We start from the raw sequence: 1,153,433 nt of genomic DNA on the forward strand, positions 1-1,153,433 counted from the left end.
GAATTCTACTTTAGCAACCTCTGATTAATCCAGCATCAACCCTATGTGTTGCCCCAAGGTGAATTCATTCTTTCAGGAAGTAGTTTCTTCAAACCTAGACATTGCTTCTTGCTTGGGTCATTTTGTGATTTGTGGGGGCAATGTTGTATTAATTGGGCTAACATAAACTGCTGTAACAAATAATCCCTCAAATATCATGTTTCGACATAAGAGACATTTATTTCTTGCTCACATGAGTGTCTAATGCTGGTGTTCCTGGTCAGAGGGTGGGCCTTCCAGACGACATCCAGTAGTTCAGTTTCCTTCCATTTTGTGTTTCTGCCTCCCCAGAGCCTCAGAGTTCTCTGCAATTTAGATGGCAAACAAAGAAAGAGAAAACAGAGAAGATATTTTGGTCTGGAAAGGAAAGGACACACATCACTTCCACTCACTGGTGGGAACTAATCATATGACCCTGCTTAAATGCAAGAGATTCTGGGAAATGTAGTCTCTTGTGGGACAGCTGCTGTCCAGTTAAGCACCATATCACAGAATAAGGAGCACAAATTTTGGTGGAGAGCTAGCTGTCTGTTCTACAGAAAGTGTGGGATGTTACATTTTACCTTATTTTACAAAAACCAATTATAATAACAGCTACCACTTGGGTTTTAAATAAAGTATGTGAATGTAACACTTCAAAATTGAGTGTGCAAAAAATAACAATTTTATTTCCTGTAACTCGAAATGATTTGCATTTTGAAGTTCTATCCCTCTATTACAGCAGGATCATTTAATTTGGGGGGGGGGGCGGTCCTCTAAGGTATTCCATTCCCAGAACTTATGCCAGGGTTCTAGAATGAATTTCTGATATGTTGGGGGGCAGGGCAGGAATCTTGTCATTGATTCATCTGTCAACATAGGTCCCCGTGAGATGTCCACTATAGCAGAAGAGGTGCCCTTTAGTTTTAATGATTTTGTCCTGCTATTCTCAGGACATGGGAATTTTTCCACATCTCCCAACAAATGAATCCCCTAGCAAAGAAGTTCTGAGGGAGTAGGGTGCTGTTTCCCATTGCTCTGAGATCCCAGATCCCTCTCAAACATCTCTCTCCTAATCCTAACACCAAATAGAGTTTAGCATCTTAACAAGAGAAATCCTTCTTCTTTCAAGTTTCTGGTCAAGAAGTTTTGTCTAAAACCAAGTCCTTCCCTTTTTCTGAAGTTTAGGCTGTTCCTCAAACATGCAAAATATATTACTGCCTCCAGACCTTTGCACTTTTCATCAGTAATGGATCCCCAGCACTTAAAAACAGTACTCGGGGCATTGTCATCACTCAATAAATATTTGGGGAATGAATTACCTTTGAGACAGATGACATTATCCTCATTTTACAGAAATGAATACTGTGACTCAGAAAGCCTAAGAAACCTGCAAAATGTTCTAAAACTGGTAAATGAGAGGGCCAGAATTTTAACCCAGGCAGTCTGCATTCATATTTATTTTAAAAATATGATATAAATAGTCTGCCTTTTCCCGATTCACCTGTAGTGCATTAGAGAGAGCCCTGGGACTAGGAATATGAAAACTCCCTGTCTTACTATATTTGTGACTTTGGGCAAATCAGTTAACCTCGCTGTGTCTCGGTTTCCTCATCTGTGGAGTAGAAATAATGATACTTCCTTCATGGGTGACTGGGAGATTTAGAGAGTGATGAGTTGAGCACTGAGAAGGTAGGTAATTATGTCAATTATCTGTGGTTGCAGCAATACACAACAGTGTAACAGATAACCACACAACCACAGTGGCATACAACAATAAATTGATTGCTCACACATCTGAGGTTCAGCTGGGCAGCTCTGCTGATCTTGACTAGACTCATTTATGTATCTAGGGTTAGGCTGGCTGTCAGCTGATCTAGGCGGGCCTTGGCTGGAATGACTGAGTGATTCACCTCTGTTCCATTTATGTCTCATCCTCTGGCAGGTTAGCCTGAAAATGTTGTCATGGTGATAACAGAGGCATAAGAGAGCCATGGAAATACATAAATTCTCTGAAGTCAAGGCTCAGAAGCAGCACATCATCACTTCCACTGCATTCTGTTAACTGAAGCAAGTCACACAGCCCAGCCCAGCCCAGATTGAAGGACCGGGGGAAGTGACACTGTCTCTTTAGTAGAAAGAATTGAAAAGTCATATGGCAAGGAGCATGGATATAGAGAGGGAAATTAATTGGGCCATTAGCATGCTCAGTCTTCCACAGTAATCAATAAACTTTAGTTCAATGTGAGATGCATTTGGGCATATTAAAACCTCGAATCCACTTAACAATCCCTCTGGAATCAATTTCACCAACTTATTTTAGCCTTTTCCTCTTCTGTCCCATAGGATAAATCTCTAGCTACCCTCTGGAAAGGGAAAAGGTGGATGGATACCTCTCAGTGGAGAAAGGCCTTCTTTCTAACTGGAGACAGTCCCTTACTGCCCATATGTCCACAATGGGTAGATTACCAAAGTCTGTCTCACCCACCCTTTTCTCCCAGTCAAAGGAAAGTCACTCTCTTGTCTCTAAGTAAGGTTTAACCATTTCTGTATTCAGAGGGACAGGCAAAAATTCCGTCATCATAGTGATCTAGGCCACTATTGACCTCCTTCTTGTGTATACAAGTGGCACAGTCTCAGTGCAGTGGGCACACTCTTGATGTTCTAACAGACCTTGCTCACTTCCTGACCTTTCTCCACTGTGCTGGCTCTGAAGATGAGTATGGGGTTAGGTGAGCCCTGAAGTCATGCTGTGATGGGAAAGGCAGTGAGGGACTTCTACTCTGGACTCCTGTTTGTTCTCTCCCAGAATATCTGAAATAAAACATCCCTCACATTACAAGGCTGATTTCCTTCTGAAATCCCCATCTGGTCTCTCTGTAGTATTCGTAATCCTTCTAGTAATATAATTAGGACTTTTTTCTAGGAAACAAATTGCTCTGGCCCTATTTGCTAAAAGAGCATTTGCCTTCTACCTGTTCTGGGTTTCATTATGAAGTATTTCTTACACTAACTTGATTTTCCTAATAGCCTTGAGCTTGGTAGGTAAGCGGTCTTGGTTTATAGCCCACCCCCAAATCCCTTTCCATAACAACAAGACTTCAGTAGGGGCATCTTCCTGTTTAAAACTTAACCACATCTTTTCTTCTTTGTATTCTCCACCGTGTAATTTATGAAGAAGTGTCTTTATGGGCATGCTTTGTTGACTTAATATGTAACGAGCAATTTCCCTTCCATTAAGTTGACATCTAAAATGTTATTTTTATTCCTAACAAAACATCCCATTGTACACATGGACAGAAATTTGTTTAACGCAGCCTTTGTGTTGAGCATCTAGATGTTTTCTGGTTCTGTAAACAAAAGAGAAAGTGCTAGGTGTCATATTTCCACAATAGATTCTTACAGATGAACTACTGTAACTGCTTTAGATAATTCCGCCGTCCAGGTGGCAGAGTTTAAAAGCTCTTATAACAGACACCTGGTTATTATCCCAGAGCCTCAATTCATCCTAACCACACTAGGCTATAATCCTCTACACAGGGAGTCTTGAAAACCTACCTCCCCGTGAAGAGAAGGGTGGGAGCTCTCTAGCCCATTTCTGTTGATCAGGATTTTCAACAATTGTACCTTGTTTGGCCCCCACAATGGTGTTATGAAGAAGGTGAGACAGATGTTGCTATCCCTGTCTTTAAGAAGGGGCTTCTGAAAAGATAAGGAGTTGGTCCAGGTCACAGTCCTACAAAGTGGTGGGATCTGTCCTCAAGCTCAGGTTTTCTGATTCCCAGGGTGGGATTTTCCACTGCAGTATGTTACAGGAACTGATTTTACTAACAATCATCATCATAGGTAACCTTTATTGGGAGTTGATTATATGTAGACTGTGTTCTCAATGCTTTACGTGTCTTAATTCATTCAATGTTCCAAATAATGTGGTAGATGTTGTTGTTATTGTTATAATTATTATTATTATCATCCCCATTTTACTGATGTGACAAATTGAGAAAGATTAAATGATTTGCCAAAGTCACATGGCTGGTGATTAAGAGTGCTACAATTTGAACTCAGTTAAGAGCCCAAGCTCTTAACTCCTGTGATTCATGGATCAATATTGTCTGATCTACATAGCTTAAGGTAACCACAAAGTCAACCTGGAACCTCACTTCTTGATAGCGTTACCATATTAAATCTTGGTAAATTCATCATCTTCTCTTTCTTTTTTTTTTCATAATTATCCTGCATGCACACACACCTACACAATTGGAATGATACTCCACTTATCTCCAGATTACAATGCAAAGAACGTTCTTATGATGAAAACAAAGTAATCCTGCTTGGTAATCCTTCTCTCCTCCTACAAACCCCTTCTGCGCCAGATCTCCTCTGTCTCACTGTCTTCAGCCATAAATGATAAATTAGATTCTTATCTGGATTTTATTTCTACTTCTTTAAAACAATACTTATTGTTTTCTTTTGATTGCAAGCATAGCATATATTTACTGAAAAAAATAGGGAAAACAGAAAAGTATGAGAAATAACGTAAAACCACCCATAATCTCTCTGGTCTGTAGAGACAACCACTGGTAATATTTTTGCTATCTTCTTCTGCCTATCCCTACAAGCAGATCACACCACAGTGCCATTTTGTGCTGGCTTTTTTCACTTAATGTATCATGAACATTCCCATGTTTTATTAGCTACAGTGTGACTTCCAACTACATAATATCCCCTTGTACTAATTAATATAGTAATTTAATTAATACACTTAGATAAGCATCCTTTGAGCACATGTGGGTTCCACTCCTGATGATCTTTTTTGGAAACGATTCCTAGAAGTGGTATTGCTGGATCTAAAGTGTATGTTTTTACGTTCTTGGTAACAGTTGTCAAATTCTTCTCTAGAAATACGTACCAGTTGGCACTTTCATGAAGGCTGAGCGCCTGAGCCCTTTTTGAGCCTGCCTGTACAAGGACCCCAGCTGCTTTGTACTTTCCTAATCTACTTCTGGCTGTTCCAAGCCATGTGGATGACATATGTACTCGCTGCAGGACCACTTACACCCAAGTCCCACAGGCAAGTAGATTCATCTCTGCTCACTCTGAGGTTGACTGAGCCCGTTTCACAGTGACCAAAGGAGACCTACCCATTAGGAAATGATCTCTTTCCTACAGGCTCAGGGAGGCAGACCCTCTTTTCTTCCAGCCACCTGGCACCCTATTTTGGAAGAGGCCAGATGAGGCTACCCTCTCTGATTCTATCATTGCCACCCAGCCAGCCTTTGATTTTTGTAAGGACACACTTCTCCCGATTCAGCTTTTCAACAAGTTCAGAAATACCTATGTAATTAGTTCTTCTTAGAACCTGTATCACAAAAACTCTGATAAAATGAAAGCTGGCAGTAAAGATTTCAAGGTAAATGAAATCCCTGTCTTAAATTGTGTCTGTTCACGGAAATACTTATTGATATGCTAGATGTTAGATGGTAAGACACAATGCCTGCCTTCAAGAGGTCACAGTCTGGAAAAAGAGGCAGATAACTAGACCAGTACAGAGAGTAACTGAGGCATATGCAATTAGCAGAATGTTACACAGAACTTTTTCCATTGTTTTTGAATGATAGACAGTAAGAAGTAAATACTACACAGAAACTAAAGAGCTACCAGAGACATCTCAGAGGGAAGAGCACCAGTTTTGCTCCTCCAATCATCTCATGATCATTTGCCTACTGTCAGCTGATATAAAAGGAGTTAGTGGAATTGGAGACTTTGGGATTGAATTTCCAGGTGGAAAGGTACTCCTTCCTGTAGGACATGGGAAGGGGATGTTCTTCCTTCCTCCTAGCCAGGTGAGAAGGGCTCGCAAGACTGGTTACCTGGGAGAAAGAGGGACTCACTTTCTGTGCCTGACTGCTCTGTGCTTTTGCTGTTCTGCTCATTGGACATTTTGAGCAGGCTAAAGTAACTGGTGAGAGATGACACAGGGTGTAGAGCAGGCCCACCTCCACTTTGGGCACAGGGAAGTTTCTTGAGTTTCTGGATGGGCCAGTTGCACAATGGAGGCCTGATCTGAAGCCATCTTTCCATTATCCCAAGATGTAGAGAGACAGAGGGACAACAGCAGGAGGAGGCTGTGAAGAATATCCTGGAGAGCCGGAGATGGAGAGATGGAGGGGTATCTGATGAGGTCCCACTGGAGCGCAGAACTTCTTCCTTCCAGGGAACTACGTCCTTGGAAATATCTTCACAAGCACCCCACTAGGAAGTCAACATTCAGACATCAGGGCAGGATCACAGCAGCACCAGTTACGATATCCTCCCTGCTCCTACTTCCCTGGGTGTCTGGATCATTGGCTATACTCTCAGCCATTCTAAGTGACTGAGCAAGAATGACTCACCTGAACTATACATTTCTATGTCTTGTCCAAAGCTGTGGCCAAAGACATCGTCCACTCTGCAAATATCTAGACAATAGAAGAGTTTGATTCTTGGGAAGAATTTGCCTCAAGAGACGAAACTGGCGTCAAGTCATAAATCCAACATGCTTTCCCTTTTATTTTAACTGCCAATATCCTCAGGACCAAGTCCTTGCCCAGTAGTGGCAATTAGTCCATCTCCTGCATCTAGGTACATCACCCTTTGCTCTCTTTAAGTGGCTTCTGCCCTTCTAATTGTGCTATTTGACAATGTGTTTCATTTTGCAAATAGTCTTAGGCCACTTTCTAAGTTTTGAGGCAAACTTGAGTTGTGTGTGTATCCCAGTGTGAGACGTGAGGAGTCACACAGTGACTGTGGTCCTTAAATCTAGACCAAAGGGGATCTGCTGTCCAAATAAACAAATGACTATAGCTGAAAGCAGAGTGTAAACATGACTCTAACTGGTGGATTTGCGGAGCAAGCATAGTTCCTGTTTTTTTTTAAGAAATCAGCCACAGTATACTCTTACATATATGTTTATGTTCTCAGGTCTCTGTAGTTAGAAAAAGCCCTAATTTGTTGTGTTTGTTTTTAGCTTTAACCAGAAAACATTACCACCTGAAGCCAGTCAGGGAATATTAGTAAAAATATTTATTTCTGTGATTCTTTTAAATAATCAAAGCCAATATATTTGAAAGTACAAGAGCAATAAAATATTTTCCAAATTTCTTATGGGGCACTGTTTGCTTACTGACTCTCTGGGCACCTGCTCTGGGCCTGATCCTGAGGATACAAGAGGGACCACAATGGATGTGGGTTTGCTTTCACAGAGCTGTGTGTCCGGCAAGGCTGTTTGTAGTACAGATGGTTGATCCTGTTACTGTTAACTCATTAACCATAATAACTTTGTTTGGTCTCAATAATTTTGTAACAAATTACCACAAAATGTAGCAGCTTAAAACAGCCACTTAATTTTTACTCATAATTTTGTGGATCGGAAATTTGGGAAGGGCTCTCTTGATGTCTCTCATATAGTTGAAGTCAAATATCAGTGGGGCTAGAGTCAACTGATGGCTTGACTGGCTCAGATGTCCACAGTGGCTCACGTGGCTCACAGTGTGTACTGGCTGTCAGCTGGGAGCTTACCTAGGCTGCTGATCGGAGGACCTGCGCATGGCCTTCCCAACATGGTGGTCTCAGTCTAGTTGTATTTCTTTCTTTTTTTTTTTTTTAGTAAAGATTTTATTTTTTCCTTTTTCTCCCCAAAGCCCCCCAGTACATAGTTGTATATTCTTCATTGTGGGTCCTTCTAGTTGTGGTATGTGGGACGCTGCCTCAGCGTGGTTTGGTGAGCAGTGCCATGTCCACGCCCAGGATTCGAACCAACGAAACACTGGGCCGCCTGCAGCGGAGCGCACAAACTTAACCACTTGGCCACGGGGCTAGCCCCAGTGTAGTTGTATTTCTGATGTGGTAACTGGCTTCCCCAGGACAAGCACCCCAAGAGAAGCAGCAGAAGCTGCATGGGCCTTCTGCATGGCCTTTGTGTTCTCTGACCCAGCTTTGGAAACAGTGTCACTTCTGCTGCATTCTACTGATTACAATCAAGTCATCAAGACTAGCTCAGATGCCTGTGAAGGGGACGTAGAACTTACCTTTTGATGGGAGGAGTCCCAAAGAATTTGAAGTCATGTTTTAGAACCACCATAACCATTATCTGGAAGAGAGATTTTTCATGCAGTGTCTCGTCTCACAAGATTTATGCATCTCTTTAGGGAACCTATGGCAGACGATACTTAAACATGAGGGGAATTTGAATCTACGCAAACAAAGCTGCCTCTGCTCTCTTTCCCTCTACAGTTTCTGAAAAGCTAATTGAGGCAACGTTTTCCCCAATTATTCCATTTAATATCAGTCTTCTTAATAGCTATTTTGGGACAAAAACCTAAGCTGTCGCAACCAGGACTGGCACTATTATCTGAGGCATGTTGGAAAAGGGGGAATTTGGCTCCGCTGAAACAAGAGCTTCCTTCTTTGGGCTTGCCAGTACAAAAGCTTGTGGGCATATTTACTCTTTGTCCCAGTGCAGAGTTCAGAGAACTGAAGGTTATTAAGAACAGCAGGTGTCACATACATGTCGTATCACAGAAACCCCCCCTGAGGTCGAGTCCCTGAGTCATTCATCTATTTCTGCCTGTAAGCTTTCTGGGTTTCTTAAGTGTACACTTCCTCACTGCCCCCTGGCCCCCTCCACTTTGGAAGGAATTTTACTGAGAAACAATGTGTCTCTGACACAGTTTTGAGGATGCTGGTTTCTCCTTTCCAAGATCTTTAAGAAAACCTTTTAAACTAACATAACTTTTAGAACTAGTTGGGGGTGTAGATATTATTATATCGTTTTTGTCATGGCCTCACTGAGCAAGAAGCCTCTTGAGACTTCTCTCTCCTCCTCAAATTGTCCAGAATTCTAGTGCAGATGGGTAACTAGCTCAGGTCAAAGGAGTCAGTCCTATTTCCCATCGCCAGGCAGAGAGGGGACTGGAGGTCCGGAACAATCTAAAGCTTTTGCTTTTCTGGCCCATGGTGTGGCGGCTGAACACAGGTCTCACACAAGCCCCGTGCACGCCTGCCCGCTGCTGTAGGATGCTGGGCTGAAGCTTTTAGGCGTTAGCACTGTGCATCAGCTTAGTTGCCAAAAGTCACCTTTGTTTGGTGTTTAAAGCAGGTAGTTTTTAACCCTTAGACCAGGACCCTCAGAAGAAATACATTTTACAACACGATCCAGGACACACATGCAAACAAAAAACTTCATGAAATGTTACCCCTATGATATGCAACGCATTCTGACATTTTAAAGTCTATTCTTCCTTTTTTAAACGCTGATCGTGAACTGCTAAATTGATATCATGACCCACTGTGCTAGTCTGCTCAGGCGGCCATGACAGAATACCAGACTGGGTGCGTAAAACACAGAAGTTGACTTTCTCACAGTTCAGGAGACTGGAAGTCCAAGCCCAAGGTGCTGGCCCATTCAGTTCCTCAGGGAGGGCTCTCTTCCTGGCTTGCAGATGGCCATCTTCTCATTGTGTCCTCACAGCTTCCTTGATCTTTCACGATTTACAAACCACGCTGCAGCTTCCTCTTCACGTTTGCTGCAATCCCCTTTCTTGCACACGTCTGTGTGGCTTGCTTGCTCGTGTCCCTCAGGTCTTGGCTTGAATACCTGTGCTGCCTTCCTCAGCCATCTTATATAAAATAGCCAGACATCCCCCAGCTCCAGCTTTCGTGTCCTCCTTATTACGCTTCATGAATGAGTGGAGAGATCCTCGAGCATTGAGGTGAGTAATAAAGATAAGTTGGAAATGACAGCTCCTCTTTCAAAAAAATTTTTTCCTCCCTAGGGTGTCCATAGCACCAAACAAAACAGATTCTGTTTTAGAGGATATTCTTGGTCCCTTCCACATAGCAGGCAACAACAAATAACGAAATGTTTTTTCAAGGCCAAATGAAGAAATGAAGCAATTAGTCCTGAGATTCTGCCTCCTAACTAGATGGCATAGATGGTGGTACAGAAGGCGTTGTCCTGCTTTGCTAATCCAGTGGACTCAGTGAACGCTCTGATGGCCTGTGGTTGTTTCATTTGGAGTAGGCTCAGCAGCTTGTCACTTGTGACCATGGCTACTGGCCATAAACTAGTCTTGGCTTCAGACTGGGCATAGCTTGGCCTGTGCCTCAGAACCTTTATGACTGTGCTAAAATAGGGCGAGGCAGAGAACACTTCTAAAACAACAGAAAGGGCAGAGCACAGAAAATAACCTTGGCTAACATTTACTGAATACTTAGAATATGCCAGAGACCATGCTGTGGCCCTCATATAGCTTTCTCTTTTAGTCCTCACCACGGCTCCAGGAGGAGCATGCCATCTCTATGTTAAAGATGAGACAACTGAGGGCGTAGCACATCCTGAGGAATTTGCTAGAAGAATTAGAATTGTCCTTTTTGCAGAGCATTTCCTCCGTGCTCTTACGGCAGTCTTGCGATGCTCTGCGGCATGCCAGGAGCATGTGCCTTCATCCCTGATTAAAGGTAAGGGAGCTAAAGATGGGAGGCCAAGTAGTTCCCAAGGTTAGAGACTGGGCTGAGACTGGGCACCATATCACATGAGTCCAAATATCTCCTTCTCTGCCCACATACGACACCTGAAGCACTACTTCACCAAGAAGGCAGAGTAACACTGCTGGCAATAATGTACAACCAACAAACAAATAAAACAGGCCACTGCCAAGAGGCCCCAAATGTGAGGCATTCATTAGTTTGGAGAATTTTAAATGGCCCTGGGCTTTGAAGCCCCAAAACCAGGGTAAATGTTCCAATCAGCCAGTGGTGGGGTCACTTTAGGCAAGTTTGTTAATTTAAGAGGCACAGAGATCTGAACATTGTCAATTAGCGTTTACGTACTTCCGCTTCTCCCTATGCACAGCGAAGTTGGAGGCTGAGTAGCTAGAAGGATGCAGTGGGTCCCTGTATCGTCGACTCTTGTGGTGCCTACAAACAATTTCCCAGAATGCAACACAACTAGCTGTTGGCAAACTACATCCAAGGGGCCAAACCAGGCCACACCCATTCCTTTAGGGGCAGTCTCTGGCTGCCCTCCACCGCAAGCTGAGTTGTTATGATGGAGACCTCAGGGATCACAAAACTAGAAATCTTTGCTATTTTTAGAAAAAGTTTCCTGACCCATGCTTCAAACTTCCAAATGCCAGTCATAGTAGAAGGATGATGGCCACCTCTCTCCTCCGCCAAGGCCTTGTGCCCTCCCCAGTGTCTGCCCAGGGGTCATTGCACACCTACAGCTGTATCTAGAGGAAATAGCACCTCTACCCTTCGTGTCCTCTCAGCACCCAGACTATGCTGAAGGGAACCTGCTTGCTGAGGAGAAGCAATTCCTTGCCGAGTCACTACAGAGAAGAGAAGCCGGTGCAGGGTGAAGCAGTTCTTGCTCCCTTATTAGCCCCAAGTGCCAATGTGTTGCTCCAGCAGCAGCAACTCTGATTGTGGCCTGCCTCTCAGCCGGGGGAAATCTAGTGCAGGGAGCTCTCAGCCAAGCTGCCCGAAGCTCCCTGGGTTCCATCAAGGGCTGGGGAGATGGGCAGGATTGCGATGCTTACTGCCTCATAGGCCGGATGGATGAGTGCTGCATTGAGAGGACAGTGATTTAGAAACAAGGTAGGGGTGGGGTGTGAGTTTCTCCAGAGAGGGCTGGCCTCATCCTTGCTGGCAAATCTGTCCATAATTCGGGGTCAGGAGTGTTGGTGGCGGCACATACATCCTTGTTTCCCAGTGTCAAGTGAAAAAACTAAGATAATTTAGTAACAAGTTTGATGTCCTTTATTCATGGGAAACCAACCCATGGATTGGGGGAGTGGTGTGCCTCACAAGCAGAGGAGCACTCTTCCCGAGGGATTTTGGGCAACAGCAAGTTTTACCGAGTGTGAGAAGGGGTGAGACAAGAGACAGGAAAACAGGGCATGATTGGCTAGGAGGTGGGGGATTTCCTTAAAAGTCCAGTGGGTCCTATTTTCGAGGGTCGGATGAGCTAGCTAAAGTCGAGTTGGAGGATTTGATTGGTGTATGTTAGGTTTCCTTGACAGGCGTTTCTCATAAGTGCAGGCTGACTTGGGTTTACAGTTGTGATGTGGGCTGGGCCACTGGTGGGGGGAGCCTCCATTTTGTGGGTCCTGATATACAAATCAACTTTATCATCAGCTTTGTGATGAAGGCTGGTCTTTCTCAGGCCAAGGGCCTTGAACCATTAGATCTATTCCAGCCCCAAGGATTACAGCTGCTTTCACACTGAGGCAGGACCAGTCCCTCTTTGGGATCTCAATCATTGCCATCCCTTCATCTTCTACCAAGGGCATACAGGAGTCTCCCCCCACCTCTCTTTATGAGTCCCCCACCCTTTTTAACCCCCCTTTCTTCGGACAATGGTGCCAACAGACCTCCATGTATGTAATTAAGGTCATTACTTTTGTGATTTGGGGCTGATAGAGGGAAATCTGCTTCATGATGCATTTTTTGGGTCTGTGCTTGGAGTAGCTAGAAACGGTTCTCATGAGGGAGGAAACCCACTGAATTGTACTCAAATAGCCCAAGTCTCTGGTAAAGGCGGCTGCAGCCTCAGAATCAGAAGGTTGCTAAGTAAGCAAGAGAACCAACAGTCACTGCAGGAGAGCTGGGTTCAGGTCTGTTGCCTTCCCCAGCCCTGGCACAGTGGTTGACATAGCAGGTGTCAATAAGAATTCGTCATGTAAATATATGATCAAGAGAAATTAGTATTACTGGTTTAAGTGTCCACTAAAAGTGACTTACGGCCCAGTGTCCACCACCACTGTGATGCAGTGGTGCTAGGTGGGCACTGCTAAGTTTTGTTCTTATGTGGTAATTTTTTCCCATGTTTCCAGGGCTAAACTACTTCTGTTCTGCTTTCCGCATCCTTCATTTTGATATGTTGATACATTTAATCAAGTCCCAATGCCCTCATGCTAGTGTTTATCCCAGGTGGTAAGAAGGAGTTTCCTTTTGGGAGCTTTGTCTGCTCAGAAGTGCACAGAAGAAAGTGGCACTCAGATTTAAAATGTGAGATCTCAAGTAGAACCTAAGAATAAGTTTTAGGGATTTAACAAGATTGTACACAGACCCCTGGATTTGTGTGTGCCTTTCTTTGGGGACAGAGTCCAGATTTAATCAGATTCTTAAAGGGGTCAATGACCACTAACCAGTTAAGTTTATAGGATTCTATTTCTTTCCGTATCGTCTCCAACCGATTGTGCATATTGTGCTGTTTCCTATTTAAAATTTCTTAAGAATTAGCTAAAATAAAAACTACAGAATCATACGGAATCTCTAAAAGTGATTTATTGGGCATTAATTGAGTACCTACTGTATGTCATTCACAGTACTAGCATTTTAGTCACTTTGGGCTGCTATAACAGAGTACCATGGACTGGGTGGTTTACAAACAACAGAAATTTATTTCTCAAAGTTCTAGAGGCGCGAAGTCTGACATCAAGATGCCAACATGGTTGGGTTCTGATGAGAACCCTCTTCTGGGTTGTGGCCTGCCTGCTTCTCATTGTGTACTAACATGGCTGAAAGAGAGCAAGCTAGCTCTCCAGCCTCTTCGTGTAAGGGCACTAATCCCATTCATGAAGGCGCCACCCTCATGATGTAATCTAACGTTATGTGAATTTAAGGTGTGCAACATGTTGATTTGATACATTTATATATTGCAATATGATTGCCATTGTAGGGTAGCCAGTTTCTCTGTCACATCGCATAATTACATTTCTTTATTGTGGTGGGAATAATTAAGATCTAGTCTCTTAGCAAGTTTGATGTTTATAGTACAATATTGTTGTCTATATTCATTACACAGTACATTAGATATCTAGGACTTATTTATCCACTAATTGCAAGTTTTTACCCTTAAACAACATCTGTCACATTCCCCCACCCCCAACCCCTGGTAACTACTGTTTCGTTCTCTGTTTTTATGAGTTTGGCTTTTTTAGATTCCACATGTAAGGGATATCATATAGCATTTGTCTTTCTCTCTCTGACTTATCCCACTTAACAAAGGCCCTCAGGGTCCATCCATGTTATCACAAATGGCAGGATTTCCTTCTTTCTCACAGCTGAATAATATTCCATTGTGTAAATATATATCACATCCTTTTTATCCATTCATTCATGGATGGGCATTTAGGTTGTTACCACATCTTGGCTATTGTGAATAAAGCTGCAAAGAATATGGGAGTGCATATATCTCTTTAATATCCTGTTTTCATTTCCTCTGGGTATGTACCTGAGGAGAATCTAAAGTTGAGGAAAGGCTTCTGAGAAGAGTAAACTCTTGGGAAAATCTTTTACAGAGTTACAGAACATTAACTGGGAAATGGGAGTGAGGTGTGGGAGCTATTCTGGAGAAGAAAATAAGTATTTAAACATGGAGTTGTGAAATTATATGACATATTCTAATAGGGCAGTGGGAGGTAAAGTCATAGAGACAGTGTGAGCCTTATTAGAAAAGCTATGAGTTTAAGCAGACAAAGATATAATAAGATATGTGCTTCGAAAGCTCATTCTGCAAACATTATTAGAAGGGTTTGTTGGGGCTGAGGTCTTTACCAATGGTGATGTCTGGGTGGGAAGGAGGAAAATGGAGACAAATGCAATTCTTGGGAGATGCTGATAGAGAAGGGAGAATGACTTGGAGATTAATTGTGCGTGGGTGAAGGAAGTTTTGAGTCCATGGTGAGTTCCAGTTTCTGTGCGGAATAGTTTGGATGATAGACAAAGATCTCATTCACTTACATAGGTTTGGAAAAACACTGTGAGTTTAATTATAACACATTTAAGGAGGTTGAGGAGCATATGACTATTCAGGTGGAGAGAAATTCAGTAGATACTTGTATACAGGTCTGGAACCCGGGATATAATACAGGTCTGGAAGCATACACTTGGGAATCCTTAACGTATATGTGATAGTTCAGTTTGGATGAGGACCCAGTGAAATCTGCAGAGTGAGAATAAAAAATAACTAAGTACAGAGTTCTGAGGAGTGCTGGAATTTAGAGATTGTGGGGACACATGAAGATTCTGAAAAAAATAGAGAGAAGGGTAGCCAGAGAGATCTGTGGTAGGGGTGGCGGTGGGAGGGGAGGGACCAAGAGGCCAATGGAAAAGGAAATATCAACAAAGGAGTGGTCAGCCTTGTCAAACCTTACAGCAAGCTCAAGAATGCAAAGAGCAAAAACATCAAACTAATCCACTGGTACTTAGTCAGAGCATTTGGTCTGGAGTGAGTAGAAGCCAGACTGGAGAAGGTTGGGGCATAAATGGGAGATGAGAAAGCAGAGAGAGCTAAGAAGCTTGACTAGGAAGAGAAAGAGAGAGCAAGGACTAGTGGGAGAAGTTGTGAGATGGAAGGAAAGAGTTTTGTTGTAAAGATTCGGAGGGATTTGAAGACACTGATTCACAGAGAAGAAGCTGTAGAGAAATGGCAAATAGCAGGGTCAACTCTGGGGCAAAGGATCTGTGGAGGTAGGAAGGGCTGGTCCAAAGAAAGGATACAAGAATTCACCTTGACCTTGAAAACATGATGGCAGGTGCAAGAAGCCACACCCAGAAGGTGACATATTGTATGATTCTATTTACATGAAAGGTTTCAATAGGCAAATCCATAGAGATAGAAAGTAGATTAGTGGTTACTGGGGGCCGGCTGGAGGGGAGATTGGAGTGGGATTGCTAATCATCAGGGTGGTTTTTTTTTTCTTCTGGAATTAGATAGTGGTAGCAGTTGCACAGCATTGTAAATATAATAAAAATTGCAGAATTGTATGCTTTATTAAAAGGGTGAATTTTATGGTATGTGAATTATATCTCAATCAAAAAAAAGAAAAAAGGAATGCACCTTGAGTAGGAGGAGAGACCTCTTAATCTCTGAGGCAGGAATACCAAGAGGAATATAAATGACATGTTACCACTTGGCAGGAGGGCAGTACTGCTTACATGATTTGCAGGGCCCAGTGCAAAATGAAAATGCAGAGCCCTGTGTTCACAAATTATTAAGAATTTTAAGACAATGACAGCAGAATATTAAACCAATCTCAGGGTCCCATGTGATTGCACAGGTCGCACACATGTGAAGCCGGGCTGCAGAAGGGAGATCTCAGCAGATGGGTTTTCTGATGAAAATAAGATGTAAGAGGAGATGGCTGTCCTAGTGGGGCAGCGGTCAAATGTGCATGTTCCGCTTCGGCAGCCGGGGGTTCGCTGGTTCGCATCCCAGGTGCGGACATGGCACTGCTTGGCACACCACGCTGTGGTAGGCGTCCCACATATAAAGTAGAGGAAGATGGGCATGGATGTTAGCTCAGGGCCAGTCTTCCTCAGCAAAAAGAGGAGGATTGGCAGCAGTTAGCGCAGGACTAATCTTACTAAAAAAAAAAAAGATGTAAGAGGAGGCACTGGAGTAGCTGTAATGAGAGAATGGGTGGAAATTTGGAATAGTCTTTGAGAGGAACTGGGGAGAGAACTGAATATGGACTTGAAAGAGAATTACTGGGCAGGGATGAAAGCTTGGCATTGGTCACAGACCATAAATTTGCAATAATGTGATTGTGATTTTTCACCCCTATTGGATCTCAAAAGACCAGGTACAGGGTTTAAAACAATTGGAATGGTAGGGGTAAGGTTTTTCTAGGCAAACGTTATTGAAGATCAAAAGAGCAACACAGTGAAAGTTAATGATTAGACTAATCGCAATTACTAGATCCCCGAGGACGGGTTAGGAAATTACCATGCGTAGAAGGTGCTCAGATAAAGCTTGAGAGTAGAATGGCCTATGAGTCAAGGTCTAAATGAAGTGCTAGTCTAGAAAAATGAAGAGAAAGCAAGGAAAGTTGAAAGATTGTGGACTGAGGTGGGGTTATGGGAATTTAAGACATTAGGTGTGGAGTTCTGGGTTTGGATAAGTCCAGGATCCAATTCTATTGCAGCTGCTTGAAATTGATAATGACTTGACTCACAGAGCATCGAGCTTCAAAATATTTTCATCTTAAGATCTAATTGGGGCAAGTTATTCTCTTACGTAGAAGGAACATCCTCAGCTACATACAGCAAATTGGGTGTTGATAGATGCTGTTGCATATGGTGTGACAGATGGGGAAAGCCGGGGAACATGTTTTTCCCTCGTCACAGAAGTGTTTTGTCTTGATGGCTTTGCTCCTTTATGGGCATAGCTGTGCTTCTCACAGTTCTCACCTCCTCCCCTCTCTACTACAGAGAAGGAGGTGTCAGGCGTAGTACTCAGAGGGAGATGAGGAACCTGGCCAGCCTACCACTGTCCAAAGAACCACAAAACCATTTCTACTCCAATTTCTTTAACTAAACTTCTCCTAAAAATTTATAAAAGAGCATAAACCATAAGTTTAAACACCATGGAACCAATACAGAAGGCCCTGTGTCCCTTTCCAGTTACAACTCCCCATAACGATAATGAATATGGTGATTCCTAACAGTGAAAATTAGTTTCCCCTGTTTTGTATTTTATAAATAAAACCACACTATATGTACACTTCTGTATTTCACTTCTTTTGCTTGACGTTATGTTTGGGAGATTCACCTGTGTGTTCACTAACTCATGTTCATTCATCTTCATTGCTGATTAAACGTCATTGTATGAACACACTACAACTTACTTAGCCATCCTACTGTTGATGGACGTCTGAGTTGTTTCCAGTTTGAGGCTACTATGAATAGTGTTTTCTTACGCATGTTTTTGTTGAACATATATTTGCATTTCTGTGGTGTATATACCTAGAATTCGAATTGCTGGGTCCTAGGGTATACATATATATTCAGTTTTACTCCAACATGCCAGAAGTTTCCAAGGTTGTATTATTTTCATTCAAGGTTGTATGAGCATCCCAATTGTTCCACATCTTTGTCAACATTGGTATTGTTTCTCTTTTTAAAATTTAGCCATTTGGGGGGTTGTGTAGTATCACATTGTATTCTTTTCTATTTGAATTTAACATGTATTTATTAAACAACCTGTTGTGGGCCTAGCACTGTGCTGGATTCTGAAGGAAATTCCTAATGTATTTGTCAGGAGTCTCTGCTTGCAAGTGAGAGAAACCCAACTTGAGCTGGGATAAACAAAAAAAGAGAGATTTATTTTCTATACAACGAAGCTGTGGAAGGAAGCTGAAGTGAAGACCTGAACACTGTCAGGACTCTCTCGGTCTTTCATCACGGCTTTTCTCTGAGTTTTAGTTTCATTCTTTCCTACTGAAGACAGGCTTGTTCTCATGATTAGGCCCATGGGCAATGGCACGACTGGCCTTAATCTAAGAACAAGGAAGGAGAAAGCTAACTCTTTATCATCAGTTCCAATGATAAAAACCCTGGAGAAGTATTCTTATCAGGACAGCTTGGGTTGTGTGCCCATATCTGGACCAGTCTTGGAGGTTGTTGACGGGGTAATCGGGAGGGAAGATGGCGGATAAGTTATTGTGATTCACACATTTGGATTGGGAGCCAACTTTTTTCCAATTATTTCAGTCAGGGAGGCATTGATTATGGAAGAAGATACAACTCCTATTCTAATGACATAGCTCATTTTGAGGAAGAAGCAAATTCCTCATAATGAGAAGCATGAACAGATGTGGTCCCTGGAGGAATCCTTAGGAGCCAGGCCAGCACTGTTTGGTAGGTTATTTGTAAAAATGGCCACAACTATTCTCTCTGTATTTGCTCCTCTTTGCAATGTGACATTGTAGTTCCTCCTGTTAATAGATAGAGTCTATATATATCCTCATTCCTTGAATCCAGGCTTGCCATGTGAATTCCTTTAATCAGTAGAATGCAAACAAGTAACAGCATGTCAGTTCTGAGCCCAGGTTTAAGAAGAATTTGGAGGTTTCTCTCATTTTCATTTAATTTGGGGACTATTGTTTAATAATTAACAATATTATTATTAAGTTATTATTATTGTTAAATCACTTAATTTTAGGGTTGTTTATTGTGCTGCAGTAGCTAACTGATGATACGCATCCCAATCTGTGATTACTAAACAAGAAAATTGCAGGGTATGTTTCTTTACCCAGAAACTTACAATTTTGGTGGGAAAACAAAGCATTCACAGACGACGGTGTTAAGAACACTATGAAATAGTGTCAATCAAAGTATGAATAAAGAAAAGTGCTAATGTCACAGGTGTGGTGAGAATAAGTATGGTGTACTCCAAGAATGCTTCATGGAGTTGCAGAGATTTGAGTAAGCCTTTGAGGAAATGAGAACACAAAGTACAGAAGAGGTGATGAAAGCCATTCCAGATGAGTGAGCAAGGGATTCAAGTTCACATATGAACGTGAGCAGGACAGGTGTGGGGAACCAATAAACGATCTCTATGGAACTGTGCGTGGAGCCAATGGGTTAAGAGCGAGGAGAAAGAGGAGGAATAGGAGGAAAGTGTGGCTCTAGGAGTGAGGGCAGCAGAGGGAAGCACAGGTGGCCAAATGGGGACATACAGTTTTGACCCATATTCTTTTTAGCATGAACAACACTAAAAAAATTTTCTTTTAAATCCTGTTTTGGCAGAATGCAGAAATGGCCCTAATCCTCTTTTCCTTCTTATATCTACTCCCCTTACAATGTAAAGGGAATAGTTATGATGTAACTTTGTATCTCCTTCCATCAAGAGATGCAGTCATTTCCTCACGTGGGAAATCAGAACCAGCCTTGTGACTTGCTTTGGAAGTGATTGTGTGCCAGTTTCAAACTTGGGCTTCAACAGGCCTTGCATAGACTCACTCTTAAAGCCCTGCCTCCGCTACGTGAGCAAGCCCAGGCTAGTTGCCTGGAGATGAGAGACACATGCAGCAAAGAGGAGTCCCACAGCTGATGTCATCTTAGAGCAACTGGTTTCCCATCCAACCTGGCAGCAGACAGAAGATCCCAAAGGGAGCCCAGTTAAGATCAAAAAAGAACTCAGGCTAAATTTCTGATTTGCAGAATTGTCAACTAAGTAAAAGAATGTTGCCTTAAGCCACTTAATTTAAATTAAATTGGTGATTTCTCATAGAAATCTGGAAAAATGCCTTCCTTTGAAAAAAAGCATGTGATGTGGAAATACGGAACCTGCGTTCCTGCTTGGCAACAATTGGGACTTAAGAGGATCTACCTCTCTTAGAAAAGAACTGCGAAATCCAATTGGCTATAATTCCCACCATTCCCTATTGTCTTATACCTGGTCTAATTTACTTATTTACGTGACCTAACTGTCCTCTATCTGCATGTTAGTTTGCAACTCTAGTTTAAATAGTGGGAATCTTTTGGGGGGGATTTTGGGGCCATAGAATGACATGATAAATGTAATTTTTTAAAAAGGCTATCTGGTGGCAGTGTGTAGGACTGGGAGTGCGCAAGTGGGAGGCAAAGATGCTGAAAGTTGTTAGAGAAATTCTAGCATGAGGAAATTTAGAAGATATCGCAAACAAAGTATCAGAAAACCTTGATAACTGAATGGTTAGTCATGATGAAAATGGAGAAATTAATCCAATTAGTTACGAGGATAGAATAAGGAGTTTGGTTTATAAGCAAAGTCCAACTGCTCCCTTAGGAAATGAAAGCTATTACAGTATAGCCTAAAATTAATAGCATCCACCTCTAATGACGAATTAATTATTCAGGGCAGAAAATTCAGTTGATCACTCAGGATGCCAGGGTCTTCTGTCCTAGTTAACATAGGGTGTTGAGTATTTTATCTGTTGCTGTGTAATAAATAACCTTAACATTCGTGGCTTAAAAGAACCATAAGCATTTTCTTACTGTCTCTCACGGTTCTGAGGGTTGACCGGGCTCAGCTTCACAAGGGGTCTCACGGTTGCAGTCAGACTGTGGCCAGGGCTGGAGTCATCTGAAGACTTCCTCAGCCATATCTGGTGGTTGATGCTGGTCATTGCCCAGGAGTTCAGCTGGGGTTGTCAGCTGGAACACATACATGTAGTTTCCCCATGTGGCATGGACCTCCTCACAGCATGGCAGCTAGGTTCCAAGAGCAAACGTCCCAAGATACCAAGGCAGAAGTAAATGCCATTTTTATGACCTAGTCTTGGAAGTCTCATAGTGTCACTTCCTCTGTACTCTGTTGGTGAAGGTAGTCACAAAAGGTCTGTCCAGGTTCAAGGGAGTGGAACATAGTCTCAGCACTTGATGGGTGGAATGTCATGGTCACACTATAAGAAGAAGAGGTTGAGTAGGATTTGGTGGCTGTCTTTGAAAAATATGACCTGCCACATACCCATAATAGGAACAATTCAAAAATAGATATATTCCTATTTCTTCTTATTTCAGTGTGTTTCTAAGAATTGACAAGATTATGAACCTGAGTGAGGGCAGAATGGATGATGGAAAGATCTGAAGTTTGGGTTTATTATCAACACAATTTAACTTACCGGGTTTGTAATTCGAAACTGAAATGGCTTTCTACCTCAGGAATAAAAAAGTAAACCCAGAAAATAGAATTACCATACTGGATCAGGTCACTAGGGAGAATCTAGCACATTCTTTTGACTCCAGACAAAACCAAATTTAACAGATTCCAAGAAGATTCTTTTTTTTTAGTCACCTTGCCCAGAATGTACCCATACAAGCAGACTCTTCTATGGAATTTCTTGGTTTTGTGTTCCAGGTTCTTCAAAGAATTCAGGACCTTCAAAAAAACTTTAAATGTTATCAGTTTTGGTATTTCCTTTTTCATAATATCTCATGGTGTTGCTGAAACCTATGTCTGAATCTGAAATATGCAAACAAATGTTATCAACTCCCATGGACTGAAAAATATGCTTCAAACCAAAATATAGTTTTTCATTTTCCCAGATGTTTCTCTTTCATTTCCAGAAATACCTTAATACTAAACATTGCAGGATCTACTAAAACCAGGACCACAGCAATAAGTTAGGCCAAAGACTGCTTTAATAGGAGAATCTTATGTTCAAAGAAAATTTATGTTCAGAAAAGTCTTCATCAGTCTTTAATAGGCAAAAGCCATCAAAGCAAAGATGCTTGTTTGTGTCGTGCATCCTCTAGATGTTAACCTCAACCCATATGGGTCTGCCAAGTCACTCAGCTGCCTCCCCCTCCTACCCTCCTCTCCCTGTGTGTTACCAACAGACCTGGGGCTCCATAGAACCTGGTTTGAAAATCACTGGTTACTTAGAATTCTGAGCAGATTGGGGAGAATGATTAGGAAGAAGCATTTGAAGTGCTCTCAGCATATCATTACCGTCACGGCTATTATCATTATTGTCATCAGCTTTAGAAAACACTAAAAACTTAAATGTTCATAAACGCTGTGTGCAAGTTTGGCTCTAGAGTAAGCTAAATAATTGCTTCATTCTAAGAAGGACAGCCCAGGCTGATAAGGCACAGAAAACAAAGCACAGGATGAAATAATATCACACATTCATGAAGAATCAATATTTTTTTTACCCATTCTATTCAAAGTACTTTGCCCCACCAAGAGTTCTGAGAGGAGGGAATGGGTTTGGGACTGGCCGGCCTCCCATCTATTTCAAATCCAAGGGATGCAGGAGATAGGAGGGGCCGGTGGCATTTCCTCTTTGTTAGAAGTTAGACTTTCTTGTCTTGGGCATTGGCTACTTCTCTAGGTATAGCTGAGCAGTACATCATAGAGGTCTGTAAACTTTGGTATCATGGGAAACATGGTCTTCTAGCCTAAAATCTTGTTAAAACGCAGATTCTATTCAGTGGGCCTGGGGTGGAGACAATATTCTACAGTTCTAACAAGCCCCCAGCTGATGTCCACAGACCACACTTGGGGAGAAAATGTCTAGAGAAACATCTGAATGTGTGGATTTATCAGGTTACATCTATCTGGCCAGGAAAGGGGGATACTTGGAACCTCCGGGCTCATCAATTGGAATCAGAAGCAATGACAAATTCTAACAACTTCCCAATACTTAATGATGGCTAGACAAGGCTAATTATTTGTTATAGATGCTGGTAAAAAAAGATGGAAGATATTCTTTACTGTATGTATGTATGTGGGTTATATGTATATATATAACATATGTGTACATTATATATAATATATACATATATAATAAAAGTATATAATGTATAATACACACAAAGTACACACACACACACAATATATATATAAACATTTCTCATCCAGCAAGAATATACTATTTATACTTTCCTGCTAGATTAACGTAGGACAAATTTTACACTGAGCTTTGAGAAGAAAGACTATGTAAAGTAACTACATAACTTTAGTTCGTTCATTCGTTAGATCAACAAGCGTTTATTGGGTGTCCACTATATCTCAGGTATTGAAAGAGAAACAAAATAACGTCCCTACCTTGGGGTGGGGGATGGGGAGTCAGAGTCTACTGCAAGAGACAAATGTAAATTTCTAAGCAATATGGCAACTTCCATAACAGCTATCTTTACTGAAGTTCTCTTTCCATATTGAAGGAAGTGTCTTGACTCATTATCAAGCCTGAGGAGACATTTCTGTTTACAAACTTGTTATTGAAACTTTCAACAGTGCAGGTGCAAAATGAGAGAGAATTCTTGTCCTGGCAAGCATATGACTCCAACAGATGGCAGTTTTGTTAATAGAGGAGACTAACAGTGAGAAGAAGTCAGAATTCATGTTACGTTAAATAGTTTAAGTGGTATGCAGGTCTTCAAGGTGCTAGATGAGGAAGACGTGTGTCATATTAAGCACTAAAATTCACCTCTACCTTTGGCAGCTCTTTGAGTCTCTTGGAAGATTTAAATTAATTTAATTTGGGGCCTGCCCAGTGGCTGAGTGGTTAAGTTCATGTGCTCCGCTTCGGTGGCCCAGGGTTTTGCTGGTTCGGATCCTGGACGCGGACATGGCACAGCTCCTCAGGCCACGCTGAGGTGGTGTCCCACACAGCACGATCAGAGGCACTCACAACTAGAATATACACAACTATGTACTGGGGGGCTTTGGGGAGAAAAAAAAAAAGAAGATTGGCAACTGTTGTTAGCTCAGGCACCAATCTTTAAAAAACAATTAATTTGCTTTTTAAAAAAAAAATTAGGGACTTGTATTTCTTTAGAATGTGATCATGGACCAAGACTGGACATGAGCTGGCTCAACTATCTCTGGATTCTACATTAAATAAGGATTCAGAGAGGCTTGAGGGGGGGCGGGGTTGGTCCATCCTATCTGTCAATCCACTTCTGACTACGATTTACTTGCCAGGTTTTTCATGCACCTTAGTTCCAGGGTCTGCTACAAAACATTCAGTAATGTGTGTACGTGTATGTATGTGTGTGTGTGTGTGTGTGTGTGTGTGCGCGTGCACTTCAACTCAGGCTTGAATTGGCAACAGGTTCACCTTGCTCCATGGTTTCTTCAGAAAAAGATATTTTAAAGGCATTTGTGCCCTATCCCCGGGTCCCCTGTAGCTCAGCCTTAAAGAATGAACTCACCATGAGAGTGGTTGACTTTTCTCCTTAGAATGCATCCAAACAGCAGAGTAAAGAAGCAATATCCATAGCAAAGAAACCCCCAAGGCACCACCCATTTGTGGATTTCTTACATTAGGTCCACGTCTGTTAATATGCCCGAGAAGTTTGCCTACACGGGTTCCAACTGCAGAACTGGCCCAAGGACCACATTCTATGTAGAACAGCCTGCTTGTGAACCCATGACATGGGACCCCAGACAACAAGGCAAAGAGAGGCCTCAGAGGCAGGGCACAGATGGGATGGAAAAACCTAATGGTGCTGTTCCCAAGTAATTTCTTGAACATCTTAAATGAAGCATTTAGACTGTCTTCACCAAGGTCATTAGCTGTGTATGGAGCAAAGCCTTATTTTTAAAGTTTGGCATAGTCCAAGGAATGCTTTGTTCCTAATTTAGAACACTTGTGCTGAGAGGTTCCAAGTCATCAGCATCTGCTGCCACCCACCACGTGTTCTGCAGAAGCCAAAGTCCGCTGGTGGTGAAGTCCCAGAGTCCGAAGGCTCCATGGGGAGCCAGCAGGACCTGGGAGAGATGCTGTGTGGAGGATTATTTAGAAAGAAAACTAGCTCTTTAGAAAGATGTCTTGGGTAAGAGAGTTTGGATTCTATTTCAGTAAGTATTCACTTCTCTCCCCTTTCTGTTGTGGGTAGAGTGTATTTCCTGGCCCTCTTGATTTTGGAGTTGGCCATGGGACTTGCTTTGACCAATAAAATATTAGCAGATATGAGGCAGACAGAGGCCTTAATTGGACTGGTGCAGTTCAGCTTGGCTCTTGCACTGTAGTGATCTGCTTTGAGAAGAGCTTCTCCTGGGTAGCTGCCACTCCTGGGAAGAGCAAACCTGAATTCAATCCACAGTCTAGCTGACCCAAAGCCTGAAGCAGAGCCATCCAGCTAAGCCCAGCCTAGATCTGTGATAGCCGCCCCGCAGATCCATGATTGTGATATTAATGCCTGTTCTTATAAGCTGTTTGGATATTCATTATATCGCATTATTATATCAATAGCTGACTAATACATAGAGACAATTTTTGATTTGTATGTTTTTTCTGCACCTGGGTAGACATTTACATAAACTGACATGATAGAGTTAAAACCCCTTTCACATAGGGAATAGATAGGAAGCTTCAATCAGCTTCAATCTGGACTTGTGAGACAAGAGAAGAGTGGGGGCCGGCCCGGTGGCGCAGCGGTTAAGTGTGCACGTTACGCTTCGGCGGCCTGGAGTTTGCCAGCTTGGATCCCAGGTGCAGACATGGCACTGCTTGGCAAGCCACACTGTGGTAGGCATCCCACATATAAAGTAGAGAAAGATGGGCATGGATGTTAGCTCAGGGCCAGTCTTCCTCAGCAAAAAGAGGAGGATTGGCAGCAGTTAGCTCAGGGCTAATCTTCCTCAAAAAAAGAGAAGAGTGGCTTGTGACACAGTGGGCTCCCCTTTAACAAAGACGATAGCTGTCCCCAAAGTGAGCCCGGAGAGAGCCAGGATTAGTAGATACATAAAAGTGGCAGTAGGGTATTTAAGTTAATTTTGGCCCATAAGCCTGAAGAGTTCATTCAAATCCTCTAGCCCAGTGAAACCACGTTAAAAATTGCCTAAAAATTTTTGAATTTCAGTTGAAGATTTTAAATTATTTAAGTTAAATAAAAAAGTTGAAAAATTTAACTTAGACTTTCAGATTTCTAGCTTCTCTTGAAAAAAATCAGAATGTCAGGAAATGTTGAGCTTGCATTTCTTTCAGATGGTGAATACGGGAGCTGAGTCGTTCCCTCTAGACTGGGTGTGCTCTTCAGTTTGCTGAAGTCCCTGCCATGTACCAGCACTCATTTTCAGCTGTCTATGTGGTTTTGTTCCTTCCTTATCTTTAAGCACTGGGATTTATGACATCTACTAGCTCAACAACCATCCCCACATTTTAAGGAAATCCACAGTGGTAAGGAAAGGCCCAAGCGCTTAGCTCAGAGTAGATACTCAGTACGGTGACCTTCAGTTTCTCCCAGGACAGTCCTGGTTGATGCCTATCGTCCTGGGTTGACTTATCAATCTGCATGAAAAATTACAGGGTCCTATCTGGAAGTTGACACCGGCTTTCAGTATCTCAAGAGCCCCTACATGGCCTCTCCACATCGTTGGGGTTTGCTCACAGTGTCATGGCCTCCGGTAGCTAGACATTTTATATGGTGGCTGAGGGTGTCCCTGGTTACAAGGCAGAAGCTATATTGCCTTGTTTGACCTGGCCTTGGAGTCATGCAGCATCACTACCATCTCATTGTATTGGTCGCAATGCCACCCAGATTCAGGGCAGGGGACATAGATACCACCTGGTGCTGAATGACTAGGAAGTTAGTTACAAAGTGAAGACTAGAGCTAAGTCTGCTTACTCTACCCAGTGTTTATTCTCCCCTTCCAAGAAGCCCTATGTGCTGTCATTCTCTGTCCCATTTTTTACCTCTCCACTTGTATTATACTATTATATGTATTATATTATATTATCAATTTGTGAACACTCTGTATTCTAAGGGAGCTAAGCCACGAATGGTCTTCAGAAGGTCTTACAAAATCTTGGAATTAAGTGCAAAATCTGTTTTTTAATGTGTATGTCAGTCAGAGTTCTCTGTTGCAGACATAATTTAAAAATATATTAAAGAGCATTAGATAGCTCACAGCATCTCTGAAAGAGTCTGAGAATCAGGCTTGGAAGCTACACAGCTGGGAACAACTCCAACGTCATACTGTGGACTGCTCCGGGGAAGAGCTGTTGCCCCTGCTCTTGGACAGACTCACCGCACCTCACCCAGCTGTCACCGGGCACAGTGTGCCAGAACCTCCATCCACTACTGCTTCTGAAATCTCTGTGTCTTTGCCTCTGTCCTGGCCAGAATGCATGTGCACAGTGCCTGCTTCCGAATGCCCTGCGCATTTGTATCTGAATGGTTGATCCTAGGCCACGTGTCTGTGCCACATTTGCAAACATGGGAAGTGAATTTCTAGTGAAACTGAGGATATGTTGATTAACAAGTAGAAAAATTCTCAAGCATAGGATAGTGTTTATAAGGTGCTGAGAAGGCAAAAAGCATGAAAAAGTCCACTATGTGAATGTGTATGTATACATGCTTTTCTGAATCATGGGTTCCTAGTTTTCATCAGGTCTTCGAAGAGGTCCCTAACCCTCACATATTAAGAGTTACTGTCACATGGACTCCTCTTGTATAAACACAAATCTGTGTGTTTGAGTCCATTTGTATATGTGAGCCCATTACACTTTCAGAATTGAAGACCAATTACCAATTATCTACATCTCTCTACTCTAGCAATATAATCAATAAGTAAAAGCCAGATGGATATTAGAGTGGTATTTTTGTTCCATTGTTTAATCTGTTTTGTATCCTTTTTTGGGATGATGGTTAAGTACAAAGTTCACCAAAGCCTCGATTATTTTAATAGACTTTGTTTGTTTGACTTCTACTTTGAGAATAGAATGGCAGAAACAAAAGAAAACAAAAATCATAGAAAGCTCCCAATAAGGATTTGTTCTAAAAATATACTTTCAGGGGTGGTTTAGAGTAAGAACACATCCAGCTCAACTTTCCATAATTTCCAATACTTGATGTACAAGCAAATTCCCTGGAGACTCGATAAATGCTCAACTATTTAGAAAAATCAACTTTTCTCTTATTTAGGGATGGAAAGAATGTAAAGTAAAGCATTTGGGGGGATTCCACACAACATATAAGATTAGAACTTAAGAGAATCTCATATCTGAGGCACAGAGAGGGTGAAGTGTTTAATGCAAGATTAGCCAGCTCATAGCAGAGATTGAACTAGAACCGAGGACTTATTCCAAACCTGGCATCCTCTCCTCTAAAACACACTCAGGAAGACTGGTAACACAGATTTTGTACCAGTTAGTTACTGCTGTGTAACAAACCACATAAAAACTTAGCGGCTAAAAACAAAATGCATTTGTTAAAGCTTAGAAGTTTGTAGATTTGCTGGGTGGTTCTGCTGCTTGGGCCAGCTCCGCTACCTCAGCTGGGCTCATGCATGAGTCCGTGATCAGTTGCTGGTTGACTAGGTGGCTGAGCAAATCTTGGTTAGACTCTATCACACATCTGGTTCTTCATCTGGAAAATGAGGCCAACTGCTTCATGAGGTTTCTATCTTCCAGCAGGCTGGCACAGGTGGTGTCATGGTGGTGTCAGTTTTCCAAAAGATAGAGGTCTAGTCTGGAAAAGGAATAATGGAGTCATTTCCCTCTCTTAGCCAAAGCCCATCATAAGGCCAGCCCAAATTCAAGGGTAGGAAAGAGATATCACCTATTTTTGTTTTTTGATGAGGAAGACTGGCCCTGAGCTAACATCTGTGCCAATCTTTCTCTATTTTGTATGTAGGGCACCACCACAGCATGGCTTAATTAGCAGTGTGTAGGTCTGCACCCAGGATCTGAATCTGCAAACCCCAGGCCACCAAAATAGAGCATGTGAATTTAACCATTATGCCACCAGGCCAGCCCCAAGAGAGATCACCTCTTAACGGCAGGATCTACAAAGTCACATTACAAAAGTATAGAGAGTCTGTGAAGAATTAGTGCGTTTTTTCAGTCAATCTACCACAAATTAATTAATTCAGTCAACTTTTATTATCACCCTGTCATTGCTTATGGACCATGCCTAGCCCAATGCTACAATAAGCTCTGGGGATACAATAAAGAAGAAGAATTGATCTTGTACTTATTTCTCAGTGAAAACTGTAATGTATCCAAATCGTCTATTTCCTTAGTCAATTTGGTGAGTCAGGATCAGGTTTTATATTGCTGTCCTGAAAGCCATTAGCCCTTAAATTTGATATTATGGTTTTCGTAAAGAAAATCATATAAGAAATTCAGGAGTAATTTAGCATGCAAAATTAAAATTGGCTTTGGTGAGAATAATTGACTTCTTGGAGGTTCCCAACAGGGAACTGTCAGGCTAGATGAGGTTTTACACTTCTCAAAGAGAAATTGGAGCTCTAACTGCTAAATTTAGCTTATAAGGATATACTACACACATTTGACAACTTGAAGGTCTTTAGAGTACAGGGAGAATTTTTTCCATGTCTATCTGATATTTCACTATATAATTGCTATTTCAGCTGAGATATGTGAGTGAGGCTATAGAGTGTCTCCAAACAACAGATGAGCCACTTAATTTTAGACTTTGATTGACTACTTTCCTAGGTTATTGACAGTAACATTTTCATGTTATCCAGATGCAGGACCTGGTCTAGGCAACATCAAAGGTATTCTTCAGGAAAATAGTCTAAAAATTTCAAAATATACCTAATAGAAACTGAGCAACTCTCCTGCAGAGAGCAACCAAAATGCTAGATAAACCAAAATGTTTTCTTAAAAGTACTGAAGAGATGACAAGATAGCAAGTAATTAATGGGCCAAAATCTAAGGGAAAGTTGGAATCCAGAAAAGTAAGCAGAGCACTGAAGCCAATTACTTGAGACAACTTACCTATTTAGACAAATTTGAGCTTCAATTTTGATGGCCTCGCTGGATAAGACAGATAAAAATTAAAGTCTAAGAATCCATTCAGGTGCCAACCCAGTGTCCGAGTGGTTAAGTTTGTGCATTTTGCTTTGGCAGCCCAGGGTTTCACTGGTTTGCATCCTGGGTGCAGACATGGCATCGCTCATCAGGTCATGTTGAGGTGGCATCTTACATGCCACAACTAGAAGGACCTACAACTAAAAAAAGATACAACTATATACTGGGGGGATTTGGGGAGAAAAAGCAGAAAAAAAAAGAAGATTGGCAACAGTTTTTAGCTCAGGTGCCAATCTTTAAAAAAAAAAAAAGAATCCAAATCAGAGAACCTAACAGTAGACCCTTTACCCATTAGGCTAGTGCCCCTTGGGTTCAGTGTCAGAATAAAGGAAAATCAGAAGTAATCCTAACACTGTATTTACTATATGGCTGGCAATAAAAAGTTCGCTTCTCAGCTGGAGGAAAAACAGTCCCAAAGAGATTGTTTTATCTACAAACTTGCCTCACAAGAATCTCATTCTTAAAATGGAATATCATATACATTAGTGGCCCAAAAACACTAAAAAAATAAAAACACTAAAGGTATCTGGGTTGGATATTCCCATAGGTCCTATATAGAAACAAACACCAATTCTTTCTGTCAGAAGGCATTTCCATCTTATTTCTCACAGAATGCTCATAAATAATTTTCCAAGGAAAATAGTCATTATACAGTAAAAGGTAATTAAGCACACAAGAAAATAGAGCACCATAATCAAGAACCAGCAGAAACCAAACTGTGAAACTGGCAGATATAAAAAGGAAAAAAAAAGTAGAAATAATCTTCAGAGAACAGACACTATGAAAAGTGACCTAACAGTTTTAAAAGAATACCAAATAAAACATCTAGCAATAAAAAAATGCAATAGCTGAAGTAACAAACAAACCATTCAATAGATGGATTATCAACAGATTAGATACAATTGAAGAGAGGATCAATGAATTGGAAGATATGTCAGCAGAATTGCGAGCTAGGATTATTAGTTGAAAATGACAGTTTTCTCAGATGCCATTATAAAATCAATGTGCTGAATGGAACAGGAAGGAACTTTGGAAGAGTAGAGAGGACTTGGGAGGGCATGGACACCTGGAATAACTAATTTAAGCCATGTGGTCATCTAATCTCCCTTTGGATTATGTGCAGTTTAGGGAGGTAGTAAAGATGATAAACAGCATGGAGAATGGCCTTATATCCCCCAAATTATAATCCAGCACATGATAAGATAGAATAGTCCAATGTATTGAACCTCAGACCACCATGGGCCATTGGAATAGAAAAGGTAGAGTATGGCATCAAGCATACTCAGGTGAAAACGCAGGTATGCCCAAGACTTAAAAGTCAAGAAGTGCAAATTTTGGGATTAAATGAGACATTATCACCAAGGTTTCAAGCAGTGAGAACAGTCAACATGGTAATCTCTCTAAGGATGGTCTTTCTTCACTATGGTTGGCCAGTTGAGTAACTTTTTACCTTGCATATCATAAAAGTGTGCAGTCCTCCACGTCTTAAAGGACACTTTGGATGAGCTCAGGCCTTCTAAAGATTTTATTTTTTTCCCCTTTTTCTCCCAAAAGCCCCCAGTACATAGTTGTGTATATTTTTAATTGTGGGTCCTTCTAGTCGTGGCATGTGGGACACTGCCTCAGTGTGGCCTGACGAGTGGCACCATGTCTGCACCCAGGATCCGAACCAGCAAAACCCTGGGCTGCCAAAGCAGAGCACGGGAACTTAACCACTCGGCCATGGGGCTGGCCCCTAGTCCTTTTAGATATAAAGAATTTTCTTCATGAATTTAGAAGCTTTTGGTATGGTGTGCATTATTTTTATATAATTCAACTTAGTTCATTTTTTGAGCACCCAGCTGCTAAAAAATCTCTGTTAATTCTTTCCAATTGCAGCTATGTTCACGAAGTGCCAATATATGCCAGAGGGAGGACCCACCTGACCTTAAATTCCTCTTTCTATGCTGGCTTCCACTGAGTCAACTGTTGCCCTGCTTTGTTCCTGTCCTCCTGGTCCATTTACACCTAGTGGTTCTCTCTGCCTCATCTCTCCTATCTTTAGGAGTCCCAGAATTTTTCTGTTGTTCCCATGCCACTCTAGGATATAGGAATTTCTTGAAGCTGTCTAAGTGCAATTTGATAGAGTTGACTGTGTTCCCTCTGGGGCCTTGTTATTTCTTTGGTACTTTGCATAAAGAGGAAAAATTCCTCTCTTGGTAACCCCCTGAGACCTATACTCTTACTACATCCCTTACTTCTGCTTATTTCTCCCAGCTCACGCAAGAACAGCTTTGTCTCATGATTTATCCCAAACGTTTTGTCCATAACTGGAATTCTTCTCATTTTGTGGAGTCTACAGGCTTTTGGATGATACAGCCCCCGAGAAGAGACTAGCAGACTTCCAACTTTCTACCTGGTGCTCCCCTTCATTGAGATATGGAACATGGAAAGGCTTAGTTTTTTGAATGAGGAAAAGATCAGATGGGGAAAATATTTTGAGAACAAGACTGAATTATTTGATATTTCAAGAATTACTCAGCTGCTTATGTTTGGAAGCAGTACTGCTCTAGATCCAGGCGAAGGGGAGTCCCTGTCTTGGGTCCCCTGCTTAGAGGGCCTCACTCTGGCCTTCTCCTAGCTGTGCCTCCCCCCATAGAGAGGTGAGTGCTAGGCCTAGGGCACCCGCCAACCTGAAGGCAGATATTTTATCTGTGACAATCATATACAGGGAGAGAAAAAATGGGGAAAGTATTTTTAAAAGACTTTGTAATGTATTGTGGATCAAATTCTACTTTGGCATTATTAAGAGAGATTTCAGTATAAATTTATCTCCCAAATAAAATACTTGGACTGGAAAACCTTCTCTCAATGGGCAATGGACCATATTCTAGGTTTAAAAGGTTGGGATTGCCCTTTGCTGCATATAAAGTGACGAGTGACTTAGGGAGCAACTCTTGGAGGATAAAAAGATGTTAAATGCCATTTGATGCTGAAGACCCTCTGTCCCAGTCTGAGTGTGTGTGTGTGCATATCTCATATGTGTAGCATTAGTATTGTCATGATACAAGGGAAATAGACCTTTCCTTTTTAACTGTGTTGGGATAGAGACATGCAATATGATTCATTTTGAGGGAGTAGCCTTAAAGAAATACTTATCTGGGCATGATTATGACCAAGAAACCTGAACTTCTAACCCGATAGAGCCTCGGGCAGAATCGGTGCCTGGAACATAGTAGGTGTTTGTTAAATATGTGTTGACTGACATCTTACTGGAAAAATGTTGACATCAGAGTATTTATAGCTTCGCCCAATGTAAGAATAGCTCTATTTTTGCCTACTTAGTTTGTGAGCCTTTTGGGGGCTGAATTAGGCAACACCAGAGCATTCAGGAAGGATAGGATGATTTACATTGCAAAAGTTAAAGAGTGACTCAAAAGGTTAAAGACAGTTAAAGAAAATAGAATAAATCCAGAGATGAAGGTGAGGGGGAGAGAAGGCAAGAGCTTTGACACATTAAACTTTTTGACAGCCTAAGTTTGATAACATGCTATGCAATTCACTTCAACTTTTAAAGGCTTTGTGGCAAATATTTCCATAGCAATATACAAACTTTCACTTGTCCTGAATAAACTTCCTTCCATATTTCCACAGGAAATTCACCAGGTCCCTGTGAATTCAACCCACGTTTATCAGACTTATTTGCACCCTACTTTTAAGAAGAAAAGAGAAATCTGGAAAAATAAACGAATACTTGACTTAAGTAAAAAATAAATAGACAAATGACTTTTTGGATTCACATAGAAAACAATCAGCACCATTTTCCAAACAACCTCTAATTATTCAGCGGTCCAAGGAAGAATGATAACTGAGAGAGCCTTCCTAAGATAGAGTTTTGGGATGGACAGGTACAAAAGTGACCGGAGGACAAAAATTAAGCAAGAGGACCCAGATTTTAGAATAATTATCCACCCAATTAAAAAATGGGAGAGGGATTTGGATAGAAATTTCCCCAAAGAAGTTACACATATTGTCAACATATACAACACCATTAGTATTAGGGAAATTGCAAATCAAAACCACAAGGAGATAGTACTTCACACCCATTAGGACAGCAATAATCAAAAAGGAAGAAAACACCAGGTGTTGGAAAGGATGTGGAGAGACTGGAACCTTCAGATGTTGCTCAGAGTATAAAATGGTGCAATTACTTTAGAAAACTGTTTGGCAGTTCCTCAACAAGTTAAAGGTACAGTTACCTTATGAACCAGCAATTCCACTCCTAGGTATATCCTGAAGAGAAATGAAAACATATTTCCAAGCAGAAACTTGTACACGAGTATTTACAGCAGCATTATTCATAATAGCCCAACAGTGGAAACAACCCAAATGTCCATTAAGTGATGAGTGAATAAATAAAATATGTATCCAATGGAATATTATTTAACCATTAAAAGAAATGAAGTATTGATACATGCTACAACATGGATGAATCTTGAAATTGTTATCCTAAGTGAAACAAGCTAGACACACAAGGCCACATGTTGTATAAATCTAATGATATGAAATGTCCAAATCCACAGAGACATAAAATAAATTAACGATTTCTAGGGGCTAGGGAGAGGAGGTGGGGGGAAAGGGGAAATGGGAAGTGACTACTAATGAGTATGGGGTTTCTTTTTGGGAAGCTGAAAATGTTCTGGAATTAGAGAATGGTGATTGATGAGCAACTTTTGACCATACTAAAAACCACTGAAATGGGTACTTTAAAATGAAGAACTTTATGAATTATAGCTCAACAAAATTGTTATTAAAAAAATGCAGAATGCTCAAAGAAACAACTGGACTGTGCATGGATTCCAGGGGCAAGAATGGCTCCTGAGTTCTCTCTTGTGCACAAAAAGAGGCTGTTCATACTCCTGGGATTCAAGGTGAACCTGGCTTTCTCCACCTTTGTTCCAGAACCTAATGTTTGGTAACTGACCTACTTTTATCCCTCACTAGCTGTTTTGTGTTGTGAGATTGGTGCCATAAGTGAAAGGCAGAGAATGTGGCTCCTGTGTTGTCTAGGATTACTATTACAGTATTGCCAACATATGATGTGCCTAATAATAGTGTAGCTTTAAGTTAATGACACTTACTATGTAGATATCCATTGTTTATTTTTCTCTATCTTAGCACTAACTAGCTAGATGAGTACACAAATTTACTCATGATAAATGCAATACTTATTGTATGATTACATTATGGTGGGTTTGGGGATTCAATGAGTGAATGAGACGTGACACCTGGCATCAAAGATGTCAGTGAAGGATGTATATACGTAAGAGGGCCATTACATTGGAGCTTGCATGTACTCTATATGTGAAAGAAAGTACATGGTGTTTGGTAGGTTGATTGTATTAGTGGCCGCCATTAATGACCACCCTGTGTCTACATCCTTTTCCCTATAACATTGTAATATCCTTTTATTCTTTATCAGGGTTTGTTGTATGGCTTACTTTCACCAACAGAATGTGGTGGAAGAAATGGTGTGCCAGTTCTGAGTTTAGACTTCAAGAGACCTTGAACACTTTGGCTTGTTCTCTGGATCCTGCCTCTGACATGTGAAAAAGCCTTTGCTAACCTGCTGGAGTGTGAGAAGTCATGTGAAGCAGTGCCAAGTTGGTCCAGTTGTTCCACCTAAGGTCCCACACATGTCAAAGAGTCCAGTCAGGATCAGCGACCAGCCAACTCACAGCTGACTGCAGATGTACAAATAAGTCCAATTGAGATCAGTCAAGCCCAGCCCATAACCAGCAGAAAATGGTTGTTTGTGACACTAAGAGTTGGTGATGTTTGTTATGCAGCAATAGATAACTGATGTAGGATGCAGTGGGAGCACAGATGAGGAGGAACTTGGGTTGATCGAAGAAGGCTTCCTAAGGGAAGTGACATTTATGCTATCAACCTAAAGATGAATACGAGTTAGCTAGGGAAAGGAGAGAATGTGAGTGTGTGCGCGCGTGCGTGTGTGTGTGTGTGTGTGTGTGTGTGTTGGGGAGGGGTTCAAAGGAAAGGGAAGCAGAAAGTAAGGGTCTGAGTAGTTGAGGGAATAGTATTTAAAAAGCCCAGAAGGTGAGATGGTCCATAAGGCTGGAGTGTGGTGTGTGAGAGGAGTACTCAGAGATAAAGCTGGAGAGTCATATAGGTACCAAATCATCACCAAATTATGCAGGTACCAAGATCTCAAACATTTATAAAGGAGTTTAGAATTTATCCTGAGGACAGATGGGCTCAATTAAAGGCTTAATTCCATTTTTGCTTTTGTATGATCAGTCTAGCTACAGTTTTCGAAAGCCATTCTGTGATTTAGGACTGAAGGCATGGAAATCATTTAGGAGAACCTTGGGAGGTGGGAGGTGATGGTGGCCTGAACTTGGGTAGTAGCAGAAGGAATAGAAAGTGAATGAATCTGAGGGCTATCACAGGGTCAGAATTGACCTAACTTGACTTATTGGAAAGAGGAAGAGGGAGAGAGAGCTGTCAAGGATGATCCCAACCTTTTGGCTTGGGCAACTGAATTGATATTGGTTTTGTTCATTGATTAGAAAACAAAGGCAGTGGAGCAGGTTTGAGCATAACTACAAATTCAATTCGGTGCATATTGTATGTGGCAGATTATATTTTCCAAAGATGGCCATGTCTATATATTTATTCCATCACTCATGTTCTTCAGGGTGACCCACACTGCTCCCACAGTGAGGTGGGGTCTATGCTGCTTCCTCCCCCGAATCTGGGAAGGGGCTTGTGACAGCGCCAATGAATAGAGTCCACCATAAGTGAGAGCATGTAACTTTGAGGCTTGCTCATAAAAATTTTGATGCAGCTCCTGACTGCTTCTCTCTCAGAAGGTCACCCTTGGAATCCATACTGTGAGAAAACCATACTGTGAGAAAGCCCTGGCCATGTGGAGAGGGGATATGTTGGTATTCCAGCCCAGAGTCCCAGCTAGTCTCTCAGCTGACATATCATCAATCACCAGACATGTGGGTAAATTAATCTTCAGAGGATTCCAGCTTTCAGCCTTCTAGTCTTCCAGCCAAGGCCCCAGACATTGTGGAGTACAGACACGCCAGCTGTCTCTACTCTGCCCTGTCTGAATTCTTGACCCACCAAAACTATGAGAGATAAGAGATCATTCTTATTGTTTTAAGCCACTAGATTTTGGGGTAATGTGTAACATGGCAATAGATAACTAATACATTGCATTTGGGGTGCCTGTGGGACACTCTCATAACTCACATATTTCTTTTTTAAAATCAATGTTGCAGACTCTTTTTTTATATGTTTTATGAGAAAACTTACATCAAGTACTCTGTCACTTCCACTATTTGTCAAAAAAGCTTTGACTGTTTTGCCTTTCTTAGCTTTGGTCAAGGAAGGAAGGGAGGAAGGGAGAAAGGAATGGAGGATCTTGAACACGGAAGTAATGGGCAAGTACAATGCCACTCCTGGATGGGGGTAAGTGAATGACAGAGTAATGACAACTGTGCCCTTTGGCACAAGCATTGTGACACCCCAATTTCCTGCACAAGGACAGATGTGCTCCATCAGGGTGGGCATTATGTCCTTAAAGACTGGCATTATGCCCTCTCCCACCATCTTGCCCGTCAAAAGAAGGTTGGCCCTGACAGCAAGAAATAACAGTTGGGTTGTGTTAAGAAATTTTTATTGTTTCCTTTGGATTTGTGATGAAAGCACATAAAATTACAAGTGGAAGAAACATCATGCCACAAAATTGCATAGAATTATTACAAAAATGTGAACTATGCATTTTAAATAATTTGAGATAGAAGAACCAAAATATGTACATTTTAAGAGCTTCAAATACTTTGTCCTATCTTTGTTTTTCTTCTGAAAAGGTGAAAGTCACAATGTCCAATCCATCACAAACAATATTTATACAGTGCACAAGCGCAACATTAACTTCAAAGTAATGCAAGCAATGGCCCTTTCTTTTGAAATTATTTAATGACTGCTTATCTATTACAGGAGTAGTAATTAATGGATGGCAATATTGAAATGTTAAAATGAAATGTTAAAAACCAAAAACACATGGCATGTCATTAGAACTTTGGAAATTGGTTTACACGGCCAAAACCACGCAGTTCTCAGTAGTGTACAGGTATCAGAGGGCACGGTCTAATTGAATACACAGCTCTACTCTCTATTATAGGCAAAACCACAGTACAGAATTTCACACATTCAACAAAGAACAAGGCAAATACATAAAGGCACAAAACTGCACATCATATAGACCCTTTTTCTTTATCTTAGTCTATTTCAAGTAATATTAATGTTATTAAATGATAGTATCACTGTAGTAGTTTCAATGATGCAAGATGGACAGTGTTATACACTACCCCACAACTGCAAAAAGTGTCATTGTACAGATATAAAAATGTGATTACAGTAAATGGCCAAATACAAACGTATTGTAAAATGACGAGAGTCACTAAGATAATGAAATCCAACTACCAAAACAGTTTTGTGTACGTCAAGGTTATTCAACCTTAGTCTGTCTCTATACTAAAATGTGATACAATGTTCTATAATCATCACCTTTGTGTTTGGTTATGAATGCTATTATTAGTTCATTCTTCTGCAATTTTAGACTGTCTCTAATTTTGTTTATAAAAATGCAGCATTCGATTTTGACCATTCTTGCTTTCTTATGAGTAATGCCTTTCTTTCAAAGTGCAAAAGTAGAATGATTTACAAAAGATTTCTCTTTCAGTGGAAGTTAAGTTCTATTAAGTGTCTAATTAACACCCCAAATCCTTCAGATCAAAATATAATCATCTCCAAAGAGGATGGGATTTTTCCCCTTGTGTCTCGCTAGATGTGTTTTTTTAATCAAACCCTTTTTCTAAGCTTTCGTTTTGATTAAAACTTCATTGTGATCCCTAGTTATTGCTTAAAGTTAAATAATTTCCATAAAAATATTAAATTCTTGAAACACAATTTTCAGGACACAACTGGTTTTGTATTTTAACATGTTTTGCTAAGCTACAATCAGACAGGTTTATTTTAAAATAAAATAAAGCTATAAGCATCTTGCTTTAGGGCTTAACTTCAATATTCTTTGTGTTACTCTCTAACTTATATTTTCCTCTATATAATTATTCTCTCTTACTTAAGATTTTTCAATAACGTTTTTGATCATTTTTACCAGGATATAATTTGCTTCTCTTATGCCACTTGACATAGGAACTTAACAAAAAGACACAGTAAAGTGAATTAAATGTACATAGTAAATACATAATGAAAGATTTTTTATTTTAGAATACAATTGATATCTGTCAGACTTAAAAATTGTGGAAGATACTAATAAATTTCCATATTGCTGTCCTATACATTTTTATATATTCTGACCATTAAAACAAGCTTAAAATCTGATACTTATAATCCAGTTTTTGATCCTGCAAAATATATATCAAATTTGCATTCTAAATTCTAAATCTACTTTAACTTGCATCAACGGCTCCATCAATTGTTTCTTAGAATTTCGATATAATTTAATATCCACATAATCTGGATGTTTGGCCACTTTCTTCTCGATCCACTTATTCCTGAATTTGGTTTTAAATCTCGTGGAAGAGGTTTGGGTCACTGCCAATTAATATACACACATCTACATTTGTATGAATGTGCATATGTGTGTGTGTATGCGGTATGTGTGTATGTGGTATATGTGTGTGTGCTTAAATGGTTGTGTGTACATATATACATGGAGATAATATATATCATTTATATGTGGGTCTGTGTATTCTCTAGATAAATATTCAATGTTTATCTCTATATTAAAAATAAATGAACAATAAAAAAAAGTCAGAGAGCAAAATAACCACTGGAACCTGGTCACTGATTGAATCTCTGCTCAACATACATCAGCTCAAGTATTTTTATTCAACTGAACAGACTCTTTGTTGTTATTTAATCACTTCAGGTCAACAGCCGATGAATACCCAGATTTGAGTGCAAATAGTCAACTTGGACAGCACACTGCCTGGAAGTGTGCGGCCAACTTGCTCATGCAGCCAATGTTCAAGCCATATTGCCAAGTCTGGGGATAGCTTCACTGGGCAAGGATGCAATCAAGTGACTTTTTCAGAATAGAAAACCAGCTTATTTGGATCACTACGGTATCTAATAAAGCCATGTCAGCAACAAGTACATTGATGCCTCTATGATAAATAAATTAGCAAACTGCAAGCCACCAGTGCTTGCAAAGCAAAGGATGAAACAATTTAATATGCACGTTAACTTGAAGATATGGTAGTTGAGGGGCAGTTGGGGAAAAAAAATGCTCAGAGTTGGCTGTTCAATAGTGTTAAATAGTGCTATGCATTTCTCAAACTATTTCTATTACTTTGAAATACTTTACACCAGAGCTTCAAATAAAAACATGAGCTTGATTCTCTTCAAAGAAGACACTGTCCTTCATTAAATGTTCCATGGAGCCTGGAAGTGGCCTGCTTTGAATTTACTATTGGAAAGAAAACAAAAATCTCACATACATGCACTCTCCACTAGTGGACCTGCAGTAGTTTCCACATAACACATGGAACCTAGGCATGGGGATGTCTGCATGGATCCGTCTGGACCTCTCCCTTTGGTGTGGATTTTAGGCTAAGGGATGCTTCTCAGGAAGATGCTCCTGGGCAGTGATTTTTGAAGAAGAGAGAGTCCGATGGAGCTTGAATGGCCATGCATGTTCTGACAGCCTGGCAGGAGCAATCACAGCGGGGTATCAAACTCTTTTCCTGGGTTGTCTCCTTCCAGCTCCTCACTGGAGGGAGGTCTGTGGTTCAGTTTGCCAGGGTCTGAGGCCAGAGAGGGAGGGGCAGAACTGTGATTGCTGTCTTCACTGATTTTCCCTTTCATGGCTTCCTGCACGAACTCCAAAATCTCCAGGGGTAGTCTTTTGAACTTGTCTTGGTACTCTTGCTCCAGCTCCACCTGCAGCTGGAAGACATCAAGAGAGGAGGATGATTTCATGTCATTTAGGTTATATAACCACTCGTGTAGTACTACCTTGAAAGAGACGTACAAAGACAGGGGTGGAATAAATTAATTTCCATATCATCTACTGGTAACCTATAGAGAAGATGTAAAACAGAGTTTAGTTGGACCCGTCATTTGTCCATAGCTGAAAGTCAAGTTCAGGTCCTGTGTGGCATAATAGGGCAAACAATCTGCAATAATATAAATAAATACACACACAAACACAAACACATACACAGAGGTAAGTCTTTGGAAAAATTTACAGGAGTAGTATGCAATGATCTGAAGTTCTTAAGTGTAGAGATTGGAAGGTACTGTAGCTGGGAGTGCCAAGGTCAGCCCTGCATCAGACTGGGGAGAGCGAAGAAGCTGTCTGGAGTAGACAGAGGATCAAGGTGTGGGCTTCAGGAAGTGAAGCCTCATCCAAAGGCTGGGAAGCAACATTTCTGAAGAGGAGCTCCATGCATTTTTACCAACCGAACATACTCATGGAACCAACTTGAACTTCTATTTTGACTTCGTCACTTCTTTATTTTGATTCCTTTCTTCATTCTAATTTTTATTTGCCTCGTAAACTGTTTTAGCTACCTATAAACTGTCTTTTAATTTATCTTTAATTTTTATTTAAAGGTAATGCTCTGGAGAATTTTCAGACTTTTAAAAATCACAGAACCCTTTCTTCAAATGCAGACTTACCTGGTGGCCCTAATCAGAAAACAAGTAAAAGCTGGAGTCTTTGATAGAAGGAGAGTGAGGGGCAGGACAGCGGTGGGTGCTGCCTGCTGGGAAGCTGAGCTGTGCAGAGCCCCATGGAAACCTAGAATTTTAAATAAAATTCTCTTTGCTTATTGAATGGTAAGGAGGGAGCATAATCTGAGAAACAGCGTGTGAGACTATGTGCTTTTTCTCCTTCTAGTAGCCTTCAGGCAGCTTTTCTTAAGATATGTCCTTAAAATCTTTCAGGGATATCTTTTACAAATCATCTGGAATCTTGACTTTGGTTCTGATTCAGATCTGGGCTCCCAGGTCCTGCATTTCTCAGAGCCTCCCCGGTAATGCCGATGCAGCTGGTCCACTTTGGACACCCTGATTATCTTCTGTCCTGGTTCTACTCTGAGATCCCAGTTCTACTTTTTGTCTTGATCCTGGCTGTATGTCCTCTATCTGCAGCTTCAGTGCAGTCTCTGGTGCTTGCCCTGGCCCTGGGACAGTCTAGGGTGTGGACAGTCCTTAGGGCATCGGCCCCTTGGTTTCTTGATTCCCTTTCCTCACTTACATTCTGGACAGTGCCGGTAGCTTGAGAACACCCTCTTTTGTTCAACTCCTTTTCACTTCTGCTTCTATGCCAGAGAAATTGCCAAGGCTTAGTTATCTAATATAGATCCATAATCCCGTATCTGCAATTCTAAAATTCCCAAAGTTCTGAAATCCAGAAGGTTTTTGTAAATTTGTGGCAAACTCACTGACATTAACTGATATAAGGCTATTCATCATCCTCATTTATCCTACCTCATGTCAATATCCATGCATGGCGCTGTTGACATATTAATTTATCTGATCATGAGGGTGACCCAGGCCCCCCTGGGATATTATGCTCATAGTATATGCATCATATTACCTTTTTAAAAATCAGAAAAATTATGAATTCTGAAAAACAGGCCCCAAGAGTCTCAGATAATAGATTCTGCGTCTGTTTGAATGACCTTTTATTTTTTTCCACATCAAAAAGCACCTGATAAAAATGCCTTGGCTTGAGTATTGAAAGTCACCTATTCTCCTCAAATACAAAATGTGGGCTATTTATGAATATGTGTGCTGGCATATGAATTCTAATAAGCCAAGGAGGAAATGTTCTGAGAGGAGCACCCCGGGGGCCCTGAGATTCACACTGCTGCAATGGAGCAAAGGCACCTTCACACACAGCCCCACCCTCAGTGTCGGGACAGAAGAACCACTAGAGCATCAAAGACAGGAAGACAATGGCTAATTCCTTCCCAGGTGTTTGAACAATTTAGGAGGAGATGGGCTCTTACACTGTCATACTCTCTTGCATGAGTGAAGTCTCAGCCCGTTTGACAGTTTCCATTTACTACCATTCAGGCCTCGTCATCAATTCATCTCAATTGTAATTCAGCAACACATGCAGTTAAAATTCCATTTCCAAGGAATGTAGGGAAAGGGAGAAAAGCAAGAGTCCCTGTGTTTAGGAAACAGCAGAATGCTGTCTTCATTTAGGTTAGAATGGGGGACCTTCAGCTAGAGATATATTGCATGTGACCTAGCAGTCAATTTCTCTCAGGTCGTTAGTGGACAAGACCTCATGCTGCTTGATAGTGCTGTTTCTTTTTAAAATTTGTGTATTAAAAAAAGGAAAATCTGAAATGTGAGAAAATGCCAAGTACTTAAGCTAACATTTTCTAATAACTTTTAATAATCTAATTTTAATAATTATGATTCTGCACCCAATTCTGATGTGTGGGTTTTTTCCCCCACAAAATCAAGCAATTCTCTACAACACCAGCTGTGTGTTGTACAACTGAACTCAATTCTGACACTACTTGCCTGGAAATAGCATCGGATCCCACAGGTTAAGGGCTCAGTTCCCCACCCCCACCTCACTTCAGATGCCAATCACAGGTCCAGGTTGTTATCTGTGCTCCTGACAGATTAGCTATAGATTGGAGGTTCCAACAATCCTCTCATTGGGTTCAATTAATTTGCTAGAGTGGCTCACAGAACTCAAACATTTTACTTACTATCTTACTGGTTTATTATAAAAGAATATAATTCAGGAACAGCCAAATAGAAGGGCAAGCATAGGGCAAGGTGTGGGAAAAGGTGCAGAGCTTACGAGCCCTCTCTGAGCAAGCCACTCTCCCCAAATCTCCATGTGTTCACCAACCCGGAAGCTCTCCAATCTCTGTCCTTTTGGGTTTTATGGAGGCTTCATTATATAGGCATGATTAAATCACTGGCCATTGGCGACTGAACTCAACCTCTAGCCCCTCTTCCTTCCCCTGGGGGTCAGGGGGTTGGGACTGAAAGTTCCAACTTTCTAATCACAAGGTTCACTTCCCTGGCCACCTGCCCCCAGCCTTAGGTTACCTAGGGGCTTTTGAAAAGTCATACCATTAACATAACAAAAGACACCTTTGTTGCTCTTATTAACACTTAGGAAATTCCAAGGATTTTAGGAGCTCTGTGCCAGGAATTGGGATGAAGATCAAATATATATTCCTTATTATACATCATAATATTACAATACTAATAATTTAATTTTAATAATTATATTAAATAATTTTTAATAATTGGCCCAGTTGTGGCTAAATTATAACTTTAGTGGACTCTTTATCATGGGTTAGTGGTACATTTTATTGTATTCTAAACTATTTTAATAAATTAAAATAATTTAATTTATTAAATAAAATAAATTATATTAAATTCCATATTTCAGTCTTTTAAAAAGTCTTTCAGTTATTAATGAATTACGAAATTGCTTTTATTACTGAATTTCAAATTAGAGCTTCTATTTTTTTTCTTCTTATATTTATTTACTTCTTATAAATGGAACACTTACTCATTGTAAGAAAATATAGAAAGTATGTGGGGCAATCTGGCTCTGTTCCCCAAAAGCCCCATCCATCAGGAGTCTAGAGCTATTCCAGCCCAAGGGTCGCAAACTCACATGTTCAGGGGGACCAGGCAAGTCACGAAAATAAGAGGAGGAGGCTGTGTGCAAGGAAGCAGGAGTGGTGGGGAGGACAGGCTCCATCTAAAGCGGGTGCCAGAAACTCAGCTCTAGCTGATGCTTGCCAGACTCTTGTTTTTCAAGAGAAGTCAGAAATTCAAGTTTTCATGTAAGATCTCCTGATTTTTTATTGTTGGCAATCAATTTGAACCACACTCATGAATCTTATTGGGCTTGTGGAGAGTTTCTAACTTCTCTCCTAGCAGATCTAAATCTGGCTTAGACCAGAGGATTCTAGAGATTGAGTCCAATTGTGGAATTTCAGTTTGGATCCTGCCTGATTTTCCCTTCCACAGTCCTGAGCTTCAGGTGGTTCTCCACTGAACACTAAGGCTTGCTCTTGATCATCCCTCTGCTGGGGGCCAGTGTCATCCATCTAACTGCCACATTCTGGATCATGTACTTAAACTTGTGTTGAGTTTCTACTCTGTGCAACTCAAGTGGCAGGCTCTGAGGCAATGGTAGATTGATGGCACAAGGGACAGCAGTTCCTTGCCCCTCCTTGTAGTCATGGTCTTTGCAGTTCCTCCTATCAAAGGGTGGAGTGTACTCTTCATCATGTTGAATCTGGGGAGGCCTTGTGGTTTGCTTCGTCCAGTAGAATGGACCCTAGTGACAGTATTCAGTTCTGAGCCTGACCTCAAAAGGTCTTGTGTGCTTCTGCTATCATGGCTGGAAGCTTACACGGGCATCTGGGAAGAACCCCAGGCTGACCTGCTGGAGGAGGAGATACATGGCCCAGTTATACCTCTTTCCATCACTTCAACTGACTATCAGACATGAAAGTGAAGCTGTTATTAACCAGCCTGTGCTAGCTGACCCACCAATGCAACACAGGCTTGAGCAAGTCTACTGAGATCAGCTGAGCATGGCCCAGAAGAGAATAGCCTGCCTGGTTCATAGACTCATGAGCTTCGTAAATGCTTATTGTTTTATGCCACTGAGTTTTGTGGTTGTTTGTTAGGCGGCAGTATTGTGCAATAACTAACTGATACAAAGGAATATCATATATGGCCTGGCCCACGAAGCACTCATAATTAATTCAGTTGACCCCATCTTTTTATCGCTATGGCCTCAAAACACATTCTTGGGGAAACATCATCAAAGCACAGATAGATTTTCATGAGAAATCTGATTTTGTATGATATGCCTTGGAGCTTTTCTATATTAGCAAACATGAACTTGTTTCATCTTAAGTTTATAAGATCTATTTTTAGAAAATGGGCAAAAAAGAGGGGGGGAACATGGTCAAATTTAACCCCTGATTTTAAGGCAAATTGTTACATTATCCTCAGATATTAATAAATAAGAGTGGGGCTGGCTCCCTGGCTCAGTGGTTAAGTTCACGCGCTCTGCTGCGGCAGCCCAGGGTTCGTCAGACCACGTTGAGGCAGCGTCCCACATCCCACAACTAGAAGGACCTGCAACTAAGATATACAACTATGTGTGGGGGGTTTGGGAAGATAAAGCAGAAAAAAAAAAAATCGGCAACAGTTGTTAGGTCAGGTGCCAATCTTTAAAAAAATAAAAAATAAATAAATAAATAAGAGCATTACCAGAGTTTGTTTTATTATAGGCTGAGTTCTCGAATTTGACTAGCCAGACTCAATTTCTAAATTTCTTAGTTACCTTGATTTCCAAAACATGTTGCCTCCTCATTGCTTCTGTGAATTCTGGATTGATAAGCAGGCAAAGGCAATACCATCAAGTTCAAATGTGTTAGCCCTGCCTGACAATATTGTCAAAGAGTTTTGCTCTTGGGATGCTATCCTGCCTCTGACATTTTTTTCAACTGCCTTAAGAAATAAATCAGGGCGTTGATTTAGTTAAGCAAGGTGTTTAGATGCATAAATGTAAGTGAATACCAGAGAGAAAGCAAAATTACTCATGAAGGTTAGTTTACAAATAGAAAAAAAAGCCCACCTCAGTATAATGTAAATATGACATAAATAGAAAATAAGCCAGGTTGCTGAGTCATTAAAGAGAGATAATGAGAACCAACTTTCTAAGGAAACAAATTGAAATCAGAGACTAATAAGCTACAGTGGGATAACAAAGACAGAACTGCCAAAACAAAACAAAATTGCTACAAAGTATGCACGGACAGATATTTAGGAAGATTTTCACAATTTGACCGCAGGTCCATCTCAAGTAATTTTGCCTAAGGAAGTGTATTAAAGACTTTAATATAAAACACAAAGCAATAAAAATCTTAGGAGAAAACCCAGGTGAATAATTATATAATCAGGGGGTAGAGAGACCTTCTTACGCAAGACAGAAAAACCATAAGCTACAAAGGAAAACTCATAGGCATGTTTATCTAAATGAAAATAATCTTTTTTCGTGAAAAAATGGGCAAAAATAAAGCAGTTCATAGGAGAAGAAATGCAAATATCCAATATATATATGAGAAGATGCTCACTCTTATTAACAATCAGGAACATGCAATTGCACAACCCCTTTTTAAGGGACGTTACATTGGTAAAAATAATATTTTTAAAGGAGCAATAACATCTGGTGGGAAACTGACATTTTCAAACATAAGGCAATAATCTGATAATATCTATAAGAAAGAACATGTACATAGCTTTTGACCCAGCACTTTACATTTGGGAATCTGGCCCAGAGAAATAAAAGCACCAACACATGAGGATGGAAGCGTTACCATACTTACTGCAGCATTGTTCGTAGCGGCAAACCAAACCAAAGCAAAACAAAATAGCAGCAACAACAACAGCAACAAAAACCTTGGAAACAATGCTAACTAATTTTAATATTACGCCACATGTGCACTATCATTGTCTATCACTATCCTGTTTTGGGGAATTAACTGAAAATAAATTTCAGACATCACGACACTTCACCATACATACTGCACCACACATCTCCTAAAAACAAGGACATTTTTTACATAGTGGCAATATCGTAATCATTTTAAGGAAATTAAGAATAATTCCTTGATGTTAGCTAACACCTATCCATGTTCAAATTTCCCCTCCCAAATTTCTCTGGCTTATCTTTTTTGACCAGAATTCCACCAAAGTTCATGTATTGCATTTGACTGTTATGTCTTTCTCCTTTTTCCCACTTGAACTATTTATTGCTTTACATTTTTTTATGACTTGGGTTTTTTGAAGAGTTCTGTTCAATTTTCTTATAGAATGCCCACGTTCTGAATTTGTCTGATTGTTTCCTTATGTTGTCATTTAAGTTGGTCCTGGAAACCCTGAATTTCCCGTAAACTAGAAGTTAAGCCTGTAGGCTTGATTAGATAGAGGTTAAACATCTGTGCGGACAAGAATAGTCAATAGCTATTCTTTTATATCTCATACTGCAACGTTTTCAGTGGGCGCCTAGTGTCACGTGGTCGTATTAGCGATTCTAAGTTTGATCACTTGGCTAAAAGTGGTAAATACGAGACCTCAATTTGTCAAATGTTTTCCTCTTGCAATTTGCAGTTATTCTGTGGGGTGAAACTCTGGATCCACATAAAGTTTTCTTAGTATCCTTTCATGAAATTGATGATTCTTGCCTATCTCATTGGGGGTAAATGGTAATTTTCTAAATCTTTCTTATTTAGCTGGTATTCTTTTGTAAGGAAGAGCTTTCCCTCCTCACTTGGAGATGAGCTAGAGTTCCTCCTAACAAGGCAGGGTAAGTGTTTAATTCTTTTTCTTTACTTACAAATATTCTGAGGAAGGAGTTGGGTCAATAATTATTTCACAAGATGGCAAATGAGTTTTCTTTTTCTTCTCTCTCTTCCTCTGAAAATAACTACGGAAAATACATTTTTATTTTTATTTATCCCTTTTGTTTAAGTCAGTTGCACCATTATTCTTTTTTGAGCTTAAATTGTCCCATGCTTGTCCAGTGGGAGCCCTTTCAGGCAGACTCCTCTTTCCTTTTGACATGCTCCGATTAGTTGTTGAACACTTACTTGCTTTTTCAAGGTATAACAAGATAGTTCAGACACCTTTTGTACTTTCTCTGGCTCGGACCTGGAAAGAGCCACTTTTCCAAGGAGCTTTAGTGGAGAAGGTGTTAATAAACCAAGCTCTGGGCGCTAAAAGTGCTCAGTGCTACTGACTGTCATTGCATTTAGGCCATCTTGATGGACGGTTAGGACATGTATTTTGAAAATTCGTTAGTACATATTGATATTTCAAATTTAAATATAACAGCATAGAATTTTTTAACTGCTTTGATTTTCTATTTGTACGTCTTTTTTGTTTTGCAATTAATTTTGCATATTTTGTTTTCTGATAAGATATTTACTTATTTGCTTTATATTGCAATATACGCAAAGTAGTTTCAATATTATGACCTAATAACCATAATATTTAAGCTTAAGATTAAAAGCTTAAGAGTTTTTTGAGGCTCTTTTTTTCACAGAATATATCTCACTAAGGATGCACAATTATATTACTCTGCTAAAGTTCACTTGAAATAATAATATTCTCTGTGCAGCTTTGATACACACATAGGATCATTTATTTCACTTCGTTTTCTCATTAGACATTTCTGATTATTTCTTTTTTGTTTTTCTTTCTCTAGGAGTATCTGCTGTATATATTTAACATTTAATTCCTCACAATCTTTTAACCGTTTAAAAAATATCTCCAGCCTTTGGGAAGTAGGTATGGTAATATGGTACTGTAATTATCCTGCTCAAAATATTTTGAAATTTACTGCTAAGGATTAGGGAAATAATAAACTAACAAACAAGCAAAGAAACAACAAAAACATCAATAAAACTTGAGTTTTTATAAACTAAAACGTAAGACTTCCACTTAAAGAAACGTAATGAAGCCAATAACTAACTATGAAAATAGGGAAAAATAGTTATGTTACTGTGATAAATGAAGTCCATATACAGTTGTATATGTACTGTGATTATAACTATGAGAATATTTTCTAAGAACACGGAATTACTTTGGAAGGAAATACTAAAATATAAACCGTGTTGGGATTATGATATTTTCATTTTTCTATTTCTCATTTTTATGGTAATGTGATTATCTTATTTTTAGCACAAAAATAGCATTCTAAAATAAAAACAAACCTAATACATAAAAAAATACAAAACAGAAAAATGCAAAATACTGAATGTGAGACTGAGTGACCAGGAAAATTTTATGAATAATTTCTGCAGAGACTATGGTGTTTTAACCTCAACACCATCAATTAGCTAGGAAGTTATTAAAAACAATGGGAAAAGCATTACAAAGTACATGCATAGGATGAGTGATTTCAAAACCAGCCTGAGCAACCTTGCAAAGTCTCATCTTATTTTTAGAATAATCTCATGAATTTTGACTTCAACCAAGAACAGAAATAACAGGATCATGTAAAAACTACAGACTGAGGTCGGTCAGGTTACCAGATGATTGTTGGAAATGGCATGTGGGAATATGGGACTACATTATATATCCCAACCACTCCAGGTTTTGTTTGTTTTCCTTTAAATTTCCTTAGAATAAATTGCAATGGGACTTTGAGTGAAAATGGCAGACTGAGTGGGAAATTCCTTCTTCTACTCCAAACATAGGGAATAAAAACTGAACAAAACAGAACATACACATTTATTTAAATTTATAACTGAGCTTTAATACAAGAAAAGGAAATCCCTAAGTCACAGGAATAACAAAGGAACTCAAAGCCAAAAGGCCATGGGTGGCAGAGTAGATTCTCCACCTTGGGGAGCCAGAGTTTTGGGTTCTGAGAGGATGGGAGGGGACAGCCTGAGAATTTTGGCTGTTGGAGGGCTGAAACTGAAGTCCCTGCACAGTCAGGAGTCTCCACATTTTCAATGGGTCCATAATCTTGGGGACAAGGCAAGGAAGGAAGCTAGTGATTCAGGGGACCCATTGGGTGAAAAATGTCAGCAACAGGGAATCACAAACCCAAATCAGCATTGTGAGAGAGTACAGTTTCCAAATCCACATTTACCCCTGTGAATGGGTACCCAGTGCCAATAAATCAAAGCAAAAACTGTTCAAAAATTGATAAAATCCATAGAACCCCAGCAGAGGCACAATAAATTCAGACTGTTTGGACTCTCCCCTATAGACAAACAATCCGCAGTGAACATGAACTCAAAGTTCAAAATTACCAACCACTCTAGTGAAATACAGCATTTGTTCAACCTTGTAATTCAAGGTTGTCAATGGTAACAGAGATCTAAAGAAAATGAGTAAAATGATGATCAGTGCATTTCTAGGTCAAAACGGAAAATACTCCAGACCTAAACAGAAATAAATGGATAGTTCATACTAATGTGGAAGAATACAGCTAATTCACAATGGCTGTAAGTTCCTGACGCTTTTAATCAAGGGCCAGAGTATGGTGCACACCTATATTTTTGGCAGATTTTGCCTAAGTAATTATGTTCGCTTAAAAAATGATATTAAAATTAATTTTCATCTTTTGAACAAATACCAACTAGTAATAGAGCTTGTTGCAAAGGGTGAGGAAGTTGACCACAAATTAAACTGTTGCCATAGATCTACACAAGTGGATACTTCCTTTGGGATAGATAAGATTCTCTCTCCACACAGGGTGCTTGCATTTTACCAAATATGACCTTGGGCAGCTTATTTAATCTCTTGGAATTTAAACTGTCTCATATATAAAATGGTGATAATAATGCCAGTTTCCAAAGTTGTTGCTAAAAGGTTTGCATGAGATCAAGCATGTTAAGTAATTAGCATATTGTGCTTGCTTATTTATTAATTTTGAGCAACTTTATTTCTAAAGAGAGAGGAAAAAAAGGAATTTGCAGCTGAAAACATCTGGAACCCTGTCTACTAAGTGGTCTTTGCTCTTTCCAGTTACATCGTTAGGGTTTCATTTGGTTAATGCAACACAATTATGCTGCTTGTTCGATTTTTCTTTTTGGACTATGTTCCGGGTTGTTGTTGATTTTGATACATTTATTAACAAATAATACTTTTGAACACCTTGATTGGTGCAAGGCCCTGTGTTTGGTGCTGCGGAGAATGACAAATTTAGAACCCTTTCAGGGTGACAAGTGATACATCTGGGGAAAAGAACCAGTCGGGCTGAATGGCTGCTACAGACATGATGTGCTGTGGATGTTGAAAATGGGGAGCGGATTGTAGCCTTGAAGTGATATAGGAAATACTTTATGGAGGATGTGGGACTTTAAAAATTGGGTCTTTTAGAATCTTCCCATATCCTTGGTGTTATCCTCATCCTGGGGCAGAAGCTTTCAACCTTCTCCCCATGGGATGTATAATAGATGACAATTACCAGTGAGACAGAGTTGCCTAGGTGTAACTTCCTCTTCCTTACTCTTCCTAAAGGTATATAGTACATATATACAAACAATTGAGAATGTTAGTTTTAAATATATCTATCTTTGAATCTGCTATATAAAAATTAAATCATTACCAAATTTCTTTCTTTTATAGTTAGCCACAAATTAAAATGGAGGGACTTCACATTCTGTGGTTGAGAACACTTTTTTAAAAGACAGCTATATGTTAAAAGTGACTAGATGGACAAGCTTTAGATTAGTGCTTCTCAAAAGTGAATGTACAGGGGCCAGCCTGGTGGTGCAGTGGTTAAGTTCACATGCTCTGCTTTGGCAGCCCAGGGTTTGCTGGTTTGGATCCTGGGTGTGGACCTACACACTACTTATCAAGCCATGCTGAGGCAGTGTCCCTCATATAAAGTAGAGGAAGATGGGCATGGATGTTAGCTCAGGGCCAATCTTCTTCAGAAAAAAGAAAAAGAGGAAGATTGGTGGCGGATGTTAGGTCAGGGCTAATCTTCCTCAAAAAAAAAAAGTGAATGTACATACAAAGCACCTGGCAATTTTCTTAAAATGCAGATTGTAATTCAGTAGATCCAGGATGAGGCCTGAGATCCTGCATTTCTAACAAGCTCCCAGGTGATGCTGCTATTGCTGGTCTAAGGACCATTTTTTGAATAGCACCATTTTAGACAAATGGCTCCCAACAAAGTGCTCCTTTTGTGTATCCCTCCTCAATGTTATTTCAGGATCTAGATTTACATAAAAGTATTCTCTTTCTAAATTTCACCTCTTGAGACCTCTGGAGTCGGCTAACGTTCAGGTTTGGATGCAAAGTGTTTGTTGGAGGCTGTTGGGTGAAGGCAGACGAGGGTTGCTAAGTCTGCAGAAAGGAAAGATGGAGGGATCAAGGACAAGGCAGGCAGTAGATTCAAATACCAAATGCTAAGTAAATCCAAATACTGAATCAATAAAAGAGGAAAGACAAAAGCTAGAGATCATGTGATTTACCAAGCACAGTTCCTAACATGCATTTGCATTTTAAATTTTATTTCAAGTCAAAGGCCAAATGCATTCTAACATAACTCATATGTATAAATCCCTCTACACAGCCATATATCCATGCAACTGCCTGTAGAGGAAATTTGCTCTCAATACAGCAAAGAACATAGATTCCTGTGATTTTCTCCCTTGCTCCATCCCCATTCCTTCTTCGCTGTCCTTGCCCCAATACACCTCTCTTGAAATGCTGCGATTTCCTAACTTAACCCATAATTTATACGTCCTCTGACTCCTAAAACATATTTCAAAACTTCTTTTGTAATCATCTTACAGACGTCTGGAGATTACTGTAGAAATCTTTGAAAGGGATGTTAGGCTTAGTATTGGAAAGAGATTTTAGAAACTATATAGTCAAACCTTTTCCCTTTACTTAGTATAAACCCACAACCGGAAGAAGTTAAGTGGCTTTCTCAAGAATACAGCTTGCTAACAGCAAAACTAGGACCAGAACCTAGTTGATTCTCCTTTGCAGTAGACTGACTGGATTATGATTCTGCTACTTCACCTCTTTCTGTATCCACAGCCTTTGTCTTATGACTTTAAGTTCCTTTTATTAAAGAGGTAGAGTCTAACTCTCTACCTCTTGAATGTGAGGTGGTCATGTGACTTACTTTGGCCAATAGGATGGTAGCAGACATGGCCCAAGCAGAGGCTTGAAAAAGCACTTGTACATTTCAGCTTTCATTCCTGTTATTCTACCATGGTCATGGAAACATGCCTGGACTAGTCTGGTAGAGGACGAAACCCACAGAACAGAGCTGAGTCACCCTTATCATCCTAGTAATACAGCCCAAATCATCCACGATCAACCAGCAGCTGGCTGGTACCCGAGATGTAAGCAAGTCCCGCTAAGATCAGTAGAGTTACCTACCAGACCTGTAGCTAACCACAGATATATGAAGAAGCCCAGCTAAGATCAGCCACAAGCAGCCCAGATCAGCTGAACCCTGCTAAATAAACATTTATTATTTTATGCCAGTGAAGTTTTGTGTTTGTTATGTAGTGTTACTGTAGCATTTCCCCCATGACCCTTATAATTTCTCTCAAAAATTCTGTCACCTTGACATGGAACAAATTGTTCACCATGTCCCAGGATCCAGACTCTTGCTGCCTTATATACATACCCCTGCCATTCAGCATCTAAAAGTAAATTTTATTACAGTGTATGGCAATAATTATGCTACTTGACAAGACACTTCATCCCAGCTAATGCGTGTGTTCCAGGCCTTGAAATTGTTGCGTCAGCACTGGAATATTCTCCCCTTATAGGTGCCTGCTCTTAAGGCCTACGAGCTTTCTATTTTTAGTCAGGTGCTTTCCGTAGAAGACTCAGATGCGGCCTATCATAGACGGGAATAAAAATGATGGTGAATGACGAAAGCAATTTTGATTTTACCAGAATAATTAATCATAGTCCAGAGACACTTTGTCAAACTGAATGTTACTGTTTTACTTGAAATATCAAAAGATGGTCTAAATCTTTGAAGACCTGTTCTCTGGGCTAAGGAAGCTGAGAGACTTGTTTCATAACCTTGAGTGAATAAAACACGATTAACCATCATTCTTTAAACAAAGAAACTGAAGCCTACCACTCACGTGGTTTAGTGCAGAATCAAGATCTGAACAGCAAACTCTTTCCCCCTAACCTAGGGCTCCATCCCTACCATTCCAGGCCAGCCTCTCGCTCTGTCAAAACAGGATTTGTGACTATCTCAGTAATCCAATATTCTGTGTGTTGAGAGAAGAATAACAAATAACCGAAGTATTTTCCTTGCATGTCTGGGATTTCAAAGCTGCTTTCACAAAATAATTGGGAAGTATCTTTTACTGAAAAGTGATGCTAAGGAGGGGTTCCATGGCACAGGATTTTACTGACATGCTGCCCTCTTAACACAGTACAGGATCATGAAAAACAGCAAGGACTCTCACCCAGCTGCAGTTAGCTTGCTCTATTTCTCAGCCTTCACTGGGTTTTCTTATTTGCATCTGTCACGCTCGGAAGACACTGGCTTTTCACTCCTCCTACGTAATTCTTCAGTTTAGGATCTGTTTATTTGGTCAGCTGGCTGTTTTCCTGTTTGGCATTAAGTGCAGTCTAATTTAATCAGATTATTTCTGTAAAGAGTCAGACACTACAGGAAAGGATAAGCAAATGGAAAATTGGAATAAGGAAAAAAGTCCTACTTTAAAAGGAAAAAGAAAAATCTCTTGGGGTAGAACCAATCTAGTAAATATTGCTAGTAAATGCCAATGAAATACAGAACCATAAAAGTAATGATGGTAATATGTATAAAGATGGTAATAATTACAATTTACTGAGTGCTTCTTGTGGGGCAGGCACTGTTCTTAGGACTCTTCATATATTAATCAAGTTAATATATGTACATTAATCTCAGAATCTCAAATTCAAATATCTATTGGGCCCAAGAAACAATACAAATCTGTGAATTAGGTTTGGTATAAGGCAATGGAGAAGTGCCAACACCTGTGGCCAACTGGAATTGTATTTCATGTTTAAAACACTCAAATTCAAAAAATGTTCACATGTACCAAGAGACAAATAAAAGGCTCAATTTAGTCTGCAAGTCACCAGTTTGTGGCTCCTGATTTAGCTGAACTATAAGGAACAGGGGTTTGACAGTAAAGGGTGATTTATGCCCATGGGAAAGAGGCTAAGAAAGACAACACGAGAAGAATCCCATTCTCTCAGCCACATAAACCCTATAAGAATCAATAAAAAGCCTCCAGTCAATTGAAATAAAAGGCTATTCAAAGGCTAATTATTTTTAGATCAAGGGCATGTTTCTTCTCAATCAAGCGGAATGCCCCCAGCAGGGAAGAATTGAACTTACATTATGAATTCAATTCCTAGCTTGAGTCACATTAGAAACAAATGTCTATAGCACAGATGGTGCATGCAACCATCTCAGAGAAGTGGGGGTCCCAGTGAAACCTCCTCCTTGGGAAGTCTTGGGCTGGGACCCTTTAAGACATGCCAGGGGCAGGCCCCATGGCCCAGTGGTCAGGTTCGCATATTCTGCTTCTGTGGCCCAGGGTTTCCCCAGTTAGGATCCTGGGTGCGGACAAGGCACCACTCATCAGGCCATGCTGAGTCAGCGTCCCACATAGCACAGGCAGAAGGACCTACAACTAGAATGTACAACTACGTGCTGGGGGGCTTTGGAGAGAAGAAGGAAAAAAAAAAAGATGGGCAACAGATGTTAGCTCAGGTGCTGATCTTTAAAAAAAAAAGGACATGCCGGAAGTGGTCACTGAAGATTTATTCTCATAGAAGTCTTGATCTTGTATGGAGCCTCCCTTCAGATCAGTCTCCTCATCTGCACACACCCTTGTCTTAACTCCTTTTAAGATTTACCAAGCATTAATAATTACCCAACTTGAGCCCTAACTAAACCACTGTCTTGACGTAAACCCTGTGCATTTAAAAAACAAGAGCCAGACAGTGTCAGATGTCCTAGAATGAACTCAGCCGTGTCCCTGGAGAACGCCCTTCTCCTGATCACCTAAAATTAGTTCTGGTTTTTCTTTTTCTTTTTATAAATGTATATTTCAAGAGTGGTTAGCTGTACTAGGGTTTTATCAGGATAATTGATTTTGATGCTTAGGGAGTGAGTATTTCCTAATTATACAGTTACTCCTTCTAAACACGATGGTTATGTCTTCTGCTTAAATTGCTGTGGTTTTTGGTTGGCCATTTACAACTTGATCTGAGAGGAAACTAGACATTTGTCCTCCTGGCCTCATACGGGTTTTGAGAAGTCTGATTGTCATTCCTGAATGCTTCCTCCAAGGTGAAATTGAAAACCATGATAGAACTTCTCAGCAAGACAGCAAACTGAAACAGGGCCAGGTAAAAAGGTAAATAAAGGAATGACAGGGGCTGGGTGGGGACCATGGTAATTGCAGAGGGCGTTCCTTGGGTACAAAGAGCAGCCGCCCAACCTTGCCAGCTAGATTGCTGCCACATGGATGCCCAAGGTTGCCACATCTTCTGATTTTCCAAAAGCACCTAGTAATCTGGATTCTCATGTCAAATGAAAATCTGATTTGTCAGCATTGACACCTAAATTAGAAATTTAAAAAACACTGTGCAGGTCAATTTGCAACTTCTGGAATATCTGGTTAATCTATTCCACTGGTTTGTCTTTGGACTTGATAGATAACTAACTACTCAAAAGGCTGCCAAGCCCTCCCCACTCAGGGATTGGCCTCCATCCTCTCTGCTGCGTGAGTGGACACACAACCACATTGTGCTGGTGTCTTGAATCTTTGACAAGGCACTCATCCCTGGGAAGGAGAAGACTTTACTTACACTTGGGATGAGCTTTCGACCCTATTCTAGGCAGCTCCTCTAGAAGGCACTTGCTAGATAATTTGGGATGTCTCCCTATTTTCCCATCTCCTCATTTATCAAAGTATGGTAATGTGACTGTGCTAAACCCACAGGGTTTAGAATGGGAAACCTGATAAACCTAATTGCAAGGTGTTTTTATAGAAATGCTCTTTCTTAAGTCTTCTAGACCAGATCCTTCTGCCAATGGATCCCTGTGTTCAAGAGGTCTGCACAGGTGATTTGCTACTGACTTTATCATTGGGGTCTTATATGAGTGGCAGTCAATTTAGAGCAATTCTAGATATAGCAGATTTGAATTCTATTATCTTGCTCTACGTTCTCAAAGATGACTAGTTCTCCCCAAAATTGACATTCAGCCTTCCATGGTATCTGCTGGGCCTGAGTGGCAGCTGCCTAGATAGGGACAATGTTTACAAGGCCTCCTCACTATTTTTGCACCCAGGCATGGCCATTTGACCAGTTCTTGCCAATGAAATGTCAGGGCAGGGCTTTTCAGAGGCGAATGAGGACATCTCTACCATCCCTTTACCTTTCCCAGCAAGGTCCTAGAGGGTGATGGAGCCACATTATGAAAACAACCTGGTTCTCTGAATTACCACATGGAAGCATGCTACCCACCAACCAGAAATACCCATGTTGGACTATTATATGAAAAAGAAATAAAATTGGAAAGGAGCCAATGATGTTTTGGTGCTGCTTGTTACAGCAGCTAGTGTCATGCTAGCCAATACATTCTCAGGTAGATAATTTGTGTTGTGTGATTTACATTAAGGTTAGAGGAATACGGAACACACACATAGATATTATGAGTGTTTCTACTATTTATGATTCATCTTTATTAGCCAATTTTTATACCACAAACATAGCCTCTTAAAGTTGCTTGGGGCTTATTTGGTTATTCTTGATTTAAAGGAGAATTAGAGAATTATCCTAACAATAAATCTTGAGTACTTTATAGCTACTTTATAGCTATTGGAGAGAAAGAGCTAGTGTTATGAAACCCAGGGGCATTATTTTCAACAATCTATTTTTCTTCTACAGGAAAAATGCAGGGACAAAAAAAAAAAAATCTCCCTTTTCTCCCATTGTTATCACCGGATTAAAGTCTACACAGAACTTATAGTATGACTATAATGAAGTTACTCTTGTGAGCACAGGAATGAGTGATTTCAATTAGGTGTCATTGCAAATTGATTTTAATACATTATTCCTTTTTCTTCTGCTTAGATAACAAGGCAGAGCTAGTAAGCTAAATCTTACTTTCTGCTTCCACCTTCCCATAAGCTAACCATCTCCTGGCATATAGAACCCTGGCACTGCTTCCAAAAACTTGGGTGATTTCTTCAAATCATCCAATCTAGGGAATTAAAAGCTCCTCTGATGAATCATAGGCATCCTTACTCACACAGGGATAAATGGCTTTAGGGAAAGCTACTGGTGACAGAAAAGTCTACTAGGTTCTACGGAGCCTGTTCTGGTTCTCAGTTGGCCTTGCCAGCCAGAGAGCATATCCTGATACTCGCAATACTGGATTGGATGGCCAATGCCATTGATTCATGGTTCATTCTCTACATTTACTCACTTTTGTTGCCTTTACTCCCTCATACATTTGTTGATTTCTTCATTAATTTATCAAAAATTTATTGAGTGCCCTTCTATCTGCCTGGCACTGTGACTAATGGTAGGCATAGAGACATCAATGAGACACAGCCCTGGTGTCAAGAAGTCCTCAGACAAGTGGGAGAATGTGAAACTTAAAACTGTAACATGATACGCTGAGTTAAGTACCACAGTAAAGTTATAAGAAACATACAACAGTAGCACAAAGGAGGGAGTGATCACCTTTCCTGGTATCTCAGAATAGGAATTACCTAAGAACAGAAGTACTGGCCATCATTAAACTCCAGTTCCTTTGCATCCTTGTCCTGGTGACTGCCACTTAACTTTATTAAGGGCCTACCCATCTCATTTCCCTCTTACTTTCTGCAGCACGTCCAATTATATTCCAAAACAACTAAAAAAGGGAAAATATAAGAACTCTGAATTGTTTTTTAAAAATGTGACTGTTTCGTCTAATTGTACGCTAAGTAGACCAAAACTCCATGAAAATTCAAAATATCCCTTGATACAGCAGAGATCAGTGACCTAGCAATAATGGAAAATATTATTATGTGCATAATTTTTCTAGTGCTATGTAAAATCCCACCCAGAAAACCTATCAATCCATACCTATGATTCCTTTCTATAAATGACCATCTTTCAGTACATGTCAATCAAATAAATATGACAGAATTTTCACCTATGGATAAAAGATTCCAACCTTGAGTTGTCTGCTTCTTCAGAGGTGGAAAAAATTTTCTCTGCTTAATTCTTACACTTAGAATTAGATTGAAAATGTATCTCGAGGCCTCTCAACATTTTCTTTATCTGAAGAATATAACATCTTTCTTTTGGTAATAATGGCAAAACACAAAAACGATTAGGACGGGGGCAATCAAAGTGTGTGAGGTTACACAGAACAGCAGCATCATCTGGGATCTTGTTAGAAATGCAGGTTCTCAGGCCTATGCCAAACTTACTGAATCAGAAACTCTGGGGGTGGGAGCTCAGTTATCTGTGTATTATTAAACCCTCTGGCTGATTCTGGTGAATCCCAATGTTCGAGAACCACCGAATAGAACTTAGAAGCCTTGCAGGTGATTCTTATACACATGGATTGTTAAGAATCATTTAGATATTTAACGATTGAGTCTTGCCAAGAAAGTAGTGTTAGATCTGGAAAATATTTGGTAAACCTAAACACACTTGACTGTTGTCAAGGTACACATATTGGGTACAAGTATTGGGTTCAATGCCACCAAAATTTGAATTATTGAGGCTGTAGTATTATAATCCTGGGGGGTTTCTCACTCATTTCCAAAACTAACTATAGCAGTTGTCATTGCCCAGCCTGAACCCTTTGGACTAATCATTACAATATAGACTGCTCTATTTCCAGTGGCCTGCTTTCACTAGTGGAGAGCGCAGCTGGCTGGAAGTGCGGCCCAGTAGCTGGCATGTATATACCAGATTCTCTACCCTTTGGATGGAATAACTCTAAGTTGCATACTCTACACAGTCTCCGAGAGTCCCCTAGTAGGATTGAGCACCAGTTGCCTATGGTTGTAACTTGCTTAATAATAAACACACCTTTTATTGACTACCTTCTCTTTTCTGCCTCACTTCCCTACCCCCTACTAGTTTCTGGGAGCACTTCTCAGAAACACTACTTCTACTCTCATCCTTGTCTCAGGGTCAGCTTCTGGGGGAACCCAAACTAAGACATTAACTCAGTTTGAGTTTATTAGCTGGCATACATTAGGTGTAAAAATTGCAGGGTTTTTCCTACAGCGTTTGGAGTAATGTGCCCTAGTGTCTAATGCACATTGATACTATTTGACTTGCTTATAAACTACTTGAGCTGAAGAGCTATCATAAATTATCCAATGACTATATTTAGATTGGAAAATATCCATTCCCTTCCAAATTGACACAGATCTAACTGGCCTCAAAGCAGATTAAATTCTAGCAGCAATCCAAGTAAATTTGAATTTGGATCTCTTTTGATCCCTACTGCGAGGACCTTAACCTCCCTGGTCATATATAATGTAACAGGAGTCTAAACTGCTGTGAAATTAACTCCGTGGAGAAGAGAAATTGATGTACAGGAGAAAAGATACACTGTGGCTGAAATGTGCCCAGCATAGTGATGGTGCACATTTATTTCCCTCTTCACCCAGAAGCATTTGCAATAGAGGGATAAACTCAAATGCCAGTTGGTTCTGGCGTTTTTGTTACATAACATTTCAAGTGAAAGAAAGGCTGGCAAGAAAAATTATGCTGAACATTGGGATGAATAAATAATGTATGGTATCATGAGCATATTCAAAAGCAGTTTATCCTATTAAAAGAAGATCAAATGTATTCCACAAGAGGAAATATGTTACTACGCTGGACTTAATAGCAGAAATATAATGAGACCTTTAAGAAAATGGCTTTTGCATTAAAATAATAATTGAATAACAAGATCAGAGGTCTAATGTATGTTTAAAGGAAAATGCTTCTGCTTTAAAACAAATATCTAATATCTAATTGTCCAAATGTATATTTTCAATGTTTTTCCAATAACTCAAAAGTTAATTGACATTTTTTTCTCTTTAGCCTGACTCTTAACCACTTTAAAAGAAAGAAAGTGACCCATGTCACCACTTAATGAATTATGCTTCGTTTATGTCTCAAACAAACATAGTAAGCACCTGATCCTTTACTAACCGTTCCTCTGCCTTGATCACATGTCGGTGATACAAATACACCAATTAAACTTGTTTGCTTTATACAAGTATGTTTGCATTTCATACTTGGGAGCCAAATGCTATCAACATTTTCAAGTAGAAATGCCACTAATCAAGACATGAAACCTGTTTTAAAATATAGCCTTTTGGGTTAAAATATCAGAAAGAAAATTGGTGATTTGGCTTTCTTTCCCCTTTACTCATCCATACATTTCTACTCACCTACTCCTCTAAAATATTTATTTTTATGCCTAATATTTATTTAATAAATCAGTAACCAACTTCTTTGGAAGACATATAACAGAACACGACTGCAAATTTATCTGTCAAGTCAAACCTAGACACCATGATGGGAGGGACTCTTCCAAGAAAGTCGTGTCTACCATGAGATCAAAACGATGAGTTGAAAGTTAAGGAACTGGTTGGAATTATTTGGTTTCTAAATGAACTCAAAAATTAATTACTGGTTATCCTATCACCATATGAACTTTTCCTGTGAGTTCTCTTAAGACACCAGGAAACTCAGGTCAGGAACAAATGGGAGCTCACTGATAATATAACAATTTCTTAAAGAGAATAGGCCTCAAGGTGCTTTTCCTGAATCACCCGGCTTGAGTCCCTGTGGAGGTATATGGATTACCTCATTAATCATTGAATTGACTAATTAATATTTATTGAGCATCTACTAATGTAAATGATTGGCTCTATGGGAGTTGGCTAGGGGAATCCTGAACAGTATAGAATAGTTGTCTCACAAGGGTTAGAAATTTAAAATATGATTGTTGAGCCAAGGCAAAGTTATATAATAACATGAGCTAGGCATACAAGATGAATTGCCAGATCAGTTGGTATTATTGATTTGGGAATTGTGAATCACTGCGGGGGAGAGACTTGCTTCTGAGTTAATCGCTGAAACCAAAGCCTCCAGTTACCACACATGAAAACAACCTAATTGCCAGTGTCTTAAGCACAAAAGTTTTCTTTCACTGGGCCCTTGGTAATTATTCTGTAATAGTTGTGAAACAGCAACAACTAGAGCCAGCCATGATGGCCTAGCGGTTAAAGTTCAGACTTCTCACTGCTCTGGCGGCCCAGGTTTGTTTCTTGGTCACAGAACCACACCACGTGTCTGTCAGTAGCCATGCTGTGGCAGTGACTCACACAGAAGAACTAGAAGGACTTACAATGAGGATACACAAACATGCACTGGGGATTAGGGGAGGAAAAAAAAAAAGAGAAAGATTGGCAACAGATGTTAGCTTGGGGCAAATCTTTCCCTGTGGGGGGAAAAAAAAGTAATGACTATTACTATGAATATTTATTGAGTGTATATTATATGCTGGGCACTAGGATAAGTGACTGGCATGGATTATCTGTATGGATAACCTCTTTGAAATCTTACGTTATTCTAAGAGGTAAACACAATCATAATTTAATGGCTAAGTGACACAGCCAGTCACAGAGCTGGTAGATGATGAAGTCAGAATTCAAACTCAGTTACTCTTACACCATAGTCTCCAATTATGTATAATAACCTCTTTTCCTAGCAAGCATTAACAAGAAGCCCACATATTTGTAGTCCCTCAATGACTCACGAGAATAGAAAGTTGGTGGAAGCTTTTATACAGAATAAAGGAAGAACAAAGGCAAAATTGATATATACTATCATGGTAGGTAGAGTGGAGAACAGGATATTATGCTCTTTTTGCCTTCTCTCTCTTATTCTCATTGTGCTACCCAAGTGCTGTCCACGTCCAAGTAGATATTTATTCAGTTGAGTAATCCATAACCTTTGAAAATATTTTACTTGGTCTAATAGACTTCAGCTTAGAGGCTACACTGGAAAAAAGACTTCAGCAAGAAATATCTGACCAACACTTCAGAATTAGGAAGGGATTCTGAAAATATCCAGAGAGATCAAAACAAACAAGCAAACAAACAAGCAAACAAACAGCATTCTTGAATTCACAAGATTGTGGTAAAAATTCAAAAGGTTTTCAAAAGCCAGAATGCCATCTCTAGAAGGAAGAGCTCTCCAACTCAACTATGTGGGATAAAATCACTTCATAAAGCCTTGCTACTGAAAGCGTGGCCCTAGGATCACCAGTATCACCTCAGGCTCACCCCAGATCCCCTAAATCAGAATTTACATTTTTAACAAGATCTCCAGGTAATTCATATGCACACTAAAGTTTGAGAAGTACGAGTTGAAGGATATTTGTTATGATTATCTCAACGTGGATATGAAGGGTTAAGTTGAAAAAATTCAGGCTATGCTATTTTGAAATATTTTCCATTTGTCAGCAGATGTTATTTATAAGAAAGTTCCAGAGTTGGTGCTTCTTTGAGATGAGTTAGTTTTTGAGCCAATCAAAAACGAGCTCACTGTTCCTAAGTGCTGGCCTTAAAAGTGTACGAACCAATTAGGAATAGGAAGGGGTATCTTATCAGATACAGGTTGTGTTATGGAGTTACAGTAATCAAGAGATTGCTGCAGACACAAAGATAGACAAATTAACCAATAGAACAGAATAGGTAGCCCAGAGACCGGCTGGTGCATGTATGGAATGTTGATATATGAACATGGTGGCATGGCAGATCAGTGGGAAAAGAGGAATTATTTAATAGATAAAGCTTTACAAGGTGGTTATCTGTATAAATAAATATGAAATTAGACCCTCACCACATACCATGCACATAGATAAATCCCGGAGAGATTAAAGATTTAAAAACCAAAACTCAAACTATGAAACTTTCAGAAGACATTATAAATAAACATATTTCAGACCTTGGCCTAGTTAAGGATTGCTTAAACAAGCCTCAATAGCTAACAATAAACATTAAAACAAAGATTAAATACTTAAAATTAAGAAATCTGTTAATCAAATGACCCCTTCAAAAAAGTGAGAACAAAGTTATGAACTGAGCAAAGATGTTTACAACACACATATCTGACAAAAGCATAGTGTTGAGAAAATACAAAGAACTGCTACAAAGCAAAAGACAAGAAAAATAACTCAATTTAAAAAATGAGCAAAAGATATAAATAGGCATTTTCCTTAAGAAACACATGTGGCCAAAACCAAAGCAACAACAAATAAAAAAATGAAAATATGATCATTCTCTTCATTGATCAGGGAAAGGCAAATAAAGACCACAGTGAAATGTCATTTCATACCTATCTTAATGGGACAGACTGCAAAGTCTTACTTGAATATCAGCTGTTGGCAAATCTCGATCAACAGGGTCTCTCATATACACCTGAGGGAAGTGTAAAGTGGGACAGTGACTTTGGAAGACAATCTAGCATCATCTTATAAAACTGAAGATCCATATTCTCTATGACATAGCAATTCCACATGGGTATACAACCAAGAAAAACTCTTGAACAAAGTTTGCATATGAGGGGATATGTGCAGGAATGTTCATAGCAGATCTGCTTATAACAATAATAAACTGAAAATCACTAAAATGCCCATCAACAAGAGAGTGGATAAACTGTAATGTACTCATGGACTAGGATGTTAGAAGTCAAAACTAACTAAAGCCATATTCAACAATATGGATAATGTGGATATAATTAGATACGGATATCTATGTAGATATATGCAGATATGGATATGAAGATATAATTAATTTTATTTAATATATTTTTGTTAGTATACGTAGAAAAAAGTATAAATATCATAAGTGTGGTAGATTGATTTAAAAAAGGAGCACACTTTTTCACTCCTTACTTGTGACTTTTTTTTGTCAAAGAATATGGCAAAAATGAAAATCATCCATTACGCTGTGTGCCACTGTGGATGGTCCATTCTCATTGCTATACAGTCTTTAATTGTGTGAATATATTACACTCTATTTGTTGATGTAACACGTGGTGGATACTGGGCTAGTTCCAGTTGGGGGTATTATAAACAGTGTGGCTATGAACATGCTGGTATGTGTCTTTTGAAGAATATATATATGCACATTTCTCTTGGGTTTAGCAATATATTTTAAGTGAAAAATATAAGTCCCCCCAAATCATAATACAGTATAATACTTCATTATGATACTTTTACATATATTAGCATACTTCAGTATGATACTTTTAACTTCATATGATGCTACTTTATGAAGTTAAAAACAACTAAAGTCAAAAACAAAATATGTGTTATAGGAATACATATACACATGATGTAGAAATACATGTGCAAAGGTACATATATGTACATATGTGTATATATATGTATAACGCACTTGTATATCTACACCTATGTAAATATAAAAGTACAAGAATTATTCATACAAGATACAGATTCATGACAACCTTGGAGAGTAGAGACTGGGGAGAGAGAGGCAGGGGTACCAAACAGCGGAGAAATCAGTGTTCTAGTTTTTGTGTTGTGTAATTATTTCATGGGTATTTATTATATTATAAATAGCTCAATATGGCCCAATATGGCCTTACATGGACCAATGAGAAGGATGTGTCATTAACTAAGGATTATTATTTATCCAATTCTGTACACCTGATGTCCATTAAAATGTGTGTAGGTTTACCTAAATAAAGTAGGTCGTTAGAACTAAAGTGTCCTGAAAAGTCACCAAACCATGTGGCCATTTTATATTTGAAAAGACCAAAGACCACGAAGTTTAAGGGACTTGGCCAAAGTCATTCAGATATTTTCATGATATAAATCAGTGTGAAAAAGTACATTTTCAAGGCAATTTTTATTTGCTCTGTGGTTTGTGAACTCTGTTTCCTTACAAATGCCAGTTCTGATGTTGAAAATGTTGCCATTTAAATACAGATGGTAGTCTAGCATCATAGTTCTCAATTGATTCTTAAAATAAAATGTTCCTGCTTTCTCCCATTTGAAGAGTATTCTTTCTTCAGATAAATTTTCTGAACTTTCCTATTGAATTTGCCGGAATGAGGAATGGGAAAATTAGAAAGGTGGGCTGTTTTGTTCTGTTTTGCCAGTAATGTCATCAATTGCAGCACATTTCTGACAGTTCTTAGAAGCTGGGGGGAATCTTGGCCTGGGAAGCGCTGGGGATTTGGAATAAGTTCTCTTGCAGCTGGCTGAACTTGGTCTTCATAGATTTCCTTCTCAAGTTTAAATCAAGAGGGGGGTTTGGCCACAGAGTGACAACGGAAATATTGGCCTCGTTTTCCCATTTCGTAATGCTTTCCTAAAAGCACAACTCAAAATATACTCTGGCCTTCAGTTCTCTTAGGAGATAGTCCCCTAGACTTGGTGGCGGTGGTGGTGGGGAGGACATGACCACCCCCTCCCTATTTCTGAAATGTCTGACTCTTTCTCCCTTCCAGTCACATACTCGAGAATGACAACAGGGAAAGATCTCCAGATCAAGTCTAATTTTGGTCACATCCCCTTATTAATCAGATGTTTTTGCTACTTCCACAACAGAGAGAAATTCTAAATTCACTGTGCACACATCATTTAAAATTTCCCCTCTCCCTGTTATGTTATTTAAACTTTTCCTACATATCAATTAGTTTGAAATAATAAGTCTTTAGGCTATCCATTAATTGCTGCACTGTAGACATGATCTGTATTTAAAATTATGCAAGGAAAATTAAGCTGCAGCACGAAGGAGTCTTGGCTAACAGTGAAGGCTTCCTAGCCCTTCGGAGAAGCGAAAGGAGAGAATGGGGACAGCAATACACAGGAGGCTCCTTTTGGCGTTTGTCATTCGCCAGCGAGAGATGAGAAAACACACTGCTCCAGCTGTAGGCTCTTCTTCCTTGCTTTTCAGTTTTCATTTTGAATTCTTACTGTATTTGGTCATGCTGAGGCAGAAGAAAACGGTTGTCCGCCGAATGTCCTTTTCTAGTAGAAATTTATTATAAATAGTCTAAAGGCAACTCGGCTTCATAATGAATTTCCCCACCACGCCTCCGCCCCGCAAAAAGAAAAAAACCCAACACATCTTGGTCTGTAATCTTGGCTAAGTTTGTGGGAGGTGAAGGGATGGAGGGATGGAGAGGGGGGAGACAGAGAAGAGGTGTCCCACCCGCAGCCTTACCCACCAGTGCCGTGATTTTAGCAAATATCACGGTTTTATTGGAAGAAATATTAGTCGTAAGGAGGAAGAGGTGGTAGGACTCTCTGCTGCTTGCTCAGAACCCCCGGGGTGTTGGGGATTCGTAAGCTTCCCTCCCTCCCTAATCAAGGCTCTAGGCTGTGCTGAGAAACGCCCTGTAAGATCTGACTGACCCAGTCCCAGCCTCCTGAGTGGTAGTTTCAACAACTGAGGACCATGGGGTTGATTTTTTAAAAACTGGAAGGAGAAAGACGGAGAGAGAGTTAGAAAGTGACTCATGGGTGACGTTTTTCACACCTTCCCAACCCAGGAAAGTTTAAGTTTATGGATGTTTATTTTGCTTTCGCGCGCTCTTCCCCTTTTCACTCTGGCTTCTTGTTTTTGCCTCACCAGGATTCATCATTTTGACTTCGGGTCCGGCAAAGCCAAGGATCGCGGAGGCGTGCTTGCCCTCTAGTGGTGAAATGGCCCGTTAGCGTACTGGAAACGCTTTATGGCCAGCAAATGCTGTTTAAAGCTTGGGGGAAGCATTCTCTCTATGGAATGAGGCTCTAGCCAGAGCCCAGACTGTCCTACAAAATGTCTTAGCACAGGAGATGGCTGAAGGGGCAGAAAGCATCCCATTCTGGGTGTCATTGTTTAGGAGAATCACACAGAAGTAAGAGAATCTTTGTAGGGGAAGGTTTTCTTTTTCTCGCTTGTATTGAATTTATACTTTAGAGTCAGTAATCCTTAAGTCTCCACATTTTTCTCTGCAGTACAAGTGTTCATAGCAGCACTACTTACAATAGTCAAAAGCTGGAAACAACCCAGGTGTCCATCAACAGTGGAATGGATAAATAAATTGTGATGTATTCAAATATTGTACAACAATGAAAAATCCCCATCCATGGCGCCATACAACAAATAAAGGAAGCCAGGTGCAACTGACTATAGACTGTATGATTCTATTGATATAAAGTTCCAAAACTTCTAGAAAAACGAATCTCTGTATTGACTGAAGTTAGAACGGTGGTTACTTCAGGATGGATGTGGTATTGATTGGATTGGAGCAAGAGAGAAGCTTCTGTGATGCTGATAATATTCTGTAACTTGATGTGAGTGGTAATTTTGTAAGCTTTTAAAAAATTTGTCAAGCTGTGTATTTATGACTTAGGCATTTAATTCTTTTCTCCCAGGCTTTCACCTATGGACTAATAATCTGCTTTACTCCTTATATGCCCATTATTCCTTTGATAAATGCTTTTTTCTTTTCTGGATAAGCCACTTTTCAGAAACTTCAAAATATACGTGTGTTTTTGTGTCGTCTTTAAACTCATGCAGCTGGTAGAGGTTGCTATTGGTGGTACTTCCACTCGTTAGCTGCATCACGCTCACCTTATGTCCCCGGCCCTTTTCTCCTCATTGGTCATATGGACTATTGCACTATAAATGACACGGGCTAACTTCAGGCCACCACCAGGGGCAGTGACAAAATCCGAGCTCACTTCCAGGAAATGGTGGGCTGGCCAAGGGCCGTTTGGATGTGATCATGTTGGTGTACTAAGTTTCTATTGCCTGTGGTATCTAGCACTGGAGGTGTAGAAATGGCAGCTGAGAAGTGTAAGAAAACAATAAACGTTGCACAGAGGGGAACAAGAGGAGGAAATCAGAGAGCAAACAATGCTGCTGGAGGTTTGTGGTGACTTCTGGCGCTTTCCAATCTCAGGCTGTAAAAGTAGCCCTTCTCACCCTTAACCAATCAATCTCAGAGAAAGGAAGAGGCTCACTCACAGCTTGCTCTTTGGCTGGGACTGACCCTCTGCTGATATGACTTCTGAGGAGAAGGGAAAGGTGAGGGGAGCGGATTCCCAGACCACAGGCCCATCCTGAGGACACTGAGAACACTAGGACATAGCCAGCTGGGGTCCTGCGTGTGCGAGGATCTCCTCCACTTCTGGGACAAGGCCCTGATGTCAGTTCCAGAGCAGGGGGAACAAGGAAACTGAACAAAGTGGGTGGGGTAGCTGTTCTCACTTCTAGGGGGAGAGCCAGGGCTGGCACTAGATGCTCGCTTGGCTAGAGTTGGGTTTCCTCGACTCTGTCCTGGGGGATGTCTTCGTTGCTGATGAAAAGGAGCACTCTGTGATGGGGAGCTTTCCTCAAGGTCTTCAATTAGGGGTTAGAAAAACAATCGACTTTTCTTTTGGGAGACCTAACAAGAAGATATTCACTCATGTTGGTAGCTGCAGTTTAGAAATAACACTTAGTAATCCCAGATGTGGCTGAAATGACAGAATAATTAACAGGCAGACAAGAAGCACAAAATAAGAAAAACGGAAATGGAAAAGGAAGCACAGAGTTGACAGCTTCTGATGGATAGCAGCAGTTGAGGTGACCATGGCAGACGTCACTAATCAATCGTGGCAGTCTTTCTGGGCAAGCCTAAAAAGGCTTATCAACATAAAGTCCCAGACATCTGGCACCATATGTTGGAGTTGGCATGCAAAAAACAAATCATGCCATCAGGATAAGGCACCTGGGGACTGAAGGTTGGGTGGGAGCTCAGGGTTATTTTGCAACCCAGTATAAATCTCAAAGCAATGACTATCTCCCAGGCTAGGGTGGCCCATTGAAGCAAGCTTTATATAAACAAATGCACATGTCATAAATGACAAGGGATCTTGAACAACAGGAAATTTGCAGTTATTAAATGCAAATGCCTATAGGAAAAAGAGAGGTAAAGTTAATAGTAAAAAGCAGTGGTGGTGGTGCTGGTATGCGGCTGTAAGGCAACAATGAATGATGGTGATTGTGGCTAAAGCGAACACATATGCCCATTTAAGGGGGAACCCACTCCTCAGGTCCAGCTAATTACTGCCTAGTGGGAACACTGACTCAATGTGGCTAGGTCTTCTGATATTTCAAAAAAGCCAGGAAACACTTTTAAATGAGAACTCTCCTGATTTTTAAAAGTGGGAAACTAATTCAAAAAGAAAATAGTAGAATATAAAGAAAAAGCACTACAACAATACGTGAGTCAAATAAATTGCGTCTGCTGTTTATTTCAGCCCGGGTGTCAGTTTGCAACCTCGGGCTTATGGATTTTGCTTGGAATAGGATTGTCAGAGATGGGCTCCTGGAGTGGGCTGGGGAATTTTTCTTCCTATTTCTTCAGATATTTAGGATGAGGATCATCAATCAACTGCCCTGGGAAGTTTAGCTTTTTTTCTTTTCCTGACCAAGTAAAGGGAGTCCAGTCTGGTTTCTCAGGAATGTTTTGCCCTGGAAGATCCTGTACATCCATGACTCGTGAGCACTGTTGGTACAACTGCAGCCCCTTAAAAGGTGAGCACATTTCCTGGCCCTGTAAGCATGAGGAGAAAATGTGCCTGTGGGTATTTTTGAGCAGCTTGGTTTGCCCTGAGGCTACAGGGTCTGCTCTGGCTGTGACAAATGTTAACGTTCACAGCGTTGTCTCCTTTAGACTCAAGGGAAGGAAACTGCTGGGAGTCACACAGCTCTCAGTTGACAACTGCGGCACCTTGACCCACGTCTGTTTTAAAGATCCAATGCAGACAGCAGTTTAGAGAATATGAGTTCTAGAGCCAGGTGCCTTGATTCAGATCTCAATTCTGCCAGTGAAGAGTTGCATGAGCATGGGCCAGTGGTGAGTCCCTGTGTCTCAGTTCCTTTGTATAACATGAAGATGGTGGAGTCAGCCTCATAGAAACTGTGGGAGATTACAGGAGACAACTCAGAGCTTGGGCAGCTGGAAAGAACTCAGTCAAATGAGCTCTCATTATCTCAAAATCTGGAAGCCAGAGCAGGATTTTCTGCGGGAAAACCCAGAGGGAGGCAGTGCCCACTTGAGTGTTTGGCTTTTATTTCTAAGACCAAATATGACAATTCTAGCAGAAGGAGCTCCCAGAAGCAGAGGGTGCAGCCCTCTCTAAAATCTCTAAATCTCTCTCTAATTTTCTCGAAGCCTGCTGTCATTTTCTCCTGGGAGGAACTGTTTGGAGACTCTAAGCGTTTGGCTTTCAAGCCCCCCAAATATGACCCATCTGCAAAAGCAAGACAAATTCCTGGTTTGACATTCCAAGTGTGGCTTCCAGGATCTGACTAGTAGTGAGGACTGTTAGGCAGAAGGAGAAAAGAGGGGAAGCTGTTCTTCTTTAGCTCCGATTCTCTTGCAGAGTTTGTTTTTCCCAGTGTACCCTGTGGACCAATCTGGTTCAGAATCACCTCGAGGAGATTGTGTGAATGAGACTCTCAGGCCCATCCCAGACCTCCTAGGATACCACCCTTAGATCTGAGCAAAGGGGTCCATTCCTTGGGCCCTCATGGCCTCTTCTGGCCCTTTTTCATCCATGCACTCCTCACAGGGCAAGCTCATCTGGAGACATGGTCTCCCCAATGCTGGGGTACCCAGGGTGGGTATCATAAGACATATATTGGGTCTTTGTCTCCGGTTCTTGGCACAGAGCTCCTAAACTCTTGGAATTTCCTGAGTGACAGAAGTGTCTTTACCCCTGAGTTTATGCGAATAAGATGACTTAGCTAGGGTCTCTAGATAGCCTCAGGGTGGGGCTGATCAACAGAAGGATCAGAAGGATCAGCTCCCATTACCAACCTCCAGGGAAGGGAGGGGCTAGCTGGAGATTGGGTTATAAAAACTCTTGAACAACACTGTTCAGAGAGTTTCCAGGTTGGAGAATGCATCCATATGCTGGGAGGGTGGCACACCCCAACTCCTGGGGATGGCTTCAGACTTGTGACTTTCATCTCAAGAGGAGGCAGACTTGTGGCACCGAACACTTAAGCTGTGGGATCTGTGCTAACTCTGGGTGATTAGTGTCAGAACTCAATTAAATTGTAGGACACTTAGCTGATCTCAAACAACTGGTTGGTGTCAAAAAACGCCTCATGGGGATACCAGAATGTCCCTCCCACCTGGCCCCAAGCTCCCTTTCCAGTCCCTCACAGTCTTTCTCCCCTGGTCAATCCTCCTGAGAGCAGACTTTGTAACCATTTTGCATACTCCTAAGTCTAAGGGATCACCAAGGGGTGGACGTTTGAAAGGGAGTAAGGACAGATCTTGGACATATGTGCTTGGATGTCCACTCCTATGCACAGAAGATCCTACATGGTATAAGAAAGAACTGGGGTGAGGTATAGGTGGGAAGAGAAGGGGAAGGCTATGGGCTGGGGTTTTCTTTTGCCTCTCAGGTGCTGCAAATATTAGGAAGCGGGTGGTGCTGACCTGAATCAGAATCTCTCAGGATGGTGGCTGAGAATCTTGCTGGCGTGGTCACTAAATTGACTTAAATGGCTGCACATTAGAATCACCTGGGAGCTTTTAAAATGCTCAGGCCTCACCCCAAATCAATGACATGAGGATCTTTGGAGGTGGGACCCAGGCATCAGTAGTTCTCAAAGCTCCCCAAGTGATTCCAATATTTAGCCAAGGTTGCGAGCCCTTGAGATTAGGAAGGCAGATGAACAAATACGATGGATCGTGGGCAAGGGGTCAGTGTGATGGAGGTGGGGCTTACGGCAGAGGGGAAATCACAGCTTTCCTAAAGTGACAGCCTCCACTCCTCTCCAGCTGACAGTTGCCATGAACAGAAGAAGGCCCGCTCTGGACAGCTCTTCCCAGTTTTCAAGGGAAACTTGTGATGTTTGTGCGAAATTTCACACTTTGTAAGTGTTAGTAGCTAATTCCACACTGTGAGCAGCAACACTATCCAAGCCAGGTAAACAGCTACTGTCATGATTTGGTGTTTGAACTGCTAGTTTGGGCTTCTGAGTTAGAATCTTCCTACTCAGTGTGGTCCAAGGACCAGCAGCGTCAGCATCACCTGAGAGCTTGTTACAAATTTGGACGATACAGGTGGACTTACTATAAAGTCCACCCAGACATACTCAATTAGAACCTGCATTTTAACAGGATCCCCAGCTCATTTGCATGCACATTAAAGTTTGAGAGTCACTGATTGGCAGGTTATGCCAGTATGGTACTAACAAAACCCAAACTGTAGGTGTGATTTCTTTGTGTGCCACCAGTTTTGCTGAGTTTCATGCTTATGGAGTTACATAATCCCTGAGGTGTGTCTTCAGTAATCAATGCCTCCCCCACAGGGAGAGCTGGCATCTACTGTACCTACCACTCCACTCTGTCCCCATGGTTAAAACCAAGATTCGTGGCCTGTCGGTCATTTTCTCTCACCTTTCTGAAAGGTGAAATAGAAGAGAAGCTCTTTTTCATCTTTTTAAAAGTTAATATTTAATTTAATTGTCCTTCCCTCTCCACACTGTCCATTTAGGCCCTCAGATAGACGCCTTTTAAATGTCACGTCCCCTGAGCGCAACATGTTCACAGCTTGGCTTTCTTTCCACATTCTTCCTTCACTCAGCACTTCTGTTACCCTGATTATGCTCTTATCATTATGATTCAACTTAACTGATGAAAAACAGACTTTTAAAAAGCCTGGCATAATGGAAAGAGAATTGACTTGGCTGAAAGTTTAGCAAATTACAGTTTCAAAGCAAACATCTTTTTATCTGGGCAACAAATGCAATTAAGTTCATTAGAGAGAAATCAGTCTTGCAGGGGGTTTTATCAGGTTTTTAAAATCACTTTAGATTAATGAAGCAAACTTTTAGCCTTCTGGATTTTCTCTATTATTGCCTATTTTCTGTTTTGCTGATTTCTGTGCTCATTTTTTGTATTTGCTTCCTTCTACTTTCTCTGGGTTTAATATGTTGTTTCCTTTCTAGTTTCTTGAGATGGAAACCTAGAGTGCTGACTTTCATCCTTTCTTCTTTTCTAATATACAGGTTTTTAAACTATGCATTTCCCTCCAAACACTGCATAAGCTTCATCCCATAAATTTTAGTATGTTGTATTTTCATTATTGTTCAGTTAAAAATGTGTTCTTATTTTAATTTTGATTTCTTTTTTGACCCTTGGGGTATTCAGAAGCGTGTTGATTATTTTCCGAATATTTGGGGATTTTCTAGTTATCTTTCTATTACTGATTTCTCGCTTAATTCCACTTTGGCTAAATAATGTACTCTACACAATTTAAATAATTTGAGGTTTTGAGACTTGCTTTATGACCTAGCACATAGTCTATGTTGGTAAAATTTCAATGTGTGCTTAAAAGAATATGTATTGTACCATTCTTGGATGTAATGTATTGAATGTGTGGATTAGGTAATTTTGGTTAATTATATTACTCAAATCTCCTATATCCTTATTGATTTTTTTCCCTGCTTGTTCTGTTAGTAACAGAGAGGGGTATGGTAAAATTTCCATTTATGATTGTGAATTTTTCTAATTTGTCTCATTCTTCATGCAATCATGAACCAAAAGAAACCTAGTGTGGTTGTTTTAATGTGAGATGAAGGGCAGCCCCATCCAATAGAACATTCTGAGATAATGGAAATGTTCTTTGTGTTATTCCGTAGAGTAGCCACTAGCCATGTGACTACTGAGCACTTGAAATGTGACTGGTGCAACTGAGGAACTGAATTTTTAAATTTGTTTATCTTTAATTAATTTAAATTTAAATAGGTACACATGGCTAGTGGCTACTGTATTGGAAAGCATTATTCTAAGGCAAGAAAAATTAAAGCGGGACATTTCATATTGATAAAAGGATCGATTTTACAGGGAAACACAACAATACTAAATAACTATGCACCCAATAATTATACTCAAACTTCATAAAGCAAAAAGTGACAGATTTAATACGTTTAGATATGTTCAAAGAGGCAATGCTTAAAATGTGGGCAGTTGCATCATCTTTCCTGCCTTCAAAATACCAGAACTTTCTAGTCACTAAAAGAAGTCATGGTCTATTTTCTTTGGAAGGAAAAAGTGATCTAGTACCCAAAACCTGGAGCCTCTAAGGAGGCATGTATATGCTCGAGGATCCCTAGACAAATGATCCATTGCAATATGGGAGAAAAGTACTAAAACTTCCACTTGCAAGAAAATTTAGCTTTACTTATATCTATCATAAAATTTGACACTGTGCCATATTAGTGTTTGACAGATGTTCTGAGTGCCACATGGAGCTAAAGGCCTTCTGAGGAAAGAGGAGGATCCCACAGCTTTGAGGCCGGACAGTGGTGCCCTTGCTTATACATTCACTTTTGGTTTCCTGCAACATGTTCAGTTCACTGTGGCCAGTTAAGTGGATTTAACTAAACAAACTCTCACCAAATGGACTAAACCCCTGCAAAGAAATGGAGATGGACCATATTAGCCACCATGCGAGCTGTAAACAAAAAGAAACTGGCAGAGTTGACATTTCTCCCTTTCCTACATTATGAGGTAAAAACAGCCATCACAGGAGAATCAGTTTAAAAAATAATATTATTAGGAAGACTCTTTGAAATATGGATTTAGTTCCTCTATAGCTAATAACAAAACTTACCTTAAGTGTATAGCATGTTAATGAAAGTGCAAAGCCATCATAATTAACAGAGTACTCAAAAAGTAAGTATCCATCATAAAATCAAACCTTTACAATTGGGGATGGGATTAAATAAAAGGGATGTAGGGATGCAATAGCCACAGCAAAGGATGCGCCTCTTCCATTTCAATCTTCAAATCTATGCAAGGAATCTTTTTTTTCCAGCAGTGACAGTCATTAAAATCAAGTTTTGAAAAAAAACCCCAAAAACTTAGAGCCAGCACTTTAAATATTTGAATCAAAGTGTTAAACCAAGAGTTTTGAAAATAATAAAGTCTATTCAAACACATGTGCTCTCACTTTGAGAGCAAAGAGTTGTTTTGAATCATTAACAAATAAAATAAAACACTATTTTCATCTTTATGTCATCCTTTTTATCATTATTTCATTATAATTTTAAAATACATTTATATATTATACACACAATCATTTGTAATGAATGTGTATTAGTCTAATAATACATACAATGAATAAATAAATAAATGAATGAATATGCTTAAGTTGGTGGGGGGTGAGTACTCAATTTTTAGGGTCATGATATCAAAAAGTTTGGCTCCAACTGCCATAAATGACTGGCCTAATGTTTAACTTTGTTCCAGCAGGAAAGTAAAAGATGCTAGATTGCCAATGTCTAACTTCAGGGAATTTTCACAAAATAAAATTTTCCAAAGCCAGAAGGTCCTAATTTTGAAATAATGCTTTACAGATATTCTGTATATTTATAGCATAGAAGTTCCTCAAAATTTCTGTCTAAATGATGCTATCAGGTCATGATGTATTCACAACTTGGTAAAACACAAAACATTGTGTTTGGGTGAAATATTGTCATTCTCCAAGTTCAAATACTCATAGTTTCATCTCAGTAAACTATGTACATTTTCTGATATTCTTAAAAATTAATGTGCAAGTTAACATCAAATAAAGTCTATATATCAGAATTTGTGATTTCTTCTCTTTCATATTTTGGTCTGTTGTTATTCTGAAATCATTGCACTGTCAAGTTCATGAATTAAACCTGTTAGGTACTGAATCCACATAACCTCTTTAATTCAAAATGAAATAATAGAAAACACTTCAGTAGATGATTTTGCATTGCCACAAAGCACTTTGTGTGATTCAAAACCACACTTCTGGATAAATTGTGAGCCTCGACCTACAAATGGTCAAAACCAGTAGTCATCAGCAAGAAATAATAATAAATAGCTTGGACTGCTTATTTGATATAAGGTTGACAAAGAACATCACAATTGATCCAAATATTAAAATTCCATATTAAAAATATCATCGTTCACTTTATATGTAAGCATTTTTACTGGCTGTTTGTCTGTCCCCGTGCATAAGTAGGCTGGCCCTGACCATTCTCCCCAGGCTTTTGGAATATCGTAAAGCATGGCATTTGTAGTGGTCAAATTTCATTCTATTTTACAATGATGTCATCATTTCCTTGTTTTATCCCAATTTTATTACATTTTGCAACAGCAGCCACATAAGCCAAGATACTTTCCAAACTACAGACACAGGACATTAATTCTAACTATGACAGAGGTTGGACAATGCTAATGTCTTATTTACATTTACTCCCTCATTACTCCAAAACAGAGACCACATCAAATAACTTCTCTTTGCACAAAGCTGAAGAATCAAATTAAAGCCTCTGCAAACAAGTTTAACATCCCTATAAAATGACTCCAAGATGTTACACAAGTATGAATCACACATTCAAGGCCATGAGCTCAGCATCAGTGGAGAACTTGAATTTAGAAATGCAGAGCCTGGTGGCCCCATGCACACAAATACAACCATCAGAAATCGTGGCCTGCAGGTTCAGAATTTATTTCCTTTATTGGCATTTACCCTGGAATTCTGATTTTAATGTCAATTAGCATAAGCTTAAGAGTGGAGACTATAAATCAGGAGTTGTGAGCACATGTTTACCCATGTGCTTGCTCTGGAGCCCCTGCCAGCAAAAGGATTTGTCTTACGGAAGGATAGAGCTAGGAAGGCAGAAAAAACTCGGGATTCAACTGAATACAGAATTAAGAGAACTGTTGCTCTCAATTACTATGATTGTGCTGATTTCCGTTTAATAAAGATCTGTTTTAGAAGGAAAAAGGCAAACACGTTAGCTTCATGATTCCCACAAGGGGGGAAAAATTTGTCTGTATTTATAACAGTCATGATAAGGAGTTCTGTTCTTTAAAATACAGCCACAGCTAAAGGTAATTAAGGCAACAGGACAAAATGTATTATTTTAGAAATGACTCCACAAAATGACTTAATAGCCATTACTCACACATTTTAAGGAAACTGCCTTGTGAGATAACACCAGGCTACTTCAGCACCTAGATTGCAATCACAGAAAATGCTGGTGGAGAGTGTTTTCTTAGTTTTTTTTTTAACTTATAATTGTTGTGGGATACTATGCCTGCATATAAAATAAAAACTGATTTCAAATTTAGAAAGAGTAGAAATTCATTCAGTACAATGGGTGTCTCATATCACATCATTCCTGATGAGATTCAGTCTGAAAAGGTCTACCAAATTAAAAAAGAAAATAAAATCAACGGAGGGTTGTTTGTTGAATGTGCGCTTCAGCATTTGTGAATTTGTTGCCTTCCTGAAAAAGCATACTGGCCAAAATGATTGTGAAGTTACAAAAACTTGGAACTCTAAGAGAGGGAGTCCACGTTTTGCTCTGAGATAATTTGCTCAAGCCAGTCCCTTTGCAGACTTCCCACCTTCCCAAGCCTTCTTGCAGCATCCTTTTCCACTCAACTCACAATGTCTTTTCCCCTGTGTGGCTTCCACAGACCAATCACTCTTTTTTTGAGCTCCTCTCTACCTGTGGTCATTGTCACACAGCCCAGCCCTTATTTCATCTCATCATTTCATTCTGTTGTATCACCCTAAGGAGATTACCAGTGAACTGAAGGCAGGGACCACATCCTTTCATCTTTAGAAGCTCACACTATTTTTCGATCGGCTGATTGAGGTGCAGGACTGTGCTTGAGGCTTGGGCTCAAGTAAGAGGAGACCCACTGATGCTGCTTCAATTCAGTCTGTGAGGTACTTACGGGCCATGACAGCAGCACAGCAAATGCTGGAGAATTCTTAGTGGTTCTGTGAGATGTGAATAGAACACTGGGGAAAATATGTAAAAAAACAACACGCAGATCAGCCCTGAATATTTTGGAGTCCGCGACTCAAGCAGTCTTTTAGAAGAACTAAAAAAAAAATCGAAAGAAAGTAGGCTGTAGAGTCTGCCACAATCTTATCTTTGATTCCTAGTTTTATTGCCTCTGTGTTGTGAAACTAATCTCTTAACTGCTTTGAGCTGTTTCTTCATTTATGGATGTGTGTGTGGTGGCGGTATTGCCTATTTCCAAAGTTTATTGGGACATGGCACATAATATTAAACCTAGATGCCATGGGACCTGCTGGATCAGATGGCCCAGTTAGCAGAGCAGCTAGCATGGCAGCCTGGACCTGTTGCAGAGCTTTCTCTTGTTCTGGGTCCCACACAAAACTAGCAGCTTTTTGGGTCACTCAGCAGACGAGCTGGAAAAATGCACTCAAATGAAGAATACGTTGCCTCCAAAATCCACTGGGTGTGTCCCTGCTAGGCAGTGTGCCTCTTTTTTGGCTATAGCAGGGGTCAGATGCAACAACTTAGCCTTCGTCTTAGATTGGATACCTCGGCATGCCCCACATCACTGGACCCCTGGAAATTACACTGAGGTAGAAGGCCTCTGACCTTTTCTTGGATTTATTTCCTAGCCTCTGACACACAAATGTCTTACCAGTAAGTCTAAGAGTAGTTGCTACTTCTTGCTCACTAGGTCCAATCAGCATAGTGTCATCAATGTAATGGACCAGTGTGATATCCTGTGGAAGGGAAAGGTGATTGAGATCTCTGTGAACTAAATGGCTGGGGAGTTGATATACGCCTGAGGTGGGAGAGTGAGGGTGTATTGCTGCTCTTGCCAACTGAAAGCAAAATGCCTCTGGTGGACCTTTTTGGAAGGAATGGAGAAAAGAGGCATTTTCCAGGTGAATAACTGCATACCAGGTACAGAGGATGCGTTACTTTGCTAAACAATGAAACCACATCTAGTACAGAAGCTGCAATGAGAGTCACCACCCGGTTAAATTTCTGATAATCTGCTGTCATTCTCCAGGATCCATCTGTCTTCTGCACAGGCCAAATAGGAGAACTGAATGGGGATGTGGGCGAAATCACCACCCTGCATCTTTCAGGTCCTTATGGTGGCACTAATCCCTGCAACCCATCCAGGAATACAGTATTGCTTTTGGCTTAAAATTTTCCTAGGTAGAGGCAGTTCTAGTGGCTTCCACTTGGTCTTTCTCACCATAATATCCCTCATTCCATAGGTCAGAGAATCAATGTGGGGATTCTGCCAGTTGCTGAGTATATTTATTCTAATTATACATTCTGGAACCGGGGAAATAACCACAGGATGGGTTTGGGGATGCACTGGGCCCACTGTGAAACTTACCTGAGCTAGAACTCCATTGATCAGCAGCCCTCTATAAGCCCCTACTCTGGTTGGTGGATCACAGTGACATTTTGGGTCTCCTGGAATTAGTGTCAGTTCAGAGCCAGTGTCCGTTAGTATCCAAAAGGTCTGATTATTTCCTTTTCCCCAATGCACAGTTACCATGGTAAAAAGCTGTAGGTCCTTTGGGGATGGCTGGGAAAATGATCAACAGTATAAATTTTTGGCAGAGTACCAGAATCTTCCCTCAAGAGGGCCTGTCCTCCCCTTCATTTAAGGCGTTCTGGGCCTGTAAACTGGCTCAAGCCTGGGAATTGATTGAGGGGCTATGATTCTCTCTTCTTATGATTCAGGTTAGAATTTTGTTCATTCAACCTAGAACTTTTTTGCTTATACAGATCAGGTAAGAATTTAGACGATGTCCTATTTATCTCAGTTCTAGGAACATGATGATGAACCAGCCAATACCATGGGTCTGCCTGAGTGAGACTATTCTGACTGCTGTTTCATTCTGTTGTCCATTATGGTAACCACGCTCACCTTGCCTTTGGCAGTTGAGTGGTACCACTTCACCCCTGCTGCCTGGGATCCAATTATTCCTGTTGCATTTAGGTTTCCCAATTCACTGAATGCAGTTCCCACTATAACATCTGGCCTACAGAGAAAAGCAATCATAGAACTCTTCAGGGATGCCAAGGCTCCCCTCACAAGTTTATTTCTCATAGTTATGGTAAGAATTATGTCTTCTGGACCCTGCCAGTGTGGGTGAGTAGGTTTTAAGTGACACGTCCACTCTAACTTCCCAATTTCCCTAAGCCTTTGAATCCTTTCTTCTACATTTAACCAAGGTAGGCCTGGCATTTCCAACTTGCTCACTTTGGGGAACCTTTTGGTCCATGTTTCAGCCAATTGACCAAGCAAACTGTTAGAGCCATTTCTAACTCCTTAAGCGCCAACATTAAATGCAGAATCTTTGCTTTGTGAGTCCATATCAATAAGTTTGACCTGATCCACCTTTATGGTCCTTCCACTATTATCCCAAACTCTTAATATCCATTCCCACACATGTTCCCCAGATTTCTGTCTATAAAAATTTGAAAACTCAAGTAGTTCTTTTGGATTATAGCTCACCTCCTCATGGGTCACACTGTGTACCTCACCTTTAGGGATGTGCTTGGACTTGAGTCTAGTTATAGGTCTGGAAGCAAAGAAGCTTGTCGGGGTGAGTCCTATGGAAACTCAGCATTGTCTTGCATGGCAGCGGCCTCAGAAGAGGTCAGTACAGTTTCCTCAAGCAATGCAAGATGAATCCCCCCAGAGAGGGGTGGAGATGCCACTCTCACTGGGGGTCGAGAGACTACTTACACTGGCAAAAGTAAGATCAGAATTTAGGGACTCAATGTCTCTACCTTCATCAGGGTCTTCCAAGATATCCCCATTCCAACTTTCAGGATCCCATTCCTTCCCAATCGTTGTCCTCACTTTACCAGTAGACCCCTGGGAGGCTGGGAGTTCAACTTGCATTTGAGGATGAGATTCTGTGTTTGATTTTCAGGAGTCTCAGCTCTACAGCTACAGGAGATAAAGATCTGCTTGAGGACATACATAGATGCTTTCAGCTTATTTAGGTAGCACTTCAGCTGGAAATTTGAATCCCTGCGCTCATCCTTTTATTTCCCTATTTTGTCCAGTGATAATAGGAGTTACTAGCCAATCCCATTACATTAATTATTTCGCCAAATATGTTCAAAACTATAATATACATACTCACTCAGATCCTTGCTTCTTAGAAGTGGTTGATTAGGAGTATGCAACAGTGATATTTTGCATATCTCTATGCCGGATCATGCTATGGACTACCTGTGCCCTCTTTACTACTGGAAATAGACTTATTAATATCCTGAGAACCAGGAGAGCTGATGGGGTTATGTTTCACTCTGAAAACTTGCAGGCTGAAGATCCAAGAGGATCAGATGTTTCAGTCTGAGTCCAAAGACCAGAAAAGACTAACATCCAGCTCAAGCAGTCAGGCAGGAGGAGTTCTCTCTCATTCAGCCGTTTTGTTTTATTCAAGTTTTCAACTGAGGATGAGGGCCACCCATATTAGAGAGGGCGATCTGCTTTCCTCATTCTATAGATCCAGAAACACCCTCATAAACACACCCAGATAACGTTTGACCAAATTTCTGGGCATCCCGTGGCCCAGTTGACATGTTAAATTAACCACCATACTATGTTAACAGGGATGATGTATAGACTGAAAAAATGGTCACAATTCTTTTGCTGCTCCTCCCATCAAGACTTAGGGTCTATTTCCTCACCTTTTGAATGTGAACTGGTCTTGCGGTTTGCTCTGGACAGTAGAAGGTGGCAGAAGTGACAGTATGCCAGTTTTGAGCCCAGGCCTTAAAAGGCCTGTATGTTTTTGCTTTTGAGCAAGCCTGGATGAATCTGCTGGAGGATGAGAGACATAAAGGCCATCATTCTCACTGTCCCAGGGGCCATTCAGCCAGCTGCTGGACAAGTGGGAAGGCCATTCTCAACTAGCTAGACTCCAGTTGATCAGCCAGCTGAACAGAGACACCTGACCAAGACCATCTGTGATCAGCTGAGCCCAACCCAGATCAACAGGAAGGCCCAGCTGACCTATAGGCATATAAGCAATAACATATGGTTATTGTTTTAAGTCACTAAGTTTGAGGTGGTTTGCTATGCAGTTAAAGCTCACTGACCCGGATGCCTTTTTAGCCATTTTAAGTTAGAGACATCGTGCTTTGGTCCTATGCCCACTGAGTGAGCATCATTAGATACTTATGGAGAAGCTGTTAAACCTATTATGCAGTTTATATACTATAACCACTTATAAGCTGGTCCCACAGCAAATGGGGGACCAGCATGGTCATCACAGACAGCCCAATTCAGGAGTCCATAAATGAATTCAACTCACCAATACTCAGAACAGGCTAGTAACACAAGATATGCGTGGAATTCTCTGTTTCTGTGAGTGAGTAGATCTCCACAAATAAATCATAATGGAATTTGATGAGGCACTTTACATACAGCATAGATCTCTAAAATCTGTGATTAGAGACTTAAAATAAGGTTTTTATTAACTGGAAAAAATACAGTGAAAGGAAAAGAATGTGACAAAAGCAGAGACTTCGGAATAAGTCTTACAAAATAACAAAAAGTAGGCAAAAAGCCATTACCATGGTCAGCTAGGTCTGCCACCAGCCCCACCCAGATTTCTCTGAACTCATTTCCTACCAACCCCTGGCTGTCTGTGCCCCCTGCACTCACTGCCTTGTTGTTCTTCAAGCAAACCAGCCCCTTAGCTCTTGAAACTTACTCTGCCTAGCAAGCTCTTTCCACAGATATCATATAGCTTGCTCAACACTCCTCCTGTGATGGTTAATTTTATGTGTCAGCTTGACTGGGCCATGGGATGCCCAGATATTTGATCAAACATTATTCTGACTATCTCTGTGAGGGGTTTTGGAATGAGATTAACATGTAAATCAATAGACTGAGTAAAGCCAATTGCCTCCCCTAATGTGGGTGGGCCTCATTCAACCAATTGAAGGTCTGAATTGAACAGAACAGGAGGCTGACCCTCCCCCAAGTAAGAGAGAATTCTCCTGCCTGACAGCCTTTGAACTGAAACATCAACTCTTCCTGGTTCTACAGCAACAGCTTCTGGCTTTTGGACTCAAACTGGGACATCTGCTCTACAGATTTTTGACTTGCCAGACTCCATAATCATGTGAACCTGTTCCTTACAATAAATCTCTTTATATACATATGTATTTCCTATTGGTCTGTTTCTCTGGAGAACCTTGACTAATGCATTTCCTTAAGGTCACCTACTTAGTAAGGTCTTCCCTGACTGTCCTAAGAATAGAAAACTTTTACTCCCTATTCTTTCTTCCTATAATTTTCTCTGTAATTTTTGCTTCCACTCAACATGCTTGTAATTTACTTCTTTATTTTACTTATTGCTTGTCCATGAAAACTCCATGGGAGTCGAGACTTTTGTCCATTTTCTTCCCCACTGAATCCTCAGCACTCAGAACAATGCCTGACACATACTAGATGCTCAAAAAATATTTGTTGAAAGGATGAGATTGAGAAGAAAGAAACTCACTAGTTTAAGAATTGCTTTCGATCAAATATTTTTTTGAGCTCTGCCAATTTCACACATACAATGTATACAAAATGTGGTCTTAATGGTCTGTACTACTGCCACAGAGAATATTCCAGGAGGATATGCAGGCGAATGGAAGGGAAAAAGGCCTTTAATATACCTTGCCCAGAAAAGCAGACATTAGGAAGAGTACCAATACATGGAACAGAATCTGTTGTGAGGGTATTAGTTTCTTGTGGCTGCTGTAACAAATTACCACAAACTGAGTGGCTGAAAATAGCAGAAATTTATTCTCTCACATTTTTGGAGGCCAGAAGTCTGAAATGAAGGTGTTGGCAGGGCCATATTCCCTCCAAAGGTGTAGGGGAGAATTGGTCCCTTGCCTCTTCCGAGCTCCTGCTGGCTGCCGGCATTCCTTGACTTGGGTCTGCCACTCCAATGTCTGCCTCGGGGGTCACAATGCCTCTTCCTCTTCTGTCTATATCCACTGTCTTCCTGCCTCACTCTTATAAGGATGCATGCCATTGGATTTAGGGCCCACTTGAATAATGCAGCCTGGTCTCTTCATCACAAGGTCCTTGATTTAGTTACATCCTTGAAGACCTTTTTTCCAAATTAGGTAATGCTCACAGGTTCAGGGAATTAGAACATGGACAAATGTTTTTGGATACCACCACTCAACCCACTACAGTGCTGATAACAAATTGGAGTGATTGTCCACGATGACCATCCCTGATGGTGTTGTGCAGCTGCTGACATGAGGTGCCTTCTAAGGGATGTGGGCCTTTGTCATCAAGATAATCTGAGTCTAAAGACTCAGATTAATCCATGTGGTAAAGTTTTAAACAGTTACTTATTACAGTAAAAATCTTTGCTCAGGAAGTCATACGCTGAAAGCAAGATCAAACATTTTCTTTAAACAAGAGAGTCATCTGTGGGTCAGGCTTTCACTCCTGACTCTTTCCTCCCATTTCTCCTAATCTTATGATAGGGATTCTTATAACCTGGCTCAAGAACTATCATGTGCTTTAATCCATGGAAAAGGAATACATTGCACTTTGCTCTCAAGTTTATAAAGTGTCAGTGATCATCGAGATCATATTTTAAATGGTGCTGCTGCACATGGAGATGCAAAGAGATCCAAGTTCAGAATTTCTGGCTGTTTTTTCTGCTGCCTGTCTCTGTATCGCATGACTGCATTTTCACCTTCCCCTGACATTCAGAAGACCTGAAACTTTTAAATTAAATTAAATTTGTTTAAAGTATTATAATGGGCACTTTTCAGGACCAAGTGTTCCATAATTTATTTAAATATCCTATATAATTCTCCATTTCCCTGAGTAAGTATAAACAACTGTTCTATTTAAATTTTAAGACCACTAAATTTTATTACAGCCAGTAATGTTTTCTTTTTTTGCTGTTAGAAATGGAATCACTGAAGTCTCAGTCCTCACCATCCCCAGGTCAATAAAATGTTTGTTAAAAGGCCATAGACAAATGGCAAATAATATCTACTAGATGAATTCATGTCTGAACCTCACTTTTAAAACCCCTTGAAAATTAAATTTTAACTGGAAGAATGGGGAAGTAATTGTGAAATTTATTTCAAAGAATTCATTTATCAAAAAATAAATTGCCACTTAAACATTTTTATTTTGGGGCTTCGCTTTCAAGAAAAAGAGGTACTTTATAATAAAAGGAACTGGTAGGATTTATTCAACATCTCAATATCTAAGGTACGTCCTGAGGTCTTTAGTATGGACCACACTCTTTTATAATGACCTGACCTTCAAATTGATGACCCTAAGGCACCGGAAGCCAAGGCCAAGTCATCCAGTTAGAAACAAAAGCAGGGAGATTTTAAATAAGTATTGACAAAAAGAAAGGTCACTAGTTAACCTGTGGTCAACATTCTAATGAAACCTGATGTGACAGTCCATCATGGGGCAGATGGATGTGTGGGCCAGTGAAAAAGCAGGACTGCCCTCACCTCCTGTCCAGGTTACTCTGAATGTGAGCAGATGTAATATATCTGAAAGGAGTGGAGGCCTCCACCTGTGAAGAACAGCATTGCTTCTAAATGTTATGTCTGGGACTCCCAGCGTCAGCCATGTGAAATCTGACCTAGAATATACACCCCTCCTAGATATATTGATGTCAGTCTTCGGATGGATTTTATCACAATTAATACATGGAGACTCAAGTTCAGTGAGTTCTCATGAGACTCTTAAGTTTGTTTTTTTAAACAACCATAAAGTTTAGTTTCATTTAGAAAGGGTACTTGATCTGATACACACAGGAAAATGGAGGTAATGGGCTAGTGGTCCTAACTGTTTTCTTTATGTTCCTTAATCATTCTACCAATATTCTTATTCTACCAAATATGCATTGGGTGGTCCTTGCCTGTGCTGTCTTCTCAAGGATGTAAAAGCAGAATATTACCACTTTATGGATTATAGGAATAGTCTTCTAATTGGTTTTCTGGTTCCCCTTTCCAATTCACTCTCCACATCACAGAGAGATTCTACTAAAAGAAAAATTGGGCTATGCATCTTCGATGGCTGTCCACTGGATAAAGCTCCAAGCCCTTATTGCTTCTTGCAATGGTCTGCCTGTTCTGGCCCTGTTCTCTTCCTCAGCTTCATCTCTTTCTATTGTAATGGGCTTCTTTCATTTCCTTCAATGGTTCCCTTGCTTCTGGGCAGCCATGCAGGCTGTTCCCATTGAGTATAACCTCCTTCCACAACACCTAGATTCTCACTTCTACTCAGACATCTGTTATTGCCTTAGACTTCGCATCCTCTATAAGTGATGCAAGGTGAAACTAAGATTCTGTTTTATTGTTAACGGGCCATTTCTTGGTTCAGTGGTTATAAATCAAAAACTACTGATAGTATAAGCATTTAAAAAGAGACTTAGGGTTATAAATGTAGAAAATTATCAAAGACAGTTTGGCTTTATGATATTTTCTGACAAAACTATCTATTTGGCATTACTCTATACGGCAAAAAGAAAAAAAAAAAAATCCAGTGCTTCTAAAACTGTTTCTGTGTGCTTCACACATCTCAATAATAATTTCAAAATGCTTTCAGTAGTGCAAATTTTCACTCTAAGTATTTTTTTAATTTAAAAACCAAATGGTTTTACTCATTCCCAAACAGTTTGTTCTACCTTCCTATTCTGTAATATTAAATCAAATTAAATAAATCAGACATGTCAGTAAGAAATCTAAATATCAAAATGGCTGACTTTTAGCTCCCTTTTGCTATGGAAGTATTAGTACAATGACTCCTTCCAGGTGTGTATTGACTCGGCGTTCAATGTTGAAACAGTTAGATGTCCTCAAACCCACCTACAGAAAACTCTGAAAACATCTGTTTGTTCAAAGATGTACAGAAAGACAGTACCAACTAAAGTAGGTGTGTACAGATCAGGCTCAGAAATCTTAAAGACCGGAAGTATAAGCTCATGTACTTTACATTGCACCATGGTGTTAACTTGAATTACCCCTAGCAGCCAATGTGTGGAACTGACATGGGGAGGTCAGGGGGCGTACTCAGCCAAAGTGAGGACCTGCATCTATGCCTGAACCTGAGCCATGCCCAAGAAAACCCACACAGCAATCCTTTTGATCACAGATTTTCCTGATAATTTACTCCTTTGAAGTCATTTAGGCTTGAGGCTAATGCTGAGGAATTAGAGGCTTAAACAAGAAATGCATCTCCTGAGGATTTTTTTTCCCCAAGGTACAATCTTGTCCATCAACGTTATCAAACGAGCTGGCTGGGCTCCCTAGGAAGCTTTGTCATGGCACCGGTCAATTCACAGGTACAGAAGATACAATCCTAGTCCGGCAGAAATTCTCAACAGCCTTGGGGCATTTCAGATAGGGAATGACTTAATGAAGTTCTTGTATGTATTTAAGCCTGGCCCAATAAGAGACGACATATTCTTATTAGTGAGCCCATTCTCATGAGATGGGGAGAGATGATAGTAATGAGAGAAGATTGACGCTGAGTTGGATCAGGTCCCACTGCAAAATAATTTTTCGTTGTCTCAGCCATTCGCCTGCGAGAAGGTTCAGAAGATAATTGGCATTGCTGTCAAGAGGGTAAGTGAATTTCCTTGTTTCATATTGTCAAACCTTTGAGAGAACTTAATTTGGCTTTTGACAATGGGGAGGATAGTGGATTGTGGAGAGAAGTGAGCTTCAGGCAGTATCTTAAAAAAGTCATGAAAAGACACTGAGAAAACTGAGGGTTTGATGAAACCCTTTAGATTCATGTTAAAGGCTACCTCCAGCGTTTCTGGAACTTTCACCCTAGTTGACCATGAAATCCTAAAATGAAGGGAATCCTACAGCAATCACATCAGGGCACGAGCTTTGGATATACTTTCCCTTCCTCTGATTTCTTTTTCTAAAACCACACAGACTAGTCTCTATTAAAGTGATTTGTGACACTGCCACCTTCCCTCCTTTAGCTCAAGGGTTGTCAAAGTTCTGTAAAGAGCCAGAGAGTAAATATTTTAGACTTTGCAGGCTCTAGGGTCTCTGTCACAGCTACTCAATTTGGCTGTTGCCATGAGAAAACAATCACAGATAATACGTAAATGAATGAGCACGGTTGTGTTCAATGAAACCTTATTTAGGGACACTCCAATTTGAATTTCAAATAATTTTTTTGTGTTCTAAAATATTATTCTTCCTTTGATTGTTTTTCAATGAATTCAAAATGTAAAACACATTCTTAGCTCATGGGCTATGCAAAAACTGGCAGCAGGCTGGATTTGATCCCTGCTCTAGTTTAGAGCCATTCAAAAGAAATTTCTGTGATGGTGGAAAAGCTGTCTACTGGCATTGCCCAGTACTGCAGACACTAGCTTCACGGACTATTGAAATGTGGCCAGTGTGACGGAAAATTGTAATTTTTAATTTTAATTAATATAAATTGGAATCACCACTTGTGGCCAGTGGCTACCAAGTTGGACAGTGCAGTTCCATAATCTTCTTTCATAGCAACTTGACGAAACATTCTTATCTCTTGCCTGCATTATAATGAACAAAAAGACAGCCCTTCTACTTGCTGCTTAAACTATATAGTTAGTGCTCCTTCTGCAGAGATCACAGTTGATGTCTTGGTTTCAATTCCATAGCAAACACTGGCAACACACACAGCACATGCAAATACCCATAGGGCACATGTGCACGCCCACACACAAACACAATGCAACTCTTCACTGGAATGCCCTCACTGCCAAATTCAGTGAACAAATAATCATGGAAAGAAAATTATGCCTATAAATAAGGACCTTTTCCTCTTAATCAATGTCTGCCACGCAAACACAATATTGGACAATGAAAGTTTGGTATAATACGAATTTAAACTTTTTTGTTGGTTTCCTCAATTATCTTTTACAAAATCCTACACTTGTTTAGATGTAGCTTACAATAATGACCTTGCAAAACTGACCCAATGGATGTCATCTTCTAAAATATGCAAAGTGATCGTTTCTAAGTCAATGACAGTGCACGAACTCCAGGTCATCTCAAATCAAATCTCAGAGCATCTATGGGCAGCGCCTTATGTTGATCTCACAGGTCAAGGCCAGAGTAACTGGCCAGTAAAAGACAAAGGCATAAAACCATTAACACTTAAATGGTTTTGGTAACAAGCATCATTTAGTACACAAATAAAGTCCTACTCATTAAAAACTAACTCAATTATATGCTTCATCTTGTTAAGCCTATTTATGGTGAAATTTCTTGTATCATCACTGGTAGGGGTGATTTAGGCTTAACTAAGGAAATTCTAGAGTGAGAGATGGCTGATAGTTGTTTATCCTTGGTAAAACAAAATAATAGGAAAGAAGCATAAATGAATGGTGGGAAACAAACAAACAAACAAACAAAAGACTTGCCCCTGCAATCTTAATGCTGTGTTCAGAATAACCCCAGGAAGAGAAGTTCCTTGAAAGCTCTTCAAGGCTCCACCTGAGGCCTTTTCTTTCTCTTGTTATATCTTTCCCTTTGGAACCTCGTTGACACTCATGCCTTCCTTTCCTTTATATATATATATGTATGGTTCACAAATCTTTTACCTCCAGCTAAGACTTCTCTCAGTTCCACACTGGTATGTTCACCATCTACACGACTTCTCTACTTAGATGCCTCAAAGCATCTAAATCACACCATGTCCGACACCGCCCTCATGGTTCCTTCCCATCACTCCCGGTTTGCCTGTCTTCTGCAGTTCTCTAGGCCAATGATAGGTGCAAACATCTGCCTAGTTGCACAAACTACAAATCCACGTAATTCCTTGACTCTCCCCTTTCCCTATACCTACAGTGCACCCAGCACCAAGTCCCAGCTCTCACATCCTTCTACCTCCCTCTGTCTCCATTGTCACAAACCAAGTCCACGCTGCCAATGTCTCTTGCCTGCACTGATATAATGGCCCTAACTAATCTTTTGCATCCTGCTTTCCCTTGCCACCTTCCAATTTGTTCCCCACGTCAATCAATAGAAATCTTTCAAAACCTAAATCTAGTCATATCGCTGCCTTCACCCAGGGTTAAGTATTATTAGGATAAAAAGCAAAATTGCTAATGCGGCAACCAAGGCTGTATGGGTTTCACTCTTGTCTGCCTTTCTTTCCCCATTTTATATTTTCTTCCTTGCTCTCTGTGCCCTATGTACCACCACCTTTCAGTTCCTTGAACACACTATGGTCCTTCCTACCATAGGGTCTTTGCATGTACTATTTTCTCTCTCTAGAAGGATTTCCCTCTATCCATACACTCCTTACTCCACTAGACCCCACATAATTTATTTGGTTAATTCCTACTTGGCTTTAGCTCTCAGTTCAAGCATTACTTGCTTCAATAAGTCCTGCCTGATCTTTACCCTTCTAAACCTACCCCATCGAGAACAGTCTGGGTTTTTCTGTAATAAGTTCTTCCTGGAACCGTGTTTTTTGCCTTCAGAGAAGGTGTCTCAGTTTGTAGCTTCATATTCCTCTATGTGATCATTTGTTTTCTGCCTAACTCTCTCACTTCTCTGTAAGTTCCACTAGAGCAAGGACCGTGTCTGCTTTTACAAACCATGGTTTCCCCAGAACCTGGCATGGTTCTGGCACAATAAATACATTCAAGACATGTTTGAACGATAAATGAGTACAACAACGGGCATCTGGGGAGAGTGTGAGTATATGGAGGCATCTGGGGATGAGAAAGTATATCACGCCAATCTTGCTTTAAAGCCCAAGCTATTCCAGGGCTATTTCTCCTCTATGGCTAGTTTTGACCTATGGACTCTGTGGCCCAATGCCAACTAATAGACTGGCTATTATGGGATGTGTATTGTGTGTGGTTTACCAACTTACTCCTTTCTGCCTCCACGTTACTTTTCTATTCTTATTTTCCCCTTATCTCATTTCCCCCAGTTATTCTCTAATGATTTTTATCTTTCTATTCTGCATGCTCTATTGTCATTTGTGTTCCATCTTCTTGGGAACCAACCTACCTTTAAATAAATAACATTAATAATTATAATTATTAATCCCAATCCTTACTGTACTGCTAAAGCTGTGAAGTCCAAGTTGAGAACCAATTCCAGCAGCTATGTGACAATCTAGTAGCCAGCTCGATACACAAGCCTCATTGTCTTAGTGTTATTATTATTGTTTGTCCTTGAGGCTACATGCAGTTTCTCTCACAAACTCTTTCTCATTCACTCCCTGCTGTCCCTGAATTTCCCTGAATTTCAGGGCATGCGATAAAATTAAGGTAAATGAAGTAGAGACAGGGCCCATTCAGATTCTAGCATCCCAATGAAAATAACAGACAGTGAAATCATATAGCTGGTTATGTAAACCCGTGCTGTGATGTCTTTGGGTTTACCTTGAAAACACTATTCTAGGAGCAGGTAACTGTCCCGGGGTCTGTACTTGGTACATCAACACTGTTTCCCAAGGTCCCCTCGCAGAGCTATATTTGCATCCATCTGACATTGATTCATGTAGCCAGATGGCAAAGGACGGAGCTGGATCACTCAACACATTGTGTGACCTACTAACAGCTCCAACAATGTATAGTTTAATACTAAATAAAAATATTCTGCCTTTGAGTTAAAAAATGCAGTTTGGTTTGTTGGTTATCTTACATATGTCATGAACAGTCTGAAAGCTGGATGCATCAATTCCAAAAAGCAAGGAGATAGGATGCTAAGCAGATTCCCCAAGGCTGGGAGACAAGATGAGTGTGGGTGTCATTGCCAAGCCAGTAGGGTGCTGATGAAAGCCACTGAGAACCAGGAGTCCACATTTAGGCACCTAAAGAACAAAATGTCAAAATGTTGTGATGACCTTATGATGTGGTCAGAAGTGTCTCACGGTATTTAGAATGTTCAAGATCCTCAAGGGCCTTCTGTGCTAAGAGAGATGGTAGAGACTAAATGCGTTCCTGTGTAAACAGCCTTCCTGTCTTGAGCCTGTTCTCGTTTGGAAACAGGGTATGAATCAAAACAATATAAACTGAATCAGAGCGTCCCACAGAAGCAAAGATGCACTTAGGGCCTGTGCCCCCAGTCAAGACGTAATTGGTTCAGAATGGGCTTGCTCAAAACTGACCATAAACGTGTCAAACCAAATATTAATATTTCAGTATGATATAGAACTGGGTAAAGTGTACATTAATTGATTAGGCAGACAATGTAATACTGTAGCAGGGAATATTATAGAAACAGCTCTGCTCTCCCCACTTAATGTTATTGCAACAGATAAAAGATAGAAGTGTCATTTCATCAATCAGTCTTGGAATTCAGAAGGGTTTTCCAAACTGGAGTTTTCAATGCCATTTCTGAGGAAGTGTTTAGGTAGATGCAGGATCATTGTTTTTTTTGTTTGTTTGTTTTTTGAGGAAGATTAGCCGTGAGCTAACTACTGCCAGTCCTCCTCTTTTTGCTGAGGAAGCCTGGCCCTGAGCTAACATCCGGGCCTATCTTCCTCTACTTTATATGTGGGACACCTACCACAGCATGGCGTGCCAAGTGGTGCCATGTCCGCACCCGGGATCTGAACCGGTGAACCCAGGGCCTCCGAGAAGCGGAACGTGTGCACTTAACCGCTGCGCCACCGGGCTGCCCCATGGATCATTGCTTAAGAAACTGATCAAGCGACTTATGTTTTCCTGCCTTTTAATTTGCTTTCTGGTGGAAACTCTGACCTTGATGCAGTAATTGGCTTCGTGTCCTAAAGCTTTTCTTACCTGTGATATTCTCATCCTTTAATCCTCATGCTGTCTTTAAGCATCACTGAAGAATTACTGAAGAGAAAACCCAGAATCCTGCCACTTGCTCTTAAGGAAATTGGTCTCCAAATCACTCCAGTGTTGACTTTACTCTGACTTTTTAGGTCCCTGCTCGTAACAACTGGATATCAGTGCAGTCCCAGTATGAGGTTCCTGGCTGCCTTCCTGTTCACTCTGCACCCCTTGTATCTAGCACAATGCCTCCACACACAGTAGATACTCAATAAATACTTGTGGAATGAATGAGTGAAGTGAACGGCTCTTTGAACTTTATTGTTTCCCAAATTAAAAAAAAACACACACGCCCACACACACATACATATACACAGTAACTTTCTATTGCCCAAATATTTAGGCAAAAAATATTAATTCACTCCATACATTTTCATTGAGTATCTATATGCCAGCTGCTTGGGGTGAGAATAAACAAAGGGATGTGGCCCCTGTGTGGAGGTGAAACAGGCAATATACAAGTAACGATATGAATAGGACATTTTCAGAATGAAAGGTGCTGTGAATAAAATAGAAAAAGGAGATAGAGCCTATTCTGTAGTAAGCAGGTCTCTGTGTGGAGATGACATCTGAAGCAAGAACTGAAGAAGAAGAAATCAGCCACAGGGAAATCTGGAGGACCAGTGGTCTAGCAGCAGAAACAGAAAAAGCGCAGGCCTGTTTGGAGGCACAAAGGAAGCTGGGGTAGCTGGAGCATGGTGCCCAAGGGGCTGGGCAGTAGCAGGTTGGAGAGGACACAGGGCCATGTAGAAGCCTGCTGAGAAGGGAGGACTTTGTTCTACACCTTCTGATAAACCCACAGAAGATTTAAGCAAGGTAGTGGCTTGATCTGAATGAGTTTATTTTCCACTTTCTATATGTCATTATGGTGAATCATGTCACATAATGAAAAGTGCTAAAGATGCTACCATAAGAAAATATTCCATCTGTTAAAGTTATACTCAGCGCACCGATACATCATGACTACTCTCTTTCTTCTTCTTTTTTTTAAAATAAACTGTTTCTTAAATATTGAGTAGATATAAAAGAAGGTAAAATATTCATAAGATGTAAAGAACATTGAAGCAATAAACACCCACTGACCAGTTTACAAAACACTAGGCTTCAAGTCCCCGTCATGCCTCTCCTTGATCCCATCTTCTCCCTGACGCCTCAGAAGGAATGGCAGTCTTGATGTTTTTGGCTGGTCATTCCCACAGTTAAAAAAAGTTAGTTGAGGGGCTGGCCCGGTGGCATAGTGGTTGAGTTCGTGCACTCCGCTTTGGCGGCCTGGAGTTCACGGTTTCGATTCTGGGTGCGGACCTACACACTGCTTGTCGAGCCATGCCATGGTGGCGTCCAACATACAAAATAGGGGGAAATTGGCACAGATGTTAGCTCAAGGACAGTCTTCCTCAAGCAAAAAGAGGAAGATTGGTAACAGATGTTAGCTCAGGGCTAGTCTTCCTCACACACACAAAAAGAAAATTAGTTGACCATGTTTGTATCCCTAAACAATATATTGATCCACTTTGCAGGCTTTTAAACTTATAGAATTGGAATCACAATTATGTATTCTCCTGCCACTGGTTTTTTCATGAAATGCTGGGGTGCTGACATTTATCCAGGTCATTGTGTGTAGCTATAAGTCATATTTATTTTGTTGCTGTATAATCTCTGTTTGTTTAAGTATGTATTAAAACTTCTTCATTCTACTCTTGAAGTACAGTTGGGTTAGTTCCAATTTTTTGCTAGTTCAAGGAGTATTGCATGAACGTTCTTGCACGACTCTCCTGATGTATACACACATGAATGTCTCTAGGGAGTTTCTATCTTGGTGAGAAGGTACTTGGTCCTAGGAAATGCACATCTTTGACTTTACTAGATGATCTCAAGTTGTTTTCCAGGGTGTTTGTACTAATTTATACTCCCACCAGCAGTTTACAATTGTCCAAATGCATCATATCCTTGCAGATCACTTGATTCATTTGACTTAAAAATTTTCTCAATCGGATAGCATACAATAATATAACATTATGGTTTAAATTTGCATTTCCTTGATTACTGATGAAGTTTAGCCTATTTATATGAATTGACCATTTGTGCTTCTGCATATAAGAAGCACCTGATTAAGTTCCTGCACATTTTTCTATTGTTTGTCTTCTTCTTAATCTATAAGAATTTCATTTATATTAATGGATACCAGCAGTTATCTGTCTTTTCACTTTTTAAAAGTGTATTTTGATGAAGAGAACATCTCACTTTTAATTTAGACCAAATTGTCAATATTTCCTTTTATGTATTGTTGTTTTTTTATATTGGTAAAAAAATCTTTCCCTTTCCCAAATTTACAAAGGTATTCTACATTATCTTCTAAAGATTTGTAGTATTATATTTCACATTTAATTCTTCAAACCACCTGAATTTGATTTTTGTGTATGATATGAGGTAGGAATCCAATTTCATCTTTTTCCGTATTGATAACCAATAGTCCTGACAGCATTTATCAAAAAGCCGACGTTTATCCACCGATTTCCAGTGCCAACTTTATCATAAATGAGGTTTTCTCTCGCTTGCTCGCTTACACACACACACCAGTAAAGTTTCTAATTGTGTTGTGTTATCCAAATCTTCTATACTTTGGTGATTTTCTTGGTGGGGAGGTCTGCTTGATACATCAATTACTGAAAGAAGTGTGTTGAATATTTTCTACTATAGAGAGAAATTCAAAATATTTTTGCTTTACATGTTGTGAGAGTACATTATTATCTGCATATAAGTTTAAAATTGTTATATTCTCTTCAAAAGCTGAACATTTTATTACTACATAGCAGCTCTTTGTTTTTGCCTTAAAATCAATTTTATTTGATATGAACATACTAAAGCAGCCTTCTTTGGGTTAGTTTTTAGTAGGCGTATTTTTTCTTTTCCTTTTATAAACCCTTCTGCTCCACATATGTACTTATTAAGCAGCATATCACTTAATTAAAAAAAATAAGCTGACAATCTTTGATACTTGTAAATAGAACATTTTGACATAAGTTGTAATTATTGATCCTAACAGATTCATTTTTTTTCCATCTTATTTTGTGCTTTCTTTTGGATTCCTTTTTCTAATCTCGTATTTTTTTTCCTCTGCAATTTATGAAGTTATACACTCTTTTTATTGTCTTAGTGGCACTAGATATTTTAATATTTATCAGTCTAGGGTTAATCAATATCTTCACCCTCTTGGTGAACAAGACAAGGACTTAGATTAGTTTAATACCAACGACCCCTTCTTGTTTTATTGTTTATATGGTATTGTTTTATATTTTAGTTCTAATTTAACCCCATAAAACATTATTATTATTTTATATAGTCAATGCTCATTTAGGTTTATCTACCTATTTATAATTTTTTGATCTTTGTCCAGACTTTCCATCTGGGATCATTTTTCCTCTGACTAGCATACAGATTTATGATTTCCCTTAGTGAAGATCTGCTGGTGACAAACACTCAGCCCTCCCTACCACACCCTCCCCCCAGCCCCAATCTCCTGCCAACCTGGGCTGGGCTGAAAACATCTTTATTGCTTTCATTCTTAAGTGATACTTTCTCTGGGTGTAAAAGTATAGATTGGCAAATATTTTCTTTCAACCCATTGAAGATATTATCCCATTGTCTTCTTGCTTCCACTGTTATTGCTGAGAAATAAATTTTATGTCTAATTGTCATTTCTCTAAAAGTAATTTCTCTTTAGCTGCTTTTAAAATATTTGCTTTGTTCTTGGTCTTCTGAAATTTCCATGTGATACATCTAGATATGATATTGTTTAAAATGTATCTTGCTTGGGATTCCTAAATCTTTGAATTTGTGTCTTCCATCAGTTCTGAAACATAACCTCTTCAAATATTCTTCTGTCCTCATGCTTACTCACTTCTTACTCTATCCTTCATGCTTTTTAATCTCCCTACCATATTTTCCATCTCTTTGACACTCTGCTATATCGTGGGTGATATTATAGATCACTTTTTAAATTTACTAATTCTTTCTCTGTTGCTGGAATGCTGCATTGAATTTTAAATGTAATTATATTTTCATTTATAGAAAATCACTCTGTTTTCAAATATGCTTCATCATTTTTTATAGTCAGTTGCTCTTTACATGTATGGTCAATCATAAAAGTACGTGTTCAACATTCTGTTTCTTATAATTCCAAAATAATGTTTTCATAGGGCTTATTCTGCTATGTTTTGTTTCCACTAGTTCTCACTCATGGACTTCCTTTATATTCATTGTAATTGCTTTGAGGAGCTGATATTTCTTAGAATTTTTTCTGTATTAACAGTTTAAGGGCTGGTTTGAACATGGGCTCCTTTATAAACAAACTGATTAATTATGCCAGGAGCCCAGAGGATTTCCAGGATGAGACAGATTTAAACTAAATCTTGAGTCTGTCAGGTGGTACGTATTCAGGCTTCAAACCCACATGAGGCCAGCTTGCACTCAAGAATTCTCAGGGGAAATTTTTTCTTCTCTATGCAACGACAAGTTTGACACGAGCAATTTTCTTGTAATTCCTTGCAATGATGGGTTTACTTTTTATTCATGCATTCTCTGAGGTTGTGTGGCCCTTCGAGGTCCCAGGTTTATGTGGTGGGTCTCTTATTAGACTCCTCACTTTGGCTTCATTTTCTGTTCTCTCACTGCCCGCACATCATGAAAAATCTACATACAATGTCAACGCAGCAGATACTTTCTAGGTGAAAGCTTTGCCCTTCTGCCTACCTCTTTGGGTGCCAGCTTTCCCTTGTACCTTGTCCTGTGAGCATTTCTTAATTTCTTTTTCATTCACTGATGCATTTCAACATATCTTAAAAGTTGTATAGAGTCTTTGTTTTTGTTGGGAACTCAGGTCTCTCCAGTTTGCTTTTTTGTTGTTTTCATCTCTTAGATCATATCAGCAACAGATGTGGGATTTAAGATGGCTGAGGGAAACAGGTGACTTCAGGATGGCTTCAGAATCACTGTAATTCTACTAAAAACCAATCAAGTTTCAAGGGATCATTAACAGAAATGCAATGATATCAAGGAACCATAATGACTCCTTTTAGCCTGAATTGGATTTTTTTAAAGCTAGAAATACACAGAAAAAGGGCACTTGAAGGAAGTGGATCCAGATGAATAGTTAGAGAAAAGCTTAAAATTTCAAACAATCTCCCATTTGAAGCTAATGTTTAGCACTAATGGAGTCTTTTACATTAAAATTCAGAATATTTTTGATCACCCAGGTAATACATGGATACATAATTTCAAGAAACACATACAAACAAACAACACAGATAGCTGTAAAGCATTTGTTGACCACCTCCTAATCTTAGGCCCCTCCCTCAAGTTAACCATGATTTAAAAGCTTGGTGTGTAAATGTCCAGAACTTCTCTATTCATTCTTATTCATATTCATGCACATATACAGACAGAAACATAGAGTTTGGTTTGCATTTTAGAAAAATATCTAGGTGGTGTTTTGCATGTCGAGCATGTTTTTGTTCTACTCTCTTGCTTAATAATCCAGATATACAATTATCCATTAAATCATTTTAGAATTGCGAAGACTGCTTCCTTCCCTTCACACTTCCAGAGTTTCTGTAGAGAAGCTTGATTCTTTTCTGACTTTCAATTTGTGACCTGTAGTTTCTTTCTGGAAATACTTAGAAATTTCTCTTTGTTTTTGGTGTTCCAAAATTCCCAGCTTTGGGCTTTAATGTGGATCTTTTCTTTCTTGTTGCTGGACTCAATTTGGCCCTTTAGTCTGGTAACTAATGTTTTTGAGTCTGATAAATGTTTCTTCTCATATTTCTTTGAGAATTTGTTGCCCTCAGTTTCCTCTTTCTGGTGCCCCTCGTAGTTGGGGTCCCATGCTCTGGGCACTTAGCTTGCTTGCTTCTTTTTTCTGTGAAATTAGTTACCTCCCTTCCATTTGTCTTCTGTCTTCTAATCATTTATTGATTTCCTATACACTTATCTCCTGTTTTGTATTTTTTGCCTCTGTTTTTTTTCTTCACTATCATTTTATGAGAAACAATTTAGATATCACTTCTAGGAATCTGTCTCACAGAAATACACAAGACTCCCTAAGAACATTTATACAGAGGTTATGCAAATATGCGTTCTATATTTTATGGTTTTTGTTATTTTATATTATATATAGTTATATGTATATACATTATATATATAAGAGGGAGAGATTGATTATTGATGGTACAGAGGAAAATTGTTGACTTTTAAGATTTAAATTGCATCTAGCACCTAATGAAATTCTTTTTTATTACATGTTTTCGACAGTTTTATGAACAGCAGATAAATTTTTAATATTCAAATATTTATAGGTCTTTATTTCTTTTCTTGTGCTACATTTTAACTCACTAAGATGAAACATGGTTGGGAGAAGACACTGGTTCGCGGTGAGGTTGGGAGAACAAACAAGGAAGCTGGAGACTAGATTTCTGGCCTGGTCGTACCACTACCTGTAAGTGGACTTCTCTGGGCGTGTTTTCACATCTGCCAGATGAAGGTGCCATTAGGTTTATTTCAAAACCCTTTGCATCTCTTACTGTCTATATAATTTTCTAAAAATCTCTACCTTAGGTTTGCCAGGGTTAGCAATGGCTCTTTTATCTCACCTTTATATGATTATAAACTTAACTTGCCCATGGCTCATTAACACATTTTTGTGTGAATAATGAAAATAGCAGAGCATAACATTAGAATCTGAACACAAGACGTTGCCAGAAGTCCAGTGGAAAAATACCCTATTAAATAAGGGAGGATAAATCTGGGGAAATGCCATTCCTGGACACCAGAGGTAGTGAAAGAAAGCCCTCAAGGCTATGCAATCAATTTTTCAGTTAATATGCATCCCTCCCCCTTTAACTGTATATAAATTGACAGCAGCTGAAAACGAATAAAGGAAGGAATACAGGGGAAAGGAGACTGGAACAAACACTGCAATAGAGCAGAAATTACATTTACCTGACCTCTACACAATAGAGAAGGGAAACATGTGATCTGAAATCAAAGGGGCTGGATTTTTAAAATAATGGACATCATACCGGGGTAGTTAGAGTGGAGATAGCTGTGCAACAAGACACATTGAGATGTGCTTGTTTGAGAATATTTTTGCTGGTGTTACAGTAGAAGGATGTGTGTAATAATGTATGTGTGTTTTGAAAAAAAATTAATAGATTAACAAATTTAAGAGGTAGATAATGCACATGGTACAAAATTCGAAGAGGACAAGAGGCTATTCAGGGACCCCCACCCCCTCCCTGTACTGTATTATAATACGGTTTTACTGATAATAAGCTTCTAAGTACCAGTACAGGCTTCTTTAGATTAGAGAAATGTATCACAATGGTGAGTAAATTTGCCTTTTAAATATGTTTACATGTATACCTAAGTATACATTTTTTAAAATGCAAGTACGTATTAGGATGGATGGATGGATGGACAGATGGAAGGATGGAGTGCAACTTTCAAATCCACTGCCCTCCAATTTCAAGAGATCAAAGATGTTAAAAAGAAAACCTATTTCCTATTCTACTTTCCAACAAGTGAGTGACTACTATAATTCTAAGATTAGAAATCTAGGTGTTAAAATAGTTGTCAATGGGCAGTCTCTAGGTTTTCCAGCTAAATTAGCTTTAATTTTTAGAAAGAATGTTCCTAAAGGCCAGAACCCTGGTCAAAATAATGACGGGAGTGCAACGCAGTTGATTGCCACTCTGAGTGTCTTTGCTCTTCCTCTTGGGCTGTTGGAAAATCTCATGTAATAGCTTTTTTCACAGTTTGGTTTGCCAGTAGGACTTAAATACTGAGGAATTACAGAAATGTAAGTGATCATGATAAAACTCTGACCAATACACCAAACAATATGTTAGACACAAAACTGAAAGATAAATAAAAGAAAATTTCCAGAACTCTGCACTGGGCCCCAGTTCTAGCAGTCATCTCAGGACCTAGAGGAGACCTGCAGGTCACCTGGAAAGCTCTGCTGACTTTGTGCCCTTGCAGGGGCATGCATTCACCTCTGAACACATCTCTAGGATAAATCTATTGAACTATCCCCAGAAAAGTGGCTGTCCAGAGCCAGTCTAATTAATCTGTCTATGGGGAATATTTTATTTTACAGCTGATCATATTAGAAGGATATTCTGAGCTCCCATGTTTGAAGCAGACATTAAAAAAAAGCAAATTTCTGGTTATAGTTCAATGGAATTGAGCATAATTTTCAGGCATGAAACAGTAAATATTTCTTCTCCTAAAAACCTGAGTTTAAAGGCTTTGACTAAAAATCTTGCCGAAGCATTAGATAAGAGTTCCATCTGGTAGAGAAAATTATAAGAGAAAACAGGAAAAGGCTGGCTCCACCTAGGCAGTGTGCCTTTTGTTCCCGGGTGACCCAACCTTCAGGAAGCTGTTTGTTATTCATCTCATTACAAACATCTCTCTGTCACAGCAGGTGTTGGGTCAGGAGAGGACATGGTGTCCAGGAAACCTGCAATCACGTTAGAAAACTCCCAGGTGACCCATTCTCTTTCAATTGACTCCGAGTGGCTGGCACTGCCTACCTCAGCCCCTGAGCTGCCTGCCCATGAAATGGTTGTCATTTAAGTCACAGCGGAAACACTTCCTCAATCCACTCTCCCTGGAGGTGTAGGAACTACACTTCTAATGACAGAAAGGGAGGCTGTCCTAGCCTTTCTAACTATTAAAGGAAAGAGACAATTTCCTTAGAGTTGCTTCAGAGTTCCCTCCCCATAGGATTGGCTTTAGAAGTTTCTTGCATGAACCACTCTCTTTGGGTAAAGTTCAGTCCTTTGAAGTTGTCCTTTCCATTTTCAGCTCACCAAAATTGTGGCTAAGTCCATCACAGAACTCAGTGTGTCTTTAAATGGGGGAGGAGAGAAGGAGGCAGGCTCAGACCCACAAGGCTTCCCTCTATATCCTCACAGGGCTCTGCTGTGAAGGGGCTGGTCTAGATTTCTCCCTGGATTAAAGACTGGTGGACATTTGGAGTGACTGATGCTTGGTAGCCATTGCTTAAGCCCATGGTCTGGGCCAACTGACCTGAGGGAGCCTCTTTGTCTTCTTCTTAGGCTTCCACTAGCCCCATCAATACTACCATTTCCCATCACTAGGGCACACAGGAACTTTCCTGTCCCTTCTAAGACACACAGGGTATGGGGAACCATGAGCTCTGTCCAAAATCCTCCAGATTTTGGCCTGGAGAGTAGAAGACAAAGAGTTACATACATGTCCCACCTCCTGCTCTATTCTCTCGCCCCTTCTTCTTCCCACAATACCCAGGGTTGCAAGGGGTGGACTTTCTTCTTCCTCTATGTCATATCATTAGTTCTGTCACCATTGGGCTTATAATATAAGACTATATTATATAATAAGACTAAATTATAATAAGACTATAATAGATCTTCAGGCCTGGCTTCCGTGTTAAAAAAAGCTAAAGAATTTGGAGAAATCCCTTCCTCTCTTGCAGTGTCTATTTTCCAAGATTTCTGCCCTACTAACGAAGACCTTCTTTAGGGGGTCCCATCCTTTTCTTTCCAGGATCTATGACTCAGCCTTGAGGCAGGAGGGGGTGGGGGATTGGGGGGAGGGTAGGGAGGCAGGGGATGCTTAAGGAGAAAACAAGATATATCAGTTTCTTACGTGCAAAATATTTTCACTGCTACACAAGGCAGAGTGAATTCTAATTACAGGATGGTAAATGTGCAAGTCTCTGGGTCTGTAGATGCTGTAGTGTAGCAGCAATGCAGGCCTTGTGCCTTTCTGGATCAGCTCTGAAGCTCACCATGTAAGTTGCATAAGTACTATTGTTAATGTACTAAATAGCAAGAGAAAACAACCTAACGTCTAAGCTCGTCTAGGGAAACTTTTTATTGTTCTTGGTAGTTTATGCTGTGTAGTCACGAGGATATTATTCTTCCACTGAATATTGATTTATCAGAGGGAAAAACAACCCTGCCAACTATTAAGCATGTGAAATCTCTTTTTCCCCGGCAATCACTTTAATTAGTAATGTCATGATATACTAGATTGGACCATAAATTAGAAGTACTCATTAACCTCTTCCCAACTGTATTTCCTCTTATTTTCTCCATTCTCCTCTGCCCATCCTCACCCCCGGCCCCCCGCCATTACTATTCCCTTAAAGTCTGAATTTCCGGAAGAGTGTTAGACAAGCTGACTCCTCTACTTGCCTCCTGTTCATCCCACTCTTATCTGGCTCCCATTCCCACCTTTCCATTGACCCCTCACTAATATCAAGGACACCAATGACCTCCTGGTTACTAAAGTCAAAGGACATCTTTCTGTACCACTCTGTTGCTTTAGACACTGTGGGTAATTCCCTTCATATTGATGCCTTTTTTCCTTCTTGGTTTCTCTGACTTTCTTGGTTTTCCCCTCACCTCACAGGTTGTACCCTTTCAGTCTCGTTCAGGCTTTTTCTCTTCTACCAGAGCTCTTAAAATTAAGAGTTATCTAGAACTCAGTCCTGGGATCCCTTCTCTTTTCTCTCTATATGTCAAAGATTTTACCCATCCTATGCTTAAATTCAATCTAGATTCACGATTCTATTTTTGTGCATGTCAGTTTCACCTAGGGAAAGGGTAAAAACTTCAAATCACTTACTCTTTTCTGCTTGAATTCCTTCTTCAATAATCACTCGCATAATAGCCTCATAAAATGTTATGATGATAAACGAAATCATAAATGAACAGAGTTTTAATCAGAAAACAAGATGTGCTGTGGTGTAAATTTGAAGTGAAAGACCTGGGCAGGAAATTGAGGGCTGTCCTTTATTCTCCATGTTATCTCAGACAAGTCACTTTAACTGCCTGGGTTTCAGATTTTAGAGACCAGAGGTGTAACCCAATTGTAGTTTTCATAAAAGGTAGAATGTGAATCCTGCCAAATGGCACTTCATTTTCAAAGTCTGAGCAACTCCTTACTTGTTTGGAAGTGGTATAAAAGACCAACATTGGAGAGAAATGATTCCTACAGAAAATAAAACTGAATCCCAAACCTGTTTACCCCAGATTTTATTCTATTTCATTTATTGTCGCTTAAAACTTTTAGTAGGGAAAAAAGTGGCCCCAGTAAACAAATGAGGCAAGTGTTAGCTTCACATTAGCTGTGGGGAGATATTAGCAGTGGGAGAGACGTTCTGTTACAGCTGAGGCAATTTTCAGGTAGAAGACACTGCTGAGTGCATTAGAACAATGTTGTCAGCTACCCTTATCTTATAGGGGACTTTTCATTGCCGCCACCCCCACAATTTACACCCAAGGCCTGAGAGTTCATAGGTCAGCAAGGCAGTATAGTTCCTTTCTGGTGGAGGAAAAATAGAAAAAAAAGTTTAAAAATTAATAAATTATATTCTAGAAGAAAGTTTTGTTTTGTTTATAAAAGATGGGTAATAATGTTTTTGACTATGGTGATTTGCAATGGGAACTCTGCATAAATCGTGGGAAAACCCTATGCCATAAAACAGTAAGGTTTGTGCCAGGGGTGCACTGGTAAGTGTTTAATAGGTGGCTCTCCTAGAAAAAAAGAGCCTGATTTGTAGCAGTTGTTGGTTTCCACGGTGTACATATTCTTACCATGGCCCATTTTAAGCTACCAGAGTAATAATCTTGAACAAATCATTGGGAAGAGGTGCACAGTAGGACCTTTCTGTAGCCACCACACAGACACAATAGATGTAAATTACCTAGACAGCACAGACAAGAGTGAAATGTCCTAAATAAGTAGCAAATGGTGAGTTTTGGGTACATGTTACCTTTGTTCTGTAATAATTTGTTTAATTGTAAGTTTATATAATTTACTTTTTAATAATGGCTGTGTTTAACGATTGTCTCACAAAATCCCTGAAAAATTTTTAAAATGGGCTCTTGTGAACTATGTATGACCAGGTCCAGCTCACCATTGGTTTGTTCTCCAAGAATAAAGTAAAAATTAATATTAATATTTGCTTAAGCACTATTTAATCACATTCGCATTCTGTGAGGTGAACACCTTGCTGTAGGTGTCTTTCATACTTGTTAATTTTCTAGAACTCTATGTTATCTATCAATAGGTAAATCAAAAGCTGTACTTAAAATAATCAGATGCTAGATCAATATATAATCGTTTTCTGTACATTTGTGTGATTGAATGTGGGATATATATCTCCTTCTCAGAAAAAAACCCAGAGAAAATATATTTGCTTATTGACTGACATGTTATGGGCTGAATTTTATAACTCCCCCCCGCCCCAATTCTTATGTTGAAGCCCGAACCCCTAATGTAACTGTATTTGGAGATAGGGCCTTTCAGGAGGTAATTAATGCTAAATGAGGTCATGGTGCTTAGGCCCTAATCTGACAGAACCAGTGTTTTTATAAGAAGAGCTCTCTCTTCCTGCTCCAGCGCAGGTCAAACATTATGTGAGGACACAGCAGGAAGGCACCGTCTGCACATCTGCAAGCTGAGGAGAGAGGCCTCACAGAAACCAACCCTGCTGACACCTTGATCTTGGACTTCAGACTGCAGAACTGTGAGAAAATAATTTTCTGTTGTATAGGCCACCCTGTCTGTGACATATTGTTATGGTTTCGCAAGCTGACTAATACAACATGTAAATAATGAAACAACATGCAATTCCACAGTAGTAATGATACTCAACCTCAGGCCTTGTCACACCGTCATGAGGAATTCTTTCCTGTCTGCTCCTCTGCTTGATAAAGTTCTACTTAATGCCACCTCTAGGAAGCTATCCCTAGTGTCCTCAAGTATACGTTAGTCCTTCCTCCCTTGTAAACAGCTCTGTTAACGGATAATAATAATGATCATCGTGTTTTGTCCCAACTCAAATCCTTCGTAGAAAGGTAGATTACACATTAGAAATTAAGATTCAGCATGCTATCTCTCTGTGCTGTCCATGTGCTAGCCACTAGCCACATGTGGCTGTTTACAGTCAGATTTAAACAAAAATCAAAAATTCAGTTCCTCAGTTGCATCAGTCACATTTCACATATTTAATAGCCACCTGTGGCTCGTGGCTACGGCATTGGCCTCTCAGACAGGGAGCATTTCCGTCCCTGCAGGAAGTTCTATTGGACAGAGCTGCAGTAGACTGTGTGCCGTTTGAGCTGGGGGGTGAGGTTGCATCTTTTTTGCATCATTTTATTTTCCCAGCACCTAGCCTAGTGCCTGCTATACAGTCGGTGTTCAATAAGTGTTAGTTGAATTAACAAAAGAAAAAATTAACATTATTTATCTAGTTGTAACTACTTAAGGCGTTCATGGTTCCCACAGACCACAGAAATAAATACACATATGTAAATTTATTTTTATTATCGACAAGTAAAAAACTCAAAATGAGAAATTTTCATTTGCCCTGGGATGAGAACACCAACATGCACCATTGAGATATAATTATAGAATTCATCTTTCAGGGGTTAATATAGCAATCTATAGTCGTTAATTCGGGAGCACAATATTGATTCTAATTTATTTTTTCTAGGTCATCTCTGCTCCATTGTTCTATAAGTGACCTATGGACTCATTAAATCTTTCAGCATATTTATGCAACCTTATTTAACGAGTCTTGCAACACCTTGAATTCTCTGGATCTCATACTTATTATTTTAGCGGCAAACTTCTGAGTTTAATTAATCGCATTCTTCATGGACTCAAAGGAGATCATAAAAAGGTCACCCAGTTGTGTATTGCTTTCAGGCAGCATCTTTGTCACCACATTTAAAGATCTTCAAAGAGACAGACGATGACCCTCGGGAATCTATTAGGTATTTAGATATTCTTACCCTTGGGGACTTTCCTTTTTTCTTACTTAAATCTTTCATCATTTAGCCCAAAGCAGTTTCCCTCACTCTCACTCTGGAGCAAGAGGAGAACAAGGTCATCAGTCATGTGCTCTAGAGAAGCTCCTACCTGTGCTAAGACTGAGACTTAAATACAATCTAAAAGGAGATGTTTCTCTTCCAAGATGTTCCTTTAGATTTCCCAGTAACCTCAGGCATAAATACTAGGGCTGAGCAAATATTATTTGAATGAATATATGAAAACCATAAAGACAATTGCTTAACAAATAAAAATAGGCCCTGGTGCAAAGCCCAGTGTGCACTCTAACTCCTTTCTCATATAATTCAGGGCACAACTTTCCAAGTAGGAGAAGTTGGTGTTAGTTAACAAGGATGCTGTTCTAGGGCTTGGGGAAGAGAAGGATTTAGGAGGGGAGGGTGCAGAGAGAAGAGAGGGGGAAGAAGATCTCATAGGAAACAAATTCATGTAACCTCTGATTTGAACTCAGCACCTACACATATAAGCTAGATGGCTTGTGAGTAGAGAAGACGAGAGGGAGGAGCAAAGTATACGTTGGGGGGAGGTGAGACATTCTCCTTCAATCCCAATGCTGTGAACCGCCAGCAGTTGTGGACAGAGAAGCTTGTGTCAAAATCCTTTTAACCCCCTCTTGCAGGCCACAACATGTCCCAGGGTCTCCCTAGCTGCTTGACGTTGCTTTCTCCGTGGATGTGATGAACACAGAAAACAGCTGCTTGCCTTGCATGACAGGAGGTGCTGCCGACCTCGGCTTCCTGGAGGTGAGTCTTGTTTGCACAGGGCTGGAAGTTTCCTAACATCTAGTCCCGGGAGATGTTCTTCTCCAAGACGTTTGTTAAAAATGAGTGATTCTGAGAAACTTGAATATACTGCCTACGATGTTTAATTCCTCTAGCTGTCGTGATCAGTTTGGGGGCTAAATAGCTGGCAAGCTTTGTTTGTGGTCTTGTGGAGGCTGGGGTATGCCGCCAGCAAATGAAACAGCGTTTGGTATATGTGACTAGTGTCCATCCCTTCTAACCACTCAGAGATCTGCTTCCTTCAAAGGCTGTGGTACCAATCAAAGGCGTCCTTCAATGGTAGTCTCTCCATTTTACAGATGAGTACACTGAGGTTCAGATGATATGCCCTTATTGCTTGCCTGTCCATGAAATGTGAGAAAGAGATATCACCCCCCCGACAGCTAGAACATAAAATCATGCCTTCAGATATTTACTGAGAAAGATGAAGGACACAGTACATGGGGTCTCCAAGGTTTGGCACTTCTTGTATGAGCTTAGCAAAGTTCATTAACCTTTTTGAACCCTAATTTCTTCAACCACACAATGGTGAGAATAAGAAGACATGTGATGTGTTTTGGAAGTGCTTGGGAACATAGCAAGTGCTCAATAAATGCTAGTTGTTATAGTTTTTATTATTTAAGTGTTAGAAAAAAATGTTAATGGTCTTGAATTGCTCTTTATTATTTCAAAGCATGTAATAACTGCATTTTTTGCTCTTTTGTGTTCCCTATTGAAATTGGCATAGCCTAGAATAAACACTTGGTATAAATTTATAATTTTCCAATGCTGTGTCATGGGAATTTTTAGAAATTGGTCATTCTATAGTTATTTTATATAAAGGTTCATACGTACTCAAAATGAGCAAATATCCTTTTTTTTGTTGTTTTTAATCTTGTTCTATAGTAATTTGCATTTATTAAAAATTAGACGTTACCAGAGTTAAAAGTATGACTAACCTGTTCATCTTCACCTATTAATCTCTAGCTGATAACAAGGAATATATTTTTCCTTGATGAAAGTTTGTGTTCACGAATTTAAAAATGTGAAATTTCAAGTATTTATGTAATGAATATTCTTGGGATTAATCTTATAGTAAAAAGTCATTCTTTTCTGGCAAATTTACTTTTTAATCATTTTGTTTTCAGCTGTAGTCTATTAATGGAGATGTTTAAGGTAAGGAAGAAACATTTGGGAAAATATCGAATTTGGTACAAAAATGGACTTTCCATATACTGCTATAAAAGAATAACTTTTTGTTCTTTTTCAAACACAAAATAATGTAATTTTTTTTCTGTTTTAGCAATGAGATCTATTTTTCCATGGAAAGTGTGAAATTGGTTTATTTTTATGTTGCCTTTTATATGTGGAATGCTAAAGGGACAAAACTAACTAAGAGATTAAAGATTTTTTCACGTCCAGGTATTTTGGGAATAGCTATCTCTTTTGAAAACAAATATTTTTGTTAAGCAGGAAGCTCAGTTGACATTCTGAAGGGAATACAAGTTGTGAACCAGCCATCACAAGCCTGATAGCGCACAGCAACCAAAATATAACATTTACGTCGCTATTGCATTTGTTTAAAAAACAAAAACCCAAGTCATGTGTTCTGAGCTCCACTGTCATTTACCTCCTCTGAGAGAATTCAATATTCTACTGCAGTATTAAATGTTTCCGAATAACTCTCAAAATTACCAGGACAGCAACAATAAATGCAAAAGCAAAAAAACCCAACGATGCTTATAATTGATGACTTAAAAGATAGCCTAAACATTTACGGCCAAACGAAGACATTTCCAAGGTCTCCCTAAAGCCTTCGTGGAGAAGTCAGTAGGACTTGCCCCTCCTCTGCCCTGCCTTCCCATGTGGGCGTTATCAGAAGGCCACCACAGGAACGAGATCGTCACTGTTGGGAGGACATGGACAGAATTCATAGCCAGGCTGTGGCTTTGCTCTCAAACGGCATTCTCTGCCTCTCTCTTTCTAGTATCACAGTCAGTAGTAGAAAATAAAAAGATATCAAAGGGTCAGGCTCATGATTAGGCCAAAAAATTTAAATGCAACAAAACACCACGCAGGCAGCTTAGAGCATCTCCTTCCAGGTGCTACAGTCAGGAGGTAGGAATGTACTAGACCCCTGCTGGTCAAATGTGGTCCATAGAAAAGTGGTAGCAAGGGCATCTCATGGTAACTAGTTAGAAATGCAGATCCCAGGTCCCACCCAGACCCCCTGAGTCAGAATCTGCGTTTTCAGACTCTTCAGGTAATTCATATGTTCATTAAAATGTGAAAAGCATTGAGCTATAGAATCATTGTATGTGGCAATTGACGTAGAGAAAGAGGAAGAACTTACATCTCTTTCTCAGTAAAGTTGTTTTCACTACTCTTTTGACATGTTTCTAAAGTGTACTGCTTCACAGACCAACAAGTGCTTGAAGACAAAAACACTCTAAGCCTCACTGTAGAACTCTGTTTTCAATACATCAGAATAGAAGTTTGCTTTCTTTATAATCACGATAATGCCTCTTTTCTCCCTGAAACGCATACCTATTTGAAATAGCTTAGGCCAGTTTTCTTATTAGCAAAAGGAATACAATAGATTTCATGATGCATCTCCTTCAGCAAGTTGAAGTCCTTTCTAATTTTCAAACTTCATTTTACTCCAACCAGTAGCCCCTGGCCCAAGCATCCCTATTAGTGAGATATTTTCAAGAGCTCTTAATTCTAGAGAATCAGGAAATCCTGAGCTATCCCCTTAACTCAATATACCATGTGGGAATACAATGACTTCTGCTGGATTTTTAAAAGGAGGGATGTGATGAGTGGAGTGGGTTGAGAAGACTCCCTGAGAGTTCATTTAATCCATTGGGTTTTAAGATAATACTGTAGGAAACCAGTGCTGTGTGAAGTAGGAACTTAAAAAATGTTTCAAAAGTGGAAATAATAGTGTGAGTGTAAGAGAGAAGGGTCAAGGTCTAAAAGGAAGCCAATTTTGCAAATAGAGAAACAAAAAGAAGAAAGGAGAAGAAGACAATATGGAAGAATGGAATTTATGTCAGGAAGAGAGAGAACAATGATGAAGAAATAAATACCAGAAGAAGACAGATAAAGATGAGGAGCACATCATGGATGTGGCTGGGAAATACAGCAGGAAAAAGATGGGAATGTAGAGAAAGGGAGGATGAAGAACAAAGGAGCAAGTCCACGATGCCTGTGAACCAGATGGCCACATGCCACCCTTCTCTCAAAAGCGACCCCTCCCATCCAGTCCTACCTGGCCGGAAGGATGGTAGTCACCACTTGAGAGCTTGAGGGTTGGGGGGAGTAAAGTTGGGGGACACAGAGGGATCCTCATGGCAAGTTTCCGACAAGAATGAGGAGGAACCGTCCCCCTGTGTGGAAAAAAAGGGAGGCTGTCATTTTCGTGGCATTGAAATTGATTTCTAAGTCATCTGTTGTTTCAAATTGTTTGTCTGGGAGCTCTCTTGAAGTGCCTTCTAGAATGGAGATTTAAAACCTCCCACTCCTTTGTCTATTCCAACACTTCCTACCACAAATGCAATAGGATTGGAAATTGAATTCTCCTTGGTTCTTTCCTACCCTTTGTAGGAATAAGATGTTAAATGTGATCACAGCTATTACTTTTAAGAAATTCTCCACAAAACCCCACTACTGTCACGAAACCCAAGAAAAGATTGTATTGAATTACTGACAGCAGATGAACAAAGCAGCCCAATGAGTTGGGGCGTAACGGCTACACTTTTCTCTCTCAAAGAGAGAGAGCTATTTTTTAATACATGAAGTTAACTTTGTTAGCCCTCTATAGAAGTCATTCATTCCAAAAATATTGGTATTGAGCACCAATTATGTGCCAGGCATTGTTCTTGGGTGTCTAGAACTCAAGAGCATCAGTGAGCAAAATAGTCAAAGCCCCTGTTCTCATGGAACTTACATTCTAATGGGGAGGGACCAAAACTGAATGACACATTTAAGAAAGAAGTAAATGACCTAATGAGAGAAGGTGATAAATGCTATGAAAAACAGAAAGTAGAGCAGAATAAAAGGGAGAGGAGATGCCAGGGATGGGAGAGTGGTGGAGGGGGGTTGCAAATTTCAATAGAGTGATCATGGAAGGCCTCTTTGAGAAGACAGATTAGAGCAAAGACTTGAAAGACAGGAGGGAGTTGCCCAAGCAGACACTTGGGAGGCAAGCATTCTGGGCAGAGGAAATAGTCCATGCAACCGCCCAAGGTGGGATTGGCCTGGCTTGTTGGGACCCAGCAAAGAGCCCAGGGTGGCCTGAGCAGAGAGTAGGTCAAAGAGGAAATGAAGAGGAGATCAGCAAAGTAGGGCCAGATCACGTTGGACCTTGCAGACTTTTATTCTGAGAGAGATGGGGACTGTGAAAGGGTTTTGAACAGAGGAGTGACCTGATTTCTGTTCTAAAAGGCTGCTGTTTTGGGAATAGATTGTGAGCGGGCACACGTGGCAGCAGGAAGATCAGTTAGGAGTTGGTTTAGAAATCCAGGTGAGAGATGGTGGTGGCTTTGGCTCCCGTGGTTGTGCTGCAGTTGGCACCTTTACAAGTATAAACATGTCCTAACTGCTTTACAATATTTTGCAAGTCATAGGGTTTTTTGATTTCACCGAAAACAAAGACCCAATAATAAATTTGAGAATTGCAATAGCTTTTTGTGTATTTCCCAAAACCCAAGAACTACTTTAAAAGATAATAATGTGTAAGGTTCAAAGAAAAAGGAAAGAAATCCTTTTCAAACTAGAAGACAACATATTTCCTTTTGTCTACATGTCACCAAAAACACATACACGATGCTAGCTACTATCCTAGACATGATTTTCCATATGCTAGCATAATTAGCTAGGGCAAAATCCATTTTGATGCCAAAATGGTTAAACATGCTAAACTTCCCCTCAGTTGTATGAAGTTGTTTGTGTTTGAGTATATGTGAAAGTACGTGTGGGTGTGTGATGGTCACAGAGGGCAGGGAGTGGAGGATCCATCCAACAGAATTCAATCCAGGAATGTGATGAACTGTTTACTAGTCTATCACAAACATTAGCACCTACCTCAATTGCTAAAACTCTTTGAAATATGAAATTCTTTAGAATATGATAATATTATTTGAGCCTTGGTTTCAGCTACAAATTCAAAGACCTCTTTGTCAAATTCAAAGATCATCCTTAGCAAATGATTCTAATAAATTCAGAAGACTTGTGTCAATTGATTTTTGTTGACAGAAAATGTTTAAGCAGGACTCCAAGTGGTAGATTTGTCACATTAATTTGGCCTCAGGTGTAGGATATGGAACATAGAGAATGTGACTCCTGCTCTTAGAAACTGCTTTCCTAGTTTGAAGTGAAACTTCCTTCATCATCTTTTCAGCCCAGTGGCCAGGCACTTGCCACAGGTAAATATTTCTCTTGGTTTGAGTTTGGCCATTCTTCCCCTTAAAATGTTGAAGGCCATTGGAAGATCAGGTAGTGGTTTCCTGAGATCAATTAAATTTTTACATTCTTTACTTTTAAAAGTGTTTAGGATGTGTGTGTTTGACTATTTTCATTATTCTGGTTATAACAAAGCAGGGCTTTAAAAACAAACTAGAGATACACTGGGAATAAAACATCTACAGTCGGCCCTCCATATCTGTGGGTTCCGCATCTGTAGATTCGACCAACTGTGTATGGGAAGGCCTATGATGGCTGTGTCTGTTCTGAAAACGTACAGACTTTTTTTCTTGCCGTTATTCCCTAAACAATACAGTATAACAACTATTTACATAGCATCTACATTGTATGAGGTATTATAAGTAATCTAGAGATGATTTAAAGTATATGGGAGGATGTGCAAAGGTTATACTTAAATACAACACCATTTTATATAAGGGACTTGAGTATCTGCGGATTTTTGTATCTGTGAGGGTCCTGGAACCAATCCCCACAGATACTGAGGGACAACGGTAATTAGTATTGGCAAAATTCATATAAATGGTGCACAGTGACAGGCACACAGAGTAGAAGCAGAAGTAGAAGTAAAGGTTTTGTGGGCCATGAGTGGTTGTATGGCCTTTTTTGTTTATGGTAGGTGGGCAGACGAACGTCAATGGGATTAAAGACTATCTCATCCTATTCCTGACATTAAACTCAGTGCTTCCTGGGAAGACTCTGAACCCCATCAACACATACACTCTCTACTCCAGCAGGTGGTGGGTATTTGAGTATTCTCCTTGAATCCCCTCCCTCCCATCCAATACACCCATCACCATACTCCCACATTTTCTTATCCTTTGGAAAGGAAAATAAGGACAAAGGAAGGAGAAAGAAAATTAGTAGGGTAGAGAAAAAGGGGAGGAATCAATGGCATTTATGTGAATCTCAGTTGCAATTTTGTTTAAATCTCAAACTCAGCTGCCTTACAGGGGTCAACAGATAACAGAAATCCATGAAGCAGCCTGGGCAATGCCACACAAGCCTAAGTGGCAGCCTCTTCTCAGCTTTAGAGATTTGTTTACATGTTGGCTCACTGAAATCATATAATCTAATTTTTAAAGGGAAATTAATTTTTTTAAATAAGAAAATTTCTGAATTTTAAATAATGGTGTGATGGTTTTGTAATGTGCCAGCTTGGCTAGGCTGAACTACATTTCCCAGAGTTTCCTTTCTGTATGTTTCCAGTTAGGGTGGGTTACAAGGGAGTCTCTCCCAAGAGGTGGAGAGCTCATGAGGGAGGTAGCAGCAGCCATTTTGTAAGACACATGCATTGTTGTTGATCCGTTGACTGGTAATTGTAATGGCTGGTTAGGTTATTTGGACTATCCTTCCCAATGAAAACAACTAAAAAAGTGGGATTTGATATTAAAACTATCTTCTTTAAAGAACCGAGGAATCACAAAAATTTGAAAAATGCTTAGGCCTAAGCGCAGAGGTATCAAACCTAGATGAGTAATAAGCAGGGAAGTGGCATCTGTCCTAAGGGGCTTTTGCTAATGCTGGAAAATTTGAATTCATCTTTTGACAGGCTTGTAGGGTGAGCAAACCTCAAAGCCTGTGGTCTGCTCAGAATGAGGAACCTCACAGGAAACTTTCCCTACAATAAGCCAGGCATGTAAATTGTAGATTTGAAAATAAACCAAATAGAACTTCTAGAATTAAATAAAATACAAAGCTAAAATAAAAAACCCAGTGGAAGACTACAAGAGCAGTGTAAACAAAGATTCAGTGAATTAGAAAAAGTGTCGGTGGGGCCGGACCTGTGGCAAAGTGGTTAAGTTTGCATGCTCTGCTTTGGTGGCCCAGGATTTGGCCGGTTTGGATCCTGGGTTCAGACTTAGCACCACTCCATCAAGCCGTGCTGAGGCGGCATCCCACATAGCACAACTAGAGGGGCCTACAACTAGAATATACAACTATGGACTGGGGGACTTTGGGGAGAAAAAAAAAGAAAAAAAAAAGAAGATTGGTAAGAGATGTTAGCTCAGGTTCCAACTTTAAAAAAATAAAAAGGGTTAGAAAAAAATTATCCACAGGGTAGCACAAAGAGAAAAAGATGGAAAATAGAGAAAAGAGTTAAGAGACAGAGAAGATAGAGTAAGAAGGTCCATTTTATTTTATATAAATAATGCGATGGAAGGAAATTTCTGGAAAATGGGTTGGAAGTCATTTTTGCTGACACGATAGCTGGGTTTTTACAGAACTGATGAAAATTATCCATCCAGCCACCTCAAACACATATTTAGCTACAATATAGAAAACTGCTTAAAGCATAGGAAAAAAAATCCTAAATGCAAGCAAAGGAGGAAAATACAAGTTATCATCAAAAGAACTACACTAACAGTTAAGTTCTCAATAACAAGGGAAGTCAGAGGACAGTGGAATTTTATCTTCAATGTGCTAAAAGAAAATAACTGCCAACCTAAAATTCTATACCCAGTGAAAATATCATTCCAGAATGAAGGTAAAATAAAGACATTTTCAGATGAAAATTAAAGCAAAACGAAACAAAAACCAAAGAGTTTACCATCAGTAGACTGTATAAAAGGAACTTCTAAAGGATAGAGAAGACAATGATCCCAAAAAGGAACTTCTAAAGGATAGAGAAGACAATGATCCCAAATATATAGTCTGAGACACAAGAAAAAATGTTCAGCAAAGAAGTTTGTGAATATGTAGATAAATCTAAATAAACACTGAATGTATAACATAGAATAATAATGTCTTATGGGTTTAGAAGTCTATAGAATTAAAATAAACTTCAAAAATAAATCAAGAGGAGACAAATGGAGTTAAAACTGTTCTGATGTTCTAGTATCGCCCAGAAGGAGAGTTAACACGTCTAAGTTCTCCATTCAAGAAAATAACTATTTATTTTTTAAAAAGGCAATTATTCACATTGATAAAAATGAAAAGGAGATTTCTTCCTTAGGAAAAACAGACCAAAAAAACCCCACTAGGTGGGTCAACCAAGACTTGACAATGAGCAAAACACAGTCAACAGGCAGCCAATTTGGAGTCTGTGGTCTGGCTTCCATGAGAAGGCCCACTGAGTACTGGCAGGGAGCAAAAGATTTCAGGAGGCACAAATGAATCATGTAAGAATGAAGGTTTTACATTAAACCCCCAAGTTAGTCTCTTTCTCCCTGAACACTGGGAAGGCAAGACTGAAATATCAGCCACATTTAGGGTTCTGTCTCAGGGCCCACTGGTAGGGCCGACAAGACTAACTTCACCCAGAGAGATGAGTCACTCATCCTGTGACAAGGGTGTCAGAGGGGAAATGAGGAAAATCAGCCTATATTCCCCTGGTGGAGGAAGAAAAAGAGCCAGTAGCTACGTGATGAAATGTTCTTTAGCTATAAATTAAAATACCCTAAAGCTTCCTGGAATGCTCTCCTGCTGATGAGCTAAATTAAAACAGAAAACCTGTGTTCTAAGAAGCATCAAAGACAAATTAAGTGTCAGAGAAAAAGTAAATCACACATTTATCGACTGTTTTATGAGGTTACAGAGACGGTTCATTAAAAAGTCCCCTCCAAAGATGATTCTTCCTGTCATGAGAGCCAGGAGCTGCAAAGTGATCAATATTCATTGTAATATTCACAGCAGATAGGGCAACTCCTGATTAACGATGCTTCCACATGTTAAAATAAATCTCTCTGCTCAGGAAAAAGGCAGAAAACCCTTTTCATAGTGAGTCAATCCAGAGTCGAGCATGACCACAAAAGTTGTGGTTCCTCTTCACTGGCAGTTGTTCTTGAGTTGCTTCTAACACCTTTTGTACAAATCAACCCTTTCTTATTGGCTGTGGCAAACCCGGGTATGGAAATCCCAAGGAAACCAATTACGTCACTGAGTTGAAAGACTGGCTAGGGTTTATTGCATCCGTCTTAAGAACTCTACAGCTATGGATTTCATAAAAAGACGCACCTTGAGCAAAACTGAAAACAGCATACACTCAGGGACTGAATCAAATATTTCACTGCTAAAAACATGCAGCTGCTCATTTCTCCAGAATTTGGAACTCTACTGAAAAGCTGAGCATTCTCTTTTAAGAATGTCTACTGTTGTTTGTAACTTAACAAATTTCAGAGGGACTTATGTACAGGAATGCACAACATAATTTTACGTCAAAGTGTGGGCCAAAATATTTATCTTTTGTCTAAGTTGCCTCTAAGGGATCACCTACTTCCATTTTTCCCTATGCCTTCAAAAATTACATACAAAAGGAATAGACTCATTGAATCTCTTTTTTAATGGGGAAAAATGGACTCTTCATAGGAAAAAGGCCTGGTGCATGTCACAAATTGGAGCATTCTAAAATAAACTTTCACATTGTGGCTAGCCAAATTTGGTCCCCTATTAAATACAGACCTGCAGGACGAAAGTTCTTGGTCCATGTATGGAAATGAAATGAATTTTTAACCTGTTTTGATTGAGGCACATTTTGTTATGACTGTTCTGTTGCAGGATGGTAAATTTTGAGTTGATCCTTCCAGATCATGAGCTCATTGTTGAGTCAAAGGTCAGCAAAGTTACACTTTGAATTAATCTCCGTCTTAGCTTGCTCTAAATCTAGCCAGAAGAATTCCTCCTTGCCACGGAACTATTGTCTTCCAGCAACTGGCTTTTCAAATTTCTTTTGTTAAAATTTTTTTTCAGTCTTGTTTGTTCCCCTTTAACGTAGTTGTTTGCTTACCAAAGGCTTGGAAAATTCCCCAGATGGTAATTGGGGTTCAGAACAGCTCAAAATAGTAACACTGGGAGAAAATAGGAATGTAAAAAGAGCTCCCCCCGCACCCCCCCGTTTAGGAGGAGGTTAGGAACACAAAGCACATTATTACACTAGTTAGAATAAGTGGATGAAGAGGAAGTAAACGATTATATCGGACAATATGAGAGAAACTGATGAATGAGAAGAAAGATGCCATGTAGTGTATATTTTTGCTGTAAGCGAAAGATTAGCCATTATTGTTTCTAGTTAGAAAACTGCTTGTATTGCCTGCAAAATACTTGAAGGAGGCACTCTATTCCCCTCAGTAACCTCTGGCAGAGTCTGGCATGCTTTTCTCTTCATAAGATGGTTACAACTATCTTTAATATTACCTACTATAGTGTCAACTCAATTTCCTCGGCCACCATTCGCTGATGGAAGAGTTAATAAATTTCGAGATGTCATAAAATCACTCTGCCTCTCATCTTTCTGACTGAATGGAACTGATTCAGTTAACCTCTTCTACAGATATTGTTGGTCAGTTTCATTTCCTTGAGCTGCTCCTCTTCTATTTTGTTTCTGCTTTTGTTAATTTCCCTCATATCTATGTCAAACTTCAAAGGCCATTTGAATACTGGATGTGAAGAGGAATTATTTCAAAGCCAGTGCCATTCTATTTTTGGTCCACATCCAACAATTACAGGAGCAGGGGAGGCCGCCATGCTGGGCCTGGCCTTTCACTTGCCTACATTTGCAGTCCTGTGCTTTGGTCTTTCTCTGCATGACCTACACTTGATCTTATTGTTTTACTCCGCTATTTATTATTGCTCCTTCTTGTCATGGTCATTTCCCTTTATTAGCCACTGGGTCCTACAATATTAAAGTCATATTTTCATATTTTATTAATCAAGTCATGGTTCCAAAGCACAAAATTTTTAAGCCCTGAAGAACACCTCTCAATAAATGCTTTAGTTGGACACGGAACCAACAATCTTCAAGGGCAACTTTCAAATCCAGACACAACAAAATGATTATAAGAGCAACCTCATGGATGAAAAGCAAAGAGAAATCATCATGGTACCTATTTATAGCCTAAATGAAGGCAACAGAATACTAAAAATCCATAGAAATACTTCAGATTTCTTTCTAAAGGGCCGAAAAAGAAGAAATGGAAAATTGCTATAAAGATGATAGTGGTACACACTGTTAATTACCTACCCATTTGCTATCTCTCCTCTATTATTTTGTTTTCTTATGCCTGTGATTGGTTTAGGAATGGGCATATGACATAATTCTAGCTAATGAGGGGAAGCTCATTGGGGAGACTTAGGAAGGTTTTCCCTCAATCTTATAAAGGGTTACAAGATGAAGACATTCCCTTTTCTGCTTTTGAATGATTATATGGAAGGTTGTGATGCATGGAGCTATGGCAGCCACCTTGTGACTGTGGGTTTACAGCCTAGAGATGAAAGGCAACAAACTGAGAATAGCATGGTGGAAATTCTGAAAATACCTGAGTTCTCGATGAGGTTCTTGAGCCACTGAATAAATCATTCCTTGAACTGTGATACCTGTGAACTTCCAGTAATGTGGCTTACTAAATTTTATTATTGTTTAAGCCAGTTTTAATTGGGTTTTCTCTAGTTAAGTTGCCGCTGAATGCACTCTGACTGATAAATTGCCCAACAGTTATTAGTTCTTCTAATGTTTGGTTATACCCAACGAAGAAGTTTAAAGGTGCTTCAACGCATATTAAAGTTGATTTTCATCATGATGATTTGAAGCAGCAACATAAAATCTTTGTAGGGTTATTTATATGAGAGTTATGTAATTTACACACATTTGTGATTGCATTTTGCCTATGAGTAAAGTAGTTGACGTATTTGGACCAAAAACAAAAACAAAGCAAAATAAAATTATATAGGAATAACAATATTTCCCAAAAGAGATTTTTCAGAAATACAAAAACTGGCTAATGAGATATCAACCATAAGCTAAGTATCTTATATCAGTGTACAGAGTACTGACAAATTTGAATTCAGACACATGGACGGAAAATGTATCACCTGCGACTCATTATTCTTAAGATGTTTCTTAAATTTCAGCCAAACCTGGATGTTTTGCTCCAAACATTTGAACATTTTTAACAGATCGATCCTAAATGAAAAGCACAGCAATTTCTGAAATTATGTTAAGATTTATTCTACTTTATGAATGCATAATCAACCCGAGAGGTTGGCTAAAAATATTTAAATCATATATTTATATTAAAAACATTAGCAGCATATCTAAGTAATTATTATCCTTGGATTTTCATTATGCTTGTGAATCTATATTGCCAAGCCTAAAAACTTTAGGAGTCAAAAATCTTAAATAAATGTTCTGTCCAGTAAATACGAAAGAAGAAAAGCAGAAATAACTACAATGATACATTTAGAATTAGCCACAAGAATGCCATAAGAAGTAAATTGATGAATGGACTATACGGAGAAACAAAACTAACACTTTTGAGCTTTGCACGTTCAAAAAGCACTTGTATGAAATAGCAGTACCTTTTAGAGTAGGTATTTTAAACTGCAGATGGAAGGATAGAAAAATGGAAAAGCACGTTTTTCACAAACAGAAAACTAGTTGGTGATGAATCAAATGGGTAGAATGATCTAAAACTGAGATGCTTTTTGCTAGCCTGAAAGTATTCAAATGAGAAATACTCAGTTTGTTTAAAGTTAATATTCATGAAACACTTGATTTTGACCAAACAAAAAGCATAAGGTAATTTTAAAGTCGAGCCCAATAAACTATTATTATAGGGGGAAAAAAAGATTTGTTGTTTTCTGGTTCAGGAGAATATTTTCTTGGATAAAAACCAGGGTGATTTTGGTACAGGACATCCTCTACTGGACAAAGTCTGCCATGACAATATCACATCAGATACTTAGAGTTGAAGACGATTGGCTTATTTCTCTAATTCCCTCTATCCTGGCAGGGAGTGGGTGGGGTACTTTGAATATACCTATGCCTGAACCACACTCCAGACCAATGCAAACCAAATCTCCAGAGCTGGGCTCCAGGCATTTGCAGTTTTTAAAGCTCACCAGTTGATGATAAATGCTTACTGAATATTGCTGTAAAGATTTTTACCATCATGAAGAAACATACATGGTTTCACGTTTGAGAACTGATCTGAGACTGTGTGGGAGGTACATGAACTAGGGAGGTCTTATTCTAATTGGATGGAAAGAAAATGAAATTAGTGTGTATCATTATTCAGCTCAGTTTACCTTGGGCTTTTCATCCAGGATCTGCTGACGTATCTCCTTGTGTTTCTCTACCAGTTTTTCTTGTCGTTTACTTTGCGCCTCTTCTAACTATAAGAAAGTCACAAAGAAAGTCGTTTTCATCTACATGTTCAAGTGAATGTTTTCAGAAAAAATTGAAAGCTTTTCAGATCTATGACATACACTTAATTATTTCATATCCTGGTCAAGAATTCCCCTACAAGTTTGGAAACTGTTGCTAAGTGTTGGGGCTGGACAATGGGTACATAGGGGTGGAGGTGGGGTGATCAATGGATTATACGATTCTTGACACCAGGTACCTGAGGGTTACTGTAAATATTCAATAAGACCTTTTGACCTTGTTCCCAACACAGAGATAGATGAAAAGAAGTTAATCTTGTCAATTTGCTGCTTTCTTGTTTAACCTGAGGGGTGACTCAAAGGTCACAAGGATTTATGAGCTTGTTTTACAGAAGAAAAAGAATGCCTTCAAGGATCACCAGATAACCAGGCCCTGGCTGCTGTTGACACCCAGAAGTCAGATTGCCCAGGGGCTTATTGGGAGTGAAAGAAACATAGATTACCCCTTTGTTTATCCAAAACTCCTCCTGCAAAGCCCTTTAGCTCTATAAAACCCCCTGCTTTCTTCTCTTGTTAAGGCAGAGTTGAGAGAACCTATCCTCCCGCCTTCTTGTTTTGGCCAATTCGAATAAAGCTTTCTCCATCTCCAAGCACATGTCTTAGTGATTGGCTTACTATGCATTGGGCACACAAACTTGAGACTAAGATCATTCTTGCATTTTTGTTAATGTTTGAAAATTTCCATAATACCAGTTAAAAAAAATAAGAAATGCCTTTGGAGGTTGCCATCTTCTCTACCACTGATGACGACTAAAGGTTCTTTGGGGGAATCTCCCATTGCTACCATGTATCTAGGCTCCTGACTTTGGAAGTGATCTTTGACATCTATCTTTAGATGAGCCTTTTTACATATAGGTTTGCAATTAAACTTGCAGAAACACTGATTGCAAAGTGCCTGCTCTGTGAAGCAGCTCTTCTGGGGGCTGGTGATAACTAGACACGGCCAAGCCTGGCATTTCCCTCCAGAGGCTCACATTGTGCTTGCCAAATGCTCAAACACAGTTTGCAAAGGAGAGAGGGATTAACCAACATACCCTCTTGATGTACTGCACCACCTCCTGGATGTATGACCGGATCATCTCTGTCTTTTCCCTAAAAGCAAATGACAGATCGTTATATGAACTCATTTGGCATCGACAAACACAGGAATCTCAGATTTCCAGATGAAAGTTTACAGAACTCTCAACATTTTTATTGCTACGGCAAGGAAGGTAAAATCTACCAGCTCTGGACAAAGGTCAGTTCCACCCAGGGGCAAGCTCAGTTTTCACCAAATGCCGAGAAGGTTTTCTGACAATATCAGAAGTGAGGATTCAGCCTTTCCAGAAGGGAAGCTCTTTACTCAATCTTTATCTAAAAGGCCCCGGGTGCGCCCCAATCCTTTATTGAACTGCTCTTCGAGTTCCATGTTAAAAACCATATAAGAGGGATATTTTGAGAGGTTAATTAGAGGAGAAATTTCACAGATGGGGCTTTGTATGGTTGAGAACCTGTTATTCTGATACAGAATAAAAAGATCCCAGGTAAAAGGTGGGGAGAAGGCGCTCTTTCTCCTTACTCTTCCATCTGGCTTTTGTCTTTGGATTTAGCTTCTGTTATCTTCTCCTGCCTCTTTTTATCCATTTTCTTCTTTAATTCTTTCTTCTCTCTGAAGTCAAACGGAAGTAAAAGGGAAAAAAGGCAAATCAGCTGGCAATGTTTAATACGTTTATATACACAAGTCCATTGTAATGAGAACGGAGGCTTACTTCTCACAGATTTCTTTGAGCTTCTTTAACTGATTGTTCTGACATTCTTCAGCAACATCCGTCAATTTTTGAATAAGCTGGGGAAAGAAAATGCCAGTTTGCTGTTTTACATTATCACAAACAAAGCACCCTCTCCTCTTGCTCCCCTAAACAACAATATCTGTAGTTAGAAAATCTGTGATTGATGTTTAACAATAGTTAAAATTGCCAGACTTCTAACATAAGCAATGAGGACATAATTTAAAACTGACAAGAAATTTTCACATATTGAGGTATATGGAGTGGCTATTCTGTTTTAAAACTGATTCAGCTTGAACTAAAGAAGCCTGACTAATGGCCTATTAAGCATACACTGTACATCTGCTTTAACCACTAAAGTAAAGAATGCATTAAATGTTATCTCGAAGTAAAAGAATGCACTCTTTGAAGATAAGAATGCATCCTTTCCCTCCTACAACTGCCAGTATCTGTAACGCCCACATCAGAACTCCGGAAGATAAGTCTCCTTTCCTGGAGGGTCATGTTGATCTGCTACTTTGCAACTGAATATCTCTTTGAACCTTGATGAATATGTATCTTGGGCGTGTTTAACCCATGTTCTTTGTTCTGAAAATGTATAAAATTGTACTGAAAACCATGCTTCTCCAGAACAGTTTTTTCCTTAGTGGAGACTGCCTTCCCAGATTATAGTCCTCAGCCTGGCTCAAGTAAAGGTCATCTTATCTCTCTTATCAATATATTGATTATTTGCATCAACAAAACCATCACATTATCTAGGCTTTAACATGAATTTTGTGTGTGTGTGTGTGAGGAAGATTGACCCTGAGCTAACATCTGCTGCCAATCTTCCTCTTTTTGTTTTAGGAAGAGTGTCGCTGAGCGAATGTCTGTGCCAATCTTCCTCTATTTTATGTGGGATGTCTCCACAGCATGGCTTGACGACTGGTGCTAGGTCTGTGTCTGGGATCTGGACCTGTGAACCCCAGGTGACTAAAGTGGAACATGCAAACTTAACCACTACACCACAGGGCTGGCCCTTTTAATATGAAATTTTTACTATTATCTCTCTTTTTCTTTTTTTGAGGAAGATTAGCCCTGAGCTAACATCTGCCACCAATCCTCCTTTTTTTGCTGAGGAAGACTTGCCCTGAGCTACCATCTGTGCCCATCTTTCTCTATTTTATGTGGGATGCCTGCCACAGCAAGGCTTGACAAGCAGTGCGTAGGTCCGCATCCAGGACCTGAATTGGCAAACCCCAGGCCACCAAAGGGGAACATGTGAACTTAACCGCTGTGCCACCAGGCCAGCACCCTATCATCCCTTTTAATTAAACAAGATTCGTTAAGATTATTGTGCTGGTTACTGCCACTTGGCTCAGTGCAAAGACACCTAACAGTGTGGACCCAGGTTCCAATTCCTAGTCTATAACTTATTAAAAGTATGATTTTGATCAAGGGGCCGACATTTTCTGAACCTACATTTTCTTGGTTGTAAATGAGATTATCAATGACTTTATCTCTTGGAGGTACTGTGAAGCTTAAAATAAAATGAGTATGATACAAACGTAAGTTATAATCAACTATGAATTATAATTCTTGGTTCCCAGCTATCATTCATTGTTTAATTGCTTCAAGGAAGACACGAGTTACCCATCTTAGAAATCAATGTTCGTGTCTTTGTGTGAGTAACTTCCAAAGAACATGAGAAATTCCCTTTTGTGCTATCAGTGACTTTTGAATACATTGTCATGAAAGCAATTATTTTATTAGTTTGCATCTATTTTTTAATCAAACCAAGTTTCAAGAGGGCAGTGACTGTGTTTTCATATCATCGGTCCTCCGCACAATTCCTAGTGTTTCAGGAGGTGCTCAATAAATGCTTGTCAGTTATACGAGGGTAATTTTTCTTTCTGATCCCTTCTCTTTCTTTATCTGACATGAAGAACTTATGGAACCTTCTGTCATTGCTCAGGCAGTGGTAGCAACTGGACTCTACCCTTCTTACTGGAGCACCAAATAGATGGTGTGCGCTTCCTGTGAAAGGCCCCACTGCTGTTCCCCAGAGATGGAGAGTCTCAGATACAGCAGGGTGAGTTGACTAGTTTTATATAAGTGGTAGCTTACAACAGTGACAAAGCAATATAATCATAATACCAGCAAACTTTCGTTGGTAATTTATATATGCAGGGCACAGTTTGAAGTGTTTTAAGTGTATTAACTTATTCAAGTCTAGGAGTTACCTTGTGAGGAGTTACCTTGAGAGGTCAGCGCCATTATCTTTGTTTTACATATGAAGACGCTAACACATAGGGCTCAAGATCTGGGCTCTGGGCCACAGAGGTGGTAAGTGGCAGAAGTGGGTCCAAACCCAGAGGACTCAGGCTCCATGGCTTATGGCCTTCATCGCTTTCCCATGCTGCCTTTTCATTATGATTTTAGAAATTGTTTTAAAAAATTCTTCTTATCCAAGAGAATAAAAAAAGTCAAGGGAGAAATTCTCTTACAGAATTACAACAAAGAGTCCACATTAACTTAACATTAACATGAAATTTGATGCATCCATCTGTGAAGTGGATTAAATCCGAACAAATATGAACTGGGGTTTAGGCCAGCAGAAAACCTATTTGATCATTCAAAAAGGATTGCCTGATCATGACTGTCACAATTAAAGAAATTATGAAATATTATAGCTTTGTAGTGCCATTTATCAAACTATCTATATATAAAATTCCAGAGTTCCTCTTCCATTCACCCCAAGGAGTTACAGAGGGTTATTCGGGGATCCCCAACCTTGGCTGAAACCAGAATCACTGTGGGCAACTCCTTAAAGATACAGATTCCAGGGCCTGTTCTAGGCCTGTGAGCTCCAAATGTCTAGGGGCAGGGGCTGGGAATCTATATTTTCAAAATCCCCCCCTTGGTGATTTGGATACTTTGCCAGATTTGGGGGGTCTTGGTGGGCCTGTCCTCGTTCTACAGACCACTGTTAAATCTCCAGCAATGCTTTTGAATTCAATGGTATTCATACTTCTGTTGCCATGTTGTCATCTCTGTCATTCGCCTGACTCCACAATCTTTTCTTGATTATGCCAGCACCTGCTCACATTTACTGCTCTCCTTCCACCTCTTGCCCTCATCCTCAGCAACATCGACATCTAGTCAATGAAGCCACTGAGGTGGAGATCTCACAGCCCTTCTACCCGCTCAATTCTGACTTTTATTTTGATTTGGTTTCAGCCCCTACACAATTGCCAGCACCTTATTCCCTCAAGTTCCACAAAAGAAGTTCCCTGTCTGCTGCATGCCCTGGCCTACCTCTTTGCCCCTCCCCCAGACCACCAGCACTTGTTCTTTACTCTTCTCAGAACTAGGTCCCACCTCCTTTGCTGCTGGAACACACACTTTTATCTAAACTATTCAATTTAGCCACGATCTAACAAATATATATCAAGGATCTACTAAACACCTGCTGCTATTCTAGAACCTCTGGGCTGATGACCTGGCTTTCTAGATCTTGCTACTCAAAGTGTGGTCCATGGACCAGCAGCATTGGCGTTGCCAGGAAACACATTAGAAATGCAAATTCTCAGGCCCTATCCCAATTCAACTAAATCAAAATCTGCATTTTAACAAGATTCTCAGGAGATTCACGTGCACATTACAGTTGGAGAAGCTAGATTACTGAGGAAGATGGAGACAATTTAGAAGAAGCCCTCTGTTATGGACTGAATGTTTGTGCCCCACTTCCCCCAAATTCATATATTGAAATCCTAACCCCCAATGTAATGGTATTAGGAGGGCGGGACTTTGGGAGGTGATTAGGTCATGAAGGTGGAGCCCTCATGAATGGGATTAGTGCCCTTATGAAAGAGACCCCAGCGAGTTTACTTGCCCCTTCAGCCATATGAGGACACAGTGAGAAGGCAGCCATTTATGAACCATGAAGCGGACTCTCACCAGACACTGAATCTGCAGGTGTCTTAATCTTGGACTTCTCAGGCTTCCAAATTGTGAGAAATAAATGTTTGTGGTTTAAGCCACCCAATCTCTGGTAATTTGTTATAGCAGCCCAAGCTAAGACACCCTCTCAAATTCCTTCTTCTCTAGGATCTCAAAAGATCTTAGGAACTTTATCTGCATTCTTTTCATGACCCCAAACTCAGGTTCTTCACCTCTGATACATGGATAATGTTTCCCTACTGGGGTGATTATGAAAGCTGAAGGGGAAAGCACACATGCAAGTCCTAGAGACTACCTTGTAGGTTCTTAACTTGGTTTCCTTACTCTTCCTTCCAAGAGAAAGGTTTGTGCCTTTGCTTTCATCCTCTCTTCTCTCTGGGGCAGGACCTGATCCACCGTTTCATTTTCTCCTCTCAAACTTTCTTCTGCATTGGACACATTCCCTTTGCATAAAAACACATCGCTATTTTCCTTGTCCTTAGGGAACCCTAAACTTTTGTTCCACTTTTGATCTTCCTTCATTTCTATCCCTAAAATGGCAGACTCATGGCTGCTTCTAAAGCTTCAATGCCTCACTCCAAAATTCTTCAACCCTGCCCTCTCACTTACACTCCAACCACTGGAATTCACCTGATTTTGCTTTGAGATTACAAAAACTTTTTTGTTACTAAACTTATCCGCCATTTTTCAGGACTTAACTTTTATTATTTCAGAGATTAAAAAATTTTCTTAGTTCACAGCACCCTTAGGATCGCAGTAATTTTTCATGGTAGCCTTAGGCTAAAAGAAATAAAAGAACAGTTCCATTTATTTATTAAATAATTAGGCCCAAACAACTTAATAGCAGTACTTTTCATAGCTTTTAAGAGATGTTGCTCTGTTTCCTTCAAAAATGTAATGGCCCAGTGAGTTCAACGTGGTGCCTCAGGGTGCCTTTGCACAGTTTGGGAATCATGACTTTATCTTCTTGACAGTGTGCCAATTGCCAATCACTCTCATACAAAGCTCTCTTTCCTTAATTTATAGTATCTCCAGCAGCCACCACAGCCACTCCTTCTCTGTTTTAGGGGCTTCAATTCATTTCGGCATTTTAAACCCCTTTCGACCAACTCTAGCAAGGATGACTGACCAGCATCTCAACATTTTTACAAGCATGTTCAGGATTTGTCTCTCACAGAACACATGCCATTATATTTTCCCACTAAGTCTCATCATTCAGTTCTAAAGTGGACATCATCTTTGACATCCCTCTTTGGTACTTGAGTCATGGAGATTTGTTAATTTCTCATTACTATGTGTCACATGGCTTTGTGTTAACAGCGCTCTGGTGCAGATTTTCATTAACTCCAGTCTGGACTTGGCAAGAATCCTCTCCCCGCCCTTGGTTGCTCCTTAGTCCTCCTACTCCATCCCAAATAGTCTTCTTTTTTGTGTGTAGCAAAGCCTTAACTGACTCTCTATCCCCAAAATGTTATGCTCCAGCTCTAAATCGACTTTCCTCATTAGCATTCATCATACCCAACAAACTACGCAGTACTTTGCTCTCAGAACTATTCAGCACACACCTGCTTCTCTACTTTTTCTCATGTTATTCTTGCACCTTGATGATATTTCCATCTGCATGGGAGACATCACAGATACAGAACATTCCCATGTTTACAGAAAGTTTCATTGGACTGTGCTACCTTAACTGCTTCTGATAAGGGAGTGGGCACCAGCCAAGGTTTCCCCTTGTCCATGTGCCTTTCCCCTCTAGAGCACGCTTTGGTGATTCTCCTCTTTGATTGCCCAGATAACTCTAGGCCTTGGCCCCTTGATTGACTTTTTCTATAAGATATCATCTATAGATATTTATCTTTGTGTGTATGTACTTTATTATTACTCTCCAAAAGGATGCCACTACTACAATCTCCCTTTCTTAATTATCTTTTGGAACCTTAGGCTCTATACAAAATAGGTGCTCAAAAAATATTGTAAACGAAATCTTTTAAGTTTTAAAACCACACTGACCTCAACCTTGGTGATAACTATGGAGGGTCATGTCCAAGCTGTGGGCTGTCTTATTGGAAATACTTTTAAAACTATATAATTTTGGTATTTAACAAACTAACTTTTGTTCCTTTAGAAACAAATGTCTTCTTGTGAAATCCAGGTGTATTTTCTTTTCTTTTCTCCCCAAAGCCCGCATACATTGTCATATATCCTAGCTGTAAGTCACTCTCGTTCTTCATGTGGGATGCCACCACAGCATGGCTTGATGAGTGGTAGTAGGTCTGTGCCCAGGATCCAAACTGACAAAACCCTGGGCTGCTGAAGTGGAGTGCCTGAACTTAACCACTCGGCCATGGGGCCAGCCCTTGTATTTTTTATTAATGTGGCATTTGCATGCAACTAATAAAAATAGCATTTGCCTAGAATACCAGATTATGTGTTTAAAAAAGGACAACATCTCTGTGTTTAATGTGACAATTATGTAAATATCCTTCTGCTGTGCTCAGTTTCCCTTGGTCTCCTCTGCTCTCTTATACTACAGACCCCTCCCTGTAACATTCTGCCCTTTCTAGCTATTTTCAAAACACCATCACTCCTACCGTAATTCTGTCCTTACAATATTTACTGTTTTCATTTAAACTTCCTCTACTTAAGGTCCAGGAGGCAGAATGATTAATATTATGACTTTATTAATAATATGCCACTATTATCAGACTCACATTAAACTGGAAATGAGATTATATACATGAATCAATAATTTATCTCTTTCCTACTCTAAAAAGAGTGAGTAGGGGGGCTGGCCCCGTGGCCGAGTGGTTAAGTTCGTGCGCTCTGCTGCAGGCGGCCCAGTGTTTCGTTGGTTCGAATCCTGGGCGCGGACATGGCACTGCTCATCAGACCACGCTGAGGCGGCGTCCCACATGCCACAACTAGAAGGACCCACAACAAAATATACAACTATGTACCGGAGGGCTTTGAGGAGAAAAATAAAATCTTTAAAAAAAAAGAGTGAGTAGGGGCTCTACCCAATACCACCTCTCCAGGAAGAGCTTCCTCTGCTTTCTGAGAACTGGCCGTGTGCCCCATGTGCTTCCCACGAGAGCTGCTGTATTCTTTACCCCCATCCCTTGGCCCGGGTAACTTGTCCAGGGGAGGCCCTAATCCAAGTTGGACAAGTTATACCTTGACTTTGGCCTCAGGTGATTGGTTTAAGGTTGCAAGCTTGTCCAGTCGTATGACCCTAACAAGGCTTTCGCCAGGATTTTTCCAATCTGCCACTGGAGAAAGAAATGTGTCTTAGAAGGGGTTGGTATCTAAATTTTCAGACAAGGGGAAGCTTGTCTGCTGCTCTGGAAAAGAATAATACTAACGTGCAGAAAAAAACATTGGAGAAAGAGAGTGAGCAAGAAAAACAGAGAGAAAAGGAGAGAGGGAGAGAAAGAGAGAAAGACAGAGAGAGACAGACAGACACAGAAAATGCTGTGAGTGGTCTCTGGTGTCCATCTCTCTATTCCTTCCCTTCCCCGGTGTGGATGGTCAATCTTTTCTTATGAGATCTACCTTGTGTATTTTTCTAATATACACTCTTCTTGTCTAAGTTAGTCCAACGTGAGCTTCTGTTGCAACCAAGAGAATCATGACAAAAAGCAGAAATAAAAAATTTCACTCCTTAACCCTCAAATAGGATGGAGGAACCTCTGAGTTTTAGGCTTAGGGTTTCTATTGCATGAGAAGCAAAAATAGGACCCAGAAGAGGGATTTTTCACACAGTCACTGAAGTGCTTTTTAGCTAACCTAAGAGTACATACATTTTCGGTGCATTGATTAGCAGATGCACTCTACTCAAAGAACCATTCAATCATGTATTAGCCACAAAACCCACTGAAGATAGAAAAGAAGAAAAGAATAGTTTAGAATTCCTAGGGGAAAAAACAAGAGAGTACCTGCTAAACTGAAATTCAGTAAACAAAATTTAATTTTAACTTTTAGTATGATTTTTTTTTCTGACCCAAAGGAATAGACACATTTCACTTAGTTTGCTTGTTTGTTTACCCCTAGTGAAATGTTCCAAACCTTTTAAGGAGCAAAAAAGAAAAGCTCTGGGGGGAATATAATTTCATGCTTGGTCTCAACTCCACGCTGAATGTCACTTAGTTTAGTCATTTGAGGGTGAGAGAATGGTTTCCTCGGAAGATGCTAATTCCTTGACTCTAACTCGAAAGGGATAAAAAATGCGTGGCATGTTTGGAGTCTCTTCTAAGAAGGACAATTTTGAAAAATAAGCAAAAAGCCAAGTATAGAACGTTCACCCTTCTGACACAACTCATCTTCCCTTCCCTTCCCTAGCCTTCCTTTCTGCCAGTCAAAGCATCCACTCTGGGTTTTCACTATAAACTGTACGTTTTTCTTCTATGAAGAATTAATTTATGATATTTCTAGCCGAAGTCATGATGGACAAACTAAACACATACTGACAATGTGAAAACAAGATGGATGTTTATACTGGAGTGTATCCTTGTCAATCAAATTGAGAAATATTCATTCACTTGTCAGTGAGTATTTACTGAGCACCTATGATGTGCTGGACACTGTGCTAGTAAGGAAGGTCCGACTGTGAGCTGACAGACAGGCCCTGTGCACGTGGAGCTGACAGGCTTCACGAGGTCGCTTCTCTTTTCAGGAGGAGGAGAAATTCTTAGACTAAAAGGGCAACTATCTTGATCATTCTCTGAGATATCCTTTCATACTTACGAATTTTTTTAAAAAAATTTTCTACAGCTAAATAGAATTTATAGCTGTTTATTTGAATCTGAAATGTGTTTAAAGGATCCTTGGAATTATTTTTTTTTCTTGCTGGGCAAAGAAATAAGTAAAAGTGAAAATCTGACCAAGACTCCTAGTCAACATCAATAAGTTGGCCTAATGAATCTATAACATTTAAAATTATTTTTTCATTTTTAAATTATGCCGAGGTAAAGGTCAGTTTTTTAGCTTTCTGGGAAATATAAATGGGTCCATGTAACATATACTCCCTTGAAAGGTATTTCTGGTGTTCTTTAATGAGGCTATCGACTGGAAATATTTTCGAACTTTAAAGAAAAAAATCAAGAAACTTGATAAAGCGAGCTTTAGTTGATGTGTTTTATCAGCCTAGATAATGCTTATAATTTGCCATCTCAATTCTCTGGGCCTTGTTTCCTCATCAGTAAAATATAGCTTCTAACTTATCTGTAAAGTTCCTTTGATAAATTGTAGAATTATATTATTCTATGGTTACAGGTATGCTTTTAGATTTCAATAATGGTATAAAAATATCCCGAAAATAACAAAAAGTAGGGATTTATGGCCATGAAATATTTATTTTAATGAGAAAGGTAACTTTTACAATTAAAGAAGTTTCACTTAAAGTGATTCATATATATAGCTTTAAGTAAAAATTTACCAAATTTTTGTAATTATAAATGCTAATGAAGGTATTTGCAAGAGTTATTAAAAAGTTGGTATAGTATCCCAAATGATGCAATTATGGATTTCTCGATCAAAATAAAATAAAATTAGAACACTTTTGCATCTGTTCAAGTCAAATGAGATCATTATATCTCATTAAACCAACTAAGAAAAAACTCAAACCACTAAAACTTTAGGACAAGGCTTCATAATTCTAAAAGATGTCAAGGCCATTTAATTTGGAATAAATGAACTAAATAAATATTGCTTACCACTTAGAGGTGGGAAAGTAGCAAGAATGTTCAAACTGGAGGGTTTCAAATAATTAGCAGAGGAGAGCTGACTAAAAGACATGACCTGTCCTGTGACTTGTAACTAAAATAGGGCAATCAATCATGGGCTTAACATTTCAATGGTGCATTTGGAAGCTAGACCCAGAAGAGCTGTCCATGAAGATAAATACCAAAGCATGTCAGCTACTTTTTTTCTTAATGCAAAATATATCATCTCAGCATCCCTCACTTGCCAGATGGAATGCAATGAGTCCTGTAATTCCAGAGGGCACAAAGTAAATTATCAGACTGTGGCTTCTATTTTGGAATTTTCCTTTCAGCAGAATCTCTTCTGTTCCCTAAGCTTCCTTAACTTGACACAAGTCAAAATTATTATTTCCTTTGCCTTTGGGGATGGTTCTATCACTAACTTTTTCCCCTTAATTTCATCTAAATAGTCACCAATAACACATAAAAATATATTAAGATATATTATGCAGATACACAAAAGAAAAACCGAAGTTTAAAAGTTTATAGCTTTAAACAGAAATCTCTAATTATTATTTTGATAGATCTGACGTTTGGATTATCCCTGCATTCTATAATTTAAGTGAAACTAGCGTTATAGTCCGAGGGAGACTTTACAAGCATTCTTGTACAAACTTTTTGTTTTAGAAACGAGAATGCAGACACTCAAAGAGGTGAAATCATTTAGCTCAAGTTACATAACTAAAAATGGAAGTCAGTCTCCTCACTCTAAATCCTGTGTAAGTTGTCCTTTGGTAAAGAATGATGACTATGTTCTAGGCACTGTGTTAAGCTTCCATGGATTGTTTTATTGAATCTCACATCCAAACTATGAGGGCTGTGGGTAGAATTTTGCAAAAAATGGCCCAAATTGTCCACTGCTCCCTGTTTTCACACTTTGCAATGTGATTTGTAGCTCCCCTAAACAAGAGATAGAGTCTCTTTCCCTATCCTTTGAATCTGAGCAGGTCCTATGACTTGCTTTGGCCAAAGAAGAAGGAAGAAATTACAAGCCCTTTCAAGAGACCTTGCTCACTTGCACTTGCTCCTAATGGGAATCCTGTCCAACTTCCACATGAACAAGCCCAGGCTACCTGCTGGATGATATGAGATGTGGATCAGTCACCTGCCTTGACAGTCAGCCAACTTCCAGAAGCAGAGCCCCTAAGCGAGTGGCTGCTGAACCAAAGACACATGAAGGAGCCCAACCAAGACCAGAAGAACCATCCAGTTGAGTCGAGCTCAAATTGCTACACGCAGAATCATGAGCTAAATAAATGGTTGTTGTTTTAAGGCTATAAGTTTTGAGGTGTTTGTTAGGCAACAAAGCTAACTGATAAAGATGGGCATACTATTAGGTCTGTATGACTTCACGACCTGTGCTCTTAACCACTGTGAGCCCCTGAGGGCAGGGATCACATTTAGGCTTGGTCCTCGCAGAATCCCCCCGCCAGTATGAGGACCGTCGTAGCAGGCCTTCAACAAGTTTTGGTGAATGAATGATTATGTTTACACTCTCTAACCTGCGCAGCCTCCCAAATTAATCAATGAAAAGATATAGCATGAACTCTGTGGGTCAAAAAAGCAGGAGACAATCCAACAAAAAAGTAGGCAATGGATGTGAACTGGCAGTTTGTAGAAAAAAGGAATACAAATAGACAACACATATACGGAAATATGCTTATTTTTGCTCATAATTAAAGCAGTGACTTCAAGAAAGCTAAGTAATTTATTTCTCAAGAAAAATGATCCCACATTAAAGTCAGAATCTTGGAGGAAGATAGATAACACTATCGCAACTACTGTGGAGATGCTTCCTGACTGCAATTATTCCCGGCACATATCCTTCAGCTGGGCGACCATAGAAGGGAGAAAATTCAAGGCTGCCTCTCGGATAGGTTGCAGCAGCAAATGGTGCTGATAAAAGTCGTTAAAAGGAAGATGATGAGCTCCCTCACGCTGTAGCAGGATGTCAAAAGCTGGAACACATATTTATATTTGAACTCAAGATCTCCTTAGCTAATTCATGGACTGTTAAAAAAAAAAAGGTTTTCATTAAAAACAAGGTTTTGTGTATATCATCTCAATATTCCTCCCTATAGTTTAATGAAGGGAGGATTATTTTAATCTCCATTGGACAGATGAGAAAACTGAAGTTCAGAGTGGTCACACGACTACTCAGAGGGGGAGTAATGGCCTGAAATCAGGACATTTGACTCTAGACCCTCACTTACCGCCACTCACATCCTGGTAGGCTATTCCACTCATAGCTGATCAGTATTCACCCAGAGCTTTCACTGTGAAACCCAACTTTAAATCTCTGGGATCAACAGGGAGTTGGGGAACTCATATCACTGGGTACTAATGTTGGTTTGGGGCCCAGGAACCATTACTGGTGGGACAGGCAGGAGGATGTGTAGAAGAATTCGAGCCTTCAAGGTCAATGTGAAGGAGTGGAGAAAGGCATGGAATTAGAACATATGGGAGACTTAAAATAGGAGAAAGAGGAGAAAGGGTAGGAAGCAAAGCAAAGGAAAACAAAACAAGCCTCTGTAGAAGATTAAGAGTACGGCGACTAGAAGAGAAAACCAGGGAATCTTTTCCTGAAGCCATTAAAAAAAGAGGAAGAGCGAGAAGACAAAATGGCGGGCCAAGCACTGCTGCGACTGAGAAGTGACCCCATCGACATCACTACAAAATCCCCTCTCACTAGGTTGTGGATGTTCAGCCTTGAATGTGAGTGGGGCTGATTACTGAGAGTCATCAAGAACCCTCAGAGGGACCCCCTAAGAATTTCTATCACTTACCAAAGTCACTTTTAAAATTAAAACCTATCCTTTGGGATAGGCAAAACTCAGGGTCCACCCAAGGCAGTTAACAAAAAACAAATAAACACATCAGAGTCGATTCTCCAACCTTGTAGTTCTTCCCTGGAGCAGGAAGCCTTGACTGGGATCCACAGATCCCCGAGATATCTATAGAGAGATTTCACGGGGTGCAAGAACTTGAACGGGGCGGGAGGGCTTCCATCTTAATTTTCACTGCCCTCTGCCTGAAGACAACCATTTCCTTCTATTGAGGATACAGGCAGGAAGTCACAGGAGTAGCTTCCACAGGACCTGTGCGTCTGCCACTGGTAGACATCCATCCGGCTTGACGACCAAGCTGTGAGTAGCGGAGATCGTACTGTATTTCCCATTTCAACTAAAAGGAACTTCAGGCTTCTTCTAAAACGCACTTTGAGCAAAGATAAGGATTCATAGGCTCTAAAATTGAGCTTCAATTTGAACATGTAACAAGTCACCTGGGACTCCTATTAAAATGCAAACTGTGATTTCGCAGGTGTGGGGTGGGGCCTGAAGACTCTGTAGGTCTAACAGACTCCCAGGTGGTCTAGGGACCACACTAACCAGGCTGCCAAGCTATTTGGATGTGGGGCTTTAGGGATGAAGATCCTTATTTGGACAGCTATAAGAATTCTTCAAAGCTCCAGAGTCTCTGAAGCTTGGTGTGCATTTTACACCTCCCATGATAATATGAACAATGACCTCAAAACATATTCTCTCGGTGTTTATCAGTTGATGGAGTTAGGTAAATTGTTCCCATATCTGTGTTTTCATATCAATATGCTGATACCTTTGTCATTTCACTCATCACATGGTATTATAACTGTTTGTGATACATGCTCCCTGAGTGTGTGTGGTGACCGTGTCTTCTTTATCTTTATCTCCAGTGTCTATCAGAGTGCTTTGCAAATATTAAGTTTTTAATGAACATTTGGCAGGAAGTTTATTGACGCCATGGTTTCTTTCTCCATCCTTGAACTGTGGGTGCTGGCATTTGAAATACACGATCTTCAACCAAAACACGTTTGTATTTAATTCCCAAAGCAATTTTGGGAGATGAAATATCTTCTGCTTAATTTTCCTCATCACCCAAATAGTCTTTTTAACCTGGGGCCTCCTTGCTTTTTAATTACACTTCTATTTGTCTAATTTATCCTGAGAGGCCCGTTCATAATTCAGAACCACAACCAAAGATAGAACTGTCGCTTCTGGGTGCCTTTCAGTCAGAAGATTTCCTGGGAGAACAATTTCTGGTTATTAGAAACAGAGTTGATAGAAAGTTCTGATACATATGTCAGCTAAAGGCATGTAGTATAAATTGTGGATGCCCCAAAATGGCCATAAAATAAACTTCGTGTGGTTCTAAATCCAAGGTTTGGGGGCCTTAGCCTTCTTAACAAAGGCCCACACAAGTATGTTCAAAGACACTGGGGCTTTATTTGAAACCCAAATCCATGATGACAGTGGGGAAGGGGTGAGTATTTTGAGTAGGGTGCTTATATTTGGGGTGAAAGGGACAGGCTGGCTTGGACACATATTTATGTTTTTCTGAAAACTCTTCAAAGCTTTTACAATGGATGCACTCATTCTTTCTTAGAGAGAAGCACATGTTCTGGCATTGCCACCTCCAGTAGGAGCTCCATCACCTCTCCTGCTTCCTGTCCTTTCAGGTGGGATTTTCCCACCCATGAGCTCAGCTTGGTCTTCCGTAGTTCCCAGCCAACCTCTCCTCCAGGAGAAAATCTGTTGGGTAGCTCTTTATACCCTCATCTGGCGAGATTTAACTCGGTGCCTCATGCTCAGGTATCCATCTTGGCACTCTGAGACTGTGCAGCTCTTTCCTGTGATTTCTGCACCCATTTCTGCAGCACAAGTCCCCTTCTCCCCGAGAGGCCTTTGTGGGATGTGTGGGCATCTGTTTTCATCCACACTCTGAATTCCTGTTTTGAGAATCTTCTACGAGTATTGGGCTTCTTTCTTATTCTGCCACGTCTCTTCTGAATTGCCATGACTCTTTCCTTGGGGAACGGAGTCTTCCCAGGGGTTGGGGTCCTGAGGTCACTCTTGATGATTATGGCTGGGTTGTCTAGTCTTCTAGGTAACATTCACCCTGGGAGTCAACTTCAGTCATCTGCCAGAGAATCCCAGTGGGGCCTTCTAACCGGTGGGGCCACCATTCGTCCAAACTATGCCCTTTCCTGGGGCCCTGCTCCTCACCATGTACCGGGCAGCTCAGTCCCAGAGTGGTCCTTGTGAAAGTTACCTTAGATCATGTAACTCCTCCAGTGGCTCTCACTTCACTCTGAGTGGAATCTGGAGGCCATATGGAGGCCTTTAAGACCCTAAGAGATCAGTCCCCAAACCTAAAAGTCCTATCTCTTTGACTTAAGACCCTATAGTCCTCCTTAGGCAGAGCCCCCTGCTGTTCCCCCAACACGCAGCCCACGCCCAAGGAGAGCCTTTGCAGCTGCTAATGTTCTGCCTAGGAAAATCTTGCCCCATATGTCTGCCTGGGTCTATTTTTCACCTCCTAACTCAAATGCTGCCTTCCCAATGAGTCCCTCCCCATCTACTCTATTTAAAAGATAAAAGCATGGGGCCAGCCTGCAGGCATAGTGGCTAAGTTCACGAACTCTGCTTCGGCAGCGTGAGGTTCACAGGTTCAGATCCTGGGTGCGGACCTACACACCGCTCATCAAGGCATGCTGTGGCAGCATCCCACATACAAAATAGAGGAAGATTGGCACAGATGTTAGCTCAGGGCCAATCTTCCTCACCAAAAAAAAACACAAAAAAACAAAAAAAAACAAAGCACACTATTCATCCTTCCCTTCACCCTATTCCTTATTTCCCTGTTTCTGATTGACTTACCTCTTAAGCTCTTATTACCATCTGACATACTATATATTTTAACAACTTATTTTGTTTATGATCTGACCCCCATCTGGAATGTAAGCTCCATAAAGGCTAGGATTGTTGTCATTTTTATCATCTAGTATTTTAACATATTTACTGAGTAGGTGTCTCATAACTATTTGTTGAATGAATGAATGAATGAATGAGTCAGTGGTTCTTTTTGAGGTGATGAAAATGTTCCAAAACTGTGGTGATGGTTGTACAAATCTTTGCATACACTAAAAACCATTGAACTGTACACTTTAGATGAGTGAATTGCATAGCATGTGAAATAAAGTTGTTAAAAAAAGAGAGAGAGGTACAGTAACCAGTCATGAAGGAGCTGGCCGTGTGTGCTCTATGGGAGTAGATGTGAGGCCATTATGATAACCTTCACTTGAAATCTGAATTAGTGGAGGCATCTACACAATGGTTATAAAGCAGGGGCTCTAGAGTCAGAGGACCAAGGTTCAAGTTCCAACCATACCCACTTTCCAGTTGTGGAACCTTGGGAAAGTCACTAAATATCTCTGTAAGGTTTTTTAATCTGCAAATTGGGCTGACAATAGTGCCAAACTCCAGGGGCTGTTGTGAAGATTAAAGTGGACAATCTCTGTAAATGGCATAGCATAGCACATGGCCCCACCGTGAATAATCAGTACATGGTTGCTATTCTAATTTTAATTTTTGTTATTATTTTCTGGAGTACTAGGGATGGGGTCCTGGAGAAAGTGGGATGGCAGTGGTTGTAACTGGGTCCCAAAGCCATTATCCCCCACTAAAATTCACTTTGGCTGTCTCAGATCTGTCACAGCAATCCCATCCTTAGACAAAACCTGACCTCTGCCTGACCATTCTTTCACTGCTTAGATCTTATTTCAGTAGTTCAAAAATAGAGCAGTCCACCAAAATCAGGTGAAGCTTGTTAAAAAGTAAATCCTCGGGCCTCACATTTAAGTACTGGGCAATGGTTCTCAAAGTGAGGTCCCAGGACCAGAAGCATCAGCATCACCAGCCCTACAAGAGGACTGTTGAATTGGAAATTTGGGGCAAGGCCTAACAATCTGTGTTTTACCAAGGCTTCCAGATGGTTCTGATGCATGCTGAGATTGAGAATAACTGAGCAAGCGGAATCTGATTTTTGATAAGCTCCTTATGGGATCTTGACCTGCTCACCTGCATGTTGTCACTGCAGAACCAGTACTAGGACAACACCATTACGCTGAATCACCTGTTACACAATCACGACTGACCCATCCACCCATTTCCAACGTACCAGCAGAAACAACCTCAGAACTCTCTTGCATGGAGAGGCTCTCAGCAACGAAATGGACAGGTCATACAAACACCTCTCAGAACCCATTTCCTCTGGGTATACTACTTTAATTTCTATTACACTTACTCAGCTGGCATCAGCTTGTCTTCAAGGCTACTTTATTTGATTCATTTCATCTATCTGTCACCAAATATTTATCATGACCCTACTATGTGTCAAGGCATCAACAACAAGGGAGAGAATGTCACAATTCATGAGAAAACACTTTGGAAGACAAAACTGATCATTAACAGAGATGAAGTCATTTCCTTTCACAGGGAGCCACAGGAATTGGGTAGATAACATTCCATATTAGCCATTTAGATACCGGCTTTTCTAAATGAAGGAGAGTGGACTGTACAATTTTTTTAGTTCTTGAAAAGCCCAGTGATACAAAAAGTGAACATTTATTTGCAGCATGTTCTTAGTTTTCCTGAAGAAAGATATAAGTGTTTTTAATTCCTTGTGAGAGTTCAAAGATCTCAAAAAACTATTACAACCCCAAAACAAGTTAGTGAAAATAAAAATAATAAAACATAGCTTCTTTGGGAAACAGAGAGGAGCTTGGTAAAGATGCTGGAATAATGGAGCTTAGAAAATATGAGTGTGGTGAACATTATGTGACCTGTGCAATTTCCAGTTCTAAGAAATGATGATTTTGTTCCTTTTTAAAACCCAAGTACTGGGTTTTGATTGCGCTTTTAAGTTAAGCGCACGTGAAATCATAAGTCACAATATCAATCTGAAAAATACATCTTACCTGGCATTAAAATAAGATTATTGGGTAAAGAAGTGAAGGGAAGGTGGCAGCCAGACCTGCCACTGTCTCCCTTTAAGTCATGTAAGAGCATCAAAAGTTTTCTATAGAAAAGAGGGTTCCAGCGATACAAACAGAAATCGCATTTCTCAGGCTTACCAACTTAATATGTTCTCGCTTCTGGTATTTTTCACTGTAATACTGTTCTTGTCGAAGATTAAGCAGCTGCTGCTGCTGTTTGTCCTTCAAGTCTATTAACTTTTGGGTCATTTCAGCATCCAGGGCAGCAAGGTCTTGCTCAATTGTCGATGAACCATGGTCAGGACTGCTGGGTTCCGATCTGCAGAGACACAGAGCTTGACTCATAAAAATCATCAGGTCACGAGCAGGTGGAGGTAGGCTGTTCACCGGAGTTCCTCCTAGAGACAGGGCTGTGTTTGGAAATAAATATTTCAAGAAACCACTTGAGAAAGAGGCCGATACCCCACGGACAAGCTTAGCAGCAGAGGGTCTGCAAACACAGAAAGAAGATGAAATTTGTGTTGCTCAAGAAAGAGGTTGGGGCAGAAAAGGAAAGCCAGGAGGCTGGGGGCCCTGGCAGTGGTGGTGGAGAGAATGATAGTCCCCCCTTGGGAAAAACAATGTCTAATAAGAATTTTTCAAGGCTTTAATCTTTTTATTTTTTTTAATATGGCACATATAATGTCATTCCCAGCTACATTTCTCCCCCCTGACAATTTCAGTACATTCTACATTGATTGGATTCTCTTGAGGGAGTTGAAGAGGTATCACATTTTGCATCTGGGTAGTGTGTATTGAAAACAGAGAGCATGTGTAGATGCCATGTGCCAGCAGCCCTCCCAGCCAATATGGTCTGTTTCTTGACATCTTTTAATAGGAAAGATATGTTATTAAAATGTTTCTTTGGGCTTGGGTAGCAACTTCATTGATATCTGTACACAAAATGGCACTTTCCTCAAAATGCATAGGTTACAAGAGGAAGGAGGATGCATTAGTTCATTCTAAAATATTTATTGAGAGCTTACTCTGTGCAGGTTAACTTTCTTTGAATTATTCATAGTCAGAAAATTGTACATATGGATATTTAGGACTAATGCTGAAATAAATCAAAGCAATTCTCACTAACTTATTCGTGCGTTAAAACATATGGTATGATTCCTTCAAATTTTGTGCTCTCACTTCTTATATGACACAATAGAAAAGGAGACAGTGTTGGGAATGCAGTACAAGAACAGTTCTGATATTTTCCTTTATATGGAAACCTCTGCAGAAAGAAAACTAAACCACCCAAGATATCCAGCACATCAGATTCGGCCTCAATCTGCCTCTGTTTTTTCACTTGCAGCCAGGTGGAACAGGTAGAAGAAATTCCTGTTGCTCTCTCTTTGAAGTAGGCCAGCATCAACAGTGCCATGTGGAGAGGCAGTCGGTTAACGCTGGGGTTAGGATCTTATTTTGTCAAGTAAGGGATGCAGAATTCCCTCAAAGGTTTCTATTTGAATTTTTATATGCAAGGTCAAGTGAGAATGAACACTCTACAAGGCTCACGGATCCTGATACCCTCCATCCTGGCATGGACATGAGATACATTTACCATCTTTTGTAGCAGGAAGCTAGTGTAGCCAGAACATAAAGCTGTTTCTTCAATCAGCCACAACCACCACAGCAGAGGCAACAGGTCAACATTTGTTGACAGCTCAACATGTGCCAGCCACTCTCTACTTTACTTTTGGCTTTCACAACAACCCAACAAGTAGGCATAACCATCGCCATGTTACATCTGAGGAAACAGGTTCAGTGAGAAAATGTGCCTAAGGACACAGTATGGGGGAGCAGCAGTTCAGCTTACCCAAGGACAGACACTTAGGGGAAGGCAAAGTCTGTGCTCTTAAGAACAACACAGAATCATTGCATGCCAGTGTCTGCACAGAAGCTATCTTTGAATGATCTCCTCTTCACATAATGTGAAAAGCTCAGTTGAGATGATGGATATTTGAATAAGAAACTAATCTAGAGGCGGGCGTGGTGGCGCAGTGGTTAAGTTTGCACGTTCCGCTTTGGCGGCCCAGGGTTTGTTGGTTCAGATCCTGGGTGTGGACACTGCACCACTTGGCAAGCCATGCTGTGGTAGGCATCCCACATATAAAGCAGAGGAACATGGGCACAGAGGTGAGCTCAGGGCCAGTCTTCCTCAGCAAAAAAAGGAGGATTGGCAGCAGATGTTAGCTCAGGGCTAATCTTCCTCAAAAAAAAAAAAAACACTAATGGACATCATGTCCATTTATTAGTGAAGTATTTTCAGGATTTTAACATGTCTCAAGGAGGGTGGGAGACGGACAGACATAATCAGACCTCAGTGGCTTTGCCTCTTGAAGAAAAGTTTCTCCTGTTTTATCTTTCAATACTAGATGCTTAGGGACTTTTGTTTGTTTTTCGAGGGAGAGTATAAAACAATAACCAAGGGAATAATGTTTCTACATCTTCTGTAAAAACAAGGTTGAAGACATTATCCCCTGTTGCCTAACATTGCCTGTATAAGATCCATGAGATGAATTCTCTTGTAATTTAATACTGGGGAAGTGTTTGTCTCTCTTGGAAAAGTAAGCAAGTTTCCTATAATCACATAAGAAGAATCATCTAACCCATATTTCCTTTTCTCAGAAGCTAAAAGCTAAATCCAGTGTTCAAAGAGAAATTACACTAAACAGCTGGTGCAGAAATAACCTGAGTCACGTATTTGATTTTTCCCACATAGGTGATTTAAAATTTTTAGTGGCTACCTTAAAAAGTAAAAAAAAAAAAAAAAATGAATGAAATTAATTTTAATAATATATTTCATATAACCGAATACATCCCAAAATAGTATCATTTCAACATGTAATTAAAATAAAAGCAATATAAGTCAATATAAAATTATGAACTATTTTACATTCTCTTCTTTTTTTTCTTTTAATGAAGTCTTTGAAATCTGGTACATATTTTATACTTATAGCACATTTCAATATGGATGAGCCACTTCTCAAGGGCTCAGTAGCCACATGTGGCTAGCGACTCCTGTAATGGACAGCAGGTCTAGTTAACTGCTAGCCACTCAGTCTGTGTGTATGTAGGTGTGTGTGTGTGGTTTTTATTTTTCTATTTTCGTAGGATTTTTACACATCTGCTATGATGAGCTGCTTCAATACTCTATTGGAAGTTTTCAGGGTCTGACTTATAAGTAGATGAATACGTGAATAAACAAACTACATGCATATCACTAAAATAGAAATTTAGCAGACGTTTTAGGCCAAGCTTTACCTGAACAGTTTGTGTAACTGTGGGTAAATGTGAATGCCTTTAGCTTTCAGCTTCCTCTGTGAAGAAGTGACAAAGATTCACCTAGATGGCTTCTAAGGCTGATTTAGTTCTTAAAATCCAAGTACTGGGTTTTGACTGTGCTTTCAAGTTAAGCCCATGTTAAATCATGTCACCATATGGATCTGAAAAATGCTTCTTACTTGTCTCTATAACCTGGCATCAAGATAAGATTGTTCTGTAAGGAAGAGAAAGGAAGGATGTGGTACAACCTGACTCTTAGCTCACAGACAGGTAGCTTCCATGCTCACATAGTTCCCCGATTACCATCTTAGCTACTTGCGGGTGATCACTGTGTAGGTCGTGTTTACTACTGTGTCCCACACAGTAGGCACTCAACAGATACTGATTGAATGAATGTGTGAGAGATGCTTCTGCCAGTCAAGGTCTGGGTACATGGGGCTGTGGGGCCGCCTAGACCCAGACACAAGGGTTATCTGTACAAGGCTTTGAGGGTTTTGGATGGGGCAGAAAAGGATACTTGAGACTTCTCTTTTCTAAAAGACAAGTGACCTCTTCAACTAGGTTCTAGGTACATGGAAAAATTTCATACCCACCAGATTGGCAGCTATAATATGGACTCACAGGCTAGAACTCAAAGGTAAGACTTCCCGCATATCTATTCTCAGAAATTGGTCAAATAAAGAAATTCAGTCCACAAGCAAAACTGATCTGAGATGACACAAGAGCTCTAGAGAATGGAGGGAATTGGGTGGCTTTCTTTCTTGCAGCAATGTCGGCCCAAAATATGGCATAAAATATCAAAAATCCATGTAAATAACTCTCTTCCTTCATACTATAAAACAAACAAACAATACCCATTCAACTCACTTTTTCTTACTATCCTTTTTGGCTGTCTTTTCCAAAGCTGCCCTCCTTCTCAAGTAGTCATTCTGAATTTCATTATATTTTGTAGTGTGCTCTTTGATAAGGTCAGTGGTTTTCTTGTGGTGTCTCTTAACCAGGTCTTTCATTTCTTTGTAGTGCTTCTTTTGAAGTTTCACGAACGATTTCTGTTGCTTTAGCTCTTCAATAGTCTGCGCTTCCACTTCTGCAACAAAAGAGCATGAGAGCTAACAGACCTGGAAGAACTCAAAGCACTGATGCAAAGAGGAGTAGCAACCTGCTTATTGAGCAGTATTTGTCTGATCCTAGCCAAATGGAGCTTAAGAGCAGGGCTTTCATATCAAACATATCTGGGCTCTATAACTTGCTAACTTTGAGACTATGTTGCCAAATTTCTTAAAGACCCAATTTCTTCAGTTGTAATTTTGTTTTTAAGTTTGGCTTCCCTAGAAGCAAAGCCCAAAAGGGGGATTCGTGCATGTGATTTACTAAGGAGGGCTCTCAGGAGGAGGGGAGCGAGGACAGCCGATAGGCAAGGGGAAGCAGCTAAGCAAGGATGTGGTTTCAGCTGGAGCCTCGCCTCTGCCTGATTCCACAGGGAGCCCTGGAGTATGAATTGTATAACAGAGTCAGTCTCACCTGGAGGCAAGAAAGGTCAGCTTTTTGCAAATTCGGGACAGTCAGTGGGGTAAAGACATAGCATACTAGAGAGGGAGCTTACTTTTGGCTAAAGGCAGTTTTCAAGAGAAGTGGAAGCTATGAACCATTAGCAGCCAACACTCACTACAGCTGGGAGATGGGTGCACCATACGGGAAAGGGAAGCTGGGTGGAGCACCAGATGCATCCACCTTAAGGGTCACAATACTTCTACCACTTTTTTGAGTTGTTAGGATGATGAAATGAAGAATTCATGCAAAGTATTTAATACAGTTTCTGAGAGTGCGCCTTTGGAGTTTTAACAAATGATTGTACAGGTTCTATAGCACCATCTCTAAGGAGCAGTATTCACGGTATAGACATTGTAGGTTTGCATATTTGTCTCAGTGTTCCGGCATAAAGCAGCAAAGTGAGGGAAGGTGATTAATGTGATTTTCCCAAAGGCACTATAAGCGTTAGTGGCAGCTTACATTACTACATATTTTTACTGAGAAAGCACTTAACGTGACAGAGCTTGACCTTAAAACATTCTGTATTTTATTGACATATTTCATCAATTCTAGCATATGCATTTAAAAAATATGTTAACATTTCCAAAATTAAGTGCATTTTATAGTCCGTAGAGTGTAATGGTGTGTCAGTGTGTTTCTTTCTTAGCCATCCATGAATAGTGGGGTACCTTAAAATTGACAGTGTCTTAACTTTAAAGAATTATCATGCATTTGGATCTAGATTAAGTCATAGTTCACGTTTCCATGTTGTGAACTTTCTGCTTCTGGCAACAAAAATACGTTATCATCAATATTTAGAACTGTCAGATTCAGAAATAATATATACCATGAGTAACAACAGTCTTGAATAGAAAATGAGACATCTAGTGGATAAACATGGAAGTCAGAATGATAATTTATGTTCCTAAAGCTAAGGTCTTTAAGCAATTGAAAAATGCTCCCCTTTTTTATAATGTGTCTATTCTCACGATAGTCAATTCCTTTTGAGAAAGAGGCCAGGGAGAGAATTAGGACCATTTATTTAACGGCTTCCCTCTGGCCCAAATGCACTCATTTTGGTTGCATAATAACTTATTACATTAAGAATTTATAATCATAAGGAATGGCTGCATATTTGGTGATGGATTTAATCCCGTTTCTTTAAAAATGGTGTGCAGCACATCGGCTCCGGCAAGTTTAGTAATTTTCAAGATGTTCCAACCTCAGATTTAAAAACAATTCCACGGAAAATACTATTTTTTAAAATGTCTGTGCAAGAGAGGCTATTCTTTGAATATGTTCTGAAGCATACAGGGTAATGTCCAGTTATTTAAAGAAATAAATATCACTCATAAACAAGCTACCAAAGATAACCACTGCTAATATATTGGTACAGACCCATTGCCTTTTGTCTATGCATTTATGTCTTTTTAAATAACGTCGGAATCACTTTCTACTTACACTTCTGTCAAGTGTGTTTTGCACTAACGTTATATTATTTCCCATGGAACTAAATCTCTAACAACATGTTTTATTTTCTTTTAATACATTCCTTGATTAATTTTTCCATGCATATTTTATGTATTATTTTGGTGAAATATAAATACATGCATGAAAGTATATAAATCATCAATGCACAGCCCTATGAATTTTCACAAAATGAACATGTTTCAATAATCATCACTCAGATCAAAATCAGACCACCATCAGCATCCCAGAGGCCCTCTTTTTGGTCCCTACCCCCCACCAAGTATAAGCTAAATCCATGTTTCCAGCAGCATGAATTAGCTTTGCCTGTTTGGGGACTTTATGGAGATGGAACCAGAGAATGTGCTCTTTTGTGTCTGGACTCTTTACTTCAACATTATTCTTGTGAATTTTTTCCATGTTGTGTGGGATTATAGTTTATTTATTCCCACAGCTGTGTCCTATTTAATTCTGTGAATATACCACAATCTATTTATCTACTCTACTGTTTATGGACCCTTGGGTTGTTTGCAGTTTGGGAATTTCACCAATAGTGCTGCTTTGGATGAACATGTGTGTGCAATTCTGTTGTGTATTGGACCAAGTATTATAAAAAATTTTAAGACTCTATTACATACTGCTAATAGCATTAAAGAAATCTTGTACCAGTTTTAGTCCCACTAGTCTATGGAACTAACCAAATATAAAATATTTCCAAACTGTACCACAGTTCTCAAACACTCTGTATTCTATAGTCATAAGAGAATCATATTCTGCATTTCTCAAATACAGTTGATTGCTGGCACCTTGGGAAGACATGCATTCCTGTTCTCTGGGTCACATTTCCAGCATGAAACTATTCTTTGATTCTAAAATAGATATCTTGTGAAATTATATTATTTTTACACCAATGGGTCCTATCTGCCAAATATGGCTACTTTTCTGTGATTACGTCATGTAATGTGGCCTAAACTACAACTGTATATCTCTAGATATTTTTAGAGAAGAAATATTAATGATGTTATTTTTCAGAGGTGAATGGAAAGCTCCTCTCCTCTAAATATCTACACTCTATAATATTCAGGTGCCTAATTCCATGGGGGAAAAGGGTGGTCTTTACCTGTTAAAACACTCTGAATGAGATCTTCTGTTTTGGCCGGTGCCTTTACAGAACCTGAAATAAAAAGATAAAATAAATAGCCTCTTTTAACTTTTTAAATTTTATTCTGCTTGTATAACAACAATGTTTGAGCCCTGAGTCTAAATTTCTTTACTAAGAAATTACAAATTGCAGGAGAAAATAATTCCAAAAAATATTCTAAGAAATTTCTTCGTTTTATAACTCAGGCAAACCTAATTAAATGTGAATCTATATGCTCCATTTATAGAAAGAAATGACATCCTTCCACTTTGAATCAAAACTCCTGTCAATAAACTCAGTTTAGGCATGCTATTGCCACCTTTTGGTAAAATCAGAAATAGCAGGTGGTCTTTTAAAAATCAAACGCTGACCAGTAGGCAGTAACAATTGTTGCGGACAAGATCCCTTGGTAGATGTCAAAATCATTGGGCAAAAGTTTAAGGAGAAACAAGATATTTGCATAATCTTGAAGTATCTCTCTCAAGAAATCTATTAACCACAAGGGGGAAAATCCTAACTTTCAGTGGAGAAGCCTGGCGGATACCATCTTAACCAACAGCTCCAGCATCACCAATGATGAGACACATTAACATCAGGTACCCCTGATAAGATGCAGTGAGAAGGGGACAGCATCATTTCTGTGATGTTCTTGCCGAAACTGCATAACTTCAATCTAATCATGAGAAAACACCAGGCCAACTCAAATTAAGGGACATTCTACAAAATAACTGACCAGTACTCTTCAAAAGTGTCAAGGTCAGGAATGACAGGACAGGCTGAAGGATGGTCAAGATTAAGGGAGAATAAGGAGGCATGACAATTAAACACAATGGGGGATCCTGAGTTGGAACCTGGAGAGCAGGTGAAGTTCACCCAATGTCTGTAGTTCAGGTCTGAGTATGCTGATGTTAATTTCCTGGTCTGATAATTGCACCATGATTCTGACAGATGTTAATATTAGAGAAGAGGAGACCATTTTTGCAATGTATTCCGTGCCATTTTAAAAACGATTCTGTAAGTTAAATTATTTCAAAACATCAAGTTAAAAAAATCAAATGCTAAACTGCTAAATTCTCTTTTACATTCAAAAGCACCACCCTACATTTACTCACAGATTTAAGTGACTTCTTTCTATTCCAGAGACACTCAAAATGTTTGTATTTGGTTTATAAAAATCTTCACTTGAAAACATCACTTGTTTATGATCAAGTCATTTTCTTACTATTATTGATCTCAACAATCTTCTTAAAAGCATAGGCCCCAGTCACATCTAACATAAATTTAATATGATTTATTCTTTTCAAAATCTCGCTCTCCCGCATGAGAAATCTTTTCCCTTTTATTTACTTTATTAACCAATTTAACAAAAAGTTATCAAGTCCATGCTCTTCCCCAGCTCTGTGCAAAGGAAGCATCACACTGAAGCCTATCCCAGGAAGCCTACCACCTATTGGGGAAAGAGGACACGCGAACAGGAGATAATTACCTAAAGCAGTCTTAGACTAAGGATCAAAGTTAGCTGCAAAGAATCAAAGGATTTTTCTGAGAAGTGAGACATTGGTGTAGCTCTGCTAGGAGTATAGCAGCTAAAAGCAAGAGTTTTAGGGTCCTAGAGAACTGTGTCAGTCCTGCCTTCACTCTTCACTAGCTTTGTGGCCCTCAAGAAGTACTTTATCATCTTAGAACTGCACTTCATTCTTCTGCACAGTGGGGACAAGAACAGATTCAACTCTCATGGGCTTGATATGATGGTGAAATGAGAAAATCCACATGAAGACCTTAGCAGCATGCTCAGCACATGGCAGACTCTCAAGGGTATTGAAAAGTAAGTTGGAGAAGGATGGAAAGGAATTTTTTGGCAGAGACTTAACTTAGTGAGATAGAACTGAGAATGTGCTTCTAAAGCATAGCTGTTTATAAGATGCTTGAAGAACTCTTCACAAAGCCTGCCAGCAGATGGATCTCAATCCACATGAAAGACAAGGGAAATGTGGGTGATGTTTTGTTGTGGCTTTATAAGTTATCAGCAGAGCCAGATGAGCACTTATGAGTCTCTCTCAGCATTCATTCATTCATTCATTCATTCATCACACATTTCTGAAGCTCTTGCTAAGTCCATGCATCTTGGCTCACTTGCTGCCTCGGCTAACTGGATCATGCTACCTCCTTCAGGGGCACAGATGAACTGGAGGCTGGCAATCCTGTTGTACAGCTCTCTCTTCAGAGCGTTTACCTGGAGCTGGCTGGCTGTGGAGAGCCTGGGAGGGAGGTTTAGGTGTCAGGGATGTAGTGTGATTCACTCCGTTTTCTGCTGGAGTTGTCCTGGCTTCACTCGGAGCCTCCGACGGTGTTTCCCCAGGATCAGCCTAAAATCATAAACACCCTTTCATTCTCCACATTTCTTACATTACCTTCCTAAACCAATAAGGCTATATTTGATAGCATTTCCCCAACTCATCTGGAGTCTGAAATATCAAATTTAAAACTATCTGGAAAGCAGCATGAAATAGCATGGTGTTGAGTCATGACTGTGGTAGGATAACTGTATTAAAGGCCCCAATTTTTACACCTTCCTATGTCCATGCCCCTTGGTAGTGCCTTCCACACTGACTTTGAACCTGGCCATGTGGTTTGCTTTGGTCAAATGAGAGAGCAGCAAACTTGATGCAAGCAGAGGATTGAAAATGCACTTGTGAACTTTTCCTCCTTCTCAAATGCCTGCTATAGCAATGGAGGCTGAGAGACCACGTGGAGGCGAGTTGAGTCATCTAGGCAAGGATGTCCTAGACCAGCCAGGCCTCATGCACATGAGTGAGCCCAGCTACGACGAGCTGAGCATGGTTCAGACCAGCAGAACTGCCCAGCTGACCAAAGGACTCCTGAAAAAGAAGCAGTTGATGATGTAACCCACTAAATTTGGGGGCTGTTCGTTATGCAGCAATAGCTAATTGAGATTTTGAAGCCAGACTTGCTTGAGTTTAAACTCTGGCCCTGCCACTTATTAGCAGTGTGATATTGGGCAAATCACTTAACCGTGCCTCAGTTTCCTCAGCTTTACAGATGAGAACATGTATGTCCTGGGGATCAAAATATTGTCTATATTGTAAGGTTGTTTAGAGGATCAGATAAATTAATATTTATAAAGCGCTTAGAATAGCTCCTGGCACAGAGTAAATATGTGTGTACTAAAAAAATAAACCATTTAAGCTTGTACAACACTACCAATGAATAATAATAATAAGTGCATTGAAACTTATGAAATCTCTACTCCAACCTCTCCAGCAGCTAGTCCATTGTGCCCTGCAGACAATAAGCATTCAATAAATGTTTGCTGAATAAACATTGATCATTATAATATAATTGCCTCAGTAATTATGTACCATTTCAATGATGCTTTTTAATGCTCTAAATGCTCTGCAACCCTTTTCTTAGAATTACCTTCTGGGTCCATGGCGTATTTTACTGAGAATGAGGCTATTCCAATGTTCCACTTTATAGTACATTAAAAGAATATATTAGGAAATAGCCAGAAGTCATTTGAAGGCCAATGTTGCGACATTTTGTCACATAATTACAGACAGCAGATTGTCATATGATAACATTTTTATAAAAAGTAAGATGAGTGAAAATAATGACATTGATTGTCACAAGTTGATTTCAATCTGTCCCCCAAAGCATCTTTAAAACATGAATTCCAAAACTGCTTTAAGGGATGGCAGAATTTAGGTTAATTCCACAAATAATCTCTGCTTATCTCCCATGGCCTGCCCGGGGCTGGAGGTATCAAGGTGGAAGAGATGAACCCTGGGACCCGTGGCCAGAAATCAAGTTGAGGAGGCAGGAGCCTAAACCAGTAACCTAGGCAGCCTAGATAACTCACTATGCAGAACTGTGTCTTTTGAAAAATGGCTGCTTCGGATGGGTGAGTTCTGGTATGGTCGCATTATTTAGTTACATCCATTGGGAAACTTCTCCCAAAAATCATGTGCCTAGGGGAGGGATCGAGTGTTTTTTGTTCATCAAAAAATTGCAGACTGGAGGCTTAGGGCCCAAGTTGAGTGTGGGGAAACATTTTCTTTGGTTCACCCAAAGTTGCCAAATTTTTAAATTAAGGAGATTTTACATTAATAAAATGGATTTCCCGCTTCTCTTGAAAAATCAGGTAGAGCACACTGGGGCTACATTCCCACTTTGGGTTAGAACGGAATGGTTTCTGCCCCTTTTAGGACAGCTCCTTCTCCACTCATGTAGGTTTTACCTGCCTCACTCCTGGAGGCATTTGGGTTTGTGGGAGACACTTGAGAAGAGTGAAATACCATAGACGTTGGGCCACAAAATTCATAAAGGAAATGCATTTACATTGCACAGCAGGGACTGAAGTAAAGGGAATGTTGGAAAGAGCACTGAGCCATTGCAAAGTCATCCACTGGTCTGGTCCTCTGGCTTAAATATAATAGGGGTAACGCTTCCCAACTTCCAAGTGGAAAGGGGTGCCTGTGGTCACCAAACTCAGCTGCTTTGGAAACAGAGAAGGAAGGAGCCCCTTTTCCATGCATATCTGACCTTCCCCATTTATATCCAAGCAGATTTCTGGAAACATGTGGGAGGCGAATCCCATGGTGACAGCTGGCTGAAATTAGCCCTCTGGAGAAGGACGGAGGAAAAGAAAATTTTGATGGAGGAAAGAGTAGGGAGATAGAAAGTCAGCTTCCATGAAGACAATAATGTGTGGCTTCTTTTTGGGCAACTGGAATTAGTGTCTTGGGGGTATCAAGCTGGAGACATAGGCCAAGTGAATCCAGCAAGCTTAGTTTTGCCTCGTATCAGGTTTGCAGACATTCCATAGCTGTATGTCCTTGGGAAACCAAGTTCAATCACCAACTTGAGTCAAGATGAAGGGAAAATAAATCTCTGCTTCTTAAGAATATGTAAGACAAAGTCTACATTTCAGAAAGTGACATAATGTATAAATTCAAAGATATTTCTTAAAAAAGCAAATAAATGTTGAGTAAACATACAGGCGGACACTTTTATAGTTACAACTGAGGATAAAGAGATCACCAAGGCCGGGGCTGGATTTTGAGGTTAGCTGTGGAGAAATGCTCAGCGCAGGGGTCACACGGGAGATGTCTCCAGGCAGGGTGGGCTGCATCGCACAACCACAGGGGGGCACCATTCGCACTGCACATTTATAGGCAGTTAAGGGAAATGATGGAAACGGACGAAATGGGCTAGATTTAATGCAACAGTACAGAACTAGAAATGTCAGTTTTATTAATTTAACGGAGACTCTTAGGATCCAATTAAACAATTTTTAAGGAAAGAAGGTTCAGTACTTTAGATGCACTAGACTTTAGCTGGGTGGGAAGAAAAAAAAATGTGCAGAATGAACCCCAACAGAAGACGGTCTCTGCCCTCTAGTGGCCAAATGGAAGCATTGCAATATTTTTTCCTAGGAAACACGAAAGAGTGACTTCTAAAAACCAAGATTCCATTAAAGAAATATTTATACCCTTCCTATTTCCAAAACAGAAGTGCCTTGAAAATATAATATATAATACAAATGTATTAGTAAAAGGATAAATGGAAAGGCCATTTTCACAAGTTTTATAGAATGAGGAGATGCCATTTGGTATAATAGCTGAAAAGATTTCCGCATGTGGGGCATTGAAAATTTGGATCTGATGATCAAGCAATAGAGAACTAGGATTTGTGGAATTTAGTTGAATGGTTAATATGGTAAGTAAAGAGTCTTCCAAATAGCAAACGTGTGACTGCGTTGCTGGAGCTGTTGGGTCATGCTGTTCTTGCCTAAGTCACCTAAAAAGTGCAGTCCCGTCCACGCAGTGGTGGGGTGGGAGCTCTTGATTCAGAAGCCAGATGGTCTGGGGCAAGGTCATCAGTTTTTCCAGAATATTAAAGGTAAGACTCACAATTTTATTATGCAGAAATGCAGTCTACTCAGGACAAACGTGGGCAGTGGATGTGACTTTGTCAGGGCTAGCCTTTCCCTCAAGAGCGAGCTTCCCCAAACCAGAGTACAACTGGTACCTTAAATTTATAACAGCTGAATGAAATAAGATAATGTATCCGCCCCACATTTCTAAGAAATTCAGATCACTTCTAAAAACTATATCCTGATGTATGTGTTCTGAAGCCTTTAGGGGTATTGTAGAATAATATTCGCAACCTACTTTGAAATGCATCAAAAAATAAGATGAAATAATGAATGGATAGAGAAATATATATGTGATAAAACAAATGCATCAAAATTTTAATTGTGAAATCCAGGCGATTGATATATGGGTGTTCATTGTACAATTCTTCCAATGCTTGTGTGTTTGAAAATTTTCATAACAAAATACGGCAAAGCTCCTATATTTTGAAGAGTCTACCAGGGTGCGTTAGAAGCTAAAGACAGCTTTAAGGAACTGAATGTATTCATATGTTGACTAGAGTTTTTTAAGCTTTTTGATGAACATTTATCAAGTAAAATTATTTGGGATTTTATTCCAATTGATACCCAGAATGTTCTTCCAGAAGTAAGTGGAACACGGATCCAATTGATTCTTGACACAGCATGACTGCATCATCATATAAAGAAATCATTAGCATTCACATGATATCTCGTTGTCAAAATATTGGTGATAGCTGCAAGTTTACATGGATATGTATGAGTTTTTATTAATGTCAGTTTCTCTCTACAGACAGTAAAGCCTATGAGAGCATCTGATTTTTCTCACCATTATTTATATAATGCCCAGCATGGTGACTGACACAGTTGTGTTAAAAAAATTTATTAAATGAATGAATGAATAAATCCACATTTTGTTTCCATTTTGGAACGTATAATCAATAGATATACTATTAATGACAGAATCCTGAAACTAAAGAACCACATAATGTTTTGCTGGGATAAGAAAAATATTTTTTTGAGTGAATGAATCAATAAATGAAAAGGATGAAGATACTGCTCTTTCTGTGGTCTGTAATTAGAGAATCTGCATTTGACTCATAATCGTAGCCATTTATTTAGAAAGAGATTAAGACATGAAAGGATATAGCCCTGCTGACTATTTTATATGTGTTTTACATATGTTACCCTTCCTAGCAACCTTAATTTGTTAGAAATATTTTGATACAGTCTTCAAAGAAATCAGCAGAAATGAACTCTTTGCAGTTAGGTAGAAATCATGGATTCCTCTTTGAAAGAGAAGGTAGACTGACCACCCTTTATGTTCACCTCATGAGACTGTATCTTTCAAATTAATGAAGCCAAATCATTTGGCAAAGACTATGGCCAATCACTCACAGAACAGATTCTGGACAATTCCCAGAGAAGAGAGTCTCTCCTGGAGCCCTTCTCAGGCTTCTGTGACTAAGCTGACATTTTAGAGTGGATGGAACTAATGGCTTTCATCTGGGGGGAGCCACATCCTTGTTAGAGACAGATGTAAGGCTCCAAAGTAATGGTTCTCAATGTGTGGTCCCTGGACCAGCAGCATCAGCATCACTACAAACTTGTTAGAAACGCAATTCTTGTGATCCACTGAATCAGAAGCTCTGGGGGTAGGGGTGCAGCAGTCTGTGCTTGAAGAATCCATCCAGGTGATTCTGATACAGTAGTCCCCCATTATCCACAGGGCATACCGTCTAAGACCCCCAGGGGATGCCTGAAACCACGGCCAGTACCGAACCCTATACTATATATACTATGTTTTTCCATATACATGCATATCTGTGATAAAGTTTATTTATAAATTAGGCACAATAAGAGATTAATAACAATAACTAATAGTAAAATAGAACAATTATAACAATATGTAGTCATGTGCTGCATTACAACATTTTAGTCAACAATGGGCCACATATACCGTGGTGGTCCCACAAGATTAGTACAAAGTAGCCTTGGTGTGTAGCAGGCTACACCCATCTGGGTTTGTGGGATTACACTCTGTGATATTCGCACAATGACAAATCGCCTAATGACGCATTTCTTAGACCATATTCCCGTCATTAAGCAATGTTGATGGTTGGATGTCAGGAGCAAGCTGTGCCGTCAGTTGACAGTGGGTAACTGAAACCGTGGAAAGCAAAACTATGGATAACGGGGGGACAACATGCTAAAGCTGGGACCCTTGCTACTCAAAATATGGTCCATAGGCTAGCAGCATCAGCATCACCTGGAAGCTTGTTAGAAATGCAGAATTTTGTGCCCTGCTCTAGACCTATCGCGTCTGAGTCTGCATTGTAACAAGAGCCCTGGGTGATCTGTATGCACATTAAAATTTGAGCAGCCCTGCTCTAAAGCAGAGTGAAAAACTTTGTTATTGAGAGTCACACTTTTTACTTTTTATTTTTTCAGTTTGGCACCTGAGTTAACATCTGTTGCCAATCTTTTTTCTTTTTCTTCTCCCCCCAAAGACCCCAGTACACAGGTGTATAGTGTAGTTGTATACACCTACAACTTCCGGATGTGCTATGTGGGACGTCATCCCGGTATGGCCTGATGAGCGGTACCATGTCCTCGCCCAGGATCTGAACCAGCAAAACCCTGGGCCACCAAAGCGGAGCACAGGAATTTAACCACTTGGCCACTGGGCCAGCATGAAAGTCACACTTTTATAATGGTATTAGATACTGCACGGATTATAATATTCAAGTTTCTGGTTTCATCACTATTTTAGGTAGATGAACCCAAAGCTCTTATTAGGATCTACTGAAATTTTAAAAATTGTTATGGAGGAGGTTTCTTGCAAAAGCAATTGAATTGAATTGATCATTGAGTAGTTTCAACTCAAGTGAATATATATTCTTCTCTTTGGATCTCATTTAAAAAGACCCTAGGGGCTGGCCCAGTGGCACTGCACTTAAGTTCCCATGCTCCTCTTTGGTGGCCCTAGGTTCACTGGTTCGGATCCCGAGCATAGGCCTACACACTGCTTATTAAGCCATGCTGTGGCAGGCGTCCCACAAATAAAATAGAGGAAGATGGGCACAGATGTTAGCTAAGGGCAAATCTGCCTCAGCAAAAAGAGGAGGATTGGCAGCAGACTTTAGCTCAGGGCTAATCTTCCTCAAAAAAAAAAAAATTTAAAAAAAAGACTCTAGTTCCTCTATTTATTGGCCATTGATATTAGGCAAGTCACTCTACCATTATAAGCACCCACTCCTCTTCTGAAAGTGAGGATGACTACCCTAGTTTGGCCTAATTGGGACCAGTTTTATCCAGGGCACCCAATGAAAAGTCCCCCTGAACTCCAAAGCCATAGAGAAATGAAAGTGACAGTGTCATTATCTAAAGGCCAGCTCCTAAAAGGCCAACTTTCTCTTCCTACTCTATAGGATGCTTTACAGTTCAGGGATTTTGAGAAACTATTGTTTTTATAAGTTGATATTTTGCTAATTTACTATTTGAGGGGGAATATTTTTGTTCAAAGAGAATCCAGAATTACCAGTACATCTCATCTTTGATTTCAACACCAAGCTCGTGAACCATGAATAACATTTCAGGCTTCTGTCTTGGAAAAATTAAAAGACACCCAAGGCCTTATTGAGTTAAACGCTGTAACCTCATGAGAGTACCACTTGGGATTTTTTGCCGTTGGGTTATTTTACTGGAGAAATTCACACCAGACCATAGGAACTTTCTCTTTCCCAATAATTAAATGCCATTGAAGATGCCCATGGTGCCAGAGACTGAATTAGGAAATATTTGTAAACTGTTTTAGATAAATTTCAGCTCACTTATAGGAACACGAGTCTGACAACTTAAAAAGAAGGCCTCCTGGAGTAAATAAAATGTTAGTATTACCAAACAACTCACCCTCTTCAACATCAAAATGACCACGAAGGCCTCTCACACACCTGCACTTATATATGCATATGTGGATAATAAAGGGAACTCTTGAGAACAGAAATTTTGGCCTTGAATGAAAGCAGCCTCTGTATCTTGGAAGTTTTGGGTTGAGGAGATATGTATTTTGGCCAGCCACTGTACAAACTAATGAAATAGAACCCACATATTTAAACCTAACTTGTTAGAGAACAAATTCTGATAATATCCAAGTGTTTTAAAGGGAGAAATGTTGACATTTGATTCAACAAAAAAATTCAATTCAAAGGATGCTACTATTTAAGGTGAAGGTCTTATATTCTGTTCTCAGTCATCCAGGTGACCTGCTATAGAGGATGGAAAGATGAATGAAGGGCTAGTCCTAGTTAAAGGTTACTAGAAAATTACAGCTTTGTTATTGAGGTAGTGTGATGTAGTTCAGTTTAGACCCTTGGTACTCAATGTGTGCTCTGTGGAAGAGCATTATCCCATCATCTGGGGCTTGTTAGAGATGCTGAGCCTCAGACCCCACCCCAGATCCACTGAATCAGGAGGAGCACTTTATCACGATGTCCTGGTTTGCACATAAAACTTCTAGAAGTGCTGGTGTAGGACATGAGTTCTGGAGCCAAGACTGGATGGATTTCGATCTCAACTCTGCTCCTTACTAGTTGCCTGGCACAGGACAAGGAATTTAACCTCTTGGTGCCTCAGTTTCTTCATCTCTTAAATGGGAGTAATAATAGTAATTAAGACATAGAGATGCTTTAAGACTTAAGCGTGTTAATACATTAAAGGGCTTAGAAGAGTGCCAGGCACATGGTAAGCACTCAGTAGAATGTTTCTGCCCTCTTTGATGTGGTAAAACAAGTCATGTTCGAATATTGCATTCAGATATTAGTGATACCGCATAATATTTTGTAATCAATACATTGGATGTTTACTTTTTTCTCTTTACAGGTGTACTTTAAAAATAGAAAATAAAAAGTTTTACTGATGTCCCATTGGGCATCTCTACAACCACATTAAGGTACTGGGGCTGTGAAACATTTTTAAAAATTAAGAATTTTTGTCAAGAAAAAAATATATACGTAGAAAACGTGCTAGAAGGGTATAGACCAAAAATGTTAACAGTATCTGCAAGATTACTTACGAACTTTTTTGTTTCTTTTGGTTATGTTTTAAAATTTTTTATATGAACTTTTATTTAGAGAAATAGCTATAAATATTATAAAGCCTTTGTTATGATTCAGATTAGGCAACTTTATTAACCCACCACCCTAAACAATGACTTTAAAAAGACAAAATAAGTCCAGCAACTCAAATCTCTGTTGTTTCTTAATTTCCAAATTATATATATATATATGAAGTTTATATAGTACCTTAGTACTATACACATCTATCTATCTATCTATATACATACAGATATAGATATATGTTGGAAATATATGTATATAAACAACTTTTCACATGATCTGAAACAAATGTCTATTGTTCAAAGTATGGGGGAATTTTCAACTTTACTACTTATTTGGTTTGCAAATTACTCTACGAAGATAACTTATTAGACTATTACAAATCTGGGAATATTTTGCAGTCGAATGAAGTCTTTAATTTTCAAATAGGAATGACCTTTCTAGCCACCAAGTTAAAAGGATTATACTAAAAAAGTCTTTGCTGCTAAAATAGTGTCTCCAGTGCCTGCCATGTCCTAGATCGAATTTTCTTTTGAGAAAACCACAGCTACTTATTTTCGGTGGCCTCATTCAAACAAACTTACATTATTGCAAGACAAGATAAAGGGCACACTGGTGTTCAAAGGTGTGAAATGACTTTTCTTTCCTAGCATTACATGGGAAGGGCAAATGATTTTTTTTTTGTCGAATTTCAAAAATGAGGTCAGTTAAGTGTTTAGACATTTCAAAGGAAAAAAGTTGTATTTTCTCTGTTAGACCATATGGAATCTATGATCAATGCCTCTAAAATTATTTCTAAAACTGAAAATGTTCAAATATTCTCTAAGTTTATCTAACATTGTACATTTACTAAAAATTCTTTCTGTTCACCATTTTTAGAGGAGAAATAAAAATAAAGTTGATCTAAAACTCTACTTCGGTAATTCTATACCCATTGGTATTCCATTCTCCCCAAATAGGTTTTTGATATGTGATGTCTGGTGCAAAGTGAAGGCTTTTGAAATGACACCAATGTGTGAAAAGACCCGTGCAATGTCAATGGCCCTAGGTCTCCCACTCCTTAGAATGACCTTTTTTGCCATCATTAGAGAAATGGTCTCTCTGAGGCACCATTAGCAAAATGTTCCATGACGAGATTTTAGCTCAATTGCTGTACTGTATAAGCTGAAACTGGTAGTGTCTTAAAATGTTCTTTTCAAATGAGTGCTTACTCCTTGGAGAACCTGGCCAAGAAATAGGTAGAAGTTGATGACATGAAAAGTATTGTTTCTAAATAGTGACAATACATGTGATTTTACTTGAAATGCATTCTTTGAACTTCTGTTTCTTAGAAAATAAAATATATCAAGTTGATTAAAGAGTTCCTGCTTTCTAATTAGAGAAGAATGCTATTAGTAGTAATTTTATTATGTCTACACAAATTACACTTCTAATTTTTCTAAACCCTTCCTTAATTATTTTTTGCATTGTGACATGTAATTTGGAATAATATACCGATTATTTTGGGAATATATATTATAATACATAAATATACAATTTAATAATAATAGTAAATGGTTTATTCCCCGCACCACACCAGGTATTGTGTTAAGTACTTTATGCATCGTAAGAAATCACAAAAGCACTTTTGAAAATCTTGCACTTCAAATTTAAAGACAAAGGAAAGTACTAAATGACTTGATGATCATCTTCTTTTCTAAGTGCCTTAATCACCTTTAATCAACATGAAATCACCTAGAAACCTTCACCTGAAACAGTAACATATGTACTGTTTAAGGGGGTCACAAAATAAGACAGATGCCAGTAGTGGCCACAGAATGCCAGAAGAGAATGAAGTATGAAAAATTCAGTCATCTAGATGTTTTGTGACATGATGCTGAACTCCAACAAAGTGTTTTTCCAGTGTGCTGTTTTCTTCTCCTCAGGTGTGATGTTACACAGGAAAAGCCAGCAACTAGGTGTAGAAACCATGCTTAATGCCATGCATAAGATTAGAACACTCTCTCACCTCTTTCTTCACTTCTTCTTCATCTTCCAGTGTCAAAGCAGCCAGTTGCTTAGCTCTCTGCTCCATCAGATTCACATAGCGGATTGGATTTGACAAAGCTTCAATCACATCTAAAGAGAGGAGAGACATTTTAAATCAAAGGTACTGGAGGTATTGATTATCCACCATCCATCCATCCATCCATCCAACCAACCATCCATTCATCCACCCAGCCATTCACGCATTCATTCATCATCCATCTACTCGCTTATCCATCCACCAATTCATCATCCAAATTCCATTCTTCCACCTACCCAAACAACTATCCACTCATCCATCCAACATTTTGGAAATGGACAAGAGTCAGGACTCTTTGCTGAAATCTCAAGAAGAGAGAACTTAAGTGAGGTCAGCTCTGAGAGACAACCTGGACAGCCTCCTACTCAGGATGCCTCAATACTCCAGATTCTTTAGTTTCTTTCTGAGGATTCCTTCACTCTAGCAATGGCCCACGTACTTGTACTATTTGGCCCAAATGATGTTTAATAAGTGGAGACTTTTCACATAAAAAGGCTGCTTTCAAGACTGTCAAAACAACCCAAAGGTTTGGCAATATGGGTTTCATTTGCACATGGCACTAGCTAGCTGGAGTGAGTTATGGCTGCCATCTTTGGATGGGGCATGTGCTCCAAGTTTGCCATAGTCTCCACCACTCCCCAGTACTTACACCCTGGCCAGTTAGCAGTATAAGCATTTAAATTTATGATTCCTGGTTGACATCGTCATAAGTTGGTTCCTCTAAACTTAGGATTCCAACCATGAAAAGGATCAGAGTTCTAAAACTGGCTGAAGGCAAATTCATTGTACAGGCCTAGATAGACTGTTGTAGGACCAGATAGCATGGTTTAGGAAGTGCTGGGCCCTTGAGAGTGAAAAAACATGCTCAAAACTTTATTGGTACTTAAATTAAATTAAATAATTAAATTAAAATTCATCCACAAAGCCTTGAGCAATCTACCTCTAAACATACATACAAAAATAGAGGTGATTCTGAGACCAGAATCTCCTGCCTTTGTTTGGTCCAGTTTTGCTTCCACTGAGCCACAAAAATATGGATGACCCCAGATGGAAATATCTCTTTGAGTTATGCTGTTTACCTGCATATGTATCTGGGACATAGTCTTTCACCTCTATGTAGACAAAGACAGCTGGCAGCATCAGAGGCTGGTTCCTCTCATTCCTCAGAGAGATGTAGTGATAGCCTGGAGGGTGACAACAATACTGTGTATCACATTTTCTTCACAATGTTAGTTATAACACAGGAACACCTATGTGATGGAGGTGTTTATTTTAGGTGACTTTGGATGACAAACAGAACACTTCTTTCTCATTTTAATCACATGGTTTTGAGTGATAAGGTATTATTTTTCTCATCAGACAGGAAAACAATGTCAATTCTAATTTTTTCCATTTCCAATCATGTTTTTCTCCACAAAGAGAATTCAAAACCATATGTCATAACAACTCACTATCAAAAAAACAAACAAGCTGATTAAAAAGTGGGTGGAGGACCTGAACAGGCATTTTTCCAAAGAAGATGTACAGATGGCCAGCAGACACGTGAAAAGATGCTCAGCATTACTAATCATCAGGGAAATGCAAACCAAAACCACCAAGAGATATCACCTCACACCTGTTAGAATGGCTATTATCAAAAACAACAAATAACAAGTGTTGGCAAGGATGTGGAAAAAAGGGAACCCTTGTGCACTGTTGAAGGGAATGTAAACTGGTGCAGCCACTATAGAAAACAGTATGGAGGTTCCTCAGAAAATTAAGAATAGAACCACCATACAATCTAGCAATTCCACTTCTGGATACTTATTCAAAGAAAATGAAAACACTAATTCTAAAAGATATGTGTACCTGCACATTCATTGCAGGGTTATTTATAATAGTTAAGATATGGAAGTAACCTAAGTGTCTGTTGATGGATGAATGGATAAAGAAGATGTGGTATACACACACACACACACACACACACACACACACACACACAATGGAATATTACTAAGCCATAAAAAAAGAATAAAATCTTGTAATTTGCAACAACATGGATGGACCTAGAGTGTAGTAGGCTGAGTGAAACCAGTCAGGCAGAGAAAGACAAATACCATATATTTCACTTATATGTCGAATCTTGAAAACAAAACAAGCAAAGAAATCAAAACAGAAACAAACTTATAGATGCAAAGAACAAACTGGTGGTCACCAGAGGGTAGGGACATGGAGGGAAGGATGAAATAGGTGAAAGAGATTAAGAGGTACAAACTTCCAGTTATAAAATAAAATAAATAAGTCATGAGAATATGACGTACAGCATAGAGAATACAGTCAATAATATTGTAATAACTTTGTATAGTGACAGATGGTTACTAGGCTTGTTGTGGTGAGCATTTTGTAACGTATACAGATGTGAAATCACTATGTTGTACACCTGAAATTAATATAACATTGCATGTCAACTATACTTGAATAAAAAACAAAACACCAACAAAAACCCCCACAAAACCGTATGTCATAGCTTGAATTATTTGTTCAAATTTGTCCCCTAAACATGATTTCTTGACTTGAGGCTTGGCCATGCACTTCTGCTTTGGCCAACGGGATGTTAGTGATGTGGTCCAAGCAGAAGCTTAAAACACATCTGCAGAGTCACTCTCGCTCTTATGCATTCCGGTGGGCCATCATGAGAAGTCCATAGTGTGGGCACCACTGCCCCTTCAGTCAGGGCCCCCTAAATGAGCACGAGAGGAACAGACCTAACCCCAGCCCACAGCCTCAAACACAGCTACATGACTGAGCCCAGCCAAACCCTGCCAACCCACAGGCCCATGAGCATGAAGGTGAAACGCTTATACATCACTGAGTTTTCAGATAGTTTGTTACGCTTAATTATTTTGGCAAGAATTGATTGATATACCATAGCATGTCACGAAAATGTGACACTGCCAGATTTAAATAAATAATCTTATAGCCCTTGTTACATAAGAACACGACAAAGCAGCATATAGCTTCCTAAATCTTTCTTTAATAATCATGTAAGCAGCGATGGCTTTCTTTACAACTTTGAAAACAAGTTTCTCACCACTCTATCCATACCTGGTCGAATTGCTTGCACTGGCAAGATCCGGTGACCGATACATTTGCCTCCTTCTTCATAAACTGCTATCCTCAAACAGGCCAGAGAAGGAAGGACCACCTTATAGGGACATTAAGGATGCACGTAGTTATAAGAACAAGCAGGTCCAAGAAAGAATTAGAAAGGTAAATAGTCAAATAGCCCTGCTTCCCTAAATCCAAATAGAAGTTTCTACTTAGCTAATTGATAAGAAGTTAAGTTGCTGCTCTATAATTTTGATTTTCAAAAGGAGAAACATTACCACAGATACAGCTTCATCTATGTTCTCTCACCTTGTCATAATGAGAAGTTTGCTCAGTACATAGACGATTTTCTTTCGACGTGAACATTCTCAACAGTTCTATGTTCAAACACAGCTAGAGGTCTTATCACTATCTGAGCCTTCACTATTATATTTGCAAAGCAAATTGCTTTTACATTTTCAAAACAAAAGCAGGAAAAAAAGGGCTTTCAGGATAGCTTTCAAAATGTGATTGCTTTATAAATATGTAAATTCCCAATTAGGCAACAAGTAATTGCTCATTTTTTTCCCTCAACGTAAAACGTGGAGTAAACAGTTACATCCCAGGTCAAGAACATGAGACCAATTGTATCCTTAAAAATTTATTTTTGATAACAACAGCAAACTAACATTTGACTGTTTTCAACGTGCCAGATATTTTCTAAATGTTTTTAATGTATTAGGGAATATTTATAATAACCCTCTGAAGTGGACCCTGTCATTAAATCCAATGAACATATGAAACAAACGAGCACAGAGATGTTTATCATAGATATTCTCTTTGCAGAGGCTGTCTTTGTAGATATTTTGGCCAGATAACAGCAAAGGGTAGGTAAGAAAGTCTGCTCTATTTTCTATTGGACTTGTCGTCATGTTTTGTGTGATAAGCATGTCTGAAGACTTGATTTTTGGTGAAGGCAGAGAGAAGGCCTAGTCGAATGCAAATGTTTTAACTCTATCAGAATCTGGACAAGATAGAATGACTGCCAGTGGCTAGCGATTCTGAATTTAATTAATATTATTCTTGACTTCCCACTCTACCTCATTTGAGTGACAATGCAAACATATTATCACTTGTATTATGAGAGGATGTGAATTAAATTAATAGGTTATTCTGTTCTCCAAATGAGGTATACTAGAATTGATTAACAATACAATTCTAAAAATCCAAACAAGTGATTCACAGAGATCTTGAATAGTTTTCAAGATAGCTTTGAAAATGCTATTGCTATTTAAATCCCCAAATTAAGCAGCAAATAATTGCTCGTTTAATTTTTTTCTCAGTGTCAAACACCTGGGATATGCAGTTACATCTCATGTTAAGGACACAAGACCAACCTTTTTGAAGACAATGGGTTCTTCTTCCCAGACGGGATTGACAGCGTTTCCTTGTGATGTCTTGGTCTTGAATGCCTTCCTCCTTGTGTCCACCGGCAAACCGAACATGTCCACTTCTACGTAAGTCCCAACTTTCTTATCAGAAAGAAACTGACCGGAAATAATCTAGAACATAACAGAAAAGGAACAGTAAATGAATAACCACGATATAGGAGAATACTTTAAGGAGGGAGAAATGCTGATGGTGGATACTGAACCATAGTCAAAATGACACAGAAGCAAGAGTAGAAATATGATTTCTCTTTTGGTTAAAGAGTTGGTAGAGGAATATTGAAAATGCTGAGGTTAGAAGGAGTCAATTAACAAGAAAAAGTTGTATAGGAGGAAATATATGAACAAATATCGAGAGTCTGATGAGACCGAGGCTTTTGTAGTTATGATACATCTATTAAATGTTAAAGATGGATCTTTAGAGTCAACTGAGTATAAAGGTTTTTCAAATACTTAAAAATGTTACAAGATAAAAAGTATCATTTTAGCGTGATTGTAAATGAAATAAAAAGGTCATTTGAGAGTACAAATTTAAAGCATAATATAGTAGAAACTCTAGCATTTAAAAAATTTCCTCTTGTTTCTAAAATTCAACTTGAAGGAGTTGTTGGAACTCCATGCTATTCCAGTTCTCAGAGTTGTTGCACTTTAAATAAAAAGCCACAATAGTGATAAAAAAACCAAACCAAATATTCATGTTAAACTATCAAGCCCAGTTTATCAGCACCCATGACCAAAACCGAGTTTTAGCCATCCACACAATTGCGTGTATCCTTTGTCTGGCCATAAACCTAATGGATCACATATTCACAAAATGTCTCCCATGTCTGCCTCTTTTTCTAATCCAGTTTTCAGAATCTGAGGGATTCTCAGGTGTTGTAAAGGTTACTGGAGGCAAACAAGATGTCCTGCTTTAACACCAGAGAGGGGAGCAGAGGAAAGAGGTGCTGATGGAGCAAACCTGATGAACCTGGGTTGTCTGGTTGACAAAGCTGCCGCTGGCCAGGAGCTTTCCGAGCTCAAGTCCATGAAAGGGGACAGAATTACTGTTCCAAGATCATGACTGGGCCAGAAATTGGATACAATGGTGGCCTGAGAATGGCCATTAGTTTCTGAGTGTGGCCAAAGTTAGCCATATGCTGATGTGGTCAGGAATTCCAAACAACTTCAAGAGAAAGCCATGAGGAAGAGGCTGTCTGAATTTGCCCAGGACTACTCATTTCTCCTGAATGTTCTCTTTGGCCTGAGTGTATGGGACTTGCCAGCAACAATCTCTTTGTTTATCATGAGATTCTACATGAGGACAACTTAGCAGACATTTTACAGCATGTTTGAAACTTCCGAGTTACGGGAGTCACGCTGGGAATTCAGATGCACAAAGATTTTGTGTGCTTAAGGTGTTTGATTAAAGCAGAAGTCCTTGAGTAAGTTATGACACTAACCCTCAATGTTCTCATTAGTAAAAAAGGATGGTGGAACACCATGTGACCTCACAGGTCATTCTGGTCCTACAAAGTCTATGTCTGAGGATCAAAACCAAGGCACCGCGGGATGGGTGTGAGCCTCTTCTTGTCTCTAGCTGTAATGTTAAAGGCAGACCTCTACTGCAGGGTGGCTGTCCATTCAGAGGATACTAACATCTCTAGAACAGTGTCTCCGTTCTGGGCTCAGGCAGCAGTTTACACTCGTTGGAACTCAACTGTTTCCCCTCAACTTTCTTTCCTGACTCTGCGTCATTTTATGATCCCTGACACTGTCGCAGTGGAATTTTCAGGAAAAAATAAATAAGCAGACACACATGTACAAAGCAAGATGAATCGGCAAACAAGGACAAAACATTATTAGTTTGACCCGACTATCACAACCATGGACAAGGATTCTAAAAATAACGTTTTATCAGTGTGTGATGCTGAGGAGTTTATCTTAGTCAAACTTGACAGGAATGAAGCATCCTCAGCTGAAAGCAATTTCCTAAAATAAATATAATCTTGAAGCTCTAATGCTGCCAGCTCCACTCTTCAGATATACAGTGTGAAATAATTTCAAGAGATAAAATTGCGAGACCCTTCATTGAAATTTTATTTTTAATCTTTGATATAAAGTGACATAAATTTTAAAGTAAAAATGGGCTCAACAAGCTTAGGGTAGCTATAAATTAATGAAACTGTGACGGAGCATTTTTTTAACACAGTTCTTTATATGCCTTTGGTTTAGGGCCAATCAGAAAATTGCATTTCTGTCCAATAAAAAACTTTTCCTAGTTCTACAGTTATCCAGTTAAACAGAAAAGAAATGAGACTTTAAACAAGTAAATGAAACTCAGCTACAACCACCAAAAGCTTAGAGAATTCCCATAAAAAGCTCTTCATAAAAATGATTTCCCATTCATAGTATTAAAAATATTTTCTCACAGCTAAAAAGAAATGGTATCTGCTGTAACATTAATTTCAAAGACTGCAGAAATCATTTGGAATTAATTTTTTAGGGCCAGAAGCATGTTTATTAAGCAATTCTTTTATTTAATATCATCACTCTGCGTTTTAAATGCCTGAATACGCTGATAAGAGTTTTGAAAGCCACACTATGGTAACTTGAGACTTGTATTCAGTATTTCACAATTTGTTGAGAGAATACTTTTTTCCTCTAATTTTTCTCAGTGTGGATATTTTTCTAGAACTAATGGGAAATAAAAAAAGACCAGATGATTTCTCCAATATGGGTCACTAATTTTTGTGGTGAATTTCACGGTGGGATATTTACAACAAAAGAAAGGATTGGCCACGGTGAATCTCACCAGCTTGTTTTATTGATTTAGGGGCTAATTTTTATCCTGTTAAAAAGTGGCGCTCAGTCTCTTTATCTCATACATGTGCCTTCTGAAAACTACTAATTCGGATTCAGTCCTTAAAGAAAAAAGTGCATGAAGGAAATGAAGACTTTGCTGGCAACTAAATTTTTAATGACTAAACTACGCAAAATAGGCAATGTTCAAGACTCTTGTTTGGCACAATTTTATAATAGAGGTGTACGTACCTTAACAGATAAAGTGTTGGCCACTATCCCATCAACGATGCCTTCAGTGAATGGATCAAAATGCTTATCAGGTCTCCTCATGAACTCTGGCTTTAATCTGTAGCCACTCTTCCCGTTGTATTCATACATCCCCATATTTATTTGCATAGCCAGGTCTGAATATCAAAGATACAAACCTTATTGTCACTGTATTAATATTTGGAGCAACAAGTAACATTGTATTACAGTCCACTTTTTTATTTTTGGTGAGGAAGATTGGCCCTGAGCTAATACCTGTTGCCAATCTTCCACTTTTTGCTTGAGGAAGATTGGCCCTGAGCTAACATCTGTGCCAATCCTCCTCGACTTTGTATGTGGGATGCTGCCACAGCATGGTTTGATGAGCAGTGTGTAGGTTCGGCCAGGGATCAGAACTGGCGAACCCCGGGCCACCAAAGCAGAGGAGGCAACTTAACTACTACACCACCAGGCCAGCCCTGCAGTGCACTTTTGTTCCCATTTTAAAAAGGAATGTTGATTCATTGTAGAAACTTAGGAAACACAGATAAGAAAAAAAAAATTGAGCTGTAAGCTCCAAATCCAGAGATAAACCACTGCTAACAGATTGATGTGTATTCTGTTTTTCTACTTCAAATATATTTTGAACATGCAATATGTCCATTTCATTAAATATTTGTCTGCTTTAATTTTCACTGCCATATAAAATTATTTTGCACAGATATATTTGAATAAATGTTACACCAGGCCCCTCTTTGGGCTCATTTACAGCTTTTCTAATTTTTCACCATTACATACAATGTTTTGATGAATAGCGTTGTGGTGAAATCTTAGAAGCCATCATTAACAATATTCTTAGGAGTGAAATTTCTGGGTCAAAAGATGTGCACATTGGAAAAGCTTTTTGACAAGTCTTGCTAAAATGCCCATGAGAAAGTTTAAACCACTTTACACTCCTCTTATCCACGTTTTTGAGAATGGACTTCCCCACACCTCACCAAGAGTGGATGCTACAGTTCTTCTTTTTTTAATTTATAAGAAAAAAAGATTTCCTTTTTAAAATTTGAATTTCTTTGATTATTTACCACCAATATCTAATTACACATTGACCTGTTTCTAATAGACAAAGATTACTGGTCAAAGTTTTCCTATGACTCAGTGTATGAAATAAATGTCCACACTAATTGCAATTGCTAAGGTTAAAAAGACCCCAACATTTTAAAGTCTTAAGGAATCTGGGAAGGTGTCGTTTGTTCCAGATTGTCTGAGTCATGACTCATCTGTATTTAGGTGGATAATAAAGAGGTGATGATAGAATTATTTCAAAGTTCCAGGTACAAATCATCTTTAGAGTAGGGAAAATAAGTACAATTTTATCTCTCATTTTATTAAGCTGTTATAACTTTGATACTAAAATTGGACAAAGTATCAAAAGACCAAAATGATGGACCTATCGTATATGAAAAAAATTAACTCCAGAAGCCCAAAAAATTACATTAGCAAATCATAAGTTCTGAAAAGTAATACAAAGCAAGCAAGTAGAATTTATAGCAGGAACAAAAGGATAATTACATATTAGAAGATCTATTCACATAACTTATCACGTTTACTCACAAAAGAAGAAATGAACATATAATCATCCCAATAGGTGTCAAAGAGACATTTGATAACGTTCAACATAAATTCCCAAAACACTTTTAGTTGATTAGGACAAGTGTGTGCTCCTTTAATGTGTGAAAGAATATCTGTCTGAAAGTCACAGCCAGCATCTACTCAATGTGTCACAATGATGAGATTTTCGTTAGTGTCAGGAGGCAGAGAAAGGTGCCCAGTCTTCATGCTATTATTTAGTATTATTCTAGACTGGTCAGTGCAAAGTACTAAGACAGGGGGAAAAGTTAGGATGTGATTAAATTATTGTGATTGTGTATCTGAAAAACCTGATAGAATCTACTGGCAAAACAGGTTATTATAAGAGCTTAGGAAGATGATCATTTATAAAATAAATATATGAATATCAATATCCAGAAACAATCTGTTAAAAATATAATGTTAGGGGCCGGCCTGGTGGCGCAGCAGTTAAACGCGCACGTTCCGCTTCAGCGGTCCGGGGTTTGCCGGTTTGGATCCCGGGTGCAGACATGGCACCGCTTGGCAGGCCATGCTGTGGTAGGCGTCCCACATATAAAGTAGAGGAAGATGGGCACGGATGTTAGCTCAGGGCCAGTCTTCCCCAGCAAAAAGAGGAGGATTGGCAGCAGATGTTAGCTCATGGCTAGTCTTCCTCAAAAAAAAAAAAAAGAAACAACTTATAAAAAAGAATTTCATCTAAGGAGACTAGACCACTAATGAAGAAAGTGATTTTGCTGAGGTACTTAATATAACAATTTTTTAAGTAGAGAAAAATGTACTTCCTATGATAAGAAAACTGAAAATTAAAAGGTGTCAGTTTTCTTCAGATGAATTTATAAATTTAATGTGATTTTAATCAAAATCTTATTTTTTTCAATGGGGGAGAAGGAAACGTATTAACAAACAAACTAAATTCATTTGGAGCAGGAATCCCACTGGCAATGGCAAGAAAAGAACTGCAAATTAATAGCAATGAAGGAGAATTTCCACTTCCAGGTATTAAACCATATTATAAAACATTATAATAAAAACAGTGAAGTATTGGCTCCAGGAGGCAGGTAAATTTATTAAAGAAAAAGAATATAAGTTGAAAAAATGGGCTAAAATTAACAACAACAACAAAAGGCTACATCTATTAAGCTTTACTTCTAGTTCAGTATAAAAAAGGGTTGATGTCTTATTGAAATTATATACCAAAATTAAATTTGGATGGATGAAAGGGTTAAATGACAAATAAAAAGGAAACCATGGGAGAAATAGGGAGTAAATAGGGATCCGATCCTGAGGTGGGGAGGCTGTAATCACAAAAGTAAACCAAACGTCCATAAAACAAAACATTAATCAACCTGAGCTCAAAAAATAAATATAGAAAGTGCTGTTATAAATGAATAGGAAAACTGACAATAGTCCTGAATAGGGCCTTCATAAAAGCAGAAATATAAAAATCAAAACACACATTTAAAATGTTCAACCTCAATAACAAAGACATGAAATTACAACAACAGTGATGTAGCATATTTTGTTTGAAATTTTATTATTATTATTTAATGATAATACTTAACCAAGACCTCAAATGAGAGGGGACATCTCATGTCATACCTTGCTGATGGAGGAGAAATCTAGTGAAACACGTTGATGGACAATTTGGCTTTATGCACAAAGGTTCTTAATACTTTCACATCTTTTAGCAGAGTAATTCTGTTTTAGGAACTTTTCCAAAAAGAACATTAGGAGATAGACTTGACAATTTATATTCAAGACCATTCTCAGAGCATTACTTATAGTCTAAAAAATTCCCTAATGTCCAGTGATAGAAAATGGTTTTAGTGAATTGTAAAATATGCTTAACATACAGCTATTAAAATTCATGCTTCTGCATAGCATTTAGGTGTGTATATATATATATATATATATATATGCATATATATATTTTTAAACAAGGAATTAAGTGAAAAAGCATGTATATACATAGCCAAAAAAACTTACAGATTACAAAGCCAAAAGTTAACAGTGTTGAATCTCTGAGTGGTAGCATTCCTGGCAGTTTTATCTTTTCTTTATACTTTTTTGAATTTTCCAAATTTTCTATAATAAATACGTATTACTTTAAAAAGTATAAAAATTTTGTTTGAAAATAATGCAAAACCCGTGGAAATGAAGACTTGTTTACAAACTATTGAAGACAATTTCTCAATTTTCAAAATCCACTTTGTTTTGCACTATTTCCTTCCTTGAAATTTGCTTTTATTTGTTTTTTCAATCAAGTCTGGCCAAGTCTTTTTTCCTTGGGAATGGTTTCTGGACACTTGGGAATGTGGCTTTATAACAGAAGGGAAACGACCATTAATGGTGTTACTTACCCACTGTTTGGAAATTAAGGGCAACCATTTGGCAACCTGCGTTCCAGAAGAGCTGAGGCATGTAGTTGGACGAATCCACGCGTGTCCCTTTTGGATATATCCTGCTAAGCTGCATTTTGTTATATCTGGACCATCATGTTAAGTAGTGAATACAATTATAAAAATAATTAGCCAATGATATTAACTGAGAGGCCACCTTCCATCTTTCTCCATCAGGGAAATGAACTAAATGTTGATGATCTCATGGGGCTAGTGCGTGAAGTATGTAAAAAGCTTCTGAACAAACAGAATAAGTGTGCTTCAATAAAATAAATGTAACATCTCCCTTGCAGAGCCTTCTGGATGAAAACTAATGAGGTAGCAAAAATGATTGAGTCAAAGTCAGCGTGATTTTGTGGCGATTATTAAGGACAAGCTTAATGATTAAGGACACATGAGGAAGCTCGAGCGTGTGAAATCGTGTGAGAGGATGATATTGTGTTTGGCAGAAGCAGATAACATGAACTGTGAGGCTATTTTTGAAATGCTCTCTGCTCATTTTCTTAACCTTCTCTGGGAATGCTATTTGCCAAGACAGTGGTACTCTTTATGATTGATAACGAGGTAAATATAGCACAGAAGTTTTGCCCTTGTTTTGTATTTTGGTTCCTATCGTCATCAGTCTTCCATCCTGAGAAGCTTTTAGTTACTGAACAACGCTATGTCTCCAAAACACGGTTGACTATTCCTATGACTAAGTTTGGTAGAGGCTAGCTAAGGTTCTGAGCTCGTGCAGCAGAGTCAGGCCAAGTAGAGTTTGAACCTTAATTCTGGAACTTGCTGGCTGTATGGCCTAGGGCAAGTTATTTCCCTTTTCTGTGCCTCAATTTCCTCATCTATAAAAGAGGTTGAACAATTTCTACATTATAGGCCTATGGTGAGGATTAAATGAGATAAGATATATATCAAAAAGTCTATCACATAGTCAGTACTTAGTGAAACATAATGAATATAAGGATTTTATAAGGTGACTTTGTTTATGGAGTTTACATTTGTTCCCCCTCCTATTGTTGATGAGTTTTAAAGGTGACTATTTTATTCTAGGACTTGCTTCATGAAATTGGGCTGTTTGGGATATTTAGTATTAATTTTATGAAAAAAATTAAAGACCTGTTTCATTTTATTTTGATTCATGGATAAAAATAAAGAGCTTTTGTTGGCAGGAGTATCAACAAAGCCACTATTAGTAATATATTTATAGTCTCATCATCATCATCCCAACTATTTTTTGATTGGACACCTATTCCATATAAGGATGTGAGATGCCAGGAAGGTTTGTGCATGTGTGTGTATATACATATATATACACTTTACATGTATTCTATCTTGTATATGTGTAGAGTACATAGACACACTTTACATAGCTGTCCCTAACCCAAACAGCAAGTCATAAAGCTAGTGTCATTATTTCTGTACTTCAGATGAAGAGAGTCAGAAGCAGTAAGCAAATTGCCAAAGGGTAAAGAGCTTGACAGTGTAAAGGAAACCTTGAAATCTGGATTTCCTTTACTCCAAGACCAGTTCTCTTCTCCGCATGCCAGGCTACCCCACTCACTTTGCATATGAAACCTGAAATGATTTATCATTCCAGGTGACAGATTTAAGCCATTTCATGCATCTTTTTAAGCCATTTCATGCATCTTTCTCCTTATTAAAAACAAAAATTAAACAAATAGCACACAACTTCCGTTAATTCAGTAGTCATTCGTCAAATCAAGGATACTCTACAAATTCCACTGGAGACTTCGTAAGTTGCTCAAGTCCTTTGGTTTCCACGAAGGAAGACATTTCAAAACTTCTATTTCTTTCTGAGTTAATACAGCAAAAAAGGTGAGAAATAAAAGTGAACATTATAAATTATCACATGCAGGAAGTAGGCAAACATTCAGTGAAGTTGAAGGCAATGAAGCCTCAGAAAACTTTCATATTCAATTTTTTTTTTCAGTGAATTATTTACCTGTAACGAAAGTTTAGTTTCAGTTGTCTCTTCTAATGTTTACCACCTGGGTCAGACATGCTTATGGTTGTGCAAGTTGGAAACATGGTGGCATTAGGATGGGGAAATGAACTTTAGATGTGGAAAGTGTGGCCATGAAAGCTGTCTTCTGAAAAGAGCCTGGGTCCTGCAGGAATCTTTGGTTCTAAATCCATTCAGATTGGTTTCTTAGGGCCATGGCGGGGGTTCCATAGAGAGACTAAGTGTATGTTAGTGCTAGATGCTGGCTGTCTCTTTTATACCCACATTGTCACTGCCTCAGTTTGTATATATCCTTCTGACTCAAATAACTGAAGCGATATTAGATTATGATATTTCAAAGCAGAAGGATCCTTGGAAATTTTCCAGTTGGATGGCCTCATTTTCAGATTAGATAACAGAGGCAGGGGAGGTGAATGTGCTCGAGGTCTCACCACTCTTAGGGAAACATTTTGAAAATGAAATCCAAGCTCCCAATTAGAGTGAGAGAAACAAAACAAAGTTATCTTAGTTTAGAAAGACTCAGAGTCAGATAGTTTCTCTGTCTTCTTCCCAACTAAAAGTCAAACTGTTGTGTACAAATTAGGACGAGCGTCATCCAGAGTGGGTAGAGAGCTCCCAGTCTTTAAAACTGAGCTACTTTGAGGCATTTTTCCCTCTTTGATGCCCACTTTCCATAATTAAAGCCTCATTCTTCCTAATCATTCCCAGATGCCTTCATCCCTCTCCTCACTTTCCCCAGTTTAATCAACTGTAAGGTAGACTCTTTCTTCTCTTATTTTGGTCCATTAAAAATCTACTTTCATTTGACCAATTATTTTAAGCACGACTGTTAATTCAAATTGTCAATTTAGTAGGTGCTTTGTAAAATACGTGTGGTATTCTCTTTAAAAAAGTGATAAAATGATATAAAACACAAGGAGAAAAGTCCCTGTTTGTAAATCTTTGGCTGATGCTGTTGCTGCCAGGTTCTGAAGGACTCAAATGCACCAGCTACTTCTCAGCTTGGCTACTCGTCTAGGAAGTTTTGACTCATGAATTAGGAAAACTCATTTTACAGCCAATGAAATATAAAAATAGCTACTTTAGGACGTTTCAAATTGAATAACTTGTGGTAAGACGCATCGGTAATTAAACGTCAAGGAAAATGTTGAAATCTTTATATACAAACTGTTTTGGAAGTTATGTTCTTTGTTGTAGAGAGCTCAATACCATATGCCACTAAGTTAAGACTCTTTGGGCAAAATTATACACAAATGTGTTATGTAGAAGCTTAGATTTTGATATCTCTGTAAAGCTATCCTTTATAAGAGGCTGCTGTGTTTAAGCAAAAATTTAGTTTTTAACAGTACACATTTATAAGCAGCTAAAGAGTCCCAAAGATTCTCTTAACCTGATAGCATCTTACATTTCATGCAAATATAAAGGACAAACTTCATGAAAGGGCTCTTTTCTTTAGGTGGAGGAAAGACGATATTTTTTTTTTGCCTCCAGTATGGATGTGTAGTTGGATGAAGGGAAAACACAAAGTGACGTGATGTTAATGATAGATTCCCCTAAATATATTAAAACATAGGCTGGGCAAATGGAATGTGGTGAATGAGTTGATTTGGTTCTATTTCTAGTTATCAGGGCTGACCAAGTCTCTGGCTGCTTCCTTTCTGGGCGATGGGTAGATAGTTTATTTCAACACTGTCATTCATGTAATGGATGGAGCCCATGGTGTTGTTCCAAGCCAAAAACAAGTGTAAAACTCTCCATTAGCTGTACTCTGGTCTAATGTCTTTCAGATAACCATGTATGCCTGCAGCCCTATTAAGTACTTTGGGGAAACATCATGGAATACCCTCTCATATTATTATTATATATATTATATATGTATATATGAAATACATATATTTATTATATATGTATATATGAAATACACATACATATATATATATATGTATAAACCAGATGTCAACTTATGCTATATTCAAGACTTCACAGAATAGTTCTATTAAGGGTAACATTCTTTGGTCTAATTACTTTGTGTTTAAAATATACTCATTATATGCTACATTTGGGGTTTTTCTCCAGGGAAAACTTACTTTTTGAAATTTCAAATGACTCAAACTTGACTGGCTGAATATAGTTCACCAGGTTAGACATCTCTTCTGTGGCCATGGCCTCGCTCCCAGCAGTGCCCTGGAAGCAGGAATAAAAATAACCTTCCCAGAGTCAGCATTAGCACTATATGATCAAGGGTTATTTTCCCAGGGCAATGATCAACTGATCCATGAGAGTGAAAATCACCCCTCCTCTTCTGAAAATGATTATTGCCAATAGAAAATTCATTACAGGAGGAACAAAAAGCAACACCTCACATTGCACACGTGAGGAGTGGGAGGAGGGTAGTGTAGGGGCAGCTCCCAGCTGCTCTGGGACCAGCAGCGTCAGCCTCACCTGGGTGAGCCTTAGAAATCCAGCAAACCAGAATCTGCATTCTTATTAAGGTGATTTAAATGTACAGAGATCAATAGCCAGGTCAATAGAGACAGGTTGCCTAATTGTAAATTCCAAGCCCACCATTTGGAAACTGCGATGTTGGGCAAGCAACTTAACTGCTCTGCGCCTCGGTTTACTCACCTATAACTTTAGGATAAAATCAGTCCCAATAGTATATAGAGTTTTTGTGATTATTAAATGAGTTAATTTATGTGAAAGAGCTCAGAACAGTGCCTGACACATAGTAACACTTCATATTACTTATATTAACTATTACATGTTGTTAGTGCCATTGCGTTGATTCTGACTCCTAGTGGCCCTGTGCACAGCAGAGCGGAACCCTGCCTGGTCTTTTTGCATCATCCTTTCCCCTTCCGGCGCTGTACTGGACAATGCTGTGCTGCTATTCACAGGGTTTTCATGGCCAGTTTTTTCAGAAACTGGTGGCCAGGTCCTTCTTCCTAGTCTGTCTTAGTCTGGAAGCTCTGCTGAAACCTGTCCACCATGGGTGACCCTGCTGGTATTTAAAATACTGGTGGCATAGCTTTCAGCATCACAGCAATATGCAGCTGCCACAGTATGACAACCGTCAGACGGGTGGTATGGTCCCCCGACCTGGAAAGGAGTTTGGGTTGCTGCAGTGAGAGGGCTGAATCTTAACCATTAGACCACCAGGGCTGGCTAGCTATCACATATCACTTTGATGGAGTTTTTAACAAAGAAGAAAACCAACACTGCAATATTGGCATGGACACACCTCTGCAGACTGATCTAATGTTTTCTCCCATCTTTAGAAGACAGAATACATGGAGTCAAGGTTTCTTTTGGAAACTCTTGTAACAATCCTTAGGTTAAATGTTAATTGGGAAATATTAATTTGCAAATGGACCATCCAATTAGTAAAACAGTTTTAAATTATCAAGACTCACTGATAAAAAGTTATACACAATTGAAACAATTCTCAGGCAGAACTACTTTATCAGGCATCTGAACAGTTTTCCTCCTGGACATTAAAATTTAGTGGGGGAACATAATTAATCAAAAATTTAGACTACATTAAAGGAAATAATTATAAGAGGAAGAACATCATGTAAGAATAGCTTATTATTTGTTATTTGTCCTTATTAACTAAATTGTAAAGATACAACTACTGAGACAGATACTTTCCAATATATTTGAAAGCAGATTCAGTATAAACTTTTTGACCAAGACTCCTGCTAAAACAAAGGTTTAAAATTCCAAGCGACCCATCCCTGATTTGCTTCTAGATTCTTTGAAATTTATATGTCTGAGCTGATGAAGTTATTTGGGACGCTTAAGCTTATATCAATGGATATCTCTAGTCATTCCAAAATTATAACATGGAATTAATGCCATATTTTGGAAGATTTCTCCAAAACTCATGTCTTCTCTGGACTTTGGACCATTTAACTATGCATTTAATTGCCTCAAAACTGAAGCGGGCAGTTGGATAGCAGAGATTTTGAATTCTCCCTCTAGATACCCCATTTGATGGAAGGCACTCTCAGCAACACTGTGATAGAGAACTTTCCTCAGTGCCGTGCTTACTCCTTCAGTGACCCAAGTTTGCATCTTCATTATCAAATAGGCGCGTGAAAAAGTTTTAGAGTGAACTGTGACTCTTTTCACCACTAGATGGCAGAAGGTGGCCATGGACTAGATCCAGAGGGCGTCGCCTGGACTGGTCAGTCAGTGGAAAGCCTCTTCACACCAGAAGCCCAGACACCTACCTCATCCATTGAAGATTTTTTACAGTCATCGTCATCGTCATCATCGTCGCTCTCTGTGTCAGCTTCCCCTGTCAAATTTTAATAACAGATCATGAAGTAAACAAACATTTACAAGTTTGAAACACATGTAACACATGCATTATCAAAAATTTCCTTGGAAATTGGCCTTTCACTGTTGTAAAACTATTCCCCTGGATATGTAAATTTTATTAATTATAAAGAATTATACTGACATTTTGAATGCGGATTTTTTCTACATTTGATTTGTGAATACTATTTGAAATTTCCAAATTCCATAAAAGATGGTTGTCAACATTTTTATCAATATGTTTTAAAAACCTATGGCATTGGGGCTGGCCCCGTGGCCGAGTGGTTAAATTCACGTTGCTGGAGATCCTGAGCATGGACCTACGCACTGCTCATCAAGCCATGCTGTGGCGGCATGCCACACAGAAGAACTAGAATGATCTACAACTAGGATATACAACTATGTACTCAGGTTTTGGGGAGAAAAAAAAAAGAGAGGAAGATTGGCAACAGATGTTAGCTCAGGGCCAATCTTTCAAAAAAAGAGGACTCTATCCTAATTTGAAAGAAAATTCTTTAAGAAAACCCAAACATATGGCATCACGTCCAGTTATCTCTCTATGGTATGTGTATCCTATCTTGATGTATATGTTATCTTTCTGGGTCTCTATGACCCTAAAACAGATAAACTAGTACTCCTCCATCTTTCCTTCTTTTTCTCAGCCCTGACTCTCCCACACGATGCTTGGCCAGTGCTCAGCGTGGGTACTCCTCCAAGGCCACAGAGGACCTCACAGAAGTTGAGGCTGAGGAGCTGGGGCAGCACGGTGGCTACAGGAGCACATCGGACTGCACATAAACCATGAGGTACCAACCGTAGCCTACGATTTGCCTGCAGCCTTGTTTGATGGATGCATTGTCCCCTAAGTGATGCATATATCTTAGAAAATGGTGACGTTCTGTTTAAAAAGGCAGGATTAAATGGGGAGAACACTTAAAATTGTTATGCGTGGAAATCTACCTCACTCAGACTTCATTCAGCTTCCTATTTAGCCAATATACAGTCATTTCAAGGGATTGTTTTTCTCTCTGAAGATTTGGTGGATGATTCCACCAGTATGAGGCATTACCTTCCTCTGCAGCTCTTGGCTTCAGTCAGACATGGTAATATCAGTTATGTAAAAAGATTTGCAAGTAAAAAGTAAAGAAGGCATAGTTCAAGACTGATTACTTCCATCTTTCAGGGTTTACACAGTGCAATAGCGTCATAAACCCAGTAGATGGCAATATTGGCTCAGCAAGAGGCAACTTGCATGTGCAAGCACCTCCTGCTCCCTGCCTTCTGAAAGGTAGCTGCCTTGTGCTCAATCCATATAAATGACACGGTGCCCACAGCACTGTCTTCTAAGAAGCTTATAAATGTTTTCATTTGGCTGACGGAGTTCAATCAATAACTGAATGACAGCAGTGAGCAAAGTATTCACAAAATATCTTTAGAGGGAAAAGATTTCTGGGACCGACAAGGCTTATTATGTTTGGCTTATTAAAGAAAGCCACATAGAACAATTTATGATGCAGTTAATAAGGTGAGTCAATTATATTATGGATAGAAAAATGTATGCTATATAGAGGCACATTCTTTTAGGAGGGTGGCAATTAAAATTTTTTAATAATCAAATTTGTTGCCCCCAGTTCTTGTAACTATTGTTTGCTTTTTAATTAAAGAGGGGATGCTCTTTATCAAGTAATTTAAAAAGCTGTTTGGCAGAACCTTCTACACAATGCTTCATGGGACACAACAATATACCGGTCACTTCCAATACTCAATCAGGTCATTCTTTGGTTTCCACGGGAAAGAAAGAATTTGTCTTCCTTTCCTCTATGAGCAGGGCCTGATTTCTCCCTTAAAAATCTTTGGAGGGACCTTTGAGGAATCTTGTTGAACCATTTAAAAAAAATCTTACTTTCCCCTAGTTCTTTAAGACAAGTGTACTGGCAAAGGGCTGAATCCTGGAAGAGGCACCTGGCCAACCGGCCAGGATAAGTAAATTGGAGTTGAAATAGGAACCATTTCATGTTTTTCCAGTTACTTGAGTTCCCAGTACTGAGGACATCTACAAACCAAATGGTAAATTAGCAGTGCTCTTTATTCAGGAGCCGATCTACATATTAAAACGTCCAAAAGTTTCCATTGAAATAAATAAGGATTGCACAACAGACTACAGGGCTAGCTTAGGAAATCTACTGAATTGCTAACAGATTGCTGATCTTTCTCTGTATTAAGCAATAGTGTTCACTGCCTGTAAAAATTATTTTTTTGCATTATGCATCCAGTTAATAAGAGGGAGAGAACTGGTAGTGAGAAAGGCAGATGGTAGAAAAACAAGCTCCCACGTGCAAAGGAAGACACGATTTCCTTGCTAACGTTACGGGGGTAGAATTGTGCTAGGAAATAGGTGTCCTGTTAATGATATGTGTTCCAAAACTTCAAAAAGAACATTCTTACTGAAAACAAAAGTTATTTTTGAAAAAAGAATCAGAATTGTGTAATAATGTTGAAACAGACGTTCAAAAAAAAAAAACAAACTCTTTCAAAGAATTATATAATGTCTGTTGACAAGGATTTTAATCTAAACAATAAAAGGTATTGGCGATTGAGATGGAAAAAAGAAGAAAAGATAAGTCAGTGTCTTGGTCAACCTTTTTTTTTCCTGATTGTATATTTTAATAATTTTAAAATCTTTTAATTGATGTATGATAGGTATACAATGAAGTATACATATCATATGTGTACAGTGCAATGAATTTTCACCAGCTACTCAGACCTTAGTAACCAGTACCCAGATTAAGAAACAAGATAACCAACCAGAATCCAGAAGCCCCCTTGGGTTCCCTTCCAGCCACTTCTTCACCAAGGGGAACCGTTTCCTGACTTCTAAAGGCATAGGGTAGTTCTGCCTGTTTTTTGTACTTTACATAAATGGAATCATACAGTAGATACTATTTTTGTATTTGACTGCTTATGCTCAACATTATGTTTCTGAGATTCATCCACATTGTTGTGTGCAGTTGCAGATCATTATTGCTGCATATTATTCCATGGTACGAATATACCATGATTTATTTATCTGTTGATGGACATTTGGTTGGTTTCCAGTTTGGGGCTATTCTGAATAGTGCTGCTTTAAGCAATTCTTGTACACGTCTCTTGGTTAACATCTACATGCATTTCTGTCGGGTATATACCCCGGAAGGGGATTCCCTGGGGCACAGAGGGAGCGTATGTTCAGCTTTTCTAGATAGTCCCCAACAGTTTTCCACAGCGATTGTTCCAATGTTAGTTAAGTTTTTCACTGAAGGACTTTCTAGCTTCAAGCTTAAACTTTCCTCCACTCGTTCACCCTCCAATCAAGAGAGCCTCGTAATGCACTTTTCAGATTGCCAAGATTCTGACTAAGGTTGGAAAAGAAATTAGACTAAATAATTCAAAGGAAATGGGTGATCACTTTGAATTCTTTTCTCATCAACCACAAAAATCTATTGCAAATGAAATATAGAAGGAAGATGAGTGATATTAAGCATCACCAAGTAGCTCTGACAGATATTCAAGTAACTTTACCATTTCACATTTTAAAAGAGCTCTGTAAAATATGGAAAAGTCAACTTGCCCAGACCTCTTCAGCATATCATCAAGGAGAATGCATTTGGTGAAGCTATGGTGCCAGGTCTGTTTTTTGTACTTTGGTTGTTGCCCTTGGGAAGCTTAAAATCCTGTGGTCACTCCAAAGATTTTTTGCCTTATGTGGTAGCCAGAATGATAGCCTCCCCCAGAATGTCCATAACCTGTGACTATGTTACCTTATACAGCAAGAGGGACTTTGCAGATGAGGTTAGGTTAGGGACCTTGAGATGGGAGATTATCCTGCATTATCCGGTTGGGTCCAGTGTAATGACATGAGTTCTTAAAAGCAGAGGACCTTTCCTGGCTGTGGTCAGAGGGAGATACGATGGCAGAAAAAGTGAGATGAGACATTGCTGGCTTTGAAGCTGGAGAATGGGGACCACGAGCCAGCAAGTGTGGGTAGTCTCTAGAAGCTTGTAAAAGCAAGGAATAGGGTTCCCTAGAGGCTCCAAAAGGGAAGCAGCCCTGCTGACTTCCAGAGTTCAGCCCAGTGAGACCCGCGTGAGCCTTTGGACCTGCAGACCTGGGGTGAATACATTTGTGTTGTTTTGAGCCACCAGGTTTGTAGCAGAAACAGAAAACCAATACACGTTAAAACTGTGCCCAAATGGGAATGTTAAACGTCCTTTTAAACTGATTTCAGAGCAGCAGTTCTGAAACCCACACATAACAGGAGAAGGAGAGCCCGCCAGCCCCTCACCGGCTCCCGGAGACGAGGGCTCGAACACACTGGAGGAGTCGCTGTACGTGTTGGAGGCTTGTTCCGAGAGCTTCTTTTTGCCACTTCCTTCTGATGACTTGTGTGACTTCTTTTTATTTTTCACCAAAATTTTATACATTAAATCCATAGGGCTTGGAAGAGGAACTCCAGATTCCAGCTAATGGAAAAGAAAAGCACATTCTTTAGAAATACTGCCCCTTCCTTTCAGATTCCCTCCCCGAATGCCCAGGACAGCGCTGGATACCAAGAACTTCTAGATTACTCTTTACTACCTTCAACACAGCTCATTAAACTATTCTAAGTGTGTCCTGCATGGGGGCTGGTTCATAGCTCCTTCTTTTTTTTACATGAAAGGTATATTTTAACTACTGTACTCTTATTTTTCTGCAACTAAATTTGCATGAATAAAGCCATAGACATGTACTGGGAGATTTGGAGTGCTAACCGGAAGTTTCATGAGTTTTCCGATGGACCATAGAAATCCAACCATCTTGATTTAGGACAGATAAGAAGGCCCTGGCTTGGATTTTCAAAGGAGGGAAATCAGTTGGAGTGTGGCGTCTGCCAGGAAGAGTTGGTGAAGACAGGCCGGAGCATCCAGGCAAGCTGGTAGGAGCAACTTTTCAGATGCAGTTTATAAAAGGCAAAATCCCCCTCCTGGCACTAGGTAGTTAAGCTGCAGTCTCCTTGGCGTCGGCAGAAGTGGACCGCGTGGCTTCAGATTTCCTTGCAGCCCTGAGACTCAAGCTGCCATTACTTGCAAGTCTTATCTCTAGTGTTTTAGGCCTGCACATCTAATGGGAAATCAATTTCTCATGAGGGGGTTATCAGATATTGTATTAGAGTGTAAGTCCCAAGATGGGTTATTTTTAGAAAGTCTTGTGAACTTCCATAAGCTGGTCCTCTATATTTTGCTTCCAATGAGTCTGGGGACTGGTATGAAATTATGGAAGGATGTGTGGAGACTGGGAGAAAGTGTACAGGAGGGAAAAGCCTCCTTTAGGATATTTCCGCTGCTTTCCTTCCCAAAGCAGGGATGTTACCACGGCAATAGGAGGCCTGAGTCCTGCTACACCAGAAGGTGCATGCCAGGAAGTGAGCAGCGGCCAGCAGGGGTGGGCTGGAATGTCATTGTGTCACCTGCAATGTCCTGTTTTCCTGACCCATTTCTCTCAAAGGAGTGTGAGGAGGTTCCCTGGGAGGTGATCAGAGCCCTGTCGCCTTGGACTGTCTCCGTGGGCTGACTGTGACTGTGGAAGTCCTGCAGTCCTGACTGGGTCACCTCTGGCAGTGAGGGAGAGAGAAGACTGTGGGCAGAGGAAGAGAACAGGTGCACGACTCCCACCCTCAGTCGGGTACACTGCCGGTATCCTCGTGGTCCAAGGTTCATTATCAATTGCATTAATCTTACCAAGAAATATAAACATGGAAAGGATCTAAGGAAGTCTCTTCCTAACTCCTATCATAAATAATATGTGCATTCCTTCAGGGGTAAACATCAAAACTACTTACTGGGTATTTTTCCAGTGGTTCCATGAGAAGGGCGTCCCCAAAGATGAGCCGGCAATACTCCGCCATCTTGGCTTGCTGCTTTGGGCTGAGGGAAAAGGAGAAAGAAAGAAAGGAAGGAAGCAAAGGAGGCTTAATCAAAGACACCAGCCAGGATTACTTTGTGTTATTAATTACAGAAAGATGTAACTCCCTCATCCTACCCTTCAGGATCGGTTTTCATCATTCTAAATCCCTTGTTTACTATCCCAACATACGTAAATTTGAATACCACACACAAGTGGACTGTGCAGGCTATTCCTAAGGCTGCCCTGCAGAGACACAGATGGAGGGAACAGCAGGTCATTTGCCTATCACTGGATTCTTGAATGTCCCAGAATTAGAGACTCAGTCCCTTTTGTTTAATTTCTTGATTCTAAGTCAACCGCAAGACACTTGGGGGTGGAACTCGCTCATGACTCCATGTGAATTCTTGGATGAAAGTTGCCTAACTGACAGAGAGTTGTGCTGCAAAGGAGTGTTTATAAGGAGGTGAAGCAGGAGAGGAGAGGTAGGAACGGAGGGAGGGAGGAGAGAGGGAGAGAAGGAGAAAGGGCAGACAGGCAGCAGTGTGTCCACTTGGGAGAGGGTCTGGAGGAAAGATAACAGAAGCAGGCACCTTGAGGAAAGGTGTGTGCAACTCTTCTGTGCCTACTAGAGAAGCAAAAGCGGTGTCAGCCTGACTATGGGCCAGTAGGAACTGGTCTGATGGCAAAAGCTGGAGCTGCAGGGTTTGCTGAGCTGAGCTCCAGGCTCTCAGCCGCTCTGGATCTAGAAAATGAGGAAGATAATAACTGTTCTTGGAAAGAGGCAGAGGATGCCGAGAAGACGAAGTGAAGTAACGGGCGCAAACGCCTTTGAAACGTTCGTTAAAAGGGCGGTAGGGATGTAAGATGATCTCAGTGTTACAAGGCAGCATCTGCCAGCCAGACTAGAGGTCTCACGTGCCCGTTCACATAACAACACGGTGGATACGAGGGAGCATCCATTTTCTTTCAATGCTCCTGCTTCCTTTGACCTTTTAAAAAGCAATAAAATTTTTTTCTCATTCTGTAGAATGTTAAATATCATGGAAAAGGTATCCAATTACATCGGGTTTTGTGGAGTGTGACTTTGATCTATAGGCTGTCCAACTTGATTTCCAACAATTGTCTCTACACGCGGCAATGTCAATATGTTTTAGCAGAACTAGGACTGTAGTAAGAATAAGTAAGTGATAAAAAGCCTTCTTTACTACAATTCAAGTTGATTATAAAATGCGATTCTTATTTTCTTTCCCTCTTCCATGACTTTTAACCCTGAATCATGGACTGATTTTTCCTGGGAAGAGGGGTGCTTTTGGGGTTCAAATCCTCCTGCAATGGTCCACGGGGAAAAGCATTCTTTATATCCCTTTAAAAAAAGGCATATGTTTTGGGGGTCCAGTGAGGTCTCTGGAATTTAAATATAAGGCTGAGGCCACTGCTTTCTTGGAACTGCCAGGAAAGGCAAAGGAGAGCCTCACAGAACTTGCAAAGCCCTATATAACAATCTTCCACCTTCTCATCATGCCTTTTTTGACCTGGGTAAGATTTTACTCTGTGGCTTGTGCAGCCCTCAGAATATACAGTGGCATTCCTCAACACAATCAGGGAGAGAGGAAAACCTGCCAGTCAGAGAACTGATCCTGAAAATCACTGAGGCTGGTTGTTTAAGGACAACTCGTTAGAAGTTGGGGAGCAAGCAGAAAAGTGGCTGATTTGGCAGAGCAGCCCTGGGTATCCTCAGTTCAGACACCCTTGCTCAAAGGATAACTGGCCCAGGGGCTCAAGCAAGCCAGCAGCTCTGTGGGTGTAGCTGAGACATGTCCATTTGTGCTGGGCCCACACGGTTGGTCCACGTTGCACAAAAGCAATTGTCCAAACCCTCCTTTTCACTTTCACAGAGTAACGCTATTATATGTCACAGAACTTCACTACTCTATGGACCAGCAGCATCAACAGCGCCAGGAGCTGGTTAGAAATGCAGATTCAAGGCCTCCAATGCAGATGATGAATCAGAACCTCTGGGGAAGCCGGCCCAGGGTCTGTGTCTTGACAAGCCCTCCGGGTGATTCTGATGCACGCTCAAGTTTGAGAACGGCTGTGATCAGTTAAAATAAGCCAACAGGGGCTGAAGCCGATGACATTTTTCTTGAGTACTGGAACTTGGGAGCCCCAAGTTCCTCTGATCAGGAACCTGGAGTGAAAGGAAGTGTTTTACCCTAATTCTCTGCTTTCGGGATTTCTAGGGGAACCATATTGTCACCAGCAGAGGGATTTGGGGGAGATGTTCCAGGTGTCCCAAAGCAGGTGACAGACAGAGTCCTCTGCCCTCTGTCAGGAAGTCTCTAAATCAGGCCCTGAGAAGGATTTTGCTGGAGGAAATAATCCCATAATCTCTTATTCAATTCCACTAAAGAATCGCCTGAGCTAACGCTGCAGGTGACCAGGCCTGGTCCCCAGTGTCCGCTCACTGAGTTGGGAACCTGCATTCGTAACAAGCTGCAGGTAATTCTGATGCAGGTGGTTAATGGACCATGGCATTTAGAGCGGTGCTCTAACACTCCATTCAAATCACCTGGGGCCATAAGAAAATGACAATTCCCAGGCAGAGTCTAGGATGGGGCCCAAGACTCCACATTTCTGACAAGCTCCCCAGTGATGCCAATGCTGCCAATCAATGGATCAACCACACTGAGAAGAGCAAGGATCTATGTCTGACCTAGACATTTTAGAACCTGCCTCAAAATCAACTGAGATGGTTGGACCTGCCAAGTGGTGTGGTGGTTAAGTTCACATGCTCTGCTTCAGCAGCCTGGGGTTTGTGGGTTTGGATCCCAGGCATAGACCTATGCATGGCTCATCAAGCCATGCTGTGGTGGCATCCCACATACAAAATAGGGGAAGACTGGCACAGATGTTTGCTCAGGGCCAATCTCCTTCCAGCAAAAAGAGGAAGATTGGCAACAGATGTTCACTCAGGGCCAATCGTCCTCACCAAAAAAATAAAAAAATCAACTGAGATGGAAAGAACAAGAGATAGATGTCCAAGAAACAGTAAAATGTGCTATTTGGTAATCAGGCTATTTATGTTCTCCACAAACATACCTGCCCACCTGACAGGGAACTGAAGTAGAGCAGAGATCAAAGTGAACAGAAAAAGTCAGAGGGAGACAAACCGACTTTGTGAGTCAGAAAACTACAGAAAGAAAAGCCTTTAAAATCACAATTAGAGACCAAAAAACAAGCAACAAAAAAACATCCTGAAGCATTTAGAGCATCCACATCAGCTACCATGGGGATGAAGCGAGAGGAAAATATTTGGAAATATATTTTGAGCTTCAGGCTATAGCAGATACATCTGGACAGATTAAAATACCCCTATAGTGTAGGCACTTGGCAAAGTAGTCAGTTTTCTGACAAAAATGAACATGTCCCATTTCTTGGTATAAATGCTCCAAGTTGCCCTAACCCAACTTGCTTCTCTATAGACAAGGGCTCTATGACCCATGGAAATCAAGGACTTTGTCCAAATTCTCACAGTGTCTGTGTCTGAACCAGGGCTGGGTGTTACTTCACTTGACTTCAGCGTAGAATTCTTTTTATGAAATCACTAGTTCACAAATTAGATGGGACATCCAAGTTAAGTAGGGCTTTTTATTTCTTAAAAATTTTGAAGTCTCATTTCTAGAAATTCGAATCCAGGTGTGGAGGTGGGCTCAGGAATCTGTATTTTATGGGATTCTGATGTAACAGGTGGAGAAGGATAAGTTGCCAGCAACTAATGGCAGATTCTACTTTGTTGTCTGTGGATAGATCATCTCAAATATTTGGACAGAAAACCAGAAAAGTCAGTGAATTTCTTTTGTCTGGTGTGAGTTTGTTTTGGAGGCATGGGTCAAATGAGCTGGGACCAGAATTCTGAGTCTGGCGTTTTGTATATGCAGCACATAGGAGAATAAAACGGTTCACTAGAGATGGCAAATAGATTTCACTTGTTTTTTGTGGGTGTGTTCCTGTGTCACTGTGTTGAGAAGGATTCTGAGATTATATATCGGTTTAGTGCAAAGAGCGCTGTAACTGATGAATGATGTCTGTCACCTGGTTCAGCAATGAGGCGAGGTGGCCCACATGTCAAGCACTGGGTTTACTAGGAAAAGGAAAGCTTATCAGTTTTCTCTGGGTGTGTGATAATCCTCCTAGGAAAGAATTGTGGCTGAGTGATTTTGCTACGTGCAGTTCAAGGACAACGGAAATAGGAAGCAGACCACTTCCTCCCACGATAGAATTCGCTGTCCTAGTATTTTGCTGCCATTGAATTATCTCAGTGGTTCGGGATAAAAATCATGGCATCCTGGGAAGGTTGCTTTCCTGTTTTCTTTTCTTACCTATGAATTATTAATAAACTTTTAATAGCTAAATTTCTCATTTTTAAACCTGAAGGCAGTATTATGGCACTATCTTCTTTGCTTTTGTGTACAATGTAGAGATTAGTTTTCTGAATGACTGGTATGGAAGACTGAAAAAATATCCTGTGGTTAAGGGTACAAGCCACATCAATGTGAACATTCACAGGCCGTGGTCTTGTGGATGCTGGGTGGTCTTCATTTGAAGTTTTGAAAGCTTCTTTCTGCTTCTGCTTAGGTGTAGGGGAGAGTGTTGGTTAAATGCATGAGTTTTAAGCCAGACTAGCTGGATTTGAATCCCAGCTCTGTCAAATTTTAGCTTCACGGCCTAGGGTAAGTTACTCACCCTCTTTGGGACTCAGTTTCATCACCTGTAAAGTAGGGATAATCATAATAAAATTTATTCTTAGGAGCACCTGGGTTTGCAGTGAGGGTTACATGCGCTTCTGCCTGGAACGCTGCTTGACACATAACACATATTCAGTAAATATTCGCTGTTATTATGTCTGTGGTGGTGGTGGTTGCTGACACTTCTCTGCCTCCCTCATGGGAGAGTTCAACGGAGCAGGTGTGACAACAGAGAATGGAACCGGAGATTTTCACTCTGTCTAATTTATATAGAAACATTTCCTGAAGAAAACAAATGTACCTGATTTGGAGTTATTTCTCCAAAAAAGAAATAACACACCAACAAGCCTGAGAACTAGAATGCCTGAAAGAAAGTTCTAAGGCAGTGTTCGAGCCCAGTCACAAACGGATGGGCAGAGATGAGAAAATGCTCCAGGAAGGTCATGTGCAAATCAGAGCTGTCAGAGCAAATGAGGTATTAAATACAGCGACTAAAGAGGTGCTCCCTTAGTTAGAAGAGAAATAGCAAGGAAACAGAATAAATTCTTTTCTCTTCAACTGACCCTCAGAAGTGTTAGAAAAACTCTGTGCCAAGTGATGACATCATTCATTGGATGATTGTGTCCTAATGAAACAGAATCACGAGCTGGTAAATGTAATATGGATTTCCTGAGGGCAAACTAGAAACACAGATAATTATAAAATTGGTTACTTCGCCATAAGGTCTCTCCACGGACACATTAACAAATGATCACATTTAACTACTTCGAAATTCCTCAAGCTGAAATTTGCTCAGGACCAAACCGCTTCTTTGAGATTTAGTGAATTCCTTAAGAATTAGTGAATTGAAGCATGTGTGGCAAATTAGTTGGACAAAGGGAATCAGTGACCTGGGAAAGACTTTCAACAGGAAGAAGGGAAACAAAAGAAACTTGTGAGCCAAATTAGGACAGGTGCCATTGGCTTTTAGTTGAGAAGCCTGGCTTCAGTCATTGAAATGAAGCAGAGGCTTCCCAAATGCTCTTTTGAGCAATGATGGTCACTATTACACAGTCTTCAGACATTAATTCCATGAACCAGAGTTTTAGTTTTTTGAATTTTGATGCAATATAAAGAAGAATCTTTCATTTTGAAGCTCTTTAAATTGAGTATATGATAAACTAATATCCACATTTTAGATATAAACGTGTTTTACCTTGGCACTTTGTGATAAAATGAATATAAAAGAGTCAAGTCAAAATTACCTTTTCTTTGTGTAGCTCAGAGTAAGTGTGGGCTATTTTTTTTTTTTTTTAAAGATTTTATTTTTTCCTTTTTCTCCCCAAAGCCCCCCGGTACATAGTTGTGTATCCTTCGTTGTGGGTTCCTCTAGTTGTGGCATGTGGGATGCTGCCTCAGCGTGGTCTGACGAGCAGTGCCATGTCCGCGCCCAGGATTCGAACCGACGAAACACTGGGCCGCCTGCAGCGGAGCACGCGAACTTAACCACTCGGCCACGGGGCCAGCCCATGTGTGGGCTATTTTGAGATAGGAAAAATATGTACAAATGTTAACAAACAGGGGAAACCAATGAGAAGAGGAAGGAGGGAGCACTTAGTGTCTGAGTTCTGTGTAAATGCGAAGTGACCGAATAGAATTTACACCTCTCCTTCCACCAGCTCTTAACATGTATGGAACTGGCCATTTTAGTGTGGCAAAACTGACTACACATGTGCATGCAATAGAAGGAGCTAATGGAGGAGGATTATAAAAACGACCCGTTGAAATAGAGACGTGTTATTTAAGGAAATGTGTTCCACTGCATTGTAAAAAGAGGAATCCTTAATTTAAAATCCTACTTTGGCATGAAAAGAGAGACCACAAGTTCAATGGATTATTCAAATATTAATGAGATTTAAATAATTAATTCCATCATATACAGATGAAAATATACAAGAACGTCATTAATGAACAATTATTAAACATGCCTTATTTGGGAAAGACTTCCTCTTGAACGTGTTGAATACTTACGAGTCCACGTGGTTCTCAAATGAAAGCAGAATTGGAAAAGGTGAAGTCTTAAATGCACATTCAGCAATTGCTTCTATCACTTCCTAAAAATGAGAACACACGTATATTCAATATGCCGGAATTTTAATGTGTATTTTGCTCTGTGATTACATCCAATAATACGGTTGTCTTTTTCATTCATAGAATTGTATGAAATGGTCTGACATTGCTAGAAGGGGTTGTACAGGCTTCTGGACTATAAATTTTCTGACTCTTAGCAAAGTGAAAAAAATCAAGACTAGATTTTGGTGGAGGGGGAAAGGAGAATGATTCTTCTAGTTGCTAATTATATCTATTGTTTTTTGAATACAAAAAGAAATCTAGAAATTTGGACAAAAATTGAAGGAAAAAATTTTCATCCATAAATTCATCCTTTGAACCAGGCCACTGTTGGCATTTGGTTATATTTACTTCTAGTTTGTTTTTCATATATTTGTATAACAGTTTTAATTATAGTAAATACTCTGTATTTTTTTAACATCGTTATTAAGATATAACATTATTGAGTTATAATTCACCCATTTAAAGTGTACAATTGAATGGTTTTTGGTATATTCAGAGTTGTGCAACCATCATCCCAATCTAAGTTAGGACATTTTTGTCACCCTAAGAAACCATGTAACCATCAGCAGTCACTTCCCCTTCACCCACCCCGCCCCCAAACACCCAGCCCTAGGCAACCACTAATCTACTTTTCATCTGCATAGAATTGCCTCTTCCAAACATTTCATATAAATGGATTAATACAATATGCCGCCTTTTATGTCTGGCATCTTTCATTTAGCATGCTTTCAAGGTCATCCATGCTGTAACATATATCACTACTTCACTCATCAATCTGTATTTTAAGAAAATCTGTATGTCATAAGCTTTAATATCTGCATAAAATTCTAGGGAATTGAGCAGTATTATAATTGATTTAACCATTACCAAATTGTTGGGCAGACATATTCTGAGAGCTATCATTCAAATAATTCTACAAAGAACACCTTCATTTTTTCCTAATATTTTGAATTATTTTCTGGGAATTTATTCTCAGGAATTATTGAATTAGAAAATAGGAATACTGTTACAGTCTCTTGTGTTTCTTCAAATTACTTTTCATCCTATATTCCCTAGAGTAATCTATGAAGGACTAGATTTCAATGCATATTTGCCAGCTTTGGGTATTATTTTTTCAAAGTGTTTTTCTCATTGACCTGGTATTAAAGCACGATCTCCTTTATTTTTAATTATATCATGTCAATTCTATTGTGGTTTCACACACCCATATATTTGCTTTTTAGTTGCATTTATTCTTTTCATATTCTCCCTCCACGTAGGACTTTCCACTCTCATTCCTTATGCCTGAGCTTTTTCCACTATCTTCTCTACTTTCTTAAGGTACTTCTTTCTCTCACGTCTTTCAATTCTTAAACAATGCATAGCTTTCTTTACATCCATGCCAGAAAGCCATTTCCCTGGCCCCAGGGTAGAAATAAGGCTTTCTAATTCTGTGCTCCATTTGCATATATCTTCTAAGAAGGATCTGCCTGCATAGAGCAAAAGAATCACTCTCACTGTTGCTTAGAATTGAATTCACAGATTGCCGTTCATACGTTATTAGTTTCACTTTATGATAGTTCATGCCATCAAAAATAAGTGCACTATAAATAGCAAGCAGCATCAAGATTTTCAATTCTTTCTTTGATTTATTTGAGCACAGGTTTCAGATTCAAACAGGCTTGTGTTGGAATCCTACTTAGCCTTACAAGCTGTGTGACCTTGGGAAAAATCACTTAATGCCTCTGTGCTGACCTGTAAAGTGAGGGTGATAAGTTTCATTCTACAAGCCTTTGTGAGGATGCAGCTAGAAAAGGTAAAGGACCCAGCTCATGATATGGTCATACCATGCTGGTGCCTCCCTCTCCACTCACCCTAGACTCTTACTAATACAAATAAGAGCTACCATTAAAGAGCATTTATTATGGCACAGGCATATCTTATCTCAGGCTATAAACATTCCACAAGGAAAATATTATCCACTATTTTACAGATTACAAAATGGAGGCTCAGAGCTATTAACCAATTTGCCCAAGGTCAAAGAGGAGAATCCAAGAAACCCCAGGAAAGTGTAACTGACTCTAGACTTTATGCTGGTAACCGTTGCAGTAACTCCTATGCAGCTAATGACCTTAACCACCTAAGATCAAAGTCCTCAACAGAACTGCAAATCAATATCATAAAGGAAGTAAGTGGTAAGTGTGGGGAAAAAAGGGCTAAGTTTTGACTATTTCATAAATGTGGCCCTATCATATCAGCTAAAGGCATTCTTGACTCGTCTTTCTCTCACATCTTTCAATTCATCAGAAATCTTGTCTAAAATATACCCAGAATACAACCACATCTCAGTACCTCCACCTCTATCATCCTGATCCATAACCTCTGCGGTAATTACAGTAAATTTTATCATCACTCCCATACATTCACTATTCCTTCCTGTGAGATCTGCTGACGACAGGCATGGCTGTGTGTTTTCTTTAGGCCAGTGAAATGTGTGTGAAAATGATGTGTGCTGCTGCTGAGCCATCTTCAAGAGCCATCATGTGGTTCTGCCATGTCTCTTTCCTCTCTGCCATGAGCCCAGTGACATCACAGATTGGGGCTGTTCTTTCTGTATGGGTTGCAGACATTTTCAATGAGAGCAACAGCCAACATGTAACTTGAGTGAGAAATAAACCTTCATGGTTCTAAACCATTGAGATTCTGGGGTTTCTTGTTGTTGCAGCAAAACCTACCAGAGGCTGACTGATAGAACCTTTTAACCGCTTCCCTGGTTCTTGTCTGCATATTAAATACCACAGCCATAGTGATTGCTCCTAAACCTGAGTCAGATGATTTCACTCCTTTGGAGTAAACCCTTCTTTGGGCTTTCATTTCACAGAGTGAAATCCAAATTCCTTATCAGACCTGGCACCTGCCATCTCTCTAAACTCATCTCCTTTTCCCCTTCCCCAATGTTCATCCTGATACAGTCCACTGACTTCTCTTGCTTTTCTTCAAATACACCAAGCATCATTTCATCTCTTTGTTCATTTCTTTCATTTCTTTGTTCATCTTTGCTACTTCTATCAGGAATACTCTTATCCGAAAGCAAGGCTTACTTCCCTAACTTTGGGGAGTGGTGGTTTCTACTCAAATGTCGTTTAAACAAAGTTCTTCTCCCGCCATCCTGCTGAAAATAGCATCCCACTAGCCCTTCTTTTCCTTCAGGACTTACTTATGTTGCCTTTAAGGCATGTGCCATATCTCCATGCACCATATTGTATGTTTATTTTGGTTGATTCTCCCCACTAGAATGTAAATTTCTTGAGGGTAAGCACTCAGTTTTCTCCACTGCTCTGTCTCTAGAGCCTAGGAAGTGCTAAGGTGCATTCTAGTTGCTTACTAAATATTTTCAGATAAATGAATGAACTCAACATTCTTAATAGAAAAGAAGCATCATTTATCTAATTGTGTTCCCATTTATTCTTCTATTGAGTATTTCAGAAGTCAGCATACTTTCTCCATAAAGGGCCACATAGTAAGTATTTGATGCTTTGCTGGCCGCATAGTTTCTATGGCAACTATTCACCTCTGCCTTTGTAGCCCCAAAGCAGCCATAGATAATATGTAAACATGGATGTGCCTATGTTGCAACAAAACTTAGTTTATAAAAACAGGTGGCAGGGGGCCAGCCCTGTGACTGAGTGGCTAAAATTCCACCTGCTCCACTTCAGCGGCCCAGGTTTGCAGGTTCAGATCCTGGGCACAGACCTATTTCGCTCATAAGCCATGCTGTGGGGGCATCCCACATACAAAATAGAGGAAGACTGGCACAGATGTTAGCTCAGGGCTAATCTTCCTCAAGAAAAAAACGAAAAAAAAAAAGGAGGAGGATTGGCAGCAGATGTTAGCTCAGGGTGAATCTTCCTCACCAAAAAAATAAAAAAATGAAAATTAAATTAAAAACAGGTGGCAGGCTGAATATGGCCTGCAGAAGACTGTTTGTCAACCCTTGGACTGGTGTGATCATTAACTTAAGCAAAGCTTAAAACTTGATTGTAAGGTAAATGTAATTTTGTATTAAAGAAGTTTGAATGTTGATTCTACACTCAATAGCCCAGTTAACTTAACCCTTTCATGGCCAAAATTTCCAATCAAGATTGAGTCTTACATTAAAAAAAATCTTTCAGGGGCCAGCCCTGTGGCCAAGTGGTTAAGTTCACGCACTCCACTTTGGCGGTGCAGGGTTTCGCCGGTTCAGATCCTGGGTGCGGACATGGCACCGCTCCTCAGGCCATGCTGAGGGGGCGTCCCATGTGCCACAACTAGAAAGACCCCCAACTAAAATACACAACTATATACTGGGGGGACTTTTGGAGAAAAAGTAGAAAAAAAAAGATTGGCAACAGTTGTTAGCTCAGGTGCCAATCTTAAAAAAAAAAATCTTTCAAACATAAATGTAAACAGTGTAGTTAGTCTTTGATAACTTTTCTGAGGATGACTGCTGTCTTTGGCTATTTGAGAACTGCTCCAGCTGCCTTTAATAATGAAGGTTGACCGTAGACCCGCCCCATCAGCATTTGGACCAAAGAGAGTCAGGACTAAAGGTGAGAACCCGGCCGCCCCTCCCTTAGAAAGTGAGTGTTTTGTTCCAGGCCAAGCACCCATTTCTCTTTACCTTTGGCCAATGAAATATGAGTGTTTTTCTGGGCCTGCTCTCAGACTTGTAAGGAGCCCTGTCTCCCTCCCTCTTCCCAGCTCCCTGGGTCTGGTTCTTTCTTCCCACAGTGGGGAGGCTGGTGTGGCCTGAACTGCACCAGGGCTCTGGGGTTCTGAGACCTTCCTGTCTTGTGTCTCCTACTTCTCCTCGTTCCCTGCCTCTGGCCCTGTCCACTTCTGGTCTTGTGCACTTGACTTATGACACACCTCTCAGCTCCCGCTGGGCCTCTAACCAAGGCCACGCTGTGTTTAATTTGCCGTGTAGTTTGAGCTTCTTGCCTCTTCCTAGAGATGAAGTGGATGCCAGGGGTTGAGTGTGGAGGGCACCCACAGCTCTACCATGGCAGCCTTACAAATGACTTAATTCAAGCCCCCGCCCTCACCTTGACTTAATGAAATCTCCTTACATATGTAATACCACAATCAGTATATTTATATAAAGGAAGCTAAAGTATAGCTTTTAAAATTTCAATTTTAACATCAAGAGCTAACGTTCATAGAGCACTCACTGTGTGCCATGCATTGTTCTAAGCAATGTCTGTATATTAAGTAGGGTCAATGAATGCCTACAACAACCCTAGGAGGTGAGCACATTATCATCTCCATTTTGCTCATAAGAAAGAGGCTCAGTCTGGTAAGAGAGCTTCTCCAAGGTCTTGCAGCCAGTCAATGGGAGAGCTGGTATTGGAACCCCTGCAGTCAGCTCCAGAGCTGCATTCTTAACTTCTATAGGCTCCTTTCTCTCTTTTCTTCCCCTCCTCTTCCTCCTCCCTCTGTCCATCTCTCCCCATCTCTCCCGTAACTTTAGCCACCAGCTTAGGAAACCTTTTCAAACCTTTCAAACCAAAGAAAACATTTACTGAATTTCATCTAACAATTTTAGTTGAGAGCCCCTGAAAACTCCAGAAGTTCCATTGTAGGACCTCTGTTTGTTTTTGCCTTTGGAATACTTGGCATGGTGCGCACAATCACTGAGAAGGAGAGAACCAGTCCTAGGTTTGAAGTTTCGCTCTTTCATATGAGCTATCACCAGTGGACGCTGGATGTGAAAGTATCTTACTGCTCAATTGCTCCTTATTAAGTCAAAACCATTTTTCAGAGACTTCTAACACTGGATTCAATAATCTATAAACCATATGGCTCAATTACCAACCTCCAGTGGGAAAAACTGCCCTTGAAATCCTTTATCCTTGACAGACAACAGCAGGCTGTATTTCCACATCCGTTTTATGTGAGCATTTATGTAGCAGTTAAATTGCGTCCTAAATTATTATTATTTCTCTCAGAGAATGAAGCTTTATTTTCGGAAACGCTCCATTTAACCACATCCTCAAATTTAATATATTTCCATCATATATTTTATCACATTACCCAGTTTTCCATCTTGTACAATTGCTGGTTACAAAGGAGCTGCCTGAGGGGAGAAAAAGGAGCAGTTTGGGGATGGGGTTGGCGGGTGGGTGTCCAATGTCGGCAGGAAAGAGATTGAGTGGGAGCAGAGAGAATAAAGACCAAGTGGCGAATTACCATGTCACGACCATCAGAATGGCTAAGGCAATGAGGCAAAGACACAGAACAGCAGATATATGGGATAAATAATAAATAAATCTGGAGTGCAAAATAAAAAGCCCTCCACAAAGATGCTGAATTACAGCATACCCTCTTTCCCAGAACATAACCTTTTATTTTGGCCCATACAATAAATAAGTGGTAAACGCCAATAAGAACTATCACTTTGGGGGATATATCACACAGAAGCTTTCCAGATTCCATCGACTGAGAGCAGACAAACTGTGTGACCTAAAAATGATGAACTTTTGCAATCAGTTTATTTTGCTGCTGCAATACACACTGTGGCTATAGATTATAGTCTAATTACACTGTGAAGGTCAGGTCCAAATATACGGGATAGCCCAAACTGGCAAACATTGGGAAAATCTTTTCACTGCCCATCAATATATTATAGATGGAATTTCACATGCAAACATAGAGAAAGATAGAATTCATTTATATGATGAATAGAGGCAAGAAAGACTAAAAATGAAGGCCATGCTATAATTTGTCTATTTGCTTTGGGAATGGGAGCAATCATTTATTGAGCATCTACTATAAGCCAGATTCTTTTTTTTTTTTAAATATTGGCACCTGAGCTAACAACTGTTGCCAATCTTTTTTTTTTTCTTGCTTTTTTTTTAACTCCCCAGATCCCCCCAGCATATAGTTGTATATTTTAGTCGTGGGTCCTTCTAGTTGTGGCATGTGGGACGCTGCCTCACCGTGGCCTGATGAGCGGCGCCATGTCCGCGCCCAGGATCCAAACTGGAGAAACCCTCGGCCGCAGAAGCAGAGCGTGTGAACTTAACCACTCGGCCACGGGGCCGGCCCCAGCCAGATTCTTTTGGAAGTGCTCAGGATGGATCAGGGAACAAAACAAAGATCCTTGTCTCTGTGGACCTTACATGCGAGGAGGAGACAGATAATAGACAAGGAACATAATCTGTAAGTAAGTTAAGCAGAGCGGTAGAATGTGGTTAAGTGCCACTTGGTAAATAGAAAAAATAAAGCAGTGGTGCGGAGTGGACTGGGAGTGTGGGAGTGGGCGTGATGGCTGGTTACAATATTAAATAGAGCGGTCCAAGTAGACTTCATTGAGAAGGTGGCATCTGAGAAAGGTTTCAAGGAGGTAAGAGGTGACCATGCAGATACCCGGGGGAAGAGCATTCCAGCAGAGGGAACAATCTGTGCAAAAGCTGTTAGGTGGGACGTTGTCAGGGAACAGCAAGGAGGCCAGTGGCATTGTAGTCAAGAGAGTGAAGGGGAAGCAGTAATGGGGGCTGTGGGAGGTGTATATGGATCGTGTGGGGCCTTGTCCCCCATTTAGCTTCTTACCTTTTCTTACAAAGTCACTGTCCACAGTGGTTTCTGCAAAAGCAGAGCAGGGCTGGGACTCGGGTGAGGCAAGTGAAGTGTCTTAAGGGCTAAATTTAGAGAGACACTCAATCTCAGGTGGCAGCTGCACATTTACACAACCCTGAGAGTAAGCAGCTCCTTCAATTTTGCATGCAAGTTGCCTCACTTGTCTCACTCTAGTCCTGGCCCTGATGCAGAGAATGCCTGCTCTGTATATCTGTCCACAAAACAGGCTGGCTATCCTACTCCCCACGTTCATCCCCGCCCACCACCAGTCAGCCACATCCCTGCAAGAATTCTCTATCCTGCGAACGCACATCAGCAGGAAGCAGAGCTGGACAGACAACCACCAGGGAGATGAGTTTCCTGCTTTCTTTTGTCAACCCCCACCCCCAACTCTGGCAGGCAGAGAGAGGAAGCAGTATTCTGGGCTAGATTTAGTCTTTTAGTCTCTAAATCTGTCAGCAGGCGTGTGGATGTGGTTGAGAAGTGGTGCCTCTGGAGCCCGGGAATAGATGTTGAATCAGCTCGTGACTCTAGGATCACAGATGTGATTGAAGAATCACTCGTGTGGTCGAGTGCACAGGGACAGTCACTCTAAGCTGATTTTATGGCCAAGAAGCCAATGCTTCGCATAAAATAAATATGCCTTAGAATGTGCTTGGTGTTTGTCCCCCTCCCCCCAAACCGCAAAGGGGCTCAAAGAATCTTGAAGATTATAAATTTTTAAGAAAATGTAATTGTTTCTCACATGGACTCTGAGGGGACAGTGAGAAGGGAAGTGGGCGGGCTCTCCTGGCAGTGGGTCAATGCACAAGACCATCAGTCCCTGAGCTCATAATGGTTCCATCAGGATGCTCTGTTTCCCTCTCCAGGATCATCTCCACCCATCAACAGACGGATGGGCCCAAATGGCACTCACCCCCACCCCACACCAGGGTCATCTGTCCTCCACTTTGTTTTAAAGAGACCAACTAGGGCCTTTAGGTTTAAAACCCTAGCCAGAGGGTTAGGGTTGGTATATTAAACAGCTGACAAAAGACAATGGCAGGGGCAAGGGGTTGGGCGGGCACTATGGAAATGAAACAAAACTCCATTGATTTTTCCATTAAAGAAAACGAGAAGACCTTAAGAGTGTTCAATTTCAGAAGCAGACACAACGTTTAAAGATTTTGAGCAGAATTAAGGTCAACCCCATACTAAACTTCCTTGTAAAATTTAGTAAAGGGTGCCATTTTTCTCTAATTATTGTACTAGAGCCTAAGTTTAAGAAATCATGAAAAGTCAAATTCCTTAGGCATAACATAGAAAACATATTTTAAGGTGCTAAAGATATTACTTCTGAACATTTTTATTACTGTCAAATAGTGTACCTTTGATCAGGAAATCCATTTGTGTCAACTGAAACCTGGCCGTCCCTTGAAAATCTTGCTTCTTTTTTGTTGCTCTCCCAAGTGAGAGCTGTTTATCTTCTCACAACTCAAGTGCCCCAGGGCTAAAAGCTGAAGCATGGGATTTTTTTTTTGCCCCCATTGCTACTTTTGAAACATGACTTCTCAATCTTATTTTTTAAAAATCCCAGTTTCACAAGGCAGCCAAACCAGCTTTTGCCACGTCCTCACTTCTGCCATCTACTGAGCTTCCTTTCATTCAGCAAAGACTTTGGCAAGTGGCTCACTGTCTTCTTCATCCCAAACTCTGTCACCAATTTTGGTGATGTACCTCTAATTCATGCAGTAGTCTGGCATCTTAGCACTCTGACTTCCCCATATCCCCCGGCCTTGTCCCTACTCCACTTTAGCTACCCACACACTTGGGCTGTGTTTTCTTGGTTGCTTAGGGCAAGAGTTGTTGACCTAGCGACAGTTCTGTCCTGACACCCAGGTAAACCAGGTAATGGGGTTCATGCCTTGGGACCTGTGCTGTGGACATTGTCCTCTGGCCCTTCTTCTCTGATTCCCTTCCAAAGAGGTGAGAAGCCTGAGTCAGTCAGGAGAATATGTCTTCTAAAGCCCACATATTTCCTTTCTAGATCACCTTTTAGGTATCTAGGACCCCAGATTTCCCCCACTCAAATGGCCCCAGGCTCCTGGAGATGACTTTTTGCGGGGGATGTGAACATAACTTGGATATTTGGGCTTGAGTATCCATTTGGATGAATATTAGGCCCTTCATGAGTTAGGATGGAGCCATGGATGGAGAGAGAAGGGAGATGAGCAGACACACCCTCATTCCTGGCTAATAAGAATGGCTGATGTTTTTTATCAGTTACAGCTTTGGTTTTGCCTTCTGGATAGGATTTATTAAGATACCCAATCATAGGATTAGTTCTGCTTACTGACAGCACCGAATCCATAGCAAAACCCTGCATCCTTGAATCCTCACCCAAATCACCTACTATAAGCCCAAATCCTGTAAGTCTTCTCTAATCCACTGTTACTGAGACACCACAGTTCCCCATGATATGTGTGCTCCCTTGTTGCACAAGCCAATAAATCTGACTTTGAGTATGGGAGTATTCCTCAGGATCTTTGACTGATACATACCAATGTGCCAAAAGCTGGCATTTAATAGGCAATATTCCATTTTAGCATCACAGAACAGAATATTATATAATAATTAAATAGTAGTAATTAATATCATCATCATCATAAGGAAGCAAACAAGCTAGAGGTACCTGCGATAATACTGATGAATCTTCCTAACAATGTGGAGTGAAAAAACAAGACACAAAATAATGCATACCACGGTATGAATCCATTTATATCAAGTTAAAAAATTGGTGAAACAACATTATTTAGGGCTGCACATAAACTAGTATACTCTAAAGAAGAGCGAAGTTGTGATCACTATAATGGTCAGGAAAGTGGTCATCTCTGGGGGTAAGGAGGTCATTCTGATGAGAATGGGTAGATGGGGTATTTCTAGGGTGTCAGTAAGTTTCTATTTCTTGATTTAGGTGGTAGTTACATGGGTGTACATTTTATAGTCATTAGTAAAGTAAACTGTGCAAATAAGTTGTATGTATTCTTTGTTATGTATGTTATACTTCACAATGATAAAATGCAAGAAAAAAAAGAATGAGCGCTAAATAGACAACTTCACTGATATTTCCTTTCGTAAGACAATTTCCTTAGATTTTGGTTAGCATGGACCAATATACCTGATGCCAGTTATCCATGGATAAACTGCTAAATTTTAGCCTATGAAATTGCAAAGGTGATTAATGGCCTATAGACTTAATTGTGACCCCTGGGACTTTCTATCTGAGGAGGCTTTACCCAAAGTGGTCAGGTCTCCTCAGCTGCCTCTCTTAGCAATATTCATTCACTCTACCTTGAAGGATATTTCAGTTGTCATGGTGAACCCATGGGTGATGACTGGTTCCTCTTCTGCGGTCCGTCCCTTCCAGCAGTCCAACTCTACGCAGCGACAACCAGACAGAAGCACTTGGCGGTACATCTCGACGGAGGAGTTTCCAGCCAGCTGGCCAGCTGTAAAACACCAACAAAATGAAGCCCAGAATCCCAAGAAGCAAGAAAGACATTGCTGGCTTCCTAGAAAAGCTCTTCAACATGGGAAAACAAAGAGTTGAAGAGCCTGAGTAGTTGTTTTCAGCCTTTCTTCTGCTTCAACACACCAGAACTTAGTGGCACAATCCCAGATGAAATGGTGGCTCTCTAGCAGCGGTTTCAGGGAAGACAGACTAGAAGGAAGAGCACATTGTAACAATAACAATAACTCATGTTTATCAACTGCTTATCATGGGCCAGTTATAGTTCTTCAAACTACATGTATTACTATATTTAATCTTCATAAAAGTCTCTCTGGCACAACTAACTTTCTTTTAAAAAAATATTCAGATTCAGAAAACAAAAATGGCATAGACCAGTTCACTTGCCCAAGTTTCCAAAGCTAGTAAGTGGAAGATCCAGGATTATAACTTCAGAACTCAGTTTTTAAGTTCTAACTGCCTCCCTGTGAGGGAATATTGTTGACGGGCTATTCTATTATACAAGTCAACCCCTCTGTCATGTTTATCCAAGGCATAAACGTTTAGAAAAGCTAAACGTTCTCTTTTCAAAAGTGCTCTTTTGTAGGAATAAATTTAAATTTAATAAAAGAAATTCAAAAATTATATGCTAATGATTAGAAAACATTGTTAAAAAATTAAAGAAGATGTAAATAAGTGGAAGGACATCCCATATTCATGGAGCAGAAGACTTAATATTGTTAAGATGAGCCTACTCCCCACATTGATCTACAAGTTCAATTACTATCAAAATTCTAGCTGGCTATTTTGCACAAACTGACAAACTGATTGTAAAATTCGTATGGAAATGCAAAGGACTCAGAATAACCATAACAATCTTGAAAAATTAGAACAAAGTTGGAGGACTCACACTTCCCAATTTCAAAACTTAACTACAAAGCTACAGTAATCAAGACAGTGTGGTACTGGCATAAGGTTAGATATATAGATCAACAGAACAGAATTGCATGTCCAGAAATAGATCCTCACATTCACAGTCAATTGACTTAAACAAAGGTGCCAAGACAATTTATTGTGGAAAGAATTGTCTTTTCAACAAATAGTCGTATGACAACTGGATAGCCACATGCAAAATAGTGAAGTTGGATCCCTACCTCATATCATATGCAAAAAATCAACTCAAAATGGATTAAGCTTCTACATGTAAGAGCTAAAACTACAAAACTCTTAGAAGAAAACATAACAGTAAATCATTGTGACCTGGATTAGGCAACGGTTTTGTAGGTATAACACCAACAGCACAAGCAACAAAAGAAAAAAGAGATGAGCTTCATCAAAATTAAAATTTTTTGTTAGCGGAGCTGAAATATTCTAGTGAAGTGATGAGAATTGTAATAATCAAGGCACCTGAGAGGTCTGAGGGCAGGAATGGAAACTGAACCATTTCTGTTTCACATAAGAAGTCAATGGAAGATGCGAATTTCTTGATAATTATTTTTAAAAGTTTAATAATAAATAACTTTCAAAACAAGTCCACAATCAACATACAAATCGAAGTCTTTGGTTTTCCACATTAAAGATTTTCTCTGACTTATACTCTATTAGCCTCCATCACTTTATTTTAAATAGTCAATTAAAAGATGACATACTGATGAAAACTATCAAAATGACTCTGAAATGGACAAGATCTGCCCAGTGCAGACACTCAGGACAAAGACAATGGGATTAAGCCAATTGGCTTAATTTTATTTTTATATGCATGTCACAACACCCAACCATCAGCATAACAAAAGGATGACATTCTTGAGTTCTATAAAGCCCTAGAAAATGCACTGAAAGGCTGATTAAGTAGGTTTGCATAACCACTTTTCTCTATTGAAAAAATAGGGCATTTTAAACATACAAATGTGTTTGTAAAAGCAGAAATGCTGACAAAAAATGTCAAAAGTTCATGATGCTAGACAATCAATTTGCCGTTTATGATTGACTCCAAGTTTATTGTAATAAAGGTCTTGTCTGCATAAAGGGCAAGGGGACAGTGGGAGTGACGGGGAAAATCAGTCATTTATATGTTATTCTCAAGCTTAAGGGAGGACTACTTTAGCTGAAGGAAATGAAGAATTCAAAGAATTATCAGGTTAACTAACTAAAAATGCTACCTCCAGAAGAAAATTGCGCTGCTATTAAAGAGTAGAGCAGATTTTCTTGCATACTATCTAGGAAATTGTTTAACTATATTACTGGCTATATCCAGTATCATTACATAATGTGCAATCTTTGAGTCTATTTAATACTTTGTTGAGTGTTACCAACTTCAGTAGAGAAGTTGCCATGAATTTATAAGCTAAATAATGGTTAATGGTAGATTGAAGGAAATAAATCCTTAACCTACACTAGAATGTTCTATCATAAAAGATTCAAAGACTTTCTAGAAACATTTCTTTAGATTTGCTTGCAAAATTGTATTAAAGAACAAATAGAAGGAATTTGATGTACTTTTTGAATGTTGATCAGTTAGTTTTGAAAGACATGGTAAGCCCTGGGGTTGAGTTTGTGAGATGCAAGCGAATCTGAAAACAAAGAAAAAAAGCCTAAAGAATGAGAAGGCGTGTGTGTCTGTTGTGTTTACCATCCAACACCTAAGCCCAAATGATCCCTCCAAGGTAAACTTGTTGTCTATTCTTAAAATGAATAATCTTTATTAGAAATGGAAGTCTCCCAAAGACAGCATATTTTGAGAAAACTCACATTTATCCATAATTGTCCTATTTCTTGGAGTGCATATTAGGTTCCCTCTGTGTTTTCCTTTGTTTATGGAGATTTTTTCTAAATATATGTAATAATATTCTCCATTATTCTTTCCTTTTCTGCCAAAAGCCTCAAAGCTGTTTTATTTTTCTTTCCTAAAATCCTAAGTCCTCATTATTTTATCCCATTTGCCCACTATATTTCCATTTGATTAGATCCAATAAATACAGCTTCTGGGGCCAGGGGATTGCCAGGGGTTAGAATTAATGATATGTCATGAGTCACTCAACCTGTGTTATTTCTGAAACTAGTATCTGCCATCATCTCTGCCTGGCTGTGAACACCCTCTGGAGGACATTCCAAGCCCATGATTGAAGTTGAGAGCCGAAGCTCCATCTCAGATTAATTCATAATACTGCCCCAAGTTACAGCTCTGAAACTTCTCACTTGACTGCATTCATTTTGGGTAGCTGGCTACATTCACTTGAGCTTTGTCTCAGATTACCCAAGGCATCCATGGTTGGAAGATACCAGAAAACTGAAAATAACAGTCCCTTTATTAACACAGGCTTCTGAGGAATTTTTCACCTTACACAGGGTGATGATTAACTGTCTATATTTACCATTATTTATTGTCTTCAACTTCCAGGATAAGAAGTTTCCAGAATGTGATGCATTTGTTAATTCAGTGGCTTTCTTCAATAAACACTGTCTCCTTAAGTAAGTGGAGATGGGGACTATGTTTCCTTGCTTTCAATGCTGTTAACAGCCATTCACGTAATTCCACAGCTACACTTGAGGGAACTGTCCAAAATACAGAGGCTACGTTGTTCATCTTGACCGTCGCTAGGGGCATTGATTTGATCTGATCTCTCTGTTCCATAGTATATGCCAGCTGCCCCAGTGAGACCATGAAGCTCGCTTGAACATAGATCCATTGGTCATGAGATGGCTTAGGTGAGAAAGCGGGAAAACAATTTTAAGCATATGCCTTACTGATTATAGGAGTCTCACCATTAGGATCTGTGCCCATTCCCAAACACAGTCTCTGTGGGAAGCAAAATACTGGTTGTTGGGGATCCAAAAATGAGGCAAGACATAGTCCTTACCCTTACCATTCAGGTAGGGAGGCAAGTTCAAATAAAATAGAAGGTTCTTATGTGGCAAGGAGTTTAACTCTCACTTCAATCTTATACTTCTGGTTGCCCTTTCTTTCTCTTTCTCTTTGCCAACAGAATATTCTATTTAGGTTCTGATATGCTTCAGGGTCCCCTCCCCAGCCCTGGGATAAATCTTAATTCTTCTCAGTCAGTCATAGTCGTTCTGTGCCCCATTTTAGTGATTAATGTGGGCATTGCTGTGTGGTGCAACTCTGGGCTACATCTAATAGGGCTTAAAGGAAAATCTACTGGATTGGGTAGGGGGACCTCACTCTTACAAAGGGCCACAAGACAAGGACTTTCCCTGTGCCACATATGGATATTATTTCATAGGGAGGCAATGTTGGGGATGCACAGTCGTCCTGAAACCATGAGAGGAGCAAAAAGATGGAAAGCACCTGGGTCTCCAATGACATCAATGAATTCCTGATTTAATCAACCCTCAGCTGCTCCACTTCTGGACTTCTTATTGTGTGAGGTAACAAATTCTTTAATATTTAAGCCATTACGTAATAGCATCCTATTACTTACAGCTCCAAATACTCTGGTTGTTTCAATTTATCTTCATTTTACAAATGAAGAAACTGAGGCTCAGAAGAGTTAATTTACTTAAATGCAAATTTAAACTTGGTCTGTTTATTTGCTAAGCTCAATTTCTTTCTATTCTACCACCCAACTTTCATAGGTCTTTATGTACTTTAAACCAAAAATAAACTATAAAAGGTTACATGTGCTAAAGGCTAAATGAGTGGGAGAGATGTGAAAAAAGGGAGTGACACTCAGTCTGGGTTGGTAGTAGATGACTGACAAGGGTAAATTATGCCTTGAATCATTTTTAGAACTTTTCTGCAGCCAAGAACATATATGTGAGAAGGGAGCTGAACAATTATTTGATACATTCAATCAGATAATTTAATGTATCAGAGGATAACTAAAATCGGAAATCTAATTTTTTCTAAGCTGAGTAAGAATGCTAATTATTTAGAAATATACCACTTTGCTTTGCATGTTTATATAGAGTCATTATCTCCTGAATGGTTTGGAGTATGGGAAAATTTATGAAGAGCTGAAAAAGTATAGGTTGAAATGACTGCTTACTGTTCTGTCCTGAGAGAATTTTGTTTGGAGAGATAAGGGTATATTCCTCAAGGAAAAACAATAATTTAAAACATAATCACTACTTGATGCACTGCCAAGACTATCCAAAACCTTAGAATATGACCATCGTAATTAAGAATCAACTCATTCTATGCATATATTTCTCTCAATGGTCCGATTTATGTTTCCTTCTGGGTGTCTCGATGGTCAACAAAGGGGCAGTAATGAGTAGAGAAATAAACATAATGATAATAATGCATTGCTAAATTGCTTTGGTTTTTACACTGTATATTTAATTTTTACAGTCTCTTTGAATGCTCAGAAGAAAACATTCCGAATATCGAAATTCTCCTTATTTGAATTTAGAGTGGCATTTCTCAGGAATGCTAGTTCTTAAAATGCTCTAAGAAAAGAAGTAGAGTGGTGATGGTGGGGGGAGGAGAGTTAGTCATAACTTTGATGTTTGAGAATCTGTAAGCTTTTTTCCCTATATTCAAAACATACTGTGGTAGGTGCCAATCTTTGTTCATATCTAGCATTTTTTGCACTCATCTGAGTAGGAAAACTTTCCTTTTTCCACCAAACACCCCTTATATGAAATGTTTCTATAGAAAAAGTTTCTACTTCTTCTGGAAATGCCTTTGAAGTATAAAAACTAACTCATTTTCTAAGTATTGATTTTAACATTTAATTGGATTCTGTTGGGTTATACATTGGTTATAATTTTCTTTTACAATAGTTTTAGTTGGCTTTGGGAAGTCTGAATTTTTATATTATTAATGTTTATATTTATGCAAAGGTCTCTGAGAGATAGGAGTTCCTCATTAGGTTTATCTATAATTAAAACAAGGATACTAATAATCTCATATGAAGTAAAACCAAATTTTACCCATAAGTCAAAAGAAGATTTGAGGTAAAACCTAATGAGGCTGTATTAGAATTGATATGTAGTTTTTTGGGTTAATTATATGGAATCTCCTTAATTCCCCTGCAGGAAAATAAAAAACTTTGCTACTGGGACAAGGTAATATTGTGAGAATGTGGATTTATGTAGGGTACATAAAAACCTGGGTATAATAACACATGGCTTAGAAAAGTGAGCAAGATAAGTTAAAATAAACCCTAAAGATCAGAACACGATTTAACATAGGCAGCATAGTTTTAAAAATTGAATATTGGAAAATATATGAATTCTAATACTACTAGAAATTAAATAATGGAAGAAAGAATTGGTTTACCTAGTCGGAAACCAGGTACATCAGATGGTGGTGATATGAAGGCATTGTACAGAAATTTGGGGACAGCTATTCGAGCTCTTTCTTCATCAAAAAATAGAGTGGACCCTTCTCTTTCCCAGTATCTGACAGCTCCACATTTTGAGAACTACTGGCCCTTAATATGCTCACACCCCAAACCAAAGTGACACAATGGAGCCAAATTCTCTACAACATCTGTGCTTACCCAGTTATTCAGAGGGAGGGCAAATGAGTGCCTCTGGAAGAAATTAATTGGATTAAAAATCCTTAGAAAAATGCAGTTAAAAAAAAAACTGCAGAGAAAAACTGAACAGTATCCTGTAGTTTTATTGTTTAACATCGAACAGTTTTCTTAGAGCTATTATTGTGTGGTCAGTAACGCAAATGAGTAATTATGTATAATTTGTTAGGTATCAAGATTGATAAAGGAAGCACAGCTATAGAACCAAGAATTTAAATTGGAAGATAGAAGTGCAAATATTTATGTGAATTTGTGCCTTAAGAAGAAAAAAGAAAAGTATCTTTTCCTGCTTTGTTCACTGAAATGGTCCAGAAACAACATTCCATAGTGCAGGGTCCAAATTGTTGTCACCCAAATAATTTTTTTTTCTCAATGAACCCTGAAAGGAACCAGAACCAGGGTTCATTGGGGGAAAAGTCTGATTCTATGTGTGGCACAAAGAAGGACAAGGTGAGCCTGGAAGATCTTTATGGTCCAGAAAGGAAGGACATTTTCAAAGATCAACAGGTCACGTCAAGAGGATATAGAAGCCAGCCTAAAAAATGTTTCCACTGACCAAAGCTCAGATAATTTGAGCATCAAAAGGAGAATAGTGCCTGTGGTTGTGTGAACATACATAAAATCTGAAAACCGTAAGTCCATAATGATATGCAGAAAGAGAAAAATTGATATATTCTGAAAGAAGGTAAAAAGAATAGAATGTATATCCAGTCAATCTTGGAATTCATTCATTTGGGTATTATGGCCTCATTTATTATATGACAAATGATATAGATACTAATGAATTTAAATACATCAGTTGGAAGGCACATTTGGACTTAAAAAGGACCGTTGGTAAAATGACTGCATATTGTGACTTCCAGGTTGATGAAACCACACACAATGTCCAAAACTTAACTGAACATACATTTAAGTATTTTTAAGAGTCTTGTAGTCCTAAGTATATGGTAAATGCAAGATTCCATCATGTGCTAAAGTCATTAAAGTTATATTTCAAAGATCTAGAGTCTTAACTTGAGGTTCTGTAGACCCCCTCTAACTTGGATGGGAAAAAAGATTACATCTTCAATTTAAACATCTATGTGAAATTTAACATTCTCTTCAGCTATGCATGTAGGTCACAAATCACACTAGTATTAGCAGGACCCGTGACTTTGTCACCAGTAGAAATCACAGATATTTTCATATCATATTCCAGTTGTTGCAAATATCACAACATATTATTTATACTAATTTTACATTGTGTTCATAAAAATATATATCATAAATTTGTTAATATTTTTTAGAAATATTTCAGCAGAATTTATTTCCTCTTTAATCCTATTACTTTATTTTATGCATTTAACACGATGCTTAGAAAGTTCCATAGTCTTCACCAGACTGTCAAATAGGTCAGTGGTACCAAATAAGATTAAGAACCCCTGAGAATGAAAATAATGCTTTGTAATGGCTTATCAATTTGAGTGGGAGCTGCAAGATTTTTGTAGTAGGCCTAAGAAACTGAATCCAAGGAAGTGAGCTAAGTAGACACTCTTCTTTCGAAGTTACGAAACCTGTATTAGTTCTGAAACAGGGTAAAAATATTTTGACACTTTTCCCATTAAGAGCTGTGGTCCATGTCCCCTGTCTTTGAATCTGGGGAGGCTTGTGACTGTTGACAAATAAAGAAAGAAGTGACAGTATAGAACTTTGGAGGCTAAGTGCAAAAAGGCAATTAAGCTTCCTCCTCATTCTTTGAAACACTTGTTCTTGCAGCCATGAGCTGCCATATAAAAAGTCCACTTATCTTGGGGCTGCCATGCTGTGAGGAAGCCCAAGCCGCATGGAGAGGCTTCTTGTAGGTAATGAGGTCAGCAATCTTGACTGAGCCCAGCTGTCGGGTAATCCCAGCCCAAGTGCCAGGCATGTTGATGGAGAATCCTCCAGAGGATTCTAGCACCCAAGCTGTTTGCATCAGCCCCAGGCATTCACTCCCCAGCTGAAGCCTTAGACATGAGAAAGCAGAGACAAGCCATCTCCTCTGTGCCCTGTCTGAATTCCTGGCATACAGAATATGGATCAAAATAAAATACTGGCTGTTTTATGCCACTGAGTTTGTTTTGTTTTGTTTTGTTTTTTTGCAGAGAACGGTTTGCCCTGAGCTGATATCGATTGCCAATCTTCCTCTTATTATTATTTTTTTCCTCTTCAACGCCCCAGTGGATGGTTGTATATCATAATTGTAAGTCCTTCTAGTTCTTCTATATGAGCTGCTGCCACAGCATGGCAACTGACAAACAGGTGGTGTGGTCCCATGACCGGGAAAAGAACCCAGGCCGCCAAAGTGGTGATAGCGCTCAACTTTAACCATTAGGCCGTCAGGGCTGGCTCAGTGCCACCGAGTTTTGAAATGATTTGTTATGCAGCAAGCAATGACCAGAACAGAGTTTCGGATGAGCCAAAAATGAATCTAGTTAGTTTTATGGCACGACTATCTCTTAGTAGATAATGTCAGTTGAAACAGAACAGGCCACCAGTAGCCAGAGAGCTATCCAGTTTTCAGGAAGAACACGCAAATTGTGTTCAACTGGCTGTAGAACTCAGACTATGTGATTCTGACTAGGTGGTCTCAGATTATGAGGAATCATCCTGAGATAGACTATTCCAGCTCTCTGGAGGCTACTTTGCTCTGTCCAAGAGTCCTTTCTATTCTAAGCTATTTTTCACTGAGTGTGGGATACCAGGCCAGTGCTGGACTCCGCACCAACACAACATGCCTTTGAGCTAGGATGAGTGGACCTCCTTACGGAATTCAAAAGAAAAAACTGCTTAGTTGCCAGATGGCTGAAACCTGTGAAATTCTCATGAATATCTAGTGCCTGGATCTCCCTTGTCACTCTACACACAGCATTGCTGGTCTACGCTGCAACACAAACCACACACCCCTGGACAATGAGCACATCAAACCTCCCCCAAGGCATGGCGAGCATCTACAACGCAGAGATGCCAAAGGAGACCCCAGACCTCGGTTGTGTTGTGAGTCTTAGGGTCTGGCTATCTTATATTCCTTTGGATGATGGACTGTGCGAAGCAGGAGAATTACATGGTTTTCAAAAAGCTTTCTTTTTAACCAGTAGATTTTTTACAAAGTCTTTTCAAGGCTGGTAATTAGAGATCTGCCATGCAGAAAGTATTCCGCAAGAAATTTATTTTGATTATAAAAACACTTTCAGGGGCTGGCCCCGTGGCCGAGTGGTTAAGTTTGCGCGCTCCGCTGCAAGCGGCCCAGTGTTTCGTTGGTTCGAATCCTGGGCGCGGACATGGCACTGCTCGTCAAACCACGCTGAGGCAGCGTCCCACATGCCACAACTAGAAGGACCCACAACGAAGAATATACAACTATGTACTGGGGGGCTTTGGGGAGAAAAAGGAAAAAATAAAATCTTTAAAAAAAAAAACACTTTCAGCTTATAACATTTTTATTAAAATTTTTTCTTATAAACCGTATTGAGATATATATACATACATATATTTACAACAAAGTACAGATTATCATTCACAGATCAATTTGTTTACGTCTAAGCCCTATTCCACCTTGAGCAAAATTAGCAATTTGCCCTGAGCAGAAGTTATTAAGGGCTTCAGAATCCCTTCCTGTAGAAGAAAACAGTCCAGAGAACTAGGTAGGATTGTAAATGGCTTGAAGTCCGCAGAAGAATGAGTTCCGTTACACAAAAATTCCATTGGTCTGCAAATGGATACATTTTAGAAGACTTTAAACTTAGAAAGAGATAATGTTGTGGAGAAATGACAATATTGCTTCATAAACCTAAGGCTATAACTTACGCGGGGAGCCCCTGGTTGTGGAACCTACTGCTCAGAGGCACTTCACAGGAAACAAAAGAAAACACACCTTCACTTTCGAACAACAGAAAGTAGAAGTTGGTGAAATTTGGTGAGACTGGCTAAAGTAATAGTGAAGGAACTATAAATTCGTACCTGTGAGGTAGGTGTTGTGTGAGGAATTAATGAAATAGTGAGAAAGAGGCTGAGACATATCTTCATTCAAATCCAGTTTCTCAGGTGAAACGACTCCATTTTCTTCTCCGCTCAGATAGCGCATGAATCCGTCCACTGATATCTGTCCTGGAGGAAAGGAAGAGTTAAGAAGAATGTGAATGTATTCTTTTTATGGGTTGCTGGTATCACGTTGCCTTAGCGTTTTTTTCCAGAAAATTCTGGTAGCATCCAAGGTAGAAGACAGTGGTCACAATTGCATTTTAATATGGAAAAACAGTAGTCTAGGATCACACTATCTCCAAATACCACAGATAATAGAGAAAATGTGGTTACATGAACCTCACTGACTTTCATAGGATTTCAATACTTAAACACCGATCTCCTGTTTTTTTGTTTTTTTGGGTTTTTTTTTGTGAGGAAGATTGGCCCTGAGCTAACATCTGTTGCCAATCTTCCTCTTTTTTTTGTTCTCCCCAAAGTACATAGTTGTATATCCTAGTTGTAAATCGTTCTAGTTCTTCTTTGTCGGCTGCCATCATAGCATGACTTGATGAGTGGTGCGTAGGTCAACAACCAGGATCCGAACTGGTGAACCCCGGGCTGGTGAGGTGGAGTGGGCAAATTTAACCACTCAGCCAATGTGCTGGTACCAAATCTCCTGTTTTTAAATATAAGAATGGTTATCAACTTTATGGATGAACACCAAAATATTATTAGTGCTTATATCTGGATAATAGAATTAGTGGTGAATTTCCAAATTTTCTATTAGGAATTTATCTTACTTTTATAATCAAAGAAATTACTTAAAATGAAGCAAAAGTGTTTTCAAAGAATGATCTTTTCTCTGAAACAGAAAATAAAGAGGACCACAGATGAATCTCTCCTGGGACCACGAAATCGAATGCTCATAGAAAAAGGTCTTTACATTTCTCATTTAGAATGACTTTACTTCAAATGGAAGAAATATGAGTTACACTTTAGTTTAGTTAGATTCTATTTAGATTTTTTCTTTTGGGTTTATCTTTCTGAGGTGACTAGCACTAAATAATGAGATTATTCTTTATCTTTATCATATTAATCTTTGTAGAATACATAGAAAGAGCCATCTTCACTATCTGGTCCATCACCACAGTTTGTTTCTTTAACTTTAACAATCAAAGCTTCAAAAAAACAGCACATTTGTGGGTAGTAGAGACCTTGCCAGGAAATGTTGGAGGGTAGTATTTCTCTTTTTCTTGTTGAAACAGTTTTGTATTAATATAAAAGTGGTATACCTTCATTGAAGAAAAATCAGGAAATGAGATGAACAGGGAGGAAAAATAAATCTTTTTCTAAACATGCCTAACTCTTCTTTCAGGGCAACTACTGTAAAAATCTTGAAGTGTATCTTTACCTTCCAGAAAAAAAAGTGTCATGTGTGTTTAATTCTTTTATGAAAATGCAGTCATATATATATACATATATGATTTAGTAACTTCTGTTGTTTGTATTAACTGGACAATATATTATGAACATTTTCATGTGAAAATAAATATTTAACTAAAACATATACTATATATTTATATTTTATAAATTAAAAATATATAACCATAACTTGACTGAGCATATTCCATTATCTTTGAACATTAAAGTTGTTTCTAATTTTTCACTAGTATAAATGACATTGCGTTGAATACTCTGGTAGTTAATTCTTGTACAATCTCTTAATTATTTTCTTAGGAGGATTCCCAGAAATAGAATTGCTAGTTCAAAGACTTTGAAGGCTTTTAAGGCTTTTAGTACATGTGACCAATTTGCTTTCTGTTGAAGTTCTAGCGATTTACTCTTTCACCAATGGTTTTCCTTCTCTTCACCCCTATACCAAACTCATATGTAAAAACACGGTCTCTCATAATCTAATTTTTATTAATTTGAGCATTACTTATTCTTGAATGGTAAGAGGTGTGTCATCTGTAAATGGTAAAGCTAGCATTGACTATTTACCATAGTGTAAATCTTTTCACATCCAATAAATTTCTCAAAATGACTGATGAGTACTTTTCTCAATTCTGGAAACATTATAGCTAAATCACCTTTCATATTTTCCAGAAATAAAGAAAGAAAAAGAAAGAAACTTGGTTTGGCTCAGTTAACGAGAAGAGCTGAGTTTTATGAAAGAAAGTTTTTCCTAAACAAACTTTTAAATAGGAACAATTATCTGCATTATAAACTCCTTAAAAATAAACTCTAACATATACCTTGATAATTTCAATAATGATAAAAGAGCTAAGATGGTCTCTTGTATTAGAAATAAGAAATATGACATAAAGGTCCTCACACTGGCATACCTGTGTGACCAATTTTGAATAGATGCCATAGTTTATGTCTCCAAATAACCATCACCAACAACATGATCCTTCCGCTCATGCGGCCATTGATGAGGTCACTTTGGTTAGTGCCTTTGCAGCCTTCGTTTTAAAATTTGTTTACAGTGGAATGCATATATCATTTCAGATTGGTTTTGATTTTTGGAAACAAACCAAAGTCAATGCCACTTAGGGCCAAAGCTATTTCAATAGATGGCTTTTAAAACTATGTTAGCATCTAAAACACATTTGGAGGCTTTTTTTTTTTTCCTGAGGCAGATTAGTCCTGAGCTAACATCTGTGGCAATCTTCCTCTACCTTATATGTGGGTTGCTGCCACAGCATGGCTAATAAGTGGTGTAGGTCTGCACCTAGGATCAGAATCCAGGCTGCCAAAGCAGAGCGCACTGAACTTAACCACTACGCCGCAGGGCCAGCCCCAGAGGTGATTTTTTTTTAATCTAATTTCTTTGTAGTCTTTTTTCTTTCTGTGACAAGTCCATTTTGTCAGCTTCTTCTCAAACTAGGCTCCATTCCTCCCTCCTTCCCTCTTTCTCTTCCTTCTCCCCTTTCTCCTTACCTTCTACTCATTTAACAAAGATTTACTGAACATCTGCCATGTGATGTATACACAGACAAATACAGCACAGTAAAGCACAGCCTTTGCTTCTGAAGAGCTCACAATCGAATAGGAAATAAGACTATTCACACCTGGAGAACCAGGCATGCGCTCCTCCAAAACAGGGTGTATATTTGTATCTTCGTCATCCCTGGAATCTACCACGATGCTTTGTGCACAGTAGGTGTTAAATCAGCATTTCTTTTTGATGATTAGTGATTCAAAATAGAAAATAATTTCTTCTGAAACTGGAAGATCACCAAGGATAGCATAATTTTGATTCTTTTATCTGATTAGGTTGAATCATATGAAATTGCTAATGTTTGGCATTTTTAACCTATGCAAATGACAATTTCATACAACTCAGCCTCTAACTTGCCTCTTCCTCAAGGGACAGGGTAAATGTAAGTGTCTTTAGGGGCCAGCAAAGGAAAGTAATGTGACTGTGGAATAATGTGTGCCCCAAAGCACTGTGGGTATGTGTACACTTCTTCTAAAGGCATGCAAATAACAACAATAAAATACTGTGTGACCAGACATATCATCTTATGGTGCAAGATTTGACCATGAGGCTGCCAGTTCGTGTCTGTTATCTTGCAGGAATAAATATCCTTCGGTCTGATCAGCAACTCTTAAAAGCAATTAAAACAAAACCTATGGCAAGAATGACAAATTAATGTTAACTTTAGTGTTGATTCTAATGCCTTCTGAGCACTTGTGTTGAGAAAGATTCTGAGCCACGCTTGTGATTAATTTTGATGTCTGTCATAGGTGAAAACAGAAAAGTGGAGGTATACAAGCTATATATTTGATATTCTCAAATAAGGGCATTATAATTAAGGTCAACTTATACTTGGCAACATACCAAAGAACACGTGTTGAAGTTTTATTTAATTCATTAATGAGGAAACCAAGAAGATAAGGCTATTTCAAAGGAGGCTTGAGACACTGATACATACATATGTGCGTGTGTCAGCAACCCCTCAAAACAAAAAAAACCCAAAACCTATAAAAATATTGCTAAATTGAATATAAATCTGGTTAATGTCCTATGGGTCACTTAAACATAATCTTTGGGTTATCTTCTCTACCTTTATTAGTTAATGGGAGTCAAAGAGTTTAACACAATTTTTAGCATAGATTAGAATCAGTTAAAAAAAAACAGGAGTTAGGTGAATCAGTGTTTGTGAGGATTATTTATAATTAATTATATTAAATAATTTAAAAATCTCCAGTGAAGGAATTTACCTAACCTTGAACAAGAACAATGAATGAGTTTGGAGGGCAGTTCAGAGTATGATTGCAGACTGAAGGAGAGCAGACACCAGCGAGCAGCTTTTCAACCACAGAGCTTTGCCTTGCTAACTAAAGGAGCAATTGCATAAGACTTTTGAGGCATCAAACGACTAGGCAGAGATATGTCAAAGTCAAGAAAAGCCGATGAAAAAGTACAGATAAGGTACAGTAGATTTGTAAGTTGCAAAGTGTCAGTAAAGGGGGTCAGGAGTTCAGCTGAAAAAAATGCAGATGTTTGGCAAATGAATTAGCCTAAAAACAGCTGGAATATTGCTGGTGCTATTCACTTGAATGCATCAGTCTTTTTCCATCAGCTTTGCACGGTGTTTGCAAAAGTGCTTACAATTTTTTTTCTGGTCCATTGAGGAGCATAGAAGAACGGAAATCTTTGAGAATTGAGATAGGATAAGCATTGCTTTTCTAAACAAATTAGTAACAGCACAAGAAATCCAGCTTCCATTCCTGCAAATAATAACTGATCAAGAACAAATTCCTCAACCATAGGATGAATAAATTATATGGGCTCTTAAGTCTCTTCTAGCTGTAGAATTCTATGAATTCAAGTGGTTTAATACAAAAGGATGATTACTAGCTAAATTAAAACAAAATGTCCCATAGTAAAATGAGATTATGAGACATCAAACCACAATTAAAACCAACGCTACAATTTTCTGGAATAAAATCAACAAGAAGAGAAGTTAAGTTCAGAAGGATAAGGCCAGCTGACAAACGCTAAAAATAAAGCCGCTTACATATTTTCTTAATAAAAGATTGGTATGCTTCCAATTGGACATGTCACTCATAATGGAACCTAAAGATCTTTATTAGCATATATGTTGTTTGAACCACTTAGAGCAAAAGTGAAAAGATCTGAGTTCAATGGGGAGGAACAATCTTCAAAGAGATATAAGAGGAAAGTGGCATGATAAAATGATGGTCCCCAATGGCCATTTATATGTCTCCTCATCCTTCAGAAATATTTTTGCTGCAGAGAAACTCTCAAATGTCACACAGCTTTGCAAAAATGCCATGGTCAGCAACAGTACCTCGGCTTCCTTTTGCTTCTCCCCTTCCCTGGGGTGGATAATGACTGAGGCTCCACTGGGGGCCTCCTGAACATGTCAGGAAGATAGAAATTTGAACTTCTGCTGTGACAAAACGATACCTTCCAGGGATGTTTTAAAACTGTGCAGCGTATCCAGTGACACTCAACTGGATGTATTTCATGCTTTCAAGTGCATGCAAAGGCCCACGAATATATCACTGAGGTACAAGCTACTCCAATGCCTTCTCTAAACCTGAGGCCATCCCATGGGCCTTGGGAACAATTAAGAATGAGGAAGATCTGTGACCAGAAAAAGGAGCTCTGGAGAATAGAACAGGAGAATGGGAAGAGATTTGTGAACTGGTTCTCTCATCCTTTCAGCTCCTGATCCCTTGGTCTATTGACTTCTAGAAACCTACTCCAACAGGACTTTCCAGCTTGACTCTTCTGTTCCAGGCATCTGAGAAGAGATGTTTCAGCTCGAGTCTCTCCATGAAGAACAAGATATCTTGAACTTACCCTGGAGCTAGGGAACTCCTTTTTGGTGGTGATTAATGAATATATTTTTAGTGAGGGCCCAACTCCATGTGCCAGGGATAGAGAATAACCAAGGATTTGTCCATTCGAGTCCTGACCTTCAAGGACTTGAAAAACTACTGTGTAATATCCCTCTTTGATGTCTTTTGACGTGCAGTTCAGGTTTCTATTTATTTAGTGTAGTTTTTTAATGCACATGTAGCTGAAGAGTTTGGAGTCAGAGCAAGGTGCCCACTTAGCAGATAAACAAACTAACTTCATGTTGGCCACAAAGAAGCCCTCTGGCTTCTTAAGGATGTAAATTTCAGGAATCCTCAGAGAGGATCCACTCATTTTGTTCCAGTTCTGCTCCAGTTTCTCTTTCACTTTTCTGCTGCCCACATCTTGCAGAACATGGAGGAAAATCAGCCAATTTTGATTGCTGATGGGCTGAATTTAGAAGGAAGGAGAAGGGAGGGGCTGAGTGTGGCCAGTGGATGGAGCAGCCAAGGTACAGTTAAAAAACCCCCATCTGATTTGCTCTTGATGCACAGATACTGCTGCAGGAGATGACTACAGGGAAACAGCCTGGTCTGGAAGCAACTGGCAAGGGTTGTTTTCTAAATTTAGATCTATTTCTATAGCTGCTGTCCAGAACTGCTTCTGCTATGATAGCTAGTAGAAACAAGCTCCCTCATTTCCCCTCGATTAGAAGCAAATGCTTCCAAACCTTTTAGTTGATGCTTTTGGTATTTACTTCTATATCTCAAAATAATATGCTTGTATGACTATTTTTTGACTTCCCACCATGGGAGATGAAGATATTGCTCTTTCTTCTTTCTACCCCACAGTACATAAACACATTCTTCCCAGCCTTCTGAGACAGCTATATTACAATTTAGTTAGATGTGTAATCAGTGCTTATTTTATCATCACTACATATTCTGTTCAGGGCTGAGTCATACAGTAAAACAATGATTATTTTTCTTTTAATGCACAATTTTTAAGTTTCCCTGTAGTTAATATGTCTTGTTTTGTCATTTGCTTCATTTCTTTGCACATATCTCTAATCCAACTTCAAACTCGCCACAAGTTATCCAAACCTCTTTGCAATATGTTCAAACACAATAAATGTTTTCCAGTTTCATTTTCTTGAGGGTCTTTCCTGGAGTCTTATGACCTGCTCCAATCTAGATTGATCAATTTCCATTTCTTTTACTTCTCTTCTTTGTTAAATCTCTTTTATTTCTGTATACCAGGTCTTCCTCTTTCATGGTTAGCTTTTTCATTTTAGTCAGAGAATGTTTTTCAGTAGCTTCCTGAGGAAGTGTTCATGAGTGTTCAATTTTTTGAACCTTGCATATGTAAAATTGGCTTCACGACACTTGCATACTTGATTGCTAGTTTAGCTGCCTATAATATTCTAGGTTGGAAAAATTATTCTTTTAGATTTTTGTGGGAAAATTTGCTTCATTGTCTTTTAGCTTCTAGTGTGGTTGTTAAGAGGTTTGAAGACTTACCGATTTGTCATCCTAAAAACTGATATGTGGCCTGTTTCTTTTTGTTTGTTTTATCTTTTTGGAAATTTCTAGCATCTTATTCAGTTTCAGTTTTTTGAACTTTCACAATGATGTGCTTTGGTATAGGCTTATCTTTATCCCCTGTGCTGGGTACTCTTTGACTCCTTTCAGTCTGAAAGGTATGATCCTTCTGTTTGGGAAAACTTTCATGGATTATCCTTTTGATAATTTCCTCTGTTTTCTATTTCTGAAATATGATTTGGCAAAATTTTACATTTTTATACATTCTCTCTCCAATTTTTCATGTAACTTTTTTGCTCTACTTTCTGGGAGATTTCCTCAACTTTATTTCCAACTCTTCTTTGAGGCTTTTGTTTCTGCTGCCTTCTTTTTAATGTCTAAGAACGAGTTTTTGTTCTCTGATATTTCTTTTTAAAATACCATTCTGTTCCTTTTTCAGCAGTACAATATGTTCTGTTATCTTTCTACGGAGATATTATTATATCAATTACATTACTTTTAATATTAATAAAATTAATATTAATTATTAATGATAATTACTATATTAATGATATATGTATATGATAACTCTTCTTCTCACTGCACTGTTTTCGCCAAGGTTACCTTTTTTACTGCTTATTTCTACTTTTTCAAGAAGTTTTCCTCATACATCTAGTAATTTTTAATTGTCTGTTCACATTTCAAACTGGGGGACTAAAGAGCTGATTGGATTTTGAAACGTATCTGGTAGTCTTGAAAAGTATGAGTTCATAAGGCATCATTGTAGAGGGCTCAGTCTTTGTCTCTTTGGAGTAACCCCTAATAGCAATACTGTTAGTTCATTCTTCTCGGGCTGATCAGAGTCCTGAGAGAAGATCTGTTTAATCACTTGCAGGAGAGTAAAGCCCTGGATGCCAGCATTCTAAAGCCAAATGGTGGAAGAATGCTGGAGGTCTCAGCACTCAGTATGTTTTTGATCACTTTATCTCCTTGTTTTAAAGTGGCAGCCCTCCCTTCACCTGGGCCTGTGTCAACCTCAGTCTTCTCCCAGGTGGGAGTTCTGACTATTCCACAAACAACTGTTAACCAATCCTCCTTATTTTAGGGCTTACCCCAACCCGACTTCCAGAGGACCCTAGCGCCATCAATTTCTGAGTCCTGTAAGGTTTTTTATAGAATAACTCAGGTTCATTCCCAGATTTTCACGTGGCTGATCTATGACCAATTTTCTCAGATTTGTTATAGCTGTAAACATATAGCCAGTGCCAAAATCATATAATTGCTATCTCTCATCCTATCATCCCCACTCTTGCCAGATTATGCCTTTAAAAAATATCTCTTTTAATGCACTTTCAGTGTGGCTTCACAAAGAGTTTAATTAGATGAATATGTTCAGCTCACCATATTTGTCCTGAAGTTCCATGATTTTTCCAGTGCACCACACTGCAGATATTTTTGTTCTGTTTTAAGAGTCAGATGTTGCATGCTTTATCCTTTGATCCTTATATTTTTAGGTAAAATTAAATCAGAAGGGAGGAACCAAAGGTTTTCTGTCATGGATCTGCTTTGCCTGGTCAGGGACTTATCATGGGGTTCCCTGGTTTTCTTTTACATCTTTCTAATGGAAAGTATGCAGTGATTAACATCTCACCACAGATGACACTCTATGGATAATTGTCTGTCAGGCTTTCCTCGCTACATCTTTTCCCAGGTAGAGTGTGGTCAGAGTCACAGAGGCAGCCTGTGCTCTCAGTGCTTTTCAGGTGGGAAGGTACGTGAACCTGTTGGCTTCTTCTGCCAACCTCACAGGCTGCTTGAGTGGAACAGGTATGGCAGTGTGTGTAAGGAGTTGTCAGTGCTCCAAATTTCTAGGGGAATCATGACTGAGTCATGTGACCTTTTATTTTATAAGTGCTGGGGAGTTGTCTAACTCTCCTCACGGCGGTCATGGGATGTGTCCCTCATGGCCTCATTCAATCAGCAGAAAATACATCCAGAATTGTAACTGTATTTCCCAAGTCTCTCATGTGAAGTTACAATTTGAGTTCAAAGCACTGCTGGAAAAATTAGACCATTAAATCCAAAAAAAATTAAGGAGACTTCTGGAACTAAATTTTAAAGCAGCTGAAATAAATTGTGTATTGAATCCTGTCATAGTTGGCAGTACTTAACAGATGAGATATTTCCTCCCTTTTATTCTTCCCAAGTCTCTCTCACTCTCCTCCAATATAGGCAGCAACAAAGCATTCTAGCTTTGCCTCAGAGAAGGTAAGGATGGCCGAGAAGGAAGAACTGCATGGTTTTGAGGGAAGTTTTCTACCAAGCCTTCCTTGTCCCCAGGTCTAGGGGAAGTGCCAGACAAGTCTGATGTTCTGAAGAGAGAAGCCTGTGGCTCCTTTCCTGGGAGATGCTCCAGAAAGCTGCGAACCTTGGCGTTCCCCAGTGGCCAGAAACAGCAGGAGCAGAAGTGTCTGCAGGGTCTAAATAGATGGACCTGTGCCTGAGCCTTAGAGAGGTCCCTCTTGGTCCACCCGTGATTAGCAAGCATGTAGCTGAACCCACTGTCCTTAAAATGATGATCAATGCCTAAGACCAGAAAGGAACAAGGCTGTATCGGGACTACCAGCTTGAACAGATGACCAAAGCCCAGAGTCTTCCTCTGATGACCAAGTACTAGGTAAGGATCTTAGCACTTAGACACCACCCTAGGTTATTTCAATATAGAAATTAAGATAGAAGAAAAAAACATTTATTTTGAGTGCACTGAGAGTGACCTCAAATGTCACTATAACACGAAGCCTTCCCAAACCTTCCCCAACCACCCTATAGAAATAGCAATTCCTCCTGCTGGCACTTCTATCTCATACACTACTTAATATTCTCCATGGCATTTATCACCATCTGTCATTCTCTATATAGACTGGCTTGTTAGTTTTGGTCTCCTCCTACAAGATTGTAAGTTTCATGAGGACAGAGGGTCTTAGGCTGGGTTTCCCTTGAATCAGACTCTGAGACCAGGATTTGGGTATTTGTTTATTTAGGGGGTGGTCTCTTGGAAACAGTGGTGGGAGCGTGGGGAAGGCAGTCCATAATGGTGAATTATCAAACTAATCGCCACTGTAGGCAACTGGAATTGGAATGGGATTACCCTTGGGGAACCACTGGGAAATGAGGAAGAACATGTACTTGCAGGTTGTCCCATCTAAAGGGAGAGGAAACCGGGGTATTTATACACCAAATCCCATCAGTCAGTGGCTGATTGCTTCCAGGGGTATTAATTCCCAGTACTTCTGTCCACTACACCCTTGGGAAGAGAGGCCTCCAGGTGCCAAAGAAAGTTTTCAGCAAAGAGATGCAGGTACTCAGTGGGAAGTCTAGCCACTAGACAGGGCTTTTGTCAGTTCACTGCTGATCCTTAGAACCTGGACAGTGACTGACACATAAATGCTTAATAAATATCAGTTGAAAGAATGACTGTTAGGTTCCACGAATATTAACGTTTATGTATTAATACATAAGGCAGCCCTGGTGGTCTAGTTGTTAAGATTCACTGCCACCAGGGTTCATTTCCCACTCAGGGAACCACACCCCGTGTCTGTCAGTTGTCATACTGTGGTGGCTGCACATTGCTGTGATGCTGAAAGCCCTGCCACCAGTATTTCAGATACCAGCAGGGTCACCCATGATGGACAGGTTTCAGCGGAGCTTCCAGACTGAAGAGTAGAAAGAGGGACCTGGCTGCCCAGTTCTGAAAAAATTGGCCATGAAAACCCTGTGAATAACAGTGGATTGTTGTCTGATAGAGTGCCAGAAGGTGAAAGGATGGTGCAAAAAGACTGGGCAGGATTCCACTCTGCTGGATACAGGGTTGCTAGGAGTTGGAATCCATTGGAAGGCACTAACAACAAATTAATACATATCGTGAGTAGTTTTGTGTATTATCTTGGCAACTAAACACCTCAAACTAATTTGTATCATAGGGAACTAAAAATGGCAATTCTTAGTTCAGCTGTAAATGACACCGCAAAGGAAGGATTAAGAGAAAAACATCAAAGAAACACAATGATAGCTTAGAGACCAGACCCCAGGGGCTTGGCCTGGCTTTAACTGATGGTACCATGATGGTAAACAAGTGTGCTTAAGAACCACAGGGAAAGCCTGGAGAGCTGAGTCCCAACCAAGAATCCTGGAGAGATTGAAAGTTTTATCTTTACTCCCTCCCTCTGCCTAGCCCAAGGCAGAAGTGCTAATCAAATGGCTAAAGCCACTAAAATAGACCAGAGGAAGGGGACACAGATAATTCAGAATAGGGCAAATCAATACTTAAACAATAGAAGAGTTGATTGTACTTCATTACATTGCAGAGGGCAAGTTAACTGCCCTGTCATACCCTCTCCTCTTCTTTGCTCAGCCCTGGTAGAATTTCTTTTTAAATTCACAAGTAAGACATTTATTTGAAACAAATCCATAGGTCCTCCTCTTCGACCCACAAGCTTACGAAAGTAACTTTCGATAAGGTCAGGTGACACAAGCCTATGCTTGTCATTGCACTGAAACTTCTGAGCTTGGTGGCGAGTCCTCAGCACTACACCTTCTCATGATACTTTACAGGATCTCTGTGACCAGGGGAGGAAAAAAGTACAGTGGGAATGGTCGAAAGGTAATCTCTAAATAGAATTCATGCCACATTACTAAGGTGGCCTGAAAGTCCCCCAGGGCAGGCTCTTCCCTGTTCAGGACATGTTTTTGACTAGGACGGTTACCTTGGAAATGACCCCATCCTGACATCAAAGCACCACCGTGGAACTGCTCCTGAGCTAGCCCTAAAAACAGATGGAAGGCAGCAGCAACGAAGTGCTAAAGGAAAAAAATAATGCTGTGGAGGTTCAAGGGAAGAAAATGTGGCTGGCTGTGTTTACAAACAGTACTTTTAAAAAAATAATGGATTCTGGCTTGAAAGGAAATGTGTTGTATAAGTGCAAGCAGGAGAGGAAAAGAAGAAAGAGAGAGAGCCAGGCTTTGAAGAGCTCCATGAATTTAATCTATCTTAAGTCTATGATTTAACAGACCTTCATAAACTGTTGACTCTATGCAAATACTAACTCATTTCATCCTCATAATAACTCTTTATAGCTGCTTTTATGCCTATTTTATAGATGAGAAATCCAAGGCAAGTAGCTGGCCCGAAGTCACAGAGCTCCTAAGTAGATAAGCTGGGATTTGAACCCAGGAAGTCAGGCTTTGTGTTCCGTGCCATTAACCACTATGCTATGCTGCTGTAGAAGACATCACACATAATCTAGTATCAGGAAAAGGTTGATAATAATAATAATAGTAGGAGGAGGAGGTGCCATTACTTGAGCACTGACCATGTGCCAGGCACAGAAATCCTACAAGAGAGGTACTTTTTTAATTCTCATTTCCAGGTGAACAGGGACTTAGAGAGGTAAGCAACTTGTGTGAGGTCACAAGGGACTTAGTGTGCAAGCTGGATCTGGAGCCTATGGAGGAGCAATGGAAAGACAGATGGTGGTGAGTGCAATTGATGATATTTATCCAAGTAACTTTCCCAGCACTTGCCTGGATGAGGCGCATGGATGATGAAAAGGAGATCTTGCCTCCTGGCAGTTGGCTTCAATCTGAGCACCCTGGATTAGTCCTAAAAATAGCCCTGAATGTGACCGAGGAAGAGTTTTTTCCCATGATTTACTTAGCTCTCTACAACGTGTTACTTAAATCTTTCTGTTAAAAGAAGCTGGGCTCAGGCAGGACAAATGATCCATCTGGCAGAGGCGTGAGGATTAGCTCTTTGATTTGGATTTGTCTATCAAGGTCTAAAATTCTCTTCCAGACTTAATTTACATTCTAATCTCTGCAAGTAATTTAAAGGCATCCACTAGCACTTTTATTCTCCAACACATGAGCCTAACTTTTAGGAAGAAAAATAAAATACAACAGAAAACTTGTTATGGCAATGTGAGGACAAGAGAAATGCTAAACAGAAGATGTGACATCATTTTGTGGGTTTTGCAAAAAATATGCAGGTTAGCTTAAAAAATAAAAATAGCCAAACACATGCAAATAACATCTTTCAAAGCCTGGAAACACAGAGAAATCTGTACAAATTCTGCCTTGCAAGACAGATGGCCTATAAATCCAGAGAGTCATCACACAGTTGAGATGGACAAATTGGACAAGATGCCTGCCAGCTAACATGGCCACCAGCCTCATTCTGTTGAGCCAAATGCCAATTAGGCAGGAGCTGGCCGCTCAAATGTTTGGATGTCACTTGGATTAGGTGATTGAGAATCCATTCATCATCATTCAATCCCCATTCTTAATGTTATGATACCAGAGTATGTTGGAATGCTACTGGTCCAATGGCTTAGCACCTCCTTAAGTCACTTCCAAGCATAGCACTGAGAAGCTATTTCCTTGGCTCATGTTTATTCCTGGTACTGTGACCCTAATGTGAGTTCTGCTAGACCAGCTCAGAGAAAGTAAGTGCAGATGGCTTCAGTATCCTGTGGCTCACCAAAATTGATTTGCCTGCTTGCAGAAATAATCTATTCAATGTTTCCTTTTCAATTATCTTTGCTTGGGCACAAACTTTCATAGGACGTTTGCCAACTAACTGTTCTTGTATAGTATACGAAATCTGCTGGTTTCTTCCTCTAGTTTATCAACTTATTTTTCAATCCTGGAGTCAAGTATGTTCTAAACATGATTTCATGCATTATTATTTTCTCTTAGGTTGAAAAGTGTCATGTATTCTTATTCCGTTTTGGTTGTAAAAGCTGTTTTATTAGCACAGCTAAGTACAAATACAAGTCCAAGATGTGTGACAATGCCCACTAAATGGCTACGTGCTCGTCTCAAAAGCCTTTGAAAATTAACCCCTCACTCAGCTCTCATGGCTTTCTGTGTCCCTGCAGTTTTCACTGTAGTAAGTTGCACTTGTTTATGTGGTTTGTGTGAAAGTTCTTAATAATAACACCTAACTTTGATTTAGCACTTTCCCTTCTTTGAAATACTCTCACATCTGCGAGTTTATTTACTGCTCACTGTTCTGTTTGGTAGGTAAGACAAAGTCTTATTATTTAACATGACAGATAAACAAACTTTGACCCAGCAAGACGAAAGTCCTTTTTAGTTGACATAGCTAGATAAGGACAGAATCCAGATAAGAACCCTGCTCTCTTGAACACAGGCTTGGAGTGTTTCCACTAGATTTGCGTAAATACTGATTTATCATTTAGAGTTCGAGGTTCTCAGAGGCTAGAAAACAAGTTTGTTGCATTTTATTATGCAACACGTGCAAGATTTATTATGCCCTGCCACATTGCTCTATCAGAGGAGACCCTTCACAATGGCTCCTGAGCATAATGCAAAGGAGGCAAAAATGTTCTAGATCCTTACCCAGAATGTCATGTTCCTTGGTCAAGCTGGACACTGGCTTGCTAAGGGCAAGGGGCATGATCTTCACTTCATTTATGTCTGTTTCAGTGTCTAGTGTAAAGGCAGGCCCAGAAGATGTGCTCATTAAAACTTTCTGGTGAACTACTTAGAACATGTTATCTTAGTGCCTTAAATTCTGCCTGTCCCTCATTCAGCTCTCTACTCTGCAGCACTCTCGAAGTACAGCTTGAGTCACTTTCTTCAAAAGCCTCCAATACCCTTCCTCACAGAGGAGGTTTTACTATACTGGGAGCCCCAAGAAGAGAAGAATGGTACCTTTCTTTCTTTTTTTTTTTTTTTAAGATTGGCACCTGAGCTAACATCTGTTACCAATCTGCTTTTTTTCTTCTTCTTCTTCTCCCCAAAGCTCCCCAGTACATAGTTGTATATTCTATTGTAGGTCCTTCTAGTTGTGCTATGTGAGATGCTGCCTCAGCATGGCTTGATGAGCGGTGCCATGTCCATGCATAGAATCCAAACTGGCAAAACTCTGTGCCTAGAATGGCCCCTTTCTATTTCTAGTTCAAGCGCGGACATAGGCAGTAAGGCTGAAAAGATGTGTGTTGACTAAATAAATGAACGAATGGGCCAAGGGTAGTATCTCGGCTTTCATGCCCTTTTAGCCTTCTCACTAATTCCTTCCCAAACTAATAAAATTACCTGACCATTCAAAGACTCAGTTTCTTCATTGTAAAATGGGGATAACAACACGGATTCAAAGATTCATTCTTGTATCTGTACAAGATAATTAGCAGGTAAAGAGTTCCGAGCAAATACTGACACAATAAATAAAAATTTCCTGTTCCTCCAAGCTTCTCTAGCACATAAAGGACACTCAGATTTGCTGGATGAATCAATGGAGGTGTATCACATTCTTGCTTTTATTATAGTTATTTGTATATATCATCTCCTCTCTGAATGACAGTCTCCTTGAGAGTGAAAACTTTATCTTGATTTCATTCCACTTCTTTGTAGCTCTTAAGTGAGGTGGGCAATACACATTTGCTAGATTAAAATATCCAAGAACTGCATCAGGTATGTTAGAATACAGAAGAGTTCAATGAGCACCAGGTACCTTGGAGGATCCCTCCTTTGACAGGTTGGAGATTCTTGTTACAACTGCATAGCTGGATGGAAAAATTCTTTTTATACTGTTGTGATCATGGTGAATATTGTTTTGTTGATAATGACATTGTAGCTGACAGTACTGGTGCCCCAGGAGATATGGTTGGGCTGGACTTCCATCTGCATCTCTTTGTCTGATGGCTTACTTTATGGAGAGCAGATGGAAGTGCCTGAGGATGAACAATTCCTAAGAGCATCCACAGTGACTGTGGTTGGGAAACTCAGGCGTGTGTTCTACACTGGCTTCTAGAGTTTGCCCCAAGACTGAGATGCAGTGATGCACACTGGTAACTTTCTTGATGACACAATCTTTATTGGCTGCCTTCCCTTCCTCATTCTCATTTCCTAAATTGCCCTACTAGAGCTATGTGGAATCGCCTCTCAAATAAACTCTTTGTGCTTGAATTCTTCTCCCAGAGTCAGCTTCTGGGAGAACCCAAACAAAGACAAATAGAAACATTAATAAGACTCATTTTGGCTCATTTTCTATGTGTAAGGTAGAGTGTTAGGTGTGAAGGTTGATTTTGCCAATCATCCTCGTTAAGCCTTCCTCTTAAAATAATACTATCCCTACTCTGTAGATAATTTTGCTTTTGCAACTGGAGTCTTATAGAGCAGAGTGGTTCAGAGTCAAGATAGAGCTCTAGAATCTCTATAATGAATAATGGAAATTATTGGTCATTGTCAGCTTCCTGACATTATTTCACCCATTGCCATTGCACATTTTTCAGCTTTTCTGTTAAGTGTTAGGGTAGACAGTCCACATCTCACCTCATCTGGCTTCCTTGTGGTCATTGTTTGTTTTCCGTGGAGTTGATTCTCTTCACATTTGATCTGTTTCCTTTCCACTTATTTGGTCTAAAGTTGACTATTAACAAAATTAGACTCTGGGTAATGCAGACGTTGTGGGCCAAATGCCTGTGGCTTCGTGGCCTTTTTCCAGCACAGTGCAACCTGCCAAGCTGTTCCTTTTGACTGAGCCATAGTCCCACCTGACCCCTACCCGGAAGGGAAAAGGGTAACACTCAGCGATTATCAACACTATGTTCTGATGAGACGTCTCACTTACGGGAAAAATAGACACTATCTGCCTTGTCCCACTAGTTTTCATGCAAAATGGCAAAGCATCTTGGGAAGGTATAGTCTGATGAGGGAAAGAAGTTTTAACAAAACTCAGCAGACTAGGGTGGATTGGACTACCAAGGTCACTTCCCTACCTCTTGGGACTGACAGTTGACTGTGTCTTTTACTGTTTATATTTTTCCTGACTGGCTGTTTTCTGAACAAAGGCTGTTTCAGCTGTGAATGGACATGGTTGTGACATTCTGGCTGGAACCATGCTTCTGAGCAGACACTGAGGTCACTTAAGGCTGGAGGAGAAAAATCCAGGATTCCTGGGCCAGGCATTTGCCTCTGCTCAGGCCCAATTTCTGCCTCCTGGGAAAGGAGGAAACGCAGTCAAGGAAGGGAAATCAGATGGAAGTTACCAAGACAACAAATGAACAATGGACTCATAATGGCTATCGTGAAAAGAATTTTTTTTTTCATTTTAGCCAATCTCAAATATTTCAGAAAAGTCTATGGACATATGAAACAACACAGAGGTAAGAGAAGCTTGGAATATACTCACAGATGATAATGTCATTCTTCCGTGACCTTCTACAGAGGGTAGAAAGTCAATAGGTGGAATTTAAATGAGATCTTAATCAATAAAATACGAGAGTGGCTTTTTGGCAGCTTTCTCAGTGCAGTAACTTAATTAAGGCATGAAAAGAATTGGCTACATCATATAGTTTTCATCCGTTTTTCTTTGTCTTTTGGGAGAAAATCTATCTTGTTTAAGTTGATTTTGTTCATTCATTTCAGTCCTTTTGTTCCTTATATTGCTACACAAGTAATCTATATAAACATATTTAAATGGATGCCATCTTAATTGTGAGGCAGATCTTTGAACCAGTCAATATTTCCTCCAGAAGAGTGGTTTTTAAATTGAGCATCCTGAATCTCCTGAGGTTTTGGCAGAAGTGCCTGCAGAGAATGGCATGGGGCAGGAGAGGAAGCAGGAGTAGGGCAGCCGTCACAGCTACACTCCAGGCTCACCTCTATTCAACCAAAATACTGTCATGCACAACATAATGACGTTTTGATCAACGATGGACCACATAAATGATGGTGGTCCCATAAGATTAGTACCGAATAGCCCAGGTGTGTAGTAGGCTATACCATCTAGGTTTGTGTAAGTACACTCCATGATGTTCGCGCAATGAACAAATTGCCTAACAGTGCATTTCTCAGAACGTATCCTCATTGTTAAGTGATGCATGACTGTAATCCTTTTAAAGGTTTTTCGCATACATTGACCTTTCTTGTGAGACTTTGTTAGAAGAAACAAACACGAATGAAAGGATGTTATGTCAAGGACAAGTCTGAAAACCACTGCTATGGATGCCAACTGATAACTTGTAAAGAGCTGGCATTGCATCTCTTTTCTCAGCAAGTCCTGATGGAGGGTCCCAAGTGGGAGTCTGGAGTCGTAGGGAGGACTCTGCACTGGGACAGAGAAAATATGGTGATAGTCTCAACATTCTCACTTCTTTAGCTGCCTCTTCTATGACCTGAGAGTTTGGGATAAATGGCTAAGTCCCTTGTAGACAGGAGATCCCAGGATTTGAGGCCACTGACCAGGGTTTCATGAATGGTAACAACTAAGACAGTTATGTGACAGGTTGGAAGGAATGAGCTGGTGGCGCAGGCCCTTTCCATTTTATTTTTTCTCAGTGTTCAGCTACTCTGCCCTTACCAGTATTTCACTTTTGATTCTGTTAGGCCTGTTTACAGAAAAGTGTCTCAGTTTGAGTTGTTCCAAAAGCAGGTTTTGAGACAAAGATTTGAGTGCAAGTAGCTTATTTGGGAGGTAACCCCAGGAAATAATAGGAGGGCAGTGGAGAAATGAGAGGAGGTGGAAAAGCAGCTAATAAAGGGAATGTTATCAAGCAGTGTACAGTTGTGGGCAACTAGGACTCAATCTCACTGGGGAACTCAAGGAAAAAGTAGAGAACGCACATCGAAACTGTCCCACACATGGGGCAAGGAAGATGACGTATTTGGCCTCCAACTACTCCTGGGACTATGAGGTCCTGGACACTTGTAGGTTGGCTGTGGTTGAGCTGAGAGAAAGTTCTGGAGAGTTGCAGGGAGTGCTGTTACTGTTTTGGAACAGTGAGTGCCAGGGTGTATGAGAAGAGCACCCATGTCTGCTGCACCCATGTCATCCCATTTTACAGATGGGGAACCTGGAGTTCAAGCAAGTCAAGTCACTTGCCTGAGGTTAACTGGCTTAACCATAACACTAAGCCAGCCTTTTTCTTTAATTATGGCATGTTTGATCTCTCAAAGCTGAACAAAAGACATTAATAAAAGTAATCATTATTCCTGATAACTTCCACCTAATAAAGAGCAATGGTGCTGGGAAAAATAATGATTTTTAAAGATCTACTAGGAAAATTAAGTGAAGAAGTAAATAGTAAGATTCCAGTATAAATCTTTACATTTTTAACTGTAATTATAATTCCATTTTAATAAAAATATATATAAAAGAATGATTGAGTCAGAAATGAATGTTTGTGTACAGATACGACTTGCCATATTTTTTTCAGGTTTCATCATCAAATGATTCTAACTTATTCTTAATTACAGTAAGTTAAACAAGCCTGTTAGCCAAGAGACAGCAATGTTCAGGAATGCCTCTCCCCAGTGCTCTGAATCTCACTTCCAGACCCATTAATAGTTCGAAATAATTTGGTGTAAATGCCAATTATCACTTTTCATTAGTTCAGGTCAACAAAGGGTTAATGGGTGACAATTAATATATGCAACCTTCTTACCATGAGCAACTTATGTAATTCTCCCAGCAATTCTTGCAGGGAACTTTTTCAAAGATGAGAAAACTAGAGGGTGAGACTGGTCAAAGAGGTTAAATGACTTCCTAAATAAGGCAAACAGTAGTGATGAATTACTGCTTTCTGACCCAGTTTTCGTGGGATCTGCTGTTTTTATCTGCCCAGTCACCATTCCTCCTTCTTCTAGGTATCACGCTCCAACTGAATTTCAGGAAACCACCTCTCTCCCACTGTCAGTCCATGTGGTTTACGTAGTTGACTCCTCATTGGCTGTAGGGAGAGTCATGTGACCTATGTCTGTCCAATTATTTCATCCCATCCTCTGGGCTACAGTGATCCTACTTCAGGGGTGACCTTGGGTGACTTAAGCCTGGCTCAGGTTTCTGGGACCTTTGAAGGAACTATGAGTAAAAAGAATTTCTGTATACTGAGATTGGTAGACCTGGAACTGCCGGTGGCTTTCTTGTCCCTTCAGGAGAGTCTGCCCAAGAATGACAGCCAGTAGAGAAAATGATGGGAGATGAAGGCACACAGTTCTTTGACATTGTTTGAGCCCATGGATGTAGTCATGCCTGAAGTCATTAACACCCTGACTTTTTGCTTATATGCCCCAGGAAATTCCTTTCTGTGCTTCGGTTTGAGTTAGGTTTCCATCATTTCTCAACTGAAGGAGTTCCACCTAACACTACAGGTTGCAGGATTCCCGAGTCCACTGCTCTCTCTAGACACTCTGGGTGCTTTTTGCTGTTAACTATAATGATGCAATATAGTTCATTTGTATCAGCATTTTAAAATAAAACAATATTGAAAATACAGTAGGGTTATTTCTGCTGATGCTTAATTATTAGCTTACACCTATTTGATGCAAAAATGCTTGCAATACTCGAACTTCTATTTGCTTTGCTGAAAACCAAATTGCTTTGCTATTACTCATTTTGAGTTCATTTCAATTTTTAAACTATTAACTCGCTAAGTACTGATCAAAGACTATAAGACATTATATAGTTTCATTTTAATGATTTAATTGCAATAAAGTGGGGAAGCTTTGGCATAGAACACCTGATAAAAATTTAAGAGGAAGAACTGATGATAAAAAAAGGAATGTAGGGGTCAGCCTGGTGGTGTAGTGGTTTAGTTAATATGCTCCACTTCGGTGGCCCTTGGTTCCTGGGTTGGGATCCTGGGCATGGAACTACACACCAGTCAACAAGCCGTGCTGTAGTGGCATCCCACAAACAAAATAGAGGAAGATGGCACAGATGTTAGCTGAGGACCAATCTTCCTCACCAAAAAAGAAGAAGAAGAAGAAAAGGAATGCTGCTCAAAACATCTGCTAATATTAAAATCTACTATATTAATTCAATTGTTTAACAAATACTCATGAACACCTGCTCTTCACAGAAGAATAAAAGTATGAACCAACTCTACTGTTTTCTTTTGGTTTGGCAATTTATTTAAGCAAAATTAGGCCTTCATTTATAGACATATCAGTTGAATCTAGAGGTCTACATTCTGTTACTAAAGACATCAATATAACTTTTATTTTTCATGCTGATTTTACACACTGCCTTTCTTCTAAAGAGTTTAAATGATAAAAAATAACTCTATTCAGGAGACATTAGTCTTCAAACTCTGACATTCATGACCCTTTTATTTGGAAGAGGCAGGGGTCATTGTGTATTCCTGTGTTAGGCATATTTAGGTCTACAGTGCAAATAACATGGCAAGGAGAAAGCATTTGCTGACCTGGGGCCATGACATTCTTCAATGCTTGGTTTTAAATTGTAAAAATAAACCAAACTCCCTCGAGAATAGTATCTTCTGCAATAAGCTTCAAACTCTTTCTTTGTGGAACCCAGACATGTGAACATTTGTCTTATACTACACAGAAACCCTCTGATTATTTATAAGCAATACATACCACTCCAGAAACAGAAATTTCAGCTTGGAAATGTGGTCAACATGCTAATGACAGCAGGCCCGCAAAGCATCAGAGGCCATCATCCCTTCTGGATTTTCATTTCACACATTCATGTGTTGTACTTTTAGTCAGTTAATCTATGATCAGCTTTAACATTTAAGTTTCTGATCATACTGAAAAATGTTCATATAATTTTAGATTCTCTTTAATGTAAAAATTATATAAAATGCATATAAAAACTAAACATTAGCATATGTCAACTTTGTGAATTAACACCTACTTTAAAATACAAATTTTTTGATATCAGAGAGTATACGTATATTTACGTTATTATATATGTACATTATGTATGTTTCTTATTCCTAACATTTTATAACAAATATAGGCAATATGGAAGTGTCTTTCTCAGACAAATGAGACTGAGTTTGTGGGTTAATTTGATTAATGCTTGGGGAAATTTGAGGAACTAGTCAAAATGAAAACAGCAGCAGAAAAATATTATAATGTAATATTAAACTTCTCTACTTATTTTCTTATGTGTTTATTGATCAAAATGTATTAACCAGTTGACTGAAAGTTAAAAACTCTGCTTTCTCAAAGAGCATCTTGGTATGAGATCTTAGGTAAGTCGTTTGACCCCAAAGTCTTGGTTTGCTTTTTTTGCAAAACAAAAACATACATTTTGAAAGTCATATAAAATGAGTTAATTTCCTTGCATATCACTCGCCATATTGAGATCAAATAGTACTTTCTTAAATTGTACTTTGTTGGATTTTACTTGTAGTTATCTATTAAATAAAGAAGACAGAAAAAGGAGCTCCTGAAAAGATCTTAAAAATGTTATGAACAGCAAAATCAAATTAAAAAATTGATTTTCACTTTTCGAAAAATATTTCAAACTCTTAGTTACTGAAGAATTGAGGTCTAACCCAACAGTTTCTTAGTGTTTCAAATAAAGATTTCAAAACCGTTATCCTTTTGACTATGAAATAACAGCTAACACAATAAAACAATCTTCTTTATTCTTCTCTGTTCACATAAACAGAGCCAAAGCAGCAAACAAAATGATTCAGTGTGAAACATCTCAAGTTCATTTTCTTACTGGAGTTTTGGGTTAAGAAGTGAATTCTGTGATTTAAAAAAACTCACATCAAGGCCGACATGGAAGCTTCATGAGCAGTATCACATTAAATTATAGAAAAATAAATAAAGTGGCTATTTTAAATACACCTGAACTTTGTGTGCGTGTTGTGATTATGGAATTCATACCTAGTGCATCTATAAGACGGCACTGAGTACTCTTGCCGACAGTAAGAGACATCATCTTAATTTCCATTGGACTCAAAATTGGTTCTTGCAGGACTATAGAGTTAGACAGTAACCTGTCATGATTTTAACCTTTGTATCCTCTACTTAGTTCAAGTCATCAGAGTATTGTGTATGAGGGCCTCACAGGCCAGCTGAAGCATGGGCCATGCGCTGTGTGTGTGAAGGGAGGAGGAAAGGGCAAAGTTTATGTTTTGAAGTGCCTCCTTGTTTTCACAAAAGTTTTTGTTTTCCTAGTGTCGTGGGCGGACTGATTTTAGAAGTCTTGTTATATTTGTTATAACACTGTGTTAGTTATTTTTGGTGAAGTTTGGATTTCAGAAGGGAACTGTCAAGCTCTCAGGTGAAACCTCCAAGGAGTTGTCCTCAGCTTAACGATAAGGAGAACTCCCATCTCTTGTGGCCCTAAGGAAGAAAGGGTGTCACACAAAGTAGGTTCGGGAGGGTGGCCTGGGAAGGCCAACACATACTCTTGGCCAATTGTTTCCTCTGACTGACCTCTTCCCCACTGCAACAATAAGAATGATGACAACCACAATGGTCGACCAAGAATACAAACAAAACTAAAATATATCACCTATAAATTCCTGACTAATAACATGTAGGATAAAATTAATTATAAGACATTACTTCTATTCTTAATAACTGCTTTCATTTTTCATTTAGGGGACCAGTTCCAAAATAAATACAATGGGTTAAAAGATTTTTTAATCAATTTTTATGATAATCATTCTTATTAATGACTCTAAATTTGTTAGAGCTGTTTCTATTACTTATAAATTGCCTGCATATTAAGATGCAATTTATTTCTTCTTAATACTTGGTTAATTGTGCATTATTTTCCTCCCTATGGAATATCCAAGCAATTCACAATAACATCAGTGATAACACACCACTTTTCTCAGTGAAGATATTTTAGTCCAGATGAGAATTGCTCTTAGTGGTAAAGTAACAGCTAAAGATCCTGTTCGGGGACAATGATGCCACATATAAGGGAAAACTCCTGGCAATTAAATCATCATGATCTTATTTTGGCAATTCATTTCTCCAGAATCAAAAATATAAATTTCTTAATAACTTCCAGGCAACTTAAAGCTGTCTTTCTGACATCAATTTCTAGGCTATTTTTTTCTACGCTGTTTTTTTTTAATATAAAAGGCTAAATTTTATAATATTTCCCCAAGTGGAAAAATTCATCAATAGTTTAAATTAATGGACTGAGTATTCTCTTCAGTTTTAGAGATTTAGGAAAATCTGTGGGTCATTTCACAGAATTAAAAATAGACCCAAAAGGGCAACCTTTAAGATAGTGAATTTCCTGTTGGAGAAAGATGCATTCAGTCACTGGGTAAATTTAAAACAAAACAAATGATTAGATGTTAAAAAAAAAAAAAAACTATGTTACATGCGTACATACACATAACAACAAAAACACCACACACCAAAGTTTTAAAAAATCTGCTTCTGATTGAACCACCAGTGATTTAAGTCAGAAAGGAAAACAGGCATACAAATGTGGGAAACTGACCTAAATAATCCTTGATGTCCCTAACTACCAGGGGGGTGACCCATTTCACAATTAGAAACAAGAGCTTCATTCTGGTGTGGGACAAAGTGGACTGACCTTTTTTGGCGAGACTATTGTTGGGTTCATACTTCTCAATCAATACTTGGACTTGTTCTTGCTTTAAAGGTGGGTAAAGTATTTCATTTAGCCGAGGATCTCGCTGTTTAAGATTGATAAAATCCATCATCTGATCAACAGTAAGGTATGGTTTGCTTTTGGCACCACTAAAAACAATTAAAAACCAAGGAATTAGAATATTTTTCCACCAAGTGTCATTCATATACTTATTTAGTTACAGGGAAAGAAAATCCTGCCATACCTGGTAAGAGCATGCTATATTAAAATTCCTATCTTGCCCTAAAATCATTGTGCTGCTCCATCACAGTTCCTGTATCTCTATGGGCTACAAACATCTTTTGCAATCACCACACTAAATCCCCATGCCCGGGAACTCCGTCAAATGCAAAAGGAAATCCACAGTAAGAAAACATTGCATCTTTCGGGTAAAGACGCACCACTCTAAACTGAATACAGAGGTATGGGTTGTTTTTCAATTATGACGCTAAGCTTCTGGTTTAGTCATCAAATTCCCATATCTTATTTAATCATTTAAAGATGTATTTGTTACTCATTACTTTAAAAAGAAAGTAAACAATCTATTTGGGTACATTCTTCTTTTTATTAAGTTCATACTTCAGCAAGAGCCTATGACTCTTCAATATAATATGATTCAAACTTTTCATTTCTATCCTGTTGACAACCTAAAGACAAGCTCCATGGTACAAACATTGCAGATATTCAAGAAATAGTTGATGGCAGTGAACATCACAAAGGGAGTACATACAACATCATTCTCAGTTAGCACTGTTGGCCTGTCTTCAAAATGAAGAGATCCTTGTTTTATGAATTTTGCGTTTTCTGTCATCTTGTAGGTCTCAGTATATCAAGAAGGATAAATTGCTACTTCCTCAAATGTGTCTGGTTTGTTTATTTTCTATGGTACATTTATTTTCCTTTTTTCCAATCATTTTTTTAAAAGTAATACCTATATAATTTCTAATATAAAAGCAAAAAATTTTCAGCTAAGAGGGTTCTTAGTAATCCAAATTTCTTATTTCATTAATGCGACTCAGAGAGGTAAAATGACTGGTTCCCAGTTTAGAGTTCTTTCTGCAACATAAGTCGATCTCCACTGAGCCAACATGGCTGTCTCTTCTAGCCATAATCTTCAACCACACAGAGCCTCCCGAAAATACTAAAACAACTACACGGAACAACAAACCACAGCAAAAGTCCATTCATTAAAAGCAGTGGTTGCACCTCAGGGCCAGGAACCCGAGACTGTCTCCAACAGATATCACAGAAGCACAAGTGTTACACATGGTGTACGAAGAGGTTCGTCCACCTCCCTCTATTGCTCAGAATCCGGCCCCAGCCACTGAGTCCCACTGCAAGCCGAAACAAGTGGGTGAAAATGTGTTCTCTTACAATTCGGAAAAGATGTTATCAATTTCAGGTCGAGGGCAAAGGTTGTTCAGGAAAACTCTGTACACTTCTGGAGTGAAATCTTCTTGAGGTATTGAATCATTCTGGGAAATGAAACAACAGGATCAGTAAAGGGTCTCTTTCTTTCCCTATCTTCTTTGCTCCCTGTTTGCATCTCTCGCTCTTCCTTCCCTTCCTCCTTCTTGCCTCTTCCCTTTCTTCTGGGAGGTCAGGGTAAACATCCAGAAAACATCTATGAGCCAGCTGTAGGGTTCATTTGGACACTAGCTTTGAGGTATCAAAAGTCTATGTTCTCTTGCTTTTTTATTATAATTTAAGCTTAAGGGTTTTCTCCTTCTAAAGGGATGTTAAGGCAACTTCCTAAGGAAGTACATTTACTAAAGTAAGTTTCACCTAGTAAACACAGGGTCTGTTTGGAAGTTTTTTTAGGTTGCTTTTTTTTTCCCTAATCTTTTTTTATTGTGATAAGATATACATAACATAAAATTTACCATTTTAACCATTTTTAAGTATACAGATCAGAGGCATGAACATTTATATTTGTTTATGTGCTGTTTAGCAGGCTTTTGAATGAATATATTTTGTAAAAATGTAAAGAATCTGGAGACACATTTTCAAAATGAAAACATAAATTCCAAGTTTGCTTCTTTTTTTTTTCAAACAATGCCCTTTCTTGTTTAAATAATCAGTTTTTATAAGTAGGACGGCACCAGTCATTATTTCTATTGGTCCTATTGTTTGGGAAGTAAGTCATTGACATAAAAAGTTACTTCTATGACTTATTTTTCTGCTTGGTCCGGCTGCCATGGAAACCGGAAGCATGTATTCACATTTTTGTTAACAGGAAGGACATTCTTCATGTCGTTTTCCTATTTCAGGTACGTGTTTATGTGATTATTTTTATTTTCAAGCACTTCAACCAAAGCAACACCCTTCCTTTTACCATATTCATCTGTTTTGAAATATACTTTTATAGAAATATCTAAAAATTATTGTCTGAAATTGTACACTGCTTGCTAACAGATAAGAAAACTTAGTTCATCACTTGGCAGACAGCAGGAATCCCACATTTGTGTAATGAACAAACAAAATAATATTTCCTTTATGAAATCCATTTATAGAGTAGGAAAAAAATATCTATTTTGCACAATAGAATTTTGAGACAACCAAACAACACATGATCATATACATAGCAAGATGCATTGTACTGTTAGACTTAGTTACCCGGATACCAACTTTGAAATCATGGGCACAAGGGGCCAAATGCAAGAACAATGGGAAACTCCCATGGATTGTTTTATTGGTGTTTTGCCACTCATAAAATGGGGACAACCTGTAAACAGGTTTCCAAAATTCCATTTGATTCGCAAAAGTAAAGAAATCCCTTTGGTTAGAGGATGCACAGTTTTTGATGCCACCCTCTATCTGAGTTAGACACCCATGTCTCTTTAGGTAGTTTTGTAGATAGCTGGAATTGACCCTCTCTTCTCTATTCTTTAGCTGACAGACACAGGGAAGAGAAAGATTTAAAAATCAAATGCAAGAAAATCCTCAGTGTCTCTGCTGGCCAACTCAGGCACCTACCTGTAGTGGATTTTATGAACCCCAAGGGTGTTCTCCTGTTCTACCTATCAACTAGTTACTATTTAGAGCTCACTCCACTCCCTCCTTCCAACCTTGCCCAGCACAACATAAACAGAGTGTATCTAAGGGTATCAGTAATTATCTTCCTTCTCTGACTGACCTCTTTTTCTCTCCCTTTTGGCTTAGTTTAAAATCTCTTCCTCTGGAAAGTTTTCTTCCTCCTGGACTGGGTTTTATCTCCATTCTGTGCTACCATTGCACCTTGCTTATCTCATATTTAACTGTATTGTGCTCCCAGCTGTACAACTCTCTCCATTCCTTGCTAGCCTTCAGATCTACACAAGCTAGGACCTAGCTCCTGCTTGTTAACTGCTCTCTCTCCAGTGTTAACTTATAGCAGGTGTTCAATAAATATTTACTAAATGAGTGAATGAATGTAGTTTACGAGAAAGGTGGAAATTGCTAGTGAGGACTTGTGTGTTGTACGTTTTCTGCAGAATATCAGATTCAGTAAAAATAATTTACATAAGAGTCCGACACATAATTTCATGGTACAATACACTTCACTGAAACTCTAACCATTGTTTATTTACCAGCTGTGTAATAGGACTTCCTATTAAAAGGGACAAATTAATGAGACAATCTGAATAAACACAATATTATTTTCACTACCAGTTGGATGTTAGCACATAGAAAAAGAGAAACATTTCAATACAGCTGATTTTCTTTGTTTCATTTTTCACTTGCTTAACTTGACTGATGAGGATGCCCCAAAGCATTTGGGGTCAGTGGGTGAAAATGGGAGGAAAAATATTTTGGAGAAATGAGTTAAAATGAGCATCACAAAAAACTAAAGTGAAAGAGTATAGGGGAGATATTTAGGAAAAAGCTATGGACAATTCCTAATCTCTTAAGTTTTAAACAAGGCTGAAATTCACAAAGCTCATTAACATATTTTCTCTTCCTGGATCTCGTGATTTGGTGAAGTAGGTGGAACAGATTAATTTTCTCCTGTTTGATCAGGAGGAAGCTCAAGGTTCAATACTCTAAAAATCATGCTCAATGTACAAATACTCTTCTGTGAGCCCTTTCTGACCACAGTAGCTGGAGATGACACATTCTTTTTTTGTGTCTACAGTCCATCTTTGTATACCTTCATTATAGCATCCATCACACAGTTTTTCTTTTACTTTTTATATTTCTAATTTTCTACTAGACTGAGTTTTTGAGTGAAGCGATTATCTCTTATTAAATTCCTTTGCGTCCTCAATATGATGCCTGGCATATAATAGATGGCTAATCAATGTTTTTTGGACAAACCCAGGAGACGGGACCAGACCTTAGGTTTTCTTCTCATAGTCCAGGACTTGGTCCACCACATCTTGCACCCAGTACAAAACAGATTGTCAGTGATGATTTGTTGCTGTTGTTATCAGAAAAATCTTTGGAGGAAGAATTAAGAAGACCACTAGTTAAGACAGTCTGAATCAGGCTCATTTATTCCAGAAACTGCAAAGTACTAGCAAACTTTAAAAATGGAGTTGCTTTGCAGCTGGCCCCATGGCCGAGTGGTTAAGTTCGCACGCTCCGCTGCAGGCGGCCCAGTGTTTCGTTGCTTCGAATCCTGGGCGCGGACATGGCACTGCTCATCAAACCACGCTGAGGCAGCATCCCACATGCCACAACTAGAAGGACCCACAACAAAGAATATACAACTATGTACCGGGGGGCTTTGGGGAGAAAAAGGAAAAAATAAAACCTTTAAAAAAAAAAGAAATGGAGTTGCTTCTATTCCTTGTTTGTATACAAAAATCTCAAAAGGGAAAAGATTAAAACAAAATCTTGATAGTAGTACTGGTGGCATTTTCATTTCCAGATTCCATAGATCCAGTTATGACACATCCACACATCAAATTAAATATAAGGAAAAACCCCCATATGTATGCATATGAAAAAATACTCAGAGGGTAATAATGAATATTTATTGAGCACTTACTCTAAGCCAAGCATATAGTTCCATGAGCTTTACTTGAATATTTTCATTTAATCCCATGTCAACTCTATGAGTTTGGCATGGTCACCCGTCCCCTCTTTGAGATACAAACACTAGGGAGATGGGAGGTTACAAAACCTAAGGTCCCAAGTGTGTATCTGTGGGGGATGCTATGTTTTGAATCCAGTTTGCATGATTCTACAACTCACACTGTAGTTCAGCAAATTAAACATTCACTTCAGTTTTTGGATGTGGTTTGTATTTTCTTCTTTACATGTTTGAAAAATAATTCTATGATAAACAGGTATTTAACGTTCAGAAAAATGTTACTTAAAAACATATGAATTTATTGCAGCGGACACTATGAATAAAGAGTCCACATACAGATTTTATCTTGACAAATTGATGGATTATTTCCAAGTAAATTCAAGGTTTCAACCTCTTTTCAATGCTTTTGTTCTAAAGCTATAAATCAAAGTTAAGTTAGCCATAGACTACGTGAAATAATTACAAGTAAACTAGTCATAATGAGCCGAATACTTAATGTCGTTTAAAATGCAATTTTGATAAAGGTGATTTTAAGAATCACACTGCAGAAGTGACTATATTTCTGATTTATATGCCAGGTATGTGGCATAAGAGAAAGGCAACATATTACAGTTATCCTGGGAGAAGAAGTTCTTTTATAAATTTTATTCATAGTATTCTTTAAATCCAAAAAATACTCACCATTTTCCTTGGTATTACATGAATGTCCCTAACTATAGTAAACTTTAGTTTTTAAAACAAATACATGGATTTATTCCTCACCTACTTCTTTAAAATGCAAATACATATACCAAGACTATAATACAATTCCAAATGTCACTGAGCTCTTTGTAAGTTAAAAAGTCTTAAATCAAAGGGAATTTGGTCAAGTAAACTACTTTCAGTTCTCAAAAAGTTTGTGGCTAAAGTGGTGATTCTCTCAATATGGAAAGGTCTTCAAAGGTCTGTTATAATATGTTTGGATTACTAAGAGAAGGACGGTAATTGCTTTGTCTCTCTTTTTAGATACAGTGCTACTTTTTAACAATTAAGGTAACTTTGGCAAGCAACTGTGATCTCTAAAGGAGTTCCCTCTAAAGGGATGTGTTGTTCCAAAGGATCGTGTTGGCTGAGACACAAGTTCAAGTGCGTTAATTATCCCTAACAATGTGCACAAAGATAATGTTTAAAAAATTTTGACAGGATATCCACTGTATTTCTGGTAATGTATCTATTTTTTTTAAAGAATCTATTTACAGAACACAATTAAATTGAGTCTGAACGACTGTTGGCTATGAAATGCGGCTCCCAGATATGCTGTACTATCTACCATTTATGTAACCTTTTCTTCTGGGGACTGTTTAAAACACCTCTTGTCAGTATAACCAGAATCTTTCTGCTAATTAGTGGGTATTTTCTAGAGCCACTGTTCTGTAGATATGACATGACAACAAGGATTAAAGATATGCAATCAGTGCACAGAAACATTTATTTCCTAGTTCCAAAACTGTCTTTAGCTTTTAGATTTTTTTTAAGCATTCTAACTCTGCAAGTCCTCCAAGTAAAGGATACTTTACTATGAACAATGATCTTTCAAAAATTTATGATGGAGTTTGATTATATTTTTTAAAAATTGTTATAACATTTAATTTACTATAGATAAATATCTTTCCAATCTAAACATAACTCCAGTTATTTGAATCTCATTATCCTTTTAAAATGTCTCCAGTTGACACTGGTCTGAAAGCTTGAACCTATAATAGACATAGTGGCTTGTAAGAACTCAATTTTTATTTATTGACTGAATTGCCAGAATCCAATTGTTTAGAAAATTGCAGTTTACAGAGAATTGATTGATGGATTTGATTTTTTTTTAGCTTCATTTTTTATTCCTTCTTTCCCTTACCTGGATTTATAATAAGTTAAAATTTTTGATCATTGTATTCATAAGACGTTATCCAGTAAAGATAAAACCAGGAGCAATTGCAGAGGAAAAAACATTCTTTGCACATCTTTCTGAATTCATCTCTCACGCTCTCTTTTTATGCTTAAATGCAGTGGTCTTTTTTCAGTTACTCAAACCAGTAAATTCTTTCCAGCCCCAGGGCTTTGCACACATTGTTTTCTTTTTCTAGAATGAGCTCCTTGTTCTCGATGGCAGCACTCCATTCCTTTTGCTTATAGTTCCCTCCAATTTACACGTCAGTCCACGTGTTTGACTAGCACCCCCAGAGACCCTATGGTCCTTGAATCCTGGGACTTTGTTTTGTTCACCACCATATTCTTGGTGCTTGAGGGCACACAGTAAAAGCTCAAGAAATATTTGTTGAGTCAACAACAGGACCTTAACTGTTACATCTTTCCTACTCCAAAGCATCTAACAAAGGAGGAATAACAAGCAAGTGCGATCATTTTATTTTGCTTATTAAAGTGAAGGTTAAAATGTTTGGGGGCCTTCCCACAGCTCTCCCCTGTGTTTGCAGCATCATCAGCTTTGTCTACCTACAGCAGGAAACTGAGAGTGGAGAGGCTCTCTTTTTGTTTCTGTTACCTACCAAAGTCATTAATAAACTTCACTTTTCTGAAAAGTATTCACAAGAATTGGCTAATGAATTTAGTAACAGCATCCAATACTTCTCAAAATTTAATCATAAGTCCCCTGTGTTTGCAGCATCATCAGCTTTGTCTACCTACAGCAGGAAACTGAGAGTGGAGAGGCTCTCTTTTTGTTTCTGTTACCTACCAAAGTCATTAATAAACTTCACTTTTCTGAAAAGTATTCACAAGAATTGGCTAATGAATTTAGCAACAGCATTCAATACTTCTCATAATTTAATCGTAAGTTTAAGAATGGCTTCTCAACTTCTCTCAGTGCCACTTGAACGTTGCCAGCTTGTTTCAAGAGGCTTTAAAGTTTCTTCCTTTAAGTGTTATCCTTGGGAATGTGTTTACTTGTTGCTCAGATAGTAGGTTACAAATAATTTGTAACAGAAAGGAGAGTTCTACATATAGCACTGACAAAAAGATTTTATGCAGTAGACTCAGTTATCCTAGAAACAATGGTAACAAATCCTTTTAGAGCCAGGTATGTAGAAACGCATTGAAATGAAGGCAAATTATTTTATTTTAGGTGACTAACGTATATTGAGTGGCTCGAATGTGGGCATAAAAAAAAGCAAATTACTTATTTTAGGTGGTTAATGTATATTGAGCACCTTGAATGTTGGGCACAAAAAACCATGTTACATGCTTGGCCTCTAGTCTACTTTACTGCATACGAACAAAGTAGGTGGTCTCCAAATTGTTTTGATCCTGCATGCCTCTTGGCAAAAACTTTCTGAGCACAGCCCTACAGAGTATGTAAATATATTTATTTATAAACATGTACTACCATACTAATTGCCTATTAACTTAAAAATCTTGAACCTAGACATTTAAAAAGGATGATATTAAGATGAAAGTAATATTTCAAAATTTTCTGAATCATAATCCATAATCAATAGCCAATATCTCAGTGATGTCAAGAAAGAATTTATTATTAATGGGAAGTTTAAATTCTTGATGACTTTAATATTTTTTGGCTAATACCTTTTTATACTAGATGGTTATTGCTTTTTTATTTACAAAGATCAAGGGTCTTTCTAGATGAAAATATTTGGGTTATGAGAGTAAAAGAAAATACGATTATAGTGACTCCATATATTGTAATTATTAACAAATAAGTCCTACGGACTTTTTACTCATTTTGGGAAGGAAGGATTCGCCCTGAGCTAACATCTGTTGCCGATCTTCCTCTTTTTTTTTTCCTCCCCAAAGCCCCAGTGCATGGTTGTATGTCCTTAGTTGTAAGTCCTAGTTTTTCTATGTGAGCTGCCACCACAGCATGGCAACTGACAGACAGGCGCTGTGGTTCTGCCACCAGGAAACAACCCCAGGCCAAGGAAGCAGTGAGAGGGCCGAACTTTAACCACTAGACCATCAGGGCTGGCTCTCGACTTCCTGACTAAAAAAAAAATGTTTGGCTAATATTGGGGCAAGATATGCTTTAGTATGATTACTCAGAGCTATTAAGCGGTGCCAGTTTTAGAAAGGGACCATGCTCACCCTCGAAGATGGAAGACTACAAGCCTCTAAAGCAGTTTCAACTCGCTTCCGGTCTGCTGAAAACAAGCGGTATATGCTGTGAAGTGAAAGCACACACATTAGAAATGCTTAAAAGGCATATGGATCACAATCTTGTTGATGATGCCAACTGGAACATTCCATTGAAGCAAACCCTTTTATCATTCATCTTTAAAGAATCAGAATATACCCATTGCTCCATGCATCTGAATCTCAGATGGTCATTTGGGTTTAGCAGCAAGGGTCCCCCTGCCCCTCCTACCCCGTTCCTGCTTTGTTGTTTCCTGAAAATGATGTCACAGGAAAGGGGGATGAGGGAATCTCTGAGAAATCCAGCTGCACTGGTGTGCATACAGAGTATGAGGGAGGCAGCGTTACTGCATTTCCACGCCCCCTTGGACCAGTAGAGAAATGAAACAGAGCCATGGCACGGATTCAGATCTTTGAGAAAAAGAAAATGAATAATGGGAAATGCTCATGCAGCTTACTTTTTGAGAGGAATGCGCCCTTCTGGAGTGACTTGCAGCTTAAGTTTAGTATAGCTGTTGGGGAAGCAGAAAAACAAGTATTTAATTTTAAAAAAGCTTTTTTCTTGAGGAATAAAATACATAGAAAAGAGCTCATGCATATGTACAGTTTGCTGAATTTTCACAAACTGTCTAAGACTCTGCCATAGGCACTCAGATCAAGAAATAGAACGTTATCACTTTAATAGCTTTCCCAGAAGCCCCGCCCGCGCCCCTTTCCAGAGCCCATCTCCAAAAGGGACCCATTATTCTAGCTTTAAACAACATAGATTTGTTTTTGCCTGTTTTTGCATTATATATGAATGGAATCACATTCGTTTTTGTCTCAGCTCTTCCACTCAATTTTACATTTTTGAGACCCATCCTTATTTTTGCTTACAGCTGTAGATCATTCACTCTCATTGTGTATAGTACTCCGTTGTGTCACTATAACAACTGTATTTATCTCTTCAACTGCTTATGGACATGTGAATAGAGAGACGGAGCAACAAAGCTTCAGACATTGCAGATGGGTGTGTAGATTGGCACTATCCCTTTAGGAAACTGCACACGCTGTGACACAGAAATCCCATATCTAGATGTATATGCAACAGAAATGCTTACAACATGTTCATCAAAAGTATGTTCTAGAATGTCCATAGCAGCTATTCATAGGGAGACACCTATCGGGAATGGACATTTGCAATAGATAATGATTAGCCAACTAGATGCTTTACTAGCTATAACAAGCTAAATTTCAGGGAAAACATCTTTATCCCTGGGTCCCCTTCCAGCAACATCATCTGGTACAACAGATGTTCTAGAAATGTCTGTTGGATGGAGGATGGTAAGATCAAAGATTGTAAAGAGAAGGAGGAAGAAAGGAAGGAGAGGGAGGGGCATTAGGATGGGTCCTCAAGGTGACAAACTAAGGAGATGAGATGATATCATGAAAAAGCATTTAAGTGAAGACCTGTGAGGTAGTGACTAACAGTAAAAGGAATTCATAAAAGAGTAAGAAAGAAATGTGGGCTGGGTTCTTAGGTCTGGAATGATGGGCATGTCTCACAGAATAAGAGGAAAGAGAGAAAGTTATTAAATAAAATAGAGGACCACCTCATAATGTTTCCACTTGTAGTTTTGATTTCAAGGTGTCCCAACCTCCTGGACATCCAGTTTTCAAAGGGAAATCAACCAGCTTTCCTTGCTGCTCATCTGGCAAAAATCATTATTTTCCTTGGTCAAACAATTTTTAGAAAGACTGTATAATTCCAGAGTGATTGGGTAATCCTGTTTTGCTTTTCTTTCCTTCTTCTTTTCATTCTGCTCTTTCCTCTACATCCTTTCTCTTTCTCTTTTCTTACTAACACTTGCTGTGATTGTCTATAAGGGGACGAATCAGGACATCAGGCTATTGATTTAAGTAAGCAGGGGAGTTATTGTAGCATCTATCAGAGATCTAAGACTAGAGAAATGAGTACCATATGTTGTTTATTCTCTTCCTCAGATTAATAATTCATATGACACAGGCAGATGTAGAAGCAGAGGACTCTCTGAAATTAATAATTTTTGGTCCTGCGCACAGCTGCCAGGATTTGGAAATGTCTATTGCATGTCCAAGGCATTGATATTCAAGGGAGCTCAGGGTAACATGGGTGTGCAGCTCAGAGGAAAGAGCGATCTTTCTTGGAAGTCTTCCAATTCCAAACTGTGGAGGTATGAGTTCTCTAACAAATCCCAAAGGGAAATTTATGTTTATCAATGTGAGAAGCCAGTGCAGCATAAACAAAAGACTCACAAAGGAGAAAGGAAACTGACTCAGAAGAAGCAACACCCTTAGCAATAAAATTAGAGCTACTTACGCTTTTTCCAGAAATGCGTCCCTGGACATGTTTTGGGCCAGCAGGTTTGTTGCCAAACTAAAAACCTCATTTGTCCATTCCTGAAAAATGTAAATGACACTTGCGTTAGCTTAAATACTGTACTGTATTAAACACATGTTTTTAGCTAGTCTACCAGAAAGACAAATTGGTTCAATTTGTATGCCTAAGGGGATTTTTTTCTTCTTCTCTTTTTTTGTAAAAATGACATAATTAAATTCAAATCCCTGAGTGGCTACTCCTTTCCTAAGGAAATGTTTTTATCTGCTTTTTAAAATCCCTACCAATAGGGAAGTGGTATGTTGCCTTTTAATAACCGAGTGCTTCTTACTGTTTTCCTTGTATTATAAACAGATAAAGAGTTACAGAAAAGATTAAAATATAGTCATATATATTTTCAACACCCCTGCACATATAATCTCCCTACTTTACGACTCAAGCCAGAGCAGCTATACCAGGGAATCTTTAAATGTTAATTACAGTTCTAGAAGTTCTCTAAACCAGTGGCAGTCACAATGTTCTACAGTGTCCTGTACTCTCTCTCCTCCCCACTCTGTCAATCCCTTACTACTCTCCTAATCTTCATCTCTGCCTCACACCATTCACCAGTGATCTCACTTGGCTTCCAAGAAAATGGAAAAAAGCAAATCTACAAGAAAAGTTGAAGTTCCATTCTGGGTGATGATTTTGAACACACAATTAACACTCTGCCCCGCCCCGCCCCCCAAAAAAAAGTTCTCGAAGGGAAGATGACATGAAAGCTAAGTGATCTAATCATCTCATGTTGAGGTTGACTTGGTTCTCTCCTCAATGAAATCACGTTTTTTAGAGCAATAGGTTTTCCACCTAGTTTTATCATTTCTACTATTTCTATTTGTTGTTTTGTTGGTCTTTTGTGTTTTGCCTCCTGACTTAAGACACTGATACTATATCAATGTGTAATATATTTGAGGGAGGATTTGGGGTATAGAGTGATGGGGGAGAGAAGTGGGCCTTCCTTCTAGGCAGGGCAAATCGTCTGGGAAGAGAACCAGAAGGAAGCACGCATGGCAGGACTTTGAGGGAATGGAGTGGAGTCTAATAGGAATTGGAAAAAAGAGGGGGAATTACAACTAAAAATGTCGAGTTTGGGCCAGAGTATGGAGAGCACTTGATGTCTGCTAGGTATCTGGAGATAATTTAGCAAAAATTGTGATATCGCTGAAGGCCTTTTTTGGAGGGTGAGAAGTGAGGAGAGCCAGGGCTGGATTGTGTGTTAAGGAGATTATCTGGCAGCCACCTTGAGGACGGATTTGAGGCTGAGAAACCAAAGAAGGGGAATTCACTTAGTAAGCTATCATAGTCCAGGTGAGAAGGACGGAGGCCTTGAACTCCCAACACTGTTGGTGGAGGACTTGGGAGACCACACGCAAGAACTGTGAGTGAGGCCAAATAATTGACCACCAAACTTGATGTTCACACAGAAAAGCATCAGAATGACTTTTTAACAGCTTTAAAATAAAATTTCCTCCGATCAGATCATTTTAAACTAAGCAGTACCTACTGGCACTGGTTTTAAAAATATGTTTCTAATATAATATTTTCTGGGCTAAGGGTCAAGTTTCAGACATTTCCAGCTTCACGGCAAATTTATGCATTGGTAAAAGTATTTATAATTGAGGGCAATGTACCATTTTGCATGTTCACTGAGGGCCAATTCCACACCAGAAATAGGTACAGTGAAAGCATTATGAAGAGTTGGGGAGATTTAACTGGGTCCGACCATTTAAGTTGAAGGCTAAAGCCTCTATTATATCCAGTCCAATAGAAATATAATGTGAGCTACACATGTAATTTAAAATTTTCTAGTAGCCACATCAAAAGAAGAGAAATAAACAGTGAAAATTAGTGAAACTAACTCTAATAATATATTTTATTTAACCCAATATTTCAAAAATATTACTAATCAAGTAATCAACATAAAAATTATCAAGATGCTTTATATTCTTTTTATGTGCTTAGTCTTTGAAATGAGGTGTGGATTTTACACTTACAGCCCATCTTAATTTGCATTGGCAACCTTTCCAGGGCTCAAAAGCCACATATAGCTGGTGTCTGCGGCTTCAGAATTGGTCAGTGCAGGTCTTCCAGATCCTTAGCTCTTTCTATGGGTCCTTTATAAAGCCAGCTGAAGGAAAGCGTCATTATCACTTTCACTGCACAGACACAGTGAACTCATTCAGAAAGCAAAGCATAATTCATTTTCATCACATTCTGAGAATGGGAGCATCTAAATTTCCAAGTGTGGAATTCCTAGAATCCATTGGCCTCCTGCAGCCTTTTGAGATAGTCAAAAGATCTGACTCAGGATGAATCAAAGATTCAGGGAATAAAGCAGTGACTAAGGGAACTTTAGAAGTAACTCAACTCTTGGTTGGGTAGTGCTCGCAGTCTATATCACTCTGAACTAAAACAGCAAGTGTCTTCCTTTGGGTTTCCCAGAAGCAGACCCTGAGACAAGGACTTACGAGGAATGGATGTATTACAAAGTGTTCTCTGGCAACATTATAGGGGAGTGAGCAGGACTGGGAAGGGAAGAATGTAGAAGGGTGAGATCTCAATGAAAAACTGGCAGACGGTAATTTTGGCATCATCTCTCCCTGTGTAGACCAGCCTCAAAGTTGAATTTTCTCATGAGGAGCAAGGGAGCTGGAGGATGGTGAGCCCTGTGCTTGTTAGTCGTAGTTCAGAGCTGCTGGAGGGGATGGAAATCCCCAGGCAAATCCTGCTTTCCTTGATAGCAGGCAAAGGGGGTTCTAGCATCCAGAGAGAGCAGCCAACAAAGAGACATGGGTGCTGGCTGCTGGAAGGGAAAGCCCAGCAAGGTGTTGCGTGTGAAAATGACAAAAAAGATTGGAGGCGATGTGGGCAGAGCACTGCTACAGTCAGCTACAGCAGGATAACATATTTCAGGATAACAGAATAACATATTGGGGTACCAGAAGTAGCTACATTGTGTAAAAAAGAGATGCACATCCAAAGCCTGGGGGAAATTTGTTCACAATGTTCTAGAGCAGTGCTTCTCAAATTTTCACGTGCATACAAATCATTGGGGGCCTTGTTGAAATATAGATGCTGATTCAGGAGGTCTGGAGAGGGGACAGAGAATCTGCATCCCAAGTGAGGTCTATGCTGCATCATGCTATGAGTAACAAGGTTCTAGAGAGGACTTATAGCATTGACATAAAACTTGTTAGAAATGTAGAAGTTTAAGCACCACACCTTCTGACTCAGAATCTGCATTGTTTTCAAAAAACCCTTACATTTTTTATGCATATTAAAGTTTGAGCATACCTCTGGGCCAAGGATGGCACCTTGAGTGCGAGGAGTTCCAGGACCCGGTTTAGGAAGCATTATTCTAATTTTTGTCTTCTCACTTCCCAAGCAAATAAAAAAATTATTTTGGCTATTTGTTTTAGAATAATCAAAGAGCTCTTACAGCTGTACTAAGAACAACACAGCTAAAGAGATGTGGCCAGAGCAGCTTGAAGCAGCCTTGGCTCATCATGAGATTATGACATAGGCTTCGCTGCAGGGTAGACGGATCCTACCCTGGCAGTGTTCTCATAATCCAGTGCTGGGCCCTAGTTAGTAAGGAAATGGAAGGACAGTTTCTTATTTAATCTGGAGGATTTGTTTGTCTACTTTCAGAGACAAGGTTCTGATGATTTCTGCCAAGCTTGGTTCAGCCCCTGCTCTTGAAATGCTGAAGCTTCTTAAGTGACATTTTCTGTCTTATGATCAATCTCTTCTCATGAAGGGAACAACAGAGACCCGAACTTGAGAAAATGGATCTAAAGGTCAACTTCTATGGAATTTCATCTGGAGTAATCTCTGCTCATAAATGCACGTGCTTGTATTTTATAACTGCAAGATTATTTCCGCAATTCCCTCCTCTAACAGATTCTGGTGCCATTACTGAAATACCAGTGTTGACACCATTAGAGGTACCAAGTTTTCCTACCATGTCACAAAGTTAATGAAAGTTTATTTCTAAAGCCATTCAAGCTCTGTCATTCTTGGCACAAGATTTATGTGTTTGCTTAATCCTATCAATTGATTCACGATTATCAATTACTCTCATAGGTATTGTTTGAGTGTTTACTATGTACTGAGCTAAATTTTTTGCATTCAATAACTTAATTAATTCTTGCAACAATTCTCTAGGAGGTGGGTACTGTTATTAGCCTGATTTTCCAGGTGAGGATTCCAAGTTTCAAAGCCCTTATAAAATTTATTTATATCCTCAGAGCTAATAAAAGTCACAGTTTGGATTAGATCACTGGTTTCTTGGGCTCCAAAATCTGATACATACAATTCAATAATATAAAAAAGATAAATAAATCCACTAAATGTATTCTGTATAAAGCGCTACTATGAGCTAGGCACTGTCCTGGGCATTTTGCAAAGAATTAATTGATTTACTCCTCACAACCACTCAATGAGAGATATTCTGTTATTACCACCTTATTTTTACAAACGAGAAACTGAGGCACAGAGGTATTCAATAACTGGCATAAGGTCCCACAGCTAGTTATAGGCACACCTGAGATTTGAACCCAGGAAATTTGCCTCTAGAGTCTGAACACCTTCCCTCTATGCTATGATGATGAAACAAACTCTGAAATTTATGAAGTAAAAACCTTATGACTATGCTAAGATGATGATGGCAGAGGAGAAATAAGACGGAAGGAAGGGTGAAGTCAGCCACAAAATGCAGATCTGAAGTCTTGGAACTTTGATAGTGGTAGGTCACAAATTCAACTTGAACTTGCTTTCTCCAGTGTAAAGAGAGAGATTCAATCATAATAGGCTTCATGGTTGCTCTAGGTCCAGATACCATTGTGCAGCAGTTCAACAACTGTTCCTAGTTCTGAGAACAGAGAGAAATTTCTCCCATTGGCAATTCACACCTCTTAACTTTTTGACCTAACTTATGACTGCAAGGGATGGGTACACAGACAAAGACAGAGTCTTCTGGAAGCAATATCATCCTTGCAGATGCTTCTGTCCCATTGTTCTGATTCATGTTATCTTTAATATTTTAATGTATTTATTTTATCTTTCCTTTTTCTCAGTGTTACATTTTTCTTTTGCTCATAAAAAAACAGAGAATAGAGTAACTAACACAGACTCAAACTTAACAAATGTTAACATTTTGCCATACTTTCTTTAGTACTTTTTAAAAAATATATACTTAAGACATTGCAGTGCAGATTAACTCTACACTGTGCTTCTCCCTGCTCCCATTCCTCTTCCTCTCCCCAGGAGCAAGCTCTATTTTGAAAAGTAGGTATCAATACTATATCTATCTTCATGTGGATTCTGAGGAGAATGGTATAGATCGGTGTTCAGCAAACTAAGGCCTGAGGGCTAAATCTGGCCCACCACCTGTTTTTATAAAGTTTTATTGGAACAAAGCCATGCTCATTTATTTACATATTGTCTATGGCTGCTTTCATGCTATGAAGGCAGAGTTGAGTATTTGAAACAAAGACTCCAAAACCACAAAATAATTGTTATCTGGCTCTTTAAGGAAAGTTTGCTGCTCCCTGCTATGGACCCCTGTATGTTCAAAATATTACATAAATCATATCATACTGTATGTATCCTTTGGCCAATGGCTATTTGCAACCAACATTATGTCTTTAAAATATGTCTTTGCTGCTGCAATGTAGATCTAGTTTCTTAATTTTAACTACTATACTACCCCACTATGGGAATGTATAATCTATTGATCTATTCTTTTATTGATGGATATTTATGATATTTTCCTTCAAAAACGTTTGTTTGCATAAATCTATTTCCTGTTGCCTTAGGCCACATCCAAGAGACTATCTAGGGTGAATATCATGATGAATTCTTAGAATCCATACATCTTTATCAGCACCAGATGCTGCTACTTGCTCACCAAAGTGGCAAGGGCACTCTACATTCCTATTGGCAACAAAGGAGAGCTTTCATTTTCCCACATTCTCAAAAACACTTGCTATAGTCAGACTTTCAGAAAATATCTGTAAATCTGATGGATGCAAAGTGGGACCTGGCAGTCGTCTTAACTGGCATCCCTGGTTTGCCAGCAGAGTTGAGCATCATTTTATATGTTATGACTGTTCTGCTTTCTCCTTTCTGCAAATTTCCTGTTCACAATATTAACCCATTTTCTTTTAGGATATTTGTGCTCATTGTCTTTAAAAAAGGGAGGGTTTTTGTTTGAAGTTTGAGCTCAAACACAGGCCAGTGATCAATATCAGCCCTATGGGTAGACACAAAGTGCTACACAATGGCTGAATGCTATAAATGGTACACGTGGCATCATGGCTTGCAGGGCATCCTGGCCATGGCTGTGACCTGTTACTAGGCAGCTGGAGTCACAGAGAAAAGGCAGAGTGTAACTTACGCTCTTAAAAGCATGTATTCAGGGGGCCGGCCCCGTGGCCGAGTGGTTAAGTTCGCGTGCTCTGCTTTGGCAGCCCAGGGTTTTGCCAGGTTCAATCCTGGATGAGGACATGGCACGGCTCATCAAGCCACGCTGAGGCGGCGTCCTACATGCCACAATTAGAAGGACCCACAACTAAAAAATACAACTTTAGAAAAAAACCATGCATTCTTTCAGAGAGTTCCTTGGGGAAGTGAAAATATTCTAAAAGGAATACTAAAGTGTGCACTCTCTCTCTTTCTCTCTCTCTCCATATATATATATAAAATTATAATTAGACTGTACAATTTTATAAATAATTACAAGTCAATGGTTACCCTAATGAAGTAAAAGGAGTGACAAATGACAATAATCTAAAAGCAGATATTTCCAAAGTGCCTGATTTGGAAGCCTCAATTTATTGTATTTAATTAATTTTTTAAACCCTCCTGGGATAAATAATTTCTTTTTTTTTTTTTAAAGATTTTATTTTTTCCTTTTTCTCCCCAAAGCCCCCCGGTACATAGTTGTGTATTCTTCGTTGTGGGTTCCTCTAGTTGTGGCATGTGGGACGCTGCCTCAGCGTGGTCTGACGATCAGTGCCATGTCCGCGCCCAGGATTCGAACCGACGAAACACTGGGCCGCCTGCAGCGGAGCGCGCGAACTTAACCACTCGGCCACGGGGCCAGCCCCCTGGGATAAATAATTTCTAACAAGATATTTTAATAGTTGTGAGACATACATAGGTCCTAACAATTTTTAATAGCTTTCTATTTATTTTTTATTGGCAAACTCCTGTTGCTGTCACTGATAATGGTGTCCTTCCCATTACCTCTGCTCGGAAGGTGGGTAGGGAGCTGGGATTTGAGTAAGAAGATTCATTGTGCGGCTCATCCAGAGTTGCATTGCTTGGCTGAGCACATTTCTCTCACCTACCGCATGCATCAGAATTCATCCTGCTGAGCATTTGTCTTAATGGAGCAGGAAAGAATCTCTTCATGGTGAAAGATGGTATATGAGATGTGAAGACTTACATTAAAATCAGAAAGGACTCTCTGAGCAGTCACTGTGATTTTGATACTACATAGAGCATTTATAATTTTGGTAAAATTTCCAGTACAGTTTCTCTGTATTGACGGCAATGCGGGTCTTATATTTATAGTCAAAGTGTTGTCATCTTCATCTCATGTTCAAAGAGAAATGGTTGCCACACATAATATAATTACCAAAACAAAACAAAACCAGGAAGCATATTAGGTCCCGATATTATCACTACTGAGACACTAGAAAATCATATTACTCAAATGATGTAATATCAAGGAAAGGTGTATAATTATTTTCAAACTATGTGATTTGAATTTCTTTGGGCTACAGTCAACAAAAACATAACCCAGACTAGCCTAGGAAATAGGAGAATTTATCAAGGACACTAAGTTATTTCCTCTAATTGAAGGAAAAGTTGGACAAACTGCAGCAAAAGTATGTATTTGTAATACAAGATCATCAAGAACTTGGAGCCTGAATGCCAGAACTTTCTTCATTGCTTTTTCACTGCTCTCTCTTCCTGATTGCATTATTTTTTTCCCTACTGACCAGCCTGTTCCCCCTGGCCACCAACTGCGTCAAGAGTTGTTACATATCGTGCCTCCTACCACCAGACAGAGTCTAACTGACTTCCTCACTTCCAGTAGGAAAAATCCTGGGAAAGTCTCTAATTGGTCTACCTCTAGAACAATCTATTCAGGTCAGAACATAGCAGTGTCCATACGAATCAAATCATTGGAACTGGGGGAGAAGCAGTGAGCAAAAGGATGGAAGAGTATAGAAAACACTACATATATCCATTCTTAAGAGTACCGTGTAGAGCAGAGAGAAGAAAAGGAAGTGTGTCATTTTATAACTTGCGTGGAATCTCACAGTTCTGTGTCCCATCCTTTTTATAAAATAGGCAATAAATCCATACTTGTTGACTTGAGTGCATGAATGAATGAATCTGTAAATGAGAGTTATATCCATGCTTCATAATTTATGGCGTTTTGAAATTAACTTTTATGTCTTCTCCATTGTTTTAAATATTCAATCGCGATTCTTGCCTACAGGGTTTGTGATGCTGGCTTTACAGATTTCCTATTGTAATTTGAGCTATGCTGGACTAGGTTATAAAAACTCAAAGTACTGTGTGTAACATGGGGCTGAAGGCACTCTCCAATTAATAAAGTATGGAAGCTTTAGTATTAGGGCTTAAGACATCTATGTTGGCTTTATAGACACGTTTATGCTTTGTTTTATGTTTTTGGCTGTATTCTGAAGAACTGCTGCCCAATTAACTTTCCCCAGATAAGTGAAGCACTGCTGTGCTAAATAGTACCCAGTGGTCTAAGGAATAGTTCAAATGCCTGCTGGTGCAGTGTAGAAGATGTGGATGTGCAAGGATCCACATTTTGGGCTGCTTTTGAGAGGCGTCAGGTCTAGCATATCCCAGTCTTCTTCCAACACCTCTTGACATCCTCCTGCCCAGTGGGAAAAGTTTAGTGTGGTGAAATCAAGTTAAAATGAATGTTAAGAGAATTCTTCAACGGATAAAAATAAAGCCTCCCAAAGAGGGCAACATCCACGGCACTGAATGGAAGAAAAGAGAAATATGTTTGCTTTGGCTAAGTTTTGATGATGAGAAGTTTTCAACCCTATCATTGTGAGTATCAGACGTATTTTGAGTATTAGCTGAGGAGACATCCTTCTCTCCCTCCAGCTAGTTTCCTGAGTCATTGCTCATTTGTTCAACGGAGAAAATGTTAATCTAGTGCCCTTATATAAAACCCCCAAAGCTTTGTTTCCACGTCTTTCATGTCAATCCACCATATTCTTGAAATGGTTCTTTCCAAAAGTCTCCTGTCACTTTTATGAAAACACTCGTTATGTCTTCTAAGCCTAGCCATATCAATGGTAATTATTACTTTGGTTGAATCTGCTGAATGCTGTGTAGTATAGACAATAAACATATGCAAACAGGGTCTGCAATTATAATTGATACCATTGTTTATTGTTAAAAAAGTAATTCTATTTGAGATCAAATAAACAAAGATTTTAAAAGAGAAGGAAAACAGCTGATTTCTTTAGTAAGATAGATGTCAAGAGGAAAAAGAGGCACAACCACAATTTCTCGGGTGTTAAGTCGTGCTGCTTATCCATTAAATGAAATCTGTTTGACAAAATTCAAACTGCATCCCTTGAAAATTGATTAGTAAACTACACACAGGTTCCTCCTCATTAACATAGGAAATTCTGCTAAAATATAATTTTCTCATTTGGAAGTCAATTTGTTTTAAACACCTTAATTATACCCCCACTATCTTTATTTTGAAACTTTTTGCAAGCTAGAGTCTTCCCCTTTAAACGAAGGGGTCCTTGGCCCTTGGTGAGTGACTCTAACCTGTTAGGCCATCCTCTACGATGAGAGCTATTCTTTCCTTTGGCTCCGATGGCCTCACCTTTGGCCATTTCTCACTGCCTATGGAGGCTATGGAAGGGTGAATTTTTGTGCTTGTCTTCTAATTTAAAATTAAAATACTGTTGTCAGTTTATCTAATGGTTGTTACTGACTGTCATATTGTTGATGTTTTTGCTACTTTATTTAAAAATATACTTTATTGGATTTCAGAACCCCACTCTGCCTCTCTCTAGCTGGGGGACCCACTGCTGAGTACTCCCTAATAACCATTTTCCCCTCTCTCCTAACTGAAATTTGACATTATTCAGGCCAGCAACATTTAATAACTGAAAAATCGACATTTTCCAATTTCTCCAGTAACTAGAGTGGCAACGTGACACATGGTGAATCACATATTAGCAGAAGTCTGCTGGGGCGTTCTGGGAAAACGCAGTTTCCTGGTGTAGGGGCTGCTTTCTTTTTGCTGTTGGGAACACATATGGAATGGCTGGAGCTGCAGAGGCATTTTGATCTCTAAGGAAAAGGAGGTGAGAATCACAGGGTCTCAGCCTTGTTATCCCCGAGCCACCAAATCGATGCCAGAAACTACCTACCTTCAGGTTTCTTGCCGCATGAGGAACAAAAAAAAAAGCAAAACCAAACAAAATGAAAAATAAAAAATCCTTCATTTATCTAAGCTACTGTTTGGTTTGGTTTTCTGTAACCCAGTGTAACCCTGCCTGACAGAATCATCTTGGGCAAATTTTTTAACCTGTCTAATATTCACGATTGCCTTAAAAAATGGAAGTACTAATAGGATTGGCTTCATAGGGCTGTTGTGAGAATTAAGTGAGATAGCTCACATTAAATGCTTTGACGAGTGACAGCCATAACAAGTGCTTAATAAATTGTAGCAAGCTAAAACTATATTATTTATCAAAGAACCACATATATAGCTTTCCAAAAATTGTCCAGAGGTGCTATAACAAAAGACAATGATGGCTTAAGGAACTTTTACTCTAGTTCTGCTTCTTGACAACCGTTTTCAGAATTTCTAATTTTACATTTCTGGGAGTTACTTCCATATTTCTAAATAATATATTTGCACTGCTTTTTCTTGATTGACTGATTTTAGAATTTAACTACTGATACCCTACTCCGATTGACGAGGTTTTAAATCTGTTACCCTGTCTCCCACCTGCCCTTGCTCCTTCTTTCTGAAAGAACTGGTTCACTAGTGTTCTTTCCCCTCGCCCGCATCACCTCTACGACCTCAAGCAACATACTTAACCCGTTTCTTAACCCACTAATTAAAGACACTATCACCTGGCTTCTTTGTTTGTGAGAGGAGGACTCTTACCTGCTAATCTTTTTACCTCCAACTCTTGCTAGCTTAAATTTACACTTTAAATTGTCAAAGTTGAAATGTCTTGTCTAGTGTCCGTAATTGACTTTAATTATTTGCATGTAAATGATTCTAAAAGTTCAAAACCAATAAAATAAAAATTTACATGTTTATAAAAATGCAAATATAATTTTCTGCAGGGCCATATATTAGACTCTGATTATCTTACTTGCTAGTGTTCCACCACCACGAACCATATGGCTTTCAAAAGCGAACATTCCTGGGGCTGGCCCCGTGGCCGAGTGGTTAAGTTGGCATGCTCTGCTGCAGGTGGCCCAGTGTTTCGTTGTGTTCGAATCCTGGGCGCGGACACGGCACTGCTCATCAAACCACGCTGAGGCAGCGTCCCACATACCACAACTAGAAGGACCCACAACTAAGAATATACAACTATGTACCGGGGGGCTTTGGGGAGAAAAAGGAAAAAATAAAATCTTTAAAAAAAAAAAAAAGGGAACATTCCTAATACCAAGACAATATGAATGTTTTTTGGCTGTTCCTCCAGTTGTTGAAAATCCTGCATGCTTTGGCATGCCTTATATTTAGATTATACATTTATCTCTTCTGTCTTAATTTTCTTTTGGAGAGAAGAAACAAGCCTTTTTCATGCATGAACTATCTTCCAGCTTCCTACTCACATTGCCTGAATCTATTCCACTCCCAGACTTGATATTTCAACTTCAAGATCTCTCTTTAGCTTTCATATATTTTCTTGTATTTGGTCTTTCTTATTTTCCATTCTTCTGTTTTCCCTTTTTCACTTGCTATGCACTCTCTAAATTGATTGGGCCTCTAACTCCTATCTTTTCTCTTATTGCCATCTTTTTGTCTTTTACTTTTTGGTTGTTTGTTTGCTGCCTTCATGGTTCTTATTGTTGTTTGGTTCCACATTCAGGGATAAAGATAAAGTTCTGTAGAGTTTTGATTTTGATTCCATTATCTCATTTTTGATTTCTAAGAAAAGTTTCTATTTTTGTTACCCATTTTTCATAGCATCTTGTCCTTATCTGATGGATATAATTTATTGAAAAGTCTCTCCAAAAATTACTTTCTACATTTGTATTTTTAAAAAATTATTTACTTCTTGAATTATCCTTGTGTCTTCCATGATCATTTCTCTTTTTGTTCACCTTGGCCTCTTTTATCGTTCGATACTGTAGCCTTTCTCAATAGCCTGTGGCTATTTTGTTAGTTCACATTTTAGACTGGGGCAATAGAGGGGCTGACTGGGCGCTCTGAGTATGTGAGTAGGATTTACCGGCCTGCAGACTTCTCTTTTGGGTAAGCACATGGGTGCCAGCCACTATGGTGTGGTATCCATAAATGCTAGACTGAGAAGAGCTTTACTCTGGATCCTTGACTCCAGTGCTAGCCACTATAATTCTCTCTGAATAGTTTGTTCAATTCCATAAAAGACAAATGCTCAGCTTTTTGACCTGAGAAATAATTGGTTATCAATTATTCTACATGTGGAGCAGCAGAAGGGAGTGGAGAGGCTGACAGTTTCGTCTATATTCCTTTAATTCCTTGCTCTAGTTGTCACCCTTAATTCTTAGTCCATGCTCTGCTGGGCTGGTATTACACAAATCTGGAGCATCTCTCAATTGCTTCTAAGCAGGTCAGTGACTTCCTTGGCTGCAGATCTCCATGTACCCTAGTCTGTGGATTTCTCTACTCTGTCTCATCAGGCACTGTCCTGTCTCCATTTTCTTCTTCTGCAAACTTATCAAATTATGTCATCTCCTAGTGACCCATCTCATTTCGTTTTTTTCATCATTTAGTTTTATGTTCCTTTACCATCATTTTCACAGTACCTCAAAAGAGATAAGAGGTCACACCTGTGCTATTCTGCTCTTCTGGGCTAATACCACTTTAAATTTTATTTCCCAAACCAACTTTCTTATTTTCCCTTCCTAACTGGTTCTCCATCTCAATAAATGCAATTCCGAAAAGCTCTGAAATCATCCTTAGCTCGCTCCCTCTTTCTCTCATGACATGTTATCTCATCATTATCAAATCTTTTGGCTTTACATTCAAAATATATCCAGAATCCAACCATTTCTCACCACCTCTACCCCAGGCATCCTGGTCTCTCATTTCTGCTTCTGCATTCCTACTATGGCTTTTCAACAGAGCAGCTAGGGCAGTCCTGTGAAAATATGTCACACCAAATCAATCCCTTGCTCAAAACGATGCGATAGTTACCCGTGTCACTGGGAGTAAAGCCAAATTCTTACAGTGTCCATCTACCAGTATTTGGGTCACCCATCACCCCTCCTTCTTACCTCTCTGACTCATCTCTCACTAATCTCCTTCTTGATCATCACTCCCTTCCAGCCAAACTGGCTCCTTGCCATTTCACCAACATGCTGAGTACACACCTGTCTCAGAGCCTGCTTTCCTCCATGATAACCACTTGACTCACTCCATCATCTTCAAGGTTCTCCTCAAATATCATCTCAGTGTGACCTTATCTGACCAAATTATTTAAAACTGAAATATGCCCCCTTGAAATATTCCAGCATTTTCATCCCTCTTTCCTGCTTTCTCCCTATCACCTGTCAACATCTTATTTATTTTGTTTATTTTCAACCTACCCCCCCACCATTATGTAAGCGTCATGAAGACAATCATTTTTGTCTATTTATTTTATTCCCAGCCTGTTACACAGGAGGCCATTAAACATTTGTTGAATGAATGAATGAAAGGATATTATTATATAACTATTAGGAAAATTGTTGACAAAGTGTTTTCAAAAAAGTTTTTTTTATTCTTATGGGCAGCTTATTCACTGGGAGCATTTGATGCACTGGGAGCAAAAAGATGACAACTGATATTAAGGCAGTGGATGAAACAGATCAACCTGCCATTCTCAAAGCATGTCGGGTATTTTTCCCCAATAAAGAAACCAGGAAGACAAATTTCCTTAGAGCTCTTCTTCCTTCAAAAAAAGAATGTTTCTTGATTTGTTTACTTGTTTGAATCCGTGTGCCTGCTTCAAGGTGAGGCTCACAGATAATACAATCAGGGCATACTCAGCTGCCAGGTTCAGGAGACAGGGAGGCAGAGGAACAAGGTGGGAGCAGTTTGTCTCTGGGGTATAGATGTATGGAAAGAAAGGGAGATACTGCTGCTTATGCAGTTTTCTGTCTTCTCTTCCTGGGGAAAAGTGGGCTCGCACTAACAGTAGCTCACAGTCTGAAATCATGTTCATTTCTGTGTCCTGAGGGATATATTTTCCTTTTGATTTGGCATTAATTTCTTTATGTGGCATTCTTGAACACTGCCTGGCTCAAAAGAAGCTCTCATTTAACGAATGCAGAAAAGACATTCAGGAGATGGAGAGCGGGAGCATTTTCCTCCACAATCACCGGAATAGCAATTGCTGATTCTTATCTAGGTGTAAGGAAGAGATTGAAGTCCAAATTGCCTTTTTTCCTCTTTTTATTATGAATGTCCCTCATTTGACTTCTGAACTTTTAGACTTTTATATGGATGCTCCAGATGGGTGACATTTTCACAATTTAAAAGTTTAAGATTTGTGTCCTTTATCTGCCCCACACTCATCTAAAACTCAAGTGCCGAATGTGGGATGAATCTCATTTTCCAACAAAAGATATCCACAACTGTAAAATTCCAAGGCAAACAGTGCAATGTATTGACATAGTAAGAACTCGGCCCTTATACACGATTGTGTCGGGGAATGGCCTAAGATGACATAGGCGTATTTTGTTAATGAGAAGGGCAAGAACGGCAGTGAATGAAGATCTCACAAAACACAATAACCAAGAGGGCTAACTTTTCACAACTGTAAATAGCAATCTTTTTGGCATATATATTCTACCCCCAGGGAGGTCATGCACAGTTTTCCGTTATGTCCCAAAACACATTGCCAAAAACAATATATGGTACATTTTTCTCTTTTTCTTAATCATTTTTGTTTAGAGAGAAGTCAAACTTATAGTCATTGCTCACTCACCATAAATTGGTCCTAAATTAAAAAAGGAAATCAGAAAAATTGAACATTTTACGGAGAATATCTGTTAGTGAATGAAAATTCTTATCTCAATGTATATGTTCTCAGAATAAAAAGAAATATGAGAACGTTATGTCTCTTGAGGTCAGATTTTAAATGTCTATACTATTAACTTAGAAGAATATCTAAGAAAATTCCCAAAGTTTTTGATGAAGCAAGTTCTATTTCAGGAATGGCCAGAGGTGGCTGTGGCAGGTCCCTTCCCAGGTCCCTCTTTCTCTTCTCTTTTCCAACTTCATTTTGTAGATTATAATTTCTTTTTCTTAGAAAGAGCCCCCTGACTATGGCACCTTCTCTCATTTCCTTTGCCTGAAGGCCTCAAGTATTTGGCTAATTGAAGCTATGTTTCTTTTTCTTGAGAAAGTGTGTGGTGACTGATGGGTTCAGGAGGGTGATGGTGGCAACGACTCTTCGAGTGGGAACAAGGTTGGGTTTGGAAAGATTAAGAGGATGGGAGCCATTGTAGTTAGTACCACCACGGTTCTCCTACTGAGCATCTTGGCAAACTGTGGAGAGAGGTCCATACTGGGAAGAAGAGGCCTGGAGCACCCAGCTAAAGGGCTTCAACATCTTCAACTCTAAAAAGTGAGATGATTAGAGTGCTTGATGTCCCAAGTCCCCATGACTCTAGAATATTTTATGATCTATCAGTTGTTTTCAAGGGCTCAAACGCCCCTTCCTCTATCCTTCCCTCTTTGCTTTCTTCCTTTCTTTTTTCCCAAACACACATTTATTGAGCACCTACTACACACTAAGCACTAAGCTAGATCTTGGGAACACAGAAATGACTAAGCCATTGTTTCTAACTTTAAGCAGCTCACAAATCCAGGGTAGGGTGTCAGACACACTGACAGATAATTACAGTGAGATAAATGCAATAGAAAATATGCATGTGGTTCATCAAAGAAAAGAGCATGGAACAATCAGTTATTCATGGACATCATGGGATGGAGGGGGAGACAGATGAGTTGTATTTATGCTGAGTCCCTACTGAGGCTCGGAAATTCTTCTGGTGGACAAAATGGAGAAGGGCAGTCTAGGAAAGCACACGATTCTTAAGGCATAAAATTAAAATTATAAAGTCAGAAAGAAGCACGGTGAGTCGGGATCTGCTGGAGCAGACTGGTGCAAGGATCCAAGTGGTGAGTCATCAGCACCTGAGGGCGGGGAGTAGATTTACTTTGGTCACTGATGAATCCCCAGTGTCCAGCGAGGTGGTTGGCACATACTAGACCCTCAATAAATATTTGTTCACTACATGAATGAATGAATGAAATGGACAAGAAACTTCATTTTGCAAGTAATTGGCAATGAAAAGGATTTTAAGCATGATCAAGTTTGATTTTTCTTTTAAGATAATTCCTATGCAAATAGACCTGTAAAGTTGGAGAAAAAAGAGAGGATTCTAGAAAAGGGGGTAGGAGGTGACTACAGATGAGACCTGTCAAGAACTTGAACAAGATGGCAGGGGGAAGTGGAATGAGGAAAGAGATGTGAGAGCTAGTTAGGAAATTCAGAGAGCAAGCAAGTTATTTGGATGGTGGGCAAGCAACTGATGTGGATGAAGTCAAAGAACACTTGTGGGAAATCCTATATCATACTCTCAAAATGAGTGAAACTAGATTCTCTATGACATTCATAGCTTCAGAGGTGGCAGAAGTCCCTTAAAAAATCTAAAATAGCCCCTCAAGTCTGATGTTCAATTTATGGAACATATTTTTGAAGAGCTCATTTATTCTGCAACAACTACTTCAAAATGTAATAATTTAGCATACAGAGAGCCTCTATTATACATTGTTTTGCATGTGTGAATTAACATTTAGAAAAACTAACTGGTTCAACTAGTTTAGGAAATTGTCAGTATCCATCAAAGCTGGACATATGGAGATCTATGACCAGCAATTACATACCTCACAGAAAGGCATACATTAATAGCAACACTATTTATAATAGCATTAAACTAGAAACTGCCTGGATGTCTATCAACTGTAGAACAGATAAATAAATTATGGCATACTGCCTAACAAAGAGAATGAACAAATTACAACCCCATGCAAAATACACAAGAATTTCATAAGCATAATGGTAAGTAATAGAAGTCAGACAAAAAAGAAAACACGTTGTATGATTCCATTTACAGAAATTTTAAAAGCAGGTAAAACTATAATCTATAGTTTTAATTTATAATCTATAAAGTTAGAGGTCAAAATAAGGATGTGTTAGTAGGGTAGACACCTGGGGTGTTGGTGATGCTATTTCTTGATCTGGGTACTGTTTACAGGAGTGTGCTCTTCTTTCAAAAATCCACCAGTTATACAGTTATGATCTGAGTACTTTTCTGTGCATATTATATTTCAATCAAAAGTTTTAAAAAATCTGGCTGAGTTCCTGCTAGTAGCATTGCTGAACGAGAAAAGTGAATTTCTTTATTTTGTTTTCCTATTTCTAAATGCTTAAGAGAATTTAGTGTGTAAAGAAGTAAGGACTGAAAACAATGACATCTGTCAGTCAATCTTTGCACAGAGAAGTGAACACAAAATTTCCCCTGCCTGCCTCTGCCATTCGGCATCTCAATCTCAACCCACCAGATTCTTGCTGTTTCTGTCCACTGCATCTTAACATACTGGAGCAACATCTGGGCTGAAATTTGCCAGACTGGGTAATGGTTTAATACAGTGCCCAGCGAGGGGGCCTATGAGAGTGTCCAACTAATTAGGATTGAATATCAGAGCCTGAATCTCAAATCCTGTCACTCAGGGTGATACGTCATCTCGCTAGTATATTTCATAGAACAAAGAGCAGGGCTGGGAGGTCGCCGGGATTGGTGAGAGGATGAGCTTCCAGGCGCCCAGCCATGGAAAGGGAGCAGAACCCAGAGGAAAGGCATGCTGAAAATTGTTTTAGTTTTCTAAATCCAAACAGGGAAGGCTTCACCTTTGTTTCCTTTGCATAGTGGGATTCCTCTTTGCTAATCATGAGACATTACATTCCTTGCCAAGATTCTCTAGGTGAAGAGTGGTCTCCCAACAGTTACACACTGGATCTTTGAGATCTGAAGGTAAACACCAGCATATGGCAATCCTGTGAACCCCTGCCCCTGACGCAGAGCAATCTGTTTTCCAACCTACGCAATGCTGTTTAGACTGCATGATGGCAAGAACTAATACACACAACTAGAAGTCTCTTTCTATGTAGCCCCCCACCTCAAATAAAAACAGAATATTGGAAAGAGGAGGTAGAATGGGGCAGGAAAAAGAGAGTGCTTTTATCTTCAGACTCCTTGACCAATGGAAAAATTTGCATTGATCTGATAAACTGGTTCATTTGCTCAAAATGACACTGTTTTTTGGGTTCATGTAAATGATCTGTCTTTTGCAGTAAATGTTAACCACACCAGTCAGATCTTAAGTAAAATTCACCAACTGGTGCTGAAAAGGGCTTGAGGACTCAAATAGTCTTTATTATCAACTACTGACTTGTCTCCTTTGTCACTGAGAAAACAGAGGCAATCAGAAACCTAGAACTCCCTCCATCATATGTACCACTTACCAGCATCTCTACTGATGTACTCCACTTTTCCTCCTCTTATACACAAAATGCCCTTGCTGTGTCTGAGCCGAGCCCTTCTATTTGTGAACTAGAACAGGGTCAACAAAGTTTTTCATAAAGGACCAGACAGTAAATGTTTTAGGCTTTGTGGTCCATATGGTCTATGTCATTACTCCATATGGTCTATGTCACTACTCAACTCTGTCTAGTGAAAGTAGCCATAGACAATATATAAATAAATGGGTATGGCTGTGTTCCAATAAAACTTTATTTATAAAAACAGGTCGTGGGCCAGACTTGTCCCCCAGGATCTAGTTTACTGGGTCTTGCACCAGATCCTACTGCTCTCGCCTACTCAAGGACATGCTCTAGCAATTCTCCTACTCTCCTACATCAGCACATTGTTTTCCCTCTTCAGGATCATTCCCACCAGCATACATATATGTTGTTGTTTCTCTCATCTTAAAAACCATCTCTTCATCTCACTTCCCCATTCCAGCAGTCTGCTCACTTCTCTGCTGCCTTTCACATCAAAATTTCTCAAAACAGCAGTCTCTTTTGGCTTCTTAATTTGTCTCCGCCAATATTCCCCAGAGGCCACTCCAATATGCTTTTGACTCACCACTCCACTGAAGTTGCTCTATTCAAGGTCCCTAATGACTTCTATATCTTTAAGTTCAATGGTCAATTCTTGGTCTTCATGTTACTTGACTAAGAGCAGCATTTGACCCTGTTGATCACTCTCTCCTCCTTGAACCACTTTCTTCACCTGACTTTCAAGGGCACACACTTGCCTCACTGCCACCTCACTGACTACTCCCTCTCAGTCTCCTTTTTCTGATTCTTTCTTATCTGCCCAATCTGTTCATGTTGGAGTATCACTCAGATCCTAGACATCTTCTCTATCTATAGTTAATTCCTGGCTGATCTTATCCAGTCGCATTAAATACTATCTATAACATGATGACTTCTAAATTAATGTATTATATTGGGCACTCACCTCCAGGCTCATATATCCAACTGCCTACTCAACGTATCCACTTGAGTGTCTAATAATAATCTCAAACTGAACAAAATCAACACCGAACCCTTGCTATATATGCACAAACACGCACTATTTTAAATTTTCCCTATGAAGTAAGTGGTACATCCATCCTTCCTGTCTCTTAGGTCAAAACTCTAACATCATCCTTGATTCTTCTCTTTCTCTCACATGCAATATACAGTTCATAAGCATATGCTATTGATTCTTCCTTTAAATATGTAGATACATATATTCAGACTCCTTCTCATCTCCTACTCAGCTCCACCTTGACCAAGTCACTAGCAACTCACTTAAAATATTTCAATAGTTTCCTAACTGGTCTCCCTGCTTCCATTATTGCTTCTCACCATGCAGTCCATTATTAACTCAAGGGTTAGACAGATCATGTCCGTCCTCTGTTCAGAATCCTTCAATGGCTTCCATCTCCCTCACAATAAAAGCCAAAGTCCTTCAAAAGTCTTCATCATAAGACAAGAAATCAACTTCTGTTGGCTTTGCTAGTTTCCTTTGCTGATATCTCCAACTTTGCCACAAGTCATATAGCTGTGAGTGGAAGACTGTTGGGAATTAAGTGTAGGATAGTAAAGAGAGTATAGTGATATTCACCTCCTCTCTGTGGCTCCGAGGAGAAGTCAGGGCATCCCAGGGAGGGAGACTGAAGGCTAGGAGTCCCAGGAGGTGGCAAACACGGATGTGTCCATGGTCCCCAGGGGAGCAAGAGAATCATGGACAAGTGTGTGACTTACAGAGAAAATGTGAAACAAATCAACTATTTCCAGGTACGTTAAAGGGAGGTGCCCCTTGAGGGAGCAGCAAAAGCTGATCTCTAGGCTAGAGAGGGGCTGGCAAATCATGCTGCATATCAAAAAGTATGATTATTGTTTAATTGCAAGAGTTACCATGTTTTTAGTCCAACTACAGAGGGAAAAATTGAAAGACACAGTTTTCTCTCCAGTCCATTTTTTAGAGTCACTCGTCTTAAAGAATAAATAAGAAATTCAGTGTCAAGTGATTTACATAAGAAAGCAAGCATGCAAATCTGGAATGATATATTTAGGAAAGTTTAAGTCCTGGTTCTGATTCCAAGTTTTAATTCATCTAACAGACTTCTCAGAAACCTATGATGTTGTTGCAATTGAGCAACTTCTTTCAGATGTTTGCCTTCTCTGGGCACCCCATAAAGAAAGAATCCCCTTCTTCCACCTTCACACTCTCCTCCTGCTTTATTATTCCACACAGATCTCCATTTGACCTACAATACTTTTACTTCATAATCATAACTTATCTATGTCCTCCAGATTGTTGGTTCTCGGCATTCTAGAATGCGGTATCTCTAACTCTGGAATTGTGGCTGGCATGGAGAACGCACCTGACAATTGTGTGTTGAATGAATGAATGAGCCAGAATCCCTTTGTAAACAATTCTTTTCTGGAGACATTCAACTTCCAAAGAAGCTCAGGTTTTTGTCAGAGATTCTACATAAGGAGAGAAGCTGTCTCCTTTGCTGCTGGCACTACACAAGGGGGCATGTACATTGGCCTTGGAGATTAAATAGAAGGTGTGATGTTATGAGACAAGACTGACAATTAGAAGAATGGAAAGCAAGTTTTCAGAGTAAAATAGTGTTTGCAAATCTTAGCCTTCCAGTCCAGCAATTTCAGTGGGGGAAAAATACCCTACAGAATATTACAGCCAGGGAAGGCAAAAGATACTCTGTAGCTTCATTAATTATACCAGAAACATCAAGCAGCTGCTGGAAAAATGTCTAGAGATGCAGTCCTGATGGGTAATATTACAGGGCTCAGAAATCAGAATCCCCAAAGAAAATTAGTGAGTGGGAGCCCACAGAGAGGAGGAAATTGAATATGTTTTAAACATAACTGCACAAAGGTTTAATGCAATAAATGATGTGCAAATTGGTTTGTAATAGAAAATCTATGTTCACTTGTAGTAAAAGCCTCCCTGAAAGTCACTGACATTTATTGAATGTTTTTAAGTGAGAGTTAATGAATCTCATGAATTGGTTATTTTTTAAATAAAATATGGTTGCATCTGGGGGGAAGAGATTTTAAATATATTTTGCAAATATTTAGTAGCTGTTTATCCATATTCATCCATCCATCCAACCATCCATCCATTTACTGAGAAATGAATTCAGTACAACTCAATAGATTACCAACAGGATACCAGAATAAGAACTATTGCAAGGCAAGTACGATGTTGTCACACAATGTTTCACTGAACTGAAGTCTCTCCGAGTGTAAATCATCCTACAGAAACAAATGGGTGACTTGCTTCTTAAAGAGATAAAATATATGAGGTTTGTAACACAGTCTTGAAGAGCAGTTTCTGAAGACCTCGGAGGGTTAAAACTGGTGGGCGTTTCATTCGTTCCATTACAAGAACTGAAGTCATTGTTATGTAAATGTTGGAAATAAACCTCTGCCATAACCACTAGTGAATTAGCGGCCAGGGCAGTACATCTGGTGTGGCTCAGAAAACTGTCAGAGCACTGAGGGTTAAAAGTTATGGATTTATACAGAACACTGGCCGGACACGACCTTGTAGGTGTGATCCATGACGTAAGAAGTTCTATAAGGACACAGATATGACATGCAGATTTCGAAGTATTCTTAGATTCATATGTAACTCTTGAAGGAAATTGTATGAAGGGAAAATATTGTCACTAGTATCCTAAAAACTATAAACATGGGGGAAAAAAAGGCTCTTCTTTCAATATGTTCAGTTCATTGGACATTTTTAGAGAAAGCATCAAACTTGAGCCCAAGATTCCCAGAAGGTCACAGCGTCTTATTTGATCTATCTTGCCTGTATTTTAGTTACTTCTGTATGCATCTGAAAGACCCATTATCTTGGTAAATTAGCAACTTCTTAATGCAGAGGCCATGTCTAATTCACCTTTTTAGTCCATAGCTGGATAAATATTATTTATATTATTTAAAATTTTTATTTAAAAATGTTATTTTTTCATTCTTTCTCATATTAATTGAGCAACTACTATGTGCATGGTCATGGGCAAGGTGCTGTGCAAAGTAAAAGAAGTTAAAAAGGTATTGAAGATGTCTGCCCTCAAGGAGATGTTGGAAAGGAGATAGGATTGGAAGTGGCATGAGGTGAGGCTAAGAGAGAATGAGCTGGGATAAGATGTTTAGGTGAAATGGAATGTGGTTTTATTTATATTTTCTCTTGCAAAGAAATTATACCAAATGTGTTACTCTTAATGAAAAATCTCCATAATTCTAAGTAGATGCCATTATTTGGAAATGTTTGAATTGCACTTCTACTTGGCAGATAAATTATTTTTAGATGGAATTTCAACACATGTTAAATACGACAAAAACTCAAAGTCTTTCACAGGCATCAGTTCACTATCATAAGGATTCAGATCAAGGTGACAAGCTTCAAAAGTTTCTATCCATCGTACCTTGGCCACTTCTTCTTGGAAAGCCACGAGGTTCAAATGGGAGATGTTAACTAAGTCAGGCCCATATACCACCGTTATCATGCGATGTTCCAGGCGCCCGATGTTTCCCACATCCAAAAGTTCACGCAACTTGGGGTCCTGGATAATAAATGTAGAAAAAAGTTAGTCTTAAATAGAGTCCAACACAGTAGCATCATTTCAAAAGAATTAGAGCTAGAATGACTTCAAAGCAAAGTTGCCAAGTTGCCTTTTATTCTGACTAGAAAATGGTGTGACTTGAAGTCCCTCACCCCACGATGGCCCAGAGAGGTCAAGTAACTTGCCCAAAGATTGTGGAGTGAGAATTTCTGGCTCAAGACTTACAGTCCTCATGGTATTATGCTAAGAGAAATAAGTCAGACAGAGAAAGCTAAATACCGCGTGATATCACTTATATGAGGACTTTTAAAAAGCTGAACTCATAGAAACAAAGAGTAGAGTGGTAGTTACCAGGGGCTGGAGAGTGGGGGAGATGGGGACATGTTGGTCAAAGAGTACAAACTTCCAGATATAAGATGAGTAAGTTCCGGCAATCTAATACATAGCTTGGTGATTATACTTAATAACGCTGTATTATATACTTGAAAGATGCTAAGACAGTAGATCTTAAATGTTCTCATCACAAAAAAGAAACGGTAGTTACGTAATATGATGAATGTGTTAGCTAACGCTATGGTGGTAATCATATTGCAATATATAAATACATCAAATCACTGTACACTTAAACTTACACAACGTTATATGTAAATTATATCTCAATAAAGGTGAAAAAAGAAGACTTACGGTCCTCAGTCTAGAGCTCTGTCTGTCATACTGTCATTCAGTGACACATTTTTATGTGCTACAATTTTCCCTTTATTTCCTCCAATCATCCCATGAATCACATATTGAAATGCAAAATCTCATCCCTCTCCTCAATTCATGGACATGTTAAGATGAATAAAGTGGTTCTGGTAGAATCAAACACAACAATGCCATTTAGGGCTGGGGCAGAATCATGGCTGAAGGTCACAGCATGAACCTTCTCCAACATTGAGTACTGATGTAAAGAGAGAGGCTGGTAAAGTGAGCAAAATGGCGGCACCTGCCATGTTATGTTGATTTCAATTCTATCCTCAAAAAGCACTGAGATTTGGACAGAAAGAACTTCTGCAGCCTTTTCAGAGCAAGATGCATCCTTTGGGACACCATAAGTGATGATCCCTTGGAGATATAGTCCTGCTGGGTAAAGGAGGTTTCCAAACTTTCTGAATTCAAAGTAAAACTACAACAGGGCTCAGTCAGTTTGGCTGAGTTTATTTTTCTCTCCTAGAACAGGCCTTGAAGGAAATGAGAGGTCCATGCAGAAAATTAGCATCAAATCAATCACTTAGCAAATTTGCAGCCAGCTTCTGAGCAAAGAAAAGACTTGCATTCTTATTTATTTAGCTAAATGCTGGGCCAACAGGGCTTGATTACTTAGACTGGTTATTTTGATCTCCCTTCTGAGGTTTTTATACACAGCATCCTTACAAAGAAAAAGTGGACTTCAAAACACCAAGAAAGAAAACAAACAGAGACTTTCAAGCTGACTTATTTGACTTGGTGACATTAATTCTCATTTTAGTTAGTAGAACTTTCTCCTCTGTTTGGCTGCATGAAGAACATTTTCAGGTAAGTTATGAAGAGCGAAAATCCCATTTCAAAGCTGTGCCCAATATAACTGAAACCTCAACTCAACTAGCAAGTCGAGAGCTTATCAAGTACATCAGGCCTCCTAGAAAGATTAGATGCTATCAGAAAAACATCAATTTGTATGACCTAGAAAAGGAGAGGTATACAGTAAAAATTCTATTAAATAAACAACAATAGTAAAACAGGGGAAATTTTAGCATTCTAGCATTAATGAAAGATTAAAGGAAAATGTTCAGGAAGAATGGACTTTTTGTGAAGGCTAATTAAAGAATGATACCAGCCGTCATGTGAAATGATTAATTGCATCACAGTTTTTGAACACCCTTGAGGCAAGGTTAGAAGAGAAAATATATTTGATCAGGACTTAAAAATTATTTTTAACTTGAAGGAGAAATATAATTCTCAGAAACTACCTGAAACTTGTAATTAGAAATCACAAGCTTTAAACCAGTGCTGACAGTATCTTTACTTCCACATTTAATGGGACAATATTTGGGAGTGAATGAGCTCCATACTTTGGACCCTTTCTTTCCTTCCAGTGAGAGCCACACAACTCACTTTCTGGCTTTTTTCTCTCCCAAGCATGTTCTATTCAGTCTATACTACTTTACTGCCTAATTCTCATGTCCATTCAGAACAATTTTGCCCACCTCTTCAGTACTCAATTGATTAGGGTGCCTCCTCACAGAACTGCAGGGACCAGGTGTGGGGGTCAGGGAGTTCCCTTGAGATACAGGAATTCAAGGAAAGTTGTGAGAACTCGGAGGAGGTCCCCAGGATAGAAAATAATTCTGGAAAAAGGGTTTCTGGGATTCCCTCTGGTCCTAACAATATTGTTAGGAGTAGTCAACAGGAATTTATAAGAAAGATGACCAACTCTTTGTGGCATCTCTGTAAAAGTGTTTTTTTGTGGGGTTTTTTGGTGAGAATGATTGTCTCTGAGCTAACATCCGCTGCCAATCTTCCTCTTTGTGCTTGAGGAAGATTGGCCCTGAGCTAACATCTGTGTCAATCTTCCTCTATTTTATATGTGGAACGCCAGGAAAGCATGGCTTGACCAGTGGTGTGTAGGTTCACGCTCAGGATCCGAACTGTGAACCCTGGTCCACTGAAATGGAGTGCGTGGGAGTGCATGATCTCAACCATTATGCAACCGGGCTGGCATCTTTTTTTTTTGTTGGTGAGAAAGATTTGCTCTGAGCTAACTCCTGTGCCAGTGTTCCTCTATTTTATATGTGTGTTGCCACCACAGCATGGCTTGACAAGTGGTGTAGATTGGTGCCCAGCACCTAAACCTACAAACCCAGGCCACTGACTTAACCACTATGCCACGGGGCTGGTCCCATAGTTGTTTATATATATTTAAAAAACCTATTGGCTTTTATGCAATTAGAAATTTGTAATGAAGTTATTTAGAGGCAACGTCTGGAATAGGGAGAATAAAGGAGGCTGGCAAAATGACGAAGATGAGGATTAACCTGAGGGGTAGGTATTTGAGGATTCATTATTATATGTTTCTCTCCATCTGAGATAACATTTGTACAATAAATAATTAAGAAAAGACGATTGAGCATGAACTGGAGGAGCAGTTATATTTGAGAAATATTTTTTCAACAGAAACCACAATATTGTAAAATTATTCAGTTCTGGAAGTAAACAAAGAAATCATTTAAAGTATGTAACAAGAAAGTTCCTTACTTACGTCTTTTCTTGGTGATGGATCATACTCAGTTTTAAACTTTCTTTTCCACCATTAATCATTTTATTTGTCTTTCAAACCATACCTGTTCTTCATCTGTTGCGTTTTTATCAACACCAAACTTGGATATGTTAGAATTCTCTCTCCTAGGACATGACTTCACTTTTCTTTGCACCTCTAAGTTTTTCATTTTAAACACAACATCCCAAGATGACATGGTGGCTTCAAAACTCATTCATCTTTATTGAGCATATTGATATGTGAGGGGTATGCTGAAAAAGGTATTTGTCCTTTCAACCACCAAAAGTTGCCCTCAGCTGTTTTCAGCAAAGGAGCCCCTCAGCAGACAGGCAGACCAGGTTACTACCTGGAAGGATCAACAGCAAAGATACCACGTGTTTGGAGAACCTTATAGGTGGAAGGAATTTAAGGTAAAGAGATGGTTAAAAGAATGGTTGTCACTGGGTACATACCTCTCAGGTCTGGGGATATGAGTGGCTGCATTTCAAAAACAAACAAAATCAAAATAGTAACAATAACAGAAACCTATAGATAATTTGCACTAAAACCAGCCTCTCCCCAAAACCTATTCTGCTAAGGAATTTTACATCTGCACTTTTCTCATTGATTGAATCTCTTGATAAGTTTTCAGAGAAAGATTTACCTACTCATGTTACCATCAGACTTAAACACATTCCTTCGTCCCTGCAATTGATGTAAATTCCTTAAAATTTTTACAAAGAAAACAAGCTACCTCTAAAACTCTGTAAAAATGTTCAATTTCTCTGTTGGAGAACACTAAAGAACCAAGCTCAGAAAGAAATAAGAGGTGAAGTGAACTTGGAATTTCATATTTTCACTAAGCTGTCACTCAAGGCCTGCTTTCCCCAGAGAATATCCTAGGTATGTCTGCACAGGTGGAATGAACCAGACCAACGAAGAATCCTGGCAGCTATAATTTACTGCACTCTTAAAGTTAAGTCTCTCTTCCCATAGGAGTTACAAAATAGAGATTGTCTGATTAAATAAGCCCATTTTCTCTCAGTCATCCCGGATTTGTGATTAAATTACTTCATGCCTATTGCAAAGAAAGTCAAGTTGCTCAAGTTCATAATTCCTATTTCCAGGTATTGGGCCACTGAAGAAAGAAAAGACTGTTCCACACCTGAGACACAAGGACTCCCTTACTGAATGTGTTACTGTAATTATATCATTCAAAATATTAGAAATTAATAGGAGGAATAAACACAAGCTAAAGGATGATTTTTAAAATAGTTAAATGCCAGTTTCAACCTTCATTCCTTAATGTGACTTTTAAGAAAAGCTTTATTATTTGTATGTCAGATATCCACAAAATAAAATAACTTTTCAAGACCTTTAGATTTCATTTTTGGTACAGAAGATATAACTTTACTAATTTTTTCATCCCCATGAAATAGATCTTTTCTGGATTTTAGGCTTATTGAACAATTTGTACATTACTTTTATTCCCAGCAGTGATGCAACCTTCTCAATCTGAATTACAGTTACATAAATGTAACTTTAATCCATCATTCTTATAAAGGATCAGGTGGATGAAAATCTTTCCATTAACAATCAGTACAACAACTGGAAATTAAACAGATGGATTCCTTGTTACATTTAAATAACATTCCTAAGCACGCACTTTGCAGGGATAAAGCCACCTCTTTGAAAGCAGAGCAAAATTTGTGCTTCATTCAAATTTTATTGTAAAGGAAAGATATAAACTTATGTCCAGGATGGTTGTCCAACAATCCTTTGAATTGAACATTTGTCTCTCAAAAAATAAAAAATAGATTAACAAGTTCGTTTGGAATCAATATTTAGCTTCACACCTCTCAGTTTAAAGGTGTCTCTCTCCTTTTTGTGAATGTGATGAGAAATGCCCTTCTCCTCTTCAGGGTGCACAAGTAGCTTAAGCAGCTCACATAGCCAGCAAGGTTTTTCAGATAAAACACTACCCATTTGCACAGACTACGACTCTGAAACACGGCGCTGCGAACGTCTCCTACACGGAGGGGAAGACTTGGAGGATGTTGTTTATACATTTTTTTCTGTAAGTGATAGATGAGGGGGCTTGAATATTTTTCAGCTGTTTCTTCAGAAGGAGGGAGCAAAGGGAGAAAAGACTGACTATGGCAAAGCAAAGCAACTACGGGCAAATACTAGGAAAAAAAAAGAACTAGTAGACTATTGCCTTTCCTGTCTCACAGTGGTGTTATCATAACAAGGTATTTCTATTGTTTTGGATAGAGTGGTGATGAATTTGTATGGTCAGTCTCCCCTCCACTCAGGGGGAGCCTCTTTGTACAAGTAAAGAAATCTATTGGTGGAGAGGATAGAATTTAGTTGGTCTGGCTATACATCTCCATTCAAAATAAAGTGGTCTGAAGATGCCAGGCATGAGTTGATTGAGCTAAAGCTAGCACACTATTCAAACCTAAAAGAAAAAAGAATAGTTTGAAAGAAATGGAAGGCAACTGTCTTGAAAAATATTTCTCTTGAGCATGGGCATGTCCATGCACCTAAAAATTTGGTTATCATTGGGAATGGCCACAGAGAAGATGAAGAATCTCCAAATAGTATTCTAGTGGTTAATTAAAAATTTAACTGCTCCAGGTTTTCCTCCTCTCCATGAACAAGCTCAGGGTGTGGTTTAATGTAGTTTAAAAGCCAGAAAGAAAGGAAAGGGGAAGTGGGTGCTGGAGGCATTCAGGCAGGCTGACACTCAGGAGAAGCAGAAAAAGGGGATTGAAATTAAGGGTCCTGATTCCTGGGAACAAGTTAGTCCCAGAATGTGGAGATGTCCAAGGGAAAGACACTTTCAGAGCTGGACAAATGCTGTCCATTTCAAGAAGCTGCATTATCTGAGTAAGGTTCCTGGGTCACAATACACATGCTTGGCTTATAGGATGTTGGTCTTGATGCTCCAGAAGCTGACCTGAGTCAAAGATTGGAGAGAAAGTCAGTCATTTTGGAGGTGATCACAGAAAGCACAATGAGGGAGTGGGAAAGTGAGAGAAGGAGGAAGGAAAGCCAATCAGTAGTGTGTTACTGAGCAGTTTACCACTTTGGGGAACTGAGGCTCAGCCCACCTAGGGCCACTCCAAGACAGTGTGAAGAACACACCTCAGAGTGTCCCCTAAGGAGCCTGGAAGCTGGAGTATTGATCTGTCAACTCCCACCGTCATTGGTGGAGAGTCTCTCCTGGGACGCCACGCCCTTGCACTTCCATGACCAGAATACAGTCTCAGGACTAGACGGGAAGTCTCTGTAGGTCACCTCTGGGGGTGTGCCAGTAGAATATGAGTGCATCAAAAATGTCTGTTACGGTATTGAAGTGACTGTAAGAAATAAGAGCATTTTGTCCCAATATTGATTAATCTTCATGTATTCTACAGAATCCATATTTGAAGAAATTTCATCAGGGTGATAAACAGATTTAGATTCCTAACTGCTCAGTTCTCTATGAAAATAATAAATATAAATACAATAAGTTTCTTCTAATTAGTCACTATTTGTCAAGCACCATCGTAGCTGTTCTATATTTTCCCCTCCATTTAATCTGCAAACAAACACTGAGAGGTAGCTATGTTTTTTCCCCAATTTGCAAATGAGAACTCTGAGGTTTAGGGAGGTAAAGTAATTTGTTCAGTTTTATAAATAGGAGGAAGGGAGCTTTGACTCCAAGTACAACTGATTATAAAACCTAAGCCATCTCCACATCACATTGCGTTACAAAGCATATCCAATTTGATGGAATTTATACAAAAATAGTGCAAATAGTTCAATTGGCAGCATAAACTTAAATAAATCAGCAGCAATCCAAGTCATCTCCTCTAGCAGTATTTTAGGCAGTTCATTAAAATATAAAACAATCCAAATGTGAAATTAAAATTGGAAAGAAATGTGGTCTAACGGCACCACTTGCCTTCCTGGGAAAGAACGGAAGCTAAATGGTCAAGTTTAATCATCATATGTGCAATCATCCTTACTGAAAGGCAAAGTGCACGAAATACAGAGCAGTTAAAAAAAAGTCAATTAAAAAAGTAGTTAGCTTTCTTCTCATCATCTCCCAGTATTTGTCAAACAAAAATTCTCCAGTATAGACAGCTTGTCACTCATGTTTCAAACTATCACCCAGCCTTCTTTGACTCATACAACCACCTGACTGCCAGCAAAATTCATATGCACAACCATTACCACTCCAGTACATAAAAATCCACATGCCTGCAGGCATAGTGGTGTGTGCAAAACAGGCAATTAGACATCCTATGTTTCTTCCTGTTTAAAATCCCCCACAGACAGGGTGAAATGCATTACATTTCCCTTCAACTTTCAGGGGGGTCGGTGCTTCTAGGCATGTTTCAATATCGCCGTGCCCAAGTTTGAGAACAATAATGAGGTCTGTTTGTTAAAAGAATGCAGATACATTTACTAACTTCTCCCTGGTCGGTGAGTTTTTTGTTGCTGAGATATTTTATTCCTATTTTGTAGTGGTGTCTGCCTCCTTCCATGGCACTTTGATACAGTTAAATGGTCACAAAGAGGCTTCTGGAACCTCAGAACATAATTTAAAATCAAACATATCAAAAAAGGAAGCCCAAGAATTCCTCAATAATGACAAACACAAACAATGCTCCCTTTGCAGTTTCCGTAAAATCCACGCGTCTGCTACGGGCGTTTGACAATTGCCAGGAGACAGTAGAAACTGTGTCCTGTCTGTCTGACTGCGTTTTGGCTCTGCCAATTAAAAGTGACTTTGTGAAGCTTTTTTAACCCTTCTATGCCTCAGTTTCTTCATCTATGGGATGAGGATAACAGTAATGTCCTCTCCAAAGGGTTGTTAAGAGAATAAATGCATAATTATAAATTAAGTACTTGGGACAGCACATAAGTTGTGAGTACTTAAAAAATAAATCAATAGCTTGAAAATGAAAGACAATATGAGGGTATCTACTGAATAATTTAATCTCTTATAGGCACCAGAACATCTTACTATATATATATTTACTTTGTGACAAGCAAAATATATATCTATATTTACATTTATGTATATATGGCTTGTGTATATTTGGCTGACTATATTCTAAACATATGCATTTTAATTTTATATTTTCTTTAATTCCCTCTTTCATGGGAAGCATCATTTAAAGAGTGCTAAAGGACAAGACATTTCTAGAACTTTTATGTTTCTGGCTCCTGCATTTAACTAGGTTTGAGAATTAAGCAAGTTGTTTTCTCTGAGCTTCAGCTTAGTTTCCACACAATGTGGAAGATAATAACAATGCCTGCTCATGTTAAAGCATTAGATTGATGATTAAAATTAAACTGTACTGTCTCATATGTACAAAAGTACAGAAAGAATTAATATATTTTTGTGGTGACTGACAGAATTAACTTAAGTATGACATGCAAAATAGCAGTGAAATAATTCTTAGCTGTTATTTATCTTTTTCTTATTAAAATTATAGAGTTGTAGGAGTTTAAAGGAGAGAAATTTTCCTGTCAATTCACTATAGCTAATTGAAAGAATTTGAAGTAAATGGATAATTTATTTGTAAATGTCTAAATATAGATATGTGTATGTGAAAGGCTCTAAAAATATTCAAGATTAAATTTTTTTGATTTTCAGATTTATCTCCTTGTTTTATTTGTATGTCTTTTCTTTACCATTGCTCTAGATAAACATGCATTGACTATATTCCATAATGCATAAAGATCAATAATGTATTATATCTTCAGAAACCTAGGCATAGAAAGCTCTTTATAATTCAAAGTCTGGAGAAGTTCTGACGTCTACTTTTATAAAGAATAACTAATAGCATCTAAATAAGCCCTGTCTTAAATATGTCTTTTTATGTGCGTGCTTCTCTTTGAAAGTAAGAAACTGTCTTTTAAAATTCCTTACTATCCATCCATCAAAATAATCCAGCATTATACACGAAGACCAAAGTTGTCATCTCTAAGACCTCAACGAGAAAAAATTACCTTGAAAGTTATATGAATGTGTCTAATCCATTAGATCAGGTAGGTTAATAATATCTCCATGCTGTAACACTACCACCGAAATTGTTAGTACAATTCTAAACAGGAATGAAAAGGGAATTCATTGAGTCTGAAGCTCTCTTAATATTACAAAAATTATACAAAAACACAATAAGTGTTTGCATGACATTATTAGTCATTTCATTGCATTTTATTTGTTGGCCTGCACGAATTAATTTTTTCTTTTTAGGAAGATTAGCCCTGAGCTAACATCTGCTGCCAATCCTCCTCTTTTTGCTGAGGAAGATTGCCCCTGAGCTAACATCTGTGCCCATCTTCCTCTACGTTATATGTGGAACCCCTGCCACAGCATGGCTTGATGAGTGGGTGCGTAGGTCCTCGCCCAAGATCCAAACTGGTGAACCCCAGGCAGCCAAAGTGGAGTGCACGAACTTAACTGTTACACCATTGGCTGGCCCCATGAATTAATTTTTAGGCAATTGTTTTTACCTTCATTCTCAAATGTCATTTACCCTCTTTCCAGCTTTTCCCCTCCTTCCCTCTTTTCTCAGTCATCTTTTCCCTCCCTTACCAAAGTTTTCCATAGGGGATTTTGTAACCTTTGAAATGTGGGGAATCAAATGTTTTACAGCATCCTAAGAAGACAACATTTAATGCATGAAGTGTGTTGGGATGAATTGTAATGGCACCCAGTTTTGTATCAAGAGAACTCAAATCATCCTATTGTCAAGGACTAACTCAAATTACCTGACTTCTTCAGTTCTCTAATTAATTCATTCAAATATTTCCTTTATGATTAATTTACGGCAATCACTGTCTTAGGTTTTCAAGACAGAGCAGTATATGAAATGAGAGTAAGAGGATGCATATACTTTCCTTTTTTTCTTTAATGAGTCCCACGTAATACCTTTTTGTGAAATATAGTTTAGAAGATATTTGAGGATTGGTTAACAGTGTCATTTCAATCTAGTGATTTCCTAGCATTGTTGGGTAATTTCAACAGTTAAGCACAAAAAAATGGATTGCATTGAACCATGAATAGGTTGCCTCTTGTGGTATGCTGGTACATATTTAAGGCTTTCAAAGAAAAAAAATCACAAAAACTAAAAACCCAAACAAACAAACAACAAGAACAAAAACCTCCACAGCCCTGAATTGTAGCATTTATTGATTTTCATGGTGTAAATACTCCCACCATGGCCAATTTCAAGCTACTCAAATGACATCACTGAATTCAGAAGTGGAAAGAGACACGCAGTAGTATTCTATTATATAGTATTTCACTGTACAGATACGAGAGCTATAAACAGTCGCGAGATCACAGATAATTGTAAAATACAACAAAATAATTAGAAAGTGGTAAGTTTTGAGTACTTATTACCTTTGTTTTTTAATACAATTTATTTAGTTGCAAATTCATATTATATTATAATATGATAATAGGTGAAGGAGGGGAAGTAAGAAGAACTTCAGGCGGGGGAACAGCGTATACAAATACTCTGTGGTAGGAGGAAGAGGAGCAAGTAAGAGAAAGTTCAAACCTAGTGGAGGAGCCTGGCTGAAATGAACCTGAGAGACAGATAGGGGGCCAGACTATACTAGGAGGTATGGTCTGTCCCTGTTAGGCAGTTCCAAGCCCTTGAATAAGGGGGAGCCATTGTATGATTTCAAGCAGAGGAAAGAAAGGATGTGAATTTCTAGAATGTGGAGGACCTTGGAGGGGAGGCAACTGCAGCATTTCAGGTGGGAGAGGCTAGTAGCTTGCAGCTTGAACCAGGGGCACAGTGGTGCAGCCAGACAGGTTTGAGAGAAAGGGAAGAGGTAATATCAACTTGACCTGATGCTGGATTGGGTATTGGGGTTAAAGGGACGGAGGTGTCAGCAATAACTCCCAGGTTCTTAACTGAGACGATGTTGTAGCCATGAGGGACAGGGACATCCAGAGAAGGACCAGGTTTGAGGGGAGTAGACCGTATGATCATGAGTTTTGTTTTTAATATGCTAAGTGTGAAGTGCCCTTGAGACTCTTCCTACTTGCAGATCTTAAATCCTGTTGCAAAGGTCTTACCTACTTGGGAGTGGCTACAGAAAATGAAGCTCCTGATTTCAGTTTTCTTCTGGATAGGATTCTAAATACAGCAAAGGCAGCCCGCAGAGCAAGATGTCAAGTAGATTTGTTATGCTTTCTCTTCTTCCGTGGATTTCAGGTCATTGCTCTTTAATCCCTCAAATATTTTTTCCTTTGATTCCCATGTTAAAGTCATTTTATATTTATCAAAATGTAGCCCAAGAAAGCCAAATGAAGTATGTACATTTAAAGAACACTTCTAAAAGGATTTAAAGAGAGGTGACACATTTGGGATGTCTCCACAGAAGGCAGATGTTAGCAAAGATTTCTGTGCGTTGTTGCATTTGGTAGTGGAAGGTGGCACTTGAATTATAAAGGCACTTTATCAAAAATATTGATTTCTAAGCCTATTATGTTTTATGAGGGTGGTTTTGGACAGTGATTTGGAACAAAAAAGCACCTTTAGTGTGATGTATTAGATGTTTCTCTACATATAACAAAAGAACTATGAATCACTGTCCTCCTTATGAATTTGATTTTCCCACATCCAAGTGATTTGCAATGCCTTATTATCTTTATTTGTGTTTTAAAAAAATTACTAGTGATGGGAAGCATCTCTTCTTGTTTACTGGCATTCACAAGTCTTGTATAGTATGAACTGTTTTTTCAGGCTGTTACCTCTCTATTTTTAATAGGCTATTTCTCTTTTTCTTACTGAGTTATAAAAAGACTTTTTATTGACCCTTTGCCTAGCAAATCTGGTGTAATATTTTTTCCAAATGTATCATTTGTCTTTATGCTTGTCATGATGTATTTTTCCCCTATAGAACTTTAAAATTTTTTGATATTCAAATCTATCGATCTTTTAAATTATTTTTTCTGATGTATTGTTATGTGCGGAAAGACCTTCCTTATCTTGACGTTGCAAAAATATTCAGTTTATAAAAATTCATTTTCTCTTCATCCTTTACGTGCTTTGCAAATGTTTACAAAGACTATGCACTCAATACATCATTGTAATATCGAGAACAATACAAAAAGGTAATCCTTTTCAAAAAATAACTAAGAATCAAGTTGTCTTTTAAATGGGAACATGTGCTCATAGTTTCTTTTCAGTCTATAGATGAGGATTTACAAAGACTAGACTTTGTAAGAGAATCTTATGATATTGACTGAAGGTTACATATCGGCATAGAAGGGAGCCAGCAAATAGCCCATATTCTGAATTTCTCCTTGTGAGGTTATTACAGTACTCACAGGTATGCTTAATGGGCACAGCTAATGTCCTTGAAGTCGGTACCTAAATGTTGATTGTTGAGCTTATTACTCCTAGAAGACCTTGAAATGGCTCTGCAATAGTCATGCTCTAACACCTGAATAAAAATGCCATAATTAATGGTGGTCATTGGTGTCATTTTACATAATTGCTCTTCGGGCTATGTGTGTGTCACAGAGCTCTATAATGCATAGGAGAAATTACAAATTCAGCATCATATTGGATAGTATTGGGCATTCCTTGAAAAACCTTGAAATGTCTTCTTTTTTCTTTTCGAGAAACAAAGAGATGCACATTTACACCTTTAAAATATGTAGTAGAGCCAACACTCACAATTCCAAGCTCTATCGCTTTATGGTTAAAAAGAAAGCAGCCAGAACAACCTTGCACACATGCATCTCACCTCCAGATCTACTTCTCCTGGACTTGTCAAGCCCTGTCACGTCTGGGATGCACATTTGAGTGTGGTCATCCATTTAGGACCCAAAATTCTTCCTGGAAAGTCATTAACAGATGGTAGTTTTCTCCCGACTGTCTCAGAAAATGCTCACATAAGGAAGTATGGCTGTTTCATGAATTGGGTTGGTAGTTTCATTTGTGTGTAATGAAATTCTGCTGCGGAAAGGACTTAAAGGCCCTCTAGGGCAGAGTGGAGGCTGTGGCAACCCAAATAACCTGGGACAGGTGGCCCAGTCAGTAATTGGGGCAGGAGGGTCTGTGATAACCTACAGATCTGTGGGGTTTAGTTCATCTGTGGGGTTTAGAGAACCCAATGGACCTAGGGAACCAGGACATAGAATTCCTCTGGGATATGTAAATCATAAGGTAATGAGGCCTCCTGGTGAAACCTGTGGAATTCCACTAGGGTCATGGCAAAGCAGGGGACTTTCAGGTATACACAAGTAAGGCCATGAGAAGATGGGACCTGAAATGTACAGGTCATTGGACTGAGGAGGGACAACTAGCTTTTGGTTATATACAATTCTTTCCCTACTTGCCCATCCAAGGAATGGCAAAGACAAGGCCTTAAGGACTGCCTTCTTCAAAACTGCTTTTCGGATCTTGATATCATAGAACCCCAGGAAAACTCTGAACGTTTTCTTAAGTGAACTTAGTAAAAGAATTGACTCACCTATACACAAATGAATATTCCAGGAGCTCTACAAATACCATAAAAACACTTCTTTCATGTGTTCTTTCATTTGTACCTTTTTTTTCATTCATTCAAGAAACTTTGTGTTTTTATTGCCATTCTCTATGCTGGGTTATGTTTATAAATGAGGAATAGTCTTTGTCCTCAAGGTTCTGATGACTTGGTAGGGGAGAAAAAGACATAGACCCTTGAGCGTAGTGGAATAAGTGCTTCTGGAGCATAGAAGAAGGCCACCTAATTGTATTTAAGGAAGTTAAAAAGAATGAGCTACAAAGCTGGTTAGTTTTTTGACACAGAAAACTTGAGGAGACTATATTTCTTAAGAGTTTGCAGACTTATGAATAGTGCAAAGAAAACATTCGTAAAATACCTGTAGAAACACTAGGAGAGTTGATCAAAGACTCATTAAGTGTTTCCTGCGCACTCAGACAATAAAACTCCATAAACTGTATTTGGCCAATAAAATTTCTTCTAGTCCATGTGACTAGCCCTCCTGGTAATCCTAGCCCTCATGAGGAAGTTGTTTTTACTGGTTCTAGAAGTGAAAAACATATGGAAGTCATATTTTCAGGGATTAAGGAACTCATTTTTTATTATTAAAATAAAGTCTTAATAGAGGCTTCCAACATTTTAAGATAGTCAATGATGGCTGACGATTACATAACGATGTTAATGAACTGACTACAGTGGAAACCTTTCTTGGTGATCCCTTTGTTAAAGATACTGATGTATTTTTAATTTTAACTTTATATGAGTTTTTAACACTAAGGCTCAACCTAATTAAAACCAAAGTATTTCCTTGTGTTTCACAACTAAGAATTCACTCAGATAGGGCCCAATAGGCACCATCTTGCATACATGTTTTCTTAACCTTGAAAACACACAGGATTGTACTTTAAAATAAAATTTTACATTCACATAGAGCTTGGCACATATTATGTATATGGGTACCAACCTCTATTCTACTCCTGTATTCCATCCTTACCTTGCATAAACTAAAATAAAACTAAATGAAAGTAAAAATTTAAGTATGAATTTCTTCAGTAATATGGAACCTTGATTGATTTTTTTCTAGAAAGTCTGAAAATAATTGTGGCACATTTCTTAGATGCTTATAGTTTAGCATTGATTTAAGGTTTTTCTTTAAATTGGCAAATTTCTTAAATTAAAGTAGACTTACTTAAAATAAAACCTCTTATCATTACCATAATGATATTGGACCCAAACCTTAAACTATATTTAAAAAAATAACTCAAAGTGAATCATCGACCTAGACATAAGGGCTAAAGCTACAAAGATCTTAGAAGAAAACAGGTGTAAATCTTCATGATCATGGTTTACACAATGGTCTCTTAGATACCAAAAGCACAAGCAACAAGAGAAAAAATAGACAAACTGAACTTCATCGAAACTAAAAACTTTGTGCTTCAAAGAACACTATCAAGAAAGTAAAAAGGCAAACCAACAGAGTGAGAGAAAATAACTGTAAATTCTATCTGATAAGGGACTTATGGATACACTGCTGGTGGGAATGTAAAATGCTGCAGCCACTTGGGAAAACAGTTTTGTAGTTCCTCAAGATGTTAAACATAGAGTTACCGCATGACCCAGCAATTCCCCTCCTAGGTATATACCCAAGAGAAATGAAAACACGTCCAAGCAAAATCTTGTACATGGAAGATCACAGCAGCATCATTCAAAACAGCCAAAAAGTAGAAACAAGCCAAATGCCCATCAATTGATGAATGTGTAAACAAAATATGGTATATCTCTACAATGGAATATTATATAGCATTTAAAAACAACGAAGTATTGTTAAGTGCTACAACATGGACGAATCTTGAAATCCTTGTGCTAAGTGAAAGAAGCCAGTTAATAAAGATTACATATTGTATGACTCCATTTGCATGAAATGTCTAGAAGAGTCAAAACTATAGTGACAGAAAGTAGATTAATGGTTACCACGGTCTGGGGGGAGGTAGGAGGGGGAGTGACTGTTAATGACTATAGTGTTTCTTCTCACAGTGATGAAAATATTCTAAACTTATATAGTAGTGATGACAGTACAACTCTGAATATATAAAACCCACTGAATTGTACACTTTGGAAGGGTTAATTTATTGATGTGTGAATACAGAGGTTCACCCACATGCTCCCTAAAGTACCGGAGTGTCCCCACCATACGGTGAAAGAAGTTCCTCTATGTCTCAGACAGAAGACATGTGTGAATCATGGAATTCAGTATTTTTGGAGAAAACTTCAAAATATTTTTACTCTTGGTAGGTGATTGAGTTTTCTTGGCTTAATGATAGGTGGTGAATTGAAGGGAAAGAAGATGCTTAAAACAGCAGCGGCTGACAAGATAGACGCGTTGGAGTCAGCATTCATAATATGCACAGCATTCGAAGGATACATTCAGCCTGGCACAATGACTTTTAATCTTTACCTCTCTTTGGCGGAATCTCACTATTCTCACTTCTCCCAAATGCTGGGGAGTTTCCAAACTTTTAATCTCCTCTTTCTTATGCTCTAAACCGCAAATATAAATGCTTGAACCAGGTCTAGCATCTCTGGGAAATACACAGTTACAACATAAGTTTATCTAAAGTCAGTAACCTAATCCCCAATGGCCAACATTGTTTTTGCTCTATTGACCTGCCTGCTGTATAAATGAGTGAAAGTGAGCAGGGAAATGTTGGAGGAAAAGAACACTTTCAAATCAATAAAGATTTTCTTATTTTGGCAGGGAATAAGAGAAAAGTATTTAACTTCACTAAGCTCAAAAGTCCCAGGAATGTTGGGGCTAGTTTTTTTGGGTAACTTAAAAGAGTAGGGTGTCTATATTTATATATCTCAAACATTTTAGGAGCTAATAGTCCTGAATTACACAGCTCATTCCTGTTGTATAATTAATTGATAATTGTTGCAGTCTACTAATTATGATAAAGTACAAATGGAATTCATTCAAATATTAGAATCTCTAAGTAAAATAAAGCTTTGTTTGGTGCTCTAAATAATTACTTCTACTATTTTCATTTTTCATCCTCATTCATTCACTTATTTATTCAGAAAATATTTGAGTTTCTACATTGTGCATGTCCTTATGCCAACTGACTCATATTTGTGTTTTTATAAAATATATTTATGAAACATTTTATGAAAGGCATTAGTGTCCTCTGCAAGAAACTACTCTGTAAATCTAAGTATCATTTTCTAACTATCAGAAAATATTTTCTTATTTGGATATTTAACAAGTGTCACGCGGTAATGTAAAGCTTTCTATTTTAGTGAGCATGATGAAGTGTTTTCTGAGCTGAAACAAATTTGCCCTGTGGGCATACTCTTTTCTTTTAAGCCAGAGGTGATCACTAGCTCATTCTGAGGTCCATTTACTACCTCGAGTAAAGGGAACAATTTTGTTTATCAACCACATGGTAGAGCCCAAAAAATCTTTACAAAATCACAAAGCTCATTCTCAAAGAGATTTTAATTTGCATGTGATATTATGTCCTAGACTATGTACAAACGAAGGTTCCTGAGTTAGCTGTATGATTTAAACTTTGTGCTCTCTCTAGTTATTTTAAAGACACATTGATGGATTTATTTTATTCAGGGTTAACACACATGCATTAAAGAGCAGAGACTGCCTTAATTTTACGTGTACAGCTTGACATACATATATTCTAGTCATTTTATGTCTAACTTTTAAAAATTCTCACTGTTCAATCTCTCAAATCCATCCATTTTTTAAATCATCATTACTGCATGCATTCGCTCACTCACTGATTTATTCAATATAAATTTAATTAAGGCAAACACATGCCAGGCACATGTGGACAACACATGCAACTTTTACATTGAAGAAGACCAATAAACAACTATAATAAACAAGAAAATTTCAGAAACTGATACGCCTATGAAGAAAACAAAATGGGAGGTGAAATAGGGAGTGGATTGAGGGTAGGGACAACTTTAGATGGAGCGGTGAAGGAGGGACCCATATAACAAAACCCAGATAACAGAAGGATGAGCCACACAAAAGTTTGAGGAAGAGGCAGTGCCGATGCCCTGAGGTGGGAATGCATTGGCTTCTTCAAGGAACATAAAGCCCAGAGAGGCTGGAACATAGGAAGAGAGGGGACAGGGATCTGTGACGGCAAGGACAGGGGGCCAATGCTGGGCCAAGTCACAGGACTCTCACAGGGATGGAGTTTGTATTTCTATTTCAAATGCACAGGAAAGCTGTTAGATTAACGCAGGGGAGTGACATGATTGGATTTATAATTTTGGAAGTTCACTTTGTCCACCATGTGCAAAACTGGAGGCAGGGAGGCCAATGAAGAGGCTATTACAAAATCTATTTCATGGTGGTTGGACTAATGCGGAATGAGTGGAGATGGAAGGGGACGCATTCTGGATGTAATTTGGACATGGAAGCAACAGGTCTTTTTGAGAGGTAGGATGCGGGGATGGTGGTAGTTGGTGCTGAAGGACAGGGAGGAATTAAACAAGACTGCCAGGGAGTCTTCCAACAGGAAAGATGGTGTCGCCATTTATGGAGCCTGAGATTACTGGTAAAGGATGGATTTAGGACTGGAAACCATCACCTCCTGCGTATCTTGTTGGAACAACTTCCTTACTGGTATCCACCTTCAGACATGTTTCTAACAATTCATTCTAGCAAAATATTTACCAAAACTGATCCAAAAGAAGAGGAAATCTTTAACAGATCAAAAATCAAGGAAAACCCTGAAACAGTTTTAAAAGTCTTGTCTTAAAGACAGGTTGAGGGCTCATAAGGATTTGGGAGGAATTCTGTCAATTTATCCTGCAAAGATACATTTTACACCTAATAATATAGAAAGAAAAAGATGTAGAAGTTTTTTATTTTATGAAATTATCAAGTACCTCAATCAAAGCCTGGCAAAGTTAACACAAGCACAAGCAATACAGATCATCTCACTTGAATATAGATATGAATATAAATATAAATATCCTAAAAAGAATAGTAGTATATTGAGTTGAAGAGGGCAATAATAATTAAATAGTATGAATCCTAGTAGTCATAGAAGTAATCTAACACTGACCAAGAGTTTATTTTGTGTCAGACACCTTTTAAATGCTTTCCATATATTAGACTTTTGAGGGAGGTGCTCTATCTTTATTTTAATTAATTAATTAATTTATGTATTTATTTTGGTGAGGAAGATTGTCCCTGAGTTAACATTTGTGGCAATCTTCCTCTATTTTGTGTGTGGGTCACCGCCATGACATGGCTGACAAATGGTGTAGGTCTATGCCCAGGATCTGAACCTGTGAACCCCAGGCTGTGGAAGTGGAGCACGCAAACTTACCCACTATGCCACTGGGCTGGCCCCTGTATCTTTATTTTTTCAGAGGAGGAAACTAAGGTACACAGAAGTTAAGCAACTTGCTCTATTTTATAAACCTAGTCTGAGAAGCTTTTTCCCACCTCTGTGAAGAAAGTATTGTATTGTTCAATCAATGGCAAAGAGATAATTTTTAGCCATTTGGAAAAATTAATTTCTCTCTTTTACCATCTCACAGATCATAATGATGTTCAAATAAAGAGTTAAATGTAAACAACAAACCACGATGATAAAACTACAGTTACATTTTTATATAAAACTGGGATAGGAAGACAATACCATGAAAGAAAATGTTGAGCATAAAATAGATGTTAAAATCAAAATTAAAAAAAATAAGACAAACTGGGGAAAATATTTGACAGATAAAAAGAAAGGTTGATATTTTTAGCATAAGCAGAGATCTTACAAATGAATATAAGTGAAAAATAATCAGCAAAAGCACAAAAATATAGATTCAAGGAGGGTAGTGACAGTGATGTGTATCTTAATGAAAAACCAGAAGCAATCAGTGTGGTATTCAATTATGGGAAACTAATCAATTAACCAAGTAAATTAAATCGATAGGCTGGAATACTATGTGGCCCTTAAAATGGTATTGATATTGTAGAAGAACACATCTTGCCAAGGGAATATCATACGCTAAGGAGAAAATAGATTTCAAAATGGAATATGCTGTGTGATTGTCCTCTATGCACACGTGTGTGGTATGTGTTCAGACATACAGACATCCACTCACAAGATACAACATATTCCTCAGTTGTGAGGATGCAAGAAAATTGTTTTCTTTTTTGTATTTTTTGGTATTTTCCAACATTCTATTCTGTAATATATTATGTCTATAGTTAGGAACGGGATTTATAGGGTTATATAATAAAATAAAATGTTCTTTTAAGCCTTAATAGATTTTTGTTTTGCATATTTAGTGAATCTTCATAGAATCATTTTTTTTCTGGTATGTTTACTAAAAAAATTCCCCAAAAGGGGGCCAGCCTGGTGGTGCAGCAGTTAAGTCTGCAAATTCCACTTTGGTGGCCCAGGGTTCGCTGGTTCAGATCCTGGGTGTGTACCTATGCACCACTTGTCAAGCCATGCTGTGGCAGGCATCCCATACGAAACAGAGGAAGATGGGCACAGATGTTAGCTCAGGGCCAGTCTTCATCAACAAAAAGAGGAGGATTGGTGGCAGATATTAGCTCAGGGCTAAACTTCCTCAAAAAAAAAAATTAAAAAAATATTCCCCAATGAAATTCATAACAGATATGTTCAGTAGCTCGCAAATCCTCTACACACAAAAGACAATACCCAAGATCTTTGTGTTGCACCACTCCAAGGGGCACCCTCAGACCATATTATCAAATGTATTCTATGCATAGACTATATAGTCTATAAAATATTCTATATTCTATTCCATAAGGAAGAAAACTCTACTTATGGAATACATGAGGGTGGGGGTGCTATAAGATATTTCCTGAAATTTAACTTAAAAGCCTGATTCTTATTCTTTCTGCCTCTTTTATAATCCTCCCTCTAACAATGATAGACAACAAATAATGATTTCCCTTGATCTGTTTGTAGTTGAATATTTTTTGACTCATCAAAAAATTCTAATGAGGGCTGGCTGGTAGTGTAGTGGTTCAGTTCACGTGCTCCACTTCAGTGGCCCAGGGTTCGCAGGTTTGGATCCTGGGCGCAGACCTACGCACTGGTCATCAAGCCATGCTGTGGCAGTTGTCCCATAAATAAAATAGAGGATGATGGGCACAGATGTTAGCTCAGAGCCAATCTTCCTCAGCAAAAAGAGGAAGAGTGCTGGCAGATGTTAGCTCAGGGCTAATCTTCCTTACCAAAAAGAAAAAAAATTCTAATGAGAAACTTTCCATGACTAGCACTCAAATCACAGCTTGATGTAGATTTTCCATGTATAATTGGGAAACTTCAGTAATTGTGGGATTAAAATATATCATATCATCATAGGTGTCTAGAAAAATTTTAGGATAGTCTCAAAATTTGAATGATTAGGGGTTGGAGAATTTTTAAATCTGCAGTTTTATTGTCTAGATTGGCATGTCTAAAGCACTTGAGTTTCAAAGTGCTTTCATTTACACCATATCTTTTTAAAAAAATTGCAGTAGAATTCACATACTATGAAATTAACCTTTTATTAAAGTGAAGAATCTGGTGGCATTTTGCACATTCATAATGTTGAGCAACCACCACCTCTATCGAGTTCCAAAACATTGTCAACACCCCAAAATAAAACCTGCTGCCCATTAAGCAAGTGAAAATTGTTCACTTTTATCTATTCAGCATAACATAAAAATGAAACCTTCTAATTCTAAGTGGTGGGATTATTGGTTAGTATCAGGTTGAAACAAGTATCTACAAAAGCGGTTCTCAAACTTCAAAATCACCTGTAAGGCTGGTTAAAACACACATTGCTGGGCCCCATCCCAGAGGTGTTGATGCAGTAGAATGGGATGTGACAATCTGTACGTCTCACACGTCCCCAGAGGATGCTGATGTTGCTGATTTAGGGACCACACTTTGATAACCACTGATCTATGAATTCAGAAACAGCTGAATTGACAAGCATTGCATCTCTGTTTATTACCCGCTTCTTCCTACTAGAGAGAGCAAATGGCCCATTTGGAGCCAGCTGGTGATGCTAAAACCCACCAGCTGGGATTACCTAAAAGGTTGTTTGAATTGCATCTCAGAGTCCCACTTCAGGGAAAGTGCAAATGTTAAACCGATCTTGGATTGGAGCCACTTTGAAAACCTTAAACACTGGTCTTAGCCATAGATTTAGAGGGATGTATACAAAAGAAGGACACTTGATTCCTAAAATGTATTTTTAGACAAGTTCCTTTCATAGTGAGTCAAAGTCAATGAGCAAAAAAAGAAAGAAAAGAAAAGCATTCGAGAGCATTTCATTTCTTTAAATAGAAAGTTCAGGGGCTGGCCCCATGGCTGAGTGGTTAAGTTCACGCACTCACTTTGGCGGTTCTCATCCTAGGCACAGACCTACAACACGGCTCATCAAGCCATACTGTGGAGGCATCCCACACAGAAGAGCTAGAATGCCTTACAACTAGGATAGGCAACTGTGTACTGGGGCTTTGGCGAGAAGAAAAAAAAAAAAAAGCTTGGGTGGAACAGGAAAAGTTTCTCAACTAAGATACCAGCTTTTAACTGTGCTTTCAGTTTCTCTAACTTCCATAAGCCACAGAAATTAAACTCTTTTTTTAAAAAAAGAAAGGCCTACATATTTGACACAGCTGTAATTAAAGTAGTTTAACTTGCAGCACCCAGGTTTTCGAATCATCAAGAACAATAGACCAAGAGGAGAACAATTAAGCCTAATTTTGAACACTACTTTAAAAACTCACTCTGCCTGCCCTTTCAGCGATGGAAGCTTTTCTGTTAATATTCTTTGACCTGAATGCATTCCTCTAATAGATTTCTGAAGAATTTGATTGGGTTTCAGCTAGAATCCATAACCTCTGGTTAATTGTCGTGTATTACATATTTTGTGGATAAAATACATTTGGACAAGGATAGATAAGTCTATTCATGTTAATTCACCACTGACATTCAGTGTTTAATTCAATTTTCAGGAGTGACGATATCCCTGGCATTTCAGTAAGTCCATTTTAATTAATATCTCTACACCTCCTTAAACGCCATTTTGTATTTTATATGGGTGTTTTAAATGCAGTTTAAAGTCTATTATAAGAGCCCCTCTTCCAGGATTTCCAAGAGTTAACCTTGCCTTTGTTTGGGTGAAACACTGTCCTTTATATAGAGCATCCTTACAGATATTAGAAAATAATACTTTGTGTCTTATGATCAGCTTTCAAACTAATCTCATCAGAAAACTTTAATTCTTATCTGATCTGAGACTGGAAGAGGAACATGTTGGATGACATCAGGTATCCTTGGAAGCCTGGAACTCACACAGTCCTAGGAGATAAAATGGCAGCAGTGGTGGAGGTGGGGGTTCTGGGAAGAGGGAAGGAGGATGGGAGAGATAAACAGAACTGAGAAAGTAAACAGCTCCTACGCTTCCAGAACAAGCCTTGTCTCAAAGCAAGGAGAGATCACACCTGTTAACATTAGGAGGTTTTAGATGAATTTTATGTTTCAAACTTGGCTCTCCATCAATGTCTAAAAGCTTGCCAATACATATTAATCCCTCCGCTGTACTCAGGAACAAAGAAAACTTGCTCAGAGGCATTCTACATTAGGGATGAACAACCTGGGTGAGTCTGGCTTTGCCATGTTCTAGCCATGTAAGTGGGGGTGGTTATTCAACTTCATTTCTCCATCTGTACAAGGGGTCAGAGGGCACTTCCCTCAGAGACTTATTGCTTAGTATAGTGATTAGTACATATTAGTACAAAGGAAATGCTCAATAAATGTTAGTTTTTAATGCTGCTTTTGACAAGACACCCTCCTTAACCTGACTCTGGTGAGGCTCCTCTAAGCCCTGTAGGCCTTGACCTTGGTGTTCTCTTCTGTGGCCTGCGTCATGCACTTGTAGCAAGGATCTTGCTAAGTCAGTTTAGAGAGAACTCCCCACCCTCAGAATCTGAATATCCTCAATATCTGATCGAATTCCTCATCCCCTGCCCTTGGCATTTGATCACGCTGGCCTGCCGCCAGCAAGAATGCTATCAAATCAGTTTAGCCAGCATTCTCCCCAACCCCTGATGCTTCCTCCCAGTAATTTTCCATCCACTAAGCCCCACTTGTCCTTGCTATATTCGGAATTGAGCCCAGTTCTCACTGAGGTCTCCTGTCTCCTATTGCAATAGTTCCTGAATAAAATCTGCTTTCACCTCTTTAACTTATGTCTCCAGTAGCCAAGAAAAATTCTATTGCTTGGGAAGAACAGGAAAAGTTCTTTTCTTTAACATTGCTGTTATTAATATTATTTTAAAATCTGTGGTTATATACATTTTTTCATTGGGCATCATAACTCAGAGAAGTGAATTAAAACCCCACTCAGTTGTCTCTACTTTCCCTTTACTTGTTTAGTATGTTTAGGTTAGTTTTAGTCTCATTAAAAGTATTCTTTAGGGGCTGGCCCAGTGAAGCAGTGTTTAAGTTCACATGTTCTGCTTCAGTGGCCCAGGGTTCACTGGTTTGGATCCCAGGTGCAGACCTACACACTGCCTGTCAAGCCATGCTGTGGCAGGTGTCCCACATTAAAGAAAGATGGGCACAGATGTTAGCTCAGGGCTAATCTTCTTCAAGAAGAAAAAAAGTCTTTGTTTTTTTTTGGTAAGGGAGATTAGTCCTGAGTTAACATCTGTTGCCAATCTTCCTCTTTTTCTTTGAGGAAGATTGGCCCTGAGTTAACATCTGTGCCAGCCTTTCCTCAATTTTGTATGTGGGTTACTGACATAGTATGGCTTGACGAGTGGTTTAGGTCCACCCCCGGGATCCAACCCTGAGAACCTGGGCCACCGAAGCAGAGCATGCCGAACTTAACCACCACACCACTGGGCTGGCCCCAAAAGTCTTATTTTTTTCCTTGTATGTTGTACAGGCTTACTAATTGCCTTTAAAAAAAGTCCGCGCTTTTATTTTGCACCTAAGAGGTTGATACATACTCTTGAACGAAAATTCACAGACACATCCTAAAAAAAGTAACTAGGCACTAGAATATGGAATATAAAATGTAACACCTACTTTTAAAATAAGTCAAAGGTTAAGATAAAAATTTATTCCTTTAAGAAATTCCTTTTAAGAACTCAGTTTGGGTGAGGAACTCAGTTTTCTGAAATGAATCAGACATGAGCTTAATATCTAATGCATACAAGATACAGTGTGTTAAACGTTTTATTTCTAAAAGAGATAATTCATTTACTGTTCGAGCTATAAAATTCATTTAAAGCACTGAGCTCGGGGCTGGCCCGGTGGCACAGCAGTTAAGTTCGCACGTTCCTTTTCGGCGGCCCCGGGTTCGCTGGTTTGGATCCCGGGTGTAGACATGGCACCGCTCAGCACTCCATGCTGTGGTAGCCATCCCACATATAAAGGAGAGGAAGATGGGCATGGATGTTAGCTCAGGGCCAGTCTTCCTCAGCAAAAAGAGGAGCATTGACAGGAGTTAGCTCAGGGCTAATCTTCCTCAAAAAAGCAAAAAAAAAAAAAAAAGCACTGAGCTCTTGCTGATGTCATTGTCTAACAAGTGCTATCTTTTTCTTTCCTCAAAGGCGTACCAGGGGATTCTTACAAATCAACGTACGAAGAGGAAGCTACAACGGGTAGAGCCTTCATGGCTCTCAGAAAGCTTAAGTTAGTTATCAGGCACCAAGTTTTGCTTCAGAGTGCGGTTTGAGGACCAGCAGCATCGCATCCCCTGGGATCCAGGTAGGGATGTGGAATCTCAGGCACACTCCTGACCTCCTCAATCAGGGTCTGCATTTTAACAAGATCCCCAGATGACCTCTGGGCACATGAACATCTGAGAAGCCTTGTACGTGTGGAGTATCCCTGAGACATGAGGGAAGGAGCAAAGTTAAAATACCAAATTCTGAGTCCCAGCCCAGACTGTCTGATTCAAATCTTCAGGAAGCAAACAGTTTGCTCAAGAGAGGTTTATCATCAGTCAGGTTTGGCAAACTAAATGGAGGGCACAAGCTGATGCTCTGAAATAACATGGGTCTGGGCTTGAATGTCAGGGCTGCCCCGTGCGGGCGGTGCCTCTTTGGTTTAGCATCCCTTCACTCATGGTGATAGAACCTTCCCCAAGGGCTGTCGCGAGGCCGTGGAAAGTCCATCCGAACTCCTGGCATATAAAATAACTTGATAAATCTTAAGCTATTATAATTAATTTTGAAAAATTACTAGTACTGTTAATTATATACCCCCCTGCCAGAAACCAGGCCCAAAAATACCCCACCAAAAACAGTAAAGTTCGGTTTAGATGGAAGCAGTGTCAGATTGTCACTGGGATCATACTAAAGATTTCAAGAACTTTTAGTTTTTGTTTAGTGGGCAAGAATCTAACTAGGAGTAAAAGAATACATGGCAGGGATTGGAAAGAGCGAGGGTGGGGATGGTGTGGGCAGAAGGTGGGAGGCGCCTGGGGAATACTCCTTACCTGCCAGATAAAAATATCTGGGCTTGGGGCCGGCCCTGTGGCCCAGTGGTTAAGTTCATGCGCTCCGCTTCGGCGGCCCAGGGCTCGGATCCTGGGCGCGGACATAGCACCGCTCACTAGGCCGTGTTCTCATGTGGGGATTCCCACATGGCCCCTACTGTGTAAAGCACCTCTATTGCAAGTCCTCGGAAGGTGATGTCTCAGTATCACTGACATCCCTCCATACACACAGCTGGACGTTACTCGAGGGAGCCCTGAATTGCACTGTACCTTAAAAAGTCTGTTTCCTTGACTTTACCTTCTAAATGATCTTGTCAAAATGATTAAGATGAAAAATAAAGCTCTTTGGTCTTCTCTATTCTCTAGTGTAGCAGGATAGACAAAACTTGTTTTTTCTCTTATTTAGTTTCTTTTATGTTCATTATTTACTTTTCTTCCTAATAATCAGAATATATTAAATAAACTAGTGTGGTAGGCGGAGTGATGGCTCCCCAAAGGTGTCTATGTCTTAATTGTTGGAACCTGTGTATACGTTAGGTTACATGGCGAAGGGGTATCAAGGTTGCAGATGGAATGATGGATGCAAATCAGCTGATGTTAAAATAGGGTGATTATCCTGAATTATCCAAGTGGGCCCAATATAATCAAAAGGGTCATTAAAAGTGGAAGAACGAATCAGAAGAGAGAATCAGAGAGCTGTCAGGGTGAGAAGAACTTGGTCCAACGTTGCTAGCTTTGAAGAGGGAGGAAGGGGCCATGATCCAAGGACTGCAGGTGGTCCCTAGAAGCTGGAAAGGCAAGGGAGTATATGTTCCCTTATGGCCTCCAGGAAGGAATGCACCCTGTTGGCACCTTGATCTTAACCTAGTAAGACCCATGTCAGACTTCTGACCTACAGACCGTAGAATAATAGATTTGTGTTGTTTGAAGGCACTAAATTTGTGGTAATTTGTTATACAGCAGTGCTAGAAATCTGATACAGCTAGCAACAAGAAAAAGATACCACAGAGCCAAGGAAAAGCCTCTATCAATTTGACCTACTACTGGGCTATATTTAGCTATTGTATAAATAATTAAATTCTCACAAAAGGAGCTAAAAATAACTCACCTGATATTTCTTGTATATTTTACATTTATATATGATGAATTGAACATAAAAAAGAATTAATTCAGAAGATGCTATTTCGTGATAAGCATCTTGGGCTGGCGTTTACCTTAGTATTCTCCGGACAGAAAAAGGAAATCTTCAAGGTCACCTCAGCTCAGTCATCTCCAGCCTCCACCTACAGCTCCCTGTTCAGGCCTCCTTTTATCTACATCTATTCTTTATTGAAATCATCAGTTTAAGCGGGACCATCTCCCCACAAGATGCTGAACTCCTCGAAGGCAGGTGTTCTCCCCCTCCCACAAGAGTACAAATATCAGAAAGGAAGGATTTGGGTCTGTTTTGGTCACTAATATGACTCAAGTACCCAGAGTGCTTGACTGCTCAATTTTCAATCAATTATTTATTGAGCAAATGAAGAAATGGTTTTCAAAACATGTTCATGCCTTGACCCATTCTGTCTCACCTAATAAATTGGAGAGGACAGCACAACTAAGCCAAAGGTAAAAATGGCAATGGAAGTCAACCTGGTCCAGCTCAACCATCCACAGAGCCTGCCTTGAGCACTCAAGATGCCCAGTGGTTTCCCCCTTGCTGATCTATCATGATGCCTGCCATCACTCACAAGACGATTATCAAATGTGGGTTATTTTGCTAGACGTTTATATCAGGGTGTGTGTGCTGGGGTCAGGAGGTTGGCACAAGTGTCCTTTTCCCAAACACACGTTCCACTTTCCTGATTGGAAAAGGGTAGGGGGATTATAAACATCAGAAACACAACAATACGGAAAACATGAAAGCTCATGAAATCAGCTGTATTAGTTTGCTAGGGGTGCCATAACAGATGCCACCCTTGGTAGCTTAAACAACAGAAACAGTTCTAGAGAGTGGAAGTCTTTTAGAATCAAGGCATAAGCAGGTGCCATTGGTTTCTTCTGAGGCCTCTCTGCTTGGCTTGCAGATAGCAGCCTTCCTGCTGTGCCCTCACATGGACTTTTCTCTGTTGGTGTGCATCCCTGATGTCCCTTCCTTTACTGATAAGGACATGAGTCCCATTGGACTAGGGCCCAATCCTTACGACCTCATTCAACCTTAATTACCTCTTTAAAGGCTCTATCTCAAAAAACAGTCGTATTGGTGGTTAGGGCTTCAACATACCAATTTCAGGGGAACACAGTTCAGTGCAGAGCATCACTTTCGTAAATAATAAAACATCAGTCCTGGTTCCATACAAAATTTTAAAAAGATAATCAAGTGAGAAACAAGAACCAAGGCAATTTATAAGCACCAACTGGTGGAGAGACAAACCACTACTATGGTGGCCTATTCCACCATCCCCCAAATTATTTTGATAACTATTTCACCTCCCTATCTCCACTGGAGGCCTCTTCAGACCAGGTAACATACCAGAAGCTATGTTTTAAATATATTTGAGCTCCTCTTCAATTCACAGTGCAGAGTCTTGCACAATGTACATGCTCAATAATCATGCACTGAGACATATATTACATAAGTCTCAAATATTTTTTACAGTAACTGATAGTTATGGCTACTCACTCCAACACCAGAGGGACATTTCCAATACAGGATAGTCTGGGGCAAACTTGGTTTCCAAATTTTTTTTATTTTGGTGGGGGTTGGGAGAGATTATGTGAAATCACAATTTCAAAATTAGAAGTGGCCTGAGAGGTCACCTCTTTCAACATTTCTATTTTACAGTCATGAACTGGAACATCCAGAAATGTTTAATAACTAGACCATGGCCACTCAGCTAGGAAAAACTAGAACCCAGGACCTTTGACTTCATATGCTACTGTCTCAGGTCTTATTTACTATGGTATATACACAAATCTCAGTATGAGCAATTCTATATTAATACTCCATTAATTCAAAAAATCTATAATCTCAGGTAAGAGAGTTATAAGCTGGGACACAATGGTGACAAATGTACAACTGTATTATTTCTTCTGCCTGCAACCTTGCAGGGAGGAATGTAAAATTCATCTTGAAAATAGAAAAAAATAGAAAAGAGAAAAATAAAAGACTCACGGTGTCTTCAATAAGGAATGGTTCTGCTCTCACATTTGCTTTCTTGTTTTCCCTTAACTGCTTGGAATGCCATGGAGGCCTCTTTTGGGTGGGCTGGTATGTATTCTTGTTGGAATTCCCCCTTGCTTGGGCCATTATGATACTGTTATATAAGAAAGCAAAGAGTCATACTGCCACATACTCTCCTAAGAGGGTCCCCAGGCAGGCTACATTAAGAACAGTGCTGTACATGATCTGATAATTGTTTTAATTCCTACTAATTAATAATAACCCAACTCATTTAGTAGAAGTCCTGGGAGAATTCTGTATTGGTACTGCACAAAGCTAAGTAGATCCTGCATCATCCCCCTTTTTGAGTTCTCAACAGTTTTTATCTTTCACAGCTCTGGCATTGTCCTCCACAACAGCAAAGAAAGCAGATCCTTTTCTGTTCTTAAAATTTTGGCACAATTTTACAAACTACATAGCACTTCTGGTAGATAAAAATACTTTCATCTACTAAAAGATATTTTTAGGCCTGAAAATTTAATAAAAATATCATCATTATATAATATACCAAAAGCTCAACCTTTACAGTTTCATGGGTCCCTAAACTGAAACATACACCGTCAGATGCTAGAGGTCTCTATCTCAAAGATTCCACACTGTTTATATGAGGGTCCCAGCCTTTGTTGCTCAGACTTTTGAGTTAATACCACAGTTCTGGATTCTGGAATTGAAATTTGTGAGCCCAGATAGAAAGGTATGGAGGAATTAAGGGTAGGACAGCATTTACAGACTATGGCGTACATTTACGGGAAACTTAAGTTGTCAGTCTAATTTACATCAAAATGAATTTTGCAGAAAATAAGCAAAAGAGATCATTTGAATTTGCAAATTTAATACTCCAAATTTTTCCTATTTGAGTGACCACTAAGGCCTACGGCACACTGGGATTTGTCATTGTAAATATCGGACTTTAGGAGGCCATAAAGGAGTGATACAATTAGCAAGCCTAGTCTAGTCACTGGCCCAGTATTTACTTTTAAATGCAAATTTGATTTTCTCTACTCCTTATTGTTTTGATAACAAATCCACTATCATCACTAAATAACTTCGTTTCTTTGTGAAAAATGTGCTGGAATGAAAGCCAAACGCTAGAGTTGGTGAAATGATCTAGAAAGATGATTCTTCTGACACACGCTTTGTGATATCAAAGGCATGTCAACTCTGTAGGTCATATTGCCTCTCCACAAGTCAGATGATGGAACCAATACAATAAAATGTCTTTGCCCCAGTTTAACTGATGTGGTTAATCAGTGAGGCTTGCTTATTCACTCAGGTCTGCATGCGTTCATTCAGTGAGGATTAATTGAATCTGGAGTACTGAACTGGGTGCTGGAGTGGATTGGAATCCAATATTGGATAAGACATGGCTCCTTTTCTCCAGGAGTTTTTACAATTTAGGAGGAAAGATGAAATGTGAAAAGCACAAAGAGGTATTAACAAACTGGCAAATTTTGTGTAGAGGGGAAGCAATAAGCTTCATTAGAGAGGAGCTGAACAGATTTCATGGAGATGGTGTCCAAATTTGAATTTAAAAAAAGAAAAATATTTGGACACGTGGAACTGGCAAGGAGCAGGGGTCCCTCCAATTTAGGAGAAAGTGAAAGTAATGCTAAAGAAGCACATTGGCATGGGGACTCAGAGGAGAGAAACTCGTGATTCTGGGATGTGTCAATTCAGCTGAGACTTGAGGGGAAAAAAAAGCATCCAAGTCAAGAAAGGCAAAAACTCGATAGTTCTAAAAATGGGTAATAATATGATCGAAGGCAGGAAGACACGAACCAACATGGTGCACCGGAAACTAGAAACTGTTTGGCATTAACAGTGTAAAATGTGTGTAGAGCATGATGCAAAGAGAAGAGGTTGTAGTTCTGCCCAACCCCATCTCATCTTCAACAATTCTGCAAGAGGCTAGTCTAAGATGAGCCCAACTGACGTCGCCTGAGCTGTGCACATTTAAGTCAGTAAACTGGAGATTTAGCAATGGAATCTGTCCCTGCCATATGGCCCTAGCTCATTTGACAGCATGGTGGCACTGGCTTGAGGACATGCACAGATCTTAGCTCGGGCATGTGAGAGATATCTGAAAGGATCTAGATACAGGTCCTAGAACACACATCTAGCTATGCACCTACAATAGCCACACTGAGGGCCTTGGAAGCATTTTGTCCCCACAAAGTGGATAAAGCTCCAAGAATCACATTGAGAACATGGCCATAGCATGCATAGGGGTACCCAGTGGGGCCAATGGGAGGGTGAGCTCTTCTGAACGTAAGTAGCAAAAGGCTAATGATTTCTTGGGATCAGGGTGGGCTAAAGGGTTGCTAGAAATATGCAGCAAGGGGCGCTATAACTATATTACTCCTGCTTCTATGCAGGGAAACAATTCTTCCACAGAAACAAGAAAATCTACAGTGTAAAGTCAGGATGGTAGTTACCTCTTGCTGGGGAGGTAATTGAGGAAGCCTGCTGGGGTACTAGGAAGGCTCAGTTTCAATATGGGTGGTGATTATGTGTATTTGTGTGTGTGTGTGTGTGTGTCTGTAAATTCATCTTTCACCTAGAATTTACTCACTGTACTTGAAGTAAATTATACCTTAAAGAAAAGTAAAATTTAAAAAAGAAGAAACTAAAGGTGAGGTATTCACAATTTCTGGTTCCGAATCCTATTGTTGACATGATTTACGTATTCACCACATATTTATAGAATTTCTACTTGGTGCAAGGCATGATACCAGTTGCTATTCCTTCATATTTGGATATCATCAAATTTTGCCACTTGATTATAATCCTTCTTATATGATCTTGCCTCATTTTTAAAAAAAACATATGAAGTAAAAAAGTTATTCAAAATGACTATTATTAATAAACTAATTTCAGAAGTGTTCTTCCTGCAGTCAATTTGCAAATGCAGGCAGAAACTAATATTGTTTCTCTGCTAAAGTGCTTCATTTCATTTCTCTAAGGTCCTTATATCTGTGCCCCGGAAATACTCATTTAAATGCAGGTGTGAGGATGCATAAGCTTCTTAGCCGTGACTCAGAGTGCTGACGGGCCCCTTTTTATGATTTTTCCAGACAGAGAGGAATGGTTCAGCATGTTAAGTAGCTACAAATGGTGTAATTCAGCCATAAATGGCTGCTCCACGTGATTGCCTACTGCCACGAAATTTCTCTACCTTAAATGTCATGCTAATACACTGAAATTTCGTTTCTCCTCTCAACTTAGTTAAATAAAGGAGGATCCAAAGTTCAAAATGCAAAATTGAAAATTCCCCTCGAAAGCATTTCGAGGTTACTAGTAGGTACGCAGAAGGAAATGGGGGAGAATTACATCACGGTATGCCAGCAAGCTCAAGAATCGAAGGGATGCTCTTTGCTCAAAAGGAAGCACAAAGATCAAAAAGCTCTCTCAACAAGTTGTTAGTTAGTGGGTGAGAAATACTAGAGATCATGTGTTCATTCCATGGCAATTCTCCTGGGCTGGGCACATTAGGTCACAGTCCCTAGAAGTAGAGCCCAAGATGAGTACTCTTAAGCCAGTGATTTATTAAGAGAGACTCTTGGAGGAAACATAAAAGGAAATAAGGGAAGCAAGATATAGGGGAAGGGAAGCAGGTGGACAAGGATGTGGTTTCATCTGGTGACTAGTCTCAGCCTGATCCCAAGGGGAGTTCTGTAGTATGCATGGCACCATAGTGTTGTCCCAAATAGAGATAAGGGGTTGTCCTTTGCTACCCCTCTACGAGTCATTGGCTACAGGCCACCACTGGTAATAGGGTATTACCTCCCAGGGATTTCCCAACAAGGCAGCTCCTGTCAGTTGAGGCCAATTCTCAGAAGAAGGGAATGGCTATGAGTTGTTAACAGCTAACACACATAGCATCTGTGTGAAAGACACACTGACTTAGTAAAGGGATAGGATAGGGTACCAGCTGCATCTACATTGGGCTTGCCCCACAACGCAAGGTCTGCAAACTTCTTCAATTCAGCTTTTGGCAGTGGTGTGCTGGTAAATGTTTAAAAACCAGCTTTGGGGTTAGGGGTGGGAGAGAAAAGCCCTGATTTATAGTACTTGCTGATTTCCATCATGTAAATTCTCCTAGCATGGCCAATTTTAGTCTATCGGCATGACTCACTAAATGCAGGATTAGGAACAAATGAGCAGAATGAGCTCTTGGATTCTTGTGTGAGCTGGTTCTAGCACAATACTGGTTTACAGCATCCATACTTTCTTTCCTATCCTGACAAATCACGATTCATTGTCAACATAACTAAATGATAGCTGACATACAGAAGCTTGGAGCAGTCCAGATCTCTCTAATTCAAATTTTTGAATTCAGAGGAGAAATACTCAATAGCTCTTCTTTGCAGGTGGTATGGCATAGCAGACCATTCTGGTTTGCCTGGGGCTATCTCAGTTTTGACACTGAAAGTCCCTCTTGCATCCTGGGAAATTCCTCAATTCTAGATGGGCAAACCTGGATGATGAGTCAGTTTAGCAGACCCAATAAAGTGATACATATTTTAAAATTCTTTCTTCGTGACTTCCCAGATTAATTGCTGTCTATATCATACATCATTTAGCTCTATTCCAATTAAAACTTCATCTCACAGTCATCTTGAACTCAGGATATCCAAAATTGAACCAATGATCTTTCTCCCCAAACTTATCTCCTATAACCATTTCTCAACCACCCAAGAAAGATTTTGAGAGTCATTCTAGGTTCATCTCTCATCTTCACCTTCCATATCCAAATGGTCACCAAGTCACTTCTGCTTATAGCCATTGGCCAGAACTAGTCACAGGGATCCAAGTTAACTGCAAGGAAAACTGGGAAATACAGGAAAGCATATGGAACATTTAATCAGCATAATGATCTCAGCCACATGAACACCTACTATGGGCCAGGCTCCTCATTAGATATTAGGATACAGATTTGAAAAAACTGGGATCTCTACTCTCAGAGAGCATACAATCCTCCACAGAAGAGCCCGAATAACCTTTTAAAAATGCACATTGTTCATATTTTTTCTCTGCTTAAAACTCATAAATTGTTCCTCACTGTTAGTGGGGTAAAGCCCCAAGCCTTAGCATAGCATCCAAGATCCTCCTTGATCCTGACTACTTCCTATTTAGTTTAATTTCTCGCCACTTTTCCATAGGCATCCCAGGTTCTGGTCACAAAGCAAGTGTTTGCAGTTCCTTATGACATGTTAATTTCTACCCCTGTGCCTTGGCACAGATGCTACCTATAGCCACGTGTCAAATTCCCTTGAAGTTCTACCTCCAATATCTCCTCTCTAAAGCTGTCCGTGACTCATTTCAACAGAGTTGATTTCTAACTGTAGCTCAGTCATTTGTTTTCCTATAATCTGTGCTCTCTAAACTATGAGTTGCTTGAGAGCATAAATGGCATTTGGCTAAACCCCCCCAGCACCTATCGTAGTGCCAGTGGCATGTAGTAGGTACCTAATAAATCACTGTTAAAGTGCATTAAGTTGATACTGCCTTCTATTGATCTCAGATTGCCTCCCCTGAAAAAATTTAATGCATTCAGAGAGCATGCCATATATTTTTACACACATTTGGAGTGGGCACTTCACAGAATGCTCAGATGGTCCTACATTAACGTCGAACACTGGAAAGAAAATCCTAGAAAGGGGACAGGATAGCGAGAAGTCAATGCTCTACACCTCACATACGACTGAGAAATCCTTTTAATAATATTTTGAGAATGTTGTGGTCATTGCATCATCAGCAGGGCCAATTTACATGATTTTATGAAATAAAACTGCTCTCTCTTAGAACAGTAATGTATTATTGCCTTAGGGATACAATTTTGAAGTGGAGCTTGTATTAACCATGCCTTTTTATTTTCTGTTTTTCTGATGTTTTGACATCTGAGGCCTTGATGACACTGGAGGGACTGCCCCTCCCAGGGCTAGTTAATTCCTAGAATAGTAAACAACTCATTTTGGAGGCTTATGTGCAAACTAACAAACCCAGAACCACTCCTACTTCCTCTGCTGGGACCTTTTACTCCCCTGCCCTAATCACCCAGGGCCAGGCCCTGACCCCAGAGCCCACTGAAATTATTCAAATCAGCCAGTCTCAGCCTGCTTACCCTGCCTTGCCCACCCCTTCCAAAGGAAACCACAAAAAGGTTCTTCCCCACATTTTCCCCTCACTCCCTCTGCCTCCTGACTGACCCTGGGGCTCCCCCGTATGGCCCACTGTGGCATGGTGTGCCCCTCCTCTTGAGAACTGTGAGTAGCAAACTGTCTTTTCAATGGCAGTCATCTCCTGATCTTTTGGACTCACCATATCTCAATAATAATAATAAAACCTACATTGTAAAACAGGGATAGAATTGTCTTCCATGGGCCAGGGTGTAGGACGTATTGACTGACTTCCAGAAATGGGCACACAGCAGTTCCAGTCCCCCATCAAGAAGATATAGGCTGACATAAGAGGTAGACCATTTGCAAAATGGCTGCCATAATTCTGCTCCCTGTATCCATGCCCTTGCAAGATTCCGTTCCTCTCTGTTCCTTCCTCCCACACTGACTCTGGTTTTGGCCAATGGGACACCAGTAAACGTGATGCCAGCAGAGGTTTTCAAAGATCTGTTCCATGGGGCCTACCCTCCCTTGCTGCTGGGAATCCTTCTGCTACCATGTTAGCAAGCCTACTGGAAGATAAAAGACTTCTTAGAGAGAGGTCTTAGTTATCCTAGCTGAGGCCCCAGACACATGAGTGAGGTCGTCCTTGGCTGTCAAGCTGCTACTGAGCTGCCCCAGACCAGATCTGCCTAGTCAACTCATAAAATAATGAGAAATAATAAACATTTTTCATTCCGTTCCATGCAGCTGAGGAAACTGCCTTCCAGAGCGTGACTAAAGTCTATTGTCATATTATCAGTTGAAAAAACTTTATATAATTCTGGAGAACTCAAGATACAGGCTAGCCGGATTCCTCTGTAGTTGCTCCATTCTTTCTTACAGGAAAAAAATGAAGAGATCATAGTTTGAACATTCTCAGAATTTTGTAGAAAAAAATCCATTGTGTTTTTTATTTAATTTGATACCATATCCTTCATATTCAAGGAATTACTATTCATTGTCCATCTGCTTCTATACTTAAAATTAACAAGAAATAATCAATTATAGATTTGAATATTGAGAAATCAAGGTGTATCAGTTAGGTATTGTCATATTAATGCCATGTAACAAACTACCCCAATACGAAATAGCTTAAAACAGTAAGTAGCTATTTAGCTTGTACTTCTGTGGGTTGGTTGTGTGGTTCTGCTGGTTTTGACTGAGCCCGCTCACATGCATGTAGGTAGATGTGCCATTGGCTGACCCAGGATGGCCTCGGCTGAGAAAATCTTGGGTATTAGCACTGCTCCAAGTGTTTCTTCTTCTAGCAGTTTGCCTGGGCATGTCTTTCTCATGGCAGTGTCAGGGGGCAACTCTAAGAGGAAGCCCAATTGATTGCACTGTGAATTCATGTCTCTGTGAATGTCATGTTTGCCAATATCTCATTTGCCAACGTGAGTCACGTTGTTGGGCCCAAAGTTAGAGTAGAAGAAAGTTACGTATCTAAGGGCATGCTTACAGGGGGTGGTTGTGGTGAAGAACTGAGACTAGAAATGCAATCAATCTTCTAACTAAGTAAATACCAGCAAATTTACCTACAGAAAAATAGGTGCACTGAAAACAAACTAGATTAATATTCTATCATCTGTCATAATGGCTGGGAATGAAGATGTATGTTTATTACATTATTTCCATTGAACTCATATTTATTCCTCTCAAGATGTTGTGACTCCTCAGGTCTATATGTGAATATGTATCCATCTTATTAATGATCTACTCATTTGTGATTATATAGAAGAGGCTTAAAGAAGAGTTTGAATCATTGCTTCAAGTTAAACTGGAAGACGGTAAGAAACTGTGTGATTTATTTCTCAGGAATCCAGGTCATGGTTGAATTCTTTTTTGATGACCCTGAGTGATAATGGACAAAGAAGAAAGTGTAGTGTTTAAAAAATCTGGAGAAATAACTGAGGAACGAGGAAGGGCTGTTTCCTCTAAGAATTTAATCTAATTTTTATACTCTGGATAGTCCTTTAAGCAATATTCATTGGAACAATCTGCACAGATTTACTCCTTTTACAAATAACTTAAGTTCTCGATCATAACTTCTAATTATGGCCCTTGGGACAAATCAACACATCCTTTGCATTCCATTTCTTATTTAGGAGAGGTTATTTTTTATTAATTAATTTTTATGGGTCAACAGCTTTGTTCCCTTCACTCACTGTACTTCAACAGATCAAGGACTGTTCAGTTCTGAGCCTTTGTAACCTGCATGCACTGAAATACCGCGTTAATACCCTGGAAGGGAGAATGTATTATACAGAAGTGGCTATCTCACGCCCATCCAAAGGAAGTTGGTTCATTCAACAAAAATATTAATGGCAGATAATTTAATATGTACCAAGCACTGGGTGGGCGTCTGGAAAACACACACATATGCACAAAGTTTGCACTGTCTTTGCCCTAACAAAGCTATTAATCAGTGAAGACAAAGCAATGAGTATACCAAAAATAAATTATAAAGGTTTACAAAGGTTAAGATTATGAATTAGTTGTTAGTAGGTTTTATTAGAATACAGAGATGAAAAAGATCCCTACGGGCTATAGGGATCAGGTTTATTAGTTACTGGAGCAACTTTTAAAGACATATTCATAAAGGCAGAGGCCCCACAGCCCACACTGCATGGACCCAGTTGTAATGAGAATCTGGGATATAAAAAAGCACAAGTGGTTTTCACAAGACAACCCAATACAGTAAGCAGTAATGAGCTCCTTGGCATTTTAACTTTGAAAACAAAATCAAACAAAGAAGACAGAGGCAGGGGGAAAAGCTAAAAGCGACTGATAATCTACGAATTAGCTAAGAGAAGAGAATTAGCGTGGTTTATTGTCTGTGAATTTACTTCTAGTCTTTAAACTTTATTTTAAAAAAAACTTTAAATTTCAGTTCCCATCAGCCCCCTTAGATACCAAGGCTTATAAACTAAACTAGGACACACTATCGTGGGGGAATTTTTAATGTTATTTTTTTTCTTTTGCCAGGTTAAGATTGCTTACGTCATCAAAGGTCATCAAAGAATCTGTGAAACTGTCTTATGACTGAACGTGGTTGTTTTCAAGATTGTAAAATATTTATCTCTGATATATCTACAGATAAGAAATGACGTAATTGTTGGTATTTCCTTAATAGTATTTATTATCAACCTTCATTCTTTCACTCCCAGCTCCTCTTGGAGTTCTTTACTCCCTTTCCTTGATCCGGCTCTATAGAATTCAGGTCTATTCTGCAGTATGATTTCTTTACTTCCCCCAGAGACCTCTGTTTGTTCCTTATCTCAACTACAGGTCTCACTCGCCATTACACATAACTTTTAAAATCCCAGATAGAAATTTAGGGGATATATGGATTATTATATAGTTATTCATTGATGACTACTACGTAAAAAATTAACACAAAAAATGGCAGGAAACACAATGCCATATTTAACTTCTGTTCAGCTAGATAAAATAAAAAAAGAATGCTTAAAAGTACTACTAGAAGAGATGAGTAATGAATTATTTTCTGATGCTTCATAGATGTGTATTTCTCAAATATTTCTAAAATGAGCTTCCATTATTAAGCACATATATGTGCATATATATATACACTTATTTAAAGAACTGGAAAATAATGAATTTAAATTATTGCCTGGAAATATTGTCTGGAAGTATGTCAGTGTTAAGTGTCATCTCCAAACCTTTTGCTAAAACTGAAAGGAGAGATTCTTAAACTATATTTAGAATTAGGAATGTCTGGTCAGAGAGGGTTCTTTTATTCTCCTTGGTCTCTTATTTATTGCTTTATACTTTGTTCATCCCAGACTGGAGGAATTTCATCAATAACAAAGATAGGCTCATAGGAATGCCTTTAACAGCATAGCACAGTCTCTGACCTCCTAAATGGCATTTTTCTTTTTTATTAAGACATGAAATCAGGTTAAGTGCTTCAGGAGGACAGACTAAACTCCTTGCCTTTAATGAAAATTAAGTAGAAATGTCCACCAATTATCAGATGTTTTTCAAATATTAATTTGATCAATTATGAGGTAATTTATAAAATTAAACAAGAAATTATATTTTCTAAACAATTTTTAAAAAGCCTACTGCACCTGAATATATGCATGTATTTGTGATTTTAACCGGGATAATACCTTTTATTGTATTGTATAAATTAGTCTATTGTATTGATGACTTCGTCAATATGCAAATGTTTGAAGGCTGGGTGTCCTCCATGAAGCAGGAGGATTTGTTTCTTAGTTTGATCAATCAGTTTCAAATGGTGACTGATGTACATCTCTAAGTTTGTTAATGGTATAAAATAAAGGAATAAAACAAGTAGCATAGACCACAATTTCTGGAGGTGGGGTGGATAACAACTCTCATGTGATCTTAGGCCAAGGGAAAATAGAATCAAGATGTTTACAGATCAGAATTCCACTTGTAATTACCTTACCGTGTAAACATGTCAGATCAACATGAATCCCTCTGTTAGCACTCTTGAGTGAGTTGAGAAATAGCCAGGAGTTTCCCCACTTATAGTGAATCAAAGCTGTCCACCAAAGGGATGACCAAAATCCTGGAGCAGGAGAATCTATCTTTAGATGAGGTGCTGAGATGGAGTTACTGCATGATCCTGGTCTAGTTCAAAGGACGAAAGGAATTTCTGCCCATTTCCCATGACTCTCCTTTGCCAAATTTATGTCTGAGTCAAGAAAGAAAACATAGGAGTCACAGGGAATCTATTTATCAACAGACACATTCTATGGGCACAATAGTCAGCTTCTATAGGAAGAGGAAAGCTCCTGCTGGGATCCCGATGCTGTCTACTCTAGGGTTCTTGTCTGTTTCTGAGTCTGGTTGGGGCTAAGTATAAGCTAAGCAGTCTCCATTTTGAAATGTTTCACTTGAACATCCAAGACAGCTATTTTTTCTTCTTTTCCTAAATATTTGAAGATGCACAATTTACTGCTGTTCACCAAACTCATATATTAAACATCAAGATGTCTGAGTTTTCTATTGCATCTATGCATTTTTGATCAACTCACTAAATGTTACTAAACCTCCATGTCCTCATTTGCCATTGATGGGTTAGACTCAATGGCTGACCCCCGAAGAGGTTGTGGGAGGCCCTCATTTGTAATAGTATCAGAAAAAAGTACTGGAGGGGCTTTGTTTTAACTACCATTGTGTCTCCCCACACCAAGCCTCTGCTGTTGTCGCGCTCATGTCCCCCTTACACTTTTATTGCATTCGGACTTGACTTCCAACTGCCAGCCTTAGTATCTTTTTGGCAGAAGTGATTTTTCTGAGGCCAGAGCCTGCTCAGTGCCTAGCAGGCTGAAAGGGCTGTGAAAATAATGTCTCCTGGAAATAACCCTTTACCAATACCTGAAGGAGTGGTAGATAAATACCCCAGCTCCCTTGTATCTCAGGTGGAGAAACTCTGAGGCTTGTATTTGACCCTGTCTCCCAGTTTCCAGTGGGAATGACTCCGGTTGCCCACAGAGGTAACTGGCTTGATAACACATCCTTTGTTGACTACATCCTTTGCCTGTCTCACTTCCCCTCACCTCTAGTTCTATTTCCTTGGAACACCTTTAAAATAAACTGCTTTCATTCAAACCTTGCCTTAGGACCTGCATGTGGCCAACTCAAACTAAGATACCTCCCACCAGCAAGTGTTTTGTGGTGGAAAATCATTAAGAATCACAAATATTTATTATTTCTATTTTTTCTGATGACACTAAAATTCTATGATCTTAGGATTCCCTACTCTCAATCTTTGCTTTTTAAATCAGAGTGCCCTCTGGCTCTTGATTCCTTCTCTTTTGCTATATACTTATTGCTGAAAACTTTTGAGATCTAATCTATATGCTTCAAACATGAATCAGACTTTAAAAAAAAAGTCTTAGAGGAAATTCTAAAAATATCTACATTTATCTTATTTCTCTTTTGCCCATGAAATGATGTTCATCAACTACAGACTGCAAAATGTAAATGCCCAATTACCCTAAAATAACAGGCTTGAAGAGGCATGGAATTCTCAGCTTTTTGTTTTGTTTTCACTCGATCATGGCCTGAAAGCCGTGAAGGAAACTATTACTGTAATCACCCATTGATACTCCAGAGTCCTGCTCAGAGAGAAACGAACAAAAATTTAAAATCTCTTTATGCCTTTGGGAGCTTAGAGTAAAACTTGACAGGCAGAGATGAAAGGGAAACTCAAAACGAGACCATTTAGGACTTGGGCTTTTTATAGAGCGGTCAGAAGGATCATTTGGCCAGAGTCTCACACTCATGAATTAGAATGTAAATAACTAGGAACTCTTTTCTCTGTTGATGGGAGTATAAATTGGTACAACCACTTTGGAAAACAGATGCATATATGAACATTCATAAAAGTTCTATTTTGAAATACAGAATACATTTAGAAACAGCCCAAATGTCTAATAATTTAGAAAGGATAGAGAAAACTTGCAGTAGGTTTGTAGAATAGAATAATATACAGCATTAAAATGAACTGCAGCCATATGCATCAATATCACTTCGTTGATATCCCATCCTTCTGCAAACACAGCCCCATTTTTATGTTCCTTTTCCTAGCAAGAGTTCTTGAAAAAGCTGTCTACACTGCTGTCTCTTTTCTCATGGTACATCATCTCCTGAATGTTCAGTTGAACAACTGTTCCCACTACATCAAAGACATTGCTTCCATCAAGATCACTGATGACCTCCATGTTGCCAAATCCAGTGGTGACATTTCTGTTCTCATCTTGCTTAGCTGCTCAGTAGCTTTCACTATAAATGATCGTGCCCCTTGACTTTAAATATTGTCTTCTGACGGTTTTTAGGATTTTTCACTCTCCTGTTTTCCTCCTGCTTTAATGGACGTTCTTTCCCAATATACATTGCTGGTCCATTCCCTCTTACGTTATTAGAGTGTCTAGGATTCTTTCTTGAGTCATTTTTTCCAGTTGCACACTTCCCCTAGATGATCCCATCCTGTCTATGGCCTTAAATATTTAATACATAAATGCTAATGATTCCTACATCTCCATCTCCAACAATGACCTTTCCTCACAACACCAGACTCAAATATCTACTTCCTAGACGTTTCACATGAATGCAGGACCAACTTCACGAGTGTAGGGCCCTGGGCAACTGCATTCAGAAGGGTTCATGCTTGGCTTAATGCTCTACAGTTGCCACGCTGAAATGCTTAATCCTTTTGTATTTGAACATGTGCTTTGTAACTGAAGTTCAATGGGACAATGAAAGATGCACATGAGCAGAGAAGATATGTGTAATACCTACGTCCACTGTTTCTTGTCGCCCTAATCACATAATTTGCACTGCCCACAAACACAGGCTTCCTGTGGATCCACAACACATGAGAGTTCAGTGGGACACAAAGTGAGCACAAGGTGTGTTACATCTAGAGGCACTGACAGCCATGAGAAGCTAGGCCTTCCATTAGAATTGGAACTTGCCTCAAATGCAGAAAGAAGGCAATAGCATTCTAAGAAACACAAACCACCATGGAGCCCTGTCTTATTTGTGTCATTTCACTATATTAGCCAACCACTACACTGAAAATGATGACATAGGAAAAAATGGGAAAGATAGGGCAACCAAAATGCATATGCATATATGAACTATGAACTATGAATTGTAAAATTTTAGTTTTTCTGTATGAGTTAAATGCTCCTATATTTGCTTTTAAAAAGGCATTGCACAGCGTAAAGATGAATGATAAAATTCATGTTAATAACATAAAATTTTAACTTTATTTAGAATGACATTAAATAGCAAATTTTAAAATCCTATGACAATTCAAGAAAGGGACCATAGAAGAAAGAAAACAGTTCTATATTTTAGTACCTTTAATGACACTTTTCCTTCCGGCTTTCCGAACAAGGGGGCCTCATTTTCATTTTCATTTTCATTTTTTTTGTTTAAAGATTGGCACCTGAGCTAACATCTGGTGCCAATCCTCCTTCTCTTTTTCTTCTGCTTCTCCCCAAAGTCCCCCAGTACATAGCTGTATATTCCAGTTGTGAGTGACTCTGGTTGTGCTATGTTGGATGTCACCTCAACATGGCTTGATGAGTGGTGCCATGTCTGCAGTCAGAATCCGAACCAGGGAAACCCTGGGCTGCTGAAGTGGAGCATACAAACTTAACCACTTGGCCATGGGGCCAGGCCCCCCTCATTTTCATTTTTGCACTGGGCCTGCAAATATGTAACCGGCTGTATATGAATGACTAACAGACATCTCAAACTTCGAATGTTTGTAAAGTATTCTTAATTCCCCTGTTCCCTTCCTTTCCAAATCTCCTTCTCTAGTCTTTCTCACCTTAGTTACAGCCCATAAATCCACCAGCTGCACTAGTAAAAAAAAATGTCAAGTTAGCCTCTCTAACTGTCACAGCATGACATATAGCATTACCTCCACAAAGTCTATCCCCAGGCTGTCCTCTCCTCTCCATCTACTATTGCCCACTTGGGTGACATCACCACCATTTCTTCCCTGGAAGAAAATAGCTGCTTCTTGACTGGATTTCCTGGTACCTCTCCACAATCCATTTTATAAACAGCCCATAAAGAGGTCTTTTAAAGACATAAGTAGATATTTGCCCTTCTCTACTAAATATATTCCAATGTGTCTCATTGTTCTTTGCATGCAACTCAAATTCCTACTGTGGTTTTCAAAGTTCTACCTGACTGGTATCTGTGTACTACTCCAAACTCTTCTCAGCCCACTCCTATTTTCATACCCTATATCTCTGCCTCACAGGACTTTCTGTTTCTCCAGAATCCCAGGATCGCTTGCACCTTGAGGCCTTTTGTGCTAACGGGCCTTCTTGGTGTGCTCTATACCCCTATCTTTGTCTGGGTGCTCTTCTTTTCATACAGATCTCAGCTTCAATGTTTCCTCCTCAAAGAGTCCTTTCCTAACCACTCCAGGGGAAAAAAAAATCCATCTCCTTACTCCAACAGGCACCTTGCTTTAATCCCTTTACATCATTCTTCTTGTTTATTCATTTATTTGTCTATGGCCGATCTTCTCCCACTGACATGTCGGCTCCATGAGATCAGGGATCTTATCTGTCTTGTTTAATGTTGTGTCTGCCGTGCTAGAATAGTATCTGGAATAAGATAGGTACCTAGTAAATGTGTCTTGACTGAATGAGTAAATGAACAAATGAAGCCACTTGGTAGTTCAGTTGTGTTTCCCCTGTAGATAGGTGTGTATATGTGTATATATCTGTGCATATATGTACCCATGTGTAAAAACACATACATATGTATATATTTACATACCATCATAGATCTTGGCATTACCTCCTCAGCGCTTATGCTATGCCTCCCTCATTGTGTAGCAGCCATGGATTTGGCGTGGAATGGACCCACCCACAGTCGCAGAGGGATGCCCTCACTGGTTTAAAGCCACTCTTACCCTCAGGCCATATTTTTAGTGTTAGTGCTGGGCATACATAACGCAAAACTTTGGGATTTTGCTCAATGTGTGAGGAAGAGAAGCCTTTATTCTGACCCTTAGAGTGACCAATGCAGCATCTAGTTCTGGTTGCTACTGGCGTCAAAGGGACAATCGATAGGAGAGCCTGCTTGAACATGAAGCAGACATTACAGAAGGCAGAGTGAAGAGAAGGAAACCAGCTAGACTCTGAATGACCAGTTGAGCTGCTGGTTCAAACCTGAAGCCTGACTGCTGGGCTTTCCAGTTACAAGAGGCAGTAAATTCTTTCATTGCTCAAACCAGTAGGAGCTTTACTTTTTGTTATTTACAAATAAAACAGTGTAATTGACAACTGATACTAAATTCTAATCACCATTGGCATTTTGGGTGTATTTCCTTCCAGTAATTTTTAATGTTGTTAAAAGATAAGATAGCTGTAACCAGAATGCATGTATACTCTTGTGTACTTTTTTTGCTTATTGTTACAGTAAGCATTTATTTTTATGTTAATAATCATTTTTATAACCATAATCTGGTTGGTTATATAAATATCCATTGATCGCATATACTGTAACTTAACCATTTCCCCATTTTTTAGACACACAGGCTATTATCACTCTTCTCAAGTTTTGATTAATTTCTTTAATACTGATTTCCTAGAAATTTAATCGTTAGGTCGGAGTGAATGGAAATTGCTTTATCTCTTGGAACACAATGCCAAATTGATCTTTTAAATGACTTTAATATTTTTGATACCATCACTACCCTGCCTGTATTAGACTTTATCACAGTTTTACTTTTTACAAAAATTTGACAACTAAATACACCAATAACTGCTTTCATGTTATGTTTTAATTTGCATTTCTCTGATTACTACAGGGTTTGGAAAATTTCTGATATATATTTACTATTGATATTTATTCTTTGGGGAAATATTTCTTACTATGTAGTTGGAATTTATAGTCAGCTTTTTGGACTCATTGTGGCAGATGCTGTCGGTGTCCTAGCAATATCTCCTGAGTTCTCACCATTCCTATGTACACAGACCAATGACTTTCATAGTGAACAACTGAAGTTCTCTGCCTAAGGGCTTTGTTGTTGGTGCCCACTAGGCTCAAGTATGGGATGAGCAGAAGGTGGTTGAGTTAAACGCCCTCTCTCAGAAACCAGAAGCATCCATCAATCAAAGACAGGCCCCAGCTCTCTTGCCCCTCATGTGAGATAACAATAAGGTCTTTGTTTTACATTCTTGCCCAGAGCACCCCAATGGGATTAAGTACCAGTTGTCCACAGTGGTAATTTGTTTGATGATTCACATTACATTGGCTGTCTTCTCGTCCCTGTATCATCCCCTACTCCTATACTGGTAATTATTGACATCACCTTCCAGATAAATTCTGTACCCAAAAACCTTCTCTCAGGTTCTGTCTCTAGGGAATCCAACTGAAGACAAACATCATATTAGATTTACTATAGTGTAATGATGTAGGCTTTAAAAAATACTTATTGAACATTTGAAATCTTCCCTACTCTTTGTGAAAAAAAATCAAAATAAAGCAGTTCACTTTCCTTTGGAAATAAAGAGAAGTACTTTGTACAATGTATGCTAGCCTTTTAAAATTCTTAAAACACTTTCAAGAAAAAGGAACAAAAATAACTAACGATTTGTTATGATTTTTAAGCTAAAAGGAGCATTTATTTGTTATATATGTGGCTTTGGAACTTCGTTTTTTTTCTGTGGGGTACTTCTTAGAGATTTTGAAAAGTACGAATTTCTTTCTCCCTAGGCTTTAATCATGATGCTTTAAGGAAATCTTTTGAAATGAAGGCAGCATATATTGCAATAACAAGGCCCTTTCATTAAATTTATCCCTTAAGAAAAACCCACACAGTAACTGATTTTTGACCTCAGTTCAAATAGAAGTTTGGCTAGAAAATTCTCAGAGGTAAAATACTAAGAGTAATGGGAAATTTTTGTATTTTAAAGTTTTCCAACAACCACAATACACTTTATCCAGCATATATTTGCTTTGGGCTGTTTGAAGTTCATTTGGAGTTTAGATGGTACTTTATAGATTTCATGAACAGCCTATTTTCCAAGTACATATGACCTCCTGTTTAAGGATTACTAATGCAAGAAGAAAGTCTTCTTTTAAAAGAAAATTTGTTGCTAAGACAATATCACAGCTATACATGCATATCCTTTCCAAACATTGTGTTTTAAAACTTTTAACTTCAGATTTCCGATTTGGGTATGAGATCTGAAACTCAACTGATCATAAATTCCCTTTAAAGCATAAATTCACTTCAAAGCCACAGCTTTGGTTGCTAAGTGACAACTTCTAAATGATGGCTTTTAAAGAATGTTAACAACTTCAAATGGGCATTTCGACACTGGTTGCCTTTAAGCAGAGTGGAAGCATACATAACCTACTAATAATGATTATTGCTTAACTATTTTAAAGTACCATAAAATAGTTTCTGATGTATGCCAATAAAGTTACAGTTTTATGGGCATCATGATGTTCATTCAAAATGTTTGGAATTTGGAAGGAAGATTTTGCCCTCACAATTTAGAGAGATCTTCCATCAAGATCGTGATGTTATTGTAGAACACGGAATTTTTAATGTTTATTTTATTTTTTGTGAGGAAGATAGGCCCTGAGCTAACATCTGTGCCAATCTTCCTCTATTTTATGTGGGATGCTGCCATAGTGTGGCTTGAACAGCTATGCTAGGTCCGTACCCAGGGTCCAAACCTGCGAACCCCGGGCCACCAAAGCAGAGCATGCCAACTTAACCACTATGCCACTGGGCCGGTCCCAGAACATGCAACTTTTGAACCTCATGTCCTCAGGAGTCTGACTGTCTATAAGGGCAAAATGAAGTGACGATTTGAGTGCCTGGATAATAAGGTTCACGAGAGTGGAGGAGATGGAATCAAATCACCACAGACCTATAGCAGAGTCATCACTTGAGCAGCCCTCCTCTTTTTACTTTAACTGCAGTATCTTTTTTAAACTCTAACACTTGCTCTCAGACTTGGCCTATCCTCCCTGGAGCTCAAGGTTAGCACACAAAACAAGAAGTTACCTTGGGAGCCCCTAACATTTTAGCTGGCTGAAAGTGCTACCCCTTTCCAACATTTATGAGGCCAACTCCCAGGTCAACATCACATAACGGCCCAAATGCCAATAGTACCCTCATTGAGAAACACTAAATGTGGTCTGATCAAGTTATCCAGCTAACTGGCTGAAGGCCAAAACTACAAATTCTGTGTTTTTTCCTCTCCACCTAGCAATTCTAAATTAATTGTCTTTTACGTACCAATTTGAGGTACGCCCCAATACAAATGACATTAACAAAATTATAGTATCAACATATCCTTATGCTATTAGGATCACAGGAGGAGTCTTTTAAATAGATGCTGTATTTCCTGAATGTGTGTTTTTCAAAAACCAGAAGTGATTTATATTCTTAAGATAGCTCAAGCTATGTAACTGAGGTCCAGAAAATCTGAAACAGGCTTCGTCACCCTTAAGTACTATAGATGAATAGTCATGTATCATAGCCAATTGTGCAGTAAATTTATGTTACATCACCAGGAACATTCCAAGGAAATTCAATAATGTCTATTTATTAAATTTAGTGCTATGATTACCAACCAAGGAAAACAAAGCTAAAATATATTCCACGGAAAATCCAACAGCTTAAAAGCTGTCCAACAGAAGTTTTATGTTTGTTTGTTGATATTTAAATAAAGACCATCATCTAATTCATAGTCACATGATCCCTAAGAAATGTTGTCTTTCACATTTCCGAGGACAGGTCACACATCATTTCCCAGTCTTGTTTGACTTTGAAGGTGCTGAGGTATCTGTTGTCACGTTTACTGGAAAAAAGCAACCTTTTCATGAAACGTGCACTTGGTTCAATGGCTGAAAAACCAATATAAGTTGGGGTGCTTTGTTCCTCCATTCACTTGATACATTAAGCAAACAGTCAATATTTAATGATTGTGTCCATCTATTGATAAGGCACAAGCTTCATCTCAAATGAATACAGCTCCTAAGATGATAGCGGCCTATTGTAAGGCAGTCAAATATACTCTGTAAAACTACAAACAGGCTGGGGGCTTAAAACTAATTTAAAAAATAAAAAAGTAATGATTTAAAAATACATCGTATTTTAACTATATGATTGATAACAAATAAATAATGAGATGAAACTTTAGAACTGTTGAGTTACTATTTTTTTTTAACACATAAGGATTAATTTTCCTTCATATGGAATGAGCCCAGAGTGGGGATCCAGGGCTGAACTGATGTGGTGGCTTCAATCACTAGGAATCCAAATCCCTTGTAAATCTCAGCTCTCCCATCCTTAGTAATGATGGCCAGCTGCAAGGTGGCTTCATGGTCCAAAATGGCAGTTGGAGCTTCAATCTTCCTCTTTGCATTACAAGCAACAGGAAGGAGAAAGGCAGGGGGGACAAAAGGTGCTGTCTATACTCGCTTGTAAAAAAACCTCTTTTAAAGTTCTACCTTACAACTTTTGCTTATATCACGTTGGTCAGAAATTAGTCACATGGCCAAACCCAGTCTTTTAGCTGATTACATTGCCACCATGAATAAAAATGGGAAATGTCGCTGAGGAAAAAGGAGAGAAAGAATATTAGTTGAGCAAATATACTGTATATTTTCTGTTTGCCCATTCAGACCCAATTTCCAGCTTTCTCCATCTTGTTCTGTGCCCCAGGGGACAGACCTCTGTGAAGGGCATCAGCCAGCTTTCACCCTCTGGCTTCCCTTCGAGTGTGGACGATGAGACACACCAACAGGAGATGGAAAGGTGGGAGGAGAGAGAGGACGGGGCCTTTATTTCTCCTGTTCTAGCTAAGGCCAGAGCCTTTGTAGATGGGAATAAAATTATTTTTCAAATAATTTGACTTAATTTTTTTTTCCCTTGAGAGAGCTATACTACTCCCCCCACACCATTTTAAGAAAATCAATTACTTGCTTTCTAATTCTTAAGCAAATTTTTCAATTTGTTGTGTGAATGTAAGTCTTTTTTGCCGATTCACACAAGGACTGTTCCAATCGAGAAATATTTACAAATTGACTACCTCTCTACCCTGTGATTTAACATAATATGTACACTCCTTTTTTTCTTTTTGGCTGTCAGTCTCATAGGTCTCTTTGGTTCATACACTATATGTCACTAAAAAGGGGCAGTTTCAAGCAAGTGGTAGCGGTAATGACATTAACAGCCCACAGATTGGTCAGCAACATGTATCTCATAAAGATGAGAGACTGTGTATTTCAAAAAGCCAGGCCTCAATTATATACTTTTCCTAGTTTAGAATTTATTCTAGCTAGTAAAAATAGTGTATCCTCCAAAATGTTTCCAAAGGTAGTAATTTGAGATTAGAAACATTCTAGAAATTACTTCATTTCAGGTATTACTAATATTAAGATTACCCCCATGTGAAGCCACATTGCCTAATTGCTTAGAATTTCAGTTGGTTATATTTAAATTGGGGTTCTGCTTATTAAAAATGCCATCTATTTTTTAAGGAGCATTTTGCAGTGCACAGAGGAATCAGTGTGTAGTTTGGCTAAAAGACTGCACGCCATTCTGTTAGGTGGGCTGGCTTCATGCAAACATTATTAGCATGTGGCCAGAGCAAGTGAGATTGCGTTGGCACGGTTACTATTTAAATATACATGCAAGAGGGAGAAATAGTTCAATGAGTAAGGGACACTTAGCCTCCTCTTTGGCTCTCATTGAGACACCTGCCTTACCTTTCCCAAAGTCCCCATGGACATCCTTGCTTTACCTGGCCATAGGTAAAGCACTGCTTCTGTGAAGCAGCAGCCCTCCAACATGGCCGTCCATTTAGATCACTGAAGATTTCAAATTTCCAGTGCCTGGATTGTACCCTGGTCTAAGTAGATCAAAATTCTAGAGTAGGGCCTGGATATTAGAATTTTTAAGGCACATGAGGTGATTCCAATGTGCTGCCAACGTTGAGAACCACTCCTACAAAAGAGACGAGGCTCAAGATGTGAGTGAGATGTGGGTAGGAGCAGGTCTTAATTTCTGCTTCCCACACAGGCAGCCCTTCTGTACTTAGCTATGAAGGAATGTGGCTAAGCAGGCTAAGAGTGAACTTATCAAAGAACTTTCCCTCCCCACTATCTTTCTTCACCCAGGGAAGATTTGATAAAAGGAAAAAGGCAAGCAAGCTTAACTCATGGTTGCCTTCTTATGGTAGGGAGAATTTCTTGCTGCAAGAATATCCAATTGGCCTAGCTCTGTAATTTCAGGTGATGGAGTGGAGGGGAGCTAGACTTACTAGTCCATGTATGTTGATTGTAGTAAATGTTCTTAATTTTATGGAAAAAATTCTGTTAACTGTAGCCTTGGCTTTCTTTAAAGGATTTCTAGTCAAATGCATTGATGATCTTGATGTCGATTTAGTTAGGGTATAAAGTAGATTTAGTTTATAAACTGTACTCTCTAATTGCAATCTGTTAATGAAATTTAATCCTCATGCAAATTGAGGAGTTGAAGCAAATTTACCAAACACAAATGAGGAGAGGTAATGAGGGGAAAAATTTTTAAAAATCTTTTACTTTTATTGATAGAATTAAACTATAGCAGTTATTTCAATGCGACTTATCTAGACAGAAGAGAAAAGGGTCTTGGACTTCTGTATGAAATGTCAAACCCATTGGATTTCAAGTCTCCAATGCTGAGTCATGGCACCCACTTGAATTAACTAAGAGAAATATTTTCAAGCTCATCATGTCTAGACTGTCATAGAAGCACAGACTAAGAATGAGGGCTCTAGTATTATATATTATCCCTCTGCTAAAATAGCAAATCTTATTTACACAAGTGATAATTATACTATGTTCTAAGCTAAAGATACCAAATTTTACAATGGGAAATATAAATCTAGTTCCATTCCTTTCGGTTAGAAGATATATCCACACACCACAACAAGATGGTAAAGTATACACAGAAGGAGATCTGAGTGAGAGATGTATGCGTAGGCAAATAATTTCAGCATTGTACCTGAAACCATCCTTGACAAATTCCAAGTCATCTCTCCAAGGTCATTTCCCCATCATCTGGCCTCTTAGACAGAATCTGCTTACTTCTTCCATCCTTTGATTTATCAACACATTCTTTCCTTGAACAGTTTAACTCTACTGACCAGGAAGCGCTTTCCAGTGACGAATCTAAATTATCTGCTGATGTGAAAGTTAATTCTTATTGTCTTTCCTCAGTGAACATGGAGAAAAGCTCACAGTGCCACCTGTTTTGCACTTACTATTTTTTAAGAGGGTCATTCTATGGCTTAAAGAAGATTTTTTGGGTAGAATTTCAAACTGCACATATATGATCTGGATAAAATATACACATATGGCCAAAGATTGGATGAGAAAAATATAAGATTATAATAGACCTAGTATAGTGGTAGGTTATGGGAGATCTGTTTTTTTCATTTATATTCCTGTATATGTCTTTAAAAATAATTTAAAAGGGAAAAATTATATTTTAAATTACATACCTTTCTCCTTCAATTTTTGTATGTTACTTTTGCATAGAACAGTATCTTTCAATCATGATTAACCATCCAAATCACTTGGGAAGCTTTTAAAAACTAGTAATGCTCAGGCCTCATCCTCAGAGATTCTGACAGAGTCGGTTCATAACACAGACATCAGTATTTTTTGTAAACCTACCCAACTTGTTGTAATAGGCAGCCAGTGACTTACAAAGCAGTGCTCAGCCTAACTTAGTTCGACGTTAGAAATACCTGAGGAGTTTAAAAAAATCCTGATGCCTGGGGAACACCCAGGCAATTTAAATGAGGATATGTGGGAATGGGACCCAGGCATCAGTATTATTAAAGCTCACAGGTGATGTCAAGGTGGAGAACCTGTGATTTAGACCAGTGGCTCTCAAAATGTGCTCCTTAGACCAGCAGCATCAGCATCACCTGGAAGTGTGTTGGAAACACAGATTATAGGGCCACACATCAGGCCTACTGAATCAGGCACACTGAGTGGGGCCCAGCAAGCTGTGTTTTTACCAACCTCCAGGGGATTCTAACGTGCCCAAAAGTTTTATAATCACTACTTGGACTATAAACTTTAAGATTATAGGGGCTGTAATTATTATATGTGTATCTCCAGCATCTAGCACAGAGCCTGGCAAAAAGTAGGTACCCAAAACTTGCCTGCTAAAGAAAAGGAAGGAAGGAAAGGAGAAAGAGAGAGAGGGATGGGGGTAAGGAGGAAAGAAGGAGGGAAGGAAGGAAGGAAATTAGGAAGGAAGGGATTCATATTTTATAAAATAGGGCATTTGTAGGGTTATATACAATGAAACCCAGAGAGGTAAAGTGAATTACGTTAGTACAAGACCTAGGCTCATTCCCTTTTCTACATCAAACTTTATACTCTTAGGTGTGTATATATTTGCAATTGTTCTATATTCTTAATGATTTAGACCTTTTATCAATATATAATGTCATTTTTGTCTCATAACAATTTTTGACTTAAAGAATATTTTGGCTGGTATTAGCATAGCCACTCCAGCTCTCTTTTGGAAACTGCATGGAACATCTTTTTCTGTCCTTTCACTTTCAAACTATTTGTGTCTTTGGATCTAAAGTGAGTCTGTTGTAGATACCCTATAGTCAGATCTTGTCTTTTTTTTTCTTTGTTTTAAAATCCATTTTGCCAATCTCTGCCCTTTAGTTGGAGAGTTTAATCTATTTACATTTAAAGTAATTATGGATGAAGAAGGATGAGCAAAATGTTTTCTATATATCTTGTATTAATTTTTTGTTCCTCAATTCTTCCATTACTGTCTTTTCTTTGTTTTTAATTGATTTTGACATGTATCCCTTTTGATTCTCTCACATTTCTTTTTGTGTATATTTTTAAATTATTCTCTTAGTGATCACCCTGGGGATTGCAATTAACAGCTTAAATTTATAGTAATCTTGTTTGAATTAATCTTAATTTAGCTTCAATAGTATACAGACACTTTGTTCCTATATGTTTCCATCTCTGCTCCTTTATATTACCATTGTCACAAATTACATCTTTATACACTGTGTGCCCATTAACATAGATTTATAATGATTGTTTTATACATTTGTCTTTTAAATCACATAGGAAAAAAAGAGGAGTTACAAACAAAAATTATAATAAAACTTGCTTTTATATTTATCTGTGTAGTTACTTTTACCGTTGTTCTCTTTTCTTTGTATGGCTTCAAGTTACTGTCCTTTCATTTCTTGTAGGGCAGGTCTACTAGCAAAACTCTATCAGCTTTTGTTTATATAGCTATATCTTAATTTTTCCTTAAGTTTTGAAGGACAATTTTGCCAGGTATAGAATTCCTGCTTGATGGTTTTTTCTTTCATCATTTTAAATACATGATTCTACTGTGATCTTGCCTCCGTGGTTTCTAATGAGAAATAAGCTGGTAATCTCAGAGGCTCTCTTGTATGTGAAGAATCACATCTCTCTTTCTGCTTTCAAGATTCTCTGTCTTTGTCATTGTCTTTCAACAGTTTAATTATGATGTGTGTCAGTGTGAACCTCTTTGCAATTACCCTACGTGGGATCCATCAAGCTTCTTGGATGTGTAAATTCATGTCTTTTATCAAATTTGGAACATTTTTAGTTATTATCTCTTCAAATATTCTTTCTAACCCTTTCTCTCTCCTCTCTTTGTGAGACTCCCATTATGTTGGTATGCTTGACAGTGTCCCACAGGTCTCTTGGGCTCTGTTCATTTTTCTACATCCTTTTATTTTTTTGCTTTTCCTCAGACTGGATAATTTCAACTGACCTATCTTCAACTTTGCTGTTTCTTTCTTCTGCTTGCTCAAATTTGCTGTCAAACCTCTGTAATAAATTTTCCATTTCAGTTTACATAATTTTCACATCCAGAATTTTTCTATTTGGTTCTCTTTTTATAACTTCTATCTCTTATTGATAGTCTATATTTGTCAAGATATTGTTTTCCTGGTTTCCTTTAGTTGTTTTTGTGTTTTTTGAGGAAGGTTAGCCCTCAGCTAACATCTGCTGCCAATCCTCCTGTTTCTGCTGAGGAAGACTGGCCCTGAGGTAATATCTGTGCCCATCTTCCTCTATTTGAGGTGGGACACCTGCCATAGCATAGCTTGACAAAGTCGTGCGTAGGTCTGCACCTGGGATTCAAACCAGCGAACCCCAGACAGCTGAAGTGGAACATGTGAACTTACTCACTGCAACACCGGGCTGGCTCCTCCTTTAGTTCTTTGACCATGGTTTTTTTTCATCTTTTTGACCATATTTAAGAGTTGATTTAAAGTCTTTGTCTAGTAATTTCAATGTCTGTGCTTCCTCAGGGAGAGTTTCTATTAATTTCTTTTTTCCTGTGAATGAGTCATACTTTTTTGTTTCTTTGCATGCTTCATAATTCTTTGTTGAAAACTGGACATTTTGAATGTTATTATGTGGTAACTCTAGAAATCACATTATTCCCCCTCCTTAGGGTTTCTTGTTGCTGCTTGCTATGAGTTGAAGCTGGTTCTTTGTTCAGTGAATTTTATAAACTAATTTTTAGTGGTAAAATACGTATAACATAAAATTTGCCATTATAACCATTTTTAAGTGCACAGTTCAGTGACGTTAACTCACATTGTTGTGTTGTGCTGTCATCACCACCATTCATCTCCAGAACTTTTTCATTTTTTCAAACTGAAACTGTACTCATTAAATATTGACTCCCCATTATCCCTTCCCACCAGCCCATGGCAACCACCATTCTAGTCTCTGTCTCTGAATTTGACCACTCTAGGTACCTCATATAAGTGGAATCATACAAATACTTGTCCCTTTGTGTTTGGCTTATTTCACTTAGGATAATATGTTCAAAGTTCATCCATGTTGTAACATGTCAGAATTTCCTTCCTTTTTATTGCTGAATAATATTTCATTGTATGTGTATACCATATTTTGTTCATCCATTCATTCATTAATGGACACTGGGTTGCTTCCACCTTTTGACTATTGAAAATAATGCTGCTATGAACATGAGTGTATAAATATCTGTCCCAGTCTCAGCTTTCAACACTTTTGGGTATATTCCAAAAACTGAATTGCTAGATCATATGGTAATTCTCTGGATAACTTTTCAAGGAACTGCCATACTGTTTTCTACAGTGGCTGCAACATTTTACATTCCCACCAGTAATGTGCAATGGTTTCCATTTCTCTACATCCTCACCAACACTTGTTATTTTCTATTTTTATTTTTTTATAGCAGTCATCCTAATAAGTATGAAGTAGTCTCTCATTGTGATTTTGAGTTGCATTTTGCTTGTGATTAGTGTTGTTGAGCATCTTTTTATGTGCTTATCGGCCTTTGTACATTTTGTTTGGAAAAATTTCTATTTAAGTTCTTTGCCCATTTTTCTAAAGTATTTTTAAGACTGTATTCTTCATTGCGTGCAGTTTCTGAATCTCTTTTCCTTTAGCTTGTGGTCAGCTGATGGTTTGACAGAGATTTCTTTAAAGAGCTCGAGCAAAACAAAAGCAAAAATAAAACAAGCAAGCAAACAAAAAAAACCTCTTGGACTTGGTAGATTGGCTCTGTGTTGAGGCACTCTTTCAATGCTTAGATAGGCTGTTTATATCTTCATCTTAGCTGTCACTTCCTGCTGGCGTAGAGCCTAAAGATGGGATGAAGGTGAAAGTTTTGAGTCTCTTCAGATCTTTTCTGAGCATGCGTCCTACCCTGCGCATGTGCATGGCTTTTTAGATTCTTTGCTGTATTGGGATATTTTCAAAACCAGTATTCTCCAAAGTAACTCTCTCCCCAGCTTTTCCTCTTAGGCTTTTGGCATGTCTACTGTTTGTTGCAACTGTAATCTTTTGTCCCTGGTGGCAGTAGCTTGTTCATTTGCCCTTCAATGCTTTTGATGAATGCCCTCTGCATGGCTTCTTTTTTGCCTTTAGAGAACTCCCAAGTTAGGCAAAAGCAAGGCAAGCACCTTGTGTCATTCCTTCTGGAAATCTCCAGACATATCAAAACAGACAAACATAATTTCTTGATACCAAGATTCACTCTGTTCCTCCTAGAACCAGGTATCCATATTAGGAACACGGGCTGCCATCTTCATCACTGCTGCCACGCTGAGGAGGGGCGTACACAAGGCTAAGTTAAAATGCCACAGAGCTCTCTTATAGTGTTTAAGTGACCCTCTTCTTGATTCCCCATTTGCTTGGTTGCTTGAAACATTTGACTATTTTCCAGAGTTCTGATACAGTTGGTTATGACAGTTTTTGCTTGTTTTATTGGTGTTTCCACGGAGGGATGGACCATTGGAGCTCCTACCTCTGCCATTTTTGCTGACTTCACCAAACATCACAGTCTTAACCCTATATCCTTAACAGGGTTGAATAGGAATCAAAAGGCAGGCAGGCAAAGGATCATGATGCCAAGTCAATGACATGAGCTTTGAAGTGAAGGAGGCAGTTCTGACACAGTCTGGACACACTTTCCCTCTCTCCTCTGCCTCCGTCCCAAACTTATATTATATAATCCAGACGCATGAGGAAAACACCAACTCATAGACTAAGATCACCTACCACAACATGGACTGCTGCACCTCACTCAGCATGCGGTCTTGGCTTGAGCTTCTAGAGGCAGCTTTTATGATCTAAGCACCTCTGAAGGCATATTTTCTCCCTCTTGTTGGTCTTAAACCTTCTCTGGAAAGGTCATACATTTGCATTTCCTATAAATCTCTGGCTTTCTCTCAATTCCTAAGTGTTTCTTTCAGATGTGGGAAATAAGAAGCAAGTAGGAACATTTTGTTTCAATGATAAGGTAAGGCCCAATGTGTATGTCAGGGTAGACTATGGCATGCGCTCTTATCCTAAATGTTACAGGAGCAATTTGGTTGTCAGGGCTTCATCAAAAGCATCAGAAAATTGCTTGAGTTGGAGGGGAATAGACTATAATTTCCATGTCTGCCCCAAATAATCAGTCACTGACAACTTAGACATTTCTTACCAATAAAGATGGAACCAATTTTCTCTATTCCATCAAAATAAGCATATTATTTTCAGAAAGAATTTTTAAAATCATTTCTAGACATGACTAAAATTACATGAAAGAGACAGTGAGTCATAGGAATGATTTTTAAATGAACAGAAATTTAATAAGTGACCATGAATGTCTGTTGATATGCTAGGCAGCCCATCTTTGCATGATCAAAGATCCAACTAGCAATAATCAGAACATCTAGGTTAATGGCAGGACTAGAAAATTCTTTCACAGTTAATGGCTCTAATCTCTTGGGTGTCCCTCAGCTTTCCTGAGCCTGACCCTGTGATTACATCCATCTCTTCTCCCCCAGTTTAATCATTTTGCTTTTCTCAAATCCCAAAGAATTTCACCTATTAGTTGATATCAAGCAACAAGACTGCCAGAAAGACACAAGTAAAGGGAATTGTGGTACATTCCACACAGTGAAATACTTCCTAGCATATAGAAAATACTTGTCTAGCTACTCTGAAGGAATATTAAATACGTGGGAAAAAATTTTGTCAATGCCACATGAGAAGATGACCAATATGAGACCCTGCCAAAAGAAAAAAAGCAATTACAGGAGACTTTGCCACAAAACTGGTTAACTTCTTTTTTTTTTTAGACTGGGCACCGAAAGGGGAAGTTTCAATTTTCTGGAGAGTTTCCTTTCATAGAACGGTACATGTCCTAGTAATTTCACATGAATTAGATGCTGTCATATGCTGAATTTGAATTTAGCTTCTGAGCTAACGTAGAAAAATAACATAACATCAATATTGTCAAACAGGAAGGCAGAAGCTGGGCAATAGCCTTCCCTTAACAGCACTTTATTGAGGTTTAATTGATACATATATAATGCAAATCTTAAGCATACAGATCAGTGTAATCTGGCAATTGTATATAACCGCATAATCATCACCCAGACCAAGGCATAAAACATTTCACCTCTCTAGAAAGTTCTCCTCATGCTCTTTTCTAATCCATCCCAATGAACTCCAGAATGAACCCTGCTATTTTGGTATCTATCACTACAGAGTACTTTGCCTGTCTTTGAACTTAGTATAAATGGAATTGTGGAATATGTTCTCTTTTGTATCTCTTCAACTCTCTTGAAAACATGATTTTGAGATTCACCCATTTTGTTGAATATATCAGTAATTCCTTCCTATCTATAGTTGAGGCGTATTCCATTATACGATATACCACAACTTGTTCATCCATTCACCGGTTAAAGGACATGGTTGTTTCCAGTTTGGGGCTATTATGAATAAGAGTGCTATGAACATTCTTTTTCAGGTTGTTACGTGGATATATGTTTTATCTCTTTGGGGGAAATACCTAGGAGTGAAATCGTTGGGTCAGAGAGTGGTAGGTATATACCTAACTCTGTTAGAAACTGCCAAAAAGTTTTCTAAAGTAGTTGTACCATTTTACATCACCACTGCCTAAGAGTTCAGTTATGCTACATTTTTGTTAACACTCGATCTTGTTACTATTTTTCTTATTTTAGCCATGTTAGTGAGTATGTAGTTGTAGAATAGCTTTTTGGGGTTTAAGAAATGATTTTATGAAGGTTCCTTTTTTTTCTGGATTCATTTGCTTGAATTTTTCTTTACTTGATTTCTAATTTTTAACCTTTCCAAACCCCAAATGTTATCAGTGGTTACAGATATGAATAAAATATTTTTTAAAACTTCACTGTATGTGTATAAATATCAGAAACAGGTACATAAAAGAGAAGATGCTTGCTTACATATATAAAAATCTGTTCTTTAAAATAGAGAGCCTTCAAAGGCTGAGAAGTTTGTGCATCTTAAAACAAGATTTCTGGGCACCAAATTCTTGCTTTATTTTAGAAATTATTCCATCTTGAACTTGAGGCTGTCTTGATGATATTTACTGATACTAACTGAAATTTTTGGTATGCCACTAAAACTTCAATAGCAAATCTAAATAGTGAGAAACTGTATCTAAATCCTGCCTTGCAACAGCAGAAACCAAAAGGAACCCTGAAATTGCCTTTTTCACACTTTAAGAGTGTGCCTTTTGAATTTTGTGATTACTGTGTCATGAGAAACTATAAAATGCATGCAGGTTATAAAATCATCCTGATTCTGAGATCTGATTTATCGGTGGCCTACACTTGGGCATTTGCAACAAAACTCAGCTTCTGAAGCTCCAGCTCTGCTCCTTAGATGCAGTTATACATGTAAATTGAACTGTTTTTAGGGGTCATCAAATTGATGAAGGATGCAGCTCAGGGATAGCTGTCATTTGGACACATGCTCCCTGCTCGCCAACCCAAGTTTATCCTGAATTCTTAATAACTCCCTGAGGTGATTAACACATAATCACCATGAAATCAGCATGAAATGCTTTTCCAGCTATAAAACTTACAACCCGGATGGCGAGATGCCAGTGCAGGACCAGATGTTAAATGTCTGGTGCCTGGGGAGTGGCTCTGGCATCTGGCTCTGGGCCACATATATCTGGCCAAACAGCAAATATCCACTAAGAAATTGAAATTGTGTCTGTGTGTGTGTGTGTGTGTGTGTGTGTGTGTGTGAGATGCTTGATCTTACATTTCTTCCCTCATGAACTTTTTGAATCTAGAAAAAAACAGAGGCAGGAATGTAAGTGTAATCTCTGGGAAGCCCAATCTATTGCACTGTGGTTGTTTCTAAGTGCAGTGGGGCTACCATCTAGGAAATGCTCTGTTTGTAGTGGCAGCTCAAATGGAAATGCGGGCAAAATTTCCCAGAAGTTCATCACGTATTGATTGTTCTCTCCATTCTTCCTTCTCCTGTTTCCTGCATCTATCCACTTCCTTAAAAATCTAGCATATATTAGCTGGACATCAAGGGCCAAAGGATGTCTATTCAGAGAGGTGAGAAAGGCTGAGTTAGGGGACTAGAACTTCCAAGTCTTCTCTACACAGTAATCAAAAGAAGAGCTCTATTTTAAATCTGGGTCTGGCAGGTACCAAATTAACCACAAAGAATATTAAAACATTTCATAACCCACAAGGCAGGCACACTGATCATTCAGGACAGTTGGTGTCTATCACACCAGATAAGGATCTTGGAAGCACCCCATTATGGCAAGTATTAACCCTTAGTTGCCAAATCATGGGAAGGAACTGGTGACCAGGGCAGTGGTCATGCCCTCTAGAGACTTTGGGAAGCTGCTCTTTACTAACTAGCATAAAAGCATTTCAATATTTTAATAATTGCTTAGATATAACAGTCTTATAAGCCTAGCTTTAAGCCTCAAATCTCATTTTAATTATAGCTTTTCATGAATACCAAGCCTCTCCCTCTTAGTTTGGGTTCTCCCTCCAGAAGCAGACTCATAGCAATCCAAAGTCCTTTTAGAGAAAAATCTAAAACCTGAGACAAGGATTCCAGCATAAGTAGTTTATTTGGGAGGTGATTTCAGAAAATACTGGTAGAGTTGTGGGGAAGTGAGAAAGGAAAGGAAAGGGAAACGAAATGATGAAAATTGTATTGTGGAGAGTTACCATTGTGGGTTACTGGGGTTTCATCATTCAGAAGTCCTCTGGGAATGACGTAGTTAGTCACCTAGGGGATGAGGAGCTGGGTATTTATCCACTAACTCTCACAGATCATTGTTGGAGGGCTGCTTCTCAGAGAGCTCACTCTCCAGCAACCAAAGGGGCAGTCCACTAAAGAACGCCCTGAGGCATAAGGATTCAGTTACAGGGCATAGAAGACAGTGGGTGTGCATAGGACAGCAAGGGTCACACCTTCCAAATAAAATACCTCTTCCACGCCTTTAGAAGAAATGATGATCAGTAAAAAAGAAAGTTAGGCATATATTTTGTTGAAGCCAAGAAGGAGACTAAGCATCCATAAACCATTTATTTTAAGTTAGAATAAAGGTCTGAGGATATTTACTCTCTTCAAAGCAGTCTGTAGTGCTTTCATCTTCCAGTGGAAAGAGATCTTACAGCAGATTTCTTTCAGTAGAAAGAGATTTTTTTTTCATATTTTTGGTTACAGCCAACTTGAAGTTGTGACCCCTACCCTTCACTTTTACTAAATTAAAACCCCACAGTTTAGCAACAGAGAAATGTATGAGGGATTTGTGGTGAGATGCAGTCACTAATATTTTATATTTTATTTTATATTCAATTCAATTATTCCTGTTAATCAGTGGAAACGGAGGAAAATTAGGCCCAGACCTTATTTGACGCAATGTCTTAATCTCTGTTCTTTGTCTGCTCCACTTGTCCTTCCCTGTCATAGAATTTAAATTGCCAAACTGATGGGTATATCTTTTAATCTGCTCCTGGTAGTAGTTTAATTATGCAAAGACAGAGAAAGAGAAAGAGCCACCAGCTGGGATTCTCCGATCTCTAAACTGCGGGGAGTTGTTCTTTTAATTCATTATACTTTGTGAATTTCATGTAAGGTGCACAAGAAACCATAGGGAAAACTTAAAAGCAAATCGCTGGTTCAAAGTTTGATTCTAAGAATATTCTCAAGGCACTGTGATGGCCCAGAGAATGAAGGGAGGCTTGGGGAAGTGCACGAGCTGCGGCTTATTTTAGTAACCAAATCAAACCTTGAACACTCCCTTGGCCATCTTGACTTTCCAGTGGGTCCTGAGCTGCTCCTCTACTGTTTAATTACTAATTGGCTAAAAACATGAGAATACTTAAAAGCAAGCACTGGCAACTTGGACCCAGACATTCTTCTTCAACTCCACTTTACCTGTTTCAAATATAAGATAACAGTAGCCGAGGGAGGGGATCCTTTTATGTGCTTCATTTGCCTCCTCATTCCCCTTTTAATTTCTTTTGGCCTTCAAGAATTATGTCTTCCCTTTCCTTACTGCTTCACTGAAAACCACCTGCCGAGAAATGTTAAAATACCTCATTTTCTTGGAATCTAATATTTTGTCAGTCGTTACTTCTTTTTGATCAACATTCAGAGCTCGGCAAAACACTTCAACTTATTCTACTAATATTTATTGAGAACCCGCCTGTGCCAGACATTGAATTAGGTGTTGAGCATATAACGTTAAGCAACACCAGATATAACCACTGTTCTCATGGAGTTTACAGTCTGGTGGTGGAGACTGAGGACACAAATAAACATAAATTTACAAAGTGCTCTCAAGTACAGAGATTCAGTCCTATTGAATATGGATAGATAGATAGATAGATATAGATAAAGATTGATCCTGGAGGCAGGGCTGAGGGGTGATTAGGAAGGCTACTCTGAGGAAGTGGCACTTGAATTGAGAAATAAAGGCAGAGGGAAAGAATTAACCAAGAGAAGGGATAAAAGCAGCAGTCTCGAGGGTGGGAATCTCTTCTGCCCAGTGAAGAGGAGAATGATAACAAAGGTCTGGAGAAGACAGTGGGGCTAGAACATGCAGGGCCTTCAAAGTCATAAGGCTTTTGGTCTTGATACTCAAAGCAACAAAAGCTATTGAAGAGTTTCAAACGTTGGGCTCACTTAATGTACTAGTTAATCTGAAAATACCACTTTCACCATAGTGTGGGGAAAATACTGGAGAGGAGCACACGTGAATGGTGGGCAGATCAGTTAGAAGGTTACTGCCAAACATTGAGGTAGACTGACTTAAGTGCGGGCAGTTGAGAAAGAGAAAAATGAATGCATCCAGGACATACTAGAATGGATTCCAGAAGCAATCCTTCAGAACACAGAATGGGTTGGAAATGGGTTAGAAGAAGAAAGTATAAAGGATGACTCCTAAGTTGCCAGCTTGCAACACTGGACAGATGGAGGTGACACCATTGAAACCAAGGAGGTGATGCTTTTATAATGCATTTGACACATGTCCCCAGGCAGGCCTAATTTCTTGAGCCTCGTCTTTAGGTTTTATGAGGAATAACTGCCTGGTCCAAATCTCTGATGGACAATTAGATCCCTCCTTTGATAATATCCATATTCGAAGGTGCCATAATTGTTTATTTAAAAAAATGATCCTGGAGTCAGCTGTAGGGCTTCAGTGGACACAAAAGCGAGCCATGAGCAGACAGAATGAGCACAGACAACAAATTGCTTGCTGCTTAGCAGCCTGAAGAAACAATGAGCTGGCTTTATTACAAATTTGGAGAAATGAAAAAGTTCTGTAAAGTGACAGTCTGCCGCTTCAGATTTTTCAGAGAAGAATTGAAGTTATTATTCTAGAAATGTATGCATTTGTTTTATCAGTGGGCCATTTCATCAGTAACTGTTAATTAATGCCAACCCTTGATTTCCAACTAGGAGGTGGAATTATAAATCTTCAGATACATATAGCAAAATAAGCTATCAGGAAACAGCAGAGCAGAGATAAGGCAAAGCCATTGCCGGAAGATAATACTCAGAAAAGCACAGCTGAATTCAAAAGAAAAACTCATTTATTATGGCATAAGAAAACTCTTACTTGGAAAATAGAAATATGATTTTTGTAAGGAAGTTTTATGATACTAGTCATTTCCTACAAACACACAACTTGAATAAGAAACAGCCAGAACACAAAATGGCAATGGTGTTTATTATAATATCACCAACTAATTTCAGCCCCAGATTTGAGATTTCTCAGCCGTGTTCTGAATATACTTATTTCTGTAACAAGGTATGTTCAGCGGGTGACTGAGCTTTCAAACACAGGTTGCATTATATTACCTCTCCCACAGATATTAAGTGTATGGTATGGGTTTCCATGAAGAATCAGAGTGGTATTCTGGGCAATATAAGAAAATTCGGAATCATGATGTCACCATGTACTCCCAAAACACAACTTAAGAACTAATATTTGTGAATGTATCATATGTTAGCAAAATACTACTGAAGGATTCATGGCAATGATTCATTGGGATCCATTAGAAACAGTCACTGAACCAGAAGATCATTCATACGTTCGAGAGTTTTTAAGACTATGTAGACATATTGAATAGGTTTTATAGTGTCCTGCAATATGTCAGGGAAGGGAAGAAAGTCATTTCTCCATAACTTCAAGTAAACCACTGGGTGGCTTCCATCCATGTCCAGCTACCTGCTAAATTTTTTGCAATGGTGCTATAAAAAGAACACAACATTTAAACGTCTTCTTGAATGATAATTTTGCCACCTGAGGCACATTACTTTACCTCTTGAGCTTCAATCTCTCTATCTGTAAAGACATGATCTTACTTTTCTCACAATGACCTTTTGAAGATGAAATAGGATAATACATGTAAACCTGTACAGTATAAAAGAAATACCTGATAACATTAGCAGTCCCACCAGCACCACTAACTTGGCGTGTTTTCAAAGTAAGTCTAGGGGCCGGCCCGGTGGTGCAGTGGTTAAGTGCGCATGTTCCGCCCAGGGTTCACCGGTTCGGATCTCGGGTGTGGACATGACACTGCTTGGCACACCATGCTGTGTGTGGTAGGCGTCCCACATATAAAGTAGAGGAAGATGGGCACAGATGTTAGCTGGGGGCCAGCTTTCTTCAGCAAAAAGAGGATTGGCAGCAGTTAGTTCAGGGATAATCTTCCTCAAAGAAAAAAAAAAGTCTACTATCTTTCACCCAATGCACTCTTGCAAAGTTTTTCATTTTGGCTGGAAATCTGAGAGTCTTCTTTGATGCTTTCTTCTTTCTTACTTCCCACATCCATCAGGTTTTGATGTCTAATCAAATTTTTTTTTTTTTTTTTTTTAGTGAGGAAGATTTGTCCTGAGCTAATATCTGTTGCCAGTCTTCCTCTTTTTGCACGAGGAAGATTGTTGCTGAGCTAGGATCTGCGCCAATCTTCCTCTATTTTGTATGTGGGATGCCATCACACCAAGGCTTGATGAGTGGTATGTAGGTTCAGCGCCCAGGATCCGAACCTGCAAACCCAGGGCCACCAAAGTAGTGCACGCAAACTTAACCACTACACTGGGCTGGCCTCCAGCCAATTTTTTAATACCAGTTACTTATATTTGCACTTAACTTCCTCTCCCTGTACCTACCACACTAGTCCAAATCCTCATTTTCCCTCCCCTTCACCATTTCTTGTTTTCTAACTGGTCTCCCTAGCATTGGTCTCTCCCAACATGAGGACATACACAAGAGAGATGCCAGATTCATTTTCCATGGACACACTTCAAGTCTTACCACAGTTCTGTTCAGAAATATCCAGTGGTTTTTCACTTCCAGACATGAAATGTTGGCACATAAAGCCTTCCATGGTCTTGTCCTCAATTCACCTTCAGCCTGATCTCTCACACTAATGCCCCAAACATAAGCTCTCCCCCAGTCAAACTGGCTATCACATCATTTGAGAAATGCCTTGTATTTTCCTGATTCCATGACTTGGCGCAATCTAGTCTCCCACCTCGGATGCCTTTCTTGTTCTCAGCTGATTCCCACTCATCCCTTAATGTCACTTCCAACACCACCTATCTCATGAAGGCTTACAAGAGACAAGCGTTTACCCCCCTTTACAATTCCATTGCACTAAATTTTTTCTTATAATATTTCCACATCTGCTTTTTCATTCTAGTTATTTTTAGACATATATTATTTATCTTTCCAAATTGTCATCTCCTTGACAATGAAGACTGTTTTATTCATCTTTGGATGCCCTTCCATGCCTTGCTGAGTGCCAGATGCTCAAGAAAATGTTACACAAGAATGTAAAAATCTATATCAAATCTATTTCGTGACTTTCAATTTGTTACACATGCTCTCTTTAAAAAACACATTTTTTCCTTTCACTATTTTATCTTTAATTGAGAGGAAATGACTCCACCTAAGAGATACACTGGAAGTGTGGAAGCTGGACTTTTTTGGGGCATACTTCAGCACATGCAGAAAACCGAATTTTACATAAACATCAGTAAAAGTTGACCGTGTTCTAAATTCTGTCAGTGTCAGTAAAGCCTCATAATTGGAGTCTTTCTTGCTCTAACTGGTATGAATACAGCTCGAAGAAGGAAGTTTTAACAACCACTTACATGTATAGAGTGCCTTCTAATTTTCAAAGTACCTTCCCCGCTCTTCTGTTGCACTTGAACCTTAAACAGAAAACTGGGATCAGATCAGGTGCTCTGATCACTACTTGAAAGAGAAGAAACTGTCTTCCCAAGAAGAATAAGTGACTTGCCCAAGGTCACAAAGCTAGGAAGTAACAGAAGTGAAAGCAAAAATAGAATCCGTCCTCTAGATGCTGACCATATGTTTCTTCACTTCAGTGTCGCGTTGGATTCTCCACCCTTCTTCTGCCATCTCCCAAGCTTTTGGGGTCCTGGAATGATCTTTCACAGTACCCGATCTGGTGCAGGCCACATCCCCATTTCTCCCCTAATTTGAAGAGAAGTGTGGTTACAACTGTTACACTTTTTAATATCTTTTCTCTGATCCACTTTTTTCTTTTACGTAATTTAAGTTATATCTGGGGTATGAAGTGCCTAACATTTTTTTTTTCTTTGTAGCTTTGTGAGATAATTTGCATATAATAGAACGCACTCATTCTAAGTACACATTAGATGGGTTTTGACAAATGGATACATCGGCGTATTCCCACCACAGTCAAGATATAGAATCTTTCTATTACCCTCAAAGTTTCCTTGTGCCCCTTTGTGGCTCATCCCCCATTGCCAGGCCGCCACTGATCTGCTCTCTGTCTGCCTAACATTTAAAGCTGTGCTACACATAATTTGTGTTTAAGTCAGATCATGCCATGCCTCTTCTCAAATTCCTCTCCAGGCTGCCATACCCACTCAGAAGAAAAGCCCACATCCTTCACATGGCCCACAGAGCTCTGGGTACTCTGCCTCCACATGTCTCTCTTACCTCATTTCCCACTACTCTTCCAGAACACTTCCTATGTCCCTTCTTTAATTTATTTTCTGTCTGTCTTCTCAACTTGAACTTGCATACAAAACCCCAGGGGATATTGTTTAAGGAGAATTCTGATTCTGCAGGTCTGAAGTGGGGCCCAAGAGATTCCGCACTGCTAACAAACTTCTGGATAATGCTGATGCAGTTTGATTAACAAGGGGCTAGGGCATTTATCACCAGCATAGGGCAGAAACATGGTCTGCTTTGTTTATCATGATATTCTCAGTGTGTAGCTAGTGCTTGTCATGTAGTGGCTGCTTAATAAGCAGTTGATGGTCAAATGAATATGTAAATGAATGAACTTTAAACATAAGGAAACAAAGCATAACTTGCTAGGAAATTTCTGTTTCACTAATTGACTTTGAAGCCATGACTGTGAGGCAAGTCAATTAACTTTGGGTCTCAGTTTCCTGATCTGCACAAGGACACTGAACATCACCCCTAAGGTCCTTTCTGGCTCAAAGTATATTATTCTATGAAGTATGCGAGAAAGAATAATTCCATAGAATCTGAAATATTATTTTCCAACCAAATCAGAAAGAAAGGCAATTTCGCAAATGTCACTGAAGCTCTTCTATTTTTTACTTAACTGTTGTTCTTTCTCCTTGCTCTCAACAATTTCTAGTTAAGAGCTTCCAGTATGTGACTTCAGAAGAGCTGTCCGCTGAGGATTATAAAAAGGAAAAAAGGTCCCAGACCACAAATCAACATAATACCCAATGAGACTCTTTTTTTGGTGAGGAAGATTCGCCCTGTGCCAACATCTGTGCCAATCTTCCTCTAGCTTGTATGTGGGTTGCCGCCATAGCATGGCCGCCAACAAGTTGTGTCTGTGCCTGGGAACTGAACCCAGGCCACGAGGCCATGGGGCCGGCCCTCCCAGTGAGACTTTTGACAAGAGTGAGCTGTTAATGTGGAGTATGTGGTAGCAGAATATCCGAGGCACAGTGCTCCTGCTACAGAACGTGCTTTCAGTGTATTCAAAATTCTACCTCCACTTGGGAGCAAAATTACTCACAGCTGGGTAATGAAGCCACATCTGTGTTCTGCAGCTAGCTGAAGCCATCTCATTCCTCTTTATCTGATCGAAATTGTACTGCTACTTCAAAATCTCATGCAAATGTAAAAGGGAGGGAAGTTTGAAAGGAAAGTTACATCTCAGAATTCTTTGTGCCTTCTGGATTTGAGACATTGCTTGAAGGTCTGTGTTGAGTGAATACTTGGTTATTGAACCATTACGTGAGGTACGGAGCAAATTACGTATTTGACTCAGCTAATATCCAAAAAATGAATATAAATTATTCGGGAGGAAAGTGAATTATGCACCCTGTCTTGAATTCTCATCAGCCAGTCAACATGTCTCCATTTCGTCATCTTTCTTTACCTGGGTCTGTCAGTCACTCATTCAGTTGTCATAGTCATCCATCTACAACATTGTTTACCAGACTAGGAGACTCAACTGTGCCAGACATGGAGCACTTCTACTGTCTGGAAGAGACTGGAGCTTGGAGACTCCTTTGCCATTGACATCTCCCCTTTGCAAGTTATTTTAAAGCTTTTCTTCTACCATTTTACTCCTCTGCTCCGCGACCTTCAAAGACTCTCTTCGGCCTGTGGAAGAAAGTCTAAATATCTTGGAATGGCATTCAAAATTTTCCTCAATGTTTGAAGGGGGTTAATCGTATGCCAGCAGTCACAGCACTCCTAAATGGAGCCCAAAAACCAATCCAGGTGGGATTGGCTTTAAAGCCTAATTCCTATTTTCTACGCATACCGCCTCTCATACAATCTAAGCTTAGTCTTGAAATACTTAACCTAGGTAAGATCCTCACTACTTACAATAGAAGAGAGTAGAAAATAATTATGGTGTCTTTCCCTTCTCAACCTTAATGCAGGATCTGTATGCTTTTTCTTTCCATGAGTTTGTGCATATGACACGTGTGCGCTGTGCAAAGCCAGGCGGTTGTAATAATAATAATATGCCTCATTGCGTGAGCAGTGGGAGAATTATTTAAAAAATAAATACAGGGAATTAGGGCTCTAAATCACTGGCTTAGAACAGCCTTGGAAAAAGGTGATATTTTCATGGGTCAAAAACAAGTCTGAACTTCAATAGATCAATTGTAGGTGTAACAATGTTGCCTTTATTCGCTGTCTGTCAACAACTTGGAGAAGGTGGGAATAATTCTAATCATTAGTTCTATCTGACACAACCTCCGTCCTACATTTCATCAATGGGGGTCTATGGTGAGGTGTGCTCCAGTGGTTTGGAAACATTTCAAAGGAAAACTAAGACGTGTGGGGTAGTTTGAAAGACGAGAGGCAGGGAGTTGTCTGGAGGCTCCAAATGAATTGGAAAGGTTTGTGTGAAAGGACCCGTTGAGCCTGACAGGTACAAGAGGCAGGCTTTCTAAGATATAATGTGCTTCTGATTGCTGGCTGACAAGTTATTTTCTTTTCTGTCTTCTGAAATATGCAAGATTTTTTCCATGTTGTGATTTACAACTGGGTTCAGTTTCATCCACCTGTGGGCTTCTGCAAACTGAGCAGTGTGTTACCCGTGAGAGATGTTGTTTTAACAGAAGCTTTGCCAGGTCAAGAAAGCGAGAGAAATGGGAAGTCCTATCCTGCTTTCCAGATGAGATGGTTATGGACAAAGCAAGGGAATATCAACTAATAGCTCATTTATCACACACCAAAGCTAAATGAGGACTTTTGTATAAATGAATTTTCCAGATAAATGAGAAAAGAATGTAAACCTTGTTTTCTTGAGTAGAGTATAAAGAGCATCATTTAACATTTTCTTGACCAATGGAAATCTTTCTTTTTTTCCATATCATTTTTATGAGTTTCAATGACTATGTTGTCTTATTTGGAAAATATACTGAATCATTTATTTTGATATCAATTATTAATTGATTGGTTCTTTTGTCAGGTCACTTGGGTTAACGCTGGAGGTTCAGTGGGGAATAAAATTGACATAACCTCCAACCCCATTAGGGCTACTAAGACATGGAAGACCATTCGGTCAAATCCCAGTCTGCGAAGCTTATTATGTTCTTAGTTCTATTTATTTCCATCGGTGTTTGTGTTGTGAAAATGTCAATCATTCAAATAATAGAAGAAGAAAGGATAGACAGAAAGAAGGAAAGAGAGAAAGAGGGAAAGGAAGGAAGGAAGAAAGGAAGGCAGGCAGGAAGGAAGGATGAAAGAACAACTCTGAGTATCTATTCTGTGCTCAGCATAATCTTAGGCACTGGAGATATAACAGCATAACAGCAAACAAGACAGGTGAGTCCTTCCCTGTCCTCTAAGGGAGAGATTGTAATTTACTAATCATCTTTAATTCTATAATCCCAGTATCAGCATTACATCCAGAATAGTCACCATATATGTGTCGATTGGGTGATTGATTCGGTCCTTGAATAAATGAATATGAATGGGTATATTACAGGCTGGGAAAACACATTATACAAGTTCATTTGAAATGCATCCAAAATCTGAGACAAATGGTTTTAAATGATATTCCTCAGAGCATTTCTTTACTTTAGAGCCTTCATGACATCAGGTCCTGAAGAAACTGTTCTTTATGAATCTTAAACGGCATTTTTGCTACAGCTGGATAAACTAAAAATGAGAATTAAGGGTATGGTGCAAATATTTGATGACCTTTTTTAGGGAGAGGTGGTTAAGAAGTTAGCAGTAAAAATGAAATGGGGACTGGAGAGTATGAGATAGTCTTAATTTATTCTCTCATTGGTCTAGTCACAGAATTGAGGCATTGTACATTGATAACAAGAAATAGAATTGTTTGATACCTGACATAAAATATCAGATGTCGTATGTAACATGTTAGAGAAATGAGAGACAAAGACAGCAAAATAAAGCTAAGTGCTGGTTAATTTGTGGCATACTAGCATGCTTTTATTTTTTATTATTTTTTTAAAGATTGGCACCTGAGCTAACAACTGTTGCCAATCTTCTTTTATTTTTCTTTATGCTTTTTCTCCCCAATCCCCCCAGTACATAGCTTTATATTTTAGTTGTGGCATGTGGGATGCCCCATCAACGTGGCCTGATGAGTGGTGCCATGTCTGTGCCCAGGATCCGAACCGGCAAAACCCTGGGCCACCAAAGCAGAGCGCACGAACTTAACCACTCAACCATGGGGCCGGCCCCTAGCATGCTTTTAATAAGTGGATCGAGTCTGTCTTTCTGGGTTGATATTTGCAAATGTCTCTTTATTTCATAACATATGTACATCTTCTAATCATCTTGACCATTTGCTCATTAATTACAAGTAAAACTGACAGAATCCATGGACTATCAATCCTCCAATGCAAATAATAGCCCCGGTCATTTACTCATACATTTAGAAACAAAATAGGAATTTTGTTACCGAGCAAAGAGGACACTCGTCAACAATTCTGATTAATTTCATGCTGACTCAGGCAGCCCTTCCTGAGTGCTACTTCATTCACTTCCTTAGCTGCTCTACTAAGCCCTCCACCATCACGGAAAAGTAGACTCCTGAGCTCCACACACCTTTCTTCGGCAGAAAGTAGGATCTTTTGTTTTTCTTTTTTAAAAACTTTCTAAGCCCGGGGCTGGCCCCGTGGCCGAGGGGTTAAGTTCGCGTGCTCCGCTGCAGGCGGCCCAGTGTTTCGTTGGTTCGAATCCTGGGCGCGGACATGGCACTGCTCATCAGACCACGCTGAGGCAGCGTCTCACCTGCCACAACTAGAAGGACCCACAACGAAGAATATACAACTATGTACCGGGGGGCTTTGGGGAGAAAAAGGAAAAAATAAAATCTTAAAAAAAATAAAAAAAAAAAACTTTCTAAGCCAAGCATTAGTTACTCTCCATTTTAAAAAAAATACATAAAAATGCTTATTACTAGTAAATATTTTAAAATTTCAGCTAGATTTCACTGCTCTATTCTGATTGATTTCCATAATAGAAAATTATACTAGAGGATTTTAGGAAGGTCCTTTTTTCAGAGAACTCTAATTAAGAGCTTTTACTTTCTATAGCTGCTTGTCAGAAATATTCTTTCCTTATCCTGAGGTTCTGCATGTCATAGGTATGGTTACGTCTTGGTACTGCTTCTCGTGAATGCAATTCAATTCCACATATCATTATTCATGCTGCCTGCCTAGGTATACTCTGCATACTGTTGCATTATCAAACACTTGGGGAAAAGGAGAATTGTGAATTCCTGTGTAAGACTCTCCCATTTTCCTATCTAATAGATCCATTAACTTTTAAAGATTTTCTCATATGCAATGAAAGTATAATACAGGCTTAGGAACGGAATCAATACGACTGGCATGAGTGGAACGGTAAATTGTGACCAGCTTTAGAAGTCATTTATTAGAGATAAGGGCCTTACTTTGAGAAAGGAGAAATGGGCATGCTTAGGATTTCGAAGACAAGTGATATTTCAGAATGCAGCCCATCTAAACTTACTGAGAAATAAGAATGGAAGTCTGACATCTGTTGAGGTTATTCCCAATTCTGACCGTTTTTCTAAAGAAATGTCCTTGGACTTAAGGAAGAGAAGTTTTGAACTTCACACACTCACAGTTCATGGGCATATAGGTATAACCACATGCTAGGCATTGTCATCACATCCATATTTGTAGAAAATGTATCTGTTCTATATCACAGACCTCTCCCTGCCTTAAGGCAGTTCCAGAAACTAGATGTCCCTTGCTGTGGTAGCTTCTGTTCAAAGATGGCCACCACCAAGCTCTTCTTTGTATGTGCATGATGTTCCCCCATGGAGAAAAGGTGTCTATCCTTCCACCTTCCACCCTCTACAATATGGGATAGCTTGTGACTGTGTTGAATCATAGGATGTGGTAAAAGTGATGCTCTTCCAGTTCTGAGTCTAGTCGTTAAGAGAACTGGCACTTTCTGCTTCTTGCCCCGTGGGGTACTGAGCTGCCATGTAGGGAGGCCAGGTGACTCTGCTGTTGAGAAAGGCCATAGGCAGGAGCACTGAGACACCAGACATGTGAGTTACAATCATCTGGGAGCCTTCACATGACTTCAGTTCTAACCACCATTTGCAACCACGTGAGAAGCCCCAAATGAGAATCACCCAGCAAAACCCAGTCAACCCATTAGGTTGTGGGGTGGTTTGTTATGGAGCAGTAGGCAACTGGAACACACGCCCTCTTAGCGAAATAGTTGAACACTAGTACGAGTGACAGACAGCTGTGAGACAAGGGTGATCTACAAAGCCAGAAAGGGCAGCATAAGAAGATCAAGACGTAAGCCACAAAAAACTCATAAGGGACTTAATATGGTGGTTTTTCTCCACATTTTTTCTTCTTGTAAATCTATAAACTTTCTTTCTCTTAAAAATACTTTCTTTCATTATAAGTTAATATAATAGCTTTTCAAAACATTGGGAAACTAGAGAAGAGAAAAACATTCCCCATGAGCCCACCATCCTCTCATTACTGCAGTTAGCTATTGGGCAATTTCCTATCAGATTTCGTTTGTCCTTGATCATATGCATCATGTTTCCCTTCATTAAAATTATATCCAAAGGTGAATCTAGTTTTGTGGTACCTGCAGTTTATATATATTAAGGGGAAAAAAGAAAACTCTTACTTGAAGCAAAAATTAGAATAATCTTACTTAAAAATTTTTTTTTACAAAAATCTGTAACCATATAAAATGCATTACTACAGCTTCTCTAAAAGCCTTTAGAGGGGCTTTTGTAAGTGAGAGATCCTAGCTTCGTAGTAAATTGCTGTTGACCCTCATGTATGTATACAAATTTGCATCCTGTTATATTCTCTTAATATGTCAAAATAATTTTCCACGACCTAGCCTAGACTTTATATATGAGCTTTAAAGACTTCATATTTTTCTAGTGTCAATATCCTCTAATTGTCCTAATGTAGGGTTTTTGAACCTTCGAACTACTGACAGTTTGGGCTGGTAATTCTTTGTTGTGGGGGCTGTGTCATGCATTACCAAATTTCTCCTAGGTGGCAAAATTCCCCCTGCCCTTGAGAGCCACTGCCCTAATAAATCCTCTACTCTGGTTACTTGTATTATTTCCTTTATTATAATTAAATATTTTCATGAATATGATTGTATTCAATTTTTAACTTTTTCCTTAACTCAAACTCTTAGAAATGGAATTACTATGTCAAAGAGAATGGCATCGACATGGCTTTTGATGTATACTGCCAAATTTCCTTCCCCAAAAGGCTCACAGTTATTTGAAATATAGGGCAGCACATTTTACTATAGATGAGATATAGTTAATATACTATAATTAATTCTAACAAAATGTTATATTTAAACCATGTAATATACTTAGGATGTTATAATTAAAGCCATTTATTTTGCTAGTAAACTCTAATTATTGTCTAAGAATCTCTTTCAGAATGGTCAGCAAAGAAATCCTGGATTGACTCTATCTTCCTTTTTTTTTTTACTTTATAATTCTAAAAACTATATTCTGGAAAAGATTTGCTCTGTTTCCACCAACCATGAGAAGGAGCTTGAAGATACCGTTCTAGTTTGTTGTTTTGCTTACTGTCTGCCTGGTTTAGCGAAAGTCTATATCTGAATGCAAAAAGCAAGTGGTAAAACGGTTTCAACATAATCGACTTGCAGGTATAGGACAAGTGTAGGCTTCCTGCTCTGCTTGGGTTTCATAAAGAGGGAAGACAGACCAGGTTCCCAGCCTGTGTCTACACCTGTCAGGATGGCTAATTAACTGCAGCCCTCTTTTCTCCTTGTCTTCACTACAAAATCCCCACCTCCTCAAAGATAAACAAAGATCTCAGTTGTTTCGGGTCATGAATAGAACCTAGAAAAATGGCTTTTCCCCCTCTCTGATGCCTGCTGCAAACATCCCTGGCTTTGAGCGAAAGCTGTAAACCTGACCCTCTTTCCCACATGGTTGAAAACATTGCCTCCTGTTGTTTGACTCCAGTTCTACAGTGTTTAAGGTGTAGGACAGAACTCCCTCTCTCCCTCTCTCCCTCTCTCTCTCACTCTCTCCTTCTCTCTCTCTCTCAGCTGGCGACCCCATCAGGCTTTGCTTTTAAGGAGCACACAAGCCCCTCCTACAGGACTGCCTCCTTCACTCCACATCTCCTCCAGGGTATGATGGCCAAAGCTCTAAATGACTAGAAGGGCAGGGTTTGTACCTCTGGAGGAATCGACATGGTACAGGTAGCTGAAGAGCTTAAAAATTCTGTCACACAAGGAATATTCCACAACAGTTCACATTCATATATAACATTTCTCAAGGTGATGAAAAAGTGCATTTCTTCCTTTCATCCATCCCCTCCTCCTTCCCTCCCTCCCTTCCCTCCCTGGGTCCCTCTCTTCCTCTCTTCCTTCTCTCCCTCTCATTGTCTCACTTTTGTTTTTCCCTCTAAATGCTTTTACCAAATTTCGTGACAATGGAAGTATAACAGGAGTTGTCTTTTAATCTTAATATATTCTCAGCCACACTTTCAAATTCCACAAATGGCTTTATGGCCTTGCTCTATTTCTGTTTAATGCGAATCTTCAGAATCAATTAATAGAAATCTACCATATTTAGCTTCCAGAAATGTCCATGATAAAAGCTGACGCACAAATGGAGTGCTTATGCTAGGGAAATGAAAAGCAAAGAAAGAAACATGAGAACTTCTCTAGCAACTCCCTGGGAGGTTTGAGGAGGTTGGTGTGAAATGCAGGCGGCACAAGCCACGGGTCTGGAAGGGATCGCTTCCCCAACAGCTGCCTAGCAACCAAAATATGTACCTGACCTGGCTTTTCATGGGAAAGATTATGCAGTGCCTGTGTACTTAGTAACTGATCAAACAGCTTTCTTGCTGAAGGATCTGATATTGCCAATAGCTCAGAAGTACTACAGGTTTTCAATTTAAGTCCTTGTTGTGTTTTATTTAACTAGAAATACTCTCAAAATGAAGGCAGCACTGAATTGGTTCACAAAGCATATTAGATGGGCAAATAAGGCACTTTCTAGAATAAGGTAGGAAACAAAATACTAATGTCCCAAAGAGGGTAAAAGACCTCTCCATACCTGACATTGCTTATTACTTGGGCTTTGGGTATTGGGTTAAGTAGATCCCAGTAGATCAGATTTCACCATTAAATTCACTAATATTTTTTTTATTAAGGTTATAAAAGTTAACATCCTTGTGAAATTACAGTTGTACATTATTATTAGTCATGTTGTAGGTACACCACTTCACCCCTAGTGCCCTCCCCCTACACCCGTTTCCCCTGGCAACCACCGATCAGTTCTCTTTGTCCATATGTTACCTACCACCTATGAGTAGAGTCATACAGAGTTCGTCTTTCTCTGTCTGGCTTATTTCACTCAACATAATACTCTCAAGGTCTATCCATGTTGTTGTGAATGGGATGACTTTGTCCTTTTTTATGGCTGAGTAGTATTCCATTATATATATATACCACAACTTCTTTATCCAATCATCACTTGCTGGGCACTTAGGTTGGTTCCATGACTTGGCTATTGTGAATAATGCTGCAATGAAGATAGGGGTGCATGGAACTTCTGGAATGGCTGATTTCAGGTTCTTAGGATAGATACCCAGTAGTGGGATGGCTGGGTCATAAGGTATTTCTATTCTTAACTTTTTGAGGAATCTCCATACTGTTTTCCATAGTGGCTGCACCAGTTTGCATTCCCATCAACAGAGTATGAGGGTTCCCTTTTCTCCACAGCCTCTCCAACATTTGTCACTCTTGGTTTTGGATATTTTTGCCAATCTAACAGGTGTAAGGTGATATCTTAGTGTAGTTTTGATTTGCATTTCCCTGATGATTAGTGATGATGAGCACCTTTTCATGTGTCTATTGGCCATCCGTATACCTTCTTTGGAGAAATGTCTGTTCATGTCCCCTGCCCATTTTGTAATTGGGTTATTTGATTTTTTATTGTTGAGTTGTGTAAATTCACTAATATTTTTAAACTGCTGTATATATTACTTTTCATTTCTACTTTTTCAAAATATGGTCAAGTGAAATTAAACTGAAAGTTATGAAACAAAATGGCTTGTGCTTTAAAAGTTATGAGTTCTAAAATCTTGGATAAGTAGTAATGATTCTTTGATACAACATCATCACATCATTTTCAAGATATATATTTTTTAATCTGGAAGAATTTGTAAAATCTTAGTGAATTATTTTTTTTACCTCTCTTTTCCTTTTACTCCTAGCCTCCTGGGGTGGTCAGGATTAATTTTTTGAATGCATAAGGACGGGAGATCTAGAGGTGGCAGAAGCATTGCTGAAATTTTATAAGTGAGCATTAATTTATATGAGCTCCACATATCCTGGAGAATAGCTTATAAGTACAAACATAGAACATGGCAATTTACTAGCAGGGAGTGTTTTATTTCTTTTTTTTCCCTTTTTTTAATTAATTTTTTTTTAATTTTTATTTTTTTCGGATGTACATCATATTTCAAATTCTGGATACATTACATCATGTTCACCACCACAACACTAATTATAGTGCATCCCCTCACATGTGACCCTAATCACCCCTTTTGCCCTCCCCCCTACCCCCTTCCCCAATGGTAACCACCAGTCCAATCTCCAATGCTATGTGGGTTTTTTTTTTTTTTGTCTTTTTTTATCTTCTACTTATGAGTGAGATCATATGGTATTTGACTTTCTCCCTCTGACTTATTTCACTCAGCATAATACCCTCAAGGTCCATCCATGTTGTCACAAATGGCTGGATTTCATCATTTCTTATGGCTGAGTAGTAGTCCATCGTGTATAAATACCACATCTTCTTTATCCATTCGTCCCTTGATGGGCACCTAGGTTGCTTCCAAGTCTTGGCTATTGTGTATAATGCCGCAATGAACATAGGGGTGCAAGTATCTTTATGCCTTTGTGTTTTCAAGTTCTTTGGATAAATACCCAGCAGTGGAACAGCTGGATCATACGGTAGATCTATCCTTAATTTTCTGAGGATACTCCAAACTGCTTTCCATAGTGGCTGCACCAGTTTGCACTGCCACCAGCAGTGAACAAGGGTTCCCTTCTCTCCACACCGTCTCCAACATTTGTTGTTTCCTGTCTTGTTAATTATAGCCATTCTGACCGGAGTGAGGTGATACCTCATTGTAGTTTTGATTTGCATTTCCCTGATAGCTAATGATGTTGAGCATCTTTTCATATGCCTGTTGGCCATCTGTATTTCTTCTTTGGAGAAATCTCTGTTCAGATCTTTTGCCCATTTTCTAATTGGATTGTTGGGGTTTTTTTGTTGTTGAGCTGTATGAGTTCTTTGTATATTTTGGATATTAACCTCTTATCTGATATGTGGTTTGCAAATATCTTCTCCCAATTGTTAGGTTGTTTTTTCGTTTTATTGATGCTTTCCTTTGCTGTGCAGAAACTTTTTAGTTTCATGTAGTCCCATTTGTTCATTTTTTCTTTTGTTTCCCTTGCCCGGTCAGACATGGGACTTGAAAATATGCTGCTCAGACCAATGTCATAGAGCATACTGCCTATGTTTCCTTCTAGAAGTCTCATGGTTTTGGTCTTACATTCAAGTCTTTAATCCATTTTGAGTTGATTTTTGTGCATGGTGTAAGGCAATGGTCTACTTTCATTTTTTTGCATGTGGCTGTCCAGTTTTCCCAACACCATTTATTGAAGAGACTCTCCTTTCTCCATCATATGCTCTTGGTTCCCTTGTCGAATATTAGCTGTCCATAAACATGTGGGTTTACTTCTAGGCTCTCAATTTTGTTCCATTGATCTGTGTGTCTGTTTTTGTGCCAGTACCATGCTGTCTTGGTTACTATGGTTTTGTAGTATACTTTGAAATCAGGGAGTGTGACACCTCCAGCTTAGTTCTTTTTTCTCAGGAATCCTTTGGCTATTGGGGTCTTTTGGTGTTCCTTATAAATTTTAGGATTCTTTGTTCTATTTCTGTAAAAAATGTTGTTGGAACTTTGATAGGGATTGTGTTGAATCTATAGATTACTTTAGGAAGTATGGACATTTTAACAATGTTAATTCTTCCAATCCAAGAGCACAGAATATCTTTCCATTTCTTTGTGTCTTCTTCAATTTCTTTCAACAATGTTTTATAGTTTTCAGTGTACAGATCTTTCACCTCTTTCGTTAAGTTTATTCCTAGGTATTTTATTCTTTGTGTTGCAATTGTAAATGAGATTGTATTCTTAATTTCTCTTTCTGCTACTTCATTGTTAGTGTATAGAAGCGCAACCGATTTTTGTACATTGATTTTGTATCCCGCAACTTGACGGTATTCCCATTCCATCAGGGAGTGTTTGAGATGTGAGGAATATATGCATTAACCTTCACATCACATTCCAATTGTAACCACTATGTCTTGCCATTTTTGTTCAAAAAGTAAATTTCTTTGATCTAGTTGGTTTAGATTAGCGTCAAAACACCATAAAACATGCATTAACTATATTCGCCCGTTTCTCTGAAGACATGAATAATTATTGCAAGTATTATTTAGTGTGATGTTTCTCTCCATAATATGATCTCTTTTACAGAACAAAGAATTACAGAGTCCTTTGTTACATGACTTTGAGTAATTCCTAACAATGTGCATTTCCCTCTGTTGAAGCCTAAATTTTCAATCATTATTTGCACAGTCTTCTTTAGGCAAAAAGGCCATAATCACATCCATCTTTCTAAAATCTCTGCTTTACTTTTCTGATTTGGATCTTTCAGTATATCACTACATCAAGGCCCAGTTTTCATTTTCATTATGGATTGTCATCTAATCAAAAATCCCATCCTTATATGAGTAGACAGATCAATGGAACAGGATAGAAATTCACAAGTAAACCAAAAATACAATAATTTAGTATATAATAAAGGTGACACAACAAAGAGGTAGTGAGAAAGAAGAATTATTTAGTAAAATCTATTGTTACAACTGAGATCTGGGGAAAAAAGTTGGATCCCTACCTCACACTTTACATAAAAATAAACCTAAAACAAACCAAATGCTTGAATATAAAAACTGAAAGTATCAGCTATGTTAACAATAGACAAATAAGGATCTTTAGTAATTCATGGATTGAACATTAAAGACGTAGAAAAGTTGAAAAGAGCAATCTATAATTTTGATTTATTGGACAATATAAATTATGTTCAAGCATGTGTGGGCATTTATAAAACCTGACCACATGTTAGCAATAAAGTTAATGTTTTCAAATTTCAAAGTATTGGTATCACACTGAACACATTCTCTGACCACAATGCAGTTTAATTTAAATAAATAATCAAAAATTACAAGAAATAGCCCATCTTTTTTATACATATAAAAACACACTTCTAAACACTTAATGAGTCAAAGCAGAAATAATAATGAAAATTAGACTATATTAAGAAATGAATTATAGTAAACATACTATGCATCAATGTTTGGAAGATGAAGTTAAAACAATACTTTAAAAGATATTAAATAATCTTAAATATTTACACTAGCGAATAAGACAAGTTTGAAATTAGGGAGTGCTGCATCCAATTCAGGGATTTAAAAAACATAACTGACCAATACCTTGATCCAAAGTGTATAGAGGACATTTTACGAGTTAATTAGAAAAATTTACAAACAACCCAATAGAAAAGAAAAAAAATCACGGACAGAATACTTGAAGGCATAATTCACAGAAGTGAAAACCTTAAGCAACATCTGAAAAGATGATCATTTTATTAGTATCCAGAACATGCACATTCTGACCACAGTGAGATATGATTTCACATGCACTTGATTGAAAAGCTTGACCCTAGGTATTAACAAGGATATGGAGCAACAACAGCTCTCACCCACCCCAGATGGTAAGATAAATGAGACTACTTGTTCGGAAAAGTTAATAATTACATAGCTAGGTTGAAAATACCCATAGCACACAATGCAGAAATTCCACTCCTGGTTATACTCCAAGAGTTACAGAACTTTTGAAAACATGTACATTGGAAGACATTGACAAGAATATTCAGCACGACATTGTTTGGAAGAGTCAAAAATTAATTGGCACAAAAATGTCTACCACTAGAATGGATAAATGAATTGCAGAACGCTCCTAGAATGGCACATCTCACAAGTGGAAATCAAAGAACTACTGTTGTATGCATCAACATGGACGATCTCAAAAATAGAATGTTCTGAGGAAGAAGCAAATTACAGAAGAATTTATACTGTATGGTTCTATTTACATATATTAAAAACAATATGTTATTTAGGAATCTGTAAATTTATAGAAGTGGTAAAAGCATGAAGAGAAAGGGAGAATCATAAATAAAAATTCAGTATAGTGCTTACCTCTGTTGGACATGGGAAGACTGTCAGGGGTGGGTTTTTGAGGGGCCTACAGAGAGTGTCCAGGGTTCTGATGACATCCTTTGTTAGCAAAGAATGGCTCTACCGAGGGCAAGATGACAATATCTACTAAAATTGCCAAAGCACATACCCTTATAAGAATGGATACTGAGTATAACCTCATATATGCATAATAATGGACATCTAAGGTTATTCACTGCAGCACTGTTAGTAATAGAACAATACTGAAAACATTCTAAATCCTATCACTAAGGGATTGGTTGAATAATTTAGGCTCATCCATGCAATGGAATACAATGGAGCTATACAAAAGATTGCTGAAGCTCTTCATGAGTTGATACATATAGACCTCAAAGACCTTGTTCAGCCAAAGAAATGTTTGAAACATTGTGTATAATACATCAACATTTGTATAAAAATAGGATGAAGAATATATATTTAAATATGTATGTAAGTTCAAAATAATAGACTTTAAAGTATATGCAAAATTAAGATCATTGTTTGAAGGGAGGTACATAGGGTGGATGGGAGACATAGACAAGAGGGGGCTTTTCGTTATTTATCATTTTATACATTATCTATGTTGAACTATATGAACATATTACTTCTGTGGAAGGGAACAGGAGGGCTGGAGAAGGGTGTGAGGAAAACTAGTTTTTATAGTTCATCATTTATTTCTTCCTTCTGAATTTTGTGCCTTCAATACAATGCTTATATTAACTATTGATAAAATAAACAAAATAATATTAAAACAATCAACACAACCATCCAGTTCTCATTCACTAGGACTCTGTCAACAAACTGAACCAAAAGTCTTTCAATGATTTGTTGAATGCCACAGAAATGGCACTGCCTTAGAAGACGGAACCTTTCTGTATCTGTAAAAACATATTATAAGAAGTGGCAGGGCTATTTAAACACCCTACAAATGTTCTTTGGGCATATGTTGGAAGTCGTGGGGGGGAAGCATTGCTGTTCATACTCTCTTGGAGGAAGAGAAGTCAAATATATTTAAAATAACATAAGATAAAATTAAAATCATCTTTTTCTCATAGATATAGGAAACTGCTAATAATGCCATAAAGAACACAGAGGGGCATTTTTTACTCTTTTGAAAAATGACAAGTGAATACATAATTAAATCAATCATGAAATTACTACCGATTTTCGTATATTTCTTGATGAGAACACAATTCAAAATTTATCAACACTTCTTGAAATAGACCAAGAACAAACAAGTAAAAATAAATCAGTAAAAAGTGAAAACATCAAGGATGTGAGTTTGAGATATGATAAGCATCTGCTATTGAGGGGACTGGAAGTGTACACCACCTACACATCCACAATGAGAAATCACTAGAAGGCCCTTGTGTAGAATTGTATTTTACTGTCAAAGCATCACATCTTTAGCAACTTCCTTTCAAGCTTTCTTATCTCATATTTTGTGCTCTTTTAGCATTGTATAGAAAATACCCTTTCAGTTTCTCTGGGAATTGTCACAGTTCTTTTAAGCTCTTTTTTCTCATTAAGGAAACTGAGAATTGGATGTATATGATCTAATCTTGGCCATGTGTGTCCTTGAGCAAGACACATAACCTCCCCGGGCTTGAGTGTCATTTTCTATAACTGCTAACATCCCTTCCAAGCCTATCATTCTATAATGCCAGAGTGAGTGAAGGCTTCTGTAATTCCTGCAGCCATCATTAATAACTCCATTCTACACTGGAACAAATTAGAGAGGCATTTCTTTGAATTTTCTCTTATAGGGTGTTATCAGCTAAAGTGGTTGAACAAACAGGATTTTATTTTCTTTTACATAAGAATTATGGAAGTATAAGGGTCCTGACATTGGTTCAACAATTTTAAGACTGATATCTTTACAGTTCTACTGAGAAGACCCTCAAGGTCACAAGATGGTTGCTGCAGATCCTGCCAAACAAGATAAAGACTATTTCCATCATCAGACAATTCCCCACCTTCCATCTAGAGGCAACCACTGTTCTAATATCTATCACCATAGACTAATTATGCCTCTTCTGGAATCTCATATAAATGGAATCACACAGTATGTAATCTTTTGTGTCTGGCTTCTTTCATTCAACATGTTTTTTGGAGATTCTTGCATATTGTAATAATTGCTGAGTAGTATTGCATTGTATGCATATACCATAATTTCTTTATCCATTCTCCTATTGATGGATGTTTGGATTGTCTCCAGGTTGGGGTTATTATGAATAAGCCTGCTATGAACATTCATGTACAGGTCTTTGTGCGGACCCACATGTCTTCATTCATATTTAGTAAAAACCCAGAAAAGGAATTGCTGGGTCAGGGCCAATGTATGCTTAGCTTTATAAAACACTGCCAAGGAGTCCTCTAAAACAGCTGTACCATTTTGCACAGTTGTTTTTGATGACTACATATCACTGAAATTGAGGCATCATAAATTATGTATTTTTTTTCCAGATTGCAGGACATTTAATTTATATTGTTACCAATGTTGCTTTTTTAAAAAACAGGAAATGCTGCAATGAATACCTTCATGAAAATAATTTTTATCTGTTACTGGAATATTTCTACTGTTGGAATATTTACTTGAGATGATAGAGGTGAAGTTGAGTATTGTCATGACTTCTTAATTTCCCAAAAGTCTGTAGCAGTTTACACTTCCTCAATAAGAAATATTATTGTTTATAAGCCACTTCCTTCTTTTTTATTGAGTTTTGACATCCATGGATCTTAAGTGTACAGCTCAATGAATTTTTATATATGTAAAATTCAATAGCTATGGCCTAGATCAAGAAATAGGACATTTTCAGCACCTTAGAAACCCTCCTGCCTCTCCCAGACTATACCATCCCTCACAGAGGGACCTACTGTTCTGATATTGATCCCATAAAAATGATTGTGTGTGTGTTTAAACTTCATATAAACTGAATCATGCAGTTTAGACTTATTTATTCTCATGTGCAAGGTTTAAAAGACAAAATAGAGATTTTATTTCGAGTCCAGTCAACTTCTGATATTGATGGAAATGAGCTGCAAGATATTTAAAATGATAGTCATCATTTGTTGAGTGCATGTCATGTGCTACCTAAGGAATTTACATCCAAAATTTCATTAATATTTTCAATAAACCAATAAGAAAGATATAATTACACCCATTGTCTGGATAATAAATCTGAGGCTAAGAGTTGAAATAAATTTGCTAAGTCTCACAAAGCTAGTGTGTGACTCAGCAAGCATGCATACCCAGGTGTGTCTGACATCATCCGGCTGTGTCTGACGTCACAGCCCATGCTTTAACTGTTACTGGAGACCAGTCCTTTAGAATTGCAAATGCTCACTTGCTAGATAAAAGATCTAAACAAGCCTCGGAGGATGCTTGTACTGGTTCCCCTTTTCTCTACTCTTTAATAAAAGCTAAAGGCATGCTGCTAGAGATGAAAGATCAAAAGCCAACTTGATGATCGATGCAATTACCACGCATGATTTTCTGAATCAACTGTGTCCTTCAGTGATCATCAGCTTTACTAGAAAATTGAAACAGCAGGTGTATATTAACATTGCAGCCCACAGCTGGTCATATTACTGCTAATCAGGGCCATTTTCCCATTAAAATACAATTATTACCCCCAAGGCATCAGTATACAAAATTATATAGAATGTAATGAATGGAGTAGCCAATGTCAGAAAAACAGCATGGATTCAAAAAGTATTCTGTGAGTAAAGTTGACTCTTACACTGAATATTTTACCATATTGAAGGAAATAAGGATGTTTTCTGCTCAGAAAAGGATGATAGAAAAACAAGTCAAAGCAGGGCTTATATCTGAAGGCAGCTAGAAGCACAAGGTGCCATTTAATTTAAGTGATTTTCTAATCCTAACTGGGAAGAAGATATTAATTTGCAATAATATATTGGAAATTATAAATAGGTGTTTGCATTACAGAAAAAAGGTCCCAGTAAAAATAAATCAAAGAAAGATGTTAGGATACATTTGATAAAAACACAAACATCCAGGAAACATATCATCAAAGAAAATGCTGGAGCCAGTACTGAAACAAAATTTCAGGTCTATGTGACAATTTCATTTATAGGAATGAATATAGAAACCCAACTCGTCTTTTATAAATTCCTTAAAAAATCTTTGGAACATAAAAGAGGTCAAATCATATGTGCATAAGTCATAAGTGCACAAGTCAATGAAGTTTGACAAAGTTAACCTGCCAGATAACCTCCACCTAGATCAAGATAAAGAACATTTAATATGTCCCAGAGGCCACCCACATGCCCCATCCTTGTCACTACCCCACCCCAAAAGTAACCACTATTCTCTTACCTTAAGGATAGTCATTAGCAATGCAAGACTTCAAGTAAACATACTGATGCTTTAGAAGAAGATTAATGAAAATTGTTATCCAACCCCAATTTGCATTTGAGGAGTTGAACAAGTGTCATAACAATTTAACAGGATAGAGACACTGAAAGAAAACTTGACATCTCCCTCCAGGCCCCAAGCAAAAAGAAAAGTTCATTTTCCCTCATTTTTTATTGATTTTTCTAAATTTTACTTCATTTATTTCAGGTGTTATTAATGGATAACACAGAGTTGATTTTTCTCTGATGTTCTACTTAATCCATATGACAGCAACACAACTGACTGTTGGTAAGACATGAAAATTCAGTTAATTTTTCCAGTGTCTGTGTGGAGTGATTTCCCTGAGGTCTGCTTTTCCAGACCTCCCAGTGCACAAGGGCACAACATGGTCAGTTAGAGTTGGAGTGAACTGTGTCCCATCCGTGCAGTTTTTTAGCGCAAAACTAACCAGCCTAATTGAGATTGATTACCTGAACTTGGCCTTATCAACATTATAATCAAATTAACTAGACTATTACCATGCAGACAAATATTTATGACATTTCAACCCAAAATAAATGAAAACCGAGAAAATGCTATGAATACATAATACTAATTATAACTGAATAGCATGCATTTCTGCCAAGGTTAATCCTCTTCCATAATTGGTCTGTAGTTGGTTCCTTTTTCTTACCTCTATATGGTTTAAGAGAATATTTTATAATGAATCTATGTTCCCCTTTCCATCCACCAGCCTCCAATCTGAGACTGAAAATTACACGTTTTTTTCCTTTACAGAAATGTCATTGTCAGCAGCTTCCTTCTGGACATTGGAAAGCTTTGTAAAAGCAACTAAAGTGATGTAGGTTGCTAATCGTGATTTTCTTTTAAATGGTTTTTTTTTTTTTTTTCCCTGAAAGCAGGTGGATGAACACAGAACCTCTGCTCACACCTCTCCAAATATTCTTCACAAGCCCCCAGGGAGCCTGTGATGGCGCTCTGGAAGGGGGTGCTGCACAGGTCCCAGCTGGGGCAGTAAAACATCACAGTCAGCACCTCCCTCTCCTACATCCTACCCCTATCGGTGAAGAGTAAAACTATTTCTGGAGAAAAGTGAGAGGGCATGAATTACTCAGATAGTATTTTTAGATGACTTCTGAACATTGACTAATAACTCTTAGAAGGCATTGTTCACTTATCATTACCAAACAACCCAACTCTGGCTTATATAGAGCACTCAAGAAAATTTTACGATTCCAACTCTTGGCATCAGTTAAGTAGACTCTGCAGTGTGACATTTGGTTTTCCTTCTTAATTTCATCTTCTGCTCCATTTAACTTTACCCAACTGGACTTATAAATATTTAATCAGATCATTGCTGCCTGCTTAAAAAAGGAGAAAGAAATCCTGGCTGATACTCTTGACCAAACATGACCTTGAAAAGACAAAGACACACTTAGAATGTCACTCTCATCCTGATTTGCACTTAAGAAGGGAAACAGGTGACACAATTGATTAGCAAAATCGAGTTATTAAAAAAATGGACCCAGGCTTAGGTAGCCTGGGGAAACGTTAAAAAAAAGCCGTGTTCCCATCCCTCTGAAAAAACCCAGAGAGATTAATTTTTCTCATGATGTATTGAATTTTCTGCATTGCCAAATTCATAGACTTGTATTTAAATATTTGTTTTTCTTGAAATTTCTTCTCTCATGTAAATTTATAGACTATTACAGTTGTGCCTGGAGTCTGTGCATATAACAGTCTTTCCACTTTTTGGATATATGAAGGCTTTTAATACATAGCATTGAAATGAATTTAATTGATTTAGGGTTTTTTTTTTAATTTCATACTTTTGTTGCTACTGTTGTCATTTTTATTTTTTAACTTTTACACCAAACATTGAAATGTATGTTGGAAGCTTTTTGCTATTTTAAATTTAATCAATTAAGCAACTAAATAATTAACTGTTGTGAAATCTTGAGTATTGACACTGGCCTGCCTTATTCCACATAATATTGTGCTCTGCATGCTGGCCTCTGGGAATGAGAAACCACGAGACTAGCTTTCAGATCTCTCTGAGGTGCTCTCTCTGTGTTGTCACTGGGCATCTCTCAGGCACTTAGTGTCTTGGTCTCACCACACACTCTCATAATGCACAAGCATCTCCTTCCCTCCCCCTCCATATTGATCTGAAAGCCATCTTGATCCACCGGATGTTGAGTAAATTCCGTTTGTCCCCTTTCAGTGGATCTAAAACTGCAGCTTAATAACTCAAATGATGTTCACTGTAGCCCAGCGTTCATTCTATTTCACACCTTCCTGAGACTTTCAAGTAAATCCTCATACAGTTCTATTTGTTGATGATTGGGTGCTTTTCCTTTAGGAGTGGTATTCACATATATATTTTAGTGGGATTAGAATCATTTTAAAAAGCTTCTTCTTGAATCTAATTGTTGTTCCATGGATATGCTTATCTTTTTCCTAAATCCTCACAAAATCACAAGCTTCCTGGGCCTTATCTACCCTCTCCCCCGACCCTCCCCGTATCCTAATTGTCTAGACTCACGCCCCACACAGAGCAGGCACTCAATAAACACTGAGTGGAATGCTATTTGGATGGGTGGATGAATGAACATGAGCAAGACAACCAGGCCTACCCTCTTTGTCCAGGGATGCTATGACCCCCTCAACTATGTAAGGTGTCAGTATATCACACTGGACCATTTTCTGGTAGACGATGGTGTGAACCTACAGTGACCTCATGCCAAACTGCCTATTCCATTGAGGACCATGAACCATGCTCTATGATCAACATTTCATTTGATAGTTTGGCCTGCACATTTCAGCCAGTTTGACTGAAATGCCAACTTGAGATAACCTTGCTTTAATTTAAGACTTTCTCATTTGAGAGGCAGAAGTACCCCTCTATCTTTCTGCCTCAGATTTGTCTCAAATAAATATAAGCCCTCATTTCATATTCTTACCTTACTTTTTCTCCTATGTCTAGCATAATGTACAAGCAAGAATATTTTTGACCTTTTATGTGGTTTAGAACATTTATTTTTTAACTTTATTCTTATATTTATTGTGGTTAAGAATTTTTAATACCTTGTTTTTCAATTACTTGTACTTAAAATGGCAGTGGCTGCTTTCCAGGTACAGAAGACTATCTGTTTCATCACTGCAAAATCATTTTCTTTAATTTGCTTTTCCCAGGAAAACGGACCATTCTGCTTGGACCATATGTATCCGGTAGAGGAAGAAGTACAGGGCATGGGATGGTGGAATGATAAAAGGCTTTTGACTTTATTGGTCCATTGAGAATGGTTCAGTAGATTTATCGTAGTAGATATTACACAAACAACAGGTGATATAGATCATTCTAGAAAAGTAGTCTTTATTTATATCTGTGTTTCAATGGCAAAGTATTGACTTAGAGGTGAACTTTTAGAATGCAGCCCATGCTTAAATATCAATGTATTTGAACTTGTACTCCACTAGATGTATTGCATTCTGTGTATCACAATTTATTGGAAGAAATTAATTTATTAATACAAGAGAAAGTATTGTGTATCATGAGCACATCATAGGCCTCAATACATTAACTTTTTCTTTTTCTCTTCTTTCCCTTTTTTAGTTCTTAAGATGAATCTCCAGAACTCCACATATAGATTGGCACTTTACTAATTTGTACAAATGAGAAAGAGGGCCTGACTGAATTAATAAAATGTTCTGACTGAATTAATGAAAATTATTGAAAAAATGAATTTTTAAAGTAACTGATACAAAGTTAATATAGCATTGTCTAGAATTGGCCCCTAAGGGAGCAGCCTTAATAAATGGATAAGAATAATTTATAATTAGACTTTTCTCTTTGAGAAGTACTTAGGATGAGCTTATCTAAGGTTAGACATATTGTCTATTGTCTGCAATTTTATTTCTATTTTTAATTTGTTTCAGGATAGTTTTCTTCGATAGTGCACAGCTCACTTAACACAGTCTCTGCCTAGAGTAATATTTCATCATAATCAGAAACATTCAGTTTAAGAAGTATTAGCTCAATTCTCACAGGGTTAGATACATGAAGTTATGTATCCACTCAATGTTTACAGAAACCCTAGGCTATCCTTAACACTTCAGAAATCCTCAAAATACACAGATTTTGAGTAAAAGAAGCCAGACCCCAAAGACTATGCACTGTATGATTCCATTGATATGCAGTTCAAGAATGGATAGAAGTAATTTATAGTCATAAATCCTGGATAGCAGTTGTCTTTGGAGGTAGGGGGTGGTTAGCTGGAATAGGGCAAGATGGAACTTATAGGCATGATTTTCCCTATCTTGATCTAGGTGATTTTTAAGTAGGTTTGCCCATATCTCACAGTTCTTTGAGCTTACACTTAACATTTGTGCATTTTACTGAAGGTAAATTATACCTTAATAAAATATTATTAGCAAAAAGATGCATAGGTTGTTACTTGCATCTTGGGTCCAACTTTAGAGAAGAGGGTAACACAGAAAAAACCAGTTGGGTATGGATAACTGAAAAAGTAATTGGATAAAAGTATTGTACATTTATATGACTTATCCAAACTCCAGTCTTTGCCTCATCGACTAGTACAAACTTTAGATACTGACTATGATCGAAATTGCAAAAATAATCTGCTATCTTTACAAAGTGGATGCTAACTTTAAATTAACCAAAGGGATATCCTGAAATTCTTAAAACAAAATTTCAGAATAAACTCCTTCTTCACTAAGTCTTGGTTTCACCAAGAATTGTTCAACAGTGTTGCCTCTGTAAACTAAAAAGTTGAGAAGATCCACCAACAGCTTTTCTTCAGACAAAGTGCTAATGACCCCTACAGAGACTTTTCTTATCACTCTGTTGCTTAAGCGTGATTTTCTAAGTAGATTTTCTCTGTGCCTGCCAGGTTTGAGAAAGCCTGAATTCTCTCTTGACTAACACATGAACTCTAAAGCATTCACGATTTAAAACAGAAACTATAGGGTCAGCCCAGTTGCGTAGTGGTTAAGTCCCGCACTCTTCTTCTGTGGCCCAGGGTTTGCAGGTTCATATCCCAGGGGTGGGCACAGGACCGCTTGTCAAGCCACGCTGTGGCAGCATCCCACAGAAAATAGAGGAAGATTGGTACAGCTGTTAGCTCAGTGACAATCTTCCTCAAGCAAAAAGAGCAAGATTGGCAATAGATGTTAGCTCAGGGCCAATCTTCCTCACCAAGAAAAATAATAAATAAAAAAAATAAAAAGGAAACTATATATTAAGCACCTGAGTCAGGCTGTCTTATGATACAGAGATGTATAAAGTGGTTGCTCTGGTCGAATACTACGTCCTTTTGCACATTATGGGTCAGGAAACATCCAACAAGAAATTTGAGAGCTAAACGTTCTTCAGGACTTAATGAATGATGTCCTAATAGTCCCTTAAAATTACTGAGCTAAATGAGAGCACAAACATAGAAAATTAAGTTTCACATGGCTTTTTTCAGGGAACAAAGCAAGACATCAACATAATGATATTTGTATATCATATGGTGAGTCACTGGGGTCGTCAAGTTCCGTATTTGGTTCCTAGTGTATCTCTATCTTTATTATCTCTAGTAAAACTAGGAAATTATACAATATGAAAGCAATTATACAAAAATAGTCAGATCTCTAAGAGCAACTCCCTTCCCCAAATCTTTAAGCATCACTGGGTGAGGAAAGAGTTACAAAGTATAAAGAAGAGTTTGCTGTTATTAATGAGATTTTATGCTTTGTTTTGTTTTGTTTTGTATTTTGTATCTCTTGTTCCCTCTTTCCCTTCCTAGTTCCTCTAGCTTAGTTTTACTCTTCTTTCAGATCTCAGTTCAAAGTCCCTTCATCAAACTTTTCCTTATCTTTCCTTCCTATAGGTTTCTCTCTTTTCCATACTAAACACACTCACATGTTGTCTATTTCTCCTTCGTAGTATTCACCACAGTTGTAATATCTTTCTTACTTTACAAACTATAAGCTCCTGAGAAGACAAGGACTGTGTCCATTTTGCTTACTTTGCAACTTCATCTCCAGGCATATTGCCTGGTACGTTGTGGTGAATGCTCAATAAGTATTTATTGGATGATTGAATGTATGAATAAATCAATGAATTAATGAAACCTTCCTCTGAAACTGACAAGGTTCTGAATTTAAACTGTGAGGAGAACGTTAACTGCTCCCTTAGTGAATAGTGGGCGATGCCTCCTTATACTGCCCAGTCTCCACTTGGCCATTTTCGCCCCAGTTGGACTTTCTTTTTTCAGTTCTATCCTGCATCCCACCTCTTTGAGAGGATTCTTTGTGAGCTATGAGAAAGTTCTTTATCCACAAAGTATAGTATTCCTGAAGCTGGGAGAGAGGAGATAGCAGTCAAACTCAGCATTTCTGATTTTATTAGTCCATGTAGGCTAATAATGCTAAGAAACAACTCTCAAAGCTAAGTGGCACAATAAAAGTTAATCTCTAAGCTCCTACAACCCAAATGGGTTGAGAAGGGGTTGGTTCTCTTTTCCACGTAATCATTCATACTCACCCATACTCCTTCCATCTTTCCCCTCTGTTCTTCTCTAAGTCTTGGAATCTTCTGCATTAGGAGAGCAGATAGGCTGGGGCCGCAGGTGGGGTACACCCCTTCCCTTCACATTCTGTTGACCAGAGCTCAGTCATATGCCCCTCTAACTACCAGGTAGGCTGGGCAATGCAGCCTATTGTGTTCCCAGGAGGAAGAGGGAAAAACATGAATATTGCTGAAGCTGTTAGAGCTATTTCTGCTACACAGGAATCGCTGGATCTTCTTTCTTCATTTCCTTCCACCCTGAATCAGACTAATACCACTTGTAGAAAGGCAAACTCACTGGTTGTCAGGCTCAAATGGCTGACTGATGCCCCTGTTGTATCACCAACTTGGCATTGGTTCCAGTTTCAAATGTAAGCAATGCCTCTCAGAAGATCTACTTCTGTTCCATATCTTTTCATGTTCTGGTAAATTCTGTCTTTTCTTGTATCTTGACTAAGCTCTAGGCTTGCAACACAGGCCTCTTCAGGGTCTAGCCCCCTAGGACCAGGATGTCAAGGAGAAGGCATCAGACACAAAGACTTCTACCCCACTACTTGCAGCTCCCTGAATGGAGCATGATGTCATCTCTCTATGCAGAACGCCTAATCCTCCATCCTTTGGTGAATTTTTTTTCATTCTTCAAGACTCAGGTCTAGCTTCATATCTAGCACCCTCTTTTGTCAGATGGTCACACTCACTCCCTGTGAGAAGTGGCATACACCTAGCATACAGGACCCACCACCTTATATTGAGTGTCCTATTCATTTGTCTACAAACATTGTAAGAATTGCAAAGTGTGGAACTGTGTTCTTTTCATCTCCATGGCCATAACAACGGATGCATGGAAAATCTTTGATGAATGGTTTTTTGGTTGAATGAATGCCTTGCCACCTTGATCATGACTCAATTACTATACCTATCTTGCCCAAGACTTCAGTCGCCAGACTTTTTGGAACTTAAGACTCTTACATATGACTAGTATTTCATAGAACCAAACTGAAAAATAATGCATAAGACGATGTTAGGACCATAATTTCTCACTTTCTGTAAAAACTTGAGATTCTTAAAGAAACAAAGCAATCCCAATGCTTCTAATTTGGCTAAAGATAGCTATGGTTATTGGGCATGTTATGAAAATAGCTGACCCACAGACTTTAGATATTTCTTGTACTTACATGTATAAAAGGAAGACTGTCTCTGGTAGATTAGATTGTTTCCTGAAAAGATCACTTGCTCCCCTTCACTTCCATGGGAGGACAACACTTCTCTGCTCCATATTAAGTTGGGTTTGGCCATGTGACTTGCTTTGGCCTCATCGTGAGCAGAGTGATTAGACACTGGACTCAAGTGTGACTGGCTTTGACCAATGTAATACTAGCAGGTGTGATACAGCAGAGTCTTGGAATGTGCTTCCATGTTGAATATGCTCTCACATACGTGGGCCATCACTAGGAGGAGCTCGTGGCTCAGAGGCGGCGCATGACATACGCATGGAGCAGAGCCACCTCATCTAATGCACCCAGCTGAGCTGAGTCTAGATAAACATCCCTAGCTGACCCAAAAGGAGTGATATTAAACGGCTTTTGGTTTAAGTCCCTGCACTTTGGGGTATTTGTTACCATCAGTGTTTGATGTGTACATTTCTTATACGAAGTTTTCTCTATATCGTGCCTCCCTCAAAGCCACACCCAACTACACAGCAAATTATTTCTGACTGAAGCACCAAACAGTGAAGTAACCCAGACTGTGGGAAGTAGAGACTGGGAAGGAAGTTCTAATTAACTACTCTTTAAGCTGGTAACACAAGTTTCTGGACAGATCATGGATCAATTTGAATGACTGTGCGGGACACAGGAAAGCAGCTCCCTATGAAAGCTGCATCCAGTGACACAAACTCACAGAGTGTAGGTGATAGAAAGGAAGCTACAGGAGACGTAAAAGATTAGGGTACAATTTCTAATAATTGTATACAACCTGAGAATACTTAGTGTCATAATTACAAATGTAATTTACAGTAAATGGTATCTTCATGCTAACAGTTATTAGTTTAATAAAACCACTGCTCTAATAAAGCAGATGCTATTACTGAAACAGCTCTCTAATTGAAGGGCTATTATTGTACTCATTTTACAACAGAAACAGTAAATAAGTGGTAGTACTGTTAAAAGTGTGGGGCTCTTCCTCCAGGGCTGAATATATTGAAACTTCTACCATTTTATCTATGGTAATACTCTGTGCCTTCACTAACGTTTTGCCTTCCATTCTCCTCCCCCACCCCTACCTCTAACTTTTATAAGCTAATCAATGCCAGTGGATCTAAGCATCTTTTAATCTAAGACCTTGTTACTCCAAGTGTGGTCTGTAGGCCAGCAGCAGCAGTGCCCCCGGGAGTTTGTTAGAAATCTTGAATCTCAGGCCCCAGCCCAGAATTGTGGAATCAGAATCAGAATCTGATTTTACCAAGATCCACAGGTATTAAAATATGCAAAACGTTGCTCTAAAAGATAGTTCCTTTATATGATAAAGAAGATATATTACAATCTAATATCCAAAATTCTATGATAAAACCCTGGAGGCATATCTATATAATTGAATTAAAGTCTTATTACTCACAATGTGGTCTATGGACCAGCAGCTTTAGCATCACCTGGGTACTTGTTAGAAGTCTCAGATCTTAACCCACCCTTGCACTACTGTAGAAAAAATCTCAGTTTTAACAAGATCCTCAGATGATTTGTATGAATATTAAAGTTTGAGAATCACTATGCTAAGGTATCCTTTCTAAGGAATTACTTTTTTGGGGGATCAGAATTGGCCACCCTAAAATGTGTCTCTTTGGCTTGATTATTTTTAAGGACAAAAGACTTGGAAAGAAACTTTCACCTTCCACCTAACTGCCTAAAATAATTTAGAAGGTCTGTTCCAGGAAGGAACTAACACCATTAGATAACTATGGTATAATATAAACTAGTGTGGTAGACAGGAAGGCAGTAGCAAGCCCATTTTTATCAAACTCCTTTCTTGGGTCCCATTGTCTATAGATGGCCCAGCAAACATTTGTTTATCAAACATTAGCTTTTCCATCTCCATGTAAATTGCCTTCCTCCCCTTTGAAGTCCTAAACCACTACTCCCAACATCCCCCTTTGTCTTTAGCTGAAAACGGTATTTAAGGTGGTGGCTTCCACATTTTGGTGAGTTACTTGGTTTTCCTGGGTTTCTCCCATGTATATGTGTTATTAAACTTTGATTTTCTCCTGTTACTCTGTCTCATGTCATTTTAATTCTTAGGCAGCCAGAAGGACCTGGAGGGTAAAGGAATAGTTCTTCCTTCTCTGCAGTCTACACATGAAGCAAAAGATAATAATATTAGAATATTCATTCATATATATTATATGAGATATGAAGTTAACAAAATGTATTGTTTTAATTTTTAGCCATGATTTTCTTTGCTAGGATAGAAACAACAGTGTAAGAGAATAGAAAGGGCTGTACTCTATGGAATATAATAGTGTTTAGGGATAGAATTCCTCTCTTTATTGTGATTCATAATCTTTCTTCTTAATGATAAAGTTTAAAATGCCTTTGTTTCTTCAGCTCTGGTAACGTTTTATCATTTCATTTGAAAGTGTCTCTATCCTCATCCAGCAGGTTTTAGGGAACACTATTTTATTTCAGGGGATATTTAATGATAGCAGCTGGCAGAAAGGGAATGGAAATCTTACAATACTTTAATGAGGATGTAACTGTTTTGGTTTCAGCACATGTCTTACACATTGTATATGTACACACTCGGTGCATTTAAATGAAGATAACCACTTACACTGTAAGAAATGTAATTAGTTTTATTGCAACTTATCATGAAAATAGTGTTCATCCTGTGCCCTGATCTCACATGATATGTTACTTTTCCTGTGCATAAAGGAGTGAGTGTGTGTGTACCCTTCATTATGACCTACCACATATACAGCCAGCAGCTCTAACGCTGAGCGTATAGCTTAATGAATTTTTGCACATCTCCATCCCTGTGTGACCTCCTCCCAGATCAAAGAATATGCCCACCAGTCCTGAAGATTTCCTCTTGTCTTTTCCCTTTGATTAATTTTTCCTTTTCTTATATGTCATACACATGGAAATATACAGTTTGTATTTGTTTGGGTCTAGATTTATATATTGAATCCTTTTGTTTAAACATTAAAAAAAGAAACCACAAAGTTAAAAAGGAAAGTAGAGAAAAGTCGACATCACAGAAGTTCCCTAAGAATCTAAAACACTTCGTTTTTAAATATATTTGGAGAAGTTTTAGTAGGTTTATATTTACAGAGCTTCAATACTTCCCTCAAACATAACCACAGACAAAAAGGTAATTAAACTATTTGCTAACACTCCTTTAAAAATATATAAAATTATATTAAAAAACTTAAGAATTGTAAAAATAGCACCTATGTCCAAATTTCATTTTTGATATTAGAAGATTAACTTATTTATATAGATTTTTAAAAATAAATTCTCACACTATCTCAATGAATCAGAAATGTACAAAAAGCGATGATTATGCACTTAACTTTATAGATTTCTGATTAAAATTCCATCATTGTTTTAAGTCCAAAAACACTGGTCACTTAATCCCAAATCCAATAAACATTCCAATCATATGGACTGAAATTCTGGAATACAAAACTTTTCTTGCTTCTATTTAAAAGAATAGTAGTCCTATCTGAAAAAGTTTAGATGATTACATGGAAAAAAACTCTTTCCTTTAGAAATAGTCTGTTGAAGTTTAATTAGCTTCTGCAGAACAGTAATTAAAAATCATTTCTTCTGCGAGAACAGTAAATTTTTAAATTACAGTTTAAAAAAGATCAGTGTTATCCTAAAAAAATAACTCAGACAATTAACTTTGTTATGAATATAGAGGATTAGATTTGGCTAGTGGGAAATTTTTAAGGTGGAATCAATCTGTCTTTAGCCCTGAAATCACTGAGTTGATAGAATAAACAAGTTGCTCATTATATGACACCTGATTCACTCTAAATTCATCAATACAATGATCTTTGGGTCTCATACACAGTAGACAAAATGATGACTTTCACATTTCTAGAAAATCTTCTCAAACTCTTTCCCCCTTGTTATACATAAAATCTACATTAATCAGTCAATCAAAGCAACATGCAATCCTCCACTGGGGGCCATAAATTCTAATCATTGCCAGAAATGATGGTGAATAATATACTCCCTGAAAAGAAAACAGAAATATAAGCAAGGCCACAAGAAACAAAGCAGATGGCAATGTTTTTTTGTGCCTACACCAGTCCTTAAATGGTCTAACGGAGCAATATCACATCAAGCAGTCACTTGAAAAGTGGTCAATTATTCCTGAGGCTTCAGAAGGAAGTGTAGATTGAAGTCACCTCAACAGTTTTAACAGTGCCAAAACAATTTTTTTTTACTGACGTTTCACCGGTTTAATGGCTCCTCTCATGCCAATGTCTTTACTAGAGGATGCCATCCTTAAACACTAAAACAGCTTTAGGTTAATTAACTGATTATTCTCTCTCTCTTCACTTTCTCTTCATTGTATTTTATAGGCATGAACAATAATATAGTTTGAGGAATAACAGTATCTAGCTTTCTTTTAGAACACAAACAAAATGGCAAGCGCTGACTGCCTTTGCTTTCTACCTCAGATTGACGGGATCCATTGAAGGATTTTTCCTTTGAATGCGTGTTTCTTTCCAAAGCACATGGAAAATATGTTCAATAATCTCCTCTGCTTCGGCTCAGAATGATGACTTCATCTCCAAGTTGTCTTACAAGGATTAGTGCTCTCTCCTGTGGAATGTGTTTTGGAAGCCCATGGAAGCAAGACACCATTTCTATTGTTTAGTCAGACGCAGGCAGGAGAGCGGGATTTCTCTGGGCAGCAGTACAGCGCAAAGACCCGAAATCCACTGGGCACAGGGGAAGTTTTAACGTTGAATCGCTTCTACTGCACGAGGGTTAGGCTTCGATGGCCAATGGGTTATAATTTTTATTGGCATTAAAGGAAAAATATAATTAAACTATGAGACTGTTTAGGCAGTAGTGTATACAAGGCGGGGCAGAGGAAGTTGTCTGCCCGAGGTCCGGGTAACAGGGGAGTGCACTATCTGAAAGAACTTCTAAAAACATTATAACTAAAAGTTGGTTGCCTTTTATTATTATCCTTCCCTGGCATCAGTAATAAAATACTGCCTCCTCCTCTCAAAAATCTTTTATTGGTTTTACTTTGAAACAAGTGCTGGGGTTGTTGCTGAGTTTTCATTGTGCGTATATATACATATATATATATGATTTCATTATATATGAAATACAACTGTATATATAATTTAAAGCATATATATGCTTTCTATATAAATGTTTATTTTATGTATTTATATACAAGTATAAGTTTAAATTATATGTATTTATAATTTATTTTTATGTCTATATAGTATAACATATATTACATATAAATATATATTATATAAACATTTATATATTTAAAATTATGTTTATGTATATTTAAATGCATTTATTTAATAAATATATATTTTATATGTATACTTATGTACATATATATCTTACAAGAGCACATTTTTATAACTTATTTTTTAATGACCATTGCATTCTACGTGGAACCTCTTTTGGGGAACTCCTCCTTATAGTGGACCCCTGACACACAGCTGACATACACAGACTCAACACCACGTTTGTTTTCACGACAAGAAGTAACTAACAGCTTGGTTTGAATTCATCTCCTTTGGTCAAAGGCCATGTCTCTAGCCTCTGTGATATTACTCATACCAGAGTTTAAACAATAGATTAGAAATAAGCCAGGGTTGTTCAGTGATGGTAAAGATGAAGAAACAGAACTTGAGCCATCTAAAGTCTGTCATTTGATGTGACCACTTGGTATTTCGTCTGTATTTAAAATTTAAAGCAGTGAAAGAAAGCATGAACTTTGAGGTGTTATAAATTTGTAGAGTAAGCCAAACTTTTAGTTGCTATAGGAATATATTTATTGTATCTCAAGTTGCTATTTGAACTCAGATCTATGTGTCGTTTTCCTTCTAAGACACTCACCATTACCTGTTATATTTGGAAAGGGAATCTCCACACATCTATGCTAGCCCCGCTGGCAGATGGGAATATTTCTAAATGGGGTTGGATGCAAGTACCCAATCATTTGATATGTCTTTAAATTATGTAGAATTTTTTTTTGTTAGCTCTATAATTTTCTAAATTTTTTGTCTTTGCTGGGATATTTTTAAGTTAAACTAATTTAAAAACTTTAAAACCATCTTGGGCACCACACCCACATAGCTATCAAAAGATGCGTGGCATAACTACAATCTTCTCCTTTTAAATGAATTGTTGATAAAATAATACAGAGGCTAGAATGGCAGCTATAGGGTGGAGGGTATTTGAAGCTGCAACAGTCTACTTTGAATATTCATACCTCAAAATCATGGCCTTAGAAAGGGAGACATAAAATTCCAATACTCAATAAAGAATGTTTGATAATAACGTATTTTTCATATTTCATTTCTTTTGTATTGTATTTATCAATGCAGATTATTAAAATATTTATTTTCAAGTGCTGAATTCTTAACCTCTTTATAATTGCAACATTAACTTACCCAACTGTCTGGCAACAATCTTTCCAATGCTTCCTTTGTAGGAAATATATAAATACCCCCAGGAGGCAGCTCTAGCTTACCTCTTACTTGTAGCAAATTCTTATTGCCCTGTATTCCAAATCTGCTATTTCTCTGATACTCATTGAGTCTTGCTTCTTGTCTTGGATCTTAAACTGATGAATTCTTGGCCTCCTGAAGGAAACTGACTTCTGTTATTTCCATTCTACCTTGACTTTGTTCTTTGCTTACTGCTGGTCACAGCACCTGGGAAAAACATATTCCTTAAAACTTTCACTACTCTAGAGGGCCTGTAACTTAATCCTCACTCTGATCTTTGACACTTGTTACTTCTCAGCTATTTTCTCAGGTCCTGTTGCTTTCTCAGATCCTGACAGTCATGAAGGAACCTCCAATGTATTGAAATCAACAAATTTCTCCCTAGTGTGACCAATGTGACCTTACAATTTATTGTTCAAACCATGACACTTTGAGACTAGAAGCTTTTTGACTAAGAAATTGGTTTTATTATATTAATAGACTGATATAATAGTTCTATTAAAACTATTTTTAAAGTAAAATTCCAATAATAATATCCTATTAAAAATGAAAAATCTAAGGCCAGTGATAAACTGGGCAACAGATGTCATCTGAGATTAAATCAGATAAAATGGGATAAAGAGTTACTCTTTTCATAACTTTCCCAGGCTTATAGAAAGTATTTTTAGACTAGTTGTGATTAGTTAGACGGACTGATTATTTAAATTCTTATCTTCTCTAGCAATTCACCATTTAAATAACCAGCCAACAAATGGAAATTTATTTACAATGGGCCTAGTGTCCTTTTAAAATAACATCTACAGTTGTAGATTCATTAAAGCTCTATCTTTGCCTGAGATGCGCTTTGGCTTATTAAAATGTGTAGTTTTCTAGTTCATTATTCATGGAGACTTTCTTTGCTAGTTGTTTGGCATGTTAAAATATGGAATTTTCATGTTCAATATAGCAAACAACATCAAAAATGGTTGATATAGATAATTTCACATTGAGAGAGAGTGAAAACCTTCTAGCATCTCAAAGACAATATTGGGAGAGAAAAAGATTTATTATTAGATCAGAAAGTTCAGCTGAGTTAGGTTCAAGTCCACAGAGCTAAAAATACTAGGTTAGAATTACTGGCAAGATGCTAACAAGTAATTTTTTTAAATCCAACTTCTGATTTTTTTAAAGGCAAATGATTGCTTCTAAAATTCTTGCAAACGGAAGAAGGCAACCAAAAACCAGCTAATACTATGTTGGCTCTAGTGTTATGTTAAATCAAGTTATGAATGACCAGCACCTGCATAAGAAAGGAAGAAGGAAAGAGAAACCAAGGAAATCTGCGGATTCCTGGTGCAACGATCTGTCCAAACACCAGAGTTAAAACTTACATCCAAAGAAGCAAGTTAACTTCTCCAGCTGTGCCTAGAGTTATTCCCTCAAGAAAAATGGAAAACAGTGGTTTCCCACTTTTCCTTTTGACAGATTCTTCTGATAATACTAGCAAGTAATTTGCATGTAATCCATCCCATCTTTAATTAAATTGTGACCCCATTCACTTCCTTAAAGGCCAACTCGTTTCTCCAAACAGATGTGACATAATTATCATCTCCAAGAGATCGCTTCTCAACTGAGCCAGCCAACTGTATTTTCCCTCCTCTTTCTTTTAATGCTAAAATTTCCAGTGGTCTCTTGGAGAAGAGTTAATCTCATTGAGCAATTTGCCAATTTCAGAAAATTGTTCACATCACATCCAGCAAAACAAGATATATTTCACGGAGCATTTCACTTGATATCACAGTAATGAGAAATTTGTCACTGCAAAGATTTTAGGGGCTTTTAAATTTCTGTTTGAAACAAACACCAAACAGACTAGTAGGCTATATTTCTCTATTCTCTCTACTCCTTTCCTCCCCTGTTTGGAGAAGCACATAAACATTTGATTGCTGCTTTATTCACCAATTGCATTAATTAAAAATGTCTCTGGTGGGGTAACTAAAACCAATATCCCTTCCCTACATCCCAGCCCATGTTTCCCTATTAGTTACAGTGGGTTAACACGGATCCAGCTGCGGAGTCTCAAGAGGGCTCTCTGCTCAGCCAGAGAGGAGGCAACAGACTGAAGAAACAGCCCTGGTAGAAGTGTCCTGGAAGTATCCGGCAAAAAGAATTGCCCTTGGTCCTCCTGAGAAAAGGCTTATTGTTTCTTTGTCACAGTAAGAACTATCCAATGTCTTTCTTCTCGAGAGAAAAGTTAACGAAAGAACAAACTGCCCATATCTCAATGCCACATTGGCAATATTAGACACTTAAATGGTACCCTGCATTCAATATTTTTTAGGAACCAAATATTTCAGAAGTCACCTAAGCTGGTTTTGTTTTGTTTTGTTTTTCTGGTGAACTTATGGGTTAAACTGTGTTTTTAGGGTGAGGTCAGAAGAAAACATAAGAGAAAGAGGAGAGGAAGAAAACAAGAACAGAGAAAGAAGAGGAAGTGGGGGCGGGAGGCTGGGCCATAGTCACCTATCATTTTATAACCATGTGAATTTCAGATGTCTCCCCAGAACATCTTGTGGCCCAGATTACAACTAAATTACAATTGAAAAGGAACTCCAGTCCTGACTTATATTTCCCGGAAAACATCTGTCAGTGCTATTTAGCATTACTTTTGGTATTTCTGCACACATGGGGGCATTGCATATCTCTGCCTACTTGTAAGTTAGGTGTGGCCTTGTGGTTTGTTTTGACTAAGGAAATGTCGGCTGAAGTGGCCTGTGTCACTTCTGGGAAGACACTTTAAGAACCAGTACATGATTTGTTACTTCTCTTTCCTTCTGCCACAGCAATTGGCAACACAACAAATGGTAGCTGTTCCCCGATGCGGGCCTCAGAGTGAAGGTGATACAGAGCATAGCCCTGCCAGTCTACAACGGAACTTGACTACAATGGAGCTCGACTGAAAATACACTTTTTCTATGCAGCTTGTCTGGCAATACCTGATTAAAACTATGCCTTTCAAGTAAGATCTTTATGCCCCTTGACTCTTCGCCCTACCCCTGCTCCAACTCTAGACATGTCAGAAGCCTCATACTGAGTAATGCAGGAGAGGTGGGACTAGTGACAAAGCCCGCCACATTCTTTTCTCCTCTACAAACTTAGGAGTCAGGTAATGTACAATTTAGTTAAGTGAATGAAACTTTTACATTCGACTTTCTGAGACTTTAAAATTTTTATGTCAAATATTCATTGTTATTTAATATTTAAATGAGAAACATAATGTCATGACTCAAAATTCAAAATTGTAAAGCCAAAGTATACACCGAAAAGTCTTGCAACCCCTGATCCTATCAACCCAGGGCCTGACCCTCAATTCCTAAACATTTTTTTATCACATTCACATGCTTTTCCAGAGATTTTTAGATGAATGTACAAGAAATACAAATATATATATCTTTTATTTTAATGGTAGCATACTACATACACTGTTATATCTTTTTTAAAGGAGACTATGTGTAAATATCTGAGAACAACCAAAATCATTCTGATTGATCAGGGAAAGAGAAGAATAAATCAATAGAACTTGATTAAAAGTTTGTGAGATAAGAAATAAAGTAACTTTCTTTTCTCCCTTTATTCATTCAGTAAATTGTCCCTGGGACTGTATAGGTTTCCATGGGAAAGAAAGGACAAGAGACAAGAGCTGATATTTTGGAAGATTTACTTTGTACGGTTCATATACATTCATGTAGCAGACAGGAGGGAGTCTGTTGACTCTTCAGGTGACAGAGAGGTGGAAAGAGTTGGGGGGAAGAGGTATTTCAAAGAGGAGATGACGTTGAACTGTGTGTAGGAGGAGGAAAGAGGTATCTTGCCAAGAATCCCAGGGAAAGGAAAAACCATGTGCAGTGTCTCTAAGAAATAGAAGAAACAGCCAATCCAAGCAGCCACCATAGTTAGAGATCTGAATGTCATTCAAATCAGTTTAGAAACACTGTTTTCTCGGAGGTGTATTGGAAGAAACACCTGACTGGATTGGTGGTTAGAAAGATTACTTCCTAGTATTCTATTACTACTGATAGCTTTCGTGGTTCATTATTCAAAGTGGCTTCCCTCTACTAACTAATTGGATCTTCATATTAACCTCTAAGGTGGATCTCATTCTGTCATTGTCCATACAGTGGTGAACTCAGGTGCCAAGATTTCACAGCACACAGCTGGCCAGTGGAAGGATCACATACTCCCTCCTCTGTCCAGCCATGCCCATGATTGTTGAAGAGAGGTGATTAGCTGGAATAGACTACAACAGGAGATTAAGTCTGCCCAAGGCTTATGGATTTTCTATGATTTAGGGAAAAGAGATGGGAAAACAAGAGACACAGGAACAGAATATAATTAAACTAATTTTGCAGTTTTTCTCTCTAGGAATTATCAGCAAAATGGCAAAAATATTGTCTGGGATTGGGGTTTTGTAAAAATATTCTACCAGAAAAAATTCTAAGAATGCTGCAAAGATGCACAGAGAACAAAATATTTTCTCCAAGGGTTAGAGACTAACTCTTGGACCACTTAGAACTAACAATGGAGTCACTATTAAGCAATCAGCAAAACTTTGGAAATTTTCCTATCTATGAGAACATAGTTGTTCAAAGAATAACTAGAACTTGAAAATATTCAATGGATAAATGTACTTAGGCAGAAAAAACTGTATTTAATTAAATGCAACTCAATATTCCAGAAAATAAATAAGCATTTTATTTCCTCCAAACGACGCATGCACATTAATATCTCTGCAAATAATACAATGAAAGATTTCAAACTTTAAACATGTCCACCTGCCTTGTCAAGTGAAAGATGTTAGAAAATTAATTTCAGAAAAATGTATGGCTATGAATACCACTTTTATCATTTACTGTGACACTGCTGACAAGAATAAGAAAAGATTTAAATGTCAGAAGAGTTCATGTCAAGTATTTTTCCCTTTTTGGGGTGCTTTAAGGATATATATTTTCAATAGTTATACTATCTTTAGAGCCTACCCATGGAACAGCATTAATTTTAAAGTTTATGTAACAGCATTTTTTTATGCAGTAGTCATTATATACATTAAAAATGGAAAAGTAGTTTTAGAAATAAAAAATATATATAAGTTAAATACATTTGACAAATGAAGCAAAGCCACTAACTATAGATTTTATTTATTTGTTTGATTATTTACTTTTGGAATTGCATTCTTCATGCCTTAGAAGAAAGCAGCAAATTTACAAGAAATAAAAGACAGCACAGGCATAACAGAAGCAAGAAAACCCCAAAGCGTGTATATATATATTTTTTTCCAAAAATGGTTGCATATGATATACACTGTTGCACTTTTTAGCAGCTTTTAACAAGGAGACTATTGGGGGGCTGGCCTGGTGGTGTAGTGGTTAAGTTTGCATGCTCGGCTTCGGCAGCCTCGAGTTTGTGGGTTCAGATCCCGTGTGCAGACCTACACACCCCTTGTCAAGCCGTGCTGTGGCAGCATCCCACATACAAAATAGAGGAAGATTAGAACAGATGTTAGCTCAGGGCTAATCTTCGTCAACAAAAACAAAGAGACTATTCGTAAATACATGTTAAGACCTTAAGACTGCACACTGCCAAGCAAAAGCCACTAATTTAGGAGAACTCAGAACTCTACAGAAGGATTAAGCAGCAGGTCAGGATCATGGCATGGGGGTGTTTTCTACAGCCCCTTGCATGGAATTTATCACTGATTGACATTTCACTTCACCCATGCTGAAAATCCAGCAAGGGCAGGGGTGCTGTCCAGTAGCTCAGGGTGGATTACAGCAAGCTAGCAAAGGCTTCTCTCCAGAGCAGCCTCAGGAGATGGGACAGAGTGCAGCACGCCCTCATGGGAAGGCACAGTGGCGGTGACCAGACTAGAGCCCACTGGTTCCAATGCAAAGGGTGCTTCTGTGTCTTCATTCACTCAACAAACACACTGAGAACCCACGGTGCATCCGGCACTGTGCTAGACACCCGGGAATGACAGTGTGCAAGGTACCGTCCAACAGGGTCTCTCCCAGGCTGGCCTGACCGCCAAGGAGGGAGTTCGTAAGCAAACAAGTGAAGAAATGAATTTGGAGTTAGCAATTGTGCCAAGTGATTTGGTTTGGCAGAGGTCGGTCTTTGTTGTGGAAAAGGCATTATCTGTCCCAGGTCAGGAATGGAACATGTCTTCTGTCTGGTTGGTCATGCTACCACAGTGGGTTCCTCTAGTGCAGCTGGCAGTGTAAGGAGGAGGGTGGTGGCTGGCGATCAGTCTCGGGTGTACTAATGGGTGTGTCTGGATGTGAACAGTTAGGGTGTCTCAGAAATCATAAAGAGAGAACACACATCATGGGTGAGGGGCTGGGACCTGAACTAAGGGCAAGAAACGGAGAGGAAATCCTTCTTTCATGCTACATAAGGAAACAGCGGTGCATTTTATGCATATTTAATAGAACCAATGCAAATATGAATACAAATATGAATAGGAATGCCAATAGCCAAGATTTGAGGAATGCTTGTGATGTTCTAGGCACCACAGTAAACTGTTCGGGCATGATCTCATTTAAGCCTCATGATCACCCTACTAGCAAGTCAGGACCTACTTCATCTATTCCACGTTGAAGAGGAGGAAACTAAGTCCCAGGGAGGTTGAGTTACTTGCCCAAGGCCCTAAGAAAAGTACGAGTGACTCCAGGACTTGGATTCAAAGCAAGATGACATCTGAGTATGGGCTCTTAATCACTAATATGGGGTGTGTAATAAAGATGAGGAATAAAGATTTGGTAAAATTTTTCTTTCCTAAATTGCAGAAAAAACAATACTTGAAGACAATGTGAACTATTTACGCACATAGTGAACTCTCAGGGATGACTTCTGTGATCCCTGTCATTTCGTGATTTCATAGTCATTGCTCTTGTCACAATGGATCATGCTAAGCTCCGATTGTCAGCAAAGATGTCAACATTTTAGGGACAACTGGTTTCTTATGTCTTAAATATCCTTACAATTCTAGACACTAGAAATAGTATATAGAACCCAAACCCAAACGTTTGTTGCATTGGCTGTAAAATATTTGAATTTTCAAGAGACCGATTTGTACGGGGAAAAAAGAGAATTTAAAGACATTTAAAATGTTCTATGTGCGTCCTTAGACTCTGATTCCTTTTCTTTAGCTTCTTTATACCTCATGGACTGATTTTATGACTGTTTCTAATCAAAACAATCTTTTCCTAAATTAATAAGCTGCTAAAAAACAATTCACTGGAATACTGGATCCGGCTCAATTGTGTCATGTAATCTTTTCAGAATTCCTTTAGTAAATGTCTTAACATTCTAATTTTCATGAAAAGTTTTATCAGCAGGCTATTTTTAAAAAGTAGAAAGACTGAGTTGTCCACCTAATTTCTGACTGACGGTAAGCTCAAAGGGACAGGGACATCACCTGTCTCATTAATTAATGTGCCCCTAGCACCTAAAACGGTGTCCAGCACATAATAAGCATTTAATACATATTTGTTGACTGCATTAATGAAAACTGTCAGTAAAGAGAAAAACTCCGTGAACCACATAGAAATCTCCACAAATATTTACCTTTATGTGTGTTTCTATTTTTATTAAAATGTAGCAAATTAACATACCTATGCCCTCATTACAAATGTAGGAGAGTTGAGTGCATCCTTTGAAATACTTTAACACAATAGACATTGAAAGGAAGATATTGACATGCATGCCAAGAATATAAGATTATATGAATTTAAATAACAACCAGAATACCCTAAATTTGGGGCACCAGGGTATGGAAATATGGGTCTGTGCTATATGATCTCTTTACTTCTCTTCATTGAACACTGGATACAAAGTACTTGGCAAGGATTCTGTACATCTTTCTGGCTTCCTAATGACAAAAAAATAAAACCATAATTATTTGAGTTCCCCTAATGCAACTACTGTCCAATGGTTTGCTTTATTACTGTGTTAGTGTTCAACAGGCCAGGTGAATAGATGAGAAGGCACCTCTCCGTGACACGTACAAAAAAAGGAAGCAGAAGAAGACTACGGAAAAAGCAATACTCATATTTTTCTCAGAAGAAATCTCTTTTTTGCCCTCACCTGAAATATCCCATAAGTTCCTAAGGTATTGCACTTACTCGTTAGAAAGTTCATAGTAAAATACTTACGTTCAGAATGAAAATTACATACTGGTTCAAAATTAGATGAAATGACATCTCAGCCTGAGAGTAGACTTTGAAAATCTCACTAATACCACTCCATCAGCAGAAGGAGTTTTATTTTTCTCATGGGTTTTGGACTCTCACAAGTGATAAACGAAGACTTGTGGACCATCCGATCAATTTTTATAGGGCATTCCCTCAGAAGAATGAAACAAAGGCCAGAATACCTGCTTTCCCAAGACTACCTGCTGTGTTTGGAAACCCTGCCCAAGTGATTACCATGTGAAAAATCTAGGCTCAGCAGCTTAAACATGAGAGACCATGTGAAGCAGACACACGCTGTCTCAGTTGAGGACATCCTTGGCCAGCCTCCAACTGATCTGGAAGCTGACAGCACTCCCGTAAGTTCCTCCAACTGAGACCAGCTTAGCCTGACCTAAATCAGCAGAACCACCCTGCTGAGCCTAGCCCAAATTGTAACCAGCTGAAACATAAGCCTACATAAAGGGTTGTCTTAAGTCACTAAATTTTGGAGTAGTTTGTAATGCAGCAAAAGCTGACCTCCTATCCGTGGGTTAGTCACTCTTACAGCATCATACATCCTTTACAATGCATCACAAACTGATACTGTCTTCTTTATTGGATGTTTCTTCCCCTTAAGAATGAAATCTCTCTCAGGGCAGGGACCTTTGACAACCTTATTTTACCACATAACCCACACTCTAAGAATTCATACTTATTAGTAGTTCAATAAATATTTGTGGAGTGAATCAATGAATCTATTTCGTAGAATTATTTTGAAGAGTAAATAAAATAACCTCTAAAATGAAGACTTCAATTCTTGGCATTTAGTTTACTATAGGAATAGATTTTTGTTGTTAACTTTATTATCTTCCTAAAAGATAAATAGTGACCAAGATATAAAATATTCAGAAAGTCATTATCACTTAAAAAGACAAACATGGATCTTAAGTCCTTGTGAAAAGTGTTATGCACTAGACTAGCAAATGAATGCAATGATTAAAAAGAAACACACCCTAATGAATAGGGCTAAATTTATGCAGTTAATGAGCTTCTTGCCCGTTTATGACTTTAAAAATTCATGACGCGTTCAGATCTTTTTCCATACTTCATTTATTTATTCAAAACATAGTCTGTACCTTTACCAAGAAAAATATCCTATTAATCTTATTGGGTTCTTATTTTGACCATTCACATAAATTATCATTGTAATCATCAGTAAGTCCAAGTAATGCTTGGATCTACATAAAATCATCTAAAACTATAATCCAGCAGCCAAAACCAATCCATTTTATGGTCAAGTGCATGCTTAAATCTTTTATAACTAATTGGCTTGTAACTGCCATGAGCAGCCTTCAAAAACCAAAAAAAAATTTGTCTTGTTTTTCAGAAAATGCCAAGAATAAGATGGGTAATTTGGACAGCAATTTTCTCCTCAACACATATTTAATAATTGCTGGCAGAATTGTATTCAAAATATTATCTTCTGAATTACCTTCCAAAATTACTTTTAGACAGATGATATTTACTTAGATCCTCACATATCATTTTAAAGTTCAGTAACAAATATCTGATGAGTATTTCAAATATTCAACAATGGATTTAATAAATTAAAATTTCTTAGTCATTTTGCTATTAATACATGGACTGCAGTTATACACAAAATAAGATGCAGATTTGCTATTCGCTTCCAAATTTCAATGTTTTTTCTACACAAAATGCATGAGCCTAAATAAAAATTTTGTATATTTTTCTTTCATTTCCAAGCAATTAAATTCACTAGCACATCTAATGTATGATCATTTATCGGATTCCTGAGACACACGTATATTATATAACATTCACTGTAATGATAATAGTTCTTCAAAATTTTATGTCAAGTAAGCTTCTAATATCTTCAAAGTAGTTCAGACCTGGTACATAGAGACCCTATATAAGCTAGTGTTTGTTTAAACACGTCCCTTACTTCTTTGACTCAGTGTTTCCACCTGTAAAACGAAGATATTGCTTCTTGCCTAACCTTCAGCATTATTATAAAAATGAGCATGAAGGCTAATTCTTAAAGTATCAATAGGAATATGAGGCTTGGTACTAGATATACTACTGCACAAGAGACTATATTTTGTGGGATACAAGTCAACTAGATTTATTTTGTGGGATACAGGTCTACTCGATTCATGCATTGACTTGGGGTCCACTCTACCAGCCGTTCCCTGACGGATTTCCAAGTTACACCAATGGTAGATAGCATTTAAGAATGTCCTTAGCCAACTCTGTGCCAAAAAGTACCCTGGGAAGAAAATCTACCTCTGTAAGTGGCTTTAGGGTGTGGTCTGTTGACCTTGTCCATCAGCATTTCCTTAAGAGGCCCATAACAGAGAGATAACTGGGAAAATCTCTGGTTATCAATCATGGCCAAGTTGGTATACCTATGAATTACCCCACAATTTTGGAGAGTAAATCCTCTTTAAACGTTATAAGTCTGGGACATACTTTCACTGCAGTTTAAAATGCCAGACTCTCATTTAATCATTCACATCGAACATTTATTATGTGCCAGGAATAATACCAGGTACAGAAGATAAAGTAGCAATAAAAAAGCAATGTCCATGCTCAGTTACAGCTTATATCCTTAGTGGGGCAGACAGAAAACAAGGAAGAAAACCTAATAAATATGGATGATAATATCCTGTTGTGATAAGTATTCTGAATAAAGCAAAGCACAGGAACATATGAGTGGTGTGTAAGACAGGACTCTATTACTTTGAATAGAGTGATCACAGAAGGCTCTTTGGGGAAATGACATTTTGCTGAGCTGGGAAGATCTGAAAAAATGGCAGAGAGAATAGACTAGCATATACAAAGGCCCTGAGGTAGGGAAGAGGTTGGGTACTGAGGCCAGTGCAGGTCAGTGACATGATTGGCAAGAAAGGCAGGTAAGGCTAGATCAGGGAGAGCCAGATTCACATTTTATGGATATCAGTCCTGCTCCAAACATCAGCTGAGCTAAGAGCGCAGAGTCTGAAGCCAAAATGTTGAGGTCTACATCTTGATCCTATTACATGCCAACTGTGTGATCTTGCTTAATCTCTCTAAAATCTTGTTTCCTTAGGTATAAAACAGAAATTATGATAGCACTTATTTCATAGGATTGCAATGAGATTAAATGAATTTATGCAAGTGAAGGGCTTAAAGTGGCAACTAGCCATGCTAAGTACTCAATAAAGGTTGATACCATCAGTTCATTATTGATGTTGGTGTTATTCTCCTCCTGCTCATGAATTCATCTCTATTCCTCTTCTCCATAAGATTTTTTTAAAAAAGATTTTAAACTAAATCTCAGAGCGGGAGGGAAAGACTCTCAGAGTAGGACAAAAAACAAGAAAGAAAAAAGAAAAAGAAAATTTATTATTAAGGCACTAGGCATGATGTTTGACTTTCTCACATATTGTGGCTCAGTCATTATCATAACAACCCTGTGAAATAGACAAGCATCATCTGCATTTTACAGATCAGGAGACAAAGTCAAAAGTTAAGTTGCCACCCAAGGTCCCAAAGAATCCAGCAGTAGAGCTAGTATGTAAACCACAGGAGGTGGAGAAGGAAGGAAGGAAGGGAGGGAACAAGGGAGACAGGAAGGAGAAAGTGACTTAATTGTGTTGGAAGGAAGAGAATTATAGAACTTTCTGAGTAATAAAGAAGGAGGTAGAAATTGACACAGAAAATTGACAAGGGGAGCATATGACAGACACATTTAAAGAGCATCCAGAATTACAGACTGAGAAAAGCTTATTTTCTCTCCCTTTTTAGTTCCTTAAGTACTTCATTCACTCTGGCAGCTGGCTTTTGTTTTCTGACTTAAGAGCAAGTTAGCTTCTGAAACGAAAGAAAATGTTCAAGTATTTAAAATACCTTACTAATTTTAAATATTGTGATGAATCGTGGCGTTTTCCCCACTACAACAATACAAGACCTATCTTGTCTAGAATACATTCTTATGTAATTTGAGTTAATTTCCTGGTAATTATTGTCTTAGAATTCCTTAAACACATAATAATTCAACCTAAATTACCACTGAACATTTACAGAAAAATCTAGAGGAAAAGAAATAGAAACTTGTAAAAAGCAGAAGGAAAACAATATTCCAGAATGTTTTCTTATAATCTTCCAGTTTATCAAATGCTCAAGATATTACGTATTAATTCCTTTTCAGAATCTGCTAAGGTGGAAATGCAGACTCTTATATGCCACGGGAAGGCCTATTTGAGATTTACCTTTTAATCATGGCAAAGCATGCAGCAAGATCTCCAAAAACTTTATGAGAAATGAAGTATCATAATCTTCCCATTTGCTAGGTTATGAAAATTATATGGAGATTTAATAACTTTTCCAGAGACCCAAAGCAAACCAGAGCCTTTCATCTACCCTAAATAGTTACTCTTGGAACCTGCCATAAAATCAAACCATTAGTTAAAATCTAATGATGTATAATCACAATGTTGGAATTAGATTAAAATTAAACTCATTGTACAATCTAGTCAAGAAAATTTAATCAATGATCTTGTTCTAAATTCAGAAACTACTTTTGGAATAAACTTTTTAAAAAAGTCAGTGTTCATTTTTTACCACTTTCTCATCCAAAAGATAGAACAAGAAGTGGTGCCCTTGATGACCAGAAACTTCGAGAAATCAATGACAGATGGATGACGCATAAGGTTGATTGAAACAGAAGAGCATAGTGCAGAGGTGGACGTTTACAAAAGGAGAGAGCTGCACATGAGTATTCAAACCGCAAAGGTGGCAGGTGTGGGGTGCAGAAGGGAGTCTTGGGCTCATCATCGGGAGGTAATGACATCAAACTCATTTCAATGTTTACCTCCTGGGAGAGAAAGAGATTGGAGGTAAGAAGGTGATACCAGGCGAATTTTATTTTATCTGAATTGTTTGACTTTTACAATGAGAATGCTATTATTTCTCACACACTTATGTAATTTAAAATAGTTCAAGAAGTAAATAGAAAAAATGAACATATATAAAAATACTCTTTGCATTATAGGAATTTAGGCATGAAAACAAATTTCCAAATTCAACACTAAATCAATATATAAAAAATATATTTCTGGGAATATTTGTGCTTAGGTTTAATGCTATCGTATATTTGAAGGTAAATATTCTGAGTTCTTGACTTACCTCTACATTATGATTTGGGCACAGAGGAAATGCATCATTTTCCCCTATTTTATCACTCTGAAACTATAAATCACTAAATTACGGCCCAACATAGGTACAGGAGGAAATCTGATTCAACAAAAACAAACATTTCCTGCTTAACTTACTTAGCATTATGCCACGTTATTTTTTTTTAAAGGCAAAAAGAGAAAAGACATTTAATTATGCCAACTATTTCCACAAAACCTCCTTTGATGCAAACTTAGAAAAGACCTATTTGAACAGTTTATCAACATCCCCAGAATTCCATTTCGAAGATGCAGTTAACTATTCAAACTACATGAAAGTGAATGACTCACGCATGCAGTCAAATGAGTCCTTTACATGTCAGAAGGGCTATTTTCAGAAGCCTAAATAATGGAACTCTACGTAAGGAAGTAGGAAGTGAGCAAAAATTTCTTTTTTAACCAAGAGAGAGGAGCTGGTTGGGAAAAAATGGTTGGTAAAGCAACCATTTATTTAACACGAGCAGATTTTGTAATAAATGATGTGGCTAAGAGAAATAATATAATTTGGAGACAACTTCTTTAGCCCACCACACCTAGAACCAAGAATAGGCACTGATTTGCAAATCAATTTAGTTTTTCCTGCTTTTAGTCAAAATGGAGTAAAAAAGATCAAAATTATCCTCCTATCTGAAACAACAACAGCCAAAATATATGAAACAACTGTTTTCAAGAGACAGAACACCAAGTAAAGAAGGACAGTGATGTCCGGGTGATGGTAAACAAATGAAGTGAGTCCTATGTATAACCCAACTATTGTCAAGAGACGGTTGGCAGTCCATGAGGCAGGGAGAAGGAACCCAGGCAGATTCCAAGGATTCCCTGAGTTGAGGAGATGGAGTGAAGCATCCAGGCAGACTAAGGCAAGAGTACTGGAGAAGAGAGAGCTGCAGAGAGAAAGAATTCTGGAGATCTGTACAGGGCCCCTACTGAGTATTCATCTGTGGACTGACCAGACCATGCACTTCGGAAATTACCCAAGGCTGAGGAAAGAACAACCCATGAGGATGAGAGGTAAGGATGACCAGCACTCGCACAGGGCTGGAATAATACCCATTCCCACTAGCCACCCTACGAAAGCTCATTCATGGGGCATTGAGCAGAGTAAACTAAAAGGTTTTGTCTCAGTAAAAGAAAATAATTAGGGTAATAAGGAAATAGTAGGGTGAACGCTGCTGTGGTGTAAAAAAATCTTAAAGGCAAGACTCAGAAGGAATATACAGTTTCTTAGTAACTTAGTTGTGCCAGAACAAAGCCAAAAGTTTTGGAGTAGAAAAATATCCAGCACCCAACAATGTAAAATTCATAATGTCTGGTATCCAATAAAAAATTATCAGATTTTCAAAAAGTAGGAAAATATAACACATTATGAGGAGAAAAATCAAGCAACTGAAACTGATACTGATGTTAGAATTAGCATACAAGGACATTAAAACAGTTTTCATGACTATATTACATATGTATAAAAAGTTAAGTACAGACAGGAGGATATGAAAAAGACCCAATCAAACTTCTGGAAACAAAAATTACAATATGGATGATGAAAACTCTTCCCACAAAGATCACCACTCCAAGCCCAGATGGCTCCACTGCTGAATTCTGCCCATTAGGGGAGAAATAATACCAATTATTTACAAACTCTTACAGAAAACTGAATGCCCCAACTCATTTGATGAGGCCAGCTTTACCCTAATGCCAAAATCAGACAAAATCATGAGAAAAGAAAACCACACATCAATATCTTTCATCAAAACAGATGCCAATTTGGAAACAAAATTTTAGCAAACTGAATCCAATATACAAAGAACAATATCGCATGACCAAATGAGGGTTTTATCCCAGAAATGCAAGTGTGGTTTTATTTTTTGAAAATTAATCAGTGTAATTTACCATAATAACAAAGTAAAAAGAAAAATCATATGGTCATCTCAACGAATGCACAAAAAATATTTGACAAAATCCAACATATGTTCCTGATAAAACTCAGCAAAGTAGGAAGTTTTTCAATTAGATAAATGGCTTCTATGAAAAGCCTACAGCCAATATCATATTTAATCATGAAAATCTAAATGCTTTCCCTTCAGGATCAGGAACAAGACAAACGTACCCACTCTTGCCCCACTATTCAATATTGCCCTGGAAAATTCCAAAGGAAAAATGACATGATTGTCTTTTTAGAAAATCCAGTGAAATATATAAAAAGCTATTATATCAAATAAACAAGTTTAACAAAACTGTAGGCTTCAAGATCAATATACAAAAATAAATTTTATTTCCATATACTGGCAACAAATAATTGGAAATTGAAAGGAAAAAATAGCATAAAAATATGAAATATTTAGGCATAAATCTGAAAAAAGATGTGAAAGACTTGTATGCCGAAAACTACACCACTGAAAGAAATTAAAGAAGAACTAGATAAATGGAAAGATATACCATGTTCGTGGGTCGAATAACTCAATATTTTTTAAACTGTAAATTTTCTCCAAATTCATCTATATATTTAACACAATCCCAAACAAAATGCCAAATTCTTTGCAGAAACTGACAAAATGGTTCTAAAACTCCAGACTCTGGCTGAACGATCCAGGAGATTGCCTGGCTGAACCCCTCAAAGTCTCTTAAAATTTTTGCTGTATAATGGATTACACTGCTTCTTTTACATTTAGTTCACTGTTCAAAGCAAGACACATGTCCAGCCTTACAGCAATGGGGCAGGAAGGATAATCCTTTAGAAGAGAGGGGCTTGATAAGGAAGGACAGATGGAAAGGGCAGTGAGTATTTTGACAACACAACCTACCACAGTACCAGAGTCCTCTCTTGCCTGATTCAAGACATTTTATAGAGTGTTCCACCTGGATTCCTTCAATCTCGCCTCGGGAGATGACTGAATCCCTGTGAATGAGCCCTCGGATGCCAACAAGGAGGAAATAGACATTAAATAGGCCAACGCTCTAACCCAACAGAACCACTGTGCCCCTGGAACTTCCCGGAGAATCTCAAATCCACAGAGAGGACACAGCTACCCTTTAGATGCAGGTATGGAAGCCTCCAGGGAGAATGTGATCAGGCTAAACCGCCTTTCAAACCAGTACTTCCAAAATATGAGAGCTTTCTAGAACTTTCCTGGTACCTTGACTGGCTGCATTGCATCTGTTCTCCAGCTGACTTCAGGTCACCAGGACCCTGCCAAGCCCCGTGCTGCCGCTCCCAGGGCTTGGGCTCACCTGATCTCTGGAAGCAGTTACAATTTTCATCACCTGCTTGACCCAAACCAGAGCTTGCTACAACATAAACATTTAGAAAAAGCTACTAAATCAAAGATACCTTTCAGACTCCAAGAATCTGGCGGAGGGAGGGGGAAAAAGAAAAGGTGTGCAGCCAAGTTATGCTGTTTTACAAAATGAGCAGTTACATAAAGATGTGAAGACATTTTCATTTCTTATGACTGCTTATCTCTCTAGGTCATTCAGTTGAAATAATTTAGTTATGTAATACTCACCTTTAAGGAGAAAAATAATACTCAGCTCCCAGCAGAGCCTTCCTCCAAGCTCCCTCCCCACTTACGCTCATTCCACTGCTAAAGTCATATCCTGTGTTCTACTAGGCTGCAGAGAGGTCTGGTGTACAGATATTTACTTACAGGTTATTTACAGGTCCAAGCTCTTCCTCAACCCCAGGGCCCCTCCCCGCAATAGATAGTGGTATCATCTTGGGAGCAGGATCCATAATCTACTACTCTGGGTTCCTAGCCCCTAGCAGAGTTGCATGTACTCTTAAGGTATTCAATAAATGCATGAGGACTAAATTATTTAATGTTATAAACACTGCTTATCAGTACCCCATAAAATAAGGAATTTTATTTAGGAAAATGTTTCCTAATCTCCACTTGTCTTCTTAACATGCCACTGCTGAGATTAAACAGGACTATGAGACTTTGCCATGTTATATTTTTCATAATATAAGCTATCAATTAAATGTTGGTCTCTAGGACAACACTATCCAGGACAGTCATTAAATCTAGGAAATTTACATAGATTCACCGAATTCCTCTATTGGGAGTTTTACTGTGTTTAATAGCAAAAATACAGTTATCAAATGCAGGTCAATAAATTTTGATACTATGTTATGACGAGAAGACAAAAATATTCTAAAAATGCCCATTTGTCACTTACAGAGCAATTAAGTGTTAAACGGTGGGGATGGGTCTAGGAATCCAAATGCTAACCATTGCTAAAGAGAAGTGAAGCTTCCTTAGAGAAATTTCAATTTGTCAGAAAGGTGTTCTAGCACTTGTAGGGCATTTCAAGCATGAGCCTCTGAGCCTAGAGGCAGCCCTAGTTGTATTCAGATGTCTGATGCTTCCCTATCAGTTATTTCATCTCGGTTGGGTTTCCTAGAATCAGAGGCTGAGATGGAGATTCTTGTGTCTGTGGTTTCTCCAGGCAGGGTGCTCAGGAGAAACTGTAAGGGAGTGAGTGAAGCAGGACACGGTGGAGAAGCAGCCAGCCAAAGATGCGGAATCTACATCAGCCTCATCCCTGAGGAGTTCTTCAGAAAAGTCCCACCTAGAGGCAACGACCTGCACGTTTACACCTTCATATAAGCCAGTCATTGACTGTGGTGCCACCCCTGGGTGGGATGTGACACAACCCATGACGTACCTCAAGGGTGAATCCTGAGCAGCGGGCATACACAGCAGCTGAGTGCCGGGTGTACTAGCCTAGAGAAAGGGATGTGAGTGGGGCACCAACACATCTGCTATTAAAAAACCTGCAGCTCCTGTTTCTCAGTGTTGTTTACAACATAAGGAACAGTCAACAATCTAAATCTCTAGTAAGCATCTAAATTAAAATACCATGTAACTACCAAAAATAAGGCTTTAAATTGTTTTATTACAGAAAATATCAAACGTATGAGAGTATATAGAAGAAACACATAAAGATCCCATAAGTACTCATCATTTGACTTGAACAAATATCAACTAAATACCAGCTTGTTTTATCTATGACTCATTCACTGACCTCACTTCCCGACCCTGAGTATTTTGAAGTAAATCTCAAACATCATACCATTTCATCATAAACATTAATGTAAGGTTTTTGAAGAATATGATGAAAGGTTAAATTTTTCATGTTATAATAAATGAAAACTCAAATTACAAAAATCTATATAAAATATTATCCCAATTAGTTTTAATGTATATATATATATATATATATATATATATATATATAAATCTGTACAGGAAAAAATTGGTGGTAAGAGACCAAAATTTTAAGAAGGAATTATCTGAGAATTGTGAGTTTCTATTTGTTTATATTTTTCAAATTTTCTACAATGAATAGGCCATATTTAGCCCTCAAATGTTCTTACAAAAATAAATATGTATATAAATTAGACTTTAATAAAGCTTTTATAAAAATAAATGGTTATCTTTAAAAAAATACTCTGCCTTTTTCAGGCCAGCCTCTGACGTGGGTTATGTTATACATAATTTCACTGAAGCACCCCTTTATCTAAACAGACAGACCCGAGGTCACTATAGAAGTTCTCTGAGGAGCTTAAGGGCAGATCAGACCTAGAAGCTCCGCACGTCCCCTTGTCCCCTCCTTATTCAATTCAAACCAATTAAGAAAGACATGGTGCCTTTCTTGTATTGAAAAATCCCAGTCACTCCAGGGGAAGTAGAGGACAGCCAATTCCATATTACAAAATAGTTCTTGCAAAGCCTTCCAAACCTGGGTCATCACCACAGACGATTATAGCAAGGCAAGTGCTGATCTCCTGGATGAAGTCCAGGACGAGAGGATTTGGAGTCACGGCCTTGTCCTCTGGAAGCACTGGTACAGGTGTGGCTGGGAAGCCTCCATTCCTTACTTTCAGAAATCCAACCAAGTACGGCCAAGCCAGTACCCAAAGGAAAAAAAATGTTGTGCATGACCTACTTTGCAAAATCTAGGATTTATCTACAAAACATCTCTAACATGTTTTGCAGAAGTATTTTTACTTAAATGTAAGAAAAATATGAACAAAGAAAAGATAACCCAAGAATAGCAAGGACTTCATCTTCTGATTCTACTTTGTAAGTGGATAAGCCTTTGAACTCACACATACACACACGTGCACATAAAGTCACATGGCTCATATTTTGTAACAGGAAAAAGAGGGGAAGGTAAGGAATAATTTGTGAAATGAAGCAGTCGAAATGATCACATTTCTGTCAAGACTTCTATTGCTGCGTAGAACAACAGGGTTCTTTCCATGGTGCAGTTTAAAAGGGCTGGAACCTTGTGAAACAACAAACCTTATGCCACTTGCATCCAGTCTTGATTAGGATTCAATGAGATATTTCTGTCATTCACATCAGAAGTACAAAAGTGCTTAGAAGGCACTTTGATAGAGAACGTCAATAAATACAATTTCTCTTTTACAGGCCTGTAGGAGTGTCAGCAACTCTTAAGAAGATTTTGGAATAAAAGCAATTGAGAGAAAAAGATAAAAATGCATTTAATACATGGGTATTTTATCTTTCTGAATCTCAACGTTTTTCCAACTTGAAAGTCTAATCTGGGAAAGTAACTGTGGCATTTGACAAACTTGGACACATGAACGGGTTAGAATCACAGATATCTGAGATACTCAATTGATTGGATTTCGTCTTTTTTCTGCTTTTTCTGTCCTAAACAGATTAAGATTCTTTTTTTAAGTGGGCCAGGACAGTTTGATCAACTTAGCATGCCTCATCATGTGGTTCCTAATACCAATGTCCAGATTCTGTCACTGCTATGGCATGGAGTTTCATTCATTCATCCAACAGAAATTGATCACTAATTGTGTGCCAGCCATTGGTTTAGGTTCTGGAGATACAACAGTGAACAAAACAAAAGTCTTGCTTTTATGGAGTGGTTTGTTCAAAACAGGTTAGGGTATGTTATTTAATTTCACATCAAGCTTTCCGTGTTCCTAGAAAAATATTCGGAAACTCAAAATAGTGAGCATATAGCCAGCATTAACTATTTCTCTTTTATTCATTCCTATGGAGAACAGAAGTTTCACTTTCATTATTCATTCAAAGAAGGGTCCTTTTAAATATGCCACTATTGACAAACTTCAGGACTAAAAGTCTGTAGTTCCTTTAATATTTCAGATGGAAGGTCTTTGAGAAGACTGTAATAAATATAATCTGATTGCCTTTCAAGTGCTCATGGCACTGGGTTTGATCAGCAAATTAGATGCGATCCCAGTTGGCTACCATTTGCTAGGGAGAGAATTGTGCATCAATCTAGAACATATTTAGTTTATGCTGCTACAGTGAACAATAAATTAGTTTATTTTCTTATTACAAAGTAACTAATGGAGAAGGAGATGATGTAAAAAGTTTTGAGCAATATGGGGAGGCCAGTTAGAGAAGATGGATTTGTTATAGATAATAGCAATAATTAGAGCTTGAACAATCAAGATCTTACTGTCTTTGGCACCCATTCCACAGTGAGTCAGTTCATATTGATGCTTCTTAAATCAAGTCATATGTCCTCATTTAAAAAGCCATCTGCATTACCAAATAGCACAATATCATTTATGTCCAAATGGGGGACATTTGTAAGTAGCACTTACAACAGCCACTTCTAAGAAATAAACAACAGTGCGTGGAAACTTCTTACAAACATCTACAACTAATTGCATCTCCAGTGGAAACAATGACTGTTTTGGTCCTACCCACATAAATAGTACACTTCAGTGCTTTCTATCTGGGTTATAATCTCAAAACCTCTGCTAGTTACAAAACCATTCCTATTCAACATAAAACAAAACAAAGTACATCACATAAGTCACCTAAAATTAAAGACAGGAGAGGTATAAAAGTGGTGAGTCAGACACTTAATTGGGAATTCAAGAGTGCTCTAAATTGCGTCCTTAATGAAATAACTCAAATATCAATAACAAAAATCAAAACAAAAACCTCCCCACTATAGATGACTAATCCGATAAGAGATTAAAGTGTGAGAAAGCGGACTAATTTCCAATTAGCTAAAATGCAATGGCATGGGGGAGACCATCCCTAACCAAACCCTTTGCTGAGTTAAAAGTCTCTCGCAAGTTTACAACAATAGGTGATTATTCAAGCCTGTGAAAACTCTGAGAGTGTAGGTTTAAGGAACAGTTAGGGAAGTGGATAGGACAGAAAACAAATACTAGCAACAATGGCTTTCTCATTGGTCTGGAAATGCTTTAGGCATTTTATTTTCAGCATAAAATGCTCCAGAGATTTTTATGTCTACTCGGAAATTAATTTTTCTAACTCCGCCCAGTTTATTTTTCCACTTGACACTTATAATATAAACACTGAGTGTGCTGACATTTGCATTCAATTCAGTAAAGTTTAATTTCTATATTTTCTTTTCTCATAACAATGTAACATTTTTTGGCTTTAACAAGAAAAAACCTCCTAAAATAGCTACCTCAACAAAATTTCCATCTCCTAACACAACACTGAAACATCATTTTATCTGTCATTTAAATTTTTCTTTCCCTGTTACAAGTTCAAATAAAAATAAATCTATAACAAATTAACATAGGGCTAATTATCCTGCCAATCCTATATTACAAACATTTAACAAAAAAGTTTTTTTAAACAAAGTTTTTTAAGGCTAATTTTAAAAGCATTTCCAAACCATTCCACGTATTTTAGGGTTTATGGCGTAAAATTGATATTTTGTATTGTTAGAAAACTTTTCAACTTTTTGATGAGCTGGAAAATACTGCTAAAGTTGTGAAGTCAGACCAGGGTTTCCCACAGTCCTATTGGTTTAGGAACCCAGTGGTGGATTGAATGTGGTCACCGATTCCCTGATACACCGCCCCGGGGGAGGAGGTGTTTCTGTCTCCTTCCCCTCATTCTGGGTGGGCTCTGTGAGTGCTTTGACCAATAGAAGGCAGCAGAAGTAATGCTGTGCTAGTTTCTGAGCTCAGGCCTTAGGAGATTGACAGCTTCGTCTTCCAGCCTCCCAGAACACCCTCAGCCACAGGAAGTCTGACTACCTGAGGTCACCATGCCCGAAAGTTCATGTGAGAGACTCCTAGAGAGGTCTGAGACCCCAGGAAAACAGAGAGATGCTTCACCACCCACAGCTCTTCCAATCTTTGGCTGAGTATGGAACAGACATTGCGGAGGAGCTTGGATAAGTCTTCTCCATCATGCTCTGTCCATAGCCATGGCAATAACAATAATAAAACGGTTGTTTTAAGCCTTTAAGTTTTGGAATAGTTGATAATGTGCAGTCAATAACCAGAGCCCTCTGTCTTGGTTTCTCTACTTTCCCGGGATACCTCATGTATGCTCCTTGTATCTCAGTGTATCCGTCTAAGAGCTAGGAAGGGTTTAAAGAACACTTCTGTAGATTCTGAATCTGTGAGTTTGGAGTGGAGGCCAGACATCTACATTTTTAATACTTTCCCTATGCGATTTAGATGCACACTAATTGTGAAGAATTGCTGGTATTAAATTGATTAAATGAGGAGTCCATTAGACTGAGGTGATTTCAACGCCTTAGTAGCCTACCTAAGCAAAGGAAAAACCTAAGGCTGTAATGCCTCAAGGTTAGTAAATTGAAACCTAAGGACAACCACTCACACACAGCCAACCAGACTTTCTCAAACAAGGCAGCCTCAAGCTACAGACAATCAAATCATTTCCTTGTTTTGCTCCCTATTCTTCTCTATAAAAGTACTGGCTCCTGTTGGTGGAGTGCTCCTGACCACTTCCAGTTTGGCGTCGCCCGATTCGAATCAATTTTTACTCAGGTAAACTCTTTTTTACATTTTTAAATATGCCTCAGTTTATCTTTGAACGTTGGTATAGTAGAATGAGGCTCTGCCACTAATTAGTTCACCAGATGAAGCCCTCTGGCTCTGAAGTTCTGTGCTGTCCTCTGGCTCGTGTTGCTTCTCAGAACTTACCTTGAAAGAGTCTGGGATAATAAAACTTGTTTATGCACGTAATGGATTTCTATGTGGCTAATGAATCCATATAATAGCAAAAGCATCACGAAACCTTGATTCTTAGTAAATACCTGTCATATGCAGGGACCACCTTAGGTCCTAGGAATAAGAAGAAATATTTAAGTATGCTGTAGTTTCTTCTCTTAAGCAGCTTACAACTTATTTGAGGAGTTAAAATTAATCATGAACACAAGAATAAAAGGAAACTTTTAAAAAATTGAATACTTTATTGAATAGCTCTGTTTTATTTTTTTTCCCAGCCCGTATCAAGAAGTCAATGGAGAAAAATGAAATTTGTGGAGGACTGAGGAATATGCAATTATCTACTCTTTTAATCTAAGTTCTATGTTTGGAAGAATCCAGCCTAACAGAAAGCTCCAGATGTGGATCATGCAAGTTTGTCTCCTATACAAAGTTCTGTTTGACAATTATGCCTTTCACTTCTTTTTTTAATGGAAGAAATCTTAAGAAACAGAAGGCTTCGAGTCCCAGGTTTGCTGTAGGAATATATGAGGCCTTGTTCACTCCATCAGTCAGTCCCCAGTGAATGGGGTCCCATGCAACACAAATCTATTATAATTAAGTACTTAAGTATCTATTAAGCGCTGGCTTTTGAAAGCTTTCTTCCCTGTGAAGCACTGGTAAGCACCCTCCTCTCTAATTTCTTTCTCTTCACTTGGACTTCCAGACAGCTTAGGGTCACATAATAACTTCTTAAGAACATTTAGTCACTTAAAACTGTTTATAAAGCGTTCTCTTGTACAGAGCATCATTTTCAAAACTGGGGGATGCAGTGCTAAGGAAGCTCAACAAGACCCTTGCTCTCCTGGAGCTGGTATTCGACTTGGGGAAGAGACAAGAAAACATAAACACATAAGTGAATAAGAAACAACTTCATTTTGATAAATGCTCTGCAGAAAATAAAGCAAAGGGACGTGGCAGAGGTGACCGGAAATCAAGTTCAGGGAAGGTGGTCAGTGAGAGCATCTCTGAGAGAGTGACATCTCAAAAGAGATACATATGCCAAGAAAAAGAAGCTATCAGAAGTTCTGGGAAAGCGACAAGTCTGAGAATAGGGAAGAGCACGTGCAAAGGTATTAATGATGCAGCCAGCTTGGCTGGTAGGTCTGTGCATGGTGTTTTGTTTTCCTTGCTCTTGATTTCCTAGTATATTCCTGTTTTGGGGGTTCCAATTCTTATTTTACCATCATTTTATTGTGTACCCTTTGCCTCAGTTGTCTTTGATCTTTTACAGAATGAAGCAAGACAGTGAAGAAAATTAAATGGTTTTAGCAAGATACTATTCTTCATTTGAAGCGCTAATGCATTCTGCAGTATTTGTTTACCAAGAAAATTTTAAACCACATATGTGAATAGCATTATATTTCTTTGGATAGCATTGTTCTCAACTGTGCTCAAATCAAATGCCCCACAGTCGCTTGTAATTTTAAGGTATTAACTCAATATTTTCAATAAGAAAGACCCCAAAGAACTGTTTGTCCAAGTACTTAGGATTTGAGGCAGAGAAGGGCTAATCAGGCAAGTCACTTGACTGACACGTAAGTGGGTGGTCTTGAATAACAAATCACTGGAAAAAAAAAGTGTTTTATACATTGACTTTTGAGGACCAACTTCATATCACTAATGTTAACTATAACGATTTGATGAAACAATTTGAAGCTGGTATGTTAGCATGTGATTAATGAAATTATGAAGATTTTTGTGCATTTATAACATATATGTGAGTGCAACATTATGGAATACAAAAGATTTATGTAGAGTCTTCTGTGGATAGAATATTGTATCAGTTGTAGTTTAGATGACAAAATAGAAGACTCGGGTTTTGTCTCAAGGAGGTTACGAGAATAAATATGTTTTTATTTGGTTGAGTTTAGTATTTATCAGAGGACTGGTGTAGAGAAATGTTCTCTCAGATCTGGCCTGGTAAATCAACTAAGCTTCGTTTAGCCTTTCTCATTTGCTATTGTTCCCATAAATAAATAGAGCGAGGGTAAAGGTATCAGATAAGTGGAGAAAAAATTTCTCTTGCATTTTTTCCCACCACCATTTTTTCACCCCAAAATAACTCCCCTTGATTCAGTAGAAAAAGAGGTTAAAAGAAAGCAGGACTGCCCATTCTGTTTACATCTCGAAAACATCTCTTTGCCATTAACAACAGCCTCACACGCTGACTCTCTGATTATGTTTTGAGCATAAGTTTTCAAACCCCACTTTATTACACACAGTCCGACTTGGCAAGTGGCCTGTATTTATCTATTTTTTTTGCCATATATAAAATGGAGTCCTTTGTAATTAAATTGCTTTTTATTTTTCTGAGTGAAAATGAGAACTGCAAGCATTTTCTATGTAATTTTCCTATAATTGACACTGTATGGGCTTGACCAGACAGTTAGATAATTTTGAAAATATTGCCCTTATTACTTTCAATAATATTTTTTGAGACATGTCTTTCTTTATTCACCGCTATAGGTTAATGAATATGCCACTCTGTGGACAAAAGACACAAATTTCGAGCTGGACAAAAGACAAAAATTTTACCCTGGGCTTACAGAATCACAGTTTTAAAATAATTTTCTTCAGGTACAAAATAAATTGAGATGTAGAAAAACCACAGATTTTAGTAAACTAGGAATAAACAGTACACTAAAATAATTCTTGAAGCTGTGGATGTTCATGAAGTTTCACGTCACTATTAAGTGTTTTTTATTCCAAGCCTGAAAGTTTTTCTGATGTTTAATTTTTCCTCTTTCATAAAAGAGAGATATTTAAGGAGATGCTATTTCCTTTTGTTTTGGTAAAAAAACAAAGAAACTATTGTTCACGGAAAACACTGACTTTCAGTTGCTTCCATTATCTGTGAATTTCAGATCAAAGAACTAATTCAAGGTATTGATTTGTTTGGTGGCTACTGCCTGACGTTCAATGTGATATTCTCAGGTGAGGAATAGAGAAGGCACACAGTCTACTGGGGGAAAAACAACTACTGTGTAAAAATAGCCCCCTCCAAAATAGGAATTAAGGACATTACATAAGCGGGTCTGTGATTCGTTTTGAGAAAATTAACTAAAATGAACTAAATTAAATACAGCCAAGGAAGAACAAATATGAGATGTTTATTTAGCATTCAGTTTAGTAAAACTAAATGCAACCACCAACTAGTAGCAACTGACCTTCCCAATGCCCTACCTTCTAGGTACAGGACAAATAGCACACAAGAATCATCTATAAAGAAAATATAAAATGGCTATTGAATGCTATTATTCTTAGAGAAAAAAACAATATTTTCAAAATAAAATATCTGTATCAGAAGTTATCCAAAAATTCACAATAATTAGTATTTTCAAATTAGTCTTATTTAACTAGGAACTTGTCAGCAATCATATCAGAAGATACCTCAAGACACTTAGAAAGTAATGCCCATGAAGATTTCTGCTGTCTGTCAGGTGATAACATGGTATAAAAACTTATTACTGGGGGCTGGCCCCAGGGACTAGTGGTTAAATTCAGTGAACTCTACTTTGGCGTCCCTGGTTCCTCAAGCAAAAAGAGGAAGATTAGCAATGGATGTTAGCTCAGGGCAAATCTTCCTCAGCAAAAAAACTCAGAAAAACAAAAAAAATCTTATTACTAGGGGTTAATATACTACAATTTAATTTTTTAAATAACAAATGCATTTAAAATTTGTCTATATGCTATACTAAACTCTCAATTTCAGTTCTCAAAACTGAGAGGCAGTTTTATGTCTCCTATTTCACTTCCGTCAAAGCCAGCTTCACTGCTCAGTCTGTAACGTGGTTCTCAGCTGGCACTCTAGTCTTCACCTTCAGCCGCTGGCAGATTCCCTGGGGTTACTTGGTTAGAATTTGGAAGATTTAATAGGAAACTCACCCTTCTCTGGCGGTTATCAGCCAACATGGAACCCTCTTTGTGACACAGGCCGCACCCAAAGGCTGTAATCTGTCTGCTCCAAAACTACCTAAAAATTGCAGGCAGATGCGAGACAGCACCTACTCAGGGATAAAGATCCCTTTCTCAGAGATCTCCTTCAGAACAGCTCATTCCCCTTTCCCCCTGCCCAGTCTCAGGACTGATCTTTTCCCAGGCCTTCAAGTCTGTTTCTTATCCTTTTTTTCATTTCTTGAACTACCAATTGTCAACCAAACTGGTGTTGGTGTTTTCCTGTTCATTTTGTACTACTGGATATAAGTTTCATCACATCCCTAATTTTCTCTGCCCAGCCTGGGCATTGGACAAGACCCTGATTTTCCCCACTCAGGCACCAAGTCAGTCTTGTGGAATCTTTGGGGAGCGCTTGACCCTGCTGGCCTGGGAAGCCACGTCCTAAGGCTGCACCTCTGTATCTCTGAACTAGTTGGAACCACTACCTGGAGACTCCAGAGGTGGGAAAGGTGCTGGCCTGGTCAATTTCTCCTCTATTTCTTGGCTACTGTCCCACTACTCAGAAAACCTCTAGACACCAATGTCTAGATATTTCACCACCACCATCATATGCTAGAGCTCAGCTCAGGGGATGCCTATACACAGAAGTTCCAGAACTAAACATGACAGCATGGAAGGTGCTTTGTGGATACTGACTGATGTCTGCAGGACATGTACTATTGTTGGGTCTACTATTGTTTACTCTACTCACATTCAACCATAGCAAAGAAGGAGAGCAAATGAAGAATTGTGAACACATAACACTACATGGGTGGTAGGGAAATGAAAGTGAATTAATATATGGCTCTGTTGTAAAGGAGTCTGCAGGCAAGTAAGATTTGTATATTCTATAATGTTCTCTATTAGTGGAAGGTGAGATCCAATACACAACCAATATCCTTCTGCAACTTTCCAGTGTGAGTTAATAGGCATAGATTTTGCAATATCAAAGCTTACATAGCATGAAAATTACTTCATGTAAGCCAGTGTTTTACAAGTTCTTGTGAGTTTTAGAAATATTGTATCTTCTGAAATATGTTCCAGCACTATCTCATTGTTGAGATTACACTGCATTTCTCTATACACTAAATAAAAATGTTCACATTCAAATGAATAATTTGATGGCCTACATTTATTCTATATTGATATAATTTGTTATCAATTAGCATTCTAAAGCAGATAAGGTAAAATAAATGAACAAGCAGAGTAGATAATAAAAAGTAAACAAATATGTGAATTTATTGGGCATATCATTCTGCACTATTTTGAATACATGCATTTCTTATTAACACTTCAACATTATCACCTAAAAATAGAGAATATTTATTTATATTGGAGTCATAAATCCTGTTTCCCGCATTCAAAAGTTAATGACAACAGAAATTCCAAATAGCATTTATGAAAAGAATTAGGCATAACTGCCAGAATGCAAAATTGGCTCTATAAACCACATGGTGAAGATTTTACAAGTATAATAGAATGAAACTCATGAAACAGCAGTACATAGCGTCCAAGCAATTTTGAGCATTTTTAATTTATGCAAAGAACCTGCTCAAATGAACACTTTGCAGCTTTTAGATTATATTAGCAGGAAAACTTTATTCAGAATAATTATTTCATAAAACCTTTATGCATTCCATCATGAAGTTAGCAAAAATTACCAGGAAACATCATAAGCCATACCCTTGAGGAAAAAATAATGAAAATTATAACTATTTAAAATATGTTTATTTCCAGAACTAACTACCTTCCTTAATAAGAATTAGAAAAACTGCTACAATTTCCCCAACATATGTAAAGTTCTATGCCCAAAATTAAAAATGTAAGCTATAAAATAGCATTGCATGTTTAAGAGCAAGCCCTTATATTATTTGTTTCCTTTCATCTTTGTGCTATTTAATTTTTTTGCCTTTTTCCAAGATGTTGCCTCTAAATGGAATGCCCCACATCTTATATATACTCAGCTCAAGTTCCATTCGCTCTATGAAGCCTCATCTCAAACTGACATCTCCCTTCTTGAAATACTTTTTCTTCTTTTTTTGCTCAGACTATCTATGCCCCACTGTTAAGACCTTACTTTAAGCGTTTTCACTACTTCAGAATTTAATAATGCAGCATTTGTGTATTATTTCTGAGTTAAGTACATGTATCTTCAAGTTTCGAGCAAGTAACCCTTTACATTTGTCATGATGGTGGCACAAAGCATTTCCTCGATAAACGCTAGATCGTTTGTCCCTTTGCTGGAGTTTTTCACCCGGGGATAAGGATGTGTCACCACAAGGTAACAAGAGTGTGAACACAGCTGTCTCTATGGTCAAGCAATTCTAGACTTGAATACCCAATTCAGTTTCCTGCAGATAAACTTTTACTCAATAGATTTAAAGCTGGAAGCAAGCAATGAAACTTTCTGGGGAAAAGTTGAAGAAAAATCACAATAAAGAGAAGCTAGAGAGACAGAACTGCTGATGTCGAGCAGTCATGACATGGAACTGGATACATTTTCTGTGTCTTTTCCCTGTTCTTTTATTCCATCCCGGAAGTTCAGTCAATGTAGCAGGCATTGGATGGGCCTGTCTGTCTGTCTGTCTTCCTTTGGTTCTAATATCAGGGAGAGGCCCAAACTACTAAACAGGAAAGGAGCCATTTAATACCTAACAATTCTGTTGCTGTGGCAACTATCCAGTTTGCCTCCCACTTCGTAGTGTCTCTCGAAATTGAAATTGCGCTGGAACGCTTGGGGGTCTTTCTAAGCTGTAGATTTGAATTCAGAAGATCTGGATGGGGCCTGAGAGTCTATATGTCTGATAAGCCTGCCTGTGCGGCTGAGGCTGCTCGTCTAGAGATTACTCATTAGATCCATGCCCAAAGATTCAGTCGGTCTAGGGTGGGCTCTGAACATCTACGCTCTTCAAACCTGCCGAGTGATCTAAAATACAGCCTGATTTTAGAAAAACCGGAATGGATCATCCTCTTACTGGCAAAAATCCTGTATTAAACAGCTGATGTTTGAATAGTCTTTCACGGTGAGGAAATAATGTGATTGTGGAATCTTTGATGACTGGCCTAGGTCATGAGGTGAATGCCTCCCTTCCATCACTTCAGGTTATTTGTCAATATATAACTTCCTCACTACTTTGAACTACACACACACACACACACACACACACACACACACACACACACACACACGAGTGTCATCTTAATGCAAGGCAAGATCAAACGTTCTAAGTCCTCTCTACTCAAAGTGGCCCAAGGATCTGCAGAACCAGCCTCACCTAGGAGCTTTTAAGAAATGCAAAATTTCAGCCACCACCCAAGACTCACTGAATCAGAATTCATATTTTTAATAAGATTCTAAGGTGATTTGTGTGCTCATTAAACTTTCAGAGGCAATGCTCTAATGAAGAAATTCTCTTTCACGCTTTCAAAAGATTCACATTAAACCATTTGATAAAAGGGATAATTTTAATACAGTGGCCCAAGCACTTAAGAAAATTAACATTAGCATCCGGCCAGAATGAATAATATGAGGAAATGCACTGCTGGATTCTTTTTGTTTTGTTTCAGCAAAGTAAAACTGAGGTTACACCAAAGAGCAAAATACTCATTCCTCAAGGGGATCAACAGCTTTGCTGTGTGAAGGTGTGCATCTTCAGACCAGCTGTGTCGAATCAGGCTGACCTGCTTAACAAGGAGTAAATTATGGGTCTGTGATTTCTTTAGAAATAGGGTGCAGAATCCACTGTAACACTTTTATTTCTTTCATCTCTTCTATCATCATTCTATACCTTCTTCAAATCCTGTAAGTTGCTCTACTGGAAGGTGGGCCCAGCAAACACTCTCAAAACTAACCAGTAGTTGGGATGGGGCTCAAGACAGCTTCTGGCTTGTGCCAGAAATGGCCTTAAACTCAAAGTGTGGCCCACAGACCAGTAGTAGCTGCATCACCTGGAGCTTGTTAGAAACGCAGAATTGCGGGCCCTCCCCAGATCTGTGAATCAGAATCTGCAGTTTAGCAAGATCCCCAAGAGACTCAGAAGCATCTTAAAATTTGAGAAGCAGTGGAATGTGACATTGTGTTAGATACCGTTCCTGCAGAGGTGTGGAGAAGCAGCCAGATGCATGACTGCAAGTCATAGAATCATTAATACAACCTACCACGGGTGGAATGAAAACTTGTACTTAAAGAAAAGATCATATATTCTCCACCAATTACCCCAGTATTTATTAATTCTGTGTTCCCAGATTCTACATTGCATTGGATTATCCTATTAATCATTTTTTATATACTGCATACAAATTTTGCTCCTGAACCAGATATTAATTATAGCATCTTAGATGCAGTACCCCCATCCAAGTCAGTCCACGTGGATAGAAATATTTTAAAATTATCTCCAAAAAATTAAAAATTATGCAAGTATCTGAACTTGTTTTTGTTTTTTCAAACAAGAGAAAGGTGTAGAAAAAAATTGCATTTGAGTTCCAGCTCTTTCTTACCAGCTGTATGACTGAGCACAGGCTGAACGCCTCCACGACTCAGTTCTCTTGTTTGTAAAATTGGAATAGTCATGCCACACTTTGTGGTTTGTTGCAAGCACGTCCCTTTTGTTCTACATTATATCTTCAGTTGCACGGAGTCAGCCTCATAAAATGGTTTTGGAACAAATGAATAAAATGTATGAAAAAAACCTTTCTGGCATATCACAGGTATGGAGTAATATTAGTTTCTCTATCTTAATAATTTACCATTTTCCATGTAGGATTTTTTGACTGCAAATATACTGCTCCATTTTACATTCATATACTCAATGATATGTTCTTGCTAAATATGCTAAAGAATATGTATTTATGCTGCCTGTGTGTATAGCCATCTTCTTTTTTTGACAAATGCATATTATTACTAGATATCTGGAGGCTTTTGTGTTAGTGAATGTGTATTATGCCTCGGAAACTTCAGGCAAAAGCAGTGTTGTACCAAGGGATGTAGGGGGATGAAGGTAGTCTGGCCCCGTGAGGAAGAGTATTGTATCACTGAAATTGTTTAAGCATTATGATAATAAAAAGTAGGCCAATTTTGGTCACACTTACAATGGTTTTAAAATTCTTTACGGGAGATGCACCTCCCCATTGCCTGCAACCTGGGACCTCTCAACCTTTGCCAATCACCCAAGGCCCAGAAATGGCAAATTGCAGTCCCCAGCCCAAATGCAGACAGAGCCCAAGGACTACAAAGTGTCATCTGTCCTGGTGCTCAAGCATGGGTGGGAAACCCCAAATAGGGCAGCTTTATGGGTCTGTAGATAATCCCTTATGATGGTGGATAGCAGCGCCCTGCCGATTTTACTTCTGCCCCAACCATATTCCCTACCACTCTCCCTCTCATTCATTCTTTGCTGATCTTTAAACTTGTCAATCATACTCACAACCCAGGGCCTTTGCCCCTGCTGTTCCCTCCATGTGTAAGCTTCTTCCACCAGATTTCCACACGATTTTCTCCCTTACTTCATTCAGGTCTCTACTCACATGTCATATTCTCAGAACACCCTTTCCATGACGTGCCCTTCCCCCATTCCTCTCTAGTACTTCATCTGCCTTATCTTTTCTCATGATACTACTTGGCATTAGATTATATTTTTGTTTGCTTATTATCTATAAGAAGAGGATTTTTATTTATTCATGAGTATGTCTCCAGCACCTAGATCACTACCGGGCACATAGTAGGTGGCCATATTTGCTAAATAAATAAATAAGCAAATAAAATAACATCCAAGTCCTGCCTCTCTTTGCCACTTGGGATTGGGAATGAGCTGAAGGCCGTAATGATATCTCTGCCTCATCTACAACATGTGCTCAGATAAGAGACCAATGGACTCAAGACCATAGCAGACAATTCCTTAATTCCACAAGTTCTCTTAGAGGCATCAGTGGTGGTCTGGAGCACAAGATCATTTCCTGTTTTTAAAAATAACCCACCGTGTTGCCATTTGAGAAGAAATTCACTATATTGTACAAATGAGATTAAAGTTCGGCACCAGGTTTGTGTATGGCTGCTGGCTCCAAGAATCAGGCGGCTGAGTGCCCAGCCTCCCTGAGAATCTGCTTCGGGAATAATGACATCATGCCATAACTTCTCTGAATCACATTTTCGCTCACTGAGTAGTTCAGACAAAACCAATCACATGATGTCATATTCTATTTCAAAAAGGAGGCCAGGGAGCTTGAATGGATATTTACTTCCCATTAGCATATATGGCAGGCAGCTTGAGCTTCATGCTAATGGTACCTGTAGAAATGATAACTCACAAGGCTGGGCTGTCAAAATCCATTTTCCAGCTATGTGTGACGCTTAGCTCCTTGCTCTGATGTTGCAAGGAGATTTGGGAGATACAAATATGAGCTAGTTATTTGTTTTGTAACTTGAGAACAGATCCTTTGCTCAATAAAGTTTCCCTTCCAGAAATGCCCAAAACATCTTCGAAATAATTTGAAGAGAACTCATTAAGGAAATTACTTAAAATGCTGATATATTAATTATTAAGCTGGGATTTAAGTGTATAATTAATGTGTATGCGTAATTTTGTTTCCTTTGGGATAACTAACTCCATTTCATTACTCGGATTAATTTTAACATCATAAACATAAAAAAGCAAATATCCAGCTGTATATGGCAGAGACACCTACATATTCAAAACAACCCATTTCCCTCTTTTAGGTATATGGCAGACTACATGTCCCAGAAGTAAGATGCGGCCATGTGGCTGACTTCCAGCCAGGGGAAAAAAGAGCTAAACTCTATGTTCACAAAGACTTTTGTGGGAGATCAGAATTGGCCATCCCAAAATGTGTCTCTTTGGCTTGATTATGTTTAAGGACAAAAGACTCCAAAAGAAACTTTGAGCTTCCCCCTAACTGCCTAAAAGAATTTAAGATAGAAGCCCTGTTTCAGGAAGGAGCTAATACCATCAGATAACTATAATAGAATATAAACTAGTGTGGGGGACAGGAGGATCCTTGCTGAGCCCCTTTTTCTCTCTCGGGTCACATTGTCTATAAATGATCCAACAAACATTGTTTACTAAACATTTGCTTTTGTATCTCCATGTAAATTTCCTTCTTCTCCTTTGAAGTCCCAAACCACTACCCCCAACATCCTCCTTTGTCTTTAGCTGAAGATGGTATTTAAGGTGGTGGCTTCCACCATTTTGGCAAGTTACTCAGTTTCCCTGGGTTTCTCCCATGTATACCTGTTATTAAACTTTGTTTGATTTTCTCTTGTTATTTTGTCTCGTGTCAATTTAATTCTTAGGCCAGCCAGAAGAACATAGAAGGTAAAGGAATAGTTCTTCCTCCGCTACACCTTCCACTGGTGATCCTCCCAGCTCTTTCTCCCTCTGACTTGATGCAGCCTAGCAGGGTCAGCTGGAAGTCCCAATCTGAGGATGATGGGCCTACAACACTGAAAGATCCTGGGTCTGTAAATCATGGCTTAAAGGGGAATAGTCCAACATAAGGAGCATTTTGTCAACAACAAAACAAACTTCTATATAGCGTTAAGCTATGGAGAGTTGGGGGTTTATTTTTTACATCATCTAACACGAGAGAGGAAGATGGCCCCTCTCCTTGTCCCTCTTGTACCTCAGGTCTTTATAATCTAGCACTTAGATTCTTCATTCTCCAATTTTCTAAGATACTTGAGTGATCACTATAAGATAAAGATGAAGAGAACTTTTCCACTCTAAAGAGAGTCACTAGATAGAATGATGGTATATCTGGGGTTGGACTACATTTTATCACATCAGTTTGGCTGGGTGAGATGGTTTTAACTGTTATATCAGGGATTGGCTTATGCATCATCAGCCTTCTACTTAATAATTAAACTAGGTAACCACAAGAACCCCATCACTGGTACTATAGGCAAAAAAATAAAATGAATAATAAAATAAAATAACAATGAAAGAAAAAGACCCTTCTTTTGAGTTATATGTACTGATTTAATTAGGTCTAAATTAGTTCCACAAAGGTTTGCAAATAATAATATCTTTACAATCAAGTTATCTATGCTTAATTTGCCTTGCAATGAAAGTTCAACTACTTCGCCAAAAAACAAGAGCTAAATTTCCTAATAAACACATTGCTAGTAACCTTAGGGGAAAATTTTTTAAATGATCATTTTTGCATTTATTGTGAACATGGAATAATACAAAGATCTTTTATATCTTCAACCCGAAGCAATGGGAACAGGCAAAGGTTGTTTTTTTGTGGTTCTGGAGAAGGCAGTGCAGAGAGCTGGGAACAACTAAACTCTCAATTCCTATTTCCAGAAATAGCTCCATTCTCTATGAATTTACGAGAAAACATCAACTTCACCAAAATATTACGTAAATGAGAAGATTCGCCAGAATTAAATGGGCTCCTTTGAAGAAGTTATTATTCTAACTTAATAGAGATAGAGAAACTTAGCCAGCCAGGACATGGCCCATAAATGGAGGGCTGTTCAAAGATTGCACCTTGAAGAGCAGCATGTGTTAAATTTAGAGCTCTTTGAAATACACAACAAAGGAAGCCTACAAAAACCAATTCACCCAGCAGGGGGTCCATTATGAACTCTAGTGAAAAATAAACACGCCAGCTAAGAGGAATCACAAACTATCTGTCTCAAATCTTCCCAGGATTTTTCCTCTGTTTAATTAACGTTAATTTTCATTTGATAAAATGTCATGTTCCTTCCAATATTAATTCTGACTTTGTAACAGGCAGCTTATCAATTGCTGCTTCTCCATCCCTTCATCTCTGTCCTATTGTCACAATCAGAGCTCCCTATGGTAATATTCTTTCTTTTAGGGAAATTAATGTCTCTGAAGCAATGTTCTTCGACTGTGTTCTGTAGAACACAGCTCTCAAAAGATTAGTGGGGAAAGAAGAGGGGTTTCATATTCATGCCTGGCCTCCCTCCCAAACATTTACAGTGTTCATTTACATATTAAAGGCTCATGGAACCCCTTTAGTTAAGATACTGCATTGCATTTATTGAATCTAAGTTTCTCCAGACTTTAAGTCACCGAACCTCTTTTGCTATAACACCTATTAACATTCAGTGGATCAATTTGGGAAATGTTGATATTAAATATGGCACAGAAGATATGAACTAACTACCATATTAAAACCAATATGGAGTTTGCACATAACATCTTTCTAGCTAATGGTGGGGTTCAGAACATGCTACCCCAAAATAATACACCTTGGCATAGTTAATATTTTAAACTGAAGAAGTCTGAGAAAACAACAGAAACGGGAAGGTCACGCTGACCTTCCTCCCCATCCTTTCCCCCCACCCAGTACCTGGCCCACTCTTCTCCCCGGACACAGATCATAAAACCCTCACATGACAGGTGCCTCCCTACACTCCAGAGAAAGGAGCATCCTTAGCTCTGAAGACAAAGGGATGCCCACACATTCCAGAACAAACAGGCCTTGCCAAATTTCCCCCAGTTTGCTACACTTACTCTACTCCTTGACCTATCATATTTCTCCAGAACTGTCCACTCTTCATCAAAGACAGCATAAAAATACTCAGGGTAACTGTTTCTTTGGTCTTCATTTTCTTATGAAGGCTCTTGTGTCACATAAAATTTATCTTAAATAAATGTTTTTCTCCTGTTAATCTGTATCTGTCAGTTTAATTTTCAGATCCAGCCAGGGGCCCTAAGAGAGATAAAGAAAATTTTTTCCTTCCCTGCGCTAGTAAACCCTAACTAACCTGTTCATAATGGGTGAAACCTGGGCATCATGTTTGCAAGTATTCCACACCATCGGATTCTCTCTCCTCTCCCCTCATCCCTTCCTTTTTTTTCATTTTGGTCATTTCAGCAATTCCTTGCTTTTAACCAATAGCAAAGGGGTAATAAAACAAAACAAGAGCAAAACAAACAAATGTGCAAAAAATATGACTCAACTTTTAAACTCAATTATAAAAAGACAAATAACTAAATTTAAAAAAGTGAGCAAAGGGGGGCCACCCAGTGGCACAGTGGTTAAGTTCAGTGTGCTCTGCTTCAGGCTTCAGTGGCCTGGGATTTGCCGGTTCAGAGGCTGGGCACAGACCTGCACCACTCATCAAGCCATGCTGTGGCAGGCGACCCACATGCAAAGTAGAGGAAGATTGGCACAGATGTTAGCTCAGGGCCAATCTTCCTCATCACAAAAAAAAATAAAAGCAAAGGCTCTGAACAAATATTTCTCCAAAGCTGAAGTACAAACGGCCAATAAGCACATGTAAAAAAGCTCAGCATAACTAAGATTAGGTAAATGCAATCAAAACCACAATGAGATACCATTTCATACCCACTATAATGGCTATAAATAAAAAGACAAATAATGACAAGTGCTGGTGAGGATGTGGAGAAATTGGAATCATCATACACTGCTGGTATGAATGTAAAAGGATGCAACTCTTTAGGGAAAGTCTGGAGCTCCCTTAAAGTTTAAACATAGTGTTACCCATGACCTGGGAATTCCACTCCTTGGTATACACCCTAGAAATGATACGGGAAAGAGGCACTGAAGAAATGACAGCTGTGAAGGCTTGAGAACTGATTAACTCAATCCTCAAATTTAGGAAATCGAACAAATCCTGAGTGGAATACTTAAAAAGAAACCCACACCTGGAGAAATTATAGTACAATTGCAGAACACCAAAGACAACGTGGAAATACTAAAAGCAGCCAGAGGAAAAGATAACTTTAAAGGAAGAACAATTGGGCTGACAGTTGACTTGTCAACAGCAACGTAGGTGCCAAACAGTAAGATGCTCTTGTCAATGTGCCGAGAAGGAACAAGTGCCAACCTGGAACTAAGACCCAGTGAATCTAACTTTCACTATAAAGGATCAGCAAAGGTCATTTTCATCCAACAAAAAGGGAAATGTTTTTTTTTCTGCTTTATCTCCCCAAACCCACCCTGTACACAGTTGTATATCTTAGTTGCACGTCCTTCTAGTTGTGGGTAAAGGGAAATGTTTAACAACAGATCCTCACTAGATGAATTCCTACAGAATGCCCTCCAGGCAGAAGGAAAAGAATCCGAAATGCAAAGTCAGAGATGCAAGGAGAGGTGAACCAAGAAACTGGGGAATATGAGAGTGAGTTTAAATACGCTTGGATTACATTAAAAATGTCTATTTCATGTGGTTAAAGAAGATACAATTAAATACTGGACAACAATAGCTGAAGCTTAAATGCTTAACATATTTTTATTATTCAAGAGAAGCATAAAGATTTTGATTAAATAAAAATTAAGTACACAAGTTAAAATTTCTAGGGTAACCAAGAGATTAGAAAAAAAGAGTACAGTGTATAATTTCAAACTAGTTCAACAAAGAAAAGAGAAAGAAAGAAACATGGAAAAACTGAGACAAATACAAAGCAGTGCAACATGAACGACTGTAGCTAGTTGCATCAGCACAAATAAATTTCAAGTAGCATTACTGAATGAAAAATCAAATTTCAGAAGAATGTATACAATATGATTCCATTTATATTCAGTATGATTCTTTTTTAAAGGATTCTAAAACATGTCGAATTACACAGTATATTTTTAGAGCTGTGTGGTATGTCGTATGACTCTAAAGAGAAGGATGGGGAAAATAAGCACGAGATTCAGAGCAGTGGTTACATCGGTGGGGAAGAAAAGGAAGGGATCAGAATGGGGTACGCAGAGGGATTCTAAGGCAGGGCAAGCTCATGGTAGTTACAGGCATACTCATTTTATTGTTGCCCTTTGTATCTTTTATACGTATTATAAACATTTTAGTAGATATTCAATACACAATTAAAAGCCTGTGCATGGGGGCCAGCCACGCGGCGCAGTGGTTAAGTGCGCACGTTCCGCTTCTTGGTGGCCAGGGGTTCCACGGTTCGGATCCCCGGTGCAGACATGGCACCGCTTGGCACACCATGCTGTGGTAGGCGTCCAACATATAAAGTATAGGAAGATGGGCACGGATGTTAGCTCAGGGCCAGTCTTCCCCAGCGAAAAGAGGAGGATTGGCAGCAGATGTTAGCTCAGGGTTAATGTTCCTCTAAGAAAAAAAAAAAGAAAAAAGTACGTGCATGTCCATATGTCCGCACCCACATCCACACTCATATGCTGTTCTGTACAAGCTCAGATTGCTCCTGGAAAACAAAATGCATCCATTTGTAGAAACCCCACTTTAAAGAGACAAATGAGCACGATCTGTAAAAGAAAATCAAGATAGTGAGGGGCCTAGCAATTAGAGTGCATAAGAAAGAAATGAACTAACTGGAGTTTTTCACCAGAGAATGGAGACGTTAAAGGGTTTCAGCATAATGATCTTCTGATAAGTGGGTGCCTTTTATATGGCCAACCGGTTAGATGGATCCAAGAGAAAAGTTAGTACCAATCCATGGAAACTTACGGCGACAAAGAGATTCAGGGTCACTAAAAGGAAAACATTCTGCCCTCTTCCTCACACACAGCCCAGAGATGAAATGTGGCACCTCGGAAGGGGGTGAAGTCTTTGCATAAGGATGCATTTAGGTTTCTTATGAGGATTTTGGTATTAGATAACTTTTGAAAGATCTTATAATCCTCAGATAGTATAAAAACTTCCATTTGGGTCACTTTATACCTCATGGAACCACCTCTTTTGCTTTAAGGAGATCAAGTTTTCAGGGGCCATGCAGAACTATTTTTTCTGCTCTCACATTTCATCCTGTGGATTTTGTCTCAAAGGTCACAAGATGGTTTCCACACCTCCAATTCTCATTTATTCAAGGTTGGAATAACACAGAAAGGTGTGCTTCTCACGATTCTTTGTCTTTTTATTCATATTCATTTATTTTATTCATGTCTTTTATCCATAAAAGAAGGTTCTCCCTAGTTGTTTCCTGCTTATTGGCCTGCCATATGTCATCGTCTGCCATACCTGAGATGTGAGTAGAAAAATCAGGTGTTTGGCATCCAAGTCTTACTGTGGAGGGAGGTGTGGGAGAAGGCAGGGAACAGAGGTGGCAAGAGTCAGTCTAAACTCTGATCTGTTTTCCTGCCATAGAAACTAAGAACGAACACAGCGCTGATTCAGTCTCGAGAGACGGTTAAAAGTGAAAGTATCATGTTGGCTTTACATTTATCCAGATTGGTTGATTTACTTTAAAATATAATCTAGAATGAAGGGAAAAGGTCCATAAAGAAACACTGACGAATGCAAACAGGAAGCTGAATTCTCTGCAATATCAAGTTTTAAACAAAACATTTAAATTATTTAATAAGGTCTATAGTGCTTGTTTAAGAATACATAAAAGCAGACAGCCGCATTACAAGCTATAAACACTTTAACTAGAAAACATAAAATCAATCTGTCCTCTTTCAGGAATGCCCTGATTTGTCTTAATCAATCATTCTTAAATCATTGCGGTGAAGCTGCCGGTTCAACCCATTTATAAATCATGATAGTACAAAGGCCATCAGATGGCTGCTCCACGCCATCACCAGTGATGAGAAGACTATCAATATTTCCAGAACTCAACACACCAGCAAACAGTAAAAGAGCTTAAAGCCTCATTCAGTCTCAGTGACAACTCAATGAGCTTACACACGAAAAGCATTTAGAATAGTCCTTTGCAAACGTGCTAAATGTTAGCTCTTGTGATTTTTCTTATGCTCATGAAGCAGGCAATGCTTGTGATTAATATATACATTTTATATTATATTATACATTATTATGCTATGCATATATTTTTATATAGAGACTTACATATAAAGATAAATTTTAATATATTTTACATTATATATCTATTACATGGAGGAAATGAAAAAAAAAAAACCCAGGCTATCCCAAAACAAATCTATTTAAGAAAAACAAAAATAAAATATGTTCTTTATTTGTTTTATCACTATAAACAAGGGGGGAATTAGGTATTTGGCAAGTTGGAATGGGGTATTTTTAAGACGAGATGAGTTTATGCAATTCCTATCAGACTTAGCAAAACATTTATGACAATTTTATGAGAGAGTTCCATCAAACAATGCAAAATCGCAAACCAAAAATATTATGTTAATTTCCACATAAAATAAAATGCAATGCAATAACATAAAAGAAACTTGCTACAGGCTTCCTCCTTGACCATCAGAACTGTTTTCTCTACCTGAGGAAAGAAATAGAACTGCACATGGTTTTGTGTTATTATTTAATCCTCCCAATTAGAGTGCAATTTTGTCCATGTAAGGCATCTTTCTATATTGTTTCCAGAAAAATATAAATATTTAAGGGAGGGAAAGAACACATGCTGACATAACAAAAACTAGTATTTGCAGAGCAACTACCACTTGAAAAACTGATTTGGCAAAAATTTCATGTGAATAACACAGCAACTCTGTGCAGTAGGTATTACCATAATCATGATTGCTATTTTGAGATGAGGAAATTGATGCTTAGAGGGATTAAGTGACTTGTCAGAAATTATCCTGTAATTGGTGGAGGCAGAACTACCTACCCACCATGTGTTATATCTTTCACATCAAATCTTTTTGTTATATGAGAGTTCTATGAATCTGTTCTCATAAATGTAGACTAGACCGCATAATAGGAAAGCCATTTACTATGCACACACAATGTTTTTGGCCCTATGTAAGATTCTGGAAGATCGAGACCACCCTTCTCAGGACTGGGGTAAGCCAATGAACCATGAAGACCTTATATAAATCCTCTAGCGTAGTCAAAGAGCTATTCAAATGTAAACTAATTAAAAATCAATAAAATTAAATTTCAGCTCCTCATTTACACTTGCCACATTTCAAGTGCTCAATAGCCACATGTGATAAGTGGCTACCACTTTGAATGATGCAGATACGGAACATGTCCATCATCACAGAAAGTTCTATTAGAAAGCACTGCTCTAGAGCCTTGCTACTCAGAGTGTGCTTTCAGCATCATCCTCATCACCTGGGAGCTAGTTAGAAATGAAGAATCTCAGGCACCAACCTAGACCTATTGAATCAGAACAACAGTAAGAGCCCCCAGTGATCCATATGTGCATTAAAATCTTAAATAGAGTGCTTTAGAGAAAAACCTTCAAAAGCTTTCCCAAAACACTCACAATCAAATAAAATATGTGGGCTGGTGGGTGGGTGAGGGCAACAGTGAGAAACATTTAGCAGAATATAGAGAACTTCACATCCAGCATAAACACTAAAAGGTCAATAATAAAGATAATGGTCCTCAAATATGGATGACCTATATGCAAGACATCACACAGAGACTTCGCATTGGTTAAAGTAAATACTTCTTTTAGACAGAGAATTCTGAACAGTGATTAGCACTAATAATGCATTCACCTTATGTTTTGATAAATGTTTGGGAAGAGAGAGTGTTTCCAGTGAACCTTGAGCAGACAGAATAATCCACAAGAGTTCACAAAGCTTTGAATGGTGTGCACTTAAGGCAGGTACACTGAGTGTCAGCAAGCATATGGTCACGTACCTAAAAACGATATTCTAAGCCCTGTGTAAGAGGATGACTTCCCAGCTCTTATGCGAATGCCAGGAAAGTAGTGAAGTCCTCTTGATTGATACTGGATGATGTCAATATGTAACTGTAGACAAGAAGTCTAGAAAAATGCTGTGAACTACTAAGAAGGATTCAAGAAGGTACCAGGAAACAGAGCTCACCCTGTTAATATTTCTGTCACTGCCTCATTCCAATCTTGAGTTTAGTAGAATCATTTCTACCATTTTTTAATTAACAAAGAAGAACAAGTCCTCAGATCTGCAAAAATAAGTCTTTTCCATGTACAGAGACCAAACTGGTTCAGGAAGATGAAACATTAGTTCACAAACAATTTCTGAGCTAAAAATTACCACTGAAATTGGTGTAATGTGAGCACATTTTCAGTTGTCACATATTGACATTCATCTTTTGGGGGGAAGATATTACACAGTAACTTGACCACATCTCATTCACCACCTCCAGGTAATTTCTAGAAACCCTGATGGTTGTGCCATGCAAAGTGGTGATTTGTGAAATGACCTTGGATACAGTGGGGAAATAAAGAATGTCGTGGCCTCCATGGCGGATCATGGCATGCCATGGTTTCACTGACCTCAGGTCACCTGAGGTTCCTACAACAATTCCGTTAGATAATTTACATGGTTACATTTTTCATGAGCATCACAACAGTCACATTAAAAATGTCAGTTTAAATAACATCACAAGACTCTTTTATATCAAGTATATTTAATTATCATTCTTTAACAACATTTGAAGACCTATACTATATGAGGACATTCACTAGTACCCCTCACCAAGCCCATACATAAAACTCAAGTGCCTATTATCTGATATCAACAATAAAGGCAGTAAACACATTGCAGACTAGAATCTTAGGCATCAAGTTACAAAGGACCAAACCACAAAAGTAATTAGACACTCAACATCAATAATTTATTATATGATCATTCTCCACGAACTATATTAATCCCTGTCCAAAGAATATGATTGAAAGAAAAAAATAATTTCCATGCAGATGCACAGTCAAGCCCAATACAATTACTATGCAAATGCTTGAAGACAAAATTAACTTGCTTAGCCAAAACTTTCCCTCGGAGATGAGTAGACAGATTTCTGTAATTTAGCTGCATAAGTGTTTTTTGGTTCACATTGTAGCCCATTGTTTTTCTACAAAGACAGATATGAATAAACACCACCATCACCTCCTCCCTTCCAAACCAATCACATTCTTCAGAGACTTTACTAGAACTCAGCTGTTAAATTATCTAATGGCATCAACGTCCCCTTATGCCTCCATATAAAAAAAGCATGACAAGCAATTTTATCCTACATTGGCTTTTAATTCTATTGAAAATAGAATCTAAACACTTCATAGCATAGACATCATGTTATTAGAATATTTGGTAGAGTGTCAAGCTCTGTGCAAACATTATTTCATTCATCTGCATGATATATTTTCTGGAATGGATGGCATGTTATTGTTACTGTTTTTAAGAGGAAAAAGTTAGTTTTGAAGGTCAGTTTCTTTAAGTGTAGAGGAAGAACTTACATAAGAGTCTGGAATTACAACCCCAAAAGTTTTTCATCACAGACATGTAATATAAATAAGGTAAACGGGCCAAATTGGATATGCAATAGGAATGGATTGTCAAAAATGAGAGAATGCATGCTCCCAAGTTTCTGTTTATCTAAGGGTGGTGGTAGAGCATAATGTTTAAGAGTAAAGGCTTAAGGAATATCTTTGGGCAAGGGAATAATCTGCTTTCTCCTGAAATCAGCACTTATACACCTATGTGGAAGCTCCCTTTTCCATACATTAAGAAAGGGACATATAATTTGTTGAGAGATAAAGAAGCTGGGACATCAGAATTTTATCATTAAGGTGGAAGCAGAGGGAATGAACACTTACTAAGATGAAATGTTCATTTACTCGTTCAACAAATATTAATTGGCCATGAGAAACTGAATATACAAATGGACAATGGACCATATGTGACAACAGAACTCTGACCATGATCTCTACAGTAACCAGCCAGAAACCAAACCACAACCTCTCCAGCAACCAGACCAGGAAGCAAAACCACAACCTTTGCATCAATCGGCCCCAAACAGTGATTTGGTCAATGACTTCTACTTTCCCTATTTTTGCTCCCTACACTCATATTGACTCAGGACCAGCCAAAGAAAGCTGAGTATGTTTCCCAAACCAACCGCATCAGGTGCCTATTTCTAGTTAGCCCCACTCCAGTTTCCCCATGCCAACAACCTCCAATCATAGCACACCAGAAGCCTCCCTTTGTTTCACTATAAAGGTTTCCTAGTCACTGCCTGCCTTTGAGTCTCTGCCAAAGGCAAATGATGGTGGCTGACTCCCTTGCAAGTTCTAAAGAAATAGCCTCTGTTTATTCTCATTTGTGTAGTCTTCATTTCTTTCCCCAAGTACATCTTAAAAACAACCTTATAAAGTAATCCAATAAGAGGATGGAGGGGGAAATTTTACAAGAGTAAACGCACTGAGAGTTATGGACAGGATGGCATGTGAGGGATGCCTGTGAGTATGCCTGGAGGGCAGGGTGTAGGGTGTGTGAATGTGTGTGTGGGTGTGTGTGTTTACTTGGGAACATAAGCACGAGGTGACTGAACAAAGAGGCTGAGAAGATCATGAAGGGCATTAAATGACAAACTCACAAGTTTATAAATTTACCCTCTAGTTATGGGCAATAGTGAAAATTTTAAATATGAGACAAATAGGATTTAATGTGGATTTTTGAAATGTTATTCCAGCAGCAGGATAGAAGATGGATGGATGGTAGGAAATCCGTGAGGTGAGTCTGCTAAGGAAGTCATCACTGTGGTCCAGATGAAAGATACTGAAGACCTAAGCATTGGAAGTGTGGACAGAAAAGAGAACACGATTAATGAGATGATATCTATGTTAACTGACACGATGTAGGGTAAAGACAAGAGAAGCACTGAGAATCACTGCAGCTTTCTGGGGGACACGTTCATGGAGAAGAACAGATTAGGAAGTATATACCGACAACAACTAAGAAGAGCCGGTAAGTGGTGGAGGTGAGACACAGGGTCAAGGTGATGCCTGGAAAGCTCTTGTTACTCCCATTGAACGTGCTGCGTCCCACACAGACATAGACTCTGAATGACAGTGGACGGTGCTCCACACTTGAACTTTCTCTCTGCTTGGACTCTCTTAGTACATTTGCGAAGAAGCATGACTTCATTAGGAGGCCCTTTTGAAGGTGGAGACCGTGTGTAGATAAAATATGTTCTTCTAAAAAAGAGTGGTAGATTAAAAAACCCATCTCTACTGAAGTCCAAGAACAATTTTGGGTAAAATCTGCCTTAGGTAAAGAAGGTAAAAGGATTTTTTTCCCTTTGTATGCATGTTAAATATTTTCTTTTATATTAAAATTTATTTACTTTTCCTCACATAACTTGTGTGCTTATTAAAAGCAGAAAATACATCCCTTAAAAGATAAACCTACTCTTTGACTCTATTATTAAGGATGGGGGAGGGAGGTAAAAAATCAACTCTGTAATTTGTGAAGATAAAAAAAAACAAATAATGCCACCAAGCAAACTAACAATTATTTCACTTCTCTGAAAGAAACAAAATAATCACCCCAAACCTTTCACTCACAATTCACAGCAAAGACAGGAATCTACTTAACACTGCTGGGTACAGAATGGTGAGACATACAGCAAAAGTAAGTCGTAAATACTAAGTTTTATGAGATAAATTCATAGTATGTTCCTCTTGGCCACTTTTAAACCAAATCTGTGATTCTCTTAGCATCAATCATGTACGCAACATCAGAGTCATTGATTAAACCATAACACATATTCCTATAATTTACTGTGCGGTTTTGATTTTGATGTAAAAAGCTTTGATTTTGCTGTACACATCATTCTGATTACTGCCCCTGCTTGATTACGGTCCTTGAACATAGATGGAAATTAATTCTCAGCACAAAGATGAGAGCCTGTGAAGGAAGTAGGAGATCTCTGCAAGTGTTTATTTGTGTGACAGTGGTGAGTGGCTGCTAAAGGACAAAATTTGGCTGTACCGACTTCCCTCACCACCCTCTACCCAACCACATACCCACAGAACTAAGAATTACAGGTCTTAGATAATTTCAACCAAAACATAGTAAGAGGTGGATGTGGTGGGCTTAGAAGTAGAATAACAAAACTTGAAATGATAATCATTACCATAAGTGGTAGCCAAGACACTAGTCATCGCATAGGCCTTATCTTATTTAATCATATAGGTGATGACATACTAGACATTTCCACTTGGGTATTTAGTAGGCATCTTGATAGAATTCTTGATTCTCCTTCCCTAGGATTCCATCCATTCATTCATCCATACATTCCACAAATATTTATTAGTCACCTGCTATGTGCCAGACAGTGTTCCAGGCACAATGAACCTAAAAGCATGGACAAAACAAACAAAAGTACATCCTATCATGGTGTGTACATTCTAGAAGACAATAAACAAAATTAGTAAGTGAAGTAGATAATACATTAGATGGGGACACATGCCACAGATGAAAGTAAATCATGAGAGGGAAATGGAGCGGCAGTGCGACTTGAAGTAGGCTGGTCACGGAAGGCCCAGTTGCGAAGGTGACATGTGAGTACAGACATGCAGGAGGGGAGAGGGAGCCACGCTGGAGTCTGGGGAACAGTGTTACAGACAGCTGAAACGCAATCTCCACAAAAGCACCATCACTCCCCAATGGCTCATCCAGTAACCTGTGAGTCACCCTGACTTGTTTCTTCGCACTTCACATCCAATCCATCATCAAATTCTGTCAGCTTCATCTCTGAAATTCATCCCAACCATGTCTCACCATCTCTACTCTAGGCTCAACCTTGCCACCTAACTGCTCTCCCCAAGGTGTGCCTTCCTGAGGCTCAGAGTCAATTCTCTACATACCTTTAGCAAAATTGACCAGAGTCAACTCTCCACATAGTGGTTAGGTTGACCTTTTCAAAACATATGTCATATCCTTTCACATCTTGAAGCATATCTTCCAAAGACATCCATCGCCTTTGGCATAAAATCCTGACGACTCATCATGGCCAAGGTGTCCTGGATCCTGACTACTTCACCTAATTTGCCAGCATCTCTCCCATCACTTACTGTGCTGCAGCCGCGTGCCAAGGTCATTTCAGCCTCAGAGCCTGTATTCGTCAGCTTGGGCTGCCATAACAAAATATCACAGACTGGGTGGTTTAAACAACAGACACATCTTCTCACTGTTCTGAAGACTGGAAATCCAAGGTCAAGGTGCCTTCAAGGTTGGTTTCTAGTGAGATCTCCCTTCCTGGCCTGTAGATGGTCACTTTCTTACTGCATCCTCACAAGGTCTTTCCTTTGTGAGTGTGCAGAGAGAGAGCTCTCTAGTGTCTCTGCCTCTTCTTAAAAGGACACCAGTCCATCAGATTAGAGTTCCACTGTTCTGACCTCATTTAATATTAATTACCTTCTTAAAGGCCCTATCTCAAAATATTGCTGGTTAGGGCTTCGACATAAGAATTTAGGGGGCACAATTCAGGCCACAACAGAGACTTTGCAATTGCTGTTCCCTCTGCCTAAAATGCTCTTCTTCCACGTTTCCGCATGGTTTGCTCCTTCCTTTCATGCAGGTAGGAAGCCTTCCTTGACCACCCCCTGCAATATTGCTACCCTCACTCTGTGTGTCTCTCTCTCTCCCTTTACCTTTTGTTATTTTTGTTCCAGCCTCCAATCCCTACCTGATACTACATTATGTAGTTAATTCCTTGTTTCCTGTCTGAATCCCAGTAGGCAGGGATGTGGTTCTCTGCTGTATCCCCAGGCCCTAGAAGAGTAACCTGTATATATCAAGGGTTCGTATTTGTTGAATGAAAATTCTCAGAGCAATTTTACGAAGAAAGAACTATTAGCCCCATCATACAGATGAGAAAACTGAGGCCCAGGAAAGTTAATTAATTTACCTTGGCTCTCTCAGTCAGAAGCAGGTTTTAAATCCAAGTCTGTTTACCTCCAAAATGAACACTTGTTCCATACATTGTTATCACTATTCTTCACAACAGCCCCATGAGGTGGCTACAAGAAGTACTGTTATTGTTCAGCTTCCATCAGAAGCTACAGGGCACTGTGCTGGCTTGGTGAGGGGAAGACTGGGACTCAGAGGAAGGGGGCTTCCTGCCCAAGGACTGGAGAGGAAGGGTAGCTGTAGGATGGAGTACCTTAGGAAGGATGCTGTGCCAGAAGCTGAGGTGCCATTCCAAGGTGGGTTCTCACACCCACAAAGGAGTAGATAAGAAGAAACCAGGATGCAAGTCTAGCAGGGTTCAAGGTGAGTGGATTTGTGCTCCATAGGAAAATTCCCCTGGCTGCAATTCTGGTGTCCATGACAGCTAGTGTACTCAGGGACATTTAACGGGGCAAGCAAACGTGATGTCGTCAATCACAGATCACCATTATGCCAACAAAATTTCCATCTCAGATACGCTACTCACAGGCCCTCTGTAAGTTCTACAGTCACTTGACTCATGCTGTACATACCAGAACATCTTTCCTGCAATATATTCATCTGGGGTAATCCTAGTCATCCTTCAAAATCCAAATCAAGTATCATTTACTCTCTTGGGCTTTTTCAGCCTCCAGCCTCCCTGGAGAGAAACAAATGCTTCTTTTCCAGGGTTCACTGAGCAATATGAATAGTGCCTCCTGCTATAGAACCTGGCTCTATTCCAGCACATAAACTATTATTCGTTTTAGCTCACCCTCTCTTCTATGATATTCCTCAAAGTCACCACCTATCTGTTATTCATCTTACATCTTCAGCATACCAACATGCGCTTAGCACTTTAGAGGGGCCCAATAAATGTTTGGAAATGGAACTTCAATTTTCAAATGAGGATCTTGATGCTTGCCCAAGGCAATTAACCAATGGCAGAGCTGGGACAGGAATCTAATTCTTCTCCCTAAAATCTCAATGTTTTTCCAGTAGGCCATGTTGCATCTCTTTAGGTGATATTAGCATATGCTTTCACACGGCTAAGAAACTCCCAGGACTGCCCTGTGCACCTTCTCTTGAACTTTAGGCATTGGCAAAAAAGCTAACAGATTAAGCAAAAATAAAAATAGAAAAGGAAAAAAAAGAATAATCTGTCTCTAACACAAAGTATTTATTTCAAAGCCAAAGCATCAGATCAGAGAATTAAAAGTTAAAATAGGAGCCAGCCCTGTGGCCTAGTGGTTAAGTTCAGCACACTCAGCTTCGGCAGCCTTGGTTCAGTTCCCGGGTATAGACCCACACCACTCGTCAGGGGCCATGCTGTGGCAGGTGACCCACATACAAAATAGAGGAAGACTGGCACAGATATTAGCTCAGGGCGAATCTTCCTCAAGCAAAAAGAGGAAGATTGGCACAGATGTTATCTCAGGGAAAAATCTTCCTTAGCAAAAAAAAAAAATTAAAATAGAATGATGTTTTGCAAATTGAGACATGTGAAGTACACTTTTTTCATGAATATTGCCATTTAACAAATTACTCACATTTGATATTGTTTCAATTTTTCCTAGTAGATCTCTTATTATAGTAGCAATTTTAAAAATAGGACAGAATTCCAGGCCTGGGTTCCAGAGAACCTTGCCGTGGATACTAAAACTGAAATAATTCCCTCAAACACCTATATTACAGGATTTTTAGATGAGTGAAAGAAAAAAAGAACAAAGGAAAGAAAAAAAGGAAGGGAAGGAGGGAGGGAGAGAGAGAGGCTAAGAAGGAGCAAGGAAGAGGAATGAAGGAAGGAGGGGAAGGAGGGAGGAAAGAAATTGCTGATAAAAAAGTAATTTTAAAATGCTTTTTTAAAGAAGGCAAGCTGAAAGGGGTTCTCATGATGAGTCAGAAATAGACAATCCACTTAAAATTTCCATCCAAATACAAATTGTCGATTTTTTCTTTGAACTAATTCTTTTATTTCATATCACAAGGATACAGTGAATTTTTAATAGGGAAATGACTCTGTGGCATGGACATGTATAAGCATAGCTGAATGTAAAATTGATGAATGGACCCCAAGTATTTCAAAACTGAAAAATGTGTCATCATTGATGAGAAACAAGCACACAGTTTCTATATTATTGTAAAGATTTAGCATTCATCCCACTGCTGATAAGAGTTCTCGAACATGGCAGCAGTGAGAATCTTCCCTTATCTTGCCATTTGGTGCGTATCTCCCACTGGCATCGCACACAAATTTGCCAAATGTTTTCATCAGGTACAAGTCTGTTCTTTACAACTGAATAGCAAAGTGATGAGGTGTAGTGTGGAGACATCTACTAGTTGGTGTTGGTTCTAGTACCACAGTCCTTCCACAAAATTTTTATTAAGTGTCCAAGGTAGCATTAGCTTCCAGGAACCAGTTCTTATTTTTAGCCCAATTTTATTGAGCTGGTCGTATGTCATGAATGGAGGATGGCAGAATTCCTCAAATAAAATCCTCCAGCTGGATTGGTTGTTCGTACAAAGAGTGGAAGCTCTGGTGGATGCTCCACTAAAAACAGTCCTTAAGAAGGGATCTCGCTTTCTATAAGGCTGAGGGAAAAAAGGTACACATACTCCAGTACTGTGCTTGAGGCATGAAGCAAAGCCACTCAGCTATTTGAGGAGCAGAGACGGAGGAAAAGAGACAAAAAAAAACCAGTAGTACCTTGGTAGAATTCTGAGGTGACAACTGTGGGCAAGTCTATCGCTCCACCAAATGCACTCTTCTCACAAGTAAAACACCACCTAAGAATGGTCCCAACTAATGGATGCTTCTTCCTGTCCATTAATTTCAGACATTGACAAGAAATTGAAAGAAAAATATATGCGATGACTTTGTTGACTGTGTTCAATAAAACTCTTCCCCAAATTGACATAGCTGTTTTAATCCATTAGAGATAAATATTAGGTTTGGAGTAGATGGAATGAGATTTGGCGTGAAATTTTTCAAAAGGAATGAGAACAAATCATTTCATTTACCATCTCTGACTCATCTAAGACCACAAAGGAAATTAATAGCAGACACTTCTGGGAGTGGGCTAGGAAGAAGCTTAGGAAAAACGATCTTGAAATATTCATGCTAAATCACTAGGCTTTCTGAAGACTTCAAAGGAGTCACGCTAATGTATGGTGAAGATTGTCTTTTATTTTATTGAATAATTGAATTCCAAAGAACAAATTTCAATGTATTATCATTAACTTCCATTATCTAATTAGAGATTTGATGCCACAGAAATATTCGCCTATAAATTTAGGTTTTGTGATAGTCAAACCCCATGGTGCAATGGATGCTGTAGTCCATTAGTGGAATTATGCCTGCAACAAATATAGCAGTTACATATTCTTAAGGAGTGTCTTAGTTTGGCTTCCCTCCAAGACAGCATCTTAGACAAGGACATGAGTACAGGAAGTTAATTTGGGAGGTGATCCCAGAAGCAGAAAAGAGGAGTGTGGACAATGAGATGATGAGATGACGATCGTTTATTTATTTATTAATAAAGGATACAGGAATGGGTTCGTTACTACTGTGCATTGAGCTGGGCTCAGTCCTGCTGGAAGCACTCTGAGAAACTGTGCCTCAGAACAGTTCTCCTGGGGGGCAGAGAAGCTGCGTGTTTACTCAGAAACTATCCCCTATTCTTCCACTGGCTGAGGGAGGTCCCTCGAGGATGTTAACTCCCCTGTATTCCATGGTGCACCTGCTCACTGAAGGGTCTTCCCATTTCTCTCCCACATACACTTGAAGTGAGGTGCTGGCAATATGCAATGAACCATCTATGACAGGTGCTCTGAAATCTAACGGGCCAAGGGGATGCCCCGCATGGTGAATTGCTAGTGTCTGCTATAGAGAAGCAGGACAACATAGTAGCTGAGAGAGTATTTGTTTGGTGTCAGCTTCATGACACTACTTTAGATGATCTATAACCCTCAGTTTCCTCATCCATAAACTGGTGATAATAACAGAATCCCTATGCTTATAAAATGCGTGTAGAGGACCTGGCATGTAGTAAGCATTCCATAAAAATAAATTATTTTCATTTTCCTAAATGAATATTTCTAAACATTTTTTTCATTGCCAGTAATGCTCACCAAACCAAAGAAATATGTCAGATTTCTGTTAGTCATTTCACTGAATTTTCATTTAAGAGTATTCTATTCTGCTTCTCACTTTAGCTGGCATTTGAAATGGCCAATTGATGAGTCATGAAATGTCATATCCACTGGTAGTTGCTGTGCTCATGGAATCAGAAAACATCAGGATGGGAAGGGACCTCCAAGTTCATCCCATTCAATCGGTTGTACCATGCCTTTCAGCAGATGCAATTTCGTTTCTTAACTAGAAGCCACCTGTTGACCTTAAAAAATTGAAACTGACTTGTGTGAGGTCCATTTCTTTACTTTGTTGTCATCACCACTCATACAAACAGCAAAAATCCACACGGGGAGGAAAGCACAGTTGGAAAAGCCAAAAACATCCCTCCAAAAAAGAAGTAGTCAGTAGAAAGAATGCTCATTTTTCAAAAACGAATTATCCGTGAGATATTACATTGACATTTTCTCCAGATTTGCTCAGAAATGGTACACATTGCTATTTCTGTCCCAGCAGGAGCCCTGATGTTGAAACAAGTTTTTATAAGACAGGGTTTTCACAGTCTTGGGCACACTATTTGTCTTCAGTGGCGCCCTAACACTGCAATTACTCTGCCAGCTCAGGCTTCTTCCCCTGCCTTCTAAACATAACACATCTACAGATTTACTTAGCAATATATCAGCCACTTTTCCACACAAAGGCTCTGCTCCCACCAAAAACGTGGAATGTGCTGAGTATCTTTGAAAAGCTCTAATTATCAACTACTAGAGGTACAAACAGAAATAGGTGCAAAACTGATGTGCACTTAAGGTTTCCAGAGCCTGCTCAGTGAGAGTAAAAACACCTGGCAGGGCCAAAAGGGAAACACAAACACTGAGGGTCTCTCCTCTGCTCAACAGATGTTTTCATTCCGGTCAAGAAAAGGAATCCCTTTAAAAGGGATTTGGTCCAGTTAGGAAGCTTTTACCCCACAAAACAGTTTCTTAAAGAAGTCTGCAAGGCTGGCAACACAGAAGCCATTGTGTGTCACCCCAAGAATCTCTGGCAGGCAAAACCATCTGAACAGGAAATATAGGTGGGATTGTCAATACTGAGTTGGGACATCACGTCTCAGGGCTACTGCCAAAGGGTTGATTTGAAAGAGGGCAACATGAATACAAACAAAGGTGGCATGCATTTTCCTGATATTCTGTCCAACATACACACACAGTCCAAAATTGTAGCATCCCAAAGGGAAATTAAAGGTCATTTTGTCACCTTTTCCCTCTGGCCTGCCCCTCCCCCACTCAAGCCCTTATTGCAGGAGGTCCTGCTAAAATCATATTCCACATGGTGATTATCCAGTTTTTGTTGACTCAAAAAGACATTGCTCATCAGCCTGTTTCCTTGGACAGATCTAGAAAAGAAAAAAGTACTTCTGATATTGGGCCAAACTATATTTCCCTGTAATTTCCGCTGAATGTCTCCTTCTGACTTCCTAGGGTAATTCTCTTTCCTGCTGGACAATCTTTCACATTTCTAAAGAAGCCTACCCTATTCCTCAGCACATCTTCTCTCCCACAAACTAAATTATCCCCAGTTTCCTGGACGGTTACTGATGTAACTTGGTTTCCAGACCAGTCACACCCTAGTAATTATTAGTAGTATTCTAGGTATTGTTTGGAGAGTATTTGGAAGGTATTGGGCACCACTTTATGTAGATTCTCTCAATAAATACTTCCAAGGTCATAGGGTCCCCACTTCAGAAATGAGGAACACTAGGTATCCAGCTGGCCCAAATTTCACAGCTAGTAAGCCAAGGAGCTGAGAGTAAAACCCAGGTCACTAAAATCCAGCACTCAAAACTTGGTGCTTGGACCCATTCGCCATATGGCTCTCTTGTTTGTTTACCTGTTCATGGTAGTGCCCCAAACAAGAAGCATGTCTCCAGATATGGTCCTACTGGTGTAGAGTATAGCTGGCCTTTGACTTCTTTTAATTATGTCTAAAATGTAATGAATATTTCTAAACAGATGAATCACAATGTTGCCTCACACTGAAATTATGATCAAAGCAAATCATTCAGTGCATATACATTCACAGGTGCATATTGTGCAAAATTTCAGTAAAACTCCAGTCCTATCCACCCAGGATTCCAGATCATTGAGAGCTCTTGGAATCTTGATGCTATTATTCAATGAATTAACTCTATCTCCAAATTGTGCATCAAATAAAATTTGAAAATAACATCTTTCATGATGGCTTCACAGACTTTTCTGATAAAAATAATTGATCAGAAGAAGAGGAAAGATATAACACTGAGATATAATCCATCATAAACGCTCATTCATTGGGGATGACTGTACAAAGAGATACTTATTTGCTTGACTAAACAACCCACTCATGCAGGCTCCTAATGTTCACCTTGTTCTTTCCTAAGTGTTCTCACATCAGAGACGTAAAAATCCTGAATCAGTCAAGATCCCGTTCTCCTCCACTCAAATATCTGAAACAGATATATTAAGGGAAGAGACTTCAATGAAGGGTATAGGTAGGTGAGAGGAACCCACAAGGGAAGCTGGTACACCCAGGATTAGCCACTGCAGGGGTCTATTATTACCCCTGGGCCTGAAGAGAAGGGGTGAAGGGGGAGGTAGGGGTGTGATGGAAATAGAATTACTGTAACTGGTGAGAGCTGGAGCCATAAAAGACGGGTTGTCTGTTGAGAACTGTTGTTGGCGAGATATTCTGCCACTGCCAGAAACGTGGTGCTGAAGGAGAGGGCAGTAGGAGGTAAACACCCCACATCTCTCTCTCCTTGTCCTTCAACAGCCTGACTGTGCCTCCCATTGGGCAAACTCAAACGGTCCATGAGAGTCACCTTCCTAGGGCAAAGAGTAGATTGGACAATGGTGGAGATTGGATGGCGGGGGCGAGGGGGGGTGTGACATGGAAGTGAGGCAGCAAAGCTGGAAAAATAAGTATATATCCTGTCTCTAGTTTGGCTAATGGTCAATAGGTTTTCTTGCCAACTTCTTTTCCACATCAGGAAAAGTTATTTTTAAATTGATATTGAATGGTATACTCTTCCATTACCGTATAAAAATCAGGGGTCTCATCCCATCAAGATGGAGGAACTGGCCTCTTGCACATCAGCCAAAAATGTTACTTTTGAGAAAAACATAGTCCAAGGCTGTGACCCACAGTCAAGTTTCATTTGCATTAAACTTTGCAATATAGTTTTCTAATCTAAATGTCAAATGCAATTCTCCCTACACTCCAGAAAACTGGGTTTCACTGAGTCTTTCTAAGTTGTACTAGAGCCGTATAAAAATCAGGGGGTCTCATCCCATCAAGATGGAGGAACTGGCCTCTTGCACATCAGCCAAAAATGTTACTTTTGAGAAAAACATAGTCCAAGGCTGTGACCCACAGTCAAGCTTCATTTGCATTAAACTTTGCAATATAGTTTTCTAATCTAAATGTCAAATGCAATTCTCCCTACACTCCAGAAAACTGGGTTTCACTGAGTCTTTCTAAGTTGTACTAGAGCTCAAGAGAATGAAGATGAGTCAGTAACTATTTCATAATTAAATAATATTATAGTATCATCCCAGCATGCTTGATTTTTATGTTTGGCTGTTTTACTTGTTTCTATAGCATGACAAAGGTACTTTAATCTCCTGAGTTTCATCAATAAAACCAAGAAGAATTGAACAGATAGTATTGTAAATCTTGACAATTTATGTCAGAAAAGATTCATCTGAATTACCCGTAAAAGAAGATAATTTCGGTTTGCGGCTTTCACTAAATTTTTAATGCAGATCTTCACTGAAATGTGCTTTAAATTTTAAAAATCAGGAAAAGTCTATAAAAGATGAAGAGGTAAAATTAAGCACTTAAAACATATATAGATTTTTCTGGAAAATTCTCTAAATAAAAATAAAACTACAGCGACCAGCCCAATAGCATAGTGGTTAAGTTCACGTGCTCCACTTTGGTGGCCCAGGGTTTGCAGGTTTGGATCCCAAGTGGGGTCCTACACACTGTTCATCATTAAGTCACGCTGTGGTAGCACCCCACATGCAAAATAGAGGAAGACTGGCATGGATGTTAGCTCTGGGACAACCTCCCTCATGCAAAGAGAGGAAGATAAGCAACAGATGTTAGCTCAGAGCCAGTCTTTCTCACCAAAAAAAAATAAGACTACAGAATCATTAAACCATATCTTGTAAACACACACACATAAATAAACTGAATATATTCATTTATTTTATTTCTAGAAATATACTGGGTTCAATTATATTCAGTGTGCCTTCTCCCATTTTCTTTCAGAACTAGAACAAGGTGTATTTCTTGAAAACCAAATCCTTATTTTCTATATTCATTTATCTTCATATAATGCTTCTTTATATTAATTATATAACAGTTCCATGGTAAATTACCCTATTGTTTTTTCTCACTTAATCCTCCTGTACTGATATTTAAACTAGTTTAAGAAAATTTTCCAATACAAAGAGCTTCACAGTTGGGCAAGCCAGACTGCATGGTCATCCTTCCTAAAGGCAATTTGAGGAGGATCTTATCCCCTCTGCCTCCTCCATCTCCCCACAGGAATCCCTACTTCTGCTGGAAGCATGAATAATTTCAGAGATATCTTCTGTTGTGGTCAGTCATTGCTCATGTTTCAAATCTGCCTGGTTCGTTAGCAAGCAAACAGTCTTTCATTCAGTCCCCAGTGTTCATGCAAAACCACCTGTACTTAGATAAATACTAAGTCACTCAGCGAACTTCCAGAATAAAGAGTATTTATTATTTCCTATTAACATGAGCTGGAATTACAATGATCATATTTCTTATTTTGTGATCAGATTATCTTGCAGCTAGTACACTGCAAGGTATCAAAAGCCTTGGCTGGAAAATGCATTCAAAGTAATTCTTGTAGCAAATCACTCTACCTTTCAGAAATTCATATCATATTCAGGAGGCCTCTGGCTAACGGGCTTTGTTATCAGGCTCTTCTGTAAGTACCCTATTACGGTCTGTAAGTTTGAAAATTGATGCTTTCACATAGATTTCAACTATAACCATGTAATTCTTGATTTATTTTTTATGAAAGATGATCACATGGGTAAAATTCTCACTCAATTCTGTAGAGCTAACCATAGATGCTTGATGCCAGTGAAGAAATGATGATACCATTGTAACTGGAATATCACCAGTTAGAAACAATGAATTAACTTTAACTTTATACAATAATAATTGGAACATTGTCCAGAAATGTAGCTACTTATTGGAAGGGAGATAACCAGATTTCCTGTGATGATACCTTTTGGAAAAGATTACTCTACTGAACGACAGCAGTAAAGTCTCTTGAATTTGTTCCATCTCAAATACCTGTAAAATAGTGAGGCTGAGTTAATTTTTGAGCTGTGTGCTAGCTGTAGTATACAAACTTTGCAGATATGTAGAAACACAAGGAAGCCCCAAAGAGACAAGTATTTTCCTTGAAAAAAAGGCATGTGATGGAATAACGTATAGCAATCAATTCCCGCAGAGAATCCAGGAACCATCAGGAGTCACCAGGGACCTCTTGGCTCTGAGTTTCCCTTCTCCTTTCAATATTCCAGCTAGAACTGTTAAGCAGTTTTCTTAGACAATAAAAACATGAATAAAAATGTCCAAAGGTTTTTGAAGAATGAAAACAGAACAATAAAAAGAATGTATTCTATTTCCCATCATCCATATCAATATTAGCTATGGAACTCATAAATGTTTAAATCTTTTTTTGCCATCAGAACATTGGCTACATTAAAATGATTTTCCAGCCTTAAAAATGTATTTTCTAGCCACTGATTGATTGCTGGCTTTCAAGCTACAAGGTATTTCTATCCAAACTTAACTCGTTTAAATCATCCCATTTCATGGTGACCTTGATATGATCAGCCTATATTTCAAATGCTCTTGTGAAAAAAGCTCTGATGATGTGCAATTCTATTACATAAGATTCTTATCATTCTTTTACTTCAACATTCTTTGAAACTAACATAACCTTTTATATGACTCACTTCTGTACACCTAACAAGATAATATATATACATCCACGAATAAGCCTGCAAATCTCTAGGTTATTGTTAATTAAAAGAAAATAGAAAGTAGAGGTCATTGGGGTGGCCTGGTGGTGTAGTGGTTGGGTTTGCGAGTTCTGCTTCTGTGGCCTGGGGTTCATCGGTTCAGGTCCTGGGCATGGACCTACACACCACCCATCAAGCCATGCTGTGGTGGCATCCCACATAGAAGAACTGGAAGGACTTATAACTAGGATATACAGCTTTGTACTAGGGTTTCGGGGAGAAAAATAAAGGGAGGAAGAGTGGCAACAGATATTAGCTCAGGGCCAATCTTCCTCACCAAAAAAAAGAAAGAAAGAAAGAAAGAAAGAAAGAAAGAAAGAAAGTAGAGGTCATAAGAGTTTCAAAAGAGGACAAGGAATGATTTAGTCAAAGGAAGATTTTAAAAATTCAAAAACTTTGGTACATGGTAAGAGGAGTTTTGTATGCCCATAAAAAGGTCAATAATCTAGAAGAAGAAAAGAAAAAAATCTAACCAGTAAAAGGAAGGCAGAAAGGGGTTTAAATTAAACATAAGGCAGAACTTAGAAAATGCACTAGATGAAGCATAATATTAGAAAAGATCCAAGTTGTATTTACAGTTCTGCCATCCACATATCATCCAAATACCATATATCTAAATATCTAAATGGCATAAATCTAAATATCCAAATACCACACAATTTAAAGAATGACAAAAGTCCATTTGAGATGTGGTCTGAATATAATGAGCCGTATAAGCCTTCAAAAAAATTTGACAGAAAATTCTGCTCCCTTGGTTAAGTACTTGAATAATTCTGTAGCTCAGTTTTTCTTATGAAATAGTACCAGTTTATGCTACTTGTATTTAGAGATTACAGGCAAAAAATACATCCTGTCACCTTTGAAGCCTTTAAAAGAGGTTTCTTTTTTAGATATTGTTTGTAAAGGGATAATAAAAGAATTTCTTAGTCATAGGAAACACTTCAGTGTGCTAATGCTCACTAGGTGCCTCAAAGCTTGGCATCTTTACTACAACTTCAGCCTCTGACTCTGAACCCTGTGGATGGAAAAGAGAGGGAATCGGCACTTTGCTCTGTCAACTGTTCAATCTTTTGCTCACTCTTGCCAAAATATTTACTGAGTACCCACTCTGTACAGAGCACTGGGGATACAGAGGTAAATGAAGGGAGCCCTACAGTGTAGAAGGCTCTCAAGAGATGCTTAAAAATGACTGCAGAGGAGATTCTGAGAGGATGGCCTTTGGAGAGCATGTTCCTGACCCTCTTTTCTTCCCAATTCTCTTTCTGGAGTAAAGTCAACAAGCAGAGTGCAGAGTCTGAGGGCGCATGCAAGGCCAGGAATGTTTCAAATCACCAAAGACGAGCAGCGTGTGTGGCTTCCTTCATCATGGGGCCAGAAGAGACAGCTAGCAGCCAGTTATTAAGGAGAAACTCTCCTTGCAATTTGAGGTGAGGACTGAGGATTTTGTGGCGGTGTCAAGACAGGGAACATGAGCTGGATCGTAGGCACCCTCTGGCAAAGGACTGCGCCTGTCTGTTTGCAGTACAGAAGCCACAGAGAGGCACACCATCCAGCAGATCACAGAGCACCTGGCCAGGGGCTGGCGTCATTGATTCCTGGAGCACTCTAGAGCTTGTGGCTAAGAAACAAGTGAGGCTTGAATCCAGAGGTGCCTGAGAACCTGTTTTCTTCTTGATTTGTAAGAGCCATTTGTATGTTAGGGGTGACATATATTTAGCTTCTTTCTGATATATCTTGCGTTTTCTTCCAACCTGTAACTTCTCTTTTATCCTTGTCCATTGTGTCTTTCCCCAATCAGATGTTTAACAGTGCTAAGTAGACAATGCCTATGTTTTCCTTTCTGGTTTCTGGGTTTTGTTTCATGTCTAGAAATGTTTTCTGCCACTCCACAGTGATAAAAAGTGTTTTTTGTATATTCTAGTAATTTTGGATTTCCCTCGATGTTTTAGATATTTATTCTATCTGGAATTTATTTGTTTATACGGTAGGAGATAGGGTGCCAAAATTACTTATATTACACATAGATATCCATTGTCCCAATACTCTTTAGGAAGACACCATTTCCCAATTAATTCAAAATATCACTTATAACTGATGCTTAAGTACCACCAATAAACAAATATGAAATTATGTATAAACATATAAAATAAATATAAAAACATAAAAATAAAAATAAAACATAATATAAAGACATAAAATATATAAAATAAAACAATTATATAAATATATAAAATAAATATATGAAATAAAATATATTTATAAATATATAACATGTACAAAATACATTCATGTAAATTTATTTGTATTTGAGGGAGTGACTTGCTCATTTTGATATGCTCTGTAAGGAAGTGTATTCTCAGCATCATTTATTGGCAATTTCTTTTCTTCCAACTGTCAATCTTCTAAGGCTACAGTAACGTATATGTGACCCACTAAATTTTCAAAGATTTCCCTTAATACCTACTAACTAAATAATTGGTAATTTTATCTAATATTTCCTTGATCACTGTCTTGGGAGCTCCCAGAGCCCCTGTAAAAGTGGCATTTTAACGTCAAATAGGATAATTTTCCTTGCCACTCTGGTGCACAATGCCAGAGCTAACGTATGCACATTTTTATCAGCCACCTTGGCTCAGAAATATTCACAATAATACAAAATACTGGTAGCAATAGACACCACATCAGAGAGAACAAATTGATGGTGAAAACAATAGGATGCCACTCTACTGTGCTAGATGCCTGGTTATTTGAGAAATACGTATTAACTGCATTGCTCAGTACTATAATATTTGTGTTCATGTGTTTGTGTATAGTTTAATAAAAACATTTCTAAAACACTGGCACTATAATGAAATAGCATTTCATGAAGCCATTCTAAATGAGTTATGCTTCTCTGAACAGTTTCCAATTTCTTCTATTTCATGGATCTAGTTGTCTATTCCTGTACTAACAGATGTTATTAAAGTAAATAGGTGCTTCAGAATGATCTCTCTTCTAGCTCACACTCCCTCTAATCTTGGGATGATTCTAAATATGTTTCCCAAGTTCCATCCCCAGGAAAATTTCCCTGTTTTGGAGATCTTCTCAGTAAGGGAAATTCTTTATCCATTTCCCTCTTTTTGAAAACAGAACTCAAGTCCACCTGGTTCTGATAGATTGCCTTTGCTCCTGGCTATAGGAAAGGGCATAAATTCCAGGCCCGGCCTACCAGATCGTCAAAGCCCATGAAGCCCATGACCACAGTGACTAGGTCAAGGGCTGGCCCATAATGTGGGTTTTTCCAATGAAAGGTACACCAAAGTTTTTGCTGGAGCAAATGGAACCAGGGATATCTCTTGAATTTGGAGCTAGAAGGATGGAAGCCTAGAGCAGAGGGGAGGCATTACATGGAGACGAGCTAACAGATACTAAAATACAAGAAATGATGGCGGGGAGGGGAGGGAAAAGAGGGAGAGAAGGAAGGAGAGCATTGTTAGGTGATAGCATATTTTTTAAAATCAAAAATCCCTTGGGGGCTGGCCTGGTGATGTAGTGGCTAAGTTCACACACTCCGCTTTGGCAGCCCAGGATATGCTGGTTCGGGTCCCAGGTGTGGAACTACACACAGCTCATCAAGTCATGCTGTGGCAGCATCCCACATACAACATAGAGGAAGATTGGCACAGATGTTAGCGTACGGCCAATCTTCCTCAGCAAAAAGAGGAGGACTGGCAACAGATGTTAGCTCAGGGCCAATCTTCCTCACCCCAAAAATAAAATAAAATAAAAATCTCTTCTTATGTAATAACAATGTAAAAGCACTACTTTGATGAGTCTGTTTGCTTGTTTATTTTTTCTGAACACAGTGAGATTTCTAGATTTAGTGAAGCAGAAATAGTCATTGCTCAAAAAAATTAATGTACACACACATATATTCAATATTATTAATGATGGAACTTTCAAAAGAAGTAGAGCACACACCATTATCTTCCTCATATGGAGAGGACATTTAGCATATCTTATCCAGGAATCACCTAGCATTATTCTAATTAATCCTTAGAGATGCTTGAAATCTCATTATAGTTCATCCTTCCACCTGGAGTTAGTCAACCACCATAATGTTATTTTGAAAGGCACTTAAATTAGTCACAGCTTCCTTAAAAAAACTCTTTGCCTTTTTAGTATATCTGATAAGGGGAAATGGGATATTAACTTTTAATTGAATCCCAAAGTTTAGATGTAAGAAATGGAGCCACAGGAATAAGAATAGTGACACTGGCTAACCTGTTGGGATTACAACTGCCTTAGTGACAACTAAGACACAAGTATTAGGTTTCCACTGCTGTATAATAAATTACCACAAACCTAGCAGCTTACAACACACATGACCTCACCATTTCCATAGGTTAGACGTCTGAGCACAGCCCTGCTGAGTCCTCTGTCAGCAGCTCACAAGGCTGCAATTAAGGTGTCAGCCAGGCTGTGTTATCAGCTGGAGACCTGATTGGGGAATAATAGTCTCCCGAGATCATTCAAGTTGTTGGCTAAGTTCAATTTCTTGAGCTGTATGACTGAGAGCCCTGGCTTGTCTCTGGCTGCCTTAGACACAAGACGCTGCCTGCAGTTCCTAGAGCCTGCCATATTTCCTTACCATGTGGCTCCTCCAACATGGCCCCAACTTCTTCAAGCCTGTAAGGATAGTCTGTCACCTTAGGAAGGGCCCAGTCTCTTTTTAAGGGCTTCTACCTAATAAGTTAGACTCACTGAGGATGATCTCCCCATTGATTCGCTCAAAATCAACTGACTTGTAACTTTATATCTGAAAATCCCTTCACCTGTGTCATATTCCACTGGCTGGAAGCCAGTCCTGGATTCGGCTCACACTCAAAGGGAGGAGATTACAGAGGGCATGAACACCAGGGGGCGGAGATCATGGAGGCCATCTCAGAATTCTGTCTACCACATCTGTGTTCCATGATTTTGTGTGGTAAGGATAAAAAGTGCCTTAACGTTTATAGTTTATCTACAGAAGAACTAAGCAGTGCAGCAAAGAGTAATGAATTCAAATCACCGGGTAGCTTGTAAGAATCATGCCAAATTTCATCCCCAATGGGTTAACTTTGTGGCTCAGTTCATTTCAACAAGTATTCTAGTGCAAGTGTGTTACATGCCGTGGAATCATGGGCTGTGGCTACATGACAAGGTCTCAGTACAACGTGTAGAGACTTTCTTTAGAACATTTATCTGCCTAACTGTCTATGTGCATGAGAGGCTGGGTAGAATAGGGAAAAGAATACACACTTAGTCCTGAGAGTGTCAGTTTGAACTCAGGCTTCCACTAGTAGAAGCGCCTTCCACTAAGCAGTTCCTGCCTTAGGAAATCTCAGTTTCATTACCCATGAAGTCGGGGGAACTATCCTTCCACCTCTGCAGTGCGAGGATAATACAGTGCAGTAGGTGGAGGTATTGGTTAAGGGTGGGGGCTGTGTGACCGTGAGCATATTATATAACCTCTCTAGACAGCTATGTTCACTTCTGTTTTACAACATTAACAATTGTTTCTGGTTCATGGTATTGTTGAAATGCTCAGTACAGTGCTCGGCATGTAGATATGAGCCGCTCAATAAATAATACTTCTACTACTTTTAATACATGTAAAATGCCTGGCACAATAATTTATTGAAGAAACATTAATTGAGCATCTAATCTCTTCCAGGCACGGTCTTAGGAGCAGAGATAAAGCAGGGAATGAGGAAGAAATTCCCATCCTTCTGATCTTACATGTTCATATATGTAGTAGATATTATTATTACTTTATAATTGTGTTCTTTGCTCCATTAAAGATAGAGACTAGGTCTTATTTACTTGTGAAATCTTGGTGTCTAGTGTGTTGGACACACGTAGGCATTCAGTAAAGTTTTATATAAATGAAAAATAACAAGATAGAGATCATGCTTTCAAAAATGTTTCAATTCCAAAAGGAAGTGCAGACACAAACTAACTGGAATGATATATGAGTTAAACAATTGCCAACTAACTTCCTGCCTCCTTCTAAGAAGTGGTGCACACAAACATACCCATTGTGCTTTTTAGGGTAAGAATAGAAAATCAAATTCCTAAGAATGGAAAAGAAATAAACATGTTAGTCACAGAAGCTAATAGTCACTGTGATTGAAAATCATCTTGTAATTTTCTGGTAATAAGGGCAAAAACAAAAATACAATGGGTTGAATAATTTGTGTTTTTTCAATAGAAAGAACTGTACCATTATTCCAGAGAAACTGTTTATCCCCTGGTGCTACCCAGGGCTATTCTAGATGTCATACTGTTAGAATTAAACACTTCCAGCTTATGTACAGACTTCACACCACTCCTGGGGCAATGAGCAGTGGAACATTTTCAGATGGATACAGCCATTATCATCTGACAGAGCCCGTCGATTATGATGATGATGATGATGATGATGATGAAGACGATACCCATATTTACTGAACACTCACTTGGTGCCCGCTTTTATGTTCTCTATATTTTTTCTCATTTATTCCTTGCAACAACCCTGTGAGGCAGTTGCTTTTGTATTTCCATTTACAGCTCAGGAAACTGAGGCACAGGCAATTAGGGAACTTGCCAAAGGTCGCACAGATGGAATGATACCAGCAATTTCACTTCACAGCCTGTGCTTAACCTTGCAATTCATAGGTCCCCTCTTTGTGGGAGACCTTCAGAAAGCATGGGCAGAAATGGCTTCCACGTTGCCAATCAAAATAACCATATTCTCCCCAAATTTAAAACCTTCAGCACTTCATTAACCATTTCCCAGAGATCTTTCTAGAATCCATTCTTCCTCTACAGCTATTAGAAAGTTAGATTTTACTCTACAGTTATTAGAAAGTTTACAGTTAAAATTTTACAGTTATTAGAAAGCTAAATTCCCAGATGTTCACAATTATACTCCTGATTCTGAGGTCTGAGGTTTTCCCTCTTGATCAACTAACACATGCAAAAAAAGAACAGGATGCTGCAAGGAATTTGTTTCCTGTTGTAACTGTACTCCATAAAGCAAACTGTATTAATAAAGCTTCCTGGGTCTAATTACAAGTTTGGTTAACCTCAGCTGATTGTGCCCAGTTGCTGAATCTGTTCACTCCGGGAAACCGGTTCTAGCCAGGCTAGTGAATGGATCCCACGTGTGACGAGAAAACCTACAGAGAGCAAAGGCAGAGGGGGTCACACTGTTTTGCCCCGACGGGTGCCATCAGGAGAAATCATCCAGGAGTGACAGGTTCAATGCTAAATTAAACTCAGGACAGGATATGTTTTCCCTGGCAGCTGGATTTCTGCACCTCTGAGTTGTGAATATAGATGGATGAGCGATATCTCTCCTCCTTGTCTGCCGGTAACTAGGTTCGATAGATCAAAGGTTTAATGTTGGCAACTTCAAATGCCACTTCTAGATTCCTGTCTCTTTGATCATGTGGGAAAGACTTCCTTGGTAAAGAAACAAACATGGGATTGAAAGAAAATAGGGCTTAAAAAACCTGCTGCAAACCACAGCACATAATCCTCTGGTAAAGCAGTGAAGTTAATTCTGAATTTTAGCATATGCTATGGACTGAATTGTGTCCCCCTGAAAAAATCATATGTTGAAGCCCTACCACCCCTGCGCTCCCCCACTGTGTGACTGTATTTGGAGACAGTGCCTATAAGGAGGTACTTAAATTAAATGAGGTCATAAGAGTGGAGTCCTGATATGATAGGATTAGTGGCCTTATAGGAAGAGACACCAGGGAGTTCTCTCTCTCTCTTTCTCTCCAGTGCACACAAAGAAGAGGTCATGTGTGAACACAGGGAGATGGCAGCTATCTACTAGCCAAGGGAAGAGGCCTCAAAATGAAACCTACCTTGCTGGCACCTTGATCTCGGACTTCTCAGCCCTCGTAAATCTGAGAAATAAGTTTCTGTTGTTTAAGTCACCTGTTCTCTGGTATTTTGTTGTGGCAGCCTGAGCAGACTAATAGACCATCTAAGCTCTTTCAAATAAAATTTTTAAATTAAATTTTAGCTATTATTTTGTTCTTTCCAAGACCCTTACATGAAAACTCAGACTCCAAAGTAATCTTTGTCGACACTAAATTATCTGGAGGACTTTACACTTTGTGTAGAATGTGCCTACACATATAGCAGCCCAGAGATGGGGACCGTCAGAATGAATACTGAAGTCCCCCAACACTGTACATAGGAAATACAGGTCTGCAATCCTTCGCTCATAATTTGGAAGTCCGAAAACCTCTGAAAACTACAAATCTGGCCATGAGTTTGCAGCAAATTCATTTGGTGGCAAAACCTACTGAGAAAGGACGTGAAACAATTTAGAGTCTTTAAAAATCACATGCAGAGTCATACATTCATGGCATTTTGTTGGAAAGAATTCGTCTTCTTGTTCTCCCTCTCCTCCTGTTTTGGCTCTGTTTCAGTTTCATTTTCAAAAAGTAAAAAGGGTGACGTTTCCATTCAGGTAACCGTCCTTCTAGTATAACTTCGCTCTTCACATGATGACCATAATCCAGGCTTCATGGCCACAAGGTGCCAGTGAAAACAGTCTCTTGATATTAATCTCAGAGGTTTTGTTAATTCACACAGAAAACTTCAACATTTGGAATAGGGCTGAAGCTGTATAGATTTTTGATTGTCTGGTTTTCTTTTCCACCTCATGGGGAGCTTAGAATTAATTGAATAAGACAACAATATAAGTTTATTAATGTGTAATATATTAATACATAGTAAATCAATATACAATTATATATTAATAAATAATTTGTAACAATAATATAATAGAAACTCTTTTTAGATTTCAAACCAATAAACAACGGGCAAAGTTGTTTTTTCATTTCCACTTTCTCTGCTCTCTTGTGATGAAAAATAAAAACAGAAATTTCCATCTTCAGCACTGCTATAGTCCTGTTAGCTTGTTCTTGGAGAAGGAAACTTTCACATCAGAGCCAGTCTGAGTCCTCACATCGTCGGTGCCCTAATCGTCTCAGCTGGATTCATTAAGCACGCACCTGCAACTTGCATTCGCGGCCCGGCTTCGGGCCCATCCCGCTCCCAGGCGGGGCATTGCTGAGACCACTAGTTCATGGACGCACCAGCTCAGCCTGCTGTTTCCACCCATGTCCCCAGTTTTCCCAAAAAAGTAATCTCAGCCTTAGAACTGACCTGGGAGAACTTACTTCCTGTTCTCCTCTCTTCTAAACATGTCTGGATTTCACATCACCTGCAGCCTCTCTCCGGTCACCTAGATCTTTACTGATCACCTCTACCTAAGGAGAAATTCTTCCCTCTTGGTCTCAGCTTTGAGCTTTTGCAAATGTAACTCAAACTCACAGCACACTTTCCTATTTCTCCCATTAACCTATCTTCTAGTTTCAGATCCAGCTTCAGATTCACACTCTTACATGCCCAGCCACAAAGTAAATAACCCCTGGCCTTATTCCAAGGTTCAGACTCTCAGCCTTCATCCCGCAGCACGCATGTACCTGGAAGATGCTTCCAGCTTTCCCAAACTGACCTACCCTTCTGTTGCCAACGTTCAACTCTGACAAACACACGCGCTTAGTGTGGCTAAAGCAGATCCAGGTTCAAATTCAGGCTCTGACACTGACAAGCAACTGGGAAGGCTCGAGTTAATCTATGTTTTTAAGCCAGTGAAAGTTAATTCATCTTTTTAAGCATTTGAGCGTTCGGCCATAACCATGGTGAAACGTAACACCTACTTCAATTGGAGGGTGAAAGGATTCAAATGCCTGTGCAGCATAGATCCTCAAAGTTTTTAGTGTTCTTCTTTCCTTTTATGATAAAGAGCTTCATTTAAACACCTTCCTGGGAGCCAGCCTGGTGGCGTAGTGGTTAAGTTCAGCACACTCTGCTTCCATGGCCTGGGTCACATGTTTGGATCCCAGGTGTGGACTGACACCAATCGCTAGACATGCTGTGGTAGGAACCCACATATAAAGAGGAGGAAGTTTGGCACAGATATTAGCTCAGGGCCAGTCTTCCTCAGCAAAAAGAAGAGGATTGGCAGCAGATGTTAGCTCAGGGCTAATCTTCCTCAAAAAAAAGAAAAAAACAGAAGCCTCTGTCTTTCAGGAACCACGGATGGCACCGAAATCACACAACTAATCCACAATCCACAACAAGTTCTCTATTACCTACCATAGGATAAAATGTTAACTTTCCCCCTCTTAATTCTAATGCTTCTGAGAAGTATTTGACAAAGATGCCAAGCAAAATTCTAGATGGAAGCCACAGAAGCTCCTAACTTCTGACCACTTTTGTTCTCCATCATTTCTCAAAGACAGTCCAAACTAACCGAGTCCATAGCCACCTGCTTCCCTGAGATTTCTGAACTCATCTTAAATAATGAGATACTTTCTTATTTAATTGTCACACTTCTTTTTTCATGAAGCCTGGTATGCCTTTGCAGTTTAATGATGGTTTTTTTGGGATGAAGAATACAAACCAAGAGTAAATAATCCTGCTCATTCTATTGACAATACCCATTTTTTTCCTGTGCATTTTGCTTTTCTTCTATCTAAACATAGCCATAAAAACCCTTACAATTGACCTCAGATTTATTTTTTGAGACTCAGGCCATGGACGCTTTAGCTGAGGATATCCTGAGTTGTCTGGATCCACATCTGGTTTCACCCTCCTTCCTCAGTTTTATTTAGTCTTTCTAACTGTCTCCTTCACCAGACCGTTCTCTGGGCAGCTTACCCCCCATTCAAGCTCCATCTGACCCCTGTATTTTCTAACTCAGCTAAGACCAATTATGACTAGAGAATCAAAATTCAAGCTTTACATCTTCAAATCCTCAGAAGCCAGGTTTCCTTTTAGACTTTCTGGTTGGGGGAGCATCTGGACTTTCATCTTCCATGAGTCTAAGCTATAAATCTGGGTATGTCCAGATTCCAACTATTCATTATTATAAAATCATCTTATAATATTGTTCTTCCACTTTTTGGCACATCCTCATCCTCATCCAGTTCATTTTTTCCCACTGTGTTCTGAACATCTCAGCCTATACTTTTGAAGGTCTGGAGCTTAAATTGCAAAAGAAGGGCTTAAACTTAAATTCTGTCTTGCTCATCAATTTCCTATTCTGAGCCTCAAATTTGTAGGCGAAGGGGGATATGCATAAGCCTACGCATGCGTGTGTGTGCAAACAACCAAATAAAACTAGTTAGCTTGTTTGGTTTTCCATGAATGGAGTGAAAATCAAATTGTAACAGAGTTCCTATTTTCTCAAATACCGCTGGGAAGAAGTAGAACTTTTCTTCCCTTAGGATTATGATTTATTTTCAGCCTTGTCCAGAAACTACTGAGAGTTAAAGTAGCACATTGCTCATGGACTTGGCCCTCAGTGAAGAACAATTGCTGTGCTATGTTTCATTTTTCGCCAATCATCCTTCCACATTTCAGGGAAAGAAATCATATTGTCAGCGAGTCCCTGGCTTTTCCAGACAGAAATGAAGCAGTGCTTCCCGTGGTCCTTTCAACTCTGCATAAAAGCAGGATCTGCTGCTGATGGTGCCAGAAAAGTGTCAGCATAAAGCTCAAAGTGAAAAAGGGGTGAGCTTAAGCAGGTTTCCCTAATGCCTGCTGTAAGATACCAGAAAAATGAGAAGGAAGTTTTAAAAACAGCACAGAAGTACTCTCTTAGGAAGAAAGTTTCAAGATCTTTTTTTTCCACATTGAATGCAGTGTGGATATGACATCTTCCAGCTCACTGCAAGAGAAGTCCAGAAATTAAGGCCCTGACTATAGTGGCCATTGCTGCTGATGCTACACCTTTGCTACTCAGTGCATGGTCCATAGCATCACCTGGGACCTTGTTAGAGATACAGGATCTCGGGCCCCACCCAGACCTGCTGAATCAGAGTTGGCCTTTTAAAGGCTTCCCCAGGGAATCCGGATGAACACTGTAGTTTGAGAAGCACAGTCCTAGACGACTTGACTAGGTCTCTCTGAGCTCACGTAAGTGTTGAGGTGGAACCATTCTGCCAAATGCTAGACCATCTTTGCTCATTTCAGGGTACGGAAATGATGTTGGGGAAGGCAGGAGGCAGCCCAGGGGATAATGTTTCCTGTGTGAGAAAAAATTCAGGAGTACAGTCATAGAAGAGAGTTGAAAGAAAGACACATTCATTTGGTCTTGTGCCAAATATTTTTCCATTAAATACCTTCGCGAATGCTAAAATGAGTCTTTCCATATTAAAACAGTGCTGCATGGTGGAGATCAGACAAGTAAGTTACTCTCCACAAAATGATAAATACTTAATGTGTTACTGAACAAATGCTCTGTCATCTTTTGAATGTAAACGTGTGTTATCTGAGGCCCTTAGAAACAAATAAAAGATTTGAATTCCTGTCCTACGACTCAAACATGAATCTTCACCATGACATATTTTGTAATGTTGTAAACTCTTGCCCAGGGCAGCTTATCGTATAACTCACGGTAGGCAAAGCAAATCCATTGTTCATTATTACAATTTTGTGTGCATGTACGGGGATAAACAGTAGGCTTAGCAAGGTCATTAAGATATTGTGAGCTCTAAGTAGTGGGCCCAGCTTCTGGATTGTGTGGGTGACCCTTCTGTCTTTCTTAGTAAAAAATTAAGCCTTACTTTAAAACCTGTGCATATGTTGTACACTTTCAAATTCAATTCACTTAACTTGATTATAGATCAATTGTGCTTATTAAGTGCCAGGTACGCAGGGAAGCTTCTAAGAGATACATAGATGAACATGATCAGGTACCTACTTGAAAGAGTTTGAAGCAGGTGCTAGGGTTAATGGAAATACAGTATTTGCCAAATTTGAAGGTCAAAATTTTTCTGTTGTTAATTTGGCTTTAGTCCCAATCATAATATCAATTGCTTAATCTTAGTTGCTGTATGACCCTAAAGGGAAAAAAGGTAAATCAAGCATAATTAAATGGTACAATGAACATCTTGGCCAAGCTTTGAAGTATTCTTAAGAGCAGAAGTTTTTGTTTCTCTGGAGACAAAATCTTAGTTTAAATATTGACGCAGGCAACTTCTTCAGATTCTGGGACATGCAACCATTCCACTCTCAGGGCTTTGCAATGGCAGTTCCCTCTACTTGGAATACTCATTTCTCGGTTTTTCCAATTATCGGCTCTTTCTCATTAGTCAAGGAACTTCTCTGATTCTATCAAACCAGACAACTCAGCTCCAGTAAGCTGTTTGCTTATCACTAAGTGCACAAGTAGACGCACAATAATTTAATCAGTATTTAAGGAAATGAGATTACATCACAGGACTTACTTCTTTAAGAACTGGTTTTGTTCAAACTAGTCATTTATTCATTCATTCAATGTATTGAATTTACATCTACTATGTGTCAGGTGCTGTTCTGGTGCTTGGGGGTACAGCGATGAGCAAAACAGATCAGTTCCTTATGTCTTGGGGCTCATGAAGCAGGTGGGTGGGTAACTGACAATAAGCATGAAAAGAAATAATTCACAGTTGGCTCATTTTAAATAGCACTAAGTAATGTTTAAGGAAACAAAACTAGCTAAGATGATAGTAGCGGTGGTTGTAGCTACTTGATTGGAGCCATTGGGTTCATTTAATAAATGCGTATATAATGTTTGCTATCTGCTAGGACAATGCTAAGTTCTTTACAAATATTAAATCATTCAGTCTTCAAAACATCCCTAGGAAGGAAATATTTTTATCATTGCCATTTTACAGATAAGGAAACACACAGAAAGGCCAACTCGCATGTCCTGGATTGCTGTGGATTACAGCCACATTTGAACCCAGACAGTCTATATCCAGAGCCCACACTACGACTCCCTCAGTATAGCTTCTCTGGAGAGCTGGCATCACTGATTGGCCTGCCTATGAGGTCAATAAGGTCAGCTGACACAATGCATGTGGCTATTCCTGCCAATAAAATACTCTCCATACACCAAGGGAAGGATGTTTTCAAATGCATGTTTTCATCAAAGTATCCTTGACAGTCCACATTGCTTCATCTAATATCACCTGTACTCAAATTTCATAAGTCAAGATATCTAGCTTTTTTTAGGTATAATTAATGTACAGTAAAATATATAGATCTTAAGCAAACAATTTGCTGAATCTGACAAATGCATATATCCGTGTAACCTCTATCAAGATACAGAATATTTTTCCATCACCCCAGAAACGTCTCTTCCGCCCCTTCTCAGTCAGTTGGATACATTTTAGTTGTTTCTGGTCGAGACACTTCTGTGGGCATTTTGCATACTGAGCAGTGTTTTGACTTCTCATAAATGTTTCACCTGTCAGAACAAATCAATAATCATATTTGAAAGTTATAATATCAACTGCAATTTTCAACAGTAAGCTGCAATTCTGTGCTTCTCTGCCCTTTTTGTGCATCCGTAAATCTTCTCCTGGAAGCATTAGTCCTGCTCTGACTTTTGTTGAATACGTCCATTTCTCTAAACTGTCCCAGCTGACACTGTGCCTGGGAAAAGGCCCAGGCTCCTCTGCCTGTCTGCGGTTTGCCATCTGGGGGCACATCTCTCATGACCCACTACACAAATGGAGCAGGGTGCAAGGCTCACTCAGGCCTCCGAGGACATCTCCCAGCTTCACAGAAACTAGAGAGGAGGCACATGCAGACACAACTTCCCTGCAGCTCCCAAATTATTTAAATTCTGTGCATGGGATATCTTCTCATCAGGTCCTTAACTTCATGGAAGTGAAGGTGATAAATTAGAACGAATATTAGAACTGTGCTTCTCAAATGTGAACATGCCTATGAACCACCTGGGGATCTTGTTAAAATACAGAGTCTGATTCAAGAGGTCTGGATCTGGACCTGAGACTCTGCATTTCTAACAAGCCCTGGGTGACGCAGATGCTGCTAGTCCAAGGACCACAGGTTGAGTACTCCGGACAAATTCAAGTTTGGGTTAAATAAACATTCACCAGTGTACAAAGGTTTGAGGGTATAAAGGGATCTCTGGTCAAATAAGTTTGGGAGTCACTAGGTTGAACTTAAAACACTTTCTTTAATACAGGCCTTATCAGAACCTTTAACATGCTAATGTGAATTGTTACTCTCCAACAGACCAATATGATACATGAGGTTTTCCAAGTTTATTAGATCATGGGACACTTTTTTGAAGAGCATTTGATGAGTCTGATGCCTCTTAATAGGGTGAGAGAAACTTGGAGATCTTTCCTGAAGCCAGACTTCTGTTATTTCCAAGGGAGCTTCCTCAAGGGTTTGATTATCTTGAAAAAGTAAAATAAAACAAAAAACTTCCCATGGTTTGAACTCCTTATTTCTGCTTCTCTCCTTCTGAAATGACAGGTTCCACAAACTTTCAGAGCAAGAAGGGAAAGTTTGTATATTACTGGCAATTAATTGCCTAAGGACGAAGAGAAGTAGGTACATATAAAACAGTAACACATAAATTATGTAAGCAAATTCATCACATCAATGAGTTTCACAAATAATGATAAGGTTATAGGACTCATTTTTTCCACACTGTGACAGTTCTGTTCCTTCCTCTCACCAGCTTAACTGGGAAGGCTGAGCGCTGGGTCTTCTTTCTCTAAGTTGCATCCTTCCCTCAGTGTGTCTCTTGCTAGGGACATGATATTTGTCTGATGGTTGAGTTTTTAAATTTCTTTTTCAGGTTGTCAAACCGGTCTATTCCATCTGGGTTTTTAAAACAAAAACAGACTTTCAAAATATACACTTCCAGCAAGCTTAAGAAATTCTGAACCACGGTGGCAAATTTTTCTTTCTGATTTGGATCTTTCTGCTACTCTCACAGATAACTTTCTGAATTACAGCCTTGCATCACGTTATCGCATTCTTGTTTTAGCCACTCGGGTGCATTGATCTAATGTACAGAGGCTGAAGCTTTCAAAATTTTATTTACTGAAAAAGATAACACCATAGATATTCAGCAGAATCTTGTCAATCTTAGGTTTAATATTTATGGCTTCAGATAATCCTGAACAAACCTGGGGGTTCACAGAACACTAAAAAACTAAAAATCTGAGTCGTGTCCTCTGCCAAGATCCTAGGCAAGAGCGGCTTGCTTAGGTGAGTGGAAACGGCTAGCTGATGCCCAGCACCCCTATGTCAGCTCGGCCTGCTGATCTCATTTAGCTAATTCAGAAACTTCTCTCATATCCCTTACAATCCGGAGGGCAGACGTTATTAGCCATACTTTACGGGTAAGGAAATTAAGGGCATTTTCTGTTATGAAAGCGTATATTTATAAATGTCTTAGAAGTATCCTCAGAGCTGTCAAGAATCAGCTCCATTAATCAGAATTACTGCTGTGACCTTATTTAATAATGGAACTTTGACAGGCTCATTTCTAATATGCAAACCCATTTATAATAATTTCTGATACAAACTGCTTGCTCATACAGATATTTGAGACCTCCAAATCAAGAACAGTGACAAACCTACCCCAACACTGAGACAACTAATACAGTGACCTTAAAAATTTCAAGCATTATAAAAAAAATTGGGTACACAAATATCTGAGTTACAAAGAAACCATACTTTGGAACAAATGGTCCTATTGCTTCCATGTAAAATTATCTTAATAATCACCAACATTTTTGATGTTTTTTATTGGTCAAGCACTGTCCCAGGCCTGTGACTAAAGTCACATTTCTGAAAATATAAGCTGATTCAGTAAAAAGATCCTTCCCATGACAGATTCAGAAGCCACATAAAAGTATCACAAAAACTGTTAAACACTGTATGAAGTTCAAAATAAATGAGGGGCCGGCCTGGTGGCATAGTGGTTAGGTTTGCACTCTCCGCTGCCACAGCTCGTGGTTTGTGAGTTGGATCCCAGGAGTGGACCCACACACTGCTCATCAAGCCATGCTGTCGCAGCATCCCAAATACAAAGTGGGGGAGGGTTGGCACAGATTTTAGCTCAAGGCCAATCTTTCTGACCAAAAATGAATAAACAAATAAGTGTCACATGCCAAATTTTATATACCAAAGGCAGGTTAACTTCAATTTTTCAAAGATTAAGTTAAAAAAACTTCCAAAACACAGACATCTTATAAACTACCATTACTTACTAACAGCAGTGTCAATATTTTACTTTAACATCTTTAATTTTCCACATGATCAGGGATGCTTACATAATCATTAGCTGCAATAATCATGTGAAAATTACGTTAGTGAGCTAATGGAAATATAACAGGAAGCAATTTATACAGACTGAGTTTAAAAAAGGTTCTCTTGGGACTCTCAGAAATCTCGGCGTTGCCCCCTCCCCTCTGTGTAGGCAAGGGGTTCCAGAGGCATTGACAGAAGAGTATCATTTCATCCAGTCCCACTCTCCAGGATGGTTGAGTTAGGATAAACAAAGTCATCAGTGTCTTTGGGCCGAGCCATGCATCTGGAGTACTTAGTAAGTGTATGAAAATTAGACTATAATTACAGGAGAAGTTCACGGACAAAGTAGTTATCTTTTTTCTAAAAATGTAGAGATTTTGATTTTTTCATTATAGCATACTTTTGCACAACCCAAAGATCATCTTTGAAAAACTAAAGAAAAAGAGACAACAAAGAAGGCTTTTAGAAAGTGCTCCATTAGTAGATAAGAGGCTGCCATTTATTACTGACTGCAGATTTCAGTAAAATAAGAATTTACATACAATTGTCTGTTCATGTCTGAGGTCTTTCTAGGGCAAGTGAACAAAAACCCATGATCTGCATGTTCTGAAGACATTCAGTCACAGATATGCATCAGGTAATGCTTGATGCTTAGAGGTGGCCTGATGGGTGAGGCAGAACAAACAGGAGCTAATGTACCTGGCACATGATCAGGGAGGCAGAGTCACTCAAAGTGACATGGAATCAGGGTTTAGGAGAGCAATTCCATCTTACAAAGCTGTGGGAGCTGGTGAAGAAGTCTATGGGAGATTGCGGCCACTGCATCTACCAGTGGGACCCAAGTGACTGTAGGTCAGGGCTGGTAGTTGAGAAAGAAAACTGGATATGAGCAGGGAGAGAGTGAGATCAGAGAGGAACCTGTCTGACTCTCACCACCTCTAACCTCAACAATTCAGTTGATGTGTAGAAGACACTGGCACCCTTCACCAAGGAGCTGCCCAGGAGCCTCAGCTTTGGATCTGATGGAAGAGATCCAACTGGAGCTCAAGGATTGTAAGCCGCTGCCCCATTCCAGCCAGGTGACTGTAGATCAGGAACACCCTTTCTATAATGCTCGTGAGCAGCCTGGTTTTCCTGGCGATGGGTCTGTAGGCCCATTTCCATGTGCATCAGAACATCCTGCTAGACTGAACTATCATTCGCAAATACAAAATGGGCTTCTAAGATCTGACAAATTGGATTTTCCCTCATAAGATTTTCCGCTCAGACATTCTGTCTTCTTACAAAGTATACGAGACTCCATTGAAAATAGGAATTAAATAACAAATCGATTAGAGAATCTGATTAGACTGTATATAATTTCATGGGCACTTTTATTAAGATTTATTGCTTTGAATTGTAACCATTTGTCTACCTGTAGGGTGAACTCTTCTAAAGAGAGAAACTGCCCCATTCAATCTTATTCTTCTAATATAAGGCACTCAACAAAAAAGCAAATAAAGAAATTCATTAATGAATAAACTCAAAACACTTTTTATATGGAACTAAAAGGAAAACGAACTATTGAGGTAATTAAGTCCTATTGCCATGATCAATTCCACCTTGCAAAAAATGCATGTGTAGCAAATCTGGTCTGTTCTTCAGCCAGGCTATCTATACATGGTCCCCTAAACCCAACACAATCATGCCCAACTCAATTTGCATAATTTCCCTGGAAGTCTTTACACCTATCTTTAATTTTTCAAAACTTGGTTCAAATGCTCCCATGTCTAAAAGAGCTCTTACTGACCATGCTAAGTCACAGTGCTGCATCTCCTCTGCTTTCTCACATATGCATTCTCCCCAGTATCTACAGGATCTTTGGCCAGTCCTATTCATGTGACTGTACATACAATGTGCTTTCTTATAAGCTTCTTTTACCTGTTCCCGGGGCTATATCTTACCTCCCAAAGGGACACTAAGTTGCCCAAGGTAAGTGAACATCCCTTTGCATCCTCCACAGTGAGTGTGACCTTGTGTCTTGGATTTTTCATAGAGCACTTAGAATCTTGGTTCCTGTACGAAAGTCAATTTGATAATATATAACTAAATCTGATTTAATGTAATATTTTTACATCTAAAAGACTTTTCCTATAAATACTTGGCCTTATTTTCTCTCTACCCAGAACTTACCGTACTATGTACCTATGTAAGTTGTTTTAAGTCATTGTTGAGATAAACAGAAATAAATGCATACAAAGAACAGAAAATATTCTTTGCCACACCATGCATTCTCACTCTCTTGGTTCTGAAAATATAATTCAAATACTCACAACATCTTGAACTTAGAAGTAGCTAAACACACATGGGGCAAATGGAATTTCAAACAAATCCTACCTGTGTTTTGAAGATTCATTAGCCTATGGGTTATTTTTAGCATTCTCTCGAGGAATAGAGAAAGGGAGGAAAAGGGCAAGTTTCAGTGAAATAAAGATACAGATATTGGTGAGGAAGGGAGCCAAAGAATATTGACACTAGAGCAAGAAATAATCTCTCTGATTACAAAATCCAAAGCCTCCACTGTACTCTGTGGCCAAGAGCAATTTACCTTAGCCAAATAATTAAACAGTAGAAGACCCAGGTCAGACTCGGGTGTCCTGGTTCTTAGTTCCCACTCCTCAACAGCTCTTGATATCTTTCAGCAGGGGATAGCACTATCCTATTACATAAGCAATTTCTACTATGGCGTAGAAGATGCTTCTGGTGCCCCACACCATATCCACCACTTAGGAAGTCACCTGCAGCTCAGATGACAGTTCTCATACATGCTGACTTCTTCCTCCCTACACCATCCACAGTCTATCAGATCGTCCCCAAGAGGGATTGAGCCCCAGCTGTCCATATCTGTGACACACTCAGCAATGTCTCCTTTATTGACCTCCTTCTCATCCTGGCTTCACTCTCCCCACTCCACTCACTGTGGTTCTTGGGATCACTGCCAAACAGACTTCTTGTACCCAAGTTCTTGTCTCAGAGTCAGATATGGGAGGAATCCAAATTAAGGCATATGTTTTTATCAACATCATTCTCCAATTCTAGCTCTTAGAATGTTTCCCTTAAAAATTTTTCAGGATAATTTTTAATCTAAGTCCCAAGACTGAACCCAGTAATCTGTCTCTTTCCTTCCCTTTCCCTTCGCAGCAGAGAAATAAAGCACATACAAATTTAACTAGAGATGCTCAATAAACCTCAGACAGCACCTGTCATGTAAGGACTTTGTGTTTCTTTCATGAACGGATGAATCAACAGATCAATCAACGGGGTACATTTTGTTCACATTTGGAAAAGATTTAAAGTAAGCAGTTCAACCACCGTAACAACTCACTCCTACTGCATCAAATACTCTTCTGCAGATAAAATGAAATGTTGCGAATGTTCGTTAGCCCAGGATAAAAATAGAGAATTCCCAGTTTTTCTGAATGGGTGATTAATTAGCAAGTTAAAGTTGTTCTAGGGTAGTGCCTTGCAAATTTTCGTACCACATGCCTGAAAACGCATATTCTGAGTCAGTAGGTCTGGGTGCGAGCCAAGATTCTGCATTTCTAATAAGTTTCCAGCTCATGTTGATGCTACTGGTACAAGAACCACACTGTGAGTGTTAGAGCTGTAAACTGTGCTGTCCCATAAGACAACCACTAGCCACATGGGGCCATTTAAATTTAAATTAAATAAAGTTAGGAATTTGGTTTCCTCAGTCACACTCTTCACGTTTCAAGTGCTCAATGGTCACAAGTGGTTAGTGGCCGCCATACTAGACAGCAAAGATAGATAACATTTCTAGCAGTGCAGAAGTTTTATTGGTTAGAATTGCTTTAAACCTTGGAGAAATACTCTCAGATATTTTACTTTTCTTTGATTTTTCACTTTTTTAATCTTTTCACCCTATTTTCCTCACTCCTCACTCCCCTCTAATGCCCCACACTATGTTTGTGGAATTTTTTTTTTTTTTTACGTCTTCATAAGGATTCTGAAATGGGGAGCTCTAAGACATTTTTGTTTACATTTCTTCTAAAAGAGTTGGTTGAAACGCCATAGGCCATCAAGACAACATACTCTCCATAACTATCCTTATTTCTATTCTGTTTTTTATGGATTTGGTGAATAACAAGTATTTGTTCTGACAAATAGTTTGCTATGGCTTAAATGTCCTCTTGGAATACTAGCTATTGCAATAATCTTTCTCAATTTTATTAACCAAAATAAAAATATGTGTAGAAATCACTCATCTCCTAGTGTCAAGACTGAGAAGACAGAGTACTTCTAATAAAAAATAGATTTCTGTTTTTTGTCCTGATAACACTCTCCTAATCCACCTTTGCATAAAAATGACACTTTTTATTGACTCACAGAGTAATTTATCTTTCTAATAGCTGAAAATGCTTCAGAAATACACTTGTTTGTTTCTCAGTTAATCTGTTAGAGTCTCAGAATGTCAGTATTGGCTATTTACTATTGTCAACAATCTTTCTGGCAAATAAAGATACAACCGAAGTTCAAATGCAGCACGAATTGTTTGATTATAATTAAATGCAATTCAGTTTAGAAAACCACAGCTGATGACAGCGTCCACTGAAGGCAACACTTCCATGGAAGATGCTAGAGACGACACCAGTTCAATCATTCTAGCCCTTGAGTTTTAAAATCTCATTTGAGACAGGGAAAGTTGCCAAAAATAAAAGATTCACATGTTAAAATGCTTCTGATATTGCAAATAGAGAAAAATCTAGAATTGGGCTGTCTGCTGGGTGTCCTTTACCTTCACGGTCAAACAGAGGTGACGGTAGCCTCTGATATCAGTCCTTTTGTATCTAACTAGCATACTTTGAAAGGGTCTCTGAAAAGCAGCAACCAGGGATTGACTTCACTCCGAGATCTTTAACAAATTCAGCAGAATACTAGGCCTATTTCGAATGCTTGATAAACCTTCTGCACATTAACTATCAAGACTGCTGGTAGAAACATAACCTCATATTTTAAAATGCCTTTACTTATTTACTCTGACAATTTGAAAAGAGAAAAACCCAGATTGCTCACCATTCTGTGTTCATGTCATTAAGTATGAGTTTTAACAACTAAAATAAACCTGGAGACCCTCCAAACAATGAGTGTTTATTGTGGCAGTACACATCTTTGCCCATGAGAGGAAATCAGGTAATACTTGACCATTTTAAACAACAATAGGGTAAAGCAGGAAAGAAATGGATGATTTTATTAATCACAGGGTCTAAACCAATGTAATACTAAAATAAAATTTGCATCATTATTAGAAATCAAATTCATTAATCCTTAAACAAAACATTTCTAGAAAATTCCACATATCTATGAAAACAAAATAAACTTTAATGCTCGCATAATTATCTACATAATCTGGTGGAAGTCTTTAGCAAACAATTGTTGGAGCTGAAATTTCCCAATTTGATCCAATGTGCTGGGTAAATTACCTTTTAAAATGTATATTGATTTTTTTTTAAAGTCACAGATGATCATTGTAGAAATTTTAGGAATTACCAAAATATATAAGAAGAAAAAAAAATCATTCCTTATGCCAAAACCCAAATATAGGCACCATTAACATGCTAATGCGTTTCCTCCATCTTGTTTATCTTTCCAAAGTACATTTATATATAGATATATTTCATTTTTTAAAATTAAGGTCAAACTGAATAGCTACACAGACAACTACATAGGCAGATTCAGACAAAAGCTATAATCTTTAACATCTATGCGTCAGGTACTATGCCCACCGTTCATGTATGTTACCTCATAAATCTTCATGATAACCATACAAGGCAGGCAGCCGCGCCATCTCTGCTTGACAGATGAGGACCCACAAGGTGTTAAACAATGAGTATTTAAATTGTATATATAATGAGTGTTTAAATGAGTATAAATACTGAGTGTTTAAATGAGTGTAATGAATACTTAAAGTATTCTCCATTAGACTATGGAGTCCTATGTGGCAAGACCTGGTTATTTACCCATCTCTGACTTCCCACTTCTACTGCAGAATTTGATCACATATTAGATAGCCAATTAATGTAAACTTGATACTGAAATGAAAGTCAGAAGAGGAAACAGTGTTTTCTTGTGTGGTAGATGGATTATTGTTCTCAATTCTTCACTCTCTCACTCCTGGGACCCCACGATGGGTTCCAGTAGGTAGAGGGTACATCCCTGCCCCACTGAATTTGGATTTGGCCATGTGACTGATTTTCACCCATAGAACGTGGTGGAAGTAGGAGTGATCCAGATGTGACTCAAGGTCTCAAGAGGAAGGGAGGGTTTTGCTCATATTTTGACTTCCTGAAAGTGCCACGACAGAACAGTCTAAGGCAGGTGCTGCTTCAAGGAGCTAGATTATAGAGACCAAAAGAGAAAATCTGAACTCAATTTGAGATCTGAGCCAAATTCAGTTATTGCACAGTATAGCACAGCATAACATAGCTGACATACATCCCTGAAGAAGAAAATAAATGCACATTCTGTAAACTATTGAGGTTGAAGGGATTTTCTAATGCAATAACTGACTAACATACTTGTAATGTATTCATTAGCACGCAATAACTAGGGTAAGCTGACCCATAGTTTTCCTATTAAAATTGTCAGTTTTTTAATGAGGAAATTGTCTTTCTACTTGACAAGGTCATAAAGGAAAATGCCTCTGTTTGTCGGGTAGCAAATCCACATGCTCTTTTTTAAAAAGATTCTTCGGTATAAACTACAACAATGGAAAACAGGATGTCTGAATTTGTACCCCAAACAATCTGTGCAGCAAGACTTGAAAACAGCAACACAATAGGAGTCTTTATTCTTTAGCAGAGTGATTAAAGGGTAAAAGCATGATGAACTGGCAGTGGCTAGGTTGTACTCCTTATAGAAAGACCTCCAAATGTTTTCACTGTTGTTTGAGTAGCTCTATCCTGTAAAACTATAATGTGAAAGACATGTGTTCTCTTAAATTTTCTAGTACATTTTTTAAAAAGGTAAAAGCAAAAAAGGTGAAATTAATTTTAATAATATATTTTATTTTAACCCAATATATCCAAAATGTTATTTCAACATATTATTAATATAAGAAGTTACTAATGAAATACTTTATATTCCTTTTTCACACTAATTCTTCAAAATTCATTGTGTATTTTACACTTACAGTACATCCAATTTGGGCCAGTCATATTTCAAATACGACTAATGGTTACCGTATTAGCTGATGCAGTTTCAGATGATGTAAATTACCTATTTTAATGTATTAATTTTTTGTGACAACATGAATGGACCTTGAGGGTACTATGCTGAGTGAAATAAGTCAGAAGGAGAAAGTCAAATACCATATGATCTCACTCATAAGTAGAAGATAAAAACGACAGGAAAAAAAAACACGTAGCATTGGAGATTGGACTGGTGGTTACCATTGGGGAAGGGGGGAGGGGGGAGGTCAAAAGGGGTGATTAGGGTCACATGTGAGGGGATGCACTATAAGTAGTGTTCGGGTGGTGAACATGATGTAATGTATCCAGAATTTGAAATATGATGTACATCCAAAAAAAATAAAAATTAAAAAAAAAGTATTAATTTCCTGTGGCTGCAGTCAAATCGCCACACTCTTGGTCACTTAAAACAACAGAAACTTATTCTGGAGGCTAAAAGTCCAAAATTAAGATATCGGCAGAGTCATACCTCCCTTGAAGGATCTAGGGGAGATTCTGTTTCTTGGCTCTTCCACTTTCTGGTGCTGCCAACATTCCTCGGCTTGTAGCTGCATCACTCTCGCCTCTGCCTCTGTTTTCACATTGCCTCCTCCTGTTCTATCTATATCAAATCTCCCCTGTGTGTCTCTCACAAGGACTCCTGTGACTGGACATAGGACACACCTGGATAATCCAGATCTTTTTAGCTTAAGATACTCATTGACATCTGCAAAGACTTTTTTTCCAAATAAGGTAACATTAACAGCTTCTAGGAATTGGGACATGGATAGATCTTTTTTGGGTTATCATTCAACCAAATTCAACAAAAAATAGATAAACTATCAAAATAAAAGCAGACTGTGTATGAGTCAATGAGGATTGTGGTTCATGAATCAAGACTTATAACTGATCATAATATGCATATCAAATTCAATAAAAATTAAATAAATTATTTACATGTAAATAAATAAATAATAATAAAAGGGTAAACAGTTTATTATGTGATACTGTGAATCACCCAGCAGAAGGACTTAAATGAAAAAATGAACATTATCAACTTTTGGGGAGGGTGCGAAGTACAAGAATCCTCTTACACTATTAGTGTGAGTGTAAATTAGAACAACCACTTTGCAAAAATGTTTGATGCTACTGAATGTTTGATCCAGATCTGTAACTCGGCAATTCCACTCCTGGTATGTGTGTTCACCAAGAGGCATGTATTAGGATGTTGAAAGCAGTAGTATTTGTCACAGCACCAAACTAGGAACTACACAAATGACCATCGACTATATAATGGATAAATAAATTGTAATATATTCATATGATGGAATATTCTACACAAAAAAGGCAATGAACAATCTACAATTACACACAACAATATGGCTGAATCTCATAAACACAATGTTTGGTGAAAAAAGATACAAAAAATATACACAATATGAATAAATCTATATAAAACTATACTTTTTATTAATGAAAGTATATTAAATCAGATTCAAGGAGTAGACCCCATGCCTTGTCCCCACTGTCCTGTTCTCTGTTTTAGTTTTCTTCATAGTTCATATCACTCTCTTAATTGAGCTTATTCATTTGTTCACTTGCCTATTGTCTCCTCTTGTCAACTCCGACTCTTAATAGAATGTAAGTTCCCTATGAGCAGCATCCTTGTCTGTCCTTGCAGATGTCAAGTTTTGCCCAAGAATACAATATTTGTAGACTTCTCTGATTGTTAATGCAAAGTTTATATGGAATGGGGAGGTAAGTTTCCCTCATAAAAGGCTTGTTGCACAGCAAGTTCCAGTTATGGTTTTGCATTCTATCAGGATCCTACTCATGGAAAGAGTGTGATAGGCAGCTGCATGTCATCATAAGGAAATCCTTTCCCTACCAAGGTAAAATGCCGCCAATATGCACTGCCTCTCCCCTAGCTCTGACTTCACGTCCATTGCGTTCTTGCATCTCAGCTAATTTAGACCACACGTGAGTGGATCTGGGTGTGACCTCTCCCCACCAATCTCTAACCCACTAAAATGCTACTTGTTTCTGAAAATTTAAATTCCAAAGCTTAACACTATATAAAATACTAAAAATTAAATTTATTTGATAGAACATCAACTGTACTTTAGGTTCTAGAACCTTTATTCACACAGAACAGGAAGGATTAATATTAGTAATGAAATTCCATGGTTTAGCAAGAGAAAAATTATTATTATTACTATTATTAGATATACATGGCTCTCAAGTGTCCTGAACAGGGAGTGATATGCGTGTGGCACAGGCAGAAAGGCTGATGAGTAAGTAATTTGTCTCAGGAGCCAAACTGGGTAGCGATGCAGATAGAAATAGACTCTAACACAGTTGGCATTTTTTACAGTGTCATTTCAGCTACTTAGATACAAATGCTAATATGCTTAAAGGTGTAAATCTTTCCAAAATTAAGAATCATTGTATTAAGCATGTGTTGCAATCTATTACCTACAGATTTACACTGCAGACACTTGATGTTAAAACCAAACACCACAAAATATCCAAGCATCTTATTTAAACTATAAGAAAATTTGGTGAGGGAGTCTAATATTTATGTCACTGTAAGCTTTTTTTAAAAATAAATTTTCTTCACAATATATACAAATATCAAATCATTATGCTGTACATCTGAAACTAATATACTTAACAAAATTATACTTCAATAAAAAATTTTACACTTCAATAAAAAATCATGTTCCAATAAAAATGGAAATTCAAAAAAATTATACTTCAATAAAAATTCAAATATACTACAGTAGAATTATTTTTACTGAAGTCAGTTACACTTCAATAAAAATTAACTAGTTTCCAATTTGGAATATTTTTACACCAAGTATATTAGATTTCTGTCAATAGAATTATCAAAATGTTTCAAAGATAGTAGAGAGAATTCTCCTACACCCTATATCCAGTTTCCCCAGTTGTTACTATCTTACCTTAGAATGATACATTTGTTACAAACAAAGAACCAGTATTGATACACCATTTTGAAATAATGTCCATACTTTATTAATATTTCCTTAGTTTTTACCTAATGTCCTTTTTCTGTTCCAGGATCTCATCCAGGATACAACATTACGTTTAGTCTCTAGTCTGCTTAGGGTACTCTATACTCTGAGTGTTTCTTAGATTTTCCCTGTTTTTGATGACCTTAACATTTTAAAGAAGTATTGTCAGGCACTTTGTAAAATATCCCCTAATTTGGGTTTGTGTGATGTTTTTCTCATGACGGGACTGGAGTTATTGGTCTTGGGAAGGAAGACCACAGCTAAAGCATCATGTTCATGACATCATATAAAGGTTACTACATGCCATCCACATGACTCAATACCCGTATGTTGGCCTTGGTCACCTGACTGAGGTAGTGGTTGTCAGGCTTCTCCACTGGAAAGTTACTCTTTCTTCCTCTTTTCATACTGTTCTCTTTGGGAGGTGGCCACTATGTGAAACCAACACTTAAAGGCTGCAGTGATGTTCCACCGTATTGAGGGGGCATTATCTACACAATTTATTTGGGATTCTTCTGAATGGGAGACTTGTCTATTCTTTCCCATTTTAAAAATTTATTCAATCATTTAATTATATCAGAATGGATTCATAGGTATTTATTATATACTTTGGGTTGTAATCCAATATTACATTACTTATTTTGTTGCTCAAATGGTTCTAGCACGGACATTGGGAGTTCTTTCAGTTGGCTCTTATGCCACTTTGACATACTCTCATTTTTGTTTTTTTTGAGTACTTCTTCTTCTTTTTTTTTTTTTTTTTTTGGTGAGGAAGATTGTCCCTGAGCTAACATCTGTGCCAATCTTCCTCTATTTTGTACGTGGGATGCCACCACAGCATGGCTTGATGAGCAGTTTGTAGGTCCACACCCAGGATCTAAACCCGTGAACTTAAACCCGTATGCCGCCAGGCCAGTCCTTGAGTAGTTGTTTACTTTTGGAAACTATCAGATGGTCCAGGCTCATCTTTTAAATTCCCTGCCACAGCCTTAGAATCAGCCATTTCTCCAAGGAGCCCTGGTTCCTTTTATTGGAGAATGGTATTAGAAATCAAGATCTGGGCACTGGGTGTGCTCATTGCTTCTGTGCACTGGTGTTGCTTCTAGGTTCTGCTGGTGCACAGAGCTTGAGAATACATATGTGTATACTAGATACATATACATATCTGTATGTACACATATCTATAATTATTTCCCTATAAATCCATTTGTATTTATATTAAGCTAAACACTACTTCACACTGATGTCGCATTTTAGTATCACATGATTCATTCTAGCTTTCACCCCTTGGCTACCAGTAACAATTAAAGTTTCAAGAAGCTATGGACTGAAAGTTGAGAAAACTACCTTCTCAGAGCTGTCCGAAGCTTAGAAATAAAATTCTGATTCTTTACTTAGTTACCAGTCTAATTTTCCCCACTCTGAAACATCACATCATTTATTCTAAGGTCCCACCATGCAAAACCATATTCCAACAATTCATCAAAACAACTCTAGTCAATCGATTTAAAAAATGAGGAACAGCCCAACCAAGCGGATCCCTCACACACGGCTGCTACCATTCTTGCTTGTTCTGGGAATTCCCTGTGGCGTTGGTACAACCAAAGAACAAAATTTGAGTAGCCCTACTTTTTGGATTTTACATTTTTACTAAGGCTTCTTCAGTGAGTTTTCTTTCTGAAAAGGCTCTCTGCTTGACAGGCTCTTGTGTAGATGGCATGAACTTTGGCTGTGTTGGAATATTGGAAGGCAAACATCAAACCAACTGACTCAAAAAATAAGTAAGCCCTGGTCTCCATTAATAAGGAGAGAAAACATGGTGCCTCAATTGACTTTTGTTGCATCTCAAGACATAAAACTAACCCTGAAATTATTCTGTTGATAACACTTAACATAAGACAATTTTCTCCTGAATGTATGCACCCTATTTTATGACTGTGGCTATCATTTAACATATCACCCTCCTTGTCCCCCCATATTTGCTTAAGGTTAGGCTTGTATCTTAACACTAGTAAGCTGAATGAATTTATGTTTTCATTTACCAACATTTGAATTTACTAAAGGACGTGAGAAACAGCTTTTACCACCATGGTCCTCGTTGATTTAAATCTGCAAGTTTAGGAAATTTAGTTTCTGCAATTACTCCATGCATATCATATTCCCTCCTTCCTTTCTGTTCCAAAGCAACAGAATATATAAGAATAGATAAGGTGAATTTGTGACAACTTAGACGGGCCTTGAGAGCAGTCACTTCGAGCAGGCTAAGTGAAGCCAGAGAGAGACAAATACCGTATGCTCTCACTTATATGCAGAATCTAAAATAAAACAAAACAAAACCAAGCTCATAGATACACCAGCCTGGTGGTTGCCAGAGGCAAGGGTGGAGGGGGGAAAATGGGTGAAGAGAGTCAAAAGGTACAAACTTCCAGTTATAAAATAAATAAGTCATGGGGATATAACGTAAAGCATGGAGACTATATTAATAAACTGTAGTGCATATTTGAAAGGTGCCAAGAGAGTAGATCTTAAAAGTTCTCATCACAAGAAAAAAAGATTCTAAAACTATGTATAGTGATGGACTTATGTAACTATGTATATGTAAATATGTATATGTAACTATGTATAGTAACTATACATTGTGGTGGATATTTTGCAATATATACAAATATCGAATCATTATGTTGTACACCTGAAGCTAATATAACATTGCATGTCAATTATAATTCAATGAATAAATAAATATGTAAATAAATGAGGTGAATCTGTAACTCATGCTACAACATGCAGGAATGACTTGACTTGAGCCTCCAAATCCTTCACCACACTTTCAGGCAGTGATGCCTTGGTAAATATTAACAAGCAGTTATCAAGAAAAGAAAAAGAGCCCTGATTAGTAGTCTTTGACAATTTCAGTGGTGTAAATACTCCCATGGGCAATTTCAAGCTACCAACATGATGTCACCGAGCACAGATTTGGGCAGAGATGTGAAGCAGCACATCACTATACAGCATTTCCTCCATTCAGATACAATAGTTGTAAATAACTTTGAGAGCATAGATAATAATAAAAATAACCAGAAAGTGATGGGTTTTAGTAATAATACCTTTTTCATTGTAATGTATTTACTTTTAAGTTTATGTAACTTAACAGCTGTGTTTAACAACTGGCTCTGTAAGCTAGTAAAAGTTAACTCAAATACTAACACCCACAGAGAAGGATTTTGGCTACTGGACTGTCCAGGTTTCAGCTGACTTTGATTTTGGTGAAAACAGTCAGCTTCTGGGAGAGAAAGCGGGAGTAGATTGATTGCAAAAATAGCCCATATTCTCCACCTTCCCTGTTTCCACACCATTTTGTAATGTGACTCTTCGGTTCCTTCTATTAAGAGGTAATCTATTTCCCCACCCTTAAATCCTGGCTGACCTTGAGACTTGCTTTAGGCTAAAGACTCTGCAATAATTGATGGGATGCCTGTTCGGAGTCTAGACCTCAAGAGACCTTTTGTGCTTACAATTACTCTCTTACTCTTCTGTTTTCACCTTGAGAATACTCCCACGCTAGCCTGCTCTTGCATCTCTGCCTCCATCATGAGAACACACCCAGGCTAGACTGGCTTTGAGGGAGTGGTATGCAAGACACATGGAGAAGGATAGAAGCCAGCGCAGGTCAGCCTAGAGCCAGGGGACTCCAAAACATGTGGGAGCCCAGCCAAAATCAGCAGAGTAATTTCAGCAACTCACAGCTGATCACAGACACATAAGAGAACCCAGCCTAAGCCAGAAGAAGCACAGAGTTGACCTGTAGACCCATTAGCATAACAAATGTTTCTTGTTTTATGAGACTGAATATCAGGAAGGTTTGTTAGAGATTGAGAGTAAGACTGATTTCTGCCTTCTGTATTGAGAACTAAGCATAAAATAATCACTCTTTGAACATTTACTGGAAGCAAGTACAGGATTCCTGAAAATATCAGAGGAAGTCAGGGTAGCAGGTAGGCATTTGGGGTTGAGAGATGTTGCTCTTTTTGCTGATCTGGACACATGCAACTCCAAGAATTGTGGTTTGGTATACTATTTAGATCCCAAACTCTAGTCATAATCAGGAAAAATTCTGACATTTTTAATGTTAGAATCATATTTCTAAAATATTCTTATTATGTTTTATGTTTGCAAAACTAAATATGTCTTGTGAAGAATTAAAATTTGTCTCAAAAAATATCACTGCCAAATACTAATATTTCTGAGGAAGGATAATTAAAAAGACTTGTATGTTTTTAAATTTAGAATTTTCAGGGGCTGGCCCCATGGCGGAGTGGTTAAGTTCACACGCTCTGCTTTGGAGGCCCAGGGTTTTGCAGGTTCCAATCCTGGGAGCGGACATGGCACCACTCATCAAGCCATGCTGAGGTGGTGTCCCACATAGCACAATCAAGAGGCACTCACAACTAGAATATACACCTGGGGGATTTTGGGGAGGAGAAGAAGAAGAAGAAAAAAAAAGGAAAATTGGCAATAGACATTAGCTCAGGTGCCAATCTTTAAAAAAAAAAAATTTAGAATTTTCAAATCACAGAAAGCCACCCTAGCCGCTATGTCAGATGGCTATTGAAGTATGGAATTGAATAGCTTCTTCACTGTCTCAAAATGCATCCTGTCCCTCATTAGTAGTAAAAATGACATATCAGCTAGGAAAGTATTTCATCCATTCTTTTTCAATGCAATATATATTTTGAAGAGTATGACTCATATGATCTTATTCACATAATACACATTTTCTTATCCTGCAGAGTTATCAAAAGGAGATGAAATACATGGCAAGGAATTTTAATTTGTTACAAGGAAGGAGATTAGATGGCTTAAGCTTTGAAATAAAGAGTTTGAAAATAAAAAAGTAGGACTACATCAAGCTAAAAAGCTTCTGCACAGCAGAGGAAGCCATCAACAAAATGAAAAGGAAACCTACTGAAGGGAGAAAATGTTTGCAAATCACATATCTGATAAGGTGTTAGTTCCAAAATAAATAAAAATCTCATACATCTCAGTAGCAAAAAAACCCCAAAAAACAAAAGACCCAATCCAATTAAAAAATGGGCAGAGGAACCAAATAGATATTTTTCCAAAGAAGACAAACAAATGACCAACATGTACATTAAAAGGTTCTCAACATCACTAATCATCAGGGAAATGGAAAGCAAAACCACAATTATATATCACCTCACACTTATTAGAATAGATACTATCAAAAAGACAAGAGCCTAACGTGTTGGTGAGGATGTAGAGAAAAGGGAACCCTTGTGTGCTGTTAGTGGGAATGTAAATTGATTTAACTCAAAGTCTAGGGTAGATTCTGAAAAATAAAGGGAAATTATAGACAACCCATGGTTCTCAATTAATGAGAAAAAATGGTCCTAATTTCCAATTGAATGGACACTCAAATTTCAAATTAAGACCTATAAACAAGGTACTAGTGTCCAATTCTTACATATGTGTAGTCTCCAAATGGTACTGAAGGTCCCTGGGTAACCTATTGTAGGTACTGAATAAAATTAAGCTTCAAAAATGCGCCTCAATTGGCCCCTTGGGTTTAGAATGCCATCTGCACAATGCACAACATCTATCAAGATTCTGCTTAAATGTTACCTTCACTGTGAAGCTTTGCCCATCTTCCCCCATTCCTGCCATCACAGTTCCAGCCCACTAGGCAAAATTAAAATCTTGTTACACCAAAACACTTCCTTTGCATCCCAGTTGTATCATTTACCACATTTAACTTTGTATTATAATCATTTGCAAACTTTCTGTTGCTTTCCTCTTTAAAGAGTAAGAACCAAGAGAGCAAAGACTTTGTTTTATTTCTCTTTCTACATCATTTGAGACCAAGCACAGGGATTTTCCTGTGGGAGATGTTCAATATTTTTATTGAATTAAATAGTTCTATTTCACAAAGAGTTTAGAACCTACTAAGATGACATCATATTCAACATTGATTAATTTTTGCCCAACCACAAAGGGATAAGAATTTTAGCAAGTCATCAAAATACACAAACTTAAGTTCAAAAATAAAGAAAAATTAGATATAAAATTTACAAATGAGGAGACAACATTATCATTTGTTACATATGGTATGGCTGTATTCCTGTTAGAATGAAAAAAAAATCAACAGAAAAATATTACAAAGAGATTAAGCGAAGTTCCTGGATATACAATGATATACCAAAAATTAGTTTTTGTTTATTTAAGAAAAGGCAGTGAGAAATAGAAATGAAAGCTCTACTTAAAACAGCATCTTGGAGCTGACCCCTCATGGCATAGTGGTTAAGTCCAGCATGCTTTGCTTTGGCCGCCCAGGTTTGTAGGTTTGGATGCCGAGTGAGGACCTACACCTCTCATCAGCCATGCTGTGGTGGTGACCCATATATAAAGCACAGGAAGATTGCCACATATGTTAGCTCAGGGCTAATCTGCCTCAAGGAAAAAAAAAAAAAGAGGTGGGTTGGCAACAGATTTAGCTCAGGGCTAATCTTCGTGAGCAAACAAAACAAAACAAAACAAAACCAGCATCAAAGTGATAGAATGCACAGGAAAAGCAATTTTAAACGTGTAAGATCTGTTTGATGAAGACTTTAAAATTTAAGAAGGAATATAAAAGACAATCCAAATAAAGATATACTCTCTACTTTGCATCTTTTTTCAATCTCTAAAAAAAGAATGAAGTAGACATATGTGTACTAATACAGTATAATTTCTGAGACATATTGTTAAGTTTAAATAGCATTTGATGACATGCCATCATTTATGTAGAATTAAAAAGATTTTTTTAATGGGCTGCTATAGGCACAGATTTCCTGGGAGATAAAAATAGGAAACCACTATGCATTACTGTCTCTGGGAAGGGAACAGAAGAAACGAAGGTGGGAAGGTATACTTTTTAATGCTACTCTTTAACACTGTCAGAATTTATTTTTTAGTATGAGCATGAATTACTTATTTCAAAAAATAAGAACAATTTAAATATATTAAACCAGACCAATTCCACCGCTACGGATGTGGTTAATATCATTTGAATTTTCATGTTCCAAAGGTCATAAATGGCAAGAATGGTTATGTTCCTGGTAATCGCTGTCAAGAAAAATTCTGGCACAAAGCGGAGCATAGACAGGTAGCAGACAGTTGCTCCTCCTGACATTCATTTAAAAGAAAACTTACTCAACTTGGAACATCCTTCTAACAGTTAGGAAGCGAAACTGACAGCTCTCACCTTCCTTAGACAAAAATCCAATCAGAAAACGTGACATTTTCACCCACATAATGTAGCAAAGGTACTTCCTCTGCCACCACAAGCAGTCAAGAATGTAAGAAAACTTCTGGTGTTATGCAAGATTTCTATCCCATAAAATTGATAGACTTAAAAAGCACCGGGCAGATGCAGCATCAATCTGCTCCCACGTGTTTCACAGCTGTTTAAAGGGCCTGTCAACATGCATAATGCACAGGAGTTATTTTTACATAAAATGTGCTTGGAAATTATAGAATGAACAACTTAATGATGGTAGAGATTTCTAAAACTCGAATTTATAAGCCAGAGTAACCACAAGTGTTCTTCTCTTATTTTTATTTCCTGGACTTTGTGCTTAAATTTACAAGACAATGTCAATTACTTAATTGATAATAATTTTGTTTTTCATTTCCAATGTATTTAAAAAAATGAAATTAAAAAAATTAATTTTCTTAAAATTAGAAAATGGCATGCTGTAGATACACAAAATATATGAAACTAATAAAAACTGCCTTAGGGAAAGATGATTTTTTCCCATGGGGAATGGCTGTTAAAGAGGAAAGGAGAGAATAGTATCAGGAACAAAATTGAGTAGGTACAATGGGTTGATAAAAAACAATAACTTCTGAGTTTTTTGTTATTCTGAAACAAGAATCCACTTTTTCCTTATGCAAGTTGAATTTAAAGTACTCCAGTATGCATTAATAGCCAGCCTGAACAGTGGAACAGAATAAACTGACCCAAGTGCATATGGAAAAACTGCATATGAAAAAGGCGTTAACTCAATTCACTAGGACAAAAGTTGTATTTTTAAATAAATGGTGCAAAAGACAGATTTTTCAATAAGCGGTGTTGGCACAACTGGATAGCAAGTTGGAGAAAAGATACAATTGTATTTTTAAGTAAATAATATTGGAACACCTAGATACCAGCTTGGGACAAAAAAAAGTGTTGTGACAAAAGGATATCAAGTTAGAAAAAGATAAAATTGGATTCATACCTCACAAGATCCAACTTAAAAAACTCCTAGATAGTCCAAGATGTAAATGTAAAAATAGGAAACCATACCAGAAGAAAAACTATGGGTGAATTTCTTTATAAACTAGAATGGAAAAAGATTTTCTGTGACTCAAAATCCAAAAGCAATAAAAGAAAATATTAATAAGTTGACCACACAAAAATACAAATGAAAACTTAAACGGCAAAAAAACCCTGTAAGCAAATTCAAAAGGCAAAAGACAAACCACGAGAACATTTTTGCAGCTCTGAGATGGAAAAAGAACTAACTCTCCTAAAGAGTTCTAAAAAAATTGAAAGGAAAAAAAAGACTAAACACCAGAGAGAAAAATGTGGAGAATACACGAACAAAAATTCATAGAAAAAAATATGTATACTTGGCTCTTAAACCTATGAAAGGATGCTTAATTTCATGCATGGGAAGAGAAATACAAGCTAAAACTATATCAATAGCATTTCTTACCAAATTGACAGAAATGAAAACCTTGATAATACCCTTGGTAAGCCTGGGGATGAAGGGGCAAAGATCATTTTATACATTGCAGGGGAAATAGAAAATGATAAAAATAAAACAAAACAAAGCAGAAAACCTACAAAGGAGAAGCAAACAAAATAAATAAGCCTAGGAATTTACCCTGAAACTGGACTTTTGCATATGTAAGACAAGGCATACATAAAGTCATTTTTTGTTTTGTTTTGTTTTAACGGTAGTCTCTTACACACAGCAAAATACTGGAAACAACCTAAATGGTCATCCACAGAAGACTGGTTGAATAAACTCCAGTACACCATGCAGTAGAATAATAAGTTGCTGAATAAAAGAACGAAAAAGATCCCCAGGACCGAAGTGGAGTGTGGTTTTGAGATTATGTTAAGTGAAAAAGGCAAGCTATAAAAGTGTATAGATAGAATGCTACATTTTGTGTAAGCAAGGGAAATTTTATATATATTTTGAAAAACTGGCATCTCAGATCACTGTGAAAAGATGAGCCTTTTATTAAATGATACGAGGGGACTAGATAGCTGCGTGTGTGTGTTTCCTTACCTTTGCAAACAGAAACATGGAAAGAAAAAACTAGAAGGTGGGTAGAAATGAGGTGAGACTGATATGGATGGGAGAACACTTCTCTGAGTGTTCTTACATATATATAAACTCTGGAATTTTGAACCACGTAAATAAATAGGATGAAATCGTAATCTCTAAAACTGAATATAATTATAAATAGATGAATCTAACTGTTTCGCAAGTCAGTATACTTTTACAGAAAATCATTAATTTCAATAAATTTGGAATCTATATTCCTAAAGATTCTAAGAAGTAAAGAGAACTGCAAAGAAATACTGAATTTTCTCTAGTTGATTTGTTATTAGTGGCACTAGTATTTTTATCCTGGAATTATTTTGTGTCGACTGTAACAAATAAGTCCATACATATGTGGCAAGGAACCAGAATTGCCACTATGAGAAAAAAGAAACATACACATGGAAGGAGAGAAAATAAGGAAGAGTCTTGTAAAAATGGATTAAATCAGATCTACTTGGATCAGTGATCCCACTGCTAGCACTACAATTTAAGGAAATAACAAAGAAGAAAAATGCAAAATGAAGACAGATATTTGCATCAGAGCCACTTATAATAAAAATAAAGTGGAAACTGTATAACTACTGAATTGTAAATGGATGGTAAATAGTTAATATAATTTCATAGCAACAAATCATTATTCAGCCATAAAACTGATAAATATGAAAAATATTTAGCATCATAACTGTGCTTAAGATGTCACGTTAAATGAAAGAACTTTAATACGTCACGTATGCCAACACATAGATGAACCCAGTTTGATCTTTCGGGAGATAAACACGTGACTGGGTTTTTCTTTTGTATATTTGGAATTACCCAACCTGTAAGGCAATTTATTTGGTTTCCACGGTTTTTCAAAGAAATTTTTCATAGTAGCTTCTGATGTTGCCAAAATTAAAGCCAGAATCCCTTTCCATTGCTCTCTCCACCTTGTTCTTGAATTATTCTTTACGCAACCTCCCAGTTTTGGTGACTGAGCCTTCATTAAAGCAATAATTCAGGAATGGTCCCTAAAATAATTATTTTTCTCTTCTCAGTCACACAGCCAAAAGGATTATCTAGAGCCAAGGATGCCCAATTCTAGCCTTCCAATGTAGTGTGAGAATTAATAGTCCGTGAAATTTTTGCCACATGCAACTAATACCAAGTAATGCTATTAAAGCAATATGTTTTGTTAGGATTAAAAGAACTATTTTGAGTGGATTTGGATTCACCACAGCCTGAATTTCTGCCCTTGAGTTAACAACGCCACACCTTATTAATTGTGGCAAAGATGCCACCAACACAGTCAGATGACACCCTTGAACTTCCTGCTCCCACTGCCTCTGCAACTTATGGTTTTAGATGCATGATTTATCGTCTAGCATCTTGTTGCCAGAGAAACTAGCTCCACTTACAAAAGCAAGGCATGGCTCAGCTCAACATATTATTTTTCTTTTGCAACTTCATAGTTTCCTCAATTCATAACCTTGAAATGGGCATGAATATTGGTAAATTAAAAGAACACTTAAGGACCTGATTTTCAAAAGCTTGATGATTTCTAGTTACTTGGAGCACTTCTAAGAATTTGCTTAAAGAAGTTAGAATAATGTAGCGCAGTTAAGTATCACGGGAAAAAGATTTACAGAGCAGAGAATCAAATTATTATAACTTTTTGCATTTTACACACTAGAATAATAATTTACTTTGTCTTTTTAAAAATGGAAAAATAAGAGTTCTAGTCACACTTCCACCATATTTCAAATGCTCTACGGTATCCTTCAAATAAATTATTTGATTTAAGAACTATCACCCGTAACCATGAAGTTTTGAGCAGATAGCTATAAAATCAAATATCGAGTCTAGTTTGCTGTTACTTACACAACTTATTCTTTAACATACTTTCCACAAGTTCCATTAAACACTGCCTCACACGAAATATCTCACTCGATCGCCTATTTTTATTTTAGAAATTCTGAGCTATTATTTTTCAATATTATGAATTGACAATTTATTTGAAAGCACTATCGATTTTAAAAATGTGTAAACATAAAATTTAATTTTCATCATTCAGCTATTCTATATTCTTGGGTATATGTGTGGGACAGAGCTAATATGAAACCTTAAATTAATTTTATTTAGATTTTCATCTGGTATCCATATTTGTAAGTAAAAATATGTAGATAACGCCTTCTAAATAATCTTTAATCTTCAAACAAAATTGCACACATGGAAATTGATTAATACAGAAGCATGTTTTGAGTCCCCCGAAATAAAATAACTCTCTCTCTTTAACCCCTATTTTTGACCATAGAGATTTACCTACAGCAAAAATAATCAAGTCAATAGTTAATTTCCCAGATTGATTATATGTGTCCCAATCCATGAAACTTCTTTATTAACTCTTATTAAATTCACACTAAGGTATTGTAAGGGTGAAAGCAAATGTAATTCATACATAGATACGAAATGACAATTTCAACTAGAAGCAATAAAATTTAATTTTTAATTAATATTTGTAAAAATAAAAATTATGTTGGGCAATTTTTAACCAGATATTACAAATTCTGAAATCTTCTACTAAGGAAATGTTTAACTTAAAAATTTAAATATTTTCTTAGTATTTTTGAAATATGAATAATGCACAAAGCTTTTTAAAAAAAAGGTTATTCAAGATATCACTAAAAGTGAAAACTTGGCCAGAGAGTGAGAAGCCTCCATAAAATAGATGGCAAATGTAAGGACCTAAAGGAAAACACTGAGACTCTGGCTGACGCAGCAGAGTCTACTTTGTCAAATAGTGACCCTGACTTCAAGTCTATTAAATGGATGCGCAAATGACCTTTGGCGTTAGGGATAACACAGCTACCGCTTACGGAGCCCCCACTATGAAACAGGTTTTGTGGCCTTGAATCCTCACAACAACCCTGAGAAACAGTATTATGAACTTTATTTTATGGATGAAGAAATCGAGACAGGGAGAAGTTAAGCCACTGACTGAGGCGACACACGCTGGTGGGGCCTCTTGACCACTGCTGCCCCCTCAACATGAGGTTACAGAGTTAAAGTATCACTTTCAGGGCATTAAAGTCACCTCCTGTGACCAAGCGAATCAACAAACTTCTCCATGGGTGCTCGCACGCGCGCACACACACACACACACACACACAAACACACCTATAAGGGAACCAGGAAGAGGATACAGCTTTTAAAAATTATTGCTCCCTAAGCAATTTCTACTTATTTTCAATTTAACCTCAATTCAAGCTTTATCTTGAGTTCAGATCCTACCAAGAATCCAAGTGGTATCAATTTTACACAGGGGATAAGATGTAAAGCCATAGGAAACTGATCACAGAAAGACCTGGAATCCCGCCCTGTGGTTCACTGTGCATTAAGTTGGCCTAAATGCCAAACTACAGTCCAGCTACTGTGTAAATAAAGGAAATTCTTGTGTTTTGAATGATACATTGGCAATGCTGATGACTTTCTGTCATAAGCCACAGTCTAAATTTGAAAAAAAAAATAAAGGGAGGGGTTTAATGCTAATAATGCTTAAAATTTAAATCAATCTATGTATAATACAAGATAAAAATTCAACTGTGTATTATCAAGGGATTTTTACCTCAAGAAAGACTTTTCTGGTTTAGATCAACAAAGAACTTGGTCTTTAAACTTCTTTCATTAGGTATCTGCACTATTGTGGAAACAAGCATCATTCTTAAATTGGTATTCCAGTCCCGATATGAAGTGCGATTAACTTCATAAGAACGGACTATGGAAACATTTACCAAATTGAATTCAGCAGAACATTAGTCGCATGATAGGCGCTTGACAACGAGGCCCATTTTCCAAAAAGAATGGAAAATGGCCCCAATCCATGTGTCCAACACACCAAAGGCTCTGAGAAGTCCTGTAATGAAGAAACTGAGCATCTCCAAACCTATTTGACAAGACAACACTTTTGATCTCGGAACACCTGCAAGCGTTCCAAGAAACTCATTTGGAGAAATATTAATTAATTGTTTTTTAAAAAGTATTCTTTGTCCCTGAGAGGAAAAAAAGCGAATCTTCACAGGGTTACATCCCTTCATGGCTGACAGCGATCAGCATATTCTTCTTCCAGCCCCACTAGTCTTACCTGAAATTGGTTAGTACTTGGATACAAATTAAAATGTCAAGAAACATCTGGATGAGGAAGTACCAAAAGGCACGGAGAAAACGTGTTGGTATGAGACCAAAAGGTGAATTTTCTGACTTGTTAGATCCAATGATCCCGTCTCATAGTTAAATACCAACAATTATTCTGCTTAATTAGGTAGGTTATTTCATCTCCTAGAAATCTCTAGGGATATTAATTTCAGTAGTCTTAGAAAACTTTATTTCAGCCATTAACAAAGATCTGTCAAGTAGCAAATATTTTACTACATTATTTTGACTTTGAGATGCCACTTTTTACATAAGATCAATGTGATTTCTTTGGGTACTTGAAATTTCACATTTTAGACAGCTAAGAATGTTAATTGTGTTCACATTCAAGAAAGAGAAAAAACTTCGGTAAAAGTATTCTTTCATCCCTGAAAATACTTACTGTGTGTCAGGTATCACCTCCAAAGTCTGCAATGTAGCATTTCATGCTTTTGTGGTAAATGGAAGGAATTTTCAGCCATTTTTCATTGGAAGATGATAAAAATGAATTTCTAGTACACACACTTAAGCTCCTTCCACTCTACCAAATTAATGTTACCATTATGGGTGGCAAAGCCCTTTCAGGTTTGTACATCATTTAATTCTCACAATAGCTCCACAGTAGACATAAGTATCACTTTCATTCCGTGGATTTTTAATCCTCTTACATCACGTGTCGAATTACATTCCAGTCTCTTCCCCATTGGACCACGTGTCAAATTACATGCCAAATTACTTTAGAACCAAATCTCCAACCAGAAAGCAGTTCGAGTAATATATACTATGCTTAATTATCTATCAGACTCACTGAGTGCTAAGAAGAATAAACCAAAAAGTGAACCTAGGGCAGGTAGGGAGTTAAGTAGCAATGAGTGAGCTCCTAAAGTGTGTCCTACATTATGATTTGTGTCTTGTTACCAACCATCATCCAACTCAGCAGACAACCCTATCCAGGAGGTATTATCACTCCTACTAAGAAACTAAGAAACCTTCCTTGGATCTCCCAGTTGATATGTGCCCTGGAATTTGAATCTGGGTCTCTTTGACCCTAAATCTTGTTCTTCCATTTCAAAATAGTGCTCCAGATTTTGCTTTCAGATTTTCATTTCAACAGCTTCATAGTACAGAAAAAGACACCAATATGTCCTTAACTGTTCTTAACTGAAAGTAAATTGCCCTAAAATTATTTTCATTTTCGAGACCTCCATTTAACTATCTGCAAATTTAGACAGTTTTCTAAATAAGAACTGTAAGTCTTAGTACAATGGGTTGCTGTGATGGTCCTCTGCAGGCAGGTATTTGGCTGCAAAGATAAATATGCTTCAAGTTCGTTTTTCTACAGTTTATATATGAGAAATAGATTTTCATAGGTAGGTTCAAGTACCAGAGCTACAAAAGTATAAAATTCTCATGTAAAGCAGTCCACAGCAGTACATGGAATTCTACTGTAAATAGGTAAATTATGCAACTCTAACTCATTTTACAACACATCACATAAACATCAATTATACATTTTATTTACTTACTGAAATTCATTAATGACGATAGCTAAAATGTATTTAACATATACAATGGACGTGAGAGTTGTGTTAAGCGCTTTACATGCATTTTATCATTGAGTCTTGACAGCAACCAGATAAGATAAGCATGGAGATTATTTCCATAATTCAGATGGGGAAACTAAGCCTCAGAGATGTGGAATAATTTGCTGAGTTATCTACCTAGTAGTTGGCTTTGAGCCTTGGCCAGCTGATCCGAGAGCTTGTATACTTAATGACTACTCTGTATTAGACACTTAAAATGTGTAAAGACACATGCTGTGTGCTCTGGGGTAGACAAGAACGAGTAAGAATGTGCTGATGATACAAAAATAACATATTCTGTAACAAAGGCCTTCTGCAAAAACAACGTCTTTTTCTCGAATGACTCCAACTATACATTTCTATCCCCTTTGACCATCATATTGATCTTAAGAAAAAAATCTACTTATCTATATTAGAGCAATTGTGAAATAATCTTTTGTAATATAATAAAGAAATACTGTTTTGGGCTCGAGTGTGTCCCCCTAAAATTCATATGTTGAATTCCTAACCCCCTTCAGAGTGCGAGTGTATTATTTGGGGATAAGGTCTTTAAATAGGTAATTCAATTAAAATGAGGTCATTAGAGTGGGCCCTAGTCCAATATGACTGGCGTCCTTACAAGAAAAGAGGAAATTAGGACACTGATAGGTACAGGAGGACCATGTGAGGACAAAGGGAAAAGATGGCCATCTACACGCCAAGGAGAGAACCGTCAGAAGACAATCACCGTGCTGACACCTTGATTCAGAATTCCAGCCTCCAGAATTGTGAGTAAATAAATTTCTGTTGTTTAAGCCATCTGGTCTGTGGTATTTGGTTATGGTGGCTGGAGAACACTTATACAGGAACTTTGGCACACTTTTCTTTATGTTAAGTACAGCCGGTCAAGTGTAAGGAAGTCTAGACTGAAAACTGGTCCTTTTGACAAATGAATGTTGTAGGAAAATTCTCAGTACTTCACTGTATAAAGAGAAAAACCATCCACTTAAGCTGGTACTCTTTTCTCTTAGATTAATAGTTCTCAAGCTTAGCTGAACACAGGAATCTCTGGGGGGCTTTAAAGAAAATATCAGCAATTGAGCCTCACGCCAGACATTTTGATTTAATTGACATGGGTGTGGCCTAGACATGGATATTTTAAAAGCTCCCCAAGTGTTTCTCATAGCTCTATATTAGACCCAAAGTTTGAAAACACTGGCGTAGAGAGCAGTACACTATGAAGAATTAATTTAAGAAATTAATATCAGTTATCTCCACAAGATGGCGTATTACTGCACTTGAAAGAATTAAAATTGATACATGTTTCCAAAAGGCAACTCTGTACCATTGCTTGTAGAACAAATTGGGTTTAGACTGAAATGACACCAGGTAGAAGCAAAGATAAAATGAGTCACAACTTTCTGGAAAGGCCTAAGGTTTAGTTAACTCGGGTTACTAATACTGGTGTCAACAAGGGGTCTACTCTGGCCCACAAAGACAACTCTCCTGGCCGCCATGTCTTTCACCTGCTTTCACCCCTTGGCAGAACAGTGACCTCTCGCTTCCCCCTCCACAACCTTCAAGGGCATTTTGAATTCTTTGGCAGTAGGGTACTAAGAGATGCTTGCTGTTATAAAAACTATAGAATCTTTAACTTAGCCATATGCGTGTTCAGTTCACTGTATTGTATAGATGGGCACACATATATATTGGGTACTGTAGGCTTGCTCAAATGTTCAAATTTAATTGTTGATAAGAAATATAGCAACCCCTTCTCAAATTTGAGAATTTACACCAACATCACAGAAAAGACTTTGCCTATCTGCCATTGCTTTTTAGAAAGTAAAAAGCTTTTAACCATTAGAGAAGATATTCTGTACTTTAAAGGCAGCTTTAAAAATCTTCTGCTGTTCACTATGGAATGGCCATGAGGGTGACGGGCAGAGGGAACAGGCAGAAGAGTTTTAAATGCAAATATCTACCAAGGGAACTATTCCTTAAGCCCCTCAGCATCCTGATATTTCTGCTACCAAATCTTTGACTAGTTATATAAAGGTTTTTGTTTCCAAGGAAACCGCTGACATCTATGGAATTTAATGAACATAAAAAAGGAACTATGCCATATAATTTACATCTGGAGATAAATGTGAATACCTGTCAAAACCATTACATACACACGGATAATTCTGTGATTTTTTAGCCCTATTTTTCTCCATTTAGTAAAGATGCAAATAAACACACATTTATGGAAACAAAATGACAAAACAACATCAACGACAACAACTATTGCACCATGTCAGGTAAATTAAGAAATAGTTGGAACCAAGAATCCGGGCCAAAGGTCGATCTCCTTAGCAATTGAGTGAAAAAGAGAGAAATCTTTATTTTGTTGCGTAAAGGGTTTTCTTCTTCTTTCCTAAACCTCAAATATCTACATCAAATTTTATGACTGTGGCTTCACACAATGGTGAAATCTGTACAAAGTCAGGGAAATAGCTTATCATCAGCAAAGAGGGACAATAAATAAAGCACTAATTTCAACTCCAGGCCTCATGGATGATTCATTGAAACCACTGCTGTATAACATCCAAATAACAGCTCATTATGAGATTCATATATTGGCATCCAGATTCTATGACGAGCTATTTGAGATTTGACAACCCTTAAATAAATAGCCTATTTGGAATATTAGCAGGAAAGGCTGAACGATACAGGGAAAAAAATTTAAAGCATATATAAAATATCTTCAGTAAAGTGTGCAAAAGTGGAAAAAAAAAACTAGAAGGAAATTCCACCCTTTTACCCAAATGACTACTCCCCCCTTCTTGAAATACTTCTTTAGGTGTCCAGAACATGCTGTCTTCCGGTTCTTCATCCTCCTCACTGACTGCTCCTTGTCAGTCTCTTCCTTTTTTTAAAATTATGGTAAAACATACATACCATAAAATTGGCCATTTTGATGATTTTTCAAGTGTATAGTTTAGGGACATTAAGTAAATTTATATTGTCTTGTTGTCCAACCATCACCATCATTCATCTCCAGAACTTTTAATCTTATCAAACTGAAATTGCATACCCATTAAATAATAACTTTCTATTCCCCATGGCTTCTGGCCCCTGGAAACTGCCACTCTACTTTCTGGCTCTATGAGTTTGACTTCTCTAGATACCTCACACAAGTAGAATCATACAACGTGTGTCCTTTTGTGTCCGGCTTATTTCATTAGCATAACGTCTTCAAGGTTTATCCATGTTGTGACCTGTGTCAAAATTTCATTCCTTTTTAAGGCTGAATAATATTTGATTGTGCATATATAGGCCATATTTTGTATATCCATTTATCTATTGGTGGACATTTAGCTTGTTTCTACCTTTTGGCTAGTGTGAGTAATGCCACTATAAACATGGGTGTACAAGTATCTGTTTGAGGTCTCTGCTTTCAATCTTTTTGGCAATATATCATTTTCAGTCTCTTTTGCTGCTTCCTTCCTATCTTCTCAAAGTCTAAATGCTGGAGGTCCCAGAGTTCAGACATCAGGCCTCTTTCTTTATACCTACATTCCTTAGGGGACCACACATGGCTCTGAGCCTTAAATAATTAAAGTCATAACTCCATGGCCAACATTTCCCCTGACCTCCAGATTTGTGAATTCAAATATGACATCATCAGGTAGAAGTCTAATAGATATCTTAAACTTTAGATATCCAAAAACCAAATTGAATTTTTTTTTGTTTAATTGTTCATCTTCCTTGCCATCTCAAGACATGGCAACTCAATTCTCCCACTTTCCCAGGTCAAAACACTGAGAGTTGTTCTTGAATCCTTCCTTTTTCTCATGTGTCATAGCCAATGCATTAACAAATCCTACAGTTCCACCTTCAAAACACATTCAGATTCTGATGTTTTTTCTACACCTCTTGGTCAAAATCATCATCAACACTGCACAGGATATTTGCAATAGCCATTTAGTTGGTCTTCCTGCTTCTACCTTTGTCCCCAGTGGTCTACTCTCAACACTGGCCAGTGATGCTTTTAAAAGCTAAGTCAGATCTTGTCGTTCCTCTGCTCAGAACTTTCAGATCCTTTTGCATTTCTCTCAGAAGAAAGGACAAAATCATTAGCATGGCCTATGAAACCCAGAATAATGTGACCCCTGGCTACCTCTCTGACTTCATCATCCTTTCTTTCTTGCACTCCACTGTAGCCATATTGGCCTCCTTGTTATTCTTCAAATATGCCATTCATGTTCCTACCTTAGGGCTTTGCTCTTGCTGTGTTGTGCCCTCTGCCTGGAATGCTCCTCCCGCCCTTAGTTCATGTCTCTGCTTATATGACCTCCTCTTATCAAGAGAACTTACTCCTGTATGGCTCTATAAAACAGTGAGCCTCTTTACCACTCACGGCGTATGGCCTCCTGTCCCATTTTATTTGTCTCAGTGAGACTTATCTGTTATCTGTTTCCCCCACCCAGAAGGGTGCTGGAGCCTGCTCAAGGGGCTAGAGGCTGTGGCATACGTTGCTTTCCGACTCTGCATTCAATGATGTCAGATTGTGGCTTGAAGCCCACCAGGTTGAGAATATTTACCCAAAGGAAATCAGAAAACACAACAAATGAGGGATTTTTCTTTCTTTTTTTTTCTGAAAGGCTGTTAACCAGCACCACCAGTTCCCCACTCCTAAACAGAGCATCATATGAGAGCAGAGTTGTTTATCTTTGTTGTTCATTGCTGTTTTCCCAATGCCTAGAACAGTGCCTGGCAGAAATAGGCGGCACTCAATGACTATTTGCCAAATCAATAAAGAATGAAATTTAAAAGCTATCATTTTTTTTTTTTCTAAACAGCATCCCTGGCCTCTTTTGTGGGCTTTTTTGGGTGAGAAAGATTGGCCCTGAGCTAACATCTGTTGCCAATCTTCTTTTTTTGTTTTCTCCCTAAAGCCCCAGTAAATAATTGTATATCCTTAGTTGCAAGTCATTCTAGGTCTTGTATGTGGAACTCCGCCTTAGTATGGCTTGATGAGCGGTGTGTAGGTCTGTGCCCAGGATCTGAACTGGCGAACCCCAGGCCATCAAAGTGGAGCTCATGAACTTCACCCCTTGGCCATGGGGCCGGCCCCCTAAAAGCCATCATTTTTATATGACGATTAGGAAAACAAAACCTAATCAATTTAAAAAATTTAATTTTACTCTACCTTATGTGATTCTGGTGATATTATATACTACACATAATTTAATTGTGACCTGGATATTTACAAGGAATCTGTATTCAAATTAGCATCGCACATCTGAAATAAACTTCCCTTTGCCTATAGAAGGAACTGGCTAATTGCCAGCTAAGCTCATGAAGGAGGTTTCTTTGCACAAAACACAGTTTGAATGTAAAACAAGAGAAATATTTTTCAATGATATCGCCACAAGCATCATTGAAAGTTGAATGTCGGCAGCATGGAGTTTTCATACACTAAAACCTGGGTGAGCCTCTGTAACCATGGTGTCGCTCCCTCTGGAGTCCAAGGCAATCCCAGAACTGCTTTTGAGAAGCCACGAACAAGGTTGGACATAAGTCTTCCTTTCTTTTCTTTGTGTTTGCAGAGCATCATATCTTGGTTAAAATGTGACCTGATTTTCTTTAAGTTCACCTGATTTGCTATGATCCAGGTAAGAAGTTTTAGGTTATGTAAACTTGCTGGACATCAGTGTTATAAGCTGTAAGATGGAATGCCTTGGCTTGATTAACTTCTCATTTTAAAAGTTGGAATCAAGGGTTAACAGGGGGCTGGCCTATGGCCGAGTGGTTAAGTTTGCGTGCTCCGCTTCAGCGGCCCAGTGTTCACCAGTTCGGATTCTGGACGTGGACCTACACACTGCTCATCACGCTATGCTGTGACAGCATCCCACATAGAAGAACTAGAACGACTTGCAACTAGGATGGACAACTATATACTGGGGCTTTGGGGAGAAAAAAAAATAAATCTACCTTCTAAAAAATAAAAAAGGTTAACAGAACTTACACAACTAAAATCATGTGCCCCTCCCTACTCTCCATTTCACAGATGAGAAAGTAGAGGCACAAACAGTACGAACAACCTCCCTAAACTCGCTAATGGCAGGGCTGCCACCCAAACCCACATCTCCACCTTTCTAATCCCATCTACTTTTCAATACACCTAAGGATGAAATTTTTGCTGTCAAATTGATTCAGACTCCTAGTGACCCTGTGGACAGCAGAGTGGGATCCTGCCTGGTCTTTTTGCACCATCCTCTCACCTTCCAGCACTAACAGACAATGCTCCGCTGCTATTCATAGGGTTGGAGATGGGCGGCCAGGTCCTTCTTCCTAGTCTGTCTTAATCTGGAAGCTCCACTGAAACCTGTCCACCATGGGTGACCCTGCTGGTATTTGAAATACCAGGGGCATAGCTTTCAGCATCACAGCAACGTGCAGCTGCCACAGTATAACAACGGACAGATGCAGTGTGGTTCCCTGACAGCGAAAGAACCTGGGCCACAGCGTGAGAGTGCCCAGTCTTAACCACTGGATCACCACGGCTGGCTAAGGGTGAAATACTTCCTAAGAATCCTGAGGATAAAGAAACTATCTTTTTCAGCACTATTTTTGAAAACTTTCTGACACAGCTCATAGTAAAAAATACACTTTTATGGTGACCAAGCACATGCACTCACGTACACAAAAAAAGTTTCACAAAACAATGTGCTTTGCACAAGACACAGATTATTTTCCATTCTAGACAGGCCTATTTCATTTTATTAATGCTGTACATGAGCCACTAAATTGGTCTGCTGGGTCAGAAACCACTAATAGATCAGAAACACCAGTCATAAACACTCTTTTTTTTTTTCCTGCTTTTTCTCCCCCAAATCCCCCCAGTACATAGTTGTATATTTTTTAGTTGTGGGTCCTTCTAGTTGTGGCATGTGGGATGCGGCCTCATCGTGCCTGATGAGCAGTGCCATATCCGTGCCTAGGATCCGAACCGGTAAAACCCTGGGCCGCTGCAGTGGAGCGCGCGAACTTAACCACTTGGCCACAGGGCTGGCCCCTAAACACGCTTTTTAAAAGTAAAGATCCTTTGAAATGAAGATCCAGAGAGTGTGCGTATACAGCCTAGATAAGATGTATATACCACAACACCTTGCACTTTACATGCACTTCATAAACCAGGGAGGGAGGGAGGGAGGGAGGGAACCAGAGAGGAAACATAAATACATTTTAGATTTCAAAGGATCAGATGTTTTTTTCTGTTAGTTTTACATTTGGATAAAAATCTCCCAATTTCCCTCCAGTGACAAATTTCAAAACTGGTAACTTGAACAAAGGTTGTATACAGAAAAGCAGATCTGAAATTGCACATAATGTGTTAGGAGTCAACATTTAAAATTCATTAACAGGGCAACACATAGAAGCTTTTCCAATTCCTATAAATGTTATTTCAAATCACAGCGGGCAGAGAAAACAGTTCATCTTCAACCAGATCATAAATTTTTATGTAATGAGATGCTGCAAAAAACAAAAATAATATGAAAACACAGACAAATATTTGGGGGGGTGTCTGGGTATTTTGATAAATAATTTCTGCTGCTCCACACATGTTCTTTCTTCCTTTATGGCCTATAAACCACGCAGAAAGTCTTCCACTCAATCTGTCTTCATGTTACATTGCCTTTCTGTACTAAGTTTCTAAGTTTTTCTCACTCCATACTAATATCTTTACACTTTCTAATCCTCTACTCTTAGTCACGATGCTTTCTGTCTAGTCAACTCAATGGTCTCCTCTTGCTTAGTTTTCCTCCTCCGGGTCATACACCTCCTTCTGTGAGGTGGTTATACTGCAATCATTCTGAAATACTTGAGAGGAAGATAGTCACGCTTTTGGTCCCTGCCACATGTGGGGAAGCCAGGAGCTGCCAGGGATGGCACTCAGAGGACGGCCACGATGGGGATCCTCAGGATGGGAAAGGATTCCCTTCCAGCACCTTGGAAGCCAGATCAGTGAGAGAAAGAGGCCCCTATTCCTTGGTGACATTTTTTTGAGCAGCTGAATGAGACTCCACCTGAACCCCACACTTCCACTGAAATTTTCAATACATTCCAATAATTTTTAATTAATTATCTTTTATTTATTCAGTTTGAGCTGGGGGTTTCTTATGCAACTTAAAGATTTTAAGCTGACATCAATATCCACTTCTTTCTTGCCTGTCAATCCACAGAATCCCTTTCAGCCCATCCCTCCTCCTATCTCTTTATAATATAAACTTTTCCAAATTAAGTGACGGGAATGAAAACTGACTACCTGCAAATCTGACTTGAAATTTTTAATCATAATAAATGTAAAAATAACAATGATAATACCAAAAAGAGTGGCTAATATTTAGTGAGTGCTTATTATATAGAAACGATAAGGTAAGGCAGTGCTGTTCAAAGTTTGCTGCAAATTTGCTTTTCAAAATCCTGATGTCCATGCCACACTTATATCAACTAGATTTTTTTGTGTCACTAGAATCTCTGAAAGCAGGGAACAGGCACCAGCATTTTTTAAAGCTCTCTGGGTGATTACACAAGCAGTTAAATTAGAGAACTCCTTTGCTAAAGGTTTGTTAATGAATTATTTCATGTAATTCTTACAGGACTACTATGAAGTACTTATTATTATTATTACTATAATCATCATCAATTTAGCTGATGAGGAAGAAGTCTGAGTCTCAGGAAGCTCACACAGGTAATATGCAACAGAACCAGGCTTTGAAAATATTACAGTGTGTTGAGGTTCTTGAACAGCAGCAAGGAAATGGAATGGCATCTTTTTTAGAAAGCCAAGAACATAGATAACCCACAGAGACAGCAATCTTTGATGGAGAAAGCAGTAAAAGCAAGAGCATTGTGAGCGTCGAAGTCTGTCCTCAAGAGAAGCATTTTAGGATCTAATAGTGATTTATCAGCTGAGCACAATACAGACCCCAGTTCTGTTCATTTATCAACATTCAATGGACATTTATCAAACCGCATCCATAAATGAAACACCTAACTGATAAGCAGGCTGCATACCGCAATAAAAGAGAAAGATCCAAGCTTGAAAGAAACTCTGCATGTGGCAGAGGAATTGACTTTGACTCCTGATGCCTGGAAACAAAAGGGGTCTGAGATAGTGTAGGCAACTGGCTTTAGCCAATATTGATAATGAAATTTTAAATTAGGCCAATAAACGCATTAAAAGACAAAGCTTATTACTATGTTACCAATACAGTTCTTGGAACTAAGAGGTTTAGATGAAACTTGGCTGAAATGTTGGGAGAAGAAGAAGAAAAAATATTCTTTCCTGCACTGAAAACTGTGAACAATTTTGAAGCATCAACAAAGCATTAATGATGATAAGCCTGATAAGAAACTGAAAAACCAAACTATTGAAATTCCATTATATTACTAAGATATGAATGTAAAGAATAGACTGCTTTCACACGAAACACTTCAAGTAAACTTCTTGAAAATAATTCTGATTTTTCTTGTTCTTTTTTACATTTTCGTGTAAATCGCTTTAACCCTTTCAGCAATAAAAGCAGTGTTGGGTATTTGCTTTACGGTAGAATTTGCCAGCAACTACTGCACTGCTCTGTAGCTGAAGAGTCGTCATTCCAGGTGACTCTTTTTCTTCCTGCATCTCCACAGCAACAGATCATTTTTGATGTCAAAGAAAGTATTTTGTCTTTTAAAGAATAAAACAAAAGTTGCAGGCAGATACTCAAATAGAAAACGGCTAGTTTCATACCAATTATGGAAAGAGGCAAGAGTTCCACCTGTTCTTCCCAAGTGCCAATATCATCTCTGCTAGAAAGGAAGTATTTAAAGCACTAAAATTTAAATACAATAAAGAGTAGTTTCCCGCTTTGATGGCAAGTCAACACATCCTCTACTATAATCTACTAAATAATCAAAGTTAAAAAAAGTATGTTCTTTACTTAACATTTTTAAGTAATCTTCAAAAAATAAATACATAAACTGCAAACACTGCTTTGAATATTTCTTCAGCAAGTTTTCAAATCCAAACAAATCAACATTCCACACAACTGATCCCAAAGTCAGCCTGTCTTCACTAGTAAAATTTGCATAAAGAAGACTTTATACCCTCTGGCGTCATGGATGGAATGATTCCAATTGCAAAGCATTTGAGCTATAAGGTCTTGTTTATCACGTCTAAAAGTTTAGTTCACGTATGATTTTGAGGCTCAAGGAATTTTTCAAATAACATCAAGCACATTTTAACTATTTAGAATTACCTGGCAACTTTGGCATTGTTAATTTTTTTTTTTCAAACAAAAATAAAATTAGCGGGCACAAGCAATCCATATGTCCAACGGTCTATATATCTGCTCATCGTTTCCATCTTTTAACAAAAGTGGAAGTTTTTAGGGCATACGGGCTTCTGGAAGGACTGGCTGCTTGATGGTGTTTTACAACATCTCCAACAGAGAAACTTTTAGTGGGGGCAATTAATTGATACCATGACACAGCTAAATAATGAAGGCAGCATCTGGTGCGTGCGCAATGCTTGGCTTCCTACCTTGGGAGCTTTGGCATGCTTCCCGCATCTGGCATCCTTGACAAGGCTGAGATCTAACAGCTCCGTCTCCTGGAAGGCAAAAATGTGAAATCATTGAGCATCCACACAGATCTCTTTTCTTTGTTTTATATCATTAACATCGCCTTTAAAAATAATATTATCTTGGTAACTGCCTGAAGATTTCTCTGCAATTGGGGTATTTTTTCCTCTTACATTGCTTATCAAATGAATCAGAATGGAAACAAAAAGATAACTAACTGCTAACTGCTACATTTAATACATATCTTAAAACATTTTGAAAGTGTCATGTGCGTGGTTGGATCCTCAGTCTATCCTACAAGCCATTCCTAAGTCATGACGAATCAGGCCTTCCTGTTCCTTTGCTGAAAAATAATTCTGAGAGTCATTCTGAGTGTACATAAGGATGTGTGAGTAGGGTGGGGTATTAGGAAGGACAGGTGGAAGGAGGTGCTCCCATCAGCTCACAGAATACACAGCTCACCTGGCCAAGGTAAAGGATGGATCTGCCTCCTATACCCCACACCCAGCCTTTTGCACAGATACCATATGCCCTGATCTTTTCATTTATTCACTATATATTATGGAACACCTAAATATGCAAGTTACTCTAGGGTACAAAACACATAAGTTAGGACAGCTTCTCTGGATGGACTTGCCATCAAATAGGGGAGTAAAGAAATGTATATGCATAAGACAAAGGAGAGCGTGTTAATGCTAAATTTAAAGTTAACTGCTATGGGGGGCTCAACAGAGAAAAGATAGCTTTTCCCCTAGGGGCTGAGAGAAAAATCCATGGAGACATGAGGAGGAAGAGGGTTCATCCCAGTTGGAGGGTATAACATGAGCAAAAATATCCAGGCAAAAAAGGACCTGAGGTTATGGCAGAACTTTGAGGTGTTCACGGCCTTTAGACACTTAGAGCTGGAGAATATTGCAGGGGAAGGGATAAGGAGGAGGAGAGGGATAAAGAGGCATCCAGGAGAAAGGAACAGCACAAGAGAATGCATACTAGCAGTGTGGAAGGGGATTCACGTGGACGACATTCAGTATTTCATTGCTGAGGCACTAATATATGAAAAAAAGTCATGGGACATGACACCAGAAAGGAATATGGGCAAAAGGATGGAGACCCTGAAAGTCTGGCTAAGGACACTGAGCCATGAGGTTTGTGACACATATGACACCAAGTTATCTAGTGGACTCTATCACCAGCCAGAGGGACTGTGGTGCAATGAGCAGAGTCGTCTTAACAGGACTCCAGCCATCCAATCTACATTTTCTAGAAAATGAGCCAGTTGGATGCAGGCATGGAATTCAGCTGCTTATAAACCCTCTGGACAGGAGTGGCTATAATTTCTCATAGGCCACAACATCCCCAGTTACTGGCCGCTGGAGTTCCCAGACAATTCCTTCAAACAGCTGCCACCGATTTCTAACGTTTGGTGCAAAATGGTCTGATTATTTTCCTGCGACTAAAGTTGATCTCATGACTGCAGTGTGATAAGGGTCAAAGAGGAGATAGAGTCTCTCCACTGGGATGCAAACCCATACAGCAGGTCCAACAGAACAGCCGGCCCCAGAACAGCTCTCTGTGGGTAGAAGGGAGGGCAGGCAACAGTGTCTTCTCTTCTTTTGCTCACCCTGGCCTTGTAAGTTTCCTTTTCCCCATTTTAGCGGATTCCTTAACCCATTCCCTGTTGAGTGTGACTCTGTGGAAATCCTCCCAGACCCTGGGATGTGACAGGTAGCAACCCAGCCAGGAGCTTGCAGGACAGATTAACTAGAGCCACGCTTGCCCTAAGGCCACACCATCCACAATACTGAAGGTCACGTTATAAGTGTTAGAAGAGAAGGCTATCAACCACAGGACTCAACGCTTCACTTAGGCAAATGCATAATAAAGTCCTCAGACATGAGGAGGGCAAGCATCTGGCCCAGGTTTCTTTATCTCCACAGCAACGACAACCAAAGTATTTGTTGGAAGAGGACAAAGAGGAAGAGAACTCAGCTTAAGGAAGTTTAATCTAGAAGACCAGAACCGAGGGCAGATCTGAGAGACTGGAGACCAAATGAAGGCAGAGGTATTCGGAAGAAAGGTGAGTGTGATACTGTGGAGGTAGAATTGACCAAAGGAAAGAGAGGAGTCAATAAACAGCTCTAGGGTTTCCATCTTCCTCACTTGGACTAGAAAGTTTGGGCAAAATGATAGTACAACTTGGAGACTTTGGTTTGAGGGGTTTATCCAAGTGAAAATGCCAGTCATTAAGTCACTCAAGTACTATATACTGAATGCTGCAATGCTTCAGGCACAGACTAGATACTGAGGAATGACACCAAAAAAATACAAAGATCAGATACCTGTTTTGAGGAACTCATGCACAAATGCAATTATTATACTCCAAAGGAGACATTGCAAGGTGCACTGCAAGATGTGGGCTATGGACTCTTTTCAGTCAGTACACAAGGATGAGAAAGAGTTTGCAGGCTTATAATTTTGTATAGTGGGTGGAGGAGGGCATTCCAGGGAGAGGAAACAGCAGGTGCAAATGCACGGAGGCAGGAATTGTGTGCAGAAAACTACAAGTCACTCGACACACACAGCCGAGTTGCGTGGAGAGTTAGCTCAATCAATTCCAGACTTACTAGTCATTACATGTGTGTCCTCTTTATAATTATTCATAAGATGCTGATATTTATTTCTGATGCATTTTTCTATATATGCTGCATGACATTTTACATACATGCAGCATAAAAATCACACACACATACACAATACATTTACCTAATTTTATAGCAACATTTTCGATTCAAGGAAATTCCTCTCAGTTGAACAAAACAATAGACTTAAACTTTACTTATTTGTTTTTACGCAGAGAGCCCAAACTGAGTTCACAAAGAACTAGATCTGAGCTGGCATCATTATAGAGACTTTTATATTTCAGATAATGGACGCTGTTTTCTACTTTCAGCTCAAGAGGAAATGTTCATTCCAAGACACAGAGGGGTAGTTAATGCCAGCTGCCCTGGGGATTCATTCTGATACCGCAGCGCCTAAGAAACTTCTCTCGCCCATGTGTAAAATTGTGTGTGCAGGAAAACCACCACAGGGTACTATCAACATGGGTAATGTGGCGTGGGAAAGACCCAGGTGGAAAAGCTGTCCACAGACTCTTGGACTCTTTTGGTTGGAAAGCGATGATTAAAATAGTGTCTCTCCCTGCTATTAACATGCAACAGCCACTCCTCTGGGGTTTAACTACCTCCTATTCTCTCCTCCATTAAAAAGAAAATGAGGAACCCAATACACAGGAACACAAAAATGTTACTTGTGTCATTAAAACTTTTTCTAGGTTAATTTTCTTGTGCTAATAGTTTTAACAACCCACTCTCATTATTAGAAAGCGGTGAAATGGTCCCCTTCTCAATTTAAGAGTAACTGTTTTCCAACTTTATGGAATTCACTATTCCTTTCCTCTTTTCTTTAAGAGAGTGAGGTTATATGATTTTTAAGCAGAAAACCTGGGTTTGAGTAAGGGCCCTAATATGAACTAGTCATGTATTTGGCCAATCATTTTACCACATAATGCATTAATTTTATTACTTATAAAATGAATATGATAGTACTTTTTATGCCAGTGGCTCTTAAACCTTAGAGTCACCTGGAAGGCTTGTTAAAACACAGATTGGCCAGTGCAATCCACCAGAGTTTCTGGGTCAGCAGGACTGGTACAGGCCTGAGAATCTGCATCTCTAATAAGCTCACAGGAGATGCTGATGTTGCTGGTCCACAGACAACACTTTGACAAGTACTGATATATATTCATTCATAGGGTTGTTATCATAAGCCTTTTTAGGTGAACACGATGGATAAAACTATACATTACTTATATGTTACATTACTTTGTATGAAGAAGCTATTACTGTCATTCCTTTTATAGGGAGCTGTCGAATTAAAATTTTACACCTACTGAATGCAAAAGGGTGCCTAATGGTGAATAATCTAGGCTTAAAATCTATTGAAGAAAAACTATTGCATAATAAATGCCATCAACTCTTATTCTAATGTGTCCTTAGCATTAAATTTTATTCTATACAAGTAAATGTCTCTGTTCAGAAATTCAAGCAATCATTGAAATTGTTTTATGTATGTTGAAAATGCTGTACTATATTACCTTTGTGTTACACTCAGTAAAATCAGAGGCATCTTTAGAAAAGTGAAAGAGGGAAGTTTGTTCTCTCTCACCTCTAAGCCCATCCAACAACGGAAAGGGGCTTGGGGTGCCCAAAGGCGTGTGGGTTACCTGAAAGAATGAACTAACAGAACCCCTTTTATTTCCAAGGCACACAATGGCCCCCTGCAAAGCTTAGAGACCACATCCCTAGGACTTCTAAACAGCCACTGAAGCACTGTCATCGGCTGTACCTTCTCCCTTTGTCTCTGTGGACAAAAGTGAATTAACAATAATTAAGTACTTATTTTTGATATTTTTGAATGAGTGATGAGAAAACTGAAACATGCAAGATAAAGGAAGATCAAATTGTCTCTGATGCTTACTATTCAGCAGAAAGATTTCAATCCATCAGCCACAGCACACTATGAGGTAGATGAGCCATGAAATGCGCTGCAAACCCAGGGAAGAAGACAATTTAAAACTCAACTCTTTTCCAGCATACCAATTTCTGTGCATTGTCACCAAGTTCCATTAGTCATCCAACATAATAACGTGCTTCAAGTTCACACGCTATATATACCGATCAGAGCAGCAATTACAGTCATAGACATTTCACAGGGAAGATATTAATGGCTGGGCATGTGGGGGTGACTATGTATACCTCCACATGTGGTATATTCATTAAGTTGTTCAACCTCTATTTACCAAAAGTGGAAGACACTAATATGTTTTATCAACTGCCAAACCTCCCTAACATGCCCAATGTTTAAAAAAAACCCTATTTTAGAGTCCTTTAATGAAAGACTTTAATTTCAAAAGAAATAGATGAAATAGACTCAACTCTTTGTGCTTTGACGTTATTCCACTTCTGAGGGAGAAAAAAATCTGTGTAGTGCACCTCTCAAAAAAAAAAAAAATCTCTGCACTCTTCTCACCTGGTCTCCTGTTCCCTTTGTTCCCCTACCTTGATTTTTGTCTTTTTTCCCCACAGTGCAATGGCGCCCCCATGTCAGGAACACAAATGGAAATGAGATGTGTGGTCCTCAATACCACAGCAGAGAAAAGAGAAAGGCGATACGTCTGATTTCTTTATTTAAACAAACCTAGGTTTAATATAGTGCAAATTTCACAGAACTAGAAGGCAGAAGCCTTATATTGTCTCTTAGAATTATAATTTGTAATCTGTGCAATATTAAGCGAGTTACTACAGATGTCTGTGCCTCATATCCTTGTCTGTCAAACAGAGACGCAGATGCCAGCAACACCTTCCTCATTGGGCTGCTGTTGAATCAACTGAGATATTAAATTAAGATCTCCACTTAGTAAGCAAGGAGCACTGCATGCATACAAACTCTTGTGCTGGCAACATTTCAAGGGAAAGGGAAAAGATCCTAGTGAAAGGCAAAAGATCCTAGTAGAAAAAACAAAAATGTATAGGTGAAGCATCTAGAAGAAGACATGGAATGTAAACAAACCAAAGAAAAAGGACCGGAACATCCAGTACTCTGGAGATATTTCATAAAACCTTGAAACCAAAATAAGAGAGATGACTTCTAGAGGAAACTGATTTTCACTTTTATGTGTCATAGTTAAATGCAAAATAAGACTAGCACTTGAAATGGAGAAGAAGCAATGAGATGGTTCGTATGTTATGGGTTGTATTGTGACTACTGAAATAGTTCAAGCCAATAAAATAAAAACTGAAAAATTATTGTGATGAGATTAAAGATTCCTACCACCAAAGGAGGCAAAGTCAAGAATTGTAATTAATAACAGTAGCCATAGTAATCATAACTATTAACAAGAGAGAACCAAGAATGTGTCAAGAATTGTAAGAGATAATTCGCATATATTATCTCAGTAGTCCTTGCAACATCACTGTAACATGAGTATTATATTCCTCCAATTTGCAGATGAGAGAAGTAACACAGAAGGTAAATGACAACTGTTGGTCAGTTGTACAACTGAATCACAAATCTCAACTTTTTGCCTAACTACAGTAAGCCAAGTTCAAAGATGGCCACCATGATGTCTGGCCTCTGATAGCCATGCCTTTGTGCAGTCTCCTGCCATGGAGCATGGTCAAGACCTGCAACTTGTCTCTAACCAAGAGAATATGGCAAAGGGGATGGGCAATCACTCCCATGATTTTGTCACCTTATATGGCAAATGTGAAGGGATTTTTGCAGGTGTAATTAAAGTCTCCAATCAGATGACTTAAATTTAACCCAAAAAGAGTGATCCTGGGTAAGCCTTTCAAAAGAGGATGAAGAAGTGAGAGACTTGAAGCAGGAGAGATGCTAAGCTGCTGGCTATGTTGTGTATTGCCTATGAAAAGGGGAGGCCTCTAAGCATGAAGGCCCCCTGACACTGACAAACTGTAGAACTGTAGAATGGAACTGCAGAGACACCCTGAATGAGCTTGGAAGAGGAACTCCAGCTCCAGATGAGAACACAGCCCGACAGACACCTTTAACACAGCCTGTGAGAGCCTGATCCACTGAAACTTTGAGATAATAAACGTGTCTTGTTTTAAGTCACTGAGGTTGTGGTAATTTGTTATGCAGCCACAGATAAATAATACACTACTCTCATTTAATTTAAGAAGAAAGTAAATAAATTTTACATGTTGTGGCATTCTACCCAGCATAAGAGTGACTGCAATACTGTGATCTTTTTTGAATACATCCAACAGGAAAAAATTACTGTAATGGAATCATACACTTTTGGAGCTGGGAGAGACTGCTGATGAGGAAACTGAATCCCAGAGAAAATACATCAATTTCCCACGATCACTGAGCCTGAGTACAAGATAGAAAATGAGTCCATATACCCCCAGACCTATTTTTTTTCCCTAAAGAACTATTTTTCAGTATTGATAAAACAGCAGGAATATTAACTGACTAATACAAATGGAAAAAAGAACATATCTTTGTTCACATATAAGAAGAAGTATCATGATAAACAGACTATAACCCTAGTTTTAGGAGGCTGTATCCCCACAAGGCAATGTGAAGTATACTGGCAAATATCTCGTTAATTTTTTCTTTGGAGATAACCAGAAAGATAGTTCAGCTCCTGGTTATGCAGCCAAATTTCCTCCTTCTTATTTCCTTCTTTGGCTCCCTAAGAAACTTTTATATATTCAATTAATAACAAAAAGTTACGGGGTCTAGCCCTGTGGTCTAATGGTTAAGTTCAGTGTACTCCACTTCAGCAGCCTGGGTTCGTGGGTTGAGATACACCACTTGTCAGCCATGCTGTGGCAGGGACCCACATACAAAAGACTGGCACAGATGTTAGCTCAGGGCAAATCTTCCTCAAGTAAAAAGAGGAAGATTGGCAACAGACTTTATCTCAGGGCAAATCTTCCTCAGCAAAATAAAGTTGCTTAATTTGAAAGTTAATGCAGCTAAACATAAAATTCTATCCACAGCACCAAAGCTTTATTAAGACACAAAATTAATAAAACTTAATTCTACTGGCATTTATGTTTATGACCTGATATATTTATAACCTAATGCATCTATGACAGTGGGGGGAAAATGCCATACATGATTCTAAGGTTCTAGAATGTATTATATCTGGAAATATCTTTTAGCAATTTTTATAAATGTTGAATGAAAAACTGGTGAAATTTAAAATGCCAGTAACTGGCTTTATTTTAACCTTATTTCATTGACATTATTTAAAAATTGAGAAAAAGGGCTCCATAATCATGGAAAATTTATATATATTATAAAGATGAATAAAATCAAGAATATATTGGATGTTTACGACCAATATGTTTTATTTCTCCAATTCTTATTTATTAACAGGCATCTCCTGGAGGAATTCACCACATTTTTATGGACAAATAATGATACCGCATTTGTTAAGGACTCAGAGTTTTTAAAAAATTTTAACTACGATGATAAAGATTGCACTGTCACAATTTTCTATTACATCTGTGTTCAGCCAAAGTCCTCATTCCAGGCTAATCAGATTAACTAGAAACAGCATCCGTCATTCAGCAAATAGTTTCATAAATGCTGAAAACTATCTTTGTGGATATTTGTGGTGAGCATAAAATCTGATCTCCATAAAAGGTCTCTTGAAAAGAAATATGGAAATGATATAGATTAATCAGGCAAACAAGCTGTTTCCACTTGAAAAGTCCAGATGATTTAAATGTAGCCAGATTTTCCCTTTAAATCATTTAAAATGTTATCTCTGGTTTACACCTATTTTGCTATGGCTGAACAGCCAAGCTTTTTTATCTGGTAGTGCAAGATGCTTCTAGTCCCTTAATCTTACCTTAATATAATATTTCAGCATACCACTTATCTGCTTATGTAACACAAATTCTTTCATTTCCCTAGACCAGTGGTTCTTAAAGTGTGGTCCCTGGACCACTAGTTATCAGCATCAGCATCGCCCTGCAATATGTGAAAAATGCAAATTCTCAGGTCCTACCCTAAACCTATTAAATCAGAACCTCTGAGGTGGGGCCTGGCAATTTCTATTTTAATTAAGTTTTGGAGTGACTCAGAGGCAATCTAAAGTTTGAGAACTTCTGTCCTAGATATTAAATGGAGGCAACAGCTGCCCATAGAGAAGGCTAGTTAACAACAGCTAGAATTTGTTGCAGGACATTCTATAGGACGCTGGACAGGCTACCTAGATCCATTTTAGAAATAACTCCATTAGAGGCCTAAAAGCAATGAGAGAACTGATAATAAAACTGTTTGAGAAAAGTCTTCTTCAGACTACTGTGTTAATCAGTAGCATCAATATTCTTATAGATTGAGGCAGTGATGTCCACTTTGGGCCCTAGAGGCTAGACAAAATCAAGGAGACATTCTAAAGATGTTGGACCCGTTTCCAGATGCTCTGATTCAATCCTGTGCATGAGACACCCAGGCTGATAACTGATGTATTTCTTTTTCTCTTTAATCACACATTCATGGCAGGTCTGGGGACTTCCAAATTTTCTGAAGTATACAAAAATGGCATTTGTCCTTGCTTTCCTAGTAGTCACTTCATAATATCCACCCAGATAGTCTCATTTTTCTCCTTCAGCTATTTATTCCAACGTGTATCAAAAATTCTCCTGTCCAAATGTTGCATTGTATCCTGCCAACCCTCTTCCTGTGTTCTGGCAACCACAGGGTTTTTTTTTTTTAAGATTTAATCAAATTTTTACTGCTTCATCAAGGACATGCTAAGGCTTTTGTTTTTTCAAATCTGTGATTCATGGGAATTAAACAACACACTCTTGAACAATCAATAGATCAAAGAGCATAGAAAATATCTTGAGACAAACAAAAATGAAAATACAATATACCAGAACTTCTGGGATGCAGCAAAAGCATCAGTCACAGGATTTTGATGACCTTTTAATCTCACAGGACATCCTGAATATGCAGCGAGTAAATCTGTCTTCCAAAATGAGATATTTTAAATTGACAAGTATGCAATAATGTCATTTTTTTCAAAGAAGACTCACTTCTTAAGATCACTTTTGGTTTTCTGGTAAGGACAAAAGGAATACAACTGACCATTTTCTAATGCCAACTGGTAGGGATAAGAACTGGATATTTCTAATAGAGAGCATCACACAATGAATTGTGCTATAATTCACCCACCTATGTGCTGTAAATTCACCAGAAATAAACTCCTTTTAATTCAACTGTTGATCAACCTCAACACTAATGCAAGTAGAGCACATAATGAGGCTACCTGTTCATATCAAGAACTATAAGTAATTGAAAAAGTTCACTAAATCCAGAGTCACTTTCCAGTTACCCAGGAAATTTTCATAAAGCTCCTGCTGGAAACTCTATTGATGCCCACCTGGATCCTTGCTGGTCCCTTTTACTGGCTTGGCACCAATCACCCAGTGTTTGCTTGCTTCCCTCCTAACAATTGACACCTGTGGCCTTTGACTACCTTTGGCCTCCTGGAGCCACTTCGCTGAGATACACCCAGAGCAGGATGTGTCTGGGAGGCTATTTCCCCTCAGAGAGTTCATAGCTCATGGCTGACAGGTGCAGAAGCATGACGCCCAGCAACTTTGCCTTGGGACAGAGCAAACTCCCATGCTGAGGCTGGGACTTTGCCTGAAAGCTCACCCTTGAATGGCTTCTTCCCCTTCACTGTCCTGTTTCCCCCACTCTCTCACTATTGTCTCCTGGAAGCCCTTCCTTAATAAACCTCTTGCATACAACCACTTGTATTTGGGTCTGTTTGGAGAACATGATCCAACACAGCTATCACTTGCAAATAATAAATTTAGAAAATAATGTTAAACTTAAAACTCTTCTGAATCACGTGCATACTACTTTTAAAAATCACATTTTCATATTATTTTCCTTGGCTTTTGATATATTTCTGTATATTTTTTGAATTCTTAAATTTTCTTTGCAAATAGTCAATCATTATGATGTATCCACTAAACGAGCATTCTTTGAGACAGTGAGTTCTCAGTCACTGTACATTGTATTTTATCTTGTATTATCCTTATTCAGATTTTAAAATATTTTGACCATTTCCTGGGAAATAGACACATGAGTATATATCATCAAAAGCTTCATCACACCATAATCAAAGAGGCAGTGACTGATTTTAAAAGAGAAATATTTCTTACTGAAAAAAATAATTAAAAGCTATAAAAAGCATCAGCTTAACTAATTCCCAAACCAGAGTTCATTTTTGTCATATTCAGAGCTAAAAAGAAATATGTTCATATCCATTATATTTTAGGTCACTTTCTTTTTGGTAAAGATTTATTGCATTTTCAACCACCTACTCCCTTCTTAAAAAAAAAAAAATCTATTCCTAAAGGAACATACAAACTTTACTCCAAAGATGAATGAAAAGGATTTATTTCACAATTTCATCAAAACTTTACTTAAAAAGTGAATAAAGATGACTTTTCAAAAAGCTTTTATATGACATCACTTTTCTAGGCATTTTCACAAACACTATGTATTAATTAGTACTACCACCTCTCCTTGAATAGAGAAGGTGTTAAGTAAAAAGCAGTCAGACCAAGAGTAGGATGAGGACAGATTTGAAAGATAATGCATGGGAAAACTATGAAATTGCAGAGTTACAGTTCTTGAGAGGAGAATCCTGTAGGCAGAGGGAAAAGAAAAGACCTGATAATCATTAAGTGAGATTGAACTAATATTTACTGCAAAGATAGAGTTCAGGAACAAGCCAAGTGACTACATGGGGGTTTCCCACCAGGAATCTTGGGATAACTCAGAGATGGCACAGATTTAGAAGAGAGAGATGAAGTTGGGTCTTATAATTTTTTTATAGGAATAAGACTTCCATAGCTAATGTGGAACGGACCGAATTTTCATGACCTTTCTGTAAGCTCATTAAAAATTGAAATGTTTTCAAGAGAGAGAGAAAAAGATTTGAAGTCATCTTACCAGAGTAAGATGTGGACAGATTTGGGAGGTGGGCTATGGGCTACTTGTCAAGAGGAAGCTTGAGTAAATGATCTTGCTGGAATTCCTTAGCTTGAAGCCAAAAAGGGAACAAAGGAGCAATATACTTATATGCTTCACATTTGTACTCCATAACAACAAGAAAGGAAATAATACCTCATAAAACTCTTTTAAAGGCCTTATGTTTACTCCAATTACAGATTCACAACAGTAGGTAGAAACAAAACAAGGAAGAACGACTAATAGAAGACATTTGTCTTCCAATACATCCTTGTCTTGACCTTCACGAGAAAGTCCCTGAGGAACTCGTACACTTACCACCTTCATTAAAAAGGTTCAAAGTGGCAACACAGTGCAGTTTATTTCTATAAATTGGTGAGAAGTATGGAATCTTTCAAAAAGTCAAGGACAGGACACTGGGAATGAAAATAAGAACAGTAGATTTAAGGAAAGAGAATATTAGTGCAAGTGACAGAGAGATCAAAGCATAAATTGAATGAAACTGTACTCTGAACACAAAGTACATGAATGAAGTAGGTTCTTGGGTAATGCAAAAAATTAAAGCAAAATCATTTAAGAGATTTTTTTTTCCTGTGACGGCCTATAATTTTCTGTTATATATCAAAAGTTGTTTCTGGAAAGAAAGCTGGGAGGAAAGAATGAAAGGAAGAAAGGAGGAAGGGAGCAAGATGGGTAAGGATGAACCATGGGGCATGCCATCTCCAGTAGCTCTGCAAGATTATGGCACTATAGCACAAGAAAAGCAGATACACTGGGGCCAACTCATCGGCTGGCCATTCCTGGACAGAGTTAGGGCAGGAGGGATAAACACAAGACAGTGTAAAAGGGGAAAGAGAGAAAGAAACAGAGGGGCCCCAGGGTCTCCTCCCTTCCTTCTCCTTCATGGAAGGTGCTGCTGGAGACTGCTGCTTGATGATGTTGGCAGTCATGGCAACATGATTTCCTGAAAACTCACTCTGAGGGCACTGACCTTGGGTTTCTGCACATGCTTAGACATGAACTTCACCTTCTCAAAGCAGAACACTCCGAAAAGACAGAGAAGCCATAACATGGTGCCAAGCAAGACAACTACAAAAACCAGTCCTTGGATAACTTTTCTGAAATATTAAATTGGATGATAAAATAAGGAGCAATTGAGAGTGGAAATGTTCCCAAATAAAATTGTCATTGGCAGAATGCAGGGCAGAATTTCTTTGTATTCTCTCCTTCCTTTAAATAAAGACATTCTCATTTTTAATGCCTCCTTTGCAAATATAGTTGAGAAAAAAATAATTGTATTAGGATTTTTCATCAAAGGCAAAACGGTCAGAAGAAATAGTTATTAGCTGCCTCAGCTGCTTGAATATTACCTTCCTGGTATAGGAGATGTCTTCTTGCTCTAGATCAGTTCCTCAAAGAATCACATTATTGATCAATATCGTTGTTCATCTCTGGAAGTGAGTCCTGCATGCCTATTCCAGGCAGGACCCCTACTTTCAAAAAGGGACCCACTGTAACTTTTGTTCTTTCTTTCCACAATGTTTCATGCTATGACAAATTACTTTATACTCTAGAGTCTGGAACAACTGATTTTCCTAATCTCTTCTGAAGTCTAAATTTTGACCAGGGTCACTATCCCTGGGTATATAGTTTTTCTAAATAAATAACTCATGAATCCTTAACGTAAGCACTGAACCGCCAGAGGACAGATCATTTTTTCATTATTGCACAATATATTTCTTCTTGTTTAGATGAAAGTAAACCCTAAAAAAAACCAGAAATCTTTCTCAGAATTACTTCCCCTGTATTCTTAAGATAGTAAATAGCCAGGACGAAATGCTTGAATCTGTAGAGCTCAGACTCTGGACTCATGTTTGGTGAAAATATTCTATCTTACTTGTCCATAAAATCTTCATGATTTTCTTATTTTCTGTAATGACTGAGCATTTTTTGTATACCTTTCTCTAGTAACCATTTTATCTCGTATTAGGCCGCATCATAAAACCTACTGTGTTTCACAACCTAGGTTATCTGGGTTTTCAATTTTAAGTCAGATGAATCCCATTTGCTCTATGTGGTCAGTCAGAATTAAGTACAGAAGTCTCCATGTACCCAAACTGGTACTACTCTGCGTTATGATTACGGAATTAAATTAACTTGAGTCTTAAGCACTGTATGTCTTTCGGCATTATTATTTTTTTAGTACAAAAGCTGGGACACATCAAATAGTCCAAAATTCAAGAAACTGCATAGATTTGATACCTTTATCCTTACCTCTTTGGTATTATTTGATAGAAAGACCAGTGGTTCTCAAAGTATGGTCCCTGGACAGTAGCGTCAACATCACCTGGGAACTTGTTAGAAAAACAAATTCCTGGGCCCATCCAAAACCTAGTGAATTGGAAACTCCAGGGGTTGTGGGATCCAGCAAATCTGTGTTATTACAAACCCTCCAGGTGATTCTGATACACTCTCAAGTTTGGGAACCACTGGATGGACACTTCTAGATTAGAAACAAACAGCATGTGGATATACCAGGCTTTCTTGTTCTTAATAATTCCCATACTTTTAAACACTCATATTTACACTAAAGCACACAGAGAAAGTATGCCATCTTATTTAAAGAAAATAGTTGATGTTTATGATGATCAGATATTATTTTTAAACAAATATGCAACTGAAAATTGAGATGCTAGGGGAGAGAAGAAGAAAGAGAGAGAGAGAATGAATACGTCAGTGCAAATATAAACCACAGTAAATTCCAGACATGATGGTTCTCACTTTATATCACATCCACTCTTCAAGTCTATTTTTAAAGTTAAGAAGAAAAATATAGCATGAAGAGGCTCTTTGTTACGTAAAAGATCATTTAATGCTGCGGCTGTAACTAGTGATTTCCCTAATGTTATTTTAATAATATATAAGCATTCCCAAGTGCTTTAGAACCACTTTCTGATGGAATTATTATTAAACCATTTAAAGGGCATAGAAACCTAAGGGGTTAACAGTCATTGTTATGCTTGGTAATGACCGAAGAAGGACTATATTATAATGGTACTACTCTTCTCTCCATACAAGTGGGTGGGTTTGTGCAGTTCAGCATTAACGGGCCATGCAGAACTTAAGGCAAAGGTTTCTAACTCTCCACCAAAACCTGCACTTTGCCTTACATACTGTAGAGAATTGTGGGAAAATCATTTCCTAATCATGAACCACATTTCACAGCACCGCTTTCATTTAAAGAGTCTTATGACTAGTTCTCACAAACGGAACATGAATGAAAGAGACGAGGGCCATTTCTGAGTCTTTTTCTTTCCACTTCTTCCTTTACATGGTTGTCAAGAAGACTCTAAGAGAAACTGGAACCACTAGATTGGACAGAGCCTAGGTTCCTGAATCACCAGGTAGAAGAAAGCCATCTTCAGACCAGAAACACCCACACTGCACTCTTAAGTGAATGAGAAATACTCATGTTAAGCCATTGAAATTCTAGAGTTTATCTTTTATAATAATGAGGATACTCCAGTTAATATAGGGCTCATATGACCTTTTTTTAAAAGGACAAATTGCACTATCTCAGATCATCAAACACCATAGGCATATTATGATAGTTAATTTTGTGTGTCAACTTGACTGGGCCACGGTGTACCCAGATATTTGGTCAAACATTATTTCTGGATATGTCTATGAGCATGCTTCTAGAAGAGATTAGCATTTGAATCAGTAGGCTGAGAAAAGCAGATTGCCATTCCCAATGTGGGTGAGCATCATTCATCTGCTGAGGGCCTGAAAAGAACAAAAAGGCAGAGAAAGGAAGAATTCACTCTCTGCCTGACTGTTGGAGCCGAGACGTCAGTCCTCGCCTGCACCTCACACTGGGACTTACACCATCCCCTCCCCTGGTTCTCAGGCCTCTGGGTTTAGCAGTTTGTGGGACTTCTCAGCCTCTGTAATCGTGTGAGCCAATTCTTTATAATAAATCCATAGATAGCAGATAGATATAGAGAGAGTTCTGTTTTTCTGGATAATCCTGAAAATATATACATGGAAAGCTAAAAACGGGGAAAAAATCGTAAGAGAAGAACTAATTTTATCCCCATTTGATAGATGGTGAAACTGAGACCCCTAGATAACTGTGGACTCTCATACTCCAGATAGCTCAACACCCCTGGTTGAGCCCGATTCTCTGACTTGGTAGACAGAATCTCATTGAAGTTACAGCAAGCATTCTCTACTGTAAGTGTCTTCATACCACAGCTTTACAGCAAATCTTAAACTCGGATAGTGGGAGTTCTCCAAATTCATTCTTCCATTTTAGTATTGTGCTGGCTATTCTCAGTTCTTTGCATTTCTATAGAAAATTTTTTAAGTGTGTTGATATCCAAAAAAAAGATTTCTGGGATTTTAATTTGGACTGTATTGAATCTATGGGTCAGTTGGGAAGAACTAACATCTTTATCATACTGCATCTTTCCATCTATGAGCAGGGGATATCTCCCAATTTATTTAGATCTTTGACTTTGTACATCAGTGTTTTGCCATTTTTCACATGCAAGATCCTTGACATATTTTGTTAGCCTTAACCTTAAGTATCCCAACTTTTGCTGTGATTATATTTTTTTTTAAGTTTCAAATTCCAATTGTTCATTGCTGAAATACAGAAAAGCAATTGACTTTTATACATTGACTTTGTATCCTGCAATCTTGCTGGACTCACTTATTTGTTCCAGATGGGGTCTTTTGGTAAATTCCTTGGGGTTTCCTACATTAACTATCATGTCGTTTATGAGTAAAGACAGTTTTATTTCTCTGTTTCATATGTTTTTCTTTTTAACTCACTGATTCCTCTCCCCTTCAACTGGATGACGTTTGGCACTTTTTCCACAGCCCACTCCAACCCCCATATTTCCCCTCAGAGTATTGATCTTCCACCTGGTCCTATCAAACCTCCTTGTCACATTTCTCCATCTTACTTAGCTCTTCTCATTTAGCCTTTTTAAATGCTCCAATTTTCCAATTTCCACTCGCAATGCTGCCAGCAATGACCCAAGTGTTCTGCAGTGCTTCTCTCCTTCCCAGACACAATCTCCACACTGCAATCATTCACTCATCTCTTTGACCACAGAATTGCAAGTTGAAACACAAACAGTAAGGATTCTTCATAGAAAAAATTCAGACAGTAATTGCACAGTTTTCCTGAAAATGCCACCAGTGGAACTGTGTGGTCTATCGTGGCAGCTTTTGCATTCCATCAAGACCAGCTAAAGAAATGAGCACTAGCAAAAGAGCCTTTAACCAGAGTTTTGACTGCAAATATGTCATATTAAGATAACAACCTAAAATTCTTTCATTTTGTTGACAATGTATTCACTGTATCCCATTTCCCCTTCTTGTCACCTCTCTTATCTTTCCTTCTAATCTTCAAAACTTAGTTCCCTGCCAAAACTCCCCAGTCTCTTGTAGCTATTTCCTCTGAACTGCTGAGGATTTTATTGTCTGTGCTAATCTTTTGCTCCTTGCTCCACTGATTCTATTGGACTGAACTGTTACACAGTGGAATGTTTTATACTGTTTTGTATGTATGCACGTGTGTGTGTGTGTGTGTGTGTGTGTGTATGCACATTTTTTAATGCTTTGTTTTTTCACTTTAAAAAATGTCACTTGAAGGCTAAAATTCCATTTCATACTTCTTCATAATCTGTCTACAATTAAACACATCTGATTGATTGATATCTGTTTTAAAGCAAAGATTTGCCCTAGTTTTAGCATGAACTGGGGAATTAAGATAAATTTCCAAATATGAATTAAATCTCTTTTAATCCTATTTATAATCATAGTGAATGTGTATCAGTTAAGTTTATGTTCAGCTATAGATTTAAAAAAAAAAGCCAACGTAACAATAGCAACTTATTTCTCTCTCAGATAAAAGAAGCCTGGAGGTAGGAGTCCAGGCTTGGTAGGGCTGCATCACCAGGTTTCTTGGTCCCAAGTTTTTCTATTTGACAGTTTCTCAGTCCTCACGGTAGAAATGGCTGCTCAAACACAATTCATATTGGCAAGACTTCAGCCTGTAGCAAAGAGGGAGGGTTGCAGAAGCACATGCCCTTCCTTCTAAGAAAATGTTCCAGCAGTCTCACAGCCTTCTGTTTACACCTCTTGGCTGGAATTTAGTCTCACAGGCACACTTAGCTGCAAGGGATGCTGGGAAGTGTAAGGGGAGAATGGATACTAGGTCAATTGCTAGCAGGCTTCCTCTGGGTAGGAGAAACATTTCTTTCTCTATACGTGTGTATCAACACAACTTGTATGTTCAACAGTAATGAGATAAGCACTGGCTGAAAGACAATAGAGTCACTGCATGAATAATTCTGCCTCTCTTTGGGACTTCCCTATGACCTTCTCCAGAATATTATCTCTCAGTCATGACTGAGAATACCTCTTCTTCAACAAAAACTCACAATGTGTCTACAGCCACATCTCCCCCCAAATACTCCCAATCTTTCTCTCCTGTGGAAGGATTTACCACCTGGCTTCTTAAGGAGCCAGGCTCCTTCTATCTTCCAACTACTTGAAACTAAAGAAAATTTGAGATTTCATAGCTATCTCTTCATAGAATTAAATTGAAATTTAACTTTAAAAATTCATCATCCTTACATTTGTCTTAACTGTAAGGGCTAAGTCCATCCATTGTAATAGTAACACTGTAAGCAGCTCTAAAAGAAACAGTAGGTATAACAATATTTTGATGGACCACTCCACTTATATTTTTTGACCATTCCAAGTCCCCCAATATAGCCACATTCTCAACTTAACAGCAAATAAACTAAGTACCTCTGTCCGTTACGTACCAAGTGTCACCCAACTGATGGAAATTTCCATGAAAACCAGTCCAAGGAAATGAAAAAGAAAGCACACACGAAGTTTCTTTAGACACACCATCTTGCTCCAATTAGATTCCACCTTCATTCCTTCTTCTATCTTCTAGTTTTGGTTCAGTCCTGCTCATCAGACCTCATGTCCATGGTTTCTCATGGTTGCTTTACTAGTTAGCAAGCATAATTAGAATAAGGCACTACCCTTATAAAGCTCCATTGCAGCAAATTATGTAATAGAAATTTCAAGACAATGGATTGTATACCTTTTTCCATCCTTACACGCTAGAATTTTAATTATACAGAATGCTCTGACATTCTTGCTTTCTATTTAATAAATATCAAAATCCAGAGGTAAAACACATTTGTTTCTCTTAATCAGCATATTCTTAATCCTTTCCTGTTTATAGCTTTACACAGGAACACTTTTGGAGCTATTTTTCCGATTAACATCAAAGCTAAGGCTATCCAGGGAGCATGGGCTATTATTTCCATAGTTTCTATATTTAGCAGTTGGCTTTGTTTACAGTCATCTCTCCTCCACTCCACAAATACTTTAAAATTCCCTTTTCTATCACAATTCTGTATCCTCTATCTATCTCTCTAGCTAGCTAGCTTTCTACCAAACTGTGCATTTTCTTCTTGAGTTTTCTCCCAGATGATTCCTGTCTTTCCTCTTTGATTTCTTTCTGGAAAGGAAGGAAATAGCCTTTTGGAACTGAAGAAGTCTTCCCGGGACAGAATTCCTACTGTTGCTCCTCTCTCTGGGAGAAGGAACACGCTCCTAGTTGTGTTCCAAAGGCAACTGGTGAGTGCAATTTGAACTCCCGGGACAGGGGAATGCTTTTCACCCCAAAAGCCAGTGGATTTATTTAATGTTTCATTTAAAAGTGAACATTGATTTTATTTTAAAGCTGGTTAATATTTCCGGGGCAAAATTTTGCTTGTCATTGTCTTGATTAATGTAACACATAATACAAGATTAAGGAGGAGTGTGTTTAATAGTTCAAATAATAACTAATGATTACTTTGGGAAAAAGTGCAATGTGGGCTGTGTAAACTAAGAAGAAGAGAACATTAGGAAACATTATAAGTTAAATCTTTATTACAAGGTCCTTGCTCCGATGCACATCTCTTGCATTTTATTCTCATCACTGAGCAAAGAACAAGGTCAACATAACATTCTTAAAATGTCAAATCATGGTTATTAATTACTGAAAGCTTGAAAATCAGATTGGCTTAATTATCTTTATCATGTGTAGGCCTTCTATTAGGGATAAATATGGAGGATTGAGTTCCAAGGCAGGCATAACCGAGGAAGAACCTGGAAATGTGAGATTTGTCAGCAGGAAGAGGTTAAAATTAGTTTAGTCAGGCCTATGCTTTGCAGGTAACATTTTGAATAGTGTTGCTGTCTCCATATTTATAATGTCAGGCAGTTGTACTCAATAAGTTATTTTCTTTACAAAAATGTAATAGAAGTCTGGGACACTATTAAACCTCTATTAAAATTTTGTATCCTGCCATGATCTAATGTAATACGTGAATACCCCTGGCCTCCCTCAGTTATACCAGGACCATTTTTAACATCAGTGAACCCTTCAAAGTAGAAACCATCCCATCTTCTTTCTTGTGCCATTTTAGATGCTTGAGGAAGACTTCTCTGTAGAAGTTTGGCTAAAATTGGAGGGAAATAAAAAGGTGGTTTCATGAATAGTCTTGGTTTTGCAGAATATCTCCACTCTCTTTTGTGCTTGGTAAAGTTTTAGGGAGAGACATGGCTTTTGTTCAGGCCACTTTGGGATTCTCAATAGACAAATGCTTCTCCATAGGGAGCCATTTTGCTGCCTACCGCTCCCTGCTCCAGTCCTGGGCATTTAGCAGAATCTGGAGACATTTTGGTTGTCATTCTACAGGGGTGCTACTGGCACCTAGTGAGTAAAGGGCAGGGGTGCTGCTGAACATCCTCCAGTGCCCAGGACGGCATTGTAACAGCGGGGAGATGGGTGCATAGACCCCAAAGCTGGTCGGGTCAGGCAACTGACATCATCTGCTACTCAAGGCTTCCAATTTCACAGTCCTGAAGACGGAAGCTGTCACTCATTAATATGTTCATAATTAAAAATAAATTATTTCATCAAGCCTGATGAATTTTTAGCTCCCTTTTAGGTGTATGGACATTTGGTAGAGTTCATAGAGAACATCAAAGTTCTAAACCTGACGTTTGTCACCTGACATGAGCACTATATACCATCAATCAAGGGTGAAAACACAAAAGGAAGGAAAGAGTAAAAGGAACTCAAGTTTCCACTGCAATCCGCTTCAAATCCATCACATGCATCTGTGTCAACACATAAAACCCCGGAGCAAACAGTCCAGCTCTTTCCTTTTTCCTAGTAACGCTTAGTGAAGAGTGAAGGAAGAGCTGATTTTGACAGTTTTGAATCTCCTTTACTTTTTGAAAAATCCTAAAAATATGGAGAATGAGTCTGCAGTGTACCAAGTATACTAAAAAAATAAATGTCAGTTTGATTAGAGTAGTTTTCTGCTTTTAATTGTCTTAGGTCTTACTTACAAAAAGAAAGCAGAGATCATAAAGGGGCAAAAATTCCTTTCAGCATGCCAAATCTGCATCAGCTGTGCCCACACTTACCAACACTTACATCCATTTCCCCCTAACTTTGCCTGAATGTTCAAACATTTGCCTGCAGCAAATACTTCCTCCCTCCTTCGCACACATTCCTATGAAAACCAGACAAAAGGAAAACTGAGACGAGTTTAAGTCAATTGCCTTTTGGGGACACACCACCTGATTTTCATTGGGCTTAACAAGATTTAGTTTGAAATCTGAGTAGGCCTGCATTTGTGGGCCTGATCAGGTTGGGGTGGGGACCAGGAGAGTGATGTTGCAGAGGTCATTTTGGGAAGAGGTCATTTTGGGAGGTATAATAGTTTAGGATTTCTTTGCGGGATGGAGGAAGTAGAGACACCACAGTGCCAGGAGCTGAAGCTGCAAAGGAAGACCAAGGCCACAAAGGACTCAAATGCTGTCAGAAGCCTAGAAGAACTTGGGTATGAATTGGCAAAATAGCAAAGGAGGTGGATTTACACAGATGAAGCCAGAGCATCATGCAATGAGGAAATCAAATTTTAGCTCAGATCCCATAAATAAAGTAACCGTTCCCCACCCAAAGGAGTGGAATAAAATGTTCCCTTTTGTCCTTGTGTGCAAAGAAGAAGGTGGACTAAGGACAGGGTGCCCAGTTGGCACAAACTGCGAGACCAAACAAACCCACAAAATCCATCTCTCGGATTGGCTAATAAAGCTGGAAGCCAGCATCTGGCAGTGCATTCTGGAGGCAAGTCAAGCCTCTTTATGGACTGCACTTGGAGTATTTACAGATTTGAAGAAAAAGAATTAGGACCAAGATCCCCACAACAAAACAAACGGCAGCAGCAACAAATAACCCTTGCGTCCAGCAGCCTGGAAAAGAAATGGCGTGAGTCTCACAGAAAAGAATTAGCAAAACTACAGCAGAGCAGAGAAGTCCAGGCCAGAACAGAATGGAGTAGCTTCTCGTGCTGACCCTGGCCAGTTTCTCAAGACATTAGATGTGGGAGTTGAGAGCAGAATGCTGATGTATAGTATGAGTTCGTAGTTGGTACGACGTCTTATGGATTACTAAAGTTTGTAGATATTCTACAGCGTATGTTTATTCATTCTCAACAAATGCTTTTGCTGTCTGCATAAGTCCCTGAAATAAAGAATTGCTAAAGGCACAGCCACGTGCACTGGGCGCACTGTACCTCATAGTTGCCATTAGATAACCGGCGAGGCAGGCCTCTGACAAAATTATGTTTTAGGGACGGTTGTCTCTAACTATGTGTTACAGCATGCCAAAGAGTCTAGAAGTGTGTTAGGTGGTCCATTCAGAATCATTAGCAGTTTTATAAACAAGGTGAGAAAGTGTACAAAATTATCATTTTTAGAACTTTACGAATAATTCAGGTGTTAGGGAATTAACAAAGTAGAGGGGGCAGAGAGACAAGTCGGGGCTGTTTGAATAATCTAGGACAGTGGTTCTCAAAGTGTGGGTTCCAGTCCAGTAGCATCAGCATCACCTGAGAACTTGTTAGAAATGCAAATTCCTGGGCCCCATCCAAGACCTACTTAATCAGAATGTCTAGCAGTGGGACACAGAAATCTGTCTTTTAAGGAGCCCTTCAGGCGATTTTGATGCATGCTCTGGTTTGAAAAGTGCTGACCTAGGATCTTGCTATGCAAAGCGTGACCTGGTGGACCAGTGCATGGGCATCCCCCTCCAACTAGTTAGAAATGCAGAATCTCCGGCCCCACCCCAGGCCTGCTGAGTCAGAATCTGTGTATTATCCAGAGCCCAGGTGCTTGCTAGGTACATTAGAGTTTGAAAACCTGGACTAGGAGATGAATAAGATGCTAGAAGAGGGAGTCACTATGGGAACGGGGAAGAGGTACAGACTGGAGGAATGTCTAGGGAGGTTAATGAACAGCTCTGATACTTCACTTGTAATCCAGTTGTATAAAACTATCCCCCAGATACCCACATGGATTGAGTTTACTGGCCCTTTGGGATTTGAGCATCTCCAGGGTCTACTGTAGCTGAATAATAAAAACTTTTCATCCTGTGGAGCTCCACGCTGGCCTCTCTAATTGTCATTTTCCCTCAAAATGCAAACATTTCAGGGCAGTGCTATATAAGAAGGCATTTATATAACATTTCCAACCATTTTGTGGTCTTTTTTTGGGGGAAGCAGCAGGTGGGAGGGAGGGTGCCACCAAGAGACAGAGACGGGATTTGCTAACCTATTTGAACTGGTTAGACCCAGTTCAGAGTTTCTGAGAGGGCTGGCTCTGGTTGAGGGCTAAGCAGGCTTGCCAGCAACAGAGCAACAGTTTACAGGAGCGCTAACAAGCTGGAAGAGTGTGCTGTGGATTCGTGGAAAGAAGGCAAAGTTCAGCCTGGGAGAGGAACGGGACAGGTGGAAAACACCTGTTCTAACAGCAAAACGCATTACAACCTGCTGTCCCTTTCCAATAATCCATGAAGGCCTTGGCTTTAACGATTAAGCAGAGGGTAAAAGGAAAGAAAATATAGACCCGCTAATCGTCCTTATTTTGTTTTAATTGGAAACGAGTTCTGGTTCATCCCAGATTATAGAATCTTTAACAAGTAAATTAACAGATACCATGTTATTTATAAACTATAAGTTTTAGAAATTTACATTCCTATTCTAAGATTTATACAAGATTTACAATGCACTTCTTTATCATTTCATGAACGCTTGCCACACTCAATGCAAAATGAGATGAACACCTCACTGTGTATGGTCTACTACTTCTTCTGTCATCACAAAGCCAAACCTTGACATTCTCAGGGCTCCAGAGGAGACATAAAATGTTAGTTGACTCCAGTTGGTGTCACTGAAGACGTTCTGTCCCACCAAAGTACTCAGTGTACTCTCAGAAAGCACGGGGAAGCAGCATGATCCAGTGCTTTTCACCTCAGTGATTTTTATCACAGATCCTGGAGTCAGAAGGGCCAGGTCTTAATCCTCATCCTGATACCTACAGCGTTGGGACCAGCGAAAGTTATTGAACTTCTCTGTACCTCAGTTTCCACATATGTAAAATGAAAATAATAGTTCCTACTTCACAAGGTTGTCATCAATATTAAATGAATTAATGTGTGCAAAATGCTTAGTGCAGTAACTAGCACATGGCAGGTCATCAATAAATGTCAGCCATCATTATTGTCAAATGTGCCATTTGATAGTTACAAACCGCCCCATGAAATGTTAACGTGTATGTCAATAAATGAGAATGTCAGGTATAGATAAGTGCTGTTAAGTTTTTAAAAGGTAGTAAGTGAGGTGAAGAGGTAAGGAAGCTGATTTGATCAGGTCAGTCGGGGACGGGGAGGGCCTCTGCAAGCGGTGAAATTTCACTAGGAGAAGCAGCATCACTGTGAAGATCTGGGAAGAGAGAATTCAGGCACATAAAGCAGCCTGTATAATGTTCCAGAAACTACAAGCAGAGAGAATTTCAAGGAAGAAGTAGGCCCATCAGACATGTCAAGAGATGCTAAGGGGTCAAGCGAGATGAAAACCGATGACAAGATGGTGGACTTTGGTCACTATGATAAGAATTTTCTCAGCTGCGTGTTGAGGTGAGAATGGGAGGGGAGCAAGTAGAGACTGTGAGTGAAGAGCACTCCATAAGGAGTTGCTGTGAAGGGGAGTGACAAAATCAGGGAAGGAGTAGTCCATAGTGATTTCAAATTGGTGAAAAGGAAGTACTAACCAGAGACAGGGGTAACGTGAGTAAAGACACGGAAAAGAGAAGCATCAGGGTGTGCATGCTGGGAGAGGGCTTATGGTAGGACAGGCAAGGAAGGAGATGCACAGGCAGGCTTATGATACCCAAGCATAATGCTGGAGGGAGAGGCAGCGGGCAATGAGTGTAAGAAGCTGGACTGCTCACAGGTGTCCCGCCTGAACAGTGCAAGACGGAGAGCTGGGAAGAAAGCGAGCTGCTATTAGATGACATAGCTTAAGATAAAAACAATGACATTTGTGTTCCCAGAGCTCACTAAGCCCTCTGTTGTGAATGGGAAAGGCACCCTAGACATCCATGAGATCATACAAACATCAGAAACGAAGAATAATAGAGTTCGGGTTACTCGGAATGTGCTAACAATTCATTTTTAAAGAGGAGACACTCTACGTGTCAAAAGTAGTTTACCAATATATTAAAATCCTTGAAAATACATAATGGAGATCTATATTTAGCATATAATCCTTAAAATGTAATCTCCATCCTGGGAAATACGGAATAGGAAATTCAAAAGGCCCTAGATCAAGCTGGCAGGAACTTCGAAGTCTGCTGTAGAAATGGTTCCTGAGTCATCTTAACTATTTCTCAGAATGACAGTTTGTGGCTGAGCCTTGGAAAGGGAAGGGACCTGGGCAAGAACTCCTAGGGCAGTTCCAAGGAGGATCTTTTACCCGAATTATCAATTAAGGAGGCCCAGGGGAGTGGAGGGACAATCATTCGGAAGAAGTCCAGCAGGAGGGGCCGTGCTGGGAATAGAACAGACAGCACTTACCAAGCACACGCTACTTGCGCCAGGCCCCTTTTTAGGCATTAAGAGCTGCATTAACTTTTTAATGCTCACAGCATCCATATCCCCATTTTACAGACAAGGAAACAGAAACTCGGAGATGTTAAATAACTTGCCCAAAGTGATGCACCTGTTATTAAGTGAGAGAACTCATGACAATGAAGCTTCAGCGATAAGAGGACCAACCAAGTAAATCATCAAAAACAGAAGGACAGAGATTTTGTGAAGCCAGATGAATGCAGTGTGGGTGTGGAGAGAGAACAAGCAGAGATGAGGTCAAGGTGCAGGTGGGCTGAAAGCCAGTCCCGGAATTAATTCTGTAACACAGCCAGTCTGCCGATGGTGTAATTCTTAATGGAAGGTTGGCAGGCATCACTGGGCTGAGGAGCATTTCTGGGAGCAAATGAGCTCGTCCTGCTGGCAGGGGGAGGATGAATTACCTCTCCAGTGCACTATCATTCCACTGCCCCCCATCCCCAGCCTATTACTCTCTCCTACTCCCTCCAGCTCAGGGATATATAAGTTGGAGGAACTGCCCACATAAGGAGCGAGTGACAGCTTGTCACTGTAAGCAGAATCATCTTTGTTCTCTCGTACACCACTGCTGAGAATGTAAAGTGACACAGACACTTTGTAAAACTGGGAGTTTCTAACAAAGTTAAATAGACACTCACCCTATGACTCAACAAGTCCACTCCTAGGTAATTACCCAAGAGAAATGAAAACATATGTCCACAAAAAGACCTGTATAAGGTTGTTCACAGCAGCTCTCTTCATAATAACTCAAAAGTAGAGACAACTCAAGCATCCATCAACTGGAGAGCGGAAAAATAAATTGTAGTAAAGTCATGCAAAGGAATACTATACAGCAATAAATATGCAACAACATGGATGAATCTCAGAAACCTTATGTTGAGTGAAAGAAGCCAGACACACAAAAGCCTCCCATGTGATTCCACTTAGATGAAGGGCAAGAAGAGGTAAAACTAAGCTGGATGATAGGATAGTCGTTGTCTCTGGATATCTCTGTGGGTGGGGAGGGATAGTGGGGAGAGGTATTGCCTGCAAGAGGGCAAACAAGAACTTTCTGGGGCCATGATAATGTTCTATTTCGATCTACTCTATGCTTACATAGGTGTATACATTTGTCAAAGTTCACTTAGTGATATATTTGAGATTTGTACATTTTACTGTATATAAATTATATCAAAGAAGAACTATTAGTGTACAAAGTAATATTTTTAAAAATTGTTGTTTTTCTGATAGCTGGGCAAAGGAAACCTCTCCATTGATGACTTTGATCATCCTTGTACTAGCTCTGCTAATTAGGCTCTTGACCATCACCACACATCACAAAATATAAAGAGAATCAACAAAACAGAGAACCTGCACCAGAGCTGCACTTTCTCCTCAACGATTCTCCCAGTACCGGGCCATTTTATTGCTTCCTCCTTGCAAAAGGGTATTGATAAAAAGGCAGACATACCATTAACATTAACAAAATAATTATAGTGCTGGAGCTCCATTGACAGGATACGCTCCCACAGAGAAACAGGACAGTACTTGAACTTTCCTTATGAAGATGCCGAGCTCCATGAATAATTAACATGCCTCTCATTGTTAAAATCCTGCCTTTTATATTTCTTTGAATCGTGTGAATGTACTATCTGTTATTATAATTTAATAAATTTAAGTATTTGGAAAATAGAAACAATCAACCTCTGCTCATTCTTAGAGCTATAAATCACTTTGCAAGGACCACCACTGTCCCCCACATCATTGACACTTTGGTGTCTCTAGCTTCTTGAGCATCAGAATCTTGGTCACAGGCACCGTTTGAGGAATTGGCCTTCATTCATTTCACAGCTCACCTTTCTCTCCAACTGGCAGCAATGGCCGCAATGTGCAGAAACAGGCAGATGTCCTGGCTATGAACAGCTGTGCGACTTGAGAGGCCAGGAACTTGCCTTTATTCATTTAATTACTCTTTTCATCTTGCTTACAGAAAAGAAATCTTAAAGAGCGAACACTAAGTCTTAAGCTTAGCTTCCTTACTAAGAAAACAAGACTCTTTGGAAAAGAAATTGCATATCTGAATTACCTTCCTTCTTAAGGATGGTGTGGAATACTTCAGCCATTAGGTGTCATTTTGCAAAAAAATGCTAAATTACTCAAAGCAATACTGACACTTAGGTATCATTTAGTTTTAGCAAATGTCATCAAATTATAACTATGAATTTACAAAAATCTCATTGCATCTTACAAATGCTATTTTAAGTTTTATTTCATGAAACTGGTTATTGCAACAGATTCCATGTGTCTAAGGAAATTCCATAAATGTTAGAATTTACAAAATGAAGCAGGGATGCTCTCAAAGACTAAGAAATGTATATTTACAAGACTAAGTTATCACCAAATAAAAGGTACCGTGGGGCCGGCCCAGTGGCATAGCGGTTAGGTACGCCACTTTGGATCCCGGGCACGGACCTACACACTGCTTATCAAGCCATGCTGTGGCAGGTGTTCAACATATAAAATAGAGGAGGATGGGCACAGACGTTAGCTCAGGGCTAATCTTCCTCAGCAAAAAGAGGAGGATTGGTGGCAGATGTTAGCTCAAGGCTATTCTTCCCCCAAAATAAAAAAAAAGGTACCTTAATGATAATAAAATGAAAACCCACATTTTGATATAAGTTTAAGTGACTATCTTACTTCACATCATCCCAATGAAATTTCCCAATGCGGCTAGAATAGTTGAGATTGCCAATTAGGAAGCCAGAGATTTCCTGGGTTCAAATCTCAATTCTGCCACTTAGTAGCTGGGTGACCTTGGGCAAATTACTTAATTTCCCCATACCTTACTTTCTTCCTTTATAAAAGTAATAAAAATCTGTTCTTTAGATTAAATTGTTCAATGCATATAAAAACCTTAAAACAGTGCCTAGCATTAAAAACTGTACTTAATTGTTCTTAGCCATTATTATTTATTATCATTTTTATTCTGCTTCCTTCTATTAGAATTACTAGGACATCATTTAAATATAATGCTTCTATTACTATCAGAAATACTTTAGACACATAGAAATGATCCTAAAATTTATTGATGCATATTTTTCTAAATAAAGATATACACAGCCAGTGGAGTTAAGGACCACAGTGTTTCCTGTGAATGTTAAAATAGGAAAGGTTATAATCATAGTTATCATCATAGTGTTGTAGACTGTACTAGAGAAAAGAGAAAAAGAGAGAAAAGAAGGAACTGATGAGTAATGAGGAGACGGTACATGAAAACACCTCTGTATAATCAACACTCTTTTCCATAGACGTATATGCAATCAAGATAAAATAAAACCTTCAAGTATAAAGGAACTTAGAAGTATTTTATCCCAACCCAAAACTGACATCCATTCTAAGCATCCCTAGAGATGCTCAGTTAGACCATTGCTTCTCAAAGGGTGGTCCTCGGATTAGTATCACCTGGGAGCCTGTTAGAAATGCAGAACTGCACACCCCACCCGAGACCTTCTGAATCAGAACCAGCATTTTAACACTATCCCTTGGGTATTTGCATGCATATTAAATTTAGAGATCCTGTTATACTATTCTAATCACTTGTACTCGTGGCAAACTCAATACTCATGAGGCAGTGGTTCCACCAATAGATACTCCCATTTCTTAGAATGTGTTATTATATGGAGTCCAAATTTGCCTCCCAGTTTAAGACAAATATATAGGCCATGATCTCATTTTTAAAATATGCTTAAATATATATGCATGATATAAAATATGTATATTTGTATGTATGCGTATAGGTTTAGGTTTACATAGAAAAGTTTCTGGAAGGATAACACCCAACTGTTGACACTAGTAAGCAATTTTTAAACGTGCTGTTTGAATTTCTTACTGTGCCTACTTCTGTTTTACCCTTTCGTCTTAGTTCTGTTAGCTGTAGGATTCAAGACCACTTTTATTAACTCTTCCTCAGAGAGCTGAAAATAGCTTCCTGCCTCCCCTTGGACTTCTTTCCTCTGGGCTAAAGGCTCCAAATGTTCCACTGGCTCCTGCTGTCCTACCCTTCCCTCACCCTTCGGCATCTGTGCCATCAACAGGTCTCCTCAAGGCAGGGCCGGAACCCAGTTTTCCCCGACCCGCGTTATTAGAAGCAATCAGTTGATCTCCAGGAGTGCTTTCTTCTTGGCTAATCACTTCTTCGTTTGAAGATGTCATTTTAAAAGTCATAGAAGAAATTAGTTCTCAAGTCACATAAATTATCATAATGTTTTTTCCTTCTACGATGTTCTGAATGTATTGGAGATGCTAGGAAGAGCCCTGTAATGGCCTTAATTGCACAGACCCCAATAGTCATTTCTGAAGCAAAAGAATAACTATTATGTGTAAAGTGCTTGAAGGAAGACAAGGCAGGAGCACCAAGCACTTCCCAAGACAGGAAGAGAATAAGCACGGCAGGGGGCAGTGGGGGGGTGAGGGGAGGGAGTCGTTGATCTGCTCACGTGCACGCAGAGACATTCAAGCATAGCTAACAGGAACAGTCAACAACCGTGAATTGAGCTCCTACAGATAAAATGACAATTGATATAATAACCAGAAAATAAAAATAAAACACAAGACTTTAATGGGAACTCTTTAGGGGGCTGAAGATTAGAATGGGGTAGGTAGAACTTTGGGTTAAAACAGTCTTTTTTTATGGTTCAGTGCCAAGATCTAGAACAGAGTTCCCCAATAATTCAGCCTGTCATGAATGGGTCATGACAAGTCCACTTCTTGGCATAGCTGGGTGAGGACTGGCCAGTACAAGACCCCAGCTGGTCACCTCCAGCACCAAGGGGGCTGCAAACACATTATATTTTTCCTACGTATGTTGTGCCACCCCCCCCCCAAATATATATATTTAGAAACACTGGTATAAAAGATATTCTTTTTCTGTCAACTTCCAGGGCTATTTTGAAAACATATATCACAGCAATGGAGCAAAAAAACATCCCCAAGGCAACAGGAAAAGACATTTATAGTGCAAGCACTGATGAGGAGACCCCCATTCATTAAGGCTTAGCATTGCATTAATCTGTGCTGACATCATTGGTACTGAAAGAGCTATGTTTATAGGAAACTTTATCAAGACTCTGTAACTCAAAGTCTGAACTTTGAGCCATTGCAAAGAGCACCTGAGAATGTTCTGCAATGGCATATCAACCTTGATACAAGAACATAAGCAGCCATGCATGGACAAGCATGGGGCAGAAGTAGGTGTGGGGCACAGACTAGCTTAGGATATGAAATAGAAACAAACAAAAAAAAGAACACATAGAACCAGAATGACCACAGAAGAAAGAATCTGGACATGTGTCAGGATAGTAACATTTCTCTAAGTCACTACTGGCAGAGGGTTTACCAATTCTTTGTCAAGAAAGGACTGGAATTAAAACTGGAACTATATGAGTTAGAACTGAATATTAACTTTAATTGAGTTTTTTAAAACTATTTATTCAACCAATAAATTGACAATGTATAAATACATGGATCAGTACACCCTGCCATCCAGTAAATTATTTCTGATGTATTCCACTATATGGTTTCAGATCTTGTTAACAAGTTATTTTTGTCACATTTATGATAGCTTGGGAAGGAAAATAATATTGATGTTTGTGATTGTTTTATGTCAGAGATTATAACAAGTGTTTTAGTATGTATCTTCCATTTAATGCTTATAAACCTATGAGGTAGACGGTGAAAGAAGAGGAAAGAAGTGAAGCTTAAGGAAGTTTAATAGCTTGCCCAAGATCATACAGCGATTAACAGAAAGGTCTAGCTTTGAAGCCACAGTTTTCTACTGCACTCATTGTTTATTCGACCACAACACGCTGCCTGAGAACTGAAAGAGTCTTGTCAAGAGCATATGCCTTGAGTGATGTACCAAGTAAACAAGACCCTAGCAGAGGAGGGGCTGAATAGTACCCCTACATGTGATCTGCCTGTAGTAATCTACACGTTCCAAGAGCTCTGTGATGGTGTTCATATCTGTGGCTCCAAATATGCTTCTCAACCTCAGCACTTTGGACATTTGGAGCCAAATGATTTTTTTTGTTGTAAGAGGCTGTCATGTGATTTGTAGGACGTTGAGCGGTATCCCTCTCTTCTTCCCACTAGAGGCCAGCAGCACCCTTACTCAAATTGTGACAACCAAAAATGTCTCCAGACATTGCCAAATGCCTCCTGCAGCAGGGGAGGACAAAACTGCCCCCAACTGAGAAACTGCTCTGAGGCCATCAAATAAATATTTTATTTACTGAAAAATAACATAAAGCTTTGCTGAACTCAATGACTGGCTCAGCAATTGAAAGGCTGGACAATAATAGAATGCTCAGTTCTTTACTCTGGACCTAGATTGAAGCAACAACACCTTTGTACTATGTTTTTAGTAGTTAGGCTAAGTAACTAGCTGCTATAACAGGTAATCCTCAAAAATCTCAGTGCCTTGTTCATTGCAAGGTTATTCCTTACTCATGTTACAACCCAGTGTAGGTGTTCCTGTCAGATGGCTTGACTCCAGGTGATCATTCAGGAACTCAGGCTCCTCATGCCTTTGGCGCCACCAACTTCAACACATGCCTGGAATCCCTCCATTCAGCCAAGGGGTGGGGAAAACACGGTGAGGGAGGCACATCTTCTCTGTAACCACATCAGCCTGGAGGTGACACATATCACTTCTCAGATTTTGTTGCTGAGAAACGGTCATGTATTCCTTCACTTGGAAGAGTTTTTCCAGCAATAACCCTACACTAGAGAAGAGGTGTATGTATTTTTAGTGTTTTTCTGTTCTGAAGCAACAAGTCTGTTCCTTCAAAGCAACTACATAAATATTCCAGCCTAAGAAGAATTCCCTAAGTTAGGCAAATATGATCCAAATTGCATGTGTGTTATTTTCCCACTTTATGCATGGTGAAGTTTGGATACAAATAGTTCCTCCGACTAGGGGTTGATATCCCAGGGCCAGAACGCCAGATTCTGACTCTGATTTGAGAGTTCCTACTTCAGCAGGCAGGTGACACATATTTAGAAGAGTAGAGAGTGCCAGTAGTCAAAGAGAGGGACAATGTTATAAGCACTGTCTCTGGAATCTGACTGGGTCAAGTCTTGGCTTTGCCACTGAATGGTTTTGTGTGACATAAAACAAGTAATTTAGTCTCTTAGAGCCTCCATTTTCATATCTAGGGATAATCATATTATAGGGTGGTGATAAAGTTTAAATGAGATGATACACAGAAAGTACTTAAAACAACGTCCAATAAGTTTTGGTTATTGATAAGTACACCGCAAGAGACAACTAATACATGATCTATTAAGTTTACAGAATTTTCTGGCTAATAAACATCCTACTTAAGTTCTATCTATTTTGGGGTCTATTTAGGTTTTTCCATGTTAGCCCCTTTACAAAGAACAAATAACCTCTCATTGACTGGCAGATTTGCTCAATCCTAGAATAGAAACTGGTAGAGGAGGCAACTGGGAAAGCAAGTGTCAATGAATCAGCATAAATCCATCTCCATCACTGGAAAGCAGCCCAGAGTGCAGACTCCACTGACAGCAAGTCAGTAGAATCATGTTCATTTAAATACCAAGGGCAGCACGGAGCATTATGAAAGATGGAAGCAAGGTCAAATGCTTTGTGTGTTCTTCTGCCAGCTCAGTGGTCAGAAACTCTAGGGCCAAGGACAGAAACCCAGGACCCAACCTCACCATCCGGTTCCTGGTTTCGAATCATCTTGTTACAGATGAGGAGACAAAGGCCCAGCAAGTTTGGTGGTTAAAGAGTTGACATGAGTCCTAAACCCATGTTTGTTCATTCTTGGGCCAACCATCTTATCTGCGCTGCTTTCATATGTGTGTTACTTTATATTCCATAATTCTACAGAATGAAGTGATAATAAGCACATGATGCCAACACAAAAATCTACATAATATCTTTCTGGAAGCTGCCAATTTTTTCCTTACACAAGCACCTCTTCGTATTTGAGATATTTCCCCCAAACTGAAGGTGGGTCCCACCTTCTGCAGGCACCTGGTCTTATTTTTTAATAAAAAAAGAAAGAAAGAAAAACAAAGCAAAAAATGACCACTTTACTCCAAAAACAAGCTCTTTGTTTAGGATCAAAACATCTCAAAGCCCCTCTTTCGGTTGAGTTCACAATAACTGAAGATGTAATGGTTTGGTGGATGTGGACACCACACTTCAGTAATTTCTGTCAAAAAGATGAAGCACGAAAAACCACTGACATCACTGCAGCTCAGCCATGCCCCCAACCACAAAATCTTGTGAAAGGCATCAGCCTGCCAAGAGAAGAGGCTTTGCCTTCAGCAGATTAGTGTGAAAAAAATCTCAAAATGTCAGCTTTGGGTAACACGCTTCTACTGATTTTTATACGGAAAAAAAATCCACATGGCTTGAGTCTCATTCTTTCAAGGTACAAATTTTGCCTTGAGAATATGATGGTGGGCAAAATATTCCAAAAGCAAGTCTTTTTGGAAAAAAAACATTCTTTTTTGCTAGAACCCTTCGAATGGGTTCTCAGAGTCACCTCCTATTTCAGTTATGCAAGATTTTAATATCCTCTAGAGGTCAAGCAAAACTCCACTTGGTAATTTTGAGCTTTGCTTATTCGTTTTATTGACAGAGTTGGCAGCATAAACATCTGTAGATATGTATGTACATGTGACTCTGTGTATATGTATGCATGCATGTGAATGAAATGTCTGCTAGTTGACTGTTTCTGACCTACAAAGATGGCTATTTCATAGGGTTCAACCTCATAAATTCAAGAAGTGCCTAATTAAATATGCAACATACACTGAAAACCTACTTTATGCCCTGAGAGATTATGACGTCATACTTTCTACTTCTCTCCTTCATAGTTCATTCTATTTTAAATCCATCCTTTATGACACAGCAAAGGACCTAGATGCTATTATCATAGATCAAGATAATATTCCTTCAACTCAACCAATAACAAATGCCAGTAAAATGCCCAGTCTTCCAGAATCTGTTACATGCCAACGAGTTTCTCCTCAAAATACACTTGAAACCTCAGATGCTATCAAGAAAATAGAAACCCAAACCAATCTCTTCTATAGAAATAAGAAAGCTCAATAGAGTGGCATATGTTCATCAGAACTACAGAACTGAGAGCTGGTTGCTGGATATGAGATATGACCATGGGTCTGATGCAAATGAAGCAATGAAAGGAGGGTAGATAATCCAAACCAGTAAGCTAGAGGAACATTTGAGAACCTTCTAAGGAACAGTCTTCATTCATGTGGCATGGCTCTTCTATGGCTATAAAATGTAGCTTCTTGAGCATTTACATGCAACACCTGGAAGAAATGGGTCTTTGTTACAATGGTTAAGCATACCATCTCTGGAATCAGACTGCCTGGGTTCAAATCTCAGCTTTATAGTTACAGCTGTGACACTGGGTAGACGTTACTTAACCTCTTTGTGCTTCAGCTTCCCATCTAAAAAAGAAAATGAGACTAATATCTGCCCTTATAGTTGCTATAATGATTAAGTGAGTTAATACAGTGTAAAGGCCCAGCACATGATAAGCAATTAATAAATAATAGCTACTGTTATTGATTCAATATCATTGTTTCCATTCATTCTAAGGCTCCCCTGTACTTGTAGCCTACAGTTTTTAGCAAGAGAAGGGGAGGGAGGTCTTTATGTGCTTTTTGCCCCAGGAAAGAATTATTCTTGAAGACCTACTTGTCATCTACCTATTTTCCAATTTTCGAGTACAAAATATGTGAGCATTTAATGACGCAAGGGAAACCTGAAACTCAGCTCTTTTACAAACATTTAAGCAACGCTTATTTTAATGCACATTTCTGCTGTGTAGATTTGGTGAAATTCCTAAAGCAAAGTCGTCATGAATTTGCACTGTGGTGTGCCAGTCTAGAGTTTAAGAGATCTAACTCTAATTTATGCTGGGGCATAGCTCTGGGTATTGCACAGGTGGGCTGTGAAGCAAACTCTAAAAGTAAATCACGGCCCAAATCAAATGATGATTTTTAATAAGGGAACAATGCTGAACTGTCTCATCGTAGATCTAGCTCTGGGCTCCTCTGGCAGAGAAGATGTCATTGCCATCAGTGGCGTTATCATTGCACATGGGACAAAATATGGTAGCTTCGGAGAGGAACCTGGATCACTGACATTTCTGGCAGCTGAAAGAAAGAAATGTTCCAGTTGTCTGCACACAAAGGTGAAAAGGAAACAAGGGCCACAAATGTGGTGGATAAAAACAAGTCCTTATTTTAGGCCGATAGTACAAAACGCTGCCTGCACTCAAAGATCTGGCCGCTCTGGTTGAAAGATTTTCAACCATCACCTAACACATCTGGGAGAAAAGCAAGTAAGCATCTAGAAGACTTCTCAGAAAGAGCCTGGGATTAGCAGGGACATAGATAAAACCATTTCACCAGACTTCTCCCTTTATAGAATATTGGATATAAATACAGAATTACAGAATTAAATGTTGTTATTTAAGACCACCCAAAGCTAACCAGTCGAGAAATAGGAAGGGGTTAGAATCATCACGTGAATCTTGTATTCTTATTAGACACTGGATTTTGAAAGTACTGGGGCTGCTCAAAGTTGACAGCTTTTCCTTGATTTTGTACCCAGCATTATGTCTATGCATATCTGGTCAGTCAATTAACTAGATGGCCATAACATAATATTATGTTTATGGTTCATTTTCCTTTCTGAGTAATCCTCCCCCACCCCAACCTCCAGGGAGTCTTCTAGGAACCCTGGAGCAGCAAGAACTCTCTGAGATATTGTATCTAGGGGCATCTGTCTCAAAGCATATCAAAAGTCAAAACCGCATCAACTTCAATACGCCCAAAGCAGCACAAAGAGTAGCAGTAAGCTATTGTTTTATATGCATATGTACTTATTTAACTCATAAAATTATGTAATTCCTATATAACAATACCTGAAATATATATGTCAGTCCCCAAAGAATAAATAAATAACAAATCAAACATATCAATAGAAATGATGCAGAAAAATTAAAATTAAAATGGAATGGTTAGGACCCCTACCAGGCAATGCACCAAAAAACCACTAGTCATATGCTCAAAAATTCAGATAAGAAAGCCAGCACAGTGACTAGAGAAGCTGGATGCCGACACCAGCAACTCCTGCATCTGCCTCCTCTTTCCATTTTGAGCTCTCGGCAGAAGCAGCAGAATTCAAATTGAAGCTATGACAAAGGAGTTCAGCAAGAGAATGAGAGAAAAAAGATTTGGTGAACCACATAAGAAAAATTACTCCTAATCATGTTTTCATATGTGTGTGTGTGTGTGTGCGCAAGCATGTGTATTACTGTGTGTGTGTGTGTGTGTGTGTATGCCTCTATATATGTATATATGCAACTATATTTGTATGTATATAACTGCATATATATGTTTACATATAATATATATTTGTAGCTGATGAAATGAACTAAAAAGATAATCAGTTTTATATGGTGACAACTAGACAACAACATAGTTTTTCAACAATATGTGAAATAATTCATCAGCCAGAAAAGTCTCAGAAAAATACCTGGGTGCCAAAATGAATCACAAATTGATAAAAAATTAGAATACAGAGTTGTGCATGAAGTATTGGGAAGACCCTGATATTGAATGAACTATGATCAGCATGCCTTCGACGGCAGAGACTGCTAATTGTTCTCCAATATCCAAGCTACCTTTCTTCCTTTTGGTAAGAGCAACCTCTAAGTGTTGACTGCACTAGTAGCCACTGAGTTAGAGACTACATTTCCCATCTTCCGTTGCAGCTAAGCATGGTCATCTGACTCAGTTCTGGCCAACAGGATGTGAGCACCAATGCTGTATTAATGTTCTGCTCTATGTTTTTAAAAGGAAACTGCTTACCCTCCACTTTCTTCTCCTTTCCTACAGCTGGAATGAGGACAAGGTGCTGTGATTCATATTCAGCCATATGAATACTCTAGCATACGGTGGAAGAAGATAAAAGAAACTGGGATATCTGGAAAACCACATGGAATAGTGTTAACTTAAATTGCCCATTGGTTCAGACCTTAACATGAAAAAGAAATAAATCTTCCATTTGTTTAGATTTTTTGTTTGGGCCCTGTGAAAGTAGCCATGTTAACTTTCTGGCAAATATCCTCTTTTGTTTCAGTGTTGTGTTTCAGTCTTGATAACAGGGTATACTTTTTTGAGAAACTTCTGGAAGACCACACAAGTAAAATAAAAATGAAGATACAACCTGGCTCTGATTTTTAAAAAATTTTTTAAAAAGAAAAAATATTGGGGGTTACTTGGACAGAAGACATGATTAACAGGAACTTTGTGGCTTCAAAATTTCATGGGTTAATAGTTGGACTAAGTCACCAGCAAAAATTTGAAGTAGATAACCTATACCAAGAACAATTTTCTGAGTCATGAGAAAGAAATGTATTTCTTAAGACTGCTTAACTCATAGGCCATGGGAAATCATAACCTATCATTCCTAGAAAGCTTTAAAACAATTGAAAATTGCCTACTCTTTGGCCCTCAGCATCGTTCTGCTATGCTGTAGGAATGCAAACCTTCCAGCTCCAGAATCTTAAACTGAGGACATGAGTGAACACTTACAAGCTAGACAGATGAGCAACAACACAAAATTAAAACCACAAAAGTTACTTTGTTTTCAACATCTCTTCCGTAGAGGTCAATATATTGCTCCACATATTTCCCAGAGAATTAATACGTAATAGCAAGAATTGGAAGAAAATTTAGGAATATTTCTGAAGTTAAAGAGAGCCATGTAAACACATCAGCAGATATTTACACTTCCAAGTAGGAACACTTAACCGAGAGCAAAATATTTACTTAGGCAACCCTAAAGGGTAAATCTCTTTTAGAAGAGTAATCTTGTAATTACTCTTAACTAGATTAGAAAAGTGGGTAGAAGTGTTTGTAGCTTCATACAGGTTCTCAAATATTCTAAAATATTTTGTTCCTTGGAAACAACAGCTTTTCCAGTGGGCTATGCCCTTTCCCACCCAGGTCAAGGGTGCTGTCCTCTGCAGCACTTCCAAATCCCCCAGGCAAAGTCAAGCCTTTCATTTTCTATCCTCTATAGTGCTTCCTGAACATTCTACTGTTCCACTTAATCCCATAACCATTTGTTTGCTCACTCCCTTTCCCACTGAACTAGGAGCTCCTTGAGAACAGCAGTAGATGGAGCCTCCCGTATGTTCAACAGCATAGATTCCAAAGGCAGGCAGGTTCAAATCCCAGCTCCACCAAATCATGTGCACGTGACCTTAAGCATATTATTTTACTTTCCTGAGCCTTAGCTCTAAAATTATTAAACGGGCAACTCTGAGAATTAGATGAGTTAATACGCAATAAATTTCTCTGAGCAGTGCCTGACACATAGTAAGTGCCACCTAAGTGTTTCATCAAGTCAGTTCCTGACTCTTTAGGTGCCTGATAAAAACTGGATGAACACCATAATAGGCCAACTTCAAGGATGGGATGAATCTTACAAGCAAGTGCCTCTTGTTAAAATATTTAAAACTTTTCCAATGAAAACATAACTTCACGAAACTCTAGATGATCACAACCCAACAAAATTATCTCAAGGGCTTACCAGAGAAGATTCCAGAATAATGGTCTAAAATGTAACAATCTTAGCTCAGAATGGCAGTCCTTCCTTTGGAGACCTGGAACTTGAAATCTAAAACACTGCTTTTCAGGATATGCATTCATTGATCTAACCAAGAAAATCGACGTAGTTTCAAGTCATTTATTTATTACAGAGAATGTCTGATATGTCCCTTCTTTTCAGTCTCATCTGTTAGTTCCCATGACTTCCGCTCTTGTGAATAGTTCGTGTCTACTAACTGCTTGTATCATGATTTTACAAGAAGAAAACTTCCATTTAAATGCAAAGTTTCACAAGAAAAGTACCTGAAAACCTGTTTGTATCTTTGTGTCAGTATCTAATATTATCAAAAACTTTCAAACATTTTCAATCTTTGAAAATTATTCAGAATTTCTTCCCAAGTGGAAAGTCCATATGAGCACCTGGCAATTCACAAAGTCATTGTCTGAGGACTGTCCTGTGGTTATAAACATTCTATGGCACATCCGGCTGTCACACTCTGTAGCAGTGCAGCCTTCAGAGTTTTGAGGAAAAGATAGAAGGAGCAGCATTCAGGCACACATTGCAGATACTGGCAGTTGGAAATGGGCTGGAGAACAGAGAAAGGTTTGAGGGGTATGGGGTCACTGACAGCAACCACCACACCTTGCTAATACTATATCTATTTATAAACTCGAGAGAGTTAATTAACTTAACAATTAGGAGAAAGGTCCTAACAAATAAACATAACCCATGTCCAAACACTGAGAAAGTGATTCTGGAAACAGGTTGCGATGCTGATGTTTATGCATTTATGAGACCCGAATAACACCGAAAGCCAATAAGAAAATGCCTCTTAGCATCAATTACACTTTTTAAAAATAAAGTGAGAAGAAATTAATATTTTTATTCTCTTTTGACACTTCTACCTCAAGATAGTTCAGGAAGTCCCCAGTCCCTAGATAGACCTGTCAATTGCAGATTTTGCCCAATGATAACTGCATAAAGTTTTATTCATTCAACAAACATTTGCATATTTATGAAAGATAAATCATAATTTATAGTACAGAAAAAATATCAACTAAGTAATTATTGCCTGATGTGATCAACTCCTTTTGTACTCTCTGTACAAAGCCTGTTACTTATAGTCTCCTTTGGATTGTGGGAGAATGTCAGGAACTTTTAACTGATGCCTCTGCAGAATATCAAAACTGAATACATGTCTTTCAGTAATATTTCATTAATGCAACTTCTGTAACAGTGGACAAATAATCCCTGTCAGTGAATTTTGCACACGTGCACACACACCCCTAATGGATCCCCAGAACCATAATAGATAATAATAACAAATGATCATTGCTGTTTTACACCATTAAGTTACTGGTGGCATGTTACACCCTCCTTAGACACTGCGAGCTCCTGAAAGACCCAGGACTAAGTTCTGTTCATAATTTTAAAACCTCCTCTCCCTAGCTGTATTAATCATTGCAGCCCAGCACCTGTTATGCTTAGAGCAGTCACTGTAATATGAGTTGAATTCAGTGAGAAAAGCAATAGTACATATATTTTCTTGATTTAGAAGTCATCTTACTTCTGAATCTCCAGTTCTCTCACTTAACCCTTCCCTCTAAATAAATATATTTAAAAGAACTGCTGGATGGCACATAGTAATTAGCAAAAGCAGGCTGTATCATAATTTTGATATATTAAGTTAGCCAAATTTTTTTCTCAGCAATGACTGAGTATGGCATTAGGTTAGATGCAGTGGGCTTATGAACATTGATAAGACCCTGAAATGATGAAAGGGAATCACTATTTAACGTAGTGGTTTAAGAAGAAAAGGTGTGCACATTCCTTGGCAATCCTTTCATCAAGAGGTTAAGTCCATGCTCCTTCCTGGAATATGAGCTGCCTTAGTGCCTTGCTTCTAGCTTACAGAAGCCTAAGTCACAAAGGGCAACAGAGCCATTGCCTGGTTCTCTTTCCTTGAGACACACCTTTCTGGAACTTTGAGCCACCAGGTGAGAAGCCCAGCTATTTTGAATCTCCCCTGCTGGAGAGCACATGGAGACAGAGAGAGACCAAAGATCAGGAGCCCCAGCTGATCCAGACCCCAGCTGTTGAGTCTCCCCAGCCAGACAATAGGTATGCAAGTGGAGAAGAAAGCCTTTGAGATAGTTCTAGGCCCAGGCACCCTCTTAGTGCAGAATCCTGAGAGACTGCAAGTGATTACTACTTAGCTGGACCTCGTGGACCTCCAGAACCACATAAATAATAATAACAAATGACGGTTGCTGTCAAACCACTAAGTTTGGAGTGGCATGTTGCACAGCAATTGACAACTGGGACACTATGTACTTTGTAAATATTTTCCTACAGACCTCATATACGACTTAAAGTATCCATGACTATATTTTAGAAAGGATAGAAAACATATCAGCAAGAAAAGAATGGCCAAATTCTGCAAGTGTGTGTGCAAGAAAGTTCATTCTGGCATCAAATCCCTCTTGGGACTGTGTTTCCGAAGCAATCAGTGAACTGGGTTTGATTGGGAACCCTTTTCACTCTGTGGGATGGAGATCCGACTGCAGCAGGTGGCTTTTTTTGAAAAGCTCCGCCTGTCTAATGAACAGGAGCCGTTCCTTTCAATTCTAACACAATGTGAGGTGTATTTTTTATGTCAGTTCTGTCAAACCTTGACGTGAGGTACAGCCCCAGACAATTCAACACATGTCTGGTCAGCAACAGCTACTTCCTTTCCCCTGACAGACCGAGTAGGCTGCCCACTCTACCCAGTGAAGGAGAATTCTGAGGGAGTTTTTCCACGTTTAAGCATTCGTCTGTCATTTTTAATTCAAAACTTTGGAAGTAAATTGTTGAGATCTTCTACTTTCTGAGAAACATCTTGTGTTGATTTGGATAACTGTTTTTCTACTTTATGTCTGATGATCTAAGGCTCTTAGAAAATGATTTAAGAAATGCTTGTAGAATATCCCCTTTTTATTCTATTTTTATAACCATCTTCTATGGTAGAATTTAATGAGTTTTTGTGTTTTTTCTTAAGGGCACCATTCACAAGAATTATTAAGATTCCAGCGTCGTATTCTACAGTACTGTTTTCTGCCTACCTACTTTCTTACTTTAGACATTATTTTTTAGCTGGTGGAATTCATTATGGCAAAGAACTTTACCTTGTAAGATGGGGTTATCTGACCTTGGAATGCAGGGGAAAAAAGAGAAATGGAGAAGAACTGACAAAGGAAAGAAAAGGACAGAAAGAAGATTTTAATGAAATAATTCAGATGGCTTCAGTAATCTAATTTTTGGAACATACGGCTGATGTCTTCGGTAGGGTCCCCCTGAAGCACACCCTGAGGTAAAGGCTTGAGTGCAAAGAGTTTATCTGGGAAAAGTGATCCCAGGAAGCAACGACAGGTGAGTGGGGATGCAAGGCAGGGAGATGAAGGAAGCCTGCAGAGGACATATTAGCAAACAGATACTGTTGCTGGCAACACAGCTCAGCCCCGCTTCGGGGGGAAAATACCTCAGATCTGTTCCAATTGAAAGCTCAGGGACTTGGGGTCTTTTTCCACCAAATCCCAGAGTTGCTTATAGGGGCTTTCATTCCCTGATGCTTCCAGCCTGCCCAGCACAAGTCTCAGAATATTCCAGAGTCCACAGAGATCTCTTAGCCAGAAAGTCACAAGCACTTGTAACAAGAAGCTAGCAGCATAGACTGGATGCAGAGGGAGCATGGAAGGGGCACTGACACATCCGGTAGAGTGGTGAAAGTCCTCCCAGACATGTGCTCGGCACGGAGTAGATACACAGTGGTGGCCTTTCACTGGGGATTTTTCACTTATTTGGAGACATCTGGGTGACTTGCTAACACAGTTTTAGATCATGTACTATTATCAAAGCCAGTCTGATTTTGATGTTGATTCTATACCAGTGGAGTTTTATATAGGTGAGTTTTGAGAACTACGGAGTACTGATAAAATATTTAAAGGACCCTTTCCCCTCTTTGGCTTGTTATCAGAAGCCTACTGTTCCCATCCCAGGACCCGTATCACCCTTCCAGTTTCTTCAAAGTCTCCCCTAACATTCCAAAGCTGCCAGAATGTTTATTTAAAAAGTCGATTTTCAATAACAGATACCAAACACATAGGCAGCAGAACATGGAAGTTTATATGAGGAAATAGAGGACTGAAAAAGTTATGAAGTGCTTGGGGAAAGGCAATAAGGGCTCTGAGGAATAACAATTAGGAGGAGGCAAAGGGCCACCTGGTTTAAAAGCTGTTTGGAATCAGAGTTTTTCTCACATGTGTTTGTATTTTGTTATAAAAGGGAACAAGTACATATCCACGCAAATAAAAAACACCAAGGAGAATACTTTTGTGAGTTGCTAGTATTAAGTACCCGCTTCTTTTGAACACAATAAAATTAGCTTACTCCCTAAATAATTTATTTCAATGATGTGTGCTTACAGAGAAGTGCAGACTGATGGGCGGAGGAGCCAAAAATTAAGGACAATAGAAACATATTGCAATCTGTTATGCTTGCTTTCTTTTCCGTTTTCTTTTCCTGTCTTTTTTCTCTCTCTCTCTCTTCCTCCTTCCCTCTATTCTTTTCCTTTTCTTCTTCCTTTCCTTCCTTTTTTCCTTATTTCATTCTTTCTTCTTTTAAAATGGTGGTTACCAGAAGTTAAGAGGTAGGAGAAAAGGAGAGATATTGATCAAAGGATACAAACTTTCCGTTATAAGATGAATAAGTTCTGGAGATCTAATGAGCAGCATGATGACTACAGTTTAATAATAACATACACTTGAAATTTATTAAGAGAGTAGATTTCAAATGTTTTAACCACAAAGGAAAAAAGGTACCTATGTGAGGTGACACATTTGTTAATTAGCTTGATAGCAGTAACCATTTCACAATGTATTTGTATATCAAATCATCACATTGTACACTGTAAATGTATTCAATTTTTATTTGTCAATCATACCTCAATAAAATTGGGGGGAAAAAACTATTTTTCATTAAAACTGTTTTGCTTTCCTTGATAACATGTAAATGGATGGCAAAAGAAAGTCTTATTAGCTATGTATTGAGTGGGTGTCAGGACAAAGCCAGAGTGGGATGAAAAATGTCCATGGAATGATATGCAAGTCATGGGTTGGTTTCCCTGAGAGTTGGCTTAAAGGAAAGCAGCCAGAATAACAAAAGTGACCACATATGGAAGTCCTAAGTGAAGCAGCAGCTGCAAAACAATGGCGTGGGGCTCTGAGCCTGGAATGATCCTGCCTGAGGGCAATCTCGCCTTTCTCATTTATTAGCTGTGTAACTTGGAGCAAGACAATGTCTATAAACCTGAATTTCCTCATCTGCAAAATGGGGAAGTTCATAATACCTAATGCCTACCTCCTAAAAATAAAATGTGTTAACAGAAGGGAGCTCCTAGAGCAGAGACCAGCATATAACAAACACTAAGTATTAACTGCTGTTCCGTGGACTCTCAGATGTTTTGTAATTGATTCCCACAATCCTCAATTTCATATGTATGTGTGTCATGTTACTCTGAAAGATGCTAATGTGAAAACACACATGCTTTGTTAATCACAACAGAGTAATGACATATGGAAAAGAGCATTCATTCATGCATCATACACTTATTGAAAAAGTTGGATGCATTGTGCTAAATTCTAGTGTATACAGGCAGCCAAAACACTATGTCACACATCTCACTCTTGTTGCTGAAAACCTGGTGCTGACACTGTCAATGAGGCTGCTACTTCCCTCAACGCATGGCATGGTGACACTGTGCCTGGAGCTCACTCAGTGCCTCGGTTGTGATTATTATTTCACCAGAGTAAGGCAAGGGGTCACAAGAAGGAACAGGAAAAGTGCAAATTGTTTTTCCTTACCTAGTTGAGGTTTGAGGAAATTGCTCAACATAGACTTGTGAATAGCTGTGGTTTGTTGTTATTGTTTTGTCGTTAGTGCCCTCGAGCAGATTCCAACTCCTAGCAACCCTGTGTACAGCAGAAGGAACCCTGCCTGGTCTTTTTGGCCATCCTCTTACCTAGCACTATATCAGACAAGGCTTCATAGCTAGTCACAGGTTTTTCATGGCCAAGTTTTTCAGAAGTGGGTGGCCAGGTCTTTCTTCCTGGTCTGTCTTAGTCTGGAAGCTCCGCTGAAAACTGTCTACCATGGGTGACCCTGCTGGTATTTGAAATACCAGGGGCATAGTTTTCAGCATCATGGCAACACATAGCCACACAGTATGACAACCAACAGACAGGTGGTGTGGTTCCCTGACTGGGAAACGACCCTGGGCCACGGTGGTGAGACTGCCAAGTCTTAACCACTAGACCACCAGGGCTGGCTGAATAACTGTGGTGGACTGGATAAATGGCCCCAATTCACCACCCTCTCTGTATACACACCCTTCACCATTAAGAAGTGGAGTCTCTTCCCCATGTCTTAAATTTAGCTGGCCTGGGGATTTTATTTGGCCATCAGAATGCATCAGAAGTGATAGCATGTCATGTGGAGCGTAGACCTGCACTTCCACTCTACTCTTGGAGCTCTGCCCAGCCATGACATGAGCACACCCAGACTAGCCTGTCACCCCTATCATTGCAGTCAGCTGACCGCCAGACAGATGAGTGAGCCAGACCAGAAGACACCAGAAGAATTGTCCAGCTGATCCGTGCCCTTCTCAAACCCACAGAAACATGAAGTAAATAAATGCTTATTGTTTTAAGCCACAAAGTGTTGGGGTAATCCATTATGCAGCATCATTTGTCAATAGATAACTGACACAATAATGGAGATAAGATTCCAACACCAGTTTTTGTGACTCCAAGACCTACGTTCTTGAAGCTATAAAAGGCAGTCATTGCATAATTAAAACACATGTGTATGTGTATCTATATAATATATATTTACATTATAAAAATACACGGTAAGTAGATGTAAATATAATAAGCTAAACAAAGGCTACCTTAAGTGGGAGAGATTAGCTGTGGGAAGGAGTGGTAAAAATACATTACTTTAACCACAGGAAAAGGCGACAATTTTATAAAAACAAAGAGGGAGCATCACTCTCACCTTTAATACTTAATGGATTATGAAACATTACTTTTAAGGACTTTACTCTTTGACTCTCACACTATTTGGAAATCAGACCACAAAAATATACACAAAGATAAGCATCTTATTGGTTCACTGAAAACATCTATTTTCTGAACTTTTTTTAACTGCTTTTCAAGGAACACAATATTGTCATACAAACTCACAAAACACACACATGAGAAAATATAGTGCCCTTGGGTAAAGAAATAATAATAAAACTTTGTCAATGGCAATCATTCAACAGTTACTGCGCATCTACTATGTGGAAGGCACTGTGCTAACCTCTGGGAACCCAGGGACGAATAAAACAGCTTCTACCCTTTCCTAGTTTATCTATGTAACTGAGTAGCTACGTGGAGGATTAAAAAAAACAATAGCCACTTTCTATAAAATAACATTTAGCTTAATATATTAAAAATGTTCTGAAACGAAAGGTTCAGAAGAGCTGAAAGATTTGCATTTGCCTAGTCAAAATGGTCTTAATTCAGGTGCATTATATTTATTAAAAGATTCCCCTCCCCCCCAGAAAATCAGACTAGGAGTTCATAATGAACTTGAAGTACTGTAGGATCAGAAAAAAAGATCCAAATACATATCTCTGATGTGGTTAAAGAATTGTTTTAAAATCCTCGAGGTCATATAAACTGTATAAAAATTTACAAAATGGGTTTTTGATTAAAGACCTCGTATGAACACCAAGGCATACTGAAGTTGATAAGGCTGCAGAGAAATACCGTCTGGTTATGACTCCCATTTTATTTATGAATTCCAAGCTTAATGTTGGTCTCTGCACTCTAATACAGAAGTTGAGATGTTAGATTTTAAAAATAGAAGAAAAGAAAAGAAATAACTCCTAATGTACTCTCAATGGAAGGAAAATAACGCCAATAGTGCTCAAGAGGAAATAGGAAGAAATAATGAGAGCTTCAAAAATCTAAAAGAGAACAGATGAATGGGTTATTTAATAATTGCCTTTAAAACTATGAAGCTTTATTGTTACAAGATGAACACTAACATTTTACTCTTTATTTCTACAATGAACAAAATAACCAAAAACCTTACTAAACTGAATCAAGATGGGAAAATAATGAATAGTAAAAGCAGGTACCAAAAGAGGCTGAAGATGCTCTCTCACTGAACAGCTTTCACAATAATCTGGATTGGGTGCTGAGCTCATCCTACCAAGTCTGGTCACAACGGGGCCATAGGATTGTCTTAGGATTTGCATTTTTATTTTGTGATACTAAGGATTTGCAAGTTCCCTAATTTCACATATTTGCATGGGTTTTGCGGGGATAAGATTGTTCATTTAACAAATACTTGCAGAGTACACACTTGTGCCAAGTACTCCAGTAGGTAATGGGAGACAGCATGCGTGCCAAAAGTCATGCAGCCCCTGCTTCCATGGAGCTCACAGTCTCCGATGGTGGATATTCCTTAAAGAAATAATTACCTGAATGAGACTTTGATTGCAGAATGCCTATTGCAGTGACTCACAGGGGGTCTTACACTAGTCTGGGAGGCCCAGGAAGACTTCTCCAAGGACTTGCCAAGTGATCTGAGATCTCAAAGATGTGAAGATCTCAAAGCCAGAGGAAGATAAGGACAAACAACAGAGAGGACATTGATGAGTCTGAAGAACTGGAAGGAGAGCTTGTTGTAGAGAGCATGGTGGGCATGGGGGAGAATAAGAGAAGACAAGGCTGAAAACCTGAGGGGAAGCCAGAGGCAGGTTCTGCTAAGCCAGAGTGAACCCCAAAGCAGCATGGCAACATCACTAGAAACGTGGTAGAAATACAAATCATCAGGCTCCCACCCAGACTCCAGAATCAGACATTATCGGGTGGGCTCAGGAATCTGTGTTTTAACAACCCCTCCAGGGGAATCTAATGTATCCTTAGATTTGAGAACTTTCTAGGTTTTTTAAGCAGTTCTGTGTAGTCTACTTCTCCCGAACCCTTAGAATAGATCCACTTCTCATTTCCATTCTTTCATGTCGTTCACTCTCTATCACCGCTCACCTACATTATTGTCACAGCCTCGCAATGGTCTCCCTGCTTCTATTTATCTTTTCACTCATTCATTCAGTTAGTATTTATTGACACCTACTATGTGTTGTGTTTGTAATGCATTAGTGAACAAAACAAAGATCTTTGTCCTTGTGGGGTTTATATTCTTTTTCGTGGTTGTGTGGGCAAGGGGGAAGGTGGACAGAAAGTAAGCAAAAAACATAAAACTTAATAAATGGGCAAATTATATAGTATAGAGAGTGATAAATGCTGTAAGGGGATAAAAAGAGAGTGTTTACGTCCCCAACAGAGACTGGAGATCTGTACAAACTGAGCAGCCTTTAATCCTCTCAACAAAACCATGCTATAAATGGGAAAGGAAACTCAACTTCCCAAGATCTAAGAGTTAGTAGGTAGCTCCCACCACAGGTGTGTCTGCCTCCCAAACCTTGATCTCTCTCCATGTCACTGCAGTTACAGTTTTGGTTCCCTGGAAAGTAGACACTGAGATATAAAGATTTTTATACAAGCATTTATTAGGGAATGTTTGTGGTATCAACACTTACAGAGGGGAAAGGAAAGAAGGAAAGGGAGCAGTTGAGAGAAGAAAAGAGTTAGGCTGTGACACAGTTGCTAAAGTCCCAGCCCACCCCACTGGAGCTCTGAATTGAGATAGCCCTACAGAGTTATCCTGATTTGGGGTGAGGGAGCTGGGTCTTAAATACTGGAATCAACACTCATTGGATATGTGCTGCAGGAAGGGGGCATGACTACAGCCAGATGGCTCTCTCCAGTCAAAGTCAATTCCCAGACAGGGAATTGTCAATAAGAGATTGTGAAACTGTACCTAGTACCTTACCAGGACTGGTTAATTCACCAGTTGAGGCGGAGAGGGGAAAGATGTAGGTAAGAACATAAAAAAACAATTCCCTTCAGCTTTCTTGGAATTTTTTGTTCCAGAGTATTCCAGGATAACATCTTCTGCCAGAACACCCAGCTTTGTTGATCCGTGGCTCAAGCACTTTGTAGAGTTAGCATCAAAACCATAAGTGAGTCTTTGCACGGAGGGAATCACCCTGCCAGATATCCATAAAGTGTACAAGTGCTTATTCAAGGAGAGTAAAACTGCCAAGAATATAATTGCTTGTAACTGGAAGTAGGCAAAGAAATTAATGTTGCTGAATAGTGTTCAGTCCCCTGAGAGCTGGCAAATTTAGTGAAGATTGCATATCATTAGAAAAAATTGAAGTGAAACATTTCAGTCAATATGGTCGGCTTTCTCTGAAATCCACGAGTGGTCATGGTTGACACGGTAAATATTTAATTCCATCATTTACGACTGCCCTTTGCCCCCAGCATTTGACTTCGGCAGCTCTGAGAGCTTAGGCAAACACTCTAGGCTCCATTTACTTGCCTAGCACTCATTCTGGCTTAGCAGACTGCCTTGGGACAAAATCGCAGGAAATATGTAAGCAAGACTGGCAGACACAAGAAATTTAATGGAGATAGGAATTAAGATGACAAAAGTATAGACTTAGAGTTGGAAGGGATCTTAAGAATGAAAAAGTCCACCTCACACTCCCTTTTATACATGAGAATATTAAGACCTGAAACCCAGAGAGAAAAGTTAAGTGGTTTTGCCCAAGGTCACATGGCCAGATCTCCCAATTTGAAGGCCAGTTCTGTTTCTGTTGTAGCATATGGCCACTAGAGGTGTGTGGTGACTCTGTAATGTGTCAACTTAGATGGTTGAACAAAATTTCCCAGCTTCCTTCCCTGTATGTTTCTGATTAGGGTGGACCACAGAGATGTTCAGGAGGAGAGTTAGGAGAAGGAAGTGAAGGAGGAGCCATACTGTTCTCACTCTCAGAAGGTCACACAGTGCTTTGTAGTTCATGCCCATTGTCACTTATTTGATAGCTCACTTATGGGGTATGCAATTGCTCCACCGTTTCCTGCTCTCTAGTGTTCTGTACCTCCTTTGTCAGTCATGTTTTCAGCTCCACGATGAAGCTTCTCCTGAAGGACACTTGCTTTGCCAAGGCCGGAGGATGTGAGAACTAACAGGAGTCCAGTCTGTTTTACTGGGGTCCAATACATGCTCGTGAGTTCCAGCTTATCCTTGCCTTCCCCCACTTTACACCCATCTTCCCTTCCCCACAGGCTTCAAATTCCAGCTTCAGATGTAAAAACAACAGACTTACAGAGACTGTTTAATAGTTCCCACAATTGTATACGGTCAAATCCCTGTAACAAATCCTTGTTAGTGGTTCTCCATCTCAAATTGAACTTGACTGAGACCAGGTGCCTACAGCTGATAGAATCTCTGCTCAAAGTGGTTCCCGGTACCCTGGGAATGGCTTACCCACTGTTAGACCCAGGGTTGCTAACCTTCCATTCTTCTCATCAACTATCATCAGTTAAGACTTCCAAATTCAGAAGTTACACTTTAAATTCATTTTAAAGGTATGTTTTACTTACTTGTAATTTTCACTACTGCTTAATAATAGAATAGTAGCTAGTATTTATTGAGTGCTTACTATAGGCCAAGAATGATGCTAAGCTTTGTGTGGGATGGTACCATTTCTAGATATGGGGAAACTCAGGCAAAGAAAGGTTATATAGCTTTCCCAAAGACACTGAGTTAGAAATCAGCAGAATCAGAATTTAAAGTAAGGTTGGTTGACTGAAGGCCCCACTCTCAGCATTATACTGCCTCTGATGAAGCGACTTTGCTTGAATGTATGGTTCTTACATATCTTATAATATTTTGGCATCACCTTAGATACCTCCAATGAACATCACTACTATTTTCCTCCAGAGCTTAGAAGATATAATGCCACTCAAAGAAGAATTAAGAACTGTTCTGGTGCCAAATATGAATGGTCTAACTCCTTCTTGCATCCATAGCAGGCATTATTAATCTATGATGGTGCTCATTCCAACTCTTCTTAGTTATGGCTGAAGAGTTGCTCCCATACAGTACTCTAAGGTAGCTGTTACTAACTGACTGAAGATGACACTCAAAATGCTAACTCAGATGTAGAAGAAAGATAATGTTAGTAGAGACAAGGAAGAGGAGATCAGCATAGAACATGAAAAACAGGCCTCCTGTCAATCAACATACTTATTAAGCTCTTAACTTATACCATATTGGAGAAACAAGATGTATATTTACACACATAAAGATAATCATTAATATAAGATAGTATATAAATGTTGAACAATGACACAGGCATTAGGTTTCCAGGAAAGTATGAATTTGAGCTGGGTTTTGGGAAATATTTAGGATTTGCATAGATAAAAGGAAAACAAAAAAGATATTTCAAGAAGGAGAAGTGATGTGTGAAAATTTCTGATGACAAATGAAAAAGGTTAGAATGAGTAGGGGCAGAGTTCTGGAGAAGAGAGAAAATATGAAGCTATAATTGGAGCTTTAGGGTTCTAGCAAGTGAGGTTCATATTTCACTTGATAAAATTATATACATATATATACATACATATAATTCTCCTACAGTGACCCTAGGCTAGCTATGTGCCATGCTTTGGCCAACGGGATCCTAGCAAGTGTGACACAAGCAGAAGTTTGAAAAGTGTTTGGGTAAGTGAAGTTGCTTACTGTCATCCTTGCTTTCCTGCCACCAGCATGAGAACGTGTTCAGGCTAGGCTGCTGGAGAATGACAGAGAGATAGCTCAGCTGTCCCCATTGCTCCAAACAATAATACCCAGCTGACCACCAGGCACACGACTGAGCCTAGCCAGGACCAGAAGAACGACAAGTGAGACTAGTCTCTATTGGTGAAACATAGACTCCTGAGCTAATTAACCTAATTTAATTTCAGGAGGTTTGCTACACAGCACTATTTCACAAATAGATAATTAACTTTTTGCTGCTTCCCCTTATTTAAGAACAAAAAAACAAATTGCTGGTGTTTTCTGCTTTAAATGAAATTCATGCAGCAAGCAGGATAAGAAGTCCTCTAGGGCACCAAAATTTTACTCTACAGAGAAAGAAATGATTTTCCCTTCCTTTTACATTTCATTAAAATACAAATATACATAAACATCATTTTCAATGTGAGTAAATAAGCAGAGTAAATAGTTACACTTTTTTGGGGACTCTATAATCCCGGTTATTTTGAAGAGAATCATCACTCTACAACAAATGGTGGCGCTTTCAAATATAGGAGAGCGACCGAAAATTGAAGCCATTTCTCCCCCGAGAGAGAAAACATGGAGGCTCCGGGCTCCCAGGAGCTACAAAGTCTCTGGCATATTCTAATGACTCAAGGTTAGGGTTTATATTTCTTCTGTACGTGTCCCTCCTTTTGCAAGTGCTACAGATGGAATGAGTATAAATTATGCCCTTTCAGATGGGGTAAGGAAGCAAGAGGAGTAAAATGTTAAAAACATGCTTTTTCCTGTTTTTCCCTCATATTAATATGTAGGAGGGTAATTACTCTTGGTTCTGTTTCACACAAGAAGAGTTGCACTCCTCTAGCACAACATGCAGCTGGTTTCAGAGCAGGAAAAACAGGAAAATAGGCAATACCTAATTACACGTACCCAAATACCCACATGTAAATTCATCTCAGAGGCAGTCATTGAGCCCGTCTTAAGGTGGACACCTTGGTCCCTGAAGTTCTGCTGAGGATCTTCACCATTTTCACGGGGAAGATAAATAGGCAGACAAGTGTTTGAGTGCAGTCTTTGGCCTGATCCCACGGGGAGCTCTGGAGCGTGAATCATACCACAGAGTTGTCCCTACTTGTGGCATCAAGGGGAAGAGGGGAGAATTATGTGTGTGTGTGTTGAGGGTGTGGATCTGTAACCTCCCTGACTAGGCAGCTTCCATCAGCCAAGGGTAATTTTCTGAGAAGGGAGGCAGCTGTGAGCCTTAGAAATCATTCCTCACATCAGTTGGGATCTAGAAGCGAGCTGGATGAAGGGCATCTGGGTGGGCTGCCTACAATGTCTTCTACAGCTCGTTGTGTCCCAGACACAGCAGAATAGACTCAGAGGTTGAGTGGTGAGAGGAGAGAGGGGGCATCACTAGAGAAGAAAATCCACAAAACAGGTGGAGATAAGGGCTCATTCTCCTCCTGTGTAGATGTTACGTAAGGTCTACCTCATTGCTCACATTCTAAGCCCACATCCGTACATGGGTGTTTCTGCCAATTTTGTAATATGAACCAACCATCACTTAAGGTAGGAATTCAGAGCCACCTTCCAAAAGATTCAGCTGCCTCAGGTACCACCTCCTCAGCTTCCTAGCCAAGTTCAAGTGGCAACTTAGAAAACTCAAAGCATTGGTAAGGCCAAAAAGATCACTCTGGAGTTATGGTAGCAGTTCAGAAAGTCAAGAACTTCTGAATCATCAGACATGCCAATGTCTGAGAACTGATGCATTTAACACAGATAAAAACTGGCTCGTCCTGAGAAACAGGATTAACAAATGCCCCCCAATCAAAGGCACCATCACAGATGCCGTTCCTCTCATTCCTAAAAAGAAAGACGCATCAAAACGAAATCCAAATGATCCACTTTCCAACTCAATCAAATCATGGCTGACCACATAAAACTATAAATCAGGGCAGTGCTTTCTGGAAGCAGACACCTTTCCACAGGAATCTAGAGATTCAGGTAAATATTCGACGTAACAGAATGGACATATCCACACACAATTGCCATACACTGCTGATTGAACTGCCATTCGTCATACCACTTTTCCTCAGCGTCTAGTGTTTCTAAATATCTGGTACAATAACCTTATATTATGCAGTGGAAAACTTTATTTTTTCATTCTTTTGAGATCAAATTTATATTGGGTGAAATACACAAATCCTAAATGTACATTCATGAATTTCGAATGCATACAAATGCAACCCAAACTCCAGCAAGATATGAAACATTTTCCTCACCCCAGTCCTTGCCCCTACCACCCAAAGGCAACCACTGTTCCTTTTTTCACCACAGATTAATTTACTTTGTTCTAGAAATTCACCTAAGTGGAATCAAACAGTTTATACTCTTTTGTAAAAGTCTACTTTCACTCGGCATCATGTTTCTGAGATTTAGCCACGTGGCTGCATCAGTCCTTCATTCCTTTGTGTTGCTAAGTGGCATTTGATGGAGAAATTTTAGAACCAAATATTTTCTAGCTTTTATGCTGATGATTAAAGCTGATTAAAACTGCTGATTTAGACAATCTGGATAATTTCTAAAAAACATGATGTCTTAAGAAAATATTTCCAAGGAAATGGGGCAAAACTTTTCCACTAGAGAGATCCCCAGCAACAAAAACAAACAAAATCTCCAAAGCTAACCTCCCAGAAATCCATTCCTGCTCCACAATAAAACCACACACACAAAAATCTTTTTCAATCATTTGCAAACTACTTAAAAGACAGAGTAAGAAAAAAAGAAGCAGAAAAATCACTACAGATCTCAATGTAGATATTTTATCTTTAAGACTCAGTGCTGGCCTAAGAAAACCAATCAACCATATTGTCAACTCTGAGACATTGCAGCGGCAGTGTAACCTGGAGAATAATTCCAAGGGTGCTTTATTTCTGGCAAACTCTCTTAATTGGCCAGTATGCTAATCCTTTTCTTAGAAGAACACTTAGCACTGGAAATGTGTGAGGCAAACACAAAAATACAAGTCCTGGTTTGGTATGCAAATCAGCACCATGGAAACTGGCATAGCACTGTGGAGCTCGGCCATCGGCAGGGAGCAGATGAGCTATGAATCGAAGCCGGAAGCAAAGTGCTGCTAACAGGACTCTGGACACAGATTGCCTCTCACCCTATGGCTCCCTTTCATTCTGAACTAGGAGGCTTCAACTTGACACTTCCATGGACCAGATCTTCATGGAAGCTCCATTTCTCATTTGAAGCTCCAACTAACAAAACTCTTAGCCGTTTAGAACACAGACATCAAAGTGTGACAGTATTTTAGTTACTATTTTAAGTTAGAAGGAATATATTTGTAGAAGTCTTCAAAAAGTTATTTTTTTAATTCAAACAATAAAATAAAGGCTTTTCTATGTCAGCTGTTATGTGGGCCACAGGAATTCTCTTGTCCTTGGTTCTATTTGCACGACTCTTGTGGTATAGAAATGTCTTGGGCATTCTTCTGGGGCAGAGAGAATTTCCCTCGTAATGCCTCATGGACGGATATTACCAGGGACCGATGAAAGCACTCTTAGAAAACCATACCCATTTGTTCACAGAAGTCCTTCCTTATCCAAAGTGCCTCCTCTAGACCCCTCAGAGAGATAGCTCAGGCAACTTACTGTTGTATGAAAACAGAGACTTAAAAAGATCTTTTGGCTAAAAGCTCCCATCGCATGTGTAAGAGAGGAGCCGAATGGAGCCAGTTGTCTAGCCCCCAAAGACTGCATTAGAGAATTCAAAGGCCAAAAAGGTGAGAAAAATGCCAAGGAATCATGCAGCCAGGAGAACCATCCCAGCTAACAACCACATATTGCTAGGGCTTACAACATGGCATCCACAGAATCAGGGAGTCTGTGAACTAGGATGGCAAAAATATCTTTATTTTTACTAGACTCAACTAAGCATTTTCTTTAATTAAGGATGTAGATAATAAACCACATTAACATTGGTAATGTTGGTTATTTTGCCACTAAGAAAAAAATGACAGATGTTTTCACATGCCATTACAGATGTGGCAGATGTCTATATATACACTCATTGCTACTTGAAAATTACAGTAGTTGTTAGACTATTGGATCCACTGCTAGAGTTTGCTATTAATGCATTAATAAAGAGGCACATATACTAAACTATATAGTAAATGTTTTCTAAAAATATGCTGTTAACTGTATTTCAAAATAAGTAGTTTCCTTTGTACGTGTATGCTTATACACTTAAGACCTTTATTCAATTATGCAGTAATAAAAACAACAAATGACTGGTATGCACCACAACACGATTAAATTCAAAAACATTACAAGAGGGAAAAGAAGTTACACACAAAAGAGTATCTACAGTCTGGTTCCATGACATGAAGGTGAAAATTATCTATGGTGATAGAAACCAATAGAAGCTGCCTCTAGGGGAGGGAGGATTGAATGGGAAAAGAACGAGAAAATGCTCTAGGATGATAGGAATGTTCTTATTTTGGTCTGGATGATGGTGACTATGCATACTTTTGTCACAATTGAGCTATACATAAAATCTGTTCATTTTGCTATATGTAAATTTACCTCAATAAAGTACTGAAAACAACAACAGTATTATTCTAAACACTCCACAGGCAAAGGGGCCAATGACTCAAAAGTGGTTAAGAAAACCTGATCTCCTAACAGTACTTTGGAGCTGCAGGAAAGACAAACCAGCATCAAACTGACCCGTGAGTTACCACCCATAATCCACAGTCAACCCAGAGCTCATAAAATGTCCAGTGTGAGTGACCACATCTCCACTCTGACGCTCTCTTCATGGCACCCATCCAATTAACCCATTTTATGTGGACAATCCCCAATCATAGCCCAAGATACCCATAAGATTCACTGTGCCACCAACTCTCCAGCCCAGGATGGGTGGGAGGAATGCTTGGAGACCTTGCAAGGCCATGGTGGCTTAAGAGAAAAGCCCCCTCCAGCTAAGGCAAGGCAATGTCCCACATAGCTAGAACAGGAGTACAGCCCTCCACCTTGCAATGGCCTTTCCCATCTCTGAAAATTGGCAAGGGGCATACATTAATTGTATTCTATCAAAGGGTGTCCTCACTCTAGTTTCTCAAAATCAAGCACTAGACAGGTTCACTCAACATACAACACCATCATTTATAGGTGAGGAAACAGATTGGACCACCTTAAAAAACAAATCACCAATTACACAAGACAAGTCCAGGTGATATCCATTGATTGTCCATCTGTTAAAAAGACTGCTGGCTCCTTCCTGTCAAAGAGTCAGACAGCACCTACTTTGCTCTAGGTTCTATGGACAATCTCTTAAGCCGCCTGGGGAATAGAGAAAAGACCGACAGCATCTGCTGGATTCAGACCTCAGGACGTGCTTGGCCTGTCTTCTGGGCTGTGACAGCTGAAGGTATTTCAGGAAAATGGTCCTGCTGGACTGGAAACTGGGAGTTATATGTCCACATGGAGACTATCACTAGTGGGACCTGTGACCCTGGTCCAGCTAGTCTCCATTCCCCACCTTAGTTTCTTCATCTCCAAAAAGAAAGGGGTAAGAAATTCGGAGCCTCCTAGCCCTAATTGTTGAGGATCCCAAGGACCACACTACTTACTTGGGAGAAATCACAACATTTCTCCCAATAATACTTGCTTCTGGGTCCACATTGTTTTAAATTTCTATTTGGATTTCAATTTTAAATCACCAAATTTAAGACTATTTTTACTATTACAAGGAGAGAATCTATGAGGGTTCCTATCTGGGAATGAAATGAACAGCACTGTAAAGGCAAAAGAGATACAATGCTAATGTTGGCAGGCTTTATTATTGTCATTATTATATTTTTTATTACACTTAATTAAGAAGTATGAACAAAAGTACTGATAGAGTACCGATTAAGCTCACGGACACTGACTGCCTGGGTTCAAATCCCACCTCTTCCACTTACTAGCTATGCAATCTTGGGCAAGTTACTCCCTGGTGTGCCTTAGTTTTCTCATCTGTAAAATGGGAAAATTCATAGTACTTCACTCATAGAGTCATTATGAGGATTAAACAGTTAATGTTTGCAAAGAATATAGATCACCTGGAAGGTGGTAAGTGCTATGTATGCCTGTATGGAATAATAAATTAAGAGCAAGTGTTTTTCTCAGAAAGAATTTGGGTATACTCTTCCTATCTCACGTTTTTAATTGTTGGCCAAGAAAAACTGTCCCCTTACTGAAAGAAGGTGATGTGCATAAAGCGGTAATGTATTTTGCTTGTTCAACGAAGGTAAAAAGTTTCTGGATTAACCACTGTGATATTTAAAGCCCCCTATAATACAGACAATAAATGGCTTTACTGTATAATTTGTAGGAAGGAAATAAACCGCCATGAGTCAAGTACACGTGTTCCTAACTAACAACATAATTAACCATTAACAGGGTGGGATGGGGAAACTGCTGAACCAAAAAAAAAAAAAAAACCCTTCATTAACATTAAAATATTGTCTAAAGGCTAAAGGGGAGCAGTCGGGTCTTTGTAGTCAGGTCTTCGGCAGACTCCTCCAATTGATAATCTGTAGTTAATCAATGGACTGTTCAAACCGTCAACTAGCTTTACCTCTGCAGATTCAGTCTGTAATTCATCGGAAGATGACACTGAAGAGGGAAGGAAGGCCATTTTTACTTCATTTTTACGGATCCATTTAAAGTTGAATCCAGAGACTAAAACCTTTTCACTGGCCCCTCAGCGTTCCCCAGCCTGCAAACAATTTCACCCATGCCCACCCTTAGGTCTCCAGACATGCTGCATTTACAATAAGTCCTATTTTTAGCCACTGAAACGTGGACGCTTTTGGTAAGTCTATTTAGAGACCATTCAGGATGCCAGCTAAATGTCCCATTTTACATCATCCTTCACCAGACCTGACAGTTGGAAACACTTACTTCTGCTCTGCTTCCACTGTGTTTCTGAAGTCATTTGGATGATTTAAATCAAGACGAGGATTTGCAAATGAGCTGAAGAAAAAAAGAGAGGTCTAAAATGCCAAACAGCCTTGTTCAGAATGAACTCAGTTCTAGTTAAATTCATGGAGATTTGGTTAATGGTTGTAAATGGAAGTGGCAGTTCTCTGATGGTAACATTTCATGGTAAAACTTATCAAGATTTCCCGTTTCCAAATCAAAGATTTAAAAAATATCCCCATAAAAAATTTGAAAAGAAAATTGTATAAGAGGAGAGCTCTTCAGTCACCTTTCAATAAATCCACAACCTAATATTAAAACAACAATAATTGCAATGGTGTCATATTTGATTGAGCATCTGTTATGTGTCAGCACTAGTCTGGTTCCCTGATAATCTGAGACATTATCTCACTTAATCCCTAAGACAGTCTCAAAAAGTTAATATTGGCCTCACTTTCAGATGAAAATACTGTGGATTGCAGACATAGGAATTTGCCCAAAGTGAGATGCTGACCTAGGATTCAGTCCAACACTTGAGGAAATTTGACCACAAAGCAACACACTTCTTTCTTATATTTGACTTGTTTAGAAGATTGTGCAGTTTGACATGACCAGTGAACTGTAGGCGGTATTTCTGGGGCATTCCTAAATGTGTCCAGGAATCCAACTGGGACCTCTCAGTCATGATGATTCATAATCAAGATGGAGAGGAAAGACCTAGAGAAAGCCAAGAGAGGACACGTCTGAGACATGGAGCCTTTGATCTTTCCACCTTTTTTTTTGTTCCTCCTTGTCCAACAAATCACTTATTCCCTGAAGCCAATCTCTGCAAACTGCAACCCAATGAAGTGACTCATCCTATAATGAGAAGGGTCCATCAGCTTCACATCCTCTGAGAGCTTTCAAACTTCAAAAGAGGAATGCATTAATCTCAACAAATCCTTAAACATCCCATCACTAGATGTAAAAGAACCGGCCCTCATCAATGCTCCTGGAGCCCACTGGTGGTAGCATCCTTGCCCACCCTCAGCTTCTGCCCGCTGATCGTTAGGGGGCCACACACAAGGACTCAATTTACTTTAGCATCCCACAAATCAAGCTTTCTCCTCTCCGACTCTCACTTCTTTGCATACAGCTCTACAAAAGTCAACACTAACCATAGACTTGGCACAGAAATGAGCATTTCAGTACCTAATTCTAACAGCTGCTAAAGGCTGAAACCATAATGCAGCAGATGTGAGGTACGGGCCTCAAATGTGAGGGAGAGATAAATAGAGAGGCTTACGGGGATCAGGGAACCAACTTTGTGGTGATTTTGCCTCTGAATGCCTAAAGTCAAACCATAAACCAGAACTCACGTCACCCCTTCTTTCACGCAGCGAGGGGGCACTAGTGAGGGCTCTGTTTTGCAGGAGGTCAGCTCTTCCTTCATTCTCCAGAGGCGATTGATGCCTACAGCAAGCTTCAACCGGTTATGGACCTTAAGGCAGGTTGGGAGAATAGAAACTCCATGGTCTTGACCCAGAAGTGCCTGGGTTCAAATCTTTTTTTTTGAGGAAGATTAGCCCTGAGCTAACATCTGCTGCCAATCCTCCTCTTTTTGCTGAGGAAGACTTGCCCTGCGCTAACATCCGTGCCCATCTTCCTCCACTTTATATGTGGGACGCCTACCACAGCATGGCTTGCCAAGCGGTGCCATGTCCGCACCTGGGATCCAAATCGGGGAACCCCGGGCCGCCAAAGCGGAATGTGCACACTTAACCACTGCGCCACCGGCTGGCCCCTGGGTTCAAATCTTGCTCTGCTGCTTTCTGTTATCGTTAACCACTCTGAGCCCATTTCTCAATACGAGAACAGAGCTGATAACGTTTGCTGAATGTTGAGAAGCTTTATCAGGACAACATGCCTAAAGTTACTAGCATACATCCAGTGTGGAGAAAATGTTAGAAATGTCAGTTTCCCACAGGAAATTGGAGATGGCTCCTGTTTTCTAGACAGGTATGGGTGAAATAGACAGATAGGAACATGAAAAGCATTAAAATGTCATGGTTAGGAGTGTGAATTCTGGCTTCATATCCAGGTGGGTAAGTTACTTAACCTCTCTAGGCTTCACTTTTTCTCATCTGTAAAATGGGATAATCCTAGTAACCAGTTCATATGGTTGTGGTGAGGATTATATGAGCACTTAGAACATCACCCAGCTCACTGTAAGCACTCGATAAGTATTGGCTATTTATGCTTATAATAATAATTATTGTCATTTGCACAAGACCAAGTGGATATACACATACACACAAATCATGCCCAACAAAGCCTGTTGGAAAGGTTCAGAGATGTGTTGCCCATAGACGAGGCCCCTCAGGGGGAGTGCGAGGCCCTCCTTCCTCTTTTATAAAGAGCTATCAAGCACAAGCAGGGTTTCGATTCATTGTGCTTGGCCCTCAGGGATAAATCAGCCTCAATGGATTAAAGCAGCAGGGGATTCTTTTTGGCTCAATTTTAAGAAAAAAATGGAAACTGGCTGGGCTGCTCAGAGATGAAAGAGGCTGCTCCTGGAGGGAGGGAGTTTCTGGTCACAGGAGGAATTCAAGAAGCACCTGGACACACCTCTGGCAGAAGTGGCCCCTACCAGCATCGACAGGAACTGCCAACCTTTACGAACTCTCCCAAGACCAGGGTTTATGACGATATGAGAAAAAATGGAGCCAGGTAAATAGATGCTCCGTAATATCACAGCTATTAGTGTCAGAGACACTCACAAAATGCCTTAGAGTCCATCAGATTTGGTTCCCATTTTCTGCTGGGCCAGAACTTACTTCTTTGTGTTTGTCCATACTGTTCACCCCTTCTGGTCAGAGAGCTGGCGGGGCAGCTTGCTCACCTCTCAGTCTGACATGATCTTTCAAGAAAACAGCAAGAAACGCTATTCATCTGAGATGAGAACCTGGCCTTTGGTGCGCTGTTCCATTTTAATTCATGGCTTATTGGCAATCGCTCATCTCCTGCTGGAAATTAATTAAGGCTTGTGTTCGGCAGGAGCTGGTATTTGCTTTGAATCCTAGACCCTACTGTCGAAACTCTGAAATGACAAAAACACGTCTCCAATTTGGGGCTCAATGAGGCACACTGGAAGAGCCCCTGTTGTTCTCAGCTATTCTATTCCGAACAATGTGCTATAAATGTTCTCGGCAACAATGTACAGGGTGGATTTCAGCCACCTGGAACTTCCTGCTGATTTTTCCAGAAAAAAAAAGTCTACCTAGGACTGGACATAAAAGGCCAATTTGAAGGAAAAAAGAATTTAGTATTTTCACTGTTCAGAGATTTAAAAATTACTCTCTTCATATTGTACTTCTCTAGTTCTTTTATGAAAGAAGTAATGTGCCATATATAAGAAGGATAGTTAAAAATTAATAATTTATCACCGTGAATTTCCCTTGTTTCTCTTCCAAACCCCTTTTAAAATCTATATCCGGCTTTGTAGCATTCTTCTAGCTTCCATCTGCTCAGGGGGGTGGTGTCAAGAACTAGCACCTCCCCTTGCCATAAGGCAAACGAAATCCAGAAACAAAAGGACTGAGGAGATAAAATCGTGATCTTTGCTCCGAAACCCCAGATCTATATCAAGAGTAATGTAACAATGAGGGAACAAGAAACCTTATTTCAGTCCAGATGCTCGTATATTTTCAGGAGCTGCTCATGGGAGCAGACCTTCTATTTCAGGGACACACACCAGATATTAAGAGGAAGTCCATCCTGCCTTTACAATGGAGGACATGCCTCATCTTGATTTGTTCTCCTACTAGAGACCACCAACTCTCTCCAAGTGCACCAAGCTTTGTAACAGATTCCCTACCTCACAACGCAACGGTGCAACCAACGTAATTTGCTGTAATTCTATTTGTCTATTTCCCTTTGAAATCTTATTAACCAAGACTGTCTCCCACCATCTTCAAGCCTCCATCCCAATGTCCAGATGCTATATCAATGACACAAAATAATATCTGATAAATTGTTCTTTGGGAAATAAAAAAGACCCTAGTCTTTACTGGAAAAAGAAGACAAAAATAATTTGTCTTTTGACATAGATGGTATACGGATAAAGAGGTGTGTTAAAAAATAAAATTAAAAAAGTGAAAAATTGAACGGGGCATTAGATCATGCAACTTCTATTAGCAGCAGCTATTAGAATGTTCTTTAATGGAAGGAGGAAAATAGCTAGATGGATACATTCTGAACATACAATGAGAAGATGGCATGCATTGCTATGACGTTGCTAATCCAAAGCCAAAGTTTTAAACAGCTAAAGCACAACACTGACACCCGATGTTAGATAACGCATAATTAAAAAGCTAATTTTGACCCAATCAAGCTGTTTAAATTGTACTCATACCTAATTAAATTGGCCACATATCTTGACCATATTATCAAGTTGTCAAGGTCTTGAATAACTGTCATGACATGTGCAGATGCTAGCAGGAAAGAGGACTAGCTCCCGACATCAGAGAGTTGGCATGTGTTCCTCTAAAAGAAAGTAGTTTAGCTTAAGAAACTTCATTATATTTCTTAACAAGTTAACAGCTGTTCATGGAACACCTATGCTAGCTAAAGTACTGGGTAAAAGGTTGCAGAGAACACAAAGAGAAGGATCTAACTCTGTTATTAGTGCAACTGCAGCAAGAAAAAAGAAAACTCCACAAATAATAAAAACACATCTGAAAACAGTAAGTGCTTACAAGTACTGACTTCTTACTGGGTGCAAGGCACTGTCCAAAGTACGTCACATTTACTGACACTTTTAATCTTCCCAAGAAGCCTAGGAGGTAGTTGCTAATATTAACTCCATCTTATGTATGAGACAATTGGGGCAAAAAGGTTAAGTGATGTGGCCAAGGTCATACAGTCAGCAAGTGGTAGAGCCAGGGTTTGAATCCAGGCAATCTGATGCCAGAGGCACATTCTTGATGGCCAAATCCCAACTCTTGGAGATGACATAAATACTGCTGATGTTCTGGAGGATTGCCACGCGATCTCAAGGCACAGCTCCAATGGTATCCTTAGAATAAATCCTTCAAAACGAATTTACTGGGTCAAAGTATGTGTATGTTTTACATTTCAATAATACCTAGTGCCTAGATGTCGAGTAGACTCTGGAGTGGCAGGAAAGATGGGAGAGGGTATTCCAGATGGTGGAAACAGCATGAGCAGCAGGATGATGGGGATCATGATCCAGCAGCAGCAGGAGCTTCATTCGTCTAGTGTGTGGATGACATGACAGGAGGGGATGCATAATGGCAGGTCTTGGTCAAGCGGTGAGTGGGGGCTCTCTTACCAGCGTTCTGGCTGCCTTTTTTCTCAAAGGATTTAGATTCCTCTTGAATCCATGCAATTGTACTAACGAAGCTTGCATTTGTTATTTGGTAGAAAAAAATATATCATAGATCTTTCAGTGCTTCCTAGTTCTTAATGAATTCTCCTGAAAACCTTTCACAATAGATAGAGAATGACTTGCCTATTCAGTTTTGAGATACCAAACTCAGCTCTTTGAAAGGGGTCTGTTTTCTTTGAACTGAAAGAAGGTTTTACGAACACTATTGCTGCCCTTTGAATGGAAGATGATGCTGCTTAACATGCCTTTAGCTGGGTATACATTGCCTTAGGTTAGATGCCTCCAAGGAGAGATGGATTTCCAGGAGGGGGTAGGGTTTCTCCAGCTCCTCTGACTGGCTCCTGTGATTCCAGGCAGAAGTCTAACAAGCAAAAAGAGGCAGGGAACAGCTCCTCTGAATACAATGTTGTCTACTGACTCCTGCCCCCAACTCTAGTCCAGAGAGAGAGGTCCATCCCAGCTACAGCCTCAGGAACTGGAGCATCTCTCACAAGGCTCCTGATATCAGGGGCCTCATGGTGGATGGACCAGTTCACTGATCTGAAGTCATTATCTCTACCTGCAAATGTAAACATCACCCTAGCCTGGGGCACCTGACACCCTGACACTGATTCTTTCTTGTCAGACATTCCACATTTATCAAGCACCTAGAGTGAAACAGGCATGGTGCTAGGCATGGTGCTAGGCTCTGCAAATAAATAAGCAAAAGAGAGCTCCTTTCTCTCTGCTCTCACAGGGATAATAGATTTGGGTGGTAAATAAGTGTTAAAAAATAACCACTTCCAAACATACAGCTGTGAAATAACAGAAAGGGTGCTGTGAGAGAGTATAAATGGGGGAGGTGAGACTTTCATTTGGGGGCAAGGGCCTCTCTGACCTAGCGTGGTAGATTGATTGCTTTAATGGCCCAATACATCATCCTCCCTCTATCCATGCCCCTCACCAGGGAATTTGTAGATCTCCATTCAGGAAGCAAAGTATAACACGTTGCCCCTGCATCCCAAGCTCAGAAATGTGATTTGCTTCAGTCAATAGGAGGTTAGGAGATGTGACATGCCAGAGCATTGAAAAAACATTCGGGGGCTCTACTTGTGCTCTTGCACCTCTCCCGTCCACCATGAAAATATTCTCCAGCTAACCTTTTGGAGGATGAGACATGGAGCAGAACTGAGTCATCCCAGTCTTCCTAGCTGAAGCCATCCTAGATCAGCCAACAGACTGCTAAGCACCAGATGTGAGAGTGAGCTTAGCTAACACCTGCAGAGTTATCAAGGTGAACTCCCTCCCCATATGAGCGAACAAACCCCCACCCCCCAAAATGTGTGAAGAACAAATGCCTACTGTTGTATTGTATGCCAGTGTGGTTTTGCGCTGGATACACAGCATTACTGCAGCAAGAGCTAACTGATACATAAGGTGACATTAAAGTTGAGCCCTAAGGAAGAAGCATCCAAGTAAACCAAAGGACGTTCTTCAGCCTTGAGAGACATGAAAATAGAAGTGGGTGGGTTCTAGATGTATATTGCATATAAAAAAGCCAGCCCTGGTGGTCTAGTGGTTAAGATTCAACACTCTGCATCACAGGCCTGGTTCATTTCCCAGTCAGAGAACCACACCACCTGTCTGTCAGTTGTCATACTGTGGTTGCTGTGTGTTGCTGTGATGATGAAAGCTATGCCACTGGTACTTCACATACCAGCAGGGACACCCATGGTGCACAGGTTTCAGGGGAGCTTCCAGACTAAGACACACTAGGAAGAAAGATCTGGCCACCCACTTCTGAAACATTGGTCATGAAAACCCTATGAACAGCAGCAGAGTGTGGTCTGATATAGCACTGGAAGGCGAGAGGATGGCGCAAAAGACTGGGCAGGGTTCCGCTCTGCTGTCCACAGGGTCGCTAGGAATTGGAATCAACTCAATGGCACTAAGAACAAATTGAATATAAAATCAACAGGATATTGTGAAAGATTAGATGCAGGGAGATGAGGGGCTAAAAGGTACCAAAGGATGAGCCTTAGGTATCCAGTTCGGCCAACTCAGTAGACAGCTATGGAATTTACTAAAAATGAAGGATGGAGGGGCTGGCCCCGTGGCCGAGTGGTTAAGTTCGCGCGCTCCGCTGCAGGCGGCCCAGTGTTTCGTCGGTTCGAATCCTGGCGCGGACATGGCACTGCTAGTCAGACCATGCTGAGGCAGCGTCCCACATGCCACAACTAGAGGAACCCACAACGAAGAACGCACAACTATGTACCGGGGGGCTTTGGGGAGAAAAAGGAAAAAATAAGAAATCTTTAAAAAAAAAAAAAATTGAAGGATGGAGGAAGAATGGTTTGGGGGGTATATAAAAACTGAGAGTTCAGTTGCTGATGAGGAATCGGGGTGCATGAGATTCATGTAAACAGCGATGTCAGCCAGACAGCCTCTAAATCAAAAGGGGCACATGGAAGGAATGGTGACATGAATTTGGGAGTGGACACCAGGTATATTTCCATCCATGAGACTGAATGATATGACTTTGAGCAAGAATGTTGATTGAGAATGGAGAGCGCCTGGGACTAAAAGTACTGTAGTGTGTAGTCCGTGTGTGTGTGTGTGTGTGTGTTGGAGGGGGGTGTTTATGTGTATGCTGAGATACATGATAGAATGTAAGCTTTACTGCGACTTCATCAGAAACTAAAACAAAAAGTTCAAAAACACTGTTCTAAGGCATAGTTACTGGGTTGCTGGGTCCTAAGCCATTATGTGCTGATCAGGGTAATGGGTAGAATTGTCTAAAAGGCTAAATTAATTTCCATCAGAAAAGACACAGAGACTGAAAGAAATGAGATCTAGAAAGCAGTGATGTGGGATGAAACATGTGAAGAGCAGCTGCTGCAATGAGTGGAGCTTTGCCTAAAGAGGATTTGAAGAAGTTTTACAGTCTCCCTTATGCTAGTTCTTCAGTAAAAATGAATAAATGAATAAATGTAGTCTCTCTCTCTCTCATTCTCGATTTTAATGAAACGTGTTTATAGTTAGAGTGGTACTTTAGGTATCTTTTCTATTAGCATAACACATGCCCCATGCATCTGTTTGCTTGTTTTGCATCCTCCACTGCATTTAAATTCCTGTGTGTTGTGTAATACCATGGGAGATTTGCATACAAGAAGGGCTGAATAAATACTTCTGAAATTAAAGAATAAATGGGTTTTACACGCAATTATTTATTTTTCTGAGCAAATAAAAAAATAACACATACAAACAAAATACAAAAGCAAAACAAGAGTCCGATACCCAAATGAACAAAGCATTCGTCCTTCATACGGGCTCATATCATGGGGAGGCCAGAAAAGCCCCCAGTTTGCCCACTTCCAAACTGAACTCTTTGTTCAGTCAGTGAACAAAGTCCTCTTCAGTACATTTATTTTAAAGTATATCAGTTTAAAAAATAAATATTAGAAATATGACCAAGGTGATAGTTCTTAAAATAATGAATAGCTTGAGGAACAGGGATACAAAATGCATTGGTTTTTGTCTCAGCACCTGTGACTCACAAGGGCTCTTCAAAGGAGACTGTAAACTCCATCAGTGGGTTTTGAGCTTTATGATCTTGACTCAGATTCTTGCTTCGTCTTATTAGAGGGAACAGGCATTTGGCGAGACCATGATTTAAAATGGCAAACGAGAAGCAAGTGAGCCTGCAAAACGATGGGGGAAACTTTTGGTAACAAAACGGAAGAGAGAATGACTAAACTACTCAGACAGCACGTGAACGTTGAGGCTTAGGATTGAAGGTGCCCCTCTGGTGTGCTGCTCCTATGATCCGGGCTGAATGCATGGAATTAATAGCTCTTGATTGACCAGACTGCTACGAACCTTCCTAGAAAACGTCTTGCTTTTATTTTGAACAGCAGCCCCTAGACCTCACTTTTTAAAATCCTTCATGGTGGTTGTGAATTAATGACACCGACATCCTCAGAACCCCAAGAAAGCCTTCTTTTGCCAGTCAATAGCATCCGTTCTCAGCCACCCCTTAGTGGTTATAATTATTATAACTTGGCATTAAATTGCCCTTCTGCATTTTCTGCCATTCCCCTTTAGAATTTTTATCAATAAACAATTAAAGAGAGCAAGTTATTTAGTAGCTTTCTCCTATACTACTTTGGCATTGACTATTTTGGACATCAATGTACTCAGCTAATCTCTGGATATCGAACATTATTACCACTAACATGACTAATAACCTCTTTTTGAGTTTACATTTATCTTTCCTGCAGATAAGGGAAAAGGCTGATAGTTTTCCATATAGGGGAAGAACACCTCAAGTGATATAGTTCCATACAATCTAATCCTTAATTTTATACACATATATGTATTAGTATTTGTAGATATAGAGACACATACATGTGCAAATATATGTATATATATTATAATATTATATATATAAACTCACTGTTACCCAAATCCTTTCAAAGCAAGGGAAAAGATGATACACCAATATAGAACAGGCTGTATCTGAGTAGAAATTATTTTACATCAAAAAAAATAAACAAACTCTCTTATTTTCCATATAAATGGAAACATATGATTACTTCATCACACATAAATAATGTCTGCATGAAGCTACATGTGAAAAACTACTGTGCATTTTTATCACCTTTCTCTGTACCTGCCCTACACTTTATGAAGAATCCCTCATTGCTCCAGAAATCTTCCAGTGGTGCTATTGTTTGCTGCTGGGAGAATAGGATCAGTAAAGGCTGGACACACCTTGACTGACTTAACAAAACACCAGCGGAAGGAACATGAAACAAGGAGACATACTTATGCATGTCCCCTCCTTTTCCTCCCTCATTTTCCTCAAGTCATCTTTCTCCCTAACCTCAAGACAACTGTTTACAACTACAAAGTTAATGGGAAAAGAGACCTAAAAGAAGTTTTCTAGGCCAATAAATGTGTGTTATTACCTCAGCTGAACAAGATGTAGAGATGGGGAGAACTCCCAGTTCTTGGTGAGCAGATACTTGTCCCTATTCCCCACTGTCACGACTATATGAAGGTTTAAGGGGGAGAGGGCACAGTATAGAAATAAGGACAGTGGTGATCCCTGTGATTGCCTAAACGACACTGAAGGGCTGTGGGAAATGACTCCAAAGAATTTTACAGGATAGATGGACACATAAACACACACACACACACAGTAATTAAGATACATCGCACTAAATAAACTTGTAAGTTTCTCACATCAAGCTACCGTAAGGCTTAACTGATCCAATTAAACTGACGGATTCAAATGGCTAGTTACTGATAGAACACCACATATTTGTTTTTTAAATGTAGTATTGTTCTGACAGCTGGTCTTAACATGAAAATAATTGTAGCAACTATCTTAGCATAGATCTCAATTCCGGGGATTATTAAATTGAGGCAAACTTGCTCAATAAACTTAGTTAAAATCAGCTCAGTAATCTTTCTCTTATTAAACAAAAAGTCAAATTTATTCATTGTCGTATTAGGTGAACAACACATTAAACCAAACATAAAAAGATATTCTTCCTTGTTTTGTGTGCATGTGGGTAAAATAAAATCATCAGAATATTTACCTAAAAGCCTATCTATGGCAAATAATGGAGGATTTTATATATTTTGACTAGCAGCCAAATGATAGCTAAGGTCCTTAGGTCAAAAACATAACTGAAAACTCAGTGGAATCAGGAGATTGACTGATTGATTTAGATCAATACTTTTTGGTCAGCAAACATATATTTGGTGCGTAATATATCCCAGAAATTCTTTTTTTAGGCAGGATATAAACATGACTAAAACAAGGTCTTTGCCCTGGAAGCTCTCATAATTATCAGGAAGTGCACAGATAAATTCATTTTTACAACACAATGTGAAAAATACAAAAATGCCTGAATATTGAAGTAAAGGCTTAACAAGGAAACTTTTCCTGCTATTATATTTTAATGTTATTTTTATTACAAATCTAGGAATACACTATACATGTCATACATTCGTGTATATTTTAAATCACTATAATAAAATATAACAATATAACATATAATAATATATTATATAATAATATAAAAAACACCCATTTACCCACCTCTCCAATTTAAAACATAGAAGGTTACCAATATCATTGCATTGACTTATATATTCCTCCCTTTCCTCCCATATCACACCTTTCTGCCGACATACCTGCCAGAAGAAAATACTTCCTTAAAATTCTGGGCTGATGGTAGGGCCATTTTATTTCTTGTATAGTTTTATCAAATAGAAATATATCCAGAAACAACATATTTTAAATCGTGTTGCTCTGAATTTTACAAAAAAATGTATCATACTGTATGTAGTCTTCTGGAATTTTCTTTCAAGTTTGTGTTTCTAAGATTTCCAGATATTATTGCACATAGCAATAGTTCATTCATTTTCACTGTAGTATAGTATTCCAGTGTAGGAAAATAACACTATTTGTTCTCCAATTGATGGTCATTTAGATTTCTCCCCCCACCTTTTTTTTTTTTTGCCGTTATGAACATGCTACTATCCATTTTCTTGTAGAGTTATCTTGGTGCACCTATGCGAGACTTTTAGTAGGCTATATCCCTAAGAATGGATTCTCTCAATTATAGAAAATATAATGTCCAATTTGAGACAACAGTGAGAAGTGGTTTTCCAAATGGCAAGACCAATTTAATCCCCCCACTAGCAAAATACAAGCACCTTGATAATGTACATCATCCTCAACCCTTGGTATTGTCCAACCTGTTAACTGTCACCAGGCTATTGAGTATACAACATTTTGCTGTGATATTTGTATTTCCCTGATTAATGATGAAGGTTAGAATTACTGTGTATTAGTCTGACCAGGAATAAAGGGTGGATGAAAAACTGTACGTCATTGTGGGGAGGCAGGAAGGAGAATGTCATCTTCGGTAAACTGGGGTGCTTTGTCATTGCCTTGCACTGTGATAGGTTCATAAAAATTTTTTTCTAAATATATAATTTAGGTCATCCTGTAAGGAAGCTTACAATTTCACTAAGAAAATGACTCCTGCGTGAAAAAAGTTTCGGATGAAACACAGTCTTAATGTCCCCGGCACACGGTGGGTGGGTGCTCTATAAATCTTTCTTGAGTGAACAATTGCACAAGATGTCCTAAGATGAGCAACCCAAATAGGATCTCTTCCAGCTGCCTCATGCCCCAAAATGGAAATAATCTTTTCTACCCCTATCCTACTCCTCCTCTAGTCTCCTCCTTCTCTGCAGTGGCATCTATGTCCACCCACATTCTTAGAACGGAAAACGAAGTTATTCTTGATTCTGCTATACCTTTCATCCCTTCACTCACTAACAACAGAGTCCTGCCAGTTTTACCTATTGTGTGTTACCTATAGCTCACTGATTCCCAAAGTGTGGTCCACGGATGACTTGGTTTCCCTAAGACCCTTTTAGAGTATCCCCAAGGTCAAAACGATTTCATAATGATACTAAGAGGTTATTCATTTTTTCATTATGTTGACCTTGGCACTTCATACAAAAGCAACGGTGGATAAAACTGCTGGTACCTTCACACAAATCAAAATAATGACACCAAACTTCTAGTGTACCAGAGATCACTGGATTCTTCATTCTCACACACTCACTGTAGAAAAAATACCCTTCAGAATGTCCTTCTTGAAGCAGTACCACTTATCAGTTCTATCAAATCTTGACTTTTAAGAGCATGCTTTTTCAAATATTCTGTGTGGCAAAATTGGAAGTATGCAGAAGTATTATTTCTGTAGTATACGGAAGCACTAAAGGAATTGAGTTTTGAACTAAAGGAGTCGTTCTTCCCATGTAACACTATTTTTACTTGAAAGAATGACTGACAGGGAAACTTGGGTTATTCAGACTTGGGCCTAGGGCAGACATTTTCTCGAAAATGAATCAAGTGAGTCTGTCAGTTGGAGGTAAATAACTGACAGTATTTGTTGCCAATGATAAAACTCAAACTTCCAAGGAAAAATTAGAATTTCGGGAAAACTTGTATCCACCACCGTGAGTTTGACAGCTTCTCAATGCTTACAGATTTTTCTGATGAGATCAGTGATAGCATTAACAAATGTGACCACATATGAAAGCAATTTATGCTGTGATCAAATAACATGTCTTTGGAACTACAGTATCAACCAAAAGATGACACTTTTAATGTGAAAAGTTCTTCTCTGTTGTGGCTATTGATAGCCCATTTACCCATTTCACCATCAAGCACTTACGGGGCACCTACTCTGTGCTAGGTTCTGGGATAAAGCAGTGATAAAAATAGATGAAAATTCCAGACACTGTCCTAAAGTTTTGCATGTACTGATTACTTTGATGTTGATAATATTATGAGAAAAGTAGTATTAATAACCTCATTTTGCAGTTGAGGAAACTGAGCCACAGGGAGGATGAATAACTTGATTAGGTCACAAGCTTTAAGTAATGGAACCTAAGCCCTCATTAAGTCCATTCATCATGGTAGAATTGTTCAGGACAATATGAAACAGTTGAATCTCATCACATATGCTTAAAATTCCCCTCTGACTCTTGAATAATAAAAATATCTGACAGTCTTAGCATCCTTACTAAGTGCCAGGCACCCTTCAAAGAGCTTTATGAGACTCAATCCTCACACTAATCCTATCAGGTAGGTACAGATTATGTGCCCATTTTACAGATGAGGAAATTGAGGTTCAAACACTTTATGTAATTTGTTAGCGTTAAATATCTTAGACGAGGCTGAGAGTCAAACTCAGGCCTTCTCTTTCTTGAGATCCCTTTCTTAACCATTAGGCTACACTTTGTTGCCAAGCATAACACTCTCAAGATAACAAATAAACCAATTACCAGATATTAAGATTAGAGAAGCTTAAGGTGAAAATAGAAAGGTATCAATTTTGCAGGCAGGCAAAAACTTTTTGATTCATTCACCCAATCCCCATTTATCCCTAGGGATTTGATGGCTGTCTTAAAAGCTGCTGATATGAAAGCCCAAACATCTGTCTAGACTTTCTTTCATTCCTTTCTTCAGTGGAGCTCTGTTATTCTAGAACTTCAGATCCTTAGAATTACCACAGAGGGCCGTACACATAAAATCATGTAGCAGTACTTTGGGGGGTGCTGGAAAGCCTTTTTAAGGGTAATTTTGACTCTGTGGCATTTTTTTCTTATGTGATGACTTTACAACCTGTCCTTCACTATAACAAAGCCAGGGAAACATTTTTCTTATAACAATCCAGAGAAAATACAGATAAACCCTCTAATATGTATTGAAAAACATTCCTAAAGCCATCTGGGGTGAGAGCAGGGAGGTGCAGGAATAATTTACGAGTCAATATTAGTTAATATACACATGTCATCAATCTTAATGCTATTTCCATAAGAATACCACCATGATAACTTTTCAGTGCTTCAATTTCCACATCTGTCAAATGGGGATAAAAACAGCACCGACCTCGTGTGAAGCTATGATGACTAAATGAGGTTAATTTGCCAAGAGCTTAGGATATTGTCTGGCATATGGTGGACACTATGGTTTGTTAATTGACATAAAAGGAAAATGTGTCACTGAGTTACAGAATGAGGCACACCAAGGTGGACGTACATTTCCAAATATCCAAGAGGAAATCAGAGACAGGACTTGAAATCATTCTCCTGGTCTGTAGTGTCTGTAAAGTCACATTACTCCTAAGGAAATGGTTGAGGAGTACAGATTCATAACGGGTTGCTCCCACTTTGGCTGGGCATTACTTTTTTTCCCCAAAAATTGTTAATGGTCCACTTGAAGCCAAGTCACCATCATCATTGTGACGGGCATTCTGAATAAACTGATGAACAAAATCCCAAAGCACTTTATAATCTACACAATCTCATCAATAGTTTTAGTTTAGTTTATATTCTTCTAAATTGGGGTCCAGTATTATATTATAAAATATAAGATGGATAACTGCCTTAGTTAAAGGTCTCCAAGTCAGTGGCATAGAGAGTCTGGAATACGGGCTCCATGCAAGATTAGGAGCAGGAGGCTGGGAAGCAGGGAGAAGTTGCCGGTGCCCAAAAGAAGATCAGAGCAACACAGTTTATATATGGATATTGTAACAGATGCTGTAGGTGTCCTGCCCACATCCCCTTGGCGTTGACCATTCCAATGTAGGCCCAAACCTACAGCTCCAAGTGCAAAAGCACCTCCATCTCTTAAATTGAGGGTTTTCTCTGGTTGCCAGAGCCTGCCAGGACTGTGCCCAGCAGTGCTGGAAGTTAAGGCCCTTTCCCTCAAGGGATGACTGATGGGAGTGGTGAATAAAGACCACAGCCGACTTGTTCCTTGGTTGGAGTAACTCTGAAGTATAAGATCTGTGCTGTCTCCCCGAGAACCCCAGTGTCTGAGCTCCCACAGAGGTAACCTGTTTGATAATGCACCCTTACCGATACTGACTCTTCTCTCCCTGTCTCACTTCCCATTCCTTCCAGGGTTTTCCCGGTACTGCTTCCTAAAAACTACTTCCAAAGAAATCTACATCTTAGAGGCTGCTCCTGGGGGAACTCAGACCAAGACAGGGTAGTCCAGGGTGTCTGTTGAGTTCTGGAGTCAATTTTCCTCTCTTATGTCTGGACCTCAACAGCAAAATCAATGTCTATTTACCTACCAAATAAAAGCCAAACCTCAATTTTTCATCAACTGTGATACAGCTGCCTTCTAACAGCTTTTAGGAAGCCTACTGCACCATTTTAGGGTATGCAGAAAAAATTAATTAGACCCAAGGAAGCCAAGAAATCAATTAGAGTGAATCAAGTTATAAATCTCCAGCTGCCTGCTGTTTTATATTACATATGGAAATACCACAAAAGATAAATCAAATGATCTTTGAGAAATTATAACTATTGCCATTCGCCTCTATGAGGAACTGGCACTCACTCAGTTACTTTTAAGCAGTTGGGAAACACTGTCAGAACACAGCAGCCTAATAGTTGGAAGTCACGGGAGGCTGGAAGAGAAACTGATGGTGGAATAGTCTCTCCTTAAGTCACACACACTCAAGGACTCTGAGCATCCAGGGGCGGTGTCAAGGCTTTATTCATCCTGAGATCAACCACAGTGATGCACTGTCTTCATTTATCAGCCTGATCAACACCATTTATAACTTCACCTTTCAGCAGAGACTTTCTTCATAGCATTCAAGATGACATATTTAGGAGCCAGGCTGCCTGGGTTCAAATCCTGGTTCCACCTGTAACCAGCTGTGTAATTTTGAGCAAATTACTTAACCTCTCTATGCCTCACTTTCTTCATCCATAAACTGGAAATAATAATAGAATCTACACCTTAGGGCTCTGATGAGGATTACTGATTTATCCCCTTGCTACTAACTAGAGCTGCACAGGAGACCAGCAGCATCAGCATCCCCAGTGGAGGAAGCTGGATAGAAATGCAGTTCCTCAGGCCCCATGCCAGACCCACTGAACCAGAGGCATTTTAACAAGATCCTCAGGGGATGTGTGAGCACACTACAGCCCGAGACGCACTGACTTAACACATGTCAAGTGCTTAAGGCAGATCCGACAGGCTGAAAGTGCTCAATCAATTTTAGCTATTATTATCTCAGCTAATGAGACACTTCCCCAGGAAAGTCTTCTCTGATCTCCAAGAATGGAGTAAGTATTGTATAATACCATTCTCTCATGGCACAAGCCACAGTCATATTTCTACATTTTTTTTTTCATAGCTACTTGATTCATGTCTTCCTCACGGACTTATTAGATAGTGTCACAGATCCGATTTCCCAGCAGCAGACCCTGGAGGGGAAGGTACATAAGCACATGATTTACTAACACAGTGCTCAAAGGACAAGCAGATAGTGGAGGAGCGAAACAAAACTGGACAAGGGAGAGAAAGAAGCCAAGCAAGTTACAATCTCAGGAAAGCCCTGGTCCCAGCCTGATCCTGGAGGTAACTCGGAGGATAAATTATATTTGTGTCTGTGGCCTTGAGGCAAGGGAGCTGGACATTTATAATCTCACCCCCGTCAATCATCGGCTTAAGATTTGCCCAGGAGGAGACTCCGAGACACTCCTGGCACCTTGGAAGAGTAGCCCAAGGGCTGTCTTCTGAAGAAGGGAGCAGGCATTAGGAGTGAAGCATTCAAAAGCCAGGGGATGGGAACCCAGGACCAAGAAGCAGCAGTCTGAGGCCATCTGGGTGGGGCACTGACAGTGTCCACTACAGTTGGGCACTACACAGATGTCTGATGGTCCCAAAGGGGCCTCTTTGCCATCCTACCTCACCCCATGCCCACTCATTCATTCATGTATTCAACAAACTATGTCCTGAGTATCTACTATGTGCCAGGCACTGTTTGAGAAGCTGGAGGTACAGTATTGATGAGATATGGGGCTTATGAAATCTAGTGGAGAATAAGATAATAAGCAGTAAATATATACATATATCAGATATTTCCAGCTAGCGAAAAGTGCTATGACGATACAAAGCAGAGTAAGAGAGAGAATGACTGTGGGGGAGGGGAGAGGACAGTAAAGTTGGTATTGGAATTGATGCTTCAGTGCCCCACTCAGGTCCCCTTCACTGGGCTGGTGTCCCCACTCCACAAATGCTGCAGGTGTTGCCTAACAGCTCCCACCTGCCCTCTTCTCGGGAGAACTGCCCTTGGCTGAGGAGTACCACCTTAGCTGAACCTGGCCGGAAGCTCACACACCCACCCCTGAGAGGGAGAAACTGCTCGCAGCCGATGACATGCTGGATACATGTGGTGCAATTCACACTCCAGAGCTTCCTATGGGACCAGGCTGACTCAAGACCTCTCCTGCTCCATCTTTACTCACCTTCTAGCCCTACCCTATTCTGATTCCCTCACTCTCTTTCTCCCAAGAGCATTCCCTCAAATAAATCACTTGCACAAGACTCCCCATTTCTGGCTGTGTTTCTAAGGAAGCTGACATAAGATGATAATAACTTCTCTCCTCTCCAGAATTTTCTTTCCCTGGCATCCCAGGGCCAGAGTTCCAGCTCTCTAGATGAGCAGCCACTTCTCATTTTCTTGTAGCCTCTATGCCCCTGCATGAGAGGAATCAGGGTAGCAAAAGGCCCCATTTCCATTTGCATTGGCCTCTTGATGGAAATGCAAGAGTGGAGAAGACCTAAAACACAGACTTCACGGGATGCACCAAGAATTCCTGATGTACTAGTTGGGAGGGTCCCCTGCTATCCAGCTTTCTGGCAACTAGTCTGAGTCATGGGAGACACACAATTGATAATTACATCTCAAATAGAGAAATCCTCCAGTTTATAGTGCACTTAATAAGCTTCTGCCAACTACAAGCATGAAAATGGCCAAATCCAGCATGTAACTTCATCCTCTTCTCAATGAAGACATCTCAAATCTTAGGGGTGACATCAGTAAAAGCTACCTAAACTCTCAAAGCTTAGGATTCACTGGTTATAAATAGGTTTTTAACTGCTCACTGTACCTTAGGTTTCTGAGGCAGTCATGAGGCAAAGATCATTGTCACATGTAAATGCAACAAATTCCTTGAGCAATTACTAGTCTGTGTGGGTGACGTTGAGGTGATGAACAAGCCAAGAGGGTTCATGCGGGTTCTTTGTATGTCCCTCAGGCAGACGCTATGATTCTATTGGCTTAATTGTTACACCTTGTAGAGACGAATGCAGGGAACATGCTTGCTTTGTCGGCAGCTTCCCAGGGGACCACGACTGAGTAATTGCTTTCCATCCCTGTAAGAATCATCGACATGGAACCACAGGCACCATCTGGCTCTCTGTCCCTCCCCAACATGCCCAGCAAGCCTCCTGGGGACAGAATGAAGTATTTTGGGTGGCAGTTCTCATCGATAAGATGATGACATCTTGTTTCCTTCTTTATTTTAATCACAGATTTTGTATTATTAAACATCTCTGACACCTGAAACCACTATGCTGGTTTCAAACATATTTCATATTATATCGTAAATAATATGATATAGCATTATTTGTATACATACAAATACATACATATATATGTGTATATATAGATAATATTGAAGTGTGGTTCTTTGGGGTATAAGGTAAAGAAAGTCACACACCAACAGGTAAGAAATATTTAATAAACAGCACCATAAAAATTGGCTGGTGATTTCTGAGGAAAGTACATTCATATGAATCTCACCTATCACAAAAATTCAAAATAAATTCCTGTTGAGTTAAAAAAAGGTAAATACTAAAATAAGAGATGAAAAATATGGATCTCAGTATTTATCAGCTTTATGGATGACGGGTGGTTTTTTTAAACAGAAAACAAATTAAAGAAAAACCCACTGATAATTTCAAGAGTATAAGACTTTTCAACTTCTTCAGGCCAAAATCATCATATATAGTTACAAAGAAAACAGGAAACTAGGAAGTTATTTTGTTACAAATATAATAGATAAGAGGATATTGGCCTTATTATAAAGAAATCCTTTGCTTAATATAAAGAGCTCTGGCAAATGAATCTCTGGGGTTTCATCGAAGGAAATCTCTTAGGAATATTCAAGAGCTCTAACACATAATAGGCACTCACTTTTGTTCAATAATTAACAATTAATTAACAATTAATTGACAATTAAATGAGAAAGTGGGAAATGGTAAAGAGCACACACATAAAATTTACCTGGAAGGAAATGTACAGGATTCATACACCGGATGCTACGGGTGCCCTGCCTGATCACCATCTTCCACCTCCTGGGAGTGTTGGCTGCTAACAGCTCATAGTTGCCACTTCTGAAAATTGCCTTCATCCAAATGGGAGGCCTCTCACCTGGGAACATACAGGTTTATCCTGGGGCCAACCTCAGCAAATCACTGACTCTCATGGGTGGGAGGGGGCCAGACAACAAGAAGAAGTAGCAAAATAGTGTATGATACTTCCATGGACTAGGAGGAAACCACTAAAATAATTTTTGCCAGAATACCAAATAATACAGAAATATGAATATGTTGTTGCTAGTGCCCTCAAGTAGATTCTGACTGCTACCAACTCAGTGTATGGCACAGCCGAACGCTGCCCGGTCTTTTTGTGCCATCCTCTCACCTTCCAGCGCTATATCAGAAAATGCTCCGCTGCTATCCCTAGGATTTTCATGGCCAATCTTTTCAGAAGGTGGTGGCCAGACCTTGTTCCTAGTCTCTTTTAGTCTGGAAGCTCTGCTAAAACCTGCTTGCTGTTATTTGAAATACCGGTGGCACAGCTTTCTGCATCACAGCAACATGCAGTCGCCACAGTATGACAACCGACAGACAGGTAGTGTGGTTCCCTGACCAGGAAGTGAACCTGGGCCTCACAGAGAGTGCTGAATCTTAACCACTAGACCACCAGGGCTGGCTTATATACTATGAGGATCATAAAAGTATAAACAGTCTAAGTTAATGGCATTAATATAAACTTGGCACTTACACATAAGATGGCAGCCTGAGAAAACATATAAACGTATCTTACCATCTTACGCGATGCCTCTCAGATCTATTCTAAAATGACCAATGGCCTATAACATGCAGAGAATAACATATCAGCCTTGAGACAATACCAATAATATTCACTATCAAACTTCTGCTACATATTAATGAGAAGGGAAATTGAAGGGATACACCAAGAGCTACCTTGCATGCCTCCATCTTGAGAAATAAACACATGACTGGAAGTAATCCTTGCAGCATCCCAGAAGCCACCCCCCCACATTCATTTGTTGGGTACAGATGAGCAGGCCATGGTGGTAGCTGGCCCCCAGGGAGAGGCCCCGGTCTCAAGAAGCAGCTAACCAAGCACACTTTTGATCATCTTCCTGACCTGGAGGGCATTTCCATGATGCAGCAGGTAGAAGAAGGTCACGCATGGTCACACTGTGTATCTGATAAGGAAGCCAGCCCAAGAAGAAAGTTAAATACAGAAAACCACCGTGCCCTTCAAGAGGCTAGGTGGCTGAACTAGCAGTATAAATATATTAATATAACATCCAGAGAAGATTTCCTTAAAAAAATATTTTTTTTAATATAGAGACGTGAAAGGATCCAAGAAGTCAAGCATCATTATTTCATGGTTAAGGGCAAATGTCAGGTGTACATTACAGATGACTCTTTGTTCAAGGATGAATAAACATTAAAAGTTATAAAAAAGTTTTAAAAGCCTGAGCTCTAATGATACCACATTATATATACAAAAAAAGGGAAAACCCAAACAAGGAGAAGGAGCATATATTTGAGGAAATATTTACTAAAGCAAACACGAGTGAAGCATCTGCTTTATAGGATCAATAAAATTCCTTGAAACGAGAAGTACATAAACAATGAGAAGATAAGGCCAGAGAATGAGATAAAACAGGAGCTAAGACACAAGCAGAAACAAAACAAGAGCTGGGTAGGCTAAAAAGACAATGAGGAAAATACCATAGCAAAATTAAAATCTTTATTAGAAATAGGGCACATAATTGTCAGAACAGAAAAAAATCAAACCACTGGTGCAGGAACATAGAAAGGAAAAAAGAGATCAAAACAATGAGAAAGAAGATAATACATGTGAAAAGTAATCCCAAATAGTGCAAAGTGATACTCCAGAGGATGACGCCAGACAGACCCAAAAGAACCAAGAATTAGGAACAGAGTGGAAGGAAACATTTCCAAAGCTATCCACAATAATTCCTGAGATTCCAGGAAAAAGTTATAAAACATTATTGATGTCCACACATATTATAATGAGTTGAGTTTTTTTTTAATATTTCAAGGGGAGAGGAAGAAATCCTTACAGCATTCAGGAAGGTCTAAAAGAAAAACAGCAACAATTGCTTACAAAGAAACAAAAATCAGGATGCCCTCACATCTCCTATCACATCCAGAAGATAAGGAGAGATGGTCTAGAGAGTTTTGAAGGAAAACGGATGAAATGCAGGATTTTATACAATCATCCAAGTACTTGAAAGTCAACAGAATGAAATTTTGATATGCATGAGCACATCAAGCATAGTATGCATGACATCTTTCTCATAATGGTTAGGGTATGTTATTGCATAAAACAAAACCAGCACATTTTAACACAGTGTAATTCTGTTTTACAATATTGAACGCATTAAGGTAATGAAAGCAAACGTGCCAAAAGTTAAAGGTGAGATTATCTTTAGGTGGTAAGTTTATGGGTGATACTTATTTTCTTCTTTATACTTTTATGTATTGTGGCAAAGATTGCTATCTGTCCCCCAATATTGTCTTTCTTTCTTCCTATTGTAATTTTACCTGAGCACATGACTATCTGAAATTAAGACTAAATTTTCCAGTTTCCTTTGGATGACTGAACAAAGACTAACGGAATTTAAATGGAAGTGAGGTATAAGCCTTCCGGAAATTTCCAGAATATTCTTTTTTTTTTCCTGCCTCTTTCTGGAGGGTGACTGTGAAGGCTGGAGTTGAAGCAGTCCTATCAGACCAGAGGTGAAAGCAACGTTTGAGGATGCCAGCATAATAACAGGGAAGGAGTCCAGGTCTTGAACACCAGGAAGCACCACATCAGCTCTTGACTGTTTAACTGAGAGTAATGTGGTATAGAAACAAACTCTGATCATAAGACACCGGGATCTTTGTTACTTAGCTGGATGCATATTCTAACTAATATGCACATTTTCCAAAATTTCTGCCATGATCTCTTATTAATTTTATGGGAGACAGTATTGAAAAGAAGAAATAGAGGTTTAATAGAAAGCAGTTGTGATAAAACCTAACTTGGACCCAGAGAGTCAAAAAACAAAACAAAATGAACTGCAACTCTTTTGATTAATTATTTTCCCTTATTTTGCTTGTTTATTTTTTAAACAAGTGGATATGAGGCAATAAAATCTATTTACATTCTGCCTCCATATTGCTGCTGTCATTTTCTTTGCTGGATATCGCAGAAAATGAAGATTAGTTCATTACTGACCAAAAATCTGAAGAAAGAGTTGACTTACAACAGCTTACTTTTGAAGATCTAGAGGAACAGAGGCTGAATATTGGTTATATTCCTTCATTGTCTCCCAATGAAAATTTAAAATAGCCGATGACTTAACAGCAGAGAGCAAAAGAGCTATCTTTTACTCACCATGGCCAGCTGACCTAGCCTAGGTTTAATAGTGTGGGCATACATAACCTTGTCCCCCAGTGAGGCAACAAGTCAGGATTAGAACCATAAGGGGAGAAAGCACAATTAACCTCTGTAGATTGCTTCTGCTTCATCTTTGTGCTCTTCCTCTTTTTATTTAGAACTAAAACCAGCAGGCAGTAGAAGACTAATGCGGGATGTACAGCTCATCTCCATAGTAGATAATATCCATGCTGTTGGAGACCATGCACTACGCAGAAATATTATATTCTAATATGATATCACTGTGACCTGTATTAGATACAAACCAATGCATGTAACAGTTACAATGTATGAAATACAAAATGCTAACTGGAGCATTTATACATATAACATTATATATATAAACATATGTATATATACGTATATATTACATATATACATGTAAAGATTTATATGCATGTTTTTAAATTAAAAAAAAATTTTAATGTTCCAGGTCAGATTGTCCTATGATAGTTTATCCAAAGTCTTCTCTTTAATGAAAATAATAAGTAGCTGCAAAATATCTTAGGAATGTACAAAAATAAAATGAAAAATCAAACATCCCTAAATTTCTGAATTACCAGGTAGACGGTATTTAAAATAGTGCCTGTTGTTGTGTGTAGGAGACATGTTGTATCTTCCCAGACTAGAACTTTAAAGGATAAAAGGAAGGGAGACACTTAAATGGAAACATATATTTGTTGACTAATAAACATATCAGTTATTATTTGCCCATTTTAAAAATAATTAGAAAAAAGGTAAAGACAATAATTAAAATACAACCATACCAAGAAAATAATATTAGAAAACATCTTCATATAAGTTCTACCTACACTTTTGAGAATTTTTTTAGGCCCAAGTCACAAAGTCAATTTGGATATGAATTAAGGAGCAGAGAGAAGGTTTAACTAATTGAAATATTTGGGTAGATCTTTGTTCTTTGGTGTGTAAAGGTTTATTGGTAAAATGTGTCTGAAAGTTTAAAGGCATCTAGTAAACAAACAGCTTCTTTTTCTGTGTACTTTTAAAAATCTGATCTTTGCTGCTGAATTATTTACCGACAAGAGATCATGTTGTCGACAGTAAAAAGATTTTCTAAAAATAATTTAATCAAACAAACAGTACAGGAGAAAGAAATTGCTTTAAAAAGAGGCCTAGGTTTACCTACATGACTTTTTTTTTAACATAAATTAAAAGTCGCAGTGATTTTACTTGAGGAATGGCTGCCCAAATACAGCCCAGGAGCTTTTTAAAACGCACCTTTTCCTAAGCTGACTGTCCTTGATAAACCGTTTTATAGGTCCCCAACATCACACTGCTTCGAGAGCTAAATGCAAAGTTTCAAAAGAAACATGCTGACATTGTTATCCTTATTCTTACTCAGTTTTCAATGCCATCCTACCGGAAAATAAGATTTTTGCTTTAAAAAGGGTTATTAATTTTTCGTGCAGCCACGAGGAAGGACCCTTGAACAAGGCACCAGGGAAAGAAGGAGGGGTCCAATCAGCCATGGGTGACAGGTGATAGTGTCAAGGCAGAAGCTAAATCTTCTTGCACACCAATGCTTCCTGATTCGCCGTGGCGAAACGGCTTTATTCAGAAATCTAACGCATGAATCAAACAAGGGAGTTGATCTGGCTTACTGAGAGGCCGCTCTGTGGGAAGAAAGGGTACCCTGATTCAGGCCTTGGCCAAGCAATGCTCAGTCTGAAAATGGAACAAATAAATCCATCTTCCTTTATATCTTTCCTTTTATTTGTAATAATTAAATGCCTAGTGTTTGATAAGCTGGGTCAAAAAGTGGGGTTTCAAAGTGGAACTTAATACAGAATGTTGATTTTGAAGATAAATTTAGTATTTATATTTAAGACATATGTGGTTTTAAATTTACACAAAATAAGTCTTTATATTTTCTGGAAGGCTGTATAGGTTCAATATGTAAAGTCAAGATTTTTTGCAGTTATCTAATCCAGGTCATTTAATATCTTACTGGAGTAGTATTTCAAATTTAAAAAATTAAGTGTAATAACCTCCTAGTTAAAAAATCAAACAGAAATGATATAAACCTAAGAGAATCATGTCCACTCCATCCAGTTCTCCCACTAACATCTTCATCACATAAATATTTTTATTGTTTTTCTAAACATTTTATTGTAAAATATAACACATACACAAAAATTAATTTCAAATGTACAGCTAAACAAGTCATTATCAAGTAAATACCTAGGTAAGAAATAGAACACTGCCAGCATCCCAGAAGACCCCTCATTCGCCCTCTTGATCCTTACCCCCTTCACTGAGGATAACCACCCACCTGCCTTCTATGGTAATTCCTTCAATGCTTTTCTTTTTACTCTAATTACTTCATTTTCATCCCTATATTCTACAGGTTAGTTTTGCTTACTTTATCATTTATATAAATGATCTTACATACATTGAACGTTATGCATTATTTTGTATATAACTTTCTTCATTCAACATTATATTTAAGAGATTCATCATGTTGAATGTAAATGTAGTATGTTTATTTTCATCATTGTATAATATTCTTTCCCATGAATATACTATAATTTGTTTATTTTTTATTATGGTAATATATACATAACATCAAAATTACCATTTTAAACACTCTTATGTGTACAGTTCAGTGGCATTAAATCTATTCACAGTGTTGTGCAAGCATCACGACTATTTCCAGAACTTTTTCATCATCCCAAACAGAAACTCTGCACCCATTAAATAATAATTCCCCATTGTCCCCTTCACATAGGCCTTGGTGACATCTATTCTACCCTTTATCTCTATGAATTTGACTACTCTTGGTACCTCATGTAATTGGAATCGTACAATATTTGTCCTTTTATGACTGGCTTATTTCACTTAGTGTAAAGTTCTCAAGGTTCATCCATGTTGGATCATGTGTCAGAACGTCATTCCTTTTTTTTTTTTCCTGCTTTATCTCCCCAAACCCCCCCTGTACACAGTTGTATATCTTAGTTGCAGGTCCTTCTAGTTGTGGGATGTGGGACGCTGCCCCAACGTGGCCTGACGAGCGGTGCCATGTCCACGCCCAGGATCCGAACCCTGGGCCGCCGCAGCGGAGCACGCAAATTCAACCACTTGGCCACGGAGCCAGCCCCACATCATTCCTTTTTTAAGGCTAAACAATATTCCATTGTATGGATATATCACATTTTGCTCATCCATTCCTCTGTGGATGAACACTTGGGTTGTTTCCACCTTTCCGCTGTTGCAAATAATGCTGCTATGAACACTGGCATACGAGTATCTGTTAGAGTCTCTGCTTTCAGTTCTTTTGTGTGCAGACCTAGGAGTAGAATTGAGGGATCATACAGTGATTTTATGTTTAACTTTTTGAGGAACTGTCACACTGTTTGCCACAGAGGCTGCACCATTTTATGTTCCTACCGGCAATGCACAAAGGTTCCAATTTCTCCACATCCTTACCTATGCTTATTATTTTCAGGGTTTTTTTGATTTATTTGTTTGTTTGTTTATAATAGCCATGTTTATTTGACCAGTGCTGGTATTTGAGTTGTTTCCAGTCTGGAGCTATTGCAAAAAAATGCTGATCAGAGCATTCTTGTGCCCGTTCCCTAGAGCATCTGAGAATACATCGCCACCTGGAATTGGGGGTGCTCATAGGACATGTGCATGTTCAGCTTTAGCAGAAAATGTCAAATAGCTTTTCAAAATGCTTATACCAATTTACATCCCACCAGCACATGTCTGAGTTCCTGGTGTACTTGCTATTGCAAGGATTTTTAATTTTGGCCATCTGGCAGGTGTAAAGGGATAGCTCCTCCTGGCTTGAATTTCATTATCATTAATGAGGTTGAGCACTTTTCCATACATCTAGCAGCTACTTGATATCCTCTTTTATGAACAATCTATCAATGATGAACAGCCTGTTCAATAATCTTACCCATTTTTCCCGAGTGCCTCATCTGTCATTTTCTTATGGAATTTTAGGAGTTCCGTAAATGTCCTGGCAAGCTCTTCATCAGTTACATGTATTGCAAATACCTAATTTGTTGTTTGTGTGTGCTTACAGAGTCATTTTTTAAAACACCCATATGGCTAATTCAAATATTTATTTTGTTTTTCTTTATTCACACAAAAGATAATAAATTTCATATACATTTATCTGTGCCTTTCTCTTTTTCCTTACCAATACATTTTGAAGAGTACAAGGAGTGCTTTCCATTCTTTTGTATAGCTGTATAATATTCCTTTGTGTAATTATACCTCTGCTTACTGTGCCAGTCCTGTATTGATCAAAACCCCCTATGTGACCTCCAGTTACAAATAATGCTGCAATGAATATCCTTGTACATATATCATTTGCAAGCAAGTCTGTAGGATAAATTCCCACAAAAGGATTTGGTGGGTTAAAGGGTAGATCTTTGATAGATATGCCAAAAATCTTTGGGGATTATTCCCACCCATTCTCTCAACTCCCAGCAAGGCCAGTACCTGTTCCTCCACAAGCCACAAGCGTATTGTCATCCCTTTGCATTTTTACCAGCCTATTAGGAATATTTAGTTGGAGTTTTAAATTGAGACTTTTACATTCTGAGTAGGAAGTTTCTCTTTCGTATGTTTAAAGGCCTTTTGTACACATGTTTCTTTTGAGTGTTATAGTTCCCCCTATCAAAGAAGGTCTTGGCTGCGTCAATATTATAATACTGAACATTAACATGTATGTGAATTTCTGGGGCGTCCTGGTAAAACACAGACTGATTGCATAGGCCTGGGCTGGGGCCTGAGATTTTGCATTTCTAACAAACTCTCAGATGGTGCCCACGCTGCAGGTCCAAGCAATACACTTGAGTAGCGTGGATGGTATGAAACATTGACAGCAACTCAAAGAAGAAATTCAAAACAAATCACCAACTAAAATAATCATTTGTTTAAAATGACCCAGATTTAGGATGTTATGCTCAAAATATCTTCTCATTTGTAGGTGGCTCGGTATGATGGCATCTTCATATTACAATGACTCCATATATAATTTTCATGTGTGCAAAGGGAATAAAATTCTCAGAGAAATAAAATGTGATGAATGATGAGCTACACAGGAGTGAGGTAAAGATTGAAATCAAGGAGACAGCAATTCAATTCCTCAATTTCAGTGGCATTTCTCACGGCAGGGCTATGGATGTGCTGTGGCTCTGAATGTGTATGGATGGGCTATGTGATTTCCTTACAGCCCTGGGCCTGGTGGCACAGGCTGAGAGAACTGTTGCTGGGGACCATTATAAGGGTGCATCTAAGGCCTGTTCCCATCAAAGTCCAGTGACTTCACATTTTAACCAATGAAACCAACATATCCCAGACAAAAGTTCAAATCGAAAACAAATAGAGTTTATACTTTAAGTATTATGCAAAATCTCATTTAAGGCATAAATGACCTCAAAGAGAATGTTCAATAAGAACAGGGCTAAATGAGAAAATTCCCATTGGGCAATACAACAACATTAGCACATAATACTTATTAAGCACTTACCAAGCGCTTTCCATATATTAGCTCATATAACCCTCACAACCACAGGATGAGGTGGGTTTCTCAAGAAGCCTAGACTCAGTGAAAAATACAGCAGGAAAATCTAATTAGACTTTGCTATTCTCACTTGTGAACAGGATGGACGCTCAGAAAAATATTTTCAATATTATTCAATTATTAGCACTCGAATTAAAACACAGAAAGCTAGCTCTTCCTCTGGAGATATTAATCTGATGTAATTCTACCTTTCAAATGAGTGAGAACTCCTGCAGAAACACATTTTGGAAAGGAAAAGCTCTTCAAATTTTAAGCATATTTTATTTTAGTTACTGTTTTTTTAAGTTTTGCTTTCAAAACATTAAAGATGCTGGGGTTTTAAAACAATCATGATAGTGTGTCTTATCTTCATGTCCCCCTCTCCCCTTAGTTTTGTACATCTCCTCAGAGCAAGCAAAAATAAATCAAGAGGAAAAATAAGAATTTCCCAACAACAAGAAAGTCGGTGAGGTGTGAATCTTTGCTCTTATTCAGCTTGCAAGTGATAACAACAACAACAACAACAAAACGGAAAAAATATGGTACCCTTGACACTGGTAAGAGCTAAAAGTAAAAAAATAAAAGGAGTGTGTTTAGTTAAATATCCTGTTCATAAGCTTAGCTCACACAGGCGGATGGATCTTCCTTTCTAGACAGCTTCCCCACAGGGACAAACACCATCTTCAAAGGCCAGAGGAGCAACTTTGTGGCTTTAGGTCAAAATCCTGCACTGATTTTCAGGTTAAGATGGAGGATGAAAACTGCCTGGAAGAATACATTAACAAAAGAGCCAAAACAGTTAGAATACAAAAACAAACAAACAAGAAATGAAGCTTGACCCAATGCAGTAACTCTAACAGCTAAGAAAATAACAGAAGTTTCTGGGGCAGAGTTGCTGTGAGTCAGTTTGATTCAAAACACAGACCCCTCACCCAAGCCCATGGTTGAGTCCAAGCTTAGAGAATTCTTGTGTACAGCCACAAATTGAGAGAGGAAGTTGAGTAGGTGTCCTTACAGTTTCCCTTGTCTGAGAAATAGCAGAAATGCCTCTGAGTGAGGAAAATGGGAAAGAATGATTCTCTTTGACGGAAGGGACAAATCCACATGTTGCTTCAGAATGAACTGAGAAAGTCAACTAAAGTCTGAGGATATCTCCCTATGGGGCTGGGAGGTACCTCCCTCTCCACCCCCCCCCCCCCCCCCCCGCCACACACACACACAAACACACACACAGTGATGTAACCTGGTAAACTTGGCACAGGATATTCAACAAAACGTCAGGAGAGAAAATAGACCTGGTGTTCTAAAGTGCACATATGGCAATAGGTACTCCCTGCAGCCTTAATTCTAAAAAGAAACAGAAAGAACTCAGAACACTCAGCTCTCAAACCATAGCCTGTGAGGGAAAACACCCTGGTCTCCAATAAAGGAAGAAAGTCAAGAAGTCACCAATACTTTATTAGAAAAAACAGAATGCTTGAAAAGGGCCATTCAAGCAAGACGAAAAATGGGCAAAGCAACTATGCAAAATATCCCAATCCAGAGGAAACCAAAGAAAAGAATTTTTTAAGTATCCAGACATAAAAAACAAATAACCCATCTCAGGGAAAGATCAGGTTCTCCTTAGACACAGCAATACCCAGTGCTAAAAGACCATGGAGCCATGGCGACAAAGGTGACTCAAGAATATATATTAAGCTAAAGCATTACTCATGTTTAAGGCAAAAGAGTGACATTGACAAGCGTGGAAGATTGCAGGAAATACATGCACCTATGAGCCCTTCCTAAAAATATTTTTCACATAGTCCTTGACAATGAAATAGAGCCATTTTAGAGAAGAAGCAAGATACACAATTTAGGAATGCAAAGCCATGGTAAATGGTGGGTGGAGAACATCGATTTCATTGAAATATAGTACTAACGCTAATCAAATATGGAAATAGGGTTCTAGGACAATGTGAATGTTTGAAGTATGCAGAATGTAAAAATAATAAAATGAGTAGCAAAAATCAAATCATGGAGGCAGGAGGAGAGGCTAAGACATACTAGAGGGTGAATGTTCTCATGCTTCATACAAAATCAAAATTTTAAGGCTTCATGTTAACATAATATCTATAGAGGGCCAGCCTGGTGGTATAGTGGTTAAGCTCAGCACACTCTGCTTCCACAGCCCAGGGTTTGCAGGTTTGGATCCTGGGCGTGGACCTACACCACTCATCAAGCCATGCTGTGGTGGCAACCCACACACAAAATAGAGGAAGATTGGCACAGACATTAGCTCACAGCCAATATTCCTCAAGAAAAAAAGAGCAGGATTGGCGATGGATGTTAGGTCAGGGCCAATCTTCCTCATCAAAAAAACAAAAAGTATCTATGGAATGATCCTATTTTTATAAAATTATTTTTTAATCCTTTTCATCTATATTTATATCTGCATATATGCTTATAAGTCTATTTGGAATGAGATTAATCCAATGTTAGTGATGGTTATTCCTGGGTGGTAGGATTTTTTTAAAACCTGGATTTTTGTGCTTTTGTCATTATCGGACATATAAACATATATACATACAAACATAAGTGTGTGCCTATTACAAAAAACAATGTGTGTTTTAAAGAAAGACTCAAAGCAAATATGGAAAGTTGCTTCTACTGGTTGTTCACCATTTAAAATAAGTTTTTGTATTGAAAGTCCCAATCAGTTTCTCCTGTTCTCACTCATCACATCTACTAATATCAGTCTGATGATTTTTCTTCTCCATTTCCCTTTCTATTGCTTTCAACAGTGTTTATATATGGAGATATATTTGTATCTTCCATGCTGTTACCTCTATGAACTATTGTTTTCTGAACATTACAGATTAGGGAACAGCTTTGCCTGAGGACACCTCCTATGGGAGAGGTGAGATCAGAACCCAGATCTGTCTCATGCTAGTGCCCATGGTATTTACAACATACCATATTAGGAGCAATTTATTTTCTTACTCTATTTTTTAAAACTAATTTATACAGAAAAGTATACTTGGAATTAATTTCTTGAAATAAAGGAAAATTGTTACTATTCCTAAAATCCAATATTTTTGAGGAGCTTTGAAAAATTCCTATCTAAGGGAGCATACGGGAGGTGGATCTTCCCCTTGGTTCAGCCAATGGGGAGGCAGCCTGCATATGGACATTCTCAGGCAGGATGCTTTGAAGGAGCAAAGTGGTAGCATTGCACTGATGTAGTGTCTGCCTAGATTACCACCAACTTGGTGATTTATTTTCCACCATAAAAGTTTAGAAGCAAATTACTCTTGCCAAATGACATATAGGTAAAATATAGTCCTATAGTTTCTATCTTAAAACAAGCAAAATTAACAACCAGAAATGAGTTTAAAAAGCAATTCACTCTTGCCAATTTCAGTTTTTGAGACATTTAGATTTAATTCATCAGAGCCAAAAGTAAGTAGTTGTTGGTTAATATTAATGAAATAAAAAGCCAGGTCATAAAATGAGAGAGAAATACTACGAAATGATTAAATTACCTATCAAACGTCCTTAAATATGGATTTGGTTATTTGCCAACCTCCCTTGTTAAAATTTAGTTCATCCAACATTAATGAGGGTAATTTCTAAAGGGTGGAATTTGAGGCAATTTTTCTCATCTGTTTGACAATCTTTGTTGTCCATTTATTACTGCCTCTTGAACTAGGATCAACCTAGGTCTCAGGAACTGTTGTTACATGTTTATTGTCACTGCTTAACTCTTATTTCTTCTCCTTTGAGTTTCAAAATTCTGTCGCTGAGTGAATAATTCCATTGAAAACAGGAAGTCCCATTCGCATTGTATCTTCATCACCAGATGTTGGGCATTCAGAGGGAGCACAAATGCAAATGGTAGCAGAGTAGCTATGTATTGGTTATGATGTTGACAGTTTCAGCAACTACATTTAATTTAGCAAGGACTTTAATTTTTTTTATTTCTTTAAAAGTTGTCACCCCAAATTTGAGACAAGCAAAAGGCACTAAACTTCTGAAGTCTGATAGAAGTGGTATGAGGACATAGTCCTACCAGGCTCACCACTGTCAATAAACTCCAAAACTGGAGAAAACAGTAGAAAACAATCTGGGAAAGTGGTTCGGAGTTTAATTTTCCAACGTGGGTATACTCAAGGACAGTTAGAAAAATATAGTTCTCATCAGGAATTACTGCTGTTTCAGATAATAGCACAGGAGTGAAAAAATGTCTTATTAAGACTGTTGTTGAGGGGCCAGCCCCAAGGCCTGATGGCTAAGTTTGGCACTCTCCACTTTGGTGGCCCAGGTTCAGTTCCTGGGTGTGGAGCTACACCACTTATCAGTGGCCACACTGTGGTGGTGACCCACAAACAAAATAGAGGAAGATTGGCACAGATGCTAGCTCAGGGAGAATCTTCCTCAGCAAAAAAAAAAAGACTGTTGTTGAATTAGAGAAATAGAAACAACTGTAACCATGATGGTTAGAATGATTCTGCTGTATTGATTGCCCCTACCACAACCACTGATTATGACAATAAAGCCCCTTATTATCATCTTTCTTTTTCTTTCTCTCTTCTGTACCTTCCCATGACACCGTTGAACTAACAAAGCATACTGCACTGCAAACAGAATAGGCTGACTTGTGCAGATCTATGGCATTGGCTAGTTAATCACAGTGTTCCTAGAAGTGAAAGAAATAGGAAGCCCAGTAAATTCTTATTTGATCTGTATAAGCAGAAATGTTCTAGGTCAAGTGAACAAAAGTCTAATCCGAATCATAAAAACAGAGAGTCAGAGTCCCTTCATCGATTCCCAGACTGGAGCCATTAAAACTCTCAGAAGAAAACACAGGAGTAAATTTTCATGACCTTGGATTTCAGAAATGGATTCTTAAATATGACACCAAAAGTATGAGTAACAAAATAAATAAAGACAAACAAGAGATGAACCTTGAAACAATATGCTAAGTGAAAAAAAACAGTCAGAAAAGACCTCACGTTATGTGATTCCACTTGTATGAAATGTCCAGAATAGGCAAATCTATAGATAAAGAAAGAAGATGAGTGGTTGCCTAAGGCTGGGATGTGGTGAGGGGAGGGGAGAGAGTGCCTGTTAGTGGATATGGGGTTTCTTTTGGATGTGATGAACATTTTCTAAAAGTGACTGTGGTTACGCTTGTATGACTCTCCAAGCACACTAAAAATGATTGAATTGTACACTTTAAATGGATGAATTATATGTTAATATGAATTATATATCCATAAACTTGTTTAAAACTATAAAAAAGACATAGAAAATTTGAATAGACCTATAAAAAGTAAAGATTTTGAGTTAGTAAGTAAAACTCTTTGCTCAAACAAAAGCCCATGTTCCAGTTGGCTCTACTGGTGAATTCTACCAAACATCTAAAGAATCAACACCAATCCTCACAAACTTTTCCAAAATATTGAAGAGAGGGGAACACTTCCAAACTCATTCTATGAGGCCAGTATAATATACCCAACCAAATAAAGTCATCACAAGGAAAGACAACTACAGACCAATATTCTTCACGACAACAGGTGTAAAAATCCTCAACAACATACTAACCAACTTAATCCAGCACCGTATAAAAAAGATTATAGACTATGGCCAAGTTGGATTTATCCCAGGTAAACAAAGCTGTTTTAACATCTGCAAATCAATTAATGTAGTGTATTATATTAATAGAATAAAGGACAAAAACCACACGATTACCTCAATAGATACAGAGAAAGCATTTGGCAAAATCCAATACTCATTTATGATAAAAAAAAAAATTCAACAAACTAGGAATAGAAGGAAACTTCCTCAACCTGATAAGGGAATCTATGAAAAACTTACAGTGAACATCATACTTAGTACTAAAATGCATTGAATTATACACTTAAGATAGATGAAGAACAAATTTCCTGGTATGTAAAATATATGTCAATAAAGTTACTAAATAAATTATCTTGGCAAAAAAGAAAAAACATACTGCATTATCAATACCAGTGATAATACTACATTAATCCAATTTTCTGGCTTACACATGTCAAGGCACAAAAGCCGTGCTCTCTACATACCTAATAAGTCTACTTAGCAATACTGGAAACAGTCTATCCAAATAAACATGCCCTTAGTGGTTCTTGCCCTCTTTCCTTAGACTTGGTTCTTAAAGGGCAAGCATTGGCTGTTTCCCAAATCACTGTGCTCTTATTTTTGCCCCAAAGACTGGCTTCATCAAGGCCTTTAAAGAACAAAAGTGTAAATCATGAGGCACCTGAGTGATATTATGCATGCATATAAAAAAAAAGTTGGAAAGGATGATTCCAATGCACATACCAAACTGTTCTAGTCATTATTCCTTAGAAATTCTTCCCTGCCCACCTCCTCCATCTTTCTTCAGAGCCAGTGTAGGTGGAATGTGCGACTTGATAAATGCAGTCTAATTATATAACTCCACTTCTTCTTTTACAAGCTGTTATACCAGGGTTACCTTATTTTGTCCCCGTTATGTAATTGGGTTGTAGGATCCTTAAGCCCCAAACCTACATAAATATTAATTTTATTTCTGTCTTGTTTGATTCCAAGACAATCAAGCTCTAATTTTAGACTTTTAAGGACAACTAACTTTATCTTTGAACACAAGACCTTGCCTTGCCTTGCCTCTTTTCTCTATTAATCAAACAATTTATAAGTCAAACTCTCTTACGCCCCAGCTAATACATATGCTATACCTCTTGGGTGATCGTACACAGAAATTTCTCTATGTTAGATCAAAAGAGAGTCAGAAAGTAACAACAATGTAAGGAAGAAAGATTAACTGTAAATTTAAAGCAATATTAATTGTTTTCCTTAACATAAATTTAACCTTATTTTAAGACTTTCATTAATTTTAGAACATGGACTTTTAATTCTGTGAAGGGTGAAAATGAAATGATATTTTGTGATTATACTGGGGAGAGGTATGGACAAAAACTTAGTGAAAGCACAGATAGAGTAGTCAGATGGCCAGCAGTTTCAATCATATCACCTACTATTGAATGTCTTAAATGTTAATATTATAAAATCAACAAAAAAGGGTGCAGAGATTAAACTAAACTGCAGGAACCAAAATGGGGAGAAGCCAGAGTGTAATCATCTCCATATTTTTTATTCTCACATTCTTCCAGGCAAACCAACAGCCTCAAAAGGAATGAGGCCTACCCTTTCAGTGAAACTTAAAGAAAAATTTTTAAATGACCAACAAAACACAGTCGTATGGCAATGAACGCACAGCCCTTGTTGAAGAATGTTCAGTATTTTCATCTTGAGTTTAGGTAGAACAATGCATTCCACTGTGTGGCATGGGGGTTGGTATCTGCTGTGGACAATTTCTTCCAAATTTGCGTAGGTTTGTTTTGCTATATTAGCAGAAGGGGTACAAGATGGGATTGAGGCCAATTATATAACAGCAGCTGTATAATTTTTAAATGCTGCTATATGACTGAGGCATTTAATCAAAAGATGGATCAATTACTACAGACATTATTGACAGAAATAAGAATTTTCTACCAGTTTTCACTTTCAAAAACTAGAAAAGCAAAAGTTGGATTTTAATCACAGACATCAGAATTACACACAAGAAGACAAGCGTCAAGGAAACAGGAATTCAAGAATCTTTACCTTAAGTATTCTCATCACTAGGTCTTCTTTTCAGAATTCCATCCTCTTTTCTTTTCCCCCAGATTAATCACTCTGTGGCTTGACCCATCAACCTATCTATCTGTCTAAACACACATTTTTTTCCTTTTCAAATGAAGATGCAGTAGCCTATGTAAATATCTGTGTCCCAAATTCTCCAAACGTTGACCAGTATCAACAATCTTGGAGATTTCCATTCCCATTTGTTACATGCCCACCATTACATTGTAATCAGAATCAACTTTCATTGGAATCTTAGTCTGCGAAAATTTTCCCCTTCCCCTGAATTTTTCAAAATCTTGAAGAAAATATTTTTACACCAAAAAAATGCTTCAGGGAAGGAAATACAGTGTATATTTCAGCAAGTAGATGGGCAGGAAAAGAAAGAAGTGAAGAAAATCAATGCAATGCGATTAGAAAAGTGATTCCTAGAGGGCATCTGTTTGCACACACCCACCCTCTGAGCATAAGTGTGTGACTCTAGTCCACAGCGCTCTCTAAAATCCCCAGCAGCATTTGATTTCCTTTAAGAAAAAGATGGTTGTTTTCGAGGATATTGTTCAGTGATCATTCTGGCCACAACCCTAAACAGTATTTTCAATTTAACCCTGGACTGACTCAAAATACAGGTAAATTTTACCACTGATGTGGTACCAAGAAAAGTGTCATTTTCAACTTGACTCTACAATCTGCCAATCACAATATCCAAGAATTGCCATGGCTCAAGAGAAGCAAATAAAAGTAGTTGTGTTTTTTTTAAGAAAATTATCTAGATTTCACAAAGAAAAAATATTTAAATCATTACTTATTCCTCAAAGCTTACTAACTTTGAAAGTTTATTTTGCCATATGCCTGAAGTAGCGTTTAGAAGAGGAAGTCAAAATATAACGTTAAAACGAAGTGAACATTCCTTTATCTTACTGAGCCAATGTGATGAAAGCCAAAAATCTGTCTTCATGTCCACTGGATAGAGATACAAAACTTATGTTTTAATTTCAACTAAAGGATAGAAATAATAAGCAACAAAATCAGTTTTTGAAAAAAATAGTAAGCAATGAAATTCCTTTTTGAAAAAAGTTGTAAGCAGAAAATTAGTTTTCTTTATTACTCCACTACTCTATTTTACTGGCATTCTACAAAAAAAAATATCATCTCTGTAGCCCCTTAATAAAGCCCTTTGATATGCATTCTTCCTTTTAACTTATTTCTCAACTAATCTCTTGAAATAGGAAGTATTATTCCTATTTTGCATATGAAGATATTAAGACTCAAATTAAGTGATCTACTTAAGTTCTCAGGACCAGTAAGGGACAGAGCCAAGCCTGAACATTTCTATTTCTTCTTTTGCTGCTATGTGGTTGCCAGGAGACTATGACTGGGCTAGCCTGAGAAAAGCCACAGCGGGCCTGCTGGAGGATGAAGTGCCATGTGGAGCAGAACCCAGGCCACTCAGGGGAGACCTGAGCCATGTGAGAGCCCTGCCAAGTTCAATGACACCCCCTAGCTAACTCACAGATGACCGCACACGTCAATGAGCCCTGCTGAGACATGCTCAGATCAGCAGAACCACCACAACGGTACCGCGAGAAAGAAAAAATGGTTGATGTTTTAAGCCATGAAGTTTTGGGGTGGCTTGTTACGCAGCACTATTGTGGCAACAGTTGACTGATACATAATTCAAAGTTGCCAACACACAAAGCCTCAGTATTGGCAATGGCTGACCAAGAAGAATCCAGAGGCTCAGCAGCACGTTAATACAGCATTTAATAAACAAAAGTAAGAAACTCAAGAAGTTAGCAATGTTACTTAGACTCCACATACATATCCAGGTCAGTATGGTTATTTTTACAATAAAAAACTAATTCTCCATCCTACTCCAATGATTTATTTCTACCATGACACTTGTATGATTTCCTAATGGACTGTGGGAAAAATAAAAATAATAAAACAATCGTTCAAACATCACTAACAGCTGTTCTTGCTGTCATGGCACATGTGATTATTGTTAAGTTACTGTTGCCAGTAAAACAGATTACGACTTTTCAAAAAATATTGCGATAACTTAGCAAACGTGATTGAGAATGAAAACATATATGTATGCTCTACAATTCTCTGTTTTAGAAACGACTGAAGTGCATATATAGCAGAATCAAAAGCAAGGTTAAGTACAAGACAACAGGAAGATATAAACTTGGGATATACCTAGCTATCCATAATAGTAGGCGCTCCAAAAACATTTTTTGAAAGCATAAATGAAAGAAGGAAAACGCTTGTGAAAGCGCTAGCTTCTACAGTCCATCAAAGTTCCCTTCTAGCTAAAAATGTGCAACGACCTCAACTTAGAAATTATCAGTGATATCATTATTTGGATATTAAATAGCTCCCCCACCCTTTGGCAAGTCTTAAATGGTACTTCGTCATTTGCTTGTAAAATGAAAAGGTTTGAATACGACAATTCCAACAATAATAACAACACTAGTCCTACCATGTGCCAGATTCAGAGCCAAGTGCTTTATATGCATTTGCTCATTTAATCCTCACAACTGTCTTATGGGATAGATGCTGCTATTCCCATTTTATGGGATGAGAAAACTGAGACTCTCCAAAATCACATAGCTAATGGCTGGTGTAATTGGTAGAGTTAGGATCAACCCCAGATATGTCTGCCAGCAAAGCCTGTGTTCTGAAACATTTAGAATTATGCACAGTGACAAGTTATTCTCTACATGGCCAGGTCCTGGACTTTTGAGGAATTTCCTCCCCGAGATAATAGCTGGAGAACCTCAGTCCAGCTCTTAAGACTTCCTTGTCAGTCATTCCCCATAGTGCATCCCCAACCAGATGTCTTGGGTGACACGCAGAATTGCTACATTTTCCCAGGGCAATAGGAAGAAAGCACGAAAAATCTTTAGAATGAAACTTCCTATATGCACCTTGCTAAGGTGAAAATATTCTTTGATGCCAATAAATATTCACCTTCTATATCACATTAATGAGGAATCCTAATCAAGCATGAGATATATATATATATATATATAAAATGAGAATTGAATTTTCAACTTTTGTGTTATGTGGCACAAGCACTTAAATTTCTATTGAACTAAACTGAGTCAACTGATGTTGTCATATTTAAAGGAAAAAACCTCAGCACTTGAAAGCAAGGATTACTTAAGTCTCACTTTGAAATAATATTAGATCAACTGAAAATTTCATTGACAAGATGGTGTTCACACGACGCTCAGTATCTCATTAACGTAGTAATTCTCATTTCTCAATTAACTACTCCAAAGTTTAGTCTAAGCTAAGGATCAACAGCTATCAAATATTTACTATGTGTTAGACCCATTTTTAGGTGCTGTAGGCATTGATTAGTTTGTCCCCATTTATCAGATGAGCAAATTGAGGCTTATGCTCGGTGAAATACCAAGTAGATGTAATGATTGTGTGCCAAACCAGAGCAAGAGGAAAGAATGTGCCACTTTTCTAAGGCTTAATGTACAGCTGAGTATAAACTTGTGCATATCCAGTTAACTCAATACATTTTAGTTAACAGCTAAAAGCATGCACCTCAGTTCAGGAAATTATATACATGAAATCATTTACAAAAAACAAGTCTCAAGGACTCTCTGAATGACCTTCAAGCCTGATTGCCCCTTTACGAGTGGCATCACCACGTGCACATCTCTGTGTGTGGTGGACGGTTCTCACCCAGTACTTCCAGTTACACAAGGGCAATGCCTTTGTCTTTTGTCTCTGTCTTCCAGGCCCCTGGCACAGGCCCACAATATGAGTTCAAACAAGTCTGGAATGAATTGGGGAAATGATGAAGGTTGGAATAAAAACCAATCATAGTACTGAGAGTGAGAGGTAACATTTATTGAGTGTTTACCATGTACGGTCACTGTCCTGTGTATTCCACACATACTGCCTTACTGAATCCTCACAACAACTTATGAAGTAGGTAACACTATTATCCCTGGTGTACTGAGAGGTGTAAAAGGGGGTAAGTACCGTGGGATGCACAGGTAACACATGATGGAATTTAAACTCAAACCCAAGCAGTCTGTCTTTGAAATCAGTCATCCTAACTGGTTCAAAATATTATCTCGCTCATTATTTAGACTGTAACATTCACAGACAGGCAAGGTAGGTATACACAAATGCCATATTTTGCTCAATTTTTCCTTATAAAGTTATTACCATAGGAGTAGATATTTAGCACTATCTTTTCTAATTTTCTTTCTAATTTCCTCTAATTTTCTTTCTAATTTGTTCAAAATGAAACAAACGATTATGTAAAAATCACTCGAGTACCTGGTTATTTCTAGGCTTAGTTGATGAAACTATTCTCAGCAGATTATATTCATTTTTATCTCTAAGTTTTAAATGGCGTGTTAGCCTTTCTGGCCCAAGTTTTGGGCTAAATATAGCAATTATGTTCTATAGGTGAAGGTCACTTTGGGGAACGTTTCCTCTAAAAACTAGGACTTTTAGAGACAACTATGGAAAAAGAATACATGCAAAAGGATCTCTTTAAATTTTAGGCTCAATATATAAAGTGTGGTTTGATTAACAATTTTATTTACCCACACCCTTTTAGGAAAGCATTTATTCAGTAAGGCATGCTTTATAATGTTTTCAGAGCAAACACAGTCCTTCTGTTAGCAATATTAGACTTTTAAAAGCGTAATATTTATTACAATCAAATGGAGAGAAAAATTGACCAGTTTAAGTAAATGTTCTACTTATTAATGCATGGATTAGATTAATTTCCACATTAATCTTCTCTCTACTACAAGCTCAGAAAAAGCAGGAAAGAGGGTCTTTATGGATATTTGTCTGGAGAATTCCTTCAGATGGCTTCAAAGAAAAGGATAGGAGCAAAAAGATCAACTGTTAGGCTGACTGCATTGATGGTCCCAATTAATGGCCTCCTCCTATCTCTGTCCTTTGCCATTTCCCCATCAAGAGGTAGAGTCTATTTTCCCTCCCCTTAAATCTGGTTGAACTGCTTCAGCCAGCAGAATGCAGCCAAAGTGACACTGTGCCTGTTCCAATTTGGGCTTCAACACGCCTTCCATACTTCCTCTCTCTCAATCTCTCTCTGTCTCTCTCTGTCACTCAGAGCCCTCCCTCTGCCCTCTGAACAGGCTAGTCTGCTGAGGAGGAGAGATGATTGGGGTACGGAAGAGCTGAAGTACCCCAGCCGGCAGCCAACCAACCCTCAGAACCGAACCATGGTTAGCGGACTTATGCCTGACCAAACACACAAGGGAGCCAACCAAGACCAGAAGAACAACCCAGGACAGCTCAGCTCCAATTACTGACCCACAGAATTGGCATTAAATAAATGGCTTCTGTTTAAGTCACCACATTTTGGGGTGGTTTCTTACACAGCAGTAGCTAAGTGACATAGTCTCTACTTGGAAAATACACGTAAAAATAATTCAAATAATATTTTCAAATTTGTATCAGCCTTTAAAAAATCAACTATTTATGAAATATTTATATCCCACAGAAAAAACTGTCATTTAACGTAAAGTATAATTATACAATCTTAATTTATTTTCCTTGTTTTTTTTTAATATTCCTAATTCTCAATAAATGTGTTGAATTGAACTGGATATCTGGTTGCCTTTAATAACTCAATGTTTTATAAGAAGAATATTAATGGAAAAATCTTTAGGATCTGTCTGGATTCAGGAACAATCAGCATATGATGTATATAATCCTTAATAATTTTTGTCACATATTTAATATAATATAATAATTGCTAAATCTAAGGACAACTACAAGGTTCTTAAGATTTTTAAACAAGAATTAGGTCAATGGCATTCATTATTACTGGATTTGTTTTGTTTTGTTTTTGAGTAGTGATTCATAAGAACATTTTATACTTCCATCCAACATTTGTGTAAATGTACGTGCATTTACATATATGTATATGTGTAAAACCTTCTCAAAATAGTATTTATCCTTACTATCTCTAGGATATTCTGTTATATTGTATTCTACTGTTCATTTTTTTAAAACGCTGGTCTCCAACCAATAAACTGATTTTACAACCTACTCGTGGGTCAAGACCTGTAGCTTGAAAAACACTGGCTTAGGAGTTAGTTTCCATCTGCTATGAATCACAGTCATTGGAAAATGTTTTGATGATAAAGTGCTTGCCTAAGGGTTGAGCTGTTCTTTGCGCACAGTTAAGACTTTTTCTCCATTCTGAGTGGCCACAGGTAGTTTTTCTAATATAGTAATGACAACGATTAACAACTGCCCAGTGCTTTTGAGATTACAAAACGTTTTTCACATATATTACCTCAAACCTCCATTGGGTTAATTGGCAAAGGAAACACAATACCGTACAATTAAGTTTAATTCTAGGTAGGGCTGTAATTTTATTATCCAAGATAAAGTGAACTTTCAGCAAGTAAGACACATCACACCATCTTCCCATGTCCTGGGAATTTAGTTAGTTTTAAATGTGGGATATGCAGGGATCTTCTGGCAAAGGAACATTATTTGAAAGAAAAAGCTTCTTATAACCACATAAAATACATCAACCATGTTAGATCGCAGTTTTCAAATTGTTCAAAATTTACCACTTTGAACCACGATCAAAAGAAGGTACAAAGCCAAAGATCTGTGATCAGAAAACAATTATATAAACCTGTGTATAAGTGGACTTTTTTTTTTCTTGATGAGTATCCCTCAGAAAAGAGGGGCCTAATTTATAGTCAAGTCCCAAGGTCACTCATGTTACCAGTGTTTTCTTGATCACTTTATTTTGAACAATAGGACAATCTTTAGAGAAGATACCTAAATCTGAATTTACTTCAATTAATCCTAATTTGGGTACTTTTAGAGGTTTGCTTAAACAGAATTAGTATAACAGAAAGCAAAAACAATTAATACAGATATAGGAATTACTCCCAAATGGACATGACCTCACAATTGCAAATTGTATAATTTAAAGGGGCCTGTGAAGGAACACTTTAAAAATCAATACAATAAGTGGTTTCACAGATCTCTTCTAATATATGCAGGATTAATGGGGAAAAAAAACCTATCCTAATTTATGCAAATGGTACTTATAGCTTGGGCTAAAATTTCCAGTGGTTGCATCATACAGGGATACTAAAATTGCAACATCTCAAACAATGTAAGTAGAAGTGGATAAGAATTGTTCTGGAAAACTCCATTGGACTCCAAAAGATGCTCCAGGGGTAACAAAGGCAATGTGGCCAAAAGTCAAGTGAAGATATTGGGGGGAAAAAGTTCTTTGAAATGAGTAGGATTAAAGCACTATTCATAAACATACTGCTTATATATGATTTAAATATACATGCAGCAAACACTGTTATCTGTCAACTCAATACTCATCCCTTCTTTGTGAATAAAATCCCTGTTTCATTTAGATTAGCAATGCATTCATCCCCAGGCAATGAATCACGATTTGTCTAAACCAGCCAGGCTCAGCTCTAATGGCAAATTATAGTCACCAGGGGATAATTATGGCAGTCTGGTATTGGTATAAGGGTAGATCAATGGATCAGAAGACAGTCCATAAATAGACCCACACATATAAAGTCACTTAAACAGGACTGTCCCAGATAAACCCGAGCATGTGGCCACCTAAATATAAGCAAGGCAAAACAAAACTAAAATGTCACCACAGATAGTGTTTTATCTCAAGCCTATTGAATTAATACTAATTTTAGCCTTGAGAGGAAGACATGGCGTAGATGAAGGTCGTTCCCTCCATGCCCTTCTCCATCAAGTAGTACGTGGATTGGCCAGTGAAGTTCTACACTCAGTACTCTATCCTGCAGAGGTAAATGAGGGATAGTGGGAGGGTTAATCAAGCGAGGATTCAATTTGCCTTCTTGTGCTAATGAGGTTTTATTACAAGTAATCTTAGGAGTAATGCGGTCCAGCTGTATTCCTTATGCACGAAACAGCTATTTAGTAAAACTGAAATCTTTAAAATGAAGCTCACGTTTATTCTAATGTTATGTGAGCTCACTAGGTCATTATCCATTTGTAGGACCTGCTTTTCATGCTTTTTTCCCCTCCATCCCAATGCTCTGCAAGCACAATAGAAAGGAGGTGCCATACAAGGTGTTCTTGGTGTTAGCGCCCCTGCACAGCTACAACATAGGATTCACAAAAATTTAGACACAGTTTTCCCAGGTGAAGCCAGCAGTTTCACACCATCTGAGAGACCTGAGTGACTGTTCATTACAGACTTGCAGAGCTATGCTCCCACTGGATACTGACACCAGCAGCTGCCTGGTGCCTAGCAACGCCCCTTAGGAGCTGAGCTTGGCTAAGGACAGTGTCTCCATGCTCATTTGGGAAGCTGTATCTGGAGGCCCCAAATTTCCTTCAGTTTCTCTCTCCTCTTTCCAGTCTATGATGGATGCACCACTCTAACCTCACTCTCTCAACACCCATATTTTCTTTCTACCTATTTTCCAGTCTTGAGCATCTGAAGCTCCCATTAGGCCCTCAAGTAACATCATCTGTGCCCCTCAGGACTTACTGCATTGTCAAAGAGCTTGCTAAGGGCATTTGTCTGTGTTGACCCACCAATGAGAAAATATTCACATGTAGATCTCTAAGTCTAGGACAATAAATATCTTTCATTCACGGCCATTCTCAATTCCAATCGTCTTTACTGCAGCAAACAAATGACCTCAAAGTTTATCATCATAAAATCTACTCCAACTCTGAAGGTTTGCGGGGCAAAAAGATGTGGATTTGAGTCTCACTTACAAGTATGTAATCTCTGCTGTTGGAAAATTTTCTATTTTCTATTTTCTATTTTCTAATTTTCTTTTCTATTTTCTTAACCATAACATGTCTCCTAGAAGGATACACATCTTTCTAACAACTGCCAGGCACATAAGATATGACCACTTTGAACAGCACATACAGGCCTTTATGATCTGACCTCCACCCAACCACGCCTCTCAGCTGCAGCCACTCCTTGCTTACCCTTCACTCTCCAAGAACACAGTCACTGGTAGATCCCGGAAGCTCTAGCCAGCCTTTGTGCTTTCGACCCTGTTGTTTCTCTTCCTTGAATGCGTCTCCATGCTCTTATCTACCAGGCAAACTACTCTCCATGCACCAAGTTTCAGCTCTAAGGCCACCTTCCCTACCTTCCCTGGCAGATGTGAAGTCTTCCTCCCTGAGGATTTCACTGTACTTGGCCCAGCCCTTCACCAGACTACAGACCTTATGTGTCCTACATTGTTTTTGTTGGTGTCTCTTCTATAAATTCTGTGAATAAAAGAACTACATCTTTCCAGCTCAGAACCCTCAGCAGCTAGAAAAGTCCCTGGCATATTGCTAGGGCTCAATAAATATTTTGGGACCAACAGCCTCAAAGTAAGATGAAATGCACTATTGCTCTTACCTCCCTGACCTAGCAGCCAGCAACATCCCTGGTATATTCTTGGGCTCAATAAATATTTGTTGACTGACAGCCAGAAAGGAAGATTAAATGCATCAGTTCACTAAAAGTTTAAAATGGAACTTCTGTAAGTTTACACAATTAGTAGTTTTTCCTACTTCGTTTAGAATGTAGATCAAGAGATTTAAAAAAAAGTTAAAAAGGTTATTCAAAGATAGCAAAAGATATGATGAAGAGTATCTAGTTACCAACTACCTTACAGATGCAAAGGCATTTTGAAGCACAAGGTCACAAAAGCCAACAGATCGCAAATAATAAAGTAAAATAAATGAGATGTAACATAGAAGATGAGATATTTATAGCGGCAATCTACGCTACATGATTAGTAAATGATTTTCTCTTTAATCAACCAACAAAAATCGCAAAGTATTAAATGGGAAACACTAAAGGAGCAAGATTGCCTTTGATACACACCTTGAAAGCATCCTTGTAAGCCTGCATTTCCCATCCCCAGCGTCAGATTTTCACAGATACAGGGTGATGCCCATCAGATATGGAATGATAGGCTTAAGCTTAAATCTCAGTTTTCAACAACTCCCTGTGTGTTTGATTTAACAGCTGTGTCGGAGAAAATGTACTCGTTCTCAGCTAATTCTACATTAAACGCACTAAGACAGGAGCTGAAAGTGACTTGGCCTGCCTGTTAATACTTTGCACCTAAAACAATGACAGTAAATCTCTGGCAGCAGACTTAAGCTTCAGTTCCTCAGGCTTCTAATCCACTCTCCTTATGGTCATAAATCTTGAATGGGTAACACTGGAAGCATGGATAATTAGGAGAGCGAATAGCTAATACACTCAGTCACATCAGAGAGATGGTGCAGACAGCAATCTGCCAATAATCAAAAGAAACAAATTGAAGCTTTAGGCCTTCTGGTTATAGGACTCAAGGGAGTCACGTACACAGACAGGCTGTCTCATCTTTGCCGCTTCAGACTGACATACATGAAGACATGGCTTCAACGGAAGTTTAGATGTCAGAGTGGATGTGACTAAAATCACAGTGAAGCACAGAGCAAAGAGAAAATGAGCTCTCCGTTTATGATACTTTCTGTCAATCAAAATAGGTTAAAAGACGCCACATCATTTAAATAGCCTTCACAATTAGTTTTGGAATCTTGCCACCATTCACCATTTAAGATTCTGGTTCCACTTCTCATGCAGCTTCAGGCAAAGTTTTCTTTCCAATTGCTTCCAATGATGGACAGGTCCTTACTCCCGACAAGAATAATGTAGGAAGGATAAAAAGCCATGGATCATAGATAAAATGTTTTATTAACTTACCTCCAAAATATTCAAAGTGACATTAGTAATTTCTAATTTCTCAAGAAACCCCAAAATAAGAAACATTAGAAATAATCATATCTTAAAGTAGTTCATTGTTTCACAAATATAAGTGCCTTTTTTAACATGTCAAACATCATGAACAGTTTTTTGGAAATTTGCTATTTCTAATAATACTATTTCTTATTTAAATCAAACCCTCAGATTTTTTTGTTATTACATTTCCTTAACTAAAAGACTATAATTAAAGATTGATGCAACTAGACTATTTCATTTTTATTTTGACAAAAATTCACGAAACTCTTAGTATTTCATTTCCCAAAAGAGGGATTTCAGAATTTCTTCTGAATTCTGAAAATTTCCCCAAACTTCCTTTGCTTTCGTTCTAAGCTGCTCTTTCCTAAAAGCTCTAGTTAAATGAAAAGACTCTACTCCTTCCGAAGTAAATCTCTCAGTTTAACCGTTCTTTTAGGAGGAACAGCCCTATATGGCCTGGAAATTAATCACCAGTGGTTTCCTCCTACAACGGATAATAATAAAGCTGATTCTGGAACACCATCCACCTTCATCACTAATGCTCTAATTAAATGCCCATAGCCACATTCAGATCATGTCTGGCAGAAGATTAACTGGGAAGACTGAAGCTTGACACAGATTTCCTGGGTGTTTGATCTTCAAAGATAGACTTGCTTCTGTTGATTGATATTGCTTTAGCAGCTGCTCATGAACATAACACACAACTTTTACCTAAGTGGTAGCCTTGCCCTTTCCACCAGAAGGCCGCCATTTCACAAGAGCTTTGTTCACCAGGTCCCCATAAATTCTGAGAGGATACAGCAGATACTGCTGTTGCCCACCCAGATCTGCCACCTCTATACCTTTGTCACCCACCCCCAGCTTCTACATGCTTTGTTCCCAACTGCTTGTACCCACAGACTTCTTCAGGGGTTTTCCCTGAGCTACTGCAACTGCCCTGTCAGTGTGGAGAGCTGGAAGGGCCTGGGAAGTTACACCCCAACATAGTCAGTAATAGACTGGTGCAGGAGCGTGAACGGGGAGCTCTCTTGACTCAAGGCAGGACATAGTCTGATGCGCATTTATGCTCCACAGCATCATGCTGAGGCTGGGACTTTACCTGAAGTGGAACCCTCATTTGGTTCTTCCCCATCCCTGGTCTGGTCCCACTACTCCTTTGCCATTACTTCCTGAGATCCCTCCCTAATAACCATCGGCACACAATCTTCCTCTCAGGGTCTGCTTCTAGGGAATGCAACCTAAGACAAAGGGCTGATGTAAAGGCTGTGTAGTCACCACGAGGAGAGGGAGTGGAAGTGGAAGAAACCTAAGGTTTACAGAGCATTTACTCGTTCCAGACCCTGCATGAGGTACCAATGTATTATCTCATTGGATCTTACCCACGGGTAATGCATGTATCATCTGGACACTTCAAAGAAAACTCAAAAGCTAGGGTGGAGAAACACAAGGAAGTCTGCATGAGTGATCTTCTGTCCTGTAGTCACCCTTTCTGATCTACTCTGTCCCTTGTTTTCAAGTGTAATAATAATAAACATTTATTGAGCATTTGTCACAGTATGCCAGCCATATATCTCACTGTTGTGCAATAGATTTGGCAGCAAGAGGCTGAATGTATGTGTGTGTGTGTGCATGTGTGTGTGGTGTATTAAAATGCCTAAGGTTATACATCTTATAAGTAGTGGAGCTGGAACATAAATCCCAGTCTGGCCAATTCCTGAATCCATGCTTTCATCTACTATGTCATGTGACTAAAAACAAAAAAGGAACATTCATAAACACCTAATTCAACATGGTTTTCTAAGTCTCTTTATGCAAAAATATCATCATTTCTAGGTGGTTAGGCCTCCTAGAACAAATGTCATGTTGAAAGGATGAGTTAACGAATACATCATTTTAAGCCTTCAAAAGAAAAAACAGAGATGGTTCCTAGAAAAACCTGGAACCACCTAAAAATCAAATTAGACAATGCATATGGTCAAAAGCCAAGAAATGAGGAACCTTTGCACTTCAGTCCATGAACCCTGTATGAAACTAGATATTTTCCTGTGCCTCAGTTTACTCATCTACTAAATGTGGGTCCTTCTTTAGCACAATGGGGCAAAGATGTTGGGAACTGGCACATGAAGAGAAGATGCTGAAGGTGTGGGAAGGGTACCCATCTTGGAAAGAAAGTATGATGGTGCTTTTCAGGAAATATACAGCTTCCACATATTATAAGCCATCTGAGTTAGAGAATTTGATTTTGATACATTGATGATGTAGCCAAACAGTCCTGCTCCTTTGAAAAGCCACAAGATAATGACATGTCCTCCAGCTGCCTGAAAAATAGAGATTAAAATCAGTAAAGACAGAGGGACTTCAAGAACATGAGGATGGCTCTGAAGTGTGGAGAGATTTGATTCAGCTTAGACATACATTTGGGGCAAGTGAGCCATTGTCTCAGAAAGAAATGTCCCTAGAGAAGAAAAACAGCTGTTTGCAAACTACAGGACAAACATATAGGAGGCATTATCAGCAGAAAACACGCACATACACGGTACTAATAAGAAATCGGTGTCAGGGCTTTATGTAATGACTTAAAGGAGTAAGAAAATTTATTTTCTTTGCTTCCCTTGCTGAACGAGATAGTGCAATTATTCATCACCCTATATCTTTGCCTCTCTGCCATGTGACTTGGCAGTAATTCCCAGCAAGTGGCTGCATCTGAGTTAGACTTGCTTTGATTTAGAGAATGTGGTGGAAACCAAGATATGCCAGTTCTAAGTGTAGGCCTCAAGAATACTTGTAAGTTTCCACTGTCCCTCTTGAAACCATTACAGTCAGGAAATCTCCAGATCAGCACTGCCTAGCTGACCCAGCAGCTAACCACAGATGCTTGAACGAGCCCAGAAGAACCACCCAGCTGAGCCCAGCCCAGATTGCTTACTCACAGAATCGTGACCTAAAAACATGGTTGTTGTTTTAGAAACAGTGGGATGGTTTCTTACAGACAAATAGCCAACTGACACACATTTCTTTTCTGTTTTAAAATTTTAATATTGTTTATGAGTTACAATGTAATTACATCATTTTCTTGAGAACCATTCTATTTTATGTTACCTACAAATACTCATGTATAAAATAAAACGTCCAGTGGACATCATATTTGAGAGTCAATATTACATGGTAGATAAAATCACAGCTCCCACGTATGACATGTAGGATTTGAATCTGAGATCTCCTGCTAACTTTGTGTAAATCACCTCAACTATTCTCATCTGAAAAATGGGAAAAAATACAGTATCTCATTTGGTTACTGTGAGGATTAAGTGAATACACTAAAAGCCATCAAAACAGTGACCCACACACAGTAAACACAAGTAAGCTGTGATGGGTAACAATGGCAAAGCTCTTCCCATCATAACAAACATATATACTCCTATATAACATCTTTTTTACTAATACAGCTTTTCTGTAAAGTGGGTGGGCAGGTATAAATTTATCCCCCTTTGATGGATGAGGAGACATGGGCTTAGACAATTTAAATCACATAACCCTGGTTGCTGTTTCTGAGGCCAAAACTCTCTCCCTTCAGTCTACTAAAGACCTTGCCCAACACAAAGGATTGGTTGAGTACATTATGCAATGTCCACACCATGGGCTATTAGGCCGCCATGACATACCACCTAACTTGCAGACATACTTACAGAGTTTTACTGAGAGAATAAAAGGAAGATGCAGGAAAGCGTGTATGATGTAATACCTTTTTTGTAGCACAAAGACGAAGAAACCTGTACTTACCTACGGAGGAGTGTCTATGGGTGGATGTATACATATCCTTACACATCCACACGTCTATCTATGCATATATAATAAATGTGCCTTATTATGTGAGTTTAAAGAAAATTATGTAAGACACATAGTTGGTGATAATAAGAGGGGAAGCAAAATGGGTAGAAGAAACAGGGAGAACATCCCCCCAAAACTGCCCTAAAAACCTCACAAGCATGCATGTGATGCTGTTTACAAGAGTGCTTATACGGATATATAGAAATAATTTTAAAAGTAAAGAATATGCTTAAAATTCAAATTATTCTTCTCTTTTTCAATGTATCTGATATGATATAGTATAAAATATAAAAACATTATTACCTGTTCTAAAGGCAAAAAAAAAAAATAGGACCTCTCCCAAGCCACATCATTTTACCACTTTCACAATAGAACAAATTTCTGTCTTTGCAGTAAATACAGGAAAGTTAAAGCCCCTTTGTATTTGTCTCAATACTTAAATTGTATCATCTCCTCCCCAGTTTGGCCCAGGATCAACCTTTTGCACTAAGTTAGCCTCTCCCTTCTCTGTGGAATTGGAAAGAAGAAAATAATTTGTTATGAGTCATTTTGAGGCGTACAACACATACTTCACACATTTGCTGAGGTATAAATACACATGGTCAAGTACTCTCACCTCAAGTTCACAGTCAGATGAATGTTTACATATGTATGCACCCATGGAGCCACCATTCAGACCAAAATCTAGAAATTTTCATATCACCCCAAAATTCTCAGGGACCACTTTCCCACATTACCCTCCCCAGGAGGAAACTGGATTACTATTCTGATCTCTATCACCATCAATTAGTTTTACCTTTTCCTGAATTTCATACAAAAGGAATCATATTTATCTTTTGTGTCTGGCTTTTTTCATTCAACATGACATTTATGAGATTTCATCCATATTGTAGCATGGATTAATAGGTCATTCTTACAATGTGTTTATCCATTCTCTTGTTGACAGATAATTGTGTTGTCTGCCGTTTGGTGTTATTCCAAATAAAAATGTTATGAACATTCTTATAACTGTCTTCTGAAGAATATATATGCTCATTCCTCCTAGGCTCATAGGGTAGACACATGCACTGCTTTAACAAATACTAATAAACAGTTTTCTAAAGTGGTTATAACCAAGTTACATTCCCGCTAGCAACGCATGAGAGTTTGAGTTATCTACATCTTTGCCAAAACTTGGTGTTATCAGTCCTTTCAATTTTCTTCATTCTGGTGGACATGCAGCATATCTTTACACTGGTTTAAAGTATACATCTTTATAAATTTGCTATGTTAATTTCTACCATAAAAATTCTCTGATACAAAAGAGTATAAATTTGCTTTTAAGAAGTAAAAATCAGGGGCCAGCCTGGTGGTACAGTGGTTAAGTTCACACGTTCCACTTCGGCGGCCCAGAGTTCGCTGGTTCGGATCCCTGGTGTGGACTTACACACTGCTTGTCAAGCCACACTATGACAGGCATCCCACATATAAAGTAGAGGAGGATGGGCATGGACATTAGCTCAGGGCCAATCTTCCTCAGCAAAGAGAGGAGAATTGGCGGCGGATTTTAGCTCAGGGCTAATCTTCCTCAAAAAAAAAAAAAAGGAAGTAAAAACCAGTTATTTTAATTCTTCAAAAATTAGAGAACTAAAGCATTTGCCACATTCAACTTTGAGGTAATGCATAAAAATGATGGGGAAATTGAAATTATACTATACAAATACATTATTAACAGTACACTACTTTTGGGGTACTTTTGTTTTCAATTCTAAGAGGAAAGCCAAAAACAACTATCATAAGACTTCCGTATTTGACTCTATTACATAAAGTTTTAGGAAGGAAAATTTTCTTCATTTCTGATTCCACAGCCAAGTTACAAAGCATCTTTATGTGCAATGAATATTCTTAATGAATAAAATAGAGTGGTTTTAAGGAATTAAAGTGACTGTAAATCGATGTAGAGTTAAATAAAGTAACCACTACAAAGCATATGGCTTGTCTCCTTCAAGGTTCTATTTATATCCATTGGATGACAACGATTAGGCAGTACATAGCTCCCTTAGCCCAAGTTATAGAGGCCTAAAAATATATTTCCTGGCTTCCACCAGGAACTGGCAGCCTCTCAAAAAGGAGTTCGCAGCTTGGCCAAAACACAATCATTCTTTCAGACCAATGTTATCTGCATTAGGGAATGGCTGGGTCCCATTAGTACAGAGGAAGGAATATTTATCCTCGTGTTTGAAAATTTAACCTTTCCCCGTTTGCATCTGTGGTCTAAGGCATGCTTTGGGAACCACTGGCCATCAGCCTAGCACAGGCTTTAAAGCAAGTTCCCGTGTCAGCCTTATCCACAGTAAACATTGGACTAACTTCTAGTTTTCCCTACTGGAGGGAACTCATCTATTATCACTGTGCTCCGTCACATCATTAAGTCATGATATTTTTCAGGTGTTTCACTTGAATCCCCACCTCATGACGTGACCTATCCATCTAGAAGTTCAGTGAAATCCTGTCACAAACCTAGAGACAGCGTGTCCCACAATGATGCAAATTCAGATGAAAGGCTATTGGTCATTAACTCTCCATTTTCCTCCAAAGCCATCCCCCGTCTCATCTCCTTAACTTCAAATTAACATGGCTTCACAGCTTACCCAGTGCACTTTGCACACCTCATTTGTAGCCTTATGGCCAGTATTTATATACCACAGCTGAATCTGAGACAACATTCCCCCAACAGACGCATTATCTCTCTCCTGACAATCAGCTTCCTTCTCCCTCACCTTTCTTTATCTCCAAAGGCACACAAACTTATCCTCATCCCTGGAGGTGAAAGCTGCCTTTTCTTTATAAGCAGTCAATAAATCCTGTTTGTCCTTCTTTCAAAGTATCTCCTGTCTCCTCTGCAATCACCATTGCTCTCTCATCTCTCTAAGTCTAGTTATTATGCCCTATACCATTATCTCTTAGCTCACCTCTGTGCCTCAGTCTCTCCACTCTTTCAACTGGCCCTGCACCAACCCCTTCACCTTGCAAGCTTTCCCTCTCAATTAGAGAATCAAGTGCATCTGTTCCCATTGGCCTTCAAGATATTTTATAGCTAGTCTGACCATATTGACCTCTCACTTCTCTTGCTCCTTGGGGTTCAAATGCCAATCATTTCCTTCTTAGAGAAGCTGTTTGTGCCACACTGTCAAAGACCCTGCTTCTACGCCAAGGTGAGTGAGCACTTGAAGCCATTTTCCTCGTCACAGCTGACTGGACCAGGGACAGACATGTGGCCCTTGGAATCTGGCATCGAGGCTCAGTGACACTAATACACCTCTGCTGTAGTGGGGTGGCCACACACTGGGCAAAGCAAACAAATGATTCTGCAGTGAGACAAAAAGTATGTAGCAGGAAGAGAAGTTGAGAAGAGACACTTAATTCTCTAGAGAGACAGGAAGTCATCTTAGCTCCTGAATCCTAATTTCTGACCACTGTTCTTCATGAAGCCCCAGTGAGTTTTTTGCCAAAACCCCTTATCATCCAAAATTATACTGCCCAAAGCCAGCTGGACAGGGCTCTCTGTTCTTTGTAGATAAATCCGAGTAAACTGCATTTGGGTACCTTCATCTGGGTACCCATTTGGGTGTCTTCATCTATGTGTCTTTGTACAGACTCCTCCATCTCCTTAAATGCCAGCCTCTTCTCCCCCCTCATCTAAATCTCGGCCACATTTTTGGACTTAGCTCAAACTCCACTTCTTCCAAGAAGCTCTCTTTGCTCCAGCTTTCACTGATTTCTGCCAAGATGGAAGGCAGGAGGTAGAAAGAAGGAGGGAAGGCCGGAAAATCTCTGTATTTACTAGTTGTGTGACCCTCTCCTCTCTCAACCGTGATTTCCTAATATGGAAATTGAGCAAAATAAAACTTAGCACACGAATTTCTTGTAAGCATACGTTAGATAAAATGCATGAAAATGCCTAGCCCAGTTTCTCTCCTCTAATCAGTGCCCATTGAATGTTTCATTGCATTTCTTGCATTTTTTGATTCCTACAGAATTTTGCTTCAACATCAAGCTGACACCAGGTGGCTACAAAGGCGTATCAGTTATCCAGAAATACGTATGATGTGGACCCAATTATCTTCAAACTTGGGACTGTTCAAGTGATGTGTTCTTCCAGATCAAGAAAGAAGAGAACCCAAATGAGGTTAACTGAATGCCTAGGCAGAATCACCAGATGTTTATGACCCAACCTGACCCCGGGACACAGAGGAATCATGGAGAGTGAATCGAAACTCCACTAAAATTATTTTTTCTAGAAAACAAGGCTCAATTTTTCAAGTAGGTTACTTGTATCTTAGTTCATCAATTCACTCTGCATATTTTCTTACATTTGGAAATACATCAAGTGAAGAAATAAAGATGATTCTGTTGATATGTCTATGAAAATGAAATTTCTAAATCAGGAGAATTTCAATTACATTAGAAAATACCCCAACCATGAACATTTTAGCAGATGTTAGATCACAGGATCACAGAACCCAGAAAAATAACTTAAAACAGACAGGTAAAGAATCTTGTTTTTATAATAGTTCCCCATAACCCCTAAATCAATAACTAAATATCTGTTTTTCTTCAACTTAATTTAAATAACAAATCAGAACAGGTTTTGCAAAATCGGTAAAGGATAGGAAAAATATAAAGCAAAGTTTCAAAAGGGCTAGTTTAATATATAGTCTTTTCTTCTCTTATAAATTTGGAGAAAATTTGGCGTAGGCATTAGAAATCTATCAGGGAGATAGATTTTTATGATATTTGCCAAGCTATATAATCTGTGTCTCACTTTCCTCATCCCTAAAAATAAAAGATTGCTGATGGGAGGGAAGATCAGTACAACCCTTTTGGAGGGTAATTCGGCGATGCCTATTAAAATGTAAAATGCATACAACTTCCGGCCCAGCCTTTCCCTTCTCTATGTATCCTAAAGAAGGCCAGCACAAGGAAGTGTGTGCATTCCAGCATTATTTGTAATAGGGGAAATTTTGAAAGCAGCCAAATGTCTGTCTGAAGGGAATGACATGAAACAAACCATGGGGCATCCATATGATGAAATACTCTGCATCAGGTAAAAACTGTAAAGTAGTTCTATGCCTACAAATATGAAAAGGTCTCTAAGACATCATTAAATATAAAAAGCAAATTACGTAAAACATGGTGCTATTTATTGAACATACAGTAAACACTAAACAATACTGCATGTTTTCCTCAGATACATATATTTGCACACCAATGTTCATGAAAAGTTTGGAAGGTTGCACAGCAAACTGAGAACATAGTTAATTTGTGTGCTTGTTTGTGAGACCGAGAAATGTCGAAGAGGACATTGACTTCATTTGTACTGTTTTCGGATTTAAACGAAGAAGGGATTCATAGATTACATTTATAATTACAATTAATTTTTTAAAAATCAGAGTTATAGTCTAGATTATCTCTAAATCCTTCCCAGTTGTATGTTTATTGCGAAAGTATGGATGACTTATTATTTGGAAACCTTAACTTGCATGTAGTATCTTAATTTATATCTAAACTTAACCAATATACTTTAACCAATATCCCTATGGTTTGTAAAACCATATCTGATTTATAAGGAAATTGTTGGGAACTACCTATCATCTCAAAAGTAACACAAGTGTGAAATAACTATCGATTTGCAGCCAAATCCTTAGAGCTGTGGGCAGGATATTTAACACAGTCTCCAAGTCAGCGTCAACAAAGAACCCGTTTCACAGCATATTAGCAGCTACAGTGCTGTGGCTCTTTTGAACTGAAAGAGCTCAAAGTCTGCTGTTGTTGCCAATTCTATCACAACATTCTAAGGCACAGAATAAAATGCTATTCTTTGTGTTCAATAAAAAGGATCTACTATAAGGCATCATATCTTTCTAAAGTGTTAACCAATAAAGTCAGTAGTCCATTCAATATTCTTTTCTCAAGAGTTTATTTATTTATTTATTTATTTACCATTAGAAAGAGTAAACTCAAGTTATAGAACACACTGAAGCACCATTTGATAAAACCGAATACAATTTACTAGAGACAAAACTTAACATTTGTCAACTGCATTTGGCACTATCTCCAATTTTACCCAAGCCTGTCATGGGCCTACTTGCAAAAATCTCTAAGTTGGTCCCATATTCCTTGCATCTAATGGTCATCTTATTAAAGCATATTATTAGTACTGCCTTGCATAAGAAGGCTTAAAATTATTTCCACATCTGCCACAGGAAAGTTAACGACCCTGAAAGCTCATGAGAGGGCTTGTTGATGACTTTTGGCCTCTCCCTTTCTTTCACATTCCAACCAGATTTTAAGTTGGCTTCGATGTCTTAACCCATTTCTCTTCTGGAAAGAGTTAGTTTCTTGTCCACCTCAGTCTCCTTCCTGAGAATTAAATGTTTCTTCTCTTTTCTAGAGCCAATCCTGGCCTTGGGGTATATTGATGCAATCCCATTCTGCTTTCCTCAGGACTCTGTCTGTTTAATTAACCGTCCCCTCTTTCTCTCGTACCTCCAATTGCCCCTTTCCCCATTTCCTTTTGCTCTACGTAGAAACATGCTCAAGTTTCTCCAAATAGAGATAAAAGTGCTTCGGTCAACAATACTACTCTATGAACACAGAGTCTTCCATTCTCCCCAGGCACTGGCTTCTGCTTCCAGGTGTCTTGATGTCGTCGTCTTCTCCTTTACTAGGTAGACTCCACGATCTGCAAGATTTATCTATTTCTTTATTCTTTTAGGCCCAGTGGTCTGTCTCAGTTTTCATTGCCTTAGGTCCATCTATAACATTTGACACTTTGGGCCAAATACTTCCTGAAATTTTGCCCCATATCATGCTTCATCTTTTTACCAGTTCACTGACTCCTGTTTTCTCCTTTCACCTTGCACATAGAAGTAAGAGTCACTGTACATCTTCCATCTTGCTTCTTACCTTGCACACACAAATGTGAATCCTTGTACTTCTTCTGTCTTTCTCTCCAAGAGAACTCACCTAGTATGTGCCACCTTGCATGATGAAGGGATGGTAGGGACATTGTTCCTAACACAGTCTACGTGAGTGATTTTCCCTGGAGCATAACTCCAGAATAGAATGAGAAAAGCATTCCCAAGAGTTGGAGTTGTGCAACCAGGGGGTCTGAACTCACCTGGAATTCATGCTCTCACGGGGCTTCAGCTGTCACTTTTGGCAACTGACTCCCACATCAGTATCATCACCACTGATAAATCTGATTCAAGGACCAATTCCATATTCCAAAATGTCTACTGGACATTTCCACCTGGGTAACCTGCCAGCTCCTCAAATCATCTTACCTAAAATCATAGTCTTACCTTGCTCATTCCCACCAACACCCTCCAAGCTACCTTTCCTTCCAATAAGTTTCTTGAGAATATAAATCATCACTTATTCACCTGTCTAATCCCAAGGTTGGTGCCTAGATTATACTGTGGACTCTATCTGTGTCTACCCCAGAGTTCATGGAAAAGCTAGATTTCCAGTTAATTAATAATAGAGAAAGAAGTGGACAGAGATTCCTTTTTCAAACTCTAAGTTAACAAATAGTTCCAATCATTCAATTTCTGATTTCTGTTTTTAAATACCAAACACATCTCTTATAAAATAAAATATACGATTTTACTATAATAAATTACAAAAGTTATGTGTGGTCACTGTAGAAAAAAATGCAAATATGAGGCAAGTACAAATAAGTAAATTAAAATCATTCATAATCATACCAGCCAGAGAAAACCACTGTTATTTTGGTGCTTATCCACATAGCTGCTAGGCATTTTCTCCTTTTTAAAAAATAAGATCTTTTTGTTCATTTTCCTTTGTAGTCTGCACATTCCTCTTGACAGTAGAACATGAACATTTTTATGTATTATTTAATTTGGCAACATTGTTTTTAACGCCTGCACAAGATTCCATCATAGACATATATCATAATTACTTAACTGATTTCCTATTGTTGAATATTTAGTTTATTTTTCAATTTGTTATGCTATTGATCAGCACCACGATGAACTTCTTTGTCATTTCTGCCTACTTTCACGATAATTTCTTTAGAATAATGCATTAAAAGTGAAACTGTTGGATCAAAGGACTTGAGAACTTTCATGCTTTTGATAAATATGCCAAAAGCTACCCAGAAAATCTGAACCAATTTAAATTCTTTGCAAAATCGCTTAGAGTGGTATTTACTCTCACCATTGTCAACCACTGGATCTGTTGGTTTTGGAAGAAAGGAAACTTTATGGATGGAAATAATTATTGTTTTAATTTGTATTTTTTTTCGTTAGTAGTGAAGTTACTTTTCTTATACTTATGTTTGTATTTCTTTTCTTTCTTTTTTTCTTTCCTTATTTGTTAACTGTCCATTCATATTCTTTGCCCATTTTACTGTTTTTCGCCTACTCTAGTTATGGAATAAGGATTTAAAGCTTCTAAATGTCATCTAGTTTGCAAAAATTATTCCTAGTTTGCTTTTGTTTTGTGTTTGTATTCTCTCTTTTAATCTGTGAATTGTTTTATGTGGAAATATATATTTTTTTAATATTGGCACCTGCACTAACATCTGTTGCCGATCTTTTTTTTTTCCTTCTTCTCCCCAAAGCCCCCCTTGACATAGCTGTATATTCTAGTTGCAGGTCCTTCTAGTTGTGCTACGTGGAATGCCACCTCAGCACTGTTTGATGAGCCATGTTAGGTCCGCACCCAGGATCCGAACCAGAAAAACCCTGGGTTACCAAAGCAGGGCACGCAATCTTAACCACTGGCCACGAGGCCAGCCCCCTGGAAGTATTTTTTAATAATGCTGCCCAAATTATTTTTGCTATCCTTTTGTAGATTCTGTAAATTATGTCTCTTATCAAAAAATCCACTCTTATCCAACTGATGTAGTACCTTTATTATGAGTCAGTTGTTTTCTGTGTTTTGTTTTAATAGTAGTCAGGTGTGTTTATGAATTTTCTGTTCCATTTTACTGATGTGTTGGTTTACGTGTCAACAAAATGTTGTATTATTTGTCTTATACCATATTTGAAATTTTGATTGACAAAATTCCCTCTTAATGTTTCTCAAGTAATTTGTTTCTTGAGTAGTAGTAGTTTCTCCAAAAAATTTCAGATTAACTTGAGTTACTTTCCAAATTTAAAAATAACTTTCTAACTGTGAAGAATTTGCATTAATTTAATTTGGAAATAATGTGTATGTTTAAAATATTATTCTATCTAGAAATATAATATCTCTATTTATTTAAAACTATTTTTGATTCCCTTGAGGACATTTCATTTTTTAAAATATACATATTGTATACACTCTATAAGTTTTTTTAAAAATGTAGGCATTTTATATTTTGAGTTGATGTTTTGAATATCATCTTTACAAACTTTTGATTACCAAACATAAGGAAACTTCTTATTTCATAAATTTATTTTGGAAATATTCTCCTTATTGAACTGTTCATTAAGAATAATTTTTTAGGGGCCGGCGCAGTGGTGCAGAGGTTAAATGCGCACATTCCGCCTCTTGGCGGCCCGGGGTTCACTGGTTCGGATCCCAGATGCGGACATGGCACTGCTTGGCATTCCATGCTGTGGTAAGCATCCCACATACAAAGTAGAGGAAGATGGGCACGGATGTTAGCTCAGAGCCAGGTTCCTCAGCAAAAAAGAGGAGGACTGGCAGTAGTTAGCTCAGGGCTAATCTTCCTCAAAAAAAAAAAAAGATTAATTCTTTAGTTGATCTTTTGTTTTCAAGGTAGACAGTTATGCCACATTCAAATTACAATATTTATAGTGCTTATTTCATTTTATTGAACAGTGTACACTAATACAAATGACAGTGAAAAACCCTGGCTCCTTCTCAATTTAATGGGAATGCCCCAGAATGTTACCATCATGCATGATGCTGGTTTTCGGTTTGAGATAGTATCCTACTATAATTAATTTGTAAGTTCTTTTAAAAATTATTAGAAATAGATGTTGAATTTTATCGCATCTTTTTGTCACTTTATCAGTATGATCATGTGGTTTTCCTTCTGTTATCTGTTGAGATAGTGATTATATGAATAAGTTTTCTAATAATAGAATATTCTTACATTTCTGGATCAATCTCTACTTTATTATGTTGCATTTTTATTATACTGGTAGATTTTATCTACAGGGATCATCAATCTTATTCACCCAACAGAATAAATCTGCAGCTTGGTTTATAAATGGAATATATTTTATGAATTAACAGGAAATAATGCACACAGTATTTTCATTTTCTTAAAGTTCCACATATATTTCCACATGGTTGGAACAAAGACTATAAAATTATTTTAACTAATGCTTTCCAAGAAAATCACATATAGAGCATACCTTCAGAAATTTCCAGTAATCAATCCCTTAATCCCAAAAGGAAGTTAGATGAATTGAGCTGGGCAAATTGACACTCCTTTGCTACTTTTTAGGGGAAATGACATTTTTAAATGATTACCTCAAAAATCACTACTCATCAGGCACATTCACTATGTGATCCTAAAACTCCCAAATATAGATTCTAACAAGGAGAAAAATGAATTCTCAGCATAATATCGTAAACAAGGAGGGGTTAAGCCAGTCAGCATTATGTTCTGGATGACACTTAACATCATGGTAAAGAAAAACAGACACTCACTCACATTGTCTCTTGAGACCCTGGTAATGGCCAAGAGGTCTATTTTTAGTAAAATGCTGTTCCTAATCTAGTAATCTTTTACTCCAAAACAATTTATCAATTGTTGCCAGGTCCACAGAATCAAAGCAAAGACACTTGAGACCAAAAAAGAGTGACTTTTCAAATAAGAAATTTCATGTTCACTAGATACTCCCATGACAATAAGTACGTGTATGTCTTTGAACAGACGTAGCATTTTAAAGTATTATATCCGGCCTCAGGAAGAGTTTTTAATAGGATGTGGAAATTTTACAGTTGACCTTTAATGTGGCACTGTGTTGAGAAGGAAGAAGTTCAAAAAGGGTAAAGTGTTACATTCCATTAGTGGCTGGAAATTTCTGGAAAGAATAAGCAAGGCGAACCAATGGCAGGATTTCAAATCCATGCACATGGCTAAAGCAATAACAACCAATTTTGACAATTATACATTGCACATTTCTGGAACACTTTTTCCTGCTTTCTATTTTTTTACCCTCTGGCTAACTCTCACTTGCTCCTCAAAACTCATCACTGGATAAAACCACTTTGGCAAACTGGCAGTATCTACTGAACTGGACTTAGGCACAGCCTATAACCAGCAAAGTGCCAAGCTGGCTCCCACCAGTTCATGAGCTAATTGTAGGCATCTCTTCTACACTGTGCATTCAAGCACATGACTGCTTACAACTCAGTAACTCTACTCTGAGGTACATGACCAGCAGACATGCGTTCACAGGTGCACTAGAAAATCCATAGCGACACCTTTACTAATAGCTCCAGGTTGGAAACTAGCCAAATGCCTCTAACAGTACAATGGGTGAATGAATGTTGGAACAGTCACACAATGGAATATTATATGGTAATGAGAATTACAGCTGCATGTGACAAAATGAATGAGCCTTGTATACAAATACCATGTTGAGTGAAAGAACCCAGACAAAAGAGCATACACGCTGTATGTTTCCACTGACATAAAATACAAAACAGGCAGAGCTAATCTGTGCTGTTAAAGTCAGGAGATTATCCTTGTGGGGAAGGGCAGTAACAGGAGGAGGAGGGTAAGGTTGGAGGATGTAAGGACCTCTGGGAAGCTGGAAATGCCCTGTTTCTGAACCTGGGTGTCAGAGTGCTGGTTACATGGTTGTGCTCAGATTGTGAACATTCACTGAGCTATACACTCAGGAACCATGTACTTTTCTAACCATATTTTGTATTTCAATAAAAAGCAAAAAAAAAAGTAAGAAAAAAGCTCAGCCAGTCAGCATTTCTAAAGGGGGTTTCCCCTATCTCAGATATCTATCCACCTAACCAAATTGTTGTAAGACTTTAAATAGAAATGTAAACTACATAAAAAATGACCAGCACCTGGTATAAAATACACGCTTACAAAAGAGTATTTATGCTTACCATCATTCTCTGGCTCGCTCCTCGTCTGTATTGCCATATCACTTTGTATATTCATTCCCCACTCTGCTATGATTGTGTTTTTGCTTCATGTCCTTTCCCACTAGATGACCAGCAGCTTGAAGCACATGACAACATCTTAATTGTAACCAGAGGGGCTAGAACAGAGTGGGTACTTGATCAATATTTGATGGGATTGAATAAAAGTCTGTAACAACCTCCATGACTGTGATTAGCAGGGTCCCCGGTGGCTTGGCGGTCACTCTCTCAGCTCATCTAACTGACCATGTGGTTGAGTTACAAAGATCCTAAAGTAGCTGCCCAGGGCCAAGAGTGTGCTGGGGCTGAGGCAGGCAACTCCTGGAGTGGGAGACGGAGCTCACCTTTCGTGGTGAAGAAATGTATAACATTTCCTCAAATAGTGATTTTATTTCCTTTGGATCTCAAAGCAATATCTGCATTCCCATGTTCACTGCAGCATTCTTCACAAGAACCAACATATGGAGACAACCTAAATAGCCACTGACAGATGAATAAAGAAAATGTTTTACACACACACACTGCAATATTACTCAGTTTTAAAAAAGAAGGAAATCCCGTCATTTGCAACAACATGGATGAACCTGGAGGACATTTTGTTAAATGAAATAAGCCAGACATAGAAAGACAAATATTGCATGATCTCACTTATATGCGGAATCTAAAAAAAAAAAGCCAACTCATAAAAACAGGAGAGTAGAATGGCGGTTACCAGAGGCTGGTGGGTGGAAGAAAAGTGGAAATTTAAATTTAAAAAAGGAAGCAGAATGGTGGTTGCCAGAGATGGGGTGGCGGAGGTCTTGGGGAAGTTACTGTTTAATGGGTAGAGCATTTCAGTTTTGCAAGATGAAAAGAGTTCTGGAGATGGATGGTGGTGATGGTTGCACAACAATGTGAATACACTTAAGACTACTGAACTTACGGTAAAGATAATAAATTGTATGTTATGTGTATTTCACCACACACACACACACACACACACACACACACACACACAAGAGATATATACACGTTTTCTTTTAGAGCCCAGACCATAGCATCGTGGCAGTGTCACAGTGAGATGCCAGCACAAGCTTCTGGAAGGATCTAAGACCATGCCTGCTGGGATCAGAGGTGGATCAAGCTCTAGGCTGGTGGTGGCAAAGGTGCTGAACCAAGACAGAGGAGAGGACTTACCTAGCTTACTGTCAGTCCAAAACAAGAGAACAACAATGCCTTGACAGTTAGAGCCTGGCATAAAGACTCATGGGAAACCTCTGCATAGAAATGGTGCCCAACATGAAGGACAAATGTTACGAGGTCCAGGTGTTTAGAATGTGAAGTGGGGGATAAGTCTTCTGAGAGGATTCTGGAAAGAAGAGCAAAACAGAAAAACAGGCCCCAAAGCTGCTGCAGACCTGGAATATAACTTCTGGGTCCTTTATACTTGGCTGGTGGAGTAGAGCTAAGCTGGGTCACCAACCCATATATGGCTTTAATGTCAGGGGACTTCCTGGTGGGCAGCAAAGCAGCAGATTACAAAGCTTAGGGCTTTCAGATCATGAGCTTCACTGATCTGTAACTCTGCATTTGACTGGCTATAAATGGTGGAACCTCAAATCTGTATGTTCATCCAAGATGCTAATGATGACTGGCATTGAAGCTAACAAAAGCGTCCACATGTAGATAAAATAGGGAGGCTAGAATGCATAATCTTTTAAATTTGCTACAGATTCTAAAGTCCTGTGCTGATAGCTAGTTGAAAAGCTGATAGGGGTGGCAACTCTGGCTCACAGTTAAAATAATAAAACTGAGCATCACAGGGAGGCTGTCACCTCTGATTCACTCCCAGCCCCAGTCTTCAGTTTAGGAGGTTGATGATTTTGTCCATCCATCTACTGTGGATCAGCCAACCAAACCAATGGGCCATGGGAGACCCATTTGACCACTGACTGTTCTTTCTGTTGGGTCCTCTCTCCTGGTCAGTGGGTTCACTCAGGAAATCAAATTAGATATGAGAACATGCTGCTTGCTGTGCAAAAAAGCAGAATGAAAGTAAGAAGGAAGAAAGAAACAAAGGAAGGAAGCCAGAAAAGGAACCATCTGATGATGACAGATTTTCCAGACAATCATTCATTGAACATTTTGTGCCAACTGTGTGCAGAAACTGTTTGGAGTGCTACAGATTCACAGTGTCTCACAGACCTTGAGAGATTCCCTTACAGAGTATATAGGTCTAAAGTAGTGGTTCTCAACCATTGGTGATTTTGTCCCCCAGGAGACATTCAACAATGTCTGGGGACATTTTTGGTGGTCACAACTAGGGGTGTTATTGGCACCCAGTGATAGAGGTCAGGAATGCTGCTACATATCCTACAATATATAGGACAGCTCCCTACTTTCCCAGCAAAGAATTATGTGGCCCAAAATGTTAAGAGTGCTGAAGTTGAAGAGAGAGAGTAAATCAACAATAACAAAGAGTGTAATACATGCATATAAAAGCTTCTACCTAGGTAATGAAAGGGATCAATCTAAATTGTGTGTGTGTGTACATGGTGTATGGATGGTTTTCTAGAAAAGCTTTTTGGAGCTGCTGACCTATGAGATGAATTTTGACGTAGAGATTGCCTGAAGAATATGAGGAGGTGAGTAGGGAGGAGGGAGGGGGACAAATTGTGTCCTAGACAAAGGACCAGCAGGTGTGATGGTACAAAAGAAGCAAATTACATGACCATTCATGTTAGAGAGAACAGTCAACCTGGGGCACCGTGGGATTTGAAGTTAGGGAGCAAGGCAGGGGCTCGATAATGCTGAACTCGGGATGCTAAGCCAGAGTCTAGATCAGCACTGTCCAATGGAACTTCTTGCAATGAAGAAAATGTTCTATATCTGTACTTCCCAGTATGGTAACCACTAGCCATATGCGACTACAGAGTCCTTGAAATGTGGCTAGTGGGACCAAGGAAATCATTTTCTATTTTATTTAATTTTAATTAAGTTAAATTTAAATAGCCACATATAGTTACCAGTTTGGACAGAGTTGGTCTATACAGCTATGGAAAGATTAGAGATGTGGCTGGTCAGATTTGGATTTTAGATGATGCTGGAAACATCCTGGAGTAGGGCTTCTAAGTTAAAAGTACATATGGATCATCCGAGAAACTTACTAAAGCTCATGTTCTGTTTCAGTAGGTTTGAGCCCAAGATTCTACATTTCTCACAAGTTCCCTTGTGAAACCAGTGCTGCTGGTCCCGGACCACACTTTGAGTAACAAGGATCTACAGCAACATTGTCAAATAGAACTTTCCACGATGCTAGAAATGTTCTATATCTGCAATGTCAATGCAGTGACCACTAGCCACAAGTGGCTATTGAGCACCTGAAATGTGGCTAATACAACTGAGGAGGTGAATTTTTAACCAATTTAATTTAATTTCGATTAATTGAAATTTAAAAAGTCACATGGGCTAGTGGTGATAGAATTGGACTACGCAGATCTAGAGCATTGTTACCCAAAATATGTGAAGCTGTTTTTACCAATCCACAAGGAAGTAAGTACAAAAAGTAAGAGGAAACATTTAGAAACATTCATAGCAAGCTGAGAGCAATTTCAGGTCTATTTAACCTAACAATTTAAAAAATGAACTCACATCTTGCATGTCTGTGTTTTTTTAATTTTTCTAGTAATTCATTTGTAGTATGTTTTATAAAAATATTGGTCTATGATGGATTGAGGAAAAAAATTGGTCTTCTCCACCAAGCGTTTGTGAAGCATTGACTAGAGGACAAAAGTGGAGATAGAGATGCAAAAAGAAGGCAAAGAGATGTGCTAGGAGGCCATTCCAGCAATTCAGGTGCAGGTGGGCAGAGAGGAATTAAAGGGGCATGATCCACAAGATTTGGTGACTGAGTGGATGTGTGTGGGTGGGGAGAGTGGTTCTTGCATCAGAAGTCAATGCTGGTCATTAAACCCAAGATCCTCTTGCTGGGGCAGAAAATGAGCCAATTGTTACTCACCTGCTCTTTCATTTTTCATATTTTTCTAAGCCTCCAATAGTTCATCATTAGAGTAACACCTCACTCATAAGGGATGCAGCAGACTTTCTTAGATTTGTTAAATTTATTAGAATACATTTAATTAGAATTATCACTTTCATATACCAAAGTGCTTATGGGTTAGGATGGTTTTAAACGGGTGGCAGACACATTAGGGTTCATTGGACTTTCTCTTCCTTTGTGTACATTTGAAATTTTCCATAATAAATAAGTTTTTAAAAATAAATATTATAAACATGATAATGAGCCAGACATAACAAAGGACACAGTATATGATTCCATGCATATAAAGTTAAAAAAAAAAACAGGCAAAACTAATCTAACGTATAAGAAGTCAGGAGAGTGGTTACCCTTGGTGAGCAGAGAGAAGGAGTGGAGGGAGCACATGGTACTGGGAATGTCCTATTCCTTGATCTGGACAATGGTTACAAGGGTTTGTTCAGCTTGTGAAAATTATTTTGAATTGTATACTTATTATCTGTGTAATCTTCAATACATATGCTATAACTCCGCAAAAAAGATTTTTAGAAGTTTTTTTGAAACGCCAATATATTGATTAAATTCATGAACTTACACATTTATCATTTATGCATCATATGTGTGGTGCATATTGAACAATAAAAAGATTTCAAAGTATAGTCTCAATTGTCTCAACCATGTAACACCACTATGAAAACAACATAGCCTAAAAATTATTCTAAGGTATTGCAAGCCCCAGTGGCAAGTCCCAATAATAATAGCGTTTACTGAAGACACTGGGTGCTGGCTGACTCTCTAGTTCTCTCACTCACCCTAAAAGATAGACGTTAACATTTCTAATTTATAGAAAAGGAATTTGTGGTTCCAGGAGTTAAGTGACTTCCCAAAGCCACAGAGCTAATCAGCCCGGATTCAAACACACATCTACCTGGCTCAGAAGCCTAAGTGTCTATTTCCATTTCACCACAATGATTTCCAAAACAAGCATCCAACAAATGTGCAAATTAAGTTACATGTTTATTTTACATTAAGCAGGCTGTTTGTTTAAATTTTGGTTTCTGTTTTTAACCAAAATAACTCAAAATGAAAACAAGTTGAAATTGTAAGCAACAGTTTACTTTAAAAAATTCCATTAACCTTATATGCGCCAAATCTCAAAATAATTCAGCTACTGATCCTAATTCTCTTGTGCTTTCTAGAGCTTCATTGACTCTCTCTAAGCAAGTACTTTAGGGGTGATGCTAATTTTCCCATCTGAACTTAAGGTATATTTTATTCTGAAGAATGAGAGTTCTTTGAATCAGGCTGGGAAAAGGCATTTTCAAAACTCTTAAAACAAGATGACTCCTTGAAGAAGGGGTTTAATCCACATGCATGTGTTTGAATTGAGTCTAAGAATGTATGATCTTTCTGAATTCTACAAGTATTTGACTGGATGTTTATATACCCAGAACATAATCCTTTCCCATGGAATTTAACCAAGATTTTATGCCCTGGGAAATGAAGAGACCTGGACTTCATTCAACAAAAGCAAATGTGCACAGTAAAACAAGTTTAACGCTCAATCGCTGAATTTCAAAAGTTGATACACATTACAATCAATAGTAAGCAGTAATTCTTCTATTTTCCTAAGGAAAAGGAAAGAAAGACTGAAAAAAGGTCAGCGTTGGGACTCTACCAAGCCTTCAGGCTTACTTGTTCAATTTGGGTTCCTCCAAATGGCTGGCTTCCAGGGTATTTGCCAACGGGATGGTAAGAATGAGGTCTTTAAGTCTTGCTCAGGACAGAGAGGTCTTACAGCCTGTTCTAAACAGAGCTGTGAGACAATATAAATGTTCAAAGAAGGCCTGGGTTTTGGCAATTTATGTGAAGAACAAATTCCCTAAAAGGGCAAGACTCTTTGGAACTGCGCTATGGTTTCTATAATAGAAACGTAACCAAGTCCTTATATGGGACATAAACAAGAAAGCTTAATGATGCTGGAGCAGAGAATTCCACTTAAAAGAGGCACAGCTCAGAGCTACAGTCAGGTTGGAATATTCACCTATCAGTGGAAGCTTGATTATTGTAACTGGACAAAGCTGTCTGATTTGCAATAGTCAACAAATATTGAGGTACATACGTTGCTGGTGAGTAAAATCGTGATTTAGCTAATCAAACACAATAGCCATAGTGAATTTACATAAAACCCTGGTCACACATACTTGTCAGGTAGTTGAACAGTATTTTTTTAAATAAACAAATAATAACCCATATGAAAAGAATACAGTGAAAGGAATGGATTTCTTTCACAAAGAATGCTAAAGTAACCAAGGTTGAGAGAGCCAAATTATTGATATCTGGTTATAACAACGAAGATGTATGTTGAATAAAATTATTAAAAATAGTGTAAAGTGAAGCAATATAAAAAAGTTCAACATACAAGCAATTGGAGTTCCGGAAGGAGAGAAGAGAAAGAGTGGAACAGAAGATATTTAAAGAATAATGACCAAATTTTTGTCAAATTTGTTGAAAGATATGAATTTACAGATTTAAGAAGATTGGCAAAACCCAACTAGAATAAATATGAAGAAAAACATACCTAGACTCATCTTGTATAGGTGCTAAAAACCAAAGATAAAGGAAAAAAAAACTTGAACAGTGCCAAAGTAAACTATTACCTACAGACAATGATGTGAATGACCACTGTGGAGACAAGAAGTGGACAAACATCTTCAAAGTCTCAAAAGGAAACAAATATGTCACCCTAGAATTCTATATCCACAAAAAATATCATTCAAGAATGAAGGTAAAATAGAGACATTTTCAAAGCATAAAATTAAGAGGAATTTTTCTCCTGCAGACCTGTACTATAACAATCCTAAAAGAAACTCTTTAGGCTGAAGAGGAATGATACAAAATGTAAACTTGAATCTTCAGAAATGACTAACAAGCATTGGAAGTGGTAGAATTGTGGGTAATTTTTTCTTAAAGATTGTTTTCCTCTTACTTTCTTTAAAAGACATAATACTGTTTAAAGAAAAATTATAACACTGTCTTGTGGTATTCAGAACGTACATAGATGTAACTAACAACAACTACTGTTCTACAGAATTAACATACAACATACAAGAACCAGGTAAATGGGCCTCGAGAGTTACATGATTTCTATAAAACATGGTACAGTAGTAATGCTGTTTTAAAACATTCATAATAAATTGTTGGAAAAATAATGGTAAGCTAAGCCTAAATATCTAGACATTTGATCTTTTTGCTTCAATTCAATCTAACAACAATATGCAAGCAGATCTTTGGCAAGTATAGCTAAACACACAAGCCTATGGAATAGGAATTTGCAGGTCTTTTTAAATATTAAAACTCTGTGACTTTTAACTTTGAACTTCTCTGAAAGTTTCTCTTAATATCTATTTTGTTAATGCATTTGGGTTGCTATTTGAGATTTTAAACCTAATGAAGAACCCCTTATTGATAGGAGACAGGGGAGCCAAGCCTGACTTCACAGAGGGTAGTGGCATGGCGTGAGGACGGCCTGGTCTGCTCTTCTCTCAATCAAAAGCGCTGGCAAAAAGTCAGTCTGGAACCTTCCCATAATAACTGACATTTAAAACCTTGCCTTTATTTCAAAACATAAACTGAGTCTATAAAGCAATTGCAAGATTTAAGAACTTTTTCAAACTCCTGATAACTTTCCATTTCTGGATTCTTGTTAAATGGTGGCAAAAAGTTGCAGTTACTTAAAAAAATATATGAAAAGACATCTACAATTGGAATAGAAATCAGCCAAGTAAGGCTAATTGATCAGTTCTGGTTATTGTCATCATGACAAAGGCAAATTCAGATGCTTTGGGAAGAGATGATCAAGAATCCTGAACTAAAATGGAAAACATCATATTTTTTTAAGTTCTTCATCTATAGGTTGGCAAAGTAGAACTATCTGGAACTGGATTATGGCTGCCTCAAGTTACCTAGTCTACAGTAACAACCAGTAACCTTTAGAAGGTCTTATTCCAAGTTACACGTACACATATATTCCAAGCTTCATATGTTACCTCATTTAATCTTCAGATCAATTAGCAGGATACAGCTAGTATCACCTGGACTTTACAGGTGGGAAGGAGAGTATGCCCAGCCTTCCAGGGTGTTGCCAATGGTGGAACCAGGATCCCTTCTATGTCTGTCTCAAAGGCCCATGCTTATAAACCTTTCGCCAGCTGCTTCTCTTTCCATGAAGGTATGCCCAATGATAATGATACCAAAGACACTAGGTAAATTTCCAGAGGCATTATTTCATCTCTGATCCTGCCCCTTTCTTCACAAGAAGAAAAAATGATTACTCTTTTTATTAGTTTCTTATAGTTGCTATAACAAAATATTACACACTGGGTGACATTTTCTTTTCTTTTTTTTGTTTTTGGTGAGGAAGATTATCCCTGAGCTAACATCTGTTGCCAATCTTCCTCTTTTTGCTTGAGGAAGATTGTCCCTGAGCTCACATCCATGCCAATCTTCTTCTACTTTGTATGTGGGATGCTGCCACAGCATGGTTTGATCAGCAGTGTGTAGGTCCACACCTGGGATCCAAACTGGTGAACCCCAGGCCACTGAAGCAGAGTGCGCAAACTTAACCACTATGCCACTGGGTCAGCCCCCACACTGGGTGACTTTAAACAACTGAATTTTATTCCCTCAGAGTTCTGGCAGCTTGTAGTCCAAAATCAATGTATCAGCAGGGCCACGCTCCTCTGAAGGCTCTAGGTAGGAATTCTTCCTTGCCTCCTCCTAGCTTCCAGTGGCCCCTGGCAATCCTTGGCGTTCTTTGGCTTCTAGCTGTATCACACCAATCTCTGCCTCTATCTTTACATGGGCTTCTTCTCTGTGTGTCCTCTCTTCTTTTTATAAGAACATCAGTTACTGGATTCAGGGCCCATCCTAATCCAGCATGACTTCATCTTAACTAATTACATCTGCAAAAACCATATTTCTAAATAAGGTTACATTCTGAGGTTCCAGGTGGACATGAATTTTGGACACTATTCAGCCCATGGCACCCCTCAAAAATTATCACTCCTCTACGAACAGACCCAAATCTGATTCCACACTTTTTGTGGGAATTATTAAAGCTTGCATTTGGTTAGGGCTTTGTGGTTTTCACACGGTTTTATCTGACTTCTCTCTTTTGATCTTAAGAGCAACATTACACATAATCTGGGTAAGGTTATTAATCTCAGGTTTTGGATGATGAAACCAAGATTTTAAGTCACTTATCCAAATTCGAAACTCAGATCAATGACAAATCTGGAAGTGGAACCTACAAAGCATGACTTCAACTCAGTTTACTTTTCCAAACTCACCAGCCCCCCCACACAAGCGTTCATTCATTCATCAAAGATGTATGGCATTCTTATTCTATGTCAGGCACTGTTTTAGCTACTAGGAACACAAAGATACTCAAAACTGGCTCCCTGTCTGCAAACAGTTTGCAATCTAGAAGAAAAAATTGTTGTGAAACCCTCAGATTGTTTAAGATGGCCATATGCACTTCGTAGGAACAAGAATGTATCACACTTGTGAAAGAGTAAGTTTTTAAAATATAACTTAATTCAAATTCTTATCCCTTTAATAATGTCACTCTCACGTGCAGAAGGAAGGAGTTGAGGAATAAACACTCTCGCGTTAGCATATGAGCTTAACTCCAGAAGCGTGTGAGTATGTGAATGGGTTTGGACATAGATGCTCTGCTTGTTTAGTTGTAGAAACTACTCTCCATCAGAACGACATTAACTTCTACCTTGTTTGTAAAGGTTTAAAGAGAACTGTCAACATCTTACACGAGTAAAAAGAGCTTGGCAAGCTAAGACTACACTAAATCCCTCATGGGACACTTTGTGCCCATTTAATGAATACCTTCTCCATGGACAGTAGCCTCTGTCCAACCTCCAACAACTGCCCGGGCTCCACACCTCTGGCTGATTCTTGTCCCAGGGCACTTGCTTGTACCAGGGGTCCTAACCATATCAGTCCCAACTCTGCCACCAACTAACATATATTTGTAATAAAATAAAATTCATTGATAATATAACCTATTCATCCACTAATATAATGTCTTAAAAACCAACATAATGCTCTCATTGTAGCACAAAGAAATAAAAGGAAAGTAAATGACCCTAAAAGCACATGCATTTCAATATATCAGTGCTTGGCCACAGCTTCGCTAGAAGATACGGGAAGTCTCTGGATTCTTGTACAAATAAGGAGAACCACAGTGAGTGCCACACGCTGACGGAGGCACACTGCATCAGGACTCCTATGCTGGGACTGGTGTTGCATTAGTGACATTCTGAAATGGTGAATAATTCTTAGCAATGTTCTGAACAAAACAAAGTACACCCATGCCTCAATTTACAAGGCAGCTGTAGTCCTGGAAGGGTCAGTGTATCATAAAATGCTGTAACGCCCAACTCCTGCAGTTACATGTAAATGGAGTTTTATGTAGCTTCGGAACATTACAAACTGTTTCTTCACCTACATAAATGTCTGTTAGGGAAGATGAATCTTGGGCAGGATGTTCTACCTCTTTCCCACCATATTCCCCAATCAATGGAACAACCAAACCCCCACAAAATTCTAAACATATTCTATGGAGTGGTACTATCCCCCCTGAGACCCACTAGTTCATGGTCTCTGTTCTCTATTATATTCTGGACTTTGTCTATCTAACTGCCTATTTGTATTTATCAATACCTATATAGTGTTTACTATGTGCCAAGATATTTTATAAATATTAACTCAATCTTCAACAAAATTCTATGAAATATTATCATCATCATCATCATTATTATTATTATTATTCCCAGTTTACATAAGAGGAAACAAAGATTAAAATACTTGTCCAAGACCACAGAGCTAGTAAGGGGTAGAAGCTGGGATTTGGACCCAGGCTGTGTGGCATTAAAAGCAACACTCTACCCTATACCACTTTTAATGTACATAGAGATGCTCATCTCTAACATTTTCCGAAGGGATGCAGATGTTGCTCATCTATGCATTAGACTTCAAATAGCAAGGTACCACACTACATTCCCCACTGATGAAAACAAGGACCACACGTGCCCTATTCATTGCACATGTCCCTAACAGAGCCTTGGGTATATAATGAAGAGCAATCTAAATATTGTTGAATGGATGGATGAATAAATTCACTTCAGTAGCCCTTCAGCTCTGCTCATCATGGTATTGGCAGATGACTTCATTTCTTACTTTGGTAAGAAGTTTACAGCCATTGATATCAAGTTCCCACAAATTCCTTCCTATCTCCTCCAGGTTATTGCACAGCTCCACCCATCTCTTCATCCGAAAGTTCCTCTGTACTGTTCTCCTTCTGTCAGCCCTCCTTCCATCCTCAGGGGAGATGGGGCACCCCATCTTCTGTCACTTTTCTTTCTTCTTCACTCAATCCCTCATCTCCTCTGAGCTTTCTTCCCTGTCAACTAATCGATCAGCTCATCTTTCCTTCAACTCTATCATCTCCTAACACTCTGACCCTGTCTCTTCACTTGCTGTGGAGGCCCTATCCTAATGCTAACCCTAGACCCCTCATACCTGAAAGGATCATTATTCAGAATTACATAACACACTTTGCCTTCTGTGTCAAGGTTCCAACTGCTTTAAAAGGGAGATACGGATGACGAATATGTTCTGGGAATGACTGAGAATAATGTCACCTTCAGTAAAGTGGATTTAAAACAAAGTTTAGGACAGGTGGGCCAAGGCTTCATAGCAGCCACTTGCCCTCAGGTAGACTAAAGTTATATAGAGAAAGGGAGTAAGTCAAACCACCTCAGCAGTGAGCCGTGTACACAGGACATATCTGGGAGGACATCTCTGGGAGGCAGGAGAACAGGATTGGGGACAGTCTGCTACTGATTGTGTCACATCAGGGAAACTGATTGACATTACCATTTTGGTTTGTTCAGGCTTCTGAATGTTCCACTGATAGACTCAGAGCTCTAAGTCCTTGGGTTTCTAAATAGCCATAGCAGATGGTAAATATTTTTGTGTTCATGTTTAGTGAGGGAAATATTCTGAATTTCTCTCTATTGGGCTTCATCACTTTTTGTGTGGTTCTGTAATTTAAGTTTAAATATGAGCATTCGTGAGGCCATTTCTTTGGCCTCTTTGAGGGAGAGACCTTCTACTTTCCAGAAAACTACCTTGAGCTGAGTGGACACCATGAACAGTGATCAGATTTCTATTTCTACTTAAATATACCCACTTTCTATATTCACTCAGAATTGCATTTTGAAACAGATTCATCCCTGAATTCTGTCTCTGTTTTAGAAGTCCCTCTCAAGCTGTGGAGACCAAAACAGAACACAACAAACTCTGCTTTGGCTTTTTGAAAGACAATGTCATAATTCCAGCATTGTCCCAGATTCCTGTTTGTTTCAAGTTTCAAGAGCAAATCCTGCAGCCTGATGCTCAATGTGAGATCCACAACGCCCTTAGGTCTGCGTTTGTGCTCTCTCTTCTTTCTCTAACCCCAAATTCCATATTCCAAATAGCTTTGCTAAATTCATTCTGTGACTAGAAGTCTGCATACAAAAAGCATGGTGGGTGCTTTTAGTTCCATTATAAAGACTCCCTAAGTGAAAAACATACAGTTTACATAAAACTTTGCCAAGAACTCCCAAATATGGCAGTTCTTCAACTGTGAGAGCCTTCCAGTTTTTGTGAACTTATGTCCTCATGTCCTATAATCACGTAAAATGTCAAAAGGATCTTAAAATATCAGCTAATTTTAACAAACTCCTCAAAATCACATAAATAGTTTTTTTAAATAAAAAAGAATAAGAAGAAGCAAAGAAATCTCAATCCTGAATTATTGAGCAATCAGGGTATCAGCAAATTAACTCGGCATAAAGTAGATATCTCTCTCATACTCATGGTGTGTGTACTGCCCCCTCCTGTGAATTAAAAATAACATATATATAAAAATATATACAGACATAAAATTTAAAATATGGTAGATTATCTAATATTTTGGCTTATTTAAGTACTTTCCAAAGATCTTCAGGCTGCCTTCCAGGGTTGGTCATTTTGTGCAAGTTTTGGATCCCAGCCCAGAGCACTTGATCTATGTAACCAAAACCATGCTGATGGATACAGAGCATCCAACAAATTCAAGTTTGTCAAGACAGACCAAAAGCTCTCAATGTTCACCACCCAGTCTGAACCTAGGACCGTTGAGGGAGAATTCCAAACGGATGGCATAATTTAGGGCTGTTGTGCTCCAAGGAGAGTGGGGGCAGTGAACTGTAAGCTATCTGAAGGGTAATAACTGGCCTTCACCACCTTACCAAAACAGATTATGGCTCTGTTTGGCTGTAATTCAAAGCTGCCCTATGTCTTGCTCTGCAACATGACTTGTCGTCTCTAATCCTTCAGTAAACAACAAAGATGCTCCCCAAACATCCTAGCTTCAAAGTCATCCAAGTATTTTTTTCACTTTTTTTCTCTGTTAGCTATTTAAGTCTTCAAGTTCCTATGGCCTTTTGAGACCAACAAATTGATTCAGAAATGTAAGAAGCGGATACATACAAGTGGGTGCCTATGGGTTGGCTTTTATTTATAGTGTGGTGGAAGGTGGGAGGAGAAAGGGCTGATAGGAGTTTTCAGGAGGTCAAGAGATCAGAAAAACAAAACAATCTTCCAAATGCCCTCTAACTCACATGGTAAACATGGAGATTCTGCATTAGGCCCAGCTATGTAAAGCAATCTTAGTCCTGAAGAAGCTGGCGTGGCATGGGGAAGGAAGAAGTCTTTCTTAGCCAGTAAGGAACTAGACGGTGGGAGCCATAGGTCAGCAATAACTGCACCATTTTCAAGTTAGCTTGGCTTTTTCTACAGTCTTAGCTGCCCCGCAGACACAATCCCCAAGCAAGAAAGTGTGAACAGTCTCCCAAATAAGTTGAAAGGGGTCCTGGGCCCTTTATTTATCTGAGAGGAAAAAGAGAAAGTTAAATAGCATATAACCCCCCAAACCACCATCCCAAACCCCAGGATTGCTTAATGGTAAACTCAAAGGCCACGTCAGAGAATATTATCACATGAAAAGGAATGAGGCTACACAGGTCCTTGAAACAGAAGACATTAGTCCTAAGAGGGGGGAAAGCAAGGCTGTAAAATGTAGCTTGAGGCATAATTCAGTAGCCTTTTAATGAAGGAAGACATAGCTGCTTTCATAAGCACATAGTGGACTCATTTCTATTGTCATTATCTGTACATCACTCCCAAAGCCGAAACATTACGTCCAAAACTGCTCTTTACTTCAACCACCTTTGTCTTTTGCTTTTCAGCAGCTTTAATCAGAAGGATTTTTAAAACACATTTATTATTGTCCTTGCTTTGGTTGAGTGGTTAATGATTAAATTATATGGAAACTCTTAGTTGTGGATGCTAAATTGGACTGGGACTCTCTGCCCAGTAGGAAAATGACTTTATTAGTATTTCCTTGCTGTACTCTGGAAAATAATTGCATTGTTGAAGAGAACTACCTCCAAAAGAATTATGAACTATCTGCTTACATGGGTAACTGGTACAAAGTCAGCAAGATCATAACTTTTGAAAATCTAAGCTTTTCAGTTTTTATTACAAGTCACGTTAATGCAAATCTAATCACATTTCTTGCCTGTGGGCAAAGGCACACACACAGGGACACACACACACACACACACACACAACATCATCATCACTACCTACCTCTACTTCCACCTTTGCTTAAATTCTTCACTGACATCGATTGCATTTAAGATGTCATCAAATCTGGCCAACAGGGCAGGCTTTATCCCAGCCCCTGTTCTGGCTTTACCATTCCCCAACCTTCACCTTGTGTTCTGGACTTCTCTCAGCTCCTCAGACTTGCTTTGCTGCCTCCTGCCACAGAGCCTTTGCATGTTTGGTCTCCTCTGATTACAAAGTTCTTTTCCCAGCCCACTTAGTACCCTCACCACATTGGGCAATTAGCTCTTACTCATCTTCTGAGCTTAGATCACTTCCCAGTAGCCCTTTCCTGCCAGCCACCAGCATCAGACTGAGGCAGGTCCTTCTGTAGTCACAGGTGTCTCTCCTCAGTTGGGAAATGCACATGCATTCCTGCCATTATCTAAGCAACATCTTTGTCCCTGACCACCCAGACTGTAAGCTCCATCAAAGTAGCGATGGAAGAGATTGCTTTTGCTCATTACTGTAGCCTCAGCCTCTCGTGCAATACTCGGCCCAATAAACTCTTCGGTGAATTAGTGAATACACTTTTTATCCCCATCAGGCTTTGAGACAGCATAGAGTGGTTGAGTACCAGCAGGAAACATGGTGTACCATCTAAAGGGCACCTGGAGAGGTGTTAGTAGGTGGAGGAAGGGACTCAAGAAGGGAGAGACCTTGTTTTCCAACTCTCAAATTTGCAAAGAAATAAAAAATCCATAATGTCCATTTTTGGTATAGCTTTTATGGCAGCAAAAGTGAACATTTAAATTTTCACATACTTTAATGAAGTATTTTCAGTTAAGAACTCTAACATAGGTACGAGAACGTTCTTTGGGAGTCTCTGCATGTGTGGTGGAACTGAAACCTGAAAGTGCTCCCAATGTCCTTTCATGGGTAAATAAACAATGGTATACTCCTGGGAGGGCATATCATTCAGCCATCAGCAAACAGAGAACAGTGCCTTTCGCCAAGGTTGGAAACTGCAGAGAGAGAGTGCCTTTCGTGTTATGTAAATCTTTACGCTGTGAGTTTTCTATTTTACATTACTTTTATAATCCTCAAACACAATAACAATGAAAATTACTACCCCATGAGATTATCAGTACAGCAGTGGAAACAAGAATAAGCACGGTGATTTGACCACTTCATTTTATAAATTGGAACAAACACACTCAGGCACATGTCTATTTGGCAATGATAACAGAGCAGAAAGGAAAAGTCTGAAGCCAGACTCCCACTTCAGTGCTCTTTCTACCAATCATATTCCCTTGATGTGAATTTTATTTAGAATAAAATGTATGTAAAATGTTTAGATATTCTTTTTGAAGAAACTATATATCAATTAATATAATAAACCAAAAATTCAGATGCTCTTCTGAAATTTTTAAGTTGACTTCTCATTAATTTATGCTCAAAAGGTTTTTATGTTCTTCAAAAGGAAGTAGAACAAAATCCTAGCTTTTCCAAATGTACAAGGAACGGAGTGTCCTCGTGACAATTCTTGAATTTTGCTGCCGTGCAAATTATATAAAACAGGCACGTCTACCACCAAAAGTAAAGTAAAAACATAAATATTTTCAGTAAATATAGACCTTGTACCTATGTGTACTAGAGTGAAGGTTGCTGATAGCACAAAACCGCTGAAGAGAATTCAAATATCAATTAATACTCAAAGCAATGACATTCATATTTCAGCTGCTCGCACTTGCTAATAAAGGAAATTAAGAAGTCTTATAAGATGAAAAGATATTAATAGCTTAATGAAGATTGACCTAAAAAGCAGATTTTTATTTTAACTCAAGATAGAATTATAGATAATGAACTGCTTTGAATAATTTATTTTAGGAAAATTGATACACCAAGAGATTTTGCAATCTTTTCCAACCATAATTCATGGAAGCATTGCAATAGATTTCAAGGGGAAGTGAAATAAACACGTCTTCCAGTGTAAAATACAAAATTAAGAGAAACTTAAAGAAATTTCAGCAACCAAACACAGCATGGTTAATATTCTCCTGTTTTATTTCATCAACACCCATTTTTCTGCATCCTTTCCTTTTCTGTAGACTTTTATAGAATTATCCACACCATCTATAATTTCATTTGAATATAATTATGTGTAGAGAAACTTAAATATCAAATTCAGTAAAATTTGTTAATGCTCATCACTGGCACTTTTCTCATAGTAACCAATGAACTCTCCCACTTGAATGATCCAGAATGCTGTTACTCAGACAGAGAGATGAGGGTAGACCAACATTTCCCAAGAGAAACACAGGCATGGAGAGTTTGAAGGGATTGAGATTCCAACAAGTCCAACTTTCCTAAGTCTGATGAGCCTGTAGTCATGCTGGCCACTCCTTCTATCTCATCCACCCTTTCACTGGATCCTTCTCACTCTTTACAAAGCAAAGCCATGCCCCTCATCCAACCAGAATCTTTCTAAGGGACATTATCCTTTGACACCAAATGAAGCGATATAATAGCCTCTTTCATCGAAGGCATCCTAAGCTTGTTGCGGTGCTTTGAACGTTCCCTGCATCCATCATAAGTATGTTCTGCGTCCATATATGTCATAGAATATGGCAGTGGGACGGCTAACAATTTCCACTTATCACACTTGCCTCTTCCATCCCCTCCTATTGAGAATGAAAGCATCCATCCTGAGGGAGAGTCCCACCAGAACATATGGAAACAAAGTGAGAAAATGTCTTGACAGCAGCAGAGTTACTTCACCAAGGCAAAAAGGCAAGGCAAAGCTTCATGACTCTTCTGTCTCACATTCAGAATTCATAAATGAGATGAAGGGACTTGCCTGGGAGTGCAGTGGTTAAGTTCATGTGCTGCTCTGCAGCGGCCAAGGGTTTGGATCCTGGGCTGGACCTAGCATCACTCATGAAGCCATGCTGTGGTGGCATCCCACATAGAAGAACTAGAAGGACTTACAACTAGGATATACAACTATGCCCTGAGGCTTTGGGGAGAAAATAAAAAGAGGAAGATTGGCAACAGTTGTTAGCTCAGGGCCAATCTTCCTCACCAAAAAGCAGACTCTAAACAAACAAACAAAAAAAAGAAATGAGATGAAGATCACCACAGTACGTATTAACATGTTTATTTGAATTGAAAAATGAAATCAGACTTTTTCTGACAATGAGGTCTGGGTTTCCCAATTAGATTATGTGATGAATATTTCCCATAAATTGAATGAGTTAAAACCGTAGCTCCAAGGTTTGGATAGACATAAAATTATGATACAAGTTTTTCTCCAAAGAAAATATTACATAGTCAAAGTCTATTGAAATTACCAATATTTTGATTATCTGAAGCCTTTCTAAGTTATACATGCTGCCTCTATGTGAAAGACTAATTGGTACAGAGAATGATCTCTTGATGTCTTTCCCAAAATTGAGAAAGTAAAAGACCTCAATAGCGGTACACAAATCCTTTTACAAGTCAGGTTGTTTCCAATTCTTTAAATTTAATAAAACTGAAAGAAAGTCTAAGTTGTTAGCCAATGGATTAATAAAATGACTTTTGGTGATAGATCAGTGATGATAGTTTTTTGTATATAATTTAAAATTTCAAAGATTTGAGATGCATAGCTATAAAAAAAATACTTCCATTACCATCCATTTACTTATGTGAGCATATGTTTCAACATGTACATTAATAAAAGGAATACTATTGATGTTGAAACTTATTTCATTCTAGTAATCATAATTTTCACCCTAGACATATGACTTTTTTAAAAAGAGCCTTGTTCATCTATTTAAGAGAGAGATTTCCAATAGTTTTATTTTTATATTAAAAATTATTACAATCTATGTTACAGGATATTTAATAATTATTTATCAAGAAACAGTTGTTTTTGTCAATTTTAACAAATAGTAATAGAAATATTCCATCCAGAATAATGTTTTCAACTCTTAGAGATTATAATCACAGAATTTTTTTAATTCACATATAAATACACACACATACATATATACTTTTGTTGCAGAAAAATATGATAAACTAACCAGTACAAGAATTTCAAGTACAGATATATTATGTTAGATTAAAATTATATGGTAGAAGTATTATAGAAGTTCAAGTGGAAGCAAAATAATTATAAATCTCTTGTTAAAACAGAACTTATTTATGCATTTTCTAATTGAATAATGTTGGCATGAAATACCTATGGTGTTTGGATTCCATCAGATACATTAAGGCTTACCAAACAGTTATATTTCTAACATTCATATTTATAATATAGCCAGAATTTACATATTTTGTGACTATCTAAACTTCGAATGAAAAAAATGTAGATGTTAACTTAAACATTTGTGAAGGGATACATAGATTTTCAAAATTTTTTTCGAGGGTACTTTAGCTAAAACGTTTGATCACCTTGGATCTGAAAGATCAGGCTAAGTGAGGTTCAAGTCTCTTCTACCCATGATGTGTGTCTCTAGGAGAAGTAGGTCAAAGTTACGAGACCGTGAAACATCACTAGCTACGGACTTGCTTTCCTGCGGAAATTGCCTGTCAGTTTGACTGTGTGTTTCTGGCCGACATAAAAGAATCAGAAGCTTCCAGAGGGAAAGGAGCACGCTGTGTTCTTCTTTAGTAGAACTCCTGAATCTGGTATGTAACTCAATTACTTATTGAATAAATGATTATGTTTCTCTTGGGTGGTCCTGTTTTATTATAAACTGCCCTTTTGGTGGGAGTGTAAACTGGCAGGTATTTAGCAGAATTCAAACTGTCCTTTCATAATTTCAAGTCCACACAGTTTTGACTCAACAACTCTACCTCTAAGAATCAGTACTACAGGAATACCTTAACATGAGCACAAACGTGTGTAAAAGAATGCCCATCACCGTTTTCACCAAAATAAAAGAGAAACAATCTAAACGCCTTCAAGAAAGAGATCTGTAAAACAAACAACAGTGTAGACAAACTACGGAATTATTAAAAGTCATTAAAACTTGTAGTAACAAGATAGAGTTATATACACAGACATGGAAAGACGGGCTTGATTTCTTGTTAAATAAAAAAGGAAAATGCAGAAGATGCAGAGAGTGATTCTATTTTTTTTACAAATAAAGAAAAATTATGCATCTGGACATACACAGACATTCAGTTTATTTATTTGGGGTTATGTGTGGTAAGTAAGCATTTTGGCTTCAAGTACACACTCCTGGGTTCAAATTGCAGCTCAGTTTTTCACTAACTGTGTGAGCTTGCACAAATTACTTTTGACTTCTCCCTGTCTTGTTTTCTCATCTATAAAATGGGGGTGGATCATAGCACCTGCAGTAGAGAGGGTTGTAAAATTTACACGGTGAATGTGTGCAAAAGCACTTACAGAGCTGGGACAAACACTCATGTATGTTAGATATGATGATTATATGTATATGTATGATTTCCTCTTACTTAGAATAGAATGCTAATAAAATGCTATTTTTACTTAGAATAAAATCCTCTGTATAGCAACACACCAAACAGGTCCCACTGATGACTTCGGTGTCAGTCAGGAAATGAAAAGAGAACTATACTTTTTATTTCACATATTTCCAATACAGACGCCTCTGGTTTTTCTTTTCCAATAGGAATTATGACTTTGTAATTTGAATATTATCAACTACTTTCAATAAGCAAGTACTACCTTTTCCAATTTTAAAAAATGACAGAAACATATTTTTAAGTGTAGAGAAGAAAAAAAATACAACAGCAGAACTACCATAAGATGACACATTCCTTTTCTTTTCCTAAATTACATTTTACATATACCCATTGTTTTAGAACAATAACTAACTCCTCTGAGGACAAACGCTACGTTTGCCAAGGAAGGTTATTTCCTACTTTCACTTACAATGAGAAAGTCATTCGGTTGCTGAACTGCAAAACTGCATCCTGGTTTGTCCCTGTAAACTGTTCATTTTATTCTACAACCGTTGACAAACCTCAAGGTGAAACACAACTTGTAACCTCAATCTTATTTCAAGAAAAGAAAAAAAATCCCTTTTCTTCGGCCCTCAAGTTTAATTAAAATAGCAATCAGCGCTCCTCGGTCAGGGCGACTGCCCCTTGAAGCCCATCTGTACGGTGTGTAGAACCAGTTCTTCTTTCATGTTTTCTCTGCCACAATTAATCATCGTCTCCAAAGTCAACTGCTAGCGAAGCATTTTTAGAGGCAAACACATTAGTTCAATCTTGACTACCTGATGATAATCTTCCCTCAAAAAGCCAAGACAAAAACTGAGGAAAATTTTAATATCACGCAGGACCAAAATTTCTTCCATTCTCTGTGTTACTTAATTGATCTGTGGCTTGGGTTAAACAAATGCAATTCATCAATAAAATGCTTATTTTGCACACTAGCTAATCTAAAACAGTATTCTCATTTTTTATTATTTTCAATAATCTCATGAAATAAAAGAAAACCATTTCTTTAGGCCTCCTTTCTAATCAGATTTGCAAATCTCCGTATATTTGATAGCTGTACAACATGTGCATGAAAAAGTCCATATAAACTCCTATTCCAAGAGCAATTCACATGACATTTATGAAACAGATGGAATGATAGTAAGCACAAGTCTATGGTTTATTAAGTCTTCTGTGTGTTTAGTGAGATAAAGCCTGTTAAACCCTTTAATTGACTTGAAAAAAAACACACTACATCAACATAGACAGGGAACTATTTGTTTCCCAGCAGCACTGTCCTAGTGATGGAATGAACCAAGCATGTCTATGCTTTACTAATATACAGAAAAATGACCATCTCCTCCCTTCTCCATCCACTGCCAGCCCTCATCAAAGGTTGTGTCCACAATCACCTTTTAAAAAGCAGACAGGTTTTCAGAGTTCCTGATTTTAACTTAATTGTAAAGTAAAAAGGAATTACTAAAAAAAAACAATTTTACCTTCTAATCCTGCATTCCAAGAATTTTTTAAGTGTATGGAACAAGTCATTGGGACCTCAGAAGAGGACCTACAGCGTCTCAGGAAATAAAATAGAAAAACAAAAAGAGGGACAGTTGTCTACAGTTCAAATACCTATATACCCTTTGGCATCCTGACAATGGGAAACTAACATCCAGATGTTCTGACAATGCCTCCCAGCACAATAACCTCACCCAAAAAGCCAACCTCCCCACCCTCCTCGTCCCATCAGCTTGCAAATACACATCAAAAGTATACCAAGAGTAGGACTCAAATGTTAGCACCTGAAAACATTTACCTACAATTCCAAAGCTGTAGTACAGGTAGAAAAGGGAGCAGTTACTGAAAAAGGAATACAGTATTAAAGAGAAATAAAATAAGATGCTGTCAAAGAAAATACTTCTTCTGGGAAGCACTGATTATGAGATATAGGGATTCAACAGCATCCCTTCAGTCACTCAACTAGTATTTTTTAAGTGCCTACCTGGGGCCGGCCACTGAGTCATCACAGATGGTAAAATGGATCAAGCTCCTCTTCTTAATGATGCAATGATTCACTAAGAGTGTAGGATTTACAACATATTTTCCCTTTCTGTTTAAGGAGGACAGAGTCATGTGATGCTCTGCACGGTCTCTTATAACAAACTAGATTTGAAAACGGGTGGCAGTTCACTGCAATTTATTCATTGTATTTCTTAGGGTCAACTTAAAGCTAACCTTCCATTGTCTTCCCTTTAGGACTGTATTTCCAATATAATTAGAGCTTTCTAAGGCAGAATTAACTCATTTCTGCCTTTTTTTTTAATGTTTTATAAATATCATTATAACAACAGAAGAGAATTTTAAAGAGAAAATAAATCACCATTAACACCACCGTTATAATGCAACAGCTGGCTTCATTTTTGAATGTCCTTTTCCAGTCTTTATCTATACACTAACATATTTTATCTATTTATTATAAGAGTGAAAGCATAATTTGTTATTCTGCTTGGATTTTTCCCTAATTTTATATCTAAATACTTCCATATTGCTTCCTCTTTTAAATGTATTTCTCATGGTAGTTCAATAATTCATTTTGCTGAAATACCATGATTTACTTTTATTTTTTGCAACTTTGTATCATTCAACTCATCTCCAATTGTTTCAGTCTTGAAAATACTATAGTGACTATCTTTGTGCATATTTACCTTTTTTCTTCTTTTCAAATATTTTCTTAGGATACGTTTATATGATTCAGCATAGCAATTCTGATAATTCTTAATATTTATCATTCTTAGGAGTAAAAGTAATTAAAAACTCAGTGTGTTAGCTAAAACACAGGGCAAGGTATTACTTATTTTGTATTTCAGATTATTTTAGGCAGAAGCAAAATCTAGATGCAGCTTCAAAAACTACATTTTATTAATTTTACCCAAAGACGATATTATACAAGAGACTGATGATTTCCAAGTTAGACTGAGGATATTTCATTTAAAAATGTAACAAACATGACGATACTTCCATACTCCATTATTAAATTACCTATCATTCCTGTTTCACTTTACTGAATCCTGCAGTTCTGAAACTAAGTAAATTTAATAGACGGGCAGTATATAAGACTTAGAGGTCTTATTCAAAATATTGGCAATATATACTAATGATTAAAATGTAAAGAAGATAACAAGAAGATGAAAGAAGGGTGAAAAACACTAGAAGAATCTTTGGCTTAAAAAGAAAAACCGCTGAGCTAACATCTATACAAGTCATGGGTAAGAAAAAGAACATGCTCAAGTGTGTTCTTTTCATATTCTCTTCTTCTGTGAGAAAAGGTCAAAGCTGGATTTGCAATGAAAGTTATTATAGGATGATTTTAATTGATTCTTGAGCTTGCTTAACCTTACTTTTGTCAAGTAGATGAATTTAAGAAACCATGGTATTACATAATAAAACATTGAATAGAGGGGCAGCCCTGTGGTGGAATGAAGTTCAAGCATTCCACTTAGGTGGCCCAGGGTTTCGCTGGTTTGGATCCTGGGCACGGACATGGCACTGCTCATCGAGCCATGCTGAGGCGGCGTCCTACATGCCACAACTAGAAGGACCCACAACTAAAATATACAACTATGTACTGGGGGGCTTTGGGGAGAAGAAGGAAAAATAAAGAAAATAATAATAATAAATTTTTAAAAAAACATTTAATAGGAAACATTAGCCAAGTTTTGTTCATACATTGAAGGTGATCTATCTATATATTATTAATCTAATTTTCATGTGTTTTATCATGGATAATTTTCACCACACACAAAAAGGTAACAGAATAGTCTTAAGAACACCCAGAGCCATAAACCACCCTCAAAACCATTCACCTGGGGCGCATTGGTTCCATCCACATCCTCCTCCCAGGCATCGCAGAACTATATCTGTAAATAATTCAGAATGCATCTCTAAAGGTGTGGACTCTTTCTTTTTTTTTTGTGAGGAAGATTAGCGCTGAGGTAACATCTGCTGCCAATCCTCCTCTTTTTGCTGAGGAAGACTTGCCCTGCGCTAACATCCGTGCCCATGTTTCCTCTACGTTATACATGGGATGCCTACCACAGCATGGCTTGCCAAGTGGTGCCACGTCCACACCCGGGATCCAAACCAGTGAACCCTGGGCCACTGAAGCTGAACGTGTGAAATTAACCGCTATGCCACCAGGCTGGCCCCAACTCTTTCTCTTAACATAACAAAAACATCTTAAAAGTCAGCAATAATTCCTAAATATCATTAAATACTCAATGTTCAAATTATCTCACAAATGTCATAATTCTAAATAATTTACAATCTCAATAAAGGCTATACATCTCAATTGGTTAAAATGACTGGTAAGTATTTTAAACTATAGTTTCCCCTTCTGTCTTATTTTTTTCTTGCAGTTTACTTGTTGACTAAACCAATTTGATTGTCCTGTGTCCTATAGTTATGTATGGTGCCTATCGTATCCCCATGGACTAGTCGCATGTTTCTCTTCTCACTTTTCCAATAAATCAGTAGTTGGACCTAAAGGCTTCATAAATGTCAGGTTTGATTTTTTTTTTGGCAAGACTACTTCATAGGTAGTGTATCAACAAGACTTTTAATTACAGAAATGTAATATGTGCGTGCTAATAAAGTTAGAAGCCGGAGAAGAGCCAGATACGAAAGTCGGACAAGAAAAAGCTCATTTTGCTCTATTTCAGCAAGTTTTGGAACATTAATTACCTTCCACAGTCCTGCTATATTTCATAGCAACATTATTAAGTGGACTGTTACAAATAATCTAATTGTTTTACTTTGTCTTTCTTGATTATTATAATCGACAAGTTTACCACAAATAATTTAAGGCAAGTTCAAGATGGATATTCAATTTAAATTCAAAACATATTTCTAGGATAATAACTTATTATCACAGATGACAAAAGCAGAGTAAGATTAACTGAGCTCAATGCCAGAAAAGTAGAAGCAACCAGTATTGTCAAATAAGCGGCAAGGAAGACAAAAAAAAATGATGGAAGGGGAATCTTTTAAGATAGGAAATTGCCAATGTGATGTATAGTATGTGCTTTATAAACATTTGTTGAATGAATAAGGACAACAGACTTAGGATGAATGGAATGTCCCAGAAGTGTGCTCAGTAAACAATTCTGTCTCCTTCTGTGGGAAATGATAAGATGAATGATGAAGAATGATCACAACTCAAACTTCCTTCAGTCTAATCTCTCCATTTGTGGCTCAAGAGCTGAAGAGCCCTTGATCCTCCTCTGGTTCTTCTATTACTTACTCAGTTGTTCCTCATCCCTCACATCCAAGTTCTCTTTTTCCACAGTTCACCTTCTTTCGAACCCATTCCAGGCTTTCATTTTTAGGAAGAAAAAGACAAACTTCCATTTTGTCTTAGGTTTGTTTCCCCCAGAAATAGACCTTGATTCAAGGATCTGATTGTAAGTAGACTATCCCAAGATGACCGCAGGGAGCGCTCAGAGGACAGTTGAGAAGTGAGACAGGGAAGGGAGGAAACACAATGAAGGGTGTTCTAATGAACATGTTACTCACTGTGGGGAAGTAGGGCTGCGATAGCGTGATTTATAAGAAAAATACATATTTGGTCATTCAGATGACCAAAATATACTTCTCCTATATGTTTGGTCTTTGTCCATGTTTCCTGACTCACAGGTCCCAAGCCCTTGGGATTTCCTAAATCTTGAGAATGACAAAGGTGTCTCTTGTTATGTTAATGAAGTGACTTTTGGACCCAATCCAAGGATAGGGGCTGGTTGCCAGGAGAACCAACCATGTGATTAGAGGGTTAGAACTTTCAGTCCCACCTCCTGACCTCCAGGAAGGAGAGAGGGCCTGGAGGTGGAATCAATCACCAGTGGCCAATGATATATACGATCATGACTATGTAATGAGGCCTCCATAAAAACCCAAGAAACAGGGTTTGGAGAGCTTCCAGGTTGGTGAATACAGAGACTAGGGAGAGTGGAGCACTGACAGAGGGCATGAAATCTCTGCACCCTTTCCCCATACCGTGCTTTGTGCATCTCTTCCATCTGGCTGTTTCTGAGTTATACTCTCTTATAATAAACCAGTGATCTAGTAAATAAAATGTTTCTCTGAGTTCTGTGAGCCTTCCAGTAACTTAATTGAACCCAAGGAGGAGGTTGTGGGGTCTTTTGATTTATAGCAAGTTGGTCAAATGTACAGGTAACAACACGGACTTGCAACTGGTGTGTGAATTGAGTTGCCAAAAAGGGGGTCATTGGAACCTCCAATCTATAGCCAGTTGGTCAAAAGCCCAGGTCACAACCTGGGCTTGTGACTGGCATCTGAAGTGGGGAGGGTGGGAGAGAGGCAGTCTTGTAGGACTGAACGCTTAACCTGTGGGATCTGATGCTGTCTCCAGGTAGATAGTGTCAGAATAGAGTTGAATTCTTAGACAACTTACTGCTGTCTGAAAGCTATTTGGTGTTGTGGGGGAAACTCCCCTGATACACACAAATTGGGATGGGAATCTGGACATTTTTAGGGGCTGAATTCTGCAGGGGAATTCTTGAAAACTGTGTGAAACTTGCTTCTGGGTTGTACCAAGGGAAGGGCAAAGACGTTAGGGGATTTATTTTAAAACTCCCATCTATAATCTTGTTGGTTATTCCCTTTAGAAATACTTGTCCTTCAATCTTCAAGGAAATATTCTCCAACTTTTCTCCCACATCTCATTGATTATTCTTCAGCAGGAGGCTGGCTCCTTCTCATTACACTCCTTCAAAAGTTCTATCAATCAGGAACCTGGTTTTTCTTGTGCCTCTCTGTCTGGACAACCTCATCCTCTCCCTTTTCACCACTACCATCTACGCTCTGGTGATATATACTTCTTACTCTTTTCGAAACTGCAAACTCATCTTTCCCATTGTACTCTGACATCGCCATCTAAATAGTTAGGCAGGCTCCTGAACTCAGTTCAAAGCCAATTGACTGTCTTTTTCCCTTCATCACCACACTGGAAATCATTTAAAAAATAAAATAAAACAAAACCATTTCTCCTTCCTAGTTCTCCATCCCATTTATGACATCGCCTTCGATCTGGTTACTCAAACTAGACCTCACCACCTCATCTTTGCTTCTTTCTCTTCCTTATTCTCCATGCTAAATTTGTCATCAATTCCATCTATCTCTTGTGCTTCTCCCACATTCCTGTTACTACTACCATTGTTCAGACTTTGAACTGCATTCTCAACTCTGTAGTGATCATTACTTTCTCCAGATTGCAAATGATAATCCATATAACTGTCGGATTAATCTATATAAAACATACAATGGGGGGCCATCCAGGTGGCACAGCAGTTAAGTTCACCATTCCGCTTCAGCAGCCTGGGATTCGCCAGTTCGGATCCCAGGTGCGGACCTATGCATCACTTATCAGGCCAGGCTGTGGCAGGCATTCCATGTATAAAATAGAGAAAGATGGGCATGGATGTTAGCTCAGGGCCAGTCTTCCTCAAAAGAAAAAAGAAAAAATACAATGGATAAGCCCATCCAGCTTAACCTTTTCTCCTCCATAATCACCATTCACTGTTCACCACATACACCCTATAATATTTGCCATTCCCCAAAGAAACAAAGTGCACCTGTAACCACAGGCCCACTTAGAGCCAGTTCGAACAGATCCCATCTCTTATCAACAAAGTGATTAAAGATTGTCTTTCAGAAAATCTGCAGTCATGTAGCCAGAGTATGCACAGAAGAAGATATCAAGACCTGAAATGACCGCAGAACCAAAGATCCTCCTCCCCATGGAACCGAAGGACCAGGACAGGACCAGAACTTGAAAGCTGGACTCTTATCAGAAGCAAAGGGTCCTCATTCAGGAAGATCTGGTGTTAAAATTCCTTCTCCACCTCACCAAAAATGTTTAGAACCCTCTCATAAATGTTTAAAACCTTACCATGAATATTTGAAGCCCACCAGTCAAAATCTGTCGTGCCAGAGTTTCTGCATGCCAGTCTATTCTCCCTAACCTCTTAAATTTCTCCCCAAATCCTGAATCAGGGAGGCATATCTACAGACACACACACCCTGTCTCCCTGCAGATCGATCTCACAGAATAAAGCTGATCTCTTTTCCCAAAGGATGATGCCATGATGACTTGCTGTTTATGTTCATCAGGCAAAAGAACCCCAATTTTGTGCAGTAACACACCTGTGATTCAGTGCTTTGTCCCCCTTCTACCTGAAATACACCTCCCTTGAAGACCGAGACCAAATTCTACTTTCTCTGTATGTCCTTCCTCATCTCTGCTCCCCCATTCACTCCCTAAACCTCTGAAAAACAGATTGATCTCTCCCCTGTGCTCCCTCAACACATTATTCATGATTCTGGAATATCACTCATCATATTATCTGATGTGATCATTGTTGTAGACAATCTCCTTCTCTCCATTATGAAATTTCTATCTGTGTGTGAAACCCCAGAACACAATACATTGCCTGGCACACAATTTACTCTCCATATATATTATTAAATTAAATAGACAAACAAGCAACCTCTGGTGTATGATATTACAATTATCTAGTCCAAGAAATGCCTGAATGTCTTCTGCAGTTGATTGTCTGCATATATGTCACAAGTGTCCAGAGAAAGATTGATATCATTGTAGGAATAGACTATGTAGTAAGTGGGAGCATTGTGCATGCAGACACAATATATACAAGGGCTGAAGGTCCAAAAAGTATAATATTGACATTAACAAGAGTAAAAAAATAAGTAAGCAAATGCCAAGAGGAAAAGAACAATGTCCCAAAATACTGCCTACCTGAATATACTGGCTGAGGAATAAAATTAGTATTAAGATTAACCATGTTGGAAACTTCCATTCTAACATCTGTATTAAACAGGGGCAAGAAACAAAAAGAACCTACAAAATCGAACCCAGGTAAAAACTATGCGTCTTCATTCATGCTGTAGATAAACTGTATTCTTCACATCTCTGCTGATTGAAAAAAAGTTATCATTTTCCTTTAAGTTTATTGCACATTCATCTAAAACCACGTCTTGATAACATCATGGATTGCAAATCCAAAAGACAGAATTTTCTCTAGAGGTGCAAAACACCACGCTTTTCTTTTCGAGCTATCCACCTTGCTTCTGTCTGCTTAGGAAGTCCAACTGCTTGCTAACGTAAATCCTTAGCTCTGGCTGAGTAATAGTCAATATGAGTTGGGAAGACTCCCAAAGTAAATTTCCCTCACTAGTCATATTTCAAGATGAAGGCTTACTTCTACATTAAGTACCAAATCATGTTGTTGAATAAGGTAGAGACTTGGGTTTATTTTAAGCCTGAAAACTATAGCAATTCTCTTGGGCACCCCAGCTGGTACCATGAAGAATATATTTGAGGCTTCTGCTAAAAATGGCTTTGGATTTTTTTCTTTGGCTTTAAAATAAGTATTGCATAACCCTATCTTGGTTATGCATATAGAGAAGCAAATCCTCTAACAGATAAGGAGTAAACTTTCTCTAGGTAAGATTTAAAGGTTAATAAAATAAAATACTATAATATAAGAAAAAGAAAGATGACTTTTTATAATGCTGGTGAGGGAGCCTTTTCTTAATGACACACAAAACAGGGACTAAAAGTAAATAACTGAGAAGATTTGGAAGCATAAAATACATTAACTAATGAAGAAACAAGAAAATTTCTCAAACTTATTTTATGAAGCTATACTATCTTGATACTGAACAAGGAAAGAAAGAGTAATTCTAGGTCTGTCTCGCTTGTGAATATAGAAGCAAAATAAAATACAAGCAAGAAGATTTCAGCAATGAGCAAGTAGAGGCTATCCTAACATATGAGAAGAGAAAAGCTCATTTCAATATAGATGCTGAGAAGTCATTTGACAAAACTTAATACCTATTTATGATTATTCTAAATCCTTTAGCAAATGAGGTATAGAAAGGAATTTCCTTAACTTGTTAAGGAGTATCTTCTAAAAATCTAAAGCAGACATCACGCTTAATAGTAAAACATGAGAAGCAGTCCCTCTGAGATCAGGGAAAATACACAGATCCAGACAGTTCTGCCTTTACTCAGCCTTGTGCCAGAGGCCCTAGATGATTCAAGAAGAGAAGAAAAAATCAAATGGTAAAGGGTTTGGGAAGAAAAATGTGATTATGCGTAGAGTATATATACTTATTACTTTTCTACATAGAAAATCCAAGAGAATCTTCAGAAAAACTATTAGAATGCAAAAGATAGTTAAGGATGTTAATGGTTACTAGATCAATATTCCAAGATCCAATAGCATTCCTATATACTAGCATCACCAATTTTTGAAAAGGTACTAAACAAAGCAATTTCAATCTCTGTAACAAAAAAACTTTATAAGGACCTAGAAATATATAAAATACAAGGTCCAAGTCTTTTATAAAGAAATTATACTAATAAATATTGCTGAGACTATAAGGGTTCTATAACAAAATAGAGATGATTAAGTTCCATCCTCACACTATAAAAATCAATTCCATGTGGATTAAGGCTCTGAATGTTTAAAATAAATCTCAAGATTTTTGGAAGAAAATATTGGAGCCCATCTTTATAATACAAGAGTTGGAATGGATTTCTTAAGCCTGTTACAAAAAAGCATAACCCAGGAAGGAGAAGATTGATAAAATTGACCTCATTATTATGGTTATATAATGGTTATGGCATACTTCTGCATGTCAAAGACAGCATAAACAAAATTAAAAGAGAGACTTCCAAGTGGAAGAAGATATTCAAAATGCAAATGATTCAACAAAGAATTAGTATCCAGAATAAATAAAGATTTTTGTAATCAACAATAAAATACAGCTCTAAGAGCATGAATTCTCAAGCCAATCATCTGGCTGAATTCCAGTTTCTCCACTCAGTTGCTATGTGAGCTTAAGCAATTTATTTAACCTCTCTGTGCCTAAGTATGCTCATTGGTAGAATGGAAATAATATCAGCACCTACCTTAAATAATTTTTATAAAGATCAAATAAGCTAATAGGTGTAAATTCTTAGAGTAGTACCTATCATGGTAATCACAAGTATTTGTTTCATCATTATATATTAAATATGAGTCATAAGTACAAAGATGTCCATTACATTATTTATGTTTTTAATTTTCATAAGTAATATTTAAGTAATTATGAAGTTAAAAGATAAGTTACAAACTAGAGGAATTATCTGCAATATAACCAACAAATCATTAATATGCTTAACAAATAAAATTAAGAATTAAAAACAAGACATAAAATCTAATTGAAAAACAAGTGAACTATAACCAACAAGTCACCAAAAAACGATGAAGTGAAAGAAGGAATAACATATGCAAGGAGGTTCAACTTCAAAATAATCAAAGCAATAAAACTGAGGCAACGTCATATTTTCACACTTGAAAATTTCTTATTTTGGCAAACGTTCATGGACACTTTCATACATTATTGGTGGGAGTTAAAATTGGAACAATTTTATTCCGGAAGTCAATTTAATTAAATGTAACTAAGATCTTGAACATGTATATACTTGATTTTATAACTCTAACTCTAGTTTTTTATCCTAATGGAAACATCTGGGCAAAATGCAAAATTGACATACAAGGCTGTCCATTGCAACGATGTTGACAATGGTTGAATTTCCATCAGTATGAGGCCAATTAAAGCCAACATGGATCATCCACAGAAAGGGATATCGTTCAGCCTTGAAAAATGATGATACTGCTCTGTATTCATAGTCAAGGAAAATATTTCTATTATTAAAAGCAAGTAAACACTACATATATTATTATCCCATTTTTGGAAAATAAAATTGTATATTTATAAATAATTGTATACAGGCACATAGGAATAGAAAAATCTCAAAATATACTCAAAGGCTAACATGTTTCTGTCCAGATAGTGGGTCCTGGTGTGCCTGTCTGTCTGTGTCTGTCCATTTGTCCTTCTGTATATCTGTCTGGCTCTCTTTCACACACTTCCATGTTTTGGGAACCATATGAAATGCTTACATATTACTCACACAATGATCAAATATATAGCTGTTGCCCTTGCTCAATGTAGTCTGCAACTGTATTTGGAAAATTTCTATAATGATTGTCATTCAGGGGCCGGCCTGGTGGTGCAGGGGTTAAGTGAGCATGTTTCACTTCAGTGGCCCAGGGTTCACCAGTTCGGGTCCAGGGTGGGGACAGGGCACCACTTGCCAAGGCATGCTGTGGTAGGCATCCCACATATAAAGTGGAGGAAGATGGGCATGGATGTTAGTTCAGGGCCAGTCTTCCTCAGCAAAAAAGAGGAGGATTGGCAGCTGATGTTAGCTCAGGGGTAATCTTCCTCAAAAATAAAAAAAAGATCATCATTCGGTTCTTTGGATGTGAAGGATAGGTGGATCAACTGAGGCACCAGCTATTAGGACCACTGTCAAATATCTGGGTTCTTCTGAGGCAGCAATAGATCCACGTATTCTCTGAGGTAGTAAGTGGCAAAAAAATAAAAAATAAAAAGAAGAAGAAGAAAGAAAATAAATAGGATCTGTGGTAATTAGAACATTCCCTTAGTGGCTGGAGTTTACATGGTTTGAGATTATTGGAAAAATCCTAAAAAGTGAGATAGTTCAGCCTACACATCTGCTCTCTGCTCTTAGTGGAAGGTGTAACCAGTTAAGCCTCCAATTAAGCACAGGTAAGAAAACCCCCCTGCCATCGCTCCCCCTTCGGTGTCACAGCCTTCTGCCACCTGGGATGGGGAAGAGGTTCCCCAGAAAAGGAGCAAAGGTTCTGACCTACAGTGAGGTTGCAAGGAACACCATGGAGAGAGTTTGAAGGGAGGTGCACTTCAGGGTGGCCTCCCTCCCCAACTCCATCTCAGTGGAATTGCCTGTGCCCAGCTTATAAGAACATTTACAATATTCAGATGTGGAATTTTCATTTCCCATTTCTACAGGTGTAAGAAAAAAACATCAGATTAAATTATACAAGTAATTCCACCTTTCCCTCCTTGTTCTATCACTTGTGAGTAACATGGAGGACAGGCAGGTAAAATTCCAAGCCATCGAATGCTTGCTCAATACCAATGCAGAGCTCAAATTAAAGGCAAACTGGTCAAACAGCCCACTGCCGAATGATACTTCAAAATATAATTCTCTTCCTGATTATTATGCACTGAGAAGGGCACAAGATCACTTTGGTGGTGTTCTTGCCAAAACTGCATAACTTCAATCTAACCATGAGAAAACATCCCAAATATCCAAACCCAAGAGGAGTTACACTCTACAAAGGAACTGACTGATACTTTTCAAAAGGGCCAAAGATCTGAAAGACAAGGAAAGACTGAGGAACTGTCATCGCCTGAGGAAACATGACAACTAAATGCAACATGGGATGCCGGACTGGATTCTGGAACAAAAAAAGACACCAGCTAAAAAACTGGTGATGTTCAAATTAGGTCTGTAGTTTAGTTAATAATATTGCAGCACTGTTAATTTCTGGGGTTTTGAAATTGTACTACGGTCGTGTAAGATGTTAACATTAGGGGAAGTAGTACTATTTTGCAACTTTTACGTAGATCTAAAAATATTTCAAAATGAAAGATTAAGAAATATATGACTGCAGGATAAATCCTTAAGCCCTTAAGTGGTCTTGCCCCGTCTACCTCTCCCACTTTATCTCACCTATTTCTTCCTCTTGTTCTCTAAGCTCCACCTACTTCGGCCTCACATCGTAAACCTCTACAGGTGGCAGAGGTAAAGCTCCCCCACATTGCAAAGCTCTATAGGATTCATCCACCTAGAACATGAGGTGCACCCCACTTGCACCCACACTTTACCTAAACTTCAGCTCCTTCTTGCTCAGGGCTCTCTGCCCACGGCTTGAGTCAGGTTCCTTTGTCATGCACTCTTGCAGAATGGCATACTCTCCCTCCAAAGCACCTGTCTCTGTTTGTAATCACTTGCATTTACTGAAGAATTCATTCCCTGTAAGATTCTTTTACAAAGCTCTATGACATCAGAGACCAACTCTACTAGCTCCAGCTCCAAGATTCTGGCACAAAGTAGATGATCAATAAATCTTCAGAATGATGAATACAGAAATGAATGAATAAAGTATATATTTAGTATAAAGGCCATACCACCTCTATGTGTGTAAATTCTTGTATTATGAGGAGGAGAAGGAACCTTCTCATGAATAACATAAAGACAAATTATTGCCACATCTTCTAATCTTCTTTTGAAAAATTATTTTCTTTTGCATAGCTTCTTTTCTACTTTCCTAAAAGATCTCCTACTTAATAGCATGTGGGAAAGCCCATTTCCATAATGTAGAATAATAATGTAAAAATGCAGTTTAGAATACTTTTTCTACTTAAAGCAAAGAAAGAGGCTGCTAAATTGGGTATGCAAATTAGAATCAGTATAAGGGGCCCTGAAAAAGTCATCCTAGGTCTAAAAGAAATTAGATATTAAAAAACACCAGTTGAGGGGCTGGCCTTGTGGCCGAGTGCTTAAGTTCTTGCGCTCCGCTGCAGGCGGCCCGGTGTTTCGTTGATTCAAATCCTGAGCGCGGACATGGTACTGCCCATCAAACCACGCTGAGGCAGCATCCCACATACCACAACTAGAAGGACCCACAACGAAGAATATACAACTATGTACCAGGGGGCTTTGGGGAGAAAAAGGAAAAAAATAAAATAAAATCTTTAAAAAAAAAAACAGTTGAATTTGTTTGCTTCTTCAGTCTAGTAAGATTGTTCTCTAGTGGGGTTTTTATATCAATTTCAGGGAGCAAAAGTTGGTTTAGATAAACGGAATTCCCTTCTTATTCTAATATGAAAAAATGCGAGTCTTCTAGCACTGAGATAATGATATATCTTTTTGCTATCAAATCTTCTTAAAAAAAGGTTAATGTTTACTTAATAGATATAGTTTCTTTATTATAGTCACATTAGCACGTCTTCTTTGAAAATACATAAGCCCTTCCTATCACCACTTTATCAAATATCCCATTAATCTAAAAAATAAATTTCACTCATATCTCCACATCCTTTTCTTTATTATTCATCATACTTGTTTGCCTGAATTATTGGTATGGCAATAACACAGACATGTATCTTTCCTAAAATCGATGTATTTCCACATCCTTAAGTCCATGATGGAGAACCTGAACATTTATTTTGACATGGCCAGTATGGTTATTTTAACTGCATATTAAATATTTAAAATCCAGCTGTACATCTACACTAAAAAGAAAAGTGACATAATGCACTTATGGGAATTTTCCCAACATTAGCACTCTGGACGGCAAAACACAGTGACAGACAACAGTCATATCTCCAGAAACACTTATCAGAAGCCATATTACATCAACCCAAAGAGGGACCAGACTTGAAGAAGCAAAGGCAGAGGCTGGGAGTGCCCTAGCAAAGTTCACAAAAGAAAAGATCTTTATTAAGGACAACGTGATTCTCCCACATTGGGGGTAAATATTGGATTAGATTGCAATGTATAATCAACAACAGTATGATCAAAATAAGAACAGTACACAAAAGATGGGAGCTGATTTCTTATTCTGTTTTGTTGTTTGCTTTTGGTTTTTTTACATAACAGAAAACAGGAGCAGCCAGTATGTTGGCTCCATAGCGCCACCAGAGAGTTGTGTTTCTAGTTTTCCGCTCTGCTATCTTAGCCCATGGTTTCCAATATCATAGTCATTTCATTGTCCAAGATGTCTGCTGGTATCTGGACATCAAATCCATATTTAGAAAGAAGAATGCAAAGCAGAAAGGTCCTGATGGAAGAACACATCCATGTAAACAGTACCAAGACGTCTCACACAATCTTCTCACAGTGTCTGATTGGGCTCAGAGCCATACCTAGCTGCAAAAGAAGCTGGGGATATATCATTTTAAGCCTACAGGACAATGTTCTGGTTTAAAATCAAAACAATTAGAACAGATGTTGGGGTAGAAAATTAGCAGTCTCTGCCATTCCTATAAGAATAAGAATAGTCCGCTTTTTAATTTTTTCATTAACTAGTACACGAATATAGTTCAAAAATTTAAAAGTATAAAAAGGTTTACACAGTGAAAACTTTCACACCCACCCCTGTCTCCATCTGCCAGTTTCCACCCACCACACAACACTTTTATTCATTTTTTATATCTCTTTCTAGTTTCTTTATGCAAATACATGCAAATGAGATTATTCTTGCCTTCCCTCTAGGAGCTATTTCCAAATCAGTACATAGAGCATGTCTTCATTCTTCTTCTTTTTCTTTTTCTTTTTCATTTTTCTTTTACAGCTGCATAGTATTCCATGGCTGGATCTGCCAGAGTTTATTTGACCAGTCCCCATTTCCAAACATTTGGTTTGAGTTTCAATCTTTTTCTGTTATAAACAGTGCACATAAATTCTTCTGCATTATGCATTAATGAATCTGTAAGAGGACTGAATCTTCTTACAGATTCATTTACGAGTAGAAGCTGGACTGCCAGGGCAAAGGGCCTATTTGTAATTTTGAGAGAGATTGCCAAGTTGTTCTCCCTGGGTGTTGTAACGATATGCACTTCCACCAGCAACATGTGAATATGCCTGTTTTCCCTCAGCCTCTCCTACAAAATATGTGTTAACAGTCCTCTTTATTCTGGAGGGTCTTTGTCAGCCTCTTATTGTACCTTATTATTTATGTCATAAATTCTATATGTAATGGCTGGACTTCACTTTGCTAAGATGTGCGTGAACAAATGTCTTAGCAGAGTTATAGATGTAATTGGATATATGAAAGGCATCCACCCCTTAGGGACATCCTGTTCTACCAACTGGATGTTATAGACCATTTCCTTACCATGTATCCTATTTTCATGAGAATTGGCAACAAACTGGAGATCCCAGACACACATTTGCTGTCAGCCCCCATCATATTTGGCCACCACTCAGCAGAAACCTGCTTCTTCATAGCTATATAACTTTATTTACACTATTTCTTAGAATGTTCTCTTTCCACCTTTCTATTATCCAGTTCCTCCTTGGTCTTCTCTAATTGTCTCTAAGATACTCTCTTCACCTCCTGAATCTTTAGGTACTTACACTGGTGCCACTCATGTGGCATTTACTCCTGTAAATGACAAGTGCAGTCCTGCCTCCATACTAGGACTGATAGCTGTCCTACTTCCATAGCTGACCTGATGGTACAGGTGATGCTGCATTCATTTTTTAAGAACTCCCAATGCCAACTGGAGAGGCTTAGGTGTTAAGATATTCAGGCGGTACAGCTGAAGGAGGGAGTCTCTTCCTGCACCTCTAACTCATCCTCACAGGTGGGAAATCCTCCCGGTTCCACCTACCCTTTATGTGGTTCTTTAGTGTTCTTCTCAACCTCACTACCTAGCAGTCTACAGTTCAGTCACACGTTTTTTGAATTGGCTTCTAGGGCTATAGAACTCTACTTGGCTTTATAGCATTTCTTGAAACACAGATTGTAAAAATGAACGTGAGACAGTGGGTGAGAACACATGATCTCAATGGGCAGGCATCTCCCTAAAGACTTCAAGAAGAAGGATTTAACCTTCTTAATTACCGCTAAATAGTGCTACATTAGAAAGTCTGAATAAATTGATGACGTTTTAAAAAAGTCCAATTTCTAAAACGTTTGCCTTGTTTGTATTACTTAAATTGCTACACTGACTCTCCTGCAAGGGTGTTGTTAAATTAACAGTTCTCTTTATTTTAGATGGACTTTGTCAGCCTTTTATTGTATCTTAATGATATTTGTATTAAGTTCCATACTTAAAACTAGAAATCTAATACAACGGTGATCTAGTTCAAGGATGCCAGTAATGAAGTTCACCTAAACGTTCAGCTCCAAAGTGATGCAGTTATGGCTGAATAATTAAGGCCACAGTCAACCTTCCTTGCATCCTTCATTCAATCCTGCTTTACCAATGCAGTGTGAAAACTGGGCTTGAGTAATCGCCCATAATCATTGCCTTGGTAAGACACTGGGAAAAAAAACAAAAAAATCTTTGAAGTGACTAAGATATGCAACAGAGTTATTGAATAAGTGACCTTCATCTAATTGGTCTTTGGATCATCTAGAAACTTTATAACTGAAATTTAGCCTAATATGTGACCATTAAATAATTAAGTCACAGTGACATAGCACAACAAGCTGTCCCAGTACAACTAATGTGGTGGTGTTTTGGAACTGAAGTCATTTACTTTCCTTTTCTTGCTTCTCTCTCTATAACATATCAAAAAAACCCACCCATAATTAGGTAATAATATGTATCATTAAATTTCCCAACTTTGATAATTATGTACTGTGGTTATATAAAAACCACATTCTTCTTAGAATATATACACTGAATTATTTAGAGGTCAAAGGACATCATGTCTGCAACTTATCTCCAAATGGCTAGGAAAAAAAAATTTATGTAGATCAATAGATTGGTAGGTAGACTGATAAAACAAGTGGGAAAAATTATAAACAATTAGTGAATTTGTGTGAAGGATGTATGGGTGTTCGTTGTTTTAGTCTTGCAAATTTTCTGTAAGTTTGAAATATATCAAAATAAAAAGTTAACCAAAAAAATACCCGCAATGGTACTCAGCTCAAAATCTTTACGCAAATATACACTCTTATGTAATGAGGTTGTTTTTATAATAACTCAGATTTATTTTAGCCTCTAGGAACTCCTCTTATATCTGTTGATCAGCTTTTTCTTGTCAGAATATAACAATTATGAACTTGATTAGCTTACTATGTACTGGCTGGCCACAAATAATGAAGTAGCCAGAGTGTCTACCAGACCTGGGTCACTCACTTGGGAAAGGACATTAAATATTTGAAACTGTGGAGTGACCTTCAGTGAACTGCACAGTAACAAAACCAGGGCATTTAGAGAAATACATGAACATCTCCAGGCCTCTAGTTAGTTATTAAATGGTTCCCTGGCGACCCATGAGAGTTAATGCTCACCCTTAAATACCCAACTTACACCAGCGAGTGACTTGGACACCGAGAATAGAAGGCAATTGGAGCATTATGTACTTAACAGGTAGACAGCCCAGCGTCCAGCTTGCTTTGCCTATAAACACGGCAGCCAGGAGACCCGGAGGCCTGACTGTCAAGATGATTGTTTGAAATCTTCACATGGCTGTGCCATCATAAACACGGAGCTGTATGTGGGTATTGAGCTCACTAACTACAAAACAAACTTGTCCATGACAGGGAAGGTTAAGGAATTTCAAACTTCAAAATCACAGTATTGGTACTTTAGTTGAAGGGAAAGTGTAAAAGTGATCAATTTCACATAATCAAGCAAAAATAATGCTAACTTATTTTAAACAGCAAATATAAAAAAAGGTATTAAGAAACTACTTTGAGAATTTCAGGTAGTGTATACACTCTGATCTGTTCAATGATTAACCAGGTTTCACGAAAAGGGGACTAGGAATGTATTCTATGAACAAAAAGGGGAACGCAGACCATACTTCAACTACATACTGGTTTTGGTGTTATCTGCCATTTAGAACTTAATTTTTCAAAGAATAACTTACATAAGCACTCTGGCTTTAGTGCTTGGTATGGAATCTATACTCCTCATATATTTATATATCAGTGTATGGGGAAAAGAAAATCAGTGAAGCCACATGTTCACCATTAATTCAGGACATGCTAGAACATGCTTCCTATTTTTCACATCATGACTGAAAAAATATTCTGAAAAAATTATATTTATCTTCTCTTCCACACTTCTACAAATTTTTTTTCTGAGAAAAACTTTCCTTAAAGCGTGTGAAATGGTTAAGTATCGAGGTTTCTAAGGGACTCTGAGGATGACAAATATCAAAGAGGTGGGAAGTTGTCAGTTCTTGGATCATTCCAAGTTGAAACAGATAAATTTGTTGAATGAATTTCGCCGAGAATAACACAACTGAAGAAAATTTGAGTGACTGAAAATTAAAGACATTATCATATCCGTGTTTCGTAAGAAGATATGGATGATAATGCATTGCAGTTTTGACAAATTTTACAATATGATAGAAAATTCTAGCACATTCCAACCATAAGTTCATCATGTGTCCTATGACTGGACAAAAGTACATATGCCTACCAACGTTTCCAGTGTAGAAGTAAGAGACTCATTTTCCTTGTGTAATATCTTTGCTTCTACATAAAATCCAAATAAAATGTCTTGTCTACATAGAAAACTAAAATTCTTCCTAATACTAATAAAACAACACTTACATCATATTCATTTGGGAAACATGTTTTTTTAAATATTACAACTACTCACCTCTTGGGACAATTCTCATTCAATTTCTAAATTATTTGCTTTACAGAATTCTCCTCCTTTGAAACACTTACAAAATATTTTAATTACCAATCAAATCACAATAGCACCAATCACATACTAATCATAACAGTCAACTACACAATACTTTAAGAATATAAGTTCACCTTCTGGGAATACATTTCCTAATATACTCAGTGCTTACGTGTTAATGTTTGACTATTTAGCTCATTTATAACACCCTAACATGGTTGGTTATGACTAGTTTTGAAAAGTGAAAAACATCACACTATACTTAGCTCTTTGAATGGGTCAAGGATTATAAATGTGAATGAAAATGGACGATTTCCAGGAAGCTTCCAAAATAACTGTGGACATTGTTTATGAGTTGGTGGCTACTCGCATCAGAGCATTTGCATGTAATAATGCCATAAATCTCCTTTTGTCAAGAAACCCACATTACCTTTCTTTTAGTTTCCAATTTAATTTTAGTGGGAAAATACATCTCCCCTCCTAATGAGATTAAACATGCGGCATGAACGGCATATACACACAACAGGGCCTAGGTTTTTTTCATATTTGTTTTCTTTTTACAGAAAGCAGTCATTATAATTATGTTATATTGCATTATTGTTCCCAGTACACCACCCCTCCGAGTGTCTACATTTTTTACGGTTCCTCTCACTAAATTCTTTGATGTTGGGTCTGTCTATGTAACCTGCTTTGGCTAAAGGAATTTTAGTGGACATGACATAAGCAAAGATTTCAAATGTACTTGTGCAGTTGGTCTAGCTTTCTAGCACTTCTGCCATCACCATGAAAAGAGCCTCCTCCAAATGGCTGTTGGCTTGGCTCTTGAGCCTGAACACTACAATGAGCACATGTACGGAAGACCAGAGCCTAATCCACAGCTGAGCCTGGAGAAGACTAAGCCTAGCATGTAGTTTGAAGTCAAGCCCAGCTGAGTCAAGACTAGATAAGCCAAACTCCAGCCAACCTACAGATAAGAGGGCTAGGAATATTGATGTTGACCCATAGAGATTTTGTGGTTGTTATGAAAATAACTTATTAATGCACTAATTAATTATGTAAGGCTTTATCATATCTATATATTTATACACACACCAGCACCAGCACCATAAAATGTGTAAGAGTCCTATAAATTTACTGATTTAGTTATCTACTTTTGATACTTTCCATATTACTATATGGAGATTAGGCATTGCTGGCTCTGATATCTGGAACTTTTCCATAACAAAAAAATTATCACTCATAGTATCAATGTGACCAGTATAAGTGGAAAAATTCCCACTACTTTGCCAGCATCCATCATTGCAGATTTTGGCCTATTCTACAAGCATAAGTGCTAAAGAACTGTGGAAAACGAGGAGCTCAGCAACAAGAATTCTAGGAAGAGGAGAGATGCTTTCCAGTCACTAACATTAAGGGATGGAGTGGCAGGCCCCAACTATTCCATTATATTCATTCATCCAGCAATTTGGGAAATAGAACACTCATGAATCCTCCTTTAAAATTAGCTAGATGACAAAATCTAACTAACCAAAAAGTGCATCAAATTAATTAAATTAAACCTATTTAACTATGAAGAGGAAGCTGTAGACCAATTTAGGACTGTTAAATAGAATGGAAGGAGGGTCCAAAGTCTAGAATTTTTTTTTTTTTATTAATGTTATGATAGATTACAACCTTGTGAGATTTCAGTTGTATATTTTTGTTAGTCATGTTGTGGGTACACCACTTCCCCCTCTGTGCCCTCCCCCCACCCCTCCTTTTCCCTGGTAACCACCGATCAGATCTCCTTCTCAATATACTAATTTCCACCTATGAGTGGAGTCATATAGAGTTCGTCTTTCTCTGACTGGCTTATTTCGCTTAACATAATACCCTCGAGGTCCATCCACGTTGTTGTGAATGGGCCAATTTTGTCTTTTTTTATGGCTGAGTAGTATTCCATTGTGTATATATACCACATCTTCTTTATCCAATCATCAGTTTCTGGGCATGTAGGCTGGTTCCACGTCTTGGCTATTGTAAATAATGCTGCGATGAACATAGGGGTGCAACGGACTCTTGAGATTTCTGATATCAGGTTCTTAGGATAGATACCCAGTAATGGGATGGCTGGGTCATAGGGTATTTCTATTTTTAACTTTTTGAGAAATCTCCATACTGTTTTCCATAGTGGCTGTACCAGTTTGCATTCCCACCAACAGTGTATGAGGGTTCCTTTTTCTCCACAACCTCTCCAACATTTGTCACTCTTGGTTTTGGATGTTTTTGCCAATCTAACGGGTGTAAGGTGATATCTTAGTGTAGTTTTGATTTGCATTTCCCTGATGATTAGCGATGATGAACATCTTTTCATGTGTCTATTGGCCATATTCATATCTTCTTTTGAGAAATGTCTGTTCATGTCCTCTGCCCATTTTTTGATCGGGTTGTTTGTTTTTTTGTTGTTAAGCAGTGTGAGTTCTTTGTATATTATGGAGATTAACCCTTTGTCAGATAAGTGGCTTGTAAATATTTTTTCCCAATTAGTGAGCTGTTTTTTTGTTTCAATCCTGTTTTCCCTTGCCAAAGTCTAGAATTTTTGATACATGCAAAGGACGCGGCAGCTGGTTGGATATTTGAGGTGAAGAGGAGGAAGAGATACAGATAACTCCAAAGTTTTTAACTTGGGGAGGGGAAGGAAGCTGATATGGTGAATTAAGACAAGGATAGAGGTGGGAGTGGGGGAGGGATGAAGGATCGTGTGTTCATTGTGGGATGTTGAGTTTGGAGAGTTTGAGGGCAGCAAATTGGAGATACAAAGAAGACAATTGGAAAATAGGTTTGGCATGTCAAATAGGATAGTGATCAGGACTACAGCTTGAGACTAAGGACAGTCCACATGCTAAGAGTGGATGAGGTCATCCAAGAACAAACACAGAGGAAGATGCCCAGTGTAAGCCTTGGAAATAAGCATTGAGGGCTCAGTCTGCTCAGCTCCTCTGAAAGCCATCACCACACTTATGCCAAGCCCATGGTCCCTACTGGTGCTCCCAGCCAATAACTAATCTCAACAGAGAGATTAATGCAGACCCATTCCTAGGAGATAAGGGACTCTGACAGTTGACTTTGACTCAAGGATTCTCCTTCAGGTTTGCTGTACCTTCTTTAAAATACCTGTCAGTCTATGACACTTCCAATCAACCTCTTCTGCCTCTCTCCTTAACTCAGGATCAAACTTATATCACAGTCAGAAGGCTCTCCCAGCCTCTCCCAGTTCACTGCCTATTTTCACTCAGAGGTGTTTCCCCTAACAGATTCTTTGCACATTTAATCCCATCTTGGCATGTGCCTCTCAGATAATGTGGACTAGCACAGGCACATAGAGGAAACTAGATGACTTTCCTCCTTTTATTGTTTCAATCTGATTATTCAGCATCATGGAGGCAGACTCAGAGGGGTTTGCAAGACATTTCGGACCTTCTGCACATAAATTTTATCTGCAACACTCACATTATAGTCAATAAAGAATAAAGCTATTAGGTAGCCTACCTTCCTATGAAAGAGCACTTATACAATTCAAAACCTAAACAATATAGTACAGAGTTAAGAAAATTAACATCAGTTTCATGATACATGCAATTCAAACAAGCACAAAACTTCAGATTATTCTTATATTTCATTCACAATATTCATGGAGAATACATGAATAATTTCACAAAGAAAGATCTGAATGAAGTCTCTCAAGAGCTAAAATTCCTCCCTGAATATATTCCGTCATAGAAAGTTAGAGCTAAAGCTAACAGCCACAAAATAATACAACATTAAGAGATAATCTAAAACGAAATCCACACTTCTGGGTAAGATAAAAGAGTGTAAGACATTTTTAGTGAACTCCTTCACCTTAAAAAAAAATCATCAAAACCACAACAACAAAAAAAGAAAAGTAGAGGGTAAAATTTAAAAAACTCCACTTCGGTGTAAATGCCACAATCCCGTTCCAGGAGAAAGTGGAATGATGCTAACAATGTTTCCAGGTAGAAACAAGTGAGACCAAAGGATTTAAAAGGTTTTCAAGTGAGGATTCACAAAAAAATTGTAATAGTTATTTTCATTCATGCAGTAATTTACCACATAGAATACTCATGAATCCTCCTTTCAAATTAGCTGGATGACAAAATCCAGCTAACCAAAAAGTGAATCCAATGAAAGAAATCACAAAGGGGGAGTCCGAGACAAAAGAAGTGCTCATGAGAATTGAATCCATTTAATTAATGCTTTTTCTTTCTGTAATAGGTAATGGTCACTGATTAATAAAGCAAAATAATGCAAAGAGCTACAGTGACCAGTCTACTAGTGCCCTCTTTTGTCCCAGCCCCTGCCACACCAGGTAAACACTTTCTAAGGTCATATGTATCTATCTATAAGCAATTGCAAACAGGCATATTCTCTCTTTTTTTTTTTTTTTTTTTTGAGGAAGATTAGCCCTGAGCTAACATCTGCCTCCAATCCTCCTCTTTTTTGCTGAGGAAGATTGGTCCTGAGCTAACATCCATAACCATCTTCGTCTACTTTATACATGGGACGCCTACTACAGCACGGCTTTTGCCAAGCAGTGCCAGGTCTGCACCCAGGCTTCCAAACGGGCAAACCCCTGGCCGCCCAGAAGCGGAAGCTGTGAACTTAACCACTGCACCACCAGGCTGGCCCCACAAATATGTATATTCTTATTAATTCCCTTTATTACACACTTTCTGGACATGAACATTTTACTGATCAGAATATCTTAGAGATCTTTCTATATCAATACAAAGAACTCTCCTTTCTCCCTTCCCTTCCTTTTCCCTTGCGCCTCCTTAACTGCACAATACTTCATTGTATGAATGCTCTCTAATTTATTCAACCAGTCCCCTACTGATGGACACTTAGGTTGTTTCCATGACAGGCTTTTATAAGAAACTCTGGGATGAGTAACTTCATACATAAGCCATTTTGTACATGGGTAGATATACATAAAAAGATAAATGCCCAGAAGATAAATTACTAACTCAAAAGATAAATGCATTTATAGTTCTGGTAGGTATTGCTAAACTATCCTTCATAAGAACAATGCTTAATTGCCCTTTTCTCAGCAATGCATGAATAAGGCCTAGTTCCCCACAGCCTCACCATTAGAAAATGTCAGACTTTTAGATCGTTGACGATCTCATAGATAAGAAATGGAAATTCAGTGTGGTTATAATTTGCATTTCTACCTTTACAAATAAGTTTGGATTTCCTTATTCATATCTAAACACTTTTTGCATTTTCCATTTTAATCAGATTGCTGGTTTTCTGACAGAATTATCTTTAAACAATTTCAGGAATTATTACAACAAAGTATCATGGCATGGTAGAATCCTTAAAAATGTAAAACTAATATTATAACTAACACATTTAGGGGCCGAGAGAGTGAAGTGAAAAAGAAGCGTACATAATCTAATTTCACCTTTCATAGCAGGAATTAGATATGGCTAAAGGGCAAAATTTTAGTTACATAAGTAATGACTAGAATTTCAAGTTCTTTCTAATCATTTTTTTTTTCTTAACTTTAGCGGGATCCTTTAGAAACAAATTATCCTATAATTGTTGTTATAGGATATTGTTATTGAAATTGTTATCTGGAGTTTGGCCTTTTAGATTTTATTCGGATTTTATTTTTATGCTTAACTTCAAGTAAAATTAAATCTAAAATGTTAATTAAATTAGTATGCCTCACATGTTCCAGCTGTTCTAAAAGTACTCCTCTTTATGCATTATCTTTCTATATGTATGGATTCCTAGGCCCATATCTGAAATTATATGCTCTAAAAGTTAAGAGTGTGTTTCTGAGTAAAAATACCTAGAGAAAATTTTATTTTATTTTATTTTATTCATTTATAATTTCTTTATTACTTCAAATTTTATAATGATTATATATAATTATTTTTAAAAAGCTACTATTTAAAAACTAGAAATATTCAGAATTTCCAAGATGATATACGCAAAGAATGCAATTCACAGCCAAACCAAGAAAACCATTTTCTCTTCTTGGAAAGTAAGAATAAAAAAGTAATATTTTTGGTTATTCTAATAATAAACTAGTTAAAGATACCAAGAGTCAACTTTTACCTCTGTGACCACAAATAAAACAACTCTGAATGCTGATGAGATGTAATTTGAGAAATTCTTTCATAGATTTCAAAATCATACAGGGATCTGTGGACTGTGAAACAAAAAGGTGCAAATGTATTTAAATAGAGCCAATTTATAATTAATTATGTCTTTGCATATACCATTACCAGATTAGTGCATGTAAATTTTACTTCAAGGGTACATCGGTTTCGCACCCTGATGTCCCTGGAGACTGACAGTCATATTTGACATTCTGAACTAGAATGTTGCCTTGAATAAGTCAAAGCCTGTTTTGCTTTATTTTATTTAAAGACCCCTTCTGTAAGCCATATTTACAAAAACTAAAAAGTTTTATCCTCTAGCTAATTTCAAATTTGACATTAGGCTATTAAAACATACCTAGATTAACCTAACACTGATTGGCATGGCCTTAAAATGCTCTTTACGTTTGTTTTATTCAGTAGCTGAAAGATAGCGCATTGAAGAAAATTTAAACATGGTATGTTTTTGTAGAGCAGAGAGTGTGACATTAGCCTAAGTTTGAATTGTACTTCACCGCTACGAAACACTTTCACAAATATTTCATTTCACTCTAGCAATTTTATGAGTTAAACAGAAAATCAGTTTTTTTCCATTTCACATGGATTGCTCAGAGAGGGTAAAATATTTGCTGTAAGTCACATCTCTAGTTAAATGAAGGACCAGGATAGGAACCCTGAAGGCTATCTAGTCCATCATTTCTCTACAATGGATGAAGCCAGATGTATCCGTTATTTATTACCACAATAATGCTGCATAACAAACAACCACAAAACTTCAATGGCATATAATAAAGATTTATCTTTGCTCATGAGTGTATGGGCCAGATGACTGGATCTGCCGATCTGGACCAGCCTCAGCTGAACTCAGCTTGTCTTCCTCACGCACATGTGATCAAATAGCAAGTCAAGTGGAAGCTAGATGGTCTAGCATGACTCATCTCTGTTCCAAACGGTCTTTGATCTTTCATCAGGCTAGCCAGAGCTTGCTCTCTTGACAGAGGATGAAGCTGAAGCACGAAAGCCCTCCTTAGGTCTAGACTCAGATATGACACACCACCACTTCTATCATGTTCTACTGGACAAAGAAAGTCACAATGTCAGCCCACATCCAAGCGGTGAGGAAACAGTTTCCATCTTTTGATGGGAGAAGCTACAAAGTGAGATTACAAAGAAGTGTGGATAGAGGGAAGAGAAAAATTGAGGCCACTAATCCTCCACACCAGACACTGTATAGCTGCTGCGCACCTGGTTCATATGATTTATTTCTCCTAGAATTGCTAGTACCGAGTAGCTTTGGATCTACTTTTCAGAATGATATGAGACAAACCCTGTGAATGCTATTGCTTCTATGTCTTATAGAGATGTCACTGTGGTCATCACTCACTAAAGGAAGAGATGGCGTGGTCTTCTTTACAGGGACACACTGGAGAAACCTTCAGGTGTCAGTATCAATGGTAGTTACATTATCAGCTACAGGAGCTTCTGAACAGGTCTGGTTGCTCTGATCAACACTGAGAATCTTTGTATGTGCTGCTAGGAATCTCAGCGCCAAACTGTAAATCTCTTTGAGTAATTATCAAGCCCTTCAGTGTACCAGCTCTATCTCTGATTTCATTTTTCTTCTCATATCTTAGTTTTCTCTTTGTTCTGACTTATTCCTTTAAAAAAACATTTATTTACTATTTTCTGGTTTCAAAAATAATGTAAAGTCATCATAAGAAAGTTTGAATATGAATGGCATAAGAAAGAAAATAAATTCCACCCACATTCTTACCAGTACCCAGAGCAAAACACTGCTAACATTCTGGCATATTGCTGTAGACTGAATGTTTGTGTCTCCCCAAAATTCATATCTTGAAACCTTAATCGCCACTATGATGGTATTTGGAGATGGGGCCTTTGGGAGGTAACTGGATCATGAGAGAGGAGCCTTATATGAAGAGACAGGAGAGAGCTTGCTTCTTCTCTCTCTGCCAAATGAAGGTACAAGAAGACAGCCGCAAACCAGGAAGAGAGCCTTCAACAATAACTCAACCATGCTAGCACCCTCATCTTTAATTTCTAGCCTCCATAAAAGTGAGAAATAAATGCTTGTGTTGAAGCCACCCAGTCTATGATATTCTTGTTACAGCAGCCCAAACTAGCTTGTTTCTTTTCATCTTTTTTCTTCATTTTATACACACACACATACACACATTTATACATTATCGGTATGTATACAAAACGCAAAAATTAAAGTCTTTTTTTAAAATTTAATGTATTATAAAGATTTTTCCATTGCACTAATATTCACCGATAGCATGAGTTTTAGGGCTGCAATGTTTACAAACACCACGATTCAATCAATTCCATATCACCAGACAGTTGGAGACTTCGCCTCATTTATTGTTATCCTGGATGCTATACATGCTGTGTAGTGGTCTAGTGGTTAAGACTCGGTGCTTTCACCACCGCGGCCCAGGTTTGTTTCCCAGTCAGAGAACCACACCACCTGCCTGTCGTTTGTCATACTGTGATGGCTGCATGTTGCTGTGATGCTGAAAGCTATGCCACTGGTATTTCAAATACCAGCAGGGTCACCCACGGTGGACAGGTTTCAGCGGAGCTTCCAGACTAAGGCAGACTAGGAAGAAGGAACCAGCCACCTGCTTCTGAAAAAATTGGCCATGAAAACCCTAGGAACAGCAGCAGAGCATTGTCTGATATAGCGCGGGAAAGTGAGAGGATGGCCAAAAAGACCCGGCAGGGCTCCACTCTGCTGTACGCAGGGTCGCTAGGAGTTGGAATTGGTTGGATGGCACTAACAACAAATATTCTGTGAGCTACCTCAAATCCTTGTTTGAGGTAAAAAAAAAAAAAAAAAAAAAAGATTTAACAAATAAAGGTTTTTTTTAATAAGCAGGACTTTGGATTTCAGAAAGTGTGTCACACACCCTTTATTTCTCACTTAGGCCTACTACTTACCCTATTTCCAACTTCAACGAAACCATCCATTTCTGATACTGTCCTGGGAATATGTATTTATATACTTTTAGGTACTTGCCAAAATTTTTACCTTGAACTCATCTTCTTATTAGAGATAAAATATAATGATAATCATAATGATACTCGGGGACTGCATGGCACTTTTCATAAGCAGAGGTTGGAGTTGCTGATTTCTGCCCTCACATTCTATAGAAGCGAGTAGCAGCCCAGAGTAGGAACACAGAGCATAAAGCCACATTGTTCAGAATCATCTCTCTCATAGTGGTCATATTTTTTTGAATTAACACCATTCTTTTTCTAAAACGTAAACATCCCTCAAAGAGTTAAATCTGTCCATCAATTGCACACTAGTGTGAAATTATTTTACTTTGATTATAACAACAATTAACATTTACTGATACACCATGAGTTATTTTCCTATGAACATCATTCTGATTATTGAGAAGAGAGTAGTGATAATATCACATTATGAAAAACTCTTAGCAAAGGGAGACTCACAGTCATTTGTGTCTAGAGATGCTCTGAGATCAAGGATATCACCGAGAATCCTCAGGTGCTGCTTGGGTGGTCCTTTTTACTTCACTGAAACTTTTATTGGGATAATTATAAATTCTATAATTAGACTAGAAATGTAAAACATAATACAAAGAGATCTCAAGTACCCTCTAGCCAGTTTCCCTTAACGGTAATATCTTGCAAAAGGTAGTACAATATCACAACCAGGATGTTGACATTGACACCATCCATCGATCTCATTCAGATTTCCCCAGTTTTACTGGTACTCACATGCGTCGGTGTACGCGTATGTGAGTGCGCGTGCACGTAGTTAATTCTAGACAGTTTTCCCAGGTGTAGATTCATGCATCCACCATCATAGTCCAGATGCAGAGAATGGCATCATCACCACGAGGTTACCGTTTTATAACCACACCAACCTCCCTCCCTCCCTATGTCCATGACTAACACTTAGCAACTACAAATAGACTCCCTATTTCTAAAATTTTGTCATTTCAAAGCACTTATGTAAGTGAGCTCATACAGTATGCAATTTTTTTGGATTGGCATTTCACACTCAGCATCCTGGAGATTTATCTAGGTTGCTGTGTAGACCAACAGTTCGTTCCTTTTTATTGCTGAGTATTATTTGGTGATATGGATGTACCGCTATTTAACCATTCACCTATTGAAATACGTCTGGGCTATTTTCAGTTTTTGGCTATTGTGAATAAAGCTTCTATGAACATTTGTGTTCAGGTTTTTGGTAAACAGACATTTTCATTTTTCTAAAATAAATGCTCAAGACATTCTATATCATATGGTAGTTACACAGTAAGTTTTATGAGAAACTGCCCAACTGTTTTCCAGAGTTTTGTACCATTTTACATTCCCATCAGCAATGCATGAGTGATTCAGGCTCCGCATCTTTGCCAGCATTTAGTAATGACATCATCTTTATTTTAACCATTCTGATAGGTAGGTAGTGACATCTTAATGGGATTTTAATTTGCATTTCCCTAATGGCTAGTGATGTTGAATATCTCTTCATATGCTTATGTACCATCTGTACATCCTCTTTGGTGGACTGTCTGCATATGTCTTCATCCATTTTCTAATTGCACATTTTAGCTTAGTTTTTTTTTAACTGTTGAGTGTAAGGTTCTTTATGTATTCTAGATACAAGTCCTTTGCCATTTTTGTGAGGTGCAAATACTTTCTCCCAGTCTATAACTTGTCTTTTCATCCTCGTCTCAGTCTTCCACAGAGCAAAATATTTTAATTCTAATGATATCCAAGTTTTCTTTTTATGTATCATGCGTCTGGTATCAACTCTAAGAACTCTTTGCCTAGTCCTAAATCCAAAGATTTTTCTACGGTTTTTTTCCTAAAAGTTTTACACTTTTATGTTTTACATTCATGTCCATAGTCCATTTAATTTCAGTCTCGTATTGTGAGGTTTAGGTCAAGTTTCCTTTTATTTATTTATTTATTTATTGCCTATGGATGTCCAGTGTCTCCAGCCTCATTTGTTAAAAGATTATCTTTTAGTCCATTAAATAGATTTTTCACTGTTCTCAAAGTTCAGTTGGGCATACTTGTGTGAGTCTGTTTCTCGGTCTTCTATGCTATTATCTTTAAGGTGATTACTAGAGCTTAACTCTGCCCTTTTATTATTTGTTTTCTGTTTGTTTATTACTGGTCTCACTCTTCTATTTTCCTTTTCTTGCCTTCTTGGAGGTCACTTGAACACTTTTTTTAGGATTCCATCTTGATTTTTTGGTAGTCTTTTTGTTAAGTGTATGTCTTTGTATAGTTCTAGTACATACAAAGTATGCTCTGGCTATCACAATATACATATGTGGCTTATCAAAGTCTAGTGGTGTCAACATTTTGCCACCTTAGGGGAAGTGTGGAAATCACCTTACCTCCATTTAAGTCCCTTTACCATCCCCACATTTAAATAGCATTTTTTAAGCATGAGATGGTGATACAATTTTGTTTTAACGATCAAATATGATTTATAAAATTGATGATGCAAAGGATGGCCTACAACCTGTCCTCATATTTCTGCTCTTTCCATTGTTCTTTCTTCCTTCCTGATTCTCAAAGTGTCTTTCTTTCATCATTTCTTTTCTGTTTCAAGAATTTCCTCTATAAATATTTAAGATTAGGTCTGCTAGCAACAAATTCTTTTAGTTTTTCTTCGTTCAGTAAGTATCTTTATTTCCTCTTTATCCCAGAAGGATATTTTCACCAGAAGTCACTGCTGACAGATCTTTTCTTTCAACACTTAAAAAATGTGCCACTGCCTTCTGGCTCCATGGTTTCTGATAAGAAATTTGCTGTCATTCAAATTGTTGTTTCCCTATAATTATCGTGCCATTTCTCTCTGGCTGCTTTCAAGATCTTTTCTTTGACTTAGTTTTCAGAAGTTTAAATATGATGTATCTTGGTGAGGGTCTCCTTGGGTTTATCATGTTTGAGATTTGCTCAGATTATTGAATCTGTAGGTTTGTGTCTTTCACCAAATTTAGTAAGTTTTCAGCCATTATTTCTTCTAATACTCTTCAGCCCAATACTCTGGGGACTCTTCTGGGACTCCAATAATGCAAATGTCAGACGTTTTGTTGTCCCATAAGTTCCTGAGGCTCTGTTCAATTTTTTTAATCTATTTTATTTCTGTCATTCAGATTGGCTAAATTCTATCCATCTGTCCTCAACTCACTGACACTATCCTCTGTCATCTCCACTACTATTGAGCCCAAGCAGTGAGTTGGGTTTTTTTGGGGTTTTTTAATATCACATTTTTCATTTGGTTCCTTTTTAAAAGTTCTATTTCTTTGCCAAGGTTTTCTATGTGTACATTTGTTTCAAAAGAATTAACTGATTATTGAATTATATTATGATGGCTACTTTAAAATCCTTGTCAGATAATTCTGACATCTGATTCATCAAGGTGTTGGCATCAACTGGTTGTCTTTTCTCACTCAAGTGGTGATTTCCCTGGTTCTTGGTATGATGGGCAATTTTGAATTGTATCCTGGACATTTTGTCAATGTTAGAAGATTCTGAATCCTACTTAAATATTTTATTTTAGCAGGCAATCACCCTGTTTACTTTATCCTGTGGCTCCTGGTGTACTTTTGTGGGCTGTGGTTCTAATGATAGTTTAATTTTCAGAGGCTTTGCTGTGTTATTTTGGTCTGCTCGGTTTATCAGATACTGCTGGGGCTCCTATAGGTGCCTGAGGGGGCAGAAGGGGTTTCTTCAGTCCAGATCCCTAGCGCCTCTGGATGGGGGAAGGGAGGCTCAGGCCTGTGGGGACAAATAGATTTCCCAGGCCAAGTGCCTGATGCAGTGGAATCCCACTGGTGCCACTCAGCAATCTCAGCATCTCTGAACAGAGGAGGGAAGTCTCAGGCCCATGGAGACAAGAGATTTCCCAGGCCAGGCTACTTGTTGTGGCAGGCTCCCTTTTGCCAGTGCCATCCAGCCACCCAGCCACCCCCATGTTGTGTCTCTTAGCAGAGAGAGAATTTTCAGGTCTAGTGAGGAAGGAGAGCACTTTCCCTGGCCACTTATTTTCAGCTGGGCTCCCAACTGATCCCCCTCGCCAGGAGTGCTGTGTTCTCCTGCTGACAGCAGAAGGACTCCTGTTAGATCCATAGAATGAAGGAGCATCCTTTGGCCACCTTCTGTCTCTAGGTTAGTGATCGTGAAATGCTGGGCCTGGGGCACCTGTCTCTATTGGTTGGAGGAAACATAAGATGCCCCGCCACTGTGCTATTCCTCTAGTCCTGATCTCACAATCAGTTTGTCTTCCTCTTAGCACCTTCGAGAGTTCTCCACTGATTGACTCTTGCATTATTTCCAGGATTTATAGCTGTGCTTAGTGGAGAAGGGCAGAGAAAAATGAATCTATGCCTTCTTGTCTGGATGGCACAAGTCTGGGTGATCCTGTTTTGGAAGATAAGTCCACTCTCATCACACTTTTGTTCAAAACCTTAAAACACCTTCGAATTTCATTCAAGAAAAGCCAAGTCCTCACAATGGTCTGAAGAACCCAACATCATTTGTCTTTGCCTTACAGTAACCCCTCTGACCTTGCCTCCTATTATTGCCCCAGTCTGCCATTCCCTCTGCTCCAGACAAATGGTGCTTTTCTGCTCATCAAACTATCCCAGAAGTTACGTATCTTCACACTTACCAATTCTTTTGCCTGGAATATTCTTCCTCCATATAGCCACATGGCTAGTCCCCCAAACCCTTTAAATCTCTGCTCAAAAGACCAGCTTTTCAGAGGTGCCTTCCCTGAGTACCTACATAGTCACTACCACCCTTCTCTCAGCTCTTCCCATCACTCTATCACTCTGGATAGCACACTACCTGACTTACATGCATTTAGGTGGCTGTGTATTACCTAGAAGAGTGTCTGACACTTAATAGGTGCTCAATAAAACTGAATAAATGAATGATGAGCAGGATGCACATTCATATACACAGACCCAAACATCACTTACTGTGGTTTAGAATAGTTACACCAAACTGCTTTGGGGGAGACAACACACCTGAAAAGAAATTGCCCCAGAACTTACAAAAGGCAACAGCATGTGGGACAGTTCCCAACCAAGTGAACACTCGGAGAATGTTTATTTCTACCAACAATCCTCAGTAAAGATAAACTGATGAAGGAAGCCCCACCCTGTAGGTTCACCTGGCTTGTGTGGACTTTATATTGAAAAAGGGACACTCCTCACAAATGAATTTCTAGTACTACAAGAGAATTAGTACAGCTTCTCACTTTGAAAAATAAGTAGTCTTTCTCCAGACAGCCTATTTACACAAGTTTCATGAAGACATAATAAAAAATAATAATACTAAACACTTACATACTGCTTCCAACATGACAAGCACTGATTTAAGTGAATTCATGTAATCCTCACAACAACCCTTTGAGGAAGTGCTATTATTATCCTCTTTTCACGTATGTGAAAACTGAGGCACAGAGAGGCTAAGTCACCTGCCCAAAGTCACACAGCTCCCAAGTTATAGAGCTTGGGATTCAAACCCAGGTAGATGGGTTTTGGAATTTTTACTTTTAACTACCACTCTGTACTGCAAAAGAAGCAACCTAAATGAGTTCCTCCCTTACACAAGGAAAAAAGAACATGACTCCTGAGCAAATAAAATGATACATACCTGGGAAATTAATTCCAAGTTTGTTTTCCCCAAACTCAAATTTGAAGCTGACCTCTTAAGCAAAAGTTATATTCATACTCAATTAAATACATACGATTACAGATGACAAGCTTATACAGATTCTTAAAAGTCACATATGCTTTCCTGTTATTTATGAAATGTTGCACCATACGCTAATGTATTAGAATAAAATCACATCCATTAATAATAGAGGAAGTGGAGGACATGAACATACATTTCTCAAAAGAAGATATGAATATGGCCAATAGACACATGAAAAGATGTTCATCATCGCTAATCATCAGGGAAATGCAAATCAAAACTACACTAAGATATCACCTTACACCCGTTAGATTGGCAAAAACATCCAAAACCAAGAGTGACAAATGTTGGAGAGGTTGTGGAGAAAAAGGAACCCTCATACACTGTTGGTGGGAATGCAAACTGGTACAGCCACTATGGAAAACAGTATGGAGACTTCTCAAAAAGTTAAAAATAGAAATACCCTATGACCCAGCCATCCCATTACTGGGTATCTATCCTAAGAACCTGATATCAGAAATCTCAAGAGTCCGTTGCACCCCTATGTTCATCGCAGCATTATTTACAATAGCCAAGACGTGGAACCAGCCTACATGCCCAGAAACTGATGATTGGATAAAGAAGATGTGGTATATATACACAATGGAATACTACTCAGCCATAAAAAAAGACAAAATTGGCCCATTCACAACAACGTGGATGGACCTCGAGGGTATTATGTTAAGCGAAATAAGCCAGTCAGAGAAAGACGAACTCTATATGACTCCACTCATAGGTGGAAATTAGTATATTGATAAGGAGACCTGATCGGTGGTTACCAGGGAAAAGGGGGGGTGGGGGGAGGGCACAGAGGGGGAAGTGGTGTACCCACAACATGACTAACAAAAATGTACAATTGAAATCTCACAAGGTTGTAATCTATCATAACATTAATAAAAAATAAATAAAAAAATAAAAAATAAAATAATAGAGGAAGTGAACTCATCTTTGCCACATCAATGTCAGACACTACACAGTCATCATCAGACAGCCAATTTAGCAAAAGTGTACTTGCTCTTTCCGAATGACTATTGTTGAACTATAGGAAACTGCCTGTCTATGACCATTTTTGAACACAATTATAGCAATTTCATATGGCTCAGCCTAATAGATTTAGGCTTCGTTTTTTCTTTTTTCTTCTCAGAATTAGTCTTTTCTATTCATGGTTTTGTTTGTTTTTTTTAAGATTGGCCCTGAGTGAACATCTATTACTAATATTCCTCTTCCTTTTTTTCTCCCGAAAGCCCCCAGTACATAGTTGTATATCCTAGTTGTAGGTTTTGTCGAGTTCTTCTATGTGGGACGCCACTTCAGCATGGCTTGATGAGTGGTGCTAGGTCCGCACTCAGGATCCAAACCAGCAAAATCCTGAGCCGCCAAAGTGGAGCACGTGAACTTAACCACTGAGCCACGGGGCCAGCCCCGCTATTCACAGTTTTTATGTTTAAATAAAGACAGAGACTAAAGGTGGCTTTGATTCTATGTAGCCAGCATACCCTTTTAACATAATACTCTTCTTCCAGGTCAGAAAGGAGAAACCAGAATAAAGCCCGCTGCGTAGCCTATTTCCTACTGATATATTGATCCGTTTTCCAAAATAGTTCTAAGCAATTACATTCTTTTTTCCACCCAAACTTTGCAAGACTAAAAATTTAAATAAGATTTAAAATAAATCTGCAAATGGCATTATTTCCTATTCCAATTTTCCCACTTACATTTGAATGAAACTGTGATTTACTCCGAAGTTATACTTTCAAATGCTTCCCCCTTCTTACTTCTGTTTCTAAATAGAGTTTATTACATATGTTCTGTAAATATCCAAGTGTAGCTACTTTAGGCTTTGAGATCCTCTCTGAAAAAAAAGGAATACATGTCATTTTTTTCCCAGAGTCAGTAGAATTTTCTACTTGCTCTTAAGGCAGATAGAATAATTTATTAATTTCAGCGGGCCTCCCCAGCTAGAGTTCTCAGCTACGACAAGGAAGAGTACATCATAGGCACTCAAAAGGGATGGGGGCATAGGAATGGAGCCCAGGGCACCCACCCAGGTGGAACATTGATTGACATTGATTAAATCCCCTAACTGATGGACTCAGGTCATCTTCATTGAAATCTTAATGCTATTCTTTTAATATAAGAAACCTCGCTGAAAACTGCCAGAGACAAAGAGAAATCAGACATGGCTCCTGTTTTCAAAAAGGTAGAGCATTTAGGGGCCAGCCTGGTGGCACAGTGGTTAAGTTCGCACATTCCGCTTTGGCGGCCCAGGTTTGCTAGTTCAGATCCCAAGTGTGGACATGGCACCGCTTGGCAAGCCATGCTGTGGTAGGCGTCCCACATATAAAGTAGAGGAAGATGGGCACGGATGTTAGCTCAGGGCCAGTCTTCCTCAGCAAAAAAAAAAGAGAGAGGAGGATTGGCAGCAGATGTTAGCTCAGGGCTAATCTTCCTCAAAAAGAAAAGCTAAAAAAAAATAATAATAATAAAAGGTAGAGCATTTAATCTCATTTTCCAGGGTCAACCCAGCAAGTGGGCCTGTCACGCTTGTCCAGATCTTGGTTTAGGTGACAAACTGTCTTCTCCCCCTCCCTCTACCTTCTATTCCTAAGATCCACTGATGTAGGTCACATATCCCGAGTCCTGTCTGAGTTCAGGCATCTGGATCTGTTCTCCAGAGTTCTGGAGTCTAGTGGATATACGAATTCTTTGAGAGCCCCCCTATCTACACTCACTTGAGTGTATATCTGCATTCCTTGGGGACCCCCACATTTCAATCAAATTGGGTGCAAAAAGATTTAAGATAGGAACACCTGCCACAGTTCAAATTCACATTACATATATGTACATATATATATATATTCAAATTTACTACAATTTCTACTAAAAATAGCTAACAGGTGTGGAGCATTTACTCTGTGTGCTATGCCAAGTGTTTTAAATGTGTTATCTCCTTTAATTCTCACAAGATTCCTATGAAGTAGATGTATTATTTCCATTTTCCAGAAGAGGATACTGAAGCTCCAAGTGGTTAACTGGTTTCCTCAGACACACATACAGTGTTTGAGTCAGGTTTCAAACCCAGGGAGTTCGAGTTCAGAGGCCATGATCTTACAAATGAACAATTATGGAGGTCACCAACTAATTCTATAAAGCACAAATAAAGAGATGGCAATAAACGGGATGTTTTAACCTTGGCGGCTCCCCACCCAATGTACATTCACTAGATAACAGCCTTCCTTCCCTTTCACTGCACGCTCTGTTGGCTCAGTCAGATATAAATACGCTGATGCCTGCATCTTCCCAGAGCACGCTCAGCTTAAAATAGATGAGCTCAGAGTAAGGCCTGATCCCGTCCCATGCTTCATTGACAAAACCTACCGAACTCGCCCTTGGTCAAACTCATGTGTTTCTCATCCCAGAAAAATGCATGTTGTGGCCCAGGCTAGAAGAAGAGATCTGGAACGATTTCCACCTCTCTACTATGGAAAATTCCCCATGATCATTTTCCAACAGTGAAGAATTCTGAGGTTTAATTTCTACTTTCCCAGTGTTCTTACAGATTTTGAATTATTTCCATGTTCTCAACACAGGAATATCTTTTTTTAAATGAAAAAAAGAGAGGCTATATTGGGCACAGAAAAATCACTTCAAAATCATTTAGGAAGAGAAAAAAATAGCACAAAAAGTGAGAGATTGATAACAGCAAACTCATATCCTTGAAGGTGAATTAAGAGTTTCTTTCCTGTTGCAATGGCCCCACCCAGTCTTGTTCCTCAACACATCTGAAAACACCCTTTGGTTTTAAGAGCTGATGCTGGGAGGGTGCTGCCCAACTGCATCTTGGGTTGGAATGTAGCTCTACGTCCCAACACCTCACAAGAGATCTTTTCCTCTCTGAACGTCAATCAAGGAACCCAAAGTCTATCATATGAAGAGAGACCCCTACTGCACAGCAGTATAAGGGCCCTAATGTTGGATGTATATAGTTAATACAATTGCCTGGTGAGGGTATTTAACATTGCCTCGATATTTCAGGAAGGTGAGGAAGCCATTGATCACTTCTGCTGCGTTGAGACATTCCACCATCACAGGCAGAATCTTCTACGATTTGAGGAAATAATTCCTTTTCTGTATTTGATTGCAAAAACAGCCACAAATCATTCCCTTACATGGATCCATGTCTCTTTGCAATGTGACTTTGCACACCTTATTTTCAAGACTTGGCATCTATTTTCCCACCTATGAATGATTTGATTTGGCATATAAAATATGGCAGAAGTGCCGGTAGGGCAATTTTGATACTAGGGCCTTGCAACTTCCACTCTCTCTCACAACTCTGCCAATCTACCATAAGAACACGCTAGACTAGCCTGTTGCAGAATGAGGGACCACATGGGTCAAATCCTAGTCAAGTCAGCCGAGCCATCCCAGCTGCCACCTCATACATCAAAGGGCAGCCATGATCAGCAGAGCCACACATCCATCCCACAGCTAACTACAGATGCCAGAGGAGCCCAGCTGAACCAAAAAGATGACCCACTGGAGCCCACACCAGATCGTCAACCCATACAGGGGTGATCTAAATAAATGGTTGTTGTTTTAAGGCACTAAGTTTTGAGATGGTTTGCTACACGGCACAGGCTGACTAGTATATTTACTCTATCAATATCAGTAACTACAGGAGATAATTAAGGGGGAAAATGATAAAGGGAAAAATCTCTCTCAATTGACAACTTAAAATTTAATAAGGAACGATCAAACATTGCTTTTTTTGTAAAGTAGATTTATTTATGATATGTTCCACTACACCACTGTTTAATAACACAATCACTAATCACTAGTATTAAATCACTAGTATTAAAAAATTTCCTTTTTTGGGGAAATGATGATGTGAGTTAGTGGAAGGAGTGCTGGGTGGTAATGAAGAGATGTGCATTGTAACTTGGGCTCTTTCACGAGCTGGCTACATGATTGTGGCAGATCCCACTCCCTGACCCTCAATTTTCATAGAGAAAACCGAGGGGATTGGATGTGATACCATTTAAGGCCTGGTCCAATTCTAAAATGAAGGATTTCGTGTCATTTTTGTCTGGAATTTTTTTCAGACAATTTTTCCTGAAAACATTTTCTTACCAGTACATTTCTATTATGGAATAAAAACACTGCAATTAACCCTCCAACTGGGTCGTTATCTCCAGTGTGTCCAGTGCTGCCCCAAGTCATGAGGATATAGCAATGAAGAGGACAGACATGCCCGAGTGGTATGCTAGAGCTTTCTTCTAAGCTTATGAGAGCCAACTGTGTCCTTCTCTTTCCAAATATGTGTTCAGTGACAATGTGTTGGCAGCTTGAAATCAGACATGGTGGGAGCATTTACACCATCGAAATCAGCAAATGCTCCAAATAATTTTTCCCACCAAGAAAGCCAGTTGTTAAACATTCACCCGGGCAACCCTGGACTCTTTTCTCATTGAGTCAACTTTCTAATAGGGGAGCTGGACATTACATAACTGTGCACAAAATATTCGATGACAACCGTGAGAAGCGTGGCAAAGCAGGGGAGGGGTAATACATAGGGCAACAATACATATTCCAAGCAGAGAGAAAGTATTGTGAAGACTTCAAGCGGAAAGGAGTACGCCCCATCTGAGGAAATGGAAGAAGGCCAGCATGGCTCTTGTGGCTGGAGCACAAAAGGCAAGCAGTCAAGAGCTTGAAGAGAAGATGGAGAAGGAGGCATTAAGGAAGACTTCGAGGGTTCAGACTGCGCAACTCTGTGAAAGGCAGTGCCACTAATAAGGCAGCAGGACCAGGCCAGAAGAGAAAGGGGGAGGAGAATGATGCCAATCTTAGAAATGCTGGGTTTCAGATATCTCAGGGGCAGGGTATTGGATGGTGATGTAAAACTGGAAGCCACTGCGTGCACATGGTAAATGAAGCCATAAGTGCAGATGAGATTCCGGGGCGTGGAGAAGGACTGCAAGTTAGAGCCAGCACGGCAAACTGAGTGCTCGGGAAGACGGGGAGAAGAAAAGAGCAAGGAAGCTAAGAAAATAAAAGGTTTCAAGGAAAATGGGCAATTCACAATGTAAAATTCTACTAAAAGATCAAGCACAAAGAGAGCTAAAAATGCCCAATATGCTTTGCAATATGAAAATCATCGGTGGCATTAGAAAGAATAGTTTGGAGGAGTGACAGGCACAGAATCCAGGTTAAGATGGATTGAGGAGTTGGCAGGGGGTGGGAATGGAGGCAGAGAGTATAGGCAAGTCTTTAAAGAAGTGTGTTGTGAATGAAAAGGAGAAAGAAAGGAAAGCAGCCAGTTAGGGTCCAGAGAAGGTATAGAACTTTCTTTTAAGATGGGAGAGGCTTGTCATGTTTAATATTGATTGTGTGATCTAGTTAAAGGGGAAATATTAATAACACAAGAAAGAGAAGGAATAAATGTTAGTGTAAAATCATTGAGAAGTCAGAGTCCAGGGCCAAAGAAGTAGGATGGCCCAGGAAAGGAGGAGAGAAGAGCTGAAGATGCAGGTGGGTTTCTGGGGCTGGTGGCAGGAAGGAGGTGGAGATGCCCTCAATGCTTTCTCTCTCCACCAATGAAGTGGGAGGTCACCTCAACAGCTAGGAGTGAGGCAGCAGGAGTCTTAAACCAGGAGAAAGTTTTAATGAAAGTACTTGTAGGAAAAGTCATTGGCCTCGGATCCTGACCGACCTGGCTTTCCACCATTTAGTAGCCTGTAACCTTAGGCAAGTGGCACAGCCTTTCTCAGTCTCATTTATTTGACCAACAATGCTTGAGCAATTACTGTACACTAGCAATGTATTAGAAATGCCAAACATATTGGATAAAGTCCTTGAGTTCAAAGACTTCATCAACTATTGGGCAAGTAAAACGAGTCAGACAAAATTAGCACAGCATTAAAAGCGCTAAGGCGAAGGAAAGCATCAGGTATTCTAGGAGCACAGAAGGAGTTCCATTCTAGACTGGCAGGGTTAGAGATTGCCTTCCAGGAAATAAGCATCCCAGCTAAAGCCTCAGTCTCCCCAACGCAAAATGGAGGAAATCAATCAATTGATTAATTACCAAGACAGTCTACTTAAGGCACTTTGGCATGATGTCTACAACAGAACGTTTTAGCAGTAAGTTCTACTTTCCTTCCCTAGAAACCCTCTTGGTACAATTGAGACTATTATAAGCTGTCACAAACTTCAATTTTCTGCACAAATTTTCACTTTTGCCCACGTTTCTCAAGATATTCCCTAATAATGGCTGGAAGTCATTAAAACTATTCCTGATCGCTAAACCCCAACTTAGAAAAACATACAAAACAACTAACAATAATGTCTTGCATAGGGAATTGTAGCCACTGCATATAAAAATCTCACAAATTCTATCCCTTCTTTTATCTCTCCTTCATGTTTATGAGCCAGATGCAGCTGGATCTTAGATATCTGGGTCCCTGCCTTCCTTTAAATAAATGAATGTCCAATGTATCAGTCAGCAATCTTGACGGCAAAGGGATAACACCCCATCTTACACTGACTTACACAATGAAGGGGCTTGATCAGCTCATGGAATAGAAAAGGCCCAATGTGGCATCTCAAACGATATCACCAAGGACTTGGTTCTTCACTGGTTTGTCTTCTGCAGGGTTAGCTCACCCTTTAGACTCCCAGCGTGGCATCTGAACTATCCCAATATCTTCATTCATTGGAACGAAATAACAAATTCAGGTCCACTTAACATCCTTGCAGCATATGATGCAGCAAAAGACAGAAAGGTTCTTTCCCCATAAAGGAAACTTTCCCTCACTTTTCACTGGCTCTGAATAGACCCTTCCTGATCCAATCTCTATGCAGTGACATCCAAGAGAACTTTCTGCAATGATGGAAATGTTCTCTAACTATATCTTCCAAAGGTGGCTATTGAGCACTTGAAATGTGGCTAGTGTGGTTAAGCAACTGCATTTTAAATTTTTATTTTAACTAGTTAAAACTTAAATATAAAAAGCAGCAAGTGTCTAGAGGCAACTGTATTGGACAGTGCAGCTCCACAGTGAGGGATGGGTGAGTTACACTGGTTGGCTAAACTAGTCAGTACCCTCTGCATTGAGCTGGGGATGAAGTTAATTCCATTCATTCCACAAAGAGAAGTCATCCTGCCTGGTGTCCCAGAGCCCACCATTTTTACTTCCCATAGATTAATGGCTCAATTCAACATGACCTCCTTTGCCAAGGAGTCATATTTATAAATCTTACCTAGCACAATGCCACATGAAAGTCACTTTGGAATAATAGCCTTTTAAAGCTGAGAGCAACCTCAGGACTCATACACTTCAGATTCATATTTCACAGAGAAGAAATGGGCTGAGAGCATCAATCGCTTTGCTTATGGCAGTTATGAGCAGGCCTGGACATGCTGACCTTCAGCCATTTTTCCACTATAAAATTCAGTCTTCTATGCCACAACACTCCAATAGGCCCACTGTGACAGAATCAACTTCATTCCATATGAAGCTTCATAATCATTAGCTTATTGAAGCTTCCAGTAAAGAATGTTACCGTAGAGGCCCGATATTTCACACTCAAAAGTCTAAATGAGCCTAAGAGGCAACATAAATGAGGTAGGCTGGCTTGATGGGGACTGAGGCCAACTGGATACCACACGCCCTGTCTAAAGTAGGCAGCCTACACAGCTGCTGCTCTGCTCCAGCCAAATGTGGCTATGGGCGTATGTCAGCCTGTGTGGCCATGTCTTCAGATGAGAAATCCAGATTTGTATATGCACTCTTCAGATTTTTAAATGCTGGGCACTTCTGTTTACATTTTTAATGCGTTATGCAGGCTAAGCAAGATCTGTCTGCGCATGGGGTTAGCCTCCAGTTTGCACCCTGTGGTAGAAATTTATAAAGTCTGACCTACTGAAAATTAAAGGCTTCAGAGCAGTCACTGCTGGTGGTGCCCATGTGTTCCCATGCATCCCAACTGACAGCTTCCAACTGCAACTATGTCTGAGGGTTTTCTCAAAGCCTGGGGCCCACTGGTCTGGAGCCGCTTTGGTCATCGAGAGGGACTGGCAGAAGTGCTGAGGTCATTAACAGCCCCTGGGAGAGCTACCTTCAATCACTGACAGGTAGGAACTGGTGGGTAAGTAGCACAGCTCCCTGGCCCTTCAATTGGGATAATTCTGAGGTGTGTTCCACGCTGTCTCCAGAGTTCCCCAGTGGGATGAAGCTTCAGTTCCCAGAATGTAAACTATTTGATAATTCACCCTTTAATGGCTGCCTTCCCTTGCCTGTCTCGTTTCCCCCACTGCCCTGCCCATGCTTTCTGGGGTCACCTTTCAAATAAACTGCTTGAACTTGAATCCTTGTCTTGGGGTCAGCTGCTGGAAGAACTCAACCTACAAACACCAGAAACTAAAATTGCTTTAGTATTTTGTCTGTTTGTTTTTGCTTTTAATTTTTTGCCTCCAGTAATGAAATATGTCAGAGCTGAAATGTATGAAAAAATCATAACATAGTCTAAAGTGGCATCTACTTTGCTATTCTGACATCTCAATATTCACAATATAGCGCTGAAATGGCTGCCCTCTTGCATAATGAAGCCATGCTATAGGAATAAATGTTCTTCTAAAAATAGAATCCATTATGTATACCAGCATAGTCGTTAGTTTCTTAGCATAGCAACTAGTTCCGCCCCATAACACTTTTCATTGAGGCATTCACTTCAAACAGGTGCAGGGTTTGCAATGATGCAATATAAATTCCAGGCCTCGGTGCCTAAGTAAGTGGGGAGTTCTGCACAATGCTGAAGGGGAATCTCATGCAAAATCATTCTCATCACCATCCTCATTCCCTACAGAAGACAGAATCGAAAAGCGGACATTCTAATGGGAGAAATGCGAAGTTTCCCACTCTCAAATGTATTACATAGATGTGATTAAATCACAAGCTTCCTGTCAAACCTGTATATGACCTGGCTCTCTCTGGTTTCTCTGGTGGGTTTATGTGTGGATAAAGGAAGGATCCTACAAATTCATAAGAAATGACAGGTTATAATTTAATAAGATGATATCTGCTTTTGAATCCATAATACAAATTGAAGATATAAAACAAAATAATTATATAAAAGCATTTTTCAAACTCCATTTGCTTATTCCAGAGTGCAGCTAATTTAATTAAATATGGAGTTCAAACAGAACTTGGTCTAATAGAGGATCTAGGAAAACATAAACATCGGGGATAATAAACCGGGATTGGATGCGGAGGACATGTTCGGTAAGGATAAAACAACTAAGACCTGGAACATTCAGGGAATGAGAAATTAAATGAATTTTCATCAACTGAATATAACAAAAATATCTATTTTGATTCCATCTTGGATATTGAGACTCTTTCTAAAAAATGCTAGTAATTTCCTGCCCTCCTAAGTACAGTTTAGGGAATATTATTCCATCATAGCTAAATATCTTCAGACTCTTGTAAGGCCTCCAGGTGCTCAAGCTGAGTATTACTTTGGATAGAAATTAGGCCACGGACAGGAAAGGTAGAGTGAGCATATCCTCTCAGGAAGTTTACTGAATAACTTGTGATGTCAGCTTGCTTTCTATCCAGTGCGCATCTTGGCTGCACACTAGAATTAAACGAGGAGCTTTCAAAAAAAAAAATTCCAATGTCCTGACCACATCCCAGAGCAATTAAATCAGACTCTCTGTCAGTCGGGCAACATCAGCATTTTTTGAAGCTGCGCAGGTGACTTCAACGTGCAGCCCAAGTAGAGAATCACTTCATACTGTTAGCTTCTTCCCCGCAAATGTAATACGCCTACTGAGGTTTCTTTTCAGACCAATCTAAGGAAAAAAAAATCTCGCAGGGAAACTTAAATTGACACATTAAGCAAGTTCTTTAAAAAGCAAAAAGTTAAGAGGCAGCACATAAAGTCAGACTCCCTGGGTTCTACTCATGCCTTGGCTACTAACCAACTGTATGACCTGGGGTCATTACTTGACCTCTGTGCGCATGTCAACCTACTCACCCGTAAATGGGATAATGATAGCCCTGTTCTCATAGTTTTTAGACATGATCCAATGAGTGTGTGCACGTGTACATATGTACTAGAACAGTGCCTGGCATACAGAAAACACCATATATGTGTTTGCTATTATTGGTGATGACAACACCCATGATAATAATAACAGTAATTAAAAGGTATGTACAAATTGAATTAGTGCACATTAAAAAAACTTATTTATAACATGTGAACACCAACTTCCTAATAAACTGGTAGCTCAAAGTTTGTGGTTTTGCCTTTTTTAATTATTTAAACAAAATAAACAATGATAAAACATGAAAATGGAAAAATAATTAATTATCTTCTCTATTTCAGTTTATTTTTCTTGTGTGCAAATGCTTATATGACTCAACTGTCCATCTAAATTTCTTTTACCAGAAGGAAAAAAGAGGCTTATCTTGCTGATTAAATCTAGAAAGAGCTTGACAAGGGCCCCATCAGTTGGATCAAACAAGCTTGGATTGGCAAGAAAATGAACTAGAGAACAACCAAAACTGCTCCCTCTATCTACAACGTCTGTGATTCAAACAAAGGAGTGTGACATGATGTCAACACCAAGTATCTGGGAATTCTACTCAGAACAAAGGCAAACAGGCTTTCCACCTAACAGAAAATAAAATGATGAGCAATATACAAAATGTATGTCCTCCACGCAGTCCTCCAATCCAGTGTCTCAAACTGATTTTGGTATCAAAAGGTATAAACGCCCCATTGTAATAGTTTTATAGCATGGAAGGCTTCCAATTTAATTTCTCCTACAAGACTGGGAAGAGCTAAATATAAGCAACTCGTAAAACTGAAGCATAATTTTGTAATTAAATTATATTAGGAGTAATGAATTTTAAATTAAAGCCAGGGTGTTTTATATTTCTAAACTCTGGTTACAATGTATTCAAATGAGCACTGCTGTCATTACTCACATAATGAAGTGTGGTGACGGTGACATGAAAATCATATTAATGCATTTGCACCCTACAAATGATGCCAAAGAAACTACAATGATGCCATTTCATAAGAACCAACCTGATTTTAAAATGCATTTCAAAAGTTTACACTTCGATTAGAAATTCTACCAGAAATCCCTGAATCACAACCTCCAAGAACTTGCAAAAGATTCCATCCTAATCACACTTCGTTGTATGTTGCATCTACATAGGATGAGCAATCATAACATTTGGCTAACCTATACCAGCTAGAATTCAATGAGGCAAAAACTTTGGAGTTTATGGAAGTGAAAAGCAGCTAGCATTGAGCATAAATGGAGCTTAATCTGCAAGTGGATTTGATCAGGAAAGGTTTGTTCCTCAGCAATCTGACAGCCCACTAACTAAATTACACTCAAAAAGACTAAAAGTTTAATCTCTAAGGATCTGGTCAGTATGGAGGACAAGGAGCTGCAAGATATCAATATAGCTGTGATAATCCTAAAGCGATCATCTTAGGAAAACAGACAAAGACAACCATGGTGGAATCCACTTCTTCTTGTGAATAATATCATTTTCTACTATCCAAGACTTTTAAATCATCTTAAAGCTTATTCCATAAAATACTTCATATTCCTGAGGGTCCAAGAAACTTTCACCTATAATGGAGGATTTATTAGCAAATTATCCTCAGAGGAAAAGTCTTCTAAATGATAAATCTCTTCTTTTGCCTTCCATGGCTGTGTTCCTGAAATATTTTGAAATACAGAAATAAACATCTTGTTTGCCCAAACAGACCTAAGCATCAATGCTTGAGATCAAAAGACCACAGCAGAATCTAAACAGAAAACAAGTCACTATTACCTTGAAGAAAAAGGAAAAACAAAGATTTAAAAACATACATAAATAGATGGTCACTTGGTTTTCAAAACAGCAAATTTGTGGTCCCTAACAATTAGTTAGGGACTAATTGTTTAGTCAGAGACTAATTGTTTATTATATAACAATAATAAAAGCCACCACAATGGACCTTGAGAGCATATGCTAAGCGAAATAAGCCACACAGAGAAACACAAGTACTGCATAGTATTGCTTATATGTGGAATACAAAAAGAAGAAAAAAGGCCAAATGCACAGGAACAGAGGGTAGAAAAGTAAAAAAGTGGTTCCCAGGGGTGGAGGGGTTGGGGTCAGTGGCTATAAAACTTCTAGCTGTAAGATGAGTAAGGTCTGAGGATCTGAGGTACAGCATGGTGACTGTAGTTGATACCACAGTATTGTAGAATGGAAATTTGCTAAGAAGGTAGAACTGAAATGTTCTCGCACATACACAAAAATAAGATCAATGGGTGAGGTGATGGATGTGTAATTAACTATACAGGGGAATCCTTTCACAACTCAGATGTATATGAAAGCACCATCACGTGTGCTTTAAATATCTTACAATTTTGTCAATGGTACCTCAGTAAAGCTGAAAATAAAATAATAAAATTTAATTTAAAATTTAAATTAAAAAAAAGCCACCACAAGGGATTGAATTTACAAAATGCTAGGCAACAGGCTAGGCCCTTCATGTATGACACTTAACAACTCAACATAATACCCCATCTTATGGATGAGGAAACCGAGGCTCAGATTGTTCAAGAGATTCACCAGAGGTGACTCATGTACCAGACGGAGAGCTAGAACTCAAACTCACATCTGTCCTGACTGCAAGCTTCTGGCCTCCCAAATTAGGACTGTTTCAAGAAAATCTCTCCGGCTTAAAATGAAGTATTCACCAATTACGTTCCAGTGCTTCCTACTAAGGAATCCTTTTAATACTTTTCATTAGGAGGCATCTATACGAAGTTGTTAAGCATTAAGCAGATACATTAGGCAGTTCCTAGACAAGGATTCTAGGAAAATTAGTTTATTTTAGAGGGGGTTGCAGGACACATCGGGTGTGAGGAATCAAGAAGGAAGCTCATAAAGGGTATGTTTTCAAGCCAGTTACCACTGCGGGTGAATGGGCTTAATCCCATTGGAGAACACCAGGAGAAAACATAAAGCTAGCACCTTTGAATTATCCCACCCAAGAGGTGAGGAAGCTGTGGTATTTACCAACCAAACTCCTTTAGTTGGGTGAGTGTTAATTCCCAGGAACTTCTGGGCAGTCACATGGGTGGCAAAGGGAGATGTAGTGGCCAGAAAAAAGCAAGAGAATTCAAGTGCTGGCCACTAGGGTCCAACTCGTGGCTTCTGGAGTAGTAAGGTACTTGGGCACAGATTTCACACCATGTCTGCTCTTTTTTAAATAATAGTGAAGGAAATTCAGGGAAGAGGAGAGAAAAGCCTTAGTCCGTAGGTGCTGCTGGTTAGTTGCCAATGATCGGCATACTGCTCCAGGCCGAGCAACCATCCAGCCCTCAGAAAGTAATCCTCACATGCTTTTTGCTGTTTTCTAAAGTAATTTCAGTGATCGTATCAGTCTTCTGGGGAAGCTACCAAATAAGAATGAATAGAGTTCATCTTAATTTATAGCTCCATCATTGCATTCCATCAACTTTTGAGTGCCCTGCCCCACTTACCATCACAAGAAATGTCAAAATTGATGTTTCTGGGATATGCCAGAGAAGTTTGCCTGAAAGAGGAAGGGCCATTGCTAAACAACGATATGAAATGAGTGGTGCCTGATGGTTCCTTGTGGAGCCCAGACTATTTTTTGCATAGGATATTCCTAGATTTTCTGGTGGAGGTTTATGTTGCGTCATTCAAAATTTTATTTATTTATTTATTTATTTATTTTGGTGAAGAAAATTGGCCCTGAGCTGGCATATTTTGCCAATATTAGTCTTTTTGACTGAGGAAGATTCTCCCTGAGCTAACATCTGTGCCAGTCTTCCTCTATTTTGTATGTGGGACATCACCACAGCATGGCTTGATGAGTGGTGTGTAGGTCCATGCCCAGGATCTGAACCTGCGAACCCTGGGCCACCAATGCAGAGTATGTGAACTTAACCATTATGCAACTGGGCTAGCCCCTCATTCAAAATATCTTTCAGCTCTAGACTCATGCTGAAAAATATCCTTGTGGCTTATGTAAATATTTAGTTTTTAAACTTTGCTTTTGTACTCTGTATAGAAATTTAAGGTTAGCATAAGAGAAGGCAGTCTATGGTTGCCATTAATAGAAACTTAATCATCTCTCTGTACAAGGATCCCAAACGGTGTCTCATGTAAAAATCACTGGCAAAAACAAGATGGCAGCTCCAGCATATGGTAGAGCCAATCTCTCTTTTCCTAAGTCTGTAGAAATGACTGAATATGCAGGTACAAATTTATGTCTATAATCTAGGATCATGGGTAAACAGAAAAGTTTCACTTGTTGAATCAGGAAGTATGAAAGGCAGAAGATAAATGGAATAAAAATGAGGTAGGAAAATGACATCCCAGAAGCCCACAGGCATTAAAACACAGGAGAGGATCCATGGCCATGAAACCAGGTGGTTGAGGTGTCAGCACTAGGAGTGAAATGGGAGCATCAGCTCAGGTCAACCTTCCATTTCAGCTCCCACCTTCCACACCCTCCACACTGAAAGCCAGAAGAAGGCACAGGAAAGAGGGTGCTATCATAGCTGGCTGCAACCAGAATGAACAGGGAGCCACCAACACACAGGACTACCCATTTGAAGAAACTGAACTTCGAGCCCCACCTCACACTGGTCCTCAAAATACATTATTACATTGCTGCTATGGTCTGGATGCTTGTGTCCTCCCCAAATTCATGTGTTGAAAGCCTAACACCCAAGGACAGTATTAGGTGGGGCCTTTGGGAGGTGATTAGGTCACGAGAGTGGATCCCTCATGAACAGGATTAGTGCTCTTGTAAAAAAGGCTCCAGAGAGATCCCTAGCCCCTCCCACCATGCTTGGAAACAACGAAGTCTACAACCCGGAAGTAGGCCTTCACCCAACTATGCTAGCACCCTGATCTTAGACTTCCAGCCTCCAGTGTGAGAAATAAATTTCTCGTTAGGAAGCTACTCAATCTGTGGTATTTCATCATAGCAGCTCAAATGGACTAAAACAATTGTTCACGGATTAAAACCTAAATTAATAATAATGATGATGATGAGAATGATGAATGAGAAAGGCCTTAAATAAAGCAAAAAGAAAACAATAAGGTTGAAATGTGACTACATCAAAGTTGAAAATGGCAAGTCATCATTTGTCATGCATAAGTTAAAAGTTAAGAAATTCAAAGACAAGCCACAGACAGGAAGAAAGTATTTGCAACATTTCTAGCAGTTAAAAGATTAACACCTAGAATACATACAGAACTCTCTACACAAAGGCAAGGGGTATAAGTCAGTAATTCATGTCAGAGAAAACAGAAATTGTCCACAAATGTATGAAAGTATACACAGCTTACTAGCAAATCAGGCAACGGCAAATTAAAACAAAGAGATATAATTGTACCAGATAGAGAAAAATTTAAATGTTTCTTAATAGTGTTGATGGGGCTAGAGGAAACAGTTCCTCTCACATGAGACTGGCAGGGTTATAAAATGACACAACCATTAACTAAAATTTAGGATATGTATAGCCTTCAATCAGCAATTGTACTTCTGAAAATTTACCTCAGGGAACCTCTGACCCATATATCCAGAGCGGGTACACAAGGCTAACTATACTCTATATTACAGGATTGTTGTCTGTAGCCCCAAACAGACCAACACCAACAATCCATCAACGAGACATTTTTATTTTAAAATTTAGTAATCCATTCCATGGGACATGATATGGCAATTTAGAAGAATGAGGTAGATACACACGCACTTACATGAAAAGTTCCGTAAGACACGCTGTCAAGTGAAAATCAAGTTTGTGGAACAGTAAAAATATTATATTATTTAGGATACAACGGATATAAACAAAACAAAATGAAATATTTCCATAGTCACGCGTGCACAAATTCACTAAGAAAAGACCTGGAGTGACCCCATGAAGCTGGTACCAGTAGTTGACTCTGGACAGAGGACTAGGATTGGGGTCCACAGCTGCGGGGGGGGGTGGGGTGTAAGGACGTTTAGACTGCTTTACTCTCTTACACAAAAAAGTATTTGTATATTATCCACAAAATTAAAAATAAACAAAATCTCTAACCAAAAAAGAGAAAGTAGTAGGAGTTCTTCATTTTTACACCAATCTTGGAACAGAAGCACAGCGTCGGGTTGCAAGGCTAAGGTCTACTCTGTTTCATATCTTAGTAGGATAGGTTTTTACTAGCACTTTAACATTGACCCCTTTTTTCTTCTTTAGCTTTTCTTCCAAAATTGTCATGTAGATTCTTCTCGTTGTTCACAGGGTTTGCACGGCTAACACTTCCTGTGTTGGTTTCTCTCCCCGTAGGGCAGAGCTCCACAGAAAAGTCGTAGCCTACTGTGGGCAGCCTCTTAAATACTCAGGCTGTGCAGGGGTCCCTTCTCACCCATGATTACAAATAAACCGATCCTCTTCACATTGCACACTGACATAAGAAAAACCACCATGCTTAAATTAGTCATATTTAGAGACTCATTTTCACTGATTACAGTCAAAATAAGATTTACAGAGCCAACAATAAAGAGGAAAGAATGATCGAAATAAGTCCAGAGCTGGTAAAATGTATGAACATTTATCCCTTAAGATGATGTTCATATTTATCTGCTTCCATCAGCCCCAAACATCTTTCAATGTTGCACCAAAGCACATGTCTGCTACCTAAAAATTACTTGCTAGCTCTGGTTTTTTATTCCTAAATCTATCATCTGTGCTGTCTTCTTTGTTACCTATTATTTCTATGGTGACAAATGAAAGGAGGGGTAGGGAAGGGAGCTTGTCATTATCTATCGAGAGTGAAATTGGTGACTCTGGTCCATGGTATACCGTAGCCAAGACAGGTGAGAGGACCTGGGTAAGACACAATGGAAAATGTGAGGATTTTCCTCCAGTGCTATAAAAAGAAAGATCTTGTAACAATATTCTTTACCAAGAGCTTCTTAAAGCCACTCAGCTCGCCTCTGAGCAGACTAGGTGTCAGGTGATTACTAATCAAAGTGCTGTGGCACAGGCTGCACAGACAAAGGAGAAACATGATGAAAAGAAGCCTGAAGGGCGAAGAGAGGCATATTACAACAAATACCCATGCAAGCTCCCAAATCAATGGAAAACACAGAGTGCAAAATCAAGGGATAAACTTAAAAGTATCATACTTTTTCTCTGAGACGTGATCTCTGTAGTACACGCGATAGATTCACATCACTAAGAGGAACTGTCAGAAAATAATGTTTTAAAGAAACTGGGCCACTAAGTAACATCGTGATTGCACCATTTGGCCAGGTACCTTCAAATGATCTTATGCAAAAACATAAACTAAAAGCATGGCGTGCCATCCCTTGTTTGTGAGCACCACTTCTAGCGTGGGTTCACGCTAACATATCACTCACAGGAGTCCATCTCCCAGAGGCGGATGCATCATTCCTTCTGGTTCTAGGACCGGGCTTAAAGCCAGAAGAAAATGACAAACTTGGAAGCATGGAAACTTTAATTTTTTTCTTAAATCCTCTCATCTTTTGGATACTGATATAGGATCATTGACCAAACAATAAACCTCCAAACTCTGATATATGACTGAGGGATGCCTTAGGTATTTACAAAGTGAAAAATGAAATTTACCATCTCTTAGATAGAACTCTAAGATTAATATCCATGAAAAGAAAAGTAATAAAGAGATCCAAGGAATTGCTACCACATTATTGGCTTCAATTGGTCATAAACAGCATTACGACCAAGAGAAAATCGTTGCTGTAAAAACTGGAAGAAGTTTTTCTACATTTGAAAATAAGCATGAGTCAAAATACTGGGTTCACAGAACAACAGAGACGCATCAAAGAGCCTTTGGTCCGAAACTCTTTCTCTTTCTTAAGCAAAGAAATATTTATGATTGGTCTTAGAAGACAGCTTAACTGAGTTGCCATGAATTATTTAAAAGCCCCAAAATACCTTCTGTTGCTTTTATAGGAGCTTGATTTACAAGTTGAAAAATCAAACTGACAGTTTAGTCTCGTGTACAAATACCCAACCTTTAAAAATGCTCTAGGCATTATAAATATATCTTTCATGAATATAGCTTCAACAGTTCTAAAAATAGCCTTTAGGAGGAAAAAAAAAAACCCTCTTTCAAGCCATTGTTTTATACATAACAGCAGGAAACCAAACAGAATGTCAAAGCCAAAGTGATTAACACACCCAGTAATAAACATGAACAGTGGGTATGAAATCTTACTCAAACACATTTTTTGACATTAGGTTGGAGTCTATGGTTTAGACCCACATCCGTGGCCAGAAATGATTCCAGGGGCCCCACATGCAGAAAGTAATTCCAGGGCCACAAGGCTAAAATTTGCCTTTTGGATGACTCGTCAACCGGGCCATTCAGGACTGGCCCTGGGGAACAGAAATTACCTTCCAGTAAGAGTTTCCCCCAGGCTCCACCCCAACCCCATACATGCCACTGCACAGGGCCAACTCCTCACGACCACTCCCAGGTGAAATTGAGGTTGCCCCAAAAGCAGAAGGCAAGGCTGACAAACTCCAGTAACTTTGTATATAGGGACCTAACGTGGTGATGGGAAAAGGTTAAGAGCACCTCACAGTTTGGTGCCAAGTACTTTATAGGTTTCCATATATATTTAGAACTCTCAATAAAGCCTATGCCATCTCTCCAAATATTAGAACCTTAGGGCCAAAATATTTTGTGTTCCGTGGCCTCATAGGTTCAAGTACAGAATTGAGGCATTGTCTCTTGAAATAATAACCACTTTCTATGAATATTCTTGTCTAACTGCCCGTTAACTCCAAATAAATCTTACGATCTGCAGACATTCTACATTTTAATAATTCAATATGGAATCATCTCAATTGGTTTCATAATAAATGAGATCCTAAATTCATGAAATGCTGGACAAAAAGTTAATATGGGAAGAAATTCCTGAAAAATTGAAGGTATAGCCTAAGGAATCTTATTCTTGGTTTTCTAATGTGAAGAAACGATCAAGGCCAAATTCCTGCTGAGGCTGGGAGGACCCTTACTGAGCAGCCAAGGGGCAAAGGAAGAGAAGGTGAAAGACAAAGCGACAGTCATTAGGGTCAAAAGTGATTTTCTCATCATTTTGCTTCATTCTTTAAGGATAGAGTTAGAGGGTGGGCTTAAATGAGTAATACTCTTATTTTCTTCGACAGCAGATGTAATTTACATTTCCATGTTCCCGTCCTAAAAGATACCAATTGTTCTAGGATTTAGCACATCTAATATTTCTAGGATTTAGCACATCTAATGTTTCTAGGACTTGGCATATCTAATATTTCAAACTAGAGTCCTTGGAAAATCCTAAGACATTTCTGCCTTAGATATTCTGTTTAAGTAGAATCTTTCAATAAATCAGGAAGGGTCATCTATGAAATGGATATACTTACGTAGATAAGATACTTTGCAAATCAACAACCAAGTGGAAAATGTAAGAAAGACAGATATCACTTCTTACCTTGTTTTGATCTGTCCAGTAAAAGAAAAATCCCTGAGGGTCAGTCCTCAAAATAATTGGAGTGACAATAGCAGAGTCCTAGAAATGTAAGAGAAAAATACATATATTAACATATATTGTTGTAGAAGGTCCTACCCAGGAGTTACTTAATGAGTAACAATTGTTAAAAGTTCCTCTAAGGTCATCAACTATTAATAAAAACTTCAAAAAAATGAGATGGCATCTTTAACTTCGTAGCATTATTAATTACATAAAAGAGGTACTTTACAAATAATTAGAATATTTGTGCATTGCTTGTAAATGAAAAGCCCACTGATGCATATATTCATTGATTAAGACAAATTTTTAAAGGCATTGACATGCTTTCTATTAAAATGCTATATCTAGTTTTCCAAATAATTTTAACAATAAACATCATTACATATTTTATTTGATTAAAATGAACTAGGGGCCCATCCCGTGGCACAGTGGTTAAGTTCACACGTTCCGCTTCTTGGCGGCCCGGGGTTCACCGGTTCGGATCCCGGGTGCACACATGGCACCACTTGGCACGCCATGCTGTGGTAGGTGTCCCACATATAAAGTAGAGGAAGATGGGCACGGATGTTAGCTCAGGGCCAGGCTTCCTCAGCGAAAAAGAGGAGGACTGGCAGTAGTTAGCTCAGGGCTAATCTTCCTCAAAAAAAAATAAAATAAAATGAACTAAAATCTATGCTTGAGGATAATATTTTAAATTACATTTGCTCTATAAAATGATTTTTAATTGTACTAAAGAGAGTAAACATAGCATTTGGACATTGCTGTTTCCAAGGTAACAGAAAATAAGGCCATTTTCTACATATTTGGAAAGCTAGACACAAAATTGTTGCAAATTTAAATTTCATATGACAAAATAAAACGTCATAAACAAATAGTCTTTTGAGTTTAAAGCATGCAAATTATAAAGCAAAAACTACAGGCATTGTAATTACAATATTAAACATTTCTAAAATATGTGTTCTTTTCTTTTTGGCAATTTTCAGAAGGACACACCATCTGCACAAGAAAACGCATGCCACTGGATATGGATTTTTATACTGAAACACTTGGGCCTTTGCAGGAATTGCATTTTTTAAAGAGAAATAAATTACCAGTTTATTTCAACGTTTTCATACACATCATAACTACGCTATGTCACATCCTCGAGCGGATCAAAAAGCCTTGTAATGAAAATTCAAACTTGCAGAGATAATTTTGAACTTTGGGATTGTTTTCCTGATGGGTAGGGCAGATTGAGATGGCTTAAGTACACGGTAAGTTTTATTACAGAAGCAGAGTTCTGGAGGCCATTCCGTTGGGCTCAAAGCTCTGCTTGTCCCCTCTTGGTGCCTCATTTTACACAACCACAACTGAAAAACAATGAGATGATAATAACACTTACCTCAGAGGTTTTTTGTGAGAATGAAATAGAATAATTTGCGTAAAGCACCTGGACTAATGCTTGGCACATAACAATGTTTATTATTATTATTATAGTGGATTATGTTTAAAAACTGATTTATTAAAATGTTAAATGAGGGCCCGGCCCTGTGGCCTAGTGGTTAGGTTTGGCAGGCTCTGTTGGTGGCCCAGGTTCAGTTCCCTGGTACAGACCTACACCACTTGTCGGCAGCCATGCTGTGGCACTGATCCACATAGAAAGTAGAGGAAGATTGGCACAGATGTTAGCTCAGGGTAAATCTTCCTCAAGCAAAAAGAGCAGGATTGACAACAGATGTTAGCTCAGGGTGAATCTTCCTCAGCAAAAAAAAAATAAATAAATAAATGAAGGTTTATCATGGCATTCTTTTTTTTTATCATGGTATACATAATATAAAATTTACCTTTTTTGTGTGAGGAAGATTGGCCCTGGGCTAACATCTGTTGATAATCTTCTTCTTTTTGGGGGCTTGAGGAAGATCGTCCCTGAGCTAACATCCATGCCAACCTGCCTCTATTTTGTATGTGGGATGCCACCACAGCATGACAACACGGCTTGAGGAGCAGCATGTAGGTCTGTGCTGGGGGATCCGAACCCCTGAACCCTGGGCTGCTGAAACAGAGCATGCGAACTTAACCACTATGCTAGTGGTCTGGTCCCTAAAATATACCATTTTTAAGTGTAAAGTTCTGTGGCACTAAGTTCTTCCACATTGTTGTGCAAACATTACTATCATCCATCTCCAGAACTTTTTCATCTTCCCAAACTGAAACTCCACCCTCATCAAACTTTAACGCCTCACTCCCTCCTCCCAGGGAGTGGCAATCACCATTCTAACTGTCTGGCAATCACCATTCTACCGTCTGTCTCTATGAATTTCACTATATTCTTGGTACCTCATATAAGTAAAATCATACAGTATTTGTCCTTTTGTGTCTGGCTTATCTCACTTAGCATAATGTGTTCAAGGTTAATCCATGTTGTAGCATGCATCAAAAATTCTTTTTGAAGGTTGAATAATATTATATTGTATATATAGATCATTTTGTTTATCCATTCATCCATCAGTGGACATTTGGGTTGTTTCTACCTTTTAGCTATTGTGAGTAATGCTGCTATGAACATAGTCTACAAATATCTGTTTTGTTTTGTGTGTGTGTGTGTGAGGAAGATTGGTCCTGAGTAAACATCTGTTGCCAATCTTCCTCATTTTTTTTTCTCCCCAAAGCCCCAGCACATAGTTGCACATCTTACTTGTAAGTCATTCTAGTTCTTCTGCGTGGGATGCCATCACAGCATGGCTTCATGAGCAGTACATAGATCTGCTCCCAGGATCCAAACCGGCGAACCCCAGGCCGCAGAAGCGGAGCGCACAAACTTAACCACTGGGCCATGGGGCCAGCCCCTACAAATATCTGTTTGAGTCTCTGCTTTCAATTCTTTCCCATATGTATCCAGAAGTGGAACAGCAGGATCAGATGATAGCTCTATATTTAATTTTTTGAGGAACCACCATTCTGTTTTATCCTAATATTCCTAAGATTCACTCTTTTTTTTTTTTTGTGAGGAAGATTAGCCCTGAGCCAACTACTGCCAGTCCTCCTCTTTTTGCTGAGGAAGCCTGGCCCTGAGCTAACACCCGTGCCCATCTTCCTCTACTTTATATGTGGGACGCCTACCACAGCATGGCGTGCCAAGCAGTGCCATGTCCGCACCCGGGATCCGAACCGGCGAACCCCGGGCCGCCGAAAAGCAGAACTTGCGAATTTAACCACTGCGCAACTGGGTCGGCCCCCTAAGATTCATTCTTAACATTCAGTTTGAAAAATATTTTTTACAAGGATTTTGTTGTTTCATAGAACTTCAGCCAGAATTTAAAAAATTTTAATTTACTTTTAAATGTCCAAAAAAGAATTTGGAAACAAATTTGATAATATAATGAAAGAATAATTTTTAAAATATTTTAAGCTTCCTCTCTGAGGTCACATGCATAAAAGTTCAGAACGATATTTCCAAGAAACCATAGCAATATCTTTAGCTCTGTTTCTTCACCTGCTCTTCTAGAGTGGGGCAAAATAAAAGTTTCCAACAAGCTGTACACAGCACATATCCCTACTTCCAGGTAAATTTGGAAGGAACCTGCAGGTCTAACTTACCCTTCTCAGGTCACTTCCTTTTCTTATCAGAGTGTCTGACAAGAGCATCTGACAAGATTCTAATTGACATCTTGGTGACAATTCACTGCAAGGATCCCAGACAATCTTTAAAGTTAGCAGAGTAAAACGGCTCAAGTGTATATTGTGGAACACTGTTCCAGGCTGCCTCATTGTTTCAAATGCTATTTCTAGCTTATTCTTTCTCCTCCTTCAAAATTAAAGCTCCTTTGTTCAATATTTTCTTGACCCCACTCTTCCCTCTACGGTTCCTCTGTTAAATGATCATTTATCTCAGCTCCCTGCCTGCTTCCTCCATAATCACCTCTAACCTTCCAAGATCAGCTGGAACTTGGCGTTCTTGCCATGCAAGGCGGGATTTGACCCAGAAATACACGACTATCCATTTTCAATTCCACCTGCTTTTTTCCCACCTCCCACATAGCTGCAAGTGTCTATATTTTCGCCATACCACTGTAGCCACTCCACCCAGGTCCCAAGCATTCTTAATTGTCAGAAAAAATGCTCTGATCTGAAGTTTGAAATATATGGTCACCCTTCATTTCCCAGGCAACTGCAGACATATTGTGACTCTTGCAGTATTTTACTGCAGAATAATGGAGACAGCTCTCAGATGATCTATCTTTTACTCTTTATCTCTCCATCAATATCTGTAAGATGTGTATTCCATAAGACGGTGGTTTTCAAACTTTCAGGTGGATGAGCTTTACTGCAAGGGCTTGTTAAACACAGATTGCTGGGCCCTTTGCCCAGAGTTTCTCATGGAACAGATCTGAGAAGGAGTCTGAGAATCAGCATTTCTAGTAAGCTCTCAAGGAGGCTGCTGAGGTCCAGGGACCACATTATGAGATCTGCTGACAGAGGCCTATGGAGGGTGAGGCTCTGGGTCAGGAATACAGCGACGTAAAGGCCTGAGGAGCACCAGTGAACTTAAAATGTAGATAAACCGGTGTCTTATAAGTACATTGCCTCCAACTAAGAATACCACTTTAATTTGCTTATTTTAAATTATAAGGTATTTTCTCCAATAAATATTTGCCTTGAAAAAGAGAACACTAATAAACATATCTTAAGTTAGTAATAGTGCATGATGTACAGTAAATTTCCATTTACTCCTCTCTTTTTGATAGAAATCATTTTACTCTCATCTTACCTCATCAATAGTGAAGACTAATATAATGATATAAGGGGCTGCTGTTGTGCAATTTACATGAATCCCCAAAACGTCTTTAAGCCAAATAAAGGACAGTCAAGGAAGAAAGAAAAGGACTTCCACAGAACCACAAGATCCAAAAGAATGAGACATCTTTCAGCAGGAAAAAGAGCCATTGGAATCAACATTAACATTACAAAGTCCTATAACTCTTTATTACAATGATTTGCTCATCAATGTGCTGATATAAATCAACAATATATCCTAATATAATGTTATATAACAATTATATCTCAATAAAAAAGATGAAATGTTAAAAAATAAAGTAAATCACTATGAAAAAAAGAAAAATAATAATATAGCCGAAAGAAATTGGCAAGAAATGACAGAGGTACTAGTAGTCCAAACTTCCTTCCAATACCAGAATATTCTTTACAAAAATCCCTGACAGAATAGTAACAGACACATCGTGGACACTTGCTCTGAACCAATCACTGCAGGATGAACTTTAAATGGATTTTCTCCTTTAATACTTACAATAATTTAAGAGGCAGACACTATTATTATCCCCATTTTACAGATAAATAGACTAAGGCTTGGGTTAAATAACTTGCCCAAGGAAACCCAGCTAAGCTAAGGGAAGCACTGGAAATTAAACTCTCAAGGACATGCTCTACATCAGTGCTGCTCAACATTTTTTCGTTATTGCCCCACTGAGGAGCCTCTAGAGACATTTATTTCCCTAATCGTCCTCAATGAAATTTTAATATCACAGATATTCTGAATATCTATTTTTTTTTGGAAGATTGGCCCTGAGCTAATATCTGTTGCTGATCTTCCTCTTTTTTTTTTCCTCCCCAAAGGCCCAGCACTAGTTATATACCTAGTCGTAAGTCACTCTAGTTCTTCGATGTGGGACGCCGCCATAGGATGGCTTGGTGAGCAGTGCATAGGTCCGATCCCAGGATCCGAACCGGCAAACCCCAGGCTGCCAAAGCAGAGCGCACGAACTTAACCACTCAGCCACTGGGCCTGCCCCTGAATATCTACTTATAGGCTGTATGTACCCTTGTGCTTTATGCAAAATAAAAAATAAAGACTAAGATTTTTCTGTCCCTCAAGAACCATTTTTCATTTCTTTGGAGGTGAGATGGCCCCCATTGAGAATGTGTGCCCTGCACGCGCACTGTCCCGACTGGGCTGGCTAGCCATCCGTGACTTCCAGGCCCTTGACGTGTGGCTGGTTCAACTGAGGTGGGCTATAACATTTCAAAGACTCAGAATGAAAACAATGTAAAATAGATCATTAATAATTTTTGATATTGATTATATATTGAAATCAATATATTGGATTAAATAAACTATATTAAAATTAATTCCACCTGCTTCCTTTTACTTGTTTTAATGTGGCTACTAGAAAATTTTTAATTTCCCAAATGGCTCCCATGATATTTCTATTGGGCAGTGCAGCTCTAAACCTTTATGGGGAAATAAGGTCTCTCGTTAACAGGGAAATCTTTTTCACAAACCAAACTTGGTCAGATAATTCCAGTTAGAAAGTTTGGGGGTTTTTCCATATACGCAGCTACCATCTAGTTTCAACACCTAAGTAGTACAAAATAAATCTAGCTGCCTGTCAAAGTGTCAGTTCTGCAAATATCTGAATTGAGCCATCACGCTGCCACCCTCTGAGCTGCATTTAACCAGGTCGAGGTATGCTATGGGCTGAATTGGGTGGCCCGTAAAATTCATATGTTCAAGTCCTAACCCCAGTACCTCAAAATGTGACCTTATTTGGAGATAGGGTTTTTCCAGAGGTGATTAAGTTAAAAGGAGATAAAATCCAATATGACTGGCATCCTTATAAAAAGTGGAAATATGGACACAGACACATACAGAGGGAAGATGATGTAGCCACACAGAGAGAAGCCGGCCATCTACAAGCCAAGGAGAGAGGCCATGGTCCTCAGAAGGAACCAACTCTGCTGACACCTTCATCTCAGACTTCTAGCCTCTAAACCTGTGAGAAAATAAATTTCTGTTGTTCAAGTTACTCGGTCTGTGGTACTTTGTTACGGAAGCCCTAGTAAACGAATACAGGCTATAACCCTAAACCGGAATGCTAATGTCAAGAACCTGTCCACAGACCACAGCGCATTTCTTACACCACTGTCAGAAAGTCTAGGGGCCAAGGTGGACTGCAATCCTGACTCCACAGTGATTCTATGTTCTTATTACATGTTCTTATTCTACGTTCTCTATTACAAGAGGACACACGTGGATCGAGACGTGTACTTCTAAACTAATCAATATTACAGAGTCCACAGGGAAAAATAACAAAAGATATTCCACCAGGATTGCCCAAGACTTGTAACAGGAAGCAGCAGAGCCAACAGAGCAAATATATATCTTGGGGGGAAACAGCTACGTAAGGGAAAAGAATTCTAAGCATCAGAGGAAATCACACATGATGCCCACTATATGTCAGGAATGCAGCTCTGACTGTGAAAAAACTCAGTGGAGGTAAACTTGGACGCTAGAGTGTTAGATTAGGAGGAGTGCAGTGAAACTTCTACGTGCACCAGCACTGATGAGAATTCTCTTCCAGGGCTGCGTCCAGTCTGCAATTTCCCCAAATAAATGAAAGAAGAGGAAGTAAAAACGTCCAGAAGAGAGGTTGCAAAACAGCGGAGAGAAGCACCATTAAGATACTTGTCTCTTACTCACAGGTATAAAAATCCCTTTAAACATAATACAGGGAAAAGTTGGAAGCATGTTTCTTTCAACACTGTGCGGTTTACTTCAGACACTGTCTTACAGATTCATGTACCTGTATTCAGACACATAGTAGGCTTTCACACAAAAGCACAGATCCCCAACCATCCAAGGTGCTCCTTGCTTAGCAAGGCATCAGAGGAGTAAACCGAGCATTTCGGTAAGATATAGCTCTGATGGGTGGAAAGTGGCATCTCGCTGCGGTTTTAACTCCATTTCCCTGATGACTAATAACTAATGATGTTGAACATCTTTTCATGCCCTTACTGGCCACGTATGTACGTGTGTGTGTGTGTGTGTGCTCATGCAGTGGCCCAATACTTTTAAAAATCAGTTAAGATTTAAATCAGCGGTTTAAACATCCTACAATGCACAGGCCAGCGCCCCACAATACAGAATCACCTGGCCCCAAATGTCAATACTGCCGAGGGTGAGAAACACAGCTATAATGCCTTCCCATTAAAATCTTTAAAGATAAAATCTTGCAGTGGCCTAAGCAGTATTTACGCAGGCCCTTGCCATCCTGCCAGCATTATCTGAGCCACCAAGTGCCCCACTTGCTTATTCTGCTCTGTCCTTCAAAGTCCCATGCCCTTCCCTCCTTGGATTGCCCACACGTGCTGTTTCCTTGTTCTGATGCACTCCCCCTCCTCAAGTTGGCCTGACTAATTCCTACTTATAACTCAGATCCTTCCATAAATAGAATTTCTCCAGGGAAACCTTCCACACTTCTTATACTCACTTGTACTTTTGTACTTTGTTCCTGTAGCACTTACGACAGTTATAACGGAATAATTATACCTCTATTTGTTTAGCATCCATCTCCCCCAGTAGAATAGAAACTCCATGAGGGCTGGAACTGAATCATTTATCATCATAAATCCACAACACTGGCAGAATGTCCAGCTTGTAAGAGGCATCAGTACGTATTTAAAGTATGAATACTGAACGGGTGCATGGAAGGAAACCTCAGGAAAAGAAGCAAGGTAGATTCTGAAAACTATCAGTTGGGGCTGGCACCTAGCAGGTTGCCAGTAGTCTTGGCAAGAGAAATTTCAAAGCAGTCGTGAAGGCAGAATAAGGCTTTGAAGGGCTGAGAAGTGGTGGGTGGGATGTGTGGAAAGGGAGGCGGTAAGGATAAACTACACCTTCATTGTGGGAAAGAAGATGAGCGAGAGGGCAGGAATTAGAGGAAGGAGGGTGGAGGACGTTGTGCTGGGCTCTGTGTTGGGATTTTTATGACTTAAAGGCTTAATGACATACGTGTTCTTAGAAGAGCTTCAACAGAGGAGAAACTTCCACAGATACTGTCAAAGGGGAGAATAATAATGAAGCCAGGATCCAGAGAAACCAGGAAGCATGGGCTCCAGAACATGGAGAAGGTGTGTTGTTCTCCCAGGCACAGGAGGGCAGGTGGGAAAATGTAGGTGACCCAACTACATGAAACTAGGAGTGGGGAAGGGCGGAAGTCAACAATACTGTCCCAGTCACTTCCATTTCCTCTAAACAGAAGACGTAATGTAGGCGGAAGTTTTATTATAAATAATATTTTTAAACGATATGCCTTTTATTTGATATTTTTCTTATTTTGGCAATAAAGCTCATATATTCATTTTTTTCTTTGTGAATCATTATTGTGATACAATGTTTTCACAACCACCAGTCTTTTGTTCTGTCACTCTCAACACTTCTGAATTTCTTTAAGGGCAATTTTCACTGCAATATCTGGGTATATGTGTGAGCATCTTTTTGAGAAAATAGAACTCACTGGTAACATTCAGAATAACAGATATAAATACATTAACATCATAATTTTCAACCAATATTGAATCGCAACTGCGTACACACTCAACCTTAAGCCCTGTTTAGACCTTACAGGAAATCAATGCTGTGACAGCTGTTAGCTCTGTATTGACAATAAACATTTAGCTTCTCGAACTCACATGAATAAACCATACATAAGAGTGCCACAGAGACCCTCATACTCTGGGAGATTTCAGATGGAATGGAAGAATGTAGCACAGGGCTTTCCAACCAACACCACACACAGGGTGTCGTGGAGGTCTCTCGGGAGCATGACTGGTCTCCAGGTCTGCCTCAAGACTGTACATTCCACTGTGTGAAGCCACTGTGAGCCAGACACATACGAGACACTTCCTTCACTCCACAAACATTCCCTGAGCACCTACTGAGTGCCAGGCCAATTCTCTACCCTAGGGAAAGAAGATAATTAATAGAAAGCTAATGTTCTCCAGGAGCCCTGGTCCATTTGTAATATAGACAAGGCATATCCACCTTCCTGTATGCACCTTCCTACACTGGATATCTACATCTGGCCTCTCAATTGACACTACCTTGAATTCCAAGCCATTCTGCATCTTGCTTGGGGGGCAGGTGACTTCCTCTACACTTCCTTCATGCATACCATATCTTTAATTTTCCAAGATGAACAATTTCCATAAGAAGCCATGGGACCAGTCTTGACAGGAACCCAACAAAAGACAGTATTTGCAAATATGTTGGGAAGAGAAAAAGGTGGAAAAGCACATATAATGAGTCTTGATAGATACAAAAGCGTCACTTAGGCAATGAAAAAAATGAACTTTGTTTTAACATCATTCCTGAATATCTTTCCATTTCCACGGTTCTATACTAAGTGATGTGGACCGTTTGTAGACTATACTACTATACAGTTGGCCTCTGTGCCTCAAAGCAGCTATGATGTTTTCCCATGTTCCCATGTCCTATAGAGTGTAGACAAAAATAGACTGTGTATAGACACCACAAAAACAGCTGTTTTAAAGACTCTAGCCAAAGGAGATGAGTTTCTAGGAATCTAAGCCTCATTTTTATGAATCCTAAAATCAAGGAGATTCTTTGGAAAAGTCAAAGAATCTCTTTCAACTTGTATTCACTTGGATTCTATTAAAAGTCTTTTATTACCAAAGGATCCTGCTTGGGGATGCCATAGTAGATTGGAAATGGCCCTGAATTTAACCGGAAGAAGTAGTTTTAAATTTAGACTCTAGCTCTAACTAGGTGCATGTCTTTGGTGAAGTCATGACTCACTAGCCTCAGCTTGCTTCCATGTAAAATGGGAATAATAACACTTCCTCTTTTCTTACCACTCACGGCGGTCTTGATGACTGAACGGAGGTGAATGTAAACAAATAATAATGCTTTACTAGTGTTAAGTGTCTGTTATTAGGACTCACTCTCCATATTGAACTCCAGAGGCAGTATTATAGCAAAACTCCAATCCACACAAATGTAATATTGAAGGAGAAATTTACAGAGGATGGCTAGATCATCACTGCACATTAGGGCTGAAAATCATGAAATTCTGGAACCATGAAAGGCCGTATCGGGCATGGATTAGTGAAGGAAAAAGAAACCCTCTCTGCAAATTTTGAACATAAAGGGATTTAATTACAGGTAATTAAGCACTTGACAGAATCACTGCAAGGATTGAAGAAGTGGGCTTCAGGCTGGGCCTCCATGAACGACAGGAGAACACCATACCTCTGACCCTTGAGGACAGCCATTGCCTCCAACACATTCAGAAAGGTGAGAAATCAAGAAGAAACTCCTAGCATCAAAAACACACCAGCTTAACTGAAGACAAAGAAGAGTAATCTGAGAACAGGGAGCAGCTATTGTCATCAATGCCTTTTTATGCCCACAGACCAGGAAACCAGATACCAGAGAACAATTATAGAAGATAATACTATTGTCCTTCAACATTTCACATACCTGTAGAAACAACCCAAAGGATGCAGAAAGGTGGCCTCTTTCACGTTTCTACCCTCCGTATGAGGTTGTGTCTTTGGTGGAGGTTAATTTGCAGCCAGAATACTAGATGCCTCAAAGGAGTCTAGTAAACTTAGCTTTAGATTTCCAGAGTCTGTATTAACAAAGGTCCCATGTGGGAATGGATGCCAAGTGAGACTCAACCACATCCAAGAGAGTACACCTGAGAAAGCATCATGGTTAGCATCCTTCATTTTAGTTTTAATAGACCTACTAGACTACTTGCTGACTTACTCTGTGGCCTTCCATCTTCTTTTTGAGCTCATATGACCTCTTTTATAAAATGAATCAAGTTAGCTTTCCCTTACTTATTTCATTAATAAGTTCCAAAGAAAATTTGATTTTTTAACAACAAAATAATCTCTTAATATCCTAGATATCAATGTTATATATTGATATCCATCATGACTAGTTCAGATAAGAATTTTCTTTGCTAACTAATCCATTTTCCCAGAGTTTGCTCAAAAAACTTCATTGCAATAATAAGAAACAAAACATTAATCAAATACTATGAACTAAAAGAATCTTTGAAATGAAAAACAGATGCAGGATGCTTTTAATTCTGTTTTAATATTAAATATTTATTTTGTCTTATTTTATATAATAGTCTGTTTCCCCATTTACAATAATTTAGTTCTTTGATAAATGTACAGATGTAGTCAACATCAGTTAATACATATACCTAAGCATTTTTTCAGAATACGAATTAAAATTAAAATTTCCGAAAATTGAAATTAACATGTGAAGAAGATAAAATCAAATATCAGACCTTAAAGAGATCAGAAGGGAACCAGAAAGACTCTTAAAGAGTCTAGCTTCTTTACATGCTATTTCAGTTAGTTTTTTACAGAAATTGATAGCTTTCTCAGGATCTCGCGTGTAACTGACCTCAGAAATATGTCTCTAGTTCCTTTCCCTACTGATACCTAGGGGCAAGTGGCTCTGACTGGGGGATCAGACACGGCATAGAAGGAGAAAGGGGAGCTTTGTGAAATCTGTCTGAGCAGATGGAATTTGTGATATGATCTGAAAAGGCTGCATGAACCTAATGTTAGCTCGGGTAACAGGAAAACTAACGTTTTCAGTGACCAAGGCTTTGTAATTTAGGTGGGGACCCAGAGCACTAGTCAACAATTCACAATCGATCCCATTCCATTTTCTCCTGGCGCTCCTTGTTCATGATAACATGGAAGGATCCTGATAAAGAAACATTTAACTACAGATTACCAAGAGCAACATAAAAAAGCAAAAGGTTCTTGTCCCATTTAAACAGTCATTACAGGTAAATATAATTTGAAGCTATTTATTGATAGGCTAAGCTTTCAAGAGAAGTATTCGAGATATGCTAATAGTCAGAGCAAATTATCCTAATGCACCATAGGTGGGAATATCAAAGTCAGGCAAGATAAGAGAGAAAACATACGAGACAAAAATATATTCCAGAAACAACACCCTACTAGTCTGCTTTGCTATGCCAATAACAGCCTGTAGGCATTATATTTCCTTGCTAAATTACTAAAGCTTTGTTTAACTGTTTCCTCCTTCTGGGGCATTTACTGCACCTGCTTCACTTCCCAGACTCCATTCGCCCTCGGACAGATAAGGACCCAAACAAGGGTCATCTAAACCCAAGATAAGTCACCTTTGTTGTCATTGTTCAAAAGGGTCCATTCAGCAATAATAAAAATGCTTTAGGTTGAAGAGGTTTGCTTTCGTTTTGTTTTCATTGAAAAAAAATAGCTTTATTAGAGTAAAAACACAAACCAATCTATGGAGCTATCAGTCAGGATAATGGTTACCGTTGGGAGGGGGTGAGGGACTGGAAGGGAGCACTCGGGGACCGTGGGGCTGCCAATGCTGTTTCTTGATCTGGTGCTGCTAACGTGGGAGTGCTCATTTTGTGAAAACTGATCCAGTAGGACAGAAGATTTGCCTGTTTTACTGTATGCATGATACACTCTGATGAAAAGCTTAAAATAGCTTTACAGACTCACACAGAAAAAGTTATATTCTTATGCTTAAATTACAGTAATTACCATCAATGAGAAATTCACAAAAGCTCTTTGGACATGAAAAAATGGACATATCTGGGCATATTTAAGTGGCATTTTAGAGGGCACCTGCCAGCCTTCCAGTCTAAATTCTGCCTCTCGCTCGGTGGGGGCCCCCTCCATCCACCATCTACCACCTCACTGGCCCTTCCCCTCTGCTCTCTCTTAATCTTGTCAGTGTCATCTTGTCGTCACTCTCTTGTCATCATTTTGGAAACTGTAACTGCACATTCTACACACTGTGAAAGTTCTAAGCTTCCATATAGGATGACGGGAAATGTGCAATTTCCTATAATTTTTTAAAATTATTATTAATTGTTTTGGGTGTGGGGGCTTTTTGGGGAGAAGTGGGGAGTGGTGGAGAGTGAGGGAGCAGTTCTGTGTTTCAAATCCACAGGGCATTAATGCAAATCCAAACCTCTGGGCTTCCTCGGCCTTCTTTTCAAACAACTTAGCCAGTCTAGAAATTACGACTTTAGAAAGTTAGATTGCGCTTGCAAGACAGGACGTATGACGTGAGATTATTTATATACATTTATTACCTATGGGTATATATACATATATTTATATTCTTGCTCAATTACCAGAGTTTTGTTTAACTGTTTCCTCCTCCTCCTGGGGATCATACCTGTGTACCTACTGCATATATTTTTTGAAGGAATTTAAGTAGAAATAAAACTTTTGGATGCTTTGCAAACTGACTTGCTATAAAGAGAAGGGATCCCACATTTTATGTAGATTCACTTTCTCTGAAACATCTCTATTTCTTAAAAAGGGTAAAAAACTGATTTTTTTCCCTTTCAAATTATAAAATATGAAAATCAAACGCACATTAAAGGGAATGGAAGAAAGTGCTGATCTTCCCACTTGTACAATAAAAGAGTCGTCTGACACATACCGACCACCTTGATAAAATCCATGGCCCTCTAACTATTGGGGGACAATAACTTTTATGAACATGTTTTATTGAGGGTTTCCCGTGTGTCGGGCACAACACAAAGCAACGCATGTGCCTTCATTCATTTACCATTAACAGGTGTTCTGTGGGTATACCTTACAGATGAGGAAACTGAGGTTGAGATTTAGCAAGCAACTTACCCACAGTGAGATCTGAATTTGGAGGGTGAAAGTGAAGGAAAAGAAAGAACAAAGAAATGAAAAGCCTTCCATGCCCAGAGGTTGTTGGACAAAGAGACAGGGCCCTGGGATGTGAAACAGGACAAATCAGAAGGTGGGCGCCTACTGTACAGTTTTTATCCTTCCACTTTCCCTCGACGTCCTGACCAATACAGAGCAAGGCCAAGGACCAAAAGGAGAAGGCCAGATTCTCAATAGCCTAAGTCCCTAGGGGAGAAGGAGAGAGTAACTCCCCTTCCACCGTCCACCAGAACTCTCCCATCATGCTCAGGGTCCTTTACAACCACCTCCCAGCACCAGAGCCTGATAATACACAAATGCAAAATAAAAGCAAGGATAAAGTTGCATCCTTTGATATCTGGTAGCCAGGAGAGGTCACTCGTTTATCTGCTTGCCAAGTTCTGGAGGACAAGGTTTGGCCTTGATGTTCAGACTATATACACCATTACTAGTTGTTAAACCACTGTAATACTTCCATATGCCCTCACAGACACTGGAGCTTCCCAGACCTCCCACGATCAGGCAAAAGAAAGGTTAATGCCTGGCCCTGGTGCAACACAGTGTCTCCAGGACCCTGCTCCAGCTCCATCACCCACCTGCTGTCTGCTGTGATTGGTTAGTGTCTATGTCAAAGCTTTTGACTATGATCTTTAGAATGTCTGCAGCCTCACCATGACATTGGTAGGTAGCCAGCAGATAATGCAGGCCCCTGCGCCCTCTGGGTGACATCTTCCATTCCATATGGTGAGCAGGACAACAGGACCACTGATTATGGTGCTTCTACCACTCAAGGAACAAGAGAGAATCTCCTAACAATTCTAAATAGCCCCAAACTCATCACTTTCAAATGTCCCATATGCTTTCTAACAGGATATTCAGAATCTGTTTTATGAGTTTCCTCCCTTCCTCTTAAAGACCAGAGAGCAGGGTTCTACAATTTTTAAGTGAGATCAGATATTTGAGAGATTTTTAAGTTGTTTCCAGTATTTACTTTTCCTCTAAACAAGCAGATGGGTATGTACCCCTGGGGCAAGGGGCAGCACGTATTTCCCAAAGTTGGAGCCAAAAGGAAAGACACAGCAGCCCCCTCTGCTCAGATACACAAAGTCAGACGACACAGCCACTCAAAAATCTTCTCTCTTTCCTTTCCCTTTCCAGCAATCCCACCAGAAGCAGGTAAAAACGTTGAAAAATTTTTATTGCATAGAAGAAATTCAGAAGAAATGTATGACTGTGAGTTAAGCCAACCTTGGCATCAGAGACACTTCACAAAATATCCCAGAAGATGTAAAAAGGTTGTCCAGGATTATGTCATTGAGGTCTTTTGACCTCTTAGGTAGAAAGGTAACCTTTGGATGAATTTCTCAAAATGCAAACATAGACATAAAATGAAATTCACAAACCAGCAATAATTTACACAGGCCAATGAGACTGTGTTAACTGTCATAATTTTCAAGTTATTTCACAAACCTTATCTCAGTGGTTTCAAAGTGTGGTTCCCCAGACTAGCAGCATCAGCATCACTCAAGACCCTATGAGAAATGCAGATTCTCTGGTCCCACCTCAGACATTCTGAATCAGAAACTGCAGGTGGGTTCCAGCAATCTGAGTGTTACCAAGCCCTCCAGATGGTTCTCATGCACACGCTGATGGCTCTGAAATGTGACAAGGGCTGCTTTATCCTACTAGCTATTCCCAACTATTAGATGAAATAGGAACTGTAGCGTTCTCACAGTGTTGCACAAAAGGCTGCAAAGATTCAGGGAGGTTAAGTGATTAAACTAAAGTCACACAGCTGACTGCCAAAAGAGTCAGCAGGTAAACCTAGGCCCTTGGATGCAAGATCTAGTTCTCTTTTGTCTTCAACACACAGTGTCACTAAGATGCAATCAAATTAGCTTGATTCTCGAAGGGCAAATATGAACTGCGAAGAGTAGACGGCTGACACCTGGGGAGGATAAAGGACTCCGAAGAAAGGTATCCTCTTGGTCCACATATCACCATGGAGACCAAGAGAGGCAAGGAACTTGCAGGATAGTTCATCATATTCCAGATAACTCGACTCCCGGGTGCAGTCTGGGTTTTCCCATATAAAAGATCTGAGATCTACCAGCCCTCTCCTTAGCACCTACATCCTTCCTGGAGGGCTTCCCGAGAAACTCACTGTTGCAGTGCTCAGAGAAAGTTCTTCCCACCTTCTTCAGGTAGTGTTTGACTAGTGGCCTCTCTGTTACTCTCATTGCACCACTCACAATCTCTGTCTCATTGGTATTCTTGATGATAGTTTGTCCCCTCCACCTAACATATAAGGACTGTAACAGGAGAGAGTTTGTCTAGTTCCTTTTCCTCCCCAGGATCTAGCCCAGGCCCTGGCATCAGTAAGTGAGGAAGAAATAAATGTTACATAAATGCACATAACAAAAATCATCTACCTGGATGTATCAAAATGTGTTTCCATAGAAGACCTTCATTTTCAAAGAGACACTGGGTGTTTTCTTCCAAACTAGACATTCTGGAGAATTATTTAAAATACAGTTTAAAATCATCACTGTGAAGAAACCCAGCAATTGTGCCAAACCCCCTTTTTTATTTCGTGAAGTCTCTTTCCTGCTCTCTTCCTTCTGCCCTTCACTCTCTTTCTCAGTAAATCCATCACCACATTAGTTCTCTGTTCTAGGATCTCAAGATGAGCAAGACTTTTTATTTGTTGTTGAATTGCATTTTCTATTTTTTTCCCTCGACACAAACAAAGCATTTACTCTGTGTCTGAATTTATTGTTTAGATTCTATTCTATTTACAGAAACATCCGGTCATTAGACTGGGACAGAGGGAGAAAAGCGTCAAGTCCCCAGTTAAAGGATCCATGTTTACATCCTTGCCTACAGCGTTTAATAATTGGCATGAGCTTTCAAGGAAGCTGTGGCTCGTCCTCCAAGTTCCGTTTGCGCTTCCAACTGGACAAAATAAAGACAGACCCACTCAGCTAAGTAACTGGATTCGCTACCTGGAATATTTAAATTGTTTTCAGACACTGGAAAATGGCTTAAAAGAAGATTAAAGAAAAATACCTTGGAGGATAACAAGCCATAATTTACTAGATGGAAAATCTTTTCAGCAAGAACTCCCTATTCTCCTATAATTCCTCCTGTTTAAGAGATGTCTTAGGCATTGGGACCTAAATTTCCTTAGATCCTGGCAGCTCAGGTTTATTCAGTGGGTCGCTCTTATCAAACCTTTTGAATGACACCAAGGACATAAAATTGATATGATAATGTCCTCCATCTGAAGATTACCGTGTTTTCAGCAAGATTATTAATTGAAGTGTTTGAAGGCCATTGGTTGGGTGGGGGAGAGTCACTTGACGTCCAAGGGTCCAGGACTCATGCGAAAGAAACACTGGAGATCTGGAGCTGGGCTAAACTCTGCCCTACCTGACAAGACCTGGGGAAATTACGGGGGAATGTCTTGATGGGTGTATTTTAAGCTGAAGACTCCAGCCAGCTCAGTTCTCAAAACTAGCCCTCCCCATTTGCCTGCCGGCCCTCTGAGCCCTCCTTGACCCCGCAACGCCCCCCCCCCCCCCCCCCCCCGCCCCGGTTTCTGCTCTCTAGTCGTTCCCAGGTGTGTCCTCTCCAGTTCTTCTCAGGGCCCCTGACTCCTTAGCCAAGGCGCTGAAGTTTGGCAAGAACGACCACCTGTCGGCTGGAATGCTGTGTCCTCTGCCGCATGGGCTCCCATAAAAGCGCTAAGATGGTTAGCAATCACTAAACAGTTTCGGACTTCGGGCTGTTCCTTCTCGAAAGGGGGTAAAGGCGGTAATAGGGGGTGCGTCTGCGGGCTGAGAGGGACGCGTCTGGTTCACACCCCAGCGCTTTCCAGCTGGTCCCAACTTCACACTCCCCACTTTTCCAAACTCTCAGGACCGTCACCCGCCAAAGCCTGCCCCTTCTGCTCCACTGGCCCCAAAGTCTTAAGACCCTCAGGGTGCGCTTGCCAGATCCAGCCAGGATGTCAACTACTAACCCCCGTGGCCACAGGAGCGCGCGCAAAACCCCTGCTGTTTGCTACCCGCCTCAGCGGCTGCCAACCTGTGCGACCCCAGGCCGCCCCTGCCCGCTGCCGGGGCGCCCATTGCATAACGCGCCCCTCGCCCCACCCCCACGCCGCCCTGCCCCGCGCCCCGGCCAGCGCCCCGAGCCCGGCCGCCCCAATACTTACATCATCCCACTTGACGAATTTGGTGCCCTTCTTGAGGCTGTCGGACACGCACACAGGCTTGAGTTGCAAAGCGTGCACTCCGGGCTGAGCCCCGGCCATCTGGGCTCATTGGGGCTCCGGGCGGCCCGGGCGAGCGCGGCAGGGACGGGGCGCGGAGCGCGGGCTCCTTTCTCTGCTCCGGAGGCGCTGACTCTGCTCCCACGCCGGCCTCCCCCGGCCTCCCGGCCTCCGCACCTCCTCCGGAGCGGCTCAGCAGGCAGGGCGCGCGCGGGCGAGGCGCCGGGCCATGCCCCGGGCGGGACGCGGGGCCGGGCGCCCGCGGTGGATGCGGAGCCTCGGAGGGCGAAGAGAAGCCGAGCCGGGCGGCCGAGGCTGCCAGCCAGCGCCGGATCCTGCTCCTCAGCCGCCGCCGCCTCAAAGCGCACCATTCAGCACATCCTCTATACACAGAGGGAGAGAGCGAGTGACACACGCTCGGCGCCCCCCCCACCCCCCGCCCTGCTCCTTCCCCTCCTCCCTCCTCCTCCTCCTCCTGGCCCCCCCTTCCCCGCCACCCTCGCTCGCTCGGTCCCTCCTTCCCCCGGCGGCTTCCAGCCCAACTTTGCGCGCTGGGTCAGGCGCTGGGAAGCGGGGACGCAGCGGCACCTCCCGGCTCCAGGGCCCCACTGCAGGCAACGCCTGCTCCTCCCGCACGCCCTCTGAGCATGCCCCGTGCCCTGCTTGCAGGGGTGCTGGGGGTGTACCGGAGCCACGTTCCTTGGGGTTTTGGGGGGAACTTGAGCGGGAGCCTGGACATGTCTTTGGATCTGAAGTCGGTGGGAAAAGGGAGTCATCGGGAGGGATCAGAGAGGCAATCCACAGCTTTTCCCTTGAGCTGGAGCTCTCCAGCGCCGGCCACAAACCAGCTTTTTGAAAAGTCAATTGTTATTTATTAGTAGAGAAGAGAGCAGTTGAGAGGTTTGGAGTGAGGGCTCTTTGAGGAGACTTCCCCGCGCCTGATGTTGGCAGCGCGCTGGTCTGGAAGCCGGGGCATGCGGTTAAGTTGTACTTTTGAGATAGAAAGCCCATCCTGAGAGAAGCAACGCTTTTATTTCCCAGGGAAACAGAAGGCCCCCTCTGCTCTGTGTGTGTTTGCGTGTGTGTGTGTGTGTGTGTGTGTGTGTGTGTGTGTGAGAGAGAGAGAGAGAGAGAGAGAGAGAGAGAGAGAGAGAGAGAAAGGAAGAGAGAGGTGTCTTACCGATAGAAACTTGCTCACTTAGAAGACAATTCTAAGAAAGTATGTCTTCACTTATTCAACAAACATTTCTCATTTCTTTTAAAAAAAGAGATAGCCTCACCAAAATGGATAAAATTTAAAAGACTGATAATACCAGTGTTTGAGAGGATGTGGAGCAACTGGAACTTTCATCCAGTTTTGGAGAGAGCATAGAATGGTAGAGCCACTTTGGAGAAGAGTTTTGTATGAAATTACACATTTATTTATCATAAAACCCAGAACTTCCTCTCCTACTTGCAACACACCCCCTTATCTGTGGGGGATGCACTGGAACACCCCAGTAGATGCTTCAAACTGCCCATAGTACCGGACTCTATATATACCATGCTCTTTCCTGTACATACAAATCTACAATAAAGTTTAATTTCTAAATCAGGTACAGTAAGAGATTAACAATAACTAATACTAAAATAGAACAATTATAACAATATACTGTAATAAAAGTTACCGTAGATCTTAACTAAAGCATACTACTTTTTTCCTTCCCTTATTAAATCCAGACCTTTCACCTTTTCACTTAAAGGAGGCACTTTACCACTTCTCTTTGGCATGTCGGAATTGCCAGCATCACTACTCTTGCACTTTGAGGTCATTATTAAGTAAAATAAGGAGTACTTTAACACAAGCACTGCGATACCTACAATTGATCTCATAACCCAGATGGCTATTAAGTGACTAACAGGGGAGTAGCATATACAGCTGGACACGAAGGACAAAGGGATGATTCATGTCTTAGGCGGGACTAAGCAGGACTTTGTGAGAGTTCACCAGGCTACTCAGAATGGGAAGGCAATTTAAAACTTATGAATTCTTTCTTTCTGGAATTTTCCATTTAATATTTTGGGACTGCGGTTGACCACGGGAAATTGAACCTCACAAAGCAGAACCACGTATAAGGGAGGACTACTGTATTTGCCCAAGAGAAATGAAAATAAGTGTTCCCGCACACTTGTGCAGCAGTGTGCACAGCTTTCTTCATAATAGTCCAAAGCTGGAAATCACAAATGTCCCTCAACAGGTGAGTAGATAAGCAAATTGAGGTTATGCCTGAACAATGGAACACTATTCAGCACTAAAAAGGAATGGATGTGCAACCTCGGGGGTGAAATGTGCAGCATTTAAGCCTTGTCAAAGAAATTGGACACAATAGATTACACACTGCATGATTCCATTTGTAGGAATTCTAGAATAGGCAAAGTAGTCTATGTTGACAGAAGGCAGGTCAGTGGTTGCCTATGGTCAGGTGTGGGCACAGATAAACAGGGAAGGAGTACCAGGGAACTTTTGAGGTGATGGAAATATTCTATACCATGTGTATATACATTTGTCAAAACTCGTAGAACTGTACGCCTAAAATGAGTGCATTTTATTGTAAGTAAACTATATCTCAATTAAGTCATTTTAAAACACGAAGAATATGAACAAAGAAAGAATGAGAGAAACATTCCTTTCTCTTAAGTGTCCACTCTCCCTGTCCTCTGCCCCCATGCTTCCAAGGCCCAATGTTTATAAACTCAGTCAAAATATTACCAAATTTACTATTAAATATTTCAATGCATTCAAAAAACATGTATTGATCACCAGCTGTATGCTAGGCACGATTATAATCAGCATGGATAACCTGGTGAACAGGACCCCTGGCTCCTGCTCTCTTTTGGGAGTCACACCTTATCCTTGGAAGCCACTTGCCACAATCTCTTTAAAGCTTGATTTGTTTCATTTTGATCACATGTCCCTAAAGTAAAACCCAAGTATACTGCCCATAGATTTTCTAACCAGCAGCTTTGGCTTGCTCGTCACCTCACAGAAGGCACCGGTCATGTTCTCACATTGCTTTTTTTCTTTACTTGCCAAGGACTGTAACAAACTCTACTTCCGGGGGTCCTGGCCTTCTCGCTTGTCCTTACAACTGATCCTACCACAGCTGTTCTTTTCTCCTTTCTTTTCTCCCACAGTCTCTCAGTTATTAGTTGGAAAGCTTATTGGTCAAATAGGTTTTACCTACTAGAATGATTTAGGAAGGCAAAACGGACCAGAGATGTGCTCTCTAGAAGAAGAGTTCAGAGGATTCGAAATGGATTCTAGGCTAAATGAGAAGGTGGATTAAGCCTCTTCATCGTGGCTTATGGCATCATTGTTCTCTGTTCCATGTCCCTCTCTGTATCTACACATTTTGCCATGTGACCTTGTAGAATTCAACTAGACACCCTGTGTATTTATCAACCCCACTGGCAATGTGACTTGCTTTGGCCAATGGGATGTTAGAAGACGTGACTTGAACAAAGACTTGAAATAAGCTTGTGAGGTTTGGCTTGACCTTTTGGGTTTCTTGTCATTGCCATGAGATCAATGTATCTCATGCAGCCACGGGGGGAAGACCTAGGGCCAATCTTCAGCTTGGAGGCAAATCCAACAGACCTATTCTGGATCGCCAGAACCCAACCAACCTGCAGACTTATGAGCATGACGATAAATGCTCATTGTTGAATGCCACCAAGCTGGGGAGTAATTTGTTACGTACCATTATCGTGGCAATAGCTGGTTGAGTCATTCATCCAGTATTCCTGATCCTTCCCAGCTGTTGCTGTGAATGTGAATGTAACAAGGAGAATAAAGCTGTAGAATTCTCAACAGTGTTTGTCTTCGAGACAAACTTGTGCTGTGGGAGCTGCTTCTGCCAGCAAAAGGAAGCAGTTTGATCCAGGAGGGCTGTGGGATAGACCCCTTCAACATGTAGCATAAGGCACAAGACAGCTTGCTTCAACTCTTTCATTTTCCACACCTCTGGTTAAGGATGCAAGACAGAAGCATTTTAAAGTGTGAGGATTTTTGCCATGCAAAGGGACCTGTAAGAACATCCAAAATTGTGTGAGCCAGGCCTGTGATCCATCAAGTTCAGCGTTCTGTTCTGTTTCTAAAACAATAGAAAGGTCTGCTTTTCGTAAGAGCACAGAATTGCCCTCCAGGATGTCAGCCTCAGGGAGTTGGTAAAGCTAACCTTTATGGAGTACTCACTCTAGGCCAGAGCACTAAGCTAAGCACTTCCCAGACAGCCAATAACGTAGCCCTTACTACTCAACTGCACCCTCCCATCCTCATTTTCTTGTAAGTAAACTGTGATTTGGTTCAGGTGGCAACACTGTGCTTAGGGAGGCGGCTTCCCCCTCTTCCCAGGGAATGAACTGTGATTGGACTACTGACCTAAACCAATTATAGAATCCCATTCTCCCTTGTCTATGATTGGTCTAGGAGGTGGCTATGGCCTCAGATCCGGCCAATGTATTGAGGGAGGTGGGGCTTCTGGGAAATGTTTCTCTCTTTCTCTCTCTCTCTCTTTTTTCTTTTTCTTTTCTTTTCTTTTCTTTTCTTTTTTTTTTATTTTGATATGTTGTTGTGTAAAGAGTTCAGCCAAGTAGAAAGACACAAAGAGCTTTGATCCCCCTTCATGAAATTGTTAACCCTTTGAGTCATCTCTAGACTTCCTAAGTAAGAAAACAAATGTCTTTATTGCTTATGCATCATTGTTACTCTCAGCTGATCAAGTGGACAAATATTATTATTATTTTTATTTTTATTTGAGGAAGATTAGCCATGAGCTAACATCTGCTGCCAATCCTCCTCTCTCTTTTTTTTTTTTTGCTGAGGAAGACTGGCCCTGAGCTAACTTCCGTGCCCATCTTCCTCTACTTTATATGTGGGATGCCTGCCACAGCATGGCTTGACAAGTGGTGTGTAGGTCCGCACCCAGGATCTGAACTGGCAAACCCCCGGCCACCGAAGCGGAACGTGCAAACTTAACCACTGTGCCACCAGGCTGGCCCCTTAAATGGACAATGTTATTATCCTCCAATTTACTGATTATAAAACTGAGACTTGGAGAGGTGAATTAACCTGTTCAAGGTCACACAACTTGAGATAGTTTGAGACCTAGGAACTCTGACCTTAGAACTTGACTCTTAACCACCATGTTAGGCACTTCTAGAACTCACTACTCAGATCTGAGTAGATTCTCCATACTTTTAATAACAGTATAATATAAATATTCCCAATTCTCCTGGAAAAGTGGTTGTGTGTGTAGCCCATTCTCTTGTCAGTTCATGATTCACTTAAGCCCACCACAGTGGGAAGGACAGGTATTTTAATTTGAGCAGACATTTTCTAACAGAAGTTCTATCAATTACTAGCTGTGTGACATTGGGAAAGTTTCTCACCCCTTTTGAAATACAGTAGCCTGATTCATTAATGGATGAATAATAATAACAATGAAAGTTTATTGTATGCCAGACACTACTCTAAGGGTTTTACACTTTTAATGCATTAATCCTCACATTAACTCCATGAACTGGCTTACTATTATTGTCTCCATTTTATAGTGGAGGAAACTGAGCCAGAGAAGGGTTCAATGATGTCCAGGATTTTCCAGCTAGAAAGTGGAAGAACCAGAATTCAAACCCAGGCATTTTGATCCCAGAGCCACCACGTTTAATTACCACACTACGCTATCGTGAAGAGTTAGTGTGAAGATCAAATGAAATCATATATGCAAGTCTCTGTCATGTAGTTAGTGCTAATCAATAGTAGTTCATGCATTTATAATTATTCTAAACTGGTACTACATTGCCTTTGTGTGCTCTAGAATAACTTTTTTATGCAATATTCAAAGACAGCATCCTACTTCTGTGGTCTATGATTTAGTCAACTTCTTTTTGCCTGCACTGACTCTATAAACTCAATCATATCCATTTTCATCTCTAACCTTCTAGAATTCAAAAGCTCTCTTCTATTCTGAATAAATGAGTTCTAATTGCATCTAAGTATCAGGGTTCCTCTAACTCTATCTTTTTTGAAATAATGAAGAAATATGGAGAAACACTGGCCAGAATTAGCTTTATGATAATCATAAAGCTTACATTACTTTACATGAAATAGTCTCTAGCACATAAAACCCTCCAAGTGTGCTGCACCATACTCTTTTCCTACCTGGCTGGCTGGAACGAAGTTGATCCCCAAGGCGACCTTGGGAGCCATGCATTAAAGAAGGCAGAGCAGAAGACTCTGTTAGCCTGGGTCCCTGAATGACAGCAGGTTAAAGGTCATCCTGATCACTTGTTCACCTGCGCAGTACAGTTATGTGTACTTTTAGAGTATTTCAGCTAAGAAATAAATGTCATTACTATCATTATCATCATTACATTTCACATCAACGTAAGAGATAAGGTTTATACATCTTAGTTGGTAAATAAGAACACTCATTGTGATGAAATGGCCAAGTTCTGACTCAGTGAAATCTGTTATCAAATAAAACACTGAGGGGCCGACCCAGTGGCACAGCAGTTAAGTTCACACTTTCTGCTTCGGCAGCCCAGGGATCACCGGTTCAGATCCTGGCTGCAGACGTGGCACCTTTTGGCAAGCCATGCCGTGGTAGGCGTCCCACATATAAAGTAGAGGAAGATGGGCATTGATGTTAGCTCAGGGCCAGTCTTCCTCAGCAAAAAGAGGAGGATTGGCAGCAGATGTTAGCTCAGGAATAATCTTCCTCAAAAAAAAAAAAAGTAAAACACTGAGACAGGCAGAGACTCAAAAGAAGACAACTTAAAATTATCACCTGCACGTGGAAAAGAGCTACACGTTTCCTGCCCCGGAGGTTCTTATTTGAACCCTTTCTTAATAGCACAGTGCCTTTTCTCTAAATTCTATCGCGTGAAAGAAAAAACCTTTCAGACTGCTTTAGTTATGTTACCAAAATGGTGGCACTTTTTTCTTCTTAAAAAACAAGAAAAATGGAACAAGAACAAGGCATGTCATGCAGATTTATCATTGATATCTGACTACATACTTTCAGATTTAGGTATGCATTCTAAATGTAGCTTAGAATGTGCTATATATTGCAATTTCATCAGTCAAGTGAAGTATACATAAGTATTGTTGTAAGAGTAAAATCCATAATCACTAATGATTATGAAAGCTATTAATTTTATGTACAGATTAATTATTGAGAACTTTCAAGTAGTCAAATAAATAGCAAAATAAACAATCAAAAAAAAAAAACAAGAAAAATAACCTGATATTCATTTAAGGTCTATTTTACCCTTCATTTTTTGAAATCTGGCTGATCATCTTAAGCATCATTTTGGGAAAAAAAAGAATTTGGAAGCTCAGATCCAAAAATGTTTAAAGAAAGACAGTCTCAGCAGAAGCCGGATTTCACAGAAAATGCAGATGCTACGGAGTGAGGGCCACAGAAACAGTATCTCAGGACTGATAAAAGCACTGAGGGACAACCTCTTCACCTCATCCTATTTTCCTCCTGCCGTCTCCAGAGCCTCTGACGCAGTGATTTCGACGCACAAGTGGCAAAATATAATCTTCGTAAGTCAGTTTATCTTCCAGACAGGTATCTTCTCTGTTCTATAAAAATAAACCTCAGCACACCCTAATCCTCTTTCACTTGAAATGTAACCACCAAGCTTTGGGTCTCTAGTGATGTCTTGACAGAATTTCAAGGAAATTTTTTTTAATTTTTGAGCTCCAAACACTAAGAGTGCTTTCACCATTTAAGAAAAATCTTTTGGCCCATTGACTGGTTTCAGCTAATAATCCTTTTCCTAATTAAACTAAAGTTAAATCCTACAATTTTGCACCCCTTCTTCTTATACAAAGATTTCACTCACCATTTACTGATATAGTAACAGCTATAAAATATGGATAACCAATTTTTCACATTTTCCAGGGCTTTTAACAAACAAGGATATGACTTCGTTTCAGATCAGAACTTCTCTCTCCGGGCATTCTCTCCTTTCACTATAGTTGCCTCACCTTAAGGATCTAAGAGCAAACTCTTTGACTGGTTATAACTCTTCATATTCTTATTTAAAACATGTAAAGGCAGTGGGGAAAAGTTACTTTTCAAAGAGACTCAGGTAGAGAGGCTCTAGTTGCCTGTCCAGAATCCATTCCCCTAGAGCCCATTAGCAGTAGGACTCAGTTGGCTCAAAACCTTGAGAGTTCCCTGGGGGAAAACTTGAAACTGGCCCCAGTACATGGAGGGCAGGAAGAGACCAAAGACAAAAGCAGATCACTCCAGATTGGTAGATGGCAAGTAAGCAAGGGAACTTTCATATGAAGCTTGTCTTGGGCGGCCACAAGATGAGCAGATCTCCGCATCCACCCACCAGAATCTTAGATGTTTCTGTAGAGGCCTTAACTGGGTTCATTCACGTATCCAGCCTGGGTGGTCCCAACAACACATTGCTCTCTCAAGGCTGCATCCTTGAAAACAGCTCATAGTGGGGGAATAGTGGGCAGAACATGCATTCCGAGGACAGGGGAAGGAATGAGGAGCCTCCCATTGCCCCGGTCCAGCTCTTAGGTCAACAGGCAGTCACATCCACTTGATGACCTCCTCCAACAAACTCCAATTCAATTTGGAATAGCAATGTGCTTTGTTCACCTTCCTTCCCTCTTCCTTCTTGCTCCTTGGAGTGCCCACTTGATGGCAAAAGTTCCAGCCACATGGTGAGCTTGAGAATGGAAGCCAGGAGCTAGGCTGGTAGAGCAGAAAGATAGAAATCATTGAGTCTCCCAACAATCACATCGCCCTGGATCACCTGGATTTGAAGGAGAAAGAATATAAGTTTCTATCTTGTTTAATCCCCTATGATTTGGGGATTTTCAGACTATGCAGCCACAACTTACACTAACCGATATAGAAGCAAACACTGAACACTCTGGTGGCTTCTAATGCTGTTGTTTTGTTCCACATCGGTTCTCTACTGCCTTTCAATGCTCTGTGCCAGCAGGTTAGGAAAAACGTCTTTTGTTTTTTCCATGTATTTCCCCGGGGTTTCTGTTCCTGAACAAATTGCTGGTTCTCAGTCATTCTACCAATTCAGGATCAGTATAGAAAAGCTGGTTTTCATGGGAAAAAAAACTGTACTCAAAGTATTTGTGAGGGTGAGTAATGAGGGAGCTAGCATAGTGATGTATTTTATTAAAAGGAAGTCCCAATGCTGCTGTAGCAGCTACATAATTAGAGAGAGATGTTGCCATGTATGTCAATCTACAATGATATACAGAGACTGTGAAGTTTTGCTTTTTCTCACTTGAATACCATCTTTTACGTTAACACTGACATTATAATATGCTCTGGAATTGACTGAACAAGGATTTGGACAATTTCATTCTTCATCTAGCTAAATTGCATGACTCAGAGGAAAGAAATATATTCCAGTTTCCTTCAGATTTTAAAGACTAAAATGAATAAATAATTCCACATCATTGTTGACCCAGCTTTGTAATGCCAAGCTGAATCATATAGATACAGAATAATGTTGAGCTGGGATTTTGCATTCACAAAAAGAGTACCAGGTTAGCTCTTTAATGTAGATCAAAAATAGAATCACTTTGGGGCCAGCTCAGTGGCATAGTGGTTAAGTTTGTGTGCTCCTCTTCAGTGGCCCAGGGTTCATGGGTTCGGATCTTGGGCGTGGACCTACGCATTGTTTATCAAGCCATGCTGTGGCAGCATCCCACATATAAAATAGAGCAAGATGGGCATGGATGTTAGCTCAGAGTTAACCTTCCTCACAAAAAAATAAATAAATAAAAACACTTTCTATATATATGTGTGTTGGGTAAATACAGATATTTTATAAACATATATGCATTTCCCTACTATAGATTACCTCCATTGGTACATATTAAATATCAGATTCCCATATACAAACATGTATAAAGAACAGGAAAGAGCAGCTAAGCCAAGCAACAGATGGCAGTAATTATGTTACAGATGAAAAATGAAAAATAACTTGGAAAATGGTTTACTTAAAAATGTAGTAAAAAAATTTCAACCCATTAATATGAAGATGCAAAAACACCTCCTATTCTTGACTGCAGAGAAAAAAATGCCTTAAAAACAAGTAGTCACTTTTGTTTGGGGGAATGGTTAAAAAAGAAAACTTAAGTTGCAAATAAAGACAATGGAGAGAACCTCTCCCACTCCAGCAAATTATATTCTGTTATTTGAGCTTTGTTGTGACCGCATCTTCCAAAGGGTGAAGCAGAGTAGATTTGCAATGGTCCTGTGCTCTCATTCTAATCTTAGCATGTGAAGATAATAATGCTATCTCCTGTTACCTGTTCAAGTTAATTTACTAGAGAGAACATAATCTTTAGTTATGTGGCAGGGATGGGTATACATTTTAAGGAAAGGTCAGAGAGTAAATATTTTAGGCTTTCCAGCCATATGGTCTCTGTCACAACTACTCAAGTCCACCACTGAAGATTGAAAACAGCCATTCACAATATATAAACAAAAGAGAGTGTCTGTGTTCCAATAAAACTTTATTTACAAAAACAGGTAGCAGCGTATGGGCTGTAGTTTGCAAACCTCTGTTCTATAGGAAGAAATAAGTTTGAGATTTCCTGAACCTTTCACTGCCTCCCTTAAAGTAATTGAGCTTTTATTGCCTCATAAGTGTATCATTTCTTTATTTCTCTGTGGCAGGGAATTCGCAGCTTTCATTAATTCCACTAGTGTACTATAAAGAAGTGAGGCCATGTAATACCACAGATCTAAAGCAGGAAATGTTTCATATAGGAAGACAGGCAACTGTCTGAACTAAGTGAATGTAACTAAATATATTTGTATTCTGGCCCATGATAACCCCCTAGCAACAAAAACAGCCTGGCAACAGCCAAACTCACAATAAAGAAAAATCTGAGGAAATCACCTTGCAAAATACATGTTCCTCACAAAATAATATTAGGTGTATCTAACTTATAACTATTCAAATTAATTTTTCCTGCAAATATGTGAGAAATGCAGTTATTAAGACAGCATTCCTCATTAGCATTATTTGCATAAATGAAATATAAAACTGCACCAAGCATGTATAGATAATAGCCTAGCTCTCATTAACTATGGCTGAGACACGTTCTCTGGGGTTTCTCTTCAACTCCATGCTTGTCTAAGCATAGCAGAGTCACTCAAAAGATGTTAATTGAGTTCCTACTGTGTGACTGGCAATCTATCGAACTCTATAATTAGTTTTCTCTCTTTCATGCCAACATACAAAACCTAGTAATCTAGTAAATGAGAAGTTTATGATATCATTTAGCACCTTTCTACTCAATGCGTGGTCCACTGACCAGCAGCAGCAGCATCACTTGGGAGCTTGTGAAAGATACAGAACCTTGCTCTCCATCTCAGACCTTCTATGTCAGGTATGCATTTTAGCCAAAAGCCCAAGGGATTGGTGTGTACATTGGTGTTGAGAAGCAATTGCGTAGTGTATTAGTACCATAGTCAAGTGAATGATTCCCCAGTGTCCTGGAGTTCTGGTTCCACCGTCCTTAGGAACTAATTTCTTATCAAGGAATATCTTGGCATTGAGGAAAATCCAACTATCTTATTCTGTATAAAATAATCATAGTGCCTTCTTGGCATATATCTTGAGCCTCAAATTCCTGATATGTATATTGTTCACAGAATAGCTGAGGCCAACTCTGTATAATGGAGCTTTGCTGAGTTTTGATGGACTGTTGAAGGTGGGCAAAAAATCCACGTTGGGGGCCAGCTCGGTGGCGCAGCAGTTAAGTTCACACGTTCAGCTTCGGCAGCCAGGGATCCTGGGTGCAGACCTACGCACTGCTTGTCAAGCCATGCTGTGGCAGACGTCCCACATGTAAAATAGAGGAAGATGGGCACAGGTGTTAGCTCAGGGTCAGTCTTCCTCAGAAGAAAGAGGAGGATTGGCGGCAGATGTTAGCTCAGGGCTAATCTTCCTTAAAAAAATAAATAAATAAAAGTAAAAAAAAGAATCCATGTTGATGCCACATTCCACGGATAATATACCAATTGACTGGTTCCCCATGTTAGGATGTTTTTATGTGCCATGGTGGAAAACTAAGATTAAACCACAGAAGAAAGCTAACATACTACTTAATTTCTATACTCAGAGAATTCATTTGTCCTAATGCCTTCTTTCTTTTTCACCCCAGCATGTCAAAAGAATTGACTTTTGTCTTCATAGTACAATAACCAGTGCTACTCAGAAAAAGCACACTAAATGATTCTAAATTGCTGATGCTTGATATTTGAATTTTTAAATATTGAGATTATCTATTTACATAATTATTTTTCTCCTTTGTATGTGCTTAATATTCAATGCCTCATTTAGTCAAAGACATAAATTTTGATGAGACCAATTATTATCTTGGTTCATTTTTGGAAGCATGTTTTTTACTAACAAAATACTATATCTTATCTTTGTATATTTGTTTTTTATTCCAAAGGAGGGAAGCAGAAGAAGGTTTGCCACTGCTTTCTTGTTGACTAGCCTTCACTGTGGAGTTGCTTGACAGGTTTGGGTTCTCAAGAATGTGAGATTAAATCGACAGATAAATATTAGACAAAGAACTGCAGTAGTCACATGGGGAAGAATGTGTTTACATTTAGAAAATAGTTACTTGGTGATAGCGACGGCATGGATATATGTATGTGTGTATGAATGTCTTCATGTTTAATAGCCCTCCCAAACATGTATCTTTTCGGAAATGTTTGTCTTCATTTTTCAAAACATTGAATCAATAAGAGCAAAGTCATAGACATGCTGTTTTTAACATTTAAATGTTACTATTACTAACATTTAACACTAAATGCTACTTTTTCATCAAATTATACAAACACTTAGTTTTTAAGTGCCAAATAAATCTATACAGCTTCTTATAAATAGAAGCAGCTCCCTGTCCCAATCCCACCCAATTTCCCGCTCTTTAGATATAAGTATTTTCAATTATTTTACCTGATTCTTTTGGCATTTAGCTCCAAATCGTTAAATCATATATTTCTATTACTACTTACTAATTCACTCTGTTTGCTAACTGTAGATTTCTTAATATGGAAGATGAAGAATTTGCCTTTTTTCAACATTCTTTCCCCATCTTTCCCCTGCCCTCATTATCTCACCATGGGTATAGATTTATCTTAATTTTGGCTAGCTCCATATTTAGTATTTACATTGTTTTTACCAAATATACATATGTAATATGATTTAACAATGTGTATATCTATACATTATGTATTAAACTATATGCTATTCATAGCTGAGTCATACAACTGTCATAATCACTTTTCATTTTCTGCACAATGTTTTGTTCCCTATGCCTTGCTTTATCATTTGATTGGCTTGTTTCATACTCACCAGGAATTCAAGACAGATATCACCTCAATTGTTGAAATCTCCTTGTGCTATGTGCAAACATGTTGCACATTCTTGAAGAAGTCTTCTGACCTTCTCCAGTATGAATTCTTTGTCCTCCAGGCCTCTGCACCACTGTCTTCTGGAACTCTCCCTTCCCCATTAGGCTGAGAATTGGCTTTGCCTTGTCACTGCTTTGGAACTCCCAAGTCTTGTCTTCCTCATTTTGCTTAATCCTTTGGTTTCAAGGATTTTATCTTTATGTGACGTCCTGAGAAAGTACACAAGGGAGATCAGTTATTTGAGAGTTGACATGTATGAAAATGCTTTTGTCCTGCCCTTCACAATTAATTGATATTTTGGCTGAACAGGAAAATTCTAGTTTGGAAATCATTTTCTCTCAAAATTTGAAAGACGTTTTTCCATTGCCTTTTAGCTTCCAATGTTGCTTTTGAGAAATCTGCTTGTCTTTCTTCATCCTCCAAATGAAAAAATTTTTTTTGCCTTCCTGGAAATTTGTTGCACTTTCTCTTGTTGCCACTGTTCTAAATTTATGTGAACTTTGGACTTTGGTTTGGATTATTTTATTCACTATGCAGGGCATTCAGTGGGCTTTTAATTTTGAAAATTGTGTCTTATGATTCTGGGAAATGTTCTAGAGTTATTCCTTTGATTACTTCCTCTGCTTAATTTTCTCTCTTTCTGGAACACGGCCTTTTTTGGATATCAGACCTTCTAGATTTTTCCTCTAATTTTCTTATCTCTTCTTTCCTATGTTCCTGTCTTTATCTTTTTGCTTTACTTTCTGTGGCATTTTCTAACTTTACCTTTCAACTCTGTTTCAGTTTTCGTCTCTGCTATCACGTTTTTAATTTTGAAAAGTTCCTTTTTGTTCTCTGAGCAATCATTTTTATAACATCCTGGTCTCATTTCCAATTTTCTCCATAATATTAATGTCTTTTGCTTATTTTTAAAGTGTCTTTCTAATGGCTAGTCTTTATTCCTACGTGGTTGCTGTCTCCTGCTTGATTAGTCTTTATTTTTCATATCAGATACTTCCCACAAATATCTGGTGATCTTTAGTTGCTGGTTTATTCTAATGAGTGGAGCAGGAACAAAAGCTAATTGGAAGCTGTAACTGCATGGGCAGAGTGAGGCTCATCCTATAAGGTGATCAGAGTGGGCTATTTCCTTAGGTAACTTCAATATCAATATTTTTAGTCTTTTCTCTTATGTTGGTCAGATTTCCCAGCAAAGATTCTTCCCTGGGTTAATGTGGATGTGTGTTAAAGTAATGTGACTTCTAGTTGTCACGATTTATAGACTACTTACTAAATATTTACTTTATCCATATTACCTCCTGTTTCATTATAATAACCATATGAGATAAGTATCGTTATTATCTCCAATTTAAGGGTGAGGAAATGAGGCCTAGGGAGGTGAACAAACCTCTTGTCAGTGTCATGTAATTAATAATGTAGGAGCTAGACTTTGAATGCACGACTGAGCTTTCTCCAACATCGGATTAAAAATGGTTATTATTTTTAAATTTTATAAATATTCCACTGAAATAAATACATGAATTCAGTGAACAAGAGGTGACAATAAATAATCAGTTAATGTAGGTTGAATAAAAGCCAAACGAAGTCCAGAACTGAAGGCTGGCACAAAATCTTAATCTCCACAAACAGCCTGTAGATTGGCACAGGAGTTTGGTTCAAAAGCAATTCAACAGGGGCAAGGGAATGAAAATTTAAGAGAAACAAGAATTCTAATTAGAAATTTGGACAATGAATTATTGGGGTAACAAGAGTGTTCCCATATAACTTCCACTACATACATACTCTATACAGTAACTCATGTTTTAAAGGCTGACTAGAACTAGTAAAAACCTTGGAAGTTGCAGAACAACGTGAACGATTATTTTCCTACTTCTTTACTATTTGGAAAGCTGTCAACTCCTCTGAATGCATTGCTCTACATTTTATAACTTCTAACTTTCTCTTAGGAGGGACCATGGCCAGGCAGCTGCCTCTGCCATATTCTGAAATATGTAAAACCATAAATGGGTTAGAGTCACTCTTTTCTTAATTACCTAATTTTACATTTTCTGTAGTGATTTAAATGATTTCATTGTAATTATCTAGTTGCACTTTCCCAGTAATATCCTTTAATTCTATTTTCTCCATATTCCATATCTATACAAGCAAACAGAAAAAAGTTTTTAACAAAGGCCAAGCAAAAAATGTTATGGTCATTGATCTAAATTCCTCTTTGAAGCTCCATGTTTAAATGAAGGAATTGTCTACAGCTGCAGAAGCCAAGAATTATAAATACCCCAACACCCTACTCTGTGCCCCACGTACACTGTTTAGAGTTTAGAAATACAAGTAAATATGTTATACAACTGCCATTTGTATTAAGGCCTATATTTCCAAATATGATTGAGTAAAGATAACTTTCCTCCTTCCCAAAATACAAGCAAGTGAGGTAGAAGTTTTCAGAAAATGACATACCCTATGCTGTCAATTAAATCTAATATGTAAAATAAATAGCAGCTTAAGAATTATCTTGTTGTCAGGGTGGCCAAGAAGGGTGTCCCACCACCAGATACTGCATCTGCTTTGATTACTTAAGTACAAATGGGATTTTTCAGATGTCAGAATATGTATGGCAGCCAAACTTGTACATTCATACAAACAGTTGGCATGTCTTATAGATCCCTCTAAGTGCAAATTTGTCTTGCTCTCTGCAGGTTATTTGTTGTACTGGCATGCTGGTGCAGCAATGTCCAAATTTTTAACGCTTCCCGGGTGTTTATAAGCCCTTGGCCATTACTCATAAGAAAATTCAAGTAGACTAGTGTGGACTGAATGCAAAAATGACTCCAATTCTCTGTCTCTCCCTATATCCACACCCTTTGCAATGTGATTTTTCAGCTTCTCCCATCCAGCAGTGGAGACTTTGCGTACTCCTCAAATCTGGGCTGGTGTTGTAACTTAGTTTGTCCAGAAGAATGGTGCAGAAGTGGCAATATGCCAGTTCTGAGCCTAAGCCTCCACATACCCAGCCACCATGAGAATAAACCCTGGCTAGCCCGCTAGAGGGATGTGAGAAACCAGTGAAGGAAAGCTTAGTCATTCCATCTGAACCCATCCTAGAACAGCTTAGAACCAGCCAACCCCAAACATGGGATAGCATCCAGCAAAGATCAACAGAGTTGCCTCCCAACCCACAGCTGACTGCAGACATATGAATGTGTCCAGCCAAGATCAGAAGACCTGTCCAGCTGACTTACATACTCATAGGCAGTCATAAATGTCTGCAGTTGTAAATCACTGCATTTTGGTGTGGTTTACAACACAGCATTGTGGCAGCAATAGATAAATGATATGAGAATGGGTATTCCTAGCTAGTAAACCAAAATCTTACTAAACTTACAAAAGATTTTTTTTTAAATCAGTTCTTTGGTGTTCTTTCTCTTTGCAAATCCAGGGGTTTCTTCCACTTGACCTAAGTCATTCAGGTCATGACTTTCATATTTTCTTTATAGAAATCCTAAAAAATTCCATTTTCACAGATTAGAACTCTGACTCTAATATTAGTCAAGAGTAACAAAACACTGTTTATGTAACATGAAAATAAATTGACATATCAAATGTTATGACTCATTATCTACACTAACCTGAGGAGTAACTTTCATTTTTATGTCACTTGATTTTTTTTAAAGTATTCTTTGAGTTCCAGAGAAAATTCAAGAAATGAATATTCTTATCATCCCCATTCCTCACTTAGAAAATCTGAAACTTAACACTAATAAGTGAATTTTCCATTTTTATGCAACTTTTCATGATAGGTTAAAATAAAACACCTTTCTTCTAGTTTAATTAAGACATACTACTTCATGAGCGCCCATGAACTATTCTGGAGAAAACAAAGGTAAATGTAAACCCTTTCAAATATTTAATATTTAATGTTTTATAATTAGGTGGCACTTCAGAGATTTCAAAACCCTGAGGAGGTAGGAAGGGAAGTTAAACATCTCTTTCCATAGATGGAAATACCAAGGTTTAGAAAGGTTAATGAGTTCATTAATGAGGGTCATACAAGGATAGAACCAGATGTGGTTTCTCCCAGTTTTTGGACACCAACACCAGAAGCCTGAGTCCGACTCTCTTCTTGAAAGAGATTTATTCAGGTTATTTCCATAATATTCTGTGTGTACAAGTTGCACACCCATGCAGCTGAGATCATCATGGCCCAAGAGGAAAAGCCAGGCCAAGTAAGTTAAAGGGGAGACTACTGTTGGCTCAGCCAGGGAGAGCAGTGTTGAGACTTTCAAGTTAGGACTCACTCGGACACCCCACACAGAAGAATCTATTCATGAAGAAATAGACCAGATTGATTCATTGGCTTCTGTTGTGTGTGTTGTTTGGAGTTCATAGTCAGAACAATCTTTGAATCAGTATTTTGTTCTCTAAAATAGGAGGGGTAAATGTACTGTCACATTCAATTAATGAAGAATATCCTTTGATACTAGCAGTGTGGATTGATTGAGCCTGTAGTTACTGTGCAAAGAGTATGCCAGTTGTTCTCTAGAGGATCTTGAATGCAAATTACAGCCTGCAACCCTCTGGAACCCAGGACTGTAGTCACATCTGACAGCTGCACACAATTTAAGTGGTGAGTTAAACCATGGACCCCATCTGTTTATGCTTCTTGACAAGAACAAGTTACTCTTCCAAAGACTGGCAGCAGCCCTGTCAGCACACGAGGTTCTTCCAAGTACGTTAGCTTCCTCAGTCTTCAGTCAAGCATAAGGCTAAGTTCTCAAGTGAATTTTCACTTCTATCACTTAACCCTTCGGGTAGTAAACTCTTCATGTGGGATGTCTTGTGTTGATCCCTCTGGATCCACTCTCAATCCTTCTCCATCCCACTCTCTGCCCTGGCTCTGGGGATGCCAGCCTGGATGGATTCATCAACAGGAGTATCTTGCTCTCTATTTTCTGTTTGGCTATGCCCATGGGGTATACCAGGATGAGATGGGAGGAGGGAAGAAGGGTAAAGTCAGGGTATTAATTCTCCTGGCTCCATGCATGCTAGATCTCTGTAAGTCACTTGGTTCCATGTACTGAGGACCCCGGTTCCTATAAAGTTGACCTTCCAGCTCTCCACATTGGTTCTGAGAGTCACTTCTCCTTACCTCTTTAGGTCTAAGAGTGGAGGCAGCTCCCTGCTGTCATTACTAGTCCCAGGGTCCTGCACTATCCCTTGTTTTCTTCCCTAACCTTTATAATAATCCCTTTATTAACCTTCCTCAATTACCCAGCTTGAGTGTGTCATCTGCTTCCTGCTGGGACCCTGACTCATACTTTGCCTGATGGCATCTCGCTAGACCCACTCAAAGTTATTGTGTTCATTTATTTAAAAACACATGAGATAATGCTGATTGTATTTTAATGAGCAGTCTACACACTGTATTGAAAAGGACAAGGACTTGCTTTTCATCCCAGCTGTATGCAACTCAGCTTTGTGACCATTGGCAATTAAATTCTGTTTTGAAACTTTCATTTTTTTGTTTTGTCATCTGATATATGCCAGGCGCTGGCTAGGAAATGGGAATAAACAAATAAATAACACAAGATATCCACCCTCATGTAGCTCATAATCCTAACAGGTGAGGTGCAGACATAAACAAAGATCTCTAATACAGTATGATAAAAGCGATGTGGTGGTTTATAGAGAAGTTATATTTACCTACAGTGACCTTCAATTTTCTTGTTTGGTAAATGAGCACAATGATATCTCTCCTGCTGATTTCATGAGATGAGAAAACAAGAGATTAGATGATATTAGTGAAAGTATTTTGAAATACTTAAGAATAGTCAACAGTAAAGTTCTTATTAGTAGAAATATTACTATCATGTTATTATTCTGTTATTGTGTTACTTGCTTCACTCCTTAACCTTTTAAAATGAACTAATTACAGTGTTTGTTCCTTTCTGGCATTATCAGAAACTTAGGTATTACTTCTCTCCAGGAAAAATTTTGCCTAGCATGAATTTAAAGAAATAAGAATAAATATCTTGAACATCTAATCGTATGAATTTAACCTCATATTCAGCAAGTGGTATTTATGATAGATTATAAAAATTAAGTCACAAAGTCAGTGGAATCCTGATGATACATAACTCTGCCCAGATAGAAATTTGAAGATATTGCTTCAACTAGTTTAAAAAGTAATTAATAAAATAGTTTACTGGTTGTACTCAGGCGGTTTTCCCTGAAGATAAACGATCTTCTATATCATTATTTAACCTTCTAGCTGAAGGTATCTGATCAAAAAAGGAGAATCCATTGTTGTCTTCAAAATGCACAGAGATGATGTCTGATGTACAATTGTTGTTTCCTCCTCCTTACAACAGTAAAAATCTCTCTTTGTTTCAGGGAAATTTATCCATGTATTTTGGGTGCGGCTGCTCACCTTTTACCTCTTTCCACTTTGGGAACATGGGACCCAGGTCTGAAAAATCACAGAATCTCAAACACCTGGCCACAAGGTTTGGCTTAATATTAATCATGTGACCCAAACCAGGCCAATCAGATCTTCACTGCAACTATTCTCCTGCAAGTATTTGGAGAGATTCCCACGTATCACTAGGGTTGGTAAACTGACAGAATGGACATCTCGCCCACCACGAGATCCAAAAGATAGAGAGTGAGATAAATGATTCGGCTATAAATTAAGACCAATATACCCATGGACTTTTCAATTACATCAGCAGAAAAAGAAGAAAAAATCCTTTCTTTGCTTAAGCTAATTTGATTTAAGTATCTGGCACTGATAATCAAGTCTCGATTGCTGCATTTTGCCATATAACATAAAACAAAAATGACTGAATGAACTGGAAATCAGGATTCACCTTTCTCTCAATAAAATTCAAGGAAAAAAGAATTTAGATATATTCTAATTACTATTTTCGGAGCAATATGAGATGATTACACAAGTGTAAAACAAATACAGGAAGCTATGATGAAAGAACAATTGGAGAAAAGGAAAGGATTCGGATAAATTTGAAATAGAATTACTGAATAAAATGTTTCATTGGGAGCTGGAAGAAAATAAATCATTTAATTTTCCAGCGCATCAAATTAGTCATTCAGTCAATGAATATTAGTTAAATATCCACTATGTGCCTGATTCTGATACTATGTACTAGGTGCTTGCTTGGTGGAAACAGACACTGACTTCCGTCCTTCAGAGCTGACCTTCTAGATGCTGGAGACAGACAATAAATACAAACATAATAAACAGGTGAACAACGAGTATTAGGCAACAAATAAGAGAACATGGAAACAGACAATGTGAATACTAGGGATCGGGGTAGGTTTTGGAATTCAAATGGGACCATCAGTGCCAACCTTATTGTGAAATTAAGATACAAGCAAAGACTAGAGAGAGAGGAGGAAGTGGGTCAAGAGAGTATGGGGGCAACAAGGGAAGAGAGTTCAAGAAAGAGGGAGAAGCTTGGACAAAGTCTCTAAGGCAAGGGTGAGCCTGGGGAGGTACAGGCAGAGCAAAGAGGCTGTGTAGTTGAACTGGAATGAGTGAGGGTGAGAGTGGTGGAAGAGGAAGCCAGAGGGGTACCAGTGGCAGATCCTGGAGGGTTTTATTGGCTGTTGCAAGAATTATGTTTTGCTCTCAGAGGAATGGAGAGCCACTGCAGGGTTTGAGTAAGAATGTCATGGTCTGACTTATGCTAACCATGGCTCAATCTGGCTACTGTGATGGGAAGAGATTATGAAAGACCAAGACTAAAAACAAAGATATAAAAAAGAAAACAGAAAAATTATTTCAAAGAATAGTTAAAATCATTAAGGGTCTGTTTAGGAGATATACCACCCACATAATAGAAGTTCCAGAAAGAGAAAACAGAAATTGGGGGTGGGGGGGGTGTTGGAGGGTTGAAAACTGGTTGAAATAATCACAGAAATCATAGCAACATATTTCCTATTGCCAAATAAAACATAAGTGTTCTGCTTAAAAGGCTTACTGAGATTTGGACAAATGGAAAAAGACCCATATCTGAAATCATTTTTTTAAAAAAAAGAACCCAAAAGTTTTCAAAGAGGAACAACAGCAATAATGTGATTTCTCAAGAAATTACAATAAGAATGACATCAAACTTGTCATCAGTAGCAATAGATGCCAGAAGATGATATACTAAGGCCTTCCAAGTTTGAAGAGAACATTATTTTGAACCAAGAGTTCCAACTCAGTCCAACTATCAATCAAGCATATGTATGGGAAAAACAAAGATGTTTTCTCACGCAAAAAGACTCAAATAGATTTTCTGAAAATTCTACTCAAGAATGTGACTCAGCCAAATACGGGGGAAATTTAAGACTACTGAGGATATTGGAAGAAAGAAAATACTAAGAACCAGGAATAAGTATATCATTTGAAATTATAAAGATAATCAATGAAATAAATAAAAATGAAAACAAAACTAACAAAAGTTGAAAAGAAAAAGAAGTAAATAGGGCAGGGGTAGGAATGAGGTGAACTGCTTTTGAAAATCAATGTCAATAGACAGTTTAAAGTTTGCAAAGTGAATTTAAAAAAGTTAACATCATTACTCAGAATTAGGAAAATAACCAATAGAAGAGTTAAAAATGGCCAAAAATGGTTGTCTGTGTGAATTGGGGCTCGGGAGTCAGAAGGAAGGAGACAATTACTTTTCATTTGTACTGTTCCATTTTATTTGAACTTTTGCTTTCTATATATATATATGTTACTTTTATAAGAAATTAACTAAAATTTTAAATTTTGGTTGTCTGTTTCTTATTTTCATTGAGATTTAAAAGAAAATAGAATCCCTTACAAAGCAATCTAAAAAACTATTCAAGGGTAATCTGGAGGATCTAACGCTTGACAGCAAAACCCACTAATAAACGCCAGAAATGTCATCTGTTATAATGGAATGGAAACATTTGAGTTATTGAAAATGCTGTCTGCTAAAATGGCATGTCTTTTCTCCAATAGGCAAGCAGGGAAGACATAACCAGCTATTTGAGCTAATAACAATTTTTAATTCTGTAATTAGTCTATGAACTTGCAACTAAAACACAGGTTTAAGAGATACGTATAATACTCCATCACATGTTATACTTGTCACAGCTAATTGTAGAATACTATTTTGCAGAGAACAACTCAAAACATTATTGAGTTTGCATGACAAGATCGGGAAGAGAGAGGATCTCTTGAAAGTTCTAGCTTGCCATGTGTCAGTCACTGTGATAGGGAATTTGTTCATATTTTCCACTTTTCCAATAACTTTGTATGGTAGGTATTTTACAGATGAGGAAAACTAGGCTTGGAAGTAAGTCCGCTAAAATAGTAAAAACAAGATATGAACACCATGGGAGTGTCTGCAGTGTGATGGTGGTAAAAACACTTTCTAATTTTCCCCGCTGAATTCCACTCTAAAATCAAAGATTCATTCATCTTAGCTGGTGAGCACTGCTTAGCGAAGCAGCTTTAACACGGTGGGCTGGTTCACTTGTCTCTGGAAATTGTCTTCTACCAACAGTATCCTGAAGAATCTTCCTGAAATCTCATGTATACTTTGCAGGGCTTTCTGGCTGGCCATTCCCTTTGACTGAAAATGACCCCTATTTTTCTTCTGCACATCATCCCTGTCATTCAAGATCAGAAGGACTTTTGTTTTCATCATGTGGTTAGCTATTGGGGGCTAAAATCTACCCCGTTTTCGCCTTGCCAAGCTCTGTGCCCCAGTGGGTTACATCTTCAGAGGAAAAGTCCACTTTATTCACACAAAAGCTTACACCTGCGAGGCTACTGTTTACCAGCTACACACCTTCCTTATTGAAAGCTTAGTTCTTTTTCCTCTTTTGCTTAATGGATCGTTCTATAGTAACAAACCAACAGCATCACGCCATCCTGATGTCATCATGATGGAATCCAGGCTAAAGGATCCTACAATTCTTCGACAGAGGATGTCAGTTCCACTTCTATTTACATTTTTTAAATTTAACTTTTTACTTTGAGATAATAGTAGATTCACATCCAGTTTTAAGAAAGAATATAGAGGGCTCGGCCCAGTGGCACAGAGGTTAAGTGCGCACATTCCGCTTCTTGGCGGCCCCGGGTTCGCCGGTTGGGATCCCGGGTATGGACATGGCACCACTTGGCACACCATGCTGTCGTAGGCATTCCAAGTATAAAGTAGAGGAAGGTGGGCACGGATGTTAGCTCAGGGCCAGGCTTCCTCAGCAAAAAAGAGAAGAACTGGCAATAGTTAGCTCAGGGCTAATCTTCCTCAAAAAAAGAAAAAAAAAGAAAAGAAATAATTTAGAGAGATTAGAGAGATGCTGTGTACACCTTACCCAATTTCCCCCAAAGGTAACATCTTGGAACATCACAACCAAGATATTGACATTGATATAGTGAAGATACAGAACAGTTCCATCACTGCAAGATCCCTCAGGTTGTCCTTCTGTGGCCACGCCCACTTAACTCCTGACTCCACCTCCTCCTTAATCCTGGCAACCACTAACCTGTTCTCCATTTCTATAATTTTGTCATTTCGAGAATGGTATATAAATGCAACCATATAGTATAAAACCTTTTGGAGTTGGCTTTTCCCACTCAGCATAGTACTGTAGAGATAAATCCAGGTTGTTGCATGCATCAATAGTTTGTTTTTATTGCTGAGTAGTATTCCATAATATGGATATATATCACAGAATGTTTAACCTGTTATCTATTTACACCTATTGAAGAACATCTGATTTGTTTCCAGCTTTGATCCATTATGAATAAAGTTGCTGTAAACATTTGTGTACAGGTTTTTGTGCGGACATAATTCTTCATTCCTCTGGGATAAATACCCAGGAGTATGATTACAGGGTTGTACAGTTGTTGCGTGTATAGTTTTTTTAAGAAACTGTCAAACTTTTTCCTAGAGTAACTGTACCATTTTACATTCCATTCAGCAATGCTTGAGGGATCTAATTTCTCTGCATCATTGCCAGCATTTGGTGTTATCAATATTTTTTATTTCGGCAATTAGGATAGGCTTGCAGTGATATCTCACTGGGGTTTTAATTTGTATTTCTTTAGTGGCTAATAATGTTGAACATCTTTTATGTGCTTATTTGCCATATATATATATATCTTTTTGATGAAATGTCTGTTGGAGGAGGTCATTGAGAGGACATGACCACTAGTTGACCCATGAACTGGACCCAGGCAATTGGAAACTCCTTACTCCCTCCCCTGTCCTTGGAATGTACATTCTGCCCAGGGTTTCTACACTCACAGCCACTTCAAGGACACAACCCTGGGAGAGTAATGTGTTGTTGAGACCATCAGGACTGGCTAAGTGACTGAACTCAGTCAAGGCCTGTATATAAATTCTTAAGATTCTGGTGAGCATGTGGGGAGACCTGCTTATCTTGCAGCCACCCAAGACAAGCCTCATATATAAGTTCCCTTGCTTATTAAACCTGCCACGTAGGAATCTGGAGTGATCTGACTCTTTCTTCGGTCTCTCCTTACCTTCCGTGTATGGGAACCAGCTTCAAATTTCACTTGGGGAGCTCCCAAGATCATGAACCAACAATGTCTCTTCCTCTCTTTAGACCATGTTCTAATCTGATGGCTTGGTCTTTTAGTGTTGAGTTTTGAGTGTTCTTTTTATATTCTAGGTACTAACTAGTCCTTTGTTTGATGTGTCACCTGACCATCCTGGCACCCTCATCTTGGCCTTCTAGCTTTCAAAACTGTGAGCAATAAATTTCTGCTGTTTATGAGACACCCAGTCTGTGGTGTTTTGTTATAGCAGCCCAAACAGACTAAGGCATGTCGTTTGCACATATTTTCTCCCATTCTATAGCTTATCTTTTCATCCTCTTAACAAAATGTTTCATAGAGCAAAAGTTTTTAAATTTGGTGAAGTCAAATTTATTAAGTTTTCCCTTTTTTGGATCACACTTTTGGTGTCAAGATAAAAACTCTTTGTCTAGTCCTAGAACCCAAAGATTTTCTCCTATGATTCTTCTTCTAAAATTTTATAGATTTACATTTTATATTTAAATCTGTGATCAGCTTTCATTTAATTTAGAATAAAGTGTGAAGTTTAGGTGGACGTTCTTATTTTTATTTTATTTTTGCTTATTGCTTCAGCACCATTTGTTGAAAAGCCTATTTTTCCTCCACGGAATGCTTTTGTAAATTTGTCAAAAATCAGTTGGGCACATTTTTGTGAATCTAGACTTGGTTCTCTATTCTGTTCCATTGACCTGTATCTATTCCTCTGTCAATACGGCTGGGTTGACTACTGTAGCGATGTGAAAATTCTTGAAATCCAACAGACCGATTCCTCTCACTTTATTCTTTTTCAAAAGTTTCTTTTTTGTAGGATGAAAATATTCTGGAATCAGATAGTGGTGACAGTGAAAATACTTTGTGAAAATACTGAGAACCACTGAATTGTACACTTTTAACAGTAAATTTTATGGTATGTGAATTATATCTCAGTACTTTGAAGGAAATATACAGAGTCCTACGAGATAGTAGCAGGTCTCTCCTGGTCAGGAAAAGCCTGCCTTGCCAGGATTCTCCTCAGTCCTCCTTTCCACTTTGGTTCATTCACTCACCTTTTTCCACGGCCTCACTGGTCTGAAGTTTATTTCTATCCTACTAGAAAGAAAGTGCCTGAGAGCTCTTGATGTGACTGAAATTTTGCTCTAGGGCTCTAGGTCACCTCAAAGTATCTGAGGTCTTTGCCTACTTCACCTACACAATTCGATTTGTTTCACCTAATCTCTATGGGGTCTTTGATTCTGGCATTTGTCCAGTTTGATATCTGACCACTTACTTGGCCAATACCTGTATTTTCTCTCTGCTGTTCAGCTGTATACTTGGATCATTCTAGCCCATCTGGTTATGCAAGCTTCTTATCTTTACCTTTAGTTTCTGTACATCCTGTGATCATTATCTGATGTCCAGCTCAGTAGTCTCCAAATTTCTTGATCTTACACTCAATCACTATAAATTATTTCTTCATACAGCAATCCAGCATTAGAAGGTAGATCTGTCTATAAACTACTTATATGTTGTTAGTGCGGAGGCTGTAATTCCGACTCCTAGTGATCCAGTGTACAGCAGAGTGAACTCTGCCACATCGTTTTGCACCATCCTCACTGATGCTGTATCAGTCAATGCTCTGCTGCTATTCATAGGATTTTCATGGCCAGTTTTTTGCAAAGTGAGTGGCCAGGTCCTTCTCCCTAGTCTGTCTTAGTCTGGAAGCTCGGTTGAAACCTGTCCACCATGGGTGACACTGCTGGTATTTGAAATACCAGCGGCATAGCTTTCAGCATCACAACAACATGCAGTCACTGTGGTATTACAACTGACAGACAGGTGGTGTGGTCCCCTGACCAGAAAACGAACCTAGCCCCGGCGATGAAAGCACCGAATCTTAACGACTAGACCACTATACTTCTATGTACTAATATATTAATATATTATGTTGTTTAGATTATCTGTTGTGGCATTAAAATCCATCCCTAAACCTCAAAATATAAAACAACAGACTTTTTTGTGCTCATGTGCTCTGTGGGTCAGGAATTTGGGCAAGGGCTGGTTTTTGTCTTTGTTCCATAATGCCTGGAGCTTCATTTGGGAAGTCTCAAATAGCTGGGAGTGGCTCAAAATGCTCAGGTCTGGAGTCATCAGAAGCCTTCTTTACTCACATGTCCGGTGCCTCAGCTGGGCTCAACTGGTACATCTGAAGGATCGGGGTGTTTTGTAACTTGGGCTTTCCCATAGTATGGTAGTTTCAGGGTATTTGGACTTCTAACATGGTGGCTCAGGGTTGCAAGGGCTTCCAGCAATGAAGATGAAGGCTGCATTGCCTTTCATGATGTAGCCTTGGAAGTCACATAGTCTTCCTTCTGCCATACTCTGTTGATGCAAGTAAATTCAAATTCAAGAGGAGGGAACAAGGACCTACATCTTCATGGGAGAGGTGTCAAAGAACTTATGGCTATGTTTTAAAACTTCAGCAGGTGCACACTGCATACACTCAAAAGATAAATTTAAAAGCATGAGATAAAAATAAACATCAATATAAGTTGCAATATTTTCTCTTTTGCCCCACTGAATCATCTTGCTTGTTCCTTTGGGTGTGTACTCCACCTTGGAATTCCATTGGTATAAAAAAATGAGACACATTTCCCTGCTGAAGCCTTAAGGATAGTTGACGTTCACACATGGGGCACACTCTCATAGGTGTACCAATTTTATGCATATTTCCCAACACACTTGTTGCAACTCTACTCCTTTCTCTTCTACTCTGGAATTTATATTACGATTCAAAGAAGTAGAAATGAGATTATTATGGGAGTAACCTTGAATCCATTCTCATTTAGTAGTAAAGCATATTCATAGTATGACAGTAATAAATTATTTGCACCACATTTCACAAATGATTGTGGCACATCAATGTAGTGATACAAGGGTCAATAACTGTTATATGAAGTACTGTCACATAGGTCCGGTGTTGGACCCCCTTGTCCTGGAATTCACCTTTGAAAAAATTTGTCCAAGATAGTGGATGATGGATGGATAATCTTGAGGGAGATTGACATATCACCATAGTGGAAGGCCTGGGACATCTAAGAGGAAATTCAGCACAGAGATAGATAACGACTGGGGGACTCTAAGAAGAAAGATGACAGGATAGTAATATTTAATTGTAAATATCTGCTTTTCTGTGCTGTGATGTAACACCCCTCCTCAGCTGTTCCAATGATCTCCTGTACTGGTGCCCCATATCCTTCCCTGGGTGGCACAAGGTAAGAGGAGAGAACCCATGCAGGATGGCAAGAGTCAATAAGACAGAGAATTTTACATTAATAAGAGAATAGAGAGAGAGTGAACCATGAGAATATAAACCCTCCCTGTAACTTGTGGAAATCTTAGAGAGGTCAAGAAAATTTGCACAGGATCAGGGTGGGGATTCAAGCCAATTTTGTAAGTCTCAAAGGACACAATGTAATGTTTGGTTATAAAAGCATAAAGCTAGCAAAAGGGTGGCTTGGCACTCAGCCAAGGGTCCAGTTTCCTCCAGTCCTTGCTGGCAAAGCAAGGGAACCTGATTCAGCTGCCTGCAAAATGAGATCAGGGCAATCTGTCATGCAACAAATATGGCAACACAAAGCAATGCTAGTCTCTAGCATCAACTGCTCTCTGCCTTACTCATTCCTCACCATCACACAAGTCTCAACAGAAAAAACAACCTGTCTCAAAGGAAATGCACACCAAGGAATGTGCAGGATGATCTATTGGAACATGGCAAGAAAATGTTGGAACTCTTATTCCTATTTGTTTTTATCCATGTTTTAAAACATGTAAACTGCATTCGTATAGAAGTGCATACATATTTATGAATAAAGGTACTTTAAAGATGGTATGCACAAATTATTCTTACTAATTAGCACTTGAGAATCAAAAGGTTGGACATTACAGATTTAGAGGATAAAGTGTGGTTTTGGGGCATCCAGAAACCAAAAGTAGAGTTGCATCAGAGCGTGGCTCTAGGATAGACTAGCAGAGTCAAAGAACCTGTTAGACTCTGGATAAACCATCAGATTTGTCCCGGCTTTTCTATATGTCCCGCAGCAGTTAGTTGCCTTTGGGACTGTGATGGGTTGAGAAATACTAACATGAATTATGCAAGTTCCTTGGGAAAAAATATGCTGAGAGAGGACCAGATGCCTTATAATGTTAAGTCGACCCACACGTCATTGCAAGTCATGAATCCCAGCAGGTACACATTGATTCTTGCCTGATCTTTCCACCTTTTGCAGTTAACAAGATTTGAACTCACAGCACTATGTTTTACCATAAAAACAGAAAAAATTGATATACATTGGCAGACACTTTACATATTAATCCATTACAGCTCTGTAAAATGTAGCTCATATTACTCCCATTTTACAGGAAAGGAACCAGAGACTAAGCAATTTGCCTAACATCCCTCAGCTGGGAAGAGAAGAGCAGCGATTCAGGTCCAGTTTCTCTTGATTCCAAATGCCATGTTCTCAGACTGTGGTTCTTCCCGTCTAGATAAAGATTTAAAAAGTACTTTGTGGCCTTCAGATTTGAAAAAGATCTTTTTCCCCTGTGCTTTTGGAGCAAAAGGGAGGCATCATGCACAGGACTAATATTTTGAAATGGAAGGAGGCATGTTAAAGGATTATCAAAATTCATTTTAAGAAGAGAAAGTGAGATCATTAAAACTCTAGCCACGGCCCTTCGATGTTGACCCCTGAATAATTTGTGGAGCTCTCTTTGACACTCAGCAACTGAATGTTGAATTAGAGAAATGATAATGGGAAAAAGTTAATTGTTGTCTCCATCTCATTAAACCAATTTTGTGAGACAATTCAAGAGGGTAGATGGCTATGCAATTTCCACACATCATTTGTTTGCTAAGTCACTCAACCCTGGATACCATTTATTTTCCAATTCAGAACTAAATATATATATGAGAAAAAAAAACTGGGTCTAGAAAAAGAGTCAATGTGGATTTGATGAAAACGGCCATCAGTTACTCGCTTAGCAGTAACTCCATTGGACAGAGAGCATACCTTCCCTGAACGTGTATGCTCTTCAAAGCATGCTATTAAATGATAAGAAGGAGGAGGAAAATGTAATTTCTCCAGAATAATTTTTGCAACCACAGAAATAACTTGCATAAATGGACACTCAATTCTTTCCACTCCATTCCTAAATGTACATTGCTGTGGCCTGTGATGAAATACCTCGAATACCTAAGTAGCTGTGTCTTCTGGAAGTTGCAGATAACAACCCACCACCTGCAATAATCATATTTCTATTGTCCGAAAAGGTGAGGAAAAAACACGAGGGGACTAAAGATGTGAGTGAAAATCGACTCAGTACAGTGGGCTTGAATACAAAACTACCAATAAATTGCAAAAGAAAACACCAAATCTCAGCTCTCAGAGGTGGTGATGTGAGATAACTGAAGGTATTTTTTTGAAAGTAATAGAAGGTTTATATGCATTGTATAAAATAGTCTGATAAAAAATGTGAATATTCCATTTAATATTTGTAGTATTTTACACTTAATTCCTATTTCAATGATGATAAATAGACTAAACTTTTTTGGGTTTTGGGGGCTTTTTTTTCCAAAGAAGATTCACCCTGAGCTAACATCTATGCCAGTCTTCCTCCATCTTGTATATGGGTCACCACCACAGCATGGCCACCAATGAGTGGTGTAGGTCTCTGCCAGGGAACCAAACCTGGTCCACCAAAGTGGAGCACACCAAACTTAACCACTAGACCAGGGGGCCAGACGCTAAACAAAACGTTTTTTAAATTTTGAAGCATTAGTAAGTAAACTAGAATAAAGTCACTAGAGTCAGCAGGGAATTCTCGAAGATAAGGAAAGATTATAGTGGGGGAGACATTTGTTGTCCAAGCCTGGGTGATCATTTATCCTGAAATAATTACCTTTAAAATATAATTCCCCTCTCTGTCATCTCCCTAATCCTATTAAAACCTCCAGCATTTCTTTTGCATTTCTCTTCTTGATTCAGGAGCCTCAAAATCCCCTTGAAAGTAAAGGTTGTCCCAAGAGTCAATTGAGATGGTGTTTAACTACACTTATTGAGCATTTTGTCCTTTTTAGGGCCTTTGGATAAGTTGTTAACTTGACCTTAATCTGAAAGAAAAATTGATTGCTTATGTTCTTCATTGTTTTATCTATACCTCCTACCATTTTCCTCTTTCTGAGTGGCTGCAAAATTATTCTGAGTACCATGCCACATTATCCACCTTATTCTTTCTTTTCTTTTCCTTCTAATTCCACATTATTCTCTCTCCAATAATATTTTTATCCTCCAAAAATTTTCATTCATAGAAACATAGGGTGTCAGTTATTAGGCACCTCCTCTGTGCCAGGCACTATGCCAACTTCTCTAGCTGCATGGAGGCAGATAGGGAGGAAAAAGGGGAACTATTTCAGTATTTTTTCTCACGTCAAGGTTTGCAATAAACATCACTTTCTCAGCTGCCAAGTGCAGAGTATTACCTGCCAGCTACCGCAATCCATGAGAAATGCTTAGAATTAATTAGGTAGAATCGTAGCCTGAAAGAGATGGTAACACATCACTTGAAGTTTATCAGCCTTTTGTGGATTGGAAAATAATATATATATTAATTCAATACACGCTTTTGTATATGCATCAGAAACAAAATGATAAAGATGCCTCCTTTTTTTAAAAAAAATGTGACGATAGACTATTGATTAAGTCTACCTTTAATTTTCCCATGATACATAATCTTTTGGGCCTCTTGTTCACATATCCCCAGAAAGTGAGCTAATCAGAAAGTCTAGCCTATTTTCCATGAATCAGGCCTGACAAGGTGTAAGTCAGTGGCTTTCAGGCGAACGCTTACTGGAGAAAACCCTCAGTGAGGCATGCATGCATATCTGACTCACAACTTTTGGTAACCCAAATGAAAGGTTCTTAAATTGTTCAGAAACAAGAACTTAAAGTTTAATCTGAATCCATTGTGTTAGGGTTTAGATTTATTTCTTCTTGGTCAACCTTAGTTATTTGAAAACAACTCTTTAATGTCTATACTTGAATTACTTTTGTCATGAATTTCCTGCAATTAGTTGATAAGATCAAGAGTCCCTTACCTGTGTGTAAGTAATCGGATCCTTAAAAAAATATTTCTGGCTGCATTTAAATTTTTACTTCAATTTAATAGTTTTCCTGTTATTATATTAAAATAAGTAATATTTGTTGAGTGCTAACTAGATGGCAAGGACTGGAATATTATCTATAATTATTTACATAAATTGCAGAGGGTAATTGTCAAGAATTAATGTTCTGGAATCTGCAAATATGTGTTTGAATTCTGACTTTACCACTTAAGCAAGTTACTCTCTTTGTTTTAGTTTACTCATTTATTAAGTTACAATAAGGAATTGCTTATTCCTTATTCTGCTTCCAGAAAAGATGGAATAACAGGGAACAGATTTATCTTTACATCTGAAATAATAAAACAATTGGACAAAATATGCAAACAATGTTTTTCAAGACACTGGACATCGGACACCCAAGAACAGTAACATCCGAAAGACATGAAACAAAAACGATGAGCCTTAATGGTCCCAGATTGTTGCCTTGAGATAATTTCCATGTCCTGGCACAGGGAAGGAGAAACTCAGTAGGGCCCAGTAGATTCCATGAGGTGGGGAGAGGGAGTTGAGTTGGGGGAGCATAAGCTGCCTACAGATCTCTTGACAGAGTGCTAGAGAGGAGAGAGCTGAATAGAGAGAGAACTCTAAAGATCTGCAGAGGCCCTCCCTGGACTATTTAGCAGAGCACTGGTCAGCATGCACATGCGAGGAAATTACCCAAGGCCAAGGAAAGAATTATCTGAAAGGATTAAAATTAACATTGTCTGGCAGTCACAAAGGGCTGGGAGTAGAGCCTGTACCAACCAGCCAGACTGGAAAACCTCAAACTTCACAGGACAGGACATCGGATGTTCTACCCAAATGGTACTCTGTAGTGGGCCTCAGTAGTGGGGGACACTTAACCCTAGACTAAATATCTCATGGACCCAACCAAAACGTTATAAAAGCCAGACCCTAAACAATCAAACTGTTTCCAAGTAACCTAACTCTCTTCCAGAATAAAGTCCAAGGATATTTATAGTAATGTCAAAATATTTAGCACCAGAAAAAGGTAAAATTTGCAATCAACACCAGGCATCTAATCAAAATTACTAGGTAGGAAAAGAATCAGGAAAGTAATTAATTATAAGAATTAATTCTAAGAGGAAAAATCAACCAATTGAAATGGATCTAGAACTGACATGGGTGTTAGGATTAGCAGACAAGGACATTAAGATAGTTCTTATACATTCAAAAAGATAAGGAAAGGAATTAAAGATTTTTAAAAGACCAAATTAAATGTCCAGAAATGAAAGCTATAACGTCTCAGATGAAAAATACACTGAAATAGTTAACAGCAAATTGAACACTGGAGAATAAAATGTTAGAGACTTTGAAGACTTAGCAATGGAAATTATCCAAAATGATATATGAAGAGAGAAAAAAACCCCTGAAAATAGCATCAGTGAGCTTTGGAACAACTTTAAATGGCCCACTTATATATATAAATAGAGACTTCAAAGGGGGAGGGGTTACTTAAAGAAAAAAGTTAAAATTTTTCCCAACTTGATGAATACTAAAAAACTGAAGACCCAAGAAGCTCAGTGAACACCAAGTCTGAGAAAAATGAAAAAAGTATACCTAGGTACAGTGTAATCAAATTGCTCAAAATCTGTAATAAAGAGAAAATCTTAAAAGCAGCAAGGGAAAAAAGACATGTTCTTGTAGAGAAACAAAAATAAACATGACAGCAGATTTCGTGTCAGAAACAATGTGAGAGGGAAGACAATGGAGCAACATCTTCAAAATATTGAAAGCTTCTCCCATCCCCTCCCAGAAAAACCCCTGTAAACCTGGAGTTCTCTACAGAGAAAATGTCTTTCAAAGATGAAGGTAAAATAATGATATTTTTTCAAATATACAAAAGCTGAAAGAATTACCTCCAACAGACATACTTTAAGAAATCTTAATGAAATTCCATTGGGCAAGTGAAAAATGACACAGATAGAAATATAAATCTACACAAAAGAATGAAGAACACTGGAAATGGTAACAATATGTGTAAATATATGGGGATCATTTTTCTTATTATTTAAATTTCTTTACAAGATAATTTACTGTTTAAACAAAAGTAATTACAATGTGCTGTATGGTTTATAACATATGTATAAGTAAACACGTGTGACAATAGCCATAAAATCTAGGAGAGGAGAAATAAAAGCATACTATTGTAAGATTCTTAAACTCTATGCTAATTTAGTTATAAGTGGTATGATAACAATTGATGGCTGAATGTGATAAGTTAAAGATTTGTGCTATAAACCCAAAAGAGTTACAAAAGAGCTACTAAGGAAACAAAACAAAAAGTTATAACTAACAAGCCCAGAAGGGAGATTAACTAAAATACTCAATTGATCCAAACAAAGGAAAAAGAGAATAAAGAACAGATGAGACAAATGGATAACAAATAGCAAGATGATAGTCTTAAACCTAAGTTAATTAGGTTTTAATAACATTAAATGGAAATTAATCACATTAAATGCAAATGATTCAAACAACCCAATTAAAATGCAAAGCGTATTAGATTGGGGAAAAGACCAAGACTCAACTATATGCTGTGCACAAGTAACACAGTATAATTTAATATGAAATAACAAATAAGTTCAAAGTACAAAGGTGAAAAAAGTGTGCCGTACTAGTCCTAAGCAAAAGAAAACTGCAGAGGCTATATTAATATCAGACAAAGGAAGTTTTAGAGTAAATAATATACAGATATAAAGAAGATCATTTCATAGTAATAAAGGGGTCAATCCACAAGAGAACCTAATAAACTTAATTGTTTATGCACTAATAACAGAGTTTGAAAATACGTGAGTGAAAACTGATAGAGCTGCAGGAAAAAAAATGACAAATCTACAGTTATAGTCAAAGGTTTCAATGTGTTTCTTTCAGAAAATGATAGAACAAGTGGACAGAAAGTCAATACGAATATAGAAGATTTGAAAATACAATCACCCAACTTGATTGACCAAACTGACACTTACAGAACCTCATCCAACAACAGGTGAATATACATTTGTGTTGAGTCCACATAGAAAACTTAGCAAGACAGACAATATTTGGGGCCATAAAATAAGTCTCAAAGATTCAAATGGATTCATACCATACAAAGTAAGTTATCTGTCAATAATGGAATGACAATAGAAATCAATAATATGAAATATCTCTGAAAAATCCACAAATATTTGATAGTAATATACTTCTAATAACCTATCAGTTAAAGAAGAAATCAAAATAGAAATTAGAAAGTATTTTAGACTGAGTGAAAGCAAAAACAAAACATTTCAATATTTGTGAGATGCCTGTAAAGCATTACTTAGTAGTAATTTTATAGCATTTAAATACTATTTTTCAAAAGAAAAAGGGTCTCAAATCATGACCTTAACTTCCACCTTAACAAACTAGAAAACATAGAACAGGTTAAAACCGAACCAAAGTACGAAAACGAAAGGAAATAATAAAAATCATAGCGAAAATCAATAGAACAGAAGACAGAAAAAGAATAGAGAAAAATCAATGACGCCAAAAGTTGTCTTTTTGAGAAGATTATGAAAATTGATAAATTGTTCCAATTTTAGTATATGTTCTGCCAAAGCGAGCACTAAAATTGATAAATCTCTTGGCAGACAGACAAAGAAAAAAAGACCAAAGACACAAATTACAAGTCTTAGGAATAAGAAAGGTCACATCACAATAGATTCCGCAGATGTTAAAAGGAAGGTAAAGAAATATTATGAACAACTCTATGCCAGTAAATTCAACAACTTAGATTAAATGCAAAAATAATTTGAAAGAAGCAAGCTACCACAGCTCCTGTAAGAAGAAATAGATAAGCTGAATATCCCTATATCTTTTAGAGAAATTGAATTTGTAGCTAAAAACCTTCCCACAGAGAAAACTCCAGCCCTAAATGACTTCACTGGTGAAGTTTACCAAACATTTAAGGAAGAAATAATGCCAATTTTACAGAAATACATCTGGAAAATTGAAGATCAGGGAATACTTCCCAACTCGTTCTATGAGATGGCATTACCCTGATACAAAATCCAGACAAAGATATTACAAGAAAGTAAACAACAAACCAACTCAGAAACACACATGCAAACATTTTATACAAAATTTTAGTAAATCAAATAATTCAATAAATAAAAAAGATCATCACCAATTAGAGTTTATTCCATGAATGCAGGGTTTAACATTCAAAAATCAATCAATATAATTCATCATCTTGAGAAAAATCTCTTTCTTAATATGAAGAACCCTATGGTCTTCTTTATAGATGCAGAAAAGGCATTGATAAAATTTAACATCCATTCCTAATATAAATTTTCAGCAAACTAAGAATAAAAGAGAAGTCCCTTAACCTGGTAGAGGACATTTATGATAAACCTATAGCTAATGTCATAGTTTATGGTGAAGACTGAATGATCTCTCCCTTAGATCAAGCGTAAGACAAGGACGTACACTCTTATCACTTTATTCAACACTGTACTGGAGATTCCATCCACTGAATAAAGCAAAACAGAGAAATTTAAATCATCCAAATTGAACAGGAAGAAGTAAAATTGTCTTAATTCAAAGAACACCTGATAATCTATATCACTAATCTGAAGGAACCTACAGAAAAGCTTCTGGAACTAAGTGAGTTTAATGAGGTTGAAGGATATAGGATCAATATACAAAAATTAGTTGTATTTCTGTATACTAGTAATGAATAATCAGAAATTGAAATTAACACCATTTACAATAGCATCAAAAATATGAAACAGGGATAAGACCAAGAAAATTTGTGGAAGTCCTAGTCACTGGAAACTATGATTTTTAACTACAATATGGAAACTATGATTTTTAACTACAATATATTCTTGAGAGTAATTAAAGAAAATCTAGAGCCAGCCCTGAGGGACTAGTGGTTAAATTCATTGCTGTCACCACTTCGGTGGCCCGGGTTCATTTTCTACTTGTGGAATCACACCACCCATCTGTCAGTCGCCATGCTGTGGTGGTAGCTCACATAGAAGAACTAGAAGGACTTACCACTGAGATATACAACAATGCACTGGGGCTTGGAGGAGGGAAAAAAAAGAAAATCTAAATAAATGGAAAGATACTCCATGCTCGTGGGTCAGAGGACTCAACATTGTTAAGATGTCAATTCTTTCCAATTTGGTGAATAGATTCAATGCAGTATCCATCAAAATCTCAGCAGGTTTTCTTGTAGAAATTGAGAGAGCGATTTTAAAATTCATTTGGAAATGCAAAGGACCTAGAATAGACAAAATAAGTTTGAAAAAGAAGAACAAACTTGGAGAACTAGCATCACTTTATTTTAATAGTTATAAAGCTATAATAATCAAGACAGTTTCTTGCATTTGTGTTAAGATAGACAGATGGATCAATGGATGAGAATAGAAAATCCGTAAATATATTGACAACCCATACATCTGTTGACAATTGATTTTAGGACAAGTGCAAAAACAAAGCAGTGAAGAAAGGACAGTCTTTTTAACAAATGGTGGTGGTTCAAATGGATATCCAAAGAAAAAATAAACTTTGATCCATATCTCTTATCATATATAGAAATTAATGCAAAATGAGCCATAGATCTCAATGGTAACTTTAAAACTTCTAGAAGAAAACATAGGAGAAAATCTTTGTGATCTTAGGTTAGGCAAAGAGTTCTTGGACAAAAAGCTTAAAGCATAATCCATAAGAAAGAATGTTGATAAATTAGACTTTATCAAATTTAAAATTTTTTTCTCTTCAAAAGACAGTGTTAAGAGAACAAAAAGTTGAACCACAGACTATGAGAAATATTTGGCAATCATACATCTGATAAAGGATTTGTATCTAGACTAAGTAACTCTCAAACCCAGATAAGAAAACACCCAACCAAATAAAAATGGGCAAATTATTTGAACAGATATTTCACCAAAGAAGATATACAGAGAGTAAATAAGTAGATGAAAAGATGCTCAACATCATTAGTCATTAGTGAAATGCAAATTAAAACTAGGAGATAGCACCACGCACTGAAAGAAGTGCTAAAAATAAAAAGCTTAACCATACCAAGTGCTGGCGAGGATGTGGAAAAACTGGAATTCTCATACCTTGCTGGGACAATATAAAATGATACAATGGCCATTCTTAAAATGTGACACAGACACTTACTGTACAATCCAGTCATTCTACTCCTGAGTATTTACCCAAGAGAAATGAAAGCGTATGTCTATACAAGATATTGTGTATGAATGTTCACATTTGTAGTAGTCAACAGCTGGAAAGAACCCAAGCGTCTTTCCACAGGTGAACAGATAAACAAATTGTAGAATGTCCATAGAATGGAATAAACTCAGCAATAAAAAGTAATAAATTATAGATATACAAAGCCATATGGGGGATCTCAAAATAATTATGAGTAAAAGAAGCCAGATAATATAATAATATATTTTATTTCATTTATGTAAAATTCTAGGAAATGCAAACCAATCTATAGTGATAGTCACCTGAGAAAGAGGGGAGAAGTGAGGAATGAAGAAGGATCATAAAAAATCATGAATAAACTTCTAGTTTATGGATATGTTCACTACCTTGATTGTGGTAATGGTTTCACTGGTCTATAGATATGTTTAGACATAAAATTGTACACTGCAAATACGTGCAGTTTTCATGTCAACAATAAATTTGTTGCAAAAAGACAAAGTACAATACCTAAAGTTTAAGGTTATTTTGAACATAGAATGGGTAAATAGATGTCAAGCCCTTTGCTCATTTCCTGACCCATAATAAGTATGAAGTAAGCTATGGTTATTGTTGCGCTGTGACCCTTTCTTTATGAATCTACAGTCGTCTTGGGTTGAGGAATATTAAATTTTACTCTCTATTTCATGAAAGTTTGGAGACCATATTGGAAATCTCTGTCGCAATAAAGCAGATGGACTTCTGGCATCATCTCAAAATTAAAGATAGGAAAGAGAAAATGTAATAATCATTCATAAGATACATTAAGGTGACGTCCCAAGTCCAATTTTGGCCCCTAGATCAAGACAACTTACTGAATTTTGTGTGCTCTATTGTTAAGCATTTCAGTGGGTTTGATGTGGATTAAGGCTGCCCCAGCTAGAGAAGCCCAAGGTGACCTGGCCTACATGCCAAACTATATGACCCAGTGGACTTTTTTTATGGTATGAATTAGGACCGTCCCAGGGAGAGAAGCCCAGGGCATCCTCACCTACATGCCGATCTATATGGCCAGATTCGTATCTAAAGTTATATGACCGCACAATAACCAGACCCCATCTGCACTGAAATCATTTGATGACTTTTTACATCATCTTTTCTTTTACCAGTAAAAATAAGTCACGTACCCATGCCTTATAAAATTAGCCCTAACCCTCAACTCAGGGCAGCAGCAGGAGCTCTGACTGCCCATGGGCCCTGTCCCCATGCAGCAGCAGGAGCTCTGACTGCCATGGGCCCTGTCCCCATGCAGCAGCAGGAGCTCTGACTGCCCATGGGCCTGTCCCCATGCCTACAGCTCTTCACTGCCCATGGGTCTTGTCCCCATGCAGCAGAAGCTCTGACTGCCCATGGGTCCTGTCCCCATGCTATTCCACACTATTCTCTAAATAAAAGAGCACTACTGCCAGATCTTGAGAGTCCAAGAAATCTTTCTTTCGACTCCTCTGCTCACCAACCCCGCATCAGGTTTAAAACTCCCCCAAATTCTTTCGGACTGTAATACCTGATTTAAATCCCCCAAATTCTTCCTGAGACATAATCTGCAGCCAATCAGCAACTGAACCTGAGATTTGACTTTACTGAGTCCAAATACTTTACTGGGGTGACCCCAGGGATACCGATAGTTACTGGAAGTGATCTCAGGAAACACTAGCAGTGAAGCAGAGAACTAATTTAGGGGAGGGGAATTAGGCAGTAAAGGTTACATTATCTAGCAAGTTACCACCGTGGGCAAGTGCTGCTTGATGCGGCTGAGGAACTCTGGGAGATGTTGTAGGACATACATTAGAGTTATGCTGACAGAGCAGCAAAGGAGATTACGTATCTGTCTTTCAAGCTCTGCTCCAGAGCTTGCATCCAGAACATTATCCTCCCTCCAGCATTTCTGGTTTGGCTGGAGCCTGAGCCAGAATCAAAGCTCACAGGCAGAGAGCAGCAGCAGGTGTTTGCAATAAGCAGCCTTCGGCATATGGAGTGAGCCCCAAGGGGATAAGAGCAGGCCCTCTATTCAATAGCCTCAGCTACATAAATCATGCAGGAATGCAGGCTTTTTTTCAATTGCCCCTGCCAGTTGAATTATCTTTAGAGTCTGTTTAAACTGACCAGTCTTTCACAGCTGCTATTGAATGAATTGCTTCACCACATTTGAGTGTCTGACTTCAATTTGTTAGCAATGTAGTTGGGAGATGCTGAGGGATTCCAAGATGCACTGCAGCTGCCCCACGCCTGTTATTAATGAAGAGAAGTTCATAAAATAATTTTATGAGCTGGGTTATCATTGTACAGGTTTTCTTCCTAAGGAACTGAAATCATTGACATGTCTGTGCAATTTGTCACATGTATTTTATCTTTTTAAAAAAAATACTTGTGGGTATTTATTACAACCCTGGTGATCATTCATTTTTTACTCTTTATTATGGTTTCAGAGCACTATTATGTTGCCATTTTTCATTTCAATTTTCTGAGATGATATGTTTTACACGGGAAACTTGACTACAAAAAGACTTGTTAGACCAAACATGCATGACCTTCTGCTAGAGAACACGCTTTTTCTTTACCTCCAGTCCTATCTAGCAAGATAATTTTCTTTATCCCAAATGAGAAACCCACATTAGTGATAGCTGATCACAGAGACATGAAAGTTCATCATCATCAAGTGACTGTGACAGGGGAAATTCCCAAACCCCTCTGAAAATTATATTAAAATGTTACACTTGAACATGGGCGGTGGTGTTCAAGTGTAATTTGACCATCATTAGCAGGAATATTATGAGAGTTCAAACAGCTAACAGGGCATGGAGCCAGCTGATTTTAAGTTCTCTTCCTATCCCAAGATTTTGTCCTTCTTTACAATAACCACAGAACGTTCTGTCGTGGGATGGCCTAGTTTAGTTATCTATGCTGCATAACAAATTACCCAAAATTTAGTGGCTTAAGACAAGTGCTTACTATCTCTCAGATTCTGTGGGTCAGGAACCTGGGGGTGTGGCTTAACTGGGTCTTCTGTCTCCAGCTTTCTCACAAGCCTGCAAGGATAGTATCAGCCAGCTCCCCTGGAGGAGAATTTCCTCATTTGGTTATTGACAGGATTCACTTCCTCACAGGCTATTGGACTGAGTCCTGCTTGAGTTCTCTGTCACATGGGCAGCTCTCCAGGGCAGTTTATAACAGGGCATTGGCTTGTATTAAAGTGAGCAAGGGAAAGAGAGAACATGCAAGATGAAAGCCAATCTTTTGCAACTTAATCTCAGAAGTGATATCCCAACACTTTTTTGTGTGTGTGAGGAAGATTCGCCCTGAGCTAACATCTGTGCCAATCTTCCTCTTCTTTTTATGTGAGATGCCTCCACAGCATGGCTGATGAGTGGAGTAGGGCCACACCCGGGAGCTGAACCCGTGAATCCGGGCTGCCAAAGCAGAGCATGTGGAACTGTAACCACTAGGTCACGGAGTGGCCCCTCATCACTTTTGCCATACCCAGTTTCCTGGAAGCAAGCCATTAAGTCCAACTCAGTCAACAAAAGGAGGATTACATAATGGCATGAAAACCCAGAGGGGGAGATGATTGCGAGCTACTTTGGAGGTAACCACAGGACCTGAAACTTCCCTAGGACAAAAGCATCTCTCCTCCCAGGCTGCCCCAGAATCTGAAATTCTCACATACTTTCTAGTAAAGGGTTTTCCATCACCTGATCTCTTTCAGCAAATTATGTTAAATGCAAACATATTTCACAGGAGAGTTACGTTCAGGAGCAGCCATGGTAATCCAGGAGCACAGATCATCTTTAGATTCATTATACATGCAGCAGAAGCTATTTCACTTTTCTTTAGTGGCTGAAAAGTAGAGAAGAATAGTAGTATTTCTTGAGGGTCTGAAAAATGAAAGAGCACTACCATAGGAGAGAAAGTCAGCCCAATGACACTGAGTACCTTGGGGAGAAGAGGAGACCCTAAAAGGAGAGTTGATTTCAAAGAAGACAGATTTTTGTCTAGGACTGTCCTGCCTTCAAGGTTTCCAGGAGTGTCAGTGCTTTGAAACCACACATTAACCATGTCCTTCTTCCACTTAAAAGATTTCTTTCGATTTCCCTCGATGCATGTAACATACAATCAAAACTTAGTTATTTAAAGCCCTTCGAAAATGCTCTCTATACTGTTTTTCCAGCCTATTCTCTAACGACACATGTTCCTTTTTTTGTTTCAGTAAAACTGAGTAAGGAATTAAGGAATTCCCCTGATCAAGAATGCCCTTCCCTTTGTGCCCACTTATTTGCATTTCCATAGCTACATTCAGAGTCTAGCTCAATCTTTCCACATCACGGTGATCTGGTCCCTCAAACTGGCATGGTTTTAATGGTTTATACTATTAATTTGAAAACTAATGCTGCACTATCTTGAAGCTTTTCATTTATTATTGCTTTTGTCTATTTATATCATATCTTTTTGATTGTTTATGTCTCATTTCTCCAGAGAGGTTTTAAATTTTTTGAGGGAAAAGAATTTGCCATATGCTTTTTCTGTGGTTTCAGAGTTTTACATACTGATTGTCTCTGATGTGAAATTTAGAAATGAGTCAGTTAAGACAAACAAAGCAGTAAATGTCTTACATAGACTCTGGTATGGCTAAAATGGATCTAGATTCTTCAACACTGCATAAGAGAAGTTGAAATATTTTTAAGCTTGACATCTTACAGATCAGCTGGATCATGCCCATCAATCGCACGGTGTTCCCCAGCACCTGGTATCCCCAATACACACATAACAGCCATGAGTGTGACCACACGTAATCAGGCACTCAATGAGCACTGTTAAATGAATAAGATCATGATTAATTGTTGCCAATAATAGTTAAATTCTTGATACTTGTGTTATAATTTTTAAAATTTCGATATGACAAACTAGAGAGCCAAGAACACATGTGTATCTATGAGAATTTCGTACATTAATTACGTGGCCTCTCACGTCAGTGAGGAAATGAAATATTCACCAAATGATATCGGGACAACAGATTTTTCATCAGGAAGATATAAAGTTTGAACCCTATGTCCCACCCACTACTCACAAACATTAATTTCAGATGGATTAAAATCTAACCATATAAGCACAACCTTAACAAAAAATGAGACCATGTATTTATGACTTTGGGAAAATCCTGAAAATGCTATAAAGAAGTTTGATGAATTTTAGTCATATGTAATTTTAAAGTTAATTATTAAAATAATTATGAAATATATCATTGTTAAAGTTAAAAGACACACCATAAAATAGGGGAAACCATTCATAACATAAATTAAATAGATATCTGGAATATGTAAATAACTTTCACTGCAGCAAGAAAAGACTTTCACAAAATATAGCTGAAAGAGAAACATAATACTGTAACGAAGTATGAAATCATTGCATTTCTTTTTTGAATGGCATAATAAAAAATTCAGAGGAAGGAAATGCAACTGACCAATAACTGTATGGAAAATATGCTCAACTGCATTTTTCGCCCAGGGAACGGAAAATTCAAACAAATTTGTTGCAATGATTTGTAATCAGCTTTGCAACAACGAAAATGTTTGTTAACCTCATGTGGGCAAGGGTGGGAGATACATCAACTTTCAGGCATGCCTGGTGAGAATAATTTGGCACAGACATTTTAGAGGAGAATTTGGCAGAATTTCTTAAAAGTTAAAATACGTATCCCCTTTGACTGAATAATTCTGCTTCTGATTATGCTGGAAAAACCTGACGTGTGCAGCGAGGCACTTACAAGGGAAGGGTTAAATAAAACCTTTAAATCTCTCCTATGGAATAACTATACACAGCAGTTAAAAAGAAATTGGTGGTTCTCTGTGTTCTGATAAAGAAAGATCTCCAAAACACTTCTAAGTGACCCATACAGTGATACAGGCATATGAAACCATTCATATATCAAAAATCCCTATGTATTTGAATTTTATATTTCTATAAGTTCTTCATGTGAATTTCCCAGACAGAAAATTCAGAGGAGGAAATACAAATGGCCAATAACTATATGGAAAATATGTTCAACCGTCCTTGTTATCTGTTTCTATAAGCGTATGAATGTGTACACACACATCCACACACCCTCACCCACCCACACATACACATAGCAAAAGGAATGAAAGGGCACACTGTGGAGGGGCTATTCAAAGTGCTTCCATTTTATTTGCGATTTTAAACACAAAATTTGGCAATAGAATCCATGTGTTAATCCATATAATAAAATAGAATTAATTTAAAAGCCATGGGGGAATATAAATGAATAATTAATTGAAAGCATTACTTCTACTAAACAAATTTTTAAATCCCTCTTGCTCGTTTTCCTCCCAGCCATGCCCATAGGAGATCAGATGGGCATTTCCAGACAGCAGGAAAGATATGGATGCTCATACAGCAGAGTTTTCTCCCTCAATGTTTACGGTTCTTTTTTTTTTTTTTTTGAGGAAGATTAGCCCTGAGCTAACATCTGCTGTCAATCCTCCTCTTTTTGCTGAGGAAGACTGGCCCTGAGCTAACATCCGTGCCCATCTTCCTCTACTTTATATGTGGGACACCTGCCACAGCATGGCTTTTGCCACACGGTGCCATGTCCGCACCCGGGATCCGAACCGGGGAACCCTGGGCTGCCCAGAAGCAAAATGTGCGAACTTAACCACTGCACCACTGGGCTGGCCCCTGGTTAGAGTTCTTGATAACTGTCTGTTCATGATTCCGACTTCAGTCAGTGATTTCCTGGGGGAAGACAGACACAGGAATGCCCCTGCTTGACTTCTCTGAGAGTCAAAGGGAGTTCATGAGCAGCATCCTCCAGCAGAGCGCATCTTGCCCAGTAACTAACTAGAAAATTGGCCATTTTCAGAAGCGAACTTAGAATGCCATACTTCCAATTGAAGGTCTATTTTTAAAATCTTTGTATAACAAAGGAATGTCTTTTCAATGGCAAAAATTCATTATGTGTAACGACTCAATTCCCAATATTCCTATTGCTTGCTGGAATAAACAAAAACAGAGTCAGTGATTACCTTTACTGTCATCCTAGGAAATTACCATATTCATTTTGAAAGACTTTAAGTGAAATATGTCTGTGTTCAAAGCCCCTCTAAAAATGTAGGCCAGATCTACCAGTAAGCATCCTAAAGGTTACTGCTCCTGCTGACCACATAAAGTTGCCTGTGATGAGCTGACCTCAGCCTTTTTCTTCATTTTTCATTTTTGCCAAGTGCATTTTCAATTATTGGGAACTGATTAGTACCAGTTCTCAGTTCTTTAAATGAAATCAATTCCTCAAACATTGAAAAGGGATTCTAAGGGCCAGCCCCGTGGCCGAGTGGTTGGGTTCGCATACTCTGCTTCAGTGGCCCAGGGTTTTGCCAGTTCGGATCCTGGGCATGGACGTGGCACCATTCATCAGGTCACACTGAGGTGGCAACCCCCATGCCATGACTAGAAGGACCCACGACTAAAATATACAACTATGTACTGGGGGACTTTGGGGAGAAGAAATAAAAATAAAATCTTTAAAAAAAAAGAAAAATGATTCTGCTTTGCGATTTACATTGTTTTGTAACATCTCATGCTTTCTAAAAGTACTAGGTATATGCTTTAAAATATACTATTGTGCTTCAGGCCTTCAAAATAATGATAATAGATTGTTTCCATATATCAAGGGTCACTCTAGTGAGTGGGAAAAAAAAATTGTTTCCTTCTAATATCATCAAAGAATTAAGTCCCTCTACTTTTGGAATCTAGATGAATTCGTTCATTCATTCTCTCTCTCTCTTTCAATCTCTCTCTGTGTCTCTTACTCTGCCCCGTCTCTTTTACTTTGGGTCCGAGTGTGAATTGCAGAAATTGGTACCATCCTATATTTCTAGTTATTGAAAGTGAAATGATATTCGAATGTCCACAGTTGTCAAGTCTGGCTCACAGTAAAATCGTTAGTGGAGAAAAAAGGGGAGAGATTATTTAATAATCATTTTAGTTCTCAACATAGACATAAGTTGAAGGACAATCCATCAATTAATAATTATACAATGCAGGAACTTTCCAGAAATACAACTTAGAAAAGACATTACCGATGAGGACCCAAACAGGCAGGCATGTCTGCTAGACTTGGGTCCATGCCTTTTCTCCAAAATGACTGCGTCTAGTTGGCATTTATAAAATTTACCAAAGTAGAAGATATAAAACTTACACTTCATGATAAAGAAAATGTGTTTCAAGGGCCTGTTGGCTCTGTATAACTTTGGCAAAATCACAGCCATCTGAGTTCTATCAAAAGAAAAAGCCAGGAGCTGACTAACCTTGGTTATCTCTTCCAAGTATGCAATAGGCCTGCTTCTGATAAATTCCAGCCTGAAACTTTTAAAGAATTCCCGCAGCTTTACAAACTGTGTTAGCTTTGTGAATTCCATGCAAATTATCCACAGTCTTACTCTGAGCTCTGATGATGAACAATGTGTGCTTATATTTGTGTAAAATTGGAGACAATATAATCATGACAAAATTCTCATTTTTTTCTACAGCTTTTCCTGCCTAAAAATTGCATAGGAGCTCAAGAACAACACCCATGTCATGTTTGTCTCCTGTCCCCGGTACTTGGCACTCTGCCTGGTATAAGGCTGGTACTGAGCAAAGGGTTGTTCACGAATGCATTAATGCTGAATATGTATTATTCATGTATATTCATGTATATGTATGATTACTTGTCATGTCTATTTTTTAGTGAATGTAGTATGAACTGAGATGTATGTGTGGAGAGTAGGACCACGTCTACAAGGTTAGACGTCTAACCTACAAAGAACCTGCAACTTGGTTTTCTCTGCCAATCCAATCTTGTGATGATGAAAATGGTTTTTTTAGAAGTGTGTTTTGAGTACTCATCATTTAGGCAAATTTGTAATGCTCAGTCAAAGGAAGGTGCTACAAGAAGGGAATCACTTGGTTGTCAGAGCTGGTTGCAGATGGAGGAGGTAAACCCATTTGTATAAGGAACCCTGGATCTCCCGGGAGGAAGGAATCCAAACATTTCCTGCTAAGTGAGGTTTAAAGTTAGAGAGATTCGTAAGGCTGAACCACAGGGACAGCCACTAAAAACCAGTACCAGGGATGGGCTACAGATAAGTTGAAATAAGGATACAAGTCTGGAGAGAAATAGATTCAAAGATCAGCTCCAATATTTGAATTTATCAGGTGATCAGTGGAGGAGTCCAGCGGTTCTGGGCTAAGAGTTATTTGAAGAGCAGAACTACGCCTTCCTCAAGCCGGAGAATCACTGTGCATGAGCTGAAAGGTCTGATCACTGAGAATTCCAATAGCCTGAATGTATATCTCTTCCCAATGGATGTTGCCAAGCCAGGAATCTTTTCAGCTATGGCGTTGATGGTAGCAGCAGAGCAGGGATCTCTCCTCATCAGTTTTCTCCCCAACCAGCAAGGATCCTTTCACTAGTGTGGGTAGCATCTCTCCTGCCTATGGGCCATCCATCTGCAGAAGAGTGTCAACTAAAGGCATAATGGCCCCTGGAAGCTCTGTTCCACTGTGATGTCAATCTCCACCAACGAGGGGCCAACAGAAAATCTGTCTCTCTCCACCACTCTGGGGCTAATAGCACCTGGAAAAAATGTTTGGATAAGGAACTAAAAGAACACCTGCCCTCCCTCACGGGATTAGTTCAACCTTAAGGAAAATCTAGCACCAGACAAGGTGTCACCCTACCACCCATGGTCACTTAAAAATTAGGAGATAGCAGCTTCTACTGGCAGCCAGCACCTCTCCAACACCACAAGGCCAAAATGGACTGGACTGCTCTCTCTTTTATATTTCTGAGCACTCAAAGATTCCTGGTCTCTGATGGAGTGGACTAGAAGGGTAGAGGGGAGTAAACTGACCTTCACAATTTCTATTATAGACAAGTGCGGAATAAATATAACAGTCAGGGGACTGTGAAGAATGTTATTTGTACCACAAGTAATACAGAGTTAGCAATTTAATAATGCAGTAGGCCCCCATTGTCTGTGGGAGATATGTTCCAAGACCCTAAGTGGATGCCTGAAACCACAGGTAGTACTGAATCCTATATATACCATGTTTTTTCCTCTACATAAATACCTATGATAATGTTTAATTTATAAATTAGACACAGTAAGAGATTAACAACAATAATAATAAAATAGAACAATTGTAGCAATATACTGTAATAAAAGTTATGTGAATGTGATCTCTCTCTCTCAAAATATCTTGTTGTAGTGTACTCACCTTTCTTCTTCTTGTGATGTGAGATGATAGAAGCCTACATAATGAGATGAAGAGAGGGGAATGATGTAGACATTGTGAGGTAGCGATGGGCTCCTGTTGACCTGCTGACGATATGTCAAGAGGACAATCTGCTTGCAGACCGAGGTTGACTGCAGGTAACTGAAACCACAAAATGTGAAACCGTGGATAAGGGGAGTCTACTGTAATATGACAGTTTATTAAGTTGGTCAATTTAGTAAATTTTATCAAAAGAGCCACAAGAAAAATCATGACTGTTATAAGCACGTATGGTAGATGAGTTGTGTTAATGTCCCCGATTTTTCACACTTCCTGACATCAACAGACTTTGGTAGTGCCCTCCTGTACCGATTCTGGCCCTGGACAGGTGGTCTTTGAATCAAGCAGAGCTTTAGAAAAGCACTTGGTTATCCCTCTCATTTTTTCTTGGATCCCTCCCACTACATGAGAACATGTTTGGATTACCCAGCGGGAAGATGCAACATGTGGCCTGGATCTGAGTTTTCCCACTGAAGCCATGCGAGATCATTCAACCTCCAGCTGGCTCAAAAGCTGACATCAAGCACATAGATGAGCCTGGCCAAGAGCAGCAGAACCACTGAGCTGAGCCATCCACCCTTGAGAAATAACAAGTGGTCATTGTTTTAAACTGCTAAGATTTTGGAGTGATTTGTTACACAATGAGTGATACAGCATGTGATCAGGTTGTATCAATGAACTATGAAGTTATGAGATAAATAAGGAAAGCTGATAGTGAGGATTATTTGTCTTTGCTTCTGTTAGTATATTTACATGTGCAGAAAATGGCTGCATTAATGTTAAAATAGTCGACACTCATCCCACTTTTCTGGTCTGACATGCAACACGTGATAAGCATCTCAAGCATGGAGATTTTCAGACACACATTTTTACTGACAGGGGTCAGAAATGTTGTCATATATTAATTTAGGCAATTTGCTGAAAATCTTCTTTCAGTGACTCTCTTGGGAATCACTTATACAATGGGGAAACAATCATCAGACACAATCATTTTTATTTTTAATATTTTTTTATTTTGAAAAATAATACCAAAAAAGCAAGGATAACAAACATTTTTGGACCCACCACACACAATTTAAACATGCTTATATTTTGTATAAATAATTATAATTTGTTAGAAGAAAATAACAATGATAATAGTCATAAAAATAAAATAAGGAGCCAGACCTGTAGCACAGTGGTTAAGCTCAGGGCACTCCACTTCGGTGGCCCAGGTTTGTGGGTTCAGATCCCAGGCACGGACCTACACCACTTGTCAGTATTGCTTTTGCAGCAACCCACATATAAAATAGAGGAATACTGGCACAGACGTTAGCTCAAGGCTAATCTTCTTCAGCAAAAAATAAATAAACAAATAAAATAAAATTTGGTTTCCCCTGTGACCACCCTCCTCTCTCCTTTCCCAAGGTGATCACTACCGTGAATTTGGTAGCTACTTGGTCAGTTTTAAAAATAATGAAAATAAATAATTATTATATATTATATTATTAATCTATCTTATGTTTGAATGGTATTTTAAAATTACATTATTAATAAATTATATCAATAATAGCATATTGTGTATTGTGCTCTTCAACTTGTGTCTTCTCTAAACCTTCTTTTTTGAGATCTATCTAAATATTGTAACTGCTGCATGTATTTGCAAAGCATGACGGTAACAGTCTACTACTGATGGACATTTGGGTTGTTTCCTATTTCTCACTAGTTCAAGAAAATCAAATATTTATTTTTGTTCATATCTTCTTGAGAACATACCTAGAAATAGAAATTCTGCATCATAGTTCTGCATCATTTAATTTTTACAAAATAGTGCTAAATCATGATTTTTGCAACAGTTGTGACAAAAATTTACACTTTTCCCAGCAGCGTATGTGAATTCCCATTTCCATATACCCACACCATACTTGACTTTATCAAACTTTGAAGGTTTTGCCAATCAAATAGGTCTAAAATATTGTTTGTTTCTTGAGTTTTATTTCCCTGAATGCTAGTAAAAATAACCATTATTTCATGTTTATTGTCAATGCAAGTTTCTGTTCTGTGAATTACCTGATTATTTCATTTGCCCGTTTTTCTATTGAGTTATCTTTTTTATGTTAACATGTATGAGTTTCTCATGTTCTACCTTTTCTAAATACCAAACCTTTGACTATTATATGAGTTGTAGTGTCTTGTCCCAATCTGACTAATGTCTATTCGTTCCTAGTATCTGTATCAGTTACCTATTGCTGTGAAACAAATTACCACAAACTGAGCAGATTAAAACAACACATATTTATTATCTTACAATTTCTCTGGGTCAGGAATCTAGACTTGGCTTGACTGAGCCCTCTGCTTCAGAATGTCTTACAAAGCTGGAATCAAGGTTTCATTCCAGGCCAGGGTCTCATCTGAAGGATCAGCTGAGGAAGGGTCAGCTTCCAAGCTTATTTACATGGTTTTTGGCAGTCTTCAGTTCCTTCTGGGCTGGACTGAGGCACTCTTCCTAGTTGACTCTGCAAAGAAAACACAGCAACTTGCTTCATCAAAGCAAACAAGAGAGAGAGTGTGCTTGCAGAACCTTTTGTAATCTAATCACAGAAATGACATGCCCTCCTGTGTTGAGCTAGTCTATCGGTTACTTCTAACCAAGTTATTCCAGGGGAAGGGGTTACCCAAAGTCAAGAATAGCAAGAGCAAAGGATAATTGGGGACCATCTTAGAACCTCCCTACTCCAGTGTCTTATTTGTACAGAAGCTTTTAATTATGGTACAATTCAATGTATCAGTCTATTACTTATGATGATAACCTCTGTTTGGGTGGTTTCACACTTTCCCTTATCTCTTGGTTCAAAAATCATTCCATATTCTGAGGTAGTACAAATAATAGGCTATGCTTTTATTTTATAGCTTTACTTTTTTTCAAAGCTAGACTTTACCTAGTTTTTTTGTATCTTATGATGTGAATTATGGATTACTTTTTTCCAAATAGAAAACCAAATATCCTAATACCATCCTGGCCCCACAAATTTCACATCCTTTTTTTTTAATATATCAATGTCCCATGCATGATTTTTTTTCCTTTTGTTTTATTCTATTGGTCTATTTATCTATTAATTCACCATTGCAACACTTTTTTTAAAAGAAGTTCTCTTTACTATTATAGCTCTATCATGAGTCTTGATAATTGATAGGCAAGTCATCTTTCTTCTACTTTTTCTGAATGGTCTTGGTTATTCCTTACTTTTCCTCTTCTATAGAAGTTTTAGAATGAGTTTGTCAAATTCTTTGATAAATTTTGTTTACTTTTTTATTGGAATTGACTGTATTCCCTGTTATGGCTAGAATAGCGAGAACAAACATCTTTTTATATTGAATTCTTTCATCCATATCCTGATATATCTCACCCATTTAATCAGGCCTTTCTTTTGGTTCCTTAATCATTTTTTTAAACAACTTTTCTCCAAAAAGGGCTTGCACAGCTTTTTTCAGATTTATTCCTAGGTATCTAGTAGTATTTCTAGCTTTTGTTATACATATTATATATGTATATAATTGGTTCCAATCTCTTTTTGGGTGAGTCTGAGTTCTCACAATATTGAGATACAAAAATGGAAAAGAGACATCGCCTGTGTAAGGTATCAGCTCTCCTCATTTTGGTCCAATTTTCTGGTATGGAAAGACTGATTCAATGTAATTTCTCCTATTAACTTGACAGAAAATGATAAGAATTGTTCCATGAAAATTTGAGTGCAAGGAGTATCGTTTTAATTTGTTGCTTAAAATGTATTAGAATTTGTGTTAGGCCCTCTCTAATGGAGATCCTGTATCAAATTCTCATGGCTTCATGCTGCCTCCCATGTCCGAGCATTTCAGTGGATCACAGACTTCCATTCCTGCATGGGTAGGAATCTCGGTGTCTTGAACTCTCATTTGGCTCTTGATGCTGCTTCTCCCTGATGTAAAATGCTACCCTTTGTGAGATCTCCTCTATTTTCTTGCTGACTCTGCTGAGCCATGCTGTGCTGGGAATCTCTCTGCCCTGCAAAGACCAATACTCTTTCCATGCTCAGATTGACCACAAGATATCTTAGCTTTGGCCTCCAAGGATTCAACCTACAGCAGCCAGTCCTTCTCCCCAAAGACCCTATCACTGCAGAAGTGATTAGCTGCATGCACTCGCCTCTTAGAAATTCCGGAACATTTTCCCCTACCTGTTCTGTGAGACGTCGAAAACTGACACTACTCTCCTTTCTTGGGCCTCTGAAAGTTTATTAGATTCCTATCGAACTTCAAAGCATGATTTGACGGCCTAAGTGGATAAGCTTGACTTTGTTATGTTAAAGACTTGTCCACCTTTACAGAAGGTGGACTCATTCTTGATAATTCACATTTCCCCATCTCAGATCTTGGTCCCTCACCCCCAGACCAAGTGTGAGATATTCCTGCTAAAGTGCGAGCACACACACACATGCAAATTCTCAAATTGAGTTGTCACTGGGTCTTCTGTGAGTTTTATTTTTCCCCATTCTCACTGATGATAAGTGACTTAAAAAATATGATAAAGTGGATTGAAAAATAATCAAAATTAGTAGGAAATTTTAGAGACAATAGACTATAGTCCAAAGAAAGCTTATGCTTATAGAAGATTGCTTTCTCTTCTACCCAGAGATAACCATTCACTCTCTTGTTCTTTCTGGAAAATATTTTGTGACATATTTGAGAATCACTGGCATTAATGATCTCATGCTCTTGTTTTAAAAACCTCAAGCCTACTCAAGGTGAAGGCATTGTTACCATTTTTACAGATGAGGAAACTGAGGCTTTAAAACTGCTAACAAGGGTGCACAGGGTTAGTCAGACTGAAGGGCTGAAATCAGGACATCTCCTTGACTCTGAAGTCCATGCTCATAACCATTGTGTTATAATGTTTCCTTTGCTCATATATTCTCAATTTTAAAGCATAAATATATTAAAAATGATAATATATATATTTTTGCATTAGGAACTTTAGTTGTACAGAACTGATTAATCACAACCCTTGGTTTGTGACTAATGTATAATGTGTCACTAATGTGACTAATATATAGCCTACTTTGTGGCTATCTTATTTATTTAATTGGCTATTTGAAATAATATGTTATGTACTCATCAGTCAACTAGCCAAAACAAAAGCTAAAATTTTGATAATGACCTATCTAAATATGCTCCCTTCCCATCCCACCCTCATCACTGTAGCTAAGCATCCTCTTGAGCTCTATGTTCACAATTTCCCTTGGTTTCCTCTCTCTGACCGACTATCTAAAAGATATTTACCTATAGTTTTTCAACTTTTAAAATGTTTTTCAACTTTTAAGTCCTTAATCCAGCAGTTTATTTTTGAATATGGTGTGAGACAGAAACCCAACTTCATTATTTTCCAAATAACTAACCACTTTTCCCAGTTTTATTATTAAACAGTCTATCCATTTCTCTTCCATTGCAGTCCAAAAGTCATTACTTATTGAGGTCTCTCTCTGCGTTTTTGTTAAATTCCTTTGCTTAATATTTCCCTTCCTACGTCATCACCCTCTTGTTTTAAATTCGATAGCTTAATAATATATCTGGATTCCTGGTACAGTAAGTCTGCTTTCTCTGCTTCAAAATAGTCTTCAAAAGGGTCCTGATGATTCCTGTCCTATTATACTTCCATGTAAATTGTAGCATTATCTTATCAGTTTCCAAGAAAACCTCTGTCAGAATCTCAATCAGAATTGCATTGAAACTGTAGCTCAATTGGGGAAAAATTCAAATATGTATAACATTAACTCTTCTTAATCATAAAAATCTCTCCATTTATTTATATGTTCTTTGATATCTCTTAATACAATTTTATAATTTTCCTCATGGAGATCATACATATCTTCTGTTAGATTTATTCTTAGGTCCTTGATATTCTCTGATGTTATTGTATATGGTATCTTTTTCTTTAATTATATTTCCTAGGTGTTTTGCATTGTTGTAGAAATATGCAAATGAATTTTGATTATTAATCTTATAAATAATCACCTTAATAAAATCTATTACATCTAACATGCTTGTGAATTCTTTCGTGTTTTCCATGTCAACAGGCATCTCATGCAAATAACGAGAGTTGTTATTCTTACTTTCAAATCCTCATGTGTCATTTCTTTTTCTTCTCTTACTACACTAGCCAAGACCTCTAATACAATTAGTAAAAGTAAAGATAGTACGGATCCTTATAATTAATTCTAAAGAGGATTTTTTTTAACTTTTTATTAAGATTATGATAGTTTACAACCTTGTGAAATTTAAGTTGTACATTATTGTCAGTCGTGTTGTAGGTGCACCACTTCACGCTTTGTGCCTTCCCCCCAACCCCCCTTTCCCCTCGTAACCACCAATCAATTCTCTTTGTCTCTATCTAAAGAGGATATTTTAAATGTTTCTCCATTTAGAATGATGTTTGATCTAGTTTTCTGTTTTTATTTTTTGTTAGAACATAAAAATTCCTTCTACTACTTTAATGAGCTGTTTTTAAAAAACCATAAGTGGGTATATATTTTGCAAGTTCTTATTCTATAACTATTAAATAATTTTATATATTTTTTCTCTTGATGTGATGAAATATATCTATATATTCTTATAGCTTAAATTCCTCTTGGTCATGGCACACTATCCTTTTTTATATACTGGTTCAATTTGTATGCATTTTGTTTAGGATATTTGCATTTACAATCATGAGCCAAGAGGATCTGTAAATTTTCTATATTAATCATTCATAACAGAGTTCACCAAAGTGTGCCCATGGACATTAGCCTTAAAAGATGCCCCACACAGTAAGGGTTATATGGTCATTTCAGTATGACAATTTTGTATTTACTATCACCCTTCTTGGGGATTTAGAATGTACATTAATAGTGCTCAAAAGTCCTGCAGCAGATACATGTATTTAATTCTGTTTCCCTATCAGGTTTGGTTCCAAAACTGTTTATTTCTCCTGCAAAGTGCCCTTTTGAGAATGCAGGGAAGTGAGGAGTTAATGGGAACAGGAAACTTTAAAAAAAAAAAAAAGATTCCTTTGATCTTTATGTACTGAATTTCTATTTTTGGTGCTACGGGCAACTCCCCAGCAATGGGGATAAGATAATAGATTCACCTTGTTTTAGCTTAGGCAGAAAATCCTGAAGTTCGGTATTAACAGCAGCACACTTGTGCAGAAAGTTTATTTTATACCATTAATCTTGATCAGGGATCAGCAAACTAGGACCAGAAGCATGGGCCAAATCCAGCCCTCCCTGAAATAGGATAGCTAAACTGGGTTCTTGTTTAACCAAGACAGCCGGCTAATATAGCACAACTAACCCCAGATACGAATGGACACAGTGGCAAGTACTACCATGTCCAACATGCTGGATTACACTCTAGTACGCATAGTAGGAGTTGTCACTGTCCCCACTTCCAACCACTCAGATCCCCTTCACTGGTTCTGTGCGCCCATATCTCTGATTTTATGTGTTTATTCTTACCTGTAATTTTCCTCAAAGGATCACCATTAGGCTATTTCATCAGGTTCTTGGACACTCAGAAGTAATTGGGTTTTCATGTTTTCCTAGAGATAATCTGTAGCCAGTGACTGGCACAGGAGTGTAAAAGCTGCTCCCTTTGTCTTGAGCAGGGACCAACTCTCACGGGTGACTTAAGCTCTTGAACTCCCTGTAGGATCAGGCCAAAGCTGGGACTTTACTTGAACTCAGATCTTTGCCTAACTTTCTCCCCTTCCCTATTCTGCTTCTACCACTTTCTTACTGGTTTACCCTGGGAATACTCACAGAATAAATCATTTGCATATGTACCTCGGTCTTAAGGTTGCCTCTGGAGAAGACAATCCAAGACACCACGTAATATGTCAAGTGTCATTACCTAGTAGGATTCAGTTCAGTGCCCAGTTCTTTTGCTCTCCGTTGTTTTGCCCTCTGTCTAAGATACCATGGCTTAATCTGAGATGTGCTCTTCATCAAGACAAAGACTTAAGGATCTTTGTGACCAGTCTCCTGTCACTAAAAAAAATAAAATAAAATAAAGCATCAGGAGAGAAGGCCTATGAAATTCCTACTTTAAGAACTTTAATATTTTTCGTTCTTTGATGAGTGTGTACCTACTTGCTAGACAACGTTACCTGAATTTGTTAAAATTTTGATACAGTTTAACTTGACTACTGTCTTTTACTCTTTACAGGAACTGGGTAATATCACTAAAAGATTTACAATGCATTTATAGCTTATGTTTCTTCCCAGTTATTTATCTTTCAAAGATATAGCCAAGTAAACAATGGCAGAATAATAATAAGGGAACTAAACAAAAGTATGAGCTACTGTCCCTTTTGATGACTAGTTAGATACTATCACAGTCAGTTCATTAACATGGAAACTCCCATACGATCAGATGACATTTTGCTTTCAAGATTGACCTTAAGTAAAGAAAGGTTGAAATATAACTGAGCAGAGAGTTTCTGGAATAAGAATTCTCTCACTTGTTTGTGTTTCCCACTAAATACACAAAATTGGCCACAGAACAAAGACACAACAAATGAAGTAAAAATATTTCTTATGTTTTCAAAGGCTAATAACAATATTTTGAATTTTGAATTTTTCTTATCATAAATTTGAGTATAGTACATAAATTATGAGTAATCTAATAAAATTAAAACTGGTTTCCTCTCTGTTCAAAAGAGTCACAGCAGCCTATGAGGGCAGTAACTCATGTTCCCAATCTCCACTTTTCCAAATTAGCAGATCTTACATCACATTTGTCTTGAGTCCTATTCCTCCTTAACCACAGCGTAATGCTGAAGGGTAGTTTCTAGATCCAGACCTACCAGCTTTGAGACTTTAGGAGAGTTTCTTAACTTCTCAATTTCATTTTCTGTAAAATGAATCTAGTCATAGCAACTTTAAAAATTGGACCTCTGACAGACACTGCCTCCTTCCAGAGGTAATTTGTTTAATTAGGTTATGCTATATAAGAATGACTAATATTTGCAAATTGTTTCTTCACAATTTGATTTAATGTGGGCATCACATTTTACAGTTAAGGAGGACATCAATCCAAGTTTTTGACAGGAGTACTCTTGATGTTCCGGGGATAGGAAGAAAGTCATTGCACTTTTTATGGGTCATCCTTTTACTCCTTCCTTTGAAGACAGAAATCATACTTTTTTATCAGCTAGGTCATTTTAGTGAGTGGTCTATTTTCCAGCACTTAGTAAGTCTGTTCATTACACATTACTCTTGTGTGTGCTTGTGTTAGCTAAGGGAGCTACGAAGCGCTGGTAATTAAAGAGATTTAAAATGAATGGGAGCTTTTTTCAGTAAGTAAATGCAATTTGGGAATATAATTTGATAGAGTTACTTTTTGGACTAAAAGTTTATTTTCTCCATGTAATCTGGATTCCCTGGGTTGTAATTAACTGTGACCACTGAATATGCCTTCTCATATCTGCCTCTGTAATAGCTCTGTCTTTAATTATATTTCCTTTCTCCTAATTTTAACATGAGATGAGAGAATTAGTATCATTTCACGAAATATGTATAAAAACAATAGTGTTGCTGAATGGAATCTGAGATCACCCATTAAATCAAATTTGTGATTCTCTGGAAATTCACAAGCTGAAAGAGAAAGACTACAAAACAAGTCAAACACATGGCAAATTGCCTTTCACTCAGGCTAATGGCTCTCTCTCACCACCAATTATTGAATATATCTTTTTCAGTCATCATATCCCACCTTTAGCTTGGTAACCCCTAGATGACAAAAGCAATACAAAGTGAATTGTGGATTTTTAGGAATATATCTTTCTGTATTTCAAAATCACTTCTAGAAGGCTTCAATTTTATGAGAATGAGCTAAAATAAAGTATCATTGACTTTAAAATACAATATTCTAAACTTATTGGTGAAGATAAGGCAGAGCCCTTAGCATCTGAAGAGAGAAAACTGATAAAAGTGTGCATCAGTAAGGCTTCGCATTTCAGTAGGCTGTTCTCTAGTCGTTCCTGTGACTTATATGAACACACATGGATAGTCTTCAGTGCTACTCAAACATGACTCCATCAGCTAATACTAAATCAATTAAACATATCCCATCTGTCTTCATTTAGGTTCCTGAGTCAGCAGACTCTAAAGCAAACATTAGAGTGCAAGAAGTTTATTTGGGAGATGATCCAGGAAGTATCTTAGGGGAGTAAGGAAGAGACAAGGAAGAAAAAGAAGCCAATAAAGGGCAACTTAGCAAGATAGTACATCACCTCTGTGAGTTTTTTGGAGCTCAGTCTTGCTGTGGAACTCTGGGAGATAGTGTTGGACACACACCTGAGGGTTTTCCCACTATATACCAACTGGCTCAGTCATGTGTTGAGGGCTGCTGCCAATGGGTGTTAACTCCTTGTCATTTCCAGCCTGCCATGCGCATGGGCATCAGCAGCTTTGGAGAAATCCCTCCATGCGGATATGTGCAGTTGAAAGTAGACCAGTAGCACAGAAGGCTATAGACAGTGTACTGATAGCGTGTACTCCACAATCCAAACAGTCCTGTCTTATGATGTCCCAGAATATGTGCAAATGAGAAGTAATGTGGTTCACTAAAAATTTAATCCTACAAGATCTCTCTCATTAGTGATGCCAAAACTTGTACGTGTACCTCTGCTATCATATCATATCACATAAAATTATCACAACATATTTTAATTATTTTTCTCTTGAGTCTCTTCCTTTTCTACCTTCCCATAAAACATTTTCTGACTGCCCCACCTCAGGAAATCTATCTCCTATAAATTTGCATAGTATTTGTTGTCTGTACTAGTCATTTGCAATAATCATGTCCTACATGGTGATATTATTTATATATTTATGCATCTATTTTCTCACCTTTTGAAACATACTTCTACATTCCAGTACCTAACACTTACTAGACATCCAAAAATATTTTGTTTCGTCTTACTGTAAATAAAAGAAACAGTTGGTTCCTAAAGTATAACATAAAGTATAACAAATTTACTTGTCCTTCATTATCATAAAGAGTTGAAGTTCTTAAAAAATAGGAAGGAAGTCAATATAAAGTGAACAACCAGTAGTAACATTATAAACTTTTCTATGAAAAATGAGTTTTCAAAAATTAAGAATGTAAAGGTATATTTTTGAGCTATGCATTATTTATTTAAAACTTCTAAAATAATGCATTTGCAACTACCCCTTGAATTTTACCTATTTATGTAGCCAGTTAAAAACTGAAAATGGTGTCTTTATACTCAAATCTGATTATTTCCTCTAAAATTTTGCATCCCAATGGAAGAAAATCTTTCACTCCAAGGTCTTTCTCTTTAGTTACAACATTTTATTGCTCTCATGCTTCGGTTTCCACACTCCGGTAAAAAACAAGTCTGAAGGTTTCTGCCTATTGTGTTGCAGGTGAAAGTGCGACATTATAGCGGAAGAAAAGTGACATGAGACTCCCCCCCAACCTCCTACACTCTGCTGGAAGCCTGTGACTTCCAACCATGCGAGCTTTGGAAACAAGTAACTGGATTGCTGCTGACCGAGGTCTTGCAGCCTCGAAATATGGTGGCCTTGCGGGAGCCATAAACTATGGAAAACTTGCCCAGCAGCTTCAGTCAACCAATGGGACTGTTTCGTGACTCAGATGGTTTTAGTTCACTCTTAAAATCCAAATCATGGTCAAAAGGTACGTGCCTCACTATGCTTCAGATATTTTCAACAACACATGCAATCAACTTGCTTTTAAAAACCATGGGAGCTCAAAACTCACCCTGATTTTTGCTCAAAGAAATACCACAGGGCTGCTCATCTCTACCACACTCTGGCGGTTTATTTTTTAAAAAGATTTATTTATATCTTGCAGTCTTTAGTAAAGTGAGAAATAAATTTAGAACTTAGTAAGATGGGAGAGAAATTCTGCATGCCATTCTTTTAATAAAGACTGTGCAGTGTTTTTTATGCAACTATCACATACAGACATGGGAAGCTTGCAAAGACATACACAGTGTGGTGTTAAAAATCAAAGTGTATACAAACCATCTTAATCGTATCTTTTGAAAAATTAAGCCAATACTCCAAATAAAATCTTGGAGGTATACTGTATAAAAAGATTCAAGATCAAGGGGCCGGCTGGGTGGCACAACGGTTAAGTGCACACGTTCTGCTTTGGCGGCCCGGGGTTCGCATCCCGGGTGCAGACATGGCACCGCTTGGCAAGCCATGCTGTGGTAGGCATCCCACATATAAAGTGGAGGAAGATGGGCACGGATGTTAGCTCAGGGCCAGTCTTCCTCAGCAAAAAGAGGAGGATTGGTGGTGGATGTTAGGTCAGGGCTAATCTTCCTGAAAAAAAAAAAGGATTCAAGATCTGATCTGAGGATTGTGAACACATAAGGAAATGGAACAGATTATATAGGGAATGTATGACTAGCATTGAAATATAGATATAAATTCCTTTCATCCTGTAACCCATTGTAGAGGAAGATTTTCATGCATAATAATTTTAGCAAGCTACTTTATCTATAATTTTATTTTATGATTTCCCCTGCTGGAAACTTTTCAAGAGAAACTAGTCAGTGTTGAGGATGATAAAAATCTATTCATTCCTTTCTTTTTTTCTCTTTGCATGGATAGTTTTATTTAAAACATACTTCCTCAGGAATTCCTGTAGATATTTAGCTTTCTTCATATTCTCTCAGAGGAAAAACACATATTTCAAGGCATCTGTAAGATCTATAAATACAATGGAACAGAACCTTATTGAGTAAAAATGATGCTCATTCAAGGTAAGAATATCTTCCTAAACTCTGGATTTCTTCCAGATGGCTGTTTTGAAATGTTTTGCTTTATTTCAGTGAATTTTAGTATTTCAGGCAACTTGTACATCTGTGAGTGTGGAATTATGTTAAAGCAGCAAAAAGTAAGAGCAATAACAGTAAATTTTCAAAGTAAGATTTATAATACACAGAGGCCATCGTTCGAATAGGATAAAAAGGCATTCGAATATGATTTTTTAAGTATTTACTAACATGTCAGTACGAAACATCTCAATTTTTAATGACAACTGAGGAAAAGTATATATTTGCTTTCAAATCCTGGGCACTTTTCTGGGACTAAGATAAAATATAAGGCAGTTAACAGTGTGAGCCAACGTTATATAAGGGAGTTTCTCACAATGATAAAGTGTCTCCAATGCCTTCTATCTTATGATTTAACTATGTGGGATTCCAGAATCAAATTCTAAGGGGAAATAATAGCAAAAAGAAACAGTAGAGTTTATTTAAGATATGCCTTTTATCTTTTCACAATGTAGACCACTAAGAACACGATCCATTCTTAAAAGATGGAAGCAAAGAAGCAGAATTGAGCCAAATCCTATTAATACAATGAGTACATCCAAATCTTCAGTGACAGCAAAGCTAGTTCACTCAGAGGTTAGTTCAATAGTTATTTTAAGGACTCACTGTCCTTTCTGGGAAAATGAACTGTGTAATGTCAAAAGCTCTCATGATGTGAAAAATTAGATCACCCATGAACATGGATTAATATCTATTCAGAAAATACTGGCTTCACTTACTGAATTACTGGAGGCACACTAAATGTTTGTTTAGTATTTTACAGTTAGCATAGTTGTGCTAAAATCGCAATACCCACTTTTCTCCATTAGAGAGATGTCGCTTGGCCCATTGCAATTGCCAAGTCTAATGCAGGTTGTATATTACAATCATGGGTATGTTTGGCTACAGTCCCCTTTGATGAGGGGAGGAAGATAGTAAATAAACAGAAAAGAGGTTGTCGTGAATTTTTGGGGGGGCAAGATTGCTTTCTGGATAACCATTAAAAGATTCTTGAGGAAGATCGAGCTTTGGGGATGCCTGCCTGCACTGCTATATCCCAATGCTTCCAATAGTGCCGAAAACATAGTAAGAAATTAAAAAACAGTTTTATGTGAATGAATTCTAGTAATACAAAGCATTGATAAAAGAATCTCTTAAAAAGGCAACCCATTTGGAAGATCTCTTTTCCAATTTTAAAAGTATTAAAAAATATAAAAGTTAATTACTATAATTTCTCTTAATTATTCTCTTCTTATGGTCCTGATAACTCCCCATTCAGATCAGGTTGGAATGAAGATACCAAGAAGGAGAATCTATGTATTCAGAGAAAAATCTCTGTTATGTTTTAGACTCCTATCATAGATCGTGTCATCTGCACAGAATCTCAGTTTATGCTTTTGTTGTCCAAACTTGTCTCATAAATTTACCCCACATTTCTCACTGTTTATCTTTCTACTTCCTCTAATCTATCTTCACCCCCACAAATGCTTCCACCTTTGATTTTCCATTAGTTTCAATTACTATTTCCATTACATTAATAAATGCAACAGAATTAAATTAACATCAGAAAAGTCTCAAACCAAACTCATTATCTTCTTCCCAAATTTGGTCTCCATCTAGTCCTTTCAAAACTTTCTAGAATTAGAAAGTACTAGTACTGACAGAATCCTCAATGTCATCTTAGACCACTCGTTAATTCTCTTCACCCAACAGGTCGTTGAGTTCAATCAAGTTGGTTTCAAAAATATACTTCAAATAAATCACCTCTTTCTCCTTTTCTCTGTTACCACCTACGGTCAGGCTTTCGTCATACACCAACTCTTCTCTTGCAAAAGTCTTTAGGGTTTTGTTGCTCCCAAACCTGATGTCACTTCATCCTTTCCTTTCAATGTTTCTAAAGTTACCTTCCCAGAATATAGGCGTGTCATTTCTCAATTCAGAATCATTTCACATGTTCCCAAAGGCTACAGAACCAAATCGAGCATGTTCGTCAAGAGCCATCATAATCTTTGCAACCTGCATACCTCTACTTACCTATTGCCTATCTGTTTTTCTGGACCTCATGATCCTCTGAACATTACATGTACAGAATTTTGTCAGTTCTTTTGTTGCTATTATTTTAATGGCTTGATATGTCCTTCTTGACTTCGACTCCAATAAATCCTACTCATCCTTTATGATTGAGATGAGATGCCAGTTCAGTATTAACATTCCACCATGTTGATTTCTGTTTCTTCCACCTATGCATTAGGTTGGTCCTAATTCAGTGGAGACTCCATTTAATGCTTCAACTGATACGTAATGGTGACAATTGTGAAAATAAAGCTTCAGATAAATTGTGCTGAACATAATCAAATGTATTTTAGAGATCTTCAAAAAACGTTAATTCATGGGCCAAAGATGAAAATATCTAGCTCAATGAGATATATCAATAGTCAAACCTAAAGTATGTGCAAGCTGTTAAAGATGAAGTCTTTTAATGTCACTGTTTTGACCCTCACTTTGACATTTAAAACTGTATTCATCATTGAAACGAAAATAGTGCAGCCTCTGAAGTTACTTTGATTAGTTTATTTCTGTGCCATTGCCCTTTGATTTCTATTGGCTGCGTGAAAGTGATTCATCTGTTCGTTTTCACTCATCAGTGCCTCTGGATTTCATCTTCAAATGGAATATTTAGTAGCAAAGATCATCACATTTTTAGGCAATTCTTTGCTTAGCACATAAAATAACGATAATAATACATAACATTAATCGTGTTCTTACTCTTGCCAGGCATCATATTGAGTGTTTTGTACACGGATCCTTTCATGCAATGATCTCCCACCCTGTGATGTGGTACTATACCATCCTCATTTACAATTCCCATAACTACCGTTGGAATGACTTAGAAGCTGTTTTTAAAATACAAACATTTAATTGCCAGCCAGCAAAAATATAATGTCCTAAACTTCATCAATAATCCAAACCAATGCTACCTCAATTAAAAAAACAAAACAAAAAACAACCCTACCATCCAGTACTTCTACATAGAATGACGAAACGAAACAGACAGACAATACCAATGGTCCGGTATGGACCAACTGAAATTATAAGACATGGCTGAAGGGAGAAAAATTGGTCAATCACACTGGAAAACTGGTCAGCAGAATCTACTAAAGCTAAAAAGATGCCTGTTTTTTAACCTAGCCATTCAACTCCTAGTTAAGTACCCACAAAACTGTGCACCAAAGATATGAACAAGGATATCTCTAACTGCACTGTTTGCAGTAGCCCAAACTGAAAAATGTCAAAGCTCACCAATCTCAGAATGGATAAATTATAGTATATTCACTCAAAAATAATTCACACACAGCAGAGAATGAACAAAACACAGCCTCATGCAACAACACAGATGTATCTTAGAATGTTGAACAAAAGATGTCAGATGCTAACGAATACATATTATTTGATTCCATTTACATAGGGTTCAAAAAGAGGCAAACAGTATCTGGCAGTAGAAGTTAGAACAGTGGTTACCCTAGGGGAGTTGAGTAACATTTTATTTCTTGATCTGGATGTTGGTTACATGGATGTGATCAGTTTGCGAAAGTTCATCAAGCTGCACACTTATGATTTTTGCACTTTTCAGTATGCACGTTATTCTTCAGTCGAAATTTTACATTGTAAACATTTGCTTTTTGGGTTTTTTTGAGGAAGATTGACCCTGAGCTAACATCTGTGCCCATCTTCCTCTACTTTATATGTGGGACACTGCTACAGCGTAACTTCATAAGTGGTGCATAGGTCCACACCCAGGATCCGAACCGGCGAACCCTAGACTGCCAAATTGGAGTGTGGAAACTTAACCGCTCCACCACTGGGCCGGCCTCACATTTGCTGTTTTTTAATTGTGGACTGAGGCTGGAGGACTGTAGCCATCTTGTGACCATGAACAATTGCATCATAGAGTAGCTCTTCAATTAAGTCACGGGTATCAGATTAATTGACTTGAGGTCACATAGAGATGATTTGGAAATAATGGAGAGTTGAAGCTCCACACCAGAGGGTCCTGGCTGTGTCTGTGGTCCCAGCCCCACAGTCTCACTCTCCCTCACCCAGCTCAGCCTCTGAGCCTCCTTGCAGCTGCTCAAACTTGCCAAGCACATTCCTGCCTTGTGGCTTCTGCCCTGAGTTATCTCATCGGTGTCAAATGCACTCGCTCCGGAGGTGTCTGCAGAGCTTGCTTTCTCACTTCCTTTATGCCTCTGTTCAAATGTCATCTCACCAGAGAGACCTGCCCTCACCTCAGCATATAAACTTGCATTTTTCTCCATCCCCTTACCTTGCTTTATTTTCACCACTGATGTTATCATCTATGCCATTTTTAAATTTGGTCATTGAACTCCCTCTCCCTCTGTCCACTCAAACATAAGTGCTATCAGGCCAGGGGTTTGCGCTGTTTGGTTCATGGTGATAATATCAATGACTAAAAGAGTTCCTGGAAATATATAATAAGTATATGATAGCTACTGTTTATTGAACGATATTAACATACGACTTTATTAATGCTACCGACAATCTTCAGGAAATCTGATTGTCCCTTGTTCTACCAAGTTGAAACAGAGAAAGGTCAGTGGAGAAATATTCCTGGACAATTGCAGGGTGAGAAGTTCCCACCATCCTTACTCCCTGCAATTTAATTTGGGACCTCTCTCACAATGTGAATATTCAAACAGCCTCTTCTCTCTCAAAAAATCCTCTTCTCAAAAATCAAATCCTGAGGCCCAGACCTGTGGCCGAGTGGTTAAAGTTCTGTGTGCTTCGCTTCGGCAGCCCAGGTTTGCTGGTTCGGATCCTGGGTGCAGACCTATTCCACTCACTAGCTATGCTGTGAAGGTGTCCCACGTGCAAAACAGAAGAAGCGTGACACAGCTGTTAGCTGAGGGTTAATCTTCCTCAGCAAAAAAAAAAAAAAAAGACAAATCCTCAACTTTCAGACACAATTTAAAACATCAATTTAGAATCCCCAAAGTTCCAAATTGTCTCTTCACTTCCTTTCTATGCATTTGTGTTTTCTCTTTGATACTTGGGCTCCAAGGCAATAAAGAGCTTTCCTACATTGGGAGATAGGCAGGTCTTAGGGGCAGGGACAGAACCACTTAAGATATCCAAATTGCATCCCCCCACATACATATGCACACAAATGTGATGACTTACTCATTCAACAAACATCTATCATGTGCTTGACATGTGCCCAGCGCTAAGGGGAAGGGCATATAATGATGAATAGGTCAGATGTTTCCTGTTTTCAGTGAAGCTTATGTTTTGGTGGAGGGAGTGCCTTAGGTTGGATTCTCTCAGAAGCAGACTCTCAAACAAGTATATGGGCACAAATGGTTTAGTTGGGAGATGACGGGGTAAGGGAGAGGGGAAGGAAAGTATGGAAGAGAAGGGAGATTATAAAAGTGTATTAAAGAGCTGCTACTGCTATGGGCATTAGGGCTCAGTGCTGCTCTGGATTTCTGGGATATTTGACAAAGTGGATCTCAGAGATGTCCCACCCCAGGGTCCATCAAATTTCAACTGTCACTGGTTGAGGGCTGCTTCTGGGCCATGAACTTGCTGGTGCTTTGGCCTGCCCCGCTGTGCAGGCTGCGCATGCTCCTATAGCCAGAGGAACCCCTGAGTCAGAGAGGATCGGGTGCTTAGAGTGGGAGCCACAGGCCTGGGAGAGAACTGTGGGAAGGAGGGGCGATTAGAGAAGCAGCCACCCTCTGCTGCAGAGGGACAGACAGCACGCCAGTCAGGAAAAAAGGAAAAGCCAAGAAAGATGTGAGAGAATTGGGATGACTGGATAGCTATGTTAAATTGGTCAACCAAGGTCTTTCCAAATATATGATGTTAAGCCGAGATGTGCAGGATGAGAGGGACTCAGTCCTGCTCACATCACAGGAATTGCTTTCTGGGGCCAAGAGAACAGCCAAGACAAAGACCAGGATGCAGGAACTGGCTTGAGGTGTTTAAGAAAGAAATGATGTGGCCTGTGGAGTCAGAGTGAAGTAAGCAAGAGAAGGAAGGTACTGTCTGTGGTCAGGTGAGCACAGTAGCGGGGCAGGTACGCCATGGACAGGAGGCCAGCGGGTGTTCATTGATGGGAATTCCATGAACAAATGCTATACATGCGTTATATATACACATGTACATGTGTCTGTATATATATGTGTATTAGGTATACATTTCATAAATATATATTTAAGTAATTATTTATATACATTTATTTATACACACTAGTTTAATGGGTGATGAAAATAATGGAATCTGTTTTCATTTCCAGTCATTGTGCACAAATGAATGGTGTAGATAAATAACTGTGTATTTTGTGATCTTGGCTGAAGTATCTATGGATAACTCTGTAAGTGTCTAGTCTTGTATAACCAGGACACTGCTGTTGAGAGTTACTCAGAAAGCAGCATTAGTGGAAAACTAGTTGGGAGGAGGGAAAGGAAAACAGATGGTTGGCATATAAATCTAAGTTAATATTCATTTCATTTTTTGATGGAAGCTCCTTAAAAGAAAGAACTGTTATAAAAGGAAAGGGCCTGGAAATAAATAAATAAATGAATCCTATAACTTGAGGCTTCAAGCATGATGGAGAACTTTTTGCTTTTCCTGCTGTTTTTCTTCTTTTTAGAAATATTGGCTGTCACAAACCCAGAGAAATTTAGTATTGAGTGACTCACTCCAGGACGCATCCCTAATTTTTCAGCTCTTGCTTTTTCAAGATTCAAAGTTAGCGGGAAAGGCAAATGTATTATTTGCTTTAAATTCAGTATGCATTGGCATTACTTACAGTGATTGTGAGAGCCTTTTAACAAAGGAGAAAAGATGACTGCATTGACAGTGAAATTAGAGAACTGTTCAGGCGCATTATGTTGAGTTGGCAGTGAAACGTTTGGAGCACACCTGTTTTATGCAAATGATACAATAGCGTGAGAAAATCAGCGAGGCAGCATTGTTCTCAGTTGTTTTAAAGGCAAGAGGTCATGGAGACAATGCTGATATGGGCTCATTTTTAATGGGTTTAAAATTAGTTTCTATCCTATTGAAATCTTTCACAGCATGTGAAATGACTCGCTCTGAGTTATTGCTGAGAGGGAGCTGGATAATGGAAGAAGCAGAAGACTCCCTGTTCTTTCTCCACGGGGCCTCCCACTGCCCTTGCCTGTTCATTCTCCTTCCTGCAGAAAGCCCATGATTGCCTAATCGACAGCAGTGTTGAGGACCGGAGCCTTAAGTCAGCCAAAGAGGGTGCTGCATCTTCTAACTGGGCTCCTGGCCCAATTTTTACAAGTCATACACTTGGATAATCCTTTTGTCATCCAATTGCTATGAGGCCAGCTGTTACCCATTGAAACATAATCCTCTTTCAACACTCTTCATAAACATACTGGTTGAGAAACAGGAGCAATTGCATCAAACCAGAAGGAATTCAGTGGGAAAGTGATTGATTAGAAAGAGACCATTGCTCCCCCTCAAACTTCCATGATTCCCATCAGATTGATGATTTCAAAGTTTTTCTAGAAAGGAACTCAAACGATCTGAAAATATGAAGATAGTTAAGACATTACAGGCCCTACGACAAGATTCATTTTTACCGTTTTCTACTATTTTTAAAATGTTTTGTTGAAATCAACCCCAAATTCCCTCATTGGTTGAATGGATTAAAAAACAAATTGTGGTATAGTCTTACAATGGACTACTACTCAGCACTAAATGAGCTACTGATAAATGCAACAACATGGATCAATCGTACATGCATTATAGCAAATGAAAGAGCTATACACTATATCATTCCATATAAATGACCTGGAACATTCTAAACTACAGGGAAAAAGTGAGATCAGTAGTTGCCAAAGGCTGGCAAGGGTGGAAGAGAATTGGCTATAAAGGCACAGCAGGGAATCATATGAAGTAATGTAATTGGGCTATATCTTAATTGTGGTAGTGGTTACCTGACTATGACTATATATTCTATTTTGTCAAAACTCATAAAATGGCATATCCAAAAAAGGTGGATTTTACTGTATGTAAATTGCATGTCAATAAACCTTATTGAAAAAATTGTTCTTCATTGAAAACTATATTTCCTCCTAACTTTTGTTAAAAGAACAGCACACCAGTCTTGTTTTCCTTCCTGCAATACGCTGTGACGTGTGCTATGAGGTGCTATGGCTCAAAGGTCCTTCTGAGTTATGGGTGTTCTGTGTTGCTTTGATTTGGTGACATGAATAAGAGGCAGTGAAGGTCGTAGCCTTTCTCTGCAGCAATAAAGGGCAGTTTTGTTGAAGACCTGCCTGCCTGTTACCAACACAACATACTTAGGGTTCAATGTATTAAAATTTTTGAAATACATTCTTTATTGTTTAGAGCTTTTTTAGTTTTAACTAACAGAAATCCGCTTCAAACTCGAGTTAGAAAAGAAAAATTGAAAAGCTAATAGGATAATTCGTGAAAGCAACAGTTTGACATGAGGTTAGAAACCAAATAACTGGCCTTGATTCTTCAAAGAGATCAATGATCTTTTGATGGTTTTAAAACATGGTGTAAGCTCTTTAACATCATTCCTATTAAAAGGTGGGAGGTCTATACCCCCTTCTCTATGAGTGCTTCCATCAGTACAGTAGAGCAGAAGCAACACTGTTTAACTCATTAAATTGTGGGGTTGTTCGTTATGCAGCAGCAGATAAATGTGAACAGACATGGGACAAAGAGCCAAAAAATAGTACAAAACAAAAAAAACTAAACAAAACAAAACTCAAGGACAATATTATATTAAAGGAGACTAAAGGAATCTCACAACTAAATGTAATACATGGTCTTGATTACATCCCTGGGGGCAAAAACAGCTCTACAGAAAATATCAGGGACGAAGACAGACTTTTCAAAAGAAAAACTTTTTGGGAAGAAAAGAAGCAAAGTTCAAATAAAGCTAAAAGAGAGAGAGAAAGAGAGAGCAAACAGTCGCTGAAGTCATTTAGCTTGGGTTCAAATTGTTGCTTTTCTCATGTCTAGCTCTCAGACCATAGGCAGATAAACTCTCCCTCCATTATAGGGTTTCTCAGAGTATTTAGTCATCTGGGTGTTGTAGGGATTGAAAGAGATAGTATATTACATATAAAGTGGTTGGAATAGTTCCCAGCATCTGGTAGAAGCTCAGTAAGTGTTATTACTAATAGTGATTATTTCCAACACAAGGAAAACCACAATGAACCCAGGCTGCTGCTGCCTGTCTCCCTCGCAGCTTCTCTCTGTGTGTCTGCTTTAATCTTCCCCCTCTCTTTGCAGAATGATTTGCCTTCCTTCTGGAGGCCCATGTCTAACATTGCTGCCCTGTCTCTCTTGAGTTTCTGCGTCCCCTGTTCTAGCAACCAGTCCAGACTCTTCAGTGTCTCTCAATCCTTCTCCCAAATACCAAGGAGAGATGGTCTGCTTATAGATCTTGTGTCTTGTGAAGACTCAGATCCAGCCAGCTTTAGAAACGGGTTGAACTGAGTCCTATGGTAGAAACATTGCTGCTGAGGCCCAAGAGCTCTTAGAAGACAGCTCTAAGAGAGTAGAAATGGGCTCGGCAGATGCCTTCCTAATTAGAAGATCATTTTCACATAGATTGGCGGTGGAAATAAAATTGTTTCCATTTTAGGGCCGTGGAACCAATTTTAATTGTGAAAGTCGGAGTTGTATCAGGTGTTTATAATCTTAGAGAATGTAGGAGATGGCCTAGTGAAACTGGGAAACCAGGGCTTAAAAGAACATCCTGCCCTTCTAATTCTGCCACTTTTTAATTACTCCCCTGCCATAAAATGGTTGCTAAAAAAGTGTTGCATACCCTCTCTGAAGCTAGTAGCCTAGAAAAGGGCAAAAGAGAGTGTTTTGGTGACATCATTTTATGTCTTAGGAAACAAATGTATTTGTGGGACTAAGTGATTGCCAAACAATAATAAACTGGAATGATCTCTTAAAAACATTTTAAATACACACGTATAACAGGCATATATTCCTGTGAAAGCTCCAGTAAGGCATATACTGCTGATATAACTTTGGCAGTCACAAATCAGATGTGTACGAAAACAAACCTCTATTTTACAATGGTGCATATTTTCCTGTTCTCTGATGATCCACTCATCATTGGAAAACTTAATATAGCCACTTCTGGTGGAATTGCTGGATTGAAGGGGTGAAGGTTTAAAATTTTAAATTACCCTCCACCATTTTAATAGTCCTTGTCAAATTGCCAATTCACCACTGGAGTGATTGAAAATATCCGCTTCCCCACATCTTTGCCAAACTAGATGCTTTGAATCTCTTTGTTTTGGATAATCTAAGTGCCAGTTGAGTTTAATTCTATTCTGGTGATTATCAATGAGTCTGACAATCTTTTCTTTGTTTAATTGTCCTTTTATATTTGCCTTCTGTGAATTGGCTGTATTGATTTGTAGATGCTCTTTATATATTCTGTATATTAATCACTTTTCTGTTATATATTGTGATATATTCCATTATACATAAATGTAACGAATACATTTGAAACTAAAACAAACAGATAAACAACTTTATCCACAAGGGGTTGAGAAGAGGAACAGGCATTTGTAAGGGATTTCTTAAGGGATCCTCTGCCCAGTGAGTTCCATCCCTGCCCCCGCCCTTGTCCCATGTGGTTCTCTCTTCTCACAGCTAGCGAACACATTCTCCATGGGGTGGAAGAGAAGTGGACTGGTGCTTGTCCTTTTCTCAGGATGTCTAGAAGGTGACAGATGAACTAGCGAGAGAGAGTGTAAAGGGCTGCATTTGGGAAGTAACTATCTTCCCACTTGCAGCAGGTCCAGGAATGTGGAAGTCTTTTCCAACTATGCCCCAAATCACCTGGGAGAGAGTCTGAGGACTGGTCCACAGTTACTGGAGACATGAATGCTGTGGTTGGAGTTGAGGGGAATCATCTGGGTCTCCAAAGACCTCACCAAATTTCCCACAAGAGTCCCCTTTAAACATCAGCCAGGAGCATAAGTCAGCTGTGACAGGAGCCATCTCCAGCTAAGCAGGAACTTTTCTGCTCTATCCTTTTACCTCTCCTTTTCCCCTACCCTTTAGCCAGGCAGCATCTAAAACCACAGCTAGCCAGAGAGTATGAGGTAAGAAGAGATAAAGGGCAAATGGAAGCCAACCACATCCTTTTCCCTAATAGCATGGGGCCCCACAAAATGCAGCACAGAGCTGGAAAGGAGGAGGAGAAATCTTATCTTAGAATGAAGTGTTGATTCATATCTTGGACTGAAATGTGAATGTGTTTTTAACTTAACATGAGTATAGTATAGAAAAGTCATGGAGTCTGTTGAAGCTTCTCTTGCTTAAATAATTTTGAGGATGTCTGTTGGGAGACAAAAGTAAAGTTACTTTTTATTACATCCCATACATTATGCATTGGTTAAAACATATTACAGCTATTTTTTCCCAGTCTGGCCTTCAACTTTCTTTATGCTATAATTTGTTTATAGAATTCTCAACTCTAAGCCATCAAATTCATCTATCATTAGAAGGGCCTTCTTACCCTAAGATTATAAATGCATTCTACTTTTTTTTTTAAACTTACACTCCATATTTTAGTTTCCTACAATTGGTCTTTAGATACATCTGGAATTCATTTTGTGAATATTGTTGTAGTGTCAACCTTCTCTGGAAATTTGCCCTCAACTGGGAAGAGCTGCCTCTCACAAGGTCACATCCCCTTCCCGGGGGACAGCTCACATCCAATGACTGATCCATGTGGGACTGTAACATGCCAGGCCCCTGACCCCAGGGCTGGACATCTCAGCTTCAGAGCTCCACTTAGGGCTGGCTGAGGTCACTGAGATTAAATGGCAGCCTAGCTTCTCACTCTGCCCATTGCTACTTCCTTCACATCCCCCTCAGGTATCGATCCAGAGAGCAAATCTCCAATAAACTTCCTACCAACAAACCTCTGTCTAGAAAACTGCCTCTTGGGGAACCCAATCTGCAACAAATTTAAAATAGTTAACTGAATTTATTTTTCTTCCAAATGCAGAATTCACAATCTCAGCACCATTTCCCAAACAATTAATCCTTTTGATTTAGAAATGTCACCTTTTGTAAACTGAATTTCCCGTTGAAAATAGTTCTGTTTTTGGTCAGTTCAGTCTGTCTGACTCCTTTACTTATATTTTCTAACATTATTCCTCCACTGTTTTAATTCTGTAGATTTAGAATAAGTTCTGTTATCAGGCCAGTCAAATTACTCTTTAGTACTTTGTTTTCTTATGAAAAGTATATCGACTATTCTTTTGTTTGTATGTTTGTTTGTTTTTCTTCTTCCAGATGAAATTTAAATGTATTTTCTCAAGTTCATATAAAAATTCCAATGTGGATTTTATTTCTTATTGCATTGAATTTAAGGAACAATATATGAAGAAGTGAAATATTTACAATAGTAAAATTTCTCATCTAAGATTTTTACACATTTCTCTGTATACTCATGCACTTTTCCCATTTTACAGAGTCTTTTCTTATACGTCTTACACTTCTCTCTTCGTAGGTTTATTTCTAGACATTTAGAATATTTATTAGTTCTTATGAATGATATCTAAGATTTGTACATTAATCTCACATCTGACTACCTTGATAAATTCTCTTATTAGTTCTAATAATATTTTGGTTTATGCTCTTAGATTTTTTGGGCAGATGATATCATCTGCAAGCAATGCCAGTTTTCTCATTTCCTTTCTAATCAATGTATTTAACTTCTTTCTTGTTTTATTACATTGGCTATGATCACCAATACAGTGACCATGATAGCAGCTACCATTGCCTTGTTTAAGACTTTAATAGGAATTCCTCCTACATTTCACCAATAATTATCATTTTTACTGGAGGTTTCTGGTAGATACCAAATATCTACTTAAGGCTGAGTCTGAAGGGTAAGTATCCTTGAGTATCTGGAAAAATAGCAATAAAGTGAGGTGAACCCAGAAGTCAGAGAGAGGGTGATGGGTCTGACCACCCTGAACAGGTGGTTTCCACCCAAAAAGAACTACTGCAGGGGACAGATGGCAACTTCAACTAACTAACTCGCTAAATAAACAAATAAATAAAGGAGTGCAAAGGGATTCAATTATAAAACATAAAGTTCTTTTGAGAACAAAAAGAAATGATTGTCAAATTTTATGATTCAGGAAAGATATTGAAAGAGAGGGCAGACACTGCTGAGACCAGATCTGCCAGGCAGGAAGACTCTGGGTAATAAATATCTCTAAACACAAAACAAAATTACAGAGATTTGGAAATGATGAGGTAACCCAAAAGCCATTTGGAGTGCAACTCCAGGCATTCCAATATGCAATTAGTAAGAACTCCAAACAGAGATAAAGGAACAGGTGGAAGAGAGGTAATAATTAAATAATGAAAGAAATTTACTCTGAGTGGAGGAAAGATAAATTCTTCATAGTCAGAGGACTGAATGGGTTCCTCACAGGGCTGATGAAATGAGACTTGGCATATGCTGGTAGAATTCCTGAACTTCAAGTATAAACAGAAATTTATACCAGACTTAAGAAAGAAAGAGCCTTTCTCCCAAAGAAGATATATGGATGGCCAACAGGCATATGAAAAGATGCTCAACATCATTAGCTATGAGGGAAAAGCAAATCAAAACTACAGTGAGGTATCACCTCACTCCCGTCAGAATGGCTATAATTAACAAGACAGGAAACAACAAGTGTTGGAGAGGATGTGGAGAGATGGGAACCCTTGTTCGCTGCTGGTGGGAGTGCAAACTGGTGCAGCCACTATGGAAAGCAGTATGGAGTATCCTCAGAAAATTAAGAATAGATCTACCATATGATCCAGCTATTCCAATGCTGGGTATTTATCCAAAGAACTTGATAACGCAAAGGCATAAAGATACCTGCACCCCTATGTTCGCTGCAGCATTATACCCAATAGCCAAGACTTGGAAGTAACCTAGGTGCCCATCAAGGGACAAATGGATAAAGAAGATGTGGTATATATACACAATGGAATACTACTCAGCCATAAGAAGTGATGGTCCATTCCTTGGACCTTGAGGGTACTATGTGAAGTGAAATAAGTCAGAGGGAGAAAGTCAAATACCATATGATCTCACTCACAAGTAGAAGATAAAAACAATGACAAACAAACAGATAGCAACAGAGATGGGATTGGTGGTTACCATAGGGGGAAGGGGAGGAGGGCAAAAGGGGTTTTTAGGTGGTGAATATGATGTAATCTACATGGAATTCGAAATATATTACGATGTACATCTGAAAGCTATATAATGTTATAATCCAATGTTACTGCAATAAAATTAAAAATAAAAAAGGAAGAAAATATCCCTTTAAGAAAAGAAGAAATATTCACAATTGCACTGTAAGCTCAAAGGCAAACAAAAATAAAAAGAACATAAATTCGGTAAAGAAGGAAAATGTAAGACCCAAAGCACTAACAGGATAAAGAAACCTTATGTAAGATAAAAGCTACAATTACTGAAGAAGATATAATGATTGTAAACCAATGAATATGGCAGCCAAATATTAGAAATGAAAAGAGATTTGAATAAAATGTAGAATTATGATGGATATTATAATTACCACTTTAAGAATCAATAAACTCTTGAACAGGAAATGAGTAACACAATCAACAAGTGATTTTATGATATAGCAAGTATTTATATGTAGAGAATACACAATTTTTTCATATGTATGGGACATTTAAAAACTTAATCATATAAGTGACCACCCAAAACCAAAAAAATCAATTTTATAAGCCACATCTTCTGATCATAATCATTGAACATAATAAAAATATGCCCCAAAATGGAATAATTAAAATTACTAAACATAATGCCAAATGGCCTTTGAGTTAATTAGGAAAACGAAGTTAACGTGAACATCTACGCATAAAAGACGCTAAAGAAGAACGCTTTCAGTCAGTTGAGACATGGCTAAAGCACAATCAGAGGAAAACATAGAGTCTGGAACGCCTTTATTCACGAAAGAGAATGAAGAAAAAAATTCAGTACTTCAGAATGCTTAGTTTATGCGAGATAATGTTCTGTGTTCTTTATATATGTTAAATTACTTAATTTTCACAAAAATTTTATGAGGTTGGTATTATTATCTTTATTATTTAGATGAGGAAACTGAGGCACATAAAGGTTAAACAGCTTCACAAGTGTAAGCCAGCCAGCAAGCGGTGGCCCCAGCCCTCCAAGCCGGAGAAGCCAGGTTCCAACGTGTACCCTCAACCTCTCTGTTAACGCTCATCTCATGAAGTCGGAAGGACACAGACAGAAATGAAAATGGAAAGAGGGGATGAATAAAGATATAACGGAAATTTAAAAAATAGAAAAGAAAAAAATGTAGCAGAATGAATAATCCTAGACCCAAAATTGATAAATGTGATTAGTGAAAAAAAGAGAAAGTAAAAAAATATTAACTAATAAGAAGGAAAAAGAGAGGATGTAGGTGAAGAGATGAAACAAATGAAAAGGAATGAGTCTATGTAATTCTGTGATATAAAACTTGAAAATTTAGAGAAAATGCATGCTTTCTTTGAAAATTGAAAGTTACCAAAATTGACCTCCAAAAGTGTAAAAAACACGAAGAGACTAATTGCCTAAGAAAAGACTGAAACGTATCTATTCTTTAAAAAATGTGAAAATGATACCAAAACCAAATGAGTGATTGCTGTGTTTTTCAGCATAGGTAATTTTAATGTTAACTTTTTAGTAGGGAAAAAACTTGGAAAACTCCCTCTCTTCAGTATATGAAGTTGGTATGTCAAAAATAATACACTGTGAAAAAATAGAGTGGGTTTCAGGAACACTCCGACGGTACAGTATCAGAAAACACTCTCCGTTTATACTATATTAAGCAAACAAATTAAAGAGAAAACAAAAGCATATCATATATATATTAAAAAGGGATTTGAGAAAATTCAGCAGCCATTGGTAATAAAAATCTAAGTAAAATAAGGAGAAAAAGAAACTAATAGTCTCAAACTTCAAAAATGAATGGTCACCATTCTGCTTCATGAAGCACTAAATCCATACCCATTAAAATAAACAATAAGATGGAGACATCGGCTATTGTCATTATTCATCATTACTTTGGAAATTCTAGTGAATTCAAAAAAGGGGGAAAATAAAATATTTTAAAAAGTATGCAAAATTATTTCTTCTTGCCTACAAAGTAAAAAGAGACCCTATTAAAAATTAACATAATCACTGAGAAAATTAGATGGCTAGTTTGAAGATAGCTTTATGATAATCAATAGAAATAGCCAAGTAAAAATAGAAAGAAGAAAATACTACATTCATATTATGGACAAAATCTATAAAATACTTGCGAATAATTTTGAAAAGAAAGGTAAAGGACTTACATGAAAAAAATTATAAAGTCACATCAAAAGATATAAAATAAGTTCATGTGACAGAATAAATATTAAAACCACACAGGAAATTATGAAAAAGAGAACAAGGATTCAGAATTTGATTTCTCAGATAGTAAAACCTACTCCAAAGCCATTATAGTCAAAATAATACATAGATTAGAAGAGACTGAAAATCTCCCCAATACATCACTGTATATATAGGAATTTGATAAATGACAAGGTGGTACTGAAAATAATGGGGGAAACAGTGCATTTAAAAAATGATCATAGGATACTGATTTTTACATCTGAAAATAAGAGTCTGGACTCCAAACTCACATCGTGCAGCGAAATGAATTCCAGTTGGATTAAATGCAGAAATTTAAAAAGAAAACAGGAAACAACATGCATCACTGAAAGAAATTTGGGAAACAATTTGGAAAAAAAAATAGGGGTTATGGAAAACTTTTTAACCAAGATAGGAGACCCAAGAAACTATAGAAGAAAAGATTAACATATTTGACTACATGCAAATTTAAAATGCATTTAGTTACACTGTATAATATTCAAAGGCCTCTTACAAATTAGTAAGAAAAAATCCACAGGAAAAAGAAACTGGTGATATGAAAAGGCAATCTATGGAAGAGTAAACACAAATGAAGAATAAACTTACGTAAAAAAGCTCAATTTCTCCAGCAGTTAGAGAAGACAATAATATAAGTAACAGTGGCATCACTATAACTCTCAGACTGGAAAAATATATGAGTGTGATTATACTTGCTACTGGCAGGGACGTGGGAGAAAGGGTCTCCTCTCACTTGCCTAGTGTGGGTGTGTACTGTCTAGGGCCTTTTGGAATGCAATCTGCCAATATTTTTTCAAATTCAAAATACACTTATTCCTAGCTCCTGAAATTCTACTGTTGAAAATCTATCCTGCTGAAATAAAAGGTTTGGTACAGGGGCCAGCCCCATGGCACAGCGGTTAAGTTCACGTGTTCTGCTTCGGTGGCCTGGGGTTCGCTGCTTTGGATCCCGGGTGCAGACATGGCACCGCTTGGCATACCATGCTGTGGTAGGCTTCCCATGTACAAAGTAGAGGAAGATGGGTATGGATGTTAGCTCAGGCCAGTCTTCCTCAGCAAAGAGAAGAGGATTGGCAGCAGTTAGCTCAGGGCTAATCTTCCTCAGGAAAAAAAAAAAGGTTTGGTACATAAGAATATATGCAAGTGTGTTTATTGCAGCATTGTTTGAAATGAAAAAAGGTTGAAGACAAAAATTCCCATCAGTGGGGAAACTGACCAACTGAGGGATGTCAATGCCATCGAACATTGTGCAGCCATTAAAATAATGCATTAGATCTCTAAGGTGGACTTGGAGCCATAGTCATACTGTCTTAAGTGATAAAAACAAAATGAGTATAATTGTATGTGCTATTATCAGAGTTTTTGTTTTTTTAAAGATTGGCACCTGGGCTAACAACTGCTGCCAATCTTTTTTTTTTTCTCTACTTTATCTCCCCAAACCCCTCCTGTACATAGTTGCATATCTTAGTTGCAGGTCCTTCTAGTTGTGCGATGTGGGACACTGCCTCAACGTGGCCTGACGAGCGGTGCCATGTCCGCGCCCAGGATCCAAACCCTGGGCCGCCGCAGCGGAGTGCGAGAACTTAACCACTCGGCCACGGAGCCGGCCCCCAGAGTTTTGTAAACAATGCTAAACCTTCTAATGTTTGCATTTGTATACAATTAGATCAATTGGAGGAAGGAGGTGTTTCAGTCGGGTCCTCTGGGAAGCTAGGTTGAGATGAATGCGAGAAGTTTTTGGGGAGCTAACTCCTGTGAAAGATAGAAGGGGGAAGAGGCAGGGTAGGATAGAGTAAGTCATAGATTATGATTCAGCTGTCAAAGTCTTGGCCAACCCAATGGGAAGCCCTGGAGCAAAGATTACCCCCTGGAGGAGTCCCACATGGGGTACAAATGGCCAAACACTGGCTGGGTCTGCCCCAAGAAAAGTGTAGCATCAACTCAAAAGCTGAGGTGGAGCATGAAGGTCCTTATCTTGGAGGCTTTCAGCTAACTGCGTTCCTTGCAGCTGAATGGCAAATTCTTTCTTTGAAGGGAGGTCCAAGCGGTGCATTTCCACAGCTGCACATATGCCAGGATTTGGATAGGGAGTGAAAATGTGAGACTGAGGGGGAGATGGGAAGAAGACAGAAAGGGAAAAAATTATGGCAAGGGGTCATTCTCTTGCTTTTGTTTATAGATTAACCACATAACTCTGAATGAAGTTGAGTTTCACTTGTTTATCATCTTCATAAAAATGGAATTATATGTATTCTTTTGCAACTTGCTTTTTTTCCTTCAAAAATCATGTCCTAAGGGGTTGGCCTGGCAGCATGGTGGTTAAGTTTGCACACTCTGCTTCAGTGGCCCATGGTTCACTGGTTCAGATCCTGGGCACAGACCTACACAGCACTCATCAGGCCATGCTGTGGCAGCATCCCACATACAAAATGGGGGAAGATTGGCAGAGATGGTAGCTCAGTGACAATCTTCCTCAAGCAAAAAGAGGAAGATTGGCAACAAATGTCAGCTCAGGGCCAATCTTCCTCACCAATAAATAAATAAATAAATAAATTATGTCTTAAGATTCAACCATGCTGATGGACAGAGTAGTTTACTCATTTTCACTGTTGTATAATCTTCCAGTTATGATTATACCATAATTTATTACCTCCACTCTTGTTGATGCACTAGTGTGTAGCTCCTTCTTTGGGCCATAATGAACATCCCTGTATATATCTCCGGAGGCACATAGGCATGAGTTTCTCTGGTGTATCTTCCTTGGGGGTGGAATTGCTGGCTGCAGGCTGCACATATGGTTAGCTTTACAAGAAAATGCCAAATAGTTTTACAAAGTGGTATAAAAAAGCTTCTATCATAGATTTTACATAAAAGTATGCATATTAACGTGAATGTAATGAGATAGGTTGGTGAGATTTCAAGTGATTTTTACTTTCCTCCATATAACTTGAGGTATCTTCAGAAATTTTTTAAAAAGCAAGTGTTATTTATGTAATCTGAAAAAAAAAGCTCAATAAAAGTATGTTTATCATGAGAAAAAGGTGGAATCTTCCAAACTACAATAGCCATGGTAACATATGCTGTAATAAGAAAAACAAGCTAAGACATCTCATTAAACAAAACGAAGCAAAATAAAATAAAACAGAGCCATCTATCCTAGTCCATTATCTGGGAAATGTTACAGATAAACAGATGCTATCAAAATAGATAAGAAATCATAATCCTTGAATCCTAATCCCAGCTAATTTAGTTTTCCTTTGACAGAACTTCTTCCTAATTAAACTGTGGCTACTCTTTGAGAAAGGTATGCTGTTCAACAAGGATGAAATGTCCAAACGGTTTCCTTCGCCTCTGAGAAGCCAGAAGTTAAATAAAACACAACGTGTTGTTGCTAATTTTATGGACAATGTAACGGTCAGAATTCCTTAAACGTTCATTTTTATTTCACTATTTTATGGGCTATTGATGTTTCCAGTTTCAAGGTCAAAGTGTCTTCCTATTTTTGAAGTCATTGAACTGTATTTTTCCAGTCAGTTTCAGTAACAATAATTGTAACGCTCTATTTTCACTGTAGTATCAAGGCACATACTTTGCCAAAATAAGTGGCCTGTTGGCTCAGTCTCCCTTTGTGTTCTTCTGTCCTGTCATTAGGAGTCTCTGTCATTTTAATTTCAGAAGAAAGATGAATGTTTACTAAGTATTTGTTTACTTCTGATTATCCTGGATGAGAAATTTACCAAGATTTCCACAGAGAAGATTCAAACAGCTCTTCAGGGCGGCAGAAGGGGTTCATCCATCAGTGTCTACTCAGAGGACAGAAACCTCACCAGTTTGTTAACAGTGAGGATTCAGTACAAAGAATTGTTAACCCAACACTGAAAAAGAAAAAAAAAGGTATGACTGAATTAGCAACTGTAGGAAGCAGCTAATCACCCCAATGGCTAAGAGAACAAAGGGAAAGTGTTGGACTGATTAAATTGAGAAGTCTAGAGAAGGACCCTGTGGAGCTCTGCAGAGGGTGTCCTGGCCAGTTGGGGTTGGCCTGGGTCCGGGAGGCTGGCCCCCAGATCTCTGAGGAGAGCATGACAGCTGGAGCTGGTGTCTCTGGGCTCAGAGGAGGGGCCCCATGGAGCAAGAAGAACTTAGGCACATATTAAAATTCACTCCGAAATTCAAGACTGGGTTGGAAATGGCCTGCTGTCCTGGGAGGAGAGGACAACACAGGAAAAATACAGCCACCGACAAAATATATCCTACACATCCCTCACGTAAGTAAGTGAGCCTCTTTTGTTATATGGTTCTATTCAATGATGTTGAATGACTTTTCCAAGCTACACAGGAAGTCACAAGAGCCAAGCAGATGTGAAATTCACTCTGTCTCTCATTTATAATCACATGATCCATTTCAGCTTCATCCGATTTTAGACACTTGAAGAAGTATACTTTTTTCCCTCTCCCTGTGTGTTTGATTACTATGACAGGGGAAACTTTTAAAATAAGTATAGGAAAACATGATTCTTTCAGGAGACACAACAAGGATTCGATTCAGTGTAATAGTTGAATTTGATACTGTTACAAATGTCAAACTCAAAAGTCATTTAATGGTGACTTTTAAAAAATAGCATATTTTTGAAATGATGATTATTAGCTTAAGTAGAATGGAGAAGAAGACAAGAGCCAAGTGACTGCATTCATTCATTTGTCCAGTATTTATTACGTTCTTGCTGTTTGTCAGACTCTGCTAAATGGGTAAAAGAAAAATTCCTTCTTCAAGTGTGAAGGTCAGCAAGTCCGGGCATTAAACTTTACTTATAAGACAGTGAACAAAGATGTGTACGTTGCTGTTTAACACTTACCTTATGTTATATTTTATATTTATATATGATATATATAATTTATATATTTATATATCATTTAAAATATATATATTTATGTGAAGTATTAAGGATTACACAGAAATAGAGATGAAGCTCTAAAAATTCATAGAAACTTGCAGTTATATGAGTAATATATTCAAATAATAAAGGATAATTTAAAATAAATACATCAAGTGCCTGAATAGTGGAGCACAGAAGAGACCCCACCGCCTGCGAGAATTGGCTGAGTAGTTATGAACTCTATTGCCATCTAGTGGCACAAATTTTAAAAACAAGCTAGGACTAATTAGCAGAAGAGTTGGAGAATGCCACCTGCCTTGGGGCATTCAGCTTTATTCTCAGGAACCAAATGCCACAGAATGTGACTTTCTCTCTTTGTTCTTGGCCAATATAGGGTAGAGTGAGTGGTGTGGGACGCTAATATGTTAGGTAGAGGCTCCCATATTTAGACTCTAAAAGAAGGGAGTAGAAGGAAATCATGTCAAAGGAACATATAAAACAAAATGATCACTTTAGGAACAATTTTGATTTTTCTCTTAAGCACATGAAGGGTACTTGTTGCTTCAGAAATAGTGTTTACAATATTTTCTTTAGAATAAATATACAAGAATTATCATATGATTATTGAAGGTATAGAGCTTTTTTTCCCCTAAGCTTTGTTTTCCTGATTTTGATAGTTATTGAATGGTCATGAGATTCAGTTAAATCATCAACCAGGAAAAATAAAATAAAGCAAACTCTTTTTTTAAGGTTATTTTGGCATCATATTAAGAAGACACACAAGTTAAGCTTTGGAAGACCCATAACTCAACCTTGAGGGAAAGGCCATGTGAATGACTGAATAAATATGTTTCTACTCGGGTCTCCTAATTTATCTTAAAATTGCAAGCATGTGTGCTGCACATTATAATAAAAAATGATTTTTAAAATCTTTTCTGAGTATAAAAACGGGAGACATATAGGATATAAACTTATTTTGGCCTTGGGCTTAATGTTCATCTATCAGGTAGACACCAGACTAAAGAACAGGTTAAATAAGACAGGTTGCATTATCTGCAGTGGAGAAAAGTACAGAAATGTTTGGTTTGCTTTAGCTGGGTGCAGAGTTAAAATATGCGCCCCAGTTCTTGGGACCCTATCATTATTTCATACAAAGCCCCTCTCTTACTTTATCCACCCCCCTCCCACCACCAGTCTTTTGCTCTAGATCTCATTCATTTTCTTCCTTATTTTCACTCCAAACTCTTTTGAGGATCCTCCCTTTGCTGTCTCTATTTGTAGTTCTTTGTGTCTGATACTATACAGTATCCATCACTTTTTGGCTTCCATTTTTTTCTAGGGATTGTCAACCAGATTGCCTCCCTCTTGGTACCACAAGTAATACTTAGATAAGCATCCTTGCATATGACCCTCGTGCAGGAATTTCTGTGGTTTATATTCTCAGAGGTAATTTACAGGGATTTTACAGATATAATTTCATAACATAATGAATTACTTCTCTTCCAAATGCTGCACTGTCCAAACTTATACCTGGAGTGCAGGAGGGCTCCCATTTCCCCATAGCCTTGCTAACACTTGATGTAACATCACTGAGTTTTTTGGATTTTTGTTTTGTTTTTGCCAAAAAGATAAGGTCGTTATCATTGCATTCCATTAGTCTGAGTTTTGGTGTGGTAAAGTATCTCTTCACATCCTTGCTAGCCATTTTTGTTTCTACTATGGATGACTTAGTTATATATTTTTCCTATTTTTCTATTGGGTGCCCACTCTTTTCTTTATGTCCTTGCATACTATTGATATTAACATCTTATCAGTTTTTGACAGAACATTTAACTTCTCCAAGACTTTGTCTATGATGTCTTACATTGAAGAGGAACTCTTAATTATGTTGTAAGGTGAATTCATCCCTATTTTTACCTTATGGTTTGTGCTTTTTCGAATATTTCTTAAGAAGTCCTTACCTACCCCAGACTCATTGAAGATACAGTGTGAGGAAGGGATCCAACTTTATTTCCATGCTTATCCAGCTTTCCTAACACTACACCTTCTAGTAAACAAGTCATCATTTCCCTACTAATTTGAGGGACCACCTCTATCCCATACTAAGTTTCCATATAGACATGAATCTGCTTTTTGAGCTTTCTATATGGTTCCAGGACTTTGTTCTTATTGCTATGGCTTTGTAGCATGTCTTTCTTTCTGGTGAAATGGGATTTCACATAGAGCCAAGGATTCTTGTTCTCAGGAGAATTCTTATCTAGAACGGAGACTCTTTTGAATTAGCAGACATGTGGCCCCATGGTGTAGAGGTTAGGTTCACGCACTCTGCTTTGGTGGCCTCAGGTTTGTGGGTTTGGATCCCAGGTGCAGACCTGCACACTGCTCTTCAAGCCATGCTGTGGCGGCATCCCACACACACAAAAAAAATAGAGGAAGACTGGCACAGATGTTAGCACAGCAACAACCTTCCTCAGTAAAAAAAAAGAATCAAAGTATGTCCTATCTCAGAGAACGAAGCCATGAACAAATTTAACAAATTCCACAACCAAAAGAACCTGAGCATTAAAAAATTGGAATTTTTTATATTTTCCCACATTTTCATAAATGTTATCACTATGCAAATGAAGTGTTTAATTTTAATATTATAGAGGGCCCAAAGGTCATATAAACTCAATTGTGAATATTTTTTAAATTTTCATCTCAATTTCCTTTTTTTTAATTTTCTCTGCTTTATAGTCATTTAAATTTAAAAAGTCTTTCTCTCTGCTCCCACTTACTTTGTTTCTCTTCTCGAGCTCACCTATTTTCTTTGTGACATTTTCCCTGCTCTTCTGTATGGTCGTTTCATATTTTTATCTCAAAATCTACCATCTCCCTCCTCTTTAGAGACTAAATCTTTTTTGTTTCAGGATAATTATTTGGCTTTTGTAAATTCCAGTCCTTTTTTATTAGCTGCATGAAAAATCCTTTTCATCCTACATTTGAAAATGAGAAGAAAGAGAAGATTTAATTTTAAAAATACAAAATGAGCTGCGAACCTCTTGTGGTGCCAAAAAGTAAGGAAATATTCAGAAACGGATGTGGGCATGTCAAAAGGACACAGGCATCAACTTGAAAAGATCCCCAACAACCAAAGCTAGGTCAATTTGAGCAACTAAATAAGTAGTGATAGTAGTGTTGAATTATAACCTATACAATAAAAGAAATATCCATACATTCACGCTGATAGGACAAACCGTGGAATAAATAAATAAGTGGGAGAGAATGGAAAGCTCTAGGTAGAGAATTCTAATAATAAATGTAGGAGGAACGAAACAATAGGAGATCATGACAACACCAGAGAAATAATTGTTGCAGCAAGATCCATTGATAAATGCTAAAAGTAGTAGACAAAGTTTGAGAAGGAGGATTTCTGCATAGTCTCAAAGTGTCTTCCCCAAGATATTGACTAATTATAAAAGGAAAAACAGTAACTGTATGGAGCAAACACCACCTTAACCTAGTGAACAAGGATAGCCGTCATTGATAATAAGACACTTTTATCACTCCTGATAGGATGACCTGAGAAGGGCACAGCATCACGTCTGTGATGTTCTTGCCAAAAATGCAGAACCTCAATCTAATCATGAGAAAACTTCACATCAATGCAAATTGAGGATTTTCTACCTGCCAAGGTCATGAAAAACGAGGAAAGACTGAGGAACTGTTACAGATTGGAGGAGACCAAGCAGATGTGACAGCTAAATGCAGTGCAGGATCTTGAATTAGGTCTTGGAACAGAAAAATGGAAATTAGTGAAAAAACTGGTGAACTTCAAATAAGGCAGTGTAGTTAATAATATCGTACCAATGTTCACATCCTGGTTTTGATCATCATAAGATGTTAATGTTGGGGGAACCTGGGTGAGGGGTGAATGAGAACCATCTGTATTATGTTTTGCAACTTTTCTATAAGTCTAAAATTATTTCAAAATAAAAAGATATATTTATATCTATGTGTATATAGATGTATTATGTGTATGTATTAAATATTAATTTTCTCTTTCTTGGAGTTATAGTCTATGCTGGGTTAGCTCCTATTATTTTTACTTACCAATAAAGAAAAGACTCCTCAGTTTTTCATGCCCCTTAAGTTGAACTCCACATTTTTACTTTAGAAACAACAACAACAGCAACAAAACACTGAAACTTTCTAAATATATATTATCCATAAATGTGTAGCATGTTTTCTTGCTCACACCAGAGAACTAAGAGGGAGGTTGTAGTTTAGAGTTTTTATGGTTGCCTTGATGTTCTATCAATTTTCCGGAAACAGATAAAAACATAATGAAAAACATTATCCATCTCTCCCAAAGTGGGGCAAATGCCGTCCTTTCCCCAAAGTGATTTATTCTGTGATGGTGGTGCTGTTGTGTCAGTGGCCATGTTGGGAGAAGCATGGGGCTAGGAAAGTGAAACTAGAGATGCAAAGAAGACAGAGGCCTCCAGAGGGGTGGGAAAATCTTCACTCCATCGCCCTGTTTGGTAGCTCCACTTGGTTGCTCCAAATGCTCCTCCTGCTGTTGGGTGTTCTGGTATCTACTGTTGACTTTGAATAACTCCACTGCTCTCCAGTAGCTACGTGTCTCTCACTTAGCGTCTCTCAAGGGCAATAGTCTAATTAGGTGACAATTAGAGCACAGTTCTTGAATACTATTTATTTTTGTTATAAATTAGTCAAGATATAAATACCTACATATACAGCAGTGGTTCTCAACCCATGGCAATTTTGCCCCCCAGGGAACATTTGACAATGTTTCAGGATATTTTTGATTGTCAGAACTAAGGAGGTGGTACTAGCCTCTAGTGGGTAGAGGCCAGGGATGCTGATAAACTTCCTACAATGTGCAGGACAACTCACCACAAAAAGAATTATCTGGTCAAAAATGTCAGTACAGTTGAATACACTAATGACAAAGTTTTTTAAGGAACTAGTTAAGGAACTGCATCAGAGTTCTCTAGTCCTAAAACCAGCTGGTATCACACACAAAATATTATCATTCTGCTAACTTCCCTTTTAACATGTTTGTGCTTGTGATGCAAGCTGATCCACTGACTCAGCCTTGTTTTACGGTAACAATAACAACAAATAAAGTTTATGCAGAACTTTAAACTACATCAAGATATTTTCATGTATCATCCCATTTGAACCTTGACTGAGGATGCTATCACAGCGAGGTCATTCCGAGGTGGAGCCATTAATCTTTTCTGGTGATATTAAAATTAATGTACCTAGGGGTCTTAGCAACAATCCATGCTCCCACGGAGGGCAGAAGGGCACATAAGTAAGTTGATTCTCAGAACCAACCTTCAAAAGCCCATTGTCCCCTGGAGTAAATAAACAAATTATTAATAACCTTGGATTATGTATCTAATTAAATTTTTGGCAGTAACCAAAAGAAAATCAAATTAGATTGTTGCTGTGAAGTGGCATAACGACGTCCACTCTTTGATTTTTCCATTTTGAGAAAAGTCAAGAAAAGAATTGACTATTATTAATAAGGAAGCTATTTTCTGTTAAGTTTTTCTTTTTAAGTATAATGTAGCCATATGTATTAGACTGGAAGAGGAGCTTAAATTTTCCTAAAATTGTCTCAAGTTTTAATTATTATTATACCATTTTTTCAGCTACCAGTAAATGCTAGTGATTTCCAAACAAATTTCCCCACTGTTTGGAATCATATTACCAATACCCTGTAACCGTCTCAAACCCAATATCATCAAAACCCAAGGAACAGCTCCCACTCATTCACACAATTCCATTCCTCTTCTTCCTGTGTGCTCTATTTTGACAGCGTGTGGAGCCTCAAAGTTCATGAAATCTTACAGTGCTCACCAATTCCTTCCCTTCATTCACTTCCTAAAACCGATCAAAAATCCTCAGTAATGGCACTTTTTTGTGGTTTTTCTTTAATATTCATCTTTTAATTGTGGCAAAATATATATAACAAAATTTTCCATTTTAATCATTTTAGAAGGTACAATTCAGTGCCATTTGTTACATCCACCATGTTGTACAACCATCACCATTGTCTATTTCCAAAACTTTCCCATCACCCTAAACAGAAATTCTACCCCTTAAACAATAACTCCCATTCCTCCCTCCCCAGCTCCTGGCAACTACCATTCTACTTTCTGTCTACAATAGGCAAATTCAGCCTATTCTATGTACCTCATTTAAGTGGAATCATACAATATTTGTCCTTTTGTGATTGGCTTATTTTGCTTGATGTTTTCAAGATTCATCCATGTTGTGGCATGTGTCAGAATTCATTTCTTTTGCAGCTGAATAATACTCCATTGTATGTACATAGCATATTTTGCTTATCCATTCATGTGTTGATGGTCAGTTGGGTTGTTTCTGCCTTTTGGCTATTCCAATGATGTTTTTGCGAACATTCATATACCAGTATCTATTTTAGTCCTTGGTTTCAAATCATCTGGGTATATACCTATGAGTGTAATTGTTGGATCATACGATAATTCTACCTTTAACATATTGAGGAACCTCCAAACAGTTTCCCACAGCAGCTGTACCATTTTACATTCCCACTAGCAATGTACAAGTGTTCCAATTTCTTAGAAATTGCATTTGTATTTATTTCTTCTTATTATCATTTAAATTGTGGTAAATACATATAACAAAATTTCCATCTTAATCATTTTTAAGTGTGAAGTTCAGCAGCATTAATTACAGAACTCTTTTCACCCCACAAAAATGAAATTCTGTACCCCTCCTCCTTGCCTTGGCAATCACTATTCTACTTTCCATTTCTATGAATTTTTCTACTCTAGCTATCTCATATAAGTGGAATCATACAATGTTTGTGACTAACTTATTTCACTTAGCATAATGTCCTCAAGTTTCATCCATGTTGCAGCGTGTGTCAGAACTTCCTTCCTATTTAAGGCTGAATAATATTGCATTATATGTATATACTATATTATGTTTATCCATTTATCCAGTTGATGGACACATGGGTTGATGTCACCTTTTGGCTATTGTGAATAATTCTGCTATGAACATGGGTATAAAATATCTTTTCAAGACCCTGCTTTCAATTATTTTGAATTTATAACCAGATATGGAATTGCTGGATCATATGAACACTTCTTATTTTCTGGTCTTTTGATAGTAGCCATCCTAAAGGATATGAGGTGAAATCTCATTGTGGTTTTGACCTGCATTTTGCTAGTGATTAGTGGTGGTACACATCTTTTCTGTGCTTGTTGGTCATATATATATCTTTCCTGGACAAACTTCTACTCAAGGCAATTTTTCCATCGGGCTTTTGTTGTTGTTGTTGTGGTTGTTAAGCTGTAGGGATTATTTCCATATTCTAGATAATAACTCCTCATCAGTATATGATTTGTAAATAATTTCTCCCATTCCATGGGTTGCCTTTTCACTCTGTTGATTGTGTCCTTTGATGTATAGAAATTTTGAATTTTGATGTTGTCCAATTTATCTACTTTTTCTTTTGTTGACTATGCTTTTGGTGTTATAGTCAAGAAATCATTGCCAAATCTAATGTCATGAAGATTTCTCCTGTTTTCTTTTAATACTTTTACAGTTTCAGCTCTTATGTTTAGGTTTTTGATCCATTTTGAATTAATTTTTGTGTTTGGTATGAGTGTCCAACTTCATTCTTTTGCGTATAGATATCCAATTTTCTCAACATCATTTGTTGAAAAGATTCTTTTCCCCATTAAATGGGATTACCCTTAGTATTACATTTTAACATATTTTTTGAATCATTGCCTCTCCATGTTTTCTTACTGTTCATATGCTGATTTAGGCTCAAAATGTATCTGAATGGCTTGGACTATCTCATAGGTTTAGAAAAAAATCCAAAAAATTTTTATATATTGGGAGAGAGAACGTTTTTCAGCATTCTAATGGGATGAATATATTTCATAAAAAGAAGGAAAATGTATACACATCAGTTATTTCAATGTTATTTGTGAATATATTAAAATATTAAAGAATTTCTGGGAATTATTTTTAAGTGACTTTAATATTTTAAGATAGTACATGGCAGGCATTTCTTATTCTTCAGAGATAATTAAGTTAATGGATAGAGGAATAATTGAAAGAATTACATCAAAGGTCTATAGAAAAATCTGGAATGGATTTTCATCAGTAATTTGATAGCCTACTGTTTTTAGAGAACACAGTTGTGATGGGGAAATGTATAGATGTTGCCACAATTATGATAAAACTGTAGACAGTTTTCTTGATGCAATTAAATAAGATTTCACAAACAAAATATTGAATTCCATATTTTATCTGATGATGCAACAGAATTGGGCATAAATATCTCCAATAAAAATAATTTGTAATAGAAAATACATAGCTGATATGGTAGTGACCATTCAGAGATCTTGACGGCCTAGTTACAAGGAAGTAGTGAGAAGTCAAACTCAGAACCACAATACATAAAGTAGTGAAAAGTTGATGGATTGTTGCCAAAATTTGTTGACTGTCTACCAAGATATCAGGTGTTATTATAAAAGCTTTACATCCAGGAACTAACTTAGTGCTTATTAAACCATTTTACAGAGCAAGAACTTGCTGTACCAAGAAGTTGGACAACTGTTCCAGGGCCTCATAGTTCATAAGAGGCAGTTTTGGGGTTTGAAGCCAGGAAGTCTGGCTGCAAAGCAGAGAATTTTAACCCTTACTCTCATAGAGATCATTTCATTATAGTGCTCATTGAGGAAAGAGTACATTCCCCAACAAAGGTGCATTTTCATGAAGCTCCTTTGTTAGCGATGTCTGGGATTGACTGTAAAACACTTACACAGAAGGCAGAGTTGGTCCAGGCACTCTTCTACTTGAATTCTGCACTCTATTCCTATCTATCAACGTTTCTGGGATGGATCTAGCTTAATTTTCAACTTCTAAAATATTCTTTGATGATGGCTTTAAGATATTTTACCATATAGGGAGTATTTGAACTTTAATTTGAGAACCCCAAAGACCAAAATCCCTTTAAGACCAAACAAATGAGTAACTAATGGTAGAATTTCAGGCACTGTGATAGGTTAAAATGCCTTATTTAATATCCCTAAGTTGTATCACATAAGTCACTGTCTGCCTTGTTTGTGGAGGAAAAAACCAGCCCTACTGTCAGCACAAAGGAACAGGGTGAAAATGAGGTTCACATCCAGGAAGCTCAGCCACCTTCCATGTCATACCAGCTCTGTTCCGGTTCATGCCTACCTCCTGGGGCTGACAGTCACTTGTCTCATGAATGTTGGAAGCTTCCTCACGGCCACCACAAAGCAGCCAGACAGTCCTATCCAGAATTCTGACTCCTCCAGCCACTTGATGATTTTGATAAAATTTCACAGTACAGGGCTTGAGTTACGGCGCCCCAAGAGGCAGCTGAGTGGGCCAAATGATGTCACTTGCCATTGTGAGGGGTTAAATTCCACCGATGCAAACTTTGACCAGTGGGGAGGAGAATCTGTGTGAAGCCCAGACAACACGTCCTCTTGTTTTCCTCCCCCAAGCGGAGTGGTCTGACGCATGGATTCTCTTTTTAGCAATTCAGGATATCCCATGACAGGTGGGTACCTCTGTTGGTTACCATGGTTCTGTACCTCCTTGTGCCTCATTTCCTTTCCTTCCCTTACACTAGTTGCTCCAAATTTTCTCACACCCCTCAAATTAAGTATCACTGCTTTCAACTTGGCCTCAGGCTCTGTTTTCCAGGGAATGTGGGCTGAAACAGTTGGCATTGATATCCCCATTGTACAGATGGGGATAATAGTAGTGAAACTCAGAGAAACTGAGTAACTCTGACGTCACTTAAATAGCAAGTGGCAGGCCATCCAGCCTGAATTCTAGCCCTGTACCATATCTGTACTGAAGGCAAAAAAGTATGTTTTGCTAAGGCAATAAAGTGACAAAGATAGGACTAAGGATGAAGTCCAGAAGCCTAGCCATTACTTCAGAAAGCACAATAAAATACAATGATCAAACTTAAAAATGGAAATGTCATTAATACATTCAGAAAGCACATAAAATCTACTAATCTATTTCAGGAGGAAAAAAATAGGCTGTTATTAGGCAGAGCTCCAAAACCAAACACAAGGATCTGTACTCTTCTTAGCCAAAGGATTTTAACCTTGTTACACTCTCTTCCTTGCTCTCAGTCTTCCCTGTGCCAAATATTCCATTACCAAAATTAAATTCACAATGTTTAAGCATAGCATAGAAGCATTGCCCACGAATGTGGACAAAATAGGAATCCAGAAATATCCCATTCTACTGGTTACAAACTGCATGTTTCTAATTTATCACTTTTGCTATTTGTATTTATATAATCATTTTTAATAATTAATACATTCACATGGACTAAAAGGATATTCCGTTTAAAATCTTCATCTTACCTCATTCCCAGCTGTCCAACTTCCCCGAGACATTTTAATGAATCCTTCTGGGAGGGAGTTAAATTAGCTGTCTGAGATCTACTCACTCCTTTACAGGGAACATGCCTCAAAGGGACTTAGTCTAACTTCAGTAATCTGGACCTCCAGGTAAATAGACTTACTGATATTTATTAGGAGGTGGAAGTATTGTCTCTGAAAGGCCCTTAGAAGGCAGGCCCTGGCTAACGATGACCTATAGTACAGGTGAGCTCTAGGGAGAATGTCAGGTTGGCTATTCCTGGGCATAAATTGGAGATGCTTCATAATAAAATGCTCCCACTGTGGAAGGTGATCCTGTGAACCTCACATAGAGAATACATCTCTAGCTGATGGTGCGAGGTAGCCGCCATGACGTCACAGACTTCTCTCTGCTTCATCCGAGCATTTGATTGTAGACGTCCTGGCCATTCTTACAAAGCTTGATACTGGGAAATATCTCTCTGATTCATAGGAATTTGTGTGTTTCCTCAACTTCTGAAGCACTTCTATGCATGTACATAAATGCAGACATCTATTCTTTTTCCGTTCTTTACACCAATGGTAGTATGATAAACATGCTGTTCTGTAGCTTGATTTTTTCCTATTAATTTGAAAATCTAAAAAAAGCAAAGGAAGAAAACAACAAAAGGGGAGGGGATCACTTATAATACCGCCAAAATATTTGTTTGTTGAGCGGTTTTTACATTTTCCACATTAAGCAATTTTGGAGGAAAAATGGAATAAATACAAGCTGTGTTGACAGGGTTATGTGGAAACAGGTAGTTTCATACACTGCTTACAGGAGCATAAATTGAGACAGTCTCTGTGAAGGACCATTGGGCCATGGCTGTCACAGTTACAGATGCATATTTCCCTTAACTCAGCAATTCTACTCCTAGGAAACTACTGGGACAGATGTATTTGCATATATGGAGTACATTGTGTATATAAGATTATTCATTCTTTATGAGAATAAACGTTTAGAAATACCCTAAATGCCATCAGCAGAAACTGATTAAATTATGCATAAATACTGAAGCTGTAAAAAAAATGAGGAAGTTCTTTACGTACTGATTAGCATTATCTATAAACTGCATCAGTTACAGCTGCACACTACAGCACTTTTTATTAACTACTAAGAAATTGTTGATGCATACATTTCAAGCTTTTTCTTTGTGCATGAACACACTTACGTATTTTTCCAAAATAAAATCGTACTAAATGTGCTCTTTCATAACCTAATTTATTATGTTTTCCAATAAGATCAACATTATCTCATATTAAGAAACTTTAACAACATAAATTTTCAAATGCTTTAAAGTAGCACAAAAATATAGAAAAATACACAAACCACAAATATATAGCTCTATGAATTATCACAAAATGAACAAACCCCCTTCTGAACAACCATGACAATTTCTACCTACTCTCTCCTGACATGTTCAGGAACTTGTAATCAGTTCTCTTTGGAATAAAATCCCATTTTAACAAATGGAAGTATTCTATATGTATTATAAATTTTATATTTTAAAGATTGCAAAATATTTTCCATTAGCAATATAGGACCGATTATGACTTTAATTTCTGCCAATAAATCAACTGAAACTTATTGTACCATGTCCTTACTAAAACATCACTTGATCTTTTGCAAATCTGAGCTTGACAGGTGTCTATGATGCAATATATATGAAACTGAAACTATTCATATAAACTCACAAGGCCAAAAGTGATAAGAGGCCTCTAAGGAATTAAGGCCACACATCATTTCTGAATATCTTTTATATGATTGACACCAGGCCATATGCTACATCTACCAATTTTATTATGTAATGAACCTTCAACAACGACATACGCAAGTCACCTTAAAGATGATGATTTGAAAGACATTTAAATACTAGATGATGCTTTAAAAACCAGTAAATTTTGTGAAAATTGTGTTTCTTGGAAACTTAATATTCCTTAGAAAATCGATAGGTGTACTATTGGAAGAAAAGAAATCAAACACAGGAAGAATTTTTCATAGATAATCTTCACAAATATAAGTAAAACTAACCAAATATGTACATATATTGGTCTCGTTAGCATGTCATAGCTGACCTCTCTGAATGATGTGGTCTGTCAGTGTTTGTCGGGAAGCCGATGGAGGACCCCCCACGGTTTATCAATGACTATCCAGCCTTCTCCTTGCCTGCTGAAGTGAAGTCGGCCTTGCCTCCTCCAGTCTTGTTTCCTCTCCCATCCTTGCGTGAATCTGTAACATTATGGGTTCTTATTGAAGTAAGAGAACAGGAGGCCAAGGTCCAAGAAAGGGGCGCACATTTGAGATATGTGTATGTCAGAGAGAGAATTGAGTGCAGCTTTGATGTGTAAGGAGTTGGGTGGGAGGAGAATCAAATTTCATTTTTATATTTTGTTTTTGATTTTGTTTTTTTAAGAAGTACCACATGGCTTAAGTGTCCCTTTCATAAGACTTGAGAATACAAGTAGGGTTATTTTGACATGGCTTTTGGGTGTGGCATTGTGTTCTTGCTCCATAACTGAACCACCTGGTTAACAGCTTCATATGCATCATGAATTCAAAATCTGAGTTTTAATACATAAGTAGTATCAACTAACTAATCTATGCCAACTTAATATTTAATTCAGCTTATATTTGTCATCTCGTTCAGGATTTAGTGTATATGAAACACTATACCAAACAAATTCTCTCCCTCGGATCTTGATTGAAAGAAGAAAGTTTTAAATTAACAAAATACACTCTATTTTACAAATTAAGATTGAAGAAGGGCTCAGTGGTCAAATAAGTTCAGGAAGCACTGATTAAGAGCCTCATTCAATTTCTGCAGATATGTGTCTGCAACACTAATGAACCAAGAAAACAAGTTGAGCTTGCTATGTTTGGGTGTTTTTAAGTGTTAGCATATTGAACATATTTATCCTGACAACCTGAAGACACTATCTCCAATTCTTCAGTAGTTCTCCAGATATAGATACTTTACCACTCAGTTCTACAACACAATCATGGGAAAAACCCCCGCCATTTCCAACAACTTTTTCAGACAACTTAGTGCATGAACTAGCATATTCTTGACATCAAAACACAAAGAAGACAGAAAAACAAAGGAAAATTTAGGATCATTCTCATTCATGAACATAGATGCAAAAATCTTAGCCCAAATATTGGCAAACTGAATCCAAAAATTTATAAAAAGAATACAGCAACATGACTAAATTGCTTTCCCTACTGCCCTACCCCAGAAAGAAAGGTTGCTTTAACATTAGAAGGTCAGTTAATATAATTCAACACATTAACCATTTGAAGGAAAAAAATCATACAATATCTTTAAAAGGTACAGAAAGAGTTTGATAAAATTCAACATCCATTCCTTAAAAACATTCTTAGCGGGGGCTGACCTGGGGCTGAGTGGTTAAAGTTTCACATGTTCTGCTTCCGCGGCCCAGGTTTGCGACTTCAGATCCCAGGTACAGATGTACTCCACTCATTGAGCATGCTGTGGAGGTATCCCACATACAAAAAATAGAGGAAGATTGGCACAGATGTTAGATCGGGGCAAATCTTCCTCACCAAAAAAAAAACGAAAACAAAACAAAAAACAACTTCTTAGCAAACTAGGGAAAAAGGAGTTATTTAACCTGATAAAGAATGTCTATAAAAATCCTACAATATCATACCTAACACTGAAACATTGAGAACTTTCCCTCCAATATAAGGAACTAGACAGTAATGCCCTACTGTCATTTCTAGTCAACTTTGTATTGAAGGTTTTAGAGCAATAGAGTGAAATAAGAAATAAATGGTTTAAAGACTGAAAAGAAAGACATAAAACTCTCATTATTCATTTAAAATATAGTTCTGTATGTAAAAAATCTAAAGGAAGCTTATGTGACAAATTACCAAAACTTAGTGGCTTAAAAACACACATTTGTTATCTCACTGTTTCTTTGGGCCAGGAGCCCAGGCAAGACACAGGAGAGATCTTGGCTCTCATCTCACATGGCTGAAATCAAAATATTTATCCTAGTGTTCTCATCTGTAGATCATGGCCCTTTTCCAAGTGCACTGGGGTCATTAGAATTTAGTTTTTCATGGCAGTGGGACTGAGGAGCTCTGCTGTCAGAGGCCACGCCTCTTCATAGGCAATCCACAACATGGCTGCTTTCTTCTCCAGGCCTGCAGGGGAGTCTCCCTTTCCTAATTAAGAGCTCAGTCCCTCCTTTAAGAGCTTTCAAATGATTAGGTCAGGCCCACCCAGAATAAATTCCTTTTTAATTATCTCAGAATCAACTGATTGGAAGTGTTAATGACTTCTGCAAAATCCCCTCTCCTTCCCCCCCTCATAACTTGACCTAATCATGGGTTGATATCCCATCATGTTCACCAGCCCAGCCCACACTCAAGGGGAGGAGCTTACTCAGGGTGTGTACACCAGAGGACAGGAATCTTAGGAGCCACCCTAACACTGTTTCTGCCACAAAACTTCAGACAATTTTTTTCAGAACTAATGAGGTTAACAAGTTAAGTGTATAGTAAATTTATATTCAAAATCATTCGTATTCATATGTACCAGAGAGTTAGAAAAAAAAAAGGGAGACCATTTAAAATAGCATTCTAATAATAATAGTAATTCTATTTGATCAGATGACCATTGAGGAATTGAACGAAGTCTTCCCAGAAACCATATTAGACAAGAAGAAGTATCCTTATTGGCCTCACAAGCCAATTGAGAATTTATAAACTGGAGTCAAGGGGAAAGCTCTGGCCCTTGTATTATAAACTCTGGACATTAAAAATAATTACATAGTGAGAAAAGTAAAAATAAAATAGCACTCTAAAATAGAGTAATTAGTAGTATGTACTTTAAAAAATTGTGCAATCTCTATGGAGAAAACCATGAAACTTTAATGAAAGACATTAAATAAGAAGTATTTAAGAGAGCTATAACTTATTGATATGTTGGAAAACTCCATAATGTTAAAATGTCAGCTCTTGTAACTTGCTTTATATATCCAGTGTAATCCCAATTAAAAAAAAATCCCAGGAATTTTTGTTTGTTTTTAGGACTTGGCCCAAATCAAATGATTATAAATGTATATGGAAAAATAGAGAAACAAGAATATCAAAAGAACTTATGGAAAACATAGAGAAAAGTGTACAATTTTTTCTGTGAGATATCAAGATGTATTATAAGACATACTAATTAAAACAGTTTGGTATTAATGTAGGGAAGACAAACACATCAATGACACAGAATAGACAACTCAGAAATAGCACTACATGTAAACAGATGTATAGCAGACAAGACAGAGTGGCACAACAGATCACTAGAGAAGGTTAAGAAACTTCCATAAGTGTTTCTGGGACAACTGTGGACTCATATGAGAAAAAATTAAATTAGATCCCTACCTCACACCATATCCAAAAACAATTTTAAGGAGTGTCAAGGCGCAAAAACTAAAGGCACAGCCGGAAAATATTTAGAGATAATATAGGTAAAATAGATGCTTCCTTACATTAGGAGAAACATCTCTAAAATAGGACACGAAAGGCACTAATGAAAAGGAAAATGTAGCTAAATACAATTCCTTTAAACTTTACAAAGTTTTATTTATTAAAGAGACACAATAAAGTTAGTGAAAAACTAGCTACACTTAACTGACAAAGGACTAATTTCCAGAATGTATAAAGAACTTCTAAACATTAATAAGAAAATATTAGACAAACAGTAGGAAAAAAATAAGCACAAGACCTAAATTTGCCCATAACTAAAAAGGAAAAATTGGCCAATAAATATTTGTAAAGTTCTTAATTTTCTTAGTGGTCAGATAAATAGAAATTAAAATCTCAGTGAGGTTCATTACTTACCTACAAGATTGGTAGAATTAAAAGGTCTGACAGTAGCAAATATTGGAGAAGATATCATTAAACAGGAATCCTCATACACATCTGGCAAAAATATAAATTGAAAAACTATTTTGGAAAATAATTTACTATCTAGTAAAGTTGAAAATATACGTACCCTGAGATTTGGTATTTCAGTCCTATGCTTGGAGCAACCGGTACACGTGTCCCAAGGTTTATGTACAAGACTGGTTGTAGCAGCATTGTCTGTGATGGTCTCAAACTAGAAACAATGGAAACATCAATCTATATTATTTGGGTAATTAAATCTTGTTTGGTTCATATAATGCAATAGTATGCAGCAATTTAAAGGAAGAGACCACAGCTACATTCAACAAAATGCATAAACTTCACAGACATAATGTTGGATAAAAGAAAGAAGATGCAAAAGAATACCTGATGAAGGCACAAAATCCATATAAAAATTGTATTCATATAAAATTCAAAACAAGCAAGACTCATCTCTCATGTTTAGTGATACGTACATGGATAGAAAAGCTATAAAGATAGGCAAAGAAATAATCGCGGCATGAGTTGAAAGAGAAGTCACCACCAGAGGGGATGGAGGGGGTTGTGACTGGGGACGGTCAAGTTGGGGGCTTCAGTGGTGCTGTTGATGTTCCATTTCTTCACCTGTGTGCATTTACGTGTGTGTAAATGTTTGAGTACAGTGAAAGGGTTCTATTGACGCTTTGGGTCTTTATCCTAGGAAGCTGTCCTGCACACTGTAGGATATTTAGCAGCATCTCTGGTTTCTACCCACTAGATGCCGGTAACATTCTCCCCTCCCAAGTGGTTACAACAAAAATGTCTCCAGATGTTGCCAAATGTCCTCTGGAGACAAAGTCACCCCCAATCGTCCATTGCGAACCACTGATATAGTAATTTTCTAATGAAAATCTCCTTGAATACAGGAATGGTTGTTACTCTTTCACAATAGCCAACGCAACTTTTTATTTGAAGCTGCCATGTTTTAACATAAGTGAAAAAATGGTAGGGCATTTGTGTACATTCTCCTAGGAGAGATGTTTTCTGTTCCTCAATCAAATGCTGGGTTTGAGATTGCTTCTATTTCCTAGTTCCTTTATCCTGTGAGAATTTTAGGGGCCAGTAATTTATAGAAAGTGACTTTTTAATCACCTTCAATGATGTGATGAAAATACTCTCTTTTGTATGGCACAGAATAAGATAACAGAGAAAGTGCTCATACTTTCAAATTAAACGTGAAATAAAACTAGGCTAATATTTATGGCCCTTTGGTATGGGGAAAACAAGTATTTTTAAGTGTTACATGGATTTATTTTCCTTTTTATTGGTAAAAAAAGATAGAAGCTAAAAACTTGACTATAGTGCATGTTTTATATTACAGTGTTTTAAAGTATATGTTGTCTTTTATGTAAATGCATTTTGAGGAAAAAAATGTCATAATTCATTAGGGTTTAGGCAGTGTCGTAAATCTGTCACAGAACATGGGAAAAGCATCATTTAGTTATATTGGAAAGAGTGTCATTGCCACAGTCCAACCACCTGTACTAAATTGAGTCATTTAAAAATGCAAAGGGGTGTGTGTGTGTGCAGCAACAGATGCAAGTAGTAACTCAACACCTGTTACATTTATATGTAAGAATCACTTAAAAACATATGTGTTCTTTGGTTATGTTTTTTAAAAACTTTAAAAGGCAGAAATTTAATAAATGTCTAAAAACATAGGATTGAATCAAGCATAGTACTTTTTTTTTTTGCTGAGGAAGATTTGCCCTGAGGTAACATCTGTGCCAGTCTTCCTCTATTTTATATGTGAGCCGCCACCACAGCACAGCCACTGATGAGTGGTGTAAATCCGTGCCCAGGAACTGAACTTGGGCCACCAAAGGGGAGTGCACCAAACTTAACCACTAGGCCACAGGCCGGACCCCCTTCAAGTGTAGTATTTTAAGTTCATAAATATGCAAAACATACACACATACCTATATTCATATATTTTTTAAACTATTTTAGAGTTTTTAAATCCATATCTTTAGTATTTAGAATAATAAGTAAAGGGTAAGCATTTTATTAAGTGGTAGTATAATGGCAGTGGGGTGCTAGAGTCATCTTGCACCAGATACCAGATCGTAAGGGCCAAATGATAAATTTACAAAATTTTACTAGCTGGAGGACATCAAGTTGGTAGTTTGAAATCAGCCATGGTGGGGGTACTTAGACCATATAAATTGGCAAACTCAATGAATCAGGGCTTCCCGGCCTCAGGGAAGTGGGTTGCTACACATTTACCAGCATCCCACTGGTGGTCTGGCTAAATGGTGTTACATAGAATCTATCCTACTATATTTATAATTTTAAAGTATTATGTTTATGCTTTAGCAGCAAATTGTACTACTGATTTGTGTGACTTTTCTTTTAGTTACATTTTACTTACGTTTTCTCTTACAGAATATGCTTAAGCTGTTTTGCCAGCTTCTATCAGCAACATAGAAATCACTGCCTAGCAATTGTCCCAAAGTATTTTATAAGGTAAAATACAAGATGTTGAATTCTTGGCCTGCATTACCTAATATTTTAATGCTCATCTGCGTCTAATTTTGGATTTCCAAATTTTATATGATGACAAAGGGAAAGGAGCTTGAAATAGGGACAAAGACTATACTTAAGAGTATAACATTAAATTTATTAAATGGTAAACAGTTTTCTACCTTCACTGAAATGTAAAGAAAACACAAAAAAACCAAAACTTTTTCTTTTAAATTCATGATTTAAGTAACTTGGGAAATATTTGGTTCAAATATCAAGAAATATTTACTAAAATGAGATCTGTAAGGTGAATTCTTGTGTGGATACCAAGAACTGATGGTTTAGTTAATGTGTTTTGTTGCCTTGAAGCAGAGCAATAAACTCCGTGGACATCTTTGTTCCTTTCCAATTTCTTCTCTATGATAGAAGATAAATTTTGCCTAACATGTTATGTGCACAAAAACAGTTCCTGATTTCCCAACCTTCGAATGCCAAAAGACAACAGATATTTGTTCATAATAAACATGTTTCAAATCTGTTTTTTAAGGTTGAGAGTTAAACTTTGAGGTGCTTATACTTTCTTGTTACCAGGTCATTTTCTCCATCTGGAATTTTCTCTGCTTCTCTTCTTCACCTGCTCTGTTCCTACCTACATATCAGAGTAGCTCTAAAGTTGGATATCATCCACGGCTTAGTCTCAGCCCTCCTATTCTGAAATGCTCTAGACCATCCAACACTTAGTGTTTTCTGAAGGTTATTTAATGTATTATCAGTTAACACCTTGCTCATTAAGAACAGAGCCTCATGCCTCTCTTGATGTCTCAGCATCTAGTACAAGGCTTACACACAATACATGCTCCATAAAATTTGTTAAATGAAATGAACACACAAGTTGGTATGTTTCAATATCCAGGGCCTGGTAATTATTAGAGATCACCAGAGATTATAGGTAATTTTTATACTTGAATTCATTGAAATTTTTTCCCTTTCATGTACAATTTGCCAGATTTATGGCATACAATTGCTATAGAAAAAATTATGCCTCCTTCTTTTCCAGTTTCAATTTAATCTGACTTGAAAATTGACACACATGTGCCAGGTTCCCAAACACCATGTAATCAGAAAGTATAGTATAATCAAAAAGTGAGGAAGACAAGTAGTTACAGAAGGGAGCTATTATATTTCGATTTCACTGAGGATTTTATAATATTAGGGTGTCTTGTCCTAGTCACAGTTGGTTGAACCCAAAGGGGAATCAGAGGGAATAGTCAGCCAAGCTGTATTAGTGACTATAAAATGTACTTTCCTGATCGGCGTTATGCACAAGCAGCTTTTCACATTCATCTGCCATTTCTATTTCTTCTTCCATAGGTATTTATGACCCTATATATCTTCCTACTGTGTTGTATGTCTTTTTCTAAATTATTAGTAGAACTTCTTGAATTTCAGGGATAGTAAACCTTTGTATATTGTGTATAATTCAGGTCATTTTGCCTGATTTGACTTTACTTAAAAAACTATTTTTCATCGTGTGGCAAATTTACCAGAATCCTTTTATGGCCTCAGTGTTTCATGTGTTACTTAGGAAGGCTTTGCCCACCAGATAATTATAAAAGTATTCTCCCAAAATTTCTCCAAGAGCATTTGTTATTTTGAACTTTTTCATTAGTGGATCTGAAATTTATTTTGGTGTATAGATTGCAGTAGAGATATGTATATATTTTTTTCTTGATGAAGAGGAAATTGTCCTGACTGACTACTGTGCCTTAGTCCAATCTCCCCACTGATTCGAAATGCCATTTGTGACATTATTAGTATACATCAATATTCAGTTTCCATGGATAACCACCTTTCCTATAGGTTAGGCAGTCTAAGGATTACCTCTGGTCAATGGACTGTGAGCTGAACTGGTATGTGCTACTTCTGAACTAAGGAAGCACAAAGCTCCTTGCAGCCTTTTACTTATTCTTTCCCTGCCATGATGACGGAGGAGGCCTCATGCTGAAATGACAGTGTCATCAGATGGAAGCAGCCTCTATTGTGTAGACCCTGCCTGGTGTTCAGCTTCCACAGAGTCTCTTAGATCCAAAGTGGATTTTGCGTGACAGAGAAACAAGCTTTATGAGTCAAGCCTCTGAGATTTTGGGGTGTGTTTGTTACTGCAGCCTACATCTACCTTATCCTGACTAATATACCACCTTTAACATATATAAATATCCATATACATACAGTTTTGTTTCTTGAGTCTTTACTCTGATCCATGTATCTATTTGCTGCTTCTTATATAATACTTTCCTGTCTTACTGTAACTTTATAGCAGATTTAATACCTGAGAAGGCAAGACCTGCATTATTGTTCTTTTTCAAAACCCTGTTGGCTAGTCTTAAGCATTAACTTTTTAAGGTAGACTTTTAGAATTCTATATAAAAGCCTTTGGTTGGATTTTGAATCATACTGCATTAGATTTATAGATTAAATTAGGAAAATTGACATCTCTGCCATATAAAGTCCTGGAGCTTTTTTCATATGTCTTGCACGTTTCTTTAGGTTTTGTTTTATTGTTTTCATTGTGTTTGAATAAGATATTTGTCTAAATTACATTTTAAAATCAATTCTTACTAGTGTGTAGGAAGAGAATTGATTTGTCTACATTTCTCTTGTATGCAGCTTTTCCTGAGCTCGTTTATTAGTTTTTAAAGAAATTAGTTGATTCTTTTTCACCAAGAGGTAGTCCTGGGCTTGCTGTTTCTTGGAGGCTTATCAAGTCTCCTTCTGAATCTGTTTCTAGTCACTAGCTTGGAACAATTGCGTGTATTTCCATCCTTCATGGTTTCTTCTGCCATCTGTTCTAGGAAGTGTCCTATTTAAACTCTCCCTCCATCTCTTGTTCCTGTAAGGCATTTAGCAAATCTGTTTGTGTAATTAAATTCCTGTCCTATTATTACTTTATGGACTAATTTTACAGCATGGCATAACTTATTTAATATTTTCATACTGGTTTCACCATCCTCCATAGGAAAACTGTTGTATATTTTTTCTATACCCTATTATTATGGAGTTTGTAATCTGAATATAATCTCCTTATCTCTCATTGATTATCCTCATAATATCAAGTTGCGCACTGCCAATTTTATCGAGGTCTTTGCTTGTTAGTATGTATTAAAAGTTTCTACCACTGGTATATAAGTTCTTATCTTACTTGGTAAATTATTTTCTTACATCCATTGTTCAATGTGTAAAAAGGACACAGAGTACAAAAGACAGATATCTGATCCTTATGAGTCTGTTTACAAAAATGTTAGCGTATTCTTATGAGTCTTTTTGAACAAGTTTAACAAAAATCCTGTGAAGTCCATGAGTACTTAAATACCATGGCATCAAAGCATGTAGCTATCCAAAGGCTTGTAAACCATTCTTTCCAATACCTTTTACCTCACAGGGGGAGCCTACCCACAAAAGGTAAAAAGGGAGAGGTAGTTCTCACTCCGCTTTCTGGAAATATCACCCCCAAAACACCCCCCAAGCTACTCTTGACTAAGCCATCAAAGGAAGATAGTGGACTAGTCAGAATAGGCTAGACGATGCTTCAGGGACAAACACTTCCACATTTTCAGAGTGGCTTTTTGACAGATGAAAGACGGTTACAATTATTTTGCTGCTTCTTGTTAAGGGGCAAAGTCTAATTCCTCTTCTCTTAAATCTGGACTGGCCGTTAGTGACTTGTTTGACCAATAGAATGTGGTGGCAGTGACATTCTCAGATTTCTGAAGCAAGTTCTTAAGAAGCAATGCAGCTTCTACCCAGGCCTCTGGGAACTCTCACTCTAGAGAAAGTAAGTATGACAGCCCTCCAACCGCCATGCTGAAGGAAGCCCAAGTAGCCACATGGAGAGGCTGCATGGATAGGAGAGATGTCCCCTCAGTCCCCAGCTTTTTTAACCATCATGTACCAGGTGCCAGAATAACTCTAGCCTTAGCCCCCAGGTGCCTGCCAGAATATGAAAGAACCCAAGCAAAAACAGTCCAGCTGAGCCTATCAAACCCCAGAACTGTGAGACACTATATTGAGATGGTTAATTATCCAGCAATAGCCTACCTGAATGGGCTTATCATAATGAAAATTTATATCTTGCCTATGCAGAGTCCATTTAGAATCCAGGAGACTGTCCAGGGCGCTGTCCTCCCTAACGCCTCTCAGCAATTCAGGCTTCTCTGGTCCTGGAAACTCCTAGATCATGACCTTTCGTGTGTGTGTGAGAGAGGAAGATTTGCCCTGAGCTAACATCTGTGCCAGTTTTCCTCCATTTTGTATCTGGAATGCCTCCACAGCATGGCTGAGGAGTGGAGTAGATCCGTGCCCAGGATCTGAACCTGTGAACCTGGGTTGCTGGAGCGGAGCGCATGGAACATTAACCACTTGGCCACGGGGCTGGCCACTCATGACCTTTTCCCTAAGGTTCCACAGCAGGCAAAGGGAACACTGGAGCATCTTGCACCAGTGATTAAATGCTTCAATCTGCAAGTGATACACATTCACATCCCTTCTGCTTGCAGACCAGTGGCCAGAACTTTTACACTAATATGCGTGACTTTGAAGAGGGTATGAAAGCATCCTCCTCTGCAGACTGGGAAAGAGAATGGAACTGGATATGCACCCACCACACTCTTCCTCTTTCTCCTGCTATTGCGTCACCTCATCAGAGTCCAAGCAATTCCTTTTCCACTAAGAACCATGTGTTTTTTGTGTAATCATAGTTGCCCCATAGTGCCACCGTTGGTAACTACTCTAGGGACAAAAACTCTTTCTCTCGGTACCAGGTACCAAGCTTCCTAAAATTGTACTTCCATTCTTTAAACATGCAAAGGATTAAGCACTGACCTAGTTACCTGTTGTTGCATAACAAATTACCCCAATCTTAATGGCTGAAAACAACATTTATTATTTCATAGTTTCTGTTGGCTGGAGGACCCAGTTAAGCTGTTCCCTCTGGCTCTGGGTCACTCATAATGCTCAGTCATCTCAAGAATAGGGGAAGAATCTGCTTCTAGGCCAGTCATGTGGTTGTTCACAGAATTTAGTTCTTCCAAGGCTGTTGGACTGAGGCCTCACTTCCTCACGAGAACTTGTCTAGAGGCCTCCCTTAGTTCCTTGTCACATGGAGCTCTCCATATGGCATCTCAGAATGAGCCAGCAAGAGAAAAAGAGATGGGGTCCCAGGTTTTTGTAACCTTATCACAGAAGTGATATCCCATTACTTTAGCTATATTTTATTCATTAGAAGTGAGTCCTGTGGACCAGCCCACACTCAAGGGGAGATGATTACACAAGGGCTTGAATACCAGGAGGTGAGGGTCTTGGAGGCCATGTGGGAAGATGCCTATGCCAATCACTACTATGAGTTGGGTATTGTGCTCTGCAGGGATGCAAAGACACATAAGGCAAAGCCCTTAACTGTGAAGAGTTCCTACTAGGGGTTGGAGGAATGAGGAAAGAGGGTTATAACTACATGTAATTATATACAATGTGATAGAGTTATACCGGGAAGAGCTATTAGATCCAAGAAGAGAGAGCAGCTAATTCCGCATGACTATTGGAGGTACAGTGTGAGCTACACGATAGAGGATGAATAATGATTCACTAGGCTACTAGAGAAGAAGAGTGTTCTAAGCAGAACAAAGAGGCAAGGAGGCATATAAGTACCTTGTATTTTTTTGTTTTTCTAGAGAACACAGATCTTTTTCTAGAGAACACATATATATATATTTTTTTTCTAGAGAACACAGATCTAATGAGACAGCAGCTGCAGTATCATTAAAGCTGGGTGTCCCTCACTCTTCTGTGAGGTGCTGGCCATGCAGACTTTTTCCTTGGTGGGTTCTTACTACCATGCTGTGGACTCAGAAATAGCCACACATGATTCTACTTAAAGACTGTCATCCAGAAGGGGTAGATGAAGAGGGGATGTCGGAACAGGAAGTTAATGGGATGGAGTTTAAAAAAAGGGAGCCAACTGTTTGTCCAACAAATTCCAGCATACTACCACTTTCTATGGACACAATGATTTTAACTGAAATAATGCGATGTTGATTACACTGTAAATTTGGGAATGGCCAATATTCCTATGGTAGAAATGTGATGCAGTGGTGATAAATGTGCAGATCTAGGGGTATAAGGAAAGGGTATTTGGATTGTAACTCCCTCTTGAACCCTAAAGAAGGGGAAGTAGGTTGGGGACCCATTGTCAACCCAACCTCACATCACACTGTAAAAGATTTCACCAGTGATCACTACGTGCTTGGGAAACGGGGAGTAGCTTTGTGTTACTGGAGCATAGGCGATTGTGGGGATGGTGGAACGTAAAGTGGGCAAAACTGAAGCTGGACTGTAGAGGACTTTGTGTACCATGTAAGTCAATTTGACTTTAACCTAGGAAAAATAGAGAGTCCTAGAATCATTGTAGCATGTTGTGCCTCCAAATAATAAGAAGTAACCTTTGTTGAATCATATCGTGAGCCGGGCATTATATTTATCTCATTTAGTCTTCACGGCCATCTTATGCGGTAGGCTCTGCATTTAAACAGAACCTCGGTGTCAACTAGTTTTAGCCCTAAGTCACAGAGGTGGGAAGTGTCAGGCCAAGAGGCCAATCATGGTCTGACAGCACTGCTCCCTGACCTTGGTCTGTGCCACCACACTGCACATTTGTTCCTACACATTCTTGCTACATTCCTTCCTACTGAACTTAGTCTGAAGGTTAAGAAATGCAATTTTTGAACACACATTTTGTGTTAGATATGGAAAAACCTTCAACAGTCAGTATCTTTCGTGCCTCAGATATACTCTCTCTTTTCAATTTTTCATTTTGCAAATTTTCCAACATACACAAAAGTAGACAGAAAAGCAAAAATGAGTTTGGCTTCAACATTGACGTTGTCCCATTTTTGTTTCATCTGTCCTTCCTTCATTCCCCACATTTCATTTCTGGAGTTTTTTTAAGTGAATTCTAGATATCATATTACTTCAACCATAAATATTTCACTATCTGTAACCAATAAAGATTTTTAAAAATATGGTCATAACACCATCATCACACCAAACAAAATTAATAGTAATTCCTTAATATCAGATCCTATTTTTAAGAATTTTTTGGTTTTTTTGATGAGGAAGTTTAGCCCTGAGCTAACATCTGTTGCCAATCTTTCTCTTTTTGCTCAAGGAAGATTGTTGCTGAGCTAATATTTGTGCCAATCTTCTTCTATTTTGTATGTGGGATGACATCACAGCATGGCTTGATGAGCTGTGTGTAGGTCTGCACCCGGGATCTGAACCTATGAACCCTGGCCTGCCAAAGTGTAGCACTTGAACTTAACCACTATACTACTGGGCCAGCCCTAAGAATCTTTCTTTACCAATCGCATATCACGTATAAAAATTGTACTGAACAGAATGGTAGAATCCCCATGCATGAATCTCTTTTTTTTATAAGCACAATAAAATATTTTCCATTGAGATTATAAGATTGATCTGTATCCAATAACAGTGACTTTTAGTAATACTTATTGCAAGGACATTTTCCAAATTTACAATAGTTTGTAAATTTCAGTCATATTTTGATGATAAGACCTGGCTACACTTAGAATTTAGCGACTACTAATTAACACCTAATTCAGGTAAGATCTTCTCTGGAGGCAAAATTAATTCTTCTCTCCTATAAGTACTGATTGGAGACTGACATTGCTACTGGACACAAACACAGGTTCTTTACTTGCCACACAAGAGGGGCCAAATAAAACTGGAATGCCAGGCTTATGCAAGGAAAGGATTTGTATTTTGGGTGACGTCAGCCAGGAGAGGAGAGGGAGCCCTCAAATTCGTCTTGACTCCCTGAAAGATGGGAGGCAAGGGGTTTTAAATGTTGTCAGGCATGTGGCCTTGCTGGTTGGCACCTTCCCACCAGCTTGTGCTTGCCTTTGTGAGGCCACTTGTAGAGAGGGGGATGGCAAGATGAGGAGTGGATACCCTTGGTTGTCTGCCTCTGTGGTGGATGGTGGATTCTGGCGCCAGGCAGCCAAGGACTAAGCAGGGAAGGGGGATGGGTGCTTTTGGTTTTAGCCCCATATATGCTGAGTTTAATGTAGGGGAACTGATATCAAGGCCAGTATTTATTTTATGTGCCCATAAAATAGTTGTATAGCTGTTTTTGTTTTAAGCCCAGGACAGAAAACATACTTTTCATGACATATCGACCACATTACCCAGTTTTACACTTTGCACACCTAATAAATTCTTATAAAGCATATTCTGAAAAAGCTCACCAACCCTCTAAGTGTAATTCCATCATACACACTAAAGATATGGTGGTCTCAAGGTACAGATGCACCTTATGCGTATCTGGAAAGAGATCTGGAAATCATTTAAGGATATTCTCATTTTAGATCTGACAAAACTGTAGCCTAGAGAAGTGTGGGGTGCATTTTGTTGCAACCGGCAACATTCTTATTAACTGACTTATTTTATCTGTTAAGACCCACGTTGTAAAAATTTTTATGAAATTAAAATTATTTTTGTCAAACAATACAATTGCATAGTCTAGTTTCACTATTGACTCCAATTAGGGAATGATGCTTCAATTCACACCTGCAGAGAGTACTGACATTTTCTTCTCCCTTTTAGCAAGAGATGCCCACCACGGCCCTCGGCTTTTCATTAAACAGGTTTCCCTTGCAGTCCACTTGTTATTTTGGCTACCCCTGAGGAGGGGGGATGCATTTTTAAATTACGGGCCATATTTCTCTTTAGAAAAACCCACACGCGCCAACCCCACTTCCCGGGGAGCTGGGCACACGCGGTGCATGTTCTAACTTAAGCAACATTGGGTCATCTGTTTATTTTCAGCGCGGCATTCAGGAAGAAAGGGCGGCCGTTGCCATGGCAACCGACACCCCGGGCAACGGCAAGTCGAGGCAGGAGGGGGCGTGGCCTCGGCGAGCCCGGCCGATAAGAGGCGGCGCGGCCGCCCGCGTCCGGAGCGGGGTCTGGGGTGCGGCGGGCGGAGGCGGGGCGACCCGGCGTCTCCTCCGACCACCTGGAAAGGCCCCGTCTGGCAGGGAAGCGAGGCCGCGGGTCCGTCGCCGCTTTCCCCGCACCCCGCGCCGAGGAGCCTCGCTCCGCGCGCCAACATGGCGGCCGGGCGCTGCGGCCCGCTGCTGACGGCGCTGGTGGCCGCCTGGGTCGCGGCGGCGGCGGCGGCGGCGGCGGAGGCCGGCCCCGAGCAGGCCGCGCTGCCTGAGGAGCGGAGCCGGGTGCGGCCCATGACCGCCTCCAACTGGACGCTGGTGATGGAGGGAGAGTGGATGCTGAAATTGTGAGTGTGCCCGCACGCCCCGCTGTCCTCGCGGGTGCCGACCTCCCCGAGCCCGTGGTCGCTCGCGCTCGCCCCTTGCCCGCTGGGCTCGCCCTCAGGCCCGGCCCCGCCCTGCCTAGCCCAGACCTGCAGCCCAGCCCTGCGGTTCCCGGGCGAGCACCCGTCACCCCACTCCCCCGACCGCGGTGCGCATGCGCGCCCGGCTGGCCGAGGTGACAGCTGCGGGTGTAGCGCGTACCCCTCGCCTCGCTCGCCTGCTGCTTTGGAGGAGGAAGTGTTTCAGGGATGGGGTGGGTGAGCAACTTACTAAGGGGAAGAGGGGGAACAGGGGACGTCTGCAAGCCAATCGTGTGCTTTTGATACAGGTGTGTATGTAGAGGACAAAAGCGGCACTTCACTGACGTTTATGTCAAGTACAAACATAGCGTGGGCGAGGTATTTGTTGAATAAATAAAATTGCAGCACGGCCAAGAGCAGACGAGTTTGTACAAAGTATCTTAGTCTTTATGTTGAAAACCTCGAGATGTCATTGTGAAAAATAAAACAGAAAGATTAGTGCCTTTGAAGTTTTAAAGGAAGATTTCAGATAAATGTTATTTGTTACGATTTTTAGAGGTAGGCCCTTCTGGGTAGATAGCATACCTTAATTGTGCTAGTGTCATGAAGAAAAGGACATTAATGAATTGTGCCTTTGGAACAGTAGGAGGTAAATCGTGGATAGTGCCGTTTCTTGAAGGAGATGGGCAAATTCACTTTTGAGTTAGGAGCAGGCGAGGGATCGGTTCATTGTAGCTTCAAATTAACTCCTATTAGTAAGTGGTTGTTCGAAAGACTTGAAGTACACAGTGGGCAGATGTCTGAACAGGCTGGAGACCATCGTGGCTGGCTGGCAGGGACAATGAAGAATGTCTGGAGAAACGATCACTGAGACCACATCTCCTTGGCTTGTGGTTTCAGGCAGTATACATACTTGATCACTACTATTTAATAATTAATTTTACGTTGAGGTCATAGATGCTCTCGGAATTGGAGCTTTCCTTTATTTGTCCAAGACCGGATTTTGAATCTTTGATTTAGATTGCAAGCAGACGCCTATCGAATGGAAACCTCAGTGTGAGATCACGGCCAAAGTTATAAATCACTTAGTGGATCACATTGTTCAAAGAACATAATGCACATTACCTTCCACACAGGTATTTATCTTTTGGTCACAAAGAAAGGGATGTTTTAGACCTCAAAGTAAAATACCTTTGTTATAGTAATAAGTCAATGAAATTATTAAAGAGATCTGTAGACATGAAGCACTTATTAAAATAAACTGCGTAACTACTTTGATTGAAGGTGAGAGGGTCAGTTTCTATTTAAGAGAGAAACTTTTCCAGTAGAGCTTTATTTAGGACTGTCACGTTCCTAATAATTGTAAGAGTTTTAGGGAGACTTCATTTTGTCAGCTAGTTCTATGCAAAGATCTGTTTTTTTCGTAGGTGCTTACACAACAGAGTTTTTCTAGTTGTCAATTTTCTGATTAAAACTGAGTTTGTATATGTCCGTGTTGAAGGTCAAAGCAGAAAGGGCTGGCTGTGTTTAATGGCCTCAACTGCTTCATAGTTCCTTTTGAAATAGCTATGATTTTTTTTTTAAGTAAGAGAACCAAGGACTCTAAAACTCAGGTAAGTTTAAGCCACATGAATCTTCTAAGTGAGCAACAACCAAAAGCTCCTATGTTTGGCCATGTTGACGGTTCGAATTTTACTTCTTCATAAATGTGAAAGCCTAGACATAGTAATCAGTTGCTCGAAGCTTGCCATGTATCCACTGGGCTGTGTTTGGGCTCTGATGCAAGAGCAGATGAGACATGAAACCGGAAGTAAGCTGTGTAGGCACTTGAGATCATTGTAGAAGTTCTGTTTTTATCGAACACACTTCAGAATAGGTCGAGATGAAGTGAGGCTGGAAAGGAAGGAGGTATAAACCATCACATGCAACTTCTTTCTTAACACCAGAACCTAAGTGCTCGTCTTGAAGAAATACTGTGGCTCTTATTTGTGATCCTTCCTCTCCTCTCTTTGACAAAATCCAACACTTTAAAAAATATATAAAATTCATTATATTCTCAGTACCACTATAGACCTATTATAAGTTTCTAAGCCTTCATTCAAACAACCAATAAATGATCTGATTTTTTTCTGATGTATATAGTAGGGAAAAGGAGAATGTGTTAATACTATCTTCCATGTTAACACTTTGCTCAGGTGAACTGGTCATAATAAATGGAGATTGTTATAGGGGTCCACAGATGATGTGTTTAACTTCCCTAAAGAAGCAAGTTAGACTTTCTGACAATATTAAAAATTTGACGTTACTTTGATTGACAATTTTTTATTTGTTCATTTGCTTGTATGCTGCCTCTCTTCTGGGAATTTTTTCTTGTGTATTTCACTTCATACAAAGCTCCTATAATGAAATTCCTGGTTATACTGGTGTCGATAATTTAATTTATTTTAAGGACCTAGCATTGTTTGTCTACTCTGAGACATGAATAGCTCCTATTATAAAATTTAATTTGTTATATTTTCTTTGTCTTTCAAACAGTGAATTTTTTGGATCTATGCAAGTGAATTTTCAGTTTTAAAAAAGGACTTCTCTGTTTAGGAGAAAGATCAGTTAAAAATGTATTTGCAGTCAAATGCAATTCAATTTCAAATTCAGCATTTCAATTCTGAAAGCTTTTTTAAAATCTGAAAAATTATCCCGTTACTATTTATATTTTCATGAATGCTATGGACTTACTGTATATTCAGTTTTTCTCTTCCTGTTTGCTTGCATATATTGTTTTATATTTTTTACCCCTATTTCTGCCATGTCTCTAGAATTGACTTGCTGTGTTTTTTTCTCTCAACCCTTGATGAAAAGTTTGCCCTTTCTCTGGCTTAGGAAAGATGATCTAATCTTTAAGCCTTCTGATACTTTCTTTTCTCTATTTCCCTTATTTCATACTGTCCTTCATTCAGTTGCTTAGTAACCTTTTGCTATTTTAAACACTTGCTTGGCTCCCATTATCTCAGTCTTTGAGAATACTACTTTAGTTCTTTTGAAACACAAAAGCATGCAGTATAATATATTCTGTATATTCTTCTGGTGGGTTTTTTTCCCCCAAAGAAAGAAGTAGATATTCAAGTAGCTTAGTTTTGGCCTGCCTACCTTTAAACTGGTATCCAGAGAAGTGTCTTTGGGTTAAATTAGTGTACCTCTGTAAAGCATAGAGATCTTCATAAAGCACTACTTTTTCTGACTTTGTTCTTGTGGGGATCATATTCCAAAATTGAAATTAGTCATCTGGTGATGGAGGAAAGCTTCATTTCCTTAGGATCTCTAGGTTTTAGTATTGTTTTTTCAGTATTTTTCTTATACCTGGAGCGAACATCTTCAACATCACTCCCTTAACAGGCCCGTATCAAATAGTTGTAATTTCTTGCAATTTAATAGATTGTCTTAATTTGTTGGTTGAATGTTTAAGAGATAGTCATTAAATACTTGTTGTGTGTCAGGTTCAGTGTTGGGACCTGGGCAGCTGAAAATGAAGGAGCTATGTTCCTTGATTTCAAAGGACTGGCAGTCTATTGTGCTTTGAAGGGAATAAATGACGTATGTAGCTTTCATTTATCTTACAAATGTTTACTGAATGCTTCTTTTCTGTCAAAGCAGTGGTTCTCACCAGGCACTATTGGCGTTTTGGGTTAGACAGTTCTTCGATGTATGGGGTTGGCCCACACAGTGCAGAACCTTTGGCATCCCTGGCCCCTGCCTGTTACATTCTGGTTGTCACATGACAAAAAAAATTTAACAACCTCCTTTCCCTCTGCACATTTCCAAGTGCTGCTGACTGAAAACCACTGCCCTAGGTACCGGTGTGGGTATTGAAAAACAGCAGAAGTGTAGCTCATAGGCTAACCTAGAAGTGTTTGATTTCAGAGTGTTTCCACAAAGGGTATTCATTCACATCACCTTCTTCCTCATCATCATTTCAATCGCAGTAAACAGTTGCATTACTTACATCACATATTATGAGTGCTGCCTTATTTGATCATCTCAACAATCTGGTGCAGAATTATCGTTCTCATTAACTTGAGGAGATGAAAATTTGAAAAGGTTAAAGCTTTGGTCAAGGCCAGATCCTTAGTAAGTGGTAAGCAAGGCCAGAACTGGAAGGCAGCCCTGAGCTTTGCAGTCCCAGATGCAAGCCAGGGAGAGTAGGTGGGTAGTGGGAGAACCTGGAAGGAGGCACAGAACCTGGCTGTTTGGTGCTTAGGCTCTCAGCTGGCCAGCACCCTGACCCACGTGAGTGGAGGCCTTTTTCCTGTAGGATTCAGAGGCCCGCCCGTGGTTTTACGATCTCTAGCTTCTGCATATAAAGAGCGTTATTGCTGCATGCTCACTCCTGACTCTTCTCACCACTCAAACAGATGCCCGCCTTCACTATAGCCCAACCCCAGGAAAATTCTTTCTTACTGTGCCTTGTTTTCATCTAACATGGCCCTTATCACAACTTGTAATTATAAATTAGTATATGTACTTTTGTATTATGTTTTTGTCTGATTACTAGATGATAAACTTTAAAGTAGAGGAATTGTTTATCTCTGGAGCCTTAATAATTATCAAGTACTAGGTGTTCTATACGTAAACTTTTTTTTTGGGGGGGTGAGGAAGATTGGCCCTGAGCTAACATCTGTGCGAGTCCTCCTGGATTTTGTATGTGGGATGCCACCACAGCATGGCTTGATGAGTGGTGTACATGTCCATGCCTGGGATAGAAACCCATGAACCCTGGGTCTCCAAAGTGGAGCACTCAAACTTAACCACTATGTCACTGGGCCAGCCCCTCAATAAATACTTTTTGACTAAATGAATGAATGAATAATTGGCTTTAATTGTTCTTTTAATCAAGAGCTTCTTCAGGTGTATCACTGAAGGACAGACACATCTGTATATATTTTCTTAGGTGTTAAGAATGATGACTATTGGGGCCGGCCCCGTGGCCGAGTGGTTAAGTTCACACTTTCCAATTCGGTGGCCCAGGGGTTCCCCAGTTCGGATCCTGGCCGTTGACATGGCACTGCTCTTTAGGCCACGTTGAGGCCGCGTCCCACATACCACAACTAGAAGGACCCACAGCTAAAATATACAACTATGTACTTGGGGGATTTGGGGAGAAAAAGCAGGAAAAAAAAATGAATGATGACTGTCACCTCCCATTTGTTTATTGATGTAATAAATGTTTACTTGTGGCCTAGGACCTGCCAGGCCCTGTTTTAGGTACAAGGTATGCACCAGTTCCTTCCTTCATGGAGTGTTCATTCCAGTGAAAGTACTGAATTCCATTTTCTCTAGCAGGTGTCATGCTTTTTGTAGAGCTGTCAATTTTCAGTTTCCCTCTACATTTTATGATAACATGTCCTAGAAATGATCTTCTAAAGAAATATAATTTAGCATAAGGCTTTCAACTCTTGGGTCATTAAGAGTTTTTCTAGATTTTCCAGAAAGAATAATAATTCTTGATGTCTGTATTTGTTGCATCATTTGTTGACGTTTAATTTAGTTTCATTTATTAAGTCATAGAAAGATGAACCTAGGATACCTCTGTTGTCTTCATTATCACAGATTTTTCTGATTGTTTTGGTTTAAGTAAGTTCTAAGTGAAAATTGACTCTGTCATTGTCCATCTCGTTTCTGCAAGGATAAGAAGAGAGAATGTACTGGGAAACACTGGTGAAATTTGAGCCAGGAGAGAAGTAAAGAATTGCCCATTATTGGGGAATAAAAGTTTATTTTTAGTAAAATTTTATTTCTAGGAAATATATTTAAGTAATTCCTTCCCCTGAAGTGTTTTAGTTTACTTAATGAAATCTCACACCAAATTCAGTGAGTCATGCAATCAAAGAGTCAAGGGCCTTCAACCACCTTGCATATAGCAGAACCTAAGTGTGATTTGTACCTAAATACTAACATGGATAACAAAAGCATGCTGTGGAATTTTGTTTCCCAGAAACGAATAAAAACATTGGACTGATATCCAAGTTAGTGTAATTTAACAATGTTTAGGCTATCTGGAATGTATTTAAAATGTCTTTGTGAAGCTTACTAATTTTATATACCACTGTCACTTGCAAAAAATTTAAATAGAAAAGGTACTGTTTTGTACATTACATTACATTAGATACAAACATTAGAACCATGACTATAAAGGTTCTATTTCCTCTTGGAGACTTGTAAGTCAAAGAAAGATTAATTTGAATATAAAAGACAAAGTTATGGCAGGTGAACTCTTCTGTAGTTCTTAGGGGAAGACTGCCACTATGAACTAGGTTTAAATAATATACATGAAGATTGTGTTCAGTCATTTCTGGTGAGCTTTATCATGCATATGTACGTAAAGAAATTACATTTATATATACATATGTATAGACACACACGCACACAGAAAGAGAGCACGGGAGAGCAGAGCGTGAAGATCATGTGACTTTCCTTCTTTGTGTTCATTTGGGCCCTGGAGGTATTTTACTTATAGTAGGTTCTAAATTACTGTCTAAATTACTATCCTTTGTATACAAAAGAATACTAATGATTTTAAAAGCTGCAACAATGGCACAATTCCCACACCTGAGAGGGAGAGTTGGCTTATCTCAACCACCAAAAGAACCCACTGGGTTAGTGAATGGTCTTGGTGCCTTCCAACAGAATAAGCTCTGATTAAATCTTGGAAATAATGGCAGTAACAGTGCCTAGACCAACAGATAGCGCTCTGTATAAGGAATGTCTGAAATTACCTCAAGGGTGTTGTGTATCTGAGGGTCAATATCACCAAAACCCTAATTCGTATAAGAGCCTGTCTAGAGATGAGGGACTGAGATTTTGAAAAATGATGAAATTTACATGATTTAATAATTACTGATGTAGGAAATGTATCCAGGAGTTATATGAAGAAACAGGCCTAGAGAAACAAAGCAGAGAGGATCTAGAGTTTATTAAATTGTATGTCAAGATTTCCTCCTTATTTTTGGAATTTATTGCTTATTCCTTCTCTCTTTCTCTCTTCCTCTCCCACTCCCTCACTCCCCTCTTCCTCTCTCTCTGTGGGTGTTGGGTCTTATTTTCGTTGGAGATTTTTATCACATAAATACCTCCATCTGAGTTCTTGCTCTGTGTGGTCTTGGGTGACCTCAAGCGAGTCACTTTACACCTGCTTTGTGTGTTTGACAATGAGGTTGTAAAGTTCACACGAGCTAATGCGTCATAAAAGTGTCTTGGAAACCAAGTTGTGTGTTACAAATGTACTTTGTATTAATGATTGTTCCTAGTATGTGTCTGCTTTACACGTGTCATCTAATTTCCCAATAACCTGCTAAGGTAGTTGCTGTTATCCCATTTTGCAGATGAGGAAACTGAGGCATGGAGTGATTATCAACCTGCCCAAAGTCACATGGTTAATGTGGTTGGTCTTTCTGAATCTGGCCCAGCTCTTATCCAATATACTGAAATGCCTGTTGAAGTGTACTTAATAATAAAATGTTCCTTTTTTCCCTAAAGTTTACCATCAGTTTGCCCCAGTCTCATCTGCCATTTCCATATTTAGAAAATATGTAGAAAATTGTCTTCTCAGATGAAGAATGTAATTTTCTTTGAAGTTTGTTTACTTATTTATTTAGCGAACATTTATTAAGCACTTACTGTATACCGGGAATGTACTTTGCCCTGGAAATGTAGAAATACAAGTGTTTAAAAAACATCCAAATTCAAACTGTCAGTAGATTGTTCTTGGATCACGTTCTCTAGTCTGTGTCTCTTGGATCTCAGAGACTGGACAGTGAGCTGTAATGGGAGGATTAATGACCTCTTAGAATGATCTTGGAATTGGCTATACCAGTCTTTGCGAGAGATGGAGTTGAGAGGATGAACGACTGTGCTTACGAAGTCTGGCGGCTTCTGGGGCCTCCCTGGAGAGAGAAATGCATGCCTTGCTTTGAGCAGCCCTTTCTCTTCTGGGTTCTGTCTAATCTCAATGCTTTTACTGTCTTGACTTTTTACCACCTACCCCCCCATCTTTATTTATGTGAAAGACCAAAATCTTGCCCAGTTTCAGGGTTTTGTTGTTATTCAGCACAGTTGGTTTGTATTTTTTTTTTGAATGACACTTATATACCTGCTTCTGCTCAGTTCAAGATAAAAGGATTTGTAAATAATGACCTGACAGCACCTTTTGTTACCGAACCAAAGTGGGTTGGCCTCTTGGTGAGTTGAAATCAAAGCCTTCACCCAAAGTAGTTGTCACACAATATAAAGTTTGTTTTCAGCAAATAAAGGAGACCATGGGAATCGCTTTCAAAGCTGTGGCTCTCCAAGCAAGGAAAAGCAGGGGCCTTTTATTTTGAATGCGGAATGAATATTCAAAAGGGAAGTTTTGTCATCACATGCAGAGGTGGGTATAAGCTCACACAGGTTTGCTTTGAAAATATGCTTTCATACACATCGCGTGTTGTGCTAATAAGGCTTAAGCTCCTGCTGGGGCAGGGATCTTAACATTAAAATGAAGCAAAGGTAACTTTTGGTCACTTTTCTGCCCACCTGCACAGGCATCCTTCTTGCGGTGGGGTTTGGACTGATTCAGGGCAATTGGTGGTTGAATATTTTAACATAACTAAAAAAGACTTTTGAGAAAGTTAAATGCTTTTGAAACCTCCTTTCAGTTACTCGGGGCAGTTAGTCAGTGACACTTTGAGCCTAAATCTTGTTATGGAATTTGATCAGTTGTTTATCACTTTTTCCCCTTATTTCCTTTCTTAAGGCAGTTTTTCCCCAGTGTGTATTTTCTTCTTTTTAGCAGGCATTCTTTCCTACCTCTTTTTCTAGGTCACATTCACAGGTACCAGGGTTAGATCTTGGACATATTTTTTTTTAGGGATTACTATTCAATCCACTGAGCTTTCTAAACAGCACACTTCTCTGGATCCCATTTTAACATCTGCAGATGAAATGAACCACTTCAGAGCTTTATGGTGTGAGTATTCGTGATGTGTTCCAGGACCATGGGAGAGCAAGGTGAGGCCACCAGCATCTTGCCAGGTTGATGGCCCAGCCTTCCAGTTCTTCTCTTTGCTTCCATCTCACCCTTCCCTGATCCATCATCCACAGAATTGCAAGTGATTTTTCCGAAATGTAAATCGGATCATAATTCTCTTACCTCTTTAGGGCTTACATGGCGCTTCAAATAAAGTCCTAACTCCTTTTATAACATTTTTAAAGGCTGTGGATAATGTCTTCACCATCCCCTCTCAGTAATCTGAGGCTTCACACATACCATTCTCTCTGCTCAGATTAGAACATTCCTTAACCCCTCTCTGGCTGTTCCCTCCGACTTTAGATCTTAGGACGTGTGCCTCTTTCTCTGTGACCCCTTCTGAGATCACCCAGCTCCTGAGTGTATCCATAGCAGTGTTCCTCACTCTCAGTCACAGCATTTGCCACCGGGACTGTCATTACCCCTGAGCTTAGCTCTGTCCACTTCTGCACTGTACAGTCTGCAAGGAGAGGAGGCACCTGTCTGTCTTGTTCACACTGGTAGCTTCAGCTTGTAGCATAGTTGTCAATTCATGTTTATTGAATGAAAAAATAAATGTAAAACCAGGGTTCTGGTTAATGGCCCAGGTGTTTCTAACTCCCATTTAAGAAAGTGTTGGGTAAAACTGGTTTAGCCTTTAACTTTTTTCTCGGAATGGTTGAGAACTGCCACAGACTTTGGAAATGCCTCACGTTCTTGGGGACCTACTGTTGACAGATCTTCTGGTCTCTGTTCATCAGATCTGTACCTTTGATGGATCCGAAACTGGTTTGGCTAGTTTAGGGACATCCTGGTGAAAATTGTCCTCATTTAGTAGGGCACTCAAAACAGTGTTAACCCTCAAATATCAAAAGCCATCTGGAAAGTGACAAAATTTGAGTTGATTCTGAGAATAACACTGAAATAAAATATTTTATGTATTATACAATTTGTGAAAATCTTCTTAAACTTTGGCTAATTTTCTTCCCAGGGAATTGATACTCATACATTAAATTCTAGGGGGGAAATGCGCTTCTGTTTTTCTGTATCAAATGACTTGAGAAAAGCTTGCTTTTGTCCTTCCTTTTTGTTAAGTTTTTGTTTTTGCTTTTTTTTGTGAGGAAGATTGGCCCTGAGTGAACATCTGTTGCCAGTCTTCCTCTTTTTGCTTGAGGAAGATTGTCCCTGAGCTAACCTCCTCTATTTTGTGTGTGGAATGCTGCCACAACATGGCTTGGTGAGTAATGTGTGGGTCTATGCCCAGGATCTGAGCCTATGAACACCAGGCCACTGAAGCAGAGTATGTGAACTTAACCACTATGCCACTGGGCTGGCCACTAAGAATTTTTTTAAAGTTAAATACTCTATTTCTCTTTGTTTTTTTTTTACAGATATTTTTCATATGTTTATATTGATTGACCATTCTTCTTTTATAGTTATGCCCCTTGGTGTCCATCCTGCCAGCAGACTGATTCAGAATGGGAGACATTTGCAAAGAATGGTGACTTACTTCAGATCAGCGTCGGGAAGGTAGATGTCATTCAAGAACCAGGTACTGTGGATGTCAAACATTAAATGCAAAAGTTTGTTACTTTTTATTTTTAAAATTTTCAAGTGTATTTCAAGATCCTTTTCGAGGATAAGGGGTACCCTTGAACTGACCATCTAGAATCAATAGATAACATTTTGGCATATTTGAGTCTGTTTACACATACATATATGTGTGTATATATATATTTATATTTTTATATTATTATTTTTTGCTAAGTCTTTTGAAAATAAGTTGCAGACATCATGATATTTTTCTCTTCAATACTTCAGCATATTACAATTTCCCTAATTATTTCCCACATGACTTCTTACAGTTTTTTGACCCAGGATCTAATCAAGGTTCACCATTTTCATTTGGTTGATATGTTTTTAGTTGCCCTTTATCTAGAATAGTCCCCATTTTTTTCATGACATTGATATTCTGAAAAGAACTGATCAGGAATTTGCCCAAAAGAACTGACCAGGAATTTGCCCGGGTTTCCTTCTGGTGACATTTAGCTTATTCTTGTGTTTTCTGCATTTTCTATAAACTTGAAGTTCAGTCTAGAGCTGTTATTTTGGGTTAGACATTTATGCAAGAGTACTTCATAGATGATGCTGTGACTTTATATTGTATCCCATCAGAAGACATGTACTGTCACCATTAGTGATGTCGCGTTTGAGCACTTGGTTAAGGTAATGACATTAAGCATCTCAGTTACAAAGAAAAGACCCCAGTTTGTAATCGGCAGGTAATCTGTGGGTGATACTTTGGGTTTTAAGATACTTGATGATCTTACCTGAGTTAAATGTTTCATTGTGGGTTCCAGAATGGTGAATTTCTAATTCTGTCATTCCATCTACATTTATTAGCTGTTAATGATGTAATTTTTCAAAAGGAAGAGGAAGGTAGAGGAGACTTGAATTCTGAAAAGATACAATTAATTTCTATTTGCAGTTTAAAAATAACTGTGTGTATTACATATGAATCCAGAGAAGAAAAATTGGGCTTTTGTAGATTGAAATCTCTAATTTGTCTATGTTCAAAGTTTATTCATTTTTTCCTATCTACATTTAATTTCTACCTGTTGCCTCCCTTTACAAGGGAAAAAAGAAGGTAGGTATGCAAGTGTAGCTATTGCCTTTCTGTACTTACTGAGAGTTCAAAAAACACAAGGTAATGAATTACCAGTTACTTGGGCAACAAATTGGATGGTTGTGTGTTAAGATCAATGTGTTGAGAAACCCATGGAGAGAGATTTCTATTAAAAGCCATGAGTCCTTAAGGCTCCATCTTTTGAGCATTTGAATCTGAGCCACTTCTGGCCATCTGCTATTTCAAGATGAACAGTTGTGGTTATTAGTTCGTGGTTTGGGCCATTATAATGAGTTATTCTGTTTGGAGGTCAAGTTATTAGAATTACATTTTTGCTGTAAACTTGTTTTCATCTTTTAGTAGTTTGAGTCCAGTGAAATCAGGTATAACCCTTGTTAATTAGTGGACACTAGACACATTTTATGATGAGTTTCTTAGAAATGCAGCTGGCCAATCACATTTCAGTCATTTTGTATACCTACTGTGAATTCACAGCATGATTTGAGTTAAAAGAATTAAACAGTTGGCTTTGTGATGGATTCACAAATCTAAGTCTAACTGAAGATAATCTTTCCATCTAAAATGTAGACTTACAACTGTCTTTTCCACTATAAGTGGATTAAGTGCTTTTTTGATAGTGAAGTAAGAGAGAAATTGATTATGATGAAATATTTAAAAAACAAATTCATCACTGACTCATAGTATTTATGTAAAACAAGCTATATATGTTTGAAATCTTTATCAAAGAAGAAGGAAAAAAGTCTTTGATGTGGTATTCTATAGAAATAGTGAGGAAACACTGTCCATAAAAGGAAAAATGATTGTTTTATGTAGTAGAATAATTTTTTAAAGTAGAAAGTCTAGAATTCTTTAAGTTATAAAAACTTAAAAACTGTAAATAAAACTTAGGAGACAAAATTCTACATGCATGATTGAGTGGCCTAGAGAATATTTCACTTCAGATTATACTATTTTATGTTTATATATTTTATGTTTATTATACTATTTGGTTTTTATAATTTTACTTTAAATTACAAACCTAGCTTTCAATTAATCTTTTAATAGAGTTTAGAAATAATGTGTTTATTCAAATATTTGAGTTCCTGCCCTGCACCAGGCCATGTTCTGGATCCTGGGATGCAGAGGTGAATAAGGAAGACAAAGAGCTGGCTCCTCATTGAGCTTACATTCTGGTGAAGGAGATAAACAGTACCAAAAGTAAAAGAGCAAATAATGTCTAATGGTGGTAAAGGCTATGAAGAAAAGTAAGCAGGGTCAAAAATGTAGAAAATAATGGCAGCCACTATTTTAAAGAGGATGTACAGGGAAGGAGTGTTTGACCAGAGGTCTTGACAGATTGGGAGAGTGAATTTCACCAGCTTTGGGGGAGGAGCATTCCAGGCAGAGCAAACACCCTGGGCAGGTGGGAGTGTGCTTGGCTTATTTGAGGACCAATATGACAGCCAGTGGGGTACTTCAGATAAATGGGGCTGGAGATATAGCTAGGGACCAGACCATACACTGTCTTTTTGGCCATGGCAGGGAGTTTAGGTTTTATCTGAAGTATCATAAGAAGGAAGCTCCTGGAAGGTTTTGAGCAGAGGAGTGACATGACATGATTTATGTTTTAAAATAAGCCCTTTGGCTGCTATGTGAAACATGGACTATAGGGCGTCGGAAGTGGAGGCAGGAGGCGCAGTTCGGAGGTTACTGTAGTGGCCCATGAGTTGAGAAGAGGGAGTTTTGGACTAGTAGCAGCAATGGTAAGTGATTGGATTCGAGATACTACATTTGGCTACATTATCCAAAGGGATTTCCTGATAGATTAGTTGTAGCATTTGGTAGAAAGAGAGAAGATGAAGACTGAAGGAGGAGCAGGTTGGGACAGGGTGTAAGTCTGAGATGTTTAATAGAAATCCAAGTAGAGATGAGCTAGAGATTTACAACTGAGGGTGATCAGTGTAGTGGTATTTGAAATGAAGGAAAGAATTGAGATTATTTAGGGAGTGTGTGCTGGAGAACTGGTTTGAGGGTTGAGAACCAGGTCACTCTAACAATTAGAAGGAAAGAAATAGTTCCATCAGAGGAAAAGGAGAAGCCAGGGAGGTGGGAGGGAGATGGCGAAGTGGGGGCTCCTGGAAGCCAAATGAAGAGAGTCTCTCATGTGGTACTCGTTTACTGGCAAGCCTCTGGGGCAGCTTGTCCCTATTCCTGGGAGCTATCTGCGTATTTACTTCACTTTTACAAAATCTAATGTCCTGAATGGGCCATGGGAAACCATTGAAATGATGATTTTTCTCTACAGTTTAGCACTTTACTGGATATTTCTGTCTACAGACTTTTATTTGGTTACAGATCTCCATCAGTACACTCTTTCATCAGAGCTGCCTTGCCACAAGAGTGCTAGCAAGGGATAATTTCATTTCTTTTCCCTCAAGTGAAATTTAAAAGAAAGGGAAAGTAAGAATTTTTGAAGTCTTCATGCATACCCTTTAATAATTCTTTTATAAATCTTATTCAAGAATTTTATCATTCTTACTCTTTAATAATTCTCACTCATAGTTCATACTCTATAATTCTTTCATTGGTATATAAAATAAGAGATGTTTTTAAGGTATTTTAAACAGAAAAGAAGATTTGAGAATTAGAAACACTGGGGATTATAATAAGCTCATTGCATTTTTACAGCCGAGATGTAGACGTCCAGGAAAGGACAGGCCTTAGATGAGGGTACATTACACTGCCTCTTCAATCCTGCATAGTCCAGGTGATGTTGCAGTTGAGCTGAATTTGGGGAATTAAATTTAATGAGTAAGTACTTGAACCGTCTGTTCCATGCAGATAAGCTTAGTTGTCAAGGACAGGAAAACAGCAGCTGTTCATAGAGCATGCATGAGTGGTGGCCATTTGACTAGATTAGAGGTAAGCGGGACCCCTGCGGTGGCCAAGAGTAAGCATTGTGTTTAAAACCACTAATTTATTACAGAAGCCAATTTAGTTTACTGTACTTCACTTCCTGTTAATATTTTAATTTTGTAATTGTAAAAGTTAGTCTTTTGTATTCTGTTGACAACTTTAGGGTATGGTTAGTTCTACTTTTTTCCATTGTTTTCCTTCTGCTGCTTTCTTTAGTGATATTAACTAACATTTAGTAAGCCTTTACTTCAGCCGGTTATTTAAGCACATACATACATTTTAGCTTCACAACAACCCTAGGAAGAACAAACTCTTTATCTCTGTATTATTCAGAATACTGAGGCTTAGAGAAGTTAAATAATATGCCCAAGGTAACACAGCTAATAAATAGTAGAACAGAAGCTAATAGCTATCCTTATTTTCTTAGTATTGAACTTAATTTCTGTTGTGTTTTTGCATATCAAAATATAATTCTATGCCATAATTTTTTCTCTAATATTTTAATTCTTTATGTTTTGCTATATGTCTTTAAGATAAGCTTGCTAATAAGAAATTAACTTTTTCCTGCATTCTGGATTAGTGCCCCTTTTATGTTGCAATGCAACCTTCTTTTTAAAGTGGAAATTAAATTACCCTTAAGGTAAAAAAAGCATGCAGAAATTTTGGAGACTTTGTGGTCAAACTTTATCCCTGTTATTTATTTATTTATTTAACCTTTAGGTTTATGAATGCACTTGTTTCTTCCACACTTTCTGAAGTTTGTTGCATGAACCATTATGCAAACCTTGAAATGAGCTGTTGCCGTGCTGTTATAAATCTTTAAGATCCTCACTTGTTTTTAAACCCTGAAGCCACAACCTCAGATGGTACTTCTCTATTCCAAGGTGGTCATGTTTTAACTTTTCGGGTAATGACATTCTCCCTTGACAGTTCATCACATCAGTATTAAAGGTTAAAAGACATTTTTGGAGCACTGACATGAGACCCAGGGCTGTCTGACGTCTTTCAGCCTCTCACAAGTGACATTTATTTGAGATGAATTTCGTGTGGTGTCGAATCTTCAAGCGCTTAGTAGTGTGTCATAATCTAAGGACCACTTTGGCTGTTCTTGATTTTGTTGTTATAGATTTTACTGAATACATCTTCAGTGACGGTATTTTATTCCAGACAACAAACTGAAGTCATATCTGAGTTAGATGCTATAACCTTATTATTAATATTCCACGAGTTGTCATTTGAAGAAATATTGACAAAGAAGCGTAAATGAAAGCAGTCTGGAGGTGCTACAATTTATTAATAGTGGTCTTGTTTTAAATGAACCTTAGTCGATGGCCTTGTAAATTGGTGTACTGGTTATGGAAAACAAAACAGCAATTCGTATCAAGAGCCATAAAATTCTTATGTGCTTTAATCTAACAATTTTGGGAATAAGTGTCCTGTTATACCTTCTAGCCTGAACCAGAAAGATGCAGAAAAATCCCAAAGACCATCTGCCACTGTGTTTCTTTTTTCTTATTTTCTCTGTACTCATTGATTTTCAAGGACACATTTATTTTTAAAGATATGTTATCCAAAATAATGTGCAATTTCCAAAGCACTTAAGACTAAATTAGTGTTTATTACATCCTCTTATTTTATTCTAACTTTGAATCAGAGATTTACATATAGAAAAATAATAGCTAGCATTTATTTAGTATTTATTATATGTCAGACACTTTTCTATATGCTTTATAAGTATAAAATCATTTAATACTGAAATACTACAAAATCGAAATTCTGCCCATTTATAATAAGAAAACTGAAGCCCAAATAGCTTAAATTAACTGTTTCGTGTTACAGACTAAGACGACGTAGAAGTGAGGTTTGACCCCAGGCAAGCTGGCCCTTGAATCTGGAAATATTGTTTTGCATATTGTATGATTTAGTGTGTTTTATGAAATATTTTTAATATTTATTTATTTGCTTTTTTACTTATTGCCATGGCCAGTGATGACCAAGAAGATATGAAAGACTTTAAAGAATAAGTTAAAAATACTGCCTTCCATGATACCTAACATTTATTAGAAATCCTATCTATTTATTCTAATAAAGATAAAATCAAAATAGAAGCTTGAAGAAGTAGTGGAATCTTCTTTGTTTGCTCATTGCCTTTTAAAAGTCAAGTAATGAAGTGTGATTTCTAACACTGTAATTTTCCTTAGATAAAACTTTTTGGTGGTCATAAGACTATAGCTAGGAAAGAAGTGAGATAAGAAACTTTGTAATATTTATTTTAAACAGAAGCATATGATAATTTTTAAGCATTTAGGATTGCCAACACTTTGTCGTCTGGCAGTTGAGAGTTGGCAGTATACTGAAAGATACCTTTGTTCCCTCCTAGGATGGAGTTCCAAGCACTGTTAGAGCCAGAGATGCCCTGTAGACAGAGATGCTTATTACAATCCTCAGTTGACTTCTCAGGTCACCAGGTCACCTCTGTTTTTGTGACTGCCAGTACAGCCTTTCTTTTCCTTTAATGTACAATAATAAACGTATGTAGTAAATGTTTCTTTGTGTAACGTTCACTTTTACTACCTTCAGAGTACTGTGTTTTCTTTTAAGTGCCATAGGGATGTTTTAAAGTCTTCTTGATTTGATATGAGAAAAAATAGAGAATCCTTTGGGAGGACTCATCATCAATCAATAAATTATTATGCTGAATACAGATTTAATTTATAAAATGGGTCTAAGCAAATTTTCCATGTTTTTAAAAGTAAAGCTTCAGTATTTGAAATGGCAAGTGACCACAGAGATATAAAATTTGAGCTACTTTATTTGAATAGATATTTTATTTTGTCCAGATTGTTCTTCAGTGGGAAAGGCAGAAGTGAAGAGAAATGTTAAAATGGTGTCTGTCATTTTTCCATGCTGGCCAGGAGTATCCTTTAGCTTTCTTTCTCTTTGCCAGACCAGGGTTACTCACTCTTGATGTCCACTTAAGTATTTGTTTGTAAACATTTAAACAGCAGGGACCTGTTCTTCATTCCTAGTCTTATTCAGGTTTTCATTGCATCCCTTTTCTTGAGATCATCTATCTCTGTTTATGCTATGATTGTGATTATTAAGTTCTTTCCCTCTGCCACCAGACTGAGAGTTGTGTGAGAACAGACTGTATGTGTTTTGCTTATCTGTGCCTATCACAGTCCCTGGATCAAAAATGGTGCTTAGTAAATATTTGCTGAGTGACTAAGGGTTTTATTTGTCTTTGTCTTCACATGTATCTAGCATAGCATTTGATATGGAGTTAGTGCTCAGTAAAGGTTTGCTAAGGCAAATTGGGCACATCTGTTTAATGTACATAGAGTACCTTGACAGTACTTGCAAATTTTATAAATGTGCAAAGATTATACATGATCTTGTTATTTCATATTCTTTATTGTTCTTTTTTTTTTTTGCTTTTTTACTGAGGAAGATTGGCCCTGAGCTAACATCTGTTGCCAATCTTCCGTTTTTTTTTTTCCTCTTTCCACAAAGCCCCAGTACATAGTTGTATATCCTGGTTGTAAGTCATTCTGGTTCTTCTATGTGGGATGCTGCCACAGCATGGCTTGATGAGCGGTGTGTAGGTCCGCACCCAGCATCTGAACCAGCAAACCCAGGGTCACCGAAGTGGAGCGCATGAACTTAACCACTTGGCCACATGGGGCCAGCCCCTTTATTGTTTCTTTTAGGCTTATAACTGATATAATAATACCTGTAATTTATTGAGTTGTTGTTATGTGCTAAGCACTTAACAACTGATCTAATCTAACTTCAGAAGAATTCAGTTAATTGTTTATTTTGTTAATTATATTCAGTTAATTGTAATAATTTAATACACCCATTTTATAGATGAGGTATAAAGGTTAACTAATTTGTATAAGGTCACAAAGCTACTAAATGGAGAATTTAGTATTTAACCCGGCTTGCATGCCTCTCAAACTTATCCTTTCAGCCATCGTACAATTCCAAGTGGCGCACAAGCCAGAAAACTCCAGGGTAACTCATCGTAGATAAGCAGGTTGTATGTCAGTGACTGGAAAGTGTTAGGTAAATAAAAATGGTTAAAAAAAGTAAAATTTCTTTAAGTCAAAAAAAGAAATGGTAAATGCAATTCAATACTTGTGATGATTTTGATAATGTGGTTATGAAAGCAAGCTCAAGGCTGCTTGTTCTTAGAACTTAAGTGAGGTATTTGGGGCAGACCAAGTCTGACTTGTAACTTTTTTTGTTTTTGCTTCTTGTAGGTTTGAGTGGCCGCTTCTTTGTCACCACTCTCCCGGCATTTTTCCAGTAAGTTTAAGTAACTTTTTGGTCTTGCGAAGATTAGAAATCAGTAGATAATGTACCAGGAATTCTCAGTTGTTTTCCAAAACCGTCGCTCATTCAGGAGAAAGACTGCTCTGCACTGAATATGAGCTATTAGGAGAGAGCAATGCCCAGCGTGCTGCAGAGAAGGGAACCTAATTTCAGGCGGTGAATAGGTGTGGAGGAGGGAGGTCAGAGAAGACTTTTCTGACGATAGAAAAGGTGGGATGATTCTTAATAGTTCCATAGGAATTGGTGAAGCAGACAAGGTAGAAGAGGCCTTTCCAGAGAGAGGAGATATCATGGAAAAGCCCAGGAGAAAATGAGATCCCTTCTGAGAACAGTAACTAGTTCTATATGGCTGGCTCATAGGGTGCAGGATCTAGAACTCAGAAGAAAGATCTAGACTTGAGATACGTATTGGGCCTTCCTCAGCACTGAGATAGGTAACAGTTGAAATATATCTAGAGAACACATACCCATTGGAAAGAGAAGCAGGTCAAGGATAGAACCTGTGGTTGACCAACATTAGGACATCTGTGAAGAAATACAGGGAGCAAGAAACTGAGAAGGGATGGTCAGAGTAGTAGGGAGAAGTCCAGAGAGCTAATGTCATAAAAGGCAAGGGAAAGGAGGAAGGAAGGGGTATTCAGTAGGGGACAGTGCCAATGACAGACCAAGGAAAAACAGCAGAAAAGTGCTCTGTTGATACGGCAGTGGGAGTCATGGGAGACTCTCCCACTTTGAGCACTTTCAATGGAGTCGTGGTAGCAGAAGCCCCAGTCATGCTGAGTAGTGAATGAATAATATGAGAGGAGAGGATGGCAAGTGCGGACTCTTCCCTTAGGGAGCTTGACTGGTGAGAGAGCGAGAGGGAGGGAAGCCTGAAGGGGCATGCGACACTAAGAGGTGTTTTGTTGACTTTGAGGGGAGGGATTGAATAACATAAATTTGGAAATGTGGATACAATTTTTTAAAACTTGGTAACAATTACTGCTTTGCTGTCATAAGAAAACTCAAAATAATTGGTAGCAAAAATAATGAAAAGTAACTTGGCAGATTAAACACTGCCAAGAACTTCGTTTATAGTTACAAATTGTGCAGTGATAAAATAGAATGTTGAATGCTTTCTGTTTTGGAATTTCTCATTTGTAAAAGATTAATATTTATGCTTACTTTCTGCTTTATGCCTAATTATATCGTTTTTCTTCATTTGAGCCAAATTAAAATTCAAAGTGGAGTTCCCATGTAAAACCAATAGTTATTTTGATTTTTTTTATCTGTAACACTTGTTTGTAATCAGTTTATTTTGATAATTTTAGTGCAAAGGATGGAATATTCCGCCGTTATCGTGGCCCAGGAATCTACGAAGACCTGCAGAATTATATCTTAGAGAAGAAATGGCAATCAGTTGAGCCTCTGACTGGCTGGAAGTCCCCTGCTTCTCTAACGTAACTTGATATTTTTTTAATGACAAAGTGTTCTTAAAAAAAGAACAGGAGGTATCAAGTTAACAGCCCATGGACGTTGAAAGCCTACATTTTTCTTCCTATTCACTTCTAATTATGCAGACTACACATGACCGTGTTTGGCCAATGTGGTATTGCTGGTTTATGACCCCATATGTTTTAGCTACTTGTTAGTATGCTGAGAGTTAAGTAGTAATTTGGTGGGTTACAGAAAGTCTCTCCTCTAGCGTTTGCACTAAGCCACGCTGTTTTCTGTTTACAAAATATGTTATTGAACACTATTTACCATTATTCCTTCCTTTTAAATTATTGATAAGATAGAGGAGTAACTCTTTCTTGAATTATAGTTCATGAAAGAATTGCTCTTGTATCTTGTGTGGAAAATAAAACTGATGATGTCTTTGGCTGCCTAGCAGAATACTCCTGGGAGTAACTTTTGGCCATGATAACAAACTGTATAATACTTGGTGAGGTAGATAAGGCCAAATGATAATAAGTTTTTCCACAGTTGGTTTTAGTTTTGAATGAGTTGTCCTATTTGTAATTTTATGTTAGAATATGTAAGTGTAAAAAATGTCCTGCTGAAATAGGAGCAAATCATGCAATACGTCAGAAATCAGTCATCTAGTGGTATCTATATAATACCCAGGAAATACATAGCTTACTTTAAAAGCAGCTCACCTCTGGCATTTTATTCTACAAATATTTGAGCACTGCTTTCATGCCAGATGCTGTTCTAAGTGCTAGATGTTCAATAGTGAACCAGACAGACATGGTCCCTCTTCTTCTCAAGTAACTTCAAGTAAGACAGATTAAGAAAAAAACTAGGAATACAGAGAATCATAGTCTGGATAAGGCCTATTTAAAAAAAATTAGAAACACACCTTGGGGCCAGCCTGGTGGCATAGTGGTTAAGTTCAAGTGCTCCACTTCTGCGGCCTTGTGTTCATGGGTTGGGATCCTGGGCACAGACCTACACACTGCTCATCAAGCCATGCTGTAGTGGCGTCCCACATACAAGACAGAGAAAGATTGGCACAGATGTTAGCTCAGTAACAGTCTTACTCAAGCAAAAAGAGGAAGATTGGCAACAGATGTTAGCTCAGGGCCAATCTTCCTTCACCAAAAGCAAACAGACAAACACACCTTTACTGAGACAAGGAATAACTGGAGGGGCATGGACCTACATTAGATGGAGGCTCTAGGAGACGTGGCTCTGGGGAGAGGATTGTGTGTGAGATATGAAGGATAGAAGGATCTAGCCAGGTAAAAAGCAGGGGAAGAATATTCCCGGGAATGGGTGTATAGCATGAACATAGGCCCCAATTTGGAAAGAGCTTGGTGTGCTGAGGAGCAGAAAGGTGGCCAGGGTCGAGGACAATGAAGGGGAGGGAGAGTCATGTGAGCCGAGTAAGAGAGGCAGGCTGGAGCCAGATCACACAGGGCCTGTGGCCACAGTGGGGAACTTGGAGGTTATCAGTACATGCAATGAGTAGGTGGCTCTTAGGAGAAGAAATTGGAGAGAGCGAGAATGGCTGAGGTGAGACAATTAGACAGCTGTTGTCATGTGCAGCCTAGGGATGATGGTAGTGCATATCAGGGTGGCAGCAGTGGGCATGGAGAGAATGGGTCGATTTGAAATATGTTTGAAGGTAGACTTGGCTAAGGTGAAGGAGAGGGAAAATTCACAAATAATAGCTCCTAGGTTTCTGGTTTGAGTACTTGGTGGATCCTCGTGGTTTGAATACTTACTGATTTGTTATTGTTGGTGCCTCGGTTTACTCACCTGTAAAACTAGGATAAAATCAGTCCCACTAGCATGGAGAGTTTTTTGTGATTATTAAACAAGTTAATTTATGTGAAAGAGCTCAGAACAGTGCCTGGCACGTGGTGAAACCTCATGTTACTTTATATTAACTATTACATATTGTTGCTGCCATTGAGTCGATTCCAACTCCTAGTGACCCCGTATACAGTGGAGGGAACCTTGCCTGGTCTTTTTGCACCTTCCCCTCATCTATATCAGACATGCTATATCAGACAATGTTCTGCTGCTATTCACAGGGTTATCATGGCCATGTTTTTCGGAAGTGGGTGGCCAGGTCCTTCTTCCTAGTCTGTCTTACTCTGGAAGCTCAGCTGAAACCTGTCCACCATGCTTGACCCTGCTGGTATTTGAAATACTAGTGCCGGAGCTTTCAGCATCAAAGTAACACGCAGCTGCCACAGTATGAGAACCAACATATGAGAGGTGTGGTTCCCTGCCTGAGAAACGAACGTGGGCTACGGCAGTAAGAGCGCTGAATCTTAACCACCAGACTACCTACTGATTTGAGCAAGAGAAGATCGAGGGTTCAGTACTGGGCATGTTAAGTTTGAGATGCAAACTTGTTTGTAGAGCAGTCAAGTTGGATACATGGAGATGGGTCTCCGTGGAGAACACAAATACAAAGCATACAGATGGCATTTAAAGCCTTGGAAGACAGGGGGTCACCTAGAGAAAAGGAAAAAGAGAAAAGTGCTTGGGACCGAGCCACGAGACACTCCCAAATCAAGAAGTTTTGGAGAAGGAGTCAGCAAAAGGAAACTGAAAATGAGTACTAGTGAGGCAGCAGGACAAATATGAGTGCACAGTTTCCTAGAAGCCAAGTAAAGGGTGCTCAAGAAGGAAGGAGTACTTGTTGAGTCCCATGTTACCAAGGGGAAGGAAGATCAAGTCTGAGACACGGACGTTGAATAAAGCCACGTGAGGTCACTGTGGCCCTGACAAATGGTGATAGTGCAGTAGTGAGAACAGCAGCCAGATTTTAATGGGTTAAAGATATGGTGAGGAAGAAGAAACAACAATGTAGACTACTCTTCGGAGAGGTTTGTCTGTGAAGCTGGAGGGCTGTGTGAGATCTAGGGATGCTCGAAGATGAGGGAGGGTAGCACGTGTTTTCATGCTGATGAAAATGATCCAGCAGAGGGAGAAAGTGCTAACGCAGGAAGAGGGGATGATGGAAAGAACCAAGTCATTAATAAGACAAAAGGAATGGGAGGAGGTTTTGGACTGTGGTAGGGCAGATAGACTTTCTCTGTTCTAACAGGAGAAGAGAAAATGTGGATACAGATGTGTACAGGCTCAGATTTGGTGGTAGAAAGGTAAGAGAGATCACATAATGTTTTCTGATTTTGCAGTGACAAAGGAGTGTTTGTTAGCTGAGAGTGCATGGGGAGGAGAGGGTGTGTAAGATTTGAAGAGAGAGAAAAGTACATGAGCTCTCATCTCAGGTAGAGCCAAAAAATGCCAATGGTTCTGGGCAGTATTGACTGCGCCCTGAAGTTTGTGACGATGAAGGGAGAACAGTCAGCTGGCCATATGATTTTTCTTCCCCAGAGACATTCAGCTGCTAGGGCTGGGGACTTTGCCATGTGTGTACAGTGGAGGGAGAAAGGGCCAGGGGGTTAGAGTGCAGTTACAGCAGAGTGATTAAAATGTTGGCCATGAGGTCTAAACTATAAGAATGGAATTGAATCATGGAGAGAGGACAATGTACTGCCAGAAGCGAAGGGGCAGTCCTTGTGACTTCAGTTTTGTTTTGTTTTTTCATAATATACATCACTGTGGTTTTCCTTCTCTTTGCTTTTTTTTTAGGATGTCTGGAATGGCTGGTCTCTTTAGCATCTCTGGCAAGATATGGGTGAGTAATCTTAAATATACCCTTTGTGAATCTTGGCAGAGGGGTTTTTTAAGAGTAAGAATTTAGCTTCTAAATAATAGGAAAATAAATGCTTATATATACTTCTGTAATTTCACTTTTCTTCTTAAGCCACACAGCTGCGCTCATGTGGGGTCCCAGTGGAAATATGTCTTTGTGTAGAAGGGCATAAATTGAATAAGGACTCGTAACTATTATGTTAAAGTCATATTTTCTTAGGTCAATGACAATCCCTTTAACAAAGCTGAGAGGGCTTATGTGGTTTTACTTCATCTTATTTTCCCATCTTCATAAGCTGCCTACAGATCAGAAATCCCTGAAAGTGATTCTATATGTCAGGAATCAGCAAACTACAGCTTGTAGGCTGGCCACCTGTTTTGATAAAGTTTTATTGGAACACAGCCATGTTCATTCATTACCTATTTTCTGTGACTGCTTTTACACTACAGTGGTGCAGTTGAGGAGTTGTGACAGAGACCGTTTGGCTCACAAGCCTGAAATATTTACTCTGTGGCCCCAAAGTTTGCATGCCCCTGCTGTATGGAATTATATCATGTCACTGAATCATTTCAGTGAGTTAGAACTGTTATTTAGGTTAAAATGTGGAACTATTATATTATCTTGAATGTGTCACATAACCTTTTGCTCCCTTTTATGTGTACAGTGGGCTAACTCATACCAGATTAAACAAAATTGCTGTGGAATTAAATACGTATCCTTAAAGTATTTTGAAAAATCTTTAGAAGTGAATCCCTCCATATCTCTTTTCTAAGCTAGGATTGTAGGTGATAGTGTTGTATTTGGAACTTAAGACTGAAGGAGCCTCATGAAGACTTTTTCTGTTTCTCATGCACATTGATATGTTGAGGGAAATTTAAGAACAACTTTTTGTGTCCCATTTTCTCAGTTGTATTGTATTTTTTGCCTTGTGAGATAGAATATTTACTTCAGGGTTTTTTTTTTTTTTTTTTTTTTTTTTTTTTTTTACAACAGAAGCTAAATTGCTGACGTAATTCAGTCTTTTTTTGGTTAAAATTTGTTAACTGTCTTTTTTTGGCATTTGTGTATTATATTAAACAATAAATAACATTTGGCCTTTCTCCAGATAGTTTGAGTTTGATATGGTTTCCTTCTGCTGTTTTCTTAATGTTGGTGAGAGGTTTATTCAAGGGCTGAGAATTATGAATTGCAAACTGGCAATTGAGAGTAAGAGATTCTGCCTTTTGCAGTATGTTGACACTAACGGTTGACAGAGTCATATATTCTGATAGCCATCTGAGAGCCTTGTATTTAGCCTTGTAATGTCTAATCCAAAAGGGTGATTGTAATAGATGGATGTTGGAAATCCTCGAGATCAAGATCTTAGCACAGAACCTAGAAGTGCAGGTCAAGAAGTGAATTTGCTTTGTGAGTTAAGAAGAGCTTAGATGGAAGTGGATCATGGCCTTCACACATTGTTAAAGAGTAGTTTTGCTTTCAAAGACAGTATCAGGGAAGATAAGGAGTTGTTCTGACTTCATAGAGCTTGGCATTGAGGGCTTAGATAAACAAGAGTTTAGATAAGGAATCAGTTTTTCATTATATCATGTGAATGATTACAATGTGTGGCATTTGGAGCACATCAAGGCCAGGAGTGGATGTTTTATCTTTGTACACACAGTACCTAGCCTTGGACAGCACGAATGGATGCATTGGACTGCAGAGAAAGGGCCATTTGGAGAATAGAATATCATTCATCTCTGAATAACCAATTAAGATATTCTTCTTAGTGACTGAGAAGTAAAGTATATATGATATTTGTATATATGTATATTTAGAATATCTTTCCAGATATGAAAAAAGAGAACAAAAAAGATTATTTTATAAGCTAAACTGTAGAATTTGACAATTACATTTTACATTATATAAAGACATTTTTATTAAATATTAATACCATATTTTTTCTTTTTGGTGAGCATTTTCCTGGAAATTAATTTTTTTTCACTTTCAACCTTTCTGTTGTAGTTATGTTTTAAGTGAGTCTTGTAAAAAGCAGGTAGCAAGAAGCAATTCTTTTAGCTGATAAATTTAATCCATTTATATTTAACAGGATCACTAGTATATTTACCCTGAATGTATATTGTGTGTATGTGGAGAGGTCATGTGGGAGGGGAGTGTACGTGACCAAAAGAATATAAATGGTAGGTTTGTAGATTATTTTTATCTCCTCGTATGTGAACATATTACCTTAAAAATCTGTAACAGAAATATAGTATTACCCTCTGTATCAACATCTAGCTTCCCCAAGCCTCTTGACAACTTTTGTAGTTTCTTTTATTCTTAGAAACAAATCTTTAGCCTTTTATCAAATCTCTGGGAAGGGCTCTCACCACCTGTGTGTCTAGAATCCAACCCTTATCCTCTTGTTCACAGAGGGTATGATCTCTGGCCTGGTGAGATCCAATCCTTGGTGCCCATCAGGTCTCTGGTTCCCACTTCAACCTCTGGGTACAGTCTTGCCTTGTTGCTCTTACCGAATCACTTACTGAGCCAGTCGTCTGGGTCCACTCACTTAGCTTATTTAGCTCATTCTTCTCCCTTGCTCAAGATCCTCACATCAATGTTGAATGTATAATTGTGGGGAACATAACCTGTTTTTAACTCATGTCTAGATAATATAAAACTGTAGTGCAACCATATTAACCATGAACAGAAGAAACAGCACATAGTGAGAGAGAGAGCATGGCTAGAACTAAAAGAGTGTAGTCTTCAAGAAAGAAGATAAAAACAGAGAAGAAAGACAGACGTAGAGGGCCTAACACCAGTGAGGCAAGATTGTTGATGCCTATCACAGTCTCTTTTATCCTACTGAGTTTTTGTGGATACGTAGACAGATAGGAGTCAGTCTTTCCTCAGCAAGAGTCTCCCCTGGATGGGTGGCTAGTTAAATGTAACTACTTCCATAGGGAAAAATGCATATTGTTAAGTGGGGGGAAAGACAACAGTTGGTATAGTGTTATGTTCATATGAAGTTTTTGTGTATATTTGGGAAATGCCTAGAGAGAGATTAATCAAATGTCAACAGTGGTTATCTCTGATATTGAAATTGTGGCTTATTTTAAAAAAATCTCTTTTTCTGTATTTTTAATTTTTCTCTAATGAAAACGAGAAAACACAAATAAGAGCAATATCTGGAAGATCGGAGCCTACTGAACTAGCGATTCCTTAAAGGCCTTGAGTTTCTACTTTAGGAGTGAACTGGCATTCTGGAGATAAAAGCTGGGCCTCAGGATGCTGGGGTGGCCTGGTGATGGCACCCACACAGCTGAGTTCCAGTGAACTCTGGGGTTTTTTTGGGTCTGCTTTTGGCTTTCTTAGCTCTGCATTAACTTTCTATATGTTCTTGCTTGAATAAACCATTGAGGTGAGGAAGCCCCTTGAGCAGTCTTAAAAGCCAGATCCTGTGAGCTTCCTGCTTTCTGTCACCTGGAATCCTAGGAATCCTTGATAAGTAATTTGGACCACAATGTGGAGCAAGAGTAGATAATCTAGAGTGTTCTTTCCATAACCAAAATTCCAGTTGTTTTTCCAGCCTAATCACAATGGAGTCCACTTGTGTATTTTAATTTTTATATAAACTCCTAGAAGTCATTGCCACTTTAGCTCTAATACCTATCTTCAAGTATAGTTTTGACATTCTGCCCACTTATAGGAGTCACTGAAGCCTGCAAAATGTACAATAACAAGAGAAGTTTCTCAAAGAGTAGACATCTTTTAGATGCAGAATTCATACTGCTTTTCTATTTATGGTAGCAATATAAAATTTCTTTAAAATCGTGTTCAACTTTAAAAAAAAGTGACTCAGCTTACTGAAAAATGTGGATAATGTACAGGATAGTAGAAGGTGAGGCTAATGCCGTGAAAGTGACGTGCAGAAGGTTGAACTGGGACACGCCGCAGTCAGGGCTGGGAAACCTGGGCTGGAGAGTTCTGTCTGTGGCACATGTTTGGAGAGGCTTTTCCATCTTTCTGTCTTTTCTTCTCTTTTCACAGTTGGCTACAGTGACACAGGGAGGCATGGTCTTCTCTCTTCCAGGGAGACAGGCTATTGTTCTCCACCTCTTGTGCGTGTTTCTGGACCCGTTTGTTTTTTCTGTTGTTACTGGAACATTTTGAATGCTTAGCATAGAACCTGGCACCTAGTACATACTTGATAACTGTTTTTTGTTAGTTATATTCACTAATCATTGTTGTCATCATTATTTTACTGTTCCCCTCTGATTAGGCAACAAGGAATACTTTATCTCTTTATTCACTTATTTTTTAACCAAGGCTGATAGCAGGATTAAAATAGCTTTCTGTGGCAGTTGTACAATGTGTACTTTTGCTAACTGAGTTTAACATTTGAATGTGTTTAAACATTATTTGATTTGGTGGATTTGTGCTGCTCACTGAGCTGATATAGGATGTAATTTACCTCTCCTCACTGTTACTGTTCTTATGAAAGCATGCAGGCATACAGCAAATTTCAGCTACAGTAACGTGTGCTACAATCTTGGGAAGACAATCTGTGATGGAGAAGATTTAATGCTTTGTAACTATCTTGTGATGAGAATTAAAGGCCGTGAGTGTTTAGACTGGAGAATAATGAGTGTATTTTAAAACTCCAGAACATCCTCCTGTGTTTTAGATAGTGCATCTCTTATCTTACTGTTTTTGGTTTTTTTCCTTGTAAGAATATCTAGAACAATATTACAGTGAGATGGTACACTTATCTTACTGTTTTTGGTTTTTTTCCTTGTAAGAGTATCTAGAACAATATTACAGTGAGATGGTACACATCCATAAGACACCTCTCATAGAGCGTACAAGAGGCTACAAGTTGTGTCCTGTTGCAAATATCCAGAAGATGAAACATGGAAGGAGAAGCGAACCCTTGGCCATCCCTGGAGAAGTCTTTTTGAGCTGCTGCCACGCAGGGAAGATATTTTGAGGATTCTAATCTGTGTCTGAAAGGGATTTAGGGCTTGTCCCAGAACTCCTAGAATATGTCCTGTGACATAAGTGGGATCTAAATCCAAAAAGCTCTCTGTCCTTTGGGATTAGCCCAGCTCTGAATGAGACTGTGCAACACTGGGCTGGATGGGTGGGTGCTCTCGGGCAGCATCTAATCTGACCTGCAGTTGTTCAGGTCCCAGAGGGACTGCTGTCGTCCCTGGCGTTGGGGGGAAGGCTCTGCTTCTGATGCATAGATGCCTTGGCCTGGCTCCATTCCTTAAATCCATCTGACCACTGGTTGGGATATTCTTCTCGTTTATTCTACTGTGATGATGTCTTTACTCAAATCTGTATGTAGCCAAAGTTAGCTATAACTCAACCATCTATTACAGTAGTGTAATAGTATAAACTATCAGGCCCATTAAGCAATATCTTTGTGCATTTTAAGAAAACAGAGTAAGATCATTCCTTGTAATGGGCACATCTATTATTGAACAAGGGTCAGTATTTTCCACAAGTGAAAACTGTCACTTTGCCTGGCAATTAACAGAAACACAGAAATCTAAAACTGAGTTAGAACAGTTTTAATCAGTTATTACTTGGAAACATATATGCAGCAAAACATCAAGTACCTGGTACCGTGAAGCCTAACACTCTTAAGAGGCTCTGAAATCATTGTGGACTCAGACAGAGCAAAGAGAGAAAGATTGATGTCTGCACTTGAGGAAACACAACTTTATTAATGAGGCGTTAGTAACAGTCACCTAGAAGACCACAAGATAGCAGGGCATCTCTAAGAAGCACAAATAAATCCTTTAAAGAGGAAATTGATACAAGAAAATCCAAGTGGAGCTTATTAAAATAAGAGAGTGTTTTGAATGTGCTAAGAAGTGTGTAACTCAGAATGTAATGATACAAAGGCAAATAATTTACTACATGCTAGAAAATAACTTAGTTTCTTGAGGGTTACAGTAATCATTTATTTTGCAAAAAGGGCATAAGACACTGTCCAGAAGGACTTACAACTGCACATTATTCATTCTAACCCTATAAGTAAGGCAAATGGGCAGATATTATTTATAGAGCAAGTTTCAGAATACATCCATCCATGAGTCAGCACAAATGCAGACTGGCTTTCCATATCTGCTAATTCTTCAGTACATTTCAGAATTGAATCCTAATGATGGCACTGAGTCATCAAGAAGAACATAAGCTATGTTCAATACATAGAATTTTCTAAAGTAGGGACCTGTACAATACATTTTAGAACTTCTATTGAAGAGTTTGAATGAAACAACATTTTGATATCTCAAATACCTGTTTTGCCTGCTGAGTTGCAGAATTCTGGATTATTCTTATTAAACAGTTTTCCTGGCTGAAGACAGAAGGATGACCAATGCCATCAGTAAAGGACAGATGATAGTTTTACAAATCAAGAGTTGTTTGCATTTCCTGTGAATAGTTTAAGGATTTCCTAATATCTTTTTCTTATTCAACAAATATTTATTATTAACACTTTACGTGTGCCAGTGTTGAAAATACTTGCCGAGTCTATATCTTTTGCTTCTGCTGAATAAGAAATTGAAGAGAGGAGATCTCAGGTTATTCTAGATCAGCTAACAAGTTTGTTTGTTTGTTTATCATTCAAAATTAAGTGAGAATGAAATGTGTCATTTAATTGTATTGACATTTATAAACCGAGAAACCAATGGGAGATACTTGAGCAATTTAGATTTTGAGAAATATTAAATTAAAATAGAAGCTTGGACTCATTTTCAGTCACCTCATCAGTTCTGGGCAAGTCATTCAGTCATTATCTCTGCCTGCTGATGACATTTAGTTTACAGCCATTTCATCATGTGCCCAGTAATTGCTCGTATTCTGGTGAATGACTGTTTTTGAAGCTTGAAGGGCCTAAAGCAGATGACTACTAAGCCATCATGAGGAAGTGTGGCTCCTTCAAGTTCACATCTAAGTGGGCTTTGACTCCAAACTAGCAGGTTCATATCTGTAATTCCATATGATTTAGCGTGTAAATAATTTCTAGCTAAGACCCTATCTCTTCACTCATTTTTTAGTGTTTGGTATTAAATAGAGTCCCAGAGAACAGTAAGCATGAAAGGATGTGCACTCTACTCAAAGACTGATGAAATATCATAATGAATTATTCATAATGAATCAACTGGAAGAATTTTCTCCTGCCTAATATTATATTTTAGGTTTAATTGTCATTTAAGACAGTTGTTAAGAATGGGGTTAGAGGTAGAGCAACAAGAATCTGATTAGAAAAAGAGTATAGAGACATTTTAAATGGTTGATTTTCTGTAAGTAGTAATTTAGTTCTTAAAAATTGATAATGATTCAAGAAGTTTAATTTTTTATGGATGCCATGTTATGAGTAAAAAGTGAAGTATATATAATTATTAGACAAGAGTGACCAAAAAAATCTATCATGGAAGAAGGGACTAGAAGAACAGTTCTACCAGAGTTCTACCAGATCATAAACTTTAAGGAAGTGTAACAATTCTTACTAGAAATGACCTTGATTATTACTGTCAGATTCTCAATTCTCAAGGTTGTAAAATTTGACTTGTTCTTGAAGAATCATGTAGATGCATAAACCTCTGGATGAACTTTGTGGGAGCTCATGTACAAACAATTTGCAGACTTGACTGATAGCTAGAGAGGGAGATTCAAACATTTTTGATCCTCATTATAAGTAAATATTTTATGTTTTTTCTTCTGATTACAGCATCTTCACAACTATTTCACAGTGACCCTTGGAATTCCTGCTTGGTGTTCTTATGTCTTTTTCGTCCTAGCCACCTTGATTTTTGGCCTTCTCATGGGTCTGGTAAGAGATAATGCCAATCTCTTTTTCCTGTCTTTGAAGTCGAGTAGTTTTTGTGCAAAACTAGAAAGCATTCAAGAAAGAAAAAAGCACGTAAACAAATATCATTTTGTGTGTAATCTAAGCAGTCAAATTGTATTTGCTTGTTTGATACTGCTTTCAATGATAACTTGAGATATAATGGAAAATTCATTAAATTATTATCTCCTAATCCTATCCTTCAAATATTCTCCCCCAAATATAGGCAGTGATGAAAGAAGAAATAGAGACTTACTTGAATTGGTAGTCAGTTTCCAAGACAACCGAGTCAGCTGTGATTTCACACATTGCCTACTTGATTAGAACACTGTGGTGATAAGGCCAAAGCTGTGAATTTGTTCCCTGGGTAAACAAGATGATTTTTTCTTGTTCACATACTCAAATTGAACGTCTAATCCTGAACATCTGCTTATGTATACACTCTGGTTTTCCCAAGATGGATTTTTTATGATAATGTGGATGAAAACACAGTCATTATGGAAAAAAATAAGATGCAAAGCACATCACTATATCTTCGTTTGGTATGAAAATCATTATCCAGTAGGTATCTGTACATTTTCTCCGTAGGTGTTTTAGGTAAGTTGGAATAACAAATTTATTTACTTAACTGTATAGGCAACTATAAATGTTTTGGCCTGTCTCTTTGATACAGTATTTTTAATCTTTGTTTTTACCTACACTTGATCAATTTGATTGAGCTGTAAACTGTAATTAAGATAAGAAGTTCTTACATCATTACACTCTATATTAATCACATAGTTCTTGAATGCTCTATAGTAGGAATAACTGATGATGACTAAAAATCTGTATAGAAAGGGCAGTCTTTTAGGTAGGATTATCTTAAAGTCTGTCCTTATATTTTATAATGAATTTTGGCTCTTTAGAAGGGTCTTTTTAAAAGTAAAATTAAAATGTGAGCAGTTGCCTTTATAGCAAGTCCTACCCTGAGACAATAAAGTCATATTCCAAGGAGCCCAGGAAGCTTGATTTAATTTGCCATGAATATGCTCACTTCATATTATGGTTTATATCTGAGATTTGACTGCTGATGTTAATTTCAAGGGTGGGGATAAAACTTAGATGTGTCCTTCATTAGGTCTTGGATATATTCCATTCTGTTGCATTATTCTTATTGCTGCTAATTAACATGTCCCTAATGCTAGGCCTAAAAGGATTTGACTTTAGACATAAATTTGACGTTGGCTATAAATGTACTTCTCCCCTCTACTGTCCAGTGCTAGGTTTTTCTAGCAGTGCATTCTAGAGCCACATGAGTGTGACGCTCTTGGAGGAGGAACAGTGAGATCCTGGGCGATTCTGAGGCGGAGTTATGGAGACTGCAGGTTGAGTATCAGCCTAGTGGAGGACCACTAAAAACTCTTCTCAGCGTGAAGAGTTGTGGAATTTTATCTTTGAGGTTGACTATACGTCCAAGAAATTGAGTCAGGCCTCCCTCTGCCCTGGGTTCCTTTGGAAACTTAGATTCAAATAATCAGTGTAGGAAGGTTATTAGAGGCTTGCCCTGAAGAAAGAACGGAGTTGATTCTAGACTGTTCAAGTTGTTCAGTGATGTAGAATATTGTTTCTTTATAAGAAGTTGGGAGGAAAAATTTATTTAACAAAATAAGAGTAATTTCAAAGCAGTAATAGACTCATAAATTTTCTGTTAATAAATTTCCATAAAATAGCAAACACTTGTCTCTGCTCAAAATGCCTTTTCTACAGCTGTAACCTGTGTTAAAAGAAACAGACAACTAGAATTTTTGCCTTCAGTGAGGTCTCCAGGTGTGCAGTTCAGTGCTCTCTGTCACCTTGGCTGTTAACTGGGGGCTGAAAGCAGAATGCAGTCGTGCAGTCATGCACTCGTGTGAAGCTTGGTCCTGGGGACCCTGGGGGTTCTCCTTCCTCTGAGTCTTAATAGAGCTGAACTTAAATGCAGTGGCCAGGAGCGGCGGGATGTTTTCCATAGAGAAGTGATTTCCTGATCAAGTCATTGTTTCCCATAAGCCTGACTACTATGTTTCCTCTTTTTTTCTAGTTTTAAAAGATGGGAAGTCGAAACAAGGCTGCTAGTTTGACTTTTGTTTGTTTTCTTGATTGAGCCTAGTGATGGTTGAAATATTTTACTAAATGTTATTTTTCACATGTAAACAAAGGGCTCACTTGTAGAAATCAAGTATATATTTTGCATTTAATTTATTTATTTAAAGATTGGCACCTGAGCTAACAGCTGTTGCCAATCTTTTTGGATTTTTTTCTGCTTTTTCGCCCCGAATTCCCCCAGTACATAGTTGCATATTTTAGTTGTGGGTCCTTCTAGTTGTGGCATGTGGGACGCCGCCTCACTGTGACCTGATGAGCAGTGCCACGTCTGTACCCAGGATCCGAACCAGCGAAACCCCGGGCCACCGAAGGGGAACGTGCGAACTTAACCACTCAGCCACAGGGCCGGCCCCTATATTTTGCATTTTAAACCAACATGGGAAAGATCCTTAAGTGCACAGTCTATTCATCCGATCACTCTGGCAGCATCATTTTCTGCCTTCAGCAACTCTGCTGTGAAGGATGGAAGTCAGCAAAGCTCTAGACAAGCAGAAAAGCAGTGGAAAACACAGGCAGTGATTTTTTGCCTCTATTATTATTATCTGGTCCCCATTTTGTCTGGTATGTATAGACACTGTCTAAATTTTGGTGCTTGGGCAGATTATTTTTCTACATGCTGCTGACCAGTGCCTAGCACAGAGCCTTCCACAGAGGAGGGTCTCCAGTCTTAGGAGGAGTAGATGTCACTCTCTATGAAAGACGGTAAATCAGTCTGCTCTCCTCATTTAGATGCATGGCTATCTGCTCCTCTCTGGCTAAAAACTGAAACCTGAAAATATGACCCTGGAAGGGGAGATTGAGGAGGAAAGCACCATCCCCCTATAGACCCTGTTTGTTTGTATGTTTGTTTTTGAGGAAGACTGGCCCTGAGCTAACATCTGTGGCCAAATTCCTCTACTTTATATGTGGGACACCTGCCACAGCATGGCTTGATAAGAGGCACATAGGTCCATGCTTGAGATCCGAACCAGTGAACCCTGGGCTGTGGAGGCGGAACATGCAAACTTAACCACTGCACCACTGGGCTGGCCCCTAGACCTTGTTTTTAAACAGTGCCATTCTTAGTGGCTCAGAAAGTGGCCTGTTCCAAGGGAATAGTTCTCTAGACCAGAAAATAGATTTTGAACTGAGAGAATCTGGGGTAAGGAGAGGGTTTCCTCCCAATTTCTAAAAAAGGAAGACTATAATGGAATTGTGTACTGTTAGATATAAAATAGACCTTGGTGACAGGCTACTGGAACATGTCGTTTCAAGAGAGTGTGAAGAACAGTTAAGTGACTTGTCCAAGGTCACAGAGCTAAGAGAGATAAGGTTGAGGCCAGTGTCCCATAAGTCTTTTCTAGGCCCCCTTACCTAGCCCCTCTGGATGGCCCAGATATATCACAGGTGGAACTTAACTGTCTCCCAGGCTTTGTTGTAAATGGCAACATTTGTCACTGGCAGTGTTTCTTCTTTCACTTACAATATGTCTGGACCAAAAATTTCCCCTCCTGTTGGAATTAAGAAAGGCAAAAGAAAAAGAAAAACACAAAGAACATTATATCCCATGAATAGCCAATAAACGCATTACTATCCCATTAAAAATGGAAGTTTTCATCCTCAGTCTTTTCACATGGAAATGTTTTCCTCTATGTTGCTCCAATCAATTTAATGGCTTGGAGCTTGTTCCTTTCCCACCCACAGAGCTTTGTGCATGCCTTTGCCCCACCACATGCGGCTCCTCAGCCTGGCGCGTAGGGCTTTCTCTGGATCCAAGAGCCCCCATGACTCAATTTGGTGTAGCCGAGAGGAGCCAGGCGGCTGGAGCTCTCCTCCTCTCCTGACTACGCCCAGGATGTTAACCGCCACCTCCTTCCGGCGGTCGTTCTCACTCCCTCCCCACCCCATGACTGGTTGTGAGCTCCGTGTCTCTTAAATATCTGTCAAAGTGCTTTCTTCATTTTTCTGTTGAGACTCATGTTCCATGTTGTTTGATAATTAAACTGCCATTGTTTTCTCTTTTTGATCCCTCCCCCTAGTTGTTAGTATGATACCTTGAACCTAATGAACCGAATATTGAGTAAAGTCATAAATGAGTACAGTACAGATGGTAATCAATCAAAGCAGGGTACGCGTTTGATGTTTGTAAAATTGAATCAAAAGAACTATGACTTTGGTTCTTTAAAATTTTAGAGCACCTGTAAAACACTAATGTATGAAGTACTATTCCTATTTTAAAGACTAGGCAGTTATTCCAAGTGTGGGCTAAGTCTGGGAGTTAGCTGGGTACAAGAAGAACTGTATAGCCTTCTAAACAGGCAGCTTCTTCCTGCGTTGGGGCTCTCTGTGATGTGTGGTGCCGCGAGGTGAGTATGTAGGGAAGGTGTAGAGAGTGGCTCCACGTCATTCTGCTCCAGCTAACTCTCCCCTGTTTGGCATATCCCATCATTTTCATCAACGTGGCCTGTGCCAGTCCAGGCGTCGAACATGGACTAGGATGAACCTGCCCCTGAGGAGCTTGTAGTTTATCAAAGGAAAGGACATGTTAATAGCAAGTCGAAAGTGACTCATGCTGCAGTCAAGGTCAGAGGTAAAGCCAGTCAATCACTGTCTAAAATACCATTTAGTTCATGTCATTGATGAGTTTTTCTCACAATTTGTCCCTGTAGAAATTTCTTTTGATACTCTTAAGAATTTTAGACCCTGAAGTATTCTTCCGCACAATCAGGGTTGCCTGTTGGTGAGGGCCAGCCCATATACAGACTGCTTTTATTTGTCCAGAATAGGTTTTTTAAAAGACCATTTTTGACTTGGCTGCTAGTATCTTGTTTCTTATATCTGCTTGAGTCGTCTGTTTTTAATCTGGGGACAGTGGGCTCTCTGTAGACATTTGCCTCTGTGACCTCTGTTCTAAATTAATAATATTTTCCTGCATGATGGCACATTTGAAAAATAGGAAATTCTTAATTATACTCTTGTCTTTTTTGAGGACTTTTCACCAATTGCTAATTATTTGTCTATGAATATCTGTTTATAGAAGCAAGGCCTAATTTTGAGGTTCTTTGGTAATAAATGTCCTATCTACTCACTATAAAAATCACTTTTTTTCCCTCCAGGTCTTGGTGGTCATATCAGAATGTTTCTATGTGCCACTTCCAAGACATTTATCTGAACATTCTGGTAAGTACAATAAACTCATGCCATAGAGTATTTTTGGAATTTAGTGGTGTGCCTTTTTGTGCTCATATAGATAGTGGGTTTCCCCCCGATTTGCTAGGTGATCAAACCATCACTACTACCTAGTTCCTTGAAATGTGTTCTCTAGAAAGATTTGAACAAAAATTATTTTTTTCGTCTCTTAAATTAGGGAATATTTCATTGTGGCAATTGCTATTTCCCTTTAAGTGTATGCCCTTCATTGATCATTTGACACCTTTTCCTTCATTCAGACTGGAATGAGAAGAGAGGGAGGGGAACTCACATTTATTGGGTCTCTACTGTACAGGCATACCTCAGAGATATTGCAGGTTTGGCTCCAGACCGCGCAATAAAGCAAATATCGTGATAAAGTGAGTCACACAAATTTTCTGGTTTCCCAGTGCATATAAAAGTCATGTTTACACTATATTGTACTCTGTTAAGTGTGCAAATACAGTTATGTCTAAAAAATAATGTACATAATTAAAAAGTATTTTGTTGCTGAAAAATGCTAACCATCATCTGAGCCTTCAGCAAGTCGTAATCTTTCTGCTGGTGGCGGGTCTTGCCTCAGTGTTGATGGCTGCTGACTGATCAGGGTGGTGGTTGCTGGAGGCTGGGTTGGCTGTGGCAGTTTCTTAAAATAAGACAACAATGAAGTTTGCCCCATTGACTGACTTCCTTTTGTGAACAGTTTCTCTGTAGCATGTGATGCTGTTTGACAGCATTTTACCTTGAGTAGAACTTCTTTCAAAATTAGAGTCAATCCCTTCAAACCCTGCTGCTGCTTTATCAACTAAGTTGATGTCATATTCTAAATCCTTGTTGTCACTTCAACAATCTTCACAGCATCTTCACCAGGAGTAGCTTCCATCTCAAGAAACCACTTTCTTTGCTCATCCATAGGAAGCAGCTTCTCAGCTGTTAGAGCTTATCATGAGATTGTAGCAATTCAGTCACATCTTCAGGCTCCACTTCTAATTCTAGTTCTCTGGTTATTTCCACCACATCTGCAGTTACCTCCTCCACTGAAGTCTTGAACTGCTCAGTCATCCATGAGGGTTGGAATCAACTTCTTCCAAACCCCTTGTAATGTTGATATTTTAACCTCTTACCATGAATCACGAATGTTCTTAATGGCATCTAGAATGATGAATCCTTTCCAGAAGGTTTTCAATTGACTTTAACCAGAATCAGAGGAATCACTATCTATGGCAGCTATAGCCTTACAAAATGTATGCCTTAAATAATAAGACTTGAAAGTCAAAATTACTCCTTGATCCATGGGTGACATGGATGTTGGATGTTAGCAGGCATGAAAACATTTATCTCATTATACATCTCCATCAGAGCTCTTGTGTGACCAGGTACATTGTCTGTAAGCGGTAATTTTTTTTTTTGGTGATGAAGATTAACCCTTAGCTTACATCTTTTGCCAATCTTCCTTTTTTTGCTTAAGGAAGATTGTCCGTGAGCTAACATCTGTGCCCATCTTCCTCTATTTTATATGTGGAATGCTGCCACAGCTTGGACCAATGAGCGGTGTGTAGGTCTGCGCCCAGGATCTCAACCCACAAACCCCGGGCTGCCCAAGTGGAGCGTGTCAACTTAACCACTATGCCACCTGGGCCAGCCCCAGCAGTAATATTTTGAAAGGAGTCTTCCTGAGTAGTAGGTCTCAACTGCAGGTTTAAAATATTCAATAAACCGTGTTGTAAACAGATGTGCTGTTATCTAGGCTTTGTTGTTCCATTTATAGAGCACTGGCAGCGTAGATTTAGCACAGTTCTCAAGGGCCCTAGGATTTTTGGAATGGTAAATGAGCACTGGCTTCAAATTAAAGTCACCAGCTGCATTAGCCCCTAACAGGAGAGTTTGCCTGTCCTTTGAAGCTTTGAAGCCAGGCATTGACTTCTCTCTAGCAATGAAAGTCCTAGATGGCATCTTCTTCCAATTTAAGGCTATTTCATCTACATTGGAAATCTGCTATTTAGTGCGGCCACCTTCATTCATGATCTTAGCTGGCTCTTCTGGAGAACTTGCTGCAGCTTCTCCATCAGCACTTGCTGCGTCCCCTTGCACTTTTGTGTTATGGAGACGGCTTCTCTCCTTAAACCAACCTCTGCTAGCTTCACACTTTTCTTCTGCAGCTTCCTCACCTCTCTCAGCCTTCATAGAATTGAAGAGAGTTAGGGCCTTGCTCCGGATCAGGCTTTGGCTTAAGGGAATGTTGTGGCTGGTTTGATCTTCTTTCCAGACCACTAAAACTTTCTCCACATCGGCAATAAGGCTGTTTCCCTTTCTTATCATTCATATGTTCATTGGAGTAGCATTTCTAATTTCTTTCCTGAACTTTTCCTTTGCATTCACAACTTGACTAACTGTTTGATGCAAGAGGCTTAGCTTTTGGCCCATTTGGCCTTTTGACATGCCTCCTCACTAAGCTTAATCATCTGTAGCTTTTGATTTAAAGTGAGACATGTAACTCTTCTTTTCATTTGAACACTTAGAGGCCATTGTAGGGTTATTAACTGGCCTGATTGCAATGTTGTTGTGTCTCAGGGAATAAGGAGGCCTGAGGAGAGGGAGAGAGACGGGGGAACAGCAGGAATAGTCAGAACAAACACATTTATCGATTATGTTCACCATCTTATATGGGCGTGGTTCATGGCTCCCCAAAACAATTACATCAATAGTAACATCAAAGATCAGTGATCAAGATCACTATAACAAATATAATAATGAAAAAGTTTGAAATATTGCAAGAATTACCAAAAAGGGACACAGAGACACGAAGTGAGCAAATGTTGGAAAACTGCTGCCTATAGACTTGCTCAATGCAGGGTTGCCACAAACTTTAATTTGTAAAAAAAATGCAGTATATGAGAAGCACAATAAAGTGAAGCGCAATAAAATAAGGTTTGCCTGTATGCCGGTAACTATCCTAAGTCCTTTAAAAGCCATCTTCCCAGTCCTTGCACTGCTCCACACTGTTTCTGGGACCAAATAGCCCTGGATTTGCATGGTTTTATTCCTGTTTTTGAGACTTCGCATGAAGACTTTTATGAGACTTCGTAATTGTTGAATTTTATGTGGGAGTTTAACTAAATAAGCTTATATTTCTTTTTAGTTCTTGAAGTTTTCAAGGTTTTGAGACTTCATAGGTAATTAGAAAATCTATTATGTTCCTTAGAATTTTTAAAGGTAACAGAAACTCAGTTTAAAGCAACTTAGGGAAAAAAGGAAAATTTATTAGCTCACGTAACTGAAAAGTCCAGGGATGTTCTGCCTTCAAGCACAGCCCAAGGGATGTTAAGTTTCTCTTTCCATGTGGCTGATTCAGTAGCTGTCAACAGCCCTAACTCACATTTTATCAGCTTTGCAATCCCTGTAGAAAGAAAGAAAGTTTTTCCTCCTGACTCTGGCCAGAAACTCCTGGGAAGTACTCTGATTGGCTCGACTTAAGGCACATTTTTAAACCAATCACTGTGACCAGTGAGTGGGTCCTGAGCATTCTACAAAGTACAAAATACAAAGCATGAAGGAACCTTTGCCTTCCCTGCCCCTGTACTCTGCCAAAGTTAACACGGTTAGTGAAATATCCACAGAGGGATGGGGCTAGGATGCCAACTAGAGATCTGTGCTGTGTGATAACATAGCTTCAAGATGGAGGAAACTGTCAGGTGCCCCATTGTTTAATTTCACAGCTAAACACACTCAATTGATTGTTCAGTGACCATTGTTTGTTCAGAGGACATTCCCCTCTCTTCCCTCCACAGAGCAGAATCAGGAGTCAGAGGAGGCTCATCGGGCTGAACAGTTGCAGGATGCAGAGGAGGAAAAAGATGATTCAAATGAAGAAGAAAACAAGGACAGCCTTGTAGATGATGAAGAGGAGAAAGAAGACCTTGGCGATGAGGACGAAGCAGAGGAGGAGGAGGAGGAAGACAGCCTGGCTCCTGGTGTGGATGAGGAGAGGAATGACACCCAGGACCAGGGGCCTTTGCGAGAGGCCCAGGAGGACCTCGACGCCCATGAGACTGAAGAAGACGTCCCTGAGCCGCCCTCTTCAGCTGACACAGAGGTGGCGGAAGACACGTTGAGGCAGCGCAAAAGTCAGCATGCCGATAAGGGACCATAGGTTTAATGACAGTATTTCCAAGAACACAGGCCACAGGAATGTGTCAGCTTTCCTCTGGTCTGCAGTTTAAACCAAATCCTTATTTCTTCCTGAATGAACAAGCTTCTCTTTAAAAAAAGCAATCTATAGTCATGTAGTCTCATGGCATTAAGCCTCATATATATTAATGAGAATCTTTAGAGCATGACAATCAGGATACAAAACAACAAACATGGTGTTAGGATCTGTTTGGGGACTTGGGATGGGCACCAGTTTATATCCTTGGGGCTGGGGAGTTTTGACCAGAGGACGCCCCCCTCAGCCCTGATGAGCACTGTTCATAGATGAGGCTGCAGGCTCCGTAAAATGGGAGCGGAGCAGCCTGAGCATCCTCAGAGTGTCGCAGGAGTCTGACTTCCTCTTGCTGTGTTAAGTATTTGTTTTTGTCAAGCTCTAAGAAACTCCAGGCACCACTGTGCAGGGATGCTTTTTAGAGATAGAAATTGAGAGGGCCCTGGATATGATTGTAGAAAAGAGCTTGAAATTCATCCCCACTCTCTGAAGCTCCTTTTTTATGTTTTATTTCTTCCCTTTCACATTTCCAGCTTTCTCCGCAGGCGCCCCCACTCGTCACAATCCTGCCTCTGAGAGGGCTCGGGCAGCCTCGGGGGTGACGTGAGCTGCCTTCATTCTGACTTAAGGGTTTGGATAATCAGGGACCGCAGCTCACGAAGCTGTGATTGCCAAGCGTCTCGAATGAAGTGTCGTAACTTTTGGAGATTCAAAAGGAAGTAGGGATTTTACAGGAGAGATTTTTGTCGTTTTTTTGCCAAAATGTAGTAATTTTTTTTCAAAAAGTTCTTTTAGCAATCTTCTTTTTGAAGCCAGCAGTCTCCGACTCTTGCCAGTACAAGGTAGTCTTGTGAAGAAAGCTTGAATACTGTGTTGTTTTGTTTCCATCTCAAGGGGTTCCCTGGCTCTCGAACCATATTAACAATAACTGGAAAACCATTTCTGGTTTCCTTCAGTGATGTGCTTTTGCTGAAAGAATTAATGAAAGTGAATATCTAGAAATGAAAGATTTGGTTTCGTTTCCTTCTTCCTTAATCTCGTAAGGAGTTTTATCCCTGTAAATCTCTCAATACTCAATCTACTAAAAGTACCCTGGGGGCCCAGTTTCTTTTAAAAAATCCATCCATCTACTTCTGCCTTACCTAATTTATGTCTTAGAATAAATTTGTAAAATTAGATTCCAAGCTTATGAAAGATGTCTAAAGTTGATCCTATGTCCCTTGGGTCCAGACAGAATAATAAGTAATACAGGTTTATGAAATTCAGAAAGTTTCTGTAGTTTTTAAAAAGAAATATGCAATACACTCCTGTCAGGCTGTTTAAGTAAGCCTTACCTTGTGTTAGCTTTGCAGGGCTCACGGAGGGCGAGGTCCTGAAACTGCTCCCTGGTGCGGTGGAGTGAGCCTGTTGGGAGGTGCACACAAAGGGAGTTTTCATTCTGACCGAATCCAATTTCTAGATGGTTACTTTTCATCTTTCCAACTCAGTTACCTGACAGTCTTATTGCAGTTGAGGTACCGTGAGGTTCATTACGAGTCGCCGATAGTTTTTCTCTTCGGATACCGACATGACCTCTTGTTTGAAGTATTCACCGAACTGACCAGGAAAACCTTGACTTTTGCTCATTTCTCGCCCCTCCCGCCATGTGGGTCTCAGACATCCTCTCCCAAAGTGCCATGGTTCTGGTGGTGGCAGCTCCGTGTCCCTGATACCAGGAAGCCTTCCTGGATCAGAGCTGAGCCCGGCCTACTCTCCTGTCCCTGGATTTCTTTCTCTCATAATCAGCTGGAACAGTTTTCAAGGATCATTAAGTTCAACTTCAGAGCTATGGAATAAGAAAGGTTTCATAGTAGCTTTTCTGTATAGTGCCCCCTGTGCCATATTGAAATATTTGGCTTTTTAAAAGTGGAGTATTTGACTAGTGAGGCAGGAATGAAGAAGTAAAATCTGCTTTGGCTTTTTATAAATGTAAGGCCAATTTCCAATTGGACCCCAAATAGTACCTAATTCTAAGAAAAATGTATTTTCTTTCTCAGCAGTACTTTAAAAAATTGGCAGAAGAGGAGCAAACAGTTTGGAGAAGACGGTCCATTAAAAATTGAAGTGTCTGGCTATAGGAACCATTTTTCTTGTTTTTCCTTTTTTTTTTTTTTTAACATCCTGGCAAAACATAGGGTTTTTACTAAATAGCTTGATAAGTACACATATAATTTAATTTGTTTCCACTTGAGACCTTTAGGTTTGTTTTTAATACTTAATGAATATAAAACTAAAGGAAAAAAGTCAAGCTAAAGTAATTTAAAATTAGATTAACATTTCAGTTGGATTTTATGGATTTTTCTCCTGTAGATAATATATTTAATCCAAAAGTCAAGCGCATGGAAACATGATTTTGATTTAAAAATAAAAACAATCATGCTTCCCCCTGTTGCAATATTAGTTATTGAATTACAGAATAGAATTTTATATAAATAAAAATTAGCTAAATTAAATAAAAGTAACTGGATCTTGGAATGGTGATACGGAGCGTTCTGTGTGAGTAGTTGGAGCAGGATGGGTGCCTTTTCACTGATTAGGAGGAACGTTTGATCTTTAGCTACCTTTTTCCTAGTTTCTTTTGTTATTCATCTCTTGCAAGATCTGCTAAACCACCCCAACTTGCTGAGAGAGATCATAGGGCAGCAACATAGAGATGGTGCCACTTCTTTCTTTCCCTTTGAAGTGTCAGCAGTGATTGGGGTGAGAGGTGGGGCACGTGGAGTTCACGGGGCCTTGCACTGCGGGGCGGGCGCGTACTTAAACCTGATCTCCTGCATGTGATCCCTGTTAGCCACAGGCCTCCATAGTTACAGAAAGGAATCTCAAATCACGCTGAGTCAAAAGTAAACAAGCTTTGTCCGGGTTGACTTCTGACAGTGGAGAAAGCCAAATTTTTACTTTTCTACGGCCAAAACCCCTGTTTATCGCCAAGGTGTTGCTCCATGATCTGGGTGTGTATAAGCCTGCAGAGCCAGCATCCTGGAACACCTTTGGAATAGATGATAAAAATATCTTTTAAATAAGTTCTTAGCACATGACTTCTTATTACCAAGTCCCTTAAGAGCGGAGCCTATATGCTGCTTTACAGGATGAGAAACCTTAAGGACTCCAAAAAAAGGTTGAAACAACAGGGCACCCCTGATGTTGCAGCATAAGACCTGGAATTGGTGTGAAGGGAGAGGTTGGTGCTTTTGCTAATATGCATCAATAGTTTACCTATGTCCTTCATTCCGGTGTTGAAGTTGTTTCTGCCAGTGTTATAAATGTGTGGTTGACCCATCCTGTCAAATATAAGAAATTTTGGAAAGTATTCATGTAAATCTTTCGTGCCAACAGAAATGTTCCTTCTTGTTTAGTATCTCTTTATCTCAGTCCTACATTTTGCTCCTCTTGAGAAGATGATAGCTCGTCTTGAAAAGCCAAATGTGGAGTCATTAAGTCTGATGAAGCCTGATGCGGTGGCTTTTTGGGCATCTTTCCTGACCCAGGAGGGTTGACTGGAAGGGCTTTGAGAGTTTCAGACCAGTACATGGCCTTCAGATGGCTTATTCTCAGTGAAGTTTCATGTGACCTGTGATGCTGTATGTGTGTGACTTACGCAACTTTAACAAGTTTCTGATGTAGTGTAATCATAATTTGTTACTAAATAGCCTCTTCATGCAGATGCAATTTTTATACTAAAAATACTGTTTATTTGTATTGCAATTCGTTATAAATTCGTTATCCATATTCTTTGTAATAGTCTTAACTTTTTAGCCCAGTGATATTATTTTTGTTTTCATCCGTGTGTTCTTTACTTCCTCAAATAGCATCTGCAGCACCTGGAATGGGAAATCAAGATAGGAGTCTTGGGGCCGGCCCTGTGGCTGAGTGGTTAAATTCACGTGCTCAGCTTTGGCGGCCCAGGGTTCGGATCCTGGGCACGGACATGGCACCACTCATTAGGCCATGTTGAGGCGGCATCCCACATGCCACAACTAGAAGGCCGCACAACTAAAAATATACAACTATGTACTGGAGGGATTTGAGGAGGGAAAAAAAAAAAAGCAAAAAAAAGAGATTGGCAACAGTTGTTAGCTCAGGTGCCAATCTTTTAAAAAAATTAATTAATTAAAAAAAAGGATACGAGTCTCAAGCAGTACGTTACCTGAATTACAAATCACCTTACCACAAAATTGTACGTAACCCTTGATCCTCTGTGGTTTTATTTTATTGTAATTTTCCATTTGCATCAAAACCTAATGATAGTGATAACTAAGTGAAAACAAAACAGTGTATTCCTTTTCATATAAGTATTTTCATAAAAGTCATTTGCCTAGGCAGTAAAAATACTACTTTATTGAAAGAAAATTTTTCTTGTGTCCATCCTCCACCCAGTCTATTCGTTGTCCCTCTTTCTTCCTCTCTCCTTGACTTGGTGAAGCCCACACCATGTGTCTTTCAGCTGCCTTGAAAAGTGCACGAAATGAAGGACAAGTCCGAAGGTCCAAGGCTTCCTCCTTGTCACAGTCATTGTGCTGCCTATAGAAACTCATTGAACTCACTTCTCAGGTCTCTCTCTGTCCCGAGGTCTGGACCAGAAGGCAAGCGATGCTGCTACTCCTTCAGGACACTGTGGACTGATTGTCTCCTGGGGCATGCAGAAGACTCTGGTCTGCACCTAACCCTTCCTATCACTATTGCAGTGGAAAAGCACAAAGGAGGTGGGGAAGATTGGCCCTGAGCTAACATCTGTGCCATTCTTCCTCTGTTTTGTTTGTGGGACACCACCACAGCATGGCTTGATGAGTGGTGTGTAGGTTGGTGCTGGGGATCCAAATCCACGAACCCTGGGCCGCCGTAGTGGAGCCACTGTGCCACCGGGCTGGCCCTGTGAGGTGACTCTTTTAAATACCCTCAGGGACTGAAGTAATGCATGTTGGATTTTTCACTTTTGAAAGATGGTAGGGGGATGTGTCATAAGAAGAAAATGTTCAACTTCCATACCACCGATTCCTTCCTTCAGAAGAACCGGCTCAGAATGCTTGTTTGTCTGTGTAGAGGAAAATACCCATTATGCAGTGTCACAGCCTATGTGAACTTGGTCATACATCCTTGGTGGGAGCAAAACCTGCAGCTTTTAACCCAACAACAATGAATTGTAGAATGGAATGCCCTGCTTTGCCCCAACCTTGAAGGCTCTTTGGAACATATTCCACAATAGTAGGAATTCTTTCTTAGAGCACATGAACTTCTTGAGATGGATAGCTGCCTTGAGCTAATAAGCTGCGTTAACAGACTCCTGAATCTCAGAGGCTTTAAGAAGAAGAATTTTAGTACTATTTCACTTGGATCAGCTCAGGCATCCCTGACAGTAGTGGCTCTGCTTCGTGCAGGTTTTTCTGGGACCCAGGTCAATGGAGGCCTTACTGTCTAGCATGTGGCTTTTAAGGGGGCTGCGGTGATTTTCTTCCCAACCAGTCAGAAGGGGAAAGAGCATGGAGGAGCATTCCTGGGCCATTTGAAAGCTAGGCTGCCAGGAGGCACACATGTGTCCTGTTCACATTTCCTATGAGGACCTAGTCACAGGATCACGCCTCACCAAAAGGGAGGCTAGGCTATGTAATCTTGCCATCTGCTTAAGAGCAGAGAGATTGGAGAGCTAGCATCTCTGCTGCAATGACTACCCTACCTACCTTTGTAACCCAAGTGCCTCACAAAGAGTAACCTCCTGAGAAAAGGTAGTTGTGTGAATGCATGCATGGTGGGAGAGGAAAGAATACATGTGGGTCGGATTCTGGTTGCCTGCCTCCGGGGCTTTACCATTACTGGTCTTCAAGATGCCAGAGTTTTCAAATCATGAGTGGTGTGTGTGTTCTCCTAGAATGTAGTTTATTTGGGAAGATGGACATTAATAAGTGGGTTAAGAATTACAAATGGAAAAGTTAAGAGATGCTATGTGAGTTTATAAAAAAGGAACCCAGTCTAGGTTGAGAGTTTAGATGGTGCTTGTGACCAGGAGGGCAAGATTAGGGGCTGCTGAGGCAGAGATGGATTTGGGACCCCTCTGAGACAAACCAGCAACCCTTAAGCTGCACGTATGGAAAAATAGGACTAGCGTTTATCTCAGTGGGAGGTGGTTTGCTGAGCCATCAGGATGGATTCTGGTCCTCATTTTCCTTTTCCATGAGGGAGTGATAGAGGAACAATTTCTTATTAATCTTTGGCTTGAGCTTTTTCTCCCCTTTCAATATCTTTGATAATTAATCAGTAATTTATAAGCTCTGTAAATCTCTCTAAAGGAGATTTTAGTTAACAGACATCTGATTAATCATATTAACCTAAAAATTACACTGGAAAGATTTATGCCATCAGAATTCTTTGTGTTCTCTTGTCATGGTGGGGCATATAATTCCTAAAATTATTTACTATAATTAGTTACTTTAGTAGAGACCATAGGATAGACCCAGAGCACATGTGTGTCCCAAAGGACAACTCTAGGTTCACAGAATTACAGAGCTGTCATTCTATGGGAATGTCCTTCAAACTCTAGCTCTCTATGCAATAAATTCTAAGCATGAGTCTCAATCTAATAAATAGCATTAGAAACCAGCAGGTTATGGGTTGACCATTGACTTTTAACTATTCTGACTAATAACAATATTGTACAGAGCATTCTAAGACTTTGCAGATCCTTGACTACCCCATAGATGTGACCAGCCCTGAGCAAGGCCATGGGATTACACTGTGATATCAAGTCGGTTGACTCTCCTTCAGAGCCTTTATTCTACTGACTCTGGAAAAGTAAAAATCACCTCCTTACAGAGAAAATTGTCCTATTAAATGGCATAAAATAGGGTGATTTCTTTTTCTTCTGTGCTCTTTAACACATATCAATAGTATTGGCATTTGTTTTAAAACTGCAGGTCTGCTCTCATGCTATCGCAGAAAGACAGGCCACCTGTCCTGTGAGTACAATGTAATCCTAGTGACAGGTTCAAGTAGTGGCATCAAGAAAGAGTCAAGCCCATGGCTATTCTTGACCGGGGAGAACTGCCTCATTCGTAATATGCAAACTGATGGTGATTTAGGGACGAACTTGTCAGGAGAGATCTTAGTGTACATTGTTTCAAAAAGTTAAATTGTTGGCCTTTAATAAGCTAATGATGTGAATCTCCAGGAAATAGTTTAGTCTAGCATTTCCAAAACTTATTTGACAGGCGATATTGTGGATCAGGAAATTTGAAAACCCTCCCACTATGGAAACTAGAAATGTTGGCTAAAATATAACTGACATCTTTTTAAGGGCAGAGCTGACCCAAAAAGAAAAATTCACAGGGGTCAAAAACCATGAGGTAAATAAACATGACCTGGTACTGGGACTGCCCCAGTAGGGCTGATGGTGGTGGTGGTGGAGAGGCGCTGCCCTAGGTAACCAGGGAGTGTGTGTATTGGCCACATAGGTATAGGATACACGGTCTTGACTATAGCAAGGTGGGAAGCTGGAACTGAAACTGCATACAATTCCCAGCTGTATCCTCAGCGACAGGAAGAAAATCTCACTTGCACATGCAGACTACAAGGAAGTTTATCTGTCTTTGCCTGGTCTATGTGTTGAGAAAATCATAACCATGGACCTGATCTTTACAAATGGAAGTTTAATTTGCACTAGCTTCATAGTCTCAAAAGGTCCCAAACCAAGAAAGTCTCATAAAAAGGCTAATGGGGGAGGGAGGTATACAGTAGTCCTCCGTTATCTAAAGGGAATAGATTCCAAGACCCCCAGTGGAGGCCTGAAATCATGGATAGTAGTGAACCCTATATATACTATGTTTTTTCCTATATGTACATACCTATGATAAAGTTTAATTTATAAATTAGGCACAGTAAGAGATTAACAATACTAACTTCTCTTTGGCGTATCTGAATTGCCAGCATCACTACTCTTGCACGTTGGGGCCATTGTTAAGTAAAATAAAGGTTTCTTGAACACAAGCACTGCAATACTGCAACAGTCACAGTGATAACTACGATGGCTGCTAAGTGACTAACGGGTGGGTAGCGTTTACAGCGTGGATACGCTGGACAAAGGGATGATCCATGTCCCAGGAAGGTGCAAGATTTCATCATACTACTTAGAACGGCGCAAAGTTTAAAACTTGTAAATTGTTTATTTCTGGAATTTCCCACTTAATATTTTTGGATCACAGTTGTCTGTGGTTAACTAAAACCTTGGAAAAAGTCCCACTTAAGATGAACTCACAATCCAAAATAAGAAATTACAGAAGGAAGCTATTCATCAGACAGCAGAATTAGATGTGCCCTAATCCTTGAGATAGTAGTATCAGATAAAAACTTTAAACTTTTAAAATTTATTAAAAACATAAAGGAACAAAAACCAAAAGAATAAGGCACTTTTTTTCCTCAGAAAATGTATTTTAATTTCATCCATTCTGTATGGGTGTTTCAATCCTTTTTATTGGCGCATAGTATTTTATTGTTTGGCTATACAGCACACTGTTTATCCATTCTTCTGTTAACAGACATGTAGTGTTTCCAGTTCTTGGCTGGCCCTTTGAATCTTCTGATTATGAGACATTCCCGGGACTACTTTACTAGTAATCTTTGGTAGAAATACTGCAATGAATTTTAGAAATATATTCCTCAGGATTTCCCAAGATTTGTTCTTATATCATCAGAAAACAGTGTATATCATCCTTGCAGGGAGCAGCTGCTTGAGAAAACAGATCCTGGAGCACGTCTTCCTAGAGTTGAATCCCACATCCACCGTTTGTCAGTGCTGTGGACTTGAGCAAGTGACCTAACTTCTCTGTGCCTCATCTTTACAGCGGGGGTGCTGAGGGGCTTCCACATCCACTAAAGAAGTTCTAGACAATTTTAACCAACCGTCCTAGTGAGGACAATTAGAAAAGTGGCTTTAAATATATATGTGTAAGTGATAAGATGTTAATATATTATAAATTTTAGTCACCCCCACACACACACGTGCACACACACACACAGTGCCTGAAGGCCTCAGAGTTTGCAAGATAGTGAAGGATTACCAGGCCAGGACCTAGGGGAGGTGAAAGGGTCAGGAATGTGATCCTGATGTTTGGGGCTGCTTTTCTTCTGAGGGCATTTGCTGTTTCTAGGAGTAGGGGTGGAGAGTGCGTTGAGAGGCTGAGTGATGCTTTGAGAGCTTTATCTGCAGAGGGGGCAGGGATTGGCTAAGGATGGGAGGGCTGCGAAAGCTCCTTGTATGAGTTGGGTCTCTGAAAGGAGGCACACTAGGAGTAGGGATGAGTCAGAAGCAGGCAGTCTGCCACAGCTTCACCTTGATTTGTCCACCTCCTGAAAACAGAATGAGGCTATCCTGGAAGTAAGTGTAAATGCTGGGAGGAAGTAAGTTGGTAATGATTGAGTTCTTAAACTGAGTGGTGAGCTCTCTTGTCTTTGGTTACTTTGCTATGAAGTAGGATTCCATGGTCTAAATAAATCCTGGGGCTCATATAGCCCTGTCTTTGTGAATTATTGCATTCAGAGAACCATAATCTAGCAATCGAAAGTAAATATTAATTTCCTTATATTCCTTTCATTCTCTGCCTCTTTTAGTCCCCAAAGGAATCCCCTGCCAGCCAGCGTTAGCCCCTCCTTTTATTCTTAAGTCTATCCTTGAAAAATTCTCTATCATGTCCCCAAAACGTGAGTATGAATCGCTCTCTTTCTCCCTCCATTTTCCTCTTACGACTACCTCTCCACTTTTACCCTCGCTGGAGAAAGATCCTTTCTCTACAGATCCTTTCTGATACAGATGCCCCATCTTGGCTTATAAGTTTCTTTAACTGCCTAATTAGGCCAGGAGCTCCAGGAAAGTAGTAAATACCAGAATGACATTGATTGGGAGGGGAAATAGACGGGAGGCCATGAATGCCCATGTGTTGAAAGAAATTGTACCTGTGTGCCTATTACACTTTCCATCTGTTGCCCCCCAGCTTCTCTAGTTTATTCTGGACAGATCAAAATTACTGTCAAGTATCTCTGACAGGAGAAACTGTCAGGCTCAGCTGCCTCTGCCAAACTTCATCATTGTCCTTTCCACAGACATTGAAGGCGAGAATGGGAAAACTCCCTAATGGCCAGCATATCAGGTTTAGTACTTAATCCCAAAACCAGCCCCCCAACCCGAGACTCTCTACTCCTCTGCTCCAGTCCCCATTCCTCGTAAAACAAAAGATGATCCATCTGATGAACACCCTCGAGGTGGAGGCTACCACTACCTCTTCTCCACAACAGAAGCAAACATCAGCCACGTCCGGTCCTCCAGGTTTGACCAGGCAGGCCGAGGGTGATCCCTACATGTACTCACCCATGCTGAGTTCTTTCAAATCTCTTATTGTAGGAAACCTACTTGTACCAGAAGCAAATTGGTGCCCAGTCTTCAAGAAGAGCTGTTTCTCCGGTCCCTGTTAGGGATTTGAATCCTATTTTTGGTACCTGAGAAGACCTCAATAAGATGGAGTGTCGTTGCTATAACTTGCAGTTCCCTAAATCTTCCCAGGGCCTCTGGCATGAGCCCCATTGGGTGACCCTGAAGGCCTTACAATCCATTCTTTGTTTTCCTCGGCCTAGGTCTGCTTCACCAATAGTGAGAATTCATGAGGCTCTTGCTTCAGGATTAATACCCAGCAAATCATGGCTCAGTCACCTACTTTCTCCAACCAGTAGATTTGCCAAGTCTCATTACGTCACTGCTGGCAGACGGTCCACCTTAGGAATTCTTCCAGCCATTTACTTCTTATGGGCGTGTCCTCTCAAAATCATCCCTAACATTAATGGCAGCTTTTCTAGCTTTGACTTCGTAAGTCATCCCTGGTGTAGGATGTTAGATGGCAGCCTGTCTTTGTGTCTGTGCATTTTTGTATATTTTGGTGGAATGGTCAAATCACAGCTCAAGGTTTTTTACTTGTTATTTTATTTTATTTACCTGCCTTGGCATGGTATTTCCCACAAATTTCTCAAGTTTCTGGGAGCTATTATTCTCCACTGGTTCCAAAGTCTGCTTGAAGTTAGCTTCCACGGCAGCAGCCAGATCCCCCTGGAATGAGTCTGTTCACCACCGGTGGAGCAGGGCATCAGCTTTGGCTGCTCCAAGCAGGATTGACATAGACTTTCTTTCTCTGTTGAGAAAGCAATGTAATTTCTTAAGTAGTTAGATGGCCATTGAAGTTGTCTGAAAACTGATGTCCAGTTGGCAATTTCACAAGACAAGTTTTCTTTTAAACACAATCTCAATTCATTATATTTGCTTCCTGAATCTGATTTCCAAATTATAACAGTTTTTCCTTCTCCCCCTCCCAATTATAGTTTTCAGCAAAGCCTCAACCACATTACTCTGGCTTTCTGGAGTTATTTCAAGAACCTACTACTCTTCAGTTCTCACTTCTTTATTTTATTGTTTCAAGAGTCTGGCCTTCATACAAAATGCACTATTGACTCAGGTGATAATTTAATTCAAGGTGCAGTTGGATGTCGCATCACAAGTTCTAAAGACTTGGAGATTCGCTCCCCAAATGTAACCCATCTAAATTCAATGACTTTCCATGACTCAGTCTTTTCTGCCAACACAACTCAGCCCAGGAACTGAAACATAAATAAGTAATTCTATCTCTGGAAAAATACTAAGGAGAATCCAATTCATTATTCCGACTAACATTTTTTAAAATCTCCTCCTCATTTCTTCTGCTCTTCTACCATGACATACATGGGTACACAGGGCTCCCCTTCAACTCCCCCCCTTTAGTTATTCTTCGTTCTCTTCCCTACACACTTCCCCCTGCACCTTTTTGCATAAGCTCTTGCTTTTTTCCTCTTCCTTCCGTTTTCCTTCCATGTCTTATTTTTTTTCTCCTTTTGCAAATCTCACCCTTTTCTGCTACAAATCTTTTTATCATTTCTTTTGTCCCCCCCTCCACTTGACTTATGAATTTGTATAATAAGGTCTGGGGGGAAGGAGGAAGACGAAGGAAGAAATGGAATACAGCTATGCTCTTCCTTGCTAGGGGGAATCACCAAATACTCAGAATATATTGTCCCTGTCACATTACAGTGAAATAATAATAAATTACAGCTGATATAATTTGTTGCCTTTATGGACCATATTTTTTCCCACCACCTCCCTCCCCTCTCCCTTTTTCCTCTCTCTTTGAGTTTGACACTTTGAGTCTTCAATCTAAAACTAGAAATAAAACAATTGTTCTTCCTACCTTCCCCAACATTTACTTATAGCAAGTTTCACATTTGAGTGAAAGATGTTATAATGAGTTCCCAAGTTAGTTATATCAATTCCATTCAGTTCTTTCTGTTTGCCCAGAAGTAAATTAGCCTTGAGGATGCAGAAGAAGAAAATCTCATGTTTGCTGCTCCAGCATGGGAAGAATTTGCCCCCTGCCTCCCTCCTGCCCTCGTTATCACCATCATAAGTTCCCGACAAAGAGCATCCAATGGATAAGGTTTGTTTTTCTGTAGGAAATTAAATTTTATATGTAAAAATCTCTCCAGAGGGCTAATTTCTTCTCAGATTACACCATTGTCAACTCAAGGAAACAGACTCTTCATCAAAGAAAGCGTTATTGATTAATTTTCTTTTAGAAAAATAGCTAAAAGGAAATTAGAATTTATTATAAAAGTTTGCAAAAATATAGACTGATTTTTCAAAACAAGAACTTCTCTAGTTTAGGTAAAATTCAACAAAGACCTATTCTTGACATCACTCAGTGAATGCAGAAAGATGGGATTTCTTGTAAAAGTTTCTAAAACATACGTTGTTGCATCATTTGAAAAAAGGAAAACACTAAGACTGAAAGACTGAGATGTTTTTCAGTTTACAAAACAGCCATGAAATAATAATTTGTGAAGCCTTCTCAAGTGTGATTCCTGAACCAACTCAGTATTCCCCGATACCAACTTAACTGTAAGATTTACAGAAATGTTACATCTGTGGCATAATAATTTTAAAATTTTCAAAATCATTCTCATGATTTATCTTTAGGTTTGAAAATATTTCTAATGATGAAAAATTAATACTTTATCTGTTATAAATCCCAATTGGAAGTTTCTATTTTACAATTTCCTGGAAGCTTACTTCCTATTGCAGATCCTGTCTTTGAAATATGTTTTGGGAAAATTCTCAGTATAGCTCGAGAGGCTTTAATTAGGTGGTTGTACATCCCATGTGTTCTATAGATGCAGCCCGTAAAGTGCTATGAGCACTATCTTTGAAATCAGAACCTTAGATTCTAGCTTAACTCACCCACTACTTGTGTGATGCTTTGCAAATCCTTTAACCCTTGTGGGTGAGAATCCAGATTCTCGACGCAGATTATTGTCTGTATTAACATGACTTTATTATTCTATTATTTTCATCAATTGAACTTTAGTATTCTGGGAAACACTCGCAGAGGAAGCTAAAATTACAAATAACTTTATGTTATTTCCAGAAACTTTCTAAAAGGCCCATCAGACTCTTCAATAGAAGGCATCTTTCTGGCTTCCTGTGTTCACTGAGCCTAAACTGTCGTATCCTGATTCTTACCTAGTCCTAACCAAACCTGCCCTCACTCATGGAACCAAAGTACCTTAAAGGAGCCTTCCAGATTTTAATGATATCCTCATTTTGCCCTTCCCAGTTTGAGGTGTTACTAAGAATCTGTTAAAGTATTGCTCTGCCTTAAGGAATAACTCAACTTTGTCTGATCAGCAGGTTGTTTGAGTGATATTCTGGGGAGCCAGCACCAGACAGGGGTCAATGTTTTTGATTTATTAAATGCCATTGTTGGACTATGTCAGTGGTTCTCAACTGTGGCTTTATACTAGAATAACTTGGCTTGTAAATATTCCAGATACCAGAACACTACCCTAGATAAATTCATTCAGAACTTTTACCCAAGGTAGGCTCCATGGGGATGCAACTTGTGCAGATGTACAGGGCCCCATGCTTCAAAGGGCCCAAAGCTTAATTTAAATGCTACATTGTTGCTGCTTTGAAATGCTTAATAATTTATGAATAACGGGCCCTGCAAATTATGTAGCTGGTGCTGCCTTTGAGAGAGAAAGCATGAGCATTTTAACCCCCTTCAGGTGATTTTAATGTGCAGCCAAGGGTTAAAGAACACAAGACCAGAGCTTTTCTTTGGACTAAAAATGCAATAATAATAATAATTGAGCTGGCATTTATTGAGTGATTATATAAAGTACTCTACACGCAGTATCTCATTAATCTAGGAAATTAGATTTGAACCCAAGAAGTATTAGTTTACAGCGTGTGCTCTCAATCATGATTATATTGCCTCTATAAGGAATTGATTTATAAAGCAAATATCCATTAAATGCATCTATATTAGTTTCCTGTTGCTGCTATTACAAATTTAGTGGCTTAAAACAACGCAAATTCATTCTCTTACAGTTCTGGAGGTCAGAAGTTTGAAATGGGTCTCACGGGGCTAAAATCAAGGTGTCAGCAGAGCTGTTTCCTTCTAGAGGCTCCAGGAGAGAACCTATTTCCTTGCCTCTTCCACCTTCTAGAGGCTGCCAGCATTTTTTGGCTCCTGGCCATGTCACTCCAATCTCTACTTTTCTCATCACATTGACTTTGTACACTTTCTCTTAGAAAAACCCTTGTGATTATATTTAGGGCCCACCCAGATAATTTGGAATAATCTCCTCATTTTAAGATCTTTAATTTAACCACGTCTGTAAAGTCCCTTTGCCTTCAAGGTGACAGATTCACAGGTTCCAGGAATTGGAATGTGGACATCTTGAAGGGTGCAGGGAGGGGTTATTCATCCTATCACAGCGTCCTGATCAGTTTTTTGAATCAGGAGAAGGAGCCAGCTGTAGACAAATCTGGAAGATAAGTGTTTCCTGGAGAAGAAAGAGCAATCATAAAGGCTCTGGAGCTAGAATAAGTTCCATATCTTCAAGCAGCAATAAACACGGGGTGAAGAGTTGGAGATGAAGCATACATTGTGTGAGTGGGAGGGGCAGATTAGGTCACATCCTGAAGGCCACCTAGTGAGAAGTATGGATTTTATTCCAAGTGCAATGAAAAGTCATTGAAGGGTTGGAAGCAGAGGAGTAACATGATTTGACTTTAGCTCTTAACTTCATCTTGTGGTTATTAGTTCAAGTGAGAGAGGCTGGTGGCTTAGACCACAGCAGTTGAAACATAGGTGTTGGTTAGTGATGGGAATTGGGATATAGTTTAGCACCAACCCAATAAGACTTGTTACTGAATTGGATGTGGAAGGTGAAAGGGAAAGAGAAGAGTTAGTAGCGTTTCCTAGGTTTTTGGCCTGAGCACCTGGGTGAATGGTGCATGAAAGATGAAATTATTGGACTAAGGTACTGTTATGGACTGAATGTTGGTGTCCCCCAAAACTCATAGGCTGAAGCTCTCGCCCCCGGTGTGAATGTATGTGGAGACAGGGCCTGTAAGGAAGTTCTAAGGCTATGATAAGGAAATCATAAGGGTAGGGCCCTGAGCTGATAGGACTGGTGCCCGAAGAAGAAACCCCAGAGCACTCTCTCTTTCTCCTGCTCTCTCTCTCTGCCATGTGAGGACACAGTGAAGAGGTGGCCACTTGCAAGCTAGGAAGAGAGATCTCCCCAGAAACCAAAGCAGCCAGCACCTTGATCTTAGAATCCCCAACTTCCAAAATTGTGAGAAAATAAATTTCTATTGTTTAAGCCACCGATCTGTGATGTTTTGTTAAGGCAGCCTGAGCGGACTCAGATAGCTAGGCAGCTCCCAGCCGTTAACAGTGAAGACAATAGCATCTCTTGATTCCAGAGTGCTTCCTACTGGCTTAGATGTTAGAGGCAAATCTAAAGATATGAAATGAATGCCTCTTATGTTCACGACCTTGCAGAGAACTTCAGAGACCCTATTTTAGTAATTGCTTGCACTTTTGAAGTATAATCATTTCGTAAGACTTTTTTGAGGTAGATCACTAGTGAAAGAGTGCCTCCTTTTAGAAAGTTGACACCTCAAAATCTACATACACAAACACATCAATGGGAGATGCTTGTTCAAAATTATTTACTGCTCATTTTATTTAAGTAGTAGTTCATTTGGGTGCATATGAACAAGAGTTTGATTTCTAAAATTTCAGACCAAGTTCAATATTTCAGAAGCACAGCCAGTGCATAAAAGCAAGATATCCCTAAAGATGCATCTTCAGATAGTGTAGCAGAAATGAGCAGGGTCTTAGGTATTCTGCCTTCCTTTGCCAAAGAAGTGCTGTTCAGAGCCAGAACATGACTTGTCAGTAAGTTGCAATTTGAACAATAACTGAATATTGATGATTTAAAAAAATTTTGTTAAATTTTAGGATAATCGTATTGTGGCCTATCTTTTTTTTTTTTTTTTTAACAGAGCCCTTATCTTTTAGAGATAGACAAAATGATATGGTGTCTAGAATTTGCTTCAAAATAACCACCAGAAGCTGTAGGAGAGGATAGAAGAAGTAAGTTTGGCCATGAGTTGGCAATTGTGAAAGCTGGCTTGTGGTTAAATGGAGGGAAGTTCATTATACTGTTCTCTCTACTTTTGAATCTGTTTGAAATTTTTCCTAATAAAAAGTTAAAAGATAGCCATCCTATTGTTAATGGCACTGTGGAAAAGGACTTAGGTCGCAGAGTCTCAGCTCAGTGCCCTGTCCTCTTTACCAGCCTTTCCTGAACTTGTATTATCTTTTAAAAAAAATATATTCACATGTTAAAAGATGGTTTTCATAAAGGGGTAAAATAACTCACATACAGATATAAAAAATCAATCTATGTTAAAGATTTTATTTAACTCATAATCAATGACAAAACCAGACAGGAAAGGTTGAAAAATAGACACATTTCTAATCAGGATCATTAAGATGAATGTGCAGATGGAAGGAATACTCGTGTTTCTATAAGAGGAGAAGGGAAGTCTATTGATCTCCTATAGAAGAGGACTGAATCTGCTTGTCTATAGACAAGAATTGTTGTGCACTTCCAGTGGATGTCTATAGCTTATAGAGTTGTAAAATAGCTCAAAGACATTGAGAAACTAAAATCAGATAACCTGGAATATTATCATCTAAATAATCATAGTTTTTCATTGAAGCACATATTTTTTCCTACATATATTTCTTTCAAGGAATATCTATTAGTGACCCATGGAGCCCAGTTTGAAAAATGACTTTGGAAGCTGCTGTAAGTGCACTGAATGTGGGAAGTGAAACAAGGCAGATACCAAATAGATTATGTGCCTCATTAGTTGAACTTGAATTCCAAGTACTGCTCATTTTATATGGATCCAAACATTTTGAGAACTTATGTATCCTCTGGGGGCAGGAATTATTTAACATCAAATGTTGATTTTTGGAGCAGACTCTGGAATAAGAAAAACGTATTTTATTTCTGCTGAGAAATATTGGCCAAAAATAAATAACCTGCCCATATCACCATAATTTTAAGTTTATCGATTTATATTTCCTGTGTTTTTTAAACCTGGCTATCCTTTGAGAAATTGTTTCCTGCACATTGAGAGTGATGCCATCTCTTTTCTGGAAAATGGTGATGTCTATCAATACTGAAATCTCATTAACAGACACTTTCCCGCTACTGAGAGCTGAAGGGGCAGAATAATTTGTATGATCCATATCCACATGATTTCTGGAAAATCCTATTAAGATAAAAGGGCTGAGAATTATGGAGCTGGCCTGCTTCCCAGTGTTGTCTAACTGAACTGAAGAGATGAATGTGGATTCTAAGAGCAGAAAAAGGTAGAAGTGGGTGTGCTGAGGACTCGTGGGAAAACACTAGAGGCTAATTTATATTATTGTCTTCAGAAGTAAGATAGAGCTCAAAGAGGACAGTTTTTGAAAGCTACACGATAGAGAATGTTAAGATGGATTTTCCGATGGTCATTCTGCTGCATATTCACCGTATTCTCTTCAACAATTCCTATCTTTTTTGTGATATTTCTGTCTGTTAGACAAGGATTGTAATAGGATTCTTAAACACATGTGTATTTAACTTTCAGGAGTTATTCCACAGTGGGTAAAACATGGCTTAGAAAAGAGCGACAAGGTTTCATTATAACATTATCTCATTCTGGCTTGGAAAGAAAGCCAGTCATGAAAAAACTATGATTCCTCTTTTGACTCAAGTGGGTGCCCATTGCTAGGGCTTCCAGAGATGTAAAGAATTGAACACCTGAAAAATTGTCTGCTTTTATTTACTATAATGAGCCTACTGGGAGCTTCTCTCAGGTGCTGCACAGAAGTTGAAAGCAGCCTTTGTCTTCCTGATTATAAGGAGGCTATTGTCAGGAGGTAAATTTATAATAACCTACAGAACTTCGGGAACATTCTGTTGTTTATTATTGAGGAGAGAGCTGGGAGGGTAAAGGTCTCATTCAATAGATTGAAAGAGTCTTTCTTTGAGTTTGACGGCTGCTGGATGTGTTCATTAAGAAAAAAAGGGCCGTTACTCAGGACAAAATTGCATTAGCACTAGCCTGCCTCACCTATGAGGGTTAATGTCTACCCATCGTGCTGGGGTTCAAGGTCAGAATATATGTCTTTTATCTATCTACTTGTACAGAGCAAAACATTTCTTCTGTTGGGATTTCAAAAAGCTGAGTGACCTGGCTTACTGGTTGATTAGATATTTTATCTGTTTCCAACTTAAGAAACTATGGGGTTCTCCAGTTTGGGAGCATGAGGCTCTAAAATAGTAGTTTATAAGGTAAGTGGAGAGGAATCAATCCTTCTACTTTTGTGGCATCAGAAGCTACAGTTGGACACTATGAATATTCTCATAGTTTCTGGGCTGCCCTCATTGATAGTGTTTGATTATATTAGAAAATTTCAGTTAATAAGAGCCAAAATAGGATCTTCAAATCAAGATTTTTCTTTTGATGATGTGTCAAAATCACAGAACACACATACATGTACACACATCCAGGTTCATCTCAATAAATTTTTAGAAAAAACAAAACAACAAGCACTAACATTTGAATGAGTGTTTCTGGGACTACTCAGTGAGACTAATTTCAATGACTTCTAATATCTAGTTCTATAGATACTGTATTAAGTTACATTTAATCCTCAGTTAACTATAAATCACAGCTAATCTTACATATAAAGTAAACTGCAATTTCATATATTTGTATATATATAAAATATTGTTTGCGTGTATATTGTATATGACGTACGTGTGTATATATGTATATATAATATGTTACATATCTTATTATTACCTTATTGCATCCTTTCCTGGGCGTTCCAATCAACTGAGGTCTGGGTCACTGACGAGTTGTGTTTAGATGCTAGCAAAAGGCAACCGAAATATAGAGAATTAATAAGATAAAGGGTTTTGTTCTCTGATATGAAGGAAGTCTGGAGGCAAGTAGTTTGCAGTTGATATAGCTGCATTGTAGGCCCCAGAACCCAGGCTTCCTGTCTCTTTATTTTTAGTCCCCAAAGCCCCAGTGCATGGTTGTATATCCTAGTTGTAAGTCCTTCCACTTCTTCTGTATGTGCCGCAGCCACAGCATGGCAACTGACAGACAGGTGGTGTGTTCCAGGACTGGGAAAAGAACCTGGGCCTCCGAAACAGTTAGAGCACTGAACTTTAACCACTAGGCCACCAGGAATGGCTCTCCTTGTCTCTTTGTGCCCTGTCATCTTTAGCTCTGGTCTCCATCATTGGATTGCCTCATTGTTCCAAAATGCCTGCTGGAGCTTTCTTCATTCTAAGCAGAAAGTGGAAACAAGGTGGGAAGGGCAAAGAGTGGACTTGCCAGCTAAGTCATCCTCCCTAGAGGGATATGTAGAGGGGAGGGTCACGGGGAAGGTGAGAGGTGGAGGGTAGGGTTTTTTTTTTAAACGCATAAAACACATACCAGTTGGGCAGTATCATGTGCTAATATGAAATTTAACCATTGTTTCTGTTTCCTAGGACCTGACAGTGTAAAATTTGATAAGAAAGAGACAAATACTTGAAAGATCCCTGCGGTACCTATATTTAATATTAATTTAAAAAATGCTACTTGTTAATACACTAATATTGGAATCACCAGTGGAGGATTTGCTGAAGCACTGTCTACACAGACCAGGATGTTTTTGAACTGGTTTTGATCTGGTTTTGCCTTATTAAAGAAAGAGGACCACATTTATTATTTCTATCCCCCCTCATCACTCTTGGACTCAGTGTTTCTAAAGAAGTGACCACCACAAAGAAGTTGTCTTTCATAGGCCATAATTAGTTTCTCAATTTTGCCTTAGCTTAAGATCTATATAACTTTTGATCAACAAGCTTATCATAATAATATATATTAAAATAATATACTATGCATAATAATATAGTATGTGATATATAAAACGTATCAATATAATATTATGTTGAGCAAATATGTTTGTACTGAAAAGCAAAGAGGCTATAGTATTGTAGCTTGTAAAGACGAATGTTGGGTAAATGCATGATTTCTAGTAGAGTTTTAAAAAACTAGAATCAGGGACGAGCCTTGTGGCCTAGGGGCTAAGATTGGCATGCTCCACTTCACTGGCTTGGGTTTGGTTTCTGGGTGTGGACCTATACCACTCACCAGTGGCCATGCTGTGGCAGGGACCCACATACAAAAAATTGCGGAAGATTGGCATAGATGTTAGCTCAGGGTGAATCTTCCTCAGCAAAAAAAAACAAAACAAAAACAAGAATCAATCCTTGTGTAACTAACCTATGTTGGCCTGAAACCTCACACTGGTTCACTACCACTGGTCTCAAAGCTGACGAAAGAAATGCCATTCTTGCCAAACCATTCCTCACTGGGAGAAAGTTAGAAGTGAAACATTTTTTCTTCCTATGCTGTCCTTTGTGGCTAGGCAGCTACCTTTGCTTGCCACAAGGGATATTTCCAGCAATATTGAGTTGAAGTGACAGAACATAAAAAAAAGCATTTTTACAGTTCTTTAAAAAAAACTGTCATTATTTTTTTAAAAAAACTATATCCCCTTTATCACTGTCAACAAAATGAGAGAGGAGGGATTCATTCTTCATTCATTCATTCATTCATTCTTTTCCCAAGTCTATTTGCTTTTAATAAATTTGCATGTTTCCCACACATATTTCTCATAAAAATATTCTATTTTAGCAATTTCCAAAAGATGTTAGCCCCAACAATTATCCCGTTTTCAAATATGGTAACAGGAGCTTTTCATTTGACATGTACGTGGATATGTTACTTTCAGCCTTTAGTGATTGGGAATGATTTATAAGGAGCCTGCTGTTAATATTCATCTATAACATTCATAAGAGTGTCGAATGGCTGAACACATGTAGGTAGACCACACGCCTCTCTGCCCTGCCTGCTAAGACAAGGCACCTGCAGAATGAGAATCTGTTCCAGGATGTACATCAAAGTGTAGCAATTTCCTTTTAGCATCGCCTTTTAGGTAGAGCTGTCATTCCTGTCTGGCTTCTAATTTGAAGCCCAAAGCTTTCACTCCTAGTACAAAACTATAGTTTAAATAAAACTGCGCCATTTCAGGTTATTTCAATTCTGATTCTTAATCGCTAAAATCAGAGATTGTGACATCTCATTATCAGCCAGTCGGCTCTCTCGCTCACTGGTTCCAGGTGCGGCTGTGTTTTGAGAATAGCGCCCTCTGGAGGTTGCTCGTTTATCTTTCTGTACACTGCTTACAGAAAGCATAATTTCTAGCACCTATTATCTTCTTTCATCACTAACCTTGGGAATATCTTTACGTCTACATAGGAAATATTGTGGCATAAATTTAGTTTTTTGTTAGTCAAAAGGACAAGTTTTAGGTTCCAGTGGTTACATGCATGGTATGAAATATTATATCTTAAAGAATATTAATGGAATGAGGAAAGGGGCTATTCAATAAGTGATGGTGAGACAGTTGGTTAGTTATTTGAAAAAATAAATTAATTCCCACCTTAGGCCATATATGTATATATCAGTAAGATTGGGATACAGTATGTGACCTAAAATAACAAAGGTATAAGTGATGATCACACTATGTTCCCATCTTGTGTTGCCTGGGACTCTTTATTCATCAACTTCAGTCTATTGCCCAGGCTGACAAAGCAGCCACTGTTAGGACATAGCTGGCTGCTGCGACAAGGAAAAGAGAGGTAGAAAGGGTCTTGCATTGGTAATTAAATGCCCCAACCAAAAACTGACATCCTCACTTCCACTAACAATTCATTGGCCAGGACTAGTCATATCAGCCAGAACCAGCAGGGCCTCATCCACAAGGGAATCAGAATATGCAATATCACATGTGCCTTGAAGAGAGAAGCTGGATCTACACTGTATTTGTTGAAATATTTGGCTCACTTTTCCTCCTGAAGCAAAATAAAGTTATCCCCTCCCCAAATGAGAGGAACAGGAAATTCCATTTAATAACGGCATTCAGCTCTGAGTCCAGCATCTCCATGCTGTGATGTGTGGGGGATCTCTACCTTGGATTGGAATGTGGCTTCTCTTTTTCTGGAGACCTATGAACTAAAAAAACATGTTTCTTGCCCTCTATAAAGGAATTACTCAAACTGGACCAGCGGCATCAAATATTTGAAATGTAATTTTCAGACCCCATTTCAGACCTACTAAATCAGAAATGCTGGAGGTGATCCTAGGAACCGATGCTTAATCCCCAGGTGATTCTGATAAAAGTTTGCTAAGCACTGTCCTGCACAGTCAGTGTGCAGCGACAGGACAGGAACAGAACAGCCACTAGAAAGAGGAAGAAATGGAGACCTTCAGTAGGTGCTTGTCTGTAGTAATTCTGAAGCCCTCTTTGTTTTTTAATAAAATGCATTTTGGTTCTTAATATTCACAATTAAAACATACATATAATTTCAATTGTTTATTTGGACAATGTTCATAAGCAAAAATTCATATTTATGTCACCCAAATGCAATTGAACATTTAAAAAAAAATGATGTGGGTGAAAAGTCTTGCATGACATTCAGCTTACATTCTGTATAATGGCAGAAACACACGCAGATGTTTCGGGACGTGTGCTGAGGGTCTGCAGGGATGTGTGGCTTCTCAGTGTGTGCAGAGTAATTGGCAACAACCTTTTAAATTGATCACTAGGAAGTGATGTTTTAAACATTTTACATCCTGACATGATAGTTTAGAACTTACATGAAGACGTTTTCTTTATTTTGGTTCTGTTTTTAGGAAATTGGTTGAGAATTGAGTACTGGCATTTAATGTATTATAATTTTACCCATTTAAATAATAGGAAGTAGGCTCCCAGTTTTGCATTTACATGTAGAATTTCTGATTTTCAAGAATGGATTCCTGCTAGTTAAAAGGAAGATGGTTGTATTTCTTTACTTTTTTGCTCTTATTCTGTTCTTTCTCTCTCTCTTTTGACCTCATTGTGAGTATGTGTTGGTTTTAAAATGTGGCTACAGGTTTGGTCCTGGGCGTGGACATGGCATCACTCATCAAGCTATGCTGAGGCAGCGTCCCACATAACAGAGCCAGAAGGACCTACAACTAGAATATACAGCTATGTGCTGGGGGGCTTTGGGAAGAAGAAAGAAAAAAAAAGAAGAAGATTGGCAACAGATGTTAGCTCAGATGCCAATCTTTAAAAAAAAATCAAAATGTGGCTACAAGTTCTTAAACACTCGTTTCATTAAGAGTTGGAATCTCTGTCGCCTTCCCTTTGAATCAGGTGGACTGGAGATTGCTTTGACCAAAAGCAGAGGAAGTGATGCTACATGACTTCTGAGGCCGTGTTGTAAAAGCCACGTAGCTTATGCATTGTTTACTGGAACACTCAGTCTTGGAGAGCTAAGCCATCACGTAAGAAGTCCAACTACCTGAGGCTACCGTGCTGTGAGGAAGTCCTAGTGACATGAAGAAGCTGCACGTAGTAGAAGCTCTGGTTGACAGTCCCAGCTGTCCCCAGCCTTTGAGAAGTCGCAGCTGAGGTGCTAGATATGTGAGTGATTAAGCTCTAGATGATTCTAGACCCCATCCATTCATGTCATGCCATCTGAGACCCCACATCATGGAACAGAGTGAAGCCATCCCTACTTGCCTTGTCCAAGTTCTTTATGTACAGAATCCACGAGCATAACAAAATGGATGTTGCTTTATGTCACTAAATTTGGGATGGTTTGCTATGTAGCACTGGCTCACTGGAAGAGCATACCACGTGTATATCAGTCACATGTTTTAACTCTTTTTACCAAGCCATCTTGTCCAGTTAAAAAGATTGATTGAGTGCCATATTCTTATCTGGGTCTTGCTCTGACGGGGCTTGTTTCATTCAGTTGTGTTAACGAGGAAGGTAAGGGCTGTGCCTGGGATTTGATCCTTGCACAGAACCGAGTCTGAAATGATCTTTATCACTCAAACACCTTTTAAAATTTATGTTTTATTGACAGGGTTTGGGAACCAGTAGCCTCTACAAGCCTTTCAAGTCCACAAATTTCTGGACTCTCTCTTTCGGCTCCATTGGGCAGTCTTTTTTTCCTATTTATAAACCAACCAAGTCTTTTGTGAGCTTATTTATTTTTCATGTATAATTCACTCAATGCAGCCAATAGTAGCCAACTCATGCTATATATTTTGCTTTACAATTCCTTCGCTTATGGGTATATGTTCATTAAGTACATGATCTGCCTTCCAAGTTATTGCAAGTGACAAGAATAGTAATGGTTTTGCCACTGCATGAAATGAATTTTCATTCTTCTTGCCTTTAACAATGGTTTTCTTCCCACTCACCCTCTAAGCAAGTACCTCTGATTTTTTACTTTTTGTTACTCCTCTATTTTTTAAGTTAGTCAGGGTGAGTTGAATTATAGTCCTGTAATAAACAACATCAAAATTTCAGTATGTTAAAATAGAAAAAGTTTATTCTTGCTCATGCTACATAGCCATTTTGGTCTGACTAGAGGCTATGCTCCATGATGCGCACTCAGATTTGGGATCTCAGGCTGACGGAGCAGCCAGCATTTGGAATATTGCTAGTTATCATGGCAGAGGGAAAGAGAGCCCAGGAAGGTCTCAGTTGGCAATTCAATTCTCTGTCTCAGAAGTGACACACTACACTTCCACCCACGATTCTTTGGCCAGAATAGGTCTTATGGTCCAACTGTACCACAGGCGAATCAGGACATGCAATCCTAAGATGGCCCAAGGGGAAGAACTATTTGCTGAAGAGTGATAAGGACTACCACAGTGCACAGAGATCAGTTCCAGTTGGAAGAATGGCTTTATCACCTCTGGAGGATTTTTCTAAATAAGACTAAAAAGCCCAGACCATCAGTGAAACTATTGATAAATTTGACTACATTATAAAATCTAAATTTACATGCAATAAAAAAGCCATAATTAAAGAGAAAGCATAGACTTCAATTTTTGAAAATACTGTGGGTTAGGTTTACTAAAAAAGTCTTTCACAAAACACCTACAGATGCAAGATAAAATATTAAAAACATGTTTTACAATGTGTGGCTGAAATGGCAAGAAAGTAATGAATATTCTGGAGAAGCCAAACAAGTAAACAAACACACAAACACACCAAAACAGAAAAGAACTGGAAACCAAGCAAAAGCCCAACAGATAAATGACACTCAAGCTGAAGGTTGCCCAAAGGACATCTACTAAGCCCTGACCACTGAGAGTGTCAGTATCTGTAGCTGCACAGGGTAGGGAGACAAAGCCATGGAGACTCCTGTATAAAGATGGGAACCTGTAGGACCACACCTCAGTGAAAGCATAGTAGGGAGAAAAATCCCTTCTTGCAAGAAGAATGACCTGTTTCCACATACTGGATCTGGGATACTAGGGAAAAACAAAACTCAACTCATAATTCATGACCAACAGTTAGGAGTCAAATGATTCATTGCCCGTATTCATACTAACTGAGTGATCTAAAATATGTCAATTCAATCATCCTGCTGTATAATTTATGGCTATTTTAAATATAACACACGTATTTTTAAAGGCATCAAAGTGTTCATTAAATAGTAAGGAATAAACAGATTAAAAACCAGGTGAGAGCAAGAGCTCAGAAAAGTAAGCGAGTCCTAACACTTCTTTTCCCCAACAGCGGGCATGTGTTGACCCAGTATTGAGTCTCTATTTTAATAGCCTCAAAGACCTTGGGGGAAGAGAAGACAAACCATATCACTTTAAAGGTGGACGCTCAAAAGGACGTTAACTCGGCATAGTGGAGAAGCACAAGGCAACACATCTCCCTCGTCTCCATCTTTACACCATCCCCAGGACACTGCCTGCAAAGTCACGTCCTGTGGCCCAGCACAAAGAGAGAAGCGTTCTCAGGAGTTTGTAACCCCTGAATACCTTTCATCCCAGCTCAAAGCCAGGACCTCAAAGAGCAACATGTTTAGTGCGTGAGTCAGAAAAAAAAATCTACCTAGCTAGACACAACTTGCCTGTCTAGGAGTTGGGTTTAATTAGAACAAGGAGGGGAAAAAATAGATGAATAATAATAAGAGAATGATGAGGAGGAAGAGGAAAGGGAAGAAGAAAAAGTAGACAAAGGAAACTAAGTTAAAGATGGAGACAAAGAGAAAGAAAGAGAGAGAAGGGAGGAAGGGACAAGGGGAGGAAGGAAGAGAGAGAGAAAGAAAATGGAGACTATCTCACCCCATGCTCTCCTTCACGCAGCTTTGAGGCTGACATTGGCATTATTCATGTGTGAAAAAAAGTCAAGAATGTAATAAAACTGTACCTTATACACATATAACCACAAAGGATCTGTGTCCAAAGCATATAAAGAAATTCTACCGGTCAATAATAACAAATGTAATATAAAAAATGGCCAGAGACGTGAGCAAGCATTTCACAAAGTGAAAAGTAAAAAGCCAATAAACATACAAAATGCTATCAACGTCATTAGTAATCAGGGAAATGCAAAGGAAAACCACAATGAAATAGTTTTTACCCTTGTAAGAGCACCATCTCTAGCTGTCCAGCATCCCCTGCATCTCACTAGGCATCGGTGTTTATGATGTTGTAAACACAGCCCCTTTTTAGCAACTAGATGGCGAAAATGACCAAGGTTCCACCAAGGCTACACATCACTGAGAATAAAAGCCTCTGAAAAGGATAGAAACAGGAAATAGGACATTCTCCTAGCAACAGTCTAAATCACATCTTAAGACAAATGAAAGGAAGATCCAGCGACGACGTGGAGTTCTAGTCTCTTCCTTCTAGTTCATGCTTGAGTTTCCCCTGAGATGAAGGCAGGAGAAGAGCTCCCTGTGGTTCGCAAAATATCCGACGGTGCTGGAGATGGAGAGGCATTATCCTGCTGAAATTTTTATTGGGATATTAGGGAGGGTCAGAAGTGAATTAAAATTTTATTAAGTCCAATGTAAAAAAAAAATCCCCGTTCATTTGGCCACTGTGAAGGGGAGTGCTCAAATCCAGCAGATGCCATCGCACTGGCATTGACTGTCCTGAACCCCAAACTGGGGAGGGGGCTGGGGCAAGCGCAGCCTTCAGCAGCTTGAACAAGGCCTGACCTTGTTTTGTCATGTTAGGCCCTCAGCATTTCACTCCACTGAGGCCTAGAGAGGAGTTTTACAGACTTTATTGTCTCTGAAACAATGTGTGTTATTTAAACAATGTAATTATCACAAATTAACAAAAGCTGTTCAAAACTCCAACTGCTTCCTTTAATTCTCTCCTCCAAGAGGTTAATTAAGCAGTATGGGGACTATATTTCAGTTTATCCACTAAGACGATACTCCAAATCAGCTGTTGGGCTGTAATAGTACAGAATGACAGTGGAATTTTTTTGTTTTAATTCAAGCCTCTTAAAAAAAATTCTCCTTACTCTGCGTCTTGCCAAAGTAGTGATTGCAAACAATATTGTGCATCAGAATCACCTGGAAGCCTTGTTACAGCACAAAAGATTGTAGAGATTCTGATTCAACAGGACTGGGGGGTGGGCCTGAGAATTTGCATTTTTAACAAGTTCGCCGATGAGGCGGATGCTGTTGGTCCAGGGCCCCAGTTTGATGCTTGAGCACTGGTGCTTGTCTTCCTTAATTTCACCAGAAGTTGGCGTACTTCAGGTTCATTGTAGGATATTAAGTTGCCTCTGTATCAAAATTACATTGGTTGCAAGATGCTAACAGTTTTAATAATTATTAAAGTTGGGAACAAAGGAATATGTAAATAAAAGTCCATGCTTTCACCTGCAAATTTTGAATGAGTTTTCAGCAGTGTTTAAGATTCCTTAGATCAACTTTCAGAGTGATTTTGTTAACTGTGAAATTGAGTTATTTCTTTTAGGACTCCCTTATCATATTAACAGATTTTCATATTCCAGTGTAAGTTTAATGTCATTTTACCTATCACCACCTTGATGCAAAAAGTAAGCATTTTGTGAACTTTAGGAATAAATCTATGTATAATTCAATACCAATCCTAATAGCATAAAACTTTTTGATTAAATTAAGGGGTAGGGTGGGGCTGGCCCCGTGGCCGAGTGGTTAAGTTCGCGCGCTCCGCTGCAGGCGGCCCAGTGTTTCGTTGGTTCGAATCCTGGGCGCGGACATGGCACTGCTCATCGGACCACGCTGAGGCGGCATCCCACATGCCACAGCTAGAAGAACCCACAACGAAGAATACACAACTACGCACCGGGGGGGCTTTGGGGAGAAAAAGGAAAAAATAAAATCTTTAAAAAAAAAAAAATATTAAGGGGTAGGGAAGTGAGATTGGAAGGGAAGGCAGCCAACACAGGGTGGGTTATCAGCCAGCTAACACTGTGGGCAACTGAAGCCTGCAGTATGGAACACACACCCAGGGTTTAGCCACCAGAGTGAGGGATTTGGGGTATTTATGCACCAACTCCCTTAAATCTTTGGTTGAGGGCTGTTCCTGGAGACATTGATTTCACAGCACCTTAGTATGCCATGTGGATGGAAAAGCAGGCTCCAAGTTCAAGGGAAAATTCTCATACAGATGTAGGCAGTTGGAAGTTAGCTGCTGAACGGCTGATGAGTGGCTTTAAGTGAAGGCTTCTAGCCTGAAACCCAGGTCTGGCTGATATCAAAGCCTTGCTTTCTGAATCATGTGTTACTGGTACAGATCTTTCTCAGGTTCCTCATGATTGAGAGAAATTTTAGACTGAGTCCACAAGGTCTTTTGGAACGCCACCTCCCTACATCCTCTCTAGAGCTAGACAAGACTCTTTAAGAATTAGCTGTCAATTTGGGCTTAATGCTCCTTATTAAAGCCAAATGTTTATGATTGGCTGACGTTCATATTGTGTAGACCCCCCGTATTTACTGGATGCCCCACTCATTACACAAGCTCTTTTTCATGTGATATGTGTATGATCCAAATGTGGATGAAAAATGAGGGTGGAGCCCGTCCTGGGTACCAAGCGAAGAGCAAAGTCCATACTGTGTGGAAGAAGCAGCCTTGAACAGAACTGAGTCAAAGCGCTTTCATGCAGTTCCTCCTCTACGTCCTTAATTTTTGACTCATTCCTCTGCCTTTTTAATGTGACAGACAACTAACCCCTCCTGTCGCCTTGTAAGGAGGGCTTGTGGCTTAGGTGCAGCTGTTCTTTGGCAGACAGCCGCAAACGAAATTTCAAAGTCTAAGTCTATGTTTGCTTAATTAATGTAAGCAACAGAGAACTAAATCTGAACTTTGGAAAAGGTCTATTAATAATTGACAAGTAACAGAATTGTCAGGATGTAGAAAACAATGCAGGAAAAAATACCCCCCAAAACCTGGAGTTGCACTAACCTGTGAAAATGTTCACCCGGCTTGTTTGTATCAACGATTATGAACAACATGCTAAATCAGTACTGCAAAAGTCGATATATGACTATTATAGGTCTGGAGCGAATGACGAGGAAACTTTGGCTGATAATGTGGCAGCATTTTCCAGGTAAGAAAAACAATTTTTAAATCATGTTTTAAACTTACACAAAGACATTCTACCAAAATAAGATCTCCTAGTTTTAATATTGATGATGTGGAATTATTTGTCTAGATACGAGCTTAATAGAGAGGGGAGAATTTTTGGCGCTGTGAGAAATCTTGGGCTTTTAAATTGTTTAAAAATATTCCAAGCCTGAGGATCGTGAACAATTGACTGGAAAAGCCAACCCTAATTTTCCTCACTCGGAATTATGTGGATAATTAATTTAACTACCTATAAAAATAGTGATAAATTCTGATGACTCCATTTTCTTTTTCTCTGAGTATGACAGTGAGGGTGTACGTTCATGGGTAGGAAACAGCATTAAATGCAATACAGCCATCTTATCTGGTTGACCACATTGGATTGTTGCCTCCAGGATTCCCATCCTGCTGGTTTTCTGTTACCATTCATTTTGATTACTGTAGTCTAAAGGTTCACTTTAGATTTCAATTTGTCTACATAACATTAATCTTTCAATTTTGCTGTTTCATCTCTCCTCCAAAGTCCTTCTTTTTTCTGTCAAATCAGTTTTCCCTTGACTTTCATATTTCAAAGCACGAGATGGTGGGTGTCATGGTTTATGTTTTCTGTTTGTAATAAAAACAAGAAACAGAATAACTTTAAAGGAGTGTTATTTTCTCAGCAGTTACAAAAATAGTTTATTCGCTGGAGTAGGGGAGGAGAGTCTTCAATATACTATGCTGTTTTAAGTGTATCCATCTTACATTACAGCCCTTAGTAAAGCCAATGAATGGTGTAGATGCTCACTAATAGTGATAAATTAGAGAAAAAAGGCAGAAAATTTTCAGGGGAAAGAACCTGCTCTCCTTCTTGATGTCTTCTTTAGTCTGGAGCAAAATCTCTCAAAATCACTTTTCTATGTGTAAATTAGGGGAAATGAAATCATTTTAGCCAAGGTGCTCCCTGGCAAGCAGCACCGACTCACCCGCAGGAGCCTGAGGATGAGGTGAAGGATGGGGCCACCTCCAAACTTCTTCAAGCCTTGCCTTTGCCTCAATCTTGCCTGGAACCCAAATGAGCTCAAAAAATGCTGGAAGAGCCACAGGAAAGGAAAAGTTGGCTAAGAGTGGAGGGGCTTAAAATTCTGTATGATCTTTTCCAATCATTATTTAACATTTTGGGCCCCTTCAAAGTTTTCTGCTCTTGGAAGATGCCCCTTTTTGGGCGCATATCAACTCTGTTCACCAGGTAATAGAGTTTGTCTATTAGTAATCTCCTGAAAATAACACTTTAACCCAAATAGATAATTTTAACCAAGGAAATTTCAGGCCCTTGACAGGCTTATAGAGGTGGTGTCTCTTTGCCTTCCTTAAGTCACAATGCTCAGGTGACCACCCATTCCATTTACATACAGCCTTCCGCACTCACCCTTTAACCCCCTTTACCCCACGCTAGTTAGTTAATTAACTTACACTTACTTGGCATTTCTATGGGCTAGACTCTGTACTGCATGCTGAAGATAGAGTGATGAGAAAGTTCTCATCCACAGGAGCTTATATTCCAATGAATGCATATTGGCTTTTGTCCTCCAAAATGCTGGTGGGTTGAATTGATGCAAAATGTGCCCAAAATAATTGGCCCAGTGGAGGCCTCAAAGAGGTAGCAAAGGGGTGCAGCAAAACAGATGGATCACTTCAGCGACCCTAGAAATTCTAGAAACTTTGTGAGCCATAGAAGACAGTGCTGACTCCAAGCTGTGAACAGGAAAAGTGCCTCATGGCTTATGTGAATTACATGGTATTCCAGTGAGTAATTGCAGCCTATGCATGTACTGAGTAACTTAGGGATAGGACACAGACAAGGAGAATGTGTTGACAATGCCACCTTTTCCATGACCCGTGATCTTTCTCTTTTGTTCTGCTTTAAAGGGGGAGAAAAACATGGATTAATCAACCTTCTCTGGAGGATGGCTGATGCCATTTATCAACCACTTGAGTTTTTATTGCAACAAACATTAGGGGCTGTTGCCTATCTACCATCTCAATTCTTCTTTTCCTGTGAAACTTTCTGGGTGACCCTTTGTTCCTCACCCTGTATCATCGAGGTGATCACTTGGAACTAAGAATAGATTTTCTGCCCTGGTTGCAGTGGTTCTGCATTGATGGGATGAAATCTCTCACTCTGATTCAAATGAAGACTGCAAAACAACCAAACCTCACATAACCTGTTGTAACACAATGTCAGGGTATTTCAGACATTTAGGAAATTTATACACCTCCGCCTCCCACAAGTACAACCAAAGGTCATTCACAGTGACAGCTTTTATCTCTGTGCACTCAGCTCTGACAACCACATTTTGGAGTTCTGGGCACACGGCTCACTCAGGTGACACAGCAGCTGCTTGGAGATATTTCTGGGTAGACTCTAATATGATTGTGGCCAAAAAATAAAATAAAATGAAACACAAAAGGACAAATAAGGTAAAACAGATGGAGCCACAATGAAGAACATAGTTTCCTTTTGTAAATATGACAAGAACAGAGCCAACGTCAGCTTGCTACATTTTGCATGGCCTGACCTGATTGGAGTTCACTTGAAAAAGAGTAGTGTTTGGTTTCCTTACACACGAATTCAATGTATCCATCTCAATCATGGTTTTCCTGAATTTGTGGCTTCTAGTGAAATTATCATGGGTGGAAAATAATTCTACCATTTGGGCGTTTAAAAGTCCTGATGATATTAGAAAATGAAGCTCTTCTCATTCCTGTTGAGAGGCTTCACCTATTGACACGGAAGCTTGTGTGGTTTCTTTTAGATAACATGATAAAAGTGATATCACTCTCTCACTTTAATATTTGAGAAGCAATATAAACTCACCAGTGACATTTTCAGTCCTCTTCTCATAGGTGTAAATGGCACGGAATCATTCAGCTAGTTTGCACGACAGGAGGTAAACTGCTTTTTGCTCTTGCATTAGGAAAAGCAGCCGCTATAATTGTCTCTCATTTCTGAAGATTCACGTGGAAAGAGATTTCATAGCCCAGCTCTCTTCTCTTCTCCTCCTCTTCCTCTTCCTCCATCTTCCTCCTCTCTCCATCTTGAACCTCAAAGCTGTGGCTTCTTTATCCAAACTGTTGACAAACCTCCACACACACCTGCACACACACACAACCACACACAATTTCAGGAGGTTCATGGGCCTTCTTGAAACCTATCTACACACCAAAGCCTTCAAAAAATGGTTTGACTATTTCAATATGCTTACCATGCTATATTTTCTTCTGACTTAAATTCTTGCCCTCCTTCTTCCTTTATGAGGGTGCCTCAGAGGCTAATGGTGATCCAGTTAAATGTTCGAAAGATCTCATAGTATTATAAATGAATGTTGGTAAAGAAAGATTACAAAAATTATGGTATATTTCGTATACATATATACCTATTACATCTATATATACATATATTTTAAATACTTTGAGTAAACAAATTAATGTGGGGAAATTGGAATGCAATATGATCATACTGCAGGACTTATAAAACATTAATTCACTGTGTCCAGTTGGTGAGGTTCAGTAACAGCACACGGCTTTTAAGCTGAATGATGTGTGAGTGTCTTTCTTCAACAGAGGGGTCCTCTCTTGGGGAGTGTGTATATCACCTGATTTTTTTTTGATGAATTAAATTTGAGGCCCTTGTTGGATGTGAAGTGTGGATCAAAAGCCCTGTTAAAGGATCCCCACCTTTACCCCACTTCCTTTACTCGGATGTCTTCATTTTCCACCCTTTGAAAAAGGTTTATTATTCAATCGGTTCAATTGTTTTGTCAATCTTGATATCCTTTTTCCAAAGTGGAGGTCCCATAAGAGCACAGTCCAAGGTTATAGTCAGCTACTATTTTATGTAAGATTGTGGAAAAATTACTCTAATTGGGGGTAGGTCTGGTGGGGCTTGGAAAGCTATTGGAAGTATCCGACAAGGTGAGTTGTAATTGCTTTTCGGGAAATATCAAAATGTGGAGGACTTTTTAGAGAACATACATTTCCCACTCCATTAATCTCATCTAGTTTTTGCGTAGAAATTGCTTTTGTGCGACTAGAAGTGTTTTGTGCATTGGTTGATGAGTCTCTGTGCTGTCCTGCCCAGAACAGAAGCTAATGTGTACGGGGAAGCCGGAATACACCGTTATTAAAGTGACTGCGCCACCATGTGGACAAGCGTAAAGCTACTGCCTGGAGATAGATTGAGCCTTGCTCTATAAATGGGAATTGGACATTAAAAATGTCCCTTCTGCCTCATAGACACACACATGCACACACAGGCACACACAGGCACACGCAGAGCTGATGCCCCGCAGCTCTGTGTGTGCTCTTCATAAAAGTTTCCATTGTTTCTCCAGCTCTAAGTAAATATTAATGCCTTCCAAGGCCAGCACGCCAACGGCTGCCATTAAAATCTTTTTCTCTCATTCTAATAACACACTCAGAGATGATTGGTAATAAAAACTCTCTTCAAGGCTTCTGCCTCTTCCCTTTCAAAACAGAGATCAAAGAATCATGCTGTGAGGGTCAGTCGAGAAGAAAAGACTTCCAGCAGCAGAGCATGTGGTGTGTCAGAAAATAATGACAATTACGATGTTCAAAGGAATTGCAGAGGAATCGTACAGTAAAACTTTTTTATTATGCTTTTCAGGGGCTGGACATTTTTACTTTATTATATGTGGAAGGGTTAGATTACAGACCCTTAGTTATTCCACAAAGCAACATGAAGGCAGAATTTCTTCTTCCGCTACAGGAAGTAGGCTTCAATTAAGACTTTGGAGAGTTGATTTATTTTGGTTACTCCATCACTAAATCACACTTTACTGTATTAACTAAAAATCTTGATCTTTCTGGAAGCAGAGTTAAATCTAGGTAATGAAAGTTGAATGCTGGTTAGGTACATAAGTGTGTCTCCACACACGCGATTGCCTTAGTGCTCGCTAAAAATAGGACTCAATTTCTTCAGTTTTAATCAGTTACTAATGAGGAGAAAAATAATCCTGAACAAATAGGATGATATAAATTTTGCTGAGAGGAAAGAGAACTAATCCTCCTGTAAATTTTACTAGTGAAGTTTTGGTTCTTGGTTTATTGGTAATTTTCATTGCTACACAGAAGAATTGGAGAAAAAGTCTTCTAAAATAATATTCAAGAGTCAAAAATTTTTTAAGACGAAAACTCCAGTCTCTGCCCAACAACATTTTTGAGGAAAATGCTCAATTAAACAACAAAAAAATTATCTTCCCTCATCACTTTTCAATGGATACAGAATTCAGATTAAGGGTTTTGAAGAAACTACATTATCATTTTAAAAGTAATTGCCTGAAGCTACTGTCTGTTATTAATAAAAAGATAAAGTAGACATAGCATATCGTTTAAAACTATAATCTAACTTCTCTGCCTTTGTATAGCATCTTCAAAATGGCTTGGAGAAGTGAAATGAAAGCTATGTTCACACAAAAACGTTTAAGTGAATGTTTATAGTGGTTTTATTTATAATTGCTCCAAACTGGAACCATTTCAAACGTCTCTTAGCTGAGAAATGGATAAACAAACTGTGGTACCTCCATACAATCGAATACTATTCATCAAACACAAGGGACAAACTATTGATACATGCAGCAACATGGAGGAATCTCAAATGATTACCACCAGTTAAAGAAGCCAGACTCAAAATGCTACATACGATATGATTCCATTTATACGATATTCTTGAGAAGTAAAGTTATAGGGACAAAACAAATATGTCAGTGGTTGTTAGGGAATTGATTGGGGAGGGATTTACTACAAAAGCAATGAAGAAGTTTTTCAGGATGGTTGAACTATTCTAGATCTTGATTGTCTTGGCAGTTACATGACTGTGCATTTGTCAAAGCTCACAAAACTGTACACTCGAATGGGTGAATTCTACTATATGTTAATTATACCTTACTAAGAACAATGGCTTGATAAATTCATTATTATCTTATTGCTAACTTTCCATCTTAACCAACATTAAAATTGTCCCCTTTCCTTTAGGCTTGTAAAGTAATTTGCTTGATGGGGAAAATTCAAGAATATTGTCTCTCTTTTTTGCTAAAGCATAATGTCAAAGCTTTGGTTATACTTTTGAAATTCTGAAACCTTTCTTTAAAAACAATTCTAGATGGAAGCTGTATCCACGGATGCTCCGGAATGTTGCTGAAGTAGACTTGTCGACTTCTGTTTTGGGGCAGACGGTCAGCATGCCCATATGCGTTGGGGCTACCGCCATGCAGTGTATGGCTCATGTCGATGGGGAGCTTGCAACCGTGCGAGGTAGGAACAAGGTTCTCACCCAAAGGGACAGAAGACAGCTAACATTTAGTGACTCCTTTCTCTGTATGCATGAAGCCAACAAGCCAACCCTTCTCTGGGTGTTTTTGCACTCACAAAAGTTAAGCTCATTGACTCTGCCATCAAAATGCCTGTTCTTGCACATCCTGCTTCTTTATTTTCTAGCTGCTTGACTCTGGGCAAGATTCTGTTTGTACTACAGTTTCATTAGCTGTAAAATGGGGATAAAATTGGTACCTACCTTCTTGGGTTACTGTGAAGATTAAATGGTCACACATATAAAGTGCTTAAAACGGTGCCTGGCACAGAGTACTTTCTCAATAGCTTTTAGTTATATCATGAGTATTAATATCAACATCTCAGTAAATGGAAGTCAGAGAAGTTACCTCACCCAAGGCCATACAGCTAAGTAGTAGAAGAGATGGGGTTCAACCTTGTGGCTACCGTATTTCAAAGCCTTTCCTGCTTCCCGAAGTCCATGTGATTCTCACAGAGAAAGAGCAAATGCAGTGACCTGGTTGGTTGTGTTTTCTGCCATGGTTTTGGACCATGATTAGTTTTGACAAATGGGTTATATTCCCAATAGAGCATTTCTAACTGCCTTAGGAGAGAGTGATGAGAAATTCAAATATGATGTAAAGACATTCCTTATTACAGCTAATTTATTGACTTTCCAAATCCCCTAGCAACTGTGAACAGTTGGAAGGGCATGTGCAATGATAAATCTCCCAACATTCTGCTTCAGAAACTCATATAAAATTTGATTCTGAATTCTATCTGACTGTTTTTGATTCTTAGCGGGGCAGGGAATTCAGGCTCAAAGAAAGGAACTAAATACTATTGTAAAGCATTGTAGTTCTAAGAATTAAGGATCTTGTAATGTATTCACTTCCCTCCCTGAAATGTCTTCCACAGAATTCTGCCAGGGATATCAGCATGATGCAGTAAGGTGGTGCTGGACAGACAGGTCAGAGCCTGGGCTTCCTTAGCTCCAGGACCACACACACATAAGTAGCCTTGGGGCCCAGCCATTTGTCTATGGTAATCCTGAAATATGGGTAGGGATAAGAAAAAAAAAGGAAATACTAAATGGGTATCTGTCTATTTAAAGTTGGGATAAGACAGTACTTCCCAAGCATGCTGTAGACAATATCCACTAAGACAAGGCAAACACATCCACATAAAAATATGAAACATCCATGCTGTCAAATTTCTATTAAAAAAATGAAAGCAAATGGTAACCTAAGAAAATTGAAAAAGTATGAGACTACAAATGTCCTTTCTGTGTGAAGAACTCTTGTATTTGAATAATTAAATAACATATAGCACAAAGTAGATAAAAAGATGTAAGCGCAAAAAGATATAAATAGGAAATTCACAAATAGAAACCTAAATGACCAAGAAACATATGAAAAGTGTTCAGTTTCACTAATTATTAAATAAATATGAATTATAACTATATATTTTATTTTCTAAATATCAATTGTTATTTTAAGATTATACAGTGTCATGAGGTTAGAAGGAAAATGTTCATTTTCAAATACTGGTAGAAAGAGTGTAAAGTAGAATAATCTTTCTAGAAAATGATTTGGCACTGCGTATTTAAAGCTTTAAAAATGTGGATTCCATGTGATGCTGTAAATTCTCTTCTAGGAATTCCAAGGAAGTAACTATGATTTTGAGGAACGACCTTTCTGCAAGAGTTTTCATGCCTTTGTTATTTTTAATAGGAGAAAGATTGGGGGAAAAAACACCCAAATGTCCCATAATTGGAGATTGCTTGCCAAAAATAGGGTGCATTAAATATGGGATACAATTTTAAAAAATCGTATCATAGAAAGAGTATAATGGTATGGAAAGATGTTACAATATATTATATTTTAAAAAGCAGTTACAAACGATAGTAAGGTCCTATCATACAATTATTTTTAAGGACAAAGAATGCAGACTACATTTTATAAGTGTTTATGTATGAGTGATGGAAGTACTTCTAACTTTATAGTCTTCTTGCTTTTGGTCCATACTTATAAAATTCCATTTCAATTATTTTGTAAGAAGGGAACAATTAAAACTAAATTTAAAAGAGGAGAGAAAAATGGAGAAGGGGCCCAGAAGAGAATGGAAATGAAGGGGAGGAAGTAAAAGAAGGCAGTAAGCAGAGCTCACTTGGTGAAACACCCTGGAGCCTGCAAGTTATTGTTATATACATTACTTTATTTGATATTTGACACGTGTCTCTGTCCCCGTTTTGTGGGCAAAGGGCTAGAGTTCCAGAGCAAGCAGGTTTTTGTAACTAGTAAATGACAGGACTTACTCTCTACCTCACTTCTGAAGGTCCCAAGATCGGTGCTCCTTATTTTTGGTGGAGGTGGGGTGGAAAGAAATAGCAGAAGAAAGTTTGCTTAGAAACTGTAGTTTGGTAGCCTAGGCAGGACTATTTGATCCAAGATATTTCCCGTCAGCACTAACCACGAGGTTTTATTAAATACCTAGTGAAGTCTTTTTGCTTTAGATTCATTTACCAAATACTTAGAATAGTATTTTGGGCACTATTCTAAGCATATTACAAGTGTTAAAGCATTGAATCCTGAGAGCTGCCCAAAGAAGTAGCTTCTATTCTTAAGTCCATTTCACACATGAGAGGCTGAAGCACACAGAGGTGGATAACTTGCCCAGCGTCACGCAACTCATAAATGATAGAGATGAGATTCAGAACCTGGCAGTCTGGCTTTAAGTCTTGGCTCCTAACCACCTTGTACTGCTTTTATTCTCTAGAAAATCTCAGAAAATGTCATAAGGGGAAGCCCATTCATCTGTCCATTACAATCTCCTAAAAGTAATTATCACTTTAGGGACATGCAAAACAGGCCCCCCCCCCCAGGAAAGTGACATGCTTGATAGACATTTGGATAAGGTGGAACAGGCAGGATGGAGAGAGGGTGGTGACACTGAGGACACAGAGGAACTGGCAATGAGAGCTTGCACCACGACCTTCTAGAATCTAAGATCTAGGGTCAGGTCCCTGTGAGGGCAGCGACATCAAAATTTATATTCTTGATTCACAGTAGAAACCTTCCTCAAGGATTTCAACATTCTTAAGGTTTACTTCTATGTTCCAAGTACCACCTACGGATGGATGGTCTATTTAATACTTAGATTAATCCTGAAAGTCGACGGTGACCAGCCCATACCCAGGAGCATTCCTTGGTTGGTATGTTTCGGTTGTAGGATGGATAAGTTATGTGGAAGGAAGGGAGGTGTGCCTGGAGCAGATGCTATTGGTGCTCAGGATATATTCCGGTGTTACTCAACATTTCTATCAGAACCCACAACTTTTTGCCTGACATTTTCTCTAGCAACAGAAGCTGACAGAAGCTCACTCACACATACCCAACAGTGGGTTGGGTATGTGTGAGTGAGAGGGGACCCCTCAGCCAATGATACAGGTGTTGGTGGATAAATACTCTCTTTGATTAGAGTAACTGAAGCATTTTTTAACACTGTTGCCCTGTGTTTCCCAATGGAATTGAGTCCCTGTTGCCCTCAGAAGCTACCTTCCCATGGGCACACCCTTCACTGACTGCCTTCCCATCCCTCTCTCACTTTCCTGCTCCTTCCACTCACCCTGAGATCATTCCCAAATAAAAGACTTGTGCTCATATCTCTGTCTTATTGTTGGCTTCTGGAAGAATGCGAACCAAGACAATAGCTAACTGAAGGTTACATATAGCCCCAGGCAAATTTAAGTAAGAGTGTAAGAACATTCATATTTGGTAGAGATTGCTTTCTTTTCTAAAAGCTCAGAAAATTGACATGGGAATTATGCAGCTGATATTTGGTTTACTCTATCCTTTCAAAAGATGGAAATCCTTTCAAGACAGCTTGATCCTTGGGGACTTTGTGAAATCTACGGAAATTGTTGTGGTGGAATTTTCTTCCCCATCCTCCTAATTTTCTGGACCCCTAATCAAAGTCTCCTGTTTCTAGGTCCTTGGGCCCTAGCTAGAAGGAGAAGTTGGGGCCAAGTTCAGAGGACAGGGGTTAGTTAGCAGTCCTCTCTGGAGAAAGTGTCCCTATCAGCCTGATCAGTAAGAGTAGGTGAGGGCCATTCAAATCCCCAGGGAATGGGCTGGTCTGAGTACTTAGAATGGGCATCCAGAAAGTTCTGGAAGTTGCCATAGTACCACAGTTTCACCTTCCCAGTTGGTTTTCACACTTTTTCACAGAACCCTGCTTCAAGAGACCTTTGGCTTTTCTTCTCACCACTATGAGATACATCCCTGGTATGAACTCAGCCCAACCACACAGCTCTATTTTTTTACGTGGCTGTGTGTTTGTAGACTGACCAATAGAGATACTCTTTCTTCATTTTCAAAATGGCAATGAGTAGAGGGTTGCAAATAAAATACAGGGAGCCAGTTATACTTGATCAGGTAAACAACAAACCATTTGTAACTGAGTATCCTGGATACTTCTCTACTATACCTGGCACCCCAGCTGAATACGAACTCTTACCTCTAGAGGTTCTTGTGAGGATCACACGCGATAAATGCTAGGAAAAGCTTCCCAAAACGGGGCACACTTTTTATTTGCCCCTCAGAGTCCAAGTCCCTAAATATTTCTCTTCCACACATTAAATCTCACTTTCAGAAAAGTACACTCTGTTTACATCTTAGTGGGAAGGAAAATTGCTCTTTTTACTTTGCTAAAGATACTTTTGTTTTCACCTTTATGCAGGAACCTCAAAAAATGGCTTTAAAGGCCAGGTTGGTAATGTAAATGTCCAAAGAGAGATGAAGTTAAGAAAAGAACAATGCAAACTGAGAGGTGGAGACTGTAGCAAACCTGAGACTGCAGGTTCCATGGAAAGGAGGCAGCCATGTCTTGGAGCCAGCTAGCTATCGCCCCAAGGGAGTGTGGATTCAGGGGTGCCAAATCTTCCAAAATTTTAAGAGAAGCCAGAAATCTTGATTTTTATGTGCAATCTCCTGGTTTTAAATGTTGGCAAATAAATCAAAATTCTTTAAAACACTGTTTGGGGCAACAATGTGTAGGCCAAAGCAAATACTTTTGTGGGCTCCAACTGTCCCCTGGGCTGTCCGGCTGGGACATCTGATTTATGTGGAAATTCACCACTAACTCATTTCACGTCTTGCGGCAGGTCATTTTCACTCTCTAGGATTACGTTTCCTCATTGATAAAGTGAGCTGCTTAAGTAGGACTGGTGGTTTGCTTACCACGTCCCAAGGAGGCTGGGGTTCTTCCCAAGGATCGGGGAAGTTAGATGTGCCATTGAGGCTGCAGCTACTTGTGTTGCATTTTGGGGTTCAAAAGAACAGTTCTTTAAAGAAAGAGTTCTTCTGCTAAGACAAAAACAAAGAAAAAAATCTTCCACAATGAGAACCCTCAAAAACCAAAATGAGAAAGTTCCCAACAGGGCTGGATGATCTTTACAATTTTTTTTTTCAGTATATAAATAAATGGTTTTATCCCTGTTTAAAATTCTATCAGATCCAAAAAGAGAGACCACTCAAAGTAGAGAACTGCCCTTCCTTCTATTTCTCAAATCTCACCTCCTTCCTCTACCTTCTGCCTTCTGTGCCAGCCCTGGAGGCCATGGATGGTGGAGTGAGCATCTGTGCATTTGATGTTCATGTGTCATAGCTGCATTCTTGGGATAACGGAGAGCAAGCACATATGTATTTATCTCTGGATCTTGCCGAAAACACAAATAGGTGTTTAATTAATGCTAGACAAATTTAAAATGCTATACTTCAAAGTCATGTGCAGAATGATGATAACCGATATTTATTTAGTAATGAATGTGTACCAGTCAATTTAAATGTATTAACCCGTCTATCCCTTACTACCATCTTAAAATATGTGAGCCCAAAGCCCTAAGGATCTTTCTCCAACTCCTGTGGTTGTGGAAACTGAGGCTTGGAGAGGTTAAATACCTTGCTCAAGGTTATTAATCACTTACACGGTGCTGTCTATAATATCCTGGTCAGTTACTGATATTTCCAAATGTCATTAACTACAGCAAGAATGCTAAGGCAAGCTCTATGCTACAGTCCTGGGAATATTAATTGAAAACGTTCTATGTTTTTATAGTTTTATCCCTATAGTTTTGAGAAGATGGAATAAGCCACAGAATATGAAACTCATTAGGAAATATGACCTTTGTAAAAAATTCAGGAGCATAAATAAATGGGCTTGAATTTTAAACAAACAAAAATTAAAACTCCTAAAACTCTTCTCTTTTAAGATAGAAGGAAAATAACTGGGAAACACTGAGTGGAGAGCAGTTTGCCAGGCATTGTGTTATGAATAAGAGATTTACTGTGGTAGATGATTTAGTTAACACTTTAGTAATTGACAATTGTTATAATATATAAGAAGTCATATAATTGCCTCTACATATAACACCACATCCATTTGAAACTCTATTAGATTGGTTTTTGGTTTTTAAGTTTTGTCCTTCATATAATCTTCAGAGATGAACACAGAATCATTTCCATAAATATTTAACACATTGAAGGAAATAGCAGTAATAAACATAAATGCTAATAGCATATAAAAGAGGTAGTCTCATGAGGTTAAATTTCCAGCTGGCAAGATAAGTAGAGCATCTCTAACTTCTCAAAGAACCAATTAACAAAATGCTTGCTACACCCCTGAGGCTTTTGGGACATGATCATGGAAATCTCTCTGGTTTTATGTAGAGTAGTTGTAATAAATTTTTATTTCATCCTCCATGGAGCTATATGAGCTCTTTTTGCTCCACTTAAACATGGGAAGTCAAAAAGAAAGAGAAAAACAAAGATTAAATCTTCATTTATCCTTTTGCTTCTGACTTGTTATGTGGACAAGTGCCACATGAGGGAGTGCTGGGACCTCAAATAGAGAAAAATCAAAACCCACCTAATGCGTTCCAGGAATGCTCAGCATATTAGCAAATTCTTATTAAACTGTCAAAAAAAAAAAGATTTTAAAAGAAATTCCTGTCCCTGGATGCAATTAGAGGTTACCACACAGGATTTGATGGGCCATAAAACCATTAAATCTAAACACTTTCTTTTTGAGCCTAAAAGGCCAGAACATTCCAAAGTGAAGTTTTGGGACTCAGCTATGACTTGACCACCTATTAAGGTGCAGGTGGAACAGATTGCAGAGTAACACAAAGAGCCATACAGACCCCAAAGAACTGAATTAGGGTGTAGGTGAGAGCTTTAGCTGTTGAATTTTCTGGATTTTCCAAGATTAAGTGATCAACCTTAACATTGAGTGAAAGACCATTCAGCAAGAAAAATTGTCATTTCCTTTGCTCCAGACCCAAACGATGTATTTTTGAAAGCTTTATTGATTTATATATTTATGTGTTGTACTAGGTGACCAAGTAGATATACATTTCAGCATACCTACGAGGAAAATATCCTCATTATTCTCAATTTTACCTAAATCCAGGAAAAGCACCAGATTTGCTTTAAATGAAACTTTTTCTGAAGTGAGCGCCTTTTATGTACCAGGTGCCTGGACTTTGCATCCCTATCATTAATCCTCACAATAGACCTGCAAGGTGATTATCGTTTATCATCTCCTCATTTGATGTGGAGAAGGATGCCCTTGACCAAAGTCTAGTGCTGGTCAGTGGTTAAGTTGGGCTTTGCCCCTAGATCTGTTTCACTCCAGAGTCTGACCCAGTCTTTTTCCATTATTTTATTCATTTTTACTAAGGAGGAACAAAAGTAGGGAGGAATAAGGGAGAAAGGACAGTTCACTAAAACTTGGTCTGAATTACATCAGTTAAACATTTCGAGGGGAATACCTCTTTGCATCATTGTAGTAAAAAAAAAATAAATGAATTCACACCTTTTCTCACCTTTATTTTCAATCTATTTCAGCTCAATTTGATGTCTTGGACCTTCTTTTCCAGCAATTAAAAGTCAGTGGACACGTTCTTTCTGCATAGGCACTCACACACATTGCATATATATATTCATACACATACATACATATATAATAAAAGATTATGGACCTCCTTTATGTATATATATACACATGGATGTAGAATATATATAAAATGTATAATTTGTATCTAAAAATTTTCAAAAAATGATAGATTCAGCATTGAAATCACTTTAAAATGAGACAAACTTCATTAATCAAAAACAGCTATTAACAAATTAAACTCTAGCTTTGTTAAAGACTAACATTAAATGGTATGATTGGTAGGATTTGGCACCAGAATTTAAGTGATTGGGCAGCTTTCTTAAGAACATGAGATTGCTTCTCCTCAAGTTATTAGCATACCTGATGATTTAAAGTGTGGCAGTGAAAAGGAGAGGCTCATATGTGTATCTCGACACTGAGATTGTTAAACTGAGGAAGGTTGACTGAAGTTGTGGTGTGCAAACTTGATACTCCTTGAAATCATCTTTATTTTATTTATGTTTTGGTGAGGAAGATTGGCCCTGAGCTAATATCTGTCGCCAATCTTTCTCTTTTTGCTTGAAGAAGATTGCTGCTGAGCTGACATCTGTGCCAATCTTCTTCTATTTTATGTGGGATGCCATCACAGCGTGGCTTGACGAGCGGTGCTAGGTCCATGCCAGGGATCAGAACCCACGACCCCAGGCTGCCAAAGCAGGCATGAGAACGTAACCACTATACCACCGGGTTGGCTCCTTGAAATCATCTTTAAAAGGCATTTCACGTGTGGTCTGCCAGTTATGCCAGGACCCGACAATGCTCTAAGATGACAGAATAATAACCTGGGAATCATTACAGTAAAGCTAGTGTTTGTCTGTTGCGGAGTTCTGCCCCAGAGACACAGTGGAACCACGGAAAGGAGAGCTAAGATGTCATTGGGTCTAACTGTTCCTTGAAAATATTTCCTCACAGTAAAAAAGAGTTCTAGAGGTGTAGTGACGGTGTGCTCTCTCAAGATTATACTGCTCAAATTCAGGCAATGGGCCATCACCAAAGCGCTGGAAAGACGAAGTCTGGTTTCTTAGCCTTTCTTGGCAGTGTTTAAATTGGTTAAGTTCCCTAAATCGTAAATTAAGGTTTGTTTGACTGCTTCTAAGTATTTCAAGCGTAATTGTAGTGAAAGTCTTATTCTTCTCTTAGATTACTAGTTCAGAAAATTCGTTTTCTGAGAAATCTCAATGGTAACTTCAATCATTCATACAATAAGGTTAATTGTGTTTTTAACAAACCTGTTTAATGACAGTTCCTGTTCGAAGAAAGGCTGACACACTCAATGGATGTTAGGGTGCACATTTATGCAAACACTTCAATATGTCAGACACTGAGTTTAGAACTACACAACTGCTTGATACTTTGTCACTGCATATTTTCCCCATTACATAATGACTTCCTGTGCAGATGACAAAATGCGTTTTCTCAACAAAATTTTCAGTGCAGCTGTTTTGATGACTAAGTTTTGTAGGAGCTTTTTAATCGAATGCACTTAAAAAAACCTTTAGGCCCTTTGAACATATTACCCCTTTTCCTTTAAACACATAATTTTGGAAACTTAACTCACCTTTCCCATAAAGGAGAGTTATTTTCAAAGAAATCATTTGGACCCAAAGTAGCACATTGCTCAATTGTTCTGCTCTAATCTGGCTATATGATTTGTCTCACAAGAATTAATGTTCCGAATAAGAGACATTGACTCCCATTGATAGCTAATATTTTATATTTTCCTCTGTTTGTTTTTGTTGTGGTAGTAGCTGCGAATGAACATTCTGAAATGTGTTATAGTCCCCTCTCTTGTCACTCCTAACTTGACGAAGTTGAGTTTTACTTGATGATTCAGCTTCTTATTTATATGTGTAAGATTGTTGGACCTGACATTAAACATTTGGAAGTTATTTTATATTTGGTAAATTGGCCTTCTCAGCTTTAAGTAAGCTGTCTCTCTTCTTCATCTTCTGTGATTTTATTTTATTTATTTATTTATTTATTTTTTAAAGATTTTATTTTTTCCTTTTTCTCCCCAAAGCCCCCCAGTACATAGTTGTATATTCTTCTTTGTGGGTCCTTCTAGTTGTGGCATGTGGGATGCTGCCTCAGCGTGGTTTGATGAGCAGTGCCATGTCCGCGCCCAGGATTCAAACCAACGAAATACTGGGCCGCCTGCAGTGGAGCGTGCGAACTTAACCACTCGGCCACGGGGCCAGCCCCTCTGTGGTTTTATTTTTATTTTGTAGTTTATTTTTGCTTCTAATCTAAAATCTAGATTTTAGAGTGGTTAAGTGGTCTGGGGACGGTTACTGTAGTACAATTTAATTCCTTGACTTTAAAGCTAGTAAGAGATGAATGCATAAGAAAATGTGGCAAAAGTACCTGTGTCTTCTCCAGAGGGACACCAGTGGAGAAGAAAGGTTCATCACAGGATGTGACTGGCAATTGGCAAGAAACGCACCAGCACTGTACACCCTACTGCCACTGATAAGTTTCTCCCTCCTGTTTTCTGTAAGGTCCTATCTTTACTCAGGCCGTCTGATATATCCCATTAACTTGGATGAGTCCTTGTGAAAGAAAATATCTACCTCATGGTTCTCAAAGGACAGTCCTCAAAACAAAAGCATGAATATCAAGGAGGAACTTGTCAGAAATGCTGAATCTCAGGTCCCTCTCCAGACTACTGGGTCAGAATCGAATTTTATCAACATCCCCCGCTTGAGTCCTATGCACGTCAAAGCTTGAAGCACTGGATAGAGCCTGGGAAGAGAGTTCCTGCTGGTTCCCAGCCAAAGGCGTAGTTTAAATCCTCAAAGGTGAAACAGTATTGGATGTAGTGTGACTATCACCCTCATCTGAAGACCCTCTAAGATCTTCTGGGAGCCTGCTGATTTCAGGACAATTGCCTGAAATGATCAGGAAGTAAGAAGCAGACTCTAGATAATAAGAGAGATGTGTACAAAGCAGTTTTCAATTAAAAATTGGGACTGGGCAAGCTTAGTATGTGGTGCCCTAAAACTCAAGTCCCCAACAGGTCTCCTATCTTCTCTCTTCCACATCCAGATTGGACCAGAAGTAAAAGTTTTCATTAAGGCTTAACGTCAAGCAAAACCCTGCCAAAATCTAGAAGCACAATTGCAATTTTTAGCCATAGAGAGGATTCTGCCAGTTTGTGCTGTTTTGCAAAGCTGGTTACCTGTTCTAGCCCTTTAAGTGTTCCAGACAGTTGAGCATTCTATTTAAATCACTGTATGCGGGAATTTAGGATTTGTATCAACCCCAGAGGTGACTCCATTCACATCTAATATGAGTTGATGTCAACCTCAGTAGTTGATTACAGTGTAGGAAATTGAGTTAACTTTCATTGAATGGTGGTTTGGGGAGGCAGACCCACACTTGATGTTAAGCCAGATTTATTGCAGACCCTTGTAGCATTTCCCCACCCTCAGGCATGCGATTTAACTCCAATAAGAAACTTTACTGTAGGTGGGTTTGAGGACAACTTTTATTCTATTAAACAGAATGCAGCAACATTTTCCACTAGCCCACAGCCCATTTTGGCAGGGGAGGGCTTATAGGTGATAGGAGGCAATGATATTAATCTCATTTATTTCCATCTTACTGAACTTACAGTGGTATTGCAAATGAAATAGAAACAAAAAATGTGCTGAGAACTTAAAAAACTTTTCTTCCATGTATTGTTGTTTGACGGCTGGACTAAACAAATGCTGGCAGCCCCTTAGGTCTACGCTGAAGTTCCCTCCGTGGAGATCTGTAGACAGGTCAGGGGTCGGGGGAAAGGCATATTTTTGTCGCATCTTCTGGCTTATTTGCTGTTGTCGTGTCCATGACTTTTCAATGGGATGTACACCCTGAGAATGTAGGAATTATCTCCTTTGATCACCTCTCCCTATATAGGACCTAGCAGAGAGTGCCTTGGCCTGGAGAAAACTCCTCTCTCTCAAGAGCTTTCTTCCTCCAGATAGTGAGTATTTGACACTAGATCTGGAAGGGAAAGAGGGATGGGTGTCTTGAGCAGCAAAACCCTTGCAGAGGAAAGCTGAGTGTGGAGATTATGAATAATGATATTAAGAAATCCAGGTCCTTGGCAAAATTATGAAATTTAAAAAGCTATCTAGGACTTCTTTTTCCAAATATTGTTAGATGTTCTCTCATTTAACCGTTTACAATGGCACGGCCTTAAAGTTTACACAGAAGACGTTCACAAACATTGTCCAGTGGGCTATAAGTGGGAGGGGCAGCAGCTATGGTTGGAGCTACTTTGCAGATGAAATGTGCCTTGTGGATGGCAAGGCCAGGCCTGTAGCACAGGCCTCTGACTCTCAATCCGTTTTATTCTGTTGTCTTTCTGAGATACAGCCATTATCTCCCAGGTTATATACATGGCTTTATGTTTCAGCTTCAATGCCTGAGACCTTACTAGTGTTTCTTTTAGTGATTGTGTGCACGTGTGTGTGTGTGAGTGATATGCATTTTTCTTATAGCAATGGCATCATGTATTACTGTTGCTTCTAAATAAAGAAGAGGAAAAAGTGTCAAATATAAACAGTCTAATTATATCTAAACCAGCCCTGGTGGTTTACTAATTAAGATTCGGCGCTCTCATTGCTGCGGCCCCTGTTCCTTCCCGGGTCAGGGAACCACACCACTGGTCTGCCAGTTGTTGTACTCTGGTGGCTGCATGTTGCTGTGATGCTGAAAGCTATGACACTGGTATTTCAAACACCAGCAGGGTGACCCATGTTGGACATGCATCAGTGGAGCTTCAAGACGAAGACAGACTAGGAAGAAAGACCTGCCCACCCACTTCTGAAAAAATTGGCCATGAAAGCTCTATGAATAGCAGTGGAGCATTGTTTGATACAGCGCGGAAGGTGAGAGGATGGCACAGAACACCGGACAGGGTTCCACTCTGCCGTACACGGGGCGCTGGGAGTTGGAATCGACTCAACAGCTCTGACAACGACAAGACTACATCTAGAGCATTAAAAGTTTAGGTGTCTATCCTTGAAGAAGATGTGTCTTAGGGATGATAAAAGAGGGGGTGGGTAGAAGTAAGGAAAGTAAGGAAATGGAGTTCTGTGATAAGGGATCAATGTTTACTTGATGGTGTAGCCTCCTGGATACGGAAGCCAAACTTTCTAGACTCGGATCAACATTGGGGACCTTCATCATGGACAAGAGCCAGGCCTTGCCTTTATAGTAGTACCACCTCAAAGGTGGTTTCCTTTTTGCCAGGAGTTACAAACATGCAACACATATCCGACTCCTCCGTTACTGCACCACAAGTTGAGAAGAGGACTCCATGCAAGCTGACCCATGTCCTTTGTAAAGTGAAATCTGACAGTTTCTGCTTTTGAGAGCAGGGGGTCAGAGTTTCATGGTGAAAAATGAATGGGGAGAGAAAACAGATTCAAAAACATTTGTGCTTTCAGGAACTTTCAAGGATAATTTTGATCAGAATTTCTCAACAAAATCTGACTATGCTAGGTCCTTTATAAAATTAAAAAATTGTAAGTTTTGTCCCCAAAAGAGTGACGTGAGCTACAAGAGTATATTTTTATCTCTCAGGAAAAGTGCTGTTTGAAATATTTAGCAACCAGTGCAGCAAAGGGCTTTGACCAATGAGAAGAGATACTCAGATGCTGGTCTCTGGTGCTCTAGCAACATTCTGGATGTCCTCAGCTCTGCCCAGCATTAACTCTTAAATCGCTGGATTGTTGGCTGGGAGGGGTCCAGGTGTTCCTTCTGGGGAGAAGGGAGTGATGGCACATTGAAAGGACTCAGGTGGGTGATTTACTTCAGAGCCATGGTTATTTACCAATTCGAATGGAAACATTTCGATATTTTAAGAAGCAGAATTGTCATACCAACTTAATCTCAGATCTGTCCTTAGTGAAACCGGGCAAATCTGTGATTCTCTCTCTGAATGGTCCTTGCAAAACCCCAGGCTCCCATACCTCATTCTAACATAAAAGTGTGCTGAAAACATTGGATGCAATTCATCACTAATTTTCCTTTATTCCAGCAAATAATCACAAGTGAATGGGGATCATGGTGATCAGTAATATACTTTCCAAGAAGCCTGGAGCCTTCTAAGTTTTGCACCTGTTCTCACCTGGGAGTAATATCTTAGCCTCAACTCATAATATGTCAGCACAGACTATGATATTACCCATGTATCCAGGAGACTGCTGGAGTAAATTCATGAAATCACCAAATAATGAGTTATTAAATGCCTTCAACTGGAAACAATGGTTATTTAGAATTTGGGGGGGCTCTGATTCAAAATTTCAGCCCTGTATGATTTAATCACTGGAAAGTAAATACTGAGCACCAGTAACATCTGGAGACATTAGTATCAGAGCTGGTGGACTCAGGACGTAGATGGCATGGGCTGGCCTTCCTTCCCTCTAGACGTGCATGCTCAAGTGATTTGGACAAAATGTTTGTGAGGGTGGACACCTCCTGCAATTTTGTTGGTTTAGGTGAAGTAGATGTTATTGGTACACTGGTTTGTAGCATTTCAGCAATCTGTGTGGAATGTCTGTAGGGATTTCTTATGAATTCAAGGAGATCTTTTTGAGGATTTTAATCCTTCCTGGCAGATCTCCTGCTTACCCACATGATACCTTTGTGTAAACTACAAGAAGGTGCCTTATCATCTGAGCAGTCCTCCTGGCTGGATCCTTTTGTGCAGCCACACTCTGCACCTATAGTATGTGGCAGACCATTCCCTCTGGTTTCCAAATATCCATGCCTTCCTAGAGCTGTGGGTGTGGTGGCATCCCTTAGGGATGTAGCAAACCTGCTCCTTCAAGTGTCACAGCCCTGAAGAATTGGGGAAGTACATTTATTTATGCTTGGTGCCAGGGCTTCTTGGAGTTCTGGAAAGGTTACTGCCTTAGGGGAGTGGTCAGACATGCTGGGTTTGCATCTCATTCTGCTGTCCATCTCTGTGTGATCATTGTTAGGCCACATCCTTTTCAGGACGTATTTTCTTTGTAGTAAATTGATGGTTAGGGGATTCCAACCCGAGCAAACAATGTCCCCTGGTGTTCCTGTCAAACAGCATGAACGGCCTGGAGCTATTTTCCGTATTTACAAATCTTAATGAAAATCAAACAATGGTCCAGATGTTCATATGTGTTATTACTGAATCAAATGTGGTTTGTTGGACAATATTTTGCAACCCATGAGTCCCTAGTAGAGAAATTCTCAGAGGAACACTGGGAGGGAACAAATTAGTGACCCATTGACAAGATCATCTCCAGCTCCTATCTTTTTTATCTGGCCTGTGACCTGAAGGACAGGGATGAAAAACACCTTCAAAGGCATAGAAAAAGTAGCATTTATCCAAAATAAAGTCTATTCTATTACTAGCTGACTTTAGAGCTTCACTATCAAATGATAATGCTACTATTTAAATGTAAACATGTGGTCCAGGACCAGCAGCATCGGAATCACCTGGGAGCTGGATAGAAAGACAAATTCTTGGGCCCCATCTTGGACCCCATGAATCAGAAACTCTGGGAGTGTGTTTTCACAGTCTGCATGTTCACAAACGCGCCAGGGGATTTGGCTGTCTGCTAAAGTTTGAGGAGCATGGAAGCTTTTTAACCTCCCAAAGTAGCTTTCTGAACAGCATGTCACTTGATTGTCCTCATCACCCTGAGTGTCACTTGGACAACTACATTTACTCCCATTTGGCATAGGGTGGGCATGCAGAGAAATCCAATGACCTGAGGTCATATAGTCAGTTTTATCTAGTTATCATTTATCTCTTAGCGTGTTTGGTATATGGCATTTAAGCATTGTATCCTTTTCTCCTCCACTAACCCTAACCCCAATTTTACTATCTATTTTTGGAGGAAAGCCTGCTACCCACGTTCTTTCAAGTTCTCTAAGACAATTGGTTAGATGAATTTATCTAATTTTTCATTTATTTGCTCATTTTTTGACATCTTGCTCAAAAGGATGTGAGGTAACTGCTGTCTACTCGGGATGTCTAGTGTATGTATTTTATAAAAGTTAAAAAGACAACATAAATGATAGAATACATTTTTAACAAAATTTTAAAAGATAAAAATTAAAAACAAAGAAAAATATTAAATTCACCCATAATTCTCCCTCGTATCATTAGCAATTCATTTGTTTAGGTTCACATACCAATAATCACATTTGTATAAATGTGGAATCACATTATACATGTCATTTTGTAGCCTTTTTTGCTTCCTTAATATATCTTGAGCATCTTTCTATGTTCATAAATATTCTTTTATGATTGTAATAGTAAGATTTCTTTCTCTCTAGATATGTAGATACATATGTATACCTCCAGATACATATCTATATATATCTATAAAGAGAAAGAGGAACATATATCTGTATCTATATCTATTATAGATATATAGAGAGAGATTTAAGAAATTGGTTCATGGAATTGTGGAGGCTGGAAAGTCCAAAATCTGCAGGATAAGCTGGCAGGATGTAGATAGGGAAGAGCTGATGCTGCTGTTCAAGTCTCAAGGCGGCCTGCTGACAGAATTCCCTCTTCCTCAGGGAAGGTCAGTCTTTTCCTTAAGGCCTTCAACCGATTGGGTTGAGAATAATCTGCCATCCACACTATACAGAATAATCTGCCTTACTCGAAGTCTACTGATTTAAATGCTAATCTTCTCTAAAAAATATCTTCATAGCAACATCCAGATGTATTTGAGCAAACATCTGGGTACCATGCCTAGCCGAGTTGGCACATAAAATTAACCAACACAAAAATATTACCTTTAAATGGTGTGTACATGTCATTTCACATATGAACTACAATTTATCCAACCCCCTAAGGTTGGACATTCAGGTTGTTCACAATTTTTTCATCCTTATCTATAGCATATCTTTGGCTATTTGACTCATTTTTGTTTTCAGGATCAATTCACAAAGTGTAGAAGGAATAATTTCTATATTTTTAAAGACTTGATTTCTTATTGCCAAATTACCCATGTAGTTGTCTTTACCCCATGAACTACAACCCCTAGGCTTTGTGGTGGGGAAAATGCCAGGCTTGCCTTGATCTTGCCCTTTCTCCCTCAGCTTGCAGGTCACTGGGAACCGGCATGATGCTGAGTACCTGGGCCACCTCCTCAATTGAAGAAGTGGCAGAGGCTGGTCGTGAGGCGCTTCGCTGGCTGCAGCTGTACATTTACAAGGACCGTGAGGTCACCAAGCAGCTAGTGCGGCGGGCTGAGCGGATGGGGTATAAGGCCATATTTGTGACGGTAGACACCCCTTACCTGGGCAACCGCTTCGATGATGTGCGTAACAGGTTCAAGCTGCCACCCCAACTCAGGTAACAAAGGGTCTCTGATTACCTTGGCCCCTGAGCTGTTTTCCTAGCTCTCTTTGCTCTTAACATGAACCAGCTCCAAAGGCTTTCTCCAGTTTCCAAGTGAGTGCCCTGGGGAATTAGATCTTCGTAAAACGTTGGTCCCAAAGTATGGTTGAATGGGATCTTGTCTAGGATAGATAGGGTCTTTGTTCTAGAGATGGCACCATTGCCAAACATCCACATATATTATCTCCAGCAAATCACACACCTTGTGTGGGTGTCACATACTTGAGCTATAAAACAGAGACAAGAATTGCTCATATACTTGTGAAAGTCAAATAAATTTATGTACCAGAGTGCATTAAGGGTTTTGGATAATATGAGTTGCCATAGAGATGGAAGATACATAATATAGCCCAGGCAACATTATTTTGTGATCCCAATACCCTAGGTTTTGGTCTATTGAAATTAAAGAACCACCTTTTAACTTTATTTTTTAATTGTATTTGGAACAACTGTGGCTAGGAAGATTGAAGAAAGCTAAAAGAGTAGAGGCAAGAGAAGCCACATATTTTAGCCCTCATCTCCTACTTCCTTCAGCAAAATTCCTCTTTCATTGTGGTTCATCCATGGATCAAGCAAGATTCATTCACTGGTTCATTCCTTCATTCATTCATTCACTCAGTTACTCATCTTAGCAAAAACCATGTATCTAGTGATCTAAAATTGAACTATGATGGTTTTATCAGGTCATTCAGCCTGTCCATTAGCAAGAAATTATTGATCTTGTCCTTGTAATATGTTGGGATTAGAGTCATCTTGAGTCACAGCCAGGAACTCAGTGGAATTTACTGAGAAAGACTCCAACCTCCCTAAGCTACAGACCTCTTTCCCCCTTTGTTTCTTCCTTTGCCCACTTCCCACCAACATCTGCTCTTAGGTTTTTCATACCAATGTGTGACTGATAGCCTTCAGGGCTGTAAGTATTTGAACTGGGATCACAACTTTAGTTTTAATGGCGGATGTTTTGATGATAGGATTTCGAAGCATCCATCAGAGTATGTGAAATGATGGAAGATGCCTTCCTTGGATCCTAGACATCAATTCGCAGGTTGTTTACTCTGTCTGTATGTAAAATTAACCCTTCTAAAAGATTCAAAATCTAAAAGATTCAAAATCACATCAGCATTCTATTGAAGGACAAGAAGATCGTTGGAAGCCAGGCGTCCCATATATATTATAGTCAGAGTGGGATGTATCTCATCCACCATATAGGTCCATATAGCATCTTGTATAGGTGTCACATAGCTGTCATATAGCTCTGCTGTGTACACACCTATTTGAATATAAAATATTGTGCTTAAAATCTTGCCAAGGAGCCATATATAAATTAGCTGTGTGATGCCATCTCTGTGACACTTCCAGGCAGGGTTAGGATATTATTTCCGTATACGGTCCTTCTGTTGCCCAATGGCAAAAAGAGACAGTGCTTTCCCTGAGAGGCCTGCCAATAAACCTGCTCCATGTATCCCAGACGGGGTTTCCCAAACACCCTGTCTTTCTAAGAAAATAAAAGCAAAAACAAAAGTCCCTCACATATTCCTACTTCTTGCCAAATTAATCAGAAAATAGATGGCTTCAAACATCCCTAATATGAAATCCGTATTCACATTATTTCTCTACTGCTCCTTGTTTTTTAGACTTTCTAAAATAATTCATCTCCTACTATTGAGGCTTCTGACAGGAAACGTTCCTCATGATTTCCCTGTGGCCATTTGGAAAGGAATTTGCTATTCCTTTTCCTCCCCTCCTGATACTGTTACTACTACAAAAATAAATAATACAGTCAGGTCTTTGCAGCCTCAGAAGCACTTTCTCGCTCTGGATAACAAAGGCTGTTTCACAGTGGTGTCTGCTTCGATGGGGAGATGACACAGTTCTTTCTGGCTGTATCTCTTGCTCCTTGGTGCCAGAGCCACTCCGTCAGGAGCGGGAAGGTTGACTTGCTTCTTCCCCTTTTCCTCGCTCTCGGCTCCTGCCCAGATGACGTGAAGGACCAGGAGACAAAGGCCCTTTTCAGCTGTCGATGTGCACAGGAGTGGCCACGGCCGTCCAGCTTGTCACATCTCCCCTCTGAAGATGATCACATAATGAGCAACACATCCAGGTCACAGGGAACGCAGGAAACACCCCACAGTCCGGTGCCCCTGACCCCTAGAGCGCACACTGGACTTGTCTATCCTCGTGGACGACAGAGCGGGCCAGCACCTTACGGGTAGCTCCTCCGCGGCCCACGGTCAGCCATGGAAGGCAAAGCACGCTAATGGGAGGCCCAGGCTTCCGCTGGAGGCCGCATACAACCAAAAAGCTCATCTGTTACAGCCTGATATGAAATCAGATTTCTTTCCGCAACTGACCTGACTCATAGAAGGTGAAGGCTGGCTTTTCAGAAGTGAGGTTTGGCAGGCGAGGCAGGCAGGAAATCCAGAGGAGAATGAGTCTGTAAAGCAGTGGCTCCTTCCAGCCCCTGCTACTTCCTCTGCCTGGGTCGGGGGGAGGGGCCTGCCTCTTGGCATCTGGGACCAGCGAGAGTTCAGGAGTTTGGTAGTCTCTGCTTGGGCTATATGCAAAACACATGGATGTGTGCACATTATGAATGGCAGGGAGGCTCCTGAAACTGAGGGGGAGTAAGGAGAATTCTCATCTGCTCTTGGAAGAAGCAAGGGATGAAGCTGCTTCACTAAACTGATTCCTGAGGCTTTGAAGCAGGGCCTTTTTATCTCTGTGCCCCAAGGAGATGGTTCATTTACCCCAGGGAAAATTTGGCTCTTCAGTATAAAGCCAGGGCAGTCGAAAGAGCAAAAAAGTAATTTCCAACATTGACTAAGATCAGGGTAAATCATGACACCTACTCCTTCGGCAATTGCCCAGGGACATGCTTCCTTAAGCCCTGAAATGATTTATTAATCACAATAGCCAAAACACATCACACTGAAACAGATCAGGCCACCCTTGTCCTCCCAGGTCTCTCACGATAAACGTGGCCTGTGAAGCTCCGCCTGGTTCTCTGACCTCAGCGCCTGGCACCCTCATCTTTACTCTTCCAGTGACACCAGCTTCCCCGCTGTTCTTTCAACATGCCAGACACGCTTGCACCTTAGACCGTCCGCATTGACTGTTCCCTCTGCTGGGAGCATTCTTTCCCCAAATCACTGCATGACTAACTTCCACACTTCCTTTACATGTGGACAGTAGGGGTGGATCTACACGTCCTTACATTGGGAAACCAAAATAAAAATAAACAGTGGAGATCAGAATAGATGCAATACGTATGGGGGACTTTGCAGGGGAGAGAAAGATTTGTGAAGGAGGACTTTGTACATGGCCCAAGAGTCTAAAAATTCTTTGGCTAGGAAAACATTCGCAATATAACTGGGTTAGACAGAATAATGACCTCCCAAAGATGTCCATGTCCTAATCTCCGGAACCTTAAGTATATTTCTTTACATGGCACAAAGAACTTTGCAGATGTGATTGTGTTAAGAACCTTGAGATGGGAAGATTATCCTGGATTATCCCGGTAGGCTTAATGTAATTAAAAGAGTCCTTATAAAGGGAAACAGGAGCGTCAGGGTCAGAGAATGTAGTCGGGGACTGTCTGGCCTTCAGAAGCTAGAAAAGGCAAGGAAAGGGGTTCTCCCCTGGAGGCTTTGGGAGGAAAACAGCTCCACCGTCACCTCGAGTCTAGTCCAGTGAGATGCATTTTGGACTTTTGACCTCCAGAACTGTACTAGAATAAACTTGTGTCATATTTAAGCCTCTAAGTTTGTGGTCATTTGTTATAGCAGCAACAGGAAACCAATACAATAACAATGCTCTGCTAATTTCCTCTGCACGGGAGCTTCTCAATGAGGCCGGCTCTGATGGCCATATTTAAGAGTTCAAGTTAAGCCTCCATCAGCTCACCTCCCTTATTATGTTCCACTTGGTTCCTTGTTTTGTATGGCACTTAAGTTCTAACATGTTCCATAGATCGCTTATTGATGATGTTTTCTGTATATTTTCTGTCTCCCCTTGCCAGGTCAGGCGGCCAGGTGTTTTTGGTTGTTTTATTTACTGGTATGTCCTGAACATCTAAAACACTGATGTATAGTAGGTGCTCAATAAATAATGTTGAATCAATCAATAAAAATGTAGTTGATCATATGAGATGTACCCAACAAAACATGACTAGTAAGAAGGTGAACAAGAGTTTGACCTCAAGCATAAAATCCATGCCCTGAACCTTTCTTCTATCTGGCCAGCCACACTGAGGAGGAAATTAGTAGGTCTACATTCTTGATGGAAGTGTTTCCCCAACCACAGAATTAAAGTCCGGTGGCCCATGCACCAATTCCTCTATGTGCAGGCACACTTCTTTTTATTATGCTTTGTTTTATTGCGCTTCTCAGATATTGCATTTTTTTTACAAGACCCTCCAACAGCAAAAAAATTATGACTTGCTGAAGGCTCAGGTGATGGTTAACATTTTTTAGCAATAAAATATTTTTTAATTAAAGTATCTACATTGTGTTTTAGATATAGTGCTATTGCACACAATAGACAACAGTGTAGTGTAAACAAAACTTTTATACGCACTGGGAAACCAAAAAATTCATGTGACTCACTTTCTTGTGATATTCGCTTTATTGTGGTGGTCTGGAACCAAACCTGCCATTTGTCCAAGGTATGCTTGTATTATGAATCTCTCAATCTCTCTACTATTGTGTTAATATCATGGGCTCTATTTTGTTTCCTATTATGGAGACACGTAACTTTATCTTTAATGTCACATTATCAATACTTATAATAAATAATATTATGTATCTCAACACTATTCATTATAATTAGTGCTACTATTGGTAATTTAATAGTGTCTAACTTTCTTTAGTAGTTACTATTTTTATGATACTAACTTACTAAAAGCTAAAATAATTTCTATATTAGATTAAAAAAGTATATTTGAGGGCCATTCAAGGCACAATGAATCCCATACAAAGAAGAAATTCTATCCCTTGCCTTTGGATTATTACGTACGTTGGGATTCAGAGAATCAAGTTCTAAGTAATCATGTTATTATTTTGATGTTGCCCTTTTCCTTCCTTACAAAATGGAATACTTTGGTTATCAGAAGCCGTTTTAAATGTTTTTTTGTGTGTGTATATGTCATAATTCGAATAAAAATAGCGTTCATGGAGATTTCCTCAGAGCCATGGTAAAACACTCCATCGTGGGTCTCTGTCAAGATATCTGAAAACTTTTTCTTGGCTTCTGGCTTTGAACAACGTTTTAGAGTAACAACAAGGCTTCATTGTGCGCTGAGATTTCTGTAAGGCAACATTCATTCAAGTGTTGATCTGCATTTCACCGTCCAAGAATAACAGCAGTTATTTATATAATTTTATCCATGTTTCTGTTTTTTCCTATCCATTTCACCCCTTCACCCCGCCCCTGCTGGAACACTGTAGCTTGTTTGGGATGGGGGTGGGGTGCTATGCAGAGTTTATACACATACAGATATTTTTCTTTTTTTCCTTAGTCTTTCTATGGAATAGACAGACCGGACCTTTTTCTTATTGACAATATTTTTTAAAAATTTGGAATTTAATGTCCCTTAGTATCATTTTTAAGTAATGGAATAGGTCTTCATAATAAGCGTATGTTTATTGACCAGAAGGTTAGCTTAATTCAAGATGACCACAGAAGACGAGCTTCTGTGATAAAATGTACAACCCCAAGTGGTTTGATCAAAAGAGATGCCTGAGTATTTCAGCTAAAATCCATTCTAAAGCTCAATAAATAGATGGATACCAGTATGACTCTCCCAGAGCTAGAATTTTCTATGATATTTAATGGTCATCTGAATCCATGAAACTATAGGACCAACTGTTCAATCCTTCTTGAGAAAAACTTGCCAATGACTTGAATAGAATTATGCGGGATGTGAATGTTCATGTCTTTGTAACATATGCTGCCCAAGATACACAACCAGCTATTTTCGATGAGAGTACACTGAAATGTAAAAAGCATTCAACTTAGTTTTATATCAAAGGAAGTTGTACGATTCTTTAAAAAAATAATTTAAAAATAGTGTGCTTATGTATTCTAGGTTTAAATAAAAGTTGTTGTAGTCATGGCTTCTAACTCCTTTCCATGTTTAGTGACAGAGCAAATGAAAGGGAAGAAAAAGCTGTGACTAAGCCGGAGATCAAGATACAGCTGTGCTTTTACCCAAAGGGGAGATTGGTTAGCAGAGTAATTTATAATGTGCAGAAGAGCAAGTTGAATCCAGGTCATTGTCATCATTCAAAGACAGTCTTTCAGAGATATGAAGTTAACAATTGGGTTTGGGGCTGTAGGCAACTAAGTCACATGGGTGGTACCATTGTGTATCCAGATGACCAGCCATCCAGCTGGTGGTCAGAGGTACAGGCAAAAACAACTTTTGTCCCGAGTTTGCAGAACTGCCGAAATCTAGTCAGGATATTAGGATACTAGACCAAGAGAAAAGACTTCAGGTATAGAGTAAACTGGTAGCAGAGCCAGTATGCTCCATAAATACTGGTGTATTTGTTCCACCAACATCCTTGACACTTCAAATCTACTGTGTGGGTGGTGACTCAGGTTCCAGGTGAATTAGAGAAATACTGGTCCGAGCTGGGTTAACAAGAGTAGATATAGGGGAAGGTAGTAACTCAGTGGGTTTTTGTCTCAGTTTGGGTTCCTCTAGGAGCAGAGAGTGAGGCAATGATTTAAGTGCAAGTTGTACCTTTGGAAGATGAAGGGAATGCTGGCACAGGAATGGGGAAGTGGTGCGAAGGAAGGAGAGCAGCAAACGACAGGCATGTTAATCAAGACAGCTACAACTGTGGGCAACTGAAGCTGAATGCTGCTGGAAAATTCTAGGAGATCATGTAGAACACATCTCAGAGTGAGTCTGCCTAGGGGTGAGGAAGCAGGGGTGTTTATACACCAACATCCTTGACACTTCAGGCCTGCTGTGTCAGTGGTGACTCAGGCTCCAGAAGCAGGAGAAAACCACGTGTATTAGTCAAGTTCTCCAGAGAATCATATCTAGTAGGATATATAAAGATTTATAGATATTAGATATGGAGAGAGAGAGAGAGAGTTATGGAGGCTGAGAAGTCCCACAACATGCTCTTTACAGCTAGAGGCCCAGGAAAGCCAGTGGCCCAGTCCAAACCAAAAAGCCTGAGAACCAGAGGAACCAACAGTGTATAAGTTCCAGCCCGAGTCTGAAGGCCTAAACTGGGGCGTCGATAGTATAAGTTCTGGTAAAAATATGAAGGCTTGACAACCAGGAGCTCCAATGTCCAAGAGCAGGAGATAATGGATGTCCCAGCTCAAGCAGAGAGAACAAATTTGTCCTTCCTCCACCTTTTTGTTCGATTTGGGCCCTCAACAAATTGGATGATGCCCGTCCACATTGGTGACAACTATCATCTTTAATCAGTCTACCGATTCAAATGCTAATTTGAATCATCCAAAATTTATCCAGAAACATCCTCACAGACACACCCAGAAATAATGTTTTACAAGCTGTCTAAGCACCCCTTGGCCAGTCACACTGACACGTAAAATGAACCGTCACACCACAGGCAGAGAAATGAAGGTCTTGATCATTGGAAAGCTCATGCCCTGGTCAGGATCGTCTGGGGAAGACTGGGAAGTTTGAGTCAGCAGGCAGAGAGTCTCAGAGAAAATAACTAAATGGAGGATGGAAAAGCAAGACCTGTCAACTCATTTGCTGGGAAATACTTCGCACTTCTCCTTAAGCCCCCCGCCCCCAATAGCAGGACAGGAGAAAAGTCTACGGTGGCAGCAGACAGAAAGTATTAACACGTGTTACTGCAGTTCCAATTCCCTCTAGAATTTTCCACAAGGATATTGGAAGATTTCCTGAAGTCACATGCAATTGCCAGGATGCAACTGAGATGTGAACAAAGAGAATGTGATTAGGAGTCAAGATACCCAGATTGGACCTGAACGCTGCCTGAGCTAGTTTATGTTTGGGGGCATCTTGTTCTTCACTTCTGTTTTTGTTTCCTATGTAAAATAGGAATCATAGGGTATCAATTTTAGTTTCTAAAAGCTTTTAAAAACACTTTGTTAATATTGGGATATAAAAGCCCTCTGTTAACTCTAATATACCGTGCAAATGTTTATCATTATGATTAATATGCATTGCTGGCAGAAAATAGCATTAAATCTATTGTCTGTGTTCATAAACTGGCTTGAAAAGGTAGAGATATTTGAATGTGGAATTTATATTTTTTCTTGAAACTGATTTATTTATACAAACACAGCCTAAGATGTAAAATAAACTGTGACCAATTAAGTCCACTAGATTGTCACATCTAGCCTGAAATCCTCCATCAAAACATGGAAAATATGCATGCAACCAACCTAGAGACGGTTAAGGAGTGAAGAGCCGATTGATTTGAAAGGGGTAACTTTTCTTTTTTCATTGAATGAGTCATTGTAAAGACATCTCTACCTTTGGGAAGTTTCTCATTTTATTTGTTTCTTTATTTCAGAATGAAAAATTTTGAAACCAATGATTTAGCATTTTCTCCTAAGGAAAATTTTGGAGACAACAGTGGCCTTGCCACATACGTGGCTAAAGCAATAGACCCATCTATCAGCTGGGAGGACATTAAATGGCTGAGAGGACTGACATCACTGCCAATTGTTGCAAAAGGCATTTTGAGAGGTTTGTTTATTTCTCTCCTTGAGTTCATACTGATTTTATGAGCCGTGATATTTTTAAGGGAAAATAATCAAGAAAAATTAGCATGGAACTCAAAACAGGCATTCTGTCTCTCAGTTCTCCCTTTTGATGTTAGTGAGTAAATATCTCCTCATTCTTAAGTAATATTATGAAGGAGAGCAGGACTTTCATGAAGTAAGAAGTCAACTTTTTGAAGGTATTGGGATATCATTTCCTTATTTTGGAGCTGTCACTAAATTGTGAAGCTTAGCAAGATCTAGGTAGAAGGTCTCAAATTCATTGCTTTGGTTGAAAGCTGCGACAGTTGCGCTCAGACCAACAAGAACCTTCAAAGATGATATTACAACAGCTAGACTTGTTTTAAAAGCTTCTTCTATTTTTCTCCTGTTCCCTCCAAGTTCCAGTGACTAGAACTAATTTTTGAGTGTTTACCTCATGGTAAAGAATGGTTGACTAGGACATTAAAATCCTCAAATATCAAGCCGTGAATGTTAAGGCACTTGACTCCTTCTCCAGTATCCACATGTATTCAAATCCCGCAGGGAGGTACCAGTGACTATAATAATTTGGAGTGTAAATGTGTTCACCCACAAAAATGTTTTCTTGCCTTTGAAAATATTTTTTTTCAGTATGGTTATATAGATAACTGCCAAAAACATATTATTTTAAATGGAAATGTTTAAGCCAGTGGCTCTGGGATGAGAGGTTCTATTGTCTTATCTCTGGGTTAATGATGACTTAGAATCAAAACTTTTCATTGCTTTTACTTGAATACGTGGGAGTCATATGACCTCTATTTAGAAAGCTCTAAGCGTGCCGCAGACTTTATCTACTTAATCTTATGCACACAGAAATGAAGCTAATCAAAGTAAAAGAATGGGCCCAGCGAAGGTTATAAGTAGTGGAGATATGTTTAAATCCAGATATGTCTTAATCTGTGTTTTTAAAAAACTACTGTTACACTCTGTCCTGTTGATCATTGTCTTAGTTCATAATTTCTGTGGATTATACTTCAATGAGCGTATCCTGGTGTTGCAGACACCTTTAGACAATAGTTTCACTTACCTGCTGGCATCTGTATTGTCATTCATGATTGTTAGTGCTACTTCCTGTAGCTACATTCAACTGTGGGTACTAAACAACATTAACTTGACAGTTCTGCCCCATTCATTCATTCATCTATTCATTTATTCATTCACTCATTCATTTCATATACATTTATCATACTTCTTGTATGCTAAAAATTAAAAAAAATAGTAACGATGTCTTTGGCCCAAAGGAAAGCACATTCTTGTAGGAGGCATGCACAGAAATAAGAATTTGTGTGCAATAAAGATGCTACGGGGGCTGAGATAGAAATCTGTGCAGTATAAGGGTGCAGCTTAACATAGAACGTGGGCAATTATAAGAGTGGGTTAGGGAAGATCTCATTTCAAAATGAAAGATGATGCTTGAGTTTGGCTATGATATCAGGTCAAATGACTCTTTCTCAGACTGGGATAACAGCAAAATAAAGCAGTTATGAGTAATAACTTATAAATCATATAAGCCATATTAGATAATGCAGACTTTAAGATGTTTGAGAACAACTAAAGATCTTGATCAGAGAAGCAACCTGATCAGATTAGCATTTTAGAAAAATCACACTTTGTGTAATGGATCTAATGGATGGAGGTGGCAGAATTGGGGTCAGGAAGGACATTTAAGAAACTCTTGTTGCCCAGGCAAGAGATGATTGTGACCTGAGGAAACTGGGAGGGTATAATTGAATTAGAAATTTAATGTAGTTTTAAATATTTAATTCATTTTCATCAGAGAAGTGGCCCAGGACAACTGACTTGAAAACACCAAGGAAGACAAAGTTTTAGTATAGTCCCATATTGAGCTAAGTCAAATAGGGAACAAATATAAGAATAAGGTTATTTAACTTTTTAACCAACTATTCAATTTAGGATTCCCAATATATATCATTTTCTATGACTTTGTCTTCTAGAATATGATGGCAATCTATTGAATTAGACTTTACTATCATATGTTAGGTTGAAAAATTGGTTTCTAGGACTTCATTCTGTGGTCATCTTACCTAAGACCAGCACCACCACCATCCATCAGCTCTTTTTTCTTTTCATCCACATGAATTGTGTGACTCGTGTCACTACATATTTTCATAATCTTTTGCACACAGGAGATGGCCCAAATGTTTATTGAGTAAAATCCTCATTGAAAACGATATGAATCTATTTCAGCAGAAAGGGCTCAAAAACAAGAGAAAGAGACATGGGGCATTTGGCATTTCAAAGGAAATAACTTATTTACACATGTACAGTTTACATTGTCTAGTTTTTCTGTAACTATTTATTTCATTTATTTAACAAACAGGAATCGTCTCTATGACAACAACTGCATTGAGTAGTGCATAAGCTCAATCTGGAGATGGGGGGAGGGGTGGCGGGGCCAGTTCTGGGAAATCTAGTTCTCACTCTTTCACAGATCTTCATCCAGAAGTCACAGGGATTGACTGAGAGTCTCCTGTCCTCTTTCATTTTCCTTTTACCAGAAAGATGCAGATTATGTTTGCAGGAACATGAAATCATGGGCAACTGGAAAGGTCTCAATGAAACATCCCCCCTTACCACCATTTCAGGAACTGCATTTTAATGAATGCAAATCGGAGTGTAAGATGTAATCTCTTGCTATGATTAGACTCTGCCCTTGGAAAACTTCAACACGAACTCCAAACATCTATTTGAGACAGGATTGCCAGAACTCACGCTAACAAACAAAAGGCTTTATGAGCAAAGGCATCGTGCTTTTGAGCATTGTTTTTAAAATTAAAAAAAGGTTTTTAGCTAGGCTGTCTCACTTCCATAGTGGCTTTTTGTTTCTCAGAAACTCTTCTCTAACCAGCTCTTTGCCTGTAGACGTTTTTCTCAAGACGCTCTCAAAGAATATTCACTCAATGTTCCTGGATTGTGTTCAAAACTGCTGCCACGTATCTAGGATTTAATTACTAAACTCCTGTACGATACCACAGAATCCTGGGTCAAAAGCTTTAACGGCTTGTGGGTAAATCTTGAGTACTTACATTTCCCTTTGGTATTTAAGATAAAATATGGACATAATGTATTAATAAGATAGCAAACACTGTGATTCCCTATTGACTATTGTGTTCGTCAATCAATTAATGTATCGACTGGCAAATTAACAAATGTGGAATGCCATATCAGTAAACTCTAAGGATTAATGAAAATAGCAAAGATTCATGAACACTGTGCTAAGTCAGAACATTCTGACCCTCTCATTAATTCAACATTGTTTTTCTCTCTAAGTTAAAACAAAATGTAAAACTGTGGACAAGGCTTCGTAAGTAGCTAATGAAAGAGGCTCATTTCTGGTCATAAATTATTTTTACTTTCTTTGCTTCTCTAGACACTCATGATCCTATCTTCTGAGCAAACCATTCTGTCACTTGCCCCTGCATTCCCCGGCACTGCCTGGAAGAACATGGAAAACCACATGAAATGATAGAAGATAGCAAATTGTTACTTACATGGCACTTACTTCGAATGAAAGGCTCTTTGTAATCACAATCTACACTAGCATGAGAATTTATTGTTAAAAACAAAACTCAAACAGACTTGCTGAAAGCATCCAGCAAACGAACCTTCCTTCAGCTACTCATCTTCTCACTTTATATTCCCCACACCATCAGATGAAAATAATAATAATGGTGAATATTTATCTGACTGGTCAATATATGTCAGGCCCTTTCTAACTCATTCAATTCATTTAATCAACAATTATCCTCATGATATAGGTTAAGACTCCGATGCCCAAAGAAGTTAAGTAACTTGGCACTTACATAGCAAGAAAGCAGCAGATAAGGGAGTTGAATCCAAGTGATCTGACTACTAAGCCTAGGCAATTAATCACTTTTTCATACTGTATAGGATTTGTTTATTGATAATACTCAATTTCTCAAAACACAGGTTGTAGCTACATAGTGGCAGACATCTGAATATAAATTGGAGAACTGCATACATCCTCATTCATGGGGTTCATAGAACAATAGAGTTCATATATTTGATTTTTTTTTTTACCTTTGATTTGATCAAAGGTATCACACACACAACTAGATAACCAGAGCAAACCACATCACTTCCAAATACCTTTTACATTGTTTGTTAAGTTTATTTATGGATATATGTAGTCTTTTTAAAAAATACCATACTACATCTCTTTATTAGAATAGGTAAACTCATGCAAACATTAAAACGGAGCTGTCCAATATGGCAGCCACGAAGTTAATTGAAATTAAAGTAAAATTTTAGTTCCTCAGTCACACTGCCACATTTTTATTACTCAGTGGCTACGCGTGGCTAGTGGCTGTTGTATAGAGCTGCATAGATCTAGAACATTTCCATCATCGCAGAAAGTTCTATTGGACAGCACTGTGTTAAGGCCATATCTTTAGAGAACCATTTTCCAAACACGTTTTAAATGATAATGTATAGAGCTTCTGGTTCAAAATACTGGACTGAGTACTCATAGTAACCTCTTACTAAACCTATACTCCACTGCAATTAAAGTAGAGAAATCGAAAAATACACGAGACTTATGACAGCAAAGCAAAGGAAGATGAGGGGCACAAACAGCAGAGGAATTTCAAGAAATTTATGAAAGAAACAAAGTGTAAAGGAGCGTATTGATAGGAGGAAAATGCAAAGAAAATTGCCTCTCAATATAGGCTTGGCGGGAACCCTGGAGGAGGCAGGGGCAAATTATTTAATGGAGTGCCTAAGCAGCTCTAGGTGTCTAGTCTACATATGTGATAGAGATGGGGGATTAGAAGTGGAGACTGAAAGCAAGGCCATTAATTGGAATTCTGTTTGTAAAAGTATTGCACCAGCCAATAATCCTGTCCCCTTCCCTCACCTCTTTGCAATGATGGGCACCTTAGCATAGTAGCTTGATCCTTTCTAAGGAAATAAAAGGATGGCTGGGACAACCTATGGGTGGATAACATTTACAACAGGACATGATGCTAACCTCATTCTGATGCTTGAGGAGCTCATAGTCCACTAGCCCCTTAGTTAACATTCCTGGCCTTGTCCCACATGGAGCTCCAAGAAAGAATTTCTACTCCAGGCAAAGACTTGGCAGGAAAGAAATTGATTTATAAAACAGCCCAGGAAGTGTATAGCAGCTCCCCAATCTTTCTTCCTTAAGTATAAATGGAAAATTTAGTATCACATGGCATATCAGAAACAGCAAAACGTAGAAGACCAAGAAAAATCTACAGAAAAGGGGATACCAGAAGAAAGAGATAAAACAAAAAAAAACTTTAAAAATTCCAAATGATAGATGCAGAGAAGTTGAAAATATACCTAAATAATAAGAATCTGCCGACAAAAGAAAACCAGAATATTAAAAAGAGCTACCAAAGACTAAAAGTGTGATTTCTGTAATTAAAAATGAAATTATTGATTGAACAATAGAATCAATGACATTTTCCAAAATGTAAAACAACGACAAGGTAAATAGAGGGAAAATATGTTTAAATGAAGGAAAGCCTTGAAGATCCTTTAAAATGTCCAATATCCAACTGATGTGGGCTTCAGATAGAAAAATAAAAGAAAGAAGTAGGGAGGAAATTATTAGAGACAGACAGTTTCTGAATGCTGGAGACATAAGTCATTAGACTGAGGGGAAAAAATCACAGCTTATTACATCCCTTATGAAATTTTAGGAAAAAAATGTGTATAGAGAAAGCAAACAATTACACAGTTTACTTACAAAGGAATGGGAGTCAAATTGGATCCATCTTCTTGTCAACAACAATGGGCACTAGAAGACAGTGCAGTAATGTCTTTAAGGTTCTAAGGAAAAGGATTTTTCAACCTAGAATATCATACCTAATCCAATTGTCATTCAAACACAGGAGAAGGTATTTAAATGCTCTCTAAGCTTACCTCTCATGCATTCTTTTTTAGGAAGTTACAAAGGAATGTTCTAGGAACAAATGAGGACATAAACCAAATGAAGCCACAAGTTAGATTCAACCCAACAAGAGATTCAATGCAGAGTGAGTGCGAACAAACCTATAGGATGAAGGTCAGCAGTAGGCCTTGAGAGTAACCCAAGCAGGATAGAGCAGGAAGGTAGAGGGCTCAGGAGCTTGTGTCCAGAGGGAAAAGAAGAAATTTAAAAAGGTTAGGTAGAATAATTGAAAGTTTGAAGAACTTGGGAATACTCTAAAGTCTCATAATAAATGGAGAAAAAAGAAGAGGCAATTAGAAATCCAGGAAAAGAAAGCTGTGTAATAAACCACGTATGGTCCAATATGAAGCAACATTAAAATGTAAAATATAGATCAATCAATGAGATGGGAAAAAGTCATCTTTCCATCTTGAGGCTAGGGCCTTTTCCCTCTGAGTGATTGAGAAGTTTCCAGTGAAATCTTGCAAATGGATCTTTATCTCCAAATACTGGCACATTGCAGGTTAGGACTTCAACATATGGATTTTGGGAGGACACAAAGATTCAGTCTATAAAACACAGGTTTAACATTGTCATGTCCCTGTAATTTTAGAAGAAAAATAATACTAGCATCATTTTAAAATAGAAGAATATTTAAAAACTAGTATTCCATGAAACAGTTTGGAAAATCGTGTTTTAGCATAAAATTTTAAAACAATCAAAATTACAGATCCTCCTATGAAACTTTTTTATTATTCTTAATCAGATCTGCCCTTGCTCTCCATTGCTGAATTTGTAAATATGTATGATGTTCTGTATCCATCTGTTTAAGTTCTCAAAATTTGATTTTCACTACAACCTTGGACCAACTATTTTTGAGTGTCAAACTTGAAAAGCAGTGTTACTTTCATAATCCTGTTAGCCGATGGTTTGTTATTGGGAGCATGTGGAAAATAATAGTTTAAAATATAAAAAATATGTTGGAAATTGATTTGAGAACATTGATCTATTTTAAAACTGTAGAGATGTAGCATATAATTTTAATATTACATTTTTGACATACTTCAGTGAGCAAAATACATTTAATTATAGAACAATATAACTTAAAATAATCACTGAAGTTATAACTTTGGATTAAAAAATGTTTTGGGTATAGACTTGTTCATTACTTGTTACACTTAAAGTGCTTAACACATAGATTATTTTATGCTATCCAAATTGTAGAGGAGTAATTCTGCTAAATGCTAACTAGTATGACCTTATAAGTAATAATAAAAAATACTTAGCAGGAGTACTTCCTTATGTGGATAAATAAATTTTAGCTGCATACCAATTTTCTATCTATTGAAAATTTTATTTCATAATTAAATTGTTGTAAGTGCCAACATTTTTTGGCCAAGGAAACCATCACTAATTGGGTGTATTTCTATGCTACAGTTTCCGAGCAAGGTATCCATGTGTGAGGTCAGGCTCCTTTGACTGGGATGCTTCCACTAAACCTAAGCCTTCTGTTAAGTTGCCTTTGCCATATAATGGTTGTCTTCCTCTTTCTAGGTGATGATGCCAGGGAGGCAGTTAAACACGGTTTGGATGGGATTCTGGTGTCGAATCATGGGGCTCGACAACTTGATGGGGTGCCAGCCACTGTGAGTTTCGGCGAATGCTGGGATTTCTCTTTGGAGTTCTCATTTCCATCACAGTTTTGACTGTCTCTGTATCTGCATCTTCTCTGTGTATATTTTTGTGTGGACACTCAAGGTAGAATATGTATGAATATATGAGATCTCAGATTTTAACTTGAATGGCATATAACTACCTAAATTAGATCATTAATTAGCCCAGTACATTTATCTGTAAACTTATAAAAGTCCCTGTTAAATAAAAAGCCATTTGTGGGCAGAGACTATTCTTGTATTCATAGGTTCACTGATAAGTATAATGTAAGTTGGAATATGAAAGAAATGATCCTGCCATGAAAGTCCAAAGAAGGGGAGCTGGCAGACAATTGTCATAATTACAAAAAGCTTAGGTGGAGTTTGAGATCATCGGCACAAATGTGACACAAAGTCAGGAGGAGGGAAAGGCTGGAATTTCCTGTGAATGTGGGCTTGAAAGGCTGCAGAGAGATGTTGAGTGGGTGGGAAAAGGAGAGAGAAATCCCATGGCCCAAGGGAGGGAAGGTTGGCTGGAAATAGGCTACCCTGCTTGAGCTGTGAGCTACTTTGGCTGCACATTAGAATCACTGGGGAACTTCAAAGACTCTCGATGCCCAGGCTGTGTCCAAGAGTAATTCATCAGCATCTCAGGGGTGGAGGTCATAGGCACCAGTATTTTTCAAAGCTACCCAGGAGATTCCAGTGTGCATCTATGGTTTTTATACTCTGTACACACTGTGCTAGGCAAATCAGAGTGCAGAATCCAGATAGAAAAGTAAAGTAAACTAACCTGGCTGGAAAGGTGTGGGACTGAGTTAGAACTGTAAGGAGGGCAATTAGCCCCAAGAGAGCCAAGAGCCAAGGAGACCAGCAGAAGTGCTGGGGTAGATTTTAAGATCAAGGATTGGGGGCTCAGAAAGGGATCAAAAGTCATGAGGACAGACACATATCCTGGGGTGGATTTCAGGCATTCTTGATCCAGAATGGGTCCAGGAGCTGTTGGTGGAGTGGGGTGAGACTTTAAAAAGGAGCTCTCTTATATGCTCTCTACTTGTGGGGACTTGGCCAAGGTTCTCTTAGATGAGACAATGGTGTTTCAGGTGCCTTTCACCTCTGCCCTGTCCCTAGGTGGACCCCTGATGTTAGAAGCCTGAGCTTAAATGTGGAATGGGAAAGAGCGAGACGTGTTTGAGGAATACCAAATAATCCATTTTGTTTACAGTGTCTGGTGGGAATGAGGAAGTCCTGGGAAATAGGGCAGCCTGGACAGGTGAGGGAAGAGGTCCTTGAATATTATAAGTCATTGGCTATGCAATAGAAGAGCCTCGATTTGGCAGCAATAAGTCATATAAATTGGATTTTGGCATGACAGGAGGCAGGAAGTTCAATTAGGTGGCCTTGATGATTGTGACAGCCAAGGAAAAGAGAGAAGGGCCAAACTGTGACCCAGCAGAGGGAATTGATTTCTACTCCAAACCTTAGTTTCCTCACCTTTTAAAGTTTAAACATCATTAGATTATTTCTTTGGTGGCTTTAAACTTCAATATTGCATAATCTGATTCATGATAGTCGAAGGAAGCTAGCATCATGTAATAAAGCTTAAAAAACTATATTTACAAAATAATGTGGATGGGCTTTCCAGACCACCATCTCTGAACTGAATCATTTATATGCATTTCCCTCCTTTTATCGGAATGGTTTGGGCAAAGTTATTATATGGATGGCTTTATTGGGATGACCCATTGAATTCATTCAAACAACTGGAAGTAGAGTAGAACAAATAATTTAGTCAAGTAGTCGTGGATTATTATTTCATTGAACTATTAGGTTGCTTTAGCTAAACTCGTAGACCAGTTGGGTAGATCATAGGGCAGACTAAATGACTACAGGGGAAATATTGAGTGTGTATATTTGTACTCACAGTTTTTTCTAAAGCACTAACGGTAGGAATGAACCAAGTCTTTGCACATTGTGTGATTACACAGTCAAGAATTTAAATCATAAAACTGCAAGTTTTTAGCCCTTTCCAATTCAGCTTGCCTTATAGAGACCCATCTTTTTAGACGATATTAAATGTTACCTGCGGGTAACTAGAGGTAGAGAGTGAAGACCCCTGGCGGGGAGGAGAAGCTGGTCACAGCTCAAGGCTTTTTCCCAGATTTATGCCTCTCTTGTGTATGAAGACATAGGCTTAGTGTGAGGGCCAAATTAAGTTTGTTTTCTAAAAATAAAATCTAAATCTACTGAAATCAAATCTAACTAGATTTTAAGGGAAAAATATCTAAATGGTGTGGTTTATTTCCCTCTGGCTGAGGGGATATGGAAACTTATCTAAAAGGGCTTTTTGAGCTGTGGTCTCTGAGCCCGTTTTTAAAAAAACAATGACCCTCCCCTTCGCATGCTGCGTGCAAGAGAGGAGATGCCTACTTGAGTCTTGCCTCATACTTTAGAGCAAATTTAAGGCCCGTGATGGGGAGAGAAATGTGAGAAAGGATTCAGTTTATGGTGAAGATATTTTTCCCTCAGCGTGTGGGTTTTGAGGTGAGTGGCAAGAGGCTTGAAGGAGGCTGTGGTGTAAAACTTTTCAGCAGACACACAGAGGCCTTGCTGTCCTGCAGATTCTGTGACATCATAAGTCAGAGCCAAAGAGGCAGAGTGATGTCATGGGAAGGGCACTGAAATGGGAGTCTAGAGTCTTGGGTTCAAGTCCTTGTCTTGCTTCCTCGAAAGGGTGAGAGCTGAGGGGACAAGTTACTCAGACTTTTCAGCCTGAGCCTCTTCATACTATTGTGTTGGTTGCAAAAAGAGAGCAGCTGGACTATACACTTTCTACATTCCTATAAATCACCAAGCTCCCTTGGATGGAGAAATACTTATCACTAGGAGTCCTCAAATAGGAGTTTAACTTCCATTTGTCTTAACATTGTACTACTGAGAACCACAGCAAGACCTCTGCTGTACCCAAAAAGAGTTAAAAATTAAGGTCAGGTCAAGGTGCTTACCCTTGAGGTAATAATGTGCCAAGACTGGTCTTGAAGTAATTAGAGAACAATGTGACAGAATATTTCCCAAATCTGTAGTACTGGAATATCTCAACCTGGGGTCTAATGACAGAATCTCTGGAGTCTTTGACCTCTGGAAACATTTTTTTTCATTTTTGTTTCAATGGTAACTGGACCCAGATTACCTTAAGCTTAAAAATATGACATTCTTTTCCAGTGAAAATTCTCCACTGCAAAACATTTTCATAAAATAAGCATTTGGGTTGTTCAATCAAGTGTTTCCAAAATCGAGGCCTCAGCTATGTTCTATGAGATCTAGGTAGATTATATTTCTCCTTTTAAAAGGGGTCCATGCAGGGGCTGGCCCCGTGGCCGAGTGGTTAAGTTCGCGCGCTCCGCTGCAGGCGGCCCAGTGTTTCGTTGGTTCGAATCCTGGGCGCGGACATGGCACTGCTCATCAAACCACGCTGAGGCAGCGTCCCACATGCCACAACTAGCAGGACCCACAACAAAGAATATACAACTATGTACTGGGGGGCTTTGGGAAGAAAAAGGAAAAAAAAATAAAAATCTTTAAAAGGGGTCCATGCAATTCTATCTTTGGGAAACACTTGATATATCAGTTAGCTTTTGTGGTGTTCCAAACCACTCTGAAACTTACTGACCAAAACTCAATAGCCATTTATTCGTGTCACAATTTTGTGAGCTGGCAATTTGGGCTGGGATCTGCTGGGAGGTTTTTCTTGTCTTTGCTGGGCTCACTCGTGTGCATCTGTGGTCAGCTGCTGGATCTACCAGGACAGGCTGGTGCTGCATGACCTCAGCAGGGTCAGCTCTGTGTTGTCTCACGTCTGGTACATTAGGTAGGCTGGTTCTCATGAGGTGGCAGGTTTCCTAGAGAGTAAGTGCAAGCTTGCAAGGCCTCTTGAGATCTAAGCTTAAAATGGTCACACTGTCGCTCCTCTTGTATTCTCTTGGTGAAAGCAAGTCACAAGGATGGCTCAGATTCAAGAGTTGGGGAAATACCCTTCTGGCCCCATTTCTTCCCCATGATGGGAGGAGCTGAAATGTCACATTGCAAGAAGATGAAGATAGGGAGGGAAAGGATTGCAGCCATTTTTGCAGTTGCAAACAATCAGCCAAGCCCATATGGAGCAGTGATTTTCTAGGTGTGCGTAGTGGAAACTCCCCTAGAGCGGCCTGGTGGAGTGTGATGCATGGGGTGGAGCAGAGAAAGTCAGGGGAGGCTTTGGGGGTAGTGGCCCGGACTCTGTGTCTCTTCACTGTTTTTTTTTTTTTTAATTTTTTTCCTTTTTCTCCCCAAAGCCTCCTGGTACATAGTTGTATATTCTTCGTTGTGGGTCCTTCTAGTTGTGGCATGTGGGACGCTGACCCCGCGTGGTTGGATGAGCAGTGCCATGTCCGTGCCCAGGATTTGAACCAACGAAACACTGGGCTGCCTGCAGCGGAGCGCACGAACTTAACCACTCGGCCACGGGGCCAGCCCCAGTCTCTCTTCACTTTTGATTAAAGCAGTTCTGGCTTTATCTGCTTTAGTTTCGTGCAGCTGCTTTGGTTTGAAACCTGTAAAAGGTTCCATACCTAAAATGTCAGAAATCAGAAATGACAATGAATGTTATAGGAAGGTAGAAAGGACAGTACTCCATGTGAGTGGAAGTTTTGTGGGCCAGGGAGCATCCTGGAAGACTGGGACTTGAGCAGAGTGGGAAAGAGGAGTCTCTTCATGAGTTGGATCCCTGGGGCATATTTCTCAAATCTCCATGGCCTTCTTTTCGGACTCCTTGAACCACCTGGCAGGACACCTTGAATACACTGTGTCCTCAATGAAGTGTTTGATAAGTCAGTGAATGGATGGCTGAGTGAGCGATAGCATTTTGGGATCTTACCATATTTTCCTGTAGATCAACCCCACTGGAGTTAAGCCCACAAGTAGTTGTCTAAAGAACCACTAAAGAAAGAAAAGCTGAAATGAATGGTCTCTTAGATGGGTAGCAAGCTGAAAAGAGGAAACATAAGTCATAAAATAGTGGATTTGTCTCCTATGTTTATTTAATCTCCTCTAATCAGAATTATTCTCTGAAATATACAACCGGAAAGTGCAGCTACAGAAAGAAAAAGGAGGAGGCTGGAAATCCTCAGCAATGGACAGAACATCCTTGTCCACAGACCCATGGAACACCAGTCTGTGCTCTATTTTATAACCCAGGATTCACATTTTCAGGATCCTTATTAGTTTCCTTTCAGGCCAGGTTGGGCATTGGAAATAACCTAAACAGACTTGATTTGCGTGACTTTGAAAATGTGTATTGAACCCAAGCTAGCTAATATTTTTCTTTGGTTCTGGTTTCAAATGGGGAAATATGCTTAATTACAGCTTGCATCATCGCTTGGAAATTGTAGCATTTATATGTTGATGTAATTTGCCTGACTGTAAAAGGAGGACTATGTATAGGTAAAGGGACATATGTAAGTGGATCCAATGCGTGTTTAGCAAAGCAGAAAAGCCAAAAGGAAAAGGGGAAAATCACATTACCTGCCAAACATTTAGGGGCTGCAGGCCAAACGTTGCCTTCACTTCCTCCAAATCTATAGTCGGCTTTGGTCATCAGCGTTTTACATAAAACTCTCTTTAAGTTTAGCCTCCAAAATTTTAGGAGAGAAGAGGGAAAGCGTTTTTCAGCTGATGATTTCAGCACCATTATTTCTAGAAAAACTGAACTTGAATGGGTGGTAGCTTCTTCTGCATGCATTTTAAACGGGAATTGGATTTAATTCTATATTTAAATATTTGGGGACGAATGTGGGTAATTTCTACAGATTTTGACCTACGGGTCACCTTGGGAATTGTTTCCATTCTCAAGTGCAAACATTTACATCAAAGTAGCCAACTGTATCAGCTATTAGCCGTTAACTGTATTGGCTATTAGCCAACTGTATTAGCTAATGCCACATGATGCTGTAAAACAAGATTCCAAACTCAGCGATTTAAATCAACAGTCTTTTATTCCCATGAAACTTTGTGTCAGCTTGGGGTCTGCCGATCTGGACTTGGTACTGGTTAGGTGGCTGTGCTCCAAGTTTCGTGTCCAGCTGGGCTTGGCTGGGCTAGTTCTGCTTCCCGAATATTTATTCTGGGGCCCCAGCTAAAGGGAAAGCATTGCCCAGGGAATGCTCCTCTCATGGCAAATGGCACAAGTGCAAGAGAAAGTTGAAATGCATGAGGTCACTTAAGGCCTATGCCCAGAAATGGCATTCTGCCACCTCTGATGGCATGTTATTGACCAAGGTAGGTTGCAAGGCCAAGGCCAATATCAAGGAGTGGGCAAAGGCACTCTGTTTCTTTTAGTGGGAAACACTTGAAAGTTGCCTTGCAAGAGGAGTGGGTTCAGAGTGGTGTAAAGGATCAGGAACAATAATGCAATCCACGGGGTCAAACTCTATGCGATCTTTGTGTTCTCTAGTGCTAAGATAAGCCCGTCATTAATTGCCAATCAAGACAAAGACCTTCAAGGCGCATGTGGTCATATTCCTTTAAAAGCAAGAAAAACATTTTCATGGAGAGCTCTCTAATGTATGGCTGGAATAAAGTATGTTGGATGGGGAAATCAGAGACTAAGTTTTTCATTACTAGCTGTGTTTTCATTTTAATACACCACTGCTTCCACTATCAACTGAGTATGAATTTTAACAATTGATTTTCAAGGAGTAATGTTCAGAATAACTTATATGAGCACGATACATCATTTACTTTTATATGTTTTATAAAGAATAGCTATAAAAGGTCATTACATGTTTGAAAATTGTATTTATATTTTTTAAAATCATGATCTTTAATTTTGAATATCAGGAAGAGAAAAAAAATTTTGAACTTGGAAAGAAAAATAAGCCACTCAATTCCAAATTTAGTTGGTTTTTCAGTTACTAGCATTTGCACTTCTTCTTTCTCTCAGAAGGGGATAATTTTACTGTTGATCCCAAACCTACTCAGCTTCTCTCACTCTCAGCCCTAGCCAGAAGGTCAGTGGCCTGTGGAAGTTGAGTTGGGTAACAATTCAAGATACGTAGTATCACATTATTGACCTCTTCTCTCCACAGATTGATGCTCTGCCGGAAATTGTGGAGGCTGTGGAAGGGAAGGTGGAAGTCTTCCTGGATGGGGGTGTGCGGAAAGGCACTGATGTTCTGAAAGCTCTGGCCCTGGGAGCCAAGGCTGTGTTTGTGGGGAGACCGATCATTTGGGGCTTGGCTTCCCAGGTAATCGGAGGCAGAGAAATAAATATATAAAACAGGGCAATTTGTTGGGACCGGCCCAGTGGCATAGTGGTTAAGTTCTCATACTCCGCTTTGGCAGCCTGGGGTTTGCAGGTTCAGATCCTGGGCATGGACCTGTACCACTTGTTGGTGGCCATGCTGTGGCAGCATCTCACATATAAAATAGAGGAAGATTGGCACAGATGTTAGCTCAGCGACTATCTTCCTTAAGCAAAAAGAGGAAGATTGGCAACAGATGTTAGCTCACCAAAAAAAAAAAAAAAAAAAAATGAAAACAAAAACAAACCAGGGTGATTTGGCAGTGAAATAAATAAGTGAATCAAGTCAGACTGACTTACCCAAAAGATCTGTATCTTTTACTTGCTTAGGGAGAGAAAGGTGTTCAAGATGTCCTTGAGATACTAAAGGAAGAGTTCCGGTTGGCCATGGCTCTGAGTGGTAAGATTTGTCATTCTCATTTACAACTTTCTTTTCTTCTAGTGGTCTTTAAGCCAGGCTCCTTGGTGGAGAGAAGTGAATTTGAGGGGGACGAGGATGGAATTATTTGGGGTCTAATTAAATTTGAAGTTGGCTTTATATTTACAGCTCAAGTGCAGAGCACGTTCTGAACTGAGGAACTCTACAGTGTGCATGGTCTGTAACAGTCACTTAGCCTCTATCTTTGACAGTCTTATCAGGGATATTTGGCTGAATATGAGTACCTTAAGGGTAAATGCTACATCAGACTCTTCCTCATTTCATAACACACGAGCAATTAACTAACTGGATAGTCAAAACCTCTACTTGGACGTCAAAGTGGCATCTCAAACGCTGCTTGTCTAAAAGTAAACTGCTAAGTTTTCCTACTAAACCTGCTTCACTTATAGACTCTCTAATCTCAGTTCATGTTAATACCATTGATTCAGTTGCTCAGATCAGAAATCTTGAGTCATTCTTGACTCCTCTTTTCTCTTATACTCTCACATCCACAGGGGCTCTATCTGCAAAATATAACCAGAACCTGGCCTCACTCACCACCTCCACGGCCCCCACTCTGGCTGGAGCTATCATCATCTCTCTCTATCTTGGATTTTGCAATAGTCTTTCTGTGTATCTTTCCCACCATCATCTCTCCTCCCTTGGCAGGTGTCTGTCTGTCCTCGCCTCCTCCCCCTCCCAGCCTATTCTGCTCATGGCAATCAGAACGATCTTCTTAAACATTAGTTCAGGTCATGTCATTCTTCTGATCAGAAACCAAAGGCCAAAGTCCTTATAATGGTCTATAAGGCCTTATGTGCTTTGACCTCTGTCCTCTCTCTGACCTCAACTCCTACTATGATCTCCCTTGCTTTTTCCACCCAGGCCATGTTTACCTCCCTGTTGTTCTTTGACTACGTCAAACATGTTTCAGCCTTGGGGTTTTTGCATTGGCTGTTCCATCTGCCTGTATGCTCTTCCCCCAGGTATCTGCATGGCTAACTCCATCCCGTCTTTCAAGTCTTCACTTAAATCATCTCTCCAAGGGTGCTGTCCTGATCACCCCATTTAAAATGACAATCCACCCTCCATCCACCTACTCAACCTCTAGTTTCCTTTCCCTGTTATTATTTCATTCCTCTTCCCACCTATCACATCGTCAATCATATAATTTACTGTTTAAATTACAGGCATTATGTATTATCTCTTCCCTCTCTAGAATGTAAGAAGCATGTGGCAGGGGTCTTTGTTGTCTTCACTGCAGAATTTCCAGTGTCTAGGGCAGTGCCTGGCACATAAACAATATTTGCTAAAAGAATGAATAAATAGAAAAGTACCATTATAACTAGTGACCGATTTGAATTTGACTCAGAATGGACCTCTAGGTGCAAAGAATGACCTTGAGTTGATTATCAACTCCCCGACTTGTGAAGGTAATGAGGGCTTCCTTTTCTGTGATCCATATCGCCCAGACTGCCCCAGATCAATGGGCTACTCACTACTGTGCTGAGCCTGTGTGGACAGCCTCAGCAAGAAGAATGCCATTCTGTGAATCCTCACTATGCGTTTTAATTTGCTACAGACATACCCTAAAAGAGAGCTTTCAGCCACTGACTCTCTGTTAAATGTGGCAGAAAGAATATACTCTTTGTGTTAATAAAACTATGTGCCAGTCATTTTGTGTTAAGGACTGTTTAGGTAATAAAAATGGTCTCATGCCACATAAGATTTGGCAAGCCTACCTTGAATCATAAACCTTACATTTGTCAAGTTTTACATTCCTTGGGAAAACGATTACCTGCCTGATTATTATTGCATTCATTTCATATTAAATGTATGCATTATTTTTTCAGGGTGCCAGAATGTGAAAGTCATCGACAAGACATTGGTGAGGAAAAATCCTTTGGCCGTTTCCAAGATCTGACAGTGCACAATATTTTCCCATCTGTATTATTTTTTTCCGGCATGTATTACTTGACAAAGAGACACTGTGCAGAGGGTGACCACAGTCTGTAATTCCCCACTTTGATACAAAGGGTGTCGTTCTTCTCCAACAAAATAGCAATCCCTTTTAGTTCATTGCTTCTGACTTTTCAATGGGTGTCCTAGGAACCTTTTAGAAAGAAATGGACTTGCATCCTGGAAATATATTAACTGTTAAAAAGAAAACATTGAAAATGTGTTTAGACAACGTCATCTTCTGGCAGGCTAAAGTGCTAAAAACCGAAATATATCCTTTGATAAAGTCGGAGGTAGCTAAGGCTGAGGTAGAAAGATATTGATCTTACTGTTTATTAAGTGACATTGCATTTAGATATCCTTGAGACAGTGTTCTCAGATTGCAATCTCAGGTTCAAATGGTTGGACATGCCTGGAGAAACAGAAGATTTGGATTCACAACACTGAGGGGTGGCACTTGACGGAGCTTGGATGAGTTGCTGATAATTTGTGATTTTCTGGATACTTTTTAGCACCCTGAGCTATGCCACTTCTTTGAACGTTGATTTCCATTCACATCTTTAGTGTCTGAATCTATCTGAATATTTTATGCTATATATAGCTTCTTAATCACAAAGAAATAAAGCAGTTTTTGAAAAAAAATATATCTGGTGCATTTGTAACAATATGGAATTCAACGATTTTAATCTCAGAACATAATTACCTCTGTGTTCCCCTTGTGCATACCCCATCAATTCTCTTCTACCTCCTGGTTCCTCTTCTTTATTCTTCTGCTTCTGTCCCATTCACAGTCACATGCAGGGCTGGCTACATAATTTGTGAGGATCATGTCAAATGAAAATGTTGGCCTCTTGTTCAAAAAGCAGTGAAAGGCATTTTCCTTTTTTCTACAGTTTTTCTCAGAACCTGTTGTGGTATCTTTTATCTGCTATTTAATGTCACATTTCCTTGGGCTTTGAGATACTCACACGGCAAGAGAAGTCCCTCACAGGTGCCTGGGACACCACCCTGCGGCCTGCCCCAACTCTTCTGTGCCCGTGCCCAGGTGGAGAGCGGCCCTGTCACTGGGCAGGTGGAAGAGCCGGCAGCCAAGGACTCGTTCAGGGAAGGTAGGGAGAAGGTGGGAGATGAGACAATGTATGATTCTAGGATCCAAGCCGCAGGCATGTTCCATTGTCTCCTTGGCCCTTACTTGTAAAACACAAACTCAAAGGAGATTATTAAGAGTCTTAAACCAACAACCACAGAGCATTAAACCCAAGTGTGAGGCTCCCTTTTGAGTGTGGAGTCCTGTGCATTTGCACTGGTTGCGTGCCCACAAAACCCCAGTCACGTGACTTTTAGATTATTTTTTCTCCACCAGGCATTTGACACATTGGGGGTGAACTGGTAGATAAAGTAATTTCGAAATTGATTTTTCCCCATTTCCCTGGTTGTCCAATCATGTGAAATATTTAGTAAAACAATTGAAAGAATTACTACCTTAAAATATGTTTAGTTTTATTATTCTCAGATCTCTCCTCCCACTCTCTCTGTCTGTCTGTCTCTCACTCCCTTCTTCCCTCTCTTCCTTTAAATGCTAGAGCATTCCTAAATATTATGATGGACACAAACATAGATCTTTCTTTCTGAAATTATATTGAGGTCTGATAAAGAAGAATTATTTAATATTTAATTTTTATTAATTTAATAATTATTTAATAATGAAAAGGACTAGTTACCTCTTATTTTTTCGCCAAATACCAAGAGGGAATATTATTGTCGTATCATGTAACTGTTTTACGCTTTTCCAATGAATATTAATCCATTAATAGTATGTAATAAAGTTGATTCCCCCAATGATTCAGAAATCCCTTTGCTACTGGCAAAGACTGTCCACTTTGGCTACAGCATACTACATGGTTGGGTGGTGACTTGCTAAAAAGTTGATAACTTCCCCAGAAGATAGAGATCCACATGGTGTTTTAAATTTTATGCAAGTTACCTGAGAATGGGGATTAGTTGTCTTAATTTGTGAATTTCTAGACAGGTTTGTGACCCCCGGGGTCATTTTACCTCCTTGAATGTAGATTTCCATCTTTTCTTCAGAACTGTAATGTAACTGAATGCTTTATGATATATATTGTTTCAATAATCAGAAAGATATAAAGTTGTTTTTACTTTTTTTTTTGAGTGTCTCCAGTCCAGTTGTAACAACACTAAAACCAAAGCTCTCTGGTGACTAAAACAGGAATGGGGTGTGTTTGTTGCACACATATTTCTGGGAATTTTATTCCCTGAAACTGATAAATATTTTTTGAGGAAGCAAGTTGACTTTTCTGTTCCTGAATTTCTTGAAAATGTAGGGGGAAGGGGTCATGGGGAATGGATGGTTTAATATAGACCAAGTCTATTTCTCTTCTATGTTATTTAATGTAAGTAGTGCTCTGGAGTCGTGCTTCTCAAACTGTAGAGTGCACCATAACCTGGAGGGCTTGTAAAACAGATTGCTGGGCTCCACTCATATAGATTCTGATTCAGCAGGTCTGGGGTGGGGCCTGAAAATCTGCATTTCTAACATGCTCCCAGGTGAGGCCAGTACTGCTTGTCTGGGCATCATGCTTTGAGAACCACTGGTCGAGTCTAGAGTGAGGTGCATCAAGTCAGATTTGCCAAGCAGATTACGTAATGAGCCAGCTGTTGGGTGTGGGACATGCCCAATCAAACAGATCAACTTTTCCTCAGCAAATGATTCTTTTTGTTGAATTTTATTCCTTATTGTGGTATAAAATGCTTTCAGTGAGGGATGTAAAGTGCTCAAACCTAAATGCATAGGTGGGTAAATTTTTCATATACACCCATGGGACCACCACCCCGATCAAGATACAGAACATTTCCATCATCCCTAAAAGTACCCCCTCTACCAGAAGTAAACTTAGGGTAACCTCCATCACCTTTGATGAGTTTTGGCTGATCTTGAACTTCATGTAAGTGGAACCATACAGTATGTGCTTTTGTGTTTGGTTTCTTTTGCACAAAGTATGTGGAATGTATTCGTGTTGTTGAATATATCAGTAGTTAGTTCTGCTTGTTGCAGTATGAATATACCACAATTTATCTATTCATTCTCCTATTGTTACATGTTTGGGATGTTTGCAGTTTCTCTCCTGGAAGCTGGTTCTAACTGATTTTTGTGAAAATGCAAGCTCAGTGTTATTTTCTGCGTTTTCTAAGAAAGCTAGACATCTACATTGTTATGGAGAGATTTTAAGTGTTGGCAAATATTTAACATTTAGCAGGTCATGTTAAACATGGTTGTGGCCCATGTCTGGCCCATGAGTCACAGGTCCTCAATGCCTGTAACATCTTGTCCTCACAGATGTTTCCCTCGTGGCTACATCCCTCTTATGCTCCTACACAGAATCATGCCTGAGACATGTAGTGATGAGCACCTGCCAATAGAAATTGTCAGGATCTCTTTTGTTTAAACTTGCTTATATTCTGCTATCTGGAAGAATGTGGGTGTGAAATAAACTTCCTTCTCTCCACCCGGTTTGGGGAGCTCAGGTTCCCAGCCCTGTAGCAATGAATCAAATGGTATTGATGCTTCTTTGCGTGCAGTTTGCAAACTGCATCTGTGTCCTTGCTGTGTTATTCATTCATTTGTTTATCTTGCCAAAACACTGGTGTTTGTGAAACAGCTTTAGAGGGCTGCGGTGGATTAGTATAGCATGAAAGGAAGTTGTGGCTTGTTCTCAAACAGGGAAAAGACTTTTCATTGTAAAATTCATAATTTATTTACTGTCCGATGGCCTGTGTTGCATGTCAGTTGCATAGCAACAAAATAAAGTTTGTCTGTTTAGGAAAGTCTGAAGTTTCTTATAACATAAAGATAGAGGATGCTTTCTGAACTCCTTCGCCTCAGTGTGCACTCTGTCACATGCCAATTATAGAACGACATCAGGATGAGAGTTTATTTTAGGTAAATAAATGTTAACCCAAATGATGGAAGGCTATTATTATATGTTTATACAATCGGAAATCTTATCTATTTCAAAAGATGCAATTTCCTGTACTTATCCAAATCTAACTTGAGCAATAGGTATCTTCTTTTCTCTCTAATGTGGTTGCCCATAGTTGGTTGGGGTAAATAAGAAATACTTATTTTTTATCCAATTATCTCTTTATTTCTCCGCTGATATTTTCTGAATATCATTTTAGATAATGAGCATAGCTTCAACTAAAAATTTTCCAGGATCTTCTGAAAACCAAGAATTGTGTTACTCTGAATCATGCCAAAACAAGGGCTGGAATTTAAGTGAGCAATAAATTTGATTTTGTTTGTTCAATTCAGCATCTTTGGGGAAAAGATTCTGGCTTGGTTTCTTACCTGTATCCTCTGGTTAGATCATCTGTCTTTAAAGCTGATTCATTTTCCGTTACAGTCAAATTCCTCAGTCTGTTTCTAACAGTGGGATCTTCTTATTGATAGAGTCTTTTATATTCTTTGCATTATACATTAGAGCTTCATTCTAACCTCACTAAACGAAGGTCAAGACCAACACACTTGAATACACTGGATTAAGATCCTGAAGATCCGAAAGACTAGTTGTGTGAAACGTTATTTAAGCACAGGACCCTCAGATTCTCAGCTGTGAAATGAGGACACAGCATGGTGAAATGTGAGAATGTATCGTGAATTATAAATAAACATTCAAAGTCTTATTAATAATAATTATCAGGAGCGATAATATGATAACTCCCAACATGTATTTTGTTTTCATAGTATTTATTTTTAAAAAGTAATTTTTTTCAAAAATGGTTAAGGCTTTCTAGCAATTCAACAGAGTAGAAATAAAAATAACCACAGATTTTGCTGTAGAGCTCATTGTTATTTACATTAGGTGGATATCATTTCAGACATGGCTGTATAGATATAATAATTAATGGCTGGAAAGATAGAAAAGGCTTTACTAAAATAGGACTGTACAATAAATGTTACAGTTAAGTGAAATATTAAATTTAGTTTTACTTGAATTTATTAGAAGAGAAAGTGGAATTGAAGGAATTCTTAAATTTAGGATAAATGCTTGTTTCAAAAGGAAATATTATAGCTTAAAAGTTCCTGCTCATTGTATTTTAAAAATTATGAACAACTTAAGAGGTTGGAGTAATTTCACATTTCTAGTATATGCATGTTTCAATTTCAGACAATATCAGTTCATTGCTATAAAAAATGAAGAATTTAGCTTCTTACATCTACTTTCATTTTTCCTCCCCTTCTCCCCCAATTTTGTTAGTATATTATTTTTTATGTCATCAAAGTATAAAACATCCTCTTCTGTAACAATAATTTCTGAAATTGTTTAATATTATTGTTTACTGAAATGGGTTCAGTACTTATAACAATCTTTGTAGCTTCTCCATTCTCAGGTGCTTAACTTTGATTCTCTTCTTGGTTCCCTAGATTTAATTGATAAATTGTATTTTCAAGAATAGCTGAATTCCTTGAGTTTGTATGTATTTAAAAATCTGCCTGATGCTTTTATATTTGAATGACAGCTCAGATGACATATCCAGATGATATATACTCAGATGATATATTTTTGGGTCACATTTTTCTTTTTGCAGACAGTGTGGGTTGTTACGTGGCATTGATTTTGATGTAGAGAAATCAAGCCTGCCCTGCTTTCATCCCCTTGTTAATTTAACCACCCTCCTGGCAAACCTGAGATCTGAAGAATTATTTCTTTATCTTTGAATTTCAATACCTTCAGCTGAGGTAATGCTAAATATCTCCTGACTCACAATTTGAAAACAGAACTACGCCTAGCACATTGTGTTTTATTTTTAATTTAAATATGAAAAAAATCAAACTTAAGCAGCGCATATCTCATATCAATGATTAACATATATTTTTACAATATTGCCCTGGATTTTTCTACGTTAGCCTTACCAACAGTGTTATAACAACAGTAATATCAGTGGTTATTATAAATTTTTGAACATTTGTTCCATTAAAGAAACATTTAAAGACTCTTATTATTCAGACAATGCCACCCCACGAATATTTCATGATGATAAAAATGTTTTATATCTGTGCTGTTCAATATAGTAGCCATTAACGTCACATGGCTGTTGGACAATTGAAATGTGCCTGGTATTGAATGCTTCATAATATTTAATTTTAATTAATTTAAATTTAAGTAGTCATGTGGGCCAGTTGGTACAGCATTGGATAGCACAGTCTGGATGTTCAGAGCAATCTTAGGCACAGAAGAGACTATGTAACAGACTTAGGACCAACCTTTCTACATGGTTACCTTGGTCAAGTCATAGAGTCTTTTCAATGTAGATTTCCAATGAAAAAATGTTATAGTAGGTCTTACCTGTATGGTAGGCACATCAATTGAAATAATAAATGTAATCATGTTTTAAATTATTTGCAAGGAAAATGCTATGTTGATCTAAAGCAGCTTTGTGTTTCGTTTGTTTTTCTTATTAATCTTTCCAGCTATACTTTACTGGGAAGATCCAGTAAAGATGGTTTACTGGGAAGAATTTTGTCTAAAGTCTTGAGTTCATGGCCCAACCCAGCAAGTGAGTGAACGCATCATCTTCAGAAAATAATCTTGATTGTTGGTTTTCATCCTTTAGGTAGAATAGTAATATCAGAAATCGATAGGATGTAATAGTGAGTAACGATTTTTAGTGAGCCCTTTCAAACTGTAGAAATGACATATATGTAAGCTATTATAAAAATAATAGTAATAAGAATATACGGCATGTAGTGTAACAACTGACACCTTGGAAATCTGAAAACAATGAGAAAAGTTTGTTAGACATAATGAACTGTGTCCTGTAAAGTGGACAAAATCCTGTATCTTAAATAGCCAATTGGCACCAACAAGGAGTCTTTCTCTAAGGAAATTTGGCAACTCCTTGATCCAGGAGCACAGATTTCTTTACCATATGAACAAGTAGCATTGCCCAAGAACACTCTTTGGTTCTGACTTTCATTATGGTTGCTACCATGCTACCTGGTTTTAATATTAATGAGCACCTCTCAGATTTTTTGAAAATTTCTGCGTAATAGTAGATGATAGCTTTGCACTCATGTAGAATATATTTTTGGTTTGAATGTTAGTTAATATTACAACCATGCTATCTAGTTTAAATATTAAAGAGTAATATTTCTCTAGTTTTTTGGGAGAATTTCTGAATAAAAGTAATTTAATATAGTACATGTCACGATATGAACATCCCTGTTTTAAGTAGTGATTTTTTGAAAGTGTACTTAAAAAGCAGTCAGAGTGAAACTCTTTTTCAAAATTCTTCAATAATCTGACTGAATGAAGTTAAAATTCACTGCTTCCAACACTTCCAACCACATAGATATATGTATGACAAAAAAATACAACAATCTGAGAAACCAACAAAAATATTTGAAGATTCAGGCATTAGTAAACTGTTCAGCTACCAAAAAAAGAAAAAAAAAGATTTAATTTGTGCAACTATTAAATATTCATGATTATGGGTAGGGAAGTGTATACGAAAGCCAGAATCCATAGCCAGAACTTGAACATGCAATCATTTGGATCAACTGATGGTTTTGTCTACACTACTGCATAAACAATTTGCCTACTGTCCACTAAACTGACCAGATGCTTTGTTGTCATGTAAACACAATCTGAACGAAATCCACAGATTTCCCCCCAAACCTTATTTTAGCTAAATGTTTTTTGGCTAATCTTTTTCCAGGTCTGTGAGCAATTTAACCAGAATGATTTGACTGGCTTTCACCTCTTTTGCCATCCCTTGTCCATCCTTTATTGGGCAGGCAAATGATGGAGAAAATGATGCAAGTGTAAGCAAATAAACAAAACCTTTCCAAAGAAAGGTCTTTGGAAAGCAAGACATTCCCCACAGTTGTTGGCCCTTTCTCAGGAAGGGAGTGGTTCAAAGGGCACAGGAGGTTAATTCCCAAACTGCCTCCCCACTTGACATGCCTCCTCTCAAGAGTTCACGAGTGACAATCTCTTCCCCCTCTACTAAATATCCTCTCTGTTAACACTCCCACTTCCAAAGTTCCTTTTTTTTTTTTTAAGGAAAATTAGCCCTGAGCTAACATCTGACGCCAATCCTCCTCTTTTTGCAGAGGAAGATTGGCCTTGAGCCAACATCCATGCCCCTCTTCCTCTATTTTATATGTGGGACGCCTGCAGTGCATAGGTCTGCTCCCAGGATTTGAACCGGGTGAACCCCTGGCTGCTGGAGCAGAATGTGCAAACTTAACCGCTGAGCCACCAGGCTGGCCCTGCAAAGTTCTTCAAGGTTTCAGTAGCAAACTTCAGTAGCAAAAAGTGGCAATATACACTTTTTAAAGTTAATTGAAAATGGTATATGATAAATTGATTAAAATTACTTGGTCTCTAATAATATTAAAAAATGTTCATATTCTTGTCGCTAATTCAAACCATCCTGGTGGTGATGGGTCTCATAATCCTGCAGTATTTTTCACCTTACGCAAGAGAGGGAGATGAGAGATGACTGAGCTGCACCAGCAGCAACAACAAAACAAGACTTGTGTCCTGCAAGAATCCATCTCTATATCACTTTCAATTTATTTTATGTACTATTCACCCTTCTGAATTTTTGACTCTCATTCAGAAACAAAGCATAAATCAGGTATTCTCAATAGTCCAATCCAATATAAGAGCCAACATGATTTTCCAGGCCAGATTCATTTATATTTTTGCTTCAGCCAAATTAAGGGTTAAGAATGAACTAGAAATATCGGACCCTATTAGAAAATGCTCCTAATCAGAACTTGTCTGCACTATTGAAGCAGTCCGGTAAAATGAATAATTACCTTTGTCACCAGCTGTCACATGATGACATATCAGTTACTAAAGCAATATATGATTTAAAAAAACCTTTTAACCAGTTTCATGTGGAGGGTGCACAGAAGGAATAGAGGAGAGGAATTCTGTGGACATGACCTTTAATTTCCTAGAGGATGCCTAGATGCCGTTAGATCTTTCTCTGAGCATTGAGGTCCTGCCATGATGAATACTGGAGTGAGAGCTGCCATCAAGATTTTAGGGCTCTGGACAGAGACCTCTTTCTGTTATGGTGCACTACTTTCTGTATTTCTCTTTGGTGCTTTCAATATTTATCTCAGGGAGGGCAGAGTTCTATATCACTAACTGTAGGATGTATTAATCCTTTAGCATATTAACAGAAATATAGTGTCAAGAACAATAGAAAGAGTTTCCTTCGACTGTGTTCTATCTCCTCCTGTAGCCTTGCTTCCAGTTCTGGGCACACTGAGTGCATTTCAGAGACAGTGAGCAACATGGTAAAGATGCCTGGATAGAAAGTCATGTCGCTTATACCCCACAGTCTTGGGATTGACATGTGATAATCTTTACTTTCTTATATGCTGTTTAGTAAACATATGGATAATCTTCCACTATGATGTTCTAAGAGCAAAACAAACACCAATAAGGAAAAATTATGAGAAATAGTGCTAGGAAGTGGATTTTTAGGTCCATGAGGGCAGAGAATCTGTCTGTCTTGTTTTTTGCATAATCACCAGCATCTTACAGGAAAAATTGTAGTTAATAAATACTTAAACTAATTGATGAACATTTATCAGGAATATTATGGAGATTTCTTTTTACAACCAACTCTGACATCCTATACTTGGCATCAAATATCTAAAGCATTCCATTAAGAAAATTTAAAATCACAATATTTAAAGGAAAATTCTAAGAACAATTAATTTTACACAGGAGTATTTTATGATTATAAATTGCTATTGTGAAATTGTGTTTGACTTTCAAAACAGAAATAAAAAAGGGAATGTTATTGTATTAACAAGTAAAATTTTCAAGGATAGATTTCATCATTTAAAAATTTCTTTGATTATGTTTTTACAAAAAAATAACTACAAAATCAAGAGTGATAAATAGTCGAAATGTTACAAAGTCATAGAATTTTAGAGTTGCCTGGAATATGTCAAATCACATGGCCAAATGTTACTCACATGTATCCGATGGGCGAGTCCTGTGATCTGTTCTCTGAAAAATGGGTCTATGGCCACATAAGCTGGGTGTGCTACATTTTAATTATGCAATAGTTAGCTCCTAAAAAGTAGTGAGTAATTAATGTTCCTTTAGCCCTTCTGAGAAAATTAGTTTTTGTTTAAGCATGCTAAACAATATCCAGTTGAGACTTCACAACTCACCACACTTTGTTGAAAAGAGCAAAGTACAACTTGAATTAGGTCAAGCCAAAGGACAGTTTTTAGTATCTCACTAAATCACAGGAAAACCACAGGAAAAACACGAATGCAACTGGGCTTTGGGAAACTTGGATCCAGGAACTTGAAAGCAACAAGGACTCTTTTTGCTTTTTTCCCTTTTGGTTTTCCCATTATGATGGCTTTGTTGTTTTATCACTGTAGACCAGCAATCTCAACTTAGTAGGTCACATGGCTACCTACAGTTCCCTAGATTCACATCTCCAGCCACCAAGAACAATTCATTCTCTTGTTCCAGACCTAGGTCAAGATTATCTGAGAGCAGAACTCTAGTTGGGTCACTTCCACATCCCTTGACCAATCAAACATGATCAGGGATAAAAGAAACAATAAGAATACGGAGCAACTGTGAATTCTAAATACTGTCTCGTGGAGATGAGGGAAGAGAGGAGGCACTGCTATTTCCAGAGTAAGGAACTTTTGCTGGAAACTAAATAATAGGTGTTCCCTGTTGAAACAACAAATATGTTTTTAGGATAAGTATGCCCCATGCAATCTTTGGGACATACTTATCCTAAAAAATTGTTTATTGTTTATCTGATATTCACATTTAACTTGGCACTTTGTAGTTTGTGTGTGCTCAATTTTGGGGCCTCCTTACAAATTAACTAATGTTTTCTGCTCATATTTTGATAAAAAAAGAAAATTAGAAAACATATGAGTTCTTTGACCTTAATCTCATAACACCTGAAAGGTACAGCAACACTTGACAACCAGGAAATTTGATGCTGGCCAGGGAATTGCCTTGAATCCCGCTGTGAGTAGTGTCTTACTTTGTTTTCTGGACCACCCATCAGTGATCCAGAGCCATATCGTCAGTTTAAGGCCACAGAAGGTTTGATAGAAGTTTAACATGTTGTTCCAAAGCTAGTGTGTTCTCTCTTGGAAATTGAACATCTTGATTGTTTTATTGTTGAAGTACACAAATTAATCATATAAATTTAAAGTTGAGTCTTGCGGTTTGATAAAACACATCTGGCTATTAATGTATCTCAAGCCTTCTATTAAAGAAATATAACTTCTTTTGTTAAACCAGATATTTTCCATAAATACTTCGTGTATGTCTACAATTAGTATAGTAAAGAACTAGGATTTTGTAAAGTGCAGTGCGAAATGCTCCAGCCCTTTCATCTTTAATTTTGGAAAAAGACCCAGAAGGATTAGGATTTACCCAAGGTCAGTTGACTAATAGTAGCAGAGCTGAAGATAACTGATAAAGTTTTAATAGCAAAATAAATCAAAGTTTAATGATAAGAAATTAAAAATATATGTTTATGCAAATCACTGTCAGAATACTCCTAATCAGTTTAAATGGCATCTGTAGACTTCAGGTAATTAATAACTCAAAAAATTATGAACTTTGGGGGTGGTCTGGTGGAATAGTGGTTAAGTTTGTGTGTTCCACTTCAGCAGCCGGGGTTCATGGGCTTAGATCCCGGGTGCAGATCTACATACCACTCATCAAGCCATTCTGTGATGATGTCCCACATACAAAATAGAAGAAGATTGGCATAGATGTTAGCTCAGGGCCAATCTTCCCCACCCAAAAAAAAGGACTTTGAAGTGATACAATTTTATTTTCTCACATTGCGATGCTGAAGGAACTGCATGAAACAGGAGAGGTACTGCAGCGCTTCAAGATCATCAGTGAAAGGAATTCACCACAGAGGAGATGGAAATCAGGTGACATCATGGAGTCCTCAAGCCAAAACCAATTTGTTGAAGTTACTATCCTATCAAGGTGCTCTTCTCTAACATCTGTGGACACTGACCCCATGGAATTGGTTTGAGGCCCCTTTGTACCTTGTTAATTATCTTGATTCTGCTATCAGGAGCTGAGCATACTTCAGTACAGAGAACCAACAGTTGTATATCCGGTATCTACCGAGTAGGCTCTCAGAAGCAGTGGCAATGAACAATCTAATCGTCCATGTTTCTTGAGATAGTACTGGCTCTACATACAGGCAGAGCATACTGTTGATTATGTGATATACTTTAGAAACCATTAAAATCATCAAGGGGAAGACAGAGGAAGATGACATCTCTCAGGCAACCTCAGGAGGAGGCAGGATGGGTAAGGTTTATCAATGATAATTTGGAATAGCAGGCAAATAAAGTGGCATTTAAATCTAATAAGAAAGCAATTTGTTATCCAGAGGACAAAAGTGGAGACTGGGGATAAAACTGGATAATCAGCTAGAAGTCTCCAGGTGTTGAGTGATCATATGCTCCAGTTTGCCCATGACAGTCCTACTTTTATATTCATTCTCCCAGTGTAATTGTTAACAGTGCCCCATTTACTCTCAAAGTCTCCCAATTTGGATTGTAAATTACATGGGCCACATTGATGGAACAATGTGAACTCTAGTTGTGATATGCCTCAACTGATGTGAAGTTCTCTTGTGCTGTTGAAAATTCAAGCTGTGTACTTGAACAGATGAGGTATTGGTGGGGAAAATGAAGTATTTCTGGAGAGGCCAGAGGGATGGAAGAAAAGCTGGAACCCAGGAAGTGGTCTTTAATATGTAAAGTCTCTTAAAAATAAATAAGAATAAACGAAAATCTTTTTTTATGCCCAAGATCAAAACATGGAAATCACTTGTACATAAGATTTTATAGGCCACTGTTGAATCAGGTTACTTTCTTCCCTGATAACATAAGAGTAATGAGTATTTAATAATTGAAATTCTTTTTGACATTGTGATCTGATGTTCTTTGTAAAAAAAAAAGAGTTTCATAGAGAAGGATCAACATCTAATTCTCCTCTCTGCTACTTCCAGATCAGAATACTCAGTAGTGGAGAAGAATGAGAGGGAGCGGAAATGCTTTCCTGCCTGCTCTAACTCATCTGGCCTCCCAAATGTCTCTAGGCATATGCAACAATCCATCATTCCTAGCTACTGTCTAGTTTTTCCTGCAGAAGGTCATTGCCTTTGGCTCTCCCCAACAGACCTTCATCAGATCTTAGTCTAGTGAGGGCTGGAGCCAGAGAGAATACAGTTGACCACTTGCCTCTGGCTCCCATTCTCGTCCTGGCAAGGCTAGACTCCAGGATGAAGATAGAGACAGGAATCCAGCCAGGAGCATCTGTTCCAGTCAAGTTTCTCACCAGCCTGGGATCTGGTCCTTATTTGAACACCTGAGATCTTGCTCTTCATTTCTATGGTTCGATGATTTAGACAATTATTTCCACTGCCAGGTATGGTTAAGACAAGTGAACCCAGAAAAATAAAGATCAGTGATTATCGGAGATTCTGATCTGTTATTTAAAATTCAGAAATATAGAATATTCCCAACGAGATTTCTCCAAGTATGACACTTGGAGTAACATTTCTTAAAAATGGTCCTCATGCCCTAGAATAACCCAGTTAACTCATACTTGTAGGCAACATTTCTATGGAGACAAGGACAGATCAAACATTGAGTTTTGTGTGAAACACACTGATGAGCAAAGTTAAAAAGAGAATATTGCACATTGACAATACTTATCCTGTATCTATACAAATGTATTTTATTTATGTTTATTAACCACTGGGGATTGATTCTCTGATTATTTGCAACCACATAATCGCTTGTTTCCACTTACAACTCACCTTATACCAAGACTTTATTTGACTGAGAGACCCTGGAAGAAAAAAAAAAACTTCCAGATTCTCAAGGGCTGATTTGTGGAAAATCTGGATTACAGAATGACCAGCTCCATTCCAGGCCCTATGGCCAGCACAAGTTTTATTGTTTTATTTCTCAAAATTGAGGACCTATTTGAGGTTGTCTTATACAAAAGTGTTTTCCAAGATCTCTCTCCAACACCTGACTAGGTGATTAACACAACAGCAAAAATAGATCAAAGCTGTGGTTATTTTCCCTGTTCTTCGCACAACAAATGCCTCAGCCATCTGTCTGGCATTTAATATATAAAAGAAACCTGCAAGCATTATAACCATTGATACAGACTACCAATATTTTGAGTTACTAACACATTTGCCTGCTACGTCAAGGCATCTGAAAGTTTAAAGTTTGGCAAAGTCATGTTTTTCTTTTTCTTCTCCTATAATCCCAGGGTAAACATTAAGCAGACAGCATTTCTGCTTGGAGCATTAAAGAAAAAAAAACGACTGAATTTGAAAAGCCTACTAGTACGCTTTGGGGATTTCGGAAAGTGTCGTTTGGCTGGGAGCTGGGTGGGACGCTGCCATTCTGTAGATGGGGTAGGGAGGCAGCCGTGTGGCCTCATTCATAAACTTCACAGCTACTGCAAATATCAGCTGATGAATATTTATGTTATCCCTGGCTTAGACCAAAAAGACAAACAGGGGAAAAAAAAACGAAAGTTAGGAAAAGGTCGTCTGAACTCTGTGGGACTTTTTACCAACACTTTCCATGCGCCAGCAGTAGCCCTGAATGAAGTCATTCTGTTCAGGGGCCCTGCACAGGAAAACAGTCTGTTCATTAGTGCTCCGCACTTTCTTTGAACCTTGTACATTCATGGGGTCCTGAAAGGAAAACCATTTTCCTTAAATCAAACACACAGGATCTAGAGCTACCTTATTATTATTATTATGATTTTTTGGTAAATTATTGCAAATTGCTCCTCATCGTATAGTAACTTCCATGGTTCAAAGCGAGAGCAAGTCAGTGAAGGAGAGCTTTTAAATATGCATTAAAAAAAGGACAGTTCCAGGCCAGGTGAATATTTTCTTGAATTAGTTTCAGAAAAATATCTGTAAGTATATATAAATAATACGATTACGTAACTCTACTCGTATCGTGGTAGAGAAAATTATTTTTGTCATATTTCAGTCTTATTTCAGGAAAAATACCCCTTGAGCCCCACTGTATAAGAAATAATCAAATCTTAATTACTTGGGGTTTATTATTAAATTCCATATCTCTCCTTTTAACTCTTTCTTTGCCCAGCAGAGCCACATTTATCCTCTGCTGCCATTTCTGCCATCTTTACCACCTCCAAGTTGACCTGAGACTATGGAAACAAGACAAGGAAACTCATCAAGATGAGAGAATTTTTCCACCTGCCAGTATCTCTATTATTAGTTTTCTTTCAGGAGAAGAAGCTCAAAAATTTGGCTGAAATGAAATTTGTGACCCCCTTCTGGATTTCAATGATGGACACATCTTGTGATTTTTCTAATGCTCATGGGGAGGCAAGTGTATTCGGTGGCGATCCCCAGAAGTGTTTCACTGAAATGAGGATAGGGTGCAAGTGATTTAGGAAGGAAATGCTTTCCAGAGACAAGGGAAAGTTAAGGGGTGAAACCAGATACAGAAGGGAAAACCCCAAGTAAGGGAAATTCCAGCTTCAGCTAGATTCCCCAAGGAGCTCTGGAGCATAATTGTACCCGAATGTTTGTTCCAACTTGCAGCAAGGGAGCTGGACTCTCCCGTTCCTGCACTAGTCAGATATTGGCTAAAGACTGCCCACCAGCGGTATTGGGGGTGCACGAGGTGACCAACCATCTCAGTTTGCCTGGGATGTCCTGCTTTTAACACTGAAAATCCCACATCTTGGGAAACTCTTCAGGCTCACACAAACTGGGCTGGCTCATCATCCTCGAAGGATGTAAATTCCCAAGCACTTCTGGCTCTCTGGGCAGCAAAGGGCTCCAGTAGTCCAAGGTCAGCCTTCTGAAGGGAGGCACAGGAGCAGGCCACATGACGCAAGGCCCACCGAAGCGTGCGGATGGGCACACAGACACAGCATGGGGAATTCAAGGGCCTTTGGATGGAGCTCAGCTCTGACCCCTACATCAGCCACTTCCTATAACCAGTTCTCTAAGCAACAACTAGATATTGGTAGATTATTTTAAATGGGGAATTGAGGGCAGAAATTTCATATAGGTCTTTATTTCGTTCTCCACATAAAGTTCTTAGTCTTAGTGGGCCTTAAGGGCTGTGGCACATAGGTTCAGCACTAGTCAAGACTTACATGCAGATTTATGAAGAGAGTATTAACAAGAATGAAATTGGGTACCAACTCGTAGGTCAGAAATTAACAGAGTGGACTTGAACAAAATATCTACAGATATCATGTGAGTAGGGTGTAATAAGCAATTGCCCTTCATCTGTGAGTCTGTTGTGTCTAATTCTGAGGGCACATGGCATGTGGTGAAGACAGAGGGTGAATATTCTCCTGCACTGCCCAAGATTGGTGGAATCCTATATTTCTTTTGATTTAAATTCCAAGAGTTAACAATAACTGCCCAAAGTAAATAGCGAATAATCTGCAAAATTCACCTTTTTCTTGCCTTCCTTTCTTGGGATTTTTTCTTGTGTTCTTCTCCTGGTTTACAAAAATAAAAGAGAGTGAGTGAGAAATAGGTCAATTTACTAGCTTGGGCAGGTAGACTTGGTAAGTGGTGTGAGTGTTTTTAACTTCATGTGTTGACAGTAACAACTGCCTCACATTTTGCACTTGGTTCTTTGGTTGTTTTTCTCAGCTTTTCAAGACCCTTGTGGAGCAGGCCCGCCCAGAGGATTTATTGTAGGAGTGCTTGCTTCTGCCTGAAGCAATACGTCATCTGCATGAGAGAATGTCCTAGACATCCAACCTTGTATCACTTTTTAGGAGAAACAGGGACTCGAAGAAATGGTTTCCAGCTAAATCTCTGCGAAAGTATCTGGCTGAGTGTCATAAGAACGTGCCAAGGAGAGAAATCTTCCTTCCACCATTGCTTAGTTTGTTGAGAAAGCAATCGAGGTGGGTCTTCTTGGTTATTCTTAAAACTCTTTCTAAATGTTGGCCTGGTTGCTGTTGGGTCTTGAGAATAAACTGTGAGCCCACCCCTTCGAAAATGTCACCTTGGCCTGTTGCTAAGGTAACACCACAACTAAACGTCAGAATGCTCTTTGATAAAGGCCGGAGAATGAGACCTGAAATAAGGAGGGACAAAAGCTTTAAAAATGTTATCCAGGAAAAAAATAAGCAGATGCTATTTCTGAATTATTTATTATTAATATTTTGAAAAGGTAAAGACTGCTAGTTGGATATGGACAAATTGACAAAAATTGAGAAGTGTAAAACTATGACCAAGCTTTTGAAGCTAAAGAGAAGTGAATGTATGGAATGCTAAAAGAATAATATTTATTGAAACTCTATCTGAAAATGGTACAGATCAAAAATGTGGCTAGGTTTGTAACATTTTAGCTGTCATTTTATCATAGGTTTTCAGGTTTGAAGGAGAGCTTACCTAAGCATTTAAGCTACTGGTTAACCAACCTTCCGTGTACCTTCAGATCTTTATATGACAACAGAGAGCGATTACTGGCGTGCATAACACAAATGAGGATTCTGGGTCATGGCACATTATGGAAACTAGATAAAGATTTGTTGAATGAATGAATGTTTTTTTCCATGAATGATGAACTTTTTATTCAAAGAAATAGCAAGATTAAACATGCAAAACTCATAAAAATTTCTGTTGCAGAAAACTGATAAAAAGTAAGAGATTACTATCAATTTCTAAAATGACGTCTAGCAGAAATCAGTCTGGTCAGACTACCTCCAAGTTCATAGAGTTTTAGAACTAGAAAAGTGTTACGGCGACTATTTAACACACTTTGCTTTTTATTCAGCAGACAATGCTCTGTGAGAAGTTAACTGTCTAGCGTAAGTCACTCTGATGCCCGAATATTTTTCCCAGTTAAAGACAAATGAATGATATTATTTGTGGATACATTTTCTCTAGATTAGATTTGCTCCCTCTGTTTCTGCTTAGCATCAATTGGATTACTGCGATTAGTTATCTACAAATCAAACAGAGATTTGGATTTTTAAAAAGGTTATTGTCTTTACATTTTCTAAGCATATATTTTTCATGTGATAAAGCTTTAATTACAAGATCATATAAAGCTACAGACTTCTAAGCCTTTAGGGCTTTGCTCCTATTTTCTTCTCTTACTGCCCACATTCCCCAGTCAACCTGGTTAATGGGTAGTTAATAGGCATCAAATAGGTTAATACCCAAGGCCTCACAATTTTTCTTTTCTGCTAACTGTGCTCCCCTGGTTGGGAGCTCTGCTTTAAGAAATCTTCCTTCCTGCCTGTGCTCCTCGGATCCCGTCACAACTCTGATGCTATTGTGCTGTCATCTCCAACTTTAGGTGTCGACATCCTCCTGAGGATGCTGAGCTGTCTTGAGGACCCTTCTTTTGTCTTTCTGTTTTCCACTATATCCTGAGTTTGTTTTTAGCACCATAGTGTACGTAACAGACTTACCAGAAATAACTGTTAAATAAATGATTTTTATATAGCCCAAGAATCATACGAGTGGATGACGATTTAAAAAGAAACAGTGATCCAGCCACCAATGACGTGAATGTTAGTGAAGCAAAATGACCTTTGGTGTTGTGAGAGTTTTAATAGCCCTCCCCCGACTTTGGTTGACCCTTACTCCTGGCATCATAAATCCGTTACAAAAACTTTTCTGCCTACAGATAACCACCTTTGAACTCTTCTCTTTGGGGCTGAGAAGCCGCCTGGGTTGTAAGAACAAATGTATGGCTCCAGAAAGGCCGGTAAGATATAATTTGGAGCTTGAAAAGAAAGGGACAGCCTTCAGAACAGTGTATTCCTTTATTTGTATAAGGTAAGCTACCAGAAAGAATTTCTTAAGGCATTTCATACGGATAAACATTCAGGTTAAAAGTGTGCTCAAAGATTGCATTTAATGCCAGTACAATCTACTGTCTATAATAATTTTTTTCTTTTTTTGGTGAGGAAGATTTGCTCTGTGCTAACATCTGTTACCAATCTTCCTCTTTTTTGCTCGAGGAAGATTAGCCCTGACCTAACATCCATGCCAGTCTTCCTCTATTTTGTTTGTGGGTTGTCACCACAGCATGGCTTGACGAGTCGTGTACATCTGTGCCTGGGATCTGAACCTGCAAACCTGGACCGCCAAAGCAGAGCACCCTGGACTCCACCACTATGCCAATGGGCTGGCCCCTCTATAATAAATTTCGATCATTAAAGTGTGGATGATGTAACTGTTCATATTACACCAAAAACTTACCAACTCAGATTCTATTATTTTTAAATGTGGGCTATTTTTGACAGGAGCCAGAATTACTTTTTATTGAGCAAGTGCTTTCTTTTAAGAATAAGTTGATTCATTTTAACAAATATTCTGATGATAGAAAATAATTTTAATTCCAGTTTTTTTTTCAAGATAAATCATGTATTGGACTACAGGTCAATTACTTTTTACATTTTTTTATTAAGGTTTAATTTACATATCGTAAAATCCACTTTTTCGATTGTATAGTTCTGAGAGTTTTGACAAGTGCATATGGTCCTGTAGTCACCACCTCAATCAAGATATAGAACAGTTTCCTCACCCCTTAAATTGCTCTATGCCCCTTCATGGTCACCCTATGCCCCTTGGTGGTCACCCTCTCCTCTCACCCCAGCAACCACTGATATAATTTTTGTCCCCGTAGTTTTTACTTTTCCTGAAAGTTATTAAGTGGGATAATTCAGAATGTATCCCTTTGAGACTGGCTTGTTTCACGCAACATAATGCATTTGAGACCCATCTGCGTCTTAGGTGAATCAGCAGTTCCTTTGTTTTTTCGGTTTTTGAGTTTTTTCCCAGGCTATCCCATGTCGTGAATAATTCTGTAGGATTTTTCTTCTAGTATTGATTTATTTTTTAATGACTGTTTGTTTTCAGAGCAATTTTGGGTTCATAGAAAAATCGAGAGGAAGGTACAGAAATATCCCATATACCCCTTACCCAACACCTGCATAGCCTCCCCAACTAATAACATCCCCTCCCGGAGTGATATGTTTGTTATAATTGATGAACCTACTTGAACACATCATAATCCCATTTTTACCATAGTGGGAAGAATATGTTTAGTTTTGTAAGAAACCTCCAAACTATCTTCCAAAGTGGCTGTACCATTTTACTTTCTTATCATCAGAAAATGCCAGTTTCTGTTGCTCCACATCCTTGCAAGCATTTGGTGTTAGTGTTCCAGATTTTGGCACTCTAGTAAGTGTGTGGTGGTATCTCATTGTTGTTTTAATTTGCATTTCGCTAGTGACATATGGTGTGGACCATCTTTTCACATGCCTTTTGCCATGTGTATATCTTCTTTGGTAAGGTGTTTATTAAGGTCTTTGGCCCACTTTTTAATCTAGTGGTTCATTTTCTTCTTCTTTTTTCAGGGGTTGTTTGTTTTCTTATTGTTTGTTGAGTTCTAAGAGTTCTTTGTATATTTTGCATGAGTCCTTTAACAGATGTGTCTTCAGCAAATATTTTTTCCCAGTCTGTGACTTGTCTTGTCATTCTCTGGACCTTGTCTTTTGCAGAGCAGTTTTAATTTTAATGAAGTCCAACTTCTTAATTACTTCTATCATGAATAGTGCCTTTTATATTTTGTCTAAAAAGTCATCACCATTCTCAAAGTCATCTAGATTTTCTTCCATGTTATCTTTTATGAGTTTTATAGTGTTGCTTTTATATTTAGGTCATTGGTTCATTGTGAGTTAATTTTTGTGAAGGGTGTAAGATCTGTGTCTAGACGCATTTTTTTGTGTGTGTGTACATGTGATATCCAGTTGTTCCAGCACCATATGTTGAAGACAGTATCTTTGCTCCATTGTAACGCCTTTGTTCCTTTGTTAAAGATCAGTTGACTATATTTGTGTGAGTCTATTTCTGGGCTGCCTATTCTGTTCCTTTGATCTATTTGCATATTCTTTCCCTAACATCACACTGTTTCAATTATTGTTGCTTTATAGTAAGTCTCGAAGTCTGGTAGTGTCAGTCCTCCAATTTTGTTCTTCTTCAATATTGTGTTGGCAATTCTTTTGGCTGTCCATAAAAACTTTAGAATCTATTTGTCAATATCCACAAAACTAACTGGCTGGGATTTTGATTAGGATTGCATTGACCATATAAATCAAGTTTGGAAGAACTGACATCTTGACAATACTGAGTTTTCCTATACATGAACATGGAATGTCTCCCTATTTATTCAGTTCTTTGATTTTGTTCATCAGAGTTTTGTAATTTTCCTCATATAGACTTGTACATATTTTGTTAGATTTATACCTAAATATTTTACTTATGGAGTGCTAATGTAAATAGTATTGTGTTTTTAATTTCAAATTCCAATTCTTTGTTGCTGGCATATAGGAAAGCAATTGACTTTGGTACATTAAACTTGTATCCTGCAATCTAGCTTTAATCACTTTTTAGTTCCAGGATTTTTTTGTTGATTCTTTCAGATTTTCTATATAGACAGTCATATCAGCTGCAACCAGCATTTTATTTCTTCCTTCTCAATCTGTATACCTTTTATTTCCTTTTCTTGTCTTATTGCATTAGCGAGAACTTTCAGTATGATGTTGAAAAGGAGTGGGGAATGGTAAGATCCTTGACTTGCTCCTAGCATTAGTAGGAAAGCTTCCAATTTCTCACCATTAAGTATGATGTTAGCTGTAGGTTTTTGTAGATATTCTTTCCCACGTGGAGGAAGTTCCCTTCTATTCCTAGTTTACTGAGAATTTTTCATGAAAGAGTATTGGAATTGGTCAAATGCTTTTTCTACATCTATTGATATGATGGTACGATTTTTCTTTTTTAATCTGTTGATGTGATGGATTACATTAATTGATTTTTGAATGCTGAACCAGCGTTGCATACCTGGGATAGATTCCACTTGGTCATGATGTATAATTCTTTTTATACATTGTTGGATTTGATTTGCTAATATTTTGTTGAACATATTTCAATCTGTGTTCATGAAAGATAGTGATCTGTAGTTTTCTTGTCTCATAGCATCTTTGTCTAATTTTAGTATCAGAAAATTCCTGGCCTCATAGGATGAGTTAGGAAATATTCCTTCCACTTCTATCCTATGAAAGAGATTGGAGAGCATAGGTATCATTTCTTCCTTAATTTTTGGTAGAATTCACCTGTTAATGCATCTGGGTCTGATGTTTTCTGTTTTGGAAAGTTATTAATTATTGATTCAATTTCTTTGATAGATATGGGCCTATTGAGATTGTCTATTTCTTCTTGTGTGAATTTTGGAAAATTTTGTCTTTCAAAAATATAGTCCATTTCATCTAGGTTATCAGATTTGTGTGCATAGTGTTGTTCATAATACTCCTTTATTATCCTTTTAATGTCCAAAGGATCTATATAGATGTCTCCTGTTTCATTTCTGAGTTCCTTCACTTTTATTGCTGAGTAGTATTCTGTTATATCACAGTTTGTTTATCCATTTATCTATTGAGTTTGTTCCAAGTTTTGGTGATGCTATAAGCATTCTTACATAGTTTGTTTTTAAAGACTTTATTTTCCCTTTTTCTCCCTAAAGCCCCCCAGTACATGGTTGTGTATTTTTAGTTGTGGGTCCTTCTAGTTGTGGCATGTGGGACCCCACCTCAGCATGCCTGGATGAGTGGTGCCATGTCTGCACCCAGGATTTGAACTGGCGAAACCCTGGGCCACCAAAGCAGAGCACACAGACTTAACCACTCAGCCACGGGACCAGCCCCATCTTACATAGTTTTTATTTTAAACAGAAATTTTTAGTTCACCTGGAAAAACACCTAGATGTAGGATCATTGTATCATATGGCAGGTGTATATTTGGCTGTATAAAGAACACTCCAAACTATTTTTCAAAACTGTTGTGCCATTTTTTATTTCCACGAGCAAGATAAAAGATTTCCTATTGCTTTGCGTCCTTTGGTATTTTCAGTTATTTTAAAATTTTCGACATTCTTACGGGTGTATGGTGGTGTCTCATTGTGGTTTTAATTTCCCTTTTGAGTACTGATGTTGAGCATTTTATCTGTTCAAAGGTTTTGGCTAGTTTTAAGTTCAGTTGTTTGCTTTCTTATTACTGCGTTTTGAAAGTTCATTAGGTATTCTGGGTACAAGTTCTTTATCAGACATGTGATTTGCAAGTATTTTTTCCCAGTCTATAGTTTTTCTTTTCGTTCTCTAAACAGTGTCTTTCAAAAAGCAGAAATTCTTAATTTTTGATAGTGTCAATTTTGTAACTATTTTTCTTCAATGATTGTGCTTTTGGTGTCATATCTAAGATTTCTTTGCTCAATGCAAGATCACAAAGATTTTCTACTATCTTCTCTTCTGGACATTTTAGTTTTATGGCTTTCATTTAAATTTATGATCCATATTTACTTAACTTTTATACAAGGTACGAGGTATGGTTTGAGATTGCACACGTTTTGTATAATTGTTCCAGCACAATTTGTTAAAAAGACTATCATTTCTCTATTGAATCACCTTTTCATCGTTGTAGAAAACAATAGACTCAATTTGTGGGTCTATTTCTAGATTCTTTATTCTGTTCCTTTGATCTATATGTCTATTCATTCTCCAATACCACAGAAGGCTAATTATTTTTTAAAGCTTGAAAATGTGAAAGTGATTTTTCTTATGAATAGATGACCAAAGAGACTTTTGCCCTTTTGATGAATTCAACTAAATGTTCTGAGCTCAGTTTTTTAATCTATGGAATGAGGATTTGGGTTAGTGGAAATATGAAGTACTTTTCTTCCTTCCCTTTCCTTCTTTTTCTTTTCCTTTTTCCCCTTCCATCGAACCTTCTCATTCCTTCTCACCCTCTTTCTCTCCCCCATCTCTCCAAGTCTCTCTTCTTCATCTCTCTTTCTCACACACATTCTGTTCCTATCTGGTCAGTAGATGGTGCTGTGTGGCAACACATATATTTGCTGGTTTCTTAACTTCTTAAAATATCATATTATGTCATCTGTAAATTCTATGCCTTATACCTACACTTTGAGAAATGATTGTTAAATTGTTAATGGAACAATAATGTTCACACCCCTCACCCTTTGAGAAGCGAAACCCCAGCCATGGATCTTGTCACTGGAAAAGTTTTCAAGAGATAAGCTTTTGATTAAGAAGGAAATTTTTAAAAAAGCAGTGGTAGGTAGTGGCCCTGAAAACTCACAATATGGCTTAGACTTGTGTGACATTTGAGTTGGTGTTTGTTTATCCAAGAGTAAAAATATGGATGGCCACTAAGAACATAGGATAGGAAGCCCCTTTGCTCAAAATAAAATCCCAAGGTTAATTTGTTTGTGAATCACAGAGCCAGCTGGCTGTCCTAGCCCAGCTATGACTTTTGTGGTGACAGCTGTTTCTACCAAGATTTGACGGGTGAGAGCGAGGGCAGAGCTGGTGGTTGGGAGATGGGCTGGAAGTGGGAGATGGGCTGAAAGAATTAACTATGGTTTCTTTACAAAGGAAGTCCATGGCTTTCAGATAGTCTCAATGGAACTCATATGTCCTCTAGATGGACATAATGCTTTTATTTCCTGGGCAAGAAGAAGTGGGTGTGCATGGTCAGTTGTTACTTCATGTCCCCTTAGGTTATGATTTAATGATGAGTGTTTAATTTTCCAAAAGTTTAGCAAACTGTGAAGGTTTCCAGAAAGGGCACTATATTTGTTTGCAAATAACCCAGACTCTACTCCTCTGGCCTCCAAACCCAGAGGGCGTATGGACTCTTGGAAGTTGCCTATAGCCTGGCTTGCCAAAGGCCAAATAAGAGGCCCTTCTTGGAGTTGATGGTGTCATCCTGGGATTTCCATGTATAAACAATAACAACGTTCACCTCATAATCCTTTACAGTTTCACAAAGAACTTTTAAAAACATACCTAATTATCCTTTTCCTTAGAAAATGCACATTTGAATTAAGGCATTGGAGGTCCAAGCCAGAGAAGGTCAGTAAAGAAGAAATGCACAGGTGAATATGACCTCTATCCTCATTCGTATCTCCACTTGGGTGTTTCAATTTTACAAATCACAAACTTAGCTTCTGATAGCCACCCCCAATCTGTTCAATTTCCTGTCTTCTCTGTCCCAGTAAATGGCAATGTCATCCTTTCCGTTCTCAGCTCCCAAACTTTAGAGTTGCTTTTGGCTCCCCTCTTTCTTACTCCACACCTGATCTACAAGCAAAAGCTGTTGCCTCTACCTTTAAAACATATTCAGAATCTAGCCACTTCTCGCCTTTCCCTTGGTACACCCCAGTCTGGCTATTGTCTTTGCATAAGTTAGGACAGAAGTTTTCTAACAGATTTCTCTGTTTCAACCTTTGTCCTCACTTCAGTCTAATCTCAGCGTAGTAAGCATAGTGAAACTGTTGAAAGGTAAGTCAGACCATGTCACTTCTTTGCCCCAAACCCTCCGACGGCTCCCTGTCTCACACTGAGGAAGGGCACACACCTTACAACGGTCTGCAAAGCCCTGCATGGTGTGCCTCTTCTAAACTTGGGGCCCTGTTTTTGTCACTCATCCCCTCACTCACTCACGGCCTTCTGATTCTTCTTAAACTGGCCAGCAATGCTCTTGCCTTAGAGTCTTTTTGCTTTCTCTTTTCCTTGAATGTTCCTTGCCCAGATACCATTCTTATTCTCATTTCCTTCAGGTTTTACTCCATGTCACCTTCTCCCTTGGTCTTCCCTGGCAGCCCTATTTATTGAACTGGTAGCTCTCTTTATTTGAACTCCTCTCTAACCCTTTCCTATTCCTCTCCTGGCTTAATTTCTCCCTTCAGCACTTATTACAAACATATGATAATCTGTACTTATCATCAACCCCCAATTTCCTAGAATATAAACTCCATGAGGGCAGGGATTCCTGTCCATTTTATTCCCTATTGTATCCCCAAAGCCTAGAAAAGTGCTTGGCATTTAGGAGGCGCACGAAACTGTGACTAGGGGCCGGCCTGGTGGTGCAGCGGTTAACTTCACACGCTCCGCTTCTCGGCGGCCCGGGGTTTGCTGGTTTGGATCCCAGGTGCGGACATGGCACCGCTTGGCATGCCATGCTGTGGTAGGCTTCCCACATATAAGGTAGAGGAAGATGGGCATGGTGTTAGCTCAGGTCCAGTCTTCCTCAGCAAAAAAAGGAGGACTGGCAGTAGTTAGCTCAGGGCTAAACTTCCTCAAAACAAAACAAAACAAACAAACAAACAAAAACTGTGACTAAATGAATAAATGAATGCATAAATGATGTTCCCCACCTCACTTCCATGGTACGAGGCCCCAGCAGAACCACCAAAGAAAAGTACTACAGCTCACCTAGATTCGCAGGCTTGGAAGATTTCCTGGTTAGGACTGGAGCATGGAGCTCAAAGGCCCCCCAATCACTTTGTGGATACAGTTTTGTGGTCTCACCCCTGGAGATTCTGATTCAGTAGTTCTGAGAATCTATATTTTTATGTGTTCCCCAAATGATTTTAATTCTTAAACAAATTTGGAGACCCACTGGCTTAGAGAACAATTTCCCATCGATTCAGTAAATATTTATTGAGCATATCGTGCATTCTAGAAATTATGCAGTCGGACACTTGGTAGGAGAGACAGAAGTGTAACATTATACTTCTCATACAGGTTAATTAATGCTTTCCTGTGCATCTATTAATTGCAGGGATTGAAGAAGACAAAACAAGAATGCATCTGGAGTGATCAGGGAAGAATTCCCAGAGGAAGTGACTCCTGGCAAAGAGGAGGTGACAAGGCAGGTGAAGGAGAAAGACACTATGGACAGGGAAAACAGCTTGGCCTCTGAGTTCAAGGCAATGGCTAGGTTCCTGATTCCTATCTAGAGTATCTCAGGGTCCAAAGTCGTGTCTTACCCCCAGGGAGGAGGGCAAAGTTAACCAACCTTCCATATTTCTAAGACGCAGCTACATTCATTTTAAGTCCTCTTTTCCAGGTGTCTGGGATTCTAATTGTCTCTGAGATCATAAAAATATATTTCTGGCTTGTTTATCTAGTTTTCCTTTTAAAAGAGTATAATAAAGTCCTTCTTAATATGGAGTAACTAACGATTTTTGACATACTCTTTTTCTGGGGTGTTTGCATTTCGACAAAAATGAGGCAACCTTTAATAATAAAAAAGAATCAGGTAGGCATTAGTGACAAGCCAGCAGGGAGCTATTCTTCTAGGCTTAAGCTTCCAATTTTCCTCAAGTGACAGTACAAGGGGAACACCTTAGGGTCAGTGCTGGAATTTGTCTCTGGTGGTTCTCTGCCAATAGATTTCATCTCCATACTGGGGGAAATGGTAACCTCTCCTGTCTATTCCAAGCTTGGTATAGGCTGTGGACAAAAGAATTTATTTTTCTGTGCTGAAATTACTCTAATTTGTATTATCTTATTTGTATAGGGTACCGTGTTTTTCTAATTTATATTAGTCAAGGTAAGTAGTGTAGCTGCTGTGACAAATAAACCCCAGATCTCAATACCTTATCACACTAAAGTTTTATTTGCTACCCAAACATGGTCCAATGTGGGTTGAAAAGGAGTGGGGGGTGGGCTGGTTGTTTAGACAGGGGCCTCTACTCTATGCAGTCATCCAGGGACCCAAGATTTTTCATGATGGGCTCCTGCAAAGTCTAATCATGGCTTCAAAATTGCCCTGACATCTTCTAGATAGCAGATAAGGAGAAGAGAGAGTAGACAGGCATTCAGCTTTAAGACACCCTAAACCGAGGGTCAGCATACTTTTTCTGTAAAGGCACAGATAGTACATATTTTAAGCTCTGTGAGACACATACTCCTTTTTACAATTACTACTTTCTGCCATTACAGTGCAAAAAGAGCCATAGACTATGTGTAAATAAATGGAGGTGGTTGTGTTCCAAAAAAACTTTATTTACAAAAACAGATGGTGAGCCAAATTTGGCCTGTGGGCTATAGTTTGCTGACCCCTGCATTAAACCAATAGGGATGTCTTCATTCACATTCCATTAGTTAGAGCCAGTCACATGTCCCCACCTAGATACAAGATGTCACAGGATGTAGTTTGGCTGTGTGCCCAAGAAGAGGAAACTGGTGTGCATCTAGCCAGACTCTGACATATCATGTATCAGGGATAGAATGTTCATTGATTTTTTTTGAGACAGTGGGTACACTGCTGTCTAGTCCCAATTTGATCAAAGCCAAGAATATTCCTTTACAAAACATCATCTCACAAGTTTTCTAAGTGGGGATGGTTTGTTTAAGATGGTCCTGGGAGGACCTACATAGATCAAGTGGGAGACTTTCTTTCCAGGCAAAGATAAGTGTTCTCCCAACTAGATGACTGAAGTATAACACACTCTCCGCTGGTAATAAGTGGTCAGTACTGGATGGCAGGGATAAGGACTTCTCTGTGTTAACTCAACTTTCAAACACCAACTGGGACCTGAAGCTCTTCTGTCAATTGGTTTCCTTCCTTTTTTCTTTCCAAAGTCCCTAGAGATAAGTGAAAATCTTGTCCTGCTAGTGTGCATTCAAAGATCTAATTATACTGGCAGCAGTTCAGTTTGTGGTAAGGTATTTGTTTCTTTGTCTCTCCAAAGGGCTCCCCTTTAATCTACTGTGGAATCAGAAACAAAGGGTTCTTTCAACAGTCCTGTGAATTAAGCAGAGCAAACATTTGGCTAAAAATAAATTTAAGCCTTTTAGGATGGCTTCCTATGTAGGAGTTACAAATACTCTCACAACCCTGGCCCTTAACCTCTCATACTCTATGCGTATGTGATGGATTTTCTACAGCAGTGGCTCTAGCTCTCCACTTCCCCCCTTGCATCTGAGCTGGCCTGTGACTTGTTTTGGCCAACAGAGTAAGGTAGAGGCCTGCATGCTCCATTTTCTCTGAAAACCCTGCTACTCCCATGTGCAAAAGTCTGGGCTAGCCAGGAGGAGGATGGGAAATGACATGAAGGAGAAAACAATTGCCCTAGCTGAGGCCTTTCTAGAAAAGTCAGCAGGCCAAGGCTTCCAGAGCCTGGCTCAGATCAGCAGAACTGCCCAGCTGACCTGTAGATTTGTGGGATTGTTTGTTACTCAGCAAGAGCTAATGGATAGAGGGTATGTCAATTATGTATGCTTTTGGTTGTAAACAAGAAAAAATGATCACAGAGGCTTAGAGAGCACGAATTTATTTGCCTTTCATAACAGGAAGGATAGAATTAGGGAAAGGGCTTGTACAGTGCTTCAAAATTACGTAAGTGATGCACTTATCACATCTTCCACACCCTCAACCTTAGTCTCTTGGCTTTCATTTTCTCATTGGTAACTATGTGGTTGTAAGACAGCTGTTTCATCTCCAAAATCATAACAGTGTTCTAGGCGGTTTGAAGCAGAAGGGGAAAGAGCTAACAGAGTGAGACAGCTGTCCCTTTTTACTGGAGAATTAGAACCTTTTCTTGATCTCCATTTCAACAGATATCTTCTTCTGTGTCATTAGACTGAACCAGGTGACATGGTTACCCCTTGGCTGGAAGGTGTTTGGGAAGAAGGAAGTTGCGTCTGCCACAAGGAGGAAGCAGACAGTGGTCAATTGGCAGCCTATGCCTCCTGGGGGTGATTTTTCAGTGAAAGACTCACAGAGGTAGTGACTTTGGGCATCAGAAAGGACTTCTCAGGTAGACAAGAGACGAAGGGCATTTTGCCAAGAGACTCTGCACACACTTAATAATGAAAGAACACCCCATTTCAGAGATTCAAGAGCGATGACTGAGTCCCATAAAAGGACAAATATTTGCCAAAGGTAATAAAGCTAGAGATTGAGTGAGCAGCACTCAAAGTTACATCTTCAGATTTGTAGTCTGGGGTCTTACTGCATTTTGCAAGAATCGAGGCAATTTGTATGATCTCAGAGTTTCCTGTAAATATCCTCTTAATGGCCCTTATCACACTAAAATATAATCATCTTTTTACTATAAGGTAGACCTGAAGGCAGTATTGTTATTAGTTGCTGAACTTGTGCACCTTACTTAACCTTTTGGCCTTAGTTTCCCCAAAAACGCTGCTAATAGCATCACTTGGTTATCCAGAAAAATACCCTATGTAAGGTTTCCTATATCTGATAAGTTGTAGAATTCATCCCATAGGTATCAGCCAGTCGAAGCTTCCATTATTTCTCAAAGGTCTCGTACATAATCAAAATGTCTACCTGTTTCCTCAGGGCTCCTCACATCCGTCCTGCATCTGAATTCTGTATGGCTCTTTCTAAGGTTCAGTGCAACCAGGCACCGTCCGGCTTAAAAGGCTTTGTCTCCAGCCTGCCTCTCTAAATACGGACATCTGAAAGTGACTCTGGACACCTGGATGACCCAGGAGCCTCCACGTGCAGGTTTGCCTGCGAGGGTCCCACTTGAAGCCTCCTGTTGCAGTGCTCAGTCCAGTTGAGCCTTTGTCCCATCCCCTTTCGCTCTCAAAACTGAGCCAGTTTGGATGATAAACTGCATGATCACACCTTTAACTATTTCCTTTCTGTGGCCTTTATCACTGTGTGAAAGTACTGAGCTATTTTTTTGAAGGATTAATGCATAACATTCTCCTCAATGCTCGAGTTTCCGTCTTGTAAAATTTAAGTGAAAATGAAAAATGTATGTTTGCATGTGGGGAAAGGGGAATGAAAGGAGTTAGCCAGCAAGCAGGAAGCAATTTTAAACTTTTACCCCACCGAGGAGACAGACACTAGCTTATTTTTTATTTAAACTTTGTGAATGCCCCAATGTTTTCCATTTTGACCCCCCATTATTCCTATTGTTGTTAGATATAAGGAAGGACTTTGTGATTCTTGGTCAAAGGAAGACTGGAGATTTGCTCACTTCTTTTGGAGGTTGAAAAAGGAGAAAAATTGATAGAAGTGATGGGAAAGCAAGATTGGCTTTGGATCCTCTTGGGTGGCAGGCACAGCCTCACTGTGCAAAGGCACCTGAGGGATTTGTACCAGCAGGAATCCTCAGTCGTCTCCAGTTTCTCAGACCTGGAGAGACAGATTTGCTGGAACATCTGTCTCAAGTCACAGAGGAGGGAGAGCATCCAAGGAGAAGAGTGTCGGGACCCTGAGCTGTTAGAATCCTGAGTGTCTTTCCCTGAGCATGCCTGTTGTTACACTTGGTACTTGGACTATTATTAGCCGCTGCTAATTTTCTCAGCAATATTATGGATCACGGAAGACTAACCATAGTTTTTCATTATACAAAATACAAAATGCATTCCCAGTTCCACGTAACTGACTCCCATTTATACCTGAGTAGCATCTATCCCAGCACTGGGGTGAGGAAACTCTAGGCAGAGATGCGACAGTCCCCAAGGGCAGTCTGTCCTTGCAGAGGAGGTAGACTCCTGCCCCCACCTGCAGATAAGCTGGAGACATTTTAAAATTATTGCTATCGGATGTCTTTTAAAAATGACCAAGAGGAATCAGAATCATATCTCGTATTGGAGGTTGTCCTGGATGTGAAAATTAGGCTTGAAGGTAAGAAAACTAAAAATAAATAAGTTATAGGTCATCATATGATAAGAAATCTCTGCTCTTTCCCACTCCTGAAATTGAGAGAGAGGGAGAGAAAGAGAGAGAGAGAGTTTCTTTCTTTCTTTATTGTGTGAAAGGAAAAGGACCCTGGACAGCCAGAAAACAGATACATAGAAAAGGGGATTTACCAAAGGGAACAGATGTTTTTCTAATTTTGAAAATGTATAAGGCTTGAAACACGCCTTTCAAAGCTAGAGATATGCACAGATTACCACCCTGTATGGGTTATGGGCACTTGGGGACTTCTTGTCCATTTAATATTTTTTGAAGTTTAATATCTCAGCAGTGAAAGGAAACAGAAGCAGCTAATTCTGAACCTCAGAGTTCTTTCCTGGCCCCTTGGTACCTAGGCACAATAGGGTGAGTTCAGGACTGAGTAAAGTCTTAACTCCCTGTTTCCTGTCTCTTGTTAGTTTTAATCTGACACTTGCACATACCTCAATGTGGACTTTTGCGTGGGAATGCCTTTGATTTTTTTTCCACTCCCAAGGAATGCCAGCTAAGAGAGGGAGAAAAATAGAATAAGTTCTAATCATATGTAATATATATCTTAATAAGTGATGTGGTGCCTTTTTTTTTTTTTTTTTTTTTTTTTTAAATCTGAGAGCTAGACTGGTGACATTGCAAGGCTCTTCTCTTGGAGAAAATCTGAACTTCAGTCTTAGGGAGACCTTGTACTTCCAGTCCTTTGAAATGTGCAGGTCTCCATGAGAAACCCACACTGCACAGGATGAGCCACATGGCTCTTGGGGCCACACCCTGTCAGAGCAAATGGAGGCTGAAGCTGTGGTACTTGCATTTGGGAAAGTGAGAGCTGTTCTCATTCTAGGGAATGGAGTGGGCAGCCCTACTAAACGCACATATCTTGCTGGGTGTCTGTGCTTGGGGTGGGGTGGGGAAGGGCTCCTTGAGTGGCCCAGTGAAATGCTTTATTGGCTTAACAAACCCTTCCCTTGAGCTGGGTGACCCAGTTACCTGGTCAGTCATTTCAGTGGATCATCAGTTGACTATGACTAATGGGTCATTAGATTTGGAACCTTTTGCTTAATGTGGTCTGCTCAACTGCCTTTATGAGGAAAAGCTCCTATTTCCACTTGAATGAGTGGGATCATGTCTGGGGGCGATGATACATGTGCTTTAGTTAGAGAGAATGATGGAAAAGCAAATAACAGGCAAGGGTGAGTAATAGCGATTAAAAGAGTTAAGCAACACAGTTAACATTGTGCCCTTCTGACCACATGTTTAATAGAGTGTGATACATACTTGTGATGCAGAAATCTATAAACTCAGAATTACTGTATGGAAAATATATTGGCTACAATATATCAGTTACATTTTAACACATGTATGTGCATACGTGTCTATATTACATATGTGTATATGCTTGCAACCATCTGCTTTAAAGAGCTCTACTGTATTATTCTGTTGGTGTTTTCATTCAGTGTTATTATTTTAACACATATATTCATTTTGTTTTCATATTGCTTTGCAACTATTAGGTTAAGCTGTTTAATAGAAAACATTCTCTATTTCTATTAACACACACTCAACCTATGCTATTGGGTAGTTTATGCACAGACACATTACATGAAGATATTCTGTTATAGTGTTAAAGCATAATTTTCCAAAAGGTTAAATCATGAATTATTCAAATATAAAATGAGTGTATATCAAAGATTTTATCCAACTCGTTAATAAATGAGGAAACCAGTAAGTTGTTAAAACAGGTCCAAACGACAATGTGACTTACTGGGATTTATAGAATTCACTTGTAGTACTATGGGCAGGAATCATTCACATTGCTATTCATTTTCTACAGATTGACAGCCACCCCTACAGAATTTTAAAATAGCCAAGAACTAATCTTTAAAAAAAAAAAAACATTTCTAAGTGTTGAATAAATTTTCCTGATGAGAGTTATATTGTTTCATTCATTAATTCAAGTACTTTTGAGGGTCTATTCTGAGCATGTATTAGAGACTGGTATTGATATCAGCTTAACACAAGGTTGACATAAAGGAAGCCATATTGTGGAAGAAAAACCACATTATAACTTTGAATGATCTCTGATTAACTAACTCAGACATACTCTGGAGATTTTATGGCCCTTCCCAGTTGCTATAAGTTGATAATTTTGTTCTTTTGAGTTCCTTAGGAATGTAATAACCCCTGGGCAGAGAGTCTATGCTGATAGCCATCATCAACGACAACTGAAAGATCTGGGTACAGGGCATTGCTCCAGCGTCTGAGGCCTACCCAGTAAAACAAGTAGGATCAGGAACTAAGAACAGGTTCTGCTCCCACCTGGAGATCAGATGGATGCCCCCAACCAGAGACCAGCCCTGTATGTAACTGGCCTGTAGTCTTTGTTCTGTAAGATGGTTCTTTTGGACTTTAGTTGCCCATCTTCCCCCTTGCTGGCAAGCTGTAATAAAGAAACCCTTTCTCTCCCACCACACTGCCTCTCAACTATTGGCATGTCTTATGGCAGGCAGACGACCCCCACCTTGGGTGGTAACAGTATGTTCAGGTGATCATGAGAAGGTGTCTGTTCTTTAGGAGCTCAATATATTCAGTGGAGGAGAGGAATGAACTCAGATAACCACAGTACATTTGATAAATGCCAATAGGATCTTAATGAATCCTTCTCTTGTGTAAGGACATTTGTGGCTCTGGGGAAGAAATACTGTTTGAGCAGAGTCTTGCTGGTTGAAAAGCTTAACAGTAGGAAAAGGGAGGTGATGGTTGGGGGTTGAAAAGTAAGCTTTCCATTCTACCTAGAGGGAATAGAATATGAAAAGGCTCAAGGGTGCGAAAAAACACTACAAGTATCAACAAAAAACCAAGGCACAGGGTAGGGATGTGGCTGGGAGGTGCAGCTCTTGGAGAAGGAGAGGCAGACCTAACTGATAAACCACATGCTGAAGGAGGTGGGGGAGTAACTTCAGTGTTTCAAATCACACTTGGAAACAATGTAAATTCAAATCAGGAAAATCAATTAAAATGCTGTTACAATGGACCAGGAGGGAGAAGATCAAAACTCCAACCAGCCAGACCCCAAACATTCTCACACTTTGAGCGGCCACATGCCAAATTATGTTTGTTTGTTTTTGGAGCAGGAGGCTTCCCCTTCCTCCCACCCCTTTTCTTTGCTGTTAATCCTTTCCCTTTCTCTCCCCTGCCCTCCTTCCTTCGGGCGTCCCTCCCTCCATGTTTTCCTGCCTCCCTCCTTTCTCGCTTGCTTTGTGACCCTGCCTCTCTGCGGTTGAGTGCTGTAGGAAACACCTGCTGCCTGTCTGCGGCACAGTGACTCTCCTGTAGAATCGGATTGATTCTGGGAGCTGCTCTGATTTTCAAGACAGTTCTGGACAAACACTGACACATTCCTACTCTCTGATTCTTGTTTTAAAATCCGTTGCTAAAGCACCATGACATCATCCTAGGCAAGGTAAAATACAACTGCTGTTTTCTGCTTTATGATTATTACATGCCAGTCTGGTTTTCCTGATCCCTCTCAAGACTGGAAACCTTTCGCTCCCACTGACAAGGCATCTGTAGGTCACCTCCCAGGGTGGGTTATTTCCACAGATGGCTAATTTGGTCCATTTGTCTTGACTTGTGCTAATTTCCTCTCTAGGGGGTGAGATTTTTCTGACACTATTAATTTTTTTTTTTTTTTTGAGTAGTAGCAGTGGGGAAAGATGGCGGAGGGAGCTAGAAGAGTTTTCTTATGTAACTTCCACTATTCTAAATTTATCACAGTTGCTTCAGAACTCCCAACTCATTCCATGAGAGTGATTTCATCCAAGTGTCTGGTTAATTAATCCAATTAAGACAATTCACATTAAAGTGTGAAATGATCGGTAACCAGCCCATCTAACCTTGATGTTCTATTCAAAATAGATGATTAACCAGATAGAATTTCGAATTGAGTAAATTTGGAGTATTAAGTAGAAGGAAAGAACTTAAAGTAGCTTAACAGGAAGATGTTTGATCAATTAATAACTACTGCACCTAAAAATAAAATCGTTATTCATCCTATGACAAGATAAGTGTAATTCTGGGCTGGTCTAACACAAGGACCTCATGGGTCTGATGGCTGTGGAACAGTTGACCATGCCATAACTATTGCAGGCACAGTTTGTGCATCCCTAAAATGAGGGGGCTTGAACAGGGCAGGAAGACAGGTGACAGTGAAAACTTAGAAAGCTATTATCTTATTATTCCTTTTCAAATACGATATGAAAAACAAAAACCTAGCAAGTAACACATGCTCAAGGTGTAAAAAAGAACATCCCCAATCCATCTACAGCAAACCACGACAACACAACATTCAATTGTACAGCGCGTTAGAAGGTAATAATGGAAGTTTCCCTCTGTGCCTTCAGGACCCACCGAATCATTCATTTCTCAGAGGTAATTAGTGTTAATTTCTTGTATATCTTTCCAAAAATATTCTTAGGGCATTGCATTAGTTAAGGTTCTTTTGGTTTCAGGCCACAAAAATAAACTCCGACTGACTTAAGCCACAAAAAAGAATTTACTGGAAGGATGCTGGGGTATTTTGCGGAATTGGAGCAGGATTAAATCCTAAGTCTTTGGAAAGGGTTGGCTAAAGGAAAGTTATGAGACATCCCAGCACCATACGTCAGACGATTGACGTTAATGTGACTTGGCTACAAAGATTCCCAGCCTCTGACAGTTCTGTTTTAAATTTCAAATATGATTGGCCAAGCTAGATTGGGTCAGCGGGCTGTAGTGTGGCTGGACGTGTGGGGGCGGAGGGGTTAGGGGATGGGCAAATCTCATAACGCAGGAAGTTGGAGAAATTTTCTGGACAGTTTCAACGGTAAATTGCAGGACAGCAACTTCATAAAGTATCTATGCGTGTAAATATATTTGCATTTACTCATACACAAAACACACACCCACACAGGATATATTTGATTTTAAAACAAATATCTTTCACATCTTAACTATCTATGAAGTCAGGGATGCATTTTATAATTGATGCTGTCTTAGTATTAGTGGATATTTTTATACACAACATTTTGTCTTTTTTATGGCATATAAAACAGTGAAATCTCTCCAGGTTGGCATTGCAGTAATTTCTGCACACCTGGAAAAAATACTGTTTGCTCCCGAGCCAGGTGTCACTTATAGGCATATTGGAATTGCACAACTGGCATTATCTTTAGGAATCCTTGTATCAAAACCTAGTGTCTGAAATTACCTCAGAGAAAAGCCTCTTTCCTATTACAATTACATGAAACTTTCTGTAAACACTAATGAGCTTATTTTAGGAGCAAAGTGCAAAACTAGCTGCTATGGGTTAGAGTAAAATGAAGATTCTATTTTTGCTCTTAAGATAGTTACAGATCGACACCTTGATTTTGAACTTCTAGCCTACAGAACTGTGAGAAAATAAATTTCTCTTCCTTTAAGGCCCCACATTTATGGTAATTTGTTACAACAGCCCTAGGAAACTAATATACTCTGGTTGAGTCTGTACAGTGTTTTAAAACTGCAAAGCATAATGAGGTATATCGGATGTTTTCTGAGATCTAGTTTGGGTGGCAGAAGGGGCATTATGTGTCTGAAGCTGGGGATCTTTAGCAATTTAATTCAGCATTACAGCCTGAGTTTCTGTTAAGTCCGTGGCTGGCAGATTTTTCCTTCTGGCTAAGATGGAAGAAGAGGAAATGTATTTACCTGCTTATCTGAAATAACCGAAAAATCAGACAAAACATGAGAAAAAAAGAGGATTTTTAAGACATTGGTTATCAGGTATTACAGGACAATGAGATACAGAAAATAAATATAGTGAGCCCCACGATTGTCCCAGTTTCCTGCCTTTAAGAGAGTCTCCAGGCTGTAATTCACAGAGTGAGAACCCAGGCAGAGCTTGGTGAATTATCTGAGTAGAGGAGACAGAGCTGAAAGTCCGGGAGACCAAGGTGTTCAAAGGACAGAGTCCTGGAGGAGAGAAGGATTCGTGTGTGAGAACCTTCCACATGGATGCATATAGCTGTAGTGCATTCATTTACATCAAATGTTATATAGTCTGCTTCAATGTACAGTTCTTCTCAATAATTCCTCAAAGTTTAGGACTTCTACCTGGAAAAGCCTTTGGCCTGCACTCTGTGTTTTTTCTTACCATTTCTACTTCAGAGCCTGCATCAGCCATCCTCCTGATGGATAAGAACACTTCCTCTAGGCATGTTCAGTCTCTCACACCCCTTGTGTGCTAAAGAGGACTCTGGCCCCTTCAGTTCTGCTATCTGAGGAAGGTCTGACCAGTTCTTCTGTCATTTGTGGTGGAGGACCAGAGCATGGCTGTAGAGTGACAGGACCTGAGAGGTGAGAAGAGAAGGGAGAGGATCTGGCAAAGGCAGTCACTCAATTGCCATAATAAAGTGATGAAGTGGGGAAGGGGGAAGGAGTCAATGGCTGGAGGATGGGATGGGTAGGGGAGAATATTCTCTTGCTGTTTTGAAGAAAGTGCCTTGGGAGTGGTTTCCATGCTTAAGCCAGTGGATGAGAACATTTTTTTTCTTAAAGTATTTCTGGAGACTTTGTCCTCTTCAAGGAGATAAAAAAATGCAAATAAAGAATTTAGGTTATTTTGAGAGTTCTTATTTTTGCACAAGCTGTGTCTATTTGACTTTTCTCTGAGCCTGAACTCAGAGAGACATAAAATAGTATATCATAATAGGACTTCAGAAAACATTTAGTCCTCAGTGTTTAATTAGGACTATATTATAGTTCCCATAGTATGGGACTTCAGAAAACATTTAATCCTTCTTCAAGTGACACAACTTGGAGACAGAATTATGACAACACTTTAGAGTGTCAGGGGATTCTCAGCTATCTCTTTCTTCTGCAAGTCACGTTTGACCAGATTGGTCTTTCTTCAACCTTTTGAATTAATAGTTTTCTTGCAGGGTTTTCCACTTCCTACCAGAGTTTCTTATTAAGTTCTGTGCTCCATGATTGACTGCTTCCACCCCTTTGTGTTCCTAAACCAAGGCTGTCAGATAAGGTCTGTAAAGCTCAGATGCCAAACTATGGTGCGTTTAGTTTGGCTGAGTTATTGCAAGATGGATCTGTCTGCAGGAAGGTTGGCACTCCAACCTTCAAATTGGACATGGAGAGAAAGACTGAAGGGCACATCTCATCTGAACTAATTGTAAAGGGAGAAATGAACTTACTTGAGCCTCTTGGTTATGAGTGTGCTCCTTTCTCCTCTGTAAAAATTTGGTCCTGAAAATCATTTTAAACTAGGTAGGGGGACTTTTTTCCAAGACCCCTTACACATACAGGTGGGGACATATTAACACATTATTTATATTAATAATTCAATGTTATCTCTCATAACTAATATGCTGCAAATATTGAGCTGGGGAGCAGCTGTGTAGCTGCTCATATCTGAAATAAACAAAGAGCTAGTGTCTTTGAAAAGAAAGAGTTCAATTCATAACAAAATTGCATACATTTCTAATATAGGAAATATAGCCGCTTTGCAAAGTTCTCTCTAGGACAGTGGGAGATGTTATTTTACACACTCAGCATTCACCATTTTTAACTTTCCAAACAGAACCTATTTCAAATATTTTAGGGAATTTTTTTTTGATTCTGTTTTGTTTTTACTTTCCTTAAATTGGATGGCCGAAGACTGCCTTCTGGAGGTCAAGTGCTTGATTGACAGCTGAGTCCGGGTCTGAGCAATGAAAAGCATCAAGCAATGGTGCAGACAGGAAGAAACAGGAACATCAGGTAGAAAACAGGCCAGGGGCCTGGGCCTGGGAGTCTTGTCACATGTCAGAAGTGGGGTTTGAGGAGGCTGAAGATGAGGTGGATGAGAGCCAGAGAAAGATAAATGATGGTGAGAGGTTGCAAGGGAGACAAAGGGGCATATGGAATGTTGGAACTGTATGGGGCAAGACAGACTTTTCTGTTGGGGTCTGCATGCAGAAAACCTGCCAGGGCTCAGTTCTAAACTTCAGTAATCAGGCTGATTGAAGGAAAAAGTATGAAGGAGGTAAGGGCTGTTTCCAACCTTCTGCCATTACTTTTCAACACCCTGTAGGTCTTTTGGCAGATTCTTACCATCCAGGTGTTCAGACCCCCACCCTCCCTTCTCCTGAACTTCAGCACAGGGTCAACCACATTGTAGTAATCATTGGACAGCCTTCCTATTCCAAAGTTTTCTTCCCAATTCTTCTGCTTCCCCCAAATCTGGTCCCTCTTTGTTCATGTCCTTCATCCCTGCTGGAGCTAACTTGACAACTGATGGAGCTGGGGTTTCAAACTGATATTGTCTCAGCGTTTCCTCTTTCTCTGATCACATTTGTACTCTTTCTAACACAGTAAAGAGGGAATTCCAGTGGAATCAGGCAGGAAAGAAACCTTTCCTTGATTCCTTCAGATTTCGACTTTGCCCACGTGTAAGGGCCGGGCCTGAGAATGTGAACTTAGCTGTTGGAGTGGCTGTGGTTGAGGAGAACTAGAAGGAAGGATGGAGGCTGCTAGAGGTAAGAGTTGATCAGAAGCTTAATGGAGAAAGAAGAGGTTGGAGTGTGGGCTAGATTAGAGCCCAACTTGGGGGGATACATACAAAACATTCACAGGGCTTAGTGAGTGACTGAGGTAATTCCATAAATTTTTTTTTAAACCATGGCTTGAGCTAATGGGTTTCTCTTTTCTCCCACTCTGTGAGTGTAGCCCAGCCTTCCGTTCTGCTAATGTTCATTGGTTCTGTTACTGAGTCTGGGGATGGAAAAGGTTGCTTAGGTGTCAGCCAAGACACTCCCTCTGTTTGGGGGAGAGGGAGCTGCCAGCCCGACTATCCACTTCCTGCCAGCTTAAGGAGCTTATGACTCAGATTCAAGCAAAACACTGAACTGAAGCAAAAAAGAGAGGGAGGGAAGGTTCCCTCTTCAGCTCAGATGAAAGCTCCAGTGCCAAACTGCATCACTGAAACCTTCAACTGAGGGGAACCCATCACACCAGAAGGCTACGTGATTTTGTGTTCATTCTCTGCTTTGAAAACACAGACATATGCACACACACAAACTTCCTTTCTCTCATGCTCACGCAGACACGTTTCTTCCTGAGCTGGAATTCTGAGGCTGTTGTACCCGCTTGTGAAAAAAAGCTACTCTTGGAAGCAGGGATGATTATTAAGATCTCGCAGGTTCCATGATAGCAGAAACGTTCCCAACAGATGTTATGATTCAGCTGGTGTGTCCAGTTGTCCTGCTTGCCATGTGTCACCCTAATTTCCATTCCTCATAGAGGAAAGTGTTGAGGGAAGACTACAGACATTTCTCGGGAATAACACTGCAACCAAGATGAATGTGTTTTAGAATCCTCTGCGGTTCTGGTAGCTTCCTGGATATTGCTGTGATGGCTGAGTTGCTGCCAGTGTTGACTTACTGGTCATTTTGGAAGGTGACTCTACTCCTAAGGAAAGGTACTGGGTGAATTAGAGAGATCTCCATTCTTTCTTTTCCTTCCTCCTTCCGTTACTCATGGACTGGCCAACAGCCCTCCCCTCCCCCTCCAGTTGTCTGTGAGTAAACATTAGTCATTTCCCTCCAAGTGTCTTACCTCCATGTACCAAAGTACTGAACTACATACTTTTTTTTTAAATATAGTTTCTGCTGTGACTCCTTTGTGTATGATTATATGTAGCATGCAAAAATCTTCCTGATATTCAAAGTTTTCTATGTCACTACCTTTTAAGAAATCGTGAAATTCTCACAGTCAACTGCTTAGGACAAGATGCCTTAATGCCCTTTTGGAAATCTTTCTGATCTAGATCCAGCTTAAGTTTCTAACCTCATCTCACCTGGCATCGTTACTCCTCTTTAAACTGGCTGGACTGGTCTACCTAATCTCTCAACCCAATTTAATCACTTTTCTCTTTGAAATTCCTTCTTCTAACATCTGTCTAATCCCAACCATTCTTAAAACTCAGACCCATGTCAGTTCATTATCTTTACTGGAGGAGCAGGAAGACAGAGAGAAAGTATAAAAGTCTTGAAGTTTGAGGGAAAAGAAGCCCAGTTGTGATGTGTGGTTGTGGTGTTCCTTGGGCTTTAAAGGCTGTCATTAGGCTAAGGAATTCGTTATAGGTGCCCCCTTCTCCTCCCTTCTGAAAAGCTCAGAAAATGAGATTTATCAGTGCATCAAGAGCTGTCAATCCCAGTCAGAAGAACACACTACCTTCCTTCTGGAGTCGGACCAAATTTTCCATGATTAATAGTGACAGATATGTGCGAAGTCAAATTTGAATCAGAAGGTAGTTCAGTGGGCACAGATACAGTGAAAGCAGAAGTAGGTGGCAGAACTAAATGCTGATTACAATTTAGCCCAATAGTTATTTCTTGTCTTTTTGAGAATCTCTCTCAAGGGATGCTTGTGGATCTGATTTGCCCTAGAGACAGGTTCTCAAGGTTGTGTCTCTGAACTTCCAAGGCTGATCAATGCTGTTCCTATCAGGCACATTTCTTTCTCAAGAACACTAACACCGTCCAACTGATTACTATCCAGGCTTAAAGAGAGGGCTACTCTGCATCTTTAAGAGGACTCTGCCAGCCTCTGCTTTGATCCATTACCTGTGGGCTTCACTGTTTAACAATATTCCCAGTTACCGGAAGACTACCACTCACCTTCCCCATAGGTTGTTCTCAATGAGGCCCTACCACGAATCAGGTTTATGTAGCCCTTTGTCTCCAGTGGCTTCTCAGTAAATATTTGCTGGCTAGTTATTAGTCTGCCACTTTTGTAGGCTATTGTATATTCCTTTGTCTGGGATGGGCAGCCAGGAGCTTAATTAGTGATTCAGGGTTAGTGGCTGAAATTTTCCCAAAAGCTTCGGTGTTTAGGTCAAGGATGAAATTGATAGAGAGGGGGCATTGGGGAAGGCACACAATTTTTCTTCCACTTTTAAAATAGAATTAGACTAATACTTTTATGGATGAAAGGCACTTCAGAGATACCTAAATAAACCATTTCTTATTTTATAAATTAACTAATGCTCAGTTAGATTGTCTTGTTCTAATTCAAATAATTGGTCAGTGACAAAGTGGGACAGAAATCCACATCTTCTAACTTTTAAGGCAATTTGGAAATTATCTTTTAAACCATACTTTACTTACAGAGTCAAATTGAGGACATAGTTCCTTGATTTTATATTTCACTATGGTCTCCCAGGAACCAACAGCACAACAGTCACCAGAGTTAGGCAATTTCATTAATGCTGCCAAATATTTATGTCCAAAGTTCTTTATGTTCGTTATAAAAGTTAGTAACGAAATAAACATTGCTATGGTTACCATGGAGTTAGACTAAAATTTCAACATATGGGGCTTGAATTGATCCAGCCAATTCAGATGTGATTTCCAAGGTAGAGATTGTGGTAAGGGTGACTCCTACGAAGGAGTCAGCTATTGTGAGTATTGGGCTTCCAAGTTGCAATGTCATCTCATACATTTATTCATTCTGGGCTGGGTTGGAGCTTGGAAATATTGCATGATTAAACTGGCTGATACCATGGAGGCAAAAGAAAAGGCAACATTCTGTTTTTCTTCCAGGATGATAGTGTGTACAAAACTGCTTTTAGCATTGTTTTCAGTACATTTTCCCTTTGTACCCAAATGTGAATCAACTAAAGAAATATTAATTGGAAACAAGTTGGAGTAATGAAAACATAATACAATTTTGAGAAGAATAGAATTCGTTTGAGACTGAGTCATATTTGGTTGTGTCTTTTATATGGTTAAAAGTGTTCTGTGAGAAATGTAGAATTTTAAAAAGCTTAACTTGATTGTAATGACTAGCTAGGATTACAAGGATGCATTCTGTGTCTTTTGAGTTGTTTTTAATATTTTGTTCTGCTTTTTATTTTAGTGTACTTTTTCTCTATAATTATAAAAGACAAAAGAAAGCCATAATCTTGTGCACTGTCCTGTTATTAACCCAGAGAAATAACTATTTGAAATATGCTAGTAATTTTTACTTTGAACCTACATTATTTTATAGGAAAAGGCAAAGAAGACCTTTTAATTGGCTTCGTCACTGAAGATAACACATTGGAACGGCCAACAACTCAATATGCCAAAGGATGCTTCAGGATGATAGTAGAAAAATGAGGATAATTTCTGTAAGTGACTATAGCTAATAAGCTACATATAGATGTTTTCTCCCAGAGTTAAGAGGTACTATGTTTCAAATGAGCATGTTTTCTCCTGTGTCCTAAAGACTTGAATAGTAGATTGGCTAATAGGATAAAATAAAGAAACACAGCTCAGTGTACTCCCAACTGACATACAACCACAGTAGCATGGAGTGTGAGTCATTTTGGTACTGTAAGTATTACGTACTGTGTGTTTTATGATAACAATTCCAGGAGAACACATCTTTGTGCAATATTTAGTCTGGTTGGTAAAGTAGATTTAATTATATTTTGTGGGACTTTTCTTTTTTCTTCTCAAAGAGTAAAGAGAAAGGGTTTGAGGTTGGTATGGCTAATTGTAGCAGTGACTATAGCAATGTTTGTTAGAAACAGAGCAAATTTTGTTATGATATGAATCTGTTACTTATCAGTCTTTTCACAAATGATCTGTAATGTTGTAACGTAAAGATATTCAGAGCTCTTTTATCCATAACAAAAGCTGATGAAATGGAAAGTGTAAGAATAATATTCTATGTAAGAATCTTATTCATAGTAAGACTATGTCAATAAAAAAGAGGGTGAGAGAACACTATTTCAGTCCTGCAGACAAGCATGAGGTCAAAGGGGAGAGATGAAAATTTCTTTGTAGTTATTATTCTTATTTTTCTATAATCTGTAGATCCTTGCTACCCAAAGTGTGGCCCATAGACTGGCAACATCAACATCTCATAGGAGCTTGTTAGGAATGTGGAATCTAAGTTCCCTCCCCAGCATCAGAAGGTGCATTTTAACAAGATGCCCAGGTAAATTCATTTGCATGCTAAATGTTGAGAATTGATGATATATAGAGCTTTTTCTTGTGTGTGTAAATATCTGTGGAGGTAAACGTAGGGCGTTTCTCTGTTTCATGATGTGGTAAACTGAAACATCCCTCCCCTTCCTATAGGAGGAGAGGCAGAGGGTTTAAAAGCATCAGGTAAGAACAGCTACCACAAGCCAGATGGTTAAGATAGCAGTTCTTCTCTACTACAATGGCGGCTCTTGCAATATAAGCCACATCTTGAAGAGGTCAGATACGCCTTAACACCATTGTGCTGAGGTTATTTATTTACTTTCACAAGGAGCAGAGTCAAGGTCACGTTCATAGGAGGCTCTCGCTTTCTCGTGTTAGGTTCGATTGTGTTGTTTCTGATAAATATTAACTTTCCCTTTAACAAGCTGTGCTTGCATCTTAGTGAATGAGTGAGGAAATTCATTGCAGCACTCCGCAGTCAAGGGCCTCAAGTGGATTCACACATTCTGCTTTCTCCCATTGTCTTGGGACTTAGCCCATTCCTACCCTTTAGGGGTCAGCATCTTGGGTTTAATGGAGTTGAGTAGATACTGAAAGGGACCAAGGAATTCTCCAAGTTTTGTGGGAAGTGCCAAATTTTTTAGGAATTGGATTGAGAAACAAGGAGTTTAAAAACAAGGGTGTGAGAGCAGAATGGAGAGATTAAGAAAGGAGAGAGGTCATGAGAGAGATCTTTCAGAAGGGTCTTCCTCTATCTAGGGGTGCTCAACTTTCACTTCACGTTGGAATCACCTGGGAAGGTTTTAAATTTCTGCTTCTTGGGCTGCAACTAGACCAATAACAGTAGAATTTCTGGTGGGCCCTAGGTATCAGTATGTTTTTTAAAGATCTCCAATCATTCCATTTTGTGACTAAATTTCAGAACCATTGAAGGTCTAAGTTGTAAAGTTTCCTCCCCTTCTGTGTTAAATGTGTTTTGTGTCGGGACAACTAGTAGGCAGGAAGAGTTCCAGTATCTTGATTATTTGAGGAAAGCTCAGGGGTGAATGAGACATGAGGCTTCCTTTTGGGATCACTGGGCGAAATATGCTCAGGCCCCAGAGACAGTGTGACTAAACTCTTCTTGGTACTGTTCTCTGCTCCTCAATCTTCTCAACCCCCACAATCTAGCAAGAAACACTGCTGGCTGAATGAGTAGCCAGCCTCTAAAATGGCCTGTGGTGATCCTTGTCTCCTAATATTCATGCTCTGGTGTAGTTCTCTCCCATGTTGAATCACTCAGGGCTGACCTGGGTGACCAATAGAAAATGGTAGAAGCGATGGTGTCAGACATCCAAGTCTAGGTCATAAAAGGTGTTACAGCTTTCGCTTTAGTATCCTGGATCTCTAGCTCTACTGGAAGCCAGTTACCATGCTGTGAGGACACTAAAGAAGTCCCATGGAAATGAAGCAACTTGTCAGCCATTTGAGTGAGTCACCTTAGAAATGAATCATTCAGTGCAACTGAGTCTTCACATAACTGCCACCCAGCTGACGTTTGACTGCAATCTCATGTGAGACCCTGAGCCAGAACTGCCCAATTTAGCTGTTCCCCAAATCCTGGCCTACAGAAACCATGAGAGATAATTAGTGATTATTGCTTTTCTAAGCTACTACGTTTTGGAATGGTTTGTTATACAGTAATCAATAATTAATACAGCAGGACTCATCCAAACTCTGGTTACCCAGAAAAGCAGTCAGTTTGCAGACGTGTGTAGATGACTTCTAGAGCATGGCGACAGAGCCGAATATTTTAGGAACAAGTTGCCTTCAATTATACCTTAAATTGTACTGACTGCTTTGTAAGGTAAATATTAAAGTTTGCAGGAAAACTAGTGTTGTCATTAAGACCTTAGCTTTTCATTAAGTCATAACAAGTAGCTAGACAGCATTTGCTCTATAGATCAGCACAGTTGAGTAGAACTGGACGTCTTCTATATCGGCACTATCTAATATGGTAGCCATTAGCTATTGTTGTCTATTGAGCACTTGAAAGCTGGCTGGTTCAGCTGAGGGGTTGACTTTTTTATTTTATTTTATTTTAAATTGTTGCTACCATATTGACAGAACAGTTCTATATAATTTCTGAGAAGAATATAGAGATGGCCAGAATATTCTGCCCTAGTTTGTAAGTTGTGTATTGAGAATAGGTGGAAAACCCTGTCAGGGGAGCAGTTGATCTATGGTATATTCAGTTGAAATTGTTTTTTCCTTTTTATTTATTTATTTATTTTTAGGAAGATTAGCCCTGAGCTAACATCTGCCACTAATCCTCCTCTTTTTGCTGAGGAAGACTGGCCTTGAGCTAACATCTGTGCCCATCTTCCTCTACTTTATATCTGGGACACGTGCCAAACATGGCTTGCCAAGCAGTACGTAGGTCCGTGTCCGGGATCCAAATCGACAAACACTGGGCCGCCGGAGCAGAGGGTGCGAACTTAACCATGGCATCAGCAGGCTGGCCCTTATTTTTTTTCTTTTAACCCTTAAATATGTGTCTCTTGGAGTGAATGATGTTGAACCACATAGAAGCAGATCATAACAGATTGTGTACTGTATATTCAAGGTGTAAATGATTTCAGGCTCTCTAGCAACAAAGGAGGTTATATTGGAATTTGAGAGGAATTTTGAGATGTTGTCAAGCACAATCATCTGTATGGTACCAGCTGAACTGCTTTCCAGAGAGGTACTGGCCCTGCCAGCTGGCATCTTCTGCTCAATCTTATCAGGTGACTACATACTACAAGGTAGGCTCAAGAAGATTTCCAAGCAGTGAACCACCAATATAATCCATCTATAATGTCTATTATCCGGAGTTCTGTTGTTGTTGTTTATTTATGATGGGGTGATGATGATGATGGTGATGTTGATGATGACTATTTAATATCAATTGTTATGGTTGGATCAAACTAATTTATTAAGTTTACCTATTCTTCTTTACTGTTTTCTGGAATTTAATTAGAGCAAACGCTCAAAATCACGGGACTGGAAATAAATTACTAGAAATTCCTAACACCATTTTTGCTGTCTTCCTTATCTAAGATTTTCAAACATGTTATACACAGAAAATTGTGGGTAGACTATATTTTGCAACCTGACTTTTATTTAAAATACACATGAAATAGTCCTATTTTATGATCGTCTAATTGTATTTTGATAGGAAAAGTGATGAGAACGTATTGTTAAAATAATCAATGGTGGATGACATGTTTTTCGATAAAGTAAGGATATTTTTCTAAGTTAGGCATCTATGAATAGTATCTTTTAATTTATTTGCTCTCTTATTTGGGATATTTATTTATACTAATTATCAAACTTTTTTGTTTCTTTATTATTACAAATATAAAATGTGATTTTATTTTTGAAAAAGAAAATCAAATAAATAATTTAAAAAATGAAAAACAATTCACCCAAAATTCTACCATCTATACCACTCTCAATTATGTTTATACACATATTTTTGTAAAAGTAAGTTCATAGTATACACACTGCTTTGAAATTGGTTTTCATTTTAGAATAAAAAACTATCATATTTTCGTGCCATTAAATGTCTTACAGTTATTTTACACAATACTAAAACGGATAGTTATTTATAATTTTCAAGTTTTTTAGCATGTTTGATATACATTTGTATATGTATTAATATTCTAATTCTAATATCCTAATTCCAGTTGCATGCCTACCACTTCATCAGCAAATCATGAGGCAAAATGGGGAAAATAATAGATGTAAAAATCGGATATATACAGATGTTCCATTTAAATCTAAGTCAGCCCTCTATGTCATCTGGGGAAAGTCAATCTTCCCCAGAGCTGAAGGAGTAAACATGACTTTGTTTCGAAAAGTGGGGAAAATGCTTGACGTACGAAGTCACCGAAACATGTGTTACTCCACCAAGCTCTTGAGGTCGATCTGAATGACTGTCCTAATTGCAAAGATTCAAGGATGCATTCTTCAACATTGTCGACGGAAGAGTTAAACTCTTCATTCTGCCTTTGCCTGTCTTGCTTCCTCAACTTCCCTCCCAGTGTTGCCTGCAATCACCTCCAGAATAAATGCTGGCATTTGAATATGTTTCTGAGGGAACATAAATGAAAACACCTAGTTTTCAGTAGGTTGTGTTTTTGTTTTGTTGATGGTTTTCTTTGTTGTGGCAGAAGCTTTTTAGTTTGATGCAGTCCCATTTGTTTCTTTTTGCTTTTGTTTCTCTTGCCTGAGGAGACATATCTAAAAAGACAGCACTAGGACCAATGACAAAGAGCCTATGTTTTCTTCTAGGATTTTTTTGTTTCAAGTCTTACGTTTAAGTCTGTAGTCCATTTTGAGTTAATTTCTGTGTATGGTGTAAGATAGTGATCTAGTTTAAGTCTTTTGTTTGTGGTTGTCCAGTTTTCCCAACACTGTCCAGTTTTCCCTCTTATTGAAGAGGCTATCATCTCTCTATTGTATGTTCTTGGTTCCATTGCTATAAATTAGTTGTATATAGAAGTGTGTGTTTATTTCTGGGCTCTCAATTGTGTTCTATTGATCTGTGTGTCTGTTTATGTGCCAGTACCATACTGTTTTGGTAACTATCACTTTGTAGTATAGTTTGAAATCAGGGAACGTGGTACCTGAAGGTTTGTGTTTTTTTTTTTTTTTCCCTTAAGATTGCTTTGGCTATTTGGGATCTTTTATGGTTCTGTATAAATTTTAGGATTTTTGGTTCTATTTCTGTGAAAAATGCCATTAGGATTTTGATAAAGATTGCATTGAATCTATAAATTGCTTCAGGTGATATGGGCATTTTAACAATGTTAATTCTTCCAATTCATGAGCAGAGACTATCTTTCCATTTCTTTGTATTTCCTTCAATTTCTTTCAGCACTGGTTTATAGTTTTCAGTGTACAGGTCTTTCCCCTCCTTGGTTAAATTTATTCCGAGGTATTTTATTCTTTTTGTTGCAATTGTAAGTAGGATTGTTTTCTTAATTTGTCTTTCTGATAGTTTGTTGTTAGTGAATAGAAATGCAACAGATTTTTATATTTTGATTTTGTATCCTGTAACTTTACTGTATTTGTTTATTATATCTGATAAGGGGTTAATATCCAAAATACATGAAGACCTCATACAACTCAATAACAAAAAAGCAACCTGATGAAAAAAATGACCAGAGGATCTGAATAGACATTTTTCCAAAGAAAGCATACAGATGGCCACAGGCACATGAAAAGATGTTCAACATCACTAATTATTAGGGAAATGCAAATCAAAACCACAATGAAATATCACTTCATACCTGTTAGAATGGCTGTCATCAAAAAGACAAGAAATAACAAGTGTTGGAGAAGTTGGGGAACAGAGGGAAACCTCATACGCTCTTGGTAGGAATGTAAATTGGTGCAGCCATTATGGAAAACACTACGAAGATTCTTCAAAAACTAAGACTAGAACTACCATATAGTCCAGCTATTCTACTTCTCAGTATTTATCTGAAGACTACAAAAGCACTAATGTGAAAAGATATATGCACCCCTCTGCTCACTGTAGCATTATTCACAATAGCCAAGATATGGAAACAATCTAGTGTCCATTGATGAATGAATGGATAAAGATGATGTGGTATACTTATACAATGGAATACTACTCAGCTATAAAAAAGATGAAATCTTGTCCTTTGTGACAACATGGCTGGACCTTAAGGGTTTTATGCTAAGTGAAATAAGTCAGATGGAGAAAGACAAATACCATATGATTTCACTCATGTGGAACATGAAAAACAAAACAAATCAAAAGCAAAATAAACAAAGTACAATAAAAACAGACTCATGGAAGCAGACCAGATTGGTGGTCACCAGAGGAGGAGGGAGGGGAGGGGAGGGCGAAATGGGTAAAAGAGGTCAATTATATGGTGACAGATGGAAACAACAATTTTGGTAGTGAGCACACTGTAATATATACAGATATCAAATTATAATGTTATACACCTGAAATCTATACAATATTATAAAGCAACGTTACCTCAATAAAAATAAGTAAGTAAATAAATAAAAGAATATTTGGTATAAGAGTGAGAACAAATTTGGTGTTTCTTGGAAATACATTAACAAGTAACAAGGAGAAAACAAACTCCTATTGTGTATCAGAGTTCTTCATTAAGGCAAAGAAAGGAGTAGATTGAACACTGTAGTACTGAGTATCTGAGCGAATTTGAGACCTAAGCCCTCCATTGATCAAATCTCATTCCTCACTCAGCATATTTTTATGCAGTGGATGTTTTATGCCTGGGGCACTATTTTAAGCGTAGTGGGTACAGTATCGAGAAAGGCAGTCAAGATCTGCCCTTTTGAGCAGGAGTAAACAAAGAACTGTAAATAAAGTGAACAATAAATGAACGAGGTAGCATCACAGAGTGATGTTTTATGAAGAAAATAAACTGAATAATGGAAGAGTTCATGTACCTTTTCATTAATTTCTTAACTAGTTCATTCATTTAATAAATATTAGCTGCTAGTGTAAGACAGCTACACTCTAATTTTTAAGAAATATCAGAGAACAAGATTTTTGATAGAAGTGTGAACTAGGAACATTTATATCTTGGCTTTAAAAATGGTGATAAAGACTTATTTTGGGGATTATTGCCTTTTCTCTTTTAGCTTAATAAAATATTCTAGAATGTATTACCATGCATATAGTTTATAAGCCTTTGGAAGATACTATAGATAATCTCTAGGAGCTGGCAAACACTCACTTAAGATAAATCCTGCTAAAATCACATGATTTCTCATTTTGTTAGAATCTCTAGAGAACAGAAAATTCGATGAGCAAAATGCATTTCAACTATTTCTGTTACATCAACACATCTGACAATATCTTTTGCAAGAATATCATGGTTAGGATGTACATTGAATGATAAAGCTATTGATATTTAGTGCCATTTAAACATATGCCTGCTATGTGTTGGTAAATAGTTCTGTAGTTTTTGTTTATTTTTTTTTGAGGAAGATTAACCCTGAGCTAACTGCTGCCCATCCTCCTCATTTTGCTGAGGAAGACTGGCCCTTCGCTAGCATCCATGCCCATCGTCCTCTACTTTATATGTGGAACACCTGCCACAGCGTGGCTTGATGAGTGGTGTGTAGGTCCACACCCAGGATCCGAACTGGTGAACCCTGGGCTGCAGAAGAGGAATGTGTGAAATTTGCTGCACCACCAGGCCGGCCCCTGTAGTTTTCTGACGGAATGTACTCTTAGCCTTGTTGGGTCAATATTTCTATTGATAATTTTGATAGAGTTTTAGAAGTGAGGATACATAGGTAAGATACATAGCTAAAAATAGGTGACAAACCCAAGAATAAAAGTGATGTCAACTGACAGGGACATGCTGGTCCAAATCCGAGGAAATGAAATTAAGCAGAAACAAATTTCAAGTTCTGTTTAGGTTCAGAATGTCAGCTGCATGAGAGTGAGCTGGCTTGGCCACAATACAGATGGCAAAGTTCTGGACTTCCATTTGATGACAACCATAAAATAAGCCAACAGTGTGATGTGGCTGTTAGAAAAATAGACTAGCACAATTTTAAGTTGCATTAATGAAATAGTGTGTCTAGCACAATAGTGGCAGTAGAAAAAACAATTTCACCCAATTCTGTTCTAGTGAGATGACTATGGAATAAAGTGGCAAACTTCTTGCATTATATTTTACGATAGACTTCTCCAGTCAGAGTATGTTCAGAGGTAGGCACACACAATTCAGAAAATCATATCTTTTGAGGCTAGTCTGAAAGAACAGGGTATTGTTTTCCTGTAGGGGAAAAGATCAAGGAGATATTTGCAGAGTACTTTTGTCTACATGGCAAGCTTTCATGTTGAAGAAGCCAGAGAAGATTTGTAGAATATTAGTTTGAAGTTAGGGTGATGAGGATTTTGGTCGAATGTGAGGAACAAAATAGATTTATCCCAAACATGGCTAACATGAGGAAAGATCTCCTTTACTAGATCTTTTCATGCAAAAGTTTCATCCCAAAGTGGATTTTTTGGATCAGATGGTATGCCAGTTGACTCTCATTGTATGACAAATGATCCCCAAACTTAGAGACTGAAAACAAGAATTCTATTTTGCTCATCTTTTGGTGGCTCAGGAACAGAAGAGCTTGCCTGGGCAATTTTCACTGGAGTTTCTCAGGCAGTTGCATTATGTACTGGCTACAACATACGAAGTTATATACCGACTGCAACGCTATGAAGGCTTTCCTGGGTTTGAAGGCCAAGATGGCTCACTAACCTGGCTGGCAGATTTTGCTGGCAGTTGGCTGAGAGCTCAGCTAGAGCTGCCAACTGGAGCCCGCACACGTGGCCTCTTTATGTGTTCTCGACTTCCTCACAGCCTAGTTGCTTCAGAGTAGCTGGGCTTCTTACATGGTGGCTCAGAGACATGAAGCGTGTGTCCCAACAAGCAAGGCAGAAGCTGCATTGCCCCTTATCACGTACCCTCCGGGATCAAGCAACATCACTTTTCTTGTATTGTAGTATTTGCCAGTGAATCAGAAACCTATGTAGATACATGAGAGGAGGACATAGATTCTAGTTTGATGGAAGGAATGTCCAAAATTTGTAGATATTTTAAAAAAACTGCCACAGATCACCTCTTAAGTAACTTCCAACTTGAAACCTCTGATTTTATGAAACTTATCAGCTATCTGGTAAGATTTTAAGAGAAATAGGGAATTTTGATATCTTCTAAAAATTTAGAGTTGCTACCTGGGCTCTCTTGAAACTATTCATTGGTGTTATCACATAAAGGATTTTTAGTTTGACTCTTATACATGCATCCGTACAGTGGATATTATGAGAAATATATAACTAAAATCATGAGTTATTCCAAGTAATGTGTGTGAAATTGTAATTATAAATATATAAACAAGGCTCTAAAGCAATTTTCTAAAACAGGAGAGTTTGACTAGTTTAGGCCAGTGGAGAGGCCTTGATAAGATAGGCATGTAATTGACAAGCTCAGACAATCTGCATCTTCAACACTTGTCTTAAAGGACAGAAATAGCTACTGGAAATAAAAAATTTGAATTTAGCTACAGTGTTTGGTGTGTTGTGACTTATAGGCGTTATAGAGTTATTCTCACCAGGATGGAGATAACCCTTAGCAGAAGCTCAATTCAAATAACCACTGAAGACAGTGTATATGTGTGGTTCCTGTCACTCACCTTCTTGTCAACTCCTAAGGGCCCTGACCCAGAGCTGACTGTTGCTCTCATTTGCCCACTAGAATTTGGTGTGCTCTTTGGGTCCTCCTGAAAACTGACCTTGGACACACTCTTACTCTACTTCTGCTACTGTAACTAGATTTTAGCTTTTGGTCTGCTTCCTAAAGGCATCTGATCCCTGACCTGAGCCTGGCTTTGTCTTGGTGTCCTTATTAGGTGCTGACAAATCCACCTTCCTTCATCACATTGCTGATCCACCAACTGAAAATCCCCCTTATGAGACTTTAGCAAAGGAACTTTGCTTCTCATCCTTTTTTTTCCTTTTCACTTAAAAAAGAGCAATCAGTGTTTTCACAGAGTAGGCTCTAAGCAACTGTAAGTATCTGATACAGCTAATCATATTTTCATCTTTTCTTGATGCTTTCACCATTCTTTTTCTCTTTTCTTTTGATGAAAGAGGAAATCGAAATTGAAGACTTGCGTTTTCCAACTATTATTTTTCACATTGACTCAAACGGTCATTATCTTCTTTCACATTGATTAGTGCTTTTTGGGGAAAATATTTGCAGAATCCCTGCCTTCTGCTTTACTGCTGCAGAACTAAATAAAGACTTACTTTGTACCTCAGAAGGAGGATTCAGAGAGTATTTTCAAAGAAGATCTCAGTTAAAAAATGTAACCTGCTACTCTATCTAGCAAACACTCCTTGTATTTTGACTTTAAATTTATTTCAAATCCAACATCTGTCCCCTGGACCAAACTAGGAGAACTTAAGTCAAAAGAAGCACCAGGTATAGCTCCCTATCAAAAAAGAAAAACAAAAACATTCTATTTCATCATGAAATCTCAGCTCAAACAGAACGGCCTCTTGGTATCCAGAATGCTGTAAAGAGTCATGAGAGCCAAAACAGCGGGCATCGATAGCCCCCCAGATGGGAATTCATAAATGCTAATTTGGATAAATAAAATGCTGGGCTCCAAGGATTTTAATGACGCTTCTCTTATTATTTAAAGTTTTTTTTTCCCTTAAGAACAAAAACAAACTCATTTACAATGAAGCTACAAAACAATCCTTGTAAGAAGCGCAAATCTGCTCCTTCACCAACACACTTCCCAATGGAAGGTTTCCACCCCAGGCTGATCGTAAACCTTTTCAGGCCTTTCATGTAAGGCCCAGTTTGAGGTAACCCAGTTGTGTCAGATGTATCAACCCATCCAGGTATAAGCTCAGAATTCAGGCCAACATTTGGCCAATGTCTGCAAAGTCTAGTCAAATGGATTATTTATTTTTTGGAAGCTGAAACAGAGATGAAATATGGCTTGAGATCTTGCGCCAGATTTTTCCTTGAAAAATCAGAGAATTTACTGCTGTAAAATGTCCAGTGATGGGGTAAGAAAGTAAAATAAGACAGCCTGTTCTTCAGCAATATATATACTCTTATTATGGCATCGGTGATACATATGCTGTATTCTTCTTGATCCATTACTGGCAGTTATGACCGTTCTATCATCCTAGCCAATAAAATGTCAAAAAAGTGAACGCAGTGCAGGTTCTCACGAGATCCTTATTGCTCAATAAATAGGGGTGCTTGACTGGACTCTAGAATTGCTACCTGAAGAATATTAGGTTGCCTTGCACAGAGTAACGGTTTGCCATTTCCCTGCCCCGGGGCAGCTGGTTGTGGACCCAGAACATGAGTTGTGGAGCTGCTCATGGCAAAAGATAATTGAAGAGATGGGAACCAATGTGAAACCTTTTCTAACAGTGTCTGAACTAGTGGAAATGCAAACACAGTTTTCAGAATGGTCAGATGAATCAGAACACAAAAACATGTTAACTTTTACATACTTTACAAGAGATTAACAGGATGTCTAGTCACGTTTACCAACGGAAAAAGAAAAGAAAAAGATACCTAGTTTTGGACAGTGGCAAATAAGATCCAGACCAGTTAAAAAATTCTGCTGAAGAAAAGAATATATTGCCTTTGAAGAAAATTAGCACATGAATAAAGCAGACATAATAAGAAAGAAAACAATAATAATAAAGGTAAAAAACAGGCAAACCATGATCCTAGATTAAATAAGAACTGATTATTTATATATGTAAGAATTTTTATGCACATATACTAAATATAAGGTATTTAAAAAATAGGTAGATGTCATTTTGTACTATATCTTATGCATATTTTTTACATTTAATAACATATTTTTCATATCACATTTTCCTAAGTATATTGTTTCCATTGGTCATATGGTATTTCATCATAAAGGAGCAAAGGACCTACTGTTTTTGAACAAGAACCTACTGTTATGTGCTGGTTTTTCTACTACTTAAAAAAAATTAATAAACACTGCTGTGGTTTGAGCTGTAGATTAAGCTTTATGTAACTACAAGATTTTTCTTCTCAAGAAAAATTGCTCAAAGTGTAAAGCCTTAAGTGACTCTCCGTTGCTCATAGGATAAAGATAGGTTTTCTTCCTATGGCTCATATTTCCCTCACTCTCTTCGCTCCAGCCACACAGGACATGTGATCAGTGTGTTCTTGGAGGATTTCAGCTTTATGCCATCTTGGCGCCCGTTGAGAGGGCATTCCCTGGGCCCCTTTGTGGTTGGTTGAGGCCACGTGACTAATTATGACCTTTTAGCCTTTTCCCCTTACCATGGTGATTGGTAACCACTTTCCAGACAGTGGCTGCGTTATTAGATGGTGTTCCCGAGTGAGAAGAACAAGGAGCAGAGCCAACTGGAGCAAAGTCCATCTACAATGGCTATAAAATGTGAGTGAGAAAAGAATCTTTGTTGTTTAAACCACAGAGACTTTGGGGTAGTTTGTTACTGCCACGTGCCACAGCCTATGCTGACTGATACACTGGCCTTTAAATTCTGCATTCCCTTTCCTTCCTTAGGTTATTTGTACGTGTTATTACATTTGTCAGCTACTTCCTTTCCTTACCTAGCAAACATTTACTTATTCAATGCTTTATAGCTAGCTGCGCCCTGGGAAATTTTGCCAGAATTCTGGGACTGCACAACTTACCCTTACGATAGGCACATCTAATTCCTTATAAATTTTTTTCAGGGCTTGTCAGAATTACAATTTTACTTTGTTTGCTTTATTAGTATACCTGTTTTATTGTAATATCTATCTTGTCTCGTAGATCACAACCACTGTGAGAGGTAGATGTTTTACAATGTGCTTGGCATGTAATAAATACTTGCTAAATCATTAGTTTAATGAATAAACAAATGCAAACGCACATTCCTGACCTTTATTATTGCCTAGCCAAATTGATCTCCTGGAAGATCTTATGCCATGTTGCACAAAAGTAGCCATTCTCTCGAACCTTTATAAGCAGCTTCTCAGTTTTAGAGGCTAAAAGATCTCATTGCTCATTGTTTTAATTTCCATTTCTTTCAGAAGGATAAAATATCTTCATTGGCTCATTGGCCATTTATATTTCTAGTGGCCTATTCATATTTGCTCAATTTGAGTTGAGTTTCTATCATTCATAGCTGAAAGGGTACTTAATAACGTAAAATTATAGGTAAATTCAACTTTGTCCTGCCCTGTAGACAATGAATGCTCTCTGTCACTCTGGATCTCTGTCCCTCTCTCCTTTCTCCAAAACACTCTAGAAGTGCCAAATTCATGAATTTGAGAATATTAAACCTCTTGAGCAGCTCGTAATAAGGCAATATTTTGATTCCTACTCCACTAATTTTCCTTCTGTAGAGGGTCCTCGGGAGTCCCTCAAGGAGGTCCATGTGGCTGACAGAACAGTATTTGGATGTTCTGGCGTCTATGGTTGTGAGAACATCGTTAAATCACCAATTCTTTAGAATCCTGATACAACATATCTTATCTAGCTATGAATTTCCCCTATGAAGCTAACTAAACTCTGTCATGTAGGTACAACCCATAGAAATAACAGCCCAGTCTCTGCTATAATACCGATGGGATGGCATTCCAAGAATTAATTTAAACCTAATTGTTTTCTTTTCTCTGGATGCAGACACTTCAAAGAGTCAATAAAAGTTCGTTCAAAATAAATAAATTTACCCATGCTCTGTGGTTCCCACTTCTTGGCAAATTGCACACTTCCTTCCTATAAAGGTGCACTCTATATAATTTACAGAAAGATTAGTTTTCTATTAAGCTTTTAAATTTTCAACCTTGTGATATAAATCCTATTCTCTTGAATTTGTAGCAAAAGTGAATTTCATATGCATTCCGTTTCCAAGTGAAAATGCTAATTGTTTTTCCTTTGGTCACAAAATGTATAAATACGTGTTTCTAATTTGATTCTAAAACCTGCCTGAAAATCTCCGTGGAACAGCCTTTGCAATGCTGACCTTTATTATAGCCTTGCTCTCCAGAAAAAAGGAAACTTTTTCTTTTGTATTTCTTTTGTCTGACACTTGCGATCTTTTTCTTCTAGAATTGAGTTTTGTTCACTTGATGGCTCTGTTTCAGTGAAGTAAACTGCATTTCCAGATTTAGACTGCGCAGTCTGTTACAGAGATACATTGAAGGAATTATTAGCAAATATTTCCTATATATTGTGCTTTGTTTCGGAAAGCAGATACCTGTAGAGTGGAATGACACCAATGTCCATCAGATTCATTTAGCTGTCTCGGTGTGTGAGTGAGTTTGCCTGCCATGTCACAATCACAATATCCTTTGCCTCATGTTGGGCTACTCCACAATATATTACTGTTCTATGTACTACACACATGTGCCACAGATGGTCACTTTTAATTTCAGAGCTCAAATGTAATAAATTCAGCACATTAATATTTGGCTAAGATTAAGTGCTGGGAGACTACCACGGAAAACCCATCAGTCAAGTTCATCTCTAACCAGGCCGTTGTGATTCCATTGCCACAAAATAAACCTTTGTTATGCCTTTTCCTCAGCCTCACAATCCTTTTTCTTTCTTGTGAGTAAGATGTAAATCTAATCCACACGCCAACATTTGCTTACAAGCTGTGCAAAGAACTCAGGGTTTTGGTATTTTGTTAAAACAGACCTGTCAGGGAGACATTTTACTAGCTGTGTAAGTCAGAGCGGGCCCTGGGGTTTTTTTTTTTTGCCCTCTGTTTGGACTCTGCATTGATTTGTTATTTATTTTATTTTTTATTGAATTCAGTGGAAGGCAGTCAAGTCATCAGTAGCAGTTTCAGTGGAATACCTGTGTTGATGGCATGAGGTGAGAGACTTGGGGGAAAATCTGGTTTCTGCACTCAGGAGAAGAGAAAGAAGTTTTCAGGGGTAGGGATAAGAAAATACCAAAAGTGGGATAAACTATCATGGAGACTCACATCCATTCTTTCTCGCAATCCATCCATTTTTTAATTTCTTTCTATTTACAGCTTATATTCCGAAGTTTATCATTTCAGTAATGTCCTTGCCAATAGCCTACCTACTTGCTCTTCTTTTATCCATAATTACCTAGTAATGTCTCAAGGCTTATTGACTCTGTGTATTTACCTTCTCTGTGCTTGCACTTCAACAGATAAATATTGCAGATATGCTTTGCTGTTTCATGAGTTACACCTTCCTGGCCACGAATTTCAGTGGTTCTTCCATGTGATGACCATGTTGTTTCAGCTTGCAGTCAGCTCACTCTCTTACTCTCTATCATGACCATTTCAAACCTTCTGCACTCTTCTCTGTTTTCCCACTTCTGCTCTTCTTTTTTTTTTTTTTTCAAGGAAGATTAGCTCTGAGCCCACATCCGCTGCCAATCCTCCTCGTTCTGCTGAGGAAGATTGGCCCTGAGCTAACCTCTGTGCCCATCTTCCTCTACTTAGACATCACCTCTTATTTAGGTCCCACCCCTGCACCCAACTTTTGTAGCCCATCATTTCCAGCCATCTCATTAACTTTAGCTCTTTAGCATTTCTCCCTTGAGTATTTAGCCACTCGCTCTTTCCTGGATCCTTTCCACTGTCCTTTAAGCAGATGTATAGCTTTGTAGACTCTGTTCTATTCCACTGATCCATTTGCTTATTTTTGCAGCAATGCCACACTCTTTTAGTTTCAGTGTCTTTATAAGAAGTCTTGCTACCCTGGTGGTGCAAGTTCATTAGCATTCTCCTTCTTCTTCAAGATTTTCTTGCTACTTTGCATTTTCTCATAAATTTTAGAATAAGCTTGTCAACCCACACAATACACACACCGACACGTTGAACTCACATGACTTACTCTGTCGGGATTTTGACTGTGGTGGCATTGAATCTATAGATCAGCTTGGGGAGTTGGCGCCTTTACCATATTGAATCTTCCAATCCACGAGCATAAATTAGCTCCCCATGATTACGCAGATCTACTGCAAAGTCTCTGAATGTGAATTTTATCATTTCTACCTCTAGAATCTTGCATTTCTTTTGTTAGATTTATGTTTTGGTATTTTTTAATTGAAAGCAGGATCTTCTAATTTATGTTTCTGTTTGTCACTTGTAAACAGAATATAATTTTGCTTTGTATATTAATTTGAATTCAGTGACATTGCTAAATTCTCTCATTTATTTGAACAAGTCATTGGTAGAGTCTTTGGGTTTTCTACCTACAATCACGTCATATTAATAATGGTACATTTTTTGTTGTTTTTTTCCAATCCTGTTTGTTAGTTTCCTCTTCCTTCCTTCTTTCCTTCCTTACTTCCCTTCTTCCTTCTTTCTTTCCTCTCTCCCTCCTTCCCTGCTTTCTTCCTTCCTTTCTCCCTCCCTCCCTCCCTCTCTTGCTTCTTTCCTTCCTTCATTGGGTATTATAGTACAGTATTGAATAGAAAGGTCAAAGAGAACCTCCTTATCTTTTCCCTGATATAATTTCAGTATTTCATCATTAAGTATAATGTTTGCTGTAGTTTGTTTTTAATAAATTTCATTTATCAAGTTGAGAAAGTTTTCTTCTAATTCTAGTCATAACTGGTTGTTTTAAAACATATATAGATGTTAAATTTGTCTTATGTTCTGCATTTTTAAAAAATGGTCATATGATTTTTCTTAATTGGTCTATTAATGAGAAGAATTATTAATTGATTTTCAAATGTTAAACTATCCTTGCATTCCTAGAATAAGTTTAACATGGCCATGATGTGTTATTCTTTTTACATATTACTAGGTTTCCTTCTCTAAAATTTTACCTGAGATTTTCTTTTGAATCTATTCATTCATAATTTATTTCATTTTTTTTTCTTGATGAAGATTGTCCCTGAGCTAACATCTGTGCCCTTCTTCCTCTATTTTATATGTGGGATGCTGCCACAGCATGGCTTGATGAGTGGTGTGTAGCTCTGCACCCAAGATCTGAACCTGCCAACCCCAGGCCACCAATGTGGAGCATGTAAACTTAACCATTATGCCATCAGGACGGACTCCATAAATTATTTGATTTTTAATGAATTTACTTATAATATTTTATTTATCTTATTATTTCTATTTACAAAATAGTTTCCTTTCTCTAGGCCTGTGTTTTTCTTTCTTATCTTATCTTTCTTTCTTTCTGACTGTTCTTGTTGGATTTTGTTACCACAGACTCTTCAAGAACTTGAAAAGGAGCAATTTTATATTTATACATTTTTTCCACTTACAGAGGCCCTCAAAATTGAATTTAAGAAATCTTTTTTTACCTCTGAATTTAATGGTTGTAATGGAAAAATAGTGACAATTTTGATGTGTTCATTTTTCAATGATTTGGGAAATAACAATAGACATAGCTGAAACAAATATGGAAAAATGTCAACAACTAATGATTTTCTTGGTGGATGTTAGGATACTTATTTTGCTAATTTTTCCTCCCATTTATGTTTGAAATTTTCACAATAAAATTTAAAAATATATAAATAGATTCATTGTTCTATTAAAAGACAAAGATTGACAAATTTGAAAAAAGAATCTATGTGATGTTTATAAAAGACCCAACTAAAACAGAAACAGAAAAGTTGAAATAAAGGAGTTGGGGAAAAATATTAATCATGCAAATACAAACCAAAAGAAAATGATATAGGTGTTTCAAATATAACAGACTTTAATATAAAAAGGGTCAGGGGCTAGCCCCATGGCCGAGTGGTTAAGTTCATGCGCTCGGCTTTGGTGACCCAGGGTTTCGCTGGTTCGGATCCTGTGCATGGACATGGCACTGCTCGTCAGGCCATGCTGAGGCAGCATCCCACATGCCACAACTAGAGGGACCCACAACTAAACAAATATACAAGTATGTACTGGGGGGATTTGGGGAGAAAAAGCAGAAAAAAAAGGGTCAAATCACAAAAAAGATAAAATAATTCTAAATGTGAATTATAAGGCAGAATTAATGTGTACAGCTTTTCCTTTAAGTTCCATTTTCGCAGTAAAGAATTGTGTATTAGATAGTTATCAAATTGTACGTGGGTTCTTCTGTTTCATTTTCTATCATTGTGAGTCTCATTATGTGTTCATACACTTTTATGTGCTTACAGGGTTTGAATTATAAACAGGATTATCTTTGATGCTTGAATTATCTCATATTTGGCCAATCTGAGTCTCCTTAAATGTTTGATGCTTTGACACGTAATAAAATGTAGGTTGTTTGGGTGTTCAAATCAGTTATTTCTTTTTACGATTTGTATTTTTTCAGCTTAAAATTTTTTTTACTCCCCATTCTTTTGAATTGATTATTTTTCTTTTTCAGGAAGCTCACCCACTCCATGAGTCCTGGGCTTTATTGTGGGTCAGTCGTGTAGGCATGCAGTGCCCATGAACCTGACCTCTGCTGCTTGGACTCTAGCTTCCCAGAGGTCAACCAGACAGAGCATGGCCCAAGGCCTCGGGCATACAACAACACTCCTATCAAGCAGGATATTCTAGAGACTCAGAGATTCTCTCTCAGGATCCCATCAAGGACCAGTCTTGAAGACAGATCTTTCTTAGGGATGTGCAAATTTGAGCAGCTTCGGCCTGCTGGGTTAACCCTTTCCTGCTCACAGTGTGGAAAGTAAATAAAAGTTCAGGCAGAATCTTCAGCATGTCCTGCCTTGTAAGTATTAAAATAACTCTTTATTCCAGAAGCATTCATTAATATACTTCTAAAATTCACCCCTCTCTAAAATATGCCTGTAAAGGAAATGCTACTTCCCAGCTTCTCTTATTAAGAATCTCCTTCTGTAGGATGAATCTTCTATCTTTCACTTGCTCGTTTCACCCATTTCAGTAGCACAATTGTTACCAGCCTATGGATATAAGTATTGAAATTACTATCAGTAATAATAAAAACAAATGTTAGTCTTCTTGACTCCATCAACTTACGATCTTCCTTCAACCCACTCCCACCCCAGTTCCCATCACAATCTCTCCCCGCTGAGTCTAGGAGAATAACTAACCTTAGAAATGTTGAGGTGGGGATATGCCCTGGGAAGCTCTCAATGAGTACAAGTTCTCTTTGGTTCCATGCAGAGATGGAGAGAATGTTGCTCTATAGTTTATGTCACATCTGATCCAACTGAGCCACCAAAGCATATCTCCCTGATGCCCTAATCTCTCACAGTCTGCGGCAAGAGCTGCTCTAACAGTCATCCTAGTCTTCCCAGCAGCCTTTTCTCTCTGCAGATTTCTTCACCTCAGGCAACTAGCTTCCTGACAGCTCTTTCTTTTCCTGTTCACCTAACGTGTGGGCACAGGTTACAGTGAAACTGGAAGGCTGGTGCCAACAATATCAGATTAGTGACAACGTATGAGCATCTTGAGAATCTTTCTCCTCTTGTATGATGGAGAAGATGGCCAAGTTCAGTGGAGGTTTGCATCATGACCAATGCGCTTTGAAACAGTGGTTCCCAGAATTTTAGCTTTAAAATAATTCGTTAATTTAAATGAATTTGGGAGAATCTAACAGAATTACCATATTTTTTATTTCCCCAAGAAAGAATATCTTGAAGTTTGAAAAAGAAAATTCCAAAGCACATTCTGTTCACTCATTCATTCCTACTTATAGAACACAAGCAACTGGACAAAAGAGTAAACAGGGCCTACTCTAGGAATAAAACAAACACTTAAGTGAAATAAACTCAAATTCTTAAAAAGTTTATTTCATTTTGTGTCAGGGTGGTGAAAACTTGGCCACAGCCTAGCCCTGAGTGGAAAGCAGCACATGACTGCCTTCTTAGAGGCGATAATTGTTTTGGTCACTCTTGTCTTCCAAGGGCCTAACTCAGTGCCTGGCACATAGCAGGGACTCAATCACTGGACAAAATAAATCTATGGGTGAATAAAGAATAAAGAAAGCATGGGCGGAATAGCAAGCAGTGAATTGCTGCTATTTTAATAATTATTTTTAACTCACAAACTTCTTTCACAATTGTAGTGAGTTGAATTGTGGCTCCCAAAAGTTATGTTTGCCCAGAACCTTAAAATATGACTTTATTTGGAATAAGGGTGTTTGCTCATGTAATTAAGGTAAGAATCTTGAGATAAGATTATCCTGGATTTGGTTGGGGCCTAAAACCAATGATGAGTATTAGACAAAAAAGGAGTTGACAGGGGCTGGCCTGGTGGTGTAGTGGTTAAGTTCGTGCGCACTCCACTTTGGCCATCCGGGGTTCACTGGTTCACCGGGTGTGGACCTATGCACCATTTATCAAGCCATGATGTGGCAGAGATCCCACATATAAAGTAGAGGAAGATGGGCATGGATGTTAGCTCAGAGCCAATCTTCCTTAACAAAAAAGGATTGGTGGCAGATGTTAGCTAAAGGCTAATCTTCCTAAAAAAACAGCAACAAAAAAAAAGGAGATGACATACAGAGACACAGGGGGAAAGCCATGAGGAAGAGTGAGGTAGAAATTGTGGTGATGCGTCTAAAAGCTAAGTAATGCCAAGGATTGCTGGCAAACACCAGAAGCTAGGAGAGCGGTATTCAAATGGCTTTCACCTCCGAGCAGAAAGAACCAACCCTACTGACACCTTGATTTTGGACTTCTGGCCTCCAAAACTGTGAGAGAATAAATTTCTGTCATTTTAAACCATGAAATTTTTGTCAATTTGTTACAGCAACCCTAGAATTGAATACGAAATTTTACATATAAACTTGGAGTTACTTTTATGTATTCAAAGAATCATTGTGGAATATTTACATGATATATGATAACATGCTCTTTTAAAAATAATAATTTGCATTATTAATCACATTTTATAAAATTATTTAAATGAAATCTTTTAATATTCTTTATACACAGGCAAAGTATAAATATGTTACTATTTAAATTGAGAACAGAGGTTATTTACTTAAAAAGTAATGTTATAAAATTACAAAATAAAAAATGCGATTATAAAATTATAAAAGAAAAAAAGTATGATTTGTTGACCAATAAATTAAAAATGGCATGTTACATTGTGTTTCATTAGAGGATAGATGTTCTTTAGATATATTTTGAAATTTAGTTACGTGTTTTATATCATCAAAAATAAAGACTGCTTTTGTGATCTGATCTTTAGAATATCACCACTTTTGGATTAGCCATCGACTGGTCTGTTTTTCTAGAAGATGCATCTCTTTCTAGATTATAAGACAGTTGGCTTCATATTCTCTTTTCAGCCAGGAGGTGCCTCTGGAACCTCTTCATTCAGGTTAAATGAAAAGACAAATTGTGTGTAATCCCTGCTGTATTTTTTCTTCTTAAGCACTGATTTTCTGAGATCTAAAGCTATTCTGATTTGATCTGCAGGAATTTTAATCAGAAGAATTCAATGTGCTGATTTGGTGCTGATCATGTTGAGAAAATTTACGTAATTACTATAATTTGTGTGCTCTCCCTAAATGATGTTTCTTTGCTCTTGACTTCAACCAGCTATCATTTATGAGTAAAAGTGAAACATGTGTTAAGACCTATCGTGGATTAGATTATTGTTCAGAAAATATTGACTCCCTCGTGTGTCCTACCTGTGGTCTTTTCCCACCATATTGATGTTCAGTTTAATCTTGTCAGCCGTTTCACTTTCCTGGTGTATATTTTTAAAAGTAACATTTTGTTACTATAATTTCCCTTATAAACTCAAATAAAAAACATTTACTTTTCAAATAAGAAGAATAGAGTTGTAATGATAGTTGATTGTCGGCTCTTACGGTTGGCAGTTATAGGATTCAATTTATTAAATGTTTTAGCATTCGATTTATTTGTATTTTGGTTTTGGTTGAAAAGTATCAAGAAAATTTCAATTATTTAGAATAATAACTACAAATATTAATTTCTTCTTTTAAACCTTGTTTTGTAGTGTTAGGGTGATCTTTATTTATTTTTTATTTTATTTTTATTTTTTGTGAGGAAGATTGTCACTGAGCTAACATCTGTGTCAATCTTCCTCTACTTTACGTGGGATGCCGCCACAGTGTGGCTTGATGAGTGGGTCTAGGTCTGCACCGGGGATCCGAACCTGCGAACCTAGTGCACGAACTTAACCACTATGCCACGGGGCCGGCCCTGGATTATCCTTAGAGTAGAAGCCCTAAAGTGAATTATTAGGACATTATTTTCTTATAAATTACAAACACTATCTCATAATTGTTAACATTCTTTATTGTAATTATAAAAGCTAAAGAGTAAGGAGCCAAAATTTATCATATAAGTGGTAATATGCAATTATTAAAAATGAGAGCTTGCTATATGTGGACTTATTATTGAACAACTGCTCTGGCAGACGCCTCCTCTGAGAGACACAGCTAAGCCTGACTCGTGTTTAAGTACAACACACAGATGTTAGCGCTCCAGTCCATTGACATTCCAAGCATGGTCTGTGGATGGCAACATCAGCAATGCCTGGGGGCTAATAAGAAATGCAAACTCTCAGGCCCAACAAAGAGACCACTGAATCACCACTCCTGTGGGTGGAGCCCAGCAATCAGTGTTTTTTCTTTTGTTTTTTTTTTTGAGGAAGATTAGCCCTGAGCTAACATCCATGCCCATCTTCTACTTTATATATGGGACACCTGCCACAGCATGGCTTGACAAGGGGTGCATAGGTCCGCATCTGGAATCCAAACCAGCAAACCCCGTCCCATTAAAGCAGAAGATGCAAACTTAACCCCTCTGCTACGGGTGGCCCCAGCAATCAGTATCTTAACAAGCTGCCTGTGAGATTCTGATACAGCTCAAGTCTGAGAGGAGCTGGGCCAGAGGGCCACACCCTCGGACAGAGTACCTATATAGACATGCATAGGCCAGAAATGACATAAAAGATCAGTCTTGCAGCCCTAAGGTGGTGCAAGTCTTATTAATGACTCCTTTATAAACACTTCAAATATCTGAGAGAGAGGGTAGGAGGAGATGCATTTAAACTTCTGCATTGAAGAAGTTAACTTGAATGTAAACGATTATTCCAATGTATATAACATACATCCTACATATTTATAGTATATAATTAAATAATTCTGATTTTCTAATTACTGTTTTACCAATGGCTAAGTGTCTTTCAAGCAGAAAAATCTGGATCAAGATTTCTGGAAATCCTGAGATAAATCCCATCACTTGTGTGTAGTTGTTCATAGCTTGGTGGGAGGAAAAGGCAAGAAAAGAGACAGTTAAGATGCTGGGGCCTCAAGAGAACTTCTGACATAAAAATCCATCACTTCTGTGTTTTCTGATATAAAAATCCATCACTTCTGTTCATAGTTTGGTGGGAGAAAAAGGCAAGAAAGGAGACAATCAAGATACTGGGGCTTCTGGAACCAAAAGGTACGATCAGATACAGAGGCACCCCGTGGTAAGAACGTAGATAAATCGCACATTTGGGAACTAGTAGTCCATTAATATGATTGTGTGGTTTTGCACTCTGATGGGCAAAGAAATGTCAACTTCGCTTCTGATTTTTTTAACCACTTTTTTTGAGATTTAATTCACATACCATAAAATTCGCCCATTTCAAGTGTACAACTCAGTGTTTTTTAGTAGAGTCATGGAGTTGTACAACCATCACCACTATCTGATTTCAGAACATGTCTATCATCTCACAAAGAAATTCCTGTATCCATTAAGAGTCTATTCATTCTTTCCCACCTCCACTACCCCCAACCCTATGCAGACACTCATCTACTTCATGTTTCTATAGATTTGCCCATTCTGGACTTTTCTTATAACTGGAATCATATGATTTAGGTCCTTTGCATTCTTTTGTGTCTGGCTTCTTTCTCTTTGCTTGTTTTCAATGTTCACATGTTATAGAATATATCAGTACTTCATTACTTTTTATTGCCAAATAGTCTGCCATTGTATGGATATAACAGATTTTATTAATCCATTCATCAGTGGCAGAACATTTGGGTTGTTTCTTTTTTTTGGCTCTTATGAATAATGCTTGCTATAAATATTTATGAATAAGTTTTTTTGTGGACAGATGGTTTCATTTCTTGAGTATATACCTAGGAGTGCGATTGCTGGGTTATATGGTAACTCTACATTTAATCTTTCAGAAATTGTATTCAAATAACATTAGCTGCATCATTTTGCATTCTCACCACCAATGTACGAGGGCTCCAATTTCTCCGCATTCCTGCCGACTCACACTATTGTATGCCATTTTGACTATAGCCATTCTTGTGGGTGTGAAGTGGTATTTCATTGTGGTTTTGATTTGCTTTTTTCTAATGCAAATAACTAATGATGTTTTCATGTGCTTTCTGGCCATTCGTCTGTCTTCTTTGGAGAAATGTCCATTCACATCTTTCATATTTTTATTATTGAGTTCTAACAATTTTTCTACAATCTAGGTATGATTTTCATTGATGAAGTACAATAGATATTCCATCATGCATGCAAACCTCATCATCAGTGGTACGGTTGGGGGAGTCACTGACCCCAGGATTGGCTTGTTGGGTGAGGGCAGGCTCTATCCAATAGTCCAGGAGGGCCTAATGCCTGAGGGCAGGTGCACAGGAGCGAACTGCGCATGTGCCTGCTGAGAGACTCAGTATCTAGGCCTCCAGAGATCTGTTCCTGGGATTCGGTCTGTGGGTCCAGGCCATGTAGGGATAGACTGTGCCAATGCGGGGAACTTTGGGAGACTCACTGCCCTGCCAAGGTCCAGCCCACTCCCAAAGAGATGCTTGTTCTCCTGAAGCCAGATCTCACAGTAACTCCTTAGCCTTGTCATCTCGGGCAGTGCCAGGGAATCCGCTCATGAGAGACACCTGGGAGACCTGATGCCCACAGAGGCCCTCTATATCTTCCATGCACAGGGCCATAAGAGGGCTGGCTCAAATGACCTTCCTTCTGTGCATCAGGAGCGTAGAGCGGAAACCCTGGCCTAGGAAAATGGCTTACTAGGTGACGAGTGGCCCCTGTTGACCCAGGCGTAGAAGTGAATGCTTGAGTGCAGGTGAGCTTGGAGTGAACTACGCATGTGCATGTGGGTACACTCGGAATCCACGTTCCGTGTGCTGGTTCCCAGGGCTGGGTAGGGATAGGCCTGGCCCCAGGTGGAGACTTCTGGGGACACTTCCTGCTGCCAGGGTCCATCCTGCTCCAGAACAGAGTTAATAATTCCCCTGTAGCCAGATCTCAGGGATCTCTGTACCCATTCTGTGCCTGACCCAGGATACATGGGATGAAAGTCACCTGGGAATCACAGTTGCCAGACATACCCAAAGTCCAATAAGGACAGCAGGACCATATGTGGTCTGACAGGAGCCACCATTCAAACCTTCTCATCAATGGTGCAGTTTGGGGAACCGCTGGACCCTGGATGATGGCCTAATGGATGAGGACAGGCCCTGTCCAAGAGGCCAGGAGGGCCTGATGCCCGAGGGCAGGTCCCAGGGAGTGAACTGCACATGCGCCAACAGCTTGACTCAGAGTCCAAGGCTCTGGGGTATCTGTCCCTGGGTTCAGTCCACGCTGGAATAGGCTGCACCACAGGCTGGGGCTTCTGAGGGACAATACGGCGCTGTGCATGGTGTGAGGTAGGCATCCCATTTCATTATTTTGCCTGTGGCCGTCCTGTTTTCTCAGCGCCACTTCCTGAAAAACTATTCTTTCCCCCATTGAATTTTCTCAGCGCCCTTATCAAAAGTCAATTGACCACAAATGTAAAGGTTTACTTCTGGACTCTCAATACTATTTTATTGATTAATATGTCATTTTATGCCAGTACTGTGCTGTCTTCATTGCTGTAGCTTTGTAGTAAGTTTTAGAATTGAGAAGTGTGAGTCTTCCCGCTTTGTTCTTCTTTTTCGAGATTGTTTTGGCTATCCCAGCTTCCTTGCATTTGCGTGTGAATTTTACGATTTGCTTTTCAAATTCGGCAAAAAAGCCGTCTGAGATTTTGACAGGTTTGCATTGAATCTGTAGATCTACTTTATTTTCTTATGTGATTGTAAATGCCTTCAGTACGCCAAGGAATCTCAAATATCTATACTTAATCCAGACATGTGTTAGAAATCCTAGACTCCTATATTTAACTGCCCAGTCGGTCATCTCTGAGGCATCTCAAACTTATCAAGTTCAGTTTAACTCTTGGTGTTTCTCCCCTTCAGCTGGACTTCCCCTAGCCTTCCGCCTCCCCAGTTAATGCCACTCTTGTTTACCTAGTGGACTATGCTGTGTAGCAGATCAGTTTCTTTTGGCTGCAGGTGATTTAGACGTAAAAAAGTTTTGTTTTCTCATAAAAATAGTCTGGAGGCCTGGCTGGCATGTGAGTGCCTGCCTTCTCCAATGTTTGGTCCTTGCCTTCATGATCCAAATTGACTGCTCAAGTTACAATTTCACATCTAAATTCCAAACAGAAGGGTTTAGGAAGAGAAGAGTAAGACCATGACACCTTTTTTTTCTTTTTTTAAGGAAACATCTCAGAAAGTCCAAACACTTCCACTTATATTTTCCTGCCAAGTGGTTAGCGACATAACATAATAACAAAACACAGCTGAAGGTGAGGCAGAAAAATATAAATTTTATCTGAGACTCTTAGCCACACCAAATAAATTTAGGGTTCTATTGTTAAGAAGAGAGGGAGGAGATGGGTGTCAGGAGAGGAAAATAGCAGAGAATCATCCTGTAGATGTCATTTTCCTTTTCTTTCCTTCTCACCCAAACCATCAATAAATCTTTTTCTGTTGACTTTCCAACAGTAGGTTGAATTGGTTCACTTTCTATCTCCAATGCATTTTTGTCCATGCCATCATCATATTTTGCCATCCTTAGTATCCAATTATCTCTGCTACTCTTTGCCCCTATATTCTGCAGACACTTGTCAGAGAAACAGTTTACAAAATTTTTATCTGATAACATTGTTTCCTAGCTTAAAACTCCTCTAGAGTTCTCTTTGCCATTAGTATCTGTAGATTTACGTATGCAGCCTTGCATGCATTGACCACTTCCTGTGTCTCTAGCCTTAGCTCACACCACGCATTCCTCACTTTATCTCATTCAGCCCCACGGAACTTTTTCAGTCCCTCACACACATTGTGTCTCCTATCACAGGGCACATACTGTTGCCTCTGTTGGAATGTATTTCCCTCCCTCTTTGATGAGTTAAAATAATACCATTCATCCTTCTGATCTCTGTTATGGGGTCAAATACCCCTTCTATAAGCTCCCACAGCTTCTCTCCAGTGAAATATGTAGCAATGCAGTAATTTCACATTTATATGGTGATTTGCTATTTATCTGATCCCAGTAAAATCCAGGAGGGGAGACATGATGTCTTTATTTGCTCGTCACTGTGTTCTTGGAATAGCATCTGACATTTGATGCAGTCAATAAATCTTGGTTAAATGAATGAAATAATGAAGAGATATCATGGAGAAGAGGGAATCAATTTTTTGAGCTTCATAAATACAAAACTGGGAATGAACTTTTGGAAAACAATATTGTTAAAGAAAAAAACCCAGAACATTATTATATGTGGAATTACCCAACAACTTGTGGGCAACTTGTCTTGTGAATGTGTGCCCTTGTTCATTCATCAGATAGTTGTTGAGGACCCTGTGCATGCCCTGCCACTTGCTGCTTGTATGACCTTGGCACGTTATTAATGACTCCAAGTATCGGTTTCCTCATTTTCTCAAGCAACAGTAATTGATTTCCCAGGACTCTTCTCAGCCAGTCTGCTGAAGTCTACCCTTGCAGTGGTTATTTCATGGTCCTCTTCACCTGTTCATTCATTCATTGGTAATGAAAGGTCTGCCTCTAAAGTTCATCTCTCTCTGAATTAGGAAGTTATCTATTTGTAGATGCTTCCTTCAGATTGATCATAGACTGTCATTCTAATGGGTTCTACTGGATGTTTGGTAGGTTTTGACACTGAACAAATTGGAGTTGGTTCCTGCCTTAATGGAAGTCAGTCTAGTGGGGAGGGAGGAAAGGTGTAAAATAAAATATTAAAAAATTAACTGCTAAATTGGAATAGATGGTGTGAGGGGCAAGTCAGGGAATATGATATGGGCGTGTGGGGGACAGATTGATTGATTTTGCAAGTTGTTGTCAGGCTTCTTAGAAAAATAAAGAGAGACTATGGGGATCACTAGAATTAGGAAATTTTAATATACAATGAATGCTCCTTCACCAGGGGCAGCCTGGGGATCCTCCATCTGTACTCATTTTGCCAGATCTTTCCTGAGCTAAACTGGAAAGATATGAGACTGGCCAGAAGCATGCAGGATGTAGGGGACGAATTAAGATGTGGATCTGGGACAGTTTCTCTGAGGAAGTGATACAGTTATTTAAACAAAGACTTGAGGGATGAGTAAGGAGCTGATCTAGCAAGGAGTGGGAGGAAAAACATCCCAAGTAGGAGTATTAAGCCCCCAAGGTGAATGAGAGCTTGTTGTGACTTTCCAGAGAGGCTGCGAGGCTGGCAGGGGCTGAGGCTGCCGAGGACACTTACCATGTGTCACCTCAATTCCTCACTTGCTCTCCTCCAGTGTTCCTCCTAAATAAGGCTCCAAGGGTTTGACACAGTTCTTCTGATGCACTATGGCAAGTGCAAGAATACTGGGGCATTTTCCCCCTTTGCCTAGAAATAATATATTTGCGTTAGTGTGACTGAGTGTACACTTGCATTTTTGACCACTTCCCCACTGTTGCGCTTCCAGTCGGTCAAGTCCCCAGAATCTTGATCAAATAAGTGGGTGTTAGGACAGTTACATACCTATAATTAATATTTGAGACTAAATAGGAGAATTTAAACATCACTGCTCATCTTCAACTTTCCGTGTTATTTTTCATAGCATTTTGCTCTAGAGATAATATGTAACCTTCAATCCTGTTATATTCTACTTTTTTATGATAGATATCACTAGATACTGCACACGAAGTACATATTAAGCCTAATTACATACTTTTTGTTCAGGAGAAGTAACATACACACAGAAGAATAGGCAGTAAGATGATGGCAAATGTATCAATGTGAGGGAAGCGTCTACTACACAACTCCCTCAGTCAGGTATGATCTTAATAGCAAAGGCAGGCCTTTAATTCCAGTGAATTAATGAACAAGTGAAGAGGGCCATGAAATAAAAATAGGAAAAGAAGATATGGAAGTTTTTTTTTTTTATCACAGTAATGCCCGCAGATGAGCTGAAAAGTGTCCCAAGGCATCAAAGAATCAATCGCCCTCACTTGAAGCGACTGATGGCTATTTGGATGCCAAAAATAGACTGATTGTACTTGTATGTAAATAAATGTGTGTACATCCTTCAAACAATTAAAGGAAGGGAAATAAAGCCCTTTATCCAAGCTTTTACATAGCAAAGCATTTAAATAGTGGAGTGTTTCCAGGAATTTTGGGGGCACCATACCTCATATTTTGAGAAACCCCACCAGATCATTTGTAAGCATGTCTAGTGTGTACGTGTGGCATCGGAAAGATCAACATCCGTTTTCCATTCGTAGTCTGGACAATGCTAGGTACTTGTCACCATCTTGGCCCCAAATGTGATTCCTAGGAGGCGCATACAGTCTTAATGATGTTTCGGTCAATGACGGACCACATATACAATGGTGGTCCTATAAGATTAGTACCATATAGCCTAGGTGTGTAGGACGCTATACCATCTAGGTTTGTGTAAGTTCACTCTGTGATGTTCACACAATGATGAAATCACCTAATGACACATTTCTCAGAACGTATTATCCCCGTCATTAAGTGATGCATGACTGTGTTCACAAGACATTAATGAATATTTCCAGTGTCCATGGACCAATGTTTGCTTCACTGAGTCAGAGGACTGGATGAGCCCTGGTCAGCTAGTGCCAATCAACCCAGTCAAACAAAGACAGAGAACTATACTTGTTTTAAGAGCTCTCTGGAGGATATTTCACAAACTTACCCATTCATTCTTATGTCAAGCAACTCCTCCTTCTTATGAAATCTTCCTTCTAACTTCTGAAGTCAATGTTAAGCCTGCTTTCTCTATTTTGCCCCAGGAAGGATGAGAAGTTTGGCTACTATATAATCATGGCAACCAGTCCTCTTTCATCTTTGTCCCCTCTGGTTTACAAAATGGTCTCAGGTTATTCACTTTCTCTGATTGACATGTATAAATTTAGACCCGAACTTAGTGATCTTGAATATTCTTATATTTTTGTAAAACATAGCTGTATAGCTGGGAAAAGAGTTTAAGCAGAGGCCAAAAGTCACATGAGAAAGTATGCCCCTGAACACACAGGCTAATGCTCTTTCTTCCCCACCTCAATAAACTCGCCTTTATGTGCCTAGAACAACACGTAGGATTTCTAGAATGCAAAACTTAAACAAGAGTTCAGAGTAGTATGGGTATTTGGAGGAAGATGGTAATTGTTATGAGAAAAGTCAATTGTTTTATTATTTTAAAGCCTTGAGAATGAGAATTTAAATTGTCATTGGTTTCCTATCCCTCTTGAGGCAAGTATGTTCTACACTGATCATTCTCAAAGAAGGAGCATGCACATAATTGGGTTTGTAGTCATTCCTGGTGTTGGTTCAGGGTTTTTGGAGATAAAAGCACTAGTCCTTATGACCATCCACCACTGGTTCCAGCACAGCATTGTGAGAGTCATAAAGTCTGCTGGCTTTGACTCATGCTCCCTGAGTGCATCTTCTGATCTTGGCCAAAGAACACTCCTCACCTCTCTCGACACTCACTCTGTATCTTTGATTATAATAATAATGCAGCCAACACTTATTGGATGCTTATAATGTGCCATGCATTTTGTAAAGGGATATATATATATATATCCCTTTATATACACAATACATCTATAAAAAATTCTAGAAAAATTAGAAAATTTAAATCACATAAAAATATGTATGTATTTTATATATTTTGTATGTATCTGTATATACATGTATTTAATGTTTATATATACATACAGAAAAATATATAAATATGTGTGAATTTGTATAAACACTATCTATATAGACACATACACAAAAACACATACAAACTTACATGCCTAGAATAAGGCCTGAAAGCAAACATAATAAAATATAAATGTGATTATCTAAGGTTCATAGGATTATAGATATTTTTGTTTTCTTCGTACTTTTCTGCATTTTTAAAACTTCTCAGCTGAGCATGTGTGGATTTAATCATTAAAAAGAACAAGAAAATTGTAGGAGAAAATATTGTAGATCCCAAGAATACAAAAAATGATGAGGTTTTAAAACCTGTTATATACGTTGTGTCATGCATTGTCCTACTAGAGTCGCAAGTAAGATAGTGACATGAGGCTGTGTTTTGGAAGCCCTCTTCCTGTGAAATCTCTATGAGTATGTCAGTCTGATGGAAGAGTCCAGCTTCAATTAGAGACGGTTCTGGTGCCCATGGTAAGTGAACTTGCAGGCAACTCTGTACAGCTTTAAGAAAGTGTAATTAGAAGTGAAATTGCAGCCTTTTGTCATCCAGGAACCCACAAGGTAAAGTGAGTCAGCTGCGTTCTATATAGTCTAGAGTAGAGGAAAGAACAATCTACCCAGCAACGAGAAAATATATATAATGTTATAGAAAAATTAGAGAGTGTAAATAATATAAACATTAGAACCACCACATTGGTCAGTTACTTAAAATTTTTAGATTTTTGTTCTCACATGTAACATGAGCAGGTTGGACTAGTCTTCTCCAGATCTCAGCATCTGGAATTCTGAGTCAGTGTGAATTCCACCACTGAAAGACTCAGAACATTCACAGGAATGATCAAGCTATAAGTGAAGGATAGATGGAAACTTTAGTCTAAACACCAAGAAACAAATCAGGAGCAAAGAATCCCAAGAGTAGCTGCATTTACAGGAAGAAAAACTTTTCAGTTTCTACTGAAAACCTCCCTTAGCGGTTTTTATTGTTTGCAGTGGGTTTTTTCCACTGTAGTTAAAAAGACCTAAAGTGAGAAGGGCCTGTATGGCTGTTTTCTGATCACCTTGAAGGGATAAGTAGAAATTTTTGTAAGACGCAGCTCTGTAGAGGAGAGGAACCCAGAAGATAAAGTGGATGGGTGAGCACCCAGAGTTGAGAGGTCAGTGTTCCAAATCCCTAGAATCTGAAGGAAAATGGAAAGCACTGTGTGTGTGGAGATAGTTTGAGAAAGATGTATGTGCATTCTCTCCCAGAGCTTAAACCCATCAATAGGCTGAGAGTGTTCAATGTCTTCAGGCCACATGTTTCTTATAAGACTGAGACTCAAACATCCAATTATCCATTTGACATTTCCAGTTGGATGTGTCATAGATATCTCAAGCTTACTATGACCAAAACAGAGCCCTTCATTTCCCCCTCAAACCTGGCTCTCCTCAGCCTTTTTCATCTCTATAAATGGCACCACCGTTGACCCAGTTACAGAAGCCAGAAGCCTGAGAGTCGTTCTTGACGCCTCCCTTTCCCTCAGCCCCCACATCAATTCATCAGCAGTCCTGTCAATTCTCTCTCCAAAATATCCCTCATCCCCATCTATTTTCCTCAATCTTGAGAACTCCCACTCTATCAAAGTCACCATGATGTTTTACCCAGACTTCTGCAATAGCCTGCAGATTGATTTCTTCATTTCCACTCTTGCCCCTACAATTTATTGTTCATATCACAGCCAGAGGGATCTTTTAGAAACTTACATCACTTGTCTGCTTAAATCCATTGTTCTTAGAATAAAAACTGTGCTCCTATCCGTGGACGCCTGCATGATGGGTCTCATCCTCCTCCACATCTACAGCCACTATTCTCTCCTTTGAAATATCCAGCAGGTCTAATTCCTTTTTAGGTCTCAAAACACATCCACTTATTTGGGACACAAGGTCTTCCTTTACCTGGAATATTTTTTCCCCATAGATCAGATCTCATGGTGGTTTGTGTCTACTATCAGTCGTCAGCTTAAATTTTACTTCATCAAAATGGACTTAACTGTGACCACCCTATTGACAGTTGGACCTTTCTCTCATTCTGTACCATGACACCCTGTTAATTCTTCTTATAGCACTAAATCAGTCAGTTATTATCTATTTATTGATTTATTAAATTGTGAACAGCCAGTCTCACCCACTTGAGTCTGAGTTCTCAGAAGACAGGACCTCTGAGTGGGATTCACAGCTACAGCACAGTGCTGACACACACTAGGCACTTGATAAGTCTTTGTCAAATGTGTAGATAGATATGTGGGCTTGGGCCTTAACCAATGGGAGATCCAAACATTCTCAGTTGGATGCATAACCTTTAGAGAGTTTGGCTGAAGAAAAAATGTCATTACTCCATTATCAGATCTCTATACGTATAGTCACGCATTGCTTAACAATAGGGATCTGTTGAGAAATGCATCATTAGGTGATTTTGTCATTGGCCCAACATCATAGTTACATCATAGTTACATAGTTACATCGTACTTACACAAACCTAGATGGTATAGCCTACTACATGCGTAGGCTCTATGGTACTCATCTTATGGGACCATGGTCATATACGTGGTCTATTGTTGGTTGACCAAAGCTTTGTTATCTGCCACATAAGTGTACAGTATCTGCTGATTGGAATGGGTTTTAGTGCAGTAGTGGCAGCTAATATTTTGCTGGCAATTTTTCAGAGGAATTCGCGGTCCACCATTCTACTCTTGAAATCTGTGTGTCAAACATGAACCCTCCTAGTAGCCCTTGCATGGAATCCAAAACATAGTTCTAAATGCAGCTTCTCCCAAAAATATTTGTGTAATTTCGGCAGCCAGTGAGTCTCCAGCCCTCAATTTTCTCATCTATAAAATAATATGGAGGAAGAGGGGATTTGGAAATATGTTTTCCTTAGGTTCCTTTTAATTCTGTTTCCTGATTCCAGAAGACGGATTCATTTCCTTTTAACTCACAAGTAGGAGGCACTGAAGTGTGGTATGGTGATTCCAAACCTTCTTGTACTTGTGTACTTCCTCTATCTTTTTGCCATATATACCTGCCACCTATACAATTACTGATTGAATTTTTAAAAAAATTGATTCACTTTTGTTTATTTTTTTCAAAGATATGTATATATACAGACGGGCAGACAGACAGACACACGTAGGTAGGTAGGTAGTAGGTAGATAGATAGACCGATTCAGAAGAAAAGCTAACTGAAAGAGAATTCAGTTAATTACTCCTTTCGTTTGTTTTGAGTCCTTTTTGCTTTTTCTTGCCTGGGGCAAAAAACCTAAGAAGGCAAAGAAAAAGAAAGAAAGAAATTCTGTCTTGCTTACTGGAAAACACGTTAACACATTCACCAACCAACCAACCAAGAGATGCATCAAAAACTCTTGATGTGCAAAAGCAACAATTGAGACCTTAAAAAGTTGCGCTGTCATTGTGGCTATTTATAATACTTGGTGTGGTTGCACCTGTTATATTTAGTAACAAGAGGGATATTTACCAAAATAGATACCTACAGAATAGACATGAGAGTCGTTTCACTTCTGTGGTTCAATTTTGCCTGAATTACTTTTCTCTGCCTTATGTTTATGGTGCAAACAGGCCTGGCTCCTGAGACTTTTAATCTGATATTTATTCATTCAGCTAGCATCCTCAAAGCTCCAAGATGTGTTATGACAGCCTTGAGCTAACTGGAGCCTGGCCAGTGGCGTAAAGCTAACTTTGCATATTCTACATAAAGCATCAGCTGCGTTTCTTAGTACGCATTGCTGAATTCCCTTCCCACTCAAAGTTTGCGTTTCACCCAATATTACTCTCAGTTGAGCGTTTATGTTGGTCTTTGCCAACGCTGTTGTCTGTGAGGATACAAGAAACTTGTCAATTCTATCTTGTGTAGTAACTTCAGATCTAGAAAAGTCAACAGACTTCCCTTTGATCCACAAGGCATATAATTTTCTCGTGAGATTTATTTTTCCCCTGCTTGTAAATAAGTACCTCCTCAAAGACACAGTCAACCAAGGATTCCTTTCTGCACTTCTTCATTCTTTTCTCATTCTTCACAGCAAGCTGGAGTCTGCATCTCAACCTAATTGACAAAATCTTGGCCCCGTTAATATTTTCTGTCTGGCAGTTGCATTCATCAGAGTCAAGTGAATTTGAAAATCCTTCTAAATGACCTCTGGAGGAAAACAGCTCCTGGCAATTAAAAAAGAATAATTTGTAATCATCATATATTGACTAAGATAGGTCATAATATTTATAAATAACCATAGAAACATATGACTAACAGGATCTACACAGTTGCTTCCAAACCTCCTTCCAGCACAAGGGGAGTCACATAACACTTATAATCTGAAATGCTAGGTGATGGCAAATATTACGTACATGAAGATAGAGAAACTAGACCTGCTGGAGTGATTCCTTAATGGGGTTGCTTTGCAAGCAGCCCCGCCACATTTATGCAGAGTCCTGTTGGCTAATGATTGATGAAACCTTAGTACCACCGTGCCCACTTAGTTGAGAAAAGGGATTTCAGAAACAGCAGAAATAGGTAAAATAGAAATACTTTATATTCTATCCTTTAAGATAATGGAGGCAATCTTCACACCTGGGTTGGAGGCCATTCATTCAGGGTCAAAATGAATGCTATCTTATCTCAGATAACAAATTAAAGCAAGGTGCCATGTGAACATCATGTCAGCAGACAGCTGTGGTTCCAGGTATTGGGACTGGTGCTACTTGAGAAAGTTGATTCTGCCTAATTAAGCTTGGCCTATGAAGTTGCTTTGGGAAATGCACTGTCCCACATCACTTAGCCAAGGATGACCACAGGAGGCTGGAAATAAGGATTGTCTGGCACTGGAATGTAATGAATGCAAGTTGGCTTTCCGTGATCAGAAGCATAAAACCTTGTATCAGTTTTGATGCCCTGTCCCAGCTTCCGTTTATTCAACGCGTTTCCATCAAACATCATATGCCTGGGTTCTAATATCAGTATGGGGGATATGGAAGGGAACACATAGCACAGTCCCGGCTTGAAATAAGTTAGTTGTCTCAAACAATTGGCCTTAGCATTAGTTAATAAAGTGTTAAGGATTTATTTGACTTCAGTTTAAATGTTAATTTGGGAATACCTACTTATGAATAAAATGGCCAAATTAGAATTCTTTGTTATTTTCTTATTTTAATCATTTACAACAAGGTAATTCTATTTGAGGTTTATGAAATTAGCTTTGGACTAATCCCCTAAGTTTCAGGCCATTTCAATTAAAATTGAAACACTATATGTGTTCCTCCAATGCAGGAGTTCTGAATTTGAATTTTTTTGACCTTTAATTTTTTGATATTTTTTGACTTTATACTGGGAAAGTACTGGGTAAAAATATTAGACAAAATTAAACATAACTGATCCTTTCTCTTGCTCTTGGAATGACTTCCCTGACTCTTTGCTTCTTCATTTGCCACATTTAGGGACTATAACTTGGAGAGTAGATTGGTATTGCTCTTTGTTTTAGGATCCTACAAAGACGGGGAAGATAGAGACAAAGTCCTTCTGTGTGCGTGTGTGTGTATTTATGTTTGTATTTATTTTATGCAATGTTTGGGAGTAAGTTGTAGACACAGTTTTCCCTTACCTCTAGTCATTTCAGTGTGTTTTTCCTAAAAGCAAGGACATTCATAAGCATGGCACAGTTATCAAAATCGGGGAAATCAACATGTGCATGATAACAGGATCTCATCTACAGATCTCTTCAGATCTTGTCAGTTGCCCTCGTTGTTATTTTTCTGGCCCAGGATCCAACCCAAGATCCTTCACAGTCATGTCTCTCTGGTGATAGCTCATCTGGAGTTATGTCAGGTCCTGCCTGGTCTTCCATGACACCAGCAACCCAAGAGAGTACAGGACAGTCACCTTGCCACCTGCCCTCAATTCAGGCGTGCTGTTCCCTCACAATCAGAACCCACAGAAGGCGGTGCTGAGTCTCTCTCAGTGCTTCATATCTGGAGAATGGATTTTGAAATTAGAAACCACAAATGTCAGGCAGTGCGACCTGGGGAAAATTATATAACTTCTCCGAACTTCAGTTTCTTTATCTATAAAACAGGAATATTAATTGGAACCTCAGACTGTTGCTAGGAAACTATATAGTACGGTAAATTACTTAATGCAATGTCTGGCGTATGTGAATTGCTCAGCAAATGTTACAAGTTATTGCATCTGTCTTAGAAGATGGACATAAGTAGGCCTTCAGAAATTATGGTAATTGATTTCCAGGTTCCTTACTACCTTGCCAAGAAAGTGCTAGAATCCTTGTGATTTGTTATGAATTTTAGCAAAACGTTTAAGAGGAAGAAGAGGTGGCTGCAATTACTGTTTTACGTGAGGTTTAGGATTAACTGAATCATTCAGTTCAGCAGACTAACCCTGTCCATGATAACTCATGGAAACTTGGGCTTCAACTCATAATTCAGCAATACCGTTAATGTAAAATGTATTTCCCTCCCAGCATCAGTTAGCCCAATTTGGGTGAAAGGAAAGTGGGAAGATTTTGGGGAGGGGGTCTGACTTTTTGAGGAATCAGCTGAAAGATAAGAGCTACACATCCAACCACATTTGTCTCATCCAGGGGAACTTCATTTACTTATGCTTTTAAGCAATAAATTGTCTCCTGAGCTAAGAGGAGGTCATCTTGGTCTAAATTGTCTGAGGTTTTTTTTTTTTTTTTTTTTGAGGATTGGCACCTGGGCTAACAACTGTTGCCAATCTTTATTTATTTTTTCTGCTTTATCTCCACCCCCCCCCCCCCCCCCCCGTACACAGTTGTATATCTTAGTTGCATGCCCTTCTAGTTGTGGGATGTGGGACGCCGCCTCAATGTGGCCTGATGAGCGGTGCCATATCCGCGCCCAGGATCCAAACCCTGGGCCGCCGCAGCTGAGCGCGCGAACTTAACCACTCGGCCATGGAGCCGGCCCCTGTTTGTTTTTTAAGTAAACATTATTTTTTAGAGCAGTTTTAGAGTCACAGCAAAATTGAGCAGAAGGTACAGAGATTTCTCATATCTCCCTTGCCTCTATGTATGCACAGCTTTCCCCATTATCAAAATCCTCCCCAGGAGTAGTATGTTGTTACAATTGATGAACCTACATTGATACATCATTATCACCCAAAGGCCATAGTTTACATTAGGGTTCACTTGTAGTGTCACACATTATATAGGTTTTGACAAATGTATAAGGATGTATTTCTACCATTACAGTCTTATGGAGTAGTTTCACTGCCCTAAAAATCTTCTGTGCTCTGTCTAGTCATCCCTCCTTCCCCACAACCCGTGGTAACCACCGATCCTTCTACTGTCTCCATAGTTTTAACTTTTTCAGAATCATATAGTTTGTAGCCTTTTCAAATTGGCTTCTTGCACATAGTGATATGTATTTAAGGTTCCTCTATGTCTTTTCACAGTTTGATAGCTCTTTTTTAGCACTGAATAATATTCCATTGTCTGGGTATATCACAGTTTATTTATCCATTCACCTGCTGAAAGATATCTTGGTTGCTTCTACGTCTTGGAAATTACGAATAAAGCTGTTATAAACATCCACGTGCATGTTTTTGTGTGGATGTGTTTCCAACTCATTTGGCACATACAAAGGAGTGCGATTGCTGAATTGCATGTTAAGAGTGTGTTTAGTTTAGGAAGAAACTGCCAAATTGTCTTCCAAAGTGGCTGTACCATTTTGCATTCCTACCAACAATGAATGAGAATTCCTGCGGCTCCACATCCTTGTCAGCATTTGGTTTTGTCAGTGCTTTGGATTTGGGCTATTCTAATAGGTCTTTTGACTATTTAAAAAATGTTATTATTTTTCTTACTGTTGAGTTTTAAGAGTTCTTAGCACATTTTATATAACAGTTCTTTATCACATGTGTCTTTTGCAAATATTTTCCTCCAGTCTGTGGCTTGTCTTCTCATTCTCTTAAGAATGTCTTTTGTGAAGTGCACACTTTTAATATTAATGAAGTCCAGCTTATTAATTATTTCTTTCAGGAATCATGCCTTTGGTGTTGTATCTAAAAAAGTTATTGCCGTACTCAAGGATGTCTAGGTTTTCACCTGTGTTATCTTCAAGATTTATAGTTTTGCATTTTACGTTAAAGTCTGTGATCCATCGTGAGTTATTTTTTTGGAAGTGTTAAGGTCTGTGTCTAGATTCATTATTTTTCTTCTTGTACGTGGATGTCCAGTTGTTCCATCACCAATTGTTGAAAAAGCTATCATTTCTGCATTGTGTTGCCTTTACTTCTTTGTCAAAGGTTTAGTTGACTGTTTTTATGTGGATCTGTACTAGGCTCTCCACCGGGTCCTTTGATCTATTTGTCTCTTCTTTCATCAACTTCACTTTGTCTTGATTACTGTAGCTTGATAGTAATTCTTGAAGTTGAGTAGTTTCAGTCCTCTGACGTTGTTCTTTGCCTTCAGTATTATATTGGCTATTCTCGGCCTTTTGCCTCTCCCTATAAACTTCAGATTCAGCTTGTCGGTGTCCACAAAATAACTTGGTGGGATTTTTTTGGCATTGCGTTGAATCTATAGATCAAATTGGAAAGAACTGACATCTTGACAAATTGAATCTTCCTATTCATGAACATGAAATATCTCTCTATCTATTTAGTTCCTCTTTGATTTCTTACATCAGCATTTCATAGTTTTCCTCATATATATGTTGTATGTAATTTTAGATTTATACCTAGGTATTTCATTTTTGGGGGTGCTAATATAAATGGTATTATTTTTTAATTCCAAATTCTGCTTGCTCATTGCTAGTATATAGGAAAATGATTGACTTTTATATATTAATCTTGCATCCTGAAATCTTGCTATTATCACTACCAGGAGTAATTTTTTTGGTCAATTCTTTCAGATTTTCTACATCGACAATCATGTCATCTATGAACAAAAGCAGTTTTCTTTCTTCCTTCCTATTCACTATACCTTTTATTCCTTTTTCTTACGGTATTAGCTAGAACTTCCAACATGAGTTTGAAAAGCGGTGGTGAGAGGGAACATCCTTGACTTGTTCTTGATCTTAGCAGGAAAGATTCTAGTTTCTCACCATTAAATGTTATGGTTGTCGTAGGTTTTTTGTATCTGTTCTTTATCAAGTTGAGGAAATTCCCCTCTATTCCTAGTCTGCTGATGGTTTTCTTAAAATCATGAATGAGTGCTGGATTTTGTCAAATACTTTTTCTGCATTTATTAATATGATCATGTGATTTTTCTCATTTAGCCAATTGATTGTCTCAAACTTGTATTTTCTTTACTAGTGTCCACTTTCACAGAGGCTTGCAATCAGTAAAGAGTGTTCCATATTAAGAAATGATCTTTCAAAATGTCTGTCTCGATACAACTCAATTTCTCTGCTTCCCCTTTCAGGTACATTTCTTGAAATCATTGTCTATGGATGCTCTGATTCTGTCCTTCCCAATCCATTGAAACAATTCTTGTCTAGGTCACTAGTAACCTCCAACTTGTCAAATCCCATGGGCATTTTTCTTTTATCTCCTTCATCTCTCAGGAGCCCTTGACCCAGTGGACCACTCTCTCTCTTCTGATTCATTCTTAGTGTCTGTGAATAAGTAGCAGACCTTGCAGTTTCAAGACTTCAAGTTCAATAAGAGCAAAGTTTTGAATGTCTTCATTTCCACAGTGAAGAAGAATGCCTGGCATACAGATGCTCATATGTGTGTATTGAATGAATGAATTTTCCAGAGTACTATTACAGAAATTATTATATTATCTGCTTACTCAGCTTTATTTCAATTAGGAAATCATTGCCACAATTTTGATGGGAAAATCTGAGCTCACAAGTAACTTACCCAGGAGGTGAAAGGAAAGCCAATGTTCACTTGGTGTCGGGCAGTATTCAAGGTGTTTTATATGAATTTGGTCATGTAATTCTTACCCTTGAAAGACTGATAGTTAAAGATGAAAAAAGAGGTTCAGATATGTTTAGAAATTCACAAAATCACACAGTCAGTAAATGGCAGAGAACATATTTGAAGGTACATCTGAATGACTTCTCTGCCTACGTCCTTTCTAATAGAAGAAGAAACGAGGGCCTACATCTATTGACAACCTGTTCAGGTCATTCTTTTGGAACGGGGGTCAGGAAACTTTCACTGCAAAGGGTTGGTGGCTTGATTTTGGGCTTCCCAGTCTCCAGAACCGTGAGAAATACATTTCAGTTGTTTATAAGCTACTCAGTCTGTGGTATGCTATTATAGAAGCCCAAACGGAGACACCACATGAATTGTGTTAGATCTTCCAATCCACGAACACAGGATGTCTTTCCACTTTTAATATCACCAGTTTTTGATAATTAGAAAATTAAGCCTAGATCAGTGATATGTGGAATTGGGTTTGTTCGGGATTCTTTAGCTATGGTACAATTTTGGCTATGTGTTTAGTCTTTCTCAGCCTCAATTTTGAAATCACTAAAAAATGCTATAAGGCTTACTCTTTATTTACACCTACAAGTCTGGAGGATGGTGACTGGCATCTTAAGATTGAGCCCAAAATTGTTTATGTTATTGATGGGTGCAAAAAGGATGGAGGAAAAGAGCTTTCTCTATTCTTCCTTTCTACTCCTCTGCATTTGTATATAAGAAGTGGAGTTTGGCTGTGATTGTGTACCGAAAAGGCAGTAATTCCTTTCTTACACTGTCTCAAATGTGTGTTTTCAGGAGAAACTAAATTTGAGGAAGATACAGGGAACCAAAATCCATACTTATGTGTAGCTCAAGTATTTCATCTATGGCCATTACTGCTGCTAAAACTACAATTTTTGCAAAAACCTTATTGAAAACCTACAACGTCCTAGGTGCCACGCTAAGAGTTTTAAATGCAGCGACCTGTTATCACAGCAACTAGATGGAATGTGTATTATTATTATCTTCATTTTAACAATAAAAAAATTGAGGCATTGAGAGATTAAGTGACTTGCGCAGATTTAAGCAGAGTTAACATCCTGAGCTAAGATTCAAGCCAAACTTTGTACACAATGCTCTAAAACCCGTGTATATTTCACTTAAGGGCATGCACGATCACACTGGTTGAGTTGAGACATTCTTGCAAGTTGTTGCATAGCATCTTGAAGAGCTATTAAAAACAGCAACACCCCTAGCACTTTTAATCTTGTAGTTTTGCCCATTTAAAACAGTTTCCCTCCTCTTGAAACATCGATGTCACTTCATCTTCTAATGCCTAACTTGTTTTTATGTTTTCCTTTTCCATCTGGGGCATTCTTTACTTTCTCTAAGCCACAATTATCTCCCCGTTCTCTGACCTTCTGCAAACCTGAGAACTTGAAGGGATCTGTGAAGTCACCTCTCTGAACTTCCCCATTTTTCACATTAGGAAACTGAAGCCAGTGGTGTTAAGTCATAAACTAGAGATTGGTTGGTGTCCAGGGCTAGAATTTCCAACATAGTCTTCTTTCTATTGTGTTTTATATCTTCCTTAAATGAGACACTGTGATGTTTGATCATACATTGTCTTCTCTTATTCGTGCGGGGCCTTTTTTTCTCCAGGTAGGCTGTGATGATACAGGGACTTCCTTGTATGTGCCATAGCTCCTCATTATTGTTAGACAATAGGCTGTCAACATATGCTTATAGAATTAAGTCTTGTGTCCAAAAACAGGTTATAACAATTCCAAAGTGGAGGGGTTTTAGTACAAGACAAATTGCTGTATGCAAGTATGAACTTTCTCAACCAAGCCTAGGAGACACGGGCTGAACATTGTATATAAGTAATGAGCTGTGTTCATGACTGATTCACTGTTTTCTCATGGGTGCGAGTGTACAGAGAATTATTCACAAGTGGGTTCCAAATCTCAAGCAATGAATGCATATTATTTTTGCTACAACTTAGTTTACATACACTTAGGACAATGCCTGTTAGATGAAATTTGTAGACCAGTGGGTTGTGTGACAGGGTGAAAAGAAGAATGGAAATCTCTGTAAATAAAAGGAAGAGGCATACCACAGAGACAAGTCACTAATAGTTGTCTTTTTACTGAAATATACTGAAATGTTTTCTTGTGTCAATAGGTGTTTTATAGATTTAGATAGGCATGGCTATCCTGCAACCGTGATTCAGTTATGTTTATTGCTGACTTGTTTGTATGATTTTTGGTCTTTTACTCCCTTTAAGCGTGTTGTCCAAAGATTCAGTATTTGAAAAGATGCTATAGCTACCAAAAGGATGAGTCCATTGTTGTAGCTCCTCGTTTATCAAAGAAGGGTTGAAATTTCTTTAATTCGGCCTTGACCAGAATGTCAAATGTAACTGCAGGAAAGCCATCAACCTCAATCAGTACTTTAATAAGAAAGTCTGAAATAATGGAAGTCAAAACTTCAGCTTTCTATTGCATCATGTTGCAGAATTAAGGAAAGGTTAGCAACCAGACATCTTATTGGTAACATAACCAAATTAGATCTACACTAATTATGTATCTTGTCAACACAAAGTTGAGTTTCTGAGTTTAATTGCTTAAAAGGGCAAAGACAATTTTCTTAATATTGATAATTTTTATAATAGTTTGAAGGATGATTGTCTTCTAAAATTAAGACTAGGATATCTTTGCTTGAGCAAACTGTATTTGTCAAATGTTGGTTGTAAAGCTTATGTTTATTCCCTTAAAGTTGCAAATGCTATATGGGATGCAGATTTTCCCACACCAAGCTTGGTGATAATTAGGTGCCTAAGACAACATTATCTATCTCTCATTGCTTCTTAAAATTAGAACCATTCCTAAAGCCATGTACTCTGTTTGAGTCAATTTTATAAGTAAAATTTGTGACTCTAATTATTGACTTGAAATCAGGGTAGGGTTACCATTTGTTATGACAATAGGATTAAAAACTGGCCTAATTTAGTCTAAAGTCAGTAGTTTACTTACAAAGGAAGTTATAAGAATAGCTAACTGTTATTGACGTCAAGTGGCCTGGCTCCAGAACCTGTTCTCAACTGTTATGTCACATGGATTTTCAGTAGGAATGTCTGAGAAAGGCGAAGAAAAGGAATGAGTAGGTAGCTAACAAATCTTCTATGGACCAAAGAGACTTTGGCAGGATAAAGGCAAAAATTAGCTCTTAGATAATTTGTGAATGATTTTAGCAAAATTTGACTAATGTTTGTAAGAAGGACTTGGATGGAATAATGAATGAATCATATTTAGATGTAAAAAATTACCTAGGGGCTGGCCCAGTGGTGTACAGGTTAAGTTCCTGTGCTCCACTTTGGTGGCCTGGGGTCACGAGTTGGGATCCCAGGCACGGGCCTACACACTGCTCATCAAGCCATGTTGTGGCAGCATCCCACATACAAAATAGAGGAAGACTGGCACAGATGTTAGTTCAGGGCCAATATTCCTCATTAAAAAAAAGAAAGATCTAATATGTTCCAAATTTTATGCTAGATATATTCACGAATGATTGATCTCATTTAAAAATTGAAGGCAATATGTCGGCATGATCTTCTCCATACTGTCTTCAAGACTGGGAAGTTTCTAGGAAAATATTTCATTCAATGAATTTGTGACCAGGGAACCAGGCAAAGAAAGAGTTACCAAGGATCTGATCAACAATCAGCATAGTCTGTCAAACGTTTGTCAGATAGGAAGAAACTATGTGTTCTGTTTTGCAGAAATTGATGCCCCCATTTTGCAAATGTTAGTATCTTGCAGAGAATCTTACAGGGTTGCAGCAAGACCCCTGCAAAATGTTTCAGTACTAAGCAACCTAAAATTACCTTAAACTCGTTAGCATCTTAAACTCTCCTCCTCCGGGAGGATCTAAGCAGCCATTTTAAGATCATGTGATGTATGTGATAGCATATTTACCTGCTATGCATGCACCCTGAATGAACACAGTTGTTATTACAAATAAACTTCTTATCCTCTGCTCTCTTGTGTGAAAAGTCTCCACTGGCAGTGAGCTCACAGAGAGCCTGCTTTGAGGAGTTATCCCCAGTGTTCTCCATTGCTTGTGCAAGCAATACATCTTTTCTTCACCCACTTACGCCTTGGTTGTGCTTTTCAGGTCTGCACTCACCAAGAGGTGAACCCAGTGCATCTGGTTATAAATTGAAAAAAATGCACAGCTGAATGTCAAACTGAAAGCAGAATTTCTCTAAGATCTTCATTATGAGATTATAGGTGTGCATGCTTGGGTATGTGTGTGAGTACATAATATACAAATAAGATCTATTTTTTTCAGATTCAGAAGGTCTTTCATGACATATATTAGATTAGAAGATAATTTTACTAATTTACAAATTTTACTAATTGATGAAAATATTTCAAAAGTGAAGTTTTTTAAAAAGAATCTTATGCAGTAGCTTATATTATTGTCACAGTTATTCACTCTCTTCTGAGTTTGTGTGTTTCAATGTGGGTGGAGAGCACTGTCCTGTCATATTGATTTGGGGTTTGGTCAGGGGACTTGTGTTCTCCAGTGAAATGTGTGCAAGTGGGATCGCTCCCATAGAGACTATAAGAAACATTTGTTTGTCTGTTCCCCAGATATGGGTGTATAGGTTCTCTAGGATAGTTGCTCCACTGATCCATGAGAAAGAAATATATGTTAGCTGTCGTAAGCTGCTGAGATTTTGGAATTGTTTATTACTGTAGTGAAAGTTAAGTAATATATTTAGTATCCTGGCAACGAAATCTGTATGTTTTCAAAAATTATTGATCCATCATAAAATTTGTAATTAAGGTCATTCTTTGCACAAGAACATTTTTTAGTTTTCTTTGCACCAACAAGTAATCTTTGATGTTTATGTGATTGAATAGAAGCAGAATTGTTCTACTTCTGCCAACTTTTACTAAGGATGATCATTAAGATATATTCAGAAATACAAAGAATGGAAACATGACATAACATGTATAGTTGTTGATTCAGAATGAATTTTCTAAAATAAGAAAAATAAAATTTGAATATATGGATTAAGAATTAAAAACACATTGGTTTGCAAGTGACAGAAGCCCAACTAAACCATTTAGGCCACAGGAAAAAATATTTGGAGAATATTAGGTTTCACATAACTTTTAAAAGGGCAAAGAGACCTATGGTTGTCCTGAATAACTAGAACCAGGAGCTCCAATTGTTCCAGAATACTCTGTTTCAGACTTGTTTTTTTTTTTTTTTGGTTTCTCTGGATCTATGGAGATTATCACGTGGTGTTTCCTCCTCATTTTGTTAATGTGATGTATCATGTTGGTTGATTTATGGATACTGAACCATCCTTGTGTCACTGGTATGAATGCCACTTGATCATGGTGTATGATCTTTTTAACGTATCGCTGTATTCAGTTTGCCAATATTTTGTTCAGGATTTTTGCATCTATGTTCATCAGTGATATTGGCCTGTAATTTTCCTTCTTTGTGTTGTCCTTATCTGGCTTTGGTATCAGGGTGATGCTGGCCTAGTAGAATGTGTTAGGAATTTTTCCATCTTCCTCAATTTTTTGGAATAGTTTGAGAAGAATGGGTAATAAATCTTCTTTGAATGTTTGCTAGAATTCTCCTGAGAAGCCGTCTGGTCCTGGACTTTTATTTTTGGGGAGGTTTTTGGTAACTGTTTCAATCTCTTTACTTGTGATTGGTGTACTCAGATTCTCTATTTCTTCTCGAGTCAGTCTTGGGAGGTTGTAAGAGTCTAAGAATTTATCCATTTCTGCATTGTCCAGTTTGTTGGCATATAGTTTTTCATAATATTCTCTTATACTCTCTTGTATTCCTGTGGTATCTGTTGTAATTTCTCCTCTTGTATTTCTAATTTTATATATTTGAGCCTTCTCTCTTTTTTTCTTAGTGAGTCTGGCTAAGGGTTTGTCAATTTTGTTTATCTTCTCAAATAACCAGCTCCTTGTTTCATTGATCCTTTTTACAGCTTTTTTGTTTCAATTTCATTTATTTCTGCTCTAATTTTTATTATTTCCCTCCTTCTACTGAGTTTGAGCTTTATTTGTTCTTCTTTTTCTAATTCTGTTAGGTTTAGTTTAAGACTGTTTATTTGAGCTTTTTCTTGTTTGTTAACATGGGCCTGTATTGCTATAAATTACCCTCCTAGGACCACTTTTGCTGCATCCCATATGAGTTGGTATGGTGGGTTTTCATTCTAATTTGTCCACAAATATTTTTTGATTTCTCCTTTTAGTTCTTCGACAACCCATTGGTTGTTCAGTAGCATGTTGTTTATTTCTAGTTTCATAGCATTATGTTCGGAGAAGACAGTAGATATGATTTCAGTCTTATTAAATTTATTGTGGTTTGTCTTGTTTCCCAATATATGGTCTATCCTTGAGAATGTCCCATGCACACTTGAGAAGAATGTGTACTCTGCTGTTTTGGGTGGAGTACTCTATATATTTCTATTAATTTCATCTGGTCTAGTTTTTCGTTTAATTCCACTATGTCCTTGTTGACTTTTTGTCTGGCTGATCTATCCATTGAAGTAGGTGGGGTGTTGAGGTCCCCTACTACTATTGTGTTGCTGGTAGTATCTCCTTTTTAGGTTTGTCAATAGTTACTTTATGTGCTTTGGTGCTCCTGTGCTGGGTGCATATGTATGTGTATAAGTGTTATATCTTCTTGCTGGAGCATCCCTTTTATCATTATATACCGCCCCTCTATGTCTCTCTTTACCTGTTTTATCTTGAAGTCGACTTGTCTCATATAAGTATGGCAACACCTGCTTTCCTTTGTTTGCCATTAGCTTAGAGTATCATCTTTCATTCCTTCACTCTGAGCCTATGTTAGTCTTTAGAGCTGAGATGTGTTTCCTGGAGGCAGCATAATGTCGGGTCTTGTTCTTTAGTCCATCCTGCCACTCTATGTCTTTGGATTGGAGAATTCAGTCCATTTACATTTAGAGTGATTATTGATATATGAGGGCTTAATACTGCCACTTATTGCATGTTTTCTTGTTTTTCTGCATATCTGTTTTTCTTCTCCCATGTATATTGGGCTGCCGATTTAATTAGGTAGTTTTCTATGTTGGTTTTCTTCATTTTCTCCTTCTTTATTGTACATGTCTCTGTTCAAATTGTTTGTTTAGTAGTTACCATCAGGTTCATATAAAAAGTCTCGAAGAAAAATGTTTTCTGATTGCCTCTTATTTCCTTAGAGTACACTGATTCAGTCCCTTTCCTCTTCTCCTTCTAAGTTATTTTTGTCATATCCTATTCCATCTTGTGTTGTGAGTTTGTGGTTAAGGTGATGATATAATTTTTATTTTGGTGTTTTCTTTGTCGTTATCCTTGATGTAAGAGTTAAATGTTTACCAACCTGAAGTTATAGAGAGCTGCCAATTTCTGATTGTTGCATACCTATTCTTCTCCTTGCTCAGGGCCTTGTAGACCCTTTCCTGTTTTGTTTTGTTTTGTTTTTTCAGGTATGAGAGCCTTCTTGAGGATTTCTTGTAGTGGGAGTCGTGTGGTGATGAACTCCCTTAGCTTTTGTTTATCTGGGAAAGTTTTTATTTCTCTGTCATATCTGAGGGAGATTTTTGCTGGATAGAGTATTCTTGGCTGGAAGTTTTTGTCTTTCAGGATTTTGAATATATCATTCCACTCTCTCCTAGCCTGTAAAGTTTCTGCTGAGAAATCTGCTGAAAGCCTGACAGGGATTCCTTTGTAAGTTATTTTCTTCTGCCCTGCTGCCCTTAATGTATTTTCCTCCTCATTGGCTTTTGCCAGCTTTACTACTATATGCCTTGCAGCAGGTCTTTTTACATTAACATAGTTTGGGGCTCTGGTTGCTTCTTTCAAGTGGATTTCCACCTCCTTCCCCAGGTTTGGGAAATTCTACACTATTATTTCTTTGAACAAGCTTTCTGATCCATTCTCCTTATCTTCCCCTTCCCCCTCTTGAATACCTATAATCCTTATGTTGCATTTCCTAATTGAGTCGGATATTTCTCTGAGAGCCTCTTCATGTCTTTTTAGTCTTAGTTCTCTTTTCTCCTCCCTCTGAAGCATTTTCATAGTATTGTCTTTTAAATTGCTAATTTGGTCTTCCATATTGTCAGTTTTGATGTTTAGGGAGTCCAGATTTTTAAAAAATCTCATCCATTGTGTTTTTAATCTCCAACAATTTGGATTGGTTCTTCTTTAAAGTTTCAATCTCGTTTGTAAAGAAGCTCCAGAATTCGTTAATTTGTCTTTCTGTGCTTGCTTCTAACTTGTTGAGTTTTCTTTGTGATAGCTATTTTGAATTCTGCGCCATTTAGCTTATGGATTTCTGTCTCTTCAGGGTTGGTTTCTGGGTGCCTGTCACTTTCCTTCTGGTCTGGAGATTTAATGGCGATTTAATAAACTTTCTCATACTGTTTGATGGTGTGGATTTTTGCCTCGACATGGCCTTATTATTTGGTCACTGCTGCAATGTGCCTCCACTGAGTGGAGGCATTGTGTATTGTGGACCCAGCATGATCTGGGGCTCCCCAGCTCTGGCCACTGAGTGCTTTTCTTGCTATACGATGCTCTGGCTGATGGCAGATCTGGAGCACTGGGCAGCGAGAGTGGTGCACTCCATCCCCTGTGCTTCCCCCAGCCTCTGCTTCTCACTCTGTGTGGAGCTCTGGGTGATAGCAGGACTGGAGTGCCATGTGGGATGAGGAGCACTTTCTTATGCCTGCATGCCTCCCCCAACTGATGCCTCTCTCTCTGCATGGTGCTCTGGGCATTAATGGGGCTCCACCTGCCACTGCTTCTCTCTCCATGTGGTGCTCTTAGTGATCATGCGGCTGAAGCGCAGGACTGGAGTGCTGGGCCAGAATGGAGCACCTCTCCCCAGCTGTGCTCCTCCCCTAGCTAGCTGCTCTCTCACTGTGCTGGTCTCCCAGCAAATGTGGGGCTGGAGTTTGGGGCTGGAGTGCCGGGCGGGAATGGAACACCTCTCCCCAGCTGTGCCCCACCTCTAGCTGGCCCCTCACTTTGCCACTCTCCTGGTGAACATGGGCTTTGAGGATGGGGCTGGAGAACCAGGCAGGAACAGAGCACCATTCCACAGCTGTGACCCTCTAGCCAGCCCTTGTCACACCTCTCCTGGCAAATGTGGGGCTGGAGTGCTGGCCCAGAGTCCTGGGTGGGAATGGAGCACCTCTCCTCAGCTGTGCTCCTCCTCTAGCTGTGGCTCCTCTCTCTCCACGGGGCTCCTGCTGACCAACTTCACCTTATTCCAGAGGTTCCAGCCTCACTACGACCTTCAGGTATATGGCTTGGTGGGACTCCCAGGCATCTCCTGTGTTGTGAGTGTATCCTCTGTTGGTGTTTGAATGTCCTTTTTGTTGTATTTTAGAAGGGATAGTTTGAGGGAAAAGCTCACTCTGCCATGATGCTGATGTCACCTCCCCTCTTTCTCAGACTTTTGCCTCTGTTTCCCTCACTGCATTCCTCACTGTGAACCACCTACATGGCAAATGAGACCTTGGGAAGGCTCTCAAGGCATATGTTAAAGCTTTGCAACTAGGAAGAGACTTTCCCTCATCTTTTTGTTTCCAGATACAAAATTCCCAGGTAAGGGCTCTTGGTTAGACCACCTGATGTCACATGCTCAACGTCAGGCTAATCAACTGAGCCTTAAGGTAATATTTTACCATTGAAAGTCTCTAGTAGAACTCCATGACTCAAAAAGATGAATACAGTGTTCTCTAGCAGGTGCTATTCTCAGAAGAAAGGAAGCTTCCTGGGTAGGAAAAAAAACAATAGATAAGAAATTTGAGGATTTGAAAAAATAATCAAATAATCTGAAGCCTGGCAAAAGTTTATTGTATCAGTGCCTATTCAAAAGTCCTTGATTTGGTTTTAGTGTGGCGTTTCTGAAAATATGGTTCATGGACCATCCACTTGTTACAAAGTATCGATTCCTTGACTCCATCCCACACCTACAAATTCAGAATCTCCATGACATTTTCCTTCTATACCCATTTTATTTAGAATTTTTTTTATAAATGGATGCTGTATCTTGTCAAATGCTTTCTCTGCATCTGTTGAGATGATCATACGATTTTTATTCTCCATTCACCAATGGGTGATTAGGCTCACATGTGAGGTGATAGGCTATAAGTAGTTTTTGGGTGGTGAACGTGATGTACTGTACACAGAATTCGAAATATATTACGATGAACATCTGAAAGCTATATCATGTTATACTCCAATGTTACTGCAATAAAAGAAAAAAGAATCTTCATGACAAGGACCAAGAATCTGCATATTAAATTAGTTCTGATAATTATAAAGCTCTATTAAGCTTGGAAACCACCAGTTTAAGTTTTCCCACGTAAAAGAGTTTTTGAGATTCAAAGGAAACAACTTAAACAAGTTCAGCCATCCGGTGAAGAAGCCAGAAAGAAAACGATTCCCTGGCTCCTCACAGAGAGGGCATGCACTTGTGCTTCCATATTTTCTGGTACCTCATTTGCAGTATTTTTGCTAAAGTGGATCTAATTATGTTTCCTCTTTTTAAATCTCCCTTTTCTCATGGCTCAGCATCCATTTATTGACCAAGACTTCTCTATTCCACCTCAGCAGGCTTTCTAATCTCTTCTCTCTTCCTACTGATGTGTTTTCAGTTCAGTCTCCAGTTACTGCCCATTTTCCACCTGGATTATTAGAATATGATCCACAAACCTGTATCAGAAACCTTAGGGCCTGGATGTATTTCAGAATTTTTTTGTGTGTTTTATAAATCTGAGCCATATGTCATATATTAGTGGGTAGGGTTTGAGTCAATACGCCATATTCAATGAGATTACTATTTCTGCCCTGAAACAAAGTGGAGTAAATATTATAAAAAGCTTCCTGTCAGTTTAGGTTAGCTTTTGCCATTGATAAGTTGCCAAAACCCTTGAGATTTTGGAATTTCAGGTAAGAGATTGTTCATAAATAGTTTTTTCTTGCCTCCAGTCCCTCTTTCTGTTTTAATTAAAAAAGTGTTATGTACTTAATTGTCTTCCATTTGCAAATCTCTATGGTAGGCATTCCAGGAGGTGCAAAGAGGAGAAAAACAAAATGCCTGCCTTCAAAGATGCTCATTTCTTTTACAGAAAAGTCGACATGATGAGAAATACCATAAGGGGAAAAATGAAGGAAGGGTACAGAGGCAGGAGGTCATCATACTGCAGGCTCAGTAAAGGTCTATCAAGCATCAGGGTTTGATTTGGAGAGCTGTTATGATGTGGAGGGGTTACTAACAAATTCCTTCTCAGCATTGAGAAGGACTGTTGTTCAAATGTCCTACACAGAGTTGAGGGGCAGGCTGATGAGATGATGCCTATAAAAATCCTGTGCCATCTGTGTGGACGATGGTAGATTTTCTCATAAATTCTCAACACTCTCTGTATTGGCTATCTATTTCTTATGACTCCCTCTATCACCTATCTGTCTGTTTTCTTATCACTTCTTCTGTTAGTTGTATTATCTATTGTTGTATAACAAACAAGAGAACTTCTGTATCATACAAAAATTTAAATTTACTGCCCACATGTCCTGGGTCATCTAGGCATTGACTGGGTGGCTCTGCTGAACTGTGCTAGACTGACATGTGTGGGGTTGCCAGGTGGTCAGCTGACCTAGACTGCTTTGGCTGGAGTGACTGTAGCAGCTGCACTCCCTTGGCTCTGCTTCATATGCCTTTATCCTCCAAAAGCTATCTCAAGGCATTTCTCTCAGCAATGGCAGAGGCTTAACAAAGCAAGCCTGATAAGTAAGCCCATTTCAAGTTTTACAGCTGAGTACCTGAGGGTTACTGTAAATATTCAATAAGAACGTGATTATCCTTCAACCTTGTTCCCAACAAGACACAGATGACAAGAAGTTAATCTTGTCAATTTGCTGTTTTCTTGTTTAACCTGAGAGGTGACTCAAGGGTCACAAGGATTTATGAGCTTGTTTTGCAGAAGAAAAAGAATGCCTTCAAGGAAGTTGTGATCACCAAATAACCAGCCCCCAGCTACCTTTGAGGTCTCGAAGTCTGATTGCACAAGGGCCTATCTGGAGTGAAAGAAACATGGATTTCCCCTTTGTTTCTCCAGAACTCCTTCTCACAAGCCCCTGAGCTCTATAAACCCCCCTGCTTTCTTCCTTGTTAAGGCAGATTTGAGAGAACCTATCCTCCCATCTTCTCATTTTGGGTAATTCGAATAAACCTTTCTCCATCTCCAAGCACCAGTGTCTCAATGATTTGCTTATTGCTCATTGGACACATGAACTTGAGATCAAGAGGTTCAACATCAGGTTCTGTTTGTGTCACACCTGCTAACATCCCATTGGCCTAAGCAAGTCACATTGGCTGAGCCAAAGTCAAGGGACAGAGCAGATCACCCCAACCCCAGGTGGAGGGCCCAGCAAGGTTATGTGGCAAAGGGTGTGGTTACAAAGAGGGGTGAAGAATTGAGATAATTGTGTGATCTTTAACACTCCTATTTTCAGACTTCCTGTTTTAACTTATATGAAGCAGTATATGTTCACAATTTTTCTTTCTTTCTCTTTCTTTCTTTCTTTCTTTCTTTCTCTTTCTCTCTTTCTTTCTTTCTTTCCTTCCTTCCTGCCTTCTTTCCTTCCTTCCTTCCTTCCTCCCTTTCTTTCTTTCTTTCTTTCTTTCTTTCCTTCCTTCCTGCCTTCTTTCCTTCCTTCCTTCCTTCCTTCCTCCCTTTCTTTCTTTCCTTCCTTCCTGCCTTCTTTCCTTCCTTCCTTCCTTCCTCCCTCCCTCCCTCCCTCCCTCTCTCTCTTTCTTTCTTTCTTTCTTTCTTTCTTTCTTTCTTTCTTTCTTTCTTTCTTTCCTGGGAACTTGAATAATTTCTTATTCCTGTACACACATTATGATTGTCCATGATGTTCCCTCTGCTTAGGATGTTCCTTTTCCTCCATTAATCCTTTAAAGTCTAGCTGAAATGTGCATGAAGCTTTCCCTGTGTATGATAGATATTTGTGTGCAGTGTCCCATGCTAAACAACAAATAAAAGGTAGGGTCAGTATCTGTTTCATGTCAGTATAACCAGCTATGTGTTTCACAAATAGAATCTTGAAAATAGCATGGCTTATTTTATGAATAAGAGGCCCTGCCAAGAGGTTCACCAATGAGAAGAGAGGTAGTAAAAATGTGAACTGAATGGGACAAATTTTTCACTTGTTTTATGAGTTAAAAAAATAAAATCAATAAAAGAGAACAAATTGGACTCTCTAGTTAGGGCTTGGATCATAACTCATTTGGGTTGTGTGTAAGAGTGGGAATACCATACAATTTGACGTCACTACAACCTGCGTTCAGATACTCATATTTTCACTTTACTTGTGTAAACTTAGGCAGGTTCTGGGCTTTCTAAGCATTTCATTTTTCTTATCCTTTCATAGTGTATTGCAAAAATCAAACGAGGCATATAAATGATGTAAGGCAACTGGTATATCATCAGCACAGAAATGTCAATTTACAAATCTTTTTCTTCCTTTAAAGAAAAGGAACCAAAATAATATAAAATAACTGATAATTTAATCTTTCCTTAAGGAATTTCACATGGTCAGTATTACTCATTTTAGTTTCCTGGTCTATCATTCCTCTAACAACAGAACACTGGTGGGCCATGTGGCACATGCACAGCGAAAAGTGTGCCTCAACCTCCGACCACCAGTGACTTGTGAAAATACTGGTCAGCTCATGTGACATTCTTGGTCTGATGTGTCTGTCTCACAGCCCAGATGGTTGGCAAAACATAATCTGCAAACCCTCTGCAAAGCTTTTTGTGACATCTGGAGATGTGCTGCTGTTTGATGTCCTGATCCAATCCATCAAAGACCTTGTGAGAAAACCACGTGTCTGTACTATTGTCTGCATAGAATTCAGATGCACAGCAGTTGGGCCAAAATAATTTGGCAGATTCAGGAGCAAGAAAGAAGAAAAATGATGGCAGCTCCAAAGTGACCCTAAACCCACCCTGTACCTTGTTCTGACATTGCTCAGCTACCCGGAGGCTTGTTGCTTGTCTTCTCAGGACTCAGAACAGCCCTCTAATGGCTCTCTGAAAGTGATTTATATGCAGTAGAGGAATATCACAATACCAGTTCTGTGGTCAAAGAGAAGCAAATCATTACCCTTGGTACTTTGGGTTTTGGTTTGTCAATTATGTAAAGAAGCTCCCAACAGTGTACTTGTCCCTCGAATATTAAATACCTGGCAATCTGCCACATCCTGTGGAGCTGAGATCTTGCTTTTGATTTGAAAAGCAGCATCATAGTTGAGTTTCCACTTAAGTGACTTTCAGCTGCTTTTGAATTGCCTGAAGTTGAATGAAAATATGTTTTGCCAGGTGTTTTCCAAGCAAGGTTGCTCAGAAATCTGCCAGAAGAGTTGGGAACTGATTTGTTCATATGTGTAATCATGACCAGGCTCACCAATCTCTAAAAACAAATAATAAAGGTAGATATAGTAAATCTATAATAAACCACTTCTTTATATCTTTAGGGAACATGTTAAACCTCTACCCAAGACTTGAGAGAAGCAAAGACATATTAATTTAATTAAGCCATACCAAATAATGGAAGGCCAGGAAGCAAGTACTTATTATTCTAGGAGAGGTCTTACTTTATGCTAGAATAAAGATAACAAGGAACACCTTCCTGCATGGGCTCATGCATGAGGCAGCTTGATAAAGTGGAAGAAATTGATAGGAGACTTGACACCTACTTCTCTGACATAGAGATTCATACAGTATCCCATTAATTACGGATGCTTTCATGCTGGAAACTTGTGCAAGTGAGGGAAAAGAAGCAGGATTGGGCAGAGGGAGAATGCAGTTTCAATGAAGCAGGAGTATCCTGGGGCTAGGATGGTCCTTTCGAGTTGACCCAGTTGGGAAGAGGGGGCTGCATCTCTATAATCCCTTTTTGATCAATCTTGGATGTAGGCTGGCCTGGAAGAAGGCACAATCTTGACAAGGCAGTTTCTTGAGCTGAGGCAATCGTAGGGAAGGTTGGCAGTCTTCTTGCTGTACTCCCAGCAAATGGAGGGCTAAGTCCTTCATTCCTGAAGAGGGATTTGGACATCACAGGGTCCACCACAGTACCTCACCACTTAATTTTTTTCAGACAACTTCATTTTCTACTCCGTAGGTGTTACTGCTACTACCACCTATCTCAAAGCAATACAGTGATAACAAATGCTAGATTCATAGATGAGTTGCTTTGATTTTTCTTTTTACAGAATGATAGTGATCTAAGCTTATTGATATTAATTTGAGTATTCATGTATTTATTGAATTCCGCAAATATGCAAGATTGGGAACACTCTGGTGAACAAAACAAAGTCTCTGTTCTCATGGAGGTTGCAAAATCGTTGGTGACTAATGCAACCATGTGTAATTATTATTCTTGAGCTTCCTAAGGGTTGCTACTTGGTCAGTGCAATTTAGTAGTAAGCCAATGATCAGTCAAAACATTTCCTTAAATACCTTGCCTTTATGTGTTCTACTCTTTGTCAGGGGGATCTGTGTGTGAAAGCCTACCCTCAAATTTCAGGAAATTTACAAGACAGCTCTAAGTTTCCTTCCTACTTGTGCAAGGCCTCAAGGTCAGCCAGAGGTGAATGACTGAGGTTTTGTACTTTCCCAGGTTTTTCCTGAGCATACACATAGTCCTGTGCATGTGAGAGGCCTTTTAGATCCCCAGAAATGTTGGAACTTTTCAAAGTTCCTTCTGGTCCTATAGTTTTACAGGGCTTCCCTTTAAATTTTCCTCTAGGATCCAGCTTTCCCTAACTCACATCACAGGCTTAGGCATCTGCAGTGTTGCTGGAAGATTGCTATCGTTCACACCAATTCCCCGGGGGTAGGGTTTTTTTGGTTTTTTTCTTTTGCTGAGCTGAGCTCTGAGTCAAGTCAAATGGCTACACAAACTTGGAAATAGCAATTTTCTAGGGAGCTACCAATTTGGAAAAAATATTGACTGTGCTCTGAGCATGAAGCTTTTAACAGAGCTCCAAAAGATGCCAGTCTTTTCTTTTAGCTGTGAGCCTGCTAGCTTTTCATGGCTGCAGTGCCACTGAGCTGGTGAGGGTCAGGGTGGTTGGAATAACCTTAAGGTAAATGCCGTACAATCCACTGTCCTACCGCAATGTCTTAATCATTTCCCTTGGACGAGCAATTTTCAGTAGATTTGATTAATTTCAAGAGTTCTGACATTATTGGTTTTAATTGTTTTGCCAGTATTGTCGTTGTTTTTGTAGGAGAGCAGGTTCATGGACATCCTCACTCCACCATCCATAAAGGTCTCTATCCCTCTGTTCTTAAACTCTATGATGATGTGCCTTGGTGTGGCCTTTTTATTTAATTGTCCTTTATTCTCCTGGGCTTGGCCAATTAGGAAATGCGTGTCTTTTACCTTTTGCAATATTTCTTGTATGATTTTTTAAACAATTTCTTCCCATTTATTTTCCCTTTTCTCTCCATCTGAAAAGCCTTCTTCCCGTATTAATTTGCCAAACCTCTTATTATTTCTCTCACATTTTTCCTCTGTTCTTTTTTTCTATTTTCTGAGGTGTTTACTTCATATTTATCTTCTCAATATTTTTGAGTTTTTTATTTCTAAAAATTAATGTCCTCCATTCTTTTTTTTTTCTTTTTAGGAAGATGAGCCCTGAGCTAACATCTGCTGCCAATCCTCCTGTTTTTGCTGAGGAAGATTGGCCCTGAGCTCACATCTGTGCCAATCTTCCTTCACTTTATATGTGGGATGCCTACCATGGCATGGCTTGCCAAGTGATGCCATGTCCACACCTGCAATCCGAACTGGCAAAGCCTGGGCCACCAAAGCGGAACATATGCACTTAACCACTGTGTCACGGGTCCGGCCCCTGTTCTCCACTCTTTTTAAAAACACCATACTATTCTTGTTTTGTGAAAATCATCATTTCTTATTTTTCACAGTTGCAAACGAGTTAGCATCTCTTGTGAAGTTTTGCTGGTGCCTCTGAGCGCCAAGCCTGTCTAGGATTCTTCAGGGAAAATTACCCCTACCACTTTTCCTATCTCCTTTACAGTGACCTTAGGCCATGTTTTTCAGCATCTGCTAACTCAGTTACCATCTTCCATCTCTTTCTGCCTTCCAAAACTTGTTGAAATCCTTTGTCTGCCAATGAAGTCTCTCTCCTCCCCATTCTGTTTGTCCTTCATCTATAGCATTTCATACCTTACTCTTATATTGGTGGGCCTTCAAAAGAAGCCCCACTAAAAAGAAGAGGAAGTAAATAATCTTCAGATGGAAGTCTTTTACATTTGACTTTATAAGAAGTCTTTTGGGCTGTGTTCCATTATTAAACTCATCGTTAACAATTATTAAATTCCAGCATGTAAGCAGTTTTTGAATTTGGGTATGAGGAATATTTCACAAAAGGTAATTTGTCATATTAATGAAATTTTGAAATTTAACTTTTCAAGCTATACCATATAAAGTACATGAATCATAAGCTCAATTAATGTGTACACATACATGCATGCACTTTACCATCTAGAATGAGATATAGAATATTGCAGAAGGACTTTTCATGCCCCCTTCCAGTCAATACTTCCCTCAAAGGCAGCTACTCTTCTGAATTGTAGGCTATAAATTAGTTTTGCTTGTTCTTGAACTTCATACAAATGAAACTATCCAGTATGAACTCTTTTATGTCTGGCTTCTTTGACTCAACATTGTATCTATGAGATTCTTCATGTTGTCACGTGGTGCACTACTTAATTTTTTTATTGTTGTATTGTACTTCATTGTATAAATAGGCTGTCATTTATTTATCCTTCCCTTGTTGATGAACATTTGTGTTGTTTTCAGGGTTTTTTCTCTATTAAGAATAAAGCTAATATGAACATTCACCCATAAGTAATTTTAAAAATTCTGTGATAAAGGCATTGGCATAATCATAGCAACTTAGCAAAAATCAAAACCCCAAAGGAGGAGAAATGGATTTGATACAATGATACCAAGACGTACAACTGTTTCCTGAAGGAATTAGTGTGATGTCCTTCAGCAGGTATGGAGGCCAGAGATGTCAGGGATTTTTCAAAAATTGTAGGAAAGCTGTTTCCTAAGGAATGAGAAAGATGTTATGAACTAGATAAATAATTTGAATTATTGTGTTTTTGCTAATCAAAGTGCAGTTACACAGTTCTCTCTCTGTGATGCTCAGCTGCTCAAATTTTCAAGTGAACTGGGTGAAACAAACCAGATACTTCATGAAATTGATCATAATCTGTGCTGTTTTACAAGAGTTACAATTTCACCTAAGTACCACATAAGTGCTTTGTTTAAACATTTCAGTTATATTTTATGAGTTGGATTTCTTCTATAATTGGGAGGGAAATGAAGCCATTAAGACTTGCTCTTTGGCACTGTCACCAATATTCCCATTAGTTTGTCAAATTAAAGATTATATAATGCTCTTAAAAATGGCTGTTTGTATTAAACCAATTTCTCTTAAATATAAACAAATGAGCTTTATTTCTTCTGCCTAAAACTGTCAAATCGACATTTGCATGTAAGACATCGGTTCTCAAGGTGTGGTCCCCATACTAAAAGCACCAGCTTGAGCATCACTTGGGAACTTGCTGGAAATGCAAATTTTTGGGCTCCACCCCAGACCTACTGAATCAGAAACTCTGAGGTTGAGGCCCAGCCGTCTGTATTTTAACATGTCCTTCAAGTGATTCTCATGCACACTGAAGCTTGAGAACTGCTAGTTCAAGAAATCTTTTAAAATCCTGGCTGTGCATTGGCATCACCACTGGCACTTCAGAAAATACTGAGGCCTAAATCCAACCCCTAGAATTCCTATTTATTTAGTTCTTTATTTATTTTGATTGGCACTTAAGCTAACATCTGTTGCCAATCTTGTTTTTTTTTCTTTCTTCTCCCCAAGGCCCCCCAGTACATAGTTGTATATTCTAGTTGTAGGTCCTTCTGGTTGTGTTATGTGGGACGCCTCGTCAGCATGGTTTGATGAGCAGTGCTAGGTCCCTGCCCAGGATGTGAACCCGCAAAACTCTGGACCACCAAAGCGGAGGTCACAAACTTAACCACTGGGCCATGGGGCTGGCCCCTAGAATTCCTATTTAAATGGTCACAGGTGTTGTGGGCATTGGGATTTCTGAAATCCCTTGAGGCAATTCTAATGTGTGGCCAAAGTTGAGAACCATTTGCTGAACAGAATCAAAAGAAATAGCCCCCTGGGCCAACCTGGTGGCTGAGTGGTTACGTCGGTGCGCTCTGCTTTGGAGGCCCGTGTGTTGCCAGTTCAGATCCTGGGCGCGGACATGGCACAGCTTGTCAGGTCATGCTGAGATAGTGTCCCAGGCAGCACCACCAGAGGCACCTACAAGTAGAATATATAACTACGTACTGGGGGGCTTTGGGGAGAAGAAGAAAAAATCAATCAGTCAATAAATAAATGAAAGAAGGTTAACAACAGATGTTAGCTCAGGTGCCAATGTTTAAAAAAAAAAAAGAAATAGCACCCCAGGGTTGCTAATTTTTGGTCACTGGATGGAACGAGAGCTGGAAGCCATAACTTTCATTTTGAGATAAGTTTTTGATACTGTTCCTGTCTTTATCTGAGTTCAATAAAGAAAATTTAGTGCCTCTAGAAAGCAGGTAGACTGCCGAGAGTTAAAAACAGCTCCCTGTTCCAGGTTAGCAGAAAACCTTTCAATTAAGAAAACACAAGTAGCTCATTCCGCGGTCTGTATGAGGAGAATATTGTACAATGAGCTTCTTGGCTAAATGGAGGACTTCAGTCAGAAAGGAGAATCGAGTCTGGATGCTCCCTAGGTATAGTGAGTCTGGAGGCAGTGCCAGTCTGGCTTGTATTTTTACATCTTGTTCTTCAAGGTGAAACAATGCTCTAGGCCCCTTGTACCCTCAAATTCCTCATTTAAACCAAGACTCAATAAGTAATAATTCACGTTTCCTTTGTGTTAGAATGTTTTTCCTTGTCATAACCCTCTGGCTATAAAAGGTAACATTTATTTGTAGGGCATGGTGGGGGTAGGGAGCCAGGGATGAAAATCACGATGTGGAGGAAGGCCCAGACTCTGATAATGGCTTGATAATAAAGCCACAAAATGCTGAGAGTTTACACATTGGTGAAGACCTCCAACTACAAGCCATCTGGATTAAGGAGGAAATTTGCTAAACTAGGGGTATTCCAGTTGTTACCCTGATAACATCTCGGTTATTAAGGTGAAGAGGAGGGGCTGAAATCAGGAAGGGGTTGTGAACTGGTGTGATGGGAGAAATGTTTCTGTAATTTACATGAGCTTTATTCAGAAACATATTCTGCTGAGATGATCTTGGGACATCCCTATTATTCCCAGGAAGCCACGAGCAATACGTCCTGCTAAGATTTTGCAAGCCAAAGCAGTCTGACACCTCTGTCACAAGAGCAATATAATTTCCTGAGACTCCAAAGGTCAAACTGGTTCTCCTGTTTCTCCCTTATTGCCCCCACCCCCAATGGTCACGGCTAACTCTACTAAGTGCCTGCTAAGGTTCTGAGTGACGTGGGCAGATCAGGGAAATAAAATGCCATTGCCCTGCTCTTTGCAGAGTACCCCCAGTCTTCTGTGAATATGGGAGAACTAGTCTGGATCTTGATCAAAATGACCAGTGGCAGATGCCGTGCTGACTCCTCTCTTCTAGGTTGGGTATTTGTTAATATTGATATGAAGATCTAATGAAACAGGACAGCTGTCTCCATCAGTTTTTCCTATTGGAATTTCAGCCATGAGTTACCTGGGTAAGGGTTTTTCATTAGCCAGAGATCCTCATAGGCATTTGGTGAATGGTTATAGGTTATGTAAACATGAAAATGGTGGTGATGAGATTATTTATATAAGCAGGTAGTGGCTGCCTATGATTATGTCAGGTTTCAGAGGTATAATTCCTTATTCTTGAGCTGTTTAAGTAGAGACAGTGTAGAAATCTAGAAATTACACTAATATACTAGGCTTCCTTCAAATGTGGGATGACCATGAGCCAGAAAAGTTTTACCGTAATCTTAGCTAAATACAACGAATTCATATAGAACTCCTCCTGGACTTCCCTGGAAATCGGGCTTTCATTATACTTCCTGTCCAAGCTTTCCAGTGATTCTGACTTTTGGGTTTCACAAGAGTCTGTCACAGTAAGGATGTTCTGACTCAGTATAGAAGTTGATATGGTTCAAATCAAGTCAGACATGTTTTCCATCAGCATCTAGAAAATGTTATTGCAAAGTGACCTCAGATTGTAAATATTTGTAGGATTTCCTGGAATCGAGCAAATTTAGAGGAAGATATTCTAGGTGCCAGGAACAAAATGTTGAATTTTTGCTTTCTTTTTTGATAAACTGGGAGCTGAGGAGTCCTGGATTTCTCTTCCATAAGTTCCAGCAGGAGGGCAGTTGACCGAGGCCTTATTTTTAATTCTGATTGGGTACTATACCCAGTGGTTAGTCTCACTACTAGGCGAAAGTATCTGAGAGGGAAAACCCAACCATTTTTCTGTCCAACTTCTCCAGACCTACTAACATTAACGTTGTAAGACTCTGGATGCAATTTATTTTAAATGAGGAGTCATGATATTTTAACATACAGTTCTCATTCTTTCTCAACATTGTCAGCATAGAAAAACATGGATCCTGGGAATGCGTGTTTCTTTCTTCTTACCAGAAGCTGGGTGGTCCAGCCCACACCATTTGTTAAACATTATTACAGGGGATTGGTAAGGATAAACACTTCTTGGCAGGAACAGGAGTCAGGTACTAGGAGCTGCTATACCCTTTGAGTCAAAATAGAAATTTATATCTTCATTTAAAGTAGCTTGTTTGTGATGATCCTCTGAAGAGGATGAAGTTCTTCTCTTGAATGATTAGGCATGATTTCTGGAAAATAATACCTCTCCTTTGGTTTCATTTATTATTATTTTTTGCCCCAAGTTGTTATCCTTTGAGACAAATGAGGCACGTGCCTTTGGGTAGTATTTATCTTTTACTTTTTATGATACAACAGAATATGGAGCCCTGGCTCCTCGGGCAGAACTTCTGGTTTCCAGTTCCTGCTCTGGGACGAACCATTAATGTCTCTCCATCTCTTGTCTCCTCCATGAAATGAAGGCAATCAGTGACTTCTTAATCTCTCAGGGATGTAATGCAGAGGAAGGTAACACTTGAAGAAGTGGTGGTAGCTCTTTGAAGAAAGGGTCTATGTAAACACCAGATAATAATAGGAAGAATGATAAAAACTTCAAGCATCTGAGTGTGGGCAAAAAATAATTTAGGCTGAAACCACATCTAATAGATATTTCCTAAATGCTGTTTCCTGCACTGTGTTTATCTTTGATGAATCCGGTCCAGCCTAATATACTACACATGTGCAGCACATCTCTCCAGTGAACTCTGAAGTCAGGGCTGGGGGCTGCAGGGAGGAAGGGGAGTCAGGGGGAGGGGTCAGGGAGTGGCTTTTTATGCCTCCTGTGGGAATTCGGTGGTAGCAAAGAAAACGATCATGGCCTTTGCCCTTCCCTAATGAGAACTAAATTAATGGGATCCTGCCCATATTAGAGACTACTTATACTGTTGTGTTTATGATAGGATTATAATTATTTGTGGACATGTTTTTATTTTCTTCTTGTCAATTCCTAGATCATAAGAAATGCATCTTATTCATATATTAATTCCAGCATCTCGCCAAATGTCTGACACATAGTAAGTATTCAAGTGTGGTTTGAGAGATAAAAAATAATGTTGGCTTCCATTTAAGATCTCAAACTCTTTGTAACGTACATTTCTAAACAATTTTACATGCAATAGTATGTGTAATCCCTATTATTGCCGTGGACGTACACCATTTGCATTATGCAGTACAGATATAAAAGAGAGACTATTGAGGGAAATCTAACAGTCAGAGAAGTAGTAAAGTGACACAGTCCTCAGACTCTCTAAGCCCAGAGCTTAGACATGACCAGTGTTCTGTAGGGAGGAACCCTGTCCCTAAAGTGTTCCCCATCAGGGGTTCTCAAAGCATATCAGAGACTGTCATCAGTATTACTTGAACACTTGTTATAAATACAATTCTTGGGCCACAGTCAGACCTACTGACTCAGAAGCTCTAGGGGTAGGGCCCAGAAACCTGTGTTTTATCGAGTCCTTTGAGGGGTCCACTGCACACTATAGTTTGAAAAACATTTTCTGTATAATTGTGGTGAGGGTGAGGATTGGGAGAGAATATGCAGGAAATATCTATGAGATTATAAAACAGTAGAAGCTCCCTCCTCAGGGAAGTGGCCTTATTAGAAGTGGGGAGGATGCGCTGGTGGCTAGTATCAGCCTGTTCTTCTGAAAAGAGAGGACTCGGAGCTGCCAAGCCAGCTCTCTGCTAAGCTAGTCAAAAAGGGGAAGGAAAAGAATCTCCACAGCCGTCCACAGTCATCCTTCATCAGATGTGTCCTACTGTCCATGCTTTACAGATGTGGAAGATGAAGCACAGATGGGGTGCCTAACTTGCCCAAGGCACCCAGTTGAGGAGTGGTGAGGCCCTGGATCTGACTCCTGCAGTCTCACTCTAGATCCATGATTCTCAAACTTGGTGGATGTCAGACTTCCCCTAGGGGACTTGGTAAATACAAGAGATTGGGCCCCGCCTACTTCAAGGAGTGTTGAAGTGTTCCCTGTTAGCTCTCTAGGAGATTCTGAAACACTCCAGATTTGATGAAGCACTGTTGTAGAGCATTAGTTCTCAACCCTCACTGGGAGCATTGAAGAAATGCAAAGGCTCAGGCTACACCTGTAACCAATTACACCAGAAACTCTGCTTGGGGCCTTGTATCAGTATTTTTCAAAGCTCCCAGGTGATCTCAGGGGTAGCCAGGGTTGTTGACCACTGTTCTAGAGTCTGTACTCATAACCTACAGGATGCAGCTGCCTCTTGGTGAAGGTGATGTATCCAAACCATGGTGCAATGCCTGGCAGGTAGTTATACTTATTGACTGTTCGCTGGTCTGGAATTTTCTTATAGCCTCATGCTTTCTAAACTGCTGTTCTCCCCGAGTGGGTCTCAGGCAAAGTTTTGAAATTCTGAGGTTTGTTCTCAGCAACTGCTCATCTCCTCTTCCTTTGGGTCCTCCCCTACTTTCTGGAGGGTCTTGGACTCAGGACTTTCCTGTCACTCCCTGTTCTTTGAGGCTTCCTTTCGGCATCCAGAAACCCCTGCTGGAGTCCTGTCTTACTCAGGTCTTTGCTAAATACACCTCTCCCTTCAAATTAAGATGCTCTCAATGGAGGCATCGTGTAAATCTCCATCAGTCTCTCGGTGTTGTTCTTAGACCCCTGCACCATCAGTACCAGTGGGCGGGCCTGTTCAAAGGCAGATTCCTGACCCTTTCACAGTCCATGTAAATCAGAAGATTTGGGCTTAAGGCTCAGCTCTGTCTTTTAATCTGGTTGTCAAGTGATCCTTTTTCACACTTGTGTTTGACATTGATGCCTCTCCGCCAAGCACAATGTCCGTACAGACAGTAGACTTCCATAGACATCTGCTGAACTGACTAGATCGAGTAGCTAATTATGTGTCTGATGAAGTCATGTATCCTCAGGTGTTAAGGACTGATTATGGCAGGTGGGTAACTTTTCCAGCGGTCTTTTACATTTAACAGAAGCTGCCTGGAATTACCAGCCTTGAATTCTTACTACCAGGGCCCACTGTGCGTGCCCTTTCAGAAAGGTCTCCCAACAGAGCTCTTTAATCACACTTATTTATAACTACTCCCCAGGTTATACCACAGCAGACCCTATTGTTCTCCTTTCCCCACCATCAAAGGGTACTCAAGGACATAGCAGGTGTCTTACTTTTCCTGGCAGCTGTGTATGCTCCACCTGCAGCCCAGAGAATCTGGCTCCTGCATTCATAAATGTTTTTAGAGTTTTCTTATTGCCAGTTTCTGGGGTAGCATAATAAGAAGGGCTTGCCCTGTATTTGGAATTGATGGTTTTCAAAGACTCAATTTCCAAATCAAATATCTAAATTGGCACCCAATTCCTAATTCCCCATTGATTCTAGAAATATCCCAAGAACTCCACCAAGCAGAAACGGGAAATGAACTAAAATAGGCCATCTGACTACCGGATGGATGCTATTTGAAGGAGTGGTTTTAAAATTTCACTTTGGTTTTAAAGATTTGTTACTTGGAAGAGGCCGTGTCCTTGGCACCATTTTATTTTGATGGAAAAATAATTGTAGAGTATTAGTGTTTTTCAAGAGAGTTTGTTTTACTGAATCTTTCAGGCTCAAATTTTCATCCTCAAATCTACAGAGTTTTCTACACTTGACAAGTACCATTTGAAGACCAATATTCCATTTTAAGCATCTTGCATAATTGATTGGCTCCATGATTCTTGAACTCTCAATCCTTACTGTGCATCAGAATCAACTGGTAGCATTTTAAAAAATACTGCATCCCAGGTCCTACACCCAGAGCTTCAGATCAAATTGCTCTTTGGTGAGAACTAGTTACCTGTATTAAAAAAAAAAAAAAATCTTCCCAAGTGAGTCTATGAGTATAAAGGTATAAAATACTGGACCAGAAATTAAGTGTTTGAAAGTAATTAATCTGATTCTCAAGGCAATGGACTTTTTAGTTTATTCATTATAAAACTTTCTTTGCGAGAAAAGCCCCACCTCCTTTACTTAAACTTTTTCTCCCTTGTCTTAATTTTCTATGTAAATGTGAATGAAATTATCTTAAATTATTTTTGGAATAACATGGGCATAAATATTTGGATTTTTAGAATGGAAGCTAAAAGAACCATGCAAGAATCCTGATTTCTAATGGAATTAATAGAGTGAACATAAACTAAAGTGTATATAGACAAAGCCAAGAGAAGTTGAAGAATTCTTTTATATCACAAAAATCTACTGAAGACTTTAAGAGCTAGACATTGGGTTTTAGCTATCGGAGGTTAAAAGATAGATGACATCATCCTGTGTTAGGATGCTTCGGTTGCAAGCAACAGAACTGATTTCTGCTAACTCAAGCAGAAATGAAATTCATTAGAGGGCCTTGGAGGGGAGTGTAGGACTGAAGGAAAAGGCAAAAGAAGAAATGGAAGGAAAATCAGGATCAGAATGGACAAAACCAGGCATCCAGTGATCTCAGTAAGAGCAGCTATGCAACAGTTTCCTTGGGGATCTGAGATTGAAATGAAAGCACTTCAATTACTATTTTTTCAACTTTTCAGTACTCAGTTCAAGGTACAAAGTCCAAGACAGAAAGTCCAATTTGTCCAAATTAAGTAATGTGCCCACAAGCTTGGCAGGGAAGTCCAGGCTCCTTGATTTATGGCTTCTTCAGGACTGGACCTTATGAGGGGAAATAATCCCTCGGAAAGTGGTTACCAAAAGTAGGTGGGAAGAATGCTGGGCAGCCAAAAATAATCCTTCTCTAGGCCCTCACGAAATAATTTTAACTAAAAGGCAAACTCAGATACACAAATGTAAACTTAAGAGCTGTGTAAATGATATTTAGTATGTGCCAATTTTACTCATTTAGTCCTACAAAAGCCTGGAGAAGCAAATGCTATTGTCCTAAGTTTTGCAGATAAGGTAAAAATTGAGGCACAGAGCCATTTATTTAGCTGGTGGACAGATGTCAGAGAAGTGACAAATGTCAATGCTAGGGTGCAAACCGAAAACTATCAGGCTCTATCACCACACATTTTCCTAAGAAGATTAAGGATATTAACATGAGATAGAAGAGTGAAAGATGATGGTGTCAAAGGAGGCAAGCTGCTTTCTTTGGAGAAATTGGGAAGACCTTGGGCCAGGGTTGGATCATGTGGAAATACAGTAATCCAAGTGAAGGCTGGGGTAAAATGTATTTCAGGGGAGAGATAAAAGACTGGACAAAGCTTAGAGGCAGTTCAGATGAATCTATAATGGAATGTTGGTATGTAGGTTAGATTGGGTCTTGGGTTTGAATTTTATTTGCCTAGTAATAGGAAACAGTCAACACTTTTTGATCAGGGCCAATCAAAGGAGGCACAAACAAATCCGTGTTTAAGAAAATTAGTCTGTGGCTGTGTGCAGTATCAGTGGAGTGGGTAGGGGCTCTGAGAGAGAAATGAGCAGACCATGCAATTGAGTGGGTGAAAGGTAACGAAGCTAATAAGGTTATTCTAGGAAGCTATCAGTGAGAGTGCAGTAGTGCTGACAGTTTTCAGCAACTGATTGGATGTTAGGGGTGGTTGTTAGTGTGAGGGAAATGTCAACATTTCTAAGATTTTGAGTAAAGGAGGCAAGCTGATGGTTAGTACGGTTGCATGGGCAAGTCAGGGAGAGGAATAAGGTTGGAGGAGGATGGAGATATTCAAAGGCCTTTGCCAATGGGGGACTGATGCTTGGAAGAAAGTTATGGCTGGGAAATAGAGATGGAAAGTTATCTATATGGAAGTGATGCTTGAGATATGGCAGGAATCAGAAGAAGAGAGCCGTTGAAGTTACAGAGTTTGAAAATGATAGAAGTATACTACTGCAGCTTTGAAATGCCCTGTAAAATTAATCTGATCCAATCTTGATTGTGTATACAAGTCAGAGCTAATGGAGAGCTATTTTTTATACAAAAATTCTCCTTTTTTTAAAGCAATCACCAAAATAACTATTTTAATTTTTAAGCTAGAAAGATTTCGGACAATTTGCATGTATCCCTCTCCTTAATTGAACCCATTATTCCTTCACGTGTAGAAGGAGTGGATGAGAAGGGAGGATTCTGACCAATCTTTATCTTTGCTTCTAGGAGGTAGTTACCACAGAATCGTAGAGTGGGAAATACCTCAGAGTTTTATATTGGTGACTTGCCTCATTTTATAGATGTAAAAAGAATGTTTTCTGTCCATTGATTCTGAAGACATAGGGAGTGCTGGAGGTGGCATCAGAAGTCTAGATAAGGTCAATGTAATCTTACAGAAGGCTTGTGAGCTTGTTTGTGGCATCAAGAGAAGGCCCCCACACGTCTCTTGCCTTTCTTTCCCCCAAGTGTTTGTGCTGCTTGTCTCTGGCACTGAGTATAGAATACTGGTATGTTTGCCTCAAACCTAGATTGTCAATGTTTAATTTCCAGAAAGTTAAAAACATGATTCTCAAATAAATGTAGAATTAATACTAGTTCAAATATATCACTCATTGACTGGGGAACCGGAAGGATGACAAAGCTGGTTCAAAGAGCCTTTGAGGATCGAGGGTTTGTATAGTCCATCAGGAAAGGCATACTAAAATTAGATTTTACATCTGAAGTTAGAATCAAAACTGTTTAAAGTCCTACTGGACAATAATATCCTAACTTTTGGGGCTGTCTGTTCTACCAGAAAAAAATAATTTACCACCCTGTAGGATCAATATCTACCAAGTTAACTTGTAACCAGGGCCCTTACCTAGTGTAAATAGCAAATCAGGCAAGGTTTCTGGTCATTTACTAGAGCAAAGGTTGGCAAATTATGGTGGGCCAAAATTCTCTGGCACCTGTTTTTATAGATACAGTTTCTTTGGAAGAAAACTACATCCATTTGTTTAAGTATCATCTATGGCTGTTTTGTGCTATAATGGCAGAGCTGAATAGTCATCACAGAGAGCCATATGTAGCCCCCAAAGCCTAAAATATGTTCTGTTTGGCCTTTTAAAGGAAAATGCTGACTCCTGGCCTAGAGACTAAAGGAATTCTTGATTGGGCTGTTAAATAATGGACATGAACATGCAGTTATCCTTTTGCCTATTTCGCATTTCGGATAATTTCTCTCAACAAGAGAAAGGATTGGATATCCTGACAATGGAAACCTTGCAGGGTGAGAAAGGGGAGCAGCAGAGCCCAAATTACCTTGTGTGCTGATTAGAAAGGTCCAGGGTTATCTCTTGCCCCCCCGCCATGATCTAGTGTCAAGTGTACCAGTTTCTTTACGTATGCTTCTAGGTTTGAGACGGAGCGAGAGAGACACAGAGAGAGAGGGGGAGAGGGAGAGGGAGTTTGAGGAAAGAGAGAGAGAGAGAGAGAGAGAGAGAGAGATTGAGAAAAGAGAGAGAGTAGGTTTTCCGTATCTCTGTCTTGGGCACCCGGCCCGAGTAGCTAATGCTGAAAGCTAAGAGTGTGAATATTATTTCCTTGCCTCAGACCCAGCAGCTCAGGATAGACACCAAAAACAGACTGGCTGATGTGCCACTGTGGGAGCCGAGAGACCTGCGTTCAGACAGAGGCTCATTGTTTTGAGGTTTGTATTTAGTTTGGGTCCAGAGTGACCTGTGTTTTCAGCTCCTCAAACACTCATCACCTCCCTTCTCAGAAACAGCCATGGAGATGAACCACAAGTTCTGCCCACAGAAACACTGAATTCGAGCATAAAGTCCATTTTCTTGGGAGGCAGAAAGCATGCCCAGTTCTGTAAGAGAGACCAAGACCGGATGAATTTCCACTTCCCCCGAATCTGCATTGTGCTTAAAATAATACATTTTTTTTTTCCTACAGAAAATAAGGAACCTGCTCTTCAACAAAATGTAGCTACTGCTTCCATTCTTCTGGGGAAAGACAGCATTGGCTTTTCTAGAATTTAACAGATCAAAAATCACTGAGAACGTGATCCTCGTTCTCCCCTAACTGAGTTTGATGCTTTCAGTACTAACTATTATCACTGGCAGTACCATTGTTTTCACTCTTCGTTGTATGTTTCATTTATGTTCTTATAAGCATATTTAAAAATAATGCTGAAGAGGTTGAAACAACCTAAATGTCCATGATGGATGAATGGGATAAAGAAAATGTGGTAGGTACAGTGGAATACAATGGAATAGTATTCAGCCTTAAAAAAGGAGATCCTGTTATATTCTACAACATGGATGAACCTTGAAAATATTATGCTAAATGAAGTAAATCAGTCACAGCAAGACAAATACGGCATGATTCCACATATATGAGCTAGCTAATGTAGTCACACTCGTAGGAGAAAGTAGAATGGTGTTTGCCAGGGCCTGGGGGCAAGGGGAAAATAGAAGTTGCTGTTCAATGGATACAGAGTTTCAGTCATGCAAGATGAAACTGTTCTAGAGAGCTGCCGTACAACAATGTACATATAGTTAACAATACTGTGCTTTAAACTTAAAATGTTGTTAAGAGGGTAGCTTTCAAGTTATGTGGGTTTTTTCCACCAGAATAAGAAAATAGTGCTGTTTACATAAACGCGCATTCATTTCCTCTAAAAATAATCATAAAAATATATCGTATAATCAAGGAAACATAGGTAAGCTTCTATCTCAAAGGCGTGGATATCATGCATCATTGTTAGGATACTTACAGTTACCCTAGGGTTTGAGACGTGAATCCTAAACAGAGACCACTAGAAACTTTCTTACTAATAGTGGCATTTAGGATCCTACATTTGAATTTGGACAATGTGTACAATTGTTGAGTAAGGCAGGAAGATTAAGAATTTGGCTCCTATCTTGATATTTCAATGGGGGATTTCAAAGGTTACTTAGAGAAATATCTGGAAATGTCATTACACTAATGGATATCTACACTGAAATAAATTCGGGTGCCAGAACTATAATGGAAGTGATATGTCCATTCTAGAAGATCCAGTTCTCCATAGAGTACAACTCCAGTTATCTTCAGACTACTGATGATAGACTCTTAGTAGAATGACTATGGAAGTTGTCACTGGATTGTCAGATAAAGCCATGAAAGACATTCAGACTTTAACAAGATAGAATTTAAAATCTATAATGGTTACACAGTCTCAGGATGATAGGAATGTTGGATTCTACAAAATTTAAAACTCTTTATGCCCAGGAACAAAACATTTATAACTCTTAAGAGCCAAAGAAATGGAAAAATCTAAACCAGAGATGAACCCAGATTGAAGCTGCTGACTTCTTCGTATATTATGAATCTGGTGATGTCTTGGACTAAGGCCACTCCCTTTTATAATTGTAGGTTAATTGACATACCAACTCTAAGCAGAGTTTGGAGCATCCATTCACATCTACAGTAAGAATCCAGTCAAACCTTAGACCAAAACTCCTGCCTTTATTACCTTCAAGGACACTGGAGAGGCAAACACTAAAATATATGGCATGATATAATATTTCACCAAAATTATATGGCATGATATAATATTTTATATAGTTCCAAATACTATGCTTGTCCTGAGTCTTTAGTGGGAAATAGCTTCAATTAACTGGGCTGGGGATTCTCTTTTTCACTGAGTAGGTATCTTTTCATTTCAGTAAGATTTAGAGTATAAGTGCATATAAAGTATAAAATGTTTTAAAGTATAAAATATTTAGAAAAGTCAAAACCATAGTATTAATATTATTTCATTAAGAAATCTGTACTGGTTTAGTATTTTATAATTCTGTAAAATTTAAGCATATTTAGCCTATTAGAATGCAGAATAAATCCAATTTTAAAATTTGTAATTGAGCAATCACTTGAATTTTTCTAAGTTTATGTATAGAACTGGGCAATTTGAAAGTATACGTTTCAGCAAAATTTTAATTTTAATTTATTAGAGCTATATGAATCGAGGAGGTTAGATGCTCAAGCAGTTGAAATATGTAAAAGTATAACTGAGAAACTAAATATTTAAATACAGTTAAAATGTTTAAGATGTTTTAATGAATTTGTTAATGGAAACAATGTTATTCAAAGGTCCCTTAAAAGTAGTGCTAAATTTTGCTGGGGTTGGCTCCGTGACCGAGTGGTTAAGTCCGCGTGCTCCGCTGCAGGCGGCCCAGTGATTCGTTGGTTTGAATCCTGGGCGCAGACATGGCACTGCTCATCAAACCACACTGAGGCAGCATCCCACATGCCACAACTAGAAGGACCCACAATGAAGAATATACAACTGTGTACCAGTTGGCTTTGGGGAGAAAAAGGAAAAAATAAAATCTTAAAAAAAAAGAAGCAGTGCTAAATTTTGCTAGAGAATGGGATTTTCAAGATGAACACAAAATAAATCATAGACAAACTATGTTCTTGAAGTTTAACATTATTAAATTCAACATGACTTGCTTAACACAAAATAAATTTCCAAATCGTCTTTTCTGTTCACAAAATTATTCTCAAGAACTCCCCCAAATCTCACGTATACCATAGCTCATTTTGGAGATGAGAAAATGGAATCAAAAAGAAGTAACCTGTCTTGTTAAAGAGCAAAAACCTACAAAAGAAGCTTAAAGTTCTATTGCTTGATGTCCAACAAATTGTTTTTCTCCATAGACATTATTTTATTAGACACATTTAGACATATTGAATGTGGGTGATACAGTTAGTGTAACTATTTTAATGATTGGTTATTTCAGATTGTAGCTCTTTATTTCTCATGTTACTATCTCAACTCTTTGGGATTTAAATGGTGTTATTCGAACTCTGCTGTGATTTCATTGTTATAGTTTCTAACAGCATTTACTTGTGGTTATATAGAGAGTGACTGAATTGATAGCTTTCTTAAATGAATGGCTAGCTTATCTCCTCTTTACTGAACTATGTAAAACCATCACAGTTTGACGTGCAAGAATAATCTGAAGAGAGTTTCCATACTAAAGGACACCAAAAGCATAAAGTTAAAAAAAAATTTCTTCAAATATCAAAAGTATTTACTAGTGGTCCCTGACTTATTAACAGTCACATTCAAATTTATCCTGTTTGTAAGCAACTGTGCCACACTGCAATAAATTTAGGGTGGGTCAAGGTCCAACCTAAGCCCTTTGTTGGCTGGAGACAATCTGATGGGGTAGGAGAACCTATTCACTCACCTCGTGGAGTTTTTCTTGGAGGTCAGCATTCAGGAAAGCAGGTTCAATGTTAGATATTCTCTTACTAACCCAGCAGTTGAAGGGTGAGTTGAAAAATCAGTTGCAACAGAGACTCATGGAGAGACAAGCATACACACATAGTTGGAATCATCTCGTATACAGACTTTCCAGATTGCTTTCTCCCACTTAGTAATGTGCAGTAAAGGTTGTTACCTGTCTTTTGATGGCTTGATAACTCATTTCTTTTTAGTGCTGAATAGTATCGCATTGTCTGAATGTACTACAGTTTATTCGTTCACCTATTGAAGGACATCTTGGTTGCCTCCAAGTTTTGACAATTGTGAATAAAGCTGCTATAAAGATCCTTTAACAGGTTTTTGTGTGGACGTAAGTTTTCAGCTCCTTTGGGTAAATACGAAGGACTGCAATTGCTGGATAATACCGTAAGAGTATGTTTAGTTTTCTAAGAGACTGCCAAACTGTCTTCCAAAGTGGCTGTACTGTTTTGCATTCCCACCAGCAATGAATAAGAGTTCCTGTTGCTCCACATCCTTGCCAGCATTTGGTGTTGTCAGTGTTTTGGATTTTGGCCATTCTAATAGGTCTTTTGCCCATTTTAAAAATAAGCTTGTTAGTTTTCTTATTGTTGAGTTTTAAGAGTTCATTGTACATTTTGGATGATAGTTTATCAGATATTTTGCAAATATTTTCTTCCAGTCTGTGGCTTGTCTTGTCATTCTCTTGATAATGTCTTTTACAAAGTAGAAAATTTGAATTTTATCGAAGTCAAGCTTATCAATTTTTTCTTTCATGAATTGCATCTTTGGCTTTATAAAAAGACATTGCTATAGCCAAGGTTTCTCCCATGTTATCTTCTAGAAGTTCTATAGTTTTGCATTTTACGTTTAGGTGTGTGATCCATTTAAGTTAATTTGTGTGAAAGGTGTAAGGTCTGTGTTTTGATTAATATTATTTTTTGCAAGTGCATGTCTAGTTGTTCTAACACTGTTTGTTGAAAAGACTATCTTTGCTCCATTGTATTACTTAGGCTTCTTTGTCGAGGATCAGTTGACTATATTTAAGAGGGTCTATTTCTGGACTCACTATTCAGTTCCCTTGGTCTACTTTATTCTTTCACCAACATCACACTATCTTGATTACTTTATAGTCAGTCTTAAAGTCGGGCAGTGTCAGTCATCCAACTTTGTTCTACTCCATCAATATTATGTTGGCTATGGGTCTTTTGCCTGTCCACAACAACTTTAGCATGAGTTTGTCAATACCCTCAAAATTAACTTACTGCAATTTTGATTGGAATTGCATTGAATGTTAGATCAAGCTGAGAAGAACTGACATCTTGACAATATTGTGTCTTCTTATCTATGAACATGGTATAGCTCTCCACTTATTTAGTTCTTCTTTGATTTCATTCATGAGAATTTTGTAGTTTTCCTCATATAGGTCTTGTACATATTTTGTTAGATTTATACCTAAATATTTCATTTTGGGGGGATGTCAATGTTAATGGTATTGTGTTTTTAATCTCAAATTCCACTTCATTGCTCATATATAGGAGAGCAATTAACTTTTGCATATTAACCTTGTATCCTGCAACCTGGCTCCAGTTGCTTATTAATACTAGGAGTTTTTAAAATCATCTTTTTGAGATTTTCTACATGGACAGTCATGTCATCTGTGAACAACAACACATTTGTTTATTCCTTCCCAATCTGTATACCTTTTATTTCATCTTCTTGTCTTATTGCATTAGCTAGAACTTCCAGTATGATTTTGAAGAGGAATGGGAAGAGAGGGCATCCAAACTTGTACCTAATCTTGTGGAAGAGCTTCAAGTTTCTCACTGTTAAGTATGATGTTAGCTGTAGATTTTTTTGTAGATATTATTTATCAAGTTTTGGAAGTTCCATTCTATTTCTAGTTTATTGAGAATTTTTACCGTAAATGAGTATTGGATTTTGTAAATGCTTTTCTGGCAACTATTGATATGATCATATTATTTTTCTTTTATTATCTGTTGATCTGATGGATTACATTAACTGATTGTCAAATGTTGAACCAGCTTTGCATACCTGGGATAAATCCCACATGGTTGTGGTATATAATTCTTTTTATACATGGCTGGTCCCGATTTGCTAATAATTTGTTGAGAATTTTCACATCTTTGTTCATGAGATATAGTTGGTCTGTAGATTTCTTTTCTTATAGTGTCTTTGCTTATTTTGGGTATTAGAGTAATGCTGGCCTTATAGAATGAGTTAGGAAGTATTCCCTCTGCTTCGATCCTCTTAAAGAGATTTTAGAGAGTTGGTATAATTTCTTCCTTAAATGTTTGGCAGAATTCACCAGTGAACTCATCTGGGCCTGGTGACTTTTGTTTTGGAAGTTTTTGATTATTGATTCAATTTCTTTAATAGATACAAGAATTTTCAGATTATCTATTTCTTGTGTGAGTTTTGGCACATTGTGTCTTTCAAGAAATTGGTCCGTTTCTTGGTTATCAAATTTGTGGGCATAGAGTTGTTCATAATATTCCTTTATTACCCTTTTAATGTCCATGGAATCTATAGTGATGTCCCAGCCTTCATTTCTGATATTAGTGATATGTGTCCTCACTCTTTTTTTCTTAGTTAGCTTGGTTAGAGGCTTATTGATTTTACTGATGTTTTCGAAGAATCAGTTTTTGGTTTCCTTGATTTTCTCTGGTAATTTCCTGTTTTCAACTTCATTCATTTCTGCTCTAATTCTCCTTCTTTCTTTCTTACTTACTTTGGATCTAATTGGTTCTTCTTTTTGTAGTTTCCTACGTTGAAAACTTAGGTCATGGATTTTAGATCTTTCTTTTTTTCTTATATCTTCATTCAATGCAATTTCAAGTGCACTTGAAATAAATGTGTGTTCTACTTTTGTTAGATGAAGCTGTCTATAGATGTCAATTATATCCAGTTGATTGAAGGTGTTGTTGAGTTCAACTAGGTCCTTACTGACCTTCTGCCTGCTAGATCTGTCCATTTTGATAGAGGAGTGTTGATGTCTCTGACTGTGATAGTGGATTCATCTATATCTCTTTGCTTCTCTATTAGGTTTTGTCTCATAGAATTTGATGCTCTGTTGTTAAGTGCATACATGTTAAGAATTGTTATGTCTTCTTGGAGAATTGACCCTTTTATCATTATTTAATGTCCTTCTTTATCTCTCATAACTTTCCTTGCTCTGAAGTTAGCTCTGTCTTCAATTGGTATAGCTACTCCTGCTTCCTTTCGATTAGTGTTAGCATGGTATATATTCCTCCATCCGTTTACTTTTAATCTATATGTGTCTTTATATTTAAACTGAGTTTTTTGTAGACAAGATGTAGTTGGGTCTTGTTTTTTGATCTACTCTGACAATCTCTGTCTTTTAATTGATGCATTTAGACCATTGGTGTTCTAAGTAATTATTGATATAGTTGGATTAATATTGATCATATTTATTACTGTTTTCTGTTTGTTGCCCTTCTTCTTTATTCCTATGTTTGTCTTCCACAATTTTTCTGCCTTTTGTTCTTTAATTGAGCATTTCATGTTTTCATTTTCTCTCCTTTCTTAGCATATTGGTTATACTTTCTTTTTTTTACATCTTTTTAGTGGTCACCCTAGAGTTGGCAATAGATATTTACAACTAATCTAAGTCTACTTTCAAATAACACTATACTACTACATGGATAACGTGAATCCTTTATAATAACAAAATAATCCTAATTCCTCCCTCCCATCCCTTGTATCACTGCTGCCATTCATTTCACTTATATAAGCATACATGAATATATCTGTCTATATATGATATATATGTATGCCTATTAATCAAATACATTGTTGGCATTATTATTTTGAACCAACTGTTATCTGTTACATCAATTAAGAATGAAAAAGATAAAAATTTTAATTTTACCTTCTCTTAGTCCGTCTTTGATGCTCTTCCTTATTTTGTGATGCTCTGAATTTCTGTCCTATATTATTTTACTTCTGTAAAGAACTTTGTCTCACATTTCTTGTAAGCCTGCTATGCTGGCAACAAATTCCCTCAATTTCTGCCTGAGAATATTTTTCTTTTTCCTTCGCTCTTGAAGGATACAGGGTACATAGTTCTGGGTTTTTTTTTTTTTTTCTCTCTCAATACTTTATTTCACTCCAGTCTTTTCTTACTTGTATGGTTTTTGAGAAGAAGTTGGATGTATTTCTTATCTTTGTTCCTCTTTAGGTAATGTGTTTTTTTCCCCTTCTCAATTCTAGGGGATTTTTTCTTTATCTTTGATTTTCTGTTTGAAAATGATATACCTATTTGTGGTTTTGCTTTTTGTTTTTGTTTTTTGGCATTTATTCTACTTGATGTCCTCTGAGCTTCCTGGATTTGCAATTTCATGTCTGACATTAATTTGGGGGAAAGTCTCACTCATTATTGTTTCAAATATGTCTTATGTTCCTTTCTCTCTTTCTTCCCCTGCTAGTATTACCATTCTGTATATATTATACCTTTTCTAGATGTCCTACAGTCTTTGTATATTCTGTTCTGTTCTTTTTTTCTCCCTAAAGCTCCAGTACATAGTTGTATATCCTAGTTGTATGTCCTTCTAGTTCTTCTATGTGAGATGCCAACACAGCATGACCTGATGATAAGTGTGTAGGTCCCTGCCCAGAAACTGGTGAACCCCGGGCTGCTGAAGTGGAATGCGTGAACCCAACCACTATGCCACCAGGCCGGCCCCTACTCTGTTCTGTTTTGTCAATCTTTGTTCTCTTTGCTTTCCAGTTTTTGAGGATTCTATTGGTATATCCCATAGCTGAGAGACTGTTTTCTCAGTGATGTTGAGTCTCTGGATTAGCCCATCAAAGGCATTCTTCATTTCCGTTACAGTGTGTTTTATCTCTAATATTTCTTCTTGGTTCTTTCTAGCATTTCCATCTTTCTGCTTATAATTGCCCTTCTGTTCTTGTATGCTCTCTGCTTTATTCATCAGAGCCCTTAGCATATTAATCACAGTTGTTTTAAATTCCTAGTCTGATAATTATAACATCCCTGCCAAGTTTGGTTTCGATGCTTGCTCTGTCTCTTCCAAATGTGTTTTTTGCCTTTTGGTATGCCTTGTCATTTCTTCTCTATAGCCAGACACGGTATACAAGGTAAAAGGAACTCCTGTAAATAGGCCTTTAGTAATGTGGTGGTGAGGTGTGGGGGGAGGAGAAGCATCCTCTAGTTCTATGATTGGGTCTCAGTATTTTAGTAAGCTTATGACTCTGGACTGTGGACTTCACAAGTGTTTTTCAATTTTTTTCTGCCCCTTAGATGGGATGGGTTGGCTAGAATGGGTTGGAGTTGGGTATTTCCCTTCCCCCAGGTTAGTGAGGCTCTGACAATACCCCAGCAAGTTAGGCTCTGAGGGTAGTCTTTGTTACGAAGAACAGAGTGTTCTGGTGTATTTCAAAATGGTTCCTTTTCCTCTTTTCCTGCTGGAAGCAGGAGGGGATTCTTCACTGATATTTACTGTAGGAACCTGGCCAGTCTCCTGAAGGTAAAACTTCACAGGGCCGGCCCAGTGGCACAGTGGTTTAGTGCACACGTTCCACTTCTTGGCAGCCCAGGGTTCACTAGTTCGGATCCCGGGTGCGGACATGGCACCGTTTGGCAAAATCCATGCTGCGGTAGGCATCCCATGTATAAAGTAGAGGAACATGGGCATGGATGTTAGCTCAGGGCCAGTCTTCCTCAGCAAAAAGAGGAGGATTGGCAGTAGTTAGCTCAGAGCTAATCTTCCTGAAAAAAACAAAACAAAACAAAACAAAACTTCACAATATTGTGAAGGTTCCTCCCTATGGCTGGTTCTCTCTGGAGTTTTTAACTCTCATACTTATCTACATGGAGGCCCCAGCAATTTGTCAATCACAGCTCAGGTTTTCCTATTCCTACATTGGGTCTTGAGGTGGTTTCTGCTTGTTACTTTGTGCTCTGGTAGCCTGTAATTTACTATATTCACCTGTCTGTCTCTCCACTTTTGGTGGCAGAGGTCTGCCCTGTCCTCCCCTTTCTTAAGGAGCCAAGAAGTTATTGACTTTTTCAGTCTGTTTAGCTTTTTACTTGTTGAAGCGTCACCAGTAAATTTTTAAAAAAATTTATTTTGAAATAATTATAGACATGCAAGTGGTTAGAAAAATATTAGTTCTGTGTATCATTCACCCAGTTTACCAAAACAATGACATTTCACCAGTGAATTTTTACCAAACAGTTAAGTAAAAAAATAACAGAAGTCTTACGTAAACTTTCAGAGAATAGAAAAGAATCAACATCTCCCAAATTTCTTCATGAGACCATCATCATCTTGATACCAGTATTTGATAAGGAAAATGCACAAAGAGGAAACGACAGCCCAATCTCTCTGATTAAAAAAATGCCCCCCAAAATATTAAAAAACTGATATCCATTGACTTATGGAAATACAACGTATCATGACCAAATGGGTTCATATCAATAATACAAATGTGGTTTAAGATATTAAAATCAATTATTGTAATTCACCATATTAACAAATAAAAGGGGGCATCGTGATCACATGATGTGAAAACATGTCTGATTAAATCCAAATCCTTACATAAAAGAAACTCTTGGTAAACCAGCAACGAAAGAGAACTTTTTTAATCTGATAAAGTGTATCTCAAAAAAACCAATAGCAAACACGCCATGATGAAATGTTGAAACTTTCCCTCTGAGATCAGAAGCAGTGGAAAGTCTTGTATTTTATATTCCAATAGTGCTACCTCAAGAAGAAATGTCTATTTTAGGGCATTTGGGCACTTTCCCTTTATGGAAGATCCAAAAATCAATGGGCAGTATTCAAAAGTAGGCCTGCCAACAGGAGTTTCCTATGAAGAAATCCATTGTCTTTTAAAGGAAAGGGTTTGACCAAAAAACGCAATGACCTAATCCAACTATTTTAAATGGCTTAATTGTATGTTTTGTTCTATTTGGATTGGATGGTAACTATGAAATTAAAGATGATGCATTTTCTTAATGTTGAAATCTGGCTGAACTATGATTAATGAGAGGCCTCCTATTCTAGTTACATTGATTGCCTTAATCATTGTCCATCTCTTTTTTTATACATTAATTACCACACAAATTTGTGTATTTTTCAATAGACTGCCATTTTCCACGCAAGGGAATAAACTTAACTTAGATTGGTTGTTAAGAAAATTGACTTCGGGGAACCCTCTCATGCTTATCATCCATCTTCACGGATCTGTATCCTTGAGTAAAAGTGATTAAAAAGTCTAATTTTCTATTCTGCATTAAGGTAAAACCAAGAAAAATTTTGCATACCCAAGGGCAATAGTGAATTTTCCCACATTTTATGACTGTTCTAGTTCCCCCTTGTCCATTTAATTTTATTGTAATAATATAATTTTGATATTACAGAGTTTGGAGGTCAACAATCAGCTTTTTCCCAATGCTTTGTAAATGGACTCATTTTGAATGAAGCGCACAAATTATGAAGTCTACTGTTCCACTGCTGAAAAAGCTAATTGTAGGAAAATACCTCCTTTTATTTCTCAGAAGGTTCAAATATATTCTTCATGGGTAGAGTTCCATGTCTAATTCACCGATTATTCAGACTTACCATTTTTTTCCTTATCACATTGTCACATTCTTCTGCTCACCATCCTCAGCACTCTGTTTTGATTTTATGTTTTATTTTGTTTTCTTGTTTACTTATTTCATTTATTCCAGTAATCCTCATCTCTGATAAGACAAAGGCCTTAGCGTTGCTCCCCCGACTGCCATCTCAGACAAGCAGACACAATCAAAGACCCTCTTAGGTAGTGAGACATATGTACGCACACTGGAGAACACTGCTGCATCAGCGTCCTTTGAAACTTATCTTTTCTCAGTACTGACAATGGACCCAGATCTTCATATTTCTCTCCTGAAAATTTTACATAAAATGATCTTTCCTCTCATGGCCTTACATAATGACATATCAATGCAATAACACGTCATTAACAAGAGTTTCACTTCTACGAAGGCAGGGACGATTGTTTCTCTTTTTGCACCATGTCTATGAAACCTAGTGCCAAGCTGGACGTATAGCTAGAACTTGGTACATTTGCATGGATTGGGTATTGGAATGGGTTAGTGAGGCCCTTCTCTAAAACATATTCACATCAGTACCTAAGAGGGTCACTTGCCAATAATAGATATGCCAGGAATGGTAACAAGTCAAATAAGGCCATCGTCTGTCAATTTTCCTTTTCTTTTTCATTCTCTATTAAGCCTCAGCAGGGCTTCTTGGCTAGAGTGGTTAGTGAGAAGCCAGGAAGCATGCAGGAAACTGGCTCCCCAATCACCCATTAACATTCCTCCTCCTCCTCCTGGCTCTGGGTTGACTCTAGGCCCTTCAGTTGTGGCTCAATGCAGAGGGACAATGGGCACAGGTTCTGGGTGGTGACAGATGATAATTGCATTGCGATGCCTGTTACAACCTGGTTTCTAAACATCCTGCTCTTGGAAAATCTGTAACTGGTCAGTTTTCAGATGGTTTGTGCAAATCATTGATTGATTTGATATTAAAAATAGGAGTTCAGGGGCCGGACTGGCAGTGCAGCAGTTAAATGTGGATGTTAGGCTTCAGCGGCCTGGGGTTCGCCAGTTCGGATCCCAGTTACAGACATGGCACCGCTTGGCAAGCTATGCTGTGGTAGGCGTCCCACGTATAAAGTAGAGGAAGATGGGCACAGATGTTAGCTCAGGGCCGGTCTTCCTCAGCAAAAAGAGGAGGATTGCCGGCAGATGTTAGCTCAGGGCTAATCTTCCTCAAAATAAGAAAAAATTATAAAATAGGAGTTTATATCGGGTCATTGACCACAATGACAATAAAGCTAAGAATTATGTGCACAAAGATGTAAAATGCCCTCTGTAAATCAAGTGATAAGGGAAAAGGAATAGAGACACTTTAATTTTTGTTTTATAAACAATTTTTCAGGAAATATAACTGCCATGCTAAGAGATTAATATTCCTGACTAAATAGAGTTGCAAGGAGTATAATGATTTCTGTTACTCAAACCACAGAAGGATCATATATGGTGTTTTAATGGATAACAAAGTTTGAGCCAGATTCTAACAAAGGTCTGGCCCAAATAAATGACTCTGCTTTCATAGTTCATACCAATGTCAAGTCTGCCATGAGATTTAAAAGTTTAAAAGAGGCTAACTTACAGAATTTTCTCTTTTCCTAGCTTTCAAAACTGCCAATGTGAATGTTCCAAAAGCATACTAGAGGAAATATTTGAGAATGATGCACTTTAAAAAGACATTTGGGAACCAGATCCAGTGGCCTAGTGGTTAAGTTCAGCATGCTCCACTTTGGCGGCCTGGGTTCGGTTCCTGTGTATGGACCTACACCAGCTGTCTGTCAGTGGCCATGCTGTGGTGGCAGCTCACATACAGAAAGAGGAAGATTGACAGCAAATGTTAGCTCAGGGTGAATCTTCCTTAGCAAAAAAAAAAGGCATTTGTTTCACAAAACTTCCAGAGACCCAAATATGTATGAACCGTATATAAGTGTGTGCATATATATATATGTAAATATTTACGTACATATTATATATGTGCATATAATACGTCATGCATATATATTATATATATGGACATCTTGCAGTTTTGTGAAATGAAGACATATATCTTTAACAGATTTCTATTATAGAACTGACTAATGGATTAAAAGTTCAAAATATAGGGGCTGGCCCAGTGGCACAGCGGTTAAGTTTGCATGTTCCACTTCGGCGGCCAGGGTTCGTCGGTTCGAATACCTGGTGTGGACATGGCACTGCTTGGTAAGACATGCTGTGGTAGGTGTCCCACATATAAAGTAGAGGAAGATCGGCACGGATGTTAGCTCACGGCCAGTCTTCCTCAGCAAAAAGAGGAGGATTGGTGGCAGATGTTAGCACAGGGCTAATCTTCTTCTTCTTCAAAAAAAAGTTGGAAATGTAAAGTCATAATGACAAGAGGTGGCATGTGTTGCCAAAAGACTACCACCACTACTCTTGTAAGTCTTTCTTAATGATTTTCTCTTGATTATTATTTTTTGGTTATTCTCTGCTTTCAAACTCTTCAAATACGTCCTAGCACATGGCTCTCAGTTTTATTGAATGCATTGCTATAGAACTTCAGTTGACTTGTCCTTACCTTTCCCACTATCTTGCAAATTTTCTCTGATCAATTCATTATGTGAATAGGTAGTCTATCACGTGTGCAATAGCATTGTGCCTAAAGAAACGATGTACATACCCTAATTTTAAAATATTTTGTTGCTAAAAAATGCTAACCATCATCTGAGCCTTCAGCAAGTCTTGATCTTTTTGCTGGTGGAAGGTCTTGTGAAAAACGCAGAATCTGATAAGCACAGTAAAGTGAAGTGAGGTAAAATGAGGTATGCCTATATATAAGAGAAGCAGAATGAGTCATGGGCAAACCACAAGAGAGTAGATGCATTCTAAATTTGTTGACCCAGCTTGACTGAAAAATTTGGGTCCAAGACAAATTTTGAGTTTAGCAGAAGTGTACAGTAGGCCCTTCTTGTCTGCAGAGGATATATTCCAAGACCCCCAGGGGATGCCTGAAACCACCAGATAGTACTGAACCCTATATGCACTATGATCTTTCCTACACATACATATCCATGATAAAACTTGTTATAAATTAGGCACAATAAGAAATTGATGACAATAACTAATAATAAAATGGAACAGTTATAACAATATACAGTAAGAAAAGTTATGTGAATGTGGTCTCTCTTTCTCAAAATATCTTATTGTACTGTACTCAACCTCCTTCTTCTTTTTTTTTTTTGATTGGCACCTGAGCTAACATCTGTTGCCTATCTTCTTTTGTTTTTGTCTTCTTCTTCTCCTGAAAGCCCCCTATATAGTTATATATCCTAGTTGTAGGTCCTTCCGGTTCTGCTATGTGGGACTCCGCCTCAGCGTGGCTTGGTGAGTGTTACTAGGTCTGCGCCCAGGATCCAAAGTGGCAAAATCTTGGGTTGCCAAAGTGGAGCGCACGAACTTAACCACTTGGCCGTGGGGCTGGCCCCACCCTTCTTCTTCTTGTGATCATGTGAGATGATAAAATGCCTACATGATGAAATGAAGTGAGGTGAACCATGTGGGCATTGTGTCATAGTGTTAACCTAATACTGACCTTCTGACTATACGTCAGAAGGAGGATCATCTGCTTCCAGACTGTGGTTGTCTGCGGGTTATTGAAACCGTGGAAAGCGGAACCGTGGGTAAGGGGGGACTACTGTATACTATTGTGCATGGAATTGGGAGCTATGAATGTCAGCCTCTAGCAAAGAAGCAAACGACAGTAGACATATCAATAGAGTTTTATTTTGCTTGTCAACTCCTATTAATTAATAGTAGCTGCTTGGAGTGCCATGTTGAGAAGGATTCTGAGCCAAATCAGACTTAAGAGGAACTAGTGCTGTGAAACACTATCAGTGATTCCAACGTGCGTAAGACAGCAGTGAGCAGTGTTCTTGCCATAAATTTGCCACTCTTTCTTATATCGGTGGTTCTCAAACCTTCTCTCTGCTCACTACCCTGGGGATATTTGGCTATGTGTGGAGACATTTTTAGTTGTAACAACTAGGGGAAGGATTCTACTGGCATTTAATGAATAGAGACCAGTCACATGCACAGGACAGCTGCCCACAATAAATAATTATCTGGCCCAAAATGTCAATAATGCTAAGGTTGAAGAAACTTTTCCTGGATAATCTTTAAATAATCCTTGATTAAACTCAACAGATCTTACTGCCACACATAACTACACTGCCTTATTTTTTTTCCTTCTCTCACATTTTAAATTAACATTCTAAGTGAAACCAGAAGTAATAGTTTCAGAAGAGGCAATTGTTTTTCATTAAAAATATATGAGTGAAGTTGATCTGAATTCATAGCTAAACTGAAAGTGGACAGTGTGGGAACCAATACTGCAGATTTCTGCTGTCCTTCGCTTGCAGTCCGACATATGGATCCTCGTGCTGAAGACGTTGTCTGTCTTCCTTGCCTCCCTTGTATCAGTCAGAGTTTCTAGTGGCAGACAGAACCCATTCTGACTAGTTTAAACACAAATGGGATTTATAAAGGGATATTTGATAGCTTAGAGTGTTTCCTAGAGGGCCAGATGGACAGAGATAGAAGCTGCATGTCTAAGAAAAACGTACAAAATCTATGGAAATCACTGAAGCAAAGAACCCACTGCAATGGGGCTGGCCCGGTGGCATAGCAGTTAAATTTGTGTGCTCTTCTTCAGTGGCCTAGGTTTTGCTGGTTTGGATCTCAGGCACGGACCTACACACTGTTCATCAGGCAATGCTGTGGCGGCATCCCACATAAAAGAACTAGAATGACTTACAGCTAGGATATACAACTATGTACTGGGGCCTTGGGGAGAAAGACAAAAATGAGAAAGATTGGCAACAGATGTTAGCTCAGGGTCAATCTGAAAAAAAGGGAAAAAAAAGAAGCCACTGCAGAGACCCAGAAACCAGGAACTCATATCAGTGATGCTGGAGGATGATGCCAGAAGCTTCCCCAAGAGAGTTGACTTCACCATCCTTCACAGTCTTCATAAAAGATGGATTCCTTCAGATCCTTCCTTTCTCATATTCTCTCTTATAAATTGAAGTCTCACATAGGGGTATCTGTTTGGTGAAGCCTGATTCCACTTGTGCCCTAGCTGGAAAAGCTGTTAGGAAAGCAAAGTCTTGTCTCACAATGTGGAAGGTTGTTTAAATGATGCTGAACAGTCACAAATACAGGATGTATTTACTTTACCATTGCTCCTCATACTATCAACAACAAAGCATACAATTACACAGTATCTTTGCTGAGCACTAGGCTATATCTAATTAGTTCAAAATCAGTGGAGGATCGTGCCTCAAAGCAACCGTGGGTACAACAAAACTTTGTCCTGGTCTTAGTACTTATAGCAATTTAAAAAAATCAATCAACTCATTTGGTAATATCTAGGGCTAGTGGAAAATTTTTATAATCTTTTGGGAAGGCAGTTTAGCATTGTATATAATTTAGACTGTACTTTACTCAGGTGCTGTTTGAGCTAGGTCCTGTTATTATTGCCATTCCATTGTTGAGAAGATTCAGGCACAGAAGAATTAAGTAATTTGCCTTAAGTCACACAGAATATAAGTAGGAAATACCAGCATTAAAACCAGGCATTTTGCCCCAGAGTCCATACATTTAATTACTTTTTATTATTTCTAATTTTATACATGAAGATACTGAGGGTCGGCCGTTAAGAAATTTGTTCAAAGTTACACAAGTAGAAATTTGAACTCAGGCAGTTGGATTCCAAAGATTATTTTCTTAATTGTTACATTATACGGCACTCTAATAGTGGGAGAATTTTAACCCACTCCTGTCAAGTCATAATTAATCATGTAGTACAAAGTAAACAAAGGTGTATAATCGTTAGATTTACCTGAAATTTGTCCATTAAATTATATGTATAAAAACTGTAATTAACGCAATACATGGCATTCAAGTGTCGCAGTGGATCCCATCCATCAGATGTCAGTTCTTATTTTTGAGTCTCCTGGGGAGAAACAAATAGGGAGCATGTCCTAATCAGAAATCAACAGGGGGCCAGCCCAGGGGTGTAGTGGCTAAGTTCACACGTTTGGCTTCAGTGGCCCAGGGCTCATGGGTTCGGATCCTGGGCACAGACCTACACACTACTCGTCAAACTATGCTGTGGTAGCATCCCACATGCAAAATAGAGGAACATTGGCACAGATGTTAGCTCAGGAGCAATCTTCCTCACCAGAAAGAAAACAAAACAAAATAAAAACAGAAATCAACATAACAAATGAGTTCAGCTGGGCCAAGACTGTGTTCTCTTTTTCTTTCGGTTCTGGAAGATCTCCATTAACCTCCTGCAGTACTGCTTATAGCATACTCAGTAGAGACATCTCTCTTCTTCTCCTACATGTGCCAAATCGTGTTCCCCCACCTCTCTACCCTTATTAATGTAACCCTGATCTTTTTCAAGTAGTATAGTATTTCTCAAAGGGATTCTACTGGAATTTTAGGAAGGAAAAACTCTTATTATATGTTTTTAATCCTTGCAAATCATCCAAACACAATTTAGGAGGCAAATAATTTATAGATTAATGTGAACAAATAAATAAATTATTAATGTTTAAAAACAAAATTGTGCTTGTCTTGGATTGAGTTCAGAATTTGAATGAGTGAATCTAAAATTAGCATTTATCGTCTAGTAGAATCACGTCTAAATTATTTATTAAGAGAAAATCTTTTGGGTAATGTCATTGTATGTCTGTGCCTTTGGCCCTGCTTCCTGGTCTCATTCAAATCTCATAAAGGTTTCCATTTGTATTTCAAGTTTAATTATAGATAGACTCTATTGTCATTCAGTGAGTAGCGTGACAATCACTTTCCAAAAACTTCAGCTCTTGGAAGTCTGGCTCTGTTAAACATTTTGGAGAAATTCCAGGATACTAGGAGTAACTGGTATTACTTTTGTTGGTGGCATTCTTGGGGCAGACATAGGTAGCATGACAAAGGACAGGAGTGATTCAGTCTGATATTGAATGTATGCCATATTAAATCAGGACTGACTGCCCTTTTGCTTAAAATATATATATTTTTTTAAAATAATCCACCCATCTACTATTATCAGTGAGAGTTATATGATGATAATATCACTTTTAGGAAATGTGGCACAATCGTTTTTGTTTAATAACATTAATATATTCTATGGCTTTGTAGTCTCTGTTTTCTGTTCTCAAAGAATATCTTTAATAATGATCTAATAATAGCTGCAGTATAATTTTATGGCTTTTAGCTACCATTTCATAAACAAGCTTAGAAGACTACGTACCTTGTGGCATTTCAATTGTGTTTCCCAATTTCTGAGACAAGAATTGAAAAATATTTAATTAAGAAGACAAAAGTCCTGAGAAAACACACACCAAGCTGTGGCCTATAAAAATGTTGATCTTTTCCTGAGCTGGAATATAGCTTTATTTGGGGGCAGCATTTAGGATATCTGGAGGCCACTGGCAGGGAAGATGTGTTCTCAAAGCAAAATTGATCTAATGCAATGTGAATCCGGAAACAAAAGGAACACTGTTTCAAAATGATAACTGCCATTTCTAAGTACTTACATGTTTAGATTGTCACCTACTTCAACTGAGAAGTTTTAAAGTGTGCTTCTGTGGTTATATGAAGCACAGATTTAAAGGGAACTAGTCAGAAGGCAGGAGTCACATCACCAGTGAAAACGTCTCCATTTATCCCTAAGAAATGATCTTTCCCTCTGTTGCATGGGGCGCTGCTATGAGGGTGAGCGGGAGCTTGTGGGAAAGGGAATGGACGGGAGTGAGAAAGAAGGAAAGGGAGAAATCGTGTCCTGGTCTCCTGTAAGTTCCAAGCAGAAGAGGAACAGGGTACCTGAATGCAATCAAATGTCTATTTGAAGGAAATGAAAGTTATAATAACTTGATTATGCTACCAGTTACAGCTGTTTTCTACTTGAATGGACTGAAGCCCCAGTAACTGGTGATTTTAAGTTTTCTATTTTCCCATGGTATGGTAGGTGTGGTTGGAGAATAAGAGGAAAAAAAGAAAAAAGCTTGACAGCATTTAGCAGAGAAAATTAGAATATCTCGGCTTGGCCTAACACTGATCAGTCAAAGCTTCTACAATAGTTTAACAAGAGGAACAAGATAATAGTATTTGTTTGATTTAACTCTTTACTTAAGGACATAAAAGAAGCTCTAAACAAATGGCAAGACATACTCTTTACTTGGATGAGGAAATTGAATATTGTAAAGATGTTGTCTCCCTAAATGTATCTATAAATCCAACACAATCCCAATCAAAAACCCAACAACATTTTTTATGCAACTTGACAGCCAATTCTAAAATTCACATGGCAGAAATGTACACAAACAACAAAGAAATTCTTGAAAAAGAATAATGACTATGTATGTGTGTGCGGGAACCTGGCTTAACAGATAGCAAAGCCATATTTGTACTGACTTACCTGCTTTCTTGTGCTCCTTTTCACTACATCTGGTAATGAAGTCTCAGGGGAGAAACTATTTCTTGTGGTCCAAGTAGGCTTGACCCCAATTTCACAACAGGGTTGGGCATGTGATATAGGCTTGGCTGATCAGAGGAGCCCCACACCTTTGGTTGAAAGGATGTGCATGCAAAGTTAGGTAGATCAGAGTCCAACCCAGTCCTTTTCTGCCAAGAATTTCAGGAAAGATGGCCTCTTTTCTTGTGGTTATTAAGCTATCGGGTGTGCCCAAGGCTACCAAGGGTCATAGTGACCACCTAGTGGCGAGAATCTGTCTGACAATGAAGAGCTATCAAGTCTGAAGCCATCGTCTGAGCCCTGAGTACAACCTGATATACAACCCTGAATACAACAACCTGCTTGAAAATAAATCTACCTTTGGTCATCCTTGTTTCATAGCCCATGAATTTCCTAACTTGAGCTGGCTTCCTGTCACTTGAAACTGAAAGAATTCTAATATGATACTATAAAGTCACAATAAGGAATTGAGGAAACATGGCAGTTTTCTTCCAATGAGTTCGGGATGGTCCAAGAATTGGAGTGGGATGGTACTGGTATCCTAACTGTGTGAAAATGCAGCTTGCCGTGTGGGTCCCTCTGTTTCCCTAGCGCTTCTTCACCAACTCAGCCTTCCCAGGGACAATACATTTTTTTGCCTGTGGTCCGGCTGCTCATGGATGCTGTCCTTTGCCTACCTTACTGCCAGGTGAAACCTGTCAGGCTCCCATCCATTGCTCTGGTCCTCTCTCTACTTCTTGTATTGGATGTCCTTTCTCATGTTTTTAGTCCTTTTTATGCTTAACCTTTCCATCTGTCTCTGTTCTTAACTGAGGAAAATACCCTATTTGGGCAAATACCCTGTATCGTAATAATAATAATAATAGTTGATATTATTACAATAATGTCCATTTACAGAGCACGTACTATATGACAGGAGCTCATGTGTACCATGTCCCTTCCCACTTTGTTCCATTGCACCAGCTTTTTCCTCCCCCTTGGTAGCTCATTGCCCTCATCTTGGACCTTCTTTTTTCCAATTATTTTGTTGAGGTCATACTGGCTTATAACTGTGTAAATTTCAGGTGTACATTATTATGTATCAGTTTCTGTATAGACTGCATGGTGTTCACCACCAATAGTCTAGTTTTTATTATCACCATACTTATGCACCCCTTTACCCTTTTGCCCTCCCTCTACACCCTTCCCTTCTGGTAACCATTAATCTGTTCTCCTTATCCATATGTTTATCTTCCACATATGAGTGAAATCGTGCAGTGTTTGTCTTTCTCTGTCTGGCTTATTTCGTTTAGCAGAATACCTTCCAGGTCATCTTGGATCTTCTTATAATCCTTACTTATACTTCAGGTCTCTGTTGACTGACAATCTCTCAGGAAGTCTTCCCAAACTCCCCCAGGGCCTTGTGAATTGCTCCTTTTTAGCCTACATCACAGTTGTATCCTGGCGTTTGTTTGTGTGGTTAATGTGAGCATCATGTACCACCACACTCAAGATCTCCTCTCCATCCATCTGCCCACCAATCCTCCCCATCCCAACCCATCTTTTTTCCCCCTTAACCCAACGTCAGTGACAGCATGATATGAGGTGCAGGTGAGATAAACAGGTGAGAGAAGAAGGGAGGAGACTCCCTCAAGACATTAGCGACAAAGTTTGGTGGCTTTATGACTGATAGGAACCCATGGAAAATGGCAGAAGAACAGCACTCAGATAAGCCGAGGTGGCTGACTTGAGTCATTCCAAGGCTCCCCAGAATACAGTTTGTGCACCGCTCAAGTATGGTCCTTAATTGGGAGCTGAATAAAATATGCAAGCCTGGATGGTAAACCATTCAGTAGACATCAGTGTGACCGAAGGATGGGCTGAGGGGCCTGAGTGAATATTCTGCTCCATGTACCATCCCTGAGTCTTTCACAGGTCATCACTGTGAGGGGAAAATGGACATTGGGGAGAACTGAATGAAGTGTTCACCATCTAGGCAGCATAGGGTATGCTGTGCGGCATAGGAAAAACAAAGAAATGCTTCACTTTCTACACTCACATTTTTGGAGTAATATTCATACTCTCGGCATTTATGGGAACAGTGAGAAAGAATAAAAGAGGGACTGGTGGTGGCCCTGCTTTCACTGAGGAGCTTTCAGGAATCTCACATTTGAGTTGCATCTTGATTGAGGTTATTCTTAGCGCTTTCAAGGGTGTTGGAAGGAAAAAGGAGGCAGGTAAATTGATTATTGTCCATCCCTGCCCCATTCCACTACCTTTGGCTCTGTGACTTTGAGCAAGTGACACTACTCTATGGGACTCAGTTTGAAAGTAAGAATAATTATACTTTGTATCATTTTTGCCTTAGGATATTTTGTTGGAGCAGGTCATGAAGAGTCTCCAAAATAGGCCACTTTGATTCAAATGTCTTCAACTTCAACGTCACATTCTTCAACTTGCTTTTTGAACTCAACAGTTTGGTTTGAGACTTTTTTTTTCCATGTTGATAATATTGATCTAGTTAATTAATGTTACCTGCTGTAGAGTTTTCCTTTATGTAAATATATTACTTGTATTACTTTGTTCATTCATTCAGCAAATGTGTACTAAGCGCCTGTTTTAGTTAAGGTGCCAGGTTCTGGGGATATAGAAGGGAACCAAACAGATAAAGTTCCATCTGTCATGTAGCCCACAGTCTTACTGGGAGAAGGGAGCAAGCAGATAATGAACCAATTGACATATAATATGTCAGCTAGTATATCTTTTAAGAAAATAAAGATGGATAAGGGAATAGAGAGTGATTGAGTGGGCTGTTTTAGGTAGTGGATTCCAGGAAGGATTTTCTGATAAGGGGAATCTAAGCGGAGCTGGATTAAAATGAGATAGTGAGCTCCACAGAGATTTTGGGAGAAAAATATATCAAGCAGAGAGAATAATGCTTACAAAGATGGATGGGCAGGAGTGTTCTTGATACATTAAAGGAATAGTGAGGCAGCCCATGTGACTGAATTGCAGAGAGAAAGGGAGATAAAGGTTGGAGATGAGGTCAGAAAGATAATGAAAGAAAAGGTCATCTAGAACATTTTAGAGCATAGTAAGTATTTAATTCTGAATATGATCTGTTTCAACCAGAGGAACAACTCCATCCAATTTCAGTTATATAAGGATTGCTTTAACTACTATATGGAGAATAGAATGGAAATTTGCAAGTTTGGAAGGAGAGAAACCAAGTAAGATGCTACTGCAGTAGTTTAGGCAGGAGATGAAGAGGGCATGGACCAAAGTGGCAGTGGTGGAAGGGATCCCATTTAGTCTATGTTTTTATATTAACAAGCATCACCAAGATATGCTAATACTTGGGATATGGGGTTGATAGCGAAGAGGCAAGGATAACTCCACATGTTGTTATTAATCACTTTTTATACTGATATTCAGGCTGCTTCCTATCTTTTTCCTGTTTTAAATTATTTGGTTTTTAATTATTTGCAATGAAATAATTGGTTTCTATTCTACCTGTCTATCTATATAGTATATCCATTTAAGTATTACTAAGGGATCCAATGATCCAGTCTGGGTAGCATGTAAGAAAGAAACATGAAAGGGAAGAGTTGGAGATAAAGCCTAGGAAGCCACATTAGAGGAAGACACTAAGGAATTTGTACATCATTTTGTATAGAGGAGAATCATTGATGCCTTTTAGCAGAGGGACGTCGTGTTAAGAAATCAGCTGCAGGAAGATCAATGTGGAAGTTTCAGATTGGCAAGGAAATAGGCAGGGCAGAAGGATTCAGATGACAGGTTCTAGAAATTATCTAGGAAAGAGGAAATGGTGGCCTGAGTTCAGATAGTGGTGGTGGATTTCTAAAGCTATGTTTTGCAAAGGGGGAACCTGAGAAACTGCTTGTGCTCCTCAAAGCCCACTTGTTTGTGAGTCAGTGAGAAAACCTCAACTCATTCTGCACTAAACAGCCAAGGCAGCCTTTTAAAAATGGGAACCATACCACATCTTTGCTATTTGAAGTTTTTCAGGGATTTCACATTGTTTTGAGAATAATCTCCTAATTCTTTATCTTCGTCTACCAGGCTCTGCATGTTCTAAGCCCTGCCAAACTCTCCAACCTCATCGCATATTCGAGTCCACCATGCTAAGGCCACAATGGCCTCCTTTCTCTATAGTTGCCTCATTTTCATCCTTCGAGCCTCAGCTCGAATTTAAACCTCCTCAGTAGGATCTTGACCAATCTCTTCTCTCCGGTGACCCTCAACACGGGACTTTCTCTTTCTTTATCAACACTGATTAGAATTTTTAATAATCTTGTTAATTAATTTACTGAATTCGTTATTGTCTCTCTGTACTTACGTCTTGTAGGTTTCATGGAGTAGCACCCAGGGTTTCCTTGACTGTATCTTCAGCACCTAGCACAGGGCCTAGCCCAAACAGGGCTCAATAAGAATTCATTGAGTCACAGATATTACCTCAAAGATTTTGGGCTTCTTGTCAGATGATATGCTTACCAGATCGTTTGCTTCTACCTAGCAGATTTTAATAAAAAGCAGTGAATGGTTTTTAAAAGCTTCTGAAAAGATCTCATATTCATTTGGTAACTAAATTATACCTATGTAAAAATAAGTGCTTCCTTTTTATAATAGGAACAAGATTGGGTTTGAGGTCCTCTGATGCTTTTATCTTTCTGACTAAGTCTTATTGAGAATGTACTCATGAAATGGATCAACAAAACAAGCATAGCAAATCTTGATACTTGTTGCATCTTAGTGATGACTAAACATCATTTATTTTATAATTCTGTGTAATTTTGTGTTTTTTAAAAAATTATAATAATAAAACATTAGCAAGATATAATATACCCAGCATGTGTCTTTGAGTTCTCCTGAAGGTAGAAGCTGATGGGAGAACTCGATGCAGGTAGTTTGAGAGAGAATTTGTGAAAGGAGAAGTGAAGGAGTGAGGAGGGCGAGATGGAGAAGGGGACAGGGGTAAAAAGGACGCGTTGTTGAGCAGGTTATCATTGTGGGCAGCTGAGGATCAGTCCAACTGGGGACCCTCTGAGGAATCATGTAAAACATACCTCAAAATTGTCTTTCCAAGGGAGAGGGAGATGGTGTATTTATCTACTGAAGTCAGGGACCAGTGGTTGAAGGTTGTTCCCATGGGTGTTAACTTCCTTATATGTCTGGGCTACAAAGGCAGAGCAGCCTACCATGACTTCAGAGAAAGTTCCAAGGCAGAAAAGCAGACAAGTACAGCTAACGTGCTGAAGGTGAAAAGGGAGTAGAAGTGTCCAACACAGCAGATGACATCAATTTGGCTGAAGGGTTGCAGCATAGGGCACCATAAGGATTTGCCATGATGTATGTATGTGTATATTTTGATAACAAAGCAACTGTTTTACCACCTCCCCCATTTCTTGGCAGATAGTTTGCAAATCCAGTGCAGCTACCATAAATCTTCTATATGACTGGGAGATTTGCATGTGGCCTGTAAAGCAGGCAGAATATTAACCATTGAGAAGCTGGAGATGTAATTGAAAATAAGATGTAGTGAATTTTGCTACTTTGGGGATTTCTCTTTTGGATAGTAGAATGCCTTCTCTTCACATTTTGATGACATCATCTGAAGAGTACTAAGAGGAAATCTGGAGTTAAAAAATCTGAGAGCATCAAATATAGGTAATAATAGGAATTAGATGAAATGATTAGTCTTGTTTCTCATCAAGAGCAATATTATAGACAAGGGTACTTTTGTTACTTTGTTGTACTTAAAGATTTCAGCAGTATGAACATCTCAACATATTCTACTGTTTTAAAACTTCATCTGGGACTAGGACTTGACAAATGAGAAATATTGTAACCTATAATACTTGCATTGTGATAAGATTTATAGATATTCCTACGTACATCTGAACTCAATTTTAATATATCTAGAACATAGACTAATTTTCTTTAGTAATAAAATCCTTTCAAAAACATTTATGAAGCATTTTATGCTGGACTACACATCTCACAGTTTTGAATCAAGAAACATAATCATTCATTAGGCAAGATCTTTCTCCCAAACTCTCAGTTTTCCTGTCAATATAACGAGGATAAAATGTAAAATATGCATGACAACTAAAAATTTATATTTCAAAGTCTAGTCCTTAAAACAGTTGTAAAGGAATAAAATCATTACTTTCCTATCTTTAATGAGTGAAAGGAGAGAGTGAGATGATGAGAGAAGTAGCTTCATTTCAAACACAGACCCGTAACATTTTAAAACTTTGTGCAGTCTATCAACTATGACCAGCTAATTTAATAGCTGGGGTTACACAGGCACATAAATATTAACTAAGAAATGTGAGAGTGCCGTGAATGAAGGTTGCTGAACGAAGGAGTAGAGTACTGATGAGTATTGTTAAGAGAAATCCCCAAATCCATAGCTGGTCTTAACAAGATTCCTATTCTATATATTTATGGTACTAACATTTTTGTGTTCTCCACTGGTTATTTTACGGTTATCATGTTAGCTCAGAAAGGGCGCTGAAAGCAGACGTCCCCACCTCATTCTTGCTTCTATCCATTTTTAATAATAATAGGGCTGAAGAATTAAATAACCCCATCAACAAAAATATACTGGCTAATTAAATGACATCTTTATCAAGTAACAATTTTTATCTGCTGCATCTCTCTATTCACCCATCCATCCATCTATCCCTCCATTCATCCATCCATCCATGCTTCCATATTTAGGTATTCATAGACTCGTTAATGGCATATATGTATTAGTGTGCTTGGAGCCAGCTTGCTCTGGATAGTGAGAGCTGATTCTATGCATCTATTTCCTATTCCACATTCAGTGACCCCAAGATGACAGCTTGAAATTGGACACGATGAGACTTTCACACAATAGAAAGTAGCAAATGCTATAAATCATCACTATTTCTGCCTCTGTCATAGTGAACCAATTGTTAAACCTTTACCAGCATAGCACTGTCGTGTCAGTAACTCCATCTGGGGTTGGTTTCAAAATTAAACATAGTGCAAAATAAAGTGGTAAATCTGAGGATAATGAGAAGTTTACTAAAGCAAGCTGTCAATTGAGCCCAAAATTTAAAGAGGAATTTGTTTGATTTTAAAATCACAAACCTACAAATCTGAGGAAAAGAAAAACTATTTCCTTGCAACTGAACTTAGAACCACATTTTCTTGTTTGGTGTTGTAAAAGACAGTGTCGAAACGGGCAGGTCTTTTTTTAACTCATGATCTATAAAGGCTAAAGTTACATATTTAAAAGTTAGTCATTTATTATTTGTCCAGATTACAAAAGTACTATATTTCACTATATAAATTTTGGGTTTTTTTCTAGCTTCTTGACTTGAACGCTTATTTAGTTTAATATTAGTTTTCCTCTGAGTATAGGTTTAGAAATTTTCCATAAATTTTTGCATGTACACCTTAACAGCTATCCTTATGACCACCAAATATTTACTTACGAGTTTTTTTCACTTTCCGTAGGTTTGGCTCTTAAATGTCATTCTTTTGTTACGAAGTTCTAGTTTTATTTCAGTGTGATCAGAGTATGTGGCCTGAGTAAGCTCCACTCTTCAAATAGGATGATTTTTTAACTACAGTGGAATTTGTTTTTTTTGTTCCATGAACGTGTGTATATAGCTTTTGAATCAGCTCATTTTTCAGGTCATCAAATTTATCTGACTTTAACCACATTTCTGTCTTCTTTATCTAGCAGTGAAGATAGATCTATGTCAAGTCATTGTAATTATATCTGTATCATTATAATTTTAATATCACTTGTCTCACTTTATTTTCTATATGTGAATATTGTTTAATGCTTAAAAGTTCAAGACTATTATTTCTTCACTGTGAACTCCACCTTTATCAATATAAAATACCCCTCTCTTTTGAAACGTAATAGTTTTTTCTAGAATCCTACTTCTCCTTATATTCACATCAATATCCTTGTTTGTCTGCAGTTTCCTGTCATAGTTTGCCCATCCATCTCTTTATTAAAAAAAAGTCATTAAATTTTATCAGTGTCTTTTGTTTGTATTTAAAATATATTTTAATGTAATCTATAAATTACTTTCTTTTAATAGATGTTAAATCTATATACATTTACTGAGCATTCCTAGGAATTTCATTTTTATATGATTTTTGCATTTACTGCTTTCTTGTTTCCCATCTTATCCTTATTTCTATCTTTTGAAATACTTCTGAAATTTTCTTAATTCTTTTGTCCGTCTAGTGATTTTAAGTTATATATGCTATCGTTATTCCCTTTGGTTATTTTCACCTTAAAAGTAATTGATTTAGTTAATTGTAATGTAAGCACTGTAAATCAGGGACCAGATCTGATCATTTACTGCTGCCACACCAGCATAGAGCCAGGCCCTTGCACGGGGGAGATGCTAAACAACTATTTTTAAATGCATAAATAAATCAATAGACATTATTAACGAAACAGAATTGATTTGCTATATCCGAACAAGAAGAGTTTAAAATACCTTCATTTCTTCCTTCTTCCTCAGTCCTGCCACAACCCTTTTTCTGTTGAAATAAAACTAGATATTTTCAGTACTTTATTTTTAAACGATACGTTCTTTCTCATCCAAAATTTACTTCCGACATTTGTCAACTTTCATAACTATGTGTATAACAGTTACTCAGACACCAGCCTGTGTTAAGTTCATTACTCACCGCACTTTCTTTTGAACCACACATGCCCTCAAATTGAGTTAATTTCTTGGTTTTGATTCATTTCTTGGTTGGGTGAAGTACTTCCTGGAGTAATTTTTTTCAAGAAAGATAACTGAGTAGCATACTTCTGAGTCATTTCATGTCTGAGAAGGTTCTTCTGTCCTCACTGATGAATATTGACTTGGCCTAGGTTAGAATTGTTGTGTCACAGATACCTCCGCATTGCCTTATTCCGTGCAGTGGTGTGGAAGACAAGTCTGATGACCTTCATAACTCTTTTCTGCCTAGAAGCTTTTAGAATATTATCTTTATACTCAAAGAAACACAAAATAAATCATCATTGTTTGTTTAATTGTAGGTTGATTTTTATTAATATCTAATATTCTTAGACCCTTGGACTAAATGTTCAAAACTTTCTTCAGTTCAGAAATTTTTCAGATCAATTTGATTATTGCATCTCTTTGCTTTCTAGAATTCTGTTTCATACTTCAATCTCCTGGTTCTATATGCCTTGCTTCTCATATCTGTTTTTTTTTTTTTTTCAGGAAGATTAGCCCTGAGCTAACTACTGCCAATCCTCCTCTTTTTGCTGAGGAAGACTGGCCCTGAGCTAACATCTGTGCCCATCTTCCTCTACTTTATATGTGGGACGCCTACCACAGCATGGCTTGCCAAGTGGTGTCATGTCCTCACCCCGGATCCAAACTGGCGAACCCCGGGCCGCCGAAAAGCAGAACATGCGAACTTAACTGCTGCGCCACAGGGCCGGCCCCTCATATCTTTGATTGTTGTTTCTTTCTCCTCACGTCCTTTTACCTCTGAGTTTGGGGTGAATTTCTAGAGTCCACTTTCTAAATATCTCCTTAAGCTTTCTGTGGTCTATAGTCCACTGTTTATTTAATTGATTTTTAAAAATTTGGTAGTGATGATTTTCACCTGCAAAAATCATTCCTAATATCAGCCTCTCCTTTTCATAAATTTTATGTCTTTTAGACTAGAGTAAGAAGGATTAGAGATTTCTTAGGAAGAAAATTATTTCATGGACAATAGACGTATGCTTTAAAAGAGTCCTTTATATTGAGCTGCTGTATTTTTCACCTCTTCTTGAATTTTCTGCACACACATGATTATAGAGTATAGTCTATGAAAATACAGTATGTGATTAGAAGTACATTCTGTTAGATGTTATTTGGGTCATTAAAACGGATGAGCAAATTATCCCAAAAGAAGAATAATGTTTATGTTTTCTATAGTTTCTTAAAAAACTAGTCGGCGGCTTACTAGGCCATGAGAAATAGTGGGAAAGCTCTAGGAATCTAGTAAGGAAGTTCATGTGGTGCCTACTGCTCTCTACTCAGCTATTCTATTCGTGTACCTGTGGCTGTAGTTCCCAAAGTTGTTCATGAAGTTTTGTGCTTTGTATTGACCAACCCTTGTCTATATTTAGTTCCATCTCCTGTGCAATAATTTAAAAATGACTCCAGCTTCATGAGACAAATCCAAAATAAGAATGAATAGGCTTCTATTTTTCTTTCATTGTTGAGTGAGTAAATGGCCAATGGAGACACAGTGTATTTTGAGAAAGGGAGAAGTAGGATCAGGAACTCAGTTATGATTTTTGAGATGGAAGAAGGAAATCCAGGGGCCTCAAAAGAAATTTAAGACAAAATACTTCTAAGGATGAATTTGACAAGAACTTTAGACTATTAACGTGCAGCTTGCCCCTAGGTGAAACCATTTTATCCTTATCATCCAGACTTGGATGATATCGAGGCCACATTAGATATTGTGGTCAAGAGCATAAGCCGTGGGGTCTGGCACTATCGGGTCTGATCTTGTCTTCGCCACTTACTGGCTGTGGGGCCTTTAGCAAGTTATATCACTGCTCTGGGTCTTGGACTCCTCACCTCTAAAAGGGGTGAAGATGGTCTTAACAGCATTATGAAAAACACATTCAAAAATACTTGTAAAGTAAAGCTGGCACAGAGGAAGCACTCATTAAGAATTATTGTCATCACATATAATAACACTGTTATTAGACATTGAGTTGATCACCACGCCAGAAAGAAAAGAATATTCTCTTACGAAAGTATAGCATTGAGAATACTAGTCACATATTTTCAAGTTTTAGATTTCTCTAATATTCCAGGCTATATTCAATGCGATACAGAAAATTGATAACTTCCAAGAACCTCAACATAAAACAGTATGTGGTTCCGTCTTGTCACCAAGGAGTTTCCAGCTTTTCTTCGCATTTGAATCACCTAGGGATCTCTCAAACATTTCAAAGTGTAGCTCACACCTTAGACAAAATAAACTACAATCTCTGGGGTTGGGACAGAGGCATCAGTATTTTTGTGAGGCTGTGCAGAAGATTCCAACATTCATATAAATGTAGAAACCACTGCTCTGACACATACTATCCTTATCCACCATTTAGTATGCTTATTTGTAAAATGGAAGCAATAACACCTACAAAAAAGTAGAGTTTGGAATTAAATAAAGATATGTAAGCAAATTTCTAAATATCATGTAACTACGGGCTCAATGAAAAATAGTGGAATTCTACAAACTTAATTGTCTTGTAATGGATACTTAAGTGATTTTAATTCATTTAGCTAGGCCTGCATTTTATATCTTCTAAGATCAAAATATTTTATATCTTCCTCTTAAAGTCTTCAATGAGTGAGGAATATTAGTATCAATAATCATGTTGAAAATCCTGATTTAAAAAAATTTTTCTCACGTCTTTTTGTTACTAAGAACTGTAAACATGTTTATCAACTCTGACCGAAGGGTGAGCAATATGTTGGGCACTCTTTGTAAGAGAAATATCTCATCACCCAGCACGCCATACCGTACTGACGTCAACGTTCTGAAACAATTTGTTTGCTAAAAGTCTCGCCAAATCAGCGACAGTAAAAATCTCAAGAACTTTTTAAAAATGTGGTTTGTGGCTAGTGGCAAAACGCCACACTATCCACAAATGTCTAGAACTGTAATCGTTTTCTTTTTAAAGATCTGCCCACAAAATAGGTTAAAGGACATTTAAAAATCAGCAGGCACTGTTATTTCTTTTCAAAACGGGGGCGTCCATCATTGTTTTCTTAACATTATGAATTTCTGCGTGTTACGTCCACTTTTATGACACATGACATAGACGAGGGTGTGGAGAGGAGAAGACAGACCACCGAGGACCTCTGAGGGAGTCTTTCGTTGTAGGTGATGCCAAGAATTTAGGACATATCATCTTTAAAGAATCTTTTAATCTTTTGTAGGATAAGATCCTAAGACTACCAAAGCATCGCTGGAAAAAGTTTGTTAAATTGTTGGTATCACTTGCTTCTATAATTCCATTTAACTAAATGGAGCAAATTGGTGTCCCATTGAAATCACATGGAACCATCCTCAAACACTGTGTCTACTATGAACTTTGAAGGAAACAAATATGGAGACACAAGGCATTGTTGATGTGGGATGTGTTAAAATAAATATTCTTTCACCAAAATTTTCAAAAGTGTCAAAGGCACAGTAGGAAAGGGAACCATTAACAAAGGAACTATTTTATATTTGCCTAGACAAGCAAACAAGCTGTTGATGATCTGGGTCAAGTGGTCTACAAATCAAGATGGCAGTCCTCTATCTGAGTTTCTCATAGGTCTAGTATATGCAGGGTCTAAAAATCTCAGTCGGGGTTTGATTGAGAAATTTAGCATTCATTATTACTGAGCATGCCATTACATATACAAACTTTCTGTGAGATTAGAGTAAAATTATCTTAAAATGAATTAGAATTTCTAACCCTGGTGTAGGCTGTTCCTGAGGCTGTGAGAGGGGCTTTTGACGTGTATCAATGGTACAAGATTTCTTCCACCATATTGACATTAGTTTTAACTGCCAGGTGCAGAGGATATTGAAAATAGATTGTGCTTCAAAGCGTAGAGTGAATATAAATAAGGCATGCTGGAGAATGTCCCCCAAACCCCAAAACTTCCCTTGTAAGAACCTGCAACAATTCTTATTATTGCACTGTCTCCTTTGAAAGCAATATTTTGTCATCTTGAGGGAAACAAATTAATACTTTCCCATCCTTATGGGACAACAATTATCTAGGAATGGCGCACTGCAGGAAATGGAGTCAGGCGTGTTGGGAACTACAGAGCTGGGCTGCACGGTCAGCAGAAATTCCCCCAGAAAATAGGCACTCAGAAAAATCTGCTTTCTTACTTATAGATTTTCTCCTCTTGCTTTTTTTATAGTGGACAATCTCAGACCAGGTTATTCTTTATGTTCTCATCTCCTTGCATAGCTCAAAGCCGTGGTGGGGCTCATTTTTCAGACATTGTGGGATGATGTTCAAGACTCGACACATAATCAACAGTAAGACCGGCGCCCTGGCCAACAGAGTGGAAATATTCACTTTCAAAAGGGATATCATAAACCGGAGGATGAGAATCACACTAAAGCACACGTCTATAAAACACAACCTGCGCCTCCAAAGCTGACCTTTGACCTGTAATACTTGCATATGAGAAATTATTTTCTGCTGCCAAACGTGTGTTTCAGAAATTGATCTGAGGAGGACTGGCGAACGTTTTCATACGGGCTTAGAATTTCAGAAAGCCATGGTTCTCTCTGAATTCATTTTCATTAACGCTCACCTGTAAAGCTTAAGAACTAGAATTCAGATCTAAAAGAAGTGTCATAATATCTTCCTGGACATTTGTCTTCACTCTAAGAGAGTTAGCTATGTAGCTGTCCATTTTCAGATGGTGTTGAAGTCAATAATATTAGATTCCCTTCTTTATCTTCCATTGTTTTTGTAATTACTCTTTGTGCTCATCACTTAAAATATATTAAATATTGATCTATTGGAGAAGAAATTCATACCTTTTATTTTTATCCTATTGCTGCTTTTTATTATCATTCAAAATGGAATTCTGTTACATTTTAGATTAGATAGACTAAATTAAATAACAGAGATCTCTTTTTTCCTGTGGATCCTGAAGTCAATTGTATGTCAAGTTTTAATCAAATTTGTAGACTATCTTGTCATATGTCGCTTGCGTCACCACAGCATGGCAGTAATAAAAATGGCATGGAAACTGATGCCTTGAATTTGAATTGGAAGTGCTTCTCCTTTAAATGTATGGCCTTGAACAATTGCTCTATCTCAGCAATCTCCAATTTTGTGGGGTGTCAGATGGGAGCAATAACCCCTCCCTACTGCAAACCACTTTTGAGAGTGTCGGATAGATGTGGTTGAGATTTAACTACTCACACACATAAGGTGCCATGTTTTTATATAAATGTAGAAATATTAATTTTGCTGCTCTGTGATGTTCCTAATGCTGCTCTGTAAGCTGGAAAAGAGTGTACAAGTATAGATCTGTGGTGAGGTAGCCGATAACATGAGTGACCTTCCCAGGTGTCTTTACTCTCACCACTGTGGGGCACAGTAGCCCAGCTTCCCACTGCCTGAGGACTTTCTCTGGTGAGCTCTGAGCACAGTTAGACCAACAATAGGCACTGTGTCCTGAGGTGCTGGAAAACTAATGTGCTTCCCCCAATCACTGCTCAGCTAAATATTCATGAGAATTGGTGAATAAAGACACAAGTCCCTTCGCCCCTTGGGTGCTATGCTCCTGAGGTGTACGTTCTGTACTGTCTCCTGGTTCCCTGGCAGCTGAATGAAGCTCCAGTTGCCCACAGTGCTAACTTGCTGAATAACTCATCTTTTATCTACTGCCTTCTCTTCTCTGTGTCACATCCCCCCTACTGGTGTTTGCTGGGATTGCTTCCCACTGGAACCCTTGTCCCAGAAGCTGCTTCTGGGGGACCCAAACAAAGGCAAGAGACTTCCACTGTCCCTCACAAGCCTGCAGGCTTGAACCTGTTCTATGCCACTCTGAGCCTTTGCTGACTTCTTTCCAGCCCCATGGATCTACTTGAGTTCCTCAAATACGCTCAGCCTGATCCTCTCTTGGAGACTTTGCCCATCCTGTTTCCTCTCTGGGCCACATTCTACCCTTGATCACCTCCACAGCAGTTCATGTCTACTCATTTTTCTATACCAGTTCAAAAATTTATTTTTCAGGGAAGATCGACGTGCCTGCCTAGACTGGTTTCCACTTTTACATCCTTCTTATCCTTTAATCTTCATAGCATTTATTATGGTTTGTAATTATATACATGTGGGGTTATTTGACTGTCTGTCTCCCCAAAAGGAATGTAGAACTCTAAGAGGACAAGGATCATTTCTATTTTACTCACTAATTTTTCCTTAACTCCTGGCAGAGTGCTTGTTGACTGTTTCGTGAATGAATGAGTGTTATAGCCCATAGGTTCTGTGTGTGGATATGTACAACTGTATTTATTTACTTATTTTTAGCATAACTTCTGCTTCCAGAAGTTTCGTTTAGCAATGCTTCCCTTTAGAACAAAAGACTCCTGGGACTAAAATTCTCTTGTATCCACTATAATTGAAGTGGACCTCTGTACAGTCAGAACTTTTTCGTGGGTACAGTAGACTGGGGAGGTTGTGCACATTGGAGATAAGGGCTGTTACAGCAGCTATGATAGGCAGGTGGCAGGCAGGTAAGAAGGAAGTGATCCAGATAGCTTTCGCCAGTGAAGGCTTGAGTCTTTGCGTCAGCTTGTGGAGTGTCTCGGGGCTGGGGTCAAGCGCTGGAAACCAAAATCCCCTTCATTTTGCTGAGCAGCTCCAGATGTTCTCCTTTCGAGGTTCAGTTTCCCCGGATGACACCCATCCCAGATTGCTCAGTGCACAGTTTAATCTGTGTATCAGAATTTACCTGATTCAGAATTGTCTTATCTTAGAGCTTCGTTGGTCCATTGGACTCATCCCTAGCATGGTCCAGTCTATAGGTACAGATTATGTTTAATGTAAATTATTATTTAAAACAAATGAAAGAATGGATCCCAGAATGTTCTGATATTCTGGTGGAATAATAGAATTCTAAATAACATTATTCAGTCTAAAATGTGAATCAAAATAAACTATGATAAATAAATAAATGATTCAAAAAATTATACTAAATTCTCATGGGGGTGGCATTTAAATACTCTTGGAATAGAAAACATATAAATTCCAGCAGTTTACCCTTCCCGGGTCCTGTGTAGGACAGCTCCTTGTGAACCATGCAATTGAATGGCAGTGTCTCTCTCCCTTGCTGTGTTTCTACATGTCAGATTTGTATGGAAAAATAATCTACTCACCAATGGGATAACACAGTCAACCTTCACCAGTCCTTGCCCCAGAAATCTCCAGAAATCTGCAACAGAATAACAAAATTGTTTCCTATCTTCCTATTTTGCTTGAACAATGACCTCATTCTCAACTTTGTTTTGTGTGAGTTAACATTATCCTTGTGCCCTGAGCAGTTGTCTCTGATCAGCTGCATCAATTAAGGGGATTGCTCCCCCGGCTTGGTCCTCCAAAGTTCTGGGGACATTTACAATGAGCCCGTGGGGAAAGACTTAGACGTACACATGAAATTATAATCATATCAGTAGAGGGGATACCTGTTGGTTGGTTTTTTTTCTTTTTTTCCTAGAGAGGAGGAACCTTAGGGGAACAGGACACCTGGTGAAATGGTTTGCTTGAATTCATTTAGCAATTTATTTTTTTCATTCCTGTAGGGGAATTAGCAGAGTGCTAAAGGTTTTAAAGAATTCAGATGAAAAGCCATCTGTTCCCTGGGCTTTGTTCAATCTCAATTTAAGGATGGCTTTGGAGATTTCCTATTCCCTAATTAATTCCTCTAGATGAGTTTGTGGGGTTGGCTCAATTTATTTTTTGAAAGATGGAAAAAAAATGCTCCCATCAATTAGTCCTTTGTTAGGTTGTGACTGAGATGGAAATAGCTTTTTGCCAAATGGAGCGAGGAGCTGAGAGATGCCTGTGTTTGCAGTGGCCAGGTGTCCTTTGTCATTAGGCCTGGCTTTGATGTAAGTACCGTTCTCTGGGCCTTTCAGATAATTGGTGAGAAAGCGCCCGGCCTTGCAGGAATCTCAGTAATATTTAGCCTGAGGCACAAAGGCCGGGAAACCAAAGCCTTGAATGGGAGTCATATTTTGAAGAGCATAATTGTTCTCACAGTTTGTTTTATTACCACATGTAATGCGTTATAGTTGAAGGCTCCCTGAATGCTGTTTTCTAGGACTGAGTTTTCTGTGTGGACAAGCACTAGGGGGCCAGCTTGAGGGTTGAGAAGCGGAGAAGGGAAGCGAAAGAGAGAGAGGAAAAGAGGAGAGAGAAAAAAGAGAGACGAGAGAGAAGGGAGAGGGGAGAGCCGCACCAACAAGTTGACTCTGGGCTTGGCAGTGTGACAGTATAAAAGTGTAAAAATCTGCCTGCTTAAGTTCTGTGCACTCTCAGACTAGAGCATCAAACCAATGCCTTGTGCAGAAATCGTCATCCAGAATGAGACACAAAAAAGTTTGAGCCTTTCAGCTACATTGGCTGAGGGTGAGTCCAGTCTAAGGCCATTCTGAATAACATGTTGAAAGAAATGGTTTTAAAGAAAAATGATGATGTGGGAGTGTTATTTTTAGAATATTAACTAATGGATTTTTGTCCTCCAATGTCCTTATTTCCAAAATATCTGGGTAATTCTGTATAAGCCTCATGTCTGGCAGACTCAAACCATAGGTTGTTCCACTATGTAGGTTAAGCTTTAGGTTTAGTGTTGCAAGTAGGAAGGAGGATGTGACAAAGGGGAAGTACCAGCCAGGGCAGGAGAGGGTAGGAAATCTCAGTCCTTCTGTCTGGGTGGATTGTGGGAAGGAGAAAGGAACCGATAAGGAGGGAGAGCACCTGGTCAGACCCATGTGAGATACCTTTAAACTTCCAGTCTCAAATCACGCAGGATGTGTTTTCTCAGATCAGTTAAGGGAAAGAAAGAAGGTACAGTTTCTCATTTCCTGTTTGAGATTTTGAGAAAGCATTGGCTCTCAAGATATCTCAACAATGGAGAGTTGTGTTATGGCTAAATCAGCAGTGTGACCTAATTGGGATGTGTGTGTGTGTAGATCAGCATGATATGGGGCCATCCGGAATTTCCCACTTGTCCCATGATAGGGTGGAAGTTGCTGTTGAGGACAGCTGGAGAGAAGGGATGCCATGGTATAGGCACAGGTACCTCTGTAGCTGCAGGTTTTGGGGTTGACTGCCTGGCTCAGATGGGGCAAGTCATGTAGACACCTGGGAGGAGGGGCATATGGATTGCCAGCAAGAGCCGAGGAGGACTTAACTCAACAGGAAGGGACATCATCCCCTGACTAAAACAAGAGAGAGTAAGACCACAGGGTGACAAGCAGTAAATATCATGGTGATGCTAGCCAAGCAAGTGGTGAAAAGGTAGATACAGGACCCATGGGCAGTAGTGGCCCATCGTTGCAAATATTAAAGAACTAAGATTGAGAAAGAAAAGTTATTTGGGAAGAGGTTTTTTAAAATTGCAGAATGAATCATTTTTAAAATTTTGCCTGAAAATTTCTGTTTACCACGCAGTCCCCTTAGGATGAACTTCAAATTCTGCTGCATGTTCCCCTAGATGTTACAGGGCCTATCCCCTGCTTGTCTCTCTTAACTACGTCACTTCCGTCCATGCTCGTCCTTACCCACTGGGTCCACATTCAGAATATTTGTCTGCCTTTCCCATTGCATGTTGCTCCACTCTTGCATGTGCTGTTCCCTCTACATGGAACACCACTCATTTCCTCTAGATAGAAGCCAATCTCTCCGATTGCCCTCATCCCCACCTCTACCGGCAGCCCCATGGGCCGCCTTGCCCCACAAACTTCTATCTACTGCCAGAGACCAGGGGAAGGGTTTTTCCCCTTTTGGTACCATGGCCCCATTTGGCATCTAGTCATACCTATTGACTCCTTCTCAGAATAGTGTTTTCAATGGATAAAATATATAAGCAAGGGAGACCAGTTCTTTTGAAATATATCTATCAAAATATTGGAGGAAATGTTTGATACATATGCTTCTTTATTAATGTTTTAAATGACAAAGATGTAGTTATGGGTTTAACAACCTCTGTCATTTGGAAGTGATGATAAGCAGAAGGACATTTTGAGATATCTTTACTGATCATAATGTGACGTGAAAATATCTGTGATTCCTATTTTGTGATCACAGATTCTGCTAGTGCTACTGTGGTTTGTTGCCTACATTCATTATGGAAGGAAATACTAACGTTTCAGTTTGAGTTAGTGAAAATAAAGATGTAATATTTTTCCCAATCCAAGTTTATAACCTAAGTGAAGACCCTTGATAGTTCCACCTGTTCTTGACCCTGCTAGCCTGTGCTGAGCTCTTTCTCTGGCCCCATGGTATGCAGGACCATCCCTTTTATAGCACATATGACCCATCGCCCTGGGTTGGAACCATCTGTTTGTCATCTAGGGACTGTCTCTAGATTACAAACTTTACAAAGTCAGTTCTATCTGCTTATCATTTCTCCCTGCTCAGCAATACTGACACCCAGCAGAGGGCTCCCATATATAACTGTGGAATTAAATTGAACTTTTTTCGGTCTGATCATGTTTCTTTCTTTTGTCAGCAAGATTAGCCCTGAGCTAACATCCGTTGCCAATCCTCCTCTTTTTTTGCTTGAGAAAGATTGTCCCTGAGCTAATATCTGTGCCGATCTTCCTTTATTTTTCGTATGTGGGACACCTCCACAGCATGGGTAATGAGTGAAGTAGGTCTGTGCCTCGGATCTGAACCTGTGAACCCAGGCCAACGAAGCAGAGTGTGCAGAACTTTAACCACTCAACCACAGGGCCGGCCCTGCTGATCACGTTTTTATCTTTTTAATTTTTAAATTTTTTAAAATTGAGGTTATGATAGTTTACAACCGTGTGAAATTTCAGTTGTATGTTATTATTTGTCAGTCATATTATAGGTGCACCACTTCACCCTTTGTGCCCACTCCCCACCCCCTTTTCCCCTCGTAACCACTAATCTGTTCTTTTTGTCCATGTGTTTGTTTATCTTCCACATATGAGTAGAGTCATACAGAGTTTGTCTTTCTCTATCTGGCTTATTTCACTTAACATAATACCCTCAAAGTCCATCCATGTTGTTGTGAATGGGATGATTTTATCCTTTCGTATGGCTGAGTATTATTCCATTGTATATATATACACCACATCTTCTTTATCCAGTCATCAGTTGATGGGCACTTAGGTTGCTTCCATGTCTTGGCTATTGTGAATAGTGCTGCAATGAACATAGGGATGCATGGGACTTTTGGAATTGTTGATTTCAAGTTCTTTGGATAGATACCAGTAGCAGGATGGCTGGGTCATATGGTATTTCTATTTTTAATTTTTTGAGGTATCTCCATACTCTTTTCCACAGTGGCTGCACCAGTTTGCATTCCCACTAGCAGTGTATGAGGTTTCCTTTTTTCTCCACAATCTGTCCAACATTTGCTATTTGTTGTTTTGGTTATTTTAGCCATTCTAACAGGTGTAAGGTGATATCTTAGTGTAGTTTTGATTTGCATTTCCCTGATGATCAGTGATGATGAACATCTTTTCATGTGCCTATTGGCCATCCATATATCTTCTTTGGAGAAACATCCATTCATATCACCTGCCCATTTTTTGATGGGGGTGTTTGATTTTTTGTTGTTGAGTTGTGTGAGTTCTTTATATATTATGGAGATTAACCTCTTGTCAGATATATGATTTGAAAATATTTTTTTCTGAGTTGTTGGGCTGTGTTTTTGTTTCAATCCTGTTTTCCTTTGCCTTGTAGAAGGTCTTTAATCTGATGAAGTCCCATTTGTTTATTCTTTCTACTGTTTCCTTTGTCTGAGAAGACATGGTATCTGAAAAGATCCTTTTAAGACTGATGTCAAAGAGTGTACTGCCTATATTTTCTTCCAGAAGTCTTATGGTTTCAAGTCTTACTTTTAAGTCTTTGATCCATTTTGAGTTTATTTTTGTGAATGGCATAAAAGAATGGTCTATTTTCATTCTTTTACAGCTGGCTCTCCAGTTTTCCCAGAACCATTTGTTGAAGAGACTCTTTTCTCCATTGTATGTTCTCAGCTCCTTTGTCAAAGATTAACTGTCCATAGATGTGTGCTTTTATTTCTGGCCTTTCAGTTCTGTTCCATTGATCTGTGTGCCTGTTTTTGTACCAGTACGAAGCTGTTTTGATTGCTAGAGCTTTGTAGTATATTTTTAAGTCAGGGATTGTGATGCTTCCAGTTTTGGTCTTTTTTCTCGGGATTGCTTTAACAATTCGGGATCTGTCGCTGTCCCATGTGAATTTTAGGATTCTTTGTTCTATTTCTGTGAAGAATGTCCCATCATGATTTTAAAAATATAAATAATCTTAGCCCTCAACTCCACACAGAATTGCATTTTTTATAGTTTTTGGACATTTAAATCACACATTCTACTTGTAAAAGCATATTGAAATATCTTAGGCTGCCCTTAGGGGTCACGCAAATAACGTAAATCATATCAACTTGTTGATGTATTTGTTATCAGCTCATTGATAACAACCATCACATTCACTAATTTGTTTGGCCACCATTAATCTGAAATGTTTATTTCTTGGACCTGACGTTACTAAAGGTGGATCCTTGGGTAAATGAACAAGGGCAAGGGGCAAGCAGCGCTCCCACACAGACCTGCAGGAGCAGTGCACTCGCCGGGGAAATCTGCCACCCGGGATCGGTAGCAGGCGTGCATGTCCCCTGGTGCCCTCAGTGAGTCTGGAGCATTGACCTATGATTTGGCAGAGCCTGACATCTGACTTTGTCAGAGAGATTCTGACCCTTGGACTGTCGAGTTTTGATGCTAAATGATTAGGCCCTGATGTTATCAGTGATAGGATATGATGGTAAATGAATGGCAGAAACTTGGTGCCAATCTTCTCCTGCCCACTCAGGTCTCGTGAGCGGGGGTGGAGGGAGGCAGGCCCCTGGCTTAAATATTGACCATAGTGGGTTTTCCACAGAGCATTGCAGAATGAAAGTTCCCTTTCTGAGAGGCCAGTTTGCAGAGGTCAGTCGTGGACAATGTGCTCCCTATTTCCCAATTATTAACTTCTCTGCTCCTAAATTTCATCACCTTAAAAATGGCATCATTTTCTATAACTGTTGGGAACAGTAAGTGAAATAATGCATTTAAAACCTTTGGCACACTTTTTAGCAGAAAATAAGAACTCATATTTTATTATTTTTTTATGGTAGTTCATACAACATTATTGAGGACTTGCTTACATCATTTAAGAAAATAAGATTTTCTTCAAGCGTCAACTAGACTATATGTCTTCTCTTTTCTATCTCAAGAGACCAACTTCCTGAGTTGTATATTTAGGTTCCATATATATTATTACCCTGTTCTCTGTTGGTTTCCTATATTTGTTTTGATTATTAACTAGATTGTAAAATTCATTTCTTATGGTTTGAATGTTCCACATCTCCCTGGCTCCATACTTTGGTTGAGATCAGAGAGCAAAGAGGGTCAACAAATATGGATGAATTGAGAGAGTTATAAATCCTTTAAAATGGATTCCTTGAAGCAAAGTCAATGAGAAATTCTGCTATCCACTTTGGTATATCTCATTTAGGTTTTGAGAGAAGTTTTAGTTCTCATTTGGCTTTCAGCTCATAGGGCCACACGTAATTTATAACATTTTCACAAATATCTTATTAAAGTTAAACATAAATAGAATGTGAGGTTTAAGACTTCTCCAGAGATATATTTAACTTGCCAAAGTCAAACAGGTGCACGTCAATAGGCTCCCCTTCCTTATACCTTCTTCAAAGCATCTGGAAAATGAAAGACGTTATGTCCAACTTCTCTTTCCCTTTACCTGTATGGAGGGCTGCTGTCAATTCACCCCATTAATAGGTCCAGTGACTTACTACCCATGATGCCACTTTTATCTCACCAGCCCTCTGTCCAAGAAGTGTCCACACTTCTGAGCATGGCATTTCCAGGCCACTAAGCCCCAACTTACCAGTGCAGATGTGGCTGTCACAACATCCAGCCCTTCATTCAGCCAGCTGGTCTGGAAACAAATCTCTTCTGTAGCATTTACTCTAAGGGAACTGATTCACCTACTTGAAAATTTACCGGCTATCTTCCGCATGCATGAGAACAGGCATAAACATTCCCTAGCCCAGGTATTTAAAAAATCATGCTCACATGTTCTATCCCAATCCCTTACCCTCTCTCCACCAAAATTCTTTATATCTCATGCAGTGCAAAATATACCATTGTGATTGGAGAGAACACATATTAGCTCTTCCTTTGAAACTTTTATCTTACCACGAGCATTACTCTAGTCCTGGCTAATTAATATAGCTTGCATAAAACCCTCAAACGTTCTTATGCTTTTCTTTCTCTTTACTGTGCTCACTCTCTGCTGCTTAGGGATAGAGAACGGTTTAGCAAACAAAATTGAAAATGAAAAAAGAAAGATGTGGAGGGGGAGAGAGAGAGGAAGGAAAAGAGAAAGAACAAGACCCAACACAATATGGACATGATGGCAGATAGAAAGTGTGTGTGCATCTGTTGGTTTGTGTTAGAGATACGGGTGGGAGTCGACAGTAATAGGAGGGAAGGTGTGATTAAGGTGACCAACAGTCCCAGTTTGCTGAGACTGAGGAGTTTCTTGGGACATTTAGTGCTAAGCATGATGAGTTGGTGACTCTAGGTGGAATGGAACTGCAGCGGGCCAAATTCAATAACAAGAAACTGAATCAGAAGGCAATGAGCTGATTGTTTTGGAGAGGGGATTCAGAAACTCAAACCACTGGTTGTTAAACATTTCTCGATACTTACGGGAAAAATTTTGGTAAGTCCTTTAAGGATGGAAGCCAGGACCATTTTCCATGAAAGGAGACCTAACAATGAGAGGGAGCTCTCCTGACTTGTGGTCAAAGAATCATTTTCACCTGAGCGTGAGGAGCAGCCTTGTGCTGGAGTCCCATAATAACTAGGCTCATGGAAGGTACAGTGAGGGGAAGGTAACCTGAGGGTTAGTCCCAAGTCATTCCTCCCCCTGTGAGTCAATCCCCAAGGCCAACGTCAAACGTGGCAGACACCTTTGATGAGGCCAGGGGTGCTGTGTTTCCTGATTTCTGGTGCTGCTTATGGGAAACCACCAAATTGTCAGATGTCCCTCGCCACCACCATTGATTTAGACTTCTTGATTTATCCTGAGCATCATCACTAGAATAAGCCTTGCCATAATCATTAGCTTCTTACTGTAAAGCTGTTATAGATAAAATGGGAAATGTCTCCGGAGAAGAATTTTGATCTACTTGATCCTAAGGCACAAGGAGACAGTGGGATCTTATGCACCTGAAGTCAAGGTTTAAAAATCCTCAAATCCATCAGAGTGGGAGAATTTTTAGTTCTGTTTACTTTTTCCATAAATGTTATGATAATTTTTACAAGGATTTTCAAAGTATGCGATGATGTCATCAAGTGAACAATCTGGAAAGCCTAACATTAAAATCCATAAAATGATCTTGAATTATGCTTAGTGCTGGAGGCAGGCCTGCAGTCTGTTTGAACTGCTCTCATTTACAACCTGTTGCAGTGCACATTTTTGTTTTCAACATTACAAAGCTGATAGGACAGGGGAAATCCAGATCTTTTCTCTAAGTCACTGGCCTCATGACAAGCCATATTAGACATGCCCTTGTGGTGAGGGGATTAAAATATTACTAGCTTTGTTTTGAAACTGTGACACAGAGTGTGTTTTTGGAATCTTTTTGAGGTGGTTTGGGCCCTCGACTTGCCTGGTAACCACAGCTTCTGGACTAATCCTACTCACAGTTCGGGAATTTCCAAAGTGACTATTAACAGGGACCTTGGTTTGGATCATGCTGTCTGTTCCAGTTTGCAGGTGAGCAGATCCTTTCTTTAATCAGCAGGTGGGGGAAATTTTTTACACTTCACCTCTGGACAGCAGATTGGGGGGGATCTCTTAGACCAGAGCTTCTCCAACTCTACTGTTCACACCAATCATGGAATATTCTGGAAAACTTGCTGAATAATTAAGTTTGGGGTGAGGCATTTCCAACTAGGAGAAGCTGATGATACTAGTCCACAAACCATGCTCTGCATAGCAAGATCTTTGATAAATATCAAGTGTGCTCATGCTCGTGGCCGGAGAGTACCATGTGCTTTAAGGAAGCTCAGAATTTATGAGTCTGATTTGTCCTCGGGGACCAGTACAGCAATGTCAAATAGAGTAAATGTCTTCAGCTGTAATAAGCTTGCCTGAATTTATGTATTATGAAAACCCCTCTGGAGATAATTTTCTTCCTGACGTTTACGGTTCTCTGTCACAGTTTGGCTGTATCTCTTCTCTCTTGCTCGGTTTATTTGGAAGGTGTTGTGTATTGGATTTCTTCAGCTCTGTCTGCTGCCCTTGCCTCCCACTACTCAGAGGAATAGGTGATCCATGTCACGGTGCAACACGTGGACTTTCCGATACTTACCTAGAGATGAACGATAGGCACAAATCATGGTGCATCCTCAGGTTAAATGAAAGAGATGGCTCTTATTCAAGAAAACTCTTATTCAAAAGGAATGAGCATCTAAATAAGTGTGGTTATCATTGTGAAGAGAAAGTAAGATGAAAATTAAAAAATGGAAAGAGGATATTCCAAGACAAGGCTATGGAGTTGAAGATGGTGGCACTCTTTCCCCTCTATTTCACCTGGCCTCGTGAAGAGAGGGCAGCAGGGAACTACTGCCCCTGACACCAGACCCAGAGCCTTCAAGCATAGGAATTGAGTCAGAATGCTTCTAGTCAGAAGCGGAGGACTTCACTTGTAAAGGATTAGAATTTATACATGGGAATCTCTTTATACTGGGTGAAGAGGGTGCGTTTCTGAAGAGTAGAGTGTAAAGTGGACTTTGTCTCATTTCATTAAAACATATGACCATTTTGGAAATCATTTCTTTTTTCAGTAATTTAGTTCACAGTTATTCCCACCAATTGAGACCTGTCAAATATTACTAAACCTAAAGGAATCTCCCAATGGGAGCCTTCGCTCTCTCCTAATTCATCGTGAGGTCAGTAGCAGGCTTGAAGATCTGCAAGTTCTCCTCAGTATATAATTGAGTCGAAGGCTGTTTCCTAGCCAGGCTTACTGCTCCATTTCTGTGTGGTTGTTAAGCAGAGGACAAATGGACACTCACCAGAGCCTTCTGTTTGCACGTAAAATAAAGCCTTGCGGTTATGAGTGCTTTTGTGTTAACCAAAATAGAAACCCAAATGGAATAGAGAGCACAGTGCTGGTTTAATTGTATATAGTTGCATGATAAACGTATGTGACTGTCTCTTGAATATGCATTAATTTTTTATCTTCTTTACACAAAGGTGATCAATTTCAGTTTTTAAGTTTTTGTCATCCATTACCAGCCATTTTCCCCCTTTTCCATGTCTCCAACTTCTAGCTGAGCAACAGAAGAGTTGAATCATAAAAGAAAAGTCCAAAAAAACTTTTATTTGTTTGAAGGAAATTCTTTCCATGTGTCCCTGCTCCGTCCTTTGCTAATTTGGGTCATGTGCTTTGCTTTAGTCATCTGTCCCGGGCAGAGAACGGCCAGGCTCCTCCTCCCCTCACCACAGAGAGGTCTGGAGGTCTACAAGTGGTAACTGAAGACTGCTGGACTCACCACATCCTACAAAAAATGTAATAGCTGCTTTAGGCTGAGAGCTTCCACTGGAATTTGAGGCTAAGAACACACAGTAAGCCAAAAACTGAAAGGTCTGCAAGGCAGGGTGTGAGTGGATTGAAGGAAAGAAGGAGAGAGAGGAGGGAAGAACAAGAAAGAACCAATACCAAGAGGGTAGAGGATGAGTCAGGAGGAAGCGCGAGAGCTTTGTGTTTGAATGACGGAGGGCGCTGTGTTCTTCTCCTGCACACCTGGAGAAAGAGGAGGTAACTTCACGTTAAGGATGGAAGGCAAGCTATCAGTGCAGATTGCTGCTCCTGGAGATAAAATTGCATGTATGTTAGGGAAACAGAAGTTCCGACCTCCAAGAATTCAGAATTGACTTAGGTTTGTACCTAACTTGTACCTGACATGTTCCTTTAAAGTTTGGGGGGAAATAAACAGTTCCCCTACAATTCTCTACTTTGGCTTTAGGAAAACTAGAAAATGTTTTTGGAAGCCATGCTTACGTCTCCTCAATGATTTATCCCTCTAGACCTTGTGAAACATTTATTGTCTGTGCTATTCATTTGGCGGTTATTCAGAATGCATGGTGATGTCCATCATTTGTACTGTTTCTGGTACTGTTTCTTAGTCCTTGCATTCTTATTTGAATTTTGTTCTACCTTATTTATTTTGGTTTTCTTTGCATCTGGGGGAGTTTGTTTAAAAACATGGCTATGCATTCTTTTACACGATTCTCATTCAGACGTGAGCTACCCGCCCCCTTCTAGTGAATCTGGGTTGGCCATGACTGCTTCAGTCCATAGTGTACAACAGCAGTGATGCTGTACCACCAAAAACAGAGGGCTGTAAAACCACAGCTCACTTCCAATGGCGGCTCACGAAAGACTCAGCCTTGAGTCTTGTTTGCTGGTCAGATGCACGCTTGGATCCCTGAGATAACATGTAAACTGAGGCTTCATACATCATGGAGCAGAGATCAGCCATAGCTGCCCCACCTATTGGTGAGCACAATGCAATGGTTGTGGTTTTACAGCACTACATATTTGTGTAGTTTGTTACACAGCAATAAATAAGTGGAACACAAGAGAGGATCTCCTAAAAACTACATTTATCAGTGGCTTAAAGGTAGTTGGAGCCAGTAGGAAGCTTTAGTGGCAGGTTGAAGGGTGAGAGTGGGGACAAAGCAAGGTATTTCTCTCTCTCTCTGTGCATCAAGCAGTGTTCTTGTGTGACTGTATCTCTTTTATGCTCCCAGCTTCTGCCATGCAGCCCTTGAAATGGTTTCAGAAAGTACCTGGAGGTGCTATCTGGTCTCTAGGAACCATCTCCTCCCTGTGACCCTCCGATCCTAGTGATGGTCATGGCTTTCTGCTATCTTTCTTCTCTGGGTTGCCATACTGTCCCCTGACTTACCTTTCAGCTCTTCCTTTGAACTAGTTCCCAATATTAAAATTTTTCTGTTAAACTGTTTTCTTGACGGGGCCTGGTTGAAACAGGCTGCAATTCATATTTCTTTATATGATCGACTGAACACAGGAAATATCCAATAGATAATAGCTGACTGATTAAACATAGGTTAGTCTGCAGAAAAGTCATCTTGCTTGATGAGGTAGGATTGGATATTCCTTTGTAGCCTCAGGTTGACCCTTTGTAATACTTTCAGAAGTCTGCCATCTCACAATATTAACTAGAATTTGCACTTAGGTATGATTTTATGGGAAGTCCTGTGCAATTGATTAATTCCTTTGCACAACACAGAAGTAGATTGTCAAAAGTTTTAATGAGTCTCTTTTTTATTTGGAAGAAAGATATTTGGGCCACTGTTCTCTGAAGGATGTTTTCAGCTTAACTTTTGAATTTTGAGGGCAAGAAAATGAAAATGTATTAGAAGCTAATGCAAAGCAGGTCTATAACTGCTCTGCTTAAGCTACAGAACTTGTTCCACTGGTATCTTTGTATAGAAAAAAAAGCTTAGATTTTTTTTTTTTTTTTTAAAGATTGGCACCTGGGCTAACAACTGTTGCCAATCTTTTTTTTTTTTTTCCTACTTTGTTTCCCCATACCACCCCTGTACACAGTTGTATATCTTAGTTGCAGGTACTTCTAGTTGTGGGATATGGGATGCCACCTCAACGTGGCCTGATGAGCGGTGCCATGTCTGTGACCAGGATCCGAACCCTGGGCCGCCGCAGCGGAGTGCGCGGACTTAACCACTTGGCCACAGATCCGGCCCCAAAAGCTTAGATCTTATAAGAAGAAAATTTATCCACAGATCTGTATCTATATTGCATGCAGTTGGTTTAAGACAAATAGGACATCCAAGCAAAGCTGTATTCCTTTTAACCTCAGCTTATTAGCTAATACATGAAGGTAGGTTGAATGGTGCATTCTAGTAGCACAGATTCAAGAGCAAATATCCATTACTGAGTTTGCTTTAGTGAGGTGTAGCCTTGGCTCTCTAAGAGCTGCTGTGTAATCGTGCCTGCATTGCTTAATCCTTTTGGTCCTTGGAGTCCATATGTATAAAATGAAAGGGTTGGACTCACCCCTCAGGTCACTCCAGCTTCAACATTCTAAGTGATACTCTCTCAATTTCCAATTTCATGCTCCTTCCTAGGCTGCTGCTCCTTTTCTCTCTCTTTATTTTTTATCCATCATGAAATAATTGCTTCCTAATGGAAATGAAGGTCTGAGACTTGCTGACACAGGATGCTGAATTCCATGCAGCTTTATAATAGCTGCGTTTTGCCATCTTTTGCACCTAACCTTGTTGCTGCCATGAGTGATGGAGTAGAGCAACCCCAGGAGGGGGCCCATCTCTACCGGTCTCAATTCAGGTTGGGACTGGAGCTCTATTTAAGGTATAGACCACAGCCAGTCCTTCTCATAGATTAACAAACATATACAACACTGATTTTAAAGAACGTGATGTGCTTAAGTACTTTTTCATTGAAATTCATTGACAATTTTAAAAGACAGGAAAAAGGCAGTATGAATGAGAGGTACAGGATGAGCTCATTTGTGTAGGTTAATGTATGAACTGAATTGATTTCTGCCATCTGATTCCTAAGGCTAAGAAGTCAAGACTAATTCCTCCATTGACCACCAGGATGCCTATGAAAAAAAAGAATCCAATGATCTTTGGCCATTATCCTTCATTTCTCTAAACAAACAGTTTTCATGGTGGCCCAAAGACCCCAGGTTTTGTAGAACATTTGGAGACTCAAGTTAATACTGGTGGGTTTGTCAGTCTATTTGTCATTCCTTGCTTCCGAAAGTGAGTTCTTTACAATAATAATTTCCAGATTTCAGAATTCAGGGATCATAAATGATGGTTTGGGGGCTTTTTTTAGATTTGTGGATGAGTCTTCATTAAACAAAGAAGACCAGCTCAGGAGTTAAACTGAATTGATTTAAGCCCTAATTTCTCCACACAGCCATGGGATAAGTTGTTTAAATACTCTAACTATCATTTTGTTGCTCATTCTAGAGTTTTGGGTAAGCATTATATAAGGAAAGATATACAATGCATCTAGCACAAGGTTAGCTCATGGAAGACATTTGACGTTTCTTGTTGCTTTCTTCTTCCTCCTATCACAAGGATACTAAAAAATCTCTAGTATATATTTTCTCTGGGTTAAAATATACAGTAAGAAATATTCCTTCCAAGAATTAGAGTAATATTTGGAGAAAGAAGGGGCAGTAGAACGTGATGTTATCATTCAATTCATACCAAAAGGTTACCATTGGGTGAAGTCTATTTTGGCAGTAGAATTTTGGAAATTCACTTTCTTTTATTTGTTTATTTTTTAATTTATTTTAATAAACGAATTGTAATTCTTTTCCAGCAGAATGGCCAGGTACCTAATCAGACTTAAATTAGAGATTTCCAAAAGAGAAACATGTTGGCCTCTTTGAAAACTGATTTTTCTCTATCTAAAACAATTCTTATTTTCTTGATATTTTTTCTTAAATAAGAATTGTATTAGATACTCTTTCATGATGGTGTGTGCTAAAGGTACTATACAAGAGCAGTGACATGTCATGCTAATATTTTCTTCTCTCTTTTTAATACTTACACACATTTCTCTTGAGTTATCATTTGTATAGATTGTATGTGATCTTTTTCTCCTCTGCTGCCTAAAATACTGTAATACTTGTTCAGCTAACACTGGCAGGGGCTAAACATCTGACCTAACTAAAGGTTTTTATCAAAGTACATTTTCAAATCTTACTAAAGGCCTTTTGGTGGTAAAGATATCAGTGGGAAGAGCCTTAGTCGCAGCTGAACTTAGGGTTCTGAGGCAAAGCTTTGAAAGACTGTAAAGCAAGTCTCCATGTCTGGAAACAGCTCTGTAGCAACTCTCCTGGGTACACCAGTTAACGGATTGTGTAGCAAGAAATTGCGTTGTAAAACTACAGCTTTTTACAGGTAAGAGCTTAGAGGCCTATTAGGTACTGATACCAGTTTTTAATGATGACCAATTGTTCAAATCCATGTTCAAAATCATGTTCAAATCAAATGTTTAAATCCATCATTTGCCATTTATTAATCAAGGAACACTAAGAAAGTTATTGAATCTCTATAAACGACAATTTTCAATCAAAGAATAAGGGTGCTGCCTGAAGTCAGATGATGTAGTTACTATCTCCATTTTAGAATGCAGAAAATGAGATTGCATTTTAAAATTTCTCTTACCTCTGTACCCTACACATCTTGACACCCAAGCTGACAAAGATGCATCCCAATAGAATGCATACTGAGTGGCCATCATAGTATTTGTTCACACTTTTTCCTTACCTCCCACTCTGCGTATGTTGGGTACTTCCCCACTGTATTCTCTTGGGGCCATGTGACTCGCTGTGTGCATGCTGGAGTGTCAGTAATGAATGGAGGCTAAATACCAAATAATACCGTATCTGCCTGAGAGTTCAAGCCGGATGGGGTGGTAACAAGGGGATATCCAAATCTCAGATATAGTATTTTAATCAGTTAAAGATAAAGGTTAGTATAACTTTAAGCTGAGTGTTACTGTGCATAAATACTATTCTTCTTGAAAGTATAAAGTGCTGTTGCACACTTTTGGCAGGAAGAAAATTATTTTGAGGTAAAGCCTCTGCACAGTGGCCACTTAACAAACCTTAATCTAATGTTCAGTGATTTTTGATGAAATAACAGAATCAATGATTATACTGCCCCTCACAAGTGTGAGCTGCTTCTTCTGTCACTTGTGGTCCACGAACTGCCCAGATATTGCTCTTCAAATTAAAATTGCATCTACCCAGTGAAAATTCTGAACTTACATTTATGTAATAAAAACCAACCAAACCAAACCAAAGCTAACTGTGTAAGGTGATGGATACGTTAATTAGCTTGATTGTGGTGATCATTTCACAATGTACATGTATATCAAAACATCAAGTTGTACACCTTAAATATACACAATTTCTATTTGTCAATTATACCTCAATAAAGCTGAAATAGAACTCAATAGATGGATGATTACTTTTGTGTTTAATATATTATATAATTATATATTATATTATGTAATAAACTTATACACATGAAACAAACATGTATATACTACCCAGAGTTAACAAATGTTAATATTTAGTCACTTTTGTATTGCTTAAATAAAAGAACCAGGGCATTAAAGATAAAGTTTCCACTTTTCCCTTCTCGACCCCTTTTCAGAGGCAACTGTTATACTGAATTTAGTGTGCATCTCTCCAGTCCATGCTTTTATATTTTTTCTGGATAGATTCATAATTTATTCATAAATAATACATGATATTAATTTTCCTTTTTGATTTTACATACATGCTATCATACAGTATGTATCATTTTGTGATTACAGTTTTCAATGAGCATTATATTTTTGAGATCTTTTCAAGTTGATGCATACTATCATGGTATGTATAGATATGCATAAATAAATACATATATCTCATTTAAGTGTTGCATAATATTGTACGATTTAATTTCAGCACAATATCTTTATCCATTTCTCTTTCGTTGGGTATTTGTTTTCAATTGTTTACTGCTTCATAGAATGTCACAATGAACACCTTTGTCATACTGTCCTAAAAGCAAAACACGATGTGTGATACTAATGTTGTTTTATCACTTTTGAAAGTTTGTGAAATCCAATTAATTTTTCTTCCTTAAAGTTATACTGAAAAGTATCTCAGCTTTTTTATTTTATTTTTTCCAACTTTGTTGAGATATAATTGCCATACAACCTTGTGTAAATTTAAGGTGTATAGCATGTTCCTTTGATATACATATGGTATATATTGTGAAATGATTACCACGTATGGTTAGTTTACACATCCATCACCTCACATAGTTATCTTTTTTGTGTGTGTGGTGAGAACGTTTAAGATCTGCTCTCTTAGCAACGTTCTAGTATCCAACACAGTATCAGTAACTATAGTCACCATGCTCTACTTTAGATCCCCAGACCTTATTCATCTTATCACTGGAAATTTGTACACTTTGCCCAACATCTCCCCACTTCCCCCACTCCTAGCCCCTGGCAACCACTAATCTACTGTCTGTTTCTTTGAGTTCAGCTTTCTTAGATTCCACATATAAATCTCACCTCTTTTACAAACAAAAACATGATACAATACAAAATAGGAAGATGAAGTCTCTGAATGAACCAACTGGGAAGAAGAGGGAAGGACACTAGCATTCGAAGCAAAAAAAGACTTGGTGAGCACATTCCACAGTGTGCTTCTGAATTCAGAATGTTCTGTCTGTGGGTGAGAAATGGATGGTGGCAAAGGATATTCCCATGTAAGTGTTTTAATTATTTCACACCAACTCAACATGGCTACTTCAAGAGTATATGTCTTCCTAATAATTCTACTTTAAAAAAGAATTCTACTTTAGTTTATTACCTAAAGAAAACTGAAAATATCTATTATCTGGGCATACCCTTTCGTTAATTTAAAGTGTAAAAAATTACATGAAATTTACACAAGAAGATACAGAATTCTCACTTAAAAACATCACATAATGGGGTGATATTTTAAGTGTGTGGGTAGATGACTTTTATTTATGTCTGCAAACTAGGACAGGAAATGCTATACAGCAAGTTGATAGTTATATAATCTTAGAGCCCACATCAACTAAGTTTTCTGGTTGAAATTGCAATAACCATCTTTGTGGTTGAGGAGGCAGAAAAACGCTTCATGTTTTTCTTTGATGGAAAAAAAATACATGCTTTTTTTCATCTACAATCTTCAGAAATTACTTTGCCATGATTCCTATAAGAGTAAACCTCCATGGGGCCGGCCCCGTGGCCAAGTGGTTAAGTTCTGCTTAGGCGGCCCTGGGTTTCGCCGGTTCGAATCCTGGGCATGGACATGGCGCCGCTCATCAGGCCATGCTGGGGTGGCGTCCCACAGCTAGAGGGACTCACAACTCAAGGTGCACGACTGTGTACTGGGGGGCTTTGGAATAAGAGGGAAAAATAAAACCTTTAAAAAAAATGAATAAACCTCCATTATCATTATTGGAGTTTTCCTATTTTAAAGCTCATCTTAAAATAGATTGTTTTTCAGGGGAGAGAAAGGGACAGAAAAGGAAAGATCATTCTGTACATTTGTAAAATGAGAATCCACCTGAATGAGTTTTGTTTGTTTAAAAAATTTTAACAAGCATCATATGGGAATTATTACATGCCAAGCACTGTTTGGAACACTTTACCAGCATAAAGTCATTCGATCCTTATAATATCTCTATAGCATCCTCCTTTAAACCATAAACAAACAGAAGCACAGAGAGGTAAAATAACTTGCTTAGGGTCACACAGCTAGAAGTGGCAGAACTGAGATTTGAACCCAAGCAGCCCACAGTCTCCATGCCTGTGCTGGTTAGTGACATCCCTGAACAGCCTTGGGGATCATAATTCTCATAAAAGTTGAACAACTCAGATGGTACATTGGTGGAGTTGTGCAGGATTTTAAGAGAAAGTTGGAGAACTTCTCTCACATGTAATTTCTGAAAATAAAAAAACAGAACAAGGGGAGATGTTTAAAATCCTGTAAGAATGATTTTGCTTGAATCCAAGTCAGCATTTCCTCGAAGTTAGGGTCATTATTAAGACTGGGACAACTTCTTTCTTTTGGGTTTGGATGTGACCACTCCTGGAGGCAGAAGTGGCTCAGATGCTTCATTAGCATTAATTCTAACATTCAGGTGTTGTCACCGACGCCATCTTGGCGTGGTCAGATTTGGGCCTGGTACCTGCTTTCTTTCTCTAATACAATACATCTACTTAGACTGTTGGACAAGAAATATTACTCTAAGTATTTCACATAAATGATTCTTTTATTCTAATGAAATGTTTGCATTTCTTTTTAAAAGAACTAAACTTTATTTTCTTTCTGTCAACTTTGCATTCCCTGAACTAACCCCGCTTAGACTCTCTAAGACTTACTCCTTTCAGATAATTTTGTTCTTATTTCTTCTAAACATCTTTACTCTCGTGAAGTTATATATATACACACGTATACATTATAAACATATTATACACACACGCACACAGAGAACACGTGTGAATAATTTGTTGATGGCTTCTTTTCTCCATATGACATAGTTCCTGATGGAAGAATATGGTTCTCAAGATGCAACTGCATTTGCGACGATGTCTGCACATTGTGAAATCATTGAAGTGCAGCTGGTGGCAGTAGTTCCGTGAGCCTTTGTAATAATACATTTGGGCTCTATCACATCTGGCTAAAATGAAAGCTGCTGGCTGGTGACTGAGTACTTTTTCAGGTACTTTGCCAAGGCAATTTGCCAAGGACATATCTCTACCAGTTGATCAAAATAAAAGGAAAACTTAAATAACTTACACAATTCTGGACTTTTAAAAAGGGGTTAAATATTTCCACCCAATGTCATAAACATTTATTAATTAAATGAATGGGGATTGTTAGGTAAGTTTAATTTTAAGGGCTAATTTTCGGGGGGAGGAGCTTCCCCCTAAACCCTCCAAACCGAACAGGGTATTTATTTTCTATAACTTGTCTTAATAGCTGCTTTATTTTATCAACTTTATTTAAAAGTGTCATTTTACTGGGTAGCAGAAGAATATACTCTGTGTGACTTCGATTCTTTCAAATGTATTGAGGCTTGCCCGTGACCCACTATATGGTCTATCTTCATTAATGTCCCTTTTACACTTGAAAAAAGTTGTTGGGTGGAGTGTTCTTTAAATATTAATCCAGTTACACTGGTTGCAAAGGTTGTACATATCTGCAATATTCTCATGGTTTTCTGTATACTCTTTTCTGACAGTCACCAATATTCGTAGGTTAGTTTTATTTTCCTTTTAGTTCTGTCACTTCTTGCTTCACGCATTTGGAGCTCTGTAACTGGGTGCATGAATTTAGGTCTTGCCTTATTTTAGCTTCATGAATAAGTTTCACATTCCATTTTATCACCACTATTAGCTTATCTCTATACATCTTTGCTCTATTTTTCAGTAATGGTTTTCTAGGGTATACAAGAAGCATCCTTATTTACTGTCTACCTTCAAATAACATTATACCATGTCAAGTGCAATGTAAGAACTTTAAAAATCATATACTTCTTCCACTTTTCCTCTCCTGTTCCCTGGGTGACTTGACATATATTTTATTTCTACAAATATTGTAAACTCCATGATGGATTTTTATTATTTTTCTTTAAATGAAGGATCAGCATTTTTTTCTCCTAAAGGGCTAGATAGCCAATATTTTAGGCTGTACAGGCCATAATGTCTCTTTAAAACTACTGAACTCTGCCATTACGGTATGAAAATAGTCATAGATAATACACAAACAAATGGGTGTGGCTGTGTTTCAATAAAACTTTACTTACAAAAAGAGGCAGGAGGTCATATTTAGCCTATGGGTCATAGTTTTGCTGACCCCTTCTTTGAACAATCAATTTTCTCTTACTGACATTAAAACAAAACGAAAAACATATTCACCATTTTTGGCTCTCTTCATTTCTTTGAGTGGATTTGAGTTTCTGTCTAATTTTCCTTGTGCCTGAAGAATTTCCGTTAACAATTCTCTCATGCAGTTTTGCTGCAAAACAAACGAAAAAGCCCCAAATACAAACAAACCATAAACTCAGCATTTACATGTTGAAAACACTTTATTTTATTTTTATTTTAAAAAGATACTTTTGAGGGATAAAGATAGTTTTGCACAGTAAAAAAGATTTTCTTGTTGTTTAATATTTCAAAGATTCCTTTGTTTTCTGACTTTGATTATTTCTGGGGAAATTCTAATCTTTGTTTCCCTGTAAATAATATGCCTTCTCCCCGCACCCACTCCCCCCACCATCTGCCTCCTTTGAAGATTCTCTCTTCCTCACTGGTTTCCAGAAGTTTCATTATAATTTTCCTTGATGTAGTTTATCGTGTTTGGTTTATTGTGGTTCTTGGATTTGTAAGTTTATACTTTTTGTCAAATTTAGAAAATTGTCAACCCCCTTTTTTTCCTGCCTGTCCCCTGTCTCTTCTTTGAGGACTCTATGGTAGGTTGAATAATGGCCCCCTTAAAGATGTCCATGCCCTAACTCCTGGAACCTGGTGTATATTACCTTACATAGCAAAAGGTAACGTTTTACCTCAACATCTGCAGACGTGATGAGGTTAAGAATTTTAAGATGGAAAAATGACTCTGGATTATCTGGATAGGTCCAGCATAATAACAAGGATTCCTATGAAAAGGAGAAAAGATGGTCAGAGAGAGAAGGTGATGTGATCATGGAAGCAGAAGTTGGAGCGACATGCTTTAAAAATAGATTAGTCACAAGCCAAGGGAACACAAGTGGCCACTGGAAGCTGGAAAAGACAAGGACCTGGATTCTTCTCTGGAGTCTCCAAAAAGGAGCGCAGCTCTGTCTATCCCTTGATTTTAGCACCTAAGACCCGTTTCTGATTTCTGACCTCTAGAAGTCTAAGATAATTTTTTTTAAGTCACTAAGTTTAATTTTTTACAGCAGCAATAGGAAGCTAATACAGTCTCCAATTATATGTATATTAGACTACTTGATATTGTCTCATAGTTCACTGGAGCTTGTTCATTGTTTTTCACTCTTTTTTATCTGTATTTTATGTTAGATGACTTCTATGGCTGTCTTAAGGTTTACTCTTCTTTTACAGTATCTAATCTTCTGTTAAAAATATCTCATGATTTTAAAAAAATACATGGCAATTTTTATCTTTAGAAGTTCCATTTGGTTTCTTTTTGTATCTTCTGTTTCTCTTAACCTGATATTCATGTTTTTCTTCAAGTCTTTGAGCTTATTTATAAAAGTTCTTTTAAAACCCATGTTTCTTAGTACTATCATCTCTTTTTCTATCATTTCTATTGACAGATTTTTCTTCTGGTTAGGTGTTGTAGTTTCTTGTTTCTTTGTATGTCACATCATTTTTTATTAGATAATAGACATTGTGAATATAATGGTTTTGAGTCTGGGTTTTGTTGTTTACCTTAAAAAATGTTGAACTTTGTTTTGGCAGGCAGTTAAGTAACTCGCAAGTCAGTTCAATCCTTTCCACACTTATTTTTAAGATTTGTTAGGGTGTGTCTATACTATCATTTATCATAGTGCTGGTTTAGTTTACTACTACGGTTAACCCTTCTACACTCTCTACTGAATGTTTCATGTATTCATTGAAGTCCTACACTCCTGCTGGATAGATCTTAGATATCTTTCAACCCTGTCTACACTCTTGGAATTGTTCAAGTTAAGTTTTCCTGAAAATTCTTTGCCCAGCAGCAGAAAATTTCACCCTATTCATATGAGTCTTAGTATTTTACATAAGCTCAAAAAGACCCTATGTATTGATTTTTGGAACTCTTTCTCAGTGCAGCTCCTTCGTCTGTAGTTTTCTGCTCTTCAAAATCAATCTGCCTCCATCTCCCCAAATCTGATGTCTATCTTCTTATCTCAGCGGGACTTTCTAGCTCTGCTTGGCCTCTACCCTGCTGTGCCACAGTCTGTGACATGCCTCTAGGCAAAAAGCTGGTGAACTGTAGAGCTCATCGCACTTTTCTAATCTTCGATCTTACATCACAGTCTTCTATTGCTAGCTGTTCAGTGTCCAAAACCACTGTTTCACATATGTTGTCCAATATTCTAGTTGTTTCTCCTGGGAGGACAAGTTTAGTTCCAGTTACTCTAATATGCAAGGTGGAAATCTTTGTATTCTAACTAGTGATTTTTATATTAGGTTTTTCACAGAAGGATTTGGATTAAGATTGATGTGCAAATTGTGTCATACTTAGTTACCTTCTTTTTTTTTTTTTTTAAAGATTTTATTTTTTTCCTTTTTCTCCCCAACGCCCCCCAGTACATAGTTGTGTATTCTTCGTTGTGGGTTCTTCTAGTTGTGGCATGTGGGACGCTGCCTCAGCGTGGTCTGACGAGCAGTGCCATGTCCGCGCCCAGGATTCGAACCAACGAAACACTGGGCCGCCTGCAGCAGAGCGCGTGAACTTAACCACTCGGCCACGGGGCCAGCCCCTTAGTTACCTTCTTAAGGCTTCTATTTTCCATGTCAGTGTGACTTTTTAAAGAATGTCTACATCTATATAATGAGATGTGAAGTTGTTTTGTCTTGGTGGCTCAAGAATTTTCACCAAATTCATTTATAAATTTGCAACTCAAACACTTGAAAATATATCATCTTTTATGCTGTGCTTCAACAAGGGGTTCATCCTTGGTGTAAGGGGAATATCGTTAAAAGAGAGGGAAAAATAAGTATTTTGGCAATGTTATGCAAATACATCGCCACTGAATGAAATTATAAATTTGTTTTTAAAAACGTGAGTTTTCCAAAGATGTGTTAATTCTTCTCTAACCGCTTCTTCCCCTATTGATAAACAGTAGTTTAAACCTGACATTCCTAGCCTACTGTTCCATGTAAATAAGTTTTCTTTGAGGCCCATATTGGCTCTGTATGAGTGTCACATACTCATTTTTCTATTCACTGAATGCTTTGTTGGTTAATCTGGGTCCCAATTTTCTTCATGACCTATAAAATTGTCTTTTCCAACTTCTTGGCAGCATCAGCTTGCAGCCTTGATGATGTTTCATGTGGCCTGCCCCTTGCCTTGGCTAAGCTCAGATCATATGTCCATCATCGGAAGTGTACAAAATGCGGTCTAACCACCAAAGAGACTTCCAAGACATAATCATAAATAGAGATGCTTTACTTTAGAATGCCAAAATATCTGTACCATCTGTGAATACAGAATTTGCCAAAGAAAAATAAGTGGGAAATCTACGGTTTTCCTTTTGAACTTCCATATTAAAATGGGCCCAATGTTGAGGTTATTTAACCACAAAATATATTGTAAAAAATACTGTTAATTATAGATACGCTGGCTTTCCATATACTGTTTTATTCTATGATTGTACCATAAACACTTCTGTAGTTTCATTTTCTACTCTATAACTAATACAGGTTCTGAAAATATCTTCTGAATAAAGAATAGTAATAATAGTTATGAGTATGATGATCATTTACTGTGCATGTCTTTTATATATTATCTTATTTAATGGTGAGAATATCAGGGACTTACCAATATAATTAATAGCTCATTCCATTAGTGTTAAATATGAGTTAACTGAAGTTAATAGCTTTTTTAAAAATGATGGCTTGAAGAATTACATATTAATTGGATTTAGTAAAGAAGTACTTGAAATAATCTGGGGTAAAGAGAAGGAGGATTTACAGAAGGAAATTTCTACTTAGAAATTTCACCATAGCTATTCAAATCTGACCAGGGGAACATGGTTAGAAAGCTTGGAAATTCTTGAGCTCTTTAGTTTGAGGTATTTTACATATTATTTAAAGTTAAAATGTATTTTAAGTTAAAATAAACAAGTGAGATGTGATGACATTTAAAAATGTATAGAGTAATGTACCTAAAAATATGCTATACTGCATGTTCAACTCCTTGTAATGGAGAAAAATGTAAATAAGCTGCCATTTAGAAAATAGAATATCTTCTAGTAGACTTTGACTTCTAAGTTAAAATAATTTGACTGATGCATTGTGTTTCATTCATATTTAATTTAATTATTTCATTAGTAAAAATACAGACAATACAAAATGATATAAATTGAAAAATATTCTTTCTCCACTTATGAGTGATACTCACTGTAACAAACAGTTCTCACATTACAGTGGTCATTACCATAAATAGTACTTCCTTCGCACATCTTCGTCTAATGTGGGACACGTACCTCTTCTGGGTGGCCTGTCTCCAAGTGCTAACTCAAAATGCCAGGCTTTCATCTTGTGTCTCTGCTCTCTCCTAGGCTTCCTTGGCATCCTTTGCAGGGATCTTTACAACAGCCCCACAGAGATGGTGTTGTCATTACCAGTTCACAGAGAAATATACCTATAAACATCCAGCTCTTACTTGGGATTGACATCAGCAAGATGTCGAACAAGCTGTCACTCACTCATATCTCCCCCCTCAACAACAACAATATGGCATCCATCCAGGGACAAAAGTGACCCTTGTGGGAACTGTGGGATCCAGTGACATATGCCAAAAGACCTGGGAGAAGGCTCTCCCACCTTTGCATTGCATAATAGGTATACAGACCTTGATACCAGCTTGGACCCTGCAGTGGCCCATGAACCAACTCCAGTCCCTCTCAGCCATTGTCCCAAAGCCCCTGGAGAACACTGTCTCTGACAATCACCCATGGACGAAAGAGCCTTGGTGGAAGTCCAGGTTTCCAGTAGAGAAGTTTCAGTACACTGCTGGAGCAAAAAAACCCCGAGTTGTATGCATTGGAGAGGGTAAGAGGAGCGATTTGATGACACCCACATCTCCCGTCCCCCAAGGTGGCACTGCTCAGGGCCAAAAGACACCTTCTTGACTCGTGCTTTCTCTCAGCAGGGAAAGTGGGAACATTCCACTGAACGCCAGCTTCCCCAGCTGTGTGGGATGCTGCCGAAGGGCTCATTTCTCTCTTGTTCAGTTTCCGAGTACTGAATAGTGAACTGCAGACTAAGGGGTGGAAGAGGCTGGGAGAGCAGAAGATAGGACTCTTGGAGGGCATTAAAGCGACACATGATTCCTACTAACCAGGTCACAGGCTCCATCAAGAAGCTCTCTGACAAGCCACTGGGGACACCTTGCTCATGGATCCCCCACCTGGCCCACAAGCACCCTCAGAACTTCGCATGCCTCACTGACATACTTCCCCTTACTTGTGGTGGCTCCCTGTGTGTGCTCCCAGCGGCAGCAAGAGTGAACTTTGGCAGATAGCTATTGAGCATGTGCAGATAGACAGCTCGAATTTGCAAGATAGGGAGAGCACAAACTTGAGCTTTAGCATAGGCTTGGGAAAGCAAAAAGGAGGCTGTCAAGCCCTGGCCTGATGTGTTACAAGATCAAGAGAAGGCACACAAGCTTAAAAGTTCTGCCCCAAAGGGAGCAAGAAGCATGAAGCAGGTATATCCATTGAAGGTCCGAGAAAGCCTCAGAATCTCTAGCAGGGCTGTGAGAATGGACTTCTCTCCCAAAGTCAGTCAACAAGGACTGGAGGAGGTGACTGCTACTTCTAATACAAAGACCACAACGCAAGACTTTAAGGAATATGAAAAATCAAGGAAACATGACACCACAAAAAGATCACAATAGTCTTCTAGTAATAAACCCTAAAGTCATGGAGATCTGCGATTTACCTGATAAAGAATTCAAAATAGCTATTTTAAGGAAGCTCAATGAACTACAAGAAAACACAGAAAGAGAATATAATAAAATCAGGAAAAAAATTCGCAAACAAAATGAGAAGTTTAACAAAGAGGTAGAAAGTATATAAAAAGAACCAAACAGAAATTCTGGATCTGAGGAATACAATGAATGAAACGAAAATGTAGCCAAGCCCATGGGCGGAGTGAACTGTTTCTGGGCCTGTAGCTGGGATCATAGCCAGTGACTCTACTATTTGGGCTTGGGCCCGCTTTTTCAAAATGGCCCTCCTCGCTCTTGGGTTCCACCGGGGTTTCACAGCCTCCTACCTGGATTCCAAAACTCTCACAGTTTATCTCTGGATGACTGCCAGTTGATTTTTGCTGAGGGCAGATACGAGCAGGGAAACTCCTTTTCTACATTTTGCTAAAGTCATTCTCCAGTATTGATTTCATTCCACAGCTATCGATCTGTGAGGTAGTCTACAAAATAGAGCATTAAACATCACCTTATAGCGAAATGATCTGGCGACATAGTTCTGACCAACGACGTGTATGCACCAATTTGCTAGTCACAGCAGTTTTTGGCCTCTGAAAGTCACTAATGGGCCCTATCACAGTTTTCAGAAAGGAAGTGCTTCTCTTTAAATGTCCTGTAACAAAACTAAGAGCCTGTCAGGCACACAAGTGGAGGAAGTCTTCAGTGATTTTTCTGATCTCCTCTTATAATGGGTGGGATATTACTAACACAAAATTATTATTTTTCTCCCAGCACCAAAAGTTCCAGATTAATCAAATATTATACTTTCATTTTTAATATTTGATTATTAGCTGACCAGAAAAGTATTCTTTCTAGAAAGAACATTTCTAAATTAGAAAAAAATTTCTGAAATCTGGATGGTGGGACATTCAGAATCTAGCAACAGCAGAAAGTCATTACACCCCTAAAGCTGAAGGGAAGGGAGAGAATGAGAGTTAACAAGTCAAGTGGGAAGTGGAACTGTAGAGGAAGGACTGAGAGGCAGGAGCAGAGGATGCAGCTACTGCTGACGTGCATTGTTGAACGTGGGAGGAAGAGTGGAAGAAATGACAGGCAAATGCGGGCCATTGGTCAAACGCAGCTGGAAGCCCAAGAGCAAAGGAGCCCAGATGGTAAAATCTGTAGCCCAGCTAACAAAGAGTTGATCAGAGGAGTGGGAGAGTGGATCTTGTGGAAGAGTGAAATTGAGGATAGCCATCAATTAGGGAAAAATCTTTTGAGGTAAAGGACACTTCTGAGTTCTCCTCAAATATCAATATATAGGACAAAGGCCTACTTCGCCTGACATAGGATGAAGGTGTTTAGGTGTTTTTGATATTTTTGTAAGTGGACTATGTAGGACCAAGGCTCTGATTCCATTGCATTCCTTTCAGTGTGGACCATGTGTGTTGGATCTGGGTGTGGTGTGGCAGGCAGAAAATGGGATATGTCGAGAAAGTAATTCTGAATTTTAAAAATCTTGTGGTAGATTAAAGATGGTTGAAAAAGTTATTCGCTGTTCCTCCTATTGTGAGGTGGTATTGATTTTCCTTACCCCTTGAATCTTGGCTAGACTTATGACTTGCTGGACCATAGAACATTGCAGAAGTTATGTTTGAAGCTTCTGAGGCTCAGATCTAAGAGGCCTTGCAGCTTTCACCCTGAGTCTCTTGGAATATTTGCTCATGGGACATTCTCTCTCCCAATGCAGCTGCCATACTTTGAGAAAACCAAGCTGCATGGGCAGCTCACGTATGCATACTCTAGTCAAACTCCCTGGCTTTCAATCCCAGCCCATGCCAACTCTAGGCCATGATGGTCAGCCATCTTAGACACCTAACTAGGAGAGTCTTCAGGTGACTATTACGTATACTTGCCATCTGACCACAACTGCTTGGGAGGCCACAAATAAGAGTTTCCGAGCTGAGCCCTGTCAATATGCAGAATCATGCAAGATAATGAAGAATTGTAGTCTTAAGCTATCATGTTTTGTGGTGGTTTTCCCCCAGCACAGATAAGTGGAAAAAAATCTGAAGGAAATAGTTTCATAATTTCTTTCTTTTGTGTATATGTCCTTTATGTTTAGGCTTAATGATTTTTGGTGATTAGACATTTTTGGCAATCATATTTAAAAATATTTTAAAGGAGCTTTGAAACACCATTTTAACATTAAAACATTTCTTCCATTTTGTTTTCTGTTTGTTTTCTTTTCTTCCTTAGCAAATTTGCTGTGAAAAGAAAACCCGATATTCATAACCCCATGTTAATTATTTTGAATAGCTTCTCTTCAGATATTGAGAATGTAATTATCCCAGTTCTTTCACTTGTACTTTAATCGTTGTAGGATTTTTCCTTAATTTTTGTTATTCTGGTTTCCATCTGTCATTCATTAAACAGAAAATTTATTTGAGCACCTACTATGTGCTGTGCACCATTCTTGGCTCTACATCTGTTGTGACTATTTTGTTTTATTTTCTGTACTTGCCAAATTAGTCATCTCCTCTTTTTTAAATTTGCATGGGTACCTTTTTTGTGTGTGTGCTTTTTCTCCCCAGTTCTCCCCATTACATAGCTGTATATTTTAGTTGTGGGTCCTTTTAGCTGTGGCATATGGGATGCCGCCTCAACATGGCCTGACAAGTGGTGCCATGTCTGCACCCAGGATCCAAAGCAGCGAAATCCTGGGCTGAAGTGGAGCACATGAACTTAACCACTCGGCCACGGGGCCAGCCCCCATCTCCTCTTTTTTACCCATTTATTCAACAATTATTTTTCAACACCTACTGTGTGCCATGCACCATTCTAGGCTCTATGGACATGGAAGTGGGAGAAGCAATGGAAAATCCACATTCTCATGGAGCTCACATTCTAACAGAGGGAGAAAGACCATAAATGAGATAAATAATTAAATACATGCTATGCTAGAATGAAATGAAGTTGGGAGAAGACTTGACAGAGCTGGGAGCAGGGCAAGAGTATCATATAGAATAGGATATATCAAAGAAGGCTACTCTGAGAAGGTGATTGGAACAAAGACTTGAAGGAGGTGAGGAAGCAAAGGACCAGGGGAAAGAAAGAAGTCTTTCAGACGCTGATTTTTTTGTGTTATTTAACATAATTCCTCTCAACACCAAAAATTTCAAATTTGCTAAATAATCAGACTTTCGTTTTTATTATTTGAGTATTGGCTGACCAGAGAAGTATTATTTGGAAAAAAAAAAAATCTTGAAACAAACAAACAGAAACTCTCTGAAATATGATGTTTTGAAAAAGACATCTTTCATCATAAAGGAATCCAGAGGCCTAAATTAATAGAAAGCACGTGTTCAAGATAGATATCCTTTTCTGAAGGCAGTAACTTTGACCTTAACAGCACTTTCTACTCTTTGAGAGTCCTAACAAGGCAGAAAGACACTAAGTTAAACGTTGATGAATTAAGTCAACTGAAAACGGGTGAAAAAAGTTGAAAAAATAAGAGACCCTGGATAGAGCCTCTTCTGAAATTTATGACTGAGTGATGGTAACTCATCTTTATGGCATCTCTCTTTAATAGATTATTAAGAAGAAATTGCCTTCAATAGCTAAAAGTCCAGATGGGCTTCTGTTAAAATCCCCTACAGTGCATTCAGGGCTGGAGAAGGTTTCCTGTCAGAATACTGTGTAAATTAGCAGCTTGATGTTCTAAGACTGGGTTAAGTGGTCTGTTTCAGACAGGGAGGAATTTATGGCATGAAATACAAATGCTTAAGTAATCATAAAACTATTCATTTTCTGAGGCTGATTTTACATTAACACTTGGCCCATCATATACCTCATCATGTCTTCCCTTGTAATCAGGAGGAAACGTGTTCTTTATCACAGAAAAGTACAGGGAAGTTTGTAATCTTTTTCACAAAAAGAATCTTGTAATAGGATGGGGAAGGAGGTTAAGAAAACAATAGATGTGTAAATGTCATTGGAGGGTATACATCTGTAAACCATTCCCTTCTGAAATGTTGGAAAGATTGCAATATAAATACTGCTCCATCACATGTTTTCCTTTTGTCTAGCTCTTCTGTTGTCTGGAGTCTCGTGAGACGAAATGCACACCCCGACACAGCATCCCCTTGAACCACAGTGCGAGGATATTGCACTGTTTTGTGGCCCTGTTTGCTCTATTTTAGAGCCTGGTATTTTCTTCTGCAGGTGCCAGGTCTGGTTCAGGGATGAAGCTCAAAGTGAAAACCAAGTCAATTGCATACACAGGTGGTTGGACTAGAATGTGTTTGAATCTGAAAACCAGAAAAATGCTTTACATTAGAATGCTTCCAGAAAGTAGTAGGAAAAATCTTCAGGGCAAAAGGATGCCAGAATAAACAGTCGTGGGCTGCTTCAAACGCAGTTGACCCTTTCTCTGCTCTCTTCTCTTACACATTTACTTTGCTGTTTTTCGGGTTTAGCACAAAGCAGAAAAAATGGAGTATTTTGAGTACAAAGGAGAGTTAGTTGTACTGTCTAGGCATAAAAATCAAACATGGTAAAGATTAGTTCCATGTTCAAAATAAAAACTATATATATAAATCTGTTAGATACACATATATACATTACACATATATAAAAACACTGTTAGGTCCTCATGCTCAAGTGCTTTGGGTTAGGCGGTTACACAAACCAGTGAGTTGAAGACAGTTGTGAGTGGTATAGCCTTTCTCATACCCCCAAATCCAGACATTACCAAAATACATGAGTTACTACAAATTGGTAGCTTTGTGGGACTGTGAACCCAGTGTTGTCAGGTCTTTTAAAGAAGAAGCCTGATATCTGATTTTGTGTGTTATGTGTGTAATTTTCTGTGATTTTTGTCCTTTAATTTGACTCTCAGGTGGCCAGATTGACATCATATACCCATAAGTGTATTAAAAACTCTTTATGGTCTTTATATCTCACCCACAAGTGCCTGATTGATTAAGAGTCGAATGTGCAGGCTAATGGTTGCAGCAAATTTAGCACACCATAGGCTGGACTTCTTGTTTCTTAGTAAAACTCCAGTTATCTTTCTAAAGAGAAGGAATATTTCTTTTTAATAGAACTAACGTTTACCTTAGCATTTATAATTAACTGTACGTTTTTTAAAAACCAGATTTTTAAAAAAAAGTTTTTCTTGAAATCTTGGAATCCTACATCTCAGAAATTTTCCCACTGAAGGTGAAATAAAATCCTAATGGACCTTAATGTGGTAATTCAGGATGCAGTTTACCAACAAGTAAATTTGGTATTATTTATGTTAATCTCGAAGGTGATAGTAAATATGCTGATACTCAAAAGGACATGGTCACATAAGCCACCAAGGGCTTACTGGGTGAGGATGACTAGGCTTCACAGAGCAAAGGACATCTTAGTTGAGGAGAGGACACCGATAAGCTCAATGGAATTAACTACTGGAAGGATCCACCAGGTAGAGGTTCCAGAACACAGGCTGATCAAATGTTAAGGTTGTGTTCAGGAAGCTGAGATATATTAATGGAGTGAAAAGGAGAGCCATCTTGAGTTGTGGATTCCCAGGACCTGAACTCCACTTCTACCTCTGCCATTAATTCATTGTATTAGCTTGTCCTCTCTTAATTTTGAATAAAAGAAAGTCTGCATCACACTTTTCAGATCTGGAGTCCTCTGCCACGTTTACTTAGATCATTATCAAGTTAAGTATAATAGAAATGTTATTTTGATTGAAGAATAGCCCTGGGAATGACTTATGTAAAGAGTTAGACTAGGCTTCTCTAAGATCACGTTTAACTGCAAAATCTAGGATGAGGGTAAAAATTTTGTTCTTACTTGACCCAACCATTAACTGTTACCTGGAAAGGATTTTTAATCTCTATATTCAGCCTTGTGAATAAAGATCTAGGCAGCCCCTATACTGATTTCTCTGCCTCAAGACAATGCTCTTTCTTACTCCTGAAGCACCTGAAAATACCTTGGCAATTCTTTATTTTGAGGAATGTTTCCTGACATCCATTTAGAGGTCACCAAGAATATGTATGTGAGTGGAAAAAATAATCGGCACATATGGAGAATGGAAAAGATAACCAGCAGAAATTCAAGACTATTTTCCATTTGGAAAGATCAACTTCTGCCATCAAATAGATTTGGTCACATACTTCTGGTTGGTTCCTGCTGACTTTTCTTTGTTTATGTTTAAGGAAATATGGGAAGAGTTACTGAATTAGCTAGAAGACCACTAGACATAGGCCTCAGATTTCTATTATCTATAAATATTTATCAAGCACATGCCATATGTAAGGCTCAGTGGAGAACGTGGCGATGGTCTGAGACATTGGCGTTGCACTTGAAGCTCTGAAACTAGACGGGGAGGTGGAAGTAGCACCAAGTTCAGTCATGATAAGATGGCTGCAAGTGCCATGGCAGTTGTAAAGTTAAAGACTTCACAAGAGGCCGGAGAGGCTTCGTGATGGCAATGAAGGCCTTTAGAGATGACTGGGGAGGAGAATGCGGTGAACCATTGGAAAAGGGTGGGCGTAATAAGCAATGCTTCTCAGACTGCAGAGCAACCTGGCAGTGCCCCTCTGTGACGTCTACATGACCTGTATTACCTCAGCTTCAGCTACAGGTTGTCTTTCGATCTCCCTTGCAGTCACTCCCACACACTATAAGGGAAGGGAAAAATTGCAGACAGGCTAATAACAGTAAATTGTGCTTTAATATTTTTGTTATTGTCCTCATAGTGACTGTTTGGCAGCAAGCAAAGAGGCTACTGTGGTCATAGATAGTATATCTTGAGCAGGCTGGCCAGGGTCACTGATGACCACAATTTCAGTTGTTGATGTCTTCTCAATCCTCATGCCACACCAATACCCTTGAGGGTTAAGCTGTGAGGTATTACATCATGGACCATTTTTTGTGTATCTTTCTGTTAGTCCTTCTGCCTTAGTTAGCAAAGACGTGCACCATGTTTTGCCTCCAGATTCCTTGCTCAATTTCTTCACCTATCCAATGAAGTTAATAATATGATGTCATTCGGTTTTTATGAGGGTTAAATGAGATATTGACGTAAAGCCCTGAAAATGATACCTGGCTTAAAATAAGCAGTCAGTAAATGCTATTTCATCATCATCACCATCATTATCATCATAATTACTACTGAAGGACCCTGATTTATAGAGTGTAAAGGAATCATTTCAATTTTCCAAACCCTATATAGATTCCTCTGTAGTGCTCATCTCTTGGCTAAGAAAATCTATGCACCTGCCTTCAGCATCCTTCCCAGGAAAGCCTAAACAAAAGGACATTAGGAAGAGGATGCCAAGTTTGCTAAATCTCTTTAATAAAAGCACTCTTTTCTCAAAAGTCCCATCTCAAATGATCAAAATGTCCTGTCTTCTAAGATGAAGTCTTCATGGATCTAGTTCTAATTTCCATTCTCCTCTTTCTGCTCTGTAATGGCACAAGATGTTTTCAAAAATGTGTCAAAGAGCCAAGTCTCTAAAGGAAAAGCAAACTGTGCACACATTGTCCAAAAAGCCTACAGCAGAATCCCCAAACCAGTCATTCAAGAATGAAATTCCATATGATGAGCAAGGAGCGCAAACATTTTTCCCATCCTTCATCCTAAAACGAGGCAAACCTCACCTGCCAACACTGTTGCTGACTTCTCCAGTAGAACACAGGGTCTACCTTTGGCCAAAAGCCTTGACCACATCATAGAAGAAAACGGTTGGCCCTAGAGTCTTGTCTTCCTTTGTTGCCACTTACTTTATTAGAGTCAGTAGAAAAGAAATAGCAAAAGAGATTTGAAAGACTGATGTGTATAAATACATTTTCACTTTCAAATCTATTATTTGTGCTTTGATTTGTTTTTGATTTCTGACCTTGTCGGAGGTCCTGGTGGAAAAATCATTGCTCTTATCTTGGAAGAGTCAATGAAATTCTATTCAATTTTTCAAATTTTATCTGCTCTCTCCCCTCCGCTTTTTTTTCCTTACCCTTCCCCTCCCCCCTTCTTTCTTTTTTTGTAACTTAATTCTGGAGGTAACCCTTTAAAAAGGATTCCTGTAGGACATCACTATTTATAATGAATAGTTATGAAGATGCTATTCCTTCCTTGGGCAGAATTCAAGGTCTTATTTACATTGCTGATTACCCTGGGATTCTGCTTCTAATTTCTTCTGGAGAAAAGCCATACAAAGGGGCTTTTGTTTGATCTTCAGTGCTACTTACCTGACAATTCTCTAATAATGCAGAAGGGAAAGTACTCACTGAAATCGGGTTCCTTTATCTCAATATTGTGTCATAGGATAGATAACAGTGATTCAGTTCCAGGGACATGGAGAAGAAAGTCAAAGCTACAAGTAAGACTACATGGTTGACATGCATTGAGCACTGACTATTTGCCAGGCAAAACACCAAAGTTACATGTGCATTAACTTGTTTAAAACTCATCCCAGCCTCATTTTATAGGTCAGAAATTTCACACCTAGAGAGTTTAAATATCTTTCTAAGAAGCAAATCTACAAGTTTGTGCTTCTACTCTCTTTGATATATCACCTCTTGTTTATTGCTTTTGTTTTTTAAGGTATCAATGTAGTCATCACTCTAAGAAACATTTAAAGAATGATTTATTTGGAGATCAACATTATCTAAATAGATTTTAATTACCCATCAATTCTGCATATTTTGTCATCTTAAGCTCCTTTAAGAAGTTTCTGAGACATTGAATAAAGCTGAGGAGAAGAATTGAGTTTTTAGGTACTCACTGGAGGATTTGATGATGCTGATCATTTCTTCTTTTTCTTCTTCTTTGTCTTCAATAAGGATGCAATAACTACTTATTCGGTAACTCATTTCCACAATTATCTCACCTGCTTAGAAAACTCTATTCCTTCACAAACATTTAATCCTTTGTGGAACTCTTTGAGCTCACTCTGGATCTTTTAGTTACCATTTCATTGACTTCCTCTTGGCCTACTATTGTCTTAAAAAATCGTAGTATGGAGAGGGCACCAGTCTCTCATAAGGGAAAGCGGCATTACCTTTGTTTTGTTACTTCTAATCTTTTGAACATTGGGCAGTTCGCAGGGGCTCATTTTGCACATGTTGACTAGACATAACAAGGTGATTGTGAGAATTAAATGTCAAATGTCCTAAATTATGTGCTTTGGGACAAAGTGTAAAGAGATTTCCAGTATAGAGATTTTATGTCACTGGGGAGTCCCTCTGCAGGCCCCCAATAGCTTTCATTTTCTAAGACCATGTGTTCAGGACGGGACTAGCAGAGACACAAGGTTCACTTCCACTTAAGGACGTATTTACTCCATTCAAAGTTGCCCGAAGAAGTCCCATCTCAGACCCAAATCCAAAATTAAGGGGTAAGATTTATGAAAAATCTTACTGCTTGATTATTCTGTGAAAACTAATAGAGCTATAGCTGGAACAACAGCTGCAGTGGGAAAAAGTTTTGTTATCACAATAGTCAATAATGTCTTGATTTAAGAACATGGCAGACATAAATCTGTGCATTACAAGTTCAGGAGTAAGTTGATGTCACTTACAGACATACCTTACGTTGCTCTCGGTTTCTGCTGAATGCAAGCTCTAGACCTTCATTAATCCAGATGAGCTTAGCAAACAACTGATGTCTGACCTGAATCTCTGCCCTTTGATGATTGAAGGCAGACTCATTGATGTGTGTTGTTGCATAAGCCATGCAGAGAAATGACCCTATAAATCCCAAGCAATAAAATGTATTGCAAAAGAAATAGATCATGGAGGATAGAGAAGTTACAAATGCAATACATTCTTTTCATGATTTGTAAAACATCATGTTGCCTTGACTAATGTTTTAACGTTTTAGATGTAACTGGCATGATATTAAAAAATATATCAAATGGCCTCTTGCTGTTACACGATATGCCAAATACAAAGAGGCTAGGACCTGGTAATTTAAAAGGGCGTTTGTATATATTGCATTACTATACTTGTGTCTCAAGAAATAAAAATGCCCAGAGTTATGAGGGGGAATATATTAATTTTGCAGCTCTGGAGATGGAACAAGGCAGCTTCTTCTCCATATGGACCACTCCCAGCTCCTCTGCACCCAATCAGTCTCCTAACCGCCCACGTTCCAGGTCAGGGAGAACTTCTTTACTGGGCTGTTTGCCAAAGCCTGAAAGTTCAGCATGCAAAAAACAGGACAGTCACTTCTACTCTATCACCATCGCTGAACATAAAGAGTGATGGAACCAGCAATGTGTCAGGTGCTGTGTCCTGGAGCATGTTACAGTGCCTGCCAGGTGTAAGAGAAGGAAATGTGCTGGGGTCAGATGTACTAGGTTTGAATTTCCCTGACACTTACTAGAGTGACCATGTCCCCCCTCTCCACTGAACTCCACCCCCTGCTTCAAAATTCTCTTCCTTCTACTCCTTAGTCAAAACTGGCAACTGTCATTTGCATTGTCAGGAGGTTTACAACCTAGAGGGGACAGACAAAACACATACATAAATAACTATAACACAAGCTTTTCGTGATGTTCTAAGAGATACACAAAGGGCTAGGAAAATCAAAGAAAACAAGATGGCTTCCCCTGTGGGTAAGGGATTCAATTAAAAAGGGCTTTATTGAGATGACAGTGTTTTAACTGGAATGACATAGATTATGAAAGATGAAACAGTTTCTCCCAGGTGAATATGGATGGGAGGACATTCGAAGTTGACCGAGAGATTCAGCAAAGCTTGGGAAGCAAGAATAGATGTTGTTTTGCCAACATGAAGTTCTACAACATAGCTGTAATTTGGGGCATTGCTACTCAAAGTGTGGTGGTGCATGGCCGAAAAACATCAGGGTAACCTGGGAGCTTCTTGGAAATGCAGAAGCTCCAGCCCCACTCTAGTCCCACTAAATCAGAATCTGCAATTTAACAAAATTCCAAGGTGATTAATATATATACACTGAAGTTTGAGAAGTACTGGTTTAGGGTACATAAAGAGTATCCACAAAGATAAAGTTGAAGAAAACATAAAATGCTAAGTTAGAAAAGTCCTTAGGAACTGTCTAGTTTTACATTTGGTTGAAGAAACTAGTTAGGAAATGGTTGATCCTCATGGACCTGAACTTGTGTTTCCTAACACCAATGTAGAACTTTTTTTCCCTGCACCATATTGATAGGCTTCAATGTCAGACTCAAGGTTTTAACGTGATGTTTTAGGAAGGGGAGAAGAGTTGAAGGTTTCTGATTAGACGAGTGGGAGAAAAGTAATTAGAATTTAGGAAGATAAATCTAATGACAAAGTAGAGAATAGACAGAAGGAGAAAGAACCTAAACTAAGAAGATATTTAGTCTTATATAGGGGATTGAGGACAGTGAGAGATGGAAAAATGAGGAACACTTGGAAGGTGGTGTTATCCACCTACCTTTTGTGTTAAATCTTGTGGCTATACTTGACTCTTTCTCCCTTGACTCTCTTTGCTCCAATACATCATATAAAAAAGACCAAAATATTTCTCAAGTAACAGTTCCACCAACTCGCTTTTCCCTCAAGAATATTTAATGGCTTCCTCTGGCCAATGACAGTCAACCTACCTACCATGCTTTATATTTAACCTACTATCAACTGCCTCCTTGACATTATCTCCACCTCGAACATCTTTACTTTTGTTCACTAATTAGCTAATTCAAACTATTCATTCACTCATCCAATAATCCATTTACATCACACATTTAAAAATCCCATTGTGTGCTAGGCCCCCTGCTTTGATGGTCTATATGATAGCCTCATCTTCGCAGAACTTGCAGTTCAGCAGTTATAGAGGTTCTGCCACGTATCGGGCATACAGCTAGATGTGCAAGATAAACGAGACGTTCTGCCTGACTTAGATGGCCTCATATTCTTATGAGATGTGCTCGAGATGGAAATTGTGGGCCCAGTGACTTATTGACACTGCATATTATAGTCTGTTATTTGTGGATTTTGTTAACCTGCTACTGTTTACATACAGAAATTTATTATGTTGATGAGGGTATCTTTCTCTGTATTCATACCGACAAGTCCCATTCAAAGAGGGAAAAGGATCAGACACATTTAAAACCAGTACCAAGATCCATCAACTTTGGTCTGCTGTGTGATAGAAATGCAAGATAACTTCTGTAATTATGCCCAAAAAAGCCAAAAATCATATAAAGTCATGCGTCGCTTAGCGACGGGGACACATTCTGAGAACTGTGTCATTAGGCAATTTCGTTATTGTGCAAACATCATAGAGTGTACTTACACAAACCTAGATGATATAGCCTACTACACATCTAGACTATATAGTACTAATCTTATAGGACCACTGTTGTCATTGACTGAAAGGTCATTATGTGGTGCATGACCATATTCCATTGGGAAGTACAGATAAGACTGCCAGACTTTTAAATTATTGTTATTTTTCGATAAGAAAATTCATAGAAGAAATATATCCCTTTTCAGAAGGACTTCACTCATATTATTTACCTGAAGAGAGAATCCCTAAGCTATAGGTCTCAAAGAACTGTAATTAACCATGTGCATTGGAGTAGAACCCATGCCACCATTGAACAATTTGCAGGCCTTTGTAAAAACTGGACCAGTTTACTCATATGAATCAAAGTATTAATGATGCATTCTAATTTTTCTCACATTGCTCTGTGTGCCCGAGTTTTATCACACTCCCACAGGAACTTAGGAAATTCTTGCTAATAATTGGGAAAATGTGGTGAAAACTGGTGATATAGATTTATGACAATTTTCCAAGGAAAATATACAGATGGCCAACAAGCATATGAAAGGATGTTCAACATCATTAACTATCAGGGAAATGCAAATCAAAACTACAATGAGATAGCACCTCACTCCTGTCAGAATGGCTATATTTAACAAGACAGGAAACAAGTGTTGGAGAGGATCTGGAGGGAAGGGAACCCTCAAACACTACTGGTGGGAGTGCGAACTAGTGTAGCCACTATGGAAAACAGTATGGAGATCCCTCAAAAAATTAAGAATAGAACTACCATATAATCTAGCTATTCCATAGCTGAGTATTTATCCAAAGAACATGAAAACATGAGTGCATAAAGATACATGCACCCCTATGTTCATCACAGTGTTATTCACAATGGCCAAAACTTGAAAGCAACCTAGGTGCCCATCAAGGGACGAATGGATAAATAAGATGTGCTGTATATACACAATGGATACTACTCAGCCATAAGAAATGATGAAATCCTGCCATTTGTGACAACATAGATGGATCTTGAGGGTATTATGCTAAGTGAAATAAGTCAAAGGGAGAAAGTCAAATACCGTATGATCTCATTCATAAGTAGAAGATAAAAACAACAACAAGCAATCACATAGAGACAGAGATTGGATTGGTGGTTACAGAGAGGAAGAGGGAAAGGAGGAAGGCAAACGGGGTGATTAGGCACATGTGTGTGATGATGGATGATAATTAGTCTCTGGGTGGTGAATGTGATGTAACCTACACAGAAATTGAAATATGATGATGTATACCTGAAATTATAGAATGTTATAAACCAATATTACCACAAAAAAGAAAAGAATTTCCAAGGGGAAAAAAAAACCCTTAGTTGTCAGGGCTAGCCTGGTGATGTAGTGGTTAAGTTCACATGCTCCGCTTTGGCAGCCTGGAGTTTGCAGGTTCGGATCCCAGGCATGGACCTACCAGCACTTATCAGGCCATGCTGTGGTGGTGTCCCACATAAAATAGAAGAAGATTGACATAGATGTCAGCTCAGTGACAAGCTTCCTCAAGCAAAAAGAGGAGGATTGGCAACAGATGTTAGCTCAGGGCCAAGCTTCCTCACATACACACACACAACTCATTTCTCTGATTTGCCAGTCTATTTCGTTAAATCGTAGGAAATCCTCTGAAGCTTTATACTTGAGTGGAAGAACTCATCTCTTTACAGATGTTGACGCTGTAGAGCAAAGCATTCATTTCTCCTTTAATTCTGAAGGAATCTTATTGAAACTTGTGAAATTTGAGAGACTGACAGTGCAATTTTTAAGTCCTGTTAGGGAATATTTCTACTCCCCTGGATTTAACATCAGTGCCTGCTGTTGAGTGAATAAATGCTATTTTTGGATGTTTTAATTTGGGCACAGCTGGTTATCTAGGCTGAGTGTTTCTTTTAAGTTCAAGAAGTTCCGTATTATGCTTTGACCTCTTGGGATAGAGAATAATGAAGAACCGCATACACCAGACTACACCCAATTCTGCCAATGACTTTAGAGGCCAAGAAGAATGACTACAGGGCATGACCTCGGGGACTGGATGTATGTGATAAGAAATGTCCTGAGTCTGGAATCCTTCTGAACATGCTCAGAGGAGTAGAAAAGATGGCACTTAGCGGGACTGAAGTGATGTGTGGAAGGGGAGAGTGATGTCTATTTTTAGAACTATTCTGTCATTTTCCTGCATATTTAATACCTTACATTTACTGAAGGACATTTTCAGTCCATGACTTCATTAAATTTCCAAAGAGACTTGATTTCCTCTTTAAATTCTTTCCCTAAGCAAAGGCTGAATTCTCCTCAAAATTAATCTATTCTTTCTTTCTTTTGAATTTCCAAGTTTTGAATAGCACAGCTAGATGGATAATTTTTATGTCAAGAGCGTTTCACCACCTCATGGTTCTCAGAGAACGCATTCCCAAAATTTATGAATAAATATTAGGGGAAAAGTTAAAATAATGAGAGATGTTTTCATCTTCTAAGCAAATCTTATCTTTTCAAAGGAGAGAAATAAAAGTAAGTCACAGTCCTTTAAAGATGTTTCTTTTTTGATAAATTGCCTTTTCTTTACAGGAGTCAGTATTACCTTCTGTCAGTTTTATTAAATAAAAAGGAAGACATCACAAAGGCAAACGCAAAGGAAAAAGCCTGAAAGTCATGTGTTTCCTTCCTTTATTTTGGACAAGATCAGCTAAAGTAAGACATACATTTACTTACTAACTTGTACCGCCTGTAACAGAATCTAAAGGGGTTGAGCAAAGTTATCTTTGGGGAAAAAAAACCAGTCACACTGAGATACAAATAAACCTCTTTAAGAAAGTAGGGAAGGCTCAAAGGAGGCCTCTTACCAAATGGACTGGAATCTGGGGTGGAGAGTGGTCAAATAACTCTCATGGGAGGGGAAGTTCACTCAATATATCCACAAGTTCAATGGCTTCCAAAAGCCTGTCTATGGCCCTGTGTCTATAGGAAGGCTTCCAGTACACCATGGTGAAATTGGAAAAGGAAAAAAAAAAGAGGGGCTGGCCCAGTGGCATAGTGATTAAGTTTGTGTGCTCCACTTCAGGAGCCCGGGATTCGCAGGTTCGGATCCTGGGAGCGGACACAGCGCTGCTTGTCAAGCAATGCTGTGGCAACATCCCACATAAAATACAGGAAGATTGGCACAGATGTTAGCTCAGGGCCAATCTTCCTTACACACACACACAAAAGAAAAACGACGACAAAATGAAAGTGGTCTTTCATAGCAACTGATTTATTCCAATTTAAGAACTTTCCTATATTCTGATAACACTTTACGGGTTAAATTACCCTTTCTTTTTTAGAAAATAGCTTTGATAGTTAACAGAGAGTTTGTGTATGTATGTGTGTGTAATATCCTTAGTTGGCCAAACACACACACACATTTTATTTTAAAAAAACATCGGCAGTCCATGAAATCCAAAATTCTAGGAAACTCTGCCCTATTTTGCCTAACAATAAGATCTGTTAAAAGAATCAAGGACAATTTCTTTTTCTTTAATTTTTCTGTTTGGTAGGAGAAAAGCCTGGCACTGAGGAAACTGATTAATATATAAATAATTCCTGTTTTCACCTCTGTTTTGGAAATAGTTGAACTGAACAAGAAGGACTGGAATTGGGTTCAGATTTTATAATTGCGGAATTAAGAAACCGCAATCATAGGAGAAACACTAATGACCTTGAGATTTTTGTGCTATAAAAATAAAGAACAAAATATTTGAGTATCATGAAAATGGTGCCAAATGCCAACAACGTCTTTGTTTGTTACAAGTAATAATAACAGTGACAATAATTGCTTGCTACTCTTTGTTTAAAAAAGGTTCAGGAGACATCTTAGAGTCATTGTGTCAATGCTCACAGCAGCTCCAGAGGAGGGGAGAGCAAGCAGGGATTGTTAACCCCGCTTTGCAAAGCGGAGAATCTAGGTTGAGATAAAGGGACTTTCCCCAGATCACAGAGTGGGATCGAGCTCAGGGTTGGGTCACATGTGTGTGATGCCTGTCTCTTTTGCCACCGCCAGTAGGCAACTCCATCGGATCAACAAAAGCCAACATGGAGGAAGCTATGGAAATCATTTTAACCTTGGCTTGACTGAACTCCTGAAGATGTCTTCTTGATTTCTATCAAGTTATTGCCATTAATTTTATCATGGAAGTTAACAGAAAGTTTGAATTGTCTTCACAATGAAGCAGATCACACACGTTTTCAGCCCTTTCTTTCATTTTAAACTGTTCCCCCCAAATGCAGCGTTTAACTATGAGACAAGGGGCTTTGGAATGGAATAGTTGTGGATTGTGATTGCGGCTCTGGAATTTATTATATGTGACCTCAGATAAATTACCTAACTACTCTGAACCTCATTTGTGAAATTTAAATTCATTGTATGAAAAATGCCTGGCAGGGCCAGCCTGGTGGCATATTGATTAAGTTCATGCACTTTACTTCAGCAGCCCAGGGTTCACTGGTTTGCATTCTGGGTACGGAGCTGTGCACCATTTATCAAGCCATGCTGAGGCAGGCATCCCACATGTAAAGTAGAGGAAGATGGGCATGGATGTTTGCTCAGGGCCAGTCCTCCTCAGCCAAAAGAGGAGGATTGGCAGTGGATGTTATTTTAGGGCTAATCTTCCTCAAAAACAAAAAAAAAGAAGAAGAGGAAAATACCTGGCATGCAACCAGCACATAGTAGGTGCTCAGTAAAGATAGCTCCTAACCTCCTCCTCCTCATCATCATCATAATATTAAAGTGGGGCAGCCTCAGAAATGCAGATTGGAATTGATGATAGAAGAGGAAGAAGAGAGACCAAATCAAATGTTCTATCCTTTTTAATTAGAAGGGAAAGTACTGAATAGAGAAAACAACCACCTCTCCAAGAGAAACTGAACATGGGGGATGAAATTAAATAAGGAAAGGTGCGAAATTCAACTCAAAAATCAAGGGTTAATTTGTTAACTTGGACTTCAGACTACCTTAACCCATGGCAGATAATTTCACAGGCAGGAATGATAGTATTCCTTGACATAGACAGAATTGACACAGGCTGGAAAAGTTTTCTTTTCCTTTATCTAATTTTTATTTTCAATTTCCTCTCCTCCCGCCCACCTCCTCGTTTCTGGCCCCCAAATACCTGTATTATTTTACCTTTTGCTTCTTGAAGACTTCTCCTCCATAAACACCACTCCCATTCTTCTTGTTCTAAGTATGAGCATTAATGATATCAACCATTAATTGACTGGATCAATGATTTTAAACTAAATTCTTTGGGTTTAGCTCATTATTTAAATTCTTTTTTCCAAATATTTATTTTGAAAAAATTTTAAACCTGTGGAAAGGTTGCGGAAGTGGTAAACTACATCCCTATACCTTGCATCGAGTCATCAATTTTTAAAATTTTACCACATTTGATTTAACTCCTTGAGTCCATTTTTCATATTAAAAATATTCAATGAACTCTAATCATACATAAACTTTGGTTATATTTTTATTGATTCAAGTTAATGATACTGCTTCTTACAACAGATTTGGGAATGAAGCGAAACACTCCATCCCACCTCCCCCACCCTCCCATCTCCCAGGAGTTCCAGCTACTCAGAGAGAAAGGACTGGAAAACCTCATTGAAGTATTTCATACTAAAGTGTGAATGAAATATAACCACCTGAGGGAGCATTTGTACTTAGTAAATTGAGGTTGTTAATCCACTTAAATCTGTAGTTAGCAATATGGTGTGTGTATGTTAAATAATATATTTTAGTAACAATCTTCTGGTGATTCTTTCTTCCTCTAGTCCAAAATTATGTCGTCTAGGACTTCCCTGCCACAGGATATGAGTTTTAACTACACAGTAATGTTCCCTGTATCCCTAACTTCTCCTTGAAAGTGGTTCTGTGGTCTACATGTGGCAAATAAAAAATAGAGCAAGGACTTTGAAAATGAGAACTGACCCAAGAAATTCATTTTGTGTGTGGTTCTTCTATCTAAATGTTTAAGTGCCACGGTCCTCTTTTTGGGATAAATTATGGTTTGGAGAGATAGGCAAATATTTGCAACCACAAATCACTAATCTAGGTATGGGGTGGGGGCGCGCATGTATTTCATAAAGCAAGACATGCCTGTGCCCCATTCCCCACAAGCATCTTGGTGAAATGTGAATCAGAGTTTGGGCTTCCTCTTAGACATGCTGACCTGGGCCTCCCAGCACAGCTGCAGGCTTCCAAAGAGGCTGCACTGAGGAGCAATCCTACATATCTGATGAACCACAGGATGTCAACAAGACACACCCATTGTCCCACATTCGGCAGGATCTAAAAAAAGAGTGTAGCAATGAGCTTGCAGCAAGCCAAACCAACCCTGGCCATAGTAATAGGCTCTTCCAACTGGGTGCGGCCAAGTGGATCACACTGAAAAAGAACAGGCCCTGGGATAAATCTGTATTAAAGAAAAGCAAAACAGGGCTTAACTGTCACAAAGAACAGAAAGGAGCTGTGGCCCCTTCCATTCTCACCGGGGTCTGAGAAGGTGTTCACTGCACGATACTGTTCCAGCCTCAAGCTTTTCCCTGGAATTGAGACTCTTAAGAATGAGGGAGGGTGGTTTAAACTCATCTCGGCACACCACACCTCAAAATCCAGAATAGGGTGAAGTTCTTAAGTTGTAGCTCAATGAGAGAGGCCTAAAGAAATCTTAATTTGGACTCAGAACAAAGAAAAGGCCATTTCCCATAACTGCTATTCATTTTAATACACAAAAGAAACAGGAGTGTAGTCTTCTCTTCATCTGAGGGTGTGCTGTTTATCACTTCCCTATACACACACACACACACAAACACACCCCACCACACATTCAACCCGTGGATTGATATTAAGAAGTAGGTGTAAGAATGTATGACAGTTATACATATATGTGAATATACAGGCAAACACCATGTTATTCCCCATCTCATATGCAGGGTAAAGAGGAATGTAGGTGGTAATTGAAAAAACAGTCCTTCCTCCAAAAGACTGAATAATGGGCATGTGGACTGTGAGCAAAAAGATATGTGTGTATCCACGATTTTAGAGAGTTTTCTGAAACAACAGAGAAGATTTGGATTTGTTTGTTCGTTTCTATTTTTTGTAGTTTGAATTCTAGGACTAACTTAATGTCAGCTGAAAGCTAAAACTACTCAGGTGAGTATGTCTGATAAATCTAAGCTATCTCCTCCATCTTTGTCACTGGTCTCACCATGTTCCTCCTCATACTCAGCCTAAATCAAGTCAACCTCTGGGGGCTGGCCTAGTGGTGTAGCAGTTAAGTTTGCACATTCCACTTCAGCGGCCTGGGGTTCACCGGTTCGGATGCCAGGTGCAGACATGGCACCGCTTGGCAAGCCATGCTGTGGTAGGCATCCCACATATAAAGTAGAGGAAGATGAGCACAGATGTTAGCTCAGGGCCAGGCTTCTCCAGCAAAAAGAGGAGGATTGGCAGCAGATGCTAGCTCAGGGCTAATCTTCCTCAAAAAAAAAGAAAGGTCAACCTTGATTCTTCCCTACCATCATCTTTCCCAGCTAGTCAGGTGATATTTGGAACTTCTCCTTCCAAATGTTTTTGTAGGCATTCCTATTTCCATTTAAATCACCGTCAACCGATTCAGACACATAACCCCAACCTTTTCCCACAGCATTCTGCTGGGTGTCCATTCCTCAGTTTCCCAACTTCGAATCTTTTACTCAATTCTCAGATCATAAGAATGGTGTTTAAACTTCTGATTTTGAAAATGTTAATGCTCTACCGAGAAGTTGTCTGTCACTTCACATTTTGTATCACACCTACTTCAATATTCTTGGCCTAGTTTTCAAAGCCCCTTATTAGTTGCTTCCACTACAATAACACAAATTTTGTTACCATTATCCTCTGGCACACACCGTACACACCAGTACTGTAGTCCCTGTTTAACAACCCCCGGACACAGAATGATCATTTCTACCTAACAGCCTATACTCTACTTTTCTTGTAGCAAAATGTCATCTCCCATTGCTTTGCAAAGTCCTTAGCAATTTCTAAGGCCCAGAGAAAACTCAGTGCTCTAGGAGGCCTGCTGCGACTACACTGGCCCACATTTATGTGCTTCTGTGCTAAACTTTTCACCAATATAGTCTCAGTCAAACACATCACACCCACACACCCACCCACCCACACACACACACACACATACTCCCTTCAAATGTTCACTGTAGTTTCAGATGGATTTGTTTGACCAATTAGAGAAGGAACATTCTTTGAGAAAAGGGATAATGCTATATAAATATATTTCCCTGAATATATCCTAAAACAACTAGCCTAATGTCGTATACAGCATACAGAGTTCGGTAAATTCTTATTTTGGAATGAATTGGGATTAATTAGAATATTTATAAAAAATGCACATCATGTTAATCAAACAGTCTCAAACTAGCTATATTCTGGACAAATAGAGTTTTGATCTTTGTATGCAATATACAAAAAAAGTCGTCTCATTTTTCACTATATTGGAGTTTGCTAAGAGCTTTCCTAAGCAAGTAGTGTAGTGTTTCCACATGGACGTGCTCTCAGGTAAATGTTATCATTCTGCAGAAGACGAAACTGTTTCAGAGAACTTGATCTGATCAAGACCACACTCTAAATCTAACCCCAACCCTAGTCTTAATACTGATCCTAATCAAGGTGGAATCATAACACTAGGCATAAATTGAATCCTCACTTAACACTAAATCTAGCCCAAACTTAACCCAAATCCTAGCCTTAACCCTAAACCTAACCCAGCTCTAGGCCTAGCCTTAATCTAACTCTAACCCTAATCCTAACATGAGCTCTAGTCTTAGTCCTGCTTCTAACAATAATCTTGATCCTACTTCTAAACATACTCCATCCCCTAATCATAGTCCTAATCCTAATCCTAATCCTAACCCTAACCCTAGGCCTAAACCTAACCATCAGATTCACATAACTAAGATGTAATTAAATCCAGAAAGTTTGCAAAGAGAAGCATACATGAAAAACGGAACTGAAATATTTATGTGTATATTCAGTACCAGAAATATTTGAAAAGTAACCATCATTCTTTTCTCAATAAATGCCTAACTTTCAAAAAGAAACTCAAGTGGAGGAAACTTTTCTCATTAATATACATGTTTATAAGTTTACTCAGTAGGCTTTCTGGACTTCTTGATAAACAAATGAAAATTATTTTTTCTCACATTTAGCATTCTGAGTGTTGGCTGCTACTAAATTGGGTGAGATGAAGTGAGACTCAGCAACACCTTGCTTTTAAAATGATGAATGAAAATCTGATCAGAAACCTAAGATGGGCATCGTAGTGGATCAAATGGTGGCTCCCCAAAAGAAATGTTCATGTCAAAATCTGGAATCTGTGAATGTTGCCTTATTTTGAAAAAGAGTCTTTGGAGATGTAATGAAGTTAAAGATATCAAGATGAGATCATCCTAAATCCAGTGGCATTTGTCCTCGTAAGAAACAGAAGAGGCAAAGATAGAAGAGGAGGAGGGGAGGTGACCACAGAAGCAGAGAGTGCAGTGACGCAATTGTAAGGTATGCCAGCAGCCGCCAGAAGCTGGAAGAGACCAGAAACAGCATCTTCCCCAGAGCCTGCAGAGGGAGTGTGAGTGACTCTGCCAACACCTTGATTTTGGATTTTTGGCCTCCAGAATTGTGAGTGCACGAATTTCTGTTGAATTTTAAGCCACCAAGTTTGCAGTAATTTGTTACAGCCGCCCCAGGAAACTAATAGAGACATGCCATGATGTGGTCAATTCCATAAAACCAGAGAGGTGAAGATTGCGAATTTGCTGGGTGGAAGTTCCAGTAACAAACCACCAGGCAAAGAAAGCTTAATCAGAGAGGAGATTGCTAGTGGTGAAGCTTATGCTCTAACAAAATTGGGTCAGTATATAAGCTATTTACAGGAAGGATGGTCTACAATTTTTCCGTCTTTACCATGACCACAAACTGCACATGTCACTATTGAGGCGAAAATAAAATGACAAGGTTACAGCTTTTGAAGAGTTCATGGACCAGAGTAGGAATAAATATGTACTTAGGTAAATTCTGAAAGAATACTCTGGGCAAATGAGATGGGAACCAGGCAACTTTGTCTGCTATAGCAGTAGACGGGGTGGGGAGGATAGGGGAGGTTATTGGAGAAAAAGTCAAAACAGAAGTGGGATGTCACTAGGAAGTTAATTTCTCAAAAGATGTCACTGGAAATATGTAGAATTCAGTTCAAAATTTGCTTCTTATATAATTTATTTAAATTTATTAAATTGACAACTCCTTCTACATATTTGCCTTTGTTGTCTCTTTCTTAATGTCCGTATTTTTTATCATCAATCCTGCCATTTACAGAGCTTTAAAACAATATGGAGGATGCCTTTTTTCCATGAGTGATTCTTTATATTGAATCTTCCAGGGTAGGTAAGATATGTTGCAGCACTGATTCCATTTTAGCGTTGCGGCTAGAGTTCGTCATATGGCTGTGACTTCCTCAAGTGGTTTTGGGAACTTTAATGTCTGATCAGCAAATGCTACTGGCACAGTAATTTTCTTATAACATGGTTTCAGCCTTACTATTTACCTGCTTAACAAAACCCAACTATCTACTGTGTGGGCCTGGACTGGGGTTCAAGGACTTCTCCCGTCTGACTCCTTTCTAGCTGTGTCATGTTTCCTAATGTGTCTCTATGTAAACCTTCCATTAAATGTGTTTTTCATCATTCTGTTTTTGTCCTTTTCACATGGGTTCCTCAAATTGTCATGAAATCTTACCTCACCTTTAAGGAAATAATTTGTGAGTCTTAACTCAAAGCTTCCCTCTTTGCATCTCTCCCAGCCTCTCTTCCTTCAACATACATTTATTTAGAGCTTACCATGTGCTGCATACTGGGATACATGTTAGGAATGTAGAAGCTCCCAATTTTTGTCCTCCAACAATGATCTACTTGTCTGTAAATGTAATGGACACTTTTCTGTTCGCATCCTCAATCCTTGTTTCTCCCAGAGAAGACCAGCAAAGAAACTCCTCGATGACAGGGGCCGTCTTCCTGTTGTTCGCCTCTTTATTTCCACTTCTCTGTGTCTGGCTTATAGTATGAATGAATGGGTAAGTGCTGAGGTTGATGTTGGTATTAATCATAGAGAATATATGGCAGTTTTTCTTGAGAAAAGAATGACTTCATAGAATCTTCAGCCTTGTGTGAAAGATGGAAAAAACTTCTGCAAAAGATAGACTCAGTTTTGAGTAGTTGATGCTTTCCTCCTCTTCCTTCTGAGTAACCGACCTTGAGTGGACCAGATGCGGCAAGCACAACTTGAGTCACTCAGAGGGAACTGAAATTGCTGAACTTTAGAAATTAGGAGTGATTTATCTTATTTCCTGGAAATAAGGACTAGTAAATAAGAATAGTATCACTCTTGTTAGTCAACAAAAGAAACAGAGCTACGGGCCAGCCTGGTGACGCAGCAGTTAAGTTTATGCGCTCCACTTCAGCAGCCTGGAGTTTGTCAGTTTGGATCCCAGGTGCAGACCTAGCATTGCTTATCAAGCCATGCTGTGGCAACGTCCCACATATAAAATAGAGGAAGATGGGCACAGATGTTAGCTCAGGGCCAATCTTCTTCAACAAAAAGAGCAGGATTTGTGGCAGATGTTAGCTCAGGGCTAATCTTTCTCAAAAAGAAAAAAAAGGAACAGAGTTACATTTGAACTTTTTAAAATATTATTACATGTGTCCAGTTTTGAACAGAAAATAGCAGTTTTGGGTTACCTATATCATTGGTTTTCAACTTATTTTAGTTATGCATTTTCTGTTAACTAGAATTTTTCGTAGACAAAGATACAAAAACAATGAAAGCACAGATACTCTGTGTGAAGAGGGGATTGAGCAGTTTAGTGATCTTAGCTGATAGCACTTTTGGGCACATTCTGTTGGCTCCAAGAAACCCCAACCTTCACAGCATTTAGTGTAAAGGCCCTGCAATAACTTATAAGAGAGAGATGTGAAAATGTTGGTTAAAGGGTACAAAGTTTCACTTATGCAAGATGACTAAGCTCTGGAGATCTAATGTGGAGCCATGTGACTGTAGTTGATAATACTGTATTAAGTACTTGAAATTGGCTAAGAGGGTAAATCTTAAGTGTTCTTTCCACACACAGAAAAGAAAAAGAAAACAGAAGATGTAACCACGGAAGGTGGCAGATGTGTTACACAGTTTGATTGTGGTTACTTCACAAATGTAGATGTCTATCAGAACATCAAGTTGTGCACCATCAATATATACACTTTTTATTTGTCTGTTATATCTCAGTAAAGCTGGGGGCAAAAAGTGGAGTGTGAGAAAATATCAATGCTTTAAATCAATGGGCATTTTAAATATACATGCCAGAACAAAAACATCTCTGTGTTGCTCGATTCTCTCAAACCATCTGCAAAGAAGCAGCAGCAGAAAAGTGAAGATCATGAACCCTCTAAACTATCAGAAAGAAAACATTCAGACCACAGAACAAAGAAGCACACAAATCATAAAGTTAAAAACACAAATGAAGCATTACAAACAGAAATTAGAACATAAAATATGATGGTGGAACTAGGAAAATACATTCATCTTAGCAAAAAGTACATATAAAATAAACATACTTTTAAAAGAAAAAAATATCCTCAAAGTAGATTTTAAGTCAGAGCCTTATTAAACTCTTTAATGCGTTTTAAATGACACAGATAGATCAAAATAAATAGTGGACAAAGATACGGGAGAAAAAGACAGAGAAAAGGAAAAAGAGATTATAACAGCCAACAATGATGAATTCAAGTGATATGGATGGTGATTCAAAAATGAAAGTGGCACCAATCACAATGAAGGTGTGTCACAAATTTTTAAACCAAATAACTTAGCCTCAAAAGCTGAAGGCAGGGCCCGGCCCTGTGGTGCAGCAGTTAAGTGCACACATTCTGCTGTGGCGGCCTGGGGTTTGCCAGTTCAGATCCCGGGGGCAGACACGGCACTGCTTGGCAAGCCATGCTGTGGTAGGCGTCCCACATATAAAGTAGAGGAAGATGGGCATGGATGTTAGCTGAGGGCCAGTCTTCCTCAGCAAAAAGAGGAGGATTGGCAGCAGTTAGCTCAGGGCTAATCTTCCTCAAATAAAATAAAACAAAAAAAGCTGAAGGCAAAACAAACCCATGTATAAGGGGGAAAAAATTAGCTAATGGCAGGGGACTTGTAGCTCCTTCATTCAGAACAAAACATACTAAATGTGCAAAAACAGTACAGATATAAGCATATAAATAACATGATTAATAAAGTATATCAAATTATATAATCAGAAAAATCAAACACCTCTTCTTTCGTGTGCCCATGAATTATTTCCAAAATTGTACCTTATATTGGGTCACAAAAAACTGTCAGCGGCATTCTGTGCTCAGCATGTAATAAGCCTAGAAATTTATAACAAAAGATAAATCAACCTTACCACAAAAATATTAAAGAAACTTTCTCATTAAGTCTTAGGTCAAATATAGTATCAGAAATTAAACTACAACACACTTGGGAAAATAGGGATAGTAAAAATCAAGGCATCAAATCTAAAAGAGTGCAGTTAAAGCAGTCCTCAGAGGAAAATCCTTAATCTTGATTACTTAGCAGACTAAACCAGAAAGAATGAAAGAAAGAATAACTCAGCATCCAACCCAAGAAATTTAAAAAAAGGAAGCTCAGATGAAAACAATTGATACAAATTTACAAACGTGAATAAATCCAAGGGCTGATATTTTGAAAAAGTTAAAACTTATAATCTATCAGTTAAAAATATCAGGGAAAAAAGTATCAATATGTGAAATTATAGAAAAAGAATTGAGAAATAACCATGGATATAGAGAAAATCATAAGTACTTTCAAGACTGATTCTCAATTTTATGCAACTACATTTGCATATCTGGATGAAATGCCTAATTTTCTAGGGGAAAAATAAGAATGACTCTGGAAGAGATAGGCCAATTTCTATGGAATAAATTCATGCCATTGACAAAAAGTTATTACTCATCTTTCCCTTTTTCTCCATCGCAAGTACCAGACTATATGCTTCTATTTATTCTTGAAAGACAAACTGAGGGATATTAAAATTTTTACGTTTAGGGGTCGGCTCGGTGGCACAGCAGTTAAGTGTGCATGTTCTGCTTCTCAGCAGCCCAGGGTTCGCCAGTTCAGATCCCGGGTGCAGACATGGCACTGCTTGGCAAAAGCCATGCTGTGGTTGGCATCCCACATATAAAGTGGAGGAAGATGGGCATGGATGTTAGCTCAGAGCCAGTCTTCCTCAGCAAAAAGAGGAGGATTGGCAGTAGTTAGCTCAGGGCTGATATTCCTCAAAAAAAAAAAAAAATTAAGTTTATTTGAGAAAATATTGATTCAAATCCGGCAGCGTGAACCTGAAACTGGGTAGGAGCACTCCACAGACAGGAGCAAGAAGAAAGACTTTTATGGAGAAAAGTTAGAACCTAAGCAAGGAAATGATTTGACTGGCTGTAGCTTAAGTGCCTGCCTCATCTGGGAAAGTCTAGTTGGTTGCTTGTGATTGCACGTCCTTAGATTTTGATTCCTTAACCTTGAGACATTTACAGGTTTAGGTTTTTGTTTGCTGATGTATATAATAAGGCATTAAAGCCACCTTAGTCTCATGACCTCCTTAATTACTTAATTTAGCATTATAAACATGCAAATTCTCTCAAAACATTGAGAAACAGAGAACTTTAAGGTTAATGAAACTGTCGTAGATCATAGAGAGGGAAAGAGAACTTCCAAATTACTATTTTGACATCAATATAAGAAAAGCTAACAGTATCACAATAAATTATGGAAACTGTGGACAATTATAAATACCAATGCTGACATACTACCACACTATTAACAAATAAAATCTAGTAACACTTTAAAAGAATAATAAAACTCTAAGCAAAATTACCCAATAAAGGCAAAGATGTCTGCTAACAATATCATTATTCAGAATTTTTCTGCAAATTTAATAATAAACGTAATGCAAGGTATTGGAGTATACATCACGTATGCTCTTATTTTGTCTATATAACTGTAAATGCATAAAAATTTTGAGAAGTGTACACAAGAAATTGTTATCACTCGAGTGAGGGCTAAAGACCTGGGATGGGAGAAAGACAGCTATCAGATCTCATCAAATCTAGTCACCATCGATTTAAGACGTGAGTATTCAGTGTAATGCTAAAAAGAAATAACTTTGCCAATTAAATCATGACACACTTGGATTTTGATATTATAATTATTACTTTATTTCAGAAATATTAAAATATGAAAAATCTTAGATTTTATGAAAATTGGTGTATTTGAAGTTTTTACAAATATATTTATTACCTTGTTATTGAGAAATAGCTAAGAGAAAGTCTTAGTATTACTTCAGGAGGAAAAGTTAACAACTACCAGGCCTCCTCAAACTGCATTCATGAAGAGTTAATATTTTTATTTCCTCAAATTCTGGTTTGAAGGAGAAACTGGTGATGGATCTTTACCCCCTGTATCTTTTTCTTAGTTCTGACGCCTTTTAGTATCTGATGGCCTCTCACAGAAGCCTTCTAGTTTCTTAGACTTTTCAGGACTGCACCCAACTTGCATGTCCACATCAATCAAACCTCAGCTCAGAATTCTGGAGCAAAGAGACTGGGAGTGAGAAGAATCAAGAGGAGAGTCATAGTCAGACCTGCAGGGTTCTCAGGTCATCTGAAAAAGGTCAGCTTTCTCTGGTTGAATTAATTAAGTAAGGAAACCAATAGATTGAGGTGGTTCTAATGCTGTGGTGCCTATGTAAGCAAACCAAAATCTAAGCCTGTAAATGCCTCAAGTTTTCGAAATTGAAACACTAAGGCCAACCAGTCACAAACAGCCAGCTAGGCTTTACTGTATAGCTAATCACATCGTTTCCTTTCTTTGTTTCCACACGTCTCCATATCTGCCTCTCCCTCAGCTCCTGTCAGGAGTTTGGCACTGACTATTCAGGTTAACTTTTGTTCAGGTAAACTCTTCAAATTTTTAATATGCCTCAGTTTATCTTTTAACGTTCTCAGGGGAAGGTTTTAAGGAGTGACTGTCATGATTAGATTTTCATGACAAAATCCCTGTTGATGAGTAGATGGCACTTGGTTGCAGTGTAGAAAATCAATTGCAAAAAAGGGAAATGAAGGTCAGATACTGAAATCAAGTTTCCAGTCCCAATTAGTGTGTGTTCTAATTCTCTCTTAAGCAGGACTGACCTTATAAAAAGGCCGAGAAGGGAATCCAGTCCTTCGTGGGTTAAGTTTAAGGGATTCTGGGAAGCTGGGACCTAAAAGTCAGTTCCCATTGCTAATAGTGCTTGGCTCTGATTGTCCTCTGTCATAAAGGCATTTGGTGACCCTAAGGATTCGCGTCTTAGGAAACACTATGTGGCACTGGGATCTTTTGCCTTGAAAAAGTGAGTTTATCAAATATTTCCAAAATTCCTTAAGGGCATATACTGAAGGACATAAAGACACTCAGGTCATGGCACAAATAAGGTGTTCAATTAATCTTTAAATGAACAAATGAAGGGAATGAAGGAAGGAATTAAAGAGATCTATGGGTATTGGGGGTGTGGGGGAGGCAGCAATTACTTCTGAGAGGAGGTGAGAAGATTCTGGGCTTAATTTCCTATCTTTTTACAGATTTGCTGAGGCCAGTCCTACTGTATAAAAATACTTTCTAACTAGTAGCTATCAGAAGTATCCCAGATCATAAAAAAAAAATAGAAGAAAAAGAAACGAAATGAGGGGAAGAGTTTAGTGGATATTGGTGTAGGTATAAGATGGAGAAGCTGTTCTGTTTAAAAATAGAGCAGTCACAATTGAAATGCTAGATTTTCTACTTCTCCGCTTTTGTCACACTCCCCGTCCCCCATAGCTTATATAATCTTCATTGTTTGTTAAACTTTGTTCTACATTTATCTTCTTGGTCTGGGTTTAACCTAGAGGAAAGACGAGAGGAAATGATGTCTTTTCTTTAAAAACATTCTTTACTAAACACAGGAACTGCCCCAAATTGCCTGGGCTCCCCATGAATTCAGGCTCTATTTTTGAAAGTCAAAAGGATTCTAGGCAGGCAGGTTTGGTTTAGATAAGCATCCGGATTTGGGGATGGTTATCTGAAGACCTGCCTGTTGTTACATTTCACAGCAATGAAAGAACGTCTACTCTTAGGTTCTAAAGCCGTGAAGAAGATTCAATGAATGTCTCAGCTGTTTTCTTGCCCAAGTCACTGTAATATTTCCCAGATTTGCACTTTGCCTGTCTAAGTGTATGGATATCAGTGTGGGATCAGTACTTCCCATCCTGTTTGTAGATAGATTGCTTCCTACCCTCTTAACTGATCCTTAAAATAGAGGTCAGGATGAAAAGGTGCCGTTGTTGTTTCTCATGAAGGGCATTTTAATGGCCAGAGTTCCAGATGCTGAGAAGCTAACGTAACAAAAGGAATTATTTGGAAGAGAAGGGGAGAAACTTCTTATCATGAGGTGTCATTGCAAGACTAGCACATCACTTAAATTAAAGGGTGACTCTCAGGAAAAGCATTCAGAGATGATAGAGTAGAGTTAGACTGAATATAGTCAAAATGAATTAGCTGGATATTCCTTCTCTGGACAATTCCAGATCAGCTGTGTCTTACTTCAAAAAAGTTATCATAGGGCCAGCCCGGTGGTGCAGCAGTTAAGTGAACACATTCCGCTTCTCAGAGGCATGGGGTTCGCTGGTTCGGATCCTGGGCGCGGACATGGCACCGCTTGGCACGCCATGCTATGGTAGGCGTCCCACATATAAAGTAGAGGAAGATGGGCACAGATGTTAGCTCAGGGCCAGCCTTCCTCAGCCAGAAGAGGAGGATTGGCAGCAGTTAGCTCAGGGCTAATCTTCCTCAAAAAAAAAAAAAGTTATCACTTGTAACTGTGACCACAAAATGAGGCTTCAGGATGGCTTCTGTTTCTCGATCTGGGAGCAGTTACACAGATATGCTCAGTTACAGAAAATCAAGTTTATGGTATGTACATTTTTATGCATGTATGTTATATGTCAATGAAAATAAACAAAAATATGATACCTATTTATTTTGAACTACAGGAAGTTTTCACTAAACATCTCAAAACAATGGTCCATTTCATATCCCACTCCACACCTACAATCCATTTGTGTCCCTCAGCATTTCCCCCCCAAATTGGATTTAGTAGTGTCCTCTGGCTAGTGTTCATTCATAGAATTCTGGAAAGATCTGTTGGGAAAAATGGGTCAGGGAAGCAAGATGGGACTTTGTTGGACTTCATTCTTTTTACATACTGGAGAGTCAGAGGATGATGACAGAGACATCCCCAATGTAATGAATATGAAAGCAATTATGTATTGTGCTTGCCTGCAGTGGCTGCTTTCAGTGCTGTTAAGAACTGCTATTATCACTTATGCTAGAAGGTGATAAATCAATGAAAACCAATAGGATATGTTGGAATATATGAGGAAGCCATTTGAGTTAAACCTAATTTGACCTGCCCTTTTTTTCCAAAAGGGCCTGACATGGACTGTTGAGCCTGCTTTGTACATCTGCCTTATATATTTACTACGTCCCAAAGACAAGAATGATGCCCTTAAAGATAGATAGGGATGTAACTTCTCCCCATATCAGCATGTCTTTAAGGATTAGCATCTCTTCCTGGGAACTAAGGATTAATTACGGACCCGGACCCGCTGTGCTCATCTTGTGAGCAGTAGATCAGCTGATCTGCTGACCACTGATCTGCTGTGCCAGCTAAGTGGCTCGGAACTGGTATAAACGGGATATTCCTATCATATGGTATATATCCACTCTGTATGCCCCACTTCTTTGGTACCCTTCCTTCCTTGGAGAAGGAAGGCCCCAGGCTAGTCCTCAGATCTGGCTCGTAGTAAACTCACCCCAATTTTGATTTATAAATTGAGTAACGAATATTTGTCAACAAAGGCTGAGAATGTCATCATTATGTGTGGGCAGGATGTGGACACTATACCAAAACACACTATAGGAGATAAGAACCCTGTTCTCATTGCTCAAGTCCTTTCCCACACCCCATGTGTCCCTCGAGATAACGTCTGGTAGACTTCTCATTATATGTTGTGACTGATTTCTTTCAACTGTTGTCCCTCCTGTCCTGATAACCCAGATCTGTATCTTGCCTCTCCACTGGGTTTCTTCATTCCTCTGGACTCTGGTCTCCATTCCAATGCTGGTGTCAAGGCCAGTACAAGGCCAGGTGGACTAAAGCAGAAACTTCTTATTCAAATGATCAGTAAGTGAGCATCCTCAAGGGTGAAATTCTGAATTTCTATATGAAAAGTATATATTATACACTTTTTACATTATACGTTTTATTATTTATTTATAAATTATATGTTTATTATATATATCATTTTATATATAAAAATATAAATATACACACTTGTGCATTTTCTTGAAAGCAGGCCTCTTACATTTACTCCAACGTTTCACATATTCATAGCCCCTCAGACTTTAAGGACTACAAACACAGATTCTCTTTGGCATGATTTGAATACTTCTAGTATATTGCCTTTTAATTCGTTTTCCTATGAAGTCAATATATTCTTAATAAGGGACTGGGGTATTTTTGCTCCAAATAGGCATGCCCACTTCCCTCACTGGTTCAGATCCCCTTTAGGGCCAGTGTACCCAACCCCTAGCTGTCATGAGTCTTAGCAGGTATCAGTGTAGGTCTGCTCCTTTCTCCAGAGAATGCTCCCCTATCTAACTGTGAAGTTTTGCTCACAAGATGAAACAGTCCACAGAGCCAATGCCCACCATTACAGAGCACCAAATGCTGCCCATGTGCTTAAAGGAGGCACCAATTCATGCTTCGGAGGTCTCTGTGGCTTCAGGGGAAGCTCAACTTCTTGCTCAGTTCCTCTCCTGCCCCATTCTGCTTCCTTCATTCTCCTTTTTCTGAGCTCACTTGAATCCCTGTCTTAGGCTCTGCTTTGGTTGAACCCAATCTAAAGCAATAGCCCACAAGCTCTTAAACCCTTTGGCTAATTTAATGTAGCTGATTGTCTCACAGAGATAGTGTTCTAATGGGGGCCATTGTATGGGATCATTAATCTCAAATTAGTTCTATCAAAAAAAGATCTTGAATACAGGCATTTAGTTAGGAAAGCTTTATTACTCATAATAGTTTGCAAACTGGGGAGAAGTGACCTTCAGCAACAGACTAACTCCCAGAGAACAAAGAAAGGGGCTGCCTCTATAGAGGTTCCCACTCATTGCCGATCCCCAAATGAGGGATGCAAGCCGGGTGAGTCTTGATTGTTTGACACAGGTCACAGTTTCATTGGTTAGATCCAGGTGGCTGGTAGGGCTTTTGTAAATTCAGGAACTTTGGCAGAGTCAAAGCTTGAGTGTATTATGTGGTTTTTCCTCGAATAGAGTCGTGACTGCACCCCCCATCCTGTCACGGCCACTTGACACCATCTTGTTTTTATGTCCCAGTTAGCCACACAGTCCATCGGTTCTCAGGGGTCTTTTTGATTTCATTTTTTTCCACAGTTGTATGAATAGAGTAAAAACTTTAATTATAATACTCTTGAATATTTTCTTAGCCTATTTATTTAGAAATAGAAATAACATTTTGCACTTATGTAAGACTATTTTTCATATGCTGTGGGTGGTAATTGCTATTATGACCAACTCTAAATGAAGATAATTTATTTGACCTTTTCAGGTTAGCCGGAAATGGCGTTATGATCTATCTACCTTCTGTCTATCGTATTTACTGCTTGAACTTCTCTATCTCTTCCATTTTCCATTTATGCAAGTATTTCAAGCCATGTTCTCAGATGAGAGTTCAACTTGCAAATATGTAGGGCCAGCCTGTTTCTTGCAGAGCAGTCAAATTTTGAAGGCAGACAAATTGTCTTGGCACCCTCACAACTTGACTCATTCTTAGGTGAGCCAACGGGTGCTGTACTCCTGACCACCTGTTGATGGGGCATGGGCACCGAACTGTGATGACATGACTGTCATTTCATGAGTTCTTAAAATATGCCAGGCCCTGTGCATGCATCATTCTCATTTAGGGATCAAAACATCACTATGATGCAAGCATGACTATCTCCATTTTACAAATGAGAACCTTAGAAATGTTAATGTCTTCTATGTAGTCACAGAACAAGTGACCAGCACAACCAGGATTCAAAAATGGCTCTTCTTGATTTTTAATCCTTTGCTCTTAACAAACTATATTTTGCTCCCATAATCTGAGTACTATGCTTCTGCCACTCACTTGATGAGGGGAAAGAAGAAATGAGTTATGTCCAAAGGTAAATGGAGGAGCCAGCACAGTGTACAGTGTGGTATGGAAGTCTGCAAGGCTATTGTTCTTAGAAGGGGTGTTTCATGGTTGAACACAGGGCAAGCTTGGGGATTTCCGACCAAGGTAAATGGGGGACTCTCCAGCTTCAGGGAGTCTCTTAGTTTTTTGTTTTATACATGGCTAAGAAAACTTAGAAAGACTCTTTTCCTACCCTTACCTCCAGTTTGCTTGCCCTCCTTGTCTGCTTGCTCTGAATCTGAGACGCAGGAAAAATAGTTTACCTTTCAAGCCTGGCTGTCATGACATGACTGCTACATATGAAGTTGGCTGTCTGGTAAAGCTGGGTGTTCCTCCATCCAATCACCAGCTTCTCGTCTATGAAAAGTTCTCTAGGATCCCAACTGCTGCTATAAAGCAAGAAGAATTAAATGCAATTTTATTAAAAGAAAACTAAATTCAGTTTCTGTTTCTTGAACTATGCTTAGATAAATTGAAATTGACTTCAATTGACTAATAATCTCTATATTTTTGTGTAGTTTTTGGTAAAATATGTATGATTGATGCTGTTTCTCCCAATTTTTATATATTGATGGCTTAGAATTTTCTGATGCATATCATAAATAGATAAATTGTGTCTCATCTTAATTAAAACTTCCCTTCTGTGAAAGACCATCTTAAGAGAATTGAAAGATAAACTAGACACCAGGAGAAAATATTTGCAAACCACATATTTAATGAAGGGCTAGTATCTAGAATATATAAAGAACTTTCAAATCTCAGCTTTAAAAACAAACAATCCTGAGGCCAGCCCTGTGGCTGAGTTGTTAAGTTCGTGTGCTCCACTTTGGCAGCCCAGGGTTCGCTGGTTTGGATCCAGGGCATGGACCTACACACCACTCATCAAGCCATGCTGTGGCAGCGTCCCACATAGAAGACCTAGAATGACCTACAGCTAGGATATACAGCTAGGTATTGGGGCTTTGGGGACAAAAAAAAAGAGGAAGATTGGCAACAGATGTTGGCTCAGAGCCAGTCTTCCTCACCAAAAAGAAAAAAAGAAGCAGCATACAAAAACAAACAACAAACCATTCTGAACTGACATTTCACCAGCAAGAATATACAAAAGGCAAATAAGCACATGAAAAGTTATTCAACATCATTAGCCATTAGGGGAATGCAAATTGAAACCATGATGAGATATCACTACATATCTATTAGAATGGATAAATTAAGAAATAATGATAAGATCAAATGCTGGTGAGGATGCAGAGAAACTGGATTGCTCATATATTGCTGGCGGGAATATAAAATTGTATGACTACTCTTGAAGAGTATGGTGATTGCTTACAAAACTAAACATACACTTATCATATGATTCAGTAATTATACCCATGGGCATCTATCTCAGAGAAATTAAAGGTTATGTTGGAACAAAGACCTTTAGACAAATATTCATAGCAGCTTTATTCATAATGGTGCAAAGTGGAAATAGCACACATGTTCTTCAATTGGTGAATGATGGAACACACTGTGGTGCATACACAGCATGGAATACTAGTCAGTAATAAAGAAACCAACCATTGATACACAGCAGCTTGGATGGATGCTTAGTGAATTATGCTGGATGAAAAAACTAATCTCAAAAGGTTACATACTATATGATTCCATTTATATAAGAATCTTGAAATGACAAAATTATAGAAATGGAGAACAGATTACTGATCCGCAGGGGGTTGCAGCTTCTAATGGCGGAACAAAAAGAAGGCAGCATGCCTTTGTCCATGAGCGGAGTAAAGGAACGAGGAAATGGCATAATTATGTTAACCTGTTCTCTGTTATCTTGAAGTGATTTTGATGATTTCTGGTTATAAGGGAAATGTCACAAAACCAATTGAGATGACCCAGTGGGATCCTGCAATGTATCAACAAAGGTAATAATGGGGAAAGAACATTTACTGAGTATTAACTTTTTCAGGCACCATCCTAAGTGCTTCACATTTATTAATCCTCACGACAGCTTTATGAGTTAGATGCTGTGATTAATCTCTTTTTCAGACCAGAGAACTGAGGCATATAGAGACTAAATGCTAAGTACTAAGACTAAGTACTTCCCTATGGTCATACAGTGGTGGAGCGGGGATTTAGGTCTAGGAATTTTGGATCTGCATTCTGTGCTCGTAAATGCCGTGATGTAAGTTTGTGTCTTTGAGAAATTGTGCTTCGTTCATCTCTCCTACTCCAAGTAATGTTTTCTTAAAATAGAAAATCATAAGGGTGATCCTGGTGGTAGCTTGAAAACATTTTTCTACAATTCATCTGGCCATGAGTACATGAAACCGATGTTTAAGAATCTTGATATGAGGGGACCGGCCCAGTGGCTGAGTGGTTAAGTTCGTGTGCTCTGCTTTGGCGGCCCAGGGTTTCGAGGGTTCAGATCCTGTTTGCCGACATGGCACCGCTTGTCAGGCCATGCTGAGGCGGCGTCCCACAGAGCACAACCAGAGGCACTCACAACTAGAATATACAACTATGTACTGGGGAGCTTTGGGGAGAAGAAGATGAAAAAAAAAAAAGAAGAAGATTGGCATCAGTTGTTAGCTCAGGTGCCAATCTTTAAAAAAAAAGAATCTTGATACGAAACGACAAGTCAAAAGAGTTAAGATTAAACAAAAATCTATAGTTTGAGCCTTTATTACTATTTTCCTTTTCTTCTAAATAGTGCATACTATACTTAAGAGCATTGGATACTTTCCAGTAATGTGCAAATTATGAATCTAAAGTAGACTCATTTGAACTTTGTTTCACAATGTGGAGTAAAGAAAATGTAACACAGAAAAAAAATGCCTGAAAATAAAATGCTGTTGGCACTTAATTAGTATTAATTAGCAATGGTAGTAATTTCCAAATGTTATTTCATGTCACAAAACTTGTGTATGGAATATTGCCTTCTTCCCTCACTGCCTTTGGAATGTGGAAACTATTAGAATTATTACTTGTGCAAAGGAAACCTACCATGATGTTTTAGGAATTTTTGGAGGCTATAAATAATATAGGTTGAGTAAGGAAATGAGCAACCATGTGCCCCTTCTTTTTAGGTTTTGTTTTTCTCTCTGAATATGAAGGTATAGACTTGGCATTTTATCATTCTAATCTCATAGCCTTTTTTTGTGATTAAAAATTGTTTATAGTCATGTGTCACTTAATGACGGGGATATGTTCTCAGACGTGTTGTTAGGCGATTTCATTGCCCTGCGAACACCATAGAGTGTACTTACACAAACCTAGATGGTATAGCCTACTACACACTTAGGCTCTATGATGCTCAATTAATGGGACCACCATGGTATATGTGGTCTGTCATTGGCTGAATGTTGTTACATGGTATACCATACTTTGTAGTCACAGGCAGATAGGAGAATGTTCATAGTTGATATTACCTGCTGAAAGGAAGAAAGGAATGTGTTGACCTTAAACAAGTAGACAGCCAGTTATTTCTACAGTAAAAATGGGTTTATTTGGGATCAGCAAATAATTACAATTTGGGGCCTGCAACCATGGCGAGCCATGTGCAACTCCTGAAGTGTCAGGTTTTTCCAGGTTCATCAGCTTTTTATCCCTCGACGCCCTGGATGTTGTATTGGAGGGAAAGGGCACAGACTGGAAACGTTTTATGGGCATATTTGAGTAACAAGGAGGGATAGAAGGGCATGTCACCAGCTAGTAACCCCAAGGAACTCAAGGGTGGGTTTGGATATTTTAACTGTGTTTCCAAATTGTTCTTTTTCCTTTTGCTATGTCAAGGAGATGCAATCACCAACCTCCCTGAACCAGACCAAGCCTCACCATGAGAGCTACGCCTGTGACCTTTGCCTTATGTTGAATGCTAAGATCTCTCCAGCAGGAGCTGAGGCCTTATTACCATAACCTGCAATGTATGTGGAAGCATGTTTTCCAACTGTGCCTGCACAAGCGAATACCCATCTCTCCCTTTTGAATATTCATTCCCCATCAGAAATAAATGTCTCTGCTTCCCTTTGGTCAGGGATGCGCTATGAATCTGGAAATGATTCCTCATGGTCTCCTGTTTGCTGCAACTATACCTTACTTTTTGAGACAACTACTTCTGCTTCAGGGTCTGATTCAACTCACCAGGAGGGAACCCACTTAAGTTTCGTGTAACAGAAGAAGCCTCAGGCATTTTTTATCTAAAGTCCTTATGTTATCAAGATGGTGGGTATTGGAGATCATCTGAGGCATTATGTCATCATGGAAAGTTTGGCAGACAAACTTCCAATAGGCCTGCTCCAGACATCTTAGGAAAGCTGTCTCATCAGATATCTACTTCAGTTCTGGGAAATCACCTTCAAGACACCAGATGATGTGCAGGTCCAGTCAGGGTTTGGGTGCTTTCTTTAGGTGGGTCCCATGAATTTAAGAGTCAATTCCCAGTTTTATGGGAAGAACCAGATAACACAGCCTTTAAGTCCTAAAAGGAGTGTTTGATGAACCTGCCTGCCCTTGGACATCCCAATTTTCAGATTCCCTTTCTCTTTTTTGTGTATGAAAAGGAAGGGAATACAGGGTATCAAGGGATAACGATATTGTTTATTGCTCAGAGATCTTGGACAAACCTCCACCCTAAGGCCTTGCATTTTCTCCGAGGTAAAATAGGAGTATTACAGGGACTAGGACAAGGGATAATGAGGCCTTGAGCCTTGAAATCTTTGATTATGGGCTTTATACCTTGAAGTGCTTCTTTACTTACCGAGTATTAATTAATTCTGGGGAGAGGTTTTGAGGGCTCTATTTGAATCTTGATGGGAGGTATGCTGTGAATTTTACCAACATCACTTGAAGATTTTGCCCATAAGGAGGATGGAAGCTGATTCAGTAGGGACAAACGATCAGTGTTTCCAGAATCAGCTCTAGCACTGTCGGGGATGGAGCAAATAAAAGGTGCCCAAAGTCATTTAATTCACCTGGTTGGCTGTTTTAATGACTACTGTCAAATTCTAGAATTATTTCCCCCTTTTGGAAGCAAAACATTTCAGCATGGTGCTTTTCTAAGAAGTCTCAGCCTAATAAATGAATAGGGGTGGAGGAACTAAGAAGAGAAGGGTGTGTGTCTCTCAAAGGGCCTAAACAAGAGGGAGTGGGTTCAGAGACAAGAACTTTTTG

At 38.8% G+C, this 1,153,433-nt stretch overlaps 3 protein-coding genes and 1 long non-coding RNA gene across 6 annotated transcripts; 2 read left to right on the top strand and 2 right to left on the bottom strand.

Annotated features, from left to right (window-relative positions):
• Nucleotides 1-195: 195 nt before the first annotated feature.
• LOC123277235 (uncharacterized) lies at nucleotides 196-9,654 on the bottom strand. 2 transcript variants are annotated; one of them, XR_006514043.2, is made up of 4 exons: nucleotides 9,419-9,654; nucleotides 8,085-8,146; nucleotides 6,015-6,270; nucleotides 196-344 (listed from the first exon to the last, which is right to left on the bottom strand). It is a non-coding gene; the product is annotated as an uncharacterized lncRNA (long non-coding RNA). The 2 variants fall into 2 exon arrangements; XR_011494564.1 differs by having other exon boundaries at nucleotides 5,910-6,270.
• Nucleotides 9,655-38,640: 28,986 nt separating this feature from the next.
• PLCB1 (phospholipase C beta 1) lies at nucleotides 38,641-706,003 on the bottom strand. Of its 2 annotated transcripts, XM_044748184.2 has the most exons (33): nucleotides 705,502-706,003; nucleotides 686,724-686,801; nucleotides 488,018-488,086; nucleotides 274,446-274,583; nucleotides 251,063-251,142; nucleotides 249,183-249,236; nucleotides 248,677-248,752; nucleotides 240,951-241,051; nucleotides 239,520-239,686; nucleotides 214,805-214,951; nucleotides 204,167-204,324; nucleotides 193,139-193,221; nucleotides 186,319-186,403; nucleotides 184,786-184,963; nucleotides 180,377-180,444; nucleotides 178,229-178,325; nucleotides 175,887-175,971; nucleotides 174,125-174,249; nucleotides 170,136-170,290; nucleotides 167,052-167,216; nucleotides 165,673-165,772; nucleotides 163,668-163,772; nucleotides 162,532-162,641; nucleotides 151,726-151,858; nucleotides 149,472-149,525; nucleotides 146,222-146,441; nucleotides 142,175-142,355; nucleotides 124,505-124,581; nucleotides 124,315-124,404; nucleotides 123,791-123,848; nucleotides 122,619-122,705; nucleotides 112,387-112,504; nucleotides 38,641-41,111 (listed from the first exon to the last, which is right to left on the bottom strand). In XM_044748184.2, exons 1-32 carry the CDS (start codon nucleotides 705,598-705,600, stop codon nucleotides 112,406-112,408), a joined length of 3,522 nt encoding a protein of 1,173 aa, XP_044604119.1. In that variant the 5' UTR covers nucleotides 705,601-706,003; the 3' UTR covers nucleotides 38,641-41,111; nucleotides 112,387-112,405. The 2 variants fall into 2 exon arrangements, with proteins under 2 accessions (XP_044604119.1, XP_044604118.1); XM_044748183.2 differs by lacking the exon at nucleotides 112,387-112,504.
• A 110,484-nt stretch (nucleotides 706,004-816,487) lies between these two features.
• TMX4 (thioredoxin related transmembrane protein 4) lies at nucleotides 816,488-862,121 on the top strand. The gene is made up of 8 exons (XM_014828685.3): nucleotides 816,488-816,885; nucleotides 827,413-827,528; nucleotides 835,784-835,829; nucleotides 837,167-837,295; nucleotides 840,951-840,996; nucleotides 848,744-848,845; nucleotides 854,080-854,143; nucleotides 857,941-862,121. The coding sequence occupies exons 1-8, from the start codon at nucleotides 816,701-816,703 to the stop codon at nucleotides 858,300-858,302; spliced, it is 1,050 nt and encodes a 349-aa protein (XP_014684171.2). The 5' UTR covers nucleotides 816,488-816,700; the 3' UTR covers nucleotides 858,303-862,121.
• A 26,001-nt stretch (nucleotides 862,122-888,122) lies between these two features.
• HAO1 (hydroxyacid oxidase 1) lies at nucleotides 888,123-938,793 on the top strand. Its single transcript, XM_014828756.3, has 8 exons — nucleotides 888,123-888,349; nucleotides 894,527-894,678; nucleotides 911,782-912,037; nucleotides 920,614-920,789; nucleotides 928,341-928,432; nucleotides 935,560-935,718; nucleotides 936,105-936,174; nucleotides 938,046-938,793. The coding sequence occupies exons 1-8, from the start codon at nucleotides 888,213-888,215 to the stop codon at nucleotides 938,114-938,116; spliced, it is 1,113 nt and encodes a 370-aa protein (XP_014684242.1). The 5' UTR covers nucleotides 888,123-888,212; the 3' UTR covers nucleotides 938,117-938,793.
• Nucleotides 938,794-1,153,433: the final 214,640 nt, after the last annotated feature.

This window comes from Equus asinus, chromosome 15 (genome assembly GCF_041296235.1).
Source record: "Equus asinus isolate D_3611 breed Donkey chromosome 15, EquAss-T2T_v2, whole genome shotgun sequence".
Classification (NCBI taxonomy): domain Eukaryota; kingdom Metazoa; phylum Chordata; class Mammalia; order Perissodactyla; family Equidae; genus Equus; species Equus asinus.

Coding starts and splice junctions, on each gene's coding strand:
- TMX4 (XM_014828685.3), top strand. CDS start 816,701: ATGGCGGCCGGGCGCTGCGGCCCGCTGCTGACGGCGCTGGTGGCCGCC. Junction 837,296..840,950: donor AAGTCCCCTGCTTCTCTAAC/GTAACTTGATAT, acceptor CTTTTTTTTTAG/GATGTCTGGAATGGCTGGTC. Junction 840,997..848,743: donor GCATCTCTGGCAAGATATGG/GTGAGTAATCTT, acceptor TTCTGATTACAG/CATCTTCACAACTATTTCAC.
- PLCB1 (XM_044748183.2), bottom strand. CDS start 705,600: ATGGCCGGGGCTCAGCCCGGAGTGCACGCTTTGCAACTCAAGCCTGTG. Junction 488,087..686,723: donor ACTGGACAGATCAAAACAAG/GTAAGAAGTGAT, acceptor TTTGCCTTCCAG/GAGACGGAGCTGTTAGATCT. Junction 193,222..204,166: donor CAACTGAAATATCCTTCAAG/GTAGAGTGAATG, acceptor TCTCATTTTTAG/GAAGTGATAGAAGCAATTGC.
- HAO1 (XM_014828756.3), top strand. CDS start 888,213: ATGTTCACCCGGCTTGTTTGTATCAACGATTATGAACAACATGCTAAA. Junction 894,679..911,781: donor GGAGCTTGCAACCGTGCGAG/GTAGGAACAAGG, acceptor TTTCTCCCTCAG/CTTGCAGGTCACTGGGAACC. Junction 920,790..928,340: donor TGCAAAAGGCATTTTGAGAG/GTTTGTTTATTT, acceptor TCCTCTTTCTAG/GTGATGATGCCAGGGAGGCA.